Raw genomic sequence first — 1,153,433 nt, forward strand, 5'->3', positions numbered from 1 at the left:
AGGTAGTTGAAAGGAGAGGAGGAACCTGTTATTTATTCATTGTCAGGTTCTAGGTGATTGGGAAAGGTCGGCATTATATTTGTCCTTAAGAAGGTTCTCTTTCTGATTAGGGGATCCCTGCAATGCTGTTGAGTGGCCAGTGCAAAGATTTTGCCTAATTGACATGATAAATTGGGCAATATGTTTCAGGTTATATTGTGTACGTTGAAGTAGAACATGTACCTGGTGGTTCCCATGCACTTGAAGTACTTGTTCTTTGTGGTGGAGATAATTGGTTTGGAAGGTGTGGTTGAAGTAAGTGGGTAACTGTAGTTAGTTAATACACACTTCAAACAGAGTGGCTGGTGATAGAAGGAAGGGATGTTTGAGGTTGTGGAAGAGATACGAAATCAAATGAGGTTCTTGGGTGGTGATGAGTGTTCAGTCTTATTGAAGTTGCTATTTTCTATGGATTAGTATTCCATCACAATTCTGATGTTACTTCAGCTGGTGAAAGGACATTATTTGCCATGGGATTCTCTGCCTCAGAGCTGCTCTCATTGCCAGGGTAATTTGTGGCTGTTTTGGATGAGTTTCTGGTCAGTGATGCCCCTGAAGATGTTGTTAGTGAGGGAATTTGGCAATGGTAGTGCTGTTGGATGTTAGATTGTATCTTGGTGGAAATTGCTGTAACCTGATGTGAGTGTTACCTGCTGTTTACCATCCTATATTTCAATGTGGACAGGCATTTGCTGCATGCAGGCATGGACTATTTTTTATTTGCGATGAGCTACAAGTGAACTGAACATGATAAGTGAACATCAATTTTTATATGATAATGGAAGGTATTTTAAGTTGTTGATGTTTAGGTCTGCAGTAATATCCTGTGCTAGATTGATTAATCACCAATGGTCATAACTATCTTCTGAGACTATCCCACATAACACATTTATAGTGCTACATAACCTGATGGAGGATGTCCTCAGTGTGAATACAGGACTATCTCTACAAGGACTGAGGTTAGCATGAACTTGTGCAACTGCCACAAGTAAATTGAAGAGGACGTGACCAAATAGGTTCCTCTCTTGAGTCAGTTTACCTGCTGTCTGCCACAAACTCCACCTGGCAGCTGAGTCCTTCTGTGGCCAGTTTGGTCCATGGTGCTGCAACCAAATCTGTCACTGATAGGCCGTTGCTATTTTAGGTGTTTTTTTCTAAATGTTTCAACATGAAGGAGGTCTGTCTCATTAGCTGAGCAGAAATATTGTATAGTGATTATAAAAAGGCTAATTTGTCCAAATTTGATTCACAGAATCTGGAGTGAATGTTGAGGACTATCTGTATGCTACTGGTCGGTCAAAATGTCTCCAGGGCTGAGATCAGGGAATCTGATAGGGCATAATTCTGTGTGTATGACTCTGTCTGGTTGTTACTTGACTGAGTAACACCAATCTCCAGTGATTTGTGAGGAGGTAGCCACAACATTGACAGGGTAGGTAATGACTTTGCCATGCAGGTGATTTGTACAGTTGTATTTCTTCTCTGCTATCAGTTATCAGCTTGCTAAGCCAATTCATAAGGCATTTAACATTGACTGGGTCTGAAGTCACATATTGGTCAGACAGGGTAAAATTTTCATCCCTGTTTTAAAATCCTTCCAAACTTTTCCCTTGTCTGTTCTGTGATCTCTTTCAGTAGTTAACCAATTATCAATGCTTTTGAAGCTCAAATTGAATTGCTATACCATTGGTAGCCAAGTCTTCATCAGCCAAACACTAAGCTCTGGATTTCTTTCTCAAACATTGTTTGTCTCTTTGTAACCCTTTAAGTGCTCCTTAAAATCTACCTTTAGGAAGATTCATCTGATATATTCCGAAATAGTAAGGTTACTGATGATGGAGCATGTTAAATTTTAAATCTTATTCTGATGGGAACAGTTGGATTTGCATATGAGGGCTACATCATTTTTAAAAAGTTAAATTGCAGCTATATAAAAGTCAATTCTCACTTTTTGCCAAAGGGAAGCCAATTTTGGGTGAGAGTTATTAGTTTTAGAGGATAGATGCAAATGAAACACAGTTGATTAACAGGAAATTGGAAAAGTTGCATTCCAACCTACAAACAAGTGAGGGAAACCTACTCATTGATCAGTGGTAAGAATCTGTACTTTCATTTTGCAGCTTATCAAACTCATCATCAACCTGACTGTGCTGATGTTTTGCAGCATTTGGACAAAGCAATATATTCAGTTTTATGAATTTCATGTTTGTTATCTGTCATTAAGTACACTTTGAGTATACAGTGGCATGCAAAAGTTTGGGCACCTCTGCTCAAAATTTCTGTTATTGTGAACAGCTAAGCGAGTAAAAGATGAACTGATTTCCAAAAGGCATAAAGTTAAAGATGACACAATTCTTTAATATTTTAAGTAAGAAAACTTTTTTATTTCAATCTTTTACAGTTTCAAAATAACAAAAAAGGAAAAGGGCCCAAAACAAAAGTTGGGCACCCTGCATGGCAGTACTTAGTAACACCCACTTTGGCAAGTATCACAGCTTGTTAACGCTTTTTGTAGCCAGCTAAGAGTCTTTCAATTCTTGTTTGTGGGATTTTCACCCTTTCTTCCTTGCAAAAGGCTTCTAGTTCTGTTAGATTCTTGGGCCGTCTTGCATGCACTGCTCTTTTGAGGTCTATCCACAGATTCTCGATGATGTTTAGGTCAGGGGACTGTGAGGGCCATGGCAAAACCTTCAGCTTGCGCCTCTTGAGGTAGTCCATTGCGGATTTTGAGGTGTGTTTAGGTTCATTATCCTGTTGTAGAAGCCATCCTCTTTTTATCTTCGGCTTTTTTACATACGGTGTGATATTTGCTTCCAGAATTTGCTGGTATTTAATTGAATTCATTCTTCCCTCTACCAGTAAATGTTCCCCGTGCCACTGGCTGCAACACAAGCCCAAAGCATGATCGATCCACCCCCGTGCTTAACAGTTGGAGAGAGGTTCTTTTCATGAAATTCTGCACCCTTTTTTCTCCAAACATACCTTTGCTCATTGCGGCCAAAAAGTTCTATTTTAAATTCATCAGTCCACAGGATTTGTTTCCAAAATGCATCAGGCTTGTTTAGATGTCCCTTTGAACCTTTTGAATAGAACTTTTTGGCTTCAATGAGCAAAGGTATGTTTGGAGATCCTAAACACACCTCAAAATCCACAATGGACTATCTCAAGAGGCGCAAGCTGATGGTTTTGCCATGGCCCTCACAGTCCCCTGACCTAAATATCATCAAGAATCTGTGGATAGACCTCAAAAGAGCAGTGCATGCAAGACGACCCAAGAATCTAACAGAACTAGAAGCCTTTTGCAAGGAAGAATGGGCGAAAATCCCCCAAACAAGAATTGAAAGACTCTTAGCCGGCTACAAAAAGCACTTACAAGCTGTGATACTTGCCAAAGTGGGTGTTACTAAGTACTGCATGCAGGGTGCCCAAACTTTTGCTTTGGGCCCTTTTCCTTTTTTGTTATTTTGAAACTGTAAAAGATTGAAATAAAAATTTTCTTGCTTAAAATATTAAAGAAATGTGTCATCTTTAACTTTGCCTTTTGGAAATTAGTTCATCTTTTACTCCCTTAGCTATTCACAGCAACAGAAATTTTGACCAGGGGTGCCCAAACTTTTGCACGCCACTGTACTTAGATCCCAGAGTCATTGTAATGCCACTACCATTCCTTACAAGAATCATGACTTAAATGGTAGCAAAACAAATTTTAGCAACTGCTGTACAAATTGAATAATACTCTAGTCATTATCTAGCAGAGAAGCTGCTTTTTCTGTGGCATTTTAAAAGAGGTTGAGAGTGACATTTGAGCTAATGATCGATAAAATATGTTGGTGGTCCCTGTGGCTTTCAAGCCAACTGCAGTTATGAACTCATCAACATAGCAGTTCATGAGCTGGTGTAAGGTTAGTGCTGAGGTGTAGGTAGGAGTTTGATACTGGAGTGCATGTTGGAAGTAAGCAGGCCCCAGAGAACCCATCACACTCTTAAAGATTAAATTTCCCAAGTAACTTGTTAATCACAGAGCAACAAACAAACTACTGAACATCATAAACAAGATTCTGCAGATGTTGGAAATCCAGAGCTACACATAAAAAATGACTTTTGATTTCAAAAGTGGCAATTTAGCCAAAACTCAAATTTCCATGAAAATTTTCTGCCCAGGAAGTTAGAAACTAATAGTTGATATGTATATTGGTGAATTAAAATTTAAAAATTGCCACGTGCATTTCTTCAGAAGGGGAGAAAGAGAGAGAGAAACGTTTTTTCAATCTTTTTATTATTAAGTTTCAAATTAATATTGTTGGCGTGTGGCCAAGTGGTTAAGGCATTCGTCTAGTGAGTTGAAGGTCGCTAGTTCAAGCCTTGGCTGTGTGTGTCCTTGAGCAAGGCACTTAACCACACATTGCTCTGCGACGACACCTGTGCCAAGCTGCATGGGTCCTAATGCCCTTCCCTTGGACAACATCAGTGGTGTGGAGAGTGGAGACTTGCAGCATGGGCAACTGCTGGTCTTCCATACAACCTTGCCCAGGCCTGCGCCCTGGGAACCCTCCAAGGTGCAAATCCATGGTCTCACGAGACTAACGGATGCTTATAAATAGATTAATATACATAACAATGTTAATGATACAAAGAGATTGGTATAATATTGATAATGGTTAACATATACAAACATAATTTGAGTAAAGTATATAATTCAAGCCTCCCAGTCTCTAAGTAATTGAACATGAAGAAAAAGAATTTTATAAAGAACCCCCTAAACTTAAAAAAACAAAACAACAAAGCAGGGATGTCCTATTCCTTCAGATAAGAACAATATTTGTCATTAACTCCGCTCCTCTATAGATAAACAAAAGATTGTTTAAAAAAAAGGATTCTGAAAGGGATAGCTTACATCATATGAAAATGTTGAGTAAATAGTCTCCAGGTTTCTTCAAATTTAACTGAAGAATCAACCATACCACACCTAATTTTTTCCAGGTTTAAACATAATATAGTTTGAGAAAACCATTGAAAAGTAGTAGGAAGATCAGAATCTTTCCATTGAAGTAAGATGGATCTTTTCGCTATTAGTGTAACAAATGCAATCAAACTGCAAGCTGAAAAGGATAAATGACCAACATCTGTCACTGGTAATCCAAAAATTGCAGTAGTAGGGTGAGGTTTTAAATTAATACGCAAAACTGTTGAAATAATGTCAAAAATATCTTTCCAATATTTATCTAAAAGAGGGCAAGACCAAAACGTATGTGTCAGAGAGGCCACCTCAGAATTACGTCTGTCACACACGGGATTTATATGTCGGTAAAAACAAGCTAATTTATCCTCAGACATATGAGCCCTATGGACTATTTAAAATTGTATCAGTGTCTTTCTAGCACACATTGAGGAAGTATTAACTAGTTGAAGAATTTTCTCCTATTTCTCTATAGGTAAAGATACCTGAAGTTCTCTTTCCCATTCATTTTTTTATTTTATCAGATGTACCTAGATGTATTTTCGTAATTAAATCATACAAAACTGCTATTAAGTGCTTCTGATAGGGATTTAAATCTAAATTTTTTTCTGTAATATTAGTGGGATGAAGTAATAGACCATGTTAAACAATTATTTACTAAATGGTCCCCACTGTCCTTATCATTGATTGGTTGAATTAATGCTATTAAAATGACTGTTTTACCTAAATTTCTGTATTTATTTCAAATGGTACCAATTTTTATCTCTAAATCCTTCTTTGATATTATTGATTCTAAAATTCCTTCATAAATATGGCAGAATAAAAATCCTAGATTGAGTAAGAAATATCTACAGAAATCCAAAAAGGACGGTGGTTTAGCATTGCCGAATTTTAGATTTTATTATTGGGCAAATAATATCCGATATTTAATGTTTTGGATGCAAGTTTGGGATGAAACTCATTGTCCACGATGGGTGAACCTGGAGGGTGAGTCTGTGCAGGGGTTCTCATTAGTTTCTATTTTAGGAGTCTCGCTCCCCTTTGCATTAACCAAACTAAATAAACAAATAATTAATCCAATAATTAAACATACAATACGAATATGGTTTCAATTACGCAAGTTTTTTGGATTGAACAAATTTATTTTATCTAGTCCTATTATATCTAATTTTTTCTTTCATCCTTCTAGAATTGATCAAGCTTTTTCCTTATGGAAAACGAGGGGAATAGCATGTTTTCATGATTTATCCATGGATAATTGTTTCATGTCATTTGAACAATTATCTAATAAATATAAGTTGCATAGTTCACATTTTTTAGATATCTGCAGATTAGAAGTTTTTGGAATGTATATTTTACCTAACTTTCCAATATTTCCTCCAACTAATATTACAGAGTGAGAAAAACGTTTAAGCTAAAATAACAACACAGTACAATTTTTTTCTTGGGAAGGGGAGAGAGAAGGTCGTTTTTTAAAAAAAGGCAGAGAACAGTCGAATTTCACAGGTTCATAAACAGTGAGCACCGGGTGAGAATAATAAAAAAAACTAGAAATGGCTGGTCACATTGGAAAGATAGACATGTTTGATTGCAGGACAGATAACTGGATGATGTATGCTGAAAAAAAATTGAGTGTTATTTTGAAGCAAAATATGGTATAACCAATGCAAAGCAAGTACCACTGAGTGCAATAGGTGGAAAGGCATATGGTTTGCATGGAAGTTAACTGCTCCAACCAAACCAGCCAAAATAAGCTTTCCTGATATCATGAACGTAACTGAGGAACATTTAGAACTGAAATCATATTGATTGCAAAATGCATGTGGTGAATGTTCAGAGATCTCTTGCAGGATGTTGGGGATAAATTTGTCCCGGTGAAGAAGATAAAGAATGGTAGGGTGAAGGAACCATGGGTGACAAGTGAGGTGGAAAATCTAGTCAGGTGGAAGAAGGCAGCATACATGAAGTTTAGGAAGCAAGGATCAGATGGGTCTATTGAGGAATATAGGGAAGCAAGAAAGGAGCTAAAGTAGGGGCTAAGAAGAGCAAGAAGGGGGCATGAGAAGGCCTTGGCGAGTAGGGTAAAGGAAAACCCCAAGGCATTCTTCAATTATGTGAAGAAAAAAAGGATGACAGGAGTGAAGGTAGAACCGATTAGAGATAAAGATGGTAAGATGTGCCTGGAGGCTGTGGAAGTGAACGAGGTCCTCAATGAATACTTCTCTTCGGTATTCACCAATAAGAGGGAACTTGATGGTGAGGACAATATGAGTGAGGTTGATGTTCTGGAGCATGTTGATATTAAGGGAGAGGAGGTGTTGGAGTTGTTAAAATACATTAGGATGGATAAGTCCCCAGGGCCTGCCGGAATATTCCCCAGGCTGCTCCACGAGGCGAGGGAAGAGATTGCTGAGCCTCTAGCTAGGATCTTTATGTCCTCATTGCCCACGAGAATGGTACCGGAGGATTGAACGAAGGCGAATGTGGTCCCCTTGTTCAAAAAAGGTAGTAGGGATAGTCCGGGTAATTATAGACCAGTGAGCCTTACGTCTGTGGTGGGAAAGCTGTTGGAAAAGATTCTTAGAGATAGGATCTCTGGGCATTTAGAGAATCATGGTCTGATCAGGGACAGTCAGCACGGCTTTGTGAAGGGCAGATAGTGTTTTTTGAGGAGGTGACCAGGCAGATAGATGAGGGTAGTGCAGTGGATGTGATCTATATGGATTTTATTAAGGCATTTGACAAAGTTCCACACAATAGGCTTATTCGGAAAGTCAGAAGGCATGGGATCCAGGGAAGTTTGGCCAGGTGGATTCAGAATTGGCTTGCCTGCAGAAGGCAGAGGGTCGTGGTGAAGGGAGTACATTAAGATTGGAGGATTGTGACTAGTGGTGTCCCACAAGGATCTGCTCTGGGACCTCTACTTTTCATGATTTTTATTAACAACCTGGATGTGGGGGTAGAAGGGTGGGTTGGCAAGTTTACAGATGACACAAAGGTTGGCGGTGTTGTAGATAGTGTTGAGGATTGTCAAAGATTGCAGAGAGACATTGACAGGATGCAGAAGTGGGCTGAGAAGTGGCAGATGGAGTTCAACCTGGAGAAGTGTGAGGTGGTACACTTTGGAAGGACAAACTCCAAGGCAGAGTACAAAGTAAATGGGAGGATACTTGGTAGTGTGGAGGAGCAGAGGGATATGGGGTGCATGTCCACAGATCCCTGAAAGTTGCCTCACAGGTGGATAGGATAGTTAAGAAAGCTTATGGGGTGTTAGCTTTCATAAGTCGAGAGATAGAGTTTAAGAGTCGTGGTGTAATGATGCAGCTCTATAAAACTCTGGTTAGGCCACACTTGGAGTACTGTGTCCAGTTCTGGTCACCTCACTATAGGAAGGATGTGGAAGCATTGGAAAGGGTACAGAGGAGATTTACCAGAATGCTGCCTGGTTTAGAGAGTATGCATTATGATCAGAGATTAAGGGAGCTAGGGCTTTACTCTTTGGAGAGAAGGAGGATGAGAGGAGACATGATAGAGGTGTACAAGATAATAAGAGGAATAGATAGAGTGGATAGCCAGCGCCTCTTCCCCAGGGCACCACTGCTCAGTACAAGAGGACATGGCTTTAAGGTAAGGGGTGGGAAGTTCAAGGGGGATATTAGAGGAAGGTTTTTTTACTCAGAGAGTGGTTGGTGCGTGAAATGCACTGCCTTAGTCAGTGGTGGAGGCAGATACACTAGTGAAGTTTAAGAGACTACTAGACAGGTATATGGAGGAATTTAAGGTGGGGGCTTATATGGGAGGCAGGGTTTGAGGGTCAGCACAACATTGTGGGCCAAAGAGCCTGTACTGTGCTGTACTATTCTATGTTCTATGCTTCAGGTTTCATAATTGGAATCAAAAAGAAGGGGAGTCCATTTCATTTTAAATTGAAGAAACTGTCCAAGCATTGTCAATACAGTGTGGGTTTAGTGATGTACTGAGAGATCACTTAGTTTGTGGAATCTTACAAGAAAGCATTTAAAAAAGGCTCCTAACTGAAGCGCAACTCACATTTAAAAGAGCAATTGAAATCACTGTATCAATGGAAACAGCAGCCAGGGATGCAACTGAGTTGCAGTCAGGAATAAAAGCATGCATAAAATTGCGCTGTTCCCAACCTGGGATCCATGGACCACTTGGTTAATGGTAAGGGTCCATGGTATAAAAAAGGTTGTGGATCCCTGGTCTCAACAGAAACCTGCCTGGCTGAACAAATTGTGTTAACATTGTTGCAGGGGCCCACATACACCTGACTAATGCAGGTTTAAAGACGAAACTTGCAGAACATGCATCGAAGTATGACACATACAAGGAGCATGTGGGGCAGACAGAAATAAATGGTTTGCACACAGATGAGAAAAATACAAAAAGTTAAGTTGCAGTTTCTAAAAGACCACTAATCTGTATGTTGTTGAAGAAAACTCTGATAATGATGAGAGTGAAATCGGACTGAGTAACCTTATGATTTATAATGTGAAAACTAACAAAAGACAAGCAATATGGCTCACACCAGAAGTGAGCATCAAATTAATTAATATGGAATTGGACACTGACTCGACTGTTTCAGTCATTCCACAAAATGAATTTGAACAGAATTTCAAAGATACTAAATTAGAGCTTGCAGACATCCAACCAAGAACTTGTACTGTAGAAATGATAACTCCTGTGGGAATGACATTCATAATAGTGAAATACAGTAACCAACCAGCTACATTGAGATTGTATGTGCTAAAAACAGGAGGGCCAGCGTTCTGGGACCATGATTGGCTAATACGACTACAACTTGATTGGACATTCATTACAATTTGCATAATACATCCCCTGCAATAGAGTCAACTGAAAGCTAATTTAAAGAATGGTACAGGATGATGCCTCAGCAGTATTCGAGGATGGCATTGGAAAACTCAAGCATACGAAGGGTAAAGTAGTTATCCTTAAATGAAAATGCCACACCAAGGTTTTACTGAGATTGTCTAATTCCTTATGTAATCCATGATGAAGTCACCATTGAGCAAGATCGCATGGAGTTTGAAGGAATTCTTTCCAAGGTTGAGTGGAGCCCATGGGCAGTGCCAGTGGTCCCAGTAGCCATGAAGAATGGGTCTGTCTGGATCTGTGGTGATTTTAATGTCACTATCAATAAAGTCCTGAAAGTAGATCAGTATCTTCTGCCCAGAATAGAGGATTTCTTTGGAAACCTTTCGGGAAGGAAACATTTCAGCCAAGTGGACTTAGCTGAAGCCTACCTACAGATTGAGATGGAAGAAGAGTCCAAAGTGTTACTCACCATAAACTCCCACAAAGGGCTTTATCACTATAATAGGCTCATATTTGGAGTAGCATCTGCATCTGCACACTGGCAGAAAGACATGGTCCAGATGCTGCAAGGCTGCTCAGGCACTCAATGTTACCTGGATGACATAGTTGTTACTGTTGAGGATGAGAAGGAAGATCTTCAAAATCTCGAGACTACGTCAAAAAGTTTAGAAAATTATGGGCTCAGAGAATGACATGACAAGTATGAATTCTTCAAACTAAGCATCATTTACTGTGGTCACACCACTGATGCACAAGGATTACATAAGTATGCTGAGAAAATTTAACCTTTGCTGGATGCACCAAGGCCAAAGGACTTGTATTGTTGCAGTCCTTTTTTAGGACTTGTCAATTATTCTTGACAAGTTTTCTGCCAAACCTGACTCCTGTGCTCCACCCGTTGAACTCATTACTATGGATTGGGAAGAAATGGCAATCAAAAAACAGTGTTTCACTAATTTATTTTTAGCAGTGTGCAATTGTAAAATTTTCGCTGTGGCCTGGGATGTTTAATAACCTTAATTCTTTCCCTGCCTTTCCAAACCACTTGAAAAGGATAATTACAAGACATAATGTTCTGCCTTGATAGTTTGGAACCTGACAGCAAGAACATTGATTTTAATAACTTCTGGTAACTACTGATTGCTGAGCCCCTGGCGATGATCTTTGCATCATCAATGGGGATGGGAGAAGTACTAGAAGATTGGAAAGTTGCAAATGTTGTCCCTTGTTCAAGAAAGGCAGTAGAGATAACCCAGGAAATTATAGACCAGTGAGTCTTACTTCAGTGGTGGTCAAGTTGGTGGAGAAGATCCTGAGAGGCAGGATTTATTATCATTTGGAGAGACATAATCTGATTAGCAATAGCCAGCATGGCTTTATCAAGGTCATGTCTTATGAGCCTGATTACATTCTTTGAGGATGTAACAAAGCACATTGATGAAAGTAGAGCAGTGGATGTAGTGTATATGGATTTCAGTAAGGCATTTGATAAGGTTCCCCATGCAAGGCTCATTCAGAAAGTAATGAGGCATGGGATCCGAGGAGACCTTGCTTTGTGGATCCAGAAATGGCTTGCCCACAGAAGGCAAAGGATGGTTGTAGATAGTTTATATTCTGCATGGAGGAACGTGACCGGTGGCGTTCTGTAGGGATCTGGTCTGCAACTCTTCCTCTTTGTGACTTTTATAAATGACCTTGCTTAGGAAATAGAAGGGTGGGTTAGCAAGTTTGCTGATGACACAAAGGTTGGGGGTGTTGTGAATAGTCTGGGGGATTATCAGAGGTTAAAGTGGGATGTCAATAGGATGCAGAACTGGGCTGAGAAGTGGCAGATGGGCTTCAACCTAGATAAGTGTGAAGTGGTTCACTTTGGTAAGTCAAATTTGAAGACCGAATATAGTATTAATGGCAAGACTCTTTGCAGTGTGGAGAATCAGCGAGATCTTGGGATCTGTGTCCATAGGACACTCAAAGCTGCTGCGCAAATTGACAGTGTTGTTAAGAAGGCATATGCTGTGTTAGCTTTCATCAATCGTGGGATTTGAGTTCAAGAGCAGTGAAGTAATGTTACAGCTATGTAAGACCTTATTTAGACCCCTGTGTTCATTTCTGGTCACCTCATTACAGGAAGAATGTGGAAAGGGTGCAGAGGAGATTTACAAGGATGTTGCCTGGATTGGAGGGCATGCCTTATGAGAATAGGCTGAGTGAACTTGGCCTTTTCTCCTTGGAGCATCAGAGGATGAGAGGCATTGATTGTGTGGTTAGCCAGAGGCTTTTTCCCAGGGCTGAAATGGCTAAAATAAGGGGCATAGTTTTAAGGTGCTTGAAAGCAGGTACAAGGAGGACTTCAGAGATAAATTTTTCACACAGAAAGTGAAGATCCCTGCTGCACCTGGTGACCCTCTGATCTCTGTTTCAGAGGCCGATGTTACGTTGTCTTTAAAGAGGGTGAACCCTCGCCAAGTGGAAGGTTCCAATGGAGTACCTGGTAAGACTCTGAAAACTTGTGCCAACCAACTGGCGGGCGTATTCAAGGACATTTTCAACCTCTCACTGCTATGGGCGGAAGTTCCCACTTGCTTCATAAAGGCAACAATTATACCAGTGCCTAAGAAGAATAATGTGAGTTACCTTAATGACTATCACCCAGTAGCACTCAATTTACAGTGATGAAATGCTTTGAGAGGTTGGTCATGACTAGACTGAACTCCTGCCTCAGCAAGGACTTGGACCCATTGAAATTTGTCTATCGCCACAATAGGTCGACGGCAGATGCAATCTCAATGGCTCTTCACACGGCCTTTGACCAACTGGACAATACAAACACTAATGTCAGGATGCTGTTCATTGACTATAGCTCAGCGTTTAATACTGTCATTCACACAATCCTGATTGAGAAGTTGCATAACCTGGTCCCAACATATTGATGCAGTTATAAAGAAGGCAAGGCAGGGACTATACTTCATTACGAGTTTGAAGAGATTTGGCATGTCAACAAATATGCTCAAAAACTTCTAAAGATGTACTATGGAGAGCATTCTGACAGGCTGCATCACTGGTTTGGGGGGGAGGTGGGGCGCTACTACACAGCATCAAAAGAAGCTACAGAGGGTTATAAATTTAGTCAGCTCCATCTTGAGTACTGTGGTGTGTGGCCAATTGGTTAAGGCGTTGGACAAGTAATCTGAAGGTTGTGAGTTTGAGCCCCTGCTGAGGCAGTGTGTTGTGTCCTTGAGCAATGCACTTAACCACACACTGCTCCAGTCCACCCAGCTGAAAATGGGTACCGGCAAAATGCTGGGGGTTAACCTCGTGATAGACTGGCGTCCTATCCGGGGGCCGGGAGGCGGGGGCAGTCTCGTACTCTCAGTTGATTCACACCACAGAAACTGGCATAAGCACCGGCCTGATGAGCCTATAAGGCTCAGGACAGACCTTAACTTTAACTAATCTTGGGTACTAGCCTACATAGTACCCAGGACATTCTGAAGGAGTGGTGTCTCAGAAAGGCAGCGTCCATTATTAAGTACCCCTAGCACCCAGGGCATGCCCTTTTCTCACTGTTACCATCAGGTAGGAGATACAGAAGCCTGAAGGCACACACTCAGTGATTCAGAAACTCCTTCTTCCCCTCTGCCATCCGACCCTAAATGGATATTGAACTGGTGAACACTACCTCACTTATTTTATTTCTGTTTTTGCCTGATTTTTTCTATTCAATATACATATACTGTAATTGATTTACTTATTATATTTTTTCCCTGTTCTTCTACATTATGTATTTCATTGAACTGTTGCTGCTAAGTTAACAAATGTCATGATACATGGTGGTGATAATAAACCTGATTCTGATTCTGGTGGGTGTGTGGAATGCACTGCCAGCAAAGGTGGTAGAGGCGTAACAATAGGGTTTTTAAAGAGACTCTTAGATAGGTACATGGAGCTCAGAAAAATAGAGGGTTATGCGGTAGGGAAATTCTAGGTAGTTTCTAGAGTAGGTTACATGGTCGGCAGAACATTGTGGGCCGAAGGGCCTGTAATGTGCTGTAGATTTCTATGTTTCTATGTTACTCTCCATCTTCTCTTCCCCCACCCCCTTTTGTTTTCCCTCATTCTGGTGACTCTCTCACCTCTTCTCTTTCCCTCACCCATCCATGGTCTACTCTCCTCTCCTTCCAGATTCCTCCTCCTCCATTCCTTTACCTGTTCAACCTCTCACCTCCTAGCTGCTCACATCATTCCCTTTCATCCTTCCTCCCCCAGCCATTTACCTTCTCCCTCACCTGGACTCACCTATCACTTGCCAGCTTGTATTCCTACTTCCCCCCCCCGCCCCACCTTTTTATTTTGACTTCTGCCCCATTCCTTTCTAGTCCTGCAAAGGATCTCAGTGTGAAACTTCGACTGTTTGTTTCCCTCCATAGATGCTGCCTGACCTGCGGTGTTCATCCAGCATTTTGTGTGTGTTGCATCTAGCAACATTTTTGTTTCCCTTTCCTTTTCTTCCTGTAGTGCAGATAAGTTCAATCTAAAGTGAAGTAAGAGAATGAGCGTGCAGAGTTAATGTATTTATTGTCATGGTTTAGTAGAGATGCTTCTTGACCTTGTTGGATACAATGTGAATTATAGAAATTTAGCGAAGCACTGGATTACTGTTAAGGCTGTTAATGAGTGATGAGCTTAAACAGAAAGTGAATTAACACATTTTGTTATTTCCATTGATTCTGTCACCTTTTGATCTTATGGGTCTAATTTTACTGTGCCAGTATATATCTCAATTTTTTGAGAACTCTAGCTTCAGACTTTACCCGAGGACAAAATTGAGAAAGGTATTGTAGGCTGCAATGTGTTATCTGTTTAATGTGTATTGTGGACAAACTCCTGAGCAACTCAAGTGCTTCTGCAGCATACCAATAGCTTATTCAGTGAACCTCCTTCTCCCAGCGTGAGTTCTTTTGCTGACTCCTGAAATTTAATGCCACCTTCACCGCTATCTCTTCACTATGCATATTTTTCTATACATAATATGCAGATGGTACAGGAGGATTTTATTTCCCTGGCTTGTTTACAAGTTGCTTAAGATAAACAGGGAACATAAATAGAGCATTACTGATATAATGCTGCTGAATACATTGAAAGATAAAGGAATAGTTGATGACTCATCCTTATCTCAGTTAGTACAATGAGTCTGCTTCTTGTGAGCAATACGGTTTGTGGAAGACGATTTTAAATTCAGAGAACCAATCAAATTTAAACAAACCAAAAATCAGTTTCCATAGATTCGAGCAGAACACTATATTTTATTGATGTAAGCAATTGTAGAAAAACCTATTATTACACACATATTGAAACAAAACATAGAAACAATTTAACAATTCAAGGACAATTTGAGGAATTCTTTATGAATTCGCAGCCAGAACTCTGATGAAGAAGCATGACTTCAAATTTATCTCTCAAAATAGTCACCAGCAGAGTTAATCAAATTCTCTTTCAGCCTCATACCAATATTGACCTTTCCTACACAATATTCTGAAAATAGATTTTGGCAAAATTAATTGTTTTTCTTTCCCCGAATTTTCTGCAAATCTGAGCCACTTCAGCGCCTGCAATGATATTAAAATAGCATGTGCAGTTTTATCATCTGAGCAAAAACTGTGTGATGAAAACTTATGCAACATACATCAAAGTTGCTGGTGAACGCAGCAGGCTAAGCAGCATCTATAGGAAGAGGCGCAGTCGACGTTTCAGGCCGAGACCCTTCGTCCTGACGAAGGGTCTCGGCCTGAAACGTCGACTGCGCCTCTTCCTATAGATGCTGCTTAGCCTGCTGCGTTCACCAGCAACTTTGATGTATGTTGCTTGAATTTCCAGCATCTGCAGAATTCCTGTTGTTTGATGAAAACTTATAATTTCTTTGCAACAGTAGTTTAAGTTTGGTGAGCCCATAAAATATGCTGGGGTAAATAATAAGCAAACCTGTAAGCATCAGTTGAGTTTTTTTTTGATTAAATGATGGTTTACTTTGATGAAAATTATATGGGAATCCTCTCTGCGTTCATGGGTTATTGGCAAAATGCTTACTATAAGGATCCATCAAAGTTTTTTATAAAGCAGACAATGCTGTTACTATGGTCCTGTCTCTTCACTTAGCAGAAGGGAGTATGATCAATAGCTGAGGCTTTTTGTGTAGTTTGCTATTTATCCAGCAGTTGTTATTTTATTTTTAGCACTACTTTTCTGCCTATTTACAATGTGCATCTTCATATGTGTGGTTGACAGTATGGCACAACACTGTATCTACAAACATGGTTCACTATTGCATCCAAACATTTATTTGTCCTCACCATGAAAATATGAAATTAATTTAATGTTTTATGTGTCATATCTGTTTAAAATTTGGAACAGTTCCTCGCCAATAGTTTCCTCTGGAATAAAGTAGCAACATATTGAGTGCTGTTGATATAAAAAAATGATGAATTCCATCATCCTATTTCTGTGGAAACATGAGACTGCAAGAGCTGGAATCTGGAGTGCAATTCTGTTATTTCTGATTTGTAAAAGAAAGGAAGGCTTTGGGAAGTCAGTGGGTGAGTCATTTGCTGAAGAAGGAAAAAAACCTCTGAATTGCTCATGGAATTATATACTCGTATGTTTAAGTCTGTTTAGTTTTCTGGTTGATTGTGACAGATTCATCCCAGCCACAGCCCTGGGTGTGTTAGCCATTTGGAATTTGTTAAATCATGCTTGTTGGAGATGGACATTGGCTTATACTAATAGCATTAATATTCTTTGTTCCTTATCAGCCTATACCTGAATATTTTCCAAGTCTGCACATGGGATTTCTGTGAGGAGCAATTGCCACTGAAGACATCCTATTAGTTTGTCAGGAGCACTAAACAATAGGAGCAAGAGAAGGCTACTCAGCCCCTCAAACCTACCTTTCTATTCCATATCATCATGGCTGACATCATCAGCTCTCACTGTTATAGCTAGCTGCTCCCACCTGCTTCGAAAGAGCAGTGCCCAAGAAGAGCAGGGTGATCTGCCTTAACAACTGTCATCCAGTAGCACTCACATCTACAGTGATGAAATGCTTTGAGAGATTGGTTGTGGCTAGAATCAACTTCTGCCTCAGCAAGAATCTGGATCTGCTGCAATTTGCATATCACCATAATAGGTTATTGGTTATTCATGCAGCCTTGGATCACCTAGACAATACTAATACTTATGTCAGAATGCTGTTTATTGACTACATTTGAGCAATTAACACAATTATTCCTACAGTTCTGATCAAAAAGCTCCAGAACCTGGGCCTTTTTCCTCCGTCTGCAACTGGATCTGCAACTTACTCACTGGAAGAGCACAATCTGTGCAGATCGGAAATAACATCTCCACCTCGCGGATAATCAATGTTGGCATACCTCAGGGAAGTGTACTTAGCCCACTGCTCTACTCTCCATAACTGTGTGGCTAGGCACAGCTCAAATGCCATCTATAAATTTGTTGACAGGAGCGAGCGATATATCAGTTAGTTGAATGTTGTTACAGCAACAACCTTGCACTCAACATCAGTAAGAACAAAGAACTTGACAAAAGGGTAAGATGTGGGTACACACACCAGTCCTCACAGAGGGATCAGAAGTGGAAGGAGTAGCAATTTCAAGTTCCTGGGTGTCAACATTTCTGAGGATTTATCCTGGGTCCAAGTATTGATGCAGTTACAAAGAAGGCATGACAGTGGCTATATTTCATTAGAAGTGAGGAGATTTGGTATGTCTCCAAAGATGCTGGCAAACTTCTACGAACATACTGTGAAGAGCATTCTAACTGGCTGCATCACTGTCTGGTGGGGAAGGGTGGGGGGGGCGCGGGAACTATTGCACAGGATCAAGAGAATCTGCAGAAAGTTGTGAACTCTGTCAGCTCCATCATGGGCACTAGCCTCCGCAGCATCCAGGACATCTTCAGGAAGCGATGCCTTATAAAGGCAGTATGCATCATTAAGGACCCCCACCACCCAGGGACATGGCCTCTTCTCATTGCTACCATCAGGGAGGAGGTACAAGAGCCTGAAGGCACACACTCAGTGATTCAGGAACAGCTTCTTCCACTCTGCCATCGGATTTCTGAATGGATGTTGAACCCATGGACACAACTTTTTTTTTGCTCTACTTATTTAATTTAATGATTTTATTTTACACACACACACACACACACACATATATACACACACTGTAAAGCACAGTTTTTATTATTATGTATTGCACTGTACTACTGCCACATAACAACAAATTTCATGACATATGCTGGTGATATTAGACCTGATTCTGATTTTGATATGCTAGCCTCAATTCCTCTTTTATACCAGTTCCCCATAACCCTCAGTTTTCTCAATCTTTCAAATATTTATCTATCTCTACCTTAAATCTGTCTATTGATTTTGCCCCCACCATCCTTAAAAGCTGTGAATTCCAGAGATTCAGTACCCTATGAGAAGACAAAGTTCTACACCCAACAATTTTAAATGACAGGCCACTTAGTGTAGCTGTACCCTCTTGTTTATGAGTCTCTCATGAGAAAAAATATCACCATAACACCTACCTTATCAAGCCCCGTGAATGGGGTCACCTCTCTCTCTTTTAATCTCCAAAAAATGCAAGTCCAAACTGTATAGACTCCCTTGCCAGGATAACCCTCTCATTCCTGGAAAATCTCCCAAGAACTACCTGCATTGCTAACAAATCCTGGCCTTACTGCAGTGCCCTTCTGAAGGGCAACTAGGGATGGGCAATAAATGATGGCTTAGCTGGTGACAGCCACATCCCATAAATGAGTAAATAAAAAAGAAGATAGGTCATCTGGCTGAGTATTGCCACAAAAACAATCTCTCAGTCAACATCAGCAAGACTAAAGTGCTGATTTTTTGACTTCCAGAAGAGGAAGAAGGGTGAATATATGCCAGTCTACATTAGGGGAATCAGTGGTGGAGAGAGTTGGCTGTTGTAAATTTCTGGGTTGAACATAATTGGATGAATGTCCCTGAGTCAGCACATAGATGCAATCATAATCATAAACAAACTTCTACAGATCTATTGTAGAAGGTATCCTGACTGGTTGCATCATGGTCTGGTGTGGCAATTTGAATGCACATGAAAGCAGGAAGCTGCAGAGAGCAGTGGACTCTGTCTCATACATCAAAGGAAGGTCCATAGATAGTGTCTACAGGAGGCATTGCCTCAGAAAGGCAACGTCTATCATCAAATATTCCCACCATCTGGTCCATGCCATCTTTTCATAGCTCTGAAAGGACAGTAGTTATAGAAGCCTGAAGTTCCATACCACCAGGTTAAAGAACAGCCACTTCCCTTCAACCATTCTGTTTTTGAACCAACTGGCAAAATCCCAGTCAGTACAATTTAACAATTGTGCCCTGTTCTAATTGTGTTTTCTTGAAAAAGTTGTGTTTTTGTTTTGAATGCTGCTTATATGATGCTATGCGTCTGTGATACTACCGCGTAAGATTTTTCATTGCATTAGTGCATACGTGTATTGTGCATATGACAACAAACTCAACTTCGATTTTGACCCTCTCCCTGTACAGTTATAACAAAAACTCCCTGTTCTAAAACTCCACCCTTTTTGCAATTAAGGCCAATATGCCACTTTCTGCTTTATCGTGGTGTTGGACCTTGCTAAGTTCTTGTGATTACTTTCTTCTGCATATGTTCTTTCTTTTTAAATCTTTTTATTAATTTTTCAAAATTATAAACTCAATAACAAAGTTGGTACAAAGAGATTGGAAAAATGTTCATCAGCATATATAAAATGAATTTTAAGTAACATAGAAATGAAAGACTTCCAAACTCATAATGAGATTAAACATTAACAAAGCAATAAAAAGAAAAAAATATATAAACAAAAAAAAACCAAAAGAAAAAGAGAAAAAAAAAACCAAACAAAAGGAAAAACAGCTTGTATCAGACAAGATCCATAATGTCGCTAACTCTGCTCCTCTCATCATATAATTTTAGAAAAAAGATTTGGAAAGGTCAGATTACATCATATGAAAATGTTGCATAAAAGGTTTCCAGGTATCTTCAAACTTAACCAAAGGGTCAAAAATATCACTTCTAATTTTTTTCTAAATTTAAACTTAATATGGTTTGAGAAAACCATTGGAATGTAGTTGGAGGATTAATTTCCTTCCAGTTCAACAAAATAGATCTTCTCACCATTAAAGTAACAAAAGCTATCATTCAAGAGGCTGAAGAAGATAAAGATCTATGTTCTACCATTGGCAATCCAAAGATTGCCGTAATAGGATGGGGTTTTAAATCAAAGCATAGAACTGTTGAAATAATATCAAAAATGTCTTTCCAATATTTTTCTGAAAGAGGACAGGACCAAAACAAATGAGTTAAAGAAGCCACTTCACAGTGACATCTATCACAAGTATCACTCTCCTGCATATGTTAAAGGTGTTTGTGACATCACCTACTCTTCTTATCAAATTAAAATCTGTTCATCCAAATGCTGCTAGATTCTGTCCCTCAGAAGTCCATCTAGTAACTTCCCCATCACCATTCATAGTCTCAGTTCCAGCAGCTCCAGTAATGGCCAAAATGCCCTCTTGTAGGCCACTGAGCTGATGAACGTGTAATTTTATGATGCTAATCTACTTGCCGATTTTAAGATGTCTCTCATGTAAAGTCTGAAAAATAGGTCCACAGCTCATTCAACTAGTGCTATCAGAACATCTTGGTGTTCTCATCCTCAGTCCCCAATCTGCAGAATTAAGTGAGGTTATAAGTTATTGAAGTAAGGCCAAACCAAATGTTGGTATATGTTTGGATTGTCAAACTGCCTTTGATAAGACCATGAGACCATAAGATATAGGAGCAGAATTAAGCCATTTGGCCCATTGAGTCTACTCCACCATTTCATAATGGCTGATCCAATTTTCCTCTCAGCCCCAATCTCCTATCTTCTCCCCATCTCTCTTCATGCTCTACCAATCAAGTATCTCTGCCTTAAATACAGTATATATAAAGACTTGGCCTCCACAGCTGCCTGTGACAAAGAATTCCATAGATTCACTACTCTCTGGCTAAGTAAACTATTACTCATCTGGATTCTAAAATGAAGCTCCTCTATTCTGAGACTGTGTCCTCTGGTCTTAGGTTCTCCCACCATAGGAAACATCATCTCCATGTACACTTTATAGAGCCCTTTCATCATTCGATGGATTTCAATTAGGTCTCCCCTCATTCGCCTGAATTCTAGTGAATACAGGCCCAGAATCATCAAATGTTCATCATAATGCAAACCATTCAATCCTGGAATCATTTTTATGAACATCCTATGACCCTCTCTGGTGTCAGCACATCCTTTCTAAGATAAGGGGCTCAAAACTGCTCACAATACTCTTAAGTGAGGCCTCACCCATGCTTTATAAGATTATGTTCTGCTTTTTTTATGTACTAGGCCTTCCTCAACACAGACTTAAACTGCAAATTAAACTTTAGGGGATCTTGCAAAAGGACTCGCAAGTCCCTTTGGACTCAGTTTTTTTTTTGTATTTTCTCTTCACTTAGAAAATGGCCAACCCTTTCATTTCTTCTGCCAAAGTGCATGACCATACACTTCCCGACACTATATTCCATCTGCCATTTCTTGACCCATTCTCCTAACCTGTCTAAATGCTTCTATAGCCTTTCTACTTCCTCAAACCTACCTTCCCCTCCACCTATCTTTGCATCGTCTGAAAACTTTGCAACAAAGCCATCAATTCCATCATTCAAATCATTGACATGTAACATATATAAAAAAATTGTCCCAACACAGACTCCTGTGGAACACTACTAGTCACCGAAGCCAACCAGAAAAGGCCCTCTTTATTCCCACTCTTTGCCTCCTGCCAATCAGCCACTGCTTCATCCATTCTAGAATCTTTTCCTGTAATACCATAGGCTCCTTGCTTGTTAAGCAGCCTCATGTGTGGCACCTTGTCAAAGGCCTTCTGAAAATTGAAGTACATAACATCAACCAATTCTCCTTTCTCTATCCTGCTTGTTACTTCTTCAAAGAATTCCAGCAGATTTGTCAGGTAAGATGTTCCCTTGAGGAAACCATGGTAATTACAGTATATTTTATCACATGCCTCCAAGTACTCTGAGTGCTCATCCTTAATAATCAACTCCAACATCATCCCAACCACTGAGGTCAGTCTAACTGGCCTATCATGTCCTTTCTTCTGCCTCTGTCCCTTCTTGAAGAGTGGAGTGACATTTGAAATTTTCCAGTCTTCCAGAACCATTCCAGAATATAGTGATTCTTGAAAGACCATTACTAATACTTCCACGATCTCTTCAACCATCTCTTTCAGAATCCTGGGATGTAGTCCATCTGGTCCAGGTGACTTATCTACCTTCAGACCTTTCAGTTTCCCAAAAACCTTCTCTATAGTAATGGTAACTTCACACACTTCGTGAACTCTGAAGCCGGGAACTGCCTGTACACTGCCAGTGTCTTCCACAGTGAAAACTGGTGCAAAATACTTAGTCGGTTCATCCGCCATTTCCTTGTCCTCCATTATTACCTCTCTAGTGTAATTTTCCAGTGGTCCAATATCCACTTTTGCCTCACTTCTACTCTTTATGCATCTGAAGAAACTTTTGATATCCTCTTTAATATTAGCTAGCTTAAGGTATCACACAGGCGATTATGAAAGAAAGAGTGTGCAGTATTGGCGGGATTGAAGATTGATTACTGAATAGAAAACAGGCATGGGTTATTTTCAAGTTAGGGAACCATGATTAGCTGGGTGCTGCAGGTTTCAATACTGAAGCTGCTCACCGTCCATGCTGATAATTTCGAAGAAGGTGTCAAGTTTGCTGATAAGCCAAGGTTAGGTGACAGTGTGGGTTGTGAGGATGATACATAGAACAGTACACAACAAGCACCTTTGTTTATGATGTTTATCCCAACCACATGACAATTTAAACCAACCCCATCCACCTGCACGTCTGTTCCCTGCCTGTTCATGTGTCTGTCTAAATGTCTCTTAAACCTGCTGTCGTGTCATATACTTTTCACTGTCTCAGTAAAGCAACCAGTCTAACCAAAGAGACTATCCATCCTTGATGTTCCCTCTCCCCTCCCCCACCCCCCTGCTCTCATGGGGCAGAAAATACAAAAGCCTGAAAGCATGTGCCACCAGGGTCAAGGACAACTTCTATCCCACTGTTATCAGACTCTTGATTGGGCTTCTTGTACAAAAAGATGCACTCCTGGCCTTACAATCTACCTCGTTGTGATCTTACACTTTATCGTTTACCTGCACTGCATATTTTCAGTAGCTTTTACACTTTATTCTGCATTGTTATTGTTGTACCTTATTCTAAGTCAAAGCTCTATGTAAATGATTTGAACTGTTTAAATGGTATGCAAAACAAGTTTTTCAGTGTGTCTTAGTGCATGTGACAATAATAAACCAATACCAGTACAAAATACCACATTCCATGGCAGCACTTTCCAGGCACCTACCACTAACTATGTGAAAACAAAAACTTGGCTCAAATCTTTAAATTTCCCTTTTTCACCTTAAAATTATACTCTCTATTATTTTATATTTCCAATTGAGGGAAAAAAAGAGTTTGACTATATATCATTGTATCTCGATAGATTATCTCTCAGCCTCAAACGCTCTAGAGAAACCAATTCAGATTATATAACATATAACAAACCATATAACAATTACAGCATGGAAACAGGCCATCTCGGCCCTTCTAGTCCATGCTGAACTCTTACCCTCACCTAGTCCCACCGATCTGCACTCAGCCCAAAACTCTCCATTCCTTTCTTGTCCATATATCTATTCAATTTAACTTCAAATGACAACATCGAACCTGCCTCAACCATTTCGGCTGGAAGCTCGTTCAACTTTGTATCAAATATCCTCAAATCTAGGTAACATCCTGGTGAACTTCTCCTGCACTATTTCTAGAGCTTCCTGTAATGTAGTGACAGAAACTCCACACAATATTCCTGATGGGACTGAACCAACAGCTGCAACATAACCTCATGACTTTTCTGCTCAGCAGCCTGCCTGAGGGAGGCAAGCTTGCCAAATGCCTTCTCAACCTATCTAATTGTTGGTATCTTTAGGGATCCATGAATTTGCACCCCAAGGTTCATCTGTACCTCAAAGCTCCTAAGGGTCTTGCTATTTACTGCATACTTTCCTTTAACATTTGACTTTCCAAAGTTCAACACCTCACAGCTGAATAGGTTAGGCTCCACCTGCCATTTCTCTCCACATCTATTTAACTGGTCTAAATTCTAGTGAATTCTTTGACAACCTTTCTCACTTACCGCATCTCCACCAATTCTTGTGTCATCTGTAAACTTACTACTGAAAACACTTTAATTTTAATCTATATTACAAGCAACAGAGATCCCAGCACTGATCCTTGAGTAACACCATTGGTCATAGACCTTGAGTCAGTATAGTACCCCTCCACCACAGCATCGTCAAGGATGTTTATCACACCAGCTATTCCCTTCCCTCTTCTACCTTTAGAGCAAGATATAAGAGCTTGAAATCCCAGACGACAAGGCTGAAGAACAGCTTCTTGCCTCCTGTTATCCAACTTCTCACCTCATTCACATCCCCTTCCAAGTGATGCTGCCACATTCTGAAACCCTTAATTCTACCTCTTTCATTATTGTTACTTTAGCATTTCTTTCTGCACAACCATACTTTGCACAATTCCATAATTTTTACACTTGACACTGCACTTACTTTATTATTAAAATGTGTACTGTTTACTCTTTAAGCATCACACAAGCAAGATAGTTCATTCTACCCTGGTATATATGACAATTATCTAGTCTGAATTTTGAATCCAATCTATTGAGTCTCAATGGATTTGACTTTCATTTGAATCAGCCTACCATGTTAAATCTTAACTGAAGTCCATGTATATAACATCCACAGTTCTTCACTCACCAGTCAACTTGGTCATGTGTTACAAATTTGACTAATTGTTTTGAGAAATTATCTTGCACAACAATAAAATCAATCAAGTTTGTAAGGTGTGACCTTTTCCACACAAAGCCATGCTGACTATCCCTAATAAGTCTATCCTTTTCTGGATGGGAGTAGATCCTATCCTGTGAATCTTCTCCAATAATTCCCCTAGCACTGATCCTCATCAGCCCATAATTTCCTGGTTTGTATCTAATGCCCCTTTTAAAGTGAGGAACAACATCGGATATTCCCCAAACCTTAGAGACCTCACCTCCGGCTAAAGAGGATAGTAAGATCTCTGTCAAGGCCTTCACAATCTTTTTTCTTGCCCTTCAGTAATCTGGGATAAATCCTGTCTATCACAATTTAATGTTTTTCAGGTGCCCCAGCTGAGTCTCCTGCTTAATATGAAAATGCCTTAGGATATCAGAGCACCCTTCCCTGACATCCTTCAGGGTGAATAAATGATGCAAAATAGTTGCTTAGTATAGAACCATAGAACACTACAGCACAGAAAACAGGCCATTTGTCCCTTCTAGTCTGGGCCAAAACATTATTCCGCTAGTCCCATTGACCTGCATCCAGTCCATAACCCTCCAGACCTCTCCCATCCATGTACCCATCCAATTTATTCTTAAAACTTAAGAGTGAGCCCACATTTACCACATCAGATGGTAGCTCGTTCCACACTATCACCACTCTGTGAAGAAGTTCCCCCTAAACATTTCCCCTTTCACCCTAAAGCCATGTCCTCTCCTATTTATCTCTCCTAATGAGTATCTTACTCATTTTCCCCAGAGGTCTCCAACCCTATTCATAACTATCTGAAAACTTAAGGAGTTCTGATCACTGTTCCTAAAATGCACTTCCACCAAAGTTTTGATTATCTGCCAGGCTCATCTCCCAGTACAAGATCTGGTATGGCCACTTCCCTGTTGGGTACACACTGTACCCTCCTGGATGCACCTAACAGATTCTACCCCATCTAAGCTTCTGACACTGAGTCCCAGTCAGTATTGGTGAAATTAAAGTCACCCACTACAACTACCCTGATTATTTTATGTCTTTCCATAATCCACCTGCATATTTTTTTCTGTATCTCCTGTTGCCTATTGGGAAGCCTATTCATCATAGACATTGCATCTTTCATATTCCTGAGCTCTACCATTTTATTTCACTGAATAAGTCCTCCAGGATGTTCTTTCTAAGCTTCACTTCTTCCTGATCTGTAATTCAATCTCCCCAGTTCTATATCCCTCTCTATTACATCTGAAACATCAGAATCCTGGAATACTGAGCTGCCAGTTTTGCCCTTCTCTTAACCAAGTTCTTGTAATGACTACAAGATTGTAGTTCCATGTTAAATCAGGCCTTGCCTGAACAAATACACCAGCCTATCAGCCCCACCAATTTCATTAACCTGTTTGTCCTTCCCTTCTGCTTACTTGACCTAATTTCTATTTTCCCCTTGATCCACTTACTTGCTGTGGTTCCCAGCCCCCTGCTACACTACTTTAAACCTTCCCTAGAAGCATTATCAAGCCATGCAGGTGAAGATATTAGTGCAATCCAAGCCCTGCGTACTGTCCCATGTGCCCTGGATGAGAACCCAATGACTTGTGTAATGAAGCTTCCCTTCTGCATTGGTTCCTTAGACATGCACTGAATGGTATGACTGTACATTGTTACTTCTTGCCTCACAAGCACATGCCGCTGGGAGTAATCTCAAAATTACAATAACAGAAATCATGCATTTCAAACTTCAGCCAAACTTGCTAAATTTTCTTTACAAGACTTCATCTGTCTTCCTACATCTATTCTTAGTACCAACATGGACCACAGCCTCTGACTGCACACCCTCTCCTTTCGGAATGTCATTGCCCACTTTGTGACTTCCTTCTCCCTGGCAGTTGGGGGCAACACAATAACAGATCTCCAATTAGGGAATGAGACAGCGGAAGTGTATTTTAGGAGATCAGTTTGGATCTAGTGAGTGTAATTCCATTAACTTAAAGATAATTATGGAGAAGGACAGGACTGGTCCTTGGGTTGAGTTTCTAAACTGGAAAAAGGCCAGTATTGATGGTATCAGAAAAGATCTGGCAAGTGTCGATTGGGACAGGTTTTCTGGAAAAGTTGTTCTTGGTAAGTGGGTCCTTCAAAAGTGACATTTTGAAAATAAAGGTTTGTATGTTCCCGTCAGAATGAAAGGTAAGGATAAGGAACCTTCATTTTCAAGAGGTAGTGAGGCTCTGGATAAGAAAAAGAAGATGCATAGTAGGTATAGGCTGGAAGATATTCTAAGGGACCAGATATATAAGTATTTGGATAGACAGGGACTGACTAGAGATAGTCACATGGCTTTATGTATGGTCGGTCATGTCAAATCAATCTTATAGAGTTTTTTGAAGAGGTTATCAAGAAAGTTGATGTGATCATAAGATATTTGCGCAGAATTAGCTCATTTGGCCCATCAAGTCTGCTCCGCCATTTCATTATCTTCTTCTTCTTCATGTGCCTTGCACGTTACACGCTTGGGTGATCATGGCTTTCCACATCGAACAATCCCATGCAGCATCAACGATATCTCACCCACTTAGATCTGTTAGTTCTTTCACAGTGTCCATATATTTTCTTCTTTGCCTTCCTGTTCCGTGTTTCCCAGGCATACGGCCTTGTAATGTAAGGCATTCTATTTCTCCCTTTCTGATGACATAGCCCAGGAATTTAAGTTTCCTCTCATTTAATGTTCTTGATAAAGATCTTTTTGTATGGGCACGTTAGAGTACTGTCTCATTGGTTACCCTTTCTCTATATGATATTTTCAACATTCTTCTAAGAAACCACATTTCTGTTGCTTCTAAGTTTCTTTGGAGTTCTGTTGTTACAGCCCGTGTTTCGGAAGCATACAGCAAGATTGACCAGATGTAACATTTTAATAGCCTAAGCCTTGTCATAAAAATGTGTCTGTTGGTAAAAATGCGTTTCATTTTTTCGAAGTTAATTTTGGCAATGGCAATTCTTCCTTTTATTTCTACTTTACTTCTAGCATCTTGTGATATAAAGCTACCAAGGTAATTAAAGCTGGTCTTTCGTTCAATCTCTTGGTTACCGATGTACAATTGGCAGTTGGCAGTATCCAAACAGCAGGATACTCCCAACTGCCAATTGTACATCGGTAACCAAGAGATTGAACAGAAGACCAGCATTTCATTACAGTTGATCCAATTTTCCTCTCAGCCCCAATTTCCTGTTCTCTTCCTTTCTCCCTTCCTTTCTCCCTTAATGCTCTATCAATTTCTGCCTTACATTTACATAAAGACTTGGCTTCTGCAGCTGCTTGTGGCAAAGAATTCCACAGATTCACCACTCTGTCTAAAGAAATTCCTCCTCATCTTCATTCTAAAATGACACCCCTCTATTCTGAGGCTGTGCCCTCTGGTCTTAGACTCTCCCACCAGAGGAAACATCCTCTCCACTTCCACTCTATCAAGACCTTTCACCATTCAATAGGTTTCAATGCAGTCACCCCTCATTCTTCTGAATTCCAGTGAATACAGGCCCAGAGCCATCAAACACTCTTCACACGATAAGCCATTCAATCCTGGAATCATTTTTGTGAACCTCCTTTGAACCCTCTCTAGTTTCAGCATATCCTTTCTAAAATAAGAGGCCCAAAACAGCTCACAGTGAGAATTGATGAAGGAAAAGCAGTAGATGTTGTCTACATGAACATTAGCAAGACTTTTAACAAGGTCCCGTATGGGAGTTTTGCCAAGAAGGTTCAGCTGCCTGGCATTCAGGATGAAGTAGTAAATTGGATTCAACTTTGGCTTCGTGGGAGAAGCCAGAGTAATAGTAGATGGTTGCCTCTCTAATGGAGCTGCAGGAGGAACAGAGTGGGAATAAAGGGTGATTTTTTTTTCTGATTGGCTGCCAGTGACTAATGCTGTTCAGCATAGGTCAGTGTTGGGGCTGTTTCTTTTCACATTATATGTCAATGATTTAGATGATGGATTGATGGCTTTGTGGCCAAGTTTTCGAAAGATGTGAAGAAAAGTGGAGTGGCAGGTTGTGTTGAGAAAGTAAGAAGTCTGCAGAAGGACTTGGACTGATTAGGAGAAAGGGCAAAGAAGTGGCAGATAGAATATAGTGTAGGGAAGTGTAAGCTCATGCACTTTCGCAGAAGAATAAATGCATAGACTATTTTCTGAAGGGGAGACAATTCAAAAATCCAAGGTGAAAAAGGACTTGGGAGTCCTCGTGCAGGATTCCCTTGAACAAGTTAACTTGCAGATTGAGTTGATGGTAAGGAAGGCAAATGCAATATCAGCATTCATTTCAAGAGGATTAGAATATAAAAGAAAGGATGTATGGTGAAGCTAAATTTATAAGGCATTGGTTAGACTGCATCTCAAGTGTCGTGGGCAGTTTTATGCCTCTTATCTAAGCAAAGCTGTGCTGGCATTGGAGAGATTCCAGAGGAGGTTCACAAGAATTATTCTGGAAATGAAAGAGTTAATGTATGAGGAGTGTTTGATGTCTGTGGGTCTGTACTTGCTGAAGGTTAGAAGAATGGGGGAGGGGAGAATTTAATTAAAACTTGTTGAATATTGAAAGGCCCAGATAGAGCGGATGTAAGAGGATGAGAGTCTAGGATAAGAGGGTTAGAGGGATGTCCCGTTAGAACGGAGATGAGGAGGAATTCCTTTAGTCAGAGGGTAGTGAATCTGTGGAATTCATTGCCACTGTTATCTGTGGAGGCCAAGTAATTAAAGCAGATAGGTTCTTGATCAGTCAAGACATCAAAGCTTATGGGGAGAAGGTAGGAGAATATGTTGAGAGAGAGATAATAAATCAGCCATGATAGAATGGTGGAGCAGACCCAATGGGCAAAATGGCCTAATTCTACTCTTATGTCTTATGGTATCATGAGATGAGCTGGGTCCATTGTTGTTTGTTATCTACCATATATCAATGATCTAGATGATAATGTGGTAAACCGGATCAGCAAATTTGAGGACGACAACAAGATTGGGGATGTAGTTGCTAGCAAGGCAGGCTGTCAAAGTTTGCAGTGAGATATGGACCAGCCTGAAAAATGGTTTGAAAAGACAGCAGATGGAAATGAATGCAGACTAGTATGTGGTGAACAAACCAAGATGGGACTTGCACAGTGAATGGTAGGGCACTGAGGAGTATGGTAGTACAAGGGTTTTGGAATGCAGATCCATAATTCCTTGAAAGTGGCACCACAAGTAGTTAGGGCTGTAAAGAGAGCTTTTGGTGCATTAGCCTTCATAAGTCAGAAGTGTTGAGTTCAGAAGTTGGGGTGTTATGCTGAAGTAGTATAAGATATTGTTGAGGCCTAATTTGGAGTATGGTGTTCTGTCTGATTCTCTATCTACAGCAGAGATATCAATATGATTGAAAGAGCTCAGAGAAATTTACAAGGATATTGCTGGGTCTTGAGGACTTGAGCATTGGAGATTAAGGAGAGATTTGATAGGGGAATACAAAATTATGTAGGTTGTAGCAGTGTAGCCCCCTGGCCAACCTCAGGGTAGCTCGGCTCGCTGTTGTCTAGGGAAACAGCCCTCGGCCCCGCCAAACTGGGGAATCAGTTTGTGTCGATGCTGTGTGATGTACCCCATCCCGCCCAAATAACAGACAATACACCAGATACGATTAAATGATTTACAGTTTATAGATATTACTGGAACTATATAATTAATAGGGAATAAAATATAAAAGGAAAATAAAAGGCGCCACACTTATCAAAGTTCAGTCTCTTCGTGCACAAACAATTGGAGCTCAGGACCCTTCTTCTTCACCCTGCGACCCTTCAGATCACCTTGACCAGCCACCTGGGACCAACGGTGGTCGACCAGATACTCCAAACAAGTCCGCCTCTGTCTCCTCTCCTCGCTGAACGCCCCACTCGGGGTCTGACCCCATTAGCGGACTCACAGCATCTGGTCCGTCCTCTGTCTCTATCTCCTGCCTTCTGCCCCAAAACCCCGTGCATACCATATCTTCCAGACACACCAAAAGCATAACGCCTATCCCAATTGGTTCATTCATCCTCTTTTCAATAGATAATCCCAAACAAACAGCAAGCGGGAGGACTTCCTCAGCAGTTAAGGAAGCCCTTTCAATTATAACATAACGAAGAAGCCATTTTAATTAGACTACGCAGTGACATAAAAAAAGAAACCCCCTTATACTCTCCCCCCACCAAATAAAGTCATGTCCTCATGACTTCTAAATAACTCGCCAACCAGTCCTACAGATGCAGAAACCCAGCCAGGTACACACAGTGACATTTCTCCCCAAACGGTGGACCTTTCGCCCGTCCACAGGCGCTACATAGGCCAAGCTATCTGAGAGCTTCCTAATCCTCCGAGACCTCCGTACCCCCTCACCTAAACCCCAAAGGCTCAGACACTACTAGGGATACCTCGGGCCTGCTTGCCAACTCCTCTGTCACTCAGGCTTCCACTACAACTCGGAGCCCCCTGTCCCGTGTCTGGGGGCCCACTTCTTTTCCTTCCTGGCCCTGCTGTAACTCAGACTGCCCACAGCCAGCCCTCCCCACTACACCTGACTCAGTAGAAGGGCCAAAGGTCTCTTCCTCAATCACGGGGAAGTTAGTGAAAAGCAGCATGTACCACATGTCCAGCACATCATCCTTCGAATCCGTATTCTTCCTCATTCCCTCGATCGGTAGCTGCTGTTTAAGTTTCTCCAAGCTGAAACGTTTAGCCAGGGCTACCCCTTCAGCCTCTTGCAGTCGAGACATCAGTTTCTTCGGGGACTCCTTCGACTCTCGCCACAGCCTCAGCAGTTCTGACTCAGGGTTCCTGGCCATCTCAATCTGGGACGCAGTTACCCCACCAGCTTCTCCCACCCTGACCTGAAAAGCAGCAGTTAAAGGATGTTCAGCCTCCTGTTGTTTCTTCCTGATGACGTCTTCCAGGTCAACTTTCAGTTTTTCCACTTCATTTAAACTGTCGATAGTCATCTTCAGGTTCCTTTCAAGCGTCCGCCTCCCTTTTCTGAGATCTGTCCTCCATTTCTTCACCTCCTCGGGAGTGTAGTCAAACTCCCCTCCCTGGGCTCTCGGTTTTCTGTTGGCCTTAATCAGAACACTTCCTTGATCTTCTCCAACTTGTAAGTCTTCCAATCTTTTCTGGATCGATGTCTTGAGTTTCTGCTGATCCCTTTGAAGGTGGGTCATTGTTTCTTCTCGCTGGATTAATTCATCAGTACATGACCGCAGTGTCGGCTCGGAATTCCGTTGCTCCTTCTTCACGTTGACGAGCGTGAATTCCAAGTCTGCAATGGTCGTCCCACAAGTGTGGCACTCAGTCTCCGGCTGGCATTTCTGAGCACTCAGTTCAGCGGTGCACGTCCCCTCTCTCCCCTGTGTCTCATTCAGATTGACGACCTGGGTTTCCATCCTCAGGTCCATTACCATCTGTTCCAGCACCAGGAAGTTCAACTGGTATGTCCGGTCATTTTTCTCACATTGCACCAAACTCCTCTGGCCAAAAACTCCTCCACATTTGCCACTTCGCTTCTGTCACCCGGGCTCAGCCATTCACCTCACCTCATAGCCTCCCGGGTGAATCCAAGCTCTAGGCGGTCATCCACATACGCCAAAACTCCACACACCTTCACTTCCCCCATGGTCTTCCTCATGCCCCGTGGGAAGGATGCAGGGGCTCCGGATATGCTCTTGGGCATCTTCTTGGATCAGAATAATCCTAGAGAACTAATAATGGCCATCTCCAGCTCGACAGTCGCACTCCTCGGGATCTGGCAACATCCGCTCCTCAGGTCCAGCACATTAAACCATGTTGCATAATCCACACACATGCTGCCTACATCTTCCACGGCACCAGGGTCCAGTTGCCGCGACCTCTCTCTCACTGAGGTGTCTTCAGCGGTCAACTCCCCTCCCTTGTGGTAGTTTGGAGCATCTACTAAGAGGGTCTCACCCTCAGCTACTTTCCCCAGGCCGTACCACCGCTGGGTCTCGTTTAAATTAGGTACCGGCTCAAGGCTGCTACACACGTCCTCAGAAGCAACTCGACACGCTGGGTGCCCAGACAATGCCCCCATGAACTCCAGGGTCATTAACCAATCATCGTCTTCTGGATAACTACTGGCACTGGTACCCAAAATGTCTGGTGCCTTTGCGGTTGTCAAGGGTAAATGCTTCAGACACCGATTGTAAAACGAACTGTACAACAACTTGACCTGCGCCCCGGGCTCAAGGATGGCTTTAGCATCACTTCCCTCTATCCGTAACGACACCCTGGGACGTGGTCCCTCTAAGCCTTCAGGAATAGGGTCTTTTCCTTTCAGAAGTTCATTGGTACATTGCTGGGAAAGTGCTTCCCCAGAGACCCCAAGCCGTTCCTCCACTGGGCCTCCACTAAGTTTCCCGACACCTCTCTGATCAGCTGAACAACTGAAGGAGGGGTTGATCCCCTGAAATGATCCCCCTGGCACTGCAAGCAATTTAGCTGCCCTCTTAGCCAGAGAAGACACACTGAAAACTTTCCCCCCTCTTTCAAATAACTGACAGCTGTCATTACGGTGTAAATGAACCTGACAGCTCTAGCACTGTCACCAGCTCGCCTACTTAAACTTTCAACCAATCCCTGTCGCTCACCCTCAACTGAGCACTGCCACTCATCTAACAACTAAGAGATCCGTTCCACCCACGTCTCGCACGCCTCCACCCCTCTGGGGGTGGACACTATCCCAAACGCCAGGTGGAGCCTGCCATAGCTAGAACATTTATTCGCAGACACTACCTCCAACTCCACTTTCCTCTCTCTCCCAACAGCATGGACAGCCCCGAGTTCCACCTCCAACTCGTCAACGCTAGTCTAAACTCGAACAACGACATCACCCACCACACATGCAGCAATAACCAGCAAATAACCCACAAAGACATACATTACTGATTTAAATAGGGCAACCACACAGCATACCAGTAGATCCAATCCCGGATGAGCCCCCACAATGTAGCCCCCCGGCCAACTTCAGGGTTGCTCGGCTCGCTGTTGCCTAGGGAAACAGCCCTCGGCCACGCCAAACTGGGGAATCAGTTTGTGTGGATGATGTGTGATGTACCCCATCCCACCCAAATAACAGATAATACACCAGATACGATTAAATGATTTACAGTTTATAGATATTACTGGAACTATATAATTAATAGGGAATAAAATATAACAGGAAAATAAAAGGCACCACTCTTATCAAAGTTCAGTCTCTTTGTGAACAAACAGTTGGAGCTCAGGACCCTTCTTCTTCACCTTGCTACCCTTCGGATCACCTCGACCGGCTGCCTGGGACCAACAACGGTGATCGACCAGACACTCCACGTGAGTCCGTCTCTGTCTCCTCTCCTCGGCGAACGCCCCGCTCGGGGTCCGACACCGTTAGCGGACTCACAGCACCCGGTCCATCCTCTGCCTCTCTCTCTCCCACCTCTGCCCCAAAACCCCGTGCATACAATATCTTCCAGACACACCAAAAGCATAACAACTATTCCAATTGGTTCATTTGTCCTCTTATCAATAGATGATCGAAAACAAACTGCTAGTAGGAGGACTTTCTCAGCAGTTAACATAACAAAGAAGCCCTTTCAATTATAACATAACAAAGAAGCCATTTTAATTAGACTATGCAGTGACATAAAAAGAAAGAAACCCCCTTACACTAGAATAAATGCAAACAGGCATTTTCCATTGAGTTTCTGGAGACTAGAACATGAGGTCATGGATTAAGGGTGAAAGGTGAAATTTTTAAGGTGAGCATGAGGGGGATGCCTTCACTCAGATGGTGCGTGTATGGAACAAGCTGCTAAATGTATGGGCAAGGTACTTGGTTGATGGTGTGTAATGTGGAACAATGTGAGCTCATCTATGGGGGTGGGGAACAAAGAATTATTTTTAAAACATGAGAGACTGAAAAGAATTAGAGTTCAGGATGACAAGGGTATCCTTGCATGCAAAGTACCAAAGTTAATTGGGTTCAGAAAGCAATTAGCAAGGCACATAATATGTTTGTCTTTATTGCAAGAAGATTTCAATACGAGATTGAGTGTAAGACCTCTTTTTCCAGTTACATAGAGCACAAGTGAGGTTGTATCTGTAGCAAATATTCGCTAGATTGATATCTGGGATGTCAGGTTTATCATTGAAAGATTCAATTTATTAACAAATAACACAACTCTGAAATTTTTCTTCTCCGGGTAGCCATCAAACCAGGAAAGAAAAGAAAGGCCCCCAAATCCTCCTCCCACACAGAAACTAAACAATAATGGAACAGACGCAGCGACCCTCAAATATACCACCCACTCCGAAACAAAAAAAGTGAGAAAGATTAGACAAAAAACACAGAATACAAAAAAAAACAATGAGACTGAAAACAGAGAAGTTTCAACAGACTGGGAGAGTATTTTTCTTTTTAGTATCGGAATCATGTTTACTGCTGTCTCATATTGTGTGAAATTTGTTGTTTTGCAGCAGCACTACAGTGCAAAGGCATAAGATTGCTTTAAATTTTAAAAATTAAATAATTAGTGAAAAAATGAATAATGCTTTAGTGTTCATAGGTTCACGGATTGTTCAGAAATCTGATAATGGAGGGAAGAATATGTTCCTGAATTGCTGAGTCTGGGTCTTCAGACTCCTGCAGCTTCTCAGGATAGTAACAGGACGAGGGCATTAATGATGAATGCTGCCTTTTTGAGGCACATCTTGAAGATGTGGGGAGGATTGTGCCTGTGATGGTGCTGGCTGAGTCTGCAATCCTGTGCATTGGTGCCTCTATACCAGGCTGTGATGGAACCAGTCAGAGCGCACTCCACCATGCATCTGTAGAGAGTTGCAAGAGTGGCAGCATAGTGAAAGTCCTCAGCTCTTCACGAAATAGAGTCACTGGCAAATATAAAAGAGGTCCTTAAGAATTTTTAAGGTGGATGACAAGGTAGATGCCAAGTTGATGTTGACGTTTAAAAAATTTTTATCATCCAGAGTGAAGGATCTTTGGAATTCTCAATCCAAGTGGGTTGTCTCAGCTCAGTTTCTGAATATATTCAAAGCAGGTATCAATCGATAGTTGGATATTTAAAAAAAATACCTTCAATAATTATGAAACAAGTGAGACTGCTGATGATGGAATTTGGAGTTAAAAACCAAAATGCTGGAGGAACTCAGTGGGTCATGCAGCATTTGTGGAGAAGAGGATGGTTGACATTTTGGGTCAAAACCATGCATCAAGACTTGTGGAGTTGGTGGTGCTAAAGTGTAGGTCAAGCATGGCCTTTATATGCGATGAAGCAGGGACAAAGGGTCTGTGAGTTATCCCTATTTTTCATATTCTTATATCTATGCAGCGAATGGCTCCCTGCAGTTGCTGCTAAATCCTGAGTTGCCCATATAAGCTTAATTAATAGTGGTGGAAGAGAACCACAGATGAATTTAACAGCATTAGCATCAGATAATGTTGCACAAAGATTGACATTATGATCTACCTTCTCTGAATATTTCTGGTGTGTACATGTCATAGATACTGATTGTGTTAAACTATCTATGGATGCTGGAGGTTGCAACACCACGACAAGAGAACTAAATTGGTTGTAAAGCAATTAGGGATGTCCTGAAAGGCACTATATAAAAGTAAATGATTCTCATTTTTTGCCAAACACAACAGAAAGTGGATTACTTGGATTTCCAGTAAATGTTGCATAAAAAGAACGAGCTGCATTATAAAATGGAAACAAATATAAGAATGAATGCCTGAATGACAAACAGCAGAGAACTTCTAAATCAATTGCTGCATTCAGAAAGGCAATGAATAGTTAATCAACCGAAAATGTATTCAGTATTGGGAAGAAAAGGACCTATTGCAATGGTTTATGGATGGAAGGAGAGCGCAAGAACAACATCAGCCTGGGGCGCAAATGATTTCATTTTGCTCATAATTATACTTCTAATCTATGTTAGCTCTGCGACAAGGATCTCTGCAAAACTGGATTAACTAGTTTCATACATTTGTGCAGTTTTGATCATGTGATTCCATGCTATTTGTCTGTTTCATTGCTTCCCAATAAGTAAATAAAATGTTAATTAAGGCCAGCCACGCAAATGAAATCAATCAATTATTTAAACATTCATTGAATACAGAAATATTGTTTGAGCATGAAAATGTTTCTTTGCATTGAAAATTAGCAGGAAGTTGAAGAATAATGAAGTTATATTTGCAGCAGTCTCTGGCATTATAACTAATATTGTGGCGACCCACTTTCTGGCACACACGAACCGGCTCACAACAGCACGCGCAGGCAGAGGGCCGGCCCCAAAAAGGGCGCCAGGCCATCTTCACCAGCAGGGGGAAAGTCCCGCGCCCGGAAAGGGTCTGCGATTATGCATTCCCCACAGCAGTCCCGCCCAGGGAGGGCGGGAACGGGAAGGCTTTAAAGCAGGCCGCGAAGTTTGAATAAATCTCTTTATCGCAACTCCAACTCACCGACTCCGTGTGGTTATTCCAGCGTTCTGTGTAGCAGCCCGCTACATTTGGTGACCCCGATGGCCCAAACGATATTTGGGCCAGAGATGACCGACGCCACATCTGTTCACGCAGTTTCGTTACAACTGCTAAGCTTTTGGCCGCTGAGACTCCGTCTGTGGTTGGAACAGGCAGAAGCACAATTCCACATTCGGCAGATAACCTCGGAGTCCACTCGCTACTACTACGTGCTGAGCTCTCTTGACCAAGAGACTGCTGCACAAGTTGAGGAATTTATACAGTCGCCCCCGGAGGATGGCAAATACACAGCATTCAAAGCCCTGCTCATAAGGACTTTTGGACTCTCACGGCGTGAACGAGCACGCTGCTTAACGCACCTGAATGGTTTGGGAGACAGGCCGCCATCGGCATTAATGAACGAAATGCTGGCCCTGGCTGAAGGATACAAACCCTGCCTGATGTTTGAGCAGGCGTTCCTAGAGCAACTGCCCGAGGACATACGCCTGCTACTGTCCGACACAGATTTCAGCGACCCCCGGGAGGTGGTGGCCCGAGCAGATGTGTTGTGGAATGCCAAGAAGGAGAGAGGGGCGTCCGTCGCACAGATCACCAAGCCGCGTGCCCGACGACAGACCAGACCAGGCCCGGCAGCAGAGCCCAACGAACAATGGTGCTTCTACCACCAGCAGTGGGGCACAGAGGCCCGCCGCTGTAGACCACCCTGCAAATTCCCGGAAAACGCCAAGGCCCAGCCGCCGCCGATCGCTACGCAACAGAGACACCCGGACCCACCCTGAGGGCCGCAAATGACAGCACAATACGAACCTACGGCACCCGCACGGTGCGGCTACAGTTCAGCTCCAGCTGGTTCACGTGGGACTTCACATTGGCCGCCGTGGCCCAACCACTCCTGGGGGTGGATTTTCTGCGACCCCACAGCCTGCTGGTCGACCTGCAAGGGAAGCGACTAGTCCACGCCAAGACTTTTCAAGCATTCTCCCTGGGTGAAGCGAAGTTGCCAGCCCCACACCTGGACTTCATCATGCTGTCTGATGACGAATTCACCAGGCTCCCGGCGGATTTCCCAACAGTACTGACACCGCAGTTCACAGCAGCCATGCCCAGACGTGGAGTACAGCACCACGTCCTGACCCAGGGACCACCCCTCCACGCCCGTGCTCGAAGGCTTCCCCCAGACAAGCTCCGACTGGCGAAGGAGGAGTTCAAGAAGATGGAGGAATTGGGGATCATACGACGGTCCAACAGCCCATGGGCCTCCCCCCTGCATATGGTGCCCAAGGCAATGGGGGGCTGGAGACCATGCGGTGACTACCGCAGACTGAACGAGGCTACAACGCCAGACCGCTACCCTGTGCCACACATTCAAGACTTTGCAGCAAACCTACATGGCGCAAGGATGTTTTCCAAGGTAGACCTTGTCCGGGGGTACCATCAAATCCCGGTACATCCGGACAACATCCCCAAAACAGCACTCATCACCCCGTTTGGACTTTTCGAATTCCTCCGAATGCCGTTTGGTCTAAAGAATGCCGCACAGACTTTCCAGCGGCTAATGGACGCGGTGGGACGCGACCTGGACTTTGCATTCATCTATTTGGACGACATCCTCATAGCCAGCAGTGGTTGGCGGAAGCATCTGTCCCACCTCCGCCAGCTCTACTCCCGCCTGAGCGAATTCAGCCTTACAATCAACCCAGCCAAATGCCAGTTCGGACTCGATACCATCGACTTCCTGGGCCACAGGATTACTAAAGATAGGGCAACCCCACTGCCCGCCAAGGTAGACGCGGTCCGCAACTTCCCCCGACCCAACATAATCAAAGGCCTGCAGGAATTTGTGGGTGTGGTGAATTTCTACCACCGTTTCCTCCCCTCAGCAGCCCGAACCATGCGCCCCCTGTTCACTCTAATGTCGGGTAAGGGCAAGGACATTACCTGGGACGAAGAGGCCGCAGCCGCTTTCGTTAAAACCAAAGAAGCCTTGGCAAACGCTGCGATGCTAGTGCACCCCAGAACGGACGTTCCTACTGCCCTCACTGTGGATGCATCCAACACAGCAGTCAGTGGAGTGCTGGAACAACTCATCGAGGGTCGCTGGCAACCCCTGGCGTTCTTCGGCAAACACCTACGACCACCTGAACTCAAATACAGTGCTTTCGACTGGGAGCTATTGGTACTATACCTGGCAATCCAACACTTCAGGTACTTCTTAGAAGGTAGGCCCTTCACCGCGTTCACATACCACAAACCACTTACCTTTGCGTTCACTAAGGTGTCCGACCCCTGGTCGTCCCGCCAGCAGCGACATCTGTCCTACATCTTCGAGTACACGACGGACATCTGGCATGTCTCTGGAAAGGACAATGTCGTGGCGGACGCACTTTCCAGACCTACCATACAGGCCCTGTCCCAGGGGGTGGACTATGCAGCGCTGGCAGAGACACAGCAGGCAGACGCTGAGATCCCCAGTTACAGGACTGCAGTCTCCGGTTTGCAGCTCCAAGACCTCCCCGTAGGCCCAGGTGAGAGGACCCTACTATGTGACGTAGCTACCGGCCAACCCCGCCCCGTCGTCCCAGCAGCCTGGCGCCGGTGGGTGTTCGAATCCATTCACAACTTAGCGCACCCCTCCATCAGGACAACTGTCCGGCTGGTCGCCAACAGGTTCGTGTGGCATGGACTGCGTAAACAGGTCAGTGAATGGGCCAAAACGTGCATGCAGTGCCAAACGGCCAAGGTGCAGCGGCACACCAAGGCTCCACCGCAGCAGTTCGAACCCACCAGCCGGAGGTTCGACCATGTTCATGTGGACATCGTGGGGCCCCTGCCAGTGTCGCGAGGAGCGCTGTACCTCCGAACTATGACAGACCGGTTCACCAGATGGCCAGAGGCAGTCCCGCTCACCGACACCACCTCTGAATCCTGCGCCCGGGCACTGATCGCAACCTGGGTAACACGCTTCGGGGTACCAGCCCACATTACCTCCGACAGGGGCGCCCAGTTCACCTCCAGCCTGTGGTCAGCTATGGCCAGCCTTTTAGGAACACAGCTACACCACACAACTGCCTACCACCCACAGTCGAACGGACCATTGGCGCGTTTCCACCGTCACCTGAAGTCGGCTCTCATGGCCCGCCTGGAGGGGCCTAACTGGGTGGACGAACTTCCCTGGGTCCTGCTCGGAATCCGCACGGCGCCCAAGGAGGATCTGCACACCTCATCGGCCGAGTTGGTGTACGGCGCACCCCTGGTCGTCCCAGGAGAGTTCATACCAGCCCCAAGGAGGCAAGAGGAAGAACCCGCAGCAGTCCTGCACAGACTACGTGAGAGGCTCAGTAACCTGGCCCCCATACCCACTTCACAGCACGGACAGATCCCGACCTGCGTACCCAAAGACCTGCAGAACTGTAAGTTTCTTTTTGTACGACGGGGCGGACACCGGGCACCGCTACAGCGGCCCTACGAGGGGCCGTTTAAGGTGATCAGGAACAACGGGTCCACGTTTGTGCTGGACATTTGGGGGAGAGAGGAGGTTTTCACGGTGGACCGACTCAAACCGGCCCGTGTGGACTTGGCGCAGCCGGTCCAGGCTCAGGCACCGCGGCGCAGGGGCAGACCTCCCAAACAGAGGCCAATCCAGACGGTGGACATTGGGGGAGGTATCGCCGGTTCTGGAGGGTGGGGTATGTGGCGACCCACTTTCTGGCACACACGAACCGGCTCACAACAGCACGCGCAGGCAGAGGGCCGGCCCCAAAAAGGGCGCCAGGCCATCTTCACCAGCAGGGGGAAAGTCCCGCGCCCGGAAAGGGTCTGCGATTATGCATTCCCCACAGCAGTCCCGCCCAGGGAGGGCGGGAACGGGAAGGCTTTAAAGCAGGCTGCGAAGTTTGAATAAATCTCTTTATCGCAACTCCAACTCACCGATTCTGTGTGGTTATTCTAGCGCTGTATGTAGCACCCCGCTACAATATCAGAATTACTGCTGAATAGAATATGTGTTTACTGATCATTGGCATGAACTAACTTTAAAATTTCTGAAGTTGCAATAGGGTGGTACAGTGGTGCTACAAGCAGTGCAGCTGTCTCATTGTTTCTGCAATCTGAATTCCCGTTTCTACCTCCTACCCAAGATCCACAAACCTGCCTGTCCTGGCCGACCTATTGTCTCAGCTTGCTCCTACCCCACCGAACTCGTTTCTGCATACCTCGACACTGTTTTATCACCCCTTGTTCAATCCCTTCCGACCTATGTTCGTGACACTTCTCACGCTCTTAAACTTTTCGATGATTTTAAGTTCCCTGGCCCCCACCGCTTTATTTTCACCATGGATGTCCAGTCCTTATATACTTCCATCCCCCATCAGGAAGGTCTCAAAGCTCTATGCTTCTTTTTGGATTCCAGACCTAATCAGTTCCCCTCTACCACCACTCTGCTCCGTCTAGCGGAATTAGTCCTTACTCTTAATAATTTCTCCTTTTGCTCCTCCCATTTCCTCCAAACTAAAGGTGTAGCTATGGGCACCCGTATGGGTCCTAGCTATGCCTGCCTTTTTGTTGGGTTTGTGGAACAATCTATGTTCCGTGCCTATTCTGGTATCTGTCCCCCACTTTTCCTTCGCTATATCGACGACTGCATTGGCGCTGCTTCCTGCACGCATGCAGAACTCATTGATTTTATTAACTTTGCCTCCAACTTTCACCCTGCCCTCAAGTTTACCTGGTCTATTTCCGACACCTCCCTCCCCTTTCTAGATCTTTCTGTCTCTGTCTCTGGAGACAGCTTATCCACTGATATCTACTATAAGCCTACTGACTCTCACAGCTATCTGGACTATTCCTCTTCTCACCCTGTCTCTTGCAAAAACGCCATCCCCTTCTCGCAATTCCTCCGTCTCCGCCGCATCTGCTCTCAGGATGAGGCCTTTCATTCTAGGACGAGGGAGATGTCTTCATTTTTTAAAGAAAGGGGCTTCCCTTCCTCCACTATCAACTCTGCTCTTAAACGCATCTCCTCCATTTCACGTACATCTGCTCTCACTCCATCCTCCCACCACCCCACTAGGAATAGGGTTCCCCTGGTCCTCACCTACCACCCCACCAGCCTCCAGGTCCAACATATTATTCTCCGTAACTTCCGCCACCTCCAACGGGATCCCACCACTAAGCACATCTTCCCCCCCCCCCCTGCATTCCGCAGGGATCGCTCCCTACACAACTCCCTTGTCCATTCGTCCCCCCCATCCCTCCCCACTGATCTCCCTCCTGGCACTTATCCGTGTAAGCGGAACAAGTGCTACACATGCCCTTACACTTCCTCCCTTACCACCATTCAGGGCCCCAAACAGTCCTTCCAGGTGAGGCATCACTTCACCTGTGAGTCGACTGGGGTGATATACTGCGTCCGGTGCTCCCGATGTGGCCTTTTATATATTGGTGAGACCCGACGCAGACTGGGAGACCGCTTTGCTGAACATCTACGCTCTGTCCGCCAGAGAAAGCAGGATCTCCCAGTGGCCACACATTTTAATTCCACATCCCATTCCCATTCTGACATGTCTATCCACGGTCTCCTCTACTGTAAAGATGAAGCCACACTCAGGTTGGAGGAACAACACCTTATATTCCGTCTGGGTAGCCTCCAACCTGATGGCATGAACATTGACTTCTCTAACTTCCGCTAGGCCCCACCTCCCCCTCGTACCCCAGCTGTTACTCATTTTTATGCACACATTCTTTCTCTCACTCTCCTTTTTCTCCCTCTGTCCCTCTGAATATACCTCTTGCCCATCCTCTGGGTCACCCCCCCCCCCGTCTTTCTCCCTAGGCCTCCTGTCCCATGATCCTCTCGTATCCCCTTTTGCCTATCACCTGTCCAGCTCTCGGCTCTATCCCTCCCCCTCCTGTCTTCTCCTATCATTTTGCATCTCCCCCTCCCCCTCCAGCTTTCAAATCCCTTACTCACTCTTCCTTCGGTTAGTCCTGACGAAGGGTATCGGCCTGAAACGTCGACTGCGCCTCTTCCTATAGATGCTGCTTGGCCTGCTGCGTTCACCAGCAACTTTGATGTATGTTGCTTGAATTTCCAGCATCTGCAGAATTCCTGTTGTTTAGATTGGGCACCATTATTTGCACAAATTTCATGGTAGCTGAAAATCTGATTTACCTTTGTTTGTCTGGCTAAGTATATTTAATATGAAAGTCTTTTTACTCTTAGTTCTTTCCCACTAATTATATTCTCGCAAAGAAAACCTCAGCGAGGTCTTTATATATTGACTGTTACATTAAGCTATACTAAAAGTACAGTGCAGTTGTTAAGTAATTTGAGTTAAAAGGCAATCTCAGATCCATTTTAGCAACACTAGCCTATTCAAACTAATGCAATTACTTTTATGGAAACAAAAGGGAGAATGAGAGTAAGGCCAACATCTTAAAAACAATAACAGGTATAATAACAAACAAAACAGAACATTCCATTAATTATAAAGATCTGCAGTAAGCAAGCATTTCATTCCAGACTTTTAAGAAGCACTGTTTTTTAGAGGAGCAAGAAATGGAAGCAGCTAATGGAATTGTCTTGTATGCTTTAGGTCAGGGGTTCCCTTCTGGGGTCCACAGACTCCTCAATTAATGGTAGGGGGTCCATGGCATAAAAAAGGTTGAGAACCTCTGCCTTAGGGTAACCACTAGATTTGCCTGACATATATTCTATTATTTGTTGTATTTTGCTTTTAACTTTGTGGAAAATGTTTTGTGTTTGAACTTCAGCTTCTCCTGTGTTTGTAGCTCTTCGGAAAAGCAACCGGTCAAGGCATTCATCTCATTTTCTGAAGTTTTTTTCACTCTTTCATTTTTTCTTTTCATTTGTAGCTGTTAAGGTTAAAACTCTAATTGGGACAACAGGAAAATAAATTGTCTGTTCAATCAATTTCCATACATAATTAGTATTTGGTAATTTTGTTCTTTGGAACAATAAGAACAAATCCGGTGAAGGGTGGAGAGTAGATGGTAAGAAGCTTTTCCCATATCAGAGGTGTAAAAAATGAGAGACCATCAATGAAAATGAAGAGGTAGGAGGTTCAGAAGGGATCTGAGCAAAAATTTTCTCAAACAGAGTGTGGCTGGAATATGGATCTCATTCCCTGAAAGCTGGATGGGGACAGACTCACACACAATTAATAAATTCCGGGATGAGTATGCAATATGTACTGTGGAAGACTATAGATCAAGTGCTGGAAAATGGAATTAACATGAATAGGTACTCATTGGTGAGTCTGGACATGGTAAAGGTGAAGATCCTGTTTCTGTGATCTATGAGGAAGTTTAATTTTCATATCATTGATATTAGCCAGACTGCTGTTAGGAAAAAGAAATGAGAAAGGAAAAAATAATAACCTCTGCTCTTAATTTGAGGAAGAATTTTTCTTTCCCCTATTGTTCCTTCTAAGGTTAATCTCTTTGCATTCCACTGGATAAAATTTCATTGGCTTTGCATCTGCCTACTTCCATCAGCAGGCTACATCCTCTTGACTGATTACATTCAAACTTGCTCTTTACTACAGTTCTGAATTTTGCCATTCACAAATGTGTTAATTGTACTAATATGGAAAAGTTACAAAGTTGTATTAAATCGTGGTATCCCTACTACTAGTTCCTGGGGATGCTCATTGTTTCTCCCACATCAGTCTGCATGACAACTGTATATCAAGATTTCCTGCACTGGTCCACCAAGCCAATTCCTTACAGAAGCTGGCTCAGTCTTTTTACTATCGTGGGCCTTGTTATGTTTTGTAACTCCAAAACATAAAACTAATTGAAAGAAAAACATGGAGAGATCAGGAGAACATTTTTTACTTTAGCAAGGTGCAGACATAAAACGTGGAGGCATAATGACATCTGCAATTCACATACATTTATATACAACCTGTAATGAATTATGTAAACAATAAAGAATGCTTTATCAAACAATATATTGAGCATTTTCTTTACTGCTTTGAGGTTATTTTTCTATATGTTACTAGATCAAACAGACTTCTGAAACAGACACACTCTTTCATGCTTTATCGGGGAAATTACTACCATGCAGCCAGAAAAAAAGATTCAGGGATGAAACCTCATTGAAGAAATCAGCATCTCCACTGACTTGTAAGACTTTCTGGTTCATACTTAAAATGAAGAAAGAAATGCAGGATGACATTGAGTTTATTTGACAGGAGCACTCCAAAGTCCCGCATAGGAGTTAGAAGGAGGACACAATATCACCAATTATACACCCACCATTATTAGATAGCTCCTACCCCATCTGTGGAAGAATTTATTGTTGCCCAGTTAGCCTCATTAGTTAGCTCAGAACCCACAAAACCAGAGAGGAAGCAAGACATCCTCAATTCCAAGAATCTACTGGTGAAGATAATGTCAATGACATCAAAGATTCTACATTGGAGTTTGCTCAGCAAGTCCTGTTGAGTGCACTCAGTGTTTGTTCTGCTCTTTGCCCTGAAGTTACCTGATTGAATAGACTTAGCTGATCTTGCTGATTGGCCCTGCATGGTACACAGTGGTACTGGGCAAAGTACAGAGTCCAGAACAAGCTTCAGCAATGAAACTCCTTTGTTACTGTTCTTCCTCATAGCCACACAATCACCGTTCAAATAAATGGGCCTGCAGACCTTGCTCTAGATCTATTTTGATTGAGCGACAGTGAAGGACCAAGCAACAATGATGCTATTTAGTGTCAAGGGCGCATGGTTACACTGTTAGAGATGGTGTATTTGAGGTGTATGTGTGTTACTTGCCATGTATCAGCCCTTGCCTGAATGTTGCCTAGTTTGCTGCATGCAGGCATGGGTTACTTTATTTGTTGAAGAGTTGTGAAAGGAGTTAAATATTGTGCAATCCTCAATGAGCATCACCACTTCTGATCTTATTTTGGAAAGTAGGTCACTGATGGTGCAGCTGAAATAGTTGGGCACAGGATACTTCCCTGAAGAACTTCCACTGCAGGGATAATAGACATCCGATAACCACAACAGTCTTTTTTTATGCACTTTAGGACTCCAGCCTCTGGCATATTTCTCCTTTGATGCCCATTGACTTTTGTTTCATCAGGACATCGTAAAACCACATTAGGTCAAGTGCTAATGTGGTATTGATGAAGGGTCTTGGCCTGAAACATCAACTGATTATTTATTCCCATAGATGCTGCCTGACCTGCTGAGTTCCTCCAGCATTTTATGTGTGTTCCTTACTCGTGCTGGCTTGATATCACTCTCACCTATCTCAGGAACTCAACTCTTTACCCCATGTTCGGATTGAGGGCTGGAGCAGAACCATCCTGGCAATACCTGAATTGTGCAACAGTTCATTGGTGAGTAAATGCCATTTGACTGTCTGTTGATGTCGGCTTCCATCACTTGAGAGTGGATTGATGGGGCAGTTGTGACTGTCAGTGAAAGCCACTGGAAAGACATGCAGCTGGTAGTATAAAAGTATTTATTCAGCACATGGAAGCTGACAGCATTTGGAGTCACTCTGGAGAGAAGCTCCTGACCCAACATTATATGACATTTTTATATGCTTAAGATCAAAGGTAACAACTGGTCAATTCTATAGTTATGCCGTATTCATAATACTTCTTTTGAGTTGCACATAATTTTCAAACACCTCGATCTTCACACCAACACTCAAGACACCCCAAAATGAATGCTAATCACCACTGCCTTTGAGCTACGTTTATGCATATGCAGGTATCTCAGGTCAGCGGGGTGTTTTTTGGTTTGCAATCGACCCCAGTCAGCAGCTCCAAGAAAACCATTGTTCTGAGCTGCATTATAAATTCAATCTACAATCCACAATCAGATCTGAATACTGGTTGCTGTTGAAATTAATATTTGGTATATTCCATAACTCCAGAATACACCCTAACAGGGTGACAGTAAACATACATTTGTCTTGTGTTTATGAATGGAACTTGGTTAGGCAATCTTCTAGCATTGTCAGATTGTAACTGCACTGGAGTCTCTTGGATAGAGAACTCAGGTTTTCTGGAGCTCAGGTTTTCAGCACCACCATGGGATTGTTGTCTAGACCTGTAGTCTTTGCTCTATACAGTACCCACAGTCATTTCTAGATTCATGGGGAGTGAGTCAAAATGAATGGAAACTGTCACAGCAACAACATTGCACTCAATGTCAGCAAGACCAAGGAATTGATTATGGACTTCAGGAAAGAGAAGTCGGGAGAACACACACCAATCCTCAATGAAGGGTTAGCAGTGAAAAAGGTGAGCAGCTTCTAGTTCCTGTGTGTCAATTTCTCGAAGGACCTATCCTGCGTCAAACATGCTGATGTGATCACAAAGAAGACACGCCAACAGCTATACTTCATTCGCAGTTTGAAGAGATTTGTTATGTCACCGAAACTTCCTAGTGAATTTCCACAATGGCGCAGTGGAGAGCATTCTTACTGGTTGCATGACCACCTGGTATGGAGGATCCAATGTGAGGATTGAAAGAAGCTGCAGAGGATTGTAGACTCAATCATAAGCACATCCTTCCCCAATATCGAGGACATCTTGAAAAGGTGGTGCCTCACAAAGGCAGAGTCCATCATTGAGGGCACTTACCATCTGAGACATTACTACCATTGGGAAAGAGATACAGGAAACTGTGGACACACACTTGGCATTTTAGGCACAGCTTCTTCTCCTCTGCCAGCAGTTTCTGAACAGTCCAAGAACACTACCTTGTTACTCCTCTTTTGCATTTTCATTTTAACATTTTTTTTCATTTTTATTTTCATTTTTAACATATTTATTAGCAGTGAAGCACTGAAGCATCCCAAAGCTACAAAAAAACATTATATTATTGGTACACCTATAATGATGGGTTAAAGTGCTCTGGGTTTCCTTTGGGTGTTCTGGTTTCCACCCACATACAGGTTGGTAGGTTACTTAACATCTGTGACTTACCACTGGTGTTTAGATGAGTGGGAGGTGTGCATGCGCTGGAGTGATGGGTGTGGAATGGGGTAGAAATTTAAGGAATGTGCAGAGAATACACTGAGTCAGGTTAGGATTAATGAAATCGGGTGTTTTCTGGCCCTCATGGACACACTGGGCTGAAGGGTTTGTTCCTCTGTTGTATCTTTCTATGTGTTGTCTTTATCTGGGCCACATTTGTTCACTCCTGGAAAGATGAAAAACACATTTATTTCTCATTCATATAATTTTTTTAAAGAGCTGGATGAAGACCTCCCATAATTCTAGATCCCTGTAACCTTTTCAATGCACACCCTGCTGTCTTTATCTCAGTACATTCTTAAATTATGGAAAGAATTTCATCATCTTCAAATTTCTGTAGTTTTGTAATTCAGAATTCCTTACTCGTGCTGCATCTTATCTTTCTCCAGTAACTGCTGAATTTCTAAACCTTAACTTGACCATGTTTATGTTCACAGACATGAAGTCCCTTGTGCAGATGTGCAAACGTGCAGAAGGCCTTCACCCTTAGCGTTGGTTTCTCAGTAATTTAGACCATAAGACTATAAGACATAGGAGCAGAACTAGGCCATTTGGTTCATTGAGTCTATTCCACCATTTCATTATGGCTGATCCAAATTTACTCTCAGCCCCAATCTCCTGCCTTCTCCCCGTGACCCTTCATCTCCACAAATCAAGAATCTATCAACTCCCACCTTAAATATATATTAAGAACTTAGCCTCCGCAGCTGCCTGTGGCAAAGAATTCCACAGATTCACCACTCTCTGGCTAAAGAAATTCCTCCTCATCTCCTTTCTAAAAGAATGCCGCTTTATTCTAAGATTGTGTTCTCTGCTCTTAGACTCACCCACCATAGGAAATACCTTGTCCACATCCGCTCTATCAAGCCTTTCACCATTTGATAGGTTTCAATGAAGTCACCCCTCATTTTTCTGAATTCCAGTAAATACAGACCCAGAGCCATCAAACACGCTGCAAATGACAAGCCATATAATCCTGAAATCATTTTCGTAAACCTCCTCCGAAGCCTCTCCAGTATCAGCACATCCTTTCTGAGATAAGGGGCTCAAAACTGCTCACAATACCCCAAGTGATGCCTCACCAGTGCTTTATAAAGTCTCAACATTACATCCTTGCTTTTGTATTGTAAACCTCTTAAATTGAGTGCTAACATTGCATTTGCCTTCCTCACCACAGACTCAACATGCAAATTGATATTTAAGGAATCCTGCGCAAAGGCTCCCAAGTCCCTTTGCACCACAGTTTTATGTATTTTCTTTCCATTTAGAAAAATACTTTTTTTCCCATTTCCCGCTTTACTGTGAAGTTACCCTTGACCATTTAATTGTTAGGAAAAAGTCTTGCTAAGTATGTTAACTTGACACAACTGCACAATAATCAAAAATCAAAAATAAACCACAGGTGCTGGAAATTGAAAACAAAAACACAAAGGCTGGAAATACACAGCACATCAGCGATCATCGATGGGAAGAGAAACACAGTCAAGAATTCAAGTCGAAGACCAGACCCGTTTCTTCATTTCAGAATCAGAATCAGATTTATTATCACCAGCATGTGTTGTAAAATTTGTTAACTTAGCAGCAGCAGTTCAATGCAATTCATAATATAAAAGAAGAAAAAAAACAAATAATAAATAAATTACAGTATATGTATATTGAATAGATTAAAAATCATGCAAAAAATAGAAATACTATATACTAAAAGAGTGAGGTAGTGCTTACGAGATCAATGTCCATTTAGGAATCGGGTGGTAGAGGAGAAGAAATTGTTCCTGAATCACTGAGTGTGTGCCTTCAGGCTTCTGTACCTCCTACCTGATGGTAACAGTGAGAAAAGGGCATGCCCTGGCTGCTGGGGGTCCTTAATAATGGACGCTGCTTTTCTGAGGCACCGTTCCTTGAGAATGTCATGGGTACTTTGTAGGCTAGTACCCAAGATGGAGCTGACTAAATTTATGACCCTCTGCAGCTTCTTTCGGTCTTTTGCAGTAGCCCCTCATACCAGACAGTGGTGAAACCTGTCAGAATGCTCTCCACGGTACATCTATAGAAGTTTTGAAGTGTTTTTGTGGACATGCCAATTCTCTTCAAATTCCTAATGAAGTACAGTCGCTGCCATGCCTTCTTCATAGCTGCATCGATATGTTGGGACCAGGCTAGGTCCTCAGAGATCTTGACACCCAGGAACTTGAAACTGCTCATTCTCTCCACTTCTGATCCCTCTTTTCCTTCGTCTTATCCTCCCTGTAGTCCACAATCAGCTTTTTCATCTTACTGATGTTGAGTGCCAGGTTGTTGCTGTGACACCATTCCACGAGTTGGCATATCTCACTCCTGTACGCCCTCTCATCTCCATCTGAGATTCTACCAACAATGGTTGTATTGTCAGCAAATTTATAGATGGTATTTGAGCTGTGCCTAGTCACACAGTCACGGGTATAGAGAGAGTAGAGGAGTCAGCTAAGCACACACCCCTGAGGTGCACCAGTTTTGATTGTCAGCAAGGAAAAGACACTATCACCAACCTGCATGGATTGTGGTCTTCCAGTTAGGAAGCTGAGGATCCAGTTTCAGAAGGAGGTAGAGAGGCCCAGGTTCTGTAACTTCTCAATCAGGATTGTGGGAATGATGGTGTTAAGTGCTAAGCTATAGTCAATGAACAGCATCTTGACATAGGTGTTTGTATTGTCCAGGTGGTCGAAGGATGTGTAAAGAGCCATTGAGATTGCGTCTGCCATTGATCTGTTGTGGTGATAGGTAAATTGCAGTGGATCCAGGTCCTTGCTGAGACAGGAATTCAGTCTAGTCATGACCAACCTGTCAAAGCATTTCATCACTGTCAATGTGAGTGCTACCAGGCGATAGGCATTAAGGCAGCTCGCACTATTCTTCTTAGGCACTGGTATAATTGTTGCCTTTTTGAAGCAAGTGGGAACTTCTGCCCATAGCTGTGAGATGTGGAAAATGTCCTTGAATACTCCTGCCAGCTGGCTGGCACAAGTTTTCAGAGCCTTGCCAGATACTCCATTGGGACCTTCCATCTTGTGAGAGTTCACCCTCTTTAAAGACAGCCTAACATTGGCATCTGAGGCAGAGATCACAGGGTCATCTGGTGCAGCAGGGATCGTCGCAGCTGTAGTTATATTCTCCCTATCAAAGCAGGCAAAGAAGGCGTCGAGTTATCTGGCAGTGAAGCATCGCTGCCATTCATGTTATTGGATTTTGCTTTGTCAGAAGTAATGTACTGCAAACCCCACAAGAGTTGTCATACATCCTATGTCATCTCCAGCCTTGTTCGAAATTGTCTCATCACCCTAGAAGTAGCCCTCTGCATGTCATACCTGGTTTTCTGTTACAGACCAAGGTGACCAGCCTTGAATGCCATAGATCTAGCCTTCAGCAGACAACATACCTCCTGGTTCATCCATGGTTTATGATTTGGGAATGTGCAGCAAGTCTGTACAGCAAAAAAAAAGCATTTCCTTCTCTGTTGTTGAAAACAATACAATAGAAACATAGAAATATAGAAAACCTACAGCACAATACGGGCCCTTCAGCCCACAATGCGGCACTGAACATGTACTTACTTTAGAAATTACCTAGGTTTACTCTTAGCCCTCTATTTTTCTTAGCTCCATGTACCTATCCAGGAGTCTCTTAAAAGACCCTATTGTATCCGCCTCCACCACGGTAGCTGGCAGCCCATTCCATGCACTTGTTACTTGTTACATACACCTGTTAGGGTGCATTCTCCAATTACCTTATAAGGGTACTTATAAGGTAACCGTAGCCTTCAGCCAGGAGCAGATGTCATCAGGTGGTTCCCAACCTTCACCGAGTGTTTCGACCCTCAACCACGACACTCTCCAGTTGGTGGGCCGGCAGTGGTGGCCAAATCACTGCCCATCTGCTCCTGGCTTCCAGCTTCCCTCCTCTCGCCTACTCCAAATCCAACAGGAAGCTCGTTCTGCCTCTTCCCCCATCCTATGAGCTGCTTGTTTTTTGCTCCTTTCGTCCAGGCCCAGATCTGACAACAACCGCCATGCTGATTTGGCTGGGAAACCTCTGCAGCCGATCTCCACAGGGAACAACCATGCCTGCCATCCCTTGTCTTTACACTCCTGCAGTAAGGGCTGGTACTTCAAGGCCTTTCTCTTGTGGGCCTCTTCCCATCCCACCTCCCACGGCACAGTCAACTCAACCAGAATGATTTTCTTGTCTTCGGTTGACCACAGTACAATGTCTGGGCATAGGGGTTTTGTGCACCATATCCGGAAACTGCAACCTCCTTCCCACATCGACCCTCATCTCCCAGGACCTGGCCGTTAGCAGCAGATTGGGCTTTGGTTGTTTGATTACGAAAGGCCTGGCTCCCTCTTTGATGAAGGTGATGGCCTTCCTCAAACCTATGCCAGCCGTCCTCTTCTTGCATCTCTCCCCCTCTAGTGTGTCAGCAAGAGCCAGCAGCACCTTATCATGGCGCCACCTATACCGTCCTTGAGTTAGAGCTGTTTTACACCTGGACAGTATATGAGCCAGTGTCCCCTTTTGACCACAGAGCTTACAGTTCGGGTCGTCTCTCATTCCCCATGTGTACAGATGTAATGGTGAAGGAAGGGTGTCATATACAGATCGCAAGAGGAGGGAAATACGGAAGGGCTCCAGTCTCCATAACTCTGCCCGTGAGATCTTGCGCTTAGGCAGATCCCATTTTGTTCAGGCACCCTGGGACCCTTGTTCCACTGCCTTTGAAATCTGCTTCCCTTCCTCACGGATCCATACTTCTGCCTGTATCATGGCTCGCCTGTTCCTTAGGCTTGCGTTTCCCCACTTCTGGAAGCGAACTGAGCCGAGGCCTTGCTGCCCGACGCAGGGGTTGCTGATGATATCTCGCAGCTTCAGAGAACACACTGCCTCCTCCACAGCTGCACTGGCTGCCCACTTGCGCCCAGATCTGGTTGTAATGCCTGCTTGCTTTACCAAGACGTCATTAGAATCTCTCAAGCTTAATAAGGCTCTTCATTTTGCCACCTTGAATTCCTCCACAACAGATGATGGAGAAGCTGCAGTGGCCCAGAACGAATGTAGAGGCCCACTGAAGAGAAGCTTGGGGGAACTCCCAACCATCTCCACAGGTGCTTGTTGATTTTCCTCTCGATGCCCTCTACAACAGTCATGGGGAACTCATAAAGTGTGAAGAGCCAGAGAAGCCTGGGCAGAAGGCCGTATTGGTACAGCCAGGTCTTGAATTTACCCGGAAGTCCGGATTTGTCGATCTTCTTCAGCCATTCCTCTGTCTGCTTCACAGCATTGGTGATATTGGCCCCATCTGTCATTGACACATTAAACCACTTCCCCAAGCATTTTATCGGGTTGTCTTCGATGGAAGGGATGACCTCACCCTGAACTTGGAGGCTAAACTTGCCAGTAACTTTGCCCTTTCTGATCACCATGCACCTGGACTTGAAGGACATCCTCACCCAAGTGGCTACATTACCCAGGGTTTCCAATACCCATCTTGCTTGGACATGTGACACAGTTGTTATAGTGATGTCGTCCATGAACCCTCGTAGAGCCGGCTGAACAATGCCCGACTCCAGTGTCGGGCCACGGGTTACATCTTCTGCTGCTGATAATAGGAGGTTCATTCCCATAATAAATAGGATGGGGGAGATGGTGCACCCTGTTGGAATCCCCTTCTGGAGGTCCTGCCAACTAGTTGTGAAATGGGCTGTTGTAAATCTGAGTTTGAATTCTCCTAGGTAGCTGGTGATCATGTCTCAAATAGCCACTGGGATGTAGTAGTGGTCGAGTCCTTCTAGGATGAGGTCATGTGGAATAGACCCGTAGGCGTTCGCGAGGTCTAACCGGACAACTGTTAGGTCGCCTTTTTTCTGCTTGGCCTCACGGATCAAATGGCTAATCATCGAGGTGTGTTCCAGACACCCCGAAAAGCCTGGAATACCGTCTTTCTGGATGGATGTGTTGATATAGCAGTTCTGCATCATGTAAGAAGTCAGCCTTCTTGCGAGCACAGAAAAGAAAATCTTACATTCCACATCCAGGAGAGAAATTGTCCTAAACTGGGCAATTGTGGAAGAAACCTCTTCCTTTGGAATAAAGCATCCCTCTGCCAATTTCCAACTTGATGGAATAGTACCTTTGACCCAGATCTTTCTCATGACCTTCCACAGCCTCCTAAGAAGCTTTGGGCATTTCTTATACACCTTATAAGGTATGCCGCTTGGACCTGGGGCAGCTGATGCTTTAGCTTTCCGGATGATGTCCTGGATTTCCTGCCATGTAGGCTCCTTCACATTCAGCTCAATTGATGGATTTTCCGGTCTACGCACAGCCCGATTGGTTCCTAGTCCCTGACCCCTCCATGGGTCGCTGTGTGCCTCCCGCAGGAACTCCTCTACCTCTGGCTTCAAGCTGGATAGTATACCAGATTTTTGTTGGCTGAGAAGAGTCCTGGTGAAGCTGAATGGATCTCTCACAAACTGCGCTTGGCTTTTCTCTTTCTTCCTTCTTTGCTGTCGCAGATGTTCTGCCCTCCGGAGTTTGCACAGCTTTTCCCGCAGCATACTGGTTAAGTCCTTGATACCTTCTTCGATACCTGTGTCGATAACATAGAAATATAGAAAACCTACAGCACAATACAGGTCCTTCAGCCCACATCGCGGTGCTGAACATGTACTTACTTTAGAAATTACCTAGGGTTAATCATAGCCCTCTATTTTTCTTAGCTCCATGTACCTATCGAGGAGTCTCTTAGAAGACTCTATTGTATCTGCCTCCACCACCATCGCTGGCAGCCCATTCCATGCACACAGAACTCTCTGCATAAAAAAACACACAACAACAACTTACCCCTGATATCTCCCCTGTACCTACTTCCAAGCACCTTAAAACTGTGCCCTCTCATGTTAGCCATTTCAGCCCTGGGAAAAAGTCTCTGACTATCCACACAATCAATGCTTCTCATCATCTTATACACCTCTAATAGTTCACCTCTCATTCTCTGTCACTCCAAGGAGAAAAGGCCACATTCACTCAACCTATTTTCATAAAGCCTGCTCGCCATTCCAGGCAACATCCTGGTAAATCTCCTCTGCACCCTTTCTGTGGTTTCCACATCCTTCCTGTACTGATGTGACCAGAACTGAGCACAGTACTCCAAGTGGGGTCTGACCAGGGTCTGAAAGAGCTGCAACTTTACCTCTCGGCTCCTAAGTTCAATTCCACAATTGATGAGGGCCAATACACTGTATGCCTTCTTAACCACAGAGTCAATCTGCATATCAGCTTTGAGTGTCCCTCTGATCTTCCACACTGCCAAGAGTCTTACCATTAATACTATATTCTGCCATCATATTTGACCTTCCAGAATGAACCACCTCACACTTATCAGGGTTGAACTCCATCTGCCACTTCTCAGCCCAATTTTGCATTCTATCGATGTCCTGTTATAACATCTGACAGCCCTCCACACTATCTACAACACCCCCAACCTTTGTGTCACCAGCAAATTTACTAACACATCACTCCACTTCCTCATCCAGATCGTTTATAAAAATCACAAAGAGTAGGGGTCCCAGAACCGATCCCTGAGGTACACTGCTGGTCACCAACCTCCATGAAGAATATGACCCATCTACAACCATTCTTTGCCTTCTGTGCACAAGCCAGTTCTGGATCCACAAAGCAAGGCCCCCATGGATCCCATGCCTCCTTACTTTCTCATTAAGCCTTGCATGGGGTACCTTATCAAATGCCTGGCTGAAATCCATATACACTACATCTACTACTCTACCTTCATCAATGTGTTTAGTCACATCCTCAAAAAATTCAATCAGTCTTGTAAGGCACAACCTGTCTTTGACAAAGCCATGCTGACTATTCCTAATCATATTATCCCTCTCCAAATGTTCATAAATCCTGCCTCTCAGGATCTTCATCAACTTACCAACCACTGAAATAAAACTCACTGGTCTATAATTTCCTGGGCTATCTCTACCCCCTTTCTTGAATAAAGGAACAACATCTGCAACCCTCCAATCCCCTGGAACCTCTCCCGTCACCATTGATGATGCAAAGATCATTGCCAGAGGCTCAGCAATCTCCTTCCTTGCTTCCCAGAGTGGCCTGGGGTACATTTCATCCAGTCCCGGTGACTTACTCAACTTGATACTTTCCAAAAGCTCCACCACATCCTCTTTCTTAATGACTATTTGCTCAAGCTTTTCAGTCCACTGCAGGTCATCCCTACAATTGCCAAGGTCCTTTTCCGTAGTGAATACTGAAGCTAAGTGTTCTTTAAGTCCCTCCTCTGGTTCCATACACACTTTTCCACTGTCACACTTGATAGGTCCTGTTAACCTCTAACCTCTTATCCTCTTGCTCTTCACATACCTGTAGAATGCCTTAGGGTTTTCCTTAATCCTGCTCACCAAGGCCTTCTCGTAGCCCCTTCTGGCTCTCCTAATACCATTCTTAAGCTCCTTCCTGCTAGCCTTATAATCTTCTAGATCTCTATCATTACCTAGTTTTTTGAACCTTTTGTAAGCTTTTCTTCTCGACTAGATTTTCAACAGCCTTTGTACACCACAGTTCCTGTACCCTACCATTCTTTCCCTGTCTCAGTGGAACGTACCTGTGCAGAATGCCACTCAAATATCCCCTGAACATTTGCCACATTACTGCCGTACATTTCCCGGAGAACATCTGCTCCCAATTTATGCTTCCAAGTTCCTGCCTGATAGCTTCATATTTCCCCTTACTCCAATTAAATGCTTTCATAACTTGTCTGTTCATATCCCTCTCCAATGCTATGGTAAAGGAGTTAGAATTGTGATCAGTATCTCCAAAATGCTCTCCCACTGAGAGACCTGACACCTGACCAGGTTCATTTCCCACACCAGATCAATTACAGCCTCTTCTCTTGTATGCGTATCCACATACTGTGTCAGGAAACCTTCCTGAACACACCTAATAAACTCCACCCAATCTAAACCCCTTGCTCTAGGGTGGTGCCAATCGATATTTGGGAATTTTAAATCCCCCATCACGACAACACTGTTATGACTGCACCGTTCCAGAATCTGTCTCCCTATCTGCTCCTCGATGTCCCTGTTACTATTGGGTGGTCTATAAAAAAAACACCCAATAGAGTTATTAACCCCTTCCTGATTCTAACTTCCACCCACAGAGATTCAGAAGAGAATCCCTCCATGACTTCCTCCTCTACAACAGTCGTGACACTATCTCTGATCAGCAGTAACACACCCACTCTTCTTTTGCCTCCCTCCCTGTCCTTTCTGAAACATCTAAAGCCTGGCATTCCAGTTGCTGTTCCTGCCCCTGAGCCATCCAAGTTTCTGTAATGGCCACAATATCATAGCTCCAAGTATTGATCCTCGCTCTAAGTTCATCTCCTTTGTTCATGATGCTTCTTGCATTGAAATAGACTCATCTCAAACCATCAGTCTAAGCGCATCCCTTCTCTATCATCTGCTTATCCTCCCTTTCGCACCGTTTCCATCTATTTGTGAGCCAGATGCCCCTTCCTCTGTCTCTTCAGTTCGGTTCCCACACCCCATGAATGCTAGTTTAAACTCTCCCCAATATCCTTAGCAAACCTCCTTGCCAGGATTTTGGTACCCCTCAGATTCAAGTGCAAAGATATTGGTGATCAAGTGCAAGGACAACTGTATGAAGTTAATTATTTAGCAGTTAATATATTTGACACAATTCCATGATCCATTTAGCAGTGAAATGATTATATCCCACAGAGAATTTGTTGTTCTGTGAGTATTTTTATATTCCTCCATTCTGGTCTTAATTAGTATTAAATCAACTATTTTTATAGATGTTCAAGTTCCCTGATCAAAAAATTCTGCACTTGCTAAAATGATTCATTTTAATTCATATTTCTGAGTTAGTTAACTATAAATTCATCTTTTATGATAACATTTCAATTTAATAGATGTAGGTTGAGGTAATACTGCAAAGTACAGTTAAAAATAATCCATGGTGCCAAAAAGGATGGAAATGATGTCCAGGATTTCAGTGTTCTACAAATACTTAACTGTTATTTAATTAATTGTAAATCTGCTCAACAAATATCACCACCCTCTTAGTCACCCTCTTAGTGACCCTCTTAGTGATTTAGGTTCAATTTTTTAAAAAAATGTATTAATTTTGAAATGATATTATTGTGTCATATTATTAACTCTACTCTCAGAGGATAGAGAGTAATTTTCCCCCCAAAAATAGATTTGGGGCTCTTTAGAGGGTTTGTAGATTGATAAAACTCAGAACTGCCTATTTGAACTGTTCCATATAAATGTGGTGTCAAATGATCCATTTTGTACAAATGCTCAGCCCAGAAGAGTACAATTGTGTATTTTTCTTTTCAAATGGAGATCGGACAACACTTAGCCAAGGCAAAGCGTTAGAACTGGAGATTTTAATAGTCGCACCAGAGATAGAATATAAAATAGCCTATAGCAAGGTTTTGTATGCACAGTATATAAAAAGTGCATTCTGCACAGATTTTTTTCCTTAAACATTTTGATTTCTGTACTGTAGTGTAAAACTGGTGGCGGTAAATTGGTGCCCCATTTTCCATTTATGGTGATGTTTTGGAAATTAACCAGGCTATCACATTACTTTCCTCTTTTACCAGGAATCACCATTTTCAAACTGATTAGGATCAGGCCATAATTGACTTTGTAATGACTTAGAACTGATTAATCTGATTAATTGCCTTGCAAACAAGGGGGAGTTTCACTAGGATTTGCCTCAATTTGAAAGTATTAATGACAAAGACAGTTTGGACAGAGTTGAATTGGTTCCTCTGGAACACCAGAGGCTGAGAGGTGATCTGATAGAAATATATAAAATTGTGAGTGTCATAGAAACACAGAAAACCTACAGCACAATATATAGGCCCTTAGATCCACAATGCTGTGCCGAACATGTACTTACTTTAGAAATTACCTCGGGTTACCCATAGCTCTCTATTTTTCTCAGCTCCATGTACCTATCCAGGAGCCTCTTAAAAGTCCCTATCGTATCCGCCTCCACCAAGGTCGCCGGCAGCCCGTTCCACGCACTCACCACTCTCTGTGTAAAAAAAACTTACCTCTGACATCTCCTCTGTACCTACTTCCAAGCACGTTAAAACTGTGCCCTCTCGTGTTAGCCATTTCAGCCCTGGGAAAAATAACCTTTCCTGTACTGAGTTGACCAGAATTGAGCACAGTACTTTTACAGCTGTAATATTACCTCTGGGCCTTTAAACTCAATCCCACGGCTAATGAAGGCCAATGCACCGTATGCCTTCTGAACCACAGTCAACCTGTGCAGTAGCTTTGAGTGTCCTATGGCCTCGGATCCCAAGATCCCTCTAATCTTCCACACTGCCAGGAGTCTGACCATTAATACTATATTCTGCCATCATATTTGACCTACCAAAATGAACCACTTCACACTTATCAGGGTTGAACTCCATCTGCCATTTCTCAGCCAAGTTTTGCACCCTGTCGATACCCCGCTGTAACCTCTGACAGCCATCCATACTATTCACAACACCCCCAACATTTGTATCACCAGCAAATTTACTAACCCATCACTCCATTTCCTCATCCAGGTCATTTATAACAATCATGAAAAGATCACACCCCTGCCTCTTTTGCCTCCCTCCCTCTCGTTTCTGAAAATTCTCAGTGAGTCTTTCTTCAGTGGTTGGTAAGTTGATGGAGAAGATCCTGAGTGGCAGGATTTATGAACATTTGGAGAGGGATAATATGATTAGGAATAGTCAGCATGGCTTTGTCAAAGGCAAGTTGTGCCTTACGAGCCTGATTGAATTTTTTGAGGATGTTATGAAACACATTGATGAAGGTAGAGCAGTAGATGTAGTGTATATGGATTTCAGCAAGGCATTTGATAAGGTACCCCATGCCAGGCTTATTGAGAAAGTAAGGAGGCATGGGATTCAAGGGGACATTGCTTTGTGGATCCAGAACTGGCTTGCGCACAGAAGGCAAAGAATGGTTGTAGACAGGTCATATTCTTCATGGAGGTTGGTGACCAGCAGTGTGCCTCAGGGATCTGTTCTGGGACCCCTTCTCTTCGTGAACTTCAGAACTGGCTTGCGCACAGAAGGCAAAGAGTGGTTATAGACGGGTCAGATTCTGCATGGAGGTCGGTCACCAGTGGAGTGCCTTAGGGATCTGTTCTGGAACCCCGACTCTTTGTGATTTTAATAAATGACCTGGATGAGGAAGTGAAAGAAATGGTTAGTAAATTTGCTGGTGACACAAAGGTTGGGGGTGTTGTGGATAGTGTGGAGGGCTGTCACAGTTTACAGCGGGAAATTGATAGGATGCAAAACTAGGCTGAGAAGTGGCAGATGGAGTTCAACCCTGATAAGTGTGAGGTGCTTCATTTTGGTAGGTCAAATATGTTGGCAGGATATAGTATTAATGGTAAGACTCTTGGCAATGTGGAGGATCAGAGGGATCTTGGGGTCTGAGTCCATAGGACACTTAAAGCTGCTGTGCAGGTTGACTCTGTGCTTAAAAATGCACACATTGCATTGGCTTTCATCAATCATGGGATTGTGTTTAGGAGCCGAGAGGTAATGTTGAGGCTATTTCGGACCCTGGTCAGACCCCACTGTGCTCATTTTTGGCCGCCTCACTACAGGAAGGATGTGGAAACCATAGAAAGGTTGCAGAGGAGATTTACAAGGATGTTGCCTGGATTGGGGAGCATGCCTTATGAGAATAGGTTGAGTGAACTCGGCCTTTTCTCCTTGGAGCAACAAAGGATGAGAGATGACCTGATAGAGGTGTATAAGATGATGAGAAGCGTTGATTGTGTGGCTAGTCAGAGGCTTTTTCCCAGGGCTGAAATGGCTAACACAAGAGGGCACAGTTTTAAGGTGCTTGGAAGTAGGTACAGAGGTGATGTCGGGTAAGTTTTTTACACAGAGTGGTGAGTGCGTGGAATAGACTGCCAGCGACAATGGTGGAGGCGGAAATGATAGGGTCTTTTAAGAGACTCCTCAATAGTATGTACATGGAGCTGAGAAAAATGGAGGGCTAAGGGTAACCCTAGGTAATTTCTCAGGTAAGGGCATGTTCGGCACAGCTTTGTGGGCTGAAGGGCCTGTATTGTGCTGTAGGTTTTCTATGTTTCTATCTAAAGCCTTACACTCTAAGTAACTATTCCTGCCCCTGAGCCATCCTGGTCACTCACAGTCAAGTCTTTTTCCTAGGGTGGAAACGTCAAACACTTCAAGGCATCAGTTTAAAGTCAGAGGGGGAAACTTAACGGAGATTTAGAGATTTGCAAGGCATGAATTTTTTCACCCACACAGACAGTGGTAAAGAATAGAGAGATACAGACCATGTGCAGGCAGATGGGATTGATTTATTTAATTATTTATTGGTTGTGATACAGTGCAGAATAGGCCTTTTTGGCTCTTCGAGCCACACTGGCCAGCAATCCCCCAATTTAATTTAGCTTAATCACGGGATGAGTTACAATGACCAATTAACTCACCAACCAGTATACCTTTAGACTGTGAGAGGAAACTGGAGTACCTAGAGGAAACCCATGCAGTCAGAGGGAGAACGTATACAGGCAGCAGCAGGAATTGAGCCTCCGTTACCCTTACTGTATCACATAGTACTAACCATTACACTATCATGCCGCCTTCTTGCCCACAGAAGACAGAGGGTAGTGGTCAAAGGGACTTATTCCAGCTGGATGTCTGCGATTATAATGGGTTCCGCAGGATCTGTACTGGGACCTCTACGGTTTGTGATGCATATCAGGGACCTGGAGACGCAGATGCTGGATTCTGGAGCAACAAGCAATCTGATGAAGTAACTCATTGGGTTGAGCAGTATCTGTGGAAGGGGAGAGAAATTGTTGATGTTTTGGGTTGAAACCCTGCATCAGGACTGAGAATGGAGAGGCAAAATGACTAGCACAGAGAGGAGAAAGGGACTGGTAAAATTTAATGGTTTACTTGTACATGACTTCTCATGGCAGGTGGAATTATCTTTGATCGGCATCATAGTTGGTTGGTTAAAGGGCCTGTTCTTTTTGTTCCACTTCCTCTCCAACTACCAAGCGGCATTTCCTATCCCCTTTCCTATTCTGACATGTCGGTCCGTGGCCTCCTCTTATGCCTCCAACCTGATGGCATGTACACTGATTTCTCCTCTGGTAATTTTCCCCACCCCTTTCCCTCTTCATCCATTCCCCACTCTTGCCTCTTAACTCTTCTCCTTACCTGCCTATCACCCCACTCCAGGTGCCCTCCTTCTTCCCTGTCTCCTATGGTCCACTCTCTTCTCCTACCAGATTCTTTCTTCTCCAGCCCTTTACCTTTCTCACCCACCTAGCTTCACCAATCACCTTCCCAATAGTCCTCCTTCCCCTCCACCCACTTTTTCATTCTGGCATCTTCCCCTACCTTTCCAATTCTGAAGAAGGGTCTTTGCCCAAAATTTCGACTGTTCATTCATCTCCAGAGATGCTGCCTGACCAGCTGAGTTCCTCCAGTATTTTGTGGATGTTGCTTTGTTCTTTTTGTTGTATTGTTCGACTTTCATATGACAGAGATCGCACATTCAGAGTTTTAAATTGGACTTTAATGGCAAAGCAGGCAGAACACATTATACTGAATTGAATAGTCAACAATGGACCTAGAAAAGAAACGACAATGATTACAAAGATATATGTAGTATGATGGTCGATCAATGTGTATCGCCAAAGGGCAGGATTTCTATCTTTTGTGTGATCACCCTATTAGGTAAATAAAAAGACCAAATGCTTGCTGCATTAAGTCGCAATTCAGTGGAATGGGAGAAATGCAGATGGCAACAAAAGGATACTTAATTAAAATAGTTGTAGAAATTAACTCTACAGAAGATATCTGCAAGCTTAAAGTGAAAATTTGAATGAATACATTTACAATATTTAGGGTTAAGGGAGGTATGAGCTCTTTAAGGATGATGCGGATGATGCTATAATAGAAAATAAGTTGAATAAAAACAAACTTGGCCATAATCTGAGCAACCTCTGCAGTTTTAATAATCATCAATTATTTACGAACCATAAGATACATCTGTAAAATGTTAGGATTTTTGCAATCTTTAAAAACTTTTAACATGCAGAGATACAGATATCTAACACTTCACTGTAGCAAAAGACATTTGATTGGTGTGTATTTTACAGGCTTTTTACCATATTCTCTGCTACCCTGGAAACACATAGAAAAGGCTCCAAGTAATTATTAGTTGTTAAAAATAGCTTTTTCATTGTACTGTCTCATCTTGACTAATGTTAAATTAACTCCAGGAAGCTGCCTTGGGTATTACATGATGATTTGGGTTGACGAATCATGAAAAAAAATTAACAATTTTTTCCCCAGAATTAACTGGTAATAATATTGTAAATTCCTTGGCGATGCACAGTACCTGCTCAAATCGAATACAAGTCCTTCCCCCTGTAAATTCATGGTTTACTTCCCCCACCCACCACCTCACCTGCCTCCCAATCTTCTTCGGTGTGCCAGGAAGAAATATCTTGTTTCTTGTCAGCTGTCAATCTGTCCTATACTCCGCTGCTATCAGTCACCTCCCATACACTGCCTGACAAACAGTAACATGTGAATTTGCATCCTTTCGAGAGGGACTAAATGAAGGTCACATGCATTGAAAAAGGTTATGTAAAGAGAAACTAGTGTATAGTTTAACTATGTGGAGATTTGTGACAAATATGATTATATGATATATATGTACAGTATCTGAAATACATCTTATGGAAATGTTTGATGATGAACTTCAATAAAAAATAAATTACAAAAAAAAGAATACAAGCTTTGCTGCACTTCACAGCTAGAAAGAATGAAGACCCAACTGATTGTTCTCTAAACACAGGGTCCAAGCAGAAGATTACCTTCTTCAAATGCAGTTTCTCATCCAAGTAAAAAATTCATAGTTCAAGCCAAGTCCAAGGAACTTCATTATGGAAGAAGTGCTACATTGTCAAAAATGCAATCTTTCCAATAATCTTTCCCTTTCATTTTAAAAGCAAGTAAGTTTTCTTGATGTTCTGGTGTTTAAACATAACCTTTTATCTCAGGTGGGGTACTGCAAGTCTGTGTCTTTGCTGATGCTTTGCTGCACGCTTGAGTGCTTGGTGGTGGGTGCCGATACTTTTTTTTTGCTGGTGGGGGAAGGGGGTTTGTTGCTTTGCTGCTGCTTCCATGTGGGAGGGGGAGCTGGTGGGCACTGGGGGGTTCGAACATTTAACTGTGATTCATTCTTTGGAGGCACTCTTCTGTTTTCGTGGATGGTTGCAAAGAAGAAGAATTTCAGGATGTACATTGTATACATTTCTCTGACATTAAATGTACCGTTGAAACCTTTGAATATTCTGAAATTCCAACTCTATAGCAGTAAAGTGCAATCATCAATAGCCATTGGCGCATTGAGCTACACATATGCAGGAAGATTAGGTAAAGGTGTAAAAACAACAAGTTTGTTGTCATGGGTGACTTAGAATTCTCCAGTATATAGACTGTGACCTCCTTAGTGTTTAGACAGGGCAGAATTTGTTAAGTGGATCCAGGAGGATTTCTTAGATCAGTATGTAGGTAGCCCAACAGGAGGAAGAGCCACTCTGGACCTGGTGTTGGGTAATAGGCCCAGCCTGGTTACTGACCATTCAATGGGAGAACAGTTGGGGAGCAGTGATCACAACTGCTTTTGTTTAAAATAGCTATAGATACAGGTAAAAAAGGACTTTTGTGGAAGAGTATTAAACTGGAGCAAGGGCAAACTACCAGAGTATTAGGCAGGAACCAAGAGAGTTAATTAGGAACAGCTATTTTTGGGCCGCATTTGATGTGGAAGATACTTAAAGACTAGTGGAAGAGGGACAGGATAGGTAAGTTCCAGTAAAAAGGAAAGATGAGGATGACAGGATAAGGGAACCTTGGCTGTTGAGAGAGGTGGTGAATTTAGTCAAGAAGAACAAGGATGCATATACAAGGTTTAGATCAAACAGAGCCCTTGAAGAGTATAAGGAAACCAGAAAGTAATTAAAAAAGGAATTATGAAAACTAGAAGGTGCTGCGTCTGTATAACTATATATCAATTAAATAAACAACACACACATGGGAGGTGAGGTTAACTCGTGTATTCACTTTGCAGAGAGAGAGAGAGAGAGAGAGCAGATCAATGCATATGGGTGAGTTTCAGTCCATTAGTAATGTTAAGGGAAGTCATTGCTCTAAAAGAAATAGATCCATACCTTACAGTTCCTCTTCCTTTAGACTGAAGTAACATAAAACTGTATCTGTAACAAAACATTCAACTTCCCTTTAACAAACCATATTCAAATAAACATGCTTTCACAGTTACAGTCCATTATTAACCACTTTCCTAAAGATACAGTCTTTTGGGTGGCACTCTTTCTTTCAAGATGATGCCCTTGGGCCTGCAGAGTAGCATCAGGTTTGGCAGGTGTCTTTTCAAAGCCAACTTTCTCTTTTGCAGTGTCACATTGCTGTTGGTGACATGATAATCTCTGAGAGGGACGTCCGGTGGCTCTAATGTGTCCATCTTACATTCAACTCAGGTGTGTTCTTTGGCTGAGCAACCAGTATCTGGTCCACATGACATCTCCATGTTTGATCTCCAGCATCCACTGTGTACATCGGGGTTCCAGTTCTTGTAGCTATCCTACCAGGTGTCCACTAGTCTTCATGGTAATCACACACTTAGACTTCTTGTCCAGCCTCGAAGCTCCTCACTGATTCACTTGGCAACTGGCTGAACATCCACAGATCTGGTTTCGAGAGGTCTATGCGAGATCTCAGATTCGTGCAGGTGTTTTGATTTGTCATCCCATGAACAGAGTTCTAATACACAAAAAGGAAACTGTCCACCTTGTGCTGAAGAGAAATGTTTTCCTTGTCCATAGCTTTAATGGTATTCTTGAAGGTTTGGACAAACCTTTCAGCTAACCCATTCATTGCTGGGTGGTGAGGAGCTGACTTGAAATGTTGGATGCCACTTTTCTTCATGAATAGTCTGAATTCTTCTGACAGTATTGTGGTCTGTTGTCACTCACAATTTGTTCCAGTAAGCCACTTCTAGAGAATATAGTCCTTAGAGCGGAAGCAGTCTTTTCTGAGGTGGTTGACTCCATTGGAAGGAACATCCACGGCAATAAGAAACATGGAGTCCATGAATGGACCAGCAAAGTCAATATGTACTCTTTGCCATGGTGAAGACAGCGACTGCCATAGGTGTAATGGTGTCTGTGGGGGTGCATTTTGAACTTTGTGGCATCCCAAAAAGCTTTTGGTTGAGTCTTCAAACTGTCTATCTGTTCCCAACCACCACACGTAGCTGTGGGTGAGACTTTTCATCTTGACTGTACCCAGGTGTCCTTCATGCAGATTCTTTGACTCTCTGGAGTACGGTTTAGAGGGAACCACAATATGAGATCCACACATCAGTGTTCTTTGACATACAGACAGTTGGTCTCATCTCACTGTGACTCTGGAAACATAGGATTACCATGAACTGGCCATCCTTGCATGGTGATGTCATAGACTTTTGACAATGTTGGGTCATCTCTTGTTTCTCTTTGTATTTCCGAATTTGTTGCCAGCAAATGGTCCACCAATGCTGTGTGGAACACCTCTGCTGGGTCACAGTATGAAGACTTTTCTTCTTCAGTTGCCGACAGTGGAAAACATGACAGGCCGTCAGCTTTACTGTGTTGTTTGGTACCCTTGAGCTGCATGTCATAAGAGTGGGCTCCTCGGGAAAGTGCCCAACATTGCAACCGGGTTGTAGACATCACTGGGATTCCCTTTCTGGGACTGAAAATGGACACGAGGGCCTGGTGGTCTGTCATTAAAGTAAGCTTTTGTCTGTAGTCTGTGAAACTTCTTTATTCACCATACTAGACTAAGGGCCTCACAGTCAATCCGTGCGTAATTACATTCTGCGCGTGTCAGTGATCTTGAAGCAAATACAATCGGACATTCAGATCCATCTTTCATAGTGTGTGACAAAATGGCTCCAATGTCATAAGGGGATGCATCACATGCCAGTCTGATGGGCAGGGATGGGTCATGATGGGTGAGCAGTCCATCTGAGGTTATTAGTCTCTTTGTTTCCTTGAATGCTCTTTCACATTTTTCTGACTATTTCCACTTTGCTCCTGTTTGTAACAGTGCGTTCAATGGGTACAGCACAGTAATAATGTTTGGGAGAAGCTGGTGGTAGCAGTTTACAAGGCCCAAGTATGACCTGAGTTGTGATACATCTTTCAGTTTGGGTGCCTGCAGCACTGCTTCAGTCTTCTCTTGTGACATATGTAAGCCATGTTTGTCAATGACATGACCACAATATAAGATTTCATTCTTGAAAAACTCACATTTCTCCCTCTTTGCACGCAGACCATACTCACTCAGCCTGGTAAGCACTTGACCAAGGTTTTGGAGGTTCTCTTCGTCATTCATGCCAGTCACATTGATGTCATTATGGTGACATTGTGTTCCTGGGATACCTAGGAGAACTTGGTCCATTGCTCTTTGCCAAATTGTTGTAGCTGATGTGACACCAAAGACGAGATAATTATACTGGAACAGTCCCTGGAGGGTGTTGATTGTGAGGAACTTCCTGCTTGACTCCACAATCTCTATTGGCAGAGAGGTTTATGACAAGTAAATCTTTGAAAACCTCTCCCTGCCTGTCAAAGATGCAAAAATGTCTTCTATTCATGATAGGGTATACTGCATAGTATGCAGCACAGGGTTGATGCTCACTTTGAAGTCACTGCATATGCAAACAACTCTGACCTTCCCTTCCTTGATCACTGGGACAATGGCTATGGCCCAATTGCTCCACCCAGCCTTGGAGAGAATGCCAGATGCCTGCAAACTCTGCAGTTCAGTATCCTCTTTATGACATAGTGCATTAGACTCTGGATGCACTTTATAGAATCTTAGTGTTGCTGCTTCATCCAGTTCATTCTGGCCTTCATGTCTTTGAGTTTACTGATACTTTTCTCAAACACCTTCTCAATAGCATTAAGCAAGTGTGGCAATCTCTAATTAGTGCTACAGTTTGGGCTGCAGTTGCCTGTTGATGACACACTGAGAGCTTTGATTGTGTGCCGGTTTAATTGGATTTTTCTCAACCATTCACATTCAAAATATGCGGACTGATCCTCTACTTTTCAACACATAAAATTCTAACAGCTGTGTTTTGCCTCCATACGTCACGTTCACTTTCGGTTTGCCTTTGGGAGACACGTTTTTGCCTTGAGGGAGGAGAAGATGGCGACGCGACACAGCTCGCAGCAGCCACTGTGGTGGTGATGTCTGTTATCTGTCAAGTAGGGTGCCGTGCACAATCCTGATTTGATGGAGACAGACGTGAGAGCACGGAGGAACATCTGGTGAAACCTCTGAAATGCCTGCTTCACTGCAGCTGCTACTGTGTGATCCAGAATCTCTGGAGGGGAAGGCCCCGAGCCCTTGGCTTTGCTTGTTGCTCGGCGGCCGGGGCCGGGGTCAAAGCACTTGGCTGAGGATGGTGCTCAGTGTCGGAGGGTTGGTCGGAGGCTCGAAGTTTTCAGACGGACTCAGAGTCCGCTGCGGTCAGGTGCTTCCAATGGTGCTGCATCGGCAAGTTTGCAGCACTTGGAAGTTCATGGCAAGGAGAGTTTCTCCCTTCTACCTTCCACATGAGATGATGAGGCTATCAGGACTTTGAGACTTTTTTATACCGTGCCATGGTCTGCTCTTTATCAAATTATGGTATTGCTTTGCACTGTTCTAACTATATGTTACAATTATGTGGTTTTGTCAGTTTTAGTGTTGGTTTGTCCTGTGTTTCTGTGATATCATTCTGGAGGAACGTTGTATCATTTTTTAATGCATGCATTTCTAAATGACAATAAATGAGGACTGAGTGTCCTCATAATCTAATCTAATCTAGCATCATCGAGGTCTTTTTCAAAAGATAGCTTAGAAAACAGTCTGTTGTAGTCAGCCTCTGAAATTATAGACAAAGTGGACCCTGTATCCAGCTCAATTTTCAGTTTTACAGCAGACACATCTATTATGATCCATAGGATTTTGCAATCTGCTTCAGTAATGCTATGAAATTCTAGGCATGATAGCTCATCTTTTTCAGATTCTGAGTTATCTGATTTTCCTACTACATTTCAATGGTTTTCTCAAACTATGTCTTGTTTAAATTTAGAAAAAATTAGAAGCGTCATTTACGACCCTTCTATTAAATTTTTAGAGATTTGGAGACCATTTATTCAATACTTTCATGTGATGTAATTTGACCCTTTCCAATTCTATTTTGTTACTCCATATATGGGGAGAGGAGCGGAGTTAATGACACTAATGGTCTTATCTAAGGTATCATAATAGCCCATTCTTTTTCTTTTTTTTCCTTCAGTTTAGTTTAGTTTTCTTCTCGTTGATATAGATTTTTTTTCTTTTGGAGAATAATTTTTTTCTTTTTTCATGATATTTTTATATTTTCACTTTATACTTTCCTATATTATACTTGTACTTTTTGAGATTTTGGGAGGCTCATTAATTATGTGTCAATTGAGTTTATACTTGTATAAACCATTTATCAATAACGTAATCCCAATTGCTCTGTATCTATTTTCTGTAATGTTTATGATGCTGAAATTAATAAAAAGATTGAAAAAGAAAAGAGTTATCTGATTCAGTTTCACGTTCAATCACTTCATGCATTTGCTTAATTTTGTGTTTGAAACTTCTCACTCCATGTGTTTTTCCTCTTTGGTTGTGCTTTTTGTCTGACTTGCACACTCCCTCTATGTGACCTCATCTGTGACACTTTCTTTGAACCAACAGTCATTTGCATCATGGGAGAATTTGCCACATCAATAACATTTTAGGCATTTTGCACCATTCAGGGACATTTTGTGCATTTCACTTTCTAAACCAGCCTTTCTCAACCTTTTTGCCCTGGAGGAACCCTTGAAATAATTTTTAGGTCTCAGGTAACCCCCGCATAAAAATTATTATATCTACAGTTCACGGTATGTTAGACTGATCAGTAAGCTGTAGAAATAATAATACAGAATTATCAACGTTCCTTTGAGTAGAGAATAAATTTTTAGCCAACCTTTCTTGAAAAAGTTAAGCTTAGCTTTCACACAGTTTTTAACATTCTCAAGTGAACTGCTCTTTGTTTAATACACTTAACTATTTTTGTAGCATCATCCAGAACTTGTTTCATTTCATCTCCAAGAGTTTTTGACATCAGCACCTCTCTGTGAAGCAAGCAGTGTGTTGTGACACCATCAGGATTTTCTTTGTTTACAAGAGAAACGAATGGAGCCAACCATTGATGGGACACCATCAGTACATATGCCAACACAGTTCCTCCAAGACAGACCTTTTGTTTCCAGATATGAAGACCAAACATTAAATATATCTTGGCCTTTGCTTGTTTCAGGTAGCTCTTTGCAACAAAAAATTTTCTAGACTTTCACCTTCATTTACACATCTTACAGATGCTTTAAGGCATCCGTTAGTCTTGCGAGACCATGGATCTGCGCCTGGAAAGTCTTCACTCTCCAGAGCGCAGGCCTGGGCAAGGTTGTAGGGAAGACCAACAGTTGCCCATGCTGCAAGTCTCCCCTCTCTACGACACCAATGTTGTCCAAGGGAAGGGCATTAGGACCCATACAGCTTGACACCAGTGTTGTCACAGAGCAATGTGTGATTAAGTACCTTGCTCAAGGACATAACACATTCCCTCGGCTGGGGCTCAAACTCATGACCTTCAGGTCGCTAGTTCAATGCCTTAACCACTTGGCCACGTGCCCACACTTACAAATGCTACAACATGACATTTATTGGTGAAATATGTTGACTCATCAACCTGGATAGAGAAGCTATTGTTTTTCAGTTTGTCACACAAAACCTCTTCAGCATCATGTGACATGTTATCAATATGTTTACTTATCACACTGTTTGAGAATGAAATCTTTTCAATTTTTCATATCGCATCTTGTCCTAGCATTTTACCCACTATAATTTTACATGCTGGCATTATTAGGTTCTCATCAACTGTGTGACTTTTCTATTTCTGGGTAATAAGTTCTGCTACTAAATAACTTGCTTCCTGAAAGTTTTTACTGACTGTGACTTTATTAGCAAAAGATTTACTCTGTTTGTTTTGAGATTCCGATAGCCATTCAAAATAATCAGCACTTTTATGTGTCACATGGCTGTGATTTGTAGTTAAGTGTCTTTTCAATTTTGCTGGAGCCATTGCTGCATTTGTAAGTTGTTTGCCACAGACTAGGCACAATGAAGTAGGATAACTTGGATCACCAGTCCATGTATAAGTAGACTTCATTGTAAATACTGACTTTTTTTGTGTCCACTGTTGTGCAGTGAAATAACTCAGAAGATTGTTATTCTTCTTTATTAACCTTATCAGAATTGTCTGTAGGCCTAGGCCTAGAATCCTCCTCTTCCATCTCACACCTCCTCTTCAGGATCTCCAATCTGGACTATCAGACCTATCTGTAAAACTCAGGGGTTAACAAAAGGGGAAGTTGGAGGAGGTAATTCGGGAGGGAGAGGCTGACGTCGCAGCCCAAGTTGAGTGAGTTCATTCAAAACTTGGAAAATGCACTTCATGCCCCTCATCAGCCTATCATCCTCCCCTCTGAGCAATACAGCGCTCACCAATTATCAACAGCCTCCACTATCTTGCGTCAAAAACTGAGAATGGACTTAACCAAGTAAACACAATCTGACTGCACACTGCTGTACAGGACTGAGAGACCTCTAAGGAAATTGCTAATGGGGCCGCTCGGTCACTGCCCGCCACTGCGAGCGCTAGCATCGCGCATGGTGCAAAGTACAAAAAATAAAGTTTATTTTTTAAGTCACGATCTCTCACAGAACCCTTATCAATCTCAGTTGAGAAACCCTGTATTTAACTATTTTTCTGTAGTTCTGGCACATCCATTTCTGCTGTCTGTAACAGTACTGTGATGGTCAATGCCTGTTCTGAGGTTAGGTCTCTTTCTGACAGTAGCCTCTTTTGGTGCTTTGACTATGCATGCCACATACAAGCCTGTCCCCACTGCATCAGAAAGTCCATCTCCAAAGTTACATTATTGGGAAGGTTTGTGCAGTTTTGCAATCTATTCAGAAATGCTTTCATCCTTTTACTGGTTCATTTTGTGAAATCTAAATCTCTCAGCTATTACTGGCAGTTGGGGCTCCAATGATTTAGCAAAATTGCAACAATTTTGTTGAATGTCTTGCTTGCTGGCTTTTCAGGAGTTACATGGGTACGTTATCAGCCCATAAGTAGTGCTAAGGAGAGTCATTGCTCTAAAAGAAATAGACCCATACATTACAGGAGGGACTATGAAAAGTCCTTGACAAGAAAGATTGAGAGAATCCCAAGGTATTATAACATTCATCAAGAACAAGTGGATAACTAAGAGCAGATATGACCACTCAAGGATAAAGGGGAGAATGTGAGCTTGGAGCTGGAGAAGATACTCAATGTCCTAACTTAGTACTTTGCATTAGCATCTACCAAAGAACCGGCGTGGATAGTGAGATCAATGTGGGCAGTTTGAGATACAGGAGGTAGTGTTGGACCTCTTAAAGAACATTAAGGTAGATAAGTCTCCAGGGCCTGATGGACTATACCCCAGGATATTGAGAGAGGCAAGAACTGAGATTGTTGGGCCTTGCCCAATACCTCTGTAGCTACAGGGAAAGGCCCAGAGGACTGGCAGGTATATAATGTTGTTCCATTATCAAAGAAAAGAAAGAGGGATATTCCAGGAAACCAGGGACCAATGAACCTTCTATCAGTGGCACGCAAGTTCCTGGAGAGGACTTTTTGGGATACGATTTATGATCATTTGGAAAACTATGACATAAGTTGGGACAGCAGGGCAAGACATGTCTTACTAACTTGCTTGAATTTTTAGAGGAGGTGACAATGGTGATTGATAAAGGTATAGCTGTGGATGTTGTCCACTTGGGCTTTAGAAAGTTGTTTGACAAAGTCCCTCATGGGAGGCTTCTCCAGAAGATTAAAATACATGAATTGACTATTTGGATCCAGATGTGGCTTACCATAGATGACAGGATGTCAATGGGGTTTATTCTGGCTCGAGGACTAGTGGTGTTCCACAGGGATCTACACTGGGACCTCTACTGTTGTGATATCAATGACCTGGATGAAAATGTAAATGGGTAGGTTTGTAAGTTTGCAAATAATATGAGGATTAGGGGTGGTATGGATAGCATAGAAGGATGGCAAATGATACAGGGGCATATAGATCAGTTGCAGATATGGGCAGATAAAAGGTAGATGGAGATTAACTTGGCCAAGTGTGAAGTGTTGCACTGTGGGAGATCAAATATAAAGAGTCAGTATTTGTTACTGTCCAGACCCTTAACAGTGTTGAAGTGCAGAGGGGTCTTGGGATCCAAGTGCATAGATCCTTGAAAGTGGCTACACAGGTTGATAGGAAGGTAACAAAGGCATATGGCATATTTGCCTTTGGTTGGGAAATTGTGTTCAAGAGTCAATTGAGTTTGGGAAGTTATGTTGCAGCTTTATAAAACTTGAGTTAGACTGCATCTGGATTTCAGATTAGGTAAAGTGATGCAGTCAGAATAAATGCATTTTGGACATTCAAACCAGGGTTGGACCCAAACTGTGAATGGCAGGGCACTAACAAGTGTTGTGGAACAGAGCGACCTCAGAGTGTAAGAACAGAGTTTACTGAAAGCAGCTGTGCAAGTAAACGGGGTGATGAAGAAGGTGCTTAGCATGATGGTCTTCATTAATTATGACATCAATTTTAGAAGTAGTGACATTAATTTGCAGTTATACAAGTTGTTGGTGAGACAGCAGTTGAAATACTATGAACAGTTTTAGTCATCCTATTATAGGAAAGACACTGTCAAGCTGGAGAGGGTGTAGAAGAGATTTAGAAGGATGCTGCCTGGACTTTGAGATATAGGGAACAGCTGGCCATTCTATATCTTCATTCCTTGAAGTATAGAAAAATGAGAGATAGTTTCATAGAAGTTTATAAAATCTTGAGGAGTATGGATAAGGTCAACTGTCAGTCTTTTCTCCAGGGAGAGGAAGTGCGGGAGGACACTGACAGAAGATAAGAGGGGAGAGATTTCAAAGATACCTGAGAGTTAACTTCTTTACACAGAGGGCAGTGAGTACCTGGAGTGAGCTGCAAGAGGAAGTAGTTGAGGCAGGTACAATTGCAAAGCGGATGAGCTTAAAGCGTGGATCAGTACTTGGAGCTATGATGTGGTGGCCACTACAGAGACTTGGATGGCTCAGGGGCAGGAATGGTTACTTCAAGTGCCAGGCTTTAGATGTTTCAGAAAGGACAGGGAAGGAGGCAAAAGAGGTGGGGGTGTGGCACTGTTGATCAGAGATAGCGTCACGGCTGCAGAAAAGGAGGGAGACATGGAGGGATTGTCTACGGAGTCTCTGTGGGTGGAAGGGGTCGATAACACTACTGAATTTTTTATAGACCACCCAATAGTAACAGGGACATCGAGGAGCAGATAGGGAGACAGATTCTGGAAAGGTGTAGTAATAACTGGGTTGTCATGGTGGGAGATTTTAATTTCCCAAATATCGACTGGCATGTCCCTAGATGAGGGGTTTAGGTGGGGTGGAGTTTGTTAGGAGTGTTCAAGAAGGTTTCCTGACACAGTGTGTGGATAAGCCTACAAGAGGAGAGGCTGTACTCGATCTGGTATTGGGAAATGAACCTGGTCAGGTGTCAGGTCTCTCAGTGGGAGACCATTTTGGAGATAGTGATCACAATTCTATCTCCTTTACCATAGCATTGGACGGAGATAGGAACAGACAAGTTAGGAAAGTGTTTAATTGGAGTAAGGGAAAATATGAGGCTATCAGGCAGGAACTTGGAAGCATAAATTAGGAACAGATGTTCTCAGGGAAATGTACAGAAGAAATGTGGCAAATATTCAGGGGATATTTGTGTGGGGTTCTGAGTAGGTACGTTCCAATGAGGCAGGGAAAGGACGGTAGGATAGAAGAACCGTGGTGTACAAAGGCTGTTGTAAATCTAGTCAAGAAGAAAAGAGAAGCTTCCAAAAGGTTCAAAGAACTAGGTAATGATAGAGATCTAGAAGATTATAGGGCTAGCAAGAAGGAGCTTAAGACTGAAATTAGGAGAGCCAGAAGGGGCCATGAGAAGGCCTTGGCAGACAGGATTAAGGAAAACCCCAGGACATTCTACAAGTATGTGAAGAGCAAGAGGATAAGACATGAGAGAATAGGACCAATCAAGTGTGACAGTGGAAAAGTGTGTATGGAACCAGAGGAGATAGCAGAGGTACTTAATGAGTACTTTGCTACAGTATTCACTACGGAAAAGGATCTTGGCGATTGTAGGGATGACTTGCAGCAGACTGAAAAGCTTGAGCATGTAGATATTAAGAATGAAGATGTGCTGGAGCTTTTGAAAGCATCAAGCTGGGTAAGTCACTGGGACCAGATGAGATGTACCCCAGGCTACTGTGGGAGGCGAGGGAGGAGATTGCTGAGCCACTGGCAATGATCTTTGCATCATCAATGGGGATGGGAGAGGTTCCGGAGGATTGGAGAATTGTGGATGTTGTTCCCTTATTCAAGAAAGGGAGTAGGGATAGCCCAGGAAATTATAGACTAGTGAGTCTTACTTCAGTGGTTGGTAAGTTAATGGAGAAGATCCTGAGAGGTAGGATTTATGAACATCTGGAGAGGCATAATATGATTAGGAATTGGCAGCATGGCTTTGAGAAAGTCAGGTCGTGCCTTACAAGCCTGATTGAATTATTTGATGATGTGACTAAACACATAGATGAAGGTAGAGCAGTAGATGTAGTGAATATGGATTTCAGCAAGGCATTTGACAAGGTACCCATGTAAGGCTTATTGAGAAAGTAAGGAGGCATGGGATCCAAGGGGTCATTGCTTTGTGGATCCAGAACTGGCTTACCCACAGAAGGCAAAGAGTGGTTGTATACGGGTCATATTCTGCATGGAGGTCGGTCACCAGTGGTGTGCCTCAGGGATCTGTTCTGGGACCCTTACTCTTTGTGATTTTTATAAATGACCTGGATGAGGAAGTGGAGGGATGGGTTAGTAAGTTTGCTGATGATACAAAGGTTTGTGGTGGTGTGGATAGTGTGGAAGGCTGTCAGAGGTTACAGCGGGACATTGATAGGATGCAAAACTGGTTTGAGAAGTGGCAGATGGAGTTCAACCCAGACATGTGTGAAGTGGTTCATTTTGGTAGGTCAAGTATGATGGCAGAATATAGTGTTAATGGTAAGACTCTTGGCAGTGTGGAGGATCAGAGGGAATTTGGGGTCCGAGTCCATAGGACACTCAAAGCTGCTGCTCAGGTTGACTCTGTGGTTAAGAAGGCATACGGTGCATTGGCCTTCATCAATCGTGGAATTGAGTTTAGGAGCTGAGAAGTAATGTTGCAGCTATATAGGACCTGGTCAGACCCCACTTGGAGTACTATGCTCAGTTCTGGTCGCCTCACTACAGGAAGGATGTGGAAACCATAGAAAAGGTGCAGAGGAGATTTACAAGGGTGTTGCCTTATGAGAATAGGTTGAGTGAACTTGGCCTTTTCTCCTTGGAGTGATGGAGGATGAGAGGTGACCTGATAGAGGTGTATAAGATAATGAGAGACATTGATTGTGTGGATAGTCAGAGGCATTTCCCCAGGGCCGGAATGGCTAGCATGAGAGAGCACAGTTTTAAGGCGCTTGGGAGTAGGTACAGAGGAGATGTCAGGGGTAAGTTTTTTTACGCAGAGAATGGTGAGTGCGTGGAATGGGCTGCCGGTGATGGTGGTGGAGGTGGATACGATAGGGTCTTTTAAGAGACTCCTGGACAGGTACATAGAGCTCAGAAAAATAGAGGGCTATAGGTAACCCTCGGTAATCTCTAAGGTAAGGACATGTTCGGCACAGCTTTGTGGGCCGAAGGGCCTGTATTGTGCTGTAGGTTTTCTATGTTTCGATGTTTTCTATCTAAGGGGAAAATGGATAGGTACAAGGGGAAAGCTTGGATAATTCTGGGCCAAATGCGTACATTTGGGATGAGAAGGGAGAATGCTGTAATCAGCAAGGATCAGTTGGCCTGAGGGGCCTGTTTCTATGCTGTATGATACTATGACTCCATTGCACTCAATTCTGGTCACTCCATTCTAGAAAGAAAATGGAGGCTTTGGAGTGGATGCTGAAGATGTTTACCAGGATACTGCCTGGATTAGCGGGCACACACCATAGGGGGAAATTTCCTATGGAATGATAGAGGCTGAGGGGAGATCTGATAGAGGCTTATAAGATTATGAGAGGCAGAGATGAAGTAGATAGCCAGCATCTTTGCCCAGGATTGAAATGTTTAATACCAGAGGACGTGCATTTCAGGCGAGAGGGGGTAAGTGTAGGTGTGCAGTGCAATTTTTCTTTACGCCGAGAGTGGTTGGTCTCTGGATTGCACTGCTTGGGGTGGTGGTGGAGGCAGATACAATGGTGACATTCGAGAGGCTGTTAGATAGGAATGTGAACTTGCAGGCAATGGAACGTTATGGACAAAATGGATTAGTTAATTTGGGTATTTGATTACTAATTTAATTAATTCAGCACCTGATTCTGGGTCAGAGGACCTGTTCCAGTGCCGTACATCCAATTATCCGAAAAATCTGCCTGCCCAGCACCAAAGTCCTGGGCCAGCTAAGTTAAGAGAGTTTTACTGTATCTCGTCACTTTTCCCTATGATATTTGATGGCCACCACTTGCAAATTAGCAGGCATATTTTCTCACTTTACCATAGCAATGCTTGTGGGCTTTGAAATGTCCTAAGCTCAGGAAACATAGTTTTTAGAAGTAATTTATTATTTTATCTCTACCTGGCCCCTTTGAAACTTGAGTAATGGAATGGCTGAAGTACCATTAATATTTCGGAGCCCTAAGAGATTCAGAAAATTCTGCTATTTGCAATATTTTTATTTCCAAGTGTTATTTTTGTTTATGATGCATCACGTTTAACCAGTAAAGTTCTTAAATTGTGTTTTAATTAGTTCTTGAATAAAATTGACTTTCTTACCAGATTTGGTCTAAGAAAGAAACTCCCTGATGTCAAAGCCAGAGCCTTTCCGTCTTTCTATTGCCCTTTATACAAAGAGTTTAGAAGAAAGTCAACATCGTGTCATTGAATGATTCATTTGTTATAGGATGTCTGTTCATTTGAAGGACCCTTCCCAGAATTCACGTACTATGTGTCATCAGCTGGTAAGCATCTCTTCCATTCTCATTTAGTCTCAACTGTATTAGGTTCTTTTTAGAACCTTGTGTTGTGAATCATGTCCTCTTCCTTGGGGCGAAGGGGGTGGATTTCTGTCATTAGTTCCTGAATCAGGTCGCTTGAAAGGAAATCTTTTTTTAAGAAGAAAAACCATATAATGACACATATCTCACCAAGGCAAAGTGTCACGCAGTTAGTCAATCAGTAGAGGTTGGTGTTGTTGAATATGCAACACAAATATTCTATTTAACTGTAACCCTGAGGTTCAGCCACTGCCGTTCAGCTAGGGAAGACAATCTCTGGCCCCACCTGTTTGTGTGGATGCTGCGTGATGTGTTCCCCTGTTACAAATCAGTACCACAAAATAACAGACAGTAAACCATATGCAATTAAATGATTTAGCTTTCTAATTCTTAATTTGGCTAAAAGGTTAGTAAAGTAAAACAAAAAGAAAAAGGCCCATTTTAATGAAACAGTCTAAGGTGCACGTTGGAGCTCACGGTTTCCCTTCTGTTGGTCCTCCATCGATTTCCCCGGGCTTTGTCGCGCCCCCCTCCCCCCCACTGAATCTTCCGCTGAACAAAAGACCCAGATCACCTCGGTCTCAGACACACAACAAGAAAAAACACTCCCTTCATTGGACAGTGCACATTCCAAAGCCCCCCGTTATCTCCAGTCATAACTCAAACACTGCTGCTGCAGAAAAACCATTACATTAGCAGTGAAACCTCTCCCAGGGTGTGATACTCTTTCCCTCCCCCTCACCAAATTTAGACATTGAGATAACTTGCCAACCCTTCCTGCAAAGCACAAAGTCCATTCCAGGTGGAAAAGGCAACGTCATAGCTCCCCAAAGCAGTGGGGGCTTCACTCTGTTCCCCTGGTGTTACATAGGCCAGCCTATCCGGTGGTTTCCTGTTTCTTTGAGACCTCCATATCCCCTCATCTACTTCTTCCTGTCCACTACTATTGGGGTTGCATAGGGGCTTCTGGACTCAGTGATGATCCCAGCTTCCTTCAACGTACACAAATGCTGCCGGAATATCTTCCACCTCTGCAGGGGCCAGTTGCCATGACCTCTGTCTGAACGGGGTGTCTTTGGTCATCCAGATAGTGTGATGAGTGCTCTTGGTACAACCCACATCAAACTTTTCAGTGGAAAAGACACCTTACAGCTTCAACATCTTCTCTACCAACCTCCTCTTCCAACCCGCAGTCCCCAAAGTTAAATGACTCAGCAGTCGACTTTTCCCCTTTGCAGAGCGTTTCTCCCCAGCTTGTCTCACCGGGAGGCCAGACATTACTGTCACCGGGAAAAAATGCACCAGGGACATCCCCCGCTTGAAGGTGACCCCCCTTTTCGCAGTGTTCCTGACAATCAATCACTGCCGTCCTGTTCATCTGTACAACCGAGGGCTTCTGCAATTTGAACCTCACCAGTACCCCAGCAGGAAATCCCGACTCCTCCTCGTGGTCTTCCAGAGCATCCACTAAGAGGGCCTTGCCTCAGGCTTTCCAGGAAATTTGGGGGGGTCCACATTACTCTTGCTACTTCCCCGAGCTGTAACATGATTGGCTTGGATTGGGTGAACCACACAGTCCCTCATCTAAACTTGGTATCTGCAGTCACAAATTTCCTGAAAAGCAGCTCGAAACAACGGGTGAACGGACAATGTTCTCAGAAAGCTCTCTCCAGCTTTCTCCTTGCAAGCCCCAATGAGCCTCCTCACAAGAGGAGTATTGGTCCCCACCAGAATTGAAATGCCGCCCTTCTCAACGGGGTCCGGACAAACCAGCACGAATGTAACAAGGACCTCAGACACTCCCACAATGGCCTCTGAAAACTCCAGCTTCACTGACAAATAACCATCGTACGGATAATCACCCGCATGAAGACCCCAGATCTCTAGTGAACTGACTGGTGTCAATGGTAAATGCGTCAGTTACTGGTTGTAAAATGAACAGTACAGCAACATGACCTGCAACTCTGTGTCGAGTATGGCTTTACCATAAATACCCTCCGTCCTTAGTGATACACTGGAGCTTGGCCGCACTGAGTCTTCAGGAATAGGGTCTTTCGCTTTCGAGGGTTCCTTGGTATATTGCTGGGAACGTGTTCCCCCAGAGACACCAGGCTGTTCCCTCACTGGGTCTCCTCTAAGTTTCCCAATGTCTCTCTCTGCTTTGGTACCTAGGGACTCACTCTCCGAGGGGAGTCCCATCGTTCACACTCCTGCCTGAAGTGCCCCTCTTCACCACAGTTATAACAGACAATACCAGCTGCTCCCCTTCTCGCGGAACTCTGGCCACCCGCAGCCCGCTGCGTAGTCTGTCCCCTTAGGGGTCCGCCTCTCTATCCATTCCATCATATGGGGGAGGGGGGTTACACCCGCTGATAACAACCGGGACATCTCAGATCTCAACTCTGCTGTGATCTCCTTTACCACTGCCTGGATTGGGCTATCCGTGGTCATTTCCAACGCAGGGGACCACTACCGAGGACTATACCCTGCTGATCGAGCCCTGCCATGCCTCCAACACACTCTCCTCCTCCCGTACTTCTCTGATCAGCTCAATAAACAGGGGCGGGGGGATGTCTTACGAGACAGTCAGAGACCCCAAGCGATCAGGTCCTGGGACTGGGCACCCTTCGCTCTTTGGTCCATTCTTAACTGATCCACCTCAGCCAACTGAATGACCCTCTGTGCCACAAGTAATTTAGCTGCCTCTCCAGCTGAAAGATGTAGGCAGAAAGCTTCTCCCCCTTCTTCTGACGCATGTTTGGAAACCCCATCCTGAGCGCCATTGGGCTTTCTGTAATGCCAAACTCATCTTCCAGTGTCTGCATGTAAGTAGCAGAGTGGCAAGGGGGTACTGGGACTTTATGGCTCTCACAACATCAGCAGCCCACCCCCTCAAGCTTTCAACCAATCTCTATCTCTTTATGTCATCAGAGCACTGCCAATCATCTGGCAACTGGGAGATCTGCTCCACCCAAGTCTCATACTCCTCTTCCCTCTCCGGGCTGGGCGTTATTCCAGAGAATATTCTTAACTTCTGATAACTAGGACCCTTTGCCTGTGCACTGGGCCATTTTTTGGCCAGAGAGGTAAGGGCTGATACCAACTCAGAACTCTTACTCTTCACTGGGGGACGGGGACTAATTAGACATTCCAAATCAGACCACTCTGATTTGGAATCAGAGAAGGTCCAGAGGAGATTCACAAGGATGATTCCAGGAATGAAAGGGTTATCCTTCAGAGAACATTTGATGGCTCTGGGCCTGTACTCGCTGGAATTCAGAAAGATGAGGGGATCTCATTGAAACCTTTCGAAAGTTGAAAGGCCTAGACAGAGTAGATGTGGAAAGGATGTTTCCCATGGTGGGAGAGGAGGTCACAGCCTCAGGATAGAGGGGCACCCTTTCAAAACAGAGATGCGGAGAAATTTCTTTAGCCAAAGGATGGTGAATTTGTGGGATTTGTTGCCACGTGCAGCTGCGGAGGCCAGGTCGTTGGGTGTGTTTAAGGCAGAGATTGATAGGTTCTTGATTGGACATGACATCAAAGGTTCCAGAGAGAACTGGGGTTGAGGAGGAGATAGAAAAAATGGGTCAGCCATGATTGAATTGCGGAGCAGACTTGATGGGCCAGATGGCCTAATTCTACTCACTCCTTTCCCTCGCTAAGCAAAAACAAGATAATCCTGTCTTTGAAGGCTCCGCCTCCAGCTATGGGAGACTCGACTTGCCATTCGGCTCGCTCACCTACGCTCTCCTCCTCCCAGAAAGTATGGACAGTCCATGGCCCCCAGGCAGTTCCACTGCTGTTATGTCAGCGCCAGTCTAAGACAAGGTCTGTGCCCACCATTTTATCAAACCTCCGTCCCACAAATCATAACTTTGCCAACAGCTTTAACAGTACTTAAAAGTCAAATTAACAATTCATCCAGACTACGAATACCTACCCCACTCAACACGCACGCATTTGTTATCGATAACCCCATAGATACACATCACCACTCAACCCTGACAGCAGCCATACCTACGTATTGTGATCGCTTTACCGGACAATAATTTAGCACAGACTTGAAACCTCCCATTTGTGTGGATGCTGTGTGGTTTGTTACCCCTGATACAAATCAGTACCACGATATAACAGACAGTACACCATATGCAATTAAACGATTTAGATTTATAATTGTTAATTTGGCTCAAGGGTTAGTAAAGTAAAACAAAAAGAAAAGGGCCCATTTTAATGAAACAGTCTAAGGTGCTCGTTGAAGCTCACGGTTTCCTTTCCATTGGTCCTCCATCGATTTCCCCCAACTTCGTCAACCCCCGGCCACACTCCAAATCCACTCCGTCCTGGTGACTGTGACCTCTCCTTTCTGGCATCTTCTCTCCCCCTCTTCTGCCGAACAAAAGACCCAGATCACCTCATTCTCAGACACACAAGAAAAAACACTCCCTTCATTGGACGGTGCACATTCCAAAGCCCCCGTTATCTCCAGTCATAACCCAGACACTGCTGCTGCAGAAAAACCATTACATTAGCAGTGCTTCTACAGAAAACCTATCACATTAGCAATGACACCTTTCTCAGGGCGTTACGTAAACAAAGGATAGAATTTAACTTGAACACAACTTGATTCTTTGCTTTTAAATAGATTGGGCCTCTTAAAAGTAATTTGCTCAATTTAATTTTGAAAGGTACTGGATGTCACTAACATACCGCCCATGGTTACACAATGCATGTACTCAGGTCTGAGACCTGCTGACGATTTAACAGCTGAAAGTTAAATGTTCTGTTTGAAGAGAATGTTGAATCATTATTTTGAATGTATTAGGAAGTTGAGGATATTACAAGAAGGTAAGATAATCATTAGTCTTTGATTTGTAGAACCATGTAATTAAAGTTTCAGCACCTCTTAAGATATTATCCAATCAGTTTCAATTGTGGGATTGAGTTTAGGAGCCGAGAGGTAATGTTGCGGCTATATAGAATCCTGGTCGGACCCCACTTGGAGTACTGTGCTCAGTTCTGGTTGCCTCACTATAGGAAGGATATGGAAACCATAGAAAGGGTGCAGAGGAGATTTACAATGATGTTGCCTGGATTGGGGAGCATGCCTTATGAGAATAGGTTGAGTGAACTCGGCCTTTTTCCCCTGGAGTAACGGAGGATGAGAAGTGACCTGATAGAGGTGTATAAGATGTTGAAAGGTATTGATCGTGTGGATAGTCAGAGGCTTTTTCCAAGGGCTGAAATGGCTAGCACAAGAGGGCACAGTTTTAAGGTGCTTGGAAATAGGTACAGAGGAGATGTCAGAGGTAAGCTTTTTTTGCAGAGGGTGGTGAGTGTGTGGAATGGGCTGCTGGCGATGGTGGTGGAGGTGGATACGATAGGGTCTTTTAAGAGACTCCTGGACAGGTACATGGAGCTCAGAAAAATAGAGGGCTATGGGTAACCCTAGGTAATTTTTAAGGTAAGGACATGTTCGGCACAGCTTTGTGGGCCAAAGAGCTTGTATTGTGCTGTAGGTTTTCTGTGTTTCTATGTAGATGTGCTCAGTGGTAGGGAAGCCTTTACCTTTGATGGACTGAACAGTATCCACTACTTTTTGAAGGATTTTTCATTCAAGGGCATTGGTGTTTCAATACCAGCCCATCATGCAACCAGTCAACATACCCTGCACCAGACATCTAGACTTTCGTCGAAGTTTTAGATGTCATGCTGAATCTTCGCAAACTGCTAAGGAAGTAGAGGTGCTACTGTTCTTCCTTCGTAGTTGCACTTATGGCTGGAACCCAGTGCAGATCCTCTGAAATGATAACACTGAAGAATTTAAAGTTGCTGACCCTCTCCACCTCTGATCCCAAAATGAGAACTGTCTCATGGACTCCTGAAGTCAATAGTCAGCTCCTTGGTGTTGCTGACATTGAGTGAGAGGTTGTTGTTGTAGCACCAATCAACCAGATTTTCAATCTCCCTCCTATATGCTGAATCATCACCAGCTTTAATTTGGCCAGCAACAGTTGGCAAACTTAAATATAGCATTGGAGATGTGCTTATCCTCACCAACATAAGAATAAAGTGTGTAGAGCAGGAGGCCAAGCATACAGCCTTGTGGTGTACCTGTGCTGATGGAGATTGTGGAGGAGATGTTCTTGCCAATCCAAACTGACTGGAGCCTGGCAAATGAGGAAATCAAGGACTCAATTGCACAAGGAGGTATTGAAGCCAAGGTCGTGAAGTTTATTGATTAGTTTAATGGAGAAAATGAGGAAAAGTTGAGGATGGAGTGTGGTTCTTGAATTGTATAGTACCAGTAGAGGTGTATTGATTACAATTTGCATGCACTCATTCAAATCTGCTTATGTAACACACCCCCAACTCCTGCACATGATTGTATTATTCAGTTACCACAAATCACCCTATTAAATTGATTCCTCCCTCAGCAGGAAGACAGTTTTGTGAATGCCTGCAGCCATTTGAAACCCCTCAATCACCTTTTAATGCCAAACTACACCTCTTAATGGGGAAGGAATACAGTGTGAATATAAACTAGTAAGAAATAGTATTGGACAACGCAAGTTTGTCTTTATTTTTCCGATGCTGGAAATGATAGGCAAGAAGGCAGAGTGATGAGGTCTGTATGCAGGAAACAATGGGCAGGAATACTGAGGAGATGAATGTCAAGGACAGTAGAAGAGTTCTACCAGGCTTGCTGACTGCACAATCAATTGCCATTTCCAACATGGAATAGGCCCTTTTGACCCTTGTAGCTATGCCGAACCTAGTATACTGACCAATGTACTACACACCCTATTCATTAATTCAGCACAGAACAAGCATTTAATTGCTCCATTCCACCTTTCCTTCAGCATGAAAAAGATGAGTAATCCTATCATCACATTTGTAAATCAAAATCACCCACATGGAGGTGAAATTAGGTATTGCAGAGTGTTGAAAAGAACCTAGGTTTCTTCAATTACTAACCACTGTGCACCATAAATCTGGCATGTCAAAACACCCAATAATTTGTTTGAAACAGCAATCCATCAAAATAAATTAGTAACCAAGTGCAAATCCCTTTAAATAGGATAGGAGGACTGCATATTGGATGATTTTGATTTTCCTGCTGACGAAACTAAATCCTTACTTGTACGGTACAATATACATAACTTCAGGCAAAAATGAAATGTCAAAGTGAATACAAAATGATAGCTAAAGAGTCAAACAAGACACCAATATGCCAAATTTTGCATATAAAATGTGTAATCTTCAGAGTTGTTTGTTATTAAAGGAATATTTCCCAGTAGTATTTATGAACTCTCAGCTTCTTGATAAGGCTGGCATTTATTGCTCATTTCAAAGGTTATGGGGAGTGCCCTTTGTAAACTACTACAGCTTGCACGTTAAAGTTCCTGTTAAGTGGAAAGGAAAAGTCATGAATGGCTGTCATTGACCTGAAACATTAATTTGTTCTATTCTCTACAAATGCTGCATGAACTGCCAAAAATGTCTCCCTCTTTGTTTCTATTTGAAGGAAGGGTGACATACATGAGAGTTCAGATAATGCTTGAGAGAAATTTGTCGATGGTGGTCTCATCATGGCCCTGCTGCTTGCGTCTTTCCAAATTGTAGGAATTATAGATTTGAGGGAAGCTGTTGGGGAAGGCATAGCTGGTTGCTGGAGTGAAGTTTGTTAATGATATGTTCTGCAGCTCAGTTAACTGCTGGTAGGTGGAGTGAGTGTCTAGAGGTGCAACTTTGAAACAAATCACCTGCTTTGAGCCTTGATTATTGCAACACAGAGGGTCATAGGAAGTCATTCCTACCTGTGGCCATCAAACTTTGCAACTCCTCCCTTGGAGGGTCAGACACCCTGAGCCAATAGGCTGGTCCTGGACTTATTTCCTGGCATAATTTACATATTACAATTTAACTATTTATGGTTTTATTACTATTTAGTTATTTATAGTGCAACTGTAATGAAAACCAGTTTCCCCCGGGATCAATAAAGTATGACTATGACTATTATTTGCAGCTGCATTCAATCAGGCAAAGAGAGAGTATTGCATTCCTGATTTGTGCTTTGTTGGTGACAGGAAAGATTTGGGAATCATGAGGTAAGTCATTTACTGCAAGATACTCAAACTCTGAACTACCATAAAGATAGCAGGAAAGAACCTAATCATGGAATTAATAAGTCCAAAATGGCCATGAAATATCCGTAGTAGGTAGGATTAGAGAGAACTCCATGGTATTCTATATTTGCATTAAAAACAATGGGATAACCAGGGAAAAGGTAGAATCACTCAAGGATAAAGGAGGGGGTTTATGGTTGAAATCAGAGAATATAGACAAGGTGATGAGTATTTTGTCTTGGCGTTCACCAAGGAATTCACCAAGGAGAACAACATTGGTTACAGTGTGAGAAATCTGCCAGGACATTTTGAGATCAAGGAGGAGGTGGAAATGGATCTTTTGAAGGGAACCAAGAGGGGTAAATTCCAGGGCTTGATGGGATATAGTCTAGATTATTGAAGGAAACAAAAAGGAGGTTGTTGGAGTCTTGACTTAGATTTTTATTGTCACTAGTCTCTGAAGAAGATAATGTTTCTTTGTTCAAGAAGGGAAATAGGCCATTGAGGCTCACATCATTGATAGAGAAGCAATTAGAGAGGATTTTTAGGGACAGAATTTATGTGCATTTAGAAAACAAAAGATTCTGATTAGGGACAGTCAGGATGGCTTTGTGCAAAGTGGTTCAGTTCTTCTTAAACTTGATGACCTTTTTAAGGAGGTGACATAGGAGATTGATGTGAGTAATGGCAGTGGATGCTGTCTGTGTATATTATAATAAGGTGAAAATTTAACAAGGTCCTTCATGTTAGGCTGATCTAGAAGATTAAAATGCATGGGATGCACGGGGACTTGGTATTTTGGATACAGAACTGCCTTGCCCATGGAAAGCAGGTGGTGGTTGGAAGGGTGTTAGTTTGGCTAGAGGTCTGTGACTAGTGGTGTTCCACAGGGACTGATAACGAGACGTTAATGTATATAATACACAAAATACGGGGATGGGCAAAGAAATGGCAGATGGAATTTAATATGATCAAGTGTGAAGTGTTGCATTTTGGGAGATCAAAATTAAGTGGAAAGTATTCAGTTAATGTTAGAACACTTGAAAGCATTGATGTACAGAGGTACCCTGGGTCCAAGTCTGAAACCTCACTGAAAGTGGCCACACAAGTAGATAGAGCAGTTTTTTTTTAGCGTGTCGCACCAGACAGTCAGCCATTCTTGTCTGGCATGTGGGGTCAGGATTGGTCTCCTTTTGGATTGACCAGGTCACGATATGAACGTTCCTGACTCAACCCTTATTTTTACGAGGCCAAGTGGCTAGCTCGATGCTCAACCAGGCACGGATGGAAAGTGTGCTCGGGGGGCGGCCCGACTTGGATTTGAACCCGGGAGCCTTTGCTCCGGAGTCTGCCGCTGATGCCATTAGAGCAGTAATGGAGGCAGATGGTTTGCTTTCCTTCATTGGTCATGGCACTGAGTGTAACAGTAAGGAAGTCATGTTGCAACTATATTAAACAATGGTTGGGCTGCGCTTAGAGTATCGTGTGCATTTCTGATAACCACAATAGAGGAAGGATGTGGAGGCTTTGAAATGAGTACAAAATAAGTTAATCAGGATGCTGTCTGGATTAGAGGGTATGAGACACAAGGAGAGGGAGGACAACCCTTGGAGCCTCGGAAACTGAGGGGAAACATGATAGAATTTTATAAGACTATAAGAGGCATAGATGGGGTAGAAATCGGAATCCTTTCCCTAAGGGATGGTCATGCATTTAAGGTGAGAGTGGAAAAGTCAAAGGAGATGCACAGGGCAGGTTGTTACACAGCAGTGAGTGTCTGGAATTGGCTGCTAGGTTAGTGGTGGAAGCAGAAACATTAGTGGTATTTAACAGGCTTTTAGAAGGAGACTGTGGTAAACCATAGATATATGTTGTAACTGGGTTACCTGTCTGGACACACCCCTCTGCTGACTGCTCCTGTGTCTTCTCCCACAGACCCCTGAATAAAGGCGATTGGGCCTTGGCTCCTCCTCTCAGTCCAGGGGCAGACATTCAGCATGATGGAGGTCACATTTTACTGCGAATAAAAGCCTTTCAGTATTTACTCTACTTCCAGTCTTTTGGAGTTATTGATGGTGCATCAATTTTATTAGCAGTAATTTTAAAGCATGGAACGCAACCTGAGACCCAACAAGTTAGAATTCGACCAGCAAACACCTGAAGCTGGAAATGCTTTTGAACTCTGGCTGGCTTGCTTCGAATCATACCTAGAGGCGATTGGAGTGACGGAGTCCACAGCGAAGCACAGAGTTCTCCTTTCCAGGGTCAGTCCACGGGTCTACTCGATGATCAGAGACCAGCCGAGCTATTCCAGGGTCAGTCCACGGGTCTACTCGATGATCAGAAACCAGCCGAGCTATTCCAGGGTCAGTCCACGGGTCTACTCGATGATCAGAGACCAGCCGAGCTATTCCAGGGTCAGTCCACGGGTCTACTCGATGATCAGAGACCAGCCGAGCTACGACGGCGCGATGCGCGCACTCAAAGGACAATACCTGCGGCCGGTAAACAGTCTATGCGCGGCATCGCTTAGCGACTCGGCACCAGCGGCCCAGGGAATCGGGTGCTGAGTTTGTCCGGGCACTACAAACACTCGTGCATACCTGCGGCTGCCAAGAACTGACGGCAGAACAGCACGCGGAGCTCCTAGTGAGAGAAGCCTTCGTCATGGGGACCAGGTCAGTGTACGTGTGCCAGCGGCTGCTGGAAAAAGCTGATCTTACCCTAAATTCGGTGATCGAGCTGGCTGACACGCTGGAGGCCACTCTGCACAACTCTGAGGCTCTCCAGGCACACGATCCCCGGATGGCCTCGTGGGCTCCGCAGACCCCACAACCCGCCGGCGAATCGACCTCGGCTGCTGCCAGTCGCGAGTCCGCGAAGTGCTACTTCTGCAGACTCGAGAAGCACCCCCGGAAACACTGCGCGGCTCGACAAGCTACCTGCTCCAGCTGTGGAAAGAAGGGCCACTTTGCCAAGGTCTGTAAGTCCAAATCGCGAGCGGGATCGAGCAGCGTGCCGTGTGCGAGACGTGGGGGTCGCCATCTTGGTCGGTGCCACCTCCCACTGCCTACGACCAACGGGTGATCATGGGGCACCCCACTGCGCTGGACCAAGACAGCGACTCAACCCTGGCCTCTGTGACCCTCGACCAAAGCGCTCCTCACCAGCTCGCAAGGTCAATGATGGACATCCCGGTGGAGGGGCGCAGGACAAGCTGTCTGTTTGACACAGGCAGCATGGAGAATTTTATCCACCCGGACATGGTGCAGCATTGCGGACTCGTGATACAGCCAGTAAGTCAGAGGGTTGCCATGGCTTCCAGGTCGTGCACAACAGACATCTGGGGGCGGGGGGGGGGGGCGGGTGTGTAGTGACGCTAGTGGTGCAGGGCACAGAATATCGAGACTTTACGTTACTGGTCATGCCTCAACTGTGTGCCCCTGTGCTATTGTGGCTCGACTTCCAGAGCCACCTGAAAAGCGTGACAATGGAGTATGATGGGCCCCTCCCACCAATTACTGTTGTAAATCCCCAGTTTTGTAGCAATACGTCACATACCCCGCTACTGACCACACACACACACCGACCCGCACATCCCACCCAACACCATGCCAACAGCCGCACTACCGACGCCACTTGCGGCCTCTCCACCCTCAAGATCCCTCCCCCACCGCTGTTCGCCAACCTGACCCCCGACTGTAAACCTGTGGCAACTAAAAGCAGGAGGTACAGCCCGGGGGACAGAGCCTTCATTAAGTCGGAGGTGCAGCGGCTGCTTAGGGAGGGGGTCATTGAGGCAAGCACAAGTCCTTGGAGGGCGCAGGTGGTCGTTGTTCGGAACGGGGAGAAGAATAGGATGGTCGTGGACTATAGTCAGACCATCAATAGGTTCACGCAGCTCGACGTGTACCCTCTACCCCGCATCGCGGATACGGTCAATCAGATAGCACAGTACAAGGTGTACTCGACCATAGACCTAAAACCCGCTTACCGTCAGCTCCCCATCCACCAGGAGGACCACCCTTACACTGCCTTCGAGGCGGATGACAGGCTTTATCACTTCCTGCACGTCCCCTTCGGTGTCATGAATGGTGTATCTGTCTTCCAGAGGGAAATGGACTGGATGTGCACATGCGCCGGTCGTGCATGCGGCCTGTTACAGCCGTTCTGACGAGTATTCTTACTTTTTAACTTACGTTATTTTTTGTTCACGGTAACACGTTGAAGCTGCACCCTCTCTAACATGCTGGTAGAGAGAGTTTTATTTGGGTTTTTAGCGCTGGAAATAGTTACATTCCGACACATCTCATTAGCGGGACAGAAGCATGGTCGCATTGTGTATTCCAGGGACCAGATGATTGAGCTTATGCCGGCTGGTTTAGCGAACAGAGCAGCGGACATACTGGCTGAAATCTGGAGGAAAACACACAGAGGATGCAGAGGGGGAATCACAAAGGCGAGGAAAGAGGACCGGGTCGAGACAACAGAGACTTATGGAGAACAGGAGTTCGGTGGATAATAAAATGGACGAGTTGACGCTAGCCAGGCGTCAGAGATCATTTCGGGAGTGCGGTGTTATGTGTTTTACTGGAACGGGGCTGCATGAGGACATACCCAATTTAAATCTTTTCCATGGACGGCTTCCAGACCGTTCGGGCTGACCGGAAGTGCACTGAGAGCGGTAAGCGTAAAGGAGTTGGGGGCTTACTGTTCTGGTTAACAACGGATGGTCCAATCCTGGTCATATTACGATCGAGGAACGTGTTTGTAGACCGGATATTGAACTTATTGTTGTTGGACCCCAGCCATATTCCACCGCGATACAACACTGGGCGGCACAGGAGGTCGTTCCTGCCTGTGGCCATCGAACTTGCAGCTCCTCCCGTGCAGGGTCAGACACCCTGAGCCAATAGGCTGGTCCTGGACTTATTTCCATCTGGCATAGTTTGCATTTTGTTGTTTGATTGTTTGTGGTTTTTGTATTGCTATATTTATGCTCTATTCTTGGTTGGTGTGGCTGTAACAAAACCCAATTTCCCTTGGGAATCAATAAAGTATATCTATCTATCGATCTATCTATGGTGGACCAGTGCCAACTGAAGTCCACGCTCCCATATCTGGATAACATCACCATCTGCGGTCACAACCAGCAGGATCATGACAACAACCTCCAAAAATTTCTCCAAGCGGCCAAAGCTTTCAATCTCACCTATAACAAGGGCAGGTGTGTGTTCGGAACCACCCGACTTGCTATCCTTGGGTGTGTCGTGGAGAATGGAGTCATTGGCCCTGACCCCGACTGTATGCGCCCCCTGTTGGAACTCCCTCTTCCCAATACCCTCTGAGCCCTCAAAAGGTGCCCGGGCTTCTTTTCATATTATGCCCAATGGATCTCTAACTACGCAGACAAGGCCCACTCCCTGGTCAAGTCCACCACATTCCCCCGCTCAGCCAAGGCCCGCGCGGCCTTCAGCCGCATAAAAGGGGACATTGCCAAAGCAGCAATGCATGCGGTGGATGAGGCCATTCCCTTCCAAGTAGAGAGTGACGCCTCCGACTTTGCACTGGCTGCTACCCCCAACCAGGCGGGAAGACCAGTGGCGTTCTTCTCCCGTACATTTCAAGGCCCTGAAATTCGGCACTCTGCGGTAGAGAAAGAGGCCCAGGCCATAGTGGAAGCTATTAGGCACTGGAGGCACTATCTTGTCGGCAAAAGGTTCACCCTGCTAACTGACCAGCGCTCAGTCGCATTGATGTTTAATAACCAACAGCGGGGCAAAATCAAAAATGATAAAATTCTGAGGTGGAGAATCGAACTCTCCACCTACAATTATGACATCATGTACAGGCCTGGGAAGCTCAACGAGCCCTCCGATGCCCTATCCCAGGGAACGTGCGCCAGCGCGCAGATCGACCGGCTATACGCCCTACATGTAGACCTTTGCCACCCGGGGGTCACCCGGCTTTTCCATTTCATGAAAGCCCGGAACCTGCCTTACTCCCTTGAGGAGATCAGGATGATGACCAGGGACTGCCAAGTCTGCGCAGAGTGCAAACCACACTTCTACCGACCCGAAAAGGCACAACTAATCAAGGCCACCCGCCCCTTTGAGTGACTGAGTGTTGACATTAAGGGCCCCCTTCCCTCCACCGACCGCAATGTGTACTTTCTTAATGTAATCGACGAGTACTCGCGGTTCCCCTTCGCCATCCCCTGTCCCGATACCACTACCATGTCAGTCATAAAAGCCCTGCACAAGCTCTTCACTCTGTTCGGATACCCATGCTATATCCACAGTGACAGAGGGTCCTCGTTTATGAGTGACGAGCTGTGCCAATACCTACTGGCTCGGGGAATTGCAACTAGTAGGACCACGAGCTATAATCCCCGGGGGAATGGACAGGTGGAGAAGGAGAATGGCACGGTGTGGAAAGCCACACTCTTAGCCCTCAGGTCAAAGGGACTGCCAGTCTCCCGCTGGCAGGAGGCCCTTCCCGAGGCACTCCACTCCACCCGCTCCCTGTTATGCACGTCCACCAATGCCACCCCTCATGAGCGACTCTTTTCTTTTCCCAGAAAATCGACCACTGGGACCACCCTACCAACTTGGCTGACGTCCCCGGGGCCAGTGCTGCTCCGGAAACATGCGAGGAGCAATAAATACTCCCCGATGGTCGAGAGGGTTCACTTACTTCATGCGAACCCCCAGTTTGCCTATGAGGTTTTACCTGATGGGCGGGAGGACACGGTCTCCATCCGCGACCTGGCGCCCGCAGGAGCACCAGGCCCCTGCCCTGAACGCTCCATGGTGACTATTAACCCTGTATCCACCGATATATATACCCACTAGACACGGCGCACTCCAAACCCTACACAAACACCACACGACACTCCCATACCGGGCGTGACGCACATGCACGAGGGATTACCGACGCCTAACGTGCTGGCACCTCAAGTCAGGCCAGAGCCAGCACAACCACCGTCACCGACGCAATTACCACCGGTGCTACATAGATCACAGCGACGGACTCGACCGCCTGATAGACTTGATTTGTAAATGTACTTGTTTTAAATAATGTCAGTCACTTCACCCCGCGGGACTCATTTAAAAAAAAGGAGGGGTGAATGTGGTAAACCATATATATATGTTGTAACTGGGTTACCTGTCTGGACACGCCCCTCTGCTGACTGCCCCTGTGGCTCCTCCCACAGAGTCCTGTATAAAGGCGATTGGGCCTTGGCTCCTCCTCTCAGTCCAGGGCAGACACACAGCATGGTGGAGGTCACATTTTACTGCTAACAAAAGCCTTTCAGAGACACGGATATGGAGGGAATGGAAGACTATGAATCAATTACAGGCAGAAGATACTGAGTTTAATTCTGTGTAGCATTCAACAGTGACATCGCTGGATGACGGTCCTGTTCCTGTGCTGTACTGTTCTTCCTCCTATTCACAACCCCTCCCCACACATGCGGTGTATCGTTGGCTAGCTTAGATTTTTTTTTGTCCATGCTGATATTATTCGTGTTTTCAGACCTCCTTGCACTCTTATTGTCTCGTCCAATCTAAAAAATTTTCTATTTGTTTTTGTGCTAAGTTTCTTTTGGCACAATGTTCTCTTCATTGATACTTTTATGTGCCAATCCCCATACTAAATTAATTTAGCTCCCCCCTCCACCCACTGCACAAGTAACCAGCTCTCCCTCGGCACCAGCTCCAGTAATTGGTCTCAGCTCAGCTGACTGCAATCCATTTAGCCTGTGTGGGTTTGTCGTTACTAAATCTGGTCTCTATGCCATAGGAACTTGCAGCCCCACCTCGTGCACCACCTCTTCCACCATGCAGTGATCTCTGCCAGATTCCTACGGCTATTCTTATGTGTGCATGGTACAAGCAGTGATCTGGAGATTACTATTTAGAGGTCCCAATTTTAATCTTTTTCCTAACTCCTGAAGAATCACATTACTTTTACATCTATGTACAGTAATTAGTACCAACACTGATATCGAACCTGGTCTGTGTAGTTGAAACCTTTTTATTTCCGAGCAGAAAAAATTCACTTACTGATGCTTTCCTACTGGACAATAGATTCAAATTTTTGCAGCACAGTTTTCGCAGTCTTTATGTAGACTTTATTGATTGTGGTATTGATTGCTTAGTTGATGAATTTGTTGAGTAATGTGGAAACCTGTCAACACAAGTCTGTTAACAGAAAATGTAAAAACTGTAGGAGAACAAAGTGGTTATGCCATCAAGTAGCTGGAAAGCAACACTCAATAAAACACTGGGTACAATGGTCAGAAGCCAAAGTGAGGGGGAACTCTGTGAGTTGTCTTGGATACCACTTCCTTACTGGGTTAAGAGGACAGTAGTATGGGATGGGATAATCATGCATGATGAGGAAATAAACAGGAGAATACCGGGAGAGGGCCCTTACTCGAGTTGTAAAACTCCTTCTTAGAGCTAATACAGATGTCACCCTGGTCCTTCTCTGTGCCACATGACTCTGTTATCAAATTGTAATATTCATAGAAACATAGAAAATAGGTGCAGGAGTAGGCCATTCGGCCCTTCGAGCCTGCACCGCCAGTCAGTATGATCATGGCTGATCATCCAACTCAGAACCCTGTACCAGCCTTCCCCCCATACCCGCTGATCCCTTTAGCTACAAGGGCCATATCTAACTCCCTCTTAAATATAGCCAATGAACTGGCCTCAACTGTTTCCGGTGGCAGAGAATTCCACAGATTCACCACTCTCTGTGTGAAGAAGTTTTTCCTAATCTCGGTCCTGAAAGGCTTCCCCTTTATCCTCAAACTGTGACCCCTTGTTCTGGACTTCCCCAACATCGGGAACAATCTTCCTGCATCTAGCCTGTCCAATCCCTTTAGGATTTTATATGTTTCAATAAGATCCCCCCTCAATCTTCTAAATTCCAATAAGTATAAGCCTAGTTGATCCAGTCTTTCATCATATGAAAGTCCTGCCATCCCAGGAATCAATCTGGTGAACCTTCTTTGTACTCCCTCTATGGGAAGGATGTCTTTCCTCAGATTAGGGGACCAAAACTGCATACAATACTCCAGGTGTGGTCTCACCAAGGCCTTGTACAACTGCAGTAGTACCTCCCTGCTCCTGTACTCGAATCCTCTTGCTATGAATGCCAGCATACGATTCGCCTTTTTCACTGCCTGCTGTACCTGCATGCCCACTTTCAATGACTGGTGTATAATGACACCCAGGTCTCGTTGCACCTCCCCTTTCCCTAATCGGCCACCATTCAGATAATAATCTGTTTTCCTGTTTTTGCCACCAAAGTGGATAACCTCACATTTATCCACATTAAATTGCATCTGCCATGAATTTGCCCACTCACCTAACCTATCCAAGTCACCCTGCATCCTCTTAGCATCCTCCTCACATCTAACACTGCCACCCAGCTTCGTGTCATCCGCAAACTTGGAGATGCTGCATTTAATTCCCTCATCCAAGTCATTAATATATATTGTAAACAACTGGGGTCCCAGCACTGAGCCTTGCGGTACCCCACTAGTCACTGCCTGCCGTTCTGAAAAGGTCTCGTTTATTCCCACTCTTTGCTTCCCGTCTGCCAACTAATTCGCTATCCACATCAATACCATACCCCCAATACCGTGTGTTTTAAGTTTGCACACTAATCTCCTGTGTGGGGCCTTGTCAAAAGCCTTTTGAAAATCCAAATATACCACATCCACTGGTTCTCCCCTATCCACTCTACTAGTTACATCCTCAAAAAATTCTATGAGATTTGTCAGACATGATTTTCCTTTTACAAATCCATGCTGACTTTGTCCGATGATTTCACCGCTTTCTAAATGTGCTGTTATCACATCTTTGATAACTGACTCTAGCATTTTCCCCACCACCAATGTCAGGCTAACCGGTCTATAATTCCCTGGTTTCTCTCTCTCTCTCGTTTTTTAAAAAGTGGGGTTACATTAGCCACCCTCCAATCCTCAGGAACTAATCCAGAATCTAACGAGTTTTGAAAAATTATCACTAATGCATCCACTATTTCTTGGGCTACTTCCTTAAGCACTCTGGAATGCAGACCATCTGGCTCTGGGGATTTATCTGCCTTTAATCCCTTCAATTTACCTAACACCACTTTCCTACTAACATGTATTTCCCTCAGTTCCTCCATCTCACTGGACCCTCTGTCCCCTACTATTTCCGGAAGATTATTTATGTCCTCCTTTGTGAAGACAGAACCAAAGTAGTTATTCAAAGTGTCTGCCATGTCCTTGCTCCCCATAATCAATTCACCTGTTTCTGTCTGTAGGGGACCTACATTTGTCTTAACCAATCTTTTTCTTTTCACATATCTATAAAAGCTTTTACAGTCAGTTTTTATGTTCCCTGCCAGTTTTCTCTCATAATCTTTTTTCCCTTTCCTAATTAAGCCCTTTGTTCTCCTCTGCTGGACTCTGAATTTCTCCCAGTCCTCAGGTGAGCCACTTTTTCTGGCTAATTTGTATGCTTCTTCTTTGGAATTGATACTATCCCTAATTTCCCTTGTCAGCCACGGGTGCAGTACCTTCCCTGATTTATTATTTTGCCAGACTGGGATGAACAATTGTTGTAGTTCATCCATGCGATCTTTAAATGCTTGCCATTGCATATCCACCGTCAACTCTCTAAGTGTCATTTGTCAGTCTATCTTAGCTAATTCACGTCTCATACCTTCAAAGTTACCCTTCTTTAAGTTCAGAACCTTTGTTTCTGAATTAACTATGTCACTCTCCATCTTAATAAAGAATTCCACCATATTATGGTCACTCTTACCCAAGGGACCTCTCACGACAAGATCGCTAATTAACCCTTCCTCATTGCTCAATACCCAGTCTAGAATAGCCTGCTCTCTCGTTGGTTCCTCGACATGTTGGTTCAAAAAACCATCCCGCATACATTCCAAGAAATCCTCTTTCTCAGCACCCTTACCAATTTGGTTCACCCAATCTATATGTAGATTGAAGTCACCCATTATAACTACCGTTCCTTTATTGCACACGTTTCTAATTTCCTGTTTAATACCATCCCCAACCTCACTACTACTGTTAGGTGGCCTGTACACAACTCCCACCAGCGTTTTCTGCCCCTTACTGTTATGCAGCTCTACCTATATCGATTCCACATCCTCCTGGCTAACGTCCTTCCTTTTTATTGCGTTAATCTCCTCTCTAACCAGCAATGATACCCCACCTCCTTTTCTTTCATGTTTGTCCCTCCTGAATATTGAATATCCCTGAATGTTGAGCCCCTGTCCCTGGTCACCCTGGAGCCATGTCTCTGTGATTCCAACTATATCATAATCATTAATAACAATCTGCACTTTTGATTCATCCACCTTGTTATGAATGCTCCTTGCATTGACACACAAAGCCTTCAGGTGCGCTTTTACAACACTCTTAGCCCTTATACAATTACGTTGAAAAGTGGCCCTTTTTGATTTTTGCCCTGGATTTGCCGGCCTGCCACTTTTACTTTTCACCTTACTACTTTTTGCTTCTACCCTCATTTTACACCCCTCTGTCTCTCTGCACTTGTTCCCATCCCCCTGTTGTGAACTAACCTCCTCTCTCCTAGTCTCTTTAATTTGATTCCCACCCCCCCCCAACCATTCTAGTTTAAAGTCACCTCAGTAGCCCTCGCAAATCTCCCCGCCAGGATGTTGGTCCCCCTAAGATTCAAGTGTAACCCATCCTTTTGAACAGGTCACACCTGTGCCAAAAGAGGTCCCAATGATCCAAAAACTTGAATCCCTGCCCCCTGCTCCAATCCCTCAGCCACACATTTATCCTCCACCTCATTGCATTCCTGCTTTCACTGTCGCGTGGCACAGGCAGTAATCCCGAGATTACTACCTTTGCGGTCCTTTTTCTCAACTCCCTTCCTAACTCCCTATATTCTCCTTTCAGGACCTCTCCCCTTTTCCTACCTATGTCATTGGTACCTATATGTACCACGACCTCTGGCTCCTCACCCTCCCACTTCAGGATATCTTGGACGCGATCAGAAATATCCCGGACCCTGGCACCAGGGAGGCAAACTACCATCCGGGTCTCTGGACTGTGTCCACAGAATTGCTTGTCTGACCCCCTTACTATCGAGTCCCCTATTACGACTGTCCTCCTCTTCCTTTCCCTACCCTTCTGAGCTACAGGGCCGGACTCTGTGCCGGAGGCACGGCCACTGTCGCTTCCCCCGGGTAAGCTGTCCCCTCCAACAGTACTCAAACAGGAGTACCTATTGTCAAGGGGCACAGCCACCGGAGTACTCTCTATTACCTGACTCTTCCCCTTCGCCCTCCTAACCGTGACCCACTTGTCTGCCTCCCATGGCCCCGGTGTGACCACCGGCCTGCAACTCCTCTCTATCAACTCCTCACTCTCCCTGACCAGACGAGGGTCATCGAGCTGCAGCTCCAGTTCCCTAACACGGTCCCTTAGGAGCTGCATCTCGGTGCACCTGGCGCAGATGTGGATGTCCGGGAGGCTTGGAGACTCCAGGGCCTCCCACATCCAGCACCGAGAACAAACTGCCCTCACACTCATACTGCCCCTCTCCTCAAATAACAACAAAAAATGAATACCAAACCTTCCTCGCCTTGCCCGTTTCTGCCAAAGCCCGTTGAGCCAAAGCCCTTAAGCCTTCACTCTGTTCCCAGCTCACTCCGCAGCCCGCAAACTACGCTGCCCACTGTATGAGGCTCTGTTCCTTTTAAATCTTCCGCGCTTCACTGCCCGACGTCACACGCCTGCGCAGTCCCGCCTCTCTGAACACCGATGGAAAAAAACACAAAAAATTCAGAAATGGCTTCCTCCACACTCCCGCTCCGATTCTCAGACTTCCTTCTTTGAATTCAAAATCAATATATTAAACATCAGCATTAATTTACCAGAAGTCAGCTTTTCCAACAAGTATTACATCTATAACTAAAGACTCCATTATGGAGTTCTCATAAGCAGACAAAATCAGCACAACAAACTGTTCAAAGTGTCATTACCTTTAGATGCTGGTGCTCAAAGGGAGAATGAGGGTGTTACATCTGTCCAACAGACTATAAACAGGAGATTCACACACAAAATGCTGGAGGAACTCAGCATGTCAGGCAACATTTATGGAAGGGAATATCACAGAATTTGTCATGAAGAGCACAAGTTCTGTACACTCTCTCAGGATTATAGAATTTGTGATCTCACCACTCCCAGTATATTCATGCTTTTGCAGTAATCTGTTACCCAAGTGTTGCTTCTGCTCATTCAGAGGTAATCTTATCCAGAACCAAACCTCCTTTTCCTTGAGTTGCTCGGGGCTGTGCTTCAGGGCCATCCACAGCTTCCTCTGTGACATTTCAGCAGCTCTGCCCCAACTGAGGCAATCAACAGGGGGTACTGTATGACCCATAAAGCCAACAATTACTTTATTAGGCATAATACGGTACGTTTCTTTGAAAGAATAGTTTGGATACCCAAATGGATGCTAAGGCAAAGAGTTATGACCCAGAGCCTAAAAGCTTTTTAAAAGCTTAAGCCCTAACCTCAGCCTGGACTTCACATTTCCACTCCCTGAAGACTAGCACACATTACCTCACTGGGCATTGTAGCTTGTAACCATGTGCTGGCCAAGAAAATGGGAATGTCCAAATAACTTTGAAGTAAGTTTATTATCAAAGTACATATTTGTCACCACATACAACCCTGAGATTTGTTTTCTTGTGGATATACACAATAAATCCAATAACCATAATAAAATCAGTGGAAGGCCACACCCAACAGGGCAGACAACTAGTATGCAAAAGGCAACAAACTGTGCAAATATAGATGGGGAAAGGAAGAAATAATAATAAATAAATAAGCAATAAATATTGCGAACTCCTGTACTTTCTTCCTGATGGCAGCGGTGAGAACAGAGCCTGACTTGTATGGTTGGAGTCCCTGGTGATGGATGTTGCTTTCCTTTGACAATACTCCGTGTAGATGTGTTCAGTGGTGTGGAGCGCTCTGCCCATGATGGACTGAGTTGTATCCACTACCTTTTGTAGGATTTTTCATTCCAGGGCATCACCAGGTTGTGATGCGGCCAGACAATAGACTCTCCACCACTCATCCATAGAAGTTTGTCAAAGTTTTAGATGTCATGCTCAATCTTCTAAGGAAGTAGAGGTGCTGTCATGCTTTCTTCATAATCTCAGTTACGACCTGGGCCCAGGACAGGTCCTGTTGAATGCTAACACTGAGGAATTTAAAGTTGCCAACCTTCTCAACCTCTGATCCTCCAATGAGGACTGGCTCATGGACCTTTGCTTTCCTTCTCCTGAACTCAATAATCAGATCCTTGGTCTTTCTGACATTGCGTGCGAAGTTGTTGTTGTGGCACCGCTCAGCCAGATTTTCAGTCTCCCTCCTATATGCTGATTCGTCACCACCTTTGATTCGGCCATTGACAGTGGCGTCGCAGGGCTCTTAAATAAGGATTTCCCACTGCTGTTACTTCACTGGAGAAGGCTGAGGCCCAACTCCCAAAGAAAGCTGAAACATGCCACTGAATTCCCACAAATTAGTTGTCTGCTTCAATAGCAGAGTACATTTAGGATCATTACTTACCAGTGGTTCACTCAAGTATTTAGGACTGAGAGATTGTAAGGGTTGGCAGTGTCAGAGAGTAAGAAGTAATGGAGAATGATAGTAGTGATGTACAAAGAGCAGGGTCTTTGAGGTTGGCAGACTTGAGTGATGTGGTATTAGTGGGACTTGACAGCATTAGGGAAATAGGGGTATGATATTGTGAAACAGCAGGGTGCAACTGTGTAAATGGTCATGAAACTCATAGTTACTTAGAGTTCCGAACAGAATAAAAGAAAACATGAATGCTGCAAATTGTTTACTTTTGTTGCTTGACATTAAAAGTTGAGTTTGAAAAAGGGGGAAATGCTCAGTAAATGTTAGGTAATAGGTTCCAATCTGATGGGAATTTATTACAGGAATCTTTAAAATCAAGAATTTGGAATGAAGGTAATATAAAAATTATCCTAAAATTAGGGCAAATGCAAGGTGAAATGCAGCATGGGAAACAAATCTCTGGTATTTCAACTAGCTCAGAGGAATTGCTGTTACTAGTTTGCATCAACTATCTAACCATCTATCTCCAGTATTTGATCCCTTCCTGCTTCAGCCTTTACCTCTGGATTTCCCCCAAAGATAAATCTTTGGCCTCCTCTTTCTTCCTTGCCTGTTCCTCAGCAACATTATGAAATAAATGGTTGACAAAAGACACACTCCCTTGGATTGAATGCAATTTACATGAAGCAAGCCTGAGTTCACCGTTGTGTTTTCAATTATTCCTGGAAGGTTTCCACACAGCAAGCTGAAACCTACCAGAATCGGATCTATTATTGCTGCCTGAAATGATGTGAAGTTTGTTGTTTTGTGGCACCACTACACGGCAAAGATTAAAAATAGAATAAATTCTTTTTAAATCTTTTTATTGAGTAAGTATACAAAAAAGGTAAGCCATATAAACATTAATACAATGTTAAAGTATAATAAAATTCCAAAAGATAACAATACCAAAAAGAAAATACTACAAACAATGCAATTTAAGCATAAGAAACCAAGATAACATAATAGTATACTAGATTTTATATATATCAATGGAAAAAAAGAAAAAAAACCCCCCCAAAAAAAAACCCACCGTGCAGCTAACTAAAAGCAAAGCAAAGCAATGGGCTAACTTGAAACCAAACAGAGTTAAACTTAAAATCACGTCCTCAATCCCGACCTCCATTAAAACAGTGAAAAAAAAACAAGAAGGGTAAATATTACATTAAATGAAAATATCGAATAAAAGGTCCCCAAATCTGTTCAAATTTAAATGAAGAATCATAAAGGTTACTTCTAATTTTCTCCAAATTCAAACATAAAATCGTCTGAGAAAACCAAAAAAAGGTAGTTGGAGCATTAAGCTCTTTCCAATGTTGTAAAATACATCTTTTCGCCATTAAAGTAAGAAATGCAATCATTCTACGGGCTGAAGGGGAAAGATTACTAGAAATTTTAGGTAGTCCAAAGATAGCAGTAATAGGGTGAGGAGAGATATCTATATTTAATACCTTAGAAATAATATTGAAAATATCTCTCCAAAAAGTTTCCAAAGTAGGGCAAGAGCAAAACATATGAGTTAAAGAGGCTATCTGCCCCGAACATCTATCACAGAAAGGATTAATATGCGAGTAAAAACGCACTAACTTATCTTTGGACATATGTGCTCTATGAACCACTTTAAATTGAATTAGGGAATGTTTAGCACAAATAGAGGAAGTATTAACTAATTGTAAAATCTGCCCCCAATCATCCACAGAAATGGTAAGCCCCAATTCCTGTTCCCAATCTACCCTAATCTTATCAAATGGAGCTTTCCTAAGTTTCATAATAATATTATAAATCATAGCCGATGCACCTTTCTGACATGGATTAAGGTTAATTATCGAATCTAAAATATATATAGGAGGAAGCATTGGAAAGGAAGAAAGTATAGTACTTAGGAAATTTCTAACTTGTAAATATCTAAAAAAATGTATTCTTGATAAGTTATATTTATTAGATAATTGTTCAAAAGACATAAGGGAACCATCTAAAAATAAATCCAAAAACCGTAAAATACCCTTAGTCTTCCAAGTTTGAAAAGCGCGATCCGTAAAAGAGGGAGGAAAAAATATGTTACCTAAAATAGGAATCGCTAACCCGAATTGATTAAGATCAAAAAATTTTCTGAATTGAAACCAAATACGCAAAGCATATTTAACGATCGGGTTAGAGACCTGCTTAAGGCGTTTCGAATCAAAAGGAAGAGAGGAACCTAAAATAGAACCAAGTGTATAACCCTGAACAGATTGTAATTCCAATGCTACCCAATTAGGAATAGATAGTATGTCCCGGTCAAGTAACCAAAATTTCATATGTCGAATATTAATAGCCCAATAATAAAATCTAAAGTTAGGTAATGCTAAACCTCCATCTCTCTTAGCTTTCTGTAAATGTATTTTACCCAGTCTCGGATTCTTATTCTGCCAAATAAATGAAGAAATTTTAGAGTCAACTTTATCAAAAAAAGATTTAGGAACGAAAATTGGTAATGCCTGAAACACATATAAAAATTTTGGCAAAAAAAACATCTTAACTGCATTAATACGACCAATCAAAGTTAAATATAAGGGAAACCATTTAGATGAAAGTTGAGTAATATGGTCTATTAATGGTAAAAAGTTAGTCTTAAATAAATCTTTATGTTTACAAGTAATTTTAATCCCAAGATATGAAAAGTAATTATTAATCAATTTAAATGGAAATTTATAATATAAGGGAAGATGTTTATTAATCGGAAAAAGTTCACTCTTACTAAGATTTAATTTATAACCTGAGAAAAGACCAAATTGTGCTAATAACTCTAAAACAGCAGGAATAGATCTCTCAGGATTAGAAATATATAAAAGTAAATCATCAGCATAGAGTGATAATTTATGGGACTTTAATCCCCGAGTTATCCCAGTAATATTTGAAGATTCTCGAATAGCAATTGCAAGAGGTTCTAATGCAATATCAAATAATAGGGGACTAAGAGGACAGCCTTGTCGAGTACCACGAAAGAGAGGAAAAAAAAGGTGAGTTTAAAGAGTTAGTACGAACCGAGGCTACAGGGGAGTGATATAACAGTTTAATCCAGGATATAAATTTCAAGCTAAAATTAAACATTTCAAGCACCTTAAATAAATAAGGCCATTCTACTCTATCAAAAGCTTTCTCGGCATCTAAAGAAATAACACACTCAGGAACATTTTGTGAGGGAGTATAAACGATATTTAACAATGTACGAATATTATAAAAAGAGTAACGACCTTTAATAAAACCCGTTTGGTCTTCCGAAATAATAGAAGGAAGTACTTTTTCTAGTCTATTTGCTAATAACTTAGAAAAAACTTTAGAATCAACATTTAATAAAGATATTGGTCTATAAGATGCACATTGAGCAGGGTCTTTATCCTTCTTTAGTATTAAAGAAATTGATGCTCTATTAAAAGATTCCGGAAGTTTACCAAGTTTCAAAGAAGCCTCAAAAACCTTATAAAGCCAAGGAATCAATAAAGAAGCAAAACATTTATAAAATTCAACGGTAAACCCATCAGGGCCAGGAGCTTTCCCCAGATTCATAGAAAAAATACCATTCTTAATCTCATCCATTGTAATGGAAGTATCTAATAAAGAAGACATATCCTGTGAAATCTGAGGGAAGTCTAAATTATAAAACAAGTAGTGCAAGGAAAAAAAGACGAATAATGAAGTAGTGTTCATGGTCTTATGGACCATTCAGAGATCTGATGAAAGATAGGCAAAAGCTCTTCCTGAATTGTTGGATTTTCAGGCTCCTGTACCTTCTCTTTAAATGTAATGATGAGAAAAGGGTGTATCTGGGATGGTAGGGTCCTTAGCTCTTGGAAGCACCTCTTCTTGAAGATGGCCTTGACAGTGGGTAGGGTTGTGCCTGTGAAGTAGCTGGTTGAGTCTTCAATCCTCTGCGGCCTCTTGGGATCCTGTGTATTGGAGTCTCCATACCAGGCAGTGGTGCAGCCAATCAGAATGCTCTACACCATGTATCTATAGAAAGTTACAAGAGTTTTTGACGTACCAGATCTCCAAACTCTTAACAAATTAGCGCCACTGATATACCTTGTTTTTGATTGCATTGATCTGTTGCGCCCAGGACAGATCCTAAGAGATGTTGACAACCAAGAACTTAAAGCTGATCAGCACACACAAAATGCTGGAGGAACTCAACAGGCCAGACAGCATCAGTGGAAAAGAGTAAACAGCTGACATTTGGGGCCAGGATCCTTCATCAGGGCTGGAAAAAAAGATGAGAAGTCAAAGGAAGAAGATTGACTTATCTTTTTTTCCCCATTCCAGATGAAGGGTCTCGGCCTGAAACGTTGGCTGTTGTATCTTTTCCGTAGATACTGCCTGGCCTGCTGAGTTCCTCCAGCATTTTGTGAGTGTTGCTTGGATTTCCAGCATCAGCAGGTTCTCTTTTGTTTGTGATTGGAACTTAAAGCTGATCACTCTTTCCACTGCTGAGCCCTCAACGACTGGTGTGTGTTCTCCCAACTTTCCAGTTGTTTAAAGCAGGGTACAGTGCAATTTCCATGAAAGTTTGAATTCTATCCTGCTTTAAGCATAGTATTGATTTACCTGCAATGTACCCAGTAATACATTATTTTTTTTACAGGTTGGACACCTACTAACAAAGGTACCTTGTCTGCATTTTGATTTTAAACAAAAAGAGTAAAGATTAAATTTATACAGTATCTGAATCCAAAATGCAGTTATCTTTAAGTCACAATTCCAAATGAAGGTAAATGCAAAGAGCACATAGCAACTGCATTTCCATTTGACATTTGTACTGGAAGGCTGCCACATCACCTGCAGTAAATGCAGTTCATGTTCTCTCACACACACTTTGAGGTGTTGCGCTCGTTTGGAAGAAATCTGCCATTTACAGCAATTTCCAAAGAATTTTATTAGATCAAGGTTGGTTTCAATGGTGTACTACATGAACCTATCACAAGTCACCAGTAGTGGAGAACAGAAAATATGATTTGATAAAAAGACTGAAACAGCTCAGCATAAAAACATTGCATGCAATATTATACTGATAACAACACCAGTGGATTATTGACTGGTACAGATTTCCCTGCACATATCACATAGAGTACAGCTACATTGATGTTTTTAACCATGTAACAATTACAGCACGGAAACAGGCCATCTTGGCCCTTCTGGTCCATGCCAAATTCTTACTCTCACCTAGTTCCACCGAACTGCACTCAGCCCATAACCCTCCGTTCTTTTCCTGTCCATATAGCTGTCCAATTTAACTTTAAACGACAACATTGAACCTGCCTCAATCACTTCTGTTGGAAGCTCGTTCCACATAGCTACCACTCTCTGAGTAAAGAAGTTCCTCCTCATGTTACCCCTAAACTTTTGCCCTTTAACTCTCAACTCATGTCCTCTTGTTTGAATCTCCCCCACTCTCAATGGAAAATGCCTATCCACGTCAACTCTATCTATCCCCTTCATAATTTTAAATACCTCTAACAAGTCTCCCCTCAACCTTCTACATTCCAAAGAATAAAGACCCAACTTGTTCAACCTTTCTCTGTAACTTAGGTGATGAAACCCAGGTAACATTCTAGTAAATCTTCTCTGTACTCTCTCAATTTTGTTGACATCTTTCCTATAATTCGGTGACCAAAACTGTACACAATACTCCAAATTTGGCCTCACCAATGCCTTGTACAATTTCAACATTACATCCCAACTCCTATACTCAATGCTCTGATTTATAAAGGCCAGCATACCAAAAGCTTTCTTCGCCACCCTATCCATATGAGATTCCACCTTCAGGGAACTATGCACCATTATTCCTAGATCCCTCTGCTCTACTGCATCCTTCAATGCCCTATCATTTACCATGTATGTCCTATTTTGGTTAGCCCTACCAAAATGTAGCACCCCACATTCATCTGCCATCTGCCATCTTTCAGCCCACTCTTCTAACTGGCATAATCTCTCTGCAAGCTTTGAAAACCTACTTCATTATCCACAACTCCACCAATCTTAGTATCATCTGCATACTTACTCATCCAATTTACCACCCCATCATCCAGATTTTGGCATCCAAGGATTAATATCTGACACCCATATAGGATGAAATAATTTCAGAATGACATTGTTCAAAAATAACTGCTGCCATTTTCAGTGAAATACATTGTGAATGGAATGAAGGACAAAAGGATATAGATCTATTTACTGTCTGTAGAAAATATGGTTTAAACACTGAATACATTGAGTGTTACTGAAGTATTTCCTATACGTGCTTTCAGTGTGATGGAAAACACATTCTGTTTCAAGAATGTAGACATATGAAGCTGCAGGTGCTGAAAATGTTGAGTGACAGACAATCTGTTGGAGTAACTCAGCAGGTCAGGCAGAATCTGCGGGAAGAAAGGAATTTGTATTGTTTCGGGCTGAAGTTCTACATCAGTCCTAATGAAGGGCTTTCACCCCAAATATCAGTATTTCCTTTCCTCCCACAGTTGCAGCTCAGCCCAGTGAGTGCCTCCGACAGATTGTTATTTCAGTAGTGTTTGGAGAAATGCCACAATGAAGGAATCTATCTATGCTGAATATATCATGCACTGCAAGACTTAAAAATTTATAAGCATCTAAACCATGCTGGATGATCACTTCCTTGGGAACTGTCTCTACCTTGTGACATTGAGCAGATAGGTACTTTAGAACCTGTTACAGATAATTGGCAAAGGGACAAATAGATCAAGCCTGCAAATAACTGCAGATGCTGGAAATCTGAACTAAAAACAAAAATGCAGAAAATACTCAGACAGGAAGTGAAGAGGGGAAATGTTGAAGAGGGCAGAAAATAAGTGAATTTATGAAGGAAGATGGCTTAACAAACAAACAAAGGAATAGTAATGGATAATATAAAGAAGAGTGGTCTCGCTCAGGCTTAAACAGGAACAGAATTATTCCTTCCTTCCTTCCTTGTGCCCTTAACTTCTGGTGGAGTCGTTGGGGCACTGTCATGACAAACTTTGCACCAGTCTGTTCCATCTGTCGCGGTTGTGTGCCAGGACCTGGGTCACTGCAAATGTTTTCCCTGTCCATTCTTTAATGTTGTCTGTTCATCTTTTCCTCTCTCTACCTCTCCTTATTCTCCCCTCCACAGTTCCTTGTAGAATGGTCTCTGCAAGGTCACTGGATCTTGTTACATAGCCGTACCATCTCAGCTTTCTTTTCCTCACCGTTGTGAGAAGGTCTTCAATGGGGCCAATGTGGTGCTGGACAGTATTGTGGACCTGCTCGTTTGTGATGTGGTCCAAGTATGAGATGTCCAAGATGTTGCGATAGCATCTCATTTCCAATGCCTGTATCTTCCTCTGTAGCTCTGTTGTGAGGGTCCATGTCTCACATGTGTATAGGAAGATTGAGAATACCAATGCATGCAGGAGTCTGATCTTGTACTTCATGGTGACGTTGCTGTCCTTCCATATTGTCTTGAGTTTGGATAGTGCAGTCATTGTCTGTGCAGTTCTTGCCAGGACTTCTGGTCATGATCCTTCTTCACTGATTTATTATAAATCACAGAATTATTACCAATAACATCAAAATAGGATCAGTAATTGTGGTGTCAAATTGTAGACCTCTAAGTTGAGATACAAAGCACTAACTGGCTCAAGAGGAATGTATTTCTCGATCATCTTCAGTGCAATCCTCCCAGAGGACCACAACCTTGTTGTAGGGTTTTGAGGCTTGCAATGACCTGGAGAGCTATGTTGGCTGGAGTCAGGGCCTTGTGCTTTGGCTCTTGGTAGGGTCACCCATGCCAAACAGGTCAAAGGGCAGATGGCTTTTCCAAATTTTAGAATGTATTACTGGGCCATTAATATTCGATATATTTCATTTTGGATTCAGTATTCAGACATACATGACTGTCCTTTATGGGTGGATTTGGAGAAGAACTCGGTGAAGGGGTATTCTTTGCCCTCTTTACTGGGAGCTCCTCTTCCTTTTTTGCTTTCTAAGATTGGTAGTCGAGACCTCAATCCCATTATTAAACATACATTAAGAATTTGGTTTCAGTTTCGTAGATTTTTTGAGTTTAATAACTTTGTTCTTTCTAGTAAAATTCATCTTAATTATTTTTTTAAACCATCAATTTCCAATCGACCTTTTTAATTTGAAAAACCAAAAGAAAATAACTTTTTTAGATTTGTTTCTGGGGGATTGTTTAATGTCTTTCACTCAGTGGACAAATATGACTTACCTAATGCACACTTCTTTAGATATTTACAAATTAGGAACTTTTTCCGTAGTCTACTTCCAAATTTTCCCTTGCTTATCCATCCAATATGATAGATACTCTTTTTCAGGTTAAACCATTTCAAAAAGGACTGATAGCTATAATTTATAAATGGTTATTGAATTTGTGGAAGGTATCTAATAAAAGTAAAGGTGCGTGGGAATTGGAATTTCGGGAGTCACTTTCAGATAATCAATGGGATAAAATTTTTTATTTGGTAAATACTTCATCTACTGGTGCCTGTCACTCCTTGATACAGTTCAAGGTAGTACATCGGGCACATATGTCAAAGGATAAATCAGCCTGTATTCTTCCCAATATTAATCCTATTTGTGACAGATGTAATATTCAGGTGGCTACCTTAACTCATATGTTTTGGTCTTGTATCAAGATAGATAATTTTTGGAAAGGTGTCTTTAAATATCAAAAGTCTTAAATTTGGACCTACAACCGAACTAACTTACAGCAATTTTTGGGATCATTCCAACGGAAGATAGCTTTTACAACTATTAGCTAGGAGAGCCATTTTGCTTAAATGGAAGGCTTCTAATCCACCTACTGTTTTTTATTGGCTTTCCTCCATCATGTCCTGTCTAAGTTTAGAGAAAATAAGAAGTCGGACATTTGATACATCCTTTAAATTTGAAGAACCCTGGCGATCTTTTATTCAGTATTTTCATATGGTTTGATTTATTGCTCTTCCAGTTACTCTCTCGAAACTTTGGATTTGATCAGAAAGTTTCTCTTTCTTCTTGCTTTTACTCTCAGTATGGGCTGCCCAGTCCCTTTTTTTCTTTAACTTCTGTTTTTGTTTATAGAGAATAGTGGGGTGTTTTTATATATATAAAAAATAATAAAAGTTTCTTTTTTTTTCTTTTTATGAAATGATAAGAGAAGAATTGATTCTTATTGTTATTATATATTATTAGATTAATACTATGTATGATCTTGATAATGTTTATTTTACCTTTTATATGTATTGTTATCGATATAGATATTTGAGATAATTCTCCTCTTGTACTTCTTTTGAATTAATAAAAAGATTGATAAAGAAAGAAATAAGACAATAAGGAGCAAGGTCTTAAAGTAGGTTCAAAGGTTCATTTATTATCGAAGTATACAACTCGGAAATTCTTCTCCAGGTAGCCAAGAAAGAGAAGAAAGCCAGCACGATCATTAACTCCCAAATCCCTTTCCCCTAACATAAAAATGAACTAAAACAGAACATACACATCATTCCCCAAATCCCCCTTGCATAAAAACACTGAGAAAGATCAGGTGAAAAACACAGAATATAAAAACTATAAGACTGAAAAAAAAGTCTACATCCAAAATGCAGAAAATCTGGGTAACACTTGCCAGGCACCATGGCAGTCTCCCCTCCAGCAATCAAAAGGCAGGCAGCTGGTGCTACCTTCTGCATTTGCTTCGATGTTTCAATCTCCCTTGTTGCTTTAATCGGTGAACAATGGAAGCTTTAATTGGCAAAATGGAGACAAACTTTGGCTCGCGCTGATGTTGTGAGGCATTTAAAATATTCTACCTTTCTATTTTTACTATCAATATGGTTAACTTCAGCTTTTTCTTCCCCCACAGGCTATGTCCTTGACCTTTCACTTTACCTGGCTGTCTCTGTTTGATGCTATAGTGGAACATCCTCAGTTCAAAGTAACACACAGAAACAGCTGGAGGAACTCAACTGGTTCGGCAGCATCTGTGGAGAGGACTTAAACAGTCAACATTTTGGGCTAAGGCCCTTCATCAGGACTCATGGCTGAAGTATTTGCATCAATAAGTTGTGCTTGGGATAGATCTCCAAGATCTATCCTGGGGCCCATGATATTGATGCAATTGTGAAGAAGACACACCAACAGCTATATTTCATCTAGAGTTTGAGGAGACTTTGTATGTCACTATCGACTCCAGAAAATCTCTACAGATGTATCATGCATTTGGACTGGTGGCATCAGCACCTGATATGGAGTTGCCAATGTAAAGGATCAGCATGGGCACTAGCATCCCCACCATTGAAGAGATCTTCAAGAAGGCAACATGCATCATTGGGGCCCTCACCATCCAGGACGTGCCCTCTTCTCATTGCTCAGGGCGGAAGTAAAGAAGGCTGAGGACACAACATTTTAGCAACAGCTCCTTCTCCTCTGTCAACAGATTTCTGAATGGACCATGAACATTACCTCACTTTTTGTTCTCTGTTTGCACTACATCTTCACTCTTCACGTGGGACTTGGAGGAATGCAGCACAGTGGAGGTGAGGACCAGATTCCTTCGCAAGTGGGCTCAGATCACAGAGATTTATCACAATAGCAACGACCCACTGGAGGGTCACAGGTTAACCTTGACCATGGTGTGGTATTTAGTTAAAGTAACAATTCCCCATTAAAAGGAGTGGTATTGCCCTTATCGGGACCAGCGATAGGGGTTACTGTACACGCCACCATCAGATTATTGGATGGAATGGGGGTGGGGGGAAAGTCCCCATAGTCGGGTACACGAGTTAGACAAGCAGCTTGGGGGCAGAAGGATCCACATGACCTGAAAGGAAATGTTTCTTGGAATTGCACTGAGGAAGCCGGTAGATGAGGTTCCTCTATGCCATGTGGCAGAGCACTGCCAAGGGAAGAGAGGCAAGGAGGCTGTTTAGGGAGAAGGGTCATTCTCCAAGCCTCCCTCCAATTGGGGCTCCTTCTGTCCTCCACAGGATTCCTCACATTCCACTCAGGGTTCCCCATGTCCCTCACTGGGAGCTCTGCAAAAGGCACTGACGAACCTTCAGTGGAGGCAGGAATTGGGTGGTGGATGGTGCCCCTCACACCCCACATACATTCAGGGCTCCTGGCGGATATGCTTGGTGGCTAGTATGCCAGCCGGGGAACATAAGGCCTTGCATACCTATTGCAGTACACTGGGGGAGAGGAAATGTGCAGCAATGGAGGGCACTGATGGACACTGGTGCTGAGCCATTCCAGGTAACCCCGGTAGCTGGCAGTGTCCTGGAGCTACCATAGAGGGGTTAGGGGTTCACATCTTAGTGCCTGGGTGGTTACCCCTCAGGTGACCATTGGACCAGGGCCGCCCGGAACCATGACTGTCTTGGCGGCGGCTTCCCAAGTGCATTCTGGGTATGAATGTGCCACCTGATTTATTGATAGCTCTAGCCATTGGCAGAGTGGTGAACAGTGGTGAAAGCTGCTGGTCTCTACCCTGCATTTGGGAAGGTCGTTACTGGGGAGGATGAGGTGGGGATCTCACCAATTGGCTGAGCTGGTAGCTGACGGGGCCTGAGGATCAACAACAACTCCTAGGCAATGTTTAATGGCATGCTTCACTGGCAAGGGTAGAACTGGGGGGGCGGGGTGCAAGGGCTACCCCTCGGGGAACACTCCTATTCAGAATGCATCTGGAAGGATGTGCGTCAATGCCTAATCAAAATCTACCATATAGATGCCCACACCCCTCAGACACAGAGAACGTCATACAGGGTGCTGCTGTCCATTGAGTGGCACAGATTACGAGGAGGAGGAGGAGGAGGACCGTGAGTGCTGGGCAGAATGGGCATCAGGGGAGGGCGGAGCACAGAACTCGGCAGAAACTCGAGGGGTGACATTGGCGTTTGATAAGGCCAGGAGAGTATCTGAGAGCTGTCCTACCTGCCAGTAGGTTAAGCCCAGAGGGTGCCAATGGGATGCATCCAAAGGGGCACAGGGATTAGTCAGGTATGGCAAGTAGATTATACAAGGCCTCTACCTCCACAGAACAATGGTGGACACAATTTCCAGTGTCCTGGTGCAGTGCTGTGCAGCCACACTGATCAGGAAAGCACAATAAAAGGGTTGCGGCACTTGTCTGGAACATCCAGTCAGACAATGGTTCGTGTTTTGCAGGAGCCAAAGCCCAGGAGTGGGCCGTGGAGTCCGGCATTTTGTGGGTATTCCACATCCCATATTACCCAGAAGCAGCACAGCTTGGACTATTGAAATAGCAAGATAAGTTATTGACCCCCAGGTAAGTGTCAATCTTATCTGTTCACTGAAAGCTGCTCCCCAGTGCTTACTAGGGATTGGCCTATTTAAGGAGTGTTGCAACCCTTCCACTGGCTGCTGTAAGGCACCATAGCACTGGTAGGTCCTCTGAAATGATTACACCAAGGAATTTAAAGTTGCTGACCCTGTTCACCTCTAATCCCCTGATGAGGACTGTCTCATGGACCTCTGGTTTCTTCCTCCTGAAGTCAAAGTTCAACTTCTTGGTCTTGCTGATATTGAGTGAGAGGTTTTTGTTGTGACAAACTCTTCTTCAATTCCCCTCTGGTACGCTGATTAACCACTACCACTGATTCAGCCTATGCCAGCAGTGTCGTCAGCAAACTGAAATATGGTTTTGCAGCTGTGCTTAGTCACACTGTCATGAGAGTAAAGTGAGCAGAGCAGGAAGCTACGCACACAGCCTTGTGGTGCACCTGTGCTGATGGAGATTGTGGAGGAGATTTTGTTGCCAATCCAAACTGACTGTGGTCTGCAAGTGAGAAAATTGAAAATCCAATTGCACAAGGAAGTATTGAGGCCAAGATCTTGAAGCTTATTGATTAGTTTTGAGGGGACAACGGTATTGAATGTTGATATAGAGCATCCTGATGTATGCACCTTTGCTGTCCAGATGTTCCAGGGTTGAGTGAAGAGCCAATAAGATAGCAACCGCTCTAGACCTATTGTGCCCATAGGCAAATTGGAGCAGATCCAAGTCACTTCTTAGGCAAGAAATGATATGTTTCATCACAAATATCTCAAAACACTTAATCAATGTTGAGGCAGGTTACCATGTTCTTAAGCACTGGTATAATAGAAGCCTGCTTGAAGGCAGGTGGGTACATCGGACAGCTGAAGCAAAAAGTGAAAGACCTTTGTGAATACTGCAGCCAGATGATCAGCACAGGCCAGTTACCCCATCTAGTTCAGATGCTTTCTGTGGGTTCACCTCCTGAAGGTGCTCTCATGTCGGCCCAAGAGTCTACAATCATGGGATCATTGGGGGTTGTGGGAGTTTGTGATGGTTCCTCCATGTTATGATGGTCAAAGCAATCATAGAAGGCATTGAGCTCATCTGGAAGCAAAGCGCTGTTGTCACCCATGTCACTTGATTTTACTGAGATAATAGTGTTCAAGCCCTTCCACAAACGTTAAGCATCCTTCGTTGAATCAAGTTTAGTCTGGAATTGCCACTTCATCCGTGAGATGGCTTTTGTACCTGTTGTAACTTTTCTTGTCGGCAGGCTTGTAGCCTCTGATCTGGCCATCATCAGACTATGGCTGTCATGGTTCATCCAAGGTTTCTGTTTGGGGAAGGCTCTGAATGATTATGAGGGGACACACTCGTCTACAACTGTTTTTATAAAATCCATTACAACCATGGTGTATTCATTCAGACCCAAAGATGAGTCCTTGAAGATGGTCCGGTCAATTGACTCAAAGCAATCCCATAACCACTCCTCTGCCTCCTGTGACCTCTATTGTCCTAATCACTTGAGTTTTCTCTACAGCTTCTGCCTGTATACAGGTAGGAGAAGAACAGGCAACCGATCAGATTTCTCAAAATGTGGTTTGGGCATGGAACAGTAGGCATTCCTTATCTTAGTATAACAGTGGTCTGGTGTGTTGGGACCTCTGGTCCTACGGGTTATATGCTGATGGTAACTGGGCAGGGATTTCTTCAAACAAGCCCGATTGAAATCCCCAACTATGATGTGAAATGTGCCAGGATGGACTGTTCCTTGTTTGGAGATGGCACCATGCAAGTGCTCAAGTGCTTGATTATAGTCGGCTGCTGGTGGTATGTAAACTGCAGTCAGGATCATGGATGAGAACTCCCTTGGTAAATAGAACGGACAACATTTGATTGTTAGGTGTTTACAGTCAGGGGAACATGGGTTCAACAAAACTGCCACTTCAGAGCACCACAGAAAGTTTATCATGAAACATACACCTGCATCTTTTGCCTTTTCCAAATTAGCAGTTCGGTCCATTCTGTGCATCAAGAAGCCTTTGGGTCTGATTGGCATACTCTGAGTAAGCCATGTCTCGGTAAAACACAGAACACAAAAATCTCTCATTTCCCTTTGATCCTCAATTTTGTTCTCCAGTGCAGAACACTTGCCAACAAGATGCTGGATAGAGGGGGTCTCATTCCTCTGTATTTCAGCCTGGCTTGGACTCCCTCTATCTGCATCCCCCCGCCACCTTGCTTCTGGCCATGGTGATGAACCTTCATCTGCTTAAATGTACCGTATCTGCTTGCTTGAGATTCAAGTCAGCCAAGTCCTTCAGAAGATTGTGAAATCTGTAGTTCATTAAGTCAATTTAAAAGAAAATTGCTTCAAGGGCAGTTACATGTTACAGGTTGTAGTGAGAGCAATTTAAGAGGTATATTTAGAATTATTGTATGTAGCCCGCAGAGCATCACTGGCACCATCATCGAGCATGACCATTAACTGTGCTGCCACTTTCAGATCCCTTTGTTCCTCAGTACTCCCGAGAACCCTGTCTTCATTCTTCCTCACAAAATGCATCACATCACACACATCAGCATTAACTTCCATCTGGTGTTGTTCTGCCTCCCCTATCAACTCATTAACATTATACTAGATTCTAAGCACATACTTTGGACCAACTATGCACACTGCTAATTTGCATGTCATCCCTTTAGGTTAGAGAATTCCAGCGAATCACTAACCTTTAGATGAATAAATCTCATGCCTATTCTAAAAGGCTACTCTTTATTTGAAACATGACCCCTGGTTCTTGACATTCTGGCCTGGGGAAACTTTAACTCAAAGTTTTCCTGTCAAATCTCTTAAGAATTTTGCATATTTCAATGAGATCACAGGTTATTCTTCTAAACTCACGAATGAACAAACCTCGTCTACTTAATTTCTCCCATGAATCAACTCTACCATCCCTAGAATTAATACGCACACCTTTATTCCCTAGGAAAGGAGATGAGACCTGTACATAGTGATTCAGAGGAGATCCCACCAGAGCCCCATATAATTGGAGTACAATATCTCTACTCTTGTACTGAAAACTTCGCCATTTTCCTTCCTAACTGCTTAATTAGATGTTTTATGTATAAGGACACCAGGTCTACCAACACCTTTCATTTGAATTGCCTTATTATTGTTACATGTAACAAGGTGCAGTGAAAAGCTTGTCTTGCATTCTGTTCGTACTGATCAATTCATTACACAGTACATTGAGGCAGTACAAGGTAAAGCAATAACAATGCAGAATAAACTGTTACAGCTACAGAGAAAATGCAGTGCAGATATACATTAAGGTGCAAAGTCATAACAAGGTAGGTTTAAAAATATTTCTAACTGTAGCTAATTTTTAAGCACTGTACTGCTGCCACATAACAACAAATTACATGACATACATTTATCAGAATCAGGTTTGTTATATTTTAGTTCCTCTATGAAAGAAGAAAACCAAATGGGTTTTGGGGGGGTGGTGTTGGAAACAAATTATTGAGCAGCAATACTTGTATAATGCATGTAATTTTGGGCATTGGTCAATGACTTACTATTTACATATGTTTTGCATTATTTGATAATAAACACAATGCTGCTAGAACTAAAAGTGACACTCCTTTGGTCCCTGGACTGACAAAAAAGATTATATTGAATGTAACTTCACTCCTTTCAAAATTCTTAAGGAAATAGATTAAAACAAGAAAAGAGCAAAGGATGGAAATCTAAAATAAGGAGCAGTAAATGCTATGAATGCTCGGATAAGGTTAATTTTGTTTAGGATAATAGTTACTGTTTTAGATCAGTGACATTCATTATCGGTAAATCGAAGCTTCATATGAAGGAAGGTCAGCTGACAGGATACAACTGATCATCAAGCTAATGTATCCATTGCTCAGGCAGATAGTGTGTTATCTCATCCCAATCAAATTCTTCACCTTTTCTAGAAATTGCAGCTTCAGGTCCCAGATATACCATATATTCTAGATAAATATTGTAACATTCTAACCCATAGGAAATGCTGCTGTTTGAAACAGACTGAGACTGATAACCACAGACTCAGAAAAGCCACAAATGTTCCTCAAAATTGTACCTAGGATATTGCTTTGATTTAAGCAATTCTGTATAGCATGTAGCATCCTGTACAGGGGAGACCACTTCCTCTAGCAAAGTGTTCCAGGCACTTAACACTCTCTGTGTAAAAGAAGATCTTGCCTCATAAAACCCTCCTCTTCTAAAACCTCACGTAATTGCATAGATTTCTATCAGGTCGACAGCTTTCAAACCTATTCAACCCCATCTAATATTTCCTTATACCTAATACTTTCTAATCCAGGCAGTATTCTGGTGAACCTCTTGGGCACCCACTCCAGAACCTCTGCACCTTTCCTGTAATGGGGCGACCAGAACTGCACATAATACTCCATATGTAGCTTAAGCAAAGTTTTGTACAGCTGCTGCATGACTTACTAACTTTTATACCCCAACCAATGAAGGCAAGTATGCCATATACCTTCTTTACTACCCTTGCTACTTGTGCTGTCATTTTCAGGGAACTATGAACTTGCACCTCAAGACCCCCCTGTACATCAGTGTTCCTAAGGATCTTGCCATTTATTGCATACTTTGTCCTTACATTTGATCTGCCAAGGTGTTACCCAGATCAAAGTTTGCACTTTGTTCTCAAACTTACTAACCAGCCTACACACACACATACACAAAAAGTCTCAGGGAAAACCACTGGTCACAGACCTCAAGTTAAAGTACTCCTATTAAACTACCCACTATCTTCTACGTAGAGCCAATTCTGAATCTAATCTGCCAAGTCTCCATGAATCCCATGTAACGTAACCTTCTGGACCAGCATACCATGTTGAAAGCTTCAGTGAAGTTCATGTACATAGCAGCTACTGTCCTACCCTCAATTATCTTTGTCATCCTCAAACACTCAATAAAGACTGTATGGCACAACCTTCTCCACACAACTCCATGCCATGCTTAATGTCCATGTTTTTCCAGATGCAAGTAGATCCTATCTTTAAATATCATTTCTAGTAATTTCCCTATAGCTGATGCAATTTTAGGAGTTGTCTCTACTGCCTTTCTTAAACAGGAATGTGCACCAATTATGAAGTATTCTGGAGAGGCAGTGTAGATGGTATTTTCCCAGTGTCTTGAGATGTCTGCTCGAGATGGTCCAAGACCCAGAAGTACACAGGGATCATTGTTGTCTGGTGTACCAATGAGTTTTGTACCATGTCTAAGGTCTCCGTCTTCAGATGCCCTCCCCGTCAATTGACTAATGGCTCTGCTGGCACATTGAAGGATTTCATACTCATCTGCCTTTGCTGAGAAACAAATCCTGAGTGCAAGATGGAATTGAACTTCTAGTGGGCAGCCAAATCTGAAGAAGATGATTCAGTCTCTCTCCTTTAATGGAATGGAAGGTTTTTCTTAGCATATAGAAGGCTCTGTCGAATAGCCAGTGAGGCTCCATGCACCTTTCTTGGAGTTGTAGTATGGATAAAGGTAGACTGAATCCATACTATGATTCAGAGAGCAGCTCTCCAGCTTCTGAGATAAGGCAGCTAAAGAAAATCCTGTTCACTGTCTTTGCTTTCTCTGTGATGAGCGTTGTAATAGTATGGTTTAGCTAACCAGGAGAAGATAAATCAAGACCAAGGTTTCCATTGACCTGACTGTAGTTGGAAGGCAGGGAACTTTCTCCAACACTTTGGAATTCAGGCAAAAAGCTGATGAGATGGTGAATAGGATATCTTCTGTGCACCTCGTATGCTGATATGTGCTATATATGATTTTTTGTTTCTCACTGCTGCATTACAGAAACCACAATGAGCTCAATCAACTCAATGAAGAAACTTACATTTTTAGACCATAAGACAAAGGAGCAGAAGTTGGGCATTCAGCCCATCAAGTCTGCTCTGCCATTTTATCATGAGATGATCCATTCTCCCATTTAGTCCCACTCCCCCGCCTTCTCACCATAACCTTTGATGCCCTGGCTACTCAGATACCTATCAATCTCTGCCTTAAATACACCCAATGACTTGGCCTCCACTGACGCCCGTGGCAACAAATTCCATAGATTCACCACCCTCTGGCTAAAAAAATTTCTTCGCATCTCTGTTCTGAATGGATGCCCTTCAATGCGTAAGTCATGCCCTCTCGTACTAGACTCCCCCATCATGGGAAACAACTTTGCCACATCCATGCCTTTCAACATTCGAAATGTTTCTATGAAGTCTCTAAACCTTTCTTCTAAACCCCAAGGAATACAGTCCAAGAGCGGACAAATGTTCCTCATATGTTAACCCTCTCATTCCCAGAATCATTCTAGTGAATCTTCTCTGTACCCTCTCCAACGTCAGCACATCCTTTCTTAAATAAGGAGACCAAAACTGCCCACAGTGCTGCAAGTGAGGTCTCACCAGCGCCTTATAGAGCCTCAACATCACATCCCTGCTCCTATACTCTATTCCTCTGGAAATGAATGCCAACATTGCATTCGCCTTCTTCACCACTGACTCAACCTGGAGATTAACCTTAAGGGTATCCTGTACAAGGACTCCCAAGTCCCGCTGCATCTCAGAACTTTGAATTCTCTCTCCACTTAAATAATAGTCTGCCTGTTTATTTCTTCTGCTGAAGTGCATAACCATACACTTTCCAACACTGTATTTCATTTGCCACTTCTTTGCCCATTCTTCCAATCTATCCAAGTCTCTCTGCAGACTCTGTTTCCTCAGCACTACCGGCCCCTCTACCTATCTTCGTATTGTCAGCAAATTTAGCCACAAAGCCGTCTATTCCATAATCCAAATCGTTGATGTACAATTTAAAAAGAAGCAGCCCTAACACGGACTCCTGTGGAACACCACTGGTAACCGGCAGACAACCAGAATAGGATCCCTTTATTCCCACTCTCTGTTTCCTGCCAATCAGCCAACGCTCCAGCCACATATTTTTGATGAATATTACATTTGCATCAAAACTTGGACTATTTGGAGCAGCAGGTCAAGTAGCTGCTCAGAAGGGTAGTTGGATGCCTTCATTATCTCCTCAGTAATTTCTGCCATTATTGCTCTTCACACAAAGAGGCTAACACCTTCTGAAAGGCCTCTGCTGGTTCCTCTGCAGCCACCCCCACCCTCCCCTGGGGTGTTTCTACCAGCTTTGTCCCATCACTGCTACCTACAATCATTTCTTGCCTCAATTCTGTTAACTGAAATGAGGTGGACAAATTGTAGCGTGACTCCTCGTAGACTACTTCCCGTGGTCAGACTGTGAAAAGAACTGCTAAGCAAGTGGGAAACTTAACCCATTCCACACACAGTCTCTGAAAAATTGTTACATGTGGAAGTTTTTTTATCGAGGCTTGGAACTGGAGAAAATGAACTTTGCAATTCCGTGCTCTTCAAAACAGAATTGGAGAGGTTGCTAACCTGTTTTAAACATAAGAAAAACAGATTTTCCAAAGCCAAGGCTTCCTAGATTATGGATCAAAGCCATTGCCTCTAATTCCAGCACATTAAAAATTTTTTTCACATGTCCTGGAGGAGCAAGGAAGGCTCTTCTAATGCAAGTCCAGGAGTTCCAAGCTTGATGGGAGCTGGAGTCACTGCAGAACACAAGGAAGGCTGAGGATTTCTTGGATCCAGGAGATGACTAACCTAATGAGAGAGTGGCTGTTCAAGACAGCAGGAAGAATTTTCAGGGTGTGCACTAATCTTAAAACCATTTCTCAGCACTTAGAAACGGGAGTAGTGCAGTCTAACAAATAGGCTGTTTCAAGAGCATGATGATTGACGGGTAATATCTTTTCCTGAACCTGATGGTGTGAGCCCTCAGACTCCTATACCTTCTTGCTGATGGCAGCAGTGAGAAGAGAGCATGACCTATGTGGTGGGGGTCCCTGATGATAGATGCTGCTTTCCTGCGACAACACTCCAAGTAGATGTACTCTATGGTGGAGAGTGCTTTACTCGTGATGGTCTCGGCTTTGTCTGCAACTTTTTTTGCTGTCCACAACTCCTTGCTGTTTCCATACCAGGCTGTGATGCATCTGGTTAATATACTCTCCATCACACATCTACAGACATTTGTCAAAGCTTTAGACGTCATGCCAAATCTTTGCAAACTTCTAAGGAAGTAAAGATGCTGCCATGCTTTCTGACATTGAGTTATGACACCACTCAGTCAGATTTTCAATCCCCCTCCTATATCTGATTCATCGCCTGCTTTGATTTTGCCTATGACAGTGGTGTCATCAGCAAACTTCAATATGGCATTGGAGCAATGCTCAGCCACACAGTCATAAGTGTTAATCAGGTAAGGCAGAGGGCCAAGTACACAGCCTTGTGCTGCACCTGTGCTGATGCAGATTGTGGAGGAGATGTTGCTGCCAATCCAAACTGACTGGGGTCCGCAAGTGAGGAAATTAAGGATCCAATTGCACAAGGGGTTATTGAGGCAAAGGTATTAAAGCTTGTTGATTACTTTTGAGGAGGTGATAGTATTGAATGCCAAGTTGAAGTCAATAATGAGCATCCTGATATATGCATCTTTGCTGTCCAGATATTCCAGGGCTATGTGAAGAGCCAATAAGATGGCATCTGCTGTGGACTTGCTGTGATGGTAGGCAAATTGGAGCAGATCCAACCTGCTTCTCAGGCTGGAGTTGAAATGTTTCATCAACCTCTCAAAACACTTCATCACTGTCGCTGTATGTGCAACTGGATAATAGTCATTGGGGCAGGTTACCAGGTTCTTCTTGGGCACCAGGATAAGTGATGCCTGCTTGAAGTTGGTGAATACCTCAGAATGTCAGAGCAAGAGGTTAAAGATCTCAGTGAACACTCCAGCCAGTTGATCTGCAGAGGTCTTAAGTACTTGGCCAGGTACCCCATCTGGGCCGGGTTCATTCCATGAGTTCACCCTCCTGAAGGATGCTCTCGCATCACCCTAGAGATTGAAATCACAGGGTCATCAGGGATTGTGGGTGTTTGTAATGTTTCCTCCATGTTTTGATAGTCAACACAAGCATATAAAGCATTGAGCGCATCTGGAAAGGAAGCCCTGTTGTCGCCTATGCTGCCTGATTTCACTTTATAAGAGGCAATAACATTCAAACCGACACACCAGTTGATCATTCTTCATTGATTCAAGTTTAGTCTGGAATGGCCACTCTGGTCCAATGGCTTTCTGGAGGTTGTATCGGGCCCTCTTGTAACTTCCTAGATTGGCAGATTTTAAGGCCTCTAATTGGGACTGGGACTTGGACTTGTAACATACAGTACATCTTCTCAAAGAGGACCACAACCCTGACATGGTTTGGAGGCTTGTGTATGTCAATGACCCGGAGAGCAATGTTGGTAGGATCACCCATGCCAAACAGGTCAAAGGATAGAGGCAACACTAAGAGAGTTCCACCAGTCCTTCAAGTTCAGGGGTTCAGCTCAGGGCTAACAACCCAGACTGGTAAAACAAAATTGTTATGAAAACAGCAGTGAAGAATCCTTCTACATCTGTGTTCGATGGTATTCCTGAGCCTTCACTCAGCATTTGCATAACTGACAATAGTGAAAACCGAGAAGCTAATGACATGATGAAGGAAGCCCTGAACACTGCCAGAGATGGAGGACTTTCATTACTCTCCTAAATACAAGTGGCATAACGGGCAGTAACATACAGTATATCTAGGATACTGTTATACAAAATGTATTGTAGGTTTGAAGATAGTAGTAATGACAGTAGCACACAAAAATGCGGTCATACTGAAACAGGGACAACAAAGCAAGAACACCTACAATGATGCTTATATTGAACCCAGGAAGTATTCAAAATGAGATGCTGCAGCAAAAGAATGTTACAACCATTTTGTAATGTATGGATCTATTTATTTTAGAGCAATGACTTCCCTTAGCACTAATGGACTGATAACTTACCTCTGCACATTGATCTGTTGTCTATGCATGTACATTGTCCTCTCTCTCTCGCCCTGCAAAGTGAATACACCAGTTAAAGCCATCTCCTGTGTGTGTGCTTTTATTTTAGTTGATAAGTAGTTGTACAGATATAACAAATTTGCGATGAGTATGAACCTGAAAGTCAGCATATATCACCAACTGCACCGACTGGGCTGCGGAAAGGTAAAAAGGATCAGCCATATCGAATAGCAGAGCCGAAATGGCCTAATTCTGCTTCTGTGTCTTATGGACAGTTTCAGGGAGGTGAGAGAAAACAGTTAATCAGGAGCAAGAAGGCAGTCATGGAGTCACAGCCGTGATCAAAGGGATGTGCGAGTAAAGTATAAAGTACACAGTGAAAGACACACAACTAGCAAAGTTAAAATAAAAATAATGTGATGATGGGCTTAGTTGGGAATGTTGACAAACTTGATAGTGCTAATCAGTCTGGGAATCGGATATTGAGAGGGTTGAACTGCATTGTAATGCAAACAACGCAGATGAGGAAAAGAAAGCCTCCATGCCTTCTATGGTTAACCAATCCACTATCCATGCCAATACGCTTCCTCTGCAACCATCTTTTATGTAACTCAGTAACTCCTGCAAAGCCAGCAGGCAAGACTTTTGATGAAATTGTTACAATTTTACAAAATCACTTCCACCTAAAACTGCTGGTAATAGTTGAGACATTTAGATATTATAAAAGGAACCAAAGGATGAAAAAATTTCTGAATATATTGCAGAACTGTGCAAACTTTCTCAATACTGTGACTTTAGAGATGGACTTTCTGATGCACTAAGAGACAAGCTTGTATGTGGCATACATAGTCAAAGCACTCAAAAGATATTATTGTCATAAAGAGACCTAACTTTAGAACGGGCATTGACCATTGCAATTTTGTTAGAAACTGCAGCAAAGGATGCTGCAGAACTACAGAAAAAGATTTAGAATGTGAAATGCATAAAATGTCCCTGAATGGTGCAAAAAGCCAAAAATGTTATCGATGCGGCAAATCCTCCCGTGATGTAAATGACTGTTAGTTCAAAGAAAAAGTTTGCAGAAAGGGTCATAGATAAGGTCACATAGAGAGAGAGTGTGTGTGTGTCAAACAAAAAGCGTAACCAAAGAGAAAAACCACACCTAGTGAAAAGTTTCATGCTCAAAATTAAAATGCATGAAGTGACTAAATGTGAAACAGAATCAGACAACACAGAGTCAAAGATGAGCCATCATGTCCAGAACTGCATAGCGTTACGAGAACAGATCACAAAACCATCTGAATCACAATAGATATGCCGAGAATAAAACTGAAAATGGAGATGGATACAGGGTCAGCTTTGCCTATAATTTCAGAGGCTGACTGCAAAAGATTGTTTTCTAAGCTAAATTTAGAAAAGACCTCAGTGATGCTAAATACCCATACAGGCAAAAAAGTGTCTCCCAAGGGCAAACCGAAAGTAAGTGCTTCAGCATCACATCCTTGCTCTTGTATTCTAGACCTTATGAAATGAATGCAAACATGGCATTTGCCTTCCTTACCACCGACTCAACCTGCAAATTAATCTTCAGGGTGTTCTGCACACATCCATCTGCATTTCAGATTCCTGGATTTTCTCCCCGTTTAGAAAATACTTCACACATTTATTTCTACTTCCAAAATGCATGACCATGTATTTTCCAAAATTGTATTTGACTTGCCACTTTCTTGCCCATTCTCCTAATCTGTCTAAATCCTTCTGCATCCTAACTGTTTCCTCAACATTACCTGCCCCTCTTAAATCTTTGTATCATCTGCAAACTTGGCAACAAAGCCATCTATACCATCATCTAAATCATTTATATACAGCATATAAAGAAGTGGTCCCAACATTGACCCCTGCGGAGCACCACTAGACACTGGCAGCCAACCAGAAAAGGATCCTTTTATTCCCACTCGCTGCCTCCTACCAATCAGCCAATGCTCTAACATACATCAGGACGCTGTTTATCGACTATAGCTCGGCATTTAATACCATCATTCCCACAAACCTGATTGAGAAGTTGCAGAATCTGGGCCTCTGTATCTCTCTCTGCAATTCGATCCTCGACTTCCTAACTGGAAGACCACAATCTGTGCGGATTGGTCATAACATATCCTCCTCACTGACAATCAGCACTGGCGCACTTCAGGGTGTGTACTTAGCCCACTGCTCTACTCTGTACATACATGACTGTGTAGCTAGGCATAGCTCAAATACCATCCATAAATTTGCTGACAATACAACCATTGTTGGTAGAATCTCAGGTGGTGACAAGAGGGCGTACAGGAGTGAGTTATGTCAACTAGTGGAGTGGTACCCTGGCAACAACCTTGCACTCAATGTCAGTAAGATGAAACAGCTGATTCTAGACTAAAGGAAGGGTAAGACGAAGGAAAACATGCCAATCCTCAGAGGGATCAGAAGTGGAGAGAGTGAGCAGTAGGAGGAGAAGATGGCAGCGCGCCGTGCGTGCGCAGCCCTCCAGTTAAAAATGTTGTTGTATCTGTTAAATAGGGGCTGTGGACAATTCTGATTTGATGGAGAATGGACGTGAAAACACAGAGGAACATCTGGAGAAATTTCTGAAAAGCCCATCCACTGCTGTTGTTACAGTGTGGTCGGGAATCTTTTGGAGGGTAGGCCTCAAAATCCCTGGCCTTGCCTGCTTTTGGCAACTGAGAAGGAGGTCGAATCTTTCCGCAGAGATGCCGCTCAGTACTCAGTGTCGGAGAGCTGATCAGAGCTCAAAGTTTTCGGATGACTCAGAGTCGAATTGTGGTCAGCATGGCAGGGAGAGTTTTTCTTCCTTCTCCCGTCTGAGTGAGATGTGAGACATTTGAGAAACTTTGAACTTTACTGTGCTCACGGACTTTCTTCATCGAGTTATGGTGTTGTTACACTGTTTGTAACTATATGTATAATTATGTGGTTTTGTCAGTTTTTTCAGTCTTGGTTTGTCCTGTGTTTTGTGATATCATACCAGAGGAAACAATGTATCATTTCTTAATGCATGTATTACTAAATGACAATAAAAGGGGACTACGTGTCTTCATAATCTAATAATCTAATCAGTTTCAAGTTCCTGGGTGTCAAGATCTCTGAGGATCTAACCTAGTCCTAACATATCAATGTTGTTAAAAAGAAGGCAAGACAGTGGCTGTACTTTATTAGAAGTTTCAAGAGATTTGGCATGTCAACAGATACACTCAAAAACTTATATAGTTGTACCGTGGAGAGCATTCTGACAGGCCGCATCACTGTCTGGTATGGAGGGGCTAATGCACAGGACCGAAAGGAACAACAGAAAGTTGTAAATCTAGTCAACTCCATCTTGGGTACTCACCTACAAAGTACCCAGGACATTTTCAAGGAGTGGTGTCTCAGAAAGGCAGCATCCATTATTAAGGACCTCTAGCACCCAGGGCATGCCCTCTTCTCACTGTTACCATCAGGTAGGAGGTACAGAAGCCTGAAGGCACCCACTCAGCGATTCAGGAACAGCTTCTTCCCCTCTGCTACCTGATTTCTAAGTGGACATTGAATCTTTGGACACTACCTCACTGTTTTAAAAATACACTGTATTTCTGTTTTTGCATGGTTTTTAAAAAATCTATTCAATATATATGTAATTGATTTATAATCACTGCTAGATTATGTATTGCATTGAACTGCTGCTGCTAAGTTAACAAATTTCACATCACATGGTGACAATAAACCTGATTCTGATTCTTTCAGAACCTTAGGATTGGGAAAGTATTTGGTTTTTTTTTGGTTCTTTCCATCTCAAGATGGCATCTTGGGATTCCCCCCCCCCACTTTGTTTTTTCACTTTCGTTTTATTGTTTCTGTTTGAAAAGAATTAACAACATGAGTTGGTGCTTGTTTTTTTAAAAAATACTAATAAGATGGTAGTTTGTCTTATGCTTTCAGTAACTGCAGTTTTCATTTATTTCGGGTACTTTTTCTCGGGTGTTTTTTTAAAATATATAAAAATATGTATCTTTTGGGCTGCCTTCTAGAAAGATGGGGTTAGATTTAGTGTTAGATGATCTTTCGGCCTTTCTTTGGCTTGTTTCTGGATCTTTGTGGGTGGAGGGGGAGGGGTTCTTTTTATCTTAGTTTTTTCAATGAGGCTGACTCGCAACTACAAAAATGTCCGAAATGTCACAACTTCCGGTTCCTCCTCAAACCTCTTTTTCCTCTTCCAGATCCATGAGTTTGTACTCTGCTTAAACCTTTACATACCAAATGGTTAACTCTAGTTACATGCATAATATCATTAATTTTGTTTCATGGAATACAAATGGTTTAAACCACCCAATTAAACAATAAATTTTTAAAAATGTATTCCACAGAATGAATGCTCATATTATTTTTGCACAAGAAACTCATGTGAGGAAAATTAGCGCCTTTTTAGGTTTTGGAAAGATAACATTATCATTTGAACTCAAATGCCAAAGTGAAAGGTGTTTCCATTTTTATAGTTTCTTCAGTTTCATTTATTCATTATGAAACAATTTCAGATCTGAATGGTAGATTTTTGTTAATTACTGGTTTACTTTCAACAAAAAAGTTGCTATGGTGAACGTTCATGCTCCAAGTATTGATTATCTTGAATTCTTTAAGCATTTGTTTACATCTCTTCCTAATTTGAATGGTTTTATGTTGATAATGGGAGGAGATTTTAACTGTTGTTTAAATTCCTCAGTGGATAGATCTGCCTCTAATCAGACACTTCTGAATAAACCTGCTACTCTTATCAATTCTTTTATAGTTGATACAGGAATTTTGGAAATTTTGAGATGTTTTATAACCCAAGGATAAAGAGTTTTCATTCTTTTCTCATGTATATCATAATTATTCTAGAATTTACTACTTTTTTATTGACTCTCGTTTAATTCCATCTGTTATTGACTGTAATTATGATTCCATTGTAATCTCCAACCATGCGCCTTTGAAACTATCTATCAAATTAATGGATATATCTTCCAGCATTAGACAACGGCGGTTTAATTCTACTCTTCTTCAAGTTTCGAAATTTATTAATTTTATTAAGGATCAGATCGATTTCTTCTTTTCAACAAATGTTACGGAAGCAATTTCTAGTGGGGTACTATGGGACTCTTTTAAAGCATATATACGTGGTCAAATTATTTCATACTCTGCCGGACTGAAAAAACGAATTAATTAAAACTAAGAGCCAGTTTTATATACATGGTGATAAATCTGGTAAATTACTGGCCAATCAACTGAAAACTGGTTTGGTCAAACGTCAGATTTTTAAGATTCGTAAAAGAGATGGTACCTTGACCGTTGACCATGATGAGATAAATAGATCCTTTCAGGAATTTTACACCTGATTATACAAATCAGAATTTTCTGATGACTCTACTATAATGCATGAAATTTTAAGGAAACTGAATTTTCCGAAATTATCATTCAATGAACATTTAGTATTAGATGCTCCCATCACTGAAGATGAAATTAAAAATGCTATTTCTTCGATGAATTCAGGTAAAGCACCTGGTTCAGATGGTTATAGAGTATAATTTTTAAAATCCTTTTCTAATATTCTCTCATCTTGGCTATATAGAAATTTTAAGGACGCATTATCTGAAGGTAAATTGCCACAATCCTTTTATGGCGCTGCTATTTCTTTAATTAAAAGAGATAAAGACCCTGCTGAATGTGCATCATATAGGCCTATATCCCTCTTGAGTATGGATTCCAAGATTTTTTCTAAAATATTAGCAACTAGACTGGAGAAGGTATTGCCTCAAATTATATCTGTTGATCAGACTGGATTCATTAAAAATGGTTATTCATTTTTTAATATTAGGAGATTAATGAATATTGCTTATACTCCGTCATCTAGAATTCCAGAATGTGTCATTTCACTAAATGTCGAGAAAGCGTTTGACAAGAGTTGAATGGACATATTTATTTAATACGCTTGAGAAATTTAATTTTAGTCCGATTATTTATATCTTGGATTAAATTAATATATCTTACCTCTTCGGCGTTGCTATTTACCAATGATCAAAGATCTCCCTCTTTTCAGTTTCATGGCACCAGGCAAGGTTGTCCTCTTAGTCCATTGTTATTTGACATTGCTTTGGATCCTCTGGCAATTGCTATTCGTGAATCAACTAATATATTAGCTATCAACCAGGGGAATGAAATACATAAGTTATCACCATATGCTGATGATTTATTACTATACATCTCTAACCCGGAAAAATCTATTCCAGCAGTAATATCCTTGATTGATCAGTTTAGTAATTTTTCTGGTTACAAATTGAACCTTAATAAGAGCAAACTCTTCCCTTTAAATATGCAGGTTCCAATTTATGGATGTTCACCATTCAGAATGGTTACTGATTATTTTACTTATCTGGGTGTTAAAATCACTAAGGAACATAATGATTTATGTAAGCATAATTTTTTTTACCTTTAATTGATTAGGTTAAACAATTGTTTATTAAATGATCCCCATTGTTTCTATCAATGCTTGGTTGAATTAATGCTATTAAGATGATTGTCCTACCTAAATTTTTATACTTGCTTCAAGCATTACCAATTTTCATTTCTAAATCCTTTTTTGATACTTTAGATTCTAAAATTTCTTCATATATATGGCAAAATAAAAATCCTAGATTAAGTAAAAATATTTACAGAAGTCTAAAACGGATGGTGGTTTAGCATTGTTGAATTTTAGATTTTACTATTGGGCAATTAATATTCGATATTTAATACTTTGGACACAAGATTTGGATATAACTTTAATCCCACAATGGGTAAACCTGGAATGTAAATCCGTACAAGGGTTTTCTCTGACTTCCAATTTAGGGACTTCTCTTCCATTTGTTCTTTCTAAATTAAATAAACAAATGGTTAATTCAATAATTAAACATACATTACGAATATGGTTTCAATTTCGTAAATTTTTTGGTTTGAACCAATTTATTTTATCAAGCCCTATTATATCTAACTTCTTCGGTATTGAAAATGAAGGGTAAATTAAGCTTTCGTGATTTATTTTTGGATAGCTGTTTTATGTCTTTTGAACAGTTATCTAACAAAAATAATTTGCCTAAATCTCATTTTTTCAGATATTTATAAATTAGAAACTTCTTAAATACTAAGCTACCTACATTTCCAACTTCATATCCATTTGATATCACGGAAAAAATTTTAGGTTTAAATCCTTATCAGAAGGGTTTAATAGCAATCATTTATGATTTGATTATGAAAATAAATTCAGGTATATCTGATAAAATTAAGACTGAATGGGAAAAGGAACTTCAACTTCATTTACCTACAGAAAAATGGGAAAAAATTTTTCGATTAGTTAACCTTTATGTGCTAAACATACACTGATACAGTTTAAGGTGGTACATCGGGCTCATAAATCCAAAGATAACATCTGCAGGCATCCTGACCTCTGCAAGGGACTGGCAGCTGTTGGTGGACCTCCAAGGACAGCTGAAGTTCCCCAACCATATCGCAGCCACCACCCTGCGACCAGACATTGTCCTAGTGTCTGAGTCTACTAAGCAAGTGGTGCTGCTGGAGCTGACAGTCCCATGGGAAGATCGCTTGGAGGAGGCCTTTGAAAGGAAGCTCTCCAAGTACGCAGGACTGGTCAGCAACTGTCAGCAGGCTGGATGGAGAGCGACGTGTCTCCCAGTGGAGGTTGGTTGTAGGGGATTTGTAGCCCATTCTTTAGTTAGAGCATTCAGCATTTTGGGCATCGAGGGAGAGAGGAAGAGGAGAGCCATCCGCAGTACCACCAATGCGGTAGAGAGGGCCTCAAGATGGCTGTGGCTCAAAAGAGGGGAGCCATGGAGTCATAAGTAGCTAGCCATCTGGACACAAGCTGGGGTCTGATCAGCCCCGGCTGGGTCACCTGGAGGAGGTTGTATGATGTTGAAAGACCCAAAACACCCGATGATTCCAGGAACATCACTGAAGATGTGTCCAGAAGCATCAATAGATGTATGTACACAGCTCATTTTTATTCTCATACAAGCCCTATTTGCGATAGATTACATTCTGAAGTTGCTTCCTTGACTCATATGTTCTGGTCTTGTCATTTTTTGGATAAATATTGTAAAGATATCCTCGATATTATTTCTACAGTTTTGTGTATAGATTTACAACCTCACCCCATTACTGCAATTTTTGGGTTATCAATGATGGAAGATGGTTACTTCTCCCCTTCAGCCTGCCAGATGATTGCATTCCTTACATTAACGGCTAGAAGATCTATCTTATTGAATTGGAAAGAGGTCAATCCTCCTACTACGTTTCAATGGTTTTCTCAAACTATATCTTGCTTAAATTTAGAGAAAATCAGAAGTAGCACCTCTGTTCCTTTGGTTAAATTTGAAGAAACTTGGAGACCGTTTATTCAGCATTTTCATATGATGTAGTTTGACCTTTTTCAAATCCTTTTTTTAAAGCTAAAAATATATGGATAGGGGAGTGGAGTTAACGACATCAATAATTGTATCCAATGTAATATGTTAGCCGGACTTTGTTTTAGTTTAGTTTAGTTTTGCTCAGCTCAATTTAGTGTGTTTTTTTTTCTTTTCTAGTTTGGGTTTTTTTTACAAGTTTTTTTTTCCCCATTTATCTTTTACCATATTCAATTCTATTTAGATTTGGGGTGATCTAATATACTTGAATTATCAGCAATTTTATATTTGCAAATGTTAGCTATTAATAATGTAATACCATTCTCTGTTTATCAATATCATTGTTATGTTTATCATTTTGAAAATTAATAAGAAGACCTGAAAGAAGAAAGAAAGAAAGAACCTTAGGGTGCAGTTCCTCTGGTCTGGGTGACTTATGTACCTTTAGGTCTTTCAGTTTTTTGAGCACCTTCTCTCTTTTAACAGTAACTGCACCCACTTCTCTTCCTTAGTAGAGATTCGGGGCATACAACAGTTACTTGTTGTTTAAACTGGAGTCTTTGGAAGCAGATGTTGGAGTACCTGAGATTATTGACACATCAGCATTGGTCTGCCCGGATCCAGTTGAAAAGGGTGGAGCTTCCATTCTTGTGAGATCAAATACTCTTGTTGTGAGAAAGCTTATGGGAGCATGCAAGGAGAGAAATGGAGAGGACTTTTTGAAAACCTTGTACATTTACCCTGTGTTCAGAGCAGTTTTTGAGAAGGTGCAAGTCCTCCTAAGTAGGATGATGTGCAGAAATGAGGAGCTGTGTGGTACACCTAGTTAAACCTGTCATGTTATGTCCTGGAGGACTAGCTAGATTGACAGGAACCCCTAAATTTGCTGAAATTCCTGGGGGTTGGAAAAAGAGACTGACGGAGATGATAGAGTTCGAAGATGCTTTTTCAACTGATGAGTCTGATGATGATTACTCCAAAAGTACCACAGAGTTTGAAAATGTTTGGCTTAAACTGAAGGAAGTTAAGTTCAGTCATGGAGCAGGGGGACTGGAGCTGCCAGAAGACACAAGTGATAGACAGGGTAGCCACCCTCTAGTAGACAGAAAGGGTCACAAGTGGTGGTTGAAGCTGGAGGAGCCGAAGATGGGATATGGAGGTCTCAAAGAGTCAGGAAACTCCCAGATAGGCTGGCCTATGATGCACTGGAGTGTTGTCTATCCCTTTAGTGAGCTACGTCACTACTACTTACAAGTTTCTGTGAATCACAAAATTCCTGTGAAAGCTATGTCGTTAATGATGGGTTGGTAAATTTCAAACACTTGTAGAGGATGCCAGAATTGAACACAAAGTTTGCGCCTTGAGTTGTAATAGCATGGCATTAACCGCTATGCTACCATGGCACAGATTAGTGTAATCAGGCAAAAATGTCAACATGTATGTGGTGTCCTGCATGGTCAAGTCCAAGATAACTTTCTACATTGGATTTTTGAACTAACAGGAAGGGGGCATTGCTAGATCTGCTTCTGGGAATAGAATAGATTAAGTCTGCCAAGTTTCAGGAGGGGAATATTTAGGAAAGAGTGATCATAACATCTTAAGGTTCAGGGTAGATACAGAGCAGTAAGAGGTAAAAACAGAATTAATTGGGTAAGGCCATTTTCGATGTGATAAGAGTGGACCTGGCAAAGAGCATAGAGTATGAAAGCAGGAAATTAGTGCTGAACCATTGTAAAACACTGCATCGCTGTTCACATATTTACCAATTTACCATTAAAGTGTGGTACCATGAAAAATGCAGATTGCAGAATATTGAGATTAATATGGTCTGTAAACATACAAAGTTTGAATTTGGAGTGTCTGGAAAGTAAACAATTTTTTGTCAGTAACAACAAATATCTTTAATTTTCTTTAATCATGAACTCTTCAGTCAAAGATGCTTATTTCTGCCACAATTATACCTATGCTACTTATATTGAACATTTGTCATTATTTTTCTTTTAACTCTTCCTTTTTTAACATTGTCCTGTAGCTTCAGCAGAAGTGTTAATGTGTTTCAATACATTCCTCAAAAGGCACACTGTATTTAGGAATAAGCAAAACTTTATTGTACCAATTAAACACTATTTTCTTACAGCATACTGACATAAGTCAACCAAAAATATGAGACTTAAAATCTGATCATGCTGAAGCACATTTCCCAACAACTTTAGACAAGTAATATTATGACTATTATTAATTTTGAATAAAGCTACAAAAATAAAACAGATCTTTTGCTTTATTACATTCATTTAGGTACATTCCTATCTCAATAATTTAAATGTAGAAAATATGAACACCAGGTTAGAATTTAATGATTGTTCAGTGTTTTAAGATATTAGTTCAGATTTAAAAATTATTCACAATCACAATTTAATTACTTAATTCTCACAATGGCAGATAATCATACTGAACTTGAATGAATCATTGTGTTACAAAAATACGTGCATCACCAATGCACTCTCAGAAACTGAGTAGCATTCTGAATCTTAGTAGTCACCATAACGCAATAACTAAAAGACAGTATTTGCCATGATAAGGAAGGAAAGAAAAAAAAATCAGGTTATTTTGTCATACATACATACATATCAATAAAAATGTTACATTATGAAAAGTCAAAATGGCAAATTGACCATTCTTAATATTAAAGAACAAATTGACTAGTCACATACAGTTTAAGCAATAAAGTGTTTATAGTACTGTTCAATGTTACATAAAGGATTCTGCAGCATAATTTTTAACTCCAGATCATTGTTGAATCTGAAATGAAGATACCAATAGTAAATTCCATCTCTCAGAATTAGACATACAACAAACAAAACAAAAATAAATAGAGGAGGATGATGCATGGTCATTGACCAAATTCACAAATATGTGTCCATAAGATTTGAGACACAAGTAGCTCGAAGAATTACCTTGATGCTTGATACATTCAACTAAATTTCAAAATATGGTAAGTGACCAGTGCTATATTAATAATCATTAGTCTTAATATTAACCTTAATTAAAAAAAACTGTTCTGGCAGACATTTCAGTGCATTTGATTTCCAGTCTATCTTATATAAGAATAGTATCTTGAATAACTGAGAATAAGCAGTATATTTTACAAGGTACTGGGCCTATTATTCCAAATTAATAATATCGTAATGCATGTAATATAATCTATAAAATGCATTGATTTATTTTATTCAATTTAGTTGCAGATAGGGGAGAAAGTATAGATTTTATAAATAATAGTTGTAATTTATTTCCACAATTAATGTGAAATGCAGATGCTGTCACCGCTCAGAGCTTAGGAACTATCTACAAAGTATTGGTACTTTTTGTATTGGCAGAGTTTGTTTTCTTTTGCCTACTAGTTTAATGCCCAAGTTGATGCGGTCTTTCATTGATTCTATTATGATTATTATTCTACTATGGATTGAGTGGGGCGAGTGAGAGGGTGGGAAGAGGGAGAGGGATAGCTTTTATTTGATGATTGCAGATGTGGCATAGACAAAACTGATTAAGATCATATCTAAACATGATGCAAAGCCAAAGCCTATGCTGAGGGGCTGTGGCAAGCATATCTGCTTCTCCTTATCCACAAGGGATGCTAAAAAAAAAGGCACTTATCTTCTGGAATGGTATTTCTCACCACCTTACACAGGTGTATTTCCCAACCCCCCAGAACCCTGCATAAAAGCAATTACCCTTAAACAAGGCTCACAATTGTACCACAGGCATCTAATAAAAGTGTGTTAAACCTGTTTTCCACTGATATGTTTTGCATCATAAAACCGTCATGCTTTGTACTGAACAGGGTTTATAAGATGGTAAAAGTAATAAACAGGATAGTAAAAATTATCCCTGCTGGTTGCAGCATTATCTAAAAATCAGAGCCAGGTGTACACAAGCGAAATTAGGAAATTTATATCCATATGCAGTATTAACACTTAAAGTTGAAGGGACTTCCATCAGCCGAAGGATCTTTTACTTGAAATATTAACTATTTCCTTTTTCATAGATGCTGTCTGATTTGGTTTTATTTCTGATTTTAAGCATCTGTGATTTTTTTCTAGTTTTTTCAATAACTTGGTTACTACCACATAATGACACTTGGAATGAATTATTCTATTGTTCCATGCAAGAAGCTTTCACTTAGAGAAATGTTAGACTCATTTTCTTTTAAAAGTCAAAGTCAAGCTCATTGTCATATGCATGTGTATGTACAGGTGCAATGAAAGGTGCTATTGACATGGCCAGAATTTTATCAGGAGAAAACACAGCCAAAAAACAAACATTCTTAAAAAAGGAAGAGACCGGTAAAGAGTGGAAGCAATTGTTGCAAATCTAGAAGACACATTAGAAGAATGCCTCTATCAAGCAGAGGCATTTTCTTTTCAGTCTCCAGCACTGAAAGACAATGCACATTTTTTACTTAAAGCATGCAACATTTACTCGTTTGTTTGTTTTCTTCCAAATTACAAAATGGCCAAGAATTGTTCAATGTTCTTATTGGGATGCACGAAGACAAAAAATCCCTTGGGATACTTTAGTGTTTTGCCTACTGGTTTAACACCCAAGTTGGTATGGTCTTTCATTGATTTGATTATGGTTATTATTCTACTATGAATTGAGTTGGGGGGGGCCAAAGAGGGCATCAGAGAGGGGGAGAGAGCAGGACAAAAACACATTCTTGGCTGCATGCTTGGTGACTCTATCAAAGGATTTTGAAAATCTTAGTTATCTGACCTCTTTCAGTCCTCCTCCCAAAGTCCTATGGGATTAAACCTGAAACACTGATCATGATTGCCGTTCTACAAATATCAGAGAGCTTTGGATATTTCCTTGATATGTCTGGTCTGGATAAGATGTTCACCTAATTTCTCTGTCATCTTCATGTGATGAACCTGCCATCAAATGAAGTTAATTAGCTCATGAAACTGTTATGTGATTGGGCACTTTGATCTTCACTTTTTTCACTAGCTTTAATTGACTTCTGGTTTAGCATGAAAGCAATGTAGCTTCCTCTATCAACATTGTTCTTATTTATGTGAAGAAGGATTCAGCAGCAGAATCTTGGTACAAGAGGGTACAGCCTCAGAATTGAAGGACACCCCTTTAGAACAGAGATGTGGAGGAATTTCTTTAGTGACAAGTGGTGAATCAGTGGAATTCATTGCCACAGATGGCTGTGGAGGCCAAGTCACAGGGTAAATTTAAAGCAGAGGTTGATAGGTTCTTGATTAGTAAGGGTGTTAAAGTTTGTGGGCAGAAGGCAGGACAATGGGGTTGAGAGGAAAATTAATCAGTCATGATCAAAAGGAGGAGAAAAGTTGATGGGTTGAATAGCACAATTCTGTTCCTATGCCTTATGGTCTTAAACCAGGCACAACAGTCAACATTCACTAGATGTCCAAGAATATTCAGGTACAAGAGACATATATGTTCATTTTCTCCAATGCATCATTATTAAATAGATTATGACATTGCATATTTGCTATTCTCAAGTTTTGACCAATTTCAATCAGTTTAAAAAGTTAGTTTAAATAGATTAGCATAGCAAAAGTATCAGTGAACAAAAATGCCTCCGTTATTCCATTGTATTAAATAATGGCATCTTAATACCACAGTATACTTACATTTACTTGTGATTATGATATTTCATCACAGTGGATACTGTCAAATGATTTTCAAAATAAATTGCAGCTTAGGTATTTAAGAAAATTTACATAGGTTATTCAGTATTATTTTAATCAGTGTTTGACTAGTGTTATTTTAAACAAATAAAAATTATTTTAATTATATAACCATATAACAATTACAGCACGGAAACAGGTCATCTTGGTCCTTCTGGTCCGTGTTAAACGCTTACTCTCACCTAGTCCCACCGACCAGCACTCAGCCCATAACCCTCCATTCCTTTCCTGTCCATATAGCTGTCCAATTTTACTTTAAATGACAACATTGAACCTGAACCTCAACCACTTCTGCTGGAAGCTTGTTCCACACAGCTACCACTCTCTGAGTAAAGAAGATCCCCCTCATGTTACCCCTAAACTTTTGCCCTTTAACTCTCAACTCATGTCCTCTTGTTTGAATCTCCCCCACTCTCAATGGAAAAAGCCTATCCACGTCAACTCTATCTATTCCCCTCATAATCTTAAATACCTCTATCAAGTCCCCCCTCAACCTTTTATGCTCCAAAGAATAAAGACCCAACTTGTTCAACCTTTCTCTGTAACTTAGGTGATGAAACCCAAGTAATGTTCTAGTAAATCTTCTCTGTATTCTCTCTATCTTGTTGACATCTTTCTTATAATTCTTTTAGATTGAAATCTGAAGATCCTAACCAGACATTGCAGCATGATTGTGATATGCTGACTGCATATTTTTTGGATCACAAACATTAAGAGTTGAGACACGGTCATACAATGCAAGCTTGATGTATAATGAGCAACTACATTGAAGAATGAATGACCTTCACAATTTCTCCATGAGATTTTTTTTCTTAATATGAGGGACATGCGGGCTTGTTATGCAGAATATATGGAGACATCTGTGGGCTATCCCCAGCATATTCCTAATAAACTTTATACTACGTTTAGGTAGCCTCCAACTCGATGGCTCAAAAATCAGTTTTTTCCTTTCAGTAAAAAAATTCTCTCCCCCTTCCCTCTTCTTCTATTCTCCATTCTGGCCTCTTACCTCTTCTTCTCACCTGCCTATCACTTCCTTTTGGTGCCCCTCCTTCTTCTCTTTCTCCTATGGTCTACTCTCCTCTCCTATCAGCTTCCTTCTTCTCCCTTTACCTTCTAGCTATCCATCTTCCCCTTCCCTACTTTTTCATTCTGGCATCTTCCCCCTTCCTTTCCAGTCCTGAAGAAGGGTCTTGGCCCAAAACACCAACTGTTTATTCATCTCCATAGATGGTGCTTGACCTGCTGAGTTTCTCCAGCATTTTGTGTGTGTCGCTCCACATTCCTATGGGACTTGAATGTAATACAAATGATGCAATTCTAAGTGTTGATGCATATGTGATAAATAAATATGAACCTGAAATCTGAATCTGATGTTCATTCTCTTAATATGAAGGACAATTATGACATATAAATTTATAGATACAACATACTGCACATTCATTTTTATATTAGGAGTAGGAGGAACATTGAATTCAGAAAATGACTTGCCAAAGAAAGCATGGATTTACATAATCTTATCTCTGAAGTTTTGGGATTAGGATTCCAGCATTACCAAGGCCCCAAACTATTTCAGCAAGTAGATGATGATAGGAAAGGATGCTTCCATAATGGTTTGGCTCATAGAGCTAGAAGTGGACAACATTTTCATTTGATGGTCACTAGATATCCTGTGGTGGGGGTAGTAATGGAAAAATCAGATTAAATTGGCTGCACATCACAATACCCAACTGATTACTCTTTACCACTGCTACCCCAGACAATTTCAGATAGAGTTATGGAGGAGATTCAAAGCTACCTTCAAGGGTCAAAGTTAGAGACAGTTATATTATTCATTACAAATCAAGCTTGCTCCTCAGTTTATCAATACAAAAAATGTCTGATGAAAAATTTGCAGACGAGTAATGAATGACAGTAGACAAATTGACAACAAAGCAACTAATGGAGGAGACAGCTCCAAGAATCTCTGAAATTCAACAATGATGGATTATAGCACTTGGACCATCTTTAGCCGTAACTGCTGAATGAAAGTTCAGTCCCAGATTGTTCCAAAGGCCCTCACAACCATTAATGCCAGTACTTAACTAACTTGATTCAGTCATACTGTGTACTATTAATAAATGGCTGAAGGACACTGAATATAGCAATGGGTCTAGGACTCACAATGCCATAGATGCAGTGTTGAAGACTGGGTGCCAAATTAGCTGCAACTTTAGTAAAATCTTTAGTAGTGTTGCAACACTAGCATCTGCTTAAATATATGGAAACCTGCTCAAAATATGCTTGGTTTGCAAAAAGCAAGACAAATAAAATATAACTGATCAGCAACCCATCACTGTACTCATATGATTGGTAAGATGACGAAAAGTATTATTGACAAAGCTACATTTGATAATAATCTGCTTACCAATGTTTGGTTTGGGTCCACCTGGCTCCAGTACTTAGTCTTGATTCAAGAGCATTAATTCCTGAGGCAAGGTGGTGAAGAACTGCTCTGATCAATAATTGTTGATTGATTAAATGAAAATATCAACAGCTTTAACAAGACATACAATATTTTCTCTATTTTTAATCTTTAGATGAGCTAATTGCTGTTTGGATTAAACTTAATTGCTGTCATCTTTTCAGTTTCATGATACAGTGAGTTCCTTTGAATAAAAAAAAGTTACTAAAAGATAGCATCTTTTTTAAACAAAAATATTCCTTATTGAAACATGATGAAGTGCCAGGCCTGTTTAATTATCCAGTTCGTTTCCTCTTAGATTTCTGAAGAGGGCCAAGAATCGAATGATGTTTGCACTCTATTTTCACATTTTCCAGCAACAGTTCTAACTTGCTTTGTGGCATGCTTCCAATGGTCGAATTAAACCTTCCTCATATACACGTAGGATGGCTTCACATACAAATTTGTACTGACTCTGGAAGAAATTAAATGTTGTGTTGATTAAAGCAAAATTAAATAAATTATCACATTGTCACCATACTATAGTAAGGATGTGATGAATCTCGAGAGGGTGCGGATAAGATTCATAAGGATGTTTCCAAGATTGAAGGGCTTAAGTCATAAGAATAGATTGGATAAGTCAGGGCCGATTTCCCTGCAGTGAAGGAGGCTGTGCAGTGACCTCAGCTGCTTTTCCAAGTTCTGAGAAACTTAGATAAGGTAAATGGTCAATTTTTTTTTCCTATGGTAGGGGAGTCTAAAGGGTACAGAGAGGAAAAAAAATCTAAAATGATACTGAGAAACAAGTTTTTTCACACAGAGGGTGGTGAATATGTGAACTATTTTTGCCAGAGGAAGTGGTTGAGGTGGGTAAAAAATAGCATATTTAAAAGTCAAAAGGTACATTTATAGAAAAGTTTTATAAGCATATGGGCCAGGATTATATCTTGTTTGGCACAGACAGCTTCTATGGAGTGAGAGTTACTATTCCAGGTTAATGACTTTTCAACCTGAAGTGTTATTTTTTGTCTCTCCTGTGAAGAATACTACTTGATCTGTTGGATTTTCCAGCATTTTGCTTTATTTCATATTTTTAGTACAAGTAGTTTTATTTTTGGTTTTCAATTCAAGAACTGATACCCCCTTTGACATTACAGTTTCAAAGTTTGAGTATATACTTGAGGTTAACACATCAGTACAGTGCACCTGTGGTTTGGAAAAATAAAGGCCTAAAACCTAATGCAATTCTGAGTAGCTTCATGGAAAAGACTGATGCTTATTCACTAAAATGGTGAACTAGCTTTGCCAATTACGTCAACCTCCAATAACAACGTGTGGAAGATCAAAACCAGTCTTGTTTGGATGTTTAATGATCAAACAACAATAAATAGCATTGTAATCCTGTTCGATTATGCAGAATGTCCCAGAAATTTTAACTACCACTGCATTTGAACCAATTGGTAGTATGTAACAATTTCTTCTGAATATTTTGCTGTGATGGTTTTATGTGTGCAGATTTTCTTGGTGAAATCAGAATAAAACTGATGAGTGATCAGGACACTTTTGCAATCACTACTAAAGATGGCAATGCACACAGAGATTTCCAAAGGTCAAAATGGCTGCAACAACAATTATTAGTTGTGGGGAAAAGTGAATGTGAAAAAGTTACAAGCCATTGCAAGTCATTACTAAAATATTGGAGACCGAATATATGAAGTCACGTAACCCAGTGATCAAACTGGTAATTAGTGATTCTTTGGTCCACCTCATTACCTAGAAGGGACAAAATAAAAATGGATGATTTAAATTTTGTAACTCTATATAGCTGACATAGAGTTCATCTGCAGAGATTACATTAAACATTCTTGTACTTGCGGTGTGGGATTCTTTAATTGTAATTTTATATGCTGCTTAGAAATGCACAGTAACAGATACCTCAACTTCCAATATGCATCCTTTGTGGGTGGGCTGCTTTTGAAGGAAAATCATCCCTGTAAGCCAGAAGTGCTTGGCATGGATGTGTATGATAATTAGCTGAGGAATTATGAGGGTGAAAATATGAGAGAGTATTTTGTGTACTTTGGGAGACCATGCATGGACAGCATCGGAGAACAAAGTTTTAGGAGATTTAGGAGACATTAGGCTAGTATTAAGAGTGGAGATCTGTGGCTATGTTCAGTAGTATTTGAGGAATATTGTAAATATATTGTTTGATTAAGCATTCTTTGTTTACATAATTCATTTTGGGTTACATGTAAGAAGTACTTGAATGGCATATGATATTACTGTATCATGTCATATATTAGCACCACACTAAGTAAAACAAAGTAGAAAAATTATTCCCAACTCCAGTATTTTTCTTTTGATTAACTTCTGGATTTACAAAACATAACAATGGTAGATTTAAAATGAACCCGAGACAACTACCTAACTGTTGAAGTGCATCACATTTTTCTTCGAAAGGGGGAAAAAAAGTACATCACGTGCTTCTTCAGAAGGGGCCAGTTAAAAAAAAGGCAGAAAATGTACCAAATTCACAGGTTCATAAACTGTGAGTACCAGGTGATTATAACCATTATAAAAAGCAGAAATGGCTGGCTACATCATAAAGACAGATGCTTTCGATTGTACAAAAGACAATTGGGTGATGTACGCTGGATGTATTGAGCAGTATTTTGAAGCAAACAGAATAGCCAATGAAAAGCATGTGCCAGTGTTACTAAGTGCAACAGGTACAAAAGCACAGTTTGCTTAGTCGAGTAACTGCTCCAAAAAAACCTGCTGAAATGAGCTTTGTTGATATCGTGAATGTAATACAGGAACATTTAGAACAAAACCAAAGCTGATGCAGAATGCCTTAGGTTTCAAAAGCAGAATCAAAAGTCCACTTCTTTTTACGTGGCTGAACTGAAGTTGTCGTCTCAGGTTGTCAGTTCAGTCATGGGATTAATGACGCACTGAAACGTTGTTAGGTTTGTGGAATGTTACAAAAAAGCATTCAAAATTGGCTCCCAACTGAAGCACAACTCAGCTGGAGAAACTCACGTTTAAAAGAGCAGTTGAAATTGCTGTATCAATGGAAACAGCAGCCAGAGACATAATTGAGTTGCAGTCAGGAATGAAAGTGAGTGTGAACAAAATTGCTACCCCTAAACAGAGACCTGCTTAGCTGAACAAACTGTGTTACTATCGTTGCAGGACCTCACATACACCAGATCAGTGTAGCGTAAAAGGCAGAAAATGCAACAAAGTAGGACATAGACAAAGAGCACATTTGGCAGACAAAAATAAATGGACTGTAGAGGGAAGAGAAAAAGTTAAAAAATCAAGCTGCAGTTTCAAAAAGCACTAATCTGCACACTGTTGATGAAAAATCTGATATTGATGAGAGTGACACAATAGCAAGTAGCCTCAAAATTTACAACGTGAAAGCTGACAAAACACAAGCACTATGGCTTACATCGAAAGTGAACAGCAAATTAAATTAAATTAAATTGGACAATGGCTTGGCTGTTTCCGACATTCCACAAAATGAGTTTTAATGGCATTTCAAAGAAATGAAGTTACTGAATTGAAGCCTGCAGATGTCCAACTAAGAACTTATACTGGAGCAAAGGTGACTCCTGTGGGATAACATTTGTAACAGTGAAATACAACTACTAACAAGCCAGATTGGGCCTGTATGTAGTAAAAAAAAACATGGGTGGGTCAGCATTGTGGGGCTATGATTGGCTGAGACAACGGCAACTTGATTGGAGATCCATCCACCATTTGCATGCATATCCCATGTAATAGAGTCAACTGAAAGCGAATTAAGAAAGGTACTGGATAATGCTACAGCAGTGGTAGAACATAGACATCTCCAGCACATTACAGACTCTTCAGCCCACAATGTTATGCCAACCATGTAGCCTACTCTAGAAACTGCCTAGAATTTAACCTACCACATATCCCTCTATTTTTCTAAGCTCTATATATCTTGCTAAGAGTCTCTTTAAAAGACCCTGTTGTATATACATGTTGTGTTCAAGGATGGCATTGAAAAACTCAAACATATCTAGGGTAAAATAGTGTTAAATGAAAGAGCCATACCCAAGTTTTACAAAGCCTGTCCAGTTCCTGATAACATCCGTGATAAAGCAGTCAGTGAGGTAGGTCACATGGAGGATGAAGGAATTTTTTCAAAGGTTGAGTGGAGCCCATGGGCAATGCCTGTAGGCCCATCAGGATGTGTGATGATTTGAAGGTCACCATCAACCCAGTAGTGAAAGTAGATCAATACCCTCTGCGCAGGATAGAGGATATCTGTGCAAACCTTTCTGGAGGGAAACACTTCAGCCAAATGGACTTAGCTGAGGCCTGCCTGCAGATAGAGATGGAAGAAGAGTCCAATGTGTTTCACACTATAAACACTCATGAAGGGCTTTATCACCATAGTAGGCTTATTTTTGGAAAAGCATCTGCATTTGCACTTTGGCAGAAAGCTATGGACCAGGTGCTACCTGGATGACATCATTGCTACAGGTGATGATGAAAGGGGACATCTTGAAAATCTCAAGATGATATTAAAAAGATTAGAAGATTACGGGCTCAGAGAATAATACAATAAGTGTGAGTTCTTCAAACCAAGCATTACCTACTGTGGTCAACCCCTGACGCACAAAAACTACACGAGTGTGCTAAGAAATTTCGAGAGTTGAGGATTTGTCCATTACTATAACAGGTTCCTGCCAAGCCTTGCTACTGTGCTCCATCCCTTGAACTCCTTACAGCAGATCAGGAAGAAATGGCAACAGACAATGCTGTGTGAGGTGGTTTTCCAAAAGGCATCGGAAATGGTGACATCCAACACACATTATGATCCACATCGTCCAGTGAAGCTTGCCTGTGATGTCTCACCTAATGCTATAGGTGTAGTCATGTCACATGTTAGGAGTGATAGAAGTGAACACCCCATAGCTTTTGCATCACACTCCGTTACTGCTGCAGAGTAAAATTATGCACAAATTGACAGAGAGGCCTTGAGTCTGTTTGTGGTGTAAAACATTTCAACCAGTACTTTTATGGGAGACAGTTTATCCTCATTACTAATTATCAACCACTGGTGTCCATTTTCAATCCACAGAAGGGTGTTCCACTAACAGCAGCAGCATGAATGCAGAGATGGGCTCTGTTTCTTTGAGGACACAATTACAAGATTGAATTCAAGAGGGCAACTAATCCAGGAAATGCTACCTTGGAAAAGGAAATACCTGAAAAATTTGCAAGAGTTCAAAGTATACTATATACAATCTTGAGACTCGTGTCCTTACATATAGGCAGCCACAAAACAAAGAAATCCAATTGCACCCATTACAAAATACAAATGCCTAATAGAAACACAGAAAGCCTACAGCACAATACAGGTCCTTCGGCTCACAATGCTGTGCCGAACATGTACTAACCTTAGAAATTACCTAGGGTTACCCATAGCCCTCTATTTTTCTGAGCTCCACGTACTGATCCAAGAGTCTCTTAAAAGACCCTATTTGTATTCACCTTCTCCACCGTCACTGGCAGCCCATTCTACACACTCACCACTCTCTGCGTAAAAAACTTACCCCTGAAATCTCCTCTGTACCTGCTTCCAAACACCTTAAAACTGTGCCCTCTCGTGTTAGCCATTTCACCCCTGGGGAAAATGCCTCTGACTATCCACACAATCAATGCCTCTCATCATCTTATACACCTCTATCAGGTCACCTCTCATCCTCCATCGCTCCAAGGAAAAAAAGCCAAGTTCAGTTCATTCAACTTATTCTCATAAGACATGCTCCCCAATCCAGGCAACATCCTTGAAAATCTTCTCTGCACCCTTTCGATGGTTTCCACATCCTTCTTGTAGTGAGGTGACCAGAACTGAGCACAGTACTCCAAGTAGGGTCTGACCAGGGTCTTACATAGCTGTAACATTACCTCTCGGCTCAAAATGTGGAGGAAAAAAATGTGCAAACTATAAAAGTAAGCAAATAATAATCAGAACTGAAGTTCATGACAGTGAGTTCACAACCAGGAAGCCGGTCAACACTGTTGCTGCTAGAGGAGCCCGTTAGTTGCAGACCATAGCTTCAGTTCAGCACAGAGACAAATAAACCTTGCAGAACAGTGAACTGAACACTGGCCAGTCTCTTGACACCCTAACCTTTTCAATCTGGCCCTGTGCTTAAATCAGTCAATCCTTGGCTTGTTCTTCACTCTTGGGCCTGGTCCTCACCTACTTGGATCTGCCGCTTTGGTTCAGCTCTGTCCACTCCAGCAATGGCCACACATTGGCTCGTTCCTCGTTCTTGGGCCCAGGCACCACCATCTCGATTTGGCCCATACATGCCATGTTGCAACTGTCCTGCAACCTCCAGACTTCAGTTCACACCTCAATAATGCCAAGTCACACAGCAGTTCAATAGTTCAACTCCGAAAGGGAAGTTACGGGCTACTGATTGCAGTGATTGTTTACCAGAAAAAGAGTGATTAATAGATCAGTTAGTAGTTTCCTTTGCTGCCAGCAAGTCATTACTGTGTTTCACCAGTGCCATCTTAAATTGGAACAGAGAGGACACTGCTCTGGACGTATTCCGCCTGTTTCAAATTGAAAGTTTCCATATTACGGCAGAGATGATTCAAAGTGAAACCAGAAAAGACCCCACACTGTCTCAGGTCAACATGGCAACCCAAAATGGCTGGAAAATGCAGCAAAAATTCCAGTTCACCAATTTTTACCAGCGCTAGGATAAATTTGCCCTTGGTGGAGGTTGACTTATGTGGGGATTGAGTGTTGTTGTACCATCCAAGCTGAGAGCTGAAGTGTTGAAGGAGCTACATGCTGGTCATCCAAGCATGATCAAAATGTAAGCTCAAAACCTTGTCCAGGAGCCTGGGATAGGTCAACAGATCGACCAGCTTGCCCACATGACCAGAATATGCCACAAGCAGTACATCTTCATCCTTGGCAGTGACCTGCACTGCACTTGTACAGAATTCATGTAGATTTAACCGCACCATTCATGGACTCAAATTTCTTGTTAGTAGTGGATGCAGCTACAAAGTGGCCAGACATGTTCCCAATAGACTCCACTATAGCCTTGCACACTGATGATGTGCTAAGAACTCTTAGTCAGTGACAGTAGACCATAGTTTGTTGTGGAACAGTTTCAGTCATTCCTGAAAATGAATGGAATAACATATACTGTATTACAGCTACAAATAGCTTGGTTGAAGGGTTCGTTCTGAGTCTAAATAACACACTGCTAGCAAAGTCAGCAGAACACACTACACTGACACTGAATCAGAAGCTTGCCAATTTCCTCCTTGCATATCACAATGCAGCACACTCCACAACCAACAACTAACCAGCAATGCTATTCTGGGTTTGTCCCTTGTGCTCACGTTTGGACCCCCTCAAACCTAATTTCAGAGGGAGTATGTCGGACAAATAGCTGTGAAAAATTGAGGGCTCCTCAAACAAGGAGGTTTGTTGTTTCGCTCCTGGACAAACAGTTCTGACGAGGGACTACAAAGATGATCAAAAGTGGGCCCTCCTACACAGTAGGGATTGCATCTGATATCATCTAGAGATGACACATCTATCAGTTGAGAAGAAGAGTCGATTGTTACAGAAGAAAGGCGTCCTGTCAGAACAATTCCAGCAGTCCAAGAGTCAACTTCTACAACCACCACAGAGGGGTCAACAGAACCTGAGACAGTTTCACAGCCACAACCCTCACCTGCCAAACACAGTGATCCTCCTTATCAGGAAAGATGTTACTCCACAAGAGTAAAAAATCTTCCACAGTGATTAAATCTTCTGGTCTGAACGGAACAAGTTATTTCTGGCTCCTGTGATTTTTCTTTTAATTAGTTTCTAGAGTTACAAAACATAACATTTTCCAACAGTATGCCAGAAATTTGAGAGCATCATTGGAGGGGCTTGGGAAGCTGAAAGGTCATAAGGTAGATGCGTCACCTAGACAGGGTGGACCGAATTCCAGAGTTCTGAAAGAAGTAGCTGAAAATATTGTGCAGGCATGGTAGAGATATTTCAAGAATCACTAGATATTGGAATGGTGACAGAGGGCAGGAAAATTGCAAATATAACTCCACTCTTTAAGAAGAGAGGGAGGCAGGAGAAAGGAAATGATAAGTCAGTTAGCCTGACCAGAGGTTGGGAAGATGTTGGAATCCATTATCAAGGATGAGGTTAAAAGGCACTTAGAGGCACATGGTAAAATAGGCTGTAGTCAGCATGGTTTCCTCAGGGGAAATCCTGCCTCACAAAATATGTTCGAATTCTTTAAGGAAAGAACAGGTAGGATAAAGTTCAAAGTAAATTTTATTATCAAAGAATATGTATGTGACAATATTTCAACCTTGAGATTCATTTTCTTATTGGAATACTCTACAAATCTATAGAATAATAACCATAATAGAATCAATGAAACTCCATCCAACTAGGGTGTCCAACCAGAGTGCAGAAGACAACAAACTGTACAAATACAAAAATAGAAATAATAAAAACAAACAAATAAACAATAAATATTGAGACCATGAGATGACCATGAGTCCTTGAAAGTGAGTCCATTGGTTGTAGATATATTTCAATGATGGTGCAAATGAAGTTGAGTTATCTTCTTTGGTTCAAGAGCCTGATGGTTGAGGAGAACAAGTGTTCCTGAAACTATAGCGTGAGTCATGAGGCTTTTATACCTTCCTCCTGATGGCAGCAGTGAGAGGAGAGTATGTCTGGGGTGGTGGGGGTTCCTGATGATGGATGTGGCTTTCCTGCATCAGTGTTTCATTTAGGTATGCTCAATGGTTGGGAGGGATTTACCTGTGATGGACTGGGCTGTATCCACTACTTTTTGTACAATTTTCTGACCAAGTGCATTGGTGTTTTCATACCAGGCTGTGATACAGCTAGTCAATATACTCTCCATTACATATCTATAGAAGTTTATCGAAGTTTAGATGTCATGTCTAATCTCCATAATCTCCTAAGGAAGTAGAAGTTCTGCTGTGCTTTCTTTGTAATTGCACTTATATGCTGGGCCCAGGACAGGTGCTCTGAAATATTAACTCCTAGTAATTTAAAGTTGCTAACCTTCTTTACCCTGATCCCCTGATGAGAACTGGCTAATTGACCTCTGGTCTCCTTCACTGAAGTCAATAATCAGCTCCTCTATCATGCTGTCATTGGCATTGGAGCTGTGCTTAGCCACACAGTAAAATGAGTACAGCAGAGGACTAAGCACCCAGCTTGGTGGTGCACCGGTGCTGATGTAAATCACAAAGGAGATGTTGTTGCCAATCTGAACTGACTGGAGTCTGCAAGTGAGGAAATCGAGGATCCAACTGCACAAGGAGGTATTGAGGTCAAGGTCCTGAAGCTTATTGATTCATTTGGAGGAGAGGATGGTACTGAATGCTGAGCTGTAGTCTATAAAGAGAATCCTGATGTATGCATCTTTGCTGTCCAGATGTTCCAGGGTTGAGTGAAGAGACTTATGGAGAAGAAGAGTTCTCCACTTGGACTGCACATGGACATACCAAACCAAAACTTTTCCATGGAGGGTTTCCAGACCGTTCGGGCTGACTGGATGTGCACTGAGAGCGGTAAGCATAAAGGAGTTGGGGGCTTGCTGTTCTGGTTAACAACGGATGGTGCAATCCTGGTCACATTACGATCGAGGAACGTGTTTGTAGCCCGGATATTGAACTTTTTGCTGTTGGACTCGGGCCATATTCCACTGAGATACAACACTGGGCGTCATCGGAGGTTGCTCCTGCCTGTGGCCATCGAACTTTGCAGCTCCTCCAGTGGACGGTCAGACACCCTGAGCCAATAGGCTGGTCCTGGACTTATTTCCATCTGGCATAGTTTGCATATTGTTGTTTGATTGATTGTGGTTTTTGTATTTCTATATTTATGCTCTATTCATGGTTGGTGCAGCTGTAACGAAACTCAATCTCCCTCGGGATCAATAAAGTATGTCTATGTCTATGATGCCATGGACCTGTAGCTCCAGTAGGCAAGTTGGAGTGGATCCAAGTCATTTCTCAGGCAAGAGTTGGTATATACCATCACCATCCTCTTAAAACACTTCATCATTGTGGATATAAGTGCTACTGGATGCTAGCCGTTGAGACAGGTTAACACAGTCTTCTTTGGCACTAATATAATTGAAACCTGCTTGAAAGTCGGTTGGTACCACAAATTGCTGAAGCGAGAGTTTAAAGATCTCTGTGAACACACCAGACAGTTGATTGGTGCAATTCTTTAGTACTTGGCCAGGTACCCCATCTGGGCTGGATGCTTTTCACAGGTTCACCCTCCTGAAGATTGCTCACACATTGGCTTCAGAGACTGAAATCATGGGATCATAGGGGGATGTGGGAGTTTATGATGGTTCCTCCATGTTTTGATGGTCAAAGCGAGCATAGAAGGCATTGAGCTCATCTGAAAGTGAATCCCTACTGTCTCCTATATCACTTGATTTAGCTTTATAAGAGGATAGACAAAGGAGCCACCTATTCCACCCGGTATTTCCCCAAATAATTGCAAGAATTCAGTGGATGCTGCTTACTTGGATTTTCAGAAGGCCTTTGACAAGGTGCCACACATGAAGCTGCTGAACAAATTGATAGCCCATGGTATTACAGGAAAATTTCTAGCATGGATCAAAGAATGACTTACTGGTAGGAGGTAAAGAGCGAGAATAAAGGCATCCTTTTCTGGTTGGCTGCCATTGACCAATGGTGTTCTTCAGGTGTTAAGTGTCTGGACTGCTTCTTTTCTTGTTATATATCAATGGCTTTGGATGGCAGAATTGACGGCCTCGTGTTGATGAAACCGAGAGTCTGGGAGGACTTCCGGGTCATGAAGGGAATGGCGGCGTAAGGAAAAGGTCTCTCGGCCAAAAAGAAGGTAAACTGCCCCAAAAATCAAATTTAGGCGAATACTTAATATTGTATAACTATATTAATAAAAGGGGCAAGGATGATGTCCAAGAACAAGATTAAAAAGTCCGCTCCGAAGGCTGATAAAGAGACGCAGCAAGGCGATGGGCCTAGCTCCCCCACGGCAAGCCAGGACGGAGATAATGAGGAGGAATCGGTGACTCTGTCTTTGATTCTCGGAGAGATTCGCGAGTTCCGACAAGATAACAACAAACAGCTGGAGGATATTAAAAGAGAAATAGTAAAAACTAACTCGAGGATAGATGAAGCCGAAGCGAGGATTGTTGGAATTGAAGAGAAGGTACAAAACGCAGAGGAAGTGATAGCAGAAATGCTAAAGCTGCAAGAGCAGCTCCAGTGGAAGCTAATAGACCAAGAAGGCCGCTCAAGAAGGGAAAATGTGAGGATCTACGGAGTTCCCGAAGGAACTGAAGGTAAACCTGGATTAATGATTCCCTTCGTGGAGAAGCTGCTTAGAGAGAACCTTGATATACCGGCCGCAAAAGACCTACAGATAGAAAGGGCTCCGGCAGGCGCCCAGCCCAGATCGATTCTGGTCAGATTTCTCAGTTACAGAATGAAGGAAGAGGTGCTTAAACGGGCATGGCAAAAGAAAGGTTTCATGTGGAGCAACTGTAAAATCAGTATAGACCACGATTACGCACCGGGGATCCTTGCCAGACGGAAGGAATATGTGGAAACACGGAGGGTCCTGAAGGAAAACAATATCAGATTTCAGACCCTGTATCCAGCTCGGCTGAGAGTCTTTTACGACGAAGGGTCAAAAACTTACGCTACGGTGGAGGAGGCAACGTTGGACATGGCGGACTGGGGACTACCTATAAAAGTTATCACCCAACCGGAGTCGCTACTGGAGAGGATTCGGCAGAAATCGTGGCAGTCAGTGGGGCGAGGACGCTCCACACGAACCAGAGTGTCAAACTACAAGGAAAAACTGCAAATATTCAGATGCAAATGTACAGAGAATACAGACTAATTAAGAGAAATGACTGAAAAGAGTTAATCGGACTTAAAGGTAAAATGAAAGCTGGTATCTGAAAATAAACTAGACGGAATAACTTGAATGATAGCAATATGGTCGAGACGTAAATAGGAGAAAATTCTCTATGATTATTCAAACTGCTGAGGGCCCTCTAACACAGGGTAGTTATCCCTCTGGACTGAGGCGGGTCAGTGCTCAGGCCTCACTGTGGGAAGTCGGGAAAATTTTTCAAATGTTATACGTTCAAAAATGTCTAGGGTGTGGTTATATGTTTTGGTTTACTGTTGAGAAGGGATTGCTTACTGTTTGGTTAGAAAAGGAGAGTTTTTTTTCTACTAGAGAAAAATGCAAATTGAATTGGTAAAAATAATTTCCTATAATGTTAATGGGGTTTTGAATCCAATTAAAAGAAATAAGATTATGTCTAAATTGAAAAAAGAGAGGGCACAAATAGCTTTCCTCCAGGAAACACATATGAGCCAATCTGAACATGGAAAATTAAAAAGAATAGGCTTTAAGCATGTATTTTATTCATCATATAAATTGAGCCACAAAAGAGGGGTAGCTACTTTAATATCAAGTACTCTTAATTATGAACATATTTCAGAGACTAAAGACAAAGATGGAAGATTTGTAAAAATTACAGGAAGAGTAGAAGGTACAGAAATAACATTGCTGAATGTTTATGCTCCTCCAGGTAGTGAATGGTCATTTTATAGACACATTTTTGACCTAATGGTCAGTTCTCAAGGGGTAGTAATCTGGGGAGGGGATTTTAATATTAGATTAAATCCTATATTAGATTCTTCAAGAATAGTTACTCAGAATAAACCTCTGACTCGGAAAATGAATTTATTGATGGAGGACGTAAACAACAGGAATTCTGCAGATGCTGGAAATTCAAGCAACATACATCAAAGTTGCTGGTGAACGCAGCAGGCCAAGCAGCATCTATAGGAAGAGGCGCAGTTGACGTTTCAGGCCGAGACCCTTCGTCAGGACTAACTGAAGGAAGAGTGAGTAAGGGATTTGAAAGCTGGAGGGGGAGGGGGAGATGCAAAATGATAGGAGAAGACAGGAGGGGGAGGGATAGAGCCGAGAGCTGGACAGGTGATAGGCAAAAGGGGATACGAGAGGATCATGGGACAGGAGGCCTAGGGAGAAAGACGGGGGGGGGGTGACCCAGAGGATGGGCAAGAGGTATATTCAGAGGGACAGAGGGAGAAAAAGGAGAGTGAGAGAAAGAATGTGTGCATAAAAAGGAGTAACAGCTGGGGTACGAGGGGGAGGTGGGGCCTAGCGGAAGTTAGAGAAGTCAATGTTCATGCCATCAGGTTGGAGGCTACCCAGACGGAATATAAGGTGTTGTTCCTCCAACCTGAGTGTGGCTTCATCTCTACAGTAGAGGAGGCCGTGGATAGACATGTCAGAATGGGAATGGGATGTGGAATTAAAATGTGTGGCCACTGGGAGATCCTGCTTTCTCTGGCAGACAGAGCGTAGATGTTCAGCAAAGCGGTCTCCCAGTCTGCGTCGGGTCTCACCAATATATTAAAGGCCACATCGGGAGCACCGGACGCAGTATATCACCCCAGTCGACTCACAGGTGAAGTGATGGAGGAGTTGGGAATTATAGATGTGTGGAGGGAATTACACCCCACTAGTAAAGATTATACACATTACTCTTTCCCTCATTCAGCCTATTCAAGGATAGACTATTTCTTTATCTTTAATACAGGCAGACTCAGGATAAAAAACTGTAATATTGCAACAATTGATCTGTCAGATCATAGCCCAGTCTCTATGTCTCTAATCCTGGAAAGGAAAATGAGGAAAACACTGTGGCGGCTAAATTCACATATACTCAATAACCCGAAAGTAATGGAGAGATTAAGGGGAGAAATCAAAGAATACCAAGACCTTAATGACACGGGAGAAACATCACCAGTGATCTTATGGGATACATTGAAAGCTGTACTGAGAGGGAAAATTATTTCCATTACCACTCACATGAAAAAAATCAATGCACAAAAATTAGCAGACCTTCAAGGAAAATTAAAACAACTTCAAGTTGTAGATAGCAACAAAAGTAATTCAAATTTAAAACAGGAAATTAGGAAATTGCAAAGTGAAATTGACGATATTTATACGTTGGAAACTCAAGGAAATTTTCTTTACCTGAGACAAAAGAATTATGAAGTAGGAGGTAAATCAGCGAGATTATTAGCATATAAATTACGAAAACAACAAGCAGACAATACAATTCATAAAATAAAGAATCCAAAGACAAAGCTTGTGGAGAGTACAATGGGGAAAATTCAAGAGAGTTTTGAAACATATTATCGAGAGCTGTACTCACAACCCCGGGCCTCCAATGAGCCCTATATAGACAGTTTATTGAATTCTTTAGATCTACCTAAACTTACAGATTTACAAAATGGAAGTTTACAAAATGGAAGTCTATTAGAACTAGTAACTGCCAAAGAACTGAATGTGGCCATCTCGAGGTTAAAGGCTGGAAAGTCCCCGGGTTCAGATGGGTTTACCTCAGAGTGGTACAAATCCCTGAAGTCACAGTTAGCCCCATTACTACTTAACACCTTTAATTGGATCTTGCATAGAAGAGAAACTCCACCTTCCTGGAGAGAAGTGATTATTTCAGTTATTCCTAAAGAAGGTAAAGATAAACTAGAATGTGGCAATTATCAGCCAATTAGTGTTCTTAATTTAGATTTCAAACTATTTACATCTATATTAGCGCGTAGATTGGAAAAGCTCCTACCTGGCCTAATCCATTTAGACCAGACTGGATTTATTCAACAAAGACAAACACAGGACAACATAAAGAGAACTCTACACATATTAGAACAGGTTAATAAGAATGAGACAGAGACAATGGTAGTAGGATTAGACGCTGAGAAAGCTTTTGATTCGGTTAGTCGGGCATTCCTATACAGAATGTTAGGAAGATTCGGCTTTCAAGAAAAGTTTATTAACGTAATTCAGACTCTATATGACAGCCCTACAGCTCGAATTAAGATAATTGGGGACCTCTCTGACTCCTTTATTTTCGAGAGAGGCACTAGACAGGGATGCCCAATTTCTCCTCTCCTTTTTGTGCTATATATTGAACCACTTGCCCAACTAATAAAACAGAGCGAAATTGTAAGAGGTATTAAGGTGGCAGGGATTGAACAGAAAGTGGCGTTATTCGCAGAAGATGTTTTAGTCTATCTGAGTGAACCAGAAAAATCATTTATAGGATTGTTTACACTATTGGATGACTTTGGGAAAATATCAGGTTATAAAATAAATGTAAAGAAAACGCAGGTTATGTCCCTAAATTATACACCATCCAAAAAATTGCAGGATACATATGATCTTAAGTGGGAAGCTAAATCATTAAAATATTTAGGAATAACCCTGCCGAAGGATCTTTCAATGCTGTCACAGGTAAATTATGGGCCATTAATCTCAGAGTTAAAAGCAGATATGCATGGATGGAATCTTATCCCCTTTTTAAGTTTAAATTCAAGGATAAATACTACAAAAATGAATATTCTTCCTCTGTTACTGTATCTTTTCCGTACTTTACCTGTGGAGGTGGATGATAATCAATTCAGGGAATGGGACAAATGGATTTCCCGCTTCATTTGGCAAGGAAAGATACCTAGAATTCGATATAACACCTTACAGTTAGGGAAGGAAGGAGGAGGTATGGTTCTTCCTTGCCTGAGAAATTATTTTTATGCCTCACAGATAACCCCTCTGTTATATTGGTGTAATAGGGAATATAAGGCTAGATGGAAGGAAATAGAATTTGGATTGGTTGACAGTTTTCCTCTACAGGCCTCAATAGCTGACAAAGGATTGATGGCCCAATTGGAAAAATTTAAAAACAGTTGGATAAATCTTACATTAAAAGTATGGCAGAAGGTGGTTAATTCATGTGGAATTAATAACATGTTAAAACTCTTCAGATGGTGTGCATATGATACCGAATTCCTTCCCAACAGAAGAGATAAAAGATTTGGACTATGGATAAAGAAAGGTCTTACAATCTACCTCTCATTTATACATAAAAGAGTATTACAAAGTTCCTGCAGGACAAACATGACCTAGAACACAATGACTTTTTTAGGTACCTTGAAGTACGAAATTATGTTAACCAGAGTTGTAGATATACAGACCTACCAACAGTAGAATTAGAATTTTTCAAGATTCTTAATTCGGTTTGCGGTTCAATACCTAGTAAATCAGTTTCTCGATTATATAATGCACTCTCCCATGCTAAAAATGTAAACACATTGTATATTAAAGAGAAGCGGGAGAAAGAAGCGGGGTTGGTACTTTCAGAGGAGGCTTGGGGGAAAATATGCAGCTTTCAATGGTCTTCGACTAATTCTTTGACTTGGAGAGAACATTGTTGGAAAAGTATTATAAGATACTTCAAGACCACATATCAGGAAAAATATAAAGATACAAATGTGACGTGTTGGAGAAGGTGCGGCTCCAAGGAGGCAAATCATTTCCATATTTTCTGGGATTGTCCTAAATTAAGTCTATATTGGGAAGGTATTCATAGAACATTAGTTAAGATACTTAGGACCCAGATACCTCTGAACTTTGAGACGCTCTATTTGGGGCATGTATTGTTTCTTGAACAGAAGGAAGATATAAAGTTGCTGCAGGCCCTTTTAGCAGCAAGTAAGAAATTGTTACTTTTCTTAACAATTAATACCATTACTTAGCCTAATAGATTAGAATTTCCACTGTACATAATTATCTATTTAAATGTCTAATTTCTTTTTATATCATCTCAATGTGTACTTAAGAATGTATAAATAATTATAGTTTTATACATATAAAAAAATGGAAAAGGTTATACATGTGAAAAAAGTACATGATACTTGTGAATTCCTTATCCAAATAAAAATAAAATTAAAAAAAAGAAACCGAGAGTCTGGAGAAGGACTTCAACAGATAAAGAAAATGGGCAGAGAAGTGGCAGATGGAATATAGTGTAGAGAAATGTATGATCTTTCAAGTTTTTCAAGTGTGATATTAGTCGAGATTCCAGATTAAATGTGAGGTTTGTGACCTAATTACCGACATGCTTTTGTGACATTTAGATCGCTCCCTTTTCAAGGACTTCTATAAAAATAGGAAAAACATTCATGACGAAACTGTAGTTTTATCAATTCTAGTATGCCAGAGTAAGTGCTTCACTTCAAGAGAAATTGTAAAAGTCTTAAATTTATCTACCAATATTGAAATCTAGTCTTAGGCAAAATTTTTGAAGCTGTAAATTACTTCTTAGGAACCCTTCAATATTTGACATAATTAAGGAACTATTTTCTTTTTTAGGTGTTCAAAGCGTTTATGTGCTAAAAATTACCCACTGTCATAATTATAAAAGGATGGAAAAACGTAAAATAATCTGGCAGCAAAACAAACAAGCCTAACATTGCTGTCGTCTGGATCTCTTTTAATACTGGCACTTCATCTGTAAAGTAACTTTGAGGGAATCAGTTTGAACAATTGAGCCAAGATTTGGAGATTAACAAACAACTTCCTAATCAGTTGTCATGTTTTACCACCAATAGTAAATTAAGATCCTGATATGGGATAGAATCAATCAAAAAGAAAACATGCTGTCATCTTTATTTTCTGTGGAGACTTGACACGTCACTGAATACATGAACAAATTTCTACAGATGTAGCATCGAAATTATCCTGACTGGTTGCATCATGGTCTAGTATGGAGATTTCTATGCACAGGAATGCAAGAAGCTGTGGAGAGTAATGGACACTGCCCAATACATAACAAATATATTCTTACTCACTGTCAGTAGTATGTACATGAGGTATTGCCTCAAGAAGGCAACATCTATCATCAAAGATCCCACCATTTGGACTATGCCATCTTCTCAGAGCTACCAACAGGCAAAAGGCACAAAAGCCTGAAGTCCCACATCACCAGGTTCAAGAACAATAACATCTCTTCAACTATTTTGTTCTTGAACTGAGCTGTGCAATCCTAATCATTATTTCAGTGTAGTAACACAATAACCACTTTGCACCACAATGGACATTTTTCTGTTCTAATTTTTCTTTCTTTTAAAACTGTGTGTAATAGAAGTTCACAATGTGGATATTAGGTGTCTAATGGTATATGCCTGTGATGCTGTGGCAAGTATGTCTTTCATTTCACCTGTGCTTACATGTAATTGTGCATATGACAATAGATTCAACTCTGACTTTAAAATAAGCACCGTTGCAGTCAAAAGGAGCTCTATGCTTGTAAGTTCAACTACTTCTTGGAGAATTTTTGCTGTGAATATTGGTAATGCTAAAACAATTATTTCAACTAGCAACTTAGAATGCTGAGATGGCAACCTAATTGTAATAATTGACATTTAAAAACACTTAGAAGTCACGTAAGCAGATGCAGATCTACTGTATGTACACCATATAGCAAAGAAAACAATTAACTTGAAAAGAGAGACTAAATCTGAATTAAGGCAACTTTATTAAAATATTAGGATGAATGTTTAAAGGACTCTATAACATGAAATTACAAGATAATTTATGTTAATCAGTGAAGGCAGATTTGTAAGTTGTCTGCTTGCCTTGTCAGTAAGGGAATGGAGCATGCTTTAGTCGTAAGCATAAACATATTTAGCGAGAATAGAAAACAAAATAGCCAAAATGCATAACACAGAGCACTCGTTGGAAATTTGCTCAAATGTTGTCTGTGGATCCTTAAGCATAAATAGCTATATTATTACTTCATACTTATTAGCCAAATCTTACCGATGTTTGTACCATCATAGCTCGCTGATCTCTCATTCGTCTAACAATATCCAAAGGGTATACAGGTTGGTCATTTTCAATCAAACATATTGCTGTCTCCATGGCAATAAGAACACCAGTTCGACCAATTCCAGCACTGTAAAATTAAATGCAAATTGGAGACAACAAATTTAATAATTACATACTTAGTAATTGAGAGCACTTATAATAATCATGATTGAATGAGAAATAGATGTACATACAGATATAGGGGAATAAAGATATCAGTCTGTACCTATTATACAACTTATTACAGGGACAGGAATTATACTTTGCACTGATGATATATGTGATATCAGGCTGAGGAAAGGAAAGATGCATAAAGAATTCAGAAGGCTGTATGACTACTCTGCACACAGGATTTCCCTTTTTTTAAATGGTCTGATTAAATAGAAAAAAGTTATTTTTCTGTCCGGATCTTCCAATTGGGATGTTACAAGATAAACATATTACAAAATATAGCAAGTAGTACAGAAAATAACAGTGATACAAAATACCTCCATGGCAATGTAAGAAATACAAGCTTAGTAATAGCTGAACAATACTATAATTTCAATATTATCGGCTCATAAAATGTCCAAATAGTAAACACAACTCAGCAATCTCAATTAGTTTGGAGAAGAGAGCAAAGCAGTTTTAAGTAATGAACTAGTCAAAAATGTCATCATGCACTAATGTGAAATCTTTTACATACAATTGCATTAATTTCATACAATGTACCATTCAAAAAAAAAATCACAGTTCAGCAAAGTTTTGGTGTAAAGCACTTACAAATTAAGATACTTCCATATACCCAAAAAATTGATAAGTTAATTCTCATGCAATACTTACTCTTAAAATGGCGAGCCAAATCAATGGTATTTTAAATCTACGTGACACATGTTAAAATTCAATATAAACATCTGTATTATAGTTGAGACTTAAAAGACTGGTGATAAAAGTAATAGGGTACTAATATTCAATAAACTGTTTAGAGAAGTTATCATACTCTACCCGAGGATATAGCTTCACTGTTAAGCCTAAAGAGAGGGTGTCAGGTATTGTACAGACCCACCTTCAGCTGCAACCAAAATCAATATGAGAGTATTTTGTTCCTTGGCATGCAGAATTGACTTCCCTATAGAAAAGCAAATGAGTACCTGCAATGAACAATAATTGGCTCATTGTCCCTTTCAATCCGTTTCTTTCTTACAAAAGTCACAAAGTCAAAGAAGTCCATTGAGTCATCAGGAACCCCATGATCAGGCCACGCTACATATTGAAGATGAGTGACAACACGTTTCATTCCTGTCTGCAACAACAAAGAAACAAAAAAAAAAGTTCAAATTAATGATATTAACATAAGCTCAAGTCCCTTATTTAACCTGGCTCAGTGTGGTGGACTTTAAGACCCAGCGGCACACCAAACCTACGCACATCCTCCCGTATACTTTAAATCATCTCTAGATTACTTAAAATACCTAAATCATTGTAAATGCCATGTAAATAATTGTTATCCTGTATTGTTTAGGGAATAATGACAAGACATTTTATTTCCAACAAAAACATTCAATTAAACATAAAAATATACAGCTTCAAATGAACTGAATCAAACACATGGTAAATGACTTATTGGAATAAATGTAGAACGTCACTGTCACTATCACTATAAAACTTCAGTAACTTGTCTTTCTGTTTATTTAAGTCATATACAGTGGTAGTTCTGACACTATTTTCTTCAGTAAGACGCCGCACAGACACGCCACGATCAAGCTTCTGCAATAACTCCACTTTCTGTGATATTGATAGAGAATATTCCTTCTCTTTTTCTCATTGTTACCCATAGGGGTATCTGCAGCTCTTTTTGACATTTTCACAGTGAAATTAAACACAAAGTCAACAGTGAACACGAAGTATCAGCAAACAGCAAGTGCACGTGTAACCATTATGAGCGCTGAGCCACAGCTGACGTCTGGCGGCCTCTGCTAGTGCTGCCACGTCACACCTGAGTGACATCAGCTGTTAGCAAAAAAAAACTTGAGTTTTCGGAGCTTTTTGGATTTCAGAATTTCAGATAAAGGAATGTGCACCTGTACTACTAAGGAAAACAGTGGTCACTGGTCCATAACGTTGAATTAAAACATAATGTTTAATGAAACCAGGAGCTCCTGTACTCAAGTTATTGAAGCTAATATGCAGTTGGCACAAGCAATTATGAAGGCAAATGGTACACTATCTGGTTCCCAAGAGAGGGAATTTGTAGAATGCGTATGAGATGGCTTCTTAGAGCAGCTTGTAATTCAGCCTACTAGCGGAAAGACAATTCTGCACTGGGTGTTACGTAATGAATCAGATTTGATTAAGGAGCTTAAGGTAAAGGAGAACTTAGGAGGCAGTGATCATAATATGATAGAATTCATCCTGCAGTTTGAGAGGGAGAAAATGTATCAGTCGTATTAGTGGAGTAAAGGGAATTACAGACGCATGAGAAAAGAGCTGTCCAAAGTTCTTTCGAAGGGGACATCAGCACAGATGATCACAGAACAGCAATGTCTAGAGGTTGGAAGGCACAGGATAGATTCATCCCAAAGATGAAGTACTCTAAAAGGAGGATGAGGAAATCCTGGCTGACATGGAAAGTCAAAGACAGCAAAAAAGAAAAAGAGAAGGCATATGATATTGCAAAAATTCAGGAGAGGTTAGAGGATTGGGAAGCTTTAGAGATCCAACAGGAGACAATGAAAAAAACAATAAGGAGAGAAAAGATGAAACATGAAGGTGCTAGCCAATAATATCAAAGAGGATACCAAAAGTTTTTCAGGTATATAAAGTGAAAAAGAGAGGTGAGAGAGAATATCAACCATTGGAAAATGATGCTGAATTGGTAATAATGCGGGCTGGGGGGGGGGGGGAAGAGGAGGGAACCAAGAAATGGCAGCCAAACTTCACAAGTATTTTGCATCAATCTTCACTGTGGGAGACATTAGCAGTATCCCAAAAGTGTCAGGAGGCAGAAGTGAAGGAGAAGGCACTTGGGAAGCTGGAAGGTCTGAAGGTAGATGTTACTTGGACCAGATGGATTACACTGTAGGATTCTGAAAGAGGTAGCTGAAGAGATTGTCGAGGCATTAGTAGCAGTCCTTTAAGAATCAGAAAATTCTGGAATGGTTCCAGAGGACTGGAAAACTACAAATGGCATTCACTTCTTTCAGAAGGGAGGGAGACAGAAAAAGGGAAATTATAGGTCAAACAACAGGAATTCTGCAGATGCTGGAAATTCAAGCAACATACATCAAAGTTGCTGGTGAACGCAGCAGGCCAAGCAGCATCTATAGGAAGAGGCGCAGTCGACGTTTCAGGCCGAGACCCTTCGTCAGGACTAACTGAAGGAAGAGTGAGTAAGGGATTTGAAAGCTGGAGGGGGAGGGGGAGATGCAAAATGATAGGAGAAGACAGGAGGGGGAGGGATAGAGCCGAGAGCTGGACAGGTGATAGGCAAAAGGGGATACGAGAGGATCATGGGACAGGAGGCCTAGGGAGAAAGACGGGTGGGGGGGGGGTGACCCAGAGGATGGGCAAGAGGTATATTCAGAGGGACAGAGGGAGAAAAAGGAGAGTGAGAGAAAGAATGTGTGCATAAAAATGAGTAACAGTTGGGGTACGAGGGGGAGGTGGGGCCTAGCGGAAGTTAGAGAAGTCAATGTTCATGCCATCAGGTTGGAGGCTACCCAGACGGAATATAAGGTGTTGTTCCTCCAACCTGAGTGTGGCTTCATCTTTACAGTAGAGGAGGCCGTGGATAGACATGTCAGAATGGGAATGGGATGTGGAATTAAAATGTGTGGCCACTGGGAGATCCTGCTTTCTCTGGCGGACAGAGCGTAGATGTTCAGCAAAGCGGTCTCCCAGTCTGCGTCGGGTCTCACCAATATATAAAAGACCACATCGGGAGCACCGGACGCAGTATATCACCCCAGTCGACTCACAGGTGAAGTGATGCCTCACCTGGAAGGACTGTTTGGGGCCCTGAATGGTGGTAAGGGAGGAAGTGTAAGGGCATGTGTAGCACTTGTTCCGCTTACATGGATAAGTGCCAGGAGGGAGATCAGTGGGGAGGGATGGGGGGGACGAATGGACAAGGGAGTTGTGTAGGGAGCGATCCCTGCGGAATGCAGAGAGAGGGGGGGAGGGAAAGATGTGCTTAGTGGTGGGATCCCGTTGGAGGTGGCGGAAGTTACGGAGAATAATATGTTGGACCCGGAGGCTGGTGGGGTGGTAGGTGAGGACCAGGGGAACCCTATTCCTAGTGGGGTGGTGGGAGGATGGAGTGAGAGCAGATGTACGTGAAATGGAGGAGATGCGTTTAAGAGCAGAGTTGATAGTGGAGGAAGGGAAGCCCCTTTCTTTAAAAAATGAAGACATCTCCCTCGTCCTAGAATGAAAAGCCTCATCCTGAGAGCAGATGCGGCGGAGACGGAGGAATTGCGAGAAGGGGATGGCGTTTTTGCAAGAGACAGGGTGAGAAGAGGAATAGTCCAGATAGCTGTGAGAGTCAGTAGGCTTATAGTAGACATCAGTGGATAAGCTGTCTCCAGAGACAGAGACAGAAAGATCTAGAAAGGGGAGGGAGGTGTCGGAAATAGACCAGGTAAACTTGAGGGCAGGGTGAAAGTTGGAGGCAAAGTTAATAAAGTCAACGAGTTCTGCATGCGTGCAGGAAGCAGTACCAATGCAGTCGTCGATATAGCGAAGGAAAAGTGGGGGACAGATACCAGAATAGGCACGGAACATAGATTGTTCCACAAACCCAACAAAAAGGCAGGCATAGGTAGGATCCATACGGGTGCTCATAGCTACACCTTTAGTTTGGAGGAAATGGGAGGAGCAAAAGGAGAAATTATTAAGAGTAAGGACTAATTCCGCTAGACGGAGCAGAGTGGTGGTAGAGGGGAACTGATTAGGTCTGGAATCCAAAAAGAAGCGTAGAGCTTTGAGACCTTCCTGATGGGGGATGGAAGTATATAAGGACTGGACATCCATGGTGAAAATAAAGCGGTGGGGGCCAGGGAACTTAAAATCATCGAAAAGTTTAAGAGCGTGAGAAGTGTCACGAACATAGGTCGGAAGGGATTTCCTTCGCTATATCGACGACTGCATTGGTGCTGCTTCCTGCACGCATGCAGAACTCGTTGACTTTATTAACTTTGCCTCCAACTTTCACCCTGCCCTCAAGTTTACCTGGTCTATTTCCGACACCTCCCTCCCCTTTCTAGATCTTTCTGTCTCTGTCTCTGGAGACAGCTTATCCACTGATGTCTACTATAAGCCTACTGACTCTCACAGCTATCTGGACTATTCCTCTTCTCACCCTGTCTCTTGCAAAAACGCCATCCCCTTCTCGCAATTCCTCCGTCTCCGCCGCATCTGCTCTCAGGATGAGGCTTTTCATTCTAGGACGAGGGAGATGTCTTCATTTTTTAAAGAAAGGGGCTTCCCTTCCTCCACTATCAACTCTGCTCTTAAACGCATCTCCTCCATTTCACGTACATCTGCTCTCACTCCATCCTCCCACCACCCCACTAGGAATAGGGTTCCCCTGGTCCTCACCTACCACCCCACCAGCCTCCGGGTCCAACATATTATTCTCCGTAACTTCCGCCACCTCCAACGGGATCCCACCACTAAGCACATCTTTCCCTCCCCCACTCTCTCTGCATTCCGCAGGGATCGCTCCCTACACAACTCCCTTGTCCATTCGTCCCCCCCATCCCTCCCCACTGATCTCCCTCCTGGCACTTATCCATGTAAGCGGAACAAGTGCTACACATGCCCTTACACTTCCTCCCTTACCACCATTCAGGGCCCCAAACAGTCCTTCCAGGTGAGGCATCACTTCACCTGTGAGTCGACTGGGGTGATATACTGCGTCTGGTGCTCCCGATGTGGTCTTTTATATATTGGTGAGACCCGACGCAGACTGGGAGACCGCTTTGCTGAACATCTACGCTCTGTCCGCCAGAGAAAGCAGGATCTCCCAGTGGCCACACATTTTAATTCCACATCCCATTCCCATTCTGACATGTCTATCCACGGCCTCCTCTACTGTAAAGATGAAGCCACACTCAGGTTGGAGGAACAACACCTTATATTCCGTCTGGGTAGCCTCCAACCTGATGGCATGAACATTGACTTCTCTAACTTCCGCTAGGCCCCACCTCCCCCTCGTACCCCAACTGTTACTCATTTTTATGCACACATTCTTTCTCTCACTCTCCTTTTTCTCCCTCTGTCCCTCTGAATATACCTCTTGCCCATCCTCTGGGTCACCCCCCCCCCACCCGTCTTTCTCCCTAGGCCTCCTGTCCCATGATCCTCTCGTATCCCCTTTTGCCTATCACCTGTCCAGCTCTCGGCTCTATCCCTCCCCCTCCTGTCTTCTCCTATCAGTTTGCATCTCCCCCTCCCCCTCCAGCTTTCAAATCCCTTACTCACTCTTCCTTCAGTTAGTCCTGACGAAGGGTCTCGGCCTGAAACGTCGACTGCGCCTCTTCCTATAGATGCTGCTTGGCCTGCTGCGTTCACCAGCAAATTATAGGTCAGTTAGTCTGACTTCAGTGGTTTGGAAGATGCTGGAGTCCATTATTAAAAATGAAGTTTTGGGGTACTAGGAGGTTCATGATAAAATAGGCTAAAGTCAGCATGGTTTCCTTAAGGGAAAATCTTGCCTAATAAATCTGTTAGAATTCTTTGAGGAAATTACAGGCAGGATAGACAAAGGAGAGTCAGTCGACTTTGCTTACTTGGATTTTCAGATAGCATGGTGCTGCACATGTTACAGTAAGGTTACAAAAATAAGAGAACTGCCAATATTTACAAAAAGATGTCTACCAGAAAATAATTATAGTTGCATTATGAATGAATAGGCATCCATTAGTCTCACGAAACCATGATTTGCCCTTGGAATGTTTCCAGGGTGCAGGCCTGGGCAAGGTTGTATGGAAGACCAGCAGTTGCCCATGCTGCAAGTCTCCCCTCTCTACGCCACCGATGTTGTCCAAGGGAAGGGCATTAGGACGCATACAGCTTGGCACCGGTGTCGTTGCAGAGCAATGTGTGGTTAAGTGCCTTGCTCAAGGACACACACACTGCCTCAGCCAAGGCTCAAACTAACAATCTTCAAATCACTAGATGAACGCCTTAACCATTTGGCCACGCGCCAACACATAATATGTCCAGTATAAACATCTTGCAGATCGACCCCTCTCTCTCTCTCTACTACTGAGAGCAAACCCCCCTTTGTTTTTTAGGCACCAGTACATACTATTTTTAATTAACCAGAAAGTAACTTAAGACTACACATGAATCAGAATATACTGTATCCAACAATGTAGCTACAATAAAAATTACAAACTAAATGTAAGTATCTACTTTAAATACAGCATACAAACAATATCTACTGTACACATCATTTACACATCCCCATAACTAAATAAATGGAATATTTCACCATGTATGGTGGGAAAGACACCATTAAGTCAGACCCACTATAATATACAAGGGACACGGACACACACACACACACACTTACATACATACACACCTATATACAGAGTGTGTATGCCGAATGCTCTTTGTCACAGATTTCTAAACACAGGTAAACTTCTTACGAACTAGAAGAATGTATCAATGATTTGCAGATGGATGACTAGTCCACTGCAGAAACCAAAAGTTGAGGAATGAAGTCTAATTCTTCTTTCTGTCATTCTCCTTGTCAGTTCTGACAATCCCCAATGCTTTCTAACATTTATACTTTTTTTTGCTACTAGTTGACATTATCTGTATTTAATGCTTTTCATATACTTTTGCTGGGCCCAAGTAATTCACACAGATGGTCTCAAAACATTTGGAGACACAGATTCCAGCCATCCCAAATTACTGCTGTGAGGGCTAACTCTCTGAGGATACAACTACCTCAACTATTGATTAACTATGCCTGTGCCAATGTTTGGTATACTAAATGACAAAATCAGTTTGCCCTGCAAGCTTCTTTGAACTCAGTCATGATGGTACAAATAACAGGCATTATCTGGTTTGATGCAGGCCAATTATTATTATGTTGATTAAACATACACCTAAAGGCCTGACTGTCTACTTGTTTACTACAAGAAGCTGAATAAGCAATACTGGATAGAAATTTAACTTTGTCAGAAACAACTGGCCCTTTGGAAAGGTCATGCTGCTGCGTGAGAAAGCTGAGATTAGTAGTAAGCATCTTGGGCCCTGGAAAGTGGATATCTATCACAGTATCCTGTGCCAGTTTAACATGATCAGTTTCATTGATTTAAAACTGCACAGATTTTTTTCTCTCTAAAATGTATTTTTATATTTTTTAATATTTATTAGGTCATTGTTGTTCAGATGAAAGGGTATCTGGGTAGCAAGATATGGATCCAGTGAAGTTGCACTTAATGGGGAACGGAGGTAATGACAGGCCAGCAGATCTCAGTCAGGAAACCCAGGCTATTAACAGTTGGTTTCTCCGCTTATGCTATACAATTCTTCTGGTTTTATCTTTCATTTCAGGTATCATCGAACTTTTGCTATTGTATGAGCCATCTTTACTTGCCTCCTGTCACACACAGTGAATAAATATGTCTGTTTCTAGAAACATTTACAATGATTCTTCTGGTTACAACCTGCCACCCATTAGTGAAAAAGTTGTCAGCTACTATTCTAATGACAAAGGTTCATGGGATTGAATGGGGCTTTGCACGGCAACTCAAGAATAAGAAGCTATCAGCTGCAGCATTTGACCACTCTGCTGGCACCTTGGTACCACCTCTGTGGCATTTGCATGATACTTCAATGAGGAAGGCCAGTCATTTTTACCTAACTCAGGAAAAAACAGCATTATGCAGACTCCAGTTGGCCAGTCTATTGGACAGAGGATTTATTTGTCCAATAAACAATGAGACAGCTGGTTTCATAGCAGTCATTAGTGTACTTCTGTACAGGAAGAAGGATTAAATGGTCCTGCACCACTGATAAGGAAGGTAAGTCTTGTAGTTTCAGAACTCGTGCAATATCTTCTGTCCTTGGACTCACTTTACACCTCACGCTGTCGGAGCAGTGCTGACAGGATAATGAAGGACACGACCCACCCAGCCATCACACTTTTCGTCCCTCTTCTCTCCGGGAGAAGGCTCAGGAGCTTGAAGACCCATACGGCCAGATTTGGGAACAGCTTCTTTCCAACTGTGATAAGACTGCTGAATGGATCCTGACCCAGGTCTGGGCTGTACCCTCCAAATACCTGGACCTGCCTCACTTTTTGCACTATCCCACTTTCCATTTTTCTATTGATGATTTATAATTTAAATTGTTAATATTTACTCATTTTTACTATTCAATATTTGTAATCCAGGGAGCAGGAAGCGCAGAATCAAATATCGCGGTGATGATTGTATGCTCTAGTATCAATTGTTTGGCAACAATAAAGTATAAAGTCTATCTGCTTGTGATGAACCAAAACTTCCACGTCCCCCCCTAAGAAAGACAACAACCACCCAACATCTATCTTCAGGGATTTACCTCACAACCATTATGACATCATTTAAATAGCTTCTTTAGGATAGTAAATATCCCAATGATGCAAACAAATTTGGCACTGAACCACAAAGATAAGTAAAGATTAGATGACTAAAACCTTGTTAAGTTGGGTTTAATAAGTATCAATGAAGGAAGGAAAAACAGAGCCTTGGCTGAGGGCAAGGCCAAGAGGAGGAATGAAGTTCCTCTCACAAGTATGGAATAATTGTAACAGAAGAAAACCTTTTTATTTGTCACATCTTGTTTAATAATGCTTCAATGAAACATCATGTTATGTTTGTGCAGATGAGCCAAATCTTATTCAAAAAGTCAGATTTTAAGTAGTACAGACAGGTCAATAGTTCAAGACTCAGGAAAGGAACTTTAGAATTTAGGAACTTTGCACTTACTGTAAATGCACAGCCTTTAATGGAGAAATGATTAAAACTGGATTAATAAACAAGCAACCAGGATTGGAGGATCATAAATATGTGCGGTTATGTTAAAACCACATATGCTATATATATTATGCTACAGACACTGGAAGGGGAATAGCATTAATGAATTTACATAGAAAATTTCTAACTTTAGAATCCCAAGATAATCTGTATTGCAGACATTTTGAAGGATCTTTATCTTCTTGCTACATTTTCCAGCATCATAGCATGTTCTGCTTTTTTAAAAACAATACAGTATATAGTGCTTTCAAAGCTGGACCTCCTTGATTTTTTTTTGTTCCTCTCAGAATAGGCATCTTTAAAAATGAAACAGAATCTACTAAAATGGGTTTGCTTGTGAAGAGTCACCCAGCTGTTTCAAACTCTCCACTTTCCCCTCATACTACTGCTTGGTGATGCACTATAGAAACTCTGAAGGATATTTAAATGAAAGATTTATTGCAAAATTCGGGCCTATCAAATTAGCTCCATATATATTTTAATTTTGAGATTTTCTATTTCTATGAGATAATTATATTCTTCTTTAGTCCACTGATATGGTTACAGACTTCCATCGTGTACCTTCATCCAAGTAACACACAACTCCTATGTTAAGTGTACATTTAAAATAATATTAGAACAATTTCAATTGTTCTTCCATTGTTCTAAATTTGTGAAAATAATTACCTAAATTATGCACACAAGTGGTATCCAGTAAATAGTCGGTTACCAACAAACTATAATACATAATTTCAGTGTTCACTAAAGGAGAATATTGGAAAAAATGCCCCCTTCCAAATTTAACATTAGGGTTATATATTCACTTTGTCAAAAACTGCACTGTTTAATTTTAGTCCTGAATAGGTGAGTATCAATATTCTTTGAATCACGATGTAAAATTATGAAATGAATCTATACATATCAACATTTCATGAATTTTTTTTTCTGAGATTTTCCTAACAGCTGTGAAAAGTCACAAATAAAGCAATTCGTATGCATTTTCTAAATCATTACAAAATTATCAATTAATATACTCAATAAAACTGCAGTTTAGTTAGATAATTCTACACAAGCCAATTCTGCAGTGATTAATTAAGTTTAATACCTAATCACCCAACATTGAGGGAAATTATCCACTTAAGGAAATATAAGCTATCATACAGTATGATTTAGTTTCATGAAATATAAATTACAAACCTTTTTTCATCATGCACCTCCACTATATTCATATACAGTAAAAAAAATATTGACTTGGCTGTAGGTTAATTATAAATTTGTACTATACGTTATAACTTTAGAATGAAAACATTATAAAATTTACAATATAAATATATATTAATTTATAACTTATCAATATTAACTGCTACAGTAGTGTAGCTGTTAGCGTGACGCTACTATAGCTCAAGGCAAAGGTCGGAGCTCAAGGGATCTTTGTATGTCCTCTCTGTGCAGTGCATGGTTTCACCAGGAGATCTAGTTTTCTTGCACAGTCCAAAGATGTACCGGATAGGTTAATTGGTCATTTTAAATTGTCCCATGATCAGGTTAGGAGTAAGTCAGGGTTGTCAGGGATTGGTGGGGAGGCACGGCTCAAAGAGCCAGAAGGATCTACTCTGTGCTGTATTGCTGAATACAAACATATAAAATTAAATTAACAGTCACACCTCAAGTTATTTATACTTCCCCCCCTCGCAAAGTAAGTAATGTATCACACAGAGCAGAGGTTAAAAATATAAATACTCCCTAATGCCGGTTGCTCTCATATTGTGCTGAGTAACGAATCCCAATTATAGTAGAACATTGTGCATAAGAATCCTGGAGCAACAGAATGTCAATTACATAGGACCATAAGTTTAATGAGTCATATCACCAAGATACTTCTAAGAATTTTGATGACAAGGGCTAAAAGTAAGATACAAGCTGAAATAAGTAAAGAACAATGTGGTTTTGTGAAAGACAAAGGTACAAGAAACACAATATTGATGTTAAGGATACTATCAGAACAACCTATTCAAGTGCAAAAATATTACAGAAAACTCTAGATCTAGATTTGAAAGACTTCCACCTAATCAAAAATCTGTACTGGGAACAAACTGCCGCTTTAAGAATAGATGGAGAAGTGAGTCAGTTTACAAAAATCAAGAGAGGCATTAGACAAGGGTGTGCTTTCTCCCCTGATTTATTTAATGTGTACAGTGAAAGAATATTACAAAAAATAAGGGACATCTTGGGAATCAAAGTTGGGGGTGAAAACATCAATAATTTCAGATACGCAGATGACACTGTGTTAATTGCAAGTACAGAGGAAGAACTACAAAACTTAATTGATATAGTTGTTGAAGAAAGTGCAAAATGGGTCTATCTATCAATTGCAAAAAAACAGAATGTATGGTGATATCCAAAAAGAAGGAGAATCCTATCTGCAGGCTGAGAATAAATGGGGAAGGCATAAAACAAGTACAGAACTTTTGCTACTTAGGAAGCTGGGTGACATCAGATGGCAGGTGCGACATGGACATCAAAAGAAGAATAGGGATGGCAAAAGACACCTTTACGAGAATGAACAGTATACTGACCAATACTAAACTAGGCATGACGACCCGTCTCAGAGTACTGAAATGTTACGTTTATCCAGTTATGTTATATGGCTCAGAATGTTGGACAGTATCTAGTAACATGAGGAAACGAATTGAAGCAGCAGAGATGTTGTTTTTGAGGAGGATGCAAAGAATATCATGGACAAAACAAATATCTAACGAGGATGTCATGAACAGAGCAAACACAAAAAGAGAAATAATGTATGAGATCATGAAAAGGCAATGTAACCTCATTGGACATGTGTTTAGAAAAGAGGAGTTAGAATACATGGTAATTATGGGAAAGATTGAAGGGAAGAAAGCAAGAGGAACACAAAGACAAATGATGATGGAGACAGCAGCCAGAGATTTGGAAATGAATACCAATGAATTGATCCACTTGACCCGAAACAGGAGTGTGTGGGTCTTGGCAGTCAAAACTCAAACTGGGCACGGCACCTGATGATGATGATTGCGCACAAAGGATGATATTTGGAACAAAAATAAGCTGTGGGAACATTTTGCTTAAAAAGTAACTCTTTTCTTTCTTTCTCAATTTTTTAAATTAAGTTTCGAACTGATAAACATAACAATGATAATGATACAGAGAGATCGGGATTACATTAATAACGGTTAACGTATACAGACACAGACTCCAAGTAACATATGTAATTTAAGCCTTCCAATCTCTTTATAACTGAACATGAAAAAGTTTTTAAAAATATTATACAAAGAAAAAGTCCCCCTACACTAAAAAAAACCAAAACAAAACAAAACAAATGGTGGGCTGCCATGTTTCATCAGTTAAAATTATTATTTGTCATTAACTCCACTCCTCTATACACAAACAAAAAGTTACTGAAAAGGATTCGGAAAAGGTCAGCTTACATCATATGAAAATGTTGAATAAATGGCCTCCAAGTTTCTTCAAATTTAACCGAAGGATCCATAGTACCACTCTTAATTTTTTCCAAGTTTAAACATGCTATAGTTTGAGAAAACCATTGGAATGTAGTAGGGGAATTAGAATCTTTCTATTTAAATAAAATGGATCTTCTGGCGATTAATGTAACAAATGCAATCAAATGGCAAGCTGAAGGGGATAAATGACTGGAGTCTTATCAATGGTAGTCCCAAAAATTGCTGTAATAGGATGAGGTTGTAAATCAATACGCAACACTACTGAAATAATATCGAAAATGTCTTTCCAATATTTTTCCAAAAGAGGGCAAGACCAGAACATTTGTGTCAAGGAAGCCACCTCTGTTTCATTATGTTACAAGAGACAGCAATGAATTTCAAAGAATTGAGTGAACAGAAAAGAGTTACTCTTTCCAATATTTTTCCAAAAGAGGGCAAGACCAGAACATATGTGTCAAGGAAGCTACCTCAGAATTACATCTGTCACAGACAGGGTTTATATCATGATTTGTTCTTGGATAATTGTCTCATGTCTTTTGAACAGTTGTCTAATAAATATAATTTGCCTCGATCACATTTTTTTTTAGATATTTACAGATTAGCAACTTTTTGAATGTTATTTTACCTACTTTTCCGATACCACATCAAACTGAAATTACAGAAAAAAAAATTTAGGTTTAAATCCCTATCAGAAGAGTTTAATAGCAATTGTTTATGATTTAATTACGAGGATACGTGTTGGCACGTGGCCAAGTGGTTAAGGCGTTGGTCTAATGATCTGAAGGTTGCTAGTTCAAGCCTCAGCTGAGGAGCGTGTTGTGTCCTTGAGCAAGGCACTTAACCACATACTGCTCTGCGACGACACTGGTGCCAAGCTGTATCGGCCCTAGTGCCCTTCCCTTGGACAACATCGGTGGCGTGGAGAGGGGAGACTTGCAGCATGGGCAACTGCTGGTCTTCCATACAACCTTGCCCAGGCCTGCACCCTGGAAGCCTTCCAACTCGCAAATCCATGGTCTCACAAGACTAACGGATGCCTATAAAAACGTCTAGGTACATCTGATAAAATTAAGAATGAATGGGAAAGAGAACTTCAGGTATCTTTACCTATGGAGAAATGGGAGAAAATTCTCCAACTAGTTAACACTTCTTCAATGTGTGCTAGACATGCTTTGATACAATTTAAGGTGGTTCATAGGGCCCATATGTCAAAGGATAAGTTAGCTCGTTTTTATGGTCATATAAATCCTGTCTGTGACAGATGTAATTCTGAGGTAGCTTCCTTGTCACATATGTACTGGTCTTGCCCTCTTTTGGAAAAATATTGGAAACAGTAACTCTTTTCTGTTTACTCAATTCTTTGAAATTCATTGCTGTCTCTTGTAACACAATGAAACAAGAAAAATGATTTAGCATCTGAAAGTTAATAAACACAGTTGATCAAAAGCAGCACATTTCTCATGATTGTAGTGAAAAGTACACTAAGGTTGGTAAGCTTGTAAGTTTGTGGTTTGCTTTACTTTAAAAAAAAAATGGACACCATGAAAATAATGAAGACAAGGGCACAAGTTTAATGCAGCAAGAGAAGAGACTAAGCAGAAATTTCAATTCTCGAATGCCTGCCTTTTTGTTGGCTTTGTGGAACAGTCTGTTTTCCTTCACTATATCGATGACTGCATTGGCGCTGCTTCCCACATGCATGCTGAGCTCGTTGACTTCATTAACTTTGCCTCCAACTTTCATCCCGCCCTCAAATTTACCTGGTCCATTTCCGACAACTCCCTCCCCTTTCTTGATCTTTCTGTCTTTATCTCTGGAGACAGCTTATCTACTGATGTCTACAATAAGCCTACGGACTCTCACAGTTACCTGGACTATTCCTCTTCCCACCCTGTCTCTTGCAAAAATGCCATCGCCTTCTCGCAACTCCTCCATCTCTGCTGCATCTGCTCTCAGGATGAGGCCTTTCATTCCAAGACGAAGGAGATGTCTACCTTTTTTAAAGAAAAGGGCTTTCCTCCCTCTTCAATCAACTCTGCTCTCAAATGCATCTCTCCCATTTCATGCACATCTGCTCTCACCCCATCCTCCTGCCACCCCACTAAGGATAGGGTACCCCTTGTCCTCACCTACCACCCCACCAGCCTCTGGGTCCGACATATAATTTTCCGTAACTTCCGCCACCTCCAACAGGATCCCACCACCACCACCCCCTCTCTTTCTGCTTTCCGCAGGGATCACTCCCTCCGCGACTCCCTTGTCCGTTCGCACACCCCTCCATCCCTTCCCACCAATCTTCCTCCCGGCAGTTATCCTTGTAAGCGGAACAAGTGCTACACATGCCCTTACACTTCCTCCCTCACCGCCATTCAGGGCCCCAGACAGTCCTTCCAGGTGAGGCGACACTTCACCTGTGAGTTGGTTGGTGTGATATACTGCATCCAGTACTCCCAGTGCAGCCTTCCATATATTGGTGAGACCTGACGCAGATTGGGAGACCATTTCGCTGAACACCTACGCTCTGTCCGCCAGAGAAGGCAGGATCTCCCAGTGGCCACACATTTTAATTCCACGTCTCATTCCCATTCTGATATGTCTATCCATGGCCTCCTCTACTGTCAAGATGAAGCCACACTCAGGTTGGAGGAACAACACCTTATATTCCGTCTGGGTAGCCTCCAACCTGATGGCATGAACACTGACTTATCTAACTTCCATTAATGTCCCTCCCCCCATTCTTACCCCATACCTTATTTAATTTTTCCCCCCTTTTTTCCCCCTCTCTCTTTTTTCTCTCTGTCCCTCTCACAATAACTCCTTGCCTGCTCTCCATCTTCCTCTGGTGCTCCCCTCCCCTTTTCTTTCCTCCTAGGCCTCCCGTCCCATGATCCTCTCCCTTCTCCAGCCTTGTATCCCTTTTGCCGATCAACTTTCCAGCTCTTGGCTCTATCCCTCCCCCTCCTGTCTTCTCCTATCATTTCTGATCTCCCCCTCCCCCTTTCAAATCTCTTCTTTCAGGGTCTCGGCCCGAAACTTCGACTGTGCTTCTTCCTATGGATGCTGTCTGGCCTGCCATGTTCCACCAGCATTTTGTGTGTGTCACAGGAATTTCAATTGTTTGACTAATTCAAAATGCACTACCATCAATTCCAAAACCAGAAACTTTCCATACCCTAAAAATACAATCACAGTCATTACTTTCTCTGTTGTTGTAGTTAAGTATGCTTATGACGCCTGACTTTAGCCCTCACCCAATTTATTTTTGAGACTGAGTGAATCAGACAGTAACACACATAAAAGTTGCTGGTGAACGCAGCAGGCCAGGCAGCATCTCTAGGAAGAGGTGCAGTCGACGTTTCAGGCCGACACCCTTCGTCAGGACCCACCTCTTCCTAGAGATGCTGCCTGGCCTGCTGCGTTCACCGGCAACTTTTATGTGTGTTGCTTGAATTTCCAGCATCTGCAGAATTCCTGTTGTTTGCGTTTTTAGAATCAGACAACATCCAGGCACTGAAGCTACTTCTCAGGTTAGAAACACATCTTCTGATAGTTCTACCACTCAACCTCCAACATCGATGGAATAAACTAAAAGGCAGGATACCAAAATTATCAAGTACTGGTAACTCAAAACAAAATTAAGAACAAAATCAGAAAAAGTGTGAGCCATTTTTTTGGCTTACTACAGTAGACACTGATATCCCCAGTGGTGATTTGATACAGAAGATGGTAAATATATGAAACAGTTTGCCAGGGGAACTGGTTGAGCCATGGATAGGAAAAGTTTAGAACAGAAGTTCCCTACCTTTTTTCTGCTATGGAGCCTTACCAATAATCAAGGGGTCTGTGAACCCCTGTTTTAGAGGTATATGGGTCAGATGCAGGGAAAAGGGACTAGCTTAGATGTCATCTTGGCCAGTATTGACAAGTTATTCCATAGGGCCTGTTTCTATATTGTTTTACTTTATGACGTACTGATGACTCTATCATACTCAGATTTGGAGAGAGAAAAAATGACTGGAATGTGAGAGAACAATTTGCAGCAAGGGGACAAGTGGAATGTCTGGAATGAGTGGAAATCAAGAAAACCCAATGACACAAATACAAATATTCAGCTGTGTATTTCTAGCATTCTCTTTTGTATTATATTTCCAGCAACTGCAGTATTCTGTATTTCACAATTCCAGCAATGTGTGTGTATTTTTTTTGTTTTCCCTCACCAGGCTCTTTCCTCATCTTTCTACCTACACTCATCCACACATAGCAATTTGAATGAACATTCAGCATTCAGGTTTAATATCACTGGCATAAGTCATGAAATTTGTGAATTTTGTGGCAGCAGTACAATGCAATAAAGATAGAAAAAAAATCTTGAATTAGTGTTCATATATTTACATTAAATAGTTAAATTAACATAAGTAGTGGAAAAACAGAAATTTAAAAAATGGTGAGGTAGTGTTCATGGGCTCAATGTCCCATTTTGAAACTGGATGTCTGAGGGGAAGAAGCTGTTCCTAAATCACTGAGTGTGTGCCTTTGGGCTTCCGTACCTCCTTCCTGATGGTAACAGATTGAAGAGCACATGTCCTGGGTGGTAGGGATCCTTAATGATGGACTCCACCTTCCCAAGCACTGCTCCTTGAAGATATCTTGGGTAGTACGGAGGCTAGTAGCCATGATTGAGCTGATTAATTTTACAACTTTCTGCAGCTTACTTTGATCCTGTGCAGTAGCACCCCACTATATCCGAAAGTGGTGTAGCCAATCAGAATGCTCTCCACAGTACATCTGTAGAAGTTTGAGTGTTTTAGGTGACAAACTAAATCTCCTCAATCTCCTAATGAAATATAGCCACTGTTTTGCCTTCTTTATAGCTGCATTGATATGTTGGGACAAGGTTAGGTCCTCAGAGATATTGACACCCAAAACCTTGAACTTGCCCACTTGCTTCACTTCTGAGCCCTTTATGAACAATGGTATGTGTATCCTCATCTTGCCCTTTCTGAAGTCCACAGTCAGTTCTTTGGTCTTGAGTGCAAGGTTGTTACTGCGACACCATTCAACTAGCTGATACATCTCACTCCTAAACACCTTTTCATCACCATCTGAGATTCTGCCAACAATAGCTGCATCATTAGCAAATTTATAGATGGCATTTGAGTGGTGCCTAGCCACTCAGTCATATCTGTAGAGAGTGCAGAGCAGTAGGCTAAGCACACATCTCTGAGGTGCGCCAGTGTTGACTGTCAACGAGGTGGAGATGTTATTACTAATCCATACAAACTGTAGACTTCTGGTTAGGAAGTCGAAGATCTAGATACAGAGGCCCAGCTTCTGTAGCTTTTCAATCAGGACTGTCAGAGTGATGGTGCTCAATGTTGAACTATAGTCAACAAACATCATCCTGGCATAGGTATTTTTATTGTCCAGGTGATCCAAGGCCGCAAGGAGAGCCATGGAGATAGTGTCTGCCATAGACCTATGTGGCAATAGGCAAATTGCAGTGGGTCTGGGTCCTGAGGTAGGAGTTGATTCTAGCCACGGCCAACCTTGGAACCAAGAGCATTTTCTTCATTTGAATTCTCTTATTCACCGCTCGCATCACAGACATCGCTCTTGCAAAGTTTTAAATTACAGGCAGGGTGGGAGAGGGATAACAAAACAAAAAGAATCTCTCTGATAGACAAGACCAACGTTACTGAGGGGATAGATTATTTGTCCGGTTCATAAGACTAATAAGGGCAGTTAGACAGAGGAAACCAAACACTCAAGTTTAAAGTAAATTTATAATCAAAGTACATATATGTCGCCATTTTATTATGGGCTTTCACAGTCAATACACAGAAACAATAGAATCAATGAAAAACTGCACACAAGACGGACAAACAACCAAAGAGCGAAAGTGGACAAACTGTGCAAATAAAAAAGAAAAAATAATCATAAAAATAAATGAGCAATAAATATCAAGAACACGAATGACTAGTCCTTGAAAGTGAGTTTATAGATTGTGGGATGTTAGTTAAAGACTTTACTTAAAGACAAAATACGAGCTACATATTGTAGAGATAGTAGTTCAGAGGAGGTACATTTAGAAGTTTTGTGAGCAGCCCACAAAGCATTGCTGTGTGCCACCAGTGCCATCTTGGAAAGCCAATTTGGGATGTGAAAGCAGGGTCAGTATTTTGTAGGTAAATAAACCAAAAGAAGAATGTTGTAAATGTTCAACTGATTAGTCAATGCTTGTGCACGGAGTGATAAAGTGATATTATGAAAGGGATAGATTAGAGGCAGGAAAGCTATTTCTAATGGTAAGTGAGACTAGAACTATGGGCCAAAGGCTCAAGAATTGGGAGAATAGATTTAGGATGGAGATGAGAAACTACTTTTTCCACACACAAGAGAGTAGTGAATCTGTGGAAATCTCTGGCCAGGGAGCAGTAGAGGCTACCTCATTAAATATATTTTATGTCAAAGACAGGAGAAAGGCAGGTAGGTGGAACTGAGACCACGGCCAGGTCAGACATGATTTTGAGGAGTGCAGGCCCGGCTCAGCGGGACGATGGCCTCCTCCTCCTATTTCTTATGCTCTTACACTGTAACTGAACCAGTGTTAAAGATGGATTACCTACTGCAGAACTATCCAGTTCTGATGCAAACTTTTCCAAATCTAATGAAGAATTTAACGGCAGGGTGGAAGTTAGAGGCAAAGTTGATGAAATTGACTAGCTCAACATGGGTGCATGAAGCAGCACCAATACAGTCGTCAATGTAGTGGAGGAAGAGTTGGAGAGCTTTACTGGGGAAGGCTTGGAACATGGACTGTTCAATGCTGTCTTCAATGCTGTCAATGAAAGGGCAGGCATAGTTAGGGCCCATGGCTACCCCTCAAGTCTGAAGAAAGTTGGAGGAGCTGAAGGAAAAAATTGCTGAGGGCGAGGATCAGTTCTGCCAGACGGAGGAGGGTGATGATAGAGGGGGACTGGTTGGTTCTTTAATTGAAAAAGAAGCGGAGAGCTTTAACTCCTTCTTGATGGGGCATAGAAGTATATAGGGACTGCACATCCACGGTGAAAATGAGACAATCAAGACCAAAGAATTGAAAGTTAGTGAAAAAATAGGTGTCGCAGATGTAAGTGGGAAGTGACTGAACCAAGGGGGATAGAATGGAGTTGAGGTACGTAGACACAAGTTCAGTGGGGTAGGAGCAGGCAGAGATATTGTGCCTACCCAGAGAGTCAGGTTTGTGGCTCTTGAGTAGGACGTAGAAGTGAGCAGTACAAGCCAGCATTGATTGCCCATACCGTGCTGTTCGAGAACATGGTGCTGAGATACTTTTTTGAAGGTAGCCTCACATGCTGTTTATTAGAAAGTTCTAAGTTGAAGGCCCAGTCAAGATGAAGGACTGATATATGCAAATCAGGATTGTGTGCAACTTGCAGGGAATCCTGCAGCTGGTAATATTACTACACAGCTGTTGCTTTTGTTTGCAAAATGCTCTTGGATAGTCTTGGTGGGGAAATGCTTTGTATTTGGTACACGCGGTGAAACTAATGCTTAGAGCGGTTGATTAAATGCTTGCCTAGCAGAGTGCTTTGATGTCAAACTTTCAGAGTGCAGTTGCCATTGCACTCCACCAGTTAACCATGTAACCATATAACCAAATAACAATTACAGCACAGAAATAGGCCATCTTGGCCCGTCTAGTCCATGCCGAACTCTTACTCTCACCTAGTCCCACCGACCTGCACTCAGCCCATAACCCTTCATTCCTTTCCTGTCCATATAGCTGTCCAATTTAACTTTAGACGACAACATCGAACCTGCCTCAACCACTTCTGCTGGAAGCTCATTCCACACAGCTACCACTCTCTGAGTAAAGAAGTTCCCCCTCATGTTACCCCTAAGCTTTTGCCCTTTAACTCTCAACTCATGTCCTCTTGTTTGAATCTCCCCCACTTTCAATGGAAAAAGCCTATCCACGTCAACTCTATCTATCCCCCTCATAATTTTAAATACCACTATCAAGTCCCCCCTCAACCTTCTACGTTCCAAAGAATAAAGACCCAACTTGTTCAACCTTTCTCTGTAACCGAGGTGATGAAACCCAGGTAGCATTCTAGTAAATCTTCTCTGTACTCTCTCTATTTTGTTGACATCTTTCCTATAATTCGGTGACCAAAACTGTACACAATACTCCAAATTTGGCCTCACCAATGCCTTATACAATTTCAACATTATATCCCAACTTCTATACTCAATGCTCTGATTTATAAAGGCCAGCATACCAAAAGCTTTCTTCACCACCCTATCCACATGAAATTCCACCTTCAGGAATCCCTCTGTTCTACTGCATTCTTCAATGCCCTACCATTTACCATGTATGTCCTATTTTGATTAGTCCTACCAAAGTATAGCACCTCACATTTATCAGCAGTAAACTCCATCTGCCATCTTTCAGCCCACTCTTCTAAATGGCCTAAATCTCCCTGCAGGCTTTGAAAAGCTACTTCATTATCCACAACTCCACCTATCTTAGTATCGTTTGCATACTTACTCATCCAATTTACCACCCCATCATCCAGATCATTAATGTATCTGACAAATAACATTGGACCCAGTACAGATCCCTGATGCACACCACTAGTCACCGGCCTCCAATCTGACAGTTATCCACCACCACTCTCTAGCGTCTCCCATCCAGCCACTCCTGAATCTATTTTACTACTTCAATATTAATAATTAATGATTGAACCTTCCTAACCAACCTTCCATGTGGGACCTTGTCAAAGGCCTTACTGAAGTCCACATAGACAACATCCACCGCTTTACCCTTGTCAACTTTCCTAGTAACCTCATCAAAAAATTCAATAAGATTTGTCAAACATGACCTTCCACGTACAAATCCATGTTGACTGTTCCTAATCAGACCCTGTCTATCCAAATAATTATATATACCATCTCTAAGAATACTTTCCATCAATTTACCCACTACTGACGTCAAACTCACAGGCCGATAGTTGCTAGGTTTACTCTTCGAACCCTTTTTAAACAATGGAACAACATGAGCAATACGCCAATCCTCCGGCACCATCCCCGTTTCTAATGACATTTGAAATATTTCTGTCAGAGACCCTGCTATTTCCACACTAACTTCCCTCAATGTCCTAGGGAATATCCTGTCAGGACCCGGAGACTTATCCACTTTTATATTCCTTGAAAGCTCCAGTACTACTACATCTTTAATCATCATAGTTTCCATAACTTCCTTACCTGTTTCCCTTATCTTACACAATTCAATATCCTTCTCCTTAGTGAATACCGAAGAAAAGAAATTGTTTAGAATCTCCCCCATCTCTTTTGAATCATAGCTGTCCACTCTGATTCTCTAAGGGACCAATTTTATCCCTCACTATTCTTCTATTTATATAACGGATTTTGGGATTTATTTTCACCTTACATGCCAAAGCAACCTCACATCTTCTTTTAGTTTTTTTGATTTCTTTCTTAAGATTCTTTTTACATTCTTTATATTCCACGAGCACCTCATTTACTCCATGCTGTCTATATTTATTGTAAATATCTCTCTTCTTCCAAACTAAGTTTCTAATATCCCTTGAAAACCATGGCTCTTTCAAACTTTTAACCTTTCCTTTCAACCTAACAGAAACAAAGATTCTGTACTCTCAAAATTTCACCTCTAAATGACCTCCATTTCTCTAGTACATCCTTCCCTTAAAACAAATTGTCCCAATCCACTCCTTCTAAATCCTTTCGCATCTCCTCAAAGTTAGCCTTTCTCCAATCAAAAATCTCAACCCTGGGTCCAGACCTATCCTTCTCCATAATTATATTGAAACTAATAGCATTGTGATCACTGGGCCTGAAGTGCTCCCCAACACAAACCTCCATCACCTGCCCTATCTCATTCCCTAACAGGAGATCCAACACTGCCCCTTCTCTCATTGGAACCTCTATGTATTGCTGCAAAAAACTATCCTGAACACATTTTACAAACTCTAAACCATCTAGCCCTTTTACAGTATGGGCTTCCCAGTCTATGTGTGGAAAATTAAAATCTCCCACAATCACAACCTTGTGCTTACTACAAATATCTGCTATCTCCTTACAAATCTGCTCCTCCAATTCTTGCCCCCCATTTGGTGGTCTATAATACACCCCCGTAAGAGTTACTACACCTTTCCCATTCCTCAATTCCACCCAAATAGCCTCCCTAGATGAGTCCTCTAATCTATCCTGCCAAAGCACTGCTGTTATATTTTCTCTGACAAGCAACGCAACACCTCCCCCTCTTATCCCTCCGATTCTATCACACCTGAAGCAATTAAATCCAGGAATACTTAGTTGCCAATCACACCCCTCCTGTAACCTCCAGGAATATTTAGTTGCCAATCATACCCCTCCTGTAACCATCAGGAATATTTAGTTGCCAATCACACCCCTCCTGTAACCTCCAGGAATATTTAGTTGCCAATCATACCCCTCTTGTAAGTTAAGTGGAGAATATTTCATCAAGACTCTTAACTTTTGCCTCGATGATGTTAGAAAGGTTTCATGTGGTCAGGAGGCGAGTCACTCACTGCAGGATATGTTAGAGTGGATTTCTTTTGGGTAGATGATTTGTTTACACTTAAATGACTTTGGCCACCAGACTTCTATTTTAACTGTTTGACGAAGGACTGTGGATTGAGTCCACCACAATGGGCTTCCTAAAAGGTGTGAATACCAGATATTTCTGGTAGTTTGACCTGATGCTGTAGTTTTGAAGGCAGTATCAACTATACAGTATAAATATTAATTATCTTCTATGTTAGCACGGGAAATGCCAAATAAATGTATCGTGGACTTAACTTACATTCCTAAAGACGGTGGATACCAACCCAAACATGTTGGCGTCGGGAGGAAAGGATGGTGTGATGTTTGTATGTAGCTTCAAAAGGAAGCATTGTCTAAGTATTGTCTATAACTTTTAAGTAGCGATGGCCTTTGTGTTTAGCATATGAATATCAAGCCCACATTGAGCTAACAGACCTTTCTATGGAAAGCGTCTCCGTCCGTAAGATGCCTACTGTACCTTGTTGTGTCAAATAAAGACGCTGCTTTGTATCTACCAGTGACTCTGTCTCTCCGGTAATTTCATCCACGCTACAACAGATATATCGACCCTCTGACCTATTCTTGCTGCTACTGTATTTATGTGGCTAGTCCAGTGAAGCTTCAAATAACGGATGCCCTACCCCCCACCCCCTGCAGAGACTCATAGTGAAGAACTCTGTCAAGGAATGTCAACGGAAGGTAGTCAAACTTTATATTGATGATAGTCATTGGTCAGCAATTACCAGCTACGCCTGAATGTTGTCTAGGTTTTGCTGCATGTAGGCATCAAAATGCTTCATTGTTGTGCAGTTACAAATGGGATTGAACATTATGCAATCAACACTCTGTTTCTCACCTTATTACAGAAAGGTCATTGATAAAGCAGCTGAATGCTGAGAACTACCTAGGCTTACCCATAGCTCTCTATTTTTCTAAGCTCCATGATTCCATCCAGGAGTTTCTAAAAGACCCTATCGTTTCTACCTTCACCACCGCTGCCGGCAGCCCTTTCCATGCACTCACCACTCTCTTAGTAAAAAACTTACCCTTGACATCTCCTCTGTACCTACTTCCAAGCACATTAAAACTATGCCCTCTCGTGCTAGCCATTTCAGCCCTGGGAAAAAGCCCCTGACTATCCATACGATCAATGCTTCTTATTATCATGTACACTTCTATCAGGTCATCGCTCATCCTCCGTCGCATATCAGTTTGAGTCGGAGAGGAAAACATAGTTAACACGATATTTTTAGTGAAATAAGCAATCAGTCTTGAGCAACAACTACTATATATGAATGTTCTGCCCAGGAACTATGGAAACACAAGGTTCAAGCCAATTGAAAGTGACTTGTATTACAAACCTGGTAAGCGGCCAAGGAACCAGTAGGAACTAGTTAAAGAGTTATTACGAAATTGCTGACATCCATGAAACTATAAACTCTCTGAATTTGTATGTGATGAAAGCAAAATGGAAAAATGGATATCAAGAAAGGACACTGAGCCAGTTAAATTAAAAAAATCAGAGTCCTGATGAAGGATTACGACCCAAAATGTTGACTGTTTAATCCCCTCCATTGACGCCTAACTTGCTGAGTTCCTCCAACATTTTGTTGTGGTCCCTCAGATTGCCATCTTCTACAGAACCTCCTGTGTGTAGATAATAATGCTCAGTGTTTCTGCACTGGCTGAAGATCTAATATCACGCTCAGTTTGGGTTTTGGGAAGACACTCAGCTGAAGGGTTTGCTGCAAACTTATCCCAGACTTACAGACCTAAAGTTTGAATTTCAAAGGCAAGATGAGAATTGATCTTGATACTAATGCAGCCACTGACCAATGTGCTATTAAGGAGGCTTCAAGAAAATGCATTATGACAAAATGGCATCATTTCGAAATGTTAACTCAGTTCCTCTCATCAAGAACTACTCATCTCCTGTGTTTTCCATTTTATTTCAAATTTTTAGTCCAATTTTACTTTTGGAATATCAATTTATGGTTTGTAAATTGTTATTAACACTATACACTTGAATGTACAGCTCGGATAAGTGACTATGGAGAGTTACAAAAAAAAACCATTACTTAACTATTACTGTTATTATTCATTTAAGTTTCATATACTGAATTACAGACTTATCTCCACATAATTACCTTAGGCAAGGTGATGGACTAATGTGAGGATGGAACTATAAGGCAGGTGTGCAAAATGCAGTGTCAGGAAATGTTACCACTACCAATTTTTCAAACTGTGTGACCCTTGAAGCCGAAGTAAATTGTTACAGTCCCACAGTGTAGCAGACAGATTTCTACACATTCCTGTAGAAATGCATGCAACATGGTCTTAACCAGAAAGGCTACTATTTCTGGAAAGTCAGAAATAAATTCTAATTGTATGAACTTCCAGAGAGGAAGGAATCTTGAAGGAAATGTGGTAAGTCATAAGTATTAAAAAGAATCCAAGCAACTGGATGGGAAAGACAGCATATTGATTCAGAATCAGAATCAGGTTTTTTATCACTGACATATGTCATGAAATTTGCTAATCTGCAGCAACAGTACAGTGCAATGCATAAAATATATAATTAAGTAGTGCAGAGAGCAAAAATGGTGAGGTAGTGTTCAAGAGTTGTGTTCATTCAGAAATCAGGAGAGGAAACTGTTCCTGAAACGTTGAGTGTGTGTCTTCAGACACCTGTGCAACCTTTCTGATGGTAGCAATGAGAAGGAGGCTTACCCTGGGTGATGGTGGTGGGGGAAGGGGTTCCTCAATAATGGATGCCATGCTTTTGAGGCATTGGCTTTTCAAGCTGTCCTGGACATAAGGAGTCTACTACCCATGATGGAACTGGCTGAGTTTACAAGCCTCTACCTAGAGTCATAGAACATTACAGTATTGATAAAGGCCCTTCAGCCCATCTAATCTTAGTCCACCAACCTGCACCCAGACCATATTCCTCCATAGCCCTGCCATCCATGTACCTATCCAAATTTCTCTTAAATATTGAGATCAACCCCACATCCACCATGTGTGCTGGCAGCTCATTCCCGCACTCACTACCCTCTGAGTGAACAAGTTCCCCCTCATGCATTCCACCTTTCACCCTTAACCCATGACCTCTTGTTGTAGTCTCAACCAACCTCAGTGGAAAAAGCATACTTGCATTAACCCTACCTATACCCCTCATAATTTGAATACTTCTATCAAATCTCCCTACAATCCTATACGTTCGAGGGAATAAAGTCCCAAATATTCAACTCTAAAGGAGGTGGTTTGTTCAGAAGCTCACTGAAGTATTGTGCCCAATGTTGGAGCTTTTCATCTTCTTTAGTTAGGGCATTAACATCTTTATCCTTCACTTGGGTACTGACCTGGTTGAATTTGCCAGCTAGTTTCTTGGTAGTATCTTATATAGTTCCTTCATCTTCCCATTTGCTTGGAATGCAATGATGTTAATGTACTCTCTCCTGTCTCTCTTGATGTTTCTCCTTACTTCCCCCTGCATTCTGTTATATTCTCTCTGTGCCCCTGCTTTGTCATTCCTAATTCTGCTTCTATTGTACTTTTCTTTTAATATTCTCCTCTTGTTGATTGTTTCCACTGTTTCTGGTGTAATCCAACCCTGATGCTCAAATGTCCTTTTTCCCAGTGCTTCCTCACATTTCACTTATTGCCTCTTTGACAGCGTCCATTCATCTTTGATATCAAAGTCTTCAAGTGCCTGGAACCTGTTGGGAAGTGTGAGCGAAAATCTCTGAACTGTTTCTTTGTCTTTCAGGTAGGTCACATTGTACTTCAGTTGCTGATCGGGTGGTGCATAGTTTTGTTTTAGCCTCATCTGTACTTTGGCGATCAGAAGATGGTAGGCAAACTGCAGTTGGTCCAGGTCCCGCCTTTGCAAAAGTTGATTCTAGCTATGATCAACCTCTTAAAGCACTGCACAGGAGATGTGAGTGCAACTGGACAATAATCATTGAGGTAGCTCACCCTGCTCTTCTTGGTATGATTCATGCCCTTCTGAAGCATTCAGAAACCTCCGACTGCAGCAGTGAGACATTGAAGATGTCCTTTAACACTCTAGCCAGCTGATTGGCAAAGGTTTTCAATGCCCTACCAGATAACACCATTCGGGCATGATACCTTGCGACGTCTCACCCTCTTGAAAGATGTACGAGCAACACACATCAAAGTTGCTGGTGAACACAGCAGGCCAGGCAGCATCTCTAGGAAGAGGTACAGTCGACGTTTCAGACCGAGACCCTTCGTCAGGACTAACTGAAGGAAGGGTTAGTAAGAGAAGGAAGGGTTAGTAAGAGATTTGAAAGTGGGAGGGGAGGGGGAGATCCAAAATGATAGGAGAAGACAGGAGGGGGAGGGATGGAGCCAAGAGCTGGACAGGTGATTGGCAAAGGGGATATGAGAGGATCATGGGACAGGAGGCCCAGGGAGAAGCGGGGGGGGGGGACCCAGAGGATGGGCAAGGGGTATAGTCAGAGGGACAGAGGGAGAAAAAGGGGAGTGAGAGAAAGAATGTGTGTATAAAAATAAATAACAGATGGGGTACGAGGGGGAGGTGGGGCATTAGCGGAAGTTAGAGAAATCAATGTTCACGCCATCAGGTTGGAGGCTACCCAGACGGAATATAAGGTGTTGTTCCTCCAACCCGAGTGTGGCTTCATCTTTACAGTAGAGGAGGCCGTGGATAGACATGTCAGAATGGGAATGGGATGTGGAATTAAAATGTGTGGCCACTGGGAGATCCTGCTTTCTCTGGCAGACAGAGCGTAGGTGTTCAGCGAAACGGTCTCCCAGTCTGCGTCAGGTCCCGCCAATATAGAGAAGGCCACATCGGGAACACTGGATGCAGTATATCACCCCAGCCGACTCACAGGTGAAGTGTTGCCTCACCTGGAAGGACTGTCTGGGGCCCTGAATGGTGGTAAGGGAGGAAGTGTAAGGGCATGTGTAGCACTTGTTCCGCTTACAAGGATAAGTGCCAGGAGGGAGATCAGTGGGGAGGGATGGGAGGGACGAATGGACAAGGGAGTCGCGTAGGGAGCAATCCCTGCGGAAAGCGGGGGGGGGGGTTGGGAAAGATGTGCTTAGTGGTGGGATCCCGTTGGACGTGGCAGAAGTTACGGAGAATAATATGTTGGACCCGGAGGCTGGTGGGGTGGTAGGTGAGGACCAGGGGAACCCTATTCCTAGTGGTTGCAGGAGGATGGAGTGAGAGCAGATGTGTGTGAAATGGGGGAGATGTGTTTGGCAGCAGAGTTGATAGTGGAGGAAGGGAAGCCCCTTTCTTTAAAAAAAGGGTTATTTTTTTAAAAGGGGGAAGGGAAGCCCCTTTCTTGCCAGAGAAAGCAGGATCTCCCAGTGGCCACACATTTTAATTGAGACCCGAGGCAGACTGGGAGACCGTTTTGCTGAACACCTACGCTCTGTCCGCCAGAGAAAGCAGGATCTCCCAGTGGCCACACATTTTAATTCCACATCCCATTCCCATTCTGACATGTCTATCCACGGCCTCCTCTACTGTAAAGATGAAGCCACACTCAGGTTGGAGGAACAACACCTTATATTCTGTCTGGGTAGCCTCCAACCTGATGGCATGAACATTGCCTTCTCAAACTTCTGCTAATGCACCACCTCCCCCTCGTACCCCATCCATTATTTATTTATATACACACATTCTTTCTCTCACTCTCCTTTTTCTCCCTCTGTCCCTCTGACTATACCCCTTGCCCATCTTCTGGGTTCCCCCCCCCACGTTCCTTCTCCCTGGGCCTCCTGTCCCATGATCCTCTCATATACCCTCTGCTAATCACCTGTCCAGCTCTTAGCTCCATCCCTCCCCCTCCTGTCTTCTACTATCATTTTGGATCTCCCCCTCCCCCTCCTAAATCTCTTAATAACTCTTTCTTCAGTTAGTCCCGACGAAGGGTCTCGGCCTGAAACGTCGACTGCACCTCTGCCTGGAGATGCCGCCTGGCCTGCTGCGTTCACCAGCAACTTTGATGTGTGTTGTTTGAATTTCCAGCATCTGCAGATTTCCTCTTGTTCGCGCTCTTGAAAGATGTTCTGTCTTTTGCCTCTGAGACGGATATCACAGTCACCAGACACTGCAGGGATTTGCATGGGTGTAGTTTATTCTCTCTTTCATAGTGTGCATGAAAGGTGTTGAGCTCATCTGAGAATGAGGCATGACAGCCACTTATGATAGGATTCACCTTGTAGGAACTGATGGCCTGCAAATCCTGCCAGAGCTGATGTGTATCTGATTCCATTTCTACCCCACTCAGAATTGTTTTTTCACTCTTAAGGTAGTGTTCTGTAGGTCATACTTGGCCATCTTGTAGATTTCTGAATCAACTGTCTTGAATGTCACAGATCGAGCCCTCAGAAGACTGTGAATCTCAGGGTTCATCTATTGCTTCTAGTTTGTAGTGTATTAATACTACTAATAATTTTGTACTAAGTATTCTGCATACAAAGTTTCATTATCATACTTTATCTCTGAAAATTTCAATATTAAGATCGACTGACCTGTTCACAATATCACAGAAATTCAAAGCACAAAAGATGTTCAGTCAGCCTATTGGTTTAAAATGAAACTTGGGTTAATCCCAATTCCCATTTTTTTTCATGCACAGACAAGCTAGTAATGGCTCATCAATTTTAATCCAGACTTTCAGGCTTATAGTTTCCAACCCCTGCAATTTAGAACAAAACATTATTTTCCTCCTCTCCCCTCTGATCCTTATACCAAATTCAATCAAATCTTGAAAGCTAACTTGAACATTTTACAAATTGAAACCTATCAAATGATGAAAGGCCTTGATAGAGTGGATGTGGAGGGGATATTTCCTGTGATGGCAGAGTCGAAGACCAGAGGACACAGACTCAGAATAGAGGGGCATCCTTTTGGAACAGAGATGAATAAGAATTTTTTAGCCAGGGAGAGTGGTGAATCTGGAATTCTTTGCCACATGCAGCTGTGGAGGCCAAGTCTTTACGTATACTTAAGGCAGAGGTTGATAGATGCTTGATTAGTCTGAGCGTGAGGGGATTCGGGGAGAAGGCAGGAGATTGGGGCTGTAAGGAAAATTGGATCAGCCATGATGAAATGGGGAAGCAGACTCGATGGACCAAATAGCTTAATTCTGCTCCTATGTCTTACGGTCTTATGGTCTAAATGTACAATTCACAAATTAAGAGTTCATACTCAAGGGCATATCTTTCTACAGATTCTGATCTGCAGCATTTACAGATTTTATTTCAGGTTTCAATTTCAGATTTTCAGCATCATTTTAATTCATGAAATGAATGGTCATTCCTTTCATTTCTGGCAAAAGGGCAAAAGCACTGCCTCTGCTTCCGTATATTCAAGTCCATTCTTTTTCAAGATCAGTACAAGATCATACATTGTAACATTAAGATTCTTTTTTAAAGACAAGTTAAATTATTTTTTGATAAAGAAATGACAATGAACTGATGCTGTCCAAACTGACCAAGGTTTCTTAGTTTTCAGTCAGCCAAAGGCCACCGATCTTAAACACTCTAAACTGCCTTTCTTACACATAACGTTCCCTGAGCCGTTGTACACTTACGACATTTGTTGTTTTTATTTACAATTCAGAATGTTTGTAACGTTTATTCCATGACAGGAGTGGACTTAACATGGAAATTATGCATTATGAAATATCTCAGCAAAAAGAAATGTGACTTTAAAATAATCAAAGAAAAAATGACACCAACCTCCAAATTAGTCAGTGTCATTTCCCTGAAAACATATGCGATGCTACAATCTTCTGAGTGACACATCACCTGAAAATTGCCATATTTGCACACTTCTGAAGGATCTGGCCAATATTGGTGGCATTTTACCTTTAAGAACAAAAAGAACAAAAGTAATCTAAAACAGAGTGAAGCTATTCTCAAAGAAATCTAAAACAAAAATGAAGAACAAATTGACATATTTTGACATCCACTTCTAACTTTTGAAAGTACAGAAATGTTAAAACAAAATTCTCTACCAAGAAATAAATTAGTTACTATCAATTTCATTATTCAGCTATAGTTTACGTAATAGGTAGCATGATCAGAAATGTCGGTTATTAATCTACTTAGCTAATCATCATGCATCAAAATATAGATTACACCCATAGCTGCCATCTAATCTAACCAAAGTTATGGTTTCTTCTCAAGAATGAAACAAGATCACATTAGTTATGACTTGCTTTGAACAAGACTTAGATTAACAGCTGGTCAAAATGATTGTTTCTATTGTCTTCAATAACTAATTGAATAAAGCTCTTTTTTGGAGTCATCTCAGTCAAATAGAACACCATACTTTACATGACACCAGTTTGGGAAAAATAATAACATTTACCCGTCCTCTTTCTGTCAATGTTGTTAACATGACAATTAACGATGACCCTTGCTCCCAGACAGTTTGCCAAAAATGAGAACAGGTATGTGAAAGTGGACCTTGGGCTGCAATATACTTATTTAGAATAGAGGTACAACAGATTTCCATCTGCGGAAGAAACAAAAGGTAAACATTACAGTGAGGCAGTTTATTTTGCAATGCTATCATGATATATTTATCCCAATTTTTACATTTATTTGGTAAGTATGACATTTTTTCTTTTCAGAGCTAAAACTTAAAAGAAAGTGTTCTTCCCCACCACCCTCAGAAACTAACTTTTAATATTTTACTAAAAGACTGAGTCCAATTAACAAATCTTAAATATGCAATAGAGACAGATGAAACTAGTCAACATTCTTCATGCATCATCAAATATTTCTGCTTGCTATAATGTTGCAATGACCTTCCTCACTTTAGTCTTGTTAAGTGGTAGCAGAACAGTGTGAATGGATAGGAAACAATGACAGGGCTATTAGAATTGAGGAGATTTGTTTGTCATCAAGAACTCTTGAAAATTTCTACAGATGCATGGTGAAGAATGGATGCATCACAGCCTGGTATGGAAGCTTCAATTCACAGGATTTCAAGAGGCTGCAGAGGGTTGTAAATTCAGCCAGTTCCATCGTGAGCACAACTCTCCCCATCATCAAGGATGTCTTCTGGAGCCAGTACCTCAAGAAGGCAGCATCCATCATTAGAAACACTCACCATCCCGGAGTACTGTTTTTGTGTTACTATCATCAGGGAGGAGGTAGAGGAATGTGAAAATCCACAGCTTCACTTCCACCATTGGATTTCTCAAAGGTCACGAACAACACTCATTATTCCTCTTTTACAGCATTTATTTATTTGTTTTTGTAACTTACAAAATTCTTGTCTTGCACTGTACTGCTTCCACAAAACATCAACTTTCATTACACATGTCAGTGATAAACCTGATTCTGATTTTGTCCTGGAGAACCTCACCAATAGCTTGTCCTGGTCCAACTACATTGACTGACATGGCTATGAAAGCTCATTGGTGCCTCTAGTTAGTCAGAAATCTAAAGAAATTTGGCATGTCCTCTTTGACCCCCATCAACTTTAAAAAGTATCCTATCTGGAAGCATGACAGCTTGATACAGCAAGCCTGAAAACACATACCACAGGGCTCAAGGACTGCCTCTATCCCACTGTTATAAGACTATTGAATGGTTCCCTTGTACAATAAGATGGACACTAGACCTCACAATCTGCCAGGTTATTACCCTGCCCTGTAATTTCTCTATAACTTTAACACTTCATTCTGCATTTTGTTATTGCTTACTACCTCAATGCACAGTTGAAATGAATTGATCTACATGAACAGTATGCAACACAAGTTGTCACTATACCTTGGTACATGTGACAATAATGAAACAATTTAACAAGAGATAAGTTAATGAAGTGAGGCAAAAAAATATAGCATCAACAGAGGATTAGGGTGAATGATGCTACAAAACACTGCTGAACTGTTGCAAAATATCAGTTCTCATTTGTTTGCTTGTAATGAATGCCCAGTTAAAAGAATCTGACTATCCATGGTAAGGTTATTAAAAACTTTATCTTAGTCACAGGCAGTGATGCCCAGGATGATACTGACAAGGAAACAGCATTAAATCGTTTCCAATTAATTTGATTTCTCAGTTTATACTGCACAAATAATCAAACTTCTCTTCCAAAATCTGCTCCAAATTCACTAAATTATTGGTTACATACTTGGTTAACATTAACAGTAAGACATTAAAGTGGTTAGATTTGCAAGATCTTCAAAAAAAAAGAACTCAGAAAGTTATGGGAAAGACCATCTGTACAGAATGTTAAAATTTTGATGAATGGGATATTGGCTCTGCTTCACAGACACCAGCTAACCTACAGAGTAACTCCAGTGTATTTCCTGCTTCTATTTAAAACAAATTGTCATGAGCAGTCCCTACATATTTCCAATTCTATTTGAAATTATTAGATTTGAACATGAATTTTCTTTTGGGCTTAGAATTATAAACTACATTTCCCCCAGAACAGCATTTGATCCTTTCCCTTGCACATACCCACCCAAAGATAGTACTGTAAACCATATTCCAAATAATATTTTATCATATAATTATTCCCCATGAACCTAATATTTAAAGGCAAAAGATTTTCATTTCCAAATTCTGCATTCAATTGCTTAAATAGGCCTTTAAAGATTCTACTAGTTTTCTTTCTGACTTCTTGTTATGAAGAACTGAAAAATTCACTTGGAGTAATATAGGACTTCAAATGCACTTGAAATTCTGTACGTCTGATATGTCAGGGCTTCAATGTAACTTACCACTAACATTCATTTATCTTTGAAAGATGACACTTAGTATTTAACTTGATTGTGTGCTGTCAAAATGGTCATGGGTTAGCCTCTTTCTGTCCATTGGTGCAACAGATGGTTTACACACACACTGATTTTACTTCAATCTAATTCTGGAACTATTCCGGTGCCAAACTGACAATTCCAAGTAGATGATAAGTCAGACAGACCACTTATACTCACCCTACTGCACTCAAAAAGATTTTTTCATTCAGCATTTACCAAGCATAGGGTCCTTCTGGACTATATTGATTTTTTTCCCCTCAATAGCATCAAGGTGAATACTTACATTTACATAACTGGCATTAACATAATCTTCTGTTCCATTTAATACAACCCTTGTGACATCATCTGTTTTTAAAAAGGGAAAGAGCAAGATTAAGATCTCCAAGTTGTTGCTCTTAAAACCTTTCTACATCATTATTATTGAAAATTTAGTGTAGGTTCAATGGCAAATTTCTAATGCATTGCAAATTAAACCGTTGACCATGCCATTTTATTAACTTGTGCAACAGTGGGCCAGATTTTCCCAGTGAAGCCAGCATTATTGATGGAATTCTCCTTTGAAGTCCTGCTTCCATTGTTAATATGGGCTTCAGCCTTAGTGGCACTTTCTGCTCTGCTGCCTGGTCAATGCTACACTACTGAACTTCCCTGGCTCTTAAACTGGGAGTTCCTCCAATAGGTTTGTTATTTTCACTCTCAATTGCAGCATCTGCAGTCTCTTTCTTACGTTTCTTTGCTCTCAAGCTGGAAAATCTTCCTGCTGAGCCCATATCCGATTCATACTGGCCCAAGTGGTATAGTCATATTCAGATGGGAAGGAGAAATAATCTGTAGAGCAGTAGTTCCCAACCTGGGGTCCACAGACCCTTTGCCTAATGGTATTGGTCCACAGCATAAAAGGTTGGAAACACCTACAAGGTTTACATTTTTTAAGAAGTTGTTGGGCAGGCTTTTTTTTAGTATAGTGAACAGGTGTTCCAGTATTCAAGGTCTTTTTTAAAGTTTTAGGCAGGTCCCACATTTTTGAATGTTTCTGAATGTCAAAGATATTATTTGCAGAAACAAGCTAAGGAAAAAGCAAAGAAAACTCACAGGGTAATACATCTTTATATCGGTTTCTGTCTACATTCTTCGTCATTTTTGCACATGAGATGACGAAACCAGGTTTTTTTCTGTACAGTTGCTAGAAAATGAAAGTGAAAAACATTTGCTTCAATTAGCCACCATTGATATTTTACCATTTTCTTTGCTCAATTTCAAGCCAAGTGATAGATGCAATCTTTATCTTCATACAGAACAGCACCACGTTACCTCTCAAGCCATGTGCCATTCTCTGAAATGAGGAACAAGAAAAGCAGGAGAGGAAAACTCATACTGAGACTCTCTTGTTCATAAATTTAGCACTGACTCTTCAATGGGCACATCTCTCCCTACAGGTAAATCTCTATCATATTCTTCTGATGTACACAGAAATCCAATTATCTTAATATTTTGCTGCTTCTCCTTTAGTTTATCTAAATACTTGCATACTTTTTATTTAATCCCAGGAAAAGACATTTTTCTATTTTTTAAGAATCCTACAGCATTTTGCTCATTGTTGTACAGTGCAAAACTTTCTTGGAGCTTTACTTTAAAATTGCCAATTGTTATACTTCAGTGATATACAAATTAAGGTCATAGAAGAACTTTTATCATATCAAAAACATTTGATAATTTGCTTCAAAAATCAATTCCACTTATTTACCCCACAAGCCAAGGAACAAATCCATACATTGAGAATGAAACTGAACATCTCTCTGTATAACAAAAGTTTGCCATCTTGGAAGAGGTGAAAGACTAGTGATCAGGGCTGCAATACTTCTATTATTCCTAAAGTTACAAACCATCTCAATACCAAGGCTTTCTTAGATCACTTTATAACATTCACATCAAGAGGTTTTCTTAAAGTGACCAGGCATAACGATGAAATCTAGATTCATCACCCAGTTAATGAAATACAAAAGAAAAAAGAAAATAAATATCAAGCAGCACTGCTTTATATTTGAATACCTGTACACTGACACAGAATAAGTACAGTGCAAATGCAGAAATCACCAGAGTTGAAGTACACTGAACAAACTTACGTCAAACTGATTTAGTACTGCTCCAGTTTCAAGACCCTGTCGAAGCTGAGCCATTGATTCTTCCAATGATTCACCATATTCAGCACAAGGGGGTAATATGGAATTACTGGGAGAACATTGAAAAGCTGTTCCATCTTCCATTTTTCCCTCCGAATGACTGCTTGCAACTTGTAGAGAAACAGCAATGAACATTATGTTTTTTGTTAAGACACATAAAATTGCTGTTGCAATTCATAATGTTGATATAAATGTTGTATGGATAGAGTATGTGCAGATATTAATACAAGAATGAACAAACGTCCCTATATAGCTTATTATTGGGTGAGCAAGTGACAAGAGAATAGAAGTTGATCAACATCTCATATGTTTGCCTCACATATTCACCTTCTAGCATCCTGAAATGTAATTAGTTACTCCTAAAGGAAATCATGAGCTATTTAAAAGGCCTAACACAAACTTGTACTAATTAATGGTAGACCTTGTTTAGATCAGTTCTCAGGTCTCCAGAGCATGAAGGCTAAGCAATGCCCTGCTCCGCCACCTGACAACTTTATGCGCATTTCAGAAAAAGCTGCCTAAAACAATTCAAAGACTTCGAAAGTAGCTGCTGAAAAATAATAAAAGATGAAGGTATTGGAAGCCTGAAATAATATACACATGTTACAAATACTCAGCAGATCAGGAAGAATCTGTAGAAAGAGAAATACTTCAGGTCTGAGATCTTCCACCATCCTGACCTGTCTGTGGCCTCTTGCATTATTAAAATGAGGCCCAACATCTCATCTTCTACCTGGGCAAATTACAGTCATCTGAAATCATTTACGAATCCTCCAACATTAAGAACTGCCATTCATCATGTGAGCTCAGTTTTTCTTCTATTTCTGTTTTCTGACCTGCTGGGTTTGCCCTGGTAGGCTTGCTATTAGGAACACCTAATACAAAGGAGCTACACCAGCTGTTACATCAGTTCACCTGGTCTCAGTCTATCCTATTCAAGTATTCCTATCCAACTTTCCTGCTACTGAAAACTAACCTGTCTTCTTCCTTTCCCAGATCTTGGAAGATCTTAGCAGAAGATATATCCTGGGACAAACATTTTGATGCTATTATGAAGAGGGCATGCCAGTGGCTATATTTCATTAGGAGCTTGAGAAGATTTATTATGTCATCAAAGACTCGAACAAATTTCTACAGATGTACCATGAAGAGCATTCTAACTGGTTGCATCATCATCTAGTATGGAAGGGACACTACACAGGACTAAAAAAAGCTGCAGAGGGTTGCAAACTCAACCAATTCTATCTTAGTCACGAACTTCCCCAAAATTACCACATTTTCAAAAGGAGATGCCTCAAAAAAGCAGAATCCATTATTAAAGGACTCACACGTCTTCTTCTCATTACTACCATCAGAGGAGGTACATGAGCTTGAAGACACACATTCAATGTTTTAGGAACATCATTTTCCCCCTCCACCATCAGATTTCTGAATGAACAATGATCCCATGAATACTGCCTCAACTCTTTTTGCACTACTAATTTACTCTTTTATATATTTCTTGTCATTTATAGTATATATTATGTATTTCACTGTACTGCTCTCATAAAACAACACTTCATGACACATGTCACTGATAATAAGCCTGATTTTAATTCTTCTCTTTTTATTGCAAAAAGGCACAATTCTCCATTTGGAGTTTACTTATAGATGACTTGAACACAAACCTTGTATATAAGCACAAGTAACCCTTTAGAATTATTTAAAACATAGCAAAGCTAGTTGTGAATACAGAACTCATAATAATACTTGTTCAAGGGTTAAGAATTGTGGAATTGGATGGCAAATTGCTCTTTCCAAGAAGCGTGGCAGGAATAGAGGCCATACTGCTTTTGTCCTACAGAATTTTATTATTCAAGTAACTTATAAAATTCCTATCATTTAATGATTTTAGAAGATATAAACACTGGTGTGATCATGAAATGACAAGACTAAATATTCGGAGCAAAATATTTAAATTTTTTATCATGCAAGCACCAATAAGTTGCAAAATTGTGTTAAATAATATCAAGAGCTCAGTCAAAAATCAAAATAGACTTCTACATTTTTACTTGGATTCTATGTCAATAATAAAAATGACTACACCTAGCATTTTTGCAGTTCAAAACTAAATGAAAGTTTTGAATTAAATGTTTATAAACATTTTACTGAAGAACGCATCTTATACTCCAGAAGTCATTATGTTTAGAGTAATTTCAGAAAACAATGCAAACAAAAAAATTGAATGTTAACATATTTGTGCAAGTCTCCTGGGATGAATGTGTAATTCAGTAGCTAGATACATTAACGGGGACTCAAGTGAAATGCTTGGTTTGCATCCGTTAAAACAAACTTTCAAAGATTGAGGCTAAACTGCACCCTCAAAAGGTGATGCGCATTGTGACTGAAGTTACAGCTGGCTAGAGGCAGCACTGGGATCATGCAGAGAATGATTCTGACCTAGGCACCAGTGAAGGATGGCAGAAGATTTCCAGACCGTGCAACTGATGGACCAGTAAAACTGGTGGAAAGAAGGAGAAATGCTCAATACTTGCAGACATCATGAGGGGTTAGAAATGCTATTTTGAAGATTTGCGGCATTTTTTCACCCAAAGCACCCAAAACAATAATTGGTTTAAGTTGGTAACTTAGCACCATTTGGCAACACTCTGGAATCTTAAGAGTACAGTTACTTTTTTTCTGTTTTCTGACTCAGTAGTCGTTTTTAATCTTAGCATTAATTGTTAAACATTAGATTCCTTTAGAATTCTACTCCAAATCACGGTTATTAGGAGTAAATGATCCAATCAGACAACTCTGCTGAGGCAGGGAATATAACCTTTAGATACACCTCAAAGTAAATGGCAAAAACTGCTGTTAGATTATACATCTTAAGTAAAGCCTTGCCTGGGGAAGGATAAAAGGAATGGAAATTAAGAAATGCAAGTTCTGAATAGTATCCCCATCCTTTAATAAGGAATATGCTCATGTTGAGACTGGATCAGCCATGATTTTAAAAATGGCAGATTAGGCTCAAGGGGCCAATCAGCCTACTCTTACTACTTGTGTTCTTATTGATGTAAGCTGTCTCCTGCATGAAAACATGAACAATTCTTTCAGGAAGAAATAAAGACTATTCAAGTAAAGCAAACATTTATAAAAAGTTCAACAATTAGTTACCTTCACGTTTGACCAGAAGTACTAGTTCTCTGGAGTGTGATTCTCTGCTTGCTTTTATAAACATAACAACTTGGTCATGTGTATGTTCAGAGATATCTCTGCCATTGATCAACAAGATTTGATCCCCTTCATTCAGTTTGGGTGTATAAATGTCAGCCTACACAATAAACATCAAAGTATTACAAACAAAAGCAAAAGATTTTGGAATTATATTCATCCAATTAATTTATGACCACAGCAACCTATGTTCTCCTTTTCAGTTTATGTAGCATGAACTAATCTGTTGATTTTTATTTCACTAAACACAGATTTTGCAATAGTAATGCTGAAATATTAACTTTTACTCTGAAATATATTGCTTTTACTCTGGGGAATTTTGCCCCAAATCACCTGTTTTGAAAGCAAAATAAAATGCCCACCTCTTTTGTGACAAAATTAAACATTTATCAGCTCAAGTATATCCAGATCAATTGAGCAAGCTGACTTCAATTCCTGTTACTTAATCCAGCACAAGAAAGATTTGGATATTAATCCCAAATGGAAGAAAACTCATTTAGTAGTTATTTCTCAGCAGAACAACTTCACCCAAGTAAAATTTCCCAGTATTCCTTTGTTGGTACAGTATATCAATTCAACTTTTACTTTAAAAAAATGTGGCAATGGCAGGCAAAGCCAACAATTATTATCCATTACTATCCATTTTTTAAGCTGTTGGTGAATTACTTTTTTAAACTTTTACAGACTTTTGTGGTAAAAGTGCAACCATGCTGGTATTGGGTGGGATACCCAGATTCATACACAGTTACAACAAAAGAAATGTGACATAATTTCAATCACAATTAAGTTTCATTAATATGGCACATCCCAGACTTTGGTGCTGCTGAACTAGCTGATTTTCTGGACTTCAAATGATATTCTCCCACACATTTTTAATCCACATTTCTGATAAACACAAAGAATGAATTTTCTGGTCAACTCTGTAATTTTCAGGGAGGCATGGGAACTGAAGGTCCAGTACAAGAAAACCAGGGCCTCAGTCTGAAAAAAGGGCTTGCGAATCAGCACCTGGTGAGTTAGACTAATCACAAACAAGAAAAAATGTGCAGATACTGGAAATCCAAGCAACACACTCAAAATGCTGGAGGAATTCAGCAGGCTTGATGAAGGGTCTCAGCTTGAAATGTTGACTCTATTCTTTTCCATAAATGCTGCCTGGCTTGCTGAGTTCCTCCAACATTTTGTGTGGTTGCCTGGTGAGTTAGATGTAGGGAAGTAAAATTATGGGAGGCAAAGACATAGCAGATAATAAACTTTTCCTCACAACAGAGGTTTCTAAGACCAGAGGTAATATTGTAGCATTTAGGTTACAGATTTATCTTTACTGAAATAATTATATGGTTGCCCTATTCAGAATTTATCATTTATTTAACACCACCAAAACAGATCGATCTGTCAATGTTACATTATTACTTTTGGCAGCTTAAACAGATTAATTGCTGTGTTTCCTACAATGGCAATTCTTTGAATGTCCATTGCTGACTTAAAAGCATCTTTGAACATCCTGAAGTTACGAAAGATACAGGAGAAATAGAAGTCTGTTTCTTTTAAATGGTTATTTTAACTGAAGCTCGATACAGCCAATTTTAAGTTCACCTCATTGAAGTTCCAAAAAGGGTAAAGATTAAAGAATAGATGAACCCTAAAGTAAAGTTTTAGGAACTTTGCATCTTAGCTGCCCAATTTTCTTGCTGGATTCACACATTTCTACTTTTTCCCCCATGTTCTTTTATATTCTGCAACTAGAATGATTTGGGTAGGAGAATTGCACAGGAGTTAGCACAATTGTTTTCCAGCATCAGAGTCACTAATTGGGGTTTGATTTTCATTACTCTCTGTAAGGAGATTGTAAGTTCGCCCTGAGACCATGTGGATTTCCTCCTGGTGTTCCAGTTTCCTTCCATATTCCAAAGACTTATGATTAGGGTCAATGAGTAGTGGACCTGTAATGTTGGTGCCAGAAGCATGGCGACAGTTTCAGGCATCCCCAAGCATAATCCTCAGACTGATGGTCATTGGTGCAAAATGACAGATTTCACTGTACGGTTCGATATATTGACATACATGTGACAAATTAAGACATCTCTATCTATCTTTCGGATGAGGAATAAGAGAGTTTCAAAAGATTGGAGGAAGAAATTTTCCACCCAGGGAGCAATTGAAATCTAAAGCCATCTGCCTGAGAAGATGAGATAAGACCTTGTACAACTTGGGCACAACTCTTCCTATCATCAAGAACATCTTCAAAAGGTAGTGCTTCAAGAAAACAGAGTCCATCACCAAGGACCTCTAGCAACCTCTTCGCATCAGGGAGGTAGTACAGGAGCTTGAAGACCCACACACAATGATTCAGGGACAGTATCTTTTCCCTCCACAATTACATTTGAGTGATCCATAAACACCACCTTGTTATCCCTTTTGTTTTGCACTATTTATTTTGTAATTTTTAGATTTTCATGTCTTTGCACTATACTACAGTCAGAAATGTTATATCATATGCCAGTCATAATACATCTGATTCTGAACACTTAAGCAGCGTTTGGGCATCATGGCATAGTACGCTAAGAACCAAATGCTGATAAATGGGATTAATGTAGATTGGCACTGGTGTTGACATTGGCTTAGAGGGCTGCAGGGCCTCTTTCTGTGCTCTATAGCTAATGGCAACTAAACTATGGCTCTGTCAAGCAAAATGGAGTGCAAACAAAAACAGTAAAGGCTGGCAGAATCTTCAGATTTTTGGATTTCTATACAATGGAACAGAACCTTGGTCATGGGAAAAGATACTGAGCAGAAGTGATGAGACAACTCGAGAAACTGGCAAAATGAAATAGTGGGAATCATAGTGGAGTGTGTGATTGACACAAAAGGTAGAAAGAAATGTCAGAATAAAAGGCATGTGCTGTAAATGGACTATATGAAAGTAAGGGAGAAAATACAACTTACAGTCAAGTTGATAATTCTTCTTCAGCTGAAGTTTGAGTTAGTAACAACAATAATCACAGATAATGACAAAAGTAGCAGGTGGCTGGAATAAGATTTAAGGGAGATTTCGAAGGATACAAGCCAAATGCAGGCAAATGGGACTATTCAGGTCCACAACTTGGACAAGTTGGGCCGAAGCTGTATGACTCAATTACGGAAATAAAGTACTTTCAAAAAAATTTGGTTCAAACTTTAACTAGCAATATTATTTGAAGTGATTGGAGTCAAAGGAAAAGTTGTTCAATATAAATAAATTTTAGTCAGTGGAACGACTCAATGGATAGGGATGATCAAAATAAAAAGAGTGCCATATATTTTTCAATGAAAAAAAAGAGTGAATCAATGCCTAAGATGGATAAGCAGCAGCAATTAGAATCAGGAAACAATTCAAAAGTTGATGATATCTGAAGGAGGAAATATTGAAAAACTTAAATTAGGAGCTGGCTACTTAACTTACAAACCTACCCTGTCATTTCATAAAATCACTACTGAACTGATCAGGAGTGTTACTTCCCTGATGCCAAGTTCAAGGATGTCACTGAGTGACTGCAGAACATCCTGAATGGGGAGACTCAATTGCCGACAGGTTACAGTTCATCTTGTTATCAAACATGAATGCAGAAAGAGGAAAGAGGTCCTACAGGCAGAATCACGGAGGTACTAAAATTAGAGCAGATCCTCTCTACATCTATGAGCCTTTAGGAATTTTGAGTCCAGTGGTATTATCTGCTACGAAGATCCTACGAGACCTATGCAGGAGAGGACTTGGTTGAGATGATGCTATACCAGCATCAGTTGCTCATCAGTGGACAAGATGGCTGGAAGGACTTTGTCAATTGAAAGACTTCAGGATAACTAGAAGTTTGAAATCCTTGTTTTTTGTTGAAGTTACTGAACAGTGACTGCACAGTTACACGATTTTTCAGATGCAAATGAACATGGCTACAGAGTGGTGACTTGCCTATTGACATATGTTCACATGGGCACAGTGCTTTTGTTATGGGAAAATCTAGGATAGCTCCACAGAAGTTGGTTTCCATCCCTCATATGGAGCTCATTGCTGCTATGATGGCAAGTTGTATGGGCACATTGTGGAAGGTGTTGCATATGCAGCTTCAAGACTCAGTTTTTCTGGACTGATAGTACTTCTGTGCTGAAGTATATTAGAAATGAAACTTCCAGATTCCAAATATTTGTTGCTAACAGAGTTTCAGAAATACTTAAAAGTCTCAATGGAAGTATGTGAATACTACAATCAACCCTGCAAATGTGACTTCCAGAGGAGTGAAGGTGAAGGCTTTTCTGAAGAATAAGACTTCAATATCTTCTTTGGCCTGAAAGTGAATGGCCTGTGAATCCCAATTGTTTTGAAGGACTTTCGCTAGATGATCCAGAAGTCAAGAAGGCTGTTACAACGAATGTCACGCAGATTGAAGAAGAGTTGGATGCAGCAACATGTATTATCTATCACTTCTCAGCTTGGATTCTTAGGTTTAAGAACTTGCTCTTAATTCTTAGTTGGAAAAGAAAGCAACTAGAACAAATAGTCCGTGATGCAGTAGGGTTGGTTGGTACCATCTGAGGGGAATACTGCTCATAGTGATTTTTGGCAAGGTATACATCCCTAGAATTAGAAAATATGTGATAGCATTGCACCAGTGGCAGCTTTATTACTTCAAATAAAAAATCACTTTTTGTATATATTCCATATTAACATCAGTACAGCAGAAAATGTTATGCCCCCCCCCCAGTTTTATCAATGTCATGATATTTTCCATATTGTTGTATCAAATCAAAACAACCTTAAGCTTTTGTCATAGCATATAGAATTACAGTACAATAATTCAAATGTGGGGTTTCACACCGCCATAACCTAGGCCCCATTTGGTTGTAAAATGAATATATTTAATCAAAGATTGCTTTCCATACTGTTTTCCATACTTTCATAACCAGCAATAATCATAATAATTTTCCAAGTCCACATCTTCATCTGAACTTTCTACACTCTCTGAGGTGGATGCCTGGTTCTCACAGTCTACCAGTCTACACATGTCAGTACACCTGAGGCTATTTGCAACACACATACATCTTGGGAGTGAACATTGTTTTGGACAGTTACATGCCAGTTGATCCAGGACGGAATCAGGTGCTGGCTGGCCTTCCATCCAGTGCACCACCAACTGTTCAGCTTCCTCTTCTCTCTCCATCTTCTATCCCCTGCCAAAAGGGCTTGGCATTTGTGGATCCTTCTCCAAACATCTTCTCCATATACCAGCCTGGTAGTTGGCTTGCTGTGCATGTTTTGTTAAGCAGTCTTTGAATGATGGGAGTTGATGACTTTCGATTTTACCTTTTTTGGCACAGAAAAGGTGATACCTGAGCTCATTGACCTTGGTGGTTGATGCTTTTGGGGCATACAGGAGACATGTAAATGCCTCCAGTTTGTCCATCAGTTCTGGGGAGACGTCCCATTCCTGACCCAACTCTAAGAACGTATCCCGAGTTTTAGGGCACTTGTCTTCCCTTTGCCTGCAAAAGCACTTATAGTGTCACATCCTGTATACGCGTGCTACCCGATAAGAACCCTACAAACCTCTATGCCAACAGTGGCAGCAACCTTCCTGATGTCTACAAGCCTTGTACGGGTTCTAGTGCCACACTTCTGGAACAATGGGGCCTCAATCTTGTCACAAAATGCTAAAGACACGATAAAGACATCCGTCTTCTGAGCAAACCACTACAGATTGGTATCCCTCTCTTGTGGCATGGGCAGCATGGAGAAGTAGGTGGCCATCTGCTTCTTTTTGTTGACAATGAAGAGCTGACACCTCCTCACTGTCTTGAGATGTGATTCTGTAATATTTGTCATTCACAGTTGCATACAGAATCTTCTCCTGTAGTTTTGCTCTGTACTCCGCCTTCCTCCATTCATGGACTATGAAGCTAATGAGAGTATTTTCGTTACCGACTTTGGTCAGGAAGCTCCTCCACTGCCTCACCATCTGTGTGCCTGTGATACCTTGCAACTCATGACCACTCTCTTCACCCCGTAGAGATCTTTCACTATTCTTGATAGAGTTCTCCTTGTATGTGTCGAACACAACATCTATTCTGCTACTCTGACTGCCTTCCCTCACAGCCATACCCAGAATTGTTGTGGCAACATCTCTGAAAGTAACTTGATCACCTTTCACTCTTTGGACAAAGTTCATTCCATCAACCACTGTAGTAGAGTTTCCAGGGAGTTGCTCTTCTACTGCCACATTTTTCTGCAAGGTTGTGGCTAAAGTAGCTTTATTTGTCTCTCTCAGCAATCCTTCTGGTGCGGATAGGGATAAGGGGAAATGGTCCAAGGGGATGAGAAAGGATATCCTCCATACATAGGCTGCACCCTTGTGCCATCACTATGATGCGTCCAAACAAAGACCTGTCTGCTTTCAAGATGATCGCCCTCCCATTTGATTTAACTACTCTCTTCTTACACATACCACTGAATGTTTTCTGCTTGTTGGTTTTCATTGAACCATGGAATTTCTTTGCTGGTGAGTTTTCCTCTAGTCTCTCATCCTTGAAGGTTGCATAGCATTGCTCACCAATCTCATATGCCTTAATCAGGTCCGAGGCAATGTCCTTGGGGACTGCCTTTGCTGCAGAGATGCTAATGAGGTCTTGCTTTTCTGCAAATGGGTTGACCCATTCATGTATGAGGCTAACCACTGGTGAAACTGCTTCCTCATCTTTCTGAATTCTTGGCAGCTGTAGCTCCGCATGACAAAACTCTGATTTGTTGCTTTGCACCATCTCCCTTAACTGTCCCAGGAATGCATTGCGGTGCTCAGCTGTTATGTAGTGACGCTTGATAGCTCCAACATTCAGGCTGAACCGTGATGTGCCTCCAGGAGTCTGTGCATCCTTCACTGTTGCTTCAATAGCCTGCTCCACAGGGATCTGCCCAAAGGGGTTGTTACTTGACAACTGCACTGAGAATTGGCCTGTCTTGAAGGCCTCAGACACAGAAGGATTCTTGGCAACACTCACAACACTCTGGAGGAACTCAGCAGGTCGGGCAGCATCCGTGGAAACGATCAGTCAATGTTTCGGGCCGGAACCCTTCATCAGGACTGAAGAGGAAAGGGGCAGAGGGCCTATAAGGAAGGTGGGGGGAGGTGGGAAGGAGAAGGCTGGAAGGTTCCAGGTGAAAAACCAGTAAGGGGAAAGATCAAGGGGTGGGGGAGGGGAAGCAGGGAAGGGATAGGCAGGAAAGGTGAAGAAGAAATAGGGGAAATCACAATGGGTAGTAGAAGGAGGCAGAACAATGAGGGAGGTAGTAGGCAGCTGGGGGAGGGAGCAGAGTGAAATTGGGATAGGGGAAGGGAGGGGGAGGGAATTACCGGAAGTTGGTTGCTCCTCCAACCTGAATTTAGCCTTATCATGGCAGTAGAGGAGGCCATGTATGGACATATCTGAATGGGAATGGGAAGCAGAGTTGAAGTGGGTGGCAACCGGAAGATCCTGTCTGTTGTGCAGACGGAGCGGAAGTGCTCGACGAAGCGGTCCCCCAATGTGCATTGGGTTTCACCGATGTAGAGGAGGCCGCATTGGGAGCACCGGATGCAATAGATGACCCAACAGACTCACAAGTGAAGTGTTGCCTCACCTGGAAGGACAGTTTGGGGCCCTGAATAGTGGCAAGAGAGGAGGTGTAGCACTTACGCTTACAGGAATAAGTGCCAGGTGGGAGATCCGTAGGGAGGGATGTGTGGACCAGGGAGTCGCAGAGGGAACAATCCCTGCGGAAAGTGGAGGGGGTGGAGACGGAAAGATGTGCTTAGTAGTGGGGTCCTGCTGAAGTTGGCGGAAGTTGCGGAGGATATTGTGCTGGATCCGGAGGCTGGTGGGGTAGTAGGTGAGGACAAGGGGAACTAAAGAAAGAGGACATCTGACACATCTGCTCCCAGGATGAGGCTTTCCATTCCAGGACATCTCAAATGTTCTCTTTCTTTAAGGATCGTGGTTTCCCTTCTACCGTCATCAATTGATGCCCTCACCCGCATCTCCTCCATTTCCTGCACTTCGGCCCTCATCCCATCCTCCTGCCACCACAACAGGGACAGAGTTCCCTTTGTCTTCACCTACCACCCCACCAGCCTCTGGATCCAACACATTATCCTCTGCAGCTTCTGCCACCTTCAACAGGTAAAGGTGTGGTAAATAGGAGATAACAGGTAAATATGTGGTAAAGGTGAGAGGAACAAGTTACGTATTCACGCTTCTTTTGTGTCAGTTTGTAGCTTGGGACGGTGGAGGTCGCAACTTTGCAGACTGCTGAGACAGCGCTCAATAAAGCTTAGTTGTATGTTTTCTAATTGCCAATAAAGGATCGAAACAAGGAATTTGACTCTTTAGAGCCATCATTGGAGCTGTCAGCATGTCATGCAAGTTTGAAGGCAAGCAGCAATTGTTTTGCTTTGACTTTGGTTCGAATTTCTTGCTACTACACCCACATTTGGACCATTTCCCTCTAAACATTTCCTATCTAATATCTGAACCCTATACATTATCAATACCTCAACCACTTCTCACTCTCTGGGTGAAAATGTTGCCCCTTGGGTTCTTTTTGAATCTTAAATTGATCCCCTTTAGTTCTTGATTCCCGAATACTGGGTAAAAGACGATGCACATTGATCTTATCTATGTTCCACATGGTTTTATAAATCTCTGTAAGACCACTGTCATTAAAGACAAGTTCTATGAAGAACTCGACACCCTCATCTCAGCAATCCCACAGTCAGAGAAGCTCATCGTTCTCAGGGACTTCAATGCCAGAGTAGGGACAAACTACCAAACCTGGGAAGGGATCATTGGAAGACATGGCACTGGCAAGTGTAACAGCAACGACCTTCTGCTCCTCAAGACGTGTGCCACACACGACCTTGTCATCACCAACACCCTGTTCCGCTTACCCACCTGTAAGAAGACGTCATGGATGCACCCACGCTCGAAGCACTGGCATCTGATTGACTACATCATCACCAGGAAGGGGGACAGGATGGATGACACAGTGACGAGAGCCATGTGTGGTGCCGACTGCTGGACCGACCACCGCCTCATTGTGTCCAAGTTCAGACTTGGCATTCTGCCCATGAGAAGACCCCAAGACTGCAAAGAGGTTGAATGTCTCCAAGCTGAAAAGCAGCAAGGTTGCAGAAGAATTCGTCGATGACCTTGAAAGCAGACTGCCAGACACACCGCAGGAAGACGGGACCAGCGTTGAGGAACAGTGGACAGCCTTTAGAGACGCTGTCTACACTACCGCCCTCGAACATCTCGGACCAGCAACCCGAAGAAACCAAGACTGGTTCGATGAGAATGATGAAGAAATACAGGCACTACTAACGGAGAAACATCAACATTACAGAGCGCATCAGAACGACCCCACGTCGCTAGCCAAGAAAGATGCCTTTACCAACACAAGAAGAAAGGTGCAGAAAAAACTTCGCGAGATGCAGGACAGCTGGTTCAGCAAGAAGGCTGATGAAATCCAGGGCTATGCAGACAGCCACAACATAAAGCACTTCTACGATGCGCTTAAGGCTGTATACGGACCCCAGTCCTCCGGCTCCTCACCCCTCCTCAATGCAGATGAGACGCAGCTGCTGACAGAGAAGAAGCAGATTCTGGATCAGTGGGCTGAGCACTTTAACAAAGTCCTTAACCACCCCGCCGACATCAACGATGAGGCCATTGCCCGCCTGCCCCAGGTAGAGATCAACAAGAACCTCAACACCCTCCCCACAGGAGATGAAGTCAGGAAGGCAGTGAAGCAACTCTCCTGTGGCAAAGCGCCAGGACCCGATGCAATCCCTGCTGAGGTGTACAAAGCAGGGGGCCCTGTCATGATGCAAAAGCTGACTGTACTCTTCCAGTCCATGTGGAAAAAGGGACAGGTCCCGCAACAGCTGCAAGATGCCAGCATAGTCCACATCTACAAGAGGAAAGGCAACGGCCAGTCTTGCGACAACCACCGAGGCATCTCCCTCTTGTCCATTGCGGGGAAGACTCTGGCCCGCGTCCTGCTAAACCGCCTTTTCCAACATCTTGAGCAAGGTCTGCTCCCAGAAAGCCAGTGCGGCTTCCGTGCGGAACGTGGAACCGCGGACATGATTTTTGCTGCACGCCAACTCCAGGAAAAATGCCAGGAGCAACACAGCAACCTCTTCGTGACCTTTGTTGATCTAACCAAGGCTTTCGATACGGTCAGCAGAGAAGGCTTGTGTAAGATCATGGAGAAGTTTGGCTGCCCCAGCAAGTTCATCACGATCGTCCGGCAGTTCCACGACGGTATGATGGTGCAATTTCTGGATGACGGCGACCAGTTGGAGGCCTTCCTAGTGACAAATGGCGTCAAACAAGGCAGCGTTCTTGCCCCGACTCTGTTCAGTATGGTATTCTCTGCCATGCTGACAGATGCCTTCCATAACTATTGTTACGAGAATACACATAAAATTAAGATGTTTGCTGGCCTGGGCTAGCATCAGTGGCATCAGCAGTTGGTCTGCCACCTGCCCTCAGGGGAAGGAGAGATAAGGAACAATGCAGCAGCGTCTGGAGATGTGTAATGAAGGGATGTGGGAGGGAGAGCTGTCTGGAGCGGCTCCCCCCTTTGAACCCTGAACTGTTTGAAGTGATGGACAGGCGATACCCCAGCAGGGGGATAAAAAGGGACAGGTTCGCTAAGGCAGGACACACGCCACCCGAGGTAACGAGACCCTGGAAGCGGTGCGCCTCTCACGAGTGGGTGAGAAGCACCAGACAACGACAAGGGTGGAAAGGTACGATCAGCGGGAACCCGGTGTGTGTCCGCCCTTGCCTGGGTGCCGGGTTCACTGCAGAGGATCGACCGCATCTGGAGGAGGGGTCACAGTCGGTGACCTCAGGTGACATCACCAAGGACCCGCCCAAAAGCTGTTTGTGAGCCATCTCGCTGGTCTGTGAGTGAAGCAGTGTTCTGAATGATCAGTTGTTCCTATTTTATGTCTCTCTTCCCCCACCTTGTCCATCGCCATGGCAACGATTACTGCGAACTGAACTACTAACTGGACTGAACTTTGAGTCATTTTGAAATTGGTCATTTACCCCTAGACAACGATAGAGCTTGATTGATGCTGTTATCTTAATTCTGTGCACATGTGTGGTTATCATTGTTGAATTGTTGCATTTATTATCCTTTCGATTACTGTGTTGCTTGTTTCTTTAATAAAACTTTCTTAGTTCTAGTACTCCAGACTCCAACTGAGTGATCCATTTCTGCTGGTTTGGCAACCCAGTTACAGGGTACGTAACACTATGAAGAAGGAATCCACGTCAGATACAGGACTGATGGCAGGTTGTTCAACCTTAGGCGCCTACAGGCAGTTACAAAGGTGCGAGAGACTGTCATCAGAGACTTGGTGTTTGCTGATGACTGCGCACTCAACGCCAGCACAGAGCAGGAGATGCAGCGTGAAATGGACTGCTTCTCACAAGCCTGCGACAACTTCGGTCTCACTATCAGCACCAAAAAGACTGAAGTTATGTACCAGCCTGCCCCAGGAAAGCCATACCAGGAGCCGCGCATCACGGTGAAGGGCCAGAACCTCCAGGCAGCCAACAACTTCACCTACCTGGGCAGCATACTCTCTCGCGCAGTGAACATAGACACTGAGGTCAACAACAGGATTGCCAAAGCCAGCGCTGCCTTTGGGAGACTCCGTGAGAACGTCTGGGAGTGGAGAGGACTCAGCCTTACCACCAAGCTGAAGGTCTACTGTGCAGTGGTCCTTACCACCCTCTTTTACGCCAGCGAGACCTGGACTATCTACAGCAGACAAGCCAAGCAGCTCAACCATTTTCACCTGAGCTGTCTCCGCAGACTCTTCCACATCAGGTGGCAGGACAAAGTCCCCAACACGGAAATCCTGGAACGAGCTGGGCTCTGCAGCATCTACACCCTCCTGCTGAAAGCCCAAGCCAGGTGGGCTGGACGTGTGGTAAGAATGCCAGACAGCCGGTTGCCTAAGCAGCTGCTGTACGGAGAACTGTGTCAGGGCAAGCGCTCAGTCGGGGGGCAGAAGAAACGTTACAAAGACTGCCTGAAAGCGTCCCTCAAAGGCCTGGGTGTCAACATCAATACGTGGGAGACGCTTGCCCTCGACCGTCCAGCTTGGCGCAGCAAGATCACCACAGGAGTCTGTGCAGCTGAAGTCAGGCACATCATTGAGGTGCAACGAAAGCGTGCTGTGCGCAAGGCCCAAGCAACATCCACTGCCACGACAGCACCCACCCACTTGTGTCCCACATGTGGGCGAGCCTTCAGGGCCCGGATTGGCTTCATCAGTCACCTCCGGACCCACAGCCACCAATCTCCCATTTGACTTTGAAGCCATGGTCATCTTCGACTACGAAGGACGAACAACAACAGCAACATCCTACATTCCAACAAATAAGGATTCAATCCGCTCATTCTCTCTCCATAATTCAGTTCCTCGAGTTCCAGCAACTTTCCAGTTTAATGGCTTCTATCCTATAGCAGAATGACCAAAACTGAACACAATATTGCAAAGCAACCTCACGTAACATGCTGTGCAATTGCAACATAGCATCCCAACTTCTATACCCATTGCCCTGACCGGTCAAGGTCAGTGTGTCAAAAGCTGTCTTCAACACATGTGATGCGATTTTCAGGGAACCAGGTACTTGTACTCCCAGGTTCTTCTGTTCTACAGCATTCGCCAGGGCCACCATTCACAGTGCAAGTTCTACCATTCCCAAAATGCAACACTTCACACTAACTGCATTTCCCATTCCTCAGCCCACTTACCTATCTGTAAATCTTGATAACTAACTTCACCCTCAACAACACCACATATTTAGCAAATTTACTACTAAACCTTGTAGATTCTCATTCAATTCATTTTTATAGATGACAAATAACAATGCACCCTGCACCAACTCCAATCTGAAAAACAACCTTCCAACATCTGGTACCTACAATCACACCAATTATATATCCAATTAGCTCGTTCTCCCTAGATTTCATGCAAGCTAACTCTGATTTAACAGTCTACCATGCAAAATCTTATCAAAGGCCTTGCTTGAGTCCATACAGACTATACCTATTGCCTGCACTCATGGATTTTCTATGTTACTTCCTCAATAAAAAAAAACTCAACCAAATTCATAAGACAGAGACAGAATACCTCTTACACAACCCCCTTCCTGAGACATGTTCCAGAATATCAGCATACCTCTCCCCTTATTCTCCATCATCTGCATTCATCTCCCCAGCAAATACCAATGAGAAGTGTTCAATTAGTATCCTCTGGCTCCATATGTATTAGCCCTTTAACAACAAGCAGAAGCTGGCAATACTTTGTTACTTAGGTACAAAACAGACAGACTTATGAAATTAAGAGTCTTTACTCACAGGTGATCCTGGGTTTACTCTTGAGACAATAAGAGGCATCTTTTGATCAGCTCCACCCTGCAAGTGGAATGAGTGGAATGTGTGAAGAAAGCAGAATAGAGAGATGTTAAGAACATAACGTGTACAACACAATCCATATTTCATTCAAGTTTTCTAAAGAAATATTTCTTATCTATTACTTTAAAATCACATTACACTCCAAAATACTTTTGGAAGTATACTGCAAGTATCAGATTAAAATAGAAATGGTTGGATTCTATATTTGAATGCAATTACTGCATATAATCAGTTTAGTTGAATGAGTAGGCTATAAGGGAAATTCAATATTAATTAACCATATTCTTTGGATATTTAATTCTGCTGCGATCTGTCAAAGACATAGATTACAAATTATAATTCAGTTTAATTTAAAAGTACCAATAAAACTAAAATTATTTTAACATTAGTTATTCATCCTAAAAAAAACTCATTTGGTACATGATTGAGCTTTAATATTCTCTCTCATATGCCCATCAACTCCCGCTCCCTGTCTCCAATTCTTCTATCACTTATTACACTATGGCTCTTTACAACAGCCAGTTAACTTGTTGACACATCTTTGGATGTGGTGAGGAGGGGTGGGGAAGAAAATCAGAGCAACCCTACTCAGTCACAAGAAGAATTCAAATCCCACACAGACAACACCATATGAACTTGTTGTTGGTTGTTGGATTGTGTGACAGCAGTCTCAACTTCTGTGCCATGGTGACAGAACTCAGCAGGAACTGCAAGGAGCTTTAAGTGACTTCAAATACTGGAATTGGCAGTAAGAAAGAAAAATTCAGCAGGTCGGGAGGCATTTGTGGAGGAATGAGGTTCAGCCCACATGAAAGGTTTGCCTGGATTGTTGACAGTCCATTTCCTCCATAGATGCTGCCTAACCTGCTGAGTTCCACAAGCATCTTGTGTTGCTGGTTACTCAATGCCTATAGCAAGTCTTACAATTAACAGGTTTCACCAAACAAGCAAAAGCAGATCTTTAATACGAAGTTTTAGTCAATATCAAATTCAGAAAACAAATAACTTCAGTTGGCCCTCTACAAACACGTACAAAACAACACTGAATAAATGTTGGCAACACACATCAAAGTTCCTGGTGAATGCAGCAGGCCAGGCAGCATCTCCAGGAAGAGGTACAGTCGACGTTTCGGGCTGAGACCCTTCGTCAGGACTAACTGAAGGAAGAGCTAGTAAGAGATTTGAAAGTGGGAGGGAGAGGGGGAGATCCAAAATGATAGGAGAAGACAGGAGGGGGAGGGATGGAGCCGAGAACTGGACAGGTGATTGGCAAAGGGGATATGAGAGGATCATGGGACAGGAGGCTCAGGGAGAAGGAAAGGGGGGGGGAACCCAGAGGATGGGCAAGGGGTATAGTCAGAGGGACAGAGGGAGAAAAAGGAGAGTGAGAGAAAGAATGTGTGTATATAAATAAATAACAGATGGGCTGCGAGGGGGAGGTGGGGCATTAGCGGAAGTTAGAGAAGTCAATGTTCATGCCATCAGGTTGGAGACTACCCAGACGGAATATAAGGTGTTGTTCCTCCAACCCGAGTGTGGCTTCATCTTGACAATAGAGGAGGCCATGGACAGACATATCAGAATGGGAAAGGAAGGCAGAATTAAAATGTGTGGCCACTGGGAGATCCTGCTTTCTCTGGTGGACAGAGCGTCGGTGTTCAGCAAAACGGTCTCCCAGTCTGCGTCGGTCTCGCCAGTATATAGAAGGCTGCACCGAGAGCACCGGACGCAGTATATCACCCCAGCCGACTCACAGGTGAAGTGTCGCCTCACCTGGAAGGACTGTTTGGGGCCCTGAATGGTGGTGAGGGAGGAAGTGCAAGGGCATGTGTAGCACTTGTTCCGCTTACAAGGATAAATGCTGGGAGGGAGATCGGTAGGAAGGGATGGGAGGGGACGAATGGACAAGGGAGTCGCATAGGGAGCGATCCCTGTGGAAAGGGGGTGGAGGGAAAGATGTGCTTAGTGGTGGAATCCCGTTGGAGGTGGCGGAAGTTACGGAGAATAAATGTTGTTCAGAGAAAATTAGAACTTGACTCCTACATCTCCGTCCCCAAAAATACTCTGCACATCTTCTTTCATCAAAAATAAAGCTCCAAAACACAGGAGGGATGCCTGTTTTGAACACAAAGTCATGCCATTCCACACTGAAAGGTTACTTTACTTAATAAGCTTTTGTTTATAAGACCATAAAACATAGAAGCATTTGACTGATTGAATCTGTTCCATCATTCCAGATATGTTATCCCTCAACACCACTCTCCTGCCTTCTTCCTGTAACCTTTCATACCCAGACTAATCAAGAACCTATCTATCTTCACTTTAAATATACCCAATGACTTGGTCTCCCCAGCTGGCTGTGGCATTGAATTCCACAGATTTACCACCTATGGCTAAAGAAGTTCCTTTTCATCTCTGTTCTAAATTGATGTCCCTCTATTCTGAGGCTGTACCTTCTGACCCTAGACCCCTCCTACTGTAGGAAACATCCTCTCCAGATTCACTCTGTCTAGGCCTTTCAATATTTGATAGGTTTTAATGAGATCCCTCCTCATTTTTTAAAATTCCAGTGAGTACAGGCCCAGAGCCATCAAATGTTCAGCATATTAACCCTTTCATTCCTGGGATAATTCTCATGAACCTGCTCTGGACCCTTTCCCAATGCCATCACATCTCTTCTTAGATAAGTGACCCAAAAATTGCTCACAATACTGCAAGTGCAGTTTTACCAATGCCTTATAAAGCCTCAATAGTACATCCTTGTTTTTATATTCTTTTCCTCTCAAAATGAATGCTAACATTGCATTTATATTCTTTTCCTCTCAAAATGAATGCTAACATTGCATTTGCCTTCCTTACCAGAATCCCAACATGCAGATTAACCTTTAGGAAATCCTGTACGAGGGCCCCCAAGTCCCTTTGCACCCCTGATTTTTTGAATTTTCTGCCCATTTAGAAAATAGTCTATGCCTTTATTCTTTCTACCAAACTGCATGACCATACACTTCCCTACACTATACTCCATCTGCCACTTCTCTGCCCATTCTCCAAATCTGTCTAAGTCTTCTGCAAACTCCCTGCTTCCTCAACACTTCAGGTCCTCCACCTACCTTCATATTGTCTGTAAACATGGCCAGAAGGCCATCAATTCCATCATCCAAAACATAGACACATAACATGAAAAGAACCAGTCCTAACAAAGACCCCTGTGGAACACTACTAGATATCAGCAGCCAACCAGTAAGGGCCCCCTTCACTCCCACTCTTGGCTGACTGGCAGGAGGCAAATCTTCTAACCATACAAGCATCTTGTCATAGGCCTTCTGAAATCCAAGCAAACAACATCGATTGACTGACAATTGTCTATCCTGCCTGTTATTTCCTCAAAAATTTCCAACAGATTTTTTAAAGGAAGGTTAAATTTATTCCATTTACCTTTAAATTGAAGCCAAACTTTCCTTCTTCATCTGGCTTCATTCGAACCAAAAGCAAATCATGTTCACGTCTTACTGTGTCAATCTGGAAAGTAAGAACCTTAACATTACTAAATGAAGATACAAATACAGTCTTTCAACTGAGTTGCACTCTACAGGTGAGAAAGCCAGTTGTGGTTTAACTCATGTTTTATCCTAACTAGAACATGCATATGCCCTATATTCAGAAGATTTTCACTGGAGTTTAGAAAAATAAATAGTTGATCTCACAAAGTTGTAACAGATGCTGAAGCATTGAGAAAATGATGCAACATAACAACCTACATGATGCTCACAATACCAACCAACTAGGACAGGTGAGTTTAAAGTTAGGTGACAGGTGCTAAAAGACATTTAAACATGACTTTTAAAAATGTTTGTTTTCTTTATCTTTTGCTCCTTCCCCTTTCAGTAATGCCATCAACACCGCAGCAAGGATAAATTCAACATCCTTTGTCAACTTCATTCATAATAGTTATTACGATGGCAAAACAGAGAAGAAAATAACAATCTCCTCTTGATTTTAATCCTGTCAATGCCAAGATTTCTAAGAGAAATAGAATATTTGATGATCAAAGATGAACTGCTCCAAGAGTTGCTTTATATACAGTTCCTCAACAATGTATTGCAACTGCTCAAGGGAGTCAAAAATGAATAGAGTATACTGGACTTCCCAAACTTTCATTTTGCTGATAGTTTGATAAGGATGCTGAATAGCTCTGGGAAGTGAACATTGGATTTCATGTTACATGACCAGTGAACCCCAGTTCAACTTGGTGCAGTATGGACATAAATACAGGCTCCTACCTCACGAAGATTTCATAATGTTCATAGAGCCATTTGTTTCCTTAATGGTTTTTTAACATTGGTCTATTTGGGTGGATAGCACCAGTGAAACCACCAAGTATTGTTTAAGCCTCATTATCAACTATTTTTGGATAGCTGGAAGCTAATACAAAGAAAAGTACAATATCTATACACTTCAGTTATTGAGATGGAAGGAAGGGAAGAGGATCTCTGTTCAGGAACTCAAAGCTCTTACTTATTTGTTTGTAACTTAATATTTTTTGTCGTGTACTGCTGCCACAGAAAAACAAATTCTACAACACACATCAGTGACAATAAACCTGATTCTGATACAGTCAATCTGATTACAGGATTGTCAATTTCTGGTAAGATGGTGGCGTGTTCAATTGCAGTGATTCCTATGGGGTCGAGCAAAGATGATATCGAACTTTTTAAACATTTTTTTCATGATCATAAGACCCTGCTGGACATTAAGAACTTAAAATAGTGTAGGTCTACCCCACCAGCAAGTGGCTCATTAGCACAGAAAACTAAAGGAGCTGGACTCAGTGCGGATCATGCTGCTGCCTGCATCAGAGAGTGCATGAAGGCGGTAGGCAGTCTAACAGTGATAACCAACTTAGTCACTGTTCTTGTGATTGCAAAACCCTGTCAGACATTGTAAATGTGGAATGCTACAAGTTCAATTCACTGATATATTGGCGGATTGCTAGGGAGCTGCATAGTCTAGATTGTAGCAAGCACTAGGCCTTAAACTATGATGTCACCTGCTTACAGCTGCCTTAGGAGAGAGGCATCAGAGTTGGTGTATTCCACTAGAGGGAGTGTGGCGTGACATCCAAGCTGGAGTTGCTGCCTCCCACCCCCCAGTGTTCACTCGACAGAAGACAAGCCATATTGTGTTCGCCTGCAGATTTCTGCCATGTTCATGGACTCAGGGTCTTGGACTATATTTTTTGTGTGACTGTATTTTACTGATATCTTTCTCTGCTTGCTATCTTATATGTGCTCTATGTGTTTTATGCTGTGTGTGATTGTCGATACTGTACTGTGTTTTGCACCATGGCCCAGAATAACGCTGCTTTGTTTGGCTGTATTCATGTATGGTTACATTTTGAAGTATAATGATGCTCCCTCTACCAGACCATACTGATACTTAGTATACTTTACAGCAGATACAAAAAGCTAGGCTTCAATTTAATCTAAGTACTATGCGCATAACAAGGCTGCAGAGTGAAGGGAAACATGGGAAACCCAGTTTCCAACCCCAATAGGCAAAAATCACACACAAGATCTCGTCCTGAGAAAGTTGTAAAGGATTGATGATGAATTGCTTTCACTGATTCTGGGGGCTCCAAATATGCTGATGAGACCAATGTGGGATATTCAGATCAAAGTTGCTGGTGAACACAGCAGGCCAGGCAGCATTTCTGCAGAATTCCTCGTGTTTGTGGGATATTCAGACTCTGCCATGGGTATGAAGTTTGCGAGATGATATGTTGTGTTCCCAACTTGTGGATCTCAGTGACATTAAAAAATGCTTGCTCTCATTCGGAATAATCACACACTCGAGATTCCTACTGAGCACGAATGTTACCAACATTCTTACACCTGTTCCATTGTCCAACAACTTATCTCCTTCCAAGACAGAGCTACAAATAGATTGCCTATTTCAAGTGGTCGGCACTAGGTTTTATGGAATTGACTATGTAATTAAGACCTTAGCACTGAGTATTGTGGTTTGTTTGTTTCGTCAATGGATTTGGAGAATTTTGCAAAAATAGGACTGGTGTTCTCTCTCCAGTGATTTGAGGTGCTTTCTTTATGTCTCAGAAGCTTTGGCACACCAAAGGCATGACTTGACTTTGCTTTGGGAACAAAGTTGCCCACATTTTCTGGACACTTTACAAAACAGGCAGGTTGAAGGCGGCCAATTGCTTTGGCATGCATAGTTCTGGTTCCTGCTCTCCACTTTACTCCTGGGGTTGCTGGACAAAGATCAGGTCCACCATTTCTCTGGATGGAATCGATATTGTCAGAGCTGTTCTTCAGCCTATAGGAGGCAATGTTTCAAGAAGACCTTACTGATGACTTTCCACTGTGGCAGATGGCTTTGTAGTTTTAAGCAGATTTGTCTCCTTTTTACAGTCCCTCAAGTTTCCCGGCAAATGTTCATCCAGAAAGAGAAGAACATACATTTGTGACTTAAAAGTCCTACACCACCAGATTTTGTAACTCAGCAGGAAACCTTAGCTGGAAAAGGGGTAATAGTGAGGCTGGAAGTGTATTTAGAAACCCAAGACATAGGGCATGTTGGATTCTGGTATTTAAGTCCAAGGTTCTTTCAGAAGTCAGGAAAGAGACACAAAACTTGTTATTAAAAGTTGATAGAACAGAGGAAAGTTGAAGAGACAGTGATAGAGAAAGCTAAGATTAAATATGGCACCTATCATAGAACAGCTACCGTATTTTTTTAATACCACAGAGATAAAGAAAATTCCATTCAAATCTATAGATAAGTATTAACCAATTAGTAACCAGTTACTCAATACTGCAGTACCAAGTTCACCAATGAGAAAACACTTATTCAGGTAATGCAGAACAAAGAAACTTCCAGAGCTTAATTATGATTTGTATAACCACTAGAGGCATATTAAGTTTGTATATAAAAACTAGTTAAAATACAAGCAGATAATTCATTGTTAAACTGCAAAGAAAATGCCAATAAACAGTCAAATCTAAGAATTTAACAGTTGGATCCATCAGACTTAAATGAAGACTTTGATGATACAGTTTATAGGTTTGCTATGAGGCTAGTGCCCATTTTTTCCAGTGTTGAGGTGATAGAAAATTCCTTTTCAACAAAGGAACAACTAACTGCTAATACCTCACTTTCCAATGCAGTACAGTAGATTCTGTTCAAGTGTTTGAGTATTGCAGTGGATCCTCAAAGTTACAGTATGTTATGGAAGTACAGATACCTTCTATACAAGTGGGATTTCTATTAATATGACTCTGTATGCTACTCTACAACTATACAACTGCACTTTGATGTAGTGAGTCAGCTGGGTAGAATCACAAACAAGAAAATCTACAGATGCAGGAAATCCAAAGCAACACACAAAATGCTGGAGAAACTCAGCAGGCCAGGCAGTATTTATGGAAAAGAGTAAACAGTTAATGTTTTGGGCCGAGACCCATCATCAGTCCTGATGCATTATCCATAGATGCTGCCTGGTCTGCTGAGCTCCTCCAGCATTTTGTGTATATGTACCTAGCTAGCCTCATGGCATGGGAGAATAAATTCTGCAGTAAATGATCAAACATAATTTATAGGATGTCGTTAGTTGGGGTTCAGCAAAGGTAATGAAACTGATTACCAAATGGATTTGGTTGGAGAAGTTTATGATCTCAGACTCGTGTAGTGCAAATACTTGCCTTTTATCAATCCAAGCACAAATAATCTCCAGATCATACAATATGTAGGTAAGGACTGATGCATTTTCTGAGGGTTGATTTGTTTTAAATTTCTGCTGACTGAACTTTGTTCTAATTGTGTTCTTTCTTGTAAAAATTGTGTTTAATTGATGTTTGATTTATACTTCTCTTGTGAATGCTGCTGATATGATGTTATGTGCCAGTGATGCTGGGGCAAATAAGGTTTTCATTGCACCTGTGCATATATATATACACACACACACTTGTGCACGTGACAATAAACACGAATTTCACCAAAATAAAATCAATCTGACCTCTATTTCACAGCCAGATACCCAACATTTCGTAATGAAGGGGTCAACATACGAAGAATGTTGGGCAGCTTTAGCCCTGCACTCACTGGAATTTAGAAGAATGCGGGTGGGTGGGGAAGGATCTCATTAAAACCTACCGAATGTTGAAAGGATTAGATTGGGTGGATATGGAGAGGATATTTCCTATGGTAGGGGTATCCAGGACCAGAGGGCAGAGCCTCAAAATTGACCTTTTAGAAGAGCTGGTGATCTCTTTGAAAAAACTCATCTGGCAGAAGGCAATGGCAAACCACTGCTGTAACTTGCCTCATACGTGAATTCCAACTATATCAGAAAAATTCCGGATACAACCTACATTATTATTATTTTAGAACAGAGGCAAGGAGGAACTTTTTTAGCCAGAGAGTAGTGAACCTGTGGAATCCTCTGCTGCAGACTGTGGTGGAGGCCAAGTCTGTGGGTATATTTAAAGTGGAACTTGATAGTTTACTAATTGGTCAGGGCATCAAAGGATATGGCGAGAAGGCAAATGTATGGGTTGAGTGTGATCCAGGATCAGCCATGATGGAATGGCAGAGCAGACTCGATGGGCTGAATGGCCTAATTCTGCTCCTACATCTTATGGTCTAACACCACTCCTCTACACTTGCTAACAGAGACCTTTATAAAAATTAAGCAAAGGGTGATGAATCTTGATCTCACCAAATATAGCTAGATTCCAAAAAAAACAAATAAAAAATTAAAACCTCGGAGACAGAATAATTAAAAGATAAGACCATAAGACATAGAATCAGAATTAGACCATTTAGCCCTTTGAGTCTGCTCCACTATTCCATCATGGCTGATCCCAGATCCCACTCTACCCCATACACGTGCCTTCTCGTCATATCCTTTGTTGCCCATATCCATTTATTATACATAATATTCTGCCAGCAAAATTTCTACTTCAGTGAAATTTTCCATAATAGGCAGCACATTTATAGTTACTCTAAGAGTTATAATGGAACGTTTCGATGTGCTGAACCTTGATAGGTCACCGATCATGCAAGACAGGTGACATACCCCGTAGTGAGTGCAGTTTAAAAATGTTATCAATTTTGTAGTAACTGCTTTTGTATAATTCATACTATCCTTTTCCATATTTGTACCTGTGTGTAATTGTACACTCAAGGACCTCTTAAAGTGAACAAGTATACTGATTTTAAAAAAAAGTCACTGCATTCTACTTTAGCAACGATAACACTTTAAACTGCAACTATTGTAATTTTTTGTTACTTACTCTCACTAGTGTCCTTTGAACATCTGAATGAAGATTAATTAAAAGTCCTAGACACCAAACATTAATTAATGGCACTTTAAAGAGTGAAAGAGAACTTTGTTGTCTGTAATTCAACCTGAATCATGTTATTAAAATTAATTTTCTTACAACAATTCTTTGATTTAAAGGAACTCAAAAATTCAGGAATATTATAACGTAAAGATTCTCCTACTGCAGAATTCTTTCCACATCATGGACAAATGCAAATTCACCTTGTATACCCATCCATCCTCAATCGCCGAGTAATCAAAGCAACATTTTAAATTATAAACACGCAGACCAGTAGCCAACAAGAACATGAGAATGAAGAATGAATAACTTGTATTACTGAAAAATTCTGCTACAAATTGCTTTACAAACTAAGAGAGAGATAATTATATTTCACTTAAAAATGTAGTTTATATTTAGTTTTCCTAACCTTGTATTCACAGTAGAATTGACATTGTGCCATTTCATCCTCAGTTGCTCCTGGTGCCATCGATTCACAGGTCTCAAGAAATTGCAAATCAATGCCAGCCGATTGATGGGAAATACAGAGATCATCTTTTGGACTGTTAGTGTCTACACCGTTCACTGAACATGTTAGTGATTGCTGTTGCCTTTTTATAGTATCAGCAACCTGCGCTTGCACCTCTTCAAATGTCCTAGAAAAGGTTAAATTGCATTAATGAAAGGTGAAAACTCTGTCAAAGAGCAAGTTAGACAACAAATTCTAAAACATTTAGAAAGGAAGATTAATTGACGTCAGTCATGATGGATTTATATGGGTAGATTTTTACCTGTTGAATTTTTAGTGATTTTATTTTATACAGAAAAAAGCGTATTTGATGTAAACTGAAGACAACAAGACTGGTAGACACAGATAAAGAGTAAATTTAACTTTTATTATCCAAGGCACTGAATATAAAATCAGAACTGTATAACACTTGATTGTTTACAGACAGAGCACAGCACAGGAATGGTTTATCATAGCATTTAAGATGTGATAGCACTTGAGATCTGAAGTAGAAATTTATGAAAATGCTCATTAAGATGGAAAATTTTTCAGTTTATAAAGATTCACTAGGGCAAGAATGAGTGGAATGAAGCTGGTGTTTGGAACCATCAGCCAGTACATCCTGGTTTTATATAGTACTCCTGTAAGTGCAGGACAAACTGAGCAGCAGATGCTTAGGGCCTCTGATGCTCCACTCAAGGCTGGACTTTACTTGAAGTTAAAGCAAAAGCAGAATATGCTACACTATGTAGAGGAATCCACATCGGTAATCAGTCGTCACAAAATGGAAATGCATGAAAAGTCCCAAATTAGAGATTAGTAAGGTAAAGATTAAAAAAAAATCAAGTATCTTCCTTAAAAAGATCTCAAATTACTTTTTTTTACATTAAGGAAATACAATTTCAATATTTGCTTATCAGAGATGTACAAAAGTTCTTACAAAATGTCAGACTTTTTAAAGATTCCTTCTTCAACATATTACTTCCCAGTTTGTAACATAATTTTCCCTCTCCCACCCACCTTCCCCCTCACGTTGCATTCCAGGCACCCACAACTCTGTGCTTAAAAAAAAACCTTGCCCCTCACATCTCTTTGAACTTACCCCTCACACCTTAAGTACATGCCCACTGGTATTAGACATTTCAACCATGGGGGGAAAAAGACATTGTCTACCCTATTATACCTCTCAAAATTTTATTAGCCTCTGTCAGATCTCCCTTCAGCCTCTGCTGCTCCAGAGAAAACAACCCCAGTTTGTCTATTTTCTCATTATAGCACATGCTCTAATCCAGACAGCATCCTGGTAGAACTCTTCCACATCCTTTCCTAAGCCTCAGCATCCTTCTTATAATGGGGAGACCAGAACTGTATGCAATACTCCAGCTGCAGCCTAATTATAGTCTTACAAAGCTGCAATATAACTTTCTGACTTTTGAACTCAATACCTTGACTAATAAAAGCAAAAATGCCATATGCCTAATTAATTACCCTATCAATCCCTGTGTAGCCATGCTCAGGGAACTATAAACTTGGACCTCAAGATCCCTGTGCTCATCAACACTGTTAGGGGTCTTTCCTGATCTTAGCTGATCTGAAAAACTGTAAACAATCTTAAACTGATCGATATCCTGTTATCATGTCTAGTGAGTCATCATTATCAACCACACTGCTGAGATACTTGAATTCTTCCACTGCTCTCCATCTTGTCCCGTGATAATGATAGAGGGGGTGGTAGCAGCTGATCCAGGAGCAGGATGAAATGGCACTTCTGTTTTGCTTAGGTTGATGGTAAGACCAGAGATGCAATGCTTTGGCAAATTTCTTGACAATTAGCTGAAGATCGAACTCAAGGTGAGCCATCAGAGCACCAACGTTGGCGTAAAGGGTTTCAAGGGTGAATTTCTTAACAATCTTTGATCTGACACTCAGACTATGCAGGTCAAAGAGTGATCTATCATTTCTGTACTTCAGGTGGATATCACATTTGAGGTCTTTGATTGTGTGATTCAGCACATATGTAAAGAACAGGTTGAACAGCACAGGGGTTAACACACCCTTGTTTCACTCCAGTGCTCTGATCAACTGCGATTGCAGGTGTTGGATCATCACATCTGTCTGTCTACGAAACTAAAGGTGTACAAAGCTGTTCTCTTCAGCTGTCCCCCGCATGGATGGGAAACCTGGACCATTTACAGAAGATATCACAAACCTGGAGGTCCTCAACAGGGCATAGACCCCAAGGCTTTGATTGTAAAACCACAGCTTCGGTGGACAGAACATGACATACACATAAAAGATCCTGAATCCCTAAGCAGCTCTGTATGTGGAGTTTTCGTTGGGCTAGAGGAATCGAGGCAGGTTCAAAGACTGCATGAAAGCTAACATTGCACACACCGAACTTGTATTAAAACAGCTGGAACAGAGTGTGCAAGACCGGTGTGGCTGGTGAGCCTGAGTTACAACTGCTCGCAACATCCTGAAGGAGAGATGCCGAGCAGAACTAATTGCTGCCTGACAGAGAAAGTAAGTCATCGCAGCGGATCCACTTTCAGATTCAGTACAGTTTTCATGCCTTTATTGTGGGCATCTATGTCACTCACAATTCGGACTCAATGGCCATGTATGAACAAGCAACTGCACAAAACTAATCATCATCGTCAAATATGACAGACAACCAAGGATCCTGTTGTATTCCATTGGAAAAGGAAACAACATGGAGAGAGAATTAAGAGTTAAATCAGGTTCACAAAGGGTACAGAAGAGAAGAGAATGAAGGAAAATAAACCAAAAGGGAGGAACAAAGGAAAAGTTAGAAATAAAATTAATACTTATTAAATGAAAATTTTATTTAAGAATGTTATCCAACAAATCAAATTGCATCTCATTGTATTAATACTTTCATAATATTAAGTGCATGTACAGCATGGCTAAAAACCAACCTCAAGTTCTTTCGGTGAATATAACAGAAAATTATTTGTTACAAATAATTATGCCACTATGGATAGCAATAAATCTGCAAGTAAATTCTGCAAATACATCCATCTCCCCTAATCCCCAAATTTTCCATGAACTAATACTGGCATTCTTCGCTCATAATTTCCTTTTTCCTTTTTTTTAAAGCAACTTTTGAAGAAAATGGACTAGGAACTTACTTTGAAGATTGTTGTTTCTCCGACCTTTAAAAGATTATCATCAGTATTATTCAGAACAGATACATATCTCTTTATTTTTACTTTACATATACCCAAATTAATGCATACTGGATTTGTGAAAAAAATAGATCTTTCAGTTTTCAATATGACGCACAAAAAAAGAACTCTAACCAGAAGCAGAGAGATTAACTTAAGAAATAGGAGCAGGAGTAGGCTGTCTGGCCTGTCAAGCCTACTCCGCCATTCAATAGATCATGGCTGATCTGACCAAGGACTCATCTCCACCGACCTGCCTTTTCCCCATAAACCTTAATTCTCCTACTATGCAAAAATCTATCCAACAATGTCTTAAATATATTTACTGAGGTAGCCTCCACTGATGATAGCTTCATTGAACCGCAGAGAATTCCACAGATTCACCACTCTTTGGGAAAGGCAGCTACTCATCTTCATCCAAAATTTACTCCCCCAAATCTTGAGGTCATGTCCCCTCGTTCTAGTCTCACTTACCAGTGGAAACAACTTTCCTGCCTCTATCTTATCTATCCCTTTCATAATTTTATATGTTTCTATAAGATCTCCTCTCATTCTTCTGAATTCCAGCGAGGACAGTCCCAGGTGACTTAATCTCTCCTCATAGTCTAAACCCCTCATCTCTGCAATCAACCTGGTGAACCTCCTCTGCACCACCTTCAAAGCCAGTATATCCTTCCTCAAGTAAGGAGACCAGAACTGCATGTAGTACTCCAGGTGTGGCCTCACCAGTACCCTGTACAATTGCAGTATAACGTCCCTGCTCTTAAATTCTATCCCTCTAGCAATGAAGGCCAACATTCCATTTGCCTTCTTGATAGCCTGCTGTACTTGCAAACCAACTTTTTGTGATTCATGCACAAGCACTCCGAAGTCCTTCTGCACAGCAGCATGCTGTAATCTTTTACCATTAAATAATCTGCTCTTGCATTTTCCCTTCCAACGTGGATGACCTCACATTTACCAACATTGTACTCCATTCTGCCAGACCCTTGCCCACTCACTTAACCGATCTATATCTCTCTGCAGACTCTCTGTATCCTCTGCACAATTTGCTTATAAACTCAATTTTGTGTCATCAACAAACTTAGATACACTACACTCAGTCCCCTCTTCCAGATTGTTAATGTATATTGTGAACAGTTGCAGGCCCAGCACCGACCCCTGCGGCACACTGCTCACCACTGATTGTCAACCAGAGAAACACCCAGATAGCCCATCTCTCTTTCTATTGGTAAACCAATGCTCTATCCATGCTGATACACAAGCCCCAACTCTATGCATCCTTATCTTATGGGTAAGTCTTTTATGTGGCACCTTATTGAACACCTTCTGGAAATCCAAGTAAATAATGTCTATCTGTTCCCCTCTATCCACTACACTCATTATATCCTCAAATAACTCCAGTAAGTTTGTCAAACAGGACCTGCCTTTGCTCAATCCATGCTGCGTCTGCATGATGAATCCATCACTTTCCTGACGCCTCGCTATTTCTTTTTTAATGATAGCTTCAAGCATTTTCCAAACTACAGATGTTAAACTGACTGGCCTATAGTTACCTGCCTTTTGCCTACATCCTTTTTTGAACAGTGGCATAACTCTGAAAATAAATTGCATTAATTATTTAGATCTGCATTGTGTTTTCTATTATATCTTACTGTTGATTAGCTGCATTTGACATTGACAGCAGCACTAACCTCCTTAAAAGAAAGCTTGTCCTGCATGTTCTCCAACATTTCCCCTCTCACCTTAAAGCTATACTCGATAGTATTTGACACTCATTATCCTGGAAGAGAGACTCTGACCATCCAACCTATCAATGTCTCCCAATTTAATAAACATCTATCAGCACTCCCCTTAGCCTTTGCCACTCCAGGGAGAAAAAGACCAAGTCTGTCCAACCTCTCCTTATATACTAATACACTCCAACTTAGGTAGCATCCTGATGAATCTTTACATCCTCTGAGGGCTCTGCATCCTTTCTATAATGGGGCAACTAGAATTAAACACATTACTCCTAATTCAGCCTGTCCAATGTGTTATACAGCTGCATCAGGACTTCCTGATGTTTCTATTCATGGTGCCGAACAGTTAAGGCAAGCATGCCATATAGCTTCTCTACCACTCTATCTATTTTTGTACCCTCTTTCAGGGAGATAAGGAATTGGATCTCTTGATCCCTTTGTATATCAGTACTCAAGGGCTCTTAACCACTTCTCCTAACCTAACAAAATCCTAACCAATTGGAATTTCAAGCTAGGATTTGGATATCTGCAGTTCCTGCATATCTGAAATAAAAGTATCAATACTGGGATTACTTAGCATGTCAGGCAGCATTTCTCTATAGATTATGATTTCAGTTATTAATAAGTCCTCCAAGATGGAAATTAGGTCATGTTAATTCCATTAATAATGTTGTTATCTGATAACACAGGTGTAAGTTGTCCTGACATTTATGCCTATGGTAACTATTGGAAAGAGCAATTCACTCCACCCAACTAATTAGCTTTATCACTCACAGCTTGACATATTTTCTTCTCAATCATTCACCCTTCACCTTTTGAAAGTTACACTGGAATTTCTTTCAACTAACTTTAAAATAGCTACTTCCTGTTATTACAACTCTCTACATTAAAAAAGTAACTTCATATCCCTTCCAGTTTTTCTGCAAATTATCTTACATCTGTATACTCCAATATCTGGCCCTTCTGTGAGTGAAAACATTGCTCTACTTTCTACAGACAATTAAAAACTCAAGAATTTAATCCCCCCTTTCAAATTTTCCCTTAAACTATTTAGGAAGGCAGCCTATTTCTCCAATGTCTTCACTTGACTGAAGGATGGAGAGAGAAAATGATGAACTTCATGACTATCATCAATAGAAAAATGCTAGTCTATTACAAAGCGTGAGGTAATAAGGTGCAAAAAATCTGTACTATTTGATATGGGTTTATGAAAAGAAAGCTACTGGAATTTTAATTTGTGCTGCAACAAGGGAGAAGCATACAAGTTCGCAAAATTAAAGCATGTGTGACTGGTGTAATGCTCTATTTCCTCACATTCTGGCACTGCATCTGCATTTCAATGTATTAACAAACCACTTTTGATACTATTAATGAGAGACTGGTGTAAGGGGCACGGCTTCAGGTTCCTGGATCACTGGGGCCTCTTCTGGGGGAAGTATGACCTGTACAAAAAGGACGGGTTACACCGAAACCCAAAGGGGTCCAACATCCTAGCAACAGGTTTAACCCTCCTGTTAGGGAGGGTTTAAACTAAATTGGCGGGGGATGGGAACCAGAGTGATAGGGCTGAGGAAGGGGGAAACAGAAATAAATCAAAGATGAAGTGCAGCAGAAATGATAGAAAGGACAGGCAGGAGATGAGGCATATTCACAGCCAGTGGGATGATATAACAGAGCAATAGAGGCATGATGCAGTTAAAACAAAAAGCAACAAATACCGGACAAAGTGTTATATTTGAATGCACACAACATATTAAATAAAACAGACGATATTAAAATTCAGCTACAGATTGGCAAGTATAACGTTGTGGCCATCTCTGAAACTTGGCTAAAGGATGGCTGCCATTGGGAGCTAAACGTCCAAGGATATACAGTGTATCGGAACGATAGGTTAATAGGCAGAGAGGGTGGTGTGGCCCTGTGTATAGGAGATAATATTAAATCATTAGAAAGGGATAACATAGGGTCGGAAGGTGTAGAGTCTCTCTGGGTTGAGTTAAGAAATGGCAAGTGTTAAAGGACCCTAATGGCAGTTGTACACAGGCCTCCAAACAGCAGCCGGGATGTGGATAACAAATTGCAGCAGGAGATAGAAAAGGCATGTCAGAAGGGCATTGTCATGATAACCTTTGGTGATTTTAACATGAAAGTGGATTGGGAAAACCAGGCCAGTTCTGGACCTCAAGAGAAAGAATTTGTAGAATGTCTAAAGGATGGCTTTTTAGAATAGCTTGTTGTTGAGCCCACTTGGGTGCTGTGAAATGATCCAGCGATGATAAGAGAGCTTAAGGTTAAGGAACCCTTAGGGAACAGTGATCACAATATGATCACTTTCACATTGAAATTTGAGAAGGAGAAACTAAATTCCAATGTGTCAATATTTCAGTGGAATAAAGGAAATTACAATGGCATGAGAGGGGAACTGGAAAGTGAACTGGAAATTTGACTGGAAAGGAGCACTAGGAGGAAGGACAGTAGAGCAGCAATGGCTGGAGTTTCTGCGAAAAATGAGGGAAGTGAAAGACAGATATATTCCAAATAAGAAAAATTTTCAAATGGAAGAAAGACACTACCATGGTTGACAAGTGACGTCAGCTAAAGTAAAAGCAAAAGAGAAGGCATACAATGAAGCCAAAGCTCGTGGCAAGATAGAGGATTGGGAAGCTTTTAAAAACTTGCAGAAGGAAATAAGAAGGTCATTTGGAAGAAAAAGATGAATTACGAAAGGAAGTTGGTGACCAATATCAAAGAAGTTACTAAAAGCTTTTTTTTAAGTATATAAAGGGTAAAAAAGAGTTGAGGGGTTGAGGGTAGAAATAGGACCAATAGAAAATGACGCTGGAGATATTGTAATGAGAGATGCAGAGATGGCACAGGAACTGAATGCATATTTTGCATCCGTCTTCACAGTGGTAGACATCTGCAGTATACCGGACATTCAAAAGTGTCAGGGAACTGAAGTATGTGCAGTGAAAATCAAAACTATGAGGGTGGATAAATCTCCTGGACCTGATGGAATGCACCCTCGAGTTCTGAAGGAAGTAGCTGGAGAGATTGCGGAGGCATTAATAATGATCTTTCAGGAATTGATAGATTCTGGCATTGTACCGGATGACTGGAAAATTGCAAATGTTACTCTGCTATTTAAGAAGGGTGGGAGGCAGCAGAAAGGAAGCTATAGACCAGTTTAGCCTGACATCGGTGGTTGGGAAGTTGTTGTAATCAATTGTTAGGGATAAGATTACGATATACCTGGAGGCACATGACAAGATAGGCCAAAGCCAGCATTGTTTCCTGAAAGGAAAATCCTGCCTGACTAACTTAATGCAATTTTTTGAGGAAATTACAAGCAGGGTAGACAAAGGAGGTGTAGTAGATGTGGTGTACTTGGATTTTCAGAAGGCCTTTGACAAGGTGCCACACATGAGGTGGCTTAGCAAGATAAAAGCCCATGGAATTATGGAGAAGTTACAAGCATGGGTGGAGCATTGGCTGATCAGCAGAAAACAGAGAGTGGGAATAAAGGGATCCTATTCTGGCTGGCTGCTGATTACCAGTGGAGTTCCACAGGGGGTCGACGTTGAGACTGCTGCTTTTTACGATGTATGTCAATGATGTGGACTATGGGATTAATGGATTTGTGGCTAAATTTGCCGATGGTATAAAGATAGGTGGAGGAGCAGGTAGTGTTGAGGAAACAGAGAGCCTGCAGAGAGACTTAAATAGTTTAGGGGAATGGGCAAAGAAATGGCAAATGAAATACAATGTTGGAAAGTGTATGGTCATGCACTTTGGTGGAAGAAACAAATGGGTAGACTATTATTTAGATGGGAAGAGAATTTAAAAAGCAGAGATGCAAAGGGACTTTGGAGTCCTTGTGCAGGATACCCTAAAGGTTAACCTCCTGGTTGAGTTGGTGGTGAAGGCAGCGAATGCAATGTTGGCATTTCTTTCCAGAGGCATAGAATACAAGAGCAGGAATGTGATGTTGACGGTCTATAAGGCACTCATGAGACCACACTTGGAGTATTGTGTGCAGTTTTGGGCTCCTTATTTTGGAAAGGATAAACTGACATGGGAGAAGTTCAGAGAAGATTCACGAGAATGATTCCAGGAATGAAAGGGTTACTGTATGAGGAACGTCCGGTAGTTCTTGGGCTGTCTTCCCTAGAGTTCAGGAGAATGAAGGGGGATCTCACTGAAACATTCTGAATGTTAAAAGGCCTGAACAGATTAGATATGGCAAAGTTATTTCCCATGGTGGGGGGAGTCTGACAACAGGGCATGACTTCAGGATTGAAGGATGTCCATTTAGAACAGAGATGCAGACAAATTATTTTAGTCAGAGAGTGGTAAATCTGTGGAATTTGTTGCCACAAGCCGCTGTGGAGGCCAAGTCATTGGGTGCATTTAAGGCAGAGATAGATAGGTTCTTCATTAGCCAGGGCATCAAAGGGTGTGGGGAGAAAGCACGGGAGTGGGGATGACTGGAAGAATTCGATCAGTTCATGATTGATTGGTAGAGCAGACTCAGTAGGCCGAATGGCCTACTTCTGCTCCTATATCATATGGTTTCATAATGGGCAAAGTCCTTTCTGTTAAAACCAGCAAGCTTTATTATTCTGATTCTTTGCAAGAGGAAATAAACTCAAACTCCCAAAAAAATAAAAGCATCGCTACAACCTTGAGGAACAGAAAAACAAAGGAGATGATTTCTTTTCTTTTTAATAGCCAAAATGAATGATCACAACGGTTGGGAACAGTCCTAAGGTGCTTTCTAAGAATGCTGTTCAACCAGCAATGACATGCCAGTTGGTAAGAGCCAACAATTTTCAGCATCTTGCAATCTAAAAGTACAAGAAATAGGATACTGACAAAAATCAGATGACCCCAGTAAGAAAACAGTGCCTTGTAAACGTAATCAGCTCACAACCTTTTGTTCACAGAAATAAATATTACAACAAGGATTTTGATGAATTTAACTGAGAATTTTTATTTGTGAATCATAAAACAGGGAATATTGTAAAGCATGAAAAACTAAAAATTCAAAAACTGAAATGTCAGCAGTTCAAAAGTATTCACTCCCCTTTCTCAGTACTTAATTGAACCACCTCTTGCAGCTATTACAGCCAGTAATATTTTTGGATAAGTCTCTATCAGCTTTGCACACATGATGGAGCAAGATTTGTCCATTCCTCCCTACAAAATTACTCAAGCTGTGTGATGTTAGTTGGGGAGCAGCAGTGAACAACAATCTTGAGGTCTTGCCAGAGATGTTCGATTGGGATAAGGTCAGGACTCAGACTGAGCCACTCAAGAATATCAATTTTCTTTATCTGAAGCCACTTTGTGGTTGCTCTGGCAGTGTGGTTTGGGTCACTGTCTTCCTGAAGGATGAACTTCCTCCCCAGTTTAAGCTTTCTAGCAGAGGCTAGCAGGTTTTTATCCAGGATCTTTCTGAATTTAGCAGCATTCATTTTCCCAGCAATCCTGACCAGATTTCCAGTCCCTGCAGCTGAAAAGCATCCCATAGAATGATGTTACCTCCACCATACTTTACAGTAGGATGGTGTTCCCTGGCTGATGTGCAGTATCAGATTTATGCCACACATACCACTTAATGTTGAGGTCAAAATGTTCCAATTTAGTCTGAACTGAACACAAGTCCTTCTTCCACATCTTTACTGTATCTTCTAAGGGATGCTTTGCAAGGCTTTGTGGTCAAGGACATGCTCCTTTTCTTTAGCCTGGGTTTCTTCCTTGCCACCCTTCCATTAATACCCTTTTTGTGCGAGGCCTTAGAGATTGTGAAGCCATGAACTTCATCTCCATTTGCAGCCACTGACTTCTGCAATTCATTCAGAGTGACTTTGGTGTCACAGTAGCTACTCTTACAAGCGCTGTTCTTCTCTGGTGACTAAGTTTAAGGGGGAGCAATGACTGGACTGTCATTTCATATTTGTTTCCACTTTCTCACAATGGATCTCACTGAGAACAGATACATGTTCAGTGCCTTTAGATGGTCTTGTCCATTGCACAGATTTGAGCTTGTCTATTATCATTTCCCTAACTTGTCAACAAGTTGGGTGAGTTGGTAACGTACAGTATTGCACCTGAGAAAAGTTAGCATATTAACTTCAGCCTCACAATTTTGGATTTTAGTTTTAGAAAATTGTTAACAGGTTTTTGGATTTTTTTTTGATTTGACATGATGCACAATGTTTTGTAGAATTTGTAGATTAGCTCAAAAGTCCTACTTAAATATATTTCAAATTTTGAAAATTGATACAACAAAATGTGAAGATAGTTGTGGGGAATAGCTGCGAATACTTTTTCAAGGCACTGTATCAATGACGTGAAAGGCTGTCTACCACTGCACATCCCTATTACAAAAAATTATTTTTATTGTGAGGAAACGGGCACCTCATATCCACAAAATTTATGAAAACACATGACATGGCAATTATTGCAACTTCAAAACTGAAAATGGTCACTGTGATCAAATTAAAAAATCATTGCGATCAAAATTTTGGTTGAAGACTTCCTCGGTGTGCTTCAGGGCAGAGGTCTACCCCATAGTTTTCTGGGTGAGAGAAAGTAACTTTATAACATTATTAATTCTACTATTTGATAAAACACTTAAATCACATACCAGCTGTGTGATGCAGATTTTGGATTGGACTCTGCATCAATTTTAGTTGCTTTGGTGGGAATGTTTGCCTTGTAGTTATAAAACACCTCTTCACTTTCTGTGATGTATGCCATCTCGGTGGCAAGGTTATCTACGGAGGAATGCCGTGGCTTTTGAGCATTATGCCTCACTCTTGGACTTGGCCTATTAGCAGTACAAAATGGTGAAACTTCTATTAGTTACAGTGAGTTGCTCAATAACATTCTATTTTACCTATGAACATGAGCATTTCTAACTTCACTTTGATTCATGCTGCGGCAATTTACAGCACAATTCTGATCCAATGCTGCATATTGGAAGTTCTACGCCAGCATTAGTGAAGTCTGCAGCTCCAAATACCCTGGGATATATTCTCTTCAGTGGAACGAAGTAACATGTGCTTAAGAGTTTTCATATAAGGTAATAGCCACAGTTGAAACAACCATCTTCATACCTTATATATGACTACTATGAAGGAAAATGTGTGGTACAATCAAGATTTTCTAGAATCCTGATCTATTTGTTTAATGCACTTAAAGCAATATAAAATAAAGTAATATCAAATAAGCAAAATAGTACATTCAAATGCAGTTATTTTCTATATTGCATGAGAGCATTGTCCAGTCAGAATTTTTAATTGGTCATCTCCTTGATGTCCTGGGTCCAAGATTATATAAGTAATTCATATAGACACATGACATCTTCCTTTAAGTATGATGGAATCTAATTACAGTAAATTCTAAGTGTAATTGCTCCCCTCATCCATTCTGACATTTCCCTCAGGTACTTACCATCATGGCTAACAGTAAAGACAGTTAACTTGAAGAACTCATTCAATGCTACACTAGAACCAGCTATGTAATAGCAAAACGGGACAGCTCCATGTCCCATTTGTATAATAGACAATCTCCATTTTGCTGAATCATAAATACATACCTAATTTGAAAGTTATGATTGTTGTTATTTTGGCAGAGCATAATGGAATTACCACTGTTGAGCACTGCTCCAAATTTTAATTGCAATCATACAGCAGAGACACAGGCCCTTTCATCCTTCCTTGTCCAAGGTGACTGTGTTGTCCATCTGTGTTAATCCCATTTGCTGGCATTATGTCTTTTATGTCTTTCTCGGCAAAATAAGTCAGGAGCATGCCATATGAGAATAGGTTGAGTGAACTCGACCTTTTCTCCTTGGAGCAACGGAGGATGAGAGGTGACCTGATAGAGGTGTATAAGATGATAAGAGGCATTGATCGTGTGGATAGTCAGAGGCTTTTTCCCAGGGCTGAAATGGTTGCCACAAGAGGACACAGCTTTAAGGTGCTGGGGAGTAGATACAGAGGAGATGTCAGGGGTAAGTTTTTTTTTTACTCAGAGAGTGGTAAGTGCGTGGAATGGGCTGCCGACAACGGTGGTGGAGGCGGATATGATAGGGTCCTTTAAGAGACTTTTGGATAGGTACATGGAGATTAGAAAAATAGAGGGCTATGGGGAAGTCTAGTAATTTCTTAGGTAGAGACATGTTCAGCACAACTTTGTGGGCCGAAGGGCCTGTATTGTGCTGTAGGTTTTCTATGTTTCTATGTCCCTACGGTTTCCAACAAATTTAAGTCCAGTGTATTAGAATCTTCAACAACTTCCCTAATAGAATCTTTTTCCCAGGATAGGGCATAGATTTAAGGTGTGAGGAAAGAAATTTCAAGGTGATCTAAGGAGTAAACATTTCCGTGCAGAGGTTGCTGAATAAGCTTCCAGGGAGATGATGGTGTAACATTTGTTGTTATTGTATCAACAAAGTGCTCTGCAAATCAGTGTTCTGAAGGTTCCTGCCTACCAGAACTTCTCAAAGTGCATTGCCTTCTCATACAAGATCCTAAAACTTCTTATGACTACGATAGGAGCTAAGGAAAGAGTAGGTTCCCTCAGGGACTATAGTGGTAATCTGTGTATGGAGCCAGAGAATGTGAGTGAGTTCCTAAGTCAATACTTAGCATTATTCAACAGGAATAATGATATTCAAACTGGAGAATTAAGGTAAGGTTCCTTAAACTTCCTGCCTTTTTGTCTTGAATGAAGCCCTTCGTTGGTCGGCGTCGACCAGCTGTCTGCATGGTACTGTTACGTACCCCGTAACTGGGTTGCCAAACCAGCAGAAATGGATCACTCAGTTGGAGTCTGGATTACTAGAACTAAGAAAGTTTTATTAAAGAAACAAGCAACACAGTAATCGAAAGGATAATAAATGCAACAGTTCAGCAATGATAAACACACATGTGCACAGAATTAAGATAACAGCATCAATCAAGCTCTATCGTTGTCTAGGGATAAATGACCAATTTCAAAGTGACACAAAGTTCAGTCCAATTTAGTAGTTCAGTTCGCAGTAATCGTTGCCATGGCGATGAACAACGTTGGGTGGAGAGAGAGAGAGAGAACGACTGATCATTCAGAAACGGCTTCCACTCACAGACCAGCGATAATTGCTCACAAGCAGCTTTTGGGCAGGTCCTTGGTGATGTCACCTGAGGTCACCGACTGTGACCCCTCCTCCAGATGCGGTCGATCCTCTGCAGTGAACCCGGCACCCAAGCAAGGGCGGACACACACCGGGTTCCCGCTGATCGTACCTTTCCACCCTGTGCGTTGTCCGATACTTCCCACCGACTCGTGAAAGGCGCACCGCTTCCAGGGTCTCGTTACCTTGGGTGTCGTGTGTGTCCTGCCTTAGCGAACTTGTCCCTTTTTATCCCCCTGCTGGGGTATCGCCTGTCCATCACTGCAAACAGTTCAGGGTTCAAAGGGGGAGCCGCTCCAGACAGCTCTCTCTCTCCCGTCCCTTCATTACACATCTCCAGATGCTGTTTCATTGTGTTCCTTATCTCTCTCTTGAAGACAGGTGGCAGACCAACTGCTGATCACACAGGGCAGCTAACATCTTATCTATGTGTATTCTTGTCACAGTACACAAACCAGTATGTAAGTCAGGGCAGTACGATATGGAGAGAAAGCTGTTGCCCATGTAGCAGGCTCTCCCTCTCCACACAGCTGATGAATTCAAAGGACTGCCAGAGACTGATATAGTTTGGCACCAGCGGCATTGCAGGAGTTGCCAGTCAGCATTGAACTCAACATAGGGCAGCCTTCGGGGCTGCAGTTCCGGACTTTTCCTTGGGGCCTGCTCCTGAAGCCTTCTCCATGAGTGAATATAGCTGCAAGCCAGTGCAGGTTTGAGATCAGAGTTTTCCTTCTCTGAGGTGAGCTACCGACCACGGCTGATGAGCCCCATCTGCCTGAAGCGACTGGTTTTAAGTCACAATAATTCACCTTTGCCCCTTTCCTGTCAGTAGAGATGGTTACGCTGGGCTTAGTAGCTAATCCACATGTGAAGGCCAGGAGCTGGACTTGCTTGTCAGAGTTTATTTGAGATGCACATCAATGGGAGCATTTAGTAAATAGTAGGAGCTTATCTGCACGAGCACCCCCCCTCCCCCAGCAATAACAATGAAGTTAATATTTATCATTATTCACCAAGAACTTCTCCTCTTACTCTTAAAGAAACATGCTGACTCTGAACTCTTTATATCTTGCTTTTGAACACCTACCACGTATCAGACGTTGTTTTCTACTTCAGCAGGTTATCTCAATCTACTTTTCTAGGAGGTTCTGTCTTAAACTATTCAAACTAAGCAGATGCTGTCTTACACTGTAGAAATCATTATGCACATTCAATCATTTAGTAGAATTTGATAAAAGCATTTACCAATCAGGTGTAGATGGTGGAGAACGAGAAGGAAGACTTCTGGTTTCCATTTGCTCCACAGATACAGACTTCCTTAGTATTGGATTCCACACCATTCCACCAATGACACGATGGCATGACTGATTTTTGTTTGTCCTGTTGCAAATAAAATGGTGATGTTAAATGTTCCGTTTCTTCAGTTTTTAAATACTTTTCTTCTTATGGTAAAGAACCACAATTCTGAGAAATCAAAATCTATTCCAATTTTAAGAAGTTTGATGTATAACATGATAGACAGGGTAAAGTACTTTTTACCCCCAAAAATGTAAATATTGAAGTTTAGATAATTCCACTAGTAAGAGTTGTGCGCCATGGCAGCATAGCAGCGTGCACTATTACAGCTCAGGGCACTTTGGATTTCAATCCCAGCACTGTTCTGTAAGGAGTTTGTAGGTCCTGCCTTTGGAATGTGTAGGTTTTCCACAGATGCTCTGGTTTCCTCCCACAGTCCTACACGTACTGGGTTGGTTCACTGGTCACTGTAAATTGCCCTATGTTTAGGTTTGGGTTAATTGGGCTTTTCGGGGCTTGCTGAGGTGGTGTGGCTTGAAGGGCTGCAAGGGCCTACTTCACAATGCACCGCTAAAAAAAATAAAAAGAACTAATTTCATGACTTGTACCAAACAAGTGGCTTAATGAATAAAATGTGGAAGCATACTCCTCTTGCAAATTGGTTGACAACATTCAAATTATCCTTGTTAACAAAGGCATAAACAATAAGTTTGAGGTAAATTAGAACCCAGACACAGGGAAAGATAACATCCTGAAAAAGTATCCTGAAAAAGATACTGAAGATATCCATTTCTTCTACAGGAATGCACTATATTTCCTAAAGCACAACTCTTAAGGGAATCAGAAATCAACCAACTAGGATGCATGACCCAATAAATTCTTGAGGTCACATTAAGGAAGTGGTTAGGAAAGCAAGCCCAAAGCTTGGTTTCATTAACTAGTGGTAGGTACAGGCAATCTTTGCTGAATATTTGTAAAACTGTTAAGTTGGAAATGGAATATTTCAACCAATTCTTTTGGAAGATATGAAGGTCAAGAGAAGAAACAGGGAAGACTTAGTGGAATGGTTTCAGCACTCAGCAATTTCAGCTATGTTATATTCAAGTACTGCTTTCTTAAAGCAAAACTGGAGGGAAAATTTGATAATGGCATTGTTAGATATGTGGGTTATGACCAAAGAAAGAAGTGGCTGGAGTACCTTAGCACTTCAGTGCAAGGGTGTTAATTAGGTGCATCAAAAAACAAACTTTATTGGCAAAAATAGTAAAAAGAAAACAGCTAATATTACTAAAAAACTATCTGCCAGAAAAACACAAAAATACCTCTGTACTTATATTCTTGTCCAGTGTGATCTCCTGGCAGCACCTTTCTCTCCTCTCTACTGAGGGCAAACCTTGGAGGAGCAGCTTAGGAGAACAATGGCGCCTAACAGCGACTCCTTTGCTTGCATCTTCAGAAACAGCTCTATTTCTATCTATAATATCTCTGTTTTTCCCTTTCAGGGTTCTTTTGAAAACCTGACCTGGAGTTACATGCTGACTTTGGTTCTTTCGGGAATGGGACCCGCTCTTGAGGTCTCACAACTGGCCGCAATTCGACATGCCAAGGACGCGGCCTAGAAGACCAGCACGCTTTTAGGGTTCCAGAATTTCATGGCTCTGGAGGCGGGCAGACTCAAGGTCGGTGCTGCCACAGGGAACTGGTGCGTCGTGGGAGACGGAAGATCAAAAGCTGCATGCTGGCTGCTGACTGTGTTGCCAGAGACCTGAGTTCTTTGGGCATAGAGCTCGAAAGAAGCAATGCAACAGACTTTTAATATTGTAAATCAGCGAGTTGTTTGTTATGTCTCCCCTCTCACTGTGAAACGGGGACACCTCTTTTTCCCTTATTAGGGAGAGAGAGAGCCTGTGGTATGTTGAATTACCAGGTAAACGAGTAGTCTTTGGGGAACTGCAAGTCTGTATCTTTATTGACGCTTTGCTGCATGCTTGAGTGCTTGGTGGGGGGCGCCAATGCTTTTTTTGCTGGTGAAGAGGAGGTGTCATTGCTTTGCTGCTGCTTATGCGTGGGTGGGGGGAGCTGGGGGGTACTTTGGGGTTCTAACATTTAACTGTCATTCATTCTTTGGGGCACTTCTCTGTTTTCATGGATGTTTGCGAAGAAAAAGAATTTGAAGGTGTATATTGTATACATTTCTCTGACAATAAATGTACCTTTGAAACCTTTGAAGAGCTGCTTTTTGATGGCACTGGGACATACCATCTTTAATTACCAGCAAAGTTAACTTCAGACTACACATGAATTAGAACATGATGCATCGCATAACGTAGTTACAATATATTACAAAATAAACAGAAGTATCTACCTTAAATACCATATACAAACAACATATACACATCCCCATTACTAAAGAAATGGAATATTCCACCACATAGAGCCGGAAAGGCACCATAAAGTCAAAAGCCAATATGAGTGCATCAGCTTGATTTAGGACCCATGATAAGAATATACCAGAGAAGACAGTTAAGTAGATACACTCAGTGCAACCAAAGCAGAATGACAAGGCAACCTGTGTGTGTGTGCGTGCGCAGATGTGTGCGTTTAAGGAGTAAGTTTATGTGTGCTCTCCAACACAGACATGTAAGATGCCTTATTTGCACTTGCTTGTTTTATTTAGATTAGATAGATGAATGCCGTTCCCAGTGGATTGTTCATGGATTCAACTGAAGTAGGAATGGGATAAGTAAAATTTTGGGCAAAGATGCAAGAAATCTATGAAGGTTTTTAGATCATAAGATATTGGTGCAAAATTAGGTCACTCAGCCCATCAAGTCTGTTCCGCTATTCCATCATGGCTGATTTATTATCCCTCTCAATCCCATTCTCCAGCCTTCGCCCCGTAACATCTGACGCCTGGATTAATCAAGAACCTATCAATCTCAACTTTAAACATACTCAATGACTTTGCCTCCACAGCCATCCGTGGCAATAAATTCCACAGATTCACCACCCACTGGCTGAAAGAATTCCTCCTCATCTCTTTTCTAAAGAGATGTCCTTCTATTCTGAGGCTATGTCCTCTGGTCCCAGACTCCCTCACTATTGGAAACATCCACTCTATCTAAGCTTTTCAATATTCAATAGGCTTTAGTGAGATTCCCCCACATTCTTCTAAACTTCAGTAAGTACAGGCTTCATTGTTAGCCATTGGTGAAGTTCCAGAAGACTTGCAGGTGGCTAATGTTGTTCCACTGTTCAAAAAGGGCAGGAAGGACAAGCCGGGGAACTACAGGCTGGTCAACCTAACATCAGCGGTGGTGAAGTTACTGGAAGGAATTCTGAGGGACAAGATCTACCAGCATTTGGATAAGAAACAAAAAAGAAAATTGAGGTTAGGGCAGCAGATGTTATATATTTGAAGTTTAGTAAGGCTTCCTACATGTCTCGCATAGTGGCCTCATCTGGAAGATTAGGTCCCAGGGAATCCTGGGAGATCTAGTTTGATGGATTCAGAACTGGACCAGAGATAAGGAGCAGAGGGTGGAGGTTGAAAATTGTTTTGCAGAATGAAAGTCAGTGACTAGTGGTGTGTCACAGGGTCTGTGCTGAGACCCATGTTATTTGTTAATTATACAAATTATATGAATGTGAATGCGAGTGCACAAGGCTTGGCTTGATCATGAAAATTTGTGGGTGACATGAAATTAGGTGTTGTTATTGATAGTGAAGAAGGTTATTTTAGGTCACAAGGGGATCTTGATCAGTCAAGGAAGTGGGCTGATGAGTGGCAAATGGATTTCAATAAAGATTTGTGTGAAATGATGCGTTTTAAAAAATCGAATCAACATAGGACTCACTAGGACACTAGGGTGTGTAATGGAATAGAAGGACTTTGGAATACAAGTGTATAGTTTGTTGAAAGAAGTGTCTCAGGCAGACAAGTTGATGAAAAAGGCACTCAGTATGCTGGCTTTCATCAGTCAGGGAATTGAGTTCAGGAGTTGGTACATTATGTTGCAGTTCTACAAGTCATTGGTAAAACCTCCCCATCCCTCACCCCCCACAGAGAAATGTGTATATTTGGTCACCCTGTTATAGGAAAGACATGGTTAAACTGGAAAAAATGCAGAAAAGGTTCAGAAGTATGTCACCAGGACTGGAAGGCCTGACTTTTGAAGGGAGATTGGCCAGGCTAGGTCTTTGCTAGATAAGTTTTATGTTCTCCTCATTTCTTTATCAATATTTTGGTCTTTTGCAGAAACCTGAAGGATTCCCAACCATCAAGTTTACTTCTCTTTTCGGCAGAACTTTTGGGTAAATATTTTAATTCCGATTCCTATTCTGACATGTTGGTCCACGGCCTCCTCTTATGTCACAATGAGGTCACCCTCAATGTGGAGGAGCAACACCTTGTATATTCCATCTGGGTAGCAAACAACCTAATGGCATAAATATTGATTTCTTCTTCTGGTGAAAAAAAATTCTCCCCCCGACCCCCTTTTTCTATTACCCACTCTGGCCTCTTACCTCTTCTTCTCATCTGCCTACCACCTTCCCGGTAGCCTCTCCTCCATTCCTATCTTCTATGGACCACTGTCCTCACCTATCAGATTCCTTCCCCTCTAGCTTTTTACTTTTCCTACCCACCTGGCTTCACCCATCACCTCCTAGTTATCCTCCTTTCTCTTCCCCAACCTTTTTATTCTGGTGACTTCCCCCTTCCTTTCCAGTTCTGAAGAAGGGTGTTGGTCCAAAGCTTCATTTCCATGGATGCTGCCTGACCTGTTAAGGTCCTCTAGCATTTTGTGTGTGCTGCAAAGGATATCATTAACATCTTTTCTCATCTGTGATAGGATGCATTTCTGCTGTGGCTTTTGCAGTATTTGGGCTGGGTGTAGAGAAGAGCACCTTCACAGATAGCATCAGGAACAGATACAATACATGATCTTCCACATACACTATCATAAAGACAAATAAAAAATGCCAAGATAGTATCTGCTGAAAAGAATGTTAATCTTTCAGGTTCTATTCAGATTTGGGAGAGAGAAAACAAGTTAGTTTTCAGTAAAAATGGTGGGAGTGGGAGTTTGCTGGAGAAAGAGACCACCAAATTCCATCAACAGTTTAGCAAGCTCACTCAGGCTTTGCAGAATAACATAAATTGCAACTGTAATTTGAGATGGAATCAAGCAAATGATAAATTGGGCATTCTGGTCCATTGTTATTGAAATAACATCAGAAAATGTGAATTTTCAGCATTCACAACACAACTGAAATATACCACTAGAATCTTCTCAAATGGCAGAGGTGATGTGAAGCACAAGGTTACTGCAAAATGTTTACTGGAGCAATGAGCCAAGAAAGAAAAAGAGGGAAAAATAAAGGGAAAAAAGTGAGAGTGAGCAAAAAGAAGGGAGAAACTGTGCTTCAACCCATGCTGTGTTGATTTTTTAAGCACTCAACAATCTTTCTGTTTGTTAAATATTGCCAAGGTGAATATTTGTTCAGCTCTGACTTCTGTACTTTGCTGCTGTGGGTGTGCTGACCAACACTTATCTCCCAAACATAGGAATCAAATGAATTCTAAGACTTTGTTTTTGTCTAACCACTATTGTCTGAAAATCCAGATAAATGCATTAATTTAGTTAAAAATGAGTTATGCAAAATTATTAGTGTCTCTCACATGCTAATTAATGTTCATCATATATTATGCAATATTCACAGTGGACCATGAAACCCACACAAATAATGATCACCAAGGCAAAAAAACCTGCTTCATGAACTTAATAACACATTAAATAATGTCACGACAGAAGATGTACTGATAAGAATACAAGCACTTTGTAATGTATGCTAAGTATTTATGTTAACAATTATGGAAACAAGCAAACCTGTTCTGGCTTCTGTTCCCAAGTGTAAAATAGTCTGCAAATACTTTTTTCTCTCGAGATGGTGGCTGCTTTGCTTGAAAGAATGTGTGATGTTCTACACAAGATTTCCAAAGGATTTTACATGCTCTATAATTGAGCATATTAAATCCAACAATACTCTCTTGGGATTTATTCTGTAAATTAAATAAACAGTTTTACACATATAAGCTTCTTTAATAAGTCTCATGTAATGTTCATAGCTGATAAAACAGCAGCAAACCAAAAAGCACCAACTTATCCCTGCAACTCTCAAAGGTACCTTTCTCAAATAACAATTCATATAATCATTAACACAAGACTTGTTTACCTCTGATTGTATATCATTTTTGTATGAAATTTGTTAATGGCCACATTATAGACAATTTTATTAAAATTCAGATTTGCAAAAGGCATCTAGTGAAAACCTGGAAATGATATGCCATGTCTCTCACAACTGATGGGATTTACTTTGCTCAATGACCACTTTCAAAAGTCAATCACAAAACACAAAGCCAAGTTTTCAGAGATACAGTGACCTACATCCAGTTGCTCAGAATTCCTGAGAGTTTAGCACTAGGCACGCTCAGGAATCTGCAATGTGAGTCACGGGTATGGACTGTAAACGTCCCTAACTTTAAACTTAAATCATTAATTTTACCTATTTAATTGCATTGGACTCAATCTGAGATTGTCTTTTCCCTTCCATGAAGTCCTCCTCAAGACTGCCACAATCAACTTGATTTGTCCTATCTATGTGCAACTTAAGGTCACCCATAATATATTTATTGGTTTACTGCCTGCACCACTGAGACATTATTATTTGGTGGCCTACACACAATTCCCACCAGTGATTTCCCCCCCAATTCTACCTGAATGGATTCAACATTCTGCTCCTTAGATTTTATAGTTTCTATTGCTCTGCTCTCATCCTACCCAAGCTCCCTTACCCCTTTCCTTGCCTATACTTCCATATTACCCGATACCCCTGGATATTTAATTCCATTTCAGCTTCACCCAGTAACCACATTTCTGTAATGTCCACTATTTCATTCTCCTTTGACCTAATTTGCAGCAAAAGTTATGCAGGTATTCAGATGAAGTGTCCTTACACTCATTGTCCTTTTAGAATCTAGTAATTTTCGTGTCCTTTACATTTGATTAATCTATACTCCAGTCAAACTTCCTCTTTTCTAACTTTTGCTTTGGTCCCTGCATTTTTTGCAACAATTTCTGTCCCCCCACCACATCGTCAGCTGTAATAGCAATCGTCCTAGGATATTGATCCTGGTCCTGCCCAGGTGTAGACTATCCGGTTTGTACCGCCAGAGAACCAGTTCCACCTGCCCCACAACCAGTTCCAATGTACCAGGAATCTGAAACTCTCCCTCCAGCACCAATGCTCAAGTCACATGTTCATCCTAACTATTCTGCTATTCCTAATGTGACCAGCACGTGACATAGGTGGCAATCCCGAGATTACAACCTTTGAGGTCCTACATTTTTAATTTATCTCCTTGCTCCCTAAATTATGCTTGTAGGACCTCATTCACCATGACAGTATAATTAGTTTGGCATCCCCACCCAAAATAACTGCTGTCAAAAATGGATATACTATTCAATCCAAAAACTGACTTCATTCAATGTAATTACATTACTAAAGGTATTTTCACTGTGAAATACTTACAGGATTTTGTCTTAACTGAATGAAAAATCGTTTCCTCTTGAATGAAATCTTCATTATATTTACCCTAAAGAAAAGTATATTCTAAATACATTTCAATGAGAAGAAAGTTGTTCCACATGAAAACAGAACATTAGTTGCCAAAATAACATGCAAACAGCCACATAAATATGTTTTGAAATAAAAGTCATAGATATTATAAAGAGGATGATAGTTACATTTTAATGCATTAATGCACATGGCCAAGTGGTTAAAAGCATTTGACTAGCGACCTGAAGGTTGTGAGTTCGAGCCCCAGCCGAGGCAGTGTGTTGTACCCTTGAGCAAGGCACTTAACCACAGTGCTCTGCGACAACACTGGTGCCAAGCTGTATCGGCCCTTGCCCTTCCCTTGGACAACATCGGTATCGTGGAGAGGGGAGACTTGCAGCATGGGCAACTGTTGGTCTTCCATACAACCTTGCCCAGGCCTGCGCCCTGGAGAGTGAAGACTTTCCAGGCGCAGATCCATGGTCTCACAAGACTAACGGATACCTAAACATTATTTACCCCTATTATTTCCTTCAAACTATATGGGTTGTTGACTTAATTATGTGTTAATCACTGTAGGAGGTGGTCAAGATCTACTCAAATAACATTATCTTATTACTCATCAGATCTGCTACATTACCAATCTTGTAGTTCATTCTTCTGAAGATAATAGTATATATTAGAAACAAGGATCACTTTAATGTTATGCCTGGAAACTTTTTCCCAACAGATTAAATTAAAATTTAGCATACAACTTGCAAATACTTTTTAACAATATATAATTTAAAACAATTTGTTTTCCAATTTTTCAGCCTTATAACAGAGACACTAAACACTTAGTTCCTCGATTGGTAAAAAATGAAATCAAATCAGTAGAAAGAGGTGGCAAGCAGTTGGAAGATGTTGAATCATTCTAGATAGAGCCAAGGAACTGCAAGGGTAAAAAGACCCTGATGGAAGTTGTATACAGATCCCCAAACAGTAGTAAGGATGTGGCCTACATTTACATGACTAAGGATGTGGCCTTATAATGGTAGAGAGAGAATGCATGCCAAAAGGGCAATGCTACAATAGTCACAGGGGATTCCAATATGCAGGTAGATGGGGAAAATCAGGTTAGTGCCGGATTACAGGGGGGTGGGAATTTCTAGAGTGCCTATGAGATGTTTTTCTTTCTTAAGAGAGGCTCCTGGTTAAACACACTAGAGGATCAGCAATTCTGGATTGGGTGTTGTGCAATGAACCAGAACTGATCAGAGTGCTTCTGGTTAAAGAACCCTTAGGGGCAAGTGATCATAATATGATTGAATTCACCCTGAAATTTGAGAAAGAGAAGCTGAAGTCAGATGTATCAGTATTACAGAGGAGTAAAGGGAATTACAGAGGTATGAGAGAGGAGTTGGCCAGAATTGATTGGAAAAGAACACTGGCAGAGGTCACAGCACAGCAGCAATGGCTGGAATTTCTAGAAGCAATATGGAAGGCACAGGATATATACATCCCAAAGAGGAAGTAGTATTCTAAAGGAAAGATGACACAACCTGTGACTAACAAAAGAAGTTAAAAGCCAGAGAGGGCATATAATAGAGCAAAAGTCAGTGGGAAATTAGAGGATTGGGAAGCTTTAAAAAAAAAATCAACAAAAGGCAACTACGTCACATCAGACTGCACTACCTTTCCCACAAAGGGTGCCCCAACGGGTCACCGGGTTGTCTAGTAATATTAAAGAAACATAGAAATCTACAGCACCTGACAGTCCTTGGGCCCACAATGTTGTGTCGACCACGTAAACTACTCTAGAAACTGCTTAGAATTCCCTACTGCATAGACCTCTAATTTTCTAAGCTCCATGTACCTATCAAAGAGTCTCTTAAGACACCCTATTGTACCCGCCTCTACCACCTACGATGGCAGTGCATTCCACGCAGCCACCATTCTCTGTGTGGAAAAATGTGCCTCTGAGATCCCCCCATACCTACTTCCAAACACCTTAAAACTATGCCCCCATGTGTTAGCCATTTCAGCTCTGGGAAAAAGCCTCTAATCATCTTATACATGTTGCAATGGGGCGTTGGAGGAAGCGGACCCAAGTGCAGGACACAGGCATGGAGATGGACTTGGACTTGACTGGAACACAGAGCCTGGACTGGGACTGGGACACAAAGAGACAGAATTCCCAACTCGGAGTAGTGGCAAACATCCGGACCTACTCAGCTGGAAAAGAGACGACTAAACCAAACAATAACAGACAATACGTATCTTGACACGTAGAAGCTCATGAAGTGGCAAACGGCCGGCAATCACTTGACTGGACACGAAGCTTTGACTGGGACTGGGACTCGGAGCCTTCAAAACAAAACAACAACAGACCACTCGCATCCCGGCTTGGAGCAGCGGCAAAACGGCCGGCAACACTCAGTTGGACACGAGACAACAAAAACAAACCACAGACAATACAAATCTTGACATGAGAGGCTCATGAAGACTGTCCCTTATTCTTGGTAGCTTGGAAGATGGTCCCTTATTCTTGGCAGTGCGGAACATTCATCGCCACCCTGGCTACGGTGACGGAGCAGCACTGAGTAGCTGTAAGCCGGGGTTTTTACCCTGCCGGTTCGGATGAAGATCAGGTGCCCTAAGCAAGGAGCCCGGTGGAACACGGGGAAAAGGAAATTAACTGAAATGAGTAGTTAACAGACAAGACCACGACAATACACCTCTATCAGGTCACCTCTCAACCTCCATCACTCCAAGGAAAAAAGGACAAGTTCACTCAAACTTTTTTCATAAGGCATGCTCTCCAATCCAGGCAACATCTTTGGAAATCTCCTCTGTACTCTCTCTATAGTATCCATATCCTTCCTGTGAGATGACCAAAACTGAACACAATACTCCCAGTTGGGTCTAACTAAGGACTTATACAGCTGTAACATTATCTCATGGCTCTTGAACTCAATCCCACAGCTGATGAAGGCCAGCACAGAATAGGCCTTCTTAAAAACACTGTCAACCTGCGCAACAGCTTTGAGTGTCCTATGGACATGGACCCCAAAATCTTGCTAATCCTCCACACTGCCAAAAGTCTTAACATTTATATTATATTCTGTCTTCAAATTTGACCTCCCAAAATGAACCACTTCATACTTATCTGGGTTGAACTCCATCTGCCACTTCTCAGCCTAATTCTGCATCCTACCAATATCGTGCTGTAACCTTTGACAACCCTTCAGACTATCTACAACACCGTCAACTTTTGTGTCATCAGCAAACTTACTAACCCACCCTTCTACTTCCTCATCCAAATCATTTATAAAAATCACAGAGGAGACCCAGAACAGGTAAGAAAAGATACCAAAAGGTTTTCCAATACATAAAGTGTAAACGAGAGGCCAGTGTGGATAACGGACAGCTGGAAAATGATGCTGGAGAGGTAGTAATGGGGAACAAGGAAATGATGGAAGATCTGAACAAGTATTTTGCATCAGTCTTCACTGTGGAAGACACTAGCAATGTGATGGAAGTTCCAGGTGTTCGGGGTCATGAAGTGTGTGAGGTTAGGTTACCATTACAAAGGAGAATGTTCTTTGGAAACTGAAAGGTCTGAAGGCAGAAGTTGATAGATTATTGATTGGTCAATACATGAAGGAATGCGGGAGATTGGAGCTGAGAGGAAAATTGGAATAGCCATGATGAAATTGTGGAGTTGACTCAATGGGGCCAAATGGCCTAATTCTGCGCCTATATCTTATGGTCTTTACTTAGTTTATTTAGGGTGGGAATCAGTTCTAACTGCATCACAAAATTGATATTTAAGAGAGAGGTTCATAATTTTATTTTGGGAATATAGAGAACCCCGGAATAAACAAAAATGTTCTGGCAAATGTCATAAAATAGCAACCATCATGTCTCTTGTGCACCAGTACCACCATGACTTGTTTAAAATGGAATTTAGAAAAAATAAATACAAAGTATAAACTGGAAATATTTATTCTGAAATAGCATTGTTCAATGACAAATGATAGGATCTTTGCTTCTGTCTCTCCAGGTAATCCCAGACAGCCTCAATGAAGTTGAGGTCAGGGCTCTCTACAGGCCATACTATCTGCTGGAGAACTCTTTCTTCTTCTTTTCACTGAAGATAGGTCCTTACGACCTTGGCTGTGTGTTTGGGGCCATTGTCTGCTGCAGAATGGAACTGATCAGACACCTCCCTGATGGCATTGTGTGATGGACGAGAATCTGCTTGTACTTCTCAGCATTGAGGATTCCATTAATTTTGCCCAGATCACCAACTCTATTTGCAGAAATGCAGGCCCAAACCTGCAGGGAACCTCCACCATGCTTCATTGTTGGTTGCAGACTCATCCACGTTACATCCCCCTCCATCTCTTCGATGGACAAACTGCCTCTAGTTCAGCCAAAAATTTCAAATTTTGACTTGTCAGTCCAAAGTACTTGCTGTCATTGTTCAGTAGCTCAATCGTTGAGTTTTTGTGTATAGGCAAGTCCCTTGACTTTGTTTCCACTTCAGAGGATTGGCTTTTTGGCAGCAACTCTTCTGTGAAGACCACTTCTCACAACATTTCTCTGAACAACAGAGGGATGTACTTGAGTTCTAGTAGTTTCTGTGTTCAGAGCTGATAGAAATGCTGGACTTCTTCCGATTTAGAAAAGAAGTCAACTTGATGCATCTCTCATCTGCTGTACTCTGATTCCATGATTGACCACTGTTTTTCTTGTTCTCAACCTTGCCTCTTTCTTTGTAATTCTTCAGAACAACTTGGAGGGCACATCTTGAGACTCCAGTCTGTTGATGCAGGATGATCACCTTGCATCTTGCTACAGTGTGAGAATTGGTGATTTGACTGTCTTATCTGCTATAACCTCACCATTTATTTTGATTGTCCTTTGCCCAAAAGGAAGGGGTTCCTTCTACACCCATTTCTGTTGCAGTTAATCAGTTTAGTCCATTCAACCCATTATGTCATTGATTAGGATCCTGTTGGGTTTCATCATGCACTGGGCTACATGCCTACAAAGTAATCAAGTTTTCATTTGAAAAGTACCTTAATATATTACTCCCTTAAATGGCATACAAACATTTCTCTGTAACTTTTAATTTTTTAGAAAATATATGTTTGGACATCTAAATTTACACTTTTCTACTGACACACACTAATGCAGAAGACGAAACAAACATCCAAAACAAAATTATAAAAAATGGTGCCCAAGACTTTTGCACAGTATTGTATGTGCCTAAGATTTTTGCACAGTACTTTACTACACCGGTAAACAGACAAGGTGATAAACAGCAATAGTTACCAGGGATAAAAATTGATTCGAGCCAAATTTCTATATATACTGAGGCCTCCAGAGGATATTCCAATCTTCACCTCTAAATTTTCTTGATCCTAAAATAAATAAATCAAGAAATCATTATTTTCCTACGTTAATTATAAAAGTACAACAGCGTGATTAAGCATGGATTCATCAATGCAACTAGTGGTCTCCATTATTAATGCACTATTTAAAAAAATCTAAGCATGATGGGTGAGCATGACTTGGATATTTTTAATAAATTGCAACCTATAATAAGTGGAAAATTGAAGTCCATCCTGGAGAACACTCTAAGCCTCAAACCAGGGTATGATAAGGATATTGTGGGCCGAAGGGCCTGTAATGTGCTGTACTATAAGGGAATCCATGAGAACTTCAGCAGCAGATGGATGAGACAGCAGCAATCATGATGAACATTATGCAAGAGCACAACAGAGGCATGAAACAATGGAACAACAAAAACTTGTTAAATAGCAGTCAATATGTATCCTGATAATATGGATCAACTTTTTTTAAACTATGAATTTAAAACATCAATATTGTTTCTCAAAGTTTGATGGCCTGATGCATTTTCACTTGAAATATGCTTGTCAAAGTCTATAAACTTAGAACTGTAGAGATTCTGTCGAATATTTGGAAATCGATAATGAATTCTGAACAGTTGTGAACAATACATCTTGAAAACTGAAACAATCCTGAATAAAGAGTTGGGTGATTTTGGTTTCATAATTCAATGTAATATCAATAAACCCCTTCCCCATACAAGTAGTCTGGGTTGTGCTTTAAACAGTGAAAGACAATTAGAAGTTCCTATTTCACTTGTATCAACAAGTCGACCAAACTACCTGCTTGGTCAACAATGCATATATTATATGAAGCAATGCCCACTCTATTGTTGCAAGTGATCAGTAATATTGTGAAATTTCTCCAAACTAGCCCTTTGATAATATGGGGCAGAACATTACCAGCTTATAGGGAAACTATTTTTAGTATTTGGAAATCTAAACTGAAACAGGAGGAACCACTACAGAAAGTTGTACAGTGTTGGTCTGAAACTTGATTAAGTTGTATGTGACTAAGTCAGTGGACTGGTCCATATTCAGAGACCCAACAACTCAAAGACTTTATCTGTAGAGGATTATGTACCAAAGAAATCAATCTAGGTCTTCCCAAACTAAAAACCTATGGATAAACTCGAAGCTTTACTTCCTACTGAAGTCTAACATAGCAGCAATAAAATTGTATGAACATGTCTGATGCAAAAAAAATGGAGATACATTTTTCATTCTGTTTACTCGTCCAATGTGGCAAGACTTACATGCTATAGCAAGTGACAAAACATAGTTGGGCAGCATCACCGATAACAGTGTATCCCTTTCTGATCATCTTAACACATTCTATGTACATTTTAAACAGAAAGGGAATAGAATGTCACCAACCGCCCTGACAGTCTTCAAACATCGAGGTGCAGAGGGACTTAGGAATCTTTGTGCAAGACTCCCAGAAGGTTAACTTACAAGTTGAGTCTGTGATAAAGAAGGTAAATGCAATGTTGTCATTCATTTCAAGGGGAATAGAATATAAAAACAAGGAAATAACGCCATGGCTTTACAAGACACTAGTCAAGCCAAGTATTGTTAACAGTTTGGGCCCCAAATCTCAGAAGGGATGTGTTGTCACTGGAAAGAGTCCAAAGGAGGTTCATGAGGATGATTCCAGGAAAGAAGGGGTTAACATATGAGGAGTGTTTGGCAGTTTTGGCCCTGTACTCATTGGAATTTAGAATATAGAAGGGGATCTCATTAAAACCTACCAAATGCTTAAAGGACCAGATAAGCTGTCTCTATAATGCTTCATTCTGCCTTGTGATACTGCTTTTCCTTTGTACAATCTCAATGTACTGATGTGATGAGATGATCTGAATGGATGACATGCAATTTCAATATTTTTCACTGCACCTCAGTACATCACAATGATAAACCAATTTAATTTCAGTTAATATCTGATACCTTGATGAATGTGTTGCTCTTTTTGCTTTCTCTTCAAATTAACTGCACATATTTTCAAACATTTTCACTTTAGGTTTTGTTTAAAGCAATGATATGCATGTGTAGCATGCAAAACAATGTATTTTTCCACTGTACCTCTATACATATGACAATAAAGAACAATTTACCAAATTTATTCTTGTTAAATACAGTCAGTGACTTGACTCCTCAGCATTCCATCGTAGAGAATACCACAGACTCACCACTCTCATTGATGAAGGTTTCCCTCATTTCAGTCTTTAATATCTTATCCTAATCCCTGAGATTGTGACTTCCTGTTTCAGAAACCCCAGCCAGGGAAATATCCACATTGCTCCAACCTGTCAAGCCCTGTCACAATTTAAGTTCTAATGAGATTTCTATTCATTCTTCTAAACTAGTCCAGTCAATGCAATTAGCCTTCATACATCAATTCCACCATGACAGGAATCAGTCTGGTTAAAATTGCATTCCCTTTATGGCAAGTACATTCTTCTTGAGGTAGGAGACAAAATCTACACACAATACTCCCAATGCAGATTCATTAAAGCTCGATGTATTGTAGTGTAGAACAACATCCTGACATCTATGTTCACATCTCTAGTATGAAGACAAACAAACTAGCTGCCTTGTTAACTACTTGCTGCCCCTAAAATGTTTGCTGTCAGCATTTGGTATGAGAACACCAGAGCACCTTGTGTATCAATACTTCTGATTCTCTTCTATTAAAATAAAACTCCACTTTTCTGCCTATTCACATAGTTGAAAACATTTTTACAGAACTTGAAACTTGCTACATTATGCCATAGAAGGCAGAGGGTGTTTGTAGATGGAGCATATTTGGCCTGGAGGTCAGTGACCAGTGACGCTCTGCAGGAACTGTTATGGGACCTCTGCTCTGTGATTTTTAGAAATGACAGATGACGAAGTGGAAGCGTGAGTTAGTAGGTTTGCAGATGACGACAGATTGTTGAAGCTGTAGATAGTGTAGAAGGTTCTTGTTAGTTACAATAGGACATTAACAGGATGTAGAGCTGGACTGAGAAGTAGCGGACGGAATTCAATCCAGAAAAGTGTGAACTGATTCACTTTGGGAGGTCAAATTTGAAGGTAGAATACATGGTTAACGGCAGGATTCTTAGCAGTGCGGAGGGTCAGAGGAATCCTGAGGTCTATATCCATAGATCCCTCAAAGTTGTCACGCAAGTTGATAGAGTTGTTAAGAGGGCATACGATGTGTTGGCCTTCATTAGTTAAAAGATTGAGTTCAAGAGCTGTAAGGTAATGTTGCAGCTCTACAAAACCCTGGTTAGATCTCACTGGGAATATTGTGCTCCATTCTGGTCACCTCATAATAGCCAGGATGTGGAAGCTTTAGAAAGGGTGTAGAGAAGATTTACCAAGATGCTGCCTGGATTAGACAACATGTCTTAAGAGAATATGTTGTGCATGCCAGGGCTTTTCTTTTTGGTGCAAAGAAGGATGAGAAGTAACTTAATAGAGGTGTACAAGATATTAAGAGACATAATTTGAGTGGATAGCCAAAGACATTTTCCTAGGGCAGAAATGGTTAATACAATGGATATAATTTCAAGGTAGTTGAAGGAAAATAGAGAGGGGATGTTAGAGGTAATTTTTAAAAAAAAAAACACGAAGTAGTGGGTGCATGGAAAGCCCTGCCAGGAATGGTAGTAAAACAGTTACATTAAAGACATTTAAGGAACTCTTAAATCAGCACATTTATGATAGAAGTATGCAGGGCTATGTAGGAGGGAAGGTTATAATATTTCAGAGAAGGTTAAAATGTCTGAGCACTGTGGTCCAAAGGGCCTGTAAGGAGCTGTAATATTCTATGTTCTAAAGTATACCTACCATGTTGGCTTTTTTTTGTTTCTTTAACTGAACTGTTGTGTTCAGTCATTGATAATGTAATGTGACTAACTGAGATCCATGCACTAATCCCCGTATCACCTTAATAGTCACCGCCTGTCACCCCAAGGAAATTATTCCTATTGTTTCTCTGTCAACCAATTTTCAATTCATAGCAATATATTACCTGAATCTCATGCGGTTTGAAGTTTAACAAAGGAAGTCGGTGTGCAAGGCCTTTTTCAAATCTACATATATCATAACCACTGGGTCTCAATCAATCTTCAGTTACATTCTTCAAAATACACAGTAAATTCACCAAAGATAATTTTCCCTTTTCTAGGTCCATGTTGGCTCTCTTGTGGATACTTACTGTAATTTAGTGTCATCATATGCTTTACAGCAGACTTTAGTATTTTCCTAATAAAGATACAAGACTAACTAGTTTGTTTCCTTCACCCTCTTCTTATAAATGGCAGGATTATATTTGCCAAACTCCAAGCAGCAAAATCATCTCACAGTTTAGAAGATGGTAATTAATAATCTCACTATTTTGATAGCTATTACTCAATACTCTGGTACGCACAAGTCCTGGGGATTTAGTAGTTTCCAAATGCTATTTACTTCCAGTGATATTGTTTTCCTTTAATTTCTCCTTTCCTGTCGACTCTTGTCTCATTACAATTTCCAGAAACATTGCATGCTCTCTTCTGTGAAGATGAAACAAAATTATTCTGCCAGTTTTAACTAAAAGGGATCTAAATTTGTATTCACTAATCTAGGCCCTTTGCAGAAAAATTGTAGTCTGCTTTTTATGCACCTTGTATATTTACTTTCAAGTGTTATTTCTATTCTCTTAGCTGATTTCTTAAACTTGTTTAAAAAGCACTTCTAAACTGTTTCCAATCCTTTGGGTTGATACAATTTTCTGTCAATTTCACATCAAACTATTTACCCTTCCACCTTATGAAGAAATCTGTTTGCTCTTGATACCCTTCTGTAAAGGACCTCACAAGACAGGAACAGTTATTATCCTTCAACTATCGGCTCTTGAACCAAAGGGAATAACTTCAGTCACCTCATCATAGAAACGTTCCCACAACCTCTGGGCTCACTTTCAAAGACTCTTCATCTCATGCCCTCGATATTTATTGCTTATTTATTTATTGTTATTATTATTATTACTTTCTCTTTCTATTTGCACAGTTTGATGTTTTTTGCACACTGGTTGTGCATCTAAGTTGATGCAGTCTTTCTATTATGGTTATTACTCTATTATGGATTTACAGAGTATGACCACAAGAAACTGAATCTCTGGGTTGGACGTGCTGACCATACATTACTTTGATAATTTACTTTGAACATTATCTACCAATCTATCCTCATTGTATAATACTTAATCTAAAATGGCTTGCTCCTTCATAAACTCATCAATATACTAACTTGAAAGACAACTCAGTACACTCATTATTAATGCTAATTTGAATTCATGAAATTATAGTCATAGAGTTATGCAGCGCAGAAACAGAATGTTTTGCCCTCCTTGCCTGTGGTAGATTTCTCTCCCATGAGCTTCCCCAAATTACATACACACAAAAAGAAACTGGATGAATTCAGCAGATTAGGGAGTACCTACAGAGGGAAATGAACAGTCAATGTTTCAGATTGAGACCCTTTAAATGGACTCAGAAAGAGGGAAGATGACCAGCATAAAATAGTGGAGGGAAAGGGTAGAGCAAGACCTAGCAGATGATAGGTGGATCTAGGTGAGGAGGGGTGACAGGTAGAAGGAAGAGGGAAGAATGCAGATAGCACCAGAAGGTAGAAGGGGACAAATGGAGGCGAAAAAAGGGGTGATGATGATGGAATCTGTTTGGAGGGGGAAGTGGTGCAAGGCATCAAGGGCAGGAGTTGGAAGGGACAAATGAAAATGGTGGGGGAGGGGAACCAGTGGAAGATGGGCAAACGCGATAAATTGGAAGGAAACAGGGTGATGGGGTGAGGTCAATGTAGGAAGAACGGGTAGATAACAAAGAAGGAAGGAGATAAGGGATGGGGGGGAGCAGTTTAGTGGAAGTTGGAGAATTCCATGTCCAGGCCATCAGCTGGTTGACCACCCAGACAGAATATGAGGTCCTGTTCCTCTAATTTGTACTTAGCTTCACCCTATCAACAGAGCAGCTTGATGTGTCAATTTGGGAATGAGGAGCAGAATTAAAATGTCTAGCACCCGATGGCCATGGCAAATAGAATGCAGGTGCTCAACAAAGGTCACTCAGTTTGCATCTGGTCTTACTTATGCAGATAAAGCCACAGCTGGAGCACCGGATACAATAAATAAAGCTGGAAGATTTGTACGCAAATGACTGTCTCATTCGGAAGAGCTGATTAGACTCTGAATGGTCGTGAGGGAGGTTTGTGGGTCAAAGCTCTATCAATAGGATTTGGGGAAAGCCCATTTCCTGAAATGGACTTAGGAACCGAGAAAAGGATGGCATTCTTCAAGTGATGGGGTGAGAAGAGGTGTAGGCAAGTAGCTGTGAGAGTCAGTGGATCTGTAGTAGGTATCAGTGGGTAATGTGTCTCCTGAGATCAAGAAAGCAGAAAAGATACTGGGGATAGACCATGGGAACTTGAGGGCAGAGTGTAAGTTAATAACAAAGTTAATGAAAATGAAGATTCTGCATAGGTGTGAAACCCTTTTTTACCAGGCATCTCTCGAGATGTAACTGTTAGCTCCTCAGTAACAGCTACTGGACTCAGTGGTGAGAAAACCACTTTTCTCAAACTCCGTACGTCTAGGGCTGGTATGACTTGGGTCCCACCAAAACCGAGAAGTTGGGATGTCTCTACCCTCCGAACCCTGGTCTGTGCGAATACTGAGTATAATCTGCCCCCATGCAATTAGCTGTCAGCAAGAAATAACAGATCGCACATTACATAGTATAAAGAAAGTATATTTACAAATGTCAGCTTTAATCGAACAGTTAGTAGGAAAAAGGAAAAACAAGGGCCCATTACAGTTAACTAGTCCAAATGTGCACTGTGATACAACAGGTAGGCAATGCTAATTCTCCTGCTAACCTTGCCCCTTTGCCTGGTTAGTCACTCCTCTTCATTCTGCCCCTGGTCTAGATTCCCCAGTAGTTCACACACTTTGCCCTCCTGTTCTGCAGCTCTTGGGAGTTCACCATTTACACACCACAACAGAAAAACAATTGCTAGTGTGGCTATTCAAAACAATTCCTTCAGTTAATGTGCTCTATTGGTCTATAACTCATAAAAATAAGGATTCTAGACACAGGCATTCCAAATAGTTTCATTTATTTTCACTCACACGGTTACATCAATAATGCTTGGGTTAGTAGAAGGAGGCGCACTACACCCTACACAAGCAGATTTAAACCCCCAGTTTGGCTTTGCTGAGAGGTGAGGAGGTTGGATTTGATGGTTGGTAAATAGTTATATTGAAAAGTTAACAGCAAAGCGTGTCGTGGAAAAATCCTCTGCACGTTTGTGATTATTTTTTTACATGATTGTTTTCATTTGTCTATTTGTAAATACTCCCTTTCTTCACAACTTTTGAGCAGCTTTTGCTTGTTTCCCCACCTGTCACTAAATAAAACCCCTTGCACTAATATACGGTTGTGGTTTACCATCTGTGTTTTTTCCAACTGGTGACCCTAGCTGAGCACGCTTGCCCACACCTGATAGCGAGTGTGACATGCATACAAGTTGGAGCTCATCTTGAGGTTCTCTTCTGGATACGTGGTCTGCGTGATAGTACACACCACCTTCCAAATGTTTCTCAAAATCCATCTCCAACAAATGGGCTCCCCCACGGGAGTACTGGTCCTTTCTCCTTGAAGCCATTCATCTGCACAAAGCATCTCATGCAACAGGGCTGGCATCCTCCCAACTTCCCTCCTGTCTTCTCCCAGCACTCACCAAAAAGACCTCGACTCACACCAGTACCTGCTACAAAAACCTCTCCACCTGGTACCTGGTGTTCTTTAGAACCTTCTCCCAATTCCACCATCCTGATTAGCTAACACAACACTCCTAAGTTGAACAACATAGCTCCTTATCTTTAGCTCAAACTCAAACATGCTAAAAGCAGAACAGACTGTTCTTACAGAACCACTAAAATGAAACACCTACAGAATTGCAATAAAAATCTTAACTGGGGGTGGGGGGTTACAGGTACAGGAAACAATATCAATGCAGTCATCGACATAGCTAAGAAAGAGTTAGGGAATGGTTTGGAATATGGATTGTTCCACATAGCCAATGAAAAGGCAGGCATGGCTGGAGCCTATACAAGTGCTCATGGCTGCACCTTCATTTCAGAGAAAGTGGAGGGTGCCCAAAGGTAAACTGTTCATAAAAAGAAGTTCAGAAGTAAAATTTATTATCAGAGTACACACATAACACTACATAACTCTGAGGTACTTTTTTTTTTGCAAATCCACAGAGTAACTGTAAACTGTAAACAAATCATGCAAAATGTAGATAATAAATAAATAGCAATAAATAACGAGCATGAAATAACAAGATAAGAATCCTTAAATGAGTGTAGTTATCCCTGGTTGATCAAGAGGCTGATGCTTGAGGGGTAGTAACTGTTCTTGTACCTGGTAATGCGAGTCCTGAGGCACCTGTACCTTCTACCTCATGGCAGCTGTGAGAAAAGAGCATGGCCTAGGTGTAGAGGATCTTTGGTAATGGACGCTGCTTTCCTACGTCAATGTTTCATGTAGATGTGCTCAATGGTTCGGAGGGTTTTATCTGTGATGTACTGAACCGACTTCAATCCCTTTTGTAGGATTTTCTGCCCAAAGGCATTGGTGTTCCCATACCAGTCTGCAATGCAGCCAGTCAGCACACTTTCCACCACACATCTACAAAAGTTTGCCAAAGTTTTTGATGACATGCTAAATCTCCACAGACTCCTGAGGAAGTAGAGGTGCTGCTGTGCTTTCTTTGCAATTATATTTATATGAAAGGGCTAGGACAGGCCTTCTGAGATCGTGACACCCATGAATTTAAAGTTACTGACTCTCTCCACCTCTAATCCTCCAATGATTACTGGGTCATGGCCCTCTGGCTTCCCACTCCTGAAGTCTACCATCAGTTCCTTGGTCTTACTGAGATTGAGTGACAGGTTGCAATTATACCACTCAGCCAAATTTTCAACCTCCTTCTTGTATGCTGACTCGTCACCACCTTAGATGTAGCCCAGAACAGTGGTGTCATCAGCAAACTTGTATATGGCGTTGGAGCTGTACTTAGCCACACAGTCACAGGTGTAAAAGTGAGTTGAGCAGGGGGTTGGAGGCAAGAACAAGCTAGGGCCCATGCAAGTGCCCATGGCTATACCTTTGATGGAGTCAGCACAAACAAAGGGCCAACAAGGGCAGTTTTGTTTGTAAATCTTGGATAGGAGATAGAGACCGGCAGTGTTGCTGTATATAAGAAAATAACAGCTTGAAAGTAGTGAAAGAACGATCCCCAGAAAATGCAAATACCTATGTCAGGATGCTATGTATTGACTATAGCTCAGCATTTACTGCCATTATTCCTACAGTCCTGATGAAAAAGCTACAGAACCTAGGCCCCTGTACCTCCCTCTGCAACTAGATCCTCAACTTCCTACTAGAAGACCACAATCTGTGTGGATTGGAAATAACACCTCCACCTCGCTGAGAATTAACACTGGTGCTCCACAGGGATGTGTGCTGAGCCCACTGCTCTAGTCTCCCTTCCATGACTGTGTGGCTAGGCATAGCTCAAACAGCATCCATAAATTTGCTTCTGATACAACCATTGTTGGCAGAATTTCAGATGGTGACAAAAGGGCGTACAGGAGTGAGATATACTACATAGTTGAGTGGTGTCATGGCAACAACCTTGCACTCAGCATCAGCAAGACCAAAGAGCTGATTGTGAACTTCAGAAAGGGTAAGATGAAAGAACACAAACCAATCCTCATAGACTCGAGGGATCAGAAGTGGAGAGAGTGAGCAATTTCAAGTTCTTGGGTGTCACGATCTCTGAGGATCTAGCCTGAACGCAACATAATGACGCAGCTATATTTCATTAGGAGTTTGAGGAGATTTGGTTTGTCAACTAAAACACTCTAAAACTTCTACAAATGTACTGTGGAGAGCATTCTGACTGGCTGCATCACTGTCTGATAGGGCGGGGGCGGGGGTTACTGCGCAAGATCAAAATAAGTTGTAGAAACTTATAAAATTAGTCAGCTCTATCACAGGATATCTGAGATATCTTCAAGGAATGGTGCCTTAGAAAGGCATCATTAAGGATCCCCACCACCCAGGACAAGTCCTCTTCACACTGTTACTGTTGGGAAGGAGGTACGGAAGCCTGAAGGTATCCATGCAGCGATTCAGCAACAGCTTCTTCCCCTCTGCCGTATGATTTCTAAATGAATATTGAACCCATGAACACTACCTTACTACTTTTTTATTTCTGTTATTTTGCACTACTTCCTTTAACTATTTAATAGACAGATATATACTTAATGTAACTCAGTTTTTTTCCCTCTATATTTATTTATCATGTATTTCTTTGTACTGCTGCAGTAAAATAACTAAATCTCACGACATATGCCAGTGATACTAAATCTGATTCTGATTCAGAAGTAATGAAGTCTCTGATAGTATGGGAAATCATAGCCTAATGATAACTGGTGGGGCTCTGGTCTAGGGATAGGCAAGAGGATGTGTCTGAGGGCTGCTTTCTGACCTCTACAAGGTAAAGGCAAGTTCACCAGACTACAATAGCCCGGATTTGATGGCGAATTTGGGACTGGTTCAGAGTGCGTGGAAAGCAGTGCATTCAGAGGGGGTGAGGTTAGAGAGGGCATCAAGATGGTTGATGTCATATCAGCAATGAGAAATGAAAAGATCATGGGTGTTTCAACAAGAGGAGATGTAATGATTGAGGCAGGAGATCATCCTTGCCAAAGAAAAGTTAGAAGAAGAACCTCATCTTAAGCCTTTTGTGCCTCTCTATTGTTTACAAACCCATCTGCTTGTCCAGTTATTTGATTGGCTGAACTCTGGGTCTAGCATAGTTTAGGTTTCATCCTTTTTAAAAGAAACAATTTTTCTTCTTCCCTTCTACTACTATCACTGCCCCATGAATCAAAACCCACTTCTCTCACACCAATCTCTGAATCACATTTCTCTGCTTCAACAGACGTATCAGTTGATTTTCTGTACCTTTTTCATCAGGTACATTTCAATCTAAAGTTGTGTTACATTAACAAACCTGCCTTTATCTTTAAGACTACTGTTCTAATGCAGCAAAGAAAATTTAATTGAGCATTGCTTAAAAAAAGGTAACTTTTTCAAAAAGTCTATTTGACTGTATCAGAGGTTTCATTAAAACTGATGAATTGGCAGAGTCAGATTCTTCAATGTGATGAAGATAGAAATGTTGACAGTAAGGTACAGTGTATTCTAATTTAGCTTAAATATAACTTTAGCTACATGGAACAATAGTAGCTTTCAAAGATTAAATGTCTTTACCAGATGAAAACAATTCCAAATGGTCTAAGAAACGAACACAATAAAGACCATTTGCACGTATAGGCTTACCTTTGCATTATGTAACTCCACACCATAAAATTCAAGGGCTTTTGCTTTAGTTAAATATCCAAGTTCTGCTTCAGATTGTTTAAGGTCTCTATAAAATAATGAATAAACACAATTTTGCCAAGGGGAAAAAAGTTGCACTGTATCTCAAAATCATCAAAACAGAAATTAATTGCACACCATCAATTTCATTTCAAAGGTTTACATACAAAATGCTATGTTACTAAATATTCTCATTTGGGATTCAAATGTAGTTAGTTTTTAGCAACAGCACAGAAAGATCTCCCTCAAACATTTTATTAAGTTGTATCTTATTCACTACTGGGCAGAATTTAATCTGGTTATATCTGCTAAAGATATTAAGTGATGATGTTAAATTCAGTTCGAAACCAACATGGAACATCTCAGATGCAAAGCAAAATAGCAATACAATGCTATTACGTGGTGAATGAGTTGCAATTGTATGAAATACTTGGGCCGGCAACCCTTCACATATTATTTTTGTTCATCCCACCTCCCCACCCAACTTTTGAGTTTAACAATATTTTTAAAAATTTTAGACACAAAAATATGTCATTAAATAGTTTCTAACTATCCCAGGTGGTTTAAAATAGATAATAAATTGGCTACTGAGTGTATATGTAGTTAGGTACAGGAGCGTATCTAATAACATGGCCACTGAAGTGGAAACCTGGTATGGTCCTCTGCTGTTTTTGAGTCCATACACTTCAAGGTACAACGTGCTGTGCATTCAGAGATGCTCTTTTGTACACCAGTGTTGTAATGTGTGGTTATTTCTGTTACCGTCACCTTCTTGTTGGTTTAAACCAGTCTGGCCATTCTCCTCTGATCTCTTTCACTATCAAGGCATTTGGCCACAGGACTGCAGCTCAATGGGTTTTTTTTTTGTTTTTCGCACCACTCTCTGTAAACTCCAGAGACAGTTCTGTGTGGAAATCTGAGGAGATCAGCAGTTTCTGAGATACTTAAACCACCCCCTCAGGCACCAATAATCATTTCATGTCAAAGTTATCACATCATATTTCTCCCCCCGCCTTCTGATGCTTGATCTGAACAACAATAAATTAACCTCTTGTCCATGTCTGCATATGTATTGAGTTGGTGCCACATGCTTGGCTGATTAGACATTTCCATTAACTAAAATAAAGGGGCCACTGAGTATATATACAATTTCTATATCAGTGATTACAATATTCCCACCATAGCAATTAAATGAGATGCAGTTAGATTATTATTCTTTTTTTGTTTAATGGTGATATACAGTGGCATGCAAAAGTTTGAGCACCTCTGGTCAAAATTTCTGTTACTGTGAATAGTTAAGTGAGTAGAAGATGAACGGATCTCCAAAAGTCATAAAGTTAAAGATGAAACATTCTTTTCAGCATTTTAATCAAGGTTAGTGTATTATTTTTGTTTTGTACAATTTTAGAGTGAAGGAAAGGAAAGGAGCACGATGCAAAAGTTTGGGCACCCCAAGAGATTTGAGCTCTCAGATAACTTTTGCCAAGTTCTCAGACCTTAATTAGCTTGTTAGGGCTATGGTCATCATTGCCAAAGGAGGTGTTACTAAGTACTGACCATGCAGGGTGCCCAAACTTTTGCTTCGGGCCCTTTTCCTTTTTTGTTATTTTGAAACTGTAAAAGGTGGAAATAAAAAAGTAATCTTGCTTAAAATATTAAAGAAATGTGTCATCTTTAACGTTATGCCTTTTGGAAATCAGGTCATCTTTTACTCGCTCAGCTATTCACAGTAACAAAAATTTTGACCAGGGGTGCCCAAACTTTTGTATGCCACTGTATGCTTAAAATACTCAGTAGCTTTCAATGTACTGCAAATGTTTTAAAAATCTATGATAAACATTAGCTTAAGCAGGCATATCTGCATTATATAAAGAAAAAAAAGGAGCTCATCAGCTTTATTCAATATATTGCAATATTGCAGTAACTTCAGAAATAATATATTGAACTTCCTTGTGCATCTTCAACTAGTCAGAGCTTCTGATGGTGACGTGTGTACTGCCCCACATTCCTTTTTAATGTAATATATTATACATGACAAAGGTGTTGTGAAACCAACCATGGCAGTGTATGAGCTACTATAGTGTACACATGCCTACAGATGCTAATTGCCAGCATATTTATTTTGCAGAAAAAAAATATTCTTACAAGTACAAACAAGAGAAAATCTGCAGATGCTGGAAATCTGAGCAACACACTCAAAATGCTGGAGGAACTTAGCAGGCCAGGTAGTCGATGTTTTGGCCCAACTGTATTTTTTTCCATAGATGCTGCCTGGCCTGTTGAGTTGCTCCAGCATTTTGTGTGTGTTATTCTTACAAGCAGATGTTCAGGAGTGACTCTTAGCTTCTTCTAAATTAATTTTTTTTAAAAAAATCATCTACTAAAGATACTTAAGCATTACAAGTAAATAAACTTGGTTAATAGTTTGCTTATAACAATCAAATGCTCTTTAATTTCAAACACATTCAATTCTACCTGTGTTGTTTGTGCAAAGACATCACTTTGGTATGAAAGTCTTGGTTTTGATCAGGCATAAAGTGAAAACTTTCAATGTACCCAGGATGATGCTCAGAAGGATTGTACTCGCCAAGTTCAGCTGCAAAGTTTAAGTGACAATACAAGTTAATAATTAACACTCCACTGTCTTGCTTACATTTTAGAGAAAATAACCTTTTTGGACATATGCATTTTTAAGCAATTATTATCAATATATATGTTCTAAAGCCAGGCCTATATACCAGCTTTAATTTTTTACAGTAATATTTTTGCAATAATTTGAGTTAGTTTGTTATTCCATGCAACTGCTTCTTCTGAATTAAACATTTTAATGATACAAAGTGTACTGGAGTACAATCCCTTTAAGAATGTAGAATAGCAGCTGGATTTATTTTCAGCTTTGATAACGTAAATTCCGTTGTATAAACCGAGAATTTGGCCCCACATTTCGGTCCTAAAATTAGGGGGTCAGCTTATACAGAGGGTACCAACTTTGGAAAAATGAATACACGGAAGACAGGTCGTATTTATTGGCTGTTTGAGTCAGATACAAAAGAAGGTACAAATGCTTATGAAATCTACAAAAAAGGAAAAGATCTACAAAACACATTCTGTTTCTCAATTTACTTGTACACACTGTTGTCGTCAAACGTTCAGAGATTGAAACTCTCACACTCTTCATTATCTGACTCTCTGAAAATCGCGTCCCATTCTTCGGCACATGAATTCTTTGAATGGTTTGTTTAAACTCACATCTAGTGGCTGGAGCACGGACGTCAAACCACTGGAGATGACTGCAATGTCCGAATATTCAGCTTTCAATGCTGCTTTTGTCTCACCTGACAAGTGCGCTTTGAGTATGTCCCAGACGTTTCCTTCCTGAAATCTTATTCTCAAGGTCGCTCAGCAACTTCTGAGCAATCTTTGTTTTTTGTCTCAACACAAGATCACGTCTATTCTTAAATCGGGTGCACCGACTTCGTATAGCTCTGAAATTTTCGCTGACCTCACGGTGTTTTTCGGCCCATTTCAACGCTTGAACTCGAATCATTTCTCTGATAACAATGTATCCAGACGATTGCTGGTGATTCACCGACTCTAAAACTTTTTCTTCCAGTTCTGGCCACTGGCATGTTTTCCCACAGTTTGCACATTTCCTCTTTAGCATTTCCCTCAGCATGTCCTCTGCCTTTCTCCACTCTCTCACTTGTTTCTCATTTACACTAAACTTCTTAGCAGCTACAGAATTATTTGTTCCTTTAGCAAAATCAACAATCTTCAGCTTGAAGCCAGCATCATATCGCATTCGTTTTAATCTTTTGTACATGGTGGTCGCAAACTCAATACTGAGTGCATGTACTGATCCCGACACCCTGTGTTATGTTTTAACGAGATTACCATGGGTGCTAAATGATTTCATGGGGATTACATTTCAGAGGATTCTTTACCATTGCGAACCTAATCCAAAACTTCCCTCCCTGATCCAAAACCTCTACAAAAGGCGTCAGTTTATACAAAGGTAACATGAAAAAGTTACTTTATTAACCTTGAAAATGGGTGGTCGGCTTATAGTCCGGGTTGGGTTATACACCGGAATTTACGGTAGTTTTAGTGGTTGCACTTGCATATTCAATCTACAAGTTTACAAATTTATGAATTTGAAACTGCAAGTTTAAGAAAGATCCTGGACACTAAGTTGATGCATCATTTGTAAATGCACAAAGTATTTAAGCTAATCAATTTTTTCCCCAAGAGAATCCACTAAAAACAGATTGAAAAAGTGTTAAAGTTTCACTACTTACATTGGACTGCATAGGAAGCAAGTAAGATTGCTTTACTGTGTGGACAAGGCAATCTGGGAAACAGACAAACTTAGATGTCATATTATATAACAATTACAGCACGGAAACAGGCCACCGCGGCCCTTCTAGTCCATGCCGAACTTTTACTCTCACCTAGTCTCACCGACCTGCACTCAGCCCGTAACCCTCCATTCCATTCCTGTCCATCTATCTATCCAATTCAACTTTAAATGACAACATTAAACCTGCCTCAACCACTTCTGCTGGAAGCTCATTCCACACAGCTACCACTTTCTGAGAAAAGAAGTTTCCCCTCATGTTACCCCTAAACTTTTGCCCTTTAACTCTCAACTCATGTCCTCTTGTTTGAATCTCCACCGCTCTCAATGGAAAAAGCCTATCCACGTCAACTCTATCTATCCCCCTCATAATTTTAAACACCTCTATCAAGTCCCCCCTCAACCTTTTACTCTCCTAAGAATAAAGACCTAACTTGTTCAACCTTTCTCTGTAACTTAGATGAAACTCAGGCAACATTTTAGTAAATCTCCTCTGTACTCTCTCAATTTTATTGACATCTTTCCTATAATTTGGTGACCAGAACTGTACACAATACTCCAAATTTGGCCTCACCAATGCCTTATACAATTTCAACATTACATCCCAACTCCTGTACTCAACGCTCTGATTTATAAAGGCCAGCATACCAAAAGCTTTCTTCACCACCTTATCCACATGAGATTCCACCTTCAGGGAATTATGCACCATTATTCCCAGGTCCCTCTGTTCTACAGCATTCTTCCATGTCCTACCATTTACCATGTATGTCCTATTTTGATTAGTCCTACCAAAATGTAGCACCTCACATTTTTCAGCACTAAACTCCATCTGCCATCTTTCAGCCCACTCTTCTAACTGGCCTAAATCTCTCTGCAAGCTTTGAAAACTTACTTCATTATCCACTATGCCGCCTATCTTAGTATCACCTGCATACATACTAATCCAATTTACCACCCCATCATCCAGATCATTAATATATATGACAAACAACATTGGACCCAGTACAGATCCCTGAGGCACACCGCTACACACCATCCTCCAATCTGACACACAGTTATCCACCACTACTCTCTGGTGTCTCCCATTAAGCCACTGCTGAATCCATTTTATGACTTTGATATTAATGCCTAACGATTGAACCTTCCTAACAAACCTTCCGTGTGGAACCTTGTCAAAGGCCTTACTGAAGTCCATATAAACAACATCCACCGCTTTACCCTCGTCAACTTTCCTAGTAACCTCTTCAAAAAATTCAATAAGATTCGTCAAACATGACCTTCCACGCACAAATCCATTTTGACTGTTCCTAATCAGACCCTGTCTATCCAGATAATTATATATACCAACTCTAAGAATACTTTCCATCACTCTACCCACCACTGACGTCAAACTCACAGGCCGATAATTGCTAGGTTTACTCTTGGAACCCTTTTTAAACAATGGAACCACATGAGCAATATGCCAATCCTCCGGCACCATCCCCATTTCTATTGACACTTGAAATATTTCTGTCAGAGCCCCTGCTTTTTCCACACTAACTTCCCTCAAGGTCCTAGGGAATATCTTGTCCGGACCTGGAGACTTACCCACTCTTATATTCCTTAAAAGCGCCAGTACTTCCTCTTCTTTAATCGCCATACTTTCCATAACTACCCTTCTTGTTTCCTTTACCTTACACAATTCAATAATCTTCTCCTTAGTGAATACCGAAGAAAATAAATTGTTCACAATCTCCCCCATCTCTTTTGGCTCCGCACATAGCCATCCACTCTGATTCTCTAAGGGACCAATTTTATCCCTCACTATCCTTTTGCTATTAATATAACTGTAGAAACCCCTTGGATTTATTTTCACCTTACTTGCCAAAGCAGCCTCATATCTCCTTTTAGCTTTTCTAATTTCTTTCCTAAGATTTTTTTTTACATTCTTTATATTCCTCGAGCACCTCATTAACTCCAAGCTGCCTATATTTATTGTAGATCCCTCTCTTTTTCCAAAGCAAATTTCCAATATCCCTTGAAAACCATAGCCCTCTTAAACTTTTAACCTTTCCTTTCAACCTATCAGGAACATAAAGATCCTGTACCCTCAAAATTTCACCTTTATATGACCTCCGTTTCTCTAGTACATCCTTCCCATGAAACAAACTGTCCCAATCCACTCCTTCTAAATCCTTTTGTATCTCCTCAAAGTTAGCCTTTTTCCAATCAAAAATCTCAACCCTGGGTCCAGACCTATCCGTCTCCATAATTATATTGAAACTAATGGTACTGTGATCACTGGACCTGGTGCTCCCCAACACATACCTCCGTCACCTGCCCTATCTCATTCCCTAACAGGAGATCCAACACTGCCCCTTCTCTAGTTGGTACCACTATGTATTGCTGCAAAAAACTATCTCGCACACATTTGACAAACTCCAAGCCATCCAGCCCTTTTACAGAATGGGCTTCCCAGTCTAAGTGTGGAAAATTAAAATCTCCCACAATTACAACCTTGTGCTTACTACAAATATCTGCTACCTCCTTACAAATTTGCTCCTCCAGTTCTCTGTCTCCATTAGGTGGTCTATAATACACCCCTATAAGTGTCACTACACCTTTTCTTATTCCTCAATTCCACCCAAATAGCCTCCCTAGATGAGTCCACTAATCTATCCTGCCAGAGCACCTCTGTTATATTTTCTCTGACAAGCAATGCAACATCTCCCCCCTTGCCCGTCCGATTTTATCACACCTGAAGCAACGAAATCCTGGAATATTTAGTTGCCAATCACACCCCTCCTGCAACCATGTTTCACTAATAGCTACAACATCATATTTCCAGGTATCAATCCATGCCCTAAGCTCAACCACTTTTCTTACAATGCTCCTAGCATTAAAATAGATGCATTTAAGAAACTCTCCACCTCTTACTCTCTGTTTATCCTTAATGGAGCAAACAATTTAGTTATCTTTTTCTTCCTTCTCCCCTACATCTCCAGTCTGAGTGCTCCTGATCTCTGTCCCCTGCCTATCCTCCCTCACACACTGTCTACTAGCTTTCTCTATTTGTGAACTAACCTCCTCTCTCCTAGTCTCTTCAATTTGATTCCCACCCCCCAACCATTCTAGTTTAAAGTCACCTCAGTAGCCTTCGCAAATCTCCCTGCCAAGATATTGGTCCCCCAGGATTCAAGTGTAACCTGTCCTCTTTGTACAGGTCACACCTGCGCCAAAAGAGGTCCCAATGATCCAAAAACTTGAATCCCTGCCCCCTGCTCCAATACCTCAGCCACATAATTATCATCAGACATAAATATTCCATGATTAATATGCACTGCATTTTTTTTATCCATTTACAATAAACCCAATCTCCTAAACAGGTCAAAAACAGAAAAAATATTTTTAAGCTTAAGATCGATAATGCAATCTTATAAACTAGAACTTGAACACAAACCTTTAATATTTACTAGCACTGCTAGTGAAACAAATGACAATTTCAAAATTTTGCACAGAAGATTATTAAATGGTATAGATGTCGATCAAAAAAAAAACTTAAGAGAACTATTTCTTATTATTTAAGTAAATGTCGATCAATTACTGTAGCATTTGGTCATTCAAACAAACTACAGGGTAATTGAGCTGAAAAGAATGAGAGCCCCAAGGCGCAGGCCAAGCGTTTCCTCATTAACAGTCTCAACATTACACAACCTTGATATCTGGTAAAGCTCCAAGACTCAAAACTTACTTAAACTTACTTTTGGAATAAACAGGCATTTAACCCAAATTAAACTACTGCTGCTAATTATTTGGGTGGAAAAATGATCTGAAAGTAGGAAATGCTAAAATCACAGACATTAAGGCATTCTTTGCACTGCAAACAAGAAATGGGACACAGAATCAAAATAAAATGCTGCCAGAATGAACCACATGTAAAGGGAAAGTCTATTGCAGTTATTCTCTTAAGTGGTAGAAAAGACTAACATGGCCTGGATGGAACCAACAGGTTGTAGCTTAGTTGCATCTTTAACACAGTTATTACCCCCACCCCCCTGGAAAAAATATTAAAATATGACAAAATGGATATTCAGGATTTCAAAATAAAGGAAGATTTGCAACAGTAGCTCGATTACTTCTGAAAACAGTTATAGACAAACAATTTGACAATAATTGCTCAAAGAATTGAATGGATGATGGAGTAAGAGGAAGTGTAAAACACAGAGATGGAACACATCCAGAATGCTATACCACAGATAAAGAATGAGCAGGTTAATACAAATTTTCTCCTCAAGCTTTCTGCACATATGCACATTTATATTATTACATTCACTTCTTTGACTTTGATTCCAATGTGTTTTGGCAGTGAAATACATGTTTGTTTTGACCAATTTTGAGCTTACCAATTTCCAATACATCTAAGAAGTAGTGTTGTGCACATGATCATAAATTTCTCTTAAGCACTGAAATAATTAGACATTTTTAAAGAAGGGATAAATGAAACACCGGCAAACTTGAAAAAAGTTGAATGTATTAAAGAATAATTACGAACACAAGGAAATGTAAATTGAAGTTCCTTAACTGAGGAAGAATATTTTATTTAGGGCAATCAAACATTAGTAAAACAAAACAGCAACACCTTACCGGCCGCATTATAAATTCTGCTTATATAATCTGGTTCCATCAACACTTTCAGAAGCAGATTACAAATGCATTTTCCCCTGTACTACACATTCAGAGCATGTGACTGAAGAAGTAGCTCCACTCCAAAATAGTAACTTCCACTTTAAATTTGGAGAAACAAAAAATCAAATCTTTTCTCAAACTCCTTAATATTCCTGAAGTAATTCAGTGAAGTGTATGCACAAATAATGCCTGGTAGAAATGCTATTATGCAAGTGAGTAGTTAAAATTTCCTTCATTTGTGCAACTGAATCGAGTTTCTGGGTCAGAAGAACACAATTTGATAGTTTCTTTACATACAGTAGATATATGAATAATGAAAGGTAATCACATGCAGGAGAGATCAACAGATTCAGCATGTTGGCCTGCCCAAAGATACTGTTTTAAGAATGTTAAGTAAGCATTTAGGAGAAAATAATTACCTTCCATCAATAAATTCTTTCCTCAGTTGTAAAAAATACAGATGCCTGAAAAATAAACCAGAAAAAAATCAATGTAAATAGAGAAGACACAACTACAGAAGGCATTTGTAGAATGTGTAGTTTAATAACTAATACATTCTGATTTGAAAACATTTTAGCTGGGATGATGATATGCCAGACAAAAACATTTAAAACATTTAGAATGCACAAATAAACACAAAAAGCAAGAATTTTCAAATTCTTTGTATTTTCTTTGAAAAATCTCTAGCTCAACTCCAGTTGCTGGCACTAACACAATATTATTTGAAACAAACATTAAGTAATAGAGTCAGAGAGCACACAGCACAGAAATAGGCCTTTTGTGCCAAATTGGTATTCTGCCTAGTCTCATCAACCTGCACCTGGACCATAACTCTCCGTACCTCTCCATCAATTTTAATATCCTTTCCCTCAGAAGAAATAACAAAAATGAAGGGATATTTCTCCCCAACATTTGTATATGGACAACACTGTTCCTTGTAACAATTAGCTATTTAGATTCCAGAAGGATTTTCCCCAATATTACCAAATGAAAATATAGTCCAGGATTTTGAGTTAAAAGGCATTCAGAGTACTTCATCTTAAGACAGTTCTCAGCACTTAGCTGAAAGCATTATTGTAGAGTTAGAACAATGTGCTGCCCACAGAATATGATCAGATTCAAATCAAAAACGGAAAGTGTCTGAAAAGTCAATGGGAGGGGAACTACCAGGGATCAAAGGGCAAATCTGATAAATAACAAAAAGTGAAGCCAAAGTTCAAAATTCTGAACAATGACAAACAACAATTTATATTGTATGTTTCTAAAAAGGAAAGAGCAATTTCAAAAACTAAAATCAAGCTAATAGAAGAAATGAACAGAATCAGGCAGTTTTCATGAAGGGAAATGGGACTGTTGATTTTTAGGATCGAGATCCTCTGTCTGGTTCAGATGAAAGGTCTCGACACAAAATGTCACTTGTCCATTTCCTTGCAAAGATGCCGCCTAACCCAATTGCTCTTCCAGCAGCTTATTTTTGCTTCTTATTCTAGCATCTGTAGTCTCGTGTCAGCTACATAAAAACAATTTTTTTAATTAAATAAGGCTTTATTTCAACTAATTTGCTTACTCATTTTTATGCCATTTGATGTCTTATCAATAGCAACTGATAATCAATGAGAGATCTGACTACGTTATGCCTCTTGACAGAAAATGAATGAAACCTATATGACTATATGAAGGCACAGCATTTGGAAAAAATCTTCTATAGCAAGACTAACTGAAAACATGTCAAACACCTTCCAAATTAGTAACGCAATCACCATTTTCAACTTGGTAATGTTCCAGAACTACCTGAAAACAGCTGAATTTTCGGACAAATATGCAGTCCAGAATCATTTCAGTTAAGTCTGTTGTTTAACCTTGGAAGTGACATCATGGAAACTGTTGGATCCAAGTATCAAAAACTATAATTTTATGATTTGTAAGTTTTTGAACAGTATGGAACTTATCACATATTTAGATTTTGGTGTAACAGTTAATTGAATTGTTTGTAAAAACACCAACACCTGCAAAACCATTTATAGAAACATAGTATGTGCATTATATTGAACTATTATTTTATACGGTGTACTTACAGGCACATTGCCTACCTTGTCTGTTCTTGTTGTAGAGAATTTGGGTCAGTTACAAAAAATCTCACTCGAAAATTAAGTGCGTCGCCTGTAATATTTTAAATTAGAAGAAACATTTACTGTTTTGTAAATATCCTCTTTATATATAATTGCTAGTGCTAGAAAATTAAGTTTTTGTAATCCAACTAGCTAGCATCCAAATTGATCACTCTGTTTAGTATAACCAAATACACACTGAAGCTTGCTCATCACTGCTTCAAGAACGTGGCTTGTGCTTTTTCAAAAGTTTCTTGATTATATAAAACCATTTTATTAACTTTTTTATCCTTCTAAATTACACCATTGGATGCACGTGATTTTGTGCATCTCTGATGGTATGGTATCTACCACAAACTGGAAAGTGACTTATTAGGCATTTTGAGACCATCAGCCCATTGCTAGCAAGAAGAATTCAATCTAGATCCAGGAGTTTAAAGCAACTAACTACCAAATTATTCAAAAATTTAACATTATTTTTAAAAGTGAATCTATTACAAGAACCATAAGGTGGAGCAGTTTCTTGCGCTAGAGAGAACAGCAGGTTAATTTTCAACTAGCTATAGCCAGTTTGCTCTACCAATCCATCACTGACATTTGACTCCACTATTTCTGTGACCCACTCCAGGGCCTTCCGCTGAAGTTAAATGAAGGACAAAATGATTAGATAAAAGCCCACACCATCATGTGTCTAAAGGTGTAAGGTGACAAAAAACTTCTATACTTGCATAATACTCTGAGCAAGATTACAAAGATGATATGCAAGAGTTATAAAGTGCAGGAGTTATAGATTGCTTCTTAAACAGTGTGATGTTATGTGGTCTATATGGGAGTTCAGTACAGGAGGAAGAGAAGTCAAATGTCTCAAAAATTTACAAACTTGAAACATTTAAGCATTCAACAATTTATTCACTGTTTCAATGGTTAGTCCAATTAGTATGCACAATTAAAATAAAATCATTTACTCGAAAGTAAAATTTAAATAGTTTTACTCTTGGCAGTGCAGACAACATGTATGACCTACAGAAAGTCATCACCTTCTTCGACAGTCTCAGGACTAGAGACAGCTTGCTTCTAGTCCAGTTTTGTGGGTTCTAAAGTGGCTAATGTTGCAACTCCAGATTCTTCCATAGATGGTGCAGGAGTTGCCAAGTGGATAGGTAGGTGAGTGTCTTGTATAGTGGTCTGTTCCTTCTACCATTTACTAACAGGTCTATGTGTATGGGCTCAATTTTCTCAATATTAATCACATGATTTCTGTTACTATGATGAAAGGGGCCGGGCCTAGGAGAGATGGAGGTTGTCACTTCTCTTTCAGAACATCCTTGACTTAGTTGTTCTGACTGCCCAGTAATTTCTTCCCATGAGAGCTCAGAATAAAGTACCTATTTCAAGAGTCTGCTGCCAGACATGCAAACATCTTTGGCAAGTGCAAATCACAGTCCGAGTAGGGTACATGGATCTCATCACCAAACTCCAAGGTAATGATAGTACAAAAGACAGGGCAAAGGAGATTTGCAAAGACCTCACCACATTTCTAAAGTACCCAAGTGCATCATAAATTAAAGGCTTTTGATCAAAAGTGGGCTGAATGGCCTTCTTTCTTTCCATAAATGTTTATGATCCTGCAATGACACTTAACAGCAAATCAACATCAATATATGTTTGGCACAGCATTGTGGGCCAAAGGGCCTGTATTGTGCTGTAGTTTTTCTATGTTTCTATAACTGCAAAAGCTAAGTTAAGTATTTATGGGTGGCACAATGATAGAACAACTAGCTCAAGCAGGGACCCACGTTCAAAAAACAAATTCAAATGCCCTTGTGGAGTCTGCATGTTCTCCCTGTAAAAATAAAATAATGGAAGTGGGGGAGGGGAAGAGAAGGGAAATCTCATTTTTCTTATAAAGATGTTATTGGCTATAAAGCTACATATTCCTTGCAAAGTTATAAGAATTCTATATTCAACATTGTTTGCGTTCTTCATATTTTACTCGAAGGTAACTCTTGATCTTGTGTAGCTAAGTGAAATAAATCAGGTTGGTTTGTGATATTAACAAAAGCCACTACAAGTCAATCTACTCACCTTTAAGCTGTTTCCGGATAGGTTTGCTTGGCTCAAGCCACCTCTGTACATGAAATTAGTGAATCCTTGTTAGTTTTTCCAAACAAGACCCAAAATGCATATATAATAAAAATCATACTTTAGCAATAAGTATACTCACAGGGCACTCTATTGAATCATCTATAAACTGTAAACCAAAATATTCCTTTTCAATCAATTCCAGGTGTTTATAGGCCATATTCAACAGAACTTGACCAGTGTCTTGTTTCTGCAAAACAAAACATAGCTGCTATTTTGTAGTAAGAGCATAATCACGCTGAGATTGTATAATCCGGGCAGCAGTTTCCCATAATTCCTTCTGAAAGGTCTCTGTCCATTTTCCCCTCAATAGCTGAACCTGGCTCAAAGAGGAATGTGGAAGAGTGGGCAAGCCTTAGAAGCGACAATATAGGATCACTTGCTAAGCAGCAAAAAAAAAAGCATTCAATAGACAAGCTAAATAATCTCATTCAATGGATTAAACAGAGGCTCTTTAATCATGAATGATGATGGAGCTAATGGGAGGAAGCTGCTCAGTCAATGGTGGGACCCTGAAGATGATAGCTAAAGAAAAGGCTGAAGTACTTAAAACTGTTTTCAGCCAGATGTGTCAAACAGATATCCATCCTGGCTTCCTCCAAAGATCCCAACAGAAGACCGTCAACAACACTCACTCCATAAGATAAAAAGGCTGAGAGCACTGGATACAGTAAAAGCTGCAGAATGAGACAACATCCAAGATGCAATAAAAGATCAAATGATATCCAGCTGTAATACTGAAGATGTGCACTCCAGAAATAGCTGCTCCTCTAACCAAGTTATTCCAGTAAAGTTATAATACTGATATTGCCCAACCAAGTAAAAACATTGATTTCTCTAACTTCTGGTATTTTTGCTCCATACTCTGCCTTCTCCCTCATTCTGGCTCCCCTCTTATTCCTTTTCTTCTCACCTACCACCTCCCTCTCGTGCCTGTCCTTCCCATGTTCCACTCTCCTCTCCATCAGTTTCCTCCTTCTTCAGCCACACATCACCTCCCAACTTCTCCCCAAACCCATCCCCACCCTCACCTTACCCCTCATCAGACTTCACCCATCACCTGCCAGCTTGCACAGCTTTCCCTCCCTCACCTTTTTATTCTGGTTTCTTACCCTTTCTTTCTGTCTGTCCTGATGAAAGGTCTTGGCCTGAAATGTCAACTGTTTATTCTGCTCCATAAATGCTACATGATCTGCTCCCCGCCATCCCCCCCTCCCCAGCATTTTGTGTCTGTTGTTTTAGATTTCCAGCAAATGCAGAATTTCTAGTATTAATGTAAAAGACTGTCCAAGTGCATCATGGTCCAATCAAATCATGACAAATTCAATGCAACTAATTATTGTCCACCTACTCTTAATCATTCAGCAAAGCAATGGAAGCTACTATTGTCAGTACTACCATCATCATTATTGACTTTAAAAATCTGCTTACTGATCCCTAAAATGGGTTTTGCAGGACCACTCCCTTAAGATAACATCAAAGTATTATGTAGATGTGGATCAAAGAACAGAATTCCAGAAGTGAGCCGAGAGTGACTGCCCTTAACATCACAGCAGCATGTAATAGAGTACGACATTAAGACATTTTGTAAAATTCAAACACCAAAAACGATAGCACTTCATGGTTGCGGACAGCACCTTGCACAAAAGGTGTCAGTTTTGGTTGTCAGAGGTTAAGGCAGCATTGCAAGCGTTTCCCATCATCAGGTGATTCACGAATAACTCTCCTGCCATCATAAGGTCAGAAGGGATATTCACTGAAGATTATGTCATTTGAATTCCACCCAACTTAACAACAGTAGTAGCCCCTCTACCTACATATATACAAATAGCACTTTGAAATGGGCTGGTAGGCAGTGAGTAACAGTCATGCCATTAAAGTATAAGGCAATGACCATCCACAAAGAAGATTTAAACCATATTAAATAGTATTACCATTGTCATGTGCATCACTATCAATATCATGTGTGACCTCGGATCAAAAATTCCACTGAACCAGTCATAGTCATATATTCAAAGAGTTACAATGCACAGAAATAGACCCTTTGGCCAAACTTGTTATGGCTGACCATAACCTTTTTTTTAAATCCAAATGCCACTTTAACATTTTAAATGTATCTGTTTCAACAAACCCTTCAGGAAGCTTGCTTTAGACCCTAACACCAAAACAAATAGGAGCAGGATCAAGCCATTCAGCCCATCAAGGCTGCTCCACTATTCATCATTTCCCTCCCAACCCCATTCTCTGGCCATCATTCCCTACATAACCTTTCGCACCATATCAATAACCCATCAATCTCTGCCCTAAATACACCAAAAACCTGGCCTCCATAGCTGCCTGTCGCAATGAATTCCACAGGTTTCACCACAAGAAACATCCCCTTCACATCCACTCTATCTAGGCCTCTCAATATTCGATTGGTTTCAATGATATCCCCGCCCCCCATAATTCTTCGAAATTCCAGTGAAATCAAGCCCAGAGCCCAGAATCATATCTGCGATCCTCCTCTGAACCCTCTCCAATGTCAGCACATCCTTTGCTAAATGAGGGGCCCAAAACTGCTCACAAGGCTCTAACTGCGCCTCACCGATGCCTTATAAAACCTCAGCATTACATCCTTTCTTTTATATTCTAGTTCTCTCAAAACGAATACTAACATTACATTTGCCTTCCTCAATAACAACTCAACCTGCAAGTTAACCTTGAGAGAATCCTGCATGAGGGCTACCAAGTCCCTTTGCACTTCAGATTATTTGAATCTTTTCCCAGTTTAGAAAATAATCTATGTTTTTATTCCTTCTACCAAAGTGCATGACCATTTATTTCCCAACACTATATTTCATCTGCCATTTCTTTGCCTGTTCTTCTCTTCTGCCCAAGTCCGACTGTAGCCTCCCCGCTTTGAGAACACTACCAGCCCTCCACTGATCTTTGTATCAAAGCTGGTCACAAAGCAATCAATTCCATCATTCAAATCATTAACATACAAATAGAAGAGGTCCCAACACAACACCACTAGTCACTGGCAGCCAATCAGAAAAGGCTCCGTTTATTCCCATTTTTTGTCTCCAGCCAAAATCCAATGCTGTACCCATGAAAGTATCTTTCCTGTAATACCATGGGCTCTTATCCTGTTCAGCAGACTCATGTGCAGTAGCTTGTCAAAGGCCCTCTGAAAATACAAGTACACAACATCCACCGATTGTCCTTTGTCGATCCTGCTTATTATTTCTTCAAAGAATTCCAACGGTTTTATAAGGCAAAATTTTCCCCTAATAAATCCATGCGGACTCTGGCCCATTTTATTGCACACCTCCAAGTATCCCAAAACCTTATCCTTAACAACTGACTCCAATGTCTTCCCAACCATTGAGGTCAGGGTAACTGGCCTATAATTTCCTTTCTTCTGCCTCGCTCCCTTCTTGAAGAGTGGAGTGGCATTACAATTTTCCAGTCTTTTGGGATCACACGAGGCGAAGGTAGGAGATTGGGGCTGAGAGGCAACTAGATCAGCTGTGATGAAATGGCAGAGTAGTCCTGCTGGGCCAAAAGGCTTAATTCTGCTCTACATCTTATGGTCATAACAGAATCTATTGACTCTTATTAAATGGTTTTAATATACCTATCAACTTCTGTGTGGATAAAGAGGTCCTTCAGATCCCCTTTAAATCTTTCCCTTTTCACTTTAAACCTCTACCTTCTTGTTTTACATTCCCCTAATTGAGATAGCACTAACTGTGCCTGTCCCTATGTTGTACTGTTTTATGTTCTTTGTGAATCATTGATTAGGTTTCATTTTATATGTGTGCAGTTCCAGTCTCTGCACTTCAGCAAAATATGATTAAACTAGCAACATTGTAAAAAACATTGTGTTGAATTATTTAGTTTAGGAATCAAATGGTCCTGCCATTCTTCATCTATATCCTTCCAAGTTTAATGTCCCAAAATGCATCACTTTGCACTCGTCCAAATTAAATTCCATCAGCCATTACCTTGGCCACTTTCCTATTTGATCTAAATCCTGTTATAACCTTGGACAACTTTCTTCAAGTTGCCCACTATACCATCAGTTTTATAAATATCACAGTTATAGATTCTGTGACTGGTGAGAGGCTGGATATCCTCATGCAAGTATCCTCATATCCTGTATGATACCTTGAGCTACAAGTCAGGAACACATTGAATGGATGAGTGCAGAAGCAACAACTCTGAAGCAGCTTTTCTCCAACTAGGAAATCCAGATTACTTGCTTGGCCCCTCATCAACCACCCTGAACATACATTGTTTCTATCCATGATACATAGTGGTTGCTGTTTGCACCAATAAGAAAATGCAATGGGTAGGCTTGCAGTGGTTTAAGGACGCAACACATTGCCACCTCCTCAAGAAGAATACCAATAAATGCCAGCCTTCCCAAAAACGTCTTAATTTCTGAATGTGATCTAAAATTAAGAAAAAATCATATTAACAGGGTAGATAATCAAGAAATCAAATCATAATGAATGTTTCACAACAATTAAAATTACATTAAATCAGAGACTTCTGAATTATCTTTAATTTCTTTCACTGAATTTTTAAGTTGAAGACCTCAACATCTGCAGAAAAGTTTGGTCTTGGATTTGATTCTCAAATCTGGGGGGAGTTTGTTTCTTTTTCTCCTGAATCAAGCGTGTATAGGCTAAGTTTTCCAGGTAATTGTTCAGATAGTCGTTAAAAACTTTTAGAATAAACATATTCCAGAAGCTTATCGAGAGGTGAGAAATGAAGAATTATTGTGTGAAAGGAAACCGCATGTGGAATAGGTACTGGGAAAATAAGAGTGTTTTCAGGAGAGCAAATGCTGAAAGGGAAATATTGGATGTAATTACAGTACAGTAGGCAAAGTTAAGCCATAAACAATTGATAAGTGTAATTAAGGAGACAAGAATCTTTCTCTCCAATTAGAGAATAATTGCTACTTGTCATGTCTGAATGCTAGCAACATATATGCATGAAAGCAATAAGTGCCTCTTTTGGAGGAGCTGTGAATGGGACTGAATACTTGCCCATCAACAAGTACCCCTTCTTAGATGTCAACAGTATCACTGAAGCAGCAGACAGCATTTAGCTCAGGTTCCTAGCCCAAAGGATGAATGTAACAACATCTTGGGGCAACTGTAAACTTTAATTATTTTCATGACTAGACTAATGGAGTATTTTCTGCTTGATTCATATTCACTTTAATAGTAATAATATCCTTTGTTTACATTTGTAATTATTCAAAGTAAGTAGATTACTGTATGTGCCATCACATTATTTGTAATGGAAAAAGGAAGGAAGAAAGGAAATAGCCTTTTAAACTCACGAGAGAGCATAGGCCATCAACTTTTTGCTGTTGATGTTTCTGTAGCAGGCAATTTCTTTTTTACGAAGTCAAGTTGATAGCTCAACGTTCAACCCAGCATGAATGGAAAGCGTGCCAGGGAAGTCGACTGGATTTGAACCCGGGAGCCATCACTCCGAAGTCCAGCGCTGATGCCACTACGCCACTGGCTGGCCAATGGAAAAAGGTTCAAAGTATATTTATTATCAAAGTATGTACACATTGTGTATACAACCTTGAGACTTGTCTCCTTACAGGCAGCCATGAAACAAAGAAACCCAAAAATATCCATTAAAAAAAGTCGAACACCCAGTGTGCGGAAATAAAATTAAATCGCGCAAACAACAAAAGTAAACAAACAGCATTCTGAGCAAAAGTGAGTCCACAGACACAAAGCCCAGAGTGGCCAGAGCAGGCCACAGCCTCAGCCCAGCGCAGACCTGAGTAAATGTCACAGAGCTTGGAGCAGGCCACAGCCTCAGCCTCAGTTCAGTGCAGACCTGAGTAAACGTCACAGAGCTCGGAGCAGGCCACAGCCTCAGGCTCAGTTCTGCACAGAGACAAGTAAATATCACAGAGCAGCGAGCAGACACGGAGTCTGGAGCAGGCAGAGCAGGCCACAGTGTCAGCCTCAGTTTAGCGCAGGGCTGAGTAAACATCGCAGAGCAGCGAACAGAACCGGCCCAACCCTTGCCTCTTGTCCCAACATGCTGTCTTTTTAATCAATCTGGCCCAGCATTTAAATTGTCCAAATATTGGGTTGTTCTTTGCACTTGGACCCGGGCAAATGAGTAAGATGGCAATTGGCCAAAATAGATAGAACATAGAATATTATAGCACAGGAACAGGCTTTTGGGCTCACAATGCTGGGCTGAACAAATTAAAATTGTTATCAAATGGCTAACTAATCTCTTCTGTCTATACAATATCTACATACTGCTGTTTTCCGGCGCATCCGATGCGTCTAACAAAATTGCTCTTAAAGGTCGCTAATGTTTCTGCCTCTAGCACAACGCCAGGCAGCACATTCCACCACTCTACGTGATCAGAAGATCTGCTCTGGGACCAGCAAGTGCCATCGCAAAGAGGGCAAGACAACATCTCTTTCATTGAAGTTTGCTTAGCCGTAGCATGTCACCTAAAACTTAGAGAAACTTCAATGGATGCTGTGGAAAATATCCTAACCAGTGGCATCATGGCTTACATGAATGCCCAGGAATGGGAAAGTCTACAGAAAGTGGTGGATACAGCCCATCAATGAGCACATTTACATGGAGTGTTCACCCAAGAAAGCAGCATCTATCATCAAAGGCTCCTACCAGCCAGGCCTTGTTCTCTTCTACCACTGGGCAGAAAGTACAGCAGCCTTAGATCCCATCCCATCAGATTCAGGAACAGTTATTACCCTACAACCAGCAGACTTCTGAACCGGCATGGATACCTTCATTCATTGCGTCACTGAACTGATTCTACAACCTACAGGCTCACGCTCAAGGACTGTGCAACTCAAGTTTTTAGCTCATTTATAATATTTATTTTTTTATTTGCACCATTTGTCTTCTTTTGTATACTTGGTTTATGTATAGATTTTCATAAATTTCATTGTATTTCTTGAATTCTCTGCTGCTCTCTTAGCTAAAAGATCCAAAAACTTGGACATTGTCTGCATAGAGGTCCATATCCTCCATTCTGATAAACTTGTTGAATTATAAGCGCAAGAGATTCTGTAGACACTAGAAATCTTGAGCAACATACACAAACTGCTATAGGAACTCAGCAAGTCAGGCAGCATCTATGGGGGGGGGGAGAGAAATAAAAAGTCGTCATTTTGACCCAGTATCCTTCATCAGGACTGAAAAAGAGGAAGAAGCCAGGATAAAAGGGTGTGGAAGGAGGAGTACAAGCTAGCAGGTGAGACCAGGTGTGGGGGAATGTGTGTGGGTTGCTGGATGACAGGATAGGTGGAAAAGGTTAAAGGCTGAAGCAAGAGGAATCTACTTTGAGAGGACAGTCAACCATGGAAGAAAGGGAATGGGGAGAGAATGAGAGGGATGTGATGAGCAGATTAGGAGAAAGGATGAGAGGGTAATTGTTTAATCGTTTGTCAGTCAAAAACTGCATTTCATTTAAACATTTTTCAATGATTTCAAGGGATTAACTTCACCTCGATCAGCTTTCAAGACTTACTTCCCAATTTGGTAATCCTGGAACAGTCAATGTTTGCTTTAAATTGTTTATGTGAAAATAAATAAATATAACCAAAACTAGGCATCAAGTTTCATTCAGGTCTGGAAATTTACTATCAATTTTGTACAGAATGACTTCATACCAGAAAATTAAAAATTTCCCTTTGATTCTCACATGCAACTGAAATAACTCAGGTCCTGAGTAAAGACTAATTATATTTCATTTGAGAATATTGCCAAAACATTTTTGCTGGTCCAATTTTTGAAGTTCAGATTATTAAAGTATTTTTAAAAACCTACTACTAACCTTTCAGCAAAACATCTAAGACTACAAAACAGTATGATGTGCTGAAAACTTAAAAGCCAGAACCAGCTGTGCTCTAACCGAGCTGTTCCATTTCAGTTACACTCATTTCTATCTAACAACATGGAAAACTGCCCATTTATGTCCTGTTTTAAAAAGACAAGACAAGCCAAATCTGGTTGATCACTGTACAATGTATTAATTAGTAAAGTAATAGAAGACACTCCTCTGCAGTTTTTTTTCTAACATCAAGGAGACTGCATCACATGAAACAAGTGTGGCATACTAAGTTAAATAGACGCACCACCTAGAGGAGTGCAAAGGACCCACAAATTATTAAAGGCAAACCCATAACATCTAAAAAATTGAGAATGTTGCTGATCTTACTTTATCTAGTAAGAGTGATATAGTTGTGGAATTGATGAATCAATGTACATAATATGCAGTGATGTCTCTATTCCTGTATACCATTTGCATCAATTTCTCAATCACAAGTTACAGCAAAATTTCAGTGATCAGGTGATCTCAATTTTCCCAGTTTTTACTTTACTTTGAAATAGTAATTTAAGATGTTATGCTACATTTTGTGCATGGGGTTCAGCCAACGCACAGGGAAATTTACCATTAAACAATTTCATAGCTCTACCCACAGAAAAAAAATGTCCATCATACCTTGAGTTGGAAGGAAGGTTAAAAAAAACTGGTTGAGAATGTTCCCAGTAAAGGGTAATGCATACTGGATGGCTCTGTTTAATTTGAACTGGAATAACAGCAAAAATTATTTGTTCTCTAATTTCTTTGGAAGGGGCCTTAAAGGCAATGAGTGCCTTGGTCAAATCATTATGACAAATAGTAATCCACATTTGTCATTCTACAAACTGGGTACTGCAACTTTGCTGCAAATCAAGTATTTTCCAGGATAATTAATCTACAAGCTTCTACAAATTCTGGCAGCAGGCTTGCAATACTGACATTGAATGAAAATGCATAATAATGAAGTTTTGTGCCACAGTATCATGCTGCCAAATACCTACTACTAATTTTAGACTGTGTAAGATAGCTATTTGGTATTATATCCAAATTCAAAAGGAATTGTCACAAACTTGATGGTTACTAATATAATAAGGAACCAACTTACATTGACTTTGAAGCTCTGCACATTATCATCCAGAAAATGAACATTGCAGACAACTTCTGATCGATGTTTGTCTCTTGGCATCTCGAGAACACGCATATGGTTTGGCTTCCCACTAAGCACACGAAATCGTGATGTCATCACTACACCTCCGATATCTAAATGTGAATATTAAAGACGTTATGCTAACAGCAAAACATGTCCCAAAGAAGTCAACAGTTGAGGATTAACCAGCAATCTGAACTATTTTGCTGATCATATAAATAAACTCTAAAATTGACACTTCATCAAAACTTCTGAGAGGATTAAAAAAAATATTACCAATAGTGCATAAATAGACTTTTCATAACTTTTACTGGAGGATTACAAGAATAGATGCACACGGAATTGAAAAAGTGCTTTAAAGACTCATCTTTAGGTCAAGTCGGGTCAGAGGACGAGAGATGATTCAGTCTGAACATATAGCTTTAGAAGTCAAGCAGACATCTCATATTTATGTTGGACTCCAAAGTAATAACTAAATGTTTAGGTCAATCACAACAGAGGCTTATGGAGAAGAGAAGTTATAAGCCGTGTCTCCCCTCTCTCATCATGGGAAATGTGAGATCGCTGGGGAATAAAATAGAAGAACTGACTGCGCTTGTCAGGAGTCAGAGAACATTTCGGGAGAGCAGTGTCATGTGCTTCACTGAGACGTGGCTGCACGAGGACACACCCGATCAAAGCGTTTCCATAGAGGGCTTCCAGACAGTTCGAGCTGACCGGAATTGCACGGAGAGCGGTAAGCGCAAAGGAGGGGGGCTGGCGGTTCTGGTAAATAACAGATGGTGCAATCCTGGTCATATTATGATCAAGGAACGGGTCTGTAGCCCGGATATTGAACTTTTTGCTGTTGGACTCCGGCCATATTATTTGCCAAGGGAAATCTCGCATGCAATTGTGGTTGTTGTGTACATCCCTCCCTCTGCCAACCCGACGTTGGCGTGTAACATCATTTACACCGTCACAGCCAGATTACAAACCCAGCACCCGACTGCCCTCATTACCATCTTGGGTGACTTCAACCAGGTTACCATGGCTAGAACACTGCCTAACTTCACGCAGTATGTGAGCTGTACAGCCAGAGGGGAGAGGACTCTGGATTTGAGCTAACGTTAAGGATGCATACAGCTCCTCTCCCCTCCCCCCACTGGGAAGGTCAGATCACAACCTGGTGCATATAAAACCCTGCTACGTGCCTCTGGGGAAGAGTAAACCTGCAACCTCGAGGACAGTGAGGAAATGGTCGGAGGAGGCTTATGAGGCGCTCCAGGGTTGTTTTGAGGTGACAAGACTGGCAGGCACTCTGTGAGCCACATGGAGAGGATATTGATGGGCTCAAAGAATGCATCACTGATTACATCAACTTCTGTGTGGACTGCAATGTTCCGACAAGAACTGTCCTTTGTTATTCAAATAACAAGCCATGGGTGACAAAGGACATTAAGGACATCCTGAACATTAAAAAGAGGGCGTTTAGAGATGGAAATAGGGAGGAGCTGAGGGCAATACAGAGGGACCTGAAAGCCAGGATCAGGGAGGCTAAAGACAGGTACAGGAGGAAGCTTGAGTGGAAACTCCAGCAGAACAACATGAGAGAGGTCTGGAGGGGGATGAGGACCATCACTGGGTTCCGGCAAACTAGCAACAGAGGAGCTGAAGGCAGTGTGGACAGGGCCAACAAACTTAACCTGTTCTTTAACAGATTTGACATTGTGGCCCCTGCCCATCCCCCACGAGTCATCTGTTGTTGGCCCCCAATCAACACATGTTCCACTCTCCCCTCCTACCCCTCCTCACAGTCCCCGACCCTGCTCTCATGAATATACCCCTCCCCCACACAAAACCACCAGGGTGAGCTTCACGTCTGAACAGGTGAGAAGACAGCTGAAACGTCTCAACCCAAGCAAGGCTGCAGGACTGGATGGTGTCAGTACCAGGGTGCTCAAAGCCTGTGCCCCTCAGCTATGTGGAGTACTTCGCCATATATTCAACCTGAGCCTGAGGCTCCGGAGGGTTCCTGTACTGTGGAAAACATCCTGCCTCGTCCCTGTGCCAAAGACGCCGCGCCCCAGCGGCCTCAATGACTACAGACCGGTGGCATTGACCTCCCTCATGATGAAGACCCTGGAGAGACTTGTTCTGGAGCTGCTCCAGCCTATGGTCAGGCCACACTTAGATCCCCTCCAGTTCGCCTACCAACCCCAACTAGGAGTTGAGGATGCCATCGTCTACTTGCTGAACCGTGTCTACGCCTACCTGGACAAGCCAGCGAGCACTGTGAGGGTCATGTTTTTTGACTTCTCCAGTGCGTTCAGCACCATCCGCCCTGCTCTGCTGGGGGAGAAGCTGACAGCGGTACAGGTGGATGCTCCCCTGGTGTCATGGATTCTTGATTACCTGACTGGCAGACCACAGTACGTGTGCTTGCAACACTATGTGTCTGACAGAGTGATCAGCAGCACTGGGGCTCCACAGGGGACTGTCTTGTCTCCCTTTCTCTTCACCATTTACACCTCAGACTTCAACTACTACACAGAGTCTTGTCATCTTCAGAAGTTTTCGGATGACTCTGCCATAGTTGGATGCATCAGCAAGGGAGATGAGGTTGAGTACAGGGCTACGGTAGGAAACTTTGTCACATGGTGTGAGCAGAATTATCTGCAGCTTAATGTGAAAAAGACTGAGCTGGTGATAGACCTGAGGAGAGCTAAGGTACCGGCGACCCCTGTTTCCATCCAGGGGGTCAGTGTGGACATGGTGGAGGATTACAAATACCTGGGGATACGTATTGACAATAAACTGGACTGGTCAAAGAACACTGAGGCTATCTACAAGAAGGGTCAGATCCGTCTCTGTTTCCTGAGGAGACTGAGGTTCTTTAACATCTGGCGGATGGTGCTGAGGACGTTCTACGAATCTGTGGTGGCCAGTGCTATCATGTTTGCTGTTGTGTGCTGGGGCAGCAGGCTGAGGGTAGCAGACACCAACAGAACCAACAAACTTATTCGTAAGGCCAGTGATGTTGTGGAGATGGGACTGGACTCTCTCACGGTGGTGTCTGAAAAGAGGATGCTGTCTAAGTTGCATGCTATCTTGGTCAATGTCTTCCATCCACTACATAATGTACTGGGTGGGCACAGGAGTACATTCAGCCAGAGACTCATTCCTCCAAGATGCAGCACAGAGCGTCATAGGAAGTCAATCCCGCCTGTGGCCATCAAACTTTACAACTTCTCCCTTGGAGGGTCAGACACCCTGTGCCGATAGGCTGGTCCTGAACTTATTTCATAATTTACTGGCATAATTTACATATTACTATTTAACTATTTATGGTTCTATTACTATTTATTATTTATGGTGCAACTGTAACGAAAACCAATTTCCGCCTGGGATCATCAATAAAGTATGACTATGACTATGACAATCAATATTTAGGCCTGGGGTGAGAAAAGAAATGAAGGAGGGAGAATGATGTTTGGTAACACAAGAGATTATCCACAATTGGAAAGAATGGAGATGGGTACACAAAATACACTGTGGCTATTTTATTAGGTACCTCCTGTACATAAAAGTGGCCACTGAGTGTATGTTCGTGGTCTTCTGCTGCTATAACTCATCCACTTCAAAGTTCAACGAGATGTGCATTCAGTGACGCTCTTCTGCACACAGCTGTTGCAAATGTGGTTATTTAAGTTACTGTCACCTTCTTGTCAGCTTGAATCAGTTTGGACATTCTCTGATCTCTCATTAATATGGCACTTTCACCTGCAGAACTGCCACTCACTAGATTTTTTTTTTGTTTTTTGCACCTTTCTCAGTAAACTCTGGAGAGTGTTGGCTGTGAAAATCCCAGGAGATCAGCAGCTTCTGAGATGCTCAAATCACCCTGTCCGCCATCAACAATCATTCCATGGTCAAAGTCACTTAGATCACGTTCCCTTTCTATTTTGTTGTTTGGTCTCCACCTCTTGACCATATCCGCACGCTTTTATTCATTGAATTGTTGCCCCATGATTAGGTATTTGCATTAACAAGGTGTACAGGTGTGTTCTTAAAAATATGCCACTGAATGTACTTAGAAAGGAACCGTTAGATTGGATAACAAGGAAAAGGATAAAGAGAACACAAAAAGCTTGGGAGAAACACAACCACAGAGCATACAACTGAAATATGAGAACAGGATGCATGAACAGAAATAAGGTTAAATGCTGTAAGTGATAGTAACAGTATAAATTCGTATTTTACAAGTAAACATTCATTCACGAAATTAGCCATTTCACCAGGAACACAGGGCATCTTTACTCCACTACAAAATGTCAAATTAAACACTAAATGAAAATCAAATTTAAAAAAAATACTGATACTGAAAATCTGAAATCAAAAAACATACAGCAGTTCAGACAACATCGGTGGAGATGAAGTATTAAGTTGAAAAAAAACATTTGTGAATACATTCTCTTTTCACATGTGTTACTTAATCTGCTGAATGTTTCCAGCATTTTCTGTCTTTATTACAATATACTCTCACTCATTTGGCATCCATGGGAATAATGATAGTGTGAGAATTGCTCAGGAGAAAATCATTGCTGTTCATGACAGTGTTCTGTACACTCATCGACAAATAAACCACCAAACTATATGTCATTAGCTTACCCCGTTAAAAAAAGAGTTAATACCATCCTTTTTACCTACCACAGGAGTTCTCTGGGGTCATTCTAGCAGCAGTTTATATTCCACCTCAGGCCAATGTCAAGCAAGCTTTAAAGGATCTGAGTAATGGGATCAGCATGCACGAAATAGCACACCCCAACGCCTTCACCATCATTTTGGGAGATTTTAACCAGTCCAGTCTGAAAAAAATCACTAAGCAACTACCATCAACAGATCACTTGCAGTACCAGAGGAAACAACACACTGAACCATTGCTACACCACCATCAAGAATGCCTACCATGCTACTCCACACCTTCACTTCGGGAAGTCTGGTCACCTAGCTATACTTCTACTCCCTGAGCATAGGCAGAGACTGAAGACTGCAGCACCAGCAGTGAGGACCAAGAAGATATGGACAAGTGAAGCACAGGAGCGCCTACAACACTGCTTTGAATCGGTGACTGGACTGTATTCAGGGATTCATCTTTGAATCTGGATGAGTATGCTGCAGTTGTTACTGACTTCAATAAAACCTGTGTGGATGAGTGTGTGCCTATAAAGACTTATTGTACATTCCCAAACCAAAACTCGTGGATGAACCAGGAGGTATATCGTCTGCTGAAGGCTAGATCTGTGGCATTCAAGTCTGGCAACCCAGGCCTGTACCAGAAAACCAGGTAAGATTTGCGGAGGGCTATTTCAAGGGCGAAGAGACAATTTCAAATGAGGTTGGACGCAATATCAGATGCACAGCAACTCTGGCAGGGTTTGCAATACATTACTTCCTACAAAGCAAAACCCAACAGTACGAATGGCAGTGATGCTTCACTACACCTTCTATGCCCGCTTTGAAAGGAAGAACACAACTAAAGCTGTGAAGATCCCTGCTGCACCTGATGACCCTGGGATCTCTATCTCACAGGCTGATGTTAAGACTGTCTTTAAAGAGAGTTAACCCTCGCAAAGCAGAAGGTCCCGATGGAGTACCTGGTATGGCTCTGAAAACCTGGGCCAACCAACTAGTGGGAGTATTCAAGGATATTTTCAACCTCTCACTGCTATGGGCAGAAGTTCCCACTTGCTTCAAAAAGGCAACAATTATACCAGTGCCTAAGAATAATAATAATATGGGCTGCCTGAGTGACTATCGCCCGGTAGCACTCACATTGACAGTGATGAAATGCTTTGAGAGGTTGGTTATGACTAGACTAAACTCCTGCCTCAGCAAGCACCTGGACCCCTTGCAATTTGCCTATTGCCACAATATCAACGGCAGATGCAATCTCAATGGCTCTCCACACGGCTTTACATCACCTGGACAATACAAACACCCAAGTCAAGATGCTGTTCATCAACTGTAGCTCAGCATTTAAATACCATCATTCCCAAAATCCTGATTGAGAAAGTTGCAGAACCTGGGCCTCTGTACCTCCCTCTGCAATTGGATCCTTGACTTCCTAACCGGAAGACCACAGTCCGTGTGGATTGGTAATAACATATCCTCCTCGCTGATGATCAACATTGGTGCAGCTCAGGGGTGTGTGCTTAGCCCACTGCTCTACTCTCTATATACACACGACTGTGTGGCTTGGCATAGCTCAAATACCATCTACAAATTTGCTGACAATACAACCATTGTTGGTAGAATCTCAGGTGGTGATGAGAGGGCGTACAGGAGTGAGATATACTAACTAGTGGAATGGTGCCACAGCAACAACCTGGCACTCAACGTCAGAAAGACGAAAGAGCTGATCGTGGACTTCAGGAACGGTAAGATGAAGGAACACATACCAATCCTCATAGAGGGATCAGAAGTGGAGAAAGTGAGTAGCTTCAAGTTCCTGGGTGTCAAGATCTCTGAGGATCTAACCTGGTCCCAACATATTGATGTAGTTATAAAGAAGGCAAGGTAGCAGCTATACTTTATTAGGAGTTTCAAGAGATTTGGCATGTCAACAAATACACTCAAAAACTTCTATAGTTGTAGTGTAGAGAGCATTCTGACAGGCTGCATCACTGATCACTGTCTGGTATTGGGGGTGGGGGGGGGCGACTGCACAGGACTGAAAGAAGCTGCAGAAGGTTGTAAATCTAGGCAGCTCCATCTTGGGCACTAGCCTACAAAGTACTCAGGACATCTTCAAGGAGCGGTGTCTCAGAAAGGCAGCGTCCATTATTAAGGACCTCCAGCACCCAGGGCATGGCTTTTCTCACTGTTACCATCAGGTAGGAGGTACAGAAGCCTGAAGGCACACACTCAGTGATTCAGGAATAGCTTCTTCCTCTCTGTCATCTGATTCCTAAATGAACATTGAATCTTTGGACACTACCTCACTTTTTTTTAAATATACAGTATTTCTGTTTTTGTATGCTTTTTTAATCTATTCAATATACATAACTGATTCACTTGTTTATTATTATGATGTTTTATTTTATTTTTTTTCTCTCTCTGCTAGATTCTGTATTGCTTTGAACTGCTGCCGCTAAGTTAACAAATTTCACGTCACTTGTTGGTGATAATAGACCTGATTCAGATCGCAAGAGGTATTGCTAATTATCAGCCTACATCTACTCATGTATAAACAAATGTAAGGGGTTTCTTCTTTTATGTTACTGTGTAGGCTAAGTGAAATGGCTTCTTTGTTATATTAACTGCTGAGACAGTCCTCCCGCTAGCAGTTCGTTTGGATTATGTTACTGATAAGAGGGTGACGAACCAATTGGGATAGATGTTATTCTTTCTACGTGTCTGTAAGTTATTGTAATGCGCAGGTTTTTGGGCAGAAGGCGCGAGAGAGAGAGTGAGGATGGACAAGGTGCTGTGAGTCGGACCCCGATTAGGAGTCCGAGGTCCAGGGTGTTCGGTGAGTAGAGGAGACGGAGACAGACTCGAGTGGAGTGTCTGGTCGACCATCGTTGTTGGTCCCAGGCGGCAGGTCGAGGTGGTCCGAGGGGATTGCAGGGTGAAGGAGGGCCCCGAGCTCCAACTGCTTGTGCACGAAGAGATTGAACTTTGATAAGTGCGGCACCTTTCATTTTCCTTTTATATTTTATCTCTATTCATTATATAGTTCCAGTAATATCTATAAACTGTAATTCATTTAATTGTATCTGGTGTATTGCCTGTTATTTGGTGGGGTGGGGTACATCACACAACATCCACACAAACTAATTACCCAGTTTGGTGGGGCCGAGGGCTGTTTCCCTAGACGACAGTGAGCTGAACGACCCTGAGGCTTGCCAGGGTGGGCTGCACAAACGAAAAAGTAAAAAATGTCTTTACATATATTTTGCATAATACTTGAAATAAAATGAAATTTTGATCTCATTTTCATAAAATAAAACTACCTTAGGTTTAACAATTGTTTAAAATTCTTAGGAATTTTGTCTAATGCACAAGAATTCCAGATGCATAAATGTGAGTTTTTACTATATTAAATTGAACACATTGATTTGACTTCAATTCATCTCATAATAAAAAATACACAAGAATATTTAAAAAATTCACATTTAGCTGCCCCTGCTGCTCTCCCCTACTCCTTCACAACTAAAGGGTGTCACAGAATTATATGGCTGTAAAATTTCTTATGTCTTTCCTCTAAACCAAACAATAACAAACTTACCTCATGTAATGTACATCACTCTGTCAAAGACTATGCAGATCACACTTTTGTGATGTTTCTCCAGTCAGGTTTCATGAATGAAGCCAAGTACTCACGTTTGAGAGTGGTGCACTGCTTGTGATCTCTCAGCAGCCTTCTAATTGAACTCTGCCATTCTCTCTAATAGTCGTTACTCAGTTGTCCAGCTCAATTGGAGTGTATTCATTTGGTTTTACTTCTCAACTAACAAACTACAGAAATATTGCCAGTGGGGCTTTTCCCTTCACTGAAGCAATTCCTCTCACATACAGTGAATTATCCTCGATCCCCATTGATTCCTCATCTCCTAATATTTGCAGACATGTCTATAATAATACCATGCCCAATTCCTCTACAAGTATTGACCTTACATGCCCCACTGCCAGAATGTCAATACACTTTAAAACCATTTAAAATTCCTCTGCCAAATTTGATCTTGCACAACTTACTCGCCTATAATTTCCATCTATGCTGTACAGATTGAATTGGCCTCACTTCAGTTGAGAAGAATGGGGGGCAATTGACCAAAACATTCAAGCTTTTGGATGCAATTCATGCGGTAGGTGACAGAAAGCTTTTATCTCTGGTAAGAGTCTAGAACAGCTGTGCATTGTCTCAGGGTAAGGTGGTCAATGATTAGGACTAACAAAGAAATTTCTTTTTGGGCAGGGGTTCACTACCAACTTTCATGCCAGGCAAAACTCATCCAAAATCGGAGAAAACTTATTCACATTCTCATGCATCCAAACAACTTTACCATTGCTAAAGCTCCTGCCATTAACATTTGAGAAGGAAAAGAGAAAGGGCTTGTAGATGAAAATTGCCATGGACCAAACCATAGTTGCAAGATGTCAGGAACTGAATACCTGTATTAACTTAAACCCATACCTTTTCACTATGAGTCCAATATAGCATTCTTTACTTTAACAAATACAAATAAACAGTACAAATCACTTGATAACAGAGGAGAAAAGCAATCCACTATTCTAAACTTGAATTTCCTTCACTTCCAATGTACTGTAGCTGCAATTTGTATGCCATTTTTAAAATGAAATGTACCAATTCAGTTTATTTGACAGCATCTCTCAAAATTGCAAAGTATTCCACAGAATCTTCGTCAGAGTATTTCAGCCTAGGGCCCAATTCACCCATGCCAATCAAGGTGTCTTCCTAAGCTTGACTCATTTATCTGCATTTAGATCATTATTCCAAACCTTTCCTATCTATGCACCTGCCCTAATTTTTTTAAATATTATTTTCACCTGCCTTCATCACCTTCTCCGGCAGCTTGCTCCATATACTTATCAACCTAGGTATGGAAAAAGTTGCCCTCAGATCCCCTTTAAATCTTTCCTATTTCATTTTAAACCTACCCCTCTTGGTTTAGACTCCCCAAAATCACTTTGAGAATCTACGTTATCCATAAACCTCTCAGCATCCTCCACTCCAGGGAAAACAGCCCCAATCTATTAAGTTTTTCTTTCTAACTCAAAGTTTAAAGTTCTAATTAAATTCAAAATCAATTTAATATCAAAGTATGTATATATTACCATATTTGACCTTGAGATTCATTTTCTTCTAGGCATTTGCAGGAAAAAAAAACTTACAAATATCTACATATAAACAATGAGTGACAAATAACCAAAGTGCAAAAGACAAACTGTGCAAATAAAAAAAACGTCCTGTGAACATGGATTACAGAGAGTCCTTGAAAGTTGAGTCCGTAGAATCAGTTCAGAATTGTGGTGACTGAAGATATCCATGTTGGTTCAGAAGTCTCATGGTTGTAGGGTAATAACTGTTCTGGAACCTAATGGTACGGAAACCTAAGGCTTCTGTACTTCCCACCTGATGGTAGTAGAAAGAAGACGACAAGGCCTGGATGGTGGGTGTCTTTGATGATGGATGCGGCTATCTTGTGACAGTGCTCCATGTAAACTCAGTGATGGGGAGAATTTTGCCCTTGATAGACTGGGCTGTATCCATCACTTTCCGTAGTCTTCTCTGTTCCTGGACATTGCTATTTCTACACTAGGCTGCAAGCCAACTAGTTTGGTTACTCTTCTTTGAGCATCAACAGAGGGTTGTCTAAAGTTTTGGTAACAAACCTAAGCTTCTAAGAAAGTTGAGGCGCTGTCATACCTTCATTGTGATGACACTTGCATGCTGGTCCCAGAACAGATCTTCAGATATGTTAATGCCAAGCAATATGTTAACTCAAGCGCTTCAACAACTTCTTTGTTAAACTTTTCTGCACCTCGTTAGTTTAATAACATCCTTCCCATAATATGGTAACCAAAATCCCTGCTGTGGTCTCACCTATGCCTTATGCACTGCAACAAGACATCTCAGTTCTTGTACTCAATGTCTCATCACATCAATGCAAGCAATCTGCCTACTTCACCACTTGGTCTATTTGCGTCACCACCTTCAGGGAATAACATAACTTGTATCTCTAGCTCTTTCTGTTCTACAACACTCCTCAGGACCTTGTTATTCTCTCTGTCCTATCCTGGTTAACTTCACAAATGTATTGTTGCCCTTGTTTTGTTGGATTCTGATGTTTTTAATTCAAGGTTCTTTCAGAAGTCAGGGAAGAGGCATAAAACCTGTTGCTTCACAGTTATTTATTAAGCATTAATAGAATAAAGAAAGTTGAAAACAGACAGTAACAGAAGCAGAGGCTGGTAGCAGAAGAGAGAGAAGAAGCAAAAAGAGAGAAGGTGTCACTACATGGTCAGCTCTTTTTATACTCCAAAGATATGAAACATTCCATTCAAAGTCACAGATAAGAGTTAACAATTCAGGCCGTAAGGTAGGACAAGAGAAACTTCCAGGGCTTTCCAGAATGATACAAAGAAATGTAACCACTGGGGGGGGGGGGAGAGAGGGGAGAGGGGAGAGGGGAGAGGGGAGAGGGGAGAGGGGAGAGGGGAGAGGGGAGAGGGGAGAGGGGAGAGGGGAGAGGGGAGAGGGGAGAGGGGAGAGGGGAGAGGGGAGAGGGGAGGGGGGAGGGGGGGGGGAGAGAGAGAGAGAGAGAGAGAGAGAGAGAGAGAGAGAGAGAGAGAGAGAGAGAGAGAGAGAGAGAGAGAGGATTTATTTATTTATTTAATCTCCCTTACCTTTGAGGCTTTTTGCATCATAAGAAATGCAATTTAGTCAGTCTGATTTTCCTTGCTTTTCGTCCTGACCCTGTCTGGTCTGCCTATTGGACTTGTTTGTTTTAGCTTCAATAAATGCTTTAACTTCCTCCTCTATTACACTATAACTATTTTGAAGAACGAAGACAATGGGTGCATGGGAATGCCTTCACCTTCAAACTGCCTAAATCACAGAATTCCCACATGGAAATTTAATGGCATTCTTTCAGTGTGGCAAAAAAAAACCTGTGACTAAATAGTAATGAAGACATAATTGTCAGATAGAATGCAGCAGCTCAAGCCAAATGTCTCACCATTGCCTGGAAGTAAGAATGGGCAGTAAATGCTGCACTTGTTAGGAAAACTAATCTGGTAAGTACACAGAAAAAAAAAATTGCCAAGGAAGTTTCTTTCCATGTAATTCAACATGTTGGATCAACAATATGTTAAGCTCAGAAATGATATGAATTTTTATTGCTTTCAATAGTGAAGAAAACAACAGCCTTGTTGTCATAAGTGACCTTGACTTCCCCAAATCAGGACATGCTTATTACAAGAGGTTTAGACAGGACATAATTTGTTATGGACATCCAAGAGGGTTTCTTAATCAGTTTGCAGAAAGCTCAATTAGAGGATGGGCTATATTGGATCTAGTATTGGGAAATTAGCCTCGTCAGGCGATTGTCAGTGGGAGAGCATTTAAAAAAGTGATCACTACTCCGTACGTTTTAAGATAGCTATAAGGATAAATATGGACCTTGCGGATGAGTATTCAATTGTGATAGAGAAAATTATGCATGTGCAGGCAGGAACTGGAGTGGTGCCTGGAACACCTATGTTTCAGCAAGTCCTCATCTGACATGTGGAAGATGGTTAAGATCAAATGCACAGAATACAGAACCAATATGCTCCTCGCTAGCAACAGGTGATGTTCCAGGGGACTAGACAAGGATGGCAAGGTAAGGGAACTGTGAGTTAAAGAGAAGAAGTGAATTAGTGAAGATGATGATGCTTGTGCAAGGTTTAGGAGGCTAAAATCAAACAGAGCCTTTAGGATTAAAGATGACAGAAAAATAAACTTGAGGGAAATTAAGAAAGCCAGAAGGGGCCATGAAAAGTCCTTGGCAACTATATAAGAACATAATAAGAAATTGGAGCAGGAGTAGGCCATTGAGTCTGCTCTGCCATTCAATAAGATCATGGCTGATCTGACCGTGGACTCATCTCCACCTACCAGTCTTTTCCCCATAACCTTTAATTCCCCTAATCTAAGATTAAAGAGAATCCCAAGGCATTCTACAGATACATCAAGCGCAAAAGGATAACTAAGGAGAGAGCACTGGTAGGATAATGTGCTTGGAGGGGAAGGATATGAGAATTTGCCAAAGAAAAGAAACTGTAACAGTCAAATTCTAGATTCATCACCAAGGGGACATATTCTCTCTGTCTATATCTTGTCAAAGCTCGTTAGAATGTCATACTTCAGTGAAGTCACTTTCTTCTTTTAAACTCAGCCCATTGACATAATTGTTCCTTGTAAAAGCATTCATCCAGGAAAAACCCCATTGAAATATTTCTGAGTAAACTCCTAAGCAAAGCCTTCCGGAACAAAAATGACCAAAACTGAATATGCTATTCCAAGAGTTGTCTCATCAGTACTCAGTGCTGTTAAAATAAGACTTTCCTACCTTTGTACTTCCATGAATTTTGCATTCCATTCATCTTCCCAATCGCTTGTTCAAATTCCAAATCTAACTCTGTATTGCAAGGTCATCCAGATAGATCTCTCTGTACAGTAGGACTCTGCTATCAATATTTCTCAGTTCAGCATACATTTTTATACATTCTCAGTTTTCTATCACATGAGAAAAATTAACTGATTGTCAGTATACAAAATAGTTATGACCTTGCGGTCACTGCCAGATGGATCAAATCCAACTGTTTTGCAGTCAGTATTAAACAAAATCTTGAGCCAACACCCACTTTTACATAGCGATCCTTCATTCAGCCCTGAGTCATCAATGACTATTTCAGGAGCCAAGAGTAAACTTAAATTGATTTAAAATACTTTTATAGGTTTTTCTTGCAGCAACACAATTATTGCAAAAGAATCTTACATGATATTTAATTGCATGGTAGTACTTTAAAAAGGAAAACACATCACACATTCTCCTAATATACTCTGTAGAGATTAAATTATGTAAGTTTACAAAAATATTAAGTTGGCAATTTAAAGGGATTTGATAAAAATCATGCTAAGAGCTGTTTTCAAATAAATTAGGATATGGTAAAGATATTTAAGTAGATTGAAGATAGAAAAAGGGAAGATATTAGAAAAAGGGAGATTTAACATTACAAAACTATTTACTTGTCTATTAGTACCCACTATTCGAAAACTAATACAGGTTTCCCCCGCCATCCGAAGGTAGAGCGTTCCTATGAAACGGTTCGTAAGCCGGAATGTCGTAAAGCGAAGAAGCAATTACCATTTATTTATATGGGAAAAATTTGTGAGCGTTCGCAGACCCAAAAATAACCTACCAAATCATGCCAAATAACACATAAAACCTAAAATAACAGTAACATATAGTAAAAGCAGGAATGATATGATAAATACACAGCCTATATAAATTAGAAATACTTCTCTACAACGATTGCCTACACTGTTCTCCATAGGGAAAATCTCACGCAAGCGCCGTCGGCAAAAACACGGCTCAAGCGCTCTCGGCAGAAAATCTCACGCAAGCGCTGTTGGCAAAAACACTCTCTCCAGTAACCTTTAGGCTATGAAGCTGCCAAATCATACCAAATAACACGTAAAAATACACAGCCGATATAAAGTAGAAATAATGTATGTACAGTGTATTTTCACTTACTGGAATCAGGATGACAGCGCCGAGCACACTGATGATGGTGTGTTAGGCTGAGTCGTTGCAGGTTGGGGAGGTGCAGTGGCCCCCACCCTCCGGGCAGCAAACCGATACCAATCCGTGAAGCATGCAGGGGTACAGCGGTAGCCGGGACGCATCCATCACATCTTTAAGAAAAAAGCTGAAATAAATATGCTAATTAATTAGGTGCCGCCTGGCACGTAATTTTCGGCATAGATCAGAGGCTGCATTACCTCTGATCTGGGCCGACATTTACGTGCCGGGCAGCACCTAATTAATTAGTATGTTTATTTCCGCTTTTTTCTCAAAGATGTGCTGTGTGCCTTCCGGCTACCGCTGTATTCTCCGTGAATCGGTATCTGTCCGGGGCCCGGGGGTTGGGGTAGTGGGACACTGGGGTGTCATTTCATCATCGTCTGTTTCCATTAGGGCAGGCAGCTCATCTTCTCCTATGACTGCCTGCCTCGATGTCGAAGGTCGAGGTTGGTCGTCTGCTGTGGCTGATGTGGAAGGCTTGCTTGACTGCTGAGCCTTGCGCATTTTTCTATCATACAGTTCTGTGTAAGCACTCAAACCGTCTTGCAAATATGCCCTAAACCGACGTACCCTTTCAAAATTAAAGTTCTACTTTATCATTGCACCGAAAATCTCACACAGTTGCTTCACGTTCAGTTCCTGGACGACTTCACCTTCGATCTGTTTGCTACTGTATTTGGTTTCGATTGTTATCCTTTCCTCTTCCAATTGCATCAGCTCTTCATCTATCAGTTCTTGGTCATGGATGCCAAAACGTCTTCAACATCATCTTCATCAACTTCCACAAGCCAAACTCACTTTGTTCACCAGGATCGAAACTCTCAATTATGTCTAGTTTTACGCGAAGTGTAACACCCTTACGAGCTCTTTCAGGCTTTTCCGATACCTTAGAACTCACCTTGCAAACAGCTGCTCACAGGCACATGTTTAAGCAATGCCGGCGAGAATGCACTTCTGAATCCGGGGGAGAGTGGCCGCTTGGGCGCGCGCTGCCGTTTCTCGCGCACTGATTTTTTTTCGCGCGCTGCCTTTTTTCGTAACAGTGAAAACTCCTTCTGTTAGCGAAAACAGGGAACCAATGTAGGTCTTTCGAAACAGTGAGGTTTCGTAAAGCGAACGTTCGAAAAGTGTTTATTTATAAACATTCCTTTCAACAGTGCCAAAAATAAAATTGCTTAGCTTGTGTACTGTTTCTTGAAAGCATATTCTCTAACTGCATTGCTATCTGAATGCTACTCTTGCAAGTTTTCCTGTATAATCTTTAGCATGCTCAGTAACTTAGAGAATAAAATCTGTTATAGTTTCATTAAAAAATAAGACATCAAAATGAATTCATGCAATAGGAATAACATCTGGCCAATTTTCATAACACTTTAGAATGAAACATCAAGGCTAACAACAATATTAAAAATTTTGTTAAACCTTTTAAACAAGCATTGTCAATGTTTAACATCACTTTAACAAAAAAGTTTAGCCATGAATGAAAAATGCATATGAAGCAAGGCTTAGAAGATAGTTTTAGTAACAGCTGAGCTGAGATGGATGGAATGAAAGTTTATAGATAATTTATATTTATTTAATAATGGTCAGAAGCTTAGATTGGAAGCGACAAGGGCTTTTGAGGTACCCTTGTGGACCATTTTGAAATACCATGTCACAGATACTTGTAAAATGTAAGATACTAGTCTTCCTGTTGCAACTAAGTTAACAGAATTATCTAGTAATATATTCCTTTTCATAGGAGAAAACCACTCCAAGCCTGTGAATTGTGTTGTGTAATACCCAGCTATAAGTACTGGTTCACTTGTAAAATCCTATGTAATGAATGACTTATAAATTTCCAACTCACATCATATTCTTCTCTCTAATAAGGAAGAACCAAAGGGTGCATCAAGCTTACACATATTAGAATATGTAGCCATAAGAGTAATGTTAATCAGCATGTAATGTCAAATTTCCCTCAAACTACCAGCAATTCCAAACATTCAACTTGCACATACTAAGGCAGAGATACTAACTGGTTTTAGACAATGTACAACATGCGAGGCTTCCACATTTAAAGCAATTAATTACTCAGATTGCTATCAATTGGTTGAAATTATGTACACAATGTACAGAGAAACAGCCCCGATACTTCAATAGGTCTTACTCAATGATTCTGTCGTGCCCACCTTGGAGCAGCAACAACATGTGAAACATCATTTCACTGAAGAACGCAAAAGCAATTATGACATGTTACAGTACCAACTGCAGACGGCAGCCCAATGCCAGTCAGGGTGCATGCAATTAAATTTGAGATTCCTTCAGGATCTTTCCACCGTGCAGTATGGACGCTATCAATATTTCAGTTCACAGCAGTTTCTTGCATTGAAGGCATAGGCATTCTCTACTGCAAAAAAATCTCTTTTGGTACCGAACAGAAGACAGTCAGCAGAAGCAGCTTCCTCACATTTGCAGATGCAAAAAGGGCAGAAATCCACTGACAGCACTTATATCACATTATAAGTGCCATAATTATTTGTGGAAATATACATCGACAGAATTTTGATATTCATATTCAATATTCCGGGCAACAAAGGATGATGATTGTGATTGTTATCTGGAAATGAGACAATGTGTCTTAGTGCTATACTCTCTGTTCTTTCAAAATGAAAATATGGATCATCAGCACATATGAAAATTGACTGTATGTTTCTGACAAAAATCATTAAATGGCAGAATATATATATATTCCCATTTGACATGCCAGTCCATGGCCTACTCTTGTGGCCTTGTCCAGGATGAGATCACCCTCATGGTGGAGGCGCAACACCTTATATTCCGTCTGGGTAGCCTTCAACCCGATGGCATGAATACTGATTTCTCCTTCTGGTAAACAATTCCTCCCCCATTCCTCAATTCCCCACTCTGACCTTTTACCTCTTCTCACCTGTCTAATATTACCCCCTGGATCCCCCCTCCTTCCCTTTCTCCTATGGCCCACTGTTCTATCCAATCAGATTTCTTCTTCTCCAGCCATGATCTTTCCCACCCACCTGGTTTCACCTATTACCTTTCAGCTAGTCTCCTCCTCCCCTCACCTTTTAATTCTGGTATCTTACCCCTCCCTCCCTTCTCAGTCCTGAAGAAAGGTCTTGTCTCAAAATATCAACCGTTTATTCATTTCCATAGACACAGCCTGACCTGCTGTGTTCCTCCAGTATTTTGTGTATGGTGCTATCATAAACATTGACTACATAATGCAGATGCAGCTGTATTGCTGTAGCCAATCCTAGACACCAAACTTTGAGAAGATGCAAATTATGCTTAAATGCTTTCTTTCAAACAGTGACAATGAAAACGAAATCTGACAGATTACCGGTGTTTTTGGTCAAATAAAAATGGAAAACATGGATAAAGATCCAAACTAATTGACAAATATGATTACATAATAGAAGACATGCTGGATGATACGTTTAGGGATAACTTCACTCACTCTATCACTGAAATGTTCCCACTTTCAAGGACTCTTCATCTCATTTCTCAATATTTACTGCTTATTATTATTTTTTTCTTTTTATATTTACACAGTTGCTGTTTTGCTGTTTTCTGCACTCTGGTTGAATGCCCAAGTTGGGCAGTCTTTCACTGATTCTGTTATCGTTATTATTCTAAATAGATTTATTATGCTCACAAGAAAATGAATCTCAGGGTGGAATATGGTGATATAAATACAGGTGCACATTCCTTTATCCAAAATTCTGAAAGCTAAAAAGCTCCGAAAACCAAAGTTTTTTTCGCCAACAGCTGACGTCACTCAGGTGTGACGTGGCAGCACTAGCAGAGGCCGCCAGATGTCAGTTGTGGCTCAGCGCTTGTTCTGGTTACACGTGCATTTGCTGTTCGCTGATATTTTGTGTTCACTGTTGACTTTGTGTTTAATTTCACTGTGAAAATGTCAAAAAGAGCTGCAGATTCCCCTATGGGTAACAATGAGAAAAAGAGAAGGAATCTTCTCTATCGATAACGCAGAAAGTGGAGTTATTACAGAAGCTTGATCGCGGTGTGTCTGTGCGGCGTCTTACTGAAGAAAACAGTGTTGGAACTATCACTGTATAGGATTTAAATAAACAGAAAGACAAGTTACTGAAGTTTTATAGTGACAGTGATGGTCTACATTTATTCCAATAAGTCATTTACCACGTGTTTGATTTGGTTCGTTTGAAGCTGTATATTTTTATGTTTTATTGAATGTTTTTGTTGGAAATAAAAAATTTTCTTGTCATTATTCCCTAAACAATACAGTATAACAACTATTTACAAAGCATTTACATTGTATTAGGTATCATAAGTAATCCAGACATGAATTAAAGTATACGGGAGGATGTGCATAGGTTCGGTGCGCCGCCGGGTCCTAAAGTCCACCGCACTGAGACAGGTTAAATAAGGGACTTGAGCATACATGTTTTTTGATATGGGGGGGGGGTCTGAAATCTGAAAAATTCTGAATCCTGAAATGCGACTGGCCCCAAGGATTTTGGATAAGGGATTGTGGACCTGTACTTTGATAATAAACTTACTTTGTGAATTTAAACGCAAACAACAGGAATTCTGCAGATGCTGGAAATTCAAGCAACATACATCAAAGTTGCTGGTGAACGCAGCAGGCCAAGCAGCATCTATAGGAAGAGGCGCAGTCGACGTTTCAGGCCGAGACCCTTCGTCAGGACTAACTGAAGGAAGAGTGAGTAAGGGATTTGAAAGCTGGAGGGGGAGGGGGAGATGCAAAATGATAGGAGAAGACAGGAGGGGGAGGGATAGAGCCGAGAGCTGGACAGGTGATAGGCAAAAGGGGATACGAGAGGATCATGGGACAGGAGGCCTAGGGAGAAAGACGGGGGGGGGGGTGACCCAGAGGATGGGCAAGAGGTATATTCAGAGGGACAGAGGGAGAAAAAGGAGAGTGAGAGAAAGAATGTGTGCATAAAAATGAGTAACAGCTGGGGTACGAGGGGGAGGTGGGGCCTAGCTGAAGTTAGAGAAGTCAATGTTCATGCCATCAGGTTGGAGGCTACCCAGACGGAATATAAGGTGTTGTTCCTCCAACTTGAGTGTGGCTTCATCTTTACAGTAGAGGAGGCCGTGGATAGACATGTCAGAATGGGAATGGGATGTGGAATTAAAATGTGTGGCCACTGGGAGATCCTGCTTTCTCTGGCGGACAGAGCGTAGATGTTCAGCAAAGCGGTCTCCCAGTCTGCGTCGGGTCTCACCAATATATAAAAGGCCACATCGGGAGCACCGGACGCAGTATATCACCCCAGTCGACTCACAGGTGAAGTGATGCCTCACCTGGAAGGACTGTTTGGGGCCCTGAATGGTGGTAAGGGAGGAAGTGTAAGGGCATGTGTAGCACTTGTTCCGCTTACACGGATAAATGCCAGGAGGGAGATCAGTGGGGAGGGATGGGGGGGACGAATGGACAAGGGAGTTGTGTAGGGAGCGATCCCTGCGGAATGCAGAGAGAGGGGGGGAGGGAAAGATGTGCTTAGTGGTGGGATCCCGTTGGAGGTCTCTGTCTCTGGAGACAGCTTATCCACTGATGTCTACTATAAGCCTACTGACTCTCACAGCTATCTGGACTATTCCTCTTCTCACCCTGTCTCTTGCAAAAATGCCATCCCCTTCTCGCAATTCCTCCGTCTCCGCCGCATCTGCTCTCAGGATGAGGCTTTTCATTCTAGGACGAGGGAGATGTCTTCATTTTTTAAAGAAAGGGGCTTCCCTTCCTCCACTATCAACTCTGCTCTTAAACGCATCTCCTCCATTTCACGTACATCTGCTCTCACTCCATCCTCCCACCACCCCACTAGGAATAGGGTTCCCCTGGTCCTCACCTACCACCCCACCAGCCTCCGGGTCCAACATATTATTCTCTGTAACTTCCGCCACCTCCAACGGGATCCCACCACTAAGCACATCTTTCCCTCCCCCCCTCTCTCTGCATTCCGCAGGGATCGCTCCCTACACAACTCCCTTGTCCATTTGTCCCCCCCATCCCTCCCCACTGATCTCCCTCCTGGCACTTATCCGTGTAAGCGGAACAAGTGCTACACATGCCCTTACACTTCCTCCCTTACCACCATTCAGGGCCCCAAACAGTCCTTCCAAGTGAGGCATCACTTCACCTGTGAGTAGACTGGGGTGATATACTGCGTCCGGTGCTCCCGATGTGGCCTTTTATATATTGGTGAGACCCGACGCAGACTGGGAGACCGCTTTGCTGAACATCTACGCTCTGTCCGCCAGAGAAAGCAGGATCTCCCAGTGGCCACACATTTTAATTCCACATCCCATTCCCATTCTGACATGTCTATCCACGGCCTCCTCTACTGTAAAGATGAAGCCACACTCAAGTTGGAGGAACAACACCTTATATTCCGTCTGGGTAGCCTCCAACCTGATGGCATGAACATTGACTTCTCTAACTTCCGCTAGGCCCCACCTCCCCCTCGTACCCCAGCTGTTACTCATTTTTATGCACACATTCTTTCTCTCACTCTCCTTTTTCTCCCTCTGTCCCTCTGAATATACCTCTTGCACATCCTCTGGGTCACCCCCCCCGTCTTTCTCCCTAGGCTTCCTGTCCCATGATCCTCTCGTATCCCCTTTTGCCTATCACCTGTCCAGCTCTCGGCTCTATCCCTCCCCCTCCTGTCTTCTCCTATCATTTTGCATCTCCCCCTCCCCCTCCAGCTTTCAAATCCCTTACTCACTCTTCCTTCAGTTAGTCCTGACGAAGGGTCTCGGCCTGAAACGTCGACTGCGCCTCTTCCTATAGATGCTGCTTGGCCTGCTGCGTTCACCAGCAACTCTGATGTATGTTACTTTGTGAATGGTCACTATATTATCACGCATGTCAGTTAGAAGAACTTAAGGAGGATTCTATGAAACCTCCAATTTAATCTTAGTTAACTCCTCACTTCTGTGAAGACACAAGATCTTTACTCTAACTTTTGTCATCTGTTAGACACCCACACACAGTTCTTCAATGTTAACCACAATGCTACTCTCAACGTCACAGCAGTGTAACAGTTAGCGTCACACTATTACAGCTTGGGGCATCAGAGTTCAGAGTTCAATTCCGGCACTGTCTGTAAGGAGTCTCTGTACGTCTTTCCTGGGGAATGCGTGGGTTTTCCCTGTATGCTCTGGTTTCCTTCCACAGCCCAAAGATGTACCAGGTGGGTGAATTGGTCTTTTTAAGTTGTCCTGCAATTAGGTTACGGTTAAATCGGGGTTGCTGGGGAGACATAGCTCAAAGGGTTGGAAAGACCTATACTATGCTATATCCCTAAATAAATAAATCAAATACAAACTCCAGTAAATATTCAGCCCTAATTTGTTTCCCTCTTTGAAGGTGGTCCCTGATTCTGATGTGACTGATAAGGCCAATACTTGGTCCACAGACTCTACCATAGAAGGAGCAGAAAGTGCCTGATTGGGCAGACAGGTGTGGACCTCAGGAGATAGAGCCATTTATGCTTTTTAAGGAAATTTCAAAATCTTATAGAATTAGTGATGATCACTCCATCTTAACATTAAAAGTTTGCCTTAATTTTAAATGAAAACCATTTAGTCTGCTTCATCCAAAGAAACAGCATTTCAATATTTTAGAGTATATTGTACAGATATCTGATGAATGGAAGAAATTCAAATAAACAACAGTAACATCTGATTTACACCTCCAACATTTATGGTCTATAATACAACTTGAACCATAAATACTTTTAATTTTGTCCAATTCTTCGATGTTTAGCTCAAGCCACAATGTAAATATATACTTTTCTTGAAGTCCTATTATGTAACTTCAATATGGCACAACACAACAGATACTCCACACATGAAAATCAGTTACAGTCTGGTAAAGCTGCAACACAGGATTTCACACATGCCAAACAGCATGTATAATGTTCAGTTTTCAAAGCAGTAGAATCATATATGCAGTTCTTTTAACAGAATAACAAAATTTAAATGGCATTTCTTTGGAGCTCTTTTTAAGAGCTAATTCAATTGTCTGCCCACACTTTCAATTATGTAGCTTTATCTAGCAACACATATAAAGCCAGAGTAGTCACTCCACTCTGATAGATCCAAGTTTTGCATCCCAAAATTTCCACAATAAAAGCTCTCCACAATCTTTCAACATCAAAGGGTTGACAAAGACTACAAAGACCGTATAAAACCCTAATAATCCACCATCTTGTCAGAGATCCCAAAGGCTCAGCATAAATTTGCTTGTGTTTATTTTAAACTCACTAGGGTCCCATTTTTCATTCCACTTAAACTCAACTTGGTTCACTGGAAAAATGTATTACATTGATGTGTAAATCTAAAAAGGTTAATTCAGATTTGGGGTACTAATTGGAATAAAATCCAATAGCAACAGAAAACTGCCAGTCGCCTCCAAACACCCAAGTATTCTAGATTAACAGTTTCACTGTACTTAACAGAACATACTTTACAGTATGACCTACTTATTAGCTTTGATTAGTTCAGCATTAACATGTTTTCTTTACCCTGTCCTTTGGCTAGACTGGCTTCCTCGAGTGCAATCTGAGGGGAAGTGCTACCATTTGTATTGTTTCCGAGATCACTCAATTATGCTGAAAGAAATACTGGAAATAATTACTGATTTTTTCTTAAAACACTGTAGCAGAAATTGCCATTAAACTTTGTTTGTATTTCATGTAATTTTCATCTATAATGTGGAATACTTCATTAACAGCTGATTACAATATCTATACACTATTCACACCAAGTACCTTCAAATATCATCCAATATCTGGTAACATTCATTCACTCCATAAAAAACAACACATATTTTAAAATTCTCACCCAGTTTCACATTTTCTCCATTGTCTTACCTTAATTGTGGAATTTTCCCAGTCCTTGTAACATTTCAAACTGTGGTTGTTGGTCTGTTCTAATTTCTTTTACCCACCACTGCTGCCTCTCTCTTGACCATCTCAACCAAGATCTGGAATTCACTCCACAAGATCCCTCAGCTTCTCCAGGTTTCTAGATACTCCTCTAGATTCGCCACTGGAATCAACCTTATGCTCACCAACCACCATAACACCTGCTGTGTGGCTCATTTTCAAATATTTTAAATAATATTGGTTCCATTTTATATACAATGCTAGTAATATTACAAAAAATGTATTTGTTAAACTTCATATTCCTTTTATAAATAAAAATTAGTTCCACCTAATCATTGTATATTTTGAATGCTGGGCTATCATTTCCAAAATTGACAAGCTTTAATGTTTATCTAACTGTCCTGCAGTTCCCTCTTCTCTTTAAAGTAGGCACTGCACATAAATAAAAACGCACCATTTTCATTACAAACAAGAGAAAATCTGCAGATGCTGGAAATCTGAGCAACACACACACAAAATGCTAGAGTTTCCTCTAGCATCTTGTGTGTGTTGCCACCATTCTTATTAGCTGATTTGCTTATTTAAACCTTTCATTTGATTATTGAAGGCCATCAAAGAGATCAAGCTCTGAAAACAAACTTCCAAATTCTTGGAGTCCTTAAAAAACCTATTCGGCCTAGACACTTATATAATACTCTGAAATACGAGATTCTCTGTCTCCTTTGCTGCACGTTACATAAGTTGAGCAGGCAGTCTCAACAACCTCCCCAAGAACTTGGTGGATGGAAGATTTATAAATGAGCATTTTTTTAAAAAATGGGACTGAGTTCTGAAAAACATGGGAAACACTCACAACATGCTGGAGGAACTCAGCAGGTCGGGTAGCATCCGTGGAAACGATGAGTCAACGTTTTGGACCGGGACCCTTCGTCATGAGTCCAAGAAGAGCATGGTGACCTGCCTTAATGACTATCACCAGATGCACTTATATCCACTGTGATGAAGTGCTTTGAGAGGCTGGTGATGAAGCATATCAGCTCCTGCCTGAGATGTAACTTGCTTCCGCTCTAATTTACCTACCGGAGCAACAGATTCACAGCTGATGCCATCTCATTGGCTCTTCACACAACCCTGGAACACCTGGACAGCAAAGGTGCATACCTCAGGATGCTCTTTATCAATTTCAGCTCAGTATTTAATACCATCAGCCCCTCAAAACTAATTAATAAGCCCCAAGACCTTGGCCTCAATACCTCCTTGTGCAAATGGATTCTGGAATTCCTCACTTGTAGAACCCAGTCAGTTTAGATTGGGAAAAATACCTCCTCCACAATCTCCATCAGCACAGGTGCACCACAGCCCCCGCTGTGTCCTTAGCTCCCTTGCTCTACTCCTTTATACTTATGACTGTAAAGCTAAGCACAGCTCCAACAACATATTCAAGTTTGCTGATGACACCACTGTTGTGGCCCTTCTCAAATGCAGTGATAATTCAGCATACAGGAGGGAGAATGAAAATTTGGCTGAGCGGTGTCATAACAACCACCTCTCAATGTCAGCAACACCAAGGAACTGATTGTAGAGTTCAGAAGGAAACCAGAGATCCATGAGCCAGTTCTTACTGGAGGATCAGAGGTGAAGAAGGTCAGTAACTTTAAATTCCTGAGTGTTGGCATGATATCAAAAATTTTTATAAACTTCTATAGATGTGTAGTGGAACCTGGTATGGAAATACCAATGCCTATGAACGGAAAACCCTACAAAACATAGTGGATTAATCATAGGTAAAGCCCTCCCAGCTATTGAGCACATCTACATGAAATGCTGTTGTAGGAAAGCAGCATCCAGCACCAGAGATCCTCACCATCCAGGCTATGCTCTTTTCTCACTGCTGCTATCATACAGAAGGTACAAGAGCTTCAAGACTTGCACCATCAGGTTCAGGGGCAGTTACTACTCCTCAACCATCAATCTCTTGAGCAAAAGGGGAATAACTACACTCAATTGTCCATTCATTGAGATGTTCCTGCAACCAATGATCTCACTTTAAGGACTCGATCTTGTTATTTCATGTTCTCGTTATTTATATTTACATAGTTTGTTATCTTCTGCACTCCACCTGATCTTTCATTGATTCTATTATAGTCATTATTCTACAGATTTGCTGAGTATGCCTGCAGAAAAATCAATCACAGGGTTGTATTTGGTGACATATATGCACACAGATAATAAAATATACTTTGAACTTCTGAACTTTGAAGAAGTGTAGGCATGACCAATGGAAGGCCATCATGAAAGTGAAAAGGCAATTCCATGTCAATTTAGAGACACAATTGGACGCACAATAGCCATACCAGGGTTTGCATGTCATTACTTTCTGTATGGTGAAAGCTGACAGCATAAATGGCTGTGATGCTTCATTCCCCAATGAACTCAATGTCCTGTATGCACATTTTTGAAAAATCTACATCTGTGCGAATCTCCACAGAATCCATTGAGCCTATAACCTGTCTTGGAGGCCGATGTCAGAACATCTCTCGATCATCAGCACCCAATGATGCATCTGGCAGGGTACTGAAAACCTGTGCCTACCACCCAGCTGGAGTGTTCAAGGACATCATGAAGCTCCCATTGCTGCGGTTGGTGATTCCTACCTGCATCAAAAGAACAGCAATCATGCTGGTGCCCAAGAGAAGAATGCACTGCTTCAATAACTATCACACATTAGTAGAACTCACATCTGCTGTGATGAACTGCTATGAGAGGTTGGTAATTAACTCCTACCTGAGCAAAGACCTGAACCTGTTGCAATTTGCTTACTACCAAATATGTCTTAGTCGACACAATCTCACTGACTCCACTCAGCTCTGGAGCACCTGGACAACAGCAATACATGCGTCAGACTGCTGTTTATCATTACAGCTCAACATTCAACACCATCATGCCCTCAGTACTAATTAACAAGCTTCAATACCTGGGCCTCTGTACCTCCCCCTGCAACTGGATCCTTGACTTCCTCATTGGGAGACCACAGTGTAGATTGAGAATACCACCTCCTCCTTGCTGATGATCAACACATGTGCACAAGGATGTGTGCTTAGTCCATTGCTCTACTTTACCTACACTCCAGATTGTGGCTATATACAACTCAAACACCATCAATAAAATCACCAATGACACCATTGTTGGTAAAATCTCAGATGGCAAAGAGAAGGAATACAGGAGTGATACATGTTGGCTGGTTGAGTGATGTCACAACAAAAATCTTGCATTCAATGTCAGCAAGACCAAGGAATTGACTGTAGACTTCAGGGAGACATTATTAGAACACATGCCAGTCCTCATTGAAGGATCAGTGAAGGAAAGGCTGTCCAGCTTCAAGTTCCTGGGCATAAACATTTTAGAGTATCTTTCTTTGGGTTCAACACATTGAAGCAATCACAGACAAAGCATGCCAGGGGCAAAACTTCATTAGGAGTTTGAGGAAGTATGGTATGCTAGCAAGACTCTTCCGAATTTCTAGCATTCTGACTGGTTGCATCTCCACCTGATGTGGAGGCTCCAATACAGAGGATCACAAGAGGCTACAAAGGGTTTCAAACTCAGCCAGCTTAATCTTTTCCACTATTGAGGACATTTTCAAAAGGCAGTGCCTATAGAAGGTGGCATCCATCATTAAAGAAAATCACCATCCAGGTCATGTCCTGTTCACACCACTGCCATCAGGGAGGAAGTATAGGAGCCTGAAGGCCTACACCCAACATTTCAGGAACAATTTTCTCCCTCTGCTATTAGATTTCTGAGCAGTCTGTGATCACTACCTTGCTATCCGTCTTTTATGTTATTTATGGTAACAACGTATTTTTTGTCTAGCCACAAAACAATAAATTTCACAATTGAAAGATATGATAAGGAGTGTGGCTGAAAGGATATAGTTCAACAAACCTATCCAAACAACCAGCATAAATGGTTGGTGTTGGGAAATGTGAAAAATTTGAGATAATCCACTGGTAGAGAACAAAAAGGTGGCATATTTGGGTATGGTCAGATTTGGGAACAGCTCCTTTCCAACTGTGATAAGACTGCTGAACGGATCCAGACCCAGATCTGGGCCGTGCCCTCCAAATATCCAGACCTGCCTCTCGGGTTCTTTTGCACTACCTTACTTTCCATTTTTCTATTTTCTATTTATGATTTATAATTCAAATTTTTAATATTTACTATTGATTTGTAATCCAGGGAGCGGGAAGCGCAGAATCAAATATCGCTGTGATGATTCTAGTATCAATTGTTTGGCGACAATAAAGTATAAAGTATATTTTAAATATTGAGAGTTGAAATACTTAGTGGTTTTCAAAAGAATTTGTTGACAAAGATAAATCACTAGACTCTTGAGACCAAGTTGTCAAGATAATAATCAAGGATCAGAATCTCGGACCAGATGGCACAACCTCAGAAAAGAAAGAAATCCATTAGAACAGAGGTGAGGAGAAATTCCCTTAACCAGAGGAGGGTAAATCTCTTGAATTCCTTGCTACAGGTGGCTGCGAAAGCCAAGTCACTGGGTATATTTAAAGTGGAGGGTGAATGGTTCTTGATTAATAAGGGTGTCAATTTTTAAGGGTAAAAGGCAGGAGAATGGGATTGAGATAATTGAATGGCATAGCAAACTCGAGAGATCGAATGGCCTATCTCTGCTCCAGTGTCTTATGGTCTTATGGATAGGTTGAGTGAGCGAAGGCTATTCTCTTTGAAACAAATGAGGACAAGGGGTTACTTAATAGAGGTAAACAAGATAAAAAGAGGCAGACAGGATGATAAGAAGCATAGATAGAACAGAGAGCCACAGTCATTCCCAAAGCGGAAATGTCTGATACGAGGGGGCATAATTTCAAGATGATTCAAGTTTCGGGGTGATGTTAGATGCAGTTCTTTTTTTTTTAAACTACACAGAGATTATTAGGTGTGTGAAACACGTTGCCAGAATGGCAGCTAAGGCAGGTACATTAGGAACACTGAAGACCCTGCTAGATAGGCACAAGGATGAATGAAAAATGGAGGGCTCTGTGGGAGGGAAGGGATAGATGGATATTAGAGTAGGATAAAAGGTTAGCATAATATCATGGCCCAAAGGGCCTATTCTGCTCTGTACTGTTCTATGTTCTATATGTCAATGGTAATAAACCTGATTCTGAATTCACCTCGCTAAGTCCCCATGAATCCCATGCAACCCAACCTTCCAGATCAGACTGACCTGTGAGACCTGTTAGAAGAACCACTGAGAATTATCTTCAACACTGCTTGTTGAATACTCCTCATAATCTCTTTTAGTATATTTGTCAAGAAACTCATTTACACCCAGCTGCCTAAATGCAATGTACTCTTCCTCCTTTTCCTTACCAGAGCCTTGATTTCTCTTATCAGCCACAGTTCCATGAATTCCCTGAACTTGGTATGCCTACCCTTCAGCTTAAGAGATACATGCTCTTGATTCTTGATGTGGCCTTTTGAAAAGCCTCCCACTTGTCAAACACTCATGGTCACACCAGCAGCAAAACAAAACACTGAGGTAAAGGTCAGCCACTATCTTACTGCTCAAGCATGGGATGGTAGGGGCAGGGGAGACAGTCAACCTACTTGTGCTTTTATTTCTTACATTGTCCTATTATGTTATGTTGCAAGATCAAACATGGCCAGAGATGAGAGCTGCAGAATTGGCATAACTGTTCAGGAAATAAAATACTGTACAAATACTGCTTTTTCTGAAGTTACAGCCACTTGCCTCAAAACAGTAAAACAACACAATAGAATTATAGAGCTCTATAGTGTTGAAACAGGCCTGTTGAGCACTGGGCCCAAGTTGACCATCATGCCTATTAATACTAATCTCACTTGCCTGCATTAACTGTATATCCCTATATGCCTTGCTCATTCAAATATCTATTCAGATGCCTGATAAATATTGTTACTTTCTCTGCCTCCACTATCTCATTACAGATACCAGGATTTGAATCAGCTTTATTATCACTGACATAATTCATGAAATTTGTTGATTTTAAGCAGCACTAAAGTGCAAGACTTAAAAATGATTATAAGTTACAAAAACAAACAGTGCAAAAGACAAATAAGAAGTGAATGTTCAAGGACTATTCAGAAATCTGATGGTGAAGGGAAAGAAGTTGTTCCACAAGTCAACTTCACTAACCTGTCCACCTGTGTTGCCACTTTCAAAGAAATAGGTATACTGTATATACCCCTAGGTCTCTCTTTTCAACTTCGCTCCTAAGGCCTTGCTATTCACTGTGTTCGATTTTATCTGCTAATACTTTGCCCACTTACCCAGTTGATCAATATTCTCTTATTCACTGCCCACTACACCACCAATTTTAGTGTAATCTACAAATTGGCTAATCATGCCACACACATGCTCGTCCAAATTATTAACATGCATGATAAAGAACCCAGCACTGATCCCTACAGCGCTTTGCTGGTTAAAAGCCGCCAATCTAAAAATTCAGCCTCCATTTCCATTCTTTGTTCTCTCCACCAAGCCAATTATGTATCCAGTTGGCTAATTCTCCCTTGATACCATACAATCTGATCTTCTAGACCAGACTACAATATGAGACCTCGTCAAGGGCTTTGCTCAAGTCTACATAGGCAATGTCTACTACCCTGCCCATATCAATACACTTGGTCACCCCTTCTAAAAAAAAATGTCAGTCACATTTATAAAGAAAAACTGCCTCTGCACAAAGCCATATTAACTGTCCCAATCAGCCCTTGCAGCTAAGTCGTGACTTTCGGAAGCTCTTTCAGTAACATTCCCATCACTGATTTATGGTTTCCTGGCTTGTCCCTGCCATCCTTCTAAAATAAAGGCCGATATTAGCTACAGTATCTTCCAGTCTTCTGGTACCTCAAATGTTGTTCATCCAATTCTCTGCCTTGGCCCCAGCATTCTCCTTGCTTGCTTCCTATATTTTATACTGTTGAGTGGATGCATTTTAAACAATTTTCAGAAAAAGTAGTTACCATTTTGGTTATCAAATTTCAAAGTTCAAACTAAGTTATGCCACCATATACAACCCTGAGATTATATAGTGACATGTAAGTAATTTAATAATAAATTTATCACTTTGATAATAAATTGGACATTTCAATGAATGTTTCTGAGTATCTGAGTGCCAGAAAGATGAATTTTTTGACAGTTTTAGCAGTTGGCAAAGCCAGGGAACATTGCTTAACTGAGATGCCAAAATTTCCCCAAAAGTTAATAGCAAGTTTCCCTTGGATGACATCGCTGTCAGTATCTTCATTGGTATTAAGCTGCTGGCAACAAATTCTTGCCTAATGATCAATATTTTGCTCCTTTGTTTCGTCCAGTTCAATAATGTTCGCCACACTAAAGCCTTCATCTGGAACAAATTAAACAATGAATAAACTAGGCTAACTTTCGGTCTCTGAAATTGGGTGTATTGTACAACAGTTATCAATTTAAATGAATAAACCAAAACTGGACTCAACAAGTCACACTACTTAAGTGCATACCTCAGCATTTTACTTCAGTGCAGAATTTTTAAGGTGTGACAAAAGAGAAGGAATTTAAATAAACACCAGCAGTTACCCATTGCTATTTCTCTAGCCTCTTCACATATGAACAGAAGTTAATGAAAAATAGAAAAACACTGCATAAAGTGAAAAATGAAGATCTTGACTGTGTAGTGAGAGAGTGGATTCATCAGCAGAGTGAACATATGCAGCCTAACAGTATGTTGATCAAGAAATAAGCAAAGTTCAATCACAACAAACTGAAAATTAAAGGGACTTGTTTCATGCACAGAATTATAAAAAATATTACATAAGACAACCTCCTCCCTTCATCATTGTTGCTGTGGAATGGGCGGCTGTTTGAAATCAATGGCGGATATGAAGCCAATTGCAGCACAGGAACCCAGTAATAGACACAGCTGGGAATGGTTATTCAACATCGATAGTCTGTGGAGGACCCAGCTAAGCTCCATCACATTAGACAGTACTCTGACTCTGGACTGTCACTCTGTGAGCTTCACACAAGCTGTATATGTAATGTAAAGTATTTCGTGTTTAGCTTGGTTCGCATCTATAAGATAAAGTTGCAAGAAAAAGTTTGTGAACCCTTTGTAATTACCTAGTTTTCTGCATTAATTACTCGTAAGATGAGGTCTGAGCTTAATCTCAGTCACGATAATAGACAAACACTATCTGCCTGAACTAATAACACACAGACAACTGTACTTTTCATGCCTTTTTTGAACACATTGTTTAATCATTCACAGTTCAGGCTGGATAAAGTATGTGAACCCTTGCATTTAATAACTGCTTCGTTAAGCAGCAAGAACCACCACCAAACACTTCCTTTAGTTGCTGATCAGACTTGCACAGCAGTGAGGAGGAATTTAAAATCATTCCTTCATACAAAACTGTTTAAATTTATCAATATTTCTGGGATACCTTGCATGAACAGCCCTCTTCAGGTTGTACCACAACATCTCAATTGGGTTAAGAGCTGGACTCTGACTTGGCCATTCCAAGACACAAACTTTCTTCTTTTTAAACCATTCTGTTGTTGACTTACTTACGTTTCTGATCAATGTCTTGTTGCATTATCCAACTTCTACTAAACTTCAGGTGACAGGCCATTACCCTGATATTCTGTAAAATGTCTTTTGATACAATTTTGTATTCATTGTTCCCTCAACCATTGCAAGCTGTCCAGGCCCTGAGGCAGCAAAGCAGCTCCAAACCATGATGCTCCTTCCACCATGCTTCACAGTTGGGATGAGGTTTTGGTGTTGGTGTGCACTGCTTGTTTTCCTCCAAACATAGCAGTGTGCATTTCTGCCAAAAAGTTCAACCTTGTCTCATCTGTACACAAAACACTGTCCCAGATGCTATTATTATGTATTGCATTGTACTACTGCCGCAATGTCAACAAATTTCATGACATACGCCAGTGATTTTAAACCTGATTCTGATATATTTTGTTTATTTGGGACACTTTGCCACTTAAATGGGACTGGCGACTCATTGAACAGTTTTTAACTGGCATCAGTCTCATGCACGTGTGGCCATTAGATACTACATTGTGCTTAGAGCGAACAGTTACTAAATAGGATCAGGAGCATGCATTTGTATTCAAAAAGCAGTGATATTTGTCATTAATAGTTGGTGGGGAAAAAAGCAGTAGACTATTCTGAACTGTTTTGCTCATTGTGGTTTCAAGCATTCAGGCTTGGAGATGCAAGAAATAGCTGGGAGTGAAAATAAAACGATTTCACTACATCAAGTAAGGAACTACAAAGAATTCGAAGGCAACAACAATCATCTTTAAAGTTACAATAAAAATGAAGATTTGGAGGATGCAACAGTTTCTGACTAGCATCAGTTGCATGTATGTGTGGCCGTTACATACTACGCCGTGCTAAGAGGACAGTTTTTAAAAAAGCATAAGTTGAGTATGCTTGTGTTATGCTATTCATTTGGGCCACCCAATGCAGAATTAAAAAGCAATGATTTTTGACACTACTTCATGCAGAAAGGCAATGAAAGCAGTTCATTATCTGCACTGTTCATTACAGTCAATGGAAACATACACCGTATGAATTCCTCCATCATAAATGCACTGTTTTATAGTACTTCAGCAATATTGGTAGTGTTCTAATTTGCTCTGCATTTCATTTAAATAAATAATTTGTTAGTTAAACAGCAGCTTGTCTCTTTTGAAACTATTTCCACGAAACAATGCCTAATTGGGTAGCCATTTAATTGGGCCAAAATGTACTGATCCCAATTAGCCGGAATCCACTGTATTTGTAAATCTTTCTGCAGCAAATTTACTAAAGATGACCTTAAACACATGCATTTAAGTTGACTAATCCTAGTTGTGTTATTTCTGATCAAATGATGGCATTCTTGCCCAAGTACGGTCCTGCTTGGTGGCGCAACAATATCAGCGCCAGACTCTGGAGCGAAGGTTCCCGAGTTCGAATCCAAGTCAGGTTGAGCATCGAGCTAGCAACTCGGCCTCGTAAAAACAAGAACAGCTTGCTATGGAAACACCGTCATGATGGTGCCCCGATAACTCCACTGCCGAGTTAAGGGCTGTTCTTCTTCTTTTACCCAAGTACAGGTTTATGTCACACTCCAGGAACTAAGAATAGGAGCACTGAACTGAGGAAATATATTGTTGCGTATATTTTTAGTAAATATTGAATGCTATTTAAAAGGTAATACACTTTAAATAGTGAAGTATATACCAAAAAACTGATCACTCAAATTTACAACTAATACTAAATATTCAAAATAACCTCTTTGGTTCACAAGGCATCAGAGCATTAAGAAAATACAGACCAATTCCAAGTCTGATAAATACTAACAGAGATGCAGAAAAGCATAATGCATTTAAACAAAATCAGCAATATATAAAGAAAACCTTTAAAGAAGATAGAGAATGCAAATGGAATCAAGTGAGGGTGAGTAATAGCAATTCTTCCATTTCTCTAAACAACTTCCTCCAAATGTTTTGAGTAATCCACTTTTTCGAAAGAGATAACCCAAGAAAAAATAAAAATTCTTTTAACACAAATTTGGTGAAAACATGAAAATTTGGCTCTAAATTTGAGACAAAGAAATGACATTGGAAGAGGCATGGAAATCATGCTCAAGGAGATATATCAAGATGGACAAAGAAAACAGGAGGTGGGAGGGATATGCAGTGCCTTGAAAAAGTACTCAGCCTCCACAACTACTTTCCCATTTTACTGTCTCACTTTCTAATTTCAAAAATATAATGGAGGATTTTTGAGCTAATCTACAAAATATTGTGCGTCATGTCAAATCAAAATAAAAATTCCAAATCCTGCCAATAATTTATTAAAAATTAAAAACTACAATTGTGAAGCTGAAAAAGCATTCCTCCCCTTTTGTTATTACTACACTAACTTTCCAGGGTGTAATATACAGGTATTGCTTTACCAACTCACCCAATTTGTTGATGTAGAAAACTGGTCGATCACCTGTTTTCAATGAAGTCATAACCCTTCGGCTCTATAAGGTCCAACAGTATGGTAGATTTTCAACAGACCAAACCAAAATGAAGACAAAAGAGCATTGAAGGCTAGTCAGGGAAATTATAATAGAGAAGCACGGATCTGGGGAAGGGTACAAGACCATATCAAAGGCACTGAACATACCTCAGATCTCACTGTAGTCCATCATAAAAAAGTGGGGGGAAAAATGAAACCACAGCCACACTGCATAGATCAGGCCAGCCCTCTAAACTTAGTCGCCAGAGAAGAATAACACTTGTGAGAGAGGCTACTGTGATGCCAACAATCACTCTGGGTGAGCTGCAGAAGACAGTGGGTGCAAGTGGAGATTAGGTTCATAGCTCCACAATCGCTAAGACTGCACAAAAAGGGTATTTAGGGAAAAGTGGCAAGGAAAAAGCCCAGGATAAACAGAAGTAGATCCTTGCCCATAAATTCTTGGCAAACCATCACTTAGAAGATACTGTAAAAATGTGGAAGAAGGTCATGTGGTCTGATGAGACTAAAGTGGAACTTTTTGGCCTCAACACTAAGTGGTATGTGTGGCGTAAATTTGATACCACATATCAGCCAGGTAACACCATCCCTACTGTAAAGTATGGTGGAGGTAGCAACATGTTATGGAGATGCTTTTCAGCAGCAGGGATTGGAAATCTGGTCAGGATTGATAGGAAGTTGAATGCTGTTAAATACAGAGAGTCCTGGATAAAAACTTGCTAGCCTCTGCCAGAAAGCTTAAACTGAGGAGGAAATTTGTCTTTCTGCAGTACAATAACCCAGAGCACATTGTCAAAACAACCATGGAGTGGCTTCAAATGAGGGAAATTGATGTCCTTGAATGGCACAGACAGAGTCCTGACCTTAATCTGATCAAACATCCCTGGCAAAACGTCGTTGGCTGTCTACCGTTCCCCAACTAACTTAGTACAGCTGGAACAATTTTGCAAGGAGAATAGGCAAGTCTTGCTCCACCACATTGTGCAAAGCTAATAGAGGCTTATTCAAAACGATGACTGGCTGTAACAGCTGTGAGAGATGGTTCAACTGAGCAAAATGAGATGAATATGTTTGAACTGCTGACATTTCAAGTTTGAGTTTTTAATTTTCATGCTTTACAATTTCCCTGCTTTTCGCGCTCTACTGTTGAAAAAAAAGGAGCATGTGATTCACAAACAAAAATTCTCGGTTAAATTGATCAAAATCCCTGGTTCCAGTACTCATTTATGTGAGTAAACGGTTGGGGTTAAATACTTTTACAAGGCACTGTATCTTTATTCTCTGGTTACAAAGTGCTTCCAAGTATCACAAATCATAAGAGCAAAGAGACAGTAGGAAAATAAAAATGGCATGGTAAGAGGAGAAATTATACAAAATGTTTAGAAAAAACAGGAAGGCAGCAAAATCAGAGACGGGTGTGTGAAGTAATCAATACAGAGCTCTTTAAGGCAAAGGGGGGAATAAACTCAACTTGAGGCCAATTGTTTTAAACAAATAAGACTCTTAAAAAAAGGATTCCCATTATATGAGACTTTTAAAGAAATGCCCTGTCACAGTTATAGGAACCACCAATGTACAGGGTTTAGATGTAAAATAAGAGCTATCTATCAGCAAAGTTTTAATGAAAGCTATCATCTCATTTTTAAAGAACAATATGCATGACACTATGGATAGCTGTAGGGTGATTCATTTCAAGAATCACATTTTGAAGCAAAATATAGAAGTCTGGAAGGGTGAAATCAGCAATGATTGTTAAATCTTTTCACACAACCCAGTCAGAAAATAGGGTGTCAAGGAAGTCGGTGTGGCTGTCTCCCAAGAAAATGCACAAAGATAGTGAAAGGAGAAAAGGGCAAGTAAGGTGCCTCAATCAGGCCTTAAAATTGTAAATTAAGGTGGAGGGTACATGTTGAATTACCCAAGGAAAATTGAATGGTTATAGTAAAACAAAATTGGAAATCTGACTCCTACTTCAATCAATTACTTCAACATCGAGCAGATAGTCGAAACATTCGGAGAATCTAATCCATAGATTTCAGTCCCTACCAAAACCATTATTTCCTTGTGACTGATTCTATTTCTTTCCGAGGATAAAACAAATTGTTACCACTTTGGGGTCATATTTGACTCAAACAAACTTTTAACCTCAAAGTTGCATCAAACAAATTTTCAACCTCGATGCTGCATCATTATCAATTGCCCGCATTCACGTCTACCCCATCACTTTATTCTACCTTTATCTCAGTTTGTATACTACTGACAGCCTCATTCTCAGCTTTTTTGTACTCCTGGACAATTATTTCAGCACACAACTGGTCAATTTCCACAATTTTCTAGATTCCTGATCATTCAAACTCAGTTGCTCTTTTCCAAACTCACTCCAGGCTTTGGTGACTGATCAACTTATTCATATAACCATATAACAATTACAGCAAGGAAACAGGTCATCTTGGCCCTTCTAGTCCGTGCCAAACGCTTAGTCTCACCTAGTCCTACTGACCTGCACTCAGCCCATAACTCTCCACTCCTTTCCTGTCCATATACCTATCCAATTTTACTTTAAATGACAATATCGAACCTGCCTCTACCACTTCTGCTGGAAGCTCATTCCACACAGCTACCACTCTCTGAGTAAAGTAGTTCCCCCTCATGTTATCCCTAAACTTTTGCCCTTTAACTCTCAACTCATGTCCTCTTGTTTGAATCTCCCCCACTCTCAATGGAAAAAGCCTATCCACGTCAACTCTACCTATCTCCCTCATAATTTTAATACCTCTATCAAGTGCCCCCTCAACTTCTACGCTCCAAAGAATAAAGACCCAACTTGTTCAGCCTTTCTCTGTAACTTAGGTGCTGAAACCCAGGTAACATTCTACTAAATCTTCTCTGTACTCTCTATTTTATTGACATCTTTCCTATAATTCGGTGACCAGAACTGTACACAATACTCCAAATTTGGCCTTACCCATGCCTTGTACAATTTCAACATTGCATCCCAAGTCCTATACTCAATGCTCTGATTTATAAAGGCCAACATACCAAAAGCTTTCTTCACCACCCTATCCACATGAGATTCCACCTTCAGGGAACTATGCACCATTACTCCTAGATCCCTCTGTTCTGAATTGACTGCGTTCGTCAATACCCTACCACTTACCATGCATGTCCTATTTTGATTAGTCCTACCAAAATGTATCACCTCACACTTATCAGCATTAAACTCCATTTGCCATCTTTCAGCCCACTCTTCTGACTGGCCTAAATCTCTCTACAAACTTTGAAAACCGACTTCATTATCCACAATGCCACCTATCTTAATATCATCTGCATACTTACCAATCCAATTTACCACCCCATCATCCAGATCATTAATGTATGTGACAAACAACATTGGACCCAGTCCCTGAGTCACACCACTAGTCACCAGCCGCCAATCTGACACACAGTTATCCACCACTACTCTCTGGCGTCTCCCATCCAGCCACTGTTGAATCCATTTTACTACTTCAATATTCACACTGACCTAAATTAATGTTTTCTTGAACAACAACTTGACGTAATCACTTTTGTTCCTGGTTTACAAACTCCTCAATATCCATTTCTCTTCTTCTCTAACATATACAGCAAAATAAAAAGTGAATGAAATACCCTCTTCCTGAGGTAGCTGTACTTTTCTGGTTTGGATCCTTTAAGAATTTCTATAAGGACTATGCCATCATTTTGGCAAAACTACAAGATCTGAAATTAACTTCCTTCTTCACCTCTCTTTCTTCTTTTAGAGAGATATTTAAAACCTACCTCTTTAATAAAGGTGATGGCCAATGCCCCTCATTGCCTTCTAATCTAGTTCAGTCACCCCTATAGAGCAAATTTGAATACTTTACTCCATGCCCAGCACAAAGACACTGTACATCACAGTGCAGAAAAGAATGCTAATTTCATTAGTTGTCTTGGTTCTTATTATCCATTTTGGCAAGCAGAGGGAAGATAGATACAATAGAAGACAAGAATTGCAATTGAATGAACTAGGAAAAGGCAAGTATATTACCTTTGGTGTGACATATTGTATATTCAGAAAATTATATTTTGAATAATTTTTAAATGTTCATTTACATTTTTCCATTGGGAAAGACCAATTTATATTCGACTGGCCGATATCCAAAACAAACTGAATTTCATACAAGTCATATTAGCTTGTTCTGCATTTACCCCTTTTAAATTTAACATTCACCATTGTTACTTAACAAAATATCCAAAAATCAACTTCTCTATGTAAACAATAATTTCACTATCCTGTTAGTATGTTGTCTCAATCACTCATTTCCATACACCTTGTAACTTAAACGCAATTCCCGTGTTTACCTCGTAGACATTTCTGGTTTCACTTTGCTCGTGCCAGGAAAGAATGTACTTTCCAAAATAAGCAACTCACAAGATTAGGCACATCACCTCCTCTAGGGCTCCCTGCATTTGCCTGCTCCTGTACCACTCACTGATAAATCTCTCTGTCATTCCTCTTATGACACACAACGACTGATCTAAACCAAATAATATTAATATTTGATTCGAATTTAGATTGTCAATCCCCAATTGCTGCTTACAACTGCGAATAATTTACATTTATGTTGCTCCTCTTAGATACTGGCATATCGATCGATCACGCAGGTAGGGATGTGTTCTGGACTTGCACAGACTGACAGCTTCTCACCTTCCTTCATGTTATCGCTTCACCTGCATCGCTATTTTTCGTCCTTCCCAATCCCTGGAAATGCTAACACGATGCTGCGCGCGCACCGCGTCCACCTTCACCTCCTCCCGACTGTACTTTGACCACGCACTCCCAAAGTACAGGAACAGCAGCTTGTCGTCATTAAAACTTCAGCGATGACAGCTGCTTCTGAGGAAGCCTCAGACCCCGTACCTTGGCATTCAAGGCGCCGCTCCCCCCCTTTAACAGCTGCTACCGGTGTTGGCGCTCCTCGTCTCTAGCCGCACCATGCCGCGACGGTCACTCCCATGGCAAGACTCAGCAGCAGGTGTGCAACGTCACTCCCGCCGCGCCTCTCCCAATTCCTCACTCCCATCAACACTCGGGAACGCGCCGCTCCTCCCAACGGTCGGCGGCCGCGAGTGCACATGCGCGCGGAGATGCGGCGCGTCTGTAATCCGCTGTAGGTGCGAGGAACAGCAGGGGCGAGGCGATTTCGTTGCACCTCGACTTCAGCAAACTTTGCCCCGATAGTGTGCCGTGAGTGCGCTTAACTTACGTTCTAGTTGCTTCTGTATAAACGGTAATTGTCAAACTGTGTTTGCAATGTTGTGATGCGCACAGCAGACTCTCACGAATAGGAGTGAGGTAAATGACAAATTGGATATGAGTTTAGCTCTTGCTTCAGTTCTTTCTTCGGCATACCAAAATCGGGAATTTCCAGATTGAGGTATTTATTTTGCCGTTCATTTCCTTGGTGTTAATTGCATAACTCTTCATAACTTTTCCCGAGAGCCAAATTGTATCATACTTAACGTATATTTAAACATATTTAGAACATTAAAAATCATACATTCAACTTGTTTAGTAATAAAGTATGCAATTTTTAACGCTGTTATGCTGTTTTCATATCATTTGAGTAATTGATATATCAGTGGCTATATTCAGTGAAATGAACACAAATCGAAAGCACATAATCATATTAGACCTCAGGGAAACGTCTGTCCCGATAACCTGAGGCAGTGATCATTTGCTCTAGAGAACTGTGTCAGAGAAACATGCTCCCTGTTTGTCAAGCCCTCTAAGAACTTTGTACATTCCAAGTAGTTGTTTTGTTTTTTTTCTGAACTTTAATGAATACAGGCCTATTCAATGCATTTTTTTTTCATTTGACAATTCCACCATCCCAGGATTCAGGCTGGTGAACCTTCATTACTGTCTCTGGTTGGCAAAATTAGCAAATCTCTGTTAATTTGCTATCATAATGTTTGAAAATCTTGATGGTTCAGGGTTTGGATTCCCTTTTAAACCCAATGAAACCTTGTTTCAGTGCCCCTTTAACCTGTGCTCCCTTTAAACTTATCTGGTTAAGTTGAAAATTTATTATACTACTGTGTACCATATTTTTTAAAAACTGATCCTTCGTCTTGGCCCGAAACGTTGACTGTTTGTTTCCACAGATGCTGCCTGACCTGCTGAGTTCCTCCAGCGTGTTGTGTGTGTTGCTTTGACCCCAGCATCTACAGAGTATTTTGTGTTTACGAATCTATTTTGCATGTCACCACTTGATTTCACTAGCTGACCTGGTAAAATCTGAAGGACATAGTTGTCAGATTGAGCATGCAGCAGGTGCTAAATGGATTAAGATGAGGCATAAACCTACTTATTTCCTCCTTAATCTGCCATTTACAGATGCATCTACCCATCACAGAATTAGTAAATCTCTGCTGTACAGTTTTGACACTAAGGATACTTTTTCATTAGGCTATGAAGTGTTTTCATTGTACTAAATAGTTTAGACTCAGAGCAGATCCTAATCTCAAAATTGAATATCCAGAGGTACATTCCAGCATAATCTGTAACCTCATGGTCTGACATAGCCCACATGCTACCATAAGAATCATGCCATGGTTCAAGAAGTTGTTCTAATGCTTGGAGCAGTTAGATGTACTTAACGTGTTGGCAGCCTGAAAAAAAACTGCGACACGGCCAAGTTTATGCTAAATTGCATCAAACTGAATTAAGTAATTCCACCAGAGCTAAGATTATAACTTTTTACTCCTGCTCATACTTGTTCAACAGATATGATGGGCATCTGGAGCAAACAAATAAACTTATGGAGGACTCAGCATATTAAGCATCATCTATGAAAGCAGAGGAATGGTCTGTGTTTTGGGTTGAGACTCAGCATTCAGACAGAGAGTGTCAAGGGGAAATAGCCAGCCAAGAAGAGGTGAGATGGAGGGGTGATGTAGGTGTTGGTAGGCAATAGTTGGAACCAGGTGAAAAGGGGGATGATGGATAGATAAAGCCAGGTGGGGGAGAGGGAAAGAAGTAGAGTTGGGAGATAGTGGCTGGTATGTCATATAGAAACAAATAAGAGGTGAAAGAAGAAAAGCAGTTGGAGCCAGGTGGTTGGTGGCAGTAGAGCCAAATCCTGGGAAGTGATAAGTGGAGACATGAGGCTGCTGATGGTGGAACCAGATAAATAAGGAAAATGATAAGTGGAACCAAATAAGTTAAGTTGATGGGCAAATGAAACTTATTGGGGCAGGGGAACAAAACTTGATAGTAGCAAGTGGGGGATAAAAATCATCTGTGTGCAATAGCTGTCTTGGGTTCCCAATCACATGTCACTTCCCATTTTTACATCAGCTGGTCTGTCATTGACCTTCCCCACTGCCAGAGCGAGACAAAACACAACCATTTGAAGAACAGCACCTCATTTCCACCTGGATAGTTTACAATCCAATAGTATGATCACTGAATTATAACAATTTCAGGTAGCCCATAACCCCTGCATTCTTGTCTCTGAGATGCCCATTCTCCCAAAAGTCAGGCTTCAGCCAAGTTGGTGATGTCAAAAAATAACAGGGCATTAAAAATTCCAAGACATTAAAACATTACAGAGCTGAGTGCACTTTGGCTGAGCCATTCTAATTTCAGGACACTAGTAGTAATGATAGAAAAACCCTGATAATGAGGTGTATAACCATTTGGAAATCTCAGTGGTTTGGAATCCAGCTCCTAAGACGATGTTTGCAATCTCCACTTGGCCATGAACCCAGGTCTCTTGCTCCCTTAGTACTCACTGAATGCCCAGCTTTTCTGTTCCTTGATGATTCACTGGAGTCTTAGTTCTTGCAATTCCCATCATTTATCAGGGCTTCAGTTTCCCTGCTCGCCGTCCATCAGCTGTGGCTGCAATTCCTGCAATCACTTTCCACTCACTGGTGTCTTGGTTCCTAGTTTGCTTATGCTCGACAGGCCTCCAATTCCTATATTCTCTTCCACCCACTGGGGCCGCAGCTTCAGCACTCACTTCTGCGTGCTGGGCCCTAGTTTCCATGCTCCTTTTAAGCTGAAGGGTCCATTAAATGTTATTGTGTAACATCTTTTTGTAAAAAATGAATTAAAAATGCAATGGTGTATTTTTAAAAAAGTACATCCGATAGTCCAGAAAATCTATTGGTCTGACACTGCCAAAGTCCTTAATGCAATGGATTAATGGAGCTTTATCATACCTGGTATCATCACTCAAACTGGAAATGTATTGTGATTCCTTCACTGTGATCAAGTGAGATTCTGGCAACTCCCTACCCAATAGCATTTTATGAGTACTTTTAGAAGAAGGACTGCCCAGTTCAAGAGGTGTTCAATTGCAACCTTTTGAATGGCAATTATGGGTGCTAGCTTTTCTGGCAACACCCATGTACCAAATAAAGAATGAAATGTTGAAGTTGTATAAGATGTTGGCAAGGCCTAATTTGGAGAACTGTGTGCAATTTTGGTCATCTACCCACAGGAAAGATGTAAATAAGGTTGAAATAAAGTACAGAGAAAATTTACAAGGATGTTGTCATGCCTGGAGGACCTGAGTATAAAGAAAGATTGAATAGGTTAGTACTTCATTTAATAGGTTTCAATGGGTACATTTAATATCAGAGAAATTCTTTTTCTTCGCAAACATCTACAAAAACAGAGGAGTGCCCCAAAGAATGAACGACAGTAAAGGCCCCCCAACTCCCCCCTTCCATATTTGTAGTACCCCAAAGACTACTTGTTCACCCAGTATTTGACATACCACAGGGTCTCTGTCTCTCCCTAATAAGGGAAAAAGAGGCGCCCCCATTTCACAGCGAGAGGGGAGACATAACAAAACAACTCACTGATTTATGGTATTGAAAGTCTGTTGCGTCATTTTTTTGGAACATAGAAGATTGAAAGGAGATTTGATAGAGGTATACAAAATTATGAGGGGTATAGATATGGTAAATGCCAGCAGGCTTTTTCCACTGAGGTTGGGTGGGGACTACAACTAGAGGTTGTGGGTTACAGGTGAAAGGTGAAATGTTTAATAGGAACATGAGAAACTTCTTCAATCAGAGAGTTGTGAGAATGTGGAATGAGTTGCCAGCACAAGTGGCTCATGTGAGCTTGATTTCAACATTTCAGAGAAGTCTTGATAGGTATATAGATGGTAGGAATATTAGTCATAGTCATACTTTATTGATCCTGGGGGAAATTGGTTTTCGTTATTGAGGGCTATGGTCCCAGTGCAGGTCAATGGGAATAGGCTGTTTAAATGGTTCGGCATGGACTAGGTGACTGAAGGGCCTGTTTTTGTGCTGTACTTTTGTATGACTCTATAATGTTCTGAATAATAATTCTATGGTTCTCGTTCAAAGAAACAGGAAGGCTGTTTAGCTTTCAAACATCTGCTTGAAACTGACAAAGATTTGATTTTAATGTATGTTAAAAATGTCAGTGCTTTCATCTATTCAATATTACATCAATCCTTACCTCTAGTGTTGGTTGACAGTGAACTCTGGTCAAGGTGTGAAGTTGTACTGTGGTGTTTTTTGGAAATGCCATATTTCAGGCAATTTCTCTTACAATTATTATTCAGACCAAGAATTCTTTAAAAAATGATAGGCAGTTAATCTTTATCGATCCTGTTCTCTATTGATAATAAAAACACTGCAGATAAAATACAGTTAACAGAAACATATAAAGAGGTAAATAGTCATTGGTCAGAATTACTATAAAAATCATGAAGTCATGATGCTGTTGTATTAAACTTTGGTGAGGTCAAATTTGGTTGTGCTTTGGATGAATGTGGAGGCTTTGGAGAGTGTTAAGAAGTGGTACTCCATGATATTGCCTGGTATCAATTAAAAGCGAGTATCGATTATAAGGAGTGGTTGGACAGACTTAAGAGTATTTTCTTTGGAGGATTGGAGGCTGGTGGTGCAACCTGATAGAAATATAAAATTCTCAGAGGCATACACTGTAGATTGGATAAATAGTGTTTTTCCATGTGCAGGAGTACCAGATACTGGAAGGAAGAAGTTTAAGGTGAAAGCGGAAACCTTAAATACCATTTACAAGGAAAGTTTCTTTTGCACAAAGAGGGATATATATGTGGAACACCCTTCCAGGGGAAGCAGATGTAATATCTGTATTTAAAAGGTATTTTGAAAGGCATATCAACCACATGCAGGCAGATGGAACTTGTTTGGCATCATAGGTGGCAAGGCCTTTGACAAAGCTTGGCTTGGGTGCTGTTCCAGAACGTTACGTCACTGGATTCAGCATTGACTTGGCAGAAGACAGAGAGTGGCAGTTGATGGTTGTATCTGACAAGAAGCCTCTGACCACAAGGATCGCTGATGGGTCTGTTGTTATTTATTACCTACTTACATTCATCATTTAGGTGATAATGTGGAAAAATGGATCAGCAAATTTGCAGATGACACAAAAATTGGGGTCGTAGTGGACAGTGAGGAAGGCTATCAGCTGATCTAGACCGGCTGAAAAATCGCAGGTGGAATTTAATGCAGACAAGTGTGAGGTTTTGCTGTTTGGCAGGACAAACCAATGCAGTACTTACACAGTGAATGGTAGGACATCAAAGTGTGCAGTAGAACAAAGGGATCTGAGAATACAGATCAATAATTCTTTGAAAGTGGTATCACAGGTAGATAGGGTTGTAAAGAAAAAAATCGGCACATTATCTTTCATAAATCAAAGCACTGAGTACAGGGTGTGGAATGTAATGTTGAAATAGTGTGAGACATCGGTGAGGTTGAATGGGAATATTTATGCACTTGCCTACAGAAAGATATTAAAAAGCTTCAAAGAGAAAAGTGAGAAGGATGTTGCCAGGACTTAAGAACCTGAGTTACAGGTAAAGGTTGAATAGGTTAAGACTTTATTACCCAGAGTGCAGGGGAATGAGGGGAGATCTTAAATAAAATTATGATCAGTATAGATAGTGTTAATATATGTAGGCATTTTCCCCAGAGGTTGGGTGAGACTGGAACTAGAGGTAATAGGCTTAGGATGAAAGGTGAAATATTTAAGGGCAACCTCTTCAGTCACGGGTGGTCAGAATATGGAATGAGCTGCTGGCAGAAGTGGTGGATGCAGGTTCAAATGCAACATTTAAATGAAGTTTGGATAAATACATGTATGAGAGGGGTATAGAGGGTTATGGCCTGGATTGGTGTACGGAACTTGGCAGAAGAACAAGTTGGCACAGACTAGAAAGGCCAAACGACCTGTTTCTGTGCTGTACTGTTCCATGTTCTCTAATGAATGAGACAGGAAGTAATTTGTTTTCGATACATTTTGTAAAATTAGTCAATACTGTTCACAAGAAGTTACAGTTAATTTTAAAAGCGGATAGAACAATTAGCAAACTAACTTTGCATGAATAAAAATTAAATGTAAAACAATATTATATGTTGAGCCAATTGACAAATGAATGTCACAATTGAATCCTACTAAAATACAATAATGTAGTAAAGAATGAATATTTTCAATTAAGGAGTAATGCCACCTTTTTCGCCAAACCTATTGCGCTGTCATGTAGACAAACACACAAAATGTTTCATAAAATGTCTTATGGCAATTTGGCTTTTTTCTCCTCCTCACCCATGATAGTTTTCTCAGGAATGTAGCAAACAGGAAACACCCATAGTGCAAGGTTATGCAAAGATTAAAGAAAATAAAAGGCACTGTAAAACCAAAAGTAATTCGGCAATACAATGGTAATCTTGGGTTTTAGAAGCAAAAAATTTGTAGCAGTAAGGGAAAACTGAACACATAAAAGGGGAGAAAAGCTGTTTCACAAAGGAATAATGAAGTGCTAAATATTCATTTTAACCCTGGAAATGCAGAAAACAGGATAAACATGTGTGTCTATGGATCCCCTTGGCCTTTCAGCAGACTCCAGTAGAATCCAGTTAACTGGATTGGAAACAAATAATCTTTGACTAAGAAGGACTCCCTAAGAAGAGGACTAAAATCACACATATTTGACCATCCTTTTGATAATTCTTTTGTGACTTGGCATCAAGTTTTTACTGAAAAATAAAATGAGAAACGATTAGTTTTATTTGAAACAAATAGTGAAATGCGTTTTTTTTTGTGTCAAATCAAATCCGTGACGATTGTGCTGGGCAGTCCATGAGTGTTACTGAGGTTTCCAGCACCAATGTATTAACCCTAACCATACATGTGCACAATTCACTAACCCTAACCATACATTTTTGGAATGTGGGAGGAAACCAGAGTACCTGGAGAAAAGCCACACAATAATGGGGAGAACATACAGATTCCTTGCAGACAGCAATGAGTGACTGTCAGCAGAAGGAGGGAAAATGCACAACCAGTGTAGAGTACTCCTGTGGCTGTTCCCCCCCCCCCCAATAATAAGTATATAATATTAAATACAGTTGAGTGGAATGACCTACCAAGTCGGAGCCACAGTGACCAGGTCTCTGGCACAGAGTCTGGTGCCCTAGCTTAGAAGAGAAGAAGGTGAAGAGGACTGCAGTATTGATAGGAGATTCATTGGTCAAAGGAATAGAAACTTGATTCTGTGGGCACGATATAGACACCTGGATGGCATGTTGCCTCCCTGGTGCCAGGATCAGGGATGTCTCGGATCTGGTCCATGGCATTCTCAAGCGTGAGGGTGAGCAGCCAGAAGATGTGCATATTTGCAGCAATGACATAGATAGACAAGGTGAGGAGGTCCTGAAAAGAGATTTTAGGGAGCTAGATAGAATGCTGAAAAACAGGACCTCCTCGGTAGTAATGTCTGGATTGCTGCCTGTGCCACGTGCCAGTGAGGGTAAGAATAGGATGATTTGGCAGGTGAATGCGTGGCTGGGGAACTGGTATAGGAGGAAGGGGTTGGGTTACCAACAAAGGCAATGTGTAATGAGACTGCTCGCAAGGAGAGACTGATGATAGTGCAAAATTGCAGTCAACAGGATGAAACATAGAAAACCTACAGCACAATACAGGCCCTTCAGCCCACAATGCTGTGCCGAACATGTACTTACTTTAGAAATTACCTAAGGTTACCCATAGCCCTCTATTTTTCTAAGCTCCATGTACCTATCCAGGAGCTTCCTAAAAGACCCTATTGTATCTGCCTCCACCACCATCGCTGGTAGCCCATTCCACGCACTCACCATTCTCTGCATAAAAAAAGTCACCCCTGACATTCCTTCTGCACCTACTTCCAAGCACCTTAAAACTGTGCCTTCTTGTGTTAACCATTTCAGCCCTGGGAAAAGCCTCTGACTATCCACACGATCAATGCCTCTCATCAGCTTGTACACCTCTATCAGGTCATCTCTCATCCTCCGTCACTCCAAGGAGAAAAGGCCAAGTTCACTCAACCTATTCTCATAAGGCATGCTCCCCAATCCAGGCAACATCCTTGTAATTCTCCTCTGCAACCTTCTATAGTTTCCACATCCTTCCTGTAGCGAGGTGATTAGAACTGAGCACAGTACTCCAAGTGGGGTCTGACCAGGGTTCTATTTAGCTGCAACATTACCTCTCAGCTCTTGAACTCAATCCCACAGTTGATGAAGGCCAATGCACCGTATGCTTTCTTAATCACACAACCTGTGCAGCAGCTTTGAGTGTCCTACGGACATGGACCCCAAGATCCCTCTGATCTTCCACACTGCCAAGAGTCTTACAATTAATACAATATTCTGCCATCATATTTGACCTACCAAAATGAACCACCTCACACTTATCTGGGCTGAACTCCATCTGCCACTTCTCAGCCCACTTTTGCATCCTATCATTGTCCTGATAGGATGAGTTGCAATGTAAAAGGTGGACAAAATTGAAAAGCGTGAATACAGGACTGAAGGTGTTATATTTGCAGAATGAAGTAGATGAACTTTAGCAGTTACAGATTGGCATGTATGATGTTGTAGGCATCACTGAATCATGGCTGAAAGAAGATTATAGATGGGAGCTTAATATCCAAGGATACACATTGTATCAAAAGGACAGGTAGGAAGTTAGAGGGGATGGTGTTGTTCTGTTGGTAAAAAATGTGTATTATTTCTGTTTTTGCACAATTTTTAATCTATTCAATATACATAGACTGTAATTGATTTACTTTTTTTTTTCTCTTCTTTATTATGTTTGCATTGAACTGCTGCTGCTAAGTTAACAAATTTCATGACACATGCCGGTGATAATAAACCTGATTCTGAATATTAAATATGGATGAGTTATCAAGGTAGAAACTCTACTAATTCTGTGGAAATGAATTCCAAAGTACATTAAGTTATAGGCCTTTTTGAGAAATCCTTTAAAAATGTAATGTTGTGTGCCCCAGAGGCCAACTGTTGAGAATGGGTGTGCTGAAAGTTTAGTAGCAGAACTTGTTCCGGGGAAGTCATGTGTTGTGAAGATATGCATTTTGATTTAAACATAAACCTGAACTTTCTTTCAAGCCCAAAATCTTGCTCTGCTCCTCCTGACACATAATGCAATAATTTTATAAAAAAACTTGAACTTACTGTTCTGTTCCTCTTATGGCTGATATTCTTTACCATTCGATCAGTTTGATTAAAAAAAAGGTATCGCTTCTGTAATGCTTTACACTTAAATCTCACTGATGTTATTGTGACTTGACATAAATATGTTGGAGGGGATTTTGAGATGGATCTTACTTGATTATGCGAGCAATGAAAACCCAGAATCTCTGAACTGTGGGATGCTTCAACTTGGTTACGTTTGTTGAATGATTTTAAACTGCTTACGCACTGCATGGACAGAGATAAAATTATCATAAACGGCCATAAATTCAGATCTTTTAATGTGTCGTGTAGTGATGATTCTCAAAAGGATGATCTGCAGTGCCTGTTTAATAGATGGCAGGAAGCTTCTTGTTTAAAATGTCTTGTATCTGATGAAGACATTACGGACTGCAAATGCACTAATTTGGAGAGGAAGAAATATTTGTTTTACCCGGCGAATGCTTTTTATACAGTTAGTCTGGGTATACAAAGATAGAAAACATTTGTATCTTTAAGATCATGTATTAATTTTATTATTTTCCAATGATTGCCTCTAATGAAAATTATTATTTATTTTTAGTGAACGATAATATGTAGCAACAGGGATAATGAACCTGGTAACTATATATATTTTAATTTTTATGAGTAGCTCAGTAGAACATAGGCTATGACATCAGAAACTAGGCAGTGATCCTAAAGAGTACCAGAAATAATCAGGCAGCAATTGCTTCAGCTTGCACCTTTCTTACATAAAAGATGTTAGGAGAATGGAAATGATTCAACAACCTACAGCTTATGAGTCAGATACGCCCAGTTTTATTTTAGACAGTCATCAGTGTGAAGCTGAGAAATAAAACAAGTAGGAATCTCCTTGTTGTTTTGATCTCCAATGGATCAACTGCAACATAAAATACAAAAGGAATGGAAATTGTCTTGTATATTATAGTGCCTTGATGGTAGTAGGGGAACAGAGAAAACAGAAGCAGGAATATGCTATTTGGTAGATCAAGGCTACTCCACCGTTTAACAAAATCATGACTGATTTCCCTCAATGCTATTTTCCTGCTGTTTGCTATTGACTCTTCTAATGCAATATTCAGAAGGATATTGATCTGTTTTGTAAGAACAAGATTACAGAGCTTCCACAGTACCCTACCTGAAGAATTCTACGTATTTATCACCCTCTGAGTGAAGAAGTTTCTCATTCCCTTCTATTTCTTTTTCTTACATATCACATATGTTTGTATATCAGTAACAAGAAGAAATCTACAAGGTATACATACCACTGAAATCTTCCTAAGATTCTTCTATAAAATCTCTCAAATAGCCTGCATCATTTACCATCAGGTCAAGGGCAGCAGGCATATGGAAAAAAACACCTTGTTAATTTCATTCAAAATCAAACACTGCCCTTGGATATTACTTTCATATTCCTTTATTTTCAGTGTTCATGAATTGGCTCAAACAATTGTAGAAATTGGCCTGATACTCCTACCACAGCTACCTATTTAATGATAACTGAGAAAAGGCAATATATGTTACTCTTGCAAACACAGTTCACATCCTTTATTGGAAAATAATAAACAAATTATTCTTTGAGCTGTTAACTAAAAATGATGCTAGTAGCCTTAACTTTTACAAAATTAATCTAATTAAACATTGCTAAGACATAACTTTTCGGACTGACAGACTGGTAAATGGCTTCACAATTTAAGCCATTTATCAAGTGAAGAAATACCTTCCCACTTCAGTTCTATATGGGAAACTATTTAGTTTTGGACTCTAATATGTTATGTAACTCAGCTTTGCTCAAGTAATGTGATACCCATTTCTAATTCATCTTCCGTAAATTTTTCACTTGGCCATTATCAGAGGGCAGTTATCATACTGGGTTTGGAGTCATGTTTAGGCCTAACTGTGTAAAGAATACAAGATTCACCATACTGTTCCAACAAGATTGATGGGAAAATGAATGTTGCTAAATACAAAGAGATCCTGAATAAAGAAACTTGCTAACCTCCGCCAGGAAGCTTAAACTGGGGAGGAAGTTTGTCTTTCAGCAGGACAACTACCCAAAGCACACTGCAAGAACAACAATGGAATGGCTTCACATAATGAAAATTGATGTCCTTAAGAGGCCCAGTCAGAGTCCTGACCTTAACCCAAACATCTCCAGCAAGACATCAAGAGTGCTGTCCTCCACTGCTCCCCAACTAACCTGGCACATTTTGAGCAATTCTGTAAGGGGAAATGGACAATCTTGCTCCATCATATTGTGCAAAGCTAATAAATACTTATAAAGCTAATAGAGACTTATCCAAGAAGACAATTAGCTGTAATACTGTGAGAGGTGGTTCAACTAAGTACTGAGCAAAGGGGGCTGAATATTTTTGACGTACTGACATTTCTATTCTTAAATATTTAGTTTTTCATGTTTTACAAATTTCCCTGATTGTCTTTGGTTCTACTGTGGTGGGGGGGGGGAAGGAGCATGTGATTCACAAATAAAAACTCTTAGTTAAATTGATCAAATCCCTGGTCGTAATACTCATTTTTGTGAACAAAGGGTTAGGGGCTAAGTACAAGGCACTGATTCAGGGCTTACCAAATAATCATGGATTGCCTTAACCTACATTTAGACTAGGTAAATCCAATTAGTGCTAATAACACTGAGGATGAATTCTTACAATATGTAGAAACTGAATTTTTAGATTGCTATGTTAAGGACTCAGTTAGGGAGTATGATATTTTAAGCTTACCAGAAGGATTAATTAACAATCTTCTTGTGAAGATGCTTCAAGGAAAGTCACCATAATCTGATAGACTGTCCTAAAGACTTAAAATGTTTGAAATTTGAAATAAAGCCAGAAAATACTAGAAATACTCCGCAAATTAAGCAACATCAATGGAAAGTGAAAAGGGGATATCAGCCCCCAGCCTCCTGATGTTTTCTGCAAATTAAAACTTTAAATTCTCTCTTCCTCAGTTCTGATAAAGAGTCTTTGACCTAAAACATTGACCTTTTCCTCTCTCAAAATACGTTGCCCAAACTGCTGAGTATTTTAAGCATCTTCTGTTGTTAATCCAACAGTGGGGTAAAAACATACCTTGATGGTGGGGTGCATCAAAAAAATGTTCCCGGTAATACAGAAGAACAAGGTTTCAGTGAAAATGAGGGAGTAAAGTAAATTAAGCTCTACTGATATTAATTAGTTGAAAATGTGAAAATCCTAAGGACAAGAGTTCTGAAAGAGGTGACTATGAAAGCAGTTGGTGGTCTGGTTATAGTCTTCCAATATCCTACAGATTTCTTGAGTAATGTGATCTTACTATTTAACAAAGGAGATAGGGAATGTGAAGAGATATCTGCACCTGGGGAAGAAGCATCACGGTTAACTTGCATATTCTAATATAAAAGTACGCCATAAGACAAAGTATGGCTGAGCGTGAAGTCTCAGAAATATGAATAAGGATTAGTCACCAAAATGTTCTTCTAAACTATCTCCACTGGATATTATAGGATTGTAGCAACTCCAAGACAATAAGTCACCCGGATAGGATAAGAATACCCAGAGAACATAGATGAAAACCTTATTCATATATTTGGAGTCAACAGTATATACCATGTTGTCTTGGAACAACACAGCATTTTGGGGAAATAGATCTTTTATCAGGATAGAAGGTGCGAGAGAAAATGGAAAGGAATAATGGGTCTTTCCTGAGCCAACAAATGTTTCCAAGGCAACTAATTTCTACGGAGGTACAGGGAAAGGTGATAAGTCTCTAAAGCTGCAAGATGCTGACTTCTTCCAGCATTTTTTATATTGCTCCAGGTTCCCGCATCTGTAGTAACACATCTCTGTCCAAGTCATCTGCCGTGTCTCTTCAGAAGAACTTGCTGTCTGGCAAGTTAGACCAGTGCTGCTATTTCCCTCTGCCTAACTGTGCTTGTGCTTGGAGTTTCATCATGCTCAGATCCCATTTCTATACTGTCCTCACAGACTGTATTTCATCTGGTGACTGCAATTGAAGGTACCTTCTCATTTCCTTCAGCTTGCCTGTATTGATTATGCATAAGAACATAAGAAACAGGAGCAGGAGTAGGCCATCCGGCCCATCGAGGTTGCCCCACCGTTCAGTAAGATCATGGCTGATCTGTCTGTAAACTCAGCTCTATCTACCTGCCTTCTCACAACCTTTAATTCCCCTTAATTAGTTACATTGCTTGTGGATTTTAACTGATGAAGTGACAATGGTAAGATTATTCTTTGGAGAGTGAGAATTGCACACTTACACCATTTTCAGCATACAAGTCCCACAGGGGATTGTGGTTTGATAAGAAAGAGGGATGTAAAAGGACATGTAGTATGAGGATATCATCACTTCCAATGTTTTGAGCTATGTTTAAGGCTTTATATGATCAATATTTTGTATATATTTGCTTTCACACCCCTAAATTACATATTATTTAGTGCCTGAATATGTTACACTTTGGACATACTATATTCCACCTCAAATAGTGCAGAAATCAACGAATTCATTAAAATAATTAACAATTGAACAGCGTTCTCTGAGATTGTCAGGAATTATTTGTTTTCACAGTGCATATGAGGGAAGAATTTTAAGCATCTTCAGAATTTTAAATCCTTGTATTTCCAATCATTTGATTGTCCTTTGCAAATTATCCCTATTATTTCTGGATAGTTGATGGTTGAAAAAACCAGGGGCAATTGGGTTACAGGGAAATAAGCAGGATAAATGAGATTTCTCTGGTAGCAGGCAGAGACCTCTGAGTCATAAGAAAATATAATACAAATATGTAAGTTTAGGTGATTTTGAAGGATCCTAGCGAAAATCCATCAGTAACATGCCATTTGGGTACTTAACAACCCTTCTATTGGACCAGTGTTGGGATCACTTCCTTTGATGATAAGTCAGTGATTTGGATGATGGAATTGATAGCTTTCTGACCAAGTTTTCAGGAGATACAAAGGTAGGTGGAGGGACTGGTAGTGTTGAAGAAGCAGTCAGCAGGACTTGGAGAATGGACATGGAAGTGGCAGATAGAATACAGTGTAGTGAAGTATACCGTCATGCATTTTGGTAGAAGGAATAAAGACATAGACCATTTTCTAAGTGGGGACCAAATTCAGAAATCAGAGCTGTAAAGGACTTGTGAATCCTTGTGCAAGATTCCCTAAAGGTTAACTTGCAGGTTGAGTCCATGGTAAAGAAAGCAAATGCAATGTTAGCATGCATTTCGATAGGACTTGAATGTAAAAGCAAGGATGTAATACTGAAGCTTTATGAGGTATTGGTTCGATGGCACCTGGAGTATTGTGAGCATTTTGGGTCCCTTATTTAAGAAAGGATGTGCTGGCATTGGAAGGGTTCCAAAGGAGGTTCATAAGAATGACCCGAAGAAATGAAAGGGGGAGCATTTGATCCCTCTGGGCCTGTACTCAATGGAGTTTAAAAGGATAAGTGGGGATCACATTGAAACCTATTGGATAACCGACACATCAGTCATGAGTTGGAGAGCTCGAGAGAGGAGGCAGTGCACAGGTCCGGGATCTAAGGTTAAGAGGGGAGAGCTTGGCAGGAACTCAGCTATAACTGTAGCACCAATTGTGTGTTGGAGAGCAGGGAAGGTTCAGGCACGAAAGGGACAAACTGCCTAGCGGAGCAGTCATTGATGGAGTGGTCTGAGTCAGAATGGTAGGACTTTGGCTCATTCAGGCTTCGGTGAGGTAAGTGGGTAAGTAGACTTCATTTTTTCCTTGCATTTTTTGAGGAACAGAGAGCATGTCTATAGAGTTAGTACTTTGCTGTGGGTGTCAGATGTGGGAACCCTGGGAATCTTCCAGTCTCCCAGATGGCCACATCTGCGCCAGGTGCACCGAGATGCAGCTGCAGCTCCTGAGAGACTGTGTTAGGGATCTGGAGCTGCGGCTTGATGACCTACAGCTTATTAGAGAAAGTGAGTAGGAGATGGATTGGAGCGACAGGGAGTTAGTCACCCGAGACTGTGGGAATTAGATAAGTGTGTGTCAGGGAAAGGAAGGGAAAAGCTCATATAGTAGAGAGCACCCCTGTGGCCATCTCCTTCAGTAATTGTTATCTTGTTTTTGATACTGTTGGGGGGCAGGGGCGGTGAACTGACAAGGGACAACCACAGTGATCGGGTCCCTAGCACTGAGCCTGGTTCCGTGGTGCAGAAGGGAGAGAAGAAGGTGAGGAATACGGTAGTCATAGGGGATTCCATATGAGGGGAACAGACAATAAGTTCTGTCAGCCTGTTAGAGATACCTGCATGGTGTGTTGCTTCCCAGGTGTCAGGATGTCTCAGATTGGGTGCAGTGTATTCTGAAGGGAGAGGGTAAACAGCCAGAAGTCTTGGTACATGTTGGTACCAATGACATAGGTAGAAAAAGGGAGAATGTCCTGAAGAGAGAATTCAGGGAGTTGGATAGGAAGCTGAAAAGCAGGACCTCCAGGGAAGTAATTTCAGGATTGCTGCCTGTGCCACATGCTAACAAGCACCAGAATAACATCATCAAGCATATTAATGTGTGGCTGAGAGACTGGTGTAAGGGGCAGGGCTTCAGGTTCCTGGATCACTGGGGCCTCTTTTGGCCTGTACAAAAAGGACAGGTTACACCTGAACCCAAAAGGGTTCAATAACCTAACAGGCAGGTTTAATAGGGCTTAAACTAATTTGCCAGGGGGATGGGAACTGGAGTGATAGGGCTAAGGAAGGAGAAAATGGAAATAAATCAAAGATAATGTGCAACAGAAATGATAGAAAGGACAGGCAGGAGATGAGACATAATCACAGCCAGTGGGATAATTTACAGGGCAATAGAGGCATGGTGCAGTTAAAACAGAAAGCAACAAATACTGGACTGTAAGTTTTGTATTTGAATGCATGCAGCATTAAGAAATAAAATGGATGATCTTGAAATTCAGCTGCAGATTGGCAAGTATGACATTGTGGCCATCTCTGAAACTTGGCTAAAGGATGGCTGCCATTGAGAGCTGAAAGTCCAAGGATATACGGTATATTGGAAAGATAGGTTAGTAGGCAGAGGGGGTGGTGTGGACCTGTGTATAAGAGATAATATTAAATCATTAGAAAGAGATGACATAGGATTGTAAGGTGTAGTCTCTATGGGTTGAGTTAAGAAATGGCAAGGGTAAAAGGACCCTCGTGGCAGTTGTATACAGGCTTTCAAACAGCAGCCAGGATGTGGATTACAAATTACAGCAGGAGATAGAAAAGGCGTGTCAAAAGGGCAATGTCATGATATTCGTTGGGGATTTTAACATGAAAGTGGATTGGCAAAACCAGACCAGTAGTGGACCTCAAGAGAGAGAATTTGTAGAATGTTTAAGGGATGGCTTTTTAGAACAGCTTGTTGTTGAGCCCGCTAGGGGACCAGCTGTGCTGGATTAGGTGTTGTGCAATGATCCGGAAGTGATAAGAGAGCTTAATGTTAAGTCACCCTTAGGGAACAGTGATCACAATATGATCAAGTTCACTTTGAAATTCGAGAAGGAGAAACTAAATTCCAATGTGTCAGTACTTCAGTGGAATAAAGGAAATTACAATGGCATGAGAGGGAAACTGGCCAAAGTTGACTGGAAAGGAACACTAGCAGGAAGGACAGCAGAGCAGAAATGGCTGGAGTTTCTGTGAAAAATGATGGAAATGCAAGACGGATATATTCCAAATAAGAAGAAATTTTCAAATGGAAGAAGGACACTACCATGGCTGACAAGTGAAGTCAGAGCCAGAATAAAAGCAAAAGAGAGGGCATACAAGGAAGTCAAAGCGAGTGGGAAGATAGAGGATTGGGAAGCTTTTAAAAACTTGCAAAAGGAAACTAAGAAGGTCATCAGGAAGGAAAAGATGAATTATGAAAGGAAGCTGGCAGCTAATATCAAAGAAGATACTAAAAGCTTTTTTAAGTATACAAAGAGTAAAAGAGAGATGATGGTAGATATAGGACCAATAGAAAATTATGCTGGAGATATTGTAATGAGAGACGTAGAGATGGCAGAGGAACTGAATGCGTATTTTGCATCAATCTTCACAGTGGAAGACATCTGCAGTTTACTGGACATTAAAGAGTGTCAGAGAAGTTGAAGTATGTGCAGTGAAAATTACAACTATGAGGGTGGTTAAATCTCCTGGGCCTGATGGAATGTACCCTCGGGTTCTGAAGGAAGTAGCTGGAGAGATTGTGGAGGCATTAACAATGATCTTTCAAGAATCGATAGATTCTGTCATTGTACCGGGTGACTGGAAAATTGCAAATGTTACTCCGCTATTTAAGAAGGGTGGGAGGCAGCATAAAGGAAATTATAGACCTGTTAGCCTGATATTAGTGGTTGGGAAGTTATTGGAATCGATTGTTTGGGATGAGATTACGGAGTACCTGGAGGCACATGACAAGAGAGGCCAAAGCCAGCATGGTTTCCTTAAAGGAAAATCCTGCTTGACTACCCTACTGCAAATTTTTTTGAGGAAATTACAAGCAGGGTAGACAAAGGAGATGTAGTAGATGTGGTCTACTTGGATTTTCAGAAGGTCTGTTGACAAGGTCTCACACATGAGGCTGCTTAGCGAGATAAGAGCCCATGGAATTACAGGGAAGTTAGAAAATTACAGGATCAGCAGAAAACAGAGTGGGAATAAACGGATCCTATTCTGGCTGGCTGCTAGTTACCAGTGGAGTTCCACAGGGTTCGGTGTTGGGACCATTGCTTTTTACGATGTATGTCAATGATGTGGACTATGGGGTTAATGGATTTGTGGCTAAATTTGCCAATGATACAAAGATAGGTGGAGGAGTGGATAGTGTTGAGGAAACAGAGAGCCTGCAAAGAGACTTAGATAGTTTCGGGGAACAGGCAAAAAAAGTGGCAAATGAAATACAATGTTGAAAAGTGTACAATCATGCACTTAGGTGGAAGAAATATATGGGCAGACTATTACTTAGATGGGTAGAGAATTCAAAATGCAGAGATGCAAAGGGACTTGGGAGTCCTTGTGCAGGATACCCTAAAGGTTAACCTCCAGGTTGAGTCAGTGGTGAAGGCGGCAAATGCAATGTTGGCATTCATTTCTAGAGGTATAGAATATAAGAGCAGGGATGTGATGTTGAGGCTCTATAAGGCACTCAGACAAGTGGGTCACGGTTAGGAGGGGGAAGGGGAAGAGTCAGGTAATAGAGAGTACCCCGGTGGCTGTGCTCCTTAACAATAGGTACTCCTGTTTGAGTACTGTTGGGGGGGGAACAGCTTACCCGGGGGAAGCGACAGTGGCCGTGCCTCCGGCACAGAGTCCGGCCCTGTAGCTCAGAAGGGTAGGGAAAGGAAGAGGAGGGCAGTTGTAATAGGGGACTCGATAGTAAGGGGGTCAGATAGGCGATTCTGTGGATGCAGTCCAGAGACCCGGATGGTAGTTTGCCTCCCTGGTGCCAGGGTCCAGCATATTTCTGATCGTGTTCAAGATATCCTGAAGTGGGAGGGTGAGGAGCCAGAGGTCGTGGTACATATAGGTACCAATGACATAGGTAGGAAAACGGAAGAGGTCCTGAAAGGAGAATATAGGGAGCTAGGAAGAGAGTTGAGAAAAAGGACTGCAAAGGTAGTAATCTCGGGATTACTGCCTGTGCCACGCGACAGTGAGAGTAGGAATGCGATGAGGTGGAGGATAAATGCGTGGCTGAGGGATTGGAGCAGGAGGCAGGGATTCAAGTTTTTGGATCATTGGGACCTCTTTTGGCGCAGGCGTGACCTGTACAAAAAGGACGGGTTACACTTGAATCCTAGGGGGACCAATATCCTGGCAGGGAGATTAGCGAGGGCTACTGAGGTGACTTTAAACTAGAATGGTTGGGAGGTGAGAATCAAATTAAAGAGGCTAGGCGAGAGGAGGTTAGTTCACAACAGGGGGATGGGAACCAGTGCAGAGAGACAGAGGGGTGTAAAGTGAGGGTAGAAGCAAAAAGTAGTAAGGAGAAAAGTAAAAGTGGCAGGCTGACAAATCCAGGGCAAGCATCAAAAAGGGCCACTTTTCAACATAATTGTATAAGGGTTAAGAGAGTTGTAAAAGAGCGCCTGAAGGCTTTGTGTGTCAATGCAAGAAGCATTCATAACAAGGTGGATGAATTGAAAGTGTAGATTGTTATTATTAATGATTATGATATAGTTGGGATCACAGAGACATGGCTCCAGGGTGACCAAGGATGGGAGCTCAACGTTCAGGGATATTCAATATTCAGGAGGGATAGACATGAAAGAAAAGGAGGTGGGGTGGCGTTGCTGGTTAAAGATGAGATTAACGCAATAGAAAGGAAGGACCTAAGCCGGGAAGATGTGGAATCGATATGGGTAGAGCTGCATAACACTAAGGGGCAGAAAACGCTGGTGGGAGTTGTGTACAGGCCACCTAACAGTAGTAGTGAGGTCGGAGATGGTATTAAACAGCAAATTAGAAATGTGTGCAATAAAAGAACAGCAGTTATAATGGGTGACATCAATCTACATGTAGATTGGGTGAACCAAATTGGTAAAGGTGCTGAGGAAGAGGATTTCTTGGAATGTATGCGGGATGGTTTTTGGAACCAACTCGAGAGCAGGGTATTCTAGACTGGGTTTTGAGCAATGAGGAAGGGTTAATTAGCAATCTTGTCATGAGAGGCCCCTTGGGTAAGAGTGACCATAATATGGTGGAATTCTTCATTAAGATGGAGAGTGACATAGTTAATTCAGAAACAAAGGTTCTGAACTTAAAGAGGGGTAACTTTGAAGGTATGAGACGTGAATTAGCTAAGATAGACTGGCAAATGACACTTAAAGGATTGACGGTGGATATGCAATGGCAAGCATTTAAAGATTGCATGGATGAACTACAACAATTGTTCATCCCAGTTTGGCAAAAGAATAAATCAAGGAAGGTAATGCACCCGTGGCTGACGAGAGAAATTAGGGATAGTATCAATTCCAAAGAAGAAGCATACAAATTAGCCAGAAAAAGTGGCTCACCTGAGGCCTGGGAGAAATTCAGAGTTCAGCAGAGGAGGACAAAGGGCTTAATTAAGAAGGGGTAAAAAGATTATGAGAGAAAACTGGCAGGGAACATAAAAACTGACTGTAAAAGCTTTTATAGATATGTAAAAAGGAAAAGACTGGTAAAGACAAATGTAGGTCCCCTACAGACAGAAACAGGTGAATTGATTATGGGGAGCAAGGACATGGCAGACCAATTGAATAATTACTTTGGTTCTGTCTTCACTAAGGAGGACATAAATAATCTTCCAGAAATAGTAGGGGACAGAGGGTCCAGTGAGATGGAGGAACTGAGCGAAATACATGTTAGTAGGGAAGTGGTGTTAGGTAAATTGAAGGGATTAAAGGCAGATAAATCCCCAGGGCCAGATGGTCTGCATCCCAGAGTGCTTAAGGAAGTAGCCCAAGAAATAGTGGATGCATTAGTGATAATTTTTCAAAACTCATTAGATTCTGGACTAGTTCCTGAGGATTGGAGGGTGGCTAATGTAACCCCACTTTTTTAAAAAAGGGGGGAGAGAGAAACCGGGGAATTATAGACCGGTTAGCCTAACATCGGTGGTGGGGAAACTGCTGGAGTCAGTTATCAAAGATGTGATAACAGCACATTTGGAAAGTGGTGAAATCATCGGACAAAGTCAGCATGGATTTGTGAAAGGAAAATCATGTCTGACGAATCTCATAGAATTTTTTGAGGATGTAACTAGTAGAGTGGATAGGGGAGAACCAGTGGATGTGGTATATTTGGATTTTCAAAAGGCTTTTGACAAGGTCCCACACCAGAGATTAGTGTGCAAACTTAAAGCACACGGTATTGGGGGTAAGGTATTGATGTGGATAGAGAATTGGTTAGCAGACAGGAAGCAAAGTGTGGGAATAAACAGGACCTTTTCAGAATGGCAGGCAGTGACTAGTGGGGTACCGCAAGGCTCAGTGCTGGGACCCCAGTTGTTTACAATATATATTAATGACTTGGATGAGGGAATTAAATGCAGCATCTCCAAGTTTGCGGATGACACGAAGCTGGGCGGCAGTGTTAGCTGTGAGGAGGATGCTAAGAGGATGCAGGGTGACTTAGATAGGTTGGGTGAGTGGGCAAATTCATGGCAGATGCAATTTAATGTGGATAAATGTGAAGTTATCCACTTTGGTGGCAAAAATAGGAAAACAGATTATTATCTGAATGGTGGCCGATTAGGAAAAGGGGAGGTGCAACGAGACCTGGGTGTCATTATACACCAGTCATTGAAAGTGGGCATACAGGTACAGCAGGCGGTGAAAAAGGCGAATGGTATGCTGGCATTTGTAGCGAGAGGATTCGAGTACAGGAGCAGGGAGGTACTACTACAGTTGTACAAGGCCTTGGTGAGACCACACCTGGAGTATTGTGTGCAGTTTTGGTCCCCTAATCTGAGGAAAGACATCCTTGCCATAGAGGGAGTATAAAGAAGGTTCACCAGATTGATTCCTGGGATGGCAGGACTTTCATATGAAGAAAGACTGGATGAACTAGGCTTGTACTCGTTGGAATTTAGAAGATTGAGGGGGGATCTGATTGAAACGTATGAAATCCTAAAGGGATTGGACAGGCTAGATGCAGGAAGATTGTTCCTGATGTTGGGGAAGTCCAGAACGAGGGGTCACAGTTTGAGGATAAGGGGGAAGCCTTTTAGGACTGAGATTAGGAAAAACTTCTTCACACAGAGAGTGGTGAACCTGTGGAATTCTCTGCCACAGGAAACAGTTGAGGCCGGTTCATTGGCTATATTTAAGAGGGAGTTAGATATGGCCCTTGTGGCTACGGGGATCAGGGGGTATGGAGGGAAGGCTGGTGCAGGGTTCTGAGTTGGATGATCAACCATGATCATAATAAATGGCAATCCAGGCTCGAAGGGCCGAATGGCCTACTCCACCTATTTTCTATGTTTCTAGGTGAGACCACACTTGGAGTATTGTGTGCAGTTTTGGGTTCCTTATTTTAGAAGGGATATACTGACATTGGAGAGGGTTCAGAGAAGATTCACAAGAATGATTCCAGGAATGAAAGGGTTACCGTATAAGGAATGTCTGGCAGCTCTTGGGCTGTATTCCCTAGAGTTCAGGAGAATGAGAGGGGATCTCATAGAAACATTGCGAATGTTAAAAGGCCTGAACAGATTAGATATGCCAAAGTTATTTCCCACGTAGGGGAGTCCAGGACAAGAGGGCACCACTTCAGGATTGAAGGACGGCCATTTAGAATAGAGATGCGGAGAAACTACTTTAGTCAAAGAGTGGTAAATCTGTGGAATTTGTTGCCACGAGTGGCTGTGTAGGCCAAATCATTGGGTGCATTTAAGGCAGAGATAGATAGGTTCTTGATTAGCCAGGGCATCAAAGGGTATGCAGAGAAGGCATGGGAGTGGGGATGACTGAAAGAATTGGATCAGCCCAGGATTGAATGGCGGAGCAGACTCGATGGGCGAATGGCCTACTTCTGCTCCTGTATCTTATGGTCTTATACTGAAAGGCCAAGATAGAGTGAATGTCGAGAGGATGTTTCCTATAGTCAGAGAGTCTAGAAACCAGAGGGCATGGCCCCAGAATAGGACGTCCCTTTAGAACAGAGAGAAATTCATTGCCGCAGTTGGCTATGGAGGCCGTCATTGGGTGTATTTAAAGTGAAGGTTGATAGGGTCTTGATTAGTAAAGGTGTCAAAGATCACAGGGAGAAGGCAGAAGAGGGATCATATATCAGCCATGATGGAATAGAGGAGCAGACTCAATGTACCGATTGGCCTAATTCTGCTCCTTGTCTTATCATCTTGTGGTATTTTTCAGAAAGTGTTATTTTAAAAACTAAAACCAGGACTGCTCATAATTTTTCCCTCCCCCCTCTTCCCTCCCTCCCTTCATATCCTGTTTGGGTTTGATCCTTCCCCTTGAAACCTCACCATCGTTTGTGTAGCAGAGGGCCTAATATTAATCTTTTCATCCATGCAGGCCGCCTGTGGGAGGCATGCCCAATTTTTGCAACTCACAGTGAGTATGCTGACATGGCCTGAAAACTTGTCACTATCTAACCTTAGGCCTTTCTGCATGTACATGGCAATTACACAACACAAAGTCTGACCTCAAAATAGCTGTAAGATGAATTCTACCCTTTATTTATAGCCGTGAAAGACAGAAAAGGAGGAACTGGATAAGCAGTTTAATAAAGCCCCTAGAATTCAGTAGATAAATTTAACAATTGTATTAATGAAAATTTGTAAGGTCTAGACCTTAAAAGCCTAAGAGAGTCAAAGCAAACTTCAATTCTTTCTAATTAACTAAACATGTTTCTAATAGCAATATAATTAAAGCTAGTCCAATTTAGAAGCAATTTTAGGTCCAAACTAGTAAAAGTTGGTAGCTTTCCTCCCCGTTCAGGGCATTGTTTCTTATTTCAAGATTACTGATCTGAATTTAAATTTCTCAGCTGCTTTGGTGGGATTTGAATTTGGGACCTGGAACTGCTTGTTCAGTTTTCAAAATTAGTAAAAACATGTGATCAATGCTAAGGCCTCATCTTAGTGAATTTTACGCAATGTGAAAGATAGGGATCAGAGCATAACAGTTTGATGCTGTTGTGAAATTCTGGAATATTGTTCATCTAAGGCATTTTTCAAATTGTCCCAAAGATTATTCTGCTAAATTTGCCCGTGAATGTGCCATATATCCAAAATTAGTAAATTCTCTTGTTTGAAGAATCAAAATAGTTCCCAATACAGTTAAACCCAATACCTCAGAGGTGGTTGGCTATTGTATTTGATAATGATAGGAAACCAGGAGAGTTTTTAAAGTGGAAAAGATGTTACACTTGGGCAGTTACATTCTTTCGACCTCAGAAACTAGGTCCAGTGGTACAAATAGTCTTTGCAACTTAGGTCTTCCTTGGTTGCAGTGGGTGACCATGACTTTTTCTGTGCCTCGTCATGCCCTTTGCCCTCCACAGAGTGTTGCAGAATTACCTTCCTGGCCATTGGATCTCACTGTTGATATCATTATCCTGTTGTTTATTCTGTTGTTCAGAAATACTGATGGTGTGGCCTCTTGTTCCTGACTCATTTTGAAATAATCAGTAAATTCTTAGTCATTAATGGAAGTCAGAGTTTATAAATAGATATTCTAGAAAATATACCAAGGATATACCAAAAAACTCAAGGATTTCAACTAGAAGGAAAAGATTGGATAAACTGGGATTATTTCCTTTGGATCGAAGGATACTGCAGTGAGATTTAAATGATATATTGTACCAAATTGAAATAGAGTCGATAGGAGGGGTCTGATTTCCTCAGTGGAAGTTGTAATCGATGCTTATTGATCTCCCCTTCAGGACACATGGCAGTTCTCATCAAGGGGTCAGCAGTGGAAAGAATGAGCAGCTTCAAGCTCCCGGATGTTAACATCAAGAAAGATCTATCCTGGACCCAACATATTGATGCAATTATAAAGAAAGCATGTCAGCTGCAAAATTTCATTAGGATTTTGTGGAGATTTGGTTCATTTAAGGAATTTTTCTAAGTTGATCGCCATTCTTTAATTTCTCTGCTCTAAATTGCTTTACCATTTTCCCAGTATGCTGTTGGGACCCTGCCCCCTCTTCTGCCCAATTCTAAGGAAGCTTTTAATTATATTTTATTCTGTAACTCAACATTTTATTACTTTTGAAGAATGGTATGATAAAGAAAGAGGAGGCATTGGCTAGGAAGTAGATGACCTCCAGTCATCAATATTATAACAACAGAATCAGAAAATTAAGAGTTCCACCAGAAATGGGCCAAACTCCTGAAACTTCCAGCATTGTTTGTGTATATCCATACCTCAATGACTGCAGTCGTTTGAGAAAGTAGTTCACCATCACTTTCTGAAGGCAATTAGAGATGTACAGTTAAATGTGGGTCAGTTGCAAGCTTACATCCTTTAAATGCATAAAATAAAATTACATCCTTTAAATGCATAAATAAGATCTAAATCTTATCCCTTACCCTAAACTAATGCCCTCTGACTTAGGAAACCTTTCCTATGGGGAAAAGCTTCCTATCACCTACATTATTTTGTACAGCTCTATCCAGCAGTCCATTAGATTCCTGCACTTCTAAGAAAATAAACCCAGCTGTCTCATCTTTCCATAGAGCTGAAATATTCCTTCCATGGCAGTATCCTGGTAAAACTTCTGTAAACCTTTTCCAATGCAATGGCATTCTTCTTCGCGTGGTGACCAGATCTATATCTCAGCTTTGATCTCACCAAAGTTTTATAAAATTTTACCAGGGCTTACATGCTTTTAAATTTTATGACCTGGCTTATGTAAGAAAACATTCCATGTGCCTCCTAATCTACCTGTGATACCATCTTTAGGGATCTCTGAAGTTGTATATGGAGTATTACTATCATTAATGATTACTACCATTATTGGTTACCATTAATGGAGAATTACTAATTTACATACTTCAGTGATAAATTTACTTTAAACTTTAATAAACATCCCAATATGACTTCTACTCAACATAAAACAGCAAAGATGGTACCTCATAAAACAATATGACGAATAAACTGTTTACACAAACAACAGGAATTCTGCAGATGCTGGAAATTCAAGCAACACACATCAAAGTTGCTGGTGAACGCAGCAGGCCAGGCAGCATCTGTAGGAAGAGGTGCAGTCGACGTTTCAGGCCGAGACCCTTCGTCAGGACTAACTGAAGGAAGAGTTAATAAGAGATTTGAAAGTGGGAGGGGGAGATCCAAAATGATAGGAGAAGACAGGAGGGGGAGGGATGGAACTGTTTACACCATGGGATCCTGTGCTGCACATGAGTTTAATGCTCTTATCTTTCTATTTCAATGCAGATACCAGCAATGTTAAATGAGATGTGTAGAATTCTAAAATGTAAGTGACTGACATGATACTTCACTGAAAGCCAGTTCAAGCAACTCCAAGGAATGTGATAGAATGATTATCAAATACAGTTGTGCAGTGTGGAAGATTCCCCAAGATCCAAGGAAAAGTAACATTAGCAAATTTGCCAATGACACAAAGCTGGGTGGCAGTGTGAAATGTGAGGAGAATTATGAGAATGCAAGGTGACTTGGACAGGCTGGGTAAGTGGGCAGATGCATGGCAGATGCAGTTTATTGTGGATAAATGTGAGGTTATCCACTTTGGTGGTAAGAACAGGAAGGCAGATTATTATCTAAATGGAGTCATGTTAGGAAAAGGGGAAGTACAATGAGATCTAGGTGTTCTTGTACATCAATCACTGAAAGCAAGCATGCAAGTACAGCAGGCAGTGAAGAAAGCTAATGGCATGCTGGCCTTCATAACAAGGGGAATTGAGTATAAGAGCAAAGATGTCCTTCTGCAGCTGTACAGGGCCCTGGTGAGACCACACCTGGAGTACTATGTGCAGTTTTGGTCTCCAAATTTGAGGAAGGACATTCTTGCTATTGAGGGAATGCAGCGTAGGTTCACAAGGTTAATTCCCAGGATGGCAGGACTGTCATATGTCGAAAGATTGGAGCGACTGGGCTTGTATACTCTGGAATTTAGAAGACTGAGAGGGGATCTTATTGAAACCTATAAGATTATTAAGGGATTGGACACACTAGAAGCAGGAAGCATGTTCCCGCTGATGGGTGAGTCCAGAACCAGAGGCCACAGTTTAAGAATTAGGGGTAGGCCATTTAGAACGGAGTTGAGGAAAAACTTTTTCACCCAGAGAGTGGTGGATATATGGAATGCTCTGCCCCAGAAGGCTGTGGAGGCCAAGTCTCTGGATGCTTTCAAGAAAGAGATGGATAGAGCTCTTAAAGATAGCGGAATCAAAGGTAATGGGGATAAGGCAGGAACTGGATACTGATTGTGGATGATCAGCCATGATCACAGTGAATGGCGGTGCTGGTTCAAAGGGCCGAATGGCCCACTCCTACACCTATTGTCTATTGAATCAATACTGCAACCACACGATTGTGCACACTTCCTTGAACTATAGCACCTTGTGTATCAACATGATTCCATTTTATCAGTCCATTGTTTTTAAATTAGTGTGCTGCATCATATAAGTGTAAATGACTTTCCTTGCAGTGGCCCTAAGTTTATTTCGAAGTTATCCAAAGTTCCAACACTCTTCCTCCTGAAATATAAAATAACCTGCCTCACATCTCACCAGGTCGATGTTCTGGACTGATGCCTGTGAGGGAAATAGTAAAATAACACTGTCCATTCTGATTTGTTGGACAGACTTGTGTGAAAGTGAATTAGTATCTTCTGAAAAAAGGAGTGAAAGTTCACCAAATTTTTTCAAAAAGTCAAGATAGGAATTAGAAAAGCAAAATAGACATTAATTTGAGGAATACTTTTAATACATTTACGTATTAGCGTTCCCCAAATAAATCAACAGATTGCCAGTCAATCCAATGTATATTTTGCATAATAGTATTACTGAAGGGCTGAATAATGATACTAGTTTCTTCTGAACTACATACTTATGTTTACATTCCGTAAATGTATGAATTTAACTTGGGGAAGATTTTGTGTCTGCATTTTTTTTTGTTTTTGGATTGTATGACTGTAATTCATCATCTCAGATGCTTTTATACAAGCTGAAAAGAAATCTCGGTGAGATGAGATGAGATTTAACCTGCCCAGTCTATTTAAACTTCCTCATTCCTTTTCTTAACTGTAAGATCTCTCTTAAAATACTTCAAATTTAATACAAGATAATACAAATCATCATGAACATTATCACCAGTGATACATCGGACACAACTGCATGGACTAGATAGTAGTAGTAGGCAGCCATCGATCCCAGGGGTCATGGGATTGTGCCTCTGGTGGACTGTGTCCCCTCCAGAGCACAAGCCTGGGTGGGAAGACTTGAAGAATCGGCTGTTGCCCATGCAGAGGGCTCCCCCTTCCAAGTTACTGATGTAGTCCAAGGGAAGGGCAAACACTGATACAGCTTGGCACCAGTGTCATCATAGAGGTTGCCAGAGTGAAGTTGTAAACAATATCAAACTGCCTTAGGGAACCTGCCTAGGGTTTCTTCCTCGGCATTTACTCCCAAAGCCTTTCCCGTGGGTGGGTATGGCCACAGTAAAATCCATTCAAGGCTGATGAGCCCCACCTGTCCCCATTGTCCCCATCTGGACTAGATACATGCTGGAGAATTTAATAACAAAATAAAAGTACCTTTCTGGCTGATGAGAGATCTTGATCCCACTGCCTAAACAAGGAATGTTTTCTTGATATGTACAATATTACTAGAAGTAAAAGGCACACAGGATTTAATAAACTTTGATGCTAATAAGTAATTTCTAAAGTATGTAAGCTGCTTTGAGAAGATAGTTTGAAGTAAAGCCATAAATAGCAAAGACTATTAGCAATTTTTCTGTCTCTTCAATACTCATTTTGCTGTCCCACTTGATCTCTACTCACATTACCTCAATGGGAAAGTTATCTAATAATGTAAATACAATTACAAATAAGGGCAATTTCTGTATTTTTTTTTACTAAATGTAATCTATTAACCAGCAGATCAGAGATACAATTATGTTGCATTCTAGGGTTCAGTGTTGGCTGAACCCAGAGCAATGTAATGTCATAGCTTGCAACAGGCTCCTTAACAGCCCATACATATGGAGATTAGGAAATTGGTAGCTGGTTTATTATCGTCACCTACTAAGTAGTGAAAAGCACTTGTCTGCATGCCTTCCAGACAGATCATTTCATATCTAGGAAGCTTTTTTTAAAAAAAGGATAAAAAAGCAGAATGCAGAACACTGTTACAGCTGCAGAGGAAGAGTTGTGCAGGTAAATAAATAAAGTGCAAAGGGCATGATGAGGTAGTTTGAGAAATCAACAGCTTACCTTTAATGTATGAGGTACAATAAGGAGTCTCATAATCACGGCATTGAAGCTGTCCTTGAGCTTGGTAGTATGTGTTCTTACATTTCGTAAATTGTTCACATCATTTATGAAATGTTAAGAGTAGAAGTATCTGACAGAAACTTGATATATTAGATAAATAACAAAGTAAAAATACCCTATGTAACATCACAGCTGTGCTATCCAACTAAATTTAAAAGAATGCATTTCACATTTGGTTGTTTGATGTCCAGATCAGTTGCAATAAATTAGAGGAAGACTTAATTCCCATTGTTAAGGAAGTTGGCATGTTCACTCAACCTCCTAGCAGGGAAGATGGTGGAAAGCCCTACTAATGATGTGATGGACAGTCAGAGTTCAGTCGTTATTCAAAAACCTGAGTTCCCAGCATACAATTTGGAAAAATGGAGGGGGTAATGAATTGTAATATGCTAAAGGAAGCTTTAATTTAAAAAAATTGTTACCTAGATTGCAGCCCTGAAAAATTACATTATTTATGATTAGCAATTAAATATTGCCAGGTAGGAAACTGGCAGATTATAGATGTTTGTTATCAATAAAGTTATATTTTCAGTAAACCAATTTACTCCTGAAAGATTCTGTACTGGAGCCATTAGGTATAGTCAGAATTCATGACTTAAATGAGAACAAACTTGGAAGCATTCACAAGTAGTTAATTCAATAATGCATGCACCAATTACATAAAACAGCATGTAGCAGACAGCTAACTACTGTCTGTAACAGAATGAACAAGTTCAGATTAATTGTGTGCCACGATTCTTTTCTTGCTCTTGGAGCAAACTATTTTCTCACATAGTACTTCCTCCAATTTTAATCAATCTTTGCTTAGCACAATACATTTTAAATAAAAATGGCAAAAGAACATCAACCACCACCTTTTATTAAATAACCTTTCAAATTACTTTGGGGATGTGGCTCATGACCAACTGGGGAAAGATCAACCACTTCTATCATTTTCAAGAGAAGTAAAATTCAAAGCTAACAAAATCCCTGCATTTGGAAATAGCTTTGATGTTGCCGCAGTTGACATAGCTTGGGTGCCAAGTATGCATTTCTTTAAAAAGCCTACCATATCAGAGCCCTGTTGTTGTGGAGTTACAGAATGAATGAAAGAGTGGTACCAGTTAAGTGCATTCGGTGTTGGCCTCAGTGCTGCCTGCATGCAGTTGGCCCTCTTGATTGCATAGCATTGAGATGAGCAAAAAAAAATGCATATTAGATTCTAACACTTTATTTTTAAGAATTCTGCTAAAATTTAACTGCACCCATATACAAAAGGATTTTACTGCCTTCTGCAGTCCTTGTATGTCTACTTCTTGGCATAATTTCATATTTCAGTCTATTGGCCATGATTCAGGTGAGAATCAGTGAATCCAGCTATTGTCGAATGGTGCAAATCAAGACAGTATATAGTTTTTTAAATCTAGGAAATGTGCACAGCTACTATTGTTCTGTGAGTGCATGTGTAATTCAGAAGTATGGTCCAGAGATACAAAGAAAATTCAGATGGAGATATTGGAGAGTGAATCCTCAACATCATTCACTAGATTAGACGCCATGGCATTACAGCAAATATAAAATAAAAATAAATCAGGGCTCCTAAGCATTGAAACTGCTTAGGGGAAGCATTTAAGGCAGAAAGGCCACTGAAAATACTGTGACTGAGCAACTTTGAAACTGAATCATCATTTGACAAATTCTGGCGAAACTTACTGAAACTGAAGAACATCACTGGCAGCCTGAGACTGCATGGGATTATGACAACCAACATGAGTGTACAAACCTAGATGATCTCATCTTTCCCCACCCCCCAATCTACCAGTGCAGATGCAACTATCCTTGACAGCATAGATTGAGGTGACAAATGCATAGCACAAATGAAGATGAAATTCTGTCTTCACACAAAGGACATCTTCCTGTGCCAAATGAGATAAGATTCAGATGATATCCAGCAGGTTATATTTGGACAAACATATGCGATTGGAAATTAGCATCAGCAGAATTGAATTATATCACAATATATAACCTTGTGGCTTTTACAATTACTAACAAGTCAGTGGAATTCAATGAACAATGTAACATGTTGTCAACAGCACCAAGCGTACCTTAAAAAAGTAGCACGCTGGTGAAAGATTCTATTTGTGGTAAACAGCAGAAGTAGCAGTTATGAGTCGAATGCTAGCCAATCCCACAACCAAAGGATCAGATCAAATCTGCAGTTCCGCAAATCTCGTAATCAATGGTGATAGAGAGACAGCTAATAGGAAAAATGAATTTTGTCATCTCAATTAATGATGAGGTTCAGAACACTAATGCAAAAGAAAAGGCAAGACTTGGATTTTTAGCTAGCTGTTGGCAAACCATTTACTATCACAAAAGCTTGTATTTACTTAGGCAGGTTAGTTCACTTGGAATGCACTGTATTAGTAAAAACGAGCTTGATCAACAACCCAGCTGTGGCGCTGAAGATTTAGCTTCATGGATATACTAGTAACAGTGCTGAAGGCCTATGCTACAGATTTATTTGTTCTTGGAGTCAAAATTATTTCAGCACAGCTACAATAGCAACTATCTGAATTTACAAATATTACTGTATTAGTTTTATTTTTAAAATGTTGACAAATAAAATTATCAAAGTGTATATTGTGAATTACGTACAATTTTTAAAAATGACACAATTCCTTGACACATTCTCCAAAACTTTGAAATTACACCACAATCAAGTATGTGGAGAAAATTAAATAAATTTGAAACAAGATTCAATTAAGAATTCTCTATTCTGTGGGGAATTTATGCATCATAGGAATTGTTTTTAAGATGAGGAAACAGTCGAATAGTAATAGATTTTCAGATTTGACTTAGCATCAACTCTACTATGAGAAATCAAAACCACCAATAATCCATTATATCATTGTAAAGTTATGTTCATGCTCATGGCAGATACGCATGTTCACTCCTGCAGCAGCTACCGAGGATGGTGTTGTTCAGAAGGCATAACAGTATTTTCCTCTTTGGTTTTCACAAATACTTGGGATCCTACAGTCAGAAACACAGAATGTCCTGAGGTAGTCGGTAGCTTGTGAAACAGATATACCCCAAAGGTCATCTGGAAAGAATGAGACTATTGTTAACAGCTGTTTTTTTTTGAGGTGTTCTTGATTACATTGAAGAAAATATATCTGGGTTAATGGACCAAGTGAAATCCCATGAACAATTATTTCTTCTGCTCATTTATTTTCTATTACACTTATTTCAGTATTTAGCATCTGAAAATAGTAAAATGGCATCTCACCACCCACTCTCCCCCCATCCCAACCACCAGAGTGACGCTCTTTATTTCATTCTTGGCATCAGTCACCAGAGTGCTCCTGATGAGATTTCCAAATAAAGGGGGCCTGGGACAACATGACAATATTTTTGGAGGACTGCATTTGAAATATAAATTGTCTTTTCATTGACCATCATTGATATTTCCATAACAAATGGGGCATCCACTGCAACACTGCAGAGGGATACTCAAACTTCCATTGTTCTGACACCCCTCACAGTACATCCACTCCATCTTATCCCCAAATGTTGCTCCCAAACATGCCAAAGCTCTCCAGTTCTTTGACTACTCTACTGGAGCAGAGTAGAAAGAAGGATGTATGGTAGTGTATAAAATCTCGAGCACAGATAGGGTCATTCTGCACAGTCTTTTTCCTAGGGTTAGGGAATCAAGAATTAGTTTTAAGATGAGAGGGAGAGATTTAATAGGAACATGAGGGGCAACTTCTTCAACCAGAGTGTGGTTCGTATATAGAATGAGATATATTAACAGCATTTAAAAGGTACTTGGACAGTTAGATAGAGAAGGTTTAGGGACATCGGCCCTATATGGGCAAGTGGGACAAAATGCATAGATACACTTGAGAGGAAACTAGGGAATTATATTGGAAAAAGAATGAGCACATTTACTGATAGGTTGCAAATGAAGAATAGCTGGAGGAGACTCATGATGAACAAAAAAGATGCAGTAGAGTGAAACACATTCTCAGTGTTTCACAGTGCAACTGATGGTCTTTGCAGCCTAGCAAGTAACTAACTTGATTTATTAGGAACAATGCAATTGTAATATTTTTATTGGATCATTTATGTGCCTTATAAAATCTATCACATTGCTGTTTAGTACAATTAGTCACTGACTAGTTGTGAGTTTTACTCTTTTTAAGAAAAGAGACATTTACCTTTCTCCCCTTGCATGAAGATAGTGTCTGCAGGGGTTCTTTGCTTCTTCTTCCATTTTCTTGGTTAATACAAATCATTTGACACCTGCTACATTTCCCTACAATCTGCAAAATGTGTGTATTAGTAATAATACTTGGTACCATTACTATTGCTTCTAACATAACCTTGTAATCAATCATATGGTTATAACAAGAATTTAAAATTAATTGTATGAGTGGTACAGGGTAACAAGGCAGTGGAGTTCACCTGTGTCAGGGATACTTAATGTAGTTTAAATAGCCGTTGTGTGTTCTTCATGCTGTTTGTTGGAGTCCCGGGAGACACAGTGTCTCCCAGGGAACTACATACTTTACACTTTATTGTCACCAAACAATTGATACTAGCAGATACAATCATCACAGTGATATTTGATTCTGCGCTTCCCACTCCCTGGAGTACAAATCGATAGTAAATATTAAAAATTTAAATTATAAATCATAAATAAGAAATAGAAAATGAAAAGTAAGGTAGTGCAAAAAAAAACTGAGAGGCAGGTCCGGATATTTGGAGGGTACGGCCCAGATCCGGGTCAGGATCTGTACAGCAGTCTTATCACAGTTGGAAAGAAGCTGTTCCCAAATCTGGCCGTACGAGTCTTCAAGCTCCCGAGCCTTCTCCCAGAGGGAAGAGGGATGAAAAATGTGTTGGCTGGGTGGGTCGTGTCCTTGATTATCCTGGCAGCACTGCTCCGACAGTGTGCGGCGTAAAGTGAGTCCAAGGACGGAAGATTGGTTTGTGTGATGTGATGTGCTGTGCCGTGTTCACGATCTTCTGCAGCTTCTTCTGGTCTTGGACAGGACAACTTCCATACCATGTTGTGATGCACCCGAGAAGAATGCTTTCTATGGTGCATCCATAAAAATTAGTGAGGGTTTTAGGGGACAGGCCAAATTTCTTTAGTTTTCTCAGGAAGTAAAGGCGCTGGTGGGCCTTCTTGGCAGTGAACTCTGCTTGGTTGGACCAAGTCAGGTCATTTGTGATATTGACCCCGAGGAACTTAAAGCTTTTGACCTGTTCCACTTGCGCACCACCGATGTAAATTGGGTTGTGCGGTTCGCTACTCCTTCTGAAGTCAACAACCAACTCCTTCGTCTTGCTGACATTGAGGGATAGGTTATTGTCTTTGCACCATGCCACCAGGTTCTTAATTTCCTCTCTGTACTCAAACTCATCATTACCCAAGATACGGCCTACAATTGTGGTGTCATCAGCAAACTTATATATTGAGTTTGATGGAAACTTGGCTACACAATCATGGGTGTACAGTGAGTACAGCAGGGGGCTGAGTACACAGCCTTGTGGGGCACCGGTGCTCAGAGTGATTGTAGAGGAGAGCTTGTCCCCTATTTTTACAGCCTGGGTCCTGTCTGTGAGGAAGTTGAAGATCCAGCTGCAGATCTGAGTGCTAAGGCCCAGGTTGCGGAGCTTAGGAATCAGTTTATTTGGAATGATGGTATTAAAGGCAGAGCTGTAGTCAATGAAAAGGGGCCTTACGTATGCGTCTTTATTCTCCAGGTGTTCTAAGGAGGAATGTAGGGCCAGAGAGATGGCATCTGCCGTTGATCTGTTGGGCCAGTAGGCGAATTGCAAAGCATCGAGGTTGACCGGTAGGCTGTGGTTGATGTGTGCCATAACCAATCGCACGAAGCACTTCACAGCAATTGATGTCAGAGCCACAGGTCGATAGTCATTCAGGCATGCCACCTTGCTCTTCTTCAGCACCGGGATTATCGTTGCCTTCTTAAAACACGAGGGGATCTTAGACTTAAGCAAGGAGCAGTTGAAGATGTTAGCAAACACTCCAGCTAGCTCACTTGCACAGGCCTGGAGAACCCGTCCCGGTACGCCATCTGGGCCCTTTGCCTTCCTTGGATTTATCTTCAGGAAGGCCCTTCTAACGTCCTCCTCAGTGACGACGAATCTCGATGCAACCAGGTCCAGTTCATCCGGAGGGAGCGGGACGCTCCTCTTGTGTTCAAATCTTGCGCAGAATACATTAAATTTGTCAGGAAGAGAAGCGCCACAGTTATTGATATTCCCAGCCTTTTCTTTGCACCCAGTGATCTCATTTAATACATCTCTGGGCATCCAGCTGCAGTTCCTTGAAGACTGTGTTAGAGATCTGGAGCAGCAGCTGGGTGACTTCTGGCTTGTACGGGAGGGTGAGGAGATCATCGATTGGAGTTAGGGGGTAGTAGTCACCCATAAGTTGCAGGAGGCGGGTAGCTGGGTGACTGTCAGAAGAAGGCACGGGCAGTTAGCGCAGAGCAAGCTGTGGCCATTCCCCTCAATAATAAGTATACCCTCTTGGATGTTGTTGTGGGGGATAACCTCTCAGGGGAATGCCACGGAGACCAGGTCACTGGCACTGAGCATGGGTCCATGATTCAGAATGAAAAAAGGGAGAAGGGAGAGCGGTAGTGATGGAGGACACAATAGTCAGATGAACAGAAAGGAGATTCTTTGGACGTGAACGAGACACCTGGACAGTATATTGCCTCCTAGGTGCCAAGATCAGGGACGTCTCAGTTTGCGTCCACAGCATTTTGGAGTGGAAGCGAGAGCAGGCGGATGTCTCGGTACATATTGGTACCAATGACATAGGAAGGAAAAGCAAACAGATCCTGAAGAGAGAATTTAGAGAAGTAGGCAGAAAGCTGAGAAGTAGGATCTCGAGGGTTTGTAATTTCTGGATTGCATTAGCGGTAGACCAATCGATTCGCAGAGGGAGAGGACTTCGTACAGGTTGGGGAGAAGTGTTTGAAAAAAAGCATTTCGTGGGGCTCGGTGTATTAGAGGTGGACTAATCGATTCACAGAGAGAAAGCAAGCTTTGCACAGGTCGGGGAGAGAGTTAAAAAAAAAGAAAGAAGTGTTTCACAGGGCTCGGTGCATTAGTGGTGGACCATTCAATTTGTGATTCATTAGCAGGAGCAATTAGAAGTAAAGCAGGGTCAAAGCAGAGCGGCCATTGTGTGAGTGGACCAGTATAGGAGTGGGAATTTGAAGCTTTGGCTCAAGAGGCTTCAGCGAGGAGGTACAGGTAAGTAGCAGGTAAGGCTTTTGTAGTGGTTAAATAAAAGGTCACTAAATTACAGCTAATTAAATAAAGTAGGGATGATGCAGGATCAGGTGATGTGCTGTAGCTACATGATGTGGGAGCAGGTGGACCCCCATTGTGATTCCTGGTGATCACATCTGCAGCAAGTGTTGGCTGCTTGAGGTGATGACCTGGAATCTGTGCTTCAAACACTGCGGCACATCAGAGAGGAGGAGAGTTGCCTGGAATCTCTGTTTCAAGAGGTAGTCACACCCAGTAGATTAGCTGCCTCAAACTCAGTCTGTGGTCAGAAAGAAGAGGGTGTGACCGTGAGTAAGGCAGGAAGTGGGATCCAAGAGTCTGTGCTTGCTCCCTGTGTGGATGAGATTGGGGGCTGTAGGAAGGACGAGCAGCCCAGCTGTGGCATCGTAGTTCAGGGAGCCATTCAAGAGGGGAGAGACAAGAGAAGTTTACTGGTAATTGGGGATAGTATAGACAGGAGAATAGACTGAGTTCTCTGTTGCTAGGATAGAGCGTCCCGAAGGCTGTGTTGCCTGACTGCGGCCTACGCTCGGGACATCTTATCTGACCTGCAGAGGAATTTGCAGTGGGAGGGGATATATCTAGTTGTCATGGTCCATGTGGATATCAATGACATGGGAGGACAAAGAAAGAGGTTCGGTTGAGGGAATTTAAGCAGTCAGGGACAGAACCAAAATGGTGCTAATGTCTGTATTACTACCTGAGCCATGTTCAAATCAGCATAGGGTCAAGAAAATTAGAGAGTTAAATGCGTGGCTCAAGGATTGGTGTGGGAGAAGTGGGTTTGAATTCATAGAAAATTGGCACCAGTATTGAGGAAGGAGAGAGCTGTACCAATGGGATGGGCTCCACCTGAACTGTGATGGGATCTGGGATACATGGGTGTTACTCTGGTTTAAGAATTTAAGAGCAGTGAGATTATGCTGCAACTGCACAGGGTACTGGTGAGACTGCATCTGGTGTACTATGTGCAGCTCTGGTCTCCTTACTTGAGGAAGGATATACTGGCTTTGGAGGTGGTGTAAATGAGGTTCACCAGGTTGATTCCAGAGATGAGGGGGTTAGGCTATGAGGAGAGATTAAGATATGGGAGGATTTGGCTAGTGTAGACTGGGAACACAGGCTATACGATGGGACAGTTGAGGAACCGTAGAGGAGTCCATGGCCAGATCAGCCATGATCTTATTGAAAAGTGGAGCAGGCTCAACAGGCCAGATGGCCTACTCTTGCTCCTATTTCTTATGTTCTTATACTCTACCTGTGCCACAAGCCTGTGAGGGTAGAGACAGGATGAATTAGCAGATAAAAGCATAGCTGAGAAGCTGGTGCAGGGGACAGGGTTTCAGGTTCTTGGATCATTGGGATCTCTTCTGGAGGAGGTATGACCTGTACAAAAGGGACTGGTTGCACTTGAACTCGAAGGTAACCAATATTCTTGCGGGCAGGTTTGTTAGAGTTGTCGGGGAGGGTTTAAGCCAGGGGTCCCCAACCTTTTTTGCACCGCGGACCGGTTTAATATTGACAATATTCTTGCGGACCTGGGGGGGGGGGGTGGTGTTAATCACGACCGGAATATAAGTGATAAGTCAATTATAAGTCACTTATAAGTGGCTAATACACTCAATTTCATTTCTAAAATATCTAACGAATTTAATATTAAACACACAGCCATGAGGAAATCTGCAGATGCTGGAAATTCAAGCAACACACAAAAAATGCTGGTGGAATGCAGTACGCCTGCTGCGTTAAACACACAGCGCATATTTTCCTCACATGAATATAGTGATAAGTCAATTATAAGATACTTCTAAGTCAATAGCATCATAATATTTTAAGTAATGTTTGGATATTAAACACACAGCACATATTTTCCTCATATGAAAATAATAAATCATTGCAACACACCAATATCGCTGAATCAGTGGGAGCCCTGGGCTTGTTTCCCTGCAACTAGACGGTGCCATCGAGGGGTGATAGGAGACAGCGATACACGAAGGGGGTTCCTTATGTCCAGTCTGTTCCACAATTTAGTTTTCGTTGCATTCATTGCAGAGATATGTTGGAAATGGAAGCAATGTTTTCAATGCTTTTGTGGCTATCTCAGGATATTCAGCCTTGACTTTGATCCAGAATGCTGGCAGAGAGGTTATGTCAAAACACTTCTCAGCCCACCATCATTTGCAAAGCTCGAGGAGTTGGTCTTCTTCCTGCGCTGACATGGATGATTCACTGGGGACATTCACAAGTGGGTCACAGACCCATTCCTTTGCATGTCTTGGGTCATTTGCAGTTGGGAAATAACGCTCGAATTTTGTCGACAGCGAAGATAGGTGATTGCGTACCAGTGTGAGAAAGACTGTGCAGCCTCAGTCTCTCCCAAAATCCCAGCTAATGTTGGGAACATGTCAAGTATGTCCCTGTCCACTCGCCGTCCCCACAGTTCCAATTTTGGCTGTGAAAGCAGATTTGTCTGCCAACTTGAAGACAGTTGTCATTCTCCCCTGAAGTGACAAATTGAGTTCATTGAGCAGGTTGAAGATGTCACACAGATAAGCGAGCTTTTCTATCCACTCTTCGTCACTTAAGTGTGCTGCCAGTGGCGACTTTTTTCCTGAAAGAAATCTCTGTAGCTGCTCTCTTAACTCAAAACTCCTGGCCAGGGCTCTCCCTCTTGATAGCCACCTGACTTCAGTGTGTAAGAGAAGCATTTGTGCTCTGCATCCATTTCCTCGCAAAGCTGCTCAAACAGACATTTCTTAGCCTTAGTAACACGGCTAGCCACTAAGTACGAAGCTCTCAGAGCAGCAGTATTTGTGGAGGTGATGGCTTTCAGCACTTGCTTCTGTCCCGCTTGCTCACGTTTTTTCTGCTCAAAAAACTCAATGGGTTTGTCTTTTAAGTGCAGGGGGCTTGGACTCAAGGTGCTGAAGCAGTTTTGAGGGCTTCATTTCCTCATTAGACAACTTGTCTCTGCATATCACACACGGGGTTTGGAGCGTGCGAGTCACTGGTCACAGTAAAGCCATATTTTATGTACCACTCGTCGTATTTTCTGTTGAAGGAAGCTCTCGGCCTCAGCTGTCTCTGCTTTATCATCATCGTTAGGCCTTTTATGTCCCCTACCACCTCTTCTAAAGAAACTCTCAAGCGACATTTGTTTTTTACTCATCATACCGCCAAATCATATCGTTTCCTCGCGGCCCAGTAGCACATGTTTTGCGGCCTGGTGGTTGGGGACCACTGGTTTAAACTAATTGACAGGGAGATGGGAACTGGAGTGAAGGGACTCAGGATAGGTCGGATGGCAAAAAAACAAAGATAGCATGCAGTCAGACTGTCAGGCAGGCAGATGATAGGACATTGCAGTCAGCAGGGTGAGTACACGTGCATTCAAGATGCAGAGTCAAAAAGGAGAGCAAATACAGTACTCAGTGCACACAGTACAAGAAATAAGGTGAATGATCCTGTTACACTTTTACAGATGGTTGGGTACCACATCGCCATTACTGAACCTTGGCTGAAGGATGGTTGTAGTTGGGAGCTGAATGTCCAAGGTTATACATTGTCTTGGAGGGATAGGAAGGTTGGCAGGGGTGGTGTGGCTCTGGTAGTAAGGAATGGCATTAAATCATTAGAAAGATGTGACACAGGATCATATGATGTTGAATCCTTGTTGGTCGAGTTAAGAAACTGCCAGGGTAGAAGACCCTGATGGCAGTTATATACAGTCCTCCAAACAGTAGTTGGGATGTGGACTACAGATTACAACAGGAAATAGAGAAGGCGTGTCAAAAGAACAATGTTATAAATCATGGGAGATTTTGACAAGCAGGTAGATTGGGAAAATCAGATTGGTAATGGATCTCAAAAGACTGAGTTTGTTGAATGCCTACGAGATGGCTTTTTAGAGCAGTTTGTCATTGAGCCCACTAGGGGATCAGCTATACTGAATTGGGTGTTATCAATGAACCAGAGGGGATTACAGCGCTTAAGGTAAACGAACCTTCAGGAGGCAGTGATCACAAGATGACTGAGTTCAACTTGAAATTTGATAGGGAGAAAGTAAAGATTGACATAGCAGTATTTCAGTGGAGTAATTGGAAGGAGATGAAGGCAGGGATCACAGCAGAGCAGTAATAGCTTGAGTTTCAGGAAAAAAATGAGAAAGGTGTATGATAGATGCATTCCAAAAATAAAGAAATACTCAAATGTCAAAATAGTACAAATGTGGCTGACAAGGGAAATCAAAGTTAATATAAAAGCAAAAGAGAAGGTATACAACAAAGCAAAAATTAGAAGTAAGATAGAGGATTGGTAAGCTTTTAAGAACCTAAGGAAAGCAACTAAAAGAATCATTAGGAGGGAAAAGATGAAATATGAAAGCAAGCTTCTACCAATCAAGGTGTATCGAAAAAGCTTTTTCAAGTATGTAAAACATAAAAGAAAGATGAGAGTGGATATACAGTGGTGCTAGAAAGTCTGTGAACCCTGTAGAATTTTCTGTATTTATACATAAAAATGACCTAAAATGTGATCAGATCTTCACACAAGTCCTAAAACTAGATAAAGAGAACTCAATTAAATAAATAACTCCAAGAAAATCATACTTGTTCATTTATTCATTGAGAAAAATGATCCAATATTACATGCATTTATTGGAAAAAATATATGAACCATTGCTTTCAGTAACTGGTATGACCCCCTTGTACAGTAATAACTTCAACCAAACATTTCTGGTAATTGTTGATCAGTCCTGCTTATCAGCTTGCAGAATTTTAGACCATTTTTCCATTCAAAACTGTTTCAGTTCATCAGTATTTCTGGGATACCTTGCAGGAGCAGCCCTTTTCAGGTCATGCCACAGCATTTCAATTGGGTTAAGATCTGAACTCAAACTTGGCCATTCCAAAACACAAATTTTCTTCTTTTTACAACACACACACAAAATGCTGCAGATTTCCACCATCTGCAGATTTTTTCATGCTTATTTTTTTTTCTTCTTTTTAAAACCATTCTGTTGTTGATTTACTCTTGTGTTTTGGATCATTGTCTTGTTGTATCATCCAACTTGTATTAAGCTTCAGGTGATGGACCGCTACCCTGACACTCTCCGTAAAATGCCTTGATACAATTTTGAATTCATTGTTCCCTCAACAATTGTAAACTGTCCAGGCCCTGAGGGGAAAGGGCAGACCCAAACCGTGATGCTCCTTCCACCATGCTTCACAGCTGTGATGAGGTTTTTGATGTTGGTGTGCAGTGCCCCCTTTCCTCCAAAGGAAGCAGTATTCTTTTCTGCCAAAGAGTTCAACTTTTGTCTCATCTGTCCACAGAATATTGTCCCAGAAGCATTGTGGAATACCCAGGTGGTATTTGCAAACTTGCAGCAATGTTTTTTTTTGGAGAGCAATGGCTTCCTCCATGGTGTCCTTCCAGGAACACCATTCTTATTCAGTCCTCTTCTTATAGTGGACACATGAACAGAGACTTGAGCGAGTTCTAGAGATTTCTGCAGGTCTTTTGCTGTTACCCTTCGGTTCCTTTTCACCTCCTTCAGCATTGCACATTGTACTCTTGGTGTGATCTTTGCAGGATGCCCACTCTTAGGGAGAGTAGCAACAGTACTGAATTTCTTCCATTTGGAAATCATTTCTCCTACTGTGGACTGATGAACACTCAGGTCTTTAGAAATACTTTTGTAGCCTTTTCCAGCTTCATGTATTTCTACAATTCTTCTTCTAAGGTCCTCTGAAAGTTGTTTTGATCGAGGTGTGGTGCACATAAAGGGATCTTTCTTGAGAACCGCAGACTCTGTCAAACCTGATTTTGTGTGTCTTTTTTAAAGGACAGGGCACTTCAATAACCCACACGTCCACTCTCAACCCATTGATTGAAACACCTGACTCCAAATAGCTTTTGCAGAAGGCATTACCTCAGAGGTTCACATACATTTTTGAACGTAGTTTGTGATTGTTTAAATAGTGTACTCAGTAAATGATTCCTTAAGGTTGTTATAGCTGGGGGGGGGAGGGGTGGTAATGGGGACAAACTCCCACTACCCATTAAATGCTCCTAATGGCGTGCACCTCAAATAACCTCTGACAACCAAGATCAGCTCCTGGTCTTCACAAGTGGCTTAGCTACTAAACCCGGCAGAACCATTTCTGCTGACAGGAGAAGGGGCAAAGGCAGGTTACTGGCGTCTTAAAACCAGTCACTTCGGGCAGATGGGGCTTGTCAGCCGTGGTTGGCAGCTCATCTAGAAGGAAAACTCTGATCTCAAACCTCTGTTGCCTTGCAGCTATACCCACCTGACCTCAGTGGTCGGGATGAGGTTGAATTTAATTGTTAAGCATGAGTTAATGGAGTAATCTCATGGTGATACACGACAAGACAAAAGGGTGTAGAGAGATGGAGGAACTGAGGGAAATACATGTTAGTAGGGAAGTGGTGTTAGGTAAATTGAAGGGATTAAAGGCAGATAAATCCCCAGGGCCAGATGGTCTGCATCCCAGAGTGCTTAAGGAAGTAGCCCAAGAAATACTGGATGCATTAGTGATAATTTTTCAAAACTTTTTAGATTCTGGATTAGTTCCTGAGGATTGGAGGCTGGCTAATGTAAACCCGCTTTTTAAGAGGAGGGAGAGAGAAACCGGGGAATTATAGACTGGTTAGCCTGACATCGGTGGTGGGTCAGTTATCAAAGATGTGATAACAGCACATTTGGAAAGCGGTGAAATCATCGGACAAAGTCAGCATGGATTTATGAAAGGAAAATTATGTCTGACGAATATTATAGAATTTTTTGAGGATGTAACTTTATACTTTATTGTCGCCAAACAATTGATACTAGAACGTACAGTCATCACAGCGATATTTGATTCTGCGCTTCCCGCTCCCTGGATTACAAATAATAAATATTAAAAGTATTAAAAATAGCAAAAAAATCAGTAAATATTAAAAATTTAAATTATAAATCATAAATAGAAAATAGAACATTGGAAAGTAAGGTAGTGCAAAAAAAAACCAAGAGGCAGGTCTGGATATTTGGAGGGTACGGCCCAGATCAGGGTCAGGATCCGTTCAGCAGTCTTATCACAGTTCGAAAGAAGCTGTTCCCAAATCTGGCCGTATGCGTCTCCAAGTTCCTGAGCCTTCTCCCAGAGGGAAGAGGGACGAAAAGTGTGTTGGCTGGGTGGGTCGTGTCCTTGATTATCCTGGCAGCACTGCTCCGACAGCGTGCGGTGTAAAGTGAGCCCATGGACGGAAGATTGGTTTGTGTGATGTGATGTGCTGCGCTGCGTTCACCATCTTCTGCAGCTTCTTTCGGTCTTGGACAGGACAACTTCCAAACCAGACTGTGATGCACCCTAGAAGAGTGCTTTCTACTGTGCATCTACTTAAAAATTAGTGAGGGTTTTAGGGGACAGGCCAAATTTCTTTAGTTTTCTCAGGAAGTAAAGGCGCTGGTGGGCCTTCTTGGCAGTGAACTCTGCTTGGTTGGACCAAGTCAGGTCATTTGTGATATTGACCCCGAGGAACTTAAAGCTTTTGACCTGTTCCACTTGCGCACCACCGATGTAAATTGGGTTTTGCAGTCCGCTACTCCTTCTGAAGTTCTCAACCAATTCCTTCGTCTTGCTGACATTGAGGGATAGGTTATTGTCTTCGCACCATGCCACCAGGTTCTTAATTTCCTCTCTGTACTCAAACTCATCATTACCCAAGATACGGCCTACAATTGTGGTGTCATCAGCAAACTTATATATTGAGTCTGATGGAATCTTGGCTACACAATCATGGGTGTACAGTGAGTACAGCAGGGGGCTGAGTGCACAGCCTTGTGGGGCACCGGTGCTCAGAGTGATTGTAGAGGAGAGCTTGTCCCCTATTTTTACAGCCTGGGTCCTGTCTGTGAGGAAGTTGAAGATCCAGCTGCAGATCTGAGTGCTAAGGCCCAGGTTGCGGAGCTTAGGAATCAGTTTATTTGGAATGATGGTATTAAAGGCAGAGCTGTAGTCAATGAAAAGGAGCCTTACGGATGCATCTTTATTCTTCAGGTGTTCTAAGGAGGAATGTAGGGCCAGAGAGATGGCATCTGCCGTTGACCTGTTGCTCCGGTAGGCGAATTGCAAAGCGTCGAGGTTGACTGGTAGGCTGTGGTTGATGTGTGCCACAACCAATCGCTTGAAGCACTTCATAGCAATTGATGTCAGAGCCACAGGTCGATAGTCATTCAGGCATGCCACCTTGCTCTTCTTCGGCACTGGGATTATCGTTGCCTTCTTAAAACACGACGGGATCTTAGACTGAAGCAAGGAGCGGTTGAAGATGTCATCAAACACTCCAGCTAGCTCGCTTGCACAGGCCCGGAGAACCTGTCCTGGGACGCCATCTGGGCCCTTTGCCTTCCTTCAATTTATCTTCAGGAAGGCCCTTCTAACGTCCTCCTCGGTGACGATGAATCTCGATGCCACCAGGTCCGGTTCATCCAGAGGAAACGGGACGCTCCTCTTCTGTTCAAATCTTGTATAGAATACGTTAAATTCATCAGGAAGAGAAGCGCCACAGTTATTGATATTCCCAGCCTTTTCTTTGCGCCCAGTGATCTCATTTAGACCCTGCCATAGTCTACTGGCATCCCTTTGGTTAGCCTGGGCTTCCAACTTGGCTCAATATTGCCTCTTGGCACCCTTAATGGCTTTCCGGAGTTCACGCCTGGATTCCGTGTAGCGACTGGTATCCCCAGACCAAAAAGCTGCAGCTCTAGCCTTTAAAAGGGACTTGACCTCATAATTCATCCAAGGTTTCCGGTTAGGGAATACCCGGATCGTCTTGCGAGACATACAGTAACTAGTAGAGTGGATAGGGGAGAACCAGTGGATGTGGTATATTTGGATTTTCAAAAGGCTTTTGACAAGGTCCCACACAGGAGATTAGTGTGCAAACTTAAAGCACACGGTATTGGGGTTATGGTATTGATGTGGATAGAGAATTGGTTGGCAGACAGGAAGCAAAGAGTGGGAATAAACAGGACCTTTTCAGAATGGCAGGCAGTGACTAGTGGGGTACCGCAAGGCTCAGTGCTGGGACCCCAGTTGTTTACAATATATATTAATGATTTAGATGAGGGAATTAAATGCAGCATCTCCAAGTTTGCAGATGACACGAAGCTGGGCGGCAGTATTAGCTGTGAGGAGGATGCTAAGAGGATGCAGGGTGACTTGGATAGGTTTGGTGAGTGGGCAGATTCATGGCAGATGCAATTTAATGTGGATAAATGTGAGGTTATCTACTTTGGTGGCAAGAACAGGAGAACAGATGATTAATGGTGGCCGATTAGGGAAAGGGGAGGTACAACGAGACCTGGGTGTCACTGTACACCAGTCATTGAAAGTGGGCATGCAGGTACAGCAGGCGGTGAAAAAGGTGAATGGTATGTTGGCATTCATAGCAAGAGGATTCGAGTACAGGAGCAGGGAGGTTCGACTGCAGTTGTACAAGGCCTTGGTGAGACCACACCTGGAGTATTGTGTGCAGTTTTGGTCCCCTAATCTGAGGAAAGACACTCTTGCCATAGAGGGAGTACAAAGAAGGTTCACAAGATTGATTCCTGGGATGGCAGGGCTTTCATATGAAGAAAGACTAGATCGACTAGGCTTATACTCGCTGGAATTTAGAAGATTGAGGGGGGATCTTATTGAAACATATAGAATTGTAAAAGGATTTGACAGGCTCGATGCAGGAAGATTGTTCCCGATGTTGGGGAAGTCCAGAACGAGGGGTCACAGTTTAAGGATAAAGGGGAAGCCTTTTAGGACCGAGATGAGGAAAAACTTCTTCACACAGAGAGTGGTGAATCTGTGGAATTCTCTGCCACAGGAAACGGTTGAGGCCAGTTCATTGGCTATATTTAAGAGGGAGTTAGATATGGCCCTTGTGACTAAAGGGATCGGGGGTATGGAGAGAAAGCAGGTACAGGGTTCTGAGTTGGATGATCAGCCATGATCATACCGAATGGCGGTGCAGGCTCGAAGGGCCGAATGGCCTACTCCTGTACCTATTTTCTATGTTTCTATGTTTAGGATAGGACAAAGTCAGCATGGTTTCCTTAAGGGAAACACTTGACTGCCAAACCTGTTGGAATTCTTTGAGATTACAAGTAGGATAGATAAATGGGATGTAGTGCATGCTGTATATTTGAACTTTCAGAAGGCCTTTGACAGGGTGTTTCACATGAGGTAACTTACTAAGTTAAGAGCCCATGGTATTACAGGAAAGATACCGGCATAACTAGAGCATTGGCTGATTGGTAGGAGGCTGTGAGTGGGATAAAAGGATCCTTTTCTGTTCGGCTGCCAGTGACTAGTAGTGTTCTGCAGGGATCAGTGTTGGGACTGCTTCTTTTAATACTCTGTATCAATGATTTAGATGATGAAATACATGGCTTTGTTGCCAAATTTGCAGATGATACAATTAGTGGAGGGGCAGATAGTGTTGAAGAAACAGGAAGGCTGCAGAAGGACTCAAACAGATTGGGAGAATGGGCAAGAAAGTGGCAAATGAAATACAATATTGGAAAATGCATGGTTATGTACTTTGGTAGAAGAAATGAATATGCAGACTATTTTCTAAACGGAGAGAAAATCCAAAAATCCGAGATGCAAAGGGACTTGTGCGTTCTTGTGCAGAACACCCTAAAGATTAACTTGCAAGTTGAGTCTGTGGTGAGGAAGGCAAATGCAATGTTAGTATTCATTTCAAGAGAGCCAGAATATAAGAGCAGGGCTGTTATGCTGAGGCTTTATAAGGCACTGAGGCCTCACCTTGAGTATTGTGAATAGTGTTGGGCTTCTTATCTCAGAAACGTTGTGCTAGCATTGGAGAGGGTTCAGAGGAGGATCACAAATATGATTCCAGGAATGAAAGGGTTATCAATATGAGGAACGTTTGATGGCTCTGGGCCTGTACTCGCTGGAATTCAGAAGGATGGGGGTGGGGGGGAATCTCATTGAAATGTTTAAAACGTTGAAAGACCTAGACAGGGTAGATATGGAAAGGATGTTTCCCAAGGTGGGGGAGACTTGGACAAGAAGGCACAGCCTCAGGATAGAGGGGCATCCATTTAAACCATTAAATATCACTATGCAGATTAAAAGATTCTATTTACCTGAAAAGAACAAGAAACACCATCTATCACCACCTCAGACCAGTCATCTTCCTCATATGGCCTCATTGTACTTATTACAAGGTTGGGTCGGAAACAATGGATGAGTTCGTCAGTTGTTAGTGCTTCAGCAGAATTTGAATCATATGTTCCTTCTCTGCCAAAGTTTCAGAAGAACAATTAAGAATGTCCTGGAATTATAAATGATTATCTGGATAGATCCTGCAAAGATCAGCTTCTGAAGCCATGAACATTATAAATGGAAAAATCTACCCAGAACAGCACAGAAAATAACACCTACCAATCTAGCCACAATGCATTTGCTAAAATCTCACATTTTTAGCATTTTTGAAATTACATTATATCCTTTCTTTACTAATGAGGATTTCACTGTGCAACAGAGTGATATATTAAAGGATTTTATGATGTTCTGTAATTGTGCCAGGATAGTGCATAAATTACAGGGGTTCATGTGGTTAGGCATTACAAATTTGAATCCATTAATTTATTAAAATCAATTTATGCAGTTTGAACACTATATTTTTGAGAGATTGGTTGTCATTGACCCCATCTGTTAGTTCTATCAAACATCAAGTAATGGAGGAGTGGCCGAGTGTTAATTTGAAAAATTATACAGGTTTGGGAACGGTCTGTGAGGCAAATTGGGTAAAAATTTTGCAACAAGAGTCAACTCTTGCCTCCTTTATATTCTTCAAGGACCTTGTCTGATTCCACTTCCAATGAACTTAGATATGCTTCCTTTATCCTTTTGACTAAATTATCTCTTTTCATCCAATGTTCTTGAACCTTACAATCCTTATCTTTCATCCTTACAGGATTGAGGTAGCCCTGAATGTTTACCCAGTTAACCTTTAAAAGACTCCAAAAAATTATGTGTATTTACCCCCTCAAAATTCTGCAGCCAAGAATTTTGAGGAATCCAGAAGAGTGACTGCTGAAGAGAAGAGGAGATACAGGAAGGATCCTGCTACCCCAGCACCTGCATCCCCTGTTCCTGTGTCTGCAGATCCAGAACTGGCCTCTGCCATCACCAACGATCGTGCCATCGCTCCTGAGGACTCTTCTTCCCAACTGATCTTCACAAGCGAAGAATCAGCCATCATCACCATCATTTATTCCAACAACTGCTCTCAATCTACATCCCCCAATTGTAATTAGCTTTCCCCAATTTTGTACTTTTGCTTTTTATCTTCGTCCATAATTATCTTATGATGTACATAAATTTATATTGATACATTCAAGCAGGAGTTGGAAAATTCTTTTTATCCCACATCTGAAAGCCAGGCACTTCTTTCTTGCACCTCCTCCTGTGCAATTGTTAGCCAAAACAGTATATGAAAAGCTCTCGTGTGCCATGTTCTCTCTTTTGGAAAAGTAGAGATGCACGTTGTGAAAGGTATGCCATATGCTACCTTTATGGTGCATGAACTGAGAACATTCACTGAAGGGGAATATGAAGCAGAGACATTACACTGCAGAACGATGAGGATGAACACAGTAGTGCTGGGCGACTGAAGATAATGAAGGTGTACATTAGAGGGATGGGCTATCCCAGGGCCTAATACTGCACCATAGCTATTCAAGTTCCACATCAACTTAGGCTGATAAGACTAAATGTAATACCTGAGAAGCTTAAGATGATTTTTGTAAATATACTCAGATTTAAGTACATTTTATATAGAAGAAAAAATATTGAAATAATTCCAAGTTCATTCCATACAGTGTGGTGCGGGAGAGGGGGAGAAAATAGCAATACAATCAGTCAACCTCAAATGCTGATCTGAGGAAAAAAATAACTTGTTAGATTTCTCTCAGGTTTATTTACATTTACTTTCTCAAATGCTTTGATGCAATTCCAAGTCTGTGCCCACAATGTGCCTTCTAGCCTCTCCATTTTTTGAGAAGGCACTACTGAACAATAATTTTCTTCAGAAATTGAGCAGAACTCGCCCAGGTTTTGGGATGTACACTGATGCATTTGATTTTGATTTTCAGAAGGCTTTATCTTGAGACTTCCATTAGTTTCCATGGTACTTTAATAGCAGCACTAGTTGCAAATGTAAACATGCTTCCAAAAGTTATGTCCAGATACTTATTACAAATGGATTACATACTGAAATAGCAGAGGACAAATACAGTTTTTAATGGGTGAAAAGAAGAGTTTTTTCATTAAACACTTGCAATTATTGCTGTCTTTTGGCAACATAGTCATATTAACTCTAATGATAGGTCTTTGACCTGAAATATTAACTGTGTTTCTCCTACCACAACTAAGTGTTCAAACACTTTTAGTTTTTAATTTCAGATCTGCAGTTTGTTATTGTTTTCATGATGCTCAGTGAATCATTACTATCTATAAGAAGGGAAATAAGATAAATCCTACCTTTGTAATATCTGCTCCTTCAGGTGCAGAATGCTTGCTCTGTTTACGAGAAGATACTGTGCTTCATTCACCAATGAGAGAGAAGGTGACTGGGTCAAAGATCGACCTTGAACTGAAAATTAATGATATCATTCTACATTTAAAGATATCTCTGAGCAGTATTTAAATCTTCATAGACACCTTTGAACAAATTATCCCTTTTTGATTTAAAAGTATAGTAAATAGAAAGCAATGTTTTTTTGTTTTTCAAAACTTTTGTTCTTGTCCACTTTTTAAAGTTTGAAAACTTTAAGCAGAACTTTAATGCTCCACTTTCTGTTATGTACAATCAGGTAAGAGGAGTCAGATAATTTAGAATATTTTCAATATTTAATCACTTTCATTCTTGTTTCCAACAACCTGTTTGATTTCTTTTGTGAAAATTTGTATCTTACCCTATTATCCAACTGGTAATAAATGTAGTGGGATAACATTCAACTGATTGGAAATCAAGACAAAATATTTTAAGTGGTGCCATGCTGATTATAGTGGTGGTGTTCATTTACATTTTATTAAATTCTCTCCATTGGAAAGGACACTAACAGCTTTCTTTTGATGAAGGCTTTATGACTATGTAACACTACAAAAGCAAATGAATATACTAAATACATCTTAAGGCATAGGCCCCATCTTCTTCACAGCCTTAGTACAAGGAAGATAAAGAAAAAGTGCTCTCATATACCTATTCTTCAAGTCTTGAATCCCAAAGTCAGTAAGATACTTCGAAAGTGTACTAATTGTCACAAATCAGTACTTTAAAAAAATCTCTTAAAGAATAAAGAAAACTACCCTGTAATTAATAATATTTTAAAATATATACATTATTTAAAAATACGTCAGAACTAATCACACAAATGCCTTTTAAAATGTAGTGAAATGTTAGGCAAGGAAATGCAACCACCTTTTTGAGGTATTGACATCCAAACAACGAATAAACAAAGCAGCCTGCCTCATTCATGGCACTGACTGTGGGAGAATATTGATAACTCCTGTTCTTTGAATGCAATCATTGATATTTGATGTTCAGCAGTGGGTTTAGAAACATGAAAAATGAACTTTTCAAGGTAAAGTGAAGAGCAATTTCAGCATTTTGTTTTTTTCTGCATTTGTCATTTTATCTGAAGATTAGTATTTTGATAAAAATTAAGATATTTTGTCGAAGTTTTAAAGGGCAAATTTCCTTAATCTGTAAGCTCTGGATCAGCTGGTTTTCTCTTCCATGATTGCTCACTTCTGGATCTAATCATAATTTCTGTCCTAACATGAACCAAAGAGCTAAATTCCAGAAGTGAGGTGAGAGCGAATGCTTTTGACAATGAGGCAGAATTTGACCAAGCATATTACCATCGGCCCTAGTAAAACTAAGTGGATGAATATTAAGAGGAAAATATTTCAATGGGTAGAGTTCTATGTCACACAAAGAGTTGTGATTAATGGAGGTCAATAATCATAACTTAAGGAGATCATTGCAGGAATTCCTCAGGACAGTGTCCTGGGCCCAAAGTCCTTCAGCAACTCCATCAATGACCTTCTTTCCATCATAAGGTCAGAGTTCACTGATCTTTGCATAACATTCAATTCCATTTACAACCCTTCAACAAATGAAGAAGTCTACGCCTGTATGCAAAAACATAAAGGAGAACATTCAGGCATGGGCTATTGTGGCAAGTAATATTCACAATGCCAAAATCCCAAGCAATACCCATTTATTACAAAAGACTCTACAAAGCTACTCCTGATACTTATTATTGATGAATCCTCCACTATCCTTGACCAGAAACTCAATTGGACCAGCCAAATCAATATTTCAATTACAAAAGAGAATCATAGTTAAAACTGCATGAGAATCCAGTAATTTGTTTGGATCTGCCTGCTTATTAAATTAAGTCTCAAATAAATTTTTCACTCACCCCTTAGAAAGCTTTTACTTTTTAAACAGTTGGAATGTTTAATATTTAATTACTTAAAATGAGTTAAATGTTTTAAATGAAACTAACGAATCAAAGCCAAGTGCTTCTCTTAATTAAAGCTCTAATTCCTTTCAACCCAGCAATCAAGCGATGTGCACAAACTGTAAACTGGACCAGCATTTGACAATTTTTCTTCAGCAAGTGTCTCTTTTTATAAACATTTGATACCTTGTTTATGTTTCTTTGTCACTCTTTGAAAATCAGAACTCTGTCTAAACAGATAACTTTGCCTTCCAAGAAATGTGGAAATCCATTCTGCAACTTTTTCTCCACAGTTTAATCCTTTTACTCTGCAATGAAAATATATGGTATTAATTTCATAAGTAAATGAATGTACAAAAAACCCTTACTGCCTATTCTGACTGTTCGTACAATTGATTCCTTATGCATTACAACAGATATTCTTCCCACCCATCCATATGCTATATAATCTCTTAGAATAGCTAAAATATTGCATACCTTTCTGCTACCATCTTTTATATTCTTATCCTTTCTGCCTCATTTTCTGTCGTTGAGAATAAAGCCTTACTCAGACAACAGAAATTACACCAAAATTTCACAAAGAAGCTGTAATAGGACCTTGTCTTACATCATCCCTGCTTTTTCCTAAAAATGAAACTATAGAATCAAAGCAAGGTGCTGCTCGTAATAAACGTCTGATTCCTTTCTACTGGACTTCAGTATTGGATACAATTTTTCTTCAGCAATTGTCTCTTAGCTGAAAAGGATTGAGGACAACAATCAAGTTTTGTGGGTTCTGAAGTTGTTGATGAGGCCAGTGTGGGAACCACAGACGGGTGATCCAGAGTGTAAAATTTAAATCTCATGAAAGCAAATTGGGAAGGTTTCATTCAGTAAATTTGGAAAAGTGCACACTGGCATCAGATAAACTGACTACCCACTACTGAGTTTGCCAGTCGGTGGTGAAGTAGCATCGCACCAGACCAGGCAAGTGGTCTGGGGTTCAAATCTGGCCGGCTCCTTGCACGCTTTTCATCCATGCTAGGTTGAACGTCAAGCTAGCAACTCGGCTTTATAAGAAATGGCAAGGTTGTCACCCGATATGCCACAAGGCATGGGGAGGAACAACAACAAATGTTGAGTATTATTTTAAAACTTCAATACTTATATCCTTCAAGAAAACTGAGACTTAGTCTATGTGCAACTCCATACCCATGCTACACACTCAGGGCAGATAATTATAACAAAATTGCAAGCATCATATATATCTAAAATTAAAAGAAGAGGGATTTATAGGCATTAAGTCCTAAGTACATTTATTATCAAAGTATATATGCAGTATATATAACCCTGAGGTTTGTCTTCCCCACAAACAGCCACGAAACAAAGAAGTGATGGACCAGTTCAAAGTTAAAACATCAACCTGTCCCCCAACAGGCAAAAAAAACAAATCACACAAACGGCAAAACAACGAGTGACAAAGGAGAATATAAAACACAAAATCGAAAGAGACCAGGCATATTTAGTTCAGATCAATCTAGTGCTGTGTCATTCGTTATCTGCAGGCTGCCCTGATCAAAATCAAAATAGCAACAGAAACAAAGTATTCACTCTTCAAGCTGTATCAAAAAGTTTTAAATTTTAACAAGCGATATGGCCCTGTTGCCATATCGCTTTGTACTCTTTAAACCATTTGGTAAACTTATTTTAAAATTTGCCATGGTGCCATTCTCTACCTCATATATCCTCTGCAGGATATTCTATAGTTTCATTAACCTCTCTATATTAAAAAAAAGTGTCCCCCTGTTATCTCACAGATTTATTACCAATGTTTTGGATTTGTAAAATGTCTGTTTCTATCTGGTTAGCTCCAAACATCATTTCATCATTTAAACATCTCTGTCAAATGCTTTGCAAACTATCCTCATAAATAAAAGTATGGTTGGTAAAAAAGAGCTTTTTATTAAAAATGTATATTGTATTCAAAATAAGCAGGGATTTGGTATGATGGTCCTTTGTTCACAGATTTGTAAAACTTACTCTGGCTCTCAATGCTAGGTCGGGAAATAAAGCAGTGCATATAAAAGAACAATTGAAATTTGAGTACAATTAAGTCAATTTGTACACACATTGAAAGTAACTCCCTTTAGGTGTCCTTCCTGATGCCTTGTGACCACAAATTTATTTTGTATATTCTTTCTGTCAGAGGGTGGCAGCATGGGTTCAATTTATCTAACATTCATTACTTTCCACTCTTTGAAACTGGGTCTATTATTTAAGAAAGTTTCTTTTCCTCCCAAAAAGGGTCCAATATTGTTAAAAGTTTCACAGTAACAAAATGTATTCTCACAAATCAATTTCTTGATATTGAACTCAATGAAACCTACATTAAAATTCCAAATTTCTGTTTATTTTGCTTCTGCTTTCTTGTCTTTTCACTTTTATATATCAATACCATTAACTCTCTGTTACCCCACATTTTGTAAAGCATTTTGGTCACTCTTCTAACAACAGGAATTCTGCAGGTGCTGGAAATTCAAGCAACACACATCAAAGTTTCTGGTTAGTCCTGACGAAGGGTCTCGGACTGAAACGTCGACTGTACCTCTTCCTAGAGATGCTGCCTGGCCTGCTGTGGTCACCAGCAACTTTGATGTGTGTTGGTTGGTCACTCTTCTATTCACTTTTCATTTCCAAAATGCCCTAATTCACACTTGTTTTCATAAGCTGCATCTGCCACATAACCCAACGAACCATACAATTATCTTGCATTATTTAGTTTTAAGTTCCATCAAGCAATTTCTTTTTACATCATGACCAAATCATCTACATAAATAGAAATAAAAGAACCTATCGCAAACTTGAGTCCTGAAAATTTGTGCCCATTCAATATATCATTGCTGATACATATCAGAAGTCAAAAGGTATACAATTTCTTCAGAATAATTTCCTTCCATATCTAATATCATTATCATTACAATTAAGGACTAAAATTACAATTCTCCAAGATATGGCCAGCAATAATTTCCTGGTGCAAAATTTCCTTTTCAACTAAAAATTAGGGAAATTCCTACACTTTGCTCATCAATTTCATTGGGAGGATATTAAATATGTATCAAAAAGCATTTCCTGTTTTCATTAAAGTCACAATTTCATCCTCAAAATCATTTCAAGTTATAATTCTTTAATGTCAGTTTTGGGAATGTAAAGGGATTGGAACAACATGTTCACACTCAATGTCCAATGTGCTAATCAAGTAAGTCAATGGTAGTCCAGCTTGCCCCATTGACCGAGATCATCCGAGTTCTGTTCTCAATTGCAAACAGTACAAATCTGACTTATGATACCTACATTCTAGATTGTGCAGGTTTGTCTTGGCTACTCACCGGTCTCCACAGACTTTAGTTTGACAGAACTGAAGTGCACATTTTTCTCCAGCTTCTTCTTCCAAAGGAACTGTTATAGTATCCATTCCTGAAGAAGTGAAGCACATTAACCATTAATGATAAAGATGTACTTCACAGTCCTTCCAAAGCCACTTTTGGCATTATCTCAAGATGATGTCTTGGCCAGCTACATTCTTCATTACAGAAAAATATGCAGACACTGGAAATGTAAACTTAAAATGCTGGAGTACATAGCAGGTCAGGCAGCATCCACAGAGTGAAATGAAGTTTGTGTTTACAGGTTGAAGACCTTTAATCAAAATATGCTGATGAGAGGCTATAATGAACATTCATTCACTGTCTGCTTCTCTCCCTGTAGATGTTGCCAGACTGCTGTCCGGCTACTGAATATCTGCTGATACATTGCACATCAAGTTTGTACAGGATTAAATTTACAAAGATTAATGACAGCTGGAACTGGGTAAGTAAGGTTGTAAAAATAGGGCTAATGGAATTAGGGTTACATTTTAATATCAAATGTACCTGTAGGATTAGAGTCATGAAAAGTTTCTTAAATCATAGGTGGGCAGCTGAAATTTTTTGCCTGCAATACCTGCATCATGTAGGAACTTCCAGACGTTGTTACACTGTAGGAGTTCTCAAATGCAGGAAGTGCCTTAGTTATTCAAATTCGATACAGATTGTTGCGTTGAGAGGCAACGAGAGTCACTGCAATGCCTGGAAAAAATCTGAATTTAATGAATCAAACACAATGGCCACTTTATTAGGTACACCTGCTCATTAAAGCAAATATCTAATCAGCCAATCATGTGACAGCAACACAATACACAAGCAGAGCTTCGGATGATAGCGTCTAACAGTGACTCCTTTGCTTGCATCTTCGGAAACAGTTCTATATATCTTTAATATCTCTTTTATTCCTTTTCAGGGTTCTTTTGAAGACCCTGAACTGGAGTTACACACTGACTTTGTGGAAATGGGACCCACTGTCGGGGCTGTATGATCGGTCGCTGTTCGATATGCCAAGGATGCAGCCTGGAAGATTAGCGCACCTTCAGGATGCCGGATTTTTGTGGCTCTGGAGGTGGGCGGATTCAAGGTCGGTGCTGCTGCCTGGTGTGTTGTGGGAGTACACGGAAGATCGAAAGCAGCGAGCTGGCTGCTGGCTGTGTGCCCGGAGACCCAAGATCTTTGGGCACAAAGCTCGGAAAAAGTGACACAACAGACTTTTAACACCATAAATTGGAAAGTTGTTTGGTTATGTCTCCCTTCCCGCTGTGAAACAGGGACACCTCTTTTTCCCTTATTAGGGAGAGAGAGAGCCTGTGGTTTGTCGAATACCGGGTGAATGAGTAGTCTTTGGGGTACTGCAAGTCTGTGTCTTTATTGATGCTTCGCTGCACGCTGGAGTGCTCGGTGGAAGCTTTTTTGCTGGTGGGGAAGGGGTGTGTTGCTTTGCTGCTGCTTATGTGTGGGTGAGGGGGGAGCTGGGGAGGGGACTTCGGGGTTCTAATATTTAAATGTCATTCATTCTTTGGGGCACTCCTCTATTTTCCTAGATGTTCGCGAAGAAAAAGAATTTCGGGATATATATTGTATACATTTCTCTGACATTAAATGTACCTGTTGAGACATAAAAGTATGTAGACATAGTCCTGCTAAAGGGTTTTGTACTGTTTTCCTAGATCCTGCCTGGCTTGCCGAGTTCCTTCAGCATTTTGTGTGTTTCTTGGATATCCAGCATCTGCAAATTTTCTCGTTTGTAAACATAGTCAAAAGGCGGAGCTTAGGAGGGTTAATGGTGCCTAACAGCGACTCCTTTGCTTGCATCTATGGAAATAGCTCTATTTCCATCTTTAATATCTCTATTTTTCCCTTTCAGGATTCTTTTGAAGATCCTGACCTGGAGTTACATGCTGATTATGTCTCCCCTCCCGGCATGAGATGGGGGACACCTCTTTTTCCCCATATTAGGGAGAGAGAGAAAGAGAGAGAGAGCCTGTGGTATGTCGAATACTGGGTGAAATGTGAAGTCTTTGGGGTAAATGCATATCTGCGTCTTTGCTATTGCTTTGCTCACACTTGTGCTTGGTGGTGGTGCTGATGCATTTTTTTGCCAGTGGGGGGGGGGGAGTCGTTGCTCGCTGCCACTTACGCGTAAAAGAGGGGAGCTGGGGGGGGTACTTTGGTGTTCTAACATTTAACTGTTGTTCATTCTTTGGGGCACTCCTCTGTTTTCGTGGATGGTTGCGAAGAAAAAGCATTTCAGAATGTATATTGTATACATTTCTCTGACATTAAATTGTACCTTTGAACTTTTGAAGGTTCAGTTGTTGTTCGGACCAAACATCAGAATGGGAAAGAAATGTGATCTAGGTGATTTTGACCGTGGAACGTTGATGCCAGACAGGATGGTTTTTGTATCTTAGAAACTACCTAATCTCCTGTATTTTCTGCCATACTTCACAATACCCTGAATAAACTTTTGTTTTGACTGTGTGCTTAACTATGGATTTACTGTCCAATGTATCAGTAGAAATATTATAGCTGTCTGCAGATCTAACTTTTACCTCATGCGAGACGTTTAGTTTCAACACTTTGGCTGTGTATCTGTAATTCATTCCACACCCATTGCTCCTGGCTGTTTGTTTGGTGTGCTCATGCAAAAGTGGAATTCTGTTTAAAAACATATCTGTACTCTGCTGCTAATTATTCTGCTGGTGATTGACAATGAGTAATTAGCAGCTGCTAACCCTGGAAGTTCTCATTGTTCTTTGCAGCTTTTAATAGAAGTTGGCTAAGAAAGAGTGCTTTGTTCAGTGGTTCGAGGAAGTAAATTACTTTGGAACACATAATTTTTAACAGATCACAGAATCGTTACTTTGCAAGGAAATGCATTTCTCTCCCAACCTATGCCCGTCAGTTTTATTTTGGTGGGGAAAATTGTAAAATGCCATAGATGCTGAAAACGTGCAAGGTTAAAAGACATTGGAAACATCAGACAGAATCTGAAAAGAACAGGCGAACAGGCAGTGGCAGTTTAAGTGCAGACTCCGTCAGAGAATAAAAACTATGCATTCAGGAAAATAAACAGAACAAAACCACTTGGGTAAGAATAAAAGACAGTAAAGTGGCAAGACGTGTGTTCAAAAAAAAAAGACAAGGAAAGAAATAAATTGAAATAAACATTTCTCTCTAAATAAGCGATACAGACAAGCCAACAACAGAGTATGAATATTTAAAAAGGATTGCTATATTGGAATAATTATGCTGAAAGCAAAGCATCAAACTAAAACAGGTTTCTGTACCGAACAGTGTTGTCAATCTCACTGCTGGTGGAACGCTACTATTGACAACTTGCTACTGTTAGATATCCCTTTCCCATAATCTCTAGAATACCAACAAATACTAGAACAGGTGAGCATTTAGGGCATAAGTCCAGTGGCCAACAGAATGACAATAACCAGACCCCATTTATCTCTCTGGACAGCTTCATAAACCTTTCTTCCTGAAGTATCAATCTGGCTAATGTGAAAGTGACATCAAAAGGACTAGGAGCCAACTCACAAATATGTAAATGAAAACAAAAATAAGACCATAAGACATAGGAGCAGAATTAGGCCATTTGGCCATCGAGTCTGCCCTGCCATTCAATTTCTCTGCATCTGTTTTAAATGGATGCCCCTCTATCGTGAGGCTGTGCCCTCTTGTCCTAGACTCCGCCACCATGGGAAACATCCTTTCCACATCTACTCTGTCTAGGCCTTTCAACATTCAAAAGGTTTCAAACAGATCCCCTTTCATCCTTCTAAATACCAGTGAGTACAGGCCCAGAGACAAACATTCCTCATATGATAACCCCTTCATTCTTGGAATCATCCTTGTGAATCCCCTCTGAACCCTCTCCAATGCCAGCACATCTTTTCTTAGATGAGGATCTGTTAATACTCAAGGTGAGGCCTCACCAGTGCCTTATAAAGTCTCAGCATCACATCCCTACTCTGATATTCTAGCCCTCTTGAAATGAATGCTAACATTGCATTTGCCTTCCTCACCACCAACTCAACCTGCAAGTTAACCTATAGGGTGCTCTGCACAAGGACTTCCAAGTCCCTTTGCATCTCAGAGTTTTGGATTTTATCTCCATTTAGAAAATAGTCTGTTCATTTATTTCTTCTAACAAAGTGCATAACCATGCATATTTCAAGAGTGTATTTCATTTTCTACTTTCTTGCCCATTCTACTAATGCAAAACAATGTTGGAAAATGCATGGCCATGCACTTTAGTAAAATGCAACTGCAGATGCTAGAAATCTAAAATAAAAACAGAAAATGCAGGAAATACTCAGCAGGTCAGCTGCATCTGTGTGAAGAGAAACAGAATTAACATTTCAGATTGAAGATCCTTCATTGGAACTCAGAACGAGAACTTGGTTAAACTACGGAGAGAATAGGGGAGGAGAGATACCTACGATAGGTAAATCTAGAGTTCAGGATTGCCCCTGCAGAATTAACACAGGTGCTCTGCAAAACAGTCATTCAATCTCTCTTTGGTTTCTCCAATGTACAGAAACCACACTGTGACACTGGATGCTGTACACTGGATTACAAAATTGTCTGGGTCCCTGGGAGATGGGAAATGAAGAGGAAAGGACAAATGCAGGGGAAGTGCCATTAGAAGGGAGTGGTTGGTGGGAACAGAAGAATGGACCAGAAGAGTCCCAAAGGGGATAATCCCTGTGAAATGCTGAGAGAAGAGGCAAGGTTAAGATGATTCTGCAATTGGAATGTCCTTGAAGGTGGTAAAAATCATGGCGAATGATCTGTTGAATGCAAAATTGTAGTCAGCTGTAAATTCTCACCCAGTTACAATTTGATGTATTTTTTTTTAAAGAAGTAGTCCAAATCCTTTACGAACACATACACCAATAATATATCCTGGTCCTTCCGTGGGACTCAGGAAAAAAAAACAAAAATTGTGTCCATAATGAAACTGATTAATAAAACTAAAGTGTGCAATGTCAAGATGCTTTAACTATAGATGTACATTAAAACTGTATAGGAAAGAAAAAATTGGTCTGTCCTACCCTGGAGAAATAGGTCACCCCTCAATTTCCCATATTCCAAGGAAACCTTTCCCTCTTGTCCTGGCAAAATTCTTGTAGATCTTTCTTGCCCTCTTTCCAGTTTAAATACATTTTTCCTACAACAGTGTGACGTAACCTGTACATAGAACTCCAAGTGCAGCCTCACCAATGACTTGTAGGATTGCAGCATAATATTCCTAATCTCAAATTCTGTCTACCTATGATGTCACTTCAATAAACTATGCACTTGTATTCCTAAATCCCTCTGTTCCATTACACTCCCTACTGACCAACTAAGTCCTATGCTGGGTTCACTTTCCAAAATGCATCACTTAACACCCAGGCCACTCCTTGGCCCACTTCCCTAACTGATCAAGATCCCCCTGCAACCTACAATAACCTTCACCATCAATAATGTCTCCTAATTTTGAGTCATCCACAAACTTACGAAAAAAGGTCTTTGTATTAACATTCAAAATATTTATATAAATAACAACAAGGGTCTCAACTCCGACTCCTGCAACCAAAGAGACATGGTAGCGTAGTCATTAGCGCATCACTTTACAGCGCTACATCAGGGTTCGAGTCCCATCTCTATAAGAAGTTTGCACATTCTCCTTGTGAATATATGGCTTTCCTCCAGGTCCTCCAGTTTCCTCCCTCATTCCAAATACATATGGTTAGGGTTAGTGAGTTGTGGGCATACTAGGTTGGTGCCGGAAGCATGGTGACACTTATGGGCTGTCCAACACATTGCACATTTGAATGGAGATGCAACATAAAGATTTTTACTCCTCAAGTATCTGAAGGATGTAAGTAATAAAGTCAATTCAATTACTGATTTGATTTGATGTAAAACAATGCAATTCACTGTATGTTTCAATGTACTTGACAAATCAAGCTAATCCCCCATCAGCCTCTTACTAGCTTCCACGCTGAGTAACAATCTTCAACCACCATCCTCTGGTTTTTACCTCTGGGCCAATTCTGAATCCAGCTTTTGTGGCTCAGGACATTGATGACCCTAAGAGGACCTATTCTCTCCCCAGCCATCATTTTTACTGTTAAGATAGCTATAGAACCTCTTGGGATTTTCCTTAACATTCCTTGCAAGGTCCATCTCATATCACCAATGACTAAGTTCCTCATTCAGTAACAATCCTAAGTGGAAAAAGTATTATGCTCTTCTCCCCCCACCCCCCACAAACACCAACTTAAATGAGTTAATTTGAAGAAAAAATCTGAAGGAAACAGAAAAAGTTTCCAGTATTTGAACAGGCTTTTCACAACAATAAAGATTAAAAATTCCAAGAAATGTTATCGTTGCTAACCTTCTGCACTAATGGTCATGATTCCTTGTTCCAGGTCCAGGAATGGATGAATCAAACAAAGCCTGGGTTCCTGCTTTTGATTAAGACAGATACCATTGTGGTTGGCAATCATCCAGACACGGTCATACAGTAGCCCATGTTTTCCAATAGGCCACTTCTTAACCTGTAAAACAAGCAAAAAGGTCCAAAATGGTGCAGCATGGTTGGATGTTACGTGCTGTTAGAACTGCATGAAGTCAGGGAAGCAGCATCAATTATATATGATTTATTTACACAGTATAAAATGGAATACTATTTAATTATCATGGAAAAAGATGAGATTATGAAGAGATGGACTAAGTATATTCGGGAATTGTTTGAAAACGATCGAGGCGAAAAACCAGAATTTAAGAAGAACATTGAAGGTCCAAGTATTTTAAAATCTGAAGTTCGTAATGCAATAAATAAGATGAAGAAAGGAAAGGCAGCAAGTCCTGATGAATTAGTAATAGAACAAATATCATCCTTGAAGATTACAGAATTGAAAAACTTACTGATTTAATCAATGACATTTATGAGACTGGAATAATACCAGAAGAGATGAAAAAAATCAGTATTTATCACTCTTCCTAACAAACCTGGAGCAGTAAATATGAATTACATAGGACCATAAGTTTAATGAGTCATATCACCAAGATACTTCTGAGAATTTTGATGACAAGAGCTAAAAGTAAGATACAAGCTGAAATAGGCAAAGAACAATGTGGTTTTCTGAAAGAAAAAGGTACAAGAAACATAATATTGATGTTAAGGATAATATCAGAACGAGCTACTCAAGTGCAAAAAGATTTGTTTGTTTCATAGACTACACAAAAGCATTTGATAAAGTTAAGCACAATAAGTTATTTGAAATATTACAGAAAACTCTAGACCTAGATTGGAAAGAGCTCCGCCTGATCAGAAATCTGTACTGGGAACAAACTGCCGCTGTAAGAATAGATGGAGAAATGAGTCAGTTTACGAAAATCAAGAGAAGCATTAGACAAGGTTGTGTTTTCTCCCGATTGATTTAATGTGTACAGTGAAACAATATTACAAAAAATAAGAGTTATCTTGGGAATCAAAGCTGGCGGTGAAAACATCAATAATTTCAGATATGCAGATGACACTGTGTTACAAACCTCATTTCCAGAAAAGTTGGGATTTTTTCCAAAATGCAATAAAAACAAAAATCTGTGATATGTTAATTCACGTGAACCTTTATTTAACTGACAGAAGTACAAAGAAAAGATTTTCAATAGTTTTATTGACCAACTTTAGAATTCGATGGCTGCAACACTCTTAACAAAAGTTGGGACAGAGTTAAAATAAGATTGAAAAGTGCACGGAATATTCAAGTAACACTGGTTTGGAAGACTCCACATTAAGCAGGCTAATTGGTAGCCGGTGAGGTATCATGACTGGGTATAAAAGTAGTGTTCATCAAAGGCTCAGTCTTTGCAAGCAAGGATGGGTCATGGCTCACCCCTTTGTGCCAAAATTCGTGAGAGATTTGTTAGTCAGTTCAAAAGGAACACTTCTCAACTCAAGATTGCAGAGAGTTTTGGTCTTTCAACATCTACAGTACATAATATTGTGAAAAGATTCAGAGAGTTCAGAGACATCTCAGTGCGTAAAGGGCAAGGTCGGAAACCACTGTTGAATGCACGTGATCTTCGAGCCCTCAGGCGGCACTGCCTAAGAAACCTTCATGCTACTGTGACAATTATAGCCACCTGGGCTCGGGAGTACTTCGGAAAACTATTGTCACTCAACACTGCCTGTTGCTGCATCCAGAAATGCAACTTGAAACTGTATTACGCAAGGAGGAAGCCATACATCAACTCTATGCAGAAACGCCGGCGAGTTCTCTGGGCCCGAGCTCATCTCAGATGGACCGAAAGACTGTGGACTTATATAGACTTATATAAAGACTGTATTGTGCTGTGGTCAGATAAGTCCACATTTCAGCTAGTTTTTGGAAAAAACGGGCGTCGAGTTCTCCGTGCCAAAGATGAAAACGACCATCCAGATTGTTATCAGCGAAAGGTGCAAAAGCCAGCATCTGTGATGGTATAGGGGTGTATTGGCATGGGTGAGTTGCATCTATGTGAAGGTACCATTGACTCTGAGGCGTACATTAGGATTTTAGACATAGGTTGCCATCAAGGCGACATCTCTTCCCAGGACGTCCATGCTCATTTTAGCAGGACAATGCCAGACCACATTCTGCACGGGCTGCAACAGCGTGGCTTTGTAGACACAGAATGCGTGTGCTTGACTGGCCTGCTGCCAGTCCAGATCTGTCTCCTATTGAAAATATATGGCGCATCATGAAGAGGAGAATCAGACAATGGAGACCACGGACTGTTGAGCAGCTGAAGTCTTATATCAAGCACGAATGGACAAAATTTCCAATTGCAAATCTACTAGAATTAGTATACTCAGTTCCAAAACGATTAAAAAGTGTTATTAAAAGGAAAGGTGATGTAACACAATGGTAAACATGCCTCTGTCCCAACTTTTGTTGAGTGTGTTGCAGCCGTCAAATTCTAAATTTGTGTATGTTTACAAAATACAATTAGGTTGGTCAGTAAAACTATTGAAAATCTTTTCTTTTTACTTTTGTCAGTTAAATAAAGATTCACGTGTATTAACATATCACAGATTTTTGTTTTTATTGCATTTTGGAAAATATCCCAACTTTTCTGGAAATGGGGTTTGTAATTGCAAGTACGGTGGAAGGACTACAAAACTTAATTGATATAATTGTTGAAGAAAGTGCAAAAATGGGTCTATCAATTGCAAAAAGACAGAATGTATGGTGATACCAAAAAGAAGGAGAATCCTATCTGCAGACTGAGACTAAACGGGGGAGACATAAAACAAGTACAGAACTTTTGCTACTTAGGAAGCTGGGTGACATCAGATGGCAGGTGCGACTTGGACATCAAAAGAAGAATAGGGATGGCAAAAGACACCTTTACGAGAATGAAGAGTATACTGACCAATACTAAACTAGGCATGACAAACCGCCTCAGAGTACTGAAATGATACATTTATCCAGTTATGTTATATAGCTCAGAATGTTGGACAATATCTAGTAACATGAGGAAACAAATTGAAGCAGCAGAGATGTAGTTTTTGAGGATGATGCAAAGAATATCATGGACGAAACAAATATCTAATGAGGATGTCATGAACAGAGCAAACACAAAAAGTGAAATCATGTATGAGATCATGAAATGGCAACCTAACTTCATTGGCCATGTGATTAGGAAAGAGGAGTTAGAATGCATGGTAATTATGGGAAAGATTGAAGGGAAGAAAGCAAGAGGAAGGCAAAGACAAATGATGATGGAGACAGCAGCCAGAGAACTGGAAATGAATACCAATGAATTGATCCACTTGACCCGAAACAGGAGTGTGTGGGCCATGGCAGTCAAAGCTCAACCTGGGCATGGCACCTGATGAAGATGAATTTTTAATTCCTGAGGAATGACCCCAACAGCTGTTGTTCAAAAAATAATTCTTAAGATATAGTCAATGCTGTCTAATTTGTTCATTACTGGGGTACTTGAGAAACATTACAGAGCCAATCACAGATGAACCAGACTAAATAAGAATGGCATATTTCCTTCCCTAAAGGATACAAAGCATATTAGTTTCTTTTCTCTGATAATTGAATAATTTTGTTGTCTCTTTGGTGCCATATATTATTTTTCTCTTTTTAACATGCAAGGAACAATTACAAGGAAGTCAAAGGTGAACAAAACACACATAAATACAAGTATAGATAAAGCTAAGTATGGACCTTGTGGGTGTATTAATTTGGAGCAAGGCAAAATGCAAGAGCATGAGGTAGGAACTAGAGAAAGTTAATTAGCAACAGCTGTTTTTGGTCAAGTCCACATTTGACATTCAGAAGTGTTTAAAGATCAATTGCACAGAGTACAGGGCGGGTATGTTACACCCAAAAGGAAGGACAGGGATGGCAAAGTAAGAGAACCTTGAATGCTGTTGCATGATGTATGAAAAGTATATAAAGTTTAGGAAGCTGGAATCAAACAGAGCCCCTGGGGATTATATAGAAGCGAGAAAAGAACTCAAGAAGGGAATTAGGAAAGTCAGGAGGGCCATGAAAAGTCCTTGGCAAGTATGATTTTAAAAAATCCAAAGGCAATCTATGCATACATCAACAGCAAGAGGATAACCCAAGGATAAAGAGGGGAACATTTGCTTGGATGTGGAGGATGTGGATGAGGTCCTTAATGAACACTTCACATCAGTACTTATAAGAGAAAAAGGATGTGGAGGATAAAGAAATCAGTGCTGAGCATAGTAACATGCTAGGGCACTTTGAGGCAAAGGAGGAGTAGTGTTGGGTCTCTTAAAGAGCATTAAGGTGGATAAGTCCCCAGGGCCTGATGGGATATATGTTATTGAAAGAAGAGATGAGATTGCTGGAGCCTTGACCAATATCTTTGTGTCCTGTCTAGCCACAGGGAAGGTCCTAGAAGACCAGTGAACAGCTAATGTTGTTCCATTATTTAAGAAGGGAACAAGGAATAATCCTGGAAACTAGAGACTGGTTAGTCTCATGTCATAGTAGGCAAGTTACTGGAGAGAATTCTTAGGGATTGGATTTATGAGCATATAGAAAGCACTGGCCTAATTAGGGACAGCCAGCATGCCTATGTGGGTAAGGATGATTGATAAAGGTAGAGCTGTGGATGTTATTTACAAGGATTTTAGTAAGGCGTTTGACAAGGTCCCTCATTGGAGGCTCATCCAGAAGATCAAGGTGCATAGGATCCATGGTGAATTAGCCATTTGGACTCAGACACTGTCCATAGAAGACAGAGGGTAGTGGTCAAAGGGACTTAATTCTAGCTGGAGGTCTGTGATTAGTGGTGTTCCACAGAGATCTGTACTGGGACCTCTGCTGTTTGTGATGTATATACATGACCTGGATGGAAATGTAGGTGAGTGGGTTAGTAACTTTGCAAATAATACGAACATTGCTAGTGTTGTAGATAGCATGGAAGACTGGCAAAGAAAACAAAGGGATATAGATACTCACTGGAGTTGAGAAGAACAGAGAAATCTCATTGACATGTATCAAATATTGAAAGGCCTAGATAGAATGGATGTGGAGAGGATATTTCCGATAGCAGATGAGTCTAAGACCAGAGGGCACCGTCTCTGAATAGAGTGATGTCCATTCAGAACACAGACGAGGAGAAACTTCTTTAGTCAGAGGGTGGTGAATCTATGGAATTACTTCCTATGAATGGCTGTGGAGGGCAAGTCATTGAGTATGTTTAAAGCAGAGGTTGACAGGTTTTTGATTAATCAGGGCATCAAAGGTTACAAGAAGGCGACAGGAGGTGAAGTTGAGAGTGATAATAAATCAGCCATGATGGAATGGTGGAGCACTCGATGAGCCAAATGGTCTAATTCTGCTCCCTTGTCTTATGGTGTAGATCAGTTGCAGATATGGGTTGAGAGTCAAATGTGAATTTTTACACTTTGGTAGGTCAAATGCAAAGAGGTAGTACACTGCTAACGACAAGATCCTTAACAGTGTTGATGAGCGGGGGATCTTGGTCCAAGTTCATAGCTCCCTTAAAGTGGCTACACAGGTTTGTAGGGTGGTTATGAAAGTATATGGCATGCTTTTCTTTATTAGTTGAGGCAATGAGTTCAAAAGTCAGGAAGTTACGTAGCACCTTTATAAAACTCTAACTAGGCTGCATTGGGAATATTGCATACAGTTCTGGTTTCCCCATTATAGGAAGGATGTTGAGGCTCTAGAGAGGGTGCAAAAGAGGTTTACCTGGATGTTGCCTGGATTAGAAGGCATGTGACGTAATGAGAGGTTGGACAAACTTGCGTTTTCTCTGGACCTGTGGAGGCCAAGGGGAGTCTGATAGGAGATTTAAAAGATTTTGGGAGGCATAGCTAGAGCAGACAGATAATACCTTTTGCCAAGGGTGAAATGTCTAATACCAGAGGGCATGCATTTAAGGTGAGAGGAGTTAATTTCAAAAGACAAGTGAGGAGGTAAGATTTTTTTTAACATCTTTTTTAAATACAGAGTAGTGGCTGCCTGAATGCACTGCTTGGGGTGGTGGAGGAGGCAGTAACATTAGAGACTTTTAGACACAGGAATGTGAGGAAAATGGAAGAATATTAATATTGTGCAGGCAAAGGAAGCTAGTTAGCCATTTAATTACAAATTTAATTGGTTTGGCACAACATAGTGGGCCGAAAGGCCTGTTCCTGTGTTTTACTATTATATGTATGTTCTAAACAAATTCACAAAATTTGGGACCACCCACATCCTCATAGGATGAAAGTCGAGCTCTAAGTTGAGTTTATAGTCATCTGCACAAGTACAATGAAAACCTTACTTGCTGCAGCATCACAGGCACATATCATTTAAAAAGCAGCATTCACAAAAAAAAGCAAATTAAGCATAAATTATTTGCAATTTTTACAAGGAATGCAATTAAAACAAAAGACTACTTGATTGCAAAATGATCAAAGTGATCATTGTGTTGCTGAACTGTATTGATTAGCGCTTTGCCGGTCGCTTCAAGAACTGCATGGTTGAAGGGAAGTAGCTGTTCTTAAATCTGATGGTGTGGGACTTCTGGCTTCTGTACCTTCTGCACAATAATAGCTGCAAAAAGATGGTATGGCCCGGATAGTGAGTATCAGATGAAGTCTTCTTGAGGTGGCACTTCCTCAACAGTGAGGAGAGTCTGTGACGCATTGGGCAGGGTCCACCACTCTCTGCAGTTTCTTGTGTTCCTGTGCATTTGAATTGTCGTACCAAACCAAGATGCAACCAATCAGAATACTTTCAATGGGATGTCTGTAGAAGTTTGTTAAGAGCGTTCAGTGACAAACCAAGCCTCCTTAACCTCCTAAGACATTAGCATGCTTTTTCTATCATTGCGCTGTTTCTGGCCTCAGGAATTTAAAGTTGCTGACTCTCTCCACTGCTGAATCCCCAATGTAGACTGCAGCAAGTTCACCCTCCTTCCCCTTCCTGAAGTCAACCATCAACTCTTTAGTTTTGCTGTCATTGAATGAGAGAGGATCTTTTAGGACACCACTCAACGAGGTGTCCTCTCTCATTCTGGTAAGCTGACTCGTCGTTACCTGTGATTCGTCCAACAACAGTAGTGTCATCAGCAAATTTGAAGATGGCTTTCGAGCTGCAGTTAGTAGCCACACAGTCATGTGTCTGCAGGGAGTAGAGCAGGGGACTAAGCACGTAGTCTTAAGGTGCACTTGTAGTGAGATCAGCAAGGATTGAAGTCTGCTGATGAGGAACTTGAGCCAACTGCAGAGGCAGGTACAGAAGCCCAAGTCTTGAGACATGATGATGAGTTTGGATGGGATGATTGTGTTGAAAGCCAAGCTGCAGTCAATGAATATACAACAACAGTCTGACGTACGAGTTTCCGTGTTCCAGAACAGAGTGACAAGTCAGAGAGATCTGCTTCTGACCTTTTGGTAATAGGCAAATTGGAGTGGATCCAGGTCATTTCTGAGTCAGAAACTGATTCATGCCATAACCAACCTCGAAGTATTTCATTATGGTCAATGTATACAATACCTTGAGGTAGTCATTGAGGAAGATCACCATACTCTTCTTCTGCACTGGTACAATTGAGGCTTTTTGAAGCAAGTGGGAGCATTAGACAACACACGCAAGAGGTTGAATATTCCGTAAATACTCTGGCCATTGGTCCACATAGATCTTTAGTCTTCAGCCAGGTATACCATTTGGACCAGACCTCTTTCAAGGATTCACCATTTTGAAGTGTGTCCAGAGGCTTGCCTCAGAGAATGAACTTAATCGTCGTCACTCCCTATCAAAGCATGCATAACAGGCATTGAACTCATCCATGAGTGATGAGTCATGCCAATAATGCATCTGATCTCTCTTTGCAGGAAGTTATATCACGCAAGCTCTGCTATTACTGTTGACCATTCAATTGTGATTCCAGCTTAGTCCAAAGCTGCCTCTGTGCACTCGCAATAGTCTTCTGGAGGTCAAATCTAGATTTCTTATAAGACTCTGAATCATCAGTGCAAATTGCCTCAGAACTAGCCCTCAACAGATTATAAGTTTCCTGTTTATTCTGGGCTTCTGGCTGAGGAAGACTCAAGAGTGTAATTGTAGATACACACTTGTCCATACATGTCCTTAAAAAGTTGGTGATGACTGTTGTATATTCAGTTACGTCTACTGACAAATCCTTGATGGTGGTTCAGTCCACCGACCTGAAACAATCCCAAATTCTCTCCTCTGCTTCTTTTGTCCAGCTCTTTGGTGTCCTCTCTACCAGTGCCACGCTCTTCAGCATCCGTCTGTTAATAGGCAGAAGCAGCAGTCAGGTGGACAAATTTACCAAACTGAAGGCGAGGGATGGAATAGTGTGGTTCTTGATGGTAGTAATGCAGTAGTCAAGTGAGTTGAATCTCCAGCGTTGCAGCTGATGTGTTGTCAGTAGTTAGGCAGAGAGTCCTTCATGTTAGCCTGATTAAAGTCTGCCACTCCATTCTTGTTGATTACAACACTTAAGCACATAAAACATGTAAAATCAAGTTGTTTCAGTATTCTGCAGGTCATCCTGGTGTTCCAGGTGATTTTTTCACCGGCTTGCAATTAAGTTTGCCTGAGTGTGAGGAGCTGAGCAGGTGATCTTGACTAACATAAAATGTGCTATTTCTGTACACCAAGTCAGTTGAAAGGAGCTTTTACTGACTTATAACCGCTTTGGAAATACAGCGCTAATGCAGTAAGTTCCAACAGTACTTGCAGATAGTTTGGTAATATAATAGCAAACCAAGGAAGATATCCTTCACTTCGTAACTGAGAAAAATTGCTTATGGTTAAAAACAAATGTCCATCACGAATATAGACATAACTTAATCATAAATAATTCATTAAAAGTTGGCTGCCATAAACTTTTCAACTAACTGCTTTATTCCTAAGTCAAAGTACTGAAAGTTGTAAATCATTAATTATGGTAAGGTATTAAAGTATTAAAGGATTTCACCCTGATATGTGAAGCTGTGAACCGCCAGTTTGAGATATTTTGAAATGTACTCACTTCTGTGGCACTAAGTAATTAAGCAGCAAACATGTGTCATTGTCTTCCACATTTCTTTCCAGACAGCAGTAGTTATTCTGGACATTCAGATGAATCTATTTGAGACTTCCATGCTAACTTTTTATGCTCACTGACTTCTATACTGTTTTTAAATGGAATTATTTTATGCCTGTTGCATTTCAGAAACAACTTCAAAGCAAATATTTCAAAATGAGCTTTTTAGATAAGTGTCCAAATTGAAAGTGTCAGATCAAAATATATGCGAAAGAGCTTCACACATCCTCTGATTCACAAAGTCAAATCACCAGCACATATTTCAGAGAAAATAAGAAAGAACAGAAATCACATCTAATTTGAACGAAATCTTATTTTTCAAGGACTTGGTTCTTTATATGGAGATACTTCTGTGGGAATTTGACCCATCCACTTGTTGATCGAGGCAGGAATTAAATTTGTATACCGAATTATAGGAAAGATGTCAATAAAATTGAGAGCGTACAGAGGAGGTTTACTAAAATGTTGCCTGGGTTTCATCTCCTAAGTTACAGAGAAAGGTTGAACAAGTTAGGTCTTTATTCTTTGGAGCGTAGAAGGTTGAGGGGGGACTTGATAGAGGTGTTTAAAATTATGATGGGGATAGACAGAGTTGACGTGGATAGGCTTTTTCCATTGAGAGTGGGGGAGATTCAAACAAGAGGACAGGAGTTGACAGTTAAAGGACAAAAGTTTAGGGGTAACATGAGGGGGAACTTCTTTACTCAGAGAGTGGTGGCTGTGTAGAACGAGCTTCCAGCAGAAGTGGTTGAGGCAGGTTCGATGTTGTCGTTTAAAGTTAAATTGGATAGCTATATGGACAGGAAGGGAATGCAGGGTTACAGTCCGAGCGCAGGTCGGTGGGACTAGGTGAGAGTAGGAGTTCGGCACGGACTAGAAGGGCCGAGATGGCCTGTTTCCGTGCTGTAATTGTTATATGGTTATAGTACCATCTCTCAATTCCTGTTGATACTATCTCTCCAAATTCTGATGGACATTCCATTCATAGATTTTGTTTGGTAGAGACCCCACAGAAATTCAGTCCAGTTGGTCTATTCAGTAGATGATTGAAATGTTTGTAGTGGAGTTACCACTCAACTGATATTCAAATTGTGTTCAGCCACTGAATTAACACTGTCAGTTTGATTGAATGGAGAGGAGAATAAATCATCAAGGTGAGTTAGAGAACTCAAAAAAGTCAATAACAATAATGCTCTGATAAAGCTAACACCAAATTGGATTGAATAAAATTCAATGCTGTTCGTATAATTCAGAAACAGGAACCCTATCCAGTTCAATTAAGTTTACACCTGATCCAATCCCAGGCTCAAAGTTCATGTAAAAACCCCATTCCCTTCTCTCAATTCCACATCTGCTCTCAGGATGAGGCTTTTCATTTCAGAATGAAGGAGATGTCCTCCTTTTTCAAAGAAAGTGACTTCCCTTCCTCCACCATCAATGCTGCCCTCAACTGCTTGTCTGCCATTTCACGCATCTCTGCTGTTACCTCATCCTCCCACCACCCTACCAGGAATCTCTTGTCCTCACCCATCACCCCACCAGCCTCGGCGTCCAGCACATAATTCTCTGAAACTTCCACCATCTCCAACGGGATCCCACCACCAAGCATATCCTTGCAAGCAGAACAAATGCTACACCTGCCCCTACACCTCCTCCCTCACTACCATTCAGGGCCCTAAACAGTCTTTCCAGGTGAGGCGACACTTCACCTGTGAGTCTGTTGGGGTCATATACTGTGTCCAGTGCTCCCGATGTGGCCTCCTGTGTATCGGTGAGACCCGATGTAGATTTGGAGACCACTTTGCCTTCCGCCTGAAAAAGCAGGATCTCCCAGTGGCCACCCATTTTAACTCCACTTCCCATTCCCATATATCTATCCCTGGTTTCCTCCACTGTCGTGATGAGGCCACACTTGGGTTGGAGGAACAGCACCTATATTCCATTGGGTAGCCTCCAATCTGATGGCATGAACATTGATTTCTCGAACTTCCAGTAATGCCCCCCAACATCCCTCTCCTTCACCATTTCCCATCCCCTTATCCTTCTCTCATGTTATCTCCTTGCCTGCCCATCGCCTCCCCCTGGTGCTCCCCCCCCCCCATTTCTTTCTTCCATGGCCTTTTATCTCTTTTACTAATTTACCTCCCAGCTCTTTATTTCATCCCCTCCCCCTTCAGATTTCACTTATCACCTTGTGTTTCTCTCTCTCTTGCCCCCCCACCTTTTAAATTGACTTCTCAGCTTTCTTTCTCCAGTCCTGCTGAAGGGTTTCAGCCTGAAATGTCAACTGTACTCTTTTCCTAGATGCTGCCTGGCCTGCTGAGTTCCTCCAGCATTTTGTGTGTGTTGCTCAGTTGTAAAAGTTTCTGTAAAGTTAAGTAACTTGAGAATCCGTTTCAAGTATAGCTCAAACATAAATACCCTCAATCCATAAGGATACATCTGAGCTTGGTCCTACTAAACCTTCAATAAGAGGGTTTTGCACTTTAGTATTATCCCTCACTGGATCCCTCCAAAGTTTCCCGACTACCTTTTTTGTTTAAGCTGGGTTACTTTCTTAAGTTTTTCCTGTCTTTCCCACTCCCACTTGAAGTGTCCATCCTCTCCACAGTTGTAACAGAAAATACCAGTCGCTTCCCTCGTCAAAAGACCTCTTTCAGCAGCGTCCCTCTGCTTTGCATATCCTACAGATGGGTCAGGTTTCCTATTAGACTTGTTACGCTTAGTGGCAGCGCTGGTTGACATCAACCAAGATACCTCGGCTTGCAAGTTTTTCACTTGATCTTGCAAAATCCCCACTTGCTTGGCATCAGAGGCTACTACTGAGGATTTCAACTGACTAGTGGAGGCCTCCCGCTCTACCACATTTTCCTCCTCTTTTATTTCTCTGAGCAGCTCAACAAATGAGGGAGGGAAACGTGTTTTATGAGACATTCGAATGCACAAAGCAATCATGTCGCGTGACAGTGCGCCCTTCACAACTTGTTCCATCCTTAATTGATATATCTCAACTAGATGAATGGTCCCTTTACAAGCAATGTAGCTGTTCCTCCAACCTGAAAAGGTAGGCAGACAGCTTCTCTCCTTCCTCCTGGAACGTGTGCCTGAACTTCATCACAAGATCATCTGGGCTGCCTGTCATGTCAAAAACATTTTGTAATGTTTGCACGTAATTCACAGACGTGATCGACGGGTTTTCCGCCCTTAAGGACCTCACAATCTCAGCATCTGGACCTTTTCAACTCTCTACCAGTCTCTGTTTTCTCATATTATCTGAGCACTGCCACTCATCCAGATACTGAGATGCCTGTTCAGCCCAAGCCTCAGATTCTTCTTCCCCATCAGGAGTGGGCTTGACCCCAGAGAACACTCTTGGCCTATGATAACTTTGGCTTTCTGCGGGTACACTTTGGATTTATTCGAAACCAGCGTAGAATTTAAATCAACTGCTGAAGGGGTCATTAGACCTTTCAGATCAGACAACTCCTCTCCCTGATTCCACAGAAACGAGAACAACTTGTCTTTAGCGTCTTCATCCTTAGCTATATACAATTTGTCTTTATAATCTTCACCCTCAGCTACATTCACCCCTTATCTAAAAGAGTGAGTTGCCCATAGCCTCACCTCTCCAGGTTCCCCTATCTTATTGGACAATGCAACTTCAGTCACGTCACTGGTAGCCTGGACTAACACGACATCCTTACCAGCTGATTGATCAAAATGCCACTCAATCAGCATTATTTTCCTTAATACTCTTATCGAACTCAGCACTTGAAGTAGCAGTTCATTGGAAATTCTAATATCCACCCTGCTCAGAACATAAGCATTGCATATGGATATCCTCTTTGAATTGCACCAAACCTTAATCCCTGCGGCATCCATAATAAAGTACCTTAATTACAATGCACCCTACTTTCCACAAACACTAGTTTAAACACTGCTTAAACACACAAATAAACCACTTAATCAATCCTTAAACAGCATTCACACAGCATCTGAAACCAAGGCAAGCCCCCACAAATGTAACCCTTTCACTGGGGTTTGTATACAAAACTTGGCTCATTAGTGAACACTGCTAACAACCATGTGACTCAGCAGTGAGAAGGCCACCTTCAATAAACAATATACACCTAGAGTCGGTATGATTTGGGGTTCAGCCAATCAGGAAAGTTGGGATGTTCCAATTAAGGAACATTGATTTTAGTGAATGCTGTGTAATTATTGATCACACAAAATTATCAGTCACCAAAGAAATGAAAATTCATACATCAGCGTAAAACTATAAAGAAAGCATAATTACCAATTTTTCAACTTTGTTAGTTAACAGGAAAAGAAGAGAAAGATAAAAGGGTCCATTACAGTTAAATCAGTCTAAATGTGCACATAAATATTGGGATTATTTCTGTAGCAGCTGGATGTATCACTTTACTCACAGCACTGAAACCCTATCATCAACCACAGGTAGAGCTTCCCTTCTTGGAATCCTACATCACACAAAGCACTTGTACCCAGACAGTTCTGACTGGCTGACACAACATTCTTACTTTGGTCAACATGTCTCCTTGTCTTTAGTCAAAGCCAAAACACTTTTACAAGCCAGACACACGGCTTTACAGAAAACTGCTAAAATAAAAATCTCACAGCATAGCATTAAAAATCTTACCCAGGGCATTACACAAACCAGTACCACACTTTGCACTGCCATGCAGAGCACAGTTGATGATCATATTCTTGCTGCTCTAAGCCAAAGACTCACCATATCTGCTCCCTGAACTTTAAGGAAGATGTCCATTCAAACTGTGCTGCTGTCCTGGTACAGACTGCTGCTCCAAGGGTCAGTGTGCTGTGAACCGAACACAAATTCCTGTTCTCAGCCAGCCCTTGCTCAGCATTGACCCACAGATGGGCATGCAGAAACAGCCTGTGAGAGCTGGCGCTGAATGGGTTGGGTGAGCAGTATGGCACGCAGCACAACACAGCTGCTCCTTGGCTAGGTGCTGGAACCACCTTCTATACACGCTGATAGAGAGTCCATGTCCTGCAGTCTCTCTCATCACTTTTTGAATGTTGGGAGAGCTGATGAGCTTTCATCCCTCTTCAGTCGTACAAGCATACCGGCTGGCCTGTAACCTCTGATCAGCTTGTTACCACAGTTCTACCTAAGGGCAGAGGAGAGCTATGCAATCAGAGGAGATACAGCAGCTTGTACCACATCCAACAGGTGATGAGAAAGACTCTATGGTTCAGACCACTATCAACATATAGAACAATTACTGCCAGTCACTGGAAATGCCTGTACTTAATGACAATATCTCTTTTTCAGTGTTTCCAACATTTTTCCATTTTTATTTCAGATTTGCAACATCTGCAGTATTTTTGACCTTCAATTAATATATTTGTCCTTTTCCTTTTGACATGCCTTTTAGACATTCTGTAATATGGTGAAGTATACTGAATATCCTGACATTAATTTATTTAACATGTACTGTATAACACTGGTGGATTTGGATCTAGAGCCGTGCTCAAAAATAGGTAAGAGACCTTAACTGAGAAAATGCAGAGCATCCAGTTCAAATCTGGGTGTCCATCAGAAACTTTTTTCATTACATCTGCTACATATAATGCCATGCAAGTCATCATCTGAGCCCAATGGCCCTCAACAGACTCAATAGCTGGCTTTGTGCTGCAACTATTCTATGAAACAATGGATGTGTTTGCTAACATTTAAAATGTATCGTGAATTATCACAAACTGAGATAATCAAGAGGTGAAAGGACTGATAAAGTTGTTCAGGAAAAAGATAGGTAGGATCACATACTTGTTTATAATTGTTTCCTATAGTACAGTGTATTCCCCTCATAATCTCACCATCTTCTCCCATTCACTCCCAATTTAGAGGCCAATTAACCTATCAACTTGCACATATCTTTGGGACATACATTGAGGGCAGTATTGAACCAGAATGGCTGAAGGGATTCAGCAGCAACTCTACCAGCGACACCACTTGTGTTTCACCATAGTAGACTAAACGGATTGAACTATTTCACACCACACTAGAACCTGTGGTATTATGTGGCAAAGCAAGACGAACCAACAAACAAAATTGCAATCAGCAATGTTTCTGAAGGGTAGCACAATGGAAGAAACATTTGAAATGATCAACATTACATTATTCGGCTTTGTAATCCTGTGGTCCAAAATTATACAGTGCCTATAAAGAGTATTCACTCTCCTTGGAAGTTTTCGTGTTTTACTATTTCACAACACTGAATCACAGTAGATTTAATTTGGCTTTTTTTGACACTGTTCTTCATCAAGTTATGGTATTGTTGCACTGTTGTAACTATATGTTATAATTATGAGGTTTTGTTAGTTTTTTCAGTCTTGGTCTGTCCTGTGTTTTGTGATATCACACCGGAGGAAGTATTGTATCATTTCTTAATACATGCATTTCTAAATGACAATAAAAGAGGACTGCGTGTCTTCATAATCTAAAAAGACTCTTTCGTGTCAAAGTGAAAACAGATCTCTACAAAGTGATGTAAATTAATTACAAACATAAAACACAAAATAATTGATTGCATAATTACTCAACTTTTTCAAGTTAGTATTTAGTAGATGGGCCTTTGGCAGCAATTATATCCTTGAGTCTGTGTGGATAGGTCTCTATCAGCTTTGCACATCTGGACACTATAATTTTTCCCCATCCTTCTTTACAAAACTGTCCAAGCTCTATCAGATTGCATGGGGATCATGAGTGAACAGCCCCTTTCAAGTCCAGCCACAAATTCTCAATTGGATTGAGGTCTGGACTCTGACTTGGCCACTCCAGGATATTAAAAACTTTGTTGTTTTTAAAGCCATTCCTGTGCAACTTTGGCTTTATGCTTGGGGTCATTGTCTTGCTGGAAAACAAATCTTCTCCCAAGTCACAGTTCTCTTGCAGACTGTATCAGGTTTTCCTCTGTATTTTGCTGCACTCATTTTACCCTCTACCTTCACAAGCCTTCCAGGGCCTGCTGCAGTGAGGCACCCACACAGCATGATGCAGCCACCACCATGCTTCATGATAGGGATGGCGTACTTTTGGTGATGTGCTGTGTTTGGTTTATGCCAAACAGTGTTTAGTCTGATGGTCAAGAAGCTCAATTTCATCAGACCAGAGGACCTCTTCCAGCTGACTTCAGAGTCTCCCACATATTTCTGGCAAACTGTAGCTGATATTTCATCTCAGCTTTTTCAACAGTGTCTTTCTCTGTGCCACTTTCCCATAAAGCTGCGACTGGTGAAGCACCCAGGCAACAGTTGTTGTATGTAGAGCCTCTCCCATCTCAGCCACTGAAGCTCCAGAGTTGTTATAGGTCTCTTGGTAGCCTCCTTCACTACTCCCCTTCTTGCACAGTCACTCAGTTTTTGAAGACAGCCTGCCCTAGTCAGATTTACAGCTGTGCCTATTCTTTCCACTTAATGATTAAGTTACTTGTACTCCAAGGGACAGTCAGTGACTTGGAGATGTTCTTGCATGCATCTCCTGACCTGTGGTTTACAATAACCTTTTTGCAGAGTTACTGGGAGTGTTCTTTTGTGTTCACGGTGTAGTTTTTGCCAGGATACTGACTCACCAGTATTTGGTCCTTCCAGATAAGGTGTATTTTACTACAATCAATTGAAACACCTTGACTGCACTCAGGTGATCTCCATTTACCTAATTCTGTGACTTCTAAAACCAACTGGCTGCACCAGAGTTGATTTAGTATGTCATTTTAAAGGGGGTGAATACTTATGCAATCATTTTGAGTTTTATATTTGTAATTAATTTAGATCATTTTGTGGAGATCCATTTTCACTTTGGCATGAAAGAGTACTTTTCTGTTGATCAGTGTCAAAAAAAGCCAGATTAAATCCACTGTGATTCAATGTCGTAAAACAATAAAACATGAAAACTTTGGCGGGTGGGGGGTGAATACTTTTTACAGATACCAAATCAAATTTTTCATTATTTAAGCATTTGAGAATAGTATATTCATTTACAGAAGCTGTGCATTGCCAATGCTTGCACAGCTGATTTTTGAATATATTTTCATATTCAATATTTCTTATATTATCGTTTCTAGTTTGCTCATCCAAAACACTCGTATACTCTAAGTTGTGATCAGGGATATTAAATGTCTTCATAAACAACTGAGCAACATCCATTTCACAATTGTCAAAAATTTCAAAATACATTTTAAAAATCTAAAGAAAGTACATCATACATTAAAAAATAAAATTATAAACAATAATGGAACTAAATAATGAATACATAACTATGTAACTTACTTCTAGGAGATGATGTCTCCCATTCATTTGGATAGGTACAGTACTGTCATGCTTGTACTGGGTTTAGCTCAGCACAGGCTTGGAGAAGATTCTCAAAATTGTCAGCCCTACAAATTATTCTTATCCTTGATTTCCCTTAATCTATCTGTGGTGCTGGACCCAGTCAAGGACACTTTAACCTGAAAAGTTTTTTTTAAATAAAGCTGAGATAACACCATACACAGGTTACTGGATCTTTCAAATTGCATTGTTAATTCCTCACTTCATTGATAATAGTTAAAAATTCTATATGGGGTGCTGAGTATTGTGAGAATTCAGCTCAACATGTGATGTGGTGCATTAAACATTCTATTACAGTAGTAAAGATGACTAATGCATCATAGTAGAGTTAACTGTGAACAATCAAAATTAGCATTTGACATCCAAGTTAATTGACATATTTATAAGATTGAATACCTTTTTCTGCTTCCAATCTATTTTCTTCTTCAACTTCCCAATTTGTTATATGTATAATTATATAATAGCATATATAAATAAGCATGTGTAATTACATATTTTTCTATCCTATTTGTCTTCATGACATATTGCCTAGACGAAGGGAAGTTCTTCATTAAACTAAGGAAAGAAAGCAGTAAATGCCAGAGGCTTTCTTCCATCTCAAATAGTATAATTGAAATTTGACACAGCAAACTTCACCATTGCTTCTCACCTCTCTACTTCATTCCACTGGAGGGAAAATGATGGTTGTGGGCCCCTTTTATTTTCTTCAAGCAAAAGAAGATTTAAAAAACAAAATACATGCACCACAGTTATACACCTTTAATTATTAAAAACAATTTAGTAGAAATGTTTAATGAAAACATTTAACATAAATTGAAATGAGCATATTTGCTATACAGTGTAATTGAAACTGAGTAATACATGAAAGCAAGTCTAATTGAACAGCTTTTCCTAAAGTGCTAGATAAATGTTGGTTCAAATTCTATAAATTGAATGGGGTAATTCTATCCCAGATAGAATTGTAACATAAGAGGGAAACTGTAGGCATGAACTTTATCTATCTGTTTTTAGGAGATTGGTTGGTTACTATAATACTTCAAAGAGAGAGAATTTCATTGACTTTACTTCAAACTTCCACCCAGCCCTCAAATTCACTTGCTCTATCTCGGACACTTCTCTCCCCTTTCTCGATGTCTTGGTCTCCATCTCTGGAGACAGACTGTCCACTGACATCTTCTACAAGCCCACCGACTCTCATAACTACCTCGACTATACCTCTTCCCACCCCAACACATGCAAAAATGCGATTCCCTATTCCCAGTTCCTCCGTCTCCGCCGCATCTGCTCCAAGGATGAGGCTTTCCGTTCCAGGACATTTCAAATGCCCTCCTTCTTTCAGAATCGTGGTTTCCCTTCAACTGTCATCAATGATGCCCTCACCTGCATCTCCTCCATTTCCCACACTTCAGCACTCACCCCATCCTCCCGCAACCACAACAGGGACAGAGTTCCCCTTGTCCTGACCTACCACCCCACCAGCCTCCGGATCCAGCACATTATCCTCCACAACTTCCGCCACCTTCAACAGGACCCCACCACTAAGCACACCTTTCCCTCTCCACCCCTCTCTGCTTTCCGCAGGGATGGGTCCCTCTGTGACTCCCTTATCCGCACATCCATCCCCACTGATCTCCCACCCGGCACTTATCCCTGTAAGCGTAAGTGCTACACCTGTCCCTACACCTCATCTCTTGCAACCATTCAGGGCCCCAAACAGTCCTTCCAGGTGAGACAACACTTCACTTGTGAGTCTGTTGGGGTCATCTATTGCATCCGGTGCGGCCTTCTCTACATCGGTGAAACCCGACGCAGATTGGCGGACTGCTTCTTCGAGCACCTCCACTCCGTCCGCCACGACAGGATCTCCTGGTAGCCACCCACTTCAACCCTGCTTCCCATTCCCATTCAGATATGTCCATACATGGCCTCCTCTACTGCCATGATGAGGCCAAACTCAGGTTGGAGGAGCAACACCTCATATACTGCCTAGGTAGTCTCCAGCCCCTTGGTATGAACATAAAATTCTCCAACTTCTGGTAATTCCCACCCCCTCCCTTCCTCTATCCCTATTTCACCCTACCCCCTCCCCCAGCTCCCTCATGGTTCCGCCTCCTTCTTCTACTACCCATTGTTTTCAGGGCTATGATGTCAATGCTTCCGCTCCCCCACCCCTTTGTCTTTCAAATTACTGGTCTTTCAACTGAAGCTACAAGCATTCTTCAAATCCTTCCCCATCTTTCATTCTTCAGTCCTGACGAAGGGTTTTGGCCCGAAACATCGACTCATCGTTTCTAACTGATGCTGCCCGACGTGCTGAGTTCATCCAACATACTGAAAGTGTCGCTTTGATCACAGCATCTGCAGATTATTTTGTGTTTAAAGAGAGAGAGTATCCACCAAATGCCCCCAATTCAGTGTGGACCAGTGGGAGTTATTATGTTTTCCATGGACCATTTTATTTTTAAATAATTTATAATTTCAAAATTCATCTTCTTTCTGAGAACTTTTGTAATTTGCCTTTACAACCAATATTAGGAATCTTCCGTAGCTTACTTATTCTGAAAAGAACATCAAAGACTAAAAAAAGACAGTAAAGGGCATCTTGCAGATCTTATCCAGCTTACGTTATCTACAGGTCTCTTTTGTATTCGTCATATAACATAATGATACACTTCAGGCATGTTCAACAGGAAAGGACCATTACATCAGTATCTGACTACAGCACCCTGCTTTGTGACCATTATGTTTTCACTTCTGAGGCACTCCAGCCCAACTCCTCCACTCCACCATTCCAAGTTGGGAGGTTCACGTCGGAAGTCTGATTAATCTCTGATTAATCAAGAACTTACCAGCCTCCACTTTAAATACACCAAATGACTTAGCCTCCACAGCCATCTGTGGCAATGAATTCCACAGATTCACCACCCTCAGAAATTCTTCTTAATCTCTGTTCTAAATGGATGTCCCTCTATTCTGAGACTGTGCCCTCTGGTCCTAGACTTCCCCACTACAGGAAACATCCTCTCCACATCCACTCTATCTAGGCCTTTAAGTATTCAGTAGGTTTCAATGAAATTCCCCCCCCCCCCAATTCTTCTAAACTCCAACAAGTACAGGCCTAAAGCAATCAAAGACAATTCTTCTCTTTCATTCTTGTGAATCTCCTCTGGACCCTCTCCAATGCTGGCACAGTCCAAAACTGCTTACAATATTCCAAGTGCGACCTGACCAATGCCTTATAAAGCCTCAGTGTTACATCCTTGTTCTTATATTCTACTCCTCTCAAAATGAATAATAACATTGCATTTGCCTTTCTTACCACCGACTCAACCTGTAAGATAACCTTTAAGGAATTATGCACAAGGACTCCCAAGTCCTTTTGCACTTCTGATTTTTGAATTTTCTCCCCATTTAGAAAATAGTCTATGCCTTTATTTCTACTACCAAAGTACATGACCATATACTTATCTACATCTGGCACTTCTTTGCTCACTCTTCCAATCTGTCTAAGTCGTTCTCTCGACTCCCTGCTTCCTCTATACATCTGCCCCTCCACCTATTTTCATGTTGTCCACAAACTTGACAATAAAGCCATCAATTCTTTCATCCAAATCATTGACATATAACGTGAGAAGAAGCAGTCCCAACACTGACGCGAGGATACCAGAAAATGCCCCCTTTATTTCCACTCTTTGCCTCTTGCCAATCAGCCAATCTTCTATCCATTGCTAGTATCATTCTTGTAATACCATGGGCTCTTACCTTGTTAAGCAGTTTCATGTGCGGCACCTTATCAAAGGCCTTCTGAAAATCCAAGTTAACAAAATCCACTGACTCACCTTTTTCTATACTGACTGTTTCCTCAACATCTTCACATGGACAGGTTGTTGTCTTTGTACTCAAATAACTCATCAACAACTGCTACCTTTTCATTTTAATTCAAAGATAAGCTCTGGTTTCCACAAGTCTCCATCCTGAAACCAAAACTGTAGTTTGATAAAAAGCATCTATCCATATTGGCTGGACTTTTCCTTCAAGCAATTAACAATCTTACTGTGAAGCTTGATACACCTTCTCCATGCACTGAGATAGCACTCGGAAGTGTGCCCCAGATTTTCATCGGTGATATTGCAACACCTTTTAACATGGTCTGCTGTGGCGTCTGCTGCACTTCACTGGATAGAGACCACGCTTAAGTGGAAGGGCAGTGGTGACCTGATGCTTCTTCCATTGTTTATTCTACTGGAGTCAAGAGTTCAATAGTTTGCTTCCTACAATTCCTTAATGCTCAAGCCTTGACAGGCAAAGCTGACTCATTTTTGAAATAACCATATAACTATATAACAATTACAGCACGGAAACAGGCCATCTCGGCCTTTCTAGTCCGTGCCGAACTCTTACTCTCACCTAGTCCCACCGACCTGCACTCAGCCCATAACCCTCCATTCCTTTCCTGTCCATATACCTATCCAATTTAACTTTAAATGACAACATTGAACCTGACTCAACCACTTCTGCTGGAAGCTCGTTCCACACAGCTACGACTCTCTGAGTAAAGTAGTTCCCCCTCATGTTACCCCTAAACTTCTGCCCTTTAACTCTCAACTCGTGTCCTCTTGTCTGAATCTCCCCTACTCTCAATGGAAAAAGCCTATCCACGTTAACTCTATCTATTCCCCTCATAATTTTAAATACCTCAATCAAGTCTTCCCTCAACCTTCTACGCTGCAAAGAATAAAGACCCAACTTGTTCGACCTTTCTCTGTAACTTAGGAGATGAAACCCAGGCAACATTTTAGTAAATCTCCTCTGTACTCTCTCAATTTTATTGACATCTTTCCTATAATTCGGTGACCAGAGCTGTACACAATACTCCAAATTTGGCCTCAGCAATACCTTATACCATTTCAACATTACATCCCAAGATCCCAAGTTCCCAAGATCTCCATTCTGCATAAAGATCCGAGTTTTAAAAAAAACTGTGGGAGGAGCTAAAGATGGCATCAGAGGTTCTTGTGTACCTGGGCAACTTTTTCCAGTTCATCTGTGAAACAGTTACATTCTTTTCTTCTCATGACTCTATTTTCTTTCTCAAGGTGGCTGGAGTCCTGTTGGAGTCCATGATCTACAGCTGCAACTCAAACTAAGGTTCTTCACAGGTGGTGGGTTCTTGCTCTCAGAACTCGATGGGCAGCCTGGCGTTTCCGTATTTCCAGGTGTAGCCCGGAAGATGTGCGCCTTCGGGGTGCAGCCCTGTAGATGACCCGATTCCTCACTGATGTCACTGACTGAAGCACTACGGGAGATTGAAACATCGAGACAGCAAGCAGGCAGTGTGTACCGTTCTCAAAAGTAGCCCCCTGCACTCAAGCGATTTTTCTCTCTCTCTCTCTCTCACACACAGTGATGAGTGAGAGTCTGCTGGTCATTGAGTTGGGGGAACTCAGACAAGTGATGTGGCAGATTGTAACATTGGAACAGCGAGCTGTTGAGTCTTTTCACTCGTTGTGGCAGAAGCGATATCTCTCTCTCCCTCGCTAGTGAGAAAGAGAACCTATCTGAGATGTTGAAGCGTTGGTATGGCCAGTACCTCTAAATAGAGTACAGAGATCATGATCTCTGCGGGCTTTGCTATTGCTTGTATGGTGGGTAGCGGGTGTTGTTGCTTTTGCTGAAGTGAGGGGGAGGAGGAGGGTGTACACTTTTGTTGTTGCTTGTGCGTGGGGGGAGCTTTGGGGTTCTAAAGTTTTCTATCATTCATTCTTTGGTTTTTTTCTTGTTTTGTGGATGTCTACGAAGAGTAAGAATTTTAGGTTGTACACTGTATACATTCTCTGATATAAAATTGAACCACCGAACCTTTGAGATCCGGGATTTTGGTCTTCCACTGCCTTATGGCCCAAACTCCAGTTCTAGTTCCTCCATCTCTTTCTCAGCTGGTGCAGCCAATGGAGCGGGTTTCCTTCCTCTATTTTAGAAGGTCTACAGTTCTTTCAGCCTGTCCACCTTGCTCTTAGTTTCTTCATCTGCCATTTTAAATGAGGCTTTCATCACCCTGTTGTTTGAGCGTTCAAAGGATTGCCCGAGGTCAGCCATTCCCTTCATTAAAAGAAAGATGCAAAAAAAAAACTGGAGAAACAGATAATTTAAAAAATGTTCAAAATGTAAGGCAGATAGGGAAAAGCAACCAAAGTTAGAACAATATTATGTTTTTTTTCCACAATTCCCCAATATGTTAATAAAAACTCCAAAGTCATACATCTTGCTATTTCTAGTGATTGCCAACCTGCTGTATAACAGTTCTATGGTTTTCGTTAATTAGATATATGCTTTCTATCTTTTATCAATGCGTATATCACAGCAAGATTACTAAAGTGGCTCTACATCAGAATTTGATATCCACAAATTCTACAAGTCATCTGCATACTATAATCTTGCAGTATATACAGCAAAGGACCACATGTATTGCTGAGAGGTTATAGGCATTAAAATAACACAATAAACATGGACAAAATAAAACAATAGGAAAAAAAATCAAATGCAGCAAATCAAAATGCTGGAAATCTTGAGCAACACACACAAGATGCCAGAATTCAGCAATCAGCCAGCATCTATGGAATTTCTACCAGGTCAATCATTTAAGCAAATATTTGAGATGATGGATTAACATTTCTTGGCATGAATCAGAAGAATAATAGAGGTTAAGAGTCAGAGAACCAAAGAGAAGTACAGCACAGAAATAGGCCTTTTGGCCTATCTAGTCCATGCCAAAACCAATTTACATCCCTACTCCCAACGACCTGCACCTGGACCATAGCTCTCCATATCCCTATGTAGCTATTCAATTGAAATTGAGCATGTGTAGATCAATTGTGCAGGCAGTTCATTCCACACACAATAATGTATCTTCTACAGCAATACATATAAAAATGCTGGAGGGACTCCAGGCAGCATCTATGGGAATTAATAAACAGTTTATGTTTCAGGCCGAAACCCTTCTTCAGTACTGTAAAGGGAGGGGGAAGATGCCAGAATAAAAAGGTGGGAGGAGGGGGAAGGAGGATAGCTAGAAGTTGAAAGGTGAAGCAAGGTGGGTAGGAAAGGTAAAGGGCTAGAGAGGAAGGAATCTGATAAGAGAGGAATAGGTCATAGAAGAAAGGGAAAGAGTAAGGGACCCAGGGCGAGGTGATAAGTGGGTGAGAAGAGGCAAGTGGCCAGAGTGAGGAATTGAAGAAGAGGGAAGGTGTAGGGATTTTTTTTTTTAAAACCAGGAGAAATTGAATTCATGCCATCAGATTGGAGGCTACGCAGATGAAATACATGGTGGTGCTCCTCCACCCTGCCGGTGACCTCATTGTGGCACAAGAGGCGGCCACGGACCGACATGTAGGAATGGGAATGAGAATCAGAATTAAAATGTTTGGGAAGTTACACTTTCAGTGGATAGAATGGAGGTGCTCAACAAAGCAGAACCCCAACTTTCGTAGGGGTCTCACTAATGTAGGGAAGGCCACATCGGGAGCATCGGACACAATGGACAACTCTAGCAGATTCACAGGTGAAGTGTTGCCTCACCTGGAGGGACTAATTTGGGCACTGAATGGAGGTGAGGGAAGGGGTGAATAGGCAAGTGTAGCACTTTGGCCGCCTGCAGGGTTAAGTGCTGGGAGGGAAATTAGAGGGAATGGCTGAGTGGATAAGGAAATCATGGAGGGAGTGATCCCTGTGGAATGTGGAGGGGGAGGAGGAAAAGGTCTGTTTGGTGGTAGGATCCCTCTGAAGATGGCAGAAGCTGCAGAGGATGATGTGTTGGATGCAGAGGCTCAAGGGGTGGTAAGTAGGAACAAAAGGAACCCTATCACTGTTATGGTGCCAAGAAGATGGGGTGAGTGCAGATGTTCGGGAAATGGAGGAGATGTCAGCATTAATGGTGGAGGAAGGGAAACATAGTTCTTTGGAGGAGGAGGACATCTCTGATGCTCTGGAAAGGAAATCCACATACTGGGAACAGATGCAGTGGAGACAAAGGAACTGAGAAAAGGGAATAGCATTTTTACAGGAGACAGGGAAGGAAGGGGTGTAAGTCAAGATAACCGTCAGAATTGCTGGGTTCATCCATTCTGTTTTTGTCCTGTAATATACTGCAGACAGAAAATCTACAAAAAAATGCCAAAATTTGTGAAATATGGAAGAAATACTGGATATAAATGACAATGACAAGAAATACTAAAAACTCAAGACATAAATAAACTTTATCTTTGCTTTCTATATTTTGCCATTTTGGATGCAGAAACCATTATAATCAGCTTTTTCTCTTTAAAATAATCTATTCAAGCATCCTTTATGATTTATCATTATGGCTCTATTTTTCCATGTACCAAATCAGGAGACATTTTAAAACTTGCTTTGTAGGTAATTGTTGCTTTATTGCAAAGATTTGCTTTATCTAAAATAAAAATTATGATTTTCTAAATTCTTCATTCAGTGTTGCTGTCATTCACCATTTATATTATTCAAACAAGAAACTACCTTATTCTCAGGCAAGCAATATACGATAGCAAAACATTCCTTAAGCCAAGATTGTAGGGGTAGAAGGAAAAATTTTATCTGGACATGATTAAAATGTCATGGTTAAAAGCGGAAGATAATAAATAATAAAAAAAAGTGGGATTAATTCAAGCACTACACTACTAATTGCTTTTGGCAAACCTTGAAATAGGTCTTATTTGCAGCCTTTGTTCTTAAATACAAGTGAACCAGCTGAATGGCACGAATATAGTTAGAAAAATAAAAAATGTTTTTTTTAGAAATAAATGGCTTGCGCAACAAAATGCAAGTATTCACCTTTACTATGGGTTATCATGGCAGATCATACCCTAGGTACATCTGGGCTATTGAACTAATTCAGTCTCTGATCACTCAAAATAATCCTATTCTATTCTAGCTACATCATTAAATGTGGGAAAGAAGCAATTAAAATCATCAAAGAGGAAGATCCAAATGAGCCTGTGTCAAGAGTTTTTAAAGATGTCATGTCACTTCTCCCCGTGAATTATTAAATGAAAATATTTTTTCATAATGTAAATAGGTCTCTTTTGAATTTGAATATCTTAATCAAACTATTTTCAATTACTTTTCAAACCTTACTCATCAAACTGACATACGAGACAGTGTTTGTGGGAATATGAAGTAATTATTCAAAAATAATCAGCCTGAATATTCTTTATCACTAAAGTGTGGAAGCAATGACATGTTTAACAACATATAATTGTGAAATACAGAGGATATCTGTGGTTAATTGGGACACATCGGGACCTGTACATTTTGGCCAAATTAAACAGCTGCCCCAATTATAAAAGTGTCATAATAGTTGAAAAGATATGAAAAGACAAACTACAGTTTAACTGAGAAATAAATTATGTATTTAATGAAACAGAATAAATTAGAACACTACAAAACTAATACAGTACTATAAAACTGTATTAGTTCCTAATTGTTAACTTTCATGGAATTCATCCAGTGCATGCCGACAGCTTTTGATTGAAAGTAAATGAACAAAATTAGCACAGACATCTGGTGCAGATGGTGAACTGCCGTCAAACAGTGCTTTTGATGAGTGCATCCTCCAAATCTTCCTTTTAATTGTAACATTCACGATGACTGTTGATACCTTGCAGCTCCTAACTTGTTGAAGCAGTGAAATTGTTTCATTTTCACTCCCAGCTGTTTCTGGCATCTCTAGTTCTGAATGCTTGAAACCACAGTGAGCATTACAGTTCTGAATTGTCTTACTGATACTACCTGCCAACTATCAGCAAAAAAAACATTGCTTTTTGAACACAAACACGCAAGAGACACTATTTAAAAACTGTTCACTTTAAGCACAGTGTAACGTCCAACAGTCACACGACATGCATGAAACTAACACTAGTTCGAAAATGTTTGCAACAGTTTCCTGCCCCAATTAAGAGGCATAGTGCCCAAATAAATGAAGGGAATCCCAGCTAGTTTCTTGATTTGTTTTTGTTCTTTAAGAGTTGTCCCAAATATTTTAACTGGAATCCACTGTACTGCATTTACTAGCTTAAGTAAAGATGCTATTCCAGTCAACAGAATGAGAATCAGGTTCTTTATTACTGACATACCTGTATGCTGTGAAATTTGTTGTGTTGTGGCAGCAGCACACAGCAAGGCATTAAAAATTACTATAAAATATAATAATAAATAAATAGTACAATAAAGGATTAGGGTGGTGTTCATGGACCATTCAGAAATCCATTTGCATAGGAGAAAAAGCAGTTCCTAAAATGTTAAGTCTCAGTCTTCAGGTCTTCAGGCCCCTGTACCTCCTTCTTAATGCTGGTAACAGGAAGAGGGTATGTCCCAGCTGATGAGGGGCCTTCATGATGAATGTCACATTCTTCAGCCACCATCCTTTGAAAGTGTCCTCGATGGTAGGGAGAGTTATTCCCGTGATCAAACTGGCTAAATCTACAACCCTCTGCCGCCTCTTTTGATCGTGTGCATTGGAGTCTCCATACCAGAATACTCTCTATGGTACATCCATAGAAAATTGAGAGTCTTTGGTGATGTACCAAAGCTTCTCAAATTCCGAATGAAGCTTAGTCACTGGTGTGTATTCTTCATGACTGCATTAAAATGTTAAACCGAGGATAGATATTTAGAGATGTTGATGCCCAAGAACCTGAAGCTACTTGCCTCACTGCTGATCCCTCAATGAGGATTGGTATATATTCTCTCAACTTCCTCTTCCTTAAGTCCACTATCAATTCTTCGGATTTACTAAGGTTGAGTGCAATGCTCTTGTTGCAAAACCACTAAATTAGCTGATCTATCTCAATCCTGTACACCTCTTCGTTACCATCTGAGATTCTGACAACAACAATGGTGTCATCAGCAAATTTACAGATGGCATTTGAGCTCTACCCTGCCAACAGAGATGAGTGTAGGCAGAGTAAAGCAGTGGGATAAGCACACATCCTAATTTCTTTTTTGAAGATTGGCTTTATTTGTCACATGTACATCAAAATGGACAAGTATCGTTCCCAGCAAATCAAACCAGTGAGGTTTATACTGAGCAGCCCACAAGTGTGGCCATGTTTCTGATGCCAACACAGCATGGCCACTACTCTCTAACCCTAACTGTACGTCCTTAGAATATGGGAGAAAACCTAGAGGAAACCCAAGCAGTCACGAGAAGAACAAACAACTCCTTATAGACAGCAGCAGGAATCGAACCCCAGTCTTACAGCTAGCACTGTAAAGTGTTGCTCTAACCGCTACACTACCGTGCCATCCTGAAGGTGGGCCTGTGTTAATTGTCTGTGAAGAGGAGATGTACTGACTGTGGTCTCACAATGAAGTAGTCAAGAATCCATTTGCCAAGGGAGGTACAGAGGCCCAGGTTTTGAAGCTTGTTCATTAGTAATGATAGCATGAAGCATACCTACATCAGGTTGTGGTTTATCAATTACAAACTGAAATTGATAAACAGCGGTCTGACATAGTTATTGCTATTGTCCATGTGATCACAGGCTGAATGAAGAGCCAGTGAGACTGCATCCGCTGTAGACATGTTGTCACAACCACTGCCACCCTCACTGTGTGTATCTACACAGGTACGCAGTGAGTTAAGCAACTTCTCAAAAACCATCCAAGATGGAAGATTTCTTCAGGGTTTTTAAATGAGTTTTCTTACTTGTGAGAAGATACTGCTGTTTCAAGGGCAAATAAAGAATGGATGGAGACAGGTGTCTTTCCACCATGGGCTTCAAATCAAATCAAAACTGACCTGCACAGCAAGTGGTATAAAGAACAGCTTACGGATCGGAAGTGAAGTTCATAGAAAAATGACTGTTCTAGAGGCCAGGACACTCCCCACCTAACATCCACAGGATGTCAAACTTAACTATTGAAGCTAAAAGTCAAGTGATCACTTCACGAAGTCTTTGGAAAGAGAAGGACAGCCTCAGAGATTCATCCTGAAAACAGTCTTACTACACAGTCTCTAACCGCAGTCACTTTGAAAATGCTGGACTTAAAGACATACTTACTCATGGTAATGTCTAATGTGCAAAAAGGTAACATGTGCATACCCAAATGGCAAATGGGTGAGTCTTCATTGAAGCGAGTTGTGCCTCCTTAATACGTCCTCCAACTTGCAGTAGTCCCTCAGAGTCAAGAAAGGGACAGAGTTTACAAGGGGACTAAGTTTTGGGAGAGTTTTCTGCTTTGCAATGCACTACATTTCTTCTGAATAAACCTGTCTTTGAAGAAGGATTCTAATCCTAGCCTGATTCAGTTGCTCTGTGCTGAGAAGTTGCTTACAAATGTGGCAACCACCACAAAGGCTGCCTTTGGCTACTCCTGTAGGGGAATGAGCGATATGTGAGACCTGGGCAATTGCTGCCTTTGGCTTCTCCTGTAGGGGAATGAGTGACATGTGAGAGCTGGGCAATTGCTTTGGTAAGTGACTTACAGCTTGAAAAGCACTCAAAGCATGCACTGCCAAGTTGGAGCAGTGATAAATGAGTGATGTTGGTTAACAATTGAGGATGTATTTCTACATCTACCTCAGGATCAGCTAAGTCGAAAGTTTCCTGCTTACTATATTCCTGTTGGGAATCAGCAAGAAATCCTGGGCCAGTTAATCATGAGGAGAGAGAAAGCTGATTAGCTTAGAGCCCTCTTGGGGCGTGATCAATGTGTGTTGAGATCAGTAAGAACATAGTTACATTGGCTCTTCTGAGTTGATCGCTTAATACATTGGATCCTATCACTCACATAAACACAGAATCTCTGTTTCATTAAAGATATAACCAAGCACAACTTTGCTGTTGGCAAAGAATGATATCATTGAATTCTGTGTCCAGCTCTTCGGTTATCATCTCTACCATCTCAATTGCTAGAACAGTAGCACCAAGTCAAGCCTTGGTATGGCGAGATCTGGTTTGGGAGCAAACCCTTGTCTTGCCCAGGATCAATCCAACTTCACTATATCCATCAGTGTCTGTGACCTTCAAGTACTTAACAACAGCAATAGCGTTAGTTACATATCACCCAAGTTGAAGACCTCTTTTGTTTGGGCAGCAGGTTGTGGAACTGTTGTGTAGGTTCTTGGAAGTTTCAAGCCTTTAAGATCCTGAAGGGAAGAACATCACTGCTGTCACTGCTCATGTCTTTCTTTAGGGAGTGGGATATCCCATCCACAAGATTCTCAACATGAAGAGTCCCTGGATACTTACTGGAGCTGAACTGATAATCAACAATGAGCTGAACAGAAACATGCCTTTTGTTTTTGTGTTTTACATTCTGTGTTATCACTCTTTTTTTGTTACAGTTTGCACAATTTTATTGCAAGTGGGGGGAGGGAAGATTTGATGTTTTTCTTTAAATGGTTTGGTTTCATGGTTCTTCGTTTCGTGGCTGTCTGTGAGGAAGACGAATTTCAGGGTTGTATGCTGCACATAGACTTTGATAATAGATGTACTTTGAATCTTTGAATTAAGTCCATGTATTGAAATTCAAAATTGCCCACAGTGCCTATGAACTATGGGTTGGGGGAGAGGGGGCATTGTTTAGTTGCATGACAGCCCTGGGGAATAAGCTGCTTTTCAGTCTGGATCTCCATGCAGATATGCTTCTGTATCTCCTGCCAGATGGTAGTGAGCTCATGCTGCAACTATGCTAACTGTGGTTTGTTTCGAGTATTGCAAAGATGCGACTGATGAGCCACATTCTGCAAGTCTTGGAATCAACGCTGTTTGTGTCAGAAGCTGGCATTATCATTTACAACGTTCAGATGCATCTCCAGTCTGCTGGTGATGCCTTTGAAGATGAGCTACCTTTTTACTCTACTGCCTTTGCTGTGTGCATCTACAAAGCTCTGCAGCGAGTTAAACAACTTCTCAAGAATCACCCAATAGAAGCTTTCTTCAGGGTTTTTAAGTAAGATTTTGTACTTGTGAAAAGATATTGCTGTTTTAAGGGCAAATAAAGAATGGATAGAGATGTGTGTTTTTCCACCATGTGCTTCAAATCGAATCAAAACTGACCTACACAGGAAATGGTATAATAAACAGCTTATGTATAAGAAAATGATGTTCATACATCTCGAGACACCAGAACACAACTACTTTCTTTTGCAGCTTATACAATAAAGCTTTATATATAATAGATTGCTTTACAAGTACACAGGCATCCTACATAAGTTCTGCAAAGTTAATGTAAAATCTTTCAACTTGTGTAATTACAGATTTCCCCCGCCATCCGCAGGTACAGCGTTCCTATAAAACGGTTCATAAGCCGAAATGTCGTAAAGCGAAGAAGCAATTACAATTTATTTATATGGGAAAACTTTGTGAGTGGTTCGCAGACCCAAAAATAACCTATCAAATCATGCCAAATAACATAAAACCTAAAATAACAGTAACATATAGTAAAAGCAGGAATGCTATGATAAATACACAGCCTATATAAAGTAGAAATACTTCTCTACGATGATTGCCTGCACAGATCTCCGTAGCGAAAATCACATACAAGCGCTCTCGGCAGAAAATCTCACGTAAGTGCTGTTGGCATAAACACGCTCTCCAGTAACCTTTAAACTATGAAGCTGCCAAATCTACCAAATAACACATAAAAGTACACAGCCTATATAAAGTAGAAATATTGTATGTACAATGTAGTATCACTTACTGGAATTGGGAAAACAGCGCCGAGCATACTGATGATGGTGTGTTACACTGAGTCGTCGCAGTGCAGTGGCCCCTACCCTCCAGGCCGCCGACCCGATACATTGCCGCGAAGAATGCAGCAGTAGCCAGGAGGCACATAGCACATCGTTAATAAAAAAGCCGAAATAAACATGCTAATTAATTAGGTGCCGCCAACACGTAATTGTCGGCCCAGATCAGAGGCAATGCAATTGGAAATTGGCACTGATCTGGGCCGACAATTACGTGTCGGCAGCACCTAATTAATTAGCATGTTTATTTCGGCTTTTTTCTTAAAGATGTGCTGTGTGCCTCCTGGCTACCACTGTGTTCTTCGCAAATCGGTACAGTATCTGTCCGGGGCCCGGGTGTTGGGGTGGTGGGACACGGGGGTGTCATCTCATCGTCGATCAGGGCATGCAGCTCATCTTCTCCTATGACTGCCCGCCTTGATGTCGAAGGTCGAAGTTCGTTGTCTGCTGTGGTTGATGTGGAAGGCTTGCTCGACTGCTGAGCCTCATGCATTTTTCTATCACACAGTTGTTTGTAAGCACTCAGACCATCCCTACGTACCCTTTCAAGATTAAAGTCGTACTTTATTATTGCAGCGAAAATCTCACGCAGTTGCTTCACTTTCTGCATTCGGTTTCGATTGTTACCCTTTCCTCTTCCAATTGCATCAGCTCTTCATTTATCAGTTCTTGGTCATGGGATGCCAAAACCTCTTCAACATCATCTTCGTCAACTTCCACAAGCCAAACTCACTCTGTCCTTGCTTCGTTCACCACGATCGAAACGCTTAATTATGTCTAGTTTTACGCTAAGTGTAACACCCTTACTCTTTCAGGCTTTTCCGACACCTTAGCACTCACCTTGCTAACGGCTGCTCAATGCAACGTGTTTCAGCAATGCCGCTCCAAATCTGGAGCAGAGTGGCTGTTCGGGGCGCACGCTGCCTTTTATCGCGCGCTGATCTTTTCGCGCGTTGATTTTTTATTGTGCACTGCCTTTCTTCGTAACAGTGAAAACACCTTCTGAAAGTGAAAACAGGGTACTAATGTAGGTCTTCCGTAACAGTGAGGTTTCGTAAAGCGAACATTCGAAAAGCGGGAGACACCTGTCTAGGAGCTAATACTTCAAGTGGTGGAAAATGGCTATTGTCATTCAAGAATTACTCATGTCTGTCCTTCACAGTGGAAACTAAGGTCATTTTCATGTTTGTCAGGCACTCTTGGCAAACAAGAATGTGGAAAGTCAAAGCACTGTGTTGCAGGATGTTGGCTACCAATAAAATGCTGATCTTACCTTTGGCACCAAAAATGGGAACTTGGAGGAATAATGTCAAGCAGAACCAAAAAATACACTAAATAAAATTTCTGGCCTCAAGAGGAAGCGGTTTTGCTGTTCTATATCAACAGGACTATGAATAATACTGATGCGAAAAATACTTCTAGTTTGCATTATAAGCACCAATGAAAGCAATACACTGATTGTCAATCATCCATCTTCACAATACCAGCACACCATTTACTTATAAAATAAATCCATACTCACCTCAACAGCGGCACAGGATTTGATTGGATACAAGTAGATGTTTGTAAGAGTCACTAGTGCACTGCCAATAGAAGTTTCTGGGTTTTTATTCCACTCTGATGGATTGGGTGAACAGTGCTGATAAAGAGGAACTTCAGCTCCATGGGAATGTGTTCCAGCAATTTCTGAAGTGACTTCCCTTACTGAATTGATTTTCTCGTCTGTGAAGTTCTCTGTCCATGATTCATTTTTGTCTTTAATTGTCCAACACTGGTTTAATTTAGACAGGGTGTCTTTGTCAAAGCAAACTGGCTGCTTAACAAAACAATCTAAAACAAACTTTAAAAATGTCTGTGCATCATCAAATGTTGACATGTAGCCATAGGATATTCGGACTGAACCAGTTGGGCGGCCATCAATCATATCCAAGGTATCTCCACAGACGTGGCCTGCCTGTTGGAAATAATTTTAAGCAATTAGTAATCTGAAAAACAATTTTTCCTGCTTCTGATAATGAATTAATTTAACTCAACTCAGGATACTATATTAATTCCATAGCTAATACTCAGTAGTGGAAACTTTGTCTTTGATAATGGGCTCAAATCTGATTCCAAAGCGATGAGCACATCACACATCTCTGCAGTTTGAAGAAGTGTTTGCAAATGGACAACACAATTCAATTTCCTTTAAGTACCATACACTGTCTGTTTTTTCTTTAAACACATACTTCCTGTGCTGTTACATTGGGGGAAATTTTCACATGATCAGACAAAGTAAAAGATGTAATTCTGCTTCCATTTTAACAACATACATTCTTACTGTTTATACGATGTTTTGAAGTTATTAAGTGAAGTTGCAGAATTTATGGCAATTTTCAAAACAAGTAGTCTTAACTAGGTACAGGTTTTCCCCACCATCTGAAGGTAGAGCGTTCCTATGAAATGGCTTGTAAGCCGAAATGTCGTAAAGCGAAGCAGCAAATACCATTTATTTATATAGGAAAATTCTGTGAGCGTTCGCAGACCCGAAAATAACCTACCAAATCATGCCAAATAACACATAAAACCTAAAATAACAGTAACATATAGTAAAAGCAGGGATAATATGATAAATACACAGCCTATATAAAGTAGAAATACTTTTCTACAACGAGTGCCTGCACAGATCTCCGTAGCGAAAATCTCACACAAGCGCTCTCGGCAGAAAATCTCATGCAAGCGCTGTTGGCAAAAACACTCTCTCCAGTAACTTTTAAGCTATGAAGCTGCCAAATCATACCAAATAACACGTAGAAATACACAGCCTATATAAAGTAGAAATAATGTATGTACAGTGTAGTATCACTTACTGGAATTGGGAAGACAGCGCAGAGCACACTGGTGATGGTGTGTTAGAGTGAGTCGTCGCAGGTTGGGGTGGTACAGTGGCCCCCACCCTCCAGGCCGCCGACTGATACATTGCCGCGAAGCATGCAGGGGTCCAGCAGTAGCCGGAAGGCACACAGCACATCTTTAAGAAAAAAGCCGAAATAAACATGCTAATTAATTAGGTGCCGCCGACATGTAATTGTCAGCCCAGATCACTGCCGATTGCATCACCTTTGATCTTGGTCGACAATTACATGTGGGGCGGCATCAAATTAATTAGCATGTTTATTTCGGCTCTTTTTCTTAAAGATGTGCTGTGTGCCTCCCGGCTACCGCTGCATTTTCTGTGAATCGGTATCTGTCTGTGGCTTGGGTGTTGGGGTGGTGGGACACTGGGGTGTCATCTCATCGTCTGTTTCCATTAGAGCAGGCGGCTCATCTTTTCCTATGACTGCCTGCCTCGATGTCGAAGGTCGAGGTTCGTCGTCTGCTGTGGCTGATGTGGAAGGCTTGCTTGACTGCTGAGCCTCGTGCATTTTTCTATCATACAGTTCTTTGTAAGGACTCAAACCATCTTGCAAATATCCCCTAAATCTACGTACCCTTTCAAAATTAAAGTTGTACTTTATCATTGCAGTGAAAATCTCATGCAGTTGCTTCACGTTCATTTCACTACTGCATTCGGTTTCGATCGTTATCCTTTCCTCTTCCAATTGCATCAGCTCTTCATCTATCAGTTCTTGGTCATGGGATGCCAAAACCTCTTCAACATCATCTTCGTCAACTTCCACAAGCCAAACTCACGTTGTCCTTACTTCGTTCACCATGATCAAAACGCTTAATTATTTCTAGTTTTATGCTAAGTGTAACACCCTTACGAGCTCTTTCAGGTTTTTCCAATACCTCAGAACTCATCTTGCAAACGGCTGCTCACAGGCACGTATTTAAACAATGCCAGCTAGAATGCCGTTCCGAATCCGGGGCAGAGCAGCTGCTCGGGGTGCGCGCTGCCTTTTATCACGCGCTGATATTTTTCGAAACAGTGAAAACACCTTCTGTTAGCGAAAACAGGGTATTAATGTAGGTCTTTCGTAACAGCGAGGTTTCGTAAAGCAAACATTCGAAAAGCGGGGAACACCTGTATAGACTCTCCACTATTGGAAGGTGATTTCTCGTGCACAAAACTACTCCAATAGCGTTTCCCAAATCTGCAACCTCTACCACCAAGAAAAACGAGCAGCAGGTACAAGACTGCCTACAGCTACCTTCTAAAGGTCTCATGCTACTCAAACTTGAAAAAGCAACATCACTTGGTTCAGATCTTTGAATTCCTTCAGCATTTTGGGATACCTTCTCCCAGAAGGCCCTCAATAGCTTAAGGTAGTAGCTGACAATCTTCTTTGAGGTCAGCTAGGGGATGGAACATATGCTGACCCTGCCAGTAATAGCCAAATCATAGAAAAATAAAGTTACCACACATAAACAATAGCTGGAAAATATCATAAAATGCAGACAATTGAATGATAGGAACTGAAATTATTTTATACTTCACTATTTCTAGCCAAGATCATAGCATTTCTGTTAAGTTTCCTTTGAAGGATTTTCTGAAAGCAAAATCAATCAAACATGTGGTATTAAAGATTAATGTTGTGCTGCCTGAAGATCAAGCAAACTGTTTTGGCAGCATAGCAGAGCTCCTGCTGGAGGATTAATTACGAACACCTTCTGCTGTGATGATATATAAGGAAATAAATGTTTCCATCCAGTTTTCATAATTACAAATCCTTGCTAATGAATGCTGATTCTAAGGCTATAAAGTGTTGTGATCTGAAATATGCAGTCCATACTAACCTTCAGATTCTTTTTGACATCTTCATTACTGATTCCTATGTGCCGCTGACAGCTTCCAGTATTACAAAAGCAGCCAGTGCGAAGATGAATGTTGTATAAATCTGCCAGCTTATCCACCTGTAACAGTAAATAATAACGATATTTTCAGAAGAAAAATAAGTCACATTATCAACCAGGTTGCAAGAGATTAGTGTATAATAGTTACAACTCTGCCAAGGATGGTCCCAAGCCTGCCTGCAAAAGTAGCATTGGGCATGGGACTAGCAACCCCATTCCATAAAACCACCCAGAGCTACCAGTAGTTCCAAAAGACCTCATCCCTGGGAGAGAAAGGACCTTTGCCTACAGGGATTTTGAAGTCATGTGATGAAAGCTGGAAGTCTGTAGAAGTCAAAGGGCCAATCAATGTCCTACAAGGAAAAGAAGATGGGGATGGATAGGGCATGAAGTACCAAGCACTAACACAGAACATCCAGGGAAAGCATAACAGAGGTCGGCCGAAGAACAACAACTGGTGATGCAAACTTGAAGCTGACACTAAGAAGATGGGCTGTGGCCGGCTGGTGGCGCAACGACATCAGCGCTGGACCCAGGGGCGGAGGTTCCCGGGTTCAAAACTAGTCAGGTCCGCCCCCGAGCACACTTTCCATCCATGCCGGGTTGAGTGTTGAGACTGCAACTCAACCTCGTAAAACAAAGGGAAAATGCTGCAAAAATGTCTGTGTGGGGAGTGGCGCGCCACACAGTCTCTCTCTCTTGCTCTGTGCCTTGGAAACAGCCATGAAAAATCCATCATCACAGACACACAGACGCGTACGCACATGCAGATGCACAGAATCACACACGCCAAAAAAAGAAAAATGGGCTGTATCCAGGGGCAATTTGAAAGACCAACCCAGGGCAGAGGACCTGGTGAGCTGCTGTCATTGTCCCCAGCAGGGGTACTGGGCTTTAGTAGTAGTATAATAGCTGCATTTTTTTACTCGTAACATAGCGTTTCAAAAGTCAGCGTATAAATTAAAGAGTGGAATTTCAATATTTTTTGTATGTCAGTTCATCAACAGGATTCAGGTACAAACTGTTCATTGCATTAAAGGAAAATTACTTGTAAGATCATTTGAGAACAGTAAGAGTGGGGATGGTGGAAATTAAAGGATGGAAGGGAATGTCCCAAAAGGAACAGCAAATGTTTTGAAGATCTGAATGGATTCAAACAGTTCTTGTTGATGCGACAGAGCAGTGTCAGGAAGGGGAAAAAGGGAAAAATACACAGAACATATAGAATAGTACAGCACATTACAGGCCCTTTGGCCCACAATGTTGTGCCGACGCTCAAACCCTGCCTCCCATATAACCTCCCACCTTAAATTCCTCCACATACCTGTCTAGTAGTCTCTTAAACTTCAAGAGTATATCTGCCTCCACCACTGACTCAGACAGTGCATTCCACGCACCAACCACTCTCTGAGTAAAAAACCTTCCTCTAATATCCCCCTTGAACTTCCCACCCCTTACCTTAAAGCCATGTCCCCTTGTATTGAGCAGTGGTGCACTGGGGAAGAGGCGCTGGCTATCCACTCTATCTATTCCTCTTATTATCTTGTACACCTCTATCATGTCTCCTCTCATCCTCCTTCTCTCCAAAGAGTAAAGCCCTAGCTCCCTTAATCTCTGATCATAATGCATACTTTCTGAACCAGGCAGCATCCTGGTAAATCTCCTCTGTACCCTTTCCAATGCTTCCGCATCCTTCCAATAGTGAGGCGACCAGAACTGGACACAGTACTCCAAGTGTGGCCTAACCAGAGTTTTATAGAGCTGCATCATTACATTGCGACTCTTAAACTCTGTCCCTCAACTTATGAAAGCTAACACCCCATAAGCTTTAACTACCCTATCCATCTGTGAGACAACTTTCAGGGATCTGTGGACATGCACCCCCAGATCCCTCTGCTCCTCCATACTACCAAGTATCCTGCCATTTACTTTGTACTCTGCCTTGGAGTTTGTCCTTCCAAAGTGTACCACCTCACACTTCTCCGGGTTGAACTCCATCTGCCACTTCTCAGCCCACATCTGCATCCTATCAATGTCTCTCTGCAATCTTCAACAATCCTCTACACTGTCTACAACACCACCCTTTGTGTCGTCTACAAGCTTGCCAACCCACCCTTCTACCCCCACATCCAGGTCGTTAATAAAAATCACGAAAAGTAGAGGTCCCAGAACAGATCCTTGTGGGACACAACTAGCCACAACCCTCCAATCTGAATGTACTCCCTCCACCACGACCCTCTGCCTTATGCAGGCAAGCCAATTCTGAATCCACCTGACCAAACTTCCCTGGATCCCATGCCTTCTAACTTTCTGAATAAGCCTACCATGTGGAACCTTGTCAAATGCCTTACTAAAATCCATATAAATCACATCCACTGCACTGCCCTCATCTATATGCCTGGTCACCTCCTCAAAGAACTCTATCAGGCTTGTTAGACATTATCTGCCCTTCACAAAGCCATGCTGACTGTCCCTGATCAGACCATGATTCTCTAAATGCCCAGAGATCCTATCTCTAAGAATCTTTTCCAACAGCTTTCCCACCACAGACGCAAGGCTCACTGGTCTATAATTACCCAGACTACCCCTACTACCTTTTTCGAACAAGGGGACAACATTCGCCTGCCTCCAATCCTCCGGTACCATTCTTGTGGACAACGACGACATAAAGATCCTAGCCAGAGGCTCAGCAATCTCTTCCCTCGCTTCGTGGAGCAGCCTGGGGAAGAGGACTGGGTCGAGACAACAGAGACTTATGGAGAAGAGAAGTTATAAGCCGTGCCTCCCCCTGACAGTGCCTGTCAGGAGTCAGAGGACATTCCGGGAGAGCAGTGTCATGTTTTACTGAAACGTGGCTGCACGAGGACATACCCGATCAAAGCGTTTCCACAAAGGGCTTCCAGACCGTTTGAGCTGACTGGAATTGCACTGAGAGCGGTAAGCGCAAAGGAAGGGGGCTGGCGGTTCTGGTAAACAACAGATGGTGCAATCCTGGGCATATTACGATCAAGGAACGTGTTTGTAGCCCAGATATTGAACTTTTTGCTGTTGGACTCCAGCCATATTATTTGCCAAGGGAAATCTCGCATGCAATTGTGGTTGTTGTGTACATCCCTCCCTCTGCCAACCCGACGTCGGCATGTAACATCATTTACATCGTCATAGCCAGATTACAAACCCGGCACCCGACTGCCCTCATTACCATCTCGGGTGACTTCAACCATGTTACCATGGTTTGAACACTGCCCAACTTCACGCAGTATGTGAGCTGTACAACCAGAGGGGAGGACTCTGGATTTGATGTACGCTAACGTTAAGGATGCATACCGCTCCTCTCCCCTCCCCCATTGGGAAGGTCAGATCACAAGGTGCATCTAAAACCCTGCTAAGTGCCTCTGGTGAAGAGTAAGCCTGCAACCTCAAGGACAGTGAGAAAATGGTCGCAGGAGGCTTATGAGGCGCTCCAGGGTTGTTTTGAGGTAACAGACTGGCAGGCACTCTGTGAGCCACATGGAGAGGATATTGATGGGCTCACAGAGTGCATCACTGATTACATCAACTTCTGTGTGGACTGCAATGTTCTGACAAGAACTGTCCTTTGTTATTCAAACAACAAGCAATGGGTAACAAAGGACATTAAGGACATCCTGAATGCTGAAAAGAGGGCGTTTAGAGATGGAAATAGGGAGGAGCAGAGGGCAATACAGAGGGACCTGAAAGCCAGGATCAGGGAGGCTAAAGACAGGTACAGGAGGAAGCTTGAGTGGAAACTCCAGCAGAACAACATGAGAGAGGTCTGGAGGGGGATGAGGACCATCACTGGGTTCCGGCAAACTAGCAACAGAGGAGCTGAAGGCAGTGTGGACAGGGCCAACAAACTTAACCTGTTCTTTAACAGATTTGACATTGTGGCCCCTGCCCATCCCCAACGAGTCATCTGTTGTCAGCCCCCAACCAACACATATTCCATTCTCCCCTCCTACCCCTCCTCACAGTCCCCGACCCTGCTCTCATGACTATACCCTTTCCCCACACGAAACCACCACGGTGGACTTCACAGCTGAACAGGTGAGAAGACAGCTGAAACGTCTCAAACCAAGCAAGGCTGCAGGACCAGATGGTGTCAGTACCAGGGTGCTCAAAGCCTGTGCCCCTCAGCTATGTGGAGTACTTCGCCATGTATTCAACCTGAGCCTGAGGCTCCGGAGGGTTCCTGTGCTGTGGAAGACGTCCTGCCTCGTTCCTGTGCCAAAGACGCCGCGCCCCAGCGGCCTCAATGACTACAGACCGGTGGCATTGACCTCCCACATCATGAAGACCCTGGAGAGACTTGTTCTGGAGCTGCTCCGGCCTATGGTCAGGCCACACTTAGATCCCCTCCAATTCGCTTACCAGCCCCGACTAGGAGTTGAGGATGCCATCGTCTACCTGCTGAACCGTGTCTACGCCCACCTGGACAAGCCAGTGAGCGCTGTGAGGGTCATGTTTTTTGAATTCTCCAGTGCGTTCAACACCATCTGCCCTGCTCTGCTGGGGGAGAAGCTGACAGCGATGCAGGTGGATGCTTTCCTGGTGTCATGGATTCTTGATTACCTGACTGGCAGACCACAGTACGTGTGCTTGCAACACTGTGTGTCCGACAGAATGATCAGCAGCACTGGGGCTCCACAGGGGACTGTCTTTTCTCCCTTTCTCTTCATTTACACCTCGGACTTCAACTACTGCACCAAGTCTCGTCATCTTCAGAAGTTTTCCGATGACTCTGCCATAGTTGGATGCATCAGCAAGGGAGATGAAGCTAAGTACAGGGCTACGGTAGGAAACTTTGTCACATGGTGTGAACAGAATTATCTGCAGCTTAATGTGGAAAAGACTAAGGAGCTGGTGGTAGACCTGAGGAGAACTAAGGTACCGGTGACCCCTGTTTCCATCTAGGGGGTCAGTGTGGACATGGTGGAGGATTACAAATACCTGGGGATACGAATTGACAATAAACTGGACTGGTCAAAGAACACTGAGGCGGTCTACAAGAAGGGTCAGAGCCGTCTCTATTTCCTGAGGAGACTGAGGTCCTTCAACATGTGCTGGACGACGCTGAGGATGTTCTACGAGTCTGTGGTGGCCAGTGTTATTATGTTTGCTGTTGTGTGCTGGGGCAGCAGACACCAACAGAATCAACAAACTCATTCGTAAGGCCAGTGATGTTGTGGGGATGGAACTGGACTCTCTCACGGTGGTGTCTGAAAAGAGGATGCTGTCCAAGTTGCATGCCATCTTGGACAATGTCTTCCATCCACTACATAATGTACTGGGTGGGCACAGAAGTACATTCAGCCAGAGACTCATTCCATCGAGATGCAACACAGAGTGTCATAGGAAGTCATTCCTGCCTGTGGCCATCAAGTTTTACAACTCCTCCCTTGGAGGGTCAGACACCCTGAGCCAATAGGCTGGTCCTGGACTTACTTCCTGGTATAATTTACATATTACTATTTAATTATTTATGGTTTTATTACTATTTATTATTTATGGTGCAACTGTAACAAAAACCAATTTCCCCCAGGATCAATAAAGTATGACTATGACTATTCCATCAGGCCCCGGGGACTTATCCTTCCTAATGTATTTTAACAACTCCAACACCTCCTCTCCCTTAATATCAACATGCTCCAGAACATCAACCTCACTCATATTATCCTCACCATCATCAAATTCCCTCTCACTGGTGAATACTGAAGAGAAGTATTCATTGAGGACCTCGCTCACTTCCACAGCCTCCAGGCACATCTTCCCACCTTTATCCCTAATCAGTCCTACCTTCACTCCTGTCATTTCCTTTACCCTACTCGCCAAGGCCTTCTCATGCCTCCTTCTTGCTCTTCTCAGCCCCTTCTTAAGCTCCTTTCTTGCTTCCCTATATTCCTCAATAGATGCATCTGATCCTTGCTTCCTAAACCTCATATATGCTGCCTTCTTCCACCTGACTAGATTTTCCACCTCACTTGTCACCCATGGTTCCTTCACCATACCATTCTTTATCTTCCTCACCGGGACAAATTTAAACCTAACATCCTGCAAGAGATCTCTAAACATCGACCACATGTCCACAGTACACTTCCCTGCAAAAACATCATCCCAATTCACACCCGCAAGTTCTAGCCTTATAGCCTCATAATTTGCCCTTCCCCAATTAAAAATTTTCCTGTCCTCTCTGATTCTATCCTTTTCCATGATAATGCTAAAGGCCAGGGAGCGGTGGTCACTGTCCCCAGATGCACACCCACTGAGAGATCTGTGACCTGACCCGGTTCATTACCAAGTACTAGATCTAGTATAGCATTCCCCCTTGTCGGCCTGTCCACATATTGTGACAGGAATCCGTCCTGGACACACTTAAACTCTGCCCCATCTAAACCTTTGGAACTAATCAGGTGCCAATCAATATTAGGGAAGTTAAAGTCACTCATGATAACAACCCTGTTATAAAAGGAAAAGATGAGTTTTGAGGAAACTCAGAGTATATTCAGCAAACGAATCCATTTCATCGGTACCAAAATAGGGTGAACTTCTTATGGAACTCCATGTCACTATCTACAACCAATCATCATCACTGCCTGTCCCAATTGTATGCTGTGTGCAAATAGACCTGCAGCAGATGGCACAACCATGATCTGACTGTGTCAAGCAAATTCTCATGGCTTTTTGAAAGCTGGTCTCTTTTCACCTCTCCCACTCTGGTGTGTCAGCCAGGGACAGCAGGACCTTGCCATGGCGCCACCTATACCGTCCTTATGTTAAAGCTGTTTTGCATCCTGACAGTATGTGTGCCAGTGAACCCTGCTGACCACAAAGCTTGCAGTTAGGGTCCTTTCTCAGCGCCATGTGTGCAACTGTGATGGTGTAGGGACAGTGTCATACACAGACTGCAGGAAGAAAAAATGTGGAAGAGCTTCAGTCCTGAAAGCTCTGCCTAGGTGATCTTGCGCTTGGGAAGATCCCATTTCTTCCAGGCCTCCTGTGACCCCCAACTCCACTGCCTTTGATAACCACCTTTCATCCTCGCAGTTCTGTACTTCTGAATGGACCATTTCACGCCTATCTCTTGCACTTGCACCCCTCCCTCCCACAGTAACCTTGCCTTTTTTGTTCACCATGCATCTGGATTTCCTTGAAGGTCATCCTAGCACAGGTAGCTACATTGTCCATGGTTTCCAATATCCATCTTGCTTGGACATGGGTTACAGTGGTTACTCTGATGTCATCCATGCACACCTATATTGCAGGATGTCAGATGCCGGGCTCCAACACTGGGCCTCAGGTTACGTCTGCTACTGCTGATATGAGGAGATTCATACCCATGACAAACAAGATGGGGGAGGTGGTACAATCAGTTGGAGTCCCCTTTTGGAGGTCTTGCCACCTGGTTGTAAAGTGGGCTGAAGTGAGGCGTAGCTTGAATCCTCCTAGGTATCTGGTGATAATGTCTCGCGTTACTGGTGGGATATTGTAGTGGTCCAAGCCAGCCTGGATGAGAACATATGGAATTGATCCGTAAGTGTTAGCTATGTCTAACCAGACTACTGTTAGGTCACCTTTCTTCTGCCTGGCCCCGCGGATCAATTGGCTGATTATTGAGGTGTGTTTAAGGCACCCAGAAAACCTGGGATGCCACCTTTCTGGATGGATGTGTTGATATAGTATTTTTCCATTAAGTAAAAGGTCAACTTTCTCTCAAGCACTGAGAAAAATACCTTGCACTCCACGCTAAAGGAGGGAGATTGTCCTAAACTGGGTGATTGTAGAAGACTCTTCTTTCTTGGGAATGAAGCATCCTTCAGCCATTTTTCAGCTTGGTGGGATAGAGCCTTTGGTCCAAATCTTCCTCATTATCTTCCACAGCCTCTGGAGGAGTTTTGGGCATTTCTTATATACCTTGTAGGGATACCACCTGGTCCTGGGGCAGCAGATGGATTTGCTCTCTTCATGATATCCTGGACCTCCTGCCATGTTCAGCTCAGTTTCTGGGATTCTTGACTGAGGGACTTTTGGATTGAAGTCTATTCCCTGATTCCTATGGGGGATCGCTGTGAGATTCCTACAGATATTCCTCTACCTTCTTCTTTGAGCTGTAAGTTCCCAGATTTTTTCTGGCTGAAAAGAGCCCTGGCAAACCTGAAAGAGTTTTTAAACAAACTGCGCTCTCCTTCTCCCTTGCAGCTGCTCTCCCCTCCTGAGCTTGCGCAGCTGTTCCTGCAGTTTACTGATTAGATCTTTGACACCTTCTTTATCGTCAGGGGATCTGTTTTTGAATTGTTTGTTCAGGGTCTTTATCTCACTTCTCAGGTGGTGAATCTCCCTTTCCCTCCTGTTTGGTTGCTGTATTGGTTTAAGATCCCCTTTCTTTTTTCATTGGGACGAATCGTTCTTAAGCAAAGTTGAACACGATGGCTGTGGGTGAGTCGATTTCCTGTAGGTAGGTCTCCTGTCAATGTCGGTCGTCATCAAACAGTTTCCAAGATATACTGCCTGATGATCAGGGCCATCTAATCCTCTCTTCCCTTCATGAATAAATTAGGATGTCCGAGGGGGCATTCACTTGGTCCCTTTTTCGGCACTGGGGCAGCTCAGGTCCTTCCTTCCTTGTGCCCGTAATTCCTTGTAGAACGGTCTTTGCAAGGCCACTGGATCTTGTTACGTGGCCGTACCATCTCAGCCTTCTTTTCTTCACCGTTGTGAGAAGGTCTTCATGGGGGCCAATGTGGTGCTGGATGGTCTTGCGGACCTGCTCGTTTGTGAAGTGGTCCAAGTATGAGACGCCCAAGATGTTGCGACAGCATCTCATTTCCAAAGCTTGTATCTTCCTCTGTAGCTCTGCTGTGAGGGTCCATGTCTCACATGCATACAGGAAGATGGAGAATACCAATGCACCCAGGAGTCTGATCATGGTGATGTTGCTGTCCCTCCACACCGTCTTGAGTTTGGATCGTGCAGTAATTGTCTGTGCGGTTCTTGCCACGACTGCAGCTCAGGTATGGAGAGATATTCAGCTCTGTGGGGTGCCGCTGCCTGGAGTTCTCCATTGTCTCACCGGATGTTCAGTCCATGCATTGCACTTGAGTCACCTTCATTCCACAGCGTGACCTGCTTTGGTGCACCTTCAGGCTTTTGATGTTTTTGCAGATTTTGCCACAAAGTGCCTCCCTGGTCAGCGTTGTTTGCTTGAACCTTCTCCTTATTGTATTTCCAGTCTAGGCCATTGCCATCTTTTGTGCACTGTTGTTTTTTAGATTATATTTTAGATTAGATTCAATTTTATTGTCATTGTGCCGAGTACAGATACAGAGCCAAAGAAATGCAATTAGCATCTAACCAGAAGTGCAAGAGAATAGTATTATTTACAAATAACTGCGGAAAAAGTAAGTGTTACAGCACCCAAACATAAAAGTACTGAGACAGTACAATATGGGTGCAATACTGTTTAGTGCTGTGATGAGAGGTTCAGCAGTGTCACAGCCTCAGGGAAGAAGCTCTTCCTGAGCCTGCTGGTGCGGGAGCGGAGGCTCCTGTAGCAACTACCGGATGGGAGGAGAGTTAAAAAGTCCATGGTTAGGGTGAGATGCATCCTTGATAATGCTTTTCGCCCTGCCTAGGCAGTGTTTATGGTAGATGTTCTCAATGGTGGGCAAATTGGGTGCCAATAATCCGCTGGGCAGTTTTCACCACCCACTGGAGTGCTTTGCAGTCCGTTACGGGACAATTGCCATACCACACTGAGGTGCAGTTGGTGAGTATGCTCTCAATGGTACAGTGGTAAAAGTCCGTCAGTATCCTGGGACTGAGGTCAGCTTTCTTGATGCGCCGCAGGAAATAAAGGCGCTATTGCGCCTTTTTGATAAGGATGGAGGAGTTCAGGGACCAGGTGAGATCATTGGAAATGTGGACACCAAGGAATTTGAAGCTTGATACCCACTCCACTACAGCTCCGTTGATGTATATGGGGACATGAGTGTGGCTCCGAGCATGCCTGAAGTCCACAATGATTTCCTTGGTCTTCTGGGTGTTAAGGGCCAGGTTGTTATCGGCACACCTCGCGGCCAGGTGCCGGACCTTGTCCCTTTTTGTAATTTATATTAATTTTAATTCTTTGCATTGCATTTCTGTGGCAAAACAACGAAGTTAATGTTATATATTGTAAGTTAGTGATAACAAATGTAATTCTGATTATACATGTATTTTCCATACAGTGCTTCTAAATACAAGACATACTACACCTGGGTGGTTCTAGCAAAATATTAATGATTAATTAAACATTTTATATATTGCAGATGCTTACGAGCCTGCTCTTCCTTTCAAAACGGGAGTCTCCACATGTGAAACCTATCTATCAAAGAAAGATCCATCTGAATATGTCAATCTCCAGGTTCTCAAAAAAAATGCATCAAGCTTTTGTCATGCCTGTTCCTGCCTGGCCTCTTCATGTCACTTAACTAGTGGCTTGGGTACATATATTATGAATGAAACTTTGAACAATTATTTCATTTTTAATAATTAAACATATCAAAATTATTAAAATAATCTTTAAAAACATAAAATCACCTAAAGAAAATACATTTAATAATTTAAAACCTTAATATAAATACAAGTATTAAAAAATGTTGGAATCAGGCCTTTCATCAGCACAAAGAAGCGTTTCAAAACAAGCACACTTTAAGGTGCAGAGAAAGGGATAGAGTGCATGGAATAAAGAGTAACTCGATGATGACTGAAAGAACCTGAGGGTGAAAGGATATTGGACAAAGGGGAGGACGGGGGAGAGGGGGGGGAGAACGGTGAGGCGGGGGGAGAGGGAGGCCGAGGTGGGTGGGGGGGGGAGCCTCTTTGGTACACATTTGTTGATGAAGTCTGTGATGGGAATGACATAATCATCTGAGTTGTCTGCTGAATCTTTGAATGTGACCTGTCTTCTGACTCAGAGCATTTGTGCAGAAGCTTATCTGCTTCCTCAGACCAACGCAGCACAACTTTCTGTACCAAATCCTCCTGCTTCAGCTTTGTTTGTACTCAGGGAGTAGGGTCATGTCCTGGTGGTCAGATTTACTGAAGTGAGAGTGGGGTGAGGTGTGGATCGGGAGGCATCTTTGATGGTTGAGGGTGTGTTTGGACCCCTGGTGAGACAACAGACATTCTGGTAATACAGTATTTTGGTAACATAGTCACAAAGTCATCGGAAGTGGCGTGGAGGGTCTCGGGGTACTCCATGTTGGATTAGAGGGTAGAATTGTTATTTTTCTTGCATTTCCCTTATAGCTTTACTTTCCTATGTTCGCTTATAATTTTTATTTAAACATCTACATACATCTAATTGTTCTGATTCTAATTACTCTAGTGTAGTTGGTGCTGCATTTTCTAAAAACCTCAATTTTTCTGCAGCAAGTATCACGCCACTTGAACTGGCTATTTAACGGGTTAATTATCATCACTGCAAGGTCATCTCCAGTCTGAGTATGAGATGATCACTTCTTTTACTTTGTCTTTTTTTTGCTCCTTTGTTTATTCTTTGTTATTGTATCACTTAATAAAATAGCCATAATCACTGAGTTTTATGCCTCACTCTTGACTCTCAAAGAACACCTGAATCAATGTCACCAAATCCAACACCCATTTCAAGGCTGTTGACCACAGAGTATAGTTAATAGAGTGCAAGTGTCACATCCATCTGGCGTGCTATACATATACATCCATTTTTTGCTTTCATTTTCACAAGCGAGAGAAAAAGATTTTTAAAAATGGAGAGATATGGAACACAGCTATTGCTGGAAATCTTAATTAAAAGGGAAGACTGGTTTTCAGTTATTCTTTCAGGTTGATGGCAGATAGGAGTCTGAAAGAGCGATGTCATAACAAATGCAAATTGGTTGACTGCTTTGAATAACATCGCTGTTCAAGGGTCATCCCGAGCTTCTAGCTGCCTCTCACTTTAAGTGTCTATCCCATTCCCAATACGCCCTTCTGGCCTATTTTCAGTTTGTTTCAGGATGAGGCTGTTTTAACTCTCCCTACAAACACTGTCTGACCTGCTGCTAGTTCCATCATTCGCTTTTACTTCATATTTCCAGAAACAGTTTCTCACATCTGAATCTCTTCATTCCACCAAGATTTTATTTTCACTCATATTCTCATTCATCTCTCCCTATCTACTCCTCTACATGCACCGGCAGCAAATAATAAGCCTTCCCTCTCTCAGGTAACACCAACACGTCCTCTATATTCCCCTGGTCACCTCCCTATTACAGACATTACAATTGTTCCCTACACCCCTTCTAAATTTCAAACATCCTTGCTTTCTACCTCTCATCACTGTGAAATATTAGCTCTTTTTTTTCCTCCTCAAAGGATGCCACTTGACCTGTTCACTATTTCCAGACCTTAACATTATTATTTCAGACTTTCAGAATTTGTCATTTGCTGCTTGAATGAAGAATTACAATGGGTTTTTCTACCTTGTCACTGTCAAATCCTTACTCCAATATATGAAATCTCTGTTAAGTCTTAACAAGCACATGGTTTTTGAATGGTTTCCACAGCATAAACACTTGGCAATCACGGAAAGTGTGTACGTTCATATAGAGTGGAACCATGGAGCATGTTGACAGACTCAATCAGGAATTTGTCAGCAAGCTCAGGGTTTCAGTGCTTGAGTGTATATAGTGCAAAAGTGCCCAACCTGCTTATATTAACATGGGTAAATACTGACAGTTCACCACCGAACCATCAACATTCACTAGCACAACCTGGCCCATTAAGTCCATAAACAACATTGCTTTCATTATAATGTAGATTTACATCATTGTCCACGCTCTTCAGGGTTTCAGCCTCTAACACCAGCCCACAGAATTATGCTCACACTGAGCTTCAATACTGACAAATGATGTCAGGTAGAAGATACTGATTTCAGATCAGAAATTGAGTTGTAATCACTGATGTGTCAGTCTGCACAGCTATTGATAACCTGTAAGCCGGGTACCCAATTGTTCAAATAGATAGATAGATAGATAGATAGATAAATTAATAAAGTATATCTATCTATCTATCTAAAAGGCAAAAGAGAAACAACAAATTGGAAGAAGGCTACTGGTTCGCAACAGATTTTCCTCAGTCGTCATCATTGTGGAGAATTTTATACAATTTTAGCAAATAGGCATATTTCAAAACCTCTTTTGGAACCCATGAGCAGATGTTGTACTGAATATGTGACCAAAATTTTCTTTACATTTTAATTATACCTGCGACAGCTAATAGATTTCTGGCCATTTCAAATGCAGTGTAAGGTACTTTACCCAAAAAGAAGAATGTCCTTACTTTGACTGTAAAGGGAAGCTAGAGAGTGTGTAGAAAACATTTATAAAGGTTTTGCCTGGAGTTGAAAGCTTGAGTTATCAGGCAAATTAACTATGCTTGAGCAACACACATAAAAGTTGCTGGTGAACACAGCAGGCCAGGCAGCATCTCTAGGAAGAGGTACAGTCGACGTTTCGGGTCTCGGCCCGAAACGTCAACTATACCTCTTCCTAGAGATGCTGCCTGGCCTGCTGCATTCACCAGCAACTTTTATGTGTGTTGCTTGAAATTCCAGCATCTGCAGATTTCCTCGTGTTTGTGTAGCTATGCTTGAGTTTGCTTTCCTTGAAGGAAATAGGCTGAGAGGTGACATGATCAGAGGTTAAATAAAATTACGAGAAGCACAGATAGGGTTAATAGCTGTGTCTGTTCCTTATGTAGAGGTGCCTAAAAGTAGAGGGTATCTGGAATGAGCTGCCAGAAAAGTTGTTACAAAAGAACAGAAACAACATTTAATAGGTAGCTTGACAAGTACTTGAAAGAGCAGAACTTAGTGATATGCAATTAATGCAGGCAAGTGGGAAACAGGTGTGATGATCAGCATAGCTACAATGGGCCGAAAGCCTGTTTCTATGCTGTACGACTTCTGATTGTTGCAGCTTCCCTGTGTAGCATGACAAACATTGTGGCCTGATCGTCCTTCATACGAGATTTTTAAAAAGTGGCAATAGATTTAATTACCCACCGTTGCATAACCGACAATGTCACTGTTCTCATCAAGTATGTTAAAATTAATGATCGGCCCCTGAATGTCTGGAGTTTCAAATTCATTATCGCTATAAATCTGAGCAACTGGTCTTCCATTAGCATGATGCATTCCGGAAAGCATTATGTAGGTATACCGGGCAAGGCTGAAGGTATGAAGCATGATATTTTGCATTCCACCTGCAAATAAAATAAAGGAACTGTTATAGTCAATATCAATACACTGCTGAGAACAAGATTTGATGTGGTTAGATTTTGTGAAAATAAATTGTTAACATTCAAATAATAATATTAAAACAAAGAATATCATCTGTTACCAAAAAATCTACAGCAATTTCATTTCTTTTGGAGCATCTATTTCTTCCTCTAAAGCTTTCAGTAACATTCAATGTGTGCTATTCAAAATGTATGTTGGCCACTTCATATATCTAATCATGTAATTATTGTTTCCTGGCCACATTCTAAGCACTCTATGAAGGTACTGGTTCATACATTTAAAAATAATGGACATCAACTGTAAAGCATCCAAAGGAGGAACAAGACACTTCACTGCCCAGCTAAGCCATATCCATTCAGTGTGGTGCAAACAGCTTAGCATTCTGACTCGCTTTACAGTAAATTACAGTTTTCATGCCATGCTTTGCTAGCCTTATCAGCAAGTAAGGATTAGCAGGTTAGGTGCCATCAGAAAACCAGAGAGCTGGTCTAGGGGCTGGGCCTTGCTCATGTAGTGATACAGTCATAAAGGACTGAAACAGGCCTTTCACCCCAACTCGTCCACGCTGACCAAGATCCTCAAAATTAGTCCAACTTGCCCAGGCTCGGCCAAATTCATCCAAAACTTTCCTATCCACAAACCTGTCCAATTTTTTGTCTGTTTTAGAGACAAGTTTTCTATGAGACACAATGTACCTTTTGGAGTTGTTCGGGGAAGCTGTTTTGGTCCCCTATTCTTCTCCTTATACATGCTCCCCTGAGGAGACATCATTAGACAGCATAAACTTAATTTTCACAGTGATACAGATGACACATTATTATGTATCTCAGTTAAGCCTGATGACGATAACACCCTATATTCATGCTTCTGGTATGGCTGCAGTAAGCAAATGGATGAGCAATAATTTTCTAAAACTAAATGAAGGTAAAACTGAAATATTTCTGCTTGGTCCCAAAGCCAAAAGAGACAAAGCTTCTTCATAAAATTGGGAACTTGGCTGCCCCTGTACAACCAGAAGTAACTAGCATGGGTATTATCCATGATTCAGATTTGAAGTTTAAATCCCACATAAAGTGACCAGAGAAGCATTTCTACACTTAAGAAACATTGCAAAGGTTCATCTGTTTCTGCCACATAATGATGCTGAAAAACTAATTCATGACTTTATATCAAATAGACTAGATTACTACAAACAAGAGAGAATCTGCAGATGCTGGCAATCCAAGCAACACACACAAAATACTGGAGGAGGAACTCAGTGGGCCAAGCAGCATCTACGGAAAAAAAGTACAGTCGGTGTGTCATCTGTATAAATGTCATGCTGAAGGGTCTCGGCCCGAAACATCGACTGTACTTTTATCCATAGATGCTGCCTGGCCTGCTAAGTTCCTCCAGCATTTTGTGTGCGTTGCTTAGATTACTACAATGCATTTTTATGGCTTCCAAAGTAATTGACTGACAAACTTCAATTCATTCAGAATGCTGCTGCTAAGACATTTAACCAAAACCAGGATGAGGGAGCCTATCACTCATGTATTGGTTCCCTGTATATTTAAGATTGATTTTACAGTTTCCTTTCTTGTTATTAAAGATCTTAATGGTCTGGGACCAAAGTACACCATAGAATCACTTTCATTTTATAATCTTCTTCAAGCTCTCAGGTCTTCTTCCACTGGTCTCGTAAATTTAAACATTTTCCCTCAAAAGGAAATTGATAGAGCAACTTTTTTTGAACTACACTCTTAAAATTGGAATTCCATAGCTAAAACTGTAAGAGATGCAGACTAATTTGACACTTTTTCAATGTCAGCTCTAAGCCTATTTATTTAACCTTGCTTTTAACTAACATCTTTTTTGCCTTTTATTTTATATTTTGCCGTTTACTTTATATTTTTATATTATTTTCATTTTTATATTTTACCCCATTGTAAAGCACTTTGAACTACATTGTCTGTATGAGAAGTTCTCTATAAATGTTATTATTATTATTACTTGCCCTACAAGGTGCAAAACAAAAGACTGTGTGGCGCGCTACTCCTCACATAGACAGTAGGTGGCCGTTGACTCACAAAGAGTTCATCCGCCCTTTGACAGGTTTTGTTTTCAGTCCTGCTGGGTGCCTACACACCCTCCTCCCTGGTTAACCAAAGTGCACCAGGGTGTGCCGGTTGAGGTGTCAACAAGCCGACCCAAGACGGGTAGTACTGGGCTACATGGTACCAGCAGCAAGGCAAGGCCAACGCCGGAGTTGACATAGTAGTATTATCATTATTTTTATTTTTTCTCAACTCAATCTGGTAAATCCTGAGGTCCAAGCATAGCCAAGTGTGCTTATTTATCAATTGCAAAGAACTTACAGACTATTCTAGAGGTGTTTAGTATTGTGGTTTTCTGGAGCTTTAAATAAATATTGCTATGTAAGCCTAATTGTTTAATGCTATTGTGTAGTGACTTTGGGATGATACCAGTGGTAGATAATACTATTGGAACAATGTATACTTTGTTCATGTTCCATAGTTTTACAATCTCTTTTTTGAATTCATCATATTTCTGGTGTTTTTCCACTTATTGATTTCTGTATATTGTGTTTGTTTGGAATGGCTATATCTATTAAGTCAGTTGTTCTTACTTCTTTATCCTGTAATATTATATCCAGATGGTTATAATGGATTGTCTTATCTGTAATAATGGATTTATTGAGATATAATTTGTAGGACTCTGACTCTAAAACTGCATTAGTCATGCATTTATAGTAAGGTGTCTTTTATGAGTTTGTATTTTAAAACAAGATTTTGGTGAATGATGTTTGCCACTTGGTTGTACCTGTGTAAATAATTAGATAGAGTTGAACTGCTGCAAGATCCTGTAAAACATTGGATTATTTCTGGTTGCTCTTGGCATTTTCTGCATTTATCATCTTGAATTTGTCTTTTACTATGTATTTTTGATCATTTTTGTGCTAACCACCTGGTCCTGTATTGGCACAAGGAACCCCTTTGTTTCTGGAAAGAGGTCTCCAACTCTAAGCCAGGCATCTAGTCTGCTCAGTTCTTCCATGGAGTGTCATGATCTTTCATTCAGTTACAAAACTGAACTGAAATGAGTGTTGGCTATGCCTGTATTGCAGGTTTTACCAGCCCGAGCAGAGAAAAATCAAAAATATAATAACTCTCTATGCCCACTATGGTTTAATATAGCTTTAAACCTGCTCTCTAATTTACGGAATCGGATGAAAATAAGGTATCAAATCAGAGACAATCAAACAAGTTATACTTTGACATACCTTCTATATATGGACTATTTGAAAATGTACACTCTTTCATCAATTGCAAAGAACATTCAGACAATTCCCGTGGTGTTTAGTATTGCGGCTTTCTTATACGTTTCATATTCATGTTTCCTATTTATTATTATTATTGTGTCTCTTAAATGGTGAGGTCGGGTTATTTAATATTGGCTTCCACTTCATTGTTTTTGTGGATTTTTCTTCAAGAGATGACCACAGCAGTGATGCTGGCAACACACCAGAAGCCACTCAGCCATAAAAGTAATTAAAACATCCAAATGAGCACAGAGGTGCAGTCAGTGTATCAGAAACAGGTAGCAGAACTGCCAGTTCTCCAGGGGCCAAGGTAAATAGACATTCAGATCTTCACCCTCAAGTGACTAATGGGACAGCTTACGCAAGAAGAATAAAAGATCTGTACAGTAAAGTGCTAGCTAGAATCACTAGTAAGCCTATTGAAAATCTAGATGTCAAGAGGTTTGCAATTTATCTTGCCCAAGAATTTACATGGAACAGAACAACTTTCTTTCGAGTGTGGAAGTGATGGACAACTCCATCAGTCACACTTGTGGATCCAATTATCACAAAGAATATGTGAAGCGGGCAAAGTTTCAGGTTTCATCGCAGCACAAACAAGTCATTCAACCTTTGAATACTCAGACACCCACCTTGAAAATTCAGAGTATGCCATGCATGAATTTCATGTTGATTTCAATGCATTCAAATGGTCAAGAAGTCTACTATCAATGGTTACAAGAAAACATTGGTTTATTTGATACAAAATGCATAATATCAAAAATAAATTTAAATTTACAGCTGTACTAAAAGTTAATGATTACATTTTAGTATTTGGGTAGTTTCAATATAATTTAACTAATTTTGATCATCTGAATTGGGAGATTATTTTGTTTATGTGATAGGATGATTTATTCCTTTTATTATTTGCGGCTTCTTTAACCCAAATGAAAATGTACAACACTGCCACCATCCAAGTTGTGTCAATGCTGGCTTTTTAAATGGCATTCAAAATTAATCTAAAGCCTCAAATTCTCCTGAACTACCTTCCTTTGTTTTAAATACCTATTGCAATATGTCTATTTCAATTACTCCGCAGTAAAATATTTGGTGTTCCAACAACTTCTAAATAAAGAAATATTTCCTCATTTTTAAAATCAAAGGCTCTCATTACATGCTTCTCAACCAAAGAAACATACACTTTTCATTGTGAAAAATCACCCAGAATTTTAAAAACTTCTTGTACAATTTTCATAATCTTTACCCGAACATAGAACAATGGAATTTCACGAGCCTTTCTCTTTTCCACAATGGGTAACGGATAACTTCAATCTAAAGCAAATGTTTTTTTTTAACTTCCGGGGCACCTAGGAGCGACTCGTGTAGCAGTAGAACTCTCAATGGATACAATTAAATATTCCCATTTCAGCCTGATACAGCTAAAAAGCACAATTGCTTCCAAAGTCAGTACAGTCAACAAAGATGTCTTAATGCATTTTAAATAAACTATTGCTGCTTAAAACTGACGGAAACAATGCCAAATGGGGACAGATTCATCCTCGTAAGATTTCACACAGGAAACATGGCTGCAGGTCAGAGATACAAGTGCATTTAAGGAAATGGAGTTTTAAACTCCCAATACCGATTATCTTGCTGGCAAACGTGCAGTCCCTGGTGAAAAAATATCGATGATCTCAGAGCTAGGGAGCTGAATCAGAGGGACATTAGGACCACATGTGTCCTTTGTTTCATGGAATTCTGGTTAACCCCTTCCATACCAGATGCAGTGATTCAGATCAATGGATTTACTATACACTGTCAGGATAAATCTATAGAGTCTTTCAAAAGCAGAGGTGGAGGAGTATGCCTCATGATCAACTCTTCTTGGTGAACAAATATATCAGTGCTGTCCCAATTCTGGTCACCAGACCTGTTAAATGCCGTCCTTTTTACCTACCATGGGAGATTTCCAGGATCATCTTGGTAGCAGTATACATTCCACCTCAGGCCAATGTCAGTCAGGCTTTAGATGATCTGAGCAATGGGATCAACATGCACCAAACAGCGCATCCTAATGCCTTCACCATCGTTTTGGAGGGTTTTAACCAGGCCAGTCAGAGAAAAAAAATTACCAAGCAACAACCATCAACAGATCACTTGCAATACCAGAGGAAACAACACACTGGACCATTGCTACACCACCATCAAGAATGCCTATTGTGCTATTCCACGCCCTCACTTCAGGAAGTCTGATCACCGACCTGTACCTCTACTCCCTGAGTATAGGGGGAGACCGAAGACTGCAGCACCAGTAGTGAGAACCAAGGGGGAATGGACAAGGGAAGCACAGGAGCGCCTACAGGACTGCTTTGAATCGGTGGACTGGACTGTTTTCAGGGATTCATCTTCAAACCTGGATGAGTATGCTGCAGTTGTTACTGATTTCATTAAAACCTGTGTGGATGAGTGTGTGCCTACAAACACTTACTGTACATTCCCAAACCAAAAGCCGTGGATGAACCAGGAGGTACGTCGGCTGCTGAAGGCTAGATCTGAGGCATTCATGTCTGACGACCCAGTCCTGTACCAGAAAACCAGGTATGATATGCAGAGGGCTATTTCAAGGGCAGAGACAATTTCGAACGACATTGGAGGTGACATTGGATGTACGACAACTCTGGCAGGGTTTGCAAGACATTACTTCTACAAAGTAAAACCCAATAGCATGAACAGCAGTGATGCGTCACTACCAGATGAACTCAAAGCCTTCTATGTCCGCTTTGAAAGAGAGAACATAACTACAGCTGTGAAGATCCCTGCTGCACCTGATGACCCTGTGATCTCTGTCTCAGAGGCCGACGTTAGGCTGTCTTTAAAGAGGGTGAACCTTCACAAGGCAGAAGATCCCGATGGAGAACCTGGTAAGGCTCCGAAAACTTGTGCCAACCAACTGGCGGGAGTATTCAAGGACATTTTCAACCTCTGACCGCTACAGGCGGAAATTCCCACTTACTTCAAAAAGGCAACAATTATACCAGTGCCCAAGAATAATAATGTGAGCTGCCTTAACGACTATTGCCCAGTAGCACTCACATCTACAGTGATAACATGCTTTGAGAGGTTGGTCATGACTAGACTGAACTCCTGCCTCATCAAGGACCTGGACCAATTGCAATTTACCTATCACCACAATAGGTCAATGGCAGATGTACCTTTCCTGTCACCTTAATGTCAGTGGTTTACTTATTACACAATATTCAATATAATTTACAAGTCCTCTGAAGATTAAGCAGTTCATATGTCTGCATTAACCTAGACACGGATTGCAGGTGGTAGATACCATTCACACCACATAAATGCCTGGCAATGATCATTTCTCCAACGAGAATCTACCCACCTATTCTTGATGTTCAATAGTAATATTTATCAGAATCTCCCATAACAACACTACCAAGGAATTTAACTGGACCATTCATGCAAATATTGTGTCTACAAGTGCAAATCAGACACTGGACGTTCAATGGCAAATAACTTGCTTACCAACTCAGCAAAGCCCTTCTGCATCTACAAGGGTGAAGTCAGGACCTTAACGAAATATTCTCCACTTGTCTGGATAACTGAGATCATGAAAAGGTCAATATTATCTGAAACAAAGCAGTTTACCCCAATTAAATCACTTCCTCAGCAGCACATACCACTTGAGAAATGCCTTCCAACATTTACCAGGACAACTTCAACAGCACCTTCCAAAGCTGTGATCTCTGTACTCAGAAAAGCAAAAGGTGTAAGGGACAAGCACCACCAAGTAACACACCATCCTGACTTGGCCGAAGTAACATTATTCCTTTCTCAGTGTTTGAACTCCCCACTGAAGACACCATGATCTTAACTTGACAAGAGGAACTGGAGTTCCGGTATTATATTCTCAAGAGTAATTAAGAATGGACAAGAAATGTCTAAAATGTCCACAATCTGTAGTTTCATGTAAAAAAGGGCTGCCCCTTTGGGTAATTGCAATGATATTCTTGAACATTGCTGTAATTTTCAATGCTTCTTCTCAATATTCAGTCTAATGTATATTTCTGGACTGCAGAAATTAGTCTGGTCAGGCAAATCAGTAAGCATCACACAAGTGCCGCAACCAACCAGTGAGGATACAGCTATCCACTGCATTCAGTACTGATATTTCCAACCAGCCAGTAACGTATCATCTGGAAACTGCGAAGCACCCGACAGAGCTCCAGAATTTATAGATACAGAAATCCATAGCATCTTCGTGAATGAATACTACATTGGGCCTGGGGAATCAGTTGGTCTAAGCCTGGAACTGATGATGTCCATCATGTTCCAGTTTCTGTTCACAATGGAAAATAATACACATATTAATTGCCAAACACATTACAATAAAGGTTGTATATTTTCAAAAAGCTAACAACTTCCACTTACATAACTTGCCACCACTGTAGGAACTGTAACGAGATTCTGCTCCAACTCCATCTATAAGTCTGCAGATGATACCACTGTCGTGGGCCGTGTCTCAAATAACAATGAGTTGGAGTATAGGCAGAAGGTAACTTAGTAACATGATATTATGATAATAACCTTGCCCTCAATGCCAGCAAAACAAAAGAGCCGCTCGCTGATTTTAAGAAGCAGGGTGATGCACTGTCATGTACCCCATGACGGGTTAAAGAACCAGCAGAAATGGAAAACACTTTGGAGTCCAGTATTGCTATTACTTAATAATATTTGTTAGTAACTACAAAATACAGTAATTTAAATGCAAATAAATCAAACAGGTTAGCAATGATTATATACAAGTAAGTGTGGAATATATATGAAAACCAAACTTCAAGTCTGGGGTAAATAGATACACTCTTACGATGATGAGTAAAGTTCAGTTCGTGTGTGGTGGTGGTGGTGGTGGGGGGGGGGGGGAGGAAAGAGGGGAGAGAGACAGAGAGACAGAGAGATATAGATATAGATAGATAGATAGGGATTGGAGTCTTCCGGTGAGCTGATGCCTTCTATCTTCCCGTTGTCCTCCAAAATCGTTTTTAAGTCACCGACTATGACCAAAACAATGGGGACTGCTCTTCTGCGGTGGAGCTATCAACCCAGGTGAGGGTTGTCCACACGAACAACTCCCCACCGGTCACTCCGTTTTCACACTGGGAGAGCCACTGATCGATCTGCCTGATCGATCCTCCAAAACCCACTTTTTCTGTGGGCACAACAAAGCTCATTCAGTGTCCAAAATCATGTGTTGCAGGTCTATCCTCAACCTTACTGAGTAGCAACTGACTCTCAAATAACTCCTCCCTCCTTTCTCTGTGTAAGAATGCACTAGCAGGCCATGTTCTTGTGGAAATGTAAACACGCTGCAGAGAAACCATAACATTGATTGTCCATCAAATAACGCCGCCCTTAGTCACCATAGCAACCCACGAGCTGCTCAGTGCCCTCTCTCTCCGAACTCAGCAGAAATCCAAAAGTTAGTCTCAGTTCTTTCTTGTACCTTAAAGTGACAGTCCACACGAAATATGAACCTTAGGGGTTCATAACACCATCTCAAAGCAGTTTTTTTTTTCTCTCTCTCTCTCCCTCTCCCTCTCTCTAAAACAAGATGTCGGTGTTCTCTTTTCAAAAGCACAGCTCATAGGGGTAATTCAGGACCCCGTCACATGCACATACTCCTCTCTACATCAATGATATTGATGTTGAGAGAGTTGAAAGTTTCAAGTACGTAAGATGAATAAAACCAAAGCCTATCCTCATCCAACCATATAGGTACCACAGCTAAGGCGGCTTTACCAATGCCTCTAGTTTCTTAGGAGGCTAAATAAATCTGAATGTCCCCAATGACCCTCACCAATGTTTAATCGATGCACTGTACAATGCATCCTATCTGGATAGATCATGGCTTGGTACAGTATCGTCTCTCCCCATGACCCAAAGAAACTGCTCGTGGACACAGCTCAATAAATTCTTTCACGGACTCTGTCTATACGAAACTCTAAAAGCATGTACCACTCGGCACAAAGACAGCTGCTACCCTGCTGTTATAAGACTATTAAATGGTTCCCTAGTATAGTAAGATGGACTCTTGACCTTACAATCCACCTTGTTATGATCTCGCACCTTATTGTTTACCTTCACTGCACTTTCTCTGCAGCTGTTACACTTTAAAGATTAAATACTTCAAAATTAGCTATATTCATCACATGTACATCGAAACATGACTCTTTTGACTCTGCCACAGTTGGATGCATCAGCAAGGGAGATGAGGCTGAGTACAGGGCTACGGTAGGAAACTTTCTCACATAGTGTGAGCAGAATTATCTGCAGTTTAATGTGAAAAAGACTAAGGAGCTGGTGGTAGACCTGAGGAGAGCTAAGGTACCTGTGACCCCTGTTTCCATCTAGGGGGTCAGTGTGGACATGGTGGAGGATTACAAATACCTGGGGATATGAATTGACAATAAACTGGACTGGTCAAAGAACGCTGAGGCTGTCTACAAGAAGGGTCAGAGCCATCTCTATTTCCTGAGGAGACTGAAGGAGACTGAGGTTCTTTAACATCTGCCGGACGATGCTGAGGATGTTCTACGAATCTGTGGTGGCCAGTGCTATCATGTTTGCTGTTGTGTGCTGGGGTAGCAGGCTGAGGGTGGCAGACACCAACAGAATCAACAAACTCATTCGTAAGGCCAGTGATGTCGTGGGGATGGAACTGGACTCTCTCATGGTGGTGTCTGAAAAGAGGATGCTGTCTAAGTTGCAAGCCATCTTGGTCAATGTCTCCTATCCACTACATAATGTACTGGGTGGGCACAGGAGTACATTCAGCCAGAGACTCATTCCACCGAGATGCAATACAGAGCGTCATAGGAAGTCATTCCTGCCTGTGGCCATCAAACTTTACAACTCTTCCCTTGGAGGGTCAGACACCCTGAGCCAATAGGCTGGTCCTAGACATATTTCATAATTTACATATTACTATTTAACTATTTATGGTTCTATTACTATTTATTATTTATGGTGCAACTGTAGCGAAAACCAATTTCCCCCGGGATCAATAAAGTATGACTAACATACAGTGAAATGCATTATTTGTAGCAAGTCAAATAAGCGAGGGTGGTGCTGGACAGCCCACAAATGTCGCCACACTTCCGGCGCCAACATGGCGTGCCCACAACTTACTAACTGTACATCTTTGGAATATGGGAGGAAACTAGAGCACCCAGAGCAAGGTCCCACAGTCATGGGAGAACATACAAACTCCTTACAGACAGTAGCGGGATTTGAACCCCGATCTTACAGCTAACGTTGTAATAGTGTTACACTAACGACTATGATACCATTATTGTTTTTAACCTTGTTCTACCTCACTGCACTGTGTATTGAATTGATGTGTATGGATGATATGCAAATCAAGCTTTCTATTATCTTTCAGTATGTGACAATAATAAACCAAATTAAATATCAACAGTGAGATAGCTAAACAAAAATATCCCATTTTAAAGGGAAGGAGATGATACAAGAATTTCAGAGTTTGCAAGCTGAACAGTTGAGTTGTGATAAAGATTTTTCTCATTTTTTCCCTCAGTTTTTCTATCCTGCTGAACTAATATCTTTCGTTGTTTGGACTGTTATCCTCAGTGATATTTACTGCCATTTGATATGAAAACTTCTTTACTACCCATGATACTCCTCTAAAAATAGACTGTGCTGATTATTCCAGGCAAGGAAACAGAAGAAAACCAGAAATGCCACAGATGCTGGAAATCAGCAATTAAAGAGAAAGTACTGGAAATACTCAGCCAGCTTGTCAGCATTTAAAGAGAAAGAAAAAGAGTTAACAGTTCAGGCGACTACCTAGTCAGAAATTGGACAAGTTAGAGAAACTTGTATACCCTATCCTCGTTACATGCCTCTTCAGACTATGCGGATTCACAGTTATGCGAGGAACCTATTTCTACCAACGTCTCGTTATATGCGTCCAAAATTCACAGTTAAGTGAGGAGCACTGCCTTCCCGCCAATTACAAGTCACGTGCGCACACCTCACAGTCTTACTGTTGGGATGAGAAGCACCGCTTTCCCGCCAATACAAGTCAGGTGCGCGCACCTCAATTTCACTCCCGCCACTCTCGCATTGGTTTTGGCAAGATGTGGATGCACGATTTTAAACTTTTGTTGGTTTTACCTACGGTGCAGTGATTTTGTGCTTGAAATATTTAACTATACCTCCTAAGCGTCTGACGTCATGTCCTGGGCCGTCAGCCGAGCGGCAGACAACCGCTTTAACACTTGAAAAAAAGTTGGAAATTATAAACAGCGCAGCATCAGCTGAAGGTAACACAGCTCTGGGACTCTACTGCCAGGAACAGAATTTTGCCTTTAAAGTTCTTTTGTTGCTTGACAATGCACCAGCCCATCCTAAACATTTGGACAGCATTCATCCTAACATAACAGTGCATTTCCTGCCGCCTAACACAACATCGCTGATTCAACCACTCGACCAGGGTGTGATCCACATTCAAGGCATATGTATTTTTTTTTTTAAAAACGGTGAACTCTCTCTCTCAGATTCTGTAAGCAACAGACGATTTTGAAAATCCCAGGAGTTTACCAACGGTGAGGGAATGGTGGAAGTCAGAACATTTGGCACAAATGGCGATGGACATAGACCCAAGTTCAGAACAGAGTCAGCACTTCAGTCATTCCTTGCCGTCAACCCTTCTTCCCTACAAGCAATTTATGCTGAAAAACAAAATGCTGCCAAGCACACAATCCCCACCACTTTATTCAAACCGCTGTAATCTTCTGCTGCCGGCAGTTCTAAGAGTTCTGTGAGTCTTCCTTCACCCCTTGCTGTGCTTGATATTATCCTGACGACCAAAACCACCCACCTTATCTATGTGCCCGACACCACAACAACCACTCATCTCCCAGAGTGAACACACCTGCCACTGCTGGTGAGTACTGTACACCAGAGGATATTAACTTTCTATGATTTATTACATTGACTATTACCTTAAATTGATTAAATATAATACAAATGTTGTCTTGTAGTACTGCTTTTATGTCGTATTAGTATGAAAATGTGAATAAGTTACAGATGAAACATATTTAGGAAGTCCTCTGGAACGCATTCCTATTTTCTCCCTTTAAATAATTATTCACATTATGCGTCAACTTCGAGGAACGTATCCCTCGCATATAACGAGGATAGGGTGTATGTTTTAAAATCGCAGAGAAGAGGAAGAAGTGCAGAGAAAGAAGGGATAAGATGGGGACCAGGACATTGGATAATACAAGTAGTTGTGCTTTCAGCAGAGAAAGGGAGAATGCCTGCTACTTGCAGCTGATCTGCTTGTAGGTGTTGTAAGCAGGGGTGGGGGGGGGGAGATATGGATTATGACAGAGAAAGCAGAGAGAAAAGCATCTAGAATTATGAAATACAAAGAATGGCAGATCTGAAATAAGAACAGAATCTGCTGGAATTATCCATGAAGTTAGGAAGCATCTCTGGAGAGAGTAAGAGAGCAACTGAGCTCAGGTGACCGTTGAATAGCCGTACATGAGAACTGTTCAGTTCTGATACACAGCAGGAGACAGGAGAGTGCATCCTAGTTTCCTGAATCGTTAAGTTTGATGTCAAGTCCTGGGGAAGTGGGGGGGGTTTGGGTCCAAAATACCTTGGCAGAAATTGACATGTTGGTCCTCAAATTTATAGTGAGGATTGTTTTAATAGAGGATGAGGTCAATTACAGATATCACAATGCTTAATGAATCAAAACTACAAAGCTTTTGTTTAAGATGGTGGTTCCCAATTTAGGATGCAGGACCCTTTCAGTGAGGGCAACAAAAATTTACAAATGGGGAAAAAAAAACATTGCTGGAGAAACTCAGAAGTTCAAACAGCATCTATTCAGGAAAAGAAACTGATGATTTGGGTTGATAGCCTGTATTAGAACTCGGGATATGTTTTACTGACAGTAAATATATGGCGTTTTGTTTAAAAAGTTCAGGAACCACTGATGTAAGGTTCCAACTTGAGCAGGAAGATGGGTAAAATAAAACAAGAGAAAAATTGAACTGTGACGAGATAAAAGATTTCAAAATTGCAAACAAGTCCCTATAAGGACATGAGATCTTAAAATACATATTTGAACCATCTTGAGTCTGCCCAGTCAAGTTAACTGTCATTTAACTCTGTACGTGTAAACAAAACGTTTCTCCTAACCAGGGTGTAAAGCACTGAGATATACATAACACACATAGTAACTTATGAAAGGAAGGATAACATTCACACATGGATTACAGACAAATAAATAAAGTGCAGAAATTAAATGTTGCAAGGTACAGTATAGATTAACCAGTGACACTTTGAATTCGATGTGATAGGGAGTTCGGAAGCCTAATGGCCTGAGGGAAGTGTTTCCCACACTGACTGTTTTTGTTTTCATTCATTGGAGTCTCCTGCCTGATGGTAGAGAGTCAAGGAGGATGCAGGATGGATGTGCAGGATTGTTAATAATACTAATGGCCCTACGTATGCAGCGCTCATGATGGGGATGTCAGAACACACCTACAAAATGAAGTTAAGGTGGGGGGGAGCCTTATTTTCCTCAATCTCCTTCGGAAGTAGAGACATTGCTGTCCCCTTTTAGTTCAGGGAGATGCTATTAGGGGACCAAGTGAGGTCATCCATAATGTGAACTCCCAAGAACTTGGTGCACTTAACACTCTCTACAGAGGAGTCATGTATTCACAGATGGGGATAGTTCATCTGCACCTTCCCGAAGGCCACAATAATTTCCTTGGTCTTCTCCATGTTCAAACTTAGGTTGTTCTTCTCACACCAGTCAACCAACCGCTCCACTTCCTCTTTATACTCCGGTTCATTGTGACACAGTTCTGAAATCCGCAAACACAATGACACGGTTTGATCTACATCCTGCGATAGTCGTGTGTTAGTAGTGTGAACAGCAGCGGGCTGAGCACACAGCCCGAGAGAATGTCAATGCTCAGCACAATGGGGCGAGAGATATTGCTACCTACATGGACTGACTGTGGCCCATCTGTTAAGAAGTCCACGATCCATTTGCAGAGGGGGGTGTTGAGACCCAGCGAGGACAGTTTCCCCACCATTTTCTGGGTATGATGGTGTTGAACCAAACTGAAGTCTATAAACAGTAGCTTGGCATACAAGACCCCATTTTCCAGGTGGGATAGAACAGAGTAGAGGGCAGAGCCTACTGCATCGTCAGTAGATCGATTCAAGCGATGAGCAAACTGGAAAGGGTCCAATGTAACTGGAAGTAAGGCTTTAATGTACTTCAAAAGCATTTCATAATGGTTGATGTGAATGCCATCGTACGATAGTCATTTAGGCAAGTTTTGTGTCACCTTCTTTGGCGGCTGCTGCCTTGAAAACCAAGGGGGCAGTGGACTGTTCCAGAGACATGTTGAATATACCTGTCAACACCTTAGTTATCTGGGATGCGCATATTATCAGGCCCTGCAGCTTTGCGTGCATTGTCTCTGGCCAGGGTCTTCCTCACTGCAGCTTCATCCAGACAGAGTGTCTGCTCCCCTGGAGGGGGAGGGGTGCCTTCCTCACCAGCGCTTCGTTTTGTGCATCAAACTGGGTGTAAAAGACATTCAGACTGTCAGGGTGTGAGGCATCCTGGTCACTGCCACACAGAGTACACTTGTACTCTGTAATCCTCTGAATTCCCTGCTACTTTCGCCTTATGTCCCTGGTATCGCAGAAGTGGCCGCAGATTCTCTGAGAAAGCTCCCGTTTTACCTTCCTGATGGAGTGGGAAAGCACAGTTCTTGCTTCCCTGAGAGCGGTCACATCCCCTGATCTAAAGGCAGCATCATGATCCCTCAGCCTTGCACAGGCCTCTGCAGTGAGTCATGGCTTCTGATTTGCTCTTACCTGGATGTGTTTTGTGATGGCAACATCCTCAATACACTTCTCTGTGTAGCTGGTCACAGAATCCACATAGTCCTCAATGTTAACATGGTTGCCGGAGGTAGCGGCCTCCCTGAACATTCTCCATTCGTGTTTTCAAAGCAGTTTTGCCGCGCTGAGATCATCCCCTCAGGCCTTTAGAACTGGTTTGGGCCATTTGATCACAGCTTGCATGCTGGAATTAGCATTATAGACAAGTGATCTGAAAGCCCAATCTGGGGTCGAGGAAATGCTTTGTATGCACCTGGTGTGTTAGTATAAACCAGGTCTAGTGTATTTTCACCTCTGGTAGCAAAATAACATGCTGGTGGAATTTAGGCAGGACTATCTTTAGGTTTGCATGGTTAAAATCCCCAGCAACAATGAAGACACCATCAGGGTGTTTGATTTGGAAGTCACCGATGGTGCTGTGGAGCTCACGCAGTGCCTTGCCAGCATTAGCAGAATGGGGGGGGGGAAGGGGGATAGATACAGCCACCAACACAACTGTAGTGAACTTCCTCGGTATATTAGACCAGCTGTCCCCAACCACCGGGCTGCGGACCGGTACCGGGCCGCGAGGAAACGATATGATTTGGCAATATGAGGCAGCTGCACCTTTCCTCATTCCCCGACACGCCCACTGTTGAGCTTGAATTTACGCGAGGTCATCACCCGCGTGTCATCCATGTCAGCGCGGGAAGGAGATCAACTCCTCCAGCTTGCAAATGACGGCGGGCTGAAATGCATGTTTGATATAACATCTCTGCCGGCAATCTGGATCAAAGTCAAGGCTAAATATCCTGAGATAGACACGAAAACACTGAAAACGTTGCTTTCATTTCCAACATTTTTCTGCGAAGCAGAGTTTTCTGCAATGAATGCAACGAAAACTAAGGTGCGGAACAGACTGGACATAAGGAACCCCCTTCGAGTATCGCTGTCTCCCATCACCCCTCGATAGGACCGTCTTGTTGCAGGGAAACAAGCCCAGGGCTCCCACTAATTCAGCGATATTGGTGTGTTGCAATGATTTTATATGTTCATATAGGGAAAATATGCGCTGAGTGTTTAATATCCAAATGTTACTTAAAATGCTATGATGCTATTGACTTACTTATATAACCATATAACAATTACAGCACGGAAACAGGTGATCTCGCCCCTTCTAGTCCGTGCCAAACGCTACTCTCACCTAGTTCCACCGACCTGCACTCAGCCCATAATCCTCCATTCCTTTCCTGTCCAATTTTTCTTTAAATGATAATATCGAACCTGCCTCTACCACTTTTACTGGAAGATCATTCAACACTTACTTCAAGCTCCCCTGTGCTCCCCTGATAATTGACTTATCGCAAAATTCATGCGAGGAAATATGCGCTGTGTGTTTAATATTAAATTCGTCAGATACATCATTTTAGAAACGAAATTGAGTGTATTAGCCACTTATCACCTATATTCCGGTGGAGATTAACCCCTCCCCCCGAACAGAATTGCCAAAAACGATTTGCAGAAAAATAATTGGCTGGTACACGCTTGCGCAGGTCACACATGCGCACTGGTGCCCGCGCAAGGCTTCATGGTCATTGTAGTCTCTCTCTGGGTAAACACAATGTATTTGACTGCTACTCTTGTCAGTTGGCAACCCTACCCGCACCCCCCACCCCCCCCCCGGGGTCGGCCGGTCCGCAAGAATATTGTCAATATTAAACCAGTCCGCAGTGCAAAGAAGGTTGGGGACTCCTGTATTAGACTGTCTGCATTTCACAAAAATAAACTCAGTCGTCAGTGAACGGTGGGATCCACTGCTAAAGCGTCCACACAACAGTTCTTATTCAAGAAATCTCCTGCCTGAGATCACTGGATTCCTGTCAGCCCGAAACACACTGAAACGCTCCAGCCAGATGGCCACATCGGCTATAGAGGCGCAAACACAAGGAATACTGCAGATGCTGGAAATTCAAGCAACACACATCAAAGTTGCTGGTGAACGCAGCAGGCCAGGCAGCACCTGTAGGAAGAGGTACAGTCGACGTTTCGGGCCGAGACCCTTTGTCAGGACTGCAGTCCTGATGAAGGGTCTCAGCCCAAAACGTCGACTGTACCTCTTCCTAGAGATGCTGCCTGGCCTGCTGCGTTCACCAGCAACTTTGATGTGTGTTGCTCGGCTATAGAGTCATGAAGCTAAGATTCCGTGAGAATGAGTGCGCAATCGTTCCTCGACTCTCACTTGTTCAAGAGAATGGATATTTGCCAGCAAGAATGACAGAAGAGTTGGCTAAAGGGCTTCAACCAAAGTCACTCCCAGATCCCAGTTCGCCTACCCCTCCTTTCTTTTCTTGTGCACCGCTTTCCAAAGCATCTTCCATGGATGTCTATAGCAGGAAATGGCATACACAGTAAACCCCAAGTTGCAGAGTTCCTCTACAGTCTAATAGTTTACTGGCAAGGTGGACTTGCTATGTACAATATATTTAATAGCCAGCAGCATTTTCTGATCATAACAAAGACATATAGGACATGGATGAACCATTACACTCGGACACTGCGTGGTCGCTGTGTCTGAATCCGCTGCTGTCTTTTTAAAATGTTTAAGTCACGTTGTTCATACATTTACAAACCCTAATGGAAAGCTATTTCTTGTCTGCTGTCCATTTGCAGCCAAGAAATAAGCTGTTGAAAAAAAACACAAGCCTCACAACTGAAATTGGAGGATTTTCTGTTGATAGAAACCTCCAAAACAAGAAGCTCCAATGATTGCTTGGAGACCTTTGCTTCAACAGAGAAAACTGGACTCTTGCTCTGATTGGCCAATCTATCTCCACCCTCCCCAATCAGACAGTTCAAACTTCAAAACCAAGAACCACCATTCAAGCAAAGTTCATTGTCTGGCTGAGATTCAAATTGCTGTTTTCTGGAATCTTGCAATACCATAGCTGTTAGGTTCTTGTACTTTTGTGATATTTTTTAAACTGAATCATGCAGCTAACATGGTTGCTTTTAAAAATTGAGATTTTGTTTAAAGAAGATCTCAGTATCCTGTGAAAATCATGTTTCTCTATCATAAGCAATGACTTAACTGAGAAGCAAAAATACATGGTAGATTCTATAAAAGATTGAACTAGACTCATCAGTATTGGTTTAGATGCACAAAATGAAGTCTATGCTCTGAAAATTAATGTTGTCTAGAACAAACTTGAAATGCAACTAAAGTTAATGTGCAGTTATCTAAAATTGATGATATGGGCTCACTAGATGGTGCTGGTTATCAATGTCCTATAAAGCAGGGGTCCCCAACCTTTTTCACACTGTGGACCGGTTTCATATCGACAATATTCTTACGGACTGGCCGACCCGGGGTTGGGGGGGGGGGGTGGTAGGGTTGCCAACGAACAAGAGTAGCAGTCAAATACGTTGGGTTTACCCCAAGAAAGACTACAATGACCATGAAGCCTTGCGCGGGCACCAGTGCGCATGCGTGATTTGCGCATGGGTGTACGTGCCATTTTTTTTTGCAACAAATCGTTTTTGGTGATTCTGTTCGGGTGGGGGAAATGTTAACCACGAACGCTATAAACTGATAAGTGGCTAATACACTCAATTTCGTTTCTAAAAGGGTTTATCTAACGAATTTAATATTAAACACACAGCGCATATTTTCTTCGTATGAATATAGCGATAAGTCATTTATCAGGGGAGTTTGAAGTAAGTGTTGAACGAACTTCCAGTAGAAGTGGTAGAGGCAGGTTCGATATTATCATTTAAAGAAAAATTCGATAGGTATATCGACAGGAAAGGAATGGAGGGTTATGGGCTGAGTGCAGGTCGGTGGGACTAGATGAGAGTAGCGTTCGGCATGGACTAGAAGGGCAGAGATTGCCTGTTTCCGTGCTGTAATTGTTATATGGTTATATAAGTCAATAGCATCATAACATTTTAAGTAACGTTTGGATATTAAACACACAGCACGTATTTTCCCCGTAGGAACATATAAAATCATTGCAGCACACCAATATCGCTGAATGAGTGGGAGCCCTGGGCTTGTTTTCCTGCAACAAGACGGTCCTATCGAGGGGTGATGGGAGACAGCGATACTCGAAGGAGGTTCCTTATGTCCAGTCTATTCCGCAATTTAGTTTTCGTTGCATTCATTGCAGAGATATGTTAGAAATGGAAGCAACGTTTTCAGCACTTTCGTGGCTATCTCAAGATATTTAGCCTTAACTCCAGAATGCCGGCAGAGATGTTATGTCAAATATGCTTTTCAGCCCGCCATCATTTGCAAGCTCGAGGAGTTGATCTCCTTCCCGCGCTGACATGGATGACGCGTGCGTAATGACCTCGCGCGCATTCAAGCTCAACAGTGGGTGCAACAGGGAATGAGGAAAGGTGCAGCTGACTGCTATCGCCAACATATCGTTTCTTCGCGGCCCGGTAGCGCATACTTTGCGGCCCAGTGGTTGGGGACCGCTGCTGTAAAGCCTGAAGACACCCAGCATTTTGGGGACAGCTTTTTCCCCTTCAGCCATCAGATTTCTGAATGGACAATGAACCCATGTACATTACCTCAGTAAGCATTTTTTTTAAAAAAAAATCTCCTTTTGCACTACTTATTTAATTTTTATAGTTATTTATTATTGTAATTTATAGCATTTTTTAAAAAAATCTGTACTGCTGCTGCAAAACAATGTCACAACATATGCCAGTAATATTAAACCTGATTCCGATCTGAAATAGAAACGAAAATGCTAGAAATGTTCAACAGGTCAGGCAGATCTGTATAGAAAGAAACAAAGTTAATATTTTAGATCAAAGATCCTTTGTCAGAATGGTGAATGAGAAAACAGATTAACAGATCCATGACCCTGACCAGCAGCTTTAACAACTTGTGCACTTCTACCACAGAAAGTTTTTATTGCATTACTAAAAAGTTAATGTAACACATTATTACTGACCTGTAATTTTTTCCAGTGCATTAAATCCATGATTTACAGCTATTATATCAAGGAATGAAACTGTGCCATCCTCAAACCTGGAATGAAAATTATATTTTAAAAATCACACAAATGGTTCAATAAATTAATCACAGCATTTGCCTGCAATCTGATTACAATGGCATTAAACTGACATTAATTATTGCTTATCCATGCAGATTATTCCTTAGCCAGCTTGGAACACAGATATATGTTTTAAGAGATTCTGCAGAAGAATCAATTCAGTGCCCATAAAAAGCCCGAGTTCTTAGACATATTTCGACAAATCCTTGGATGAAAAAGAAATTATGAATAATTAGATTTATATGATAGGAAATAAACTTTGTTCCAAGCAACACACATAAAAGTTGCTGGTGAATGCAGCAGGCCAGGCAGCATCTCTAGGAAGAGATACAGTCGACGTTTCAGGCCGAGACCCTTCGTCAGGACTAACTGAAAGAAGAGCTAGTAAGAGATTTGAAAGTGCGAGGGGGAGGGGGAGATCCAAAATGATAGAAGACAGAAGGGGGAGGGATGGAGCCAAAAGCTGGACAGTTGATTGGCAAAAAGGATATGAGAGGATCATGGGACAGGAGGCCCAGGGAGAAAGAAAAGGGGGAGGGGGCAAAAAACCCAGAGAATGGGCAAGGCGTATAGTGAGAGGGACAGAGGGAGAAAAAGGAGAAAGAGAAAAAGAATGTGTGTATATAAATAAATAACGGATGGGGTACGAGGGGGAGGTGGGGCATTAGCGGAAGTTTGAGAAGTCAATGTTCATGTCATCAGGTTGGAGGCTACCCAGACGGAATATAAGGTGTTGTTCCTCCAACCTGAGTGTGGCTTCATCTTTACAGTAGAGGAGGCCGTGGATAGACATGTCAGAATGGGAATGGGACGTGGAATTAAAATGCATGGCCACTGGGAGATCCTGCTTTCTCTGGCAGACAGAGCGTAGGTGTTCAGCGAAACGGTCTCCCAGTCTGCGTTGGGTCTCGCCAATATATAGAAGGCCACATCGGGAGCACCGGACAGTATATCACCCCAGCCGACTCACAGGTGAAGTGTCGCCTCACCTGGAAGGACTGTCTGGGGCCCTGAATGGTAGTGAGGGAGGAAGTGTAAGGGCATGTGTAGCACTTGTTCCGCTTACAAGGATAAGTGTGAGGAGGGAGATTGGTGGGGAGGGATGGGGGGGACGAATGGACAAGGGAGTCACGTAGGGATCGATCCCTACTGAAAGCGGGGGGGGGAGGGGGGAAGATAAAGATGTGCTTAGTGGTGGGATCCCGTTGCAGGTGGCGGAAGTTACGGAGATTAATATGTTGGACCTAGAGGCTGGTGGGGTGGTAGGTGAGGACAAGGGGAACCTTATTCCTAGTGGGGTGGTGGGAGGATGGAGTGAGAGCGGATGTGCGTGAAATGGGGGAGATGCGTTTGAGAGCAGAGTTGATGGTGGAGGAAGGGAAGCCCCTTTCTTTAAAAAAGGAGGACATCTCCTTCGTCCTGGAATGAAAAGCCTCACCCTGAGATCAGATGTGGCGGAGAAGGAGGAATTGCGAGAAGGGGATGGCGTTTTTGCAAGAGACAGGTTGAGAAGAGGAATAGTCCAGATAGCTGTGAGAGTCAGTAGGCTTATAGTAGACATCAGTAGATAAGCTGTCTCCAGAGATAGAGACAAGAAAGATCTAGAAAGGGAAGGGAGGTGTTGGAAATGGACCAGGTAAACTTGAGGGCAGGGTGAAAGTTGGAGGCAAAGTTAATGAAGTCAACGAGCTCAGCATGCGTGCAGGAAGCAGCACCAATGCAGTCGTCGATGTAGCAAAGGAAAAGTGGGGACAGATACCCGTATAGGTTTGGAACATGGACTGTTCCACAAACCCAGCAAAAAGGCAGGCATAGCTAGGACCCATGCGGGTGCCCATAGCTACACCTTTAGTTTGGAGGAAGTGGGAGGAGGAGCCAAAGGAGAAATTATTAAGAGTAAGGACTAATTCTGCTAGACAGAGCAGAGTGGTGGTAGAGGGGAACTGGTTAGGTCTGAAATCCAAAAAGAAGCGGAGAGCTTTGAGACCTTCCTGATGGGGGATGGAAGTATATAGGGACTGGACATTCATGGTGAAAATAAAGTGGTGGGGGCCAGGGAACTTAAAATCATCGAAAAGTTTCAGAGCGTGAGAAGTGTCACGAACATAGGTGGGAAGGGTTTGAAGAAGGGGGGATAAAACAGTGTCGAGGTATGCAGAAATGAGTTCAGTGGGGCAGGTGAGACAATAGGTCTACCAGGACAGGCAGGTTTGTGGATCTTGGGTAGGAGGTAGAAACGGGAAGTGCGGGGTGTGGGAACTATAAGGTTGGTAGCAGTGGATGGGAGATCCCCTGAGCGGATAAAGTCGGTGATGGTGTGGGAGACAATGGCCTGGTGCTCTTTAGTGGGGTCACGATTGAGGGATAAATAGGAGGAGGTATCTGCGAGTTGTCGTTGTGCCTCGGCAAGGTAGAGGTCAGTATGCCAGACCTCTACCTTGCCCCGCCCCACCGAACTCATTTCTGCCTACCTCGACACTGTTTTATCCCCCCCTTGTTCAATCCCTTTGCCTCCAACTTCCACCCTGCCCTCAAGTTTACTTGGTCCATTTCCGACACCTCCCTCCCTTTTCTAGATCTTTCTGTCTCTATCTCTGGAGACAGCTTATCCACTGATATCTACTATAAGCCTACTGACTCTCACAGCTATCTGGACTATTCCTCTTCTCACCCTGCCTCTTGCAAAAATGCCATCCCCTTCTCACAATTCTTCCGTTTCCGCCGCATCTGCTCTCAGGATGAGGCTTTTCATTCCAGGACGAGGGAGATGTCCTCCTTTTTTAAAGAAAGGGGCTTCCCTTCCTCCACCATCAACTCTGCTCTCAAACGCATCTCCCCCATTTCACGCACATCTGTTCTCACTCCATCCTCCCGCCACCCCACTAGGAATAGGGTTCCCCTTGTCCTCACCTACCACCCCACCAGCCTCCAGGTCCAACATATTATTCTCCGTAACTTCCGCCACCTCCAACGGGATCCCACCACTAAGCACATCTTTCCCTCCCCCTTCTAGCTGCTTTCTGCAGGGATCGCTCCCTACGCGACTCCCTTGTCCATTCGTCCCCCCCATCCCTCCCCACCGATCTCCCTCCCGGCACTTATCCTTGTAAGTGGAACAAGTGCTACACATACCCTTACACTTCCTCCCTCACCACCAATCAGGGCCCCAGACAGTCCTTCCAGGTGAGGCGACACTTCACCTGTGAGTCGGCTGGGGTGATATACTGCGTCTGGTGCTCCCGATGTGGCCTTCTATATATTGGCGAGATCCGACGCAGACTGGGAGATCATTTTGCTGAACACCTACGCTCTGTCCGCCAGAGAAAGCAGGATCTCCCAGTGGCCACACATTTTAGTTCCACATCCTATTCCCATTCTGATATGTCTGTCCATGGCCTCCTCTACTGTAAAGATGAAGCCACACTCAGGTTGGAGGAACACCACCTTTTATTCCGTCTGGGTAGCCTCCAACCTGATGGCATGAACACTGACTTCTCAAACTTCCGCTAATGCCCCACCTCCCCCTCGTACCCTATCCGTTATTTATTTATATACACACATTCTTTTTCTCTCTCTCCTTTTTCTCCCTCTGTCCCTCTCACTATACCCCTTGTCCATCCTCTGGGCTTCCCCACCTCCAACTTTTCCTTCTCCCTGGGCCTCCTGTCCCATGATCCTCTCATATCCCTTCTGCCAATCACCTGTCCAGCTCTTGGCTCCATCCCTCCCCCTCCTGTCTTCTCCTATCATTTTGGATCTCCCCCTCCCTCTCCCACTTTCAAATCTCTTACCAGCTCTTCAGTTAGTCCTGACGAAGGGTCTCGGCCTGAAACGTCGACTGTACCTCTTCCTAGAGATGCTGCCTGGCCTGCTGCATTCACCAGCAACCTTGATGTGTGTGGCTTGAACTTCCAGCATCCGCAGGAGAGAGAGAGTGTGTGTGTGTGTGTGTGTGTGTGTGTGTGTGTGTGTGTGTGTGTGTGTATATTGATTTCCAGGTAATGGCCAGTAAACCATGAAGTTAGGAAAGCAGACAAAATTATTGTCCAGAATTCCTTACAGATATTAAAGCAGAAGTGAAATGGAGATACAAGACACTGTAGATGCTGGAAACCAGCATAACAAACTGCTGGGGATATGTTCAATGAACTAATCATATGGATGGAGAGGACAGCCCAGGAGATGAACAAGATTATCTCAAAGGACCATTGGAATCTTTGTTGTTAAATGACAGTGGATCAAGAAGCTGAGTTCTGGTGGTCCCGGAAGAGAACATCATTACTTTTCACATAATGCTACATTATCTAAAAATAGTTGACCCACCCCAGCAGTTTGTTTTTACTCAGGAAATGGAATGGACCAGATGTCCTCTTGTGCAGAGTCTTTCTGCTTGGCCAAGATTTTATTCCACTCAATTGTGAAACCATGATTGTGAAGTTGATAAAGTTTGCAATCTCTGGAAGAACAATATTTAAGTTTAGCAAACATTTGTTTGGGGTCACAAGTTAAAATTGAAGATGTACAAGCTACTAGTGCCATGGCCACTTATCAATGGCAGTCAAATGTAACTTCACATAATTAATTATGTGGTGTGTTTATAGATAAGATTTATATTATGTTGTCACAGAAAAGTGTGTGAACGTTCATGATTTGCAGCATCTCAAAGTGCTCTGCAGCCAATTTAGTATTCTTATAGTCTAAGACTAATCTATAAAACATAGCAGGCAATTTGCCACTAGAAAGAGTCCAGAAATATTATTGGGATAATCTTATAATTTGCTTGAGCACTGTTGAAAAACAAAATAAGCTGGAATGCTTTCAAGATTTTTCCAATTCTTGTTCAAAAATTTTGGGAAGCTACTTGACCTCCACCTGTGAACGTAGGTGAAATCTAAGTTCACCACTTCATTGATATCATCAGCAGTGCCGTATTTTCTACTGCAGAACTGGAATATTAGCCAAGATATTATACTCAAGTATCTGCAACTTTCGCCCAAAACTAACTCTGAATTGGGGAAGCTACCATCAAGTCACAACTGGTACCTAAAGGTGTACAGTTTACACCCACTGTCAATGAAAGAGCTTCAACCCCTTGTGTCTGTTTAATACTACAGTCAACAACAGACAAATATATGTCACACCATCAGCTTGTGTTTTGGCAAATGAAAACTTGCATCCCGCAGATTTATACTCTAACAGAAATTAAAGTGGCTCAGCATCTAAATGATTTTGGAAGGTGTGATCCTAAGAACTAAACTCAGGAAAGGAGTGGGAAGTCCAGGAGACTGACAACGTTCTCTGACAGGACCACATGAATCTTTTCAAATTAAGCAACGGTGGATCAAGGATCAAAGTTCAGAGGTCTCAAAGTTATGAGCCAATTACTATGCAGATTTTTAGAATGCATATTCAATATTAAATCTTAAAGTACATCTTGCACTCAAACAGGCAACGGCCTATTAGAACAAGGGAGAGCAAAGAGCTAAAAGAAAAGTTAATGGAAAAGATTCTCAAATATTTATCATGAACTTTTCCCTTCAAAGTACAGGTTCAACATTCATGCATTGCCAGTCATCAGGAAATCTTACTTCAGATCAATTAGTAAAACATACACAAGTAGTCTGAAAAATTCCCAACCTATTTCAGTAGGAATCTGAAGACAAGAACACGAAAAACTCTAGTAAAATCTTCTTTAAGCATGGTGATTTAAAGATAAATGGACTGTGGAAAAATTACTTTTTCATAATAATTACATAATAAATACACTTTAATGAATACTCAAAATAATCCTAGCTATTTCAGAGTGATTTATTTTCCTTCTGAAAGGATAGTAACTTACCTGTCACTAAATGACTGTTTTGGGACATAAAAATCCTCTGTTGACAAATAAGAAGCTGCTGTTCCTCCTCCAAAATATTTCTTTCCCAGCATGTGTTCACATTCGTTTTTCACCAACAGAGCGCCTAGACCAGTTGGAAATCCAAAAATTTTATAAAATGAGATGGGGATGAAGTCTGCCTGATACAAACTGAGGTCAAGTGGGGAAGTGCACACAAATGAGGCCACATCCACTAGTACGTTCCAAGTCCCAGGAATTCTGCTGAAAGGATACAATCTTTTTGATTTAATATCCCTTATCCAAGAAAGTGGATATTTTGTCCCTGAGAAATTACTTTGAGCAGGGTAACAGAACAGATGGTGAATGTGGCAATTTTCCTCCTGGGCCATGCTTATCTTTTCATGCAGAATGTCTTTATCGTCATGAATTTCATCCAAGTTTATTGGAAGAGTTGCAGCACCAGCAGGAACAGATAATCCTCTCATACCCACCACAGAAGTGTGGTTATCAGTCAGGTAACAAAACTGACTCCTTGCTTCTCCATGTTCTGCACAGGTCCATTGAAAGTTTTCTGCTACTAGTTTAAGAGCTGCAGTGCATCCTGATGTGAAAATAACTGTATACTCTTCTGGGCTGGTGTTGAAAAGCTGGAGAATCCTACAAAATACAAAACAATAATATTATTTGTTATTGTTTAACAAAATAAATAATATAGGTAGGATGTGGGGGTGTGGAGTCCAGTTCCACACGTATCATGTCAGTACCAAGTCTTACCAAGGCAATAAATATTCTTCTGGAGGAAAAAAGTAGGTCAAGCTACATCTGTGAGAAGAAAGGAATTACCAATGTTTCAGGACAAAACCCTACATCAGGACTAAATGCTGAATTCATTCAGTAGATAGTTTGTTGCTCCAAATCATAACATCTGTAGTCTTCTGCATCCTCAGTTCTATTGATCAGCCTCAACTCAACAGTAGAATTTTCACCTGCATGTCAGAGATCATGGGTTTGTCTCAAACCACAGACTTGAGGGCAAAACTTAGATTGGAGTACTGCAATAGCAAAACTGCCATCTTTGAAGACTTGCTTGCATTTATAGACGGCTGTACATGATCAAGCCAGTTAAGTCTATCATGCACACATATGGTGAGGCACAAGTACAATGAAAAACACGCTTACAGTAGCACCACAGGCACGCAGGTTCAGACAACATAAAACATAAATCAGACATCAGTTATATAAGACAGTGAGGGGAAAAAACTGTGCAAAACAAGATGTTAGTGCAAAAATAAACACAATTAGAGACATATTCATAGTAGCACAAGAAGAGGTCCATAATGTTTTGTTGCTGAGTTAGGGTTGTACAGGTCAGTACAATAACATCATTGTTGTCAGAAAGTAGCTGTTCTTGAACTTGGTGGTTTGGGACTTCAAGCTTTGGTGATAAATATGACCTTCTTGAGGTAGTGCTTCACGTAGACGTTTTCATTGGTGGGAAAGGTGTGCCGATGATGAACCAGGCTGTATCCAAGATTGTAACGCCCAAACGTTGAAAGCTGATCATTCTTCAGGGCAAAAAATTCCAATTTTAATTCCTTTTCTATTTGACATTTCTATTCACATTCTGGAAAAGATCTGGCCTTTTAACTAAATTAGAAGAGGAACTCAACGCCTTCTATGCCTGCTTTGAAAGGCAGAAATAACTACAGCTGTGAAGATCCCAGCCGGCTGGTGGCGTAGTGGCATCAGCGCCGGACTTCGGAGCGAAGGCTTCCGAGTTCGAACCCAGCTGGCTCCCCAGGCACGCTTTCCATCCGTGCTGGGTTGAGCACGGAAAAAAAGAAATTGCCTGCTACAGAAACATCAACAGCAAAAAGTTTATGTCCTATGCTCTCTCGTGAGTTTAAAAGGCAATTTCCTTTTCGCTGTGAAGATCCCTCTGCACCTGATGACTCTGATCACTCTGATCATCAGCCGAAGTTAGGCTGTCTTTAAAGAAAGTGAAACCTTGCAAGGCAGAAGGCCCAGATGGAGTACCTGATAAGGCTCTGAAAACCTGTGCCAACCAGCTAGTGGGAGTATTCAGGGACACTTTCAACATCTCACTGCTACAGGCAGAAGTTTGCACTTGCATCAAAAAGGCAACAATTATACCAGCGCCTAAGAAGAATAATGTGAGCTGCCTGAATGACTATCGCTCAGCAGCACTCATGTACAGTGATGAAATGCCTTGAGAGGGAGGTCATGACTAGACTGAACTCCTGCCTCAGCAAGGACCTGGACCCACTGCAACTTGTCCATCGCCACAATAGGTCAACAGCAGACGCAATCTCAATGGCTCTCCAAACGACTGGACAACACAAACACCTATGTCCGGATACTGTTCATCGACTATAGCTTAGCATTTAATACCATAGTCCTGATTGAGAAGTTGCAGAACCTGGGCCTCTGAACCTCTCTCTGCAATTGGGTCCTCGACTTGCTAACCGGAAGACCATAATTTGTGCGGATTGGTGATAATATATCCTTTCTGACGATCAACACCGGCACACCACAGGGGTGTGCGCTTAGCCCACTGCTCTACTCTCTATATATATGTGGCTGCGTAGCTAGGCATAGTTCAAATACCATCTATAAATTTGCTGACGAAGCAACCATTTTTGGTAGAATCTCAGGTGGTGACGAGCGGGCATACAGGAGTGAGATATGCCAACTAGTGGAGTGGTGCCGCAGCAACAACCTGGCACTCAACGTCAGTAAGACGAAAGAGCTGATTGTGGACTTCAGGAAGGGTAAGACGAAGGAACACATACCAATCCTCATAGAGGGATCAGAAGAGGAGAGGGTGAGCAGTTTCAAGTTCCTGGTGTCAAGATCTCTGAGGATCTAATCTGGTCCCAACATATCGATATAGTTATAAAGAAGGCAACATAGCGGCTATACTTCATTAGGAATTTGAAGAGATTCGGTATGTCAACAAATACACTCAAAAATTTCTATACAAGTACCGTAGAGAGCATTCTGACAGGCTGCATCACTGTCTGGTACTGGGGTGGGGGGGGGGAAGGAGTAGGGGGCTACTTCACAGGACTGAAATAAGCTGCAGAAGGTTGTAAAACTAGTCAGCTCCACCTTGGGCACTAGCCTACAAAGTACCCACGACATCTTCATGGAGCGGTGTCTCAGAAAGGCAGCATCCATTATTAAGGACCTCCAGCACCCAAGGCATGCCCTATTCTCACTGCTGCCATCAGGTAGGAGGTACAGAAGCCTGAAGGCACACACTCAGCGATTCAAGAACAGCTTCTTCCCCTCTGCCATCCGATTCCTAAATGGACGTTGAACACTTGGACATTACCTCACTTTTTTGCATGTTCTTTAATCTATTCAATATATGGATACTGTAATTGATTTTTTTCCTCTTCTATATTTTTTATTTTATTGAACTGCTGCTGCTAAGTTAACAAATTTCATGTTAAATGCCAGCGATAATAAACCTAATTCTGATTCTGACACTATATACAATAGATCCTAGTAGAGGTTGTCAAGACAGTGAGTAGTTGTGGTGACCAGTGGAACTTCCATGCACCTTGCCATAAATCCAGCAGTTTTACACATAACTGCAATTTCTGACTGAAACAACATGCATACCTGCCCGTCCCATGATCCTCTCCCCTCTCCAGTCTGGTATCCCTTTTGCCAATCAACTTTCCAGCTCTTAGATCCACCCCTCCCCTCCTGTCTTCTCCTATCATTTCGGATCTCCCCCTCCCCCTCTTACCTTGAAATCTCTTACTATCTCTTCTTTCAGTTAGTCCTGACGAAGGGTCCCGGCCCGAAACGTCGACTGCACCTCTTCCTACAGATGCTGCCTGGCCTGCTGCATTCACCAGCAACTTTTATGTGATAATTTTTAAAATGCCAGTTTTGTCGGAATTCTCACAAGTATATTCTAACCTTGATTTGAGACAACGGTCCTGTATTTATGCAAGTACAGTGATCGCTAATACATCAGCAATCCATATTTCTATTGCAAACAATCTGATTGATACAACTTATAATAATGATATGCTTTTCAAAAATTATACATGCTTTACTCAAGTGAAAAATGATAGATATAAATGAATTTTGTGCCAGAAGCTATTTTAAAAATTTATATTCTTTACAACTTATTCTAAAGGATTTTATAAAAATTACATTAATAAGAAAACAACTTTTAGAATGTGTCGCCATAAATTACAAGTCAACAAAACATGTTGGTGAGGCCACACTTGATGTAGTTATACAAGAGAAGACATTGGTGAGGCTACACTTAAGAGTATTGTGTACAATTCCAATTTTCCCATAAGAGAAAAACTGTAATTAAACTGGAAAGAGTGCAATAAAGATTTAAAAGAATGCTGCCAGGACTCAAAGCCTGGGTCACAGGAAGAACTTAGGCAACGTTGATATCACTGTAGGATGGGAAAAAAAAAACGTAATCTTGCGTTTTAGACAAAATTTCCAGGTCTTATAAACTATAAATCATCAAGATGGAAGTTAAATCCAAACACCACTACAAACAAGGAAATATTAGTTATTTTTGCAATCAAGCAAGATTAAAGGTAAGGAATTACAAATTGGAATTCTGTTTTTATAAATTTGTGCTCTGTTAATCTAACTCAAATATTTAGCCATGGGTACGCAAATAAATTCTTACACAATATTTGCAAGGGTTTGTGCAATTTAAAAAAAAGCTCAAAACTCACAAATATGCAAGAAGACAAGTCTGAAGAAACCTCACAAATATGGAAATCCTCAATAGATGTGAGGCTTCAGAAAATGAAGAATACACAGGAGAGACACCAACAACCTGAATAACTTAATACAGTGTAATTTGTAGAAACAGATAAATAGGTTAAAAAATGCAAACAAGAGGAATTCTGCAGATGCTGGAAATTCAAGCAACATACATCAAAGTTGCTGATGAACGCAGCAGGCCAGGCAGCATCTCTAGGAAGAGGTACAGTTGACTTTTCAGGTCGAGACCCTTTGTCAGGATCTCGGCCTGAAACGTCGACTGTACCTCTTCCCAGAGATGCTGCCTGGCCTGCCGCGTTCACCAGCAACTTTGATATGTGTTGCTTTAATAGGTTAAAAGATATCATTTTAACATACCTATAACGAACATGGTCGATAGTATGACGTGTCAGTTTGCTGGCCGTATTCCCACTATGAGGGTTACCTAAAAACACAAGAGTAACAAAATTAATTGATAATAAATGTTAATTATAAATTTTCAAAAGCTCAGATGCTCTCTGAAGTACAGTGGATTCTGGTTAAATGGGATTCTGGTTATTTGGGATGACTCTTAAAGAACAAAAACTAGTTGACAAATTAGCCAGGATTCCCTTTGTATATTTAGAACACTATGCTGCTTAATTGGGACAGGAGACTTTTGTCAAACAGTTCCTATCTAGTGCCAGTTGTATGGCCAGTGGTCATACTTAGAAAGAACAATTTTTAAATATCAATTTTATGTTTATGTCAAAAAAGTGATTTTTGTCACTAATAGTTGCAAAAAGAAAACAGTAGGACAATTCAAAACTATCTTGCTGACTGCAATTTCAAGGATTCAGACATGGAGATGCCAAAAACAGGTGGGAATTACAAACATTTGTAAAAATAAAACTATTTTATTACTTCTACAAATTAGGGCTATGATGAATGTGAAGGTTTTAACAATCATCTTGTATGTTACAATGGAAATGAAGACTTGGAGGATGCAATTGTCAAAAGCATTGCATGAAGGCTGTCCATTATCTGCATTAAGTGTCTGTACTGATTTTGCTCTATTAGTCAACTAAAAGAGAAGAAATTTGTAGAATGCCTACGCGGTGACATTTAAGAGTAATTTGTGATCAAGCCCTTTAAGAAAAAGGCAATTCTGGATTGAATGCAGTGTAATGAGCGAGATTTGATTAGGAAACTTAAGGTAAAGGAACACTTAAGGAGGCAGTGAACATAATAAGATAGAATTCACCCTGTAGTTTGAGAGGGAAAAACTACAATCAGATGTATCAATATTACAGTGAGTAAAGGGCATTACAGAGGGTTGAGAGAGAAGCTGCCCAAAGTTGGTTTGAATGAGACACTAGCCAGGATGACAGACGAACAGCAATGGCTGAAGTTTCTTGGGGTAATTTTGAAGACACAGGATCAGTTCATCCCAAAGAAGCAGCTTTGTAAAGGGTGGATGAGGCAACCATAACAAACACAGCATAAAAGCTAAAGACAAGGCTTATAATAAGCAAAAATTAGCGTTAAGCTACAGAAATAGGCCCAGAGAACAGTACAACACAACAACAGGCCCTTTGGACCACAACATTGTGCAGAACCAGCTAAAAAGGTAAATCAAAAAAAATCCAAAAACCAATCTATCCTACCTACACAATGTCCATACCCTCCATCTTCCTCATGTTCCTTTCCAAATATCTCTTAAAAGCCTCAGCTGTGTTTACCTCTACCGCCATACACATACCAGGCATCCACCACTCTCTGAGGAAGCTTTTAAAAACCAACAGGGCAGTTAAAAAAAAATAAAATGAGTCAAGATTAAATATAAAGTAAAGCTAGCTAATAATATAAAAAACAAACTTCTTTCAGATAATATCTCTCTCTCTTCAAAACTTCTGCCTGTCCATCCCTGATGTACCTTATGAATATCATGTGCTGTCGACTGCAACTTTTTCTTCCATCAATTTTTCCCATCCCTGCAAGATGTTTGAGCCTCTCTTTCCTCGTTGATCATATCAGCTCACTTCTCATTCCAGCTTTTTGCAACACTTCCTCATTTGTTACTCTGTCCCTCCACGATATTTTCATCATTCTTCTCAAGAACAACATTCCTACAGCTCCAAGTCTTCCCTCATTTTGCTTTGATATTGTTCAACATTTGCTTCCTTACGTCAGTGTGGGATGAATGTAGCACTGCAACACTCCATTTCATACCCACAGAATTTATGTTATTCTTTCGTATCTTGGTCAAACACACATTTAGCAACCCCAATCCTTCTAATTTCAACATCAGCCCCACCGTCAGATGTTATCGTTCTCCCTTAGTAATTGAACTTCAATGTTCAATTATTTTGTTGCCCAGTTTCAGTTCACATTTCATAGAAACATAGAAAATAGGTGGAGTAGGCCGTTCGGCCCTTCGAGCCTGCACCGCCATTCAGTATGATCATGGCTGATCATCCAACTCAGAACCCTGTACCAGCCTTCCCTCCATACCCCCTGATCCCTTTAGCCACAAGGGCCATATCTAACTCCCTCTTAAATATAGCCAATGAACTGGCCTCAACTGTTTCCTGTGGCAGAGAATTCCACAGATTCACCACTCTCTGTGTGAAGAAGTTTTTCCTAATCTTGGTCCTAAAAAGCTTCCCCTTTATCCTCAAACTGTGACCCCTCGTTCTGGACTTCCCCAAAATCGGGAACAATCTTCCTGCATCTAGCCTGTCCAATCCCTTTAGGATTTTATACGTTTCAATAAGATCTCCCCTCAATCTTCTAAATTCCAGAGAGTATAAGCCTAGTCAATCCAGTCTTTCATCATATGAAAGTCCTGCCATCCCAGGAATCAATCCGGTGAACCTTCTTTGTACTCCCTCTATGGCAAGGATGTCTTTCCTCAGATTAGGGGACCAAAACTGCACACAATACTCCAGGTGTGGTCTCACTAAGGCCTTGTACAACTGCAGTAGTACCTCCCTGCTCCTGTACTCGAATCCTCTTGCTATGAATGCCAGCATACCATTCGCCTTTTTTTCACTGCCTGCTGTACCTGCATGTCCACTTTCAATGACTGGTGTATAATGACACCCAGGTCTCGTTGCACCTCCCCTTTTCCTAATCGGCCACCATTCAGATAATAATCTGTTTTCCTGTTTTTGCCACCAAAGTGGATAACCTCACATTTATCCACATTAAATTGCATCTGCCATGAATTTGCCCACTCACCTAACCTATCCAAGTCACCCTGCATCCTCTTAGGAGGAATATAAAAAAAGCATTCCTGTTGAAGTGAGAACATACTTAAATGAATGGGACACTGCTACATTGCAGGAGATTGCTAGGTTGGCTGATGAGTATGTTTTAATTCACAAGAATAAATTTTCTCCAGGTAAAACTTTTTAAAAGAAAACTAGCCCAGAGAGTCAAGGTAAATCAGACATTAATTCTGAAGTTAGTGAGAGAAGTAAAGACGAAAGGAGACATGTGAAACAAAGACATTTTGGTAATATTTGTAATTATTGTAAGAAACCTGGACATGTAGTGGCTAATTGCTTCCGATTGAAACGGAAAGAGAAAGAAGTGGCCCCAGATGCTTGTGTGCAGCATATTGGAAAACCTGGAAAACCACAGGATTTAGAAAATATTGATGAAGGTGTGTCAGAGTCTGACCAAGTTAAGAAGGGATATGAACCTTTTATAACGGAAGATATTTGTATCCTTGAAAGAAGGATCCAATGCAGTAACAATAAGGATATTTAGCGATACTGGAGCTTCGCAATCACTAATATTAGACAGTGTGCTAAGGTTTAGTGATTAGTCTGACATTGGTGAGGTAAATTATATAAGAGGAGTAGAGAGTGCCCTTATGCCAGTACATTTACATAGAGTAAATTTAAGGTCAAGATTAGTTACAGGGGTTGTTAAAGTAGGACTACAATCCAGTTTACCTGTGAATGATGTTTCTCTTTTGTTAGTGAATGATTTAGCAGGTGGACAAGTTTTTCCCTGAAGTGCATTTGACAATCAATTCAAATTCTGAGGAACCACAGAAGGATACTAACACAGATTCTTCCTTTGTTGTAACAAGAGCTATGGTTAAAAAGACTGATGTAAAGGATAAGGTTGTTCCCATGGCAATTCAAATCAAGATTCGAATTTTGAGGATGTATCAGAAACTTTCTTACCTACCCTATTTGATCAGGATTCTGGTGGTAAGTCTGATCAGGAAGATTAGTCTTTATTCGGAAGGAGTTGATAGCAGAGCAGGGTAGAGATCCTGAGATAGTTAAATTAAAAGAACAAGCTCTTCCAGATAGTGAAATTGGAAAAGTACCAGTTGGATATTATTTTGAGAAGGGGGTATTAATGAGAAAGTGGAGATCGCCTACAATTCCTGCTAGTGAGGAATGGGAAGTTAATCATCAGGTTGTTGTTCCTAAAATTTACCAAAATGAGATTTTAACTATGGCTCATAGTATTCCTTTGGGTGGTCATTTAGGGGTAAAGAAAACTATGAACAAAGTTTCTAAACATTTTTATTAGCCTAGTTTAAGACAAGATGTGGTGACATTTTGTAGAACGTGTCATACATGTCAAACTGTTGGTAAACCTAATCAGGTTACTCCAGTGGCCCCACTGCAACCAATTCCTGTATTTGGTGAGCCGTTTTCAAAGATCATTGTAGACTGTGTAGGTCCTTTGCCAAAAACTAAAACTAGACATCAATATTTATTAACTATTATGTGCACAGCATCTAGGTTTCCAGAAGCAGTACCTCTTAGGAATATAACAGCCAAAACTGTGACAAAGGCTCTTATGAAATTCTTCACTTATTTTGGATTGCCTAAGGAAATACAATCAGATCAAGGTAGTAATTTTATGTCTGGGTTGTTTCAGCAGATAGTTTATAAACTGGGAGCAAAGCAGATTATTTCCTCAGCATATCATCCAGAATCACAAGCAGCCTTGGAGAGATTGCATTCTACGCTAAAAACTATGATTAGGACATATTGTGTAGAAAATGAAAAGGACTGGGATGAAGGTATACATTTACTACTTTTTGCAGTAAGGGAGGCAGTACAGGATTTATTAGTTTTTAGTCCTTTTGAACTTGTGTTTGGACATAGAGTTCGAGGACCTCTGGCTTTGTTGAAGGAACAGTGGATTAATAAAGAAGTACACACTAGTTTGCTAGATTATGTTTTGAAATTTAAAGGCAGATTGTACAAAGCTTGTAGTTTGGCCAAGGAAAATTTAAAGTTAGCTCAAGAGAAGATGAAGCTGTGGTATGATAAGGAAGCTAGGTTGAGGTCATTTAAGACTGGAGATAAGGTGCTGGTTCTTTTCCCAGTGCAAACAAACCCATTACAAGCCAAATTCCATGGTCCTTATGAGATTAAATCTAAGGTAAATGAGGTGGATTATGTGGTAAAAACCCCAGATCGGAGGAAGACAACACAGCTGTGTCATATAAATAAGATAAAACCGTATTATGAGAGAGAAGTTGCTACTACGACTGTTGTGATCAATAATGAGTCTGATCTTAATGAAAACTTACTGGAGGATTCATCCGAAACTCATTTTAAACCCAACATTATTTCAGCCAGGTTACCAAATTCGAAAATTCTGGAAAATATTGATGAAAAATTAACTCATTTACAGCCAGAGCAGAGAGAGCAGATGAAACAGTTAAGTTTTAAATATAGAGATGTATTCCAGACATCTCTAGAAGAACCACCGTAGCTAAGCATGATGTAGATGTTGGAGACGCAAAATCCATAAAACAACATCCGTATTGAATGAACAGGGAAAAATGTGAACTTGCTGAACAAGAAATTAAGAATATGTTAGAGAATGATATTATTAGACATTCTAATTCGAATTGGAGTTCACCGTGTGTTATGGTGCCTAAGCCAGACAATAGTATTAGGTTTTGTACGGATTACAGAAAGGTGAATGCTGTGACAAAGACCGATGCATATCCAATCCCTAGAGTAGATGATTGTGTGGATAAAGTTGGACAGGCCAAATTCCTTACAAAAATTGATTTGTTAAAAGGTTATTGGTGTGTTCCATTGATGGTTAGAGGTAGAGAGATTTCAGCATTTGTAACCCCATCTGGGTTATATGAAAATAATGTTCTTCCATTTGGGATGAAGAATGCACCAAGTACTTTTCAGAGGATGATTAATGGCGTGATTCAGGGATTAAAAGATACAGATGCCTATATTGATGATTTAGTTACAGGGAATAATACGTGGAAAGCACATATTGCGGCGGAGGAGAAACTATTTGAGAGACTTTCAAAAGCTAACTTAACTATTAACTTAGCTGAAAGTGAATATGGTCATGCCACTGTGACAGTTAAGGAAAAGGGTTAAAGAAATTAGACTCCAATTTAATAATACAGTTTAATGTGACAGGAGTACAATATTTTGATCACTCATATTAAGGGTAAAGACAATGCGATCGCTGATTGTTTGTCTAGATGTTAAATGTATAATGAAAATTTGTTTTTTTTGGAGTGATATTTTAACATTTGTAACACTCCTACTGTACATTAGTTCGTAAAGGACTGAAAGATAAGATCGTATGCATTGTGTATTTTGTAAATTTCATACCTTTGTTTTTTTTGTATAAATTGTTAAAATTTTGTTCTTCAAGAGACCAAAATTTTTTTTGGAGGGAGGTATTACATGCTCAAGGAGATCTGTGTTTTTTTAGTGAGAATGATGTAACGGCCTTTTGGAGGTCACCTGATGTGATTTTCCCGTCAATGTGAGGTCATGTGATGACATGTGCCCCGTGACTATATAAGGGTCGACTCAGGTGACACAGTGGGATTTTTGAGTTTGTAGGTTTCTAGGTAGAATGTGTTGTGTGTGCGTTTCTGTTGCGTTTGTTTTCGTGACGCAGTTTCATTTTTAAAACGGTTGTGCGTTCTGTTGAAAGATTCCATATTATTTGGACTGGAAATTTGTGGCTGGATGTTCCAATTTACTCAATTCCAACAGTTGAAGGGAGAGTGAAGAACTTATTGAAGGATCGAGAAAAGTCGGCATCGTTTGGCAGTTTAATAAAGAATCGACCTTATTGAGTCTTTGTTGGAGGAGTACCTGCATCAAGATAACTCTTGCCAGAAAGAGCAAGGAGTTCATGTAAAAAGGTGCTCTCTCTCTCTCTCTCTCTATAAAGGAATTTAAAGTCAGTTGATTTAAACTGTTTATTTTCGGCATCATGAATCCTGTGGACAGAACCAGCAGTAAAGGTTCGTCTGTGAAGAAATCCTTCTCCAGAGAAGTCTCTCCCAATTGAATGTGTAAAACTGTTGGACTTTCCAAGTTATCGCTTTAAGAACTATATCTGACAGTATCGCTTTAAGAATAGTTTTCGCATTTAACGCTTTAAGAACCAGAGCCGAGTGGCGAGTTGGTGAACGGCTGCATATCTGTTAACTTCCGGTTGAAGTTTTCCTTTGTTTTTTTCCCTTATCGTTTATACGTGTTTAATAAATGTTTGGTTGTTTTTATATAACCTGTCTCGATTGATATTCATTGTTGCCGCTTACGTAACAGGTCAGTATTAAGGAAGGCAAATGCAATGTTAACATTCATTTCAAAAAGACTAGAGCGTAATGTATTGAATATTTCAGTAACTTTTGAGTAATATTGTAAATATATTGTTTGATTTAGCATTCCTTGGCTGTTTGCATAATTCATTATGGGTTATATGGAAGTAGTATGTGAATGGTACAAGTCATTAAGCCACCACGTCATATGTGAGCACCTCACTAAAATAAACTAAGGAGATAGGTATCCCGGCTCCTGTTTTTTTAAGGGCTCATAAACAATGAGTATGGGGTGATAAAAAGAAACAAACCAAAAGTAGAAATGGCTGGCTACATCAGAAAGATAGACATGTTCAACTGCTCGACAAATAACTGTATGATATACGCAAACAACAGGAATTCTGCAGATGCTGGAAATTCAAGCAACACACATAAAAGTTGCTGGTGAACGCAGCAGGCCAGGCAGCATCTCTACGAAGAGGTCCAGTCGACGTTTCAGGCCGAGACCCTTCGTCAAGACTGACGAAGGGTCTCAGCCTGAAACGTCGACTGCACCTCTTCCTGGAGATGCTGCCTGGCCTGCTGCGTTCACCAGCAACTTTTATGTGTGTAACTGTATGATATATACTGAACAACTTCAGCAGTTTTTTAAGCAAACAAAATAGCAGATGAAAAACAAGTGAGAGAGCACTGACAGTTCAGTAATGGGTCTGATTTAGGGTGTAACACATTTCAACCAGTACCCGTATGGGAGAGAATGAGAGTTACTGATCATCACCCACTGATGTCCATTTTCAATCCACAGAAAGGTACTCCAGTTACAACAGCAGCATGAATGCAGAGAAGGGCTTTGATTGTTTTTTAAAAAAGAACAATTTCAAGATCAATTTTGTTAGGACAACTAATTATGGAAATGCTGATGGATTGTCACATACTCTTGGTAAAGGAAATGCCTAAAAAATTTACAGAAGAGGACAGTCCTCTTGAGGTAATCTCCCTAATGCAAATCAAAAATCTCCCTATTACAGCAAAGATGGTCCAAAAGGAAACCAGAAAAGACTATTTTTGGTCTACATGGCAACTCAAAATGACTGGAGTGTGCAGCAGAAATTCCAGCTCCAAGTGGGTACTTGGAAAGATTGAGGACAGAACTGGACCACTATCCTATACCGCGGAGATTGCATTCAACATCATCTGGAGACAACACGTTGATCAGTTGAGTGAAGCAGAACCAATTGTTAAAGAATAGGTGCGGCCAGAGCTGTCAGAACTACTTCCTGCAGTCCCAGAGTCAACTCCTACAACCACCACGGAGGAGACCACAGAACCCGAGATTGTTGCACAGACATAAATCTCAACTTCCAAGCAGAATGACCGCACCCCCCCCGCCCCCCACCCAACTCCTTTGTCAGGAAAGACATCATCTCACAAAGTAAGAAATCCTCCACAGCAATAAATCTTTAAGCCTGAATGGGACAATTTAAAATTTACTATGCTGTGGATGCCTATATAGTAGTTATATGATATAATATACTGTGTATATACATTACATACACACATTATATAATGACTAGAGAGCAATATGTTGAGATGCAGTCTTTATTGAATTGAAGTTTATAGCTGAACAGGAAGAAGTGTAATATATAATATTTCAGTAATATTTGAGTAATATTGCAAATATATTACATGATTAAGCATTCTTTGTTTACATAATTCATTATGGATTATATGCAAGAAGTATGTGAATGGCATATGCCATTACATCACATCATACATGAATGGCTCACAAAAAAAAACTAAGTAGATAAGTATCCTAGCTCCTGTGTTTTTCTATCAATTAGTTTCTGGACATAACATTGAACATAAAAGCAAGGATGCAATGCTGAGGCTTTATAAGGCATTGGTCAAACCACATTTGGAGTATTGTGAGCAGTTTTCTAAGATAAGATATGCTGGCATTGGAGAGACTCCAGAGGAGGTTCAAATGAATGAGTTAACATATGAACAGTGTTTGATAGCCCTGGGTCTATACACAATGGGGTTTTGAAGAATGAGGGGAGAACCTCATTGAAACCTATTGAATATTGAAAGGCCTAGATCAAGTGGACGTAGAGTGGATATTTCCTATAGAATCCAGGAGCACAGGGCAGTCTCAGAATACAAAGATGTCCCTTTAGGAGAGATATGAGGAGGAACTTCTTAAGCCAGAGGGTGGTGAATCCATGGAATTATTTGCCACAGACAGCTGTGGAGGCCAAGTCATTGGGTACACTTACAGTGGAGGTTAATAGGTTCGTGATTAGTAAGAGCATCAAAGATTATGAGGAGAATGCAGGAGAATGGGGTTGAGAGAGAAAATAAGCCGGTCATAATCAAATGGTGAGGCAGACTCGATGGGCTTTATGGCCTTATTCTGTTTCTATGCCTCATGGTCTTATGCACTGGTATAGTCATACCTAGAGTACTGAAAGGTACCTTGGGGTCTTACCTTAGGGATAAATATATCAGCCTTGGAGGAAGCACTGTTCAGATATACCAAAATAATACTGTAATGCCCAGTTAAGGTTTTTACTATTATGCTGTAGATATTTCATTTTAGCAGTTCTGTAAGAGTAGTATGTTCTGCTTTTAGCATGTTAGGGTTTGAGCAAAAGATAAGGGGCTATGTCATTCAACTTTGGAATGTTGTGTCAGCAATTAGGATGGCGAAATTGGGAGAAGGTTCAAGAGAACACTGGGCAGAGAGGTTTCAGTGACGGATACTGGTATGGGTTGAGGTCTTTTTGGCAAGAGCTGGGAGAAGATGGGTGGGAGGGTGGCTGAGGATGCTGTCCCTGTTGCACAAGGTGCTTTGTGCAGATCAATGGCTTCAAGGAGGAAGGACCAATACTCCCGTGCGGAGCCTGCTTGCTCAAGATGGGTTTCAAGTGACATTTGGAAAGTGGTGTGCTTTCATGCAGGTGAATTAAAGACCTCAAGATGAGCTCTAACTTACGTGATCATTTGGACTGGGTTAACTGTAATAGGCCCTTTTTATTTTCTTTCTTTTCATTTTCCTACTAACTGTTTGATAAAGCTGAAATTTTAAAATATACTTTCTTTATATTTGTATGTGGTGTACAACTATTTCTTGCTACACACATCAAAGTTGCTGGTGAACGCAGCAGGCAAGGCAGCATCTGTAGGAAGAGGTGCAGTCGACGTTTCAGGCCGAGACCCTTCGTCAGGACTAACTGAAGGAAGAGTGAGTAAGGGATTTGAAAGTTGGAGGGGGAGGGGGAGATCCAAAATGATAGGAGAAGACAGGAGGGGGAGGGATAGAGCCAAGAGCTGGACAGGTGATTGGCAAAAGGGGATACGAGAGGATCATGGGACAAGAGGTCCGGGAAGAAAGACGGGGGGGGGGGGACCCAGAGGATGGGCAAGAGGTATATTCAGAGGGACAGAGGGAGAAAAAGGAGAGTGAGAGAAAGAATGTGTGCATAAAAATAATAATAAGTAACAGATGGGGTACGAGGGGGAGGTGGGGCCTTAGCGGAAGTTAGAGAAGTCGATGTTCATGCCATCAGGTTGGAGGCTACCCAGACGGAATATAAGGTGTTGTTCCTCCAACCTGAGTGTGGCTTCATCTTTACAGTCGAGGAGGCCGTGGATAGACATGTCAGAATGGGAATGGGATGTGGAATTAAAATGTATGGCCACTGGGAGATCCTGCTTTCTCTGGCGGACAGAGCGTAGATGTTCAGCAAAGCGGTCTCCCAGTCTGCGTCGGGTCTCGCCAATATATAAAAGGCCACATCGGGAGCACCGGACGCAGTATATCACCCCAGTCGACTCACAGGTGAAGTGTTGCCTCACCTGGAAGGACTGTTTGGGGCCCTGAATGGTGGTAAGGGAGGAAGTGTCAGGGCATGTGTAGCACTTGTTCCGCTTACACGGATAAGTGCCAGGAGGGAGATCAGTGGGGAGGGATGGGGGGGACGAATGGACAAGGGAGTTGCGTAGGGAGCGATCCCTGCGGAATGCAGAGGGGGGGGAGGAAAAGATGTGCTTAGTGGTGGGATCCCGTTGGAGGTGGCGGAAGTTACGGAGAATAATATGTTGGACCCGGAGGCTGGTGGGGTGGTAGGTGAGGACCAGGGGAACCCTATTCCTAGTGGGGTGGCGGGAGGATGGATTGACAGCAGATGTACGTGAAATGTTGCTTGAATTTCCAGCATCTGCAGAATTCCTGTTGTTTGCGTTTAAACTATTTCTTGCTAACAGGTAATTGCAAGTGGGTAGCATTTACACAGTACTTGCTCAGATTGGGGTGCGGGTGGTCAAAACCTCCCGGATCTGCTGATCTGGTGGGACCCAAGTCATATCAGCACCGGACACACAGATTCGAGAAAGGTGGTTTTCTCTCCGCTGAGTCCTTTGGCTTGTTAGCGAGGGGCTAACCTGCCATGTCTCGAGAGATGCCTGGTAAAAAGGGGTTTCAACATCTAGATCTCATGAACTAAATTTAGAGAAATTAGAAAGCAACGGTTTTCTCAGGAATCCATAAAGTTAAGCAATTTACTACTTTAAGATTTTAAGAAGAAATGATAGTTTTTCCTCTAAGCACCCATGTACTTCGGGCTGAGAATACATGACTAGAGACAGTCTAAAACTTAGACCCATGGTGAAGTAAAGATATAATTGTAGTTGCCTTATGAGATATATGAGAGTGTCTTCCATAAATGACATTATAGGTCAATTTTAAAATTTTAATTCTGGAGTTTTTGTTAACCAAAGGTTTTATGAGATTGGGAAAATGGCAAATCAATGGGGTATGACTCAAAAGCCATCAATATACTTACAGAACAAAGAAAAGGTCAGGAGCTCTATTCTTATTTGGTCTTTTTCCAAAAGCAGTTAATTGAAATGTGAATTGTTATTTGAAAGTATTACGAATTACAAATCTTTCAGTATGAATCCTAGAAATATCAATTATTTTTCAATCAAAAGGAACATCTGAAACTTGAAGATCAACAATGAAAACCCTACCATAGATATTTTCTGCAAGGTCTTGGTAAAAGTGATGAATCTGACTGTGTAGATACAGAGTTGTACCTCCATGGTCCAGGTAAGTGACACCTACAAAAAACAGAGTTCAGATTAAGGAATTCAAAATAAAACAAATAATACTAACTTTAATCTACATAGCATTTTAGAAGTAGGAAAATACACAATTTATCATCCAAAATAGTTACTTACTTGCTTCAGAGTACATTAGGACATATGACCAAAGTGCACAGCCCAAGAGATATTGTATGTTTTTATCAAAAAAGAGGAAAGAAAGATCAAGAGATAATTCTAAAATTTAGGAATTGGCAACAGAATGTAATGCTACCAATGGCAGATCAACCAACTTCATGGGGCAACGAGAAGTCTGAAATTAAAGCAACGGAATAAGGCTGGAGGAAATTACCACCATGGGGAACAGCAAAATCTCAGCAAAAATGAAAAATAATGTGTTAAAATCAAGGCGTTACTTCACCAGGAGCTAATGCAGGCCAGCAACTACTGGGCTGATGAGTAAATAGGACACTGCAAAGGAGCAGAGTTTTGTGCAAGCTCTGGTTGACATAAAGAAGAACAAGGTAACTAACAAGAACACTTGTGGCACAGTAGCAATGTAGTTAACACGCTTTACAGTACCAGTGGCCCAGATTCAATTCTCCCCATTGTCTGTAAGGAGTTTGTATGTTCTCCCTGTGACCGCATGGGTTTCGTCCGGGTGCTGCAATTTCCTCCCACAATCCAAAGACGTACTGGTTGGTAGGTTAACTGATCATTGTAATTGTCTCTTAATTTGGCTAGGATTAAACTGGGGATTGCTGGGGGGCTTGGCTCAAAGGACCTACTCTGCACTGTATCTCAATAATTACATACTGTACTTGCATAAATAGAACTCACTGAAACAGACAAATCTCAAAGGTAACAAAACCATGCAAGCAGAGGCAAAGAGGTTCCAGAGGAGGAAATTAAGGTAGTCTCGGAGACACCACATTTAGGCGGTCTGAAATCTAGCTCAGGGTTAAATAGGATAAATGCTGCAAACAATCTGGTTCAGTTCCAGAACTGCTGCCAGGCAAATGCTGGGAATGGTTGCTCCAGGAACATAGCTTGAAGACCAAAGAGAAAAGCTTTGTTTTCTGTTGAAAGAAGTCTATCTTGTTTGTGGCATTGGATTGCCAGTCTAGATATCTGGAAGCTGCAGGAGGCTTAGGACAGCTGATTGTGAAGTGGGCCTGAGTATCACAAATACATAAATAAAACTGACCCACTTTCAAATTGCTTTGCCTATTGATCAGAAATAAAAGGGGACAAATATAGATCTTTGGCAGGTACCACAGATATTATACAGCATGGAAGCCCCTAAAGCCAATTTGCTGGAGTTAAGGTTTTAAGTGTTGGCTTTCTGAGGCAAGGTGATGATGGTAGATATAAAAGAGTGAGAGACAGTATTGGAAGAAACAGACCATTAACCATGCCAGCTCACAGATGGGCAGAAAATGAAAATGGGTAATCTGTTTACAGAGAGGTCAAGGGAGCTAGAACTCCATTGTAGAATTAAAAACTGAAGCAGACAAAAAGGCCCTGATATTTCTGGATGGCCGTAGTTATTGAGGAAGTGCATATGGAGGTCTGCTGAATTTAATGACCGAACCGTTTCTTTTGTCTCTAAAAAGCTGGTTGAAGGTTGAGCAGAGAGATCTCAGGCAGCAGTCATGTTGGGACAAATAGATTACAAGTTGAGTGAGAAGAGAGAACCATAGGGAAGATGATGGGTGGCACAGGAGGAGACCTGGAGAAGGCTGTATGGAATATTAAAAAGCATATGGCAGGGTAGTTGTCATTGGCAGAGAAGATCAGGTTGGTTGCAGACAGTGAAAAATACTGGTGATGACAGAGGTCAGTGGGAAGTGACCCTTAATTGAGAGAGAAGCACAACATCAGCAATCTGTCATAATTTAGCAGCTATCTTCTTGGAAAAGGCAGGCCAGGTTAGGAAACATAAATCAATAGCCTAAGACAGCGGTCCCCAACCACCGGGCCGAGTAGCATGCGCTACCGGGCTGGAAGGATTTGGCGATAGGAGTCAGCTGCACCTTTCCTCATGCCCTGTCATGCCCACTGTTGCGCCATTACGCACACGAGGTCATTACGCACGCGTCATCCATGTCAACGCAGGAAGGAGATCAACTCCTCGAGCTTGCAAATGACGGCGGGCTGAAAAGTATGTTTGACATAACATCTCTGCCGGCATTCTGGATCAAAGTCAAGGCTAACAATCCTGAGACAGCCACAAAAGCACCGAAAACGTTGCTTCCAACATATTTCTGTGAAGCGGAGTTTTCTGCAATGAATGCAACGAAAACTAAACTGCGGAATAGAGTGGACATAAGGAAACCCCTTCGAGTATCGCTGTCTCCCATCACCCCTCGATGGGGCCGTCTTGTTGAAGGGAAACAAGCCCAGGGCTCCCACTGATTCAGCAATATTGGTGTGTTGCAATGATTTTATATGTTCATACGGGGAAAATATGCACTGTGTGTTTAATATCCAAACCTTACTTAAAATGTTATGATGCCATTGACTTATAAAACCATATAACAATTACAGCACGGGAACAGGCTATCTCTGCCCTTCTAGTCCGTGCCGAACACTGCTCTCACCTAGTCCCACCGACCTGCACTCAGCCCATAACCCTCCATTCCTTTCCTGTACATATACTTATCCAATTTTTCTTTAAATGATAATATCGAACTTGTTTCTGCCACTTCTACTGGAAGTTCGTTCAACACTTACTTCAAGCTCCCCTGTCCTCCCCTGATAATTGACTTATCACTATATTCATGTGAGGAAAATATACGCTGTGTGTTTAATATTAAATTCGTTAGATAAACCCTTTTAGAAACGAAACTGAGTGTATTAGCCACTTATCACCTATATTCCGGCCGTGATTAACACACCCCCCTCCCCGCCCCCGCACGAACAGAATCACCAAAAACAATTTGCAGGGAAAGAAATCGGCAGGCGCACGCATACGCAGGTTACGCATGCGCACTGGTGCACGCGCAAGGCTTCATGGTCATTGTAGTCTTTTTCGGGGTAAAACAATGTTACTGCCACTCTTGTCCGTTGGCAACCCTACTCCGCCCTCCCCCCCCCACCCACCCGGTCGGCCGGTCCGCAAGAATATTATCAATATTAAACCGGTTCGCAATGCAAACAAAAAGGTTGGGGACCCCTGGCCTAAGATATAGAATGGAGATGACGTTAAATATTTTTTACCGAGAGTTTTCCAGATCCTGAGTAGACTACATAAAAAGTGATGTAAATCAGATCCATAAATAATTTTAAAACAGAGCTAGGAAGATAATTGAGTTACAGCCCTAGCTGAAAGTGTGACAAAGCATAACCAAGTATTCAAACAGCTAACATTATCACACTAGCCTCCAAAAGGGCTTTGTAGATTTCCATATTTCTGTATTTTCATTAGTTTTTAAATTGTGAATCTGGTCATAGCAATTAAGAGAAGTACCTCTTAATTGGAGAAAAGCAGTATGTCTGGCTGAATGATCTGAAAATAATAGTTAACCTGCCAGGTAGAAAGCCACAATAAATTGACTTAGGGCCATGCTGGCAGGCAGAGCAACTTCATCCTTCAGTAACTTTCCCTGCAACTAATTCTCCCTGGATTCACACCAATTCTCCCATATTCTATCATTTACCGAGACAAAAGGGGCAACTTGGAAGTAGCCAGAAACCAATCTGCTCGCCTTTGGGAAGTGAGGAAACTGAAGCAGCTAGGGGAAACCTCTGCAGTCAAAGAGAGAATGTGCAAGCTGCACACAAATGACATAAAAATGGTCCTTAAATGAAACAGTGACAGCTTGGGAAATAGTGATGCTTACAAGAACCAAAGCTTGCATACACACAAGTTACATATTGTGACTGCACACTATGAAGGCAAATTGACCTTTATTACAAAAGGCATTAAAAACCCAATTGAAAATGCTGTGTAGGATCTTGTTTTCTGCCCTTACCTAAGAAAAGGATGTAGTTGTCACTGTGGGATTGCAACAAAGATGCCCCAGAATGGTTCCTGTGGTGATAGGTTTACAATAGGAGGAAAGGTCAAGTAGATTAGTCCTGTGTTCTTTGAAGATTAACAGGAAATTACCTTGAAATTTACAAAAATTCTTACTGGCAGGAGGTTTGCCTTCAGCAAGGAATTTTGAAATAGGAGTCATATTCAAATTCACTAAGTCATTTACAACCGATATGAGAAGAATTTATTTTTTGCAGGAAGTGAACATTTCTCTCTAGCAAGGATGTGGAAGCTTTAGAGAAGATGCAAAAATGTTCACCAGGACCTTGCCTGCTTTGAAGCACATTAGCTACAAGGAGAGGTTGAACTGTTTTCTCTCAATCAGTGGGGATAACTTCACTCAACTTCTCTTGCCTCATCACTAAACTGTTCCCACAACCTATGGACTCACTTTCATGGATTCTTCATCTTCTCAATATGTATTGTTTATTTACTATTTATTTTATATTTACACAGTTTGTTGTCTTTTGCACATTAGTTGTCTGTCCACCCTGTTGGGTGCAATCTTTCACTTATTCTTTTATGGTTCCTGGATTTACTGAGTATGCTCACAAGAAAATGAATCTCGGGGTCGTATACAGTGACATATATGTTCTTTGATAAATTTACTTTGAACTTTGCATGATGAGAGGTATACTTTTAAGATGAGAAAGGGAAAGTTTGAAGGTTTTACCAGACAAGTTTATTTTCAAACAAAAAAGTGGCGAGCGCCTGGAATCCACTGCCATATATGAGAAGAGGCACTTAGACAGGCACATGCAGATATCATAAGAGACATTGAGACCATGATCAGGCAAATGGGACAAGAATTAATATCTATCATGGTCAGCACAAATACCATGCGCCAAAGGGCTTGTTCCTGTGCTGTAGTGTTCTATATTTCATAAGACTATGGAAACTCAGCCACTGAATTCATCTAAAACAGAAGCTTCATTGAAAATAGGTTATAAGATATGGGGGTCATGCAGGAAAGTGGAACAGATCAAAGATTAGCTTTGATCTTGATGAATGTTCAAAAGAAATTAAATGGTCCGTTTCTAATTCTTAAGCTTTTACATCCGGTGTTCTGCTAGGATACGCCAAAACTAAGAAGAGATTTGCTAATGCCAAAAGCTTCAATTATTAGCTCAAAATTAGAAGTCAGAAACATAAAATAGTTACAAATGAATCCAACAAAACTCATGAACGCTATTTTAGAGGCTGCAAGAGCCTGAATTTTTTTCTTTGCAGTGACTTCCAGTTAAACCAGTAAATCACACAAGGAAAATTATTGAGAAGGTACATTTCAGACGATTGTCAAAATAGGCATGTGATACAATCTTAATGCGCATTCAGCCGAAGTCGTTGCTATCAATGAATAACAAAGTTTCACCAGCGAAGCATTTGCACAAGAGGTCTCCCCTTCACAACAGAAAAAATATTTTAAGAGTTTAGCGAACAAAAGTCACAAGCTAATTTTTCAGTTAGCATACTCTCGCAAATGTATACACGATTAAATAATTTGAATTTCCCCAATAGAAAGTTTAAAATTTGTATTCCTAACCGAAACTGTCCAATCATTATCACTACTGTCCTGCGCTAAAAACCTACTGTCCTTTTTTTTTAATTATTAAAACTACCTTGATTTAGACATCAAGCAAAAGACCAGAAATACAGCGTATTTCAATTTCTGGTCTCAGCCATGACAAGGATTATTTCTGATAATCCGACTTTACCCTCAGTGATCTTCGACTCCAGCCCGCCCTCCCGCCTGAATCCAGCGGCCTACACCCAGCCCAGTTACCTGCTAGTCTGCCGAACTCTTGCGCCCTCACCACTCCGATTTGACCCCCGTAGCCATACTGCTTGAAGGTTTCCTCGAACCATTCCTGGCTAGGTAGTGGAAGCGTACCGCCTCGGTCCATGTTTTCTGCCGGAGGGGACAGCCAACCCACTGCGCAGAGTCGGCGGCGGCTCCTCCCCCCTCGAAGGAAGAAGAAGGGAAGGGCCTCCGCTGGCGAAGGGTAAGGAGAACACAGTGCAGGGCAGAGGGGATTGCAGCTGGACGAGCACTCTGAGCTTGACAAACTCTGGAAACTTTGCTAAAATCGCTGAGGTTATGGAGACGCCGAGAATCCCCCTCCCCCAATAAAACAGGGGCAGATACCCTCTGCTCATCACCGACCACCCCACCAATTAGGAAATTGTCAAGGTTAGTTTTAAAGGTATAGGTAATTACTGTCATAAGTGCATAGTTAGAAAATGCACCTTGCGCGTGATGGCTGAAAGGGAAACAAGAGTAACAAAAATGAGTAAAACCCTTGAACAGAAAGGTAAATTATGCTATTAAGTCAGAATAATTATTGTTGGCAAAATTTCAAATGGTGATAGGGAGGCATACAGGAGCGAGATGGTAGTGTCCCAACAACAACCTTGCACTCGAGGTCAGTAAGACCAAAGACCTGATTGTGAGGTTATTTACTTTGGCGGTAAGAACGGGAAGGCAGATTATTATCTAAATGGAGTCAAGTTAGGAAAAGGGGAAGCACAACGAGATCTAGGTGTTCTTGTACATCAGTCACTGAAAGCAAGCATGCAAGTACAGCAGGCAGTGAAGAAAGCTAATGGCATGCTGGCTTTCATAACATGGGGAATTGAGTATAAGAGCAAAGAGGTCCTTCTGCAGCTGTACAGGGCCCTGGTGAGACTGCAGTTCCATTCTTACATACCTCAGATATTTCTCTTTTTATTTCCTGTGCCACTGTAATGTTATTATTCAGTGGCCAGACAACTCCCACCAGTGATTTTTTCCCCTTATTATTCCTAATCTCTACCCAGATGGATTCAACATTCTGGTCCTTAGATCTTATATTGTCTCCTACTATCGCCCTGATTTCATCTTTAATTAAGAGCGCTCCCCCACCTCCCTTACCTTCCTGCCAATCCTTCCGTATTACCTTACATCCTTGGAAATTTAATTCCCAATCCTCTCCATTCTGCAACCACATCTCTGTAATGGCCACTGTAATCATCTCTTTGTAATGACTTGAGCCACAAGTTCGCTGACCTTATTTTGAATTCTACGGGCATTCAATTAAAGTGTCCTTACACTCATTGTGCTTTTAAAATTTTATAGTTTTTTACTCTTTTGTACTTGACTTGTCTTCACCCCACTCTTTTCTCTTTTTTATCTTTGTTTTCTCTTTATCTCTATCCACACTTTTCTTTTTTACTTTATCCATACTTCTCCAATCTGTTGAATCCACCCCTCTACTATTTAGTTTAAAGCCCTATCGACAGCCGTAGTTATGTGATTCACCCATGTATCCCAGGTCCCATCACAGTTCAGGTGGAGCCTGTCCCATTTGTACAGCCCCCTCCTTCCCCAATACTGGTGCCAGTTTCCCATGAATTCAAACCCACTTCTCCCACACCAATCCTTGAGCCACTCATTTAACTCTCTAATTTTCTTGACCCTATGCTGATTTGAACGTGGCTCAGGTAGTAATACAGAGATTACCACCATTTTGGTTCTGTCCCTGACTGCTCAAATTCCCTCAGCCAAACCTCTTTCCTTGTTCTACCCATGTCATTGATATCCACATGGACCACGACAACTGGATCTTTCCTCTCCTACTGCAAATTCTTCTGCAGGTCAGTTAAAATGTCCCGAACCCTGGCACCAGACAGGCAGCACAGCCTTCGGGACACTCTGTCCTTGCAACAAAGAGCTCTGTCTATTCCCTTGACTATACCATCCTAATTACCACTACATTTCTCTTCTCTCTCCCTTCTTGAATGGCTCCCTGAACTACGGTGCCACAGTTAGGTTACTTGTCCTTCCTACAGCCCCCACTGTCATCCACACAGGGAGCAAAAATCTCAAGTCTTGTTGGACAGGCTCAAGGGCTGAGGCTGCTCCAGCACTGTCTCTTGGATCCCACTACACACCTCACTCACTCACACCCTCTTCTCCCTGACCACAGACTGAATTTGAGGCAGCTAACCTAATGGTGTGACTACCTCCTGAAACAGAGAATCCAGGTAACTCTCCCCCTCCCTGATGTGCCGCAGTGTTTGAAGCTCAGATTCCAGGTCACCAACTTTGAGGCTGAGTTCCTCAAGCAGCCAACACTTGCTGCAGGTGTGGTCACCAGGAACCACAATGGGGTCCACCAACTCCCACATCATGTAGCTACAGCACATCACCAGATCCTGCGCCATCCCTTTATTAGCTGTAATTTAGTGACTTTTTATTCAACCACTACAAAAGCCTTACTTGCTACTTACCTGTGCCGTCTCACCAAAGACTCAAGTTCCCACTCTTAATTTGGTCCCCTCACACAATGGCTGCTCTGCTTTGACCCTGCTTTACTTTTATTTGCTCCTGCTAATTGATCAGCCGCTAATGTGCTAATTCCCGCGAAATGCTCCTTTTTTCAAACTCTTCTCCCTGACGTGTCTGAAGTTCTATCTTTCCGAATCGATTGGTCTGCTGCTAATGCCATTAGTTTACATAGTGAAGGCCTATACCTATTTGGCGGTGTTGGATTCTGCCCAGGTTTAACAATAGGCAGCATTCCTTGCATCCAGGCTTCATTATAAAACTTCTTTAGGGCTGCCTCAGGCAGATGCTGGAGCATTCCTATACTCTGTCCTGGGGCTGTAATACTTGCACTATTGACATCCCTTTTAGCATTCCTAATAACTCTTACTTGGTATCACTCTTCTCCTGAAAATTCTGCAAAGCTTCTTTGTAGCTGGAATGTAATGACTGATTGTAGGAAGAGTGATCATTTCCCAGTATTGAATATAGCAAGGGTCAAGGTTCACTGTCAGAATTTGAGTTCCAGTACTAAATAGTGTTTTAGGTGGGCAGACTGGGAATTTTTTCTGTTGAGTGCGATAAATTGTTTGACTAATTGTCTCTAGACAGTACCATAGAAAAAGACTATCAGAGTATAATGTCGAGTTTGTGTGGGGTAGCCAGTCAAGCCATTCCTTTGGTCTCTAGGAGAGCTGCTGAGAAATGTGTTCCTTGGTGGACAAAGAGGCCATCAGAGAGTAGAGACAGGCATTTCCTGTTTTGAAACGTTGGGTAACGCAAGAAGCTTTGCTGAATTTTCAGAAGAAGAGTGATAGCAAGGAGAGTTATTAGGAATGCTAAAAGACTGCTTGAAGGGGATTTTGCTCAGTCATTTGGGAGGGAAATTGGTATAGTTCCCAGGAAAGGTCAAGTAGAAGGAGGTTCCTGACAAACAGCAGTCTAACCAAGACCTAATGGTGAAGCAGGCAGAAGATGATGACATAGCACAATGGCAGTGAAGGTGGAGAAAGCGGTGAGGGATTCCCAGTTGTCTTGCATTCCATGCACTGGACAATGACCCTTATCTGTCAAGGACTGTGTGGTGGTTGCCTCCCCAGATGTTATCCATTAAGGAATGCACCTTAACATACAAGATCAAGGCAGAATATGTGGATCCTGGATGGGCCTCTAAAGCCACCTAAAGACAACCAATAGACAACCCCCAAGGAAAACATTATACTCAACTTGAGTGATCACATTATTAGTAATACTCTAAGATTTAAAGAGAGCTGAGCAGAAGTTAAGACTGAAGTAATGTAAAAGAATTTAAAACTGTGGTGAAAGTGGTGTATATTCCATCGCATATGTTATCAACGGGCAGGAAGCTTAACAGCAGAGAATTGAACAAGGATGTAGCAGTGACAGTGGTTTTTAAAAGGAGATTGAACTTCTATGCAGATTGGAAGACTAGCTCCCGTCAAAATTGAAGTGATCTCTTCAGTCCACTCAGAATAGTTTTCTGTATCAATGGTGGAGAGATCTATCCTTGGAATAATAATATTAAATGCATGACATAGCAGCCTTTAAAGGAATCTGATTTTGGAATCTATTTCATTTGTTGTTTTGTGCTGCCAATAAACTTGGTCAATTTCTAACGGAATGGTTCTAGAACTAATAAGGGATCTAGGCGTATTACATCTCTCAAAATAATAGTATGAGTATTCAGCCAAACAAATAGAATTGAGTATTATTGATGACTATCATTGAATTTACTGTTTCAAAGGGGCAGATGTGAAAATAGCATTTGATTTAGCTGACTTCAATGTGCAAAGGAAAATTGTAATACAACAGTCAAATCTAATGGTAAATAATCAGTGGGAGGTGTTTTAAAATTTAATATAATAAAGCTAAGTTCAAATCTACAGGGGGGAAAGAGGTGTACTGCCATAGAAAAGATATGGATGACCAAAGAAGTAATAATTTGAAAGTCAATGAAAAAGCATTACAAAAAACAACAAAAGCTAAGAAAACAGTGTTTAATGCTATGCAAAAAGAGTATGTCAACAAACTTGACAAGAACTTTAAAATAAACACATTATGATTAAAAGCAACAAAAATGACAATTCAAGGCAGTGTTAAACCAATGAGTAAAAAGGTAAAGAAATGAAAGAAATTTAATTATTACTTTGCATCACTATTTGCAGAAGAATTCCTGATTTACCCTACACACTAAAACAGCAAGACTGCTCTTTTGAAAATTAATTTGAGCAAAATAACAGTAATATGGAAGACAATATGGTTTTAGTGAATGTAAATTAGAACATTGCAGATGTTTTTCAAAGTTTAGTTAACTTGGGAGTATTCCTTTAGACAGGGAAATATTCCCTCACAAATTCAGAAAGCTAAGTGAAAACTATTGAAATATAAGCAACACACATAAAAGTTGCTGCTTGAATTTCCAGCATCTGCAGAACTCCTGTTGTTTACTATTGAAATATAGATCAGTTTGACAAGATCTTTGGGAAATCTGGTTTATAAATGGAGAACCAATTTTATATTTTCTTAATTTTAACTATGTCACTGTATTTTTATATATTTACAGCAAAAAAAATTGTAACCCAGCATTTTACAAGCCAAAACTTCAACGTTTGTGATCTTGATGGAGGGTTAAAATCAAAGGGCATGGCAGGCTGAGTGATGAACAACCTGGAGGCTGGATCACTGGTAAGGCAACAGCGGTCAGGTCGCATCTTAATTAACTAGTATTTTTATTGACTGGAAACTGTCTTGTCGAACATGTGCAGATGCAGTTTTTGCTGCATATTGATTTATATGGATATGAATTTTCAGGATTGCACAATAGAGGTGAGAGGTCAGACAATGTATTAATGCCATTAAAAGTGATGAAATGAGTGAATATGTGTAAATCAATAAATTATAATTGGTTTAACTCTATGTTTCTTTTAACAATATTTACATCGCAAGAAAAATGGAAACTGAAATGACAACAGGACCTTTGTTCAAATTACTGCATTGTATACATAATTTGATTCCTCTTACAGGAAATTAGATCCAGGTCAACAAGGTGGGCAGAAGTAGCCCTTGAACATTGACTCCATATCCCAGGGTGTTTTTATCGTAACACGCACAAAATGCAGGACCGATAAAGGGTCTCAGCCTGAAACGTCGACCGTACTCTTTTCCATAGATGCTGCCTGGCCTGTTGAGTTCCTCCAGCATTTTATGCGTGTTGCTTGGATTTCCAGCATCTGCAGATTTTCTCTTCTTTGTTTTTTTATAGTATCCGGGCAAGGAAACCTCCTTCTCAATTCTATTAGTGTCCTCCATAAGCTGATGAGTCAATACTTTTCTGTTTTGAACAACACTGAGAAAAGCAGTGAAATTAGTAAGGTGGTTGAATTAGTAAGGTTTTTACCAAAGGCTTCAGAGTTCAGAGTCCACTGTTGAGGGTGGCTAGTTAGCATCTCTTCCTACAGATGTAGTCTGATCTGTTGAGTATTTCCAGCATTTTCTGTTTTGATTCAGACCTCTCCTTGGTGTTATGTGGAAACACATTAAATGAAATAGGGATAGGTTCAGAGAAGATTTAGCACAGGGGTTCCACAGAGCCCCCGGTTAACGGCAGGGGTCCATCGCATAAAAATGGTCGGGAACCCCAGATTTAGCAGATCACAACTGGACACGCTTAATACATTGTGGACCATCAGCAGCAGCAGAAATGTTCACTGCCTTAATCCATAACCCCATTTTGTCACATTTCTCATACTGCAATAACTATTAAGTCAGGGAAATAGTTCTCCTGCATGGAGGAGTGCAGAAGGGCATGCTGGAAGCAGCATCAGATATATCAAAATATGCCTCTTGTGAAGCTGCATCACAGAACTGCATCCAAGTTTAAAAAAACATACAATCAACAGCTGGGTGATGCCACAGGCAACAGATCGGATCAAAGCTCCGCAATCTGGCTGCACTCAGTCATGAATTCTGTTGGACAATTACACAACCAACTGAAGCAGGAAGTTCAAAAACATACTCATATCAGTGGCTCAGCATGTTAGTGTTAAAATATCAAAGGATTAGCAATTGCGTTCAACTAAAAGTGCTAAATAGATTATCTGGCTACCTCTGAGATCTCCATTATCACAGAGGCTGGTCATCAACCAAAAGGTATATAAAAAAAAAGGTAACTGCACTGAAAAGAGAAAAGGTCCAGGACAGCCTTGGCTAAAATGCTGATAATCTGCGCTGGAACAAACTAGCCCACTTGTCAGCCATGCTCACGTAACTACTGAACTATAAAGTAATTAGATTCAGTGAATGGCTAAAACAATAGCAAGGACTAATCAAAAATAAACTGAGTAGTGTTGTTAGGAGAAGGTCTTCTTTGTCAAATTTGATACTATTTTTTGAAGAGGTAGCATAATTTATTGATCAACATCATTAAGGCTTTTGACAAAATCACACATGGGAGACTTACCCAACATTTAGACCCATGGGATCAAAATCAAGTTGGCAAATTGTATCCAAAATTGACTTGGGGTGAGGAAGCAGAGTTTGGTGGAAGGTTGTTTGTGATTGGAAACCAGAAACTTGTACCGTACTGCAGGAATATGGTGCTGGGAACACTTTTGTTATCACATACATTAACAATCTGCTTATGAGTGTAGGAGGAATGATTAGGGAGCTGGCAAGTTACATGAAAAGTAGTGCTTTTTGATGGTAAGGAGAAGTTACAGGAAGCTGTTGGTTGGTAAGAAAGGGCAGAGCAATTTAAGATAGAATATAATCCTGAAAAACTACAAGATAATACATTTTGAGAACTAATAAAGATCATACACGTCAGGACCTCAAATATTGAGGAGCAGAGGTCCTTGACATATGTCTACAAATCGTGGAACTTGATAGCAAAGGAATATAAGATGGTGAATGAGGCATATGGAATATCTGTTTTCATTATCTGGGCATAAAAATGAGATCAGAGATGTTATGATATAACTTTATAAGATAAAGTTATCTGTGTGGATGAGTATGTGCCCACAAAGACTTACTGTTGTTACATACCCCGTAACTGGGTTGCCAAGTCAGCAGAAATGGACCACTAGTTGGAGTCTGGTTTACTAGAAACTAATAAAGTTTTATTAAAGAAATAAGTAACACAGTACTCTAATCGTAAGGATATAAATGCAGCAGGTTAGCAATGATAAAACACACATGTACACAGAACTAGGGTAATAGGAATCAACCAAGCTCTATTGCATATTGCAGTCTAGGGGTAAAATGATCAGTCCCAAGTGACGCAGAGTTCAGTTCAGCTTAGTACAGTTCGCAGTAATCGCTGTTGTGCCGTTGGAGGTGGGGGGGGGAATGCAAATTTGATTCAAGCAGACCTTCGATGTTCTTCGCAGTTGGCTTTCGGGCGGACCCTTTTATGTCTTCTATCCACTTTCGGGCGGACCCTTTTATGTCTTCTATCCCGCTGTGGTCACTGACTGTGACCCCTCCATTCCAGATACGACCGTTCTTCCGCGGTGAACCCGGCACCCAGGCAAGGGCGGACACACACACCAGGTTCCCGCCAATCGTACCTTTTCACCCTGTGAGTCTATGGTCAGTTCCCACGAACCAGACGTCCAAACTTCCACCAACTTGTGGGGGCACACCACTCTTCCAGGGTCTCGTTATCTCGTGGTGTGTGCCGTACCTTAGCGAACCTGTTCTTTTTATCCCCCTGCTGGGGTATCGCCTGTCCATCAAACTTCAAACAGTTCAGGTTCAAAGCAACTGGTCTGTCAATATTCTGAATTGTGTTTCTTTTCCGTTATCTCTCTCTCTTCTCTCATTACCATTTTGAACGGTCCTCCATTGTCTCCCTTATCTCTCTTATTAGCATCAATCGTCTGATAACTTGGTTTGTCGTCACACCCCTACCCTTCAAAGGATTTTTACCGGGGTAAAAATTATGGGCATGAATACATTATTAGAGACACACTAATATACAGAGTCATCAGCTATTCGGCTAATACAGAGAACTTTAAGTTTTCAACACCTTGACAGACAGTCAGCAATCACATTGTCCGTTCCTTTTATATGTGTTATTTTAATACCAAATTCCTGTAAGATCAGGCTCCAACTTAGCAACCTTTTGTTTTTATCCTTCATAGTGGCCAAAAACACTAATGGGTTGTGATCAGTGTAAATTATCAGTGGTTTCCTTGCCAGACAAATATAACAAAGGTCGTCCCAAACAAACCTCGCATTCTTTGGCAAGAGCTTAGTAAGAGGGAGGGTAATATCCGCAAAGTTTTTTGCAAAACTTCCGATAGTACCCCACCATCCCCAAGAACCTTCTCAGGGCTCTCTTGTCTGTCGGGGTGGGGACTTCAGAGATAGCCCGCACCTTAGCCTGCATCGGAGCCAGCTGCCCCTGTCCTACCACAAATCCCATATAAGTGACCTTCGCGTGTCCGAATTCACTTTTTGCGAGGTTCACTGTCAGGCTGGCTTCAAACAGCTGTTTAAACAGCTCCTCTACTGCCACAATGTGCCCTTCCCACGTGTCACTCCAGACCACTAAATCGTCAATATACGCTTCTGCATTCTTTAGCCCTTTTATCACTGAATTAATCATCCTATAGGGGTGTTGCTTACTAGGCTGACCTGATGTGGCAACACCACCATATACCGGCTCTTTGCATCGCCTCGGGACATCTGGACATACATCTGCGTGCCGGTTAATTAGCTTTCTCAGCGGCTCGCTCTGTTCGGGGGTTAAGGGAGAGACCTTATCAGCAAAGCTGGCCAAAACAATAGAGTTCTCCCATCTGGTCGGCACCATACTTATCTTTTCAAAATGGGTTTTCCCCTTATCAGGTGGCACCCTAGCCTCATTAACTTTCGTGATAACACTGACTAGGTCTGCTCGCTTACCGTGGCAAGCTGTTAACATATCGATAGGCTGTGTCGGCTCACGTCTACAATACTCAATAATATCCTCCCTCATGCTCGGCCAGTAAAACTCTGTCATAATTCTATCGACTGTCTTCCTCACCCCAAAATGTCCACCAAGGGGTATCTTGTGGGCCAGATTAAAAATCTCATCCCCATAAAGTTTCGGCACTACCACCTGGTGCACCACCCCCCATTCCTCATCTGCAGGCACAGTACTTGGTCTCCATTTCCTCCTTAGTACTCCCTCCTCCACATAATAGCCCACTGGCTCCCTTTTTAATTCTGCTTCGGAGAGAGCTGTCTCCGTCAAAACCATTAGCTCCTCGTCTCGTTCCTGTGCCTGTATAAATTCCTTCCTTGCTAATAATAAGTCTACCTCAACTCCCTCACTTCCTTCCGTTTCACTATGCTCCTTCTTCTCACTTTCTAACCCCTCCTGGTACAAGGCTGGTAAAAACGTCTCAGCTAAATCTATATTCACGTCGGCAGCCTTTCTGGACATGCGCCAAGTCACTGCGCAAACGAGATAAACCTGTGAGTCTATGGGTGGGGCTTCAATGCTTGTCAGTTTTACTGCTGAGTACACATTTCCACCTGCAAGGTCATTACGGAGTAAGACCTCCATGTCATCCATCAGTAGTTCGGGCCTCACCCCTATAGTGACCGGCCCGGAGACCAAGTCGCTTTTCAGGTGTATCTGGTGCAAAGGTACTGCTTCAGTCCCTTTTCCAATGCCTTTTATCACCCTGACCTCCCCAGTCTGGGTCTCTGAACTAAAGTCTAACACACTGTTTAAGATCAATGACTGACAAGCTCCAGTGTCTCTCCAGATCCGTACTGGAACTGGGTTTGACCCCTCCTTCACCGACACCAATCCAGCTGAAATAAACTTCTCACGCCCTTTCTGAACTTTATCAGACCTCTTTTCCCCTAGCGGTTTGTTTGCCAGCTCAATACAGCCAGTCGGAGTCGTCGTTTTTCCTTTCCCTGTCTCCTTCTTTGGGGCAAAGCACCTGGACACAAAGTGACCAGCTTTCCCACAATTATAGCATACGACCCCAGGAGACTTCCTACCAAACTGCTCCCGGTCTTCCGTATCCTTCTCACTAGTCCCCGGCTTACTTTCTGGCTTTTCTGGCGGACTCTCTTCCCTCTCTTGACTACCCTTCTGGTGGCTTTTACTCGGGGTAAACTTCGCTTTGTGCGTTAACGCGTATTCATCCACTAACTCAGCAGTTGCGGCTAAGGTTTCTGCCTCTTTCTCATCTGGATAGGGCCTCATACCTTCAGGGACACAACCTTTAAACTGCTCAATCAGTATTAGCTGTAGCAGTCTGTCATAATCCCCGTTGACCCCTTTTGAGGCGCACCAATGCTCACAATACATCTGCATCTCACGGGCAAACTCTAAATCTTCCTCACATTTTGAAACCTTTGCCGGTATGCCTCCAGGACCAACTCATAAATCCTGAGTATCGCCTCTTTCACCACATCATACCTCTGGGCATCTTCTGCAGACAATGCCGAGTAAGCTTGCTGAGCTTTTCCTTTAAGTACGCTCTGAAGCAAAACAGCCCACTTATCCCTCGGCCAGTCCTGACTTGCAGCGACTTTTTCAAAATGTAGAAAGTACCAATCAACATCAGTCTCCTCAAATGGGGGAACCAGCCTAACCTCCTGGGTCACCCTGAACCCTCCACCTCGGTTCGGCATGGGCCCCTGCGCTAGCGTCATCCTCAACTTCTCCAGCTCAAATTCCCTTTCTTTCTGTTTCTCTCTCTCTTCTTGTTCTAACTGCCTGTCCCTCTCTTCTCGTTCCAGCTGTTTTACCTGGAACTCGTGCTCGAGTCTCAATTTTTCCATCTGCAGCTGTACTGCTTCTCCACCAGGTTTGCCCATAGATACCACCTCCAGCTCCCCTTGGGGAAACACACCTTTAGATACATAATGCTCAATGATGGCTCTGTGCATCTCCGCTCTCCTCATTGTCGACTTCCCCTTAAAAAGATTCAACCGTTTGGCAACAGTCGCCAATTCTGATTTCCTGGCATCCTCTAATGCCTCCAAGGTTGGCTCCTTTAGAAATTCCTCAACCTCTATTTCTGCTGTTTGCCCTTTCTTTCTTTCAGGAATTTTAACCCAATCAACTTACCCAGTCCCAAATTTGGCATTCAAAATCGTAGATGAGATCCCCACTTATGTTACGTACCCCGTAACTGGGTTGCCAAGCCAGCAGAAATGGACCACTACTTGGAGTCTGGTTTACTAGAAACTAATAAAGTTTTATTAAAGAAATAAGTAACACAGTACTCTAATCATATAAATGCAACAGGTTAGCAATGATAAAACACATATGTACACAGAACTAGGGTAATAGGAATCAACCAAGCTCTATCGCAGTCTAGGGGTAAAATGATCAGTCTCAAGTGACGCAGAGTTCAGTTCAGCTTAGTACAGTTCGCAGTAATTGCTGTTGTGCTTTTGGGGGGGGGATGCAAATTTGATTCAAGCAGATCTTTGATGTTCTTTGCAGTTGGCTTTCGGACGGACCCTTTTATGTCTTCTATCTGCTTTTGGGCGGACCCTTTTATGTCTTCTATCCCGCTGTGGTCACCGACTGTGACCCCTCCGTTCCGGATATGACCGTTCTTCCGCGGTGAACCCGGCACCCAGGCAAGGGCGGACACACACAACAGGTTCCCGCCAACCGTACCTTTTCACCCTGTGAGTCTATGGTCAGTTCCTGCGAACCAGACGTCCAAACTTCCACCAACTTGTGGGGGCACACCGCTCTTCCAGGGTCTCGTTATCTCATGATCTCGTGGTGTGTGCCGTGCCTTAGCGAACCGGTTCTTTTTATCCCCCTGCTGGGGTATTGCCTGTCCATCAAACTTCAAACAGTTGAGGTTCAAAGCAACCGGTCTGTCAATATTCTGAATTGTGTTTCTTTTCCGTTATCTCTCTCTCCTCTCTCATTACCATTTTGAACGTTCCTCCATTGTCTCCCTTATCTCTCTCATTAGCATCAATTGATAACTTGGTTTGTCGTCACACTGTACATTCCCAAACCAAAACCCGTGGATGAACCAGGAGGTACATTGTCTGCTGAAGGCTAGATCGTGGCATTCAAGTCGGGCGACCCAGGCCTATACCAAAAAACCAGGTATGATTTGCGGAGGGCTATTTCAAGGGCGAAGGGACAATTTCGAATGAGGTTGGAGGCGACATCGGATGCACGGCAACTCTGGCAGGGTCTGCAAGACATTACTTCCTACAAAGCGCAATGCAATAGCATGAATGGCAGCGGTGCTTCACAACCAGATGAACTCAACGCCTTCTATGCACGCTTTGAAAGGGAGAACACAACTATAGCTGTGAAGATCCCTGCTGCAGCTGATGACCCTGTGATCTCCGATGTTAGGCTGCCTTTAAAGAGAGTGAACCCTTGCAAGGCAGAAGGTACTGAGGAGTACCTGGTAAGGCTCTGAAAATCTGTGCCGACCAACTAGCAGGAGTATTCCAGGACATTTTCAACCTCTCACTGCTATGGGCGGAAGTTCCCACTTGCTTCAAAAAGGCAACAGTTACACCAGTGCCTAACAAGAATAATGTGGGCTGCCTTAATGACTATCACCCGGCAGCATTCACATCTACTGTGATGAAATGCTTTGAGAGTTTGGTTATGACTAGACTGAACTCCTGCCTCAGCAAGGACTTGGACATTGTAATTTACCTATTGCCACAATATTCCTGGGATGGCAGGACTTTCATATGAAGAAAGACTGGAGGAACTGGGCTTGTACTCGTTGGAATTTAGAAGATTGAGGGGGGATCTGATTGAAACGTATAAAATCCTAAAGGGATTGGACAGGCTAGATGCAGGAAGATTGTTCCCGATGTTGGGGAAGTCCAGAACGAGGGGCCACAGTTTGAGGATAGAGGGGAAGCCTTTTAGGACTGAGATTAGGAAAAACTTCTTCACACAGAGAGTGGTGAATCTGTGGAATTCTCTGCCACAGGAAACAGTTGAGGCCAGTTCATTGGCTATATTTAAGAGGGAGTTAGATATGGCCCTTGTGGCTACGGGGGTCAGAGGGTATGGAGGGAAGGCTGGGGCGGGGTTCTGAGTTGGATGATCAGCCATGATCATAATAAATGGCGGTGCAGGCTCGAAGGGCCGAATGGCCTACTCCTGAACCTATTTTCTATGTTTCCTATTTTCTATATCAATAGCAGACACAATCTCAATGGCTCTCCACACAGCTTTAGACCACCGGGACAACTCAAACACCTATGTCAGGATGCTGTTCATCGATTATAGCTCAGCATTTAATACCGTTATTCCCACAATCCTGATTGAGAAGTTACAGAACCTGGGCCTATGTACCTCCCTCTGCAATTGGATCCTCGACTTCCTAATACAGTCTGTGCGGATTGGTGATAATATATCCTCTCTGACAATCAACACTGGCGCACCTCAGGGATGTGTGCTTAGACCACTGCTCTACTCCCTATATACACATGACTGTGTGGCTAGGCATAGCTCAAATACCATCTATAAATTTGCTGACGATACAACCATTAATGGTAGAATCTCAGGTGGTAACAAGAAGGCGTACAGGAGTGAGATATGCCAACTCGTGGAATGGTGTCACAGCAACAACCTGGCACTCAACATCAGTAAGATGAAAGAGCTGATTGTGGACTTCAGGAAGGGTAAGATGAAGGAACACATACCAATCCTCATAGAGGGATCAGAAGTGGAGAGAGTGGGCAGCTTCAAGTTCCTGGGTGTTAAGACCTCTGAGGATCTAACCTGGTGCCAACATATTGATGTAGTTATAAAGAAGGAAAGACAGCGGCTATACTTTATTAGGAGTTTGAAGAGATTTGGCATATCAACACATACACTCAAAAACTTCTATAGATGTACCGTGGAGAGCATTCTGACAGGCTACATCACTGTCTGGTATGGAGGGGCTACTGCACAGGACAAAAAGAAGCTGCAGAAGGTTGTAAATCTAGTCAGCTCCATCTTGGGTACTAGCCTATAAAGTACCCAGGACACCTTTAGGGAGTGGTGTCTCAGAAAGGCAGTGTCTATTATTAAGGACATCCAGCATCCAGGGCATGCCCTTTTCTCATTGTTACCATCAGGTAGGAGATACAGAAACCTGAAGGCACACACTCAGCGACTCAGGAACAGTTTCTTCCCCTCTACCATCCGATTCCTAAATGAATCTTTGGATACTACCTCACTTTTTAATATACAGTATTTCTGCTTTTGCACGTTTTTTCAAAAATCTATTCAATATATGTAACTGATTTACTTGTTTATTTATTATTAATTTATTATCTTTTCCCCTGCTAGATTATGTATTGCATTGAACTGCTGCTGCTAAATTAACAAATTTCATGTCACATGCCGGTAATAATAAACCTGGATGGCACTGGAAAGGGTGCAGAGGAGATTTCACCAGAATGTTGTCTGGAAGTGGTGTGTTTTATTTAGGTGGAGAGACAACATAGGCTAATTTTGTTTTCTTTGGAGTGTAATTGGTTGAGGGGGATCTGAGGAGCATAGCCTAGAAAAGAAGGAACTTTACCCATAATTGATTTGTTAAAAACTCTAAGCTTTAGGATGAGGAAAAAGAGACCTGGAGAAGATCTGAGTAATTTTTTGTTTTAACCCAGAAAGATTTTAGTATCTGGAATGATTCTAAATGGGCTGTGGAAACACTAGACCCAGGTTGCTACTCTCCCTCTTACACATCGGGACCCATGTTCATGAGCTCCTGTTAAAACACCAAGGGGTTCTGGTTTTCTTGCTCTCTTCGAAATCACACTGTGGCCTTGTCTGCACTCCTTTGAAATGTGCTTGATTGTTCCCCGCACTGCCTTAAAACCTACTGGATTCATTATATTTCTATATTTCCATACTGTGGCATCTTAAAACCAATTTAAGTATCAATTGATAACCTAATGTAGAAAAGTTGTAAGATGGGCACGACCGAATCCGAACATGCCAAATCAACGAAGTTTCTGTTGAGCCCCGACTGAGCCTTTAATTTAAATACACCAAGTATCAAAAATAGTTTAAAATATTTTTGAGGTAATTGCAGTTTTACAGCTTTACTATATTTGAACAGTATATCCTAATTTTAATAGCAAAATGGACAGACCTTTCGGGGTCTCATGTACCCGTGAAGGACCATCATTAAGGACCACCATCACCCAAGACACGGCTTCTTCTGATTTCTACCATCAGAGAGGAGGTACAGGAGTTAACACGCACACTCAACTTTCCAGGAACAGCTTCTACCATCAGATTTCTGAACGAACAATGGACCAACTCATGCACACTACTTTTGCGCTCTCTCTCTATCTATATATATATATATATATATATATATATATACACACACACATAAAAATCTATAAATTACGATGTTTGTATATACATTGTAATTTACAGATTTTTATGTTTGTATTGTGCTGCTGCCGCAAACCAGCAAATTTCACGACTTATGCCAGGGATATTAAAACCTGATTCTAATGGAAGAAGTGCACGGTGAGAGGTTGCAATCGTTTGCGCATTGTTACCCTGCGGCGTTCCGGTTATATCCAGCTCCCGCTCTATCTTCGTGGCTGACGAGAGAAGCTCGTGCCACCCTTCAGCCGCGCGCCCCCGCCCTTGGCGCGGGCGGCTGGCTGGTGCGTGGCGGTGTCCTTCCGCCAATGACAGCGCGCTCCGCCGGCGAGGGTGACCCGCGCTCCGGGCCGTTGGCGGGGAGTCCGGCTCGCGTCACGTCGGCGCCCGGCGGCTACCGAGTGGTGACAGCAGCGGGGGCAGGTCATCTTGTGCCGATGCAGGAGAGAATAAAGACAACGAATCAGCGGAGCGGGAGAAACATCCACGCTGTTATCTGGGCAATTAGTGACTTGTACCTTTGTTTAGATCATCGACTCCCTGTCTTGTATCTAGTTCTCATATCTCCGCACCCTCCTCAGCCCCTCCACATTTACATCCCCCCCCCCCCACACCCTCCCGTGTCCAGGTGAGTTTGTCTTTTCATCACTTCCTTTTCTTTTGTGGAAGCCGTGAGAGTTGCATGTCTTCTTTTTATTTTGGAGGGCTCCGGCTGTGACTGTGTTTCCCCTCTGAAGTGAGTGAGCAGCCGCTTGTTCTTTCGTGCCGCCCCAGTATCATCCAAATGTGCCGCCTCATTGTGAGAGAGTGAGCCGCGACAGTGCATGGTATGCGTGGGTTTGCGGAAGGGCATGTGAGCGATTGCAGCAAATTGTTATCTGTTTATGTAACTTTCGTGGTATCGTCAAATCAACCGCACGAAAAAGGAGTCGCGGGCGCGAACCATTGATGCAAATTCTAATAAAAGTGGCTTTGAAATGTCGCATTAATAAACCAACATATTTCAGTCACTTAAATGTTCGTCGTTTCGTCACCATTATTTAGTAGCTGAATTTACGAATCATGAAAAAAATTTAACGGTTTACTCGGCTTAAAACAAAATGAATAAAATCGATTTAGGTTGGAAGTTAATTTATTTTCTGTGTGGTTGTGGGCGTTTATTAAGAATCCGTTATTAGCGAAAGGGCACAACTGGACGCATAATCAGCAAATTGACATTATACAGTAAAAATATTTTTAAATTGCTGCCGGATTCGCTTGAGCATTCCGTAATTGTCTTTAAATACATGGATACCAGGATAAACTTAATGAGTGCGTTTAAATTATCACAAATCAATGAAAACTAATCCGATTATCAGTTTAATTTTCGTTACTAAATAGCTACACTTGAAATGGAGCAGCTCGAAGACTTGTGTAATCCCATTCTGTATTTTATGTGAGTATTACATGTGTTTATGTTGCACATCTTGACGGGATTCACAGCCTTGTGTGCTTCCTATAGTCATCGATACGTGTAATTCAAATTTTATTAAATTTTTAGATTTTTACAAAAGAAATCTGATTGCACATGTGCTCGCTCTCTTTCGTGTACGATAACGTGCGGACGATTTTAAATAATCCTTGATTTTCTGAAAATTATTTTTAACGACCTATAAACTGACATGAGGCAATCAGTTTATAGGGTTAGCTTATTTTTGCTGGATAGTACTTTGCATAAAATAAACAATCCTTAGTACTTTACAATTCTTGCTCGCATTTAACTTCGTTTTGCTTTCACCGCGACTTTAATAATTGATGTGGCTACTTTCAGATGTGATCGGGAAGAGAGTGTTGGGTTGCCAGAGCTGACATTTAGTTGTGTGGTGATTGAACAAGGATAAACTGGCGCTGCCATCTGTTGCCAGTTTAGGTGCTAATTAGGAAGAATGCCTGTAGTGTTCAAATTGCACTGGTTACGTGTGTATAAATAGAAAACAGATGATAAAAACTGTCATTAAAATGCTAATAATTGGAGGTCGCGTTCATATGTTTGGCAAAAAATGGCTTTCAGATTGTAAAATGAGTAGATCGGGTAAATGCTTTGAAAGAAAAACTGTACCTGATAGGAACTTACATTAAAGTAATGGCCTTTGCCTTTGATTAACATTAACAAACGCAGGCAAGGTTAACGTGATAAAGGGAACATAAAATACCGACTTTTATTTATAGCTAACACCTTTTAACAAACTGAAGGCAGGGGCATCATCAAACAAAATTTAATAAATTATTTATTCCATTTCCCACAAATATAGAGCCTAGATCTAGGCCTTGCTGACCACCCTGTTGGCCTTGTTCCTGCTTGTACCTACCAAAATGCTTCAAACTGATGCTATTGTATCTGCCTCAACCTCCTTCCACATGCACTGTATGGGGCAGGGGATGGGGGGGGGGTGGAGTTGTACTGTGTTTTAAATTGAGTTTCATGCTTACATAAAAGTAGATTTAACTGTTTCTGGTTCTCAATCACATAAAGTTGTGTAATTACTATTTTTTCATTCTTTAAAATCTTGCTATCTGTTGCATATAGAAGTATGAATTTAGTTCGTTTTTTTCATTTTAAGTGGAATTTCACTTTTGAGTTTTCAGGAAAGCACAGATGTGCTGCAATTCTGTTAAGCTGTTCTGTAAAGGTATTTCTGAGGCTGAGAAAAATATTATTTCTTTTGGCTGTAAACTTCTCCCATCCCCCTGCTATGTAAACTCTCAATCAAGCCACCACCTGTATTTTTGTCCTATCCTTCATTCGCCACTATGTTAGTGTGGACTTGTTTGGATATGATCTTAATTTTTTGTTGTATGATCCATGTCCATTAACATTTGTTAGCAAACCAGCTTGACTTCCCCAAGGCCTTCTCGTTCATGCTTCATGTATCTTTTTCTCTACTTGTTTCCTACGTTTAGTATTCTGAATTGCTGCAATATCTATCTACTGCATGATGACATAATATTTCAGGATATGAAATATTGACCTTGCCACTCTCTGCAGGCATGGTGGATGCAGACGTTCTGAAAACGAAGGCAGATTTCCAAATGCATCTACCAACAGAACTATAAACACAGTACATTCATATTTTAAAAGCTAAACCAATTATAATAGGAAGAATGTTATCAGCAGAACAAAATATGGTCCAGCTATTGTTATAGTCCAGCAAACTGAAGAATACATTGTCAGACATTTCTGCCGGCATAATTTCTATACAATGCAATTTTGACAAGTTTACTCAGCTGTATTTCTGCCAAGAGATTATCTGGGTTCTCTGGATGTGGTAAAGAAACATTTTGCATTTGTTTGAATACTAATGGCTTCATATGACTTGAACATTCTCTTTAGCTCCTGTGAAATTTGAAGAAAGAAACGCAAAACTATCAATTGACAGAAAAAAATGCATTTTTTCCTGTACCTTAATTTAAACAACATTTCTTCGTATTGCAGTACATGATGAAATGTCCATTTTGTTGGAAGACTTTGCAGCTGTTTTTGAATGACTGGATGGTTTGCATTGTTAAATTCCCTGCCTCCCATAATGTTAGTTTGTTCAGGCAGTGTATGGTGCACAACAAAAGCCAGCTCCCCAGAGCCTCAGAGCAGATGGTAAAGACGTTCAGGAGTTCTCTAATTGTGAAATTTGCTGTTGATTAACACAAAATGGGAAAGCTATGTCAGAAATGAATGTTACTCATTGTGCTAAACAAAGCAGCATATTTTAATCAAACTAATCAGAAGTTTTATATTTTAAGTGAAAAATATTGTCCAACTGATTACTTTGAATGGCACAAACACTATTATGAATCAGGTTTAATATCATTGGTAATGCTCTGTGGCAGCATACATTGCAATACATAAAACTAAATTACAGTAAGAAGTATATTGAAGTTAAATGAGTAGTTGAAAAAGAGGAAAAAATGGTAGTGAGGTAGTGTTCGTGGGTTCAAAGTCCATTCAGAAATCTGATGGCAGAGGGGAAGACCCTGTTTCTGCTTTCAGGCTCCTGTACCTCCTTCCTAATGGTAGCAATGAGAAGAGGGCATATCCTATCTGATGGAGGTCCTTAATGATGGATGCTCTGAGTAATAACTCTGTACCTCATCATTTTGAGGACATGGGTGAAGACATTGAGTATCAACCATGCACAGAGCTTCAAAAAACAGAATTTGGGATACAACTGGATGAGTCAACTGTGCAGAGCAATGAGGCATTGCTAATGGCATATGTAGGGTTTGTCAAAAATGGAAAAGTTTTTGACAAGTTTTTTTTGGTAAAAAGTTAAAAACTAATATCAATGGAGAATCAGTCTATGATGAGCTCAAAGTGTATATTGAGGATAAAAGTATTCCAATTAGGAACTTTTTTTTGTGTAACAGATGGAGCACCATATATGACAGGTCACCATGCTGGTTCAGTAGCATTTAAGAAAAAAGAAATTCCAAGTCTGTTTGCAATCCATTGTGTAATTCATCATCAACATCCTTCAGCCAAAAACCTTAGCGAGAGAATATCAGCTATCAACAAAATTAAAGTTCTTACATTAAATTGCCGGCTATTTTGCCAGTTATGCCAAGATAATGATGAAGAGTTTGAACACTTGCTTCTTCATGCTGAATTGCATTGGCTGTCAAAAGACTGTTACTTATAATGTCTCTTTGATCTTTTTGACACTGGTTGAATTTTTACTCAATGTCAGCAAGAGCTTGGAAAACAAGATTGAATTTCTACGTGGAGATGTAGCATACCTAGCCGATCTGTATGACAAAATGAACATTCTAAATATGAAACTGTATGGTGGGAATTTCAATTTAATCCAGACAAAAAGTGCAGTGTCCACTTGGAAAATTGGAAATATATAAGCAAAATATTGGGAGAAGAATGTTCTCACAATTTCCCTGCATGGAAAGTGTGGCACTCTTTTTAACAGATGGTGATTTGCAAGAGTACTGCTTACACCTGCAGCCACTGAAGAAGGATTTTCAGAATCGATTCAAGGATTTGAACGACTTAGAAATTCTGGACTGGGTAATTAACCTATTTCTTTGTAAGGTGGAAGAACAGAAAGAGAACTTGCAAGAAGAAATTGTTGGAATTCAGAATGATGAAGAAGTAAAAATGCTTTCCAAAAATTTTGGCTTTTGTGATATGTGGCTGCGCTGTCATACGAAGTTTCCTGGTCATTGGAGAAGAGCCATACTGTTCTTCATTGCATTTCCATCCTCCTGCCTTGTTGAAAGAGGCTTCAGTGAAGTAAAGCACATACTCACAAAAAACAGAAACCGCTTGGACATTGTTTCCCGTGGAGACTTAAGGCTTTTACTGTTAGAACTTGAACCAGATATTTAAATTCTTGTCAAAATTATCAAGCTCAAGGATCACAATGATATTGAAGCTGTTGTACCGCACAGATACTGTGTAAACTGACTTGAAGACATAAAAAACTTAAAGCAGAATCATTTTTCTCATGTTAGAATATAGTAGACATGTTTTTACACTATGGGGGTGCTGGAAAGTAGATTGTGCCTAAGAGGGGCATTGGCAAGTATGAAAGAGCTTTAAGGGTGTGTTGGGCTAAAAAATGGTTGGGAAACAGAGATAACTGCTGCAAAATTAACATAGACATCACTTTTTTGTTTTATTGAGAATGAACTTGTGCTGGGCATTTGCAGCAGTAATGAATGGTACCATAGAGAAGTGAGATGCAAATAGAAAGTTTATACATTGCTTATCGAGCGTTCATGTGTTAAGCTGTTTCTGGAGACAGTCTTATTATATAAGTAAACTAGGGGGTGACTCCAGAAAGAAGTATATTAGCTTAAGAGGATTTATTCCTTGCTTCACGCAGGTGCTTGGTGAATATAGATAGAGATGACACTGATTGACACCACTACATCTGAGATTTGATATTGCTGTGGACTAGTGGAGGTTAGCAATGCAATGTGAAAGATTCTGGCAGGTAAAGCTTTTTCACTGAGAAAATTGAGAGTCTTAAAAAAAATTGGTTATGATTTATGAATATAGAATAACTTTGTCCTTGATTGGAGTGTCAAAATGTCAAGCTCTTCTTAATTGTGTGAACACTGCTGGCAAGATGATGTTTGTGTTGGGTGAATGAAATTTATACAGTGAATTGTAGGTTAATCTGATGTTTATTTTCTGTGTTCACTCCTGAAAATTCTTAATTGGATTCTTAATTAAATAGATTGTAATATTGTCCAATTTTCAAAATATATTTTGTAAATGCAAAGCTGCGTGGTTGGAATAGGGACAAATGGAACCAATTGGTGAAGTACCTCTGATTACTTTGGAGGCACTAATAGATTTGTACAAGGAATACAGTATTGTGTTTTAAATGTAGTCAGAATATTCACTTGCATCTGAAAATCAAAATTTTTGATTTTTAAAAACAAAATTAAAATTGATCAAATATCAATAGTAATCCAGAAAAAGGTGTAAGCATGGATTTGGAAGGAACAAATCCTTCATTTTTGAGGTGGTGATAACTCAGTTGGACTGTAAAATGCCTTGCGATGTAGGACACCTGAACTTGTGAAAGGCATTTGATAAGGCTCTTCTTAAAAAGATTGATTGTTAAAATAATTATTGTAGCTTTAGCTTTAGGAATGTTGCTGAAGGTAAATAATGTAAGTAGTCATATAGATTAACCAGGACAATTTTTCTATTGCAAATTGTTCCTTTGACAATTAAAAATCTACCATTAATCTCTGACATGATATCTTCTTGGATAAATAAAATATTAGGTTTAATAAAAATAGATACCCCCTTTGTTTTATTTTGACAAGTGGCATGATATTGAAGGCCCTTCCAGGTTTTAAAAAATCTATTTTGATAGCCTGTTCTGATATGAGATTTTTGAGGAAAAATTATATCAGCTGGAATCTATTAATAATTTTAAGTCTTCTTTCGCTTAAATAGGGTGATTCCAGCCACGTACATTCCAACTAATAACGTTTATCTGTTTAACTGCCATAAAATATTTTTTTAACACAAAAATACATGCATACCAATGCGGGCTAATTGAAAATGGTGGTGATGAATATAACCATAGAGAAAACACACATGCTCCAGAACTCCATAATGGGAAAAAATACGAGAAGAGAAAAAAAACTAAAAAAAAAAATTAATCCAACAATAAGACCTGTAATTCAAAACTACCCTCAATCTTCCCACCATCCCAAAAGATAGAAATCCAGCAAAAAGAAGAAATAAGCTGGAATACGTCCCCATAGAAAAAGAAACAAGAAACAGAACTCCGCGAACTACTCAATTAAAATAGTGATTTTAAAAGTTTTTCTTAATTCCCCCCTCCTCTTTCAAAAAAAAAACACACGGCCCTAAGATAAGAAAGCCCTACAGAGAAAAAAAGACGTTTATACTTAATCACTAAAAATAAACTAGGGAATGAAAAAACAATCTCCAGAGACATCGAAGCAATAAAATTAAACCTAAACGATATAATCTCTAACGAAAAAAATCTGCGCTATTATCCCTTTGACTTACTGCCTGATGAAAAGGCACTGTTTTTGACAGAAAAACTAAAACTAATTATCTATTTACTAAGTACTCCTCGCTATATATATGAAAAAGTCTATATAAACTATAAAAACTATCACTTAATGAAGAAAAGGAAAAATAAAAACAGATAATCAAACTAGTTAACAATCTGTCCTTTGTGTTAATCTATCAGTCAAATCAAAAAGTTCACATCTTTAAATAGTCCATCGATCAAAGGATATCTTAAATATATCAGAATTCTTCAAAGCCTGTTTTCTTTTGGAAAATTATTCAGCAGACCTAATACTGTACCATTCAGACCTCGGCCACCTCCAAAATAGAATTAACATAGTCCAATGCCGCTTGGGGATCCAAAAAACACATGGAGTCGAATCTTTAGAAAATAACTTTAACTGGGCTGGATAGCAAAGTGATGGGAATAATCCCTTAGCATAGGCTATCTTCATAGCTGGAACAAATTTGATCCGCTGTTCCATAACTTCCTGTGGATAGTCTTCATAAAAATGAATCTCGGAGCCATTAAATTTAAAAACTCTCTGTTTCCTTGTACATTTTATGATTTGGTCTTTAATTTTAAAATGAAGAAAACTGATTTAGTTGAATCTTAAGATTTTGAAGTGAAAATTCTATATGCTCTTTCAATAGCGGGAGGCTGAGGTAGAATATCTGGAAACAGCGATTGAAACAAATTAGCAAAATAGTCCAATAAATTCCCACTCTCGGATCCTTCCTCTAGTCCAACAATTTGTATGTTATTCTGACGAGACTTTGCTTCCAAATCGATTAACCTGCGTTGAGCCTATTCCAAGTGAGCTGAAATATTCGCTATCTGAAGTTTCGACTCTTTAAGCTCAGTATTTGAGGAAATAATATTTTCTTCTACAAACTGAGTGTGGGCACGTGGCCAAATGTTAAGGCATTCAACTAACGATCTGAAGATCGTGAGTTTGAGCTCCAGCCGAGGCAGCGTGTTGTGTCTTTGAACAAGGCACTTAATCACACAGTGCCCTGCGACGACACTGGTGCCAAGTTGTGTGGATCCTAATGCCCTTCCCTTGGACAACATCAGTGTCGTGGAGAGGAGAGACTTGCAGCATGGGCAACTGCTGGTCTTCCATACAACCTTGCCCAGGCCTGTGCCCTGGCGAGTGAAGACTTTCCAGGCGCAGATCCATGGTCTCGCAAGACTAACAGATGCCTTTATACAAACTGAAAACTCTGTCGGAACAACTTCATCTTAGAGGTGTTATTGTCTATTTTCTTGTCAAGAGCCATCAACCCAGACAGGCATATCTTCTGATTTTTCTTTTGAAGTTTTTCCCTTTCCATTGCTGGGTTCATAAAGTTGCTTTCCACTTCTTAAAGACTGTGCTATAATGACAACTATTCCCCTCCAAGATCCGACAAATAAAAGTTAAAAATTCAAAGTTTAAAGTTGGGAAAAGTAGGAGTTAAAGGCAGCCACAAAATTTGTGTGTTACTCCATTGAGCTGCAGGCGGAAGTCCCCCAATAAGGTAAGTAGTCATAGGGAGGAGTGTCATTGGGGTGAGTGGAAGGTGGTGTGGGCCCAGCATCTTTTATGATTTGCTGAAATGATACTGATTCATAAATAAGATTTAAAATCTTCAAATTTATGGATGCCACAAAAGCAGGAAAAGTGAAATGGTTCATAAATTAGAATAAATTAAATATTTGCATAATTTGAAGAACAATGCCAGATGAAGTTTTTAATGCAGACAAATTATGAACTTCTATACCATTAGGAAAATAGCGTGTTATAGTTGTACTTTTAGTGATATTGAAATTGCTGATAATAGAACTAAATGAGTCACATGGTTGGAAAGCTAATACTTGTGCCCAGTCAAAAGCAGTCACTGAAGCCAGTAAAAAAATTTTCGTAATAACTGAGGTCATGCATGGCAAGTTGCGATAAAGGTATGTTGTGGCAAGAACACACCTTAAATGTTGTGTCCACTTCTGCCTAACAAGTCATAATGAAAAGTTAGGATCTGTAGACTGAAGAAACTTTGTCTTTTCCATCTGTGAAGGAGGCACAAAAATAATATTAGTTAAAGGAATGGAAAAGCTAAATCAAGATAATTATTTTAAATTGTCTAGTACAATTGATTGAATGTTGCTTTGTCAGATTTATTGCAAATATATCAATAGCCTGCAAGTAAAATATTAACGTTTGATAGGATTAAATTCTTCATATTGAGCAAAACCATGAAGCTTCCTCATGGAGGAAAACGCTGACGTTTTCTTGCATGTGGTATTACTCAGTGAAATCCATCAAAATGTCATGCAGTACAAAGAAATTGCATTATTAGAAATTTTAAACATTAGGTTGATGGAATTCATCAGCTGGCCTTGATTTCTTTCCATCTGTCTATCTATTGATGTGCAGCGTGGAATAGGCTCTTCCGGCCCCTTGAGCCACGCCACCCAGCAATACCTTGATTTGATCATAGCCTAATCACGGACCAATGTACAATGACCAATCGGTAGGTCTTTGAATTGTGGGAGGTAACTGGAGCACCTGGAGGAAACTTGTGCGGTCATTGGGAAAATGTACGGGAATTGAACCCCGGGTCACCTGCACTGTAGAGCATTGTGCTAACCACCACACAACCATGCCACACCCATTGTCATGTGCTGTTTGTCTGACAGACTATCTGATAATTTGCAGAGAGTGTGGAGGGATGAGAGTTCAAGCCATTTTCTAAAGTAGGGTTGAGTGTCATGAGTGCACATATGGAAGTTATTTCAAACTGCCCCTGTTGATAAAAAGGGAGCATGGAGTGCCTTGTTGGGCTCCAGCAATAGATTTTTGGGTATGCATAAGCCAATGGTATATGAAAAAGGAATACTACAGAAAATTTTCTAGTTGTGTTGCATTGATAATAACCCTGAGTTAAGTCGGATTCCAAGTTAACTCCTCAGTAGAGGGGCATTGGAAGTATTTTCCATTGTCATGCTCAAACAGGTTTCTTTTACGTTTGTAGTAATTTTATGCTGTACCAGTGGCCTTATTGTAGAGACCCAATTACTACATGCAAAAAAAAATTAGAATTATGAGATTCCACAGTTTTATGGAAAGGAGAATATGGTCATGTGGATAAAATCTTTCTAAACTTTGTGAATGTGCGGATATCGATTGAAAGTAGTGAAATTAATGAAGTTAAGTTGCTCTATTTCATTTGTTGCCTCTGTGTAAATCAGCATTGGAAAATGATAAAGCCAATAAATCAAGAATTGGTTACATGTGCTGCTATAGAGTGATAAGCTTGTCATACAGACCAGGTCCTAACACAAGAGTGTTGAGGTAGAACAAGGCAAAACAACAATACAGAATAAAGTGTAGCGGCTAGAGAACATGCAGTGCAGGTAAACAAGATGCAAGGCCATAACAAGACAGATTATGAGGTCAAGAGTTTATTTTATCATACTAGGCAAATATTTAATAGTTGTGTAACAGCTATCCTTGAGCCTGGTGCTATGTGCTTTCTGTGTGCGTTCAGGTTTGCCTGAGGGAAGAGTAGAGAATATCCAGGGTATGTCGGGTTTTGATTATGCTGCTTTACTGAGGTAACAAGGAGAATAGATGGGGTCCATAGGGAGGAGACTGGTTTCCATGATGTGCTGAGCTGTGTAAACAACTCTGCAGCTTCATGTGGTCACATGCAGAGCAGTTGCCATAACAAGTCATTATTCATCCAGATAGGATGCTTTCTGTGCTGTATTGATTAAAAATTTCTAAGAGCCGATGGGGACAAGCCAAATTTTTTAGCCTCTCAAGGAAGTGGAACTTTCTTGGTTGTTGATTCTAGGTGGTTAAACTAGGACAGACTATTGATGATGTTCACACCAAGAACTTGAATCTCTGAATCATCTCAAACTCAGCACCATTGATCTAGAAAGGAGCATGATAAACTGGAGAAAAGATTCTTTAGAACAGGGTAATCTTGAAACTGTTAAAACATCAGAAAAGGAAATAGTGGCATTGCAAACAAGAAAATAGGAGTAAGTGGGAAAAGAGAAGAAAGCATATTTTTGGCCATTGGGCTGTCGCCCTCCATTTGTTTCTGTATCTCATTGCTACAGATAGGCAGTTAGCTTTCAGATCAGAATATGGAGAGGAGCCATTGACAACCATCAGCAATCTTCCAGGTCTGCCTAAGCATGCACTGTTGGCAACCCTGCGCTATGGTAATTTGTGTTATGGAAATTTGCTCTTAAATATTCAGATCACCACTCAAAACCCCAAGGTATGGGATAGAATTCGCTCTAAGGGAATTTAGATGGAGAGCAATATTTACTTGATGAACAGAAAGTTTGAAAGAAATTGTTTTGCATTTCAACTTTCATATCTGGATGCACATGCAGATGGTATGGTGGGTCTTTTGAAGTTTCATCTTGTTGTCAAGCAGCTTTTTTTCCTCCCACCTTTCCCTCCCTGAGTTTGCTAGCTTATTTTAGGTTAAGATGTTGAAATAGGACCAGTTAGTTTAACTGCAGCTGTAAACCTAAATTCATAATTTGTTGAGAGTTAACACTAAACTATCTTATCTGTTTTTGATATCCATTTGAAAGTGAATGTCTCCATTCAAACTAAAGGCTGCAAAAGTAATAGTATCTGAAGTCACCTGTGTATTCAGGTGCAGTTATGGCCACTTAAGTGATTAAGAGATTTGCTTTGGAAATTGATAAACATTCCTTAAATATTTTCTCTTCTCCCCCCCCCCCCACCAAAACCAACAGCTGCAGTTCCTGCCATTACTGTTGGCAGTAACATCCCATGTCTCCACTTATAATGTGGGATTCAATAGGAAATACCTTCACAGTACAGAAGGTTGTGATGTGCCAGTTTTCTAAGGATGCAACCCCTTTCTAAGGTGAGCATCACCTGGCACCAAGCAATAATTTTGGAAATCATGTATCTAATTTTCAACTTGTTATTTTTTTTTGTCAGTAACACGAACCTTAAAGTACACCAGAGGATTTCCATAGAAGGGAACTGGACTAAGAGGGCAGAAATAGTTTTAAAAACAGCATGCGCCCTAAATGCAGTACAACAGCACCAAGCTGCCTCTTGGAACATCTTCAAAATTGGCAACCTGAAGGGCAAAAGCAGCAGATGTGTGAACTAGCTGTAACCTGCAACCTCCTTTCCATGTCACATACAGTTTTAACTTTGGAATACATTATCATTCCTTTATTGTTACTAGGTGCAATGTTATTAGATACAAAGGGGCAGGATGGTAATATGGTGGTTAGTATTAAGCTACTATGTGACCTTAGTTCAATTCTGCTGCTGTTTGTAAGGAGTTTCTGCATTTTACGTGACTGCGTGGGTTTCCTTTGGCTGCTCTGGTTTCCTCACACATTTCAAAGACCTACGCATTAGTAGGTTAATTGGTCATGTGGATATACAGCAATTGGGCTCATTGCACCAGAAGGGCCTGTTATTGTGCTGCATCTCTAACTCCTGAACACAAGGTCAGGAATGTATAAAGTGACACACTATCATCTTCTGAAGAACAGTTGGGGATTGTCAACTACTGGTCATGTGAATGACCCTTGCATTCAGTAAATTAAGCGTATTTCACATTGTGTACAAACTGAAATCATTTTGTGTGTTTTACAGTATAAGATTTAAAATGTACTACATAGATCTCAAGATGGAATAATGCTAATTATTTATTGGGCTATCCAGAAATATGTCAATAACTAATGGTGAATAGCAGTATTCATTGTTGATTTAAGCTGCCACTAAAATTGATTCAAACTCTTAGGTTGTATAAAAAAATTGTTCCGGAACTGAAAAGAAAAACAGCCTGTCATCACAAATAGCACAATTTTGAATTTGAAAGGTGGTGTATCCTTTATTTTTAACCATTGTCTGTGAAATAATGGATATATAATTTGTTTGCTAGTGACTGCTTTCTGACATACAAGCAAATAAGATTGACAGAGGTAAAGCTCAGACTGGTCGTTATGTTCTATAGCCTATTATCTTGGAGTTAAGAAATCGAGTAAATTATTGGATGAAAAATAGACCAAGAATCAGCATTAAAATTTATTTCACTCCCTGGCATCAGCACAGATACCATGTATGATTTTCTAACAGGATTATTGAAAGCCCTTAAAATATGAAAAAGAAATTTAAAATTTGAAAACTTGCAATACTCAACAATATTGCACTTATTGCAAATAACATTTAACTTTTTGATAGGAATGGTTTTTTAAAGGGCCTGGCTCAAATTTTTATTTGGTTGCTTTGTTTCTAAATGATGCCAAGTAAAATAATCATATTTCATCAAGTTTTGTCTCCTTTGCATAATGTTTGGTCTTCTTGGAATATGTAGTCAGAAATAAGAGTATTTGCTGTTGCACTGGAGGAATTCTCAAAGCATCTACTGTGGTGCATGCACGCACAATGCACAAATCCAGCAGATGCTGTCAGTGATTCATTGTGCCTCCAAAGAAATATTTTTGCAACTGCATCTGGCACAATCTGCAGAAAACAGTGAACTGCCAAGACTTGAAGGTATTAATACATTTTCTTGTGGCTTTTAAAACAATGTATTATTCTCGCTTAAAAGCCTCTTTGGATCAAAGCTTTACTCTTCAGATAATTTCATATTTCTGTATTATAAAAACATTTGATTCATTAAAAATCAGCTTTAACTTAATCATGTGTATGTTGCAATCTTTATTTTGCACTATTCAGAAGATAATTAAAAATTTGCAAATTTTTTTTCCTGTTTTGCTTTCTGAATACCTTCCAATCTGATTGGTTTCTCTGCCTGCTTGATGACATATTCAATTGCAGGAAATTGGATACCCCCAGAAGTTCACATGTAACAGCAAGAGGGAAAAATAAAAGCCAAATAATAAATATTACTAGATTTTTGTGGATAGCTTTCTTGACGCCATTAGGGAGAAGTATACCTCTGCATGAAAACCTGAAGAGGAACCGCTGTACAGAATTTAACGTAGTGCATATTATTGATTGCATATGTTCGAATGCCATTAGTGAAAAGCAAACCTCTGTTCTATCATTTGAGTGGAAGCTTCTACATTCATTCTATTTCCATGCAGTATTATTAAAATTGATTTTATGTGAATTTCAAGTTCAAATGATCAAATACAGACACCTCAGCCTTCAGTGTTTCAAAGCTGTCAAGTTTTTGGAATATTTCTTTAGCAATATAAAATTGGAAAGAAATAAATACTGGGGTTTTAAAAATAGTGGAGACTTGTCAACTAATTCCAATACAAACATTTTGTAATAATAAGTAGAATCCCCATTTTGGGGTACAATCCTGAAATATATAATTTTTAAACTTGCAGGTACATACTTGAGTTATGGAGTTATTGAGTCACCAGTCCTGTTGATGATGCTGGAATATTTCTATTGTTTTGAACTTTAATTGCTAGTAGCTTTCCTTGTAGGAAAATGTACCACAAAACTCAATATACTTAATGATAAAGTACGGTATTTAGTTTTTCTATTCAGCATCAAACTAAGGTCATACTGTATCAAACTACATTAAGACGCAGCCAGAAACAAGTGCTTTTTGTTACTTTGTACAAAGCAATCTCCCAGATATAATGGTGGCCAAAGGACCTAGGGTAATTGATGAACTGAAGGAAATTTATGTTAGGCAGGAAATGGTGTTGGATAGACTGTTGGGTCTGAAGGCTGATAAAGTCCCTGGGACCTGATGGTCTGCATCCCAGGGTACTTAAGGAGGTGGCTTTAGAAATCGTGGATGCATTGGTAATCATTTTCCAATGTTCTATAGATTCAGGATCAGTTCCTGTGGATTGGAGGGTGGCTAATGTTGTCCCTCTCTTCAAGAAGGGAGGAAGAGAGAAAACAGGGAATTATAGACCAGTTAGCCTGACGTCGGTGGTGGGAAAGATGCTGGAGTCAATTATAAAAGATGAAATTAGGACACATCTGGATAGCAGTAACAGGATCGATCCGAGTCAGCATGGATTTACGAAGGGGAAATCGTGCTTGACTAATCTTCTGGAATTTTTTGATGATGTAACTATGAAAATGGACAAGGGAGAGCCAGTGGATGTAGTGTACCTGGACTTTCAAAAAGCCTTTGATGAAGTCCCACATAAGAGATTAGTGGGCAAAATTAGGGCACATGCTATTGGGGGCAGAGTACTGACATGGATTGAAAATTGGCTGGCTGACAGAAAACAAAGAGTAGCGATTAATGGGTCCCTTTCAGAATGGCAGACGGTGACCAGTAGGGTACCACAGGGTTCAGTGCTGCGACTGCAGCTGTTTACAATATATATTAATGATTTAGATGAGGGAATTAAAAGTAACATTAGCAAATTTGCCGATGACACAAAGCTGGGTGGAAGTGTGAAATGTGAGGAGGATGTTATGAGAATGCAGGGTGACTTGGACAGGCTGGGTGAGTGGGCAGATGTATAGCAGATGCAGTTTAATGTGGATAAATGTGAGGTTATCCACTTTGGTGGTAAGAACAGGAAGGCAGATTATTATCTAAATGGAGTCAAGTTAGGAAAAGGGGAAGTACAACGAGATCTAGGTGTTCTTGTACATCAGTCACTGAAAGCAAGCATGCATGTACAGCAGGCAGTGAAGAAAGCTAATGGCATGCTGGCCTTCATAACAAGGGGAATTGAGTATAAGAGCAAAAAGTTTCTTCTGCAGCTGTACAGGGCCCTGGTGAGACCACACCTGGAGTACTGTGTGCAGTTTTGGTCTCCAAATTTGAGGAAGGACATTCTTGCTATTGAGGGAGTGCAGCGTAGGTTCACAAGGTTAATTCCCGGGATGGCGGGACTGTCATATGTCGAAAGATTGGAGCGACTGGGCTTGTATACTCTGGAATTTAGAAGGCTGAAAGGGGATCTTACTGAAACATATAAGATTATTAAGGGATTGGACACGCTGGAGGCAGGAAGCATGTTCCCGCTGATGGGTGAGTCCAGAACCAGAGGCCACAGTTTAAGAAAAAGGGTAGGCCATTTAGATCGGAGTTGAGGAAAACCTTTTTCACCCAGAGAGTGGTGGATATATGGAATGCTGTGCCCCAGAAGGCTGTGGAGGCCAAGTCTCTGGATGCTTTCAAGAAAGAGATGGATAGAGCTCTTAGAGATAGTGGAATCAAAGGTCATGAGGATAAGGCAGGATACTGATTGTAGTTGATCAGCCATGATCACAGTGAATGGTGGTGCTGGCTCGAAGGACCAAATGGCCTACTCCTGCACCTATTGTCTATTGTGTTAAGACTGATATGTGCTCAAATGATGAGTTAGTATACTTCTGTGGTAGGTGATCTGATCTTTTTTGCTGTGATAAGTAGGTATTTGAGTAGTTTTACTGAAGGGCAAAAGTTCAATTCACAAGTCTTTTACAGTGGAAACGGAAGCTTTGACATCAGCATAATAACAAATGGACAAGTAGGTCATTATAAAGGGACCTTACGTTAAAAAGAGTTGGCCTCAGAGTGGAATTCCAGGATCATATGAACAGTGAAGTTCACATAACAGAAACTTATGCACACGTGCCACGTTCCTTTTGTGTGCTGTTTTTAAAGAGAATGATCTTACACATTCTACTGATCGTTTTTAGATTTTGCCAACTACATCTTTACAACTTTCTGCTACAAGGTATAGTGCCGCCCGTACCGTTATATATGCTTGTATGTGCCTCAAATACTTCAGCAAATAATTTAGAATATGTAAATTGCCAAAATGGGAATTAGACTTGTTAGCTAAATCTGTAGTCTATGATAAATTTTGATAGATTTCAAAGCAGCACACTATCTTAAGTTTGTCTCAAAACTGTCAAGTTTGTGGGCTGTTTCTTAGTAGCCTTAATGCAAATAGCAAATGAAGAGAGAGTTTTTAAAATGATGGGGATCAGTGATAGTAATTCTATTTAATGTCAGGCATTGGTTCTATACTCTCCCTTGTTGGAAATGATAATTCTCTGGCACTTTAATGGAAGAAACATTTTAGCCCATGGTTCATTTTGTCATGCTGCATTTGGAGAACAAATAAAATTGAACATTATGATCAGCAAATATGCAACTTTTGACTTTGCAGTAAAAGAAAGGTCAGTGCCTGAAACTAATGAAGATCATTGGCCCCAGGACCTTTCCCTAAAGGACTTCACCAGAGAATATCTTGAAGCTCAATTGATTTACTTTTATGAACCAGCATTATTAAATATTTGAAAAGATAATACTTTGTTTTTCCCTTGGTTTCACAATTAGCATTAATGTCAAACTCGGTGCTTTCAAATGGCTTCTGGAACTCATATCTGTACTAAGGCTGTAATGAGGTGTTGATCTATATTGCTCAGGCCAGATAGTTCTAGTGATTTCCTGGTTCATTTTTTATTACACATTTCTACTCATTGAAAGTTGTTAGAATTTTTCTATCTTAATAAGTGATCTCTGACTTCCCTGTTATTGTTATTATAACTTATTATGGCCATAATCTCTTGACTGGTTTGCTGCTCACTAAGCTAGTCCTGGACCCCTTATTGGAGCTTTTTTTTGGTTTATTTTTAACATAATTTATTTAATTAGGATCAATGAGCCCAAGACAGTCGGGACCCTTCTAATTATAAATGGTAACTTCACACTTCAAATTACTTTCACGGCTGGTTGTTTCATTTCCAGGCTTACCAGCAATGGAAACTGCTAGAAATTGCTTATTTTTAAATGTGCCTGACATCAAGAAAAATAATCATGCCATTATAAAATTAGTTGCAATTAAAATACATTTAAAAGAGATAAAATTAAATGCATTAAACTCCATAAAATAAAAAGCTAACTTTTATTTGTCAATTTTCAATTGCAGTTTATTTTTAATTCAAGTTGAATGGTTTTCCTCTTGCTCTGCCAGATCTAACTTGTTATCTGCTCAGTTGGCAGATTTTATGTGAGTCCAGTTGGGAGCTCATTTGGAAAATCTCCATTGATCTGTAGTTCAAGAATTCAGCCTTAACATCAGAGTCTGAAGCTTCCATGCATTTACATAGATAAGTATAGTGTGATGCTCTTGACATGTCTGGAAAACTAAGGCCATGGTGGTTCTGTTGTTGAGAAAGAGAAAAATTGGAAATTGGCAGTATTGTAAAATCAAATTGTAAATTCAAATTGATGTGCTTTGTGTTACCAATGAGTATCTCCCAATATGAATTATGAAGTGCATCTCAAATATCAATTATTTAAGTAAAACGAAACATTATTTTTGCTTGTGCTTTCAATTGTCAAGCATTATTAGTTTAAACAGCATGTGAATATGTGTAAATGGTAGTGGGTTTTTAATGTGGACAAGACATTGCACTGGAGCAGTTCCACTCCTCTTGATGTCAGAAGTCCAGATCCGATGGTATGAGTAGTCATCACAACTGGGGTCTTCCTTGGTTGCAGTGGATGACCATGACTTCTATGCCTTGTCATACCTTTCGCCATCCACAAAGCATTGTAGAACCGGCCTCCTGGCTGTTGAATTTCACTGTTGATCTTACCTATCCGGTCCACTGGAAATGACTTTGCATGCTAAGACAGGCATGTCCCTGTTTGACAGCGGTATGAGGCCCTCCAGCTACCCTCACCTGGTTAGCCTGCCTTTCAAAGCAGCATACTGTGGTGTGGCTGCTGTTGCATGCAAACAGCTACTTAGAGCCGCAGCTGAGAGCTGAATGTCCAGCGGGAACCAAAGGTGAGTGAGCTGTCCTAGAACGGACACAACAAGCCCTTTCACCAGAGGTGCTTCCCGTCTCTGGACACCCTATACACCCCTGTACAATAGTACGTTTATTCATTCAAGAGATGAGGGCTTTGCAGGCTGAGCCAGCATTTGATCGCCCTTGAGGGTGACCAGCTGCTTTCCTGAATCACTGCTATCCTTGAGGTGTGCATGTATCCACAGTGTCGGTGGGAGAAATTTTCAGGGTTTTGATACAGCAATGGCAAAGTAGTAGTTATATATTTTCAAGTTAGGATTGTGTGCGAGGGAAACTTCCAGGTGATGATCTCCTCATGCTTTTGCTGCCCTTCTACTTCTAATTAGTAGAGGTCATGTGATTGCAAGTGATATCTAAGTATGCTGTACATGGCACGGACTGATGTTACTGTAAATCACTAGTGGAGTGAATGAATGTTTGTGCAAAATGATAATGTGCAATTTCATTGATGTGTCAATGCTGCCCAGTAGAATATGAAATTGGTGCTAGATTTCAGGTCTTGGTTTTCAAATTGCCTTTAGTCAACGGCAAATTTCAGTATCTATGATGTGCTTTCACTTAGACTAGCTCTTGAAAACGTGGATCACTTTCTATGTCTCCAGGGTCTTTCTAGGGAACTTGTGTAGGTGGAATTGTTTGATTTAGAATGATTGTCTTGTAGACCTGTGTAGGTATACTAAGAACTATCCTTTCATATGCTCTACTGAAGGAGTCAGTGGTGAGTTGGTGCTTTCCTAAGTATTACACCTGGAAGCATAGAATCATATTTGTAGCACAGAAACATGTCCATGCTGACCATCAAGTACCCAAGTTATTAATCCTATTTTCAAACCCAAGCCTTGTATGTCTTGTTGATTTGAATGCTTATCTAGATGGTCCTTGTGTGTTGTGAGAGTCTCAGCTTTCACTTTCCCCTCAAGAAGAGCAATCCAGTATCACCTGGGTGGAACAAAGCTTTCTCAGATACTCTCAAAATTTCCTACCCTTTACCTCAAATCTTGACCCTCTGTTTCTTGATATGCCTCTTTTGGGGAAACATTTCTCAGTATTGTGTATTACTTAGAAAAAGACTATATCTTTTGTTACTGCACATAGCACCATGGAGGCACCAATAACGGGATTTATGCATTGCACAAAATTCTATAATGTTCATGAGTTATTGATTTTGATAGAAACATACTGTAAAATGAAAGGACATCGTTATGGAATATACATAAAACATGGAACAGTACAGCACTGCACAGGCCATTTAGCCCACAATGTTTTCTGATCTGGATGCCAATTTATATTAAATGTCTTTCCCCTGTGTATCATCCATAGCCCTCCATTCCCTTCATATTCATTTGTCTATGTAAAACTTGGTGAATCAGTTAGCTTTTGATTGCCAACTATTTCTGGAGGACCAACAATTTTTAAAGAAAAAACAGACTCCATTTTTTAAATCTATTTCTATCTTGATGATACACTGTAACTCTACTCCATGATTCAGTCATGGGAAGATCAAAACAAATAAGTCAACATCTGATGCTTGCATTGTGTTGTACGGACTAAATACCAAAGTATCAGTATCTTCGCAAGCAATTCAGTGTTATCGCAGCTGATACATAAATAAAAATCCAGGCTTGGGATCTGGAAATGTTTCTAAAAAGAAATACAAATGAAACAGTAGGTAGGTTATCATCGTTGTTCTACACATTTATAGGATTCTTTTATAATTCAATCACATAGATTTATGTTTCATTAAGGTAAGAGAATAAATTTTAAATGTCATTCCTTTAACAAAATTATATTTATACAGTCAAAAATATTAAGTTAAATAAAGAGCAAATATTTTTGGAAACATATTGCAAAGTTCATCGTAATTCACATTGATAGTGGACAATTTAATTTAGTACGGTTTGCAGTAAACTGGGGACATGAACATGACTGAACATTTACTGTTGGTGGCAACAACTATGAAAATAGTGTTTGAGAACTTTCACTGAGAAGTATTATAATCTTAGATGTTGCTTTAGGATGTCACTGATACAAATTGTGCTGATCAAGGAACCAGTTAGGATTTTAGTATAAACATCATCTAGTAAAGTGGGAGAGGGGAGTATTCATAAAAGATAATCGTATAGCAATTTAAATCCTGTGAAATACGACTTGATTTTATATTTTGGCAAGTATAGTTACTTGTAACTAATGTACCTTTGTGAACGAGGCAACATTTAAACCTACATGCATCGAGCAGAACTTTTATTTAGCACTTTTCTGAATTTGTTATATATTCTAAGTGATGGTGATCTCTAGTCTGTGAAGTACATGAGACATTCCAGAAAGATAAATTAAAATATCATGTTTGTACAAGGCATATTGTTTTCAGATAATAGATTAATGCTAGTTAAGGGGCAAACATGCTATACTATCACAGATGAAAGAAACAATTAATAAAATGATATTGCAATTGAGAAATGATAAAGAATGTAAACAATTAGAAAAAAAAAGATGAATTTTCTGATGGTCAATCATGCTGGTAGTGTGTTTCGACAAACCTTTGAATGGTACAATTAGTGGCCAAAATATTCAACTTGCTGGAATTACTACAGGAATGTTCCTTCTGGTCTCAAGGTGCCCAGATCAGCTGTGTGACTTGCTCAACTTCAGATGGTGAGGTCTCGTGATGTGCTACTTTAAGTTAGAATATCCAGATCCATGTCCAATCACCACTTGCCTGGTGAGTGGAGCTGAGTGAGACTCCAACCACTTTTGGAGTCTTTGACTTAATTTGTATTCAGGTTGGTGGTAGGTGGTGGATAGGCCAATGTAAGCAAATTTGTCAGCACTGAATCAAGAATACTATACAGCAGAGCATAAGTACTTTTGGCAACAACTAAATGAAGGCACAACTTGTCTTGTTTTGTTCTACCCAGATAATTAACTTGGAAAATCTATAGATATTCTCTAGGCAATGCCCTTCTTTGGATAGTAAGGTGGATGTGAAGCCACAACTCACTCAATATTGGTAGTTGAGAGAACATCATCAAAAGCTCCCAAGTCAATCATCTATGAAAAGTAGGTGTCATCATCATTCAGCTTTTTTGTTTATGATGAAAAGATGCCATCATCAATCAGGAATTAACCTACTATTTAAGGTCTTACAAATTAACTTAGTCATATGAAATATGTCCAATCAAGTCTGAAAGAACATGTTTCACAAAGTGGTTTATCTGTTGAGTTGAAAGGCAGAAATATTGCAGGTATGTTTGCCACAAAGTTGTTTTGCATTGTTCTATACAAGAAAGTTGCATTGGCAAGAAGGAGCATTTAATAGTTTTTAAAAATTCATAAGACTTAATGGAAAATGTGTATAACTTTAAATAAAGACATTTTTTGTGTTAGTGCTAAACTTGGCTTTCACTTTTTTCAGTTATGAGTATAAAACAAACCAATGAGTATGGTTAACAGTCAAGATTTTAGTTGTTTTGGGAATCTTGTGTATTTGCAGGTAAAGTTGAAAGCTTGTTGATTATAAACTACATTTTTAATATACAGTTGCTTTGAATAAAATTGTAATCTCTAGTTTAAATTTAGAAATTTGAAAATTAAGTACTCTTGAATTTTTAAGCAAAAGGAAATATTGCTACTTCAGTTTTATTTGAAATGGGTGAATCAGAGGGACAGTAATTTCCTGTAAAATTAAGCTAAGTTTTTACAGCCTATGGTGAAATGAGTTGATGCAATCGCATTCCATGGGTTTCTGGAAGCATTCAGCAATCCAGGTAACACCCCTGCAAAGAGGAACACTTAATATTTTTACATTAATATTGAGGGTAGGGTGATATGGATAAGAATAAAGATAGCATTGATAGAGTGACGATAGAGTTGCCGCAGTGGAAAAACTGTTGATGAAGCCATATGGTCAATAGGTTATGAGAACCTATATGCTTTTGCTCAGTCTTCACAGTTCACTCCTCCAGCTAGCATATCATCCTTAGTCATTTTTGCCAGCTTCTGCCACCACTCGTGCTCCTCTTTCCTGTAGGGACTGCTCTGTCCCTGACTCCATGGTCTGCGCAGCCCTCCCTGTCCCCTGATACTTTTCCCTATGGCCTGTGGCCAGAGGATGTGCAACATCTCTGCCTTCACCTCCTCCCGCATCGTCATTCATGGGCGTAAACCACCCTTCCAGATGAGGTTAAAGACTTGGGGGGCAGAGGCAAATATAATGGCCCTTGCTAAGTAGAAAATGCTGGGGAAACTGAAAGTCCTGTGGGTAGATATATCAGCTGGACCAAATGGACTAGATCCCAGAGTTCTCAAAGAAGTAGCAAAGAGATTGTGGAGGTTAGTAGTGACTAATGAGTCTGAAGGGACTAGAAAATTGAAAACATAACTCCTCTGTTTAAGAAGGGAGAGCAGCAAAAGACAGGAAATTATAGGCTGGTTAGCTTGTGGTTGGCAAGATTTTGGAGCCCATTATTAAGGATGCAACTTAGGCGTGCTTGGAAATATATGATAAAATAGGGCCAAGCCAGCACAGCTTTTCTGTGGGAAGATCGTGCCTGACAAATTTGTTTTGAATTCTTTGAGGAGCTAACTAGTGGGTTAGACAAAGAAGAGTCAATGGACATTATTTATTTTGATTTTCACAAGGTGCCATGTGCAAGGCTGCTCAGCAAAAAAAAAAGTCAGTGGTGTTAAAGGCAAAGTACCAGGATAGAGAGAAGAATGCTTGTCTGGCAGAAGGCAAAGTGTGAGGATGCAGTGATTATTTTCATGATGATTGCTGGTGAGTTCTGCAAATGGGAGCACAGTTTTTCATTCTTATTTAAGTAATCTGGATGAAGGGATTGTGGCATTATGGGCAAGTTTAATCAAGGACACGACCCACCCAGCCAACACACTTTTCGTCCCTCGTTCCTCCAGGACAGGGGTCCCCAACCTTTTTTGCACTGAGGACCGGTTTCATATTGACAATATTCTTGCGGACCGGCCGACCGGCGGGGGGTAGAGTTGCCAACGGACAAGAGTAGCAGTCAATATGTTGTTTACCCCAAGAGACTACAAGGACCATGAAGCCAAGCGCTGGTACCAGTGTGCATGCGTGATTTGTGAATGCATGTACATGCCAATTTTTTCTACAATTCGTTTTTGGCGATTCTGTTCGTGGGGGGGGGGGTGTTAATCACGACCGGAATATAGGTGATAAGTGGCTAATACACTCAATTTCGTTTCTAAAAGGGTTTATCTAACGAATTTAATATTAAACACACAGCGCATATTTTCCTCGCATGAATAGAGCGATGTCAATTATCAGGGGAGGACAGGGGAGCTTGAAGTTAACTGTTGAACGAACTTCCAGTAGAAGTGGTAGAGGCAGGTTTGATATTATCATTTAAAGAAAAAATGGATAGGTATATGGACAGGAAAGGAATGGAGGGTTATGGGCTGAGTGCAGGTTGGTGGGACTAGGTGAGAGTAGCGTTCGGCACGGACTAGAAGGGCCGAGATGGCCTGTTTCCGTGCTGTAATTGTTATATGGTTATATAAGTAAGTCAATAGCGTCATAACATTTTAAGTAACGTTTGGATATTAAACACACAGTGCATATTTTCCCCATATGAACATATAAAATCATTGCAACACACCTATATCGCTGAATCAGTGGGAGGCCTGGGCTTGTTTCCCTGCAACAACACGGTGCCATCGAGGGTGATGGGAGGCAGCGATACTCGAAGGGGGTTCCTTATGTCTAGTCTATTCCGCAATTTGGTTTTCGTTGCATTCATTGCAGAGATATGTTGGAAATGGAAGCAACGTTTTTAGTGCTTTCCTGGCTATCTCAGGATATTTAGCCTTGACTTTGATCCAGAATGCCGGCAGAGATGTTATGTCAAACATACTTTTTAGCCCGCCGTCATTTGCAAGCTCAAGGAGTTGATCATCTTCCCGTGCTGACATGGATGACGCGTGAGTAATGACCTCGCGTGCATAATGGCTCAATAGTGCGTGACAGGGATTGAGGAAAGGTGCAGCTGACTCCTATCGCTAAATCATATTGTTTCCTTGCGGCCCGGTAGGGCATGCTTTGTGGCCTGGTACCGGTCCGTGGCCTGGTGGTTGGGGACTGCTGCTCCAGGAGAAGGCTCAGGAGCTTGAAGACTCGTACGGCCAGATTTGGGAACAGCTTCTTTCCAACTGTGTGATAAGATTGCTGAACGGATCCTGATCCGGATCTGGGCCGTACCCTCCAAATATCCGGACCTGCCTCTTGGTTTTTTTTGCACTACCTTACTTTCCATTTTTCTATTTTCTATTTATGATTTATAATTTATATGTTCAATATTTACTAATTTTTACTATTTTTAATATTTGTAATCCAGGGAGCGGAAAGCGCAGCATCGAATATTGCTGTGATGATTGTACATTCTAGTATCAATTGTTTGGCGACAATAAAGTATAAGTATAAAGTTTGCAGGTGATATAAAGATAAGTGGAGGGGCAAGTAGTGTCGTAGACACTGGGAATCTACAGAGGACATGGACAGATTGGGGGAGAAAGTGGGAGATGAAATACAGTATAGTGAAGACTAGGTTATACACATCAGTAGAAAAGACAGAGGTGTAAGTTATTTTCTAAGTGAAAGAATTCAGAAATCAGAGGGGCAAAGAGACTTGGGAGTTCGGGATTCACCTCCAGGTCAGGATTCCCTTAAGGTCACTTTCCGGTTGGGAGTAAAGAAGGCACACATTTTGAAAGGGCTGGAATATGAAAGCAAGGATGTACTGCTTTCTAAGGTGTTGCTGGGACATTTGGAATATTATGAGCAATTTTAGGCTCCATATCTAAGGATAGTTTTCCTGGCTCTGGAGATAGTGCACAGGAGGTTCACAAGTATGAAAGGCTAAATGTATTATGAACATTTGATGGCTCTGGGCTTGGCAGAGTTCAGAAAGATGAGGGGAAATTCTTATCGAAACTTACTGGATACTGAATGATGTGGGCATAGTGCAGATGTTTTCATTAGTAGGAGAGACTAGGATCTGAGGGCATGACCTCAATAAATGGATGTTCCTTTAAAACTTATGAGGAATTGCTTCAGCTGCAAAATAATCTATGGAATTTGTTGCTACAGTGTTTTGAAGAGGCCAAGTCATTGGCTGTATTTGTGTCAGAGACCAGTTCTTCCTTGGTAAGGGTTACTCGGGAAAGGTGGGAGAATGGGGTTGAGAAAAGAAAAGAAAATCAACCATAATTCAGACAGACTCAGTGGGTTAATTGCTCCTTTATCTGTCTTATGTGTTGGGCATTGAAATATACTTTCTCTGCCAACCATAATTTCCATTGGCATTTAATTTATGCTACACAATTCAAGAAGTAAAACTGTTGATTAATGACAAGATTTTAAAATTCTGCAACTATAAATTAAATTGTTATTATACTCTTATAAAGGTGAATGAGATTATGAATACCTGGGGTGATTTTTTTCCTCTCTGTGCAGTATATGGTATCAATCTAACCATGATTTGTTGTGTTTTCATTTTATTGATGTTAACCAGAAGAATATCTTTTGAAGATTGAACTACTTGTATTTGAAACTAGCTGCTTTTTTATATATATAGCTAATTACCTTTTGTGGTTCAAACAAAAAGATGTAAGAAATGCTTAACATGGTGTTGACCAATTCTTAATTCCATATAATTCTGCTGGTAGACTTTTATTAAATAAAGCAGAAGCGATCCTGAGATTACAAAATCTTCCACAAAGGGGCAGTGAAGGACTTGACAAAAGATATTGTAAACAGAAGTTAATACTGTACACATGATGAACCAAATATTCTTTAAGAACCATGCTTGCAAATAACAACTTGGAGTTATTTACTTTATTGTTAGATTACAGCAGTTTAAAATATAACTTTTTAAAAATTATTGAAGGATGGGAGATGATGGATAGAAGGAAGATGTTTTGGGAGTTGAAGATTCAAAGTAAATGGTTATGGATTCAAAATAAACGTTGCTGGTTTACAATTGAGAGCAAGCAAGATACTGACAGTGAATTAGAACTGTCTTGTAGTTAGTAGTCAAGACAACCCTGTTGCTACTCAAGATTACGGAAGGAGAAATAAAGAGGGATTGAGATGATAAGAAGTCAGCTCATAAAGGTAATTGGAACCATTAAATCACGTGATGGATAAGCAACATATACTGATTGTGTAAAATGGTTTGTTTCCATGCCAAAACCTCTGAACATTTTTCTCTTCTGAAAGTTAAGTTCTGATGTTTTTCATTATACTGATTCCATATAAAGCTGGCCTTTGGAACAGATAATATACTTAATATTTTGTAACAGAGGGAACCAATAATATGGCATAAAATAATTACAATTTGCATGACTCTCACATTAATTTAGCATTTTAATTTTTGCACATTTTTTTCCAATGTAACTGTAAACTGCATTGATATGCTGACTGACATTTAGAAGCTTTTGATCAAGTTATATTTGTTTATTGTTATGTACCATGGAACAGTGCAAAAACCTGCATACCATTCATAAAGATAAATTCATTACAACAGTGCATTAATGTACAAACCTCATTTCCAGAAAAGTTGGGATATTTTCCAAAATGCAATAAAAACAAAAATCTGTGATCTGTTAATTCACGTGAACCTTTATTTAACTGACAAAAGTACAAAGAAAAGATTTTCAATAATTTTACTGACCAACTTAATTGTATTTTGTAAACATACACAAATTTAGGATATGATGGCTGCAACACACTCAATAAAAGTTGGGACAGAGGTATGTTTGCCATTCTGTTACATCACCTTTCCTTTTAATAAAGACTTTTTAATCGTTTTGGAACTGAGTACATTAATTGTAGTAGATTTGCAATTGGAAATTTTGTCCATTCTTGCTTGATATAAGACTTCAGCTGCTCAACTGTCTGTGGTCTCCGTTGTCTGATTCTCCTCTTCATGATGCGCCATACATTTTCAATAGGAGATAGATCTGGACTGGCAGCAGGCCAGTCAAGCACACGCACTCTGTGTCTACAAAGCCACGCTGTTGTAGCCTGTGCAGAATGTGGTCTGACATTGTCCTGCTGAAATAAGCATGGACGTCCTGGGAAGAGATGTCGCCTTGATGGCAACATATGTCTCTCTAATATCCTAATATACACCTCAGAGTCAATGGTACCTTCACGTACATGCAACTCACCCATGCCGTGGGCACTGATGCTCCCCCATACCATCACAGATGCTGGCTTTTGCACCTTTCACTGATAACAATCTGGATGGTTGTTTTCATCTTTGGCACGGAGAACTCGACGCCCGTTTTTTCCAAAAACTAGATGAAATGTGGACTCATCTGACCACAGCACACGGTTCCACAGTCTTTCGGTCCATCTGAGATGAGCTCAGGCCCAGAGAACTCGCTGGCGTTTCTGCATAGAGTTGATGTATGGCTTCCTCCTTGCGTAATATAGTTTCAAATTGCATTTCTAGACGCAGCGACGGACTGTGTTGAGTGACAATGGTTTTCTGAAGTACTCCCGAGCCCAGGTGGCTATAATTGTCACAGTAGCATGATGGTTTCTTAGGCAGTGCTGCCTGAGGGCTTGAAGATCACGGGCATTTAACAGTGGTTTCTGACCTTGCCCTTTACACACTGAGATGTCTTTGAATTCTCTGAATCTTTTCACAATATTATGTACTGTAGATGTTGAAAGACCTGAATTCTCTGCAATCTTGCATTGAGAAATGTTCCTTTTGAACTGACTAACAATTCTCTCACGAATTTTGGCACAAAGGGGTGAGCCACGACCCATCTTTGCTTGCAAAGACTGAGCCTTTGATGGACGCCACTTTTATACCCAGTCATGATACCTCACCTGCTACCAATTAGCCTGCTTAATGTGGAGTCTTCCAAACCAGTGTTACTTGAATATTCTGTGCACTTTTCAATCTTATTTTAACTCTGTCCCAACTTTTGTTGAGTGTGTTGCAGCCTTCAAATTCTAAATTTGTGTACGTTTACAAAATACAATTAAGTTGGTCAGTAAAACTATTGAAAATCTTTTCTTTGTACTTTTGTCAGTTAAATAAAGGTTCATGTGAATTAACATATCACAGATTTTTGTTTTTATTGCATTTTGGAAAATATCCCAACTTTTCTGGAAATGGGGTTTGTAGTACAAGATCAAAACAATAACATACTACAGAGTAAAGTGTTAGAGAAAGTACAGGGAGACAGTAAGGTGCAAGATTATAGTAAGGTAGATTGAGAAATTGAATCATCATATTAGGGGACTTTTCAATGGTCTTATAACAGTGGGTCAAAAGCTGTACTTGAGCCTAGTGGTATGTTCTATCAAGCTGTTGTATCTTCTGCCCAGTGAGAGGGGTTGAGAAGTGAGAATGTCCAGGGTGTGTGGGGTCTTTTATTATGCTGACCGCTTTACCCAGGAAGTATAAACAAGTCCATGGAGAGGAGGCTGGTCTTCATGATGTGCTAAGCTGTGTCCACAACTCTGCAGTTTCTTGCAGTCATAGGCAGAGTAGTTAACGTACCAAGCCACAATGCTTTGATAAAAGCCGTTTTGGGTCAAAGGGGTTGTTGCAATTTGTTTTAAGTGTCCTGATAAAATAGAGGTGTTGGTGAACCTTCTTGACAATGGGCTCTAAGAGGTTGGAGCATGGAAGGCTATTGGCGATGTTCATTCGGAGGAACTTGAAACTCTCAACCTTCTTGACCTCAGTGCTATTGATGTAACTGGAAGATGTGCACCAGCACCCACCCCCACCCCCTTTCCTGAAGTTAATGACCAGCTAATGTTGAGAGAAAGGTTGGCACCATTTGACTTGGCTCTCTTATTTCATTCCTGTGTTTTGACTTGTTATTTGAGATGTGGCTTACTATGGTGGTATCATCTGCAAACTTGTAGATTGAGTTAGAGCAGAATCTGGCCACACAGTTTTGAGTGTATGGGTGGGGGTGGGGGTGGAGATTGAGGACACTGCCTTATGCGAGGCACTAGTGTTAAGGATAATCAAGGTGAAACTGTTGCTGCCTATCCTTACTGATGGCAGTCTTTTGATCAGGAAGTCAACAACCTAATAACAAAGGGAGGTGTTGAATCCCAGGTCTAGACTTTTGGAGATGAGTTTGCTTGAAATTATAGTGTTGAAGAAGGAGCTGTGGTCAATAAACAGTAGTTAAAGTATATGTCTTTAGATTGTCTTTACTTTCAAATAACTGAAATATCCTAAAATCATGACAAGGGTATTCATCACTAGAAAACGAGAGGGTAGATCAGGGTCTGAGGATGAGTTGAAAAAGTAGGTTAAGTATGTGCTTGTCTGCAAATGGAGTAGCAACAGTTTTGTGCTGCTCTTAGATTTGTTCCTCTCCCCCTAGTTTAAACTTCGAATTTAAAATTTTTATTTCCTGATTCTTGACGGGGAACAATATGTCTATGTCTATGAGGAGTGGGAAGAACTTGTCTGAACCTAGTGACAAAGGTAATGGGAAAGGAAAGATGCAAAAGGAAAGATCTGATGAAATGCCACCATGGGCTGAAGATATGGTTCGGACACTGAATTCAACTAACGATCAGAATGGGTCAATTAGAGACCAACTGGACAAGAGTAGTAATGAAATGAAGTCATTTCTGGGAAAACTTGAAGACTTAGAAACTCAAGTTATTACACACGAAGAGGAATTGAAGGTAACTAAGCAAAAATTGTTTGAAGCTACAACTCTTTGGAAAGATATCAAAATAAGATTATAGACCTGGAAACTAGGTCTCGCTGAAGGAATATACAAATTGTTGAGCTGCAAGACGAAGATAAAGATGGAGATTTAGCTGCTTACTTTGGTAAGCTTTTTCATACCTTATTTCCTACCATATTATCACAGCCACCTACTACAGAAAGAGTGCACAGAGCTTTTACTTCGAAATTTAAAGATCCAAATAAACCAAGGTCTGTTTTGAAAATGCAAACATGAGGAAATCTGCAGATGCTGGAATTTCAAGCAACATACATAAAAATTGCTGGTGAACGCAGCAGGCCAGGCAGCATCTATAGGAAGAGGTACAGTCAAAGTTTCGGGCCGAGACCCTTGGTCAGGACTAACTGAAAGAACAGATAGTAAGAGATTTGAGAGGGGGACGGGGAGATCCGAAATGTTAGGAGAACACAGGAGGGGGAGGGATAGAGCTAAGAGCTGGAAAGTTGATTGGCAAACGGGATATGAGAGGATCATGGGACAGGAGGCCTAGGGAGAAAGAAAGGGGGAGGGGGGGAAGTCCAGAGGATGGGCGAGGAGAAAAGTGAGAGGGACAAAGAGAGAAAAAGGAGGGAGAGAAAAAAAATTAATAATAATAAAAAAATAATTAACGGATGGGCTACAAGGGGGAGGTGGGGCATTAATGGAAGTTAGAGAAGTCAATGTTCATGCCATCAGGTTGGAGGCTATCCAGATGGAATACAAGGTGTTGTTCCTCCAATGTGAGTGTGGCTTCATCTTGACAGTAGAGGCGGCCGTGGATAGACACATCAGAATTGGAATGGGACATGGAATTAAAATGTGTGGCCACTGGGAGATCCTGCTTTCTCTGGCGGACAGAGCGTAGGTGTTCAGCGCAATGGTCTCCCAGCCTGCGTCAGGTCTCGCCAATATATAGAAGGCCGCATCAGGAGCACTGGATGCAGTATATCACCCCAGCCGACTCACAGGTGAAGTGTCACCTCACCTGGAAGGACTGTCTGGGGCCCTGAATGGTGGTGAGGGAGGAAGCGTAAGGGCACGTGTAGCACTTGTTCTGCTTACAAGGATAAGTGCCGGGAGGGAGATTGGTGGGAAGGGTTGGGGGGGGGGACGAATGGACAAGAGAGTTGCATAGGGAGGTATCCCTGCGGAAAGCGGTGGGGGGGGCGGGGTGGGAGGTAAAGATGTGTTTAGTGGTGGGATCCCGTTGGAGGTGGCAGAAGTTATAGAGAATAATATGTTGGACCTGGAGACTGGTGGGATGGTAGGTGAGGACAAGGGGAACCCTATTCCTAGTGGGGTGGCGGGAGGATGGGGTGAGAGCAGATGTGCGTGAAATGGGAGAGTTGCGTTTGAGAGCAGAGTTGATGGTGGAGGAAGGGAAGCCCCTTTCTTTAAAAAAAGGAGGACATCTCCTTCGTCCTGGAATGAAAAGCCTCATCCTGAGAGCAGATGTGGCAGAGACGGAGGAATTGCGAGAAGGGGATGGCATTTTTGCAAGAGACAGGGTGAGAAGAGGAATAGTCCAGGTAGCTGTGAGAGTCCATAGGCTTATAGTAGACATCAGTAGATAAGCTGTTTCCAGAGATAGAGACAGAAAGATCAAGAAAGGGGAGGGAGGTGTCGGAAATGGACCAGGTAAACTTGAGGGCAGGGTGAAAGTTGGAGGCAAAGTTAATGGAGTCAACGAGCTCAGCATGCGTGCAGGAAGCAGCGCCAATGCAGCCGTCGATGTAGCGAAGGAAAAGTGGGGGACGGATACCAGTATAGGCTTGGAACATGGATTCTTCCACAAAGCCAACGAAAAGGCAGGCATAGCTGGGACCCATACGGGTGCCCATAGCTACACCTTTAGTTTGGAGGAAGTGGAAGGAGCCAAAGGAGAAATTATTAAGAGTAAGGTCTAATTCCACAAGACGGAGCAGAGTGGTGGTAGAGGGGATCTGTTTAGGTCTGGAATCCAAAAAGAAGTGGAGAGCTTTGAGACCTTCCTGGTGGGAGATGGAAGTATATAGAGACTGGACATCCATGGTGAAAATAAAGCGGTGGGGGCCAGGGAACTTGAAATCATCGAGAAAATTCAGAGCATTCCAATGCGGCCTTCTATATAATGGCGAGACCCGACACAGGCTGGGAGACCGTTTCGCTGAACACCTACGCTCTGCCCGCCAGGGAAAGCAGGATCTCCCAGTGGTCACACATTTTAATTCCACGTCCCATTCCCATTCTGATCTGTCTATCCACGGCCTCCACTACTGTCAAGATGAAGCCACACTCAGGTTGGAGGAACAACACCTTATATTCCGTCTGGGTAGCCTCCAACCTGATGGCATGAACATTGACTTGTCTAACTTCCGTTAATGCCCCACCTCCCCAACCCCATCCGTTACTTATTTATTTTTTTACTATTATTAATTTTTTTTTCTCCCTCTGTCCCTCTCACTTTTCTCCTTGCCCATCCTCTGGGCTTCCCTCCTCCCCCTTTCTTTCTCCCTAGGCCTCCTGTCTCATAATCCTCTCATATCCCCTTTGCCAATCAACTTTCCAGCTCTTAGCTCCATACCTACCGCCCCGCCCCCCCCCCCGTCTTCTCCTATCATTTCGGATCTCCCCTTCCCACTCCCACTTTCAAATCTCTTACTGTCTCTTCTTTCAGTTAGTCCTGACGAAGGGTCTTGGCCCGAAACGTCGACTGTACCTCTTCCTATAGATGCTGCCTGGCCTGCTGCATTCACCGGCAATTTTTATGTGTTGCAAGGTCTGTTTTGGTTTGTTTTCATCACTTTAAAATTAAAGATGAAATAATGCGACAGGCAAGAAAGCAGTTTTTAGATTTAAGGAATCTGAGCTCTGTTTTTGTGAGGGTTATCCGAAGGAGGTAATGAAACAAGGATCAAGATTTGCTCTGGTAATGAAACAGGCATAGGATAAGAAACTGTTTCCTTCTTTGCGTTACCCGACAAGAATTAAAGTTTTTCCTCCTAATTCTCCTCCTCATACATTTTTTTTATCCATAAGCTGCACTGGAGTTTGTTCAAACTATACCTGCCGCCGCTACCAAATGAACTGTCTGAGAGGTGGTTTGGTTATCTGTATGTTATTGGCATTTCGGAAAGAAGATTTATGAAGGTTACTAGGATATTTCATTGAGAGACTAATAAAAGAAGATAAGGAAATTTGTTCATTATTGCATTTTTTTGAAAAAGGTTAATTTTTTAATAAAACAAGGACTTGATAAAAAAGGATGTGTTAATCAGTCAGAAATCATCTTTTGGGAACTGCAGGTAAACATTAGAGCAGGAAAATTTGCTTGTTTGGGATCCAAATATCTGTTTCTTTGGTAAGCATAATAGAAAGAATAAGTTGACTGAGTTGCATTCTGCTCTGTGGTATTACTAAGACATAGTTCCAAGGTTGTCAACATTATGGAACAATACTTGTCATGTCGGAGTAAACATTGTGCTTAAGATGAAAGATGCCAGTAAGAATAAGAATTTAAACAGTTTAGACACATGAAAGATCAAATTTGGAAATGGTTACTAAGATTCCAGGTTAAAAATGTTAAAGCACAATAAGCAGAACAACATTAAGGCTGCAAGAATTATCAAAAAGTAACAAGGAAGGGTAGCTATCTGTCAAACTACTTTCCTTTTCCTCAATTCTTGTGGAATTACCTCAATAAAATTAAATTTTCTCAACTTTGTTCTCTTTGACATTGTGATTTAACACAATAAACATCTGCACTGCTGTCCTTTAATACCACATTTTCAATATATCACCACGACTGCTGTTTATAGTTGCAGGTTGTTAGCCCATTAGTCCATTGCTAGCATATTTTCCATTATTTATGCTTGGTTGCAGTGGGTTTCGGAGGATATATGTAACAGCCCAAGAGCTTAAGCAATCCTCAGTTCAGCATAACAAAGGCATACATATAATAATGCCTTTGCTATGCTGAACTGAAGCTAAATGATGCCCTTCTGTGTGGCAAAACTGATTCTGTGATCAATTTGCACACCAACAATGAATTGTAAGCCATCATTTCTGCTGTACATTTCCTGAACAAATAACTATTTCTTCATAATAGAGGAAATAATTAGCTGTTGTAGAGGAACATTATTGCAAAATCGGTTGAGGACCTATTGAACTGCCTTTACTCGTATCAAATTTAGGGCATTTGAGCTCAAGTTTGCTCAGCAATATCAGTTGCCTCATTGCTGATGTACTCAATGATCATTAATGTGTCATATTTCCATTAATTTATGGTACAAGGTGATTTAATTCAGAACGTTATGCAAGTGACTTCAGCCACACAGTCACAAGACAGTTACATCTGCTGCCTAATAATAAAAGGTTGGGGATAGCAAAAAGACCCGATTCATTGGAAGTCCATGGCACAAACAATAAATGATGAAGGTGGTTAAGTATAAGATATAACAAAATGAAGGTGCTAGAAATATTCTACAGGGCATACAGGGAACCAGGGAACAAGGGAAAAAGACAATGGGATAAGTTAACATGGCAAATGGAAGAAAATATTTTGAATAATCGTGAATAATAACTGCATAATTCATTGTTAAAATTTGTTTTTCATAAAATTGCATACCTTTTTGTCAGATTGACTTACTTCCATTTTAGGTTTGTTGAGAGACCCATTTTGATTGTTCAAAAGAATATTTTAAGCAAGTGGCATTTTTTTCCCTGGGAATTTTGTGAACCAGATTAGTGATATATTCTATAACTAAATCAAAGTGACTAAGCACCACAAATAATAACCCACCTTTTACAGGCCTCCAGTGGGAACAGTGTTACTGAAGGAGTGTGTAGGATCATAAACTAATATTTGTTTTGTCTGCTACCTCGGTGCATGATACGGCACTAAAGATGTTGGAAGTGATTCTTGTTCTCAAACAAGCCTTGCCTTATCAAATTTTTTTTAAGTGCTTCATTAAAACAACAATTATCAGGAAGTTACTTACAATAGAGTATTCCCTAATAGCCCTTTGAGTGGATGCCTTGGATGCAAATTAACTAACGAAGATTCTGGGAGTGTTTTTATTCAAAGCAGGAATGGACCCAGCACAGTTAATTTCCCCATGCCAAACAAAGGAGGGGGAAAAAAATCAGTCGGACATTTTGTTTCTCCACAGAAATCTTCGGATAAGGACACGTGTGTATGATTGAATAAATGAGATGAAAACAAAATTGGGAAAGGGTGGGGTTAAAAGATGAATGTTTACTCCTGGTTAGTGAAAATCAGGCATAACTGTAGATGCCAGAAATTGAAAATTAAAACAGGAAATGCTGGAAATACACTGCAGATCAAGCTGCATGTGTGGGAAGAGAATATTTCAAGCCAAATGTCCCTTGTCAAAACTAGGAAGGAGACAAATGCTGGGACGGTGGGGAGGAAGGGAGATGTCCCTGATGTCAAACCCGAGTAACCAATTTGTAATTTGTAAATGGTTATCTGGACAATGAGTTACAGAGTGAGAACATGCACTCAGTAGCCACTTTATTACGTAGCTCCTGTACCTAATAATGTGGCTACTGAGTGTATGTTGGTAGTCTGCTGCTGTAGCCCATCCACTTCAAGATTCAGTGTGCATTCAGAGATGCTCTTCTGCACACCATTGTTGTGATGCACAGTTGAGTCACTGTCGCCTCCCTGTTGGCTTGAACCAGTCTTGCCATTCTCTTCTGATCTCACTCATCCATAGAACTGCCACTTCATGCTTTTTTTTTTGTTTCTTGCACCATTCTTTGTAAACTCTAGAGACTGTTGTGTGTGAAAATCCCAGGAGATCAGCCATTTCTGAATACTGGAACCGCCATGTCTTGCACCAACAATCACTAAATTCCACTGTCAAAGTCACTTAGATCACATTTCTTCCCCATTCTGATGTTTGGTCTGAACAACACTGAACCTCTCTAGCCATGTTTTTATGAACTGAGTTGCTGCCACATGATTGGCTGATTAGATCTTTGTATTAACAAGCAGGTATACCGAATAAAGTGGATATTGAATGTAGATAAAAGATTTTAGGAATTGTGATTTAGAGGGGTCTGTGTCCATTCCTGAAGGGTGGTGTTGGGAAAGAAACAACAAATAAGATGAACTAATATCAGATGGACAACTGATACTGATAGTAATCAAGTTTACCTGTGATTACAAAATTCATTATTAAGTTTAGAAGGCTGCAACGTGCCTACACAGAAGATGAGGATCTCTGCAACACACACAAAATGCTGGAGGAACTCAACAGGTTAGGCAGCATCTATGGAAACAAATAAACAGTTGGTGTTTTGGACTAAGACCCTTCTTCAGGACTGGAAAGGAAGGGGGAAGGAGGAAAGCTAGAAGGTTACAGGTGAATCCAGGTGGATAGGAAGGATAAAGGGCTGGAGATACAAAAATCTGGTGGAAGAGAAGAGTGGACCATAGGAGAAGGTGACCCAGGGAAGGTGATTGGTGAGAAGTAAGAGACAAGAGTGGGAATAGAAGAGGGGAGGGGCATGGAAACATTTTTTATACCAGAAGGAGAAATCGATGAGGTTCTCTCCAACCTCTGCCATTTTCAATGAGATCCTACTACCAAAGGCATCTTTACCTCTTCCCTAATCTTCACTTTCCTTGGGGGTTGCTTCCTCTGTGATTCCCTTGTCCATCCATCCCTCCCCACTAATCCTTTTCCTGGCACTTATTCTTGCAAGCAGAGGAAGTGCTACACCTGCCCATTCACCTCCTCCCTCATCTATTCACGGCCCCAAACAGTTCTTCCAAGTGAGGCAACATTTAATCTGTGAAAGTGTTGGGATCGTCTACTGTATCCCGTGCTACCGACGTGGGGAACAGTTTTATCAAGACCTTTGGCATGAACATTAATTTCTCTAATTCAGTAATTCTCCCCTCTCTTTCCTCTTCTTCAGTTCCCTAGTCTGGCTCCCCTCTTACATCTTCTCATTTGCCTCTCACTTCCCCCCGGTGTCCTTCTCTCTCCCACCTCCCCCCCCCCCCCATGCTCCACTCTCCTCTCATATCAGGTTCCTTCTTCTCCAGCCTTTTACTCTTTCTATCCATCACCTCCTGTAATCTTCCCCCTTCCTTTCTAATGCTGATGAAGGGTCTTGGCCCAAACTGTCAACTGTTTATTCCTTTCCATAGATGCTGCCTGACTTTAGCTCCTCCTGCATTTTGTGTGTGTTGCAGAAGATAGGGTGCTGTTTTTCAAATGTGCATTTGGCCTCATTATAATAATGCAGGAGGGTCACTGATCAATAGGTCATAGTAGAAGTGGGATGGGGAAGTATTATAGCAGGCAATAGAAGGTCAGAATTATCTGTGCAATGAAGTGGCATGCTCTGAAAAATTATTGCCCAATTTGTGTTCAGTTTCTGCACTATAGAGGAGACTACATTATGTGGAAGTGAATTGCTGCTTGTTTGGCTCCCTGGATGATGGAATATGAAGAGGTGAAAGGGCAAGTGTTAAGTATTATACTGCATACAGATACAAGAGAACGTCGCCACAACAGGCTCGAGGGATGGTGGTTGATGGAATAGAATAGTGAACCAGGGTGGAAATACTGAAAGAGAACAGTGGTGGAGGACTTCCTTTGGCAGTGGCAGAAATTGTTGAGAATGATCTGTTGAATACAGAGGTGGAAGGTGACGACCAGAGAAATTCTACCCCTCTCTAGCAACACACATAAAAGTTGCTGGTTTCCTCGTGTTTGCTATCCCTCTGTAACTTGTTCTGTCCCAGAGGAGAGGAACTGAGAGCAGAGGCATGGGAAATGGATGCAATGTGGTCAAGGCTTTGCTAACCATGTTTTCATTCCTATCAACTACCCCTCCTCTGAACCTCCCATTGCTTATCACTATAATTTAGATTTATTTATCACATGTATAGTGAAACTTATTTGTTTTTTTAAAACACTGAAATGCATTGTTTGTCTTAACAACCAGCACACTGAATGACTGCCACACATTCTAACGACAATAGAGCATGCCTACCACACCTGGCAGGAGAACACAGAACACAAATACAAATTACAGATACCTGGGGATACGAAGTGACAATAGACTGGACTGGTCAAAGAACACTGAGGCTGTCTACAAGAAGGGTCAGAGCCATCCCTACTTCCTGAGGAGACTGAGGTCCTTTAACATCTCCGGACGATGCTGAGGATGTTCTACGAGTCTGTGGTGGCCAGTGCTATCATGTTTGCTGTTGTGTGCTGTGGCAGCAGGCTGAGGGTAGCAGACACCAACAGAATCAACAAACTTATTCGTAAGGCCAGTGATGTTGTGGGGATGGAACTGGACTCCCTCACGGTGGTGTCTGAAAAGAGGATGCTGTCTAAGTTGCATGCTATCTTGGCCAATGTCTCCTATCCACTACATAATGTACTGGGTGGGCACAGGAGTACATTCAGCCAGAGACTCATTCCACCAAGATGCAGCACAGAGCGTCATAGGAAGTCATTCCTGCCTGTGGCCATCAAACTTTACAACTCCTCCCTTGGAGGGTCAGACACCCTGTGCCGATGGGCTGGTCCTGGACTTACTTCATAATTTACTGACATAATTTACATATTACTATTTAACTATTTATGGTTCTATGACTATTTATTATTTATGGTGCAACTGTAACAAAAACCAATTTCCACCGGGATCAATAAAGTATGACTATGGCAACAAAATAGAATATACCAAGTGCTATGTTTGTTCTTAATAAAGAACCCCCCCCCCCACATTGCTCGCTGGGAGCTGAAGTTCTTTGAAGGGTCTTGGCCTGAAATGTCAACTGTTTACTCTTTTACATAGATGCTGCCTGGCCTGCTGAGTTCCTCCAGCATTTTGTGTGTGTTGTTTGGATTTCCAGCATCTGCAGATTTTCTCTTGTTCTTAAATGAAGTTCTTTATTATGCACACACAATAACCCATCTTTTCTCCTTGAAAGAAAAAGCACAATGCTGTGTCCTCAAACCTGCAAGGAAAAATAATCCTTTTCAACAAAGGTATCTACATTCCCTAGTTGGTCGCTTTTTTTTGATTGTTAACTCTTCAACATTTCAATTTCAATTGTAATGTGCAATTACAGTCCCTTATCCAATAAACAACTTCAACTCAGTCTCTGTGGAGGTTTAATGATACTTTTTGGTCTGCTATTTGTTTCCACAGGTGTTTTGCTTGCATTTGCTGCATTAATATTTGTGTCTTTCTGAGACCTCTGATCAACATGTTCTTATTTTTACATCTGCAGGATGGTGATGACTGCTTTGTTGGATGTTGATTGCAATGTTGCAACCTCTGAGTAACTGGAAAAGTCATCTGTTACAACGTGACCCTTCCCATTACAATCAAACAAATGCACTCCAACTTTGAAGTTGTAGTTGGTACAGGGTGTAGTGTAAGCGGTTCTGCTTGCTGCTTGACTCTGTAGATAAGGTGTATTTCACATGAAGCATGGCTGATGTCTTCGTTCATTCATAGCCAGTACATCACTTTATCAGCTGGACATTTATATTTTTCTTCACCAAGATGCCTTCCTGCATATCCTGGTGCATTTCCTTGCATGGTGACACTGGAATCACAAACCTGTTCCCTTTGAAGACCATGTCTTTTACTACTGACAGTTCAACTCTGCATGCCAATAATCCTAAATACACATTGGACGGTCATTCTTAGCTGCTGGCCATTCTTTCCATATTGTATCTTGGCGTTCTTTCATTGTTTCATCTGACCCTGCTGCTTTCCTACTCAGCTCTGTTCTATTAGGAGACACTCGAAGGGAGGCGGCAATCATGTTAATATAGACCTGTAGGTCTACATTAACCTCTTGGTCACACTAATTTTCTTCGTTGACTGCTCGAGACAGAGCATTAGCAGCAAACATTTATTTTCCCAGTGTGGAGATCATCTTCACATATTTCTGCAGCCTTATGTGTTGTATCCTCATGGGACAGTCATTCAGTGGTTTGGACATAATTGAGACCAGTGATTTATGGTCTGTCAACACTTAAAAAAGTTGCCTATAGATGTACTGATGGAATCTTTCACATGTATATGTGCTGGTGAGAAGTTCTTTCTCTATCTGTGCACAGTTGCCTTCTGCACTTGTTAAAGCCCTTGATCCATAGGTCACAGGTTGCCATGTCCTATCATGCTGCTGCAGTAGTACTGCTCCAAGGCTGTGCTGGGACACATCAGCCGAGATATCCTAGTACTCTTTTCCAGATCATAAAACTTCAGCATGGCCTCTTCAGTTCAGACTCTTTTCAGCATCAGGAAACACACTTTACTCATGAGACCAAATTCACTCATTTTGCTGCTTAAAGAAAGATCTAGGTGGTGCTGACACAGATGACAGTTGAGGAATGAACTTAGCCAGGTAAGTAACCACCCCGAAGAAACTACTCACTTCCTCTTTGTTTTGGGGCCTGTCTATGTTTTCAAAGGCTGCCATCTTTCTTGGGTCAGGCTTCACTTCCTCTTCAGATATGATCTATCGCACGAAGATTAGTGTCTTAATACCAAACTCACATTTCTCTTGCAAATTGACATGTCAATCATTTGTCCCAGTCGTGTATCATGTTCATCCTTGGTGGACCATAGACAGTGATGTTATCCATCATGGTCTTGACACCAGGTATGCCCTCAAAGATCATGGGGATGGTTTTGTGATTGACTTTTGGTTTGGACAGAATCCCATCCAGTAGCTGAAGAAAGTGATATCTTCCCTGTGGTGATTAAAAGTACACAGCCTCGAAGTTGCCTCATCAAGCTTTGCCAAAACCCAGATGGAGCTTGCTAAACCATTTGGCACCTGCAAACCAGGATATGATCTCCTCCCGTATTGGCAATTTAAAATGCTTTCTCTTTATGGCTTTATTGAAATCTCTTGGGTCTAGACATATCTGGAATGCTCCATTTTTCTTTTGCTCAGAGGCCAGTGAGCTCACCCAATCAGTTGGCTCTTCAGTTTTCTATCTGACATTCGTCTGTTCCATGCGTGCTAGTTCTTGTTTAAGTTTGTCTCTAAGTAAAAACAGAACTTTACTGCACGCGTGGACAACAGGAATCACTGTCACATCTGTATGAACTTTGTGTACACCAGGTGCATCTGAGCCCCTCAAAGACATTTGCATACTCTTCCATGAATGCTGTGTGGTCACCTTTGGTTGTGAAGCCACGATGAAAGCTCTTTTCACCAGGTTGACCTTTTCACTTGCACTCAGACCTAATATCGGCTGACACACATCAAAGTTGCTGGTGAACGCAGCAGGCCAGGCAGCATCTATAGGAAGAGGCGCAGTCGACGTTTCAGGCCGAGACCCTTCGTCAGGACTCATATCGGCTGTACTCTTTTCTATAATAAGTAGCTGCGACTCTGGCTGCTGCCCTTGTACATGAAGGTCACTATACAACCCCGTCACTTTTAACTTCACTGGCTAAATCTTGCTCTTTGAGTGTCATGTAATTATCCATGGATAATAGATTCACTTGGGATCCATTGTCAAGCTTGAATGCAATTACTGACTCATTCAGTCACTGGAACGACGCATTCTGTTTTACCAGCACCAGCAGTCTATAGAGAATGCACAAAGACTTCCTCCATTTCCTCATCAACATTGTGCAACTTTCTCTTGGTAGCCCCAGCTTTGCAGCACTTTGCAAAATGGTTCTTCCAACAATTATTGCAGGAGTTTCCGCAAGCAGGGCATGTCTTTGGCATGTGACTGCCTCCATGTTTGCTGTACGAGCCTTCCTCTTTGCTCTGCAGTTGCTTTGGGAAATGCCTTGCTCCTGTTTTCACAGCATGCCCTGTTGTGTCTGCCTTTTTCAGTGTCAAATCCTTTTCGTGCAGCAGTCTTTCTCAGAGTTCATTATCTGGAATTCCGCAAACTATTCTGTTTCTAACCTGTGTTTCTCAAATCTCCAACTTCACAGGACTTGGTGTATGAAGCTCAGTTAAATATTGGTGGTAGTGAACACAGTGTTTCTGGTCACAGGGAAAAAAACTTGTATCTCTCAAATGTGATGTTTACACTTGGGACAAAATTACCTTCAAATTTTATCATTGCAGTGTCCAATGTAAAGACTGTCTCATTAATTTGAAAGCTGTTATAGGTGTCCAAAGCATCTTCGAAGTGCATGCAGAAAAATAGACGCTTTCAGTTTATATCAGTTCCTCCCACTCTGCTAGCAGCCAAGTATATAGTGAAGCATTGAGTTATCAGTTAGATTGCTGGTAAACGCTATGGGTATGGGAGGACAAAGCTTACCCATTATGGGAACTCTCGTACTCTCTCCTGAATCTCTCCTGGTGAATCTGGGGACTGCTGAACTTCAGGAAATGCATGCTCTTGCCTTGCTGGCAGCATCTCTCGATCGTATCTAGTGTCAGACCTCATTAGCTGCTAGCCCTTTTCGTACTCATGCAGTCTCTTTCTCAGTCACGAATGTTATTAATTTACTGTGTTTAGACCTCACATTGTTCTCTGACACCATGCTATGTTTGTTCTTAATAAAGACAAACTTGACGTGGGTTTACATTAGAATATTTTATTACTGAACTGCTGAACCCTGTGCGTGTGTAACCAGGTCACCATCATAGCTTCAGGTTCCGGGTGAACCCCTCACATTGCCCGCTGGGACATGGTGTGTTATTACATGTGCATAATAAAGAACTTCAAGTTACAAAGCAACTATAGCAAAACAAGTCCCATTCCTCTCTCTCCTGCCCATCCAATTACATATACAGTCCTCTCTCAGGACAGGCAGTCTTCTCTAACCTCTAGCAGACTCGTGGATTCTCTGACATCCAGTTTTGACTTCCCCAGTGGATTTGCAGAGAATTGGGGCTCTGGCCATCAGGCCTTGACTTCTGAATTGCTGATCAATCGTCCAGCTTCAAATTAGACTTCCGATCAACTTTCAGGCTTTGATCTTCAGTATTGATCCAGGATTCACTGATGACAATCAATGAGGTTCCATGTCAGAATCCCCATCTCAGTCCCATTCTGACCCTATACTCTGGCAATCTGCACTATTACAATGAAGCCCAATGCAAGCTTCAGAAGTAGCACCTCGCCATTCCATTAGGGTATGTTGTAGCCATCTGGGAATGTTGCAGCCTTCTGGACAATATTTAGTTTTATAGCCTCAGGTAACTTGATTTCTGTCTGCATCATTTGTCCATTTGTTATATTATACTTTGCTTCAGTATTCACTACGTAAAAGGATCTTGGTGATTGTAGGGATGACTTACAGCAGATTGAAAAGCTTGAGCATATAAGCATTGAGAAAGAGGATGTGCTGGAGCTTTTGGAAGGCATCAAGTTGGAAAAGTCTCCAGGACCAAATGAGATGTACCGCAGGCTACTGTGGGAGTCAAGGGAGGAGATTGCTTAGCCTCTGGCAATGATCCTTGCATCATCAATGGGGGCGGGAGAGGTTCTGGAGGATTGGAGGGTTGCAGATGTTGTTCCCTTACTCAAGAAAGGAAGTAGAGATGGCCCAGGAAATTATAGACCAGTGAGTCTTACTTCAGTGGTTGATGGAGAGGATCCTAAGAGGCAGGATTTATGAACATTTGGAGAGGCATAATATGATTAACAGTCAGCATGGCTTTATCAAAGGCAGGTTGTGCCTTACAAGCCCAACTGAACTTTTTGAGGATGTGACTAAACACATTGATAAAGGAAGAGCAGTAGATGTAGTGTAAATGGATTTCAGCAAGGCTTATTGAGAAAGTAAGGAGGTACCCCATGCAAGGCTTATTGAGAAAGTAAGGAGGCATAGGATCCAAGGGGACCTTTGCTTTGTGGATCCAGAATTGGCTTGCTCAGAGAAGGAAAAGAGTGGTTGTAGACGGGTTATATTCTGCATGGAGGTCGGTGACCAGTGGTGTGCCTCAGGGATCTGTACTGGGACCCCTTCTCTTCATTATTTTTACAAATGACCTGGATGGGGAAGTGGAGGTGTTCGTTAGTAAATTTGCTGATGACACAAAAGTTGGGGGTGTTGTGGATAGTGTGGAGGGCTGTCAGGTTACAGTGGGACATCGATAGGATGCAAAACTGGGCTGAGAAGTGGCAGATGGAGTTCAATCCAGATTACTGTGAAGTGGTTCATTTTGGTAGGTCAAATATGATGGCAGAATAAAGTATTAATGGTCAGACTCTTGGCAGTGTGGAGGATCAGAGGAATCTTGGGGTCGAAGTCCATAGAACACTCAAAGCTACTGCGCAGGTTGACTCTGTGGCTAAGAAGGCATATGGTGCGTTGGCCTTCATCAACGGTGGGATTGAGTTCAAGAGCTGAGAGGTAATGTTACAGCTGTATAGAACTCTGGCCAGACCCCACTTGGAGTACTGTGCTCAGTTCTGGTCACCTCACTCCAGGAAGGATGTGGAAACTATACAAAGGGTGCAGAGGAGATTTACAACGATGTTGCCTGGATTGGGGAGTGTGCCTTATGAGAATAGGTTGAGTGAACTCGGCCTTTTTCCCTTGGAGAGGCAGAGGATGATTGGTGACCTGATAGAGGTATGTAAGATGAGAGGCATTGATCATGTGGATAGTCAGATGCTTTTTCCCAGGGCTGAAATGGCTAGCACGAGAGGGCACAGTTTTAAGGTGCTTGGAAGTAGGTACAGAGGAGATGTCGGGGTAAGTTGTTTTTTTTTTAAACGCAGAGAGTGGTGAGTGTGTGGAATGGGCTGCCAGCGACTGTGGTGGAGGCAGATATGATAGGGTCTTTTAAGAAACTCCTGGATAGGTATATGGAGTTTAGAAAAATGGAGGGCTATTTGTAACCCTAGGTAATTTCTAAGATAAGGACATGTATAGCACAGCATTGTGGGCCGAAGGGCCTGTATTGTGCTGTTGGTTTTCTATGTTTCTAAAAGTTAAATATGGCTTCAATTATAGTGACTTTCATAAAATAGCACAAAAGTAAAAGAAGGAAACAGTCTGTTAGCATTAATGAGTTTGAGAAATTGATGATTTGAATTGAGGATAAAATGCGATAGTACAAGAAAACAGCTTTTGCTTTGCTCATGGAATGTGGGCATTGCATTTGTAGCCCATTCTTAATTGGCTTGAGCTGACAGAATAGGTATACTATTTGAGGCCTGGAAAGGAATTTCCAAGTGGGAGTATCCTTTTGTGGTGTCTGTGTAGAAACTTACAAATGGTCAGAGTAAATTTATTATCAAACTTCATTTCTGTCACCATATACAACCAATCCTATTCACATTCTTGTGACTAATCACGGTAAATACATGAAGTACAATAGATTCAGTGAAAGACCACACCCAACAGGATGGACAACCAATGTGCAAAAAAAAAAGACAAACTATGGAAATACACAAAGAAGAAATCAGTAATACTAATAAACGATAAATATTAGAAAGATGTGACTGCAATGGTAAAAAGACCCTGATTGGAGTTGCGTAGAGACTCCCAAACAGCAAGGATATGGTCTACAAATTACAATGGGAGCATTCTGATGTATGCACCTTCAATGGTCAGAAGTTCCAGAATTGAGTGATATGCCAGTGAAATTGCATCTGCTGTTGACCTGTTGGGATGGTAGGCAAAATGGAGTGGATCCAAGTCATTTCTCAGGCAGGAGTTGATATGTTTCTTCACCAACCTCTCCAAGCACTTCATCACATTGGATGCAAGTACTGCTGTACGATAATTATTGATGCAGGTCACCACATTCTTCTTGAGCACTGGTGTAATTGAAGCCTGCTTTGAAGTAGGTGGCTACCTCAGGCTGCTGGTTATATATTGTATATATTCTCTAATATTAAATACAATTATTGAAGCAAAAGTTAAAGATATTGGTGAACACTCTAGCCAGTTGATCAGCGTAGGTCTTTACTCCTTTAGGCAGGAGTTTGGGGCTGCGAAGGAAAAGGAATCAGTCGTGATAATGATAAAATGATGGGACAGACTCAGTGAGCCAAATGGCCCAATTCTGCTCCAAAATCTTGAGATCTTACTTGGCCAAGTATCCCGTTGGGACCAGATGTTTTCCATGGCTTCATCCTCCTGAAGGATGGCTCTCACGTCGGCCTTAGAGACTGAAAGCACAGCATCATCGGAGGCTGTGGGAGTTTGTGAAGCTTCTTCCATGTTTTGATGGTCAAAGTGAGCATAAAAGGCATTGAGCTAATCTGGGAGTGAAGCCTTATTGTCAAATGGAACTAGGATTCAAGATTTGAGTGATTGAGGAACTGGAGGTACAAATCATAGAATAGAACTATAAATCTTATAACCCATCTGACAGTACTTGAGCCATGAACCAATAGGCAAATGGCATTGGTTTGAATACAAAGCTGAAGTTATGATGTAGGTTGCAGGGATTTCCATTTGTAGACTGAGACTTGCGCTGAGATGGAGGTAGTGAAGTTCTATCACTGGAACAACCTCCTTTTAAACTAGTAAGATTACCAAGATTTGGAACCAATGATTTCAGGATACTTTTATGAAAAGTTGGGCAAATTAGAAAATGAACGGTGTTTCCCAGATAAGGGAGAAAATAATTTAGCCCCAAAAATGAAAATGTGCGGTCCATTTGAATGGCGGTAAAGGAAAATAGAACCAGTGGGAGTAGATTATAGCTGTCTGAAATCAATCATAATTATGGATAAAGTATAAATTAACAAAGTAGAAAATAGTGTTACAAAGATAATAATTTCGAAGTGTTCTAATGGAGATAGAAAGACTGAAGGAATATAACAAAAGGAGTTGGAGACCAAGTTCAAGGGATGTGCTCTGGAACATTTTTGGCAAGAAATAATTAAGGAGATGGGATATTTTAATTTAGCCTTTCATCAAAAGACAAGGGTTTAGTATTAATCTCACAGAAGAATATACTCAAAGAGTGATTATATGACAGTATTTCATTTTAAGAATAAAAATGATGTTATATCTTTAGCTTGAATTTTCTTGTTAGTAAAGCTATTTTCAGTTACAAAGATGAATTCCTCATTCAGTGGGGAAATTAAGTTATATTAAATTGCCTTTGAATCAACAATGACAAAACAAGTACTTAATAATCATAGTCATCAATTTCTATATTTATATATATTCCCTCAAAGTGTCCATTGTAAAAATAGAACACAGTGGTGAATGAGATTATCTGGCCATAAGATTAAAGGGGCAATATTGCCAAAATGTACATTGAAGGCTAGAAGAAATTTATAAGTTAGGAAAATATAATCAATAATAGTAAGGGAAAGTAGAGCATATTAAGAATAGTTTGATAATATCAAAAGAAAAAGGGGTAAAATTGTAATGAGAATGTGAATCTGAGAAATTAATTTAATATTTGTCCATTTTTGCAGAAGTAGGAACATTCTGAATTGAGGAATGAAGATTCATTTGAGGAGCGGAGTGAGGATTTATTTAAATTAATAAAATAAAATAGAGGACAAAAGCTGTCAATTTCCTTGAATGATAATCTCCACTGTATGGAAAGCAATAAACAGTTCTGCTATTCAGAAAAGCAAGATCTAAAGACCAGGAAAGCAGATATCAAATGTAGGGAAAGTACAAAAAAATGTCATATTATAAAGGCTCAAAATATTGGGTAAAGTGAACATTGATGAGGGAAACAGGAAGGTCTGATGAATTTGTTATATTTGTGAGATTGTAACTAGTGTGGTAACTATGAAGGAAACAAATGTAGTAGGGTATTTGAATTTTTCCAAAATTGGTTAAAGTGGCACACATTAAGTAAAATATGATCTCTTGTTTAAAAAAAAATCTGTTCTGCCACATTAATCAGACATTATTTCCTGCAAAGCTAGCATTGTATTCTAAAGTGTTTGTGCATTATTCCTTTGAAATGTATTTTTAAAATGAGAATATTCATTCAAGCTGGCTGAGCAACCCAATTTTACCATTTTAAAAATGCTTATGAGAGTCCTACTGGTCGTTGATGGATTAGCAGCTTTTTACAGTTGTCACCCGTGGCTGACAAGAGAAATTAGGGATAGTATCAATTCCAAAGAAGTAGCATACAAATTAGCCAGAGAAAGTGGCTCACCTGAGGACTGGGAGAAATTCAGAGTTCAGCAGAGGAGGACAAAGGGCTTAATTAGGAAGGGGAAAAAAGATTATGAGAGAAAACTGGCAGAGAACATAAAAACGGACTGTAAAAGCTTTTATAGATATGTAAAAAGGAAAAGACTGATAAAGACAAATGTAGGTCCCCTGCAAACGGAAACAGGTGAATTGATTATGGGGAGCAAGGACATGGCAGACCAATTGAATAATTACTTTGGTTCTGTCTTCACTAAGGAGGACATAAATAATCTTCCAGAAATAGTAAGGGACAGAGGGTCCAGTGAGATGGAGGAACTGAGCGAAATACATGTTAGTAGGGAAGTGGTGTTAGGTAAATTGAAGGGATTGAAGGCAGATAAATCCCCAGGGCCAGATGGTCTGCATCCCAGAGTGCTTAAGGAAGTGGCCCAAGAAATAGTGGATGCATTAGTGATAATTTTTCAAAACTCGTTAGATTCTGGACTAGTTCCTGAGGATTGGAGGGTGGCTAATGTAACCCCACTTTTTAAAAAAGGAGGGAGAGAGAAACCGGGGAATTATAGGCCGGTTAGCCTAACGTCGGTGGTGGGGAAACTGCTGGAGTCAGTTATCAAGGATGTGATAACAGCACATTTGGAAAGCGGTGAAATGATCGGACAAAGTCAGCATGGATTTGTGAAAGGAAAATCATGTCTGACGAATCTCATAGAATTTTTTGAGGATGTAACTAGTAGAGTGGATAGGGGAGAACCAGTGGATGTGGTATATTTGGATTTTCAAAAGGCTTTTGACAAGGTCCCACATAGGAGATTAGTGTGCAAACTTAAAGCACACGGTATTGGGGGTAAGGTATTGGTGTGGGTGGAGAATTGGTTAGCAGACAGGAAGCAAAGAGTGGGAATAAACGGGACCTTTTCAGAATGGCAGGCGGTGACTAGTGGGGTACCGCAAGGCTCAGTGCTGGGACCCCAGTTGTTTACAATATATATTAATGACTTGGATGAGGGAATTAAATGCAGCATCTCCAAGTTTGCGGATGACACGAAGCTGGGTGGCAGTGTTAGCAGTGAGGAGGATGCTAAGAGGATGCAGGGTGACTTGGATAGGTTGGGTGAGTGGGCAAACTCATGGCAGATGCAATTTAATGTGGATAAATGTGAAGTTATCCACTTTGGTGGCAAAAATAGGAAAACAGATTATTATCTGAATGGTGGCCGATTAGGAAAAGGGGAGGTGCAACGAGACCTGGGTGTCATTATACACCAGTCATTGAAAGTGGGCATGCAGGTACAGCAGGCGGTGAAAAAGGTGAACGGTATGCTGGCATTTATAGCGAGAGGATTCGAGTACAGGAGCAGGGAGGTACTACTGCAGTTGTACAAGGCCTTGGTGAGACCACACCTGGAGTATTGTGTGCAGTTTTGGTCCCCTAATCTGAGGAAAGACATCTTTGCCATAGAGGGAGTACAAAGAAGGTTCACCAGATTGATTCCTGGGATGGCAGGTCTTTCATATGAAGAAAGACTGGATGAACTGGGCTTGTACTCGTTGGAATTTAGAAGATTGAGGGGGGATCTGATTGAAACGTATAAGATCCTAAAGGGATTGGACAGGCTAGATGCAGGAAGATTGTTCCCGATGTTGGGGAGGTCTAGAACGAGGGGTCACAGTTTGAGGATAGAGGGGAAGCCTTTTAGGACCGAGGTTAGGAAAAACTTCTTCACACAGAGAGTGGTGAATCTGTGGAATTCTCTGCCACAGCAAACTGTTGAGGCCAGTTCATTAGCTATGTTTAAAAGGAAGTTAGATATGGCCCTTGTGGCTACAGGGGTCAGGGGGTATGGAGGGAAGGCTGGGTTCTGAGTTGGATGATCAGCCATGATCATAATAAATGGCGGTGCAGGCTCAAAGGGCCGAATGGCCTACTCCTGCACCTATTTTCTATGTTTCTATGTTTCTATGTTCCTATTTTACTTACTTTTTTATTTTCAACCTGCTTTGAAACCTTATTTTTAAATGTGATATTGTTTTACTATGACTACAAGGGGTGCCAAAGGTACTAAAAAAGAAGAAGAACCTCCTGCAACTTTGGAATTTATTATGGAATTGCTTCAAAATCACAGAAAAGAATCTTCTGAGGAGTTCCAGCAACTCAGCTCTGAAATTAAAAAAAAGATACAAAATTGGATTCTATTCAAAAAAACCTTAACTGAACATGATAAATGAATAGAAGAGAATGAAGCAACTCTGATGATTTTGGATGTGAGAACTGATGACCTGCAAAAACTTTGTGAAAAACAATCCAAATCTAATGAAAAATTAAGACAAAATTACCGATTTAGAAAATAGAAGCAGAAGAAATAACCTACGAATTCTGGGTCTTGAAGAGTCAACGGAAAGTGATAAGCCTACGGAATTCTTTGCAAGCTTTTTGGCACAATTAATTCCTAAAATTTTAATGTCTTTACCTATGATTGACCGAGCTCATAGATCGCCTGTGCCCAGACCAGCTCCAGGAGCGAGACCCAGATCAGTAATAACCTGTTTTCATGAATTTCAAACAAAGGAACTTTTAATTCATGAATCCTGTTGAAGAGGAATGGTTGATTATAATGGCCAGAAGATTAGAATTGTTGAGGATTTCTCACCCAAGATCATGAATCAGCGTGCTAAGTTCAAAAAGGTTATGTCGGAACTTTTTAACAAAGGTTTCAAGCCTTCTCTTCGTTACTCTACTCGGCTCAGAATTATACTGAGGGATGGCTGTAAGGAATGGTTCCGTTCAAGTGGAGAGGCTCGGGAATTTTTAAAATCAGAAGATTAACTGTTCAGTATCTTTCTACACAATAATTGCTTCTTTTATTTTTGGAAAACCTTTGTAGCTAACTCTCTTTTTGAATCTTTTAATACTTTATTTAGAGAATAAGATTGTAACGAGTTAACACCTTGTGTGTTCATGTGTTTTGAATTTTGAAAGGTTTTTTATTATTTTATACTTATTATTCTTGAGGTTTTTCTCTATCAATAAGGCTTAGTATAGGTATTTTTCATTTTTTCATTTTGAAACTGTAATAATTAATTTATATGTGTTTTTGTTATGAGGGTTAAGTTTTTTTCTTTCTGTCTGCTGTTTTGTCTAGGTTGGAATGTAGCTAACCTTGAAATTAATTTGGAGCCCAACCAGTGGGTTTTTGGGGGGGATGGTAGTTGTAGCTGCCGACTATCTATTGGCTGGCCTTCTGACTTTGGGATGAGGGAGTGGGGATGGGTTTTTTTTTGATAACTGCTTTGGACATTTAGCCAAATCTGTTGCTTGGTTACCCTATCTCAAGGTTCATTGTTTGGTTTTAATATACATTCCAGTGGTTATTATTCTAACCTTTCTTTTAAATAGTATTAAAAATGGATCAAACTATTAACTTACTTAGTCTTAACATGAAAGGATTAAATCACCCTGTGAAATGGTATAAGATTTTTGCCTATATTAAAAAAACTTAATTTTTTTACAAGAAACTCAGGTACATAAATGTGACAATTTAAGCCTTTTTTGCTGATGGAGAGGGCTAATTTTCATTCTTTTCAGGCTAAGTCTAGGGGAGTTATGATTTTTATGGATAACACAGTTCCCTTCGTCTAACATAAAGTAGTGTCTGATACTAATGGCCGTTTTGTTATAGTGTCAGGAAAATTAGATAATAAATTAATGGTACTTGCTAATCTGTATGCCCTGAATATAGATGATCCAGGATTCTTTGAGCATTTATTTTCGTTTTTGCCAGATTTGGGTCTTTATTCATTGGTGATGGGAGGAGACTTTAATTGCTGGTTAGATACAGTTTTAGACCAGTGACCCTTAATAAATCAGCTTTGTTTATTCAATCTTTTCTAATGAAATGTGTTGTTGATGTCTGGCGTCTTTTACATCCAGTAGACAGGGAGTATTTGTTTTTTTTCTCATGTCCATCACAGGATTGAGTATTCCAGGATTGATTTTTTTTTTATTGATAGCCAAATGATTCCATTAGTTCAATCCTGTGAGTATAAAGAGATTGTTGTCTCAGATCATGCTCCTCCCTGTGCTTTTATCTTTAAGTCTTCCTGGTCTCCCTCAAATAAATAGGTTTTGGCATTTTAATCTAACTTTGCTATCTGATAAGAATTTTTTAAAGTTTCTGGAGAGACAAATTATTCTTTTTTTTGAAGTGAATACGCTGGAAGAGACTTCTAGTCTTATATGGGATGCCTTCAAGGCTTATATTAGAGGACAAATTATTTCTTATACTGCAAGTGTTGAGAAAGAAGCTAAAAAAGAGAGAATTGAATTAGTTAATCAATTGAAACAATTAGACCAAAAATATGCCTTAGCTCCAGATCCTGCTTTATATAAAAGGCATGTTGAAATTAAAACTAAATATGATTTTTTTTTAACTTATCCAATTGAAACTCAGCTCTTAAAAGATAAAAGTCAGTTTTATATTCATGGAGATAAAATGGGTAAATTGTTGGCTAACCAATTAAAAACCTTTATAGCTAAACGGCAAATTAAAGAAATTTGCAAAGCTAATGGTGATAGGACAACTGACCATTTAGAAATTAATGATACCTTCAGAAAATTTTATTTTAAACTTTATAGTTCTGACCCTCATAAAGATATTACTGCAATGAGGAATTTTTTAGACCAATTAAACATTCCTACACTTTCTGTTGATAACCGAAAACAGTTGGATCAACATATTTCTTATGAGGAAGTTGCCGAGGCTGTACGTTCATTGCACTCGGGGAAGGCTCCAGGTCCTGATGGATTTTCTGGAGAATTTTATTAGACTTTTTCCTCACTACTTATACCTCATTTATGTTTAGTCTTTTTGGATTCCTTTAAATTGCCACAATCTTTTTATGAAGCTTCTATTTCGCTTATTCTTAAGAATAAGAACCCAATTGAATGTTCTTCGTATAGACCAATCTCCTTACTTAATGTTGATACTAAAATCCTATCCAAAGTTCTGGCTCGTAGGATTGAAAATATTTTACCATCTATCATTTCTGATGATCAGACTGGATTTATTAAAAATCAATATTCCCACTTTAATATTCGTCATTTATTAAATGTTATTTATTCTCCTTCTAAGGAGATATCAGAATGTGTGATATCCTTAGACGCTGAGAAGGCTTTCGATCAGGTTGAATGGAATTATTTATTTAGAACCTTAGAAAAGATTTAATTTTGGGCCCGATTTCATTCAATGGATTAAATTACTTTATCTATCTCCCTCTGCTCAGGTTCTTACTAATTTTCAGAATTCCAAACCATTTAAACTTCAACGTTGAACGAGACAAGGTTGTCCCCTGAGCCCTTTGCTCTTTGATCTGGCTTTAGAACCCTTAGCCATTGCTTTTTGAGTATCTAATGATATTACTGGTATTTTAAGAAGAGGTACTATCCACAAAGTTTCGCTCTATGCTGATGACCTATTGCTTTTTATTTCCAATGTCAAGACTTCGTTACCTCCTGTGCTTTCTTTGCTCTCCTGTTTTAGTCAATTTTCAGGATATAAACTGAATTTACATAAGAGTGAACTTTTTTCTTTGAATAATTTGGTATCAATTAATACTAACCTACCTTTTAAAATTGTAAGAAGTCAATTTACCTATTTGGGTGTAACAATTACTAAGAATTCTAAACAACTACTTAAAGAAAATTTTCTTACCCTACTGAATTATGTTAAAAGGGCACTATCAGACTGGTTGCCCCGTTCGTTATTGTTGGTTGGCTGAATTAATTCTATTAAAATGAATATCTTACCTAAATTTATATACTTTTCCAGGCCTTACCTGTTTTCATTCCTAACTCTTTTTTTGATTCTCTTGATTCTATTCTATCTTCTTATATATGGAAAAGTAAACATTCTCGATTAAATAAAGTTCATCTTCAAAAAGCTAAAAAGAATGAAGGTTTAGCTTTACACAATTTTAGGTTTTATTACTGGGCAGTCACGATACGAAACCTTATGTTTTGGTCATATTAACCGTGAGGACTGTCCGGTATGGGTTTCTTTAGAAACTAACTCTGTTAATAAATTTTCTATCATTTCTCTTCTTGGATCCTCACTTCCTTTATGACTAACTGACAATTAGGTAGTTAAACATAGTTTGAGGATCTGGGTACAATTTAGAAAATACTTTGATTTATTGCGATTTTCTCTTTCTAGTCCCACTTTTTCTAATTATTTTTTTCAACCTTCTATGACTTTTTAAAGAAAGGGATAGATTGGGTATTAAATGCTTCCAGGATTTGTTTGTGGAGGAAGTCTCTTATCGTTTGAGTAATTGTCAGCTAAGTATAGTTTACCAAAAGCCCACTTTTTCCGATATCTACAAATTAGAGACTTTCTGCGATCTAAATTATATACATTTCCTAAAAGTCCTGATAAGAACTTAGTAGATGTAATTTTTAATTTGAAACCATTTCATAATGGTTTAATATCTAATATTTACGGTATGTTGCTGGGAATGAGAAATGCTTCTTTAGACAAAATTAAAAATCTTTGGGAACAAGATTTACAGACTTCAATTTCTGAGGAAACTTGGAATGAAATTTTTAAATTGGTTAACACTTCATCGTTATGTGCTTGCCACTCCCTCTTACAATTTAAAGTGGTCCATAGGGCCCATATAACCAAGGATAAGCTACCTTGTTTTTATTTGGATATATCTCTCTTTTCTGATAGATGTAATAATGGAAAAGCTTCACTAATTTATATGTTTTGGACATGTCCGAGTCTTGGGAAATACTGGAAGGAAGTATTTCAAACTTTCTCTATACTTTTCAAAGTAAATTTTAAGCTTAACTCTTCGACTGCTTTATTTGGTATTGTTGGAGAAAAATATATTATTCTGGAGACATCTGATTTGCACATTTTGGCTTTTATTTCTCTTATAGCTTGCTTAAATAGAAGGATGTCGATCCACCTACACACGCTCAATGGTCACGTGATGTTATGTCATGTTTAAATTTAGAAAAAATCCGTTGTTCAATTTCTGAATCTAGCCGAGACTTTCACACATTGTGGGGACCATTTTTGAACTATTTTCAAAATCTTTGATTTGTTGTTAAAGTACAGATGTTGGCTAATAACATTTCACTATATGATAAGGATTTTTTTCCCTTCTTTCTTTCTTTACCAAGCAGCTTCGATCTTGGTGGTGGGTTTAGATTTTTTTCCTGTATAATAATAAAATTATCATATTTCAATATTGTGATTTAATTTAAATGAATATAGAGTAATGAGGTTGTAAGTGTGATTCAAGTATGTATTGGTATTATTTTACCTTTTTTGACTTACAATATATACTTGTACTCTGTATTCCTTTATGTAGAAATTAATAATAATAAAAATATTGAAAAAGAAAATGCTTATACTGTACCAAAATTCTATTTGAGTGAAACCAAATAAACAATCTTTTAGAATGCCAGTGAGCACCTCCAAATACAGTTTTGTTTACCTCACAACCGAGCATGAAAACATTTCTTTCAATGATAAAAACAGGCTGATTATTGCAGGCTATGCTGGATGGTGTGAATACCCACACCCCTGAAGTTCAAAGCCTAGGTATTTCAGCCAGGTGATCCATTGAGTGTCATTTATATATTACACTCAGATTTGTGCAAATGTAAATTTGAATTAATCTTTTACCCATTTATCCATACCATCCACTTTAATGTGATCATGATATTACACTAGATGAAACTGAGTATAATAAATTTGCATAGAGCCAGAATTGGTTAATAGGGCAAATGATAATAGAAACATAGAAACATAGAAAATAGGTGCAGGAGTAGGCCATTCGGCCCTTTGAGCCTGCACCGCCATTTATTATGATCATGGCTGATCATCCAACTCAGAACCCCGCCCCAGCCTTCCCTCCATACCCCCTGACCCCCGTAGCCACAAGGGCCATATCTAACTCCCTCTTAAATATAGCCAATGAACTGGCCTCAACAGTTTCCTGTGGCAGAGAATTCCACAGATTCACCACTCTCTGTGTGAAGAAGTTTTTCCTAATCTCGGTCCTAAAAGGCTTCCCCTCTATCCTCAAACTGTGACCCCTCGTTCTGGACTTCCCCAACATCGGGAACAATCTTCCTGCATCTAGCCTGTCCAATCCCTTTAGGATCTTATACGTTTCAATCAGATCCCCCCTCAATCTTCTAAATTCCAACGAGTACAAGCCCAGTTCATCCAGTCTTTCTTCATATGAAAGTCCTGCCATCCCAGGAATCAATCTGGTGAACCTTCTTTGTACTCCCTCTATGGCAAGGATGTCTTTCCTCAGATTAGGGGACCAAAACTGCACACAATACTCCAGGTGTGGTCTCACCAAGGCCTTGTACAACTGCAGTAGTACCTCGCTGCTCCTGTACTCGAATCCTCTCGCTATAAATGCCAGCATACCATCCGCCTTTTTCACCGCCTGCTGTACCTGCATGCCCACTTTCAATGACTGGTGTATAATGACACCCAGGTCTCGTTGCACCTCCCCTTTTCCTAATCGGCCACCATTCAGATAATAATCTGTTTTCCTATTTTTGCCACCAAAGTGGATAACTTCACATTTATCCACAATAACCATAATATCCATAATAACAAGGTAACTTTGAGTTAGCAGATTGTAACTAGTGAAATGTGAGGGCTGTGCTATTTTTAGATTACACTAATGACTTGGATAAAGGGCCCAAGTAATAAACCCAAGAAAGTCTGCAGATGTTGAAAATCCAAAGCAACACACACAAAATGCTGGAGGAACTCAGCAGGGCAGGCAGCATCTGTGGAAGTGAATAAACAGTCAAACGTTGCAGGTTGAGACCCTTTGGGACAGAAGGAAGGGGGAAGGAAACTAGCTGGAAGCCATGTAGTCGGGAAAGGTCAATGGCTAGAGAAGAAGTAATGTGATACGAGAGGAGAGTGGACTATAGGAGAAGGGAAGGAGAAGTGGACCCAGGGGGAAGTGATGGCAGATGAGAAGAGGCAAAAGGTCAGAGTTGGGAAATGGGGGTGGGGTGGGATTTTTTTGCTGTTTTCTGAGAATTACAAATTCAGATGCAAAGTTAAAAAAGAAAAACATGGAAAATTATAAATAATTTGGGCAAAAGAGTGACATATTGAATGGTCACTGACTTTGAGTCTGTTTCTCTCAACATTAGGATGAAAGATATTTAGGGTTCAAAGGTAGAAACCAAATTTGTACAGGTCTTTATTGCAAGGCAGTTAGAATACCTGGGATAGAATTGCAGAGATTATTTGTTTCTTCATTTTAAACCTATGAAATTAAATATCTCCGGTGGTGAGAGTTATCTTGATACTGAGTATCAAGAATGAGATGGCTTGATTTGTTGGCTTTCAGGTTTTATGTTAAAGAATGCTGTCAATATGAATAATGGTGCAGGCTTTAAGGGTTGTATGAGCCACACCTATTCCTGTTTTATACATTTCTGAGCTATATTGCTAAGGTCATGAGCAATGGAATACAAAGATTTTGTTTACAAAACTGAACTTTAACTGATTGATTCAAGAAAACCATTTAGTGCTTGACAATGGGTCATGTATTTCCAGGCACGGGGCCAGACTGGGGAATATTTGCAGAAGCCGCACTGCTGAGACTGTTTGAGTATCTCTATATCTAACTCACCTTCCCTTTTCCATCATTTCTGTGAAACCCATGTTAATACATCGACAACTGCTGCCAAAAATTCTTTGGCAGCACAAGCCACATCTGTCAAAGTTCCAACTGCTGGATTGAAATCTGAGATAACCACCCTTGTGTGTATACAATTGCTTTTGAAAGAGGCACATTACTTCTGTCCAGCAATATGTTGTTTAATAAATTGTTGAAATTACTGATTCAATCTATGGGCAAAGGGTATTGCCTCCATAGGACAGGATCTACAGTCACATTTTAGAATGGCAGTATTCCTGTTGCCACCATTGGCAGTCCAAAGTTGTAGGTCAACATTCCATTTTGCTGTTAGTGGGGACACATTACTGAAAAAACACGTAGGAGCCAAGCCCAAGGATCAGTTTCATTTCATTGGCATTATTCGGCAAGGTTATATATCATAATAGCATGCTACTACTGAGTTCTTCGTGGTTGCTTTAATATAATTCAAAATAAATGCAACTTTATAGATATGATAAGAGAATGTAATATTTATAACTGAAGCCATTCAGTCCCTTGAAGCAATCCTATCCAACCAATTTCTCCCATTTTATTTCCCTGTGGCATGTTGAATGCTACTGTATCAAACCTCCAGTATTATCTTCAACTAGAAAAGGTTTTTCCGCTAAGTGGTTAATAAAATTTTAATTGTAGTTCATAATTGTGAAATTCATTATTTGTATAATACAAATGCTCAAGCGTTCATGTGGAAAATATAAGATTTTTGCACTAAGTTCAAAACTAGTTTGGAAGTTTTCTTTTAAAATATCCTTTAATTTCAACTGGGGAAAAAATGTTGAACTGCAAAATTGTGCAGAAGACTGTTTTTGGAAAGTTAAATTAATTTCAGAGTATGCTAGAGTCAGGGATTTCTCAGATCCCATCCATAACATTTTGGAGAGGGATGGAAAACAGCCTGGTGTCTTGGTACATATTGGTACCAATGACATAGGAAAGACAAGCAAAGAGGTCCTGCAAAGAGAATTTAGAGAGCTAGGTAGTAAGCTGAGAAGTAGGACCTCCCGTGTAGTAATTTCTGGATTGCTGCCAGTGAGGGTAACAGGATGATTTGGCAAGTTAATGTGTGGCTGAGAAGCTGGTGCAGGGGGCAGGACTTCAGGTTCTTGGATCACTTGAGTTCTCTTCTGAGGGAGGTATGACCAGTTCAAAAGTGATGGGCTGCACCTGAATATTCTCGCAGGCAAGTTTGTTAGAGCTGTTAGGGGGTGGTTTAAACTAATTTGGTGGGGGGGGGTGGGAACCAGAGTGAAGGGTCTCAGGATAGGATGGATGGTAACAAAAGCAAAGGTAGCATACAGTCAGACTGTCAGGAAGGGCAGGCAAATGATAGGGCATAATTACAGTCAGCAGGGTAAGCATTAGTGCATAAGAAATACAGAATCAAAAAGGGTAGCAAATGCAGCACTCAAAGTGTTATAGCTCAATGCAGGTAGAAGAAATCAGGTGGATGGTCTTGTTGCAATTTTACAGATTGTCAGGCATGATGTTGTGGCCATTACTGAGTCGTGGCTGAAGGATGGTTATAGTTGGGAGATGAATGTCCAAGGTTACATGGTGTATCAGAGGGATAGGAAAGTCGGCAGATGGGTTGGCATGGCTCTGCTGATAAAGAATGTCATCAAGTCAGTAGGAAGATGTGACATAGGGTCGGAGGATGGTGAATCCTTGTGGGTTGAGTTAAGAAACTGCGAAGGTAAAAGGACTCTGATGGCAGTTGTATACAGGCCAACAGTAACTGGGATGTGGACCACAGATTACAACAGGAAATAGAAAAGGTGTGTCAAAAGGTCAGTGTTATGATAGTCATGGGAGATATTAACATGGGGGTAGATTGGGAAAATCAGGTTGGAAATGGATCTCGAGTGAGTTTGTTGAATGCCTATGAGATGGCTTATTAGAGCAATTTGTCATTGAGCCTACTAGGGGATCAGCTGTACTGGATTGAGTTTTATGTAATGAACTGGAGGTGATTAGGGAGCTTAAGGTAAAAGAACCCTTAGAAGGCAGTAATCATAATATGATTAAGTTCAACTTGAAATTTCATAGAGAGGAAGTAAAGTCTGACGTAGCAGTACTTCAGTGGAGTAAAGGAAATTACAGTGGTATAACAGAGGAGTTGGCCAAAGTATATTGGAAGGAGATGCTGGCCGGGATGACAGCAGAGCAGCAATGGTGTGTGTATCTAGGAAAAATGAGGAAAGTGCAGCATAGATGTATTCCCAAAATGAAGAAATATTCACATGGCAAAGTAGTACAACTATGGCTAACGAGAAGTTAAAGCTAACGTAAAAGCAAAAGAGCAAAACCAAAAATTAGTAGGAAGACAGAGGACTGGGAAACTTTTAATACCCTATAGAGAGCAACTAAAAGAATCATTAGGAGGGAAACGATGAAATATGAAAGCAAGCTAGCAAATAATATCAAAGTGGAAGATAGATAGAATGAACGCACCTCTAGAAAATGAGACCAGAGAAATAATAACAGGGTCCAAGGTGATGGTGGACGAACTGAGTATTTTGCATCTGTCTTCACTGTGGAAGACACTAGCAGTATACCAGATGTTGAAGGGTGTGAGGGGAGAGAAGTGAGTGCAGTTACTATTACAAGTGAGAAGGTGCTCATAAAGCTGAAAGACCTAATGGTGTACAAGTCACCTAGACCAGCTGACCTGCACCTTAGGGTTCTGAAAAAGAGGTAGCAGTGGAAATTGTGGAGGCATTAGTAATGATCTTTCAAAACTCATTGGATTCTGGCATGGTGCCAGAGGACTGGGAAATTGCAAATGTCATTTCACTCTTTAAGAAAGGAGGAAGGCAGCAGAAAGGAAATTATTGACCAGTTAACCTGACCTCCGTGGTTGGGAAGATGATGGAGTTATTTGTTAAGGATGAGGTTACGGAGTCCTGTGTCACCAAGTAGAAGATAGGACAAAGTCAGTATGGTTTCCTTAATGGGAAATCTTGCCTGATGAACCTGTTGGAATTATTTTAGGAGATTGCACGTAGGATAGATAAAGGGAATGCATTGGATGTTGTACATTTGGATTTTCAGAAGGCCTTTGACAAGGTTCCACACATGAGGCTGCTTACCAAGTTAAAAGCCCATTAGTGTTGCAAGAAAATTATGCTGGGGAGATAGAAGTAATTAATAACATAAATCCTCAGGGCCTAATGGTCTTCTTTTCAGAATGTTGGAAAATCAATGTATGCTCTACTTACAGGGCTAGTCAGGTATTTGGGTCTGGAAGTAGTTCCATATATTGGCCATTTTCAAACCTTCGAGAAGGATTGGAACAGTGCAGTGAATTATAGGGTAGCTAATATATCCCTATTTTTTTCTTCAGAGAAAGGCAAGGAAAACAAATGGAATTATATAGGGATATTGGCCTGATATGGGTGGTGAGGAAATTATGAATCCTTAGCAAATGAGCAATTTGAGAATGACAAGTTGAGAAAGTCAGCATGGATTTATACTTCACAAAACTTATAGAAATTTTTGTAGTTGTTCCTATAAGAATTGGTCATGAATATCACATGAAAGTCTTGTATTTGGACTTCAAAGCTTTTGGTAAAAATCAAGATTAAATTCTAACTTCCCAGTGTTATATGACCACAGTTTCGTTTTCCTGGGAGTCCATAGTTTTGTTATCCTGCATCCTCTTAGCATCCTCCTCACAGCTAACACTGTTGCCCAGCTTCGTGTCATTCGCAAACTTGGAGATGCTGCATTTAATTCCCTTGTCTAAGTCATTAATATATATTGTAAACAACTGGTGTCCCAGCACTGAGCCTTACAGTACCCCACTAGTCACTGCCTGCCATTCTGAAAAGGTCCCGTTTATTCCCACTCTTTGCTTCCTGTCTGCCAACCAATTCTCTAGCCATATCAATAACTTATCCCCAATACCGTTAATGAGGAAGTGGAGACCACCTGATGTTCCTGCAAGTGAGGAATGGGCAATTGTTCACCAGGTTGTAGTTCCTAAAGCCTATAGGAATGAGATTTCAACTTTGGCCCATAGTAAACCTTTGGGTGGCCATCTAGGTGTGAAGAAAACTGTGAACAAAGTTTTAAAACAATTCTTCTGGTCTAGTTTAAGGAAAGATGTTGCAACATTTTGCAGGACTTGTCACACTTGTCAGGTTGTGGGTAAACCTAATCAGGTCACCCCAGTGGCCCCACTGCAACCTATTCCTGCATTTGGTGAACCCTTTTCTAAAGTTATTGTGGATTGTGTTGGCCCACTGTCAAAGACTAAAGCTGGTCATCAGTATTTGCTAACTATCATGTGTACAGCATCTAGATTTCCAGAGGCAATACCTCTCAGAAATATAAATCCAAAACTGTGTCAAAGGCTCTCGTAAAGTTTTTTACTTTATTCGGTTTGCCTAAAGAAATTCAGTCAGATCAAGGGAGTAATTTTATGTCATGATCATTCCAGCAGGTAGTTTACAAACTAGGAGCCAAATAGATTACGTCATCTGCATATCATCCAGAATCCCAAGGGGCCTTAGCGAGATTCCATTCTACCGTCAAAACCATGATTAGGACATTCTGTATTGAAAATGAGAAGGATTGGGATGAGGGAGTTCATTTGTTTTTATTTGCAGTAAGGGAGTCAGTACAGGAGTCCCTAGGCTTTAGTCCCTTTGAACTTGTGTTTGGTCACCAGGTCCGAGGACCTTTGGCATTGTTAAAGGAACAGTGGGTTAACCATGACCTGCATGTTAATTCACTGGATTATGTTTTGAAGTTCAAGGACAAATTGCAAAGGGCTTGCAACCTAGCAAACGAAAATTTAAAATCAGCCCGGGAAAGAATGAAAGTTTGGTATGATAAACAAACCAGAATGAGGTCATTCAAGCTGGGAGATAAAGTGCTTGTTTTGTTTCCTGTACAATCAAATCCTCTACAAGCTAAGTTTCATGGTCCCTATGAAATTGTGGCTGAAGTTAATAATGTGGACTATGTAGTCAAAATGCCAGATAGAGAAAGGCCAGCGCAGCTTTGTCAGGTAAATATGCTTAAGCTGTATCATGAAAAACAAACTGCAGCTCTGGCAGTTGCTGTAAACAAAGATGGATGTGAGCTGTCTGGACATTTATTAGCTGATCCATCTGAGGCCTATTTTAAACTGAACATTATTTCAGCCAGATTGACAAATTTGACTATTTTTGAAAATATTGATGAGAAACTGGCTCATTTACAGCCACAGTAGTGGCAGCAGATGAAACAGTTAATTATGAAATTTAAAGATCTTTTTCCTGATATCCCAAAAAGAACCACAGTGGCCTTACATGATGTAGATGTAGGTAATAACAAACCTATAAAACAACATCCATATCGTATGAATATTGAAAAATGTAAACTTGCTGAACAAGAAATTGAGTATATGTTAGAAAATGATATTATTGGACCTTCTATTTCGGTTTGGAGTTCACCTTGTGCCATGGGTTAGAACACACAGATGCCTATATTCATGATTTACACACGGGGAATGACACCTGGGAAGCCCATATTTTGCAGTGGAAAAGCTGTTTGAAAGACTCTCAAAAGCCAACCTTACAATTAACCTCGCTAAGAGTGAATTTGGCCATGCCACTGTGACCTATCTTGGTTATGTTGTAGGTCAAGGCAGGTTGGCTCCTGTTCAGGCAAAAGTTCAGGCAATTGAGGTTCCCATTCCAACAGGGAGAAGGACTCTTAGAAGATTTCTGGGTTTGGCCAGATATTATCGCAAATTCTGTAAGAACTTTGCTGATATTGTTCTCCTATTGACTAACCTCCTGAAGAAGGGTGAAAAGTTTTTTTGGACAAAACCTTGTCAGGAGGCATTTGATAAATTGAAAGCTATCTTATGTCACCAACCTGTGCCCAGGTCACCTGATTTTGCCAAGCCATTCTCCGTAGCTGTGGATGCCAGTGATGAAGCTGCAGGAGCAGTGTTGCTACAAAGCGATGATTTTGATGATGTTGACCATCCCGTGGCTTACTTTTCAAAGAAATTCAATGAGCATCAAAGAAATTATTCTACCATAGAGAAGGAAGTATTATCACTTAGTTTGGCTTTGCAGCATTTTGATGTGTATGTTTGCACAGCTCAGAAACCACTTGTAGTTTATCCAGATCATAATCCATTGGTGTTCTTGAGTAAGTTGAAAAACAAAAACAGAAGGTTGATGAATTGGAGTTTGATTTTGCAAGAGTATGATCTCATGACAACTCACATTAAAGGCGAAGATAATGTAATTGCCGATTGTCTTTCCAGATGTTAAACTTGCAATGTAATTTTAATAATGGAGTGGAATTTAAAAATTGCATATGCTCCTGCAATATGTTGTATTAGTTTGTAGTGTGCTGTATGATAATCATGTATGTATTGTTCCACATATTTTAGGTTGTAGTTAAAATTTTGCTCTTACAGATCAAAATATTCTCTTCTTGGAGGGAGGTGTTAGGTGTCCACAGTTTTGTTTTCCTGGGAGTCCATAATTTTGTTTACTGTGGGCGTCACGTGTCCCCGGTTTCGTTTTACTGGGGGTCCACAGTTTCGTTTCTGTGAGCGTTACCTTATGATGTATACCGACGGTGTAAAAGAAATGTGGGCATAGTGCTGAGAAGGAGTTGAAGGAAAGAGAGAGAGAGTGAAGACTGCACTTCGAGCTATCCGGGAACAGCTCATGATCAAGAAGGGTAAAGTCTAATGCTTACCCATACCCAAAGGATTGGGTTAATCAGTGGCACACTGTGCATTGTGGAGACGTGTCTGTCCTTCGTATGATCCATGGGTGTGGATTTTGTAGCAGTCACTGTGAAATCGCTCTTCGTGGACTTCGGAACAGTATTCCTCAGCTGGGATCTTCGGTAACCGTTTCTTCGTTCGCTAGCCGTGGAATCTTTGGAATTCATGGTGATCGCCTCGTCACTGCATTGTGAATCCACAAGTCTCCTCTCACCTGTTTCATGAATTACTGGGACTCTCTGAACTGCCACTTTAAGACTGTGCTTGAGTAAGATTTGTTAAGACCGGGTTCTGAGTTTGTAAGGAAGCTGTAGACATGTAACACTGTTAACTTCTATTTAAGAAAGTAGTTTATTTAATTTTCTATATTTTTGAGTAGATGTAAATAAATAGTCGTTTTAATATTTAAACCCGACTCAATTTGTCATTTCTTGCTGCTGGTACGTTTTGATATCGTAACACCAGAATTACATGGGATTGGGAGGAGTGGAGTGGAGGCTGGGGTTTGGGTGCTGATAAGGATGGGAACTCATTGACATAAAAGAGACAATGTATTTTTACCAAGTGGAGGTGGTACCTAGTGGTGTACCATGGGATCAGTCCAAGGGAATTTCAGAAGGTGTTTGATCACGTGCTGCATAAGAGACTTATCCATAAGATAAGAATGTATGGAGTTTGAAGTAAAGGATTAACATGAATAAAGGATTGGTTAACCAACAGAAGGCAGTGATGTGCTAAATGGGTGTTTCTCTTGTTGGTAGTTCATGGTGAGTGGAATGCCTCGGGGGTTAGCGCTGGACCTGCAATTATTCATGATATACATCAATGATTTGGAAGAGGGGTCCAAGCATAGCATATAGTACCTACAAGTAGTATTCAAACCACCCCCCCCGACATTTTTTATGTTTTTTTTGTCTTACAACATTGAATCACATTGGATTTAATTTGACTTTTTTTTGGCACTGATCAACAGAAAAGACTGTGTCAAAATGAAAACGAATTTGTACAAATTGGTCTAAATTTATTACAATTATTAAACACAAAATAATTGATTGCATAATTACTCACCCCCTTCAGGTCAGTATTTAGTAGATATACCTTTGGCAGCAATTACAGCCTTGAGTCTGTGTGGATAGGTCTCTTATCAGTTTTGCACATCTGCACACTGCAATTTTTCCCCATTCTTTACAAAACTGCTCATGCTCTGTCAGATTACATGGGGATTGCAAGAGAACAGCCCTTTTCAAGTCCAGCCACACATTCTCAGTTGGATTGAAGTCCGGACTCTGACTTGGCCACTCCAGGACATTAATTTTGTTGTTTTTAAGCCATTCCTGTGTAGCTTTGGCTTTCAGCTTGGGATCTTTGTCTTGCTGGAAAACAAATCTTCTCTCAAGTCACAGTTCTCTTTCAGACTGCATCAGGTTTTCCTCCAAGATTTCCCTGTATTTTGCTGCATTCATTTTACCCATTACCTTCACAAACCTTCCAGGGCCTGCTGCAGCGAAGCATCCCTTGGGCATGATGCAGCCTCCACCATGCTTCACGGTATGGTTGATGTGTTTTGATGATGTGTGGTGTTTGGCTTACGCCAAACAGCTTTTAGTCCGATAGCAAAAAAACTCAATTTTGCTTTCATCAGACCATAGAACTTTCTTCCAGCTGATTTCACAGAGTCTGCCACATGCCCTCTAGAAAACTCTAGCGGAGATTTCACGTGAGATTTTTTTGAATGATGGCTTTCTCTTTGCCTCTCTCCCATAAAGCTGTGACTTGTGAAGCAACTGGACAACAGTTGTTGTATGTGCAGTGTCTCCCATCTCAGCCATTGAAGCATGTAACTGCTAGAGTTATCATAGGTCTCTTGGTGGCCTCTTTCACTAGTCCCCTTCTTGCACGTTCACTCAGTTGTTGAGAATGGCCTTCCCTCGGCAGGTTTACAACTGCGCTTTAATCTTTCCATTTCTTGATTATTGACTTAATTGTACTCCAAAGGATATGCAGTGACTTGGGAATTTTCTTGTATCCATCTCCTGACTTGTGCTTTCCAATAACCTTTTTGTGGAGTTGCTTAGAGTGTTCTTCTGATTTCATGGTGTAGTTTTTGCTAGGATACCAACTCACCAGCAGTTGGACCTTCCAGACACAGGTGTATTTTTACTACAATCAATTGCAACACCTTGACTACACATAGGTAATCTCCATTTAACTAATTATGTGACTTCGAAAACCAATTGGCTGCAGCAGTGGTGATTTGGTGTGTCATATTAAAAGAAGTTAATACTTATGCAATCAATTATTTTGTGTTTTGTATTTGTACCTAATTTAGATCACTATGTAGATACCTGTTTTCACTTTGACACGGAAGAGTCTTTTTCTGTTGATCAGTGATTCCTGAGTTTGTCTGAGATCTTAACAACATGTCTCCACAATCTTTCCACCATCAGTTCTGGAACTCTAGTTCCAATGCCCCTGCAACTCTTGTTTAAAACACCCTGTGCAGTACTAGCAAACCTTCCCACTAGGATATTAGTCCCCTTCCAGTTCAGGTGCAAGCCATCTGATCTGTAGAGGTCCCATGCTCCCTGGAGTGAGTGCGGCCCCGCTGAGATGTCTATTTCACCCATTCAATGACGGGCACTGCTGGACTGACCACCACTTAATCTGTTCTCATCTCCATCAAAGTAGGCACAATAATTAAGCGATACAAGTAAATTTCTACTCAAAGGTCTGTGTAAGATTTGGAACTCATTGATTATTGTCACATGCATGAAAATACAGATAAAATCTTGCTTTGCAAGCGGCCCATACAGACAATTTAATTATAACTAGTTAGTACAAGGGGAAACAATAAGAAAATGTAGTGAAGGCAGACAATAAAGTGCAAGGCGATAACAAGGTTGATTGTGAGGTCAAGAGTCGATCTTATCATACTAGGGGACTGTTCAACAGCAGGATGGAAGCTGTCCTTGAGCCTGGTTGTATGTACTTTCAGGCTTTTGTACTGTCTGCCAAGTAGGAGGAGAGTGGATCTTTGCTTATGTTGGCTGGTTTACTGAGGGAATGAAGTGTTGACAGAGTGCAGAGGGAAAGCTGGTTTCTGTGATGTGATGAGCTGTGTTTACAACTCTCTTCAGTTCCTTGCAGTCATGAGCAGAGCAGCCATGATGCATCAGGGTAGGATTCTGTTACCCTTTCTTCAGACAGTACCTCACTGACAATCCCTCAGCTTCCAGCTTACTAACTATCCATATTTTATGTGCTGTCCTGAAAGTTCACCATGATTTGTGTATGCAGAGAGCCTCTTGGCTTCTCTTAACAACAATAGTTAAGTAGTTAACTTTGCACACAAAATGTGACTAGATCAGAAGCTCCACTTCCCTTCAGGGAAATTAAACAACTCTACAGGCACCTGAAAGTAGCTGTCCAGCGGAAGACCCATGACTTAAAAACATGGGGGATGAAGATCATGGAAGAGGCTTAATAACCTGCTGAAATCTATACTGTCCACAGGTTCTTCAGCTCCTACCTAAACAACCAAAGCACAATCTCACAGAGCCAAGAATGGGCACAAGGACGGAGTTTTCAACTTTTTAAGACTTGTATTTGGGAATTCTACATTTCAGTATCTGAGACCTAATCACTTAACTCAATAATATTTTATCTCAGTGTGGAAGGCCACTCAGATCCACCTTTTGCATCTAGACATTTAATTACAGACAAATATATACTTGTAGGGGACCATAGGCAGAGATTCCAGGCAATGAGATCTGGTTCAATATTTTAAATTTATAGTGAGTCTTATCTACTCAATTGGGTAATACTTTTCTCAGAATTTAATGTCTTTTTTGCTGAAAACAAATAAAGAACAAATCTTTGGGAATGATTGCTTACTGTAAAGAGGCATAGTATATGAATTTGACAAATTAAGAATATTGTTGATTGCATTTTCTGTGTAATATCCTGAAATTGGCCAAAGAATGAAGGAAAGTTGCAAATACTGTGTGGCTCAGATGGAGTTTTTAGAATCTTCTTAGAAAGTTTAAAAAAAATGACATTGGATACTTACCCCAGAAACCATGATTTCAATAGATAATCACCATTGCAAATATTTGTCAATTGCCAGCCTTCAAGTAGAATATTTTATTAAAATATTATTTCTATTAACAAACAAATGTTTGGAATTATAATACATTTCCTGAGCAACTTATAAAATAACTTGCAAACTTGTTACAACTTGGTTGCTTATACTGTAGGTGGAAATACTGTAACATGCATTAAAATTCTCAGAGTAAATAATCACCAGCAACTTGGCCTGGACCAACTGTGTCTATGCAATGACCAAGAAAGCACATTGGCACCTTCACTTTCTCGGGTTAAAGAGATATAGCATGCTCCCAGTGATCCTCTCTAATCTTTACTGATGCACAATAGCAAGCTACTGGATGCATCACATCTTTGTATGACAACTGCTCTGCCCAAGACTACAAGAAAGTGCAGAGAGCTATGAAGTAGCCCATTCCATCACACAAACTAGCCTCCCTCCATTAACTCTGTCTACACATCCAGCTGCCCTGGGAAAGCAGCCGGCATAATTAAGGACTTCTTATGCAAAGAAGATGATCTGTTGATCCCTCCATTACCTTCTTATGGCCCTTGCACCTTATTTGTCTAACTGCATTGTACATTTTCTGTAATGGTAGCACTATATTATGTATTCAGTTGTTGTTTTTCTTTTGTATTACCGAGATGTACTTGTGTATGGAATGATCCCTCTGGGTGGCATGCTTTTCGCTGTAACTTGGTACATCTGACAATAATAAACCAATTACTATATCTTTATTTTGTTACATTCAATCTTTCTACAATATTGATTGAATATTAATTGAGCTACACCACATTAATAATAAATATTTAGAGGAGTCATTTCAAATAAAACCATTAAAATTGTCTAAAGTGCTCCCCAATTAGATTGTTTTATGGAAGTGTTAGCATGGAAATGAGCAAGAGTAACTTATTAAAATTTCAGCAGTTTGCATCCAAATCTCCAATTTGTGGCAAAGTTGTTATTCCTAGACCCGTTGTTTTTTTTCTTATTAGTTTTAATTTGATGGCAACCCTGAGGTAGAAGCCTGTAACACTGTCTTACTTCATTGCTTTGCAAAGAAATGTTTCTAACTTCTTTAATTGTTGATGTGTAAAACAGATTATGGACCTAACCCAGATAATAAATCAATTTATAAATCGATGTTATAAATGTTATAAAATAAGAAATTTATTATTATAATTATGTATTGGTTTAATCATTCAGCTATCTATCACATCCATTGAAAATGATTGTATAACTTGTTATCAATCTGATGCATAAATATTTAAATAATATTCAACTCAGATAAAACAGATGTCATCAACAAATTTGCAGGTTTTTTTAAATATGATCATCTGAATTCATTGTGAATCAAAGACATCTGGTTTATTTTCAGTTAGATTGAACACTTTATTATCAGCTTGCTTATTTTTTTTGCTGTTGCTGGGTTCAGGAGAATCAATTGTGTTGGGTAAAATTTGACATGGATCACGGACCCCATAATTAGTTGCACTTTAGTTCAGGGCTGCAATTAAATCTGCCACTTCTGCTCCACTGATTTATTTAGTTATGTGTATAATTGTTGAATTCAGTGCTTTATCTTCAGAAAAGGAACATTTTTTTGCAACAAAAATGCATGAGAATTACAGGGCTGGAGACGTGCAAAAGTAATCTGATAATATATCAAATGTTTCTTGTTTTCCCAGTTACTAACACCCACAATAAGGAAGCAGCTATGATTTCTCCATCCCCTATAAATTTGGCTGTTTCAAAACCACGAATTTTTTTTGTTGTTTTGCAAAAACTTGGTTTATTTATGGTTACTCCCAGTCAATTTTGAAGCTTCATTTATTTAATGTTTTATCCTCTGGTCCTTTACTGATCAGATTTAGGCTGATGTACTCTTGTGCTACCAATTTAAGTGATTGGGTAAGAGGTTGTGAGCTCACTGTGTCTGACTCAGGCTTATCTGCCAAAGGCTAAGCTATGTACCGCAAAGTCTCCTTCATACATGCAGGACTCAGGGCTCCTGGCCATCTGTCCAACCTTGGAATTATCAGATAAACAACAACCATACTTGCGCTCACAGTGGAGAAGCAATTGTAAAAAAAAAAGGCTTTTGTATTTCATTAAGGTGACAGCACATTTTGTGAGGTCAGTAATTTTAATTTGCCTTTATGCATCTTTTATTGTAGTGTCGCATCTTTTTAATAGGAATTCACTATAATTATTATGACTGTTACTGTTCTTCAATTGAATAAGCAATTTTTAAAAAATGAAGTCGTAATCTTCGGAGGGCTCTTAATCTGTTTCAGTGGGTATTTATACAAGGCCAAGTCCTAGAAAGTTTATTTCTTTTAAAATTGTTAATGCTTTCTGGTAATTGAAAAAATTAATCTTCATCTTTGCTGCAAAGAGATCTTTCAATTTATGTTTACATAATTGAATAAAGTGGAAGAAATAATTGGCAAAAGCACAAGTACTTATACGGTGCTGTGCACATTGTCCATATTTTAGGTATTCCTAATATTTCGCTATGAATCATCATTGTACTTCATTAAATAGAAAACTGTTCAGATGTTACTCTAAAAACAATAGTTTTCAGTCTTAATGAATGTGAAGAAATAAAGGATATACAGTCAACTTTGCATAATGATGACAGTACTTAAAATGGTATTGAAGTAGTGTTCTGATGTTTTGATGACAAATAAGAATGGTTTATTTATCAAGCCAAACCGAGATGATCTCAGAATCAAAATTAGGTTCACTATCACTGACATATATCATGAAATTTATTGTTTTGCGGCAGTAGTACAGTACAAGCCATGAAATTTACAACATGATACATAAATAGTGCAAATGAGGAATAACAAGGTTGTGTACATGGGTTCATGGATCATTCAGAAATCTCTATTTCAGTAAGCTTCATTATTCACCATTTTCACTGGTTACATTCTGTTCATTTTACTTGGCATATTCAAACATTTTATTTCAAGGCAAATATTCAAATTAGATGTATGTTTAAGCTTAAAGAATTTGAGCATCTTTTAAACAAAATTTGAAACACTTTAACTATTATTACCTTATGATGATTTCATAAAATATTGGAAAATGTAGACAAAATAAAATTTAAAATTTTCTAGCTGATACCACTATTCTAGTTATGTACTGTATATAAGTAAAATAATAAATATTCCAATGTTATCCTTTAAAAATAATTTCATGAAATTATAAATAAAATATTTGTATTTCACAAAATTGGTATAATTATTTTTGCCATACTTGAGCACAAAGTCTAATTTAGTTTTCAAGATTTTCAAAATAAATAAGGTAACACATTTCAGATAGCTTATTTCTTCAGATTGTATTTAGGCCTCATTTAGTTTCTAACCCTTTCAAAATGGATGACAATAAAGGATCCTATTGTTGTTATTTGTTTAATCATAGTGAACGCGGTTTCTAATGCATTCATGCAGCATTTTAAACTGGTATTTTACTGTTTAATAATTGAAGTTGGCAACCCTAAAAAGGTTTATGATTCATCATTGCATGCCTCCCAAATTTAACAATTGATACGACATGGTTAGCACAAAATGTGTGTTATAATCACAGTGCCATCAGGAGCACAGTCTGGGTCTTGTCTGAATAGATTGATGAACCGATGGTGATTGAACTGTGACAACTAATCCAGAATCCAAGCAGGAAAGGGTGGCCTTTCACAATTATGTCCTTGTAGCAAAGAAAGTTAAAGACTAATTAATAAAGTCCTCAAAATCTTAAAAGATCTCAATAGAGCAAGTATTTCGGGTGACAAAAGTTGATAAAATTAAATTTTAAGGTAAGTGGTTGAAGCGATAAAGCTGACATAAGGAGAGTTTGTTATGCTGTGAAGAATGTAAAGGGTTTTGGAAGCAGATTTTCTGAAATCCAGTGAGAAGAGTCTTGAATGGAAAAATTTTGCAAGACTGCTTTGGAGTAGGAAGGTCATGCTCATTAGAAAGAACCAGAACAAGGACAATAACTGCCCTTTGTCATTCTCTGATATTTATACTGCTTTTAGTAAAGTGAATACATTTATTGATTTGCAAGGTTGTTATTTGCATGTTGCTGCAAGTCCTAGTTTCCTTTCTGTAGTAATGCATCTGTACCACCAGATGTATTTAGCCAAAGTAACTGGCCAGTGATTTCATTTGCCGAATCTGGTGACGTAAAGGAGGAGATAATATAGCTACCTTGCCTTACTGTTAATATTCTCACTTTTGGGTTAAAGGTCTTCGATTCAAGCTGAATAAGATTTAAAAGCATTTGCTATACTGGGGTAATATTCATTGTCAAAGGGACAGACTTAAGACATTTAAACTAAAGCTTCAGACAAGGGTTTCTGACAATAACAGTTGCTTGTATAGAATCTAATGATAGCTTTTTATTTCGAGCATAAACAGGAACTCAGGAAATGATTTCAACTCTCTCAAGCTCCCTTTCCTTTGTACTACTTTGACATGTAAGGGGTACAATTGGAATGATGAAAATGATTTTACAAGATGCAAGATAGATTTCTGATGTGTTACTGTATACATTATAATGTAGAAGCTTATCAATCAAATTTCTGCTTTTCTGTGTAGTATTGAATGCTTGTTGCAGTATTGGCAGTACTGACTGATGTTAAGGCCTCTTTGGACAGAAGATCCAATGCCACTATTTAGAAGAAAAGCAATGGATTGCCAGAGCCAATATTTATTTCTCAGTCAATGCCAATTCATATAATTGTTTGAGAAGAACGGCTTCATTCATTGTAACATTTCAATCTTTTTAAAAATTAATTTTTCATAACTTCACTCTATTGTAAGAATAATATTTACAATTAAGTTCACAATTTTTTTAACTTGTAAAGGAAGACCTGTTCTGAGAAGCCATGCCAGTTTCTAGAGGTACATAATGAAAATTTTTTCTATGTTTCTACTGTCATTTAAAACTTCCTGCAGGAAGCATAGTCAGAAAATTGTATAAATTCAGTTCTTCATAGCCTTCAACATAACAATCAAAAGAAATTAATAAATTGACTTAAACTCAGAGGCAAAAAACTTTGTCATGCTACTAATTCTTTACTGTAAGCACAAGCTTATACTCCACTAAGATGTCACCATTTACTTTATTAGGCCACAAGTGTTTATGGAACATGTTTTCAGCCTTGAATTCTTGGAAGGAATGGGAAAAGAATGGTATAAATATTGATTTATCTGGCTGATTAAGTAAATTATTTTTCCGAGTCTAGGTATTTTAGATGGGATTTTGATAGAATTTCCAGACATCTTTTATTTATTTATTGAGATACAGTGTGGAACAGGCCCTTCCAGCCCTTCGAGCTGTGCCGCCTAGCAATCCCCTGATTTAATTCTAGCCTAATCTTGGGACAATTTACAATTACCAATTAACCTACTAACCAACATATCTTGGGATTTTGGAAGAAAACCAGAACACCCTAAGGAAACCCACGCATTCACGAGGAGAATATACAAACTCCTTGCAGGCAGTAGCGGGAATTGAACCCAGATTGCCTGTACTGTAAAGTGTTGTGTCAACCACGATGCCACTGTGCCGACCCTAATCTTAATTAGCGAAGTGGAACGTCAATATCAATAGGTACATATAATGTCAGAGGAATGTATACAATGTACATCCTGAAATTATTCTTCTTTGCAACCATCCATGAAAACAGAGGAGTGCTCCAAAGAGTGAATGACAGTTAAATGTTTGAACCCCAAAGCTTCCCCTCCCATGCATAAGCAGCAGCAAAGCAACAACCGCCCCCCCCCCACATCCACCAGTAAAAAGCATCAGCACCCCCCACTGAACACTGAAGCGTGCATTAAAGCATTAATAAAGACACAGGCTTGCAGTACCCCAAAGACTACTTGTTCACCTGGTAATTTGACATACCACAGGCTCTCTCTGTCTCCCTAATGAGGGAAAAAGAGGTGTCCCCGTTTCATGGCGAGAGGGGAGACATAACAAAACAACTCGCTAATTTATGGTATTAAAAGTCTTTTACGTCGCTTCTTCCGAGCTCTGTGCCCAAAGAACTTGGGTCTCTGGGCACTCAGCCAGTAGCCAGCTCGCTGCTTATGACCTTCCTTCTCCCATGACGCATCAGGCAACGGCGACACCAGCCACGAAAATCTGGCACCTTGAAGGCACACTAGTCTTCCAGCCACATCCTTGGCATATTGAAAAGCAGCTGGCTGTGAGGCCCCAAGAGCGTGTCAGATTTCTGCAAAGAACCGAAGTCAGTGTGCAACTCCAGATCAGGATCTCCAAAAGAACCTTGAAAAGGAAAACAAAGAGATATTAAAGATAGAAATAGAGCTGCTTCCGCAGATGCAAGCAAAGGAGTTACCGTTAGACGCCATTGTCCTCTTAAGTTTGTTGTTGTGGGGCACTGGCCTTTGTTGCAACTAATACAACACATGAATTTTTAAATTGAAGCCTCAAATACAGCAATCAGTCAACTTTGTCTTGACTTTTTAAGGCACATTTTCCTCTTCATGTGGCTTGAAGCAGTAGCTGAACAGATGCGTTACTTGTTCTATATCGGAAAATGTTCATTTCTGATAAGTAATACATAGAGGTAGGGCAAGATTTTGAAAAACTATTTGTTTGGGGAGGTGGGGATGGTGGAAGAAGTGACTGTCTACCAATTTCTGCCTCTGTTTTCTATTCATCTGGGTGGGTAGAAAGATCAATTAAACACATGTCCTCCTCCTAAGTGTATTGTATGTGTAAGGTGCCATGTTGAAACTTGGAGGAGAATCAGTGTTCTGTTGTGACTGTTGAGTGGCAACTAAGATTAAGATGCTTCATTTCATAAGTTACTAGTGGTAAGGCAGCAGCACATGTCCAGACTATACAAATAAAATAAAACCACTGCAACTACATCTGCTGTCAATTCCCACCTTCCTCTCCAGGGATAAACTAGTCATCCACATCGACTGTGATCCTACAGACTCCCCAGATGACTATGTTTATACTTGCTTCAACACTAGTTCCAGAGAGGACTCCAGTCATTTTCTCACTTCCTCCACCTCTGTTGCGTTTGCTCCAATAATAGGACAGGATACACTGGTGCCTATAAAATATCTTTTTACTTACTAGATTGTGATTTCCCCTCTCCCACAATGGGCAGCATGCTTGACTGCATCCATTTCATGCATGTTTGCTTTCACCCCTTCGCCTCGTGCAGTGTGGACTCTAGAAATCAAACAGTTTGGGTGATCTGGTACAAAGCACCCGGGCTCAGTTCGCATGAGTGACTTAATTTCTTGTCTCCTGCCACTCGAATTTACCATCACTCACACTCTGACCTTTCTGTTCATGATCTCCTGTGCTATTACAATGATGCCCAATGCAAGTCTGGGGAACAAGAGGTTCTCTTCTATTTGGACATATTACAGCCTGTAGGGATGGATCACAAATTATACAAGTTCAGTTAACATGCTCTTTCTTTTTACTTGTATCATAACCATTTCTATCTGTTCTCATTTAAGCTCAGTTTTTCTTGTTTATTTTGCGACAATGGAGTCTCCTAGACATTGTCCCACAACTTTCTGATAACAATGTATTACACTGAAGATGATTTGATTTTTCTGTTTGTTAACTACATCAATGCATACAGTTTTCCCTATCAGAGAGTTCCCTTTGTTTCATCCCCACCTTCTCTGTTACCTACTTATTTTCTTTTTGCTGTGCCGATAACCTTCAACATTAACTAATTCTCATTCCCAATAGGTTATCTGACCTGCTGAGTAGTTCAGTATTCTGTTTTTAGTTTGAGTGTACCAATATGATGCTGTAAATCACATATCATTAAATCAAATACATTCAATTAGATTTAACCATTTTTGAACTTAGGAGGTTACCTTACAAAATATGCTTGTTTCATTTGAAAGATGATCTCAAAATTGCTGAAGTATTTCAGGTCTGAGCTGCACACACATTCGTCATGCTGATTTAAAATATACATATTCTTAATAATATGTGGTTTATGATAGCAAGGTTGGCACTTCTTGTCCATCCATAGCAACTTGTGCTGGCTGTCAAAGGGCTCTTATTGCACAATGCCACAAATAAGATTGATGGGTTCCTTCCTGAATGACTTTAGTTAATCAGATAAGCTTTCTGGTGAATGAAATTTGTTGATTTTTTTTAGCACAAGTTTCCTGTTATTCATTTATTTTATGGAGCAGATAGGGAAACAGATCCTGGAAATGTGTAATAATAACAGAGTTGTCGTGATGGGAGATTTTAATTTCCCAGATATTGATTGGCATCTCCCTAGAGCGAGGGGTTTAGATGGGCTGGAGTTTGTTAGGTGTGTTCAGGAAGGTTTCTTGACACAATATGTAGATAAGCCTACAAGAGGAGAGACTGCACTTGATTTGGTATTGGGAAATGAACCTGGTCAGGTGTCAGTTCTCTCAGTGGGAGAGCATTTTGGAGATAGTGGTCATAATTTTATCTCCTTTACAATAGCTTTGGAGAGAGATAAGAACAGACAAGTTAGAAATGTGTTTAATTGGAGTAAGGGGAATTATGAGGCTATCAGGCAGGAAATTGGAAGCTTAAATTGGGAACAGATGTTCTCAGGGAAAAGTGTAGAAGAAATGTGGCAAATGTTCAGGGGATATTTGTGTGGAGTTTTGCATAGGTACTTTCCATTGAGACAGCGAAGTTACGGTAGGGTACAGGAACCGTGGTGTACAAAGGCTTTAATAAATCTAGTCAAGAAGAAAAGAAAAGCTTACAAAAGGTTCAGAGAACTAGGTAATGTTAGAGATCTAGAAGATTATAAGGCTAACAGGAAGGAGCTTAAGAAGGAAATCAGGAGAGCCAGAAGGGGCCATGAGAAGGCCTTGGCGGGCAGGATTAAGGAAAACCCCAAGGTATTTTACGTGAAGAACAAGAGGATAAGACGTAAAAGAATAGGACCTATCAGGTGTGACAGTGGGAAAGTGTGTACGGAACGGAAGGAAATAGCAGAGGTACTTAATAAATACTTTACTTCAGTATTCATTATGGGAAAGGATCTTGGTGATTGTAGTGCTGACTTGCAGCAGACTGAAAAGCTTGAGCATATAGATATTAAGAAAGAGGATGTGCTGGGGCTTTTGGAAAGCATCAAGTTGGAAAAGTCGCCAGGACCGATGAGATGTACCCCATGCTACTGTGGGAGGCAAGGGAGGAGATTGCTGAGCCTCTGGCGATGATCCTTGCATCATCAATGGGGACAGGAGAGGTTCCAGAGGATTGGAGAGTTGCGGATGTTGTTCCTTTATTCAAGAAAGGGAGTAGAGATAGCCCAGGAAATTATAGACCAATGAGTCTTATTTCAGTGGTTGGTAAGTTGATGGAGAAGATCCTGAGAGGCAGGATTTATGAACATTTGGAGAGGTATAATATAATTAGGAATAGTCAGCATGGCTTTGTCAAGGGCAGGTCGTGCCTTCCAAGCCTGATTGAATTTTTTGAGGATGTGACTGAACACAGTGATGAAGGAAGAGCAGTAGTTATAGTGTATATGGATTTCAGCAAGGCATTTGATAAGGTACCCCGCGCAAGGCTTATTGAGAAAGTAAGGAGGCATGGGATCCAAGGGGACATTGCTTTATGGATCCAGAACTGGCTTGCCCACAGAAGGCAAAGAGTGGTTGTGGACGGGTCATATTCTAAATGGAGGTCGGTGACCAGTGGTGTGCCTCAGGGATCTGTTCTGGGACCCTTACTCTTTGTGATTTTTATAAATGACCTGGATGAGGAAGTGGAGGGATGGGTTAGTAAGTTTGCTAATGACACAAAGGTAGGAGGTGTTGTGGATAGTGTGGAGGGCTGTCAGAGGTTACTGCGGGACATTGATAGGATGCAAAACTGGGCTGAAAAGTGGCAGATGGAGTTCAATCCAGATAAGTGTGAAGTGGTTCATTTTGGTAGGTCAAATATGATGGCAGAATATAGTATCAATGGTAAGACTCTTGGCAGTGTGGAGGATCAGAGGGATCTTGGGGTCCGAGTCCATAGGATGCTCAAAGCAGCTGTGCAGGTTGACTCTGTGGTTAAGAAGGTGTACGGCATATTGGTCTTCATTAATCGTGGAATTGAATTTAGGAGCCGAGAGGTAATGTTGCAGCTATATAGGACCCTGGTCGGACCCCACTTGGAGTACTGTGCTCAGTTCTGGTCACCTCACTACGGGAAGGAAGTAGAAGCCATAGAAAGGGTGTAGAGGAGATTTACAAGGATGTTGCCTGGATTGGGGAGCATACCTTATGAAAATAGGTTGAGTGAAGTTGGCCTTTTCTCCTTGGAGCGACGGAGGATGAGAGGTGACCTGATAGAGGGGTATAAGATGATGAGAGGCATTGATCGTGTGGATAGTCAGAGGCTTTTTCCCAGGGCTAAAATGGTTGCCACCAGAGGACACAGCTTTAAGGTGCTGTCAAGCAGGTACAGAGGAGATGTCAGGGGTAAGTGTTTTACTTAGACACGTGCGTGGAATGGGCTGCCGGCAATGGTGGTGGAGGTAGATACGATAGGGTCTTTTAAGAGACTTTTGGATAGGTACATGGAGCTTAGAAAAATAGAGGGCTATGGATAAGCCTAGTAATTTCTAAGGTAGGGACATGTTCGGCACAACTTTTTGAGGGCCGAAGGGCCTGTATTGTGCTGTAGGTTTTCTGTGTTTCTGTTACTTTAATTTCAATTCCCCATGTGTTGAAGCAGAATTTGTACTCACAGCCCCTGATCATTAATAGAAGATTCTTGGCACTAGCCTAGTAACAAAACAACTGTGCTACTATATTTAAGGGTGAATGCCTATACAAAATATATACAGTCTTTTCCATTATTATTATCTGAAATTCAACAAGTCACATTTAAATATCTTTCTGAAACTGATGATTTAATTGCATTGTTAATAATTGGAAATTTGATGTTTTTATAACTTACTAATCAAAAATAGAAAAAAATGTGCAAGATGAACAGCAACCCCCGTGCAAATTATTGTTGTTGGAAGTGTTCAAATATTATGCAATGAAAATTTTAAATTTAGGTTACAATGTTAGGATCTGGTTTTTGTTTTTATTTTGGTTTGAAATTGGAAATACTTTTCAAGTTTCAGAACCTACTTAACCTCTTTGACGTTAGGTTTAAACAGTTTCTTCGTTTCAATTGTAACATCCCACTTATATTTATACAGTGCCTTGTAAAAGTATTCAGTCCCAACCCTTTGTTCACATAATTAAGTATCACAACTAGGAATTTTGATCAACTTAACTGGAAATTTTCATTTGTGAAGCACATGCTCCTTTTTCACAGTAGAGCCCAAAAAGTAAGGAAAGATGTAAAGCATGAAAAACTAGAAGTTCAAAACCTGAAATGGCCGCAGTTCAAAAGTATTCATGCCCCATTGCTCAGTACCTAGTTGAACCATCTCTTGCAGCTATTAAAGCCAGCAGTTTTTTTTGGGTAAGTCTCTATTAGCTTTGTGCAATGTGATGAAGCAAATTTTCCCCATTCCTCCTTGCAAAATTGCTCAAGGTTAGTTGTGGAGCAGAGTGGACAGCAATCTCCAGGTCTTGCCAGAGATGCTTGATCGGGTTAAGGTCAGGACTCGAACTGGGCCACTCAAAGATATCAATTTTCTTCATTTGAAGCCACCCCATGCTTGTTCTGGCAGTGCGCTTTGGGTTGCTGTCCTACTGAAAGATGAACTTCCCTCCAGATTAAGCTTTCTCACAGAGGCTAACAGGTTTTTATCCAGGATCTCTCTATTTATTAGCATTCATCTTCCCATAATCCTGACCAGATATCTGTCCCTGCAGCTGAAAAGCATACCCATAGCATGATGCTACAACCACCAAAAGTTATAGTAGGGATGGTGTTACATGGCTGATGTGCAGTATCAGATTCACACTAAACATACTGCTTAGTTTTGAGACCAGAAAATTCCACTTTAGTTTCATCCAACCACAAGACCTTCTTCCAGATCTTTACAGTATCTTTAAAGTGACGCTTTGCGAAGTTCTCATGGACAAGGATTTGCTTCTTTTTAAAGCCAGGGCTTCTTCCTTGCCACTCTTCCCTACAAACCCTTTTTGCGCAAGCCATAGAGATTGTGGAGCCAGGAATTTCCTCTCCAGTTGCAGGTGTTGACTTCTGCAGCTCACTCAGAGTGGCTGTTGGTGTCACAGTAGCCTCTCTTACAAGTGTCATTCTTCTCCAGCAACTAAGTTTAGAGGGGTGGCCTGATCTTGTCAGTGTGGCTGTGGTTTCATATTTTTTCCACTTCTTCACGATGGACTACACTGAGCTCTGAGGCATGTTCAGTGCCTTCGAGATGGTCTTGTACCCTTCTCCAGATTTATGTTTCTCTATTATCATCTCTCTGCTTGTTTTGAATGCTCTTTTGTCTTCATCTTGGTTCGGTCTGTTGAAGACCTACCATACTGTTCAACCTTACAGAGAGAGGGGTATTTATTCTTATGAATTCATTGAAAACAGGTGATCCACCAGTTTTCTACATCAACAGATTGGGTGAATAGGTAAAGTAATACCTGTATATTACACCTGACAAAAGTGAACATCAGGAATGAATACTTTTTCAGCCTCACAATTTTGTTTTTTTGGTAATGTAATCAATCAGGTTTAAGATAATTATTCTTTTGATTTGAGATGATGCACAATGTTTTGTAGATTATCTCAAACATCCTGCTTCAGTCTATTTTAAATTTAGAAAATAGGACAGTAAAATGTGAAAATAGTGGGGGCTGAACACTTTTTCAAGGCACTGTAGCTGCTTGCTGTACTTCTCAGGTAATGGCAAAGTTGTAAAGTATACTGGAAATGAGTGTGTTTCAGTGACATTATCAACAAGGAAGAATGGATTCATTGGTCTCTGCCTTATCTGAGTAGCTAGAAGATATTAATGTTAGCTGCCTTGTTAGTGTATATGACTGATGATAATGTCATTTTCAAATGTCTAATTTCAATTGTAACAAACTTGGTATTTCTAAAATTGCTTCAGGTTGGCATGAATTATGCAGCGATGAAATATCTACTCAGATCAAATTTAGTAAGGTCTACATTTGGTTCAACTTAGCAAAAAAAATTCTTGCTACTACTCAATACTGTTCTCCACTACTTCAGTTTCTATCATCTCTATGCATCCAGCCCCAGCCTGATTTAATCACTCCTTCTGATTGATCAACAAAGTTGGAATATATTTAATCTGTGTTTTACAGTTCTGACATTTTTTAGCCTATTGGCATATTGGATGATTTTCTGAAATAAAATACCAAATACTTTGCACCTGCAAACTTTCGATGAATCTCCATTATTCTTTTCTAGTTTATGCTCAATAGTTCCAATTAATATCAGAGAGATGTATGCAATATACATCCTGAAATTCTTTTTCTTCACAGACATCCACAAAAGCAGAAGAGTGCCCAGAAGAATGAATGACAGTTAAAACGTTAGTACCCCAAAATCCCTCCTACTTCTCCCTCCCACGTACAAGCAGCAGCAAAGTAACGACCCTCCCCCACCTACTTCCACAAAAAAGCATCCCAACCCTCCACCCTCCAAGCCTGCAATAGCAAAGCTCCCCATAAAGACCAAGATCTGCAATATAACAAAAACAAATCGTTCACCCAACAATTCAATACACAGGCTCGCTGTCTCCCTAATAAAGGGAAAAAAGTGGTGTCCCCTTTCACAGCAAGAGGGGAGACATAACAAAACAACTCACTGATTTGCATGTTAAAAGTCTGTCACACTGCTTTCCACCCCCCCACCCCGAGTCCTGTGACCTTAAAATTGGCAACAAACTCTCACCCACCGACGAGAGAGAGAGAGAAACAAACGAACGAACAATTCACTGAGTACAGAGCTGATCGCTGATCTGCTGTTCCTAATGTTACATTTCCCTCCCACGACATTTCATTTGTCATCACCTTAGAATCAGCTCGTCTGCAGGGCTGTGAAACCTCAGAACCCTGAAGGTACGCTTGTCTTCTAGGCCGCATCCTTGGGATAATAAAAAGTGGCCGGCCATGAGCCCTCAGGAGCAGGTCCCACTGCCACAAAGAACTGAAGACTGAGTGTAACTCCAGGTTAGGGTCTTCAACAGAACCCCATCCACCCTGAAAAGGAAAAGTAGAGACATCAAAGGTAGAAATTAAACTGTTTTCGTAGATGAACACAAAGCAGTTGCAATTTCGAGCCATCATGAATCCTCCACCTATGTCTGTTCAATGCCTGTTCATGTATTATTGTTGGCGAGTTTGTTAGATTTTGCATTCTCCTCAGAAACCTGTGTCAAGTTTAATCTTCAGTATACAACTGGCAGCTGTTCATGGAGCTTGCATAGCATGGGTTCAGTTGCATTGGAAGGCACCAATTTGTATCCAGTCAGATGCTAGGTCATGATTTCCGAAGTGAAAACAAAAAGCAGCGGAGTAATTTTGTCTTTATAATTTCAGCTTCATTCCCAGAAATATGTTTCTAAATCAGAATAACCTGCTCTACGACAGATCATGTTACTTTTACATTCAGGAGAATAATTATCTTTGGTTATGTCATTGCTTTATTCAATCTAATCTCTCATACTTGAAGGGCTATATTTTATTACTCCTGCTGAAGATTTGCGAGAAAAGCATCATGATCGTAACCTCACTCTATTCTGTGCATTGTTTACCATACTTTTGAATGTTGTTTATAGCAGCATAAAATTGGTCATTGTAAATCAGTTTGTTTTGAACTGTACTTAATATTTTTTACTTGCATATTGTTATTCGGTCAAGATAGTGCCAGCATACAATGCTCCCATGGCTGACATCTTGCAGATAGTCCATGAAAATGTCTTTTTACTACATTCTACATCTGTTTTTCATCCTAAATGCGATTCTGGGACTGTTAGAGCCTGCAATTTACAGTCTGGAGATCAAATGAATGATCCAGTATTTCACTGTCTCCAAGAAAATTCCGGGAAGCAAGTGGGTACTGGTACGGCCTCAATGCAAAGAAACTTAGAGATGATGTTTGACTCCATTTTGCCAATTAAATCATTAATTAATCACTGATTAAAGTATCAAGGAAGATTGAGACATTGAGACAAATGGGGAAAGGGAGCGAGAGTTCAGTGCCAACTGCCTGCCTTTAATCTGTGAAGGAATCTATGATCAGCCTATCACTATGTGGCTCACTCTGGCAGGCAGGTAGGCTTTTATGCCCGTGAGGTGTCTCTCTCTTCGATGATGAAAATGTTACCATGGTTCTGCATTGTGGATTGGACTATTGCATTTATGGACTGTGGGGACTTTTATGATTTTTATATTCTGTGTTTTTTGCCCCTTCCTTTCCGTTTTGTTGTGTGAGGGAGGGGGTTTGGGGGGGGTTGATATTTCTTTCTGAATGACGTTAATGTTCTTTCTTTGTTTCATGGCCATCTGGACATGTGTGGCTCATTGGCAAGTGGTTAAGGCGTTCGTCTAGTGATCTGAAGGTTGCTAGTTTGAGCTTCAGCTGAGGCAGTGTGTTGTGTCCTTGAGCAAGGCACTTAACCACACATTGCTCTGCAACAACACTGGTGCCAAGCTGTATGGGTCCTAGTGCCCTTCCCTTGGACAACATCGGTGTCGTGGAGAGGGGAGACTTGCAGCATGGGCAACTGCCAGTCTTCCACACAACCTTGCCCAGGCCTCAGTCAACATGGAAAATCGATGGACAGCGGAAGAAGAGCTCTGGAGATGAATCTCAGAGTTGGATATGGATATATACTTTGATAATCAATGAATCTTTGAAAATAAGAAAACCATGGTTTGTCAAATAGACTGCTAATACATTACTGCTAATTTTATGCAAATAGCCAAAATCTTTTTTACTCTCACACTCTAGTAGTAAAGGTGAGTTCCTGATAAGATCTACATTACTAAGGATATTGTGTTGTGTGAAGGGGGAAGATGTAGCAGTGCTGCAAATCAGGAGCAAATGGAGGTGACTGGAAGAGTAGAAGACTGAAACTCCAAGAATTTTTTTTTCCCATGAAGGCCTTGCTCTGGCCTAATATCACTACAAGTACTGTTTTTGGGATTAGAGGAGGAAATGTGTCCCTGAAAAAGATTATATTATTCAAGCGATGTTTTGCAAAAGTAGGAGACACCACATCCATGTGCTGCCCCTCATATTCACTGCTTGTTAGATACTGAAAACATTCCAATAAATATGTTCAGCACAATTTGTTTTCAAAGAATTATTTTAATTCCGCCAAATAAATAAATAATGTTACTGGTACTTGGGTAAGATGATGGTGGAGCTAGAAAAATTATGGAATATCCCGGTAGGACAACAGTTTTTATTGTCTTCGTAGAAGTGACAGCAGCCATTCCCAGCAATTACTTTTTGGTGCACACTTAGGGTTGTAAATGGTGACATATGTACTTTGATAATAAAATTTACTTTGTTTACTTTGTACTTTATTGATGATTTCAAGGCTTGCCTTCTGATTGCCTCACCAGCCTCCAATATGACTTGTGCAACTTCTTAGTGACAACTGGCAAGACAATGACCAGACCTAGCACAATTACCAGATAAATATTTATTTATTTTATTTATTTTTACCCTCTCTCTCCTTTTTCTCCCTCTGTCCCTCTCACTATACTCCTTGCCCATCCTCTGGGCTCCCCCCCCCCTTTCTCCCTAGGCCTCCCATCCCATGATCCTCTCATATCCCTTTTGCTAATCAACTTTCCAGCTCTTAGTTCTATCCCTCCCCCTCCTGTGTTTGCCTATCATTTTGGATCTCCCGCTCCCTCTCTCAAATCTCTTACTAGCTCTTCTTTCAGTTAGTCCTAATGAAGGGTCTCGGCCTGAAACATCGACTGTACCTCTTCCTATAGATGCTGCCTGGCCTGCTGCGTTCACCAGCAACTTTTATGTGTGTTGCAGACAATTTAAATTGTAGTTTATATTTTGTTTGGAATGACAGTCAAATGTTTTGAACTGATAACAGCTAACCTTTTAATTACGTGATAGGAAAAACTCTCTCAATTTTCTTTGTTGGAGATGGGGTAAAAGTGGTAAAGAATTTAGTGAAAAACTTACATATTGAAATATTATTCATGGCATTTAATCTAGTTTTGATGAGAGGAATTAGTTTTTTCTTGTAGTCTTTGAACTTAGCCACTGTTAATATGTGGTAATGTTCTTGGGATTCAAAGATGTCAGATCCTATACATTGAACATCTGTAAGAAAACTGGGTGATTTTAAATATTCAGATGCTTACGGGTCCTGTCAGGACTCTTCAAAGGGTGTGTGAGGCATCTGTATTGGTTGTCTTGGCCCCCTGAGTTCCTCCAGAAGATTATTTGTTGCTCCAAATTCCAGGATCTGCAGTCGCTTGTGTCACCAATTAAAATCTGGCTGTTTTGTCCTGCAGTCCTTGGTTGACTGCAAATTCTTCAACAAACAAGCAAATTGATGATTCCTTCACATTCTTGGTAGTTGCCTTGTTGATGTTGGAAAAATTTTAAGCCATCAGGAGGCAAATCACCTGGTGCAGAGTAGCCAGTTGTGTTTCAATTACATAGGAACAATTTAAAGCATGTTAAATATTGCTCCTAAAGTAAATATATATGATAGTTCTATAGAATATGAAACTGCATCTGTAAGCAAGCTAATTATAAAACGCAAGGGGTCAATTACCTATTGAGTTGACAGGTCTGACAGGCATTGGTTATCCAGAGCCATCAAACAGATACATTGTTCATACACACAGGCTTCACTCCCTTGATAGTATGAAAGCTGTGAACCTACCCAGCAGATGCACGACCTACCCAGTGTTAGTACAGATCAGTGTTAACAAGTTTGCTTTTTGAATCAGCCATCATCTTGTTGAATGGCAGAGCAGACTTGGCGGCGATTGCACATATGGCCAACTTCTGTTCCTCTTTCTTATGGTCATCACAACACTTTTTCATTTCAATGATAAGCTGGTTGGAAACAAGGTACAACAATGAAGGCAAGAAAGAATGAAAGTAATCTACAGTATGAACAGGAAGTTGTTTAACCTGTGCCATCATTACCTCAATCTCAGTGAGCTGCATATGCAGCTCATACTTTGAAGCCGATTTCCAAGTCTATTTGAGAAGATGAGTTGCACATAACAATACCCTCTCCTGATCTGCAGCTACTATGTAATACCCCACTTTGACAAAAGAAGTCTTTGAAGTCAGAGAAAATCTGGACCACCACTTCTCAAGATTTGAGATCCCGTTCTTAAAACAGGGTAGACATCATGGATGAAGCTCACTATTGCCTTTGTGGTGTTAACACAGCCTTTTGTCATAATTTGAGATAAAGACCTCACTTTTGGACCAAAACAATTAGTGTACTGGGCAGTAATGATCCTTCCCTCCTTTGAGACAAGGACTACAATGATGAGTTGCGTCTATTTCCATGCTGAGTACTTCTGACTCAATGATTACATAAAAACTGAAGAACTACCACCAATGATATGCCCGTAAAACCAAATCTATTGACAGATTAAGTAAATCAGTGTCAGTGTGCTATCCCAATGACAACTCTTCTAGCTTTGATTACGTTCGTCTCTTCTGGGCAGGCCATGTTGTTTCCATGCCTGACAGCAAAAATGTGTGTGTTATCATGAGTTCTATCATGGGAAGAGTTGTGAGTTGGGCACAAGGAAAGACTCACAAAAATTCTCAAAACCTCTTTGGAAGACGTACAATATCTCCACTTAGTCCTTGGAATCCCTGGAGCACACAGTTCAAAGTGGGGAACAAAGCACTTGAAATCGCATTGTGCACCTGGAGTCCACACATTGTGACTGTATCGAAGCCTGGTGTAAATGGGCTACAAATAAGGAGAGTGCCCCCTTTCAAGATGCTGCTCCGCCAGCCATTGCCTTACACTGCCTGCCTTGTTTAGACAGCCTGTGTTAGCATCACAAGTTGCCTGAGAGCCCACGGTACTGGAATAGAAAGACGTCATTCCTGATCCCAAAGAACCACCCAATTAAAATATCAAAAGAATTATTGGAAATTAACTTCTGGAACAGATTTTTATTCTGTCATCTCTAACTGCTTGAAAAATAATTTTCAATAATACTTTAACTTTTCATTCATTTGTACAGAATCATGACCTGGTTCATGAGTGGCTGAATCATTGGGTTCCTGCATTGGTCCACAGCAGTGGACGCATGTTACTTATAACTCTCTAATAAATATAGAACTACATGAATATTTTAGATATTATCCACAAAATAAATGTAGCAGTAAATGTTTTGCTGTCATATGTATTAATTTTAAGTGCGTTGTCTCTCATTCAATTAACCCTTGCATTATATTGCTTATTTCTTTCATAAGGTGTCCTTAATAGACAGTTTTAGTGTAAAATTACTGAAAGGAAATCTGTGCATTCATGTGCACAGCACCAAAGCAAAACTGAGGAAAGAGGCAATGATTTGCAGTACTAAAAAAAAACATAAAACATGGTTAGATAAAAATCAAGATTACTTAAGGCAGTTAAATCCTGTGGAATGGAATGTATTGAGAAAGGACGAGGATGGGTGAGAGAAATTCTGTTTATATAAATGACACAGTAGGATTACATTTGGTAATGGGAAATGAACCAAAGCAAATGAAGAGATGGGGTGGGGAATGGAGTGGAGAACAGCAATCTGATTTAAATAAGGTACTAAATGATGAGGAGGATCAAAGACAGAAAAATGAACCAAAGTTGAAGGGTTGAGAAAGGAAAATAACTTGGAAAAAGAATGATACATCGAAAGAGAACTGAGAAATTTTCAAATATGTGATCAGTGAAGTTGTGAAGTTCAGGGAAAATATATATCTCTTAAAGCAAAAATTAATTTGCTAATAAAATATGCTGAACAGTCAAAATACAAAAATAAAACTAACTGAAGAAAAGGGCAATTTATTTGGAGATCAACAGAAAATACTGTATACAACATTAATATGAAATTCCTAGACTGCTTGAAAGGGAAGATGTTTCTCCTGATCATGAAATAGGGTCACTCTTTCAAAATAAGGGCAGGCCATTTTGAAGTGAAATGAGTGGAAATTGTTACACTGAAGATGGTGAATTTTTGGAATTCTCTGACCTCAGAGCTGTAGAGGTTCAGTCATTTAATTACATTCTAAACAAATTGATGAATTGCTGGATATTGAAGGAATCACGAGATTGGTATTGAGATATAAAAAAAGCCTTCATCTTATTGAATGGCGAAGACTTAGGGACATGAATGGTTTACTGTTTCTGTGTAAAGTATTAGCACAAGATTAGTTCACAATTCAGAAAACAGAGGATTACAAAGTTTAAGATAATCAAGGAATAGAACAAAATGAAGTATTTTGTCAATAACACCATTGCAAAAGTCAAATTGGATGGATTTTAGAGGATATTTGTAGGAAATTGCTAGAATTTTATGATGTAATGATGGCGTAAGCTGCTTTGTACTTCTGAGTACCCTTCAGCAAAATTGTCCCTATTGACTTCATGTACCCAGTCTATTTCAAAATCATATGACTTTTTGTATCCAAATCTAGTGAATTTTTTCTTGAATACTGAATAACTGAGCTTCCAGAGCTCTTCAAGGGAACAACCCAAGAAATCTTTTTTATGAATGCTTACTGTAAATGAAGAAATTTCTCTTCATCTCATTTCTAATTGATTGATCCCTTTCATTGAAACTCTGATCTCAAGTTTTAGATTTTGCAGCAAAGGAAAATTAATAAATCCACATCCTGCCCTGTCAGGCTTTTTAATCAAATCTATTTCAATGAAAAAAATACTCCAAACATAAATCGGTGTAGATCACGTACACTGGAGTAGGAGTCGGCCACCAGGCCCATTGAGCCTGCTTCACCTTTCAATTAGATTATGGCTGATCTGGCCATGGACTCATCTCCACCTGACAGCCTTTTCCCCATAACCCTTAATTCCCCAACTATACAAAAATTTATCCAACCTTGTCTTAAATATATTTACAGAGATAGCCTCCACTGCTTCATTGGACAGAGAATTCTAGATTCACCACTCTTTTGAGAAAAGCAGTTCTTCCTCATCTTGGCCCTAAATTTACTCTCCCAAATCTTGAGGCCTTGTCCCCTAGTTCCAGTCTCACTTATCAGTGGAAACAACTTCCCTGCCTCTATCTTATCTATCCCTTTCATAATTTTATATGTTCTACACGATCTCCCCTCATTCTTCTGAATTCCAGCGAGTACAGTCCCAGGTGACTCAATCTTTCCTCATAGTCTAACCCCTCCCGCCAATCTCTGGAACCAACCTGGTGAACCTCCTCTGCACTGCCTCTATAGCCAGGATATCCTTCCTCAAGTACAGAGACCAGAACTGCACGCAGTACTCCAGATGCAGTCTCACCAGTACCCTGTACAGTTGCAGCATAACGTCCCTGCTCTTAAATTCAATCCCCCTAGCAATGAAGACCAACATTCCATTTGCCTTCTTGATAGCCTGCTGCTCCTGCAAACCAGTCTCTTGTGATTCATGCACAAGCGCTCCCAAGTCCTTCTGCACAGCAGCATGCTGTAATCTTTTATCATTTAAATTAGTGGTCACTAACCTTTTTAAGCCCAAGATCCCCTACCTTGGCCTAAGTGAAAGGCAAGATCGACCTACTAAATTGTTTAGAGAAAAAAACAGCTCAGATCGTACTTCCAATTTGAGGCCTTTTATTTGGGCTAATTGTATCTGAATTACATAAAATGCTTTTGTCAAACTTTTAAATTAATTCAACCAAGAAAACGCTAACTAGCATATCAAACAGGCCATAGCTGTCTTTCTTTAAAAATATTACAATACTTCATACCTGTAATTCTAAGTTTCATTATTTAATTTTATTTCAATAGGAAAAATAAATGAATAAAAATTGACTGTTGTACTCAGTGTGATGACTGGGGCTGAATACTTCCTGCTGGTTCCCTGAAATTTGGCTCATAACTACAGACAGCCAGTCTGAGACAGTCTATGAGGTGTCTGTCAGTAAGACAGCTACTGTACTTAGATTTAACAATTTTCATCTGTGAAAACGCAATTTCACACAGATAAGTTGACCCGAAGTAGGCACTGACTTTTAGTGCCTGTGTGGTGAGATGAGGAAACTTCTTCCTGCTGACAAGCCCCCAAAAGTCACCGTCCCTTGATCTTGCTTTAAACTCAACGTCATTTTGCAAATCAATTATTTCCATTTTAATATCACTTGGCCACACCAAATACTTGCTGGAATTTGGCTGCTATCTGTTCTATATTGATCAGCAGAAATGGATTTGAAATAAATGCAGCAATATCTATCATGACGTTTAACTCCCCAAAACGCCGATCGAACTCTATTGCCAGTTTGTCTAGGTGAGCACAGTACTGCTCAGGGCGAAAAGCATTTTTTTCCTTGATGGTCTGTAATATTTTTTCTAAGTTGGGAAAGTGTGTCAGCCTCCTGTTCTTTAAATTTGAAATCCAAACACCGAACTTGGCCTTAAGCGCATTTACTGCGCTTATCATGTGGGGCAGGTGTCCGTCTTTTCCCATGAGCTCGTTGTTAAGTGTGTTTAATTTAGCCATTAGGTTGGTAAGAAACACTAAATCCAGTAGCCACTCATCATCTGATAGTTCCTCGTGCTCCTCATTTCTTGTCGACAGAAAAGTCTTTATCTCAGGCAGCAAGTCAACAAATTGTTGCAGCACTTTGCCGCGACTCAACCACCAAACATCAGCATGAAGAATTATATCTCCGTAAGTGGCATCGAGCTCATCCAATAACGCCTTGAAGTCAAGTCAAGCTTATTGTCATTTCGAGCATAAACTGCTGGTACAGTACACAGTAAAAACGAAACAACGCTCCTCCAGGACCCCGGTGCTACATGAAACAACACAAAACTACACTAGACTATGTGAGCAACACACATCAAAGTTGCTGGTGAATGCAGCAGGCCAGGCAGCATCTCTAGGAAGAGGTACAGTCGACGTTTCGGGCCGAGACCCTTCGTCAGGACTAACTGAAAGAAGAGCTCTTACTAGCTGCGTTCACCAGCAACTTTGATGCGTATTGCTTGAATTTCCAGCATCTGCAGGATTCCTCGTGTTTGCCTAGACTATGTGAGACAGCACAAGGCTACACTAGACTACATAAAACAACATAAAAACAGCTCTAGACTACAGACCTGCACAGGACTACATAAAGTGCACAAAACAGTGCAGGGCAGTACAATAATTAATAAACAAGACAATAGGCACAGTCGAGGACAAATTATAATAATAAATGATGTAGATGTCAGTCTAGGCTCTGAGTATTGAGGAGTCTGATGGCTTGGGGGAGAAAACTGTTGCACAGTCTGGTTGTGAGAGCCCGAATGCTTCAGTACCTTTTGCCAGATGACAGGAGGGAGAAGAGTTTGTGTGAGGGGTGCGTGGGGTCCTTCACAACACTGTTAGCTTTGCGGGTGCAGTGTGTGGTGTAAGTGTCTGTAATAGTGGGAAGAGAGACCCCGATGATCTTCTCAGCTGACTTCACTATCCCCTGCAGGGTCTTGCTATCCGAGACAGTGCAATTCCTGAACCAGGCAGTGATGCAGCTGCTCAGGATGCTCTCAATACATCCACTATAGAATTTGGTGAGGATCGGGGTGGGAGATGGACTTTTGTCAGCCTTTGCAGAAAGTAGAGACACTGCTGGGCTTTCTTTGCTATGGAGCTGGTATTGAGGGACCAGGTGAGATTCTCCGCCAGGTGAACACCAAGAAATTTGGTGCTCTTAATGATCTCTACAGAGGAGCCGTCAATGTTCAACAGAGAGTGGTCGCTCCGTGCTCTCCTGAAGTCAACCATTTCTTTTGTTCGCATTCAGAGACAGGTTGTTGGCTCTGCACCAGTCTGTTAGCCGCAGCACCTCCTCTCTGTATGCTGACTCATCGTTCTTGCTGATGAGACCCACCACGGTCGTGTCATCGGCGAACTTGATGATGTGGTTCGAGCTGTGTGTTGCAGCACAGTTGTGAGTCAGCAGAGTGAACAGCAGTGGACTGAGCACGCAGCCCGGGGGGGCCCGTGTGCTCAGTGTGATGGTGTTGGAGATGCTGCTCCCGATCCGGACTGACTGAGGTCTCCCAGTCAGGAACTCTAGGATCCAGTTGCAGAAGGAGGTGTTCAGGCCCAGTAGTTTCAGCTTTCCAATCAGGTGCTGAGGAATGATTGGGTTGAATGCTGAAGTCTATGAACAGCATTCAAACGTAAGTGTCTTTTTTGTCCAGGTGGGTGAGGGCCAGGTGGATGGTGCTGGCAATGGCGTCGTCTGTTGAGCGGTTGGACGATATGCGAACTGCAGGGGGTCCAGTGAGGGGGGCAGCAAGGTCTTTATGTGCCTCACGATGAGCCTCTCGAAACACTTCACGATGATGGATGTAAGTGCAATGGGACAGTAGTCGCTGAGGCAGGACACTGAAGACTTCTTCGGCATGGGGATGACAGTGGCAACTTTGAAGCACGTTGGAACGACGGCGCTGCTCAGGGAGATGTTGAAGATGTCAGTGAGAACATCTGCCAGCCGGTCTGCACATCCTCTGAGCACTCTGCCAGGAATATTGTCTGGTCCAGCAGCCTTCCGTGGGTTGACCCTGCACAGGGTTCTCCTAACATCGGCCACGGTATGACACAGCACCTGGTCATTGGGAGGAGGAGTGGTCTTCCTCGCCACCAAGTCATTTTCTGCCTCGAAACGAGCGTAGAAGTTGTTCAACGCATCTGGGAGGGAGGCATCACCAACACAGAAAGGTGATGTTGTCTTATAGTTGGTGATGTTCTGAATGCACTTCCACATGCACCACGTGTCGCCATGGTGAATTGGTGCTGAAGCGTTTTTGCTGGAATCAAGTTTCAGTTTGACCTTCGGTGTCATTACATGAGAAAAGTCCACGACCTTCCCAGTCAAGGCCTGCTGATGAGTCACACAGTGATAATCCAGGAAGTCGGGAAAATCAGGGTCATTACGGCACAGTTCTCTCCTTTAAGTGCAAAATAGTGAGGAAGTCCTCCTTTGCTGTAAAATCCTGGAAAGCCATTCTAACAAATACAACAAGCTGAACTGTTTGTATTACATCCAGGGATTTATTGAACTGTCGTGAAAAATATTCACAGAGTGTTAAGTCCTTTAACACAGTGGTCCCCAGGTACCGGGCCACAAAGCATGTGCTACTGGGCCATGAAGAAACAAGATGATTTGGCGATATGAAACGATATGAGTCAGCTGCACTTTTCCTCATTCCCTGTCACGCCCACTGTTGAACTTTAATGCACGTGAGGTCATCAGTGACCCAAGACGTGCAAAGGAATGGGTCCGTGATCCATTTGTGAATGTTTCCAGTGAATCTTCTATTGTCAGCGCGGGAAGAAGATCAACTCCTCGAGCTTGCAAATGACGGTGGGCTGAAAAGTATGTTTGACATAACATCTCTGCTGGCATTCTGGATCAAAGTCAAGGCTGAATATCTTGAGTTAGCCATGAAAGCATTGAAAACGTTGCTTCCATTTCTAACATCATATAGCTGCGAAGCGGAGTTTTCTGCAATGAATGCAACGAAAACTAAATTGCGGAATAGACTGGACATAAGGAACCCCCTTCGAGTATCGCTGTCTCCCATCACCCCTCGATGGGACTGTCTTGTTGCAGGAAAACAAGCCCAGGGCTCTCACTGATTCAGCGATATTGGTGTGTTGCAGTGATTTTATATGTTTATATGAGGAAAATATGCTCTGTGTGTTTAATATCCAAACGTTACTTAAAATATTATGATGCTATTGACTTATAAGTGACATAATTCAGTGGTCCCCAACCTCCGGGCCACGAAGCATGCAGGGGTGCAGCGGTAGCCGGAACACACCCAGCACATCTTTAAGAAAAAAGCGAAATAAACAAGCTAATTGATTAGGTGACGTCGGCATGTAAATGTCAGCCCAGATCAGAGGCGATTGCTGATTGCGTCGCCTCTCAGCTGGGCCGACATTTACATGCCGGGCAGCACCTGGAAAGCCATTCTGAAAAATACAACAAGCTGAACTGTTGGTATTACATCCAGGGATTCATTGAACTGTACTCCATGTCCTCTGACAGTGACTCTACCCTCCTTGTCACTGTTGCAGGGCTAAGCGGTATATTATATATTAAGGTTGTGATGTCATTTTTGTTTTTAAAGTCATCAAAAACAGTCTTTGTGGTAATGGCCATTGCTTCCTTGAATAAATCGCCATCTGTAAAAGGCTTCCTGTGTTTAGCGAAAAGGTGACTTACACGAAATGATGCTTCAATCGCAGCCTTATTTTGAGCAGCATGTTTTGTGAAAAACGTTTGCTGGGCCTTCAGCCCCGATTTCAGCTCCTCAACTTTCCTGGCACGAATTGCGCTCTTTAGGGGGTAGGTGTCTTTAAATTTCCGGTGGTTGGTGTTGTGGTGCTGCTCCAGATTCCCTCTTTTAGTCAGTGCTTGTGTTTGGTGGCACAACGTACATACACACTTGTCTTTCACAAAGGTAAATAGAATTTGCTCTTCCCATTCGGGATGGAATTTGTATGTTTTCGCCTTCTTTCGTGGAGCCTCCGCCATGCTAGCTAGCTACCTTGCAGGGTATCACCAGCGAGTGCCATATACTAATGTTCGTGACAGTCTGTACTCTCATCGAATCTAATTGGTCACTTTGATGCAGCACAAGCTACACTGAAACCGCGGTGCATGGCGCAGGAGCTATACGCACACGCGCACTGGGCAGAAAGAACAGAACTAAAACCCTGCAACCGGGAAACAATCTCTCTTTACAAACAGCTTTCCGTAGCGGGAGTATTGCTATATTACCATTATCCTAATTACAAACGTTTGTAGTATTACTTATTTTTATAATGCTCACATTACAACAGCATTTGTGTATTTCTTTTTCATTTTTTTTTGGGATCTACTGCGAAAATCTCAAAGATCAACCAGTCAATCGTGATCGACTGGTTGGCGACCACTAATTTAAATAGTAATCTGCTCTTGCATTTTTCCTTCCAATGTGGATGACCTCACATTTATCAATATTGTACTCCATCTGTCAGACCCTTGCCCACTCACTTAACCTATCTATATCTCTCTCCCCATCATCTGCACAATTTGCTTTTCCACTCAATTTAATGTCATCTGCCAACTTAGATACACTACATTTGGTCGCCACTTCCAGATCATTAATGAACCTGAAGAACGCTGTCTCTGTGGCAGGCACATTTTTTCTTGGATAAGGAAAGCAAAGTAGCAGGTAACATTCCTGATGTTCCCTTGCAATTTGAAGTATTTTGAGAGAGTGAGCGAGAGATTGTTGCAAAGTGGGACCCATTTGAAAAGAACAAGTCTCAATGGGAGTGATTTTTATTGAGCCAATAAAATGGGAGTGGATATTGTGGGTATGAGCTAATGTTAGAGTGGGAGGCTTTGGCTTAAAAGCCTTCAGCGAGAACAGGCCAGCATACATGGGTGTCAACAAACACAGGCAGAAGTTCTAAGTTTCTAGTAAGTTTTTATTTCTTTCTTTATCTATTAATTCATAGCTTGTACACTGAGAATTGATTCAAAGGTAGTGGTATGTTCTTTGTGTCAGATGTGGGAACTCTAGGAGACCTCTGGTCTCTCTGATAACTACATCTGCATAAAGTAGATTGAGCTCCTTAAAGACTATGTTAAGGAAATGGAGCTGCAGCTCAATGACTTTCGGCTGATATGGGGGTATGAGGAGGTGATAGGTAGTAGCTATAGAGAGGTAGTCGACCCCAAGTTGCAGGAGGCAGGTACCTTGGTGACTGTCAGGGGAGGGAAGGAAAGACCCAGCAAGTGCAGAGCACCCCCTCAATAATTATACTGCTTTGGATACTGTTAGGGGTTCCATTGAAAAACGGGACCTCCAGGGATGTAATCTCTGGATTGCAGCGGGGGAATTGGTACAGGGGGCAGGGTGTCAGGTTTCTGGATCATTGGGATCTCTTCTGGGGAAGGTATGACATGTACAAAAAGGATAGGTTACATCTGAATCCAAGGGGGACCAATATCCTTGTGAGCAGGTTTGCTGGAGCTGTTGAGGAGGGTTTAAACTAAGTTGGCAGGGGGATTGGAACTGGAATAACAGGGCTGAGATTGGGGCAGTTGGGATACAAGTAGATGTAGTGTGTAGTGAGACTGTAAGGAAGGGCAGGCAGATGACAGGGCAAAACTCTAGTCAGTGGAAAGTAACAGGAGGCCAAAGTCAAAAAGGGTGACGAGTACAGGACTGAAGGTGTTATATTTGAATGCACACAGTAAAAGAAAACAAGGTAGATGATCTTGTAGCTCAGAGTTTGGCAAGTACGATGTTGTGGACATCACTGAGTCGTGGCTGAAAGAAGATCATAGTTGGGAGCTTAACAGCCAAGGATACACATTGTATTGATAATTCTAGTGGGAGGATAGATGGGGTGGGTAAAAAATGACATCCACTCCTTAGAAAGAGGTGACATTGGGTCAGAACTTGTAGAATCCTGTGGATAGAGTTAAGAAACTGCATGGGTAAATAAACCCTGATGAGTTTTATACAGGCATCCAAACAGTAGGCAGGATATGGAATACAAAGTACAACAGGACGCAGAAAAGACATGTATAAAGGGCAATGTTCCATGGCCATGGGGGATTTCAATATGCAGGTAGATTGAGAAAAGCAGGTTGGTGCTGGATCAAGAGAGTGAATTTGTAAAATGCTGACAAGGTGGCTTTTTAGCTTGTGCTTGAGCTCACTCTATGAAAGGTAATTCTGTTATTCCGTGGTACTAGGCAGGGTTGCCCTCTTAGTCCACTACTATTCGACATTGCCGTGGAACCACTAGCTATTGCTATTCTTGACTCCCCTAATATATTTGGCATTACCCGTGGAAATGAGACACATAAATTATCACTATATGCAGATGATTTACTATTATATATTTCTAACCCGGGGAAATCCATTCCAGCAGCATTAACTCTGCTTGCTCAGTTTAGTAGTTTTTCTGATTATAAATTGAATCTAGGTAAGAATGAACTTTTTCCATTAAATATACAGGTTCCCATTTATAGATGTTCTCCATTCAGAGTGATTACTGTCTATTTTACTTATTTGGGAGTTAAAATTACTAAGAGACATAAGGATTTATTCAAGTTCAACCTTTTACCCTTAATTAGTCAGGTTAAACAACTGATTACTAAGTGGTCCCCATTGTCTCTATCACTGATTGGCCAAATTAATGCTATTAAAATGATTATTTTACCTAAATTTTTATATCTATTTCAAGCAGTACCAATTTTTATTCCTAACTCCTTTTTTGATACTATCGATGCTAAAATTTCCTCTTATATATGGCAGAACAAAAATCCCAGGTTCAGTAAAAATATTTACAGAAGTCCAAGAAAGGTGGTGGTTTAGCACTGCCTAATCTAAGATTCTATTATTGGGCAATTAATGTTTGACATTTAATATTTTGGACACAAGATTGGAATATAATTCCAAGTCCACATTGGGTAAACCTTGAAGGCTACTCTGTAGAAGGGTTCTCTTTGGCTTCCATTTTAGGAACTTCACTTCCTTTTGTATTATCTAAATTGAATAAACAAATGGTTAATCCAATAATTAAACATACATTACGAATATGGTTTCAATTTCGTAAATTTTTTGGTTTGAACAAATTTATATTATCAAGCCCTATTATATCTAATTTTCTTTCAGCCCTCGATTATGGATCAAGCCTTTTTGATATGGAAAACGAAAGGTATAACATGTTTTCGTGACTTATTTCTGGATAACTGTTTCATGTCTTTTGAACAGTTATCTAATAAATTTAATTAGCCCAGATCCCATTTTTTTTTAGATATTTACAAATAAGAAACTTTTTAAATATCATGCTGCCTACCTTCCCGACCTCATACCCTACTGATATCATCGATAAAATTTTAGGTTTAAATCCCTTTCAGAAGGGATTAATAGCATTTATTTATGATACAATTATGAAATTACAGCCAGGTATATCTGATAAAATTAAAAGTGAATGGGAAAGGGCACTTCAACTTGGCCTACCTCTAGAGAAATGGGATAAAACTTTTCAATCAGTTAGTTTTTCCTCTATATGTGCTAAGCATACACTAATACAATTTAAAGTAGTGCATAGGGCCCATATGTCTAAAGATAAGTTAGCCCATTTTTATTCCCATATAAACCCTATTTGTGACAGATGTCACTCTGAGGTGGCTTCTTTAACTCATATGTTTTGGTCCTGTTCTCTTTTGGAAAAATTCTGGAAAGGTATTTTTGATATTATCTCAACAGTTCTGCGTTTTGATTTACAACCCCATCCTATTATGGCAATTTTTGGTTTTCCAATGGTAGAACATAGATTTTTATCCTCTTCAGCCTGTCAGATGATTGCATTGGTTACTTTAAAGGACAGAAGATCCATTTTATTGAACTGGAAGGAGACCAATCCTCCTACTACATTTCAGTGGTTTTCCCAAACTATATTATGTTTAAATTTAGAAAAAAATCAGAAGTGATATTTTTGATCCTTCAGTTAAATTTGAAGAGACTCGGAAACTATTTGTTCAACATTTTCATGTGATGTAATTTGACCTTTCCGAATCCTTTTTATTAACTTAAAACAGCGGTCCCCAACCACCGGGGCGCGGACCAGTACCGGGCTGCAAGGAAACGATATGATTTGGCGATATGAGTCAGCTGCACCTTTCTTCATTCCCTGTCATGCCCACTGTTGAGCTTGAACGCATGCGAGGTCATTACCCACGCATCATCCATGTCAGCGTGGGAAGAAGATCAATTCCTTGAGTTTGCAAATGACAGTGGGCTGAAAACTATGTTTGACATAACATCTCTGCCGGCATTCTGGATCAAAGTCAAGGCTAAATATCCTGAGGTAGCCACGAAAGTACTGAAAATGTTGCTTCCATTTCCAACATATCTCTGCAATGAATGCAACGAAAACTAATTTGCGGAATAGACTGGACATAAGGAACCGCCTTCAAGTATTGCTGTCTCCCATCACCCCTCGATGGCACCGTGTTGTTGCAGGGAAACAAGCTCAGGGCTCCCACTAATTCAGCGATATTGGTCTGTTGCAATGATTTTATATGTTCATACAAGGAAAATATACGCTGTGTTTAATATCCAACCATAACTTAAAATGTTATGATGCTATTGACTTATAAGTGACTTATACAGTAATTGACTTATCACTGTATTCATGTGAGGAAAATATGCACTGTTTAATATTAAATTTGTTAGATAAACCCTTTTAGAAACGAAATTGAGTGTATTAGCCACTAAAAAGTGACTTGCAGTTGACTGATCTTCTGTATTCCTGTTGTGATTAACACCCCTCCCCCCCGAACAGAATCACCAAAAACAATTTGTAGAAAAAAAATCGGCATGTATACGCATGCACACACAGGTGCCCCCCGCAAAGCTTCATGGTAATTGTAGTCTTCTCGGGGTAAACACAACGTATTTGACTACTACTCGTGTCCGCTGGTAACCCTACCCCCCCCCCCCCCCCGGTCGGCTGGTCCACAAGAATATTGTCAATAATAAACCGGTCCGTGGTGCAAAAAAGGTTGGGGACCCCTGACTTAAAATATATGAATAGAGGAGTGGAGTTGATGACATCACTGAACGTGTTCGATTTAATATAATGGTCTAGCTTTGTTTTGTTCCGTTTGCTTTTGGTTTGGGTTTAGTATTTAGTTTTTTTTTGGGGGGGGTTTCTTTGTATTTTTTTTCTTTTTATTTCTTTTTTCTATATAATTAATTATATCAAGAGTTTAGAAGTCTATTATACCTGTAATATTTGAAATCTTTTTTGTGCATGCTTATCAACAATAAGATTATTCCAATCTCTCTGTATCAACATTGTTATTCTGTTTATAATTTTGGAAAATTAATAAAAAGATTTAAAAAGAAAGAAACAAAGGCAATTCTGGATTGGGTATTGTGTAATGAACCAGATTTGATTAGTGAGCTTAAGGTAAAGGAACCCTTAGAATACAGTTATCATAATATGATAGAATTCACCCTGCAGTTTGAGAGTGTGAGAGAAGATAAAGTCAGCTGTATCAGTATTACAGTGGAGTAAAGGCAATTACAGAGGCATGAGAAAGGAGCTGGCCAAAATTGATTAGAAGGTGGCATTAGCAGGGATGACAGCCAGAAGAACAATGGCTGGAAGTTCTGGGGGTAGATTGGAAGGCGCAGGATAGATTCATCCCAAGATGAAATATTGTAAAGGGAGGCAACCAAGGGAAGTCAAATCATAAAAGCCAAAGAGGGCAAATAATATAATTAGTGGGAATTTAGAGGATTGGGAAGCTTTTAAAACCAACAGAAGGCAACTGAAAAAAAACCATAAGGAGAGAAAAATTAAATGTGAAGGTAAGCAAGCCGATAGTATTAAAGAGTTTTTTTTCCAGGTATATAAGGAGTAAAAGAGGTGAGAGCGGATACTGGACCACTGGAAAATAATGCTGGAGTGTTAGTAATGGGAGACAAAGAAATGTCGGACGAAGTTAAGCATTTTGTGCTAGTCTTCACTGTGGAAGGCATCAGTGGTATACCAGAAATTTGAGAGTTTCAGGGGGTAGTGAGTGTAGTTGCTATTACCGAGGGGAGGTACTTGGGAAACTGAAAGGTCTGAAGGTAGACAAGTCACCTGGATTAGATGTATGATACAGCCCAGCATTCTGAAAGAGGTAGCTAAAGAGATTGTTCAGACATTAGTAATGATTTTTCAAGAATCACTAGATTCTGGAATGGTTCCAGAGGACTGGAAAATTGCAAATGTCATCCCACTCTTCAAGAAGGGAGGGAGGCACAAGGACATTATATGCCAGTTAGCCTGAATTCAGTGGTTGGGAAGATGTTGAATCCATTGTCAGGGATGAGGTTTTGGGCATTTGGAGGCACATGATAGTTAGCAAGGCCTGATAAATCTGTTGGATTTGTTTGAAGAAATAACAGGGAGAATAGACCAAAGAAAGTCAGTGGATATTGTTTTTTTGGATTTTCAGAAGGCCTTTGACAAAGTTGCCGTATATGAGGCCATTGTATTACAGGAAATATACTAGCATGGATAGAAGATTGGCTAACTGGCAGGAGGCCAAAAAGTGGGAATGAGGGGGACCTTGTCTGGTTGGGTGCTGCTGATGTGGTGTTCTGCAGAGATCGGTGTTGGGACCGATTCTTTTCACATTTTATATATGTTAATCAATAATTTGGATAACTGAATTGATGACTTTATGGCCAAATTTGCAAATGATATGAAGATAGGTGGAAGGGCAGGTACTGTTGAGGAAGCGGGGAATCTGCAGAAGAACTTAGAAAGATTGGGAAAATGGGCAAAGAAGTGTCAGATAGAATATAGTGTAAGGAAATGAATGGTCAATCACTTTGCTAGAAGGAATAAAGGTGTGGACTATTTTCTACACAGAGAAAATTCAAAAATCAGAGGTGAAAAGGGAGTTGGGAGTCCTTATGCAGGATTCTCCAAAGGTTAATTTGCATATTGTGTCTTTGATGAGGAAGGTAAATGCAATGTTAGCATTCATTTTCAGAGGACTAGAATATAAGAGCAAGGATGTAATGCTGAGGCTTTATAAGGTTTTGGTCAGACCACACTTGGAGTATTGTGAACAGTTTTGGACTTGTGCCATCATTGGAGAGGATCCAGAGGAAGTTCATGAGAATGATTCAGAGAATGAAAGGGTTAACAAATGATCATTGTCCGATGGCTCTGGGCCTGTATTCACTGGAGTCAACAAGAATGGTGGTGGGGGGAGGGGGGGAAGAAATCTCATTGAAACCTATGGAATATTGAAAGGCCTGAATAGAATGGAAGTGGGGAGGTTGTTTCCTATACTGGGTGATTCTAGGACTAGAGGGCACAACTTCGGAATAGAGAGATATCCATTTAGAATGGAGATAGGAAGGAATTTCTTTAGCCAAACAGTAGTGAATCTGTGGAATTCATTGTCACAGACAGCTATTGAGGCCAAGTCATTGAATATATTTAAATCAGTGGTTGATAGGTTCTTGATTAGTCAAGACATCAAAAGCTATGAGAAGAAGGTTGGAGAATGGAATTGAGAGGGAAATTAAAATTGGCCATGATGGATTGGCAGAGAAGACTTGATGGGCCAAGTAGCCTAATTCTGCTTGTGTCTTATAATCAAGGTCAACCTACAAAAATTATGCACTGCAGCTATAATAATTTTATCTAACTGGTCTGGATGAACACTTCAGTCTCTATTAGCAACATTTCAGTATTAAAATTTGGAAAGTATTTTATTCCTTTTTCATTCCAAAGTGGAGAACTTCATATTTATCATGATATTCATATGCCATAATCACACCTGGTTATTGAACCTGATTATCTCTTTACAGCCTCTGTAGAATCTTCTCTATCATCAGCAAACTTGGATACATTACACTTTGTCCTTTCCCCTGGAATGTAGATAACTGAGGCCCAGCCACGCTCTTAACAGCGCTCTACCAGAAATTGTCTGCCGGTCATGGATCATTAACTTGTTAATTTATTCATTTGGTTTATTAAAGGCAAAGTCTATTCCTGAATGTTAACATTTTCACCTGCCCTATTTAACTCTAAATTATTGCTGATCCACAGTTTTATTAACTATCAGTTAATTTACTGACTAGCTGGAAAAACCTACTAATAAATAGTTCTAATGTTGAGAGAGTGTTCCAATTGTGTTTTTCCCCCTCATTTGTAATGCCTTCATTTTTTGATAAATTTAGCTGCAGATAAATTTTGTAAATGTTTTTCAAGTGTCTTAGAATTGAATATAGTTAAAATCAAATTTATTGTCACTAACAGAAATAGTAGAAGTTGTGGCAGTAGTACAGTACAGGCAAAAGAAATTAAGTCACAATTTTTTTAAAAAATGTTGTGAAAAGAGGAATGATGTGATGGTGTTCATGAGTTCCTGGAAGATTCAGAAATCTGAAGGTAGAGGGGAAGAAATTAATACTAAAACATTGAGTGTGGGTCTTCAGGCTCCTGCACCACCTCCATGATGGTGGTAGTGAGAGAAGGACACATCCTAGATGTAGAGGGTCCTTCATGATGAATGCTGCCTTCTTGAACTACCACCTTTTGAAGATGTCCTTGATGGGGTGGGGAGAAGCTTGTGCCTGTAATGGAGCAGGCTGAATCAATAAAACTCTGAAGGCTCTTAAAATTCTTCTAATTTGCCCTTCCTTAAATCACAGTTAATTCCTTGATCTTGCTGACATTGAGTGCAAGCTTATTATTGTGACACTACTTGACCAGCTGATCTATTTTAGTTCTGGTTACCTCTTCATTGTCATGAGATTCTGCCAACAAAGGTGGTATCATTGGCAATTATATTGACTGTGTTTGAGCTGTGCCTAGCCTCACAGTCATGAATGCAGAGGGAGTAGAGAGCAGTGGGCTAAGCACATTTCCGTTCAGTGTCCAGTGTTGTTTGTCAGTGAGGAGAAGAAATGATCAACAATCTGTAACAAATTACCAAAATATTGTTATATTGCAAAATCTAAATTTAGGGGTAACCTAATCTGTTACATGTGTTCTGAATTGGAATAAGTGCAATCAGATTTGTCCAAGAAGCAGCCTTGCCTTTCAAAATTATTTCAACTCAGTTTGACAATCAAACTCTGTTAATGGTGCAAAAAGCTGCCAGCTATCATTATGCTGACCCAAACAGAGAATTTGCTGAACATGTGCAGTATGTTTAAATGGTGGTTTCATTCCAGTTCTTGTTACCGCAAGTTCCACCTTTACTGTTGCTTCTCAGAAGCTGGAGACTCTCCAATTTACAGCAGTCAGGCTTGAAAATATTTTCCAGAAGACAATCAGGACAAATTGCAACTGAAACATTAAAGAAGCATTTTTGCAACTGTCAAAAATGTCTGGGGACTATGAATGCAGAAAAAAGATAGATAGACAGACAGACAGACATACTTTATTGATCCCGAGGGAAATTGGGTTTTGTTACAGTTGCACCAACCAGGAATAGAGTATAAATATAGCAATATAAAACCATAAATAATTAAATTGGTGAATTATGCCAGATGGCAATAAGTCCAGGACCAGCCTATTGGCTCAGATTGTCTGACCCTCCAAGGGAGGAGTTGTAAAGTTTGATGGCCACAGGCAGGAATGACTTCCTATGATGCTCAGTGTTGCATCGCGGTGGAATGGGTCTCTGGCTGAATGTACTCCTGTTCCCAACCAGTACATTATGTAATGGATGGGAGATATTGTCCAAGATGGCATGCAACTTGGACAGCATCCTCTTTTCAGACACCACCGTCAGAGAGTCCAGTTCCATCCCCACAACATCACTGTCCTTACGGATGAGTTTGTTGATTCTGTTGGTGTCTGCGACCCTCAGCCTGCTGCCCCAGCACACAACAGCAAACATGATAGCACTGGCCACCACAGAGTCATAGAACATACTCAGCATCGTCCGGCAGATGTTCAAAGACCTCAGTCTCCTCAGGAAATAGAGACAGCTCTGACCCTTCTTGTAGACAGCCTCAGTGTTCTTTGACCAGTCCAGTTTATTGTCAATTCATATCCTCAGGTATTGGTAATCCTCTACCATGTCCACACTGACCCCCTGGATGGAAACAGTGGTCACTGGTGCCTTAGCCCTCTTCAGGTCCACCACCAGCTCCTTAGTCTTTTTCACATTAAGCTGCAGATAATTCTGCTCACACCATGTGACAAAGTTTCCTACCGTAGCCCTGTACTCAGCCTCATCTCCCCTGCTGATGCATCCAACTATGGCAGAGTCATTAGAAAACTTCTGAAGATGGCAAAAGAACTTAAGTGAAACAATTTATTTATTTTTTAAACAGTCATTCTATCCTTGCATTGTCCCACAAAGCACAATGCATTTGAAAGATATATTTGAAAATGATAGTTCAAAAGATTCAAAGTACATTTACGAGGGGTGATTGATAATTTCGTGGCCTAAGGTAGAAGGAGTCAATTTTAGAAAATCTAGCACATTTTATTTTTCAACATAGTCCCCTCCTTCATTTACACACTTAGTCTAGCGGTCGTGGAACATACAGATCCCTTCTTTGTAGAAGTCGGCGTCTTGGACCTCCAGAAAGTGGTCCACAGCAGGGATGATTGATAAGTTTGTGGCCTAAGGCAGAAGGAGATGAGTTATACAGCTCTCATTACATGCACGTGCAGTTCAACTCTGAGTGATGATGCAGAAAGTTTGAAGTTAATAACTCATCTCCTTCTACCTTAGGCCACAAACTTATCAATCACTCCTGCCGTGGACCACTTCTGGAGGTCCAAGACACCGACTTTTACAAAGAAGGGATCTGTATGCTCCACGACCGTTGGACTAAGTGAGTAAATGTAGGACGGGACTATGTTGAAAAATAAATGTGCTAGGTTTTCTAAAATTGAGTCCTTCTGCCTTAGGCCACAAACTTATCAATCACCCTTCGTATTATCAAAGTTCTGATACATATTGAAAGTGTTAGTTTAACTATTGAGATAGAATTCCTAAACATTAATCATTCAAACTTGAGCCAGAATATGAATGTATATATTTTTATTGTGGTATTGTTGGGTGGCAGACTTGTGCAGCTGCTACACATGCCCTTACACTTCCTCCTTTACCACCATTCAGGGCCCCAGATCGTCCTCCCAGGTGAGGCGACACTTCACCTGTGAGTCAGCTGCGGTGATATACTGCGTCCGGTGCTCCCAATGTGGCCTTCTATATATTGGCGAGACCCGACACAGGCTGGGAGACCATTTCGCTGAACACCTACATTCTGTCCGCCAGAGAAAGCAGGCTCTCCCAGTGGCCACACCTTTTAATTCCACATCCCATTCCCATTCTGACATGTCTATCCACGGCCTCCTCTACTGTGAAGATGAAGCCACACTCAGGTTGGAGGAACAACACCTTATATTCCGTCTGGGTAGCCTCCAACCTGATGGCATGAACATTGACTTCTCTAACTTCCCTAATGCCCCACCCCACCCCTCATAGCCCATCTGTTATTTATTTATATACACACATTCTTTTTCTCTCTCTCCTTGTTCTCCCTCTGTCCCTCTCACTATACCCCTTGCCCATCCTCTGGGTTTCCCCCCCCTCCCCCTTTTCTTTCTCCCTGGGCCTCCTGTCCCATGATCCTCTCATATCCCTTTTGCCAATCACCTGTCCAGCTCTTGGCTCCATCCCTCCCCCTCCTGTCTTCTCCTATCATTTTGGATCCCCCTCCCACTTTCAAATCTCTTACTAGCTCTTCTTTCAGTTAGTCCTGATGAAGGGTCTTGGCCCGAAACATCAACTGTACCTCTTCCTGGAGATGCTGCCTGGCCTGCTGCATTCACCAGCAACTTCGATGTGTGTTGCTAATGTATGAATTGTGCCATGGGACCTTTAAGTAACTAAAAAGGCAGAATTAACATTGGAAGAAGAATTCCTTTGACAGTATAATTTTGTTGACCCTGAAGGGTCAAGCTAGATGATATGCTCTTGTTCAGATCTGGCATTGTTTAAGAATGGAGGGTAATGAGGAGAATGAACAGAGGGAATGACAAGCACTTATAAATGGATCTGTTAATGTCAAATATTGGTCCCATTGTCTTCTGACATATTGTGTAAAAATCCTGAATGACCTCATAGTTACCATTTTTCCTTTCAACCGTTCAGTCTCTCCATGTCTGAGGAGAACAGCAGTTCTTGTCTTCTTAGTTAGTCCCTCAGGATTGAGGATCTCTCGCTTTCACTCCATTTCTATGGCTTTTGAGTTGGTCAGTGAAGCCAATATGGGATGTGAGACTTTACTGTCTATGGAATAAGGGATTCATGATGAGTTGATAACTGGCTAGGAATGGGATGGAATGCAATCCTTTTCTGTCTTTGGTAGACTCTTGTGTACTTCCATCAGAGGAACTCATTCTTCGTGACACTCAGATATCCTTCTCACTATTGAGCGGTCATGGGGAAAGGAGTTGTTATACTTTCTGATCTTGAAAACATCCTCAAAGTGTTTCTTCGGTCTGGTAATCTCTTGCTGCAATGGATTTCAGAATGGAATCCTAGCTTTAGGGGTCTGATTCATTAATGAAACATTGGCTATCCTTTTGCCTGCACAGATGCAGCTTGACCCACTAATTTTCTCCAGCAGTTTATTTTCTGCTCCAGATCACAGCATCTGCAAACTCTTGTGTCTGCACTTTCTTTAGGTCTTTGCAATCTGTTTCCTTTTAGGAGACAAAGGAGACACCTCAGTAAGTATGGTAATCAGAATTGTCTCCTTTCTTGAAGGTGGTGATTATGGAATTTTTCCGAGAACCTCTAGTATGTGTCCCTTCCCACATGTGGCTGTGAATTAATATCTGAAGTTCCTTTTTTGCACAAGTTCAGAGCTTCATCTGGTTTGGTTCCCAAGGCTTTTATAATCTTTTAAACTACTTTATGGTCTGGTATAACAAGATTCTCCAATATGGTATGTGATTCTGTTAAGTGGAAATCTGAAATAAAAACAATGTGAAGAATGCTCAGCAAGTTAACCTTCATCAGTGAAGAGAGAAAAAGTTTTTTTTTTCAGGCCAGTGTTTCATCAGAATTGAAGAATAATGTAGAAGTTTTTTAAAAAAACATTGAAGAAGAGATAAGGACTGAGAGCAAAAGGGAATGTGTGTTTTATGGTAATGACCAGGAAGAGGTTGAATAGCCAAAATGGTGCTGGTATCACAGAAGCATGATAGATTTGTGTAAATAGAAGGAAGTAAATTAAATCTAAAATAGCACAGAAAATGGGATAAAAAGATTGAATTAGTCAACAGTTGTATGTGCAGTCTCTCCCATCTCAGCCACTGAAGCTTGTAACTCCTCCAGAGTTGTCATAGATCTCTTGGTGGCCTTGCTCACTAGTCCCCTTCTTGCATGGTCACTCAGTTTTGAGGACAGATTGCTCTGGGTAGATTTACAGCTGTGCCATATTCTTTCCATTTCTTGATGATTGCGGCTTAACTGTACTCCAAGGGATATTCAGTGACTTCAGATTTTTCTTGCATCCATTCCTGACATGCTTTTCAATAACCTTTTCAGAGTTGCTGAGAGTATTCTTTTTATCTTCATGGTGTAGCTTTTACCAGGATACTGACTCACCAGCAGTCAGACCTTCCAGATACAGGTTTATTTTTACTACAATCAGTTGAAACACCTTGATTGCATTCTGGTGATCGCCATTTAACTAATCATGTGACTTCTAAAACCAATTGGCTGCACCAGTAATGATTTGCTGTGTCATATTAAGGGGAAGGGTGAATACTTATGCAATCAATTATTTTGTGTTTTATCTTTGTAATTAATTTAGATCACTTAGTAGAGATCTGTTTTGAATTTGACATGAAAGAGTCTTTTTCTCGAAAGAGTCAAAAGAAAGCCAAATTAAATCCACTGTGAAATAAAACATGAAAACTTCAGGGGTGGTGGGGGGTGAATACTTTTTTCTTATAGGTACTGTATACTTCTCAACTTGTTAATTGTGTTAGTTATATTTTGGATGCATTCTACCAAAGGAGCAATTATTTCAAAACATTGCTTAGTTTAATTTTTCTGTGCAAATGGTGAGCGTGCTGAGGCTGCGTATGTTTAATCTGCTGTGGCTCAGTGGTGAAATTTTATTCAGAAAATAAAACAGCTTACAGGATTTTGCAAAGAACAAGCAATGTACTGGATGATTTATTTAATGGTCATCATTGAACTTTACAATCCTCTTGTCTTTTTTGAGTTAGTATACTTGGCATCATCGTGAGGCACCCACCATGCATGTAACAGAGTTAGCAGTTGCTGAGTCATTCCATAAGACCATAGGAAGTAGGAGCAAAATTAGGCTATTTGGCCCATTGAGTCTGCTCTGCCATTTCATAATGGCTGGTCCAATTTTCCTCTCAGCCCCAATTCTTGTCTTTTCCCCGTACCTGTTCATGCCCTGACCAATCTAACAACTTCTGCCTTAAATATACACAAAGACTCAGCCTCCACAGCTGCGTGTGGCACAGAATTCCACCGATTCACCACTCATTGGCTAAAGAAATTCTTCCTCATCTCCGTTCTAAGAGGACACCCCAATATTCTGAGTCTGTGTCTTCTTGTCTTAGACTCCCCCACCATAGGAAACATCCTCTCCACATCCACTGTATCAAGCGCCTTCCACCATTCGATAGGGTTCAATGAGGTCATCCCTCATTCTTCAGAATTCCTGTGAATTCAAGCCCAGAGCCATCATACACCTTCCATGTGACAAACCATTCAATTCTGGAATCATTTTTGTGAGCCATCTTTGAGCACTCCCTTGTGTCAGCACATCCTTTCTAAGATAAAGATCCCAAACCTGCTCATAATACTGCAAGTGAGGCCTCATCAGTGCTTTATAAAGTCTCAACATTAGATCCTTCCTTTTATTTTCTAGTCTTCTTGAAAAGAATACTAACAATGCATTTGCCTTCCTCACCACAGCTCAATCTCCAGGTTAACCTTTAGGGAATCCTACACAAGGACCCTTTGTGCCTCAGTTTTTTTTTTATATTTTCTTTCCATTTAGAAAATAGTTAATCTTTTCATTTTTCTGCCGAAGTGCATGACCATACACTTCCCGAAACTCTATTCCATCTGTCTCTTCTTTTCCCATTCTCCTAATCTGTCTAAATCCTTCTGTAGCTTCTCTACTTCCTCAAAACTACCTGCCTCCCACTTATCTTCATATTACCTGCAAACTTTGCAAAAGAGCAATCATTTCTATCATCCAAATCATTGACATATAACGTAAAAAGAATTGGTCCCAACACGGACCCTGTGGAACGTCACTAGTCACCAGCAGCCAGTCAGAAAAGGCTCCCTTTATTCCCACTCTTTGCCTCCTGCCAATCAGCCTTTGCTTTATCCATGCCAGAATATTTCCTGTAATGTCATGGGCTCATAGCTAGTTAAGCAGCTTCACATGTGACACTTCATCAAAGGCCCTCTGAAAATTCAAGTATGCAATATCAACCAATTCTCCTTTGTCTATCCTACTTGTTATTTCTTTAAAGAGTTACAACAGATTTTTCAGGCAAGATTTTCCTTTGAGGAAACCATACTGACTACGACCTATTTTATCATGTGCCTCCAGGTATCCTGAGATCTCATCCTCCAGCACCTTCCCAACCTCTGAGGTCAGACTAACTGGCCTGTAGTTTCCTTTCTTCTGCCTCTCTCCCTTCATGAAGAGTGGAGTAGCATTTGCAATTTTCCAGTCCTCTGAACCATTCCAGAATCTAGTGACTCTTGAAAGATCGTTGCTAATGCCTCCAAAATCTCTTCAGCCACCTATTTCAGACCACTGGGTGTACACAATCTGGTCCAGATGACTTATCTACCTTTGAACCTTTCCTGTCCCAAAAACCTTCTCTCTAGAAATGAAATCAGGGGTCACACTTCATGACCCCAAACACCAGGAAACTTTTACCATAGCGCTAGTGTCTTCCACATACTTTTTCAGTTTGTCCACCATTTCCTTGTGCTCCATTACTAGCTCTCCAGCATCATTTCCAGCGGTCTGATATCCACTCTTGCCTCTCTATTACACTTTATGTATCTGAAGCAACTTTTGGTATCCTCTTTAATATTATTGGCTAGCTTACTTTTGTATTCTCTCTTTATCTTCTTAATGGTATTTTTAGATGCCTTCTGTTGGTTTTAAAATCTTCCCAATCCTCTAACATCCCACTAATTTTTGCTCTATTATATGCCCTCTCTTTGGCATTTTTGTTGGCTTTGATTTCTCCTGCTGGCCATTGTCGTGTCACCTTGCCATTAGAGTACTTCTTCCTCTTTGGGATGTATACAGCCTGTGCCTTCCAAATTGCTTCCAGATATTCCAGCCATTGCTGCTGTGCTGTCATCCCTGCCGGTGATCTTTTTCATTCAATTCTGGCCAACTCCTCTCTCAGGCCTCTGTAATTCCCTTTAGTCCACTGTAATACCGATACATCTGACTTTAGCTTCTCCTTCTCAAATTTCAGGGTGAATTTGATCATATTATTATCACTTTCTGTTAAGGATTCTTTTACCTCAGGCTCCCTAATCAATTCTGGTTCATTGCAGAACACTCTCCAGAATAGCTGATCCCCTAGTGGGCTCAACCATGAGCTGCTCTGAAAAGCCATCTCGTCTGCACTCTAGAAACTCCCCCTCTTGGAATCCAGCACTAATCTGATTTTCCCAATCTACCTACATATTGAAATCCCCCATGACTATTGTAACATTGCCCTTTTGGCATGAATTTTCTAACTCCTGTTGTAACTTGTGGACCACATCCTTGCTACTGTTTGGGGGTCTGTATACATCAGTGTCTTTTTACCTTGCAGTTCCTTAGCTCTGTCCACAATGATTCAACATCTTCCAGCCCTATGTCTCCTCTTTCTAATGATATGATTTCAGTTTTTTTTTACCAACAGAGCAATGCCACCTTCTCTGCCTTCCTTTCTGTCCTTTTGATAGAGTGTTTATCCTTAGACATTAAGCTCCCAGCTATAATCTTCTTTCAGCCATGATTCAGTGATGCCTCTAACATCTTACCTGAGAATCTGCAACTGTGCTTCAAGTTCATCTATCTTACTCACTTTCCATGGAAGAGAGCCCAATGATCCGAAAATCTTATGCCCTTCCTCCCAAACAAATTCCTTAGCCATGTATTAAACTATATAGTCTTGCTAGTTCTGGCCTCATGAGCACGTGGCATGGGTAGCATTCCTGAGATCACAACCCTGGAGGTCCTGCCCGTTAACTTAGCACCTACCTCCCTGAACTCCCTGTGTAGAACCTCGTTACTGGTCCTACCTATGTCATTGGTACCTACATGACCATGGCTTCTGGCCACTTAAGAATGCTGAGGACTCAGTCTGAGGTATCCTGGGCCCTGGCTCCTGGGAGGCAACATCATACCATCCGGGAACCTCGTTGTTGCCCACTGATCCTCCTGTTCATTCCCCTACCTAACAAATCCCCTATCACCACAGCATGCCTCTTCTCGCTCCTTCCCTCTTGAGTCATCGAGGAAGATGCTGTGTCAGAGACCTGTGACTGTCCTCTGTTAGATCAGTTGTTTCGACAGTATCCAAAGTGATATCCCTGTTGTTGAGGGGAGCAGCCACAGGGATAGTCTGAACTGGCTCCTTAACCCCTTTTCCCTTACTCACTATCTCCCAGTTTCCTGTGTCCTGCACCTTGGGTGTAACTATCTCTCTATATGTCTTATCTATCACCCCTTTGACCTTCTGAATAATCTGGAGTTCATCCAGTTCCAGCTCCAATACCTTAACATGGATTGTTAGAAACTGCAGCTGGATGCGTTTCTCACAGTTGTAGCCATCGGGGACACTGGAGGTCTCCCTGCCTTTCCATATCCCACGAGAAGAGCATTCCACTAACCTGCCTGGATCTCTACTGTCCTAGCTGAGCAGATATAAAGAAGGGAATGAAAAAAAACTTAACCTTGAGCTTTTCTTTCCTTTGTTTTCTCTGGCTGAAGCCTCGAAGAGCTAAAGCCTCAGATGACTACTCTGACTCGGTTCACGCAGACGATGGCCGCTGCACTTGCTCCTGCCCTGCTCTTGCTAATCAATCCCAAACACTGAATAGTTTCCGGTCAAAGTGCTTCTTTTTCCCTCTTTTTCGCTCTGACAGCCCTGCATGGGAAGCTGGTCCAGAAGATTAAGCGACTTTATTATTTAGAATAAAATATTCAATTGGATTCAATGTTGGCTTAGTGAGAGGAGCCATAGAGGCTAGTGGTATGCTGCAGGGTTGGTGCCTTGTCATTGTTGTTTGTCATCTATATTAATCATTTAGATGTGGCAAACTGGACCAGCAAATTTTATGGTGACCCCAAGATTGGGGTTGTAGTGGACAGCAAGAAAGGCATGAAAGCCTGCAAGGTGATCTCAACTAGCTGGAAGAATGGGTGAAAAATGGCAGATGGAATTTAATGCAAATAAGTGTGTGGTATTGCAGTTTTGGAGGACAATCAGGGTAAGACTTCCACAGTGAGTGGTAGGGCACTGAGATGTGTGGTAGAACATTGAAGTTGTACAAGACATTGATGAGGCCAAATTTAGAGTATTATATGCAGTTCTGGTTACCAACCAAGAGGAATGATATCAGTAAGCTTGAAAACTGCAGAGAATATTTACATGGATGTTAGTGTAACTTGAGGACCTTAGTTACAGGAATTGAATAGATTGAGTAGCTTCAGACTTTATTCCCTGGAGCATTGGAGAATGAAGGGAGATCTTATAGAAGTTTCCAAAATTATGAGGAGTACAGATGCTAAATAAATGCTGGAAACCTGAGGTACACGGATCAGAGAGGTATTTAGGTTTATGGGACCAGGCCACAAGGGACTCGACGGGCCAAGGGACCTGTTTCTGTGCTCTCTTGACTCTAGGAGTAATAAAACTACTACAGACCTCAGGTTATGACATTTAAAAAAGGAAGAGAAAAACTCTACAGTAATATTCTATTTTACCTTTAATATCTCCTCCTAATTTAATATTAAAGGTAAGACACAGTATAAGAGTGTTTTCTTTTTCTTTTCAAATATTTTTATTAGTATTATCCAAAATTAACAAGAGTATATCGAAGTAGGCGACACAATGTCTCAAGAAAAAAACATTATTTTAAAGATTGAAAAAATTTTGTTGACAAAAAAAGAGAAAAAAAAACCCTACTGAGCAAGGAAAAGTGAGAAAAAAAAACACCATTAGGTGTTCAACCCTGGAGCCATGTGTCATACAAAAAGCTTCTAAAGATAAACATCAAACCGCCAGCAAGAAAAAAGATGTACCAAAAATTTACAATTAGATCGTGGAGGAAATCTATCAATTAACTCAAATGATAGTAACGAGCAAATGAACCCCATCTTTTCTCAAAATCAAACATAGGTTCAAAAGTTCAACTTCTAATTTTCTCCACACTAAGACATAGCATCACTTGAGAGAACCATTGTGACAGAATGGGAGCCGATGTATCCTTCCACTTCAACAAAATGGCCCTCCTAGCTATCAATGTAACAAATGCAATAACATGTGGTCAGACAAAGAGATACCACAGATATTTTGAGGAATTATTCCAAAAAGCACAGTTAATTTGTTAGGTTGTAAATTAATTTTCAGTGCTTTAGAAATTGTAGAAAAAAATAACTTCCAGAAATGTTCCAGTATAGAACAGGACCAAAACGTGTGTGTCAGTGTAGCTGTCTCAGTTTTACATCTATCGCAATAACTACTGTATCAACATTAGGAAACATTTTAGACAATCTCTCCTTCATCAAATAGTAACGATGTACAATTTTTAATTGAATCAGTGAATGACAGCACAGATCGAAGAAGAGTTAACCAACTTCAGAATCCACGTCCAGTCCTCCATCATAAAAGTCAAATTAAGTTCCTTTTCCCAATTTTGTTTAATCTTAAATAAAGGACGCTTATCCCATTGTAATAGTAAATTATAAATTCTTCCAGTGGAACCCTTCATCAAAGGGTTCATACTCGTAATAGTGTCTAACAGGTCGGCATCCAATATGTAAGGAAAATTACTTAAATATTTTTGTAAGAAATGTCTAACTTGAAGCTTTCAATTCCAAATCTACCCAAATTGGCCGATTGTTCTTATCAACCCAGTGTAACCAGAAGGACATATATCGCACATTAACAGCCCAGTAATACATTCTTAAATTAGGCAAAGCGAGACCTCCATCCTTTTTCAACTTTTGTAAGTGACATTTACTAATTCTTGGTCTTTTATTATTCCAAATAAAAGATAAAATAATGGAATCAATCCGATCAAAAAACTTCTGTCAGAAAAACAGGGATATTCTGAAATAAATATAAAAACTTTGGTAAAATCATCATTTTGACTATATGGATGCGACCAACAAGTGAAAATGTATGTGGGTTTCATCTACTAAATAAATAATACTTTATAGAATCTACCAAGGGAACAAAGTTAGCTTTATAAAGATCCTTAAATTTTTTAGTGATTATAACACCTAAATATCTAAAGGAATCCGTGACTTTGAAAGGAGTATTATCATATATAGAAACAGATTCATTTAAAGGAAACAGTTCACTTTTACTAAAATTTATTTTATATCCTGAAAAATCTCCAAATTCATTAAATAATTTTAGCAAGGCAGGAATAGATTCCTCGGGATTGGATATATAAACCAGTAAATCATCAGCTTAAAGAGAAAGCTTATGAATGGTCTCATTCACAAAAACCCATATATATCTTTAGCTTCGTGAAGAGCAATAGCAAGGGGTTCTAGTATTAAATTAAATAACAAAGGACTTAATGGACAACCTTGTCTTGTCCCCTCCCCCGTGAAAGCTGAAAAAGGGGATCTACAGTTATTAGTAATAACGGTAGCAATAGGGGTTTTATATATCATTCTAATCCAATTATTAAAAGCCAAATTTCTCTAAAACATTAAATAAATATTTCTATTTGACTCGATCAAACGCTTTTTCAGCATCCAAAGAGACAACGCATTGTGGAGTTTTAAAACAGGACGAATATATAATGTTAATTAATAACATTTGAAAAAGAATAACGACCCTTTATAAAGCCTGTTTGATCTTTAAAAACAATTTTACCCAAAATATTCTCCAACCGATTGGCCATTATCTTTGACAGAATCTTAGCATCGACATTCATTTATGAAATAGGTCTATATGAGGCACAATCAATAGGATCTTTATCCTTTTTAAGAATTAAAGAGCTAGAAGCTTCATAAAAAGTAGAGGGTAAATCACCTTTCACAAAAGAATCCTCAAACATTTCCAACATATACGGAGAAAGCAATTTTCCAAATTTTTAATAAAATTCTACAGGATAACCATCAAGTTCAGGGGCCTTACCAGATTGCATTGAGAAAATAGCTTTATGAATTTCGGCTTCAGTAATTTGGACATCAAGAGTTTTTTGATCCTCAACAGAAATTTGAGGAAAAACAATCTTTCGTAAGAAAGCATTCATTTTAGAAGAATCTACTGGACATTGAGATTTATAAAGTTCAGTATAAAAATCTTGAAAAATCTTATTAATTTCTTCATATTCCCAAGCCAGGGTACCATCTTTCCTACGGATTTTCAAAATTTGCCTTTTGGCTCTGGCCGTTTTAAATTGAGATGCAAGCAGTTTGTTATTTTTATTTCCAATCATAAAATTGGCTCTTTAGATTAAGCAAGTAGCCTTCAATAGGATGAGTTAATAATAGATTATATTGTGATGCAAGTTCCACCCTTTGTTTGAATAAAACAATATTAGGGGAGATTGCATAAATATTATCTAAGTCCTTAATTTGTTTTGGAATCTTATCTAATTCTACTTTAGTCTGTTTTTTAAGCTTAGCTGAATAAGAAATGATCTGATCACGTTAAGATGCTTTAAATGTATCCCATATGATTAATTTAGACATACCCCCTACATCATTAAAAAGAAAAAAATTCTTTTATCTGGGTTTCAATGAAGCTGACAAAGTCAGAGTTCTGCAATAATGTCTGAGACATGTGCCATGGTGGGCAGGCAAGAATGACATCGTCAAATTCGAAAGACAAACTCAGGTGCACGATCAGATATAGCAATAGCATCATATTCACAATTCTTAACACTAGGCAAGAAGCGAGGATCGACTATAATATAATCGATCCTTGAATATTTTTTATAAACATGTGAAAAAAAGAATATTCTCTGTTATCAGGGTGTAAGTATCTCCATAATTCAATCAATCCAAAATCGGTCAAAAAGGAGTTAATAAGTGACGCGGAGTGATTTGGAAGTTGCTGATTGATTGAGCTCTTGTCAATCAAAGGATTTAAACAACAGTTAAAATCCCCACCCATAATCAACATATATTCATGCAAGTCAGGCAGTAAAGCAAATACCTTTTTAAAAAAAAGGATAATCTAAGATAGGACCGTACAAATTGACCAAAACAACTTTTCTATTACAGATTACTCCTTTAACAATTAAAAATCTACCATTAGAATCTGACTCAATATCCTCTTGAGTAAATATATTGGATTTAATAAAGATGGACACTCCCTTAGTTTTACTCTGAGAAGTGGAGTGAAATTGTAAACCCCTCCACCATCCAAAAAATCTATTTTGATCTCCCGCCTTGATATGTGTCTCTTGGGCAAAAATTATATCAGGTTAGAGTCGGTTAATGATTTTAAAACTCTTTTCATTTGATAGGATGATTCCAACCACGTACGTTCCAACTTATTACATTAATCCATTTAAATATCATACTATAGTTTTATTCTACTTTACACATCACATACCAATAGGGGATGATCAAAATTGGCGGCGATGACGAATACAACCACATAAAAAACACGCATGCTCCGGAACCACCCAATGGGAAAAAACCCCAAACTCTAACCCCACCCCCTCCCCCCATAGCCCGAAAAAAAGCAGGCACCTTATGATAGAATACGAAGCCAGGGACTGCTCTGTCTGTACAAAAAAAATTTTAAAAGTTTCTCTCTCCCTCCCCCTAGTCAAAAAAAATGAAACCCACTGACCTTGTAAGAGGAACAACACAGTCTCAGCAAAGGAAAGTATTTACATTCCAGCATCTACAAACTATCCCATGTTTATATTTAATCTTTTTTTAAACAAAAAGAACCAAAATAATGTTATTTCTTAAAAAGAAAAAAAAGCGCCATTTAAAATTTAACATTAAATCCCTAAAAAAAAAGCTTTAAATTCGGTTATAAGACGCTGTAATAAAGCAAAAAAGAGTTAATAGCATATTTAACCCAAATAAATTTTCAAAAATACCAACTAGTAATATTGTATAAGTAATTAAACCCTCCCCTAAATATATATATTAAAAATAGCCCCATTAGTAGGAAAAACTACCAATTAATTAAGAAAGAAACAAACAAAAAACATCAAGCCAGATATTAGGTTAAAGGAACAAGTCCCTTTTTCTCAGCTGAATGTCCGAATAACCAATTAAACAGTCATACTTGAACCATAAATCTTCTTTCCAGAAAAACCAATGATATGCAATAATGAACAAATCTCCTTATCTTCTTTTAATACTCTCTCAATGAAATGTCCAAGTAATCATCATAGATCTTCTTTCGGAAATGCCAATAATATACAGATAACCAAGCAGCCTTCCAAGACAATTCATTCGGCAGCTGCAGCAGGTATAGTTTGAACGAACGCCAGTGCAACTTTAGGATCAAAAAATGTACGAGGAGGAGAATTAGGAGGAAAAACTTTAATTCTTGTTGGGTAATGCAAGGAAGGGAACAGTTTCTTATCATATGCCTGTTTCATCACCAGAGCAGATTTTGATCTTTGTTCCATTGCCTGCTTCGGATAATCCTCATAAAAACGGAGCTCAGATTCCTTAAATCTAAAAACTCTTTTTTCTTGCCTGTTGCATTATTTGATCTTTAATTCTAAGTGATGAAAACAAACCAGAACTGTCTTTGGTTTATTTGGATCTTTAGATTTCGAAGTAAAAGCTCTGTGCACTCTTTCTATAGTAGGCGGCTGTGATAATATGGTAGGAAATAAGGTATGAAAAAGCTTACCAAAATAAGCAGGTAAGTCTCCATCTTCGGCTCCTTCTTGCAGCCCAACAATTCGTATATTCCTTCGGTGAGACCTAATTTCCAGGTCTATAATCTTATTTTGATATCTTTCCAAAGGAGTTGTAGTTTCAAACAATTTTTGCTTAGTTATCTTCAATTCGTCTTCGTGTACTTGAGTTTCCAGGTCTTTAAGTTTTCCCAGAAATGACTTCATTTCATTGCTATCCTTTTCCATTTGGTTTTTAATTGACCCATTCTGATCTTTATTTGAATTCAGTGTCCGAACCATATCTTCAGCCCATGGTGGCATTTCATCGGACCTTTCCTTTTGTATCTCTCCTTTCCCATTACCTTTATCACTAGGATCAGACAAGTTCTTCCCACTCCTCATAGACATAGGCATATTGTTCCCCTTCAAGAATCAGCAAATAAAAATTTTAAATTCAAAGTTTAAACTAGGGGGAAAGGAACAAAGCTGGGAGCCGCACAAAAACTGCTGCTACTCCATTTACAGACAGGCGCAGTCTCCAACTGTAGAGTTTTTTTAGTAGTTTGAGATGAAAACTGCCATGAAGAGATTTAGAAAAAATAAATGTGCAAAATTTTTCCAGTACTAACAGCATTGTTTGTATTTATGACAACAAATCACATAATTTCTATAGTATTTTAATTCTTACGGTTCAGTTTTTTGCTTTCATGGTGCATATCACTTCTGCTTTTCTTTGACAGGTTGTTATATATCAAGATAACCATGTTAGCATGCAATTTTCCAAACCAATCATTTCCTATTGCTCATACCAGCTAACCAATCTAATGGTGGCCTCTGTCACTTATTTAATAAACAAATAAATAAATATATTAAATACAGTAAACACTTATTCTATAAGTAAATACATAGTCAGAATATAATTGTACAGAATTTCCCATACAATGAATTTCCACTTGAGTAAAGATTCTGAGAAACATGCATTTTATAAAGCAGGAGGGAGGAAACTTGTGGGCAAAAGAGATGTCTGCAGTGCAGGTTCAGTGAAAGCATTTTATTCTTGAAATTTTAAAATGGTACAGATTTGTCACAATAGTTTTGTTTGCAGATTCTTATTAAGTATCAGTAATATTAGTAGAAGTACAAAATTACATTTCATTTGTTCTCAAACCAGCATTTTCTATCGGCTAAGCATGTAGTAATAAAAAAAATGTTGTAAATAGTGAGGTCTGAAAATATTTGTAGAGAATAAAACAGCATTAACATTTCAGGTCAATAACTGTTTATCAGAATTTTGATGAAAAGTCATCAACCTGAGAAGTTGATGCGACTGTGATCAAAGTCACCGGAGAGACCCTGAAGTGGTGATATAGAATTCTTTTTTCATCGTGATGAACAGACATTCTCACGGAGACACTCTTGATAAAGGCTCACAAACCCAAAGATACATCACTTTTTTATACCCTTAAGATCAAAGTTAACAGCAGGTGATCCTATACAATTTCAGTGGTTACAATGACATTGTTTACTTCAATACTGTTCCTTTGAGATACATAGTGGAAACATATTGTAGTTGATAAGACACCTCTGAAGGTCCAGACACCTTTGGGAGAAAATAATTAATACAAATATTCTAAAACTTTCTGAAGACGGAGGGCCCATCACAGAACCATTGCATTGTAAATTCACAAAAACTATTGATTGCCTATACGTGACTATGTTTGATATGCTAATGCTGCAAATAACTTCGCCGTGCAATCCAATTAACACAACCTTATTGTTTTAACTTTTGGCTGTTGCATCTCTTAGTTTGTAAAGCAGCCTGTGCTGTTAATTTCAATTTACTGATTGCAATTTACAAACAAAATAACTGAAGGTTAGTTGCAAGCTTCCTGAACTTAAATTACATTTACAACAAGAACTGAAGCCTGGTTCCTGTTGAATGAATATCTGCTACCAAGAGTCTTCTCAATGAGAATCCTGCCTGTTGTGATGAATATCAGCAGCTTCAGTGTCTCTCTGATGACTTTGATCACAGTCACAACAGTTGATTTTTCTCCAGAGATGCCTAAAGTGGTGAGTTTTTGTTTTATTTCAGACTTCTGTTGCCTGCAATATTTTGCTTGCATCTTACTACCTTAATGATTAAGTGCTTGTAGATGATCCTCAAGCTGGCTAAAATACTACATTTGCATTGAGAGTTCCAATCATTGATAAAAAGAATTTATATAATTCACTTAACTTTGACCTGTATGGATACAGCAGCATTGGATAGTCAAATTTAGCACCTGGTGGTAAGCGTATTTTAATTTAATGTTAGTGCTGAGATGGTATTATTGTGAAACTCATAACCTTTTCTCAATATATAACATTTCAGGGTTTGGAACCGTTTTTTTTTAGAGCTCCAGCAAAGTTTCTCTATAGATAATGAGCAATTTAGTTTAAAATTTGTGGCCACCACCACTATCCAGTCACGTTGGAGCATCCTTACAACTCTGTATGAGAACCTAATTTTAAAACTGTTAATTTATAAACATGGTTCATTTATTTTCCTTATATAAACGTGGATTAAATCATCCTTCACATTTAGACAAGCTCTCAATCAGCAAATGAGAAGTAAAGGGTAATTACTTACAAGTGTTTCATGACATGATACTTTATTTTAGTCTCTAAAATGATTGCTTTCTTTGCCTTTCAAAAGTGTACGTTTCACTGATTTGATTAGTAAGTTGCCTTTGTAAATTAATGCCAAGCATTTCTCGCCTTTTTCACAAAGACTTCACCAGAGAGCACTTACTCTTGGGGCACCATGGTTGTGTAGCGGTTAGCACAACGCTATTACTTCCGGGGTGTCGGAGTTCAGAGTTCATTCCTGGCACCCTCTGTGAGGAGTTTGTACATCCTTCCTGTGGAATGTGTGGGTTTCCTGCAGGTGCTCTGGTTCCCTTCCACAGTCCAAAGACATAGCAGTTACTAAGTTAATTAGTCATTATAAATTGCCCCGTCATTAAGCTCTGGTTAAATTTGGGTTGCTGGCGGTGCAGCTCAAAGGGCCAGAAGGGCTTGTTCTGCACTTTATCATTAAATAGATAAATTAATCATTCAATTGAAAGAATCTTGTTCCGGCAAATAAATGAACGACATGTCAGCAGAACAGTCTGTCCAACTGCTGCAAGCTGGAAGTCAGTGATTTATTGAATTATAAGATATGACTTTAGTTTCTTTTAGACTAAGCAAATAATAAAACATACAATTGTATTTATAAAGCTGTTTACAACTCATGTTCTCAGTATTACTTTTTATATGCACAGTTTATCTTGTTTTGCACATTGGTTGTTTGTCCACCTTTGTTTATGTTTAGTTATTTCATAAATTCCATTGTATTTATTTTTTCCCTGTAAATGCCTGCATGAAAATGAATCTCAAGGTAGTATATGGTAACATACTCACTCAGAGTACACAGGGAAGAAAGTACATGAGCCTCAGGACACGCACCACCAGGTGCAGGAATAGTTATTACCCCTCAACCATCAGGCTCTTGAACCAAAGGGGATAACTTCACTAAATTTCACTTGTCCAATCACTGAACTGTCCCCACAGCCTATGGACTTTCAAGCACTCTTCACCTCATGTTCTGAATATTTATTGCTTATTTATTATTATTATTTCTTTATTTTTGTATTTGCACAGTTTGTTGTCTTCTGCACAATGATTGAACACCCAAGTTTGTGTGTTCTTTCATTGCTGGTTATTATTCTATTATGAATTTATTGAGTGTGCCCACAAGAAAATGAACCTCTGAGTTATACATGTTGACCTATGTGTACTTTGATAGTAAATCTAATTTGAACTTTGTACTTATAGGTATTTTGAATTTTAGAATCTATTATTGTAAATGGTGCAGGTTACAGTTTGGTGATGACTGCAGTGGTGAAATTGAAGATCCTTTTTAGTCACATCGAGAACAATTGTAAGCTTGTGTCTTTGTTACTATTTGTTATAAGAATGTTGTCCTGTTAAACAGTCAATGTTCTTGGACTTAATGATCATCACTCATGATGCTGAACTGTTGGTAAATGATAAAATAAATTTATGAGTTCACACTGACTTTTTCATCTCACATGATCAGGAATTCCTGTACACCATCTGAGGTAAAGAAATGGTGCCATTGTGTTTTTATTACTATTTATCTCCAGTGCAGTTTCGAATTCACAAATTATTTTTTTCTGCTCTAAATTCATTTATTACCAAGAGACAGCTGTATGTTCCAGATGTCCAGAATTCTCAAGTGCTCTTTTATAAGGGACCACTGCAGTTGCTGATATATTAATTTAGTCAGAGTCTTGTGCCTGCAGGGAGTTAAACACTTTGCTGCCATCACCAATTTTTGTAACCATTTGCACTTGAAATAGTATTTACTTTATATTATCTGAGGGTGTACTCCTTCCATGATGGATTCAGAATTTAGGCTTTAGTATTTGTTCCCAGGCTTTCTCAATATTTTAAATTGTTGGATTTCTATATAAAATTTGAGCAATATGAAGACCATGAGGGAAAATAGCGCAGTGAAGATAGAACTGATATGAATTTCAGCTTTTGTGAAGAAGATGTAAAGTTAAAAACTCAGTTCAGTGACCATTACAATCAGAGATTATGAACTTCCTTCCTCAGCCTGTGACAATGGCGATAAGGATATTCCATAACACAGAAAAATAGCAGACATTTTAATGGGTAAACCAATGGAAACTATCTCACTTCGCGACACCAGCCAGGTAAGGAAGTGGAGGTGGCTAAAATAGATTATTAATGAATTCCAAGGTCAATCTGCAGATCAATTGCTGGAAGTACTCTTGATAAAGCTATTAAGATTTGCAAGGAGCCATGTGAATGTAGTCTCCCAGCAAGAAAATAGACAAGTGTGGTAATAGACAAATACTGCAGAATGAAACAGGATGATGGATAACACATCATTCTTTAAATAATATGTTTGGTTTGCTTGGTTAGAGAATGACATCTGTATTGAGAGTTTCAGAAGGCTAGAAACATGAAAGAAGCAACTCAGATATGATTTTATTTTTATTCATTGACTGTGCTCTTATCAATGCTTGAAATGGAATGTATAAGAGAGTGTGTCTTGAACTTAACATTCACAAGACAGAGATCCTCTGACAGTCTGTACAACACTGTCCAATGACAAAGTTTCCAAGAGGAGACCTGCAAATCAAATCCATGCAAATCTCATATCTGTGCTTCAGAACGATAACCCTCCACTAATCCAAGCAGGTACAGTATTTCCTACTGCACCTGTTCCCAGATTGTACTACTTTTCAATGCTGAGGCGGCTGAATAGTAATTATCAAACTATCATTTTCTTGTCTTGTTACTTTACTTTATTGTCGCCAAACAATTGATGCTAGAGTGTAAAATCATCACAGCGATATTTGATTCTGCGCTTTGCACTCCCTGGATTACAAAATGACAGTAAATATTAAAAATTTAAATTATAAATCATAAATAGAAAATAGAAAAGGGAAAGTAAGGTAGTGCAAATAAAAAAACGAAAGGCATGTCCAGATATTTGGAGGGTACGGCCCAGATCCGGGTCAGGATCCGTTCAGCAGTCTTATCACAGTTGGAAAGAAGCTGTTCCCAAATCTGGCCATATGAGTCTTCAAGCTCCTGAGCCTTCTCCCGGAGGGAAGAGGGACGAAAAGTGTGTTGGCTGGGTGGGTCGTGTCCTTGATTATCCTGGCAGCACTACTCCGACAGTATGCAGTGTAAAGTGAGTCCAAGGATGGAAGATTGGTTTGTATGATGTGCTGGGCTGTGTTCACGATCTTCTGCAGCTTCTTCCGGTCTTGGACAGGACAACTTACATATCAGGTTGTGATGCACCCTAGAAGAATGCTTTCTACGGTGCATCTATAAAAATTAGTGAGGGTTTTAGGGGATAGGCCAAATTTCTTTAGCTTTCTCAGGAAGTAAGGGTGCTGGTGGGCCTTCTTGGCAGTGGACTCTGCTTAGTTGGACCAAGTCAGGTCATTTGTAATATTGACGCCAAGGAACTTAAAGCTTTCGACCTGTTCCACTTGCGCACCACCGATGTAAATTGGGTCTTACGGTCCGCTACTCCTTCTGAAGTCCACAACCAATTCCTTTGTCTTGCTGACGTTGAGGGATAGGTTATTGTCTTTGCACCATGCCACCAGGTTCTTAATTTCCTCTCTGTACTCAAACTCATCATTACCCGAGATACGGCCTACAATTGTTGTGTCATCAGCAAACTTATATATTGAGTTCGATGGAAACTTGGCTACACAATCATGGGTGTACAGTGAGTACAGCAGGGGGCTGAGTACACAGCCTTGTGGGGCACCAGTGCTCAGAATGATTGTAGAGGAGAGCTTGTCCCCTATTTTTACAGCCTGGGTCCTGTCTGTGAGGAAGATCCAGCTGCAGATCTGAGTGCTCAGGCCCAGGTTCCAGAGCTTAGGAATCAGTTTATTTGGAATGATGGTATTAAAGGCAGAGCTGTAGTCAATGCGTCTTTATTCTCCAGGTGTTCTAAGGAGGAGTTAGTGTTGCAGCCTATAATCCTGGTCTGTTAAAGTCTTCTGTACAAAGATTTATTGCAGCCACATCTGACACATCTGATCAATGTCTATTAATGTGGGTTCATTGCACCCTAAAGTTTGAGAAAGTGTTTGGATCTCCTCACTACTCAGGACTGTAACCCTATCAAAAGCTGAGTATCTCAGTCTAAGGAACTCAGTTCACGCTATGCTTATGATCATTTGTGTATGATCCTAATCCATAATTAATGATGTAAAATATACATTTTTGCTTGCAACAGAAAGCTTATCTGAAATATGCTTATACTTGCTTCTTCTACCAGTGAAGTGCTTTAACTGTACTATCTTTATGCTGTCCTCTGTGTGTCCACTTGGCAGCATTCAGCAATGCCATTTCCATCTCCTTATTATTGTACTGTATTTACTCCAATGGAACTCTTCCTTAACCTTGATATGAAACAAAAGACTATGATCATAATGGTCAACTTTTTTTTAATAAACTTTCACTCCTGTGATACAACCCCACTTAGTGGTAATTATTGAGTATGTATAATGCTGGGATAATTTCTGCTGTAGAAATTCATGTTGGTGTTGTATAATTGAATTACCTGAATGATGTTTGCTAATAGAATGAATTGCTTCATTTTTTTGGAGCATGGTGTATGTCAAATGTGTCAAGCTGCTAGCTGGTATGCAGGAAATAGTGCATGGTTTATCCGTGGAAGTAATAGGTATTTTGCAAGCATTGGCCACAAGTTACTCCATTTGGTGTGGACAATGTCATATTGGCAATATATTGATTTTTTTCATGCAAGACTATGCTGAATGTTGGAAGAGTGTAGAATATGATGATTGTTGACTTAATAATATGTAAATCAATATACTGTAAGTCAAGTTTCAGTTTACTACAAGAGTTTTCATTACCATGTTCTCTCAAACATGGGTGTTTTTCGTTGTCCATTCTTTTGGAGTGGATCTTGAAAGGGAGAAAGGACATCACTAACAGCACTTGCCTAATGGTTTAGATACTGCATGCAAACTTTCAGATGTATACCAATGGGAGCCATTTCTCACTCAGCTGGATTATAGCCATACTGATCAATGCCTGATAGTCATCTAGCTATTACAATATATTTACTCTATCGTCCCATCAATATTTTAAATTCTATAACAACCTTGATCAATGCAGACTATCACTCAACTAGGTTAGGTCTGTATTCCTTAGTATACAGAGGATTGAGAGGATATTTGATGGAGGTATATTAAATTATGGGGGGGGGGTGGGGGGGTATAGTTAGGGTAAATGCTAGCAGGCTTTTTCCACTGAGGTTGGGTGGGACTACAACCAGAGATCATGGGTTATGTTTGAAAGGTGAAAAGTTTAAGGGGAACATGAGTGGAAACTTCTTCACTAGGCAGGTCATGTGAGTGTGGAATGAGCCACCAGCACAGTGGTGCAGATGAGCTTGATTTCACTGTTTAAGAGAAGTTTGGATAGGTACATGGTTTAGCAGGGATATGGAGCGCTATGGTCACAGTGCAGGTAATGGGGTAGGCATTTTAAATTGTTTCGGCATGGACTAGATGGGGCAAAGGGCCTGTTTCTGTGCTGTACTTCTCTATTACTGTGACTATAAATACATGGTACCTGATTTTAATGCACAATACATAAACGTAACTTGCAGACATTTTTATTTTTGGTACCTCCAATTGCTCCTCAAATTACTTATTAGCCACATTATGATTCATATTAAATGATAAGCACAGAATATTGCTGAAATAAATCGGTAGAATCAGATATTGACACATAAGATTACATTTTAAGTATGTCACAGGCTATTTGGCTCTCTTTAATTCTTCTTGCCAGAGGCCCATGCAGTATCCTATTGGGATAGATAAAATTGTCAATGATGCATTGTTTCACCTTATCCAGAATAAGAGGCTGACCAGTCATATCTAGAAGTGGAGATATGGTTGTTGATAAATTGTGCTGCCCATCATTTTCCTGGCAGTGGCTGTTAGGGCAACTGGCCTTTGATCCCTCAGTTTTCCACCTTCTTTCTTTGAACTGAAAGGGCCCAAGGCTCTTCACCAGTGAGCTTCCTTTAATCATAAGGTCAGAAGTGAGGATGTTCAGTGATTATTGCAGAGTGTTCAGTACCATTTCACAACTCCTCAGCAGTCTGTATTTGCATGTAACCATTAGGTTTTTGAACTGGCTTCACCACTGCTCTGAACTGATTCTACGATCTACAGACTCACTTTCAAGGACCTTTTACCACTCATTTTCTTAGTATTGTTTTTATTTGCAGTTTTTTTTTTGCACATTTGTGTTTGTCTTCTCTGTCTGTTTATATATAGTCTTCTGTAAAATTACTTTTTTTTTCTTTTTTCCTGTGAATTCCTGCAAGAAAATGATTTTCAAGTTAGTATATATTAACATGTACTTTGATAAGAAGTTTACTTTGAACTTTGAAATAACATTCAGGTATGGGGTGATAAGTATAACTGACATTCCTACCACAAAATTGACAGGGAATGACTAATTTCAGTAAGAGGAAATTCAATCACCTATTCATGACATTACCATCCTGGAGTCACCATTGACTTCCTCCTTAATACTATGAAAGTAGGTCAGTGGTTGGACATCTTGTTCTTAACGACTCACCTCTTGACACTACATGGCATTCCTACGATCCACAAAGTACATCAGGAATGAGATAGAACATTCACTGTTTGCCTGGATGAGTGCAGCTCAAAACACTCTAGAAAGCTATGCTATCTGTGCAAGATTGGTACACTGTCCACCACACTAAATATTTGTCTCTTCTTTTGGTGCACAGTATGTGCACATTGGTATTATCGACAGAATGCCCAGCATTACTCTCACTAGTTTCTCTGGTAACACTTTTAAAATCCATTTACTCTGTGATCAAGAAGGGCAATGTCTCCAGGCACAGAGAATTCCATCACCTGCAGGTTTTCTTCCATACTGCATATCATTCTGACTTGGAAGTGTATAGTTGTTCCCTCATTGTCGCTGGGTCTAAGTACCAGAACCCTTTCCCCAACAATTCCATTGAAGTACCATTGCTCGAGGGTTTGCAGCAGTTCAAGATGACTCACCATCTATTCTGGAGGCATTTGGGGATGGACCTTAATTGCTAGCCTTGCCAGCAATGTCCAGATTATGAAAAATGAACAAATAAAAATAAAAAACAATAAAAGATTTTTTTATGTTTGAGCCTTGGTCAGTTAATGTAACCCACTTAAATTTCAATGTACAAATTTGCAAAGTGGATATCAACTTCTTCCCACAGTGGCAATGGCGAATCCCAGAGGACATCTGTTTAAGGTGAGTGGAGGAGGAGATGTCAGAGATAGTTTTTTCTTCACTCAGCGTAGTGTGTGCTTGGAACACACTGCTAGTTAATGGAAACTGATGTAATAGGGATATTTAGAAGGCTCTTAGATAGGCACATGGATGTAAAAAATGGAGGGTAATGGGCTGTGAAAAGAGTGAAAGGTTAGATTGATTGTGGTATTGTTTGATATAAATTGGCAGAACATTGTTGGCGTAGGGCCTGTACTGTGCTGCACTGTTCTATGTTCAAAGACTTCTTATTAGCAGAAAGAAAGGATCAGTGCTAATGATTAGTACACAATGGAATGCAAAGGGACTTTCCTGGCCTTGGCAGTTAATGGATGCCACGCCCTCTCTCCACCATTGTCTTTGTTGCTGATTTGGAGAACAAAGCATTTAGTACTTGATATGGTTCACAATCTGAAGAGTAATTACTAGCAAAGTTTCTGACATAAAGTGCAGGAGGTCAGCTAACTAGCTATTGTGCTGAGGACTATTTTAACACCACTGTCAGCCACATTGCAGATGGCACTAAGTTACTCTAATGGTAAGTGAATTTGAGCACAACTTTGTGGGCACGTGGCCAAGTGGTTTAAGGCATTCGACTAGCGATCGTGAGTTCGAGCCCCAGCCGAGGCAGCGTGTTGTGTCCCTGAGCAAGGCACTTAATCACACATTGCTCTGCGACGACACTGGCGCCAAGCTGTATGGGTCTTAATGCCCTTCCCTTGGACAACATTAGTGTTGTGGAGAGGGGAGACTTGCAGCATGGGCAACTGCTGGTCGTCCATACAACCTTGCCCAGGCCTGCGCCCTGGAGAGTGAAGACTTTCCAGGCGCAGATCCATGGTCTCGCAAGACTAATGGATGCCTTTTTTTCTGTGCCCTCACCACTGAATCTAAAGTTGCAGATTAATCATATGGGTTCCATCACAGTCCTATTCCCCCCCCCCCACATATTTTAACAACCTTGAAAGCAGAGGAGGTGCAGATTTACAGTGGGAAAGAATAAAGTATTCAATATTTCAGTGATATTTGAGTAATATTTTAAATATATTGTTTGATTAAGCATTCTTTGTTTCTTCACATAATTCATTAAGTAAGTACATGAATGCATACGTCATTACACCACCACCTCACTAAAGGAGAAGCCAAGTACACAAATAGCTCCAGGCTCCTGTGGTTTTCTTTCGATTATTTTCAGAGTTACAAAAAATAACAATAGTGACAAGGAAGTTTTAAAATGAACCCAAGACAAAACACCTACCTGTTGAAGCACAGCAAGATGTTAGAGTTAAAAAAAGTGCATCATGCTTTCCTTCAGAAGGGGAAGAGAGATGGTTAAGTTTAAAAAACAAAACCAGAAAAGGGACGAAATTCATGCATTCATAAAGAATGAGTATTGGGTGATGATAATAACCAAAAAATAAAAAACAGAAATGGCTGGCTACATCGGAAAGATAGATGAGTTCGATTCCACAACAGGTAACTGGATGATGTATGCAGTGCGAATTGAGCAGTATTTTGAAGCAAATGAAATAGCAAATAAAAAGCGAATGCCAGTGTTACTGAGTGTAACAGGTGAAAAAAACATATAGTTTGCTTAGAAGTTTAACTGCTCCAACCAAACCAGCTGAAATGAACTTTGCTGATATTGTGAATGTACTGCAGGAACGTTCAGAACCAAAACCATTGTTGATTGCATAAATCTTTAGGTTTCAATAGTGGAATCAAAAGGAAGGGGAGTCCATTGCGGCTTATTTGGCTGAATTGAAGAAATTGAGCATTGTTAGTTCAGTAATGGGCTTAATGATACACTGAGAAGTTGTTTAGTTTGTGAAATCTTACAATAAAGCATTCAAAAACGGCTCCTAACCAAAGCACAACTCACGTTTAAAAGAGCAGTTGAATTCACTATTAATGGAAACAGCAACCAGAGAAACAAATGAGTTGCAGTCAGGACTGAAAATGAGTGTGAACAAAATTGCAACATCTAAACAGAAACTTGCCTGGCTGAATAAATTGTCTTACCGTTCTGGCGGGGGGGGGGGGGGGTCACATACACCAGATCAATGCAGGTTTAAAGGTGAAACTTGCAGAAAATACAACAAAATAGGACACATACATGTCCAGCAGACAAAAATAAATGGGCTGCAGAAGGAAGAGAAGAAGATGAAAAGTCAAGTTGCAGTTTCAAAAAGAGCACTTATCTGCGTGCTGTTGATGAAAACTCTGTTAATGATGAGAGTAATGCAGGACTGAATCCTTGAGATTTACTATGTGAAAACTAACAGGATCCAAACAGTAGGCCTTGCATGAGAAGTGAATAGTAAATTAACTAAAATGTAATTGAACACTGGCTCATCTGCTGCAGTCTGTCCACAAAATGAGCTTGAATGGCATTTCAAAGGTACTGAACTGAAGATTGCAGATATCCAGCTAAGAACTTATTATGAAAAAAAGGTGATTCATGTGGGAATGACATTCGTAACAGTCAAACACAACAACCAACGTGCAACATTCAGCTTGTATGTGGTAAAAACTGGAGGGCCAGCATTGTGAAGTCGTAATTGACTGAGACAACTATAACTTGATTGGTGATCCTTCCACCATTTGCATACCACATCCATTGCAATAGAGTCAGCTGAAAGTGAATTAAGAAAAGTACTTGATGATGCCACAGCAGTGGGAAACTGAAACTTATCACACGTAATATAGAGTTAAGTGCTACACCCAACTTTTACAAAGCCCATCCGGTTCCACATACCATCAGTGATAAAGTAGCCGGTGAGCTAGATTGCATGGAGGCTGAAGGAATTCGTTCCAAAGTTGAGTGGAGCCCATGGGCAAAGCCAGTGGCTCCAGCAGCTAGGAGGATGGGTCTGTCAGGATCTGTGGTGATTTTAAAGGCATTGTTAACCCAATACTGAAAACAAATACCTCTGCCCAGGAGAGAGGATATCTTTGCAAACCTTTCTGGAGGTAAACACTTCAGCAACGTATACTAGCTGAGTCCTACCTACAAATGGGGATGGAAGAAGTGTCCAATGTCCTTCTTACCATAAACACTCACAAATGGTTCTATGGCTATATTAGGCTTATTTCTGGAGTAGTGTTCTGGCAGAAAGCTATGGATCAGGTGCTGCAAAGCTGCCCAAGAACTCAGTGTTACTTGGATGACGTCATTTTTACCAATGAGGATGGCAAGGAACATCTTCAGAATCTCAAGACAGTTTTAAAAAGATTAGAAGATTATGAGCTCAGAGCATGATGCAACAACTGTGAACTCTTTAAACCGAACATCACTTACTGTCTTCACACCATTGATGTACAAGGATAACACAAGCGTGCTGAGAAAATTCAAGCAGTGGTGGATGCCCAAGGCCAAAGGATGTGCCACAGTTGTGGTCCTTTTCAGTATTTGTCAATTACTATAACAAGTTGCTGTCGAACCTGGCTACTGTGCTCTATCACTTGAACTCCTTGCTGCAGAGTGGGAAGATATGGCAATGTATAAAACAGTGCGAGGTAGCTTTCCAAAACATAAAGGAAATGGTGACGTCAGACACTATATCATACATTATGATCCTCACTGTCCAGTGGAACTTGCCTTTGATGCCTCGCCTTTTATGGTACAGTATAGGTGCAGTTATGCTATGCGTTTCGGTAGTGAATGCCCCATAGCCTTTGCATCATATTTCCCCACTGCTGCAAAGAAAGTACACATGGATTGACAGCAGGCACAAATGCAGAGATGGGCTCTGTTTCTTGGAGGACACAATTACAAAATCAAATTCCAGAGGACAAGTAATCATTGAAATGCTTATAGGTTGTCCTGTTTACCAGTGGAAAAGGAAATAACTGAAACATTTACAAGAAGGGACACTCCTTTTGATGTATTTGCCCTAATGCAAATCGAAAATCTCTCTATTATGGCAGAGATGATCCAAAGGAAAACCAGATAAGACCCCACACTGTCTCAGGTCAAAATGGCTGGAATATGCAGCAGAAGTTCCATTCCCCTGATTAGGTATTCTTTGCTTGTTTACATAATTTATTATGGGTATGTATGTAAGAAGTATGTGAATGGCATACATTACTACATCACCCCATCATATCTGAACAACCTCAATAAAGAAGAAACTCAATATGTGAGTACCCCCAGGCTCGCATGTTTTTCTTTTGATTAGTTTTGGAGTTAGAAAACACATCAATTTATTTTACCTGGTTTCTCAAACCAGTCAACCAAACCTTATTCACTACCGACAGTTTAGCAGAAAACTTCACTTAAAATATAATTAAGGAAGCCAATGCATTATTTCAATATTTTACAGAGTTTTTGTAATATCTCAATTTTATATTGTGCCTTTCACACTAGAATGTTAGAAAACACAGAAATATATATGGTACTTTACACTGTTTAGGGCTGCATTTGGGACCAAACAGGTTAGAATTACAAAACAGTGCATACAAAAGTATTCACCCCCCGCCATTGAAAGTTTCCATGTTTTGACACTGATCAACAGAAAAAGCCTTTCATGTCAAAGTGAAAACAGATCTCAACAAAGTGATTTAAATTAATTACAAATATAAGAGACAAGTAATTGATTGCATAAGTAATCACCCACTTTAATCTGACACACCAAATCATCACTGGTGCAACCATGTGGTTTTTGAAGTCACATGATTCATTCAATGGCGATCACCTGTCATTTTGTAGAAAAATTACTCCTGCATCTGCAAGGTCCAACAGCCAGTGAGTCAGTATCCTGTCAAAAACTACACCTTGAAGACAAAAGAATAGTCCAAGTAAAGGGACATTTCCACCATATGACTGGAACTTGATGGAGTAAGAATGGTCAATGGACACAAGGAGCAGGATAAGTATCCTTACTTATTTCAGCCACAAGTGCAAGGCAAAGCAAGGATTGTTTTGCCAGTAATTTAAGAGCATGTCACTTTTCCAAATAGCAATATTTTGCAGTTTGCCATCTGCTTTTGCATAAGACACATTATTCCAAATGTATATTTAGTTCCTTGTCATGAAGGTAGCAGCTGTGAGAAAGTGACATTGTGAGGATTGTAGAAGGAGTTGCTCTGGCACGCAACTCCCTCTGCATTACATGCCCATTCAGAAATCGACAGGGATCACAATGAAGTTGCCTTCATTCTGCATTAACACCACTGTAATGCATCAAGATATTGCTAATTAGAGTTCATGGCATGGCTTCTGATAGTCATGTTTATAAAATAATTTTTTTTTAAGTATTAGAGAATAGTGGTTCAATTTATTAAAAAAATCACCAAACTCTACTTTTGCTTTATGAGGTACAGTAAAATAGAAATATAGTAAATCGATAAAAACATGTTATATCTGCACTAATGACAACAATATTTCAGATTGGCACAACCATCTTGATACTATTTGAATATCAGAATGTTACTGTATTTAATAGTGGTTGAACTGGGCTTTTCACTTAAAATGTCATATAAACTCAACCATATTGTGGTATGTGAATATCATTGAGGCATATATACAATATGCTGGAGGAACTCAGTAGGCCAGGCAGCGTCTATGGAAAAGGGTACCGTTGACGTTTCGGGCTGAGATCCTTCATCAACTGTACTCTTATCCATAGACGCTGCCTGGCCTGCTGAGTTCCTCCAGCATTTTGTGTGTTGCTTGGATTTCCAACATCTGCAGATTTTCTCTTGTTTGTCGTTTAGGTATATGGCTGCTTGTACTTTTGTGATGCTTTGTTCAATGAAAGACGGAGACTTTTTTAAAAAAACAGTGCTAATTAAACCCATTTAGTGTTAATTATTCATCTTCACAGTGTTACGTAACCGGCAACAATGAATATTAATCGAGACAGGTTTTATAAAAATAACCAAACATTTATTAAACACGTATAAACGATAAGGAAAAAAAAACAGGAAAACTTTAACCGGAGGTTAAACAGGTACGCAGCCGTTCATCAACTCCACTCGGCTCTGGTTCTTAAAGCGTTAAATACGAAACCAGTTCTTAAAGCAATACAGTCAGATATAGTTCTTAAAGCGATAACTTCAAAAGTCCAACAGTTTTACACATTCAATTGGGAGAGACTTCTTTGAAGAAAGATTTCTTCACCGACGCACCTTGACTGCTGGTTCTGTCCACAGGATTCCCGATGCCGAAAATAAACAGTTTAAATCAACTGACCTTAAATTCCTTTAGAGAGAGAGAGAGAGAGAGAGAGAGCACCTTTTTGCATGAACTCATTGCCCTTTTGCAAGAGTTATCTCGATGCAGGTTCTCTCCAACGAAGACTCAATAAGTTAATTCTTTATTAAACTGCCAAACGATGCTGACGTCTCTCGATCTTTCGATGAATTCTTCACTCTCCCTTCAAATGTCGGAATTGAGTAAATTGGCACTTCCGGCCACAAATTTCTAGCCACAGTCCAATAATACAATATCTTGTAAGAGAACGCACCTTCCGTTTTAAAAATGAAACTGCGTCACAAAAACAAACACGCAACAGAAACGGAGGCACAACACGTTCTACCTGGAAATCTACAAACTCAAAAACCAACTGCGTCACCTGGGTCGACCCTTATATAGTCACGGGGCACATGTCATCACGTGACCTCACAACGGCGGGAAAATCACATCAGGTGACCTCCAAAAGACCATTACATCTTTCTCACAAAAAAAAACAGATCTCCTTGAGCATGTAACAACAGGATGTTTGAGAAGAAACGGGAAACATTGTCAGAGCATATGTAAGAAAATAGTTAGCTCTGTGACTTTTGAGAGTAATGAATCTGACAGAGTAGTTAGATGCAATTAAGAATATTTTGAGTTATAAAGGTCCATTAGGCTAATGAGACTTCCATTGTCTTTGAGATAACTATTACCAATAATAATTAAAATTGAAAGTAATGCAGGATATAAAGCTTGTGCTTGTGAAACTAAAAACTGCTTTTTCCTATATAAATTTAAAGTTTACTTTAAATTGAATAATGCAGAAAGTTTATGAATTCTGTTTCAGCTTCATAGTTTCTTTTTTTATTATTTACATCTCAAGAAAATGCTGTTAATTTTCATTTTAATGAACCCAAAGTATCCCTTTGAAAGGGCTGCTTGCCTTAGAATTGGCAGTGCAGCTTAAGCTTCAGGTCAGGCTGGTATTTAAGTCCTTAAGATCATAAGATATAGGAGCAGAAGTAGGCCATTCGGCCCATTGAGTCTGTTCCACCATTCGATCATGGGCTGATCCAATTCTTCCAGTCATCCCCACTCCCCTGCCTTCTCCCCATACCCTTTGATGCCCTGGCTAATCAAGAACCTATCTATCTCTGCCTTAAATGCACCCAATGACTTGGCAACACAGCCACTCATGGCAACAAATTCCACAGATTTACCGCCTTCTGAGTGAAGTAATTTCTCTGCATCTCAGTTCAAAATGGATATCCTTCAATCCTGAAGTCGTGCCCTCTTGTCCTAGGATCCTCTAGCAGGGGAATTAACTTTTCCATATCTAATCTGTTCAGGCCTTTTAACATTTGGAATAGTCCTCTGAAATCCCCCCTCATTCTCCTGAACTCCAGGGAATATAGCCCAAGACCTGCCAGACATTATTCATATGGTAACCCTTTCATTCCTGGAATCATTCTCATGAATCTTCTCTGAACCCTCTCCAATGTCAGTATATCGTTTCCAAAATAAGGAGCCCAAAACTGCATGCAATACTCCTTGTGGTCTGATAAGTGCCTCATAGAGCCTCAACATCACATCCCTGCTCTTATATTCTATACCTCTAGAAATGAATGCCAACATTGCATTCACCTTCTTCACCACCGACTCAACCTGGAGGTTAACCTTAAGGGTATCCTGCACGAGGACTCCCAAGTCCCTTTGCATCTCTGCATTTTGAATTCTTTCCCCATCTGAATAATAGCCTGCCCATTTATTTCTTTCACCAAAATGCATGACCGTACACTTTTCAACATTGTACTGTATTTCATTTGCCACTTCTTTGCCCATTCCCCTAAACCATCTAAGTCTCTCTGCAGACTCTCTGCTTCCTCAACACTACCCACTCCTCCACCTATCTTTGTATCAAATTTAGCCACAAATCCATTAATCCCATAGTCGAAATCATTGACATACATCATAAAAAAGCAGTGGTCCCAACACCAATCCCTGTGGAACTCCACTGGTCACCAGCAGCCAGCCAGAATAGGATCCCTTTATTCTCACTCTCTGTTTTCTGCTGATCAGCCAATGCTCCACCCATGCTAGTAACTTCTCTGTAATTCCATGGGCTATTATCTCACTAAGCAGCCTCATGTGCGGCACCTTGTCAAAGGCCTTCTGAAAATCCAAGTACACCACAACTACTGCATCTCCTTTGTCTACCCTGCCTGTAATTTCCTCAAAAAATTGCAGTAAGTTAGTCAGGCAGGATTTTCCTTTCAGGAAACCATGCTGGCTTTGGCCTATCTTGTCATGTCCCTCCAGGTATTCCATAATCTCATCTCGAACAATCAATTCCAACAACTTCCCAACCACTGATGCCAGTCTAACAGGTCTATAGTTTCCTTTCTGCTGCCTCCCGCCCTTCTTAAATAGCGGAGTAACATTTGCAATTCTATTGATTCTTGGAAGATCATTGTTAATGTTTCCGCAATCTCTCCAGCTACTTCCTTCAGAACCCAATGGTGCATTCCATCAGGTCCAGGAGATTTATCCACCCTCAGACCATTAAGCTTCCTGAGCATCTTTGCAGTCATAATCTTCACTGCACATACTTCAGTTTCCTGACACTCTTGAATGTCCGGTGCACTGCAAATGTCTTCCACTGTGAAGACCGATGCAAAATTCGCATTCAGTTCCTCTGCCATCTCTGTGTCTCTCATTACAATATCTCTAGCATCATTTTCTATTGGTCCTATATCTACCCTTTTCCCTTTTTATACTTTAAAAAAAAGCTTTTAGTATCTTCTTTGATATTAGTCACCAGCTTCTTTTCATAATTCATCTTTTCCTTTCTAATGACCTTCTTAGATTCCTCCTGCAAGTTTTTAAAATCTTCCCAACCCTCTATCTTCCCACTAGCTTTGGCTTTCTTGTATGACCTCTTTTTTGCTTTTACTTTGTCTCTGACTTCACCTGTCAGCCATGGTAGTGTCCTTCTTCCATTTGAGAATTTCTTCTTATTTGGAATATATCTGTCTTGCACTTCCCTCATTTTTCACAGAAACTCCAGCCATTGCTGCTCTGCTGTCCTTCCTGCTAGTGTCTCTTTCCAGTCAACCTTGGCCAGTTCCCCTCTCGTGCCATTGTAATTTCCTTTATTCCACTGAAATACCGACACATTGGAATTTAGTTTCTCCTTCTCAAATTTCAAAGTGAACTTGACCATATTGTGATCACTGTTCCCTAAGGGTTCCTTAACCGTAAGCTCGCTTATCACCTCCAGATCATTGCACAACACCCAATCCAGCACAGCCGAACCCCTAGTGGGCTCAACAACAAGCTGTTCTAAAAAGCCATCTCGCAGACATACTGCAAGTTCTCTCTTGAGGTCCAAAACTGACTTTCATGCTAAAATCCCCAACAATTATCATGCCTTTGCCCTTCTGACATGTCTTTTCTGTCTCCTGTTGTAATTTGTAATCCACATTTAGCTTAGAATTGTATAGATTTGTGCCCTTTGACTCTGTAAAGTGGATTAACTATAGTCTTGATTATTTTTCGTGCCATCATGAATGAAGTCATTTGTGAAGGAGAGGGCACAGAAATAATCCTGGGGCACATACACAGTTCCATTAGTAGCTAAACTCATGGCTGCAACATCGATGTATTGAATAGAATAAACTCCAAGAATTTAATTAAATTGCTCTACTGTTACACTAGGGCACGTAGTGTTTAACAGCTAGCCTGGATAATGCTTATGTTTTCATTCCACTGGGAAAGTGTTGTTGTTAAGTTATTATCAACCTTTGACTTAAAAACATACCTGGTGTTCTAAAAATTGTATCTGTGCTCATTAATAGGTTACTTCAAATGTCCATACATTTATTTGTCCTTTGGAATAGAAATTTATATGTATATTTAAGGCAGAGGGTGATAGATTTTTGATTGGTCAGGGCATGAAGGGATACAGGTAGAAGGCAGGAGATTGGGGCGAGGAAGAAAATTAGATCAGCCATGATTAAATGGCAAAGCAGACGCGATGGGCCAAATGGCTTAATTCTACTCCTATTTCTTATGGTCTTAAGGTCTAAATGAATAATGGAACCTTACAATAGTTTATTCAAGGCACTTAGGTTCATTCACTTTGGCAAAACAAATCCATTTATCAAAAATAGTTTTTGGCCAGAATCAAAATACTTCTTCACTAATGGTTACTGGCTAAAACTTCATGTAAGTAACCACGGAAGCTGAAAACAAATTCCTTCTTGTTCTCTGATTGCTTCATTCGTGGTGGGGTGAGGGTGAGAGATGGTAGGACTGATTTTGAGTTAGAAACACAATATGTCATATCTGTCTTTCTATATTTGTTATTATTTGTGGGGAAGAAACAGCTGCGATAAAGGCTTCTAACTTGAAAACATAAAAATGAGAAAATTTTAAAGTTAGAATTAACTTGGACATTTGAATGGAGTCTCAGGTTACCCTGACTTCCACGTACAATGGGAATATTCTTCATGCTTCATTAGTGTTTCAATAGTGCATATAATGAGAAAATAGAGTTTGATTTACTGCTAATCTAAATCGTAAGCAAGTATAGCAAATGTGAAGATTATGTTCATTCAGGATTAAAAATCTAGAAAAGAAGATGATACCTAAAAGTTGACGGGGTGGGGGGGTGGGGGTGGAGTTGCACTTTCAAGAAACAAAGAATCAGGATTTTTGACAGTACAATTGTTAAGTTTGTATATAAGGTTCTTCTGAACTGCTTTCTGTGCTCAATATTTCCACAAGTCTGGAAACGTAACAATTTTTCTTTGGTCAAAATGTGCAAGCATCACTAAGAAAACTATGACTTCCAGAAATTTAAAATGATAATCAAGTATCAACTAAAGTAACTGTTAAAATGAAATTTTGATCACTGAATTATCTTCTTTCTGCAGAGTTTCAGTATTTTCTTATACTTTCACGAGTTGAAAGAGCAGAATGACTACATCAGACTGCAAAGTGGCTGAAGGGGGGCTGAGCGTCACTCTGACTATTCGCCTGCTTATGCATGGAAAGGTACAGTGTCATCAACAGTCATAAAAAATTGAGAAAGCATAATATTTATGTTGACTTGAAATAATTAAACCTGTCCTCTTAGCAAAGTAATTAAGGTTCTTATTACCATATAATTAGTGATGTGGAATAGGTGATAATGGAATGTAACATTTATTTAATGTCTTATTTTATGCATGACGTCCTGCAATAAATTTCTCGTAAGAAGTTACTCCTGATGGTCAAGGAGTTTATCCAGTAAATAGTTGAACAATATAGACCAGTGAGGGCTCCAGATTTGATCTTGGATCTCAACTAACTGAAGAATTATTGTACAATGATTGCTCCAGTGCTATTTTAGGAAGGAGAAAATCAGCAGCAGCTCTTACTCCTGCAGATAGCAATTGCCTTTGCTGTTTGCTAGACCCTGGCACTATTCCTTTCTCTATTGATTTTTTGTATATGGATATTAGTGCCTCATGTTATCAGTCTCATTCTTTTCTCTTTCTTCCGCTGTTATTTTTTAATATCCTCACAGGAGAAGATCTCCTTTAGAAAGCCTTCGCACAGATGGTCTGGGTCTCTTTAACTTCCTGCTGCTCTTTGATGGAGGTATTGTCACCGGTCAAGCCATCTCATTTCTTTCCTTCTCATCTCCCAAAGTGCTCCATGACACAGTGTTTTTTTTAATAGCAGCACAGGTGACAGACTTTGCTCTCAGTGGTAGAAAGCAGATTGAATGGTAGGCATTTCATGAACTCGAACCCACAACCATCTTCTTTCAAAGCAGGTGGCTATAAAATGTTCACAAAACGGTGCTTTTATTTTGCTGCACCTTCTTGGTGGATGCTAAATCAAACCTGAGAAATTTAAAGGATGAGGAATTGCCGGGTGATGTTTTGCATTAAGTGATTGACTGTGAAAGCAGCAAAATGAGTTGTAATGGATGACGATGGACAGGCGTTTTAGCTAATGATAGAAAGAAAACAGCAATGCCTGAGTAGGCAATGTTGAAAAAGCATCACAATGTTGAAGCTAAGATGAGATAATTGCAATTAAAGCAGACGATTTCTTTATCGTTCGTAGAACATAGAAAGAGGTTCTTCAGCACATCATGTCTTTGCTGAACACGGTGTCAACTTAACCTAAATCTTTTCTACACTTAGATGATCCATGCCCCTTCATAACAGCCTCGTAAATGCCACTGTAGTGTCTGCACCTCTGGAGCATCTAGACAGTAAAGACACCTATCATATTATAATTCCAAGTAAACTCAACATCTAACTCTGATACCTGGGAGTCAACACCTCCCTCTGCAATGGGACCCTTGGCTTCCTGACCAGCAAACCGCTATCAGTAAGGATAGGCAGCAACACCTCAACCACGATTATTCTTAACACCGGTGCTCCACAAGGCTCTGTCCTCAGCCCTCTATCCTTTGGAATTCTCCTCTTCAGAGAGTGGTGGAAGCAAAGCTTTTGAATATTTTCAAAGCAGAGGGCAGAAGTATTGGTGGGATTGTAGAGTTGAGGTTACAATTGGATCAGCAGAACGGATTGCAAGGGTTCAAGTAGTCTACTCCTGTTTCTAATTTGCACAAGTGTTCACCTTTTTCATGAATTTGTGTAAATTCTAGAGTAATGCAATAGGTTGCTTATGCCTGTTTGCTCTGCTCTATGTTTTATTTACCTGCATAATAAGGCTTCAAGAAAATTACATTTCATGTTGGCAAAACCAATACCAGCAGGTCAGCAACTCAATGATGTTGAAAGCTTGAAAATCCTGGAAACACTCAGCAGATCAGGCAGCAAACGTGCAGAGGTTAATATTGTGGATCAAAAAGGCTTCATCAGAACTGCGAGAAAACAAGATTCTTTTAAGGTGCAGAGAGGGAATAGACAGAATGGATACTACTGAGGGAATAACTCTATTAGCATGGGACTTGGGTCCCTCAGGTCATTATCTTTATGTCAGAGGGCAGCATATGCGGAGGAAGCAAGCTGATACAGGATTGTGTCTCAGTCTGCTGAGACGTCTGGATGTTAAGTTTAAGGCCAATCCTGTCATGTGTTTTGGCAAACACATTATCAATATCTTGGAGATGAGCCTCCAAGGATACACAAACACCTTCTGCAATGTGTAGCTCAGCTGCAGAGAGTTAGGTGACCTTGGATTTGGAGAATAGTCACTGTGGGTTGAACAGTTTTCCAGTATTCTGAAAATTAGTTTTACATCCAATGTATTGGAAATGAGATACAAATTTGTAATAGAAAGACTGAGGGAAGCAGTGAATAATGACACAATCTTATTTGATTCTTGTCTTCCCATGGCAGATAGCAAGGAGGACTCTCAGGCCTGGTTTCTTTCTTGAAGAGAGTCATGGTTATGTGAGCCAAGGATAATTAATTGGGCTTTCAATTTGATAGAGTTATTCATATGAGGCACAATCTAACCTGCTGTAAATTCCCTCAGGCTTTACTTTTCATTGTTTTCAGGTCCCTTTATTTTGTTTTGTTGGCTAGCTTTCTTCAGTAAACTATCAATCAGTTTACTTCTTCAAGGAAAACTCAGATTCATCATGTCAGTGATATTCTCAGTGTTCTTTCCAATCCTTCCTCGAAACTACAACTTAAAATTAATAACATCACATACACAATGCTTGAGGAACTCAGCAAGTTAGGAGCATCTATGAATGGGAATAAACAGTTGATGTTTCGAACTGAGTCCCTTTATTGCGACTGGAAAGGAAGGGGGTAGAAGCCAGAATAAGATGGTGGGGAGAAGGGACGGCATACAGGCTGGTGGGTGAGAGGTGAAAAGGTGGGTAGAAGGAGATGGTATGAAGATGAAAGCGGTAAAGGGCTTAAGAAGAAGGATTCTGATAGGGGACAGTGGAACATGGAAAAAGGGAAAGAGGTGATGGGCAGGTGAGGAGAAGAGAAGGGGTAAGAGTGGAACCAGAATGAGGAATGGGGAAAAAAAGAGATGGAGGAGGGAGAGAAATTACTATTAAATTAGAGAAATTGATGCTCATGCCAGCAGGTTGGAATGACAGAATATGAGGTGTTGCTCCTCCAGCCTGAGTGTGGCAAATTATAAAATTATAATGATAAAACTCTTCAAAGAGCACAATAAATTAAATTTAGAGTGCCTCACACAAAATTCTGGAGGAACTCAGTGGTCAGGCAGCCTCTGTGGAGAGGAATAAACAGAAAATGTTTCAGGCTGAGACCCTTCAAAGATGCTGCCTGACCTGCTGAGTTCCTCCAGCATTTCATGTGTGTTAGTCCGGATTTGCAGCATATGCAGGTTCTCTTGTGTCCACAACATACTATGCTTTGAGTTTAAGATTGCTGAAAGATTATGGATTAGATCAAGTACATCAATATAATTGCAATACGTTTATACAGTGGACTTCAGACCACTCTGATCAAGGGTTGAAGAAATTACATTCAGATTACATTATTCAGTCAATCATCTACTTGGCCCTCATGAAAAACCTTTGCATCACCAGTGTATAACTTCTAATATGATAAGTCTAGAGGGTTGGAACTTCTGAAATTGTTCTTTTTACTATGATCACTGAAAATTTCTGTACATCAGTATATGCGACGTTGAAGCATGGCAACACTTGTTTGCTGTCCCCAGCACATATTTGGGCTGTGTTAGCTGTTTACACAAGTAACATATTTCACAGTGTGTTTCAGTGTACATGTGGCAAATAAAGCTGATCCTTAATGTTAAAGATCTTAAAATTTTAACATTATTTTGTATTATAAGGGCAGTCAGACATTTGCCCTTTGAATATAACTTACATTGCTGATACTCCACAGTATCCTGTATAAAGGCATTTCCATCTTTCCATATTTCTACATGACATAGAAAGATATCATTCAGCCCATTAAATTTGTGCTGCCTGCAGAAAAATCCCACTCTCTGTAATCTGTTCTCCCAACATTCTCATTAACACTCCTCACGTTCTATCACTCATCTACACTGTAAAGGTAATTTACAATTGGCCAATTAATTTAATAACCTGCAAATCATAACCAGATTCAGTATTTCAAAGCATAGATCAGAGCACAGTGATTACTAGATGGTAATTTGGACATAGAGCCAAAGATCTGTGGATCTGAATGAATACACCATGGTTGTCACAGACTTTATTGACGCATTTATAGATAATGTGTCCCCACAAAATCATTCAGTGTCTTCCCCATTCAGAAGCCCTGGATGAACCATGAAGTCTGCAATCTGCTGGGAGCCAGATCAGAGGCATTCGTGTCTGGTGACCAAGGAAGTTAGAAGAGGTCCAGGTATGATTTCCAGTAAGCCATCTCAAGGGTGAAGTGGCAATTCCAGATGAAACTTGACTCAATAAAGGATGCTAGACAGTTGTGGCAGGATTTGAATACAATCACCTCTTAGAAAGTTAAATCAAGAGACATAGGTGACAGCAGGGCTTCACTTCCAGATGAGTTCAATGCCCTCTACACTCACTTTCTCTATCAAAACATGGAAGAACTATCACAAGCTCCCAGAGCGCCCGATGATCCTGTGATCTCAGTCTCTGAGACTAATGTGCATGCAGCCTTTAGGAGGGTGAATCTACAAAAAGCATTCGGCCCAGATGGGGTACCTGGCCAAGTACTAAAGACAGTGAGATCTTTAGCCGCTTGCTTCAGCAATCTGAGGTACCCACCTGCTTCAAGCAGGCTTCAGTTATACTGGTGCCAAGAAGAGCATGGTGATCTGCCTTAATGACTAACATCAAGTAGCACTTACATCCACAGTGGTGGAGTGTTTTGAGAGGTTGGTAATGAACCATATCGACTGCCTGAGAAGTGACTTAAATTCACTCTATTTTGCCTACTGGAGGTACAGCTCCACAGCAGATGCTATTTCATTGGCTCTTCACTCAACCCTAGAAGATCTTCAGCAAAGATCCATACATCTTTATATCTATATCGACTTCAGCTCAGTATTCAATACCATCATCCCCTCAAAACTAATCAATAAGCTTCAAGACCTTGGTCTCAATACCTCGTTTTGCAATTGAATCCTTGATTTCCACACTTGCAGACCCCAGTCAGTTTGGATTGGAACAACATCTCCATGATCTCCATCAACACAGGTGCACCACAGGGCTGAATGCTTAGACCCCTGCTTTACTTGCTTTACACTTATGACTGTGTGGCTAAGCACAGCTCCAATGCCATATTCAAGTTTGCTGATGACACCACTGTCATAGGCCAAATCAAAAGTGGTGATAAATCAGCACATGGCGGGGGGGGAGAGATTGAAAATCTGGCTGAATAGTGCCATAACAACAATGTCTTATCAATGTCAACAAGACCAAGGAGCTGATTATTGTTTTCAGGAGAAGGAAACCAAGATCTATGCACCCGTGCTTATTGGAGGATCAGAGATGGAGAGGGTCAGCAAGTTTAAATTCCTCAGTATTATTATTTTGGAAGACCTATGCTGGGCCCAACATGCAAGTGCAATTACGAAGAAAGCATGGCAGCCCCTCCACTTCCTTAGGAGCTTGTGGAGCTTTTCTCTGACATCTAAAACTTTGACAAACTTCTATAGATGTGTAGTGGAGCGTATATTGACTGGCTGCATCACAGTGCCTGGTATGGAAAGACCAATGCCCAAGAATGGAAAAGCCTACCGAAAGTAGTGGATACAGCCCAGTCCAACACAGGTTTAGCCCTCCCCACCATTGAGCACATCTACATGAAACACTTTTGCAGGAAAGCAGCATTCATCGTCAGGGACCCACACCACCCAGGACATGTTCCCTTGATTCTCAGGACTCACACCACCAAGTTCAGGAACAGTTACTATATCTATATACTACATCGGGCTCTTGAACCAAAGGGGCTAACTTCACTCAACCTCACTTGCCACATCATTGAAATCTTCCTACAACCTATGGACTCACTTTCAAGGACTGTTCATCTAAGTTCTTGATATTTATTGATATTATTATTTGTTATTATTATTTCTTTATTTTTGTATTTGCACAGCTTGTTGACTTCTGCACTCTGGTTGAACACCCAAGTTGGGTAGTTTTTCATTGATTGTTTTATGGTTATTATTCTATAGATTTATTAAGAATTCCTGCAAGAAAATGAATCTCAGGGTTGTATGTGGTGACATATGTGTACTTCGATAATAAATTTACATTGAACTTTGAGATGTAAACAGTGTTTGTACATTTGTAACTGAAGTCCGTGTGAGAGAGAATTACATCCTGTTTTACTTGCCTTCAACCCTGTATTTTGTCTAATGGCAATGTTCGAGCAAATTGCTGCTTGGTTTTAAGTGCATTTTCACTGCAGGTTTCACAAAATGCAAAGAAGATACCAACACAAGATTTTTAAAGGTAGTTTCAGCACTTGGCCCAAGTTTAAGCATCTGAGATGGCTTCCAGAATTAGAGAGGTCTCGAATGACAAAAAGAAACTTTAAGTGAAAAAAAAAGAAAGCTACCCTTCTTTTGGTGACAACTGACTCAGGTGATATCACTGATATCAGATCATTCGTGAGCAGAACCCGTCAATGGCATGGAAACTTGCTAATTGCACTTCTGGCAAAGCATGTCATGTCATCTGCAGAAATTATCTGATGACTCAGCAGTAGTTGAGTGTATAAAGGGAGGATGAATACAGGGCCCCAGTGGAGGACTTTGTCATCCGGTGCAAGCTGAATCATCTGCAGCTCAACACCAGTAAGGCAAAGGAAACGGTGATGGTCTTCAGATAGATTAAGTCTGCGCTGCTTCTTGTTACTATTGATGATGAGGATGTGGATGTGGTGAGGACTGACAAGTACCTGGGGGTGCATCTGAATAAGAGGCAAGATTGCTATCAATGAAACCCTAACAGATATAAAGTGAACATGTGTCTAATATAATTGAACTTTTCATAGAGTCATCTCCCAAGTGTACTGTCAAAAACCACCACAGTTATCTGCTCCACAACCCATCCAAGGCCATGGATCTCCTGCACCTCTCCATTTTTTTTTCTTGTTTATTTCCCGGAACAAAACTTCTAGTGCAGTGTTTATAAATTGTGGATCTGCTCCCTTTGTTGTACATTTCTACAATATCTCTTAAGTCAAAATGAGATTCCAGAATGATTGTCAACACCAAATACAGCCACAGTGTGCTTTCCTTCTAGGTAGAGTACACTGGCTTTAAATTGTGCAGACCAAGAGATGTTGGTCGGACGTCACAGGGCTCTTGCTGAGGCTCCCAGCTGACCATGAGTAGACTGAACAGTAGCTGCATGGACTACTCTCACAGAATGAAACCAACAGTTGGGGTGATTTTGGTATCTCAATTCCCTTTTCATTTGCTATGTCCTGCACAAGGCCTGTAGTTAGCCCTGTGCAAGTGGTTCCAAGTTTGGGATTTAGTACATGTATATGTCTACAGAAATGCTAGATTTGTTGACACATTCTTGCTGGTATAATTGTTATTGCACTATACTGATTCATTGCAGAGTGTAAACTTGGTAAAATTCTTTCACATGTAACATAAGCCTGTTTATTATCTTATGTGAGATAAAATGTGAAGAAGGAGGGAAGCCATGGAGGTAATTGTTTTAATTGTATTTGATTAAATGTTTTCAATTATGCATTTTAAAGTGTTTTAAGGATATTGAATTTTTACATTTTTGATGTTTGTTTTTATTGTAATTGTTCGTTAGCTATAAATAACCCTGAATGTTGGCTGCATTTACCTTCAATTCAATGAAGATGCCTGTTGCCAAATTTAGGCTAAAACGCAAGAGAACATTTTGAGAAGACATCAAGGGGTAGGACATATACAATAAATAGTAGGATACTAAAGAATGTTGATGAACAGAGGGACCTTAGGGTTCAAGTGCGGAGTTCCCTGAAAGTGCAAACAAATAGGTAAGATGGTGACGAAGGTTTATGACATATTTGCCTTCGTAGGCTGGGACTTTGTTGCAACATAATCAAGCACTGGTTAGAGCACACATGGAATATTGTGTGCATTTCTGATCATCAGACTAAAGATGGGGTGAGTTTATGCTGGAGAGAGCACGATTTGCTCTGCAAATTCATCACGGTGTTGCCAGGTTTGGAGAACTTTAGATGGAGAGAGACTGGACAAACCAGATGCATTTTTCTTGGAGCAAAGGAGGCAGAGGGGTGTTCTGACTGAGGTATATTCAATTATAGGAGGCATTGATAGGGTGGTGGTAAAAATCTTTCTTTTCACCATGGTAAGGATTTCAAAAGCAAGAGGACATGGATGTAAAGTTAGAGAAAGGAGTTTTAAATGAGATATGAGATAAAGTGTTTTTTTTTTACAGAGAGTTGCAGTACGTATCTGGACCTGTCATGTGAGGGGTTGGCTTATTTGTCGGTTGAAAGCTGCTTCTGTTGTGTCGGTTATTGATGATCTCATTCAAAGGATGCAGCAGCTGTTTCTCATTGGTTGCCTTGCGTGCCACGGTACCCATTTCTGGTTCTGGGTGTCATAGGGTATAAGAATAGCATGTGTGAGAGAGTCACTCTCTTTCCTTTGTCTCCAGGGCCTGCTTTCTTAAAATATATATATTTTTAAATTTTATATATAATTTCTGTTTTTTTACGATATTTGGTCTGTTCAATGTACGTGTACTGTAATTGATTTATTAATTATTATTATTATTATTTTGTCTTCTGTATTATCTATTGCATTGAACTGCTGCTGCTAAGTTAACAAATTTCATGACACATGCCGATGATAATAAACCTGATTCTGATTCTTCAGGCTGAAGTTGTGACCAGCACTGAAGGAGTATTGGGAAAGAGCATTGCAGACATACTGTAGTGTTTACTATGTATTAGTTAAGGTTTAGATAGAATAGGCAGGGGATATCTGTTTCCTAGGGTTGAAATGTCTAATACCGGAGGGCAGGCATTGAAGATGAGAGGGGGCAGATTCGAGGGGGATGTGAAGGGTAGGTTTTTTTACTCAGAGTGGCTTAGGCCTGGAATGCGCTGCCTGAGATGTGGTAGAGGCAAATATATTTAAGGCTTTTAAAGAGATGTTTGGATAGGCACATGGATGTGAGGAAGATGGAGGGATGTGGACATTATTCAAGTAGGCAAGATTAGTGTTTGGGTGTTTTTGATTTGCTATTTAGCTAGTTCGGCAGAGCAATGAGGAACGAATAGCCTGTTCCTGTACTGTACTGTTCTCTGTTATATGTACTTGTTTATAGCATAATTAGTTCCACAGTTTTATAACTTAGGGAGGTTTAATGGAGTGCCCGTTAAGTTAAAAGTGTTACTGAATATTTAGTATTGTAGTTTTGTGTAGTTGAGGGTAATTTAGATAAGCACATGTTCAGCTAAATGTCCGGTTTAGTGTTTCACTGTTCATTTATAACTAAATAGTTAATGTCCTCTCTTGGCAATCAGGGTCTTCTGTTTCATTTACTGGATTCTTGAATCCCTTTCCACGCTATATCTGGTGTAGTCAACACTCACTGGATCCTCCAATCCCTTTCCACGTTATATCTGGTGTAGTCAACACTCACTGGATCCTCCAGTCCCTTTCCACGTTATCTCTGGTGTAGTCGACACTCACTGGATCCTCCAATCCCTTTTCACGTTATATCTGGTGTAGTCGACACACACTGGATCCTCCAATCCCTTTCCACGTTATATCTGGTGTAGTCGACACTCACTGGATCCTCCAATCCCTTTCCACGTTATATCTGGTGTAGTCGACACTCACTGGATCCTCCAATCCCTTTCCACGTTATATCTGGTGTAGTCGACACTCACTGCATCCTCCAATCCCTTTCCACGTTATATCTGGTGTAGTCGACACTCACTGGATCCTCCAATCCCTTTCCACGTTATATCTGGTGTAGTCGACACTCACTGGATCCTCCAATCCCTTTCCACGTTATATCTGGTGTAGTCGACACTCACTGGATCCTCCAATCCCTTTCCACGTTATATCTGGTGTAGTCGACACTCACTGGATCCTCCAATCCCTTTCCACGTTATATCTGGTGTAGTCGACACTCACTGGATCCTCGAACCTCTTTGCACGTCACAGGAGCTCGCTGCCAGAGGATGTGGTGGCAACATATAGAATCACTACAGTTAAGAGACATTTAGACAGGCACTTGAATAGGCAGATCTCTGAAGGACATAGTCAAAATATGGGCAAATGGGAGTTAGTGTCGATGGGCAAAAAGGTTAGTATGGTGGGCTAAAAGACCCATTTCTGTGCTGTACAACTCTGATTCAGATATCTCTGAAGTCTATAGATAAACAAGCTGGAGTAAGCTGGTGGTGTAGTGGCATCAACACTGGACTTCAAGGCAGATGGTCCTGAGTTCAAACCCAGCCGGGTCCCAACCTGCGCAGCAGCAGTATCTGTGCGGAAGAAAGGCCTGGCACAACTTCCGTACCTTGCCGTGAAAACCCTATGGAACCTATTGTCCACGAGGTCACGAAGAGTTGGACTCGACTTAATGACTGAACAACGACAACAGTGTAAATCAATCAAAATTACATGATGAGCCATTACCCCAAATCAATCAGAAGAATTTGTGAACTGCAAGGTTCACTACTTTCCCATATTTCCCCCTTTCCAACTGCAGGCTGGAGGCCAATTTAAATTTTCTTAACAAATAGAAGACTGTGAGTTGCAGACCACTGGGCATCAATGACGTTATTTGTGTGAGGGGATTTAGAGAGGAAAGGGGTTTAGTAGCAGGCTAAAAGTAGGATGGGAAGAGTGGAGGAATGACAGTGTTGACCCACTGAAGCAACATGAGGAGGTGGGAGGGATACCCAGGCTGGCGGTGTGAGTGGCTGCACTGCTTTCTTCCTCACACTGCTCCATTGCAACAGCACCACCGACCCCATACCTAGAATTATCACCCAAAATTGTCCTGACCTCTTCAGCATTTTCTGGGTTTTTTGATTTCAGGTCTTGTGTCCCTTTGCTAGTTGCTAGATTATTCAGTGTCCCAAATGGCATGAAGCAAGGGTGTGTGTTGGCCCTCTTTTTCACATGCATAATCAACCATAGGCTCAGGGACCCTGAACATGCGGTGTACCTACTGTACAGACTACATGGATCATGCTTGATCTGTGTTGCTTAGAATCCAAATCTAAGACAGTTAAGAGTCCTCATCGAAGCACTCTATGCGGACATCTGCACTCTATGGCCCACACTGAGTCTGATCGCAGAAGCCTCGTGTCTGTTTGGCCTCGCCATCTGTCTGAACAAAACAGAGGACTTACTTCAGCCTGCTTCCTGATCCACTGCTGTGCCCCCTCCCATCACTATCAAAGTCACAACACTGCGGACGGTACCCTCAGTGACATCTCCAGTGATGGGTCCTTGGATTTAAAAATATCAATGCCAGGGTTTGCAAGGCTAGTCAGAGGCTGGGCCACCTGTGATCATGTGTGCTCAGTCAGCATAATATTCAGATGTTCACTAAGATCAACTTGTACAAGGGTGCTGTCCTTACAAGCCTCCCAAATGGTTGTGAAACATGGACCGTATACAAAAGGCAAATCAACTGCAGGAGTGCTTCCACATACACAGCCTGATGACCATTATGGGTATCCACTGGCATGACAGTATCACAAATCTGGAAGTCCTCAAAAGGGCATTTTATACACATGGAGGACTCCAAACTTCCCAAGCAGCTCTCCCTACCGCCTTACTCTGACTTCTTGCCCCTTCCTGTCCAGTTCTGCTGAAGGGTCTCGGCCCGAGATGTTGACTATTTATTCCCATCCACAGATCCTGTTTGACCTGCTGAGTTCCTCCAGTAAACTGTGTGTATTCCCTAAGCAGCCGCCCTAAGGCCAGTCATCACGGAAAGCAGAAACCATGGTAGACCTCATAAGAGGAATAAAGACTGTGTGAAAGCCAGCTTTGGTTAGAGCGGACATGCTTCCCAGCATCTGGAACATAGAGCACGAGACAGAACTGGTTGTTGTGCCTTGGTTAAACTTCCTCACAGCAACTTAGAAGACGGTCATCACGTGGAGACTGCCTGACGAAAGAGGAAAGCAGCAGCAACAGCCGTGTCTACGGAATCAGGACAACTCCCTTGTCCCCACTGTGAACATCTATGCTGTTCAACAATTGGCTTCTACAGTCACCACCAAACACACATCAGATGAGCTGCACAAACACAATCATCGTTGTCAAATTCGACGGACAAGGGATTTACTGGGATTTATTGTTCAGATTTCTCATTGCCATTGTAAGCCAAGTTGGAAGTGCTCCTTTGCACATGTCTTTAAGTTACTTGTGGGACCAAAGAGGCTGGGCAAATTGCATCTCCTCACACAACTGCTCAGGGATCTTATGCACGTAACTTCATGGCCCTTGCTTGTTCTGAGGGTGCCTGTTTTGCAGTGTGTGAGTCCGTGACTGCACCCACATCCAGGAAGCCGTAGAGAATGAGATCAATAGAGTGCCTGTCCATTCTTAGTGGCACCACTGCAGGGAATGTTCTAGCTCTTTCAGGTAAATTACCAGTTACCTGTTTAATTCTTCTGGCTATTGCCAATTGGAGAATTGTGGATAAATGTCAGCCCCCTCTGATACAAGAAGCTGGAGTATGGTTCATCTCACCTGCTCTTTGCATTCAGCCCCATGCCAGTTCCACTACTGCACCGAGAACGGAAGTCTTGCAGACTTTGTAACCACATGTGATGCCTAAGCCCAAGACAGATTCTGAAGGCCCACCCTCAGACCCTCTTGATGATCTTTTTCTATTTCATCCTGTCAAGTCTTTTTCAGAGTCCTGAGTGTCTCTGATAATTCATAAAACAAAAAAACATTTACTTCAATAAGTTAAAAACTCATTTCATATCTTATTAAAAACATTAAATACATTAAAAACTTAGAAATATTGGGGTTAACCAAGATAAAAGGAATGTCTTGCCTGTGTTATCCTCTTCAAACAGGATTACTAACCCCACTCAAATGAAGGCACCAACCACGTATGAGTGATGCTGAGGAACTATTTGCAAAATATACCAGGCCTTTCAGAATATCATAACTGAGCACTGCCCTCGGACTCAAAGGCTCCAGCATCCTACCTGTCAGAGTGTATTTATTATTTTCACATTGAAGTACAGAGGTATGAAAGTCAGAAACAGCCAGCTGGTGTCTCTATTTATGAACTATCATTACCATCTAACCTATTGTGCTCTCATCTTGTGCTTTGTAGTTCAAAAGTTGAGAAGTCAAGTAAATTCATACTGGAAATTATATCTTTAAAAAAATGTTGGAATTGTATTCTTTGTAAGCAATTACCATATGTGCATAACAAGATTTTGTAAAATCTGTAAATCTGAAAACAGGAACAAAACAATAGATACACTTACTAGATCAGGAAGCATTTGCAGAGAGAGAAACAGTGTTAATATTTCAGGTTAATGATGTTCCATAAAATCTGTGTGTTGCAAATAATCTTTCCTTTCACCAGGGAATTGCACAGAACCGGCCTAGCCTGTCCAAATTGTGTGCAGAATGCAGCTAAACAGAATTAACTTTCTGATTAATTTTCATTTAAACCCAGACATCCCACCTCTCCCGGAAGTTTCTGGAGTCTCCCGCATATTGAGAGCAGCTCCTTGATGCCCAGAAATTATATGCAATATCCTGGAAATTGATTTTTTTGAGAGGGAGAGGGAGAGGGAGAGCGAGCATCTTGATTGATCTCTCTTTGTGCTAAGTAGACCTATCAGTTTTCTCTGTGGGCGGGCTTTACAGTCGACCTCAAAAATAATGTCAGTGTTGCTCGCTGCACTGTTTGCAACAGTGACTCTTCTATTGCCCATGGTGGGTTAAAATGTAAAAGACATGTCGAGCAACACACATCAAAGTTGCTGGTGAACGCAGCAGGCCATGCAGCATCTGTAGGAAGAGGTGCAGTCGACGTTTCAGGCCGAGACCCTTCGTCAGGACTAACTGAAGGACGAGTGAGTAAGGGATTTGAAAGTTGGAGGGGGAGGGGGGGATCCAAAATGATAGGAGAAGACAGGAGGGGGAGGGATGGAGCCGAGAGCTGGACAGGTGATTGGCAAAGGGGATACGAGAGGATCATGGGACAGGAGGTCTGGGGAGAAAGAAAAGGGGGAGGGGTGGAAGCCCAGAGAATGGTCAAGGGGTATAGTGAGAGGAACAGAGGGAGAAAAAGAAGAGAGAGAAAAAGAATGTGTGTATATAAATAAATAAATATCAGATGGGGTATGAGGGGGAGGTGGGTCATTAGCGGAAGTTTGAGAAGTCAATGTTCATGCCATCAGGTTGGAGGCTACCCAGACGGAATATAAGGTGTTGTTCCTCCAACCTGGGTGTGGCTTCATCTTTACAGTAGAGGAGGCCATGGATAGACATGTCAGAATGGGAATGGGACGTGGAATTAAAATGTGTGGCCACTGGGAGATCCTGCTTTCTCTAACACTTCACCTGTGAGTCGACTGGGGTGATATACTGCGTCCGGTGCTCCCGATGTGGCCTTTTATATATTGGCGAGACCCGACGCAGACTGGGAGACCGCTTTGCTGAACATCTACGCTCTGTCCGCCAGAGAAAGCAGGATCTCCCAGTGGCCACACATTTTAATTCCACATCCCATTCCCATTCTGACATGTCTATCCACGGCCTCCTCTACTGTAAAGATGAAGCCACACTCAGGTTGGAGGAACAACACCTTATATTCCGTCTGGGTAGCCTCCAACCTGATGGCATGAACATCGACTTCTCTAATTTCCGCTAAGGCCCCACCTCCCCCTGGTACCCCATCTGTTACTCATTTTTATGCACACATTCTTTCTCTCACTCTCCTTTTTCTCCCTCTGTCCCTCTGAATATACCTCTTGCCCATCCTCTGGGTCCCCCCCCCCTTGTCTTTCTTCCCGGACCTCCTGTCCCATAATCCTCTCGTATCCCCTTTTGCCTATCACCTGTCCAGCTCTTGGCTCTATCCCTCCCCCTCCTGTCTTCTCCTATCATTTTGGATCTTCCCCTCCTCCTCCAACTTTCAAACCCCTTGCTCACTCTTCCTTCAGTTGGTCCTGACGAAGGGTCTCGGCCTGAAACGTCGACTGCACCTCTTCCTACAGATGCTGCTTGGCCTGCTGCGTTCACCAGCAACTTTGATGTGTGTTGCTTGAATTTCCAGCATCTGCAGAATTCCTGTTGTTTGCGTTTAAAGACATGTCGAGGTGAGTTGAACAGGTGTCATTTGTTCATTAGCATAGCTAACATTATTTAAACTAGCTGGCTAGCTGCTAAGGAGCTACCCTATTGAAGTCCTACGTAATGAGGCCAAACCCCCTGTAGACTTGCTTAAAGTTGTAATAGAATAAACATGATAATACAATATAATATAAGTACATATTTTAATGTCACATTTTCTGCATGTACCCAACTTGGTTTACAGATTAGACAAAATCACTAAACAAAGTATTACATACACCCTTGGGGGTCGACCGGGGGGGGGGGGTTGATATGGGGTTGCAGAAGGTGGGGGTGCTACCTTCCTGAAATGAGTTTTTGCAGGGTGGGATGTCTGTAAACCCCTATCGAAAATTAATTTGGACTATTCTCTGTAAAGAATCAAACAATGGGATTCAGAAGTAAAGTCTGTATGTATAATGGACACTGTACTAACTTGTGAAATTTGATAAGAATTCTAACTTCTAGAATTAAATGGGATCTGATAACAAATGACAGACATTTTAAACTGGGATTCCATGGCAAGTGATTGATGTGCTTGAATGGTGATTTCTGGTGGTAATGGAATAACTCAGAGGTTCATCCCTCAAGTCACGGCAGCCATTCAGGAGATCTCTGCAGTAGACAAGGACATTCATGTGGCGCATTCTAGGATGATGCGTTTTGCTTTTCTTACCTTCCCTGTCTTGCTATTATTAGCAATTTTTTTCCCACAGCATTTGGTGATTGTGTATCAAATGTTAGAACTGACACTGAAAATGATGGCGACCTTCCATTTCTATTCTGCTTTCTTCAAGCTTCACTGCTTGTATTTCTATCCTCCACATGACTGTTTGAAGGAACAAAGTCTCATCACCACATGGCTCTGTCCCTGCAGCAAACCTGTCTGACAATGTATAGACAAGCAGATTCTGAGCACTCATCATGTCTGGATGCTGGAGACATATAAAGCTGGCAGCAACGTGTTACTTTCCACTGACAAAAAGATGAATAGCAAATTAGATGGATTTTCTGTTACTCATTATTTTTAATAGACTTAACTCTGGGAAAGTATTTCAGGAACAACACTAGCTTAGGTTGAGAGGGTCTGTCTGTTCACACTTTTGGACAAAATCTGAGAGGAAAATCTATCTAGTACACAAATAGTAGGCCATTGCTGTAGGCAATAATTGCCAGCATTCACTTTGGGCTGTGTTCAATAATATCCCAGCACAGCAAATAACTTCAAATGTGTTCATATCTGGGTGCTGTGTACTATTTAAGGTAAACTGCTGCTTTGGGTTAGATAATAAACCAGTTTCTAATACATGGTGTTAAATGTTCTCATTAAGCCCATAAGCTGTAGGAGCAGAAGTAGGCCATTTGGCCCATCGAGCCTGCTCCATCATTAAATCATGGTTGACCCGTTTCCCTCTCAGCCCCAGTCTCCTGCCTTCTCCCCGAAACTCTTCATGCCCCGATTAATCAAGAATCTATCAACCTCTGCCTTAGGTATACTCAATGACTTGACCTCCAGAGACCAACTGTGGCAAAGAATTCCCTACATTCACCACTCTCTGACTAAAGAAATTCCTCCTCATCTCCGTTCTAAATGAAACATCTCTCTATTCTGAAGCTGTAATCTCTGATCCTAGACTCCCCCACCATAGGAAACATCCTCTCCGCATCCACTCCACAGAGGCCTTTCAACACTCTAACATTTCAATCTTGAAACATAGGTTTCAATGAGATCCCCCTCATTCTTCTGAATTCCAGTGAGTACAGGCCCAAAGCCATCAAACGCTCCTCGTATGATAAGCCTTTCAATCCCAGAATCAATTTCGGAGCCTCCTTTGAACCTTCTAGAAAGTCAGCACATCCTCTCTCAGCTAAGGGGCCTAAAACCACTCACAATACTCCAAATGCATTTATAAAGCCTCAACATTACATCCTTGCTTTTACATTCTAATCCTCTTGAAATGAATGCTAACATTACATTTGACTTCCTCACCACTGACTCAACCGACAAGTTTCCCTTTAGGGAATCCTACACAAGGATTCACAAGTCCCTTTTTACCTCAGATTTTTGGATTTTCTCTCCATGTAGAAAATAGTCTATGCTTTTATTTCTTCTATATAGATGTAAAACCATACAATTCCTGACACTGTATTCCATCTGCTCCTCTTTAATCTATCTAAGTCCTTCTGCAGTCTCTCTGCTTCTTCACATTACCCACCCCTCCACCTATCTTCATATCATTCGCAAACTTGACCAGAAAGCCAAAACTTTCATCATCCAAATCATTGACATATAACACAAAAAAGAAGGAGCCCCAACACAGATCCCTGTGGAAAACCACTAGTCACCGGCAGCCAACCAGGGAAGGTTTATTCCCACTCTTTTCCTCCTGCCAATCAGCCAATGCTCTATCCATGCTAATATATTTACTGTAAGACCATGGGCTGTTAACTTGTTTAGCAGCCTCATATGCAGCACCTAGTAAAATGCCTTCTGAAAATCCAAGTACACGACACCCACCAATTCTCCTTTGTCTAACGTGCTTGTTATTTCTTCAAACAATTCCAACAGATTTGTCAGGCAAGATTTTCTCTTAAGGAAACCAAGCTGACTTTGGCCTATTTTATTATGTGCCTCCAAGCAGCCCAGAACCACATCCATAATAATCAACTCCAACATCTTCTCAACCAGAGGTCTATAATTTCCTTTCTTCTGCCTCTCTCCCTTCTTGAAGAGTGGAGTGACATTTGCAATTTTCCAGTCCTCCAGAACCTTGCCAGAATGAATTGATCATTATTAATGTCTCCACAATCTCTTCAGTCACCCCTTTCCAGAATCCTGGGGTGTACACCATCTGGTCCAGGTGACTTATCTACCTTCAGACCTTGCTGTTTCCTGAGCACCTTCTCTCTGGTAATGGCAACTTCACTCACTTCTGACCTCCAACAATCTCAAAATTCCAGCATATTGCCAGTGTCTTCCACAGTAAAGACTGATGCAAAATACTTACTTAGTTTGTCTGCCATTTCCTTGTCTCCCATTAGTACCTCTCAGCATCATTTTCCAGTGGTTCGATATCTACTCTAGACACTCTTTTACACTTTATATATCTGAAGACACTTTTCTCATTGGTTCCTAGTGCCAAACTGCTTTTAAACTGAAAACTTCCCTCTAGCAATATTATTAGAACTTCTGCAGAGTTAATGCTGAACTACTATTTGTAAATGCTCTTCAGCATGAATACTTTCACTCAACTTAAAAGATGAATAACAACTTTAATGCTCTAAAAATCATATATTTCTTCTAATCTGAAGTATTAACTTAAAGGATTTGTAGTTCTTTGAAGAATGTAATATTTGAGCTATAATGTTGTTCCTATTGTTCTGCAGGAAGTCGGAAGCATCATTGGAAAGGTTAGTGCAGTTATTTTTAATTCTCTATCTTTCAGTTTTCAACATGTCTGAAGAAGGTTGCAGTCACTATATGAACATTTATTTTTCCCTTTATAGAAAGGAGAGACGGTGAAAAAGATGAGGGAGGAGGTAAGTTGAAGCTTGTTGCTCTTCAAAAGAAAACCAAGTTTTTTTGTGGTATTTGAACAATAACTTATTTTGATTCGTAGACTAGTGCAAGAATCAACATTTCAGAGGGATCTTGTCCAGAGCGCATTGTAACAATAACAGGCCCAACAGATACCATTTTCAAGGCCTTTTCGATGATAGCAAACAAATTTGAAGAGGTAAGCAAGCATGCGTTTTACATTCAATTTTGAAATAAATAGTTTACTCATTTTTAAGACTTTGGGCACTGCTGAGGCTTAGCAATTTTTGTTTGTTGTTAGCTGCCCTGTGAGAAAGTGGTAATCAGTCACCACCTTGTACTGCTGTTGTCCTTCTGGTGAAGGTGCTCCAGCATTCTCACTGGGGAGTGGTTCAGGATTTGGAGCTGTGATGATGAAAGGAATGAGATAGATTTCCATTTCAGGATGGTGTGCAACTTGGGATTGTTCATTAGATTGGCAGGAGAAATAGTCAGAAGTAAAAAAAAAATGATTTTACGTAGTAGATCAATTCTCTACTCATGGTGGTAATGATATACGTGACCTAGTTGGTCTTGGGATAATTGGAGATAAATTATCCATCTCTTGTATAGCATTTTGACTTAATTTTGATTTATAGATATCAGAAACTGATGAATACAAAGCAGCAGACTGTGATACCAGTGCGGTCTCCAAAATGCCATTGCTTGCCAAGCCTAAGACGGCTGACAAATGGTGAATGGTGTGGAAAAAGTGCCAGGAAACAGCCAGCCCTCCATGCACCTTAACTCTTAGGGCACAGTCAGCCCTGAGTTCACTTTAACTCATTGTTGGTCACTGTCCTCAGGAGAAGAGAATTTTATGCTTTCTACATTATACCAATGAATAAATTTATTAACAAAGGCTTTACTGACATGTACTAATGAATTTAGACATTACTGTTGTGTATTGCTAAATACTAACTGCTTTTTATAAACTTGAGGCAAAGTTACATTTTCTATTGAATATTTATAAAAAAAAACTTTGTTTCATTGATATGTGCGAATAATAATATGCACCAAAGGGTGTTCATAGTACCAAGAACTATCTTATTAACAAAATCAACAATAATATTTAAGCATGTTCTACACAAAAAAAATTACCTAATTATTACAGACAGAGTTTAAAAATATTAGGTTGCACGTGATCTTGAATTGGATTGAATGAGTCAATATTTTGCAGCATCCATTCCATGAATTAAAGCCATTCATTGTTTCTAAAAGGCCTTGTGCTTGTGGGTGCTTATATTATTGGAACTGCCATTAAGGTTTATAAAAGTGGTGTCCACAAACTGCCTAATTATGCCTTACCATTCAGCTTAATTCTACCTTTTCAGTCTGATGCTTGTTGTTGAGGTTTGAGTATGTCACGAAACAAAAGCTTTATACAGTTATGTTCAAAAGTAACACATTTGAACTGCATTTTTGCTTTTTTTCTTCCTACTTTCGTTGTTAAATATCAAAAATGAAATACTGCCAAATTTTTCTAATTGCAATTACAAATTAGTTAGGCTTCTTAACTAAAATTATTGACTGGGAATTCATTTTAAAGGTGAGCAGCACACCTGCCTTGGCTATGGATTTGGTGCTCAGACATGTCATCAAACAAGTCCTAGACTTTTGTGGAACTACTGCAAATACAAAAAGTTCTAAGTGGCAGATGCCAGCATTTCTATCACTTTGCAAATCACTGGACTCCATATGGAGTTAGTAGTTAAGATCAGCTAAGTTAAGAGTGTATAATGTGTCAATAGCAAGGGGGCATGCTCAGCAGGGTACATTAACTACCCTTAACTGCAGGGCTGTCAGTTTGTTTCAGCAGACAAGAAAAATTCCCTTTATTCCACCCATCCCTGTAGATGGAACAAACTCACATAGAGTCTATGGTTTCAAAGTTCACCATATACAACCCTGAGTTTCATTTTATTCTGGGCATACTCAATAAGTCCATAATAGAATAATAACTCGTATAGAATCAATGAAAAGCTGCACCAACTTGGGTGTTCAACCAGTGGGCAAAAGTCAACAAATTGTGCAAATACAAAAAGAAAGTAATAAGCAATAAATATCGAGAATATGAGACAAAGCATCCTTAAAAGAGAGTCAGTAGGTTGTGGGAACATTTCAATGTTGGGGCAAGTAAAGTTGAGTGAAGTTTATCTGCTTTGGTTCAAAAGCCTGATGGTTAAGGGGTAATAACCTTTCCTGAACCTGGTGGTGTGAGTCCTGAGAATCCTCTACCTTCTTCCTGATAGCAGTAGTGAGAAGACAACATGTACTGGGTGGTGGGGGGGGAGGGGGGTCACTGGTGATGAATGCTGTTTTCCTGCAACATCATTTTGTGTAGATGAGCTTTTTGTGATAGACTGGGCCATAGACTGGGCCATATCCACTACTTTTTGTAGAATTTTCCATTCAAGGGCATTGGTATTTCCATATCAGGCTGTGATGCAGCCGGTCAATATACTCTCCCCTATGCATCTGTAGAAGTTTGTCAAAGTTTTAGTGTCATGCCAAATCTCCGTATACTCCTAAGGAAGTAGAGGCGCTCCCATGCTTTGTTCGTTATTACACTTATATGCTGGGCCCAGGACAGGTCTTCCAAAATAATAACACAAAGGAATTTAAAGTTGCTAACTCTCTCTACCTCTGATCTTCTAATGAGGACTTGGCTCATGGACTTCTAGTTTCCTCTTCCTGAAGTCAATGTTCAGCTCCTTGGTCTTGCTGACATTGAGTACCGTTACAACGAACTTCCTCTTTATTCCAAACTGACATCAACAGGGGATTCACTCATCCTGGAATGAATGCTTCCTGATCCAAAGTTTTCCTTAGTCTTGTACTATTTCTTATCTACTTTTCCTCCCACTATCTCTAGCTCACATGTACTGTGTCTATATAAGCCTTTTGCAGTGTCAAGCTTCAGCACCTACAGTATGTGCTACATGAGCTATCAAGCACAATTGCTTCATCTGTTATGTGAGCCAGGCGCAATTTGAACTTTACTTTATGAGTATGATGGCAAGCTTTTGTCCTGGAGTTTATGAAATAGTTGTTAGCCTGCTAACCGGGCATAAGTTCACTATAGTTCACTTCACCCTGTGGTTCGTGGTTCAAGTTGGTTTTTCTCTGCCTGGCGCCAAACCTGCAGAGTTCCCATTTATCTCTCTGCTCCACAGTCATCACCCTGATCTCTACTATAGTACTACAGAGCTATTTCACCATTCCCTAATGCAATCCCTCTTCCCCATTCTCTCTGCTCCTAAATCAACTTGTTACTCTCTCTTCTGGGTTCTGATAAAGGGTCTTGGACCTGAAACGTTAAATATTGCTTTTATATCGATGTTGCCTGACCTGCTGAGTGTTCCCAATAATTTGATTTTATTTCAAATTTTCTGCACCTGTAGTTCTTTTTTTTAATTTTTATTTTGCCTTCTTGTAGCCATGTGTCTTTAATGGTTATCAAATCATAGCCACTTGCCAATAGTGATTTATGGTGTTGGTTCATTGATTTTATTTGAGTTGCTATGTGCATTTAGATACAGACATCTTACTTTTGTCATTTTAACTCCTTTGCAAATACTAATATCATCTGCCAGTATATAATACCCCCATTTGCTTCTTTTCACACCCTCCTCTTTCACTTATGCTTTTCCTCTTTTTCCAACAATGCCCATATCCTGAACATAAATGAATAAATGAATAAACAAATGCATTGGGACCATTGGGACTCCTGTCATGTGTTTTTGGAAATACATTGCAAAAATTGATTTCTTCTTTATACACAATACAAATGGTTTGGAAGCTATTGGTATGTGAGTCTGCTATTAAGAAAATATATCTTCATTTAAATTCAATAATGTGTTGTAATCATCTTGCCCCTGTGTTTCAACTTTTTAAATAATGTGTTACTTTTCCACATATACACCGTGGCCCAAGTTTCAGAGGAATCGTTGGCATTTCCCAATGTAACTCAAGCAGCTTTGGGATATACATGAAAACTTGGATGTTCCAAAGTTGTGGTCAGCTGCTCAACATTATTTCTCTGACTGAACTCTAATTTTCAATTCTATTCGGATCACTGGGGTGCCCAGGGCATTGTAAATTTAGATTCTTTTATAATTGCTTGAGTGTTTTTGTGTCTTGGTTCTTTTTAAGTTTTTAATTGAATTCTTACAGTTTTTGAATCTTTCTGAGCATTGCAAACATTTAGGTTATTTTGGAAAAATGTGTTAGTTTTGAGCAAGCTGAAGGCTTAGCAAAGCTGCTTGTCAATAATTTTTTTCACCTTTGTTATGGTCCTGCCTCATTTTGATCACCCCATATAATGCAGTTGATCTTCAGGAAGCTTGTCTCCTAGTGAGCCTTGCCCATGATAGGATACAAACTCAGCTTCCTCATCTTCTGTAGCTTGAATTGTGAACTTTATTCAGAAATTATTGGATCCCTGCTGACTACAAATTCTAGCCCGCTGACTCTCTGCCATTTGTATCAATTCTGTGAGTATTCATATTTTATAAAATACAGAATGCACTTCTGTCATCGTTCCTGGCAGCTGTATTTGGTGTAATCCCAGATATTCTGAATAGAAGATTAGATTTAAATGGAATGATAAATCCTTTACTAATTCTAACTGACGTTTTTAATCACAGGATGTAAATGCTTCAATGACAAGTAGTCCAGTGGCCAGCAAACCACCTGTGACATTACGCCTGGTTGTTCCAGCAAGCCAATGTGGCTCTCTCATAGGCAAAGGTGGTTCAAAGATCAAAGAAATACGTGAGGTAATGCCTCAGAAACATATACTCAATAGCCACTTTATTAGGTACACCTGAACACCTGCCCGCTAATGGAAGTATCTAATCAGCCAATTACGTGGCAGCACCTCAATGCAGAAAAGCATGCAGATATGGTCAAGAGGCTCAGTGATTGGAATGGGGAAGAAATGTAATCAAAGTGACGTAGGAATGGCTTGAGTATCTCAGAAACTGCTGATCTCCTGGGATTTTTACGTACAACAGTCTCTAGAGTTTTACAGAGAATGTTGCAAATGACCAAAAATAAAATCAACACAAGAAAATTTGCAGATGCTGGAATTTCAAGCAACACACATAAAAGTTGTTGGTGAACGCAGCAGGCCAGGTAGCATCTCTAGGAAGAGATACAGTCGACGTTTCGGGCCGAGACCCTTCGTCAGGACTAACTGAAAGAAGAGCTAGTAAGAGATTTGAAAGTGGGAGGGGGAGGGGGAGATCCAAACTGATAGGAGAAGACAGGAGGGGGAGGGATGGAGCCAAGAGCTGGACAGTTGATTGGCAAAAGGGATATGAGAGGATCATGGGACAGGAGGCCTAAGGAGAAAGAAAGAGTGAGGGGGGAAGGCCAGAGAATGGGCAAGGGGTATAGTGAGAGGGACAGAGGGAGAAAAAGGAGAGAGAGAAAAAGAATGTGTGTATATAAATAAATAAATAACGGATGGGGTACGAAGGGGAGGTGGGGCATTAGCGGAAGTTTGAGAAGTCAATGTTCATGCCATCAGGTTAGAGGCTACCCAGACGGAATATAAGGTGTTGTTCCTCCAACTTGAGTGTGGCTTCATCTTGACAGTAGAGGAGGCAGTGGATAGACATATCAGAATGGGAATGGGACGTGGAATTAAAATGTGTGGCCACTGGGAGATCCTGCTTTCTCTGGCGGACCGAGTGTAGGTGTTCAGCAAAACAATCTCCCAGTCTGCGTCGGGTCTCGCCAATATATAGAAGACCACATCGGGAGCACCAGACGCAGTATATCACCCCAGCCGACTCACAGGTGAAGTGTTGCCTCACCTGGAAGGACTGACTGGGGCCCTGAATGGTGGTAAGGGAGGAGGTGTAAGGGCATGTGTAGCACTTGTTCCGCTTACAAGGATAAGTGCCAGGAGGGAGATTGGTGGGGAGGGATGGGGGGGAACTAATGGACAAGGGAGTCGCGTAGGGAGCGATCCTTGCGGAAGGCAGAGAGAGGAGGAAGGGAAAGATGTGCTTAGTGGTGGGATCCTGTTGGAGGTGGCGGAATTTACGGAGAATTATATGTTGGACCCAGAGACTGGTGGGGTGGTAGGTGAGGACAAGGTGAACCCTATTCCTAGTGAGGTGGCGGGAGGATGGAATGAGAGCAGATGTGCGTGAAATGGGGGAGATGCGTTTGAGAGCAGAGTTGATAGTGGAGGAAGGGAAGCCCCTTTCTTTAAAAAAGGAGGACATCTCCTTCGTCCTGGAATGAAAAGCCTCATTCTTAGAGCAGATGCAGCGGAGACGGAGGAATTGAGAGAAGGGGATGGCATTTTTGCAAGAGGCAGGGTGAGAAGAGGAATAGTCCAGATAGCTGTGAGAGTCAGTAGGCTTATAGTAGACATCAGTAGATAAGCTGTCTCCAGAGATAGAGACAGAAAGATCTTGAAAGGGAAGGGAGGTGTCGGAAATGGACCAGGTAAACTTGAGGGCAGAGTGAAAGATGGAGGCAAAGTTAATGAAGTCAACGAGCTCAGCGTGCGTGCAGGAAGCAGCGCCAATGCAGTTGTCGATGTAGCAAAGGAAAAGTGGGGGACAGATACCAGGATAGTTTTGGAACATAGACTGTTCCATAAAGCCAACAAAAAGGCAGGCATAGCTGGGACCCATATGGGTGCCCATGGCTACACCTTTAGTTTGGAGGAAGTGGGAGGAGCCAAAGGAGAAATTATTAAGAGTAATGACTAATTCCGCTAGATGGAGCAGAGTGGTGGTAGAGGGGAACTGGTTAGGTCTGAAATCCAAAAAGAAGCAGAGAGCTTTGAGACCTTCCTGACGGGGGATGGAAGTATATAGAGACTGGACATCCATGGTGAAAATAAAGCAGTGGGGGCCAGGGAACTTAAAATCATCGAAAAGTTTCAGAGCATGAGAAGTGTCACGAACATAGGTAGGAAGGGATTGAACAAGGGGGGATAAAACAGTATCGAGGTATGCAGAAATGAGTTTAGTGGGGCAGGAGCAAGCTGAGACAATGGGTCCACCTGGACAGGCATTTTTTTGGATCTTGGGTAGGAAGTAGAAACGGGAAGTGTGGGGTGTGGGAAATAGAAGGTTGGTGGCAGTGGATGGGAGATCCCCTGAGCGGATAAAGTCCGTGATGGTGTGGGAGACAATGGCCTGGTGCTCCTTAGTGGGGTCATGATCGAGGGGTAAGTAAGAGGAGGAGGGTTGAAGACGGGAGAAGGAGTCATTGGTGGGGGTGGGAGAGTCCTTGCTGAAGAAGTAGGCTCGAAGACGGAGCCGGCAGAAGAAGAGTTCAGCGTCATGGCGAACGCGGAACTCGCTGAGGTGTGGGCGAAGGGGGGCAAAGGTGAGGCCCTTACTGAGGACAGAGCGTACCCCACTCCAACCCTCCCCTCTCCACTGACACCCCCAGCCTCCCCCCCTTCCCCTTCTGATCCGAGCTTTCAAGATACCAGCCTTGAACTCCATGCTGGGTCTTCATGTGCTGCTACTGATGCTGAACTCTTCTTCCGCCGGCTCCGTATTCGAGCCTACTTCTTCGGCAAGGACTCTCCCACCCCCACCGATGACCCCTTCTCCCGTCTTCAACCCTCCTACTCTTCATGGACACCCCGCTCTGGTCTTCTGCCCGCTCTGGATCTCTTTATTGCTAACTGCCGACGGGACATCAACCGTCTCGACTTCACCACACCTTGTTCCCATTCCAACCTCACTCCTTCCGAACGTTCTGCTCTCCACTCCCTCCGCACCAATCCTAACCTTACTATAAATCCCGCCGATAAGAGGGGTGCTGATGTGGTCTGGCGCACTGACCTCTACCTTGCCAAGGCACAGTGACAACTCGCAGATACCTCCTCTTATTTACCCCTCAATCATGACCCCACTAAGGAGCACCAGGCCATTGTCTCCCACACCATCACCAACCTTATCTGCTCAGGGGAGCTCCCAACTGCTGCTACCAACCATATAGTTCCCACACCCCGCAACTTCCCGTTTCGACCTCCTACCCAAGATCCACAAACCTGCCTGTCCAGGTAGGCCCATTGTCTCAGCTTGCTCCTGCCCCACCAAACTCATTTCTGTATACCTCGACACTGTTTTATCCCAGCTTGTTCAATCCCTTCCTACCTATGTTCGTGACACTTCTCACGCTCTGAAACGTTTCGATGATTTTAAGTTCCCTGGACCCCACCGCTTTATTTTCACCATGGATGTCCAGTCTTTATATACTTCCATCCCCCATCAGGAAGGTCTCAAAGCCCTCCGCTTCTGTTTGGATTCCCCTCTACCACCACTCTGCTCCATCTAGCGGAATTAGTCATTACTCTTAATAATTTTTCCTTTGGCTCCTCCCACTCTCTCCAAACTAAAGGTGTAGCCATGGGCACCCATATGGGTCCCAGCTATCCCTGCCTTTTTGTTGGCTTTGTGGAACAATCCATGTTCCAAACCTGTTCTGGTATCTGTCCCGCACTTTTCCTTTGCTATATCGACGACTGCATTGGCGCTGCTTCCTGCACGCATACAGAGCTCGTTGACTTCATTAACTTTACCTCCAACTTTCACCCTGCCCTCAAGTTTACCTGGTCCATTTCCAACACCTCCCTCCCCTATTTAGATCTTTCTGTCTTTATCTCTGGAGACAGCTTATCTATTGATGTCTACTGTAAGCCTACTGACTCTCACAGCTATCTGGACTATTCCTCTTCTCACCCTGCCTCTTGCAAAAATGCCATCCCCTTCTTGCAATTCCTGAAAAGGATGAGGCTTTTCATTCCAGGACGAAGGAGATGTCCTCCTTTTTTAAAGAAAGTGGCTTCCCTTCCTCCACCATCAACTCTGCTCTCAAATGCATCTCCCCTATTTCACGCACATCTGCTGTCACTCCATCCTCCCGCCACCCCACTAGGAATAGGGTTCCCCTTGTCCTCACCTACCACCCCACCAGCCTCCAGGGGTCCAACATATAATTCTCTGTAACTTCCGCCACCTCCAACGGGATCCCACCACTAAGCACATCTTTCCCTCCCCCCCCCGCTTTCCACAGGAATCGCTCCCTACGCGACTCCCTTGTCCATTCGTTCCCCCCCATCCCACCCCACCGATCTCCCTCCTGGCGATTATCCTTGTAAGCGGAACAAGTGCTACACATGCCCTTACACTTCCTCCCTTACCACCATTCAGGGCCTCAGACAGTCCTTCCAGGTAAGGCGACACTTCACCTGTGAGTCGGCTGGGGTGATATACTGCGTCCGGTGTTCCCGATATGGCCTTCTATATATTGGCGAGACCCAACGCAGACTGGGAGATCGTTTCGCTGAACACCTACGCTGTCTGCCAGAGAAAGCAGGATCTCATAGTGGCCACTCATTTTAATTCCACGTCCCATTCCCATTCTGATATGTCTGTCCACGGCCTCCTCTACTGTAAAGATGAAGCCACACTCAGGTTGGAGGAACAACACCTTATATTCCGTCTGGGTAGCCTCCAACCTGATGGCATGAACATTGACTTCTCAAACTTCCGCTAATGCCCCACCTCCCCCTCATACCCCATCTGATATTTATTTATTTATATACACACATTCTTTTTCTCTCTCTTCTTTTTCTCCCTCTGTTCCTCTCACTATACCCCTTGACCATTCTCTGGGCTTCCCCCCCTCCCCCTTTTCTTTCTCCCCGGACCTCCTGTCCCATGATCCTCTCATATCCCCTTTGCCAATCAACTGTCCAGCTCTCGGCTCCATCCCTCCCCCTCCTGTCTTCTCCTATCATTTTGGATCCCCCCCCCCCACTTTCAAATCTCTTACTAGCTCTTCATCCAGTTAGTCCTGACGAAGGTTCTCAACCCGAAAGTATCTCTTCCTAGAGATGCTGACTGGCCTGCTGTGTTCACCAGCAACTTTTATGTGTGTTAAAAAAAAAACATAACGTGAGTGGCAGTTCTGTAGATGAAAACTCCTTGTTAATGAGGGAGGTCAGAGGAGATTGGCCAGACTGGTTCAAGCTGAAAAGAAGGTGACAATAATTCAAATAACCATAGTATAAGAGGTACCTAATAAAGTGGCCACTGAGTGTATGTACCTTTATCCAAATACAGGGGAAGAAAGTGGATACATCTTATTGTTTGATGACTATATTGTGATTTACAACAATCTGAACAAAATTTAAATCTGTCCATCTCTATTCTGACAACAGAAATTTTAATTTGTTGTTCCCAGCTGCATGGCAAATGACTATGTGTTACCTCTTCCTCTCATCTTTCCAAGCACATCTCATACACATAACGTTTCCACTCCACCTCTTGCAGTAGGATGTAGCGATCATAACCGGGGAATCAGCAGGCAGCTGGCCACCCTCGCACACCAGGTAGCAGCAACACATTCATGTCTGGCAGTACATGTGGCCTACTGAAGAGTACCATTTAAAGACTGAACCCTGACAATAGTCAGCAGAAGGATGAGTCAACAGATGCTGGGTATTGAGCCATAAATGATCAATAAAAATGAATTGACAATTCAGAGATAGTGGTGTACACTGAAAGCATGCATGGATGATCTAATGTTGCATCCAATGTCCACTGTTACATGTGGTTATTACAATTAAGGAGGGATACAATTTCCAGTACTGGCTTCAATTAACTTATTTGATCTTCAAGGTTTTTTGCATTGATTTATGGTGGACATTGCACTCGCGTACCATTACTGGGCATTGTGTTCAACATACAAGTGCTTCACTCTTCGTGCAAATACAAAGCCCAACCAAGTTAATTTACGTCACTGTTGTATTCCCATGACTCATCTGGTCTTTCTATAAATTCCACACATGCGCTTAGGATCTTTAATTTGAGTGACATCAAATCTATACACGCTTGCTGCTGAAAGGACAAACTCTGATTGTGGTCATTGAGGAAATAAAGGTGAATAGTAATGCTGGACTGTTTTATATTAGACGCAATATTGCAACCTTTATGTTACATTACACGTTGTTGAATCTTGCAGACTACAATGATTTTAGTAATATAGGTAAACTGATCTATGTGCAGATTTTAGTCACGCATAATTATGATATCCTTAGTGTAGTTATATTATGCTTACATTCCTGACTTTACTAACTCTAGTGGAATTTAAAATTCATTTTTTCTCTATTGCATTATCACTAAAGCACACTTACAATCCCAGAAATTCTAATTTTAACTCTCAAAGTTTTACAGAATTATTCTTAAATCAAAAAGAATGATTGCAATTTAAGGTAAGATAAGGACGATTGAACATTTATTATATACTTAGATGCATTTGGAACATTTTTCATGTTAAAATTTCTGAATGTCAAAATACTGAATTAATTCATTCTAGATGTTTAGAAAGTACTTCTTATGTAGTATGTAATTATAAATCGAAGTTGTCATTTAACTCCTTATTGTATGAATTAATGCATTAATTCACTTCTGTTTATAGACCACAGGTGCCCAGGTGCAGGTAGCAGGTGATATGCTTCCAAACTCCACAGAGCGGACAGTTACTATTTCTGGCACTCCAGATGCGATCGTTCAATGTGTAAAACAGATCTGTGTGGTGATGCTTGAGGTATGACATTTAGAGAAATGTGAAACCTTCCTTTAGCTTTGAACTTTGCATTCACGAACTTGAATAGTAATTATACAAGTATTAATATTATCAGTGATAAAACTCAACTACTATCAGCTCATGTAACTAACCTAGAAGATGGATTTGTTAAATCCTAAAATTTGTTATCATTACTCATAATGATAGTTAATGCTTTCAACTGTTTTATGAGACTAGTTACAAAAGCAAGAAAAATACCTTTCTACTTAGTAAGAAGATATATAAGTAAAATATTCTTCTATTGCTTTATGTTCCTTCTCTTTAGTCCCCACCCAAAGGTGCCACCATTCCCTATCGCCCAAAGCCTGCCTCTGCACCCGTCATATTTGCAGGTGGCCAGGTAAGAGCAGACAACATTTTGACTTCTGCGGGAAACCACAGCATCTTGGCCCACCATCAGCCACCACCTGTTAGTTTTTCAAATTTTTTCTGTCTTCTCTCTTGTATTAAGTACTAAATTAGAATTTGAGTATGCCTATATCTTATTGGTGCAGGGGAAGACTAATAACTTAATTTCTGCTGAAAATTGTATTTTTAAAGTATTTTTCTTAATGTTACAACCATTTTAATTTGTTTGTCTGTTCTAACATAGTGAATGAAGTGGCTTTAATGTTATCAGTGAATTTATGGATTCTCCCTTTATATTATTGGCATTTATATTATTATTGGCAATATTAGTCTTTCCTTACCAGAAATAATGGCTGTTAGATCACAGAATTAAGAAAACAAGATGCATGTTTTATTATCTTTTTTAATTTTTGCATTTTAAATATAACTATTTTTCTAAGTAGCATGTGTTCTATTTTGTGGAATTGATTGCCCTTATATGTTGGATATGCAGTATTTCATTAACTATCAACTCCAATATTTCAATGAATAAATGTGTGGCATATGTTCTAAACAAGCAGCAAAGTATTATTGCCTCTGTGTTAAAAGAATGTATTGAGTTTTCACCTTACAAATTTTAACAGTTGTCAATTTTCTAAAACAGTATTTTCTTAAGTGGGTATGTATCATGCAGAGCAGGGAAATTCTACATTCAGTTCTAGATCTGCAATGAATTTGGAGGAAGATGGTGCCAGTGAACAACGTGACCAAGGTGAAATCCTCCAAGATGGTTCCTGAAACAACTACTTTTCTGTCTTCTTTTACTTTCCAATGTGGTTCTGCTACTGTTGGAGCCTGTGATCTACAGTTTGGTAGTATGTTTTTGAGCCGATTGAGCAATCTGGTGCTTTGTTCTCTCTGAGGATATTCTTTGAGGCATGCAGCCTCAAGGCCAAGAAGCCCGGAGATGGGGTGTTAGCCCAAGATTGACTTCCATTTCTTGCTGAAAAAGATTGAAATCATCAAGGCGAGTGTAGAAGGCGAAGGGGGTCTAGCAGCCTCTCATTCACTGCTGCCAGAGGAAGGTTTCTGTATGTAATGGTCTCTCCCTCGGCGCTGTCGGAGAATGATGCCAGAATTCTGGGTCCTGGGCAAGATTTAGTTGACATGGTTTGGAGATTGGACGCTGTAGTTCCCGTTATGATGTGTTTCTGATTTCTGGTTACTTCTTTTTGTTTGTTGTCGTTTTGAGTGATTTTGAATCGGGCGGCCTGCAGGTATTGAACACTGAGCTGAACTGAATACACCTGGACTCTTTTGATTTTATATTTTATATTCTGTATTTTTCATTCTTCTTTTTGTTGCCGTTTGCATGATTTGTTTTTATTTTGCGCGTGGGGAGGGGGTTGATGTATTTCTTTCAACAGGTTCTGTGTTTTTTTTTGTTTCGTGGTTGACTGTGGAGAAGACGAATCTCAGGGTCGTATACTGCTTACATACCTTGATAACAAATGTACTTTGAATCTTTGAGTTCTCTGGATGGATACAATTGCTCTCAGTATCCTCAAGCTATAGGTGAAAAGAAAGATAATTCCTGTTTGCATGGACTTCAGATTAAGGAGGAAAGTTTTAGCCTGAGATTCCTCCCAGTTGAAAGCTGCTTTTTCATCAGGAATCCCTTGGGAATGAGAATTCGGGATTTATGGGTTTTAAGGTGGCTAATGAAGCTGGGCGGGAAATGCCAACTCTTTCACAGACGGGGCAGGAGGCAGCTGGCTGAGTTTGTAAGGTGGTGCCCTCATTCTGTTGCTTATTCAGGCTTCTGTGCTCACTCGATGTATGGCCTTGAGAGTCGCCATACCCCTTCTCTACTTTGAGAAGTCAGGGACCAGCTTCCAAGGTGTCAATGGGAATTTGCACATCTTCAAAGAAACATATCATTGGATTATTTTTCTCTCTCTATCTGCTAATCTCTTCCCGTGATAGAGCTTGGATGAGAACATGTTTTTCGCGATTATGGTGCCTGGCGTGGGAACAATGTGACCTGCCCAACATAGTCGACTGAGAGTAACCTGCACCTATGTTGGGAGAAGCACTGACATTAGTTTGCTTATTCTTCCAGTAAATTTGGAGGCACGTGCTCCAGCATTGCCAACCCCAATCGTACAGAATATATTGTAATTCATGGGATCAAGGAACAGGAAAACAAAAGAAGATTGGTGCAAATATCTGCAAAGTTTGACTGAACTCTTCCCTATCCCAAAGAACAAGCTTATTCCATTAAGATAATTATTTTTAATTGCTTTAAAATTAAACTGTAGTCGTTTAGTTTTAAATCAGCTTATTATTTTGTATTTGGTTTTTGTTATTGTTTTTCATTTTTGTGTTTTTTTTAAGTGCATAGATAAGTTTAATTGTACATTTTAACCTCTTGTTTTAGGCATACACAGTTCAGGGACAGTATGCAATTCCTCATCCAGACGTGAGTTCTGTGCACTAAAATCATTGCCCTCTTACTTATTTGTACTGGGCAGCATTTACTTTCTGTTTTCAACAAGTAGATGACAGTTTTCTCTGGTCTTTTCTTTGTGTAGTGTGGTAATAATATTGAGTGTTAACTATTTGAAGTTTACTTTTATAATATATATGTTTGTTAGAAAGTACGTTGGCCCAGATACAAATCATTGACTCTTGTATGATAATATGTCAGGCTTAGTTAATCATTCAACTGTAAATCATATTTAAGATTTAACAATAGTTTTTAATGTAAAGCAGTAGAAATGTCATTAAATTTGCTTTTTAATATAAACTGATTCTTTTAAGCTATGTATTTAAGTTAACTGATTCTGTTTTTGTTTAAGAAATACGGTTTCTGTATTCTGATATAATTCCATTTGATTGGTTAGCTCTAATTTCCCATCCTGCCCTGCAGTTGACCAAGCTTCACCAGTTGGCTATGCAGCATACCCCTTTTACTCCCCTTGGGCAGACCACCCCTGGTTTCCCTGGTACGTACCCTTGACACCCTGGGGATGTCCTTTCTCAAAGCAACTTTATCTCCCATGGTCATTATATCAATTAAATGTGGTCAATGACAAGCTTTCCTGTTGTCACATACGTATAAGCTGTGACTAATTTTATAATCACCCTTGTAATAAGTTCTATCATTAATAGTTATCCATTGCTGTCTTGTACCTTTGTTAAGAGCTTCTTGTTTTTTTTTAAAAAAACAAGTGTAGCATCATTTGAATGTAATGTTTCTGTTATTTCTTCCAATGTTTCTAAATTATGTCTTGTTTAATGTGTTCCCTAAATTTAATTTTGTCCTAGTATTAAGAACTTATGTAATAACAGAACTTTGATATTCTCATTAACATACATCTGTTGCATGTTACATGAAAAGGTTGTGTATGCTATAGGCAGAAATAATTTAAGCCTGCTGAACAGTTTTTCTCTTTACTTGTTCTGTTTAATTTCCTTTTAGGGTATGACTGTTTGAATTTGTGCTTCTATCAAAATAGTTTCCGTTCTAATTCTTAACATTAACACTTGCTGTCCCCCTCATCATTCTTACTTTCATTCTCCTTTCGTAGAGTTTCCTTTTACCCCTTCAAATTATACCCTTGTCAGATATATTATTTATCCTTTTCACCTGAAATGCCATCTGGTAGTTTTATATCTGTCTTCTTTCTTTACACGTTCTCTGTATGTCATTTTTCCTCCCGCATCTAGAATTCTTCTTTTTGTTTGAACCTTCATTATTATTCTATAATATTGTGTTTTTATTTCTAAAATCCTTTGTAGCTTTTTCTTTCAATCTCTGTCACTTATTCTTTGTTGTTGCTTCTCTCTATCAGTGCTTTAAATCCTTTAAGGAGTCCTTGTTTTTAGATGTCTGCCTAGCGGGTGGTTATAATAGATTTCCTTTGTTGTCCTACCAACAGGACTGGATGCTACAGCTCAGAGCAGTTCCCACGAGCTTACTGTTCCAAATGATGTAAGTGCTCCTAAATCATCTACACTGTAACTTCTTGTGCCTTCTTTTGCCAATCATTAAATTTATAGATTCTTCACTGTAAATAATAACAACCTGCAAACATGTTATCTGTTGTTGCAGTACATTAAAAAAAATTAAAATGGTGAAAAAGCAACCAACTGTTCTTATCAATTTAACCCTACTTTTTATATGAACATTATTTTTTAAATTCAAATTTATACTTCCTTGATAGCCTTTAGTATTTTGGCATGTTTGTTTAGACAAGACTAGATGCAATTGGAGACATGCACAACAGTCAGTGACAAGGCTGGAAAACAAGCTAAACTGCTAACAGCACAATTGTATAACACGATTGTATACATACACATGTGACTGGCTCCTGTTGAGTTTGTCAGCATTCATAATCAGCTGCTTAAATGGCCTTAAGTCCTGGAAATCGATGCATGTGTTTTGAAGCATAGCACTCCAGGATTTGCTGAAAGGCTTTATGGTGGGGATCTTCCTGTCAGACCTGATGCAGGATTTAAGATGTATTGTCATTCGGGGGCAAATCAAATCAGTGGATCGCGAGGTAAAGGAAAACAGCTTTTGTTTAAATATTTGCAATAGTTTAATGTTTAATTATCTTAAATTTTATATGTTACTTTAACTTTATTCTTAAATTACAAAAGAATGATTTTAAGTTTTAAATATTCCAGTGACAAAACCTATCAATCAGCTGCTTCAAATATTGCCCACACCAGACAGCTTTTTTTTGAAATCTTGAAGAAAATATAGATACCTGCTCTTCTATAAAAGAAGTATGTTTTGTTTATAAACCCTAGGTAAACTCCCAAACAAAATACAAATGCCTGAACTTTTATAAATATATATAAATTTTAATTATAAATTCTCTCTTAACTTGTGGGAGTGTATTAAATTGGAGCAGGACGAATTACCAGAGCATTAGGAAGGAACTCGGATAGTTAATTAGGAGCAGCTGTTTTTGGGCAAGTCCACATTTGACATTTGGAGGATGTTTAAAGATCAACTGCACAGAAGGAAGACCAGGGATGGCAAGATAAGTGAACCTTGGATGTTGACAGAGGTGATGAATTTAGTCAAGGAGGGAAAGGAAAAATACGTAAAGCTTAGGAAGCTAGAATCAAACAGAGCACTTTAGGATTAAAAAGAAGACAAAAAGTCTTAAGAATTAGAAAAGCTGGGAGGGTCCATGAAGAACCTTTGTCAAGTAGGATTAAAGAGAATCTCAAGGCATTCTATGCATACGTCAAGAGCTAGAGGATAATTAGGATAGGACCACTCAAGGGGGCTTTACATTTGCGTGGATGCAGGGTGTGAGGGTGAATTCCTGAATGAGTACGTTACATCAGTATTTACCAAGGAGAAGGATGTGAAGGATAGGGTGATCAGTGTTGAGTGAATTGATATACTAGAGCATTTTGAGGTAAAAGAGGTGGTAGTGTTGGTTCTCTGAAGAGCACTAAGGTGCCCAGGGCCTAATGGAAGTTGGTTGTGGTGGGGGGGGGGGGGTGGAAGAGAATTATTGGAGTGGGAAGGGCCCTTTCCAAGAAATGGTAATCGTGAACTATTCAGAATGTAATTTAACACATGAAACAGTTAATCCGGGGATAAAGGTGCTATCTTAGTTTTGTCTAATCTTCAATAAAACCAATTGTTTTGTGCATTAATCTTCACAGTCTGAACTAGAGGCCAACATTTTATTATTTAGTAAGTTAGAACCCTGTCCTTCAATTGTCAGTTCAAAACTATGCATTTTGAATTTGGAAACAGCTTTTTGATGTGTATTGATTTAATAGTAGCTTCAAATCAATATCAATTTGTATATTGTCTTCTTCAGATCCATTTGACAGATGACAATGTCTTTCTATTTTTCTTCTACAACAGTTAATAGGATGTATTATTGGCAGACAAGGGAGCAAAATAAATGAAATTAGACAGATGTCAGGAGCACAAATCAAAATTGCAAATGCAACAGAAGGTTCCACAGAGCGACAGATCACCATCACAGGATCTCCTGCCAATATTAGCCTGGCACAGTACCTTATAAATGCAAGGTAGGTCTGCTTTGTATTGTTCTTTAAAATATCAAAGAAGAACACGTCACATGCTGATGTAAGAAGTTGTGCCTTAATTATTGCAGACAAAAAGAATTCCAATCTCACATTGGGAATACTCTAAGAAATTCTGGGGTAATATTCATTTCATAAATACATTTTTAAAAAAATCATAACCTTAGATTGAATAGATTGTTTAAAATAAATTCAGGCTTAATCCTCAGTAACAGTAAAAACATTTCAGTTGTTAGGAAGAATTTTAACAGTGAATCTATACATATCAAAGCTTCAGAAGTTGTGGTGAGGTAGCAGTTACCAATGCTACACTGCTGATGTTATTTCTTCTGGTACTTTGGAGCTACACCATCACGTAGTATCTAGTGACTTGGCCAGGAGCATTTCACTGTAACCCTGGTGGGAAACCTCTCTAACAGTAAGATTTCCTGATTTCCTAGGAAATGGTGGTACCGTAAAAAGTGCCAGCATGATTCAGGCTGGTTTCCTAGGCCAGAACTGAGAAAAATAATCTTTAGAATTAAGAACATGATGAACTAAAAAGGCACAATTTTAAATCAAATTAGGGAATAATACCAAAATATTATCACTAACCAGTAAACTAATGATGATTGTAGTTTTCCAGTTGACACAAACTATTATTGAATTTATTACTTGGATTGTGCCTTCGCAAGAGCAAATTGTAACTGTGGAAATAGCGTAATTGTTTTGATTTTGTATGTTTTTGTTATGATGTAGTTCATGAGATCACAGTATTTGAAAATGCTACACTTGCAACTAACTCCACTGAGAAGAACCGAGTATGTGGAACTTTGTATTTCTGCTCCACTGAGTGTTCATCTTTAGACAAGTCTGTTACAAAGAATTCAACTTCAGCTAAAATTCAATTAGCAAACTCAGGTTTAACATGCAATGTACCCATTAAAGTATAAAAAATTAATATCTTCTGAAAAGTCAACAGTCCTCAAAAATTGCTAAGTTTATTACAGAGACTGTCATAACCAAAATCTATATATAATGTCCAATTTGTAAACACAGGAAACCAACAACATTATGCTATTATATCAATCAAACAAATATTTAACTTCTCTGGGTCTCATGCAATAAAATGCAGCAACCTTTCTGTAGATGAAATGCCTTCTCTCTGAGCCTGGTGCAACATCCTGCCACTGGTTCAGTGTAGCTCTCCCCAGAGTCTAGCACATTAGTGTCCACTGTGTTTCACATTCCTCAGCTGCCATTATACAGAAAAAAACTTTGGAAACGGACATGCATTTAACTGCATCTCTGGAAGACATCTGCCACTTCTGAAAATTAAATGTTTTATTGAAAATGATAGCAAAAATAGAAGTCTAATAAATTTGGATGAATGGTTTGAACCCATTGATTTTATCACATTTGTAAAACTAGCTGTCACACTCTGCTTGTTAATTGTGAGTTGTACTTTGACACATAGCTTCTGTTTACACCAGAGGTTGGTCTCAGCAAATTTAATATTGTTTATTTTTAAACCACTGGATTGAAGTAGTAGTAACCAAATAATTTCGTTAGGCCATGATTCTCCTTCAGTTTTGTGATGGCTTCTTTGGATCTTAGAGTGAAGCAGAAGAGCCTTCAGTGTGCAATTGTCCATTTAAATTAGAAGTGAACCAAAGTTACAACTAATAGTGCTAGTTTATATCAAGGTGGAAGATGCAGTCAACGGCTGAGTTACCTATGGTCAGTAGAATATTGGAAAAGGAGACAAAATATAATAGCGTGTAATACCTCCATGATAAAAAATTTTTATACCATTGACATTAAGAATTATTACATTCTTCTTAATAAATTATTAAATTATTTCACTTTCTAATAAGAATTGTAATGAAGGAAAATAAAAGTAAAAAAACATATAGTTTGTTCCCTTTCTGATTAGCTAAACCAAGATATTTTTCATTGAATTATAGAAATGTTCAAACTTAATTCTTGGAAATTGATAATATTCAGATTTTGCTTCTGTTTTGTATTTTCATCCAAGTTAATTTCAGGCTGAGGTTAACAAGTATTTGTTTCAGATGCCTGTTTCAAATCTATGCCCACTCCATCGAGGTAGATGAGGGAGGAGATCACCTGATCAGTAGTTGATCTCAACACACTGTTTGGGAGGGAAGAGAATTGATGGAATTTCTTCCAATAAGTGAGATTGTTAACAGTGATATCTTGCATGTGTACCTGCACTGAGTGTCCAACAATGTTCCCTGTGTTTGATCAACCCATAAAGTCACTATATAAATGATGATCATTTGGAAGGGACATTGGATACAAACCACTACTTTCAGAAGTCTTTTCTAGCAGACAGTAAATAAATTTTTAAAAAATGAGCAACTAGCGAGGAAATACAATTGGATGAAACATATTGTGGGGATTTAAAATCTTATGAGTGGGATGGATTGGAAGTATTTTTTCTATAAACAGCATGCATCAGAAATCTTGTACCACCTCATCAAATTCCATCTTTAAGTTCACTGCAAAGGGACTTGAAAGAGCAAATTGAGAATCTCAATCCAGTAATTCCTTGATTTATGAAAGTTTGATACATGACTTTTACTAGAACAGCATTGACTTTTGGGTACATTCCTTTAATTTAAATAGTTTTTTAATTGATATGATGAATAGTACACCAGTCTCTCCATGTAGGAGTACACTGGACCAAAAAGTCCACTATGCATTCCACACAGCCTTTTTGCTTTTCTAAATTCCCCATTTTTCGTGAAGGCAGCTCGTCCATAAATAAATTACTGTACACTAGATTCTCATCAGCAACAATATTAGCAGGTATTTTGGGCGTTAGATTGGTGTGCTTGGATTTCGTGATGTTTCTAAAACTTTCCAATCAGACCAAAAAAAGCATGTAAACGGTGGATGGAGGGTTATAAATGAACAAAGAGAGTAAACTGCAGCCTCATCAAATTTTTGAAATATCTTGTGAAAGACTTCCTCACAAAAGTTGTTTTGGGAGTTGGTTTAAGAAATCTTAATGAAAAAAGATGTATGAAATTTGTTCACCACAGAGTGTAGCTCTCCAAGGTTAGAACCTTGCATTGCTCTCATGAGACCCTGAAAAAAACCCATTATGAACAATCGTAACTATGAACCCTCATTTGTGCCACCCACATTAGATATGAATAATACTTGTCCCTGGATGAAAGTGCTACATTGGAAAAGCTAATTACAAGTGTTTTAGGCAGAAATTGGGGAAAAGTAGATTTGGATCATTGTTTTAGGGGATAACCCCTCTTCTGGAATGTGGGAGTCTTTTAAAGGCCAGCTGGTTAGAATTCAGGAATATCATATTCCAATGAGGATGGATGACAACGATGGAAAGGTACAGGAACCAAGAGAAATCGTAAATTTAGTCAAAAGGAAAACACTTGTAAAGTTTGAGAAGCTCAAATAAAACTAACGTCCTTCAGGAATATAATGGAAGCAGATAAGGACTTGTAATGGGGCTGTGTAAAGTTCTTGGCAAGTAATATTAAGGAGAACCCAGAGGTATTTTTTATGTGCAGTTAGGAGCAAGAGGGTAGCTAAGAGAAGATTAAGTCCTTTTAAGGACAATGAAGGGAAGTGGATGAGGTCCTAAATTAGTATTTGTTTCACTGTGCAAGGAGGATAGGAGGAAGAGGGAGAAAACAGGGAATGAGTAAAACACACCTGTGTTTACCTAAACTTGGAGAATACAATGTTCGTAATATTAGGTTAAAGACTACAGGCCAGCTGAAGCGCAACTGAGAACTCATGATGCCCATAGTAATAGAGAGCAGGTGTTCTGACAATTGGTCACATAATCTGCACGTGGTCTCACTGTGATGAAGTACTTTGAGAGGTTGGTGATGAAACATATCAACTGCTACCTGAGAAATAACTTGGGTCCACTCCAATTTGCCTACCATCACAACAGGTCAACGGTAGCTTCCATTTCATTTGCTCTTCACCCAACCCTGGAACGTCTGGACAGCAAAAATGCACACATCAAGAATCTCTTTATTACTACAGTTTGGCAGTCAGTACTAACTTCACCTCAAAACTAATCAATAAGCTTCAGGACCTTGGCCTCAATAACTCCTTGCTTTATACTTATGACTATGAGGCTAAACACAGCTCCAGTGCCTTATCCAAGTTTGCTGATAACACCAATGTCATTGGTGGAATTAAAGGTGGTGACGAATCAGCATATAGGAGGGAGATTGAAAATCTGCTGAGTGATGCCGCAACAACAACCTCTCACTCAATGTCAGCAAGACCAGGAGTTGATTATTGACTTCAGGAAGAGGAAACCAGAGTAGTCTGTATCCAGCACTTTCTCTAGAGTTTTCCATTGGTGTGAATTGGTGCTTCTGTACCAGGTCATGATGCAATCAGTTAGGATACTCTCCACCGCACATCAGTAGAAAATTGTCAAAGTTTTTGGTAACACGCTGAATCTCTGCAAACTTCTCGCAGTGGTCCTGGGACAGATCATCTGATATGATATTGATTTGGCCAACAACAGTGGTATCATCAGCGAACGTAAATACAGCATTGGAGCTATACTCAGCCATAGATATAAAGTGAGTATAGCAGGGGGCTGAGAACGCAGCTTCGTGGTGCATCTATGCTAATAGAAATTGTGGCAGAGATTTTGTTGCCTATATGAACTGACTGGGATTTACAAGTGAGGAAATTGAGGATCCAGTTGCACAAGGAGGTATTGAGGCCCAAGTTCTTAAAGGTTATTGAATAAGTTCACCTCCTTAAATATTTCACTTTTCACCCTTAATCTGTGACCTCTAGCTTATTTATTTATTTTTTATTTAAATTCCCCCCCAATCTTGGTGCAAAAACCTACTTGCATTTACCCTATCTATTACCCCACAAAACATTTGTATACCTCTATGAAATCTCTTCTCACTCTCCAGGACTCCAAGGGAATAATCTATTCAAACTTTCCCAATAATTCATATCCTCAAGTCCCAGCAAGACACTTGTAAATTTTTTCTGTACTCTTTCAATCCTATTGATACAGTATCTTTCCTGCAGTTAGGTGACCAGAACTGCACACAATATTCCAAATTTGGTCACAAACATTTCACAAAACTTAAACATAGTATCCCAGCTCCTGTACTCTCTACTCTGATTTGTGATGGCCAATGTGCCAAATGCTCTCAAGACGACCCTATCAAGCTGTGACGCCACTTACAGCAAATTCTAGATCTGTATTCTCAGATCCCTCTGTTCTACTGCACTCCTCGATCCCTCACACATTCACTGTGTAAGTCCTACCTTGGCTTGTCCTATCGAGGTACAAAACCTCAAACTTGTCTGCATTAAATTCCATCTGCCATTTCTCAGCTGGTCCAGATCCTGCTGCAAACTTTGACAGAGTTCCTCACTGTCCACTATGCCTCCAATCTCCTTGTCATCCACAGATTGGCTGATCTAATTTACCAAATTGTCATCAAAATAATATTGATGACAAACAACAACAGACCCAGTACCAATCTTTGCGGCACACCACTGATCACAGGCCTTCAGTCAGAGAGACAACCATCATCTGCTATTCTGTCTTCTCCCACTAAACCAATGTTGAATCCAATGCACTACTGCTTCCTCAATGCTAAGCGACTGAACCTTCTAGAATAGCCACCCATACAGGACTTTGTCGAAATCTTTGCTAAAGTCCCACTGCCTTCCCTTCATCAACTTTCCTGAAGGCCTCCTTGGAAAAACACTGAAGTATTGCTTAGACATTACCTACCAAACACAAAGCCACATTGACTATCCTTACAACACACATAAAAGTTGCTGGTGAACGCAGCAGGCCAGGCAGCATTTCTAGGAAGAGGTACAGTCGACGTTTCGGGCCGAGACCCTTCGTCAGGACTAACTAAAAGAAGAGCTAGTAAGAGATTTGAAAGTGGGAGGGGGCTGCCTGGCCTGCTGCGTTCACCAGCAACTTTGATGTGTGTTGCTTGAATTTCCAGCATCTGCAGATTTCCTCGTGTTTGACTATCCTTAATCAGGTCCTGTCAGTGCAAATACATATACAGTATATTATGTGCCTTAGAATACTTTACAATAATTTATCCACAACTGACACCCAGGTTCACCAGCCTATAATTTCCTATCTTATTCTCAGAACCTTTCTTGAACAATGGAACATTATCTATCAGCAAATCTTCTGGGACCTCACCTGTGACTAAGAATGTTTTAAATACATCTGCCAGGGTTCCTGAAATTTCTACACCAGCCTCCCACAAGGTCTGAGGGGGCATCATGTCAGGCTCTGGGAACATGACTCTGTTATTCAGAATAGCTCTATGACCTCACTACTGTTTTGTTTCAGTTCTACAGACTCTGTGTCCATCTCGTGTAAATATGGATGCAAAAAAAAAATTAAGATCTCCCCTATCTCTTGGCTCCATGCATAGTTGACCAATTTTGTCCTTTGTTATCCTTCATATATCTGTAGAAGCCCTTGGAATTCTCCTTCACCTTGTCTGCTAGAAGTGCGTCATACCTTTTAGTTCTCCTGATTTTTCTTAAGTATTCAATGGATTTCTTATACTCAAGCACCTCATTTGTCCCTTGCATTCTGTACCTACTATGGATCTCTTTCTTAATCGTGGCCTCAATATCCCTCGGAAACCAAGGTTCCCTAAACCTGTTAGCCTTGCCTTTTATTCTAGCAAGAAAGTACAAACTCTGTAATCTCAGTATTTCACATCTGAAGATCTCCCACTTACCAAGCATTTCCTGGGCGGGGCGGGGGGGGGCGGTGGGAGAGATACTGACACACTCAACGCACCGAAGGATTCTCTGATTTTCTGATTCTGCATTGAAAGCTATTTATTGACAATCAAATAAGGAAACATTTCTAAACAGTAGGTGAGCAACTTAATAAATTCACTTTGCTTGAAGCAGAGACTAAACCCAAAGTAGAAATGGAAAATCACCTCTAAGAAAAATTGTAAAATCCCTTTTAATTTTACTTTACGATATGCAGAAACTGACTGAAAAATGCAAGTTTTCTCATAGCATGTGTCCAAGTTGCCTTAACACTATTTTTCAGATCTTCTAGTTGAACTGAGTGGATATGCTGATAAGAAACTCAACACCATTATTTCAAGGTTCATTGCAAGCAAAGCATGTGATGGATGGTAGAGTTGGGTATATAGTACAAAACAAAAACACACAAAGTGGGCTAACAACAAGGCAAAGCTGCTTCTGAAAATATATCAGGTTATGACCACCTTACCTTTGGAATCAAGAGTTAAAATTGGCATGTCGCAAAGGTAATGCTACAGTTGTTATGGGGGATTTCAACATGCAGGTAGACTGGAGGAATCAGGTTGGTACTGGACCCCAAGAAAGGGAGTTTGTGGAGTCCCTCCGAGATGGATTCTTAGAACAGCTTGTACAGAGAGAACGCAATTGTAGATTTAGTGTTGTGCAATGAACCGGATTTAATCAGGGACCTCAAGGTAAAGGAGCCATTAGGAGGTAGTGACCATAATATGCTAAGTTTTAATCTACAATTTGAGAGGGAGAAGGGAAACTCTGAAGTGTCAGTATTACAGTTGAACAAAGGGAACTATGGTGCTATGAGGGAGGAGCTGGCCAAAGTTCAATGGAACAATACCCTAGCAGGGATGACAGTGGAACAACAATGGCAAGTGTTTCTGGGAATAATGCGGAAGGTGCAGGATCAGTTCATTCCAAAGAGGAAGAAAGATCCTAAGGGGAGTAAGGGGAGGCCGTGGCTGACAAGGGAAGTAATGGACAGTATAAAAATAAAAGAGAAGAAGTATAACATAGCAAAGACGAGTGGGAAGCCAGAGGATTGGGAAACTTTTAAAGAGCAACAGAAGGTAACTAAAAAGGCAATACGCAGAGAAAAAATGAGGTACGAAGGTAAACTAGCCAAGAATATAAAGGAGGATAGTAAAAGCTTCTTTAGGTATGTGAAAAGGAAAAAAATAGTTAAGACCAAAATTGGGCCCTTGAAGACAGAAGTGGGTGAATTTATTCAGGGGAACAAGGAAATGGCAGATGAGTTGAACAGGTACTTCGGATCTGTCTTCACTAGGGAAGACACAAACAATCTCCCAGATGTAATAGTGGCCAAAGGACCTAGGGTAATGGATGAATTGAAGGAAATTTATATTAGGCAGGAAATGATGTTGGATAGACTGTTGGGTCTGAAGGCGGATAAGTCCCCGGGACGTAATGGTCTGCATCCCAGGGTACTTAAGGAGGTGGGTTTAGAAATCGTGGATGCATTGGTAATCATTTTCCAATGTTCTATAGATTCAGGACCAGTTCCTGTGTATTGGAGGGTGGCTAATGTTGTCCCTCTCTTCAAGAAGGGAGGAAGAGAGAAAACAGGGAATTATAGACTGATTAGCCTGATGTCGGTGGTGGGAAAGATGCTGGAGTCAATTATAAAAGATTAAATTATGAGACATCTGGATAGCACTAACAGGATCGGTCGGAGTCAGCATGGATTTACGAAGGGGAAATCGTGCTTGACTAATCTTCTGGAATTTTTTGAGGATGTAACTATGAAAATGGACAAGGGAGAGCCAGTGGATGTAGTGTACCTGCACTTTCAGAAAGCCTTTGATAAAGTCCCACATCGGAGATTAGTGGGAAAAATTAGGGCACATGGTATTGGGGGCAGAGTACTGACATGGATTGAAAATTGGCTGGCTGACAGAAAACAAAGAGTAGCGATTAATGAGTCCCTTTCCGAATGGCAGGCAGTGACCAGTGGGGTGCCACAGGGTTCAGTGCTGAGACCGCAGCTGTTTACAATATATATTAATGATTTAGATGAGGGAATTAAGAGTAACATTAGCAAATTTGCCGATGACACAAAGCTGGGTGGCAGTGTGAAATGTGAGGAGGATGTTATGAGAATGCAGGGTGATTTAGACAGGCTGGGTGAGTGGGCAGATGCATGGCAGATGCAGTTTAATATGGATAAATAGACAATAGGTGCAGAAGTAGACCATTCGGCCCTTCGAGGCTGCACCGCCATTCTGAGATCATGGCTGATCATCTACTATTAATACCCGGTTCCTGTCTTGTCCCCATAACCCTTGATTCCCCTATCCATAAGATACCTATCTAGTTCCTTCTTGAAAGCATCCAGAGAATTGGCCTCCACTGCCTTCTGAGGCAGCGCGTTCCACACCTCCACAACTCTCTGGGAGAAGAAGTTCCTCCTCAACTCTGTCCTAAATGACCTACCCCTTATTCTTAAACCATGCCCTCTGGTACTGGACTCTCCCAGCACCTGAAACATATTTCCTGCCTCTATCTTGTCCAATCCCTTAATAATCTTATATGTCTCAATCAAATCCCCCCTCAATCTCCTTAATTCCAGCGTGTACAAGCCCAGTCTCTCTAACTTCTCTGCGTAAGACAGTCTGGACATCCCAGGAATTAACCTAGTGAACCTACGCTGCACCTCCTCTACAGCCAGGATGTCCTTCCTTAACCCTGGAGACCAAAACTGCACACAATACTCCAGGTGTGGTCTCACCAGGGCCCTGTACAAATGCAAAAGGATTTCCTTGCTCTTGTACTCAATTCCCTTTGTAATAAAGGCCAACATTCCATTAGCCTTCTTCACTGCCTGCTGCACTTGCTCATTCACCATCAGAGACTGATGAACAAGTACTCCTAGATCTCTTTGTATTTCTCCCTTACCTAACTCCACACTGTTCAGATAATAATCTGCCTTCCTGTTCTTGCTCCCAAAGTGAATAACCTCACACTTATTCACATTAAACGCCATCTGCCAAGTTTCTGCCCATTCACCCAGCCTATCCAAGTCACCTTGAATTCTCCTAACATCCTCATCACATGTCACACTGCCACCCAGCTTAGTATCATCAGCAAACTTGCTGATGTTATTCACAATGCCTTCCTCTAAATCACTGACGTAAATCGTAAACAGCTGTGGTCCCAATACTGAGCCCTGTGGCACCCCACTAGTCACCACCTGCCATTCCAAGAAACACCCATTCACTGCTACCCTTTGCTTTCTATCTGCCAACCAGTTTTCTATCCATGTCAATATCCTCCCCCCAATGCCATGAGCTCTGATTTTCCCCACCAATCTCCTATGTGGTACCTTATCGAATGCCTTCTGAAAGTCAAGCTACACCACATCCACTGGATCTCCGGCATCTATCTTCCTGGTTACATCCTCGAAAAACTCCAATAGATCAGTCAAGCATGATTTGCCCTTGGTAAATCCATGCTGGCTCGGCCCAATCCTATCACTGCTATCAAGATATGCCGCTATTTCATCTTTAATAATGGACTCTAGCATCTTCCCCACTACTGATGTTAGGCTAACAGGGCAATAGTTCTCTGTTTTCTCCCTCCCTCCTTTCTTAAAAAGTGGGATAACATTAGCCGTTCGCCAATCCTCAGGAACTGATCCTGAATCTAAGGAACATTGGAAAATGATCACCAATGCATCCGCAATTTCCAGAGCCACCTCCTGTAGTACCCTAGGATGCAGACCATCTGGACCTGGGGATTTGTTAGCCTTCAGTCCCATCAGTCTACTCATCACCATTTCCTTCCTAATGTCAATCTGTTTCAGTTCCTCTGTTACCCTATGTCCTTGGCCCATCCATACATCTGGGAGATTGCTTGTGTCTTCCCTAGTGAAGACAGATCCAAAATACTTATTAAATTCGTCTGCCATTTCTCTGTTTCCCATAACAATTTCTCCCAATTCATTCTTCAAGGGCCCAACATTGTTCTTAACTATCTTCCTTCTCTTCACATACCTAAAAAAACTTTTGCTATCCTCCTTTATATTCCTAGCTAGCTTGCATTCATACCTCATTTTCTCTCGCCGTATTGCCTTTTTAGTTAAGTTCTGTTGCTCCTTAAAAATTTCCCAACCATCCGTCTTCCCACTCACCTTAGCTCTGTTATACTTCTTTTTTAATGCTATGCTATCTCTGACTTCCTTTGTCAACCACTATGGCCACTTTCCCCCCTTTGAATCCTTCCTTCTCCAGGGGATGAACTGATTTTACACCTTGTGTATTATTCCCAAGAATACCTGCCATTGCTGTTCCACTGTCTTTTCTGCTAGGATATCCGACCAGTCAACTTTGGCCAGCTCCTCCCTCATGGCTCCATAGTCTCCTTTGTTCAACTGCAATACTGACACTTCTGATCTGCCCTTATCCCTCTCAACTTGCAGATAAAAACTTATCATATTATGGTCACTACCTCCTAATGGCTCCATTACTTCAAGATCACTTATCAAATCCTGTTAATGTGATAATAAATGTGAGGTTATCCACTTTGGTGGTAAGAACAGGAAGGCAGATTATTATCTAAATGGAGTCAAGTTAGGAAAAGGGGAAGTACAATGAGATTTAGGTGTTCTTGTACATCAGTCACTGAAAGCAAGCATGCAAGTACAGCAGGCAGTGAAGAAAGCTAATGGCATGCTGGCCTTCATAACAAGGGCAATTGAGTGTAAGAGCAAAGAGTTCCTGTTGCAGTTGTACAGGGCCCTGGTGAGACCACACCTGGAGTACTGTGTGCAGTTTTGGTCTCCAAATTTGAGAAAGGACATTCTTGCTATTGAGGGAGTGTCGCGCAGTTTCACAAGGTTAATTCCCGGGATGGCGGGACTGTCATATGTCGAAAGATTGGAGCGACTGGGCTTGTATACTCTGGAATTTAGAAGGCTGAGAGGGGATCTTATTGAAACATATAAGATTATTAAGGGATTGGACACACTGCAGGCAGGAAGCATGTTCCTGCTGATGGGTGAGTCCAGAACCAGAGGCCACAGTTGAAGAATAAGGGGTAGGCCATTTAGAACGGAGTTGAGGAAAACCTTTTTCACCCAGAGAGTGGTGGATATATGGAATGCTCTGCCCCAGAAGGCTGTGGAGGCCAAGTCTCTGGATGCTTTCAAGAAAGAGATGGATAGAGCTCTTAAAGATAGCGGAATCAAAGGTAATGGGGATAAGGCAGGAACTGGATACTGATAGTGGATGATCAGCCATGATCACAGTGAATGGTGGTGCTGGCTCGAAGGGCCAAATAGCCTACTCCTGCACCTATTGTCTATTGTCTATTGGTCCACCCACTGAAATCCACTCCAATCACCTGACCAGGTTAATTCTCCAGTACAAAGTCTAGTATCACCATTCCCTAAATGTGTTGTTTTGAGAAACTCTCCTGGATGCAGCTAACAAATTCTGTTTCATCTAAACCCCTTTGCACTTAGTCCCAGTTAATACTAGGGATGTAAAAATTTCCCATGACAACATCTTTGTTGTTCTTACATCTTTTCATGATCTGCCTATATCACTGATTCTGTTCAATGTTTTGAAAATTTTAATTTAACTTTAGATGATAATTCTAGCTGAGGCAAATTATTTTGTCATGAAAGATCAGCTTTGCAGCAGACTTTCTAAATGCTAAACATGAGAAAACAATGCTTGTATGGGATAATTTTAGCTGAGCAAATGCTGAAGTTAGTCTTGAAAGAAGGTGTTAAAAATCTAATTGTGTTACTACTTCATATGATGCAGAGAATGTTCCAAGGTGAATCCTCTTGTCTTTCAATTCAGAGACTATAGCTTTGGTGTAAACATTATTATTCAATTGCAGCTGTTCATCTATGGCATTTTTGCAGCAGATACTTGAAGGAAGGGTTTTAAGACCGTAAGATATAGGAGCAGAATTAGGCCATTTGGCCCATTGAGTCTGCTCTGCCATTTCATCATGACTGATCCATTTCCCTCTCAATCCCACTCTCCTGCCCTCTCTCCCCATATCCCTTCATGCCCTGACTAATCAAGAAGTTATTTTCATGGTTATTTAAACAGTTTTTCATAAACAAAAGCTTACTTAAAAGTATAAAGCCCTAACGAACGGAAAAGCCAATAAAAAATATCAAGTCAATTGTATTTGCATGGTCATTTTTTAATTGTGTTCTGTAATTCAGAGGTCATACGTTCATACCTCTGTATGGCCAACTTGGTTATTACAAACCTTACTTTAGATCAATTTTTCATTCTGTTGAAGTTGTGTGGAGTTCAGCCTATGCTAAAGCCAAACATCTGGCTCTTAATAACTAGCAGTTAGCCCTCACACTTGCAGTGGTTTGTACCCCATTATTATGGGCTGGTCAGGTGTCATTGCTTTGACACTCACAGGAAGTGCGCAATGACACCATCAACTGCAAATGTGCGACAGATGGAAAGCCCAGCACAGAGGCTGTGTGTGTGGTAAAGGAGTAAAATCAGCCCAGCCCAAGACAGAATGAAGGACAGTCCATTGAGGAGAACGACTTGAATTGTGGGTCTGTAATAACAGGGTCTGACTGCATACTGTCCATCCCCAAGTTGTATTCTAGATATTTAAACAACATGTAATATTAAATATTCAGTATAGAATTTAAGAACATCAATTTGCTACAATGCTTGTAAGGTCCTTGAAGCAATATTTTTGATGTTGTTAATTGCAACATCTGAAGAAACTATCAAGCCAAAAGGAAATCTAAATGACTTTCTGGAAAATGAGTTGTCATAGCTAAGTGTCCACTTGTCAGTAAATATATAATTATAATCTCATAAACTAAATCCTATTTAGTTTTCAAGACAACTGATATTTTACCTGGGTGGTAGCATAGCAATGGTCATGATGCTATTACAGCTCAAGGCATCAGAATTCAGAGTTCGATTCCAGTGTCATCTGTAAGGCGTCTGTACATCCTCACCATAGAATGCATGGCTTTTCCCTGGGTGCTCCATTTTCATCCCACAGTCCAAAGGCATACCGACTAGGTTAATTGTCAATTGTGAATTGCCCAGTGATTAGGTTAGGGTTAAATCAGAGTTCTCGGGGTTGCTGGGGCGGCCTTGCTCAAAGGGTCTGAAGGGCGTATTTTGCTCTATCACTAAATTTTAAAAAACTATATATATATATATATATATATTACACTTGTGTAAATGTACAATGTACATAATGTGATATAAATAATGAAATGCAAGAAAATGTTCATTTAGTTTATTCTTTATATACTAGTAATTTATCAATGTATCTTTGCACATTAGTATCCTTGTGTAAATTTGATTTACTAAGTACAGTTAATAATTCTAAATGGATTTTAATTCTCCCCTTTCAAATAGTATAAAACAGCAATTACAGTATTTATGTGCATTGTGCTATTCAGAAAATGGAGAAACCCCAGCTTCAAATTAATTAAATTCATTATCTTTTTATTTGCAAAGTCATATAGAAGAATTGGAAGTGGATACTTATGGTAATGTGTGTGAGATCAAAAAAAATTATAACATTTATAACTCAGATATGCTTGTTCTTTGAAAGAAAATATAAATTATTTTGAATTCTTGATATTTAAGCTTGCTTTTTCATCATTAGTCATTGTGCTTTTCCTCAGATTATTTTCATTCATGTCAAGCCATATTGAGACTATGGTCTTTTTAAATTAAAGTCTCATCAAGCCGTGAAATATCCTTTTGTTATTTCTCTTTTTTAACATGTTTCCCTCTCACCCTCAACCCTCATTTCTCACTTTTTCCTTCCCATTGCCTCTTCTATCTGTTCACCAATCTAATCCCATCCTTTGTTTGCTCCCTTCTTACCTCCTTCCCTTACCCTTGCTTGTCCTACCCAACTGTTTGTTCCTGTTCCTCTCTTCATTTGCAGCTTAGAGATGGCTAAAGTCAGCACCCAGACTGCCTCCGTCACCAACCCTGTTGACCTGAACGTGAACCTCTCTCAGTCTGCTAACCCCTCCTCCACCCCCACCTCTGTGGCTGTTTTGACAGCGACAGCAGCTGCTTCTGTGAACACCCCTTCCCCTTTACCAACACCCAACTATGCTGTACCTGTCTCCAATCTGCTTGGCATGAGAACTGTTCCACTCTTGGCACTTAATGCCGTTGCTGCTGCAGGGACCACAGATGTGTCTGCTTATACTCCCAAAATTCCATCGACGAAATCTGATCGGCAGAAGTTTGCTCCATATTGAAGGGACGTGAATTTAGTTTTTCCTGTCTCTACCAAGATTGTGTGGTAGAAGATAAATGCTAAGGAAACATTTTAAACTTTATTCAGTTGTAATGTAACTATTAACTCATAAAATTGTCTTCCTCCTTCCACTATTTTTATTTAACAAGTGATGCAACTAGTTCCAACAGCTTACTGACCTATTTTGTAAGAGAAAGAATTTATTTTCCAACAATTTGGGGTAAAATGGCCAAAAACATTAATTGAAAAAGGTATATTCTATGCCATGAGCTACTTCTACAGTAGATACCAATTATTGGAACCATGTAAGGAACATTTCAAAAATGGGATTTGCAAAGGTGAATTATCATAAAATGTGAAGATACTTGGAAGAAGTCAAGGAAAATTAAAATAACTGTAATAATAGGTAAACTTCCTTGTGGTGGAAAACTGTGTGGCAGTATGGGTTGGTGAATTGAGCAGGGAGAAATGGACAATAATCCATCGGCCTGATTAATCTTCCACTAGTGTAAATGGAAGAACAAATGGTATGGTGTGTAATACCCCCTCTTTCTGTTGTTTTTTTTATCTTTACTCATCTGATTTTATATCTCCAAGCTGTAAAGATGAACATCTGCCACAGTTTTCAGTAACATAGGGAAGATTGATATGATTGATTTAAATTCCTAGATATATAGAATCAAATAGCATGGAAACAAGCCTTTCAGCCCACCACATTCTTGCCAACCACGATGCTTATCTGAGTTAATCCCATCTGTCTGCATCTCCCTATCCATGAACCTGTCCAAATGGCTTTTAAAATCTGTCATTTCATTTGCTTCCACAAACTTGAGTGGTAGTTACTGTATATAGGGGAGAAAGAACATGTCTATCTACTCTCTCTATGCCATATAATTTTATAAATCTGTGAAGGTCACCCCACAGTCTGCTACACAGTCCCAGCCTATTTGTCCAATGAAAGCAGGCTTCAGTCATTTTATTTGTTTGATGGCGTGCAGTGAATAAAAAAAGCGTTGATGAGTTTGATTTTAATTGTAGATGAAAACAAAGACAGCTTCTTGCCGGTATTGCAATAACATACTGACTGTCTATTCCAGCTTAAAGCTGCCTGAAAAAGGCTCTTGGCCTGAAACGTTGACTGTCCATTCATTTCCATAGATGGCCTACGGAGTTCCTCCAGCGTTTTGTGTGTTGCTTTGTGACGTAGCATTCATGAGTTGACGAACCATTCAGAAATCTGATGGTGGAGGGCAGGAAGCTGCTCCGAAAACATTGAGTGTGCACCTTCAGGCTCCGGTACCCTTTCTCTGTTGTTAGTGATGAGAAGGGGGCAAGTCCCGGTTGGTGAGAGTCCTTAATGATGGATGTCATCTTCGTGAGGCACCACCTTTTGAAGATGTCCTCGATGGTGGGGAAGCTTGTGCTGACGGTGTCTCTTTGACTTGCGTATTGATGCCTCTGTACCAGGTGCTGTCAGCATAGTCTCTGTGGTACAACTACAGAAATTTGCTGGTTATTTGGTGACATTCCAAATCTCAAGCTCCAAATAAAGTATTGTAGTTGGTATGGCTTCTTCATAACTGCATCAATGTCCAGGAAAGATCACCAGAGATGTTGACACCCAGGAATCTGAAGCTTGTTACCCTTTCTACTGCTGACCCCTCGATGAGCAGTGATGTTCTTTCTTGATTTCCTCTTTCTGAAATCCGCAGTCAGTTCCTTGGTCCTGCAGACACTTGACTGCAAGGTTGTTATTGCATCACCACTCTACTAGCCAATCCATCTTACTCCTGTACACCTTCTCTTTGCCATTTGAGATTCTGCCAACAACAGAGGTTGCTGCAAATGTTTCGATGGCCTTGAGGCTGTCCCTAGTCACACAGTCACGAGTGAAGAGAGAGTAGAGCAACGGGCTAAGCACGTATCCTTGAGGTTGGCCCGTGTTCATTGTCAGCAAGGAGATGTTCTTACCAATCTGCACCTACTGTGGTTACCTGATGAGGAAGTCACAGACCCAGTTGCAGAGGGAGGTACAGAGGCCCAGGTTTTGAAGCTTGTTGATTAGTACTGTGGTAATGATACTGTTAAACACTGGGCTGTAATCAATAAACAGCAAGCTGATGTAGTTGTTGCTGTTGTCCAGATGGTCCAAGGCCGAATGGAGAGCCAGTGAGATTCCATCTGCCGTGGACTTCTTGTGGCTGTATGCAACTTACGGCAGGTCCAGGTCCTTACTATGGCAGGAGTTAATTCTAGTCATGACCAACCTCTCAAAGCACTTCATCACGGTCAGAATCAGGGTTATTATCACCGGCATGTGACGTGAAATTTGTTAACTTAGCAGCAATTCAATATAGAATTTAAAAAATAATAAGTAAGTAAATCAATTACAGTATACATATATTGAATAGGTTGAAATAGTGCAAAAAACAAATAATATATATTTAAAAAGTGAGGTAGTGTCAAAGGGTTCAATGTGCATTTAGGAATCGGATTGCAGAAGCTGGTCCTGAATCGCTAAGTGTGTGCCTTCAGGCTTCTGTACCCCCTACCTGACAGTAACACTGAGAAGAAAGCATGCTAGTTCCCAGGAACTTAAAACTGCTCACTCTCTCCACTTCTGATCCCTCTGTGGATTGGTATGTGTTCCTTCGTCTTACCCTTCCTGAAGTCCACAATCAACTCCTTCATCTCACTGACGTCGAGTGCCAGGTTGTTGCTGCGACACCACTCCACTAGTTGGCATATCTCACTCCTGTACGCCCTCTCTTCACCACCTGAGATTCTACCAACAATGGTTGTATCATCAGCAGACTTATAGATGGCATTTGGGCTATGCCTAGCCACACAGTCATGTGTATGCAGAAAGTAGAGCAGTGGCTAAGCATACACCCCTGAGGTGCGCCAGTATTCATCGTCAGCAAGAGGGATGTGTTATCACCGATCCGCACGGATAGTGATCTTCTGGTTGGGAAGTTGAGGATCCAATTGCAAAGGGAGGTACAGAGGCCCAGGTTCTGCGACTTCTCAATCAGGATTGTGGGAATGATGGTATTAAATGCTGAGCTATAGTCGATGAACGGCATCCTGACATAGGTGTTTGTGTTGTCCAGGTGGTCTAAAGCAGTGTGGAGAGCCATTGAGATTGTGTCTACTATTGATATTGTGGCAATAGGCAAATTGCAATGGGTCCAGGTCCTTGCTGAGGCAGGAGTTCAGTCTCGTCATGACCAACCTCTCAAAGCACCGTTGATGTGAGTGCTACCAGGCGATAGTCATTAAGGCAGCTCACATTATTCTTTTTCTTAGGCACTGGTATAATTGTTGCCTTTTTGAAGCAAGTGGGAACTTCTGCCCATAGCAGAGAGGTTGAAAATGTCCTTGAATACTCCCACCAGTTGGTTGGCACAGGTTTTCAGAGCCTTACCAGGTACTCCATCTGGACCTTCCGCCTTGTGAAGGTTCACTCTCTTTAAAGACAGCCTAACATCGGCCTCTGAGGTGGAGATTACAGGGTCATCAGGTGCAGCAAGGATTGTCACAGCTGTAGTTGTGTTCTCCCTTTCAAAGTATGCATAGAAGGCGTTGAGTTCATCTGGTAGTGAAACATCTCTGCCATTCATACTATTGGGTTTCGCTTTGTAGGAAGTAATGTCTTTTAGGCCCTGCCAGAGTTGCCGTGCATCTGATGTTACCTCCAACCTCATTTGAAATTGTTTCTTTGCCCTTGAAATAGCCCTCCACAAATCATACTTGGTTTTCTGGTACAGGCCTGGGTCGCCAGACTTGAATGCCACAGATCTAGCCTTCAGCAGACGACATACCTCCAGGTTTTGGTTTGGGAATGTACAACAAATCTTTGTAGGCACACACTCATCCACACAGGTTTTAATAAAGTCAGTAATAACTGCAGCTGTCAGGGGGCTGGAGCAGGGATGCAATCACAGACCCAGTACTGTGCACACAGTGATATTAATTGAGTTACAAGAGGTGCAAACAAAGTTGGCGTCAAAGTTCCAGCAGAGATCAAAATATCCAGAGAAATCCAAAAACCAGAATCGAGAAACAGGCAGAGTCAATATTCAGACAGACAGAGTACAGATACGATGCTAGAAAGGCTCAGGAAAATTCACTGGTACAATCTGGCAACAAACAGGTGAAAACACAGGACTGAAATACACTGAGCAATAAACAGAGAGGCAGATGATAGGTGGAGCACAATGAGACAGAAGTGGCAGCAAAACAGGTAATAATGAGAAACAGGTGAGAGACAGAGTACTCAGTAATACAGGGGCTGGAGTAGAGCAGGAGTGGGGACAGGAGCACATGGCAATACAAAACCACAGACTGGAGGAAAACACACAAAAAGACTAAGTTTAACTGGAGGTACTGACAGCAGCATACTCATCCAGGTTTGAAGATGAATCCCTGAATACAGTCCAGTCCACTGATTCAAAGCAGTCCTGTAGGCACTCCTGTGTTTCCCTTGTCCATACCTTCTTGGTCCTCACTACCGGTGCTGCAGTCTTCAGTCTCTGCCTGTACTCCAGGAGTAGAAGTACAGCTACAAGATAAGACTTCCTGAAGAGAGGGCATGGAATAGTATGGTAGGTATTCTTAATGGTGGTGTAGCAATGGTCCAGTGTGTTGTTTCCTCTGGTATTGCAAGTGATATCTGTGATGGTAACTGCTTAGTGATTTTTCTCAGACTGGCCTGGTTAAAATCTTCCAAAACACTGTTTCATGCATGTTGAGCCCATTGCTCAGGTCATCTAAAGCCTGATTGACATTGGCCTGAGGTGGAATGTGAACTGCTACCAAAATGACCCTGGAGAACTCCTGTGGTAGGTAAAAAGGACAGCATTTTACTGCTAGATATTCCAGGTCTAGTGAGCAGAATTGGGACAGCACTGATATATTTGAGCACCAAGAAGAGTTGATCATGAGGCATACTCCTCCACCTCTGCTTTTGAAAGACTCTGTAGATCTATCCTGATGGTGTATAGTAAACCCATCGATCAGAATTGCTGCATCCAGTATGGAAGGAGTTAACCAGGATTCCGTGAAACAAAGGACACATGTTCCTCTGATTCAGCATCCTAGCTCTGAGCTCATCAATTTTATTCACCAGAGACTGCACGTTTGCTAGCAAGATATTCAGTATTGGGAGTTTAAAACCCTGTTTCCCTAAACGCACTTGTAACCCCGGTCTACAGCCATGCTTCCTCTGTGAAACCCTATGTGGACACTTCCGTGCACAATCAGTGTTTCTGTCAGTTTTAAGCAGCGATAGTTCATTTAAACGCATCAGTTAGTTGATGGAAGTGCTAGTAGGTGATTTTATGGGATAATTGGAAACTTAGAATTTAATCATCTATTGTAGGTTTCCTATAACCAGTATGTTATGGGCAAATATGAGTCAAAATGCATTGCTAATATGTGGTGGATGGTGAAGAATACATATTACAACTGTATTGTACGTTTGTGCGTATCTCAGAATGTTTAAAAAACAATATGCTTGCCTGTTAGGAAATAAGGGTCTGTGCCCGAAATGTCGACTGTATTCCTTTACATAGATGCTGCCTGGCCTGCTGAGTTCCTCCAGCATTTTGTGTGTGTTGCTATCGACTTCCAGCATTTGCAGATTTTCTCTTGTTTAATATAAATTGAGACCAGTTAGGGGTTCACAATGGGTTGAAGCTAAAAAAAAATGCTTCTGCAGGAATCTGGAGGAAAAATATACTTGACCAGTTTTAGAAGCATCACAAATAAAACAGGTTCTTTCCAGTACAGCAAACTTATCCAAAGAATTTCAATGCCTTTTAGATGAGGAAGATCCTGGCCAAGTGTCTACATGTGCTTAGTTGAATGTACCTGTGTAAATAGCAACTTCATAATCCAATTCCCAATAGGTAAAATTGATCAGAATTGTTCCTTCTGTTTGCTTTTCACAACCCCCTTTTATAATGAATCCATGTGGACACCAGGATGGGCAAATTATTAGACACAGCAGTGCTGTCTTCAGGCTGAATAGTTTGAAATTTCTTACATTAATTAATGTTCTTTAGACAAAATACCTGAAGGAAAGAATGAGGGGGAGTAAGTAAGTAATCAAATGAAAGAAAAATCATTGCAGGTTCAATCAACAGATTGACCTCTGGATATTTTTACAAAAACAAACTAGAAAGAATGGGATTTATCTTCAGGACTGGGCATAAGATGTGAAATATGAATTGTACTGTATGGTTTGAAAATAGTGCTGATTCACTAATGAATTAAATTTCACCAAGTACTAGGTCATTTTTTGTTGGAACTAGTTAATATTAACTGTTTGGTTTTGCCCATTCATTGTTTTAATTTAGTTTTGGAGTACTGATACAGTACTATCACATTTGTATTTCTCTGAATTCAAATACTCATTGGTCATAACATATAAAGCTTCATCTGAATTGAGAGTATTTGAATATATATTAGAGAGAAAAGAAGCAAAATGCAAATGCAACACTGATTAATAAATGGCATTTTAAATCACATTCTGATATCTAGTTGTGTAGGACAATAAGTATCTCAATGTATATTGTATTCTGGAACTCTACAATTTTAGCAAAATTGCACTGATTTGTACTTTAGAGTTAGAACTGAGTTCATATGGTGTTGTTTACTTTAGTGTTTTGTTTGTCTGTATATAATAAAGGAAATATTTAGAAGCAATGTTTAAAAATCTCATCTAGTTAACAATGTTCTCTTGAACATTTGTTGCAAATTTTTATCCTAAGATCCTGTTCTTACTTATTGTTGTAAATTCTGTAAAGATAAACAGAAAGATATGGATTTGTATTTCAACAAAATTACAAGGTTGAGAAGGACTTTGCTTTTCTGTTTTTCTTGATTTTGTTCCTGCATTTTAGGCTCACTTCAGAAGTTTCTGGCTTGGGGGCTCTGTAATGTACCCATCAGTAGTAACAAGACAACATTCGCACTGGCCCAAGTGAAAAATGATTTCTATGGACTTTGATCTACAGAATAAGAGAAGGATTCTACCATTTCAAACTCTGTTCTTAATATTGGGAAATAAATGCTTTTGATGGCTTGATTATTAGATAGATTACTACATTATTCCTACAATTTTAAGCATCTTTTTATAGCTGATGTTATTTAAATGTTTCAATATTCTTTTTCAAGGGATTTAATCTTTTAGCAACTCTTACAAAGCATAGACTGGTACAAATCCAATTCTGTGCCCTCTGTCATAAATGTTAAAGCAAAATTATGATTTTTATAATTAAAAATGCACCTAAGGAAACCTAAAATCTGTGAGCCATATCATTAAATGGCATATTTACAATTGCTTGTTATGAGTTTTATTCAAATGTTTATGGAAATTATATTTAATAAACTGTCTGATATCTGACAGGCTTCTACAAAATACTGGTTTGAAAGATGTGTTTCTTCAATTGCTGCATTAAATATGATGAAACAAATTGGTGAATTTCTTTAATTTCTCCTTTGATACTCCTTAGTATACCATTCCTGTTCATCCATCATCTCTAACTATGCTGGCCTGTTTTTTTGCCCAAGTGTACGTCACTAAATAACACTTAAGTTATGGGCTGCCATACCTTCAGCTGTATCTTAAGATCTAATCTCTTTCACCTAGTGTCTTGTTGCATCTCAAGAGTCAAACTGTATATTCTAATATTCCTCTGACTGCTTTCGGAGAGATTTGCCTTGTATAAGCTGTTACTGTGTTTCTATATATAATTGAACAAGATGTTAAAATCGAGTTCTGCTTTGCTTTTGGGATGTCACATAAAAAAAATCTTGCAACACACTGCAATGGAATAGGAAATTCTAATAGTTGAGTGGTGAACAGTTACCACTCAAACAATGTCAATAAAATCACAGAATGTATTCTTTAGTTGTGATCTTGCTATGCCCAAATTCACTGCCCTACATTACACTGTTTTAAAAATGCTTCAATAATGTGAAAGAATGTATGTGATTGTAAATTCAGTTCATCATGACTAGGTTTTGTTTATGTTAACTGGTAGATAATTCAATATTTCAGTATTTTTGTCATGTTTTCTTTAGAAGGTAGCATGTTGTTGAAACTGCTTTTCTAAACTGTCATTTAATTCAATTGGGGAAATATGCATTTTTTTGAAGATCAGACCCGTGGAATTAATTTTATGATTTTTGCATCCCAGGAGTGTGTTTCACCTGATCTAATTTCCAATTTAGAATTTGGATGCAGAGGTCAGCACAGCTGATTCACATTATACAACATCTTGAGAATTGATTTTTTTCACTTTTTCTCTCTCACTCTCACGCAGTGTATGCCTTCCACCATTTTCACTGGGTTTCTGCATGTTCTATTCAAAGAGATTCAAGGTCTTTGATGCCATCATTCCCCCTCTCTGCTTCTGTTGGTAGTACTCATGTTTGCAAGTCAGAACGCAAGACCCATTTCAGAGGTATGCACATAAATCTGGCCTGGTACTCCAAGGTAGTACAAAGTATTGCACTGTTAGACATGTCTTTGTTTAGACATCAAGCCATGAACTACTATGATCTCTTAGCTGAATGTAAGGTGGGAGAACAAGATTTACTTAAGATTGATTTATGCTTTCTGAATTCGAGTAGTTCTGCCTGGTTGTTGGTCAATATTTTTCCATTAATAATGCTAAGGAAGAATATTTGATACTTGGTTGTTTTTATTTTGGAGAATGGAACATTTTGACAAACTGTTTATTGTCCATTTGCAGTTGATCTTAAACAGCCTGGCAAACCATTCAGTCAACTATCCTGGTGTATCTGAAGTTGTATATTCTTCTCAGTGGAAATGGAGAATATTAGAGAACTAGATGTGTTTTTTTTTAATGAAAATCCACTAGTTTTCTGGTCATAGTTATACTTTTTTAAGTCCAAGTTTATATTCCACATTTTTATGATAGGATTTGAAATCTGTTTTGATTGTTTGGTCTAGGTCCTTTTTTGTACTAGTGCTGTTGTATAATTGCTGCTGACCACTATACTTTCAGCTTGGTTGTGGGGGGTTGCTTAGCAATGATTGTAGTTTGAAAACACTTTACTGCTTGTGATACATATGGATGTCTCAGAGTTGGAAAAGTTATAATGGGTTCTTCTCAATTCTCAATATTTAGTCATGTTCTGCATAGGAATAATGTAGAATCTCAATGTTCACAGTAAACCTTTTCGATGGCTTTGTGCAGTGGAACTAGTTGTTATCTAATTCAACTTTGGAAATTATTTTCCAGTCTTTCACTACTTACAAAAAACATTATGCAACTGAATTCAGTTATTTCTAAATTATCTTCATAGTTGTTTCCATCTGCAGGAAAAGCATGCTTAAATGCAAAATAAAAATGTGAAAATTTAGCTTAGATTTCATATTAATGCTTACAATTTTTCGCACATAAAATCTGCTAAGATCAAAGTGGAGGACATATATTCAGAATATTGTATTCATTTCATATTACTGTTAGCTAATGTCTTGCAATAGTAGTGCCATGATGTACTGAGAATAGGGATAGAAGGACATGAGGGGGGGTTGGTGCAGGTGGATGGAATCCAGGTTCCTGGATCTTTAGGACAGTTTCTGGGAAAGGTGCGAACTGTACAAATAGGACAGGTCACATTTTAACCAGACTGGGACAAACAACCTTGCTTTGGAAGTTTTGAACTGCACTGTCCAGGGAAGGGAGTTCAGAACAGATGTTCAAATAGAGAGGTAAACGGACTTGGAGGAGAAGAAGTTAGTAAGACCAGTAAGCCGGATAAGTGTGCAAGTGAACATCGAGGGAATTGCAAGCTAAATCAGATCTATTTTAATAGAAGGAGTACAACTAGTAAAATATTTGAATTAAAAACTTTAATTAACATTTGGGTCTATTATATTACTGCCACCTCTCAGACATGGTTGAAGGATGAGCAGGAATGGTTACTGGGTACACAGGCTTATAGAATTTTCAGCCAAGAGAGGAGAGGAGGTGTTGCACTGATTGCTTTACTTCAGTGTTGCTGGAGGACCTCTAGGAGGCTATATGAGTGGAGATTAGAAACATACAGTACATGTTATCATTTTGCTGGGGGTGATTTACAGACCTCCTAACAGTCAACAAGAGATAGAGGAAATGTATTGCAGGCAGGTATCAAAGAGATGCAAAAAAAAAAGGTAATCATATTGATAGATTTAGATTCCCCAAATGTTAATTGGGATTTTCTTAATATTAAAGACTTAGTGGGACAGAATTTTTGAGGTGTGCCCAGGAGACTTTTTGATGCTGTGTGTAGGTAGCATGCAACTATAACTGTATATTTTAAAATTGTTATGGAAAAGGATAGGGATGGACCAGTAATTGATGTCTAAATTAGGGTAAGGCCAACTCACTAATATAAGGGACAACCTGGCAAAGGTAGATTGGGAGCATCTACTTGCCAGTAAGTGTACATCTGCAAAGTGGGAAGCATTCAAAAAAGAAATAAGTTCAGAGCATCATTTCCCTGTAAGGCTAAAAGGCAGAGGCAACAAGTACAGAGAGCTCTGGATAACAAGTGGTGTTGAGCGTCAGAGGAAGAGAAAACGTGGAAGCAGATGACAGGTAGACAGAACTAATGATAGGGGCTCCCAAGAGTATAAAAAGTGCAGTGTGTTTAGGAAGGCAAATTAGTGTCCGGAGAGTCACGAGCGGACAGGATTAAGAAAAATCTGAAAATGTTCAATGAGTATATTGAGGGGAAAAGTGTGACATGGAAAATAGGGCCCATAGGTGTGGTCCTAAATGAATACTTCTCATCAGTATTCACAAAGGAAACATAATGTCTTGGGTCCATTGGAGTAAGTTCACATCCCCCATGATATTATACTATGCCTGTGACTCTTTCATTTGGAGATGTGCTTCTCCCATTCTCTGGCAGTCAAGAGTCTACCTCAGTTTGAAAGGTGGATTTCTTACTGTTTAACTCAATTCTAATGGATGTAACATCTGCATCATTGTTAGATGTTTCCTCTTTCTTTCCTATTTGCTAAATATATGCTTAAAGGTTTCAACTATTCAACCTCCCCTGTCCTCATCACTTTCTGACCTAAATATATTAGATCAATCTTGTTCTTTCATTTCAATCTTCGATTCAGATCTTCGCTAAAAGTTACCGTCTCTATAATGCCTAATCTTACAAGCAAATTCTCAGAGCACCTGTCTACAGTGTAGACTTTAATCTGAGTCTGTTTCTCTCCACTTTTAAATGCTTCTTTAAACCCTATTCTTCAACAAAACTTTTAGTCTCCAACATTAGTTTCATCTCAGTCCTGAGCCTTTTGACTGAACCACCTTGTCATGCTCTGCCACATGAAACAAAATTAGTTTCACGTTCAGGAGCAACCATGTGGAATGAGTGTACAGTCGGTGTTGCACAAAATGATCACCACATCTGTGATTGTGTTCTTCAATGTTTATATTTTAATGGTGTTTGATGCAATTTGAACTTTTGCATAGCATAGATGAACTGACTACACTCTTCTGGGGAAAGCAAGGACAAGATGTTCTTCCTGGAGTGAAGAAGCTGAGGTTGGCTTTATAGAGGTCCTCTGGAAGATCAGAATGGTAATCCATACTTGGAGCCAAAGTGGACATCTTAAATGATTTTTTTTTTACATCTGTATTTACTCAGGAGACACACAGAGTCTATAAAAGTAAGGCAAAAGGGTATCAACTTCAGGGTTTATACAGATTACAGAAGAGGAAGACTTGAGGCAAATTAAAGTGGATTTAAGGGTCTGACAAGGTGTTTCCTTGGACCCTGCAAGAGGCAAGTGCAGAAGTTACCACGGCCCTAGCACAGATATTAAATAATCTTTAGCTTCAGGTGAAGAACCAGAAGATTGGACAATAGCCAATGTTGTTTAAGAAGGGTTCTAAAAATAAACCAGGAAATTGTAGCTGGTAAGCCTGATATCAGTATTGGGAAAGTCATTGCAAGGTATTCTAGGGTACTGGGTATATGAGAGTTTGGATAGATATTGACTGATTAGGGATAGTCAGCATGGCTATGTGTGTGGTAGGTTGTATCTAACCAATCTTATAAGGTTTTTTGAGGAATTTACCAGGAAAGTTGAAGGCAAGGCAGTTGATGTTTTCCATGTGGACTTTAGCAAGGCATGTGACAAGTTCCCACATGGGAGGTTGGTCAAGAATGTTCAGTCACTGGGCATTCAAAATGAGATAGTAAAATGGATTAGACACTTGCTTTGTGGGAGAAGTGGTAGTAGATGGTTGTCTCTTTGACTGGAGGCCTCTTTCTAGTGGAGTGCCGCAGGAATCAGTGCTGGGTCCATTGTTCTTTGTCATCTAAATCAACAACCTGGATGATAATGTGGTTAACTGGATCAGCAGATTTGCAGATGACACCAAGATTGGGGTGTAGTGAACAACTAAGAAGACTATCAGGGCTCGCAGATGGATCTGGACCGGCTGGAAAAGTGGCAGATGGAACTTAATGCAGGCAAGTGTGAGGTGTTGTTCAGTAGGACAACCAGGGTAGGTGACCTTTCACGGTGAATAGTAGGGCACTAAGGAGTGTGGTAGGAATCTGGGAATACAGGTTCATAATTAATTGAAAGTGGTGTCTTGGGTTGTCAGGGTCATAAAGGTTTTGGAATATTGGCCTTCATAAATCAATGTATTGAATACAGGAAATGGGAGGTTATGTTGAAGTTGTATAAGACATTGATGAGTCCTAATTTGGAGTATTGTATGCAGTTTTGGTCACCTGCATACAGAAAAGATGTAAATAAGGTTGAAAGATTACAGAGAAAATATACAAGGGTGTTGCTGGGACTGCAGGACCTGAGATATAAGGGAAGATTGGATAGGTTAGGACTTCATTCTTTGCAATGTAGTAGATTGAGAGGAGATTTGATAGGGGTATAGATATAGTAAATGCAAGCAGGCTTTTTCCACTGAGGTAGGGTGGAACTACTACCAGAGGTCATGGATTAAGGGTGAAAGCTGAAAAGCTTAAGGGGAACATGAAGGGAAACTTCTTCACTCAGATGGTCATATGAGAGTGTGGAACGATCCACCTGCTCAAGTGGTGCATGCAAGCTCGATTTCAACGTTTAAGAGAAGTTTGGATAGGTACATGGATGGTAAGGGTATGGAGGGCTATGGTCCTGGTGCCGGTCAATGGGAGTAGGCAGTTTAAATGGCTCAGCATGGATGAAATTGGCTGAAGGGCATTTTTTTGTGCTGCACTTTTCTATGACTCCAGAGGGGGGAAAAAAAGAAGTGTTTATAAAGTCGTGAGGGACAGAGATAAGGTGAATGGTTTCAGTTCTCTTTAAACTACAGCACAGGAATCTAAAACTAGAGTGCATGGATTTAAGATGAGAGGGGAGAGATTCAAATGGGACCTGAGGGGCAAGTTTTTCCACTGAAGGTGGTGGGTATATGGAATAGGCTGCCAGAGAAAGTGCAGGAGGTGGGTACCACTGTCATATTTAAAAGATCGATGGACAGGTACATGGGTAGGAAAGGTTCAGAGAGGTGTGGTCAAGATGCTGGAAAATAGGACCAGTTCAGGAAAAGACCTTGGTCAACATTCAGTTTTACACACTTTCTGGGCTGTATGACTCATCGTATTTCACCTATTCACAGTCAGAGACCATGGTGCATTTTGGCACCAATGGCATAGGCAGAAAAGGAGATTAGGTCCTATACAATGAGTATATAGAGTTAGAAAAGAAGCTGAAGAGAAGGGCCTCCAAGGTTGTAACCTCTGGATTATGCCCTGTACCACGGGCTAGGGCAGGTAGGAATGGCTAATCACACAGATGAATGAGTAGCTGCAGAGATGGTGCGGGGGATGGGTTTCAGTTTCTTGGATCATGGGTATCTTCTGAAGAGGGGTTGACCTGTAGAAGAGGGACGAGTTGCACTTGAACTAGAGGGGAACCAATATCCTGGCTGGGAGATGTGACTTAGGAGAGTTTAAACTAGTTTTTCAGGGGGCTGGGAACTGGAGGCCCAGGACAGTAAGGGAAGGGTCAGACCAGAAGGTAAATGTCAGGGTAAGTACTGAAAGGCAAAAATGAAATAACAGGTATAATGGGTTGCAAACAACTGCGCCTCTTCCTATAGATGCTGCCTGGCCTGCTGCGTTCACCAGCAACTTTGATGTGTGTTGCTGGTATAATGGGTTGGATAGTTTTGAAGTGTGTATATTTTAATGCTACTAGTATTATGGGTAAGGGTGATGAACTTGGAGCATGGATCAGTACATGGAACTACGATTCTGTAGCCATTACTAAAACTTGGTTGAGAAAGAGGCAGGAATGGGAGATTAATGTACCAGGTTTTGGAAGTTTTAGAAAACATAGAGGAGAACGTAAAAGAGATCGGGGAGAGTTGCACTACTCATCAGGGACATTATCACAGCTGCACTCAAGGGAGATGATATGGAGGGGTCAGACACTGAGTTAATTTGGGTGGAACTCAGAAATAGGAAGGATGCAATCACACTGATGGGATTGAACCACAGACTCCCTAATAGCCACCAGGATATTGAGGAACAGATATATCATCAGATTAAGGAAATGTGTGAAAATAATAGTTGTTGTTGTCATGCGGGATTTCAACTTCCCTAATGTGTACTGGGACCACCTTAGTGTGAGGGGTTTATATGGGGCAGAATTTAAGCGTATCCAGGAAGGTTTTTTTAAAACAATATGTGAACAATCCAATGAGAGGAGGGGCCGTACTGGAGCTGGTGTTGGGTAATGAGCCTGGCCAAGTGACTGACCTTTCAGTGGATGAACAGTTAGGGAGCAGGGACCACAACTCCTTAACTTTCTGGATAGCTATAGATAAGGATAGGCATGGTCCTTATGGGAGAGTTTAAAATTGAAGTAGGGCTAATTATGAAGGCATTAGCCAGGAACCAAGAAGCAATAATTGGACAGGCCCTTTTTCTTCTGGTAAGTCCACATCAGACATGTGGAGGGTGACTAAAGATGCACTGCACTGAGTACAGAAAAGGTGTCTTCTGATTTAGAAGGAAGTACAGAGGTGGAAAGGTAAGAGAACCTTGGATGTCTAGTGAGGTGATGAATTTAGTCAAGAAGAAAAAGGAAAAGTATGTAAAGCTTTGGAAGTTGGGATCAATGAAGCACATGAGTATAAAGAAGCCAAAAAGAACTAAAGAAGGAATTAGGAAAGCCAGGAGGAGCTATGAAAAGTCCTTGGCAAGTAGGATTAAGGTGAATCACAAGGCATTCTAAATATACATGACGAGTAAGAGGATAACTGGAGAGAGGGTGGGACCACTCAAGGATAAAGAGGGGAACTTTTGCTTGGTTGTGAGGAATGTGAGTGAGACAGTTACTGTAGGGAGTACCTTGCTTCAGTATTTACCAAGGAAAAGGACATAGAGGACCAGGAGATCAGTGCTGAGTGTATAAAAAAGTTAGGGCATTGAGAGGTGAGGTGAGGGAGGAGTAAGTATTGGGCCTTCTACTGAATATTAAGGTGGATAAGTTCTCAGTGCCTGATGGGATTTACCCCAGGTTATTGAAGGAGGCAAGAGACAAGATTGCTGGGCCCTTGACCAGCATCATTGTGTCCTCCCTAGCCATATGTGAAGTTCTCGAGGACCGGCAAGTGGCTAACATACCTCTATTTAAGTAGAGAACAAGGGAAAATCCTGGGAACTATAGACTGGTGAGACCCATGTCAGTTGTAGGGAAATTGCTGGAGAAAATTCTTACAGATAGGATATATGAGCATTTGGAAACCCATGGCCTAATTCAGGAGAGCTTTGTTCATGGTAAGTTTTTTTGACAAAGTGACGAGAGATTGATGAGGGTAGGGCAGTAGATGTTGTCTACGTGCATTTTCGTAAGGTGTTTGACAAAGTCCTTCATGGGAGGCTAATCCTGAAGATTAACGTAAACACAGGGAATTCTGCAGATGCTGGAAATTCAAGCAACACACATCAAAGTTGCTGGTTGCTGGTGCCTGCTGCGTTCACCAGCAACTTTGATGTGTGTTTCCTGAAGATTAAGATGCATGGCATCCATGGTGAATTGGCTGTTTGGATTCAAAACTGGCTTGTGCATAGGAGACAGAGGGTAATGGTTGAAGGGACTTACTGAGTTGGAGGTCTGTAATTAGTGGAGTTCCACAGGGATTTATGCTGGGACCTCTGCTGTTTGTGATGTATAAAAATGACCTGGATGAAAATGTAGATGGGTGAGTTAATAGATTTGAGGATGGTACTAAAATTGGTGGCGTTGTGGATAGTGTAGAAGACTGGCAAAGGATACAGAACAATATAGATCAGTTGCAGATGTGGGCTGAGAATTGGCAGATGGAGTTTAGTGCAGATAAATATGAGGTGTTGCACCTCGGTAGGGCAAATGCAAGGAGACAGTGCAATGTTAAGGGCAAGATCCTTAGCAGAGAGATCTTGGGATCCAAGTTCATAGTTCCTTGAAAGTGGCTACACAGGTCAATAATGTGATTAAGAAGGCTTTTGGAATGCTTGCTTTGTTAGCTGAAGCATGAAGTTCAAAAGTCAGGAGGTAATGTTGCAACTTTATGTAACTGCTCAGGCCACACCTGGAGTATTCCATACAGTTCTTGTCGCCCCATTATAGGAAGGATGTTGGTGCTTTGTAGAGGGAGCAGAAGAGGTTTCCAGGATGCTGCCTAGTTTAGAGGGCATATGTTATCACGTGAGGCTGGATAAACTTGGGCTGTTTTCTCTGGAGCTCCAGTAGCTCAGGAGTTCTCATAGAGGTCTATAAGATTACGAGAGGCATAGATAGAGTAGACAGGGAGTATCTGTTTCCTAAGGTTGAGATGTTTAATACCAGAGGGCAAGCATGGAAGATAAGAGGGGGTAGGTTCAAAGGGGATGTGAGGGGTAAGTTTTTTACTCAGAGAGTGGTGGTTGCATGGAAAGCGCTGCCTGGTATGGTGGTAGAGACAAATATACTAGAGCAGGGGTAGCCAACCTTTTACATTCCATGCGTCATTTTTTTCACGCATGAGTTTAGGTGTGCCGTACAACTCTTCTGCCCCCATTCAATTCTTGTACAAATATGTTAATATAGACATATTTAGCATTTTTACATGATATATTGATTTAATATAAAAACAAGATAAACTTTACTCACCTTAATGAGACTTCTAACAAATATATTTTGTCTTCTTTTGATTTCTTCCTTTTTCTTAATCACATTTTTCCTGTAACTCAGACCCAACTACTAAGTTTTCCTTCTATTTCAGTCTGATGTTGTGTTTTATAGTGTTTATTAAGATCATGTCTTCTATTATGTGAGAAAGTGTTTTCACAAACAATGCACAACGGTCTTCCTGACGGACTCATTTTCCCACTGTTCATTGAATTCACACTTACTATCACTTCTGCTTTTCTTTTGCTCATTTTCTTTTGCACTGTGATGGGCAATTGACTGTAAAAACAAGGCTTAATTTTTGAAAAAGTACAAAACTGCAAATGTTCACAAAGGACAAACAAGGCACAAATCCTTAGCGCATGAGTGTCAATTGTAGACTGACTGGCAAAAACCTGCGATGCACCGCTGGTGCAGTTGCCTGGTGCCTCAGAATCAAACAAGTATCAAACGTGTATTGAACAGTTATGGAACAACTGCAGAACAAAAGTCCACCTTTCCTAGTTTGACTCATTGAACATTTTTAAAATTGAAAACAGATTAATGTGAAAGAAGATAGCATTCGCCAAAAGGTGTGCACAAAATAATAAAATCACCAAAAATAATTGCTAAGTTTTAGATTTATTCTCAGTAAAACCCATTTCTAGCTCTAAGCTACTTGAATTCCTGTTATAGATTTTTTTTCTACAAATCGGTTTATATTTAATACTTTTTGCATGAGTAGACTTACTTTTTTATTATCATCACTGGGGTGCAATTCACCACTTCTAATCATCCAATGTACCACAGGTTGTCCATCCCTGCACCAGAGGCTCTTAAGGGACATTTGGGTAGGCACAGAGATGTCAGGAAGATTGAGGGATATGGACATGGTGTAGGTAGGAGGGATTAGTATTAGGGTGCTTTTGATTTGCTTTTTAGCTGGTTCAGTACAACATTGTGGGCCAAATGGCCTGATCTTGTGCTATTCTCTTCTATATTCAATGTTTAAGATGAAATCTTTGCTCCAGTGACAATGGGATGAGGAGAAGTGGGATCCCATACACTACTACTTTAGTGTAGGTTGTTCAAAATGAAAGGATTGCTGGCTTTTATATCTTAGATTTTTAGCACAAAGACAATTTCAGTATCTTTGCTTTAGACACTGGAACTACATCCCATGTGTGTGGATTAAGACTAATTAATGTAGAATGATGAGAATAAAGGATGAAAATATTTTACAATGCAGTTAAGCTAGAACTTTAAACTTAATGAGTTAATGGATAGGATCTGTGGAAGCCTAGTTAACAAGGCTAGCTAATGTCCCCTTATTCAAATATGAAAGTAGGGATAAAACTGGAAACTGCAGGCCAGTAAGCCTTGCACCATCAATAGGAAAGTTATTAGAGTAGGTTTTGAGGGGCAGGATCTATGTCCATTTGGAAATGCACTTATATATCCACTTAATCAGGCGCCCGGGATTTTTCACCTTCAAACCAAAAACAACACCCAATATCTTTTCCTTTTCAATGGTAATTTGTTCTAGAACTCTAACATTCCTCTGATTCTTCATCTATGGTGTTCTTATGCATTATAAATACAGATGAGAAGTATTTCTTCAAAATCTTATCTCTATCCTCCAGCTCTATGCACAGATGACCACTTTGGTCCTTTTCTATACTCACTCCCGTTACATTTCTGCTTTCAACATGCATGGAAAACACTTTTATCGATTCTGCCCAGGTTCCAGCATTCCTTGGACTTTTTGGCCTTACAACGTACCTTTACAGGAAAATATTAGCCAGCTACTCTCACTATTTCATTTTTTAAATTAATTCCAAGTAGTAGCTCCCGGTCTCAACACTGCCCAACGGAGCTCAGTCAGTAAAGCTAGGATTTCGGTATTCTTAAACTGATACTGAGAAATGGCAGTAGTTCCATGTTACTGGAAAAATTGGAACCAGTTTTATGTTTCCAGGTTGCATTCTCTCGTGTTCTATATTTTCTCCCCTCATTAATGGTTATTTGGTTATCTTCTGTTTTGAAAACTCTTCACGTTGTCAGATTACTATTTTTCTTGGAAATATAATAAGTCTTTTCCTTCCATGTATTACTATCCTTAATCCCTTCATATACCATTACTATCCTTAATCCCTTCATATACCAATGGATTGAGCATATTCTATTTCCCAGTTCTCGTGAATTATAAAACATTTCTTTACCTGCTTTCCATTATCAACTCAAAATTTTCAATATGATTTTTTTCTATTCATTCCTATTAGTCTCGTAGTTTTAAGGACTATTTCACCATATGTTCATTTCATGAAAGAAAGAGGTTCACAGGTAAGATCAATCTAGATATCTAGATACAAGAGTTCAAGTTAGAAATAAAAAGATGCTTTACTACTTTTGCACGTGTCAAAAATGTGTTTTCAGTTGTATCATAAGAAAAGCCATGAAAAAAAAGAGATGAGATAATTTACTTCTGATAAAGAAGAAATCAGTAAATATATAGATTTGGTTTTTTTGTGAACTATTTTTGAATAGAAATAATTGATTTTCATTTGCATAGCATGTTTTCACAATCTCAAGAAGCGCATCCATTAAGTACTTTTTGAAGTGTGGTCATTTTTGGACTTTAGGAATCACAGTTAAACGCCTCGGACAACTGATCTTACCTAAAATAGTACCAGGGAACTTTCTACATCTTCTTGAGCACAAATAATTCATCTAAAAGACAGCAAATCTGACGTTACAGCACTCCCTGAGTACAACATGACATTTCAGCCAATACTTTTGTTCTCCCTTTCCTAAACTGAATGCAGAAATGTTGAATTGAGATAGAGATATTTCTTACGAGTGGATCACTGTGCATGTCAATTTTTTGTGTTCCACTCTTTGCTTTATATATCAATGCTGGATTACTGAAAGGATGTAAAATATACTCAAAGTTTGAGTTATGGTTAATTGTGAACAATGCAAATGTACAAGTGTATCAAAGTTGAATTACCCCTTACTGGCTTGTTAATAACTTCTCAATCTTGCATGCTGCTGGCATTCTTTGCCTGAGCAATCTCTCTTCTGAATGTCCTTAGTACTGCAGAGGAACTAACAGACTCCATCTTCTTTCTATCTTATATTTCATGGATGGAATTTTGAAACTCATGTTAGCCTGATGAGCAGAATCCCATTCAGCCCTTCCACCCAGGAAGCAGAATAGAAGGTTTCACTGAACTTGTTCTTGTTCTCACTCTTACTCCTTGAATAATGGGAAGGTCTGATTTGACCATGGATGAAGTAGATTACCTCAGCCCTAGGGCTTTGGCTACAAAGTGTTCACAAGTGGAACGATGTGGTGCATCAGTCGTTAGGTACCCATCCAAAAATGCAAACTCTTTCTTCTGGAATATTTAATACCAATATCCTATATTTGGAGTCAGTGTGTGGGAAGCCATTGCCTTTGCCCTGATGCATCTAAAGAAAAGGGTAAGACTGTTGAGGTATGCCTCTAAAGGATATTTATTTCCTGCTAAGTCTGTGGCAAGCTGTTAATGGACTTAAGTCACTTCAAATGCCCAGTCTATGGTTGTAAGGAGATTGGAGATACATGCACATAGGGTATTAGTGACAAAGCTCTCAATCCCAGGAGTGGTACTAAAGGACCCCAATGCATGACTGTAAGTAATTCAATAACCTGATGCAAGTTGTCAAGGGTAGTGGACAAATCCAAGTTCCAGCAGCAGCATCCACTGTTCGGAGCACTGCAACTCGACGTTCACTTATTATCCAACAACTTGTATTCATTAAAATTCAGTACAAAGGAGTAATTTGACATGTATAAGCAACTCAGACTGTTTTCATTCCTAAACTTGGTTTGGTTTATTGTGAGGTCATGTATTATTTTTGTGACCAAGATAACATTGCGATGGAGAATGAAGGAATATTGGATTCATGGTGAATGCAGAGTTGGTTTTCTGGTTCATGGGAACACATTCAGACAAGCTGCTCTTGGACAACCTGACCAGTAAAGGGCTGATCAACCTTTCCTTTCTTCGCCTCTTTCTCCTACTATGCATCAGTTTGTAAAAAGCTTTCCCCATTGATGGTGAGGCCATGCAGTATGTGCCAAAATACTGAAAGCTTTCAGACCTGATATGCTTCAAGACCAGTCCAGTCAATATAAATATTGTTCAATATTGATTTGCTCCAGCATGTTTTACATGGTTTTTGCTTGGGTAGCACATCACCCTTTTCAGCTATTTTGTTGCTGTAGTCAACTGCATTTAGTACAAATAATGCCAAGAATTATACAACTTGCATGGTCTTGTTACAACGAACACTTGTACCACCAAAAGGCAAGCACAAAAAGTCCAAACACTGGAAGCTGTTGCAGGGAGGATGTTTCCTATAGTGGCAGAGTCTAGGACTAGTTGGGAATGGCCTCAGAGTAGAATGATGTCCCATTAGAACAGAGATGGGGAAGAATATTTTTAACTGGAAGGTGGTGAACCTGTGGAGTTCATTGTCACAGATGGCTGTGGAGGCCAGGTCATTGGATATATTTAAAGTGGAGTCTGATAGGTTCTTGCTTAGCAAAGGTGTCAAAGGTATAGGGAGGAGAGAGGAGAACGAGGCTGAGACGAATAATAAATCAGCCAAGATGGACTGGCAGAGCAGGCTTGATGCAAAGGACCACATGAAGAACAGAATTGCAATTCTAGAACATTTCTAGAAGGTCAAGAAATAAAATAATAAATGAAGAATATTAGCATCTTCCTATGAGTCTAAAAGTAAAGAACAAATTCTGTAATCATCATTTTTTTCTCCTGAATCCAAAAAATGCAAACAGAACTCAAGGGCACTGCATTCATTGGAAAGCAACAGGTTAGCTTCTGATCTAAGGATTCAAAATCCTGCAGAAAGTTCCTGGTTTTAAATTTGGGTTAAAAGGGGAAAACGAGATGGTGAGTGGTTATCAAAGTATTTAAATTTGTGAGCATACAAATTACTGTACATGAATACTTTATGTTACAGAGTATTCCTGGAAAACAGTTATTCAAACTCTCATTTTAGAAGCCAGAATGGGATATGTTGGAACATTTTTCAGAATAAAAACAACGAGCCTCCAGGATGGATTTCTCTTGGATGAGTTTTGGTAAAATATTAAATTAGTTTATTATTGTCATATGTACAGAAGTAAACTGGACATTTTTGTTTTCATGTCACCCATTCAGATCATTTCATTGCAACAATGCACTGAGGTAGTACAAAGGAAAACAATAATAGAGTGCAGAATAAGGTGTTACAGAGAAAGCACAGAAGAGGCAGACGATAAGGTGCAAGGCCATAATGAGGTAGATTGTGAGGCCAAGTGCCCATTTTATCAATCTGGGGACCATTCAATGGTCTTAGTGAATGTCTAGTTGATGAGGGAGTATTTCATTACACTGGCTGCTTTACCAAGGTAGCGAGAAGGATAGACAGAGTCCATGGAGGGAAGGGATGTGCTGATCTGTATCCACAACTCTGCAGTTTCTTGCATTCACAAGCAGAGCAGTTGCCATACCAAACCGGGATGCTTCCCAATAGGATGCTTTTCTCAGAGCTTTGTACTGAGGTGGTACTTTTTGTAGATTGAGACAGAGTTCTGGAATGAAAATAAAACACATGAACTGATTTTGTTTTAAGTTCAGCCAACCGATAAAGGTCTGGTTGATAATGTATTTGTGTAGAATCAAATGAGATCTTTATATCACACATCATTTTTGTAACCAAGAAAGTAAATCTACTTTCAGGCCACTGTTAATTCTGTCTGTATAGGAGAATGTGGTGAAAATTTATATTTGATGGTAAGCATGAAAATGCACTATAACAGCACATTTGTAATATGATCCAAAGAAGATAGCTACCGCTTAAAGGAAGCTAACTTTGATAGCTACTACAAGATAAACTTTCTCAAAATGTGTAGTACAAGAGCAGACAAGAGCTGGGAAATTAAAAAAAAACTAACATTGGACAGATGGCCTCACAATAAGATGTTTGAGGGGAGAGGTTGCTACCGCAGGAGAAAATCTGGTATTAGACAGATGCTCTGCTAGTGAGTGGTATGAGTGCTCAGAAGCAGAACCGCGATGGTAGAATAAAATTAATGCTAGCAAAATTACCAAACACAAGTGAGTGAAGATAATGAAATATGAAATCCTCTACCACAGATGCTGCTACAGCAAGAGCTATAAAAGTTTGCAGAATTAAAGCTGGCCTTTCAATGCACTAATACACACCAACATGTTCCTAAAACTTCAACAAGCTCCCTGCAACTACCCTCATTTCCTAAACATCTTCCACTGTCAGTCATCACAATAACTTGTGGAGTGCAAACTTCAATTGTGAAGAGGTTTGATGCTGAGCGATAAATTTGCAGGTACAAATAACCTCATCGATATGTTGTCCAAAACGACCTGCAGCACAACCATATGCAAGTACATTAGATGCTGCATTAGAACCGGCAGCCTCCAAGGAGATCTCACAGCAGCAGTCAATTTTCCTGAAGTTTGTGGGTTTAAAAAAATGGGTTAAATATTCCTGGCTACGTTTTGTTGTTCTGAAGTAGACAATAATTGCATTTTCATGTTAGCAGGATAGGGGTTGGGTAGTATACTGCAGCAAAGGATCAAACAAATTGACTCAGATATCACAAGTTTTCTCAGTAGTTAAAGCACTAATATACAGTGCCTATAAAAAGTATCCCCCCACCCCTTGAAGTCTTCATATTTTATTGTTTTACAGTGGATTTAATTTGGCTTTATTGACACTGATCAACAGATAAAGACACTTCTGTGTCAAAGTGAAAACAGATCTCTACAAAGTGATCTAAATTAATTAAAAATATCAAATACAAAATAACTGATTATGTAGTATTCACCTCCTTCAAGTCAGTATTTAGTCGATGAGGTCTGACTTGGCCACTCCAGGACATTAACTTTGTTGTTTTTAAGCCACCCCTGTGTAGTTTTGGCTGTATACTTGGGGTCATTGTCTTGCTGGAAAACAGGGGATGGTGTGTTTTTGATGATGTGAGGTGTTTAACTTATGCCAAACAATGTTTATCTGATTGCCAAAAAGCTCAATTTTGGTTTCATCAGACCTTAGAACTTACTTCCAGCTGACTTCAGAGTCTCCCGCATGCCTTCTGGTAAACACTAGCTGAGATTTCATGAGTTTTTTTTTCAACCATGGTTTCTCTTTGCCATCCTTCCGTAATCTATGACTGGTGAAGCACCTGGGCAACAGTTGTATGCACAGTCTCTCCATCTCGGCCACTGAAGCTTGTAACTCCTCCAGAGTCGTCATTGGTCTCACGAGTCCCCTTCTTGTATGGTCACTCAGTTTTTGAGGATGTCTTGCTTTAGGCAGGGTTACAACTCTGTTATATTCTTTCTATTTGTCAATGATTGACTCAAGTGTATTCAGTGACTTGGAAATTTTCTTGTATCTATCTGCTGATCTGTGCTTTTCAATAACATTTTCACAGAATTGCTTGGAGTGTTCTCTTGTCTCCATGGTGTAGTTTTTGCCAGGATACTGACTCAGCAGCATTTGGGCCTTCCAGATACAGGTGTATTTTTACTACAATCAATTGAAACACCTTGACTGCACACAGGTGATCTCCATTTAGCTAATTATATGACTTCCAAAATAAATTGGCTGCACGAGTGATGATTTGGTGTGTCATACTAAGGGGGAGGGGTGAATACTTAACACAATCAATTATTTTGTGTGTTATATTTGTAATTAGATCACTTTGTAGAGATATGTTTCACTTTGACACGAAAGAGTCTTTTGCTGTTGATTAGTGTCAAAGAAGCCAAATTAAATCCACTGTGATTCAATGTTGTAAAACAATAAAACATGAAAACTTCCTACGGGTTATACGCACTGTAGAAGTTGGGAGCCTATGTTGCAATTGTATAAGATGTCGAAGAAAAATGACTTCGGAGACCAGACTTCAAGCAGTGATACTTTTATTCAGCATGATGTCATGGAGAGCCTGCAGAAAGGTTACTGAGCAATTTTGGCATATAATTATACTCATGAACAAACAAATATACATGACTACTAGCATGTGAATACAAGATATTCTTAATCATAGAACTGATATGTGGCTAAATGATATGAGTACGCATTCCTGTTTTCGGCTGTCTGCACTTGTGCCCTGCATCCTGGTTCCGAAAGACTGCCGTCTGCAGGTCTAAGCTTGAAACATTGGGTTACAAAGTTCATTGTTGCAAAGTTCAAATGGAAAAATACAAGTTAGTTACTTAGTTCATTAACCCTTTTGCTGACCATTCTTCCACTTGGAGTTTAGATTTGGTTGCCCCTGTGAAAGAAAGGATGCAATTAAACTGGAAAAAAAGTGCAAAATAAGATTTATAAGGATTTTGCCAGGAATCAAGGGATGGAGTTGTAGCGAGAGATTGGAGAGGCTGGGTCTTTACCCCGTAGGCATAGGAGAGTGAAAGGTAATCTTACAGAGGTATATACAATCATGAGAGGCATAGATTCAGTGAGCAGTCTGTTCTCCAGGCTAGAGGAATTGAAAACTAAAGAACATAGTTTCAAAGTTAGAGGTGAAAAGTTTAATGAGAACCTGAAGGGCATCTTCTTCATACAAAAGGTGGTAGATATATGAACCAACGTCTAGAGGAAGTACTTGAGCCAGATACATAAGATGCATTGAAGAAGTATGTGGACAGGTATGGGCTATGGGCCAAGTTCATACAGGGAAATGGGATTAACTTCAATATACATATAGGTTGGCATGAAGATGTATGGCCAAAGGGCCGTTTTCTGTTCAGTACATCTCTATAATTCTTATGCACCTAACAGATTCTGGGCAGAAATAGAGGTGCATGCTTTTCTGTAATCATATTTCCCAGAGAGAAGCATCCTGGCTCATGACTAACATGTTCTGATGACCTCATCTACATCCATTGATTCAAAACAATGCATTAAATGTTTCTGCTGGCCCACCATCCAAGGTCGTACATTGCCCTGGCTTCCAAATAAAACTGGCACGAATGTGAAGGCTGATCTTACCAGGCTTCCTCTCCCTGGCCCTTGTTGGCCACTGGGCCTCCTGATTGGTCAGGGCATCAAAGGACGTGGTGAGAGAGCAGGTGTATGGGGTTGAGTGGGATGTGGGATCAGCCATGATGGAATGGTGGAACAGGCTGGATAGGCTGAATGGCCTAATTCTGCTCCTATGTCTTATGGTCTTAGGTGGTATTGTAATGCCCATGTCAGAATTTTATTGAAATCAGGGTCAGGCACAGAGTTTTGGCTTCTCTCAGAGCTAGGAAGCACTTCTCTGAAATTCTAATCCCTCAGTGGTGGGGAGGGCTTTACCCGGGCCGTATCAATGACTTTTCGTATGCTTCTCTGTTCAAGGGCATTGGTGTTTCAGCTAATATACTCCCCTCTGCCTATATGTAGAAACCTGTCAAAGTTTCAGATGAATCTTTGCAATCTTCTAAGAAAGTAGAGACCTGCCATGCTTTCTTTGTAATGGCATATATGTGCTGGACCCAGGAGAAAACCTCTGAAGTAATAACAACAAGGCATTTAAATTTGCAGACCCTCTCCACTACTGATCCCTTGATGAAGACTGTCTCATAGACCTCCAGTTTACTCCTTTTGAAGTCAATAATCAGCTCCTTGATCTTGCTGACATTGAATGAGAGGCATTTGTTGTGATACCACTCAGCCAGATTTTCACTCCCCTTCTTATATGCTGATTCATCACCACCTTTAATTCGGCCAACGACAGTGATTTTGTCAGCGAACTTAAATATGGCATTAGAGCTGTGCTTTGCCCCACAGCCGTAAGTAGAAAATGAGTAGAGCAGATGGCTAAACACACTGCCTTATGTTGCATCTCTGCTGATGGATATTGTGGCGATGTTGTTGCCAATCCGAACTGACTGGGATCTGCAAGTGAAGAAATCGAGGATCCAGTTGCACAAGGAGGAAATGAGCCCTAGATCTTGAAATTTATCGATTAGTTTTGAGAGGTCAATAGTATTGAATGCAGATCTGTAGTCAATGAACAGCATCCAGATGTTCTAGGGTTGAGTGAAGAGCCAATGAAATGGAATCTGCTGTGGACCTGTTGTTCCGGAGGCAAATTGCAGCAGATCCAAGTCACTTCTCAGGTACGAGTTGATATGTTTCATCACCAACCTCTCAAATCACTTCATCAGCCGGATGTAAGTGCTACTGGACGACAGTCATTGAGGCAGGTTATAACATTCTTCTTAGGCACTGGTATAATTGAATGTTGATGTCGGTAATCCTCAGGTGTACAGTAGGTCCAGGAACTGCTCCCATTAAGAATGAATGAATATCTCTGGTCCAATTCAGAACCTCAGGACACAGATAGCAACATTCAACACTTCTTAATCTGCAAACTTTTGGAAAGTTGTAATGCTGCAGTATGCACTTTTTGGAAGATATGCTTATTGAATTGGTTCTGATACAACCATCTGATGCATATATGCACAGTAATGTTTCAGATTGCATTGGACACCATATTGGTGAGATTGTGAGTGTTCACTGCTCATCCTCACCTTCCTCCCTTCAGAAGTTTGCACGCAGACTGATCATTACAGAAACCAGCCTGCAGTGAGGTGTATGTACTAGAACTCACCTGGGAGCATGACATTGCAAGGAGAATGAGCAATAGGATTGGCTGCTGGAAGGTTGATCGTCAGCAGAGGGTACACCAGATGGCCTTGTAACATCATCTCACAGAGCTTGGGGATTAAATTGCTTTCAAATAAAAACAGAAAATTCTGGAGACACTCAGCAGGTCAGAGAGCATCTGTTGATGGACAATCAGAATTAACCCTTCAGGTCCAAAACCCTTTCTCAGAACTGGGGGAAAAAGAGATCAAGTTGGGGAGGGATGGGAAATCTTGTTGGCACTATTAGCATGTGTCCTTGAGGTCCAAAGCCCTTTGTAAAGTGTGCAGTCTGGTGCAATGTCAATAAAACAAGAGGAATTAGGAGTCTGGAATCATATGGAGGACAAAGTAAGAACAGCAGAAATTTGAAAATAATAGTAAATTTTCTCTCAAATAAGGAATTTCATTTCAATCACTGTCTGTTCTAACAATAGATATTTAATATTTACCTTTTTTGCTGAATTTAAATATTATTTTCGTCACATTTTCAGAACTAAATTTATGGACACACAGGTTATCACCTTGAGAGGTTGTATCGTTAACTAGAGGTTTCAGGCAGCTGTAAAAGCATACATTTTATGGATGATGCACTGAAGAACATTCTGAAACATTTACTCTCTGATGAGAATATCTCAGGGAAATTCATTTTACCTGTGCATCACATTAACTGGTGCCTGTGGAAGTCGTGCTTTGATATTCAATGTCTGAAAGATTATGTTCGAGAAAGATAATTTAGTAAATGTATCTTCATTGGATTAAAGCTCAGACTGCAATTTGAGTACTAGAGTACTGATGGTATAATTCTGACCTCCATAAAATTTATGCTTGTTTTCCAATTATTGTATTAATCATATTTGTCCAACTACAGTTGCATCTTAATATTTGATTGAAATACAATAGCTAGGAAAAATGAAGCTGGATGGGAAAAAGGTTCAATCAGGTAAGAATATTTGAGCTACAATCATAATATTTGATGTCAAAATGCTTTATTTCAGTAAAACAAAGGGGTCTGGGAATACAGTCCACAATTCATTGAACGTGAAGGCACAGGTAGATAGGGTTGTAAAGAAAACTTTTGACACATTGGCCTTCATTAAGCAAAGTGCTGAGTCCAGGAAATAGGATGTTATGATGTAGTTGTATAAGACATTGGTGAAGCCGAGTTTGGAGTATTATGTGCAGTTTTGGTCACTTACTTCCAGGAAAGATGTACATAAGGTTGAAAGAATACAGAGAAAGTTTACAAGGATGTTGCTGGGTTTGGAAGACCTGGATTATAAGGAAAGCCTGAATCGCTTAGGACTTTATTCGCTGGAACATAGAAGACTGAGGGGAGATTTGATAGAGGTGTACAAAATTATGATGGGTATAGATGGGGCAAATGCAAGCGGGCTTTTTTCCACTGGGGTTGGGTGAGACTACAACTAGAGGTCATGTTTTTTGAGTGAAAAGTGAAAAGTTTAAGGGGAACATGAGGTGAAATTTTTTCACTCAGAGTCACGAGAGTGTAGAATGAGCTCCTGTGCAAGTGGTGCATGCAAGTTCGATTTCATTGTTTAAGAGAAATTTGGATAGGTAGGTACAAGGATGGTAGGGGTATGGAAGGCTATGGTTGGGTGCAGGTCAATGGGAGTAGGCAATTTAAATGGTTCAACATGGACTACATGGGCCAAAGGGCCTGATTCTGTGCAGTATTTTTCTATGACTCTATATTACATCTGCACCATACAATCTAGCTACAAATGGCTTAGCGGAAAGGTTTGGGCAGAGTCTAAAGAATACACTGCGAGCAATGTCAGCAGAACACACTGCATTAACGCTGAATCAGAACCTCATTTTTGAGGTTCCGAATTTCCTTCTTGCATCTCACAATGCAGCACACTCCACAACCAACAACTCACCAGCTACGCTGTTCCTGGGTCGTCCATTGTGCTCATACTTGGATCTCCTCAAACCCAGTCTTAGAAGGAGTATGCAGGACAAACAGCAGAGACAACTTGAAGGCTCCTCAAAAAACAGAGGTTTGATGTTTTGCTCCTGGACAAGCAGTCCTGGTAAGAGACAACAGGGATTATCAAAAGTGGGTACTTCAAAAGATGAAGGACAGAACTGGACCATTCTCCTACACAGTGGAGAAGTCATCTGAAGACAACACATTGGTCGGTCGATGGGAGCAGGGTCAATTGTTAGAGAAGAAAGGTATTCAAAGGTCACCTACAACCATCTCAAAGGAGTCCCCAGAACCTGAAATCGTTTTACAGCCACAAGGCTCACCCTCGGCCCCACCAAACTGGGTAATTAAGCTTGTGTGGATGCTGTGTGATGTACGTCATCCTGCCAAATAACAGACAATACACCATATTTGATTAAATGATTACAATTTATAAATATTACTGGAACTATAGTTAATAGATAAAATATAGAAGGAAAGTAAAAGGTGCCAAACTTATCAAAGTTCAACCTCTTCATGCACAAACAGCTGGAGCTCTAGTAATGATCCTCTCTTCACCATTCGATCCCCTCTGACCACCTCGAGCCGCCGCTTGGGACCAACGACGGTGGCCGACCAGACACTCCACATGAGTCTGTCTTCGTCTCCTCTCCTCATCGAAGACTCTGGACCTCGGACTCCAGCTTGGGGTCTGCCCCGTCGGCCAGCTCACAGCATCGCGCCACTCTCTCTCTCCCCATCGCACCTTCTCCCCAAAAACCCGTGCATACAATAGCTTTCAGACACACAAAAAGGAATAACATCTATCCCAATTGGTTAGCAATGGAACACAACTCGCTCTAAAACCCAAACAAGCTGCTAGCGAGAGAACCTTCTCAGCAGTTAACATAACAAAGAAGCCATTTTAGTTAGCCTACACAGTAACATAAGAGAAGAAATCCCTTGTGCGCGCATGCGCACACATATATAAATAAATATGAAAAAACCTTCCTGCTGCACGTGGTGACCCTGTCATCTCTCCATCTCAGAGGCCAATGTTAGATTGTCTTTAAACAGTGTGAATCCCCACAAGGCAGGAGATCCCGATGGAGTACCTGGTAAGGCTCTGAAAACTTGTACCGACCAACTGGCAGGAGTATTCAAGAACATTTTCAACCTCTCACTGCTACGGTCAGAAGTTCCCATTTGCTTCAAAAAGGCAACAATTATACCGGTGCCTAAGAAGAATAACGTGGGCTGCCTTAATGATTATCGCCCGGTAGCACTCACACCGACAGTGATGAAATGCTTTGAGAGGTTGGTCATGACTAGACTGAACTCCTGCCTCAGCAAGGACCTGGACCCCTTGCAATTTGCCTATTGCCACAATAGGTCAATGGCAGACCACAATCTCATGGCTTCCCACATGGCTTTGGACCACCTAGACGACACAAGCATCTATGTCAGGATGCTGTTCATCAACTATAGCTCAGCATTTAATACCATCATTCCCACAATCCTGATTGAGAAGTTACAGAACCTGGGCCTCTGTACCTCCCTCTGCAATTGGATTCCCGAATTCCTAACCGGAAGAGCACAATCTGTGCGTATTGGTGATAACATCTCCATCTCGCTGACGATCAACACTGGCGCCCTCAGGGGTGTGTGCTTAGCCCACTGCTCTACTCTCTCTATACCCATAACTGTGTGGCTAGGCATAGCTCATAGCTCACCATCTATAAATTTGCTGACGATACAACCATTGTTGGTAGAATCTCAGGTGGTGACGAGAGGGCGTACAGGAGTGAGATATGCCAACTAGTGGAGTGGTGCCATCACAACAACCTGGCACTCAACGTCAGTGAGATGAAAGAGCTGATCGTGGACTTCAGGAAGGGTAAGATGAAGGAACACATACCAATCCTCATAGGGGGATCAGAAGTGGAGAGAGTGAACAGCTTCAAGTTCCTGGGTGTCAAGATCTCTGAGGATCTAACCTGGTGCCAACATATCGATGTAGTTATAAAGAAGGCAAGACAGTGGCTATACTTTATTAGGAGTTTGAAGAGATTTGGCATGTCAACACATACACTCAAAAACTTCTATAGTTGTACCATGGAGAGCATTCTGACAGGCTGCATCACTGTCTGGTATGGAGGGGCTACTGCACAGGACCAAAAGAAGTTGCAGAAGGTTGTAAATCAGCTCCATCTTGGGTACTAGCCTAGAAAGTACCCAGGACATCTTTAGGGAAAGATGTCTCAGAAAGGCAGCATCCATTATTAAGAACCTTCAGCACCCAGGGCATGGCCTTTTTTCACTGTTACCATCAGGTAGGAGGTACAGAAGCCTGAAGGCCCACACTCAACGATTCAGGAACAGCTTCTTCCCCACCGCCATCCGATCCCTAAATGGACATTGAATCTTCGGACACTACCTCACTTTTTTTTAATATACAGTATTTCCGTTTTTGCACATTAAAAAAAAATCTATTCAATATATGTAATTGATTTACTTTAATATTTATTATTTTTTATTTTATATATTATTTTATTTTATTTTATTTATTTATTTTTCCTCTGCTTTTTTTTTGAACTGCTGCTGCTAAGTTAACAAATTTCACGTCACATGCCGGTGATAATAAACCTGATTCGGTTTCTGATTCTGACCCTGATATATAATGACAAGAGAGCAATATGTTACATAGGTGAAATGAGATGCATTCTATATTGAGTTGGAGGTTGTAGCTAAAGCAGTGATGAATGTTGAATATTTAGTATATTAGTAATATTTAAGTAATCATGTAAATATATTATTTGATTATGCATTCTTAATTTGTTTATATAATTCACTATGGGTTAAAGATAAAAAGTATGTGAAGGCATATGTCATTACACCACCACCTCACTTTGAGTGCCTCACTAACAAAAAAGGAAAAGAAAAACTAGGTAGATAAGTATCCTGGCTTCTGTGTTTTTCTTCCAATTAGTTTCTGGAGTTACAAAACAGAACAGTGGGGAAGGGAGAACCTGGACAGATCAGAAGGAAAGCGAAAGGCACATACACAGATGAGATGGAGAAACTGAGCGAAAGACTTAATGTCTGGTGGTGGGGCCAGGGAATCAGATGTCGTTAAAATGGTGGTGTCCCTTGGGAGGTGCCCCTGATGTAAGTGGGAACGGACTGGACAGGGCAGGACCGGGATAGAACTGAGGTAAGAGGAGATTAGTTAATTTTATCTTCTGAGTTATAGGAGAGAAAAAAGGTCACAAAAAGTGTGTGTAGTTTTGTCATCCTGCATTCAGCAAGTATGACAAGTAAAACTGTGTTAGTTGTGGGTACCAAGCAACATTATTTCTTCTGCATCAGAAGGTTGTGAGTTCACATCAAAGTTCCATTTTTAAAAGCAGACAGAAAAAATCTAGGCTTACATTGTGGTACAAAACTGAAGGAATGAATACTACATTGCTGATTCTGCTGGATTTTGAATGAGATATTTTTTGGATTGGAGGGAGGCATGAGAGCTAAATTCTGATGGAAGGCAGTTTTTTAAAAAACTTCTTTGAGTACAAGAAGGACAAGACTGTGCAGGCGTGTGACGTCAACAGGACAGCACGGAGAGTTTAAAAAGGAGACCACCCTATACAGCGAACAGCGGAGTGAGTGGCAGCAGAGTGTAAGGCTTTGACTCAACAGGCTTAGGTGGTAACGGGAAGAGGCGAGAGCTAGGCACCAACTCTTCTTTTCCCCTTGGCAAATCGGCCCGGACAGACAGGAACAGCAGGGCTCACGCAGCTAACGGTATGAGCTAACGGTTTAAAAAGTTTTGGCGAGGTAAGTGGGTGAGTAGACTTATTTTTCCTTTTTTTCATTCCTGTAGAATTAAGTAGCATGTCTGCAGGGTTAGTGCTTTGTTCAGGGTGTCAGATGTGGGAATCCTGGGAGAACTCCAGCCTCCCTGATGGCCGCATCTGCGCCAGGTGCACCAAAATGCAGCTCCTCAGAGACCATGTTAGGGATCTGGAGATGCAGCTTGACGACCTACTGCTTATTAGGGAAAGCAAAGAGGTGATAGATAGAAGCTACAGGGAGGTAGTCATCCCTAGGCTACAGGGGTCAGAAAACTGGGTGACTGTCAGGAGAGGGAAGGGAAATGCCCGGATAGTGGAGAGCACCCCTGTGGCTGCCCCCCTCAGCAACAAGTATCTCATTTTGGATGCTGTTGAGGGGGATGACCTGACAGGGGACGCCCACGGTGACTGGGTCTCTGGCACTGAGCCTGGCACTGTAGTGCAGGAGGGAAGGAGGGAGAAGTGGAATGCGGTAGTCATAGGGAATTCCATAGTCAGGGGAACAGACAGGAGATTCTGTGAGCCTGATAGAGATACCCGCATGGTGTGTTGCCTCCCAGGTGCCAGTGTACGGGATGTCTTGGATCAGGCCCAGAATATTCTGAAGGGAGAAGGTGAGCAGCCAGCTGTCTTGGTACACATTGGTACCAATGACATGGATAGGAAAAGGGAGGAGGTCCTGAAGAGAGATTTCCAGGAGTTAGGAAGGAAGCTGAGAAGCAGGACCTCCAGGGTAGTAATCTCAGGATTGCTACCTGTGCCACGTGCTAGGGAGGGCAAGAATAGTAGGATCAGGCAGATGAACACGCGGCTGAGAGACTGATGTAGGGGGCAGGGCTTCAGATTCTTGGATAGTTGGGATCTCTTCTGACCTGTTCAAAAAGGACGGGTTACACCTGAACCCAAAGGGGACCAACATCCTGGTGGGAAGGTTTAAAAGAGCTGTTAGGGAGGGGTTAAACTAATTTGCCAGGGGGATGGGAACCGGAATGATAGAGCAGAGGAGGGGGAAAACAGAAATAAATCTAAGATAGTGAGAAGTAAAGATGTCAGGAAGGAGAGGCAGGTGATGGGGCAAATTTGAAGCCATTGAGATGACTTGCAGTGCAATACAGTTGCAGTGCAATCAAAGCAAAAAGTACCAAATACTGGTGTTATACTTAAATGTATGCAGCATAAGGAATAAGGTGGATGATCTTGTTGTACAGCTACAGATTGGCAGGTATGATATTGTGGCCATCACTGAGACGTGGCTAAAGGATGCATGTCTCTGGGAGCTGAACGTCCAAGGATACACGGTGTATGAGAAGGATAGGCAGGTAGGCAGAGGGGGTGGTGTGGCTTTATTTGTAAGAAATGATATTAAATCATTAGAAAGAGGTGACATAGGATCGGAAGGTGCAGAATCTTTATGGGTTGAGCTAAGAAATTGCAGGGGTAAAAGGACCCTGATGGCAGTTATATACAGGCCTCCAAACAGCTGCAGTGATGTGGACTACAAATTATAACAGGAAGAGGAAGGCTTTTCAGAAGGGCAGTGTTATGATAATTATGGGGGATTTGGAAAGTCAGGTCGGCACAGGATCTCACGAGAAAGAATTTGTAGAAGGTCTACGAGATGGCTTTTTAGAACAGCTTGTTGTTGAGTCCACTAGGGGATCGGCTGTACTGGATTGGGTATTGTGTAATGAACCAGAAGTGATTAGATAGATTGAGGTGAAAGAATCCTTAGGAGACAGTGATCATAACATGATTGAGTTCACTGTGAAATTTGAGAAAGAGAAGTCGAAATCCGATTTGTCGGTATTTCAACGGAGTAAAGGGAATTATAGTGGCATGAGAAAGGAACTGGCCAAAGTTGACTGGAAAAGGGCACTGGCAGGAAGGACAGCAGAGCAGCAGTGGCTGGATTTTATATGAAAAGTGAGGAAGGTGCAAGACAGATATATTCAAAAAAGAAGAAATTTTCGAATGGAAAAAGGATGCAACCGTGGCTGACAAGAGAAGTCAAAGCCAAAGTTAAAGTTAAAGTTAAAGCAAAGGAGGGGGCATACAAGGAAGCAAAAATTAGTGGGAAGTCAGAGGATTGGGAAGTTTTTAAAAGCTTACAAAAGGAAACTAAGAAGGTCATTAATAGGGAAAAGATGAACTATGAAAGGAAGCTTGCAAATAATATCAAAGAGGATACAAAAAGCTTTTTCAAGTATATAAAGAGTAAAAGACAGGTGAGAGTAGTTATAGGACCGATAGAAATGATGCTGGAGAAATTGTAATGGGAGATAAGGAGATGGCAGAGGAACTGAATGAGTATTTTGCATCAGTCTTCACTGAGGAAGACATCAGCAGTATACCGGACACTCAAGGGTGTCAGGGAAGAGAAGTGTGCACAGTCACAATTATGACTGAGAAAGTACTCAGGAAGCTGAATAGTCTAAGGGTAGATAAATCTCCCGGACCAGATGGAATGCACCCTCGTGTTCTGAAGGAAGTAGCTGTGGAGATTGCAGAGGCATTAGCAATGATTTTTCAAAAGTCAATAGATTCTGGCATGGTTCTGGAGGACTGGAAGATTGCAAATGTCACTCTGCTATTTAAGAAGAGGGCAAGGAAGCAAAAAGGAAATTATAGACCTGTTAGCTTGACATCAGTGGTTGGGAAGTTGTTGGAGTCGATTATCAAGGATGAGGTTATGGAGTACCTGGAGGCATATGACAAGATAGGCAGAACTCAACATGGTTTCCTTAAAGGAAAATCCTGCCTGACAAACCTATTGCAATTTTCTGAGGAAATCACCAGTAGGCTAGACAAGGGAGATGCAGTGGATGTTGTATATTTGGATTTTCAGAAGGCCTTTGACAAGGTGCCACACATGAGGCTGCTAAACAAGGTAAAAGCCCATGGAATTACGGGAAAGTTACATATGTGGATACAGCGTTGGCTGATTGGCAGGAAACAGAGAGTGGGAATAAAGGGATCCTATTCTGGTTGGCTGCCAGTTACCAGTGGTGTTCCACAGGGTTCCTTGTTGGGGCCGCTTCCTTTTATATTGTATATCAATGATTTGGATTATGGAATAGATGGCTTTGTGGCTAAGTTTGCTGATGATACAAAGATAGGTGGAGGGGCCGGTAGTGCTGAGGAAATAAGAGAGTCTGCAGAGAGACTTGGATAGATTGGGAGAATGGACAAAGTGGCAAATGAAATACAATGTTGGAAAGTGTATGGTTATGCACTCTGATAGAAGAAAGAAAAGGGCAGACTATTATTTAAATGGGGAGAGAACTTAAAATACTGAGATGCAACGGGACTTGGGATTCCTCGTGCAGGATACCCTTAAGGTTAACCTCCAGGTTGAGTCGGTGGTGAAGAAGGCGAATGCAATATTGGCATTCATTTCTAGAGGAATAGAGTATAGGAGCAGGGATGTGATGTTGAGGCTCTATAAGGCGCTGGTAAGACCTCACTTGGAGTACTGTGGGCAGTTTTGGGCTCCTTATTTAAGAAGGGATGTGCTGATGTTGGAGAGGGTTCAGAGAAGATTCACTAGAATGATTCCGGGAATGAGAGGGTTAACATATGAGGAACGTTTGTCTGCTCTTGGACTGTATTCCTTGGAGTTTAGAAGAATGACGGGGGACCTCATAGAAACATTTTGAATGTTGAAAGGCATGGACAGAGTGGATGTGGCAAAATTGTTTCCCATGGTGGGGGAGTCTAGTACGAGAAGGCATGAGTTAAGGATTGAAGGGCGCCCATTCAGAACAGAGATGCGAAGAAATTTTTTTCGCCAGAGGGTGATGAATCTGTGGAATTTGTTGCAACAGGCAGCAGTGGAGGTCAAGTCATTGGGTGTATTTAAGGCAGAGATTGATAGGTATCTGAGTAGCCAGGGCATCAAAGGTTATGGTGAGAAGGCAGGGGAAGTGGGACTAAATGGGAGAATGGATCAGCTCATGATAAAATGGCAGAGCAGACTCGATGAGCCGAATGACTGACTTCTGATCCTTTGTCTTATGGTCTTATGTAACATAGAATCTCAGTTTGATTCTTTCAGTGAGAATGTAAAGGAGATCTCAATGCCTTACTTATGTAGATAGATATCAGGGAGTAATCACCAGTGCTCTGCCCAATATTTGATTCACATTTAATTTTAACTAACTAAATAAATAAACAAACACAACTACAAATTAATACGTAGTTAGCGAGATGATTAAACAGATAAATAAATAAATATGAGATGATCTGGTAAACATCACAGTACCACTTATGGGGCTTTCTATCGTTAAGTTTGCTACATTTTCTGCAATGACACTTTGACGCTCCTAAGCTATGTAATGAATCATAGAAACATAGAAAATAGGTGCAGGAGTAGGCCATTCGGCCCTTCAGACCTGCACCGCCATTTATTATGATTATGGCTGATCATCCAACTCAGAACCCCGCCCCAGCCTTCCCTCCATACCCCCTGATCCCCGTAGCCACAAGGGCCATATCTAATTCTGTCTTAAATATAGCCAATGAACTGGCCTCAACTATTTCCTGTGGCAGAGAATTCCACAGATTCACCACTCTCTGTGTGAAGAAGTTTTTCCTAATCTCGGTCCTAAAAGGCTTCCCCTTTATCCTCAAACTGTGACCCCTTGTTCTGGACTTCCCCAACATCGGGAACAATCTTCCTGCATCTAGCCTGTCCAATCCCTTCAGGATTTTATACGTTTCAATAAGATCCCCCCTCAATCTTCTAAATTCCAACAAGTATAAGCCTAGTCGATCCAGACTTTCATCATATGAAAGTCCTGCCATCCCAGGAATCAATCTGGTGAACCTTCTTTGTACTCCCTCTATGGCAAGGATGTCTTTCCTCAGATTAGGGGACCAAAACTGCACACAATACTCCAGGTGTGGTCTCACCAAGGCCTTGTACAACTGCAGTAGTACCTCCCTGCTCCTGTACTCGAATCCTCTCGCTATAAATGCCAGCATACCATTCGCCTTTTTCACCGCCTGCTGTACCTGCATGCCCACTTTCAATGACTGGTGTATAATGACACCCAGGTCTCGTTGCATCTCCCCTTTTCCTAATCGGCCACCATTCAGATAATAATCTGTTTTCCTATTTTTGCCACCAAAGTGGATAACTTCACATTTATCCACATTAAATTGCATCTGCCATGAATTTTCCCACTCACCCAACCTATCCAAGTCACTCTGCATCCTCTTAGCATCCTCCTCACAGCTAACACTGCCACCCAGCTTCGTGTCATCCGCAAACTTGGAGACGCTGCATTTAATTCCCTCATCCAAGTCATTAATATATATTGCAAACAACTGGGGTCCCAGCACTGAGCCTTGCAGTACCCCACTAGTCACCGCCTGCCATTCTGAAAAGGTCCCGTTTATTCCCACTCTTTGCTTCCTGTCTGCTAACCAATTCTCCATCCACATCAATACCTTACCCCCAATACCGTGTGCTTTAAGTTTGCACACTAATCTCCTGTGTGGGACCTTGTCAAAAGCCTTTTGAAAATCCAAATATACCACATCCACTGGTTCTCCCCTATCCACTCTACTAGTTACATCCTCAAAAAATTCTATGAGATTCATCAGACATGATTTTCCTTTCACAAATCCATGCTGACTTTGTCCGATGATTTCACCGCTTTCCAAATGTGCTGTTATCACATCTTTGATAACTGACTCCAGCAGTTTCCCCACCACCGACGTTAGGCTAACCGGTCTATAATTCCCCGGTTTCTCTCTCCCTCCTTTTTTAAAAAGTGGGGTTACATTAGCCACCCTCCAATCCTCAGGAACTAGTCCAGAATCTAACGAGTTTTGAAAAATTATCACTAATGCATCCACTATTTCTTGGGCTACTTCCTTAAGCACTCTAGGATGCAGACCATCTGGCCCTGGGGATTTATCTGCCTTCAATCCCTTCAATTTACCTAACACCACTTCCCTACTAACATGTATTTCGCTCAGTTCCTCCATCTCACTGGACCCTCTGTCCCCTACTATTTCTGGAAGATTATTTATGTCCTCCTTAGTGAAGACAGAACCAAAGTAATTATTCAATTGGTCTGCCATGTCCTTGCTCCCCATAATCAATTCACCTGTTTCTGTCTGTAGGGGACCTACATTTGTCTTTACCAGTCTTTTCCTTTTTACATATCTATAAAAGCTTTTACAGTCAGTTTTTATGTTCCCTGCCAGTTTTCTCTCATAATCTTTTCTCCCCTTCCTAATTAAGCCCTTTGTCCTCCTCTGCTGAACTCTGAATTTCTCCCAGTCCTCAGGTGAGCCACTTTCTCTGGCTAATTTGTATGCTTCTTCCTTGGAATTGATACTATCCCTAATTTCTCTTGTCAGCCACGGGTGCACTACCTTCCTTGATTTATTCTTTTGCCAAACTGGGATGAACAATTGTTGTAGTTCATTCATGCAACCTTTAAATGCTTGCCATTGCATATCCACCGTCAATCCTTTAAGTGTCATTTGCCAGTCTATCTTAGCTAATTCACGTCTCATACCTTCAAAGTTACCCCTCTTTAAGTTCAGAACCTTTGTTTCTGAATTAACTATGTCACTCTCCATCTTAATGAAGAATTCCACCATATTATGGTCACTCTTACCCAAGGGGCCTCTCATGACAAGATTGCTAATTAACCCTTCCTCATTGCTCAAAACCCAGTCCAGAATAGCCTGCTCTCTAGTTGGTTCCTCGACATGATGGTTCAAAAAACCATCCCGCATACATTCCAAGAAATCCTCTTCCTCAGCACCTTTACCAATTTGGTTCACCCAATCTACATGTAGATTGAAGTCACCCATTATAACTGCTGTTCCTTCATTGCACACATTTCTAATTTCCTGTTTAATACCATCTCCGACCTCACTACTACTGTTAGGTGGCCTGTACACAACTCCCACCAGCGTCTTCTGCCCCTTAGTGTTACGCAGCTCTACCCATATCGATTCCACATCTTCCCGGCTCATGTCCTTCCTTTCCACTGAAGATGCAGCTCTTTTCAGTTAAATGAAGAAATTAATCCATATAACTCAGTCTCTTATCCTTCTAAAATCATGTTTCAAGTTTTTGGATCATTGGGACCTCTTTTGGCGCAGGTGTGACCTGTACAAAAAGGACGGGTTACACTTAAATCCTCGGGGGACCAATATCCTGGCAGGGAGATTAGCGGGGGCTACTGAGGTGACTTTAAACTAGAATGGTTGGGGGGTGGGAATCAAATTAAAGCGGCTAGGTGTGAGGAGGTTAGTTCACAACAGAGGGATGGGAACCAGTGCAGAGAGACAGAGGGGTGTAAAGTGAGCGTAGAAGCAAAAAGTACAAAGGGGAAAAGTAAAAGTGGCAGGCCGACAAATCCAGGGCAAGCATTAAAAAGGGCTAAGAGAGTTGTAAAAGAGTGCCTGAAGGCTTTATGTGTCAATGCAAGGAGCATTCGTAATAAGGTGGATGAATTGAAAGTGCAGATTGTTATTAATGATTATGATATAGTTGGGATCACAGAGACATGGCTCCAGGGTGACCAGGGATGGGAGCTCAACGTTCAGGGATATTCAATATTCAGGAGGGATAGACACGAAGGAAGGGGAGGTGGGGTGGCGTTGCTGGTTAAAAAAGAGATTAACGCAATAGAAAGGAAGGACATAAGCCGGGAAGATGTGGAATCGATATGGGTAGAGCTGCGTAACACTAAGGGGCAGAAGACGCTGCTGGGAGTTGTGTACAGGCCACCTAACAGTAGTAGTGAGGTCGGAGATGGTATTAAACAGGAAATTAGAAATGTGTGCAATAAAGGAACAGCAGTTATAATGGGTGACTTCAATCTACATGTAGACTGGGTGAACCAAATTGGTAAAGGTGCTGAGGAAGAGGATTTCTTGGAATGTATGCGGGATGGTTTTTTGAACCAACATGTCGAGGAACCGACTAGAGAGCAGGCTATTCTGGACTGGGTTTTGAGCAATGAGGAAGGGTTAATTAGCGATCTTGTCGTGAGAGGCCCCTTGGGTAAGAGTGACCATAATATGGTGGAATTCTTCATTAACATGGAGAGTGACGTAGTTAATTCAGAAACAAAGGTTCTGAACTTAAAGAGGGGTAACTTTGAAGGTATGAGACATGAATTAGCTAAGATAGACTGGCAAATGACACTTCAAGGATTGACGGTGGATATGCAATGGCAGGCATTTAAAGGTTGCATGGATGAACTACAACAATTGTTCATCCCAGTTTGGCAAAAGAATAAATCAAGGAAGGTAGTGCACCCGTGGCTGACAAGAGAAATTAGGGATAGTATCAATTCCAAAGAAGTAGCATACAAATTAGCCAGAGAAAGTGGCTCACCTGAGGACTGGGAGAAATTCAGAGTTCAGCAGAGGAGGACAAAGGGCTTAACTAGGAAGGGGAAAAAAGATTATGAGAGAAAACTGGCAGAGAACATAAAAACGGACTGTAAAAGCTTTTATAGATATGTAAAAAGGAAAAGACTGATAAAGACAAATGTAGGTCCCCTGCAAACAGAAACAGGTGAATTGATTATGGGGAGCAAGGACATGGCAGACCAATTGAATAATTACTTTGGTTCTGTCTTCACTAAGGAGGACATAAATAATCTTCCAGAAATAGTAAGGGACAGAGGGTCCAGTGAGATGGAGGAACTGAGCGAAATACATGTTAGTAGGGAAGTGGTGTTAGGTAAATTGAAGGGATTGAAGGCAGATAAATCCCCAGGGCCAGATGGTCTGCATCCCAGAGTGCTTAAGGAAGTGGCCCAAGAAATAGTGGATGCATTAGTGATAATTTTTCAAAACTCGTTAGATTCTGGACTAGTTCCTGAGGATTGGAGGGTGGCTAATGTAACCCCACTTTTTAAAAAAGGAGGGAGAGAGAAACCGGGGAATTATAGGCCGGTTAGCCTAACGTCGGTGGTGGGGAAACTGCTGGAGTCAGTTATCAAGGATGTGATAACAGCACATTTGGAAAGCGGTGAAATGATCGGACAAAGTCAGCATGGATTTGTGAAAGGAAAATCATGTCTGACGAATCTCATAGAATTTTTTGAGGATGTAACTAGTAGAGTGGATAGGGGAGAACCAGTGGATGTGGTATATTTGGATTTTCAAAAGGCTTTTGACAAGGTCCCACATAGGAGATTAGTGTGCAAACTTAAAGCACACGGTATTGGGGGTAAGGTATTGGTGTGGGTGGAGAATTGGTTAGCAGACAGGAAGCAAAGAGTGGGAATAAACGGGACCTTTTCAGAATGGCAGGCGGTGACTAGTGGGGTACCGCAAGGCTCAGTGCTGGGACCCCAGTTGTTTACAATATATATTAATGACTTGGATGAGGGAATTAAATGCAGCATCTCCAAGTTTGCGGATGACACGAAGCTGGGTGGCAGTGTTAGCAGTGAGGAGGATGCTAAGAGGATGCAGGGTGACTTGGATAGGTTGGGTGAGTGGGCAAACTCATGGCAGATGCAATTTAATGTGGATAAATGTGAAGTTATCCACTTTGGTGGCAAAAATAGGAAAACAGATTATTATCTGAATGGTGGCCGATTAGGAAAAGGGGAGGTGCAACGAGACCTGGGTGTCATTATACACCAGTCATTGAAAGTGGGCATGCAGGTACAGCAGGCGGTGAAAAAGGCGAACGGTATGCTGGCATTTATAGCGAGAGGATTCGAGTACAGGAGCAGGGAGGTACTACTGCAGTTGTACAAGGCCTTGGTGAGACCACACCTGGAGTATTGTGTGCAGTTTTGGTCCCCTAATCTGAGGAAAGACATCTTTGCCATAGAGGGAGTACAAAGAAGGTTCACCAGATTGATTCCTGGGATGGCAGGTCTTTCATATGAAGAAAGACTGGATGAACTGGGCTTGTACTCGTTGGAATTTAGAAGATTGAGGGGGGATCTGATTGAAACGTATAAGATCCTAAAGGGATTGGACAGGCTAGATGCAGGAAGATTGTTCCCGATGTTGGGGAGGTCTAGAACGAGGGGTCACAGTTTGAGGATAGAGGGGAAGCCTTTTAGGACCGAGGTTAGGAAAAACTTCTTCACACAGAGAGTGGTGAATCTGTGGAATTCTCTGCCACAGCAAACTGTTGAGGCCAGTTCATTAGCTATGTTTAAAAGGAAGTTAGATATGGCCCTTGTGGCTACAGGGGTCAGGGGGTATGGAGGGAAGGCTGGGTTCTGAGTTGGATGATCAGCCATGATAATAAATGGCGGTGCAGGCTCGAAGGGCCGAATGGCCTACTCCTGCACCTATTTTCTATGTTTCTATGTTTCTATGTTATTTTATATGCAATTCGGATAATCAGACACATGGCTGTGGTTTGCTCTTGGAAGAAGATCAAGGTTCAAGACAATTGCTTGGAAAATCACTCTAATGCATTTCAGCTTGTTTTTGATTTATTGCCACTTTGCATTAGGAGAATTATTTATCTGTCCAAGAAATTCAGATGCTGTGAGGAACCTTATTCAATTATCTTCGTGTTTATCAGCAGCAAAGAAAGATTAGCATTTGCTTGCTGTATTCTGAATACTGGATTACTTCCTCTGGATGCAGTGGGATACATTAAAATCCTTCTGTTGTAAAGTCATAACAAAAACTGACAGTTCAATTCCTATTAGAGAAATTAATATGAGAGAAAATTTAAAAAGCGGATTTAAAAATATTGTAATAACATGCTTAAGTTAATGACATTGTATTTATGTAGTAACCTTCCACGTAGGAATATTTCCAAGATGCTTCAAGAACACGGCATAAAGCCACAAAAACATGGGAATAGAACTGACTTTAAGAAGCATCTTGAAGCAGAGAGAAAGAAAGGGTTGGACAGGTGCTTGAATGAGCTCATCCTTTTATGACAGAAGGCATCCTTCCAACTAACTTCAGGAAGCAATCACATGCATAATTCACAAGTCTGCATTAATGCATTCCTGACCCCCTCCATTAATTAAGTTATTGCCACACTGAGACCATTTATTCGTGTAAAAATATTCAAATGATTTTTGCTGCCAGTTCTTAGATATGAACTTCATTAATTTGCTCTTTAAAACCGGAATGACATTTGACTCAAAGTGAATATGCTATAAGTGCTGACAAATTTTGCACCTACCATCCAGAGCTCCTTTTGTTGTACACCTTCAGGAATTCGACAGCACAGCAAGTTTTCTCTTCATTGCATTCCTTCTTAATAATTCATAATATTCATCACACTTTGAGGAAGATTTTTCTTATATTAACTCTCTAAATTCAGCCTTAACCCAGCTATTGGTTTCTACCAGTATTCTATAGTAGTTCACTGTTGTAAATTCATTTCAATCAAAGATCAACTCTTGGATATACATTAAAAAATGGGAGGGTTAATTACATTCTGGATATTAAGGTTTAAGCTAAGCTGGACATAACCTGCCTGGCATGATCAATTCAAGGCACAATGTCTTTTACAAAATTAAATGTTATTACTTTAGTTGACTTTTGAAATCTATGAACTTCTGAAATTGCATGTTCATTTACAGAAGATTACTGTTGTGTCTTTTTTTTTAAAGTTTTATTTTCTCATTATCCAAAGCATGATAGAAATTGTGGCCAGGATCCAAAATACTTTATAAATATCTTTGTCACCTGGTCTGCAAATTAAAAATTCAGGCGTAAATATCCCTAGGCCTCTTTCTTCTTGCAATCCACATTAAAATTTTAATGCAACATAGACAAAATGCTGGAGGAGCTCAGCAGGTCATATAGCATCTTTGGGAATGAATAAACAGTCGCTGATTTGGGCCGAGACCCGTCATCAGGACTGAGAAGGAAGGGGGAAGTCACCAGAATAAGAAGGTGGGGGTAGGGGAAGGAGACTAGCTGGAAGGAGATAGGTGTAGTCAGATGGGTAGGAAAGACAAAGGGCTGGAGAAGGAATGTGATAGGAGAGGAGAGTGGACCACAGGAAAAAGGGAAGGAGGCGGGAACCCAGGGGAGATGATGGGCAGGTGAGAAGAGGTAAGCTGTCAGAATGGGGAATAGAAGAAAGGGGGGAGGGAGAGCAAAAATTTGCTTTACTGGAAGGTGAAATTGATATCCACGGTATCAGGTTGGAGGCTACCCAGATGGAAAATAAGGTGTTCATCCTCCACCCTGAGGGTGGTTTCATCCTGGCGCAAGATGAGGCCAAGAACTGACATATCTAAACCGGAATTGGAATCAGAGTTAAAATGTTTGGCCGCTGGGAAGTTCCGCCTTTGGCGGATGGAGTGGAGGTGCTCAACAAAGCAATCCTCCAGTTAATGACAGGTCTCACTAATTTAGAGAAGGCTGCTTTGGGAGTACCAGACACAATTAGGGCCCTGAATGGAGGTGAGTAAGGAGATGAATGGACAGGACTAGCACTTTGGTCACTTGCAGGGATAAGTGTCAGAAGGGAGATTAGTGGGCAGGGAGCGATGGACAAGGGAATCCCTGAGGAGCAATCTCTGCGGTTCCCTGGGGGTAGGATCCTTTCAGAGATGGCGGAAGTTGGGGATGATGATATGTTGGATGCGGAGTCTCATAGGGTGGTATTTAAGGACAAGAGGAACTCTATCACTGTTAAGGCAGTGGGAAGATGGTGTGAGTGTGGGTGTTTGGGAAATGGAGGAGATGCAGGTGAGGGCACCATCAATGGTGGAGGAAGGGAAACCCCGATCTTCGAAGAAGGAGGACATCTCTGATGTGCTGGAAAGGAAAACCGCCTCCTGGGAACAGATGCGGTGGAAATGAAGGAACTGAGGAAAGGGATAGCATTTTTACAGGAGACAAAGTGGAAAGAGGTATAGTCAAGACACTCGTGGGGATTGGTACAGTAATAAAAGATGTTGGTTGACAGTTTGTCACTAGGGATGAGACAGAGAGATTGAGAAAGAGGAGGGATCAAGTGAATTTAAGGACAGGGTGGAAATTAGAGGCAAAGTAGATGAAATTGATGAGCTCAGCATGGGTGCGTGAAGCTGCACCAATGCAGTCGTCAATTTAGCGGAGGAAGAGTTGGGGAGCTTTACCAGAGAAGGCTTGGAACATGGACTGTTCTACATAGCCATGTGGGTGCCCATGGTTACCCCTCGAATCTGGAGGAAGTGGGAGGAGCCGAAGGAAACATTTTTGAGACTGAGGACCATTTCTGCCAGACGAAGGAGGGTGGTGGTGGAGGGGAACTGGTTATTGAAGAAGAATTGGAGAGCCTTCAGGCCTTTTCGATGGGGGAAAGAAGTGTATAGGGACTGGGCATCCATGGTGAAAATGAAGTGGAGAGGGTCAGGGGATTGTAAGTTACCGAGATCAAGAGCACGAGAAGTGTCGCAGGTGTAGGTGGGAAGGGACTGAACCAAGGGGGAAACAATGGAGTTGAGGTCTGAGGACACGGGGTTTCAGTGGGGCAGGAGTAGCAGAAACAAGAGGCCTACCCGGACAGTCAGGCTTGTGGATTTGGGTAGGAGGTAGAAGTGAACAGAGTTGGGTAGGGGAACTATGAGTTTGGTGACAGGGGATGGGAGTTCTCCAGAGTTGATGAGGTCAGTGATGATGTCAGAGATAGTTTTCTGATGGTCCAGGGAGGGGTTATCTTACAGGAGTAGGTATGAGAAGGTGTTTGAGAGTTGCCGCCTGGCTTCAGCAAAGTAGGGGTCAGTCTGCCACAATATAGCAGCACTCCATTTGTCTGTGGGTTTGGTGGTAAGGTTGGGATTGGTGTGGAGAGGGTGGAGGGCAGTGTGTTCACAAGGGGTAAGGTTTGAGAAAGAGAGGAGTGCCGAAGTCAAGACAGTTGATGTCTCATCAGCAACTTAAGATGAAATGATCCAGAGCAGGCAGAGAACTAGAGCAGGATGTCCAAGAAGAGGAGGAGGATGGGAGACAGGAGAAGGGGTCATCAGTGTGGGGTGTGGAATTCATGGAAGAAGAGCTTGGTGTCATGGCGGGTGCTTAAAAATATATTTGTTATATGTTTTCTCTTCTCCAGGACAGTGACCATCATGTCAGTGTGCTCGGGGAGCTATTGGAGGCATTTACCATAGATAGGATATATATAATGTTTGGAAAGGCATGGCCTGTGTAGGGTCAGTCAACAGCTACTTTGTACGGGGCAGGTTATGCATTACAAACTTGACTGAGTTTTTTGAAAAGGGTAACAAAGTTGCTCGATAAGGGTAAGGCAGTTGATGATATCTACACGGACTTCAGTGAGGCATTTGATTAGGTCCCTCATTTTAGATGGATTCAGAAGATAAAGATGCCTGGAACTATGGTGAATTGCAAATTTTAATTTCAAACTGGCTTGCCCATAGAAGATAGAGAGTAGGAATAGAAGACTATTATTTTGACTGGAGATCTGTGACCAGTGGTATTCTGCAAGGATTGAAGCTGGGACCTCAGTTGTTTGTGATATATATCAACGACTTGGATGAAAATGTAGATGGGTGAATTAGAAAGTCTCTGAATGAGACCAAGATTTGGTGCAGTTGTGGAAAGTGTAAAGGACTATCAAAGGGTACAGTGGGATACAGATCAGTCACAGATATGGGTAGAGAAGTGGCAGATGGCATTTAATCCAGGTAAGTATGAGGTATTACACTTTGGGAGGTCAAATGAAAGGAGAAAGTATGTAGTTAATGGTAGCCGCCCGAATGGCATTAATGGGGTCGTGGGGTGAAGGTTCATAGTTCAATGAAAGTGTTAGCACAAGTGGATAAAGTGGTAAAGGAGACATAAGGCAAGCTCATCTTTAATGCACGTCTAAGGGTAAAAAAGTCATGCTGTAGCTATATAAAACTTTAGTCCAATCGCACTTCTGTTGCTACCTTCCCCTACCCCACTCTGCTCACATCTACCTCCTACCCAAATCCTCAAGCCTGACTGTCTCGGAAGGCCTCTTGTTTCTGCCACTCTTGCCCCACTGAACCCCCATGTCCTCATACCACGACTCCATGTGTGCAGTTCTGGTTGCCCTATTATAGGAAAATATGTAGAGACTGTGGAAAGGGTGCAGAAGAGATGCTACCTGAATTTGAGGGCATGAGCTATGAGGAAAGGTGAGACAATCTTGGGCTGTTCTCCCTAGAGCACCAGAGGATGTGAGGAGACTTTTGATAGAGGTTCATAAAATTATGAGAGGCATCGACAGGATAGACAGTCAGAATCTTTTCCCCATGATAGAAGTGTCAAACATCAGAGGATTAGAGGGGAAAAATTTTAAGGTGACATAAGGGGTAGGTTTTTTACAGAGTGGTATGTAACTGAAAAGGGTAACAGTGGAACAGGCAATTTGGTGGAGTTTAAGAGGTTTTTAAATAGACACGTGAAAATGAAGGGAATGGAGAGATATGGATGATACACAAGAGGATAGTTAGTATAAATTGGAATCGAGACTGGTACAATATTGTGGGCTAAATAGCTAGTCTGGTGCTGCACTGTTCTCTGTTCTGTGTTCTCATTCACCTTACAGTAAGTACAATACACTTGAGCCTCCTGGAGGCTCGTTGAGGCTCCTTTTAAATAGACCCTTTACTGGAGAATTCAGCAGCTCACCAGCCTGAACGATCTACTCAAGTTTCAAGCATCTGTGTTTCTTTTGCACTTCAGCTTCCCACTTGTGACTTCCTAACAAATTCCAAGCATTGTAACTTGCAAATGTTGGTATCGTATCACATATTTTCAAATACTCTTAGTTTTTCCTTACTTTCATTCTATAGGCTTCAGCTCCATTATTGAGCCATTTATCAAAGCCCTTTGGAAGAGCTTTAGAGAATATGATTGGCTAGAAATTGGAGTTCATCCTCTATAGGTGTGGTAATCTGTGTATAGCAGTAACATCCATATTCTTCTCCTTAAACAAAAGTCACAGAATTGGACAGAAGCAAATTATATGTTTGAATGGACCTGTGTCGTTCGTGTCAGGAACTGAATGTGGAATGTACAGTACTGCGCCTATTTTAGATGTCATACTGAGTGCTGAGAAGTGAATCAACAGTTAAGGAACTCTCCCCTGGCAGCCTCAGAACAGTGGCAGGAAAGGAGCCATGGAAGGTGGGTAGGGTAGGTATGGTACTCTACTTTACGTTTGGGATTGTTTCTATGTCCCCCAGTGCTACAGCCTGAACTGTGAGCAGCCCCAATCCACTGTGAGTCATGAGCTGACCAAAACCAGTGATCATGGCATTCCACCTCCAATTTTATACAAAGTACTGTGAACTGGGAAGGAAAATTCATTGAATTATATAATACAAGAACTGAGATTGCTGAATTACACTGCTACATGAAGATCAAGAGCGCTTACTGTGCTATCCCACACCTGCACTTCAGAAAGTCTGGTCATCTGGCTGTACTTCTACTCCCTGATGATAGGCAGAGACTGAAGACTGCAGCACCAGTAGTGAGGACCAAGAAGGTATAGACAAGGGAGGCACAGGAGCGCTTACAGGACTGCTTCGAATTGCTGGACTGGGCTGTACTAAGGGATTCATTTTTGAGTATGGACAAGCATGCCACAGTTGTCACCAACTTCATTAAAACCTGTGTGGATGAGTGTGTGCCTATGAAATCTTGCTGTACATTCCCAAACCAAAAGTCGTGGATGAACCAGGAGGCTCACAGTCTGCTGATGATTAGATCTGTGGCATTTAAGTCTGACGACCCAGGTCTGTACAAGAAGACCAGGTATGATTTGCGGAGGACAATTTCAAAAGTGAAGAAACAATTCTGAATAAGGTTGGAGGTGACGTCAGATGCATGTTAACACCAGCAGGGTTTGCAGGACATAAATCCTATAAAGCGAAACACAACATCATGAATGGCAGTGATACTTCACTACCAGACAGACTCAATCCTTTGAAAGAGAGAATAAAACTACATCTGTGAGGATCCCAGCAGCACCTGGTGATCCTGTGGTCTCTGTCTTGAAGGCCAGCGACAGGCTGTCTTTCAGGAGGGTGAATGCTCACTCACAAGGCAGCTGCCCCCGATGGAGCACCTGGTAAGGCTCTGAAAACTTGTGTCAACCAACTGGCAGGTTATCAAAGACATTTTCAATCTCTCACTGCTACGGTAGGAAGTTCCCACCTGCTTCAAAAGAACAACAATTGTACCAGTGCCCGAGAAGAGTAGTGTGAACTGCTTTAATGACTATTGTTGAGTAGCATTCACATCTACGCTGATGAAATGCTTTGAAAGGTTGGTCATGGCTATAATCAACTCCTGCCTCAGCAAGGACCTGAACTCACTGCAATTTGCCTATCACCACAACAAGTCTACAGCAGTTGCGATCTCATTGGTCTTTCACGTGGCCTTGGATCACCTGGACAATACAAACACCTATTGGTACTGTTTATTGATTATAGCTCAGTGTTTCGCACCATCACTCCAACAGTCCTGATCAAAAAGCTACAGAACCGGGGCCTCTGTACCTCCTTCTGCAACTGGATCCTTGACTTCCTAACTGGAAGACCACAAACTGTGTGGATTGGTAATAATATTTCCTCCTCGCTGACGATCAACACTGGCGGACCTCAGGGACTTGTGCTTAGTCCACTGCTCTACTCTATATACCCACGACTGTGTGGCTAGGTACATCTCAAATGCTATCTGTAAGTTTGTTGATGGTACTCCCACTGTTGGCAGAATCTCAGGTGGTGACAGGAGGGCGTATAAGAGCAATATATACCAACTAGTTGAGTGGCGTCATAACTTTGGACTCAATGTTAGTAAGACCAAAGAGCTGACTGTAGACTTCAGAAAGAGTAAGACAAAAGAGCACATACAGAGGGATCAGAAGTGGAGAAAGTGAGAGTTTCAAATTTCTGGGTGTCAGTCTTTGAGGACCTAACCTTGTCTCAACGTATTTATGCAGCCATAAAGAAGGCAAGACAGCAGCTATATTCCACTAGGAGTTTGAGATTTGGTTCATCGTCTAAAACACTCAAACTTCAACAGATATACCGTAGAGAGCATTCTGTCTGGCTGAATCACTGTCTAGTATGGTGGGGGCTACTATACATGATCGAAGTAAGCTGCAGAAAGTTGTAAAATTAGTCAGCTCCGTCATGGGTACTAGCCTCTGCAGTATCCATGACATCTTCACAGAGCGGTGCCTCAGATAGGTGGCATCCATCATTAAAGACCCCCAGCACTCAGGGTATGTCCTCTTCTCATTGCTACCATCAGGAAGCAGGTACAGAAGCCTGAAGGCACACACTCAGCGATTCAGGAACAGCTTTTCCCCCTCTGCCATCCAATTTCTAAATGGACATTGAACTCGTGAAGACTACCTCAATACTGTTTTAAATTCCTGATCTTTCACTACTTATTTTAACTATTTTATATATATTTACTGTAATTCAGTTTTTTCCATATTTATCATGTATTGCATTGCAAAGTAACAAACTTCATGACATATGCTGCTGATTACCTGATTCTGATAACTGGGGAAAACTGGGGATTACTGGGGAAAACTCTGTGCAGATTCTGTAATTGCTGTCTAATCTGTGAACCGTGTGCAGTAGTATGGGGTTCTTCCAAAGCTCCCACAACAGTAGGAGAGTGCGTGGTTCAATCTGTCACATCATTATTTGCTCAGCTGATGCCAGACAAGTTTTGGATTTGCAGGGCAGAATTGTACATGAAGTGCTAAAACTTTGCAAATAATGAAACAAGCTGAGAGTTGAAGTGCAAACAGACACAGGTTTGAGTATGTGGCACATTGGGGCCATGGTAGAAAACAAAATGGTGGCTCAAACTCAAACAGGCTTCATGGGCGTCCTGCAGTACTAAAAGACAGTTAATAAATTGTTCACATATTCCATGGAGAGGATGGAAATGTCTTTTAATACAGATTCATTTATAGTTAAGTTTACAGATTGATTACCTAGGATTGGTGTGTGTGTATATGGGGCATGCGTTTGGTCCAAGAGGAAAATTGGATCCAGTCAAAGCTATTAAGCACAGAAGCTTCATGCTTCATTGAAATATGTTATGGCAACTTCCATGGAGATGAATGGCCAGGAGATTCCATCCTGAGAAGGTGTAAATGTAAACTTGATCTATAGTCAAAGGATAGCTACCAAAACTGTCCAGAAGCAAGACCACCATTGTGTAAAAACAAGTGACATACGAATGTAGATGTACTGGCAGTCTTCCGTCCCTTTCCCAGCAACTTTATTTTCAAAGAGTGGAAGTCAGAAGAAAGGACACTGAATGATAACTTTACACAATGATCACGAGTACCAAATGTAACATCAGTTTCTTGTTAAAAGTTCTAAAAATGTAAATCTGCACTGTTACAATTGCTGCAGATGAGAGAATTTACTCTCTGTGCTACAAGCAGGACTTTAAGGTGCAGGCTAGGCAGCATCTATGGAAAAGAGTATCGTGGGCATTTTGGGCTGAAACCCTTCAGCAGGACTGGAGGAAAAAAAGCTGAGGAGTAGACTTAAAAGATGGGGGGGAGGGGTGAGAGAAACTCAAGGTGATAGTGGAACCTGAAGGGGGAGGGGTGAAGTAAAGAGCTGGGAAGTAAATTGGTGAAAGAGACAGAAGGCCATGGAAGAAAGAAATGGGGGGAGGAGCACCAGAGGGAGGCGATGGGCAGGCAAGGAGATAAGGTGAGAGAGGAAAAATGGGATGGGAAATGGTGAAGGAAGGGGGACGGGGTGGTGGGAATTACCAGAAGTTCGAGAAATCTATGTTCATGCATTCAGACTGGAGGCTACCCAAATGGAATACAAGATGTTGTTCCTCCATTGGCTCTAATGGCATTGGTAGAAAGGGGGAAGAGGTCTTGCACAGAGAGTATAGGGAGTTAGAAAGAAGCTGAAGAGCAGGACTTCCAAGCTAGTGATCTCTAGCTTACTCCTGGCCCCACGTGCTAGTCAGGGCAGGAATTGGATGACAGTACAGATGGATGAGTAATTGCAGGAGGCAGGATTTCACATTCTAGGATCATTGGAACCTCTTCTGGAGCAGGGGTGACTTGTAAGAGGTATGGGTTGCACCTAACCTGGACAGTAACCAATATCCTGACTGGGAGGTTTGTTAATGCTACTGGGGGAAGAGTTAAAACTAGTTTTGCAGCAGCCTGGGAACCAGAATACCAGGTCAATAAAGGAAGGATCAGACCGAAAGGTAGATATCAGGGCAAATTTTGAAAGGCAAAAATGAAATAACAGGTTCGATGGGTCTGATAGCTTGAAATGTGTATATTTTAATGCTAGGAGTATTAAGGGTAAAGATGATGAACCTAGAGCATGGATCAGTGTAGGGAATCTATGATGTTGTGGACATTACAGAGACTTGGTTGAGAGGGACAGGAATGGGTGCATAATATCCCAGGGTTTTGACATTTTATTAAACATAGAGAGGGAGATAAAAGGAGGAGGAAGGGGGGAAGAGCTGCACTACTAATGAGGGACAATACATAGCTGCACGTAAAAGGGACATAATAGAAGGCTTGTCCACTGAGTCTATATGGATAGAATTCAAAATAGGAAGGGTCCAATCACTCTGATAGAATTGTACTACAGACCTCCAGTAATCAAGGGACATGAAGGAACAGATATGCAGGCAGATAAACGAAAGGTGTAAAAGGTATAAGGGTTGTTATTAAGGGGGACTTCAACTTCCCTAAAATAAACTAGGACCTTCTGAGTGCAAGTGGTTCAGATGGGGCAGAATTTGTCCAGTGCATCCAGGACGGTTGCTTAAATCAGTATGTTGAGAGTCCAGTGAGAGGAGGGGCTGTACTGGACCAGGTGCTGGGTAATGAGCCTGGTCAGGTGACCTAACTTTCAGCGGGTGAGCTGTTAGGGAACAGTGACCACAACTCCTTAAGTTTTAAGATAGTTATAGATAAGGACACATATGGACCTTGTGGGAAAGTATTAAACTGGAGCAGGGCAAATTATGAAAGCATTAGGTGGGAACGAGGGACAGTTAATTGGGAACAGCTGTTTTTTGGGGCAAGTCCACATCCAACATGTGGAGGGTGTTTAAAGTCTAACTACACAAAGTACAGTATGTTCTAGTCAGAAGGACAAGGATGGCAAGGTAAGAGAACCTTGAATGTTAAGGGAGATGATGAACTTAGTCAAGAAGGAAAAGTACATAAGGCTTAAGAGGCTAAAATCAAACAGAGCCCTTGAGAATCCCAGTGCATTCTATATATACATCAGGAGCAAGGGGATAACCAGAGAGAGTGGGACCACTCAAGGATGTGGGTGACATCCTGAATTAGTTTGTTACATCAGTATTTACCAAGGAGAAGGACATGGAGGGTGATCTGTGCCAAGACTATTAATATATGAGGGCATTTCAAAGTACCAGGGGAGGTAGCGTTGGGTTTCTTAAAGAGCCTTGAGGTGGATAAGCCCCCAGTGCCTAATGGGATATACCCCAGGTTATTGAAAGAGGCAAGAGAGAGATTTCTGGAGCCTTGACCAATATCTTTGTATTCTCTAGAGCCACAGGCAAGGTCCTGGAGGACTGGCAATGAGCTAATGTTGTTCCATTGTTCAAGAAGGGAAGCAGGGAAAATCCTGGAAACTATCGACCGACGAGTTTCACGAAAGTGGTAGGGAAGTTACTGGAGAGAATTCTTAGGGATACAATTGATAAGCATTTGTAAAGCCATGGTCTAATTAGGGAGAGCCAGCATGGTTTTTTACGGGGCAAGTTGCATCTTACTAACTTGAAATTTTGACAAGATGATAGGGGTGAAATGATGAAGGTCGAGCCGTGGATGTTGTCTACGTGGAATTTAGTAAGGCTTTGTCAAGGTTCCTCATGGGAGGCTCATCCAGAAGATCAAGATGCAATGGAACAATGGTGAATTGGCTGTTTGGATTCAGAACTGGCTTGCCTATAGAAGACAGAGGATGGTGTTTGAAGGATCTTGCTCTTGTTGGAAGTCTGTGATTAGTGATGTTCTGCAGGGGTCTGTAAGGGGACTGCTTCTGTTTGTGATGTACATAAGTGACCTAGATGAAAATGTAGACCAGTGTGTTAGTAAGTTTGCAGATGATACAAAGATTGGCAGTGTTGTGGAAAATATAGATGACTGGGAAAGAATACAACAGAATATAGATCAGCTGCAGATATGAGTGGCAAAATGGCAGATGAAGTTTAAACTGGCCAAATGTGAAGTTGCACCTTGGTAGGTCAAATGTTAAGAGATAATCCACTATTAAGGGCAAGACCCTTAACAGTGTTGCTGAGCATAGAGATCTTGGGATCCAAGTTCATAGCTCACTGAAAGTGGCTACACAGGTTGATAAGGGTAATTAAGATACAAGACAGATGCTTTATTGACCCCAAAGGAAATTACAGTATCACAGTAGCATTACAAGTGCACAGATATACAACTATTAGAAGAGGACTAAGAAAGAATAAAAATAAGTTACCTTAAAAATAAGATATACAAGACTTACAAGTCAAAGATTACAAGATTTACAAGTTCACACTAATAAGGTGGTAGTGCAAGAATTTCCGTAATATGATACAGTAATGGGTGCATATTTGCATCATCCAGATAAGAAGTGATAGCAGTATTGCACAGGGTGTCCATTAACAACAGGGTGTGGTAAAGAGCTAAACAGAGATAAACAAAGATCAAACAGAGTTCTGGTAACTGAGGTTAATAACAGTCTAACAGGAGGGGGTCATCACTTCCCCGGCTACAGATTGACTCATTATAGAGCCTAATGGTCAAGGGTAAGAATGACCTCATAATGCGCACTTTGGAGCAGTGCAGTTGTCTTGGTCTATTACTGAGAGTGCTCCTATGCTCAGCCAAGGTGGTATGCAGAGGGTGAGAAACATTGTCCAGAATTGCCAGGATTTTCCAGAGGGACCTTTACTCTACCTCAGCCTCCAGTATGTCCAGTTTGACACCTATAATAGTGCCAGCCTTTCTAATCAGTTTATTGAGCCTGTTGACATCAGCTGTGTTGATGCCATTGCCCAGCACACCACTGCATAGAAGATTGTATTGGTGACAACAGAGTGGTAGATTGTGAAGGAGAGGCCTGCATACTCCAAAGGACCTCATTCTCCTCAGGAGGTGGAGGTGATGTGGCCCTTCTTGTACACAGCCTCTGTGCTGGTGCTCCACTCAAGTCTGTCATCCAGGTGCACCCCCCATGTACTTGTAGATCCTCACCATCAATAGTATCGGGAAACAGTAAGATTTCATCTTCCTAAAGTCCATCACCATCTCCTATGTCTTACTGATGTTGAGCTGCAGATGGTTCAGCTTGCACCATTTGACAAAGTCCTCCACCAGGGCCCTCAATTCATCCTCCTGTCCTCCTTTCATACATCCAACTATTGCTGAGTCATCAGAGAATTTCTGCAGATAACATGACTCAGTGATGTATCTAAAGTCCAAGGTATACGGGGTAAACAGGAAGGGAGCCGATACAATCCCCTGTGTGGCTCCAGTGCTGCTTATAGCCATGTCTGACACACAGCTCCGAAGCTGCACAGACTGGTCTGCTAGTCAGGTAGTCTATTATCCAGGATGTAATGGAAGTACCAACCTGTACTGAATGGAGCTCTTCCCCCAGCAATGAGGGCTGAATGGTGTCGGAGGCACTAGAAAAATCAAAAAAACATGATCCTCAGTGCTGCCCTGCTTATCCAAATGGGGTAGACTCTGTTCAGCGGGTAGATGACAACATCGTCAACTCCAATGTGCTCCCGTCGGGGATCAAGGACTGATCTGGCCAGGGGTCAGAGGTGAGCCAGAACCAGCCTCTCAGGGGTCTCATGATCAGGGCCACTGGACGGTAGTCATTCCAGACATTTGGTCAGCCCTTCTTGGGTACCAGGACCACATACGGTGCTTTCCTCACAGTTGTGACCCTCTCCAGGCTGAGACTCAGATTGAAAATGTGCTGACCAACTCCACACAGCTGCTCAGCACCTCGGGTCCCAACGCTTTGCTGCGTCTGAGTTTCCTCAGAGCCCTTCTCGCCTGCTCAGTAGTGAAGGTGAGTCCATGATGACTGGGAAGTTGGTAGAAGGTGGAAGAAGGCATTTGGCATGCTTGCCTCTTCAGTCGAGCACTGAGTTCAAAAGTCAGGATGTTGCAGCTTTATAAAACTCTAGTTAGGCTGCATGGGAGCATTGCATATAGTTCTGGTCACCCCATTATCGTAAGGATGTTGAGGCTTTGAAGAGGGTGCAGAAGAGGTTTACCAGAATGCTGCTGAATTAAAGGGCATGTGCTGTAATGAGAGGTTGGATAAACATGGGTTGTTTTCTCTGGAGTGGTGGAGGCTGAGGGGAGATCTGATAGAGGTCTATAAGGTTAAGCGAGACAGACATAGAGTAGACAGTCAGCATATCTTTCGTAGTGTTGAAATGTCTAATACCAGAGGATATGCATTTAACATGGTGGGGGCTTTTTAAAGGAGACGTAGAGGTAAGTTGGTTTGTTGTGTGTGTTTTTTTTTACACACACAGAGTAGTGGGTGACTGGAATGCACTGCCTGAGGTGGCTTTAGAGGTTGATATACTAAGGACTTTTAAGAGACGTTAAGATACACACATGAATGTGAGGAAAATGGAGGGATATGGACATTATGAAGAGATGAAGAAAGAGAGGTTGGCAAGTTGATTACTAATTTATGTGGTTTAGTACATCACTGTGGGCCAAAGACCCTGTTTTCTGTGCTGTATTGTTCTATGTTCTCTGTAAAAGAGATTTACCCTTTACTGTTTTTGGACTGGAAATTCAGCTCTTGCAACATAACACAAAACCAGCATATTACCTTGTAAAATTCCATTTCTAAAACAAACTTGTACAAAAGAGCTAGGTTTTCAAACCAAATTTTACCACAATGCTTGATTTCTTCTTCAGAAAAAGTTGTTAACATAGAAAACCTACAACACAATACAGGCCCTTTGGCCCACAAAGCTGTGCCAAACATGTCCTTACCTGAGAAATTACCTAGGGTATACCTGTCCAGGAGTCTCTTAAAAGACCCATCGTATCTACCACCACTACTGTCGCCAGCAGCCTATTCCACGCACGCAGCACCCTGCGTAAAAAAAAAAACTTACCCCTGATATCTCCTCTGTACCTACTTCCAGGCACCTTAAAACTGTGCCCTCTCGTGCTAGCCATTTCCACCCTGGGAAAAAGCCTCTGACTATCCACACGATCAATGCCACTCGTGTTACTGGGCGTCGCCAAATTTAATCTTGTATAAAGCTCAGTGCAGAAAAATGTAATATGATCAGAAAATCCTGTTAGTTGAAGTAATCTGATAAAACTAAATCTGGACACAAGTGAACATTTATTTTAATGTAATAACCACTGTACATCTGAAAAGCTTTACCAATCTAAAAAAGAAATAATATTTCAAAGTATTCCCATGGTCATGACTGAAGTTCTTGAATATTTATCAGTTCATGCGAAAGCTCCATAAGAAGTCAGTCTTGATTAGCAATACGTCATGGTTTGTTGTATGCTTACTTTGACTAATTATTGCACAACAGTGTACTAAAGCAAAGCTCCTTTTGCTCGCCAATCACCTGAAAGGAACTCTTGAAGTTCCTCTTCCTCATAGGTATCAACTTTCTCATCACCTTGTGATGGTCTGCTTTTCAAAGTTGTCATCAATTGTTGCTTTACAGTCTCTTGCCGGTCTCTTAAATACTCTACACGTTTGTAGCACATGCTGCAGGAAAAGAAAGAAACGACAATAATTATGAAAAGAATTAATAACTAAAGAATAAGCAAAACAATATTTCATGATTTTATCATGCAAACTAATGCATGACAAATTCATCAGACCAGAACCAGGTTTATTACTGACATGTTGTGAAATTTGTTGTTTTGCAGCAACAGTACAGTGCAATACATAAAAAAAATATAAAAAATTACAATACAAAAAAAAATTACAAATAGAAGCAAAAATAGTGAAGTAGTGTTTATGGATCATTCCGAAATCCTTGGTGGAGGGCAAGTACTGAGAAGAGAGCACGTCCTGGATGGTGAGGGTCCTTAATGATGAATGCTACCACCTTCAGGCATTGTCTTTTGAAGATGACCTTGATGAATATTGATGGACTAATAAAATTGTACAGCAAGAAAAACAGGTGAGGTATCAGGAGAAGCATTATTTTAAGAGTACTATTAAACAAAAGCGTTTGTTTAAACTGGAGGAGAAAGGGGACATAAAACAAAAATCACATAAGGAGCACACACAAAAAGCTGTTGGAACTCACCAGGTCAGGCATCATCTACAGAGGTAAATAAACAGTCGACGTGGGCTTCAGCTCGAAACGGCAACTGTCCATTTCCCTTTTTCAATGCTACCTGATTCGCTGAGTTTAGATTGGGACAAGCTGTTTTCTGGCAAATGTGTACATGGTAAGAGGGAGGCTTTCAAACATGAATTTTTGAGAGCTCAGAGCATGTATGTGCCTGTCAGAATAAAAGGCAAGGACAACAGGTTTAGGGAACCTTGGCTTTCAAGAGATATTGAGGCCCTGGTTAAGGAAAAAGAGGTGCATTGCAGGTATAGGCAGGTAGAAACAAATGAGGTATTTATGGAGTATAAAAGCAATAGAAGACAAGAAAGGAATCAGGAGCACTAAAGGAAGGCATGAGGTTGCCCTAGCAGATATGGTGAAGGAGAATCCTAAGAGATTCTATAGGTATATTAAGAGCAAAAGGATTGCAAGGGGCAAAACTGGTTCTCCGGAAGGTCAGAATGATAATTTGTACATGGAGCTAAAAGAGATGGGGGAAGATCTTAAACGGATTTTTTGCATCTGTTCAGGAGACAGATACAAAATCAATAGAAGTGAGACAAAACAGCAGCAAGGTCATGGACCCTATACAGATTACAGTGGTGGATATGTTTGCTATCTTGAGGCAAATCAGAGTGGATACATCCCCAGGGCTTGACAAGATGTTTCCTTGGACCATGTGAGAGGCAAGTGCAGAAATTGCAAGGGTCCTAGTAGAGATATTTAAATCATCCATGGCAACAGGTAAGGTACCGGAGATTGGAGGATAGCTAATGTTGTTCCACCATTTAAGAAAAGCTCAAAGAATAAACCAGGAAATTATAGACCGGTGAGCCTGACATGAGTAGTTGGAAAGTTATTGAAAGGTGTTCTAAGAGAAAAGAGTAATTGGACAGTCTGGGACTGACAGGAATACTCAGCATGGATGTGCGCGTAATAGGCCATGTCAAACTAACCTTATAGAGTTTTTCAAGGAAGTTACCAGGAAAGCTGATGAAAGCAAAGCAGTGGATGTTGTCGAAGGCCTTGCTGAAGTCCATGTAGACAGCGTCTTGCATGAGAGTTTGGTCAATAAGGTATAGTCACTTGGTGTTTAAGATGAGGTAGTAAAAATGGATTAGACATTGGCTTTGTGGGATGTGTCAGAGGGTGGTAGTAGATGGTTGCCTCTCTGAGTGAAGGCCTGTGACTGGTGGAGTGCTGCAGGGATTGGTGCTTGTCATCTACATCAGCGATCTGGATGATAATGTGGTTAACTAGATCAGCAAATTTGCAGACGACACTAAGATTGGGGGTGTAATGCACAGCAAGGAAAAGGATCAAAGCGTGAAGCCAGATCGGGATCAGCTGAAAAATGAGCTGAAATATGGCAGATGGAATTTAATGCAGACAAATGTGAAACGTTGAACTTTGGGAGGACCAACCTACGGTATGTCTTATAGAGCGAGTGGCAGGGCAGTGAGGATTGTGGTAGAAAAAGGGGATCTGGGAATACAAGTCCAATCATTGAAAATGGTGTCACAGGCAGACAGAGTTGTAAAGAAAGCTTCTGGCACATTAGCCACAGAGATCAAAGTATTGAGTACAGGAATTGGGATGTTATATCCACATTGTACAAGGCATTGGTGAGGCCTAACTTAGAGTATTGTATGCAGCTTCGGTCACAACCTACAAGAAAGTTGTAAATAAGATTGAAAGAGTACAGAGAAAGCTTACAAGGATGTTGCCAGGACTAGAGGACCTGAGTTACAAGGAAAGATTGAACAGGTTAGAATTTTATTCCTAGAACACAGAAGATTGAGAGGAGATGATAGGGGTATAAAAAATTAAGAGGTATTGATAGGGTAATGCAAGCAGGCTTTTTCCATTGAGGTTGGGAGGGACTACAACTCGAGGCCATGGGTTAAGGTTGAAAGGTGAAATGTTCATGGGTAACATGAGGGGAAACTTCTTCACTCTGAGGGTGGTAAGTGTGGAGTGAGCTGCTAGCGCAAGTGGTGGGTGTGATTTTGATTTCAACATTTAAGATGAGTTCTGATAGGTGTATGGGGGCGGAGCGGGGGGGGGGAGGAATATAAGACCATAAGATATAGGAGCAGAATTAGGCTATCTGGCCCATCGAGTCATTTCCACCATTCAATCATGGCTGATCCTTTTTCTATCTCTTCCTCAACCCCAGTACCTGGCCTTCTCCAGGAACTTATTAACCTTTGCCTTAAATACGCCCAACGATCTGGCCTTCACAGCTACACAAATTCACCACACTTTGGCTAAAGAAATTTCTCTGCATTTCTGTTCTGAAAGGGCGTCCCTCTATTCCTAGACTCTCCCACCATGGGAAACCTCCTTTCCACATCTATTCTGTCCAGGACTTTCAACATTCAAAAGGTTTCAATGGGATCTCCCCCCCCCATCCTTCTGAATTCCAGTAAGTACAGACCCACAGCCATGAAACGTTCCTCATATGATAACCCTTTCATTCCCAGAATCATACTTGCGAACCTCCTCTGGACCCTCTCCAATGCCAGCATATCTTTTCTAAGAGGAGGGGCCCAAAACTGTTCACAATACTCAAGGCGAGGCCTCACCAGTGCCTTATAAGGCCTCAGCATCACATCCTTGCTCTTACATTCCAGACCTTTTGAAATGAATGCTAACGTGGCATTTGCCTTCCTCACCACTGACTTAACCTGCAAGTTAACCTCAAGGGTGTTCTGCAGAAGGACTCCCACGTCCCTCTGCTCTCAGATTCCTGGATTTTCTCCCCATTTAGAAAACAGTCTGCACATTTATTTCCTCTTCCAAAGTGCATGACCATGTACTTTCCAAGATTATATTTCATTTGCCACTTTCTTGCCCGTTCTCCTAATCTGTCTATGTCCTTCCGCAGCCTTCCTGTTTCCTCAACACTACCTGCCCCTCCACCAATCTTCGTACCATCGGCAAACTTGACAACAAAGCCATCTATTCCATCATCTAAATCATTTATGTACAGCACAGAAAGAAGTGGTCCCAACACCGACCCCTGCGAAACACCACTAGTCACTGACAGCCAACCAGAAAAGGATCCTTTTATTCCCACTCACTGCCTCTTACCAATGCTCTAACCATGTCAGTAACTTTCCTGTAATACCATGGGCTCTTAACTTGGTAAGCAGCCTCATGTGTGGCTTCTTGTCAAAGGCCTTCTGGAAGTCCAAATATACAACATCCACTACATCCCCCTTATCTATCCTACTTGAAATCTCCTCAAAGAATTCCAACAGGTTTGTCAGGCAGGATTTTCCCTGAAGGAAACCATGCTGACTTTGTACTACCTTGTCCTGTGTCAGCAAGTATTCCATCACCTCATCCTTAACAATTGACTCCAATATCTTCCCAACCATTGAGGTCGGGCTAACTGGTTTATAATTTCCTTTCTGCTGCCTTCCTCCTTTTTTAAAGAGTGGAGTAAAATTTTCAATTTTCCAGTCCTCTGGTACCATGCCAGAGACCAATGATTTTTGAAAGATCATTTCTAATACTACCACAATCTCTAACACTACCTCTTTCAGAACCCTAGGGTGCAGTTCCTCTGGTCCGCGTGACCCAAGTATCTTTAAGTCTTTCAGCTTTTTGAGCACCTTCTCCCTTCTAACAGCAACTGCACCCACTTCTCTTCCTCCACACACTACAGCATCAAGTAAACTTGTGACCTCCACAGTGAAGACTGACGCAAAATACTCATTTAGTTCATCAGCCATCTCCTTGTCCCTCATTATTATTTCTCCTGCCTCATTTTCTAGTGGTCCTATATCCACTCTCATTTCTCTTATTTTTAACATACTTGAAAAAACTTTTACCATCCACTTTGGTATTAGTTGCTAGCTTGCTTTCATATTTCATCTTTTCCCTTCTAATGATTTTTTAGTTACTCTCTGTAGCTTTTAACAACTTCCCAATCCTTGATCTTCCCACTAATTTTTGCTTTGTTATATGCCCTTTCTTTTGCTGTTACATTAGCTTTGACTTCCCTTGTCAGCCACGATTGTATTATTTTACCATTTGAGAATTTCTTCATTTTTGGAATACAAATGTCCTGCACCTTCCTCTTTTTTCCCAGAAACACACGCAATTGCTGCCCTGCTGACATCCCTGCCAGTAGCAATTTATTTTGGCCAACTCCTCTCTCATAGCACTGTAATTTCCTTTACTCCACTGAAACACTGCTACATCAGACTTTCCTTTCTCCCTATCAAATTTCAGGTTGAACACAATCATATTGTGATCAATGGTTCCTAAGGGTTCTTTTACGCTAATTGCCTCTGGTTCATTACATAGCACCCAATCCAGTATAGCTGATCCCCGAGTAGGAGGGCCGTGGTCTGAGCGCAGGTCAATGCAACCAGGCAGTTTAAATGGTTTGACATGGACTGGATGGGCCGAAGGGCCTTTTTCTATGACTCTGCCATTTTTATTCACAACAACAGATACGGGCCTTGTCTATTGAAGCTTTTCTCATAAGACAACCCTTCCATACCCAGTCATATTTGAGTAAATCATCTATTAATTATTTCTATATACCTTCTTTCACTGAAATACCTATTAATTCTTTCAAAACTGCCTCAGCATGAAGAATGCTATAATGTTCTTTCTTGCAGTTTTCAGTGTTTAATACTTAAGAATGCCAAGCTTGAGATGAAAATAAATTACTTGGCCATTCTGGCCTATCCTTGTCCTTAAATCACTCCATCCCTGCTCCACTATCAATTGATCCCATACTAAATGCAAAACAATTATTTCCTTAAATAAACTAATATTAACTACATTCAATACTCTTTAAAATGAAGAGTCTTATTTTTTATTATTTTATTTATTTAGATCAGTGGTGCCCAAACATGGACCATTACCATTAAGCACGGAGTCCTTGGACTCTGATTGAGAACCACTGATTTAGTGATTTGGAACGGTAACAGGCTCTTCTGGGTGATGAGCCCCTGCCACGCAATTATACCCTGCCATGTGACCAATTAATCTACATGTGTTTAGAACGTGGGAGGAAACTGGAGCACTCAGGGGAAACCCACACAGCAAGGCGAGAACATATAAACTTCTTACAGATAGGTGGAATTGAAAGTAGGTTGTTGGCAGTGTAATAGCATTACGCTAACCACTATACTGTCACACTACCCTTCATTAGTCTTCTTTCTGATGATGAGCCCACTTGATCAGTTTCTGGGTCATGTTTGGACATCTCTATAGTTTGTTTTCAGCTATAGGGGATACGCTATACTGGATTGGGTGTTATGTAATGAACCAGAGGTGACGATGGATTTTAAGGGAAAAGAACTTCTCGGAGGCAATAATCACAAAATGATTGAGTTCAACTTGAAATCTGACAGGGAGAAAGTGAAGGGAAAATCTTGCCTGATGAACCTGTTGGAATTCTTTAAGGAGATTACAAGTAGGATAGATAGGAACGTCAACAAAAATCAACACAAATGTAATGACTTCTAACATACACTTTATTGAGATCCGCCACAAATGGCAAAATCATAAATATAACCCCACCCCCAAAACGTAATAGCATAACAGGTAACATACACGGTGAACTTAACTCTTGACAGTCTGGGTAAATTCCGCCTAATGAAATTAAGGATGCAGTGGATGTTGTATATTTAGACTTCCAGAATGCCTTTGACAAGGTGCCACACATGAGGCCGCTTACCAAGATAAGAGCCCATGGGATTACAAGAAAGTTACTGGCATGGTTAGAGCATTGGCTGATTGATAGCAGGCAGCAAGTGGGAATAAAAGGATCCTTTTCTGGTTGGCTGGCAGTGGTATTCCACAGGGTTCGGTGTTGGGATCACTTCTTTTTACACTGTATATTAAAGATTTAGATGATGGAATAGATGGCTTTGTTTACAGATTTGCAGATGATATGAAGCTTGGTGGAGGCAGGTATAGGCATCCGTTAGTCTCATGAGACCATGGATTTGCGCCTTGGAAGGTTTCCAGGGTGCAGGCCTGGGCAAGGTTGTATGGAAGACCAGCAGTTGCCCATGCTGCAAGTCTCCCCTCTCCACGCCACCGATGTTGTCCAAGGGAAGGGCATTAGGACCCATACAGCTTGGCACCGGTGTCGCCGCAGAGCAATGTGTGGTTAAGTGCCTTGCTCAAGGACACAACACGCTGCCTCAGCCAAGGCTCGAACTAGCGACCTTCAAATCACTAGACGAATGCCTTAACCACTTGGCCACGTGCCAACACGAGGGGCAGGTAGTGTTGAGGAAACAGGTGGGCTACAGAAGGACTCAGGCAGATTAGGAGAATGGGCAAGAAAGTGGCAAATGAAATGCAATGTTGGAAAATGCATGGACATGCATTTTGGTAGTAGAAATAAATGTGCAGACTATTTTCTAAACAGATAGAAAATCCAAAAATCTGAAATGCAAAGGGACATGGGGGTCCTTATACAGAACACCCTAAAAGTTAACATGCAGGCTGAGTCAGTGGTGAGGAAGGCAAATGCAATGTTAGCATTCACTTCAAGAGGTCTGGAATACAAGAGCAGGGATGTGATGCTGAGGCTTTATATGGCACTGGTGAGGCCTCACCTGAGTATTGTGAACAGTGTTGGGCTTCTTATCTAAGAAGATGTGTGCTGGCATTGGAGAGCATTCAGACGAGGTTTACAAGGATGATTTCAGGAATAAAAGAGTTATCAAATAAGGAACATTTGATGGCTCTTATTCTGTACTCGCTGGAATTTAGGTTGAGGGGGGAATCTCATTGAAATCTTCTGCTCTCTGAAAAAAATACCATTTAGTTATGAAGAGGTGGGAATATAACACCTTATCATTGTCCAAGTCACAATGACAATAAGGGTTAATTTTTTTATATGGCTTTGTTAATTTAAACTATGGTAAGCTATAAACCTTATTGAATGGGTGCATACTTCTTCTTCTATCGTGTCCACGGACAGTCTATACATGGCCCAGCCAGAACTGGACACATTTTTGCACCTTGTTGTTGAATTCGGCAAGATCTGCAACAGTACAGGGCTCCTCTAGCGATGGGCATTGCAGGAGATGTTGCATAGTTTGTGGCTCAGTTCCACATTCACAAGTTGTTGGGCTGGTTGTATATCCCCATTTGCTTAGTGACACCTTTGAACGACCTACACCAGTCCTAAGTCTGTTAAGGCACTTCCAGGTTGCCCAGTTGCAATTAGCTCCTGGGGGAAGGCTTTCATCCGGTAGAATTTCCATCCAGTCTCAAACAACTGGTGAGCCGGTCTTTCCACAAGGCGATGTGGGCTTCAGATGGGGTTGATTGTAACAGAACAACACTGTTCATGAAGCTCTTCCTTGACTTTAGGCGGCCGGGTGTAAGTGTATGAACATGTAGAGGGTGTCTCTCATCTGATGTTTGACGGAGTCATTCTTTCTTGCTGACTACCGTTCTTCCTATATCGGGGAGCAATACCCGCCAAGATATAGGCTGTTGGTGTTTGTTGATTTTAAACAACCTGTGATAAGTCGGCAGCTTGCATTCAGAACGGCATCCATCTTCTTAGCATGAGTAGATCTTTCCCATGCAGGGTAGGCATATTCGGCAGTGGAATAGCATAGAGCAAGTGCACTGGTTTGCAATGTTTTCGAGCCTGCTCCCCACTTTGTGTTAGTGAGCTTATTCAGGATGATTTTTCGTGCGCTTATTTTTGCTTTTGTCTTATTGATGTGGTTCTTGAAAGTGAGGTATCTGTCAAGGGTGACTCCTGAGTACAAACGTAGATCGGGTGCTCGCAATGCATCAATGTTGCTCCACACCAGGTCACTTTAAGCTGTCATTTGGCTTCACGGTTCCTGAGGTGGAATGCACGAACTTGCATCTTTAATGGGTTTGCGTGGAGGTGGTTTTCTTCATAGTAGGATGTTAGTCCCTCCAAGGCCTCAGAAAGTGTTTTCTCCACGGTGTTAAAATCAGAGCTTTGGGCAGTGATGCATAAGTCATCAGCATATATAAAATGGCATATAACGGTGCATACTAAATTAGGCAATAATAATATTCTATCAAAATATGTTTCTACAATGCAGCTGTACACAAACCAAAGGCAAGTCTAATGATGGCTATTTCTCCTTCACCAACGGCAATAATTTGCATTATGGCAAAAATATAGACTTTGCAAATATGCTTAACTTTCTACAAATGAGCTGAGTTCATGAGAAGTGCAAGTTCATTTCAAAACAGATACACATCACAAGTAACAGTACTGTAAACCCATATTATTACAATTAGGTTGAAACGGCACCTTCAAAAGTTATAGATATAAAATATTTAAAGTTAATCGATCTATATGCCCAGCAAAAAGCTGTGGTTTGTGACAATACACAAATCCAAAAACTCAAACTATAAATCTTCAGCTTTCTAAGTAGGTGTTCCAAATAATTCAGTAAGGTACACAAATTGTCATGGTATGTTTCAGAGATTATAACACAGAGAAATGCTGCCTTCTGGGCTGAAACATGATTGTGTTGAGACAAGTTGCCAAAGTGATAGAAAAATAATAAGTTACAATTGAACAATTCTCATTTCAATAGCATACATCCTCTCGTATTTCATTGTCAAGAATTTAGAAAAATTAAAACAAAATTGAAAACTACTCCATGAATATCGATTAACTGTGTTCTTATTAGCCACATACCATTATATTCTGACAAGTCCTGATTTGCAACAATAGTTGCACAAGACCCAGAAAAATTAGCCCACAGCCAGCATGTTGTCCCATCAGCAAGAGCATTCTATGAAATGCCTCAGGCTTCTAAACTTATCTGTAATAGATACCACTCAGATTCACAACACTATTACCAGCATTATACTTAACTGATGTCCTACCGCTAACCTTACTGATATTGGTGGCAATATTAGCTCTTTCAGCCTTGAGGTTATTCAATTTTCTGCAAATTGTAAATTCATATCTCAGAAACATAATACCCGATTAATGTAATGGGATCTTAACATTCAACATCGGATCATAAAAATCAACTGTTCATAACTGAATCTGAAAATAAAGTAGTGTACTCATTGATTTTCAGTGCCATTAAACAGGGTCATAAATTTAAAGCACAGAAACAAGCAATTCAAACCAACACATTTTTATTGCAACTTAAAGTAACTTTTATGTCTTGCACTGTACTGCTGCAAAACAACAAATTCATGACATACATCAGCGACTACACCTATGCTGATATTAATCTATTTTTCCAATACACCCCAGTTTTCTGTGCATTGACAATTCAAAATTCAGCTTAATATCAGTGTACCTGCATTCACACTCTCTCACTGCATATATATGTATTATGAATATATATTATATATAAATTCTTCCTCAGATTCCCTTCTAAACTTTCTAAATCTTTTCCCTAAACCATTTTTCTGGTTTTAGACACCACCTTGCTGCCCACCCGATCTAAGCCCTCATAATTCTGCATAGTTCCATCAGTACTCCATCAACCTCCTCTGCTCTCACTTGAGTACATTTACATCCTGTCTATAATGTGGCAGATGTGCAGAGTAGTCCATTTGTGGCCTAACCAATGTTTTATAAACTTGCACCATAGGCTGCATATTTTTAGACTTTATGCTCTGGCTAATGAAGGGAAGAATTTCATGTGCATTCTTCAGAAACTCACCTACTGTCACCTTCGGGGATCCTTGGATTGGCACAAGACTAAATTCCACCATTTTGATGGCCATTGTTCATTGCTGTACCCTTTTAGGTGTATCTTTACGATTTTGAGCTGCTGATCATGAAAATCACCATGAAGTTTCCCTATCACACATTTTTTTAACAATCACCCACAATGTAAGCTAAAAAGTTCTCTATCTTATCCTGGTATGCCAGGACACGCTTAGGCAGGGCAAATGCTGCATGGCAGGACGGGTTTTAAGAAAAGTAACAAATGTATACGCTAATTCTCAAAGACAAAGCATGACTCCTCTTACTAAGGCCTGTGAGCTCTTGAGACCTTGGGTGTAAAATTGGTGACCAAGACAAAGGCTGGGCTCCTCATATTTGTGGCACAACATGCGCTGTCAATCTTAGAGCTTGGCTCAGAGGTACTCGGGGGTCAATGCCACTGGCTGTTTTAATGAAGTGGTGAGAGCAGAAGGATCACGTGACAGACCGCTACTTCCATCTGACCAGTGTGCCTGATTTCTCTGCTAAAAAGAGGAAATCCATTGAATACCCCAATCTTCCTTCAGCCATGAGACCTGTGATGCATGACAGTAGTCTTCCAGTACCGAAGCCACCAGAGACATGGAGTCTTGAGGAGGCAGATGAAGATGCCATGATGCACAAACCAGGAATGGATGATGACACTAATATTGATAGAGATTTTGAACCTTTTATGTCGAGTGAATCTCAACTAATAACTCAAACTGTGTTAAATAACCTGATTGGAGACCTGGATTTGTCAAAGGTAAATGCAAAATTACTGGGTTTAAAGCTGCGAGGATCGAATCTGTTGTCATCAGGCTCAAAAATTTCTGTTAAGGATTTCGATATTTGAGACAGATGTTTCCCAGAATAACTGAGGAAAATATTAAGAAAGGTATTTTTGTTGCTCCACAAATCAAACAGGTCAATGACATGCAAGTCAAAGAACACCAAGTGGGACTAGAGAAACATCACATAGAAGGCATTTAAGGATGTTGCTGAAAATTTTCTTGACAATTACAGGGCATCAAACTTCATGCAGCTGGTTGGCAACATGCTTCAAGCATACAAAACCATGAAGTGCAACACGTCACTAAAGATCCATTTTCTGCATTCCCATTTAGACTTCTTCCTTGCAAATCATAGCACTGTTAGTGATGAACATGGTGAAAGATTTCACCAGGACATTGCGGTCATGGAGAAACAGTATCAGGGCAACTGGAATCCATCAATGCTGGCTGATAATTGGTGACAAATTAAGTGAGAAGCCTCAAAGACCATGTAGAAATAAAAACTAAAACATTTTGAGCTTGGTCGAACTATTGGAAAACATCAGCACCATTATGAAATTAAACATTGTATTCAATAAAAATTCATTTCTTGTTTCTCCAAATTCCTACACAAGCAGTCTGACATTATATTTCTGTTCAGCTGCAAGCTGTCTACCATAATCACAAAACATTTCTGAGGAAGCAACACTTTTTAAAAAAGCTGCTGATCAATATCATGCTGTCGTGTAAAATTACCTTTCTCACTATTAACATACAAATTTATCTGCAAACTTAATTATCACACCTCCCACATTAATTTCTATGTCAATTTCCTTGAATCCTAGGCTTTCTAATTTCTTGGAACAGTCTCCTACATAGGATTAATGTAAAACAACTGATAGAAATTAAAGGGAAATTTATATGATTGACTTTCAAACACTTAACTGTGCAATTCCAGCATCTGTTTGTCTTGAACTTATGGCAATTTAATGGCACCAATAACTCCTTAATACTCTATCGAAATCAACACAGCCTAAATAGGGTCTTAGCAAAAATCAATAGAACAAAATGACATTCTAAGAGTTTGTTCTTCTTTGGCTTCCAAATTAGTACTTCCCAACAGGGACTGCACCAAATGAATATTATACCAACTTGGTGAAGCCAAGTTTATGTATAAATAACAAATGACCAGCTCAATTTTCCTCTTGAACAAAAATTAGATAGTTAACAATCTGGTGTGAATTCCCATATTTGCGCTTCTATTTTTACACTAACTGTTAATATGGGAATGAAACACTACCTTTTGAGGCAAGGTCCTATGTAAAAATGAAGAAAGTGAGTTTTAGGCATTGAAAGTTATATAACTCCAAACGTATCTGCTGATTTCAGTCACACAAATAGAATCACTCATCTCTTTCTTAGTGTCTACTTCCCTATGCTTTAGTTTCCTTAGAAACCTTGGACTGTGAATGTGCAACTGGAATGAAAGTGAATTTGATAAACAGCTTGTATCTCATTGACTGGAAAAGACACAAAGCATTTTTTTTAATACTCTTTGTCACACTGACAAAGCTGAAGAATAATATTAATTTTATCAACAGCATCAAGCAGGTTTACAAAAAATTGATTTTGAGAAAATTTCTGCTGAGCACCCAAGTGAACTCAGGCAAAACCCGAAACAAATGAATGGCTATCACGGAGACATACATAAAGGTTACACTTCCAGAAGTTTATTAATCTATCTCGTTAAATGATAAGGTTCAAAAATCATGTTTGGTGTATTTAGCCCAATTATAAATAATTATACTAGATTTGAACTCATTTGAGACTGGAAGAAACAGCTAGGGTAAAACTGAGGCATAAAGTGGCATTGGGATTCTTGGGAGGATTAGTGCTTAGAAACTGAATTCTTACAACCTTAAGGAAGGTAAAACTGCAAGATGAATTAGACAAGATGAAACAAAAAATCTTTAAAAAAAAAGAATGGTGAATATAGGACTAAAAGTGTTATGTTTGAATGCATGTAGTATACTCAATAAGGTAGATGTTCTGCAGTGCAGTTAGAAATTGGTAGGTATGATGTGAGCACCTGACTGAAAGATCATAGCCGTGTGCTTCACATCCAAGGATACATATTGTATCAAAAAACAGGAAGGTGGGCTGAGGGGGTGGGGTAGCCTTTTTAGCCCTTAAAAAATTAGTATCAAATCTTTAGAAGGAAGTGTAGGTACAGTTAAGAAACTGCATGCGTATAAAGACCTTATAAACTCAAGAAAATCTGGAGGTGCTGGAAATCCAAGCAACACACACAAAATGCTGGAGGAACTCAGCAGGCTAGACATCTACAGAAAAAAGTAAATAGTCAACGTTTCATGCCGAGACCCTTCATCAGGACTGGGGGAAAAAAATGAGAAGTCAGAGTACAAAGGTGGGGAGGAGGGGGGCCTGAAATGTTTACTCTTTTCCACAGATGATGCCTGGCCTGCTGAGTGCCTCCAGCATTTTGCATACGTTGCTAATGGAAGTTATATACATAGATCTTCATTCAAACAGTAAACAAAACCCAGGATGATGATAGAGCATCGAGGCTGGTATTTCTGGGAGACGCAGGATCAGCAGATGCCAAAGCAGCAGCAACATTCTGAAGAGAGGATGAGGCAATCATGGCTGATAAGAAAAGTCAGACACCATAAACACAAAAGAAATGGCACAAAATATAATAAAAATTAGTGGAAAGCTAGAGGAGTGGAAAGCTTTAAATATATATATCAATTAAAAAAGCAATAAGAAGGGAAAAGGTTAAATGTGAAGGTAAACTGGCCAATAATATAAAAAGAGGATAGCAAAAGTTATTTCAGATATACAAAAAGTAAAAGAGAGGTGAGAGTGGACATCAGACTGCTGGAAAATGACATTAGAAAGGGAGCTAGCAAAAAGTGGATGAACAACAATCTTCATTGTGGAAGACACCAGAAGTATGCCAGAAATTCAAGAATGTTGGAGCAAAAGTGAGTGTAATGGCTACTAAGGAGAACTTGCTTGGGAAGCTGAGAGGTCTAAAGATAGACAAGTCACCTGGGCCAGGTGGGCGACACCCCAATGTTCTAACAGAGGTAGATGAAGAGGTTGTGGAGGCATTAATAGGATGTTTTAAGAATCACTAGTTTCTGGAATGGTTCCAGAGGATTTTAAGATTACAACTATCACTCCACTTTTTAAGAAGGAAGGGAGATAAAAGATAGGAATTTATAGGCCAGTTAGCTTGACTTCAGTGGCTGGTAAGAGTCCATAGTTACGGATGAGGTTTCCGGGTACTTGAAGGCACATGATAAAATAGGCCAAAGTCAGCATAGTTTCTTCAAGGGGATTTCTTGCCTGACAAACCTGTAATGATTCTTTGAGGAAATAACAGACAAAGGAGGGTCAGTGGATATTGTTTACTTGGATTCTCAGAAGACCTTTGACAAGGTGCTGCACATGCGGTTGTTAAATAAAAGAGGAATGTATGGTATTATAGGACAGATACTGCATGGAATAAGGATTGGCTGACTGGCAGAAGACAAAGAATGGGAATAAATGGGGAATTTTCTGGTTGTCTGCGAGTGACTAGTGATGTTCTGCAGAGTTGCTGTTGGGTCCACTACTTTACTCATTATATACTATACTGATGTTCAGGATGATGGAATTGACGGCTTTGTGACCAAGTCTGCGGATGATACAAGATAGGTGGAGGGGCAGATAGTGTTGAGAGGCAGCAAGTCTGCAAAAGAACATATTAGGAGAATTGGAAAAGAAGTGGCAGATGAAAATATTCAGATGCTGACATTGGGATGGGTTGAGAGGAGGTTTACAACAATGATCCTAGGAATAATGGCTCTTTGCCTAGACTCACTGGAGTTTAGAAGAATTAGAGAGGATCTCATTGAAACTCACTGAATATTGAAAGGCACAGGGTGCACATGGAGAGGTTGTTTCCAATTGGGAAAAATTTAGGACCGGAGGTACTGCCTTGGAACAGAAATGAGGAAGAATTTTTTTAGCCAGAGATTTGTGTATGACTGTGGAGACCAAATCATTGGGTTTGTTTAAACTGGAGGTTGACAGGTTCTTGATTAGGTTATGTGTCAAAGGTTACGGGAAGGTGACAGGAGAATGGGATTGAGAGCAAAAATAAATCAAATAGTTAAGTAAAAAAAAAAATCAAAGAATCAACCCTCAATTATATCACATCTTCTCCAAAGAGTGTAGAAGGTAGCAGGAAAATCAAGATATCACAAAGAATGAAAAGGATGAAAAAGAATTTGCATTTTCTATTCAGAATCATAGGATATTTCACAGTGCTTCACAATGAACTACATTTTTGAAGTGCATGTTGAGCCAGAAATGCTGAGCATCTGAGCTCCTCACCATCACAGAAGCCAGACTTCCCATTCAAAAACACATGATATTAAGAAATGGCTTCAAGGACTGAACATGACAAAGTTTGTAGAAACAGACGAGTTTGTAGCTGTAGTACCGAAGACCAACACACAAGAAAATGCCACAAATGTAGCTAAGCAGTTTTAGAAATGCTAAATTAAATCTAATTGATAATGCAGAAATCTCCTGCTTACAAAAAGTAGCATTCATATTAAAAAAAATCAGACAATAACATCTCCAATAAGTGAAAGATATTTTGACATTCAACAATCACCATTGCAATAAAGCCATTAGTGACAGAGACACATAACTGAGTAATAAAACTGTAGAATCACTAAAGAAAAATTAAAACATTGAAACCTATTTAATACAGAAAACAATATGAAGTAAAGTTAATCCATCCCCAATCTTGTGATGTGACCAGATAATATAGATAGAAAAGGAACAGATCACATATTTCAAAGGGTAGCACTTTCACTTTTAAACCTCTAACATGGTAAATTTATAAAACACTGTAAAAAATGTTAAAAAAACTATCAATCAGACATTTAATCAATTGTACTGTTACATATCCCAATGCAAAACTTATTTGAATTTACTTACATTTGTTCATCAATTTCTTCTATTTGTCTATCTAAACGAACTTCTTCGTCATCTTCTGCTACAATTGCTTCTGAAACCTTTGGGTCATAAAGAAATTAGTGATAATTAAAATAGGATAAATATTTATTACAAAAGCAGCAGTTTTAAACCTGTATAATAACTGAACAAAATCTCATTGGTGCTAAGGAGATAATCAGTTACACCCTCCTCTGAAGATTCCTGCCAGCACTGAAGCTAGATTTCACTCAACCAATTTGCTTCACTTCAGATGAAGAAACATGCAGGTGCACTGATACCAGAGGTTGCAGGCCACTACAATATCCCAACTGCAACACTGAAAATTTGCCTCAGGACTATCTGCACCCCTAGAAATGCACATTCTGTACAGCTACAACACTGGTACTTTCCCAACAATATGGAAAAATTCCCAGTTGTGTCCAGATTATTAGCTAAATGGAGAGAAACTGCAAGTCTGTAAATTTCTGAAGAATTGAGGTGTTTTCTGTATGAATCACAAAGAAATAAGCCAGCAGGTTCGACAAATAGATAAGATAAACAGCCTACTGGACTTCATTGAAAGGGGGCTGGAGTTTAACAACAGAAAGACTTTGTCACAATTGTACAGAATACCAGCAAAGCCAGACCTGGAACACACAGATGTGGTCTAATACCTAAAAAAAAGAATATGGTAGTAGAACAGGTCTACAGGTGAAAGTTCTGAATTGGAGCAGAGCCAACTTTGAGGGCATCAGGCAGGATCCAGCTGGGGTAAACTGGGTAACTCTATTCAAAAACAAAGGAACAGATGGCAAGTGGGCAGCTTTTATAAAGGTCATATCAAGACTCCAGCAAGTTATGGTTGGGGTGAAAGGTAGACATACCAAATTCAGGGAATTCTGGCTGATTGAGGCTCTGCCAAGGAAAAAGAAATAATCATACATTAAATTTAGACAGCTGATATCAATGAATCTCTTGATGAATATAAGAAGTTAAAGACCACCAACGAAAATCAGGAGGGCAAAAGAGGGCATGAGCTGGATTTGTCAAGCAGAGTAAAAGAGATATTGTAATAAGAGATGCCGAGATGGCAGAGGAACTGAATGCGTATTTTGCAACAGTCTTCAGAGTGGAAGACATTTGTAGTACAGCGGACATTCAAGAGTGTCAGGGAAGTGAAGTATGTGCAGTGAAAATTACGACTGAGAAGGTGCTCATGAAGCTTAATGGTCTGAGGGTGGATGAATCTCCTGGACCTGATGGAATGCACCCTTGGATTCTGGAGGAAGTAGTTGGAGAGATTGCAGAGGCATTAACAATGATCTTTCAAGAATTGATAAGATTCTGGCATTGTACCGGATGATTGAAAAAATTGCAAATGTTACTCCACTATTTAAGAAGGGTGGGAGGCAGCAGAAAGGAAACTATGGACCTGTTAGCCTGACATCAATTGTTGGAATCGATTGTTAGGGATGAGAATACGGAGTACCTGGAGGCACATGACAAGATAGGCCAAAGCCCTGCCTGACTAACCTTCAGCAATTTTTTGAGGAAATTACAAGCAGGATAGACAAAGGAAATGCAGTAGATGTGGTGTACTTGCCTTTTCAGAGGGCCTTTGACAAGGTGCCACATGTAAGGCTACTTAGCAAGATAAGAGCCCATGGAATTACAGGGAAGTTACTAACATGGGTGGAGCATTGGCTGATTGGCACAAAATGGAATAAAGGGATCCTATTTTGGCTGGCTGCTGGTTACCAGTGGAGTTCCACATTGGTTGGTGTTTGGACCACTGCTTTTTACAATGTAGGTCAATGACTTGGACTATGGTATTAATGAATTTGTGGCTAAATTTGCCAATGAAACAAAGATAGCTGGAGGAGTGGGTAGTGTTGAGGAAACAAAGAGCCTGCAGAGACATAGATAGTTTAGGGGAATGGGCAAAGAAGTGGCAAATGAAATACAATGTTGGAAAGTGTATGGTCGTGCACTTTGGTGGAAGAAATAAACAGGCAGACTATCATTTAGATGGGGAGAGAATTCAAAATGCAGAGATGCAAAGGGACTTGGGAGTCCTTGTGCAGGATACCCTAAAGGTTAACCTCCAGGTTGAGTCGGTGGTGAAGAAGGCAAATGCAATGTTGGCATTCATTTCTAGAGGTACAGAATATAAGAGCAGGGATGTGATGTTGAAGCTTTATAAGGCACTCGTGAGACCACACTTGGAGTGTTGTGTGCAGTTTGTTTTAGAAAGGATATACTGACATTGGAGAGGGTTCAGAGAAGATTAACGAGAATGACTCCAGGAATGAAAAGATTACCATATGAGGAACATCTGGCAGCTCTTGGGCTGTATTCCCTGGAGTTCAGAGTGAGGGGGGATCTCACAGAAACATTCTGAATGTTAAAAGGCTTGAACAGATTAGATATGGCAAAGTTATTTCCTATGGTAGGGGAGTCCAGGACAAGAGGGCATGATTTCAGGATTGAAGGACGTCCATTTAGAACAGAGATGCGGATAAATTACTTTAGTCAGAGGGTGGTAAATCTGTGGAATTTGTTGCCATGAGCGGCTGTAGAGGCCAGTCACTGGGTGTACTTAAGGCAGAGACAGATAGATTCTTGAATGGCCAGGGCATCAAAGGGTATGGGGAGAAGGCAGGGGAGTGGGGATTACTGAAAGAATTGGATCGGCCCATGATTGGATGGCGGAGCAGACTTGATGGGCTGAATGGCCTACTTCTGCTCTTATATCTTATGATCTAATAATATTAAGAGTAAAAGGGAGCAAGTGAGAGTCGAGTTCCTCTTAAAGACCATCAGGGCTACCTACGTGTAGAACTGCAAGAGATTTTTAATGTCTATTTCTCCTGGATGCCTAGGAAATGAGGGGAATACGTAGTGAGGTCTTAGAACATATGCATACTATAGGGAAGGAAGTATTTGCAGCCTGAAGCAAATTAAGAAGGGCAAATCCAAAGTGCACCCTGGACTTTATGGGTGGCCATGGAAGAAATCGTAAAGGCACTTTAAGAAATATATGCTTCACTATTAGCCACTAATGAAGTGCAAGAAGACTGCAGGGTGGCCATTTGTTCACGGAAAGGTAGCAAGAACAAGCCAGGAACTACAGGGCAATCAGCCTGACTTCAGTTGTAGGGAAGTTACTGGAGGGAATCTGAGGGACAAGATCTAATATCACTATAGCAAGGTCTGATCAGGAACAGTCAGCATGGTTTTGTGAGAAGGAGGTCATGTCTGATGAACCTTTTGGAGATTTATGAAGAGGTAACTAAAGGGATAGATGATGGTAGGGCAATGGATGTCGCCAATAGGGACTTTACTAAGGCTTTTGACGAGGTCTATATGGGAGGCTGTCAGGGAGGTTAGGTCGCATGGGATTAAGGGGGCACAGCAAGGTAGATTCAGAATTGGAACGCTGAGAGGAAGAAAACAATGATGGTTAAAAGTTGATTCCCTGACTGGAGCCTGTGACTAGTGGGGAATCTCAGGAGTCAGTGTTGGGACCGTTGCTATTCATTATTTATGTAAATGATTTAGATATGAATGTACTTGGCATGATTGGAAATGATTTTAGCAATGGTTTGCTGATAATTCTAAAATTTGGGGTCTTACTAACAATGAAACAGGATACAGTGAATTGCCAGTGATCTTGATTAGATGGGAAGATGAGCTGAGGAAGCAGATTAGTATGAGGTGATGAATTCTGAACCAGGGTAAGACTTACAGAGTGAATAGTGGCACTGATGAGTATTGAGGAACAGAAGGATAAGGGAGTACTAAGTGCACTGTTCACTAAAAGCAGCCGTGCAAGTAGATAGGGTGACGAAAAAGGCATTTAGCATGCTGACCTTCATCAGTCTGGACATCGAGTTTAGGAGAAGAGATAGTATGCTGCAGTTACATAAGCATTGGTGAGGCCACACTAGGGAAATTGTGCACAGTTTTGTCAAGATGGAGAAAGTACAGAAGGGATTTACAAAGATACTGCCTGGATTAAAGTGCATGAATTGTAGAAGAGATTATCCAGGCTGGATCATTATTCCTAGGAGTGCAGGATAATGTTTAGAAAATCATTAGAATCAGGTTTATATCATTGGCATACAGTATGTACATGTTGTTTTTGCCGCAGCAGATACAGTGCACAACATTAAAAAAACCTATAAATTACAATACTATATATATTTTTTTTTCCAAAATCATTGTCTTTAAGAGTCATTGCCTTTTGAAGATGTCCTCGATACTGAAAAGACTTGTGCCCAACATGGAGCTGGCTGAGTTCACAACTTTCTACCATTTTTTTTCCAATCCAGTCCCTTCATACCAGATGATTATGCAACCAGTTAGAATGCTCTCCATAATACATCTGCAGAAATTTGCTGAAGTCTTTGGTAACATACTAAATCTCCTCAAACTTTAATGAAATATAGCCATTGTTGTGCCTTCTTGCAATTGCATCAATGTTGGGCCCAGGATAGATTTTCATAGACGTTGGTACCCAGGAACTTGAACCTACACAGCCTTTCCACTGCTGATCCCTCAGCGAGGATTGGTGTGTGTTCCCTCGAGTCCCCTTGGTGAAGTCCACAATCAATTCCTTGATCTTATTGACATTGAATACAAAGCTTTTGCTGCAACACCACTCAACCCGATAATCTATCCTCACACTTGTACGCTTCCTCATCACCATCTGAAATCCTGCCAACAATAGTTGTGTCTCAGCAAATGTATAAATGGTGTTTTGAGTCATGCCTAGCCACACAGTCATGTGTGTAGAGAGCAGAGCCCTGGGCTAAGCACACATTCTTGAGGTGCGCTGCTGTCAATTGTCAGCAAGGAGATCTTATTTCCGATCGCACTGACTGGGTTTTGCGATGAGGAAGTCAAGGATCCAGTTTCAGAGGGAGGTACAGAGGCCCAGGATTTGGAATTTGTTGATTAGTACTGAGGGTATGATGGTGTTGAACACTGAGCTGTAATCAATAAAGAGCGCCTGATGTTGGTATTGCTATTATCCAGGTGGTCCAAAGCTGGTTGCAGAGCCAGTGAGATTGCATCCACAGTAGACCTATTGGCAATAGGCAAATTGCAGTGGGTCCAGGTTCTTGCTTAAGTAGCCTGGCCACGGCCAACCTCAAAGCACTTTATCACAGTAAATGTGAGTGCAACTGGGCAATAATCATTGACGCAGCTCGCCCTGTTCTTCTTGGACACTTGTATTATTGTCACCCTTTTGAAGCAGGTGACAACTTCCAAATGTAGCAGTGAGAGACTGAAGATGTCCTTGAACACTCCTGCCAGTTGGATGGCACAGGTTTTAAGTTCCCTACCAGGTACACCATCGGGGTTTGCCGCCTTGCGAGGGTTCACTCTTTTGAAAGATGTTCTGACGTCAGCTTCTGAGACAGAGATTACAGGGTCACCAGATGCTGCAGAGATTTGCCCTAGTGTAGTTTGATTCTCCCTTTCAAAGCATGCGTAAAGTGCATTTCACTCATCTGGGAGTGAAGTATCACAGCCATTAACAATGTTACGTTTTGCCTTGTAGGAAATAATGGCATACAAACCTGCCAGAGCTGATGTGCATCTAATTTCGTGTCTAACTTCAATCGGAATTATTTTCTGCATTTAAAATATCCTTCCGTAGGTTGTACCTGGATCTCTTGCATCAAAGTGTAGGTGTGGGATGGCACAGGAAGTATTCTCGATGGTGATGTAACAGTGGTCAAGTATATTGGCTTTCCTGGTTCCACAGGTGATATGTTGGTGGCAGTTGGTCATACTTCTTCAAGCTGGTCTGGTTGAAATTTCCTGCAATGATCAGGAAGGCACCAAGGTGTGCTGTTTTGTGACTGCTGGTCACGGTGTTCAGCTCCTCCTGAAGTTGGCAGGGGTAGAATGTACACTGCCACCAGGATGATGGCAGAAAACTCACTCGGCCACAGATGTTCCAGGTCGGGTGAGCAGGACTGCGACAGAATCGCCACATCGATGCATCATGATGAAATAATCATGAAGGAACTCCGCCTTCACCTCCTCTACCTTTAACAGACTCCGCTGTCCTGTCCAAGTAATGGATGGTGAAGCCCTGGACACAGAAACATAGAAAATAGGTGCAGGAGTAGGCCCTTCGGCCCTTCGAGCCTGCACCGCCATTCAGTATGATCATGGCTGATCATCCAACTCAGAACCCTGTACCAGCCTTCCCTCCATACCCCCTGATCCCTTTAGCCACAAGGGCCATATCTAACTCCCTCTTAAATATAGCTAATGAACTGGCCTCAACTGTTTCCCGTGGCAGAGAATTCCACAGATTCACCACTCTCTGTGTGAAGAAGTTTTTCCTAATCTCGGTCCTAAATGGCTTCCCCTTTATCCTCAAACTGTGACCCCTCGTTCTGGACTTACCCAACATCGGGAACAATCTTCCTGCATCTAGCCTGTCCAATCCTTTTAGGATTTTATACGTTTCAATCAGATCCCCCCTCAATCTTCTAAATTCCAACGAGTATAAGCCTATTCGATCCAGTGTTTCATCATATGAAAGTCCTGCCATCCCAGGAATCAATCTGGTGAACCTTCTTTGTACTCCCTCTATGGCAAGGATGTCTTTCCTCAGATTAGGGGACTGTAAGGCTGCATCTGAAATGGTGGGGGTGAGGCATGTATTCATGAAACAAAGTACACTGCAATCCCTGGTGTCCCCTCGGGTATTGCAATCTTGCTCTGAGGTCTTCAGTTTTATTTTCCAGAGACTGTTTATTTCACCAGCAGGTTAGCAGGGGGTGGGGGTCTAAGGGCTCTGCTTTTAATTTTACCTGCAGGCCAGCACACTGTCCGTGTTTCCTTTTCCTTAAACAGAAATTGCACTTGTGACCTGAGTCTGCAGTCGGGGTCCACGAATTTGAGGATCGATAGATTTTTTTAAGCATCTTAAAATGATGCTCCTCACTGAAGTGCCCATGTCTGTGATGGTAGATTTCAGCTGGAGTAATCCTAACTGGGAGTATTTTATGATTCCCTTCAGAGCTGTGCATGCAAAAGAGTTGCCATTTTCGTACTATGAGGAGTATGGATAAGGTGGATGGTTATAGCCAGGGGTGGGAAATCCAGAATTTGAGGGCACAGATACAAGATAAGTGGGGAGATATTTGAAAGCGACCTGAGAAATAATTTCTTTACACAGAGTAGTGAGTATCTACAATGAACTTCCAGAGGAAGCGGTTGAGGGATTTGGATAGGTACGTGGAGGGGAGGGGCTTAGAGGGTTCTGAGCGGAATATGGGCAACTGGGACAGGAGACTGGTCCCAAACAGGCTCTAAACAGAATCACTCATGAGGCTGTTAAGATGCTATACCGTGCTTAGAGCGAAGTTTTTAAATAGCATTCGTTGAGTGTGTTTGTGTTCAAAAAGCAGTGATTTTTGTTACTAATAGTTAGCGAGAAATAAGCAGTTGGATCCAATTTATTCTATGTTTCATTTAAGTACAGTACGTAATTTGATACTCAGTTAAACTGCAGTTCGTCTTTTTAATACTGTACTGGTTTAACTATTTCCATGAAACTTTGGCTAACTGGGACAACTGCTTAATTGACCCCAAATGTACTGGCCCCAATGTGGTCCCAATTAACCCGAATTGACAGTATCCTCTCTGAGCCTCACCTCTTCCATGCTTCCCTTTGCTTATCCTATTTCTCTCTCAGTTTCTGCAAGTGAGGTCTGACGTACCTAAAGAGAATCCTTCCTGTACAGTTGATCTGCTAGATTCAAGCTATATGAGCAGACCAATCTTTGTCTCACTTGACTCCAGACCCCATTACAGCTTGGTGAAAACAGACCAAGCAGCATGAATTCTGGAAGTGAGATAAGAGTAATTCCCCTTGACATCAAGCCAGCATTTTTATACGTGCCTTCATAAAACTTAAGTCAATGGCTACCAAATAGAAAACACCCCAGTAGCTCAGATCAAACCTTCCTCAAAGAAGGATTCTTCTGATTGTCTGAGTCAACTATTCCAGCTCAAGACCAACACTGCAAGTTCCTTAGGGCCAAACCTCTTCTGCTTGATTACCTCCCAAAATCACAAATTCTACTATCCAGAGACACAAGGGCAGCAGGTGTATGGGAACACCATAATCTGCAGATTCCTGACCAAGTAATGTGTAACCCTGACAGGAAGATATGTTGATGACCTGATGTTGGGTCTAAAGTCTGGAGTTTCCTCCTCAACACTGTTGGAGTATCATCAGCAAAATTACCAGTGTTGAGGTTGAGAGCTTCAAGTTTCGAGGTGTGAACAGCCTCACAAACAAGAGAAAATGCAGATGCTGGAAATCCAAGCAACACACCCAAAATGCTGGGGGAGCTCAGCAGGCCAGGCAGCATCTATAGAAAAGAGAACAGTCGAGGTTTCCAACATTTTTTGTGTGATGCTTATCACCAATAGCCTGCCATGTTCTAGCCACGTTGACATCTCAGCCAAGAAAGTTCAGCAATGCCTCAATTACTAAAGAAATGTGATTTGTCCCTATAAACTCTTACCAATTTTTACCAATACACCACAGATACATTCTATCTGGATGCATAACACCTTGTTATGGCAACTGCTCTGCACATGACTACAGCAAACTGCAGAGTTGTGGCCACAGCTCAGCACATCACAAGAACCAGTCTCCCCCTATGGACTCTGTCTATACTTCTTGCTGCCTCTATAAAGCAGCCCGTGTAATCAAAAATCTCACCCACCTCAGACATTCTCCCCTCTCCCATCAGGACAAAGATATACATGCCTAAAAGCATGGACCACCAGGCTCAAGGATAGCTTCTATCCCATTTTATCAGACCCTTGTACGATCAGATGGACTTCTGGCCTATCAATCTCGATATGATCGTGCATCTTATCAATTATTTGCACAGCACCTTTTCGGTGGCTTTCACACTTTATTCTGCATTGTTATTACTTTACCTCATTCTAACTCAACGTACTGTGTAATGACTTCATTTGTATAAACCGTATGTAAGACAAGCTTTTCAGTGCATCTTGGTAAATGACAATAATAAACCAATACCAAAATAGCACTTATAGAGGCTATAAATGCTGGCCTTGCCAATAGGTCCTGGAAATATTTGCACATCGTTTTATAAGTTCCGACCCAGATTTGAAACCGTGCAGTTTAATAATAAAGGATAGATGATCTTTTCTCCACAGTTTTCTAATATGTGACTGCAAATAATACTTCATATTCTTAAAATGACTCACCGTATTAACCTGTCTGATTTCTTTTTGAAATTCTTCCCATTCTTTATCCATCTGATCTTTCGGTAGATCTACCTTCCGCACCTGCAGTATTAGGCGAGAGTGAGAAAGGTAACAATCAGTTATCAGAAATATAGCAGGTCTGTGTTGCCCTCTACAGTTTATCAAAGTGAAACTTGCAAAAATAGGCAGCAAATAAAGACATGTGTAATTAAAAATAGTATTAGGTTTGGAGAATAATGTAGATTCTATATGTACTTGCCATTGCATCCTTTACTGGATCATCGAAGAATCCTTCTGGCAAAGATTCAGCAGTATTCTCTTTCCTAAAGGAACAACATAGTTCTGATTATGTTTTGAAGCAATTAATTATCAGAAACTTAGCTCACCTTGTTTAACAATGACATGAACTTTTCAGAGAGAATGAATACAATCTTCTGTCCTGAAAAGTACTTCAGTCTTCTCAATACTAAATGAACATGAATTCTTTAAAAATAAGACTTTTTGATTTTTATTAGCTTTTATAATAAATATACCACTAAATTTGCAGCAATTCAAGTTCAAGAACTTACTAAAGTAAACACAAGAATTCTGCAGATTTTACTATGCCTGCCTTTTTGTTGGCTACGTAAAACAACCCAACCCTTCCCTGGTATTGGTCCCCAAGTCTTCCTGTACCACAATGATGACTGCATTGGTGCTGCTTCATGCACCCATGCTGAGCTCGTCAATTTAATCAACTTTGCCTCCAACTTCCACCCTACCCATAAATTCACTTAGACAATTTCTGACAGCTCCCTCCACTTTCTCGATCTCTGGAGACAAACTGCCTACCGATAATCTTTTATAAGCCTACTGGTTATCATGGCTGTCTTGACTATACCTCCTCCCACCCTGTCTCCTGTAAAAATGCTATTCCCTTTTCTCAGTTCCTTCGTCTCCACCGCATCTGGTCCCAGGAATGAGGCTTTCCTTTCCAGAACATCAGAGATGTCCTCCTTCAAAGAATGGTGTTTCCCTTCTTCCACCACTGATGTTGTCCTCAGCCACATCCCCTCCATTTCCCAGACATCCGTGCTCACCTCATCTTACTACTGCCTTAACAGGGATAGAGTTCCTCTCGTCCTCACCTACCACCCCACGAGGCACCACATCCAACACATCATTCTCCACAAATTCTGCCATCTTCAACGAGATCCTACCACCAAACACATCTTTACATCCTCCCACAGAGACTGCTCCCTCCATGATTCCCTTGTCCATTTGTCCCTCTAATCTCCCACCTGCTACATATCCCTGAAAGCGACAGAAATGCTATACCTGCCATTCACCTCCTCCCTTACCGCTACTCAGGGCCTCAGACAGTCCTTCCAGGTCAGGCAACACTTCACCTAAGAATCTGTTAGGGCCGTCTATTGTATCAGGTACTCCTGATGCAGCCTCCTCTATGTTAGTGTGACCCAACGTAAATTGGGGTCCACTTTGTCGAGCACCTCTGTTTCACCCGCCAAAAGCAGAATTTCACAGTGGCCAAACATTTTAATTCCTATTCCCCATTTCCATTCCAACATGGCCTCCTCTTTTGTCATGAAAAAAAAAACACTTTCAGGATAGAGGAGTAACACCTCATATTCTGTCTAGGTAGCCTCCAACCTAATGGCATGAACATCGATTTTTCCTTCTGGTATTTCTTCCCACCCCCACTTTCCTCCTCTTCTATTCCCCACTCTGACCTCTTATCTCCTCCTCACCTGCCTATCACCTTCCCCTGGTGCTCCCCCTTCTTCCCTTTCTCCCATAGTGCACTCTCCTCTCCTATAAGATTCCTTCTTTTCCAGCCCTTTATCTTTTCCACCCACCTGGCTTCAACTATCACCTTCTAGCTTGTCCTCCTTCCCCTCCCCTCACCTTTTTACATCTGGCACCTTCCCCCTTCCTTCTCAGACCTGAAAAAGTGGCTCCAGCCTGAAATGTCGACAGTTCATTCATTTCCACAGATGCTGCCTGACCTGCTGAGTTCCTCCAGTATTTTGTGAATCATTAAACTTGTTCTTTTTTAATTGCTTTATTAACACTTTTGACATATATCCTGTTACATAAAGTGACAATAATAATTAGAAAATGTTTATATGAAGTGGACGCCTACCAAATAAATATATGGTTATAGGGTTTTGCAATCAAATATTTGTTTATCAAGATATAATGAAAACAAGTTAATAATTAAAAATTAAATAGACTTTTTTTCAGAAACGGAATAGTATTTAAAATCATACACACCATTTACATATGTTACAATTACTAAACTTGCTCTGTAATTAGTTCATAATTACCACATCAGAATTTCACCTTTCCACAATCTTCTCTGCTTGTTCTGGTTTTTGGATAGATCCAGAATGAGAAACAGCAGTAGGTGTTAGACCGCTATCAAAGAAATCTGGAAAGAGTGTGAGGAAGAAACAAGTTAGAAATCAAAACAGGGAATTTGAACTGAAGGGGTACTTTTCAGTTTCTTTCAGTTACATATCAGAATGTTTTTACTAAGACAATCTACCTGCTTCATACTCCATCAACACCATTATGTAGCTGTGCAGAAGAAACACTAATTGTGAGTACTTATCTCTCTCTCAGGGGTTCATATCACAATCGGGCAATAGATCAACTCTGAAGATGTTTTTCCTTCTCCCACAATCATGGCTGAAACTTCTGGCAGAGTCTGAGAATTTGGGAAGAAGGTTGAGGAAGCACTGACAATGGCCACTGCATTTAGAAGCAGTTTGCTTCAAATTCTTTCTGACTAAATAAAAACTAATAAACCTTGAGACTGGAGTCCAGCCTTTTTCACTTAACAAAGGAGTCCTGCTTGAAGCATTATAAGCAGTATGGTAATTTGGGAGAAAAAGAAAGAAAATTGGGTAATTGGGAAAGAATGCACTAAACAAAATTGCCTTGATGGTTTTCATCTTATTACATGTGTAAAAACTTTGCTGTGATGTGATTGCTTTGAAGAATTTCTTTCCATGGTGGCTACGAGCCAATTGCTGAAAAGAGATCGATCTCGGAGAAGTGGAGGGACACAGTTTTGCAGTTCCCCTAGCCAGATCCAAATCCTGTGCTGTGACTGGTACCTTGCCACATAGATCGGACTATCGGAGATGGTATTTAGATCGCTGTTGTTCATCGTGTGGAAAGGCTGACAGTGACCTGATATCCAGCAATAATAGGTGAGGCTGGTGTATGAGAGGAAGAATAGGCTGGGCAAACTTTACTTCACATATTACTCAGCATCTACTGCAGGGCCAGTTCTTTTATTTTCCTGTCACTGATGTGATTAACATTGTACCTTTAAAATTCAATTACTGCACAAAAAACGTCATAAGGAGCGCAATTTCTGGGCAATAATTTTTATTACAGTGATATGAATACAAATGTTGTCCAGAATAATCTGAGGTAAATAGTATCTAGTTCTATAATTCCAGGCTTTTGAGACAAGCAAAAGCAAAACTCCAAAGAAAACATTATAATATAAAAAACTAACATCAAATTATGTGATTTTTTACATCTAATTTTGTTTAAAAACTTCTGTATTTTAATAAACAACCAAACCTAATGTTAAATAATTTTTAAACAAAATAGTCCTGACGGGTCACTCTTATTTATTTTGTTGATAAATTTAATAAAGTATTTTGGAGAGTATGCAACAGGAAATACAGTTAGAAATTAGCAATAACTGAAGGGCCATTTTACATAGACTCAACTCAATACAGTGGGTTCCAGTTAATTGGGGCAGCTGCGTATTTGGGACAACTCCTAAAGAACAAAGACTAGTCGAGAAAATAGTCAGGATTCCCTTTGTTTATTTGGGACACTTTGCTGCTTAATTGGGACAGGAGATCGTTGCTGAACAGTTTCTAACAAGTGCCAGTCACTTGCACTTATGTGGCCGCTACACACGACACCGTACTTGGAGAGAAGTTTATAAACAGTGTCAGTTGTGAGGGTCTGTGTTATTTTTTGTCACTGATAGTTGGCGAGAAATAAGCAATTGAACAATTCAAGAATTGTAGTGAGTTGAGCACTGAGGCTTGGAGATCCCAGAAATAGCCAGCAGTAATAATGAAATGATTTCGCAACCTTAACAACACGCAAAATGTGGGAGGAACTCAGTAGGCCAAGCCGCATCCTAAGAAGCACTTGGACGGATTGGTAATCATCTTGAAAGTTATAATGAAGATGAAGACTTGGAGGATGCAATCATCAAAGCATTGTATGAAGGCAGTCTATTATTTGTACTAGGTGTCGATATTGATTTTGTTCCTTTAAGTCAATCAAAAGAACACGGCAGTGTACACTATATGAATTCCTCTGTCGATAACTATTAGGAACTAATACAGAGTTTTATAGGTATTAGTAGTGTTCTAATTTGGTCTGTATTTCATTTAAATACATACATTGTTACTCAGTTAAACAGTAGTTTTCTTTTTTTATACCTATTTAATTATTTCCATGAAACTTCAGCTAACTGGGGCAGAATGGGGCCAAAATGTACTGGTTCCTTGTGTCCCAATAAACTGGATTCTACTGCGCCTGAATCACTGCACAATGAAACAAAATCAGGTAAATTTTTAGGCCAAACAGCTACAAAGGGGATAAATGATGGCGAGGGTAATAGGAGTAAAAATGATATGATGCAGTATGAAGGGAGAGGATAACGTGAATGTGGAAAAGGTGAGGTACTGACTTGAAAGCAACAATACAGCAACACTCCAATAATGGTGTTTTTAAAATTCACTATTTTTAAGATCTTACGCAGTGCTATCATATTTTTTTGAATGAACCTAGTAAGCTTAAAGGGAGCAGAGTTAAAGGACCCTGGTATTTAAAGGGAGTGTGAAAACAGAGTCCTGATATGCTTAAAGGGAGAGTGGAGGCAGAACCCAATGAGCCAGATGCCAAACCAAGAGGATTTCTGAACAATCTGATACCGGATTGTCAGAGTTTCATTGCACTCAGAAATAAGTGGGGAGGGGAGGAGAATTAGAAATCATGGAAGGGTGTGGACATAAGGGGAGTAAGGAGGTTGGAAAGTGGGCAGATCATCCAGAAAAATATAAGAGACTGCACACACTAGAATCTGGAGGAACTCCGTGAATCAGGCAAAATCAATGGATGGAAATTGACAATCAACATTTTGTGCTGAGACCCTTCATCTAGACGGAAAGATAGAGGGGATATAGACAGTATGCAGAGGTGAAGCATCCAAGTGAGGAGGGGTGATAGGCAGATGGTAGAAGGGAAGTGGAGATAGCGGCAGAAGCTAGGTGGCAATAGACGGAAGTGACAAAGGGCTGAAGGTAATGGAATATGATTGGGGAAGAAGGTGGAGAATGGAAGCGAATGAGGGCGGTCAGGAGGGCAGATGGGGCTAGTGGGAGTGGAACCAGTGGGAGGAGTAGGTGGAGAGGTTGGAGGAGGGAAAGGAAATAGGGTGATGGGGGCCGGGGTGAGTGCAAGGTAAACTGGGTAGATCAGGAGAAGAGAGAAAAGGGAGAGAGCAGGAAACAGTTTACCGGAATTGGAGAATGATATTGCTATTAGATTGTAGACTACTCTGGTGGAAAAGAAGGTGATGTTCTCTAGTTTGCTTCAAGCCTTACCCTGGCAGTAGAGAAGGCTGAGGATAGACATATTGATGTGGGAAAATGGGAGGAGAATTAAAATGGCTAGCAACCAGGAGATCCATACTGACACAGCAGACGGAGCACAAGTGCTGGCAAAGTGGTTTCTAGTCTGTGTCTGGTCTCACTGACATAGCAAAGGCCACATCAGGAGCACCAGAAGTAATAATTAAAGCTAGAAGGTTTGCATGTGAATGACTGCCTCACTTGGAAGGAGTGTTTCAGATGGTGGTGAGGGAAGTGGTGTAGGGACAAGTGTTAAAGACCTCTTATTGTCACAGGGATAAGTGTCTGAACTGATCTGAGAGTCAGGGAGAGAGAGATTCCTGCAGAAAGGGGTGGGATGGGGAGGGGAAATCTGTGGCAGTTGGTAAGATAATGATGTAGCTGGCAAAAGTTGTGCTGTATGGTTGTTAGATTCATCGGCTAGTGAGGTGATATACGAGAACCAGGGGAACTTTACCCCTGTACTATCTAGGGCTGGGATGGGATAAAAGCAGAAAAATTGGAACTAATGGAGATACAGGCAGGGCTCCAATGGTAACAGTGTAGAGGGGAACCCCATTTTCTGAAAGAGGAGGATATCTCAGATGTCTGGGAGTGGAAAATCTCATTTCAGCAGATGGAAGGTCTGAGAAAAAGGAATGACATTGGACAGGGTGAGAAGTGTAGTCCAGTTACCTATGTGAGTCAGTGAATGGGTTTGTAGTAGATATTGATGGGTAATCTGTTTCCTGAGATGGAGACAGAAAGATTAAAATAAGACAAACAGGTGTTGAAGATGGACCAAGTGAAAGTGAGGATAGGGTCGAAGTTGATAGCCAAGTTAATGAAATTGATAAGTTCTGCAGGAAACAGCACAATGCATATACACTGAATTCTTCAACTTCTGAACTGCAAAAAGCTCCCCTGCCCCCAACTCCTTTTCCTCTCTCATCCCAATCTACTGTTCAGCCTACTCATCACAGATCCCATTACTCTGTTTCTTTCCCCTCCTTCACACTCTCCACCTACCTGGGTGTGATATTGTAGCCAACACCCACACAATGATCAATTTGTTTAAGGTGTGTTCGTAATTACATGCCACACATTACAATAGTAATCTGGTTTTACAAGTTTGACAAATTCCCTCCATAACAATTAGCACCCTGCTCTTAACAAATCATTCAGAAACCAATGGGGGGGGAGGGGGGGCAAGAGAAGCCCAATGCACCACAACTAAGAATTTAACAATATTTTTTAGCTCTGAATTGCATGTAATAAGGCAAATGTTTTCTACTTCAAATTAATGGTTCAAATCAAAGTACCAATCCAAAAGATATGAATTAAATTCTCCTGTGGCAACTAGGGAATTTAAACTAAACGTATTTGGAATAAACTTATTTACATGGTAACTGAATATTTAGATATGGTAATCAAGAAAAAGATCAGCTGGGCAAATGAGATGTTTTAATGCCGGCTGTTGACCTGTATTAACCTGCCTGATATGATGGTGGTATCAACTGAATAGCAACTTTCAGGAGAGATTTGGATAATATTAAATACGATTAAGGGGAAAGAGTACAAGAGTAGGACAATGTGGATATCTCCTTTGATACGACAGCACAATTGTGTAGACAGTCAAATCTAAGAACAAATATTAGATGCTCAGTGTGGTTTATTTAATATATAAAAATGTTTATGCTCCAGATTGAAATAATTTACATGGTAATCATTATACACCAACACAGATATCACAAAATATGTGGAACTTAATGCGTCATTGAACACTAGCACATTAAATAAAAATGGAAAATACTGCTGATACTTATCAAAATAAAGCAGCACTTGTGGAAAGAAATGAAGAGGTGATCAATTTAGTGCGCAGAGGGAACATGAGCCGAGGGGACAGAAGGAAGAGAGGACAGAGGGGGCAGAAGTAGTGATGGGGAGGAACAAGGAGGAAGTGTGCCTAGATGTTGTAGATAAGCAATAGTATGCTATAACAATAATTTAATATTGCTCATTAACCACCAATAATCGTAGTCTCTTTCCTGAAATCATCAGCAGAATTCTGCTGGTTCTCTTTCAAGAACCTTCCTCAACAAAAGCAACCATAAGAATGGATCAGCTTTACCATGTAAATAAAGTGGGGCCGACTGGTTAATTAGTTGCTGATATAATCTTCAGTGGTTGCAATTTCTTTAAAGCTGACATTTGCAAGTTTGAAATCATTGCTTTTAGACCAAAGCAAAAATTTCATCCCTTCCTTTAGTATAAACTCTTCTCTTCCAGTCACACTTCAGCTGAATCACAATACCTTGTACCAAGTTTTAACACTATCCTTCAATATTCCCAATGTTGCAATTTAACAACCTCAAATCAATCTGTCATTACTGGAAGTTTAAAACCTTGTGAAAGTTGTCAAAAATTAAGCACAGTTTCAATCATTTATTTATTATTATTAGAAGTGCGTGACAAAGTGTAAATTGAAATGTAAACAGATAAATATTCAATCACAATGAGGTATGTTACAAACAATTTGTATTGAACATCTTATAATGATGCCCAAGATGTCCATACATCAACTGAGTCCATGCTAGGCCCCAGGGAGCACAGATAGCATGCTTCCACCGCATCTGTTCGGAGGATGTAGCATTCTATTCCAGGATATCAGAGATATCCTCCTTTAAAGGACAGGATAACCCCTTCCTCCACAATTGATGCTGCCCTCACATGCATCTCCTCCTATTTCCAATACATCTGCGCTCACCCCATCTTCCCACCATTTTAACAGTGATACAATTCCTCTTGTCCTAACCTATCAGGCCATCAGCCTCCACAACCTCCGCCATCTCCAAAGGGATCCTACCACAAACCACATCTTTACCTCCCCACTTCTCTCTGCTTTCTGCAAGAATTCCTCTCTCTGCGAATCCCTTGACCATTTGTCCCTCCCAGCACTTATCCCTGCAAGCAGCAAGTGGTCTAGGTGCTACACCTGCCTATACACCTCCTCCTTCACCTCCATTCAGGGCCCCAGGCAGTCCTTCCAGGTGAGGCAACATTTCACCTTCGAACCTGCTAGGGTCGTCTTTTGTGTCCAGTGCTACTGATGCAGCCTCCTCTACACTGGTGAGATCTGTTGTAAATTGGGAGACTGCTTCATCAAGCACAAGTGGGACTTTTTAATTCCCATTCCCGTTCCGACGTGTTGGTCTATGGCCTCATTTTTTGCCTCCTCAGGGTAGAGGAGCAACCATCTTGGTAGCCTCCAACCCCATAGCATGAAAATCAATTTCTCCTTTGGATAAACAAATCTCCCACCCCCTGTCCATCTTCCTCTATTCCCCACTCTGACCTTTTAGCTCTTCTCACCTTCCTAAAACCTCCCCCTGGATCCCCTCCTCCTTCTCTTGTGGTCCACTCTCTCCTCTTCTATCAGATTCCTTCTTCTCCAGCCCTTGAACTTTCCCACCCACCTAGCTTCATCTATCACCTTCCAGCTAGCCTCCTTCCCCTCCCCCCCCATCTTTTTATTCTAGCATCTTCTCCCTTCCTTCAGTCCCGAAGAAGGGCCTCGGACTGAAACTCATTCCAAAGATAATGCTGAATTCCTCCAGCATTTTGTGTTGCCCTTTCAATGTTCTGTTTTGTATAAATTGTTCTAACCAAAATGACTAGTGTGGCAATTGCACAATATTACACAGCCAACATGGATTTTGTGATATCACAATATTTACCCTTTGAATGACCTTTGAAAACATACTTCATTGTTTATTCTTCAAAGCTGGTAACTAACTACACTCTCAGAAATAACCTCATTTAAAGAACTGTCACACAGATCGCTGTATCAAATGTACAACAATTATGAGATTTCCTCTAGATTTTATGTAATGAAGAACATTAACTCGAAATCTAATAGTGTATTCATAACAGTGTCAGTATCTGTGTCCATGGTTGCCAATGATCAAGAATTTTATATAACTCCAAACACTAGACTATCTACAGAACAACTAGAACTTGCAACAAATTCACAAAACTGGAGATTAATGTTCACATATCTGTGTATACATGAACTGAAGACTCCTGACTTTGTTTTTTAACCAAACTTCAATCTCCAATGAGAACATTCTACATTGAGCAAATAGTACCATTCTTACATCACAGATTCTATGCTTAAAAATACTTTATTTTAAGCTGAATGTCAGTGAGGTTGGCTTACAGAAAATTCACCATTTATCTCCTCTGTCGCAACTGTAGATTCTGAGGAAAAACTCACATATTTGGACCAGGTGATCATTTGTGACAAGCCAAGTGCAGGTACTGATAATATATTAAGAACTCTTTATTGTTCATACTCCAGAAAAGGAATTACTTTATAACAGCACTTCCTGTAAATTCAGCATAAAGGGACATCACATCAACTAGGTTGACACTAGAACTGATCCAGAGATTCAGACGTAAATGAATGGCCTTTTATCCAATCAGAGGATTAGAGTGTAAATAAGGATATGGATAGTCTTACGTGGCATCCTCAAGCAACAAGAATGAAAAGAACCAAGCTAACCTTACCAAGTTAGTGGGAGCCAACACAACAATAAATTATACTCACTTTGTGCTTGCAATTAAAAAATTATGCGCAAGGAAGCTGCCTAGAAAAGTAATTACAAAGAGAAAATCTGCAGATGCTGGAAATCCAAATAACACAGACAAAATGCTGGAAGAACTCATAGGCCAGGCAGCATCTATGGAAAAGAGTACAGTCAGCATTTCAGGCTAAGACCCTTCAGCAGGACTGGAGAAAAAGATGAGGAGGAGAGTTAAAAGGTGGGTGGAGGGGAGGGAGAAAAACAAGGTGATGGGTTAAACTGAGAAGGGGAGGGATGAAGTAAAGAGCTGGGAAGTTGGTTGGTTAAAGAGATACAGTGCTGGCGAAGGGGGAGTCTGATAGGAGAGAACAGAAGGCCATGGAAGAAAGAAAAGGAGGGGGAGCACCAGAGGGAGGTGATGGGCAGGCAAGGAGATAAGGTGAGAGAGGGAAAAGGGGATGGGGAATGGTGAAGGGGAAGGGGGGGGGCATCGAGAATTTGATGTTCAAGCTATCAGGTTGGAGGATACCCAGATGGAATATAAGGTATTGTTCCTCCAACCTGAATGTGGCCTCATCGCGACAGTAGAGAAGACCATGGATAGACATAGGAAGTGGAATTAAAATAGCTGTTACTTGTAAAAACGCCATCCCCTTCACTCAATTCCTCTGTCTTCTCCACATCTGCCCTCAGGATGAGGCTTTTCATTTCAGAACGAAGATGTCCTCTTCCTTCAGAGAAAGGAACTTCTCCTCCTCCACCATTAACGTTGCCCTCAACTGCATCTCTTCCATTTCACACACGTCTACTCTCATCCCATCTTCCCGCCTCCCTACCAGGGATAGGGTTCCTCTCGTCCTCACCTATCACCCCACGAGCCTCTGCATCCAGCACATAGTTTTCTGCAAGTTCCTCCAAGTCCAATGGGATCCCACTATCTTTCCCTCCCCACCCTCCACTTTATGCTTTCCACAGGGATCACCTCCAATGTGACTCCCTTATCCATTCATCCTTCCTCATTGATCTCCCTCCTGGCACTTATCCTTGCAAGCGAAACAAGTGCTACACTTCCCATCTCACTACTATTCAGGGCCCCAAACAGTCCTACCAGGAGAGGCGACACTTCACCTGTGGTCTGTTGAGGTCACATACCAATGGCTTGCTTATTTAAGGGATAAGATCATCAGGGCATTCAGTCTTTTCAGCTTGAACTGGCCCTGGGATCAACAAATAATCGTATTTCTTTAACAGCACCTATTTTTCACTCATATGCAATGAAGGGCATAATTAAAATTCCAACCGTCATTGTGCAACACAATTCTAGTTTCACTGGAAAGGATCTTATTTTACATACATGATTCCTGGAGAGGTTAATATGATTGCATAGCCACTAATAACCCAGTAACTCTATATGCATTTAGCGCTAAATTGGAAGTCATACCGATCAGTGCACAATTGTTACCAAGTGAACAGAATTTATAGTGAATTAGATATCAATAAATACCTGTGGGGAAGAGGGAGTGTGGTAAGGTAAGGAAGGGCAAGGTAGAGAAGCCTCATTCCATCAATATCAAAGAAGATCACATAGTCATGCAGCATCCGTGGAACCTGTGGCACTTCCCTAAAATATTGCTTATTTCCTTTTCCACAGATGCTGTCTGACTTTCTTTTTCTTAATGTTTTGTTCTTGCTTCAGATTTCTGGCATTTGCATTTTTATTTGCTCATAAATTGTTGACATCTGGGACTTACTTCCTATTCCTCAACAGACTCAATAAGCACAACAATTATCCATCCCTGTTTTAGGGTCCATTTCCACATTTTTCTCAAAAGATTAAAATCTAAAGCAAAGGCCCTTTAAATAAAGAGAATTATTTACACGTTTGTTGCAAAACAGTCACTGAAATTGCATGTGAACATGAGCTCATAACTCCAATTGAGTATTGACTGTAAATTACATCTGGAATTTTCCACATAGCAAACAGTCCTTATTATGCATACATCAAAATCTAAAGAACAGCAAAGACAAATTAAAATTCATCTTGCATACTAGTTCAATCATGAATTGCAGAATGGTTGGACAAAAATAGGGCCTTAAGTAAAACGTTGCCTTCTATTTTCCTGCAATGATGATTGAAATGTTAAAAATAGTGCCAGCAGTGATATGTGTTTAATGAAAGCTTCTCTTTCAAATCATTACCTGCAGGAAGGATGTTTTCTGTCTTGTTCTGCACAGGTGCTGGAAGAGTAGCGTTTTTCTGTAAAACTTCCACTCCCAAAGGAGATGCAGGATGACCTCTTTCCTCGGCCACTTTTTCGACATCATCATTACTGACAACTTCTGAATTTCGACTAGCATGCTGCATGCACTGTTGAGACAGTTTATTCACTGGATCGATAAAGTTAGCCGGTAACCTACGAGTATTAATGGTGAAGAACAAAAATCACCAGTATATTTTTTCTGGACATTTTTTCATTATAATATTTCAAGTACTTTCTGTGATTAAAAAATATCTGCAACTTTAAATGACAGTATCCTTATTTCTATCCCAAATTAGACTATAAACTAAATCTAGCTAGAGGATTAAATTCAAATCTGGCATCAGGCCTTCAGTTTAAACTAATAAGAACAGTTGTGATTATTTCTGTCTTACTGCTTGAATAGCTGTACGTATAAATAAAAAGGCAAGCAGTAGAAAAGCATACAACCTTAATGAAAATTTGGAATAAACACCAAGTGCTGAGAAGCATAGAAGATTACATTTTTAGTGACCTAATTATATCATTTAGAAGTGTGCGCCTGAGAATGCCACTACACAAATCCAAAACTGGCATGTTACCTAGGCAACTGACCTAGCCCATAAACAGCAAAATTAGGAATATTTCAGGCATCCTAGCTCTAATCCAGATATTTGATCCTTGACCTTTGGCAGGATTTTAATTTGAGCTGTTTTCTTTTTCTGGCATGTTACTCCCTAAGTGACGACAATAAGTTTTCCATTTTAGGAAAATCAGAAAAGCAGTTGCTTTGCTCTTCATAATAGACATTAAGAACTAAAAGATGATCATTTCTTCCCATGGTGGAAAGAATAGATAAATTTGATAGAAATCAAACAGAACAAAATGGATAAGAAATGGGAAACTGAGGCATATTTGGAAATAGTCTACATAAATAGACATCAGTGATTATGAAAAGGAGATGGGAGAGAGACATAAAAGAAATTGGTTTAGACATGATATTCTGTCAACAGGAAGAATTTTAAAAACTTTACACTGAAAACTGGAATTTAAAGGAAGGTGGTGATAAATGCATGAAGTACAGATAATAATCTGATTTCGTCACTGTGTGAATTTGAAGGCATGGGATGGTCTGTGAATCATAATCAAAAAACGAGGAAAAAGATTAATCAAAGGGTTGTATGCTCTAGATTTAAATGATATAAATATTTCAACACAAAACTGTGTCTTTGGTCTGATCTGCTTTAGTAATGTGGCGCTTGGTACAATTGTCTGCTACATTTAATATACGTGTTTAGCAACTGTCACATTAATTGCATATAAGAGCCCATGGTATCACAGAAAGATATTAGCATGGATAAAGCACTGGCTGAATGGCAGGAGGTAAAGAGTGGGAATAAATGGAGGCTTTTCTGGTTGGCTGTCAGAGGTTAGTTGTGTTTCAAAGGGGTCTGTGTTGGGGCTGCTTCTTTTTATATGTCAATGACTTGGATGACGGAATTGATGGCTTTGTGGCCAAGTATGTAGATGATATGAAGACAGGTGAAGGGGCAGGTAGTTTTGAGGAAGTAGAGAGGCTCCAGAAGGACTTAAGACAGAAGTGGCATATGGAAAACAGTGTCAGGAAGTGTACGGTCATACACTTTGGTTGAAAAGTTGTATATACTATTTATTATAAATTTCTATAAATTACACATTTAGACAGAGACATAATGTAAAAATTTTTACTCCTCATGTATATGAAGGATGTAAGTAATAAAGTCAATTCAATTCAAGAGATAAAAGTGTAGACTATTTTCTAAGTGGAGAGAAAATTCAAAAATCTGAGGTGCAAGGGATTCCCTAAAGGTTAAATTGGCCGGTGGTGTTAATTGGCAGGTGAGGAAGGCAAATGCGATGTTAGCATTCATTTCGAGAGGACTGGAGTATAAAAACAAGGATGTAATGTTGAGGCCTCACTTGGAGTATTGTGAACAGTTCTGGGTCCCTTATCTAAGCATAGATGTACTGACATTGGCGAGGATTCAAAGGAAGTTCACAAAAAAGATTCTGGGGTTGAAAGGCTTGCCATATGAGGAGCGCTCGTTGGCTCTGGGCCTGTACTCACGAGAATTCAGAAGAATGAGGGGTAACCTTATTGAAACCTATCAAATGGTGAAAGGCCTCGATGGCGTAGCTGTGGAGAGCATCTTTCCTATAGTGGGAGAGTCTAAGTCCAGAGGGCACAGCCTCAGAACAGAGGGATGCTTATTTAGAATGGAGACGAGGAGATTTCTTTAGCCAGAGAATGGTGAATCTATGGAATTTGTTGCCACAAGTGGCTGTGGAGCCCAAGACATTGGGTATATTTAAGGCAGTGGTTGACAGATTCTTGATTAATCAGGGCATGAAGGGTTATGGGAGAGAAAGCAGAAGATTGGAGCTGAGAGGGAAAATGGAACAGCTATGATGAAATGGCAGAGTAGACTTGATGGACCAAATAGCTTAATTCTACTTCTAGACCTTATGGTCTTGTATTGCTTCTGAAGCTTTAATCCCTCACTCATATGAAATCATTTAAAAATCTAACCTTTGCAACAGAAGAATAAACAGTGCAATCTTTGCTGAAAAATTACTCACTCAGTACTTGTAGCTGCTCTAGATTCACAGTAGGCTGCAAAAGAAGTATACATTTGCTATAAAAATGTTTGCTACTATGGCAAGAAATATTAATTAAATTTTGATGACATTGTTGGTTGTTTCTTGTACGCAGACCGTATTTTAAAATTCAAGGAACATCTTGATTTGATATTTTTCTCATCACCTTATTGCAGTCTAGATCCCTGTCCAAAGCTCACTGAATTACAAATGTCTATATACAATTGCACAATTTAGGAATGGAGAGGACTGAGAGGGATAAAGAAAGTCTTGATTTTGAAGATGAGGACATAGAAATTCTCTCTTAATACTCTGAATAAAATAACAGTGGGTAGTTGGAAAGCTCTTCGAGGTTTCAGTCAGAGAAATCAAAGAAAAGAAAAGCTCTAGGTTAAGTTTTTTTTTTATTCTCTTCTTTATATATCCTCAGCTAGGACAGTAGAGATGCCAGGCAAGATAGCTGAATGCTCCTCTTACGTGATGTAGGAAGACATGGAGACTTCCAGCGTCCCTGACGTCTACAACTGCAAGACATGCGTCCAGCTCCAGCTTCTAACAATCCGTGTTAAGTATTTGGAGCTGGAACTGGACGAACTCTGGATCATTCAGGAGGGTGAAGGAGTGATAGACAGGACACAGTGAGAGGTAGTTACACCCAAGCTGCAGGATGCAGGAAACTGGGTTACAGTCAGGAAGAAGAAAAGGGTTAAGGGGCCATCGCAGAGTACCCCTGTGGTCATCCCCCTCCACAACAGGTATATCACTTTCAATACTGTTGTGGGGGGGAGGGTTGGGGAAGGAGGTTGACCTAACGGAGGAAAGTCACAGTCATCTTTGGTAGCAAGTCTGGCTCTGTAACTCAGAATGGAAGTGGGGAGAAGAGGCATGCTGTGGTGATAGGGGACTCGTTAGTTAGGGGAATGGACAGGAGGTTCTGTGGGTGAGAACGAGATTCCCGGAATGGTATGCTGCCTCCTGGGTGCCGGGGCAAGGACATCTCAGATCAAGTCCTCAGCGGTCTTAAGTGGGAGGGTGAGCAGACATAGGATGTGGGCCATGTAGTTACCAATGACACAGGTGGGAAGAGTGACGAGGTTCTCCAAAGTGGGAGGGTGAACTGCCACAGGTTGTGCTCCATGTAAGTATCAATGACATGCGTAGGACGAGTGACCACGTTCTGCATATGGAGTTCTGGGATTAGGTACGTTAAAGGGCAGGACCTCCAGAGTTGTAATCTCAGGATTGCTACCCATACCACGTGCTAGTGAGGCCAGAACTAGGAAGATTATAAAGTTTAATATGTGGGTAAGGTGTTGGTGTAGGGGAGAACGGTATAAGATTTTTGGATCATTGGGCTTGCTTCCAGGGAAGATGGGACCAGTACAAATGAGACGGTTTGCACTCGAACTGGAAGAGAACTAATATCCTAATGGGAAGGTTTGTTAATGCTGCACAGTGGAGTTTAAAGTAGAGTTGCAGGAGGATGGGAACCAGAATGCCTGAACAGTTAGTGGAGAGATTATGCAGCACATATTGGTAAGACCTCAGGCAAAGTTAGGAAACAAAAGGTTGAGCATGGCGTGACTAGTAGCATATATTTCAGTGCAAAAAAGCATCATAGCAAGACAGATGAGCTCAGAACATGGATCAACACCAATAATTATGATGTTGTAGCCATTACTGAGATTTGGTTGCAGAAGAGGCAGGACAGGAAGCTCAGTATTCTGCAGCTCCGTTGTTTTAGACGTAACAGAGCAGGACGGATTAAAGGAGGAGGGGTAATGTTAGTAGTCAGGGAAAATGTCACTGCAGTGCTCAGTCAGAACAGACGGGAGAACCCAACTAATGAGGCCTTATGAGTGGAACTGGAAAAAAAGGAAGGAATGACCACATTACTGGGGCTTTAGAGGAACCAATCTGTACAGAGATTGCAGACTGTTGCAAGAAACATGAGGTTGCTATAGTAGGTGATTTTACCTTTCCACATATTGACTGAGAGTCCCATACTGTAAAAGGACTAGATGGGATAGAGTTTGTCAAATATGTTCAGTAAAGTTTCCTTCATCAGTATGTAGAAATCCCAACAAGAGAGTATGCAATACTAGATTTGCTGTTAGGAAATGAACCAGGGCAGGTGACAGAGAAATTTGTGTTGGGGAACACTTTGAATCTAGTGACTACAACGCCATTAGTTTCAAAGTAAATATGCAAAGAGATAGGTCTGGTCCATGGGTTGAGATTCTAAATTGGAGAAAGGCCAATTTTAATGGTATTAGAAATGATCTGCCAAGTGTGGTATGGGACAGGCTGTTTTCTGGCAAAGGTATACTTGGAAAGTGGAAGGCCTACAAAAGTGAAATTATGAGAGTACAAAGCTTGTATGTGCCTGTCAGAATAAAAGGTAAAGATAACAAGTGTAGAGAACTTTGGTTTTCAAGAGATACTGAGGCTCTGTTTAAGAGAAAACAGGAGGTGCAGAACAGGTATAGACAAGAAAGAACAAATGAAGTGTTTATGGAGTACAAGGAATGGAAGAGAACACTGAAGAAAGAAATCAGAATGCTAAAAGGAGGCATGAAGTTGCTCTAGCAGACAAGGTGAAAGAGAATCCCACGGGATTCTACGGGTATGTTAAGAGTAAAAGGACTGCAAGTGACAAAATTGGCCCCCTGGAAGACCAGAATGGTAATCCATGTGTAGAGCCAAAACAGATGAGGGAGATCTAAAATGCATTATTTGCATCTGTGTTTACTCAGGAGATAGATACAGATTCTACAGAAGTGAGGCAATGTGGCATCAACTTCATGGACCCTGTGCAGATTACAGAGGAGAAGGCATTTGCTACCCTGAGGCAAATCAGGGTGGATAAATCCCCAGGGCCTGACAAGGGAGGTAAGTGCAGAAATTGCCAATCACCTATGAGAGATATACAAAACTTCCTTAGTGATAGGACAGGCACCAGAGGATGGGAGGAAAGCCAATGTTGTTCCACTGTTTAAAATACGCTGTAAACATAATCCAGGAAATTATAGGCTGGTGAGTCCAACATCAGTTATAGGAAAGTTATTGGAAGGTTTTCTAAGGGACCGGATATATAAGTACGTGGAGAGACATGGACTGATAAAGCATGGCTTTGCGCATGGTAGGCTATGTCTCACCAATCTTATACAGTTTTTCAAGGAAAGTGGATGTTGGCCCTTGGATCCCATGCCCCTTTACTTTCTCAATAAGCCTTGCATGGGGTACCATATCAAATGCCTTGCTGAAATCCATATACACTACATCTACTGCTCTTCCTTCATCAATGTGTTTAGCCACATCCTCAAAAAATTCAATCAGGCTCGTAAGGCATGACCTGCCCTTGACAAAGCCATGTTGACTACTCCTTATCATATTATTCCTCTCCAAATGTTCATAAATCCTGCCTCTCAGGATCTTTTCCATCAACTTACCAACCACTGAGGTAAGACTCACTGGTCTATATTTTCCTGGGCTATCTCTACTCCCTTTCTTGAATAAAGGAACAACATCCGTAACCCTCCAATCCTCCGGAACCTCTCCCGTCCCCATTGATGATGCAAAGATCATCGCCAGAGGCTCAGCAATCTCCTCCCTCGCCTCCCACAGTAGCCTGAGGTACATCCCTCATCCAGTCCCGGCGACTTATACAACGTGATGCTTTCCAAAAGCTCCAGCACACATCCTCATTCTTAATATCTACATGCTCAAGCTTTTCAGTCTGCTGAAAGTCATCACTACAATCGCCAAGATCCTTTTCCATAGTGAATACTGAAGTAAAGTATTCATTAAGTACCTCTGCTATTTCCTCCGGTTCCATACACACTTTCCCACTGTCACACTTGATAGGTCCTATTCTTGCTCATCATATCCTCTTGCTCTTCACATACTTGTAGAATGCCTTGGGGTTTTCCTTAATCCTGCCCGTTAAGGCCTTCTTGTGCTCCCTTCTGGCTCTCCTAATTTCCTTCTTAAGCTCCTTCCTATTAGCCTTATAATCTTCTAGATCTCTAACATTACCTAGCTCTTTGAATCTTTTGTAAGCTTTTCTTTTCTTCTTGACTAGATTTATTACAGCCTTTGTACACCACAGTTCCTGTACCCTACCATAACTTCCCTGTCTCATTGGAACGTACCTATACAGAACTCCACACAAATATGCCCTGAATATTTGCCACATTTCTTCCGTACTTTTCCCTGAGAACATCTGTTTCCAATTTAAGCCTCCAATTTCCTGCCAGAAAGTCTCATAATTCCCCTTACTCCAATTAAAAGCTTTTCTAATGACTGTTCCTATCTCTCTCCAATGCTATTGTAAAGGAGGCAGGATTATGATCATTATCTCCAAAATGCTCTTCCACTGAGAGATCTGACACCTGACCAGGTTCATTTCCCAATACCAAATCAAGTACAGCCTCTCCTCGTGTAGGCTTATCTACATATTCTGTCAAGAAACCTTCCTGAACACACCTAATAAACTCCACCTCATCTAATCCCCTCGCTCTTGATAGATACCAATCAATATTTGGGAAATTAAAGTCTCCCATCACGACAACTCTGTTATTATTAATCCTTTCCAGGATCTGTTTCCCTATCTGCTCCTCAATATCCCTTTTACTATTGGGCGGCCTATAAAAAACACCCAGTATTGACCCCTTCTTGTTCCTAACCTCCACCCACAGAGACTCCGTAGACAATCCCTCCATGGCGTCCACCTTTTCTGCAGCCGTGACACTATCTCCGATCAACAGTGCCACGTCCCCACCTCTTTTGCCTCGCTCCCTGTCCTTCTAAAATCCAGCACTTGAAGTAACCATTCCTGTCCCTGAGCCATCCAAGTCTCTGTAATGGCCACCTCATCAAATCTCCAAGTACTGATCCACGCTCTAAGCTCATCCACTTTGTACACAACACGCCTTGCATTAAAATACACACATCTCAAACCTTCGGTCTGAGCGCGTCCCTTCTCTATCACCTGCCTATCCTCCCTCTTGCACTGTCTACAAGCTTTCTCTATTAGTGAGCCAACCTCCTCTTCCCCAGTCTCTTCAGTTTGGTTCCCACCCCCCAACATACGATGCATTGGCCTTCATCAATCGTGGGATTGAGTTTAAGAGCTGAGAGGTAATGTTGCAGCTATATAGGATGCTGGTCAGACCCCACTTGGAGTACTGTGCTCAGTTCTGGTCACCTCACTACAGGAAGAATGTGGAAACCATAGAAAGGGCACAAAGGAGATTTACAAGGATGTTGCTTGGATTGAGGAGCATGCCTTACAAGAATTGGTTGAGTGAATTCCACCTTTTCTTCTTGGAGCGACAGAGGATGAGAGGTAACCTGATAGAGGTGTACAAGATGATGAGAGGCATTGGTCATGTGCATAGTCAGAGGCATTTTCCCAGGGCTGAAATGGCTAGCACGTGAGGGCACAGTTTTAAGGTGCTTGGAAATAGGAGATGTCAGGGTAAGTTTTTTTTAACGCAGAGAGTGGTAAATGTGTGGAATGGGCCGCCAGTGATGGTGGTGGGGGTGAATACGACAGGGTCTTTTAAGAAACTCCTGGATAGGTACATGGAGCTTAGAAAAATAGAGGGCCATGGGTAACCCTAGATAATTTCGAAGGGAAGGACATCTTCAGCTCAGCTTTGTGGGCCGAAGGGCCTGTATTGTGCTGAAAGTTTTCTATGTTTCTATGCTTCCTCCAGCTTCTTGTTTATTGCTTCAGATCTCAGCGTGCTTGTGAAGTTGCACCAGGGAACATGCCAGTTTTTAACCAGGAAAGGAACTGAAAGTAGACTGGGGAAGTGGAGATTCATTCAGGGAGATAACTGGGCCAGGATTGGGGAATAGGGCAGGAGGATCTGTGGGGTGGGAGAAAGAGTTATTATCAGGTTCAGTCAAAGAATTAACAGTGGGGGCTAGAGATTGTCAAAGGAGGAATGAAGGTATGATGTGCTCAGTTCAGCTCATACGACAATCATGGAGTCAGAAAGGCAGAAGCACAAAATTAAACCAGGTGCGGAGGTGAAAGTGAACACTTAGAATAGATTACAGAGTTTCTCCAACAAAGAATTATATCAACAGAACATTTTTTAAATTCTTAAAATTGTTTACCTTTGACCTTCTTTGTTGGTTGTGTTTCTGTATCTGTACCTTTTCTCTTTATTACAGGAACTGTTCCTGTATTAACTCTTGATGGTCCAGTTGCTTCATCTACATTTCTTAGCTTCTCCAGGTTCTGCAAGAAACAGTATGATTAATGTGCTTGCCTATGGGATCAACAGCACCTCCCAACACAGCATTGTTGACAGATATTTCCTGTTAAGGGTATCTTTACGCACAAATAACACTGATTGATCTAGCAATTTCAAAACTTGGGCAGTCTTAGCTGCTCTTGGAACATAGAACAACAGGCCCTTCAGCCCACAATGCTGCGCCAAACCAGTGAAATTAGTATTCAAATGGCCAACGAAACAAATTCCTTTTGCCAACACAATGTCCATATCCTTCCGTCTCCCTCAAATTTGTGTGCCTATCTAAATGTCTCTTAAAAGTCCCTGATGAATTTGCCCCAGCCATCACCCTGGGCAGCCAGGCAGCACATTCCAGGCACCCACCACTCTGTGTAAAAAAACCTGACCCTCATATCCCTTTTGAACTTATCCCCTCCCACCTTAATATCCTCTGGTATTAGACATTTCCACCCTGAGAAAAGGATACTCTGCTTACTCTATCTACGCTTCTCATAAACTTATAAACCTCTATCAGATCTCCCCTCAGCTTCGCTGCTCTTCAGAAAACCCAAACTCTCATTATAGCACATGCCCTGCAATCCAGGCAGCACCCTGGTAAACCTCTTCTGCACCATCTCCAAAGCCTCAACATCCTTCCTATAATGGCTGATCACAACTGTACGGAATAATCCTGATTGGGCTTTGACTAATAAAGACAAGCATGCCGTATCTTTTCTTAACCAAACTATCAACCTGTGCAGCCACTTTCAGAGAGCTATGAACTTGGATCCCAAGATCCCTCCTGATTGACAACACTGTTAAGGATCTTGCCCTTAACAGTGTACTGTCTCCTTGCCTTTGCCCTACCAAGGTGTAACACCTCACCTTTATCTGGGTTAAACTCCATCTGCCATTTCTCCACTCATATCTGCGCTGTATCCTCCCCCCCCCCCATTTTCATCCAAGTCATTTTGATACATCACAAACAGCAGAGGTCTCAGTACAGATCCCTGTGGAAAACCAATAAGCACAGAACTCCAGCTAAAATAAGTCCCTTTGACCACTACCCTCTGTATTCCATGGGCAAGCCAGTTCTGACTCCTAACAGCCAATTCACCGTGGATCCCATGAGACCTAATTTTCTGGATGAGCCTCCGATGCGGGACCCAGTCAAATGCCTCACCCAAATCCATGTAGGCAATATCCACAACTCTGCCTTCATCAATCACCCTCATCACCTCATCAAAAAACTCAAACAAGTTAATAAGACACGACTTGCCCCGCACAAAACCATGTTGGCTCTCCCTATTTAGGCCACAGTTTTCCAAATAGTCACAAATCCTATCCCCAAGAATTCTCTCCAGTATCTTCCCTACCACTGACATGAAATTCACCGGACTATAGTTTCCAAGATATTTCCTGGTTCTTTTTTTGAATAATGGAACATTAGCTACTCACCAGTCCTCCAGATCCTTGCCTTTGGCTAGACATGGGTTAAGGCCCAGCCATCTCATTTCTTGCCTCTCTCAATAACCTGGAATATATCCCATCATGCCTGAGGAACATATCCAACAATGCCCTTTAAGAGTTCCAACATTACCTCCCCCTTTGACTTGAAGTGTCCTGCTCAGTACTGCTCTCCCTATCCTCCACATCCTCCTTCTTGGTAAATACTGATGTAAAGTACTCATTAAGGATGCTCTCACTGGTTATCCTCTTGGGATAATACCAATGCCATGGGATTCTATTTAATCCTACTTGCCAAGGCCTTTTCGTGACCCCTCATGTCTTTCTTAATTCCCTCTTAAGTTCTTTTCTGGGTTCTTTATAATCCTCAATGTCATCTATAAATTTGCTGATGATAAAACCATTGTTGGCAGAATTTCAGATGGTGATGAAAGGGCGTACAGGAGCAAGATATACCAGTTAGTTGAGTGGCGTCGCAGCAACAATCTTGCACTCGACATCAGCAAGACCAAAGAGCTGGATGTGGACTTAAGAAAGGGTAAGACGAGGGAACAAAAACCAATCCTCATAGAGAAATCAGAAGTGGAGAGAGTGAGCAATTTCAAGTTCATGGATGTCAATACCTTTGAGGCCCTAACCTGGATACAACATATTGATGCAGCTATAAAGAAGGCAAGACAATGGCTATATCTCATTAGGAGTTTGAGGAGATTTGGTCTGTAAACTAAAACACTCAAAAACTTCAACAAATGTACCATGGACAGCATTCTAACTCACTGTATCTCTGTCTGGTATTGGGGGGGGCGGGGCAGCTACTCCAGAATATCAAAGTAAGTCGCAGAGACTGTAAAACTAGTCAACTCCATCACGGGTACTAGGCTCTGAAGTATCCTAGACATTTCAAGGAGCGGTGCCTTTGGAAGGTGGTGTCCATCATTAGGGATCTCCACCACCCAGGACGTGCCCTCTTCACACTGCTACCATTATGTAGAAGGTACACACTCAGCAATTCAGGAACAGCTTCTTCCCCTCTGCCATCCGCTTTCTGTTTTTTTTGCACTATTTATTTGAACTTAACTATTTAATAGACATGTATATATTTAATGTAACTCAGGTCTTTTTTCTCTTTATATTTATTTATCATGTACTTTATTGTATGCTGCCATAAAGTTAACAAATTTCACAACATATGCAGGTGTTATTGAACCCGATTCTGATTCAAGGCTGTTTGAAACTACTTTCCTAAGTAGTTTCCATTTTCTCCTTGCCTAAATACATCACCTCTCTTGTCATCCAAAGTTCTCTTGCAATGCCATCTTTGTCCTTTCTGTCCTGTACGCTGTGTATTTTGTCTTCAAGCACCCTCCACACGTCAGTTATGGATGCCCTAAAGCTGTTCCCAATTACCTCTCCCTAGTTCCTACCTAATGCTCTCATAATCTGCCCTGCTCCAATTTAATAGTCTCCCACAAGGTCCATACTTATCCTTTATCTATAGCTATCTTAAAACTCAAGGAGTTGTGGTCACTGTTCACTAACCGCTCACCCACTGAAAGGTCGGTCACTGATCAGGCTCATTACTGAACACTAGGTACAGTACAGCCTTTCCTCCTGTTGGACTATCAACAATGTAAGTAACCATCCTGGATGCACCAAAACAAAACCTCTGCCTCATCTAAACCTCTTGCACTAAGAAAGTTCCGGTTTACATCCGGGAAGTTGAAATCCCCCATGACATATGACAACAACCCTATTATTTTACACCTTTCCTAAATCAGCCTGCATATGTATTCCTTAATGTCCCAGTGGCAATTGGGGGTGGGCAGCAGAGGTCTGTAGTACAATGCTAGTGGTTCCACGCTTCCTATTTTTTTGAGTTCTATCCATACAGGCTCAGTGGAAGAGCCCTCCATTATGTCCAGCCCGAGTACCGCTGTGATGTTGTCCCTGATTAATAGTGCAACACCCTATATTTGTCACGAATAGTGGTGAACAGCTAAACCAAGTAGAGGAGGTGGCTCAAAAACCATCGCCTTCTCTGACGGATCATAGATTAGTTTAACTTGACATAGTCAGAATTTTCATCTGTACACAAGCTACAAGTTTTACAGGACTGCAATATATGGCTATGAAGGGGTCAACCATTGTGTTGGCCTCTGTCCCAAAACCAGTTTTAACATCATTACTCCCTTTAACCCATACCACAAAGAATTTGTGTTTTTTTTTAAAAAAAAGCAAAACTGACAATACAAAACTTAGTTTATAGTGTCACATTTTTGGAATTGATGTAACATAACAGAATAAAGTTTAATATTACTGGCATATGCCATGAAATTTGTTGGTTGTGGCAGTATATTGCAATACATAATAAAACTATACATTAGAACAAGATATATCTGACTATACTAAATAATGACATACTGTACATGAGTTCAAAGTCCATTCATAAATCTGATTGCAGAGGGGAAGAAGCTGTTCCTAAAACTTTGAGTATGTGTCTTCAGGCCCCTGTAACAACGCCTTCATGGTAACAATGAGAAGAGGGTATGTCCTGGGTGATGAGTCATCTGCAAATTTATAGATGGCACTTGAGCTGTGCTTAACTACCCAGTCATGGATGCAGAGATAGTAGAGCAGTGGGCTAAGCACGTGTTTTGAGGTGTGCCAATATTGATCAACAGGGAGGAGGAGATATTATTTTCAAGCCACACTGACTGTGGTCTTCCAATGAGGAAGTGAAAGATTCAGCTGCAGAGGGAGATACAGAAGCCTAGGTTTTGGAGCTTGTTGTTTCGTACTAAGTAACCATATTCTTACCTCTTTATGTTGCTTCCCCAGAATGTGTGTCTGCCACAGTAGTTCATTTTTCACTGGAGTGCTGCAAATCACACAGCTGAGATGACCTAAACTGTTATATGTTCGAACTAGTTAAGGTAAAGCAAACTTCAAAAGTTTATGCATTTGATATAAGAATTTCAAACACAGTACTTATCATTATCTCTGTTTAAGTGTGAATTCTCGCTGTATAGGTACAACAAAATAACAGGCTGCATGAGAATATGCCAAATGTTTAAAAGAAAGTAATGGAAAAGAAACATTGAGTCAGATCTTCTGCTTAAAAGCCAGCAGGTCCATTCAGATGTGATGGTTCACACCAACTTATCCAAGAGGAGCCTTTGGGCTCCCAAGCATATGCTGAAATCCAACCTTCCACTCAGTTCTAAATATTGCTAGACATCTGTGTTATGCCACTAGACTGTCTGAATTAGAAGCCTAGAACTGGTTTTGAATATCAGGCATTCGAGTGGCTCTTGAGAGTTACAAGGTGGTTTAATAATGGATTGGGGAGAGATAGAAGGGACATGAGTAAGACTAAGTAAAACCCAAGGCATTCTATATGGAAAATTAAGAACAGGAGCACAACTAGAATCAGGGTAGGACCAATCAGGATTAAAAAAGGGAATTTTGTGTCTGGAGTCAGAAGAGTTAGGGGAGGTCCTCAATGAATACATTGCATCAGTACTCATCAGTGAGAAGGACCTTGATGAATCCGAGGTCAGCATAGAACATGCTGATAAGCTGGATCATGTCAACCTTAACAAAGATGTTTTGCTAGAACTTTTGAAAACATTAGGAAGGTAAATTCCCAGGGCTGGATGGGATATAACCCAGGTTTCTACAGGAAGCGAGGCAAGAGACTGCTGCCCGGGCACTGATCCCCAAGTCCTCGCTGGCTACAACATTAGTGCTAGATTGGAGGTGGCAAATGTTATCTCTTTGTTCAAGAAAGGTAACAGAGATAACCCCGGGAATTATAGACCAGTGAGTCTTACATCAGTGGTCAGTCACAGAACACAACTGAAACAGGCCCTTCAGCTCATCTAGTCCAATGCCAAACTATGAGTGCATAGTCATGCACTTTGACAGAAGGAATAAAGGCATGGGCTGTTTTTTAAATGGGGGAAAAAAATTCAAAAATCATATGTGCAAAGAGACTTGGGAGTCCTTGTGCAAGATTTCCAGAAGGTTAACCAGCAGGTTGAGTTTGTGGCAAGGAAGGCAAATGCAATGTTAGCATTCATTTCAAGAGGACTAGAATATAAAAGCAAGGTTTTATTGCTGAAGCTTTATAAGGCATTGATCAGACTGTACTTGGAGCATTAAGAGTTTTGGGCCCCTTATCTAAGAAAAGTTGTGCTGTCATTAGAGAAGGTCCAGAGGATGTTCACGAGAATGATCCCAGGAATGAAAGGGTTAACATATAAAGCTTAGAAGACTAAGGGGGAATGTCATTGAAACCTATAGAATATTGAAAGGCCCCAATAGAATGGATGTGGAGAAGATGTTTCCTATAGTGGGGGAGCCTAGGACAAGAGGGCACAGCTTCAGACCTGAGGATGTCCATTTAGAAGAGAGATGAGGAAAATTTTCTTCAGCTAGAGGGTGGTGAATCTATGGAATTCATTGCCACAAATGGCTGTGCAGGCCAAGTCATTGGGTATATTTAAGGCTGAGGTTGATAGGTTCTTGACTAATCAATGATTACAGGGAGAAGGCAGGAGAATGGAGTTGAGAGGGATAATCAATCAGTTACGATGGAATGGCAAGCAGACTCAATGGGCCAAATGGGCTAACTGTTCCTGTGTCTTATGGTCTTAATCTGCTTAGTAAAGTCAACCTGCACCCAGACCATAGACCTCCATACCCCTCCCATCCATGTACTTATCCAAATTTCTCTTAAATGTTGAAATCAATCCTGCATCTACAGCTTCCTTTGGCAGCGCATTCCACACTGTCACTACTCTCTGAGTGAAGTTCCCCATCATGTTACCCTTAAACATTTCACCTTTCACCCTTAACCCATGACCTCTAGTTCTAATCTCATCCAACCTCAGTGACAAGACGCAAACACAAGGAAATCTGCAGATGCTGGAAATTCAAGCAACACACATCAAGCAGCATCTCTAGGAAGAGGTACAGTCGACGTTTTGGGCCGAGACCCTTCGTCAGGACTAACTGAAAGAAAGAAGAGCTAGTAACTTCCTAGAGATGCTGCCTGGCCTGCTGCGTTCACCAGCAACTTTGATGTGTGTTGCTCAGTGGAAAGAGCCTGCTTACATTCACCCTATCTATACCCTCACAATTCTGTATACCTCTATCTGAACTCACCTTATTCTCCTACGCTACAGGGAATGAAGTCATAACCTGTTCAACCTTTCCCTGTAATTCAGATCCTCAAACCCTGGCAATATCCTTCACATTTTCTCTGCAATCTTTCAAACATATTGATATGTTTCCTGCAGGAAGGTGACCAGAACTGCATATAATACCTCAAGTCAGGCCTTACCAATGTGTTATACAACTTCAACATAAAATCCCAACTCCTGTGCTCAATATATTGATTTATGAAGGCCAATGTGCCAAAAGCTCTCTTTACAACCCTATCAACCTGTGATACCACTTTTAAGGAATTATGGATCAGTATTCCCTGTGTTCTACCACACTCCTTATGGTCTGGCACTCACCGGATAATTCCTACCATAGTTTATCCTCCCAAACTGCAACACCTCACAGTTGTCTGCATTAAAGTCAATTGCTACTTTTCAGCCCATTTTCAAGTTGGTCCAGATCCCACTGCTAGTTTTGATATCCTTCCTCACTACGCCCCCAATCTTGTTGGGCAAACTACTGGAGAGGATTCTTAGGCACAAGAATTACAATCATTTGGAGAAGCATAGTCGATTTGGAAAAATCAACATGGTTTTGTGAGGGAGTGACAAAACATCTTAATGAAGGCAGAGCAGTGAATGTGGTGTGTATAGATTTTAGTAATTAATTCAACAAGGTTCCCCATGTTAGGCTCATTCAGAAAGTCAGGAGGCCTGCGAACCAGGGAAGCCTGGCTGTGTGGATTCCAAATTGGCTTGCCTATAAAAGGCAGAGTATAGAACTAGATGGAGAGTATTCTGCCTGGAGATTGGTGACTAGTAGTGTTCTGCAAGGATCTATTCTGGGACCCTTGTCCTTCGTAATTTTTATAAATGACTCAGATGAGGAGGTGGAAAGGTATGCAAGTTTGCAGATGACACAAAGGTTGGCGGTGCTGTGGATAAGTTACAACAGGACATTGACAGGATGCAGAGCGGGCATGATGAACAGATGGAGTTCAACCCAAAAAGGTATGAATTGATTCATTTTGGAAAGTCCAACTTCAAGGTAGAATACAAGGTTAATGGTACGATTCTTAGAAGTGTAGAGAAACAGGGGGATCTTGGGGTTCACGTCCATAGATCTCTCAAAGTTGCATGCAAGTTGATAACAGCACAAGTTGATAGGGTGGTTAAGACGGTATATGGTATGCTGGGCATTATTAATCAGAGGGTTATGTTCAAGGGCCACAAGGTAATGTAGCTCTATAAAACCTTGGTTAGACCACACTTGGAGTATTGTGTTCAGTTCTCGTCACCTCATTATCAGAATATTTGGAAGCTATAAAGAGAGTGCAGAGGAGCTTTACCAGGATGCTGCCTGGATTAGAAAGCTTGTTTTATGAGAATAGATTAAGAAAACTGGGGCTTTTCTCTTTGGAGGATGAAAGAGGACTTGGGAGGTGTACAAGATGTTAATTTACAGACAGTTTTTCCCAGGGCAGAAATGGCTCATACAAGCGAGCATAACTTTAAGAAGTTTGGAGTATGGGGGGATATCACAGGTTGTGGACGATGGTAGAAACAGATACATTAGGAACATTTAAGAGGTTCTTAGGTAGGTACATGGATGAAAGAAAAATGGATGGCTATGTAGGAAGAAAAGGTTAGATGGATCTTGGAGTAGTTTAGAGGGTTGACACAACAATGTGGGCTGAAGTGCTGTACTGTTGTGTGCTCTATTAGACTTCGGCCTTTTCTGACACTGAATTTCAATTGCTTGAATTATTTTCTCTGTTAATTTTTAATCCTTAGATCCTCAATTGTTCAGGATATGCACCATATATCTCATTATCTATTGAGGCTCCTGATGATTTTGTGCCATTGTTATTCTGCTAAAAAGCAACTTGTAAGTAAAAACTAGTCTATCTAATGAGGTCACTGCTACAGACCCACTTCAGCAATAATTGGCCCACCAGGTCAGACGTTGGTGAATTGAAGTTCAGAAGGAGAAATATTAATAAATATTATCATTGTATTTATTCAGGAATGCAAAAACCAGAGTAAATTATGGAGTCAAATAAAACCATGCACTGTAACACACCAAGATATCAAATCAAAACAGATTATTCTTGCCTCTTTTTTCTACCATGTGAAAGATTGCAAAATATAACGTAGCTATTTCTACCCTCAGTAATTCAAGCTAAGTGCTTTAAACTAAACTACTAAAAGAACATAAACAACATAGTGGACGACCAGACACGGGCTGACAATGCCGCACTGGCTTAACCAAAAACCTACTAAAGCAGTCTCCCTTCTGCCTACATGTCCAAACCATTCCATTCTCTAGATATTGATGGTGCCTATCTAAGAGCTTCTTAAACAACTCCTTTGTATTTCACTCCAGTAATGCCCCGAGCAGCGCATTCCAGGCACCCACCACTTCTGTGTACAAAAAAAAAGCCACACACGTTTTTGAATTTAACACCCTTCCCCTCACCTTAAATACATGCCCTCTAGCATTAGACATTTTGACACTGGGTTAAAAAGATACAGCTGCCTACTCTATGCCCTCATGGACTGATAAGTCTCTATCAGGTCTCTGTCCTCAGCCTCTGCAGCCCCAGAGAAAACAACTCCAATCTGTCCAATCCTGGTAAGTCACTCCTACACCATTGCCACAACCTTCACATACTGGGGTGAATAAAACTGAATGCAATACTTCAGATGTGCAGGCAAGCTAGAGCTTTACAAAGCTACAACGTAACTTCCTGAGTCTTCAACTTAGTGCCTCGACGAATAAAGGCAAGCATGTCATTTGTCCTCTTTACCTATCAATCTGGGCAACTGCTTTCACGTAGTTATGGACTGAGACACCAAGACCCCTCTGTACATCAACATTATTAAGGGTTCTGCCATTACTTGTGTACAACACTTTTACATTTAATCTCCCAAAGTGCAACACTTCACTATCTGTTCTTTCTTCACCCATATCTGCAACTGATCTATATGCACTTGTATGCTTTGGCAGTCTTCTATATTATCCACAACGTCACCATTCTTTACATCCTCTGCAAACTTATTACTGCACCCATCCATGTTTTCATCCAAGTCATTTATCAGAACCAACAGGCACCCCAGTACAGATCACTGCAACACACCACCAGTCAAGGACCTGCAGCCAAAACGTCTATTGTCCACTACCTCGTCTTCTATGGGCAAGCCAATTCAGAATCCAAATGACAATCACCACAGCCCATGCATCTCAAAATTCTGGATGTGCCTACTACATGTGACCTAGTCAAATACTTTACTAAAATTCACGTAGACAACATCCAGAGCTCTACCTTCATCACTTCCTTGAAAAACGCAATCAACATAAGACCTGACTTGTCCCACACAAAGTCATGCTGACTGCCTCTAATTAAACCATGATTCTCCAATGTTCATAAACCCTACCGCAAGAATCCTGTCCAGTAGCTTCCCTACCATTAATGTGAGAGTCACCAGTCTATTCCTATACCCCTATTTAATAACAGAAGAGCATTAGCTATTCACTAGTCCACTGGAACCTTCCCTGTGACTAGAAAGGATATGAAGATTTTGGTAAAAGATCCAGTAATTTCATCCTTTGCTTCTCAATAAACTGGGGTGTATCCCATCAGGCCCTGGGAAGTTATCCACCTTCATGTTCTTCATGAGAGCCAACAGTATTTGTTCATTAATCGCAAAATGCTCTGGTATATTAGCCTGCTTCACACTGATCTCACTTCCAGCTACTGGTAAATAATGACAGAACGTACTCACTTAGGACTTTGCCCACATCCTCCACCTTCAAGCACATGTACCCTCTTTTATCCTTCAGTGGTCCCACCTGTTCCCTAATTACCCCCTTGCCCTAGTGCACATGTAGAATGTCTTTGGCTCCTTTTTAATCCCACTTGTTGAGGGCATTGCATGGCCCCTCCAGGCTCTCCTAATTTCCTTCTTGAGTTCTTTTCTAGCTTCTCCATTATCCTCAGGGGCTCAGTTTGACTGTAGCTTCCTAATCCTTACATACGCTTCCTTTTCCTTGACCAAATTCATCACCTCTCTCATAATCTAAAGTTCCACTGCCCTGCCATACTTGCTCTTTTCTTAAAGGAATATATGCATCCTGTACTCTCTGCAGTTGGTCTTTAAACACCTTCCACATGCCAGATGTGGACTTGCACATTAACAGCTGCTCTCAATTAACTCTCCCTTGGTCTTGCTTAATACTCTCATAGTTTGACCTGCCCCAATTTAATGTACTCCCACAAGGTCCAGATTTACCTTTATTCACAGCTAACTTAAAGCTTCTGGAGTTGTGATCACTGTCCCCTAAATGTTCTCCTACTGAAAGGTCAGTCACCCAGCCAACATCAGATCCCTACTACCAGGTCCACAATTCACCTCCACTAGTTGAACCATCTACTTCATGATTTAAGAAACCTTCCTGGAAGCATCTAACAAATTCTGCCCCATCAAAACCCCTTGTGCAATAGAAGTTCCAGTTTACATTGGGGAAGTTGAAATCATCCGTGACAATTCTGTTGTTTTTTTCACCTTTCCTAATTTACCTATGTATCTACTGCTGAATTTCCAGTGGTTATTGGGAGGTGGGGGGCATTGTCCTGTGGTATAATCCCAATAGTGTGACACCTTTCTTACTTTTGACTTACACCCAAACAGACTTGGAATATCAGCCCTCCACTATATTGCCATTGAGTGCAGCTGTGATGTTCCCCCATCCCACCCGCTTCTACCTCCCTGTCTATTCTAAAATATCGAAACGCTGGAATATTACTATCAAATCCTCTCCTAATCTCAACAAAGTCTATTATGATCACAACATAAGTTCATGTACTGATCCATGCTCCAAGTTCATTTCTCACAGTCTTAATACTCCTAGCACTGAAATAAAACACACTTCAACCCATCCCTCCCTTTTCGCCTATTACCTCAGCCTTGCCCGCCTTTCCTTACATACTCACTGGTGATGTATTCTCAATCCTGCCACTTAATGACCTAATAACAGGCAGTTTCAAAACCTCAACTCGGGCAAGCTGGGCCGAAAGGCCTGTTTCCGTGCTGTAGTTCTCTATGACTCTGTGGTGCTCTGATCGTCAATGTCTCATGCCATTGAGCCTTCATAAGGACTAAAGAAGCTGCAATCTGAGCTCAAGGCCACTGAACCAGACTTAACTAGGATCCAACCATGGTAATCGGTGAAAGGAAACTGAAGTGATCAAATAAACCTGAAACTTCAAAAAGGATGTAATCTCAGCAATGATAATATGGCACTACTGGATGGCTGTAGGAAAAAAAACTGTATCACTAACGTCCTAAAGGGAAAGGACATCTATACTTACACAGTCAAGCTTCTTTGTGAATCCAGTCCCATCAACGTGGTTGATTCCCACAGTCTACTTTTAGAGCAATTAGGACTTGACAATGAATGCCAGCTTGTATTGTCTACTTCTCATTAATGAGTTATTAACAAAAAAAGTTTTAAATATAGGACTGGGAGGGGGATTTAAATGAGAAGTTTTGGACATCTAAGATGGTGACAATTTCAGGAAAGGAAGAATACCTTGATTGGAAATGCACATAAGGACTTTGAATGTGATATGGAACAAGTATGTTAAAGAACTGGCAAGAGGAGCAGAAGTGTGGAGAAAGAGAAATGAAATGTCAATGAATGCCCACAGATGCAGTATAGTGGGATGAGGCAGGAAGTGGAAATAGATCAAGGCAGAATTTGGAAGGAAGTATGCTGGAATTCATAGGACTATAAGAAAGATATCAGTCAAGATAGGATTAGTGTAAAAATGAGTGTCTGATGGCTCAGAAGAATTCAGTGGGCCAAAGGGACTGTTTACATTTGATATTTCTCTTTAATAGTAAGCATTTCTTAAACAATTTGAGCTAAAACCAAATAGATTGTATTAAATGTACGTTTAAAATTGATGATAATCAAGCAAGGAGACCAGATATGTTATCCTGTTTTGGCATAAAAATCTGTTTGAGGGAGACATGGACATAATCAATCAATGACATAAAAGGCAAAGATGTCAGGAGACCTGCTGGGGTCCTCATAGGGATAGAATAGCAGCAGGAAGTTCCAGGTGCGAGAATTCCTGTTCATTCCAGCAATACATAAATAAACTTCATGATGTACCGGGGTGAGATGCACAACACTGAAATCAGTACAGCCCAGGGACAGACCCTTTGATCCGCAGTGTCTGTGCCACTGCGATGCCAATTTAAACTGCACATCTGCCTGCACCATATCTACATCTCTTCATTCCCTGCCCACTGAATGCCTTTTAAGTGTTGCTATCATATCTGCTTCCACTACTTTCAATGCACCTACCACTCTGTATAAATAAACTTGCCTTGGGAATCTCCTTTACACTTCCCACCTCTCAGCTTGAAGCTATGCCCTCTAGTATTTGACATTTCCACTCTGCAAAAGAGACCCTGATTACCTTCCCTGTCTATGTCTCTCAGAGTTTTATCCATTCCTTCAGGTCTTGGAGTTGTACAGTATAGAAACATTGGATTATCTACTCTAATCCAATTTTCCTGCAGCAATTCCACATTCTTCTATGCCCTGCTTATTTGAGTACTTGTATAGATATCTCTTAAATCTTGTAACTGTGCCTGCCCAAACCAACTCCTCTGGCAACCAGTCTATGTGTAAAGTTTACTCATCAGATATCCTTTAAATGTCCTCTCACCTTGAACTTATGCATCTTGCTACCATGAGAAACAGTCCATTAACCTCTTACTATTACCCGTCTATCACAGTAATCTCTTAATTTTATATACCTGCATCATATCACTTCACCCTCTAGAGAAGACTGTTGATTAACATCTTTTACAAACTCATAGATTTTCACATTTATCCTGACGAGATCTCTTCCCACTCTCTTTTAAAAATGCTATTCCTTTCTCTCGGTTCCTCCATCTCCACTGCATCTGCTCTTAAAGTGAGACTTTCCATTCTAGAACATCTGAGATGTCCGCTTTTTTTTCCAAAAAATGGTGTTTACCTTCCACCTCCATCAATGCTGCCCTCACCCAGATCTTCTCCATTCCCTGCACATTTGCCCTCTCTCCATCCTCTTGCATGGATAAAGCATCTCAGGTGCTTACTTACCATCCCACTAGCCTCTGTATCCAGCAAATCATTCTCAACTTCTGCCATCTTCCATGGGATCTTTACACTAAGCACATCTTTCCTCCTCCCCACCTCTGTTTTCCATAGGGTTTTCTTTCCGTTACTCCCTTGTCCACTCATTTCTCCTGCCCCCCTGCCAATGATCTCCCTCCTGGCACTTTCCCCTGCAAGTGTGACAAGTGCTACACCTGCCCCTACACCTCCTCCCTCCACTACTCAGGGATGCAAACAGACCTTCAGGTGAGGCAACACTTCACCTGTGAGTCTGTTGGAGCCATCTGTTATATCTGGTGTGGCCATCTCTACATCGGTGAGGCCCGACTCAGATTGGAGAACAGTTTCATTGAGCACCTTTGTTCTGTCTGCCGCAAAAGACAGGATCTCCCTGTGGCTACCAATTCTACTCCAACTTCCCATTGCCAATCTTACTATCCATGGTTGCCTCTACTGCCATGAAAGGCCAAACTCAAGTTGGAGGAGCAACGCCTCATATTCTGTCAGGGTGGTCTCCAACCTGATGGTATAAATATCGATTTATCTGACTTCCAGTACCTACCACCGACTTAGCCCTACTTTGGTTTTCCATCCCCTATTCTGGTTACCTCTCAAGCTGTCTCTTCCCTCTGGTTCCACCCTTCCGTCCCTTTATTCCAAGGTTCACTGCCCTTATTAGATTCCTTCTTCTTCATTTCTATGTCTCTTCCACCGATCACCTCTAAAGCCGCTGACTTTATCCACCCTCCCCCACCAACCCACCTGCCCCATCATCTGTTCTCAGTTCTCAAGTGCTAACTTGTCTTCCTCCTCCTCCCCTACTTCATTATTCTGGCTTCTAGCCATTTATTTTCCATCGCTGAAAAAGGGTCTCAGCCTGATATGATTCTCCCCCATCGATGCTGCCTGACATGCTGAATTTCTCCCAGCATTTTGTGTGTGTACCTCTCACCTTCTTTTTCTTCAGGAAAAAAACACCCAGATTATTCAAAGCAACAGTTCTGTTGAAGGGTCTTGTCCTGAAACAGTAACTGTTCCATTTTCCTCGAGATGTTGCATAACCTGCTGAATTTATCCAGCATTTTGAGAGCGTTGCTCCAGATTTCCAGCATCTGCAGACTCTCCTGAGGCTCTACATTATTCAATCTCTTTTTGACTCACGTCCTCCTTGTGAATCTCTTCTGTGCCTTCTAGAGATTTGTCACATCTTTACCATGGTCAGGAAATCAGAAATGCAGACAATATACCACTAGCCAATATTTTGTAAATCGGAAACATGATGTTCCAATTCTTTTAACCATAGCCTCAGCCAATAAAGACAAGCATACAATATACCTGCCTCATCCTACTCATGTTTCCATTTTCAGGAAATGATGTTCTTGTGTCTCTGCTCAGCAACACTTTCCAGGGTCCTATCATTCCTGGCCAGGTTTTACTTCACAAAATTCATTTAACGTAGCTAAATTCAATCAGCCATTCCTCTGTTTATTTTCTCAGTTGATGTATCTCCCATGTAACCTTAGACAACCTTCTCCACTGTCCACTATCCAACAATTTTGGTGTTATTTGCAAGCTTACTAATTATGTCATCAACATTCTCGTCCAAGTAATATGGCAATGATAAGAAACCAACACTGATCGTTGTGGCACACCACTAGACAAAACCTCCATTCTGAACAACAATTCTTCTCTTACACCTTCTGCATTCTACCACCAAGCCAATTTCCTATTCAATCGGATTGCTCACTCTGGCTCCTACATGGTCTTGCTGCCTCGTCTTACCTTGACTAAGGCCTTACTGAAGCCCACTGTGGTGGCGAGTAGTGCACTTCTTACCACCGTAAGCCTCAGCTACACCAACAGCCTGTGCCAAAATGGTGAGATTTCAGGCAGCCCGCGGTCACCACTGCTGCTTCTGCTATCTCTCCCTGGTGTGTGGGGGTTCAGGAGGGATGGTGGCAGCTTCCTATGGCACTGAGCCCTAGTTAAACCAGCGAAGTAAGCTCACAGACTGAGAAGAAGCTGCCCCCCCCCAATCCCAATCAGAGACAACATCCTGTGAAAATCCAGAGGATCATTAAGCAAAAAGGCCTGTTTCTGTGCTGTAGTTTTTCTATGGTTTCTAACAAATGGAAACAAGGTTGAGGGCCATGTGCTCCTGAGATCAAGGGTCATCCTGGGAAGACCGAGGGAAATCCTGGGGTCAAAACCCAGAGGTCAGCGAATCCAGAGGTTGAGGGCTCGAAGTTTGCAAGTCTGGTACCTGGGCAAGGGCAGGGAGTCAGAAGCAGCCTGTTCTGGGGTTGAAGGACCAGCTGTGTGTTGGGTGGGAAAGGTGTTTAATTTGCTGTTGCCTCTATGTTGACCATGTGTTCTGCTGAACATTGTGAGCATGGTATGTAGGGATCGGAATGTGTGGTGACATTTGTGGGCTGCCCCGAAGACATTCTTAACTTGCACTGGTTATGAACGTAAACAACACATTTTACTCGATATGTCAATGTACATTTGATAAATAAATCTAATCTAATTTAGGCAACATCCACTGCCAAACTGTTCGATCACCTCTTCAAAAAACTCAAGATTTATGAGGCACCTTTCCCCATGCTCAAAGCCATGCTGACAATCCCTTATTGGTCCCACTTTTGCAAATGCAAACAAATCTTGCCCCCCAGAATCCCCTGTAGTAAGTTTCCCATCAGTCTTGCAAAGTTTACCAAGCTTATCCTGCTACTCTTTTTAAATAGAGGCACATCATCAGCTATCTTCCAGTATCTTACCTGTGGCTGAAAATGTTCCACAACAATTTTTCATGGAGCACTAGTAACCTCCTGCCTTGCTTCCCATCAGTCCTGAAACTGTGCAGTCAAATTTACCAATGTCAGCAGCATCCCCTTAGGTAATGGCAAAGCACAAAGGAGTGCAAATACTAATAACCAAGCGTTCTCCTTACTCTAGTAAGATATGAAATGAGAGCTACTAGAATGCTGACATTATTAGATGCACATTGAACACCAGAAAAACATCAGATGTACCAATCCCATTTCCTAGTGGATGCTGCAAATGAAAGAAGTAATCTGCTCTAGATTGTCTCAATTTCAAAGCAATTTGGACATAAAAAAAAAATAAACATGACTCCATATAATGGCCAAATTCATTTATTTGTCTGCCTTTCTTTCAGGTATACAACATCCCCTGGACCATTTCAGTTTACGTGAGCACTCGTGCTAATTGTACCGATCAATTAATTTCAGGCAACGCATTTGAAAGTCATATTTTAGGGATATGAAACGGAGTACAACAACCGTTCATGGGATTATATGAACATTTTGACTAAAACACCAAAGGGGTCAGACTTTGACTATATCGGAAAAGCGCTATCCTTCATGGTTTAAAAAGAACGTCTACAACAGCCCCCGCCGCCCCCTCCCCGTTACCCTCGACTTTACTGATCTCAGGGCACTGGCGTAGTTTACTTGGTGACACAAGAGAGAATGAGTGGAAATCTGGAGCAACACCTGCAACGTGCTGGAGGAGTTCAGCAGGTCAGGCAGCATCAAAAGTGGGAAATAAGCAGTCCACCCTTCATGAGTCTCTCGGTCCGAAAAGTCGACTGTTCATAACTCCCCACAGATGCGGCATGGCCTACTGAGGTCCTGCAGCTTTGTGTTTGTGTTGATCACGTTGTTTACTGATTGATAAATGTGGATGTGAGCCTGAATGGCGAGCAACAGGTTCACCCCCTCCAGCTGCCCGGCCTCTCCAAAAGGATATTTAGCGAGCGGAGACTCGATCCTTCTGCTGCTCGCGCCCGCCCGCTGCTTCTCCCTCATCAGGCGCCGCAGCTCCTGCTGGTTGACAACTTTCTTCTTCGCCTTCACCAGAGCCGCCATCTCCGTTGCAGCGATCACTTCCGGCGCGTACCGGATGGGTTTCTTCAGCGGCGTTCAACGTCACTTCCGGGCGAAGTTCCACGCCGTCTCCGCCCCTATTTGGGGAGGGGAGTTCAACCTCGGGGGTTGCATCGCAATTATCGCCACGACAAATTGAATTCTTGTACGGAAGTTATATTCCCGAGGTTACAACGATGAAAAATTAACAGTTACAGATTTTCTTCTAAGGCACCATGATGCATGTTACAGTCAACAAAGTATTTTTGAAGCGCAACAGTTTGTAATGTATAGAACGAATCCGCAACCCCACAAATGGTAAACTGAGTACTAGATAGTTTTAGTGGGGAGACAAATATTGGCCGGCAAATCAAGAATCATGGTGGTTCTCCAAATTTTTACATTCCCATTTTTGAGGATTTTGACTTCTTTTGCAACCATTTTCTCCCTTAGTTTTGGAATTCTATTTCTCCCCCCACAAAGTAGGTCAAAAACATAACAATGTAAAAATTAGGAGAAGGATTAAGCCACTCATCTATGCGAGGTTTCTCTGTCACTTACAAAGATCAGGGTTGATAGATTTCAATACCATTCTCAGTACTCATTCTTTCAGACCCTTTATACAGTAAAACTAATGACGCAACATCCTTGGGGCTATGGTGGTACAGGATTTATGGATTTTCTGCACTGTTTTTGATGTACAGAATGATTGTTGTTGATCTACAGAGGGGCCTTGGCATCCAAGTCCATAGAAAGTGACCATGTACGTAGATAGGCTGTTAAAGAAGGCATGTGATGTACTTGGTTACATTGGTGAGGCATTGAGCATCAGACTCTGGGAGTAACATTGCAGATACTTGGAACTTGGTTGCTATGCGAACTTTGGTTAGGTCACACTTGGGAGTATTGTGTGTAATTATTACAGGAAGGATATGGAAACTGTGGAAATGGTAGAGAAGCGATTTACCGGGCTGCCACTGACATATTAGCGGGAACGAGCTCTAAGGAGAGGTTGGAGAAACTTGTTTTTCCTCTAGGGTTGGAGGCTGAGAGGAAATGTGATTGGAGTCTATAAAATTATGAAAGACGGATAGGGAAGACTCTATGAATCTTTTTCCCAGGATAGAAGTATCAAGTTGTGTAGAACATGCATTTAACCTGGGGGTGGTGGGGGTGGTGGTGCAAGACAATTTTTTTTTGCCTAGAGATTGGTATGCGCCAGGAATAGGCTGCCAGGACTGGCCATTGAAGCAGATAGGAAAGTTGTGTGTAAGAGTGTTAGATAAGACTTTTAAGATATACCATAAGAGCAGAATTAGGCTGATTTATTTTCCCCATCTACCCTATTCTCAAGCCTTCTCCCTTTATCGTTTGATACCTTTACTAATCAGGAAGCTATCAACCTCTGCTATAAATATACCCAATAAATTGGCCTCCACACTCATCCAAGGCAATGAACTCCACAGGTGTGCCATCCTCTGGCAAAATAAATTCCTCCTCACCTCTGTTCTAAACAGACGTCTTTGTATTCTGAGGCCCTGCCCTTTGGTCTGAAACCCTCAAACTATCAGAAACACCCTCGCGATAGATAGTCTGTCTGGGCTTTGATTTCAATGAGATCCCTTCCCCCCCATTTTTCTAAACTCCAGTAAGTAAAGGCCCAGAGCCATCAAATGCTCCTCATACGTTAACCCTTTCATTCTCAGGACCCAAAACTGCTCACCACAGATAGACAGATGATTATGCAGGGAATGGAGAGATGTGCATTAGGTGCAGGAGGAGAGATTTAATTTAATTGAACATCATGTTTGGCAGAGACACAGGCCAAAGAGCCTGCTCCTGTGCTTATTCCGAGTAAATGTTATTTCTAGTAAAACACCAAATCACTTTCAATTCACTTTGTTCAGAAGGTACCCAGTGGTGAAATGAATTTTCCAGTGAATCAGTATAATTAAAAGCAAACACAGGAAACAGGTGAGATTAAAAGGAATGGGATTGTGGTTTGGTGAATGTGAATTGCGTAATGAATGGAGTGTCAGAAATAGCACCCTAATGGGTTGAAAGTGAACTTGGGAAATGGGGCCCTGGTGAGTTTAAAGTCAACAATGGGTCTTGGCCCCAGTGAGTTTAAAGAGAGTGCAGAAAACAGAACTAGATGTGCTTAAATGGAGCACAGAAAACAAGGCCTGGTGTTTAAATAGATTATACAGTAATTTGGGAAATGGAGGACATCAGGAATTAGAAAACCATTTCACTTGAATGTGAACAATAAGATCCTGCCCAAGGCCATTGCTAAGTGAGTCAAGTCTCCGGTGGTGTGGTATCCTCAGTACAATGCAAATCAGTGGGTGGGAGACAAACAGTTTCCCCATCAAGCCTGGAGTGAGGCAAGATTTCACTCTCTCCCCTGCCTTGTTTGTGTGCTACACAGAACCATTTGCCAATCCACCCAGAAGGATAAGAGGGGCAACATTGCCAGGTTTCTGCCCAGATTTGTCAGGCCTGCATAAGCAGGCACCTCCCAGTTGCCCCCACCCCTACCTAATAGGAATCACCTGCAGCCTATTTAAACCCAGCTCTCACCACAGCCCTTATTCAACCATCAAACCAGCCAGCCTCAACTATTTACTCCTAGCCTTGTTGCCTGCGAGCTTAACATCTGCTTTCTTTTGTTTTGTGGCCCCAATGGCTTGTTATGGTTGCAGTTTATTATTTAAGTTATTTGTTCACTGCTGAATCATCTTTGCTGTTCTGAATTTGGTCAAACCTCTTCTACACTCCCTGACAGGATGAATGACCTGGCAGAGTTTGCATGCCTGAGAGAAGTCATCTATCAACAGGAGCACATGATCCAGAAGCAACAGGAAACCATTGACCATCTACTCACAGCTCTCAACTAACTCTCTATCTCGTTACAGCAACCCTGTTAATTAACCTCCTCCCTCCGCGCCTTCAAATTCAGTGCTTAAATGCTATGGTGGATCCCCAACCTGACGCTATCACTTCCTAGCCCAATGTGCCTTACTCTTCGAGCTCCAGCTACCCCTATCTGCTTCAGACTGAACCAAGGTTGCCTTCATCATTTCTCTCTTGACTGGGCGAGCTCTGACCTAGGCCACCGCTAACTGGGCCAATAAAACCCCCATTTGCAACCAATATGAGGATTTTACCACTGGGATGCATGCACTGGGGTTTCGACCACTTGGGAAGTGGAAGGAAGGCAGCCGGATGGGAAACTTTGCCTGTGTCAAGGCTCATGTTCTGTGCTGGATTACGTGTGGAATTAAGGACCCTTGCAGCTGGAATGAGGAAGCGCTACTAGTCCATTACTTCCACGGCATTTTGGAGCACTTGAAAGACGAGCTGCTGACCTGGGAGATGTCCATCAAACTCAAGGACCTCATCATTCTGGCCCATCAAATTGATGAACGTCTTATCAAATGACCCACCAAGTTATCAGCCAGAGCCCCAGTTCCATTCCCAGAACCATTTCAATCTACAGGACCCTCATCCTCAATGTCTCCAGAAGCCATGCTGTTTGGGAGTGCTCCCTCTCTCTCCACCCCTCCCCCCCCCAGGAGCATGAGTGTTAGTGGAGACACAACTTGAGCACCTACTGCAGAGCCACCGATCACCCACGCATCGAGTGTTCACTGCGTCTGGGAAAACGGCACCAGCAGGTAGATACGATGGGCCTTGGAGAACGGACTTGGGGAAACCTAGAAAAGTGTATGAGAACGCCTTGGTGAGTAGGTTTAAGGAAAACACCAAGACATGCTACACATATATTTGGACTGTGGTCAATCAGTGAACAGGAGTGTGAGGAGAAGAGCGACTTCACACAGATCTGCGATTGAAGATTAAAAAAGCATGCTTGTGACTGTTTTTGGAGTTTGAAATGCAGCTAATCAGTGAACAGAATTCATTAGCAAGGGCAAATAAAAAGGCAGGGGCAAGCAGAAGTGGCCGCTGTTAGAGTGGGGAAGCTTTGGCTTTGGTCATCAGATTTTGGTGAGCTAGTTATCTGGTAAGTTTCTTCTTCTTTATTCTTCATTCCTTGCCTGTTAGGGCATAGTTAGAGCAGTGAGAATGACTCCAGGTTAGTGTTATGTTCTTTGTGTACTAAGTAGGAGTTCTGGAAGACCCACAACCTTCCACGTAGCCACATCTGCACCAGGTGCACCAAGCTACAGCTCCTCCGAGAACGTGTTAAGGAACTGGAGCTGCCACTCAGTGACATGCGGCCCATATGGGAGACTCAGGAAGTGATAGATAGGAGCTACAGGGAAGTAGTCACCCTTGGCTGCAGGAGGCAGGTATCTGGGTGACCTTCAGGAGAAGGTAGGGAAATAGGCGATGAGAGCAGAGTCCCCTTGTGACCGTACCTCAAACTGGATACTGTTTAGAGGGGGATCTACCAAGGGGGAGCTGCAGTGACCAGGTCTGTAGCACTGAGCCTGGCACCGTGGCTCAGAAGAAAATGGAGATGAAGAGGACTGCAATAGTGATAGGAGATTCCATAGTTAGAGGAATAGAGACGGGATTCTGTGTATGCTACAGAGACACCTGGATGGTATGTTGTCTCCCCGGTGCTAGGGTCAGGAATGTCTCAGATTTTGACAATGGCATTCTGAAAGGGAGCATGAGCTGCAGAAATCTTGGTACATATTGGCAGCAAAGACATTGGTAGGTATGGAGAGGAGTTCCTGAAGAGAGATTTTAGGGAGCTAGGTATAAAGCTGAAAAGCAGGAGTCACTGAGGTTCAGAATAGGAGCATTTGGCAAATAAATGCTTGGCTGAGGAACTGATTCGGGGGGTGGGGGGGGGGGAGTCAGATTTGTAGATCATTGAGATCTTTTCTGGGGTAGATACAACCTGTACAAAAGGGACAGGTTACACCTGAACCAGAGGGGGAGCAATATCCTTGCGGGCGAGTTTGCTGGAGCTGTTCAAGAGGGTTTAAGCTAATTTGGCAGGGGAATTGGAACTGATGTTTTAGGACTGAGGATGGGGCAGTTGGTTTACAAACAGGCAGTATGTTGTGAGACTGTGAGCAAAGACGACCTGATGTTAGTGCAAAATTGCGGTCAATGAGATGAGTTGCAATGTAAAAGGGGGATAAAATCAAAACAGGTGATGAATACAGGGCTGAAGGTGTTATATTTAAATACTTGCAGTATACGGAATAAGGTAGATTAACTTGTAGCACAGTTAGAAACTGGCAGGTGTGACATTGTGGGCATCACTGAGTCATGGCTGAAAGAAGATCATAATTGGGAACTTCACTTCCAAGGATGCACATTTTATTGAAAAGACAGGCTGGCAGACAGATGTGGCTTTGTTGGTAAAAATTGAAATCAAATCCTTAGAAAGAGGTCACATCGGACCGGAAAGTGTAGAATCCTTGTTGATACAGCTAAGAATCTGCAAGGGTAAAATGACCTTGATGGGAGTTATATACAGGCCTCCGAACAGTAGCAAAGATGTGGGCTACAAATTACAACAGGAGATGGAAAAGGTATGTAAAAAGGGCAATGTTGGGATAATGTTGGGGAATTTCAATATGTAGGCAGACTGGGAAAATCAGGTCGGTGCTGAATCTCAATTCAGAATGCCTACAAGATTGCTTTTTAGAGCAACTCGTGATTGAACCCTCTCAGAAATCAGCTATTCTGAATTGGGTGTTGGCCAAAGAAGTATTCTAAAGGCAGGATGACGTAACCATGACTGAAAAGGGAAGTCAAAGCCAACATAAAAGCCAAAGAGAGTATATAATAGATCAAAAATTAGAGGAAGTTAGAGGACTGGAAGCTTTTAAAAACCAACAGAAGGCAACTAAAAAGTCATAGAGGGAAAAGATGGAAAACTAGCCAATAATATTGAAAAGAATACCAAAAGTTTCTTCAGATACATAAAGTATAAAAGAAAAGGAAGAGTAGATTTTGGACCACTGGAAAATGATGCTAGAGAGATGCTAATGGAGGACGAGGAAATGGTGAATGAACTGAATAAATATTTTGCATCAGTGTTCACAATGGAGGACACTAGTGGTATGCCAGAGGTTTGACAATGTCAGGGGGCAGCAGTGAGTGTAGTTGGCATTACTAGGCAGAAGTAAGTGCAGTTGGCATTACAAGGCAGAAGGTGCTTGGGAAACTGAAAGGTCTAAAGGTAGATAAATCGCCTGGACCAGATAGTCTACACCCCAGGGTTCTGAAACAGGTAGCTGAAAAGATTGTGGAGGCATTAGTAATGATCTTTCAAGAATCAATAGATTCTGGCATGGTTCTGGAGGACTGGAAAATTGCAACTGTCACTCTGCTCTTCAAGAAGGGAAAGAGGCAGAAGAAAAGAAATTTATAGGCCAGTTAGTCTGATGTCAGTGGCTGGGAAAACGTTGGAGTTGATTGTTAAGGATATGGTTTTGGTGTACTTGGAAGCCTATGATAAAATAGGCCAAAAGCAGCATTGTTTCCTTAAAATCTGTTAGAATTCTTTGAAGAAATAACAAATAGGATAGACAAAGGGGAATTATTGGATGTTCTATTGTTGGATTTTTCAAAAAGTCTTTGACAAAGTGCCACACATGAGGCTGCTTAACAATTAAGAGCCTGTGGTATTACAGGAAAGATTCTAGCATGGAAGGAGCATTGTCTGATTGGCAGAAGGCAAAGAGTGGTAATAAAGGGAGCCTTTTCTGGTTGACTGCAGGGGGCTACTGGTGTTCCACGGTGGTCTGTGTTGGGACTGCTTTTTACAATGTGGAACATGCTAATGTGTGAATTTTAGAAAGAGGATAGATAAGTCCCTGGGGGCCAATGGGATATACCCCAGGTTACGGGAAGTGAGGGAAGACTGTTGTGCATTTAGATCCTTGCATCCTCGCTGGCCACAGCAGTAGTACCAGAGGACTGGAAAGTGCAAATGTTAGCCTTTTGTTGAAGAATAGTAGTGATGACCCTGAGAAATATGGACCAGTGAGTCTTACTTCAGTGGTTGGCAAATCATCGGAGAGGATTCTTAAAGACAGGATTTTTGATGAAGTAGGGAGGCATAGTCTAACTAGAGATAGCACGGCTTTCTGAGAAGCAGGTCATGCTTCCTGAGTTTGATTGAATTATTTGAGAATGTGATAGAGCACATTGATAAAGGTAGAGGAGTGAATGTGGTGTATATGGATTTTAGTAAGGCATATGTTAAGGTTTCCCCTGATGGACTCATTCAGAATGTCAGGAGCATGGAATCTGAGGAAACTTGGCTGTGTAGATTCAGAATTGGCTTACCCGTAGAAGGCAGAGGGAGGCTGTAAATGGAGTGCATTCTGCCTGGAGATCGGTGACCACGGGTGTTTTTAAGGGATCTCTCCATTCAGGACCTCTGACTGAAGTCATTTGTGAATGTTTGAGCTTAATCACCTTCACTTGTGGTGCTTTCTCTCCAATGCTTATTTAATAATCCAAATAGAGTAATTGCTGTCTGGTCTTGCAGAGCTGTAGATCTCAGTTCTTATCTATTGGTGCTGGGGTATGCTTTTTCTGTGTTTCACATTCATATTTCGCTGTTTATGATGGATAAAGAACTGTGTATTACCTTCACAATGTTGGCACTGATTTTTGGGTATGTTTTGATGTGCTCCTAAAAGAAGCTTCTAAAGTCCTTATTGTTTTAGGGTTGATGACTGGCATGATAGTGATGATGGGATGAAGAATATGTTATGTCTTGAGTATTAAATTGCTGTAGATAGCTCAACCCTCTTCATGGATGCTCATTTAGAGCTGGTGGAACTTCTGCTGTCTGGTATGGTGGTTGTGTCACATAACACGATATCCTTGGTATAAAGGCAGAATTTCTTTCCTAAAATAGTTGTCATTCCTGTCAAGCCAGCATGTAGTTCAGGTAGATTGGTAAAGATCCGATCAAGTGAAAGAACGATAAATAGTGACTGCAGATGCTGGAATCTGGAGCAACAATGCAAACTGCTGAGAAACTCAGAGGGTTAAGTGGCATGTACACCAGCAAAGGGAGGATTGGTGTTTTAGATGCTGCTGCAGGGTCACAACCCAAAATGTCAACCATTGTTTCAGCCTCCTTTGCTCCAGGGAAAACAGTCCCAGCATATCCAGTTTCTCCTTATGACTCAAAGCCTCCAGTCCTTGTGAATATCCTTTTGAATCTTTTCTGTACCCTTTATAGCTTAATCACATTCTTCCTGTAGTATGGCAACCAGACTGACATGCAGAATTTCAAATGGGGTCTCAACAGTGTCTTGTACAGCTGTAACGAGATTCCCAGCTCAATGCCCCATCCAATGAAGACAAGTGTGCTTACCACATCCCTTTCAGGACACTCCAAAGAACTTAATGTACAATTAACTACTTCTGAAGTGACCTCATGTTATAATTCCCTGAGGTTCTTCCAAGTGGTGTTCAATATGTAAGCATGCTAGTTTATAAACAGGTGGAAGCTTTCTTGCCCGCGTTTGATCTGGTGTTATAAGACTTCCTGAGGTTTGGAGTCAGGACTTCTCTCTCTCCCCACCTGATGATACTGCACTGTCAGTGTTGGAATCTGGGATGTTGTCTTCACCTAAGAGGCAATATAAATGCTGGGGCATATTAGCAAGACTGAACTTCACCAGCAAGTTCCATGGGAAGTCTGGTAACAAAGAAATTGCACAGATTCAACATTGTGAATCTGTAAGTCTGGAATTTCTGCCTTCACTTTAGCTAGCATAACCTGCATTATCATTAACTTACAGGCTATTGTGAATTAAATAATTTGCTCTTATCGCAAGCAAATCACTTTGTATATTAACTGGTTAAAAAGGCCAATGGAAAGTTAGTCTATATATGAAGAGCAGCTGAAATGCAAGTGGGAGGAGCCATGTTTGGTTGTTGTGGAGCTTCATTAATATTCTAATTTGGATGGTGCGCCCAGTGCAATTCATGAAAGGTATATAGGCTTTGGAGGGTGTGTGGTGCAAATTCAAAGAAGTGCTGGCAAGAGTTAAATTATGAGCACAGATTTGCCTTTTGTTTCCTTGAGTTTAGAAAGCTGAAGGATGATCTGGTAGAGACGTTTAAAATTGTAAAGGTGTTACAAAATTGGACGGGAAATATATTTTCTCCAGTTGGGGGGGGGGGTTGGGATTCAGGGCAACAAGGTACTTTTGGAAAAAGTAGTGTGAGTAATTTAACAAGTGGAATCAAGGACTTTCGCATAAAGGGTTGTAGAAATATGAAACCCTCTTTTCCAAAAGACTTTTCATCTAGATCAATTGCAGTTTTCAAAAGTCTAATTGCTTGTTGTTAGGCAAAGATACCAGGGGATACAGAACAAAGGTAGGTAAACAAGATGGGTATGACTGGCTTGTGCTTATTCCAATTTTATATTTATGTGCTTCAACACAATCGGAGGCCATTTTGGACTATTAGATCCTTCTGCCTCTCAGCAGAACAGAGCAATTCCATCTGTTCTAATTCTTCTCTTATCACCTGTAGTGCCCATCACTCACAGACCCATCACATCCCCTTCAATTCTTTGCTCTATACAAAGGGGTAATTAACATTAGCCAGTTAACTTATCAGCACGTCTTTTGTCTGTAGGAGGAAATTGGAGTACTTGGCAGAACCTATTTGATCAAAGAGTGAACTATGCAAACTTCACATCGACAGCACCCAAAACTGAGCTGAAACCTGTGTTCCTGGAGCTGTGAGGCAGCAGCACTACCTGATGTATCATCTCACTGCCAAACTGGGGAGTAGGATGAGTGAAACACCATTGGACATATTAACCTAGGAAGGCTCTTTAAAAACGTTCAATCTGGGGCAAGTTCCAATTAATTTTGGAGTATAGTAAATAAGTAGCACTCACCACTGATTAGAAATCCTGCCAGGTGTCTCTGAGTGTCATTTGTCTTTGAAGTTGATCTTTCTGGTCACATGCCCAAATGAGCAAAGTGATAATGAAAACAGGACATCCTGTACAAAAGTAGTTGAGGCAGGAAATTTCCTATTTATGTACAAGGTGTTTCACTTGATATGGGACCGTTGGTGTAATGTACAGTATATGCTTATGCATATATTCCTGCATCCAATACAGGAAAATATGGAGATAGACAGACAGGAACTGCTACAATATATGCAGCTTAATTATTCAACATCCTAACCTCATTGCATGTTCAGTGGATTCTGGTTAACTGGGACACACCAAGACCAGTACATTTTGGCTTAATTAAATGGCTGTCCCCATTAGATGAAGCTTCATGGAAATAGTTAAAAAAAAGACAAACTATTGTTTAACTGATGAGCAATTTATTTATTTAAGTTAAATACAGAATAAATTAGAACACTACCGATTCCTCTACAGTACATTAAAATTGTGATTTAGTTCCTAATAGCTATTGATGGAGGAATTTATCCTGTGTACACTGCCAGTTCTTTTGATTGACTGTAGATAGAATCAGCACAGAAACCTAGTGCAGATAATGGACTGCCTTCATACAATGCTTTCGACGATTGCATCCTCCATACTTTCATTTTCATTGCAACATTCAAGATGATTGTTGATACCTTAATTCTTCATAATTTCTAACTTGATGAAGTAGTGAAATCATTTCATTTTCACTCCCGGCCATTTCTGGCATCTCCAAACCTAAAGGCGTGAAACCACAGTGTGCAATTCAGTTCAGAATTGTCTTGCTGCTGATTTCTTGCCAACTGTCAGTGACAAAAATCACTGTTCTTTGAACACAAACACATGCAACTGATGCTATTAAACTGTTCATTCTAAGTCTGGTGTCGTGTCTAATGGCCACACAAGTGCATACAACTGACACTAGTTAATAACTGTTTGGCAACAGTTTCCTGTCCCAGTTAAGCAGTATTATGTCTCAAATGAATGAAGTCCTGGCTAGTTTCTTGATCAGTTTTTGTTCTTTGAGTTGTCCCAAATAAGTGGCTGCCCAGATTAACCAATGGCCCAATTAATCAGAATCCACTCAACTTGCATTGTGCATTACATAAAATGCACTGCTTTCCTTTTTTGTAAGGAATTAGATTACTGTATCACTTAGTAATGGGTCTTGGCTAAATTGATTTTTATTTGTATCCTTGGTTCTATTTAGTACTGGAGCCTTAAATGCACTCCTGTCTGTATCAATGGTTTTAAAGTATACAGGGTTGAGAACTTAAAGTTTCTAGGTGTAAACATCACCAATACCTTGTCCTGGTCCAACCACATAAATGCTGTGCCCAAGAAAGCACCTCTACTTCCTCAGAAGTCTAAGAAAACTTGGCACATCCCTGATGACCTGGTAGCACTCATATCCATAATTAAGTGCTTTGAGAGGTTGGTCATGCTTAGAATTAACTCCTGCCAAGTCAAGGATCTGGACCCACTACAATTTTCCAAGTGCCAAAACTAGTCTATAGTGGATGCATTCTCACTGGCTCTGCACTCGGCTTTGGAGCACCCCAAGCACAGCAATATATATGTCAGGCTGCTGTTTATCAATTATAGTTCAGCATTCAACACCGCAATTTCCTCAGTTGTAATCAACAGGCTTCAAAACCTGGGCCTCTGGACCTCTTCTGCAACTGGATCTTTGACTTCCACATCAGGAACTCACAGTCAGTATGAATTGGTAATAACATCTCCTCCTCAGAATATTCTCCACTGTACGTCTATAGAAATTTGAAAGTCTTTAGTGACATGCCAAATCTCCTCAAACTTCGAATGAAGCAGAGCCACTAATGTGCTTCTTTGTGATTGCATCAATGTGTTGATCCTCTGAGATGTTGACATCCAAGAACTTGAAGCTGCTCATCTTTTCCACCATTGACTTTTCAATGAGGACTGGTATATGTTCTCCTGACTTCTCTTTCCAGAAGTCCACAATCAATTCCTTGGCCTTTCACTCAACCAGCTGATCTATCCCACTCTTGCAAACCTCCTCATTGCTCTCTGATATTCTGCTAACAGTAGAGTAATCAGTGAATTTATGGATGGCTTTTGAACTGTGTCTACCCACACAGTTATGAGTGTAGAGAGAGTAGGACAATGGACTGAGCACATATCCTTGAGGTGCACCAGTGTTGACTGTCAACAAAGAGGAGATTTAATTTCTGAACTGCACTGACTTTTAATTTCCAAGTTTGTGGTTTCCCACAGTTTTCAATGATCTAGGTTTAAGCTTGACCCTTAGTTTCCAAAGCATAGTTTTCAAATGGATTGTTTCTTTTGAACTCTACATAAAAATGATATTCTTGTACCTCTGTATTGCATCATTAACTGCAAGCACATAGAGTCGTCAAACAGTGCACCAGAGAAATATGCCCTTTGGCCTATCCACACCAAATCAAACCATTTAAGCTGCCTACTCCCATCAACCTGCAGGACTGCTAAGACTACAGCCCTCATGAAGAAGTTCCCCCTCATGTTCTCCTAAACTTTTCACCTTTCACCCTTAACCCATGACCTTTAGTTGTAGTTCCACCCAACCTCAGTGGAAGAAGCCTACTTGTAGTTACCCCATCTATACTGTCCATAATTTTGTGTACCTCTATCAAATCTCCTCTCAATCTCTATATTCTAATGAATAAAATCCAAACCTATGCAATCTTTCCTTTTAACTCAGGTCCTCCGGACCTGACAACATCCTTGTAAATTTTCTGTATTCTTTCAAATTTATTTACATCTCTCCTGTAGGTAGGTGACCAAAATTGCACACAATGTTCCAAATTAGGTCTTGTACAACTTCAACATAACATCCCATCTCCTGTATTCAATACTTTGATCTATGAAGGCAAATGTGCCACAAGCTTTTTTTAAGGACCCTATCTATCTGTGATGCCACTTTCGAAGAATTATGAACCTGTATTCCCAGATCCCTTTGTTCTACCACACTCCTCAGTGCCCTACCATTCACTGTGTAAGAGCTACTCTGGTTGGTCCTACTGAAGTGTAATATCTTGCATTTGCCATTTTCCAGTCCACTTTTCCAGCTGGTCCAGATCCCGCTGCAAGCTCTGATAGCTTTCTGCTGTGTGCAGGGAGCTGTCAGGGTGTGGAGGAGGATGGAGGGTGTGAATTAGACTACAGTGCTGGATCAAGAGGCTGAAGGAAGCACACCAGACAGAGTGCCCCTTGTCTCTACATGCTCTGTACGCACTCTGTAGATCCACTTCGGTGCAGTTCTGGGCTCTGTGAAGTGCTTTGAAAGTGCTTTCCATCAAGGGTTTGAGGGTAGCAGTTCTTAATGGTGATTTTGTTGAGTCCTCAGCAGTTGATTCAGGGACCACAACTCCATCTTTCTTTTTGAAAAAAATTAATGCTGCACTGGCTGGGCACTGGGATGGTCAAATGAAGCCATGCTGTAATGTTTCGGCGATGTAATCATTCATGGCTTGGGACTCAGGAGGGGAGAGGGAGAACAGAAGACCTCAGGGAGAGGTGGTACCCAGGTGTCAATCACACGTTTGTGAGGCAGCAGGGTGATGGGTTCCCTTTTACAGATGATAGCTAAATCATGGTATTCCTGTGGAATTCTGCTGAGGTCAAGAGTTTCCACCGTCTCCACAGGTTTATGGTGTGAGGCTGCAGGCGGGTGGTCAGTGGGGGCTCCCTGACTCAGCAGTGAAACAGATCACCAGGCAATGTGAGGGTAGTGAGTGGAGAGCCAGGGATAACCCTAGATGATACAAATGTTGGATGAGTTGGTGATAAGGAATTGGTTAGACTCACGATGCTCTCCTCTGCTCATGTGCTCAGGCCGTGTGTGCACTCTGATCATCCTGGGACCTAAGGGACATCTGTCAATGGATGTGATGCAGAGAGGGTGAGATAAGTATGGTAGGGAGTCCAAGCTACACAACAGTGTCCAGTCCAGAAAGTGCCTGTTGCACCGGGATCCTCCAGAGCCTACTGTGTGCATAGAGCCGTCAGCATGTGGAGGAGGACAGAGGGAGTGAGTCAGGCTATAGTGTTGGAACAAGAGGCTGGAGGGAGGCCCCTCATCTCCACCTGGTGGTGCAGCTATCCCAGACACAGTGTATATTTGATGCATGGGTAATCAATGGCTCCGCTGTAAGCGCATGTTCTTTCTCCACTGATACTCAAGCTTTTGGGGTGTTAAGGGAGCACTCCCCAATTGCATACGTTCTGGAGATGTTGATGATGAGGATCTTGCAGACTGAAATGGTTCTGGCTGATGATCTGGAGGGTCATTTGTTAAGATGCTTGTCCATTCAGTGGGCCAGACTGATGAGGTGTTTGACTTCAGTGGGCATCTCCTGAGTAGACTGCTCATCTCTCAAGCACTCCAAGATGCCGTGATGGTAATGCACCAGCAGCACTTCCTCATTCCAGCGGTGAGGGTTCTGAATTCCACAGTGTAACCCAGCACCCAGGGTAAGTCTTGACGCACCACAGGGTTGTGGTGACAGCACGGTTGAAATAGGCTGCAGGCGATGAGTTGAAAATGAGTGGCAGGGGCAAATGGGAGGTGCCTGCCTGTGCAGACCTGACAAATCTGGCTGAAACCTGGCACTGTTATGCTCTAATGCTTCCTGATGGATTGACAAAGGGTTCTGCAGACATCTCACCTCTCCCGGAAGTTCCTGGAATTTCCCACATATGAATAGTGGCTCCCTAATGCCCGCAAATTACATACAATATCACGGAAATCAATTTTTTTGAGAGCGAGCGAGAGAAAAGCAAGAGAGAGCGCGCGCGAGAGACAGAGCGAGAGCAAGCAAGCAATTGAGAGAAAGCAAGCGAGCGAGAGAGAAAGCAAGTGAGAGCGCGCGAGCGAGAGCGAAAGCAAGTGAGCGAGAGCGCGAGGGAGAAAGCAAGTGAGAGAGAGAGAGAGCAAGAGAGAAAGCAAGTGTGAGAGAGAGAGAGAGAGAGCAAGAGAGAAAGCAAGCCAGAGCGCTTGAGAGAGCGCGAGTGACCACGAGAGAGAGGGCGCGAGCGAGAGCGCGCCATTGCAGAGTGTTCCAAGAAAATATAAAACGTACTTCACCCCAGACTACACTAAAGTGTACCCCTGCCTAATAGGTGTCAAAATAATGATAGTGTTGCTCGCCCCACTGTTTGCAACAGTGACTTTTCTATTGCCCATGGTGGGTTAAGACTGTAAAAGATGTGTTGAGGTGAGTTTAACAGGTGTCATTCATTCATTAGCATAGCTAATGTTATTTAAACTAGTTGGCCGGCTCCTAAGGAGCTGCTCTATTGCAGACATCCCACCTCTTCCGGGAGTCTCCTGCAAATTGATGGTGCTACCTCCCTGAAATGAGTTTTTGCAGGGTGGGATGTCTGGTTCTGTGTAGCACACTAACAAAACAGGGGAGAATGGGAAATCTTCCCTGACTCCAGGCTTGATGGGGAAACTATTTGTCTTCCACCCATTGATTTGCATTGTACTGAGGATACATGTATTGAGTAGTTGGATCCAATTTCTGATTCCCTCCCCAAAAGCCATTTTGCAGAGCATGTCCATCATGTACATGTGTGATATTCTGTCAAAGGCCACCTCCTGGTTCAAGCTGACCAGGCAGGCACCCATCTGTACCAAATTCAGAACAGCAAAGATGATTCAGCAGTGAACAAATAACTTTAATAATAAACTGCAACCATAACAAGCCATTGGGGCCACAAAACAAAAGAAAGCAGATGCTAAGCTCATAGGCAACGAGGCTAGGATTAAATAGTTGAGGCTGGCTGATTTGATGGTTGAATAAAGGCTGTGGTGAGAGCTGGGTTTAAATAGGCTGCAGGTGATTCCTGTTAGGTGGGGGTGGGGGCAACTGGGAGGTGTCTGCCTGTGCAGGCCTGACAAATCTGGGCAGAAACCTGGCAATTTTGCTCCTCTTATCCTTCTGGATGGATTGGCAAATGGTTCTGTGTGGCACACAAACAAGGCAGGGGAGAGAGGGAAATCTTGCCTCACTCCAGGCTTGAAAGGGGAAACTATTTGTCTCCCACCCATTGATTTGCATTGTACTGAGGATACCACACCACCGGAGACTTGACTCACTTAGCAATGGCCTTGAGGCAGGATCTTATCGTTCACGTTCAAGTAAAATGGCTGTCTAATTCCTGTGCCTCTGGTCCAAGACTTTCTCACTGTCCTCCATTTCCCAAATTACTGTATAATCCATTTAGACACTGGGTCTTGTTTTCTGTGCTCCATTTAAACACACCTAGTTCTATTTTCTGCATTCTCTTTAAACTCAGCGTGGCCAAGTTCCTTTTGTCGATTTTAAACTCACTGGGGCCCCATTTCCCAAGTTCACTTTAAACCCATTAGAGTGCTATTTCCGACACTCCCTTCATTACCCAATTTGCATTCACCAAGCCGCAATCCAATTCCTTTTAATCTCACCTGTTTGCAGTGTTTGCTTTTAATTCTACTGGTTCACTGGAAGATTCATTTCACCACTGGGTACCTTCTGAACAAAGTAAATTGAAGTGTATTAGTGTTTTCCTTAAAATAACATTTTCTTGGAATAAGCATAGGAGCAGGCTCTTTGTCTCTGTCAAACATGATGTTCAATTAAATTGAATCTCTCCTCCTGCACATAGTCTACATCTCCCCATTCCCTGGATATTCATCTGTCTATCTGTGATGAGCAGTTTTCGATCCTGAGAATGATCCCAGGAATGAAAGGGTTAATGTATGAGGAGTGTTTGATGGCTTTGGCCTTGTACTCACTGCAGTTTAGAGGAATAGTGGGGGGAATTACAATTCATTGAAACCTATCAAATATTTTAAGCCTAGATCATGGATGTGGGAGAGTATATTTCTTATAGTGTGGGAGTCTTGGACCAGAGGGCACAGCCTCAGAATATAAGTATGTCCCTTTAGAACTGAGATGAAGAGGAATTTCTTTTGCCTGAGGGTGGTGAATCTGTGGAATTTATTACCATGGATGGCTGTGGAGGCCAAGTCATTGGGTATATTGAAAGCAGAAGTTGCTAGGTTCTTGATTAGTGAGGGTGTCAAAGGTCACAGGAAGAAGGCAGGCAAACAGGTGCAACTGTGATGGTCTTTCTCACTGTCCACTACACCCCCTATCTTGTGTCATCCACATAGTGCTGATCCAGCTAACCACATCGTCATCCAGACCATTGATTATAGATGACAAACAACAATGACCCAGCACCGATCCCTGCGGCACTCCATAGGTCATAGGCCTCCAGTCAGAGAGGCAACCATCTACTACCACTCTCAGGCTTCTTCCTCAAAGCCAATGTCTAATCTACTTTATTACCTCATCTTGAATGCCAAATGACTAAATCTTCCATGTGGACTTTGTCAAATGCCTTGCTGTAGTCCATATAGACAACATCTTCTGCCTTCCCTTCAACTGTTCTGGTAACTTCCTTGAACAACTCGATAAGATTGGTTAACCATGACCTAAGATGCATAAAGCTATGTTGACTAACCTTAATCAATTCATGTCTATTCAAATACCTAAATATTGGGTCTCTGAGAATTCCTTTCAATAATTTTCCCTCTACTGATGGCAGGCTCACCTGCCTATAGTATCCTGGTTTTGAGAGCCTTTTTTAAACAGCAGAACAACACTGACTATCCTCCAATCTTCTGGTACCTCACTTGTCGCCTCGGATGATTTAAATATCTTTGCTATGGAGGGCCCGGCAATTTCTGCACTTGCTCCTGCAGGGTCTGAGGGAACACCTTGTCAGGCCCAGGGGATTTATCCACCCTTATTTGCCTCAGGACAGCAAACATCTCCTCCTCTGTAATCTGTATAGGGTCTATGAAGTTGATACTGTTTTGCCTCACTTCTATAGGCTTTGTGTTTGTCTACTGAGTAGATACAGTTGGCAATTGATTTAAGTTCTCTCCCATCTCTTTTGGCTCCATTCATAGATTACCATTCTGATCTTCCAGAGGACCAATTTTGACCCTTAGAATCCTTTTACTCTTAGCACATCTGTAGAAGCCCTTCATCTTTTCTTTCACCTTGTCTTCTAGAGCAACCTCATGCCTTCTTTTAGTCATACTGATTCCTTTCTTAAGTGTTCTCTTACATTTCTTATACTCCAGAAGCACCTCATTTGCTCCTACCTGCCTATACCTGAATGCATCCCCTTTTTTTATCTTAACCAGAGCTTCAATATCTCTTGAAAACCAAGGATCCCTACACCTGTTATCTTTACCTTTTATTCTGACAGGCACATACAATCTTTGTACTGTCAACATTTCATTTTTGAAGGCCTTCCACTTAACAAGTACACCACTGCCAGAAAACAGCCTGTCCCAATCCACACTTGCCAGATCCTTTCTAATTGGCCTTTCTCCAATTTAGAATCCCAGCCTGAGGACTAGACCTATCTTTATCCATAATTACCTTGAAACTAATGGTATTACAATCACTAGACTGTGGGCACGTGGCCAAGTGGTTAAAGCATTGGACTAGTGATCTGAAGGTCATGAGTTCGAGCCCCAGCCGAGGCTACGTGTTGTGTCCTTGAGCAAGGCACTTAGCCACACAGTGCTCTGTGACGATGCTGGTGCCAAACTGTATCGGCCTTTGCTCTTCCCTTGGATAACATCGATGTTGTGGAGAGGGGAGACTTGCAGCATGGGCAACTGCCGACCTTCCATACAACCTTGCCCAGGCCTGCGCTCTGGAGAGTGAAGAGTTGCAGGCGCAGATCCATGGTCTCACAAGACTAACGGGTACCTTTACTTTACTTACAATCACTAGATGCAAAGAGTTCCCCTACACAAACATCAGTCACCTGCCCTGGCTCATTCTGTTGGTGGGACCTCCATGTACTGATAAAGGAAACTTTACTGAATACATTTGATAACACTATCCCATTAAATCCTTCTACAGTCTGGGAGTCCATGTCAATATGTGATAGTTAAAATCACCTGCTATCACAACCTTGTGTTTCTTGCAACAGTCTACGATTTCTGTACAAATTTGTTCCCTTAAATCCTACGGACTGTAGGGTGGTCTGTATTATAGCCCCATTAACACGGTCATACCTTTCTTATTGCTCAATTCCATCCATAATGTTCTCCGGACTGTCAAATTGTGTTATTATATTTAAGCCTCACAAATTGTATTATTTTCTCATTCTCTCATGCTTATACTTGCTGACACTCCGACAGTGTTTTCAGCCATTACACTCATTGATACTAAGCTTCAAGTTGCCTCTTTGGATATTAGCTTAATTGACATGAGATCATTTTATTTGCTTCAGGCAAAGTCATTAGTATTGCTGTAATGTTGATGGATTAAATGGGATAGAATACTCCTGCTTTCTTCATTGTTTGCCCTTTCTGCTTTTCTCCTCCCCCTCGCCAGCCCCCTCATTTTTGACTCCTTCAGTCCAAAAATTCCAGTCAAGATGGTGCCTGTATACATACAACATTTCTTTGGTCAACATCTTCTGGGTAGATCATGAAACCATATATTGCACTTCTTTTATGTCATTTATGTTTGTTTTTCGTCTTGGGTGTGATTCTGGAACTGTTGGAGCCTGTGATTTGCTGTTTAGAGATCATCTGAGTGTTCCAGTACTCTGCAGTCTCCACGAGGATTCTGTGAGGCAGAGGCGGAGGGCGTGAATCTCGTGGTGGGCAAGCTGCAAGCCAATGTTTGACTGCATTTTGCTGATTAAAGCTTCCATTGTTGGCTGATAAAACTGACGAGGGAGATGGAAGCATTGAGGTGAATGAGGAGGCTTGGAGATCTGCAGTCTCCAGGAGGATTCTGGGAGACAGAGGCAGCCCACACAAGCTTTGAGGTGAGAAGGCTACGGGATGGGGCACAAGCCATTGTTCAATTCTATTTTGCTAATTTGTTAAGTGTATCCAGGAAGGTTTTTAGATCAATATGTGGACGGTCCAACGAGAAGAGGGGCCATACTGGACCTGATGTTGGGTAATAAGTCAGGTGGCTGACCCTTCAGTGGGTGAGCAGTTCGAGAAAAGTGACCACAACTCCTTAACTTTCAGGATAGTTGTAGGTAAGGATAGCTATGGTCCTTGTGGGAGAATTCTAAACTGGAATAGGGCAAATTATGAGGGCATTATGCCAGAATGATGAAGAGTTCATTGGGAACAACTTTTTTTTTCTGGCAGGTCCACATCAGACATGTGAAGGGTGTTTAAAGATCAATTGCACAGAGTACAGGAAAGGTATGCTCTTGTTAGAAGAAAGGAGGGGGATGGAAAGATAAGAAAACCTTGGATGTCCGGAGAGGTGATGAATTTAGTTACGAAGAAAAGGAAAAGTATGTAAAGCTTCAGTCGTTAGGATCAAACGAAGCACATGAGGAGCATAAAGAAACCAAAAAAAGAACTAAAGAAGAGAATTAGGAAAGCTGGGAGGGGCCATGTAAAGTCCTTTGCGAATAGGATTAAGGTAATTCCCAAGGCAATCTTTACATATACATCAAGGGCACGAGAATACTTGAGAGAAGATGGGACCACTCAAGGATAAAGGGGAGATCATTTGTGTGGGTGTGGAGAATGTGAGTGATGTACAAAGGTACTTAATGAGTACTTTGCTTCAGTATTTATCAAGGAACAGGATATGGAGGACCAGGAGATCAGTGCTGACTGTATAAAAATGCTAGGGCATTTCGAGGTCAAGAAGGAGAAAGTGTTTGGCCTCCTACTGAGTATTAAGGTGGTTTTGTCGTCAGGGTCTGATGGGATTTACCCTAGGTTATTGAAGGAGGCAAGAGACGAGATTGCTGGGGCCTTGACCAGTATCTTTGTGTCCTCTCTAGCTACAGGTGAGGTTCTGGAGGACTGGTGAATGGTTAATGTTGTACTTCTGTTTAAGAAGGGACAAGGGAGAATCCTGGAAACTATAGACTGGTAAGTCTCATGTCAGTTGCAGGTAAATTGCTGGAGAAAATTCTTAGGAATAGGATATATGAAGATTTGGAAACTCGTGGCCTAATTAGGGAGAACCAGAATGGCTTTGTGTGGGGCAGGTTGTGTCTTACCAACTTAATTGAGTTTTTTTTTGACAAGGTGATGAGAGAGATTGATGAGGGTAGGGCAGTGGATGTTGTCTACATGGACTTTAGTAAGGTGTTTGACGAAGTTCCTATTGGGAGGCTAATCCCACAGATTAAGATGCACAGGGTCTGTGGCAAATTGGCTGTTTGGATTCAGAACTGGCTTACGCATAGACGACAGAGGGTAGTGGTTGAAGGGGCTTATTTGAGCTGGAAGTTTGCAATTAGTGGTGCTGGGACCTCTACAGTTTATGATGTATATAAATGATTTGGAAGGGTGAGTTAGTAAATTTGTGGATGACACCAAGATTGGTGAAGTTGTGGATAGTGCGAAGACTGGCAAAGAATACAGCGTAAAGTAGATTAGTTGCCGATATGGGCAGAGAAATGGCAGTTGGAGTTTAACGCAGATAAATGTGAGGTGTTGCACCTTGTAAGGCAAATACAAGGAAATAGTGCACTGTTAAGGGCAAGATCCTTAACAGTGTTGCTGAGCAGAGACATTTTGGGATCCAAGCTCATAGCTGCTTGACAGTGGCTACACAGGTCAATAAGGTGGTTAAGAGGCTTATAGAATGCTTACTTTTATTAGTAGAAGCACTGAGTTCAAAAGTCAACATAGAACATAGAAATTTACAACACATTTAAGCCCTTTGGGCCTCAATATTGTGCCGACCATGTAACCTACTCTAGAAACTGCCACTATAGCCCTCTATTTTTCTAAGCTGCATATACCTATCTAAGAGTCTCTTAAAAGACCCTATTGTATCATCCTCCACCACTGTCACCAGCAGTGCATTCCACACACCCCTCACTCTCGGTGTGAAAAATTTACCCGACATCCTCTCTGTACCTACTTCCAAGCACCTTAAAACTATGCTACTTGTGTTAGCCATTTTAGCCCTAAGAAAAAGCCTTGGGCTACCCACATGATCAATACCCCTCATCAGCTTATACACCTCTATCAGGTCACCTCTTATCCTCTGTTGCTCCAAGGAGAAAAGGCCAAGTTCACTTAATCTATTCTCATAAAACATGCTCTCCAATCCAGGGACCGTCCTTGTAAATCTCCACAACTGGGAAGTGTCCTCGTAAATTTTCTCTGTAAACTCTGTTGTCTTTGTCATCACTTTACAGGAAGTAAAATAATAATTATACTCAGTACTTAGACTGTGGCCTGACTGGAGTTTTATACAACTCTAGTGTGATTCTCTTGCTGTTGTTACAAGGAAATATCATGTTTATTGTCTACTCCATTATCTCCCGTCACCCTGCTTTCAAGTGATGGTAGACGTGGATTTCAAGGTATTATCTAGCGTCTCAATATCCCATTGCTTTATTCTTCTCTGTTAGCCACCTCCAATATAATATATCACAGTGTACTAACTCAATTCTAATTGTAGTTTTCTCCTGGCCAAATGGATCATTGATATCTTCAGCAGTCCATAAGACCATAGGAGCAGAATTATGCCATCTGGCCCATTGAGTCTGCTTCGCTATTCAATCATGGCCGATCCTGTTTTCTATCTCCTCCTCAACCCCATTTCCCAGTCATCTCCCCGTAACCTTTGATGCCATGTCCAATCAAGAACCTATCAATCTCTGACTTAAACACACCCAACGACCTGGCCTCCACAGATGCATGTGGTAACAAATTCCACAAATTCACCACCCTTTGGCTCAAGAAATTTCTCCTCATCTCTGTTTTGAAAGGGTGTCCCTCAATCCTGAGGCTGTGCCCTCTTGACCTAGACTCTCCCACTATGGGAGACATCCTTTCCACATCTACTCTGTCTAGGCCTTTCAACATTCAAAAGGTTTCAAAAAGATCCCCCCCCCCCAATCCTTCTGAATTGAGAGTTTCAGGGGGCAGAAGTGAGTGCAGTGATTGTGTTCAACTTGAAATTTGATAGGGAGAAAGTAATGTCTGATGTAGCAGTATTTCAGTGGAGTAAGGGAAATTACAGTGGTATGAGAGAGGAGTTGGCCAAAGTAAATTAAAAGGAGCTGCTGGCAGGGATGTTAGCAGAGCAGCAATGGCATATGTTTCTGGGAAAAATGAGGAAGGTACAGGACATGTGTAATCCAAAAATGAAGAAATATTCAAGCGGTAAAATAGTACAACCGTGGCTGACAAGGGAAGTCAAAGCTATTGTAAAAGAAAAAGAAAGGGCATACAGCAAAGCAAAAATAAGTGGGAAGATCAAGGATTGGGAAGTTTTTAAAGACCTACAGAGAGCAACTAAAAAAATCATTCGAAGAGGAAAATGAAATATGAAAGCAAGCTGGCAAATAATATCAATGTGGATAGTAAAAGTTTTTTCAAGTATGTTAAAAATAAAAGAGAAATAAGAGTGGATATAGGACAGCTAGAAAATGAGGCAGGAGAAATAATAACGGGGAGCAAGGAGATGGCTGTTGAACTAAATAAGTATTTTGCATCAGTCTTCACTATGGAAGACAATACCAGAATGCCTGATTTTGTAGTGTGTGAAGGAAGAAAAGTGGGTGCAGTAATTGTCACAATAGAGAAGGTGCTCAAAAAGTTGAAAGACCTAAAGATACATAAGTCACCTGGACCAGGTGAACTGCACCCTGGGTTTCTGAAAGAGATAGCGTTAGAGATTGTGGTGGCATTAGAAATGATCTTTCAAAAATCATTGGTCTCTGGCATGGTGCCAGAGGACTGGAAAATTGCAAACGTTACTCCACTCTTTATGAAAGGAGGAAGGCAGTAGAAAGGAAATTATAGACCAGTTAGCCTGACCTCAGTGGTGGGGAAGATGTTGGCGTCAATTATTAAGGCTGAGGTGATGGTGACACAGGACAAGATAGTACAAAGTCAGCATGGTTTCCTTCAGGGAAAATCCTGCCTGATGAACCTGTTGGAATTCTTTTGAGGAGAATACAAGTAGGGTAGATGAAGGGGATGCAATGGATGTTGTACATTTGGAATTTCAGAAGGACTTTGACAAGCTGCCACACATGAGACTGCTTACCAGCTTAAGAGGCCATGACATTACAGGAAAGTGACTAACATGGTTAGAGCATTGGCTGATTGGTAAGAGGCAGTGAGTGGGAATAAAGGAACCTTTTCAGGTTGGCTGCCAGTGACTAGTGGTGTTCCACAGGGGTCGGTGTTGGGACTGCTTTTTATGCTGTATATCAATGATTTAGATGCTGGAATAGGTGGCTTTGTTGCCAGTTTTGCAGATGATACGAAGATTGGTGGAGGGGCAGGTCGTGTTGAGGAAACAGGTAGGATGCAGAAGGACTTAGGCAGATTAGGAGAATGGGCAAGAAAGTGGCAAATGAAATACAATGTTGGTCATGCACTTTGGTAGTGGAAATAAATGTGCGGACTATCTTCTAAATGGGGAAAAATTCCAGGAATCTGAAATGCAGAGGGACTTGGAAGTCCTTGTGCAGAGCACCCTGAAGGTTAACTTGCAGGTTGAGTCGGTGGTGAGGAAGGCAACTGCCATGTTTGCATTCATTTCAAGAGGTCTAGAATACAAGAGCAAGGATGTGATGCTGAGGCTTTATAAGGCACTGGTGAGGCCACACTTTGAGTATTGTGAACAATTTTGGGCCCCTCATTTTAAAGTCTACAACTTTATTCATCAATACTACCAATTTTGCATTATTTGTAAAGTTTTTAATTACGGTCCCAAAGCTCATATCTAAGGAATCTGCCAATGATATGATTCTTACCTAGGATTTGAATTTGTGAGCATGTGAGAGGTCCTGAAATCACAACCCAGATGAGCCCTCTGATTAAAATCGTGCCTTACTGCTTAAGCTAACAATATTATAAAATAATTTTTTTCAGATATGTGAAGTGTAAAAGAGTGACAAGTGTGGACATCAGACCAGTGGAAAACCACTGGGAAATAAAGAAATAGTGGAAGAACTGAATAAGTATTTATTGTTGGTCTTCTCTGTGAAAGACACCAACAACATGCCAGAAATTTGAGAATATCAGGGGGCAGAAGTGAGTGCTGTTGCGTTACTAAGGAGAAGGTGTTTGGGAAGCGCAAAGGTCTGAAGTAGGTAAGTCACCTGGATCAGATGGGTTCTGAAAGAGCTTGCTGAAGAGATTGTGGAGGCATTAGTAGTGATTTTTCACTAGATTCTGGAATGGTTACAGAGAATCACAAATGTCTCTCCAACCTTTATGAAGGAGAGGAGGCAAAAGACAGGAAATTATGGGCCAGCTGGCCTGGTCAGTAAGATCGTTAGAGCCCCTTATTAAGGATGAGGTTTTGGGGTACTTGGAGGCACATGATAAAATAGGCAGAAGTCAGCATGGTTTCACAAACGGGAAATCAAGCCTAACAAATCTGTTGGAATATTTTGAGGAAGTAACAAGCAGGATAGACAAAGACGGGTCAGTGGATATTATTTATTTGAATTTTCAGAAAGCCTTTGGCAAGGTGCCGCAGATAAGACTGCTAAACATGATGGGAGCCCATGGTATTACAGCAGAGATACTAGCATGGATAGCAGCTGACTGGCAGAAGCAAAGGCTGGTTGGCTGCCAGTGACTAGTGATGTTCTGCAGGGGTCAGTCTTGGGTCTGCTACTTTTCATATTATATGTTAACTGGATAACAGAACTGATGGCTTTCCAGCTAAGTTTGCGGATGATACAAAGATATGCAGAGGTGCAGGTAGTACTAAGGAAGCAAGGGAGTCTGCTGAATGATTTGGACAGATTAGACAAACTGGCAACAAAATGGCAGATGGAATACTGCATATGTATGTGTACAGACAAGCACTTCGGTGGAAGAAATAAAGGTGTAGACTATTTAAACAGGAAGCAAGTTCAGAAATCAGAAATGTAAAGGGACTTGAGAGTCTGTGCAGGATTCCCTGAAGGTTAAGTTGCAGTCAGTAGTAAGGAAGGCAAATGCAGAGTTAGCATTCATTTCGAGAGGACTAGAATATTAAGGCAGCAATACTGAGGCTTTATAATGCTTAATTCAGACCACATTTGGAGTATTGTAAGCAGTTTTGGGTGCCAAATCTAAGAAAGGATATGCTGGTCTTGAAGACAATCCACAGGAAGTTTACAAAAATGATCCCAAGAATGAAAGGAATGCCAAGTTATTGGGTATATTTAAAACAGAGTTTGATAGATTCTTGATTGGTAAGGACATCAAAGGATATGGGTAGAAGGCGGGAGAATGTGGTTGAGAGGGAAGAAAACAGCAATGATTGAATGGCGAAGCAGACTCGATGGGCCAAATGGTCTAATTATGTCCCTGTGTGTGATGATCTAACGATAAGCTTATCACAGATTTTCCTGATTTGATTCTCAAATTTATCAGCACATTTACAGGTCGATGAAGCTTATTGAATTCCCCACTGAAATGGAAATTAAGAGGTCTGATCAAAACTCAGAAAATTACTGTAATAGATATTTGGTACTCACAGATGAATTCCTCCCTGTAAATAGGAAGGTTTTGTTCACAGTATTTTGGTGCAACTTTTAACATTACAGAATTTTCTGAATTTCATCAGAATGAATGCTACTTCAACTGCTTGAAGTGGAACTTGTGTGAGAACAATAGGACCTGCAGTTTGTTGCTGAGATTTCTTGTGAGACATCAAAGGGGTGATCTGTGGTTAAGAGCACACTGATGGACAGCAAAGGAAATACGAAGTAATAGTATCTACTGGGGTCGATAGGGCATAGCAGAAACCTTTAGTGTACCAAACCACCCCTGAAGATATGGTATGTTTTAAGAAGATGAGGATCTAATTTGCTTTACTCTGAACACTGTTAATTGTGACTGAGTTTGAAAAACCTTATTATATGGCTATTTTAAGATCATGATAACCAATTTGATTATATATGAGCTTTTCCATTAATTCCACTACTGTATTGTAAATATTTTAATTCTGATTTGCTGTTTTGAACTCTGTAATATCCTTTCAGTCTATAACAAAATGCTAAATTAAATACCAATTGTCATTTTTGACTTCCATGATCATCTTCGAGGCATCAGCAAGGAGAGGCTTGAGTGAGAGATGGTGAGAAAGCTGTCGGTAGATTATTTCCCCAGTTTATTTATTATTTCTTCCCTTACAGTTGCACAGTTAGAACAGTAGGGATGCCAGGCAGAATAGTTGAATGCTCCTCTTGCAGGATGATGGAGGGCAGAGAGCAGGGAAAATGTCATGGCAGTGTTCAGTCAGAACAGACTGGAGAACTTGTCTAGTGAGGCATTATTGGTAGAACTGAGTAAATGACCACATTAATGGGCTATATTATAGATCACCCAACAGTCCATGGGATTTAGAGAAACAAATTGGTAGAGAGATTGCAGACCATTGCAAGAAACAAGGTTATGATAGTAGGTCATTTTAACTTACCTGATATTGACTGGGACACCCATACTGTAAAAGGACAAGATGGGACAGAGTTTGTTAAATGTGTTCAGGGAACTTTCCTTAATCAGTATGTAGATGTCCCAATGACAGAGTGTGATACTTGATCTCCTATTAGAGCATGAGACAGGACAGGTGACTGAAATTTGTGTCAGGGAACTCTTTGCCTCTAGTGACCATGATGCCATTAGTTTCAATGTAGTTATGGAAAAGGATAGGTCTGGTCCTCAGGTTAAGATTATAAATTGGAGAAAGACCAATTTTGATGGAAGTAGAAAGGATCTTGTAAATGTGGATTGGGACAGGCTGTTTTCGGGCAAAGGTGCACTTGGTAAGTGGAAGGCCTCCAAAAGTGAAACTTTGAAAGTACAAAGCTTGCTTGTGCAGGTCAGAATAAAAGTAAAGTATAACAGGTGTAGGGAACCATGGTTTTTGAGAGATGTTGAGGCCCTGGTTAGAAAAAAACTGGAGGTGCATAGCTGGTATAGGCAGGTAGGAACAAATGAGATATTTGAGGAGTATAAGAAATTCAAGAGAACTCTTAATCAGTGAGGCCAAATAAAGGCACAAGTTTGCTGTAGCAGACAGGGTGAAAGAGAAAATGAAGGGCTTCTACGGATGTGCTAAGGGTAAAAGGATTCCAAGGGACAAAATTGATCCTCTGGAAGATCAGAATGGTAATCCATGCATGGAGACAAAAGAGACCAGGGAGATCTTAAATAGATTTTTTGCATCTGCATTTATTCAGGAGACAGACACAGAATCTATAGAAGTGAGGCAAAGTGACAGCAAAGCCATGGGTCCTATACAGATTACAGAGGAGGAGGTATTTGCTGTCTTGAGGCATGTTATGGTGGATAAATCCCCTGGGCCTGACAAGATCTCTCCCAGATCCTGTGGGAGGCAAGTGCAGAAATTGCAGAGGCCTTAACAGAGATATTTAAATCACCCTTAGTGCCAGATGAGGTATCAGAGGATTGGAGGATAGGAAATGTTGTTCTGCTATTAAAGAATGGCTCTGGCCAATGAGCTTGACATGAGTAGTGGGAAAACTATTGGAAGGTATTCAAAGGGATTGAATATATAAGTATTTGTATAGACAGGGACTGATTAACAATAGTCAGCATAGCTCTGTGCAGTAGCTCAGGAAAGTTGATGAAGGCAAGGCAGTGAATGTTATCTACATGGACTTCAGCTAGGTATTTTTACAAGGTCCCACTTGGGAGGTTGGTCAAGAAGGTTTAGTTGCTCAGTATTCAAGATGAGGTAGTAAATTGGATTGGACATTGGCTTTGTGAGAGAATCCAGGGAGTGGTAGTAAATGGTCGTATCTCTGTCTGGGGGCTTGTGACTAGTGGAGTGCGCAAGGATCGCGCTGCGTCCATTGTTGTTTGTCATCTATATCAACGATCTGAAGGATAATGTGGTTAAATGGATCAGCAGATTTGCGGATGACACCAAGATTAGGGGTGTAGTTGACAGCAAGGAAGATGATCAAAGCTTGCAGCAGGATTTGGACCCCCTGGAAAAATGGTCTGAAAAATGACAGATGAAATTTAATTCAATGTTCCACTTTGGGAGGACCAACTAGGGTAGGTCTTACACAATGAGCGGTTGGTCAGTGAGGAGTGCAGTAGGACAACGGTATCTGGGAATACAACATTGAAACTGGCATCACTGGTAAACATGGGCATAAAGAAAGCTTTTGGCACATTGGCCTTCACAGATCAAAGTACTGAGTACAGGAGATGGGATGTTATGTTGAAGATGTATAAGACATTGGTGTAGCCTAATTTGAGGTATTGTGCAAAGCTTTGGTTACCTACGTGCGGGAAAGAACTAAATAAGATTGAAAGAGTACAGAGAAAATTTACAAGGCTGTTGCTGGGACTGGAAGATATGAATTAGAAGGAATGACTGAATAAGTTATAACTAAATTCCCTAGAACGTAGAAGATTGAGGGGAGATTTAATAAAGGTGTACAGAATTATAAGGAGTATAGACAGGGCAAATGCAAGCAGGCTTTTTCCATTGAGATTGGTTGAGACTACAACTAGAGGTCATGGGTTAAGGGTGAAAGGTAAAATGTTCAGGGGAGGAAAAATGAAGGGAATCATCTTCACTGAGAGAATGGTATGAGTGTGGAACGAGCTGCCAGACTAAGTGGTGGATGCAATCTCGATTTCAGCATTTAAGAGAAGTTTGGATTGGTACATGGATGGTAGGGGTATGGAGGGCTCTGGTCCCAGTGCAAGTCAATGGAATAGGCAGTTTAAATGGTTCAGCAAAGACTGGATGGACCAAAAGGCCTGCTTCTGTGCTGTAGTTTGCTCTGACCCTATTTTCTATTTCTCTCGTCATTTCTATTTCTCTAATCACTTATGATTATTCTGTAATAAATGTCATATACATGCTTGATTGCTTAATAATATAATAATTTAGTGGAACTTACCTTCATATAGCACAACAATTTATTTAGATCCATTCTAATGGGGAACAATAAATAATAAAGTTGTAGCCTTTTGAATGGTATTTGGTGGCATATTGAAGACAGCAGGGAGTTACTGTAGAAGGATCCAGATAGTTGAATTGTGTGCCAGATAGCTTTTTCATGCAATAAAATCCACCTTCAACTTTTATTTTGTTCATTTTAAGGTATATCTTCATGAAAACACTCATCAAATTCAACTAAGGTATGTAAGTGTTTAAATAAACTCTGATGTAATTAATTAATTAATTCAAATCCACTTGTTTTCCCTGCAGAGACAAAAGCTAAGGGGTGACCTGATGGAAGTACATAAGCTTATGAGACTTGGTCAAAACAACAGGGCATAGACTTAAGGTGAGAGGTAGGTGCTTTGAAGGGATATTTGGGGTAAGATTTTACACAGAGTGTTGTTGATGTCTAGAATCATAGAGTTATACAGCACGGAAACAAGCTCTTTGTCCCAATTGATCCATGAAAAATAAGGTGCCTTTCTGAGCTAGTCCAATTTTGTAAATTGGTTTGTAATTGACACATGTACTGAAGTACAGTGAAACACTTTGTTTTGTATGGCAACCATACAACTCATTTCATTACAACAGTACATTGAGGTAGTACATGGGAAAACAATAAGAGAACGTGGAATAATGTGTTACAGATACAGAGAATGTGCAGTGCAGGTGGACAATAAGGTGTAAGACCATGACAAGGTCAAGAGTCCATCTTATTATAACAGTGCTGTCCTTGAGCATGGTGCTATGTGCTTTCAGGTTTTTGCATCTTCTGATGGTGGAAAGATAGAATATCTGTGTGCATTCATCTTATCTTACTATCTTATCTATTATCCCCCCTCATTATCTTAAACTCCTACAGTCCATGAATAAAAGTCCATGCCTATCCAGTGTCTCCTTATAATAATAAAAGGTGAATAAATAATATTGAGAACATGAGTCGTAGAGTCCTTGAAAGTGAGTCCAAAGGTATTGAGTCAGTTCAGTGCTGAGATGGGAGCCGTCATCTACGCCGGTTCAGGATCCTGATGGTGGTAGGGTAATAACTGTTCCTGAACCTGGTGGTGTGGGACCTAAGGCTCCTGTACCTCCTGCCCCATGGCAGCAGAGAGAAGAGAACATGGCCTAGATTATGGGGGTCCTTGATGATGGATGCCACTTTTTGTGGCAGCACTTCTTGTAGATATGCTCAATGATAGGGAGGGCTTTGCCTGGGATGGATTAGTACAAAGGTTACTGGGAGAAAGCAGGAGAACGGGGTGAGAGGGAAAATAAACCAGCTGTTTTTAAAATTGCAGAAACTCGATGGGCCGAATTGCCCAATTCTGTTCCTATGTCTTATGAAAGAAGAAATACAGAATACAGGTGAAAGGTAATGTGGGGAAAACGAAAGTCAGCTGTCGAGGGTTTAGAACAAATATATTAATGCTACCTAGTTGTCTCTTGTGACAGGTGTAATGTTTAGGCTTGTCTTTCCTGAAACATTGGTTTGCAAAACTTCGCCGATAATCTCATTTATAGAATTAGCACCGAACTGAGAATTAACGATGCTCATGTACAAAGACATGCAGGAAGAGGCGACGAGGAGACCATTAGATAGGTTTCATTTGATTTATATAAAAAAAACACGCTTCGAAATAAACTTCCATAGTTGGTGCAGACAGGCAGGCTGCTTTTATTTAGTTTGTGTTCCTATCGATAAGCCTCAGGCATTGAAGTAATCAGCGGGTTATTTTTCGATTTCATATAAAGCCTGCTTTTATATTCTTCATTCCGATACGCTGTAATTTGTAATAAAACACCATTTGAGGAAATGACCGTCTTGCGGTTTTGGAGATTGCGTAACCGGGCAACGGTGGCAGGTGAGAGCAGGTTGTTCTTGCCCACAGGGTTTTGCAATCTTGTGCCACTTTTTGTGTAGGCTGGCAAGGAGTGCGGATGCGTGAGCGCAACTTCCTCGCGTTCTCACCTGCACATTGAACTTGGAAGATTCCCTCTCAATACATTTCTTAGCAGCAACAAACCAGCGAGTTCACCGATTATTCATCTCCAGGGCAATTAAAAAACGCCATTATGGCGAGATTTATTCGCCAGTTCTTGGTGTTATTTTGGAAAAACTGGCTCTCGCGTTTACGCCAACCGGTAAGGGTTTTGTTCCATTTTCCTACGCGGATTGTGAACATGTTTATTTGATTTATTGTGGATTTCGAAGGATTCAATTCATGTTTCATTTTTTATTTTAGGTGCTATCCCTGTCTGAGATCATTTGGCCATGTCTACTGTTTATCATCCTGCTTGCAGTTAGAGTTCAGCACTCCCCCCAGGAACGAGATAATTGTAAGTGTTTATGTGTAAACAGATAAATTATTTTAATAATTTCAGAAATTTCTGTTTGGCAGTCGACCGTTTCCGTAATTGGACTGGCGACGGGTTCGGTTCAGTCACTGATGTCGGTGAATGTTTGTTAATACGTTCTTCATCGTCGAGTGTTAGTTATATCGCAAAAAGTAGCCGTGTTGATTCAGATGTTGAGAATTTCTAATGAAATAAACAATCGAGTTTATAATTTTGTTAGCAATGACAATGAGAGGAAATCTGACGATGTTGGATCGAATTAATTAAAGTCAGGGGACATGTAGTCAACGAAGAGAAGTGGCGCCGCGGTAAAGTGTATCAAAAACAGAGTGGGAACGACCCAGTCCTTCCACTTCTGTTCTGTGACTGGGATAAAAGGAAAGTCCCACAACGATAAACCAAATAAACGCTTTCGGAGTCTTTACAAATAACATTTGAGGAAATTTAGGTTTCTGTGAGCAGAGATTGAGGATTTATTATAATCATGTTAAGTAACAATCTTTGAGTAGCCCCGAAGATGCACTGCTTATCTGGGTCGAAAGGGAAAGTCTACTACATAATATCACATTTGCATATTTGGAATTTAAAACTGCCGTTGAGCGAATATGTTTAATTACTTGGCAAGTAAAATGTCAGTACATGAGCAAAAAAATCCACAAACCTGATAATGGTGCAGATGAGAGAATCTGAAAACCCCGCGATCGCGATGCGGTGCATCTGAACGATGATGTGGATAAAATACAGGCAGGAGAAAAGGGACAGAAAAAAAAATAAACCAATGTAAAGAAAATACTTGTGGGGATAGGAAAATAATGAAAGAGGAAGATGGAGCACTATAATACGGAAAAGTTCGAGAAGGAAGCAGGATTGACCGATTAGCTGCGTTAATTAGAAACAATATCATAACGACACAACTGGGGATCTTATTTCTGTGATCTCGAGTGCACCAACTGATGCCGAGATGCATCCTAGGATATGCCGAGATATATATCCTAGGAAGCGGTGGGACATACCTCCACAGATATAACCTGGGCTCATCAGGTGTTTCGGGTCTTAAGAGTGCTGGGGGTTTAATGGAAACATTCAACAGAGAATCAATTGGATTAATTCCTGAGGGGAGAAAATAAGAGAAAAATATCAAAGTGAAATGAAGTGTTTTTCACAAGTTGTCTTCCGTGTTGTATTCCAGAAATCTATGTTAAAAAAGTCATATAAAAACAATAATCTATACCAATCAGTAGAAATTAAGATAATCGATTTTAGTTCATTTTATTAAGATCACTTTTCATTCTGGTAATCACTCCTCATGACAAATCAGCCAAGTCAAGAAACAGCCAAATGAACCTTTTCTGTGCTTCCTTCCTTAATTGGGGCGATCAGACTTTACACAGTGCCAAAATGGTGCTTTCACTAGGGTTCTGTGCACTTGGAGCAAGAAGTCGGCTGACTAATCCTCTTGCAATAAAGACCAGCATACAATTTGCCTTTGTGATTGTTGACCATAGCCACAAGTTAATTTTGAGTGATTTGTTTAAAAATTAACATCAATACCTATTAATCTTTCGGCATATAAAAATGCTGGGCCATTCTATGGTTAAGGTGTTGGACTAGTGATCTGAAAGTCGCTAGTTCGTGTTGTGTCCTTGAGCAAGGCACTTAACCATACATTGCTCCTGCACGTTTATAGTCCAGAGGTGGCGGTTGGTGCAGTATGGATAAGATATGGTATTTATCTACCAAAGTGAATTACTTTTATTTCCACACCACCTTGAGCTTATACTTAATGTATGTATGGTATGTCCTCCAAAGTCGTTTTGTATTCTCCTCATAGTCCAAACTCCCAAATGGCAAACTCAATATATTACATTTGATGCAAAACATTGATATAGATTGTGAACAGCTGGAGCTCCAATACTTACAGCAGATTACTAATCATAACACCCTTACTCAAAGATGATTCGTTTATTCCCACTCTGTTTTCTGTCTATGAATCCACCCTCTATCGAATGCTGTAGCCTCTAATTTTATTTAATCCCCACTTGGGTGGCACTTTACTGACCAATATTTCAGTCATGTGAATTCCTTAATCTCATCCATTCCAAGTATATTAATCCGATTTTTAGTGCAAAGGTTTTCTGTGTCTTTTTTGTGAATAGTCACAAATATTAATTTACAATTTCCTTATTCCCTAATATTTCTCATTAACTCATTGTGTAAACATAGAAACATAGAAAATAGGTGCAGGAGTAGCCATTCAGCCCTTCGAGCCTGCACCGCCATTTATTATGATCATGGCTGATCATCCAACTCAGAACCCTGCCCCAGCCTTCCCTCCATACCCCCTGAGCCCCGTAGCCACAAGGGCCATATCTAACTCCCTCTTAAATATAGCCAATGAACTGGCCTCAACTGTTTCCTGTGGCAGAGAATTCCACAGATTCACCACTCTCTGTGTGAAGAAGTTTTTCCTAATCTCGGTCCTAAAAGGCTTCCCCTCTATCCTCAAACTGTGGCCCCTCGTTCTAGACTTCCCCAACATCGGGAACAATCTTCCTGCATCTAGCCTGTCCAATCCCTTTAGGATCTTATACGTTTCAATCAGATCCCCCCTCAATCTTCTAAATTCCAACGAGTACAAGCCCAGTTCATCCAGTCTTTCTTCATATGAAAGTCCTGCCATCCCAGGAATCAATCTGGTGAACCTTCTTTGTACTCCCTCTATGGCAAGGATGTCTTTCCTCAGACTAGGGGACCAAAACTGCACACAATACTCCAGGTGTGGTCTCACCAAGGCCTTGTACAACTGCAGTAGTACCTCCCTGCTCCTGTACTCGAATCCTCTCGCTATAAATGCCACAATACCATTCGCCTTTTTTCCCCTTCCTAATTAAGCTCTTTGTCCTCCTCTCCTGAACTCTGAATTTCTCCCAGTCCTCAGGTGAGCCACTTTCTCTGGCTAATTTGTATGCTTCTTCTTTGAAATTGATACTATCCCTAATTTCTCTTGTCAGCCACGGGTGCACTACCTTCCTTGATTTACTCTTTTGCCAAACTGGGATGAACAATTGTTGTAGTTCATCCATGCAACCTTTAAATGCTTGCCATTGCATATCCACCGTCAATCCTTTAAGTGTCATTTGCCAGTCTATCTTAGCTAATTCACGTCTCATACCTTCAAAGTTACCCCTCTTTAAGTTCAGAACCTTTGTTTCTGAATTAACTATGTCACTCTCCATCTTAATGAAGAATTCCACCATATTATGGTCACTCTTACCCAAGGGGCCTCTCATGACAAGATTGCTAATTAATCCTTCCTCATTGCTCAAAACCCAGTCCAGAATAGCCTGCTCTCTAGTTGGTTCCTCGACATGTTGGTTCAAAAAACCATCCCGCATACATTCCAAGAAATCCTCTTCCTCAGCACCTTTACCAATTTGGTTCACCCAATCTACATGTAGATTGAAGTCATCCATTATAACTGCTGTTCCTTTATTGCACACATTTCTAATTTCCTGTTTAATACCATCTCCGACCTCACTACTTCTGTTAGGTGGCCTGTACACAACTCCCACCAGCGTCTTCTGCCCCTTAGTGTTACGCAGCTCTACCCATATCGATTCCACATCCTCCCGGCTTATGTCCTTTCTTTCTATTGCGTTAATCTCACATTAATCTTCCTTTCTATTGCGTTAATCTTGCATTAAAGGCTTCACAATAATTTTAATTAATCTTCTGCTTTTCATTTGAGACTCTTCTTTTATGTTTTTCTGGTTTTTTTTGCCAGCTTGGATTCATATTCTAAATTCACTTTTTTAATCAATGCCTTAGTTCTGTCTGAAGTTTGATATCTTCCCAGTCCACAAAATTATTGGTTTTCTTTGTTCTTATATTATCTGTAACTCTACAGCTGGACCACTGTTACTGTTCCTTTTGCCATAAAGGATCTATATGTCACTCATAAACTACATATTAGTTCTTGTTTGTATTAGTTATTTTTATATGGTACATTATCTTTTGCTCAGGACACCATGGCCAACTTGTACACTGTGCCTTTGTAGTTTGTTATATTCAGATTGAAGATTTTAGTTTCATAGTGAACAGCATCACTTTCAATTTTGTATAATATCCTACTACACTATTCACTGAAGACCTTTTAAATACCAGCTCCTTAATTAACATAGTTTCAGATCTCAGATAGATTCACCCAATATTTGTTGACTCTACAATGCTGCCCCTTTTACTTGTTCAGTCTTCAGTAGAATTCCACACTGTTACTGTATTACAATACAATACACAAAACCTGGGAGCATATGTATAAATCTCATCAATATTTTCAGCTCCTTGTTAGTTATCTGTACTTTTGTACTGTACTAACTGTACTAGATTTTCTGAGCTGTGATATCAGAGCTACTCTCCTTCACTCACTTCCCCTTTTCTCACTTTGCCTATCTCTTATAAAATCAAGTATCTGAGAATATTTAATTCTCAATCTTGAATCTTTGCAACCATGTCTCTGTGATGGCTGTTAGATCATCCTCATTTATTTTACTTGTGCCATTAATTCACCTGCCCTGACAGAAATGCTGCATGCATTCAGTGAAAAGGTAAAACGCATATCATTGCTCACTTTACACAAAATCTTGGCTGTTTTAAGAAAGTGAGGGTAAGTTGAATGTAAACAAAATGGTATGTACACGTTATGTAAATATTAGAAGAGAGAATATTAGTGAAGGCCATGACTGTTTTGGGAAAGAAATAAATAAGTAATTAGGAATATATGAAATTAAAGAACAATGAATATGTAAGTAAGGTTTAGCTGTATACATGTGTATGTTTGAATGACAATAAACTTGAACTTGAAATAAATATTCTATGTGTAGGAAAACAAAAAGAAGAATAAAAATAGAGCAAAGATTATTAAGAGTGGAGAAAGATTATCTAGAAGTGGGCTCTTGAATAGAGACATGAATTAAATAAATTATAGAGATGAAGTAATAAAAAAATAGTATTTCCAGTCTGGTGCTTGCTCTCTGCAACCTTTAGTCCTCTAACCTCTAAATACATCTTCATCAGAGTTGGGTCCTCAGCATGAACACAGCAAGGAAGCTATTTCCAATCTGATAGTCAAATTATGTTAAACATTTATCACGACAATACTTGGACATTTGGAGGAAAGAGGATTAGGCATCTTTCAGTGATTAATTTAGTTCATAATGATCAAATATAATCATCATCATTATCAGGTGCCATGCTCAGTTTGAGCTTTGACTGCCATGGACCACACGCTCCTGTTTCAGATCAAGTGGATCAATTCATTGGTATTCTTTTCCAGTTCTCTGGCTGCTGTCTCCATCATCATTTGTCTTTGTCTTCCTCTTGCTTTCTTCCCTTCAATCTTTCCTATAATTGCCGTGCATTCTAACTACTCTTTTGTTTGCATTTTCATGATCTCATACATTATTTCTCTTTTTGTGTTTGCTGTGTGCATGACATCCTTGTTAGATATTCATTTCGTCCATGATATTCTTTGCATCCTCCTCAAAAACCACATCTCTGCTGCTTCAATTCGTTTCCTCATGTTACTAGATATTGTCCAACATTCAGAGCCATATAACATAACTGGATAAACTACGTAACATTTCAGTACTCTGAGGCGGGTTGTCATGCCTAGTTAGTATTGGTCAGTATACTCTTCATTCTCGTAAAGGTGTCTTTTGTCATCCCTATTCTTCTTTTGATGTCCATGTCGCACCTGCCATCTGATATCACCCAGCTTCCTAAGTAGCAAAAGTTCTGTACTTGTTTTATGTCTTCCCCATTTATTTTCAGCCTGCAGATAGGATTCTCCTTCTTTTTGGATATCACCGTACATTGTCTTTTTGCAATTGATAGATAGACCCATTTTTGCACTTTCTTCAACAACTATATCAATTAAGTTTTGTAGTTCTTCCTCCATACTTGCAATTAACACAGTGTCATCTGCATCTGCCAATTTTGATTCCCAGGATGTCTCTTATTTTTTGTAATATTGTTTCACTGTACACATTAAATAAATCAGGGGAGAAAACACCCTTGTTTAACGCCTCTCTTGAGTTTTGTAAACTGACTCACTTCTCCATCTGGTCTTACAGGGGCAGTTTGTTCCCAGTACAGATTTCTGATTAGGCGGAGGTCTTTCGAATCTAGATCTAGAATTTCCTGTAATAGTTCAAATAACTTATCATGCTTCACTTTATCAAATGCTTTTGTGTAGTTGATAAAACAAACAAACCAAATCTTTTTGCACTTGAATAGCTCATTCTCATAGTATCCTTAACATCAATATTGCATTTCTTGTACCTTCGTCTTTCACAAAACCACATTGTTCTTTACCTATTTCAGCTTGTATCTTACTTTTAGCTCTTGTCATCAAAAGTCTTAGAAGTATCTTGGTGATATGACTCATTAAACTTAAGGTCCTATGTAATTCACATTCTGTTGCTCTAGGTTTCTTAGGAGGAGTGATAAATACTGATATAATAACCTTTGCTATTCTGCAACATTTTAGAGTACTGTACCATCTGTGAGGTATGAGATCCTTGATGTGTAAGATAAAGATGGTATGTTTCCTCTATCATTTGTGCCAGGCCTCACCTCTGCCTGCTTTCAGTATATGGACGTGAAGTTGTCAGTATTGGCCTGAATGCTTTTTCTCCATTTTGGGTGATCATGGGCTGAGGATTCCAATGAGTCTTAAGGAAGTTTTCAGAACATCTTTGTGTCTTTTTCTCTGTCCAGCAAAAACCAATTTTGCTCAGAACAAAATTCTATTTGTGGACTCTGGTGTCAGATATGTGAACAATGATGCTTGTCACTGGAGCCTGAATATAATTAAGCCTATGAGATTAGGCAGGATTTGATGAAAGGTCGTCAGCCTAAGACATTCACATGTTTCTCACATCACAGATCTTGTCAAACCTGAATACATCTTGAATTTTCTGTCTTGTATCAGATTTCCAGTGCCTACATTTTCAGCATTTCCATTATTTTTAGATGCATTTGAACCTGCCCTGATGCATGAGGAGAAAGAGTTTTTATTTAAATTTATTTTGAACTCGGCAGTCACTTTGGCTTTCTTTCTATAGTGAGGTTGGAAGTTGGGATGTTTAGTGATGATTGCATGATGTTCAATTCTATTTAGAGCTCTTTGGAAATGAAATATTCTATATGTGCATGTTTTCTGATAACACTCATGCATAGGCATGCAGCATTTATATCAGGCAAAATGCCAGGGAATAACTGTGCCCAACAACAAAGAGGTGAACCAACTACTCATAAATTCAGTGGCATTGCTGTCATCAAGACTCCCACCACTGGGATTCTGGGGCTTCTCATTGACCCGAAACTCAACTAGCCCATCCCCAAACTAAACACCACAGCTACAGCAGCAGGTCAGAGGCTGGGTATCTTGAAGTGAGTCTTGCACTACTGGCTCTCCACATCTACAAGGCACAAATCAGGATTGTGATGGAATATTTTACTTTTTGCCTGGATGTTTGTAGCTCCAGCAGTGCTTAGGAAGCTCAGCACCTTCCAGTCTAGGACAGAACTATAGTGCGTTGGTTGTACAGATGCCTGATGGCTCCAGGAATCTGAGAACATAAGGAACAGGAGTAGGCTAGTTGATAAGCTCACGTCCTGTCTCCTCTGAGGTTTAGTGTTGATCCAGAGTGTTACTGGTGTGGAGTTTGCATGCTCTTTCCGAGACTGTATAGATTTTCTTTGGATGATCTGTTTTCCTTCCACATTCCAAAATATGCACTCTTTGTTACATTACTTTATGGCTGTAAACTGCATCTTCTGTAATTAAATTGTCCCCTGAAGGGCATATGAGAGTAAACAAAACACAGGAGCCTGCATGCACCAATAATCATTGGCAAGTAATTAAATTATGATAAAGTAAAAATATGAATTATGTGTGCATAAACAGACATTGGATAATCACACATTGCAATCTGAGGCTTGTTGGCAATGCAATTCAATTTAATACCTGAAGTGAATTTGAAAGCATTACAAATCTTTTTAAATTCAAACTTTCTCTTTGTCCTAAATTTCTTGTATTATCCCTTAAATCCTGTAACTCTTTAATCCTGCCTGTTCTAGAAGCTAGAATCTTGCACTAGTCTTGAAAAACTCAGGAACTTTATGACCATTGCATTGCCATCTGTAAAATGTAAATGTAAAGCTGAAGGGGAAACTCATTCATGCAGGCATCACTTCCACAGCCCTTTAGAAACTGTGATATTAAATAAAGATATTACTTCATTACATTACCTTGTGTCTGCTTGTTTTATTCAATGCTGTGGTTTTCTGCTAAAGCTTCTCCCTGTTTATTTTGGATCTGATGATGTACATCTGTAATTTCATAAGTCTTGATTTCTCTTTGAAAGAGTTCTTAAGAAATTTATAAACCTGTTTACTTTGTGATATTCCTTCAAAATTTTAAACTGATCTTTCAAATTGTCTTTTAAACTTGCTTCTTTGAAAGATCAGGGAATTCAAAGCTATGGATAACTGACACAAAAGAGGAATTAAGGTATGGGGTAGAATAGCCCTGATTTACCACACACAAGACAATGGGAGCAAAAGTAGGCCACTTGGTTCCTGAACTTGAGCCCAATATGATCATCTCTGATCTTCCAGGTTTTAACTCCTCTTCTCTGCCAGATGCACATAGGCCTATCTTCCCAGTCTTTAAAAATAATATCTTATTCTTACGTAAATACCTTTGATAATCTGGATTTCTGAACCACAGGCTTCGGCAAGAAGAGGCACAAGCTATGACAAGTTTCTTGCATCCCATGAGTATGGCAGTCTGAAAAAAAACTCTTTTATTCAACATCCCTGTGATTACTAGTCTTCAATCAATTTTAACACACTTCCTCCAAATCCGCAAGCTCCCACCAGTGCACTAGCACTGGTACCATGCTTTCTAGAAATCTAAATACACTGCACCTAAAGGCTCCTAACTATCAATTCTGCTTGTTATAGCTTTGAAGAATGCTTTCATGATTTGAGCTTGAGATTGTGATACAGTTGCCTGTGGAGAGAAATGTGCCAGATTTAAAAAGCCAACAGGGACTGTCAGGACCTTTTGTGAAGCTTGACATCGTTTGCATTATTAAGCACTTGGAAAGAGCCAATAAAGTGAAGCTAGGATTAAGAGGAGTTGTCATTGTTGGAGTGGACAGAGTTAGAGTGGGGTTACTGAGACGTTGGTCCAAGAGGCATTTGTGACAAGGGGCACAGGCTATGGTAATTTTTTTCTTCTTTCTTCCTTTCTTTCTTTCTATTAGAGCAGTAGGAATGACAGTTAGAACAGTGTAATGCTCCTCTTGTGAGATGTGGGAATACAGGAAAACCCGACACCTGCAAGAAGTGCTCCTAGCTGCAGCTTTTTACAGACCACATTGGAGATCATTCAGGAGATGTAGGGGTTGATCGACAAGAGATACAAGGAGGTAGTTACACCTGAGGTGCAGGACACAGTAAACTGGCTGACCATCAGGAGAGGTAAAGGAATAGGCAGCTATGCGGGGTACCCCTGTGTCCATTCCGTTCAATAACAAGCATACTGTTTTGGATATCACTTGGGGGAGGGGCAAGGAAATGACCTAGCAGAAGAAAGCCATAGCAGTCAGGGCTCTGGCACTGCTTCCAGAGTTTCCAGGGTATGTTGTATCGAGGGGTATGTTGTACCAGGGGTATGTTGTATCGAGTCCATAGCATTCTTAAGGAGAAGGCTGAGTAGCATGTGGTTGTGGTCCACATCAGTACCAATGACATAGGCAGGAAGGGTGATGAGTTGCTGCAAAGTGAGTTCAGGGAGTTAGGTGCCAAGTAAAAAGACAAGACCTCCAGGGTGTTGATCTCAGGATTGATACCCATGCCACATGCTAGTGAGGCCAGACATAAGAAGATAATATAGTTTAACATGTGGTTAAGGAGAAGGTACAGGAGGAGAGCTTCAGATATTTGAACCATTTGACTCTTTTTGGGAAACTGCAACCTGTACACACCTGAGATTTGCACCTGAATGGGAGGGGGACCAACATCCTTACAGGAAGGTTTGCTGGTGCTGCTCCAGGAGGTTTAAACTAGAGTTGCAGGGGTTGGAACCAGAGTGCCAGGGCAGCTAATGGAGTGGTTGTGGGGAAAGTAGATGTTAAGATGGGAAACAAAAGGTTGGGCATGTTGGGACTAATGTTATGAGTTGTGTCTATTTCAATGCAAGAAGTATTGTGGGAATGGTAGATGAGCTTAGAACATGGATCTGCATGTGGAATTATGATATTGTGGCATTTGACTTCAGGAGGAGCAGGACTGGCAGCTGGATGTTCCAGGGTTCCTTTGTTTTAGACATGAGAGAGGGGGAGGTATTAAAGGGGGAATGATGGCATTACTCATCAGGGGAAATGTTACAGCAGTGCTTAGACAGGACAGACTGGAGGGCTGGTCTATAGAGGCTATATGGGTGGAACTGAAGAATAAGAAAGGGATGACCAGCCAATATTCAGTGAGATTTAGTAGAGAAAATTTATGGAGATAGCAAACAGTTGCATGAAAAATATTGTAGGTGATTTTAACTTTCCACATATTGACTGGGTCACTCTCACTCTCACTCTCACTCTCACTCTCACTCTCACTCTCACTCTCACTCTCACTCTCACTCTCACACATAGCGGGTACAGTGTTTCCATGTTCCTGTTAGTATAACAGGCAATGATAACAGCTTTATGGAACCTTGGTTTCTGAGGAATGTCAAGGTCCTGGTTAGTACAAAGAAAGAGGTGCATGGAAGAGATTGATAGCAAAGAACAGATGAGACACTTGAATATAAGAAATGCAAGAGAATACTTATGAGGGAGACCAGGGGGGCTCAAAGAAGACATGAGGTACCATGGTCTAGCAGACAAGGTGAAGGAGGATTAAGATATATTAAGAGCAAAGGTATAGCAAGGGACAAAATTGGTCCATTTGAAGATTAGTGTGGTCATTTATGCACGGAGCCAAATGAGATGGGGGAGATCTTAAATGAATTTTTTCATATCTGTATTTACTCAGGATACAGAGTATGTAGAACTGAGGCAAAAGTGTAGTGAGCTTATGAAGTGTATCCAGATTACAGAAGAAGAGGTGGTTGCAGGCTTGAGGCAAACTAAGTTGGCTAAGTCCCTAGGGCCTGAGTAGGTGTCCCCTCGGACCTTGTGGAAGGTTAGTGCTAAAATTACAGAGGTTCTGGCAGAGGTGTTTAAAACTATCTTAGCCACAGGTAAGGTACCTGATGTCAGCAGCGGGTAAGTGATTGGAAAGTATTCTAAGGGACAGGATATATATGTATTTGGATAGACGGGGCATGATTAGGGATAATCAGCATGGCTTCGATCATGTCTAATCAATCTTAAAGTGTTTTTGAGGAGGTAACCAGGAAAGTGGATAAAAACAAGGTAATGAACATTTTTTATGTGGGTTTTAACAAGGCCTTTGACAGGATGCTGCATAGGAGGTTGGTCAAGAAGGTTCAGTTGCTTGGCATTCAGGATGAAGTAGTAAATTGGATTAGATATTGGCTTTGCAGGAGAAGCCAAAGAGTGGTAGTAGATGATTTCTGACTGGAGGCCTGTGTCTAATGGTATGCCACAGGGATCAGTACTGGCTCCATTGATGTTTGTCACCTATATTAATGATTTGGAAGATAATGTGATAAGCTGGATCACTCTTAACCTCGGACTTTTAGTAACAAGAGCTTACAAATGCTGTACTCTCAAAATCTCACTGTTAAAGGCCTCCCATTGACCAAGCACACTTTGCCAGAAAACAACCTGTTCTAATACACACTTGGTCATGGGAGAGGTGAATAATTCATGTTGGAGTTAAATGTTTCTATGCAAGTATAGTATATGTGTTAATTCAAAATGAATGTTATTATGACACGTTTTGTAAAGTCTCTTCCCTCTGAATCAGAAGTTGTTGTTTATTGTGCCAACATGACATTTTTATTTTGCTTATAAACTATCTGTTTTTGAATGAGGGAGTTAATGAACGCTGCAAGTTTGTGTCATGGATATATGTCCATTTGGAACTTGATTTGGAACTAGCTAATGGCATCCTGTGACATATTTTGTTCTAATTGCATTTTTCCTTGTATAATTAATGTTTTTATGTTAATGTTGTGTATCTGATACCATGTATCTGTGATGCTTTAAATAAGTTTTTCATTGCACCTGTGAATATATGTACTTGTGCCTATGACAATAAACTCAACTTGGCTATACCCTTTCTTCCCCAGGTATTAAAGTAGAGAATAATAATCCACTGCACTGCCCAACCACTTGCTCTTAGTTTTTAACATGGTAGGAAATAACAAGAGTCAAATTCTACATAATAGACTGGCTCCATTTCATAAAACTGATGTAGCCATGGTAGCATAGGGGTTAGTGCGACACTGTTACAGCTTGGGGCATTGGAGTTCTGGGGCCGTCTGGACGCAGTTTGTATGTTCTCTCCATGACCTTGTGGGTTTCCTCCAAATGCTCCCATTTCCACCCACAATCTGGTTATTAGGTTAAATGTTGATTAAAATTTTTTCTGTGACTAGGTTAGGGTTAAATATGTGTGTTGCTGAGTGGCACAACGCGTTGGGTCATTTCCTCTCTGTATCTCTAAATTAAATAAAATAGCAATTATATATAATATTACTTTGCTTAGCTGCATTTTTATTTCACTTTGTTGATTTTAATTTGGCAATGATTTCCCTTAATGAAACAAACAAAACTTTATTAAATCAAAATCTAAATAATAACATTTTTACAGCCTACACATAGAAAAATTCATCAGCCAGGTAACTGAAAAATACTAATGGAATGACATTTAATGCAGATATAAATTCATCTTGGCTTGAATCTGCGATCTGTTTTTCCTTTTATTTCTAGGTTACTTGGAGCCACGTAATTTACCCAGTGGTGGACTTTACCCCTTCGTTCAGAGTCTTTTTTGTGACGTTGGTTCTAAATGTCAGAGCACATCATTCACAGAAGCAAGGAACATTGCTCAAAAATCCAGGTACAATGTGCCAATAGGGGTGAAATTGGGATAGAGGTTGGTCTTGAAGCTGGGAAAAGTGCAGCATAGTAGAGGTAATTGTTTCATTCTGAAATTTATTCATCTAAATCAGTGAAGTAAATTTCTTAGAGTACAGTGGACTGTCTCCACTGTACAGTGTGATTAATGCTTCTGACAGATGATTATTTGTTGTCAATTATGATCATTACTCTCCAACCAAATTAAATAGCACCATGTTACCTACATTACACTTTATTCTGGGTTGGGGTACAGGGTGGATGTGGACATCATCAGAAATGTGGGGATGGCACAGTAGCATGGCAGCTCATGTAACACTATTACAGCACTAGTGATGCAGGTTCAATTCCCGCTGCTGCCTATAAATAATTTGTACGTTTTCCTGGTGACTGTGTGGGTTTCCTCCGGGTGCTCTGGTTTCCTCCCACCTTCCAAAGCTCAAAGTAATTTTATTATCAAAGTACACATACGTCATCATATACGACATTTTCTTGTGTGCATTCACAGTAAATATACAGAAAAATCAAGCAAAATAGTAATAATAAATAAAAATGCAATAACTATCTAGAGCATGAGAAGAAGAGTCCATAAAAGCGAGTCCATAGATCCTGGGAACAGTTCAGAATTGGGGTGAGTGAAGGTGAGTGAAATTATTCCTTCTGGTTCAAGAACTTGATAAATGAGGGATGATAACTGTTCCCAAACCTTGTAGTGTGGGTCCTGAGGCTCCTGTCCCTCTTGATATCAGCATCAAGAAGAGTGCATGGCCTAGATGATGGGGGTTGCTGGTGATGGATGCTGCTGTCCTGTGGCAGCGCTCAATGTAGATGTGGTCTTTGGTGGGGAGGGTTTTACTCGTGGTGGTCTGAGCAGTATACACTATTTTTTATAGGCTTTTCCGTTCAAGGGCATTGGTAGTTCTATACCAGGCCGTGATGCAGCCAGTCAATATATTTTCCACCACACATCAATAGACGTTTGTCAAAGTTTTAGATGACATGCAGAATATTTTAAAATCTTCTTTTTAAAAAAAAAGTAGAGGGGCAGTCGTACTTTCTTTGTAATGGGCCCAGGATGAATTGCTTGATGAGGACTGGCTCATGGACCTCTGGTTTTCTCCTTCTGTAGTCAATAATTAGTTCTTTGGTCTTGCTGAAATTGAGAGAGAAGTTATTGTTATGGCACTGCTGAGCCAGATTTTCAATCTCTCTCCTATATACTGATTCATCACTAGCTATGATTCAGCCAATGACAGCGCTGTTGTCAGCAAACTTAAATATAGCATTGGAGCTGTGCTTAGCCTCACAGCCATAAGCGTTAAGTGAGTAGAGCAGGGGGCTAAGCATACAGACTTGTGGAGCAAATGTGCTCACAGTGATTGTGGAGATGTTGTTGCCAATCTAAATTGACTGGGGTTTGCAAGTGGGGAAATCGATACATGGGTTATTCGATAATTGGTCACATGGGTGTAATTGGGCGGCACAACCTTGTTGGGCTTGAAGGCCCGGTTACCTTGTGGTATCTCCTTTTTTTAAAAAAGGCTGCAGCATTACTAATCTCTAATCGGCCTTGAGAAAATAGCAGTGAACTACCTACCAGCTCCATGGCACTCTATTGTCATTTGCTAGCCTAGCCATTTATTTAACCTCACATCCCTTTACAGGTGTGTTATGTTCTCCACACTTTTTACTTTTCCATTTCTCTTTAAATTGTCAGTGAACTTGGAAGTGTTACATTTTACTCTTTCGTTAACATCTTCACTTGAGCTGTCTGCAGCAAAAATGGTGGGCGATGCTTCCAACCCCACCCACCCTTATCTTTGTCAACTGCAGGTTATTCACACATATCCCAGCTTGAAGCAAATTTCTTAGTTCTTTTCAATGCCAAGCGTATGACGTGATGACTGGATTTGTCTTGATCTTCACCCTGTTCTCGTTTGTCTACCCTTAAATGGCCAGATTGGAGATCTTGTCTCTCAGAGAGTACAAAAGCATTTGAAAGGGAAATGGTAGAATGAATAAGAGATGTTATTCAAACAATGGGACTGGTAGATTAAGAGATTGTCAGATGTAAATTGGAAAATTAGATTTGAGAAACAACCTTGTGTTTTCTCGTTTCTGCCTCCTATAGGTTTAGTGATATCTTCTCCAGTTGAAACAGATACCATTGGCTCTGTGTGTGAATGTTTATCACTTGCTGGTTAGCTGTTGCCTTCTCGCCTTATGTATCACCACGTCCTGAAAGAAAACAGGCTATGCACCAGTGTGTGTTGTGCAATATATTTGAGAGACACACCTGTTGGGATGAAATAGTTTGCATTGTGTGCCTATTGTGAGATGTAGGTGTGACACTGTTATAACTGACAGGCACTTGATGATTTGGCATGCAGAATATGAGATGCAATTAGTCAAATTAGTTGCTGGGCACTGATGGAAGTGTGATGAATAGAAAATTCTAAACTTAGTGCAATTTAATATTTTTAAAATGTATTTATTGAGCTTAATTCTAAAAATAAGCAGTGTCATTACACTTACCTTTCTGTTGTAATCAGCAGGTCAGGCAGCATCCGTGGAAACGATCAGTCAATGTTTCGGGCCGGAACCCTTCGTCAGGACTAAAGATGGAAGGGGCAGAGGCCCTATAAATAAGGTAGGGGGAGGGTGGGAAGGAGAAGGCCTTCTCCTTCCCACCCTCCCCCCAGCTTATTCATAGGGCCTCTGCCCCTTTCATCTTCAGTCCTGACGAAGGGTTCCGGCCCGAAACATTGACTGATCGTTTCCACGGATACTGCCCGACCTGCTGAATTCCTCCAGCATGTTGTGAGTGTTGCTTTGACTCCAGCATCTGCAATTTATTTTGTGTTTACCTTTCTGTTGTTATCTGTCTTTACACTTTCCTCTCTGTAACCCATTCTATGCTATATGACCTGATTCTTCAACTCCCAGGTTTAAGTTGCAGTAGAAAATTAACTCATCAATCTGAACATCTTTGGGACCTGGGAGGAAACTAGAGCACCTTGTGGAAAATCTTGTGGTCATAGAAAAACTCCACATAACAACACCACCCGCTGCGCCACTGAGCCAATCTTTCAATGCATGATATTGCTTTTGGGGAATTTGGCGCACATTTTAAATCAATGGTACTGAATGGTCAGTCTTAAATTTTCCTGCTGTTTTTCTTTTCAGTTGTTACTTCTTGAAGGAGAAATAAAAACAAAACTGTATGGGCTGGAAATCTGAAATATAAACAGAAAATTCTTGAGGCAGGTAGCGTCAACGACCTGGTTAATGTTTCCAGTACTTTTTATTTTTACTTCCAATGGAAATGTTAGACTGTAGCTGCATTTCTGCAACCTCACCAGTGGAAATCAGCATTCTTGTCATAGATTTCTACAAAGTGTATATGCGCTGGGAAGTGCAAAGGAGTCACTTGACCAATTCTTTGATATAAAAAGAACACTAATACTACAATGGTCTGTAGAATAGCTGTGAATTTACAAATCCTATGTCAACTATTTTGCTATTGCTGAGATACCACCTCAGAAATGAGTAAAAACTCCCTCTGGACTGAAGAAGTTCAAGAAGACAATTTGTCACAGCAATTCACTGGGGATGTCAGTGGTGTTCATATTCTGTAATATGACTTAAAAGCACATAAGTTTCTTTATGGTGAGCAGCATATTTATCCCATACAATTATTTGTTGTGTCATGAATCCACTAAAATTGATGGCTTACTGTAACAGAATTCTTAGATGGTTAAATAGGGTACTGCTGCATAGAAAGAAGCTATTCAGCCCTTTGATTATTAATCAGAATCAGGTTTATTATCACCGGCATGTGCTGTGAAATTTGTTAACAGCAGCAACAGTTCAATGCAAGACATAATATAGAAGAACAAAACAAAATAATAATAATAAATAAATTACAGTATATGTATATTGAATAGATTAAAAATCGTGCAAAAACAGAAATAATATATATTTAAAAAGTGAGGTAGTGTTCATGAGTTCAATGCCCATTTAGGAATCGGATGGCAGAGGGGAAGAAGCTGTTCCTGAATCACTGAGTGTGTGCCTTCAGGCTTCTGTAACTCCTGCCTGATGGTAACAGTGAGAAAAGAGCATGTCCTGGGTGCTGGAGGTCCTTAATAATGGACACTGCCTTTCTGAGACACTGCTCCTTGAAGATGTCCTGGGTACTTTGAGGCTAGTACCCAAGATGGAGCTGACTAGATTTACAACCTTCTGCAGCTTCTTTCGGTCCTGTGCAGTAGCCTCGCCATACCAGACAGTGATGCAGCCTGTCAGAATGCTCTCCACGGTACATATATAGAAGTTTTTGAGTGTATATGTTGACATACCAAATCTCTTCAAACTCCTAAAGGTATAGCCTCTGTCTTGCCTTCTTTATAACTGCGTCGATATGTTGGGACCAGGTTAGATCCTCAGAGATCTTGACACCCGGGAACTTGAAACTGCTCACTCTCTCCACTTCTGATTCCTCTGAGGATTGGTATGTGTTCCTTTGTCTTGCCCTTCCTGAAGTCCACAATCAGCTCTTTCGTCTTACTGACATTGAGTGCCAGGTTGTTGCTATGACACCACTCCACTAGTTGGCATATCTTGCTCCTCTAGCTACATACAGTATATTTAGCTTTGTGTTGTTTTACATTTGAGCAACTCATTGACCTTCATTTTGTTGCAGGTTATCGTTGGATTTGGAGGGAAGTAGTGGGTCCAGTCTGCTGTCAACAATAGAAGAACTTGGAAAGGAAGTCAATGCCACCATACAACAAGCATTCAGCTTACAGAGTAAAGTGAATGAATTGATTGAACAGTCAGGTAATAGCATGCAAACTGTTCTGAGAATATACTTACTTTAATGACTAAGCCAATGGACTATACAGACCCACATATCTGTTGAAGTGCCGTTCTGAGTAATATCAATATCTATAGGAAAAAATGCTGATCGGGAGCGCACAACAGATGTTAGCTCGAGGTTTGATTTGGGGCCCTCATACTTCTTAGGAAATGATACAGTGGGATAAGGGGAAACTGGATTGCTTTGCTTTCGGGTGGTATTTCACAGGTCAGAGCAGAACCATCCCGGACTCTGGTTATCCTAATGAAGGGAAGGTCAGACTGGGTCAGGAAATGCAGGGTCATTGCATCACCACAAATAAAAGGAGTGAGCACTGAAAAGACGTAGTAGGTCAGTCATCTGCGGAGAAGTTAACCAACAATCTGCTGGTGGAACGTAGTGGGTTAAGTGGCATCTCTGAGGGGAAAAGAAGCTGTCAGTACTCCAGTTTAAATCTCTGCATCAGGGCTGAGGCCGAGACGGGTCCTTCTAGCATCTGCAGTCTCTTGTGTCTCTGGAGAGGATAACCAAGTGAACGCTTCAGGTCATTGACCCTCTTTCAGAACTGGAAAAGTGAGAAATTAAGTGAGTGTTAAGTTGCAGAGCGGAGGAGGGGTGAAAACAACAAAAGCAGTGCTGGTTTTTCAGGTAATGCAATGCTGTCAGTGTGATCTAGTTATGAAATGAATACGGGCAGCTAGAAAGCGAAACAAATCCACAAATGAGCACGCTGGAAAGGTCAGATACAGAACATGGCTGTTGCTTGAAATTTGAATCATGAAAGAATGCTAGAAATTCTCAGCCGATTAGTAAACAACTGAGAAAATCTGGGTTAATGTTATTGGTGAATGACTGGTTTTGGCACATACAAGAAAGACATGGAAGGGCAGATATGGCTTGTAGCAGTTCAGCCACAATGGGATTGAGTGGCTTGAAGGACTAAATGGCCCTGTTTTCTTGTGTTCTTGTATTTTGTGATGTGCTCCTCAGCTTGAAGCCAGCCTGATTGAGAGGCTCTAGAATAAAACCATGCCCAGGAGGTGTTATGGCTTTGTACAGGAGGTGTTATGGCTTTGCCCAGGAGCCAATTGCAGGAGACCAAAGGTTGAGGGAAATTTGAGGATTGCAAAGGGCTGAATATTGTGGAGAGTAATAGGTCAGGTGATCAAGGATTATCATGGTACAGGTGGGGAGATATGGGGGAATTGACAATTGATGAGGGGGATCTGGTAGAGATGGATCATGTGGCTAAATATTTTGGTCTAACTGAAATGCCTTCAAAATTCTCTCGGATTTTAGATGTATTTTGACCCTTTAAAACTGTACAGTGTTTTACAAATACAGTATTTGTAATATAAATTAGCACAAAATCGTTACATGGAGTTCCATCCTTAAATTTGGTTATATTAAAATCCACGGAACCAGTCAAGTGTTCAGTCTGTGAAAAGTTGATTAAATCCTGTTTGAACTGATGCTGGTTACAAAACTGTGCTGAACACTCCATTTTCTTCCTCAGGTGCAGATGGACTCACTGCCATGGTAAGTGACTGAACTGGTGTGTCAAATTAAGAAGCACTTCAGGAGAAGGGCCATTCAATTAAGAACCACACCAGATACTATTGCTTCTGAGTCTATTTGACAGTTGTTCAGCTTGTCCTTTTCTGGGTGGTTTCACTTTTCACAGCAGTGATGGAATAGTGACTCTAGAACACAGAACAGTACGGTGTAGCACAGCACAAAAACAAGAACTTCAGCTCACAATGTCTGTGCTGCCAATTTAACTGCAGATCTGCCTGCATGTGGTCTGTATCCTTCCGTTCCCTACCTGTTCACGTGCCTGTCTAAACACCTCTTAAATGTGGCAGTTGTATTTGCTTCTACTGGCTGAGTGTTCCAGCTACCTACCCCTCTCTGTGGAAAAGAAAAGTTGCCCCATGAAACTCCTTTAAACCTTTCCTCCTCTCAATTTAAATGTTTGCCCTCCGGTATTTGACGTTCCCAAAGACTGATTATCTACCCTATTAATGTCTCACAATTTCCTATACTTTGAACAGGTTGCCTCTCAGCCTCTGATGCTACAAGAGAAACTAATCTAAGTTTGTCCAACCTCTCCTTTTAGCTAACAATCTCTATCCTCTTCTGTATCTTTTACAAAGCCTCCAGATTCTTCTTGCAATGCGGCAACCAGAACTGCATACATTACTCCAAATGTGGCCTAAAGAGCTGCAGTATGATTTCTTGAAGGAAAACAGGTTTAGGGATCCTTGATTAGTGTCTCTTTTGAAGTCTATACAAGCATGAATGCATGTGACAAATGGGTTCCTTTCATCTTTGGAATTAAGCTAAAATAAGAGATCAGCATTTCTGGCAGAGGTATAAAATATTACATTTTAACAGCACAGTGGCACAGCTCATCGAGCCACTGGGTTGCCATGCCAACAATATGGGTTCAGTCCTCACTTCACATGCTGACTGTGTGAAATTTACATTGTAAAGCTTTACTCCAGGTGCTCCAGTATATTCTTACATGTCAAAGATCTGTGGGTTGATAGGTTAATTGGCACATATAAATTACCACAGGTGTAATAGTGAGTGGTACAGTCTGAGAGAAATTGATGAAAAGTGGGGTGAATAAACTAAAAAGTCAGATGTAGGATTAGTTTCAATGGGTGGTTGATGGTTGGCATGGAACTTGGTGGGCTGTAGAACGTGTTTCTGTCCTATATCTCTTTATGACTCTTTGAAACAGGCCCTTTGGTTCACTACTTCCACGATGACCTTTCTTCATATCTATTCCACACCCTTCTTTGGCAGCTAGTTTCAAATATCATTCATTCTGGTAAAAATAAAAAAAAAGTCCTCATAACCTCTTTAAAACTCTTTGTTCTCATCTTAAATCTACATCCTCCTTGTTTTTGATACCCTTACCATGGGATAAAGATTTTGACCATCTGCCCTATCTCTGCCACTCATAGTCATACATACTTCTGTCAGGCAACCCCTTAGCTACCATCGCCCCAAGGGCACATCCTGGTGAATCCCCTCTCCACTCTCTCCACAACCACCTACGTCCTTTCTATATAGTGTAGAACTCCATTTGTCATTCCTTGGTCTACTTTCCCAGTTGTTCCAGACCTGTTATAATCTTAAATGACCTTCTTTGCTATCAACTATACCACTCATTTTGGTGTCATCCATGAACTTACTAACTATGTCAACTGCATTCTCATCCAAATTGTTAATATAGATGATGAAAAATAGCTGAACCAGTACAGGCCTCTGGTCTGGAAAACTACCCTGCTTTATCACTTTCTGACCCTTGCCCCCAGGTTAGTTTTATATCCAATTGGCTAGCTCACCATGAATTCCATGTGATTTAACCTTGTGGACTAGCCTACCATGTGGGACTTTGTCAAAGGCCTAGTTAAAGTCCACGTAAAAAAAATGTCTGCTGCCCTGTCCTTGTCAATTCTCTCGCTCATTTTTCCAACAAATTTATCAAACACAATTTCCCATGTACAAACCTCGGGCTATTCATAATCAGTCCTGGTCTTTACAAATCCAGGTGGATCCTGCTCTTGATTTCCTTCCACTGATTAAGTGCACTGCCCTGTAGTTCCTGGCAGATCCTGCTTAAATAAAGCCATAGCTTTAGCCACCCTCCAGTCTTCTGGTGCCTCACTATGGTTCATAAAAATACAAGGTCTGCCAGGCCCCAGCAGTTTCTTCTCTATCTTACATTTTATCAGGCCAGAATCAGAATCACAATCAGGTTTATTATCACTGTCTTACATGGTGTGAAATCTGTTGTTTTTTAACAGAAATATTGTGCAAAGACATGAAATTAATAAATGATTTAAGAGAAGTAATAATGAGATAGTGTTCATGGGTTCACAGAGCATTCAGAATCTGATGACAGAGGAGAAGAAGCTCTTCCTGAATCACTGAGTGTGGGACGTTAGCTTCTGTATCTCCTCTTTAATGGTAACAATGATAAGAGGGCATATCCTGGATGGTGAGGGTATTTAGTGATAGATGCCACCTTCCTGAGGCACTGCCACTTAACTTTCTAACTTGGGTAATTAGGGCTGGTATGAATTCTGACAAATTTCACGATGCATGCCAGTGATATTAAGCCTGATTCTGATTCTCAAATGTTTCAATTTGAAACAGTCATTACAAATTTGCATGCACATTTATATCTACGCAGATTAAAATTTTATCTTTTCTTGCTTGTAGAAGTAAACCTTGAATCATAAAATACATTTTTGGTAAATGTAAGTTGCCTTCATTACATTTTTTAGAATGGAATGGACAACATAATCAACATAATAGAAATTATTCACAATGAAACATATACTTGGGACGTTCTTTTTAGTCTTCCTAACCTTGTACATGTACTGATGAATGAAGACTTTTTAAGCAGAGGGATTAGCACCATTACTGAAATGATGATGAATCTAAAAAGGTATGGATTTATCTTTATTACAATGATTTTAATAATTAAAGTTAATGCTGAGAATTTATAGTTCATAAATTATTTATTGCAATGTCACTTCACCTTTGACCAAAGAGAAGGAAAAATTCGAATGTACACTTGAAGATCAAGGAGATGTGAACTCGTCTGGGTATCAAGGAAATACAATCTCAGGCTTATGGTGCAGAGTGACCTTAATCAAGTTTTTCCAGATTTCATTAAAAGCTTTATGCAGTGTTTATTTGCTCTCCTTCCAAGCCACTTTTTCAATGCCAGATCAAATAAACAGCTGACCCTAAACCAAAAAGATGGTAAATAGCGAGGAGAAGGTAAGAGACTTTGAGAGTTCGTGGATAACTGGCCAGAACGGGCAGAAAACTGTCAGATGAAATTTGGCAGAGGTATGTGAATTGATACAATTTGATGGAGAGTGCAAGAAAAGACAATATGTAGGATATCAAGTACCGCACATCAAAGCCATTAGCAAGTTTCTCGATACTGATGGAGCTGGACTTGTGTACTATGTCGTATGCTCCTGCCGCCCATGGAGGAAGATGTCAGAGGTCGTGCATGGTCCCACACTGGCGCAAGTGATTGTCTTGGATAATTTTCTTGTAAACTCAAGACCTGTTGGACATTGATGATATGGAACAGTGCTGGTTTATAGATGAGACCAATGGAGGGAGCTGGGTGGCCTTGGTTATTACATAGACCAGGCCTTCATGCCACAGGGTCGCCTGTTGCAGCCACTCAGAGGAGGAGACGCCGGAGGCGGTATGGCACAGCTGGGTTGGAGGCTACCCCTCGCATCGGTGCTGTCCTCCAGTGGAAGATTGTGTTTGTCAGCAGCTGCACTACCGCATGCTGCATGCATGCTCTTGCAGAAACGTAGCTCCAGGACATCATCCCATGCGCTATCAAGGCTGTATGTGACTATGTTTTATTGCTATCGTAAAGATATGTGCTAAATGCGCCTTGTGCTGTGTGTGACTGTTGGCATTGTGTTTTGCATCTTGGCCACAGAGAAACACTTTCGTTTGGCTGTATTCCATGTATATGACTGAATGACAATTAAACTTGAACTTGATTGAGTAGCATGATTCTAAAAGGGTTGAAAGATTTGAGGGATTTGGATAGATATATACAGGGGTTTTTGTAAGAATCTATAAATTTAAAGAGAACAACTAGTAAAACATAGGGTCCTAGTCAGGAGAAGCTGCAGATTTAATAAAGGTGTTCTGAATTGTGATATGTTTAGAAAGGATAAATAGATGAAGGTCATCCCCAATATTGCACAGTTTGAGGCCAAGAGCACAAATACTGATGAAGAGGAATGAGGAAAACCCTATTTTAGTCAGAGTTGTTAAGGTCTGGAACTCACTACTTCTCAATCAGATTCAGTTATTTATTGCATACATATTGGAACATACAGTGAAATGTGTCTTTGCATTAATGACCAAAGAAAATTAAGGGTGCGCTGGATGCATCCTGCAGGTGTGGCCACATGTTCTGATACCAACAGCGCATATCTACCCTGTTCACAGAATAGCACTAGCAGCAACAACAACAGGACACAGCAAAAAGGACATCAACTGGGAAAACAAGCCCATTCCTCCTTCCCAGCCATCCACTTATGCACACGCATGGATAGTCTTCCAACCCTAAAAAAGGCTGTCTTTGGCCTCCAGACTCGCAGACATTGGGCCTTGAAATAGATGATAAATTCTGATGTTTTTTCAACAAATATAAAATGTTCAGCTAATTGATGAAATTGTCATTTAACAACAGGACATGGAGAAAAAGATGCATGATTAGACCTGGAAAAGCATAGGAATTATGGTTGGTTAAAAATTAAATTATATCTACAGCATCGGGATAGTTGTTGTCATCTGAAGAGAGTTAACCCCTGGTGGTTTCTCAGGCTTAAGGAGTCTAGGAGTGAGGGTGAGGGCGAAAGGATCCACTGGCTTGTGGAGTTTAGATGAAGTAACATTAAATTGGGAATTTTATCTGTGTAGAATTATAGTTGTCGTGGTTCTTCAGTATGTGGTATTATAATGAGATAGAAGTTGGGACTGGGCCCAAATGGGAACAGCAATTGAACGTTTAGGTTTTTAGAGAGATCAAAATGTCTCGTCTAGTTGTGTTAAATATCCTAGTGATGGAGCTGGGAGGATGGGATTGTATGTTTGTAGGAACCAGTAGCAGCTGCAGGCTCCCCAACAGCTACTGGATTTCATGGAAGCTATTTTGCTTCTTTGTTATTTGTTATTAATTGGAAATACTGAAATAACTATTTAAATAGAGCAGGACATTTGTAATTTTACAAACACAAATGATGCCTGGGAATCATGGATGGTGCAACTAGTAGCTTTGAACTGAATCTGAACACAAAATATGATCTGCAACCCTTCAAACTCTTTTCCTCATCACAGTTTAACTAATGAACTCTCCTTTCTTAAATATAAGAAGAGAAAGATGGCTCTGTCTATCAAAAGAGTGAACCAAAGATGACTTGATAAAGGTGTACAAGATAATAAGAGGCTTAGATAGAGTGGATCTTCAGAGATTTTTCCCCAAGGCAAAAATGGGAAATACCAGGAGGGAAAATTTTAAGGTGATTGGGGGAAAGTTAGGGGGGGGGGAATGTCAAAAGTAAGTTTTTTACATAGAAGGATGTGGATGCATGAATTATCCTGTTGGGGTAGTGGTGGAGGCGCATGACAGAAAAATGGGAGGCTATGTAGGAAGGAAGGGTTAGCTTGATCTTCAAGTAGGTTATAAGGTCAGTACAACTTTATGCATCAAAGGGCTTATAATATGTAGCGATGTTAAGTAAGAAAAAAGAAAGATGGAAAAATTGAGAAGAAACAGGGAGACAGACAGAAGCCCACTGGTGCAATTGTTAGTCTGCTACATTGCTTATCTCCAAGTAGAATCCATTAATGAAGCCTGGACATTCTGGGGAACATGCACTTCCAGTCCTACAATGGTCAGTTCAAATCTCCATTCATTTCCATGAACATTTTTTATCTGATGATTAAGAGGAAATAATAATTTGATTATTTATTTTCGTTCATTTTAATGATTTAATTATTTCTTAGACTTCGAATGTCTTTCACTGTATTATTTTGGAAAACACAGTCTTTAAAGTTAAGCAATTTCAATAGTTTGCTTTAGTTGAATTTGGATATTGGAGAACGGTAAACTGAAAGTGAGGGATAAACTTGGTTAAAAGAGGCTGAGTTTTGAATGACCTCATGCTCATGGAAAATAAAACAAGGGGGGTGGGGAGGCAGCCACAGTAACTTGGAATAGGAAGTCTGAAGGCAAAGGTATGGATTGTGGAACAGAAGGGCTGAAATAGTGCTGGAGTCAGGCAATACATGAAGGCAGTCTTACAGAAAGGCTCGAAGTTCAACAAGGCTATCATGTGATATTAAGGTTACAAACAAAATAGTTCACTTTCAAGGGGCAGGATGTTGATGGTTAGGGTACTACACTCAATGACTGCTTTACTAGGTACACCTGTATACCTGCTCGTTAATGCAAATATCTAATCAGCTAATCATGTGGCACAAACTCAGTGCAGAAAAGCATGCAGACATGGTCAAGAAGTTCAGTTGTTGTTCAGACCAAACATCAAAATGGGGAAGAAATATGATCTAAGTGATTTTGATGGTGGAATGATTGTTGGTGCCAGATGGAGTGGTTTCAGTATCTCAGAAACTGCTGATCTCCTGGGATTTTGATGCACAAAGGTCTCTAGGGCTTACAGAGAATGGCGCGAGAAATAAAAACCGTACAATGAGCTGCAGTTCTGTGGATGAAAATGGGCTTATTAGTAAAAGAGGTCAGAAGAAAATAGCCAGACTGGTTCAAGCTGACAGGAAGATGACAGTCACTCAGGCAATGATGTGTTCCAACAGTGGTGTGCAGAAGAGCTTCCCTGAATGCACCATGCGTAGGACCTTGAAGTGGATGGGCCACAGCAGCAGAAGACCATGCCAGGTTCCACTGAGCGTATATTGTGGCAGGAACTGAACATGATCAGTCAAGCTTGGATACTGGATGACCATTTGGATCCAGAGCTAGGGAAGTGGTAGCTCGGAAAATCTGGCATGCATTTAACAACTGATTCTGTGGTATATTATGTTTAATTAAAGAGTAATTTGCAGATAAGCCTGCAAATTACAGGCCAATTTCTTTAATGCTATTAGTGGGGAAGTTATTAGAAACAATAATTCAGGAACAGATAAACATTTAGAGAAGCATGGAATAAAAGGAGAGCCAGCATTCATTTGAAGATTTGATTGACTTTATGGATAACTGGATGAAAAGGGAAGTGCAGTTATCTTTATATGTATTTATAAAGATATTGATGTAAATACACATTTTAAGCTGAATAAAAGGGAGTATAAGATTGATTCCAGGAGAAGAACCTAAGCTACAGAGAAAAGTACATAGTGGATTCCCCTTGCTTTTAAAGCAAGCACCTCTGTTGTCTCTGTTACTTTAATGACTTAAATTTGCAGATGATCTCAATCTTGGCAACTTCTGCAATATATAGTAAGGAAAATGGTAACAGGTTTCAAATGGCCATTGACCAGGGTGGCTACCAATCCCTATTGGGTCAAACATTCTCAACTGAGGGGTGTAGTTAGGGTCAGTGCACGCAGACTTTTTCTACTGAAGTTGGATAAAACTGGAATTAGAGATCATAGGTTAAGGGTGAAAGGTGAACTATTTAATAGGAACCTGAGGGAGGGCTTCTTCACTCAGAGGGTGGTGCATGTGGAATGAGCTGCCAGCGGAAGTGGTGGGTGCAGATTCAATTGCAACATTTAAGAGAAGTTTGGATAAATTCATGGATAAGAGGAGTATGAAGGGCTATGGTACAGGTGTGGTGTTGATGGGACAAGGCAAAATAACAATTTGGCATGGAGGAGATGGGCTGAAGCCTCTGGTTCTGTGCTGTAGTGTTCTTATTCAAGGCTGAAGGAATAGATTTAATTTAACTTTGGTAAAAGAGCTAGTGATGATCCCTGGAAAACATTTTGATGCCAAATTCTATATCCATCAGCTTGAAAAGAAATATATTGCTTGTTAAGCTGATGGAAATGGCTTCAATATACATCTTTCAAAGGGGAATGCAATGAGTGTTCGAAGGAGAAAAATGCTATGGGAATATGGTGAATGATTGGGAAAGTAGGATTCTACTGAAAGAGCTTACAATGGGTGAAATAACCTCCTACTGAACTGCATTATAATCTACATAGGTGAAGTTTGGAAAGAATGAGAGCCACAGGATTATCTATCAATTCAAATATGTTCTTTTGCAGGGTTAAGGGGGTGAATGGTATAGGCAATTGTATTGTTAGAGGCAAGGTTTCAATACCAAGACAAGTGGTAGTCAAGGCTAAGATGGTAACACACCCATACACAGATACTGATCACTTATTTCATCAGAAGGAGGAAAACCTGTTTTTGTTGCGTGCCATATACCACTCCCTTTTATTGAATGGGTTCAGAGTGAGTTTCATCAAGTTTTTTTCTTTCTTGCACTGGAATACCACGCTACAAAAGAGTGGAAACATGTGATTATCATTCCCGCGCAGTGTTATTATGCACTTAATTCTCATGTCTAAGGGGACAATTGCTTTGTGCTGATTAATCGCTTTCCCGAGCTTCACTTGGAAAACAAAACTGTACAATTCTACTTACTTTCAAACTGTTCTCTTAGTCCTTTTGATTCGTTGTAAGCTGATCTTCTTATTTAAAGCCTGATACTTTCTGTGATAATTGAACACAATGTCATTTTTAGGCAAGAAGATTCAGAGGCAAGTCTCTTCTTCCTTAAGCTTTTATAGTAGAAAGGGCAATATTTATAATCATAGAGTTATAGTATCATAGAGCATTACAGCACAGAAACAGGCCCTTTGGCCCATCTAATCCATGCCAAATTATTATTCTGTCTAGTTCCATCGACCTACACCTGGACCATTCCCCTCAGTACCCCTCCCATCTATGCACTTATCCAAACTTCTTCTAAATGTTGAAATTGAGCCCGCACCCATCACTTCCACTGGCAGCTCGATCCACACTTTCTCTACACTCTTGATTGAAGACAATCCCCCTCATATTCCCCTTATGCATTTCACCTTTCACCCTCTAATTCTAGTCTCACCCAGCCTCAGTATAAAAAGCCTGCTTGCATTTACCTTATCTGTATCCCTCATAATTTCGTATACCTCTATCAAATTACCCCTCATTCCCCTAGTGTTCGGATTGTTGATACAGTGGACAAACAACAGATCTAGCACCAATCGTTGTGGCACACCGCTAGTGACCGGCCTCCAGTCAGAGAGGCAACCATCTACTATCACTCTCTGGCTTCTCCTGTGAAGCCAATGTCAAAACTAACTTACTGCCTTATCCTGAATTCCAAGTGACTGAACCTTCTTGACCAACCTCCCATGGGGGATCTCATCAAAGGCCTTGCTAAAGTCCAAGCAAACAACATCCGCTGCCTTTCCTTCATCAAGCTTTCTGATAACTTCCTCAAAAACTCTATAAAATTGGTTAGACATGACGTACCATGTTGACTATCCCTATTCAGTCCCTGTCTACCTCAGTACTCACATTTCCAGTGCTTTAGATAAATCCAGTAACCTACCCACTACTGATGTCATGTTCACCTACCTATAATTTCCCGGCTTATTCTTGGTGTCCTTTCTAAACCACGAAGCAGTATTAGCTATTAGCCAATCCTCGGGCACCTCACTTGTGGCTAAGGACATTATAAATACTTATGCTAAGGCCCCTGCAATTTTTTTTGCTAGCCTTCCACAAGATCCGAAGGAACACCTTGTCAGGCTTGGGGATTTATGCACCCCATTTTGTCTCAACAAAGCAAGCACCTCCTCCTCTGTAATCCATATACTCTGAAGTCCATGATTTCACTACTGTTATGCCTCACTTCTATAGACTCTGTCCGTTTCCTGAGTAAATACTGATGCAAAAGATCCTTTGAAGATCTTCCCCATCTCTTTTGGCTGCATGCATAGATTATTGCTGATCTTCAAGAGGTCCAATTTTGTCACTTGCTCTTAATATAGCTGTAGAAGTCCTTGGGTTTCTCCTTCACCTTTCCATGCTGTTCCTTTGACATGGAAATGTTTAGTGAGTTCCACTAAAATTAGCACCCTTTGCAAACTAACATTATTTTAGCAGATCGGGAAATTTAATACCTATGGTGATAAATAAGTATGGTATTTAATACCCATGATGTTCCACTCATCTTTATCCCGAGTCAGGATATATTAACTTACAGGTCTCAGCTATTTCATGGCTGGCAGGAGACAACAGTTGGTCAGCAGGATGGAGAGAGTGTGGAAGCAGCCTGAGCTAATTGATTCCTTCTTTTCACTCAGTGTTTCAGGATCGAGGATGATTTGGTCCCACTCCATTTCAGTTGAGGTAAATGTGGGACTGGTAGACTCTGCCACAGGTAGGGCAGTACATGCTTGAAATGGTAGATAGTGGATATGGTGCAATGCTTCCATTACCCTTATGCTGGGCTTCTACGTACATCTAATGAAATGGCGTGAGGTACTTAATGCCATGCTGAATGCTTGTTCTCCACTCTAAGTTATAATGGGTCAACTAAATTGTTACACATAATTGAAGAAGGCTTTGAGATCATTCTTCAGTCTTTCCCTAACCACCTTCCTTGCAATACAAGGGACTCCCTAGAAGAAAGAGGACAAGTAAGTTTTTCCCTCATATTTGCCTACTTGGTTCCAACCTCAGATCTAGTCTGGCTCATTTCACTTTCAGAACTTGGCCAGCTCAGTCAGTGATACTAAGTCATTCCCAGGAAGTGGAGGATAGTTACATGACTTGGAGTGATAATAGCCCTTTGCTTTAGGATAGATGGTTTGCACGTGAGCTAACTAAACCTGTTTCATAATAAAGCCACTTCCTCATGACCGAAGGTAACCTATTGTGCAAGTTAACATGTTTTTTCAGTGGAGATTGTTTTTCACAATATATGCACGTGATTGTCAACTGAGCCTCTTTAAATGTGGCTAACTATTCAGAGTATTAAGCTGGGTGTATCTGAACTGTGTTTTCTTTATATTTATGTTGTAAACAAAGGTATGAGGAAGTAGCTGGATCCTTTGAGCGTTCTGTAAGGAAAAGCTGTGGATGCTGACAACTCAAGTCTTTGCAGTTCCATGTCAAATCTTCTGTCTCATATATTTTCAACCCTTCTCATCAGTAGTAGGACTAATTGGCTTCTTTAGCTTACTCTACATACATTAGAAAGGATATAACATCTTTATAGAAGGTGAGGCAGACCTTTTCTAGAATGGTATCAGGGAAGCTTGACTAGTTGCAGGGAGAGAATAAAGTGGCAGAGGAGATTTAATATATATATTCAAAATCATGTAGCATGTAGGAACAAATTGCAAAAGCATCTGTAACTGAAGGAGCACCATTAAATTTACTGGTGTAAAGAAAGATGAATAAAGAAAAAAAATTCTCTATGGCCATGAGTTGTTTTGATCCAAAAGGCATTGTCTGAGGGGCAGTGGAAGCGAATTCAACGATTATCTTAAAACTAATAACCTTTCTTAAAATAAAACAAAAAATGCTGGAAATAATTGGCAGGTCAGGTAGCATTTCTGAAGGTTAGATTAGATTAGATTATGAGGACACGCAGTCCTCTTTTATTGTCATTTAATAATGCATGCATTAGGAACTGATACAATGTTTCTCCAGAATGATATCACAGAAACACATGACAAACCGACTGAAAGACTGACGAAAACCACATAATTATAACATATAGTTACAACAGTGCAAAGCAATACCGTAATTTGATAAAGAACAGACCATGGCATGGTAAAAAGTCTCAAACTCTCTCGAAAGTCCCATCACCTCACGCAGACGGTGAACCTCCAGCACCGCAAACTTGCTGATGCAGCATCCTGGAAGAATCCGACCACAGTCCGACTCTGAGTCCGCCTGAAAACTCTCCGACACCGAGCACTGAGCACCATCTCTGCCAAGCACTTCGATCCTGGCCCCGGCAATAGGCAAACCGAGGATTTCGGGCCTTCCCCTCCGGAGATTCTCGATCGCACAGTAGCAGTGTCAGCGAAGTGGGCATTTCAGAAGTTTCTCCAGGCGTTCCTCTGTGCTTCTCACAGCTGTCTCCATCAAATCAGGATTGTGCACGGCCCTTAGTTACACATATGATATCATTTGGAACGGCCGCGTGCGCTGCGTCGCACCACCATCTTCTCCTCCCTCCCTTGAGAAAAACATAGTTAACAAATCCATCTGCAATATTAACTCAGTGTTCCACTATTCACAGATTTTGCCTGATATATTAGGCATTTCCAACATGGTTTGGTTTCAGTTCTGTGCAACAGAGTTAACTTTCATTTCATGGCTTTAACATGTCCCTTTCTTTGTCCTCTTTGTCTTTTGAATCATCATCATTATGTTTTTTCAACCATTTGGCTCTGTAAACTGTGGAATCATCGTGGCAATTTGGCCTCGCCCTTTTAGAACTATTTCCTTTGACCTATCCACCCTGCCCACTTAGCCCTGCCAGTCTCATGAAGTCCTCCTCACTCACATCTGATGGCACTGTGGCACAGGAAACAGTGCTGCTGCCGCACAGTTGTGGTGACCTGGGACAATGCTGATCTCAGGTGTTGGCCGTGTGGAGTTTGCATATTTTCTCCATGATCATGTAGGTTTCTCCTGGGTGTTCCAGTTTCCTCTCACATCTTAAAGACATGCTGATTGCTTAAATGACTTTTGTAAGTTGCCTCTGGATGGCAATTGCAGGTGGATGGCAGCAGAAACATGGGAGGTGGGGGTTTGAGGAGAATTTAAGAGAGAATAGGTTATAAGGAAGTAGCAAGAGAATTTGCTGATGTAATTCAACTCAAGTTTAATTGTCATTCAACCATACATGAATATTCATGGTACAGCCAAACAAGACAGTGTTACTCTGGAAACAAGGTGCAAAACACAGTACCAACAGTCACACACAGCACAAAGCACACCTGAGATAGCAAACAGAAATGGTATGGTATCACAATCACACAATAAGTCCCAAAACTCGCACCGTCAATCCACAGTCAACCCCAGCAGAACCCGTCTCTTGCTGAACGAACACTGGGGTGGGGGCAGCACCAACTCAAGCCTGGATACGACGCCACACCACCCCTGGTGGAGCGCACTGTTATTGATGTCCCCTCCTCCCCCCACCACCCCCCACGATACTCTGAGGCTCAGTCCTTGCACGTACAAGACAACAAGAACAAAGAGAATATCAGTAAAATACAGTGAGGCAGAATATACACCTGTATAGTCCAGACTTCCCAGCACATCAAAATCATCAGTTGACCTCAATGGAGCACTGACTCTAGCCTGGATGCTGTGCCACATCGCCCCCGGTGGAGCACACCAGCCCCAATGCCCACCAAAACCCCGGGAGGACAGCACCAACTCTGTTCTGGACGCTGCACCACATCATCCCCGATAGAGTGTGCTGGCTTCATTCCCTCGCTCCTGGCAGCCGCAAACAGGCGACACTGTGGCTTGTGGCCTAGTCCTTGTTATGATCGAGGCCACACAGCTCCCACGCCATCTGCCCCTGCTCTCATACAATAAATCAGTGAATCAGACTTGTGGCATACCAGATTAACAATGTCCAAAGGATCTTGCAATCTCTAGAAAAGGACCAGCCGCTATTAGACAGCAAGCCTCCACTGACTCAGGCAGCAGCACGTCGTGCAGCTCCTTCATTATCTCTGCCAGTGAGCAACTCGCTGATGGTGTAGACCTGCAGTACTTTCTTAAAGTATAGCAGGATCTTGCGATCATTAGAAAACATTTAAATAGAACATTAGTACCTTCTGTTGACCCTGTAGAAGCTGGTGTGACTGAATGTGCCGCCATCTTGCTGGTTATTGAGGTGCTTTGGCAGCTGGCACAGAAACAATAGTACAAATGGATTGTTTTTATCTCCTGTAAGAAATAATAAAAAGGCATAATAAATCTGGGGATGTGCCAAAACTGGAACAAATCATGCAGCAGCCCAACATAGTTGTACATATAGAACCAATATTTCAATCACTTTTCAGATTTCCCAATCACCTTTCCTGGGTATGCCCCATTCCTTTACAAAGACACATTCACCAAATGTAATGGTGTACTGAAGGGATTAGGACCCATATAGTTCTGAATATTTACTTTGAATCCCAGAAGTCTTGTGGAATCTGGTCAAAGGCAGACAAGGAAAACTTCTGCTGTTTAAAAAATCACCCTATGTCAGCCACATACTTCTCTCTGTTAAACACCGGTCAGAAGCCCTGAGGAGAGCGAGAGCAAAGAATACATTACCTTGTGCCTCCGCTGATTCTGCTCCCTCCAATACTAATGTTTAAATCAGAGAATCAAGATTGCTTCTTTAGAAAGGACTATAAATCATGTGCATTAAGTATTTATTCATTTTTTATAATACATGAAATCACCTCCTTTTTTTGAACTGTGTCAAGTTAAATGCTTGAGCCAGATTTTGAGCCTCATGCTAAACTTGACGAAACCCTGGAGTGTTTTAGGAAACATAATGCCTTTACCACAGGAAAAAGATAGCAGACGTTGTCAAATGAGAAGCCAAGCAGAAGATTAGAAAGTCTCCTGTAAGTAACATGAGGAGATGTCCAATAGAGGTTTTATTGTCTATTTTTGTTAACTTATAATGGAAGTTTTTGATGAATTACTGTTGGTCTTTCCCTTTGGAACTCGTTCATACATCATCACTTTAACTTGAATTTCAACAAGAAAATGTGATACTTCAGTATTCCAGGGAGAGTGAAGAAGCAAAAATAATACCATGTGATCATATGCACAAACACTTATTTGAAGATAAAATAAACTTAAATCCTTTTTTTGTCCTTTGATTCACTTGATATCAAAGTTAGATGTAAGTAATATTTTTACATCTACTACAAGCATAGTTTTATGGCCTATGTAGCTATTGGGTCCAACTTGTGCTAATGAGCTAAGTTTGAACTGCCCTAATAGTGTTAAAGGAATCTGAGGATTTTATCTTCCCACAGAATTGCGTCCATGGAATAAGAGGCCAGAGGAAGTGGTTGAGGTGGCTACAATGACAACATTTTGGGTACATGTATAGGAAAAGTTTAGAGAGATACGGGCAAATGTAAGCAAAATGGGACCAAGCATATTGCTTGTAATGGACAAGTTGGGCCAAAAGACCCTTTTCCTGCTGCGTGTCTCTACGACAACAGAAGCAAGGAGATCAGAATACTGTAGTACCAAAGACCTGATTAGAGGCCTCAGTACATTCCCGTCTTCAGTATCTGCAAACAGTGCCAAGAATGGAGTGTGCTGGAGATCTGATGTAGTACATCTGACTTCCCAATTCATCCTTGCACTCTGCACAACATATGGGGCTTTTGCTGATTGTACTAAACTGAGGGGTCAGATATATTTCATATCCGCCCCGCAGCTTTGCACAAGCAAAGTAAGGATCCTATTCATTTGGATGGGATCACTGATGTCCGTTAAAAAGAGTTAAATTGTTAAGCTTTTTCTTTATTGTAAATATCATGTTTAAGTTAACTTATATGAATTAAATAAATTTTAAATATGTTTAATATTATTATTTTAATGAAATGAAAATGAAATTTATTTTTTAATTTCAATTATTTCTATATGTGTCTGACTATCACTGACATTCAGAGACTTGAGTATGTTCTTCTGACATCAAAAATGAGAAAAGGCAATGAATACAAATTGAAGGCAAGGTCATCTCAGGCAAAATAATGCCCTGCCTTTAATTTGTTATCCTTGCCTTTTCCCACTTTTGATCTTATATTTATAACCATATAACAATTACAGCACGGAAACAGGCCATCTCGGCCCTTCTAGTTCGTGCCGAACTCTTACTCTCACCTAGTCCCACCGACCCGCACTATATTTTTATAAATATGCTGTTTATGCACATATTACTGATTTTTTTTTTTCAGGTTATTTGAATCAGTGAAATACTTTTTCACTCATGAGAATGTATATTTGGCTTTAGACACTACTTTTAATCTGACTATCAGTATAATGGACATTGTGCGCAACGTGGTTAATCGAGGTTAGTACTCCTTTATGATTTTATATTCACCATTACAAGCAGCAATTTGTTACATCACCCAAATAGAAACATAATTTTTCTTTTTGGTTTTATTTTCAATAGAGACTATATCTTGGCTTTCCTTTTTCATTTCCACTTGTTGAAATTATTTCAGTGTTGGCAACCCAGCGATGATTAGTTTCTGTGCATAAGATTCAATTGGCATAGTCTTGGAGACAACAAATAGAGTTTGACCTTGTCACACTTGATATCCTGCACATTCCTGCCAGAGCCACTGGCTGAATATCAGAAGGAGAAATCCAGCCCTATTGTTTCAAACTTTCCCCCTGTAATGTGGACAAAAGTTATGTTATTAATCACAGCTATAATTAAAAGCTATATCATTAACTCACTGCAGACCTGGAATTGAACCTGAAACTTTTCTGCTTGAATTTGATTTGACAATTAACGTATTATAAAAGGAGAAACAAATAGCAAAATTGTAAAATTGGTAAAGCTATAGGACAGTATTCAAGGTCATAACATTCAATATTGTTGTCTAAACATGTAAAGGTGTTTAATTTTGTCATAATGGTATGGATTTTATACAAGTAAGGTCCTGTCAAAAACTGTATGCTGCTATTGAAAACTCCAATTTTTATCAAGGCAACTTTCAAGAATATCCAAAGGTGTTTTGGATTTTCTTTTATTTTTTAAATCACCAAAATGAATTTATAAGCACTACAAGATAAAACAGTAAAGTAGAGGGATATTTGAGTTTTAAAAAATCTTTTCTCTCTTATTTCCCTCTTTCATTACACCCTTGTGCTTTCTATACTTATTATCTGATACAGTATTGAGCTCCGCATATGGCATAAGCATTTTTTTATCTTGACCTTGTCATTCTCGTAGCTTCAACTTTCTGATCTGACCTCCGATCTTTTGGTTTGCAATTGAAAATGGGGTTATTCTGGATTAGAATGGAATTGCAATGATTTCTGGGTTACAGCATATCATTCTGGAAGTTCAACCAGACACTGGTATTCAGTGTCAGCCATGGGGCTAATGATGTTTCTGAGCATTCCAGTTGTGAATCAGACATAGGCCAGCAGATAGGCAAAGTGCAGCTTGTTCTTTAGTAATGTTGTTTTAAGGTCCATTCACACTGAAAGGTCAAGCTTCTCTAAGCTGCTGTAGGGCTCTTTGGCAAACTCCCAGTGGCCAAAACCTCTTCTACACTGAACTGGCAAATTTGCACTAAATTTTTAGTACTACACATGAATATGAGATTTTGCATAAGGGGGTATGAGACTTGGGGCCCAGCATTTGAGGGGGATTTCAGAACGTTGCAAAACCTAGACTAATTTGTTGGTTTCAGGAATACCATAGGGAAATACATTCTGTTGTTTGGAACAGTAAGGTTATTTGGGATCAGAGTGTTTTCTGGTTTCAATGACATTAATAGGATTTTCCCAATTTTGGGGATATTGATGGTTGGTTGTTGTCTGGTGGAGAGTATATTGACTGGCTGGATCACACCAATGCCCTTGAATAGAAAATCCTATAAAAGGAGTGGATATGGCCCAGTTCAGGGTTAAAGCCCTCCCCACTATTGAGCACTTCTGCACAAAACGTTGTCACAGGAAAGCAGCAGCAATCATCCCCCATGACCCAGAACATGGTCCCCTCTCGCTGCTGCGATCGGGAAGAGGGTACAGGAGTCTGAGGACTCATTCCACTAGGTTCAGGAATAGTTATTACCCCTTAATCATTAGGCTCTTGAACCAGAGGGTAACTCTTCAACTTCACTTCATCATTGAAATGTTCCCAGAACCTTCAGGCTTACTTTCAAGGATTCTTCATCTCATGTTCTCGATTTTCATTGCTTATTTACTTATTATTACTACTATTTCTTTCCTTTTCTATTTGCTTAGTTTGTGTCTTTTGCACACATTGAGCACCAAGTTGCTGCGGTCTTTCATTGATTCTATTATAGATTTATTGAGCATGCCCGCAAGAAAATGAATCTCAGGTTTGCATATGGTGACATATATGTACTTTGATAATAGATTTACTTTGAACTTTATATAGGACCCAACAAACAAATAAATTCCATAAGCACAGTTATTTAACATTACTGAATCATCGGAGATGGAAAAAATCCAGTTTTGAGGACCTGCTGTCAAGCATTTAGCAGACAGAACTCTTTTTTTTTATCATATTCTTTCAACTGAACAAAAAATGTGACGGCTGATATCACTTGTATGGCTACAATTAGTGCTCCTTCTTCAAAATTTCAATAGTACAGTTAAAATATGATTCCTGAATGAGAAAATGGCAAGGAGGTTGATATAAACTGTATCAAGAAACATAAATAATCCATTTTAATTAACAGGTATGAAAATGGATGTGGTACTTAAGGATGTTCTCTGGAATGCTAAAGAACTTGAGTCAATACTGAAGGATTCATTTAATCTGGATCCCATTGTAGTCGAGCAGCTGATGAATACCTCAATTCCTGTCCTCAAGGTATGATGTCAATGACATGGTTTTATATATATATATATATATATTTAAATATTTTGCATCTGATTCTAGATTTGGTTTGCAATCAGATGTAACAACTTGGATATTGAACAAGACGCCCAATTTTTTCAAACATTATCTGATAATGGAAAGATTATTCTGGAAACTATGTACTGGTTTGTTTTATTTAAACAGCTATGCAGAGTATACTACATAGCTTGACAAGAAAGGATAATTTGAATGTTGCATTTACAACCTTCTATCTTCCACCTGGATATCTAACCCTCTAATTCCCTCTGACTTTTGGGATGACTGTGACATAACCATATCAAAGTGATCATCCGTTTCTTATTTCTAAATTCTACCCATATAATCTCATTGGCTGATCTCTTTAGAATATCAGTCCTGAGCTTTGATGGAGTAACTTCCCTGATCAGCAATTCAATACCCACTCCCGTTTTGCACACTCTTCTAGTCTTGCTTGAAATGTCTCAAACCCAGAACACTGAGCTGCCAGTCCCTCCTTTCCCTCAGCCATGTTTCTGCGATTGCAACAATAGCATAATACCACGTGCTGATCCACTCTTGTATTGCCTTTGAGGCTTATTAACGTGAAGTAAATGCAGTTAAATCTTTGAACCTTCTTGTGCTTTCCCCTCCTGGCTCTGTCTACTCTCCTCTGAACTTGCCAGTTTCGCTCTCCACATGTGCATCAACCTCCCCTCCTGCACTGTCCCACCCCCTGTCTCACTATATTAAACCCTCCCAAGTACTACACCTGTGAAGAATCAACTTTCAAGATGTCAAAAGTTTAGGCTTTGTATGTTCCTGTTAGGGTGAAGAGCATGGCTGGCAGGTTTCGGGAAACTTGGTTGATGAGAGATAACAAGGCTCTGGGTAAGGAAAAAGAGAGGCACATACTGTGCATAAGCAATTGGGAGCCAGTGAATCCTCGGTGTCCACATTTCCGAGGATCTCACCTGGTCCCTGAACTCCTCCATCCTGATCAAAAAGGTGCAATAGCACCTTTATTTCCTGCGGAGCATCAAGAAAGCTCACCTCTGTCCCACGATACTGACAGACTTTTACCGCTGTACCATTGAGAGCATACTCACCAAATACATCTCAGTGTGGTATGGCAATTGTCCCGTATCGGACCGCAAAGCGCTCCAGCGTGTGGTGAAAACTGCCTAGTGGATTATTGGCACCCAATTACCCACCATTGAGAACATCTACCATAAATGCTGCCCGGGCAGGGCGAAAAGCATTATCAAGGATGCATCTCACCCTAACCATGGACTTTTTACTCTCCTCCCATCCGGTAGGTGCTACAGGAGCCTCTGATCCTGCACCAGCAGGCACAGGAAGAGCTTCTTCCCTGAGGCTGTGACACTGCTGAACTTCATATCACAGTGCTAAGTAGTATTGCACCCATATTGTACTGTCTCAGTACTTTTATATTTGTGTGCTGTAGCACTTAATTTTTATTCGCAGTTATTTTGTAATAATACTATTCTTTACATTTCTGTTTAGATGCTAACTACATTTCATTGGCTTTGTATCTGTACTCGGCACAATGACAATAAACATAGAACATAGAATAGTACAGCACAGTGCAGGCTCTTTGGCCCACAATGTTGTGCCGACCCTTAAACCCTGCCTCCCATATAACCCCCCACCTTAAATTCCTCCATATACCTGTCCAGTAGTTTCTTAAATTCACTAGTGTATCTGCCTCCACCACTGACTCAGGCAGTGCATTCCACGCACCAACCACTCTCTGAGTAAAATACCTTCCTCTAATATCCCCCTTGAATTTCCCACCCCTTACCTTAAAGCTATGTCCTCTTGTACTGAGCAGTGGTGCCCTGGGGAAGAGGCGCTGGCTGTCCACTCTATCTATTCCTCTTAATATCTTGTACACCTCTATCATGTCTCCTCTCATCCTCCTTCTCTCCAAAGAGTAAAGCCCTAGCTCCCTTAATCTCTGATTAATTTCTGATGCATACTCCCTAAACTAGGCAGCATCCTGGTAAATCTCCTCTGTACCCTTTCCAATTAGTCTGGAAATATTGCACTGGTATATTACTGTCTTCTTGATTTGTTGCCAAGTGATCATACTCACACTGTACAGCCAGAGAATGCAGTGTTCTTAACTTATGCCAGAGGTACTCGGAGCAATAGAGTTCTCCTGAGGTTCACAGCCAGTGGGAGTGCTGCACCGTTGGGGGTGTGGATTTAAACTGGGGCTCCATACCAAACAGACCTCTTATACAAAGATGGACTCATGATTGCTCAGTCTACCTTGTCGTGGCCCTTGCACCTTACTGTCTACCTGCACTGCACTTTTCTGTAACTGCAACACTGCTGTGCTGCACAGAACAAGTGGCAGCTGCGAAAGGAGAGACTGAACAACCAAAAGACTCAACCACTAACTGCAGCCAGAACCTATTCTTCCCCATGCTCCACCAGAATATGTAGATCCCAGATCATCCTCTACAGCAGCTGGAAGTTGAATCTAATCTGATCTAAGAGAAGTATAGGAGTGCATTTTAACGGAGAAGTTAGGAGGGCAAACAGAAGATATGAGCAGGATCTGGCAGGCAAGGTGAAACAATATCCCAAATGATCCTATAGAATGAAAGGGTGGCTCGGAGACAATAGGTTCCCTTAAAGATCAGCATGGCTGTCTGCACGTGGAACCAAAGGAAATGGGAGAGATCTTTAATAAATATTTCTCTTCAGTTTTTACTGCGGAGGAAATAATGCAAAGTAAGGAATGGGGGAAATGAGTGATGTTGTCTTGGACCAAATAAGAATTAGCAGGGAGGAGGTACAGGAGGCCTTAAATGCAATAAAATGGAGCAATCTCCTGATGCAGAAATTGCAGAGGCCCTCACAGAAAGTTTTGCTTCATTTCTAGCCACAGGTTCTTGACGATGGCAAATGTGGTATGATTGTTTAAAAGGGTAGCAAAAACAAGTCAGAGGACTACCGGTTAGTCTTTATCAACTGAGTGGCTGATTCAATGGGCCACCAGCTGATAGCTGCTGGTGACTGACTCGGTCATGTGTTTTGCCCACAGCACACCCTGGTGGCAAAGAGAACTTTCTATAAAAGTTAAAACTCCATTAGTCATAAGCTATGGTTATATTAGTTTCTTTGATCCGAGACTAAGCTTCATGCTCTTTCTCTCCATCTAGTTTAAGCCAACAAAGTTCAGATCTTTTCCCCTTTCCTGTGACAGCTTTCTTAATTATGTTACAATAGAATAATTTCTGAATTATGTACCAAGTAAACAAACACAATTTCTGTAGTTACAATGTGATAACATATTGTACTTCAATAACATTTCAAATGGAAAGACAGTTTCAATAGAATTATATTTACAACGAAGAACATTCCTGGTTGTTCCTTTCTGCTCCTTGAGCACACCAGGCGACAACTTTGCTGTTTCTTTAGCACTTTAGTCTGTTTTTTATGAAGTCAAGTTGCTACCTTGATGGTCAACCCAGCACAAATGGAAAGCGTGTAAGGAGTCCGTCAGATTCGAACCCGATACCACTCGCCTTGAAGTCCAGTGCAGCTGCCACTTCATCACTGGCCAGCTAAACATTCCTGGTGGGGAAACAAAAATATTACAAACTTCCCAGCACCTGTTCTCTGTTCATCCATACAACTTCACAGAATAAAAGTATAATTAACATTAACTAATCATAGAAGGTCCTTGTCATAAAGAATATCAAGCTGTAATGTTAACTCATGCTTATTTTCCTACTTCAATTTCAGATTTACAATAACTAGCATTTTTTCTTTTCATTTGACCTCATTCATCTTCCTCTACTTCTCCAGACAAATCAGCTATGATTTCTCTACCCTCTCTCAGAAGCACTGAGATCATTTGTATGCTTCAGTCTCAATTGCTCGCCACCCAATCATAGACAGCCCTTTAGCCCTCTCCATTACATTCCCCTCTTTGTAACTTAAATTATATTTCTCTAACTTTTCCTTAAACATTAACTGTTTTTCTTCCCATGCTTCCACCATCCGATGGTTGCTACGTAAATGAAAAATTTAAATGACGGGCTCTACAGTATCTTAGTTTGATGCTGACAATGAATGGGGGCAGTTGAAATGACGGGCGAGACAAAGAATTGCCCTTTCTCTTTTCACAGATGTAGCATGTGCTGAGTATTTCCAGCATTTTGTTTTTATCTTAGATTTCCAGTATCTGCAGTTTTCTATTTTAAATTTTCAGAGAACTGTAACATTTTCTGTTTTGAAAAGTATAAACTTATAAGACAGCACCAGGACTCTGGGGGTCATTCAATATCCTCTGACTTGACCATATCACAGACACCATTTTTTTTTCATTTCCTCTGACCCTTCCCATTCCTCTGTTATTTAAAGTGTACTTTATTTCAAACTTTTCCCAGTTCTGATGAAAGCTAATCAACTTGAAAAAAAAATTAACTGCTGCTTAATCTGCTGAGTATTTCCATAATTTTCTCTTTTCACTTTTCCCAAATCTGTGCTTCATTTTAGGATTTGTTATAGTAAAAGATTTAAAAAGCAAAACTATGAACTAAAGACTGTTAAGTGAATGTTGAAATAACACTTTATTGACAATATGGAGCAACACTTTTCCTTTGTATACTTAATGGAATAGTTCAGTATTGTCTTCTTTACTCACTTCACTCATTTATGTTGATTACCCTAGAATATCCACATTAGTGCAGCTTGCAGTATTACTCATGTAAATTAAATTAGTTTATTATTGTCACATGTACTGAGGAATATGAAACAACTTGTCTTGCATACTATCTACAAACATCATTTCATACATGTTAAAACAATAATCGATAAGGTGTTCCAAAAAAGTGCAGTCCAGAAAGACGCTTGGGTGTCATATTGTTTGTTTATTTCCTTGCTTTCCAGATCTTTGCTAACACAAACACATATAAACATTTTTGTTATTGTTGGACAACTTTGTGTCCCTTCTTGGGCCATCTCTGGTTTTGAGGTCTTTTTGGCATGGATCTTATTGCTGATAACAAATGATTTGTTTATAAAAGCTTACTGTTTTAACTAATATTAGCCCACTATTCAGTTCAAATAGCCAGCCGGTGGTGTAGTGGCATTCACACCCGACTTCCAGGCAAGTGGTCCCAGGTTCGAATCCGGCCGGCTCCTTGCATGCTTTCCGTGTGTGCTGGGTCGAGCGTTGAACCAGCAACTCGTCCTCATAAAAAAACAGACAAATGCTAATGAAATGGCCCGGTTGCCACCCGAGATGTGCCACAAGACACAGAAAGGAACAAAAATTCATTCCAAATACCAGTACAATTTTGAGCACACAATTAAGGCAACTTTTGTGATAGATCTCATGTGCAGACTCTTGCGTTTTTGGAAACTACGTTTGATTTCCAAGTGAAAAATTTTATTGAAATTGGGCAGACAAAAATACTAACTTATCCCTGAAGAATGAATTCTATTGGATTTGCATCATGTACAGTAGCTAGCCGAAAGATTTAACCAAAAAACAATTATTGCCCGAGACATAGTTGGAACTTATTACATGTGAAATATAACTTTCTTAATCAAGGTCTGCTTATTGTTTATAATTTCAGTTTCCCATTTTGCTGAATATGAACGAATTCCACTCATATATGGCTGAGATGGTTAACATACATGACTTCATTCTGACCTACATCTCGAGAGATATGTTTCATTACATTAATAAGATGGAATTATACAAACAGGGAAGAAAAATATGCAGTAGACTATTGTCCCAAAATATCTTAATTAATGCAGTTATCTTCTCATAATTGTCCTTCCAAAAAAAATCAAATTTGTAGCCTAACAAGTATGAAAATAAGGCTGTAAATAAGGTTGAAAGAGTACAGAGAAAATTTACAAGGATATTGCTGGGACTGGAAAACCTGAGTTATAAGAAAAGATTGAATACACTAGTACTGTATTCCTTGGAATCTAGAAGATTGAGGAGAGATTTGTCAGAGGTATACAAAATTATGAGAGCTGTATATAGGGTAAAGGTTTTTTCCACTGAGGTTGGGTGGTACTATAAGGACAGGTCATAGATTAAGTGTGAAAAGTTTAAGGGACACATGAGGGGAAACTTCTTTACTCAGAGCGTTATGAGAGTGTGGAACGAGCTGCTAGCGCAAGTTGTGCATGTACGCTCAGTTTCAATGTTTAAGAGAAGTTTGGATATTTACGTTGATGGTAGGGGTATGGGGGACTATAGTCCAGGTGCAGGTTGAAGAGAGTAGACAGTTTAAATGGTTCAGCATGGACTAAATGGGCCAAATGGCTTGTTTTTATGACTCTGTGATGGACCGCAGTAATTTGACAAGACAAGAAAAGTGTGTATGGAACTGGAGGAGATAGCAGAGCTACTTAATGTATACTTTGATTCAGTATTCACTATGTAAAAGGACCTTGGCGATTCTCGGGATGACTTACAATGGACTGAAAAGCTTGAGATATAGACATTAAGAAAGAGGATGTGCTGGAGCTTTTGGAAAGCATCAAGTTGGATATGTCACCGGGACTGGATGAGATGTACCCCAGGCTACTGTGGGAGGCGAGGGAGGAGATTGCTGAATCTCTGGCAATGATATTTGTATCATCAATGGGGGCGGGAGAGGTTCCGGTGGTTTGGAGGGTTGCAGATGTTATTCCCTTGTTCAAGAAAGGGGGTAGAGAGAGCCCTGGAAATTTTAGACCAGTGAGTCTTACTTCAGTGGTTGGTAAGTTGATGGAAAAGATCCTGAGAGGCAGGACTTATGAACATTTGGAGAGGCATAATATGATTAGGAATAGTCAGCATGGCTTTGTCAAAGGCAGGTTGTGCATTAGGAGCCTGATTGAATATTTTGAGGATGTGACTAAACACATTGATGAAGATACTTTCCTTTATACTTTATTGTCACCAAACAATTGGTACTAGAGCGTACAATCATCACAGCGATATTTGATTCTGCGCTTCCCACTCCCTGAATTACAAATATTAAAAATAGTTAAAATTAGTAAATATTAAACATTTAAATTATAAATCATAAATAGAAAATAGAAAAATGGGAAGCAAGTCCGTGCAAAAAAACCGAGAGGCAGTTCTGGATATTTAGAGGGTACAACCCAGATCCGGGTCAGGATCTGTTCAGCAGTCTTATCACAGTTGGAAAGAAGCTGTTCCCAAACCTGGCTGTACGAGTCTTCAAGCTCCTGAGCCTTCTCCCGGAGGGAAGAGGGATGAAAAGTGTGTTGGCTGGCTGGGTCGTGTCCTTGATTATCCTGGCAGCATTGCTCCGACAGCATGCGGTGTAAAGTGAGTCCACAAATGGAAGATTGGTTTGTGTGGTGTGATGTGCTGCATCATGTTCATGATCTTCTGCAGCTTCTTTTGGTCTTGGACAGGACAACTTCCATACCAGGTTGTGATGCACCCTAGAAGAATGCTTTCTACAGTACATCTATAAAAATTAGTGAGGGTTTTAGGGGACAGGCCAAATTTCTTTAGTTTTTTCAGGAAGTAAAGGCGCTGGTGGGCCTTCTTGACAGTTAAATCTGCTTGGTTGGACCAAGTCAGGTCATTTGTGATATTGACCCCGAGAAACTTAAAGCTTTTGACCTGTTCCACTTGCGCACCACCGATGTAAGTTGGGTCGTGCAGCCTGCTACTCCTTCTGAAGTCAACAACCAATTCCTTCATCTTGCTGACATTGAGGGATAGGTTATTGTCTTCACAACATGCCACCAGGTTCTTAATTTCCTCTCTGTACTCAAACTCATCATTACCCAAGATACGACCTACAACTGTTGTGTCATCAGCAAACTTATATATTGAGTTTGATGGAAACTTGGCTACACAATGATGGGTTTACAGTGAGTACAGCAGGGGGCTGAGTACACAGCCTTGTGGGGCACCGGCGCTCAGAGTGATTGTAGAGGAGAGCTTGTCCCCTATTTTTACAGCCTGGGTCCTGTCTGTGAGGAAATTGAAGATCCAGCTGCAGATCTGAGTGCTAAGGCCCAGGTTGCGGAGCTTAGGAATCAGTTTATTTGGAATGATGGTATTAAGGGCAGAGCTGTAGTCAATGAAAAGGAGCCTTACGTATGCGTCTTTATTCTCCAGGTGTTCTAAGGAGGAATGTAGGGCCAGAGAGATGGCATCTGCCATTGACCTGTTGCTCCGGTAGGCGAATTGCAAAGCGTTGAGGTTGACCCATAGGCTGTGGTTGATGTGTGCCATAACCGATCTCTCGAAGCACTTCATAGCAATTGATGTCAGAGCCACAGGTCGATAGTCATTCAGGCATGCCACCTTGCTCTTCTTCGGCACTATCGTTGCCTTCTTAAAACACAAGGGGATCTTAGACTGAAGCAAGGAGCAGCTGAAGATGTCAGCAAACACTCCAGCTAGCTCGCTTGCACAGGCCAGGAGAACCTGTCCTGGGACGCCATCTGGGCCCGTCGCCTTCCTTGGATTTATCTTCAGGAAGGCCCTTCTAACTGCCTCCTCGGTGACGATGAATCTTGATGCCACCAGGTCCGGTTCATCCGGAGGGAGTGGGACACTCCTCTTCTGTTCAAATCTTGCGTAGAATACGTTAAGTTCGTCAGGAAGAGAAGCACCACAGTTATTGATATTCCCAGCCTTTTCTTTGCGCCCAGTGATCTCATTTAGACCCTGCCATAGTCTACTGGCATCCCTCTGGTTAGCCTGGGCTTCCAACTTGGCTCGATATTGCCTCTTGGTGCCCTTAATGGCTTTCCGGAGTTCACGCCTGGATTCCATGTAGCGACTGGTATCCCTGAACCTAAAAGCTGCAGCTCTAGCCTTTAAAAGGGACTTGACCTCATAATTCATCCAAGGTTTCTGGTTAGGGAATACCCGGATCGTCTTGTGAGACACATGGTCCTCCGTGCATTTCCAAATAAAGTCCGTGACAGCTGAGGCATACTCAGAGGTTAGCTGCCAAGTCCTTGAATACTAACCAGTCCACCAATTCAAAGCAGTCACGGAGGACCTCATCCGTTTCCTCCGTCCAATGCGACACTACTTTTGACACCGTGAACTCCCGCTTCAGTTTCTGTCTGCAAGCCAGGAGGAGGAGTACGGCCTGATGGTCCGATTTTCCGAAGTGAGGTCGTGGGACAGAACGGTAGGCATCCTTGACTGCTGTGTAGCAGTGGTCAAGTATATTTGGGCCTGTAGTGGGGCAGGAGACATGCTGGTATAACTTTGGCAGCGCCTTTCTGAGGTTGGCCTGGTTAAAGTCCCCGGCTGTAATGAGCAAAGCCTCCAGATACCTGGTCTCAATTTCACTGATGTTGGCATACAGTATGTTCAGAGCACACTCCATGTCCGCCGGGGGGGGGGGGGGGGAATGTAGACCGCTGTCAGTATGACTGAGGTGAATTCCCGTGGCAGATAGTAGAGATGACACTTCACCGACAAGTGTTCCAGGTCCGGGCTGCAGGAGCTTGTCAGTGCCACTGTGTCCGAGCACCACCCAGTGTTGATCAGTAGGCAGACACCACCTCCCCTCATCTTGCCCGAAGATGCCGAACGGTCCATCCAATGGATCGAAAATCCCTCCAGTCGGATGGCACAGTCGGGGGTGGCAGGGGAGAGCCAGGTCTCGGTGAAACAGAATACACAGCAGTTCTGCATCTCCCTGCAGTAGGTGAGTCTCCCTTTAAGATCATCCACCTTGTTCTCTATGGCTTGCACATTAGCTAGTAGGATGGTGGGCATAGGGACCCTGAAGCCCCTCAGCTTCAATCTGACCAGCAGCCCAGCTCTTTTTCCACGCTTCCTTGGTAAATAGTGCATCTTTCTAGATTTCCATCGATGCAGTATGTTGTTGTCAGCTCTTTGAGTTAGGTGGATGTGTCCCGCAGGAATCGATCGGTGGGTCGCATCGGCGTGCGCTCCGGGTCGGGCTGAGTAACGGGGGAGGCTCCGCTGCCACTTCCAGCTGCCGGGGGCCCGGGCTGTCGATTGGGTCGGGCCCCGAAGCCAACACTTAATCCCGGATGGCCTTGCTGAAACAAGTCCGTAAGCCGAGTCATGGTTGCGGAAGCCTCTGCTCCAGTCGAGCCTCGGCTCGATTTCCGAGATAGAGCAGTAGATGTAGTGTATATGGATTTCAGCAGGGTATTTGACAAGGTACCCCATGCAAGGCTTATTGAGAAAGTAAGGAGGCATGGGATCCAAGGGGAACTACTTTGTGGATCCAGAACTGGCTTGCTTACAGATGGCAAAGAGTGGTTGTAGATGGGTCATATCCTGCATGGAGGTTGGTGACCAGTGGTGTGCCTCAGGGAATGTTCTGGGACCCCTCCTCTTTGTAGTTTTTATAGATGACTTGGATAAGAAAGTGGAGGGATGGGTTAGTAAGTTTGCTGATGACACAAATGTTGGGGGGTGTTGTGGATAGTGTGGGCTGTCAGAGGTTACAGTGGGTCATTGATAGGATGCAAAATTGGGCTGAGAAGTGGCAGATGGAGTTCAATCTGGATAAGTGTGAGGTGGTTCATTTTGGTACGTCAAATATGATGGCAGAATATAGTATTAATGTAAAGACTCTTGGCAGTGTGGACGATCAGAGGGATCTTGGGGTCCAAGTCTATAGGACACTCAAAGCTGCTACGCAGGTTGACTCTGTGGTTAAGAAAGCATACGGTGCATTGGCCTTCATCAACTGTGGGATTGAGTTCAAGAGCTGGGAGGTAATATTGCAGCTATATAGGACCCTGGTCAGACCCCACTTGGAGTACTGTGCTCAGTTCTGGTCACCTCACTACAGGAAGGATGCGGAAACTATAGAAAAGGTGCAGAGGAAATTTACAAGGATGTTGCCTGGATTGGGGAGCATGCCTTATGGAAACAGGTTGAGTCAACTCGGCCTTTTCTCCTTGGAGAGGTGACCTGATAGAGGTGTATAAGATAATGAGAGACATTGATTGTTTAGATAGTCAGAGGCTTTTTCCCAGGACTGAAATGGCTAACACGAGAGGGCATAGTTTTAAGGTGCTTGGAAGTAGATACAGAGGAGATGTCAGGGGTAAGTTTTTTTTTAAAAAACGCAGAGAGTGGTGAGTGTGTGGTATGGGCTGCCAGTGATGGTGGTGGAGGTGGATACAATAGGGTCTTTTAAGAGGCTCCTGGATAGGTATATGGAGCTTAGAAAAATAGAGGGCTATGGGTAACCCGCGGTAATTTTTAAAGTAAGGACATGTCTGGCACAGCATTGTGGGCCGAAAGGCCTGTATTGTGCTTTAGGGTTTCTGTTTCTCTGTAAGGTTTCAGTTAGCCTAGTGTATGGTCACATACTGTGTTCACAGTATGTTGATCTTCCATCTCTCATGATGCATCAGGCAGCGGCACTGGCCTTGAATCTGCCCACATCCAAAACCACGAAAATCCGGCACCCTGAAGGCGTGCTAGTCTTCCAGGCCGCATCCTTGGCATATCCAAAAGAGCTGGTCTTGAGGCCCCAAGAGTGGGTCCCATTTCCGCGAAGAACCAAAGTCAGCGTGTAACACCAGGTCAGGGTCTTCAAAGGAACCCTGAAAAAGGAAAAAAAAATATTAAAGATAGAAATAGAGCTGCTTCCAAAGATGCAAGCAAAGGAGTCGCCAATAGGAACCATCATCCTCCTCACCTCTGCCCCCAGACTTACACACTTTGAAGAAGAGTAAACAATGTACTTGGTCTTATGAAGTTTGTTTTTTTTATTATCTGTGTGAGATTGTGGAGAGGAGTGGATGGTCTGTACAGTACTGTAAAGTAAGATTTCCTTTTGTCCATGTTGAAATGTATTATATGTAAAGAATGGATTAATATCATAGGTGGCGGAGTAAATATGTGAAGGAGATTCCAAGTATCTGAAAGAATCATAGGATTGTGTTAATGGGTAATTTTAACCCCTCTAGTATTGACTGGGACTACCATATTGCTAACAGATTAGATGGAGCTGAATTAATTCATTGTGTCCAGGAAAATTTTCTCAAGCAATATATAGATTGCCCTGTAGAGACAGGGCAATACCTGACCTTATCTTGGGAAATGACCCTGATCAAGTATCAGTGTGTCAGTGGGAGAGCAGTTGGGACCAGTGAACAGAAATCTGTTAACTTTAAATTGGTCATGGAAAATAATAGGACTACTCCATAAGTTAAAGTCCCAAATTGAAGCAAGGCTGATTCTGATGGCGTTGGACAGGATCTTGAAAGGGTTGACTGGGGGAGACTATTTGCAGTAAGGGGGTGTCTGGCAAGTGGGAGGCTTTTACCAGTGAGATAGAGAGAATTTAGGGTTAATGTATTCCTGTTAGAGTGAAAATCAAGGCTGACAGGATTAGAGAGTCCAGAATTAGGGATATTGAGTCTCTGGTCAGAAAAATGAGGCATACATGAGTGAGGTATGGGTATTGAGGATCAAAAGATTCCCCTGGGGAGTAGAAAGAACATAAGAGTACAGATAAGAAAGAAGTCAGAAGATCAAAAACAGGACATCTACTGGGAAGATCCTGGTATGGTCCACTGGGAAGTGGCCAAAGAAATCGTATATGGAATTTAACTCAGACAAGTGAGGAATGATACATCCTGAGATGAAAAATCAGGCCAGGGAGACACGATGAATGACCAGGCTTTGAGATGAAAAATCAGGCCAGGGAGACACAATGAACGACCAGACTTTGGGGAATGTAGTAGTACAGAAAGACCAAGTAGGTAGTTCCCTGAAGATGAGACACAAAGAAAATGTGGTGAAGAAGTTATATGGCAGTCTTTTCTTTATCTGAGGCCATTAAGTACCGTAGTTGTGACGTGATGTTATAGCTGTACAAGATGTTGTAGAAAACTATACTTGGAATATTGTGTGCATTTCTGGTCACCGTGCTATAAGGAGGATGCCATTAAGTTGGAGCGGGTGCAGAAAACCTTCACAAGGATGCTCCCAAGACTGGAAGACTTGAACAAGAGATAAGAACCCAGCCTCTACAAGACAGATTTTGTTTGACAATGACCAATAGTTATGGTCAACATCTGTATCAAAGATATTAAGATTGAATCCGTAAGAGAGGAGTACAACAAGTTTAGAGAGAGGGGTGTTAGAGAGTGAGAGAAGAGCAAGCTTGCACTGAGGTGAGGACTAAAATGACAAAAATAAAGCAGTTGTTGAAGACACGTTTTTGACTCAGGGAAGGAAAGTCAAGAGTGAAAATGGCAGAAGATCAGTCTGGAAGGAGGATCCATGTTAAAGAAACCAAAAGGGAAGAAACTATTTGTAACAGAGTTGAAATGAAAGATTTATTGAAGCAAATAACTAGTCTAGCAGTTAAATATTACCAAATATTACCAGTTAGTCTATTTCTGCTTTTGTTTTAAATGCTTTTATTTTCATGATAAATTCTCTAAGCAAATTTTTCCTGTGTAATATGCCTATTAAGTTAAAGAGGAAATCCATTGCAAAATTTGGCCTTGTTTTGGTTTTATTGTTGTAGAAATTAACATAATCTTAGTTCTGCTATTTCTGATGTACCTAACCCTAATCCAATACCACTGCCAAAAATCTAGCCAGTACTATTTCACTTCCTGTATTCTGTATTCAAGACAAGTGAGTTAAAATGTTGCATTTATTTATTTACAATTTTTAAATGAATTTTGTGAGAATGATTTTTATTCTGTATTTGAAAGTTTTGGGTATTGATTTGTGAATTCTGTAAAAGTGAAGTTCTGTAACTTGGACGGCTGTAACACGGGTGACAAATGCAAGTGAGATTGATCTTTATACATAAATATCTTCAATTATACATAGTTGCTTTAGTCAATGTAAGAACATTTATTTTAAGTTCAAGTTAATGAAATGTGAAAATCAATTATAGGCTATCCCAGGTTATGAGGATCTGACTTGTGAACACCCCTACTTAAGAATTAGCTCACTGAATATTCTTACCTAAGACTGGCACAGCTAGTTTTCCCTCTCTTTCTCCACTTTAAGTAATTGTTCTTTCTTTGTGTGCTTTTGATGTAATTTGTTGCAATACTGGGACTGCGGTTACCATATCAAGTGATTTTTGTGTATTTTCTGACTTGTGGATATCAGTAAAAACAGAACTATTTATTACCTAGGGACAACCTGTGGTTAGTTTCAGAAACTTTAGCATGGAGAAATTACTAAAATAATCTTAACCTGAAAATGGAGAATATTCACAAAGCTAACTCCACCTAGGATCTATAAGTACAAACATTTATAAATAGATTGTAAAATCTTATTGGATTTTAATGTGGAACACAAGATAAATAAATATTTAAAAATCTTAATTGTTTGATCTCGTGAAACCAAGGCCACATTTTTGAGGGGTAATGAGGTAGATTTTGTATGTTTTGACATGCTTTTTTTTAATGTTTTAAGGTCTTTGAGCGATGGGAAAGCGATGATCTAGATGAATACTTGGTGACCAAGTTTGATCAAATGTTGACAGCAGTAGCAAGACCTTTAACATTCAACCAGAGCTCAGATGTAGCTAATGCAACACAAATTGTTTATCTACTCAGTAACGTCAGTTGGCTCATTGTGAAGTCTAAACGCAATGCATCATCGGAAGAGTGAGTCATAAATTTTACTATTTGTGTTGCATGTACCTCTGCTGACAAGAAAATGATTATTTTCCCTTGCACTTTAGAATGATTATTTGATTTAGGAGATTGAGTATGTAAATCTCTATCTAATCCAGAACACAAATGAGATGAGAGTCAGTTTTTTCCAAAAACTAAAATTTGAGAATACGTGTAAAGTTGTAAGGGAGCTTTTGTATATCCTAGATTATAGTTTTCTATTAAAATAGTGTAGGATGTTAGAGATACCTTTCTGATATTAATACAACAGCTATGTGGATTGACAACATCTAGATTTCATCAATGTAATGCCCAGGCTGTACCAAAAAATTAGAAATGATATCTATCCAGGACACTGCTGAGCAACAAGAAGCAGCTGCTTAAGGAACAACATTTTTAAGTTTAAGGACGGGAAGCAGTTTGCTTGATCATACCAGAGAATTAACTACTGTGCATAGGCGGCCTTAGCTATGTTTCACCCGTTTCAACTGAAACGGGCCCCGCCCTCCCAGGAGCCCCCGACTGACATGCAAAAATTTAATGCACAGCTCCCAGACGCCACAGTATTCTCCTGCTATTGCCAGCTGAACCACCAGTGGGTGCTCACTGACTGACATCTGAGAAAATATTTACTTCACTTGTAAACATTGCTCCTAGCAAAGAAGGCTACTTTTCAATGAGAGGAAAATGAAACACTCCTATCCTAGTGGTGCTGAAAAACGGAAACTATTAGACAACAAAACAAAACGTCTAAATAGTCTCCCAAAAGTTGCATCTTTCTTTGGTCCAGCATCTGTAAAAGGACCCCCGACTGCAGTTGCTACTGCACCATCATCACAGCATGGGGCTGCAGTGCCAAGTGACAGTGTAAGCGGTACAGGAGATGTTGATAATCAGAGCAATAAAAATGAGAAGAACAATTCTACTCAAACAGATGGTGATAGTGATGACCAAACTTTGTTTGATGAACAAGCACCACAGCATGATGACAGTCCTACAACTGAGACAGGTGAGGGAGATGCCGCCACCAGCACACCAGACAGAGAGAAAGCCCCACTAACATTCACAGAGACTGATCCGGCACGTTGGCCAATGCATATTACCAGTGACCAACAGATTGACATTGTTAAGAGAGGTCCCGTTCAGTTAGAGGACATTAACTTCCCACAGAGCCAATCACGCTGTCGTTTTACCAAGGACAGATATCTTATGAAGATGAGAAATGGAGAAACCATTCGTAGGTCATTGTTGGTGTACTCAGAATCATCTGATTCAATCTTCTGTTTCTGCTGTACCCTATTTGGCAAGCGAAATCACAGTCTCACTTGCGGACGTTTCAGAGTGTGGGAGCGACTCACTCTCAAACTCCAGGATCATGAGAATTAAAATGCTCACCGTGCCAACATGGATAGCTGGCGTGAGCTGGAAACGCGCTTAAGAATGCACAGTGCCATTGACAGCACGTACCAAGAAATGCAAATGCTGGATAAAAAAACACTGGAATGATGTCATGAAGAGGTTCATTGCCATAGTCTGTCACCTTGCAGAATGAAACCTCCCTTTCCGTGGCCACAATTCCACCCTACATGAACCAAATAATGGGAGCTTTCTAGGTCTGGTGGAGCTGCTTGCTGAGTTCGACCCAGTGATGAGCGAACATGTCAGACAAGCAGAGAAAAAAGAGATTGCTCACCACTACATGGGGAAATTCATACAAAATGAGTTAATCACACTTATTGGAGACAAGACATTGGAAGCAATAACAGAGAGAGTAAAACAATCACGTTACTACTCAGTGATAATGGACTGCACCACTGACGCTGCACACATACAGCAGCTCTCTGTGACACTGCGCATTGTCACATGCCAAGAAAATGTCGGAGCTACTGTTAGTGAGCATGTTGTCTGTTTTCTACCAGTGCTTGACACAACAGGTGCAGGCCTAACTGACGTTTTCTTAATGCATATGGAGAAGTTAGGATTAGATATCTCCAAATGCAGGGGCAGGCATATGATAATGGGAGCAATATGCGGGGGAAAATAGCGGGGTGCAGAAGAGGGTGCTAGATATTAACAAAAAAGCACTGTTCATGCCATGTGCCAGCCACAGCCTAAACTTAGTCATTGTCGATGCTGCAAAATCAACAGTGGAGTCTGTGAGTTTCTTTGGGATACTGCAACGTCTATACACACTATTCAGCTCATCGACACAGAGATGGGAGCTTTTCAAGGAGAGCGTGCCACAGATGACCCTCAAGGCCATACCCAACACGCGATGGGAGTGCCGCGTGGAAAGCGTGAAAGTCCTGCGCTACCAGCTTCCCGATGTTGGCAATGCGCTCCTGTCACTGACTGAACATGCCACACAGAAAGGTGACTGTGAAACCACATCTGCAGCCAGAGGCCTAGAACAGGAGATCATGTCATGGAAATTCCTGCTGACTGTTATCATCTGGTACAACGTTTTACATGAGGTGAATCGTGTCAACAAGCTGCTCCAGAGCCCACGTGGGAATCGATGTGCTACAGCGCGAGGTGGAATATGTTCTGAAATTCCTCAAGGAATACAGAGAGAACAGCCTTTCATCCGCCCAAACAGATGCCAGAGACATAGCTGAAAAGATAGGGATGCCAATGGTCTTTCCTACTGCACGAATCAGAAAACCAAAATGCCAGTTCCAGTACGAGTCCCAAAGTGCAGATCCTTCCCTGACAGTGGCACCTGAGGAATGGTACAAGAGAAAAGTTTTCCTTCCACTAGTGGACTCTGCCATCACAGGCATTAGTGAGCGCTTCAAGCTGATGGAGTCATTTTAGAGTCTGTTTGGCTTCATTTATGGAAGAAAGGAAATGAAAAAAGTCACACACTGAAAGACAGCTGCATAAACATGGAGAGGACACTTGGTGATGTGGATGCTGAGGATCTTTTGCGCAAGGTGTTGGCTGCTGTCAGTGCCCTACTTGCAAAAGAAACCACTGGCCTGCAGATTCTGAACTACATTTACAGCAACAATCTGGTTGAACTGTATCCTAACCTCACCATTGCTCTAAGACTCATGCTGACAGTGCCTGTGACTGTAGCGAGTGGAGAGAGAAGTTTTTCGAGGCTAAAGCTCATCAAAGTGCATCTGAGGACAACCATGCTCCAGGAGCATCTGTCAGCTCTTGCTCAGATAGCAACTGAGCATGAAATAACCAGATCGCTGGACAAAGATGAGCTCATTAAAGCATTCTCAGCACTCAAGCACAGGAGGGTGGTGAAGTTCTAGTGGTAAGTCTTTTAACATACGTTTAGCAGAAATGAAGTTTATAATTAAAATAATTTCACTCAAAATGCGTATAGGCGATTAGGCGGCGTTTCCACAAATCGTAATTTCTCTCTCCCGCTTGCGTCCTCTCTCTCTCTCTCTCTCTCACTCTCCTCCTGTTCGCTCTCCAGGCCTTACGTGAGCTGTCCGTGGTGCTGAAAGAGCGCGAGATGCAGTTTGTTGTAAACTTCCAGTAGTTAACTTTCAGACACTGTTCATTGAATAAATAAAGTGTGAATTTTCATTAAATATGACATTGCTTTTGTTATTAATTTAATTAGAGGGAAATTGTTTAAGCTGTTCTTATGTCAGCTGATACCTAACACATAGTGCCATTCAATGCAGACTAGTTGCTGAAAAGGGCGAGGCTTCTCACTCCAAAGCAAATAATGTCATTGTTTCAGTTTTTAATTAAGAGAATTATTTGGATTATGTTGAGCTGTCTGTCCATTATGCTGAAAGTGCACATAATGCATCAATGTTTAAGTCCAAAATTATACCATTATTGATGCAAACCAACTTGAATATTTGCTTTTTTTCATTATTTTTGGGAAGTGGGAGTAGGGCCCCACATTAACTCTTGAAACGGGCCCCCAGATGCTTAAGGCCGCCTATGCTACTGTGTAGAAGGACAAAAGAGGGAGGAAAAGGTAGATGATTTGAAAATTGGATAGAATAAGAAAATACTGAACTTTTTATAGACTATAAGATAATGTCATATGTAACAAGAAAACACGTGCAAGCTCCTTTCCAGATACTTTGAGCAAACCAACAGGCACCCATCCATAGCCATTTAGTGCTCTGAAAGAAATAGAATGAATTTGCTGGCTCCAAATTTCATGTGAATTTCAGAATATTTATAAAGCAGTGCATCGCCTGCATCTGACTCTGCTCTGTTCTATTTAAAGAGAGCATTAATTCTCATCCCTTTAGCAGTACAGGTGATTATGGTTTTAGAAATCCATCAGAGCTATATTCTGGCATTGAGGCATACAGCCAATGTTTGTAAATAATTTAAACATTATAGGCATTCTATAGTTAAGGAAACATTTAGAGAACGCAAATGTTACAATAAAGAAACAGTGGAATGACCAAATAAATCTGAGTCTTTTCAATTAAACAATGATGAACTTATTAGCTTACTTATAAGTAAATATTTTTAAAGCTTTGTAAAAATTTAACAAAGAATAAGTTTAGTATTTTAAATATACTTAAGGTGCTTGTTTCTGTGCCAAATAACAAAGATGAGAAGGGAAGAATCCTAATAGAAACAGAAAATACTTATTGTTTTTTGAACCTGTATTTGAGATTCAGTTCAAAACACTCTAAAATATGTTTTCAATAAGCTTTTTTTTTTAACCAATGCAGCATTGAGAAAGCAGTTACACCCAAATCAGTATTGTAATGCCCATGTGCAAATAAATTAACATTTTATTTATATTTGCAGATTACAGAAGTACCAACACAATTTGGAGTCTTTGCCACAGTGGCCTCAGCTCAAATTTTTGCTTGTGAGAGACAAATTATTCAGGGACTATACTTCTGAATTAATCACATTTGAGAAAGGTAGGATGATTAATGTCATTCTGAGACTGGTTACTTTTATGAATAATTCTAGCTTCACAGTTATGGGAGGGCACAGTTTACCAAAAAGTGCAGGAGTCCAGATTTTTTGGACTAAGTTTGAAATTACTGTGCAGCAAGAAGTTGGTATCATTCTCAGTTGTGATAGAGTCATCTGCATGTGAATGGGGCTTGTTTTGCTGCTGTTATATTGTTGCTTGAATTGTTGTTCTATGAACATGGTGGGGCTGCTAAGTTTGCACTGGAATGAGTAGTGACACTTGTGGGCTACCCCCAGCACATCCTTGGTTTGTATTGGTTGTTAAGGCAAATGGCACATTTCACTGTATATTTCAATGTACATAAGTTAAATAAAATAAAAATTAATCTGAATCTAAAATGAAATGATGCAGAGTTCTACTTCTACCCTGCCGTGCATATTTGCACCAATCTTCTTGAAGCGTCTTCCTTCTTGATATTCATGCTTTGTGTTAAATCAGATTCGCCATACCCTTTGCCTACCTTACAGTGCCTCGGATCTCCTTTTGGCTCTTCGCTGAAACACTTTGCTGCTTTCCATTATTGTTCCAGTGTCCTCACTGCATCATTTCCCAAGCAGCTCTTCAATATCAATTGGCCACCACCTAACCATTCTACAGCCTCAGCAGCTCCTCTATGCTCCAAATGTATCATTTCTCTTGCAACTTCCAGCACATTTTCTCAGTACCTGTCATCTCTTGGTCCTGCAAAATCATCTCAGGCCTCCCTCTGAATTTCTCCCTTGCACCTTAATGCTATGGGCACACTCCTAGAGCTTCATTTATCAGAACTTTCTCCATCATCTCCCTTATCACAACCTCATGATTCGCTTCTCACACCATGATGGCTTCTCCTCTGTCCATCTGCTTCCCCTGTATTCAGTTCTCTCCTGAACATATTCAGTCAAAAACTTCTACCTCTTTGTAATGGCAGAAGATTATGGAGGTTTTTTTGTACCTTTGTACTGAAGAGGAGTCTCATGAGCAATGAAATACTTGTTCCTTTTCCAGAGCGTTCTAGTTTGCTAAGAATCTTTGCCATTCTTGCCACAGCAGTGTCTTCAGAAATCCAGCAGGTGGCAGTATATTAGTGATTTTTCCAGATGATGTACAACCAATGACATAAAATACATCATTGATCAAATGGCTGTGTTTTTATTTTAATGATTCCTCAATTGGAATTCAGTTTTTAATGAGCTTCTAATAACTAATTCAAAGTATAATTCCATTATTAGATTTGGGTAAAAATTTATCCACAGGCAATTGAACTAGTTCAAGTTCAAATACAAGTTTATTGTCAGACTCAGGGTGTAAATGCTATGAAAATTAGCTTTCTGCAGCAGCATCACAGTGTATTACATGACAGGGACAAACAAAAGTTATCATAAAAAATAGCATAAATTATACATAATTTACACATTCCCAAACAACAAAATAAATGTAATGACACCAGTGCAAGTAGAATTGAATCAGGTTTAATATCATTGGCATGTGACGTGAAATTTGTTAACAGCTGCGGCAGTTCAATGCAATACATAATCTAGAAGAGAAAAAAATAAAATGAAAATAATAATAAGTCAATTACAATATATGTATATTGAATAGATTAACATGCAAAAAACAGAAATACTGTATATTTTTAAAAAAGTGAGGTGGTGTCCAAGGGTTAAATTGTAACGTGTTGGCAGTTATGTATTGTACTCCGGACCCAAAATCTATACCAACTCTTGTATTGCTTCTAGTGTTGGAGATGGAGAATAGGTAAATGTTACTCCATGCTTTAAGAAGTGAGGGAGGGAGGCAAAAGACTGGAAATTATAGGCTGGTTACCCTGACTTCAGTGGATGGTAAGATTTTAGAGTCTATTATTAAGGATGAGGTTTCAGGGTACTTGGAAACACGTGATAAAATAGGCCAAAGTCAGCACAGTTTCCTCAAGAGGACATCTTGTCTTACAAACCTGTTAGAATTCTTTGAGGAAGTAACAAGCAGAATAGACAACGGAGAGTCAGTGGATATTTTTTACTTGGATTTTCAGAGGGCCTTTGACAAGATGTCACACAGAGGCTGTATGTTATTACAGCAAAGTTACAAACATGGATAGTTTATGAGGTTGATAAGAATGATCCTGGGGATCATATTCCTGTTCTCTACATATAAGGAGCATTTGATAGCTCTGGGCCAGTATTTGCTGGATTTCAGAAGGACAAGGTGGGATCTCATTAAAATCAACTGAACATCAAAAAGCCTAGATGGAACAGATGTAGAGAAGATGTTTCCAGTAGAATCTGTGAAATTTATTGCTACCAATGACTGTGCAGGCTGTCATTGCGGAGGTTGATAGGTTCTTGATTAGTAAGAGTGTCAAAGGTTATGGTGAGAAGGCAGAATGGTGTTGAAAGGGAAAAGTAAATCAGTCCTCCACAGATCTCTACAAAGTGATCCTAATTAATTACAAAAATAAAACACAAAATAATTGAATGCAAGATAACTCACCGCCTTCAAGTCAGTATTTAGTAGATGCACCTTTGGCAGCAATTACAGCCTTGAATCTATGTGTATCTGGTCTTTGCACATCTGATATTTTGTCTTCTTGGTGTAGTTTTTGCCAGGATACTGACTCACCAGCAGTTGGACCTTCCAACTACAGGTGTATTTTTACTACAATCAATTGAAGCACCTAGACTGCACACAGGTCTCCAAAATCAGATCTCCATTTAACTAATTATGTGACTACTAAAACCAATTAGCTGCACCAGTGATGATTTGATGTGTCATATTAAAGGGGCGGGGGTGAATACTAATGCAATCAATTACTTTGTGTTTTATATTTGTAATTAATTTAGATCGTTCTGTAAAGATCTGTTTTTACTTTGACATGAAAAAGTCTTTTTCTGTTGATCAATGTCAAAAAAGCCAACTTAAATCCATTGTGATTCAATGTTGTAAAACAGTAAAATATGAAAACTTCCAAGGGGTTGAATATTTTTATAGGCACTGTATAGTCTTATGATAATTTCTCAACACTCGTATTAGCATTTCATAATAAAAGGATCCTAAAGGAATTGGATAACATTGTTGAATAGATATAAATCTTTCATTTCTGGAACTTGTGAAAATGTAACTCAAACTGCTTTCTGCTCCCCTTTTTTATTTTCAGATCTTTATATTCTGCTGAGGAAGGTGTACGCTAGCTTGGGTTTGAATGATGTGGATCGGATTATTATGGATGTTGATATCCTAACATCAGAAATTAAAATGGTAAATTAATGAAACCCCTATGAAAACACTGACAACCTGACTGATTACTGTCATGTATTTCTAGCTTCTTGCTTTGGATAGATTGTGATAGAATGATTTATAGTTGTTAATATCATTAGTTAAAAGAAGGACAATACATTTTCCTCATGTATTCAGTTACAGTTCTAAGCTTTTCTTTTGTAAACAGAGAACAGTAGAACCTAATGAAGGATTAACAAAATGCTTTAAGGATTGAGCTGTCATGGTAGGTTAGATATCCAGTCAGATGAATCTGTAACTTGTCTCTTTACTCTGTGTCCTATTGAAGGCCTCTTTGGTGTAGAACATTGATTAATTTTTACAATTATTCATCTTATTTCACTTTCTTTTCTCTCTAATCTTTCCAGCACATTGCATAGTTGGATTACCTCCAGACTTTCAGTCTCTGTTCATTTATCTTCTGGACTCTTGTGTTTTTTGTTAATCTCTGGTATTTTAATTGGAATTGTTAGTGTAGAAAGTCGTCCACAACTGCTTCCACCACATAGAGATGAGTAGTAGCAACATAGCTTTGTACTCCACTTCCAAAATGCTGCCCCATTCAGTCTGATTGAATTAGATTTAATGAGTGGAAAGCAGTGCCTCAGCTGCTACCATAAAGTTTTTTTTAGGTGCCATTTCAAGTTCAAGTTGATTATCATTCAACCGTATACATATATACAGCTAAATGAAACAACATTCTTCAGGGACCAAGGTGTAAAACACAGTACATCTATCGCATACAGCACATAAAATAATCAAGTCAAGTCACTTTTTATTGTCATTTCAACCATAACTGCTGGTACAGAACATAGTAAAAATGAGACAACGTTTTCCAGGACCATAGTGCTACATGAAACAATACAAAAACTACACTGAACTATGTAAGAAAAAACACAAAAACTACACTAGACTACAGACCTATCCAGGACTGCATAAAGTGCAGAAAACAGTGCAGGCATTACAAAAAATAATAATAAATAATAAACAAGACAGTAGGCTCAGTAGAGGGCAGTAGGTTAGTGTCAGTCCAGGCTCTGGGTATTGAGGAGTCTGATGGCTTGGGGGAAGAAACTGTTACATAGTCTGGTCATGAAAACCCGAATGCTTCGGTGCCTTTTACCAGATGGCAGGAGGGAGAAGAGTTTGTATGAGGGGTGTGTGGGGTCCTTCATAATGCTGTTTGCTTTGCGGATGCAGCTTGTAGTGTAAATGTCTGTGATGCTGGGAAGAGAGACCCCGATGATCTTCTCAGCTGACCTCACTATCCGCTGCAGGGTCTTGCGATCTGAGATGGTACAATTTCCGAACCAGGCCATAATGCAGCTGCTCAGGATGCTCTCAATACAACCTCTGTAGAATGTGGTGAGGATGTGGGGTGGGAGATGGACTTTTCTCAGCCTTCGCAGAAAGTAAAGATGCTGCTGGGCTTTCTTTGCTATGGAGCTGGTGTTGAGGGACCAGGTGAGATTCTCCGCTAGGTGAACACCAAGAAATTTGGTGCTCTTAATGGTCTCTACGGAGGAGTCGTTGATGTAACAGATAAAGAGAGTATTCTGTTAATGTACAAGTTGACACAAGTGCATATACAGCATATAGTTAAATATATGGGAGGAAATAGCAGTGGTACTTCATAAATACTTTACTTCAGTATTCACTGTGGAAAAGGATCTTGGTGATTGTAGTGATGATTTGCAGCAGACTGAAAAGCTTGAGCATGTAGATATTAAGAAAGAGGATGTGCTAGAGGTTTTGGAAAGCATCAAGTTGGATAAGTCGCCGGGACCGGATGAGATGTACCCCAGGCTACTGTGGGAGGCGAGGAAGGAGATTGCTGAACCTCTGGCGATGATCTTTGCATCATCAATGGGGACGGGAGAGGTGCCAGAGGATTAGAGGGCTGCGGATGTTGTTCCTTTATTCAAGAAAGGGATAGGGGTAGCCCAGGAAATTATAGACCAGTGAGTCTTACCTTAATGATTGGTAAGTTGTTGGAGAAGATCCTGAGAGGCAGGACTTATGAACATTTGGAGAGGTATAATATGATTAGGAGTAGTCAGCATGGCTTTGTCAAGGGCAGGTCGTGCCTTACGAGCCTGATTGAATTTTTTGAGGATGTGACTAAACACATTGATGAAGGAAGAGCAGTAGATGTAGTGTATATGGATTTCAGCAAGGCATTTGATAAGGTTCCCCATGCAAGGCTTATTGAGCAAATAATGAGGCATTGGAACCAAGGGGACATTGCTTTGTGGATTCAAAACTGGCTTGCCCACAGAAGGCAAAGAGTGTTGTAGACGGGTCATATTCTGCATGGAGGTCGGTTACCAGTGGAGTGCCTCAGGGATCTGTTCTGGGACCCTTAAGGCTGATTTATACTTGTGCGTACTAGCTTACGCCATAGCCTACGCAAGTGGGCTTTGCCGTTGTGAGCATATATACTTGTGCTTTGGTGTGTCTGCATCGCTCTGCAATTCACCGCCAAAACGCTGGTTGGTGGTGGGGTTTCTATGCCACTGTGTTGAGTTTCTTCATGTTGAAACTCAACACGAAGAAACTCAAATTTCAAACAATGGCGACTGAAACTGAAGGAGGGTGAATTTTCTGTGCTTGTCCGGCCACTGAGAGACATAGACGAGGAAATGCATTTCAAATATTTTCGGATGTCGGCCCGTAGATTTGACGATTTGGTTCATTGTCTCCAACTACTTATTTCACATTAGTGTATGCACAGTATACTCAGAGACTAGCAATCACCATTCGAGTTTAGGTTCAGGTGGAAGTCAACAGGCTGTAGCAGCTAGCTACAAACTGGCGTCAAACCCAGGGTCCTCCATAATTTCGGAGGTCTGTAAAGCTTTATGGAAAACACTGCAGCCAGAGTTCCTTCCCTGCCCTTCAGTTGCACAATGGGAAGCTATTGCAGCGAGGGAGGAAATGCGATGCTACCAAGCGGACCAATCACAGTTGTTCGGTCTGCATTGCTGCGATGCGTAGTTACATTTTGGGAGAGGTGCGCGTTAGGCTACGGTGTAGGGTTGGCATAAAGTACAGCATAGGGTATGCAGCTACACTGTAGCTGCGGCGTACATTTGACGCACAAGTATAAATCAGCCTTTACTCTTCGTGATTTTTATAAATGACCTGGATGAGGAAGTGGAGGGATGGGTTAGTAAATTTGCTGATGACACAAAGGTTGGAGATGTTGTGGAGAGTGTGGAGGGCTGTCAGAAATTACAGTGGGATAGTGATAGGATGCAAATCTGGGCTGAGAAGTGGCAGATGGAGTTCAACCCAGATAAGAGTGAAGTGGTTCATTTTGGTAGGTCAAATATGATGGCAGAATATAGTATTAATGTACTTGTGCTTGGGAGGTGTATGGAGGGATATGGTCCGTGTGCAGGTCAGTGGGACTAGGCAGAAAATGGTTCGGCACAGCCAAGAAGGGCCAAAGGGCCTGTTTCTGTGCTGTAGTTTCTATGGTTCTATGGTTCTAAAGACTCTTGGTGGTGTGGAGGATCAGAGGGATCTTGGAGTCTGAGTCCATAGGACACTCAAAGTAGCTGTGCAGGTTGACTCTGTGGTTAAGAAGGCATACGGTGTATCGGCCTTCATCGATCGTGGAAGTGAATTTAGGAGCCGAGAGGTAATGTTGCAGCTATATAGGACCCTGGTCAGACCCCACTTGGATTACTGTGCTCAGTTCTGGTCACCTCACTACAGGAAGGATGTGGAAGCCATAGAAATGGTGCAGAGGAGATTTACAAGGATGTTGCCTGGATTGGGGAGCATGCCTTATGAGAATAGGTTGAGTGAACTCGGCCTTTTTTCCTTGGAGCGACGGAGGATGAGAGGTGACCTGATAGAGGTGTATAAGATGATGAGAGGCATTGATTTTGTGGATAGTCAGAGGCTTTTTCCCAGGGCTGAAATGCTTGCCACAAAGGACACAAGTTTAAGGTGCTGGGAAGTAGGTACAGAGGAGATGTCAGAGGTAAGTTTTTTACAAAGAGAGTGGTGAGTGCGTGGAATGGGCTGCCGGCAACGCTGGTGGAGGTGGATACGATAGGGTCTTTTAAGAGACTTTTGGATAGGTACATGGAGCTTAGTAAAATAGAGGGCTATAGGTAAGCCTAGTAATTTTAGGGACTTGCTTGGCACACCTCTGTGGGCCGAAGGGCCTTTATTTTGCTGTAAGTTTCCTATGGTCCTATGTTTCTATACAACAGAATTACCACTACTGGTGCAGTCATAAATAAGGTGTACTGTGTGTTAGCAGGGTGTTTAGGAGTCTCACAGCCCGGGGGAAGAAGCTGTTACCCAGCCTAACAGTCCTTGTTCTTGTGCTGCGATCCTTCTACCTGATGGTAGGAGGTCAAAGAAATTGTATGACAGATGGGGAGGTGTCCTTGACAATGCTGAGAATACCAGGCTTCTGGTGTTTGTCCTGGTTGGGGGAGAGAGAGACCCTGGTGATTCTCTCAGCAGTCCTCACAATCCATTGCAGGGTCTTGCAGTCAGATGCCTTGCAATTCCCATATTCCACACAGTGCAGCGTTTTTGAAATTTGTCCCTGTGCAGTCAATGGAACTGAATTTTGGAGGCTGAACCCATTACTTTATTGGTGCATCTGGGATCCCATTAGCGATCAAAAGGCAGGTAGTTGAGGCTGAACCTTTGCTTGCCTTCTGCATTTGCCTCAATGTTTCAATCATTCTCAATGGTTTAACCGGCAAATAATAGGTGCTTTAATCGGTGAAATGAAGTCAACATCAGCTTGCACCCCATCTCAAAGTTTCTTTGACTCGATGCCCCGAGGATTTGAGCTCAAGCTTGTTCTCACTTCCTGAAATCTTCTCAGGGACAGCTAAGCGCTGAATTGCTTATTCGATTCCAAACTGGAGGCTCTAACAATTCATACTGCACCTGTAAATAACTGCCCACTCACTTACCTCATCCAAATTGTCTTTAAACATCCCAGTCACAACTCAAATTCCCATTTATTTCTTTTCAGTAATGAATTTGGAATAGGAACCATATGTAATATTTCTTAGTTATTGACATATACACTCAGTGGCCACCTTATTAGGTACACTTGTACACCTGCTTGTTAATACAAATATCTAATCAGCCAATCTTGTGGCAGCAATTCAATGCATAGAAACGTGCAGACATGGTCAAGAATTGTTGTTCGTACCCAATAACCGAATGGGGAGGAAATGTGATTGAAGTGAATTTGACCATGGAAGATAGCTGGTGCCAGGCAGGATGATTTGAGTGTTTCAGACTCGGCTAATATTTTGGAAGTTTCACACACAACAGTCAGTAGAATTTACAGAGAATGGTGCGAAACCAACAAAAAATCCAGTGAGCAGCAGTTCTGTTATGCAGAGAGGTCAGAGGAAAATAGCCAGACTGGTTCAAGCTGACAGGAAGGTGACAGTAATTCAAATAGCCACGTCTTCAGTGGTGTGGCACTCTCAATGCACATGTCAAACCTTGAAGTGGATGGGCTACAACAACAGAAGACCATGAACATGCCATGAGGGCATATTAAATAGTTGAGGTTCATGCACTGATTCTTGCAGTACCAATGACTGCTATCCCAAGAAAATTCTGTTTATTCCTATGATATCTCCCATCTGAAACCCATCCATTTAGGATTATTACAATTTTGGGTTAAAACTAGCATTACACAGAATGGTTTCCTTCTCAACGAATTTCCTTCTCAATGAGCCAGCAGACAAATAATGGGTAGATGAGAAAATCTTGGTTCCAGGTATACTTGAACTTATCAATAGTGGATAATAATCTGTGGGACAGAAGAATTTTTCTTTTTTTCTTAAGCATCAGCAACGTTGATTTTGACAGGGTTGATCTATAGTAAATCTTTAAGATTTGGTGCGGCAGATTTTCTGAATATTGTGTATTGTTTTTATTAGTGATATTCCTGGTATGATTTCCCTGTCAATCTGTGAAGTTTAAGGGAAACAGGGCCAGGTAAGCTTAAAAGGAGCTCTGGGAACAACTAGTTAAGTTTAAAGGGAACACTAGAAATGGGCCATAGTGAGTTTAGACGTAGTTTTGGAGACAAGAACTGGGTATGATTTAAGGGTACATGGGAAATGGGGCCCTGATGTGGTTAATTTGAGCTCTAGAGCTTGCACCTGGTGAGTTAGGTACTGGATCATCAGGATTTCCAACCAAGTGTATGGCAGATTATCAGTGTTATCAAAGGATAACCACAGTCAATCCAGTATCCATACACTGTACATAGACATCCAAATTCTTATACTCAATGCAAAGTAAGCATACCAAATGTCTTTACCACTAATCAAACCAGCTGAATTAACGTCTCAGGGAGCTGTCCAGCTTACGGGAGCATCATATATGCATGTGTGTGCATACACATGCCAACTGCTGATGGCTGAAATCCTGAGGGACAGTGTTGGGCGAAAGTTTAGCAGATCTTGTCTACCTACCTATCTAAATAGGTAGTAGATAACAAGTGAAATCAGACCTTTTATTGAGACTCCCCTGTTGTATGTCAGAACCGTATTCAACCTGTGTCGAAGAACCTTGTTTTGACATTACATAAAGTATTTATTTTAAATAAGTATTTTTGTTTTATATCCTTTTTAGATCTTGACCCAAAATACAACCGTCACGTGCAATGATGTCATTTTGAAGCTGAAGGGTGTTCTCAATCTTCCAGAGGAGCCATTTTTAAATGATGCTTTAACAACCATGACCTGTGGGCATCAGGGGCTCAGTGATCTCTGGAACTTTACCAAATATTTCCCATCCACCAGGAGGTGGATAGAAGTTGTGAGTTGTAATTTATGTAAACAATAGTGAAAATGAGTAATATATATTTGGATGGTTTGTAACTTCTTAGTATGCAATACCTATTTTTGTAGCAAACATTCATCAACACTAACTGTATCTATTGCTATTTTAGAATAGAGAACTGGCTTTAGAAAATAAATTTTAAGTGAACCCATTTCCTATCTGCATATAGTTTAGTATTATTGAAGTCTGTTTGCTGTTAGATGCATTTTGGGTCATCTGTTGGTATTTTGTTATGGCCGTGGAAAGGAGCCATATGCTACTCTTTGAACTAATGGATAAGTTCACAGGGAAAGTCAAATTTCCACTCTATGGCCGTTAGCTCAAAAGCTGAAAAGCGATTTCAGTCAACTACTGGAAATGATGGTACGTTAGAAGTAAGACAAATATTTTAAAAATTAATTAAAATTTTACTCTTGGTTAGTCATACTGAAGGAAGATAGTTTTGAAAACTGGGAACGTGGTGTGTAGCTTAGTTACTGGAACAGTAGTGCTGAGATCTGGACTAAAGATCCAAAACCAGAGGTTTCAAGTTATCACTGTCACTAAGGAATTTAATTTTAATTAATTTATCGAACCTAAAATTTAAAATAATTAGTCTATGATGACCATTAAAGTTAGAGTCATAGAGTAATACAGCAGGAAAGCTGGCCCTTCTGCTGACCATGCCAACTATGGTGCTGAAGAATTTCAGAGTTGTATACTTTGAGGATAAATGAACCTTTGAGCTTTTGGTCCCTTTTGCCTGCATTTGACCCATATCTCTTCATTTCCCTTCTGTCCATGTACTAACTTAAACAAATGTCTTTTAAAAATTGTCATTGCACCTACCTCAACTGCTTTCTCTGTCAGATCAATCTCATTCCGTGTATGCACCACTGCCTGCCCCTCAGGTCCCTTTTAAATCTTTAACCTCTCTCTTTAGACCTATGTCCCCCCAGTTTTTAGTTCCCCTTCTCCATGACAAGCACATTGTGCACTTGCACACCTATAGCTCTCATGATTGTATACACCTCTATATAGTCACCACTCATTCTTTCACAGTCTAAGGAATAAAATCCAAGCCTGCCCAATTTTTCCTTGTAACTCATTCCCTCAAGCCCTGGCACCGTACTTGTTAACTTCTGAACTCTTCCCTGTTTAATGATGTCTTTCCTGTCATGAGGTGACCAAACCTGTACATAATACTCCCGTGCAGTTTCACTAATGTCTTGTGCAACATAACATCCCAAGTCCTATACTCAGTGCACTGACTGATGAAGGCTAGTATGCCACATACCCTTTTGACCACACGTCTACTTGTAAAGCCACTTTCTGCAACAACTATGTATATGTTCTCCTAAAAATCTGTTCCACATCACTTCCCAAGGCCCAACCATTCACTGTATAAGTCCTACCATGGTTTGACCTCCTAAATGGAACACTTCACACTTACAAGTACTAGATTCTGTAAAAATTGACTTGGTTCACTCATGGCTTTTAGGTAAGGGAATACACAATCTTTCACTTCCAAGGCTTATTTGTGGCACCGACTAGCAGAAATGTGATTGACTTTTACATGTCCTCTGAAATGCCACTTGTTCACTAACTACTAAATGTTTTGACATCTGTGAACAAACCCCATTTGTTCCAAACTACTAAATCAAAATGTAATAATAGTCAACAGAATGACTCTCATGGTTTTAGAATTCACAAATTACAGTGGGATTTAAATAGTCCAGCTAGCAATTGTTGGGAGAGAGTAAAGAAATTTCAGAAACAGCTGGAAGGATGAGTAACCATAATTGCAAGCGTAAGTATATCGAAAATAAATTTTAAAAATCAGAAATTTATATGAGTTGTGACACCAGATTTATCTGTTATTTTGGTGGACAGTGGGGATCAATATCTCCCATTAATGTTAATATAGAGTTATTTATCTTTTAAAAGATGATCAGTCAACATCCCAATGAAATCTCTTGGGCATTTTCTCAATAGCTACCACATCCTTGCTGCTCCAAATGTGGTCTCACTAAAATTTGTTACAGCTGACACATATATACTCGAACATTTCCATGACCAATGATGGAAAGCATGCCATAAAACTTCCACATCACCCCACCCACTTGTTTTGCCAGTTGTGTTTCACCTTGTTGAATAATTTGCTTTTCCTCTTTCATTTCAAAATGGAAAACTTCGTATTTTCCCACAATATGTTCCATTTGCCAATTTCTTCCCATTCACCCATCCATATCCATCCATATTCCTTTGCAACTTCCTTGTATCCTCTCCCACGCTGCCAACCTAACTACATTTATACCATCAACAAATCAGACTACAATGACCCACTCTGTTTATCTGACTTGTTAATAAAAATATATAAGTAACCGAGGCTGCAGGGTTGAACCCCGAGACACCCAACTAACTGATGCAGATATAAAATATAATAAGGATGTCACGTTGGGAGATTAAAAGTTGTCTCAACCACATTCAAATAAATAAAGGTCTGTTTGTAAGCAGAGACATAGTCTAATTGTTAATAGAGCTGTTTAGGGTTTAAACTTTGAAAAAATATTTTGAAGCATTGTAAAACTTTGAAGATGTTTTAAATTATTTAAACATATTTAATATGTGATCAAACACTTTTAAAGAGATCTTAAAAAAGATACAGAGATGGAAAAACTATTAACAAATTCATTAAATCTGTAACACTCTTCCAGCAAAATCTTAGCCTTCTGTAGGAATGCATTCTTTCAGACATTTCTGACATGATTCCAAATCTCCGGGTGTGTTACTGGGTGATTAGTACGTGGTCACTCAAGTATGCAGTCTTGTTACTAACTAGGTTTTACTTCTGTAACTTCACTTTTTGCAGATGGCGACTAATGTGCAGCCAGAATTTCCAGTGTCAGTTGCAGATATGTACAAAGGATGGCAGGAGGTCTTCAGAGCATGTGACTCCCTCAACACATTTAAAACAGAGTTCTCTGAGGATCTCGTAACAAATATGACGATGACTTACAAATTTTGGGAAAACCTTGAACCTAACACTTTTCAGCAGCATCTCTTGTGGAACTTGTAAGTATAGTTCAGGCATCCTGGAGTTTAATTTTTATTTTTCATCTCTTACACAGTAGTTCCTTTAGTAAACAGTTTTACTAGTCTTTCAGTAGGGTTAACAAAGGAGATTGGTGGACCGCTCCCCTCCTTCCATTTTCCATATCCTCTGCTCTTTTGGTGTTGCTCATTGCAAAATTCATCCAGATTAATTAATAATTTCCTTGCTCACCCCACCTATTATTCCCCACTCCCTTATCCTTTCTCTGAGGCTTTTGGTTATCTGAAGTACCATACATTTTCATGGGTTCCCATCACTTTCAATTACCTCACATAAGTAGCTGCCTTCCTTGCTTGAGCCCAGATTATCCATCTCACTCAATACAGAGGAGTCTTCTCCTTCAATTTATCACTATATGTTTGGATTCACCATACAGATTGCTGAAAAATAATCTGGTTTTCTTTACGTAATGGAGTGCTGTTCTACTGTCATGTAATAGCTGCAATTAGATATGTCAGGCAAACCTGGGGCTCATCTGCTCCTTGGATACACTAACAATCATCTATGCATAATTTAAGAAGGGAGACTGAAGTGTGACAATTTCCCCAAGTCTCTAAAAATATTGAATATTGTAATTTTAAATTGAGTTTTTGAGGAGGCGATTGATTCATGAGGTAAAGGCAGTGGATGTTTTGTGTGTGGACTTTAGTAACGCTTTCAACAAGGTCTGTCAGTATGTTGCAGATCCAGGATATTAAGGTCCATGGACTCAATGGAGACTTAGTAAACTGGATCAAATTTGGCCTGGATGTGGATGACAAAGGATAGTAGTGACTGGGCTTTATTCTGCTTGGAGTTCTGTGGCTGGTGGTGCTCTGCAAGTATCAGTGCCAGGACCTTTGTTATTTGTCATATCTGTGAATGATTTCGACGAAAATGTGGGTGGGCTGATTGGTAAGTTTGCAGCTGACACAGACATTGGCAGTTCTGTTAGTGAGGAAAGTTGTCAAAGGATACTGTAGGATACAGTTCAGTTGGAAATATGGGTGAAGAAATGGAACACGGAAATTCACTGGGACAAGTGTGAGATGGTGCACTTTGGGAAGTTAAATGTAAGTGGAAAATGTATATACATTTACCAGGAAGACACTAAGTGACATTGTTATACAGAGGAATGCAAGTCCATAGCTCCCTGAAAGTGGTGACACAAGTGAACGGAGTGCTAAGGAAGGCATTCAGCATACTTTCCTTCATTGCTCAGAGTGCTGAGTACAGAAGGTTTGAAGCCATGTTGCAGCTGTATAAAACTTAGGTCAGGCTATGTTTGTGTGCAGTTCTGGTTCCCACACCTTGGGAAGATTGTGTAAATTTTGGGGAGGATGCAGAATTGGTTCATTAGGATTAGAGAGTTGAGCTATAAGGAGAGGTTGGACAAACTTGGATTACTTTCTCTGGAGTGGTGGAGACTGAGGGTGACCTAATAGAGTTATGTAAAACTGTAAGAGTCATTCATTGGGTCCAAGTCTTTTTCCCAGGAAATACCACATTCCAGAGGGCACAGCTTTAAGGTGAAGGAGGTGGACTGGGGTGGGGGGAGGGTATACTTAAAGGAGATTTACATGGCAAATATTTTTTTAAAAACACGGAGAGTGGTGGATGCCTGGAATGCACTGCCAAGGGAAGTGATGGAAACAGCTATGTTTGAGGCATTTAGACAGACAGACACACACACAGGCAGAGAATGGGGGATATAGATTAACATATGTGCAGTTTAAATTGGCATCATAGTGGGCACAGACATGGTGTGCCAAAGGGCCTGTCCCGATGTTGTACTGTTGCACGCTTATATTCTGTATTGGAGATGTACCCAATAAAGGAAAATCCTCACAAGGGAACATGTCTACATGCTATGTTGGCAGAGGAAGCTTGGTGTCACTTGTGGGCTGTCCACCTCAATTCTCACTGATTTGGTTTGATGCAACTAACTTGTCACATGTACAGTACATCAAATTATACAAGTAAAAATTAAGCTGGCACAGTCTAATATATTTCCTGTTGGTCACCCAAGTGCGACATCAGAAAGTGCTGCATTGCAATCCTCTGAATTGTAAAAGGTATGAAGCTTGTAAAGGCCGACACGGAAGAAACAAAACTAAATGAATGTTTATTGATTCAATTCTTACAACTGCTGAGATTTTCTGCATTAATATATTACATTTAGATGTAGTGTGTAAAATATAACTAATGGCTTTACTGTCAATTTAATTGGGATTCCCTTCATGCAGTTACTATTTGCAGTCAGACCAAATATCTTATAGAAAGGCCATTTCATCTGCATCGTCTTAGTCATTTTGTCACTGAACAAGATTTGTCCATGTATCAGTGTGGAATACACTTCAGCTTCAGTTGACCCTGGAAGCTGAGCACTAACCATCAGTGTCGACAATGGCTGACCTAACTATTATTATCTAGGGTTACTGAAGAAGAAGTAATTCCAGTTTTTATTTCTCTGACCTTTAATGCTGATATAATTTTTTCCAGGGCCTTTGACATATTTGATGCACAGGGGTCTGCGTTGGAGAGAAGTGAATACTGGCCAGGCATAAAGAAGTATGTTAGTGGAATTTGCTGGGTTATAGAAAGCTCAAACCAACCACTTATAGGAAATGGTAAGTAAACCGGAAACATTAAACATTTGAGAGTCACTTTTAGCTTAGTGTGGGCATGTGGCCAAGTGGTTAAGGCATTCGACTAGTGATCTGAAGGTCGTGAGTTCGAGCCCCAGCCGAGGCAACGTGTTGTGTCTTTGAGCAAGACACTTAATCACACAGTGATCTGCAATGACACTGGTGCCAAGCTGTGTGGATCCTAATGCCCTTCCCTTAGACAACATCAGTGTCGTGGAGAGGGGAGACTTGCAGCATGGGCAACTGCCTATCTTCCATACAACCTTGCCCAGGCCTGCGCCCTGGAGAGTGAAGACTTTCCAGGCACAGATCCATGGTCTCGCAAGACTAACGGATTCCTTTCTTTCTTTCTTTCTTTCTTTATTTATTTAGCTTATAAGTTTTAGTAATATTTCAGACATAAGGAGGTGAAGTTTGTAAGGGCAGATGAGAGAAAGATGCGATAAACTAAAAATGATTATCATCCCTTTAGATTACAGTTAAAAAAATATTCATGGCTTTTAAGAATTAGACTTTATTTAACAACCTGTACACATTTACTCAATTCCAGTTTGAATTAAATTAAGAAAGATGACATATTTAATATATAAAGAGATTAAGTGTATGCCTCAGCAGTAGTACCTATTAGGAAGAAGTGTTAATGCATAATGTATGATCATTAGGAACAAAATGAAGATTAAGTTTTGCAGGCAGTTAGAGAATGATGCATGAAGAGAAAATTATTTTGCAATGATATAAATATGGCTGAATTAATTTATTCACACAAATAGCCAGAAATTAATTGGTGAAAAATCCATTTGCCCCTGTTGTGCACATATTTTATATTGTTTGTGCCTTTTCTGGTCAAGGTCCCACTCTTGTAAATTTGGATTTGCCGTTTCTTGACAGAATTCACTAAATGCTGGTGACATTCCCCTATATTTACACCTATATAGGTATTTTATACCTGTAATGATGCCATCAATATTTATGCTGTGTGGCTGAATAATTGACAGGAGTTGGATCAAAAAGGCTTCCGTTGTCAACTCATTGTTAAACAGGGAGCACATGATTCAAGAAGTCAGATCTAATATATAAATTAAAGTTCCCTGCTGATGCATGTTTTTCATTTTCACTGACTCCCCAACATCAATCATATGTAGCTGCATTTTGCTGTAAAAAGCCTGAACAGAACACCCCATTGACAGGACTTAGCATTAGCTTGCATTCTTTGACCATCTCCCTCCCCCATCTTTACTCTTCACCCTCATCTGTCCTTAATCCATTATATTTTACCTTTCTGTCTATTTTCTGTCTTCTTTTGCCCCTTTCCTCGTCTCCCTGGCAACCAGTGGAGCTGGTACAGAGATATCACTCTAATAATGTTGACCAGCTTACCAATGGGAAGCACATAAATGGAATGGCTCCTGTGAGCAGCTGGTAGCTGTGAACATGCAAGTCACTTCAAATTTTACTTAAATGGGAGGAAACCACCAAGGTGATTTCTTAAAGTAAGGATGCCAGAATTTAATAGATATTTGGTTGCAGGCCATTTTGCATCAGGGAAAAATAAAGTGCCTATTTAATACACCATCAACAGGTAAAATCTGTTTTCTGGATATGTTTGCTAGCACTGTTCAATCAGTCTGTAGTTCTTTCTCTGAAATAAATTGTAGGCAAAACCATCACCAAGTGGGGCCTTTACTGAAAGAGTTTTTTGCACATTTTCAGATATAAATAATATGAATGGTATATCCAATCATGTATATGCATAATTTATAAGATTTATAGATCCATAACAAATCAAATTAGGTACTGAAAGACGAAGGGAAAAGTAACATTGGATTTTGAGGATAAAAATGAGAAAGTAATAATAAGGAAGGTGTATTAAAATTGGAAAACTGATTTGTAAAATTAATGAAAAGGAGTTATCACATTCGTGAATGAGATTCACCAGTTCAGGTTGATCATTGGAGATACAAAGACTGCAGATGCTGATTCTGGAGCAAAAACCAAACTAGAGGAACTCCATGGGTTGAGTAACATCTGTGGAGGTGATAGATGTCATTTCATGTCAACACTCTGCACCAGGACAAAGTGCACAGAGGGAATGTAGTGAGTATAATGGGATGAGAGGGAGAAGTGTGGCAGGAACTAGCAAGTGAACCATGATATATGTGTACCGTATCTGAAATACCTCTTATGGAAAGTTTTGTTTGATGATGAACTTCAATAAAAAATAAATCACAAAAAAAAGAAAGTCTGAATAATAGTTGTTTTTGTTAACTTTCAGCTTCATGATATTAGGAAGTTTTTGTTGCCCAATAAATTAGATTCAAATAAGATTTGATCCATATCCAGTGTTTCCCCACTAAAACATAGATCCACGTTTACAAATAAATTGGCCTTTAGCCACATAGAGACTCTAGAGTAAAAGAGGTTAAAGCGGACATAGCAGTTTACGTTGGTGTTAATGTAAAGAAGGAGCTCTGAGTCATTTAACCGAATTTGATACCTTTTTGTCTTATTCTGTTTTCAAAAATGTTATTTCTTGTTCTCTGCTGTTAATTTTTTAGGATCAATGTGTGACAAGGGGAAAATCAACTGGAAATATCTGTTTAATGAGACTCTGATATTTATACAGAATGTTCAGAATAATAATGACACATGGGAGGAGTGGTAAGTTACAGCACTGTGACTGATGCCTTTGTAGCAAAGAGTCGTACAGCACGGAATCAGGCCCTTTGGCCTAAATGCTCTGTGCTAGCCAAGATACTCATCTAAGTACATCACACTGTCTTTGTCACCATCTGACTGCCCCACTAATCCATGCCCACAGCATCTTCAGGCTCAACCTATTGTAATACTCCTTTTGTCCTACCCTTCCCCTCTTACCCACCTTCTTTACAACTTCAACACAACATTTTTTGTCTCTCTTTGACCTGAACCTTTACACTTACTCCACTTGCTGTCTGGCCTGCTGAGCATCTCTGCTATTTGCTGATTTTGTTGCAGAGTTCCAGTATCTACACTTTCTTTTTGATGTTTCAACCTTGAAACATCTATTGCTTTTTTGTTTTCTCCTCTGATGTTGTTGTCCTGGTCTGCCTGCCCTGATTTCTCTTTCTCCAGTCTTTCCTGAAAATAAGTTAAAATTTGTAAGGTCTTCTGGAGTATAGAGAAATTTTAGAAGATCCTCTCCATTGGATCATAGAAAGTTTATGATATTATGTGTAAGTTCTGATGCTGTAGGAACAACATCAGAGGGTAGAGGATTGGAAAACTCTATTCAAGAAAATTCAAGATAGGATTGAATATAAAGACATGGTGCTATACTCCAAACATCGAGCAACTATTGTCAAGAAAATGTAAAATTCCATTATTAATGAAATCATGGAAGTAGAAAATCATGAGGAAGCAGTATCAACATAGTTTTGTGAAAAAGGAAATTGTCATTGACTGATATGGAATTCTTTCAGGATGTAGCCAGTTCCTCATGGAAATGCTATATTGGCATGGTTGGAGAATTAATTAGTTGACAGAGAGACAGAGTAAATGGGTATTTTTAGTTTAGAAAGCTACAACAAGTTGTGTGTGTCAGGATTAACTCCTGAGCTGTCAGTTATTTGCAATTTCTATTAAGAATTTAGAAGAATGTATTATACTGTAATTAATGATACAACAAAAGGTAGTAGGTGTAAAATGAACTTACCAAGGTATATTGACCAACTAAATGAGGACGCAAAAAAATGGCAAATAGAGTATAATGTAGAGAATGTTGTTTTGGTATTTATTTACTTATTGAGATACAGCATGGAATCGGCCCTTTGAGCTGCACCTCCCAGCAATCTCCTGATTTAATCCTAGGCTAATCATGGGACAATTTACAATAATCAATTAACTTACCAACTGGTACGTCTTTGGACTGTGGGAGGAAGCTGTAGCACCTGGAGGAAACTCAGGCAGTCACGGGGAGAACGTCCAAAGTTCTTCCAGTCAGTAGAAGGGTCGCCTTTGTTGTTAAGCGTTGTGCTAACCACTACACCACTGTGCTGCCGTGTTGAAGGATAGAAAAGAAAGAGAGAACTTAAGAAAGAAATTAGGAGGGAAAACTGGGGCCATAAAAGAAATTTAACTATTAGAGTTGGCAAGACAGAAGGATAGAGTTATGAAGTAGACATTTGATACACTTGTCTTCATAGCATTGAGTCTAAGAATTGGGACCTCATGTTGCAGAAGAACCAAACATTGGTTGTATTGCATTTGGAGTCCTGTGCAAGTTTTAGTCACCGTACTATGGGAGGGAAGTGGTAGCATTAGAGAGAGTGCAAAAGAGTTTCACCTGGATGATGAGTTAATCTCACTGGAAAGTAGGAGGCTTATGGGTGACCTTATAGAGGTTTATACAATTATGAGAGTCATAGGTAGGATAGATAGAGTGAGAAGCCTAAAACTAGCAGCCAAAGTGAGAGATAAGAAGTTTTAAAGAGATCTGAGGGTAAGTTTTTTAAATAGAGGGTGATGATTATCTGTAATGAACTGGCAGAGTAGGTGGTAGAGGTAGATGATATTACAATGTATAAAAAGGAACTTGAATGATTATTTGTACAGAAAAGGCAGAGGGAGCCAATATAATGCAAATGAATGGGATTAGCATAGATAGCATCAACAGCAGCATCATGGGCTGAAAAGATCCACTTCATTGCTGGATGATGCTATAATTCTATAAATGATTCTAAACTAATCTTTAGATGAAGTGAGACTTTTGAATTCTGTAATTGTGTGAGATCTTGAGGTTCTTGTATGAGAAACAGAATGACAGCACACAGGAACAGCATGTAATGAGAAAGGCCAGCAAAATCGTGAACAGTCAATGCTGTAAACACTCAGCAGGTAAATAGATTGTTGGCCATTAATACACAACAGCTGGAGTACAAAAGTAGGGGACCCTTCCTACATCTCTACAGGGGTTTGGGACACATGTAGAATGTACATGCCATAGGATTTTGGTCACACATAAAGGAAAGATTCGCGAGATAAAGGAGATGTTTATGAGAAGGATTCAGTTTGATCTTTTTGAAGTTCAGCAGAATGAGAGGTGATTATGTTAAAGCATACGTTTCTTAATGTGGCAGATTCTGGGAAGATATTTCCCTTTGTGGAGTAATCTGGAACAGGGTGAAATGGACTCATGATAAAGGGACAGCTGGTTACAAGCACTGAAAATCTTTGGATTCTCCAGCCAGGTAGCTGTGATACTGAATCAATAAACAAATTCAAGGGTGAAAATACAGTAGATGATAGATTTCTGGAGTATAGAGGAATCAACAGTCACAGGGATCAGGTAGGAAGGTGATGTCTTACATTAGTCTATGACGTGGTTCCTTTAGAGGGAGAGGGAGAGGGAGAGGGAGAGGGAGAGAGAGATATTTATAATAATGTGGAATAAGGAAATGACAAAGGAATGATTAATTTATATTATAAAAAGACACTAAAAATCAGAGAACTAAGAACATAGTGAGAATGAGGAACTGAAGGAGGTAAGTATTAGTGATTTAAAAAATGTAGATGTTGAGACTAAAAGCTGATAAATCCCAAGAACCCAATGATCATAATTCAGGACTTTTGACACTGCTGGCTGGAGAGTTAGTAAAGTTTTGGTTATGATCTTCCAAAATTCTGTGTATTTTTGTATTTGTTTCAATGAATTGGTGAATAGCAAATGTGACCCACTATTTAAAAAGAATGCCGAGGGATCAGAGAACACCAGATCAGTTATTCTAATATAAGTGGTGGTGAAGCTGCCAAAGTCTATGTTGGAAAATGTACTAACAGAATATTTTGGAAAGAAAAATAGGATTGGGCAGTATAAAAGGAAAATCCTTTTTGAACAATTTACTGAAGCTTTGAGAATGTGAATTATAGGGAGAATAAGTTAGGTGTGGAGAATTTGGATAATATCTCAAGAAGAAGGTTTGTGGCTGGAGTACTTAGACCTGAGGGTAATAAATTGATATGGATTGAGAATTGCTCATTGGTTAGAAAGCAAAGGTTCATATCCCAAGCTAAGATTGCTGGCTACCAGAGGGATTTGTTCTTGGGCTTCAGCTCTTCGTAATTATATTAAATAGTGAGCAATTGGGTAATAATGATGTTCAGAGGGACTTGGATGTACTTGTACACAAGGTGATCCATCAGAAAGGAGTTGGGTACAGGAATAAAGGTATCTTGCTGCAATGACACATGACTTTGGTGAAGATTATGGACCAAGTTCCGGTAAATCGGATTTAGTATAGATGAATATTGATTGATAGGGTGGGCCAAAAGTGTCTGTTCCTGCGCTGTACTAGTTTATGATTCAAAGTTTATGAATGAACTTTATGCTTTTACACTTAAATTTCCCAATTATTTTTATCACTTTATTTGTTTAAAAAGTTAATTAAAACATGCTTCATAGGCTTCTGCTTGTGAAAATTTCTTTAATTGGATGTTGTTGAGCCATCTTGATGTCATCAAGCTCAAGTTCACGAGGGATCCCACTGAAATGATGTACGTCAGTTATAGGAATCTAGACAGGCAAATACTCAGCTTAAGTTTTGTTACATTGTAGCATTGTTAGGAAAATGCTGTTGTTGTTTTGTCATTGTCTCTGGAGAATCAGGGAGCACTGTGGCCTAAAATATACTGTTTAACATCAATATTGTCAATGCACTGTAGTTACAGTGATAGATTTATATTTGAATTACTTCAAAGACTGATGACAGACTAATTAGGTAACTGTGATTTGGGTAAGGTGACCTGAATACATACAGCAAATAAGAGTAAGATTAACATCCATGTTTATAGCTGTGAATGCCCAGTACCTTCCATAGAAAGCGATGGATTCAAAGTACAAAGTAAATTTATTATCGAAGTACATATATGTCATCATATACAACCCTGAGATTTATTTTCTTGTAGGCATTCTCAATAAATCAGTAATAGAATAATAACTATAATAGAAACAGTGAAAGATCACACCAATATTGGCATTCAACCAGTATTGCAAAAGTCAACAAACTGTGCAAATACACAAAGAAAGAAATAATAATAAATAAATTGCAATACATATCGAGAACATGAGATGAAGAGCCCTGAAGGTGAATCCATAGGATATGGGAATATTTCTGTGAAGGGGCAGGTGAAGTTGAGTGAAGCTATCCCCTTTGGTTCAAGAGCCTGGTGATTGAGGGGTAATAACTGTTCCTGAACCTGGTGGTCTGAGTCCTGAGGCTCCTTCCTGATGGTAGCAGTGATTCATTTCAGAGTTCCAATTTAATTAATTGAAGTTTCACTGACCAAATAGGCAATTTGGCATTGAAAGCTGCAGAATGGATTAATTAATTATTAGAAGATGTTCATATGTCTTATAATGCTTACCCCATCTCATCAGCTCTTTTATTTCCTTTTAGGTTTCTGAAAGCAGTGCTGAAATTTTTAAATTACCAAGGCACTATAAAACTAAGTGCAAATGATATGCAGATTCTCAGTCAGAGTTTTGGTGAGAATAGCGCCCCATTTGCAAATATCCAAGGATTGCAGACAGTTGTAAAGATTATTATGGAGAATACAAATCTGTGGATTAACAACTTCCACACAGATGATAAAACATCGTCAATCCTGGATGCTTTGGTTGACCTTTCTCAAACAAGCAATGTCAATGTATTGTTCTTCAAAATAAAGGCTCTTATGAATGAATGGTCAAAGGGACTACCATCGGAATTTATGGAAATATTCAACATTTTACTCAGTGTGCTGGAAAAAGGAATGGAAGAAGCAATAATTATCAACCCATTTCAAGATCAGATCGGTAAATTTAATGCGATGTGGACCAATGTGCAGAGGTTGCTCCTCTACAATTCTACAGAAGCTACATCAAAGAGCCTAAATTTCTTCTGGAAATTCATTTCTTCCGTATGGATTGGATCAACCAAAGACAGCATAGATTATGTTGATGTTGCTAAAATGTTTTTGCATTATTTGAACAATCTTGGTTTACTATCTCAAGAAGAACTTTCTTTTGTAGTGGAAGCCATCAGCACATCAAAAAACATCTCAATAATTGCTTCTACTGAAAATCTATCTAATCTGCAAGGTATGGAGTTGCAGTTATTCAAGGTTTTGGAAACATTGGCAGTAGAAAATAAAACCGAACTTTTGAAGATGTTTTATAATGTGATTCAAGCAGTCTTAAAAGTGTCAAATGAAACTGAGCTCTCATCAGTGGTAGCTGCAGTCAGGAATAATACTGAAGATATTTTTGGTTTTCTTGAGCAGTTTAGCTCTGATGACATTGGTGAGGCCCTTGAAACAGTCGGAAAAATTGTTGCTGTTTATCACAGCATGTCAAAGGAAGATCTTGCTGAAAATTTATTGAAACTGTATCTCTTTGCTCAGTCACAAATACAGGGACACTTCACAATGACAGGACCAGACCAACATCAAATAAATGAAACAATTGCAAAGCTCACAGAAGCTTTCCACAACAATACAAACAACATCAGTTGTTCGCTTTTGCAAGCACTGAAGTCTGCATCTGTCCCCATTTCTGATCTTTGGTTGCAGCAATACTGCTCCATACATTATGCTGGAAGAAAAATCCGATCATTAACTACTGGCTTCAATTCACTAGCAATTGAGAACCCATATAGCTCCTTGGTGGAAAACATGATCATCAGCTTAACATATACAAATAGAGATGCAGCTGTATCTACTTTATCCTGTATGGCAGATTTGTTTCTGTTCTGGTTGGAAATCATGAAAGAGGTTGCAGTGCAAATGAACTTGGATTTTAATGCAGTGAGCAACCTTGGTACTGCCCTAATGCACATGTCAGAAGAGTTGAATCAAACGTCAGAATGTACCAGCCATTTTGCAATAAGTAACAGCACAGCTGCACTGAAAATCTTTCTGCACAGCATTACTTCCATAAGTGGTTTTAACCTTCAGAATTTGTACCAACTGAAAATGAATAGCTTAGTTACTTTACAGCAGATCGTGAATTCAGCATTTCCTTTTCCAATGGACAGCAATAAGCTGTATCAACTTACAGAGGTTATGGAGAACATGTTCAGTTTATTTCAAGGTGACAACATTAATGATTGGCACAAAATCTCCAAGTTGTTGGAAGCCCTTCAACCAATGTGGTTATTGAATGGCCCCCAGCAGGAAATGTTCTATTCAGTCCTACATGCTTTTGCAAACTTAGACCCTAGCACTGATTTGGGAGGTATTGAAATGGTCTTCAAAGAAATTCTTTCATATTATAGCAGAAGTGATAACATGGACCAGTATGTCCAAAATTTGAAAGAGTTCTTTAACTTAATGGTAACATATCAGAACAGCTCAGATCAGTTTCCATACAAAGACTCTGTGATTTTAATGAAACAGTTAGTCATTTCTAAAAACACAGCCACAGGGGAAAAGGAATGGGGAGCTTTGCTGAACTGGCTGAATGTTCTGATGCAAAACAATCTTCCTGATCTTTCACTTACATTTCTGTCAAACATAACTAAAGTTCCAATCCACAGATTAAACATATCAGAAATGGATATAATAATGAAGAGAACAGAGGAAGCAATTTTCCAAGTTCTGAATCTGACAAAACGGTTTAATGGACGTGCATCTGAAACTTATTACCATGATATCATTGCATTACTGGAAGTGATGTGTCCTAATTTTTATCCCCTCAAAACTGAAAGTATTCAAGTGCTCAGGATGTCCATTGAGTTAGCATATAATATCTTTAACAATGAAAGCATGTCATACGTCTTAATTGAAGAGTTGATGAAACAAGTTCAAAGCCTCGGAAATGACAGTGCAACAGCAGAAGTCATATTTGGCAGTCTCAGCAAATTTATCAGCAATAATGTTGCCTTCCAGAAATGGTATTCAACATTCTTTACTGTTTCCCAGCCTTTTCTTTTCGAAAACAAACACAACATGTTGTCTATGTTACTGAGTCAGCTAACTCAACATTTCTTGACTGCTTCTGAAAACAAAATCACTTTGCCAGAAAGTATGACTGATATGATTTACAATCTCACAACCACCTTACAATCAATCAAAGATGTATATTCCATCAAAGAGCAAATGAAGCAGATGCTTGCTGACTTTACGCAAATCATTAACGGCATAAATGGTACTGAGAATATGGATGTCATGTTAACAAAACTGGCAAAGGTTTTGAAATATATCTCAGAAATTCAAAACATAAGAAACACTGTACATGACTTGAGCTTAATTTTAACAGAGATTGGGAATGAGAATTATCAACAGACTCTAGCCATTATTCAAAATAGAACTGCACTGCTACAAAATCTGACCACCATGAATGTGAGTGAAGCATTAGGAGCAATTCACTTGCTTGCGTTGGCACATCAGCCAGATGGATTAATGCTCAGCCAAGCAAACCAGGTTGAACTGACTGAGAAGCTAATCAGACTGATACAGATGCTTTCTGCTTCTACTAATTCATCACTGACATCACAATGTTTGCCTGTTGCTATTTGCAGCTTGTTGTCAGAGGGAAGATCCAATAATAGTCATCCAATTTTCAAGGTTTGTAACTTGGAAGCAAAGCAAAATCTTAGTACAGTTTTAAGTTTGGCATCTGAAATTAAACGGTTTTTTAATGGAACTGCCCACGGATCTGCAGAAGTGGAGTGTTTTGGAAGCACTGTGTCTGCAGAAGTCATTCAGCAAATAGATTGTGTTCTTCAACAGTATAAAGAGTGGAGCACAGTTTTGGTAAGCCTATCTCAAATTTATGGCTTGCAGTGCCCAGTTGCAATAAAACTGCAGGATATTTGGAATAATTTTTCACATGTCGTAGTTTCCGCCAATAAGGACAACTTAAATTGCTCGACTATCCCATTAAGACAAGCTAATAAACTGTTAGCCTTGATTAGTAATAAGACTTTGACAAACAAAACTTCCATTGAACAAATGATTACTTTCCTCTCTGATGTAAGGGACATAGTGCTCTCAATGAAAGGCAATAAATCAGAGTCTGTACATTATACTCTAAGTATTTTAACTAATTATTTTAAAAATGCAGAGAAAGATCTACCATTGGATTTCAAAAAACATGTCTCAACACTGATTTATTCTGTACAGTCATTAATGTCAATATCAGAGTTCAAAAACAAGGACTTGAAATTAATGCTGAATGACTTACTGGAAGTTCTTAATGCAAATATTGATGTCACTGACCTTTTGGAGAGCTTGTCCACAGATATCAACCAAATATTAACTGATACAATGATGAAGCCTGAGATGAAAGAACTGTTGCCAGCTGTAGAGAAAGTGATTAACTTCTTGAGAAATATGACCACAGGTGATTTTATTGATCTTGACCTGGTGCAGTTTAGTGCAGCATTGGATGATGTGGAGGAGATTTTGGAAAGAATGCAACAGTTGTCTAACCTCACAGGAGAAAACCATCTCAAGTTATTCAATGTCTTGAGATATTTTCTAAAAAGAAAGAACACTTCACAAGAAGATATTGCAATGTTTATGAGATCTGCCGGCCTGGTGTGCAATATTTCACAGCTGCTTATACAACAAATGAACTCCAATGCATCTGCTTTTGATGTCTATCATGATTTCCTCCCTTACATCACCACCGTACTTTCTGATGCGAATGTTAGCCAAAGTTCAGATGCATTACAACTATTAAATGATTTTGTACAGGAAGTTTACTTACAGTCAGATCTTGGAGTTGAATATCAGCAAGCATTGCTAAAAAAGGCAGCTACAATCCTCAATCAGTTCCTCACAACGAACAATAAGACACCTATCAATTACACTGTTGTCATCAGTAATGTTTGGCTGGAGATTCTGGAAATTGACTTCAATAGAAAGGCAAATGACATTGAAGTAAGAAATAAGACATTGAAACTGATGAAAATGCTTGAAGAGTTTATTGGTGGTTTGCAAGAATACAATCCAATGAAGGAAGCAGCAGCTGAAGTCTTTAAACTTGTCAGACTATTCCTTAACTTCACAAAGGTTCAAGAGGTGGATAGCACTTTTACAAAGTAAGTAGAATGATAGCTGTTTACTGTCTATTTTCAGTACTGTGTAATTTAAGTGATTATAGTGGTTTGACTTACAGTGGTGAATGTTGGAGCAGCAAATATAGTGCTGGCTTCTAAATAGTGAAAGCTAACATTCATATAAAGTGCTTGATTTGGGAGTTGTTTAAGAGATGCTGTTGTATAAAATATATATTATATGTTATTAATTTCATCTGTCAGCTACTGTTTGGGAATTAGAGATGCAAGAGTTACATGGCATTGTACGAATGAGAGAGTTAGAATGGGAAACTGAGGCTTTGGTTCAAGAGGCTTCAGCACAGCTGGTTTACAAAAATAGTTAACTGGGGAAGGGTGGATTATGATGCTATTAAGCAGGAACCTGGGAACGTAAACTCTGAACAGACGTACTCAGGGAAATGAACACCAGAAATATGGAGGTTGTTAAGGGAGCACCTGCACCGTGTTCTGGTTAGGTTTGCCCCATTGAGACAGGAGAAGGTTACTAGGGTGAGGGAACTGTGGTTGACAAAAGAAGTGACATATAGTCCATTGGAAGTAGGAAGTATACTTAAGATTGAAGCAAGGATCAGATAAGGTTCTTGAAACCCTAAGGTAGCCTGGAAGGAGCATAAGGAGAGCTTGAAGGGGACATGAGAAGTCTTGGTGAGTTGGATAAAGGAAAATACCAAGGGGTTGTACATGTACGTGGGGAATAGGAGGTTGACTAGAGTGAGGGCAGGATTGATTAAAAATAAGAGGAAACTTGCCTGGAGTCAGAAGAGGTAGGGAGGTAGTACGTAATGAATACTTTACTTCAGTATTCAACGGTGAGAGAGATCTTGACTACTATGAGGACAGTGTAATATGCGATATTAAGAAAGAGGATGTGCTGGAACTTTTGAAAAACATTAGTATAGATAGGCCCTGAGGTTTGATGGATATGCCCCAGGTTATTATGGGAAGTGAGGGAAGGGGTTGTTGTGCCTTTGGTGACAATCTTTGCAACATCAACGGGATTATAGATAGTCAGCATGGCTTTGTGAGGGGCAGGTCATGCTTTTGACAAGGCAAATTGATGAAGGTAGTGCAGTGATGTAGTGTATATGGACATTAGTAAGACGTTCAAAAAGGTTTCTCGTAGTAGGGTCATTCAGAAACTCAGGGGGTATGGGATCGAGGAAAACCTGCCTGCGTTGATTCAAAATTGTTTTGCCCAAGAATCCAGAAGGTGGTAGTAAATGGAGCATTTTCTGCCAGTACATTGATAACCAGTGGTGTTCTCCATACCAGGCATTGATACAATCATTTAGAATGCTCTCTATGGCACATCTGTAGAAATTTGCTCGTACCTTTGGTTAGATACCAATTCTCCTCAAACTCCTGTTGAAATATAGTCATTGTTCATTCTTTGTAATGACATCAATATACTGAGCCCATGATAGATCCTCAGAGATGTTAACATTCAGGAACTTAAAACTGCTCATCTTTTCCACTTCTGATCCCCAAAGAGGACTGGTATGTATTCACTAGACTTCTCCTTCCTGAAGTTCCCAATTGATTCCATGCTCACACTGACGTTGAGTGCAAGGTTGTTGCTGTGACCTCACTATGGAAAAGATGTGGAAGTTTTAGAATGGGTGTAGAGTATGTTTAGCAGGATACTGCCTGGATTAAAGAACGTGTCTTATGAGGAAAGCTTGAAAAAATAGCACTTTTCTCTTTGGAGAGAAGGAGGAGATTTACTAAAATGTTGCCTGGGTTTCATCTCCCAGGTTACAGAGAAAGGTTGAACATATTGGGTCTTTATTCTTTGGAGTGTAGAAGGTTGAGTGGGGACTTGATAGAGGTATTTAAAATTATGAGGGGGATAGATAGAGTTGATTTGGATAGGCTTTTTCCATTGGGAGTGGGGGAGATTCAAACAAGAGGACATGAGTTGAGGGTTAAAGGGCAAAAGTTTAGGGGTAACATGAGGGCGAAATTCTTTACTCAGAGAGTGGTAGCTGTGTGGAACGAGCTTCCAGCAGAAGTGGTTGAGGCAGGTTTGATGTTGTCATTTAAAGTTAAATTGGATAGATATATGGACAGGAAAGGAATGGAGGGTTATGGGCTGAGTGCAGGTCGGTGGGACTAGGTGAGAGTAGGAGTTTGGCATGGACTAGAAGGGCTGAGATGGCCTGTTTCCGTGCTGTAATTGTTATATGGTTATAATACCCTGGTAGATGTGTATAGGATGACAAGAGGTAAAGATAGAGTGGGCTGTCAGCACATTATTCTCAGGGTGGCAATGCCTAATATGAGGGGCCATAAATTTCAGGTGAGTGAAGGAAAGTATAGGGGGTGATCTTAGAGGTAGGTTTTTTACAGAGAATGATAAGTGTGTGGAATGCTCTGCCGGGGGTAGTGGTAGAGGCAGATACATTAGGGAGATTTAAGAGACTTAGGCATGTGGATGAAAGGAAAATGGAGGGCTATGTGGGAAGGAAGCGTTAGATTGATCTTGGAGTAGATTTAAAGGTTGATGCAGCATCAATGGCCGAAGGGCCTGTACTGTGCTGTACTGTTCTATGTTCTTTGTTGTATGCCAGTTATCTGGTATGAATAGCAAAGAAACTGAGCTTTCATATTTGCATCTTTAAAAATACTTCCTTCTTTTAGAAACAATTCCATCTACATGCTTGACACCATTGTACTGTGGAGAAGGTTGATCCCTATGTTAATTACGAGACTAAATTGAATAGGCTTAGAAAATAACTGCAGGGTATTGAATTTATCCTTTATCCATTTGATAACTGCAGGGTGCACACAAGTTTAATGCTGCAACTTCATTAACCTAATTTAAGTGAACAATTATCATAAACTCTTTTGTTGTTAGGTGTCACACATTTCTCAATGTACAATGACACACAAGATGATGGGAGAGTTCAATGGGTCAGGCAGTATCCAGGGAGAGAAATGGTCAGTCAACATTTTGGGTGAATCTGAAGTGTCAGCCTCAGCTGCTGAGTTACTCCACTGTTTTAGTGTGTTGCTCCATGTTCTAGCATCTGCTGTCTCTTGCGTCTCCATTTTGCTGTGCAACTGCAAAGTCTCTTCAGGATGTGCTGACTTTGAAGGAATTTTCCTTCTCTCTTTGACCATCTCTTACCGCTCCATTTGTTGGGCGGGCCATGTCACTCACTTCTCCAACACCAGGTTCTCAGCAAACACTGAGTTCAGAGCTCCCTCGTGGAAGTGAGTGCAGTAGAAACAGTGGAATATGTTCTGGCCTGTGCTCAAGTTCTCCTTGAATAGCTGCAACACTCCCACAAGCACATTGAGATCACTGGTTTATAACTGCTCACAGTTAAGAAAAAAACTCGCAGGACAGCACAAACTACCCATCCACCCATCCTATCAGGCAGCTCCTGACACAACAGCGGTAGTGTAAGAAGGTTCCACAGTGACCTCATCAGTCCACATCTGACAAAGAAGGTCTGCTTGCAATTTATGAAATGATATCTGTTACTTTTGTTGATCTTTATGTTGCTAGAAGGAAGTTTCTGTGCTGTTAAGACACAGCATCATTTAAGGGAAGCCCTTGAAGGATGCCAATACTGAATGTTAGAGAGGGCACTGGCTTCCCACTGATTGCTTGATATTGATAATGGGGATTTCACCATTTATCTTCTACTTTGTACAATGGTGAAGTGATATCATTGAAAACTTCGTTGTTTTTTCTTTTCTAAACAGTTTGGAGGCCATGTGTCAGTTTGAATGGGCTAACAAATATTTAACATTAATGGATGAACATCTCCTTCAGTTAAAGCTGCTGAACCTCTTTTTGGGTAAAATATCTTAATATTTTTCTATGTTTTATATTTTACTGAATCATCATTACTAAAATGTAAATTGTATTATTTAACGGTTATGTGTATGCAATAAAAATCTATGTTGCTAGCAGTATCTGAAAGCTTACAATTGAACAATATTCCTTCTTGTTTGTATGTTGGGTAAAGTACTGGAAATGTTGGATTCTGAAGTACCAAAACATTTTATTTCTTATTGCTTATCAAGTTGTGTGGCATGTTGGATATTTCTACTTGTCCATCATTTTCTTACCTTAATAACATATTTTCCAGAAAAATATTTTTGATTTAAGAGAAAATGCCATGAATGTTTCTGTAACATTTGTTAACATAGTTCGTTCTGGTATATTTTAATGAATTTTTTTTACAGCGACCTCTATAGATCTGTTTTTAGTAAATTCCACGTCCATAAATTTTCGTTTTATTTGTACTGGTCAAAATGAGTTCCTACAAATGTGGATGTCTGGAAATATTATTTATGTATTTATTCATCGAGATCCAGCGCAGGATAGGCCCATGTGGCTATTCGAGCCACACCGCTCACAATCCGCCATTTAATTCTAGCCTAATCACGGGCCAACTTAAAATGCCCAGTGTCTTTGGACTGTGGGAGAAAACAAACTCCTTAAAGGTAGTGGCGGGAATTGAACCCAGGTCTCCTGTACTATAAATCGTTATGCTAACCACTACGCTACCACGCCACTCAACAACTTATGCACAATTAATAAGAAAACAAGAGCAAGCTTACCGTCACCCATATCCATTGTTTTACAGAAAAAATGTACTTTGTAAATGATATCGTGTGCATACAGCAGGGGTGTGGAGAGAATTTTCAAGGCCATTTAATCCACCTAATGATTGACCAGTATACCTTCACTTCTGATGTTATGAAGGTTAGTCACTACTTTGTAAACTGGCATTCTGTTTTATTTATTTATGGCTTGGATTCTTGAAGGATAACAGAAAACTTCCCTGAAAATTGTTGAACCAAAACTGAAACCGAAACGAAGAAAACTGAACTAGTCCATTTAAGTTTGTACCTCTATATGTTCAGCTGGAATGTTAGTATATTTGTAAAGTTCAGTAAAAAAAAGCTACATAAATTGCAAGAAACTTTGCTGAATATATTCTTTGTATCCACTCACATAAAAAATATATCAGTGATTCTTTCTACAGAGTTGTAATTTAGAACATTCTTTGCCCCATATTCTATTGTATTTTTATAATGTCCTCTATTTTAGTATAATGTAATTCTGAGCTGTATTAGCAACTAAAATGGAAGTGGCAATATACATTTGTAAAAAAATAATGATAAGGAATATTGTAGATACTGATGTGAAAGGGAAATATAAGCAGTTGCTACCTATAGCTTTTTAGAATGTTTTAAACAGCGAAGCATCTTAGAACAATTGAACTAACAGTGTTTCAAAGTGTCACAAATGATCAAGAGTGCTTTATTCAATGTGATGATATTCAATATTTTATTTAGAAACCAGTGCAAAATGTTTTCTAATGCTATATCATTAAAATCTCTAAAATGATTATTTTAAATGTTTATTATATAAAGAAAGTTTGATTTGACTTTTGAATTGTGTTCTACCCAGCATCTCTATCAGATTAGATAGCAAGTGGCAGGAGGACCTTTCTACAGGTCCCTAACAATCAGGAGGAAATAGAGAGTGAGAAATTCTGGCTTAGAGTTTCTGAGGAATTGGCCATTGCAGAGGAAGAGAGCAAATTTCAAGTGTTGAGAGCAAAGAGGTGCCAGACATGATGAAGGGAGGCCAGACACTTTGCAGGAGGAGGGTGGAAGGCCTGTAATTTTGATGGTGGGAAAGGAGGCTCCACGCGATAGAGTAGAAGGCCTCAACTTCCTTTCTGTATCTGTAAGTGCTTTAAAGTGCCTCTATCTTACTGTTAGTTTTCCTGAGTCAATGGAAAACTCTACAGCAATAATTTAACTTAGACTCCCAGATACATTCTAGAAACCTGATTCAAATGCTAAGGTAAAGTCTTGCCTCTACATAGCAGACAAACACACAGCAAAGAGAAACCAGTTGATATATTGGCAATCCTCATGAATAATTGCTAAACTAAATTTCCAGCAGAACCCATATAATTCTCCATTTCTTGAAACTACATGATTGATTGCTAACTTTGAAAGGATAAAGCAGTATCTAACTTAATTAAAGCCATTTTTGAATCCCTTTTTCCTATCTAGTTATGAAAATCCTTACCTGGCATGAAAGTGTCATGTCAGTACTGATGTGTGCATCTTCAGAAGATGTAGTTTGTCAAAAATTTACTGAAGGGATCAATCTGTCTAGAAATGAAAATGCTGTTCCATCTTAATGTGTCATCTTAATACCAGTATGTAACCAAGACTTAGTAAACATTGGTAATTTTATGATTATTCTATCAGTTGTTATGATGATTATCAGGGTTGAAGATTTATCAGTAGCTGATGTATTAATTTTTCTTGAATATGTGGATATTCTCTGTCTAGATTTTAGAAGAAATAAAAACTTCTCCTGTCCCGGAAGGCTGCAAGAACTTTGTTAAGCACCAAAAGGAAATACTAACCACTGCAAATAAAACACAACAAGCAGTCAGTAATGCATTGAAGAACTCTGCCTGCAAATGTGACCTGACTCAACCACTGATTGAACAACTGTATGAAAGGTAACTTCAGCATGTAATTGTTTTTTTCTATATAGAATTTGTACAAGGTCCGTATTGCACGTTACTTCAATTAGAATCTGATGATTTTACACAGGTCTCATACTTATTAATTAGTTGACCTGCTTCTGCAAACCAGACACACTGTGAGGAATCTTTGTGGTAGGTCTAATGAAGCTACTGCAGTTCTAGTAGAAGCCTTTGGCATTGCAGTTCCAGAGTAAATATTGTGCCTTTTTTTTTTACAATTTATCATGCCAGAACCAGATGAATTCTATTTTCATAAAATTGAACAAAAGAGATGAAATCTGAATAGAATCATTTGGAAAATAGAGTATGACTAAAATGTCAATGATTTGTGTTGACTGCCATTCCCAGCCAAGTTGATGCATAGGAGAGCAGGAGACCTGCTTGCCGAGTTACAGCAATGCCATTCTGAAATGAAGTAATTGGAAATGCAGCAGGATAGCTCAGGACAACTCCTTCTAATATTTCTGTTCTCTCAGTGCTTAATATTTCCTTCCTTTGGTTATTCAGTCTACAACAATGATGGTTACTCTTGTTCTCCATATTAGAAAAATAATCATGATACTGTAAACCAGCTTAGAAATTGTTTCATGTTTTGCCATTTATTGTGGTTCATTACAATTGAAAATCAATTTTTTTCTGAGGTAAATCTTAATAACAATGGATTTTGTTAATGTTTCTGCAAGTGCTATTATCACATAAAGCAGAGCTAATAGCAGAATAGCATTTATCGAAGAAGGCAACTCCTGAACTAAACAATAGTGTTTGGTGCAACTGTGATTCTCATTACACACCCAATTCTTAAAGCTATACACTTGTTCATTAACATGGTAACAACCATTGCTGGGTGTCATTGCTTCTGAAATTTCACTGGGCATTTACAAAAATTAGTTGTGCTCAAATGGGGCAAGTAGTCCTTGTTCCCAATTTGCACTTAATGAAATCAGTCCTCATGTAATGCTTTTGTCCCTCTTTGCAGTCGGGGAGAGGGGGACTTCAGTTCTACTTTATCAAAGCTTACCTGTTGTTGGTGTCTCACAGGGAAGTAAGACGTTTTATTTAGAAACCAGTGCAAAATGTTTTCTAATGCTATATCATTAAAATCTCTAAAATGATTATTTTAAACGTTTATTATACAAAGAAAGTTTGATTTGACTTTGGATTGTGTTCTACCCAGTAGTTAACTAAACTGCATGACAATCAGATTTGGTAACAAATGGCAGGAAGACTTTTCTGCAGGTCCCTCATTCATTCTTCTCATAAGTACACGAGAAAATTGGTGAATAGACAGAAAGCAGAAAGGCAAATGTGGACATTGTTGAGATAGACAGAAATAAAAAATGAGATTCATAAAGTTCAAGAGTTTGAGTTTAACCCAAAAGACCACAATGTTTCCAGAAGAAAGATGTCATGATGTTATTCTTCACGTTGGGTCTTAATGTAACAATACAGGGACCACAGGTAGAAAGGTCAAAGTGGGAGCGAAGCAATGAATTAATGTAGTAGGCATCTGGAAGTTCTGGATAACTCCTGTGACCTGAATGAAAATGTTCTACAAAACAATCACCCATTCTCCATTTGGTTTCTCCCATGTAGAGGAGACCACATTGTAAACACAAAATTCACTGCACTAGGTCTGGACGAAGTGCAGGTGATTTTTTGCTTCTCCTGGGTGGTCTGCTGGGTCACTAGATGGGGAGAAGGTAAAGGCAAAAGGACAGGTGTTGTATCTAGCCCCATTTCAACATTTACCAACCCAGTATTCACACAGTGTCTGAAATAGAATGTCTCAGCTTACATTCACAAGACATCGCATATTGCAATTGAAGCTCAGATTAGGATTCGTATTCAGGTACATTGAAACACAATGAAATGTGCCATTTCCGTTAACAACCAACATATCCAAGGTTGGGCTGGGGTCACCATGAGTAGCATGCTTACCAAGCTCAACAGAACAATGCAAAAGACAACAAAGCAACAAGAAAGAAGCAAGTTCCATTCATCCCCTCCTTCCCACACACATGCACAGTCCTTTAGCCCCAGGCTTCTAGCTTCCAGCAGACTTATGGATTTGTGGACTTGAGGGCTCTGGCCACCGGACATCAACTTCTGGAACTACATTTGGCCTTCAGGCTTCAAGCTGGATCTTCGATCGACCTCCGGGCTTTGATCCGGATCTCCTATTGACCTTTGGGCTTTGATCCAGCATCTGTCATCATGGTGTGAGTTACAGTGGATTACTAGGGTTGCTGAGGCGCTGTCCAGAGGGTGAGACAATGTGTCTTTAATGACTGAATGTGCCAGTGTTTCTTTATATAATAGAATTTCTGATCCCATCATTGTTGCACTTAAAAATTAGAACAATCCATCAGATTGTCGGGACAACAGAGGCGACATTATAAAATCTATAGATAAGGTGATAGGCAAAATGCCTGGTGACATATGATAGTGATGCACTATCAATTAGTTCTGACGCAAATGATAATGATGCTGAAGATGAAGCAATGGAACATTTGGGTAAGAACTCAGTGTCTAAAAGCCCTTTATTTGTTTTCTCTCTCTCTCTCTCTGTCCTTGTGTCTATCACAGACTCTCAGCATTAGTCACTAGTCACAAGCCAGCCTAAGAGAAGATTCCCACTTGTATGGGTTTTCTGTTCCTTCAAAGACTAAGCGTTACCATTTGATATGATTTTTTCATACATTGTAGTACTAGAAACTGGCTGTAATTGCTGATTCACTGTTTTCAATAAAGGATCTTTTGTTGGCAGTCTTTTGTTTTTTTTCCTGAGTGGGCTGTGATACCAAAGAGCTGAAAGGCACTAAATATATTTAAATGATGCTGAATGTATGTACTAAGTATTTTAATGAAGCACCATTTGTGGAACCTTGTGGAAGCATGGTCATGTTTGATATCAGCGGATTTAATGGCTAGCCTGCTTGCTTGATACTGATCACTTGATCATTCCATTCACATGAAGTATTCCTTGCTGACTCTTTTGCATGTTATTCCTTGTCCTTCCAGTTTGGGAGCCATGTGTGAATTTGATTCATTCGGTCATCATATACGATTAATGAATGACACTCTCTTTCACTTAAAGTTTCAGAATCTCTATTCAGGTAAAGTTCCTTTATATTTCAGCATTTTTATATTTTACTGGATAATCATTCTGATAGATGTTGATTTTATTTTTAATAGCGATATTGTATTAATTACTGGATTTTACTTGCATACAGGTATGATATTTGAAATAAATTTGAATAATGTTGCTTCCAATTTGAAGATTGTATTTATGTAGTATTTAAAGTGGTGAAATGCAGAACCAAAGCAAAGCATTTTGTTTTGTGGGGCATTATCGTCTTCACTTGGTGATTCAAGAAAAAAAAGTAACAAAGATCAGTGATTCTTTGTAATGCACACAAAATGCTGGAGGAACTCAACATGTCAGGCAGCATCCATGGAAATGAAAAAAATAGTCTATGTTTCAGGACTGGAGAGGAAGGGGGAAGATGCCAGAATGAAAAAGGAGGAGGGTGGGGAAGAAGGATAGCTGGAAGGTGATAGGTGAAGCAAGGTGGGTAGGAAAGGTAAGGGGCTGGAGATGTAAGAATTTGATAGGAGAGGCAAGTGGATCATGGGGGAAAGGGAAGGAGGATAGGATTCATGAGGAGGTGATAGGCAGGTGAGAAGAGGCCAGAGTACGGAATAGAAGGCGAGAGAAAGGGGAGGGAACATTTTATTTTACCGGAAGGAGAAATCAATAACCTTTGGCATTTTTGACTGCTGAATCATTTTACACACATCAAAGTTGCTGGTGAACGCAGTAGGCCAGGCAGCATCTCTAGGAAGAGGTATAGTCGACGTTTCAGGCCGAGACCCTTGATGTGTGTTGCTTGAATTTCCAGAATCTGCAGAATTCCTGTTGTTCGCTAAATCATTTTGTTGTTTTGCACTGCATTGTTTATGGAAACCATTGCAGGTCTTCTTTCACTAAAGTATTCAAATAAATATTCTATTGTTTTTAAAGCTGTATTAGTCCAAGATCAGCACCTCCAAGTTAGTTAGCAATGCATATATGGAATTACCATTTAAGCACAATAATAAGGAAACTCAATTAGATTCTTAACTTTATCTGTGGTTCACCATTTTACAGAAAACCTGTACTTTGTTAATGATATCATGTGTGTACAGAAGACCTGCAGAAATAATATTGCAGCAAATGTAATCCATGCATTGACAGAACTGTTCAATTTTACTACTGATGTCAAAGAGGTTAGTCACTGCTTTACAATTCTAACATATTTTGTCTTATTTATATGTTTGGCTCTCTTAAAGTTAAAACCGAGGGGGTTAAGATGAAATTAATCAGATGAAGTTGTTGAGATAAAACTAATCATGTCAGGATTTTACCTTTATTCCTTTATTTGAATTAGAGTCCTAAATATTTCGGCTAATTTGTTAGCAGTTTTCTAAACATTGCCAATAAAGTGAACTTGAAACTCATGAGAACCTCAGATAAACTATTGTTTGATGCCTGGAGCATAACTTGCGTCTTTTCTCATGGACCAAGTGTTTTCATGTTACAAAATTTAACTAGGAATTAAAAGCACATATTAACTAAATATCAGATTTCCATTTTAGAAAAGAAAAACATAGAATAAGTTTGTTATGTCTAAGAAGGATATTAGTGTAAAGAATACTTTATTCAGGTTTACCATTTCAAATAAATGAATTCACAGTGAAGTTGAAAAGGAGTAAATGTGAGTTAAATATATATGTTATACATGGATAAACAATTTAAAGTGCTTGTACAAATGTGTATTTAGTAGCACATGAATAGTAATGTTCAATTTGAATATTCTAATATTTAATATCAGAACATCATAACTTTATTAATTAACCTCCAATAAAATAATTAATCACAATATTAATGTCTGATCTGATTGCTTCAATCTCTTTGTTACTTTGATTTGGTACTGTTTGAGAAATCCTGCAAAAATAGGAGCCTGGATATTGTGGGAGGGACAAAGATGAAGGGAAAGTTGCCATAGAGGAGATTTTAATGTCCTGTAGATTTTACTGCAGGATTCCACCATGCAATTTTTCTGTATTATAACACTGGTAGTTTTACGATTGTTTTACAGTAATTATGATAATCAGCACTGATCTTTTCATCAGGAATTCTGATACTGATTTTACTGAATTCTGTGGGCTTTCTCTCTTTAGATTGTAGATGAAATATTTTCTACTCCTGTATCAGGAAACTGCACAGATTTCTTTAATTATTATAAGGAACTGCAAATTGCCTCCAACCAGAGCAGCCAAGCAGTGGAAGCCGCAGTAATGAACTATGATTGCAAATGCAATGTGACATCATCACTGACCAATCAACTGTATGATAGGTAACTTATGCATCTCATTTCTAGTATATGTGCAAGGTTGTTCAACATCCATAATGTATCACTACACTTAGAGACAGATGACTTGAATCTCTTAGTACAAAGTTGGCCTACAATTGCAAACCAGACACAGTGTGAGGAATCTTTATGGATGGTTTAATGAAGCCACTGCAGTTCTGGGAGAAGCTTTGGCATAGCAACTCCAGACTAAATATTGTGTCTTTGTATAATTGACTTTGTGTTCTTCTGTCAGATGCTTGTAAGGTAGCTGGATTTTACCTTGTATTTTATTAAGCTAAGGTAAAAATGATGAAAATGTAAAAATATTGTCGTCTTTATCAGTGCTGCTTCATGCACCCATGCTGAGTTCTTCCATTTTATCAACTTTCCAGGCAAATTTTATCCTGTCGTTAAATCCACTTGGTCTACTTCTGAGATCTCTCTTCCCTTTCTTAATATGTGTCTTCCCCTTTGGAGACAAGCTGTCTACTGACATCTTTTATAAACCTACCAAATCCTATGGCTATCTTCATTATATTTCTTCCTGCTCTGTCTCCTGTAAAAATGTTATTCCTTTTTCTCAGTTCTTTCATCTCCATCCTTCAACTGTTCTCAGTATGAGACTTTTCTTTCAGGACATCAGGGATGTCCTCCTCCTTCAAAGAACGGCGTTTTTTTCTTCCATCAATGATGCTGCCCTCATCTGCATCTCCTCCAATTCCCAGACATCCGCACTCACCCCTTCTTCTCACCACCTTAACAGAGATAGAGCTCCTCATCCTCACGTACCACCCCATGAGCCTCTGCATCCAACACATCATTCTCTACAACATCTGCCATCTTCAGCGGGATCCTTCCACCAAACATTTCTTTACTTCCCCCCCCAAATATCTGCTTTCTGCAGGGATCACTCTCTCCGTGATTTCCTTATCCATTCGTCCCTCTTGGCACATATTTCTGCAAGTGAGAGAAATGCTCTTTCAACTCCTCCCTCACCTCCATTCAGTATCCCAGACAGTCCTTCCAGGTGAGGCAACACTTCACCTGTGATTCTGTTGTGGTCATATATTGAGGCTGGGTGAGGTTAGAACTAGAGGTCATAAGGAAAGACCAGAAGGTAAAATACTTAAAGGGAACCTCAGTAGGAACTCCTTCATTCAGAGCATGAGTATGAGCATGGATCTTGCTGCTAGCAGAAATGGTAGAAGTGGGTACAATTGCAACGTTAAAGAGAAGTCTGGATAGGTTTGTGAATTGGAGGGGTATGTAGGTCTATAGTCCAGGTGTGGGTCATTGGGACTAGGCAGGATATCAGTTTGGCACAGACTAGATGGGCTGAAGGGCCTGTTTCTGTGCTGTATTGTTACATAACTCTATGACTGCAAATATTTGTGAGTTTGCAGATTCTCATCCAATAGCTTACAATGACATGGCTCCTGAAAGGCAGGTTTAGAACTGCAGAGCCTGTCTTGGAGCCACTGTTTGGAAGCACAGACCCCTGTACTAAGCATCTACTGAAAGATCTAGGAATAAACTCCCATATCATTGCTTCAATTCAGTGGTGTATCCAGAATTCACTTTCAATACCAGGCTGGAAGTGGGGATGTTTTCTGAAGACTACACAATGACAAATTCCATTCTCATGAACTCCGATAATGAAGCAATCCACACTTGCTGGCAGCAAGACCTAATTTCCATTTGGCCATGGGTGATAATTAGCAAGTAATTTTGTGTAAGACTAGTATCTAGCGATGACCATTTCCAACAACAGAGGACGTAGCCAGTTATGTTCATTATTCAAAGGCTGAAAGTTTCTTCCTAATTCTGCAAATGACATCCCATCACCTACAAGACAGAAATCAATGATTATTAAAAAAAGATATTGTAGATAATAGTTTATATTTCTAATTTCATCTCATAGAATTAGGCTAATATACAGTATGTGTTGCTAATTTTCTGCAATACCTTTAGTATTTGATGTCAAATTTAACCCATGTCAGATGCATTTTTTTTAATCTTTCCAGATTTAAATATGCTGTTGGAAACCTTGGAAATCTGCCATCAAATAGTCCTATTATGATAATACTTCACAACATTGGAACGTTTCGAGGTAATACTTTCAATACCTTCATAGAATTAGCACTGTCTATTATGAGAGGCTATATTCAGCATCAAACCATTAAACAATGGCTCAGATTTTGTATAAATAGTAATGGTGAGGCTAGTCTTTTAATGGAATAAAACCGGACAGAGACATCATTGTCTGGAGGTTCATCCCTGGTCAGATAAAGCACTTGAAGGTGGAGGCAGCTAATGGAGTTGACATTTGTAAGTGGAGTAGAATATGCTACCAGCAGTCAATTATCTGCCAACTAGGCAAGACCTCATATCTACATAGTTATAATTATGTGTGGAAATTCAGAAGTTATTATTTGCGATATTCCATTACAATAATAGTCCTTTTCAATGTACTTGGCAATGTGATTGCTATTGCCAACCCTCATTATAATAACACAGTGACCACTTTGCATTAAAATGGACTTTGCTTTTGTTCTAATTGTGTTCTTTCTTGTACAGTTTTGTATAATTTATGTTTAGTTTATGTTTTGTCTGTGAATGTTGTGTTTCTAGTGCTAAGTACCTATAATGCTGCTGCAAGTAAGTTGATTATTGCACCTATGTATGTGAATGTATAAACTTGACTTTAGTGTTGATTTACTATTGGGCAGATAATAGTTTACTGACGTAGATAATCCTTCAATCCAGGAATATCTGAACCTTATTGGATAAGCCAATGCTTTTGGTTCTAGGACTCTTTTCCCAGTGCCATTGTTGTTTATGTCTATTTTGTACATGATTTACTTTATTTGTAATCTCCAACTATGTTTATTCAATATGCCGATGATTTTTTGAATAGATTTACACATTGAGAGCTGTGTGCAAAACATGACTACTTTGAAAACAGATTTACAGAAGATAAAAAAATTTTCATTTGAAACCATTGATGCATTACTGAAGGCAAACATCAGTATTTCAGAGGTAACTTCCCTGACTTGAAATATTGGAATCAACTATTATTCCTTCCTGAGTTAACAGGCTAAGTATATATAAACAAAAAGACTGTGATCAATCTGTTTCATCTCTGCTAATAGTTGGGTGATATTTTACAAGCTAGCATTGGACACTGGTTTTTATCTGTGTATAGGGAGCATGAAGCTACTCAAAATTATGTTTGGCATGCTTGTTATTATTGAGGCATTGATTGAGAATCAGTAAGTTATGTTGCAGCTTTAGAAGACTCTGGTTGGACCACATTTGGAGTGTTGCATTGCATTTTGAACACCCCATTATAGGTGAAACCACCTTGGTTTCCTTGAACTGTGTAAGTCTAGGGAAGCCAACCTCCGGCCCTGCCAAACTTGTGAGACTGAGGCACGTTTGATCCCACCCCAAACCCTGGTTTGTGTGGATGCTGTGTCATTTGCTATCCTGTTACAAATTAATGCCACACAATAACTGACAGTACACTGCATACGATTAAAGGAATTAGATTTATGAATCTTAACTGGAAGGTTAGTAAAGAATAACAAAAAGGGCCCATTCTAATTAAACAGTTAAATCTGCACAAGTTGGAGCTCATCTGGAACTTCTCTGTCACTCATGCGCTGGGCTCTTGGTCAACGTGGAAGCACACGCCACCTTCTGAACGTCACTCGCAATCCATCTTGAACAAACAGGTCTCCCACTGGATCGTACGCTATGACCGGTTCTCCCCAGTATCTTCTCTTTTCAACTCCTCTTGAACAAAAGCCCCATGCCCAACCTTATTGAATAGCACACGTTCCTTGTCATCCCTTATCTTCAACAATAACCCAAACAGGCTGAAAGTAGAACTGCAGCTCTTACAGAGCTGCTAAATGAAATACCTACAGCATAACAGTAAAGATGTGAACCATGTGTACATAGGAAAGATGCGCAGGCTTTAGGAATGGTCCAGAAGAGGCTACCAAGATGCTGCTAGGGTTTAAAGGACAGGTTCTACAAGGACAGGTTTGTTTACACTGGAGTAGCAGAGACTGAGGGGAGATCTGAAGGAAGTTTATAAAATTATGAGAGGCACAATAGTGTAGAAGCCAATATATTTTTCCCAGGATTGAAAAATTACTATTAAATTATAATAAGAAATTCAACAAAATAAATAATTTTACCTTCATCAAATCTCCCCTCATTCTTTCCTGGAGTGTAGAAGAATGAGGGGCCATTTGATAGAGGAATATAAAATCATAAGTGGAATGGACAGGGGTGCAAGCAGTCTTTTTCCACTGAGGTTGGGCGAGACTAGAACTAGAGGTCATGGGTTAAGGGTGAAAGTGAAATGTTTTTCACTCAGAGGGTGGTTAGAGTGCAGAGCAAGCTGCCAATGGAAATGATGGATACGGGTTCAGTGCAACACTTAAGAGAATTTAGGATAAGTCCATGGATTTGAGGGGCATGGAGGGCTATGGTTCAGGTGCAGGTCAATGGGACTAGGGAGAATATGGTTTGGCATGGACTAGATGGGCTGAAGGGCCTGCTTCTGTGCTGTACTGTTCTATGACTATATCTAATACTAGAGCCATGTATTTAAGGTGAAAGGAAAAATGTTCAAAAGATATGCCTGGAAAAGTGTTTTCTCACGCAGACAGTAGTGGATGCCTGGAATCTGCTGCCAGATGCTGACGTATTAAGGTGATGTATAAGCGATTGAGGGGCTTAAGAGGTTCTTGGACGGGCACATAGATATTGCAGAGAATGGAGTGATGTAGAGTATGCACAGGCAGAATGGTTAGTGCAATTAGACATTACTTTAATTAGTTTAGCTCAACATTGTTGACGGTTCAATGCATTGTATCCGAGGGTAATATTTTGGTAGAATATCACTCCAATTGCAATATTCTGTGTGTGGGGTCATCAACAGTACTAAAATACCTCCCAAAGATTACAAGATTTGAAATCATAGCTATGCTTTTTATAAACATGAGAAGCCAGATTGTCAAGACAATTTCAAACATTTAATGGTTTTTGATGGGCAAGGCTCTCTAACCATCAAAACTCAATTCCTATGTTGCATTTAAAATAACACAATCTTAATTGTCAATTAAGAACTTTGGTAATTTTGTTTTTTTGAGTCATGGAAGTGCTTTGGCTACATTTGTTAGCTCAAGTTTTGTCATAATATATCATAACCATTATCTTCAGTTAAAATATCATCCTTTTGAAATGAAGTTATTATAGATGAATGATTATTTTTAAAACAATATTTTTCATTATTATTCTGATGAAATCCTGTTTCAAACCAGGAACTTTGGGTGATCTCTTGTTGATGGTATAGCCGGCTTGAATAAAATATTATGGGAATCAAAAATGTCAGCAGATTGATTGGAGTACAGACTGATTTAAAATGAATAAAAATTTGTAGGATCTGAATTCACCTTGGGCTCATTTTTATCTCTAGTTTTTAAATGTTTCTGTGAGAATAGAAACATTGAAGGTGTTACAGTCAAATGGAAGAAGTGTTATGATACACTTTGTAATGAAACTGAGTATAAATTATGTAAACCAGGAATAGCTGAAAGCTTTACCCGGGGGGGGGGGAGGGGGGCAAAGGGGCACTACAGTAATGTAGTGCTATTGCAGCTTGGGTGCCAGAGTTCATTTCCAACAGTGTATGTGAGGTGCGTTTATTCTCCCTGTGATTGTATGTGTTTTCTCCAGGTGCTCTGGTATCCTCCTGTAGTCTGAAGACATTCTGATTAGTAGGTTAATTGGTCATTCTAAATAGCCCTGTAATTAGGCTAGGGTTGAATAGGTGGTTTGCTGGATGATGTGGTTCATTGGGCGGGAATGGTCTTTTGCGAGTTATGTCTCTAAATTAAATAAAGAAAATACATTCATATTGAGCCGTTCTATAACACCCTTAATTTCCAAACAAAGGTAACAGTAAAATGCAAAGCATAATGCTATATTAAAGTTTCAGATGGTCGCCAATTATTATTGATGAAACCTAAGGATATTTTTTTTTACAGTTAGTTCTTCATGCTCTTGCTACTGCTGACAGATGTGATGAGACAAGCTTGCGCCTAATGTTAGCTTTTCCAAAGGACGTAAACATTTCAGCTGTGACTGCAGAACTCTGCACCTTGACATTTTGGGACCGTTATAAACTCGTTGTAACGATCAGCCATAATGTAGATTTGAGGTGCACCGCTTATAAGGTAAAGCAAACACCAATTCATACAATTGTGATTATTACTTTCTTTTCTTCATACCATTCTATTCTACCTTTGTGATTAGTGCAACTGTTATATTATACTGCAATGCCCTGTCACTTTGGCTTGATGTACTGTCTTCCCAATATCTATCAGAAAATCAAAGCAGATACTGAGCCTATATTTTCTGTTACATTTTAAACATTGTTTTGTTTGAATTATTTGTGAAGTAGATAAATTTAAACACTGATCTTTTGACAATGGTAGCAGAGATAAAAAGTCAATTACCAAGGTTCAGAAATGTAAAACAAAACAGATTGAATGTCCTATGTTATAATTAACTCCATGTAGTTTGTAGGGTAGAGAGTATTCAGTCTATCATGCTTGCTAGAACTTGTATTTACTCTCACGAAGGAGATTTCAAATTTATTCTAATATATTGGAGGGATTTAAGGCTGATTTATACTTGTGCATACTAGCTTGCGCCTTAGCCTACGCAAGTGGGCTACACCGTTGTGAGCATTGGTGTGTTGTGCTTGTGTACGTGTACTTGTGCATTGGTGTGTCTGCATCGCTCTGCGATTCACCGCCAAAACACTAGTTGCCACTGTGTTGAGTTTCTTTGTGTTGAAACTCAACATGAAGAGACTCAAAATTCAAGCAATGGCGACTGAAAGTGAAGGAGGGTGAATTTTCTGTATGTACAGTGTAGTGTCACTTGACAAAATTGGGAATTTTGAGCCAAAATCGATTTGTCGAAAAAAAAAATCGGCACGTACATGCATGCGCACGCACCTGCCCATGCAAGGCTTCATGGTCATGGTAGTCTTTCTCAGGGTAAACAAGTTTAAAGCGAGCGTCTTTTTCCTTAAAAATGAAAATCCTCTTTCGGTTAACGAAAACAGGTACTAATGTAGGTCTTTCGTAAAACCGAAATGTGTCCTCCATAATTTCAGAGGTCTGTAAAGCTTTATGGAAAGCATTGCAGCCAGAGTTCCTTCCCTGCCCTTCAGTCACCCAATGGGAAGCTATTGCAGCGTAGGAGGAAATGTGATGCTACCAAGCGGACCAATCACAGTTGTTGCGGTCTGTGTTGCCGCAACGCGTAGTTACAATTTGGGAGATGTGTGCATTAGGCTACGGCATAGAGTTTGCATAGATTACAGCGTAGGATTTGCGGCTACGCCATACCTACGGCGTACATTTGACGCACAAGTATAAATCTGCTTTTATTCTGCTTTACCTGGCAATATGATGAAATCCAAGTCAAGCCATGTGGCTTTAGCATGCCCATCAGGTCCAGGACTAACCTCTCAGGGTAATTACCTGGACCAGCTCTGATAATTTGATCCAGAATTGTTCTAGGTTTGATCACACTAGTTTTACATCAGCCGCAGATATGAACACTTTACCCAGAAATGGAATGATTACACTCAAAATAATGTACTAACAAGAAAATGGAGGGATAGAAAATGGAGCATGAAGAAAGATATTTACGTTATAATGTTATTGTATCAAACAACTGTGTGTATGATTTGTGGAACTAATACATTTCAAAGTTAACAATGAACTACTGAATTTTCACTCTGCAGCACTAGATTTTAATATACTTCAGTAAAGAACATTTCATATTGTGCTTTTGCCAGGCCTTTCTGCCAATGATGATGTCCCCTCAGGCAAATGAGATAATGAACAACATCCTGGAAGTGTTCTCTGAAATTACTTCTCTGGCATCTAAATCACTACAATTCCTGGAACTCATTCCCCAGCTTCTAGATACTGTCAGGAACATGAATCTTCCAGCAGCTTTTGAAGTCGATGAGGTACAAGGTCTTTACTAAAATGATTTTCAAAATATTACATTTGATTTTTCAATATTTTAATGGGTGATATTTAATAATTTTGATAAACGTACATCTTTCTTTGTTCCAACTGATGCTCCAAGAACTGCCATCTGGTAGTTTGTTCCTTCCCTTTCATATACTTTTCATTTCATATAATGAGTTTAAGTAGTGTATTTGTAGTGATATTTGTATCTAAGTTTACCAAAAATCAATAGAGGTGGACTATGTGAAACAGAAAAAGTAATAAAAGTAACACACAAAATGCTGGAGGAACTCAGCAGGTCAAGCAGCATCTATGGGAAAGAATAAACAGTTGATGTTTCAGGCCGAGGACCTGCAGAAGGGCCTTGGTCTGAAACATCGACTGTTTGTTCTTTTCCATAGATGCTTCTTGATCTACTGAGTTCCTCCAGCATTCTATGTGTGTTCCTTTAGAATAACAGAATCTGCAGAATTTCTCATCTTTTTAAAATCATAAAAGTGAAGTTTTAGGATTAATAGATACTTATTGCTTTTTGGGAGTTGTCAATTGACTATTAAACTGTCTACAGGGCTTGGACCAGTTTTTTAAAATCTGAAGACACTTGAGTCTGTTAGGTTTAAGATGCAAAGCAGACCCAGGCCTGGGTTAGGAGATCGATAGGATCTTAGATGGTATAAAAGCCAGTTCTAGAATAGATCTGGGCACCACCAGAGTTCACTTTACCTGAGAATCACCTACATAAAAAACTAAATGTAGTGTTTAGATGCTCCTTCAACAAAACGGTGACTGGTTAAAGCACTTGGAAGGTGGTAAGCAATTCTAGTACCACACTTTAGGGAGGATGTGATTATGCTGGAGATAGTGCAGAAGGATTTACCAGGATGTTGCCCTGAGATGGAGTGTTCTACTCGTGAGGAGAAATTGGAAAGACTTGGCTTGTTTGCCCTACGGCAGAGGCAGTTAAGAGGTCTAGATAGTGCAGACTACAGAAAAACTTTCCTCTTATCAGGACAGAATAAAACTAGAGAACATAGGCTCAGGGCAAGGGGCAGGAGGTTAGGGGGGATCTGAGGGAGACCTTTATCACCGAAGAGAGTGCTGAGTACCTTGAATGTGAAAGCAGAATTATGGACAACATTTTAGAAGCATACAGACAAATACTGAAATCACTAATCTTTGCACCATGCCAGAAGATGAAATTAATACAAATGTTGTCCAGTGGTTGCAGTGAATATGGTGAGCTGGGTGGCTCAATGCTGTATGACTGTGCAATTCCAAGAAAGCATAGGTTTAAGGTGACAGGTACAAATTTTAAAGTGGGTTTGTGGGGCAAGATTTTCTTTTTACACAGGAAGTGGTTATATCTGGAGTGCATTGTCGGTGAAATATTTAAGGTGCATTTAGACAGACTCTGAAATAGGCAAAGCGGAGAGGAATGGGGTTCTATTGCAGTCAGATGGGATTAGTGTTGATGAACTAAAAGGTCAACATGGATGTGGTGGGCCAGTGAGCCTGTTTCTGTTCAATTCATTCCTATGATTCCCATTTGGAAAATGGCTCTTTGACCATCAAGCACCCTTTTGCATTAATCCTACACCTGTCTCATTGATTTTCTCCAAATTTCCAGCAATACCTGTCATCCCTATACCAAGTGTTAACATTGACTTGCATACTAGGTGCAATTTATAATGGCCAATGCTCATTTCATTGAGATTTTGATGGAAACTGCAGCTCCTGCATGTCAGGAAACATAGAGGAGAATTGACCCAAATGCAGAGCAGCAGAGATGATTCAGCAGTGAACAATAACTTTAACAATAAACAGCAAAATAACAAGCCACAAAGCAAGAGAGAACAGATACTAAACTCACAGGCAACAAGGTAACTGAAGGTGAAGAGCAACTCGTTGAGGTTGAATGGTTCAATGTGGAAAAGGCTGCAGATGATGAGTTGGAAACAAGTAGCAGGTGACTCCTGTTAGCTTGGTGGAGACTGGGAGGAGCCTTCATGTGCAGGCCTAACACTATGAAATCCATATGGCCATGAGGAGAATATGCAAACTTAGTACAGAAGCATTGGAGGTTGGGATTGTACCTGGGTCACTGGAATTGTGAGTTAACTGTTCTACTGGCTATATCACTTTGTCAGCCCAGCAAGTGGAAACATATTTGAATCTTAGGAATAAGGAGTTTATGCAGATAAGAAAAAAATATATCATTGACTGGAAGAAAGCATTTGTCCTCTTTATATATTGGGTTTCATCAGGCTGGTGAAATTGAGGATTAAAATAACTCCTCCCAAGTTCCACTCTCAAAGATGAATTAAATATTTGTTGCTGGAAATCCATTGTTTGCACCCCCGAATCCAACACCTCTTTCCCCTTCCCCCACCACCTAAGCAGTGCTCATCTTTTTATTCTGAGAGTCTGAAAGGTGACTGACATGATATATTTTTTCAAACTATTCAGAATGTCCAAACAAGGTCATTGGGAGGTTCTTCCTCCAATCCTCGGGATGCCATCTTCAAAGGAATTTGTAAAACAAAATCGAACAGCCTGTTTGATGATGGAATGATGTTCTCAGGGCGCCCTCAAATTGAAGAACTCACTGAGGAAGATTACATCAAGTACAAGATTCCTACAAATACTAGTAAGGAAACCATAGCCATATAGAGGACTAAAACTGAATTGGATGGTATATTGTTAGAATCACCTATTTCTATTCAGGTTAAATGACTTTATTTCATTTTGTTAAAAATTATATTTTACAATGGTCAAAATTAATGCTTGAGAATTGTGTGGACCAGAAATTGAACAGATACTGGAACAGGATAGAGTGATGCCAGGAATAGAAAACAGTAATTGTGTGTAATGGCTGTTGGTAGGAGAAATAAATAAAAGGCAAGCACGTGATCAGAGGTAGAGCAATAAGAGGAACAGTATTCTGAAAGGACATGGGATTCTTCACATGCTGCTTCCACAGTTCTGGCAGGATATACACACTTATTGCAATAACATACATTTTTAAGAAGTGTTATCAATTTCAAATTCTATTTGATCACAGGAAATAACTAGCCTATCAATTTGTGGATGGTAGCAACAAAATTGCATTCATCTTTGATCTTAAACAAAACTCCCCACAAAGGATTAGGGACGTTTGTGGCAAAATCTTCTAATGATCCAATGCCTATTCCTATCAGTTATGAACTCAACAAGACACTTGCCATCCAGCAGCTATGAAACTTTAAACATCATCAAGCTGGGTGAAGAGAAAATCATGTTAAAGATTTGCAGTATACCAGTAAACAAGTAGTATAGTAATAAACTAACTTTTTGTACATTACAGACTACTAAATGAAGAATGAAATGTTCGTATATGATAAAGTTAGAAATTGATATACATATAAGCCATTTTAAAATTATCTTTTTTTTCAAAGTCCTCTCTATTTTCAAGAAATGGTAATATAGACATATAAGATATTTGGAATCACTTCATTCTGCACACTCTTGAGTAAACTCTTGTAATGAATGCATTTAACCTAAGTAGAGAGTCCTTCAAAATTTTGATTTTGAACACATAAATATATTAAGGAATTAAATTTCATTGGTGATAGAATAAATTTTGAGAGTGGGTTGACTGGCTAAAGAGGTCAGAATTAGCCGATACTTGCCGAACAAGTATCAAGATGTTGGATTTTTTCTATAGATTTTATATGTTTGCTGGATGTGTAATCAATTGAAACTTCAGATTAATATAATCAGTTGATGTGAAAAGCACACTAATTCTGCTTTTTTTAAAAAAAAAATTATATATTAGCTCCTTACTGCATGGATTTTTATGAGGATATTTTGAAAGCACCAAATGGAGCTTTGTTATGGACTTTCCTGAAGCCATTGCTACTTGGTGAAGTGCTGTACGCTCCCAATACATCACAAATCCTGACATTGATGGAGAAGGTAAGGGGATGCAAAATACTCAATATGTCACAGTTCTTCTTCATTGAACTCTGTGGTTGGCATTTGGGATAAATCTTAATAATATGCAGCAATATCCAAAAACAAAAGAGTAAAAGTAAATGTACATAGATTCAGGAGAGAGTAAACTTAGCTACGTTTCATTATTGAAAGAAGATTTTTAAAATGCAGATGTTAGAAATATGAAACAAAAATATGCTGCAACCATTCACCAGCCGATATTAAAATTCTGACTCCTGCATTTCTAAAGTTGTCTTCACTAATTGTAAGTACCAACTGCTTATCTGTTTCTTTCAGCATACCCATCTTGTCATTATGCTGTTACTACACTTACTTTAATTATGCATGCAGTGTCTTTGCTGCTAAATTTAAATTTAACAGATGCATTAACTGACTGCATAGATCAGCGCAGGCATTTAAAATTTTTAAAAACACAGGGAGACCTAGCTACAATGAATATAAAGTCATTGAATAGTACAGCACAGAAACAGGCCCTTTGGTTCAGTGCTGAACCATTTAAACTGCCTAGTCCCAATGACTTGCCCTTGACCATAGCCCTCCATAACCCTCCCATCCATGTACCTATGCAAACTTCTCTTAAACGTTGAAATTGAGCTTGCATGCATCACTTGTGCTGGCAGCTCAATCCACATTGTCATGATCCTCTGAGTGAAGAAGGTTCCCCTCATCTTCCCCTTAAACATTTCAGATTTCATCTTTATCCTATGACCTCTAGTTGTAGTTCTACCCAACTTCAGTGGGGAAAGACCTCTTGCATTTGCCCTATCTATACTCCTCATAATTTTGTATGCCTCTATCAAATCTCCCCTCATTTTTTTCATTGCTAGGAATAAAGTCCTTAGATCATAAGATATAGAAACAGAATTAGGTCATTTGGCCCATTGAGTCTGCTCCATCATTTCATCATGGCTGATCCAATTTTCCTCTTAACCCCAATTTCCTGACTTCTCCCTGTATCGCTTTGTGCCCAGAGCAATCAATAATTTATCAGCTTCTGCCTTAAATATACATTAATGTCTTATCCTCCACAGTTGTCGGTAGCAAAGAATTCCACAGATTCACCAATCTCTAGCTAAAGAAATTCCTCCTCATCTCCGCTCTAAAAGGACGCCACTCTGAAACCTTGAAACTATTTCCTTAACAATCAACTCCAATGTCTTTCCAACCACTGAAGTCAGACTAACTGGCCTATAATTTCCTTTTCTTAACTCTCCGTCCCTTCTTGAAGTGTGGAGTGACGTTTGCAGTTTTCTAGTCTTCTGGAAACATTCCAGAATCTAGTGATTCTTGAAAGATCATTATGATCACAATCTCTTCAGCTACCTCTTTCTGGGGTGTACATCATCAGGTCCAGGTGACTTATCTACCTTCAGACCTTTCAGCTTCCCAAGAACCTGCTCTCTAGCTATGGTAACTTCACACACTTCATGCTCCCGACACCTGGAACTTCCACCATGCTGCTAGTGTCTTCCACAGTGAAGACTGATGCAAAATACTTATTCAGTTTGTCCATCATTTCATTGTCCCCATTACTACCTCTCCTGCATAGTTTTACAGTGGTCCGACATCTACTCTTGCCTCTCTTTTACACTTTATGTATCTTAAGAAACTTTTGGTATTCTCTTTAGTATTATTGGTTAGCTTACTTTTGTATTCCATCTTTACCTTAATGAATTTTTTAGTTGCCGTCTGTTGGTTTATAAAAGCTTCCCAGTCCTCTAACTTCCCATTAATTTTTGCTCTGTTATGTCTTCCCTTTGACTTTTATGTTGGCTATGCCACCTGCTTCTATTCAATTCAATCTTTAAACCTATTAAATCTTTTCTTATAACTCTAGTTGCTCAGTCCTGGCAACATCCTTGTAAATTTTCTCTGCACTCTTTCAACCTTACTTCCATCTTTCCAATAGTTAGGTGATCAAAATTTCACACAATACTTTGATTTATGAAGGCCAATGTGCCAAAAACTTTCTTTATGACCCTATTTACCTAGGCCACCACTTTCAATGAATCATGGATCTGTATTCCCAAATCCATTTGTTCTTCCTCTCACTGTGTAATACCTACCCTGGATGTACCTGCCAACATGCAACACCTCACATTTGTCTGCATTAAGTTCCATCTGCCATTTTTCAGCCCATTTTTCCAGATGGCTAGATCCCACAGAAAGCTCTAATAGTTATCCTCACTGTCCCCTACACCTCCTATCTTGGTGTCATCCACAAATTAGCTGAACTACATTATTATCCAGATTGTTGATTTAGATGACAAACAACGGACCCAGCACTGGTCCTTGTGGCACTCCACCAGTCACAGGCCTCCAGACAGAGAGGCAACTATCTACTACCACTCCCTGGCATCTCCCACAAAGCCAATGTCTAATCCAATTTACTACCTCATCTTGAATGCTGAGCGACTGAACCTTCCTTACCAATCTCCCATGTGGGACCTTGTCAAATACCTTATTAAAGTCTATGTAGACAACATCCACTGCCTTGCCTTCATCAATTTTCCTGGTAACTTCCTTGAAAAACTCTATAAGACTGTTTAGATGTGACATACCACACACAAAGCTATGCTGACTATCCCTAATCAGTCCCTGTCTATCCAAATACTCATACATCTAGTCCCTTTGAATACCTCCCAATAACTTTCCCACTACTGACGTCAGGCTCACTGGCCTATAATTTCCTGGTTTATTTTTAGACCAATAACATTAGCTATCCTCCAATCTTTCGGTACCTCACCTATCACTAAGGATGATTCAAATGTCTCTGCTAGATCCCCTGCAATTTCCAGTAGGTGCTTGTAAAATATCCTTTACGAGCTTATTATGACGGGAGAAATATGCTGCATTGAAGTTTCACCCATTTTTGCACACAAGTTGGAACTGGTGTACTACTGTACATCAAAGGTTCCGTTTTGGATATCTAAACAGTCTCCTGCCTGTTTTGACTGCAGGTATTCTGCTTGCTGAAAATTAAGTAAACAAGCACACAAGATCCATACTGGAACTTAAGGTTGGAAACTCCTAACTGCCTTCTAAAAGTCAACCGCGGTTACCAAACAGAAGCCGAACATAAAAATTGGTTCCTCTCTGATTAGATGCTGCATAATCTGCTGAATATTTCCAGGATCTCTGATTTTTATTTGTAGCTAAAAGTTAACTCCTTCTTCTCAATGTATTACCACCACAAGATACACGATATTTCCAAACTGATCTTGATCCTTTAGCTAATTTCGTATAATAAATTTCTGAAGTGTATTGTAGTTGCAATTCCTGACATAGTTTCTTTTCTGTATTTTATCTAGGCTGGTAGGTTACTGAAAACAGTTGAAAACTTGGTGATATATTCTAAGTTGTGGCTGAGAGCTACAGATATTTTTGTTGAAGAAAACTTCATGTTAAATGACCTTAAGGCAAGTAAAAAGTAACACTGCTCTATTTAATAGAACATAAAAGGGAAGTGTTCATTTGAATGTTAAATTCATATTTCATAATCTTGTAACTTGACTTGAATAATAGCAATTTTGTTCTTAAAGCAGTCACAAAACTAATTGTGTGTTGTGCATAATACCAATTTTGTATGTGCTTAGTATTTTAGATTATGAAGACACGTAGTCTCCTTTTATTGTCATTTAGTAATGCATGCATTAAGAAATGATACATTGTTTCCTCCGGTGTGATATCACAAAACACAGGACAAACCAAGACTGAAAAAACTGACAAAACCACATAATTATACATATAGTTACAAACAGTGTAACAATACCATAACTTGATGAAGAAAGTCCGTGAGCACAGTAAAGTTCAAAGTTTCTCAAATGTTCCACATCTCACACAGATGGGAGAAGGAAGAAAAACTCTCCCTGCCATGCCGACCACAATCCGACTCTGAGTCATCCGAAAACTTCGAGCTCTGATCAGCTCTTTGATGCCGAGTACTGAGCGGCATCTCTGCTGAATGATTTGACCTCCTTCTCGGTCGCCAAAAGCAGGCAAGGCCGGGGATTTTGAGGCCTACCCTCCGAAAGATTCCCGGCCACACAGTAACGACAGCAGCGAACGGGCATTTCAGAAATTTCTCCAGATGTTCCTCTGTGCTTTCACGTCCATTCTCCATCAAGTCAGAATTGTCCACGGCCCCTATTTAACAGATACAATATCATTTTTCACCGGAGAGCTGCGTACGCACGGGGCGCTGCCATCTTCTCCTCCCGCCTTGGAACTTCAGTGCCACAAATGCCATACAACAGACAAATGCAGTAGTTACTCTGTATCAGTAAAATCCTATAATAAAAATTAAATGAATAATCAATTAATCATTTTTTGTAGTACATAGAATATCAGATATCAAACCAGGAATAGAAATTTATTCTTGGTCTCATGCACCATGCCCCAAGAACCAATTTTACTCCTGCCCGGTTATTGACCGGGAGTCTTTTTGATTCATTAGAACAGCCATGTAGGACCGTAGCACGATGCTGGCATACTTTCCCTCTTTGTTTAAACATTCATATTTCATTTCAACATGTTGCATCCTTGTGATCAAGTAGTCCTCCAATTATTCTCCAGTACAAAGTGTAATTTCCTTCACATCCTTGACTTGTTCTAATCTGAATGCAGTAACGGAAGTAGTTTGCTGCAACTATTTTAAATATTTCTTTGTGGTACAGAAAGGGTTAAAGCAAGCTTTCTGTCCATTAGAGTCTATGTCAACTCTCAGGACAATCTCGACAATCTCATCAATCCCTTTCCCCCACTCACTTCAGTAACTTTATCTCACATACCCATCAGTTCTTACCAAATTACACTAAGGATAATTTACATTGGCCAAGTAACTGTCAGCCAACTCATCTTTGGGATATGGAAGCAAATCAGAACAAGGGAAACTCACACAGTCATTGGAAGAACATGCAAGTTAACTTTCACATAAACAGCAGCAGAAGTCAGGATTGAATGCAAGTTGCTGAAGCCTGTGGCAGCAGCGCTGATTATTGTGTCACTATATCACCCTGTAGTTTCCTTTGCGATTGTTCTCAACAGTACATCCTCATTTACTGAAACACTATGTCAATTTTAATATTCCATTCGAGGCACTGTATGAATGAGCTTAACATAAATAGATTTTTTTTGTTATAGGAGGTTTTGCAAAACAGTTTCATACGTAACTTCATTCAGAGCCAACTGGATACTGATGTTGAACAGCTTTTGAAAACTTTACAAGATTATGGTACAGTTCTGATTTTTGTGGCTCTTTCTTTTGTGCTGTGTTGCCTGCTTGTGTATTTCCATTCTGTACTCAAGGGTGAACTTTTTTCTTTGGCTACCCCACCTCTGGGAGTAGTGAAACACTTTTCTCAGATGTATATGCATACCTGTCTGTTAGATCTCTGTTTTGAGCTGCCTGCCTTGAAATCCCTCCAGTTGCTGGGAGGTCCTAGAATAGTGACACGTTGTTAAATTTTTGCAGGCACCCATTGCTCGGATGCTGCATAGGTGGAGGGGTGGAGATGCACCTCTACCAAAGGAGGTGCGAGGCGCTCCTTCCCTCCACTAGCTTGCGGGTCACGCTTGGGAAAGATGTAGTACTTGCTTAGCCCCCGATCGGGGTCACGTGAAGCCATGGGAGCAGGTGGTGAATGGTTGTATGAACCCCTGGTGCATATCACAACTCCTTGTTATGTGACCACTAACACCAGGCAGACAATCACTGCAGAGTATTGATAATGACTGGGGTCACCCATCATTGTCCAGGAGAAGGCAATGGCAAACCATTTATGTAGAAAACTTTGCCAAGAACAATTGTGGTCAGGGAAAGGCCACGATTGCCCACATCATACAATAGAGCACATAACGAATGACTGAACATATGGGGAGAAATAAAAGCAAGTGGTTAAAATTTTATATGGTAAGGATTTTGGGAATGGTTAAAGGGACATGAAGAAATGTAGGGTTCTTCCACAGATGGGGAAGAAGGAGCTGAACAGATTGGGAACAGATAATTTGTGAGGTGGTATGCTCCTTTAGCTCCTTATGTAGGGTTGCCGTGTGTTTCCAATGCATGGGCTCTGGATTCTCAAAGTTATCCCCATCTTGAGTGGATATGGACCAAAGGCTTGCAGGTATCAGTGGAGATGCTCCATTTCTTCAGAGAGGCTTTGAGCACACTCTTGAATCTTTTCCTCTGTCTGACTGGTAATCTCTTCCAGTGAGGGAGCTTGGAATGGAGCATCTGCATCATGACTTAAGTATTAGCATATGAAACAACCTAGCCTGCCAAACTCAGCCAGCTGAGTATTAGTAGAGTATCAGTGTTCAGGATATTGGCCGAGGAGAGGACACTAGGGTACGTTTTGTTTTGTTATCCTTTTAATTTGGTGGATTATCATAGACAGTGTTGGTAGTTTTTTTATAGTTTTGTGAAATGCGTATTTTAGGCAGCCCAGGTCTCAGAAGCATATAGATTGGCATGAATCACTATAATTTTCTGTGAAGTTTGAGGTCTTGATCTTCAACTCACTTGAATGACTCAATTTGTAAATGCATCTCCATTGAAGTGGATAGGTGAGGGGCAGGCTGGAGAAATGGTGGAGCGGATCAGAACGTTTTTGTTTGATGCATTGATTGATATCAGATTAGGTAGCACAGTTAGCAAGGGAGAGCAAAATCAGCTGCAGTTGTGATTGCTTTTTTAACAATTCCTCGTGAAACTAGGCATGTTGGTGTCTTTTCATGCAAGAATAAAGTTCAATTTTAGCTTGATATTATCCTTAAAGTAAATACTATGCCAGTGCTTTCAAACTTCAGACATTTAGGATAGGTTTTTAGAAGCTGCTCTGAAGAGATGTTCTACTATTACAATCAATGTTTGCAAAGCAAGGAGAGGAGAAAGTGTATGATATCAGAATCAGAATCGTTTAATATCACTGACATATGTCGTGAAATTTGTTAACAGTGGTAGCAGTACAATGCAATACATGATACTGTGTAGAGAAAGAAGTAAATTACAGTAAGTATATATATAAAATAGTTAAATTAAAAGTAGTGCAAAAACAAAAATAATATTGAAAAGGTAAGGTAGTGTTCATGGGTTCAATGTCCATTTAGGAAAGAGATGACAGAGTTCCTGAATCACTGATTGTGTGCCTTCAGGCCTCTGTACCTCCTTCCTGGTGGTAACAATGAGAAGAAGCCATGCCCTGGTGATGAGGGTACTAAATAATGAATGCCACCTTTCTGAGGCACCGCTCCTTGATGTCTTGGATACTACAGAGGCTAGTATCCAAGATGGAGCCAACTAATTTTACAATTTTCTGTAGCTTCTTTCGATCTTGTGCCCCTGTTCCCTCTCCCCCATACCAGACAGCGATGCAGCCTGTCAGAATGCTCTCCACGGTACATCTGAAGAGGTTTTGGAGTGTTTTAGGTGACAAACCAAATGTCCCCAATCTCCAAATGAAATATAGTTGCTGTCTTGCTTTCTTTAAAGCTGCATCAATATGTTGGGACCAGATTAGATCCTTAGAGATCTTGACACCCAGGAACTTGAAATTGCTCACTTTGTCTACTTCTGATCACTCTATGAGGATTGGTTCATATTCCCTGATTAATAGAATGATATTGTATTAATGTCAAGTTTAAGCATGAAAACTTTATTTTTTTCAGAAAATGTGAAGGATCTTACCATGACAGACCCAGTTGCAAAGCAGATCACTATTCTCTCTGAGTTGATGATTAATGTCTCATCCTGCATATTAATTAAACGCTTCATACCAATGAAATCAAAAGAAGAACTGGAGAAAAGAGTACATGAGCTCATGAGAGATAACATCTTCCTAGCTAGTAAGTAGATTGCCACTGTGCTATTTTTGGTGGGGCTGGGGGTGGGGGGGGGGATGAGTGAATGGCGGGGGGTGGTTAAAGCATAAGGATTTTATCTGATTCTATTCATTTCTTCCAGAGGCTTATATTAAAGGGTGGATCATCATTCTTTAATGATTCTTTCTATCATTGCAATTTAATTTAATATAGGTGAAAGCCAAAAGCTTTGAACTTATAATGTGGGATTGAAACATTCACATGTTTGACATTAGGAATTTTACTTTATTGTTTTTAAAGAGATATTAACTCAATTATGGCAACAAGTTAGTTCTGCCATTTAAATTGCAGAAGGGGAAAAAATTTGACCTGAAATTTGACTGTTCCCTGCAGAGCCTTGAAACGCATGCAGCAAGCACATAAATGCTAGTGAGTGAAGTTAAATAGCACACGATGCACAGGGCCTCATTAGATATTAAATCAGTGTTTTCTTCCCAGTCACTTGATTAATGTCACCAGTGATTACAGATGAACCCTAGTTGTAGTTTTTTCTAATTTCCAGTTTTACTCCATCTCTCCATTATAACTAGAGTTTGAAGGTCCAAAAGAAGCCTCCATCAACGTTTTCTGCTCTTGGGTTTTTTTCTGCTTTTTAGCTCCAATTATATTGATTTCCTGTTGTGATTTTCCAGGCCAATATCCATCCTCAGCATTGCACTCGCTCACTCCCTCCTTTACTACTAAAGCCATCCCATCTCCTTTACCTTTTTGCCTGTATTTAAATTCTGAGTACAGTTGGATGTTCAGTCCTATCACTCGTCACCCCCAGCCAAGTCTGCTTAATAGCCAATGTATTGGTTAATTGGATTATTATTGTCACATGTATAGAGGTACAGTGAAAAACACGTGTTCCATACTGTCCATACAGATCGATTCATTGTACAGTCCATTGAGTTATTAAAGGGAAAACAATGAAAGAATGCAGAATAAAGTGTTAAAGTTCCAGAGAAAGAATGGTGCAGGTAGACGATAAGATCCAAGGGTGGAATGAGGTAGATTGTGAGATCAAGAGTCCATCTTGTACTGGGGACTATTTAACAGTGGTCCCCACTTATAACCCTGGGATAAAAGCTGTTGTTGAGCCTAGTGGGACATGCTTCTCTATCTTCTGCTTGACAGAGGGGAGAGAAGAGACACTGTCTGGTGTGTGTGTGTGTGTGTGTGTGGTTTTTGATTATGCTGGCTACTTTAAAGAGGAAGTGAGAAGTGTAGACAGAGTGCATGAAGGGGAAGCAGGTTTCTGTGATCTATTGAGCTGTGTCTACACTCTGCCTATTTCTTGCAGTCACAGGCAGAGCAGTTGCCATACCAAGCCCAGGTACATCTGGACAGAAGGCTTTCTATGGTGCATTGATAAAAATTGAGGGTCAAAAGGGTCAAGTCAGATTTCTTTAGCTTCCTGAACAACACTCCCTCTAAATTTTTACAGCTGCACAGACCAATCATTGCTCTGAGCAGGAAATTATTACATGGCCCAAAAACTACGTGGCATTTTAAATTATCATTCTATAAAAGAAAATTCCAGCTGTGTGGCAACAAAGGCTATGTGCGTGGGACCATTTCAGTTACTGCGTGCCCATACACCCATACAGGAGGGAGCAGTGTTCCTGAGGAAGTAGAGGAGCTGGTAATTTTTCTTAGCCATGATGTCTATATGGTTGGACCAGGGCAGGCTATTGGTGATCTTCAGTCCTAGGAACCTGAAGCTCTCAATCCTCTCAACCTCAACACTGTTGATGTAGCTGAACATGTGCACCATAATGCTTCCTGAACTCAATGACCATATCATTGGTTTTGCTGACATTGAGGGAAAGGTTGTTGTCATGATACCATGTCACTAGGCCCTCTACCTCCTTCCTGTACTTCAACTCATCATTATTAGAGATATGGCTGACTTCTGTGGCATCATCTGCAGACTTGTAGGTGGAGTTAAAGCAGAATCTGGCCACACAGTTGTGAGTGTATAGGGAGTACAGTAGGAGACTGGGGATGCTGCCTTGTGGATCTCCAGTGTAGACAATAATTGTGGCAGAAGTGTTGCTGCATGTCCTTACAAATTGTAGTCCATTGATCTGGAAGTCAAGGATCCAACTGCAAAGGAAATTGTTGAGTCCCAGGTCTGTTGGATATGTGCTTGCTTGGAATTATAGTACTGAAGGCAGAATTGTAGTCCACAAACAATTCTAATGTCACAGAGTCATAGAACACTACAGCACAGAAACAAGCCCTTCTGCCCATCTAGTCTATGCGGAACTATTAATCTGCCTAGTCCCATTGACCTGCACCCAGACCGTCGCCCTCCATACCCCTCCCATCCATGTACCTATCCAAATTTCTCTTAAATGTTGAAATCAAACCTGCATCCACCATTTCCGCTGGTAGCTCGTTCCACACTTTCATTTGCCCTCTGAGTGAAGATTTTTTCCCTCATGTTCTCCTTAAACGTTTCACCCTTCACCCTTAATCTGTGACCTCTTGTTCTAGTTTCACTCAACCTCAGTGGAGAAAGCTCGCTTCCATTTACCCTATCTACACCCCTTATAATATTGTATACCTCTATCTGATCTTCTCTCATTCTTCTACATTCCAGGAAATAAAGTTCTACCCTATTCAAACTTGCCCTATAACACAGGTCCTCAAATCTTGACAACATCCTTGTAAATTTTCTTTGCACTTTTCAATATTTTTGACATCTTTCCTGTAGGTAGGTGACCAATGTGGGCGTCTTTACTGATTGGATGCTACAGAGATGAGTGTAGGTCCAGGGAAATAGTGTCCTCCCTAGACCTGTTTTGGCAATAGGCAAGTGGGACAAAGTTGTTTAGGTGGTTGGAGTTACTGTGTATAATGACTAACCTCTTGAAGCACTTCATGATGTCGGGTGTCAGTGCGACTGGCAGTGTTCATTAAGGCACATTGCTTTATTTTTCTTCAGTACCAGAATATCGAAACCATGTGTATCTATTTGGGCAGTTAATAAATCTATCTTATTGTCAATGCTCCAAACACCTAAGTGGAACATTTATAGAATTGTCTTTTGAACATTATTAGTCTTTTTAACATCCCATAACTTCTTTTTGCACTATGGCCCTTTTTGTCCCTCACTCTTGTTTCCAATACATTCCACCTTTACTTCTTTCTTTTTTGCTTTTCATTTCTCTCCTTGTTTCCCTTTTCATTGTTCTGCATTTCAAGTTACTGTTCCTTAAGACCATAAGACACAGGAGCAGAATTAGGCCATTTGGCCCATTGAGTCTGCTCTGCCATTCAATCATGTCTGATCCTTTTTCTCACTCCCCAGCTTTCTCCCTGTAACCTTTGATGTTGTGTCCAATCAAGAACCAATCAGGCTCTGCCTTAAATACACCCAATGACTTGGCCTGTACAGTTGCCTGTGGTAACAAATTGCACAAATTCACCACCCTCTGGCTTAAGAAATTTCTTTGCATCTCTGTTTGAAATAGGTGCCCATCTATCTTGAGGCTGTGTCCTTTTGTCCTAGATTCCCCCACCATGGGAAACATTCTTTCCACATCTACTCTGTCTAGGCCTTTCAACATTCAAAAGGTTCCAATGAGTTCCCACCTCATCCTTCTAATTTCCAGTGAGTACAGACCTGGAACCTTCAAATGTTCCTCGTATGACAAACCTTTCATTCCTGGAATCATCCTTGTGAACCTCCTCTGAACTCTCTCTAATGTCAGCACATCTTTTCTTACATGAGGAGCCAAAAACTTTCACAATACTCAAGGTGAGGCCTCATCAGTGCCTTATAAAGCCTCAGCATCACATTCATGATCTTATATTCTAGACCTCTTGCCTTTCTCATCACCGACCCTATCTGCAAAATAACTTTTAAGGTGGTCTGCACAAGGACTCCCAAGTCCCTTTGCATACCAGATATTTGGATTTTCTCCCCACTTAGAAATTAGTCTGCACATTTATCTCTACTACCAAAGTGCATGACTGTGCATTTTCCAACATTGTATTGCATTTGCCACTTTTTTGCCCATTCTCCTAATCTGTCAAAGTCGTTCTGCATCCTACATGTTTCCTCAACACCACCTGTTTCTCCACCATTCTTCATATCATCTGCAAACTTGGCAACAAAGCCATCTATTCCATCATCTAAATCATTGATATACAGCAGAAAAAGAAGTGGTCCCAACACCGACCCCTGCAGAATGCCACTAGTTAGTTCAGCTGGTCCAGATGACTTATGTACCCCTATGTCTTTCAACTTTTTGAGCACCTTCCCCCTTGCAATAGTAACTGCACTCGCTTCTCTTCCCTCACACCCTTCAACATCTGGCACACTGATAGTGTCTTCCACAGTGAAAACTGATGCAAAATACTCATTTAATTCATTTGCCATCTCTTTGACCCCCGTTATTATTTCTCTGGCCTCATTTTCTAGCAGTCCCAAATCTACTCTCATCTCTTTTTTTTTACATACTTGAAAAACCTTTTACTATCCACTTTGATATTGTTGATATTTCTGGACCTATCCCAGTTTAAACTCTCCTCTGCAGCATTAGCATATGCTCCCAACTCTCATCAACTACTCCACCTCCATTATTCCAGTATTGCGCTGGTGCAAACTTTGGTCCCACCTTCCCCAGTGCTCCAGGAATCTGAATGCCCTCCACACCACATTGAGACATAGAACAGGAACAGGCCCTTTGGTCCAAAGGGTCCACACCGATCTCAGCATCTTCCCTAATTATTCCAGTTGCATGAATTCCCTCATAACCATCCAAGCCCTACCTCTGCAGGTACTTATCCAAATGCCTCTTAAATGTTGCAGTTTTACCCACCTTGACCACTTCTTCTGGAAGCTCACTCCAAATGCCCACTACCCCCTCAACTCTCAATCACTATCTCACTATCAGGTACTCACTCTAGGTACATATTCATCTGATACATCTGCTTAGTTCTGCTTTTGCTGGTATATGACACTGGCAGTAGCTCTGAATTTACCTAGTTCCCTGTATTCAGCTTCTTGGGCCTCATACTTTTATTTTTAACCTTTGTCTTTGGTATAGATCTTCAGTTTTTTTCAGGAATTTGCAGTGGTGTATTGGTCAGAGAGAGAGATGGAACAATTATATTGATTAAAAAGTGCTAATAAAATTTGAGGTTAAAGGATGAATATGGAAGAACTAAGTAAATATCAGCATGTGTTTACAATGTAACTACAGTAACATTATAAAAAGTGCTTTAAAGTGTCTGCAGTGTGGTGTAGTGATGGGCGTAATAATAGAAGGAGGTGGGGAAGAGGTTAACTAGAATGGTTGATCAGATTTAACTGCCTGTGGGAAGAAACATTTGAGATGGCATGAAGTTTTAGTTTTAATAGCCCTAAAGCATTTTTCCGGAAGGAGCTTTTGGAAAAGGCAATTTGCGAGGTGGGTGATGTTCACAAGGATTTGTTCCTGCCCTCTTCTTTGTCCCTGGACACACATAAGTCCTGCAGAGAAAGTAAACTGCAGCCATTGACCTTTGCTGCTAACCTGACGGTGCGCTGTAGTTTTGGTATATTGTGCGACGATGCTGTAGCAAGCCAGACTAACACAATCCATTTTCTGACACCAGCATCCTTGTGCATGAGGCAACTGGCATAACTTGTGCAACAACTGTTCACACAAGGATCATTCTACAGCTTCAGCCATTCTAGTAGCATAACCAGTGCAGTAACTATGCACTCAAGGTTTGCTCCTACCTATTAAGCCACTTCTAATTATTTTGTAAAAGTGGCCATTCTGCATTACTCTAAATTGTTACACTATTCAATTTTATCAATATTTCAACATTCCACCCAGGCAAGAACTAAATGTTCACCGAAACTGAATGGAAATGAGAAACTGGGTGCAAAAGGAAAGATTTCCTTGTAGAATCAACAAGTTCAAACAGGAGCAAAAGGCTTTTCCGATATAGAGATTTAAATGCTGTAGTTAGCAAGTATAATATGGGTCGTAGGCATCACACGAGGTTCTGAATGAGGTAAACAACAGGAATTCTGCAGATGCTGGAAATTCAAGCAACACACATAAAAGTTGCTGGTGAACGCAGCAGGCCAGGCAGCATCTCTAGGAAGAGGTGCAGTCGACGTTTCAGGCCGAGACCCTTCGTCAGGACTAACTGAAGGAAGAGTGAGTAAGGGATTTGAATGAGGTAAAACAGCTTTCCTGAGTCCAATTGCACCTTGTGGGGAGCAGCTTAAAGAAATATTGAAGTACTTCAGCACTTTCGTCAAGCACTAATGGAAGGCAACAAAAAATATTTGTGGGATTTTCTGTAAATTGAAAGTAACAAAATCCCTGTATGTTGCAAATGTTCCTTTAGAAGATTTAAAATTACTCATATTGTAAACTGATATAATGATGACAAAACAATTCTGCTACATTGTGGTATGTCATGGATAGGATCAATAACATAGTGTTTATAAAAGAGTCAATGACCCACGACCCCTAGTATCTCCCAACTTCTGTGAAAAAAGTCTGCTTGCATTTACCTAATCCACACATCTCGTAATTCTATATATCTCTATCAAATCTGCCTTCCTTCTTCTACACTCCAGGGAATAAAGTCCAAACTTATTCAATCTTTCCCTATAATTTAGCTCCTCAACATCCTTGTAAATTTCTCTGCACTCATTTAATCTTATTAGCATCTTTCCTGCAGGTATGTGGCCAAAAATGCACACAATACTCCAAATTAGACCTCAACAACATCTAATACAGCTTCAGCATCCCAACTCCTGTACTTAATTCTTTGATTTATGGAGGCCAATGTGCCAGAGAGTTTCCTTACAACCCTATCTACCTGTGACAGCACTTTCAAGAAATTATGGATCTGTATTCCCAGATCCATCTGTCCTCCGGCACTCCTCAGTGCCCTACCACTCACTGTGTAAGTCCTACTCTGGTTTGTTCTTCCAAAGTGCAACGCCTCACACTTGTCTGTGTAACATTCCATCTGCCATTTTTCGGCCCATTTTTCCAGCTGGTCAAGGTCCCGCTGCAAGTTCTGAGAGTCTTCCTCCCTGTCCACTACACCCCCAGCCTTGGCGTCATCCACAAATTTGCTGATCCAGTAAGGAAATTATGCTCCAGGTTTACAAAATATTGGCCATCTGGAGTATTGTGTGCAGTCTGGTCACCATTGTACAGGAAGAGTGTGATAACACTAGAGAGGGTACAGAGGAGATTCACCAGGATGTTGCCTGGAATAGACAGTTCAGTTAAGAGGAAATACTGGAAAAGCTAGATCTGATTTGCCTGGAGAGCTTAAGGAAGTTGAGGTATACATATTGTTGAAGGGTTTAGCTGGGGTAGGCTGTAGGAAACTTTTTTTCTTTCCAGATTGATAAAACTGGATAATAACTAGATGATATAGATTTAGCGGAAAAGATTTAGAGGGGATATGAGGGGTATCTTTTTCCATTCAGAGAGCGTTTGGTGACTGAAATGTGCTGACTGAGAGAATGGTTGAAGTATCTACATGAGCCCTTGAATCGCTTGGCACAGAAGGCTATGGGCCAAGAGCTGGGAGAAGGGATCATACAAAAAGGTATCCACTGGTTGGAGCAGATGAGTTGGGCTGAATGACTTGCTTCCACATTGCTCCAGTCTATGCCTCTGTTAGTCTGAGTCCTGAGAGTTGCATTGTGTCTAGACAGAAAACAAGACATTGTTGCCCATTTAAAATAACAGTGTTCATAGAGAAGATGGCACCAACCAATAAATATCCATACTGAAACCAGTAATCCTTTGATTCTGAAAAGAGTTTTGTTTTGAGTAGTGTGGTTTACCAAATGTAGGTAATTTTTGGGATTGTAAGGTACTCACACTAAGCACAGTGAAAATAATAACTGGACTTTGGCTTACTGCTTGTTGGGAAAGTTCAAGTCAATTTGAGGATGGTGTTTACCCAGTTAAGCTATTGGCTAGCCGGCCATTTGTAAGTCAAGAAAGGTCAGCAATTCTGAGAAAAAAACTAGGCCTTGTTCTCCAGTGTCCTGCAGCAATTACTTATCACCTGGCATTAACCTATATATTTGTGCAGATGCGGTTATTTCAGTTTTCTGCTGGGCAAGTTTCTTTCTCAGTTATAGGCTCACTGGAAAATGACACGCTTTATGGGGATGACTGAGTTACTGCTGCTTTCGAAATGTTGGTAAGAACCAAAGAATTATTGGACACAAAAAAAATACTTCTGCATTGCTTCTGTTCCTGTGGTTTCAGGCGGTGAATATACACTATTTAGTAATGGAATTTCTCATTCTAGAGGTATACACAACTGCAATTAGTAATTGTCAAATAAACTTTCTATATTGCAAAGGTATATAAAGTGTTCTGATGAAAATACTTAACACCCTCTTTCTAAAGATGTGTTGGTTTACTGTCTTCCTAGGTGTGTTATTTGACACTGAAGGCAGCAACACTTCGAGAAAGATACAAAGGCTATCTTCCTCACTTCCATCTCGGTTGAAGTACACTATTCGGACCAACATATTGCACAGCATGCCGACTGACGAACTGCAAAATCCTAAATGGGTATCTCAGCCCAAAAAGTTGCCAACAGACAACAGCCATTATAACCTTGCCTTTATTCCACTGCAAGATATGATTGAGCGTGCTATCATTGAAATGCAAACTGGTCAAGATATTTTTGATCCTGCAATTCAGGTGGAAGCAATGCCATATCCTTGCCACAAGAATGATCAGTAAGTTGTTTGATACAGCCTTACTATTATATAGTTATTGCTACAATATGTTCTTAATTATTTACAGAATCATGTATCTGTACTTGATACTTATTTTACTGGGCAGGCTATTGCCTGATTGTTCACAACTTGCCCATTTTAAAATCAATTTACATTTTATCAATTTAAGAAAAGGTTTAAAACATAAGAATGAAGTAGATAGAGAAACAAAGGAGTGATATTTTGCAACTGATTATTAAAGTAGATTGTTTTAAGATGTGGAGATGCAGATGCACTGAAGGGAAATGTGATGTTCATTGTTGAAATTGGCAGAGTGGTAATAAATTCCACAGATTCAGCACCCTCTGGCAAAAGAAATTCCTCCTCGTCTCTGCTGTAAAGGGACATCCTTGTATACTGAGGCTGCGTTGTCTGGTCACTATAGGAAACGTCCTCTCCACATGCACTCTGTCTAGGCCTTTCAATATTCAATAGGTTTCAATGAGATCCCCCTTCATACTTACAAGTTCCAGTGAGTACAGGCCCACGGCCAACAAATACATTAACTCTTTTATTCCTGGGATCATTCTCATGAGCTTCCTCTGAACCCTCTCCAATGCCAGTTCATCCTTTCTTATATAAGGGGCCCAAAACTGCTCACAATACTCCAAGTGCACTCTGACTAATGCCTTATAAAGCCTCACCATTACATCCTTGCTTTTAAAAGTGAGGTATATTTATCATTAAGTTATGTATACTATATATAACCTCAAGATTCATCTTCTTACAAGCAGACATACATCAAAGAAACACATTAGAAAAAGAAGTTAGTCAAATACCCAATGTGCAGAGATAAAAAGCAAATCATGTAAAAAAAAGTAAGCAGTTATCATTCAGAACTGGTATTCATATAAGTGAGTTCACAGCCACAAAGTCAGTCATCACTGCAGCCGATCCAGGAGTCCGTTAGTTGCAGGCCGCAGCCTCAGTTCAGCACAGAGATGAGTAAATCTCACAAAGCAGCGAGCTGAACTTCAGCCCGTCTCTTGCCTCTCGCCTCGCCACCCTGACCTTTTCAATCTGGCCCGGTGCTTAAATCAGCCAAACTGCAGGCCATTCCTCACTCTCATCCCAGACCCTGCCACTTCAATACTCTCCTGAGCCACCTTGATTCGGCCTCAATTTCTAGTCCTCTTGAAATGAATGCATTTGCCTTCCTTACCACCAATTCCACCTGCACATTAACCTTTAGGGAATCCTGCACAAGGATTCCCAAGTCCCTTTGCACCTCCAATTTCTGAAATTTCTCCGTTTAGAAAATAGTCTAGGTCTTTATTTCTTCTACCAACGTGCATGACCACACACTTCCCCGCATTGTTCTACTACTTTGCCACTTCTCCTAATCTAAGTCTTGCAGATGCCCTGCTTCCTCAAAACTATCTGCCCCTCTACCTACCTTTCCATTGTCTGCAAACTTAGTCACAAAGCCATCAATTCCATCATCCAAATCATTGAGATATAATGTGAAAAGAAGGGGTCCCAACACCAACCCATGCTGAGCACCGTTAGTCACTGGCAGCCAACCAAAAAAGGACGCCCTTTATTCCCACTCTTTTGCGACCTGCCAATTAGTCAATCTTACCCAGTCAGCCAATCTGTACAAGGAGAACAGCTTGGCCCCTATTCCCAAACTGTTCTAAAGTTTAAACAAAGAAATGCCATTTTTGTATAGAAATTCTGTATTTACAGAAATTACACAGATATTAATCCCATAGAAACCGTGCACTTCTAAATCCCATCATTTGCATATTTAATTACTAATCATATTACATTTTAAGGTGTTAATAACAAATGAATATGCTAAAGAGTAATAATACCTAAGAATTAGTATTTTAATTGTCCAGTGGTAAGTGCTGCCCCAGAATCCTTCGTCTGCATCTTTTTCTTGCCTTGGTATGCTTGGTGCTTGGTGATCTTGGTTCCCAGGCTTGAACAGGAGTGCTGTACAAAGAAGAGTTAGCACTTCGAAGACTGTGTTCGGTCTGTGTCTGCACACCCTGTCAGCCTGTCAATTTAACCCTTGCCTTACTGAACTTCCATACTCAGAAAAGGCTGTACAAAGGGAAATCCAGTTCTCGATGGTTGGTTCAACTTGAGACCGTAGTGTCTGCAATATGTTCTGTCAACATACCATTTTAACCCCTGTCTTGCTGCAACTTGCACACTATGATCATGTAATTTTGTCTATATTATTATGTATGTATTTTTGCTAGAATTAAGTACACAATTTTGTGAAATGTGTACACTTATGATTTTGTCGCTTATTTTCACCAGATGTTCAATTGTGTCAGATTTGTTGATAGTGTTCATACACAAGCTTGTTGGCATTACTTAAAATTTTCTCCCAGAGTTGAATTGTATTATTTCAACTTCAATTGCTTCTCTTCCACTCTCTCTTATATTTCCTCTATCTTAATTTACTGATGTAACGATACCAGTATGGTTGCAAACTGTAGTTGGCGCAATGTGGAGGGCTTTACCTCACAGTTCCCACACCCCTTGTTCAGTCCTGGCCTCCAATGCTGCAGTGTGGAATTTGTGGATTCGCCATGTAACCACGTGAGTTCCCTTCAGGTGCTCCGGTTTCTTCCCATATCTCATAAATGTACACTGTGTTCAGTTACCTTTCCGCTGTAAGTTGCCTCTGGTACGTAGTAGTGGAATCTGAAATCGTGCTGTTTAATAGTCAGCAAGGTTTTGATGCTGAAAAGCTTGTGTCCATGCTTCATCTCTCTGTGGCCCTTTGGATATGAGGCAGGAAATCCAACTTTGTACTGTAGTGTGTCTGTGAATGATTTATGCTCTGCAATATTTTCACATTTCCTTATCTTCACAATAGTTTTACTTTGACCAGTTGCAATTTATTTTCATATTTTTTAGCCCAAGATGCAATTCTTTCTGTAAAAAAAATATATATATGTTTGCTTCTTTAATCTTTATATGATGTTCACTTCTGCCTGAACACATATAGTATTTGAAGTTTGTGTAGTTGGTATATATTCTCAGCTGCGTAGATAAGATTACAATATGAGCAAAACTCCGTTGTAGGTTAACTGTCAGATGTTGCTGATACTCCTCATCCATTATTAACGTAATATTTGCATATGACCAATCTAGTTTGGTGAAAACTTTGGCTCCTATTAACTCTACATACAGATCCTTTAAAGAAGGTAACGGGCACGGATTTTTATTAGTTCCCTGGTTCAATATCACTCTGTAAACACCACATAGTTGGACAGTTGCCTATCATTATAGTTTCATGTTGCCTATCATTATAGTTTACCTTTGCTTGGACTTTGCTCTGCTCTAATCTATCTTCTCTTCCTTTATTTGTTTATTTAATACATATGGAATAGTTTGAGGTGAGTAGTCAATTGGTTTTATTCAAAGTTCAAAGTCAATTTATTATCAAAGTGCATATATGTTACTGCCTACAATCCTGAAGTTCATTTTCTTGCGGGCAATCACTGTAAATACATGAAACACAATAGAATCAACGAAAGACCACACCCAACAGGACAAAAAGACATATAATGTGCAAAATAAACAACAAACTGTGCGAATACAAAAAGAAAGAGGAAAAAAGAAGTAGTAATAATCGAGAACATCAGATGCAGAGTCCTTGAAAGTGAGTCCATAGGTTGTGGGAACAGTTCAGTGATGGGATGAGTGAAATTGAGTGAAGTTATCCCCTCTGGTTTACAAACCTGATTGCTGAGAAGTAATTAATGTTTCTGAACCTGGTCTCCTGTACCACCTTCCTGCTGGCAGCAGTGAGAAGAGAGTATGGCCTGGATGGTCATACCTTGCTTGCCATAAACTGAAGCACTGTAACTATAGTACATAAAGTATGTAGTTATCTTGGAATATTTCTGATTATATCTAAGCATAATTTTGAAAGATCTCCCCTCAATGTACCTTTGATTTTCTGATCCAGCCTTTGCCATCAAGATTGGGTGATTGGTACAATCAGCTGATTGCTATTGGTAATGCCATCTGCTGACCACTATAACTCACTAAATAGTTTATCTGATTCAAAATCTTCAATATTTAACTCAAGTATATTTTTAATTGTCTGCAGTTTCATCGCTGATACTTGGCTGAACTTAAATTCATGCCTCATTAAGCAATCTTCTGCTATGACAATACTAATGTCGATGCAGTGATAATTTAATCATGCCTCTCTGTTAAGTTGCTCTGCCTTCCAACATTGTCACTGATGGTCTTAATCCAGTATAAATCCAATTCTCCCTAATTTCAGTACTCTGTAGAATTGTTCACTGTAGCTTTTGCTTTAAAAAAAGTCTCTCCTCTGTGAAGACGTTATATGATTGGAGTTGCTTTTGGCTTAGATAAGTGCTGCTTTTTGATAGCTAAAATATTTTAACTTTATTTTATTTGACATAAATATGGTGGGCACCTTTTGATGCACTAGTAACAGCAATTCAAGCCAGCCCAATCTGCATGTGTTTTGGATTATTTTGGAGCTGCAACCTTTGCTACTATTCTGTTTTGAAATTTCCTTTGTATTTGTACCAGTCATTAGACAGTATTATCTGGTATTTGTCAGCATCATCATTATTTCCACAGATATTGCGAGACTGTCTACAAGAACAGAATACCTGCCGTTTCAGAACCAATTTAGTTTAGTGACCAACCTCCACCCCTCCTGACTCATTAAATTAACTGGGATACCTTTTTAACATGACTTCTATTTTGTTGAATATTTATGAGCTTAGCCACTCCAGTGAATGCAACGTATCTATTTAGCTTCTCTATAATAATTGTGCCAATCCATATATACCACATGACCTGCTCTAACCTCATCGCTTTGTTTTGTCATCCCTCCTTCCTCTTGCCTAGATGCTCTACATCTCTTGTCAACCATGGTTCCTTCACCGTACCACCCTTTTCCTACCTCAATGGGACAAACCTATACAGATCCCCAAACAAGTGCCCCGTGAACAATCTTCACATTTCCATTGTACATTTCCCTGGGAGCATCTGTTCTTGGTTTACACTCCCAAGTTCCTGTGTAGCATTATAATTAGCCCTTCCTCTAATTAAGTACTTTTCCATACCATCTGCTCCAATCCTTGTCCAAGGCTATGGTAAAGGTCAGGGAATTAAGGCCACTGTCACCCACCAAGAAATCTGTCACCTGACCAGGTTCATTGCCTAGTGCCAGGTCCAGTAAAGCTTTTCCTCTGGTTGGTCTGTCCTTCTTGGACATATCTAACAAATTCTGTCCCAGTTAACTCTCTTACCTTAGAAACCATAGAACCATAGAAACTACAGCACTGAAACAGGCCCTTTGGCCCTTCTTGGCTGTGCCGAACCATTTTCTGCCTAGTCCCACTGACCTGCACACGGACCATATCCCTCCATACACCTCCCATCCATGTATCTGTCCAATTTATTCTTAAATGTTAAAAAAGAACCTGCATTTACCACCTCGTCTGGCAGCTCATTCCATACTCCCACCACTCTCTGTATGAAGAAGCCCCCCACTAATGTTCCCTTTAAACTTTTCCCCCCTCACCCTTAACCCATGTCTTCTGGTTTTTTTCTGCCCTTGCCTCAGTGGAAAAAGCCTGCTTGCATTCACTCTATCTATACCCATCATAATTTTATATACCTCTATCAAATCTCCCCTCATTCTTCTACGCTGCAGGGAATAAAGTCCTAACCTATTCAACCTTTCTCTGTAACTGAGTTTCTCAAGTCCCGGCAACATCCTTGTAAACCTTCTCTGCACTCTTTCAACCTTATTTATATCCTTCCTGTAATTTGGTGACCAAAACTGAACACAATACTCCAGATTCGGCCTCACCAATGCCTTATACAATCTCATCATAACATTCCAGCTCTTATACTCAATACTTCGATTAATAAAGGCCAATGTACCAAAAGCTCTCTTTACGACCCTATCTACTTGTGACGACACTTTTAGGGAATTTTGTATCTGTATTCCCAGATCCCTCTGTTCCACTGCACTCCTCAGTGCCTTACCATTAACCCTGTATGTTCTACGTTGGTTTGTCCTTCCAACGTGCAATACCTCACACTTGTCAGTATTAAACTCCATCTGCCATTTTTCAGCCCATTTTTCCCAGCTGGTCCAAGTTCCTCTGCAGGCTCTGAAAACCTTCCTCACTGTCTACTACACCTCCAATCTTTGTATCATCAGCAAACTTGCTGATCCAATTTACCACATTATCATCCAGATCATTGATATAGATGACAAATAACAATGGACCCAGCACTGATCCCTGTGGCACACCACTAGTCACAGGCCTCCACTCAGAGAAGCAATTCTCTACCACCACTCTCTGGCTTCTTCCATCGAGCCAATGTCTAATCCAATTTACCACCTCTCCATGTATACCTAGCGACTGAATTTTCCTAACTAACCTCCCATGCGGGACCTTGTCAAAGGCCTTACTGAAGTCCATGTAGACAATATCCACTGCCTTCCCTTCATTCACTTTCCTGGTAACCTCCTCGAAAAACTCCAATAGATTGGTCAAACATGACCTACCACGCACAAAGCCACGTTGACTCTCCCTAATAAGCCCCTGTCTATCCAAATGCTTGTAGATTCTGTCTCTTAGTACTCCCTCCAATAACTTACCTACTACTGACGTTAAACTCACCGGCCTATAATTTCACGGATTACTTTTCGATCCTTTTTTAGACAACGGAACAACATGAGCCACTCTCCAATCCTCCGGCACTTCACCCGTAGACAGCGACATTTTAAATATTTCTGCCAGGGCCCCCGCAATTTCAACACTAGTCTCCTTCAAGGTCCGAGGGAACACCTTGTCCCGGGGATTTATCCACTTTAATTTTTCTCAAGACAGCAAGCACCTCCTCCTTTTCAATCTGTACAGATTCCATAGATTTCATGCCAGCTTCCTTAGTAAATACAGACGCAAAAAACCTATTTAAGATCTCCCCCATTTCCTTTGGTTCCGCACAAAGCCGACCACTCTGATCTTCAAGAGGACCAATTTTATCCCTTACGATCCTTTTGCTCTTAATGTACTTGTAAAAGCTCTTTGGATTATCCTTCACTTTGACTGCCAAGGCAACCTCATGTCTTCTTTTAGCCCTCCTGATTTCTTTCTTAAGTATTTTCTTGCACTTCTTATACTCCTCAAGCACCTGATTTACCCCCTGTTTCCTATACATTTCATACAACTCCCTCTTCTTCTTTATCAGAGTTGCAATATCCCTTGAGAACCAAGGTTCCTTATTCCTATTCAATTTGCCTTTAATCTTGCCAGCAACATACAAACTCTGCACTCTCAAAATTTCCCCTTTGAAGGCTTCCCACCTACCAATCACATCTTTGCCAGAGAACAACCTGTCCCAATCCACGCTTTTTAGATCCTTCCGCATTTCTTCAAATTTGGCCTTCTTCCAGTTCAGAACCTCAACCCTAGGACCAGATCTATCCTTGTCCATGATCAAATTGAAACTAATGGTGTTATGATCACTGGAACCAAAGTGCTCCCCTACGCAGACTTCCGTCACTTGCCCTAATTTGTTACCTAACAGGAGATCCAATATTGCATCCCCTCTAGTTGGTCCCTCTATATATTGATATAGAAAACTTTCCTGAACACATTTTACAAACTCTAAACCATCAAGACCCCTAACAGTATGGGAGTCCCAATCAATGTATGGAAAATTAAAATCCCCTACCACCACAACTTTATGTTTCCTGCGTTGCCTGCTATCTCTCTGCAGATTTACTCTTGCAAGTCTCGTTGACTATTGGGTGGTGTGTAATACAATCCCACTAATGTGGCCATACCTTTCCTGTTTCTCAGCTCCACCCATAAGGACTCAGTAGACAAGCCCTCTAATCTGTCCTGCCTGAGCACTTCTGTAATATTTTCCCTAACAAGCAATGCTACTCCCCCACCTTTCATTCCTCTGCCTCTATCACATCTGAAACATCGGAACCCTAGAATATTAAGCTGCCAGTCCTGCCCCTCCTGTAGCCAAGTTTCACTAATTACTACAACATCATAATTCCACGTGTCAATCCATGCCCTCAACTCATCTGCCTTCCCCGCAATACTCCTAGCATTGAAATATATACACCTCAGAAGATTTTTACCACCACTCACAACCTTTCTATCAGCGGATTTGCTTAAACTTTCAACATAATTTATTTTCACCCCAGCCACACTGTCAGCTCTGGCACTCTGGTTCCCATCCCCTTGCAAATCTAGTTTAAAGCCTCCCCAATAGCACTAACAAACCTCCCTGAAAGGATATTGATCCCCCTGTGGTTCAAGTGTAACCCGTCTCTCTTGTACAGGTCCCACCTGCCCCAGAAGAGGTCCCAATGATCCTGAAATCTGAAACCCTGCCCCCTACACCAGTTCCTCAGCCACTTGTTCCTCCTCCAGAGCATCCTATTCCTACCCTCACTGGCACCTAGCACAGGTAGCAATCCTGAGATTACCACCCTTGGGGTCCTGCTTTTCAACTTCCTACCAAGCTCTCTATACTCACTGTCCAGGACCTCTTCACTCTTCCTTGCTATGTCATTGGTACCGATGTGCACCACGACATCTGGCTGATCACCCTCCCACTTCAGAATGTCATGCAATCGATCAGAGACATCCTTGACCCTGGCACCTGGGAGGCAACAAACCATCCTGGATTCTCTTGCACGAGGGAGGTGCCAATCAATATTAGGGAAGTTGAAGTCACCCATGACAACAACCTGTTATTTTTGCACTTTTCCAAAATTGGCCTTCCAATCTGCTCTTCAGTGTCTCTGATGCTGTTGTTGGGGCGGGGGGTTAGAGGGGTGGAGTGGTCTAGGGAGTAATCCCAATAGAGTGATTACTCCCTTGCTTCCGTCTTCTGCCTATACAAACTTGGTGGACAGTCCATCTGGGATGTCCTCCCTTTCTGCAGCTGTGATACTATCCCTAATTAGCAACACCACTCTCCCACCTCTTTAACTCCTTCCTTGGTCCTTTTGAACATCTAAACCCTGGCACATCCAGCAGCCATTCCTGCCCTTTTGACAGCCAAGTCTCTGAATGGTCATGATGTTATAGTTCCAAGTCATGATCCATGTTCTAGGTTCATTATCCTTATTCCTAATACTTCTCACATTAAACCACACACATTTCAACCCATCCAACTGAATGCATTTAATTCCTGTCCTTCCTCAGTCTCTCTCTGTATTGCATCTAGCTTACACCAACTGCTCCATTACCTGACCTAACACTCTGATTCCCATCTCCCTGCCAATCCAGTTTAAGCCCTCGCTAATTGCTCCAGCAAACCTGCCTGTAAAGACATTGGTGCTTTTGACTTCAAGTGTAACACATCCCTTTTGAATAGGTCACACCTTCCCTGATCCACAAATATGAAACTTAGAAGAAAAGCTTCAAGTAGGAATAGGAGTAGCCATTTCAGTCCACTAACCCATCTCTGTCATTGAATGAGATGACTTCTAATCTTTAACCTCAAACACCATTTCCTTCTCCATACTCATATCCTCTGATTTCTTTAATATTCACTTATCTATTGATTTCTCTGTTGAATGCAATTATGATTTTCGTATTTACTGTCCTCTGGATAGAGAGTAACAAGCATTCACCACATTTAAAAGGAGAACTTTCAGTTCTAAATGGTTCAACTTGTTTTTCAACCCCATGAAACTATTTCTAGACTTCTTAGTCAGGGTAAGTATCATCCCTGCATCGACTGTGTTTTGCTCTGTCAGTATTATATATTTTTCAATCGGTCACCTTTCATTTAGAAGAATGAGAGTAGAGGGCCAAACTACTCAAGCTCTCTCACATGAGGACTACCCAGAAACCTGTCTGCTGCTTTATTGTTTACACTCCCTCTTTAACAAGCTTATCCTTTACTACAAAAGAAGACCGTGCTTGTTTATAATGCTTTGGGTGCAGTCATTTGCTCACTGAAAATTAAATTCTGGAATGTTCTCACATCATTTTTGTTGGAACTAGTGATAGTGTCCTTGTATAATCTAATTATTCTAACGCAGTCTTTTTTGACAGGTTTCTCAGCAACATAGGCTTCTTTCTTCCATTGTTAATGATGCTGGCATGGTTGATTTCCATAGCGTGCTTCGTGCGGAAACTTGTGTTTGACAAAGAGCTTAGACTGGAAGAGGTAATGAAGTCCTGAGATCCTGTTGCTTAGAGTGCAAGAAACTCAACTGATGTTTTAGTGAATGCATTATTATGGTTAAAAGGAAGTTAAGAATGTGAATGGAAATAATTTGAGGGCTATATTGTAAAAAAGGTGAAAACTGGAATGATCACTCAAAATTTTATGTCCAGAATATTCATATCATGCATACAAATTGCCAGGTATTATTCCCTGTGTCCGATTTCTCATCGTCCACCTTGTTTGTAAGCCCACTGGCTTTTGACTTGCCTTGTTGACTGGGTGTGTTTCTTTTTCTTACTGCTGTAGAACAAAAGGCTGAGTGAAACTAAAAGTCTAATATAGATAGGTTAGTTAGAGATGTGTATATTGCTACCTCCAATTCAGAATTGGATGAAGTAGCATTCTAATCTTGATATTTATCTTAGTATCTGGTTTATGGGAATTTCATTTCCCAGATGAGCTTTGTTTACAAGTGTTCTTTCAGTTGTTCTAACAAGATTGTATCTGTCTTGTTGGAAAAATAACAATAACAGCTATTTGACTTCATTAAATATTGAATATTCTGGATATCAATTCTAATGGTTGTTCTTAGTTTAATTTTGGCTATAATTCTCATCACCTTATCAAAATGGCTTCAACTCCAAAAGAGCTTTTGTTAACACTAGTCATGAACACACATTTGCATCATATGACATTGACCAACTGTTGATGTCAGTGATACATCTTTGTCAGTCCTGGCTGCTGATGGTAATGATTATAAAGCTTGCTTTTACAAACAGCTCTAAGTACTTTCTATCTTTGTAGTAGGAACAATGTTGTTTGCATGTCACCAGTAAATATTCCTCTTAAGTTTGAACACTATTATGTCAAAAACAGAAACTGAAGTGAGCTATTTTACCCATTAAGTGGAACAGAAGAATTGGAAACTGCCTAGTCTGTTCACTAATTTTCCAGATCATGGTTGAGCTGCTATACTTGATCCATTTTCCTGCACCATCCCCGTAGTGTAATCTCTGAAAGTCTTTAGATTCAGTGAGTGGCTTCTCCCTTGTAGTAAGATTGTGACTCCCAACTGTAGATGCCTCAGACAGGGGGAACACCCTGTGGCACTCCACCAGTTAAAACTGCAACTCCAAGAGGTTCATTTATTCTCACTCATGTTTTCTGACTGTTGATTAAAACTTAAATATATTAAGCATTAATACATTAGAATGTGCAATTCTAATGCATTATGATCACTCTTCCTTAAATGGGAGTGTTATTCCCTGCGGTGATGTTTGATAATCATTATACATGGACAAATCTGAAACGATAATTTCCCTTGGTGGATCCTCAATGCATTGTTCTAGGAAATGGTATTATACATACTCTATGAATTTATGGTCTGGGTTGTCTTTGCCTGCTCGAATTGACAAGCTTCTTTGAAGGTTAAAGAGCTCTGACAGTGTGTTTTATGTTTTGCAGTACATGAAGATTCTGGGAGTGAAGCCATTAGTTCATTTTCTGGTCTGGTTTCTGGACAACTTCATTACCTTGATATTGAGCAGTGCTTTCATCACCATTATCCTCAAAGCCAGTGGGATTCTTCCCAACAGTGATGGATTCATTGTTTTCCTCTACTTCTTGGATTTTGGAGTTTCAGTTATTTCATTGGGCTACTTGATTGCAGCCTTTTTCAGCCATGCTAATACAGCAGCTCTCAGTGCCTGCTTGCTCTATATCATTACCTTCTTCCCTTATATGGTTTTGGTCGTGGTACAGAACCAGCTCAGCTTTTCCAGCCAGATTCTAATTGTAAGTTGTGATATCCAGTTTTACAATATTTGGTATAATTATTGCTTTTGTGATCGATCTGAAATGAATACCTTGTGCGGAAATGTCACTCAGTGCTGCGTTCAGCAAATTTCAAATCCAGAGAAAGGCTTGAAGAAATTATTTTTCTTTATGAGAGCTATGTAAGTCATTTCAAAGATTTCTTAGAGAGGAGCCAGTGAAGATAAAAGTAAATATGTCCGGTAACTGGAAGGTGTGTAATGATGCATTGTAGATCTAAGAGCAAAAGTGTTATTTTTCTGTCTAGTCTTTCTGGTGGGAAAGAGGGAGCCCAAGGCATCAGATGCACTCCAGCTTAAACTGACACCATGTGGATATGTTCAAATATCTTGTTTTGGGACTTCTCTGTCAGCTTAGGGTAGGTGGCCTCAGCACACAACCTATTCAGGTAACATGTTGATACTGGAATCCGAATGATCATATTGTCATGTTTTGTATGACATTTATTACTGAGTCATCTGGCACAATCATACCTTTGGCTAATCAGAAGAGTGAAGTGGGGCTGGAAATAAGTTTTCAGAAGTTGGACAACAGCAGACAAACCATTTCTGAAAATAGACTTTGGGGCTGTAGATTTTATTAGTGCAGATGGTGACTGTATCGATTTTTTTTAAAAAAGCTTGTTTACAATAGGTTGCTCGTGGGGAATGCAATTAAATGATATGACATCAGAGCTGAGGTGTGTGACAGGATTAAGTGACCAAATGGCCTGTTTCCATACTGTGTTCTTTATGCCTATATATTCTTCTTACAGAATGTAGCCACCTTAGTTTGTGGACATATTAGTAATATAGACTTAGTATATTAGACATCTAAATCATCAAACTGCTCAGATAGTAATACCTTTTCAAAAATCTCAATTCTATTTAGTGTCTCCTGTGCACGACTGCATTCAGCCAGGGAACCTATATTATCACTCTTTTTGAAGGGGAAGGAAAAGGTAAGGAACTCTTAGAATGTGACATTAACTTATCTGACATCCTGATGATAAAAGCTGTATGGAAAATATAAATTAACACACACAATTTGTATTGATTGTGATAAATGAGAAAAATGTAGCAGAACTTCCAGCTTAATATTTGTTTTAAATGAAGGTCTTTTAAAAAGTAAACAAAAACTTGTTAGAAAAAATATATTTGAAGAAATCTAATTTTCTAGAAAGATAAATCTTTATTTCTGTGCTTATCACTATTTTGGCTGATGTTCATTGCACTTGGAATGCCTTTCAAACCCATTCCTTCTGCTTCATTGTCAAAAGTCATTACTTGCATGTAAGTTTGTACAGACTCTGTACAAACAATTTTACAAAATTTTCTCTGGTTTTCTAAACTTCCATATCATTCTTTCCATTGAATTTGTCTTTGGTAGATGGACATAGAATAGCATAGCAGCACACATAAAATTGTGAAGGAACTGTGCATGTCAGGCCGTACCTATGGTGGGAAATGTGCAGTCAATTTTTCAGACCAAAATCCTTCATCAGCTCGTTTCTCTTCATAGATGTTGCCTTATCTGAGTTCCTTCAGAATTTTGTGTGTGTTGCACCTGCAGAATCTTTTGTGTCGCTATAAAACAATTGGGCACAGATAAAGGCCCTTCAGCCGACCATGTCTGTGTTGTCTATGATGCCAACCTAACTGATCCCATCTACAGGCACAAGATCTGTATTCCCTCCCTGTCGAAATGCCTCTTAAAACATTGCCATTGTATCTGCTTCTCCCACCTTTCATGGCAGCACATTTCCGACCCCGGCCACTCGCTGTGTAAAAATAAACTTACCTTGCCAATCTTCTTTAAACGTTCCCCATCTCACCTTCTGCCTATACCCTCTAATATTTGACATTTCTATCCTGGAGAAAAAGACAATGCCTATCAACTCTATCTATGTCTGCAATAATTTAATTTACCCTTATGAAGTTGTTCCTCAGCTTTTGACTCTCCAGAGAAAATATTCCAGTTGTGTCCAACTTCTCCTTATAGCTTATGCTCTCCAGTCCAGGCAACATTATGGTGATGCTCTGCTGCTCCTTCTCCAAAGCCTCCATGTTCATTCTGAATGGCAGCATTTATGACTCAGCTCAATCTACCAGTTACCTCTCAACTAGTCATCTCCAAGGTCATTTACAGACTACCACTAAAATTGAACAGCCGTCCACCAGCCTTGCTTCACCCGCTGTGTTAGTACTGTGTCAAAGGCATAGAAATAGTCCATTAAGAGACTGTACAAGAGTGAACAGTTGATATTTACCTGAATATTTATCTAAAAGTGGAAGCTTTGTAAGTTTCTGCCTTTTTTTCCTTTTCTTAATCTTCCTCATGCAATTCTTTTGGGATTTGGGAGGAAATCACAGCATGCGACAGAAACACCTGTGGTCTTAGAGAGACAATAATTTGTGATTATAACGTAGCATTGCTGCATTCAGTTACTTTGTAGTTTGAGGAAATATGGGTATTGTGTTTTAAAAATAGCTTTGCTTGAAAAGCAAACTGGCAGATAATGTACAAAGAACAAAACAAGTGAATTTAATTTCATATTTGCTAGCTTTAAATCTGAACATATTATGAACTCGTTATGTCTCTCTGGAAATGGACCCCTTCCGAGACTTATGTTTTTTTTCAAATGGACTTTTTGTTTTCCAGGACTGCAGTGGGATAACATGTATGAAGCTGTCGGGGGTGCAGAAAATGTATCGTTTGCTTGCATTTGCTGGATGCTTGTGGTTGATTCACTGATATATCTCATACTAGGCTGGTATCTACATAATATCTTCCCTGGTATGAAAAGCAAGTCTTCTTCACTAATTATCATTGCAAATTTGTACTAGAGTTAGGGGAATACATTTATTTTAAAAGATGAGACACAATTGTAGAAGAAGCCAAGGGCTCTGTGGTTATTTACCAAAGTAATCTGCAAGGTATTTACTGGAATTTATATTAGCGTGGATTATTTTTTATTCTACGCTATGTGTAGTAAAGATTGCATTAGACATTTTTGGGAGATAGTTGATTAAAGGCACCCTGGTATGAACAAAGAATATTAGTCTGTTTAAAATGGTTAAAACAATGCATTGTAAAATTTGTTACAGTATCTTAGAAAATATGGCCATTCTGTATCTGCTACTGCTGATTTTTTTAAAATTTGGATTTGTTGAATTCTAGTCTCCTCTCTCTTTCCCATGTATATTCATGTATGTTTTTTTTTCAAATGGTCATGGCGTTCTTTTAAAAAAATATATTTTAAGTGTAAATTTTATTAATTCACTTGCTGGATGTTGATTGTAAGTTGAACGTAGAGAAGATTGATCCCTGCAGAATTTTTGCTTATTTACACTGATGGATGCCCAGTCTTTCTGGGATCACTAACTTCCCTGTTCAGGCTATATGTGAAGTGAAGATCTCAGTTCAAGCAAGTCACATGTGTAAAGCATTTTGTAACTGAATAATCTACCAAATCATATCTTAAAAAATAATTTGGAATCTATATTTTTATTGGAAATTTGACTGATAGTTACACTCTTCATATCTTGCATTTATATATTTTAGTGAAAAGAATCAAAAAATCCCTCTGGAATTTGGTAACATGCTAATGAATCTACTTTGTATCCTTTCTCCATGCCATGCATAAAATGAAATACACAGTTACATTTGAGGCTTAACCAATACATTGTACAACTTTGTTATCGCTTCCTGTTAATATAAGACCAATACATATGAATGTATTTGCCTTTTTCATGGTCATTAGCAGGTACCCCTTAAAGAGTTTTGTACCTGCAATCTATAACTATTCTGTCCTTTGGCTGTGTTTAAAAATCTTATAATTGTAAGTAGGGATACCCAAACATTGACACAGATGGTAAATTTACTCTGTGAAACTCTGGGCTTGGCTTGCTGAAAAGAAACAGTTTTGGGAATAGCTCAAAAGGTGCTCTCTGTTTGGAAACATTGATACAGTAATTTCTATACTAAGTCTGTGATTAACCATTTCTGGAGATAATGCTGCCTACTTGTTTCTCCTAGTGTGCCAGTACTGTAATGGACTTGTTATAAGAAAGTTGCTTTGTCCGAGTTATTCTGTCAGTTTAAACTAACTGGCTTACGTCAGTTCAACTGGTGAAGGCTTATATTTTCTCCATCATTTGCTCCATCTAAATAGAAACATTTGAGTAGATGTGCTTTAAACAGAACAGATGCCCAGTTTTTTCCCTATAAGATCACACATATTGTTTGCGATAAACTCATATTTATAATTATTTCCATGGATTGAAAATAGGGGAGATCTTGGCACATGTGCCCAAAACAACACTACCCATTTCATTCTAACTCAAAAGCATTAGTTTACCCAGATTATCTCAGCTCGTTCCATGAAGCTATATCCCTTTGAGTACTATTCAGCTCAATTTTCTTAAGGAATTGCTGTGCAGGGCTTTTCTGAAAATCCATTTATATACTGTACTTTATGGGGCATTACTTTTAAACTAAATCACATTAATTTTATTTGGGGATTAAAATAAATATTCATGTCAATTTTGAGTAATGAAAATTACACAGATTTACTTTTATGCTCCCTCTCTCTTCTAAAGTTTTTTAAAGATGTGTGAAATACTATTTCCTGAGAATGCTTGTCTGTAAATGCTTTTGTAGTCTTTTATTTGTGTGCACATAAGAAGTCACATATTACGTACTTATCACTTTTAACTTTATCTCCCATGTTTTAGGTAAATATGGAACTCGCAGACCTTGGTATTTTCCATTTACAGGTTCATATTGGATGAATCTGTGCAGTTGTGCAAAAAAGCATGATAGAAAGATAGGAGAAGGGTACTGGGCTGAAAATCTGAACCACTACAACCAGCAAATGAATGCAAAAGGTAACATTTAAATGTTCTGACACTTTAATTTTTCTGTGTCTGAGAATCCACTTAGAGATATACAGTAGCTTTAAAAAAAAGCAAATTGCTACAGGTGATGAAAATCTGAAATAAAAGCACAAAAAGCTGGAAATAACAACAGACCAGGCAGTATCCGTGTAGAGAGAAAAAGGTTTGCATTTCTGGGAAATTAATCTTCACAAGGCTTGTTAAGGAAATAGCAAAGCTAATATTTCATAATGCAGTGCCCATTCTTATATTTGCAAACTCTTCCAGCCTTAGAGCCTTCTAAGAAATCTATGTTCTTTAAATGTCAACCTCTTATCTATCCCCTTCTCTTTTTAATTTGCCATTATAGATGATCATGGTCTCCCCACTTATGCCATATGTTCTAAAGGTCATTCTCAAGATTTTTTCACTAATTTGCAGTTTTCTTCTCAGAACCTAAAACTGTGAAATCGCAGTCTGAAGCTCTCATGCATTATGCACCATAATGTGCAATGAAATGGAATCCTTTTCCAAAACATTTTATCCTCCTGAACTTGTTATCAATGATAATTTGTGTGTGGTTTGATTAATAACCAAAAATATGATCAGTCTTGAAGTACAAAATGTTAACTTATTCCCTCTTCTTCTGGGAAATCTCAAATATGTGATAAGCGATTTTAAAAACCTTTGCACTGAGTTAGAACTAGAAGGAAGAAGGACAGAGCAACCATTATCAACAGGCACTGGGTTTGCCTGTTTTGGAAGTCAGTTCCATTCAAGCCAACCTTTCAGAGTTCCCAGGAGAATCTAAGGAACTATGTTTACATTGGGAGAGCTGACTCCCAGAACTGTCGCGTCACAGTATGAAAAAGTTACAGAATCAGTCCTTGTGGCTAATACCACAGATTGCCAAAGCACAATCCTTGGATATAGCCTATTACCCACAATGGGTCCAATCTACCAAATATAGAGGCACAGTTGTTGTGCTAGTCCTCAACATTGACTCTAGATCCCATGAAGCCTCCAAGTTTCAGTAGTCACTAACATGGAAATCTCCTCCTACTTCTTACCTATGGTCTTGCCGCAGTACAGGGACACAATGTGTTTTCTGGATTGGGACTAATGCCCAATGTTAATGTGACTAATATCAATTGAGCTAATCAAGACCTGACGGGCAACGTTATCAGGCTGGGCACCAATAAGTAGTGAAGCAGAGCTAAGCTTTTATCCTCCACAACCTTTTTATGTGCATCTCTCCATAGCAGTGCTGGAAGAAGAGACCACTACATGATCCTTAAATGTGTTTATACCAAGTACGTTACCCTTGTGTGATGTGACACTGTGTTCATGCTAAGTGGAAGAGACTTAGAACAGACATTGAAAATGAAAGAACTATTGATCCTTGACCCTGTAAATTAATTTACATAAGTAAAAGAATCAGGTTTGGAATTATGACAGGCATTTCATCTGTTCCTTTCTTTCAACAGTGGAGCCTTTGAATTATATTAACTTCCATGGGAAAGAAGAGATAACCAATAAATTGGAGATAGGAGTAGCTGTAAGGTCTCTCACCAAAGTTTATAAGCACAATGACAAGGCAGCTGTTAAAGACTTGAATCTTGATTTCTACAAAGGAGAAATTACAGCTTTGTTAGGACCCAATGGAGCAGGGAAGACAACAATAATGTAAGTGATAATTTATAATCTGCTAAGTAAACCTTAAACAATGCAGATAAAGGGAAGAATCTGATCTTTAACCATTACTTTTCACTAGTTGTCAGACTAAGTAAGTAATATAATTCAGCAAGTGTTCATTTTCAAAGCAGTCCTCTTGCTGAAGATTTGGTGAATAAGGTATTTTTTCTCATCAGGTTCTTTTTCTAAAACTGTGCATTTAAATGTTCGGAATTTGATTGAAAAGGCTTTGTTTATAACTACATCATGTACCACTAGACCGCTGGTGGATAAAATTTAGTTTTGCATTTATGATGTCAATAAAAAGAAAAATTTAGTGAAAGAGTTATTTCCATATATGTTGCTGGATGTAATTATGTTTTTTGATTTACTCTTTGCAAAGCCCATTGGTTTGTAGATGTAAACAACAGGAATTCTGCAGATGCTGGAAATTCAAGCAACACACATCAAAGTTGCTGGTGAACGCAGCAGGCCAAGCAGCATCTGTAGGAAGAGGTGCAGTCGATGTTTCAGGCCGAGACCCTTCGTCAGGACTAACTGAAGGAAGAGTGAGTAAGGGATTTGAAAGCTGGAGGGGGAGGGGGAGATCCAAAATGATAGGAGAAGACAGGAGGGGGAGGGATAGAGCCAAGAGCTTTTGCCAAGAGCCAATCCCCTTTTGCCTATCACCTGTCCAGCTCTTGGCTCTATCCCTCCCCCTCCTGTCTTCTCCTATCATTTTGGATCTCCCTCTCCCCCTCCCCCTCCAACTTTCAAATCCCTTACTCAGTCTTCCTTCAGTTAGTCCTGACGAAGGGTCTCGGCCTGAAACGTCGACTGCACCTCTTCCTACAGATGCTGCTTGGCCTGCTGTGTTCACCAGCAACTTTGAGGTGGTTTGTAGATGTGTTTACTTTTGGTAGCCATATCACAGTTATATTTCAAAGTTCCAGAGTTTTAATCTAGCTCGAACATTATTGAATGTAATGAAGGAGAATTGTGAAAATGACAATTTGTAATTACTCACCTATTAGTAAAGAAGTTCCTTACTGCTTTACAGTCTATTAAGTTGTGTATTCTAAAACAGTTTGTGGTGTTTTGCTTTCGACAAAGGTCAATGTTAACTGGCTTGCACCAGCCCACCTCTGGAGCTGTTTATGTTGGCGGAAGGAATATGAATCGAGATATCTCAGACATTAGAGAAGAGCTGGGAGTGTGCCTCCAGCATGACGTCTTGTTTGACACCTTAACTGTTGAAGAGCATCTTCAGTTATATGGCATAATAAAAGCACCAGAGTGGACAAAAGAGAAGTTGCAAAGAGAGGTGAACATGTAAGTCTCAGTATGTTGACATACTAAACAATTAAATATTTACAAACGAGTTTTGGTAGGAGATTCTAATGGGTGTCATTCGATTTTTAAGTACATCTGACCCCAAACTGGCCTATTTCAAGCCTGAAGTGCAAATCTAGTTTCCAGAATCTTTTGTACTACTTTCCATAATATGGGGTATACACCCAGACTGAACTGATCAGCAAGCGAACTTTCTGAATTTTGCCCATTTATGGCCGAAATTTTATAAGTTAAAACAAATTGTGTTACTGAGTTTGTGGTTATGAAGGTGAATATTCATTAAGATTTGAAAGAATATGTTATTTCAAAGACAAAGTCCACTTATCTCTGTCACTTGATGATAATTATTTTTTTGGCTAGTCAGCTGACCTTAAGAAACTATTGTCATATTCAAAAGTTTTTAAAAATTATACAGGAAGTTTTAACTCTTCCGTTTACCTGATATGCTGTGTGTATAATCTCCCAAAAAGCCTTGTTTCTGTCACTTACAGAACTAGGTTGAACAAAAGAGTTAGAGTTAACTTGAAATACAGAGGGCAAATGTATACTAAAACCAAGCAACCTGCCTCAGCAGGGCAGTAAGGTCACCCAACTTATTAATTCTTGTTTTTATTTTGCTATGAATTCCAGGGTTAGCCACAATCTAGTGGCCCATATGTTGTGTCTTTTCTTGCCTCAGTGCTTAATGGCTAATCTCAGTGTTCACTCAGTTTCTGCATTATGACTGGCGGAAGGTTGCTGATTGTCTGCTGGCAGAACTCGGATACCTTGGAGAATAACTTGAGTGATTCTGGGTTTATCAGGTCCCATTTTCTAGTGAGCATGCTTGATATATGCTGATTTGCTTTGAGGCAGTAACGAAGACCCTGATGGAATGGCTGTACAGTGAAATCCACTGCCTTTGTTTCCCACTATCCTCAGAGTCCACCTGCTTGATCAAGCTTTTAATCACCAATCCTAATATATCCTTCTGCCCATTGTCTATTTATTCTGTTATTTCTGTGAACTATCTTTGCATGTTATTTGTTCCAACAGCAAGGATCTTATATAAATGCTTCTTATTGTTGTTAGCTTTGTATATTAGAAATTTTCTTGAGGGATTATTCTGCATTGTTTGCAGTTGATCTATTTTAATGGATGGTAGTCTGAAAAAAATGTAGAAAGCTTCTGCTCATTTTCCATCGTGTATCTTATTCCGTACAGCTCTACACCAGAGGTGCTAATCCATAATTAATGCTACCTCCTATTCTGTGTGAAGTGCACATTATGCCTGATCTATGCATATTCAGATTGTTTTACTTGATATCGTGTCTCACTGTTACTTGTGGTATTTCATCTCTCATGCCAAACAGTTAACCGAAAGAAAAGTCAATTTGACTAGCTAATTTCAAATAAGCCGCCAGCTGCAAGCTTGAGCAGATATGACATTGCTAGTGGAGCAGAGGGACAGAAATACTCAGCTGTCACAGTCAAAAACCCAATATATTCAATAGAGATTAAGTTACAGAAATCCTGCAATGATCAAGACCTCGGTTTTATTTCTCCCATTACAGGCATTTGTGCAGCCCTTAACTGCACTACTCAGGGGCTCCAAAGCCCTTCGGTTTCTAAAGACATTTTATCCTTACATCAAGGTCTCTAAAGAAATATATTGTGCATTTAAAGAACTTCACTTCCTATTTAATGTCTACTTCATTCAAACTCAAGTTTTTAAGTTGTTTGATATCCTAGCTATTAAATCAATAGAATTCTGAAGAATGGTGTGAACTTGTCAATGCTATGTAAAATCTCTATTTATCTTTACACAGTGTGATTTTCAGCACTATTTTTCTATACTTTAATCATTTGTATATAAATTTGTCATGGTGACAAGCTATATAAAACCTCTGCAACACACACAAAATGCTGGAGGAACTCAGCAGGCCGGGCAGCATCTGTGGAAAAGAGTCCATAGTTGACATTTCGGGCTGAGACCCTTCATCAGGACTCAGGCCTGTGTTCTGATGAAGGGTCTCGGCCTGAAACGTTGAGTGTTTACTCTTTTCCATAGATGCTGCCCGGATTGCTGAGTTCCTCCAGCATTTTGTGTGTGTTGCTTCGATTTCCAGCATCTGCAAATTTTTCTTGTGCTTGTATTTAAAACCTTTGTTTCTTTCAGGGCCCTTGAGAAAGCAGGAATTTGTCAATATCAGCACAAACGTGTCGGAACTTTGTCTGGAGGAACAAAAAGAAAGCTCTCATTAGCGATTTCATTTATTGGAAGCTCCACTACCATAATTTTGGATGAACCCACCAGTGGCGTTGATCCTTGTTCTCGACGTAAAATCTGGGATATAATACTGAAATACAGACAAGGTAAGGAAGTATGAAGTTTACTCTGACAAAAAATTATATGATCTGTGGGATTTCTCAAGTTATACCTGGTATGGAATTTAATTTCAATCTGGGATACAAAAAGGGAGAGAGAGAGAACCTCATTACCATGACTGAATTCTTCATTATCCTGCATTTATCAATTATGCCCACTCTTTATGGATATATAGATATTGGAAACCACCTTTTGTACTTTAAAAACAGAGTTAGATATTTTCAGTTTCAATAACAGATTGTCAACAAGTCTTCATTGAAATAAGTGTTCTGTGTTCCCCTTAGATCAGGCGTTCCCAACCATTTTTTATGCCATAGATCAATACCATGAAGCAAGGGGTCCATGGACCCAAGTTGGGAACCACTGCCTTAGAGCATCTTTCTGTGCAATAGCAAACGCTGCCAATATCAACTGACAGGCTTATCACATTGATAGTGAATTGATATTGAATAAGAAAATGAAAGGTCAGAATAATCAGATAACTCCTCAAGTGTGCTTTATCCTTCAGTATCATTGTAGGTCCTGTACCTCAGACCTACGTTTATGTGAACTCTTAATTTTATATCTTAATTTTCTATGTCCTCAAATCTGTTGACCTCATCAAAGCTTGAATGCAAAGTTATTTTAGCTACAATCTGACAGATTTTTAAACAATTTAATTTTAATATATTTAACATAAGAAAATAGCCAGTAATAGTTCTCACCCCTTGGTTCAAATCAGTGAAGGGAAGTTGAAACTTATTAATCCAACTGCTGACGTAGGATGATTCTTTTTAAAAGTTTGCTTCTGACAGGCCAGGCCTTACTCTTTTGCAACTAGTTTCGGAACATAGACCATAGAACATTACAACACAGTACCGGCCCTTTGGCCTAGGAAGTTATGCTGACCTTTTAACCTACTCTAAAATCCATCTATCCCTTCCCACCAATATAGCCCTCCAGTTTTCTGTTCATCCACATACCTACCTAAGATTTTCTTAAATGTCCCTAACGTATCTGTCACTTTCCTCCATTCACCTTAAGATAATGCCCCCAGTATAAGTATTTCTGCCCTGAGAAAAAGTCTTTAGTTATCCACTCAATCCATGCTTCTTATCACCTTGTCCCTCTGTCAAGTTGTCTTTCATCCTCCTTTGCTCCAAAGAGAAAAGCCCTATCTCACTCAACCTATCCTCATAAAACATGCTTTCTCATCCAGGCAGCACCCTGATAAATCTGGTCTCCACCCTCTCTAAAGCTTTCACAACCTTCCCATAATGAGGTGACCAGAACTGAACTCAATGTTCAAGGTGTGGTCTAATCAGGGTTTCATACAGCTGCAACATTACCTCGTAGCTCTTGAACTCAATCCCACAGCTAATAAAAACCAACACACCATACACCTTCTTAACCACCCTATCAATCTGTGTGGCAACTTTGTGGGATCTGTGGCCTTGGACCCCAAGATCCCTCTGTTCCTCCATACTGCTAAGAATCCTGCCATTAAGCCTGTATTCTGCCTTCAAAGTCCACCATTCAAGGTGCATCATTTCTTACTTCTCGAGATTGAACTCCATCTGCTACTTCTCAGCTCAGCTCTGAATCCTGTCAATGATCTGTTGTAGTCTATGATAACCTTCTATAATATTCACAACTCCACCAACCTCCATGTCATCAGCAAACCTACCAACCCACCCTTCCACTTCCTCATCCAAGTCATTTATAAAAAATCACAAAGAGTAGAGGTTCCAGAACAGATCCCTACAGAACACCACTGGTCACTGACCTCCATCTAAAACCTCCCTCTGCCTTTTATGGGTAAGCTACACAGCCAAGTTTCATCAGACCCCATGCCTTTTGACTTTCTGAATGTGCCTACAATGGAAAACCTTATTATTCACCTTTAAAAAATCCATATATACCACATCCACTGTCTACCTCCATCAATATGCTTTGTCACATCATCAAAGAATTCAATCAGGCTTGCGAGTCACGACTTACCCCTCGCAAAGCAGTGCTATTGCAATTCAGACTATGCTTCTACAAATGCTGGTAAATCCTGTCTCTAAGAATCTTCTCCAATAATTTGCCCAACACTGAAGTAAGACTCATTGGTCTGGAATTACCATGGTTATCCCTGTTCCTTTTCTTGATCAGCAGAATATCATTTGCCACCCTCCAGTCATCTGGTACTACTCCTGTGGCTAGTGAGGATACAAAGATCATCACCAAAGGCGCAGTTATCCCTTAGTAACGTGGGATGTGTCCTGTCCGGCCCTGGGGACATCTCTCCAAATGTTTTAAAAAGTTCCAGCACTCTATTGGACAGTATTAGATATGGGAATATGGCCACAAACACATGGACAGAACATATATTTTTACAGCCTGCACTCGTATTTATTCTATGTTCAGAATCATTTATTTATCACGTGCATTGAAACATACAGTGAAATGTGTGTTAACAACCAACTTAACCCAAGGATATGCATGTTGTGTTGCTGTCAAATACTTATCAGGTTCATCTGGGATTTATTTATCCCCCAGTGCTACCTCTTTAGCACCATTTTGTAGTGGTCCGATATCCACTCTCACCTCTCTTTTACATATATATATATATATATAGATAAAGCTTGGTATCCTCTTTTTTTTATTTTTGTATTTTCATATTTCATCTTTTCTCTCCTTGTTGCTTTTTAGTTAGCTTCTGTTGGTTTTTTAAAGCTTCCCAATTATCTAAACTCCCACTGATATTTGCTATATTATATGCCCTCTCTGTTGCTTTTATGTTGTCTTTGACTTTCCTTGTCAGCCATGGTTGACTCATCCTCCTATTAGAATACTTTATCTTCTTTGGGATTTATCTATCCTGCACCTTCCAAATTGCTCCCAGAAACTCCAGCCAATGTTGTTCTTTTGTCAGCCATGCTGGTGTCCACTTCCAATCAAATTTGGCCGGCTTCTTTCTCATACCTCAATTAATTCAATTTACTCCACTGAAGTACTGACATAACTGAATTTAGCTTCTCCCTCTCAAACTGCAGGGTGAATTTTATCACATTATGATCACTGCCTCCCAGGAGTTCCATTACCTTAAGCTCCCTAATCAAATCTGGTTCATGACACAACACAAATCCAGAATTGCCTTTTCCCTAGTGGGCTCAACCACAAGCTGCTCTAAAAAGCCATCTTGTAGGCATTCTACAAATTCCCTCTCTTGAGATCCAGCACCATCCTGATTTACCCAATCTATCTGCATATTGAAATCCTCCATGACTATCATATCATTGCCCTCTTTATATGGCTTTTCTATCTCCCATTGTAATTTGAACCCACATCCTGGCTACCATTAGGAAGTCTGTATATCCATCAGGGTCTTTTTATCCTTGCATTTCCTTGATTCTACATACATATATACATATCATGATGCACACATTAGGATGCTTTTCATTGACTACAGCTCGGCATTCGATACTATCATCCACTGAAAACTAATCAATAAGCTTCAAGAACTAGGGCTCAAAACCTCCTTGTGCAAATGGATCCTCGATATCCTCACTTGCAGACCCCAGTCAGTTTGGATTGGCAAAAAGATCTGCTTCACAATCTCCATCAGCACAGGTACACCACAAGGCTGTGTGGTTAGCCCCCTGCTCTACTTGCTTTACACTTATGACTGTGAAGCACAACTCCAATGCAGTTTTTAACACCGCTGTTATTGACTGAATCAAAGGTGGTGATCAAACATCATATGGGAGGAAGATTAAAATCTGGCTGGGTGGTACACGCCAACATCCTCTCGCTCAATGTCAGCAAGACCAAGGAGCTGATTATTGACTTCAGGAGGTGAAAACCGGAGGTCCAAGAGCCAGTCCTCATCAGGGGTCAGAAGTGGTGAGGGTTTCCAATTTTAAATTCCTTGGTGTTATTTTAGAGGATCTGTCCTGGGTCCATCAGTGCCACTACGAAGAAAGCACGGCTGTGCCTATACTTAGAAATTTGCAAAGTTTTGGCATGTCACCTAAAACTTTAGCAAACCTCTATAGATGTGCAATGGAGAGTATATTGATGGGTTGCATCACCGGTCAATATACCCTCCACTGCAACAATGCAGGGAACATCAATGCCCTTGGAATAGAGATGCCTTCAAAAAGTGGTGGATACAGCACAGTCCATCACGGGTAAAACTCTCCCCACCTTTGAACACATCTACGTGGAACATTGTTGCAGGAAAGCAGCATCCATCATCAAGGACCCCCATCATCAAGGCCATGCCCTCTTCTTACTGCTGCCATCAGGAAGGAGTTACAGGAGCCTCAGACCCACTCCCTCAGGCTCAGGACTTGTTATTACCCCTCACCATCAAGCTCATGAAACAAAGGAGGTAACTTCCCATGCCCCATCACTGAACTGTTCCTATAACCTATGGGCTCACTTTCAAGACTCTTCATCTCACATTCTCAATATTTATTGCTTATTTATTGTTATTATTACAGTATTCCTTTGTTTCTTTCTTCCGTTTGCACAATTTGTTGTCTTATGCACATTGTTTGTTTGTTTGTCCTGTTGAGTGTCGTCTTTCATTAGTTCTATTGTGTTTCTTGTATTTATTATGAATGCCCACAAGAAAATGAATCTCTGGGAAGTATATAGTGAAATATACAGTATGTACTTTGATAATAAATTTACCTTGAACTTTGAACACCTTATGATCCTGTGTTACCTCTTCCTAAGGTTTTGATTTAATTTTTTACCAACCGAGCCACCCTACACAGTCTGCCTGCTTTTCGATACAATGTGCTTTCTTGGATGTTAAGCTTCCCACTATGATCTTCTTTCGGCCAAGACTCAGTGATGCCCACAATTTCATACCTGCAAATCTCTAAAGATCATCTTATTCTGTATACAGCATGCATTCAAATATTACACCTTCAGTCCTGTATTCATCTCCCTTTTCGATTTTGCCCCTATGTTACACTTCCTGTTGTTCCTCACAGTCTCACTACAAACCGTATCTCCAGTACTTGTATACCAACTGCCCCAACCTCAGCTCTATCAATCTGGTTTTCATCCCCCTGCCAAATTAGTTTAACCCTCATGAACAGTTCTAGCAAACCTGCCTGCAGGGATATTAGTCCCCTTTGAGTCTAGGTGTAATCCATCCTTTTTTACACACACCTTACTCTACCCAGAAGAGATCTCAGGAATCTGAAACCCTGCCCCCTGCACCAGTTCTTCAGCCATGGATTAATCTGCCAAATCATTCTGTTCTTACCCTCACTAGCACATTGCACAGGCAGTAATCAAGAGATTACTGCTCTTGAGGTCCTGCTTCTCAGCTTTCTACCTAACTCACTATATTCTCTCTTCAGGGCTTCATCCATTTTCCTACCAATGTCGTCTGTACCAATATGTATCACAACTTCGAGCTGTTCACCTCTTTTAGAATGCTGTGGACTGTTCTAGGACACCCCTGACTTTGGCACCTGAGAGGCAGCATACCATTTGGGTGTCTCGTTCGTGTCCAGAGAATCTCCTGTCTGTTTTCCCTAATTATGAAATCCCCTATCTCTATTGCACTCCTCTTTTCTCCCACCCCCTTCCGTGCCAGAGACCCGGTCGCTGGACCTTCTCCCTGGTGGGCCATTCCCCCGCCCCCCAGCAGTATTCAAAGTATATTTATTACTGACGGGATTGGCCTCAGGGGTACTCTAGGCTGCCTATTCCCTTTCCCTCTCCTGACTGTCACCCCGCTACCTGCCTCCTTCAAGTTAACGGTGACTACCTCTCCTATCTATCATCTCCGCACTCTCCCATATGAATGGAAGGTCATCCATCTGCAGCTCCAACTCCCTAAACATTGACCCTAAGAAGAAGTAACAAGAACAACAGCAGAACAAGCCCCATTCACTCACACACACTGACAGGTCAAAACAGGCTGCCTTCAGCCATATCAGATGGGCTGTTTGTATCGGAGAACTTATGAGTGTCATTAAGTTTTATGCCATTCGGCTTCAAAACTCATGGAAGTCTAAGCAGCTTCAGGAAAAGGAAAATCAGAATAAAAGCAATGCTAACATGCATCAGCTGTAAAATATATCTTTTGCAAATAAGCTAAAACTATCTAGCAGTTTGAAGTGCTAAATATATATCGCAAGATTTATGCTCACTAAATTGATGGCAAGATAATAAAGAGGAAATGATAGGTCTGGTTTCTTCCACATTACTATTTACTCAGTCTGGATTGCTGAATAAATTCACTATTTACATACTTCATCAGGTAGAGTGAATTAATAGCACAGAAATTATTTATTTCTGAAATCAGGAAACCATATTACTAGTACTGCATGTGCTTCACAACAAATTTTTTATTAATAATACTCACCTACCTATTTGCCATTCTGATCTGTACGCATCTGTTTTCATCTTCCCAGGTCGAACTATTATATTCACGACTCATCATTTAGATGAAGCTGACATCCTGAGTGATCGAATCGTCATTCTAGAAGGTGGTCAGTTGAAATGCTGTGGTTCCCCTACTTACTTAAAGGAACAGTATGGACACGGTTATAGCCTCATCATGTCAAAAAAGGTCATGATTCTGAGCTTGTGATGTATATGCATAACATAAGCTGAATGATCTTGATGCCATAAATCGTGGTATTATTAAAAGATTATGCTGCTGTTAGGTTTTGAATTTCAAACTTTAAAACTTGTAATTTTCCTTGCTTGAAGAACTTAGTTGGGGAGCAGAGCAAATGGAAAACACTTGCCATTTTAACCCCTCGCTTCTCTATCATAGTCTAGATCTAACCACCACAAAAACCTGGCCAGAGTAACATGAAGCATGGGTCAATAGTAAGAAATTACATAATGTGGAATAGTGAGGTGAATTTTTTTCTGGAATAAAGTCAGAATACTTTCAAAATATCAACAATTTTACGTAACTAGGCCTCTTCCTGTCTTGGAGTCTTCATGTACAGATTCCATAAGTGTGATGATGCTTGTTTATGAGAAATGTGCAGGGTTAAAATAATTATAGCATCTGACTGATTATACAATCAATTCCAAATTGTTATTCAGGACTCACACTTCCCCCCGGTGGGCTCTCTTTCAAGTACCAATTTCAAATGAGTGTAGAGTACTTACAGGTTCAAGTGCTTCAGTTACATTATGGATTGACTCTCTAAATAACTGATGGAACCTTAATGAGAGCTGCTCACAGCACTCATTAAACAGGGAGATGAGTTAATATTCCTTTAACTGCTGTAATTTATTGAATAGGGAGAATATTATGTTATGGTAAAGCACACTGTAATAGAAGGAACTTTTATATTCAATAGCCAATTACAATAGTCAGTAGGTCTCCATCTACACTTCAATTAACTTCACTGGAAAACAGTAATAGAAATCAAATAAATGGATAATGAAATATATTTGATTTTATTTATTCATATTTATTTCATCTGTTTAATTTTAATATATATTATTAAAAACTGTACTTGTGTATCACTGTTGCTATGGACTACTTCTTTATTACTTATTATAAAGTAAATATATTTGAAAGTGTATAAGCTGGAGGTCCTACACCAATATCTATTAGCAGTGTATAACACTCTTTGCTAAAAGGTGTACTCAGAAATTCACTAATTGAATGGATAAAAATTAAAATAGTATCAATAAGTGTCATTTGTGTTTGAGCAAGTTTTAGTCTTTCATGTAGGAACTAGTTACAAATCATTAGGTTATCAATAGCTTCAGCAATCTCTCAGCAAGAGTTTAATGTGCTGCTAAATCATTTTGTTCATGGAAGTATGATTATTGAAAATAATTTAGATGGTTTGGCTTACAAGTTGACAATCAAAGGTTTGCATTAGTAACTTTTGTTACTCTTATTTTATCAGCCTTCTGCAGAAGGATCTGATGAGTCATGCGACGTTGGCCTTGTGACTTCCCTGGTAAAGGAACATATTCCCCAGGCCTTTTTGAAAGAAAATGCCTTTGGAGAATTGACATACATTATTCCCTCTGCTGAAGATAAGACTGCTTTTGAGAAATTGTTGCATGCTCTGGACGAAAATATGGAAAAACTATATCTGAACAGCTATAGCATCTCTGATACTACACTGGAAGAGGTAGGGCTTCTATTAATCACATTAGCATTAATGATGTTGAAAGGCATTTAACTGAAGTTCCAAGTTGATCTTGAATAGCTCAAAACTCAAAAATAATTTATTGCATTTCGTTCCAATAATTTGAAGACAAATTAAGAGGAGCATTGAAAATGAGGCAGCTTGGCAACTCAATGATAAATTGAGATAGAGTGTAAATTGAAGAAAAAAGACAAGCGGAGTTTGATGAGTGTGTAGTCCTACACTTAACCAGGACATGAGTGTTTAATGGTTTTGAAGCAACTCAGGGTAAAGCTGTGTAAATGACACCTTTTATCTGAAATCTTTGAGGATTTTATTTTATACATGGACTCAACAAGTTCAATGAAATCCAGTGGATTTCTACTATCGTGTGGACTTAAAACACCTCACTTTAAATAAACTTAGACAGCATTAAAGAAGTACAGTATTTCATATCAGTGAATGTGTGGAGTGGCTTTCCTGAAAGATTGGTTTGAGACTATGTTGGATTAACTTTATAAGAGAGTATTGCAAGACAATTTCGGTCATCAAATACGCTAACACTTTTCAACTAAAGTGTTTTTACTAATTATTTTTTGACCAATTGTAAATGAACAAAGTAATTATGTTTTGAAGCTAATAGTTTTTCTTCTTTTATTCTACCATTGGATGACTATTTTCTGAATTCCCACAGCATGTGGAAATGGGGTAGGAGAGACAGAACTATCAAGCAATAGTCTCCCAATACTCTGGTCTAATTTTGGGAGATTGACAAGATTGGCTTCAAAGTACAATTACTGCTGCAGTGAAGGAAATTAAAATGGCCTAATTGAGAGCAAAGCTCTGCAACTTAAAATACAAATATATTTGTTTCCTTACTTTTCCAGTTCTGATGAAAGGTCACTGAGTTGAAATGTTAAATCTGACCCTTCCTCTACTGATACCTGTGTGACTTTCTGAATAATTTCAACATTTTCTTTTCTTTGTGATCAAATCTTGATCCCAAAATAGGGAATTAAAGATTAGATAATCTGCTTTAATGATTTAGATTGAAAAGTAATTGTTGGGAGGGATAGAGGGAAAACTATCAGATTCATTGAATTTTACCATGTTTTTTGTTAAACTCCTTTGTGGGTAGACTGGATGTCAATTTTTATTTCTCTTTCAGTAATCAACATCTCCACAAGTCCTTGTTGTAAGACTTGAACATAGCTTTCCAACTTAAAGCTATCGTTGCCAATGGCTGAAGCATAAGGATAGTCTTAACACAAATAGGTTTTTAACTTTGAGTCTGATTAATGAGCTTTTTAAAAGTTGCTTCACTGGGCTGTGATTTTTTTTTGTTCCTGGTGATCTTATTTACACACATGATATGTGTTCATATAATAAAATTCTACTTTCCCCCATTGGCCTCACCTTTGACTTTGATCTTCCTCGACCCCTGAAGTGACGGACAGGCAATTGCTATTAGTTCTCTGTTCTTGTTACATTTTGTTATCCATTGCCTCTGCCTTGCCATGGAGTCAAACAGCACAGAAACAAGCCCTTTAGCCCACCACGTCTACTATGAAAATCAAATATCCATCTGTCCTAATGCCATTTACCAGCATTCTGTCCAGCACTCATAAAGCGGAGTCATAGAAAAGTCAAGCACAGAAACAGGCCTTTTGGCCCATCTAGTCCATGCCAAGCCATTTAAACTGCTTACAAGCATCAACCTGCTCCGGGCCTCATTGCCCACCATATCCCTAACATCCATGTACTTATCCAAACTTCTCTTAAATGTTGAATTGAGCTCATATGCACTGCTTGCGCTGGCAGCTCGTTCCACACTCTCACGACCCTCTGAGTGAAGAAGTTTCCCCTCATGTTCCCCTTAAACATTTCATCTTTCACCCTTAACCCATGACCTCCAGTTGCAGCCCCATCCAACCTCAGTGGAGAAAGCTTGCTTGCGTTTACTCTATCTATACCCATCATAATTTTGGCCACCTCTATCAAATCTCCTCTCAGTATTCTACATTCCAAAGAGTAAAGTCCTAACCTGTTCAATCTTTCCATATAACTCAGGTCATCCAGATCTGACAACCTCTTTGTAAATTTTCGCTGTACTCTTTCAAACTTACTTACATCTTTCCTGTACATAGGTGACCAAAACTGCACACTATATTTTGCAACTCACACGCTCACCCGGTATTTGACTGCATTCTGACACATCTGTTCATTTCTAAGAAAGCGCTGGTTTCTGATATATATAAATTGCTGAAAGCGTGTGGTTGAGAGCTCAGTGAAGTAGAAAATGCTTTATTCCATAATGGCAGTGTCACTACACCAATGGTAATTCAGACCACATTGCCAGCAGATTACAGTTTGAAGAAGGTCATTTAATAATCTCACTTTAGCACACTGACTGTGTTCCATGTATAGTAAATGTGATAATACAACTCTTAATCTTTGTAGTTGCCATACAACATTGAATGTAACAATTTAAAATTTAAATTAATTACATTTATGAGTATCTACAAGGCATCTTTTCTGTTTATATTTCCTCAGGTGTTCATGATGTTGATGCAGGATGAAGAACATTCTGAAAAACGTGACAATCAGGATGGAGAGTCTCTCAAATCTGAGAGCACCACTTTTCCTGAGAATGACTGTGAGTCATTTAGCTGATTTTGTTTAAAATCATTAGCATTCAGAGCATCTCATTCGCTTTAAAGTTATGGTGCCAGCTTTAACATATCAGAATGAAATAAGTCAGTCTGTGACCTCATAGTGAGCATATACTGGGGTCTGTTTTCATGTGATTTCTTTGATCATCATTGAGGACAGTTAGAAAGAGCTTGCCCAATCAAAAGGGTGCAAGGCCCGAAGGAGTTTTATTTCCAGGTCCATCAGTATTCTATCCGAAGGCTGCTTTCAGCTGACTGCTCCTGATCACACAAAAATAGCTTAAAACCTTCCTTCAGAGTTTTGAGTAGTAGAGCATGCATTATCCTGGACACATGAAAATTAATCGGAGACCCTATTGATCTTGCTCAATCACAATAGTTTTCGAGACCCAGCCTGCTTTCAGCAGCAGCAAGACTCTCGTTTTCAAAGACTCCACTGAAGTGACTCTGAATTGAGTCTCAGTTGCACAGGTAGCAAAAACTTTTGTTTCAGAGCTTCAGTGACCCTAGTTGAACCCTGACCTCCAGTGCTGTTTTTATGGTCTTTCGAAATTGTCCCGATGACCATGTGGGTTTCCAATGGACGTTCCAGCTTCTTCCCATTTCTCAAAAATGTGTAGGTTGATAGGTAAATTAGCCGCTGTAAATCACTCCTAGTGTGTAGATGAGTATTAGGATCTGGAGTTAGTTGATGGGAATTTGGGGACAATAAGGAAGTTTATGTCATTAATGACATGTAAAAATGCATGGTTGACAGTAGGTGCAGTCTTAATGGGCCAAAGGGCCTGTTTCTGTGCAGAATCTCATTATGATCCAGCAGTAAGAAGGAGGTGCTACTATTAATCACATTATTGCCAACAAGGGTGCTGGAATTGGCTTTTGTATGTGGAGCCTAGAAACATTTAAGCCTACTCTGAGGATTTGTTGTCAACTAGACAATTAACTGCATTTCAGATGGTAAGTCTGCAGCATGTAAATACAAAACAAAGTTGAAAAGCAAATTAAACAGTTTTAAGAGGCTTGCTGCAGATAAGCTTGGAGAAATTTAATTCAAATATAATTTTGCGTAAGTTGTGTATTCATGCTGGAAAAATCAATCCACTTTTATATATTTACAGTAATAGTCGCCAAGGTCACACTTTACCTGGATCCATTTATCCTCCTTTTCTGCAATGGCATATCTACTCTGTTCATTAATTTTATATTAGTCTTTTTCAAATTGCTGACTCTGGTGGTGCATGCTACAGGGCCTTCAACACACTGTGTGAAAAATGTTCCTCTTCTTCCAGAATTTTTAGTATTTAATCTCATACTCATTTGACGTTCTTTAGAAAAAAAACCTTACTTGTTCTTACAATTCTTCAGTTTAACCCTTTACTTTTTTATTGGTTTCTTTTCCTGATTCAATATTTCTCCCTGAAAACAATTGTGAGATGCTGCACTGTATGTGAGAAGATTACAATCGAGATTGATGGATTTGTTGACTTGGAAGAGCAAATCTGCAGAGAGATAGCAGGCAACTGCAGGAAACAAAGTTGTGGTGGTAGGGGATTTTAATTTTCCATACATTGATTGGGACTCCCATACTGTTAGGGGTCTAGATGGTTTAGAGTTTGTAAAATGTATTCAGGAAAGTTTTCTAAATCAATATATAGAGGGACCAACTAGAGGGGATGCAATATTGGATCTCCTGTTAGGTAACGAATTAGGACAAGTGACAGAAGTCTGTGTAGGGGAGCACTTTGGTTCCAGTGATCATAACACCATTAGTTTCAATTTGATCATGGACAAGGATAGATCTGGTCCTAGGGTTGAGGTTCTGAACTGGAAGAAGGCCAAATTTGAAGAAATGAGAAAGGATCTAAAAAGCGTGGATTGGGACAGGTTGTTCTCTGGCAAAGGTGTGATTGGTAGGTGGGAAGCCTTCAAAGGAGAAATTTTGAGAGTGCAGAGTTTGTATGTTCCTGTCAGGATTAAAGGCAAATTGAATAGGAATAAGGAACCTTGGTTCTCAAGGGATATTGCAACTCTGATAAAGAAGAAGAGGGAGTTGTATGAAATGTATAGGAAACAGGGGGTAAATCAGGTGCTTGAGGAGTATAAGAAGTGCAAGAAAATACTTAAGAAAGAAATCAGGAGGGCTAAAAGAAGACATGAGGTTGCCTTGGCAGTCAAAGTGAAGGATAATCCAAAGAGCTTTTACAGGTATATTAAGAGCAAAAGGATTGTAAGGGATAAAATTGGTCCTCTTGAAGATCAGAGTGGTCGGCTTTGTGCGGAACCAAAGGAAATGGGGGAGATCTTAAATAGGTTTTTTGCATCTGTATTTACTAAGGAAGCTGGCATGAAATCTATGGAATTGAGGGAATCAAGTAGTGAGACCATGGAAACTGTACAGATTAAAAAGGAGGAGGTGCTTGCTGTCTTGAGGAAAATTAAAGTGGATAAATCCCCGGGACCTGACAGAGTGTTCCCTCAGACCTTGAAGGAGACTAGTGTTGAAATTGCGGGGGCCCTGGCAGAAATATTTAAAATGTCGCTGTCTACGGGTGAAGTGCCGGAGGATTGGAGAGTGGCTCATGTTGTTCCGTTGTTTAAAAAAGGATCGAAAAGTAATCCGGGAAATTATAGGCCGGTGAGTTTAACGTCAGTAGTAGGTAAGTTATTGGAGGGAGTACTAAGAGACAGAATCTACAAGCATTTGGATAGACAGGGGCTTATTAGGGAGAGTCAACATGGCTTTGTGCGTGGTAGGTCATGTTTGACCAATCTGTTGGAGTTTTTTGAGGAGGTTACCAGGAAAGTTAATGAAGGGAAGGCAGTGGATATTGTCTACATGGACTTCAGTAAGGCCTTTGACAAGGTCCCGCGAGGGAGGTTAGTTAGGAAAATTCAGTCGCTAGGTATACATGGAGAGGTGGTAAATTGGATTAGACATTGGCTCGATGGAAGAAACCAGAGAGTGGTGGTAGAGAACTGCTTCTCTGAGTGGAGGCCTGTGACTAGTGTGTGCCACAGGGATCAGTGCTGGGTCCATTGTTATTTGTCATCTATATCAATGATCTGGATGATAATGTGGTAAATTGGATCAGCAAGTTTGCTGATGATACAAAGATTGGAGGTGTAGTAGACAGTGAGGAAGGTTTCAGAGCCTGCAGAGGAACTTGGACCATCTGGAAAAATGGGCTGAAAAATGGCAGATGGAGTTTAATACTGACAAGTGTGAGGTATTGCACGTTGGAAGGACAAACCAACGTAGAACATACAGGGTTAATGGTAAGGCACTGAGGAGTGCAGTGGAACAGAGGGATCTGGGAATACAGATACAAAATTCCCTTAAAGTGTCGTCACAAGTAGATAGGGTCATAAAGAGAGCTTTTGGTACATTGGCCTTCATTAATCGAAGTATTGAGTATAAGAGCTGGAATGTTATGATGAGATTGTATAAGGCATTGGTGAGGCCAGATCTGGAGTATTGTGTTCAGTTTTGGTCACCAAATTACAGGAAGGATATAAATAAGGTTGAAAGAGTGCAGAGAAGGTTTACAAGGATGTTGCCGGGACTTGAGAAACTCAGTTACAGAGAAAGGTTGAATAGGTTAGGACTTTATTCCCTGCAGCGTAGAAGAATGAGGGGAGATTTGATAGAGGTATATAAAATTATGATGGGTATAGATAGAGTGAATGCAAGCAGGCTTTTTCCACTGAGGCAAGGGCAGAAAAAAACCAGAGGACATGGGTTAAGGGTGAGGGGGGAAAAGTTTAAAGGGAACATTAGGGGGGGGCTTCTTCACACAGAGAGTGGTGGAAGTATGGAATGAGCTGCCAGACGAGGTGGTAAATGCGGGTTCTTTTGTAACATTTAAGAATAAATTGAACAGATACATGGATGGGAGGTGTATGGAGGGATATGGTCCGTGTGCAGGTCAGTGGGACTAGGCAGAAAATGGTTCGGCACAGCCAAGAAGGGCCAAAAGGCCTGTTTCTGTGCTGTAGTTTCTATGGTTTTCTATGGAATTATGGAAAACAGTGTTACGAGGATATTGTTTTCCTTGTCTGATCCTATTCCCAGTGCACATGGTTCCACTGCTCAAACTCATCCCTTACTGAGCACTAATTGGCAGCAATGTGGCAACCTTGCTCCATCATAGAGATCAACCGTAATCTAATAAGACTTTGGCATAGGCTCTAGGGGAAGTACCACTGTTCCTAAGTTTCTTTGTTCGAGACAGCTAAAGATTGGCTTTTGCAGAAAATGGATATATCTCACTGTGATGAACTCAGTAGGTGTCATTATAAGGCTGTGTGCAAATACTGAGCAATAATGTTTCCTTCTTTGGTCCAGAATCTTAACTTGGTCAAGTTGGGGCTGGTCAACCCTACTCTAACCCTGTGTGACAATCTTCAATTGGTAACAATAAACCAAGGTTGGCAAAAACTAAATAAATATAGTTAAGTTTCACACTATTTCTAGCATGAAAATCTCATTATTTGGGGTGTAATTGTGCAATTTGTAATTGCAAGGAGCAGTTTCTGCCAGTTATTTGTCAATTACTGACTGTGGGGAAAATTGTATTTGATTGGATGGCTAAACTTGTCAATTTCAAATTCCTAATAGTCCTGTTTATCATACAACCCCTGACCACCCTCAGTGTTTTCATCCTTCACTTATCTCACCAGAGTTTGTAAGATTTTTTTTCACGTTAAGTGGCAACTTGCCCCAGGGCTATAACAGCCATTGTGGCTTGACTTGGTCATTCCTCCAATGATTTGTGAGACGAAATTATATAGTACTTGCTTTCAAGACATTTGACAGTTGGGAACATTTAGTAGAGAAAACTCTATAGCAAGTTATTTGTTATATATTATTTCTGGCCTCTCTTTTGACCTTAAGAGGATAGTTGGCACCTCAATGTACCGGGGTCCTCAACTTTTCACTTGATAATACCCAGCGATATTTGGCTCCGTCATAGTTCCACCAACTCTCATATTCTCCATCCCTTCTTTTCATTGTGCACGGCACCGTTGCCACTCTTTCAGCCACTCCTGGGGTTCTGAAATTTTTGTTGAGCACTTATGTTATCTCTAATCTTCCTTACTGCTGACTTTTGTAGTCCACTGCATTAATAAGACCATAAGATATAGGAGCAGAATTAGGCCATTTGGTCCATCAATTCTGTTCCACCATTTCATCATGGCTGATCCATTTTTCCTCTCAGCCCCAATCTCCTGCCTCTCCCCCTCCCCCATTCCCTTCATGCCCTGACCAATCAAGAATCTATCAACCTCTGCCTTTAATATACATAAAGACTTGGCCTCCACAGCTGCCTGTGTCAATGAATTCCGCATATTTACCACTCTGGCAAAAGAAATTCTTCCTGATCTCAGTTTTAAAAGGACGCCACTCTATTCTGAAGCTGCACCCTCGGTTCTTAGACACTCCCGCCATAGAAAGCTTCCTCTCCATATCAACTTTATCAAGGCCTTCCACCTTTCGATAGGCTTCAACTTGGTCACCCCTTATTCTTCTGAATTCTGGTGAATACAGGCCCAGAGCCATCAAACGATGTTCAAATGACAAGTTGTTTAATCTTGAAATCATTCTTGTGAACCTCCTTTGAACACTTTCCAGTTTCAGCACATCCGTTCTAAGGGGCCCAAACCTGCTCATAATACTCCAAGTGAGGCCTCACCAGTGCTTTATAAAGTTTCACCATTACATCCTTAATAGAAAGTAACTGTTATTTTTTTCCACAACTTTGTCTCACTGTCATATCTCAGCAATAATTTTGAATAACTTTTCATCCCACAAATTAGGTATGCCCTTATTTATTACATATATTGATACTTAAGATACTTTTTTTTCTTCTTACACAAAGCTGATGCACTTGCTGAAGATCCACGGGTGACTGGTATAAGGCTGGCTTTTACACAGATGGCAGCTGTGTTGATTAAACGCTTTCATCACACCCGGAGAGACTGGAAAGGAGCCATCGCCAACCTGCTGCTTCCCGTTCTCTTTGTCATTTTAGCAATGGCGCTCTTCAGCGTGAGGCCAATATCTTCTGAATACCCTTCACTTAGAATGTCACCTGATTTATATAAGGATTCAGATGCTACCTTCTTCAGGTAAAGTGGCCAAAAAATTTGCTAATAAGATTACCCCAGTTGTGGGTATGAGGAAGTGCAAAACCAACCTTGTGTTCAATGAATATGGTGTCACTTCTGAGTGTGCAAAAATGTTTGAGGGATTTGTTTCCTGTGCCCTCAGTGATTAGGTAAACAACTTCATCTTCTGTTCGTAATAAAAACACATGAAAACGCTGAGAACATTTCTTGGCACTGTTGCCATGAGAAATGAGGTTGCCTGATTAGTTTTTAAAGATGGGTTTTAGTAAGGACAATACACTGGTGTTGCAAACAGCTGTATTTAGGTTCATCGACATGCTTGTGGACAATGGAATTAGAATCATTTAATAAATATGAAAATGGGAAATATTAATGTACTAATCTTATCAAGATGGATTTCATTTATAAAGTTATTTCTGTACTATAACACAATATTTCATTAACCCAGCATAATGATGGAATATACCTGTTTATAATATCTGAGCTGACTTTAATCATATTTCAATTCAATAGATTTCAATAGGTACATTTAATGTCAGAGAAATGTGTACAATATACATCCTGAAATTCTTTAGGATTCATAGCCCCGTATGTGTGTGAGGAATCCCTCTTGGGCTCTTAACTTTTCTAAGATTCTTCAGTAAGTTGGAAGTTGAGCAAGCATTTTTGAAGCTGGCCATCCTACCTCTCCACTCTCAGTCCTGATGCTGTTTCAACTCAAAACATCAATAGATTCTTTCCTCCCACAGATGCTGCTTGACCCACTGGGTTCTTCCAGCAGGTTATGTGGTACAATCCACATTCCACGTGCTAATCTCAACAAATCCCGGAAAGAATTGCTCTGACTTCTTTCCACATTTGGAAATATTGACAAACACATTGCATTTTAGATTGTTTCGTTCCTGAAATACTGATGTGCATGAGATACAAAGAACTGCAGTTGTATTTGCTGTAAAGAGTACATGCTGAACAGACAATATTTTGAAAGAAGCAACCTCTGAGCCAGCCACAAGGCACATGCTAAAATTGAGAGCTTTATTTTGCAGTTTATTTTAAAGGGACCATTTTTATCTCCCTCTCGTTCAAGATGCTTTGTAATAGATTGCTATTAACGCGTATACAAGACTGTCCTAATATCATCTGGGAGGGGATGATTTGGTCAACTATTATCATACATTTGGGACTATATGTATAAATTGTCCATTTACTATAATTAATGCTAAATTGGGCTTTTATTTTAGTTTATTTTCATTTTATTTACTTACTGTCCGTTACGCTGCTGGCAGCAATGAAGTCCTTTAACTCTAGCACTGTTCAGGGCTTCCTTCATCATACCAGTGGCTTCCTCTTGGTTTTCACTACTGTCAGTCATGCAAGTCCCGGGTAGAGACTCAGCAATACCATCATTCAGATGTAGAAGGACCCTTCATTGTTGTTTCCATAACAATTTTGTTTACCAGTCAGGGTTGTTAACCCTGAGCTGAATCCCAGAACATGGAGGACTGGAGGACCACTTTTAGTCTGGCCTCCACCCTTTGAAGATTTGGCATGGATGACCCTACCAAGAGCCAATGCACAGAGCCCTGACTCCAGCCAATGGAGCCCTCCAGGTCATTGAGGCACTCAAGCCTCCAAACCCAATTAACAAGATGTTGTCCTCTTGGAGGTGATTTTATTTCAATGTAGCATTTCATCCCTTTCCCCATGCTTAGTCAGGGCCCACAAGTACTCGAAAGTGACATGTAAGCATAACAAAAGTGAGATATGAATACTGATAACTTTTTGTGTGGACAATTTATTATGACAGTGAAATGTGCATTGTGGAATGTGGAGGGTTTGCATCATGCACCAAACAGTCCTGCTCACCAAACCAAGTTTGATGTTCTGAGGAAGGGTCATGACTGAAAACGCAAGCTGTTTCTCTTTCCAGCCTTGCTGCCTGCCTGGCCGATTTCTGCCATCAGTGAAAATAGAAGCAGAAGCTGCTGAAATACTATTGTTTTTGGTCTAAGATCCTTCATCAGAACCATTACTTAAATATTTCTAATGCTAGTGTTAGGAGTTTATTCTTAAGAAATAGCTTTTTAATGACAATTGATGCCTTTGATGTTTGTCTACTTAGATATAATTGTGCTTCTAAAGAAATTATATCTCGCTGAAGTGTTCATGAAACAATTCAAGACCCATATTTCACCCACAAATATTCCTTGGATCAGTCATCCAACTGCCTTATTTACAGTGCTTCTTCACAGAGTGTTTGATTTAATTAATTCTGGAGCTAGAACTGATTAATTCCTGAAGTTTTGTTAGGAATTAAATGGAATGCTTGTGCTATTGCTCACCAATGAGTAGAAATGTTATTTTCAAGAGATGGTGATTGTTATCAGCTAATTTGCATTATGTTGTTTCCTTATTGTTGAATTTCCTCTTTGAAAAGTTTTGCCTTTAGTTTTTAGAATTTTATATATTCATAAATTCTTACAGGCGACCAGGTAGATGTGTGAACAATTAACAGGTTAAAACTAAGTGGGCAAAGATAGGGATGACCAAATATGAGATAGATGTGAAAGGAAAGAAAGGAACACAGTGATTATTTTTAATTTACTTGTGTGAAATCCTGTTGTACATAGATAGTCTTTGATTGGCATGGACTTTTAAGAAAGAGCACAACCTTGTCTAGACCTTTCCAATGGAAATCAGGTGGTTCTGTTAATGTTTTTATTGTCATTTATATTGGTTATTTTCCAATTGCTGAGGCATCTCTGTCTCAGTTATCTTTTAGTCACCTCCCTGATTGTAGTATGTTTATATATTATGTAAAAGTACTGTATAATCATAGGGTGCTGTGGCATCTTTATTTAACGCGGCAATGAAACTTCTTTTGTGTGAGAATCAGAATAAATATGCCTATTGAATCCCAGCAGTATTTAAGATCCATTCTAGGATATGTACAGTTGTGAGAATGAGGGGAGCAAAGATCTGAACACAGAGAAACAAAATCAGTTCTGCTCCCCTAAGAGAAATAACTCTCACCTCTTGGACACTGTGAAAATGAGTTAGCTGTAGGGGGGGAGAAAAAGGCCAAAAACATGTCCGGAAGGCCTTGATCTGCTGGAAAAATCCATATTACATGAACGCCGAAGGTCAGATCAGAGAGATGGAGAAAACCCCCTGATATCTGCCTTTGCTTGCTGTGCAGCTCTACTTAGTATTAAATTTGCAACACCCATTTTTTTTTAAGTAAAGTGAAAACAAGGAAGACAGTTTAAATTTGCAATTAGTGGAATAACCTGAGAGTAAAAGTGCAAGCACACAGGAAGCTTGGGCGTTGTGAGTAGCTAACTTGTTTAAACAGCACTGCTGATTTTTCTGGTCCAAGCAATGCATTACATTCTTGGCATGCAAAAGGGTTAAGTAAGAGGAGAGTAGAGAGGTAAAAACTAATGTAAAAGGTAGTGTTCTAACTGCAAACATAAGTAAGTAATGAATGGCATTTTGTTGCAGCTGACTGCAAACACCAGCCACTAATCATGGAAGTAATTCAATTTTAGATGTCTCATTTCAAGTGTTTTGTACTGTGGTTAATGGTTAGTTTAACTAATACTTCTATTTTATTTTGGTTGTTAGATTTTAATGTGGGGATGGTTATTATAACAGAAATGTGTGACATTAGTTGCCCATTTTAACAAATTGGGTGAATCTTATACAGTACATTTAAAATAATTTCCACAGATTATTAGGTCAACATTTTGAAAATCCTTATTTCCTTCTACTTTTGGCAACCTTAGTAATCCTGCGTATTTTCTTTTTCCATGACTAACCCTGATTTTTCTTGCTCTGTATAGTTCCGATAAAGTGGAATTTCAAAACCTCACTTCAATGTTGCTGAAGTCATTAAAAATAAATGAAACCTGCATTGACCAAGACTCTGATCGGTAAGTTAGCACTGTTTGTCAATGTTTAGTTATGTTAAGCTCGTCTTCACTCAAGAGTGAGATGCCTGGAAGTGGTACTCCTTTCACTTGGGTCATAAATATACAGAATGAGTAATTTTGAACACCAACAATGGTTGGGATTTGGATCAGTTCCAAAGTTTAAAGAATCATATATCTGAACCCATCACGCATCTGGTTTTTACAGGAGGTGAAATGAGGAAGTTGAGCAACCAACCAGGTTGTAGGAGCTGGGTCTACCATGAAAATATTTGAAAGAGTGTGACTGCTTTGGGTTTTATACATTTTCTAGCTTCAACATTGGCCATGCAGGAACCAATCCAGCCAAAATAGTTTAAGACTGTGGCTACACCCAACTCTGCTTATGAACCATAAAGAGCAGATTTCTCCTCACCCTTGCCCACTGCCCCTACCAGAAGGCCCTCCAAAGCCAACAGCATGATTCTACTACTCTGGTGATGTGATATAGGAAATACAGGTGCTGATTCGGATATTATGCATCACCACTGACATTTCTAAATGTTGTCTTTTCCAGCATTGTACAACTCAAAATCTGAATTTGCCACAAATGAAGTATCATAATGACCATTTCCTGATCATTTTATGAGATTTCAACAATTTAACCATACATGTCCTTGTTCCCTTGATGAGATCACCACATATTTCATCGAATGACATAATTTCTTATGCAACTTACTTTTTAGAGCGTTTGGGGAAAACTGCACTCTTTACTTAAGAAAAACCATGATGGGAAACCCCAGGCCAATCATATTTAGCTATTTCAAGCAGCACTGAATTAGATTCTCTTCGTATAAGTCCCTTTCTTACCTTTGATTCTTTGGACATGCCCAATGGGGAAACACCGCACTTTCTAATCTTGCTTCCAATATTCTCCCAGGTGTTGATGTAATGCCCACCTTCCCTCCCAACATGTCCTTCCCCCAACTAGTCTCCAGGCCTCTGGTGGCCAATGTTTCCCAATGTCCTCCTTCCTCTTTGCCATTTGTTCTGAACCACTGAAGGTTAGATTCTGAACCTTCAGTTCTCTGACTCACTGAGGTGACACCCATCACTTTCAACTCTAGTTGCTTGATTGGCTTAGGTGCTTGGTCCAGCAATAACCTGCGTTTTTGATAGAAGTGTAATCTCTAAATCTGCATCACCTGTTCCCCTCTGTCCATCCTGGCCTCTTTCTTTCTAAAGGACACCCTTCCCCTACCAACAATTTATTTTGGTTGACCTTCAATTGCCAGTTCACTCTTACAACTGAAGCCCAGACCAGGCATTATTGGGTCTACGACTCTTGAGTTGGTTTACGAAAGCCACAAGTACAAGCTCACAAAAATGACAGCATTCCTTTTAAAATAAGATTCTTCTCTCCTGATATTTGCCACATATGAGACGTTGTTGCTTACTGCTACGTTGAAGAAGTCAATGTAAACTCAACCAACAAATTGGGACACATTTCATTTTTGATTGGATATTCTGGGGTGGGGGAGAAGAACTGGCTGTTATAGTTGTCCACCAAAACTGCAGGTATTCATAAATGGCACACATGCCCTTACAGGCACTTACTTGTATACTTCCTTTCGTTGTTGTCTGTGAACAAGGAAGCTGTCTCCCATGTAGCCTGTGCAGGTTTCTCTGCCCGCTACAGCAATTTTGGCACTTCCATCACTTTTTTTTGCCAGCTTTCATCAGCAGTGAAGGAGTGCTTTTCCTGTTGTGGTGTGATCCTTTAACGACTCCATTCTGAGGTCAAATCTGAGAGGAGAGGTGAGCTCATGGAAGATATTTGATCACCAAAACCCATTCTTAAAGCAGGGTAACACAAGGGAACCCACCAACACTGTTTCAAAACTGAATATAATGTACAATTTTTTGAGCATTTTAAAATAACATGAAGGAGATTACGAGCACTGTTTGAAAGCCAGAGCAGCATTGCAATGAATAATAGACTTAAGTTTTCAAGGCTTTGTAGAGTGTGCAAGAGAGATATACCAGAAATGTTCCAGAGATGAGGAACTTTGTAAAGACTGGAGAAACTGGAATTGTTCTTCTTTGAGCTGGGAAAGATACAATAGACGTTTTCTAATTATATAGAGTTATGATGGAGAAGTTATAAAAACATGTCCGAGGAGAAATATTTGGGGAAACTATCCGTCCATCTCAGTCTCCAGTTTGGTTTTGATGAGGAAATGGAATGGCAGCTTTTGAGGTAAAAGAACAAAAAAGGTTCAAATCTATTCCTTTTATGATGATTGAAAATTAAAATCTTTAGATATGGGAAATCTGAAATCAAAACAAAGCTGAAAGCACAGAGCGGATTAAATAGCTCCGGTGTAGAAAGAATAGAGTGAACATTTCATGTCAATAATCATTCAGCAAAGCTGATCTGTCTAACCTGTTGCTCGATAACGGAGAAGCTCACTTTCTATCATTCAATTTGATGATTTGTTTTTATTGTAAGTTCCAGTAATTTGTTATGCCTGCACTGCTGCCACAAAATAACACATTTCACCACTTATGCCAGTGACAATAAACCTCATTCTGATAATTGTGATTATTTTGCTTTCTGGAGAAAACTGTGACATGGTTTCTTTTTTTCATAGGAATAATCCTGTATGCATGTGGAAAGGACCTTCAGAACCAGAGAACTCTCTTGTTAAGTGTAATTGTGATCATGGTTATCAGGTAGTAAGTTAGTTAATTTTCATTATTTTCTGATGTACTTTATGAGTATTTATTAACAAACAGGTGTAATCATGCTAGTGAGTACAGGAATATCTTGTATTTAGTTGCCCAGTGTTCCCATGAATAATTGTGTTACTTATATTGTTAGGCTGCAGAAATGTTACTAGTGTTTCACATTTGAAATTATGTTCCCTTTGGAAATGAAAGTACATTAAAAAATCAATGGAAATGAATGGACTAAAACAAGCTCAGAAAATTAAATAAATGAGAAAGCATGAATTAAAAGGGATCAATGACAGACTGATATACAAGCTGTATAAAGTGAATGGCATCAAATAATATTTGAATAAACACTAGAGACAATAAGATCTTTAAAGTAGTACCTGCTTAGAATCACAGGATGCCCTTATGTACTTTACAATTTGGAAGTTATATAAAAATGTTGACAAAAGATAGACAATTAGAAATACAGTAATGGTAATTGTGACCAGGATCTAGATGTAGATAGACTGACATGCTATTAAAGGGACTATGCTGGTTGCAAATGGATCCAAAGATCTCATAGATCTGGCACATGTTGTTGGATGACCATAAGACATAGGAGCAGAATTAGGCCGATCAGTCTGTCGCGTCTGCTCCGTCATTCCATCATGGCTGATCCCGGATCCCACTCAACCCCATGCACCTGCCTTCTTCCCGTATGCTTTGATGCCCTGACCGATCAGGAAACGATCAACTTCTGCCTTAAGTATACCCATCGATGGCCTCCCGCGCAGTCTGTGGAAGAACATTTCACAGATTCACTACTATCCAGCTAAAAAAATCCTTCTTACCTCTTTTCTAAAAGGTCACCCCTCAATTTTGAGGCTGTGCCCTCTAGTTCTGGATATTCCACCATAGGAAATATCCTCTCCACATTCACCTTATCTAGTCCTTTCAACATTTGGTAGGTTTCAATGCGATCCCTTCCCCCCTGCATTCTTCTAAATTCCAGTGAGTACAGGCCCAAAACTGCCAAACATTCTTCAAATGTTCACCCCTTCATTCCCAGAATCATCCTCATGAACTTCCTCTAGACTCTCTCCAATGACAACACATCCTTTCTGAGATATGGAGCCCAAAGCTCTTGACAATACTCCAAGTGCGGCTTGACCAATGTCTTATAGAGGCTCAGCATTATCTGGCTTTTATATTCTGTTCCCCTTGAAACAAATGCCAACATTGTATTTGCCTTCTTTACCACAGACTCAACCTGTAAATTAACCTTCTGGGAGTCTTGCACGAGGTCTCCTAAGTTCCTCTGCACCTCTGATATTTGAACCTTCTCCCCATTTTGATAATAGTCTGCACTATTGTTCCTTTTCATACATTTGCCAACACAATATTTCATCTGCCACTTTTTTGTCCATTCTTCCGATTCGTCTCAGTCTTGCTGCAATTGCATTGCTTCCTCAGTACTACCTACCCTTCCACCTATTTTCGTATCATCCACAAACTTTGCCACAAAACCATCAATTTCATTATCCAAAGTCATTGACAAACAACGTGAGAAGTAGCGGTCCCAAGACTGACCCCTGAGGAACACCACTGGCAGCCAACCAGAAAAGGCCCCTTTTCTTCCCACTCGCTGCCTCCTGCCTGTCAGCCATTCCTCTATCCATTCCGGCATCTTTCCTGTAATGCCACAGGATTTTATCTTGTTAGGCAGCCTCATGTGAGGCACCTTATCAAACGCCTTCTGAAAATCCAAGTAAATGACATCCGCTGCCTCTCCTTTGCCTATCCTGCTTGTTACTTCCTGAAAGAACTCTAACAGATTTGTCAGGCAAGATTTCCCTTTATAGAAACCATGCTGACTTTGACTTATTTTATCATTAGTTTCCAAGTACCCTGAAACATCATCTTTAATAATAGACTCCAACACTTCCCCAACCACTGAGGTTAGGCTAACTGGCCTCTAATTTCATTTCTTTTGCCTTCCTCCCTTCTTAAAGAGTGGATCGGGTGCGCCGAGATACAGCTCCTAAGGGACCACGTTAGGGAACTGGAGCTGCAGCTCGATGACCTTCATATGGTCAGGGAGAGTGAGGAGTTGATAGAGAGGAGTTACAGGCAGGTGGTCACACCGGGGCCACGGGAGGCAGACAAGTGGGTCACGGTTAGGAGGGGGAAGGGAAGTCAGGTACTAGAGAATACCCCAGTGGCTGTGCCCCTTGACAATAAGTACACCTGTTTGAGTACTGTTTGGGGGGACAGCTTACCTGGGGGAAGCAACAGTGGCCGTGCCTCCGGCACAGAGTCCAGCTCTGTAGCTCAGAATGGTAGAGAAAGGAAGAGGAGGGCAGTCGTAATAAGGGACTCGATAGTTAGGGGGTCAGATAGGCGATTCTGTGGATGCAGTCCGGAGACCCGGATGGTAGTTTGCCTCCCTGGAGCCAGGGTTCGGGATGTTTCTGATCGCATCCAAGATATCCTGAAGTGGGAGGGAGAGGAGCCAGAGGTCGTGGTACATATAGGTACCAATGACATAGGTAGGAAAAGGGGAGAGCTCTTGAAAGGAGAATATAGGGAGTTAGGAAGGGAGTTGAGAAAAAGGACCACAAAGGTAGTAATCTCAGGATTACTGCCTGTGCTATGCGACATTGAGAGTAAGAATGCAATGAGGTGGAGGATAAATGTGTGGCTGAGCGTTTGGAGCAGGGGGCAGGGATTCAAGTTTTTGGATCATTGGGACCTCTTTTGGCACAGGTGTGACCTGTACAAAAAGGACAGGTTACACTTGAATCCTAGGGGGACCAATATCCTGGCGGGGAGACTTGCGAAGGCTACTGAGGTGACTTTAAACTAGAATGGTTGGGGGGTGGGAATCAAATTAAAGAGACTCGGAGAGAGGAGGTTGGTTCACGAATAGAGAAAGCTAGTAGACAGTGTGTGAGGGAGGATAGGCAGGAGACAGAGATCAGGAGCACTCAGACTGAAGATGTAGGGGAGAAGGAAGAAAAAGATAACTAAATTGTTTGCTCCATTAAGGATAAACAGAGAGTAAGAGGTGGAGAGTTTCTTAAATGTATCTATTTTAATGCTAGGAGCATTGTAAGAAAGGTGGATGAGCTTAGGGCATGGATTGATACCTGGAAATATGATGTTGTAGCTATTAGTGAAACGTGGTTGCAGGAGGTGTGTGATTAGCAACTAAATATTCCAGGATTTTGTTGCTTCAGGTATAATAAAATTGAAGGGACAAGAGGGGGAGATGTTGCATTGCTTGTCAGAGAAAATATAACAGAGGTGCTCTGGCATGATAGATTAGTGGACTCGTCTAGGAAGGCTATTTGGGTGGAATTGAGGAATGGGAAAGGTGTAGTAACGCTTATAGGGGTGTATTATAGACCATCTAATGGAGACTGAGAACTGGAGGAGCAAATTTGTAAGGAGGTAGCAGATATTTGTAGTAAGCACAAGGTTGTGATTGTGGGAGATTTTAATTTTCCACACACAGACTGGGAAGCCCATTCTGTAAAAGGGCTGGATGGTTTGGAGTTTGTGCAGGATAGTTTTTTGCAGCAATACATAGAGGTACCGACTAGAGAAGGGGCAGTGTTGGATCTCCTGTTAGGGAATGAGATAGGGCAGGTGACGGAGGTATGTGTTGGGGAGCACTTCGGGTCCAGTGATCACAATGCCATTAGTTTCAATATGATTATGCAGAAGGATAGGACTGGATCCAGGGTTGAGATTTTTGATTGGAGAAAGGCTAACTTTGAGAAGATGTGTAAGGATATAGAAGGAGTGGATTGGGACAATTTGTTTTATGGGAAGGATGTAATAGAGAAATGGAGGTCATTTAAAGGTGAAATTCTGAGGGTACAGGATCTTTATGTTCCTGTTAGGTTGAAAGGAAAGGTTAAAAGTTTGAGAGAGCCATGGTTTTCAGGGGTTAGAGGAAACTTGGTTCAGTAAAAGAGAGGGATCTACAATAAATATAGGCAGCTTGGAGTTAATGAGTTGCTGGAGGAATATAAAGAATGTCAAAAGAATCTTAAAGAAATTAGAAAAGCTAAAAGAAGATACGAGGCTGCTTTAGCAAGTAAGGTGAAAATAAATCCAAAGGGTTTCTACAGTTATATTAATAGCAAAAGGATAGTGAAGGATAAAATTGGTCCCTTAGAGAATCAGAGTGGACGGCTATGTGCGGAGCCACAAGAGATGGGGGAGGTTTTGAACAATTTCTTTTCTTCGATATTCACTAAGGAGAAGGATATTGAATTGTGTAAGGTAAAGGAAACAAGAAGGGTAGTTATGGGAAGTATGACGATTAAAGAAAAGGAAGTACTGGAGCTTTTAAGGAACATAAAAGTGGATAAGTCTCCAGGTCTGGACAAGATATTCCCTAGGACCGTGAGGGAAGTTAGTGTGGAAATCGCAGGGGCTCTGACAGAAATATTTCAAATGTCATTAGAAATGGGGATGGTGCTGGAGGATTGGCGTATTGCTCATGTGGTTCCATTGTTTAAAGAGTGTTCTAAGAGTAAACCTAGCAATTATCAGCCTGTGAGTTTGACATCAGTGGTGGGTAAATTGATGGAAAGTATTCTTAGAGATGGTATATATAATTATCTGGATAGACAGGGTCTGATTAGGAACAGTCAACATGGATTTGTGCGTGGAAGGTTATGTTTGACAAATCTTATTGAATTTTTTGATGAGATTAGTAGGAAAGTTGACGAGGGTAAAGCAGTGGATGTTGTCTATATGGACTTCAGTAAGGCCTTGGACAAGGTTCCACATGGAAGGTTAGTTAGGAAGGTTTAATCATTAGGCATTAATATCGAAGTAGTAAAATGGATTCAGCAATGGCTGGACGGGAGACGCCAGAGAGTAGTGGTGGATAACTGTGTCAGATTGGAGGACGGTGTGTAGCGGTGTGCCTCAGGGATCTGTACTGGGTCCAATGCTGTTTGTCATATATATTAATGATCTGGATGATGGGGTGGTAAATTGGATTAGTAAGTATGCAGATGATACTAAGATAGGTGGCGTTGTGGATAATGAAGTAGGTTTTCAAAGCTTGCAGAGAGATTTAGGCCAGTTAGAAGAATGGGCTGAAAGATGGCAGATGGAGTTTAATGCTGAAAAATGTGAGGTGCTACATTTTCGTAGGACTAATCTAAATAGGACATACATGGTAAATGGTAGGGCATTGAAGAATGCTGTAGAACAGAGGGATCTAGGAATAATGGTGCATAGTTCCCTGAAAGTGGAATCTCATGTGGATAGGGTGGTGAAGAAAGCTTTTGGTATGCTGGCCTTTATTAATCAAAGCATTGAGTATAGGAGTTGGGATACAACGTTGAAATTGTATAAGGCATTGATAAGGCCAAATTTAGAGTATTATGTACAGTTCTGGTCACCAAATTATAGGAAAGATGTCAATAAAATTGAGACAGTACAGAGGAGATTTACTAAAATGTTGCCTGGGTTTCATCTCCTAAGTTACAGAGAAAGGTTGAAAAAGTTAGGTCTTTATTCTTTGGAGCGTAGAGGGGGGACTTGATAGAGGTGTTTAAAATTATGAGGGGGATTGATAGAGTTGACGTGGATAGGTTTTTTCCATTGAGAGTAGGGGAGATTCAAACAAGAGGACATGAGTTGAGAGTTAAGGGGCAAAGGTTTAGGGGTAACATGAGAGGGAACTTCTTTACTCGGAGAGTAGTAGCTGTGTGGAATGAGCTTCCAGCAGAAGTGGTTGAGGCATGATTGATGTTGTCGTTTAAAGTTAAATTGGATATATATATGGACAGGAAAGGAATGGAGGGTTATGGGCCGAGTGCAGGTCGGTGGGACTAGGTGAGAGTAAGAGTTCGGCACGGACTAGAAGGGCCGAGATGGCCTGTTTCCGTGCTGTAATTGTTATATGGTTATATATATAGGTGGGATGGGATCAGGTTCTTCTGTTTGGAAGAAATACATTTGAATCATGAATATAGCCTTACAGACAATGAAGATCTATACTGGAGCATTAATTTGTAAATCAACTCTTGTATAAAATCTATAGAGATCCACATTTTGGTTCAATGCAATTTTGAGTTGGTAGCTTAGATGTAACTTTTTCTAATAAGTGTGAATTTGAATACTATCTGGTGTCTTATAGATTTGAGTCATAGAGTCATACAGCATGAATAGAGATGCTTTGGCCCAATGAGACCATGCCAACCAAGGTGCCCACCCAGTTAGACCCAATTTCCTACATTTAGCCTATTTAAGCCTGGCCCCTCCATATACCCATCCAAATGTTTCTTAAATGATACTATTATCTTAGCTTGTTCCATATATTTGCCACCTTCTATTTGAAAAAGTTGCCCCTCAGGTCCTTTGTTCAGTCTCAAACCTTTGCTCTCTGCTTTTGAACTCTACGTATCCTAGGGGAAAGACTGTTTCTGTCCACCATATCTATGTCTCTCATAATTTTTTAAAACTTTTCTATAAGTTAATTCCTCCTTCTCCTCTGTTCCAAGGAATAAAGATCTAGGTGGGCCAACCTCTTAATCTAACTCAGGCCTACTAGTCCCAGCAACATCCTCTTCAATCTTTTCTGCACTCTTTATAGTTTAACCGCATCTTTCTATAGCACTGCTCTAAGTACAGCCTCACCAATGACTAATTTTCCAACTCTATACTCAGTGCCTTGACTGATGAAGGCCAGTGTGCTAAACACCTTTTTCACCACTGTTGACGCTGCTTCCAATACACTATTCACTTGTACTCCTATGCTCTCTATTCCATTACACTCCCTAGTGCCTTACCATGCATCATCACCTTATACTTAGTTAGCTATATTGGAATCAGTCCTTAGCCCACTTCGCTGGCTGATCAACATGTGTTTGTAATCTGCGATAACCTTCTTTACTGTCAATGTCACCCCTTAATTTTGGCCATTTACAAAAGCTATTTGAAATGGTTTAATGAAATGGTAATATCCTTGCTTTTTTCCAATTTCATAACAACATCATTACTCCGTTTCCCTGTCCCAGTTTGATGCAGCTAATATCTGCATAATAAAGACCACATATAAAATGATCATTTTTAAGCCGGACAAAGTATTTGCAGCAAGGAGCTTTACTGGGAAAATAACCTTGTAAGGTTTCAGTGTTAGCAAGAACATCTTTGTCAGCTGTTTTCTGCTCTTTTTTGAACTTGTTTTGTTTACTATTTCATTAAACATTCTCAGGATTATTTCAGGTAATTTTTAAATCATGTTTCTAACTATTTCTTTTAAATTTAAACTGCTTTCCCTGTTGGGGGTGGGGAAGCAATGTTTATGATAATGGAATGAGCCACGTAGCATTCATGTTAGATTTAATTTGGCAGGTTTCATTAAAGGTATATAAAGATGAAGTGACTGGAAACCCCTTTAAACTCCATGAGTTATAACCTATTTGTGAGGGCAGGGTTAGGGGTAAAGGTGCAAGATGGTCCCATGGCCTTACCTTTACCTGGAAAATAACAGCAAAAAACATGTAGATTCTATGTTCCATCTTTCAACCACTGATTTAGAATTTAGCATAGGTTGAAATTCAAAATTCATCCAGCATCTTTAATAAAATGGGTGAGTTCCTAGGCCTGTCCAACATAGAATTTGCTATGTTTTCTCTGTCTTGAGCTTCCTTGATCTGTAAATTCTTGAAAGCAGAACCTAGTTTCAGCTGATTGTCCCTTCATGGTTTATCCTGCTGTCTGTTTCTTTAACCTTAGTGCTATCAAATTTTATTCATAATGAAGATGTTTCAGTAAAAGAAATACAACTCAAAATTTATTTGTCTTCCAGCAATGTCCTGCAATAAATATCACAGTTCCGTATTTCAGAAATAATGAAGGAAAATTCTTATACAATCTCACTGCCTACAATTTGGAAGACTACTTCATTACAACTGAAAATGCCTTCAAATTGAAAAGGTAAAATACATCAGATCCAATTACCTGATGAGAAACCTAAAAATCCTCAAAGAGAAATGATAAACTTAAAAAAAAACAATTGTTTGAATAACTTGCATGGTAGTACCACACTTCCTGAAATTAGGATGGGTTCACATGGAATATAACATCCATATGCTGGAAGTCAACAGGACATCTACAGAATGTCAAAGAGTGCATTCTTGGGTTTGATGGCATTTCTCAAAATCGTACTGATTAGACAGTGTTGGCCACTGATATTAAAATACATTTAAAACAAATGGTAGAACTCCGTTTCTGCATTACTTTTCCTCCCTGGGTTGCTGTCAGGGAGATGGCAGGGTCATAGATTTTGAGGACAATAAAGTTTGACTTCCCCTGTCTCTTGAGTTATTGAGACAATGACAGAAGGGAAAATGGTCTGATTTCCTGTCTTATGAAACGTGGACCTCAATTGATTTGCCATGCATTACTCTTTAGTAGGTGAGAATTAAATTCTGGGCTTGGAAAAATAAAAGCTAGAAGGAAACACTGTGTAACAGAAAAAAAGCTTGCCGAAGCTGAGATGGGCATTTGAATTCAGCAAAGTTATAGTAAACTGATCATACTCTATTTGAGAGCACATGGCACTTTCACGAAAAGAAAAATTAATGATGAATTTCCATTATAGTCAGCCCATCCAAAGTAACATCTCTGTTGGAAGTGTTCTAAGTGTTGATACAGACTTAAATGTGGAAATTTAGATTGCTGGTCAATGTGAGTACCCATTTGTTTTATCATTAACAGACTAGGGGGGTGGTCATTTGGAGAAGAACTACCTGAGGAGATGAAAGGAAACAATTTCAGTCAAATAGATATCAACACTTTGGTAAAGGTAGGAACAATCTATATAGTCACAATGCTTTTATGTAAGTTCTTAGCATCTTGTATTGTGGGAAAAGAACACCACAGTGTGACGAGGAGCATTTTTCTCTGGAAAATTATGAGAGGTTAAGTGCTAAATTTACCAAAAAATAAGGTTATTCTTCCTTTTCTCGATGCCGGGAACAGACTTAATTGGTTGTTGGTTGCTTGCCTGCATTGAAAGGCCAAATGATTCCATGTAATGTACTTCTATTCCTAGATCTACCCATTGGAAGAAAAGGAGAAAGGAGAATGTCAGTTTCTTATCTTCCCCAAACTCAGACAGCCATTAAAATAGTTATAGTTATTATTAAACTGCAGGGCAGGGGGTGGGGGGACGCAGTAGCTGGTTTACCTACACTTTTGTGGTAATGACCCCAATATTCTGCCATTACATTTTAGAAGAAGGCTACATTTTGGTCAGGAGGTTGGAAGAAATGCTTCTTAGCTAATTCCCTGTTTTTTTTTTGTGTTTTACCTGTACTTGGGCTGTGGCTTAATGATTCAATTGTTAGAAGTAGAGAAGGTGTTACCTTTTTTTGCAGGATCCAGCAAACCTGCCTGAGGAACTTCATGACACAATTCTCAGTGGTCCAATTTTCAAGTGAAGAATTTTACTATTGGGGTATAGATACCCAAGATTTTCTGTCAGAATGCTCATTGTTAATTAAGTTCTCTATCTTTCCACATTTTTCTCCCAGTGCAAGATGTTGAAGGCCTTTATCTGAAGTTAGTCAGCTCTTAAAATTGAATCATGACTCCCCTGCACAGGCTGCTTCTCCCTGAACTATTCCCGTCAATAAATGTAATCTAGGGTATCAGTGTGCACAGACTGAAATGGTTAACCTTTAATAGTGAGGATTGAACAGAGTTTCAGTCAGAATTGGTGATAATACAGTCACCTACTGATAGACTGGGCATGGGAGAGTCATGTTGTCTGAACTGGAGAGCAGACAGCCAAAGTCACTGCCGGTGCTAAAGAACTAGAGAGAGGATGGCACTGCTATCTATAACATCAGTAACATGCCTGACAGCCACCACTAATGGTAATGACAAGGAACAACATGAGATGTCAGCACTCACAATACGCTGGAGGAACTCAGCAGGTCGGGCAGCATCACTGGAAACGATGAGTTGACGTTTCGGGCCGGAACCCTTCGTCAGGACTGAAGAAAGAAGGTGGGGGAGGGTTGGAAGAAGGCTCGTAGCCCTGTGTGTAAGTGCTACACATGTCCCTGCACCTCCTCTCTTGCCACCATACAGGGCCCCAAACAGTCCTTCCAGGTGAGGCAACACTTCACTTGTGAGTCTGTTGGGGTCATCTATTGCATCCGGTGCTCCCGGTGCAACCTCCTCTACATCGGTGAAACCCGACGCAGATTGGGGGACCGCTTCGTCGAGCACCTTCACTCCGTCTGCACAACAGACAGGATCTCCCGGTTGCCACCCACTTCAACTCTGCTTGACATTCCCATTCAGATATGTCCATACATGGCCTCCTTTACTGCCATGATGAGGCTAAACTCAGGCTAGAGAAGCAACACCTCACATACCGCCTAGGTAGTCTCCAGCCCCTTGGTATGAACATAGAATTCTCCAACTTCCGGTAAATCCCTCCTCCTCCCTTCCTCTATCCCTATTTCACTCTGGCCCCCCACCCCAGCTGCCTATCACCTCACTCATGGTTCTGCCTCCTCCTTCTACTACCCATTATTTTCTTGCCTATGACGTCCCTGCTTCCCCTCCCCCACCCCTTTGTCTTTCAAATTACTGGTTTTTCAACTGAAACTACGAGCCGTCCTCCAACCCTCCCCCACCTTCTTTCTTCAGTCCTGATGAAGGGTTCTGGCCTGAAACGTCGACTCATCATTTCCACTGATGCTGCCCGACCTGCTGAGTTCCTCCAGCGTATTGTGAGTGTTGCTTTGATCCCAGCAGCTGCAGATTATTTTGTGTTTATGAGATGTCAGCACATGTGTTACCCTGTTTACAGTGTTAATATGGATCATAAGGATTAATTCTGTGCCTACCTTTAGATTTTCCAATCACCAATTAACACATGCCATACCAGCAAGAACTAAGAAAATTTAAGACTAAGTGATCTGCTTGTTTTCCTTACCTAGGAGCTGAGAATATTTACAGTAACTTCAAATCCATTAACATTTTTTGTCTATTATGAATAATGGAATCAAATCTGTGAAAATATTGTTTTTTTTCTCTATTTGCAGGTATGGTATAATCAAAGGGGCTTCCATGCAGAACCAGCACTCCTGAATCGGCTCAATAACCTCATTCTCTGGGCTAACTTACCGCCAGATGCCAACTGGACAGAATATGGTATGTCAATAAAAGCATGTTCAAAGTATAAATAATTGAGAAATATACATATAGATGCTTATGGCATTAGGAACTATAGCTTTAGTTTAATAAATTACCTACTTCAGTGTGCTCTGCTGTCAAAACTACAACTTAAATGCATATTGCATCTTTGATGGAAACAAAATAATGTCATGTCAGAAAAGATATGAGACCAAGTCAAAGACTGGTCTTGGAAGGATGGTCCAAGTTTGGTCAAAGAGACAAATTTTAGGGAGACTCTTGAATAAGTTTAGAATTGTTCTCATTTTAAATTTGTGTTGATGCCACTTTGATCTCTAACAGACACTAATCTGATTTTGCTGAAAGTATTCTGGCTTTGATGATAAATTAGAATAATATTTAAGTACTGTATTCTTTTTTTATTAGGAATTGCATTGTATAGCCATCCTTATCGTGGCTTTCTTCTGAATGATGACAAAATGTAAGTTTCTTTTTCCATTTCAATGCAAACTGTAAATAAGTATTTATGTACAATTGCAAGCAGAATGGTACAGTGGAAGTATACTGGGTCCATAACCCGATGTCAGTGAATCAAAAGCATTCACTGCTGGAAGCAAGAGTGTCTTTCCTGGCATGAAGTCAATGAGTGCTGTAATGATTCTATTAGAAAACTTGCTTCATGGGCGTTAATTAATCCAGCATTCACTGAGTATTAGTATGAACATTGTGCATATTACATTGCCTGTGTAATATCTGTTCTTGTGCTTTCCTTCATACTGGTACTATCAGCTATTAGATGGTAGAGCACCTGCATTCTGTCCACAGGGGCATTTTAGAGTTCCATGTTGCCAGCCATTTTGATTTTCTATCCAACTCCAAAACTGACCCATCTTTCTGAGGCTTCCTGCTTAGTTATACTGATGTCAAGTATAAACTTGAGGAACATTTAGCTGTGATTAATAGTGTTCTGCAGTGAACTGTCCTGAGATCCCCTCCTCTTTGTGGCTTTTATCAAGACTTAGATGAGTAAGTGGAAGAGTGGGTTAGTAAGTTAGCAGATGACACAAAGATTGGAGGTATTGTGAATAGCGTAGAACAGGAGTTCCCAACCTTTTTATGCCATGGAGCCTTACCATGAACCATTCATCAACCCCAGTTTGGGAACCTCTGGCATAGAAAGTTGTTGTAGGTTACAATGAGACATTGACAGGATGCAGAACTGGGCTGAGAAGTGACAAATGGCGTTCAAACCGGAAAAAAGTGTGAAGTGATTCACTTTGGAAGGTTGAACTTGAAGGTAGTGCAAGGTTAATTGCAGGATTCTTAGCAGTGTGGAGGAGCAGAGAGATCTTGGGGTCCATTCCATAGATCCCTCCAAATTGCTATGCAAGTGTGATAGTATGGCTAAGAAGCATATGATGTGTTGGCCTTCATTAGTGAAAGGATTGAGTTTAAGAGCCCCGAGGTAATGTTTTAGCTCTATAAAACTCTGGTTAGACCACACTTGGAGTGTAGTGTTCAGTTCAGTTCTGTGTGCCTGTGTAGGAAGGATGTGGACGGGATGCAATGAAGATTTAACAAGATGCTGCCTGGATTAGAGACATTGTCTTATGAGGAAAGATTGAGCAAGCTCGGCCTTTTCTCTTTGGAGCAAAGGAGATTAAGAGATTACTTGATAGGGGTGTATAAAATGAAAAATGGCATAGATAGAGTGGACTGCCAGCACCTTTTTGCTAGGGCACCAAAGGCTAAAAAGAGGATGTACTTTTCCGGTGATTGGTAGAAAGTATAGGGGGGAGATGTCAGAACACAAGAAATTCTGCAGATGCTGGAAATCCAAAGTAAAACACACAAAATTGCTGGAGGAACTAAGCAGGTCAGGCATCATCTATAGAAAGGAATAAACAGTTGAGCTTTCAGGCCCAGATCCTACATCAGCTCCCTGATAAAGGGTCTCGCCCAAAATGTCAACTGGTTATTTCTTTCTATAGATGCTGACTAACCTAGTGAGTCTTACTTCAGTGGTTGGTAAGTTGATGGAGAAGATCCTGAGAGGCAGGATTTATGAACATTTGGAGAGACATAATATGATTAGGAATAGTCAGCATGGCTTTGTTAAAGGCAGGGTTGTGCCTTACAATCCTGATTGAATTTTTTGAGGATGTGACTAAACACATTGATGAAGGTAGAGCCGTAGATGTAGTGTGTATGGATTTTAACAAGGCATTTGTTAAGTTACCCCATGCAAGGCTTATTGAGAAAATAAGGAGGCATGGGATCCAAGGGAACATTGATTTGTGGATCCAGAGCTGGCTTGCCCACAGAAAGCAAAGAGTGGTTGTAGGCCGGTCATATTCTGCATGGAGATCAGTGACCAGTGCAGTGCCTCAGGGATCTGTTCTGGGACCCGTACTCTTTGTGATTTTTGTAAATGACCTGGATGATGAAGTGGAGGGATGGGTTAGTAAATTTGCTGATGACACAAAGGTTGGGGGTGTTGTGGATAGTGTGGAGGGCTGTCAGAGGTTACAACGAAACATTGATAGGATGCAAAACTGGGCTAAAAAGCGGCAGATGTTCAACCCAGATAAGTGTGAAGTGGTTCATTTTGGTAGGTCAAATATGATGGCAGAATATAGCATTAATGGAAGGACTCTTGGCAGTGTGGAGGATCAGAGGGATCTTGGGGTCCGAGTCCATAGGACACTCAAAGCTGCTGCACAGGTTAACTCTGTGGTTAAGAAGGCATATGGTGCATTGGCCTTCATCAATCGTGGGATTGAGTTTAAGAGCCGAGAAGTAATGTTGCAGCTAAATAGGACCTGGTCAGACCCCAGTTGGAGTACTGTGCTCAATTCTGGTCGCCTCACTATAAGAAGAATGTGGAAACCATAGAAAGGGTGCAAAGGAGATTTACAAGGATGTTGCCTGGATTGGGTGCATGCCTTATGAGAATAGGTTAAGTGAACTCAGCCTTTTCTCCTTATTGCAACAGAGGATGAGAGGTGACTTGATAGAGGTGTACAAGATAATGAGATGCATTGACCGTTTGGATAGTCAGAGGCTTTTTCCTCGGGCTGAAATGGCTAGCACGAGAGGGCATAGTTTTAAGGTGCTTGGAAGTAGGTACAGAGGAAATGTCAGGGGTAAGTTTTTTACGCAGAGAGGGGTGAGTGTGTGCAATGGGCTGCTGGCGGCAGTGGTGGAGGCGCGGACAACAGGGTATTTTAAGAGACTCCTGGATGGCTACATGGAGCTTAGAGAAATAGAGGGCTATGGGTAAAGCTTAGGTAGTTCTAAGGTAGGGACATGTTCAGCACAGCTTTGTAGGCCAAAGGGCCTGTATTGTGCTGTAGGTTTTCTATATTTCTATGTTTCTAACCCGTGGAGTTCCTCCAGCACTTTTGTGTGTTACTCTTGGGGTGTCGGAGGCTGATGTTTTACACAGAGTGGAAAGTGCATGGAACACATAATAGGTTGGTGGTAGAGGTAGTTACATTAGGGACATTTAAGAGATTCTTAGAGAGGCAAATGGATGAAGGAAAAATGGAGGGTTATGTGGGAGGGAAGGGTTAGATTGATCTTCGTGTAATTTAAAAGTTGAGCACCAAAGTTGAGGACTGAAGGGCCTGTTCTGTTCTTTGTTCTTTCTTAGAAGTATCTACTTTCTCTGTTTGACCATTCACTTCATCACAGTCGATCTGGGGAGATGTGATAGTCATTGAGGTATCTCACCCTGCTCTTTTTGGGTATAATTGATGCCCCTTTAGAAGCAGATGGGAACCTCTGACTGCAGCAGTGAGTAGTTGAAAATATCCTTGAACACTCTAGCCAGTTGGTTGGCACAGGTTTTCAGTACCCTGCCAGGCACACCTTTGGGGCTTGATACCCTTGAAAGATATTCTGATGTCAGCCTCAGAGACAGAGATCATAGAGTCACTGCATACTTCGGAGATTTGCAGAGTATAGCTTTATTGTCTCTTTCAAAGCATGTATCAGGAATGAAACATCGCTGCCAAATGTGCTGTTAGGTTAAAATCATAGCCACAAGGAAAACAGAATCAACTGAGATTGATTTTCCTGGAAGAGGAGACTGAGTGGAAATTTAGAGGTTGTGTACAAAATATGAGGGGCCTACATAGAGTAAATTGGAAGGCAATTTTAATTTGCAGAGAGATCAAGAAAACAGAAGGCATAGATTTAAAATAATTATTGGTAAATTTAGAAATCTAGCATTAAAAATATTATTTTACCCAGAGGGTGTTGGGAAATGCAGCTCACGGCTTGAAACAATGGCAGAGGTAGAACACTCAATACGCACTGGAAGAGCCATGATCAGCATGGGTATAGACTCAGAGCTGGAAAGTGGAATTAGGTTCATTAGTTTTTTTTCTAAAAGTATGTACATGATGAGGATAATGTCATCCTGTCTAGTAAATGTTCCATTATTCTCTCATCCTCAATGTCATCTGAAGGTAGGTTGAAAGTCCAAGCAATAGTAAAACACACCTTCAAGGGTGCTATAATGTGGCTATTTCTGCTAAGGGAAACTTGTTACATGGAATCGAATGAACAAACTAGGTAACAGAAAGTTAAATGGATCTGTAAGCAACATTTTTTTGTAAACTACCTCATAAAGTTGATTTTGTGTTTAAGCACCATAGGTGGGGAATGTTGCTTTTGTCAAGAGCAGAACGATATGCACTACAATGATTTCTGCAGTATTCTGAGCATTTTTCTTCACTAGAAGCTAAAAATCAGTTGCTTCAGTTTTGCCTTAATTGTTATTGACCTACAGTAAATTAATATACACAGATTTAATATATGATAGTTTTGAATCAGACTCCTGAATCATTTTTGTACTGTTTTTTCTTTCTAAAGTTTGGAGAATCTTCGACAGTGTGGAGTGGCCTTCTGTATCCTGCTGGGATTTTCCATTTTGACAGCAAGTATTGGTGGATATGTTGTACAAGATAGAATTACTGGACAGAAAAGGTTACAACACATCTCTGGTCTGGGCTACAGATTGTACTGGATCACAAACTTCTTGTTTGATATGGTAGGAATGTAAGAAGTTTTTACTCCTTCCATCATTTGGTATGTTCAGATATCTATCTATAGTTAGGAATTCTGAGAGCCAGTCAATGTAGGAATCTGAAGGATTGTCTCGCAGAGTTCCTCCAGTCCATAGTAATAATGTTTTGTGCATTTCTGGCAAGAAACTAATACCGAGTGTATGTAATGAATGCAGATTTGTGAGATAAGAAAATTCTACTTCAGAGCATGGGTAGCTAGTTGACTGCATGCTGAGCCATGGATGATAATCACGAGGATTGCTACAGGAAACAGGTGCTTTCACTGTTAAAATGTTCTCAGTGAATAACTATAATGCCAGGTTAATGACATCAAAGATGCTCATTCATTCCTCTCTTCAAATGGAGATGTGGATGAAAAATATGTATATTCTCTGGCACGTTAATACATTTCCCACAAATGTTTGGGAATATCAAGGCATTACTGTCAGACATCAATAGCCAAATATCTGTTATACACCTGGTGCCAAAGAAATGTGAGATAGAGGTGTATCCAAGAACAGGAAGAACATAGAAATCCACAGGGATGGGGACAAATGGTACCAAAGGAGACAAAAGGTAAAATATACTAAAGATTTTAAAAATAAAATTAACTTGCCTTTCTCTCCTTTCATAAAGAAGTAGCAAGTAAATTACTCATGTATTGTTTGAAACAGTTTAGAGAGTTTTCAGGTGTATATATTTTATCAGCCTACAGTGTAGCTCTGGGAATAGGGTTTGATAATATGTTCTGGGGTTTAAACATGATCTTTTCAGTTACCTCATGGGAATGTTTTAATCTTCCATCTGTAGAGAAGGTATTATAATGTATAACTACCAGATCTGAAGCAGTTAGAGACTCTCCACCGTTTGGAAGGAAATTGTCTTTTAGTCTATATGTACAGTCCTCTGGAACGAATCTGCCAAAAATGTCATGCACTTCTGGCAAAAAAAAACATACAACTGGTCATAGGTTGTTTCATTTGGCTGTGATTGCCAGGTCTTTAAAATGCAAATTTGATGTTTTCAACAGAACTACATATTCCCAACAAAGCTGTAATAATGCAGTGTTGGTGATCAGAAACTGCCAGGATGTTAGCATTGAAAAACATAATTGAGGATAATTCACATTTTGTTCATTATAAATTTGATATGTAGGCTTGACATTTATTCAGGACTTGGTCAGATACATCAATGTCATAAGGAAAGTTTGTTCAGGGTTAAACAAAATGAAGGAAGTCTGATTCAGAGGGCGGGAATAACCAGAAAAGCTGACGTGCTCAGTGGGAACACAATACTTTTATTCCAGAGTGGAAAAATGCTGTTTTTCTTTCTCTTTTTTCATCAACTAAATATTGCTTTTTTTAATCCCTCTGTCTAGATCTGCTATTTGGTCCCGGTGGTTCTGTGCATTTGTGTCTTTGCAGCTTTCCAGTTTACCGCATTCACTTACAGAGATAATCTGGGAGCCACAGCTTTATTGCTGATCTTATTTGGGTAAGAAGTCTGAGAAGTAGTATCCATTAAGTTTAAGAAATAAACGTGGACCATGGTGTGGAAGTGAACTGAAACACCAGTAAAGATGCTTGTTTCATGCTGAGTTAGTTTATTGGAGTCAAGGCAGTGGCATGAGCTGGCCTCAATTTTTCTTGCTTTGCAGGGGTAAAATATCCCAGATTAGCACTGCTGGTCACAACAAATTGCCTTACGTAATGTCATGGTTATACTTTTTAATATCCAATAACAAAATGGTGGAACATCAGGGTTTATGCTCAATTAAGTGTTACCCCATTGGCTGAGCATTTCCTGGGAGCTGCAGTTTCTCACAGTCCCTAATAACTTCACAAGAAATGTACACAAGCCCTTGTTATCTGCTGTCATACCATCTGAGATCTGTATACTCATGAGGTTGGCAATGTGTTGGCAGGAGTGTTACATTCATCCATAGCCTTTTCCCATGGCATCTGGTGAATCCGGTTTGCCAAGAACTGGATTATATTTAACATCTTGTCTTGTGCTGAGAGGTGATGACATTTCAATAGTTTGTGTGATAGGAATAGCGGGGTCAGGAGTGTTTTGACAAACTGAATCTTGCATTGAAGTTGTTATATCTATGGATGGAAGGACTGCATTGCTGCATTAGCGTCAGAGTGATTATACACCTTTTGTTGTTATCTGCAGGAAGCCTGCCTCTATCCATCATGAGTAACAAGGACTTACCGTGATTACTTTTTGCAGCTCAAAGGCTATTCATAGACATTGACCTCAGGAAAATGGAGAAAAAAAAACAGATTGCATTGTTTTCTGAATATGTATGATGCTGGTTTTCCAGTAATCCAAAAGTATTCTGAAATTCAATGGAATGTAATTATAACTTCGCAGCCAAGGAAGTACTTCAAAGAAGTAAACTAGTCTGCTTAATCCACCACTGTATATACTTGGTTTGTGGTTGTAGTTGGAGCACTCCAGAGAGATCTTTTTTTGAGCTGTATTGGAAATAAGATTACCTCCTGTTAAAGAAGGTGACTGTAAGCTGCTTTACTAAAGTACTGCAGACTGTCTGGTGAAGGTATTTACACAGTTGGGGATAAAATCCCAGAACTTAAACCCAATGATGAAGGAACTATTTTATATTTCTAAATCAGGTTAGTTTTAAACTGGGAAGGTATGGTGTATGTACATCAGTGAGATGTGTGACCAATGTATGCAATCATTTTGTAGAGTGGGTTAGAGAGAATGAAATAAACCGGGTGTATATGTTTTTAGTAGTCTATATATTATGGTGATTCATTATGTTCCTGGTATTGCATGAAGTTAGAGAGAGAAGGACTGAAGTGAAAATGTTCACTGATGATTGTGTAACATTCAGTTTCATTCACAAGTAAAGCAGCCCATGCCTCAGTAAGACCTAAACAACATTTGAGCATAGGCTAATAAAAGACAAGTAACGTTCACACCAAAAAATAACCAGATGATAGCTGGATTCAGTGAAGAGATGCTGACGTTTGATAACATGACCATTACCAAGACAGCCACCGTCAGAGGTCACCACTGACCAAAAGCTCCACTGTATTAGCTGCATAAATTGGCCACAAACTCAGGTTGGAGGTTGGGTATCTTGGTGTGTTACTCACCTCCTGACCTTCCAAGATCTTTCCACCATCTCCAAGGCACGAATTAGGAGAATATTGGAATACTCTCTGCTCGTTCGACAGCATCCAGGACTAAGCAGGCTTTTAATAGGTACCTGGTCACCCATACTAAATATGCATTCCTTTCACTACCAGTGCACAGCAGCTGCTGCCTATGCTATTTACAAAGTGCACTTCAGTTAATATCCCAAGCTACTCTGACGGCATCCCCTAAAACCTTGGTCTTTTCAACAAATAGGACAAGGACAGCTGGCATGTTGGAACACTACAATCATAGGTTCATCTCCATCATTCTGACTTGAAAGTATATTGCTGACCCTTCTTCATCAATGGACTTAATCACAGAATTGTGGAGTCATACAGCAAGAAAAGGTCCCTTCGGTCCAACATCCATGCCAACCAAAATGCCCTGTCCAAGCTAATCCCATTTGCTAGCATTTGACGCATAGGCTTTTAAACCTTTCTGTTCAACTATCTTTATAAGTTGTTATTGTACCTGCCTCAACCACTACCACTGGCAGCTCATTCCACATATCCTACGTGCTGAAAATTTGCCCCTCGAGTCCTTTTAAATCTTCCCCTCTTACCTTAGACGTATGCCCTCCTGGTCTTAATACCGCAACTTTGGGGAAAAGACTGAGTGCATTCACCTGTGCCCCTCATGATTTATAAACCTCTAAGTTCAAATCACAGTCTCCTGTTCTCTAAGGATTAAGGTCCTAGCCTGTACAACTTCTCCCTATAACTTAGTCCCTCAAGTGTTGACGACATCCATGTAAATGTTTTCTGCACTCTTTCCAGTTTAATAACATCTTTCCGATAGAAGGATGACCAAAACTGAACACAATATTCCAAGTGTGGCCTCACCAGCATCCTTTATATCTCTACCATGACCTTCCAACTTTTATACCCAACACTCTGACATGCCAAAAGCCTTCTTCACCACTGTGTTTACCTGTGACTCCAATCTCAGTCAGCCATGTACTTGTTCTCCAAGGTCCCTCTGTTATCTTATCTGCATTGAATACTATTTGCTATTTCTTGGCCCACTTACTCAGCTTTTCAAGATCCCTTTGTAATTTTTGATAAGCTTCTTCACTATCTACTAACCACCTATTTTTAGGTTATTGGCAAACTTACTAACCATGAATATAAAACCCGTCATAGACAAGTGTATGCCCACAGAATTATTGAGTCTTCCCCAAAGAGAAGCCCTGGATGAGATCCCCAGTCTCCTGAGGGCCAGATCAGAGACATTCAAATCTGTTAACCAAGAAGGTTTCAGAAGGTCAGGTACAATCTCGAGAAAGCCACCTTATGGGCAAAGTGGCAATTCCAGACTAAACTTGAATCAACGAAGGATCTCAACAGTTGTGTCAGAGTTTGAATGCTACCTCTTCTCACAAAGTGAAATCAAGCGACATAGGTGACAACAGAGCTTGACTTCCAGATGAGCTCAGTGTCATAACTTGCCTCGATGACTATCGTCCAGTAGCACTTACATCCACAGTGATGAAGTGTTTTGAGAGGTTGGTGATGAAATATATCAACTTGTGAAGTGACTTGGATCCTCTCCAAGTTGCCTACCGGCAAAGCAGGTCCACAGCAGATGCCATCTTATTGACTCTTCATTCAATTCTGGAACATCTGGACAGCAAAGGTGCATACATCAGGATGCTCTTTATGGACTACACCTCAGCATTCAATACTACCATCCCTTCAAAACTAATCAATAAGCTTCAAGACCTAGGCCTCAATACCTCCTTGTGCAACTGGATCCTCGATATCCACACTTAATAGACCCCAGTCAGTTCAGTTCGGCACAACATCTCCTCCACAATCTCCATCAGTACAGGAGCACCACAAGGCAATGTGCTTAGCCACCTGCTGTACTCGCTTTACACTTATGGACTGTGTGGTTAAGCACAGCTGCAATGCCATATTTGAGTTTGCTAATGATACCACTGTCATAGACCAAATCAAAGGTGGTGATGAATCAGTATGTAGGAGGGAGACTGAAATCCGGCTGAGTGATGCCGCCACAACAACCTCTCACTTAATATCACAAAGACCAAGGAGCTGGTTATTGATTTCAAGAGGAGGAAGCTGGAGGTCCATGAACCAGTCCTCATCAGAGGATCAACTGTGGAGAGGCCAGCAACTTCAAGTTCCTTGCTGTTATCATTTCAGTGGAGCTGTTCTGGGTCCAGCACACAAGTGCAATTGTGAAGGAAGTACGGCAACGCCTCTACTTACAGTTTGCAAAGATTTGGTATGACATCTAAAACTGACAAACTTCTATAGATGTGTATGCAAAGAATATTGACTGGCTGCATCACAGCCTGGCATGGAAAAACCAATGCCCTTGAATGGAAAATCCTACAAGAAGTAGTGGATGTGCTCTAGTCCATCCCCACATCCGCATGAAGTGTTGTTGCAGAAAAGGAGCATCCATCATCTGGGACCTCCACTACCCAGGTCATGCTTTCTTCTTGCTACTGCCATCAGGAATAAGGTACAGGAGCCCCAGGGCTCACACCACCAGTTTCAGGAAAAGTTATTACCCCTCAATCATCAGGCTCTTGAGTCAGAGAGGATAACTTCACTCAACTTCACTTCAGAAGTTTAAAGTAAATCTATTATCAAAGTGCCTGTATGCCACCATATACAATCCTGGGATTCATTTTCTTACGGGCATACACAATAAATCTAATAACATAATAGAATCAATGAAGGTTGGCACCAACTGAGCAAACAACCAATGAAGAAAATACAATAAACTATGCAAATACAAAAAGAAATATTAATAAATAAGTAATAACTATGAAGAATTTGAGAAGAACATAAGAACACGTACTCCATCACTGAAATGTTCCCACAACTAGTGGACTCACTTTCTAAGGACTATTCATCTCATGTTCTTGATATTAATTGCTTATTTATTTACTATTATTTCCTGTTTTTTGATTTGTATTTGCACAGTTTGTTGCCTTTGGTAGACTGGTTGTCAGCCCTGTTGGGTTCCTCCTTCACTGATTCTATTATGGCTTACTGAGTATGCCTGCAATAAAAAGTATCTCAGGGTTGTGTGTGGTGACCTATATATACTTCTGATAAATTTACTTTGAACATTGATTTGCAAATTTTTATCCACATTGTTGATATCAAATCCTGGAACTCTGTTCCCTACAATAGTACTTTCATCAGAAGGACTGAAATATTTCTGTAAGGCAATTCAGTTTCACCTTCAGCTTGTTAGGAATAGTCAATATATGCTGGCTCTACAAGTGACTCCTGCATCTTGATAATGAATTTTTTAAAATGCACGTACTACAAAATGGAAACTGCAGATGGCAGTGTTTGTGTTTGTACTATCCTTGTACTTTGTGATAAAAGTCACAGTTATAAATGGTGCTGTTAAAGAAATGTATTCACCCAACTTAAGTTCCCCAAGTTTAAAATTATATTTGGGATAATATATACACTGCTTTGAGGTTCTTGTTCAGTAACTTAATCACTCCCTCTATATGAATGACCTTTGCTCATCTCTACACAAATTCTCAGAGCAACTATTTAATATCATCCCTAATTTTTGCTTTGAAAGTACTGCGTTAAGTATAGTTGCATGACTAGGGCTTTATTTCAAACTTTGAAAGAAGAAACCCTGAAATAAAAGGAGTAGCTGGCACTAAAGTGAGACTCAAGGGTTTGGAAAGACATACTCGTTTCAAGTTTTAGCGTACTTCTAGGTGTTTCTTCTGGAGAGGAGAACTGGTAAATGTCAAACCCAACATAGAACTGCTCAATTAAGTTTACCAGTATTTTCAATAATATCAACAGTGGAGTTTCTGGGGTGATCACTCTGCATATGGAAGTGCAAAATCCTTTGGATGTTTAGGACCTATACTGAATTTTTGAAATTTGGAAATTAGGAGTAGACGAAATAAAATAAGAATTTTAAATGGTTCCAAATTATAACTGATCTTTGAATCATAATTTTCATTATCATCTGGTTATTAGTAAACTACAGCCTGCTCACCTGTATTGTTCATCTGTCTTTCAGATTTGCTACAATGCCCTGGATGTACTTCCTTTCGAGGCTCTTCAACAGTCCAGATACTGCTTTTATAACATACACTGCAATTAACTTAGTGCTGGGTCTTTGCACAATTCTTGCAACTTACCTCCCTCGCTTTCTAGGACTTCTATCTAACCAAGCGGTATGTAAAACAAAACAACATAATCCATGATTCTTATGTTGTCAGAAAAATTGTGATGGGCCAAATTGAATTCTAAAAATTTCTGCAGAGAATCCAAGGTGAAGAATCAATTTGGGTCTCAAATTAGTTCCAGATAGTTAAATTCACATCATAATGCCTTGAAGTTAGTAGGTAATCGTGCTTCTTTTTAAATTTTAAGGTGCTAGTCTGATCCTAAAGAGAATGAATAACAAAAACGCTGTTACACAAGAAATATTGTTTTTTAGTTCTTAGATAACTTAGATAACTTAGTTAACTTAGATCTCAGTTAAAGCAGCACTGCAGAACAAAGCCCCAAAAGATTTTCTTACCAAGCTAATCAATGAAATTTATTCCCTTAATCTATTAGTATTGATGAACCTAACTCATTTGATTGCACCATTTTAGAATATGACCTTTCTGTTTCTAATTATAGGTTATTTTTAAGTCAGCTAAATATAGCTTGCAGATTGCATCTTTAAAAATAGATATTTATAAAATATATGCATGGATTGTCATGTGTCAACTGGGGTAAATAATTCAGAGTTATAGAAAAGTACAGCACAGAAATAGGCCCCTTGGTCCATCTAGTCCATGCCAAAACTGTTTAAAACTGCCTACTTACATTAACCTACACCGGGACCATAGTGCTTCATATCTCTACTATCCATATAACTATCCAAACTTCTCTTAAACTTTGAAATCGAGCTCGCATGCACCACTTGTGCTGGTAGCTTGTTCCATGTTCTCACAGACCTCTGAGTGAAGAATTTTCCCTATAAATTTTTCATCTTTCACTCTTAACCCATGACTTCTGGTTGTAGTCCCACCCAACCTCTGGAAAAAACCTGCTTGCATTTACTCTATCTATACCTCTCATAATTTTGTATACCTCTATCAAATCCCCTCTCAATCTTCTATGTTCTAATGAATACAGTCCTAACCTATTCAATCTTTCCTTATAACTTAGGTCCTCCACACCTGACAAATCACTGTGAATTTACAACCTTGTTTACATCTTTCCTGTAGGTAGGTGACCAAAACCGCACACACCACTCCAAATTACGCCTCACTAACATCTTATACAACTTCAATATAACGTCCCATCTCCTGTACTCAATACATCGGTTGATGAAGGCCAGTGTGCCAAAAATTTTCTTTACGACCCTGTCTACCTGTGATGCCATATTCAATGAATTATGAATTGCTTTGTTCTACCATACTCCTTAGTGCCCCAGTGATCACTGTGTTAGACCTACACTGGTTGGTTTTCCGAAGTGAAAAACCTCACACTTGCTCACATCGGAATACTTATCATATGAGAATATGTAATTAATATAAAGAGAGTTGATGTAAAAAAAGATAGGAGGTGGGTAAATGAATATAAGTAATGGGATAATGAATGAATATACTGCCAAAAATTTAGAATTTCATCTTCAGAGATAATATCCCTCCACTATGTTTTTTTTTCTCTCCTACAGCATTTACTGAATGTTTACAATGTACTTCGCTGGGCATTCATCATCTTTCCACAGTTCTGTCTGTCGTTTGGGCTGATAGAACTGTCCTACAATCAGTTACAATTTGATCTCACTCAGGAGTTTGGGATTGATTCCTACGTGAGTCCATTTAAGATGGACTACCTTGGCTGGGTCTTTGTCGCAATAACACTGGAAGGATGTTTCTTCTTCACAGTTCGACTCCTGTTCCAAGGACATTTATTACACAAGCTCAGGTACAGAAAACAGAGCATAAAACCAGACAGCAAAGGAACAGGCTCTTTAGACCACAATGCTGAGTTGGATTAAATGCATTAGTATTCATAAACCCAGCTAATCACATCTGCCTACACAATGTCCATATTCTTCTATTCCCTGCATATTCATGTACCTGTCTAAGGTTCTCTTGTAGGATAGTCTAGTGGGCTCTTTTATCATTTTAATACATATCATAGGTGCAAATCTAAAGATAAGACATCTGCTTATCATCTGCCAGTGCTTAGGGAAAGGAACACAGAACTAAATATGGCATTTGGATCTTCAAGCTTGCTCTTCCTCAGATTATCTGGTATATCATACTGAGTCCATACTGAGAAAGACCTCGTTCATCCTGCTCATTCAGATCTTGGAAGACTGATATGAAATATCCACTACCTTTAATTGTTTACTTCCTCCAGCAACTAGGGAACTGGTGGGGAGTAAATTTGTAAAAAGGCATAACGTGCCACATAACCTGGGATAGGTAATGTGTCATATCACGTTGTTGCAATCAGTAGGTCAAATTGGTCTGGAGAGGGAGATCGGCTTCTGGATGGTAACCGTGACGGGGCATGTGAATAACTTAAATGCAACATGTAGCTTTTTGAAGGGAAGGTATTGGCCAATCATTGGAGTAAGTTGTCAGTTTTTTTGGCTGAATCTCATTCATAATAACAGAATTTAATGCCAGTGGCAGCTTTATTGGAAGCGTAAACTGCTGCTGCCATAATTCAGGTTTGAGTATTTCCTTATTTTTGTTGGTTCTCAGTTGGAGCATGCATTAAAATATATATTGGAGCTTCCATGTATTGCTGCATTCATTGCACTGTCTTCATGCAGAAGTCAGTATGTTGAAGATGCAGCGGTGAGTCAATGGGGGAGTCTTCTAGTGTCCTTTCTCAGTTGAGAGTATGCCCACCTCCTTTCCAGACTCCTTCCTACTGCCTTGGCCAATGCTGAAACCCAGCCCGCTGTAACTGTGTCTCCAGTCAGCAGCTGCTTGAGAACAGCCTCCATGTAGTTCGAGTAAACAATCAATATCCCTCCTGTAAAGCTCCTGTAACAGGAGAAATAAGCATGAAGGACAGGCAGTAAGGAATTACCCCTGTACCTCTGCCGTCATCAACGATGCCCTCACCTGCATCTCCTCCATTTCCCGCACTTCGGCCTTCACCCCATCCTCCTGCCACCACAACAGGGACAGAGTTCCCCTTGTCCTCACCTACCACCCCACCAGCCTCCGGATCCAGCACATTATCCTCCGCAACTTATGCCACCTTCAACTGGACCCCACAACTAAGCACATCTTTCCCTCTCCACCCCTCTCCGCTTTCCACGGGGATCGTTCCCTCTGCGACTCCCTGGTCCACACGTCCCTCCCCACCGTTCTCCCACCTGGCACTTATCCCTGCAAGGGTAAGTACTACACCTGTCCCTACACCTCCTCTCTCACCACTATTCAGGGCCCCAAACAGTCCTTCCAGGTGAGACAACACTTCACTTGTGAGTCTGTTGGGGTCATCTATTGCATCCGGTGCTCCTGGTGTGGCCTCCTCTACATCGGTGAGATCCGACACAGATTGGGGGACCACTTCGTCCACTCTGTCCACCAAAACAGACAGGATCTCCCGGTTGCCACCCACTTCAACTCTGCTTCACATTCCCATTTGGATATGTCCATACATGGCCTCCTTTACTGCCATGATGAGGCTAAACTCAGGTTGGAGGAGCAACACCTCATATACCAACTAGGTGATCTCCAGCCCCTTGGTATGAATATTGAATTCTCCAGCTTCCGGTAATTCCCTCCCCCTCCCTTCCCCCATCCCAGTTTCACTCTGCCCCCTCCCCCAGCTGCCTACTACTTCCCTCATTGTTCCACCTCCTTCTACTACCCATTGTGCTTTCCCCCATTCCCTCTTCACCTTTCCTGCCTATCCCCTCCCTGCTTCCCCTCCCCCACCTCTTTATCTTTCCCCTTACTGGTTTTTCACCTGGAACCTTCCAGCCTTCTCCTTCCCACCCTCCCCCCACCTTCTTTATAGGGCCTCTGCCCCTTCCCTCTTCAGTCCTGATGAAAGGTTCCGGCCCAAAACATTGACTGATCATTTCCACAGATGCTGCCCGACCAGCTGAGTTCCTCCAGTGTGTTGAAAGTGTTGCTTTGACCCCAGCATCTGCAGAGTATTTTGTGTTAAGGAATTACCCCTGAATGATTTTAGTCAAGTATTAAGGGAAGCAACATCTATTCAATTCACAGTGAAATATAAAAGTTTGACTGTTGAAAATATTTTGGCGGATGGGTGAAGGGAGAGTCATTGTTGGAACTGTTGGTATTGGTCAGTTGAACGAGCTTCTGTTGGTGAACTATTGTATACCTCAATAAAGTATTGCCTTTCATCTCCAGCTTTTGGCAGTACTGGTAATTCTCAAGAATTTCCATCCTTTACACACCCACATCTTTACTCTATGGCATCTGTGAGACTTAGACTTCTAAATGCCATAAATTATAATAAATGTGGAAAGAACCTTAGATTCAAGATTGATCGAGATACTGAACACTTGCATTAAGAAATCCACAGCATAGGCAGATGCTGAAATCAGTCTAAAATAGTTTAGACTATTGCATTTTTGAACCAGTTTTATCTTTACTTATTATAGTATTGAGTTACTCTGACTTTTTAACAGAGCTCCGAGTAAAGATAAAAAAAGGCTCTGACTTTATCTTTCTTCATTGTCCAGATTCAAGGATTCAATGGATGATGCAGCAGATAATGATGAAGATGTGAAGCGGGAATGTCAACGGGTTCTGAATGGAGAAGCAAGCAATGATGTTATACAGATTCACAATCTAAAGAAATCTTACTATATTCTAAACAAAAAAGTTAGAGCTGTGAAAGGAATCACCATGGGAGTTCCAATGGGAGAGGTACATATAAAAGCTATTTTTTCCAAAGTATCTGTCCAGTAACATTATTGTTCTTAATTCTCTCTGTCAACCCAGCATCTCGTTGGCTGTTAAATACTGTATTTCCTCTTCAAGGTTCCTTATCCCAATACATGATTGTTTTTAAAACCTCTGTTGGATGGATTTTTTTTATGAGGATGTTTAATGTTATTGTATAATGTTGGTGATTATTCATTAATTGGTTCATTAGAAGTCAATTTTCTTACTATTTTCATGAAATTCAATGTTCATTAATCTCGCGATCAAAAGAATTTCAAAAGAGTATTTCAACATGTTTTGTGTAATTTACGCTGTTCAAATTAATTCAGGTTAGTCCACAGTGTCCACAGATTCCTCTGTGTTACGCCTTAGCAAGGCAAATTACAGGGATGCACTTTTAGCCACACACTTTTTACTGATGGTAAATGACATGCAGCTAACAACTGTCTGATATAACAACTTATCAGAAGACATACATAGTGCACGTAATGCTCAAAGTTATTTGAACACCCAAAGTAATACACAATGTTTTAAAGATAATCCTTTCGGAAAGATCATAAAATTACACATGAGTAATGCAAGTTGCTTATATCTGATTCTCTACACATGCAAAAATTAGCCATAGCTCAGATTATTAAGCTGAATATATTCATTTTCACCTAATATCCTAATCTTTTGTTATTTTCCTGAACACATTTGAGAACTGACATTAATAGACACTTGGTATGGCACTGTGGCATAGCAGCTAGCACAATGGCTTTACAGCTCCGGCTGTAAGATTGGGATTCGATTCCTGCTGCTCTCCGCAGGAGTTTCTACATTCTTCCGCGATGCGTGGGTTTCCTCTGGGTGTTCTGGTTTCCACCCACATTCCGGATATGTATGGTTAAGGTTAGTGAGTTGTGGGCATGCTATGTTGGTGCTGGAAGAGTGGTAACATTTGCACACTGCCCAGCACAGTCCTCACTAATATGATATTACACAAACAGTGCATTTCACTGGATGCTTTGATGTACATATGACAAATAAAGCTAACCTTCAGATCATTCATCTCTAAAGGGTACGGGAGTGTAGAGTTAGCATAGCGCTTCTCAGTGCCACTGATTTGGGTTCAATTCCCACTGTTCTAAGTTTCCCCCGTGATCTCGTAGGTTTTCACTGGGTGCTCTGGTTCCTTTACACATTCCATGTGGGTTAGTAAGAGTTAGTGAGTTGTGGGCACGCTGTGTTGGCACCAGAAACATAGCAACACTGTGGGATGCCAGCAGCACGTATTTGGATGTGTAGGTTGTTGACACAAACAATGCATTTCACTGTATGTTTGGATGTCCATGTGACAAAAAAAAGCTAATCTTCTGTATTTGTAGAATATAAGAAAAAGTGAAAGGTAATGGCATCTACATCTATACTTCAGCTTTAACTGCTTTACATGGCTTGAGTTTAAGGATGTTGACACATTGGTTCCTGGAGACTTTGCCTGATGAATAAGATCTTAAGAGTAAAATCAATTTCAGTAAGGAGAAAGCATGTTTACAGTTTTATTTTAATTATTGTGGGTGAAGAAATAGGGAAATAATCTGGAGCTTTGATATAGCCTATTTAATGATGAATTCATTAAGAATGATTTGACTTACTAGGGTGAAAATATGCTTTTGCTTTTGTTTTTGTTTTTAAATGCTACACAATAAATTTCAACAATTCCTTTTGTATTAGTGCTTTGGTCTGCTGGGCGTAAATGGGGCTGGGAAAACCACCACATTCAAGATTCTGACAGGAGATGTAGGACCATCATCAGGACGTGCAACTATTAGGACTCCAGCAGGGTAATTATGTCTCCTGAATTTCATAGTTAGATGACAATGACTGTAAATTCCCTGATCCATTTCTGCTATACAAATTTTATATAATTAAAGTTATATAATGAACTTTTTTGTAAATATTCAATTGAAGCACGTACAATGAAGGATGCTCAACAGCTGTGGAAAGGCTTGAATACTACTATCTGTTACAAGGTGAAATCAAGCAAAATCAGAGCTTCGTTTTCAGACAAGCTCAATGCCTGTATGTTTGCTTTGACCATCAAAACATGGAAGAACCTTTGCAATCTCCCACAGCCCCCATTAACCCTGTGATTTCAGTCTTTGAGGCTGACATGAGAGCATCTTTCAGGAGGGTGTATCCGTAGAAAGCATTCAGCCAGGTGGAGTACCTGTCCAAGTACTAAAGACTTGTGCTGGTCAGTTGGCTCCAGTATTCATTGAGATCTTTAACCTCTTGCTTTGGTAGTCTGAGGTACCCACCTACCTCAAGCAGGCTTCAGTTATAATAGTACCTAAGAAGAACATTATAACCTGCCCCAATGACCATCATCCAGTAGCACTTACATCCACGGTCATGAAATGTTTTGGCAGGTTGGTGATGAAGCATATCATCATGATGAGAAGCGACTGGGATCCACTTCAATATGCCTACCAGCACAACAGGTCCAAAGAGTTGTCATTTCATTGGCTCTTCACTCAATCCTGGAACATCCAAACAGCATAGTTGCATCCATCAGGATGTTCTTTATTGACTACAGCTCAGCATTCAATGTTATCGTCCCCTCAAAATTGTAGGCCCCAATCAATGGGATTGGTAACATCTCTTCCACAATCTCCATCAGCACAGATGCACCAGGAGGTTGTGTGTCTATCCCCCTTCCTCTACTCACTGTACACTTAATGACTGTGTGGCTAAGCACAGGTCCAATGCCATTTAAGTTTGCTGACAACCCCACTGTTGTTGGCCAAATCAAAGGTGTTAACAAATCAGCATATAGGAGGGAGATTGAAAATCTGGCTCAGTGATGCCACAACAACAACCTCTCACTCAACATCAACAAGACCAAAGAGCTGCTTATTGACTTCAGCAGGAGGAAACCAGAGGTCCATGAGCCAGTCCTCATCCAGGGATCAGAGGTAGACAATGTCAGCAATTTTAAATTCCTCGGTGTTATCATTTCAGTGAACCTGTCCAGGGGGGCCAGAATTTAACTGCTATTATGAATAAAGCAGGGCACGCCTCTTCTTCTTTAGAAGTTTGGAAAAATTTAGCATGACATCTAATATTAGTGGAGAGTATATTTGACTGGCTGCATCACAACCTGATATGGAATTACAACTGCCCTTGAACGGAAAATCCTACAAAAAATTATGATCAAGATCACAGTCTTGGCACAAATTCATGGTCTATCAGGCAGCGATGATTCCTACCTTCCTACATGCTTTGAGACCTTGACTACCAAGAGACATCTCAAGATCAAACCACCCATACTGAGATTGGAGAAAGAGCATCTGTGATGGTATTGAGAGCCTTGAGGAAGTGCATTGCAAGCAGATCCTCAAAGGAGTGCACCATCTCATCAGCTGTCCACCAGCTTTTGCCATCAGTCACATGTGTGGTTTCATTGACCATCTCAGAATGCACAACGTGTACTGTGTTTTGCACTTTGACCCCAGAGTGAAGCTGTTTCATTTGGTTGTATTCATGGTATTCATGTATGATTGAATGCCAATTACACTTCAAGTTGAACTTGAATGAAGCATCGTTTAAGAAAAATAGGAAGAGTCTAGTCTAACTGCTGACGTAGTATTGCTTTTTGTCAGATGGTACAAGGACAACATTGATTCTTGGCACTTGAATGTGCATACAGTTTTATAAATTTTTTTAAACATTGTGTCAAAGATTGTTCCAGTCTAATACTGGTGCAGAGTTTCAACCCAAAATGTGGACAATTCCTTTTCTCCCACAGATGCTGCTCAGCCCATGGGTTCCTCCAGCCGATTGTTGATCCAGATTACACAGTCTGCAGTCTCTTGTGTCTCCAATCCAGTAGTTAATTTTGCTTTGAATCTAACTAACACAAAGCATACTGTAAAGCAATACCAGCCGTTGGGCTGAATTCTCTGCCTTTCTAGATATATTTTATTTCCTAATTAATAATTAAAGAAGGCATTCCTGTTAGGAAAATCCTATGTGGAATTTAATTTGCTGTTGCTAGGTTACTGCAAGATTTTCCATTTTCTTCATAGCAACAGTGGAGAAAATTTTCATCCTTGGTCTCTAATGTCTAACAACTGCAAAGGGACCATCCACTGGTTGAACTTTTCTCCCTGTATTTCCCTTCAATAAGTTCATTTCTTTTGTCTGATTTTAATTGTGGCGTGTTTACTTCTTTTATACTAGGACTGAACAAGATATTGTGGGTAGCAGTATTGATGGGACTCTGATTGGCTACTGTCCCCAGTTCGATGCATTGGATGAACTGTTGACTGGTTGGGAGCACCTGTATTACTATGCTAGAATCCGTGGCCTGCCTGAAAAGACGATCAAGAAGGTGAGTCACTGTAAATATGTATTTATAAAAGTGTTGCTCATTTAGCCTTGTCCTTGTTTTTATGCTGCTCATTCAGTGGAGGTATCTAATATTATTCCTTGCCCTTTCCCAGGACATGAATGGTAAATTGGTTTATTATTATCACATGTACCCAGGTATAGCGAAAAAATTTTGTTTTGCATGACTCCTGTGCACATCATTTCATCAGATCAGTGTAGTGAAGTAGTACAAGGGAAAGACAATAACAGGATGCAGCATACAATGCTACAGTTACAGAAACTATGTTTTATTCTTCTAAAAACAAAGCCATGAAAGAGCCAGAAATGTGCATGTATTCCTTCCTAAAACTGTTGGAATTACTCGGTTAGCAGCTGTGGAGAGAACAATAGAGTTAACTTTTTAGACTGATAACTTTTCATCAGGAGTAGGAACATCTAGAGATTAAACAAATTTTAAACGGCAAACAAAGAGTGGAGAGCCAGAGTGAGGAAAAAGGAAGATCAGTGATAGAGTGCTTCGGAGGAGAGACTGTGAGATGAAAGTGATGGAGCCAGCTGTGAGACTGGAACACAAACAATGTATCTGTCTGGAGTAAAAGTAGCTTAAATTTCTTACTGGTCTGGTCATTTTTCTCACATTGTCAATTTACCCTTTGTATGAATTGCTCCAGCCTTCGGCCAATTTCTTGCTAGCATTCTAGATCAGGGGTCCCCAACCTTTTTTGCACCGCGGACCGGTTTAATATTGACAATATTCTTGTGGTCCGGCCGACCGGGGGGTGGGGGGTGGGGGGTGGGGGGTGGGTGGTGGTGGTGTTCAAGTAGGGTTAAACTCACTTCTACAGTTAGGGTTGCCAACTTTCTCTCTCCCAAATAAGGGACAAAAGTAGCAGTCAAATCCCGGGACACTTTATCCCAGGAAAGACTACCATGACCATGAAACCTTGTGTGGGCACCTGTGTGTGCATGCATGACGTGTGCATGTGGTGTGCGCATGCGCGTATGTGCCGATTTTTTTTCCCCCACAAATCCATTTTGCCTTCATTTTCCCAACTATACTGTACATACATTATTTCTACTTTATATAGGCTGTGTATTTATCATATCATTCCTGTTTTTACTATATGTTCCTGTTATTTTCCGGTTTATGTGTTATTTGGTATGATTTGATAGGTTATTTTTTTGGGTCTGGGAACGCTCAAAAATTTTTCCCATATAAATTAATGGTAATTGCTTCTTTGCTTCATGTCATTTCGGCACGAAAGGTTTCATAGGAACGCTTTACCTTAGCGGGGAAATACGGGACAAAGGCGGTCCCGTATGGGACAAACCAGTTTACCCTAATATATGGGATGTCCCGGCAAATACAGGATAGTTGGCAGCCCTATGTTCAAGTTCAACACTGCATGACAGAGAATGAGGAAAGGTGCAGCTGACTCATATCGCTTCCTCGCGGCCCGGTAGCACATGCTTTGCGGCCCGGTACTGGTCCGAGGCCCGGTGGTTGGGGACCACTGTTCTAGATTGACTCACACCAGTTTAATATCTCCTTTGATATCTGGGAAAGGTATAAATAGGAGGAGATGAATGAAGTCTGAAGTTGTAGCCAATTAGATTGAATGGGAGTCTCCCACTACTTTCTTTAGGAGGCTGAGAGTAAGGAAGGAAAGAAACCTGGTTGAAACCAATATTTTATTAGTATTAATTGTACTTCTTGCTGAATGACCAGGTGTGGTGTTCCATTTTAAATTCATTTATTTATTTATTGAGATACTGCACAGAACAGACCCTTCTGGTCCCTTGAGCTGCAATGCCCAGCAACCCCCGACTTAACCCCAGCCTAATCACAGGACAATTTGCAATGACCAATTAACCTACTAACCAGTATGTCTTTGGTCTGTGGGAGGAAATTGTAGTGCCTGGAGAAAACCCATGCATTCTACAGGGAGGACTTACAGACTCCTTGCAGATGAATTCTGAATTGAACTCCAAACTCCAATGCCCCTAGCTGTAATAGCATTGCACTAACTGCTACACTACCATGGTGCCCGCAGTCATAAATGACTGGGCTTTTACAACTACAGTATGCCCAAGTTACATTGTTTTAAATCATTTTCAGCAATGAAAAATGTAGTAACAGACTTGTAAAGAATAATAGGATTGAATAGAGCAGACATGGATTTATGAAAAGAAAAATCATGTGTGACTAATCTCAAGAGCTCTTTGGTGCTGTGAGTATTAAAACAGATAAGGGGGAACCAGTGAATCTGGTGTAATTGGATTTTCAGAAGGTGTACAATAAGGTCCCATATAGAAATTTGCTTGGTGAGATTAGAGTATACAGAGCGTGGTGAGAAGGAGGGGAGGCTAAATATTAACATAGATTGAGAATTTCTTGTCAGTAGAATGAAAGTTGTCTGAATAAATGGACCCATCTCAAGTCAGCACAATATGACTGATGGACTATGATAGGGATCAGTGAGTGGGTCCCAATTGTTCCCAATGTATGTAAAAAAAAATTGGCTGAGTGGATCAAATCTCATATTTCCAAATGTGTTAATGTTACTAATCTAGTACAATTGTAAGTATGAAGGAATTGTGAAGAGATTCCAAGGAATGTAGTCAAGCTCTGAATTTGAGCAAGAACATGGTAGATGGAATATGATGTGGATGGCACATGCAGTAGAAATGGGGAGTATTTGTTAAATGGTGAGAGATTGGCTGTGCTGAAGTATACAAGTTTCTCAATGCAAACATGTAATGCAGCAAGCAATTAAGGGGGGAAATATAATATTAGCCTTTGTTGCATGAGGATTTGGATATAGTTAATTAAAAGTCTTACTGTAATTTTATAGGTTGTGCTATATTGTGTATAGTTTTGGTCTCCTTCTCTAAGAATCATTGTACTCCCATAATATATCAAGTTCAATGAAAATTCACGCTTCTGGTTCCGGAGATATACATTTCACAGTATGAGTTCAGATTATTCTCTCCAACTTAGAAGAATGAGAGGAAATCTCATTTGAAGCTTCCAAAGGGGGGCCATGCTAGATGCAGAGATGATGTTTACAACCCACCCTTCTACTCCTCCGTCAGTTCCTAACCGGAGAATCTTAGACCAAAATAAGGGTAGGACATTGAGGAAACAATTCTTCATACTGAAGGTGATGAACTGGATGGCTATCAACTGGAAATTAAAGTTAGTTAAGAACTACATTTAGTTAATTTAAAACTGATATTTTTCTGCACGTTAAGATACTCACAGGTTATGGAGATAGTATTGAAAAATGGTGCTGAGCCATAATCTTAGAACAGGAATCAGATTTCAGTTTATTATTGTTGCCTTATATGACATAAAATTTGTTGTTTTGCAGCAGCAGTACTGTGCAAAGACATAAAATTACGATAAGTAAATTAGTACAAAAAGAAATGAAAAGGTGGTGTTCATGGACTGTTCAGAAATCTGATGTCAGAGGGGCAGAAACTCTTCCTGAATCAATGTATGTGGGACTTCTAGATTCTATACCTCCTACTTGATAGTAGTAACAAGAGGAGGGAATGTTCTGGATGGTGACGATCCTTAATGTTGGATGCCACTTTCTGGAGACACTGCCTCTTCAAGATATCCTCAATGGCAAGTTGCACCTGTAATAGGGCTGGCTGAACCCACAATCCCCTGCAGCCCCTGCAATCCTGTGCATTGGTACCTTCATACCAGGCTGTGATACAACCACCAAGAATACCCTCCACTGTACATCTAGAGAAATTTACAGGAGTCTTTGGTGACTCTTCATTTTTAATCTTAATGCTTATTGGGGAAGGGTTGAAGAGCTAGATGGCCTACACTTGTTCCCACTTTTATGAATATTCTCATTTGCTTCAAGATTACTACAGCCTCACAAAACCAGCAGATATCCCATTGCCCCAGAATTCCTTTCTGCCTGTCCCTGTGCCATGCTGTTTGCCCCAGTGTGACCTCTTGCTCTAGAAGCTGGCCACCCAGGAGTTCAGCGTGGCTTGTTGTAGTGCAGGGACTGTCTTGGTACTGGCCATCACTGGACTCACAAACCACTCTGACATGTGGTGAGTGCCCAACTTAGAGATTATTGAACTCCCTGCTACCACCCAGATCTTATCACATATGAAGCACCAGTAGTGTTATACTGTTTACTTTTTAAACTTGTGTTGTAAATGCACCTTAATTTCTTTGTGGCAACATTACTTTGTGTTGCCTGTGAGTTATATGTACTGTGTTGTGCATCTTGGTCTGGAGGAACATTGTTTCATTTGGCAGTATACACATATATAGTTGAATGACAATAAACTTGAACTTTTACAACTGTATTTGTCCAGCAGACAATTAGTTTTCAAACTGTAATTTCTGAAACCTTTAATATAAATTTGGATTAAGTTAAATGACTATTTATGTTCCAAAATTGTAAATTAATCATGACAGATTACTGATAGAGGTGGGCAATCTCAGATCAACTTGAGCTTTTCCATGGTTAGAGCAAAATGTCTCTGTCTTCAGCTGCTCCTGAAGTCAAATGAAACGGGTTGAAGTCAATAAAAGTTTGTTCTTCTCCCTATATTTTAATCAGTTTTAATATTGTCTTTTGGTGTAGGCTATGAAGTTATTGTTCCATGTAATAAGCACTGCTGTCTAATTTTGCCTCAACCTACCTGTCAAATTTGCTTTCTTACAGTTCATGAATGTACTTCTTTTAAAAAAAAAACTATTATTGGTGTATTGCTATTGGTCTCAATTCTGGTCAGTTTTTAATATGTTCCCTCCCCCTACCATTGCAGACTATTCATGATCTTGCTCATCGCCTGCATCTGACATTCCATGTTAAGAAAATAGTGAAGACATACAGTGGTGGTACAAGGAGGAAGCTGTCAACAGCATTGGCGTTGATCGGCAAACCACAAGTTATTTTACTGGTAAGATTACTAATTTACAGTAGATTCCAATAATACAGTTAGTATTAAATGCTTTTGGTTTTCTTTTGGAATATTTAATTGAACAGACCTTGCATTATTGGGTTACATCTTTTTGCTGAGCAAAGGAGCAAGATAGGTGAACAATGATGTCAATTTCCTGAAGATGCAACACAAGATGCAAGACAATAACGTTTTAAGACGTCAGTTATGGGAGAGATTGTTTTCCCCAGGAGTGAGGAAGGCTGAGGGTGATGTGATGAAAGTATGAGATTATGAGAAACGTTCATAAGGTAGATAGTCAGAATCTTTTCCCCAGGGTAGGTGGAGTGAAAACAAGAGCACAGTGGTTTAAGGTGAGAGGACTGAGGGGGCTTGAGGATAAGCTACTTACAGAAAGGATTGTGAATACCTGGAACACTGTGAGAGCAACTGGTACAATTAGATACAATAACCACATTTAAGAGATATTTCAGGCAAACACTTCAATAGGCAATGCACAGACCATAAGACAAAGGAGCAGAAGTAGGCCATTCGCCCCGTCGAGTCTGCTCCGCCATTTTATCATGAGCTGATCCATTTTATCCTATTTAGTCCCACTGCCCCGCCTTCTCACCATAACCTTTGATGCCCTGGCTACTCAGATACCTATCAATCTCTGCCTTAAATACACCCAATGACTTGGCCTCCACTGCTGCCCGTGGCAACAAATTCCATAGATTCTGACTAAAAAAATTTCTTCGCATTTCTGTTCTGAAAGGGCGCCCTTCAATCCTGAAGTCATGCCCTCTCGTACTAGACTCCCCCATCATGGGAAACAATTTTGCCACATCCACTCTGTCCATGCCTTTTAACATTCGAAATGTTTCTATGAGGTCTCCCCTCATTCTTCTAAACTCCAAGGAATAATGAGGGCAAATAAGGGCAAATTGAATTAGCATAGGCGTCAATTTTCAGGGCAAAAAGATTAGCATGAATTTTGTGAGCTGAAAGTCCTGGTTTTACACTACAGTACTCAATAACCTAAATGTCTTAACTGCCCTTGTATGAGCACTCTGAGGATGATCTTTTGATGTGTAGGTATTTTTTTGTATTTAGGATGAGCCAAGCACAGGAATGGATCCTGAATCCAAGCGTTTTCTCTGGAAAGTGATCCGAAGTGAAGTGGAGGCTGGGTGTGCAGCCATCTTGACATCACACAGGTACGTTAACTTGATTTTTGGCACATAGCGTACAAACAAACGATAAAAGCAAAATCCGTGTTTGTATTTGTTTTGGTGTGGTGTGCCATGCCAAAATGCCAGCTGAAGTTCTATAGCTGAAAATTCTTTGCGAGTGAGGTTGCACACTTGTTAAGGTAATTGCGTGGGGTCCATTAAAATTTGCAAAAAGCACAGTAGAAAATATACCATCTGCAATAGATTCATGACCTTTAAACTTTAGTATGGGTGAACCATACGTTAGAGGACAAAGTTGAAAGAGATAATATGTTGCACATACCTGGTGCGCCTGCATCTACACCTCCAATGCACAGAGGACCAGGATACAATTTCCTAAACTGTACAGAATAAGATTCAAGCACACATCATAAAAGCAGTATTCCACTTACTTATCCGCGGCCAATGTTTGAAGTTCTTCATTCAGGTTGCTGCCCTGCCACAGTATTGAAGTAGGATTTATTGGAGTCACAGATGTTATAATATATGATTATAACAAATGTAAGCTATCCTGTTTGTTGATTTTTATCTGGTTGACCACAACCTCCTTTCAGTGCATTTTCACCATTGTACTAATGAGTGGAACTACACTTCCCTTCAAAACTTTCTCTATGATATTCATCCATAATATCCATGTTCTTCCAATGCTGACCTCTACATCCTCTGTTGAAAGTATTGAACCTCCAAGGTCCTGTGCTCTTTAGAACCTCTCTGTGTGTTCTTTAACTTAAACAGCACTCTACGTTTGAAGCCACAGCATGCTGTGAATTTGTTAAAAACTGTAGTTATTCAATCAAATGTTGGTGTCATAACCCTAGTGTTTCTGCTCTCTCCAAAAACTTACCAGTTCTTCTCTTAATTAATTGAATCATCACTTTGTAATGTTTAATAAAGGTCTCTAAAGGTTGGCCACAATTAGCAGTGGGTTATTAAAAGTATCACTCACTCCTTGAGGAGTGTTTGAACCAGTTAAACTCACCAGATAATCCTAAATCACACCAATTATGTGATGATATTGTATCATTTCTTAATGCATGCATTACTAAATGACAATAAAAGAGGACTGTGTGTCTTCATAATCTAATCTAATAATCTAATGTAATAGGTATTTTTCTATGCAGTACCTACAATATCATATTATGTATACTAATTTAATGATGAAGTGCTGATTTATTACATCAACAATGCAAAGATTTTATAACCACAAATTTTACTTTCAAGATAAATTTCCTCTGGGTTTTGTAAATATTAGATAATTTAAATTGAATATGCTCTAATTTATATTTTTATATAAATTTGTTTACATAGTTTTGCAAAGTTTGAAAACCATTGAATTAATGAAATGTGTGATAAGTAATTGTGGTGAGTTATAATGTACTGATTGCTTTAGAAGTGAGCCTGATTTGAACTTCCCTTCCAGGCTGATTTACTGAAATAATATTGGTCTGTTAGATGCTTAACGGAGGTCTCATTTACTGATTTACCAAATATTTAAAGCTATTGTCTTGTTAGCATTGTTTAACACTATTGATCTGTAAGCGTTTGAAGAATTTAATTATATTTTCTAAACCCTTTGGCTGAAATTGAGATGCAAACAAAATGCTTGGTAAAAGCATGTGCATGACCTTTTTTTTAACCTGTGTGCATTTTTTTTCCATCACAAACCTTTTTTTCTTCTTTTTCTTCTTCAGCATGGAGGAATGTGAGGCCTTGTGTACCAGACTTGCCATTATGGTAAATGGGAAATTCAGATGCATTGGCTCTCCCAAGCACATTAAAAACAGGTAGGTTTGGCATTCTATACGGAACTACAGTCAAGTATAGGATGCGACAATCTTCTTTAAATAAATGCCTAACTCTTGCTGTTTATGTTTCGTGGCAAGAATAAGATGAGAAGGACTTTTCTTACAAAATTGAAACTTTTAAGTGAAATTACGATGGGCACATTTACGCAATAAATCAATGTTGCCCTTCCTGCAGATTCATTTCCCTGTATGTTTGTCTTCAGCTATGACTCAGCACTTTGCAGCTGAATCTTTAGGGATGATGAGAAACAAAGCACAAATTCAAATGTTTAAATTTTAGCCCGTTGAACAATAGTTCAGATTTAAAAGCAAATGTTTGTCCCTAATCCTAGTTTATTTTGACCAATTTGGCAACAATCAAATTATTTCTGGGAAGAATGCACACACTTGACTCTGGGGGTATTTTCATGGTAATGTACAACTTGTTACCAGATGCGAGAAACTTCTGAAGAATTTGCCAAGAAACATTGATAAAAATTGTCATTATTATTATGCGCAAGAGAACTTGTGCTAGGCGAATGTCTCTGAACAGCGATTTATGGCCACATTTAGGACTGTAGTTGCTTCTAAAAGTTCATCCCATTAAAGCTCAGGGAGTGAATTTTGAAGGTAGAATACAAACTGATATTGTTATGGGGTCCGTTTAGTTCTACCAGCCAGGAATCATTTCAATGTAATAATGCTGTTTCAAATAGTGCATTTTAATATGCAATGTTTTATTTTGTTAGGTTTTTAGAACACTTTTCTGGTAATTTAGCAATTATTTATAAATAAAAATTTACAGATTACTTCCTCTTCTGTGTCATGAAAAATAAGAAAATTAATTCTTTTGTTAATCACTTAGGTTTGGTGGAGTTTATTCAGTTAAAGTAGCACTCTGTCAAAAATCAGCCAACACAATGGAGCTCACAGAACTGTTGATGTCACGTTTCCCTGGCACAACGTTGAAGGTATTTTATTAACAATGTTATGTAATTGAAGAGAAAGAGTAATTAAACAGTTATGTTAAATTTAAAGTAAAGTAGTAAAGTTTAGTAAAGTTTACTTGGCTATAATTAAGCTACAATAGCTCAGATTTTGTGATGAAAGCTTTGCATTTTGGTGGTTAGCTTTAGGAAAAGCCCTGCATTTATGGTCATTGCCATAGTTTACTGAGGCTCAGTGCTAACCGCTAAGTACTACTTCATGTTATACCCCATCAGAATGTTTTCTCAACTCCTTTCTGCTATTTCCCAACCAATTACTGAGCTATATTAGAAGGTAGAATCCTAATCGCTATGCTTTTAATTATTTGCATTGAAACTTATTGTTAGAGTAGTTAATTTGTTCAGGAAATTTGATTAAAGTTTATTGCAAGTAAATTAGACACAGATTTCGAAGTAAAGAGCTTTACTCACGATACCGTAGGTAGTGGAACGTCTAACAGTGGGTTTCAAACTCCAGATAATACAGAGAACACAGCTCCTTTTTTTAACATGTACAAATCAATAAAAAAGCAAAGGCTGTTTGATTACCTCGTGAATTACAAAAGATAAACCAGGTTCACTTGCAGTTCTCTTGTGATAAGCTACACCCATAGCAACAGTAAAAGATTAAAAATTCAGTCCTGTGAATAACTTCATATTAACAGGCAGTTTGTCTCATATCCTTAAGGCTAATTCTTACAAGATAAGCAACTGCAAGTATTTATGCTAAGACTTGTCTCTGCTAAAAAGCCAGGCCATATAGTTCACAAATTAAATTGCTAACTGGTTTCCATATTCAAAAGCTAATATTAACCCTTTGTCTAGCAAAATCTTTAACTCACAATCTTTTCCCCCACACTTATCAAATGTCTTTCAGAAGACTAGATATGCATCTACAGATGCTCCTCATCCAAAGACCTCTTCAAAATATTTCAACTAGTTTGATCAAGCATAACTATCATAATTCTGTCCGCCAGAGAAAGCAGGATCTCCCAGTGGCCACACATTTTAATTCCACATCCCATTCCCATTCTGACATGTCTATCCACGGCCTCCTCTACTGTAAAGATGAAGCCACACTCAGGTTGGAGGAACAACACCTTATATTCCGTCTGGGTAGCCTCCAACCTGATGGCATGAACATCGACTTCTCTAACTTCTGCTAATGCCCCACCCCCCCCCGTACCCCATCTGTTACTTATTTTTATACACACATTCTTTCTCTCACTCTCCTTTTTCTCCCTCTGTCCCTCTGAATATACCCCTTGCCCATCCTCTGGGTCCCGCCCCCCGCTTGTCTTTCTTCCGGGACCTCCTGTCCCATGATCCTCTCGTATCCCTTTTGCCCATCACCTGTCCAGCTCTTGGCTCTATCCCTCCCCCTCCTGTCTTCTCCTATCATTTTGGATCTCCCCCTCCCCCTCCAACTTTCAAATCCCTTACTCACTCTTCCTTCAGTTAGTTCTGACGAAGGGTCTCGGCCTGAAACGTCGACTGCACCTCTTCCTAGAGATGCTGCCTGGCCTGCTGCGTTCACCAGCAACTTTTATGTGTGTTGCTTGAATTTCCAGCATCTGCAGAATTCCTGTTGTATCACAATTCCATCTGTTGACATTTAATATTTCCCCTCCTGATAGATTCCACTTATATCCTCATAAATGATGTGAAACTAACAATTCAATAATCCCCTCATTTCCCTCCCTTAAATAACTGAGTAACACTTTTATCTGAAGGTACAATTCCCAAATTTAGACAACTTTAGAAAGTTTTAAAATTCCCTGAGTGATAAATATCAAGTCCTTAGTGAAGGTTTGTTTTTAAATTGTTATTCAAAGGAAAAGCGAAAGAAAAACTGATTAAATTGAATCCGGAGGATTAATAGAAAAGGACAGGGCCATTAAGCTTTTAAAGAAAGAATGACTAGACTTTTAATCTGCTGTTAGAAACAGGAACATTGTAATGCAGTAATGCAATCTGTTATTCATCTTTGCTGCTTCCTTTTTCCTCAGGAGGAACATCAATATGTTCTGGAATATCATGTGCCCCAGACAGAAGGTGATTTAACAAAGATGTTCCGGTTTCTTGAGGATAACAAAGAGCAACTCAGAATAAATCACTACTCCATTAGCCAAGCAACACTTGACCAGGTACTATACAAGTATTTGATATGCAATATCAGCAAATGATTAAGGTTAAGTTAAGGTTTCAGTCCTCTTTTAACAGATGCTACGTGACCTATTCAGTACAGCATTTAATGATTTTACTTCTGATTTCCAGCATCTGCAGTTTTTCCATTTTCATCTTGCTCTTTGTCACATGTTAATTTGCTTTCATTTCCTGCTCCCTGATACGTTTCTTGATTGTACTGATGGATAAATCTACCTTTGATCCAGTATGTGTCGGAGTTCAGTCAGAAATTTATGTGTGCATTTACAAGATTCTGAGAGGAATGATGCGTCAGAAAGCACTTTATGAAAGATCTTCGACCTGAAACATCAAGTGTTTCTTTTTCATAGCTGCTGCCCAACTTTCTGCTTTTGTATCAGATTTCCAACATTTGCAGATTTAAGTTGTCATTATTTTACAAGGATCAGTTGAAATTCAGTGCTATTAATAATATTAAATACTGACAGAATTCCAGGGTCATTCCTGTCACTTATCTGAATTTACTATAATAAAATATGAGACTTAAGTTGCCACAGTTGTCATCAGCACTAATTTACAAGTTGTTTATATGGCATAACTGTTTAGTACATGGTTAGAATGAATAGTGCTGTCACCCTGATCCAGTGTGAAGGGGAAAAGTAATCAATGCACCGGCCCCTTTACTGTTTTTAGCTCATCCATTTATGATCTTGATCATTAACTGTATTATGCACTTACATAATGAGCAACATTGGTTAAGTTTAATGAAGGCCTGCGACAGCAGTGCTCAGCATTGAACGAATTATGGTTTTTTGATGCAAGTAGTTTTAATTTGTTTTATTTTAATTTTGATCACTTAACATGGCACATTGTTATATTTTTATGTTAATTAGGACTAGTTAGATCAAAAAATAAAAAGCTGGGAATCTATTTGGATGTAGCTCATCATTTCATGTTGGAAGTAGAATAGATTGAAACTACGAAGTTTTCAAATACCTTTTTGGAAAATATTCACTGCAGGGAAACTTACCTACTGGAAGTGCTCATTGAAAATCATGTGTGAGTGAGCTCTAAATTTCTATGAACTAAAGTTAAATGATTGCAGTAGGTTTAAGGAATTCCTATTGCTTGGGCCAACTGCGATTTAGATTAAGATGCTGAAAATAAAACCAATAAAGTTAACATTTACTGAGAGCAGCTGTTTAGAAATGTGGATGGTTTCTGACTTATGTCCTTTTCCTTTCCTTCGTATTGCCCTTCACCTCCCACCCCTCACTGTGAATCTAACGGAAGTTAAAAGTGTTTCTCATCAGTATTCATCATTCATTCAGTCTTTCTCCCCCCATAGATCTGAAGTTGAAAACCTGTCTGACATCTTATCCTATTACTGTTTTATTCAATAGGTCTTCATTAATTTTGCTCATCAGTTAGAGGAACCTCTGGGTGAAGCAGCTGTAGAAGCAGACAAAAGAACCCTATCCGTGTAGAGCTGTGACGAATGGAATGCTGAAATTAATAACAGGATACTGGTTTTACTTTGAATGTTAATGTTTTAAATCTCAGGACTTGATGGATATTAAATACCTCAGCCATATATCTTGTGTCAATTGAAAGGATTTTCTTTTAAACTTAAACTTGTCTAACAATGATGGATTTTCAAAACACTTTTTGCACAATTCATCTGCTTACATTTTACATGGAACCAAGACGGAGTAGATTACAATTTAAATTATAAAAATGCTGGATTTAAACTATTGTAATGCTTCTTATTCAAGTGGCTGGTACAATCATGGAGGAAAATAGGAAGATGCCTAGAACAATGTGTTACCTGGAAAAAGATTTAAAACACGACATCTGTTCATTTAAGATTTGTTAATTAGTGGCATTGAAGACAAATGTCGGAAAATTAAGTTATACCGAAATAAAAATCAGTTTTTGAATACTCCCAATTTTGATGCAATCAGCCTGAAGAAAATCCATCAAATGATAACAGCTTCTGGTCAAAATTAATCCAGCAAATGAGCTGTTCTGACAAAATTGTCACTTTCTGTAATTTGTTTCTGTATTATATAATTAAATTAATGGTCTTCATAAAATAATATTTTAACAAATTGTATCTTTAAAAAAAATCATACTTTTTCTTAATCATTACATTAAACTTTAATTTTGGGTTAGTTAAATAAATCAATGTAAGATGCAATACTATTAAAGTCAATTTTTTGAATGTAGTTGAATGTTTTCTTTAGATCTACTTATGTTTGGTTCAACAAAAGGCTGGTTAAGAAGAAAGTCAATCTCTTTCCCACAAAAATACCTTTTTGATATACAGGCAGTTGCAGCATGCAATAGGTTCCTATATGTTAATTATTTGATTAGTTAATGGTCCTTCAATAGATTTTAGTAATGAGACTGAGAGTCAACTAAGTTAAAATAGTTTCTGTGAATGCTGTGAGAGCTGGGATTAATGCTTTAGTTAATGTAATGTTTTTTTTAACAAACAGGGCGAGATTGACAGCATTAACAAATTATCTTACACTGACCATCTTAAAACTTCATGTGGGCTTTCTTAACCAGATTCTTGCTGAAATAGGCAGAAATATTTGTATGATTTTTAATGTGATTTATTTAATATAAAAGATGTTGCAATTATGGAATTGGTTATTTTATTCAATGGGAAAATTTAAAATTTACTTTTACTTTTGTGGATTCCCAAAGAATTATATTTGGAAATTATACATAAAATACTGAATTAAGTTGAAGATTGATCATTTATCACTTTGTAACCAAATTGAAATCAAATTTTTTGAACCTTAAAGAATAAATGCTCAGATTTTCTTTCTTTTTTTTAAATTTTTTTTTAAATTTTATTTTTATTTGGATAAGGAATTCACAATTATCATGTACTTTTTTCACACATATAACCTTTTCCATTTTTATATGTATAAAACTACAATTATTTATACATTCTTAAGTACACATTGAGATGATATAAAAGGAAAATAAACATTTAAATAGATAATTATGTACTGTGGTATTTTCATACTATTTTGCATCAATGCTTTCTTAGCCAGAGGCCATTTGAGTGCGGCAGCTCTCAGAACAATCATTAATTACATTCCCTTGCACAAGCCCATCAAGTCCATCCTGATTTTCCTACCACCCAATAACCCTTAGGTAGTTTGCAGTGAGCTTTTAACCTACCATCTTGGGGATATGTGAAGAGACTGTGCAGAAGCCCCACAGAGGAAGATTGACCAGAGGGAGAGTGCACAAACTCCACATACAGTACTTGATTGTGATTTCCAATGTTGGCAATGGCACTAACAGTCCATGCCAAGTTAATAGCTTTTTTGGCTTGAGTAACAGTGATGTGTAAATGCAAGGTATAAATTTTCTGTGTTACATTCAAAGTGATGGATGATACCACTACTGGGAATGAAATGATTCTCACTTTAATCAGTGATTGTCAACAGAATGTATTTGCATCTCTGGCCAGCCTGCGCAGAAGCAGAATAAAGCTCCCTGGCCTCTGCTTCAATAAGATTTATTTTTCCCTCTTGCTCAACCTCAGAAGAACACCACTTCTGGAATCAGTGTGAACAACTAGATCTCTCAGACTAAACATTCTTAAAGTTTCAGAGAGTTGGCCTACTAGTTTGGTACAATGGTGATGGTATGCTGCCCTTAACCTCTTCAGGTCTGTCTGAGGCTACACGAGCTCTAAGGTGAGATAAGTTTACATATGCATCTGAGGGGGGGGGGGTGGGGGATAAATCAACACTGTATCAAACAACAGGTTCTTGAATGTAATGAATACAGCAAAAAAGTTTATTGGGAGCAAATCATGAGTAAACAACACCAAAGGAAGCCACTTGATCCGTCATGTCTATTATACATTGGCCGCTTCTATTACTGAGAATTTGCAAATGGAATTGGGTATTCTCATTTCTCAGCTTTTGATGGAAAGTAAGCCACTGATGAAACAGCTAAAGATGATTGGGTCCAGAAAACTGATCTCAGGAATTCCTACAGTAATATCCTGAATTCCAACATCCACAACCATCTTCACTTGTGTTGGGTATGACTCACTGCAGGATTTCTTGCATCTGCCTGACTCTGTATCTCAGCAGCTGATGAAATGAGTCTCACTGGAACAGGGGTTCACAACCTTTGTTACCCATGGAACCCTATCATTAAACGAGGCATCTGTGGACCCCAGCTGGGGAACCACTGCACTAAATGGAGTATTCTATGATAGCACTGCCACAACACGTCAAGTTTAGACTCCTTGTTTGTAGTGGTCATTACTTGGTATTTGTGTGATGTGAATGGTATTGTCTTCATCTAGTCTTGCCTGAATATTGCCTACCTTTTGCTGCATGGAGACATGGGCCAAATAATTTTCTGATGTGATGCTCAGGTGATACATCATCAGCAAACATCACCTCTTCTGTCCTTATAGCAGAAGGAAGGTCAATGATTAAGTATTTGGGGATAGTTGGGCCTACGACAGAGTTGAGATCATTGACGTTCAACAACCACAACCATTCTGCAAGATATGATTCCAACTATTGAATTGTTTTCTGCTTGTTACTCATTGGTCTCAGTGTTACTAGTACACCAGGTGTACCATTACCAGCACACTTCAAATACTGTTGTGATGTTAAGTGTAGTCTCATTCACCTCACCTCTGAAATTCAACTCAAGTTCAGGTTCAATATCATTCACCCGTATGTGAATATGGACAAGTGAAACAGTGTTCCTCTGGGACCAAAGTGTTAATCACATTACGAACAGCGCACAACAATTAGCACAAATGGTTATGATTGCAGCAAAACACAGAGGGATAAAAATAATATAGCCCAGTCCTTGAGTAGCATGATCTGTAAATTGATGGTAAATTGTCCTAATCCAGTTTGTTCTTCCACTGAGCAAACACTAGAGGGCAGCACCAATAGGCAGGCCAGCCCCCAACCCAGCGTGGATTCCAGTGTGTCCACAGTGGCCTCTGCTCTCTCCCACACTGCCTCTGGTGTCTCCTCCCCAGCGACTTCAATAGGTGTTCTCACCACAACTGAGGCAATGCAGCTCTCCTGTCTTCGGTCCTGCCAGTGAACTGGACTTGTAGTATTCTACGTTACCAATGTTCAACAGGGTCTTGTGAGCACAATAAAAAAAAAATGCACAGGACAATCACTTGCATCAAACACTGTCTCAGCATGACAACAATATGCAACAAGTCTAGCTCCATTGCTATCAAGCAACTCACTGGTGGGATAGTTCTGCAGTATCTGAGGTTCTTGGTTTCCAGCAGTGACTTGCAATTGTAAAAAGACAAAGGATGAAGAAGTACAGTTTTGATTGGACCTGAAGTGGTCGCTGTGCCTGAGTGTGAAGACCATTGTTCCATGTTTGAACCATGACTACAATAAAGTCCGGAGCTGAGTGGCTCTGGTGGAATCCAAATTGTCATTCAGTGAGTAGTGTAATGGACAGCAAATTCTGCTTGCGAGCTTGACAGGTTCCACCTGATGGTGAAGTAATCTAGTTGCTAACCAACTCAACTAGACTTCTGGGTTGTTCTATATTTTAGTGTGCTAATTGTACAGCATAGCTAGAAGGCTAGTTAGTTCCAAATTTAAATCCCTAACCCTGCAGCTTGGATATTGTTTATTTCTTTAGCCTGTTTGTTGCATTGGTTGTTCACTAGCCATTTTTTCTCATGTCTTGTGTAATGAATTGAACAAACTCCAGAATGGATCGTGGTGGTGAGGAAGATATTTGAATGCCGAGGTGGATCAATAATGCTTCAGCTCAAACATGGCTCCAAATGCTTTAGCCTTGTCCCTGCCATTACCGAGTTGATCTTAGAGTATCCTCTACACATCAGATAATTGAATTGTTACCTTGTCATTCTTGGCTTAGTGTGACAGAATGGCAGACCTTTGATTTGATCCATTTATTGTGAGAGCCTTTAGCTCAGTCCATTACATACTACTTTAATTGTTCAGCACAGATGTAGCTTCACAATGTTGATGTCTCATTCTTTGACTGCCCAGTGCTACTTCGCAGCACCCGATGCATTTTCACATTCTTCATTGAATTAGATAAGGATATTGATTAGAGTAGAGCAAAAGAATAAGATCCTGGGAGAATTGACAGGCTATGGAGTAACTTGAGCAATGTGGCAAACTGACCGGATTATATAGGAAAATGAATTTTAAAGAAAATGAAAACATACAAGGAAAAGGAGCTCAGAGATCAACACATGGAATTATGACATTGTAGCCATTAGTGAGACTTGATTGTAGGAGGGGCAGGACTGGCAGTTCAGTATTTTGGGTTCCATTGTTTTAGATGTGACAAAATGGGAGGGGTGGTATTACTAGTCATGGAAAATGTCTTAACAGTGCTCAGTCAGGACAGACTGAAGCACAGTCTAGTGAGGTGTCATGAGTAGAACTGACCATGTTAAAAGGGCTGTATTACAAATCACCAACAGTCCGTGGGATTTAGAGGAACAAATTTGTAGAGAGATTGCAGACTGTTGCAAAAAACACAAGCTTGTAATAGGTGATTTTAACTCTCTACATATTGATTGAGAGTCCCATACTGTGAGAGGACTAAATAGGATAGAGGTTGTCAAATATGTTCAGGAAAGTTTCCTTAATCAGTATGTAGAACTCCCAATGAGAGAATGCCTGGTGCTTGATTTGCTAAAGGGAATGAGACAGAAATGTGTGTGGGGGAACACTTTGCATATAGAACATAGAATAGTACAGCACAGTACAGGCCTTTCGGCCCACAATGTTGTATGGACCTTCAAACCCTGCCTCCCATATAAGCCCCAAACTTAAATTCCTCCATATACCTGTCTGGTAGTCTCTTAAACTTTACTAGTGTATCTGCCTCCACCACTGACTCAGGCAGTGCATTCTATGCCCCAACCACTATCTGAGTAAAAAACATTCCTCTAATATCCCCCTTGAACTTCCCACCCCTTACCTTAAAGCCATGTCCTCTTGTATTGAGCAGTAGTGCCCTGGGGAAGAGGCACTGGCTATCCACTCTATCTATTCCTCTTATTATCTTGTGCACCTCTATCATGTCTCCTCTCATCCTCCTTCTCTCCAAAGAGTACAGCCCTAGCTCCCTTAATCTCTGATCATAATGCATTCTCTCTAAACCAGGCAGCATCCTGGTAAATCTCCTCTGTACCCTTTCCAATGCTTCCACATCCTTCCTATAGTGAGGTGACCAGAACTGGACACAGTACTCCAAGTGTGGCCTAACCAGAGTTTTATAGAGCTGCATCACTACATTGCGACTCTTAAACTCTATCGCTCAACTTATGAAAGCTAACACCCCATAAGCCTTCTTAACTACCCTATCCACCTGTGAGGCAACTTTCAGGGATCTGTGGACATGTACCCCCAGATCCCTCTGCTCCTCCACACTACCAAGTATCCTGCCATTTACTTTGTACTCTGCCTTGGAGTTTGTCCTTCCAAAGTGTACCACTTCACACTTCTCCGGGTTGAACTCCATCTGCCACTTCTCAGCCCACTTCTGCATCCTCTGCAGTCTTTGACAATCCTCTACACTATCTACAACACCACCAACCTTTGTGTCATCTGCAAACTTGCCAACCCACCCTTCTACCCCCACATCCAGGTCGTTAATAAAAATCACGAAAAGTAGAGGTCCCAGAACAGATCCTTGTGGGACACTACTAGTCACAATCCTCCAATATGAATGTACTCCCTCCACCACAACCCTCTGTCTTCTGCAGGCAAGCCAATTCTGAATCCAACTGGCCAAACTTCCCTGGATCCCATGCCTTCTGTCTTTCTGAATAAGCCTACCGTGTGGAACCCTGTCAAATGCCTTACTAAAATCCATATAGATCACATCCACTGCACTACCCTCATCTATATGCCTGGTCACGTCCTCAAAGAACTCTATCAGGCTTGTAAGACATCATCTGCCCTTCACAAAGCCATGCCGACTGTCCCTGATCAGACCATGATTCTCTAAATGCCCAGAGATCCTATCTCTAAGAATATTTTCCAGCAGCTTTCCCACCACAGACGTAAGGCTCACTGGTCTATAATTACCTGGACTAACCCTACTACCTTTTTTGAACAAGGGGGCAACATTTATCTCCCTCCAATCCTCCGGTACCATTCCCGTGGACAACGAGGACATAAAGATCTTAGCCAGAGGCTCAGCAATCTCTTCCCTTGCCTCATGGAGCAGCCTGGGGAATATTCCGTCAGGCCCCAGGGACTTATCCGTCCTAATGTATTTTAACAACTCCAACACCTCCTCTCCCTTAATATCAACATGTTCCAGAACATCAGCCTCATTCATATTGTCCTCACCTTCATCAAGTTCCCTCTCATTGGTGAATACCGAAGAGAAGTATTCATTGAGGACCTCACTCACTTCCACAGACTCCAGGCACATCTTTCCACCTTTATCTCTAATCTGTCCTACCTTCACTCCTGTCATCCTTTTTTTCTTCACATAATTGAAGAATGCCTTGGGGTTTTCCTTTACCCTACCCGGTTCATTACCTAGTACTAGATCTAGTATGGTGATCATAATGCCATTTGTTTCAAAGTAAATATGGAAAAAGATAGGTTTGGTCCGTGGGCTGAGATTCTAAACTGGAGAAGGTCAGATTTGATGGTGTTAGAAGGGATTTGCCAAGCATAGATTGGGACAGGCTGTTTCAGACTGTAAGTTACAGGAGCAGAATTAGGCCATTTGGCCCATCAAGTCTGCACTGCCATTTCATTATGGCTGATTCATTATCCCTCTCTGCCCCAATCTCCTGCTGGTGGTGAGGCTCTGATGGTAAGAGATGGAACGAGAGGGTCAGAAAATGTTGAATCTTTGTGGGTGGAGTTAAGAAACTGCAAGAGTAAAAAAAAAATTATGGGAATCATATATAGGCCTCCAAATACCAGCAAAGATGTGGGGTTGAGATTGCAAAGGGAGCTGGAAAAGGCATGTAATAAGGGCAATGTCACAATTGTATTGGGGGACTTCAATATGCAAGGGGATTGGGAAAAATCAGGTTGGTGTCAGATCACAAGAGAGAGAATTTGTTGAATGTCTATGAGATGGCTTTTTAAGATCAGCTTGTGCTTGAGCCTACTAGGGGAAAAGTCGTCTTGGATAGGGTGTTGTGTAATAACCCAGATTTTATTGGGAGCTTTACGTAAAGGAACCCTTAGGAGGCAGTGATCATAATATGATTGAATTCATACTGAAATTTGAGAAGGAGAAGCAGAAGTCACGTGTGTCAGTATCACGGGAATAAAGGGAATTACAGAGGCATGAGAGAGAAACTTACTCATGTGGATTGGAGGAGGATACTGGCGGGGATGATGACAGAGCAGAGATGGCTGAAGTTTCTGGGGATAGTTCGCAAGGTGCAGAATAATTATGTCCCACAGAAGTAGTAGTTCTCAAATGGTGGGGCTAGGCAACAGTGGCTGATAAGGGAAGTTAAGGACTGCATAAAAGCCAAGGAAAGGGCATACAAGGTAGCAAAAGTGAGTGGGAAGTTGGATGGTTGGGAAGCTTTTAAAATCCAACAAAAGGGAACTAAAAAAACTATAAGAGGAAAGATGAAATGAAGACTGACTAGCCAATAATACAAAGCAGATTACTAAAAGTTTTTTCAGTTCTATAAAAAGTAAAATTGAGGTGAGAGTTGATATTCGACCACTGGAAAATGGTGCTGGTGAGGTAGTAATGGTGGACAAAGAAATGGCAGATGAAGTTAATGAGTATTCTTCATCTGTTTTCACTGTGGAAGACACTAGCAGTGTGCCAGATATCCGTAAATGTCAGGGAGCAGGAGTGAGTGCCATTGCTATTACAATGGAAAACATCTAAGCAAACTCAAAGGTCTTAAGGTGGATAAGTCACCTGCACCAGATGGACCACATCCCAGAGTCCTGAGGGAGGTTGCTGAAGAGGTAACGGATGCATTGATCATAATGTTTGTGTTCATGTTCACGCTTGCTGTGAAAATGGGGTCACCTCCCTCTCCCTTATTAGGGAGAGAGAGAACCTGTGGTTTCTCGAATGCTGGATGAAATGCGATAGTCTTTGGGATAACTGCAAGGTCTGTGTCTTTGTTATTGCTTAGCTCACGCTTGTGCAAGGTAGCAGGTGCGCTTTTTGCTGGGGGAGGGGGTAGCATTGCTTTGCTGCTGCTTACACGGGAGGGGGTAGCTGGGGGGACTTTGGGGTTCTCACGTTTAACTGTCGTTCATTCTTTAGGGCACCTCTGTTTTTGTGGATGTTTTGCGGAGGAAAAGCATTTCAGGATGTATATTGTATACACTTCTCTTTCTTTTCAAATCTTTTTATTGTTACATTGTAGAAAAGAAATAACACGAGTACATTGAAGTAACAACACTTACAATATCTCAAAAAAGACATCATCTTAAAGATTGAGAAAACAATTTGTGATAACAAAAAAACCTACTAAGCAGAAAAAGTGAGAAAAAAAACCATTAGGTGTACAACCCCGGAGCCATGTGTCATACAAAAAGCTTTTTAAAAATAAACATCAAACCTCCAGCAAGAAAAGAAAATATACCAAAACATTTACAATTAGATCATGGAAAAAAATCTATCAATTAGCTCAAATGATAATAATGAGCAAATGAGCCCCATCTTTTCTCAAAATCAAACAAAGTTCAAAGGTTCGACTTCTAATTTTCTCCAAACTAAGACATAGCATCACTTGGGAGAACCATTGTGACAAACTGGGAGCTGATGTATCCTTCCACTTCAACAAACTGACTAGGAGGGCCAAATTAATAATTTGGCAAATTAACAAATTAATAATATGTTACATTATTATTGTAACAAATGCAAAAACATGTTGGTCAGACACAGAAATACCATGAATATTTGGAGGAATTATTCCAAAAAGCACGGTTAATTTATTAGCAACACACATCAAAGTTGCTGGTGAACGCAGCAGGCCAGGCAGCATCTATAGGAAGAGGCGCAGTCGACGTTTCAGGCCGAGACCCTTCGTCAGGACTAACTGAAGGAATTCCTGTTGTTTGCGGTTAATTTATTAGGTTGTAGATTAATTTTAAGTGCTTTAGAAATTGTTGAAAAAGCTGATTTCTAGAACTGTTCAAATATAGAACAAGACCAAAACATATGTGTCAGTGTAACTATCTCAGTTTTACATCTGTCACAATAACTATCAACATTAGAAAAGATTTTAGAAAGTCTCTCCTTCGTCAAATGATTACGATGTACAATTTTAAATTGAATCAATGAATGGCTAGCACAAATTGAAGAAGAGTTAACCAACTTCAAAATCCGCATCCAATCCTCCATCATAAAAGTCAAATTGAGTTCCTTCTCACAATCCTGTTTAATCTTAGATGAAGGATGCTTATCCCATTGTAATAATAAATTATAAATTCTTCCAATAGAACCCTTGACCGAAGGATTCATATTCATAATAGTATCTAACAGGTCAGCCTCCAATATGTAAGGAAAATTACTTAAATATTTTTGTAAAAAATGTCTAACTTGAAGGTATTGCAGAAAGTGTGAGTATGAAAGAGAATATTTATCAATGAATTGTTCAAAAGATATCAGTCTATCTTCTTTAAATAAATCCAAAAAAGAATTAATACCTTTATTTTTCCAAAGTAAAAAAATTGGATCACTCAAAGAAGGCTTAAAAAAAAGTAATTTCGATAAATTAAACTACAAAGTTTTAATTTTTTAAGATTTAAAAAATTGCGGAACTGGAGCCAAATTTGTAAAGAATACTTAATCACAGGATATAGGTTTAAATTAGCAACTTTAGCTAATTGTATAGGTAAAGCAGCTCTCAATAACGAGGTTAAATAACACTGTTTTACAACTTTCAGTTCCAGGTCTACCCAAATTGGCCGATCACTCTTATCAACCCAATATAACCAAAAACACATTAACAGCCCAATAATACATTCTTAGATTAGGCAAAGCCAGATCTTCATCCTTTTTCAATTTTTGTAAGTGACATTTATTAATTCTTGGTCTTTTATTATTCCAAATAAAAAATAAAATAATAGTATCAATCCGATCAAAAAACTTCCTAGTCAAAAAAACAGGGATATTCTGAAATAAATATAAACATTTTGATAAAATCATCATTTTAACTATATGAATACGACCAACAAGTGAAAATGTAAATGTACTCCATCTACTAAATAAATACTTCATAGAGTCTACTAAAGGAACAAAATTGGCTTTATAAAGATCCTTATATTTTTTAGTAATTATAATACCTAAATATCTAAAAAAGCCTGTGACTTTAAAAGGAGTGTTATCATATTTAGAGACAGAATCATTTAAAGGAAGCAATTCACTTTTACTGAAATTTATTTTATATCCTGAAAAATCTCCAAATTCATTAAACCATTTTAGCAAAGCAGGAATAGATTTGTCAGGATTAGATATATAAACCAATAAATCATCAGCGTAAAGAGAGATCTTATGCATGGTCTCATTCACAAAAATCCCATGGATATTTTTAGCCTCACAAAGAGCAATAGCAAGGGGTTCTAATATTAAATCAAACAACAAAGGACTTAATGGACAGCCTTGCCTTGTCCCCCGTAAAACCTGAAAAAAAGGAGACCTACAATTGTTAGTGACAACAGTAGCAATAGGGGCTTTGTGCATCATTTTAATCCAATTATTAAAATTAGCACCAAAGCCATATTTCTCTAAAACATTAAATACTGTAAATATTTCCATTCAATTCGATCAAACACTTTTTCAGCATCCAAAGATACAACACATTGCGGAGTTTTAAAAGAGAATGAATATATAATGTTAAATAGTCTCGAACATTTGAAAAAGAATAGCGGCCCTTTATAAAGCCTGTTCGATCTTTAAAAATAATTTCACCCAAAATATTCTCCAACCGATTGGCCATTATCTTTGACAGAATCTTAGCGTCAACATTCAGTATTGAAATAGGTCTATATGAAGCACCACTGCTTTTGATCTTTATCTTTTTTAAGAATTAAAGAAATAGAAGCCTCATAAAAAATAGAGGGTAAGTCACCTTTCACAAAAGAATCCTTAAACACTTCCAACATATACGGAGAAAGCAACTTTCCAAATTTTTTATAAAATTCTACAGGATAACCATCAAGTCCTGGGGACTTACCAGATTGCATTGGAAAAATAGCTTTATGAATTTCGGCTTCAGTGATTTCAGCATCAAGAGTATTTTGATCCTCAGCCGAGATTTTAGGAAAAACAATCTTTCGTAAAAAAGCATTAATTTCAGAGGAATCTAATGGACATTGAGATTTATAAAGTTCAGTATAAAAATCTTGAAAAATCTTATTAATTTCTTCATATTCCTGAGCCAAGGTACCATCTTTTCTACCAATTTTCATGATTTGCCTTTTGGCTGCAGCCATTTTTAATTGTGATGCGAGAAGTTTATTATTTTTATCTCCAAACATATAAAATTGGCTCTTTAACTTAAGCAAATAGCCTTCAATGGGATGAGTTAATAACAGATTATATTGTGATTGAAGTTCCATCCTTTGTTTAAATAAATCAACATTGGGGGAAATTGCATAAATATTACCTAAATCTTTAATTTGTTTTGAAATTCTATCTAATTCTGCTTTAGTCTGTTTTTTAAATTTAGCTGCAAAAGAAATAATCTGACCACATAAAAATGCTTTAAATGTATTCCATATAATTAATTTAGACATACCCCCTATATCATTAAAAAGAAAAAACTCTTTTATCTGGGTTTTATCTGGATTTCTCCGATGTTAAGTTGAACCTTTGAACCACTTGATTCTGGCTTGGTCCTGGAGGATTGGAAAATTGCAGATGTCATTCCACCTCTTAAGGGAGGAAGGCAAAAGAAATGAAATTAGAGGCCAGTTAGCCTAACCTCAGAGGTTGGGAAAGTGTTGGGGTCTATTATTAAGGATGAGGTTTCAGGGTACTCGGAGACTAATGATAAAATAAGTCAGTCATCATGGTTTCTGTAAAAGGAAATCTGTTAGAGTTCTTCGAGAAAGTAACAAGTAGGGTGGACAAAGGAGAGACAGTGGATGTCATTTACTTGGATTTTCAGATGGCGTTTGATAAGGTGCCACACATAGGGCTGCTTCACAAGATAAAATCCTATGGCGTTACAGGAAAGATACTGGCAATGGATAGAGGAATAGCTGACAGGCTGGAGGCAGTGAGTGGGAATAAAAGGGGACTTTTCTGGTTGGCTGCTGTGACTAGTTGATTTCCTTAGGGACCAGTATTAGGACCACTGCTTTTGACATTGTTTGGCAATGATTTAGATAATGGAATTGATGGCTTTGTGGCAAAGGTTACAAATGATACAACATACAAGAATGGACAAAAAAGTGGTAGATGGAATAATGTGCCAGGAAATATATGATAATGCATTTTGGTAAAAGAAAAAATAGTGCGGACTATTATCTAAATGAGGAGGAAATTCAAACATCAGAGGTGCAAAGGGACTTAGGAGTCTACATACAAGACTTCCAGAAGGTTAATTTACAGGTTGAGTCTATGGTGAAAAAGGCAAATGCATTGTTAGCATTTATTTCAAGGGGCGTAGAATATAAAAGCAAGGAGATAATGCTGATCCTTTATAAGACACTAGTCAGGCTGCACTTGGAGTATTGTCAACAGTTTTGGGCCCCATATCTCAGAAAGGATGTGTTGGCATTGAGGAGATTCACAAAAGGTGAATCCGGGAATGAAGGGGTTAACATACGAGGAACGTTTGGGCCTGTACTCACTGGAATTTAGAAGAATACTTTATACTTTATTGTGGTATACTTTATACTATATGTGGAGATCTCATTGAAACCTATCTAATGTTGAAAGGACAAGATAAGGTGGATGTGGAGAGGATGTTTTCGCTGGTGGGAGTATCCAGAACTAAAGAGCACAACCTCAAAATTAAGGACCAACTTTTTTGAACAGAGGCAAGGAGGAATTATTTTAGCAAGAGAGCACTGAATCTGTGGAATGCTCTGCCACAGGCAGCGGTGGAGGCCAAGTGTGGGCTTATTTAAGGCGGAAGTTGATAGTTTCCTGATTGGTCAGGACATCAAAGGATATGGTGAGCAGGAAGGTATATGGGGTTGAGTGGGATCTGGGATCAGCCACGATGGAATGGCGGAGCAGACTCAATGGGCTGAATGGCCTAATTTTGCTCCGATGTCTGATGCTCTTCTCCCCTTATCCCTTCTTGCCCTGAATAATCAAGAATCAATCACCTCTGCCTTAATTTTACCCAATGACTTGATCTCCATAGCAGCCTTCTGGCAATGGTATACTTTGTGAGTGGGAGGCCTTCAAAAAGCGAAATATTGATAGTACAAAGCTTGTATATGCCTGTCGGAATAACAAGCAAGGATAATAGGTTTAGGGAACCTTGGCTTTCAAGGGATATTGATGCTCTGGTTAAAAAAAAAGGAGGTGCATAGCAGCTATAGGCAGGTAGAACAAATGAGGGGCTTATGCAATATAAGAAATGCAAGAGAACACTTAAGAAAAAAAATCAAGAGGGCTAAAAGAAGGCATGAAGTTGCCCCAACAGACAGGGTGAAAAAGAACCCCAAGGGATTCCACAGATATGTGAAGAGCCTAAGAACTGCAAGGGGCAAAAATTGGTCCTCTGGAAGATCAGAGTGGTAATCCATGCGTGGAGCCAAGACAGATAGGGGAGATTTAAAATGGATTTTTTTTTTGCATCTATATTTTCTCAGGAGATGGACACTGAGTCTAAAGAAGTGAGGCAAAGCATCACCTTCTTCATGGACCCCATACAGGTTACAGAGGAGGTGGTATTTGTTTTTTTGAAGCAAATTAAGGTGGATAAATCCCCAGAGCCTGATGGGGTGTTTCCTCAGACCCTGTGGGAGATAAGTGCAGAAATTGCAGGGGTCCTAACGGAGATACTTAAGTCAAAGTCATTATTGTTACTTAGTGACAAGTGAGGTACTGGAGAATTGGAGGATAACTCAAGTTGTTCTGCTGTTTAAGAAAGGCTCCAAAATAAACCAGGAAATTATAGGCTGGTGAGCCTAACATCAGCAGTGGGGAAGTTATTGGAAGGTATTCTAAGGGACTGGACATATGAGTATTTGGATAGACAAACTGATTAGGGATGGTCAACATGGCTTCATGTGTGGTAGATCATGTCCAACCAATCTCAGAATTTTTTTGAAGTTACCAGAAAAGTTGAAGGCAACACAGTGGATATTTTCTACATGGACTTTAGCAAGGCATTTGACAAGGTCCCGTATGGGAGGTTGGTCAAGGTCCAATTGCTTGACATTCAAGATGAGCTAGTAAATTTGATTAGACATTGGCTTTGTGGGAGACGCCACAGAGCAGTACTTGGTGGTTGCCTCCCCGACTGGAAGCCTGTGACTAGTGGAGTGCTGCAGAGATCGGTGCTGGGTCTGTTGTTGTTTGTTATACATAATCAATGATCTGGATGATAATGTGGTTAACTGGATTAGCAAATTTGTGAATGACATCAGGATGAGGGGTGTAGTAGACAGCAAGCAAGACTGTCAGAGCTTGCCGTGGGATCTGGACCGGCTGAAAAAGTGGGCTGCAAGATGGCTGAGGGAAATTAATGGAGTCAAGTGCAAGGCTTTGTACTTCAGTAGGACCAACCAGGGTGGGTCTTGTGCAGTGAACAGCAGGGTACTGAGGAGTGATGAAGAACAAAGGGATTGGGGAATACAGGTCCATAATTCATTGAAAGTGGCAATTCAGACAAATAGGGTTTGTAAAGAAAGCTTTAGGCAGATTGGCCTTCATAAATAAAACTATTGAGTACAGGAGTTGGGATGTTGAAGTTGTACAAGATGTTGGTGGGGCTTAATTTGGAATATTGTGTGTAGTTTTGGTCACTTACCTACAGGAAAGATGCAAATAAGGTTAAAAGAGTACAGAGAAATGTACAAGGATGTTGCTGGGACTGGAGGACCTGAGTTGTAAGGAAAGATTGAAAAGGTTAGGACTTTACTCCTTGGAATATGGCGGCACAGGGCGTACTTAAGTGCAGTGGTTAACAACGCTTTACAGTACAGGTGGCCTGGGTGCCACTGCTGTCTGTAAGGAGTTTGTACATTCTCCCTGTGACCACGTGGGTTTCCTCCCACAGTCCAAGGACGTACTGGCTGGCAGGTTAATTGGTCATTGTAAATTGCGCTGCATTTAGACTCAGATTAAAACAGAGGATTGCTGGGTAGCAAGACTCAGAGGGCCGATTCCGAGCCATACCTGAATAAAAACTAAAACATAGAAGATTGAGGGGAGATTTGATAGAGGTATACAAAATTATGAGAGTATAGATAGAGGGTCCTGAGAGTGTGGAATGAGCTGCCAGTGCGAGTGGTGTATTTGAGCAGGATTTCAACGTTTAAGAGAAGTTTAGATTGGTACGTAGATGGTCGGTGTTTGGAGGGCTATGGTCTTGGCGCAGGTCGATGGGAGTAGGCAGGTTAAATGGACTAGATTGGCCAAAGGGCCTGTTTCTGTGCTGTACGTTCCTATGACTATGGAAAGCCCAGGTAACCTCAGGCCCATTCATGACCGTTAAACATGCAATGCATGAGACAACGGTCATTGGTTGACATCAGTATGCATGTCCATTGGCTCCAGTGGCTAAATGTCATCTAAATTGGATTACATTTCCAAAATGAGAGTGTTTGCATAAGGCATACTCTGATAGTGATTACATTTTATTGCCGCGGTGATTAAAATCATTTGCTATGCAACCGAATTTCTATATCAACATGACTTTAAGTTATATTGATATGTTTTAGTGTAATCAAAAGCAATCTGGCATATGGATTGGACATTAACTCCATGAAATTCACCATTTAAAAAAAAAAGTCCAGCAGAAGGGGAAAGGAGATGGGGAATGGATACAAGAAATAACGGTTGAATTATTCATTAGAGCCAACTGTTCAGCAGTCCCAACAAAATTCATTTTAATGAAATGTGTATCTTCAGCACTTCAAGGCCTCTTAAAGGGGCAACACTGAGGTTCAGAACAGCTAACACATGTTTCTCAATCCAGTGACCAGTGATCAGGTTCTAAGTGAATATTTTGTTGCAAGATTGAAGCAACGGACCACAATCTTTTCATTTTGGAACTGGTTCCGGGAAGATAATGTTAAAGGCATCAAGAGGCATGGCTGAGTATAGGAATATGTCAGTGAAATTGAGGATCAGATATGATCAGATTAAGTGACAGTAACTGTGAAGAGCTAAATAACCTTCTCCTATTTCTTATGTCTCTGTCAATACCTTTGCATACTGATACATTTTACTCCTGTGAACACCAAGGAAAAAAAAATAATTATGAACTATGCTCCTCTTGAGACAAGTACAGTGATTTCTGGAAACAAATACAAGTTTCAGAAACAAGGAGAAAATTACACTGGAACATATGAAACATTTGAGAGAAGGTTGGAGAGTATTGCGATTAGATAGCCAAGAAGAGAAGCAAAAACACTTTTGATTCATTCCAAAAGTAATTAGAAAAGGAAACCTGAAGTAACCATGGAAGGAATGAATCAATATTTCAAATGGCTCCTGTAATCATTTTCTTGATCCATGAGAAATGATCTGTTCTATCCACTTCTGTGTCTCCTTACTTCCAAAGATTAGGCTATTTGGCTTTGCCATTCAGTACGAGCATGGCTGATGTGATCTTGGCCTCAGCTTCTGCCTGATCTCCTTAGGTTTTGATTCTCCCAAGTTTTTAATCTATTGTAGCCTTAAATATATTTAATAACTCAGACTCTATATCTTTCTTTGATAGGAATTGCAAACCTTCGAAGACAGAGCTTAGGAGGGTTAATGGCGCCTAATGGTGACTCCTTGGCTTGCATATTCAGAAACAGCTCTATTTCCATCTTTAATGTCTTTATTTTTCCCTTTAAGGGTTCTTTTGAGGATCCTGACATGGAGTTACACGCTGACTATGGTTCTTTGTGGGAATGGGACCCGCTCTAGGGGTTCCATAACTGGCCGCTGTTCGGCACGCCAAAGGCTCAGCCTAATAGTCTGGCTCAGATTCGAAGCCTAGAATCTTGGGGCTCTGGAGATGGGCTGATCAAGGGTCAGTGTCACGACAGGAGACCCATGTGTCGTCGGGGGAGTCGAAATATATGAGGCTCTGTGCCTGGTGACCCAGGATCTTTGCGATCTTCAGGTACAGAACTCGAAAAAAGCTACATAACGGACTTTTAACATCGTAAACCAGCGAGTTGTTTGTTATGTCTCTCCGCTTGCTGGGAAAATGGAGACATCTCTTTCTCCCTCATCAGGGAGAGAGAGAGAACCTGCAGTATGTCGAATACCAGGCGTAATGCAAAGTCTTTTGTGGTAACTACAACTCTGTGTCCTTGCTATTCCTTTGCTCACACTTGAGTGCTTGGTGGCAGAGCCAATGCCTTTTTTTTGCTAGTGGGGGAGGCGAGATTGTTGCTCGCTGCCGCTTACCCATGGGAGGGGGGCTCTTTGGGGTTCTAACATTTAACTGCTGTTCATTCTTTGGGGCAGTCCTCTGTTTTTGTGGATTGTTGAGAAGAAAAAGCATTTCAGGATGTATATTGTATACATTTCTCTGACATTAAATTGTACATTTGAACATTTACCTCCATCTTAAATGAAGGATACTTCATTCTGGAGACTTATCACTGAGTTGCAGATTCTCCCAGAAAGATCCATCCTCTTGGCAAACAATACTCAAACCTCCTTAAGATATATTTCAATAAGGTAGCCTTTCAATCTTCTAGACTCCAAAGGGTATAAGCCCAACATGCTCAATCTGAAAGTGACGTAGAGTAGTTGAAGATGGCTTATATTGCTAATGAGGTATTGCGGCATTAAGATATGGTTTAAACACATTTGTCAAAGGAGCATTACTATGTAATTATTTTAGTTCAATTAGCTTTCTGTTTATTATTAAACATTTTAATGCAGTCAAATAATTGCCAAGAGGATTATTTATCTGACTGAGTTTGTGAGTGGTAAATAGTGTCTGAACTACCATGAGGCACTGAGCTGCATGGAGCTAGGAAATATTCCTGGGACCTTCAGTGACTGTCACAGTTTTGCCCACAGGATTTAATGAAATCTGTTAAAGATCACATATAGACATTGATGAGGGGTCTTTGCTTGAGGCTAGAAGGACTGCTCAGGAATATACTGTGAAAAAGGAGACTGAGATAACATCAACTCTCCGAAGGGCTGCAAGGGGAAAAGTCCATCCATTACTATCTGCTATTAAGTATAGGATTTTATTACGTCCTAACTGTAGATTTTTTGACCTTTTAACATTAATACTGTCAGCTACTGTTCTATTTCATCCATACACTGCCTTGGTTGAACATCACCGACAGATCCTTTCACAATGGCTACTCAGTGTTCACAGAGGAGAGACCTGATCATGAAATTCATCAAGCTGCGGCTGATCGAGTTGTTGTAGGTGCAGTCTCTCCCATCTCAGCTTGTAACTCTCCAGAGTTGGCATAGGTTTCTTGGTGGCCTCTCTCACTAGTCCCTTTCTTGCATAGTCACTCAGTTTTTGAGAATGGCCTGCTCTTGGCAGACTTACAGCTGTACTATTCTTTCTATTTCTTGATGATTGACTTAACTGTATCCAAGGGACATTCAGTGACTTTGAAATTTTCTTGTTTCTATCTCCTGACTTGTGCTTTTCAATAACCTTTTCATGGAGTTGCTTAGAGTGTTCTCTTGTCTTCAAGGTGTAGTTTTTGCCAGGATATTGACTCACCAGCAGTTGCTTCTTCTTCTTCTTTGTTTTATGGCAGTTGGCAACCAGTTTTCAGTGCATTACCGCCACCTGCTAGACTTCTTGTGTTCCAACCAAATATGTCCTGTAGTTCTCTACTTTATACAATCTAGTTCAGCCTGCAGTTCTCTATTAGCATCACTCAATTCCTCGTGAATGCTTAATGCGCTCATTAGATAATGCCGCAAGCTGCTATTCTTCCCTAATTTTGTCACATATTTTCGTGTAGTTGCATTACCTCAATTACATTGATTTCATCTACATCACTTGTAAGACTAAAATCGTCTTGGCAAAGAATAGTAACTATCGCACGTTATAGTTTTAAAATTGCTGTTTTTCCAAGTCTATCTGCTTTTTCAGGTTTTCTTTTTCTTGGATCGTAGCCCTGCTGTTGTTTACTGAGACTTCGGAGTTCTTCTTCATTTGCTTCCATGTTTTCATTTTATAATCTGAATGTAGAAAATTCACTTTGCAACAAATTCTTTTTCCTTTTGTATCCTTGTAATAATTTCCTCCATTTTCCAATCTCTTTCCAACTCACCATTGTTCTTGTCGGGTACTTCTATTTGTTGTTGGAGTTCTGCACATTTACCTTGCGCTTCAACCATAAAATCTGAGCATTTTCCTTAAGTTCTGAAACATTTCTTAAATTCTTGACCATTTGCAATAAATATACTGCCATCAAGATTCCATCTCCCCTGCCTGTGAACTGTTGGATCCTCCATTCAGCATTTCTTTGACTTCTTCCCACCTAATCCCGTTAATACCAAGATACTTTTCTGCAGACTTGATGACAATTTTAATTTTCTCAGTTCTTTTGCTTGTTTGCGCTGAACAACTAATTGCATCCACCATAAAAAGCACAAAATCCTTTCTACTCATTAACAGTGTATCCTTATTTTTCATATTACAGCTCTCACAATTCACCAGTTTATTATTCCCTGTATTTGTTTGCTTGACAACCTTTTTTCATCAAATTCTTTCACTGCCTCTGCATAACTGATTCCTTGAGTTACTTTTACATATTGTATCTCAGCCGCCTTCTTGCTATAAATGCACCCCCGATTAGCTGCGCTGTGTTCCTTGCCACAATTGCAGCATTTCAGCCTAGCGCCCGCTTCACATTTCCCATATTCATGTATTCCAGCACATCTCCCACATCTTTGTTTTCCTCTACAGACAACCGCAATGTGCCCGAATTTCTGACATTTATAGCATCTTAAAGGCGGTGGTATAGATATTCTAACCGTATAACACATATATCCTAAGTAAACGTTAGTCAGCAATCTCTCTTCATCAAAGTTAATCATTGCCAATAAACTATCACACTTTTTCCCATTTCTTGTAACTTTCAAACATTTGGCCTCAATAATTTTTGTTCCTTTTACATTCTGTTTAATCTCATCCATAGTAACTTTTGTTGGTATCCCCGAAATAACTCCTCTAGTCCACTTTCTATTGTTGGGTATTGAGTTTTGTACTCCTTTGCCGTCTATTTTACATAATCTTATCACTTTGCCTTGCTGAGCACTATCCCGACAAATCACTAATAACAATCCATTTTGTAAAATCTTTGCTCCTTTAATCTCGCCTATAATTTTGTTGAGCATCTTTGTCAAACAAATTGGGTTCCAATCACAAAATAACACCCCATCTTCACTTAGTTTTATAATTGCTTTGATCTTAATCTTCTTTCCATTGTTTTGCTGTCCTGTTTTGATCATCCACTGAGTCCTCAGAGTTTGATATCCCGTACCTCTGCTTTCTTTTCTTCCTCTTTTCATTCTGTTCCTCTTTCCCGCCGACCTCCATCTCTAGTTCACTTCCATTCTCGCCAAAAACTTCCTTCAACAGCTTGGCTCTTTCCTTGATGTTCTCTCTCTCTGCCATTTTCCAGTCACAACTCAGAATCCAACTCCTATCACTCAAAACAGCACTGGCTGCTCCCCAGACCCAGCAGCTGGACCTTTTAGTTACAGGTGTATTTTTACTACAATCAATTGAAACAGCTTGACTGCACACCAGTGATCTCCATTTAACTAATTATGTGACTTCTATAACCAATTGGCTGCACAAGTGATGGTTTGGCGTGTCATATTAAAGGGGTGAATACTTATGCAATTAATTATTTTGTGTTTTATATTTGTAATTACAAACATTTGTAATTTAGATCACTTTGTAGAGATCTGTTTTCACTTTGACACAAAAGAGCCTTTTCTATTGATCAATATTAAAAAAAAGCCAAATTCAATTCACTGTGATTCAATGTTGTAAAACAATAAAACATGAAAACTTCAAGGGGGGGGTGAATACTTTTTATAGGCACTGTAGCAATAGAAAATCACAGATCACACAGGAGGTGCTCAAACAGGGATTTCACCATTGCATCTAACAGAATGGACCAATGGAATCCCTTTTGATTTGCATCTTATTGGGTTTTACCTTGTAAATGATTTTCCTGATTCAAGCAGTATTTAAGAACATGCTCAGTTAGGTGACATTGGTATTTAGGGAGAAGTCTGTGTAATCAGTGATGCCTCATAAACTAAGAACGGTGCTCTGGGACTTTTTTTGATCAACTGGCTTGAGTTCGTGCTTGATTACTACTGGCTGGCAAGGGTGCTTTTCAAATTATGAAGTTAAGAGGAATGGCTCACTGCAACTTGGTGTATGACTGTGGAAGAAATACAACAGGTGCCACATATTTCAGAATAACTTCAGATTTAAAGTCAGTTCCCACCCATCAGTTCTGCTTCTCTTCCTCTGTAAAGATATATGAAGGCAAATTCTGAACAAGAGACTCCTAAGGGAATCTAGAAAATAAGAGCAAGTTTACATTGTGAAATGAAACTTCAGCTCAATGCTGCCCATTCTTTTTAAATGTTAAATAAACAGGTAAGATAGTGTCAGTCAGCAGTGATTACTTGATCAGGGTAGAGAGACAATAAAGCAATTCTTGCTGATTGTTTTGGTCGTGTGAAATGTTGTGTCCTACCACTGAGACATTTACAGCTTTTCCCAATTATGTATCTGTGAATGGTCTATTGGTTCAATTGCTTAAACTGAAACATCTGACTCCAGGAAAGTCCCAGAAGGAATTTCATTTCAGTCATTGAATGTAGATGACATTAGCTTGAAATGTTAGCTCTTCACTGCAACTCCTTATCTCTTGCATGCCTGTCTACACAACATACTGTAAAAACACTTGTTCCCACCTGCTTTAGCTACAATGGTAAATTTTCATAAGAGCACAATACATAGGAGCAGAATTAGGCTATTTCACCCATCTTGCCTGCTCCATTATGTTTGATTCTTTTGCCTTCTCACCATAACATTTGATGACCTTACTAATCAAGAACCTATTAACCTCTGCTTTGAATATACACAATAACTTGGCCTCCACAGCCATCTGTGGCAATGAATTCCACAGTTTTACGATGCTCTAGCTAAAGAAATTCCTCCTTATCTCTGTTCTAAAGGGATGTGTTTCTCTTCTGAGGCTGTACCTTCTGGTTCTAGATTCCCCCACCATAGTGTTGATCAGACTCAAAAAACTCGAACAATTCAAATGTCCAGGAGATGAGGTAATAAGCCTTCAAGCAAACAAAGTAACTTATGCCTAATTTATTATTTTAAAACAGAAAGCACAAATAAACCACACAAAATGTTATGTAGTATGTCACAAAGATTTCAGGGCCCACAATTCGTAGTGCCGGCTTGATTGTCACTGTTGTCGGGGGAACTCATGAAACCACCCTGACTCTGGGTCCTAGGCACCAATCGATCATGATCCTTCTGTCTAGGTGAAGTCCTGAGAACCGAGCAAAAAGTACACCAATAAGTTGGAAGTTCCATCAGCATAGAGAGACTCGCAGAGACAGACTAACTCTTTGATCTTTTTTTTGATGCCACCAACTCAGCATGGTTTCTTTCAAACAACTCGTGTCCTCATCAACAGACATTGTCATGCCAGTGATGCCTTGAGGCCAGGAAAGACTCCAGATGCTATCAGCAAACATTAGACATTAACAATTCTACAGTGTTTAACTTGTACAGACACCTTGACACCTTACATGCTGTGAGCTCACCAAGAGTTACAGTGTCACTTGGAACTGTTCAGATTTGCACCTAATATTTTACAAAGTTTAATACACCACAATATATATAGGAAACATCTTCTTTATGTCCAGACCTTTCAATATTTGATAGGTTTTAATGCGATCCCCTTCATTCTTCTAAACTCCAGCGAGCACAGGCCCAAAGCCATCAAATGCTCCTCATATGTTAACCCTTTCATACCCTGGATAATTCTTGTGAACCTCCTCTAGACCCTCTCCAATGCCAGCATATCCTTTCTTAGATCACATCTCAAAACTGCTCACAATACTCCAAGAGTAGTGTAACCAACATCTTGTTAAGCCTCAGCATTACATCCTTTCTTCTATATTGAAGTCCTCTCAATGAATGCTCACATTGTCTTTCCTTCCTTACCACAGACCAATACTATTGATAATTGATCTGTTGCCCAAGGTGGGAAAGTTTATGGCCACTGGTGATACCTGTTGAGTGGAGGTCCTCTGAAAAGGCTCTAATTTTTCTAGAGATGAGATTGCTTTAATCAAGATTCACCCATATACTTAAGTAATGGACACAGGGATAGAATTATGTTACTGAAAATTAGAAGCATGATTTGAAAAAGAGAAAAAAGTATGATTAGGCAACCCAGTTCCTCAAGTCAGCTCCACCATTTTGTAAGATCGTGGCTGGTCTGCCTGTAGTCACTTGTCACACTTTTGAACATCAAGGATTGACCTGCTATTGCCTTGAAAATACTCTGCTTCCATCACTCTTTGAGGAAGGAAGTTCCAAAAACTTGCAATCCATTTCTGTTAAGACTTTGGCCTCAGCTTTCTTTTATTTTTAGTTCTGTCTTAGTTCCCAATTCTTCCTCAAGAGAAAAAGTACTTTTAACATCCAGCCTCTCAAGATCTCTCAGGTTCTTATGTGCTTCAATCAATCTTCACTCTTCCTAACTCTAATGCATACAAGTTTAACCTGCCCAACCTTTCCTGGCATTTGATCATCAACATTGATCTGCTTCCAATGCACTAACGTTCTTCCAGTGTTTTGGCAAAGGGTCCCAGATGCAAAACATTAACTGGCTCTCTTTCTACTTCCTGCTAAGTGTTTCTAGCAAGTTTTTTTTTATTGAAGGAAGGGTGTCCAATATAACAACTTTTGTATTAATGGATTTTAAACTGAACCATTCAACCTGAAAAACAATATATAAGGGAATATTATGTGACTGTTCTTGATATCCACTGGTGATAATAAAGTGCTGAGAGTATGGAGAGGATTACTTGTAACGCAATGTTCTGAAGGGTGTTCACTAGGATTGTTTCTTTATAAGAGAACCCTTATTGCCTGTTGAGGACATCCCTTCAGATTCTCCACTGTCTTCCTTGCTGTTCCTGATGCTCTTCTCTTTGCTACTCTTAGACCTCAGCTCAGAGCCTCTTGGCTGTTCCTCTAAGGCACTGGCTGTGGACTCCCGTTGGCCTGGTTACACAGCTGCAGTACCACATGTTGGCATGCTCTGCATTGTGCCCATGGATTGTGGAAGATGTTAGATTTTTACTTCCAGGAGACCAATGGTATCTTCACAAGTACCTTTTATTCTGTGATTGATGTTGCGTGAGTGCTCTGTTGAAGTGGTGGGAGCGGTACGGGGTCAAAATCCATGTAGGACAGCACTACCTGAAACATGTGCAAAGCTGCTTGCTAAAGATGTCAGGCAGTGTGGAGTTTCAAAGGATAAAGGAACAGCACAAGTTCCATGTACCTGGCATTGACCACCAGAAGAATCTTCTCATGATCCACGGCACCCTGAGCATTGAGCAAGTGCCATTGAGGAAGCGATTTCGGCCACTGGAACATGAGTGTTGTTGCTGGCAGACTGTGCAAATCCTTATGCAAGAGATGCAATTGGCTCTTCATTAAAGTCAAAGCATTAAAAGTTGTTCCCGGTGTCATTACAGAGCTGGGTAAATACTCATTTTTCTCGTGCAATCCATCCAGGTTGGAGTTGAGTTTTTTCATCACCAGTTCTGTGGGAAGAGATCATCAGTGAAGAAGGGGTCAAGAAAGCTCCTTGTATCATAATCACCGTAATCAGAAATTCTTGATAATGGTCATAATTTTGACCTTCTGAGACACCTTACCTACTGTACGTTTTGCGTGAGAAGTTAAAATGACAAGTGCAACAGGAGGTCAAGAAATTATTGTTATTTTGACTGGAACAGATCAGAAAGACCAGTCAGGAGTAGCTACGAGCATCTCTGAATGACCTGGGTTTCAATTATTATATAGAATTTGAAAAAGTGGTTGTTGCTCATTAAATAGCTTCAGGTATGATCTCATCTTTCCAAAAATTCTATGGGAATAGGATATTTGCAGATGGCTGTCCCTGATCCTCCTGAATCATCAGTGATGCCTACCACAGGGCTACCAGTAGAATAAAATACTGCCAACAATATAACTACTGAATCATGCATCACACGAGTTTTACAACAATGCGCTGCGATTACAAGCCTTCTCTGGTGTTATATATGCATTCTGGAAGAGGCTTCAGTAATATGCAGCTAATTTGGGAGCTGCCTTGGTAGAAAGTACTAAAGTCAGCAAAGTCTTTAAACCCTGTTATAGATATCATATTGAGGTCCATGTTCCCTTGAAACTGTTCCACAATTGTTTTCTTCTGAAGCTTTGAGATCAACCTTATTTGTCAGGGTTTGAAATGTCCATAGCACAATGGCGCATGTCATTGGAAGCACAGCTGACTCTAGGAGGATGTTGGATGCACCAAAAATGGACTCTGATTGGACATGCCTGGTCCCGTTTTGCAATTGCTGTGATTTATCTGGAAATTATTGCTGATGTAGTTAAAATAATAAGAGTTGAGTGGTCATCAAATGAAATTTAGTACTGAGTTGAATAAGGGGACATTGAGTCAAATATTCCTGGCTATGAAGATGCATCTGCTCTCAGTCCAGGACTAATTAAGTGATGGATGCTGTCAGTGGTGTTCACATTGTATTCAACAGCTCCAACACACAGGAGTCTCATCCTCATCCAGCAGTAGTTCAAAACTGGTAAAATTAGTAAGCTAAGTTAATACTATTAATCATTTTGCTTTAGCTTGTTTTAACAATTGTAATAGCAAACAAAACAAAAGATCTTGATAATCAGCTTAGGTCACAGGCTGTGGCTAGTGACAAAGTCGACAGGCTTTGTCGTGGTCAACAGATTTGATGGCAGAGTTGGAGGAAAATCGCTTCACTTTTCCCAATAATTAGCTGGAGGAAGTTTCTGCTTACTCAGTACTAGATGTTGAATAAGTAACGTGGGCATCTTATTGGGAGTGGTTGGATGAGAGAGGCAGTGTGGAACTGGTTATCGTTAGTGTACATGTGGAACCTGACAATATAATCTTAGAAGCTGTGGTTCCATAATTAAATAGGAAACCCAGAGGTTCAACACACTTGCATATGATATTTTAATGCAGGTACGCTATTAAAATTTTACTTGAGGGTAAGGGGTTGAATGTGTGGTGTAAAGCTGGATGCTCTGATCACAGCTCCCGTTTTAAGAAAGGCAGATTTGAAGATCTGACAGCAGAGCTCAGAGATGGTAGCAATAAAAGAAATACTTCGATGACTTCATGATGGTGGGAGTCTGCATGGTGCTTCAAATGTTGCAGGCAGCTGCAGAGATAGGAGAGAATCTGGCTGGCAGGTCTATTGCATGAAGTGAGATTGAATGGCCTGGGTTTCTATTACTTGGAGTTTAGAAGAATAAGATGTGGTCTCATTGTAGCCTCTAAAATTCTTTGCATGCTCCTCAATGTAAGTATGAAGACTAACTGGAGAAACACGGGAAACTAAGTTGAGAAACGTGGGTTACAATCTCAAATTATGTGGACTAAATCGAAACGGTACTTCTTCACTCTAGGTGCAGTGAATCTTCAAAATTCTCCAACCCAGACAGTTGCTGACACTTAGTCATGAATTATATTCAAAACTGAGATCAAGAAATTTTGGGGCACTAGAGGAATCAAGGAAATGAGGACAGAATGCTGAGGTGAAAGATCTATCTTATTCATGTTAAATTGTGGAACGCGGTCAAAGCCTTCTCTTGGTCTACTTCATTATGTTCTAATATTACCCGGTTCTTTATTCAAGTATTTCCATTTATTTACATATGCTTAACTGTCTGCTTACTTCCTATTGAATTAAAGAAAGAATGTAAATTTTTTAGGGACTTCACACAAATCGAAATTAAATCTCTTAGTTTTATTCCACTTGGATCACAATGAAATGTGTAAGTAGGTATTATTTAACTAGGAACAATATCTTTTGCGTGGTTTATTATGGCCCAGTGGAATAAAATGAATATACTGAATGTCTATTGATTGAATGCTTTAAAAAAACAGAAGCTTGGATAAGTTCAAGCAGAATGCATACTTTGATTAAACATAAAGAGTTCTGGTGAATCACAAGACAGGTATTTCATGCTGGGTGATACACTCATATGGCATTCACACAATTAGCATAACAATTGAGTTTGTGTTATTTTTGAGAATAAGGACAGCAAGTTCTCATATTTATAAGTACAGATATTGAATGAACAATGCAATAAAATTTAATTCAAATTTATCATAGCGATTGTGTCAAAGAAAAGGGGCACAATATTCATTTTCACAAGATGGCAATGGAAGAAGGAAATTTATTTTTATAAAGAAACTGCCAGTAAATTATAGCATAAATTAACATTTCCAACATTGATATTGAGCCTCAAGGTACTACTTTTAGGATAAAAGAAGTTGTATAGATGGTGGGGACTGAGGAAATTAAAGGAACTGGTGGAAATTACAAATCTGTTTTTGTATGGATTCCCTTGAAAAACTTCATTTCATTTATAGGAGCTCTGTGCTTTTGGAATAAATATCTGTTTCTCACAGGCTCTACACAAAACCTTTTTTTTATTTTCCTGCAAGAGTGCTTTATAAATTGGTTACAACTAGTTTAGATTCACAAAGGATTCAAAGTACATTTATTATCAAAGTATGTATAAATTATACAACCTTGATATTCATCAACTTACATGCAGCCACAAAGCAAGAAACTCGAAAGAACCCAATTTTTTTAAAAAAACAACACCCAATCTGCAGAGAAAGAGAAAAAAAAACCCATAAATCCTGCAAACGGTAAAAGCAAGCAATGACATTCAGATCTGAATTGAGTCCATAGACCTGAATCCCAGAGAAACTGGAGTAGGTTGCTTTTCTTCACTCAAACAACAATATAGATTTTTTAATGTATTTACCAGGAATTGTTGGAACTTAAATTTTAAATAAAAATGCAGGTTTACAACATGGAGCTGATTTGAGTAAAGGAACATAAACTAAAGAGGAAGTTTTGTCTCTAGAACCATAAGGCTCCATCCCCAATTAAACTACAGGAGAATTTTTTTTCAAGAATTCATAAGACCATAAAACCATAAGACATTGAATTAGGCCAATCAGCCTATCAAATCGGCTCCACCATTCCACCATGGCTGATTTAACACCCCTCTCAACCCACTCTCCGACCTTCTCCCTGTAACCTTTGGCACCCTTTCTACTCAAAAACCTATCAACCTCCATCTTAAAACAGCCATCTGTGGCAATGAATTCCACAGATTCACAACTCTGTTCGAAAGGGCCATCCTTGTATTCTGAGGTTGTGCCCTCTGGTCCCAGTCTTGAGACAGCTTACCAATGTCCCAGCCTTAGTTCCTTTCATAACTGTTCCAGTACAGTTAAAAAAAAGAGTCTAGATCCAAACTTAACTTACTATGACACAGAAGAAATGATGCCAAAAATTCGTTACCATTCCCCTAAAAGAATAGGGAGGGACCTTGGTTAAATTCTTCAGCTCACTTGGTGCAGCACCTGAGCTAACATGAATCTCTAGCCTCAAAACCAAACATTTTTCAAAGGTGGGGGTGTTACCATGACTAACATCCTAAACACCACAAAGCGGGAGAGATGAAAACAAATGTGTACAGGCCCATACAAAAGTCGCAAGGCAATCAGTAAACGAAGGTCTGATCTGATTGGCAATTTTAGTGATTCATCTTTACAGGTGAGAAATGTAAAAATCATTTCTGGAGCAGGGGAAACAAACATAAAGAGCAGACAAGTACAAAAACATTAAACAAAGATTATTTGCTCCATTGAGTCCTTGCTGGTTCTTGTCAGAACAATTCCATCGGTCCCATTTCCCTTAGCCCTGCATCTTGGTTCCTTCTCATTTTTCCATCATATCCCTTTGATTCTCTGGCCATTTACCAATAGAAAGAGGTAATTTATAGTCACAGTTAAAATATTAGTGTATTACCCACCCACTTGGCTTCACCTATCACCATCTAGCTACCTCTTTCCCCTCCCCCTACCTTTTTATTCTAGTGTCTTTCCCCTTCCTTGCCGGTCCTGAGGAAGGATCTCAGCCTGAAATGCCAACTGTTTGTTCATTTTCAATGGATGCTGCCTGGCCTGCTGAGTTTCTCCAGCAGTGTGTGTTGCTCTGGATTTCCAGCATCTGCAGAAGTTCTCGTGTTGAACTACTTATAAGTTTTGGGGAAGTGGGAGAAAATTGGAGCACCCAGATGAATGGCACTCCGCCATGGGAAGAGCATGCAAACTCCACCCAGACATCAGAGTCAAACCTGGATCCTTGGAGACTACAACCCCGTCTGGTTCACCACTGAGCTACCTAACTTACATCCCTAGCGATCTATTCTCAATCATCAGAAAAAACCATTATTACAAAGTACATTGATGTTATTCCCTCAGAGTTATCCGACAGCACCTCCCACTGAGGAAAAGGCCAGCACCTGCAAGAGCATCATATCCGCAGGTTCCTCTTTTAGCCACGCCCCATCCCTACTATAATATACAGCACAAATCCCATGTCATGGAGGTCTAAACCATGTAACTTGCTGCAAGAACATGGAAGATACATAATGAAAAATAAATAACTAAATATTAAAAATATCAAAAGGAACTGGGGGGTGGTATATACTGTATAATATTCCTAAAGATAGTCAATTTCTGAAGGGTTTGAAATCAACAGCAGAAAAATCATTGCTGAATTTGCCAAAAACATTAGTGGTGACCACACAGTGTATTGTGAAACTGTCTGGTCATGATAAGAAAGGGCTGGAATAATCCATGAGCTTTTATGAGGACAACATCAGAATGGAGTAGCTTTTGTGATCAGGCTGGATCTCTGTTCTAGAGAAAGAAAGCTATGTGTTGAGCAAACTAAGTTGCTTCAACTTCGATAGGTTGAATATAGAGAAGGTATTTCTACTTCATTGGGAACTACAGTCCATAAATATAACACAATGGCCACTTTATTAGGAATAGGAGAGGATCCCAGTGTGGATTTATAGTACTGTAGTCCATGCACTTCAGGATTTGTACGTTCAGAGATGCTCATACCACTGTTTTAATGGGTGGTTATTTGAGTTACTGTTGCCTTCCTGTCAGCTCGAAAGAGCCTGTTCATTCTTCTCTGACCTCTCTCATTAACAAGAGAATTAAGCCCACAGAACTGCTGAAAACTGGATGTTTTTTTTCCCCCACTTTCATAACAATTCTCTGTATTGTGCATGAAAATCCTGAGACATCAGCGGTTTCTGAGATACTCAAACCACTCTGTCTGGCACTAGTATGGTCAAAGTCACTTAGATCACATTTCTTCCCTATGCTGATGTTTGGTCAGAAAAACAACTGAACCTCTTGACCATTTCTGCATGCTTTTATGCATTGAGTTGCTGCCACATAATTGGCTGATTAGATATTTGCAATAACGAGCAAGGGAACCAAATAAAGTGGCCACTGAGTGTAAGTTGGTCACTAATAAATCCAAAGGGGATTCAGCTGAAACTTCCTATATAAAGATGGTAAGAACACGGAGCTCACTGTCATAATAGAAACATAGAAACATAGAAAATAGGTGCAGGAGTAGGCCATTCGGCCCTTCGAGTCTGCACCGCCATTTATTATGATCATGGCTGATCCTCCAACTCAGAACCCCGCCCCAGCCTTCCCTCCATACCCCCTGACCCCCCTAGCCACAAGGGCCATATGAGTACCTTAAGTGATGAATGTGGACAAATTTAAGGAAAAATACTAACTGAAGCCATAGGGAGAAAGTAATAGAAAGGTTTGTTGTTGGGGTGAATTGAAGAAGGGTGAGAAGAACAAACACATCTGAGCATTTATATCAACACAAACTTGCACAGACAAATAACTTGTGTCTATTTTGTTGGAATATAATACAAAGGCTAAAATTTAAAATTATAATGTTAAACTGTAGCTGAAGAGAGGATTAGAGACTTGAAGCACAGCTTGATTAAGTGCTCATTAACAATACTGAAGAGCAGTATAATGCAAGTGGCAGCTTGCTTCAGGATCATCTGATTGCTTTCACCGCAAAAGTTTGGAGAAGTTTCAACATATGACGTCCTTGAAAATCAAAATAATTGGCAATGTGGAAATGTAAAACAAAAACAGAAAATATAAGAGAAACTTAGCAGGTCAGACAGCATTTGCAGAAACAGTAATGTTTCTGGTCAAAGACTTACTGTAGGTACTTATTTATGTGGTGAAGTAAAGATTTGAGATGACAATGATGATGGAGATGAGGGGGTTTGTTATTGTTTCTTCTCTGATAATTTAAAGTAAATTTTTGGCTTTCCTCATGAAATGATGGTCTTTGAAAGGAAACACTGACAGTTTTCCAAGTTCCAGCGGTTGGGTGCTCAAATGATTTGGCATTGTACCTGTTGTTCACAACTGGGCTATTCATAGAATGTGTTGGCAGATCAACTACTCACTGAAGTAATCACCAACCCAAAGATAGGGAGGTAATCAGGAACAGCCATAGGAGCGTTTTATTCAGGAAGAAGTTATTTCACAAAGTCAGAGACACAGCTTCAAAAAAGCTGCTTAATTTCACAATTATTTAGTTAGATATTATAGTCCTTTTATCGATGGAATATGCCCAAGTTCCTTGTAATGGACTTTTTCATTTGGAAACCACTTGCAAAATGATTTAACATTTATTATAAGTCCTGTCTAGCTTTCTGCAGTTGAAGGGAATCTTTCCCCATTTATTGTTATGTCTCGCTGGCTTTCTGCAATGAAATGGCTGCTTTACTTTTCAAATGACTTTAACTTTCTTCCAAGTTCATATTCCTGTTAAATTTTATTGATGAATGAATGACTTTCCAGGTTTGCCTTCCTTTCTTTGCATGCACCAGATTTGCTGAAAGAAGGAGAATAAAAAAGAGATTAAAAGTTGTCTCTGGGGAATCTCTTTCAAGCATCTGAAAGGTTCTTTGGTGAAATTAGAGACATGGTGTACAGAGAAAGAAAATCGGATGCCATAGACATTACATTTAAAGTAGGCAAAGCAGCCTCATCAGTCTAAGATGCTATCCTTTGATATACAAGAGTTTTGCAACAGAAATCTAGCCCTCAGAATGAATGCCTGTCAATGCCCTACAGTGCCATGTCCACTGTCATGAAAGAGACCACAGCACCAAAATCTATACAACTGGGTCAGTTCGGATGAAGCTAGTAATTTGTGCAACATTGCCCAAAGCCCACTAGGACCTCCACTCACTGGCAGAGGGATGGCATATCCCAAACAACATAGCTATTCATTCATTTTGAGGCTTCCAAATTTTGAGTTGGAGTCTCCAACTCCTCTCTTGAGGAGCAGCAAAAGCAAAAGTTCTTTGAATTTCACCGGACTGGTAGCTTTCCTGTAGCTGAGCAGATCATCTTTAGCCATTGGTGGATCTCTCTCATTGATTCATGTCAGGAGGACCCTCTGTGATATGCTTATGTGGATCCTGAATGTGGGCACAGAGCAGCCGTGAACGATTCATTATGCTTTGTCCATTATCATTCAGGCTTAGAGTATATGTGAGGTAGAATATGCTTGGCAATAGGGAGGAATTTAAGAGCCAAGGTTTACCCCTTTAAGCCATGACTAAATATGTAACCAATACCTCAGTGCACAAAAGCCTAGAACATGCAAACCTGGTCATGCACCAAGTCGTAGAGAGGATAATAGGAATACTGAAGCCATTTAGGGACAAATTGCAGCCCTTTGCAATACTTGCCTGCAACTGTTAGAATCATGGTCACAGAGTGATATAGCATAGATGTCCATGCAACCATCAAGTGAAAATTAGTCCCATTTTTATTCTCCCCATGTTCTCATCAACTCGTGTCTCTGATTCCAGCACACGCTTACAAGGGGCAAGTTAAAATTGATTAATTGACCTCACATACCTTTGGGATGCAGAAGGAAACTGCAACACTACGGAGGAAACGCATATGGTCACAGAGAGAATGTGCAAACTCTACATGGATAGTGCCTGAAGTCAGGATTGAACTCCATTTTCTTGTACTGTGGGGCTGTGGCTCTACCCAGCTGTACCACCGTGCTGCCAGTTACTAGAACCATGGAGGAGGCAATTGTACTGCTTTGCTCCGCAGAAATGACCAGCCCTTGATCCAGTAGATGAGATTCCTATAGAAATGGGCAGCTTAGACAAAGAAAATTTTATGGGTGCCTTGCCTCACCTATTAAACCAGTCAGTGCCAGGAAGAACAGCTTGAAGCCAGCTGGTGAATGATTCCTTTGGATAATACTGTTGATATCTCCCTTCCACCATGAGAGAGAAATCTGTGAAAGAAAAGAGCTGATATGCTTATTGGTAAAAATTAAAATAGTATTAGCTTGCTTCTTTTTGCTTTATAAACATTTGGTGCTTACACATTTGTTAATAAAGATTATAAGCAGATGAATGTGCCTAAAGTCTGAAATGGTAGAAACAAAATTGACTAAAATATAAACAAATAATAAATAACTGCAGAATTTCAAAGGATTATTTATCTTCCCCCATCAGATGCAAGCCTCTGATATTGATGTACGAATCAAGACGTACTAAGAAATCAATTGTGTTTGGTTTTGTTAAACTGACTGTGAATTAATGGCCTTCACTTCCACTTTGTTTTGAACTTTAGAAAGAAAGATACGGTATAACAATGCTACTTTACAGCTAGTTTAGTGTCATCAACCAGGATGAATTCCTTGGCTAATCTGTCATTTAGCAAAACTTTGCAGTTCATTTAGTTTATTTAGTAGGTTGAAGAGAATAGAAGAATAGAAGCATTTTGCCATGACCACTTACTTACTGAAGGCTACGTCCACACTAGACCAGATAATTTTGAAAATGCCGGTTTTGCATAAAAACAATAGGCGTCCAGACCAGGCGTTTTTGAAAATACCTCCGTCCACATTAAAACGAGTATTTGAGTGAATCTCCTCCTACTGGGCATGAGCAGGACACGCAGAAAACAAGTGAAGAGGAAATGGTATACTTGGTGTGCGTTTGTCCAGTTACAGACCAGAAAAACTTAAAAGGTAATTGCCAGATGACGGACAGCTGCTGGCTCTCGCGCAGGAGGACCTAAAACTAAAAAAACAAATACTGGAGCGTATGGAGGCAACCGACAGGGAGCTCACGGACAATATGACCCGGCTAATGATGAACATTGAAAAACTGACCAACTCTATTGCAGAGGGATTTGCAATGATGAGGAATATGATGGCTTTTCACCGCCACAATACCAGCCTCACAGCCACTACAATAGCTACACATACGGACACACAGACCCCCGGGAGGCCCCACCAACATCTTCCCCACTCCCACAGAGGGGTCACCCTGGAAACATTTCCTACAGCCATAGTCTCTTCACTGATGAAAGGGACAACAGCTACAACTAAATGCAATAAGGCTTGTAACTGGGCAAAAGTGAAATTTGCTGTTACCTCATTTGTTTGCCTTTACTTTTGCCATGTCTTTCTGTGTTATTTTGCTGTATTTAACATGCGTAATAAAACGAGTTACTGGGCAAAAGTGATTTTATTTTTACCTGAGTAAAAGTGAAACTTGTAATTTTCCTTTTTTGGCCTTAACATTTTCATGTCAATGCCAAACATAAGCTAGTACTTAAAAATGACATTTTGGAAGGAGTGACAATTGCACCTATTGAATGTTTGCACAAGCAATACATTAATAAAGCACCTTGTTAAATGTATAAAGCATGTCTGCATCAGTGCTATCTTGTATTTCCATACAATGTTACACATCTATTGTCTGCTGTTGTTGTTGTGGTGTTGGAGGTTGCGTTCAAGAAAACAATGAAATGCTGGGCTGCCGCCACCATCTGCTCTGGCACGTCATGACAGTGTTTTTAAAAAGCTCCGGTTACCCGGTACACACTACACCACCCAACCGGCGTTTTCAGATTTACACACTCTGGAGAGCGTTTTAGAAAAGGTCCGTTTTCAGGGGAGGAAAATGCAGTTTCAGTGTGGATGGAGGGTCAAAATGAAGAGAAAAAGCTTCGGTTACGGATTTATCCAGTCTAGTGTGGACGTAGCCTGAGAATAAATCCATGTTGTGTAAGGAACAATCAACTTTTCCTGATCGGATTCTTAAATGGACATTGAAGCTTTGGAAACTACCTCACTTTTTTTAATATACAGTACTTTTGTTTTTGCACATTCTTTTAAATCTATTCAATGTACATAATTGCTAGATTATGTATTACATTGAACTGCTGCTGCTAAATTAACAAATTTCACCTGCGTCAAGGCTCATGCTCGGTGCTGCATTACACTGTTTAATTCAGGTGAGTGTAGCTAGAATGCAGAAAAGCTGCTGGCCCACGAACTGTCTACCCAGGAGATGCTACCCAAATGTAAGCCTCATTACTCTGGCTCTCTGTATTCAGAAGTGTCTTATGGAACGACCCTCCTGATCACCAGCCAGAATCCCATTTCCATTCCTAGAACCATTTCAGACTGCAGGACCCTGATCACCTCCAGAACCCATGCAATTAGGGACAGCTTCCTTAAACCCCAAGAGCGTGAAACAGTTTGTGTATATTATGCAGAGCAGCCGATCACCCATGTATTAAATGTTCACTGCATCTGGGAAACAGCACCACTTGGTAGAGACAATAGACCATCTACCTGGGTAGCCAGCACTCTGCTGCCCCACAGATCAGACAACTACATGATTGACTTCCTCCAGGGACACCAATCCTCCCCAAGGTCATTTGTTTGTCCTCTCTCCTCCTGAAACCCAAACCATAAACGACTGCATCATCAAAGTGTTGCGCCATGATTTAATTCGACCATCCCAGTCCCCAGCTGATGTAGGATTCTTTTTTGTCAAAAAGAAAAGTGGGGGATTTCCGTCCTTGCATCGATTACCGCGCACTCAATAAAATCACTATTAAGAATCACTATCCTCTTCCATTGACAGAGAGTGCATCCAAGACACTCCACGGGGCCCAGATCTTCACCAAACTGCATCTACAGAGTGTATACAACCTGATCGGATTCTGCCAGGGGGATGAGTGGAAGACAGCATTCATAACATCCAACAGGAATTCTGCAGATGCTGGAAATTCAAGCAACACACATCAAAGTTGCTGGTGAACGCAGCAGGCCAGGCAGCATCTATAGGAAGAGGCGCAGTCGACGTTTCAGGCCGAGACCCTTCGTCAGGATTCATAACATCCATTGGCCACTATGAATACTTGGTGATGCCTTTTGGACTTTCCAACAGCCCAGCTGTTTTTCAAGCCTTCGCGAACAATATCCTCTGAGACACGTTACACAGGTATGTGTTTGTCTACCTCAATGACATCCTCATCTTCCCCAAGGAATCTCAAGACCATGTCTATCACGTCCATGCTTTTCTTCAGTATCTCCTCACTCACCAAATGTACTGCCAGTTAGAGAAATGCCAGTTCCATGGCACAGTCACTTCCTTCCTGAGTTGTATCCTTTCACACCAAGGTATAACCATGGGCCCAGAGAAAGTGTGTGCTGTTGCTGAATGGCACAGACTGTGCTCCCTCAAACATTTACAGTTCTTCTTTGGATTCTCCAACTTTTACTACTGTTTCATGAGGAACTACAGCCATATCGCCACTCTTCCCTCCTCCCTCATGAAATCACCTACCTCTCAGATAACCTGGTCTTCTGCTGTGAACCACGCTTTCAAGGGGCTCAAGAGATGCTTTTCCACCCTTCTCTGACGTCGAAAACCCTCTTCACTACTTTTGGTCAGAGGTGAACTTGTCTGATATGGGCGCCAGGGTCATCCTCTCCCAGCAAGGACTGGACGGGAAGGTACACCTTCGTGCCTTCTTCTCGCGCAAGGCTAGCTCAACACAGCATTGCTATGGAGTAGGTGACAGGGGTCTACTCTCCATTAAAGAGGGCTTGGAGGAATGGAAACATTGGCTGATGGGAAACACCAAGCCCTTTCAGATCTGGACTGACCATCAGAATCTTATCCATACAACACAACCGCCATCTCAACCCACGTCAGGCTCGTTGGGCCCTCTTCTTCAAACAATTCAGCTTCATCATCTCCACCTTCTACCCATCATTCCATCCTTGCAAATCCTTGCCTCAATCATCTGGAACCTTAAGAATCGGATCCGCCAGGCCCTAGAGCACGAGCTTGCTCCACTGACTCACCTAACAACAGCATGTAGATGCTGGTGGCCCGTGCACTCCAGTGAGCCCATTTCTCTCTCCTCTCTGGGCATCCAGGCACACCATTTTCTGTGGCACCTGTTCTGTTAGCCCACCATGATTGCAAATGTATGTCAGCTCATCAGTGCCTGACTTCAAATGGCCCAGTCCAATTCCTCCCACCGGTTACCCTCTGTCCTCCTGATGCTCCTACTGGTTCCCTGGTACTCGTGGTCCCACATTACCATGGATTTCATCACTTGTCTGCTACTTTCCATTGGGGCCATGGTGATCATGAGAGTGGTTCACCAGTTCTCCAAGGCAGCCCACTTCATTTCTCTCCCCAGACTTCAGTCAGACACTGAGCTGATTGACCTAGTTCTCTAACATGTAGTTCACCTCCATTGCTTCCCTCAGGATATTGTGTTGGACCAGGTCTCACAATTCATCTCCCACTTCTAGTGAGCCTTCTGCTCCCTCCCCCATACCTCAGTGAGCTTGTCCTCTGGCTATCATCCACAGACCAATGGTCAGTCAGAAAGAACCAATCAGCAAGCGGAGAAGTTTTTGCGACGCTTCACTACTTCTAACCCTTCCACATGGAAGAAATTTCTGCTCTGGATCAAACTGTCCCACAATCTACACACTTTGTCTGCTATAGCTATGTCAACCTTTGAAGTGCTCATGGCTACCAACTCCATTGTTCCCTGTGGAGGAGCCAACAGTAGAGTCACGTCCATTAGGAATGCTTGGAAGAGGGAAGGAAGGGTCATCCTAGCTGCCAACTGCACCTTCTGCTGCCAGCAGTGCCCAGCCAGACCACTATAGCCTAGGGACTTTGTCTAGCTGTCCACCTGAGATCTGCCCTGAGCATAGTTCATTGGTCCCTTCAAGACTACCCATCATATCAATCCAGCCACTTACCATCTCCAGCTGCCACTGTCCCTCAGAACCGCACCTATCTTCCACGTTCCTGCCTCAAGCCTAATATCCAGGGACCACTCAACCCCACTGAGCCTGCACCTCATGAACCTAGGATGGTGGAAGATTGTACAGTGTACACCATTCGTCAGATGATGGATTCACGTTGATGTGGACGAAGTGTGAAATTCCTGGTTGACTGGGAAGGATGCGGAACAGAGGAGGGAGAGATCTTGGGTGCCATCTAGTCACATCTCTGATCATCGAGGAGTTCCACTGGACCCATCCGGACCATCCTAGGTCAATGGACACCAGCAGTACGTGGGGGGGGGGTGTGGCGGGGGGTTCCTGTCAGGTCTGTACAGGCAAACACCTCCAGTTTCCACCCAGCTAATAGGAGTCAACTGCCACTCATCACAAGCAGCCTATTTAAACCCAGCTCTCATCTACAATCCCTATTCACCCATCAAATCAGTAAGCCTCAACCAGTTGCTCCAAGCCTTCAGTTACCTTGTTACCTGTAGTGTTTATTATCTTAGTATCTGTTCTCTCTCATTTTGTGGCTCCTTGTGGCTTGTTATTTTTGCAGTCTATTATTAAAGTTATCATTCACTGCTGAATTGTATCCACTGTTCTGTTTTTCCGTCAAATCTCCTCTCTGTTTCCTGATAATGACTTGACACTGAAAGAATGGAAATAACAACCGAACTGCTAAGAAGTGCGAGTAAGCTATTGCTGCCTGAGTAAGAATGGTTAGTGTGGGATCTCTGGGTAGTGTGAAGGGAAGATACAGAAGGACAGTGCTGCACTTCCTGTGGTTGCTCAGGAGGGTGCCATGAGTAGGGAGGGGAATGCTGGGTGGGACAGAAGAGCAGATCAGAGAACACCATAGGAAATATTCCCTAAAAGAGGCAGAGAAACTCCCTTTTCTAGAGTTATGGAGCGATGGTGTAATGCCAACCAGAACTGGAGGCAATCACGTCTTACTCAATTTACCCAATCCAAAACCAATGCTCATGTGAGTGACACTGGAAACAAAAGTGCCATATGATTAGATTTCTAGCTATGCATGTTGTATGGAAGGCTTGGGTCACAAGGGGGAACTGTTGGCACACTCACATCACACAACTGCCCAGATGTCAGATGTGTGTGTGCGTCAAATGTACATCTAAAATACTCCAATTATTAGAGGTTACATTTATATAACTTTGTCGAGTGCATTTTGGGCTCTGGCACAGGAAACCCCATGTGAGTTTTTGGGCTGAATTCCTCTTTGACTGCTAACACTCACAGACAGATTCAAACATATCTAACAGAGTATTTTTGTCAAGTGCCCTAAAATCGTAAGCTTGGTTTCCAAACCCTGAAGTAGAAGGAAATGCTGGAAAATCCAGAATTTCCATAAAACTATAGGATAAAGGAAGAAAATTAGGCTGATTGGCCCATCGAGGCTGTTCTGCCATTCAACCATGGCTGATTTTATTTTTCTCAACCCTACTCTCTGCTTTTTCCCTGTAACCCTTAACCCCCTCACCAATTAACAGCCTATCAACCTCTGCCTTAAATATACCCAGTGGCGGTTTCCACAGCCTCCGTGGCAATGGATTCCACAGACTAAACACCCTCTGGCTGAAGAAATTCCTTCCAAGGTCTTTGTATCTGCTCCCATTCTAATAATAAAAAGCCATCAGAAGCCTCTTCTGCCTCCTATAACCAGCTGAAGTTACAATGATCAGGTGGGAGATACTCAGAAGGAATCCTGGACCAATGTCAGTTCCAATTTTTGACTTCTGGCATTATGCAACTTTTATGGAGCATCTCTAGAATTCTTATATAAAATGTTGAAATGGTACCCTTGCTACTCTTGAAGTAATGGACCACAGTAACAGGGGATTGACCATCATTTTGGTGTAGATGCTCCCTGCATGGAACTGCCAGCTGATGACCACCCCCCACCCCCACCAAACTTTCCCAATTCTCTTCCTGTGTTCTTTTCTGGCTTTTTTATATTCATCATGTGCTCCCATTTGATCCTAACTTCCAAAACTTAAAATACTTTTCCTTTTTCTTCTCGATTAAGTTCATCAACTTTCTGGACATCCAAGGTTCTCTAATCCTTCTACGCCTGCCCTTCCTTCTAGCAGGAACATATCTTTCCTGTACTCTCTGCAATTGATTTTTAAACACCCTCCACATGTCTGATGTGAATTTTCCAGATAAAAGATGTTCTTAATTAACTCTTATTACTTCTTGCCTAGTACCCTTGTAATTTGCCCTACGCCAATTTAAAACTCTCCCACAGGACCATACCTATCCTTATCGATAGCTGTCCAGAAAGTTAAAGGAGTTATGGTACTCATACCTCTTCCCTCACCACCAGCCAGTGAGACAAAGATACATGTACATCTCCTTCAACTTTGATGCACTCATAGCTCCCAGTGCAGCCTTCTCCATGTTGCTGAGTCCAAATACGGATTAGGCAACAGGTCTACAGAGCATCTGCACTCTGTCTACAATGGCCACTCCCCAGCCTTCTCCACCACTGGGGTGAGGCCCAATGCTATCTGGAAGAACAACATCACATATTCTACCTGGGTAGTCTACAATCCAATTCAATTGAAATTTTCTAGTTTTAGTTGCTCTACACCTCCTGTATTCCTGTCTCCCTTCCTCCTTCTGATTCATCCCTGCGGATGAAACAGAGAGCTTTGAGACCTTCCTGATGGGGGATGGAAGTATATAGGGACTGGACATCCATGGTGAAAATAAAGTGGTGCGGGCAAGGGAACTTAAAATCATCGAAATGTTTCAGAGCGTGGGAAGTGTCACAAACATAGGTAGGAAGGAATTGAACAAGGGGGGATAAAACAGTGTCGTGGTATGCAGAAATGAGTCTGGTGGGGTAGGAGCAAACTGAGACAATGGGTCTACCTGGACAGGCAGGTTTGTGGATCTTGGGTCGGAGGTGGAAATGGGAAGTGTGGGGTGTGGGAACTATAAGGTTGGTAGCAGTGGATGGGAGACACACAGCATTTCCCTTTCATTCTAATATATGGTTATATATATTTTATCATTTAAAGTGCCCATTAATCACCAATTAAAGCGTTGAGGAAGATTGAGACGTCGAGGTGAATGAGAGTTCAGTGCCGACTGCCTTCGTTTTGATCCCTGCCAGAGAAGGAGCCTGTGAATGGCCTATCACTGTGGCAGGTGGCGAGGCCTCTCGTGTAGTGCCCCTCTCTTTTGATGAATGTCAGTGATATTGTAGGATAGTATCATGATTTCACATTTATGGATTGGATTATTGTTTATGGCCCGTGAAATTTTCAGACTTACGGTTTTATATATTACGTTTTTTTTAAAATCGCCTGTTCCTTTTCCATCTTGTTGTGCGAGGGGAGGTGATTTGTAGTTTGATGTTCTGATAGTTTTTTTTAATACAGAGGAGGGGTTACATTTGGGGGTCGATGTTTGTGTTCTGTTCTGTGCGGGGGAGGAGGGTTTTGCAGGTTTATAATTGGGATGCTATTCTTTTTTGTGCGGGGGGTTGGTTTGATGTTTCTCTCTGAATGACTTTCATGTTCTTTCATTGCTTCATGGCTATCTAGAGAAGAGGAATTTCAGAGTTGTGTATGGATACATGCTTTGATAATAAGTGAATCTTTGAACCTTTGGTCCACGCAGGACCCAAGAGAAGAAATTATGGATCTTCTGGAAAATTAATCAGTCAACGTACCTCATATTGAAATCAATTAAACTTCTGAGACACAATATACATATCAAGGATTAAATAGAAACCATCTTCAATGAAACTCTTATATTGTCTCAAATTCTAAACTTGTTTGAAGAAGTTGTGGGGATATTTTGATACCCACAGCTTATAAGGATCCATTAAGGCCTAATGAGCCAGTAGGAACTTACCGATGTATTTGCAATGGCCAAGGAGTCTGGGAAGGAGTCGGTAAGGCAGTTGACGGACTCATCAACATAGCACTGCTATATGTTGGAGAAAACGACTAGGATGCACAAGAGTATAGGTCCAATGATTGCACCTTCTAGGCCAAGGTAGTAAGCATCTCCGATCTCTTGCAGCATTATGAACCTTCCTGGTCTCTCAGGTCATCTGGGGTGAGTCTCCTGATTGACCCCAGGGTCAAACTAAACATAGCGAAAACGCTTTTAGTACTATGCTCCACAAGTCTGGAACAACCTTCCAGAGGATCAGAAGTCTGCCCCAACTTTAAGCTCTTTTAAGTTGAGACTTACAACCTTTCTTTTCACTGTAGTTTTTTATTGGAATCTCCTGCACTGTATCTTCTATTTATTTATTTTTAATGTTTGATCTTATTCTCTTTATATTGTCTAAATTTGATATTTGATTTTTATATCTTGTTTTATGTCAAGCACTTTGAACTGCCTTGTGGATGAAATGTGCTATACAAATCAATTGCCTTGCCTTGATATTACCTTACTTCATATTTGTTTTTTGGCTATTCTAAACACCTCTTTCATTTCTTCACTATACTTTCCATATAATTTACTACTTTCATTGATAGTTTTATTTCTAACTGTTTTAAGTATCTGTCTTCTATGTGTTGTGTTTGCTCCCCTGTAACAAACTAATGAGACCCTGAGCCTGGAGTCAGAACAAAGCTGGAACATGGAATAAACCTTCAGTCAGTAAAACCATGCAGCCAATAATCAACAGCACAATAAAGGTACGACCATTTAAGGGTCACAAAGAACATTCGAGATGTTGACAGGAACAATGACCAGTCAGAGAAAGTCAGCCCGGGATTGGTTGATAGCCATCGAATAGGATTTGGAGATGCCTGTTGAAGATGATTATCTGTAGGAGTTGAGCCCGAGGTTGATTTGGATAGGAACAGCTGGCACAGTCCATCTTCAAGATCTCAGGCTGTCATATTTTTGTTGCAACGTTGCTTACGGCTGTGCTGGCACTGGTGGTTGGTTCAGTCAGTGTAAATTGAACCCTTCCAGGAGGAGATGAAGTCCAATTCTGTATGATGATCTGCCCGACGAACTAGTTGTGCCTTTGGAAGCATGTGGCTACAAGTGATTGATGTGGTGATTCCAGGGGTGTCTATTTACAGTCCCTTTGACAATCTGACCTGGTACCCAAGCGTCTTGGTCATTGTGATATTGCTTAGTCCACTCTGCAGCTCTGAGTTTGAATGACTTCATTCATCGACCAAAGTCTGCATGGCTGTCTTTGTGCACCTGACCATCTGCTGTCTCGGATTTTGAATGTTGTGGCACCACTGCATCCAATGTCCTGCTTGGACATTGGACTGTTGATGATATGGGGATGAATGGATGTGGGATGATTCCACTGTTCTGGCAAAATGCAGCAAATTACTGTGCCCTGAATTAGATGCTTTTGTCAGAAACAAGCATGTTTATCATCCCAATGTTGCTGAAGATCTGCAACAGCTGTTGAATTGTAGTTCTGTTATTGCTGACTTCACAGATGATACATCTGGACATTTAGAATAGGCGTTAACCAGGACAAGATAGGTACGCATTTTGACTGGGCCATTGAAGTCAAGGTCTGGTAGCCTGAGGCCATGGTTGTGAATCAGTTGTACTTGGATTTGTTGCTGCCATAGAACATTGAGTACACTGCTTACATATGGATATGATATCTTTGTCTATGCCCAGCTAGTACACAAAGCTTCCTGCCAGGGCTTTCATTTGATTGATACCTGGGTGATCATGGTGGAACTGCTTCAGTATTTTCGTCAAAGTGTTGGTGGAATCACTATTCTGTCTTTAAACATTAGGTAGAAGTCTACAGTTGAGAGTGACGTATGATGTCAGCAGAAGGTATGACATCTTCTTCAAATTTGATGGGGCATCCGTCGGCGAGGTACCTGGAGAAGAGGATCTGTAGCTGTTTCTGTTCTGATCTTGTCAACCATGACCCCCTGCTGGATCTGATCCAACCCTGCGGACTTCACAATCGACTGAAATTGCAGCCATGACTGAGTCTTTATTTTCAGTAATCTGCTGATTCACCAGTCTGGAAAGGGCATCTGCCTGGCCAAGTTCATGGGCTGACGTGTACTTGATTTCAAAACCGTAGTTGCTTATCCTAGATAGTTGTCTACCTTTGTAGATGGTTAGCTGTATACACCAGGACACCTTTCTTAGTTCCGAAGATTGACATCAGTGGCTTGTGATCAATAAGGAGAGTGAAGTATCTGCCATAAAACAACTTGTAGGATTTCTGTACAGCAAAGTTGATTTCCAAGGCTTCCTTCTCAAGCTGTTCTTCATTTGGACCATTTGCACGCGGCACCATTGTTGAGCAGGGTGTTGATTGCTCCTTCAGCCAGTGCATTACTGGGAGGAATGCTGAACAATGACTGATCATGCTGAAAATAGATAGTAAGGTGCTGACATCCAATGGTAGAGGCATCTTTAAGATAGCAGCAATGTTTCCAGGATCTAGGTGATGACTGTGCTCATGCATGATGAGCCCTGGATATTTGATGGAAGGCATCAGGAGGTTGCATTTTACTGCCTGAAGTCGCAGTCCAAAGTCTTGTAGTTGGTTTAAAACATGGTTCGTGCATTTGCATATTTCTGACTGATCCGTGCCCATCACAATGATGTCATTGAGGTGAGCGGTCAGAAAGGCCTGTTCCACTCAGTCTTTCTTAATAAATAAAGTTAAAGCTTGTTCATCCAGTCAATGCCAAGGACATTCGTACCCAGCTGGTCTGTTAGGTAATACAGACCGTTGATTGGATAACTGTGTTACTTCACCATGCAGCACAGTTCGCCAAACAGGTGGAGTGATGAGCTGATTTGACAGCGGGGGACCCAAGTGCCGCCGCATGCGTTCGGAGATAATGGTGGTGTCTGACACCATGTCAAGTTGAAGCTTGACCAACGGATCGTTAATGAATAAGTTGACGTACCGACTCCGGCTGGTGGTCAAATTTGAATGTGGCCATTAAACTCTTTGAAGATTTTGATGCCTTTTGAAACCACTTGCTCCTTTATTTCACTGACTTAGAAAAGAGTGAAGGACAGCAAAAGCCTTCCTTGTGACCACAGTGATGGCATTTGCTGCAATTGTCCATGCATTGGCAGTTATTTACCTAATGGCACATACCACTATTCCAACAAGATGTAGTTGGCTACTTGGAGACCTGCTGAGTGATGATGTCTGAGCCATTGGAAGCTGTGTTCATATGGTTCTGCTTGACCAGGTTGGAATCGTTTTTCAGGTTGATTAAATGCTGACGTTTCTGCCAGATATGGAGCACTTTCATTGTTGCCCTAAAATGCCAGTGGCGCAGAAGGCAGTAAGTAAGTAAGTGGCAATTTAAAAAAAATGCTTTTCAGTTGCAGAGAAAATTAAATCCTGTTCGGATATTGCTTAATTAATACATTTATTGCAGTGCTCAAAAATGCAGGTAAAATCACATATGGATACATTTAAATACTACTCTCCTATAATTGAGCTAATTGTGTTGACTTTCTACTTGGATGGTCACAATGTCTGCAAGGAATGCAGATGTCAGAATGTGACAGTGATTATGGCATCAGGATTGTGCTGAGCATAGGAGTACAAAAGCAATACCACAGATTTTATCTATGGTGCTTCACAGAAGATATACATGGTGCAGGCTTTGGATTGGCCATTAGGCACTTTATGTTGTTAACAGCGTCTAATGGAGCTTTTAGTACCTTATGCTGTTTGACTGTGAACTAATTCCCCTTTCTCTATTTTGCTGCAATTGGATGATCAATCTACATAATTTGTTTTCTTGTACTTTTGCATGAAATTATCTTGAACTACAGTTATACCTCAGCTCCTTACACAACTACCGTTACTCTATTGCCACAGGTTGCATCAGTAGAGCTTCGATCTTCAGGCAGTTCATTGTTATTGTTGATTAAATTCGAGAACAGAATATTTCTAAATATTTAGAAATAATATTTTCAAAATATCCAGAAAGTCCAGCTATCAATGGCAATATTGAAAATGTAGCTTTGTACCAGACACATCTCAATCCGATACAAAAAGATCTTCTGGAGATGTAGGGAAAGCCCTTAAAGCAAGCTGGATGCAAATCAAGATTTGATCCTACTGTATATCATAGACAAAAATAAAACTGAACACATTGGATGCTAGCTAGCTGAAATAAAACTGCAATCATTAAGGATAGGCAGCAACAACTCCACCACGGTTATTCTCAACGAGGTATGCGTCCTCAGCTGCCTACTCTACTCTGCGTACGCTCATGACTGCATGGCCAGATTCTACTCGTACTTTGTCTACACATGATATCACTGTAGTGGGCCACATCTCAAAGAACAGGAAGGGGATAGGGAGCTTAGTATCATGGTGTCATGACAACAACATTCTCCTCAGTGTCAGCAAAGGTATGGTCATTGATTTCGGGCGGGGGGGGGGCGGTGCAGTAGTGCACATGCTCCTGTCTACATCAATGGTGTTGAGGTTGAGAGATTAGAGAGCTCCAAGCTCCCAGTTCCCAGGTATGAACATCACCAATAGTTCCGTCTTGGTGTAGCCATGTTGATGTTACAGCAAGAAAACTCACCATCTCCTCTACTTCCTCAGGAGTCTAAAGAAATATGGCATTTCCCCTTGACTCTTCCCAATTTTTATTGATGTACCTTAGGAAACATTCTATCTGGATGCGGAACAGCCTGATATGGCAACTGCTTTGCACGTAACCTCAAGGAACTGCAGACCGGTGGACATAACTCAGCACATTAGCGGAACCAGCCTCCCTCTATAGGCTCTGTCTATACCTCTCACTGCCTCAGAAAAGCAGCCAACATAATCAAAGATCCCTTCCAGCCTGGACATTCTCTCTTCTCCTCTCGCCCACCAGGGAGAAGATACAAAAGCCTGAAAGCATGTCCCATCAGGATCAAGGACAGCTTTTATCCCACTGTTATCAGGCTCTTGTTCTTATAGGATGGATCTTGATCTCACAATCTACCTCAATGTGATCTTGCCTTTTATTGTTTACCAGTTCTGCACTCCTTTTGGTAGATTTTACACTTTATTCTGCAGTACTATTGTTTCACCTTTTATTAGCTCAATGCACTGTGTAATAATTTGATCTGTATAAGCAATATGCAAGACAATCTTTTCACTATATCTTGGTACATATGACAGCAATAAGCAATACCAAGCAGTAGTAAATCAAGGCAACTGGACTTGTGTTGTCTGGAAGACATTTCACCACTTATCCAAGAAGATTCTTCAGTTCTGATCCAGGGTGGGTAGTTTTCTGGCTTATAAACTTTGTGACTTGTATAGCAATCACATGAGGACTGCTAAGAGTTGTAGAGGTAATGAGAGGGTCATTAGTCTTATCTTTGCAGGAATGGAGGTATGATCTGTTGTGGAGACACCTGAGGAGAGATGTTAGGACTGCATTGTAAGTATCTGATAGGTGGTGTCGTACCCCACCCCCTCTGATCAGGGATGGGTTTTCCAGTTTGACAAAGATGGCTTCTTTAACCTCTTTTTCAAACCACCCGTCCTCCCTGTCCAAAATATGCACATTGTTATCATCAAAGGAGTGTCCTCTGTCTTAATGACCCTCATGTGATTGCTAAACCTTTAAACAGCTCACAGAGTTTGTAAGCTGGAAAACTACCCACCACGGATCAGAACTGAAGAAGCCTTTTGGGTGAGTGGCGAAATGTCTTCTAGAAAACACAAGTCCAGTTGCCTTGATTTACTACCGCTTGGTATACAATAACCTGGATGACTGAGAACCTTCATAGACAAACAATACCAATACTAAAACACAAAATGCTGGAAATACCTAGCAGATCTGATAGCAATTGTGGAGAGATAAATTGAGGCTGCCCAAGTGGCTGAATATTTCCAAATAATTTCAGATTTCTGGCACCTTTTGCTTCCAGGGCCACCTTTTGTGTTTGTACATGTCTCATTGCCCTTTATATTCCATCTTATTTCGGACCTCTCTATTAACGTAAGATCACATGAAAACATGAGCAAGAATAGGCTGCCTAGCCTGCAAGGCCCCACCATTCAATGTGGTCATGGTTGATCTACGCAGGGCTCAATTCCTCTTCTGTGCCATATCCTCATCTTTGATCTTCCATATATTTATCTATCTCTACATTATATTTTGTCTGATGATCTAGCTTCCATCCTCCCCTAGGGGACCCAGAACTTCAGAGAAGAACCTTCTGTTGACTGTGGACATCGAACATCATAATTTTTTCCTCTTTAAACTGCTATCAGAGCTGCTATGTATTCCCAACATTTTCAGTTTGATTTGCTTTCTGGTATCTAATATATTCACTTTTATTTTTGTAACCATATTCCCTTGTTTGTGACTCTCCGATTAATGAAAACATTGCATATTCACTCAGCCAAGGCTCCTTAGGGTCACACTTCATTCTTCTAACTACAAATAACAAAAAAATCCAATTTTTTTTTTGTCTTTCTTGATAGGGCAAGCCTCTCTTCCCAAGAATTAGCCTGGTGAATCTCCTTTTGACTGCCTCCAAAGCTACTTTGTCCTATTTTTACATAACAGGATCAAAACTATGCACAGCATTCCAGATTTGGTATCACCGATGCCTCATAAAACTGTTGATCTTGCTTATCTTGTGTTCTAGTGGGAGGGGAAAGAAACGATGAAGTCTCTTGAGATTTATACAATACAACCACTTTGGTTCAACATAAAAATATTTAGAAGATTATTCAGTGATGGACCAGTTCTTCAAATGGGAATTGGATTAATATCTAAATGTGAAAAAATGAACAAGAATATAGGGGGAGAAAGCAGAGGGAGTTGATTGGATTGCTGTATATGCTGCTGATCCATTTTCAATGGGCTGAAGAGACTTCCTTTGTGCTTTGACTAATGCTATTATTTATGATAACTACGAGATTGCATTTTATGAATGTGTCATATCAACAGTACTACCTGCACATGCACAAAAGTTGAAAATTACCTTAGAAGACTTGTCTTTGTTCTATTTAAATCACAGAATGATAGAATCCTCTATTCACCCTTAGGCTCTATCGATATCCTTGTTTTCCTGTTAAAGATGTGTTGCTGCAAATGTCTTGACATTCCTTTGATATAAATCCAAACTGATTTTTTACCCACTAAAAATTGCTTTTAACTTTTAAGCAAAAGAAATCAATTGAAAAATATGATAAATATGCCTCTGGATGAATGGCCGGTTAGTAAGGGAAAAGGCTATCAGAGAAATAAGAAATAGGTCAAAGAGAGAGAAAGAGAGATAAATACAGCTTGTTAGTCTTGTTTAACAACTCAAATTCAATTTTACACCACATACATTTTAAGCAATTAACCTTAAAAGCAAAATCTATCAAAAATGTGTTTGCAACCATATAGCACTGTGGAAAACACACTATTTGATTGGTCCCCATTGGGTGCATGACATGGAGCATGTTAAGTACGCAATCTGCACAATCAGTGGCGGGGGGAAAGACCAAAGACAAAGATGACTTGAAAGAGGAGCCCAAAGATGACGGGGTAGAGGGGCCATCGGTAGGTGTTGTATTGCCATACAACAAATTTTGCACGAGACATAAACATTAAGACATTTGTATGGTGATCTTTTCGAAGACAAAGGTTACAGACTCTTGTCCCAGATTGCTTTCCTTCCACAGCTAAGGGTGACTGTCAGGCTTCTGGATTAGTCTGCGTTGCAGCTGATGAAAGCTGAATTTCATAGCTGCCTCAGTGCTGTGTAGGCGACAGTACCAATAACCTTTGTGCATGGAGAGCAGCATTCCTTACCGTTTTCTTGAGTGGAAAGTAGTGAGCATCATGTGGATCCTGCAAGCCTCCTGAAGTCAGAGGGCTTCACCTTTGAACCCAGAGTTCCACATTGAGGGCAAAGGTTTGGCAATCCCTGAATGTTCAGATGGTAAGCAATTCTGAACAGGAATTCCTTGGCAATGCTATATAGCCAGTTAAAATGCACAATGCCTTCATCCTCAGTTAGTCTTCTGTGCCAGCAATATCTCAGCCACTGTACTGGACAGAAATATGTACATTGGTGAAGGAATGATAACTTTCAGGTTATTCTGGTGAGTGCAGTTACACCCTGAGCTACATTGCCATCAAGGGCTTAATGCAGGTACTCAAAAGAGAGTGTACTGTGGTGGGATAGGAATCTCAGGATTTCTGAGCGCAAGCTAAAGTCCAGTCAGTCCTCTTCTTGGCTACATACCGATCTCAGCACATCTGACTGCACCATTCAAATCCTCATGAATCCTAAGGACCAGAGGTGACACCCCCAGGGTTTTCCGATCTCAGTCTATCCACAATAGTTAACTTCTTTAATTTAGCTAATTTAAATAAATGTATTTAGACTTGTAAGTGTATCTGATTACCACAGTTTTATGTTTTATTCATATTTTCAATTTTTAATTATGCTCGCGTGCTTTTGAATGTTTATGTGGCCCTCACTGGCTGTCAAAGGTAATCTGGGCAGAGACCCAATTCAGGAGTTACACTACAAGTAGTTTCTGGTGATCATCAAGCTTTGGTGATTGACTATTCAGAGGAGATGCCCAGCGATTCTGTAAACAAGCATATGCCAGACCGTTACAGATTGTTACTTGATTTATTTGTTTTGACGTTCCCTTATCTTGGACAAAAGTTTCTGGATTTTGGTAAAAAGGGCATCTCAGGTTTGATTTAAATAAAGAACCCTGAGTTTGTGTTACTGATGAAGGGTCTCGGTCTGACACGTCAGCACTTTTTTACCCTCTGTAGAGGCAGTCTAACTTGCTGAGTTCCTCCAGCATTTTACGTGTGTTACTCAAGATTTCCAGCATCTGCAGAATCTTGTGTCTAGGTAAAAGTGCAAACTTCCATGGAAGAGATAGTGACCTAATTTAATTACTTATTCACATCTTAATAACTTTATTGATTGCTGATGGCACTTAATATGCTTCTCCTGGCTAGGTAATCATGTATCATAACCGTTCCTTTAGTACATTTTCATACCTTTGCAATTATTTTACATGTGCCCTCTTGCTCCCAGTTATGAAAATGCCAACGTATGCAAGTGTAACACAATGGATTCTGGTTACTTGGAGCAGCTGCTTGTTTGGGACAACTCTTAAAGAACTAGAACAAATTGAGAAAATAGCTGGGATTCCCTTCATTTATTTGGGAAACTATGCCACTTAACTAGGACTGGAGATGGTTGCCAAACAGTTTCTAAGTAGCGTCATTTGCGTGAACTTGTGTGGCCAATAGACACTACACCATTCTTAGTGCGATCAGTCTTTAAACAGTATCAATTGCATGTGCTTGTGTTCAGAAAGCAGGGAATTTTGTCACTGATTGTTGGTGAGAAATACGCAATAAGACAATTTAGAATAGGAATTGTTTCACTCATTGCTGTTTCAATCATTCAGGTTTGAAAATGCCAGAAATGACTATCAGTGACTATGAAATGTTTCAGTACTTCAGCAAATTAGGAATTACAAAGAATTTTAAGGTATCAACAATCATCTTGAATGTTACAATGAAAATGAAGATTTGGAGGACGTGGTTGTCAAAAGCATTTTGTATAAAGGCTGTCTATTATCTGCACTAGGTGTCTGTGCTGATTTTATTCATTTGTAGTAATCAAAAGAATACAGCAGTGTGTTGGTTGTCTGTTATGTTCGACGATGAAACCAGTGTAGAAGCATTTTTAAAGTGGAAAAGCCATTGCACTGGAACAGTTCCATCCTCTCAATCTCAGAAACTTGGGTCCACTGGTACAAGTAGTCATCACAAACTGGGATCTTCCTTGGTTGCTGTGGATAATCATGACTTATTCTGTGCTCTATCTCACCCTTTGCTCCCACGAAGTGTCGCAGAACCTCCCTCTTCGGTGCTGGATCTTATTGTTGATCTCATTCTGATCTCAGTTTGCAAAAGCTGACTTCACATGCTTGGACAAGCATATTCCTATTTCGCCTGGGTGTGAGGGCTGCCAGCTACCTTCAGCTGGTTTAGACTGCCTGTTGAAGTGTTATAAAGGGATGTGTCTGCTGTCATATGCAAACAGCTACTTGGAGCCACAGGTCAGAGCTGAGAGTCCAGTGGGGACCAAAGGTAAGTGGGCAGCTCCAGAAGGGACACAACAAGCCTCTTCAGCAAAAGTGTTACCCTCATCCCTGTACACCCCATACATGGCAGCATATGATGGGTGAATTCCCCCGCTGATAGCTGTTAGGAGCTAATATACAGTTTTATGATACTGCCACCGCACATGGAATGCAGGAAAAACTCAGCAGGCCAGGCAGCATCTATGGAAGAGAAAAAGTGGAATCTCCCATTGGCCACCCATTTTAATTCCACTTCCCATTCTCATTCCGATATGTCAGTCCATGGCCTCCTCTACCGTCATGATGAGGACACACGCAGGTTGGAGGAACAACCTCTTACTTTCCATCTGAGTAGCCTCCAACATGATGGCATGAACATCAATTTCTTGAACTTCCAGTACTGGCCCCCCCCGCTCCTTCATTAGTCCCCAACCTCATTTTACCCTCTCATCTTATCATAGTCATAGTCATACTTTATTGATCCCGGGGGAAATTGGTTTTCGTTAAAGTTGCACCATTGATAATAAATAGTAATAGAACCATAATAGTATGTAAATTATGCCAGTATCTCCTTACCTGCCCATCACCTCCCTCTGATGTTCCTTCCCCTTTTTTTCTTCCATGGCCTTCTGTCCTCTCCTGTCAGACTCCCTCTTCTCCAGCCCTGTATCTCTTTCACCAAACAACTTCCCAACTCTTTACTTCATCCTGCCCCCTCCTGGTTTCACCTTTCAACTTGTGTTCCTTTCTCCCCTTCCCCCACCTTCTAGCTCTGACTCCTCATCTTCTTTCCTCCAGTCCTGCGAAGGGGCTCAGCCCGAAATGTCGACTGTACTCTTTTCCATAGATGCTGCCTGGCCTGCTGAGTTCCTCCAGCATCTTGTTTTTGATGCTTGGATTTCCAGCATCTGCAGATTTTCTCTTGTTTAGAATACAGTACTGTAGTGGGATTGGTGGTATTATAATTTGTTTTGTATTTCATTTAAATAAATAATTTTTTATTCAGTGGAACAGTATTTTGTCTTTTTATACATTTTCAACAATTTCTGTGAAATTTAGGGCTAATTGAGGAAGCCATTCAATTGGGCCAAAATGTACTGGTCCCGATGTGTCCCAATTAACTGTAATCCACTGTATTCCAGTTTTAAATGCGAAAGTCTTGCGGAGTTTGGCTGGAGTTTTTATGGTTTAATATTGAGATGTGAACATTGCTGACAGTTATTGCTTATGTGCAAATACACTTGAGATTGTGGTGGTAAATCATCTTAAAGTATTCTTGTTTGCCTGGGCAAACATAGTAAGATTTTAACTGATATACAGATATTTTGATACAAGGTGATGAGAGAGTATTTTATAACTGCAGTTTGGCAAATGATGAAAATCAAAGAAGATGCTAAATGTTTGAATCATAGCTGGTTCTCCTGACAAAACAGTTAATTGGTAAAGGAGACCACTCTGCAATGTAATTTTTGCTATTTTGGAACCTACTTATTAAGCTGTTATTGATATAAACAAGCATTTAAGAAAAATCAGCTTAGAAAACCTTGGCATTCTCAACTTAGGTAACCAACTAATATGGAAAAGAGAATGGGAACTAAAGATATTTGTCCTTTATTAACCCTAAGATGAGTTTACCTAATTTCTAAATGAGATACACATCAGAAAACTCACAAGCATATGGCAAATTTAATCTGACACATCGCCAGCAAGTGTGCAATTACAATAATAATTAGATTCATAACAAATAAAAACAGCCTTCAGTAACATCAATAAATCTTAGTATATTAGAAGGGGAAGTAGATGACAGATCTGATCTACATTTGAACAAATACTAGGCAAATTACCATGTGTGTACTCGCTCGTTCTGGGACTACCTTTAATTTTCTCAGCATCTGAGCCATTGATCTGAACCTCTGCTGACAAGTACAATTGGACTTGCATCCAACAGAATCCTAATTAGTTCCACATTAGAAGATGATATCAATGACTCTCCAGAATTATGATCTGCATGGTTCAATCTGTGTTCAAAATATTTCAGATGAGATACAGTAATACTGTACATCCCTTTTTTTTGTTCCATTGTTCCAGCGTGGATCAAATTCTCCTTCAGTATTTCTATTGTCACCCACCTCACACTAGCTTTGTAATAACAGAAATGAATTGAACAAAGATTTCACAGCAATGAATCCTGTTATGGACAGAAGAAGAAAGGAAAAAAAATCCCACCTTTCGTCTGCATCTCCCGATTCTGTGCTGCTTGAATATTGATACTGTTCCATTGATGTATTTCTTTCACGACCTATAGTGTAGCATCTGTCTTGTAGTCTTTGCAGCTGATTTGAGCACCACCTAGAATAAGGAAGATAGTGCCAGCAAGCTCGGTGGTAAATACGAAGTCAATTAGATTGTGCATAAAATATATTTTCTAGAACGATTGTATTTTTACCAGATAAATATTTTATTAAATTTAACATTAATATCAATAGACCAGAATCTTTTGCAAAATGCCAGAATACCTGCATGGAAATGATGACATTTCTTCTTGGAAAGTAATTATTCAGGATTCTTGGGCATGAGAAGGTGTTCCTACACCAATGGTTGTTCTTCAGCAGTAATTTCCTGACTGGCCTGAAATTGGGCGCCCAGACCAAAACACACAGAATCTATGCAAGTTATATTTGATGCAGGAACAATAATTCCATGCATATTCAAAGGAGAGGAATAGCTGCCAGGGACAGAGGTAAGGATTAGGTCATTTATATTTTTAATTAATTAATTGAAAATAGTTTTTGTATTCTTAATTTATCCTTCCTTTTTAATCATTATTTTTTTCCTGGCATCAACTCCGAAACTTCTTCATGAAATATATACTCTCAGTTTCACAATGCTATGTTCCTGAAAGGCAGAGTCATGTTAAAACTTGTAGATGAATATGCAATAATAACTATTCCAGATTACAGACTGATTCTGCTTACCTTTATGCGCAAAGCATATAAAATGTTCTAAGTATTTGCCACTGCAAGAACAAGAATGCAGAGCATAGTGTGCACGTCTCCAAAAATGGAAACATTTGAAAGTTCCTTTCCATTCATGAATACTCAAAATGTATAGGAGTCAACATGAAGATTTCTGTGAAATCGTGTCTCCCTTTATGTAGTGTGAACTCATTTTGTTATGTTGCTGAAGTTCCACTTAGATCCTCTCTTGTCTGCTGTAACCTCAATGCCAGTAGTATGGAAATTTGGCACCAATAGTTGTCAGGAGAAGCAACACTTAAATCCACTCTTTCTATGATTTGTGAAGCTTCTGCCAATTTTAGACAGTTGCATCTTTAGCCTGCCGTAAACTCCAGTTTACACACCAGACACTGATGGATTTGGCTTAGCCATTGAACATTATTTTTTGATCTATATTTATCATTGAGACTAAATCTCATGACAACACTTGCCCCTTTCAAAGATCAGCTCTATTTGTCACATGTACATTGAGACATAGTATGAAATGTGTCATTTGTGTCAAATCAAATTAGCGAGGATTGATCGGGAAGTGTTGCTTTGCTTCCAGTGCCAACAGAGCATGCCCACAACTCACTAACTCTATTCGGAATGGGGGCAGAAATGGGAGCACCCGGAGGAAGTGTGGAAACATTTTCAGAGTAACTCTAAGATTATTAGTTCAGAATCTTCTGGAATGTTTAGATATATTATTGGTATAAGTGTAGAGAAGATTTATCCTATGACATTTACAAGCAGTTTTTTGCCGTTGAAACATCACTGCAGCAAGTTTTCCTAATTATGTGTGGAAGTTGCAAAAGTGAATAAAGTTATCACTGGCGTCAGAAAAGGGACCGTGTAATATACCTGATCATAATAAATAACTGGCAAAATCTGTGGGGAGATTCATTGGTATAAGCAAGCGTTCACGCATGCACAGTACAGTTAAAAATTCAAAATTAATTTATTATCAACGTATCTGTCACCTAAGTATTTATTATACACACTGTATTTTTCACCATAGAGATTCGTTTTCTTACAGGCACTCACAGTAGAGCAGAGAAATGCAATAGAATCAATGAAAAACTCATGATATTGGGTTTGCTGACCGCAAAGCTCTCTACTCAAAGACCGTAAGCTCTATCCGATTATAGATAGCTACAGGTACACTCATGGTAACTACCTACTCTTCAAAAACTGTTTATTCTCCACAGCCAGCTTAGCTGCCAGTACCCACTATTTGAGTAGTGGGTCCCTGCTCCCTACCAAGCAGAAGATACTTTCAGAAAACAAAGTAGTTTAAACACAGTTCATTTATATTTAATGATACACGTTTAAATTCAGATAAAACTCTTAAAACACATTTAAAACTCACAGAGGAATTTTAACTTAAAAAAACATTACAATGGAATGCTTTGAGAGGTTGGTAATGGCTAGAATCAGCTCCTGTCTCAGGAAGGACCAGAACCCACTGTAATTTGCCTTTTGCATAATAGGTCTACAGCAGATGTGATCTCAATTGCTCTCCACGCGGCCTTGGATCAGCTGGACAATGCACGTATCTACAGTATGTCAGGATGTTGTTCATTGACTATAGTTCAGCACTTAACACCATCATTCCTACAGTCCTGATTGAAAGGCTATAGAACCTGGACCTCTGTACCTCCCTCTGCAACTGAATCCTCGACTTCCTAACCAGAAGACCACTATCTGCACAGATTGGAAACAACATCTCCACCTCTCTGACATCTCAATCAACATTGATGTCCCACAGGGATATGTGCTTAGGCCACTGCTCTACTCTCTCTACAGCTATGACTGCGTGGCTAGCTATAGCTCAAACAGCATCTACAAAGTTGCTGATGGTACAACCATTGTTGGCAGAATTTCAGATGGTGACAAAAGGGCGTACAGGGGCGAGATAATATCAGTTAGTTGAGTGGTGTCGTAGCAACAACCTTGCACTCAAAGTCAGCAAGACCAAAGAGCTGATTGTGGACTTCAGGAAGGGTAAGACAAAGGAACACAAACCAGTTCTTATAGAGGGATCAGAAATGGAGAGAGTGAGCGATTTCAAGTTCCTGGGTTTCAATATCTCTGAGGACCTAACCTGGATGTAACATATTGATGCAGCTATAAAGAAGGCAAGACAGCAGCTATATTTCATTAGGTGTTTGAGAAGATTTGGTTTGTCAACTAAAACAGAGAGAATATGTCCTGTGGTGGGAGAGTCTAAGACCAGAGCACACAAGCTCATAATGGAGGGATGTACTTTTTGAACAGAGATGAGGAAGAATTTCTTTAGCCAGAGAGTGGAGAATCTATGGAATTCATTGCCACAGGCAGCTATGGAGGCCAAGTCTTTAAGTATATTAAGGTTGATAGATTCTTCATTTGTCAGGGCATGAAGGGATATGGGGATATGGGGATTGGGGTTGAGTGGGAAAATGGATCAGCCATGATGAGGTGGTGGAGCAGACTCGATGGACCTAATAATGCTCCCATATTTATGGTATTATGGAATAATTTTAAACAATTTCCCTTCTTGAGACCACATTGCTATGTTTTAGGTAATATTAGAAGACTGAACTACTAATATTACCTTATACATGAAAATGTAGTCTCTTCCTAATGATTCCGTGTTAAATCAAAATTATACAGTAGTTTAAATTAAAAAAAGAAAATTCAGATTGTAATGCTAAAGCATGAATAGGACTTAAATAATTTTGAATTAAGAATTTCAGACTGTATGTACACAAAAAAATCAAACCTATAATGTTTCATTGGCAATGTTCCCAAAACCTAGAACTCATCTAAAAAGTAATGCTTACTGATCTAACACACTACATACTTACAATGCTGGAAATAAACATGAACAATTTAAGGAAATAAGCTGACATTAGATAATTAGACCCAAGTTTGTCGCCAGAGGCAAAACCATCCATCTATGACTTGCGCTGACCTTGGTTTTAACTCTGCACCCATTAGCTTTACACTTTAAACCGGAGGCGGACTATTCTCAGACATTCAGTAAATAAAGAGGAGCTGGAATCACCACATTCTGAGAAAAAATCCAGGCACGATTAATACTCTAAGACTGGTCAACCACATCAGGGATAATGTTCCTCAACCACATCTCCTCTCTTTCTTATACTTTTGTTCTTACCACCATCCCCCAGACAGAACAGCGATAGAGTTCCCTTGGTCTTTACATTTCACCTCACTAGTCTCTGCATTCAGCACATTATTCTTTGACATTTCTGCCAAATACAATGTGATCCGACCGTCAGTCCCCACATTCTCACATTCCCAGATTTGCTCATCCCTTCCCATCCATTCTGACCTACCCCCGTCTCCAGGCACACCACCCCCACTGCAGCTGCTGGAAGTGTAACACCTGTCCCTACACCTTCTCCTTCACTACTAACTAGGAACAATGATGGCCCCTCCAGTTGAAACAAAGATTCACATGCTTTTCTTCCGACTTCATCTATTGCATCTGGTCCAATCAATGTGGTCTCCTTAATATCAACGTGACTATGCTGTGACTAGGAGACGTTGCTCTGCATCTGCACTCTCTCCTTATGGCAGTTTGGAGCTCATGGTTGCAAGCCATTTTATATTCCACTTCACACCGACCTGCTGCCCTCAGCTCCCTCCACTTCCAGGGTGAGGCCAAGCACAAATCAGAAGAACAGTACAAATCAAATCAAATTAATTGAGTTTAACTATCATTCAAACCATACGTGGCTATAGTCAAACGAGACAGTGTTCCCCTGGGGCCAAGGTGAGAGAGAGAGAGAGAGAGAGAAAAACACACATTACACAAGAAATCATGTGTATAGTCCCTGAGCAACGTGCAAATTGATGGTACAGCTCCTGGCAATCCAGCCTGTTATTCCACCAGTCGAACACTGGAGGGCAGCACTGATGGGAGAGGCCAGCTCCCAAATGAGCATGGACTCCATGCTACACCTAGGGGCATACCTATGGAAAATAGTGCCTACGGCAAGCACTGAAATTGCGCCTCTGTTCAAACATCTCACACCCATCTTTGAGATAACTTTACCATAGTATCAGCTCAAAAATACAAGTCAAGCTCGTTAATCTTTTAATTAACAAATTATGGCACTACATGAAAATTATAACTGCACCTTCCTTGCTTTCACTGATGTAATTTGGTCTATGATGTGATCAAAGTCAGTTTTTTTTCAGTTTCTTCTCTTTCTATACTCAGGAGAGCAAGATCACAGAGTCTGCCTTGACCCATGGAGGCTCTCAAATACGAAAGTATTAGTTTTAACTTGCTGAATGATCTCTCACAGCTGGTGATGGAAACTGCGATGGTCAGCATTATCTGAATAGCAATGCGAAGATTGGGGAAGACGCTCTCATCTCCATATTGAACAATACATTCAAGAAGCTCTTTAGGTTTTGATATTTTCATGTTGACCCACCTTGATAGCAACATTCTGCAATCCAAAGTTCCTTCATATAGCTGATGTCCATCAACATCAGAGCTGTACAATTCGCCCAGATTTTCACACTTCTTCTTTAGGTCATTACTGTCGGCGCCTTAACACAGTCCCTCGACAACGAGAAGGAACCTAAACTTGGCGTCAGTGTCATGCAAATGAGCAAATCTTTTGTCCATTTCTCTGTGAAGACGGTCAAGTGTTCCCTTCATGACTCTTTCCATTTCCTCCTTAGCTGTTAACCCAGCGTCTCTCGAATTCTCATCGGCCATTCGTTTCTTTCGTCTCTGACGTCTGTCAACTTCAATATTCCATTCTTGACAGAGACCAGCTCCTTCTTCGAGTGACGCACCGACCAAAACTTCTCTTCTATCATAAAAATGATCTTGGAGGGCTTTCAAATCCAGGGCAGCATTGTGGAAGTTCATGCTAGGATCCTGCAGCCTCTTTTGAATACGGTCAATGCGAATGAGTACTTCTGCGTCACTTCTTGTTTTGCTGGTTTCGTTTTCATTGTCTATCATGTCCTGGAGAGCTTGAAGTATCTCCTCAAGGTACTTGTTGACAGGCTTCACTACTTCTGTCCTTGCACTCCACCTGGTTTCAGACTCTGACTTAATAACCACAGGCACGGTGTTTTTGAGTTTTCCCAGCACTGCGTTGAATGAGAGAAAAACACGTAGAGAACTTCAATAGTTCCAAAAAACGTGACCATCATTGTATCCTGCTTGGCTGCATGTACACCTGTCAAGTCGAGTGAGTGATTGTCGTAATTCACAAACACTGCCAGGGTGTTTTTCTCACATTCTTTGATGAACACCACTTCTGTGTCCAGCCATCACAGCAGCGTTGTCATAGCACTGTGACTGACAATCTTGTAGCTCCATTTCCTCCTTCTCTAGCTGTTTCAAAATGTCTTCAACTAAGCTCTCAGTATCCTTCTGGCTTTTCTGGATAAAACCAAGGAAGGACTCTCTAACACGGACTGTTTTCCTCTCAAAATCAACTTCCACATACCTCACTACTTCTGACATCTGCTCACGGTGTGCCTGATCAGGAGTCGAGTCGAACATGAGACCATAGTACTTGGCGTTACGAATGCTTCTCAGTAAACTCTGGCGAACAGTGGATGCCATCATGTGGATGAATTCGTTCTGGACACCCAGTGAAAGATAAGACCTGGATCCAGAATGACTTTCCAAATGAGTGAGGTGTTCTTTTATGACAGGGTCAAAGATGGCCAGTAGTTTCAGTAAGCCAAGGAAATTTTCCACACTGGAGTCATCGTCTAGCTGAAGTGACTCCCTGTGTCCTCGCAAAGCCAGGTTCTGAGTCGCAAGGAACTTTATGCAGTGAAGGATTCTCGTCAAGATATCACACCACTTCTGCTTTTCCTTCTCAATCTGTGACTGAAATACCACGTCAATAACTCCTCTGTTTCCAGCTAAATTTCTTTCCACTGTGTGAAGCATTCCTGATGATTCTTGGCATTTTCATGAACACTAATCCTTTCAGGTGCTTTCCAATGGTTGAATCCACTTTCCTGCTACAATGAGGATTGATGGTCTGACCGGGAATAGAGAAGATAACAGATAGAAATGCAAACTTTTTAGAAGGGGAATAGACCAGTCATGAGCGAGTCACTTCTTCACCACGACCATTTCCCAATTTCCTCTTGAACCAAGTTTTGTTCATTGAGCGGTTATTTGTTGGTAGGGAAGGCCCCTCACTGTTCTGGAAATACTTTGAACCCAGCTTTATTATCTCTGTTCTCAACTCGTCAGGCAGAATTGCTTTTCCAGGATCCTGGTCGAACTTCAGAAGTTCAACGTTATGCTGTTCAATCACTTCTGGTATGACAGTTCGAGGCTCTTTGACACCATCCAGTTCACTAGGTTCAGTGTTGTCAGGTTCAATCTCGTCAGGTAAAATCTCGTCAATAAACTCAACATCACCACCACCACCATCGTCGTCCCCTCCTGTCATGTCCACGGTCTCTGTGACAGCCTCACTCTTAATCTCATCATACTCGGATTTATCTGACTTGACTTCCTCCTTGGCTTGTGATGCATTTGTACTTGATCCACCTTCAGATTCTAATGAACTTGCAGCAGGTGCAGACGACTCCATGGAACGTGTCGAACTACTTGTTCCGGGCTTTTCCAAGAAGGGCATGAAGAACTTGCTTGACTTCTTGGCTTCCTCCGCCTCCAACTTTCATCTCTTCCGTCCTTCAGCTCCACTTTCCTTCTTCGTGAAGAAACGTTTCATGGTCGTCTTACACAATGCTCTGAAGTAAGGCCATCCTAGTGCTTCTCACCCATGATAATCAAATACAGATCATACATCTGAAGAAAATTCTTTTTTCACTATCTGAGGATGGCTTGTCTGACTTTAATAGAAATTGCTCAGTGGCACCCCCTTCAAGTGGTGCCCAGGGTGTGTCCATACCTGCCGTACCTTAGATACGCCATTGGCTACAGCACCTCCGGCATCGCCTCACCTGGACTGGAGCAGCAGGCAAGACCGCTTGAGGCTGAGTCCTCCCTACAACCGAGGCCAAGCTGCTACCTCATCACCTGTTTCTCCACCCCACAAGGGAAATATGCCTGTGGCTTCTCACATTATCGATGTCCAACAGGGTCTTGTGTTCTCAGGAGAAATGTCCAAGACAGTCACTCATGGTTACACTGCACGCTGCTTTTGTGCACCAACTCCGATATCTTTGAGTAGCAGGCAGCAACACAGTCTGCATTGAGGTCAGCTCCTCTAAACCCTCTCCGACCCATCTGCTGGCTTCTCCTTCTCCGAGCTGATCACTAGCTTCTCCATCTCCGGCCCGGGTGCCTGCTTCACTTTTTCCGAGCTGAGCACTGGTTTCTCCTTCTCTGGCTCAAGAACGGGCTTCATTTTCTCCAAGTCGAGTGATAGCTTCCCCTTCTCCTTCCCTGAGTTGAGCACTGGCTTCTCCTTCTCTGACTTGTCTGCTGGCTCCTTTGATATATCAGCCAGTGGCTCTGAACAACGTACAGATCTCTGATGCGGTAGACCCGGTGTACCCATTGTTCTTGGAGTCCAGTATAGTTTTACAATCATAGAAAATACATTTTAAAATGAAAAGTGCACATTTGTTTGCACCCCCCCCCCCCCCCGGCCACCAGAGAGGCTTCAGCATTTGAATGCGACACCATCATACCTCACACTCTGCCTGGAGAGTCTCCATCACAATGGCATTAACATTGAATTATCCAATTTCAGGTACCCTGTTTCTACTTATCCATTATTCTTTCCTTCTAATCTCATTAGTCCTCTTCCCAACCAAGCCCTTCTCCTCCTCCTATCTTCAACCACCCAGTTTACTTCTTCTCTCCCACCCACTGCATCTGCTCATCATCCACACATTTCTCCAACTGGGTTCCCTATCCCCTCCCTCCGTAATTTCCCATTGCCCACCCCCCCCCTTTATTTGGTTCCATTCTTCACCTTCCTTTCTTTTCTGATCTGCAGACCTTTGTTGTCTGTTTATCATCTCCAACCTTCCCTCCCCAACTTGACTTCATTTGCCAATCAAGCCCTCCTCACCTTGATCCACCCAACACTTGCCAGCTCTTACCCCATTCCCTACCCAGCATCTCTGAATATCTTACCTCTACCCTATCAGTACAAACAAAGGGTCTCAACTGTAAACGTTGACTGTTGATTTTGCTCCACGGATGACGCCTCCAACAGCTCTTCTTTTGCTCCAGATTGCAATGTCCGTATGGCCTTTTCTTCCCCTTATTTCTAATTGAAAATTCTGATTCAAGTGCTCTCCCACCACAAAGCCAGATACAGGATTGCCTGTAATCTCCAATATTTCTCACTTGCCTCCTAAAGGCTCTTGTTCAGTTAGCTTTATACTTGCTCAAATATTTTTCAGAACACAATTTAAAAATTCTGTCCCCTCTGTATATTTAACACTGATTCTATCCCAATGAATATTAGTGCAATTGAAATCCATCACTGTTACTGCCCTGGAGTGCATGCAATTGACAGAAATTTGCCCGCAAAGCTTTTATTCAATTTCCTTTGGACAGCCCCAAAAGAGTAATTGTTCTGTTCTTTGTTCTATAGGCCGACTTATAAAGCTTCATTAAGCAAGTACAATTGACAACCAGAAACACTACAGAAACCTTGGATATTTACCAAAATCCATAATCCAAAAGGTTTTGGAACTTATATAAGCCTCAGTACTTTGATACTCACAGAAATGAAGTTAAGTAAATCACAATCATTTCCACTTCTGCATTTCCTTGAACATGAAAATCAAGTTGCTGGAAATCTGATGAAGGGTCTTAGACCTGAATTTTATCTGGTGTTCTTCCCACAGATACCGCCTGACATGCTGAGTTTTTTCTAGCATATCTTGTCTATATTTCAACATTTCCTTTCTTAGGTGAGATTATAGAGAGTGGAAGAGCAAAGAGTACTTTGCACATACTCATAAAAAGATCTATGGGTAGGGACAAAATGGGTAATGGAGCTAGATATGGCAGAGAAGGAGACAAACCAAGAAAAACCGAATAAATAAAACTTTGAAGCAAACAGGGCTGTTTGCTATAACAACAGAGTTTGTAAATATCAGCTGGGAAGTTTACATGTTAGGAATGTTTAACGAAATCAGAGGAATGATGAAATGACATTGAAGTTAAGCTTATCAATGAAAAGAAGTAATTCAATATGGAAGCTGAGAAGGAAATTTTGAAGAGATCTCAGTGAGAATATTTTCTAATATTTGGACCGAAAATGCATGAGCATCTTGTGTTCAGGCTAACTGAGATACATCAGGACCAGCACATTTTGGCCCAATTAGGAGCTAACCCAGTTAGCCGAGGTTTCATGAAAATAGTTACAAAGGTATGAAAAACACAAACTACCGTTTAACTGAGTAATGAATAATACATTTAAATGAAAATAGATGAAATTAGAATATTATTAATCCTACTACAGTATCATAAAACTCTGTATCAGTTCCTAAAAGTCACAGACAGAGTAATTAATCCAGTGTGTGCCACCATGTCCTTTTGATTGACTGTAAATGAACAAAAAAATCAGTGCTGGCACTTAGTGCAGATACAGGTTTCCCCTGCCATCCGAAGGTAGAGCATTCCTATGAAACAGTTCGTAAGCCGGAATGTTGTAAAGCGAAGAAGCAATTACCATTTATTTATATGGGAAAAATTTGTGAGCATTCGCAGATCCAAAAATAACCTACCAAATCATGCCAAATAACACACAAAACCTAAAATAGCAGTAATATATAGTAAAAGCAGGAATGATATGATAAAGACAGAGCCTATATAAAGTAGAAATACCTTCCCACAATCATTGCCTAAACTGTTCTCCGTAGTGAAAATCTCATGCAAACGCTCTTGGCAAAAACACGGCACAAGTGCTCTCCAGTAACCTTTAAGCTATGAAGCTACCAAATCATACCAAATAACATGTAAAAATACAGCCTATATAAAGTAGAAATAATGTATGTACAGTGTAGTATCACTCACCGTAATTGGGACAGCGCCAAGCACACTGATGATGGTGTGTTAGACTGAGTCGTCGCAGGTTGAGGTGGTGCAGTGGTCCCCACCCTCCGATACCAGTCCGTGAAGCACGCAGCGGTACAGGGGTACATTGCATCGCCTCTGATCTGGGCCGACAATTACGTGCCGGGCTTTCGTAACAGTGAGGTTTCGTAAAGTGAACGTTTGAAAAGCGAGGGACACCTGTAGTAGACTGGCTTCATACAATGCTTTTTACGATTGTGTCCTCCAGATCTTCATTTTAATAGTAACAGTCAAGGTGATTGTCAATAGTGTTATGTTTTGTTACTCCAAAACATAAAGAAATAATTAAAAGAAACACATGGAGCTGGGAGATAACTCATGTACGTTCATTTTTACTTTTAGCGAGACACACATGTATGATACAGTGGCATGATGATGTATTCCATGCATGTACATTTACATATAATTCATAATGACTTATTTAAACAAAGAATGCTTAATCAAACAATATATTTACAATATTACTCAGATATTATTGATATATTAAATACACCCTGCTCAGCTATAAAATCCATCTCAACTATATAAACAGTATATTGTATAATACAACTACTATACAGACATCCATAGCATAGTATATTTTTAATTATCCCATTCAGGCCTAAAGATTTAATTGCTATGGAGGATTTCTTACTCTTGTGGGATGATATCTTTCCTGACAAAGGAAATCACTCTGCTTCTGGTGAACGCAGCAGGCCAGGCAGCATCTCTAGGAAGCTTGAATTTCCAGCATCTGCAGAATTTCTCGTGTTTGCATTTTTGAAATCACTCTGCTTGGCAGGTGAGACTTGTGGCTGTGAAACAATCTCAGGTTCTGGGGCCTCCTCCATTGTGGCTGTAGGAGCTGACTCTGGGACTGCAGGAAATGCTTCTGACAGATCTGGATGCCTTTCTTCTGGATGTGTTGGCATCCTGAACAGTGCATGGCAAGCTTCACTGGACTAAGTGGATCACAATGTTTATATAAATTGTTTGATGTCACCATTTGCTTTACTCAAGATGGATTTGAATGGGCATTTTCAGTCTTATAGTTTTTATACTCTTTTTTTTAGTTGCCCATGCCCATTCCTCTTCCATTTTGTTGTGTGAAGGGAGAGTGTTTGGGGGTTGATTTTCAGTTAGTGTTTTGTTAGTTTTTTTTTGCGGTGGAGAGGTTGTTAGGAGGTCAATGGTCCTGTTCCGTTTTGTGAAGGGGGAGGCGGCTTTGGGAGGTTGATGCCATTATTTATTGTGCAGAAGTGAGGTTGGATTTATGTTTCTCTCTGAATGACCTTCATGTTCTTTCTTTAATTCATGGCTATCTCAAGAAGACAAGTTTCAGAGTTGCATATGGATATATGTTTTTTAATAAATGAACCTTTGAACCTTTGATTCTTTTTTGAAAGTCACCTCACACTGCTTTGTCCATTGCCATTTCTTCCCAATCTGTAGCAATGAATTCAAAGGATGGAGCACAGTAGACAGGTGTGGCAGAAATCTGTTATAGTAATCGACAAATCTTGAAAAGGACTGCAACTGCGACTCTTCCTTTGGCTTGGAGAATCCACCACTGTGTGAATTTTCTCAGCACACTTGTGTGTCAACGGTGTGACCACAGAAAATGATGCTTGGTTTTGAAAATTCACTCCTGTTGCATTGTTGGCAGTGGACCATTATTGTTCATATAGGTTGGCAGTGGACCATTAACACTCTACTGTTCTTAAAAGGAAGTTTGAACTTGTAACTATTGGCCTCCAATATCTTCAGCAACCTTTAATGCATGTCAATGCATGGCTGACATAGAAATTTCTTTCTTCCTAGACCAAGTACCATTCTCCTCCTATGTTAGAAAAGTTCACAGATCCTGTAATGTTGGCTAAGAAACACATCAGTCAGGTACCGGGGGTGGGGTGTGTCGGGGTTGAGGGGTTAAGGTCGAGGTGACAAAAGGTATAGACATTTCATTAGCCATTAAGATCCAGAATGCTGCTTTGTATCTCATTTCAGATTGCCTTTCTGCAGTAGTTAATGATCCTTGCCTTGCAGGTTGACACAAAAATCAATCTCAATGTTCAAGCAGATACATTTAATTGTTCAAAGTTCAATGATTAAAGTATATTTATTATCAAAGTATATACATGTCACCATATACAACCCTGAAATTCATTTTTGCAGACCTGCTCAATAAATCCAATAACAATAATAGAATCAACGAAAGACTGCACCAACAGGCAACCAGTGTGCAAATTACAACGAACTGCGCAAATACAGAAAGAAAGAAAAAGTATTAAATATAAGCAATAAATATTGAGAACATGAAATGAAGAGTCTTTGAAAGTGAGTTCATAGGTTGTGAGAACGTTGGGGAAAGTGAAGCTGAGTGAAGTTAACCCCTCTGGTTCAGGAGCCTGATGGTTGAGGGGTAACAATTGTCCCTGAACCTGGAGGTGTGAGTCCTAAGACTCCTATACCTTTTTCCTGATGTCAGCAGGGAGAAAAGAGCATGACCTGATTGGTGGGGGTCCTGATGATGGATGCTGCTTTCTTGTGATAACGTTCCGTGTAGATGTGCTCAGTGGTGTCTTTACCAGTATTAGACTGGGCCATAACCATTACTTTTTGTAAGATTTTCCATTCAAGGGTGTTGGTGTTTCCATACCAGGATGTGATGCAGCCAGTCAATATACCCTGCACCGCACATCTATAGAAGATTGTCAAAGTTTTAGAGCCATGCAGATTCTTTGCCAAGTCTTAATGACGTAGAGGCACTACCATGCCTTCTTCGCTGGGCCAAGGACAGGTCCTTTGAATTGATAACACTGAGGAATTTAAAATTGCTGACCCTTTCCACCTTTGATCCACCGTGGACCTCTGGTTTCCTCTTCTTGAAGTCAATAATCTGACATTGAGTGAGAGGTTGTTGTTGTGGCATCACTCAGCCAGATTTTCAATTTTCTTCCTATATGCTGATTCGTCACCACCTTTATTTCAGCCTATGACAATGGTGTTGTCAGAAAACTTGAATATGGCATTGGAGCTATGTTTAGCCACACAGTCATAATTGTAGGATGAAGTTAATGGGCCAAATGATTGCTACCTTTGATACAGTGTGCACTTCATTTGCCATCTATCATATTAACACTGTATGCCAAAATCACACAGGATAACACGTTTCTGAAGAAAGGATGAATTGAAGAATATCATGAGAAACATGCCTATGTTAAATAATGGACAGTTTTCTATTTGGTTCTAATGGCTTATTCCATAATTTTACTAATTTTCTACATGATTTGATAAAGGGCTTGAGCCAACATTTTAATGAAGTTACCATGATGTCCTTTCTTCAAGTAAATATTTTGGAATTATAATAAATTTTCATTATGACTTCAATGGAGAATATTCTTCAAGATCAAACAGCATTACTATGCCATATTTCTGGCTATGGAGTATATAACTTTCAAGACAGTTTGATTATTATAATTTTATACATTGCATTCATCATAGGAGCCATTGTTTTCATATAGATACAATGATTTTTATTACAAGCAGTGAAGAAATTAGTTGTTTAGAAAATATAATCACAAAAGATTGTGTTTTATGCATTTTTCATGCAATTAACTATTTCATAGAAATTAATGCAATCTAATAAGACAAAAGCTCTGTGATTGCATTTTAAATTAAATAATTGGTAAATAAATCTCTTGTGAGACTCCTATGAAGACTGCAGTACCTCCAGGCTGTCAGTGGTGTATTAAATTTTCTCTATTTATTGGATTGAATTTTCTTGTGGTATTATTGCTTCATTAAGTCATATATTATTGAACTGGAAGAGAAGAAACATCTTGAAAAGATAAGCTAACAAAACTCAGATAGTATTTATTTCATAAGGAATGAAGATCCCACCAGAAAAATAACCTGAAAAGGAAGTTTGAAGCTGCAACTGGACTCTGTAAACTATTAACAAATAAAAAAACGGACACGAGCACACAATTCCTATGAATTTACAATACTACAGTGGCCAAGAAATTGTTAATCCAGAAGCATCTCTGATATTCAAACAACCTTCAAATAAAGTCGGGATGTATGATATCCTGTAGCAGTCCATCTGCAATGGTGCTCCAACTGTTGGCTTTTGGCAAAAACAGGCTTGTTAAATGGATTGGAGCCTAGTTTCTCCTAATATGGATCTTTAGGTTGTTCAACGAACATTTGGGGATAAAGAGTATTTACAATAAGGAGGGTTTCAGGATAATGAACAGTGTCAGTTTCACTGCAGCTAACCATTTTCAATGGGTTACTATCATCCTGGTGTCCAAAATAGCGACTGTAACCTGGCTCAATGACTACCATCCAGTGGCACTGACCACAACAATAATGAAGTGCTTTGAGCATCTGGTTATGGATTGCATTGAATCCTATCATCCTGCTACATTGGACCCTTTCCAGTTCACTTATCACTCAAATCAGTCCACTGATGATGCCATAGCCTCTGCACTCCACTCCACCCTGTCCAATCTGGAAAATGGTGCCTCATATGCCAATTTGCTGTTTAACAAATTCAGCTTGGCATTCAATACGATCATCATTCAGAAACTGGGGTAAACTCTCCTCATTGAAGTCTCAACACCACTCTCTGCAGCTGGATCCTGGAAGGGCCACAGCCAGTCCATGTTGGCAGAAACATCTCACACTGAGCATCAGTGCCCTCATCCCAGGGCTGCATGCTCCGCCCACCGCTGACGCACCACTGTATTGCTATGTCAGCTTTTAGCTGAATCATTGAGTTCGCTGATGACACAACAGTGGTTGGCCTCATCAACAAAGACATCGGGACAGCATTCAGAGAGGAGGTAGGGTGGTTGGTAGAACGGTGCTTGTGTTAACTGACATTAGGGAATGTTACTGAATCACTCATGATCCTTAGATCATGAAATTTAGTATATACAATCAGACTAGTAGCCTTCTGCAAAGACTTCAAATTCAAGTTCATTGTCATTCGTCCATACATATGTATACAGGTTTCCCCCGCCATCCGAAGTTAGAGCGTTCCTATGAAACGGTTCGTAAGCCGGAACGTTGTAAAGCGAAGAAGCAATTACCATTTATTTATATGGGAAAATTTTGAGAGCGTTCGCAGACCCAAAAATAACCTACCAAATCATGCCAAATAACACATAAAAACAAAAATAACAGTAACATATAGTAAAAGCAGGAAAGATATGATAAATACACAGACTATATAAAGTAGAAATACTTTTCCACAATCATTGCCTGAACTGTTCTCCGTTGTGAAAATCTCACGCAAGCGCTGTCCACAGAAACACGGCGCAAGCGCCACAGCAAACACACGGCACAAGCGCTCTCCAGTAACCTTTAAGCTATGAAGCTGCCAAATCATGCCAAATAACACGTAAAAATACACAGCCAATATAAAGTAGAAATAATGTATGTACAGTGTAGTATCACTCACCGTAATTGGGACAGCGCCAAGCACACTGATGATGGTGTGTTAGGCTGGATCATCGAAGTTTGGGTGGTGCAGTGGCCCCCACCCTCCGGGCAGCGACCTGATACCGATCCGCGAAGCATGCAGGAGTACAGCGGTAGCCAGGAGGCACCCAGCACATCTTTAAGAAAAGAGCCGAAATAAACAAGCTAATTAATTAGGTGCCGCCCAGCATGTAATTAATTAGCATGTTTATTTCGGCTTTTTTCTTAAAGATATGCTGGGTGCCTCCCAGCTGCCGTTGAATTTTCCGCGAATCAGTATCTGTCTGTGGCGTGGGGGTTGGGGTGGTGGGACTCTAGAGTGTCATCTCATCGTCGATCAGGGCAGGCAACTCATCTTCTCCTATCTCTGCCCGCCTCGATGTCAAAGTTCGAGGTTCGTCATCTGCTGTGGCTGATGTGGAAGGCTTGCTTGACTGCTGAGCCTCGCGCATTTTTCTATCATACAGTTCTTTGTAAGCACTCAAACCATCCTGCAAATCCCTAAACTGACGTACCCTTTCAAAATTAAAGTCGTACTTTATCATTACTCACTCGGTTTCGATTGTTATCCTTTCCTCTTCCAATTGCATCAGCTCTTCATCTATCAGTTCTTGGTCATGGGATGCCAAAACCTCTTCAACATCATCTTCATCAGCTTCCACAAGCCAAACTCACTTTGTCCTTACTTCGTTCACCACGATCGAGACGCTTAATTATGTCTAGTTTTACGCTAAGTGTAACACCCTTACAAGCTCTTTTAGGCTTTTCCGATTCCTTAGAATTCATCTTGCTAGTGGCTGCTCACAGACATCTGTTTAAGCAATGCTGGCTAGAATGCTGTTCTGAATCCGGGGGAGTGCGGCTGGTCAGGGCACGCGCTGATAGTTTTTGCGCGCTGGTTTTTATCGCGTGCTGCATTTCCCTGCGCACTACCTTTCTTCATAACAATGAAAGCACCTTCTGTTAGCGAAAACAGGGAACTAACGTAGGTCTTTTGTAACAGTAAGGTTTCGTAAAGCAAATGTTCGAAAAGCGGGGGACACCTGTACCGCAAAATGAGACAAATTTCCTCAGGACCAAGGTGCGCAACGCAGTACATATAGCTCACACATATAGCACATAAAGGAATACTACCACAAATACATTAACAAATAATAAGGTGCATATACGAATCAAGTTAAAAAGTGAAGAGTATAATGCTACCACTGCTTCGTATGTGATAAGACTTGGGTGGTGGCAGGGAGTTCAGTACACTTGCAGCTTGGGGGAAGAAGCTGTTTCTCATCCGAACAGTTCTTGCCTTAATGCTAGGGTAGCTCCTGCTTGATAGTAGGGGGTCAAAGAGATTGTTGGATGGATGGGAGGGATTTCTGACAGTGTTAAGGGCCCAGCGTAAGCAGCACTCCTGGTAAATATCCCTAACGGGTGGAAGAGAAATTCTGATGATACTCTCAGCAGCCCTTGCAATCTTTTATAGGGACTTGCGATTAGATGCCTTGCTGTTCCTGTACCATATTGTGAGACAGCTGGTCAAGTCACTCTCGATGGTACTCCTGTAAAACTTGTTTAAAATGGCAGGGGTGGGGGTTGGGTGGGAGCCTTAGTTGTTTCAACCTCCTCAGGAAGTGGAGATGCTGTTGTGCTTTCTTGACCAAAGAGGTTGTGTTGAGGGAGCAGGTGAGATCATCCATTTCGTGCACTCCTAACTCTCTCCTTGGAGAAGCCATGCACATGCAATGAGGAGCAGTCAGCCTGCAGCTTCATAAAATCCACAATCATCTCTTTCGTCTTGTCCATGTTGAAACTCAAGTTATGTTTGCATCATTCTACCAGCTGCTCTACCTCCTCTCTGTATGTGGCTTTGTCATCGTGGATGAGGCCAGCCATTGTTGTGTCATCAGCGAACTCGATGATGCCGTTAAAACCGAATTTAACAGTGAAGTCATGTGTCAGCAGTGTGAATAGGAGCGGACTGAGCACACAGCCCTGGGGACTGCCAGTGCTCAGCATAATGGGGAGTTAGAGATGTTTCTGTCGACACGGACTCTCATGCTCTCCCTTCACACTTCTTCCTATTCCCAATTCTGTCTCCCTAGGGTTCTGGCCCGAAACATTGACTGATCATTTCCACGGATGCTGCCCGACCTGCTGAGTTCCTCCAGCGTGTTGTGAGTGTTGCTTTGACCCCAGCATCTGCAGAGCATTCTGTGCTTACGCTCCCCTCTTACCTCTTCTCTTCTCACCTGCCTATCACCTCCCCTGTGGCCTCTCCTTCTTCGCTTTCATCTATGGTCCACTCTGTCAGATTCCTTCTTTTTCAACCCTTTATCCTTTCCACCCTGTTTGGAAAAGTGGAATGGGAAAGATGAACAAAAATGGGAAGAGGCTGCTGTTACCATAGACTGTGCATGACCAACACATATTTCCAGAGCAAGCGGCTTCACAAGATCTTGTGGAGGTACCTACGATCTTGCCACTGGTATCAGCTAGACCTTATTACTAGGTGTGTAGATCTCAGAGATGTCCTTATCACCTGCAGCTATTACAGCACAGACTACTCCCTAATGGCCAGCAAAGTGAGAATGGCACCAAAGAAGCTGCACCTCTCTAAGAGGAAAGGTAGACCACACATCCACACTCGCTGTGCATTCGGTGCCGAACGAATGCACAAGTTCATTGACCGCTTTGAAGATGCTGTGGCAGCCTCCACCTATGATGACTGCTCAATCGTGGGCAAGTGGTTCTGTCTCTGTGATGCCATCTACAACTCAGCCATCACTGCGTTTGGTATGAGAGGACGCACACAAGCCGACTGGCATGAGGAAAGATGGGAGGAAATGGAACCAGTGACTGAGGCCAAAAGGAGAGCCCTCCTTGCCTACAAGAATGATCCTGAGATGCTCTTAAGGCTGCGAGAAACAAGGCCCAAAAACTGCTGGCTGCTGCCGACAACTATTGGCTGAAATTGTGCTGAAATTGGCTGAAAGTATGACTGCTGCAGACGCAGGGAATGCACGAGGTAACCAGCCCAGAATGTAGTCACAGGTGCTGCATTCGAGGCCATCCCAGATCTACCAGTCATGGAGGAGCTTGATGCATTGTCAACACTGGAAGAACTCAGCAAAGCCATTGAAGATCTCGTTTGCGGGAAGGCCCGTGGAAATGACGCTTTCCCTCCAGCAGTGCGTCATCTGCATCATCTGCACAAACTCCTTTGTGCACCATGGGAGAAAGGCTACAAACCACAAGACTTGCGAGATGCCAACATTGTCACCGTGTACAAGAATGAGGGCAATCGCAGTGACTGTAGCAGCAACTGTGTCATCTCTGTCCTCAGCATTGTGGGAAAAGTCTTGGCCTGAGTTGTTCTGGCATTTCTGTAGTACCTTGCTCAACGTGTCTACCCAGAGTTGCAGTGTGGTTTTACGACCTTCTCACTACGCCAGCTGCAGGAAAAATGTTGTAAGCTGCAAAAACCACTCTTCATCGCATTCATTGACTTGACAAAGGCATTTGACCTAGTCAACAGAAGTGGGCTCTTCAGATTGCTTCAGAAGATAGGCTGCCCTCCAAAACTACTGAACATGATCACTTCCTTCCATGAAGACATTGTCTGCTTTAACAGTGCAACTTTGGAAGCCTTCCCAGTGAGAAGTGGAGTAAAGCAAGGCTGCGTTCTGGCACCAATGTTCATTGCCATCTTCTTATCCGTGCTGCTTCTGGAGAATGTGCCGAGGGCATCTACCTACGTACCAGGGATGACAGCAAACTCTCCAACATTGCTTGCCTTCACTCCTAGACCAAGATCTGAGATGCCGTCATTCACAAGCTGTTGTTCGCTGATGATGCAACGGTGACGCCCACACGGAAGTCCAGCGGCAGCGTTACGTTGACCTCCCATCCTGTGCGTGCAACGGGTTTGGGCTGACTATCAGCTTGAAAGCAAATGTCACAGTCCATGACACTGACTCCCTCCCATCCATCACTTTCTCTGGTCACACTCTAGAAGTGGCTGACTCCTTCACCTAGCTTGGGTCAACCATCACAAACACTCTGTCCCTTGATGCTGAGTAGAGCAACAGAATAGCTAAGGCTTCAGCTGTCATGGCTAGGCTGGACAAGAGAGAGTGGAGCAACAGCCATCTGACAGTGAATACCAAGCTGCGTGTGTACCAGGCCTGTGTTCTTTGCACTCTCCTGCACAGCAGTGAAGCCTGGACAATCTATGCTAGTCCAGAGAAGCAACTGTACAGCGTTCACCTGTGCAGCCTCAGATGGATCGTGCATATATCTTGGCGGGACAGAGCCATTAAAGCAACATGCAGGCATCCCCAGCATGCTCAGCCTCCTCACCCAGAGGCGGCTCAGATGGTTAGGACGTGTCGGGCGAGTGGGCTCTGGTTGAATCCTGAAAGACCTGCTCTACAGGCAGTTGGCAGAGGGTGCCCACAGCTTTGCTTCAAGGACGTCTGCAAAAAGGATCTGAAACTGGTCAACACTGGAATGAATGACTGGGAAGACACAGCAGACATCTGGGCGGCCTGGAGTCCGGCAGCATGAAAAGGTGTGCAAAGAGCAGCAAGTACTCACGTCAATGAATCGGCTGCAAAGAGAGAGCTCGATGGAAAGAGAGGGGCGCTCCAACTGGATGTCAATCCTCCTTCACTGCAGCCAGTGTGGAAGAGACTCTTTCTCCAGAGTGGGACTCCTCAGGCACTCTAGGAAGCATACCACCATGAGTTGACTTTTCCTGTGTGCTACCCACTGTCTTTTGAGACAAAAGGATGCCAACAACAGATCTTTTCTACCTATTTCCTCACAGATTCTCACTTCATCCACAATCCCCCACTTAACTGGTTTCAACTTTCACCTTTCAGCTGGTACTACTTCCTATTCTGGCTTCTTCTCTCTTCCTTTCCCGTCCCGATGACGGGCCAGAGCCCAAAACACCAACTGTTTATTCCTTTGCATAGATGCTGCATGACCTGCTGGGTTCCTCCAGCATTTTGTGTGGGTTACTCTGAATTTCCAGCATCTGTGGAACCTCTTGTGTCAGTGGATGTTGTTTACTTGGATTTTCATGTCTTTGACAAGGTGCCGCACAGGAAAGATACTCGCCTGGATAGAAGATTGGCTGATTAACATGAAGCAATGAACAGAATTGAAGGAGGCCTTTTCTGGTTGGCTGATGGTGACTACTGGTGTTCCTCAGGAGTCAGTGTTGGGACTGCTTCTTTTTGCTTTATTTGTCAATGATCACGATGATGGAATTGATGGCTTTGTGACCATGTTTGTGGACAATACGAAGATAGATGGAGGGGCAGGTAGTGTTGAGGAGGCAGGAAGTCTGCTGAAGGACTTGGACAAATTAGAAGAATGAGCGAAGAAGTGGCCAATGGAATATAGCGTAGGGAAGTGTATGGTCATGCATTTTGGTCGAGGAATAAAGGCATGGACTATTTTCTAAATGGGGAGCAAATTCAGATATTAGAGTTGCAAAGCGACTTGGGTCCTTGTGCAGGATTCCCTAAATGTCATCTTGCAGATTCAGTTGGCAGTAAGGAAGGCTAATGCAATGTTACTATTCATTTCAGGAGGACTAGAATATAAAAGCAAAGATATAATGCTGAGGCTTTATGAGTCATTGGACAGACTGCACTTGGAATATTGTTCCCCCTATTATTCCTATATTTCGAATAATAGGAGGAACATTTGATGGCTTTATGCTTGTACTCACTTGAGTTTAGAAGAATGGGGGGAACAGATCTCTCTAAAACCAATTAAATACTGAAGGTCCTAGACAGAGTGGATATGGAGAAGATGTTTTCTATAGTGGCCAGAGAGCACAGCCTCAGAATACAAGTTTCTCTGGACAGAGTCATAGTTAAAGCAGAGGTTGACAGGATCTTGCTGAGTGAGCATGTCAAAGATTACTGAGAGAAGGTAGGAGAATGGGGTTGTGGGGGATAATAAATGAACTATGATAGAACGGTGGTGCAGAGTGAATGGAATGAATGGCATGATTCTGTTCCTACATCTTATGGTCTTATTTGTTGTTTTGTTGTCATATTTTATGATCATTTATTTAAAATGTTTTCCATTTTTATAAATTTTTCCACATAAATTCCATAAGAGTGAATTTCATTCCATATCTCAAAATTTTTGGTAGTGATTTGTGACTTCCATAAGGTTGAATTTCTATAGCTCGAGTAGTTACGAAACAGAGATCACCTATATCTATTGATCCCTCACCGTTTGAACAATACACCACCTTTCTGTTTTTTTTTCTATCAATGTAGTGATCTCCAATTTTCCATTTGTGAAGTCTTACCTATTTACTTAATCTCGTTATATCCCTCTGAAGCCTCCCTGCATCCCTCTTCAAAACCCACACTGCCTCTGGCTTTGTATCATCTGTACACTTGGATATATAACACTTAATTATTTCATCTAAATCATCGATATAGATTGTGAACAGCTGGAGAGACCATAAGATTCCTAAATCAGCCATTAACCATAGCTCTCCAACCTGAAGATGCCTACTTATTCCTAATCTCCATTGACCGTCGCATGATCTGTGTTTTTGGAGGGCATTTAAGAGTCAAACATGTTAGTGGGTCTTGATGATCATGTGGGCCAGACCAGGTAACAATGGTATGTTTCTTTCCCTGTAGGTGTTAATGAATCAGATGTATTTTATAATAATTCACTAGTTTCTTGGTCACACTGCCAAGATTACATTCCAAATTTATGCATACATTTGCATGTGGTGGACTTTAAACTCACATCCCAGGCTGATACGACCAGGCTACTGGACCTCAGCCAAATGAATGAACCATTATATTGCCAGAAGAGAATTTACTGGGCTTTGGGTCGATGTGGCATAACTTCACAGGGATCAGGGTTTGAAGAGAACCTGAAAGAGAATGATTTATGCTCATGGGAGTTTACAGGATTTTGTGCAGTGGCCGAGAGGCTATTTTCTCTCTCTAGAGAATGGCACCAGAAGGAAAAATCTGAGGTTAAATAGTTAGCTACTGGGATTGAGATAAGAGGAAATATCTTTACACAGATGGTTGTAAATTTGAGGAATTCTCTACATCAGAGAGCTACAGATACTTAGATGTTTATCATCTAGCTGCTTAAATCTAATTAGCTCAGATTATACCTGGATTGTACATATATGAAGAAATCATTAGGAGAAGCATTCAATGTAGGCTTTGCATGTTCAGTGTTCTTTGTGGGTTCAATGCCACTCATGTAAAAGTGTAATCAAGTGCTTCATTATGCATAGTGTATGCTGTAAGCCAGCATTTGCAATTCATGATCAAGTTTATACTACTACTCTTTTCAGTGGCACTTAAAGATAATGCCCAACATAATTGAATTTCTAGCCTCCAGACCTGTAATAAACTTCAGCAAAACATGTTCTCTACATCTGATGAATGAGAATAAATATTTAGACCTGAATGACAGTAATTTAGAAGCACATTTCATTAATTTTCCTCTGCTACTGGCCCAATAAATAATACCCTCTGGATTGTAATATTCCATCAGCTGCAGACAAATTGCCCAAACTTGTATTTTGTCAATGTTCATTTAATATTTAAAGCTTTTTATTTGGAGTTTTAACAGATATTTAAGAGGAGAATGTTTTATGATTTTGATGATTGATCTATAAAAATAAACATTTCAATTCAAGTATTATTCAAATGCATTCAATATTACAACAAAATTAATATAGTAAAGCCTGCACTTAAAAATAATAAGCCTTGCAATGTAATATAGTGGACTCTAGTTAATTGGGCCATTGGTTCATTGGGACAACTGCTTTTTTGTGACAGCTCTTCAAGAACAAAATCTAATTGAGAAAATAACTGGAAAATAACCTTTGTTTATTTGGGAATTGGGGCAAGAGCTTGTTGCCCAAGTTTCTAACTAGTGTCAGATCCATGAACTTGTGTGGCTGTTGGACACTGTGCCATGCTGAGAGCAAATAGTTTTTAACTAGCAGTGATTTTTGTCACTGATAGTTGGTAAGAAGTAAGCGGTAAGACAATACAGAACTCTTTCTTTCTCACCGCAATTTCAAGCATTCAGGCTTGGAGATGCCAGAAATGGCCAGGAGTGAAAATGAAACGATTTCAGTACTTCAACAAGTTAGAAACTATGAAGAATATGAAAGTATCAACAATCATGTTGAATGTTACAACGAAATTGAAGATTTGTAGGTAGCAGTCATCAAAAGCATTGTACAAGGGCGGTCCATGTGCTCGCACTGATTTTGTTCATTTATAGTCAATCAAAAGAAAGTGGCAGTATACTGATGAATTCCTTTGTTGATAGCTATTAGTATCAGTTTTATAGTACTGTAGTAGTATTGATAGTGTTCTAATTTGTTTTGTATCTTAATTAAATACACAATTTGTTACATACTCATTTAAGTGGTAGTTTATCTTTTTCATACCTTTTTAACTATTTCCATGAAACTTTGGTTAATTGGGGCAGCCATTTAATTGGGTCAAAATGTATCGGTCCCAATGTGTCACAACTGACTGAATCCACTGTATTCTATGATGGATTAAAGATGTAAAAGTATAAATGGGTGTTTTTTTTTGCTTTTGTGTTTGGGTGCATGCATTAGGAAATTTCATATCTCAACTAATGTAATGTTGGCAAATAAAAGTGATGGATGCAAAATCACAAGCTGACTGCAGTTCTATGGAAAAGAGTATAGTCAATGTTCCAGGCCGAGACCCTTCATCAGGACTGACTGCACTCTTCTCCATAGATGCTGCCTGGCCTGCTGAATTCCTCCAGTATTTTGAGTGTGTTGCTTGGATTTCCAGCATGTGCAGATTTTCTCTTGTTTGTGATTTTACTCATGGATAAGGAACTTCTGAGTGGCTTTCATTTTTTTAAAAAATACATCTTAATGACAGAAGTTAGGGTCACGATGCTCATTGCATTTTAACAGTGTTAAGAAATATTTAAAAGGCTTAGGGTGTTGACGACATTGTGTTCATGGATTTGCAGATTAGGCTCCAGAATTTCCTACTGTTTTAGGCAAGCAGCTTCAGAACTGTCCCTACATGGGCATCTGAATCAGAATGAGAATCAGAATCAGATTTATTATGTGACGTGAAATTTGTTAAATTAGCTGCAGCAGTTCAATGCAATACATAATATAGAAGAGAAAAAAATAAAAATAATAATAAATAGCTAAATCAATTACAGTGTACGTATATTGAATAGATTAAAAATCATGTGGAAAAAACAGAAATATTGTATATTAAAAAAGTGAGGTAGTGTCCAAGGGTTCAATGTCCATTTAGGAATCGGATGGCAGAGGGGAAGAAGCTGTTCCTGAATCGCTGAGTGTGTGCCTTCAGGCTTCTGTACCTCCTACTTGATGGTAACAGTGAGAAATGGGCATGCCCTGGGTGCTGGAGGTTCTTAATAATGGACACTGCCTTTCTGAGACACCACTCGCTGAAGGTGTCCTGGGTACTTTGTAGGCTAGTATCCAAGGTGGAGCTGACTAGATTTACAACCCTCTGCAGCTTCTTTCAGTTCTGTGCAGTAGCCCCTCTATACCAGACAGTGATGCAGCCTGTCAGAATGCTCTCCATGGTACAACTACAGAAGTTTTTGAGTATATTTATTGACATGCCAAATCTCTTCAAACTGCTAATAAAGTATATACGCTGTCTTGCCTTCTTTATAACTCCATCAATATGTTGGGACCAGGTTAAATCCTCAGAGATCTCGACACCCAGGAACTTGAAGCTGCTCACACTCTCCACTTCTGATCCCTCTATGAGGATCGGTATGTGTTCCTTCATCTTACCCTTCCTGAAGTCCACAATCAGCTCTTTCGTCTTACTGGCGTTGAGTGCAAGGTTGTTGCTGTGGCACCCACTCTACTAGTTGGCATATCTCACTCCTGTATGCCCTCTTGTCACCAGTTGAGATTCTACCAACAATGTCTGTATCATCAGCAAATTTATAGATGGTATTTGAGCTATGCCTAGCGACACAATCATGTGTATATGGAGAGTAGAGCAGTGGGCTAAGCACACACCCCTGAGGTGCACCAGTGTTGATCATCAGCGAGGAGGGTTTCTGCACAATTAGGCCGGATGTTTTTCAGGCATGCACTGCCCATGAACAGCAAGAAAACTTAAATGCAGTCAATAGCATCAGTCTACTCCCAATCACCAGAAAAGTGCCCGAAGAAGTCTTTGACTTCACTGTCAAGCACCACACTCACTGATGCTCAGTTTTGCTCTCTCTAGGTGTTGCTGTATCCTCTACTTAAACACAATTGAATTCTAAAGTACATTGAGGCTGATTCCACCTGACAACGTATAAATGAATGTGAATTCAGAAATCATAGAAAAACTTGAATCAAAATAAACCAAATGGAAGCAACACACAAAATGCTGGAGGGACTTAACAGTTCGGGCTGTATCCATGGAGAAGATTAAATAATTGATGTTTTGGGCAGAGACCCTTCGAGACCCTTCATCAGGACTGGAAAGGAAGGGGAAAGAATTCAGAATGGGGTGGGGTGGGGAGACGGGGGAGGAGTATGAGTTGGCAGGGGATAGGTGAAACCAAGTGAGGGGAAGG

General features: G+C 40.7%; 5 protein-coding genes and 1 long non-coding RNA gene across 23 annotated transcripts; 3 read left to right on the forward strand and 3 right to left on the reverse strand.

Annotated features, from left to right (window-relative positions):
• Window positions 1-134,517: 134,517 nt before the first annotated feature.
• LOC134344332 (tyrosine-protein phosphatase non-receptor type 3-like) lies at window positions 134,518-324,877 on the reverse strand. Of its 4 annotated transcripts, XR_010017417.1 has the most exons (27): window positions 324,519-324,720; window positions 285,404-285,558; window positions 276,496-276,603; window positions 276,357-276,399; window positions 274,254-274,323; window positions 272,583-272,627; window positions 267,440-267,492; window positions 265,617-265,737; window positions 263,103-263,190; window positions 251,567-251,655; window positions 246,218-246,281; window positions 244,516-244,688; window positions 238,574-238,708; window positions 234,797-234,979; window positions 223,137-223,362; window positions 216,804-216,887; window positions 213,312-213,368; window positions 199,805-199,961; window positions 196,589-196,755; window positions 195,558-195,648; window positions 194,749-194,810; window positions 192,059-192,205; window positions 191,425-191,553; window positions 160,700-160,851; window positions 159,522-159,657; window positions 140,678-141,188; window positions 134,519-139,940 (listed from the first exon to the last, which is right to left on the reverse strand). XR_010017417.1 is itself a non-coding variant. In XM_063043923.1 (26 exons), exons 1-26 carry the CDS (start codon window positions 324,526-324,528, stop codon window positions 135,338-135,340), a joined length of 2,757 nt encoding a protein of 918 aa, XP_062899993.1. In that variant the 5' UTR covers window positions 324,529-324,721; the 3' UTR covers window positions 134,518-135,337. The 4 variants fall into 4 exon arrangements, 3 of the variants coding, with proteins under 3 accessions (XP_062899993.1, XP_062899991.1, XP_062899990.1); XM_063043923.1 differs by lacking the exon at window positions 140,678-141,188 and having other exon boundaries at window positions 134,518-135,349; window positions 324,519-324,721; XM_063043921.1 differs by lacking the exon at window positions 324,519-324,720 and adding an exon at window positions 324,732-324,877 and having other exon boundaries at window positions 134,519-141,188.
• A 47-nt stretch (window positions 324,878-324,924) lies between these two features.
• On the forward strand, window positions 324,925-384,482 carry LOC134344336 (uncharacterized). 2 transcript variants are annotated; one of them, XR_010017418.1, is made up of 3 exons: window positions 324,925-325,058; window positions 381,028-381,129; window positions 381,598-384,482. It is a non-coding gene; the product is annotated as an uncharacterized LOC134344336 (long non-coding RNA). The 2 variants fall into 2 exon arrangements; XR_010017419.1 differs by lacking the exon at window positions 324,925-325,058 and adding an exon at window positions 325,082-325,248.
• mocos (molybdenum cofactor sulfurase) lies at window positions 348,817-488,108 on the reverse strand. Of its 3 annotated transcripts, XM_063043924.1 has the most exons (15): window positions 487,977-488,108; window positions 482,080-482,169; window positions 469,863-469,929; window positions 464,706-465,362; window positions 458,765-458,841; window positions 438,302-438,501; window positions 424,162-424,278; window positions 420,965-421,396; window positions 387,088-387,250; window positions 380,649-380,736; window positions 377,470-377,591; window positions 375,293-375,404; window positions 372,892-373,045; window positions 358,601-358,705; window positions 348,819-357,480 (listed from the first exon to the last, which is right to left on the reverse strand). In XM_063043924.1, exons 1-15 carry the CDS (start codon window positions 488,095-488,097, stop codon window positions 357,340-357,342), a joined length of 2,646 nt encoding a protein of 881 aa, XP_062899994.1. In that variant the 5' UTR covers window positions 488,098-488,108; the 3' UTR covers window positions 348,819-357,339. The 3 variants fall into 3 exon arrangements, with proteins under 3 accessions (XP_062899995.1, XP_062899994.1, XP_062899996.1); XM_063043925.1 differs by lacking the exon at window positions 358,601-358,705 and having other exon boundaries at window positions 348,817-357,480; XM_063043926.1 differs by lacking the exons at window positions 348,819-357,480; window positions 358,601-358,705 and having other exon boundaries at window positions 372,898-373,079.
• On the forward strand, window positions 488,075-705,268 carry zgc:110045 (uncharacterized protein LOC664755 homolog). 11 transcript variants are annotated; one of them, XM_063043929.1, is made up of 15 exons: window positions 488,252-488,384; window positions 493,081-493,202; window positions 611,045-611,147; window positions 645,479-645,599; window positions 664,230-664,253; window positions 664,350-664,382; window positions 664,463-664,579; window positions 669,069-669,200; window positions 675,892-676,020; window positions 676,325-676,468; window positions 678,827-678,868; window positions 679,319-679,394; window positions 680,331-680,383; window positions 682,292-682,461; window positions 704,460-705,264. In XM_063043929.1, the coding sequence occupies exons 4-15, from the start codon at window positions 645,522-645,524 to the stop codon at window positions 704,494-704,496; spliced, it is 1,035 nt and encodes a 344-aa protein (XP_062899999.1). In that variant the 5' UTR covers window positions 488,252-488,384; window positions 493,081-493,202; window positions 611,045-611,147; window positions 645,479-645,521; the 3' UTR covers window positions 704,497-705,264. The 11 variants fall into 11 exon arrangements, with proteins under 11 accessions (XP_062900000.1, XP_062899999.1, XP_062899998.1 ...); XM_063043930.1 differs by lacking the exons at window positions 488,252-488,384; window positions 611,045-611,147 and adding an exon at window positions 488,075-488,196; XM_063043928.1 differs by lacking the exon at window positions 611,045-611,147.
• A 47,255-nt stretch (window positions 705,269-752,523) lies between these two features.
• Window positions 752,524-821,456, reverse strand: znf830 (zinc finger protein 830). The gene is made up of 10 exons (XM_063043939.1): window positions 821,315-821,456; window positions 808,014-808,109; window positions 803,611-803,734; window positions 797,461-797,494; window positions 794,804-795,018; window positions 784,705-784,792; window positions 782,621-782,684; window positions 782,362-782,442; window positions 773,083-773,159; window positions 752,524-757,007 (listed from the first exon to the last, which is right to left on the reverse strand). The coding sequence occupies exons 1-10, from the start codon at window positions 821,435-821,437 to the stop codon at window positions 756,830-756,832; spliced, it is 1,080 nt and encodes a 359-aa protein (XP_062900009.1). The 5' UTR covers window positions 821,438-821,456; the 3' UTR covers window positions 752,524-756,829.
• A 31,825-nt stretch (window positions 821,457-853,281) lies between these two features.
• LOC134344338 (ATP-binding cassette sub-family A member 13-like) lies at window positions 853,282-1,072,603 on the forward strand. 2 transcript variants are annotated; one of them, XM_063043940.1, is made up of 63 exons: window positions 853,282-853,489; window positions 853,591-853,684; window positions 866,674-866,803; window positions 871,526-871,662; window positions 873,198-873,220; window positions 875,986-876,149; window positions 889,241-889,356; window positions 891,731-891,864; window positions 906,311-906,504; window positions 911,269-911,387; window positions 914,583-914,683; window positions 921,344-921,529; window positions 924,405-924,607; window positions 927,129-927,256; window positions 929,830-929,932; window positions 934,705-939,333; window positions 943,066-943,160; window positions 943,956-944,074; window positions 945,688-945,863; window positions 948,912-949,006; window positions 950,041-950,159; window positions 951,114-951,289; window positions 953,311-953,396; window positions 954,204-954,325; window positions 957,352-957,540; window positions 959,181-959,357; window positions 961,828-962,008; window positions 963,176-963,315; window positions 966,666-966,773; window positions 968,497-968,587; window positions 971,023-971,199; window positions 979,651-979,963; window positions 990,070-990,184; window positions 991,649-991,978; window positions 992,888-992,957; window positions 994,658-994,792; window positions 996,733-996,885; window positions 998,361-998,559; window positions 999,661-999,879; window positions 1,002,059-1,002,255; window positions 1,008,679-1,008,836; window positions 1,010,149-1,010,379; window positions 1,012,930-1,013,032; window positions 1,018,928-1,019,177; window positions 1,023,023-1,023,112; window positions 1,025,743-1,025,827; window positions 1,033,650-1,033,777; window positions 1,034,561-1,034,648; window positions 1,036,906-1,037,014; window positions 1,037,423-1,037,477; window positions 1,041,878-1,042,055; window positions 1,043,450-1,043,565; window positions 1,049,284-1,049,440; window positions 1,050,940-1,051,193; window positions 1,053,958-1,054,144; window positions 1,055,876-1,055,985; window positions 1,058,387-1,058,537; window positions 1,063,346-1,063,480; window positions 1,064,576-1,064,679; window positions 1,066,386-1,066,478; window positions 1,067,344-1,067,449; window positions 1,069,474-1,069,611; window positions 1,071,013-1,072,603. In XM_063043940.1, the coding sequence occupies exons 1-63, from the start codon at window positions 853,421-853,423 to the stop codon at window positions 1,071,094-1,071,096; spliced, it is 13,422 nt and encodes a 4,473-aa protein (XP_062900010.1). In that variant the 5' UTR covers window positions 853,282-853,420; the 3' UTR covers window positions 1,071,097-1,072,603. The 2 variants fall into 2 exon arrangements, with proteins under 2 accessions (XP_062900010.1, XP_062900011.1); XM_063043941.1 differs by having other exon boundaries at window positions 1,025,743-1,025,824.
• The last annotated feature ends 80,830 nt before the right edge of the window (window positions 1,072,604-1,153,433 follow it).

The sequence above is a fragment of the Mobula hypostoma genome, chromosome 3 (assembly GCF_963921235.1).
Source record: "Mobula hypostoma chromosome 3, sMobHyp1.1, whole genome shotgun sequence".
In the NCBI taxonomy this organism is placed as follows: Eukaryota; Metazoa; Chordata; class Chondrichthyes; order Myliobatiformes; family Myliobatidae; genus Mobula; species Mobula hypostoma.

What these genes read in the sequence shown, in the direction of transcription:
- zgc:110045 (XM_063043938.1), top strand. Translation starts at nt 645,522, where the DNA reads ATGACTACATCAGACTGCAAAGTGGCTGAAGGGGGGCTGAGCGTCACT. An exon ending in GCCTGCTTATGCATGGAAAG is followed by an intron (nt 645,600 to 664,229) that starts GTACAGTGTCAT and finishes ATTGTTCTGCAG; the next exon opens with GAAGTCGGAAGCATCATTGG. An exon ending in CAGTACCTTATAAATGCAAG is followed by an intron (nt 682,462 to 697,227) that starts GTAGGTCTGCTT and finishes CTTCATTTGCAG; the next exon opens with CTTAGAGATGGCTAAAGTCA.
- znf830 (XM_063043939.1), bottom strand. Translation starts at nt 821,437, where the DNA reads ATGGCGGCTCTGGTGAAGGCGAAGAAGAAAGTTGTCAACCAGCAGGAG. An exon ending in TGGGGAAGCAACATAAAGAG is followed by an intron (nt 803,735 to 808,013) that starts GTAAGAATATGG and finishes TGTTTCTTGCAG; the next exon opens with AACCTGGAGAAGCTAAGAAA. An exon ending in GAAGAAATTGATGAACAAAT is followed by an intron (nt 757,008 to 773,082) that starts GTAAGTAAATTC and finishes CTTTTCCTGCAG; the next exon opens with CATGTGCTACAAACGTGTAG.
- LOC134344338 (XM_063043940.1), top strand. Translation starts at nt 853,421, where the DNA reads ATGGCGAGATTTATTCGCCAGTTCTTGGTGTTATTTTGGAAAAACTGG. An exon ending in TGAGGTGCACCGCTTATAAG is followed by an intron (nt 957,541 to 959,180) that starts GTAAAGCAAACA and finishes TGCTTTTGCCAG; the next exon opens with GCCTTTCTGCCAATGATGAT. An exon ending in TCCCTGGCACAACGTTGAAG is followed by an intron (nt 1,067,450 to 1,069,473) that starts GTATTTTATTAA and finishes CTTTTTCCTCAG; the next exon opens with GAGGAACATCAATATGTTCT.
- mocos (XM_063043924.1), bottom strand. Translation starts at nt 488,097, where the DNA reads ATGGACCGAGGCGGTACGCTTCCACTACCTAGCCAGGAATGGTTCGAG. An exon ending in AGAGTTCGGCAGACTAGCAG is followed by an intron (nt 482,170 to 487,976) that starts GTAACTGGGCTG and finishes TGTTTTTTGTAG; the next exon opens with GTGTCACTTACCTGGACCAT. An exon ending in AATCCTGTGCCGCTGTTGAG is followed by an intron (nt 387,251 to 420,964) that starts GTGAGTATGGAT and finishes CTTGTTTTACAG; the next exon opens with GTTAAGAAGTGGCCTATTGG.
- LOC134344332 (XM_063043920.1), bottom strand. An exon ending in TGACACTGACTAATTTGGAG is followed by an intron (nt 160,852 to 191,424) that starts GTTGGTGTCATT and finishes TTGTTGTTGCAG; the next exon opens with ACAGGAATGAAACGTGTTGT. An exon ending in CCAATTATTGTTCATTGCAG is followed by an intron (nt 159,658 to 160,699) that starts GTACTCATTTGC and finishes TTAATTTTACAG; the next exon opens with TGCTGGAATTGGTCGAACTG.